A 1,153,433-nucleotide genomic window follows, 5' to 3' on the forward strand; every position below is an offset into this window, starting at 1 on the left:
AACTGTGTACTTCACCAAAAGGATAAAATAATTTTGATGAAGTGGGTATTGAATTAACTGCTTTGGATTGTTCTAGATTGTCTGTTCCTTCTTTTAACTCATGGTCTGCTCTGCCCACCATATAGCAAATGTTAAGAGATCTTAGAATTCTATCATGGAATGCTGCTGGTCTTGCTTGTAAATTATCTGACAAGGATTTTGTTGAATTTGTTTCATCGTTTGATAGCCTTCTCTTTCAGGAAACTTAGTGTTTAGATTTCCCCGACTTTGATGGTTTATTTGTTGCTACTAAACAGATGAAAATGTGAATAAATAGTGGGGGTTTAGTGACATTAATTTCCGTTTCAGTGGTAGCCAAAGGTTTCGACTGAGCAACTTTCCTCTGAAAATCTACTTGCTTATTAATTTCTCCTGCCTCGGACCACCATATTCTATTGCTAAATGTTTATGCCTTTCATGGATATGGTCTTGGTCACCCTATTAGGATTCTGAAAGATGTCTTAATATGCCTTAATCAAATTTTGAAGATCATTGCTCCCAGAATTGTTCTGTTTTATTAGGTGATTTTAATTTTAAAATGGGTTTTGATTATCCAATGATTATAATATGAAGATATTAGTTTTGGGGTAGCTACCCCAATCCTAGAAGACTCACAATACAGACTGATACAACCGGACTTCTATATTTTGCCTTGCTTTAATCCATTAGGGTTTAGATCAGATCAGTCAATGGTAGACTGCCATCTGATAAGCCTGGAAAATCTACCTTTAGCCCTGGCAAAGCATCTTCTCTAATTGATTACTTTCTTGGAGATCTTCCCAGTTGGAGCCGAATAGATTTTTGTATTGCTTCAAGATTGGGTAGTGATCATAATCCCTTAATTGTATATTTTTGCAAGTGCATCATCTATGTGTAACTTATGTTCACCAACGGATATTTTATTTCTCCTAAATTAGGGAATACAGAAGTACTGTGAAGTGGTCTTTGTTTTTTACCCCACTGTGAAAGCGCGGCAATTATTAATAGCACTTTGAAGTTGATCCCACTGTCTCGCTCCAGCTTCATCCAATAGCCTTAATCTATGAAAATAATTATGGCCGTATTCTTCTTACTACACATGCGCATAGTTAGTTTGATGCCGACTATCATAAAGCATGAACATTTTTACTTCTGCTTTAAAAAAGGAGCTGACAGTTCCAGGTGAGGTTGGCAGGGCCAGACATCAGTTGGAGAAAGAACAATGACAACAAATCTGTTTGCCATTGGAACAGGCCAATCTTTCTGATGATTCTAGACCCTATTATAACATCATTGCATCACGTCCTGGCTCCTTTTTATACGCAATCTATAGTGGGTCATAATATCGATGTGGAAATGTGGGTTTCAAATTTTTCATCCATACACAAGAAATGTGTATTCCTCCCTCACATTTAAACCAAATGAAGATTACCCCAGAGGAATCCTTACAAGCCCCATTACTTTTTAAAGACCATAAAACCCTGGGTGCAGATGGAGTTCAGATTTATTTTAAAATTAATGCATTTAGTTCTTCCTCCCTCCTGTAAAAATTCTTTTATTGTTCAGTTGTTCGAAAAAGGGTCTCAACTCCAATCCTGATTGTTATAGGCCAATTTCTCTGCTTGGCTCTTCAGCAAAATGCATGGGCAGAATTGTATTAAGGAGTGGGTCGAGGAAAAGAACATTTTAGATGAATGTCAATTTGGTTTTTAAGAAAGGGGTTGGTGTTGAGCAGGTTTTAAAATGTAACTCATTTTAGATAAGTATGTAAATGGAATGACATTTGTGATATCTGTTTCATGGATCTTTTTAAAGCCTTTGATTCTGTGAATGATGGGTGTCCCCTCTGAACATGTAAATATTATTCATCTCCTTTATAATAATCTGCCTGTTAAGGTTAGATATTCATATGATGGTTCACTGGCAGACTCTTCCCTCAAAAAAAGGGGTACGCTAGGGTTCTGTTTTGGCTGCTCTTCTTTTTAACTTGGCTAATGATTTAACTGCATCCAGTGACTGACCCAAATATGATCATAAGATTGGCCTGGTGGCTTATGCCGATGATGTAATATTATTAGGACTGTGAGGGCATTTTCAGCCATAACAGGGTACACAGACTTCATGGATAAGTTAGATCTTAGACTCAATGTGTTGAAGACTAAAATGATGCGTGTGGGCTTCTCCCACAGACCTTATAAAGAAATAATGGTGAAAGATACCAAATCGGGATAGGCGTTGACTTTCCTGTATTTAGGGTGATGTTTTCAAACACCTTAAGTTCACACTTGGATGCCCAAGTAGTTAACATTTCCCAAATTACTGGTTCCCTAAAAAAGATACTGTAAAATAATTGGTGGCTTTCATATGCAAACTACAGAATGCAAACATTAAATCTATGGCTCTTTTTGGTAGTGGGATTGCGCATCCTGCAACAAGACACGTTTTACTAAGATCCCAAAATGAATTTGCTTGAACCTTGGTGGGGGCTTCCAAAAACACTGGGTTGGTTCCACTAATATATCAATTTGAGCGTGCACCTCTTCTTTTATGGCTTTGGAGAGCCCTGTGCAGCACTTAACAGATTGTGTTATAAATTATCTGATATCTACTATTGCCTGCAAATCCAAGTGACTAGGGGCCATTAGATCTTTATGAATAGATTTAGGAATTTTAGAATTTTATGCTGCTTTATTAGGGATTAGATTTCAAATTATTATTCATAAAAATAGAATTTAGAAATGTCCATAATGAGAAATGTACTGTTTCACATTTACCGTTGACATTTATTGCTGTCAATGAACCTTGTCCAAATATGGTTCCATAAACCCTGTCTTTGCTATTTAAAAAGCATGCACAATGCTTGCTGTTGGGAATACATGTGGCACAATTGGACAAATCAGATAATGTTACTGGAAAATGTTTGTGACCATTTGCTCTGATTTGTTGGTTTAATATTCTATTAGGTAAACATTTCTGAATACCTAAGGGCCCCAGTTCTACTCCTCACGGCCAAACACAGCTTCCTTCCCTTTCTGCAGCAATTCAGCTGTATTACTAATTCCTAAAGGTATTGTTTTTCCTTAGACAGTGTTGTGCCAGTGGTTAAAAGTAATCTCAGTGTGGTCCACACACGTGCACTTTAAAAGGCTGGAGGGCTAACAGGCCGCTGAGACAAACCATCTATTGAAACACAGTGATCACATCACACCCCCAACTCCTGCAGACATCAGCCCACACACCACTGTGAAGAGCGGTCCCGTCATCATCCTGGCTTTCCTTGCGGCTGCCTTGCCCTTTCTGCAGTCCCCCCACATGGTGACTCTGAGGAGCCGGGGCAAATGGGAACGATCTGCTATGCGTTCATCGAAGGAGGTGTTTTGAGTCGTTATTGGGGCTGGCTGATCAGTTTACTAGTTTGATATAGAAAACTCAGACTATGACGGAAGATATAGCTGGCCAAACACATCAAGTGCTTTGACACGCAGACCCTGCAGGTAGCCAACCTTTATAAATGCTTCCCGCTGTAGGTGTATTGGGTTTTTCAGCACATTTGAATTGAGCGGTTAGCCACAAGTCCGACACCGGCCGCTCTCCTTTGCTTCCTCACCTTCTACATATTCGATTCACTTTTATCTATTCAAGGTTAAGTTTGTTATTCATTGACTGACAACTTAACCACCATGGTTTAGTTCATTCACGCATCAAGTGCCCCGTATGTGTCCATAGACCTAAATGGACTCTCGCCTATCAAAAACAAAATATTCAATTTCCATGCATTGATATTGATATTTAATTTGTATCGCACTCGTACACAAGTGTACTCTTGCATCCCTTCCCCTTTCCTCCATACTGCATGGGCGTCCCTTCCAAGGGACGGGAGACCGAACCTTTTTCCACCAGAAAAAACCTTCTTCCACCAAAAAAAATCTTCTTCCCCTTTAAATTTAGAGGCGCGTGGGGGAGCGGCCCTGGGAGCATGCGCTGCCCTGACTCTGCCCTCCGATGCCACACCTCAGTCCCCTTTTCTGCGTCGATGGGAACGGGCCAAATTCACCAGCGCTCCTGGGTTTGGCTTCGGCCATGTAATTCCACGCGTGGATACTTCTTCTCTTTGTCTTTTTTATCATTCAGGTACTCGGTCCTCAGGCGTCACGCTCCTCCCTGGCACATGTCAACTTCCACAGGGTTCAGCAGGTGTCCATCCTGCGACGGGCTCTTCCCAACTTCAGACCCCCCACGCCCTCTGCCTACGTTGCCTTGGCCCAGACCATGGTTGGCAAGCTTGTACAGTGTGCAGCGCCCTGTCATCGAGCCAGGTGGAGGGAGCTGTTCCAGAAGTCACCGCCAGAGGACCTCAAGAACTTTGTGAAACATCGAACGAGGCCCAAGGTAGGGCCTCTGTTTTCCATCACACCCCGCAAGGGAGACTCCTTCCCAAGGACTCGCCCGCGAGGGAGGGACAGCTCAGGTCCTTGTACCAGCACGTGCACCGAGGATGCTCCAGCTACCGGCCTACTGGCTGAGGGATTCTCAGATCCTCCCGGTGACCGTTCTGAGGGACCGAAAGGGTCTTTGACCGGGTCTCCATCCGAGGGGCTCGGCCCTTTTACCGCCATCATGTCTGAGGTGCCACGCCCTAGTAACGGCAATACTGCAGAGGGGATGCTTAAACGCAGCTCTGCCGGCCCATGGTCCGAGGGTTTCACACCTACCGGGCCTAGGCCCGAGGAGCAGGGTAGGCCTTGTGATCCACACTCCAGAGTCTTGGAGGAAGCTGGGCCCAGCGAGCCGAGCAACACAATGCAGGTAAGTGACAGGCAGCTCGACAAAATGGCTGCCGCGCCAGACATCGGCACCCATCTGATGCAATTCCAGGAGTTCGGCGAAGAACGAGTGTCAAGGTGGGACTGGCCTCAACCAGGTACGTTGCCCACAGCCTATCCTGGATTTGCACAGGGCAGGTTCCCATTGCGTCCTTACGGCAGGGTATGCAGAGCTCCAGCATCCTCCCGCTACCCCATCGGTATCCCAGACCACTTCTCCGGCCTGTGAAGAGAGGTTCTTCGAGAGGTTCCTCGGGCTCATGAAGTCACCTCGGATGGTGGTTATCGTCAGGGATGCCATTAGGGACGTGCACCCTCCGATGCTACTGGCACCACAGGCTCCTACTCCGGCACCCCCGGCACAGCCTCTGCCTCCAACTCCCCAGCGGATTCCTCAGGTGGTTCCGTACCAGCCTCAGCCTCTGGCTCCGGTCCCCGTACCCCAGCCTCCGGTTCCCACTACTCCTCCACCTACGCAGCATCCTCTTGACCCACAGGATACGGCTGAGGAGGAGGAACCTGACACGCCATCCTCAGCCAGGGCCTTCCACGAACGTCTTGCAGGGCTGGCAGAGTACCTGGGCCTACCTCAACCCGAGGTTGAGCAGCCGGCAGAGGGGGTTCTGGCTGAAGTCCTCACGCGACGCCCCTCTGCCAAAACGGGAATTTCACTGCAGACCGATGTAGTCTCTCTGTCCAAAAAGGGTTGGCTCAAGCCCCACTCTGTCCAGCCAGTAAATCGATGCCTTGACGCCAAGTACAGGCAGATGGAGGGGGATACACTCTTGCCATCGGCCCATCCTCAGCCACACTCCTCAGTGATCGCTACGGCATCACTATACTCCAAGCCTCAGTCGTCCTCAACCTCCTCCGCAGCGACGCTGCTAGGCAAGGAGGAGAAGATCTTGGAGGCATACGGGAAGAAGCTGTATTGCAACGCGTCCTTACATTTTAGTCAGGCCAACGCTGATGCCATGCTGGCGGCCGCTAACCAAAGATTATGGCGGGAAATAGCGAACTTCCTCCTGGAACTCCCTACGCAGAGCCAATCACGTTTTAAGGCGGGACTGGCTGAGGCCAAGCTGGTGGCGCAGGACCTCATGGAATCCACTGTGGCCCATATTGACACTTCTGGCAGTGCCATCTGTATCGCTACGGACATGAGAAGGACAGCCTGGCTCCGTGCAACAAAATTCAACCAGGAACGTATATTAGATCTGCCGTTCGAGGGGGGGGGACCTCTTCCACTCCACCAAGGATGAGGAGCTGGACAAAAAGAAAAACAGCTCACAAGCGGCCAAGTCTTTATCTATCTTGACAAATGACCGCGCCCAAATCGTACACCCAGTCACAGCAGCGCTCCGACAGGGGGCATACGTACAGAGGGTTCTGCGGCTTCCAGGAACGGAGATCCAGGCAGCCTGACCGCTCGCAGTCTCAAAACCGGTGCAAGCAACAAAAAGGGGGCAGGGGAAGGGGTTATTAAGGGCTCTTTCTAGTCCCCCTCCTCCGGGACAGCCTCTGAGGGAAAGAAGGCATGACACGCCCCTCTGGGTCCACGTGTCTCCAGTGGGGGGCAGGCTTGCTCTCTATTCACATTTCTGGTGCCAGAATTACTGGGACCCCTGAATCCTCTTCATAGTATCCACGGGGTACCGCCTAACCATCTCAGCCTCTCCTCCCGCCTCCCCTCCACTCCCTGAAGTTGGGACAGAAACTCTTCTGGCGGTGATCCCGTTGCCTGTAGAGAGCCAGGCAGTTGAGGAAGTCCCAGCCTCCCAGCGAGGCTTGGGCTTTTACTCCAGGTTTTTCGTCATTCAGAAGAAGAACCAGGCAGGCTTGAGAGTTGTGCTCGACCTTTCCACCCTCAACCTCTCCTTACCTCTTCAAAAATTCAAGATGGTTACGCCAGCTTCCTACAGTTCAGGATCATGAGCTACCATTTCCAATACAAGGTCCTTCCTTTTGGCCTCAACTCGGCCCCCAGGGCCTTTACCAGACTCATGAATACGGTGGCTGCCCTCCTCAGAGCTCAGGGCCTCCACATCTACCCATACCTCTATGACTGGCTCGCCAGGGCTACATCTCCGGAAGCGGTTCACCACTCTTCCCGTGCCCTTATGAACACACTGCATGATTTTGGCTTTTTGTTCAATCTCAAGAAGTCACAGCTTCAGCCCACGCAGACTCTGACATTCTTGGACCTTATCTGGGACACATGCTCCGAGAAGGTATTTGTCGGAGGACAAGATCTCCGTCATCAAGAGGGCCCCCTCCCACTTCCTCAGCAGTGAGGTGACCTCGGCATTGTGGTACCAGCATCTCCTGGGTCTCTTGGCAGCGGTATTATTAGCCGTTCTAGACATGAGACTGAGGATGAGGAGGATTCAGCTGCACTTTGCGATCTCATGGAACCAGCAGCGGGGCTCTCAATCCGAGATGATCAACGTTCCTCCATCACTCCACCCGGACCTAATATGGTGGCCCAGGGACTGCAACCTACAGACGGGCAAGCCCTTTCAGCCTCCCACCCCGCAGGCCACCATCACCACAGACTCCTTGCTGGAGGGCTGGGGAGCCACCCTGGATGAGCTCTCGATCCACGGCACCTCGACTCGACAGGAGCAGGAATACCACATCAGTTGGTTAGAGCTGAACGCCATCTGGCTACCGCTCAGAGCATTCCTCCCACTTCTCAGGGGCAAGGTTGTCCTCATCCAGACAGACAACTCGACCAGCATGTACTATGTCAACAAGCAGGGAGGCACCAGTCTGCTGTGCAGACTGGCAATCAGCATGTGGGAGTGGGCCCTGGAAAATGACATCTACCTCACAGCAGTCCACCTCCCGGGGAAATCCAACCTGGAGGCGGACAGGCTCAGCAGGTTGGGAGCGGACAATTACGAGTGGCAGCTAAACAACCTCATTATTCAGGAGATCTTCAACAGGTGGGGTCATCCCCAGGTGGATCTCTTTGCCACCTGGCACAACAAGAAGTGCCCTCAGTTTGCCTCGTAGCAGGGACAGGGCCCCAGTACCCTGGGCGACACATTTCGGCTTCAGTGGAATGGCATGACGGCTTACGCCTTCCCGCCCACTCCGCTGATTCACAGAGTGATTTGCAACTCAACATCATTCTAATAGTTCCATGGTGGCGGGCCAGGCCATGGTTTTTCGGAGCTGCTAAGCTTCTCAGAGATGTCTCAGATTCACCTCCCAACAGGCCCAGCACATCTTCTGGCACAGCAGGGGGGCAGGGTCATCCACCCCGCGCCACAGAAACTAGCCCTCACAGTGTGGTGCCTGAGCAGGTAACGCTAGGGCACCTCAGCCTCTCCCAGGCTAATCTGGAAATCATACAGGATGCAAGGAGCACGGAAGGCTACCAGAGCCCAGTATAAAGGTAAATGGACCAGGTTCTGCGACTGGACAAACTCCAAGGAAATCGACCGCCTGGCATGTACTTTGGACGACATGCTCTCCTTCTCGGTGCACCTCGCCCACGCTGGCGTGCAGGTGGACACCTGCCGTACGTACCTCACAGCCATCAGGGTTTACAGGAACTCTGAGGAGGGGATCTTCTCCTCCTCCAATCCTATTGTCAAGAAACATTTGACGGGGCTCGCAAGGCTCTACCCACCCATCAAGAGGCCGCAACCTGTGTGGGACCTTAACAGTCTTGGTCGCCATGGCGCACAAACCGTTTGCGCCAATGGCGTCTGTGGACATCAGGCTAGTCACCATCAAGATGCCCTTACTAGTCGGCCTCACCTCGGCTCGTAGAGTCAGCAAAATCCAGGCGCTGGTCACCTCGTAACCATATACTACCTTTCACAGGGACAAAGTAGTCCTGCAGACACACCCAGCATTTCTGCCCAAGGTGCCATCTGCTTTCCACTTGAACGAGGAAATAGTCCGCCCTAGTTCTTTGCCGATCCTAAGGACAAAGCATAGAGAGTGCTGCACTGCCTGGATGTCAGGCGTGCCCTGAAATTCTACCTTGACAGAACCAAGGGCTTCCGCAAATCGGACGCCCTGGTTGTCACCTTCGGAGGCTCAGGACCTGGCTAACAGGCCTCCAAAGCTTCCATATCCTGCGGGATGGTCTTGGCCATCAAAGAAGCGTACGAGTGCCAGCACAAGCCACTTCCAGCCAATATGCACGCCCACGCAGTCAAGGCAATGGCCATCGCGTTCCAGCGTCCTGTCCCTTGGCAAATTATAAGCAGGGCGGCCACTTGGGCCACTCTCTCGGCTTTCTGCAAGCTTTACTGTTTGGATGCCGGCTCTAGATCTGTTGCGGCTTTCGGACAGGTGGTTCTCTGGAACCCGTTTGCTTAAGGAACGTCTCCTCCACCCTGGGGCTACATTCAGTTGTAATCTCCCATGCAGCATGGTTCAAAGGGGACGTAAGAGTAATTATAAGTTACTCACTGTAGTGACTAACGTACGCTTAGTCCCCTTTCCTCCATACGTCCCACCACCCCCCCCCCCCTAATAATACTGGTGTCATTAGGCAATGTTAAATCTATTGTCGACGCGTCAATGGGAACTGAGGTGTGGCGCCAGAGGGCGGAGTCAGGGCAGCGCATGCTCCCAGGGCTGCGTCCCCCTAAATTGAAAGGAGAAGGTTTTTTCTGGTGCAAAAGTTTTCATCTCCCATCCATTGGAAGGGACGCCCATGCAGTATGGAGGAAAGGGGACTAAGGACTTAGTCACTACAGTGGGTAACTTATAATTTTCAGAGCGCGGCAAGGGAGGGGAACAAGGGAGAACAAAAACAGCGATCTTACTAGGCCCAGTCAAATTGAGAACGCGCAGGTGCATGACAGAGGGAAAGGGGAAAAGTGCAAGGAAGGGGGGAGAAGCAAAAGAAAACAGATAAATAATTAAAAAAAATAATAATAAAAGGCACCAAACAGTGGTAGTGCAGCCAGCAAGTGGTAAGTGCTAGGTTTCAGGCAGCATACAGAGTATGTCTGATAAGTGCAGGAGAAAAAGGGGGTGGGGACTGTATGGTTACAGGTACAGACCCCAGTGCAAATGATTGCCCGGAGGCAGTGCAGGTGGGTGGCAGTGTAAGCAGGTACCTGGGTCTGGAAGTCAGAGGGTAGGCCAGGTGCACGGTGCAGACCAGTAATACGCTGCCCCCACCCCATTGCGGCATCCTCCCACTCTGTGCCAGGAAGCCCCCCATTCCTCTGTTGCGCTTGCTCCCAGCACCCTGCTTACTCCCCACCCCCGCCTGGAGACTACAAATACCAGAATGCAATGGGGCAAAACGGCCTTTGGGTTGTGGTAATGTATTTTAAAGGCACTTAACAACTTGTATTTTATTGATTTAGTTTATTCATACCGTGCATAGACAATAAGCCCGGAGGCATAGTAGCCCCACACAGACAAACTACAAACAGAGCAAAACAGGAGATACCACGGGAAGCAAATCAAAAGGACGGAATTAGCTGAAAGGGGACAGTTTTCAGCTTGCACTAATAAGTCTATGAAACTTTGGCATGCCGTGAGGTCTGGAGGAAGGGGATTCCAGATCCGGGGTGTTGCATGAGGAAAGGATCTCTGTTCCATGTACGAGAGTCTGGTTCATGGAGTCTCAAGAAGGCCGGTGTTGTTTGATCTCAGCATTCTACGAGTTAAGAGACTTGACACAAGAGATAATATATACTTGGTTACCTGCCCAAAGAGGCATATGTGTAATACATGCCACACGAAAAGTGATTCTGCTACAGACGGGGAGACAATGTAATGCTCTCCTGGCTGCTGTGACATGCTTGTTCCTGTGCAACCCTGTGACGATGCGAACCACGTTTTGTACCACCTGCAGGCGGGTAAGATCATGTTTAGCTTAGAGATGCCGAGCAGGAGACTGTAACAGTAATCCAATTTAGCACCTATAATTGCCCAGGCAATCCTGGCGCAGTTTGGTGGCGACAGAAAAGACAGTAGCTGGGCCAGTCATTTAATATAATAGCAGGGGTTGGACACCAAGCTATTCACCTGTCCTTTGATGGTGAGTTCTAGTTCGAAAATGGCCCCAATTGTTTTAACTTTGGGCTGGGTGAAAATGTTTGTCTGCGATTTTAAATGAGAGGTACTTGAGCTAAGCTTTCGTTACTACATAGCAGTACCCAACACCATGAGCTCCGTTTTAGCAAGAATCAAGTCCTAAAAATGAAAGTGGGGGACTCCTCAACAAACGCAATTGGATGCGACGTCGCCGTAATTAGCATATCGAGGTGAAATATACACATTTCATTACATTGGCTTTGCATAACCACCCTGATTGCACAGGACGAATGGAATTTGCCTTTCAGAAAATCAACACACATACAAAACCAAGAGAGGATATTTTCCTCCAATAGTGTTTTGGAAACCATTAAAAGGAGTGCATGTTTTAAACTCCAAGAACCAATACAAATATTTTCCTTGGGAATTGCAGTACTGAAAAGTGACATTTCTCCTTTAGTTGGTTATTTTTCATCAGGTTATATAGTGCAGTGGTGAAGTCACCAGCCTTCAAACCTGACGACTACGGTCATCTTTAATTCATAAATTCAAAGAGGTCATTCAATGTTTCTCATTTTAGGTGGGGTGGCTGAGTCCACCCTCTGAATAAAGTGGGTGACTCCGTCCCCCTGCGTGTACCCTCGACTTGAGCCCTGCGTTTTAGCATCACTCAGAGCAAGCCCATTGTTTTGCATCCAAATCTGAAAGTGTTCGTAGGTGGAGCTGAGAGTAGCTGAGTCAAGAAGGTAGTCAGCTGAGACGGGTACAAGGCAGTGTGTATCATCTGAGTAATTTGAATATATGACACCCAATTTGTCAAGTTGTTCAAACAGAGGAAGCGTGAAGATGTTAAAAAGGGTTGGTGATAAGCATGAACCCTTTGGTACCCCACAGGTGACCATAAAATCCTCAGCCTGGACATATCCAAAGAAGACTCTTTCTCTGTGTCCTATCAAAAAACATTTTACACACTCAGTAGCTGAAATTGAGAAATGGGCAGTATTACGTAGTCCCTCCACCTGAATGGTGTGATCCACCAGATCAAAGGCGGCGGATAGATCCAATAGCATTAACATGACCGTGTGGCCTTTCTCCATAGTCTGGAGAATATTCGTTTTTAATTCAAGTAATGTGGCTTCTGTACTATGGGCTCTTCTAAACCCTGATTGTTTGGGCCCCAGAATGTCATGTTCGGACAAAAAGGACCTGATCTGCAAATGTGCCACTTTGTCCAGGATTTCAGGTAAATATGGCACATTAGTAATAGGGCAATAGTTTCCAGGTATGTCCGGATCAAGGGAAGGTTTCTCCAGCAGGGGAGAGATTCATGCTTCTTTTATTTCATTGGGAACACAATATTCCCTGAAAAATGCATCGACAAATTTAGTTATAAGGGGAATTAATTGGGGGGCACAATATTTTACCATAATGACAGGGCATATGTCACCTTCACAATTAGTGGGTTTAAGTTTGCCGAGGTTATCAGCAAGGTCCTGTTCTGATATTGGCTGAAAGGCGAAATCTTGGAAGGTCCTGAACGTGACGGGAGCTGCTGCATTATTATGCTCTTTGTTCCTTAGCTCATTTTTATCAGTAATATTCAGCTGAATTTGTTTTTGTTTATCCAGGAGTGCTTCTTGAATGTCATTACACCACTTGATGTCCTTGGTGACCAGAGAGGGTGGTGGACAGGGAGTCTCGGGCTCCTTAAGGACACTGAAGTGCTCCCTGGAGCTAGAAGCTGCCTAGTCGATGTGATGCTCATAAAATTCGTTTTTGCTAATAAAATGGCTGTTTTGTGCACCTTAGCTGCCTGTGTATAGAGGAGTTTATGTAATGTATGAAATGGCTACCTCATTGTGTTTCAGTTTTTGACAAACAATGGGTTCAGTTAGGTGGTGATGAAAATATTGCATGTTGCCAAAGTACACTTTTGTGCGTTAATGTGAGCATCAAAAATACGGTAGCTACTTTGAAACTATTGGTGCAGATATTGTAAGTGACCTGGGGGACAGTGTGGATTTAAGTATTTAACTGGTGCTCGTGTGCTTTCAGAATGGAAGTGCCTTTTTAGCAGTTCCTAACACAGTAATGTTACAAACTTCGCCTCCCAAAAACGGATTCTTAAATGGGCTACCAATCGTAAATGGCCCCACTTAATGCGCTAGTTGACATTGGGTAAGTGTCCACGTGGTCACGGCTTGGGAGAGGAGTGTCTAAAATAAAGTACTGTGCAGTAAGCCCTCTAAGGTATTTGTTTATCAATCTGTACCGCCTGGGTTTGTTACATCATGTAGAGGGTTGCGCCAGTTCACTCGCCATCTGCCTGATCGAAAGTGTAGGTGCAATTGCACAATCAAGGACGAGGAAGGGAAACCTTCCCAGGCCCACATCGTACAAACTATATATATATTTGCCGTTTCAAAGTGACCTGTCTAGAAAGCAGGGGAATACCAGAACTGTAGGGGATATAGCAATCCGCGTGCGAGCTCAAATGAGGAGGGTTGAAAGGGACAATCTATTACCATAAACATGATGTACATGGTACTTGGCGGCAGTCGGGCGGTTTGCTCTTATTGCCAAACTGCTCGTGGACAAAGTATTGTCTGGGAATGTGGGCAGGAGGGCAGAGGCGAATTGGCATAAGGCATTTACATTGTGTGTAATGCTTTTGTAGTTATTGGAATGATGGCGATGCAAATTTCGCACTGTGATGGCCTAAATAACGCAGTTACAATGGGGGCCCAGCACCTGCAAAGATGAGAACAAGTAGTAAGTGCGAGGTTGTGCGAAAGGGTCATGTAAGGATCACTAGTTAAGATACTTTATATTCCCACTAACGATCACTTAAAAAAGCCAACATTAAATGAAGCGAGCGAGTGTGTCCAACTTTGAGGAGTACTATGGAAAGATGCAAAGAGCCTGGCACTGGAGGAGGTGGTAGGATCAAGTGAGAGGAGGCAAGGAATGGACAAAGGGCCTCGCAGTACCCATTTTAGGGAGTGAAAGGGGCTGATACACCCCTTTCTGTAAGGCTGGGGTCAGTTGCACCGTGGGTGACTCCGGTGAGGCGAAGTACTGCGTATTGTGCACTACAGGATGAGGCTGATCCATGACTCAACCACGTCCAATACAGTCTGGCATTAGAAAACAAGTTAAAAGCCTGTCTGCCTGCAGAAGGTATTTCCAAACACACGCCAGAGGTCTTTTTTTGTGCAATGACTTTAATAGCAATGCACTCAGTGGTTGGTGCCTTGTCAATGTAACCTAGCAGCGCATTCCCCATCGCACGCCTTTACGCCAACAAGTCACTCATTGGCAAACAGGTGTGCAATATTGCAGGCCTCTCCGAGAGTCTCCAGTGATAGATGGCTGGTGATCTGAACACACAGCTTTCACAAATTAGCACTGGGCCAAACAGTTTCTATAGCCATTCCATGATGCATATTATCGATCTTTCAAACTACTGAAAATGATGCAGTTTGCTTGCGATTATAGACTCTATTGATTTCCAATTTTCACCAGACAGGTCCCATTCCCTTGGTTGGGCTCTTGGCACTTCTGGATTCTTCTCAGACTTGCAGTGTAATACCGGGACTGGTTGCTAAGCGTGAACCCGGGATGCGAACCTATGTTGTTATGCATTGTTTTGTTTCCAAGACAAACAATGTTGTATAGTGCAGCTTGGTAGCAGCCATCTCGGCAATACCTGAAGTATGAGGCCATACACACACCTTGGCAGAGTAATAAAAGTCTCCTCTGGGGTCTGGAAGTCTAATTTTCAGGACGTCAACAAAACAAATTCTTTGGCATTAAATATGCAAACTTTCTTTTGCTGTCAAGTACACAATTAACCTTCCACAAAAACAACCTTTTTGTATAATAAAACAGGAAATCATGACATAACCAGAATCAATGTGAAGATTTCATTCTGTTTTCAAACCCTATTCGCGTTGAAATGAGCCTTCAGACTAAAATCCAATTATGTTCCTTTGGTTTTGAAGCTGTGGACAGCTGCATCAGCAAAATAATGGCAGATATCAGACTGCGGTTTGGAAGACCGACAGACAAAAACCAAGCAAATGATGAAGGTGACAGTAGTCAAGCAGTTTGAAAAAGGAAGTCATTGGATGAAATCCATTAAAGCAAAAAGAATATAACAAAACCAAGAGGCAGAGGTTTGTGCAAGACAAATGGCTCGAAGAGTTTAAGTGGGCTGTTTTTCAGGCAGAGGAAACTGGACATAATCCGGAGAGGTCCAAAAAAGATTGAAGTTTTGTATTGTGGCAATTGCAGGAAGTATCCTAATTTTATCCAACACAAAATCTTCCTTCTATGTTGGGATTACTGAAAAATCTGAGAGAGAGACTTGGCATTACAAAAGCACATTTCATGAAAAATGCATATTACATGCTGCTGCACTTGAAAAGCCCAAACTGAGCTGCATAGTCAAATCTGTTAAGAAAATACATGTAAAAAAATATTGAGCATTTGACTATCCTTTTCAAAATGGCTTAATATGTTGCCAAGGAAGTAGAGGCTTTTGCTAATTTCCCCAAACTCCAAAAGAATAAGAATCCAGATTGGATCATGGAAAACTACATTAATGATCATGCATGTTGTGACTTTTTGATGGCAATTTCCTGTTGCGTGAAAATCTACAGTAATAATCATGCATGTTGTGACTTTGTGATGGCAATTTCCAATTGCATGAAAATAAAAATGCTAGGTTCCTCAGTGTTCCCTCGGATGGATCGACTGATAAAGGACTCTTGGAACAAGAACTCATGTATGTGCGATATGTTTCTGAAGGAATCTTTGTTACACAGCTTTGTGACATTATGGGCATGAAAAGCTCCAGTGCATCCAAAGTGAAGGATTAAATATTAAGTGGTCAACAAAGCGTGGCCGTATCATTGGATTGTCTTGGGAAGAAATGCGATGGCATTAATACAGGTGGTGCTGCTATGAACTTAGGAAGTAAATCTGGAGCTGTGAAGCAGTTACTTGATGAGATGTCTGCAAACCAGGGATGGGATAACAGTGATCGAGTGATCATTTTGCAGTTGTGCACTGTGTAGCTCACAATCTAGGACGTGCAATCTGTGATGCTAAGATGGGCAGCTCATATTTAATCAGGTTTGAAGAGGTGCTGAAGGGATGTTTTAAACTATTAATATTCACCAAAGCGTAGAAGGGAACTTAAAGAGATAGCAGACAACTTTGACGAGCAACTGAAACATTTTGGTGGATTACAACAGATTAGATGCGTGGCAAGTCAGCACAGAGCGCTAACTGCTATCAAGACCAACCGGCAGTCTACAGTAGTACACCTTGAGCACCTGGCAAAGACTAGTATGCTAACAAGGCCAAGTGATTTGTTGTCTGAGTCATTTATTTATTTCTTACACTTTATGATAGACTTTACTATTCTACTTCAGCAAGTATGAAAGGTGTTCCAACAGGAAGGCAGCCTCATTTCTGTGGTAGCAAGGAGTATTGAGGTTCTTCTGCAAAAACTTCAACACATAATGGCAAAGCCTGGGAATGCACTTTAAGAGTTTAGTACAATATTTAAAGATAACCATTTTGCAGGGGGTGGGGGCCTCACTCCTACCACCAGGAAAGCCAGGCAGGAAAGGCCAATGTGATTGTAAGAAGACACAATTGACTTGCTAGATCCTTTATACAAAACCGGTTTCTCAAGCATGTCAGAGGCAAACCCCATTCTTTGTTCACCATTTTTGATTTCACTTTGTGGTCACACAATGTTGATCAGATATCAAATTTTGTGAATGAAGAGTTCTAAAAACGTATTGAGTACTATTCAAAGACCTTGCAAGATGAGGAAATTTAGTCTGCTCCAGGAGAGTGGCTGGATTTCAAACTTCAACAGCAATTTGTGAGCGAGGATTTAGCAGCATGAACAGGTTAAAAAATGAGCTGCGTATCTTCCTAATGAGGATTCAAGTGGATGGCCCAGACGTTGATGGATTTGAGCCGAACCAAGCAGTACAGCACTGGCTCACCTCAATCCCGGGAGAAAGACACATTATGGGCTTAGCTACCAGGGCCAAGAAGCAAAAAAAGCATTTTCTTTAGAAGACAGCTGTGAGGAATTAGACCATCCGCACAGGATTTTTTGATAATGAATGATGGGAGATCATCATTATGAAAATATGTGAGGCCATTCCACACACATTTCCTCTGCTCACCGCACAAAACGCATAGTTACGTGTACTCTCCCCTCTCATGTTCAGCGGGAATGTGACAGCCATGGGTACATCAAAGCATCTCAAGAAGGGGGAAGGCACACCTTCCTCCGCCACTGGCAGCCTAATTAAACTATCAAAGCTCCATGGATCTGCTTTCCTGTTTAGTTGGGCTGGTGTCAGTGCATGCTAATGAGAATAATTGAGGCAAGTCTGTTGAAGGGGCTTGGTTGCCGAACAGACAACAGGAAGGCGGGGCCAACACCCCTTTGTTATGCAATTTGTCAACTGGAAGCTAGTTCCCACCCCTCTGCATGAAAGGCAGTGAATGGCATGTCTGGGTCCGTTAGTTACCATAGGTACCCCTGCAGAGTGGGCCCATTTCAGAGGGGAGAAGTATGTGGTTTGAGAGAGACAGGAATCTGCTCTCGTCACAAACTTCAAGGGAGACCTACGCTTTAATCAAGCGTCACAGAGGGTTCAGTTAACCAGAGACACTTTTATCTACAACAGACAGGAAGATGTGTGGGACTTGGGTATATCTTGTCACCCCTTACCTTTCTTGTTGCAGAGCACTCTGGTCCTGACCTCATACATAACAGAATATTGTTGGTGGGGACCCCTGGATTGATTAAGGTAGGCTTAGCCTGCACCAATCACTGGAGCCCATTTGGCTTTAAAAGAGGACTGAACCCCTCACTTAGCAGATCATCCAATGACTTTGAAAAGAGTAAGAAGAAGAACTTATTTGGACCCGGGCTAAAAGTACAGTCTACCTTGCACCTTCCGCCAGTGAAGGAAGGCCAGGAGTTCCAAGAGGGAAGCAAGATCCCTCCCCTAAACATCTCTCAGGGAACAGAGGGAGATACCGACTCAGAGGACCCGTCCAGCAGATGCAGAACTGGTACCCAGCCAGCACACAGCGTACCCTGCTAGGTTCTGCCAGCAAGCTTCTTAGGTGGGAAGCACCAGAGAGTATCTGAACTAAGGACAAGGCTGTTGCCTGCAAACACGCTCCTAAGCTTGGGGCTGTCCACCTTGAAAGAATGATATGAGCCCTGCGAAGAAGCTAGGAGGAGTGCCACACTAGCATCAACCAGCATCCATCTTTTAAGGACATTTTTGAGACAGTCGAGTCCTCGAACTGCAACCGGCTGCACCGCTGACTGTTGTCATACCGCAGTCGCCAGAGCCATCCGAGACGCCTTGACGAATGTTCCAGATCCGGCAACCAGCACAGAGACAATGATTCTTGACCCAGAGTCGCTGTGTAGGCCAGCCTGCAGCCGTCTGTCCAGCCTCGCTTACCGAACTACCTGATACCTGCAGCTGTCTTCGGTCTCAAACTGTGTCTTAGGAGCTGCCAAGCACCCTGGAACCGCCTCAACGCTGTCGAGCAACAGGAACCTCTTAAGCACCAGGTACATTGTGGTTATGCCCCCAAGGTCCTTCTCCAAAGGCCCCTAGAGACAGTTATGACCCTTTGCCCCTTGGTGCTAAAACCAAAAAACCTTGAAAAGACCGATAACTTTACCAACTACCCTCCTGTCAGTATCCAGAGTGCATCCCTTTTCTTCGTGAAACTGTCGGTCCTCTGTCTTACTTTACAGGGTGGGTTGTATTTTGTAGTGTGGTAGTCTGTCTGTTGTAGTAATAATAAAGTAGATATTTGTATACAACCTTCACTGGATGGTCCCTTTTATCATTGGGTAATTGTATTTTCACTGTTCAACTAACCAGCGATCCATGACCTTGCAGAGATGAGCCTGCCGTTCCGTCCACGTTACCACAAATTGGATAAGGAGGTTTATAATTTACTTGTGCTCCAATCTGTTCAGATCCGTTCTGATGTACTACAAGTGTGGGCTGATTGATGGTTTGGAAACCGATATTTATCCCTGGACCACTGGTGCCCCGGAAGTTGATTCGTCACAGCAGCAATTAGTTGTTTGAACTGTTACGTAATGTTCATAACTTATAACAAATTTAAGCCTGCCACTTTTTCCCATCTCTAAGAAAATCTGAAGGCACATATTATAGGCAGACAGTGCTGGCCAATGTTTAATTGTATTACCATTTCTTTTTAAGAAAAAGTGCTTGCGATCATATTCGAATTAGTTGTGATAAAAAAAAAGTAAGCTGCTACACTTATGGAAAGGCACATCGACAGCACTGTTAAAGATGGTCACCCGTTACAATGTTTTTTCAAATAGGAAAGTGTTTATCTCATGATTTTCTAGGTCGAGTGTGTTTCTCTTAGGTTGAGTAGATAAAATATGTTCCTCGTCCTGCAGGTCTAGTGGAATTTTAAAGATCTTGCGAGCCCTTATCAACAACAAAGCTCCATCCGAGCCTTAAGGTATGTATAGACTCACCACTTCAGTGGACATCTGCTGCTGGCATGGCGACCCACCCACATGCATCAGAATGCAGCGACGACCTATGACAAATTCGGGCCAACTGGGCAAATAATGTTCGCTTCCATTAAACCACACTAAACCTCAACATCTCTGCCATCAGAATACTACAACGACCTACGACAAAAAACAAAAAAAAAGTCCATTTGGGCACATAAATAGTCGCTTGCACTCTCCTGACCTCCCTCAGCAGCCTACCACATGCCTAGTCTCCTGGGTTGCTTACCGGAGCCTGGCCAGCCCATCTAATTCCTTATCTTGGCCAAATGCATACATGCATTCTAAGCCTTTTCTGACTCTGCACTTCGGTACCTGAGGGCATTCCCACAACTAGCTGGTGGAGACCATATTAATGGGAAAAGGCACTATATAATGACTACTACTGCAACAAAGCCACATCCAAAAAGCCTCTGAAAAAGGTCCAAGCTTGGTGTTTTCTACAAAGCCCCAACCAGAACTGACATGAACTCAGCCTAATTTAAGACAGCTTTCCATATCTCGTGGGCCATTGAAGCAATGAAAGATGTTCTTCAAACATACAGCACACTTTAACACAGAAGGTTAGTGTGAAACACATGCTGAACAAATATTCATAGGCTCTGCAAGATCAGCCGATGGCCTGGAAATTGTACTTTCCTGTTATGGCTGATGAGCCAACCACAAAATTACAGCTAACAGCCTGTTTTAACTGCGCACCAGTAGGTGTTATCTGAGAGCAGAGGTTTGACCTAACACGGGGTGTGTTCTATCTGATAAGGATTAAAGAACAGGAAACTGACAGACAAGGAAGACACACCAAGCACATTCGCACAGTTAAGGCCCATAGAGTAGCACAGAGATAAATAGGTAACAAGTGAGAGAGATATCTCGTGATAACCGACAGCCGACTAATAAAGCCCTCAGAAGCATACTATGTGTAATGCAGCAGAGCTTCACGAATACCATAGAGTACAGTGAAGGCATTTACTAAACAGGTGTAGAGATCTCACTGTGAGGAACAAAAATCCACCTAATGTAGTTTTACATAGGAGGCCTACCTCCAGCGAACACAGTGACACACTAGCTCTAGCCCTCACTGTTCCAAACAGCAGATATGATGAGCGCACATGTGCAGGGCAACCATGTTACTTGATACATATATAGCCCAGCTCAAAAGGGGAAAGGGAGGAAGCCCAGCAGACTTGCCAGTCCATTTAAGCCAGAGGGGCTGGGGATGAGAGCAGAGCAGCATAGGAAAGACACAGCCAGGCCCAGCTAAGCAGTCTGTCAACCCAAGAAGGAGTGGTTTCATTTGAAGCACACTCCGCTCTAAACGTGAGTGACAGGTGGGGGCTTGCTGTGTGCATGGAGACTGATGGGGTATGGTATAGTGTGGCATAGCTTAATGAGAGATAAAAGTTACCCATGCATTTAAACTGAAACCACTTGTTCTATTATTTACACATTCAACCATGCTCTTTGCCCACATGGCAATCTTGTTCATACGGGATGTTATATCTACTTTTGCATTAGCTTGTGTAATGAAAATAAGAACCCTCAGAAGCAGGGGGTTATATTAAAATGCATTAACGTGATACCTCCTGTGTCAAGTGTATAATTCAGAGTAATGCATCGGAGTGTTATCTCTTTGAATCTAAGAACTTTACAATTCCTGACTGTATATGTTTAATCATGTTGATAAGCACATGAACCTAGGCATGCCTGTCTTTCAGCACTGAGAGACACAGCCTAGGGCGAGTGTTGACATGAATGACTGATGACCAGGGGTCTGTTTTCACAGCCTCAAAGGAGGTGGAGATGAGAGGCTTGTGGTCATGTGTCATGATCACGGGCAGGTCACTAGGGGTTAATTCCCATAAGAGGGTCTTGAAAGGTTGGGCTCTGGCATGGCATGTTTGGCGAACTGCTTCAGAGTAGGCATAAGGTTAAATGTGGAATGGAGATACTCTGTCCTTACATCATGGCTGCCTATATTGTCCTCTGTATTACTATCTCGCAGGTCTAGGTTTCAGATTACTCCTTCCTTTTAAGCCCCGCCCCCATGGAAGTACGCGCTTCGCGTCGTGACTGCTTTATGCAGAGCAACGCTTACCGCGAGCTCCGAGTTCCACAGAGTTTTCCTCAGAGAAATTCCTAGTTATCTCCGTATTTACAGTCAGAGTTTTAGTTCCTATCCATGTTCCCTTAGTTTCCAGTCTGTTTGTAGTTTACAGTATTCTGCTACAATTCCCGTTAGATTCTTGTCAGCCGCTTCTCAAGTTCCAGTCAGAGTCAGCTGATATTCCTGTCACTTGCGGCTAAGAATCCTTGTCAGCCGCAGCTGTTACAGTTTCGTGGCTGGGTTTAAGAACAAGATTCCAGACCTTTATCTTTCTTTCGTGTCACGCAAGTGCCGTTCACTTATATGTTACTTTTTTCATATGCATTAACTCCGTCTGTCCTAGCGTTTCCATGAGTTGATTTAAAGGTGCACAGCCGGTTGCGTATTCCTTGATGTTATTTTAGAATACATATGAGCGCTGTTCACTAATGTTTTTCTATGGTTTTTTGGCTAAGTCTCCTGCACTATTTCCTTGGCGAGTTTAGGGTTGTGACTGGTTTAGTGAATGAAAGTCTTTCCTCAATTTGTCTACAGCAAGAGGTGTTTTTAGACACTTGCCACCTTTTTTAGCGCCAACTTGTTAATGCTCAATTAGGAATTCCCATTCCTTCCTCACTGCATATCTTATCCTTTCCCTGTCCCGTAACCCATTCTAGATTCCATACCACAGTTGTACGTCACGTTTTCTTCAGAACTAGCGCCCCTGCTTAAGTTCAGTATGGATAGCTCCACAAACTAAAAGCTAAGGTGAGTTAGTGATATTACTAGCAACCGAGATGGAATCTATTTACTAAGATTATTGGTTGTTAATAGTTTAGCAAGATAGCTTAGACCTCCATGTTTTTTCTTACAGAATTACCCTGAAACTTTTAGAAAAGGAAGGCATCACCAAGAACTTCCAAGATGCTTCCGCTGAGTTATCTCAGGTAAGCGTTACACCATGCCTAACCATAGGCAATCAAGATAGGCGACACCCCAGATGGATGGGACTTCTTAGAGATGACCGTAGCATTGCTAAGAATCAAATAACCTCATGCCCCAATCACGATAAACGGACTGGGCAAAAATATCTTTTCTAAAAAGGTTTTTAATCAAAAGAGGGTAGGTGGGTACAGAAGATGGCCCATCAGGAAATCAATATTCCAATCCATTGCAGGATGGCGGTTTTCAATTGGTTTAGGTTATCACAGTGTCAGGGAGTAAACAAACTTTACAGTGGGGATTGGGTAACTTGTAGGGGTGCCCGCTAAATCACTCTTCACTTACTTAAAAACCCCAGCCAATAAGGTAAATGACGTGTATGCAACTTTCCTGATAAGGGGAAGAGTTAAATACCATCCAATCTCACTCATAGCCGTTTTAACACATAAATCGTGTCAACTGGTATGGAGGTGATCTAGTTTATCCACAAACAAATGCTAGACATGGACCATTAGCCACACCCGACCTGTCACTAGAATTTTTAGCCCGGTTTCATCCAAACCGCAGAGGCTCCTTTTTACAAACCGACTATCAACTACAGGCTGCACATTTTGACATTGTACGTAACCTTGCATTGCAATATGCTGCATAGCATGGCATAGCGCCTGCCCACCAGCCACAAGGACAGATAGACGCAGGAGGAATGCAGCTACAGACATTGAGAATTATATTAGGGTCTTGCCCTTCCAGACATGAGGATATACCCAAGTGGTATTCAGAAAGGGTAGGACTGCTGCAAGCCGCCTATCGCCTGGTTACACCGCAGCATAGGCATAGGGCACTAGCCATGTTCCTTCCCTCTGGCTGTACACCGCCCTTAGCAAGCTGTGACAGCTGGATCTCATTTTATAGCTGGCTTTATTTACAGCTCATAGACTGAGTGCCTATCACATCTTTAGCGTCAATATTGGCAGATATTATGGAAACACAAGGCGCTGCCGCCGCAATGAACTTTGGCTTGTTTATAGCATCCAATAATTATCAAATGGTTGAGAGCATAATTTTACCCTTATTGAAAAGAGAGCCTGCAAGGTTAGAAGTTCATAGAAAACTGTCCCAGTTAAATGAGCAAGAAAAACAGTAGACATTTGGGGACATAGTGACATCCACTTATAAATCACTAGGCAAAGATCACCTGGACAGGAAACCTGCGGAGACACAGAAGAAGGCTAACCAGGATAGTAAGCCAAATAAAGAGACACACCACGAAGGAAGACCCTCAAAAGGAAAGGGATCCTTGCAAGGTGAAAGGGGTGGTAGAACACTTTCCCCAATAGAGGAAGAAAAATACCCAGAGCATGAACCAAAAAATGAGAAAAGTACAGGAGATAGGGATGCCCCGCAATGGTGGGGCACTCACAGGGGTGGATGATCTTGGGGTAAACCTAGGGGGCAGTCCCATTTTAGACCAACAGAGACAGAAAACACAAGGGAAGTCCACAAAAGTACAGCACTCATGATAGTTCACCTCATTCCTCACAGGCAAAGACGCCAGACTGTTCTAAAACTGAGGGGGAAGGACGTGAAAGTTGAGAAAAAAACACATGACAGCCCTTCAACTTTTACAGAATGCAGAGCACATTGTGAGGTTACCACAAAAGCTAGTATGCCCAATGCAAAGGAATTGCATACCAGATGGATTCAATGGTCAGCATCTCAATATGCTCCTGATGTAAAGTATCATTATAAAGCAGAATTGAAAGGATGAGTGGATTGACTTGGACAATGGATACAGAACCAGACACCTTACTGCCTGACATGCCATTGTTTGATTCCTTTACAAATAATTTACTGTGATGGCTCTGCTATAGCAGCTTTTGGAACATGTTCCAAATATGCTGCTGCATGTGCACTTTACACATGAAGTATTTCTACATACTGATATTGCAACAAAGCCTCTGGGAGACATGTCTGCCCAGACTGCTGAATTGCATGGATTGCTGCTTGCATTGCACCAAGCTGACTCAGGGAAGCCCACACTAGTAGTCTCAGATTCAGATTACATTGTCGGGGCTTATAACACTGATTTCCATTGGTGGATTCATAATGACTTTAGAGACATTAGGCATAAAACTATTGCGTCAGGCAACTCTGGAAACAAGTTTTGGGACCTTAAACAGACTTACCCTTTGCTATGGGTGATGCACACAAGAGCACATACTAAAGGGCACATTCATAGCAGTGGCAATGCATTAGCAGATAAATATGCCAAAGAGCACACAGTGAGAAAAACTACAGCAGCCATAACTAGCTCAGCAACTGCAATGGATGAGGAAATAAAAGAAGCTTGTTTAGGTATTAAACCCAGGCCGAAAGGTTTTCCAAGTAATTGCATTTATGACTTTGAGAATAATCAAGCAGTAGTCGCAATTCCTATGAAAAAAGGGGATCCTATTCAAAGATGAATCCCTAATCGTGCAGACTGGGAAAAGCTAATAGCAGCCACACATGCTTTACTTAATAAATTTATATTGCGCACCGCTGATCCGGAGGCTTAAGGGCACCAACAAGAGAAAGTAGACCAGAAAATATATAGAAAAGGAATCAAGCATAGGGTTTTACGAATCGAATTGTAGGATAAAAATCAATGATTTAGGTAAACAGGTATGTCTTGAGTTTTTTCCTGAAGATAGATGTTGACGATTCCTCCCTAAGATTCATAGGTATTGTGTTCCATACATGAGGGGCCACCACAAAGAAGGCCCCTTTCTTAACTTGCGACAATCTGCAAGCTGGAATTTTTTAATTGGGCAGTATTATTCAATCTGGATTTTTCTTCCAATATGCTGGTGCTGTATTATTTAGACATTTGTGAGTGATTAGAAGGAGACGGAACGTAATTCTGGCCTTCATGGGGAGCCAATGTAAGTTCCTCCTTGCTTCCGAAACATGGTCTCTTCCCCAGATCCATAATATTCCTGATGGCATTGTTCTGTACGACTTGGAGCCGGTTGATCTCAGTTGCAGGTAGCCCGACCAACAGACTGCTACAGTAAATAGAGTCTGGCACCCATCAAGGCCCTAGCTAGAGTGTCTTGGTTTTCTCTTGAGATGTATGGGCGTGCATGTGCCAGAAGCTTGATGTAATATGATGCTGAAGATCCTAGGCTCCCAACTTGTACCTTCATCTATCATAAAGAGTGCATATTCTGTCTCCATTCTATGACTTATTTGCTTTCTGTACCCACCAGCATCAGTTCTGTTTTATTGGTGTTTAGTGCAAGCCCGTTACAGCACATCCATCTTTGGATCAATCCATCGATCCTGTTAATTGTGCATTCATCCTTGGCAAAATTGCCGGTGAGGGGTAGGACACATTGCATGTCGTCGGCATAGTTTGTAAACTCAATCTTGTTGTTTTCTAAAAAAAATCAAAGAAGGGAATAGTAAAAATATTATAGAAGACTGGGGATAGGCAAGCCCCTTGTGGCACACCTTGCACAAGTTCAATCAGTTTTGCCTCTGCCATTGTGCTGCTTACCCTGCACTGGCACTTACTCAGAAAGGATTCTGCCCAGTGATCTGCTGGTTTAGAGAATCCCGCCACCATCTCCAACCTGGTGACCAGCAGTGCATGATCCACCAGGTCAAAGGCGGTGGAGAGGTCAAGCAGCATAAGTATTGCCATTTGTCAGTTATACATATGGCTCAGCAACCTGGACTTAAGATCCAGTAATGCTGTCTCCGTGCCATGGTTCACTCTGAACCCAGACTGCCATTTATTCAGGATGTTATGGGATCTGAGGTGCATAAGAACTTGAGTATAAGCAAGTCGGTCCAGAAGTTTAAGCAAAAAAGGTGAATTCGATATTGCTCGGTAATTTAATGGGTTCATGGGACAGAGGCCTGTTTTCTTCAGTGTTGGTGTGATCCAAGTGTTTTTAATAGTACCAGGAACACATCCCTCCTTGAATGAGGCATTTACAAAGATTGGGAATTAATATCAGAGAACAGGCTTTAATGGCCATGGCAGGACAGATATCTCCTTTACAATTAGTGGGTGTTGCTCACTGAACCAGTGGTTCCGGAGGAGTAGATGAGTGCTGCTTTCTTGGACAGGATAGCCTTGATTACTCCTTAACCCAGGCCGCCTCACTTTTTTTCTTATGATACAACCCTCTGCTGGGAGTAGTAAACAGCCAGAGGGACAAATCACACAAAAGAGCAGGTATAACACACTGCCATGTAACCAGGCTGCAAAAGAAAAAGAAAGACAAGATGATAAATACCCAGTGAAAACAAAGGTAAGGTAACTTTCTAAGAGAGCGGATTGCCCCTTTTGGGGCTCTGGTGTGTTTCAGAATGAATGGGGTCTTAATGACCTAGAATACAACAAGATATATTCAACCCTTGAACAATAATGGTAGTGAACAACAAGGTAACCTAATGATACTTCCTTACCGGTGCAGATTTGTGGAGATGATGAAGCTGAGAACTTGGTGAAGAAATTAGTCCAGAACCAACGACAGGGAAACCAAATAAACAGGGAAGTTACTAAGGGAATGCTGAGCCTGATTGGCACAAGGGTCGCACTAGAACCCGGGATGGTGCACAATAGATGGTGTCTGCAGTGCGTCCTGGATTTGTACAGTTACAAGAAAGGCAAAGGAGTCTTTCCAGAGTCTTTGCAAGGCACACGGATGACAATGAATGATAAACAGTGGCTGACTGTATAAGCACAAAGCAGAGCAGTTAAATGAGGAAGAGTTGCACTTGAGAGTCAGAATGCAACTCTGAGGCGGTTGTTAAACCACAGGGAAGAATGACAAGCAATCTATAAGGCCGGCAGGACTCAGAGCTGGGAAATCAGGTAGGAGTTGGCAAAAAGCAGTCCGTAAGCGGGGCAGGAGTCAGAACTGGGAAATCGAGCAAGCTTTGGCAAAAAGCAGTCTGTAAGGCGGGCAGGAGTTGGCACTGGGATATCAGGGTAGAAGCTGGGACCGGAGGCAAGAGGCAGGTCGTACGCAAGCAGGAATCAATAAACCAGGTAGACCAGGAAATGGGACCAGAGGCAAAGAGGCAGTCTGTACAGCGTGCAGGAGTCGGAGCCAGGAGTCCAGAGAAGGTAGTAAGACCAGAGGCAAAAGGCAGTCCGTTCAGCAAGCAGGAGTCAAAAGACTGGAAAATTACTGGAACATTGGTAAAGGAAAGTAGCTGCGATCAGAAGCAGCGAACATCCGCACTGCTAGGTTTTTAAACTGTTGGTGGGGGCGGGATCACCGGCAGCAGGCAGCTGACCCAGATCACATAACCGCATAGAAGCAGTAGTCAGGACAACAGACTTTCGGAATGCCAGCGTTGCTGCAGCTCATTTCCAGGGCAACCTCCACTGGTGAAGGAACGGAGTGGCTACATTCCGGTTCCTAGCTGTAAATGTTCTTGGTTTGTGTAAGTGTGGATGCCGGATCCATGGACATGGTTGTGAAGTTGTAACAGTATCTACCCCCAAAGGCAGCGGCACCCCCTGGAAGCATGGAACCTGCGCAGGAGAACCAGAGTGTGAATGTTGCCCAGAGGTTCCCAGGTCCTATCCTCCGGCCCGTAACCCTTCCAATCTACCAAGTAGTAGGGCTGGCCTTTGCGCAGATGGTAATGCAGAATCTCCACCACCTCATACTCCTCCTGGTCTCCTACAGATATGGGAACAGGACGGGTGGGCAGGCGCCAATCAGGGTGACAGGGTTTCAGCAGTGACACATGGAATACGGGATGAACGCGCCTCTTGGCTGGAAGTGATAGACGTACTGCCACCGTATTGATGAGTGCAGTGATTTCGTATGGACCCTCATAACAAGGGAGGAGAGCCTGCTTCCCCGGAATAGTAAGCTGACGAGTGGAGAGCCACACACACATCCCCACCTTGTAGTCAGGTGCCGGTGTACGATGAGCGTCAGCATAATGCTTGGCCCTATCTCGTGCCTTAACAAGGTGGGCATAGACATTCCCATGTATTTTATCCAAATCCCAAATACAAGCGTGAGCAGCCGGATTGTCAACGGGCAGTGTTGGATCCAGAGGCAGGGAAGGGGGATGCTGGCTGTACAAAGCGAAAAAAGGGCGAGACACCGGTAGCCGAGTGCACCGAGTTCTTATAGGTGAATTCTGCATGTTGCAGAACAGACAGCCAGGTCTCTTGAAACTGTAGGCACAAACACCTCAGGTATTTTTCCAAAGTTGCGTTGGCCCTTTCCTTTTGGCCATCTGTTTGTGGATGATGAGCAGTGGAATACCTGTCATCAATGGAAAGGGAAGAAGTGGGAGCTCTCAAAACGTGAGAGGTAAACTGCATGCCCCGGTCAGTAACTATGATCGAAGGCAGTACAAAATACCGGAACACATTTTGGAGGAACTATGTGGCCAGAGCAGGCACCGATGGAAGCCCAGTACAAGGAATGAACAAGGCCATCTCTGTGTAGTAATCCACAACCACCAAGATTGTGTCAAAGCCCTGTACCGCTGGTAATTCTGCGATGAAATCTATTGATATTATGTACCAGGGTTTGTGCGGCACGGGGAGTGGTTGCAGGAGACCCACAGGTTTGGTTCTAGCAGTCTTACATTGAGCACAGACTGCACACAAAGAGAGATGGTCAACAACATTGCGAGCCATGGAAGGCCACCAGGACCAGCAACGTAACTACTCTAAAGTCTTCTGTTGACCTTGATGTGCAGCAACAAGAAAGTCATGAGACCAAGCAAGGGCGTGAGTTCTGGGGTCCACTGGAAGGATGAACAATCTCCCTTGGATATATGGGAGCTCTCGGATGATGTCCAGATTTAGACTGATGATCTCCTCAGGATGGGTGGACGCCCTTTCCTGAATGAGCGACCGTAGCAAAGGCTGGAGTGTACAGCCACAGGCAACACGGCTGGGAAGAAGTAAAGAGACACCACTGTTGGCGGAACCAGGATATTGCTGCGACAGAGCGTCTGCACAGGCGTGCAAACGGGCCGGGTGCTAGGTAATCCAGAAATCGAACTGGGAAAAGAAGAGATGCCAACGGGCTTGACGGGCCGTGAGGCATTTCATAGATTGAAAAGCCAAAAGGGTATGATGGTCTGAGTAAACAGTGACCTGATGTCGAGCCCCTAACAGGTGATGCCTCCACTCTGTGAAGGCATCCTTGATGGCTAGCCGCTCTCTTTCTGTGATGGTGTAATTTTGTTCATAAGGAGCAAGTCTCCGGGAGTAAAAAGCAACAGGATTTGTTTCACCAGAATCAGGACAGTGCTGCGAGAGGATTGCCTCAACCGCCGTGCTGGAGGCATCTGCCTCCACCAAAAAAGGTAGCTCAGGATTGGGGTGTTGCAGGACAGTCGCCGAGGAGAAGGCATCTTTTAGAGTCTCAAACGTGCGCTGTGCCTCTGGGTTCCAAACAAATGGTTTCTTGGCACTGGTCAGGACGGGCAGCGGAGCAGCCATGCGAGAAGAGGAGTGTATGAAGCACCGGTAGAAATTTGCAAATCCTAGAAACGACTGGAGAGCCTTGACGTTGGTGGAAACAGGCCAATTCAACATGGCCTTGACTTTGGAGTGGCTCATTCTGATGCCATGTTCAGTCAAATCGTATCCCAGAAACTCCACCTCTGTGGAGGAAAAGACAATTTTTTCTGCTTTCTCAAGGAGGCTATGATCTCGTAGGCGCTGGAGTACAGTACGAACATGGATGACCTGTTGCTTGCAAGAGGGAGAACAGATCAAAATGTCATTGAGATATAAGACTACATACTGATCGAGAACATCATGGAAACATCGTTCACAAATGCTTGAAAGGTAGCTGGGGCATTACAAAGGCTGAATGGAATCACCAGATACTCATATAGGCCATAAAGGGTCTTGAAGGCAGTTTTCCATTCGTCGCCCTCTCTCATGCAGACCAAATTGTAGGCGCCGCTGAGGTCCAGTTTTGTAAAGATGACCGAAGAACCCAACTGATCCAGAAGGGCTGATATAAGAGGCAACGGGTATGGTTCTTAACGGTTATGGCATTTAAAGCCCAGTAGTCAATACAGGGCCTGAGGACACCCTCTTTCTTTGGAACAAAGAAGAGGGTATAACCCACCGTTTAGCCGGCCGAATGAACCCCATAGCAAGGGCTTTGTCGATATAATCCTTAAGGACCTCGTCTTCCTTCAGGATGAGAGAATACACTCTACCAGCAGGTATCTTACACCCTGGCACTAAATTGATCGGGCAATCGCAGGGCCGATGTGGAGGCAGACATTCCGTCTTACCCTTATCGAAAACATCCCAGAAGGCCAGATATTCCACCAGAATGTCGGGAACAGGTGTGGTAATAACCGAACCAATAAGTGACAAAGTGGAGGTCATGTCATGGCACGGGGGTTCTTTGGGTAACACTGTGAGCTTGAAAACAGCCGTCACTGCATACAGAGGAAGGGAATGTGACCAATCGCGAGCCCCAGTCTATCGCAGGGTGATAATGTAGCCATGGAAGGCCAGGAATTACCTTAAATTGGGGGGTGGTGATGAGGTCAAAGGAGATGACCTCAATATGACCTCCCTCCGTGCTCATGCGGAGCTCAATGGTCTGCTGTGTCACCAGCCCTGAGACCAGAGCAGTGCCGTCCACGGCCTTCACTGCCTCTGGATTCGGCTTAGTAATGGTGGGTTTGCCAGAGGAGAGTGCATATTGGAGATCCATGCAATTTCCCGTCGCTCCAGAGTCGATGACCGCCAGAGCGGCGAAGGAACTAGTGGGTGCTACTGAAAAAAAACATAAGCAGGGTGAAAGGAGTGCATTCATGGGAGTCCATGGGCGGTACACCTGGAATAGGGACTCAGTCTATCGCTGGGTATTTGCGTTTCCGGTCTTCCGAACAGGTTTTTTGGGGCATTCCTGGAGATGTTCAGAGGAACCACAGTACATGCAAAGGTTATGGGAACAACAGTATTCTCTCTGGGCTTGCGTCGAGGGCTACGAATGGCCGGTGCATGGGCACAGGGGTGGAAAAGGAAAAAGCCACCGGTTCATGTACCGTGGTGGTTGGCGACACTGGCTTTCGCTCACCTCTGTGCTCATAACGTTGTGAATCGATTTGCAGAACCAAATCCAGCAGATCAGAGAACAAGATAGGAACCACAGGGACAGTGGCTAAATGTGTCTTTGAGGTCTACAGAGTCATTTATAGAGGACCGCCACCTTCTCCTCAGGCCAATCCGTTTCCCCGGCCAACTGATTAAACCTGGCCAGGTATGTCAACAGAGGGGTGGTCACCTGACAGGGGTTCAAGAACTCAAGGTCAGTAGCCAGGGTTTTGTACCGTGTATCAAATACTGTATTCATGGCAGTTATTAAAGCGACACAGTCATACAACATATGGCTATTGGTGTCCAAAAGAGGATTTGCACAGGCTGCCGTGGTACCCCCCAGATAAGACAAAACAAAAGCTGCCTTTGTCGTGGAGTTTGGAAAAGAGGAGGGGTGACATAAGAAGTGCAGTTTAGATTGATTTATAAACGTGCAATATTGTTTGGGATCACCCGAAAACCTTTCAGGGGGGGCCAATGGGAATTGGGTGGACATCAGAACTGGTGTGGGTTCCTCTCTGGGTAAATGGTAACCAGACCCCCAAGCCGTAGCCCCAGACATGTCCCCCCTATCCCCCGGGCACGGGAATGGGCCAAGTCCTGTAAGACATCAATCCTGTGACGTAATGCATCATGAGCAGCAGACCTATCTGTGCAGAGGTCTGCGACCATCTACATCAACATGGCCAGCGTGTCAGATGCTTCCATGGCTTTTGATTCTGTTACTCACCGAACCAGTGGTTCCCGAGGAGTAGATGAGTGCTGGTTTCTTGGACAGGATGGCCTTGATTGAAGAGCCTGGGTTATTCCTTAACCCAGGCCTCCTCGCTTGAGGGAACTCTTTTTTTTTATTTTATTTTTTATTTTATTTTTATGATACACCCCTCTGCTTGGTATAGTAAACAGCCAGAGGGACAAATCACACAAAAAAGAGACGGTACAACACACTGCCACGGAACCAGGCTGCAAAAGAATGACAAGATGATAAATATCCAGTGAAAACAAAGGCTCTCGTGTGTTTCAGAATGAATGGGGTGTGTGGACGGAACCTCCTAGCCTTAATGACCTAGAATATAACAAGAAATATTCACCTGTTGAACTATAATGGTAGTGAACAACAAGGGAACGTAATGATACTTCCGTACCGGGTGCAGATTTGTGGCGAGGATGAAGCTGAGAAATTGGTGAAGAAATTAGTCCAGAACAAACGACAAGGAAAACAAAATAAACAGGGCAGTTAGTAAGGGAATGCTGAGCCTGATTGGTATAAGGGTCACGCTAGAACCGGAATGGTGCACAATAGATGGTATCCGCAGTGCGTCCTGAAGGTGCACAGTTACCAGAAAGGCCAAGGAGTCTTTGCAAGGCACACAGATGACAATAAATGATGAACAGTGGCTGACTGCATAAGCACAGAGCGGTCAAATGAGGAGTTGCACTTGAGAGTCAGAATGCGATTGTTGAACCACAGGGATGAATGACAAGCAACCTGTGAGGCGGGCAGAAGTCGGAGCCGGGAAATCAGGTAAACGTTGGCAAAAAGCAATCTGTAAGGCAGGCAGGAGTCGGCGCCGGGATATCAGGGTAGAAGCTGGGACTGGAGGCTAGAGGCAGGCCGTAAGCAAGCAGGAATCAAAAAACAAGGTAGACAAGGAAATGTGGTAGACAAGGAAATGGGGCCAGAGGAAAAGAGGCAGTCTGTATGGCTTGCAGGAGTCGGAGCCGGGAGTCCAGAGACATAGCTCTCAACTCACCCGCTTTTGGCGGGTGTCACCCGCCTTGCAAAGGGCTGACTCACCCGCCAGGCCTCCTGGACGCCGATTAATTCCAATGGGCGTCTCACCCGCCAGAAACAAAATCGGGTGATTTCACCCGCCTTTGCAAGACAATTGGTTGAGAGCTATGCCAGAGAAGGTAGCAAGACCAGAGGCAAAAGGCAGTGTTCAGCATGCAGGAGTCAAAACACTGGAAAATTACCAGAACGCTGGTAAAAGAAAGTAGCTGCGATCAGAAGCAGCAAACTCCCGCACTGCTAGGTTTTTAAACTGCCGGTGGGGGCAGGATCAGTGGCAGCAGGCAGCTGACCCAGATCACATGACCATGTAGAAGCGCTAGTCGGGACAATGGACTTTCGGAATGCCAGCGTTGCTGCAGCTCGTTTCCGGGGCAACCTCCACTGGCGAAGGAACGGAGCGGCTACATTCCGCTTCATAGCTGCAAATGTTCTTGGTTTGTCTAAGCAAGGATGCCGGATTGTGGAGCCTTAACAGTGGGCTTTCATTTTTCTATAACTAGTGAGAGTTCAGATTCGCTCACAGGCTTAAAATAGAACTGTTCTTCTAAAAAAAAAAAAAAAACTGTTCTTCTGGCTTCTATATTTTTTTCGTATCAGTCATGGTTTCCATGTCTTTAGGACTTATTGTGTTCTTCGTATTTCAATCTTATCTTTAATAGTAACTATCTTATAAAAAAAAGGCATCTTGAATTTTGAAAGCACCACTCGGTGTCCTTTATAACTTCTTCTGTGTTATCTTGATTCGGTTGTTCCAGCTCCTTAAAGGTTTTAAATAGTTCCCTGGGTTGTGAGTGTTCTTTCTCGATTTGGTCATCAAGGTGTGATTTTTTTAGCCAAGATGACAGCTGTCTTGAAGCTCTTCACAGCAGCTTTATATGTGCCTTTATCACATTCCGTCAGAGAATTTTTCCACTTGTAAATCTTTTTCATTTTTTCACTCATGACTGCTTGTAACTCCGGGGTAAACCATCTATTATTCTCCCTTTAGATAACTTTCTTAGTTTTCATTGGAGCTAGGGCATTAACAGCCTTCTGTAATGTACATTGGTATACCTCCACAATTGCATCCACAGAGGGAGAGTCCAAGTCCTGCTGCAATGGTGCAAGCCATGGGTTAAGGGCTTTGGATGTGAGTTTTTTTATATTTCTGCATAGTGCCATAAAGCTGGGCAGTTTCTTATTCATAATCTGCTTCTCACATATAAGTGAATGAAGCAGTGATCGGACCAGGGACATGGGCAGACATCCTGGTTAGTTAGGGTGATATTATAACCTGCCAGCCAGTCGAGCGTATTACCTCTGTCGTGCGTGGCGGTTTTCACAAACTGTTCAAAGCCTAAATCTGTAAGAGCATCCACAAGTGATGGTGCACGGTTGTCCTTCGCATCATTCAGCGAATAGTTAATATCTCCTAGGAGGAGAGCTCTGGTATTGAGTTTCAATATGGCAAGGAGTAAATTACACAATTGATTAGAAAAGTCAGGAATAGCTATAAGAGGTATGTAAACGAGGATCATGTTCGTAGTGCTTTCAGCATCTGTTCTGACTTTTAGATGAATAATATCACAGCCAGCCACATCTACGGTGTCAGCTCTCCATATATCCAATGATTTACAAAAAAATAAACACAACGCCACCTCCTTTCCCCTCTGATCTGTCCTGGAGAAGAATTTCATAATCCACGGATATGGCCAAGAGCAGAGGTGGACCTGCCGCAGCATCGTTCCATGTCTCGGTCAGTGCACATATGTCCAGGTCGTGGAGTGTTATATATGTAGCAATATCTAAGGCATGTTTGAGGAGAGATCTTGTATTTAGTAATATGCATTTTAACCCGCATGAGCTACTACTAGGAGGAAGGGCAGCATCATTCAAGGGGGTTTTAAACTTAGAACATTCATCTCCTTTCGATTTTTCTGAGCTACTAAATACCATGTACGTGCTCAGTATTTCCATGCTGGACTTGGGTCTACCCATTTTGGCGTTACTGCAACTGCACAGCTGTTCCATGACATGTATTGGTGGCCAGGATTAAGGCAACAGGTTAAATATACATAGCAAACTGTGACACATGTCTGAAGACAACTGTGGACCACAGAAAAAAAAACCTAAAGAGGCTCCTTTAAGAAAGGCAACCTCGCCTTTTGCAATTCAATATGTGGATCATATAGGCCCACTACCAGCAATACATAAGTACAAATATATTCTAGTAATAGTGGACTCCTGATCTAGGTTCAACTAGCTGATGATGGTCCAGCTTTTGCAGGGCGGGCCCCAAGAAGGGCATTAGAGGCTTAGGGATCAGAGTTGCACTTTTCTAAAAAAAAAAAAAATATCTCATCCAGAGGTGAAATGGGCTCATAGGAAGGGTAAACCACTCAATAATGTTGTGCCTGACTAAATGCATCCTTTCGATGGGGGTAACTGGGTACACCATGTGCATCTAGTTAGCAGAAGTTTAAATAATTTACCACGCCACTCTGTATTGAATGGTAAGACCTGGCATGCCTTGCGCCATGTCTTCCACCCCATTGTGTCAGGGAAGTGTTGTGGGAATTCCAAACCCTATACTGGCCCACACTGGTTCCTGCTTTTCTTTTATTGCATAGGTAATATGCTTGGTGCCATGTTGTTCTTTTTCTTCTCTATAGGTCGCACTCCAGAACTCACCTTTTTCCTGCTTCCATTCAGGGTAAAAGCTCAAGTTCCTATTATTGCTACATGCCGTGTCTAATGTGTGAGCACCTTCGATTTGCCATATCTGCTGACTCCAAGTAGACCAGAGGGACCGTTTGCTGCCATATTTGTTCAGTCATGTTTGGAAAGTATTCTCTGCTAAAAACATCTGAATCTGCAACATACATGTGCTGTGCATCATTTGGCTCTGGAGGGAACTTATACTGATTTTCAAACATGTAATCCCCTGCTTGGTATGGTCTCGGTGAAATATAGGGGAACTGTGCTTGGATGGAATCCAGGACTTTCGGTTTGGAAAGGCACTGCACAGTGTTCCCAGAAAGTGTATTTAGGCCACCGGATGGGCTCACACTTGACAAGTATAAAGGCATTTTAATATCGCACATAACACACATGGAGCCCCATCTCATGGAGATCCTCAACATCATCAAACAATGCATTTTGCGCAAATGTCTGGAGCCTAGTTCTTAAAAGTTCGCTATATGTTCTGGAGACAGGATTACTGGATGCAAACAGTCTGGATTCATCAATCACAGAAAAAGTGTGAACTTGCAGCTGCTTGGCTGGGCCATTAAACGTCTTAAGTGATGGCATCCACACATGACCCATGGTTAGAGGAAACATTTGTATTGAGGATGGAGTTCCTGGCTTTTGAAGCTCTCTTTTCTCTAACATGTGTGAAAAACTTAAAGGCTTTAGAACAACTTCTTTGCTTGCAGGCAGAGTGGAAACCTTGCCATAAAAAAAAAATGCCCCGAAGTCAGTGAGATGAGAAACACAGTGAGGCTCAGCCACAGTAGAAGGAAATATACTGCCAGCATTATATAACACAGTTTCAGAAAGTCTGTCAAAAATAATTATTTCATTACTTTAGCAACAAGAAAGTCTTTCTGTTTCCAAATTGACAGGTCTGCAATACTACCCCGAATTGTGGATTTGTAGTCCAGCGTGGCATATTCTTCCTCATATTGAATGCCAATCATCATCATTTGTCGGATCTACATCTTTTCTTCTGCTGCGGGCTCCTCAACTGGAAGAGGATGATTGCATGGATACATCACGGTAACCATCTGGAGCGGGTTTCAATCCACAGAAACCTGTCTGGTGCCTCTCTTGGGTAGTATTGCAGGCAGGACAGCTTTTCTGGCACCTTTTAATCTGATTACTTGCACTGCTGGTATGTAGACCGGGCCAAACTCAGTCTTATCGTGGATCTTCTCCAGGTCCCAATATCCTGCTTTGAGTGGTCTCAGGACTGACCTGCACAGCTTCCACCTGGAGGGATTCCCTCAGCAGCTTTGTCGCCAGCAGTTGCTCCTCCCTAGAGGGGGCTGGGAGTGTGTGCAGAGCAGGCATAAACATCTTTCTCCCAAACAACAGTTCTCTGTGCAACCTGACTCTGTGCTCCCCCCAAGTGCAGCTAGTGGCGCTGAGGGTAGTGGAAGCACAACTATGAAAGACGATATGTAGATACTGGGAACCGGTGGGCATAGCAACACTGGGAGATGTGCTGGGGTGGGAGGGCACTGGAATTCACAACACTAATAGAAGAAACTGGAGTACACCCTGGGCAGTATATTACCTACACCAGACTGGTAAGGCAGATAAGAGCTACATGGTCAGAAATAGTACTAGAAGACCAACCAGATTTGGCCATACAGACAATATATGATATCTCGGAAGGAGGGCATGAGGTATCCCGGTTTTATGAACTTGTAATGTTCACGGTGGAGAAAGAGGTGACCCAGTTGAGACGGGAGTGGGAGGAGGACGCGGGGGAACCCATGCAGGACAGGCAATGGGAAAGAGCACAGTGGTACCACAAGGTGGTGTCCAGAAACGCGAGATTACAACAAATTCAGCTATATGTAACCCATAGGGCGTACATGACCCCTCAAAAGCTAGCCCGATTTAAGAGCACAGAAACACAAACGTGCCCCAAATGTGGGGAAGTAAACACGGGGATGATACACATGTTTTGGGCATGTCCAGAGATTTGGAAATTCTGGGGGGAGGTTACCCACCGCTTCTCTGAGAAAGGTATAAAGTTAGACGTAGAATCAGTGTGGGCGTGCATGATGGGAGGATTTACCAGACCACGTAAAATGAAGCATGTGTGCAAACTTAAGGACTTGGCTTATATTCTGGCCAAACGCAGAATAGCTAAGGGGTGGAAGGTTTGTCAGAGACCCAGGGTAGAGGTGTGGTGGCATGACCTTCTGAAATTGGCTGAAGCGGAAACAGCAGCATGGTATGAAGCGGCCTACAGGGGGGAGGATGATGAAGTGGGAACGCTGATGGCCTGGAGACAGCTAGTGGCCACATTAACCGAGCCCACCCGGGCCAGTCCAAGTGAACATGATACCTCTGGGAGCATGGAAGGAGGGGGTGCCCTTGGAAGAATAGGACTGAAGGTGCAACGGAGTATGGTTGAGTTATGAGGGGAAGGGAAGGAGATGGCAGTGGTAAATACATGATTGATGTATATGGCGTTTGGACATTTATAACTTTCACTGTCCTGTGTGCTGTGATGTTTGTATACTGAAAAATAATAAAAATTGTTTATTAAAAAAAAACAATTCCCTGACACAAGCTATATCCATAGGTAAGCTGTGCCAAGGAATGCTTTCGCAGGATCACCTCAGTGAAGTGATACAATCTCTAGATAACTTCATAAAAGAAGAGAATTGGACAGCTATCATGTAGTCAGCTACTGTTCTGAGGTGCGCACAGAGTGGGTGTGTCAGGAGATCAGCTACCTGCACCACCTCTAACCCTTGTGAGGTGGGACAAGCGTCAATAACAGGTAAAACGTACACTTGCTCACAAGCAATGAAGCAAATCCTGCAGACTGAAAGTGAGGGAGTGCGACTAGGATTTCATGCATCCGATTTTAATGATCAAGCGCTAGAGCAGGGCTTCTATGCGCTAAGAGATGTGGATTGGTTCAGAATGACCTATGATTAGAAGCAACCAAGAAGTCGCAGTAAGTCTTTCTGTGGCAACAGATTTTCTGGACACACTTAGCAGAGGAGTCCCAGATTGGAATGTAATTTCATGGCCAGAACAAATAAATGCACTTAACTTGTCCAAGGTTGCCATATCTCAGGCAATGTCAGGCTTTACGTTCTTGCTGCTTAGTGTACTTACAAAACGTTTTGCAGCATCATCTGCCTGGGTACCAGGCTTGACTATTTGGATTTTGCATGGTGTGTTAAATATTCCTCTTCAGGGGACACCTTCCATGGTATGTCAGGAACTGCATTCCTGGGGTAATGTGCACTTGGCTAATGACACTTGGATCAGGGAAGACTATGTAGTGCCTTATTCACATGCATGTGGGTCACCTTCAAGTCCTGAAATAACACTGTACTCATTACGTAAATGCAAAGGCTCCACTCGCATAGTTTGCGCGCATGCTGCACCAGTGAATTCCTGTTACAGTAACACTAAAAGCACACTTTATTTTCATTCAATTGCATTTTTTCAGTCACCTACACAGCTTATCTAATGGCTCATATCTGGTGCAATTCAATGAGTCCTGGTGTCATGTTGCAATTGGGGTTCCAACCCTAGTTACTGTGAGTACATAAGGTAGTTGCTGTGGGTTTATTCTGAATCCACCCAGGCCATCACAATTTAAATTCCTACGCTGACCTAGTCTCAAGTTAAAACCACTAGTATTTCCAAAATTAAGCTTCCATATGCCACACCTGCAAAACATGAGTCTAAAAGTGTGCAGCACTGAAGTCACATCTTGAAGAACACTCTGCAGTGGTCAAACAGATTGCATCTCTACTAGCCTCCGAAGATACAATGGAAGAGGCCATGCACACTTTAATCGACAGCTCACAGTTAACTGGAATGAGTACTGTTTTTTCTGTGGTTACAATGGCTGCCACAAAACTTCTTTGAAAAGGACTAACCACGCTGGAAACGTTCATTAAAACTCTGACTTATTCACCAAGTGCTTTGTGTTGTGGACTGCTGCTAATATTTGGACTTTCTATTTTATGCTGCAAAAGCCACGGCTCGCCATGACAGCAAGTCAAGGAAAAGGAAACCACTCAGAGAACGTTGAAAGCAACAACTATGTCCAGGTGTCTCCCATGAGACCAACACACCAGCTAGTGAAACAGCTGACCCTCCAGTCACAAAGCCAGACACAAGATGAAACATGCCTTAGCTCACACCCTGGGCTGCAGGGAGCTTCCACAGTCAAGACAAAATGATGGATACCTCTGGTTCCAGGAGTGCAAGGCAGAATGAGCCAATGCCCATGTCCTTGCAGAAATCTGACATGCACATTTTGTTTCCTTCACCACTTTGCTTCCTAACGCACATCAAAAGAAGATTAGCAGCAAATCCTGAGTTCAGAAAGCCTGAAATTGTGCGAAATCCGCCACTGCTAGCATCACAATCGGGGCCCACAGAGCTGAAAATATACCACATTATGCCTCAAGGTACAAGTTTGTGCACACAGCATTCATATGTATTGGATGACCTCCACTTGCAAGCAATGTGGGTAACAGTGGCACTCACATTTTGGTCTACCTCAGGAAGCACTGATTTAAACTGTGGATGGTTTACACATGTGGTCAGGAGCTTAATATCACATGTTCTAAAGCACAGTGGCTCAGAAAGTCAGGAGCCAAACTATGCTGGTTGTTAATTTCTAATGGATTCTCAAAGAATCTCTTGTCTTACCTTGAAACTATTGCCAGTAAGGAGTTTGAATGAACCTAAATACATGCATTAATTCATGTATACTTGGCTATTTCCAGTAACAGAATATTGGACTTATCCTGAATACTTCACTGTTAATTACATGTATTAATTTATGCTTGTGTTAGCCATAACCGCTGTTTCGAAGGGGTCCAGCCATATGCAATCAGTCAGGTACTGCCACCAATGGTAGCAGCCCAGCCCGAACTTCTAGGCCAGGTCCCCTCTGCACGGAAACACAAGCAACCCCAGACATGTTTCGACCTTGTTGGGCCTCCTCAGTGAGGTGCTGGACCCCTTTTGCAATGGCGCAGACGGGCTAAAAAACGGTAGTGTGGAAGGTTGCCCAGAGCAATGCCAGTGGTTCAGAGTCATGCAAACCTTCCACCCATCACTTTTGTGCTTACAGTTTGTCTCACTATGTGAGAGAGGGTATGCCCAGACGTGGGTCCCTTGCTCGCTGCGCCATAGCAAACCAAGCTGCTCCTCACTGAGGAGGCCCAACAAGGCCGAAATGGGATCCGGTCATGTTTTTGAATGCATTTTTTCGAAATGCAATTTTCTCAAACATTTTGTTGAAATGTTTTTTTCGAATGTATTATTTTTTGCTTTATATTTTTTTTGGGTTTCGTAAGTAAAAAAAATGTTTAAAAAAAACAGGGTTTTGTGGGGGAACCCCCCATTTTAAACATAAAATGTTAAAAAAAAAATATTCGGCAAAATCGATTCGAGAAAATCACATTCAAAAAAATGACATTCGAAATAGTCACTATAAACCGGCCGAAACATGTCTGGGGTTGCTTGTGTTTCCGTGCAGAGGGGACCTGGCCTAGCAGTTCGGGCTCTACTACTACCATTGGTGGCAGTACCTGCCTGATTTGCATATGGCTGGATCCCTTTTGCAATGGCACAGACAGGCTAAAAAACGGTGTGTGGAAGGTTGCCCAGAGCAATGCCAGTGGTTCAGATTCATTCAAAACCTTCCACCCATTACTTTTGTGCTTACAGCCAATTTCAGAGACATTTCGCTCTGTCCACTCACGAGACACGTGCCAACAACAGATGTCATACCTTCCCGCTTTCCCACAGGTGTCCCGACGAAAACGGTACCTCACATGTGTGGGTGCACCTACCGGGGCACAAAAGGAAAAGGGTAACCCACTGGTAACCCCAAGCCTTTCGGCACAGCACATTTTGTTCATGTGGGCAACCTACAGATTTGGGCCTAGGGTGTCAAAGCCAGCAAGGAAAACAGGGAACCCCATGCATTTCCCAAAAGAGGACACCCGTGGGAATGCACAGAGGTCTGACTTGCGCGAAGCGGCCCAGAATTTATTACCCATAACTCCAGACAAAGACCCACATGGGAGAAGGGTGCCCAAGGCCAGGGATATTACCGCCAACTTTGCTGGAGCTCTGGCTGCCCTGCGTTACAGCTTCTCCCCACCACGGAATCCTGGCAGTGTGCCAATAACTCCCCGAAGGGAAAAGCTGTAATGCAGCCCAGCCACAACTCCAGGACGGTTGGAGGCGATGTCCCTGGCCTTGGACATCCATGTACCATCTGGGTGTACCGTCCCCTAAGCACAGTGGCAGCTCCAGGGAGCCCCGGCAGGATCCCCATTCCTCCCCGGAGGTAACATCTGTAACAAAGCACAGCCAGAGGTGGAGCCTGGGCTTGCAGATGGACAACCCACAGGGGAGGCATCTGCTCCCAGGGAAACACCAATGTTATGCTGGCATGGGGGGCAATTTGTGGCCAGCCCCTGCATTTGTGTCCCAGCCCACAAAAATATCTGCCCAGACGGCCCATTCTCACCCACACCAACAATCCAGCCCCAGTCTCACCCACCCCATTGACAGTGGGCCCTAACCATAGAATAATAAAAAACAGTACTCACATAACGTTGCAGCTGCTTGCGTAAAAAAAAAGCTGTAAACAAAACAAAAAACATGTGTTACCTACGGTCACCCCAGCAAAAACAAATCTACACTCATACTTTCCAAGCATGCCCCCCCTTGCAAGCCATCCCTGGTGGCCTACTGAACCTCACCCCCCCCAGTGAAAACACATTTGCCCCTTCCTACGGGCAGATATCTGCCCCCAGGGTGGGCTGCATGAGATGCACCCCCACACTCCATTTGGGGTGGGGAAGAAGCCCATCCCAAAACATCGGACAGGCCCCCCAATGGATGGGGCAGTAGGGATTGGGCACCCGGGGGCCAGATTGGCACACCAATGTGCCCATCTGTGCCAAGGGAAGTTTGGTAAACAAAACAAAAAAATTGAAAATGGCAGGCTGCACTTTGGTGGGGGGGGGGGTGAGGGGAACCCTACACTACCGGGGAATTTTGTACTGTGAAGGGGGGTGCACCTCTCCACCCCCACCCCAATTGGAGGGGCGACGCATCTCATCTAGCTCTCCCTGTGGTCAGGTGTCCCTTCCTAGGAGCAGATATCTGCCCCCAAGGAGGGCTGCATGACATGGCCCCCATGCCATTGTGGGTGGGGGAGGAGGGGGCCACCACCCTTTCCCATTAGAAAATTCCCCGTCGGTTTGGGGTGCCCCACAGCCCCTCTAAAATGCTGTCTACCATTTTCACTTTTTTCCTTTGGTTACCAAACTCCCCGTGGCACAGATGGGCCCCAATAGTGTGCCATTCTGCCCTCAGGGTGCACAAAACCTACTGCCCCACCCATTGGGGGGGCCTGTCCACCATTTTGTGGTGGCCCTCTTCCCCCCCTCACCCCAAATGGGTGGCGGGGCACCTCATGCAGGCCTCCTACAAATAACTGTGTGAGGTACACCCCCCCTCCATTTGGGGTGGGGCGAAGAGGGCCACCAAAAATTGTGGGACAGGCCCCCCAGTGGGTGGGGCAGTAAGGTTTGGGCACCCTGGGGCCAGAGTGGCACACCAATGTGCCCATCCGCACCAAGGGAAGTTTGGTAAACAAAGAAATAATCGAAAATGGTACACTACACTTTAGGGCGGGCTGAGGGGCACCCTTAAACTCCAGGGAATTTTCCAATGTAAAGGGGGGTGGACCTCTCCTCCCCACACTAAATGAAAGGGGGGGGGCATCTCAATCAGCCCTCCCTGGGGGCGGATAAGAGGGGGGCATCTCATGCAGCCCACCCTGGGGTCAGATGCCCCTTCCTAGGAGCAGATATCTGCCCCAGGGAGGGCTACAAGGGGTACCCCCATTTCCCCTTGGGGTGAGGGGGAGAGTGCCACCCCCCTTTTCCGTAAAATAAATCCCTGGTGGCTAGTGGCCCACCCAAATCTCCCTTTTGTTTTCTTTTTTTTTTCATTTTGTTCCGTTCCCTGGGGGCAGATGATCAGTCATCTGCCCCCAGGGGGGCCCTAACCTGCAGGCCCCATCCTTTGGGGGGCCTGCACACTTATTCCTGGTGGCCCTCCCTCTCCAATTGGATGGGGGGCCCCCTCATGTACCCCAGAAATCTGCCCCTAGGGAGGGTTACAGGGGGTTGCCCCCCTTTCCACTTGGTGTGGGAGCAGGAGGGCCACCACCCTTTCATGTGTAAAAAAGAATCCCTGGTGTCTAGTGGCCCCCACCCTCAATTGCATTTTTTTTTATTTTTATTTTTTTAATTCAATTTGCCCACCTCCCTGGGGGCAGATGATCAGCCATCTGCCACCAGGGTTATCCATATGTGCCCCCATGCTTTGGGTGCCGGGGGGAGGGGGCTGCTTACTGTAAGAACCCCCCACATCCCCCCGCTTCTCAGACAGATTCCTGGTGTCTAGTGGGCATTGCTGGGCGCGGATCGAGCGCTTTGCGCCCAATCTGTGCCCAGCAATGCTTTCACAAAAGGTGTCGTTGGAAAGGGGAGAATCTCCCCTTTCCAATGACACCTCCCTCGATCTCCGGCTTGTAATACAGCCGGAGATCGAGGGGGAGAGAGGTGGAGACTTACCTTTCATGTTCACTGCGGCAGCCTGAAATGGCAGCCGCTGTGAAAATTACTTTCACGCCGGCGTGCATTACGCACGCCGACGTGACATTGAAGGTAATCCAGCCCCCTGGCAGTGAGGGAGGACCTCCCCCTTACATAGCCCGGGGTTTGGATTACAGTTTTGAGCGATCCCTGCTTTGCAGGCATCGCTCAAAACAAGGTGCCAAAAAGGATGAGCTATCTCGTCTTTTGCACCCTGGAAGTAATCCCAAGGACGAGATACCTCGTCCTTGGCACTTAAGGGGTTAATGTGTCAACAAGAGAATCTTCAAGGTTAAATGCTGCACCCAAATTGAGTTATGGGGACTGTAAAATATCTGACAGATGTTTTATCTCACAAAAAACATTTGTGAATGTTAAAAGGAGGTCAACAAACTCTAAATCTATTTGGGCAAATAGACCTCTTGCCTCTACAGCTCTGTCCCCATTTCTCTCTTCAGATATTTCTTTTAGTAGACGTATGAGGGCTGGCAGTCTGTCCCTCACTGTCTTGCAAGCATTGTACCTACAGGCTTAGCGTGTCTATCAACATTTGAAACTCTCTCGGGGCTCCCGGAAACATGTCCCTCTAAACCTCTAGCCATCTTTGATGCACATATGACCCTGACACAAACACATACAGTTTCTGCAGAAGAGAAAAGAAACAATAGGCTTCAGGGACGCATTTTAAACTGTCAACTAATACTAAATGTAAGCAATGTGCATTGCAGTGAACATAAAAAGCTAATGGGGCCTCTGATTTAATGTGTGCCTGCACTCCTGTGTTACTTACACTCATGACAGAGGCACCATCATATGCCTACCCTACTAGGTGGTTTCTATAGTCAAGGCCATACTTCTGCATTATTTGAATAATTTTCTGTGAAAGCGCTGCAGCATCCAGTCGCTCTGCTGCTTCAAATGTGAGGAAACTTTCACATATTGAGCAATTGTAATAATATCGAATTACCAAGGACATTGTTCCTTCTTAGCAAGGTCTTTGGTCTCGTCTACCATAATGCTGAAAGCCCCACTTTGTGTAACTTCATTAATTACAGAGGTGCGGACATTTTCGGCCCAGCAATCAATTATTTCATTTTGTGTACTATGCCCAAGGTATGTTGCATTTTTTTGACTTGTCATTTTTCTTTTGACTGTGTGATCATGCTTGGCTAGCAGTTCCATAATAGCGAGTACATTTCCTTTATTCTGGGCTTCTGTGCTCTCTGCAATATTTTGCGTAGCTGTGAGGAGCAGGGTTTCTCCAACAGTTTTAATGTACTCTCTATTTTCCCTCACTATTTTATTATATTCTGCATTTAAGGAGGATGAGAGAGAACATTTGCTTGCAGTTGACTTCATATTCTGCCAGTGCTAACATAGCAATAGTATGTGATTCTGATTCGTCATGGCCTACAAACCCACCATCTTTGTAAGTTGCTTTTTTCCAGTTTTTGAATCCTTCTTCAGATGTAAACACTGAATCACCTGAGGAGGGCAGACTGAAGTGCCGGCAGGCATAGCAGTAGGCAGAATCATTACTATGAGAGTATTCCAGCCATTTATGTGTGAAGTACCATTCTTTCATGAAGGCCCTTCTTCTACCCCCCTGAACAGTCCGAGGGAAACACTTCAGATGTTGGCTGTTTGGGCCCCCCTCCTCTTGACTGAGATATATCTAGAAGAATGAAACAAGAGATTATCATGAACCGCCGTCTGCGTCCCTTCTGGACTTCATGGTCCCTGACACACAAGGGATTGAACTCAGTAATCCTTCCAACATGGCCGCTTGATGCGGAACGCTGCTTACCAGTCTTTGCGTTACACGCTCTACGTTCTACAAAACAGACATGCCCCCGCGGCTCTTCGCGTCTCAACGCTACTGCTCGCCGTAGCTGGACGTGTGCTGCCAGAGTTCACTCGGGGCTGTTTTCCTGATCTCTATTCCCGGTTCCTTGTTTTCCTCCTCCTCCTTTTCCTTTCATCCCACAACTTACCCAAAACTTTCCTGGATTTTCACCCGCGCTTGAGCCACGGGTTCCGTGCCTCCACGCGCGGACTTTGTTCCTTCCTGGACAATCTGAATGAAGCACGCTGGAACACGAAGACCCGCGCGCAGGTTATACAAATCCCACACCGTTCGGAAGAAGTCACAAAAGAAGGTCGCAAGCAAACAGTAAAGACAGGTGAGAAGGGGAGAGACTTGTGACGGATTGAGATGCCTAAAAATCGATACCGATACAGGGATGGAAGCCGCGGTTCAAGACCTCATGCGAGGCATGCAGGAACTCACCACTGAAGTTCAAAACCTTAAGGCTGAGAACGCTGCCTTAAAGCAGCTGGTATTGTCTTGTGATTCTTCTACCAAGGAAAGTGTTTTATTGGGAGGAGTGGTGGACAAATATGATGGTTCTCCAAAGACCCTTTGTGCCTTCCTTGACTCTTGCTTGGTGCATTTCACCTTCAAGCCCTACTCCTTTTCTACCCCAAGAGCAAAAGTGGGGTTTATGATATCACACCTCACTGGCAACGCATTAACCTGGGCAACTCCCCTAGTCAATTCGCGCGACACCCTCCTGGATGTTTACAATGGATTTGTGGAACCCCTAAGGGCCATGTTTGATCGTCCTGAGCAGGTTTACAGCGCTCAGGAACGTCTACTTGATTTTCGATAAGGGTCCCAGGATATGCTTACCTATGTCACCTGTTTCAAACAACTTATAAAGGAAGCGGATTGGTCCCAGGAAGCTAGCTTCACTCTCTTTCGCAGAGGCTTGAACGTAGAAATAAAGGACGAGCTAGCCAGGGTAGTTTGCCATAATTCCTTCCAGGCCCTCTTGGACCTTTCCTTGCAAATAGATTTTCGAATCCAGGAAAGAAAGGCAGAGAAAAAGAAGTCGAAATCATCATTCCAAAAAGCTGTCACAGACCATCCTTCTAGCCCAGAACCTGCAGTTTCTCCAACCTCAGATCCAGAACCCATGCAACTGGGGGCATTCCGTGGACCCATTACTCCACAAGAAAGGATGCGCTGTATTCACACTGGACTCTGCATGTATTGCGCATCCGATAAACATCTTGTCAGAGAGTACCCTATTGCTCCTCCACAGCGTTCAGGAAACGCCGGCTCCCGATCCTAGATGGGGCACAGTTTCGGGAGAATGATGTCTGCTCCACATTAATTCCTTCCTTGAACTCTCCTGGACCAAACAAGCTCGTGATTCTTCAGGCCTTTCTATCGCCTTCCAAGAAAGAATCTTACCCCATTCTGGCATTAGTGGATTGCGGAGCCATAGGTATATTCCTAGATCATGATTGGGTCACTACTCACAAAATTCCACATGAAATTTGAGAGACAATGCAACCAGTAGAGGCAATTGATGGAAGACCCCTATCTTCAGGACCCATAACCCTTCAAACCAAAGAGATCCTACTCTCTATAAATCACCATCGAGAGAGGATCAAATTTGACATCATACGATCTGCCCACTATCCGATGGTTCTAGGCAAACCCTGGTTAGAGAAGCATAACCCTTACATCAATTGGGCAGCAGGCTCCTTGTTTCTTGCTTCTGAACACTGTATGTCCCACTGCTTATTCCTAGATCCCGTACCAAAGTCCTCTGACAACTTGCAAGAAATCCAACAGATCCAGTCATTGTCTCTAACATCATCCAAATTCCCAGGGCCTATCAGGCTTACACAGATGTATTTTCGACTGCCATAGTTCAAGCTCTTCCTCCTCAAGGACCTGAGGATTGTGCCATCGATACTGAACCTTCAGCAGTGATCCCTTTCGGAAGAATGTTTATTTGATCAGAACCTGAAAAAAGGGCCCTCCGGGAATACCTGGATACTAACTTGGAAAATGGCACCATCCGACCATCAAAGTCCCCGGCGGGCGCTTCGTTATTTTTCGTTCTCAAGAAAGATACCAAAGAGCTTAGACCATATCTAGATTACTGTGGCCTTAACCAGTGTACTCTCAAGGACCGCTACCCATTGCCTCTCATTTCGGATATCCTGGAAGCAGTAATAGGTGCAGTAGTATTCACAAAATTAGATCTCAGGGGTGCCTACTATCTAATTCGTATAAAGGAAGGTGACGAATGGAAAACGGCCTTTAGAACACCTTTTGGCCATTTTGAATACCTGGTTATGACCTTCGGACTTGCTAATGCCCCAGCGGTCTTCCAACGTTTGAAGGAGCAAGTGTTTTCTGACATGCTGTTCCTTTTCGTCATTGTATATCTGGACGACATACTGATTTACTCCAAGGACCATCTGAAACATGCAGAACACATAAAGTCAGTTTTACAATGTCTACGTGAACATAAGCTCCTGGCTAAACCTGAGAAGTGTTTTTTCCATGTATCAACTGTTCACTATCTCGGATTCGTTCTTAGCCCTAAAGGCATTGGAATGGAACCCTCAGAGGTAGATTCCATTCTATCCTGGCCTGTTCTAACTACTGTAAAACAAATTCAATCCATCCTGGGGCTTGCTAACTTCTATCGGAAATGTATACCAACCTTTTCGGAGATTGTACATCCTATTGTTACATTGCTAAAGAAGGTTACCCCCTTTCAGTGGACCTCAGCCCAAGATATGGCTTTCTAACGCTTGAAGTCAGAGTTTACACAAGCTCCCATCTTAGCTCAACCCGACATTGATTGCCCTTTTCTTGTGGAAACTGATGCCTCCAACTACGCCATCGGGGCAGTCCTAAAACAGGAACTTGATGATAAATTAGAACACCCATCACCTATCTTTCTCGCACCTTGACTCCCAGTGAAACTCATTATTCCGTCCTGGAAAAGGAACTGCTAGCCATCCGCCAGGCTTTCACTGATTGGCGTCATCTTATCCTGGGAGCCAAACACCCAGTACAGGTCCGCACAGACCATCGGAATCTTCAAGACCTGCAATCCCTAGAATGCAGAAACAGTCGTCAAGCCCGTTGGGCCTTCTTTTTTGCTCAATATCAGTTTCAAATCCATCATGTCCGTGGAACACACAACATAATAGCCGATGCCTTATCCAGAGGTCCTGATTACAAAACCCTTGAAGATCGGACTTTTCCTAAGATGTTTCCCCACACAATATTTGTTGCCCAAGCAATCACACTCCTGGAGGATATTCGAATTCAAACTCAGTCCTCTGAAACCTGGAAGGAGTTTAAGAGAAACAATCGATGGAAACTCAAGACAAGGGATGGATATCTGTTCAAGGACAATCGCTTGGTCATCCCCACTCCTGGACAGCGGCAAAAGATCACAAGCCTATGTCATGATACTTTTCATTCAGGACACCGTGGCATCTAAACAGGTTCACCCCTGTTCCTCCAAAACTATCAAGGACCACATCAACTCCCTGGCTCCTGCCCTGGCTGACTTTTGCAACCACTCCTTCGCCTCTGGAGTCTTCCCTTCCCCCCTCAAGCACTCCCTTGTGCACCCTCTTCTCAAGAAACCCTCCTCCGACCCCTCCTGCCCGGCTAACTATCGCCCTATCTCCATCACTCCCTTCCTGGGCAAGCTCCTGGAGAAACTGGCCATCTCCCAGCTTAACCTCCATGCTGAATCTGTTGGTAGTCTTCATGACCATCAATCTGGCTTCAGAGCTGCCAGAAGCACGGAAACTGCTCTCCTGAACATCCGTGAAGACCTGCTCTTGAACCTCGATTCCAACACTCTGTGTGTTCTCATTCTGCTCGATCTCTCCTCTGCCTTTGACACTGTCAACCATGCCATCCTGCTCAACCGTCTCCGGGAAAACCTGGGTATCACTGGTCAGGCTCTGGCGTGGCTGACCTCTTTTCTTTCAAATCGACCCTCCCAGGTCCAACTGGGGTCCTTCCTCTCTGACATCTTTTTCTCCACCTGTGGTGTCCCCCAGGGATCTAATCTCTCTCCCAGGCTGTTCAACCAGTATCTGGCACTCCTTGCCCACCGCATCGCCGCTCTCTGCCCTAATTTCCAGTGCTATGCGGACGATACCCAGCTCATTTTCAGGCTACCCTCAGCCTCCCCCTCTCCTTCCCTCATCTCTGACTGTCTGTCTGCTACCAAGAATGGTGTGCCGCCAATGACCTCTGCCTTAATGCCAGTAAGACTGAGATTCTACTCATCGGTACTCCCACTCCCTCCTTCCCTGCAGCTCTCTGGCCTGCCTCCCTTGGCCCCCTCCCTGCTCCTACCTGCAAGGCAAAAAACCTTGGGGTCATCTTCGACTCCACACTCTCCTTCTCTCCTCATATTTCTGACGTCGCCAAGAGGTCACACTACCAGCTGCACCTCCTCAGAGGTATTCTTCCCTTCCTCTCCTTCCCCCAGAAGCTCACTGTCTCCCGAGCCCTGGTTCTCTCGAAGCTGGACTACTGTAACAGCCTCTATCTTAATCTGCCTGCCTCCACTCTCCGCCCTCTGCAACTCATCCAGAACAGAACTGCGAGACTTGTCCTTGGCCTCAAGCCCAGGGACCGTATCTCTCCAGGACTGAAATCTCTACACTGGCTCCCAGTGGCTGCGAGGATAAAGTTCAAAACCCTCTGCATTGTCCACAAGGCCTTCTGGGGCCTGGGTCCTAAATACCTTCAACTCTCTCTTCCCAAATATCTTCCTTCCCGAGCCCTTCGCTCATCCGCCTCCAATTCCCTCAGGGTTAGCCGCTTCTCGAAGCAACGAGCTGGGGGTAGATCTCTCTCCGCGGCAGGGGCCTCCCTCTGGAACAGCCTTCCTGCCTCCCTGAAACTTGAGGAGAACCATCTCCGGTTCCGGAAGCACCTCAAAACCTTCCTCTTTGCTTCTGCTTTCTCTCTCCCTCTCCCCTGCTGAACAGCTTATTAATTCTTCACTGAAACTGCACTTATCCTGCAACTGGACCACTCTAAACGGCCTCGGTCCTGGGCCCAGCCACTCTCCTCTTGCACTGATGCCCTGGAACCCCTTTGCACTGCGGGACTGTCTCTGTATCCCTACAGCCCCCCCCTTTCCCCAGCACTTGCTCTGCACTTACCTCGCACTTGCCACCAGCTGGCCCTATTTATTTATTTATCACTTTACGCCACTTACCTTATACTGCACTTCCCCCCCTCCCCTTCCCCTTGCACTTTTCCCCCTCCCCCACCCCTGCACTTGCGCGATCTGAATGACACCTGGCCTAGTAGGATCGTTGTCTGTCTCCCCTTGTCCCTCCCCTCCCTGCCTCGTCGCGCCTTGAAACACCTGTGTATAGGCGCGTTACAAATACCATATCATATATATCATATCATATCATATCATATATCACCAACACCCTCCGTTAAATACAAAGACAATTTTGGTGGCCGAGGATGAAAGAGGATGTCCGGATTTATATCCAGGCATGTGCAGTCTGCAATCACAACAAACATGATAATAAGAAACCAGCAGGTCTACTGCTTCAACAAGCAGTACCAACAAGACCCTGGGAATTCACCGCCACAGATTTTATAGTGGAACAACCATCTTCCAGGGGATACACAATTATCATGGTTACCATTGATTTGTTCACTCATATGGCTCATTTTACACCTTTATACAAACTGCCATGCTCATCTGAACCTCTACCCTCCAAGATCATTTCTGACCGAGGACCCCAATACATATCCCAGTTCTGGAAACAATTATGTCGTATACTGGGAATCCAAAGTGCCTTGTCCTCAGGTTATCACCCACAGACCAATGGAGCCACTGAACGAGTAAACCAAACTCTGGAACAATATCTTCGTTGCTTCGCCACAAATGTCCAGGATGATTGGTCACTCTTAATACCTGTGGCCGAATTCACCTACATCAATTCGGATCATTCAGCTAGCAACACCAGTCCCTTCTTCTGTAGTCAAGGATTTCATCCGTCAGTTCTACCTTCCATTCTCCCACACCCTACCCCAGTTCCTACGGTTGATTCCTGGATTGAAACCCTTAATGTACACAAAGAAGCAAAGGAACACTTAGAAAAGGCCCGAAAAGACGTTAAACATCATGCCGACTCCAAAAGAAGACCTGGGCCTTCTTACTCAGTTGGCGATAAAGTCTGGTTATCCTCAAAACTCCTTCCTCGACATCTGCGACCAAATAAACTGGCTCCCAAGTATTACGGACCCTTTTCTATAAAAGAAATCATCAACCCAGTGGCCTTTCGACTTCGGCTACCAGAATCATGGAAAAGGATCCATCCTGTCTTCCACACCTCTCTATTGAAACCATATGTTCAACCCTCTTGAACTGCTCCAAGATCAACCCCAGTGATTATCAATGACCAACTTGAATATGAAGTTTCCAGAATCTGTGACTCTAGATACCGACGTGGTCAACTACAATATTTGGTCGAATGGAAAGGGTACCCTCCCAGTGAGCGCACCTGGGAACCCGTGTCAAAGATGAATGCTCCCAGGCTGATTCGAAGATACCATCTTATACATCCGGGCAAACCCGGAGGAGCTGGACTTCAGAGGAGGCATACTGTCATGAACCGCCGTCTGCGTCCCTTCTGGACTTCGTGGTCCCTGATACATAGGGGATTGAACTCAGTAATCCTTCCAACATGGCCACTTGATGCGGAACGCTGCTTACCAGTCTTTGCGTTACAAGCCCTACGTTCCACAAAACAGACACGCCCCCGCGGCTCTGCGCGTCTCAACGCTACTGCTCGCCGTTGCTGGACATGTGCTGCTGGAGTTCGCTCGGGGCCGTTTTCCTGATCTCTATTCCCGGTTCCTTGTTTTCCTCCTTCTTTTCCTTTCATCCCACAACTTACCCAAAACTTTCCTGGATTTTCGCCAGCGCTCGAGCCACGGGTTCCGTGCCTCCACGAGCAGACATTGTTCCTTCCTGGACAATCTGAATGAAGCACGCTGGAACACGAAGACCCGCGCGCAGGCTTATACAAATCCCACACCGTGCGGAAGAAGTCACAAAAGAAGGTCGCAAGCAAACAGGAAAGACAGGTGAGAAGGGGAGAGACTTGTGACAGATATACTCATTAGCGAACAATCTATTTTGTTATCAGGGTCACACTGCCACACTGTCATAATTTCACCTGTTGGTCTGGGAACAGCTTTGCTAGCTCTAGCTGATTCCTGCCTCGCCCTCTCTTTGACTGTTGTTGCTGCTGCCTAGTCCTCACTTTCATGCCATGCTGCTTCTTCGCTGTTCTCTGTCCCTGATGCTGGCTCTGCCTGTTCGTCGCTGTCATGTTCTGCTTCTGGCTCTGCCTGTTCATTAGCTTGCTCGATTATGTCATCTTTCTCTTCCTCTGAATCCTCACTAACATTCATCCTCCCTGCAACGCCACTACTACTTTTCTTAAAGAAGAAGGAAGAGATTTCTGTGGACTTCCTCTTCATTGTCTGCAAAATGACATAGCTACAGTTACTATTTGTGGGCATAGTAATAACGTGGGTCATTTCCAAACTCAAAAATGCTGTTTAAACTTGCTTTCACTAGTTTTCTTTGAAATGAGTTATTTTTGTCGGACTACCACACAAATACCATTTTGACACGATTTTCATCACACCCTGCTATGCCAGAGCATAACTTCAGAGGCAGTTCAAAAGTCCTGCATTGGGCTGTGGCAGGTTTTGTGTTAGCGAGTCGTTCAAACCCTCTCCTCTCCCTCTACTCTTGAGCTCCACTGATTAAGTTCCTAAGTTGTTGGTCGTGTTCAAATACTAGAAGAAAGCGTCACTCCTAGGTCATCCTTACAGGCTGTTGACATTCTTTCCAGGGCGCATATGCGAGTGGTGGGTCAGGGAGCCAGGGGCGGAGCCAGCCTCAACATTTTGGGGGGGCTGGATGGCAGTTTTGAAAATTGCTAGTGAGACTGGACATTAAACCTATTGCGCTACTGATGCCCCCCGTCCTAACGCCCCCTCCCCAAGCCCAGGAGGCTGAATAGATATTACGCCTTCCTTTGGCCCATTAGACCCATCTTTCATCCCAACTCACCAGAGACGTAGCCATTATTCTGTAACAAGTGGGGTCTGGAGCTAATGTAGTAGGGCCCACATTAAGAAGAGCCTGCCGAAGGAAGGGCACTTATTCTGCCCCCAGCCAAATGCATAGCAGTGACAGAGTAGTGAGTGAGGGTGAACCAATCAAGGGGGGGTTGTCCCCTTGAGTAAAGGTTTTAAATAATGGGTTATAATAGTGCATTTTACAGTACACTTTCTGTGATAAATTAGGAAAAAAGCCACACAGTTTACAATCGGTTTTGTAGGTATGTTAGATGCCAAGCCACCAACAATGCACAGGAGCATTTTCAAACACATTTTCATAATGCCTTTGTCCGCTATATGCCAGTACTCTGAAAGTGTAAAAAGGCATTTTCATATTGATTGTGGTCACACATGTCCATTCTGGTGCACTTATATATGCCACTATTTCCACATAGGAAAATACTCATGTTTGCTTTGTCCATAATGCCAGTAACCATACTATGACAAAGCACGTTTCTGCTAGCTCTCCCAATACATGCCATTATCCCCATGTAAGAACATACTCCTGTTGGCTTTGCCTTAATGCCAGTGAAAAAAGCCATGCCACAGTAAGACAATATATCCTTGCTGGCTACACAAATTCCCCACTCCCCATATAAGAACACTCATGTTGTATTTGCTCCCTAACTGCAGTAAAACGTCATGCCACAGTAAAAAAAAACAGCCTTGCAGGCAGCACGAATGCCCCCACCCCAATGTAAGAATACTTGGCCTTAACACCAGTAATACACTGCAATGCCACAGAAATAGAACATGCTCTTTCTGAACAGCACAGGCAACCTACTCCTGCTGTACGTATCACCCAGCCGGTAGAGCCACAACCGCCTTATTGCCTCGCAAACCATTTCCCCCACGTACATAATGAGAAATGTAAAGCAAACAGTGCGTCGCATGATCATTCGCTACGTTCAGTTTTCACACCTCACTGTTCCCATATCTGATTTAAACCCTTACACACACAAAACAAGCGTTAACATGTGTGGTCAACAGAATCAGACTGCTCAAACCTATTAGCATGTCATGATACCACATCTCAAAATATCCAAGCATTTACCTTTGTGTTTGATTGTTTGAGGTCAACCGCTATTTGTTAGTAAATCAGAATTACACTTTTTGTCAGGCCCCTTCAGCATGCCACTAGTATAGCTCAGATATGGTAAATCACTAAACAACATCCACGCACGCATTTGATGTGTGCTATGCCCGACTGCCCTATGTGCATTATTACTGCGTTTCTTTCTCTTGTATGTTTTTTCCAGTGGGGGCTGTACTCTTATTACATCGAGCTTTGCAGGGCTAATGTCATCATTCTAAACTATTGAAGCAGATGGGAAAATAAAATCTCTGTCTGGGCCTCTGAGGGGGCAGTCAAACGATGTTCTTAATTTTGTAAACCTATTCAATTGCTTATTCAGCAGATAAACAACAACGCTGCTTCCCTGAGATCTTTGATTCAGCTTTAGTTAAAGTTGTATAAACAGTGCCTCGTATTCCACACCCTGATCTTCTCTAGTCCAACTGCAATCTGATCACCCCCGCAAAGCTTGACGCCCCTCCATTTGACGTCACTCTGTCAGTTCTAAGAAATGCTCCGCTAATTAGGAACGTAAAATGGCTGCTTTGTATTGTAGAAGCCGTGGTTTGCACTATGTCAGGGTTTATGAACGTCAAGGAGAATATGTGACTAGCCATTCCTTCCTTACTTAGCTTAACCTCCCAGCCTTTTTAAGCAAATCAATTGTACTGTTACTCACCTTTACTTATATTTCACAAATAGATCCCGCCTGAAAGAATGTATAAAAGAGGGATGTTGGAGAGTGCAGAATGTTGGAGATGTTCATGTGAAATCGGTACGCTGGAACATCTACTATGGGATTGTAGACTGGTGAGGCTGTTTTGGGGTGAGATTGGACGTATATGTGATGAAGTGATTGTTGGTCTCCCGGTCTTGGATTTTAGTGTGATCATATTGGGGAGTGATGAGTCTTTGGATGATCTCACTCGGAGTGAGAAGAAGTGGTTGTTCAGAGGGGCGTTGACTGGTAAAAGAATTATCTCGAGGAACTGGAAGAATGCTTTGACATTGAATATTGAGACGTGGTTGTCTGAGATGAATGAATTGGCAAATATGGAGAGAGTGGTGTATAGGAGACTTGGTAAATTGGCTTTGTTTGAGAAAATATGGGGTAGATTTTTGCAGCTATTTTAACTTGGCATTGTAGTTGTTGGGTGGGGGGGGTATTTGAGAGATGTATTTGATTTGTTGGGGGTTTACAGTGTTGTATATCTCACTATGTACATAGAACTGTGTAAAATGCTGTGCTTTTCTTGTGTAATTTGCCATGTTTTATTTCTTATACGCTGATTGTCTTGGATTTTGTAATAGATGTTGTGTAAATAAAGTTGACATTTTTTTTTAAAAAAAAACAAAAAAAAAACAAATAGAATCCCATGAACCTCAGACACTGCCCTATAGGCCAGGTCAAGCCACCTCTTTCTGTACGTATGTAAATGGGATTCACTGTAAAGCGAAGCACTCAGGACAAATGCAGGCACTTACTAACACCCAAAGCATCAACTGTTCAGATCATAACAAATGTAGTATTTTTTTTTTGTGGCCATCATTCAAAACAAAAGAAAGCGATCTTTCTGTATGCCACAAAAGAAACGGGCACCTTGTGTGTAGCAACGTATCCACCTAAGCATGTCATAGTACCCCCCAGGGCTTGAAAGCACCCGTATAGTATGTGGTCATGTGAACATTACCTACAGCGGCTCAAAGGCTTGTTACCATTGCAAGATATGAAGATGTCTCCATGTCGGAGACTGGAGCGCGAGTTTAGAGGGAGAGAGTGGCAAGAAAACAAAGACGTCATGCTCATTGTTCTTACTCGCCAGGTGATATTTTACCTTTTGGGAAATGAATAATGCTCACAGCTTTCAAAGGGAATGCCATCTCATATTGTGCCCCCTCTTGAGGGATTTCACTAATAAAATACAACATGTTCAGCAACAGCATATCAAAATCACGCATCCGCATGCACTAATGAAATACAACATGCTTGCCTGGATGGGATGGAACCACTCGATCCCAGACACAGCCCAGGTCTGCCAATCCGTTTCAGTGCCTTCCAGGATGGATGGAACACAGCCAGAGCCAAAGCAGAAATGCGCACGCTCAGGCTGTTGTGTTTCCAGGTCTGTTCGAGCATGTGCAACTGCGATCATCAATGGGGAGCAGGGCCACCGTGACTCCAGTCCAGTAGTCCATCGCGGGCGGGCCCGCCCGCAGCAAGAAAAAAGCAAAAACATATATATATATATATATATATTTCTTTCGCTCTGCACTGGGCATGTAATTATTGTGCATGCAAAGTTCAGTACGAAAAAAAGTATATATTTTTTGCTTTCTCTTGGGGGGGCAGATAGGGAGGCCAGCATGTTTAGAAGGGTGGCCATGGCCCCCCTTGGCCACCCCTTAGCGACGCCCCTGGTTCTGCCCAGCCTATAAAAGTATCAGGCAGTCAACCGTTTTGATGGTCCTTAGGTTAGCTACCATCCGCACCTATATGCCTGCAGTTCTGTTTCTTTTGACAGCAGATTCTGTCCAGACCACTTAGGCACTACTATCATTTTTGAAAAGAGCCATGTTTCAAAGAAAGGGGCTGTCAACCCAAATGTGCTGAAAAGAACAGCCACCTACTGGAAAACTTGAGAGTATTGGACCTAATGAACCTGGGGTATTTTGTGTTTCTCTTTCCCTCCAACAGCAATTCTTATGAATGTTTATAACCTATGAATTTTAAAGTATTCACCATATTGGATTCTATGAATTGCTTGCACTCTGTGTTATCATTATTCACTTTTACAGAGAGTTGTGATTTGATTGTTATTTTTAATCTGGAATATTGTATTTGATATGCTAGAGTGGGCGGTAATTTTATTTTATTATGTATTGTGTTTTTGTACTTTGTATGTGTTTGATGGATTATTTGATCCGAATAAACATATTGACTGACTGACATTTACCAAGCAGGAGATTATGTAATGTAGGGTAATCAATATTTGGGGTGTATCTATTGACAATTATCAAGTTAGTGTGGGCAAGAGTGCCTGTAACCATCAATTAGCGGCCCTCCAGATCCTGCTCATGACTATGTACTTTGAATCTAAGGGCTTATGAATTAAGGTGAGGACTCCACGTGCATTAGAAGAAAAGGATGCAAAAATCTGGAGGAGCCCTAAAGCTTAGCAAGGGTCTCAGTGTCCTGGCCTGAGAGCTGCATTTATTGCAGTAGGATTGTTTTCGCCCTGTGCCGTTCACAGTAGGATTGTACCCTGTGGGCCCTTATAGGCTTATTGCGACCCTTAACATTCCAGCTAAATAACATACATACATCCGGGAGGGAGAGACTCCGACCTCGGACGTGAGAGCAGTGAAGACGCGTTTAAAAGCAATCACAGCCAGTGAGTTCTCGGATGATGGGAGACCCCATTTTGTGAAGACTTGAATGATAAGGTTGCAAGTAAGGTTAAAGGAATGGTTCGCCCAAAAAATGTTATTTCAAAAATAAATAGGCAACATAAAAAAAAAACGATTGGCGTTTTTTTTTCTTCGAAGTCCCTATGTAAAATTTTGAGCAATTCAAGCTCAAAAATTGAAAAAGCAAGCACATGGGCGCATCCATTTTGTGAAATGGCTGCCCGCCTGTGCTGGCTTTTGCGGCACTAATGAAGGAAAAGCCAGCCAGCTGTAGTAAACAAAAGCTACCACTGGGTGGCTTTTCCTTCATTGGTGCCGGGACTCGGAGGACGCGGACCGGAGGCTACAGGCAGAAAAGCTGCAGCTGCATCTCGGTAAGTGCTATTTATTTATTTTTTTAAAATAAGCACTAGCTGCGTTTTTTTTCTAAGTTTTCCGGGCTGTAGGAGCCCGGAAAACTTAGAAATAAAACTGCAGCTTTAAAAACATTGTATTTATGTTTGCGGTCACTTTTGAAGTGACCGCAAACATAAATACAACGCTACTGTGTTTGAAAACGCTGCGGTTTTTCTTTCTAAGTTTCTCAGGCTTGGAGGAGCCTGAGAAACTTAGAAAGAAAAACCGCAGCATTTTCAAACACAACCGCGTTGTGTTTCTGCCTAAATCTGCTTTCCCATTTGGGGCTTTAGGGCTCCCTACGGGGAGCCCTAGAGCCCCAAATGGGAAAGCAGATTTAGGCAGAAACACTGCAGCATTTAGCATTGCGGAAAACAACCTCGTAGTGTTTCTGCCTAAATCTGCTTTCCCATTTGGGGCTTTATGGCTCCCCACGGGGAGCCCTAGAGCCCCAAATGGGAAAGCAGATTTAGGCAGAAACACTGCAGCATTTAGCCTTTCCCATTTGGGGCTCTCGGGCCCCCCGTGGGGAGCCTGAGAGCCCCAAATGGGAAATCAGATTTAGGCAGAAACACCCCGGCATGTAAACACAACCGCGTTGTGTTTCTGCCTGCCTTGGCTTTCACTTTGGGTCTCCGGTGCTCCCACGGGGGAGCACCGGAGAACCAAAGTGATAGCCACGGCGGGCAGAAACACAACGCGGTTGTGTTTGAAAACGCTGCGGTTTTTCTTTCTGAGTTTCTCAGGCTCCTCCGAGCCGGAGGAGCCTGAGAAACTTAGAAAGAAAAACCGCAGCGTTTTCAAACACAACCTGATTGTGTTTGTTTGCGGTCGCTTCAAAAGCTATGTTTTTAAAGCTGCGGTTTTATTTCTAAGTTTTTCGGGCTCCTCCAGCCCAGAAAACGTAGAAAAAAAAAACGCAGCCAGTGTTTATTTTTATTAAAAAAATAGCACTTACCGAGATGCAGCTGCAGCTTTTCTGCCTGTAGTCTCCGGTCCCCGTCGTCTGCGTACAGCACCAATGAAGGAAAAGCCACCCAGTGGTAGCTTTTGTTTACTACAGCTGGATGGCTTTTCCTTCATTAGTGCCGCAAAAGCCAAAGCGAGCACAGCGGCGGGCACCCATTTCACAAAATGGATGCCCCAATGTGCTATCTTTGAGCTTGAATTGCTCAAAATTTTACATAGGGACTTCGAAAGAAAAAAAAACGGCAATCGTTTTTTTTTTATGTTGCCTATCTATTTTTGAAATAAAAATGTTTGGGCGAACCATTCCTTTAAGAGTATGATGGCAGACACGTGGAGAGAGACTTGATTGTTCAGAAGTACAATCTAACAGTGTGGTCCTGCAGAACGAAACATATTATTGCAAATGGTCATGCATAGGCCTGAGTAAATCTATACAGTTTCCAAAGTCTTCGACGTGAAAGTGAACCGACAACCAAGAAGGTTGGGGAAGGGAATCCTTTGGAGTGAACTGCGAATTGAAAGAAGGTAAAGCCCAGAGAGATCCGAACTCGGGTGAGAGAAGCCTGAGGGGCCTGTTGTAAAACTGTTGTGAATCGTTGTCTAAAGTAAAGAAAGGTCCGGACTCAGTTAGGGGAAACCTGAGGGGCCTATGGTGAAAGACTCACCCTGAAATATCGTTAGACCAGAACTGTGTTACATTGAACTGATGGTGAATCAGATGAGGGAAGCCTGAGAGAACTGTGTGAACTATTTGAACTGTTCGAACTGGCCTCCCAAAAGGAACTCTTAAAGAACCCCAGTGTCTCTAAGAAGTCAAACTACCAACTGCACTTCCTCAGAGGTATTCTTCCTTTCCTCTCCTTCCCCCAGAAACGCACTGTCTCTACAGCTCGTATCTCTCCTGCACTGACATTTCTGCATTGGCTCCCAGTGGCTGCAAGGATTAAGTTCAAGACCCTCTGCATTGTCCACAAGGCCTTCTGGGGCCTTGGTCCTCAATACCTCCAACTCTCTCTTTGTAAATACCTTCCTATTAGAGCTCTTCGCTCCTCCACCTTCAACTCCCTCAGGGTCAGTTGCTTCTGCAAGCAATGAGTTGGTAGTAGATCTTTCTTTGGCTGGGGCCTCCCTCTGGAACAGCATTCCTGCCTCTCTGAAACTCGAGGAGAACCATCTCCGGTTCCGGAAGCACCTCAAGACCTTCCTCTTTGCTTCTGCCTTCTCTCTTCCTCTCCCCTGCTGATTTCCTGTCTGATACTGCATTGGTCACCTGGCTAACCTCTGATTTCAGGCCCAGGTCCCTTCCCGCCCAGTTGCACACCCGCAGTGCCTCCCGGCAACCCTTGCACTTGGGTCTGTATCTGTAAACCTATAGTCCCCCCACCTGCACTTTTGGACACCTGCTGTCTGCACTTACCCTTGCACCTGCTACCTGCACTTCTTGTTATTGTTTTGATCCCATGTACAGCACTGCCCCCTCCCATTTCCCCTGGCACTTTTCCCTTCCCCTCACCCCTGCACTTGTGCAATCTCAATGTCACTTGGCCTAGTAAGATCGTTGTCTCTGTCCTCGCTCTGTTCCCCCTTCCTTGCCTCGTCGCACCTTGAAACACTTGTGTATAGGTGCGTTACAAATGCCATATCATATAAGTGGTTTGAACTTAGGGAAGGGAGTTGGGAACCAACTTCATTGCCATTCTGACTTTCTTTTGATACACTCTTTCCCCACACTAAGTTATCGTAAAAGCGTGAGGGCAAGCATAGGTTTCTATTAACCGAAGGGTGATGCCGCACAGAACATGAATCAATAAGCCTCTATTAATTTGCAGGACTCTGGTCGACATGAGGGAACAAGGAATCGGTGTAGATTAATCATATTGTAAAAAACCATGTACTTTATTTTAATGTATACATGCTCTCTTTAAAAATCACGTACACAACAATTTCTAAACAGTACTTAAACAATCTGGGTTTTCCAGATTCACCAAGCTGCATAATACATATCACAGTTCATATACAGTAGTTCATCCTCTAATAACGTGCAAAAACTTGCATGTGCACATTTAGTCGAAATTGCTAATACATTCACTTTTCAAGATGAGTAAGAAGACCTTTCTTATAGAAAAATGATATAAAACGTTTTACCTCTATAAAACTAAAAATTGTTTCCATAAGACATTCAAGTAAACACCTATATTTTAAAATACAACATACTGATACCTTACTGAGCCATTCAGTTCCTATTTACAAACAACATGGGGTCCGCATCTACTGACCTCTCAAAAGACAGCATCCATTTAGCCATTTGAGGCCAGTAACTTCGAATTTTTGGGTTCAAACAGTTCATCACCTCAGACATTCTAATTGATTCAAAGAGTTACTGGCGTCAGATGGCTAAATGGATGCTCTCTTTTGAGAGGTCAGTAGATGCGGACCCTGTGTTGTTTGTGTTCTGCTGCCACCCTATGAAATAGGACGTGAGTGATTGATTTCCACTTTCCGCTTTTGTCTTGCAGAGTTTTGTGTGGATTAATTCCACAACGTTGGCAACGGATAAAATGTTTTTGATCCGTATGGCCTTTTATTTGAACTAAAAATGGGTAAATGTTCCTCATAATATAATTAAATAGGAACTGAATGGTCAACATGAGTGGATCAGTAAGGCATCAGTGTGTTGTATTTTAAAATATAGGGTATTTACTTGAATGTCATATGAAAACTATTTTTAGGAAATTGTTGTGCATTTATTTATTTTATTTATGGCATTTGTGATACGCCCAAACCCTTAGGTATCACAGCGTAGGTTACAGTAGGCTCTACATTTCTGGTTACAGTAGAGGCAATGTTGCAGTGTTAAAGGCAACAAGCGTAAGTCTGAGTTTACAATCCAGTTACAGTAAGAGCAGGGGTACATTGGATTATAGTTAACACATTGATCTCGAAGGACAGTTCTTAATGAAGGCATGCAGATGGAGTTAGTTACACCGGATTGTCAGAAGCATTGGTTCCTGGTATGGGTAGTGATTCTAACCCTAATCCCTGTTAAAGAGGCAAGTCTTTAATGATTTTTTTTAAGCTGGAGTGCGCAAATTCTCCTCTTAGGGACACCAGGAGGGAGTTACAAGTTTTGGGGGCTAGGACCTGGAAACTAGTTCATCCTGCTCTTGATAGTTTGTATCATGGGACTTGGAGTTGGGAACTGTAGTTAGATCTTAGTGTTCTTGTTGAGGTCTTGGTCATCACTGTGTTCTTGAGGTAAGTAGGTGCGGTCTTTGCCAGGCATTTGTGTGTGATACACAGCATTTTGAATAGGATTCTTGACTTCATGGGTAGCAAGTGAGCGTCCTTTCTGATCTTTGATAGGTGGTCATATTTTTTTGATGCCAAGGGCTGCTCTGAGTGCTTTATTTTGTAGAAGTTGTAATTTGTCAAGGTTGGCATTCGACACGCCTAGGAGTTGCACATTGCAATAATCTAGTTTGGTTAGAATTAGTGCACAGGCAGGGGTGATGTCGTTTTGTGGTGTCAGGAATTGCCTACTCAGTGAAATAAGCTTGGCTGTGTATGCAGTCGCTGGGGAGAGTGAGCTGATGTGCTTAGTCTTGGTTAGGTTTGAGTCAAGATACACACCCAGAGTTTTGGTCTGGTTAAGGATGGGGATAGGAGTGCCATCAATGGTGATTGTCGAGTAGTCCGCGTGGAGCGCCCTGATTTTAGAGGGAGCACCAGCAATGAGGATCTCAGTCTTTTAGTCATTGAGGCAGACTGTTGACTGCCATCCAGTTCTGTAATATGGCATAGATTTTGTTTATTAGGGTGGTGTCTTGCTCGTAGTTCCCTGAGATTGGTATCAGGATCTGTGTGTCATCCGCAAAGTTTGTGTAAATGACACCCATAGCATCCAGGGCAGCGAAGAGGAGCTTAGTATAAGCGTTGTATATGGCAGGTGACAAGCAAGAGCCTTGAGGTACTCCGATGGGTACTGGAATAGGATCTGCTCAAAAATTGCCTAATGTAACTCTGGAAGTTCTATCTGCTAAGAACGATTTCACCCATGACATAGCATCTTGGGAGAGATGAAAGATTTCAGCCAGTGTAGTACATAGCTTATCGTGGTCCACCAAGTCAAAGGGGGCTGATAAGTCTAGTAGAAGTAGAATACATAGGCTGCCTGAATCTCTAATGGAATGCATTTGGATTTTAAGATCCAGTAGCACCGTTTCCGTACTGTGATTCGGCCAGAAACCAGATTGTCTGGTTCTAAGTAAGCTATTGGCTTCAAGATGTGCTTGGATTTGGGAGTATGCGATGTTATATATTATTTTCAACAGGAAAGGAACTGTAGTAATAGGACGGTAGTTGGTGGACACAGAAGGATCTAGAGTGTTTTTTTAGAAGAGGCGTGACCCACGCTTCCTTAATGCTGGTGGGGACCGTATTTGTTCTGAAGGAAGCGTTAAAAAAGTTAGTGATAATGGGGGAGAGTGAGTTGGTGCACTGTTTGATTAGATGTAGTGAAAAGAGGAAAGCCACACCCCCCTGGGGCCAGCCCTTAGTGCAATATAACTCCTAATCACCTTCCCTCACAAGCAAGAAACTGTGCAAGACACAATTAACTCAGTCTGGAAGAAAGCCACTCACTCAGAAGATTTTATGCTTGCATTTATTTACTACATAAACTAATTACAATCAAGCAGCAGTTTTCAATAGTATGGGAATTAAAGTGCAAGCTGAGTAATACAAATTATCAGTCACAGATGAATATGCAATAATTCTTACACTCCTAGGAATCGTTGATGCTGATACGATAGAATCACACCCAGGAACCACGCCACTCAGTGCCCGGCACCGCTCAGGGACTGGCCTAGCCCCTAAAAGCCTGCACCAGAGCGGGGATGTGATGCCAGGAGCCTCTGCCTCTAGTGCTGGCTGGTTGTCCAGGCGCTGTTTCTCTCCGTGCGCGCGTCTCACAAACAGCCCAGAAGGAGTCCTCCTCTAACTGGCCCAGACAAAGTTCTCTTATTAGGGCTGCACGTCAATCACTATGACGTACCAGCTCTTCGAGAATCTTCTAGGCTAAAACCTTTCATGCAGCAAAACATGTTTTTGACTGGAAAGTTACTGCCAGTTTTGGCTCTCAGGCTCCATGTACGTTGTTGTGGGAAGTGCCTTCTACATTCCTGTGTTATCAGTGCACCTGACTCGCAGAGCGCAGAAGAGAATGGCAGTGCCTGGCTCCTAAAAGCTGTGCAGGGCTTCTTGCAAAACTAGATGTTTATGACTCCAGAAGGGCCTTCGCAGTGAACCCCTCGCAAGCATGCTGGCTATCTCAGTTCGAGAGGCCTGGCTGGTTCAGCATTTTCCTCCACACTTCGAATAAGCTCTACATACACGCAAGATAGCTCAGTTGGTTAATGCAGGTGCAGGTTACCGTGAGTGCCTAGATGCTTTTCACAACATTAGTTTAGCTGGAAAGCAGTCTCCTTTACAATTTGAAGGTTTGAGCCCTGCTTTAACCTTCTGGCCTTGTGCTTGGTTAACTTGTGCAAAGTTAAATTGGAGATTAGGTTTAGCTGTCTTATTGTACTGAGGTAGTTTTGTGGAGCTATTATTGGCTAGAATTGTTTGTTTGGCTAGGATTCTGTCTTGTAGCTTGGATATCTTGGCAGCAAGTGCCTTCTGAATGGTTTGACAGCAGTCGTTGGTGGCTGGCATAGTATTAGTGGTGTGAATAGGATTTTCCAATTCTCATAGTATCGAGAAGAGTTCTTTCGAGTTGGAGGCTGCATTATAGATGCGCGAATTCAGGTTGTTGGCTTTGTGTTCTATGACAGTTTTTTGTATTTTTTTTTATCATTTTCTGGAGTATATTAGCCGAGTCAATGCTGGGCGATTTCTTATGAGCATGTTCCAGTGCTCTTTTTTGCCGTCTGAAGGCGATCAGTTCTTGGTTGAACTAGAAGTTGGTGCGTTTGGTTAAGCGAGGTATTTTGGTTGTGAGGGGGGGCTACGAGATCAATGTTATTTTTTAGACTGTGGTGATAGGCCTTGGCGATGCTGCTGGGCTCAGCTTTTGGGTCTGGAGGATCCTATCGGAGAGGGCTTCTGCCAGTGCTGGTGCGAGGCTCTCCGCTGTGAGATTCCGTGTGTTTCCAGTTTCTATGGTGTTGGGTGGGTTTGTGTGGGAGGTACGTTTTTCTAGTGTGGATGGAGAAAAGCAAATAAGATGGTGGTCTGACCAGTTATTATCTGAGATGGAATTGATGGATATGTTGGCATTCAGAATCAAGATCCAATCCAGGATTCTCCCCTTAGCATGGGTGGGTTTCATAACCAGTTGGGTGAAGTTCATGTCAAGCATTGCTGTACAAAATGCACTTGCTTTGTGATCTTGGGGGGGTCATTAAACCCTAGGTTAATGTCCCCTAGGATGATCAACTTAGTATTGAGTTTGAGAGAGGGTGTGAGGATTACCAGAATATCAGATTCAGGGTGGCTAGGTTTGTTGGGGCTCCATAGATAACGAGGATGTTAAATTTTGTTTTAGGATCCGTTAAGATTTTTAGGTGCAGCAATTTGTAACCCTCAATGGAATCCATGGGGCATGTTCTCAGATTTAAGCTACATTTCGCAATAATAGTGACGCCACCTCCTTGAGCGTTCATGCTGTCTGCTCTAAGTATTGTATATTCTGGGGGGATAGCCAACGCTAATAGAGGTCCAGATGCTTGGTGGAGCCAAGTTTCTGTGAGGACTAGGAAGTCCAACTTATGGTCCGCACATTGATCAGTGCGCCTTTAAGCATATGTGTATTTTTTACTGCCAAACATGTGAGTGGGAGTTGAGTAGGTTTAGGTAGAGAAAGGGGTGAGGGAGCGGGGGTATTAGCTGTACTTCTAGGACGGTAATTATACTGTGTGGCGCATCCTTGTTTCTGAACTTTGTAGTGCTGTTTGGGTGAGCTGCTGTTGGTGTGGGTATTAGTTATCCTAGAGGCAAGTCTATGTAGTCTGGCTTTGCCTAAAATAGGTTGTGGTGTGGTTGTGGTAATCTGGATCTGAGCCTTGAAGTCTGGGAAGGGCCTGTGATCGGGGTAACTATTGTTGGTTTGTGTATTTAAAGAGAGTATGTATAAATTAAAATAAAGTATATGGTTTTTTACGATATGATTAATCTACACTGATTCCTTGCTCCCTCATGTTGACCAGAGTCCTGCAAATGAATAGAATTTTATTGATACATGTTCTGTGAGCCATCACCATTCGGTTAATATAATAGGTTCCTCCCCAGATGCCCACGAAGAAGGGGATGCCTATCCTATGGTTTTCTATCTTACAAGCATAGGTTTCTGACATAGACTTTTCCTATTTTGACTGACTGACATTGACTATGTTATTTTTCCTTTGATGGTCAAGACTACTCACATTATAGATATAGGGCCAGTTAGGAAGTCTCCAACCCCATTCAGAACTTATAAAGGTGTTAAAACTTGTATCTTTGTGTCTGTGTCTAACTGCTTCCTTTTGGGCCACTAAACAAGTGTGTTTTATTGTTTTGAATGATAAGAAGATTGGATGGGTACAATATTGCATATTTCTAGCCTTTGTCCCACAATTTGAGCTTTATAGAGGTGAATGATAGTCGAGCCTTTTGGATAGATGATGTAAATTCTGGGTAAAAGGAGATTCTAGCCTCTTGATAGTTTAGTTCACCTAATTCACGGGCTCGCCGTAGAATCGGATCTTAATGTCTGTAGTTCAACAGTCTGACAATCATTAGGTGGGCATTTTCACCAGTTGGAGGATTTGGACCGGCAACTCAATGTGCCCTTGCCACCAAGAACTGTGTAGATAGTCTGGGGTCACAGAGCGCTTCCCTAATGAACTCCTCCATAAAGATTTCCATGAATAGATATAGGTATGCTGACCACCACGTGGCTCAACTATTAACTGCTGTGTTTCAGGATTCCTACTCGATGACCTCAGATATACGTCTGCTTTACTTCTCACTCCTTTGTTGAATTTGCTGTTAACTGGGTCAAGCCAATGGGGGCGTGGCTACATGGCCACGGATTAGGCTGCGATTCCTGGGTGCTCCTGATGATCTGAATATAATCCTAGCAAGACGGTGCATTTGCAATAACCTATCAAGTCCCAAAAAATAACCATGGACGTGGGAATGTGCAGAGGATGCAACGAAAACAGGCTCATTGGACTCCGAAGTGAAATGACGTAGATATGATTGGAAGAAGCTAGATGTGCCCCAGAGCGCGGATGGAAAAGATGGCGCTGCAAGAACAAAGGGAAGACTGCAGCAGGATTGCACAGCTGTTAGCAGAGCCAGCCGGCACATACTGGACTGATCCCTTTAAGCAAGCGCTGAAACCGGAGATTGAGTTACAGCAAGGAAAGCAGTGGATATACATGGGTAAGATTAAGTGATGTGGGACGCCAGCAATCGCGGAGCAAGACACCTTATGGGAGCGGATGGGAACCGGGCCCTACCGTATGCAGATGAGGTCCACCATGCGGGAGGTGCTGCTGACAGAGGACCATAACGCAGCGGTCAGGTGCTGCAGAGTACGTGGAGGCCTGAAAAACCCTGCTCGAGAGGCCGAGGGCGGAGAGGCGGGCGTGCGCAAGGTTGTCTCCCCGGAGCAGCTGGGCAAAGGAACCACCGCACAGCTGAGCATTGGGCTGCGCCCAGGCAGGGAGCGCTGAGACACAACACATAGAGCTGCAACATTCTAACAACAGAATGGCAGCCTGCATTGAATCTCTTCTGGGAAGTGATACTGTTGCTGCTAACGAAGCAACACACCCGCCCCTTGCGAACACAAAGCGGAGGACAGCAAAGGGACTGCAAATAAAGTGGCATGCTGGAAACGTGTCAACAGTGCAATATTGAAATAATTGATATGGCACACTTGTAATATTGGAGATGACAGGGCCTGGGAAAGGGGCTCTCTTCTGAGCCCTGTAACCAGGGGGCGGATGCAAGACTGAGGACCAGCAACATGCCACGAGGGGCAGGCAATGAAACTTGGTGCGCCCAAGCCATGTGATTGTAGAAGATCCCCCAACGGAGCAGCCTGTGGAACAGGGCTAGGTTACTGAAAAGCCAGTGGTTACTGAGTGGAGACAGGCTCCGTGGCTGGGGAGACTGCCCCCAATGTAACACAAGGCACCACACAACTAAAGGGGCAGACCCGACCGCATCAGAATGCAGCAGCTAGTGGCTAGAAAGGGCGGAGTACGCCATTGAATAGTTGAAGAAAAATAAGAGGACCACACTACCTCCCCACACAAATACACACAGGGCCTCAGAGATCGTGGCCGCAGTGGGGACTGGCAAGCCCCACAACCAGAGGTACCGGCTGCTGTTGATGTGTTTATTAGCATTGCTGCAGGCCCTAATCCTAGAAGGATATGAGAGCAACAGTCAGTCTGGACACACTAGGTAAGAGTATTGCTACTGCCTAAGGAAAGTGGAGCGGTAGAGGGAGAGCCACCACGGCAGAGGGGCCCCTACTGGACGACGGGAGGGGAGACGGCAGATGCCTCCCACTTTGCAAGGCCATTTAATCAAGAGGAGCTGATATTGGACAAAAGGCCAGAGAAGGATAACTCGACAAGGTGGGAAGCAACCCCGATACTACGGACGCAGAGCAGCTAAAGCACGATGCATTGCTCGGCACTACAATAGCGCTCACCACGAATGCAGAGTAAAAGTAACAGAGAAGCCCCTGGGGGCAGAGCTAATAGCCCCCAACACAGGAGGGGGAGTCTATTGTAAAGCAGCATCTGACGCAATCGCTGTAACACTCAGGAAGATGGCATCTAAGCTGCCCAAAGTCAAAGGGAAATAGCCAACAATAGAGGAGTTTGCCAAATCAACAACGGCAACAGAAGGTGCTAAAGCTAAAGGTCAGTGCAAGCAAGTTGAAGGGACCCCAGTACGTAACGACCAACAGATATTAGATGCTATAGCTGAACTAAAAGTATCTTGGGAGAGCAAGATTGACACTGCTATTTCGGAATTGAGGACCTCGCTTGAATTTAAAATTGACGCAGTGAGTGTAGATGTGAATCTACTGCAACAAGATGTCCGAGCGCTAGCCGAGCACACAGGAAGTCTAGAGAAGGAGGTGAACGCTAATACAAACACCTGCTCAACTAATGCAAAGGAGGTCTAAATGTTGCAACAGCAGGGGCGCAATCTTGAGAGCTCAGCTGAAGAAGCAGAAGGGCGGGTGCGTAGAAATAACGTAAATATCGTGGGGCTTCCGGAAGGTGCAGGAGCGGACCCGACGAATTACGTGGAGAACATGCTATTGCAAGAGATAACGGGCGGAGCACTCAGCCAGGGTTTCGAAGTAGAAAGAGCGCATAGAGCCTTGGTCAGGAAGCCACCACCGGGGGGGCCCCTACGGCCAATCTTCGCCAAGATATTGAACTACAAGGACAGAGAGAAGGTCTTGGAGCATTTCCGCAAAGGAGGAACGATAAGCAGGGCGTCTGCGACCATCACCGCGTACCCGGACTACACTTTCCTGGTGCAGAGTCAGCACCTGAATTATGTGGGGGTCAAGAGGAGGCTACGGGAGGCGGGCTACAAATATATGTTGCTTTATCCGGCAAAGATGAAAGTGTTTCACAAAAACAAGGCCCTTTTTTTTAATCACCAGAGGATGTGACTGCATGGCTGGACGTGAGAAACTGTCCGTCAGGAGTAGATGACCGACGGAGAGTGGAACGGATAAGGGAACTGGTATTTTTTCTGTCTGTGCCGTACTGTTGGACAAGTAGATACTGCGAGAGATAAGTACAGCATATGTGTTGATCTTGGGACTAGATTAAAAATGAGAACATATTGAGATTGTATACAAGGATTTGCACAAGAGCTGAAGTATACTCACACTGCACCAGGCTGTTGGCATAAACAGGAGACGCAGTGGGGGCTGCAGGTTAGTGGCACCAGGGACATGCTATCACCCCCCACCCCAGAGGTAGTCTAGTTGGGATACTGGTAGAGCGGTATCCCCTGCTCAGTACCGAGTATCAGTGGTACTGAGAAATGGGCTAGATGCGGGGTAGCCTGAGATCCAGGGATGGAGCTGGGCATCAGCTTGGGGGAGTTGGGGGGGAGGGGTGTTGGTGTAGTTAGAGGATGTGAGTGTGTTGGGGGCGTTGGATGGGGTTGGGCTGAGGGACAGTTTGGGAGGGATAGGGAGGTGGATGGTGAGGGGTGGAGAGGGGAACGGGTCCACAGTCACAAGCCACGTGTGAAGAAAAGGAGGATGGGAGGTGGGCGGAGTGGGATTCGGATAGGATTGGAGACCTGAAGATAGTGACCTGGAATGTCAGGAGGCTAAATAAATATATTAAATGAAATAAGGTTATGATGTACCTGAAGAGACAGAAAATAGACATGGCTCTGCTACAGGAAACTCTCCTGACGAAAGGGAAGCAAGAGCTGGTAGCCAAGAAATGGAAAGGAACTACTTTAGGGGCAGCGTACTCGGCATACGCCAGAGGGGTAATAACATGGATAGCGCCACATGTCCCGTTTAAGTTGTTACAGTACACCATAGGCACAGACGGGAGGATGGTGTTAATAAGAGGGATGGTGGAAGATAAGGAAGTGAGTATAATTAATATTTATGCTCCAAATCAAGACACCACTGTTTATTTCAAAAACCTATATACCAAGGTCTGCCCATACATGGATGGGGCACTTATTTGGGGAGGGGACTTTAATTGCACCCTGGACCCGAAACTAGACAGATCGGATGATAAGGTTGGGAGGCCCCCCCTGGTAGCGAAAGCATTGTGCACCGTACTGAATGATTTTCAGTTAGCGGATGTGTGGAGGATGCTCACCCTACAGGATTGGGAATACTCGCACTACTCCGCTCCACAGAACCTGTACACCAGGTTAGATTACATATTCATGGGAACAGAACTAGCCGGGGAAATGACGCGGGCGGAATACATGGCAGAACTCACCACCTAGAGCGAGGATTCTGACGTGGAGGCTGAGGGCCGAAGTGTTGAAAGATAGTGTTCAGGGAAGATCTGAGAACGGAAATAAAAGAATACTTTAAACATAATACTGGTAGCGTAAAATCAGCTGGGACACTGTGGGAGGCATTTAAAGTGGTGGTGAGGGGAGCGGCAATATCAAAATTAAAAGGTTTACAGGGTGGCATAATACGGGAACTGCAGACTGCAGAGAGGAAATTGGAATCCAACATGAGATAAAGTTCAAAATCCTCTGGGGAGGCCGAGACTACACGCCAATTGCAGCGGGAATGCAGGGACCACTGGGAGAGATTATGTAATTTGAACTATAGAAAATACATGAAGAGGCAGCGTGTGGAAGGATATAAACCGGGTAGGCTCCTGGCCTGGTTATACAGAAGTGATCACCCCAGACAACAGATAAGAGAAGTGAAAGGAGGGGATGGGCAGACACGGGATACCCAGGAGGGGGTTAATGACTGTTTCCTTGAATATTATCAGAAATGATATGCAGAAGTGACTGAGAGGTAGGAGATAGATATACAGGAAGCATTAACGGAGATTACCCTCCCCCAACTTGAAGCTGCTGAGAGAGAAAACTTAAAGCTCCAATCACGCTTGAGGAGCTAGAATACGTTATCAAGCTTTTACCCACCTGCAAGGCACCAGGAGCAGACGGGCTACCAAGTGAGTTCTACAAAACATATAGCACGGATCTACTCCCCCCTCTGCTAGAGATGCTGAATGAAGCGTTTAATACTGGCACATTGCCGGAGTCCCTCAGGGAGGCGATCATCATCCTGCTCCTTAAACCTGATAAACCAAGCACGGACTGTGGGTCTTATAGACCGCTCTCTATGCTCAATCAGCATAGTAAAATACTTACAGCAGTAATGGTGAATAGGCTAAAACCAATCATAAATAAACTCATACATCCGGACCAGACCGGGTATCTCCCCGGTAGGAATATCTCCGACAACCTTAGAAGGCTCCATCATATCATAGAACGGACAGAAGGAAGCTCCCAGGAGGTGGCAATAATTTCACTGGACGCTGTGAAAGCCTTTGATTCGGTTAAGTGGCCCTGGCTGTAGGCGGTTTTGAAGGAGCATGGCATTGGGCCTGCTTACCTGACCTGCGGGACTTTGTTTTTGGGACTTGTGTTGTGCACAGGCGCCACAGGTTGCGATGAACTGGACATTGTCCTTTCGCCAAGTTGGCCACCAGTAATTTTTCTTTATTTTAGCTTGGGTGTTGGCTATTCCCGGATGCCCTTCTATTAATGAATCGTGATAGTTTGCGATGATTTGATTCTGTAATTTCTTATCCGGGATGTACAATCGTCCTTGGTTGTATGGTAGGTTGTCCACGATTGTATACTGGTCTCCCTTCCCTAGCCATTCCTGTTGCGCTGGTGGACTCATCAAGTGTTGCAGGTCAGATTTTAAGTTGTCTAGAGCTGTGGTTGCGGCAATCAAGCCTTGGATTCATCCTTCAGGGATGATGGCCACGGGGTCTGGTGTAGTGAATGCCTCTTCTCCCTCACTCATGCGAGACAGGGCGTCCGATTTTCCATTGCATACTCCGGGTCTATAGGTGATGACGAAGTCGTACTCCGCAAAGAAGAGAGCCCAGCGGAGTTGGCGTTGATGATTGCGCTTTAGCGGTCTTCAGATATTGTAGATTGTGATGATCCGTGACGACGGTGAATGTATGTCTAACTCCAAGAAGATAATGTCTCCAGGTTTTGAATGCTGCCTTAATTGCTAGCAGTTCTTTATCAGTGATTGCATAATTCAATTCAGGGGCTGAAAACTTGCGAGACCAGAATGCCACGGGATGCAACTGACCTGTTTCGGGGTCTCGTTGTGATAGGACTGCTCCCATTGCTATGTTGGAAGCATCAGTTTCGACCATATAAGGTAGTTTTGGTCGAGGATGCCGTAGAATTGGTGCTGTGGTAAATGCTTGTTTTAGCTCCTGGAAGGCTTTCTCTGCCTCTGCGGACTAATTAAATTGTTTATTTTTCCATAGTAAAGAGGTGATTGGGTGGACGATCTGGGAGAACCCTGGAATGAACCGGCAATTAAAGTTGGCAAACCTGAGTACACTATGTACTCCCTTTATGGATGTCGGTGAGAGCCAGTTAAGGATATAGTCTACCTTGCGCATATCCATGCGTACACCCTGTGGTGTGAGAATAAAGCTGAGGAATTCTACCTCTGTCACATGAAAGAAGCATTTCTCCAATTTGGCATATAGGCGGTATTGCCGCAGTTTCTCCAAAACTGCCCGGACATGGTTGACGTGGTCCTCCTTGGTGGTCCAATAGATAAGAATGTCATCAATATAGACAAGAGCGCAGACGTCCAACAGTTTGCGGAGCACGTCATTCATGAAAATTGGAACGCCACCGGGGCATTACATAGTCCAAAGGGATAACCTGATATTGATAAAGGACATATTTCATGCGAAAGGCCGTCTTCCACGCATCTCCTTTTTTGACTCTTACTAGATGGTAGGCCCCTCGTAAGTCTAGTTTTGTATATATCTGAGCATTTTTGACTTGATCCAAGAGCTCGGGGATAAGCAGTAACGGGTACCATTTTTTTACTGTGATCTTGTTAAGTGCTCTGTAGTCAATGCAAGTTCTCAGGTCTCCCTCCTTTTTTAGGAACAAAAAAGAGGGACAAGGATGCAGGGGACTTGGACGGACGAAAGAAGCCATTTGCCAGATACTGATCGAGGTAGGTTTTTAGATGCTGGTTTTCCTGTTCTGTTAGGGTGTAAATCCGGCTGCAGGGAACTTGAGCTCCAGGTACCAGATCAATTTGGCAGTCACACGGTCTGTGCGGATGTAGGGTGTTCGCTTGCTCCTTTTGGAAGACATCTAGGTAATCCAGGTATTCAGGTGATAGTGAACTGGTGAGGCCCAGTATGGTTTCTTTCTTTGACGAACCTGGGTTGGTAAGACCTTTCAATGAGAATCCCTTGCTATAACAGGTGTCGGCACAGTCTTGGGGAAAGGTCAGAACTCGTTTACGCCAGTAAATCCTGGGATTGTGGGTCTCCAGCCAGGGCATTCCCAATATCATCTGGAACTGAGGATCGCCAATGAGATCGAAGGTGATGTCCTCTTGGTGACTGTCCTGACACAGAAGCGTGACCTTCTCGGTGTAATGAGTCACTGGGCCAGATGATAGCTGAGATCCATCAACTGCTGTGATGTTTTCCGAAACCTGCTTCTGTCAGAGAGGAAGACCTATCCGGGTAGCCAGATCTTGGTCCATGTAATTTCCCACAGCCCCACTTTCAATATATGCCTCCAAGGCATGTATTTTCGACAGTTGCTTGTGGTTTACCAGGAGCACAGGGATGACTAGATGTGAGGTCTGTATAGGTTCCTTTTCACTGCTCGACAAGTGGACCCCTACGCTTGCCTGCGTTGGAGTTTCCAGAGTCCTGTTCTTCTTCTTCACCCTTGTCAGTTGCTCCAACTGCTTTCCTGGGTGGTTTCACCGGGTATTCTTTGAGATAGTGACCTGCCTTACCACAGTACAAACAAAGCTGCTGCTGTCTCCTTTTCTCCCTTTCTGCCTTGGTGAGTGGGCTGCGCAAGCCTCACATTTGCATTGGCTCGGACTGATCGTGTGATTTGGTTTGATTCTCATGGGGTCACACGTAGACCGACCGCCCCTCGGCCTTGGCCCGATCCATCTTCCGATCCTGCAATCTGTGATTGAGCTGCACTGTCAGGTCAATGTATTCAGCACATCTTTCCAGGGGATTTACTATTTGGGCTAATACGTCCTTAAGTTCCCCTTGCAAGCCTCGGTAAAAGAGCGTAGTTCTTTTCTCCTCTGGTCAGTTAGTTTGTGCTATCAGATGTAAGGAAGCAATATATGTTAGTAAGTCTTGATTACCCTGCCGTAGTGATAACAGTTCATTGTCCAGAGCCCGCCCTTGAGTATGCTCTGCAAATAGTTTCTCCATTTCACGCTGGAAACCTCTGAAGTCTCGAAGCAAAGGATCATCCTGGTTTATTGAGGGTATTGACCAGTCCGCTGCACTACCTCCCAAATATGAGAGTACAAATGCCACTCTCGCTTGATCATTGGGGAATGCCCCAGGTCTGCACAAGAAATGTAGGCACATTGATTCAAGAAGATGGTGTACTTATTCGGATCACCTGTGAAGCATTCTGGTGGGGCCAGGGGAACCCCCCCGGAAGAACCACCTGTGCTGGCGTGGGCTGTGGAGGCACGGCAGGAGGGGAATACCCCGACAGTGGGACCTGGCCTGCCTGTGCCTGGAGCATTCACCTTGCTAGTTCATCTGTCCGCTCCTGGTTCACAATTAGATCCCTCCTTAGGGCATTGGTTTCCTGTCTTGAGGCATGAACTTCAGCCCGTAACTCTCCCAGTAATCAGGCCAACTGGTCCGTTTCAGAGGTTTCCATAACGCCCAGGCAGAGATTCGAAGAGGCTTTGCGTTCTGTTACGCTCACCTGGTCTCTGTGGAGGCATTGGGGCACAGTTGCAGCCCTCCCGGGGGTTAGGTTGCTTGGGTCTGACTTCGCCCTCTGCGCTTATGTGGTGACTGGTGGTAATAGGTGATGCTGCTCGGGACTGCTCCTGCATGGAGAATAAGGGGGCGTGAGTATGCCAGCTTGCGTGCCTGATCCCCTTCCAGAAACCTTCTCCCAAACCGCGGTACCCGTGGGATACGCTGTCCCTGGAAAGCCCAGTTTTGGCGAGCACTTCATCCTGCTGCTTCTGGCAGGGGCGCTTGTATGATCTGGACCGAGTTCCTTCACTGTTCCCTTGCACATGGTAGTCCAGTCCTGCTGCGACTAAGCCGCTATACTTCAGGTAAGTGTTCCAGTTTGCCTTTGTCTTTCCTCGTCTGTTTTTGTTGTATTGTAAAGTTTGTTGTCTTGTATTGCTATCCATTCCACTTTTGATGTTTGCTCTTTTGCTTTCTTCCCTTGCAGGTGATGTTGCCAGCCCGGCAGAAGCTGCGTAGCTCACGGTGACACCGGAGGGAATAAAAAACGAAGCTGCAGCGGTACAGTAGCTGATAAGTTGTTAACTAGGGGGCGTGCGGGGTTCAAATGCGTCGCGGCCCTAGGACGGATGTTCTAACCTTGTCTTTCTTCTTTTTCACAGGGTCCGAGTTTGTGGATGCGCAGTGTGGTGCTGCGGCATCAGGATCAAGATCACTGGATGTCAGGAGATGAGTCTGCAGATGAAGCGATGAAGCACCGGTTTCCTGGAGGTGAGTATGCAGGAGAACGGCTGGTTTTAAAGGTAAGTAAACTGGTCCAAGCAGCAGTGAGCGTCACGTTGCACGCGAGTGCACAATAACGCGAAGCACTGGCCTTAAGGATGGAACAGCTTATATAGCTGAGCTTCTGTAGCCATGCCCACCAGGTTCAGCCTGCCTGCCACACCCAATGAGTCAGCACGTGAAGACCAGGCCTAGGGCGCCACACCTGATGAGTCAGCACATGAGGATGTTCTCTGGAATAAAGGCTTTCAGCTCCTGGAAAGTTCTTGTAAAATAAAAGCACTCCTGCACTGAAATAAAGTGTTCCTGCTCACATCTCTATATGAGCCTGGCGCCAAAGGAGCCAGGACTGATTCCAGCCAGGGCCCCTGTGTTTATAGGTCCCAAAGGGACATAAGTGAGTCAAGTGACCCATTGCTCCCATCACTATATGGTGTGGTTTTTGTGTTCTGGGGCCTGTGGCCATGACAATATGTTTGCATTATAATCTCCGGCTTGGAGTCCTCTCATCCATGTTTGTGTGGATGCTAGCTATTGCAGTTCATTCAGTATTGTAATATTGGGTATCTCCATGATTTGAAAGGTTAACATTCAACAAAATGCTGCTTGAACCTCCCTTGTATTTGGGGGTGGAGACAGTAGAGTAGGTGCCTGTACAATATTCTTCTTTCGAGTCCTCATTTTGTTGTTGGGATGCCAACTGTAGTAGCCAAATGTAGTAGCCAATATATGGGCCTGATTCACAGAGCTTTTTTCCTATGGAATTGCAACATTACAAAATGCCTCTGTGAATCAGGCCCATAGTGCCTTAATTAAGCTGACAATACAGTGGCCTTGTTAAGAATTTAGCGGTACTGCTAGAGAGTATGCAGCATGTATTGCAAAAACATGGTTCCATGTTTTTCAATTTGCGGGGTCTCCCCAAACCCCCTGTTTCCCTAGCCTTATTACCCCACCCCAAAACTCTCCCCGCCTGTTTTAATCCCTTGCCTACCCACCATATATACTTTTAACCAGAAATTTGTCATTTTTTAGTTGAAGTTATTCATTATTTTAATTTCCTCATATTCACTGTGTACCCAAAAACATTTGTGCTGATTGACTCCTTACTCAGTCAAGTCCCAAGCCCCATGGAAGCTTCGAGTACTCCTAGCCATTTTACATGGGGTTGCTAACATAATAAAGAATTTGAATTTGAAAGTTAAAATTTACAAAAACACCAGATGATATGGCCTTGTATTGGAGAGGTAAGTAGAGTAAGCGCCTGCGTGATATTTTCTTTCTTGGAGTCCTACCATCTAAGTTTACTGGGGATGCCATCTATAACTACAAATTCAGCGCTGTAGTATTTGCTGTCCATTTGATTTCAATGTCAAACATTCAACAAAAACGCTGCTTGAACAGCCCTTGTATTGGGAAGTGAATACAGAATGTATCTGCACTCTGTTCTCCTTGTTGGAGTCCTCCTATCCTTTCCTTTTTTGTGTGGATGCCAAATATGATAGCTAATGTCCGGGCACCCACCATCTGGAACTCACTTCCACTAACTATCCACTGCATAGAGAACCACCTCACCTACAGGAAGGCTGTCAAGACCTGGCTCTTCCCATTAGCACCCTAAGAGTCTTAGTCGGATCACTCGGGAGCAAACCATTCAGCCACTCCTTACCAGGAAACTGGAAGCACAGGAGAAGCAAATAGGGGCGACATAGGACTTCCTAACTGGACCTATATGATACGGTCTGCAAGAAAATAATCTATCTAGGTTTTAAGTCTACCACAACCAGACCCTCATGCACTGCATACAAAGGAATAGAGATGTGCCCCTGCAGGGTATTGGCCCGCACAAGCAACTGCAATACACATAGCCTAAACACACATCACCCTCAGAGGTGTAGGTAGGGTAGGGCCTGAGCAGTGTTAATGTCTCTGCGGTGGGTCCAACTACATTAGCTTCAGGCCCCACTTGTTAGACAATCCAGGCTATGCCTCTGATCACCCTTGGCCCAAGTGGCTTTTTCAAGTAGAATACAGCTGAGTCCCACGCAAAACTTGATCCTGCCATCTCACATAGCTTGACTCGTAGTGACTCGCATGACTCCTGTGACTCCTTAGATACTTTCATAGCACCGGCCCCACCTACTGATAATTAAATGTTGCTGTTAGGGACCTAGCCACTCCCAACTTAAGCTACCGTCATAATGGCTGTAAATGCACACACACATTTTACAACTCCTCACTTCTCAGTCATCAGAGGTCTTCCAAGGGAATTTAACCTCACAGCACTTCTAGGCCATACTAATGGCAGCAAGTGCTGTACAACTAGCATATAACATGTAATATTTGGTGCCACCTTCATTTCATGGGCTAATGTTTAACAAAAGGCCACTTAAATTGGTATTCTATTGGGCAGGGGAGTACATCACCATTCTACACTGTGATGCCTGCTGGAAGTCATCCCATCCTTTTTTTCTGGGGATACCAGATATAATAGCTAATATAGTGTTGTAATATTTGGTATCCCCTTGATTTTGAGGGGTAACATTTAAAAAAGCAATACTTGAACTATCCCTTGTATTAGGGATGGGCGTACATCATAAGCCTACACAGTGACTCCTTCTGGAAGCCATCCCAACCTTTTTTTCAAGGGGATGCCAAATATAACAGCTGATATACCATTGTAATAATTGGTATCCCCTTGTTTTTGACAAAACACTGCTTAAACTATCCCTTGTATTGGAGAGGCGAGTACATCATAGGTGTACACCATTCCTCCTTCTATGTCATCCCATCCTTTTTTTCCACGGATACCAAATAGAACAGCTGATAAAGTGTTATAATATTTGGTATCCTGTTGATTTTGAGGGGTAACATTTAACTAAGCACTGCTTGAACTATCCCTTGCATTTGGAAATGAGTACATTGTTTGTCTATACTATGACTCCTTCTGGAAGCCATCCCCTCCTTTTTTCCAAGGAGATACCAAATATAATAGCCAATATAGTGTTGTGATATTTGGCATCCACTTGATGTTGAGGGGTAACATTTAACAAAGCACTGCTTCAACTATCCCTTGCATCTAGATGGCAAGTACATTGTCTACACTATGACTCCTTTTTTAACCCCTTAAGTGCCAAGGACGAGATATCTCGTCCTTGACATACCTCCGTAGTGCCAAGGATGAGATTGCTCATCCTTTTTGGCACGTTGTTTTGAGCGATCCCTGCAAAGCAGGGATCGCTAAAAACTGTAATCCAACCCCCGGGCTATGTGAGGGGGAGGTCCCCCCTCATTGCCAGGGGTCTGGATTACCTTCAATTTCATAAAAATACATGCATCTCATGGTCCTGATTAAGTCCAAATAAAGTACTTTTTAGATAACAGATTAGTTTACATTCTTGTTGCCTAAGTTTAAGCTTAAGGTTACCACCTCATTTCCCCAACTTAATTTGCATAAGTCCAATAAATCTTAAGTCTTCTTGATTATCAATCTGATGTTGTTCCTGCCAGTGTATGTACAATTTGCCACATTTACAAATGATAGCATGTGTTATGTTGTTTATGCTATCATTTGTAAATGTGGCAAATTGTACATTGGCAGTACTATACGACAATTGAGAATACGAATAAGGGAACATCTGGCCAGTTTAAGGAATGTTGATCCGAAGTCACCATTGGCCATGAGATGCATGTATCTTTATGAAATATTTTAAGAGCAATATTATTAACAATTCTGGCAAGGATCTACATAATTATCACTTGTGAATCCACTCCAGCCCTACCGGAATGTAGTGCGCCATAATAACTTTCTGTCCAATTCTATCTAAAATCTAGTAAAAGGTCGAAACACGTGTCGATGACACATGGGGCACAATATCACAACTCTGATCAGAGATAATATCTAATAATGTACCCAAAAATATTGGTTTTTCATTACATTTGAGGGGTATTGTATCAATCCATATATGTATAACAATATAAAAAGGTATTACTGTAGAATGTGATTCTGATATATAGATCTATATAATATAGATTAAACCATATTAACTAGACGACCGAACTTGGAATCATAATATCACATTTACACATCAGAAAGGTGGAACACTTTAATGAGGAGATGAACCGTAGTGTTATGCATAATGTGCATGGATATATTTGAAATAAGGTTATTACACATGATGCTAGTATACATTAGAGAATTAAATAGAATTTGGGGATTAACAAGTTATAAACGGCATACAATGATGATTAAAGCATAGGTTTTTGTTTACAACGGATGCACGCGTGACGTCATTGCGTGTGCGTACGCGTGAGGTCATCGCGATACGCGCGTGTGCCGTCATCGCCTGCTTGAGAACGACCTGAGGTCGAAACACGTGTCGGCTGTGTGTTTGCATGAAGAATTAAAACCACTCATTTTTGAGATGCATTATGCCAATTGACTCTTTGATTGACTTGGAAAGAATCTATGGATAAGGATGTTGGACTTGTAAAATAATAATTTTTGTTACTAAAGCAAAGTGTATGGTTTGAGCGCAAGATATCCACCCGAACCACGATATATTTTCTAATATTTGGTATCCCCTTGTTTTTTAGGGTTAGCATTGAACAAAACACTGCTTAAACTGTCCCTTGAATTATAGAGGGGAGTACATCATAGGCGTACACTGTGACTCCTTCTGGATGCCATCCCTTCCTTTTTTCTGGGATACCTGATATAGCCTTGTAATATTTGGTATCGCCTTGTTTTTGAGGGTTAGCATTTAACAAAACACTGCTTAAACTATCCCTTGTATTGGGGAGGGGAGTACATCAGAGGTGTACACCATTCCTCCTTCTGTATGTCATCCCATCCTTTTTTTCTAGGGACACCAAATAGAACAGCTGATATTGTATTGTAATATTTGGTATCCCCTTTATTTTGAGGTGTAACATTTAATGAAGCACTGCTTGAACTATGCCTTGTATTGGGGAGGGGAGTACATCATAATTCTACACTGCCTCCTTTTCGAAGTCATTGCATCCATTTTTCCTGTGGATACCAAATTTAACAGCTGGTAAAGCTTTGTAATATTTGGTATCCCCTTGATTCTGAGGAGTAACCTTTAACAAAGCACTGCTTGAACTATCACTTGCATTGAGGAGGAGAGTACATTGTTTGTCTACACTATGGGCCTCATTACACAGACGGCGGTACCCATGGCGCTAATAGCGCCATGGTTGCCGGCGGTATTTTACCGAGTCTGCCATGGTGAATGGCGGATTTACCGCCCTATTCCAAGGTGTGTGGGGGCGGTAATTCCCCATTCACCATGGCCCTTCCCCATTCCCATGTTTGCCCCCATAGGGCTCAATGGGAATGAGGAAGGCGGTAATTACGGTACCGCAATTTGTGGTACCGTAATTATCTCCAAGGTCCCTTTGTGGGTCCCGTCCTTAAGGGCTGGTAAAACCAGCCGTTAAGGTAGGGTCCCACAAAGGGACCTCGTAGTAAGGCGGTAAAGGTTTACCGGCACTGGTACCCTTACCGGTACCGGTAAACCCTTACCGCCATCCATGTAATGAGGCCCTATGACTCCTTCCGGAAACCATTCCATTCTTTTTGTGATGGGGATACCAAATATAATGGCTAATATGGTGTTGTAATATTTTGTATCCCCTTGATGTTGAAGGGCAACATTTAACAAAGCACTGCTTGAACTATCCCTTGCATTGTGGAGGGGAGTACATTATTTGTCTACACTATGGGGGTCATTACGAGTATGGAGGTAGCCATGGTGCTATTAGCGCCATGGCTAACCCCATACCAGGTCCGGGTTCCTTGAATGAGGAATTACCGGGCCATTCCAACCTTGGAGGACCCAGTAATTCCTCATTCAAAATACCCATCCCCATTTGAGCCCCCACAGGGCTCAATGGAAATGGGGAGGGAGCTAATAACGGGCCCGTTAATAACGGGCCCTTTAATAACGGGCCCGTTATTAGCTCCCTGGTCCTTTAGTGGCTCCCACTAAGGGCGCCTGGTAAAACCAGCCGCTCTTAGCGGGACCCGCTAAAGGACCTCGTAATGCGGCTGTAAGGGGTTAACGCACCCTTACCGGCGCCGTTAACCCCTTACCGCCAGGGTCGTAATGAGGCCCTATGACTCCTTCTGGAAGCCATCCCATCCTTTTTTTTTTTTAAGGGGATACCAAATATAATGGCTAATATAGTGTTTTAATATTTGATTTAACAAAGCACTGCTTGAACTATCCCTTGCATTGGGAGGGGAGTTCATAGTTTGTCTACACTATGACTCCTTCTGGAAGCCATCCCATCTTTTTGTGAAGGGGATACCAAATATAATGGCTAGTATAGTGTTGTAATATTTTGTATCCCCTTGATGTTGAAGGGCAACATTTAACAAAGCACTGCTTGAACTATCCCTTGCATTGGGGAAGGGAGTACATCATAAGCCTACACTGTGACAGCTTCTGGATGCCATCCTATCCTTTTTTGAAGGGGATACCAAATATAATGGCTAATATAGTGTTGTAATATTTGGTGTCCCCTTGATGTTGAGGGGTAACATTTAACAAAGCACTGCTTGAACTATCCCTTGTATTGGGGATGGGAGTACATAATAGGCCTACACGGTGATTCCTTTTGGAAGCCATCCCATGCTTTTTTTCACAGGTATACCAAATATAACAGCTGATATATCCTTGTAATGTTTGGTATCCCCTTGTTTTTGAGGGTTAGCATTTTACAAAACACTGCTTAAACTATCCCTTGTATTATGGTGAGGAGTACATCATAAGTCTACACTGTGTCTCCTTCTGGACATCATCCCAACCTTTTTTTCTGGGGATGCCAAATATAACAGCTGATATAACGTTGTAATATTTGTTATCACCTCCATTTTGAGGCCTATTGTGTAATATAACATAAATCTACACCTCTGGTGTTACTGGGCATTAATCCTTGTGATTTTTCCCCAGCATGGCAATTGTACCATGCGGATGATCTTTCAGGCAAAAAAGAAAAACGAATTCCAGGAAATATACAAAATATCTAGAGGCAGAACTGCAAAGTCTTACTTTGAAGTAGCCAGTCAAGCTATTTTACCCGTACAAAAGCACAGCTACTCTTGATGTTATAATCCCTTTATATCACCATTAGACATTTCAATGTGCAATAAAAAGCACATAAATCATAAAGGGAAACAAATAATTGACAAAAATGACAAGGTTTCTATTTTGAATCCACAATTGCACCTCCTGATGAACCGCTAAATACAATAAGCGAGGAAACGCGTATTGGGGAGCAAAACCACAAGGATTTATGCCCAGTAACACCTGCGGTGTAGAGTTATATAAAGAATAAGAGTATAGCAATCATACTATGGAATGAATTCAATAGTTATTAGACTATACAAACTAATCAAGCAAACCTGACAACTTACAATTGAACAACAATACAGTGTATCCCAGTGATCTACTTTCCAATTTGAATGAAGCAAATTCAATTGCTTTCAGATCTTCATCATTGTGGTACTACAAATAAACTAAGAAATATCAAGTAACATTTCTTAGTGTTATCAATTGTTGAAACATTGTACTCAATATTTCAAGGTGAAAGCGCAACAAATAGACTCCTCCACTACCTTAGTTATTCCAAAGCCCTGGTCAGCCTCGGGGAAGTAAATCCAAGTTAGCAGCTCACCTTTATTCTTCTTTTCTCTTTCTTTGTTTTTTCTAAACATATATTTTTCTTTTCTTACCATATGGTTTAGGTGAGCGACAGCGCTACTAAAGGCTGATCTCTTTTCAAATCTGTCATATAATATCACTTGATTTGACACTTAATTAGAAAGGGAGGTAGAGTATGTGTTTGTATTACATTGTCGTTCTTGGAGTCTTCCTGTCCATTTTTGTTGGGATACCAAATACAATAGCTGATATAGTGTTGGAGTATTTGGTATCCCCTTAATTTTGAGGGTTAACATTTAACAAAACACTGCTTGAACTATCCCTTGAATTGGGGAGGGGAGTACATAATTTCTGTGCACTGTGACTCTGGGCCAGCCCAAGGGGTGTTCGGGGCACCAACACACAATTAATGTGGCAGGGATCACACTGATGGCCATGGTCACACGACAAGACCACAGCTGCCGTGGGCTCCCGGACAAGCAGCTGCTCTGCGATCACACAGAGGCCCAGTGGCCTGGAGGCAGCCAGGTTACACATGTTGGTCTGGGGGCACCCAGACTGTACCCAGAGTAGCAGGGCTGCAGGCCTGTGATCACACGGGGTAGGCCTTCAGGCCCAACACAGTGAGACACGGAGACAGAGTGCCATTACATTTAGTCTACCGCTGTTGTATTGCACGTGCGTGCGGAGGCTCCTTCTTTTCCCAGTCAGTTATGAGGTTGTCATAATACATCCTTAGAGGGGCAATACATGTTCTTAAAAGAGAAACACCACAAATACTCCCACTGGGCTGTACTTTTCACCACTGAGCAGCACAGCACTCGCACTGTGCAGCTCTCATAGAGACAACACACTCGAACTTAACAGAACTCCCACTGAGCAGCATCTAGAGACAGCACATTCACCGAGTAGCACTCACAAGCAGCACTACAATGGGAATCACTCACATTAAGCAACACCGACAAATACACCCAGTGGGCTGTACTCTCACCACTTAGCAGCAGAAAACTCACACTGAGTAGCTATCAGAGACAGAACTCATACATAGCAGTACCCACAGACAGCACTCACACTAAACAGCACACCCAATTAGCAGCAATAAAAATGAACAGATCTCACTTGGAGAAATCACTCCCACTGAAGAGCACTAAAAAGGGAAGCTTGCACAGCAACACAAAGCAGCAACTGCACTGACATTGGCTGGCATTCACAAAGGGCAAGGGTCAGACAACTTTAAAAGCTGCACTCAGTAAATATTCATGCAGAGACACCCCAAAGGGGGGGCAGAGGAGTACTAAGACACAGAGAAGCACAATCAGTCCCTCTGAGATAGGACTCCAAAGGAACATCACTCGGAAAAAGCAGCACTCACCCAAGCACTATGCACACAATGAGTATCAGTTGGCCCCTGGGTCCTCCTCTCACGCATAACAAGAGCTTCTGCAGCCCAATGCTTACTAAAAAGAGACACCCCCCTCCCCCATCTTTTTCCCCAAAACAAAGCGCTTTACTGTCCACATGAATGTTGATGGCTGCACACCCAGCAATGGGAGTGTAATTGGGGTGACTAATGTTCCCTTCAGGATGGGGAAAATAAAACCTCAATCATACAATTTATACTCAAAATGTTGCTATAGGATGTATAATATATATATATATATATATATATATATATATATATTGTCAGTCTAGTTTATTGTGTGATTTATCTGAATTTCATGTCAACCCTGAAAAATGAAATATTATTTGTATGTGTTTTACGTGCCTGCCATGATGACTGCACCGTTAGGCCACACCCTCCACAGTGAACCCATCTATCGGGTCAATTTCCCTAAGGAGGTGGTATTCCGGAGTATTTTTTTCAATTTCCAGGCGTATTCTGTGTACCCATTTTCATCACTGTTGGCAGCTGTGATTTATTAAGCTACAAATAACCATTTAACCAACTAAGTTTCATTCAACTCAATGCAGTTCAGCTGACTGATCAAGTTACAGAGGCGTACCGAGCGAGTGCACGCTGCCACCCCACAGGCTCTTTTGAGAACCTGACCGGGGCTTTCGTCAGTGGGCCACCTCTCCCGTTCAGCACCTCAATGAGGGTGCCCAACGGGAAAGGTGTGCCCCTGGCAGGACAATGTGTGCTGAGTAATTCCTGCCCAGCACAGTAATTGTCCTGGCAGCAGGACACCTTACCCTTTCCGAAACCTCTGCTAGGACAATGTCCCAAGGAGCTCTGGGCAGCAGCAGAGGGGTTCTCAAGTTGCTCTGTGCCAACAGAGAATTTCAATGTGAGCCATTAGGCACTGATGGGAGGGAGGGGGGACTATTAGCAGGGACTTTAGTCCCTTTAGAAATGTGCATGGGAGGGAGTGATCAGGTGTGAGAAGGTTGCATAGTACTGCAGGCTTTATGAAATAATTACTATGGCTTTACCCAAGGGAGATTTGTTAGGCTTACTGTTAAGATGGATTTTTGAACTCAGACCTGGAGGGACAGAGGTTCAGAAGGCCAGCCTAGTTTCTTGGAACAGGGTAACCTCTGGACAAGCCAGACCAATCAGGGTAGCGATGGCGGCGGTCAAGACTAAGTCGCAAGAGGGGTGAGGGTGACGGAAAGACCTCAATGAGCACACAAAGCAAGGAAACTTACAAATTACTCCAGACAGGTGTTATATTAAAAATATAGACACATTTATTACAAGGCCTTTGTAACATCGACCATAGCAAAGAATCACAATAATACTAAAGTAAACCAACACATCACAATCAATACAATATATATACAAGACCGAGGGGTCTAAGGAGTTAGGAGCATGTAATATGTAGACCACCTAGATGGGGAGGAAAACAGGCAGTGCAAGTAATCATTAGACCCAGTTCGACATCTGAAATACACCTAACTAGGAGGAAGTCCTCGCCCTACGAAGAGAGGAGCCTTATGCTCAAAAGTACGTGTACACGCTGGTGCCAATGGACAAAAGAGGGCCTCTTCGAGGATATCAGGCAGTTCAGGAAGGTGAATGAAGCGATGCAGAACAAGTCCCCACTGCTCAAGCAAGGCCTCCACTTGTGGGCAGAGGCAGGGTGAGAGTGTGGGATAGAGTCGCTATTTCGTAACAGTGGTAGAAAAGAAACGGGCTCCTGCACGAGGGGACACCGGTTGGGGTATGGACTACCCACCCGTCCCCAACGCAGGCAGACCCAGACTTCTCCAGTTCAGTTCACGTTGCTGGCAGGTTCAGCTGCGATGATCAGGGCGTCTCGACACCGTGTAGATTCTGCGAAGCAGGATGCAGGGTAGAGGGTGTCCCAAATGCAGCGGACGTGCACAGGTTGTTACCACAGCAGGGCAACACGGCAACCGCGTTTACTCTGGTCCGGGTGCACTTGTCTCACTTCAGACCTGGGAATGCCAAGTGTACGAAATTCGGTGTGGGGGTGCAGTGGACACAGAGCAAGCAGTAAACCAAGTTTCGAGTGCTTCCCCGAAACGGTGGCGGTGAAAGAGCAAAGTATCCTGCGTAAGCTGGTCAGCCCTCTGGTTGGCCTAGGGACACTTCCGAAGAGGCTTACTTGCAGGGTTTGATGAAGGTGCCGGGAATAGTTGATCCCACTATTCCAATGGGTCGAAGTGCCTTCGCAGACCTTCTAGGATGATCAGATGCAGAGAGGTCTCGCAGGACGACAGCAGTTCAGGGTGCCAAACCTTCAGCGGGTGACCAGCGGTTCCTTGACTCAGCTTCTTGTTGCAGGATACTTGGCTCCTTATCCCTTGTTCGGTGTGAACTCAGGAGATCGACATGGTAGTGGTGTTTTCAGTCTCCTCTTATCCAAAGTTCCCTTCGTGCCAAAACGGGGAGGGCCCAATGGGAGATCTGCTCACAAACACTCACACCATACGTGGGCCTATCACGGACCACGGTTGTCCCAGGCATTCAGGACACTCTAGACTCTCTGGCACACAGGATGTGTATTGGTAACAGACATCCCAGCCCACATCCTGGAGGCACACACAAGGCATGAGAAGCCCGCGAAAGCGTTCGGTTTCGCGGGAAAGTGCATGACCAAATAAGGACTGCCCCGGGTCGGCTCGACCTGGGGGAAGGTGAAGGGCAAAGACGGTCAGCGGACAGGACAAAGAACCTCGTGGCATGGCCATTTTGGGAGCCAGGCCACCTATTCGTGCCAAACGCGGTAAGCACGGATACATGGCAAAAATGGGTTCAAAACACAAGAGAAACGATAGCTGCCACCAGTCCCGTCCGTGACACACTTGCACAGTTCATTATAAGTCCAGTGAGAGTTTCTAGGGCCTTTGGAATGACTAGAGACCCAAGAGAGCGGTAATGTAAGTTACGGTGCACTCTTGTTTCATGTTGCACAAAAGCTGCAACATGAGGAAAGGACTAAGGGAAACAAAGTCTCCCAGTACTGACTGTTTTAAGGGCATGTCAGCTTCCCCATAAGAATTGAGCGAAAGCCCAGAGGAGTGCGGAGGAAGGCTGCGCTTCTCTGGCAAAGTCTAGATCAGGGGGTAAAACAACAGCAAAATGTTTAGGGGTTGCCACATGGAGGGAAAATTACATACAATATGAAATCTTTCCTAACACTCGCCGCTCCCAGACTAAGGACAGGGGGAACTAATCCACCCCTGGATGAGTTTCTTGTTCAGGTCGGTTAAACATTCTGGACAACCCATCAGCATTGCTATGCTGGACACCTGGCCTATGCTCAATAGTGAAGTCAAAGCCTTGCAGACTTATGGACCACCTAAGCAACTTTGGATTCTCTCCCTTCATGTTCATTAGCCACTTTAAGGGCTTATGGTCAGTTTGCACAGTGAAGTGGGTCCCATAGAGGTAGGGCCTCAGCTTCCGTAGGTCCCACACAACAGAGAAACATTCTTTCTCTACTGTGGACCATCTGAGCTCTCTGTGCTTAAGCTGGAGACTAATGAAGCCAATAGGGTGTTCCTTACCCTTCTCATCTACTTGTGATAGTACAGCTCCTATCCCAGTGTCAGAGGCATCTGTCTGCACAATAAAAGGTCTTTGGTAATCAGGGGCCTCGAGTACAGGGGCCTAGCACAAGGAGTCTTTTAAGCCATTGAAGGCCTTCTCACACTCTTCAGTCCAAGTTACCTTCTTGGGTTTCTTCAGAGTGGTGAGAGCAGTCAGAGGGGCAGCTATAGTGCCATAGTCTGCAATGAAATTTCTGTAATACCCCGTGAGTCCTAAGAAGGCTCTCACTTGGGTCTTTGTAGTGGGGGTAGGTCAGTCTTGTACTGCTTGTACTTTACTGGGTAGAGGCTGTATGCTCCCTCCACCTACTTCATGCACAAGGTAAACCACTGAGCCTTGTCCAATCTGGCATCAAGTGGGCTTTCTGAAGAGCCTGTAACACAATCCCAAGGTGTTTCACATGGTCTTACCAGGTGGCACTGAAAACTGCTATATCATCCAGAGATGCAAGACAGAATTCATCCAACCCATTCAACACATGATTCACAAGCCTCTGGAAAGTGGCCGGTGCATTCTTCAACCCAAAGGGCATTACCCTGAACTGGTAAAGACCTTCTGGAGTTGAGAACGCTGTCTTCTCCTTGGCATGTTCTGCGAGGGCTATTTGCCAATAGCCTGCAGTGAGGTCAAACGTGCTGAGGTACTTGGAGGGACCCTAGGTATCCACCAGCTCATCTGTTTGAGGCAAGGGGTGGGCATCTGTCTTGGTGACAGCATTCAGAGCCCTGTAATCCACGGAGAACCTCAATTCTGAAGTACCTGCTTTTGGAACCAAAACCACAGGGCTGGACCAAGGACTACTAGAGGGTTCAATCACCCCAAGATCTAACATTTTGTTGACCTCCGTCTTAATGTAAGACCGTACTTTGTCTGACATCATGTATCCCCTACTTCTGGTAGGTACACTGTCTCCTGTGTCTAAGTTATGTTTGCACCAAGGTGTCAAACCAGGGGACTGTGAAAACAGGGGGGAAAATTGCCTAAGCAAATTTTTCACCTCAGCCTGCTGATCAGAAGTCAGGTGAGGGGCCACTCGGACACCCTCAAAGGAGCTATCTGAAGGACTGCTTTGAAACAGGTCAGGGAGAGGTTCAGACTCCTCTTCCTCAACATCTGAAGCCAATAGCAGTGCTGCGATTTCAACTCTTCGGATGAAAGCCTTCAGCCTATTTATGTGGAACACTTTTGGAGCCTGTCCAGCCCTTCCAAGGTCCACTAGATAGTTGACCTCACCCAGGGGCTGCACCACTGTGTAAGGGCCTGACCATTTATCCTGTAAAGCTCTAGGCCTTATGGGATTCATGATCAGGACTTGCTGACCAGGTGTGAAGTTGATGAGGGAAGCTTTCTGATCATACCAATGTTTCACCAGGGCGTGTCCTGCCTTCAACTTGTCACTGGCCAGACCCATCAGGAGTACCATCCTTTTTCTGAGCCCTAACACATAGTCTACTGTCATGTCCACGCGTACGATCGGTCCACGGCTATATGCGTATAGCCCTTTAAGAACGCTGCAGCCAGGTGCCTGGAAGTTGGCATGGCAACGCTGGCGTCCCGTCCTTTCCTGTTCCTGGTACCGTCAACGTCGAGTAGCACGTAACGGCGTCATATGATCTGTATTTAAGCACCTCCCACTTGTTGCCCTGTGCTTCTGATTTGTATTAGTGGCGTTACGAAAGTTGCTTGTGTATTTCCTTGTCTCCTTGCCCTTGTTTCCCCCTCCTTGCTTCTGGAACTCTTGTGCCTTGACCCGGACTGTTTATTGGATTTTCGTCTTGGATTGCCCTTTGCTACGCGCCTGCCGGATGTGTGTTATGACCATGGAAAGCTAACGGAACTGCCTTGTCTCTGCCCCTCTCGTTGTGCCGCTCTTCGATCACGACCATTTCTGAACAGTGCTTTTCTTCATCTGCTGAACTTGGAATGTTATGAACTTCGAATACCTGGGATTTTTGGGATAAAGTTGGAACACTGACTTCTGTACACGGACTAGAGACTGCCTCAGTGTACTTAGGCGTCCTCGTGCCGTCGGGTTAGGGTGTGCTTCTTTTTCCTCTGGAAACCGGACCTGTCCCATCTTGCCTCTCTGCTTGGAACTTCCAAAGACTGCACAGACTTTAATATGGTAACCCCCCAAGGGGTTTCTTGTTCTTGATTTAACCTTGGATACGGGGAGGGGGCTAGATATGTATTGACTAGGACAGCATTAGTACTACCATTATGCATCTCGTCTAACTGTGTACTATTGCAAACTACGTTTTGGTTCCGAAAGAGTGGTTGTCCTGCATATGCACATTGTGATTAAACCTCACACTTCGCTTGTAGGTTCACTGTGTTTCCTGTCCTACGCATCTCGTCTTGCCTTCGCGACACCGGCTTCTACGACATTGATCCTGTGGAAGCAGTCTCCTAGTGCAACACCTGGGTCTCACCTGGTATCCTTTCTTTCCTCCGATTTTCTGCTCTGGTTGTCTGATTACAACACCAGAGGGGTACATCAGATGGAAGAACTCGTCCACTACACTACGTGGGCAACTCGGACCTTGACATAATCAGAAGCCTCACTATGGATACCAATGAGGCATTGGCCACTATTATGCAACTAGTGGCAGATTTGCATAACGATATGACAGTGGCTCATACAGCTTCGCAACGTCGCATAGACGAGTTGCAAGCAAGTTTTCAACTCCTTGGGGCCAAAGCTCCCCCCCCCCGCTATCGCTTCCGGCTCGGGTGTGGTGCCTCCACAACAGGGTACTGGACCTGTTTATATGACCGCCCAGTTTCCCTTAGCCCCACCAGAATGCTTCAATGGTGACCCCAAGGCTTTCCGAACCTTTTTGAATCAGTGTAGGCTGCACTTAATGTGCCGCCCTGCCTCCTTCCCGGATTCTACTACTAAGGCAGCATTTCTGTTGTCTCACTTGGGGGGGAATGGCAGCTGCCTGGGCTAATCCGTTACTGGAGGAAGGGAGTCATCTTCTCTATAACTGTGATGGTTTGATCGACGCTATGAGTTGGGTATTTGACACACGTTACGCCACACAGACTACTGACCTAGAATTACTTGGTCTTCAGCAGGGAAACATGTCCCTATTAACGTATTTAGCCAAGATCAATCCGCTTGTGGCGGAGACAGGGTGGCCCCAAGAGAAGAAGGCCTCTTTGTTTTATAAAGGCTTATCAGACTCCCTTAAGGACACTCTGGCTACAGTATCCGTAATACCCACGGCTTTCAACGAACTGTTGGATTTGGTTCTCCAGATCGATTCTCGGCAGGCAGCTAGGAGGGGAGAAAAGAGAGGGACACCTCCAGTTCCCCCTGCAACCCCTCTACCTGCTCCTGGATCCACAGAGCCTATGCAGGTAGGGGCAGTTAGGGCCCCCTTATTCGCCGAAGTCAGGGAACATCGGAGAAAGAATGGTTTATGTTACTATTGTGGATCATCAGACCATTTGCTTCGAGAATGTCCTAAAAAACCCACTAAGAAACAGGGAAACGCCAAAACCCGGTGACTGAAGGGATCCAGACGCCGGGTGGTTCCTCTGTTGGTCCCACGCTATATGGCCCCTACTGCTTGTCGGTTTCTCTTTCGGCTGTTGAACTTGAGAAACTAGATGTGGTGGTAATTTTGGATTCAGGAGCTACGGGAAACTATGTGGACGCTTCTTATGCCAGGGAACTGGGTTTACCAGTGGTTCCCAAATCATGTCCTGAAGAGGTGAACGCAGTTGACGGTTCTTCGCTAATATCTGATCTGGTAACAGAACGTACGACCGATCTTGTCATGACTACGGATTGTGGCCATCAGGAGGTCATAACGTTCGATCTGATAGCTGTACCACAGTTCAAGATTATTCTAGGTTTACCTTGGTTGAGATTGCACAACCTCTCTGTGGATTGGCATTCTGGAGAGATTAGTTTTTTCTCGGACTATTGCGAAAACAATTGCTTAACAACCCGCTTAAACACTGTCAGTCCGAGTCAGATACTCTCAGATAATGTTCATACCGGAAGGACGGTTACTAACACTGTGCTTCCTCCTATGTATAAGGAATATCGGGATGTCTTCGACGCCCGCGGGGTGGACGTGCTTCCACCGCACCAGCCTTATGACTGCCCAATTGAGCTTGTCCCCGGAGCCAAGATTACGTCCGGGCGTATATATTCCCTGACCCCAAAGGAGGATTTAATCTTGAAGGAGTCCATTGAGAAGTCCCTGAAGTCTGGCTTCATACGACCTTCACGTTCACCTGCTGCCTCCCCTATGTTCTTCGTCCCCAAAAGAGAAGGGGATCTCTGTCCATGTATCGACTACAGGGAACTAAATGCGGTCACTATCCGGAATCAATACCCCATTCCTTTGATTTTGGTCTTATTAGACCAATTGGGTTCAGGTAAGCTCTTCACTAAACTGGATTTGAGGGGGGCATATAACTTGGTGCGTATACGTCAGGGTAACGAGTGGAAGACCGCCTTCAAAACCAGGTATGGTCTTTTTGAGTACTGTGTCATGCCCTTTGGCCTATGTAACGCTCCGGCGACTTTTCAATATTTCATCAGTGAGGTTTTTCACGACATGTTGGACCAGTATCTGGTCGTTTATTTAGACGACATATTGATCTACTTGCCATCTATCTCCACTCATGTCACTCATGTTTCTAGTGTGCTCCAAAGATTAAGAGAAAATAACCTATACGCCAAATTGGATAAGTGCATGTTCCATGTGTCCGAAGTGGAATTCCTGGGCTATAATATCACTAGCCAAGGGATACAGATGAGTCGGTCCAAAGTAGCGGCCATATTGGATTGGCCCTGCCCTAACACACGAAAAGCCCTGCAATCATTTCTAGGTTTTGCAAATTTTTATCAGCGTTTTATCCATGAGTTCTCTGCTATTGTGTCTCCGCTTACGGAACTAACCAGCAGCAAGAGCAAGTTTAAGTTGAATCAGGAGACTCAACAGGCCTTCGAGACCTTGAAATCTGCTTTCACCTCGGCACCAGCGCTCCAGCATCCAAACCCATCCCTGCCATTCATCGTGGAAGCCGATGCTTCCGACATTGCCCTAGGAGCTATCTTGTCACAACATAGCCCGAGACCGCTGGTTTGCACCCGGTTGCCTACCATTCCAGAAAACTCACACCCTATGAGAGAAACTATACTATCACTGAAAGGGAACTTTTGGCCGTTAGGGATGCCTTTATGGTATGGAGACATCATCTCCTGGGCACCCCTGAACCGGTCCAAGTGTTCACTGACCACAGGAACCTCTTAGCCCTTCAATCAGTGAAATGTACCACGGCACGCCATGCTAGATGGCATGAGTTCTTTGCCATGTTCAATTTTACCATTACTGATCGTCCGGGATCTTTGAATTCCAAGGCCGATGCCCTCTCTCGTCTCCATGGAGTTTCCGAACCATCCAATCTTCAGGGTGCGCTGTTGTTGCCGAATCAAGTAGTGTGTGGGTGTACGTTACGTCCCTCTCTAAAGGCTTTGATCCAGAAATGGGTCTCCACCAGTCCTCCAGAAGTCTCTACCCACGGATTGGAGATCATCTGTTCTTTGCCATTCAAACAGGGAAAGCTCTATCTACCTGATTCAGACACACGGAATACAGCCTTGCAATGGTGCCACAACTCTGCTCTGGCTGCGCATCCGGGAATGCAGAAAACCCTAGACCTTTTGAGAAGATGGTGCTGGTGGCGCCTTCTATGGCTCGGGACATTAAGAATTATGTAGCCTCCTGTGCTGTGTGTGCTCAGTGCAAGCATCAACGTAGTAGACCCGTGGGTTTGTTGCAGCCTATGCCTTTACCCGACACTCCTTAGAAAATGATTTCTATGGATTTTGTTGTGGAGCTTCCATTGGTCGAGTGGTATGACACTATCTGGGTCATTATCGACTATTTCTCCAAAATGGCACTTTTTGTACCCTGTCGTGGTGTACCAACCACTCCAACACTGGCCGAACTGTTCTTGAGGAACGTGTTTCGATTATTTGGTCTGCCTTTGGTAATAATTACGGACCGCAGGTCCCAATTCACTTCCCGTTTCTGGAAAGCCTTGACCATGACCTTAGGTATTGATGGCAGATATTCCAGCGCTTACCATCCCCAGAATGATGGTCAAACCGAGCGGTTAAACGCCACCATGGAACAGTATCTACGTTGCCTTACCTTTCAACGTCAGGATACGTGGGTTTCTGTTCTCCCCATGGCAGAATTCGCCTATAACAATTCATTACATGCCACGACACGCTTGTCCCCCTTCTTTGCCCTCTATGGACAACATCCTCGCTCCTTGCCTAGTATTACTGATCTGCCTCCACACAATCCTGTGGCCTTTGGATGCCTGCGAAAACTATCAGACAATCATATCTTTGTTAGAAAACAGCTACTGCAGGCCCAGCTTCGGACCAAAATGTATGCTGATGCACGCCGTACCCCGGCCCCAGAGTATCTTCCGGGCATGAAGGTGTGGTTATCTGCAAAAAACCTGCGCATTCCAGGCCGAAAAATCCTGCTGCCTCGGTTTGTGGGCCCCTACAAGGTTTTACAAGTTATCAATCCAGCCGCTATCCGCTTGGACCTTCCCTCTGCATGGAAAATACACCCGGTGTTTCATGTATCCTTGGTAAAACCATGTCACCCAGCAGCCAGACTGCCTTCGCACCCTCTGCCTATCAAGGTACAAGGGTCAGATGAATACAAAGTGGCCGCGATCTTGGATACCAAAGTTCGACGGGGCAGACGCCTCTATCTGGCCGATTGGAAAGGGTACGGGGCGGAGGATCGTACCTGGGAACCTACAGAAAACATCCATGCCCCTGTTCTTCTGTCACGTTTCTGGTCCGCCCGGCGGGTGAGGGTTCCTTTGAGGGAGTATACTGTCATGTCCACGCGTACGATCGGTCCATGACCATATGCGTATAGCCCTTTAAGAACGCTGCAGCCAGGTGCCTGGAAGTTGGCATGGCAATGCTGGCATCCCGTCCTTTCCTGTTCCTGGTACCATCAACGTCGAGTAGCACGTAACGTCATATGATCTGTATTTAAGCACCTCCCACTTGTTGCCCAGTGCTTCTGATTTGTATTAGTGGCGTTACGAAAGTTGCTTGTGAATTTCCTTGTTTCCTTGCCCTTGTTTCCCCCTCCTTGCTTCTGGAACTCTTGTGCCTTGACCCGGACTGTTTATTGGATTTTCGTCTTGGATTGCCCCTTGCTACGCGCCTGCCGGATGTGTGTTATGACCATGGAAAGCTAACGGAACTGCCTTGTCTCTGTCCCTCTTGTTGTGCCGCTCTTCGATCACGACCATTTCTGAACAGTGCTTTTCTTCATCTGCTGAACTTGGAATGTTATGAACTTCGGATACCTGGGATTTTTGGGATAAAGTTGGAACACTGACTTCTGTACACGGACTAGAGACTGCCTCAGTGTACTTAGGCGTCCTCGTGCCGTCGGGTTAGGGTGTGCTTCTTTTTCCTCTGGAAACCGGACCTGTCCCATCTTGCCTCTCTGCTTGGAACTTCCAAAGACTGCACGGACTTTAATATGGTAAGCCCGTAAGGGGTTTCTTGTTCTTGATTTAACCTTGGATAAGGGGAGGGTGCTAGATATTTATTGACTAGGACAGCATTAGTACTACCATTTATGCATCTCGTCTAACTGTATACTATTGCAAACAACGTTTTGGTTCCGAAAGATTGTTTGTCCTGCATATGCACATTGTGATTAAACCTTGCACTTCGCTTGTAAGTTCACTGTGTTTCCTGTCCTACGCATCTCGTCTTGCCTTCTCGACACCGGCTTCTACGACATTGATCCTGTGGAAGCAGTCTCCTAGTGCAACACCTGGGTCTCATCTGGTATCCTTTCTTTCCTCTGATTTGCTGCTCTGGTTGTCTGATTACAACACCAGAGGGGTGTCCACTACACTACGTGGGCAACTCGGACCTTGACAGTCTACTACATTGGTAGTAATAGGGGAGTGGGCATCTCCCATCTCTCCTTGACTATGGCTAAGGGTCCCCGTACAGGGTGACCAAACAGAGGTTCGAAGGGGCTGAAGCCAACACCCTCCTGCGGTACCCCTCAGTAGGCAAACAGTAAGCATGGTAAAAGAAGATCTCATTTTCTTCTCTGAGGTTCTTGCAGAGCCCCAATCATACTTTTTAACATTCCGTTAAACCGTTCCACCAGACCATTGGTCTGGGGGTGGTATGCAGAGGAGAACTTGTAGATGACCCCACATTCTTTCCACATAGCCTGCATATACTTCGACATAAAGTTGCTGCCTCTGTCAGACACAACTTCTTTAGGGAAGCCAACCCTAGTAAAGATGCTGAGTAAAGCTTTTGCGACTGACTTGGCAGTGACAGTTTTCTATGGGATGGCCTCAGGATATCTGGTGGCATGGTCGACCAATACCAGGATAAACCTATTGCCTGGGGATGTTTGGGGTCAAGGGGACCAACAATGTCGATCCCTACCCTCTCGAACGGTACTCCCACAACTGGGAGTGGTACCAATGGAGCTTGGATTGTTGAACCACTCTTACCAGATTATTGGCAGGAGGCACAACTCCTGCAGTGACTTTCTACTTGCACCCCCATCTTGGGCCAGTAGAAGTGCATGGATAACCTTTGCTTGGTCCTCTTAATACCAAGGTGACCAGCAAGGGGCACTTCATGTGCCAGCTGCAGGAGGAAGGGTCTTGCAGCAAGGGGAACCACCAGCCTCCTATGGTCTCCTTCTGTAGACTCTGTGGGCTCACTATACAGGAGTCCACCTTCCCAATAAATCTGATGCTTCCCAGGAGGTTCACCCTCAAGCTGGGAGCAGGCCTGTCTCCTAAGGCCTTCCAGAGATGGGTACTCACGTTGGCCTTTACTGAATTCTTCCCTGTCAGGACCACCTTCTACTAACAAATCGTTTAGTTCAGGATGGTCATTGGGGTCAAATACTTCGGGCATCACCACCTCCTCGTCAGGTCCGGATGATTGACCAACTACCTCCACCGCAGTGGTAGGCGAGTTATGGGGAATATTCTCTTTCCCTCTTCTTGGTTTCTTGGCTCCTTTAGCCTTGGGTTTCCTCTTTGGCTGGGGCAGAGCATTGGTTTTGGCCAGTGCTGCCCTCGTTTGCGACCTTGTGCAGGGTCTGTCAGCAGTATCTCCCACAAGCCCTAAAGCTCTGAGATCATTGCCCAACAAGACCTTTCCTGGGACACTCCTCTGAATGCTCACTGGAATCCTGACTGCTGTACCATTGATAGTAAGATTTACAGGTATTACTGGGAACATGAGAGGTGGGCCGTCAGCCAACTTAGTGGGCATCAGAGTAGCTCTGGCAACTTCTTCTGAGTCTACCAAGGTAGAATCCACTACAGTTCAACTGCACCCACTATCCCTAGGAGCTGGAGTATCTACTCCATTGATCAGCACACTGTCTTTAAAGTAGTGCTTGGTGTTATCTGGAATCCTAGCATAAGCCTCTGTGACTTTAGGCTCCCAGGAACCCAGGGAAACTAAAACTACCTGAGCTTCTATACCGCTGGGGAACGAGTCTGAGGAGAAGGATGCTCCGGTAATCTCTTCTTCCTCATAGGAGGAGAAGGCCAGATTAGCAGAGTGGACCCCCAAGGTTTTGACCTTACATCTGGGATCCCCCTTCATGTGGTCAGTTGCTCCACAAGCAAAACGAGATGCATTGGGTCTGTTTACATAGGGAGGCTTATTATAACCAGAGTTCTGTTTTGGAGGCTGCCCTCCACTACCCTGTGAGTTCTCTTGTGTCTTACCCTTATTTTACTTTTTGTGGCCCTTTTTGGGAAGAAGATTTATCAGTTTCCCCACCCTCCTTATCTTTGGACTGTTTCCCTTTCTCCTGCTTACCAGCATGAGTCTTGTCCTTATGGGACACTCGATGTGACACCCATTAGTCTGCTGCAATGGCAAGCTTCTTAGGATCTATCTCCTTTGAATCTGCCAAATGCTGCTTAAGCTCAGGGGAAGAAGATGCAAAAATATGTTCCAGCACAACAAGACTTATCATACCTTCAAAGGTAGAAACTTTATAACCTTCGACCCAGCCAGTCAAGTTTTTTAAGGATTCAGTTACATAAGATACCCAAGTACCACCTTCTTTTTTCTTATACTCTCTGAATCTTTTTAAGTATTGGGCAGGAGTCTTTCCAAACTTTAAAATGAGAGTCTGCTTCAACATTGCAAAATCTGCTCTCTCAGCTTTCGACATTTCCATAATGGCACTGCAGCCAGAATGGGGCAGTCTGCTAAGTAACCAGGCAATTTTATCAGCATTGTCAACTTGTTGAACTTCACATGCATACTCAAATGTATTCAGCCAGTCCATAATGTCATTCTTTTCCTCATACACACTGAGCAGGTCTTTTGGAAAGCTTGGATGAGAGGAGGCCCCAGACCCATGTCCAGGACCCTTGGATCCATTGGCAACTTGGAGCTTGGCCAGTTCCAACTGGTGATCCCTGTCTTTCTGTTTTTCTGCCTGTTCGATCTTTAGCTTGGCCCTATTGAACTCAAGCTTTTCCTGGAGTTTGGCCATATTCAACTCAAGCTCCTTCTGCCTAAACAGCAGCTCTTGCTTCTTGAATTCAAGCATTGCTTCCCCATCAGCACTGGCAGAGGAAACATTGGACATTTCATCCTCCCTGTCCTCATGGTCGCTGTGGACCAGTGCAGTGGCAGAACTGTCAGTTCTACCAGTGAGAGCAGCCCCCACCTCCTTCTGCACTGTCCTCTGAAGCTATAGCGCTAAGCTGAGCTTCTTGACACGCCATGATTCTTTGGATCATTTCCATTTTGGTGCCTTGAGAGGAGACACGTCTCTCAGCACACATCTTTTTCAATGTTTCAGATTTAGAAGCATTTAAATTTAACAAGGTACTTGTTTGCATACTGTTAGATAGGACTATGGCCTTTAAAAAGTTATACTACGACAATTCACTATGTGTCCCGTTAGAAATAACTTGAAATGCCTTCGCTCGTGCGCAACACTGGATACTTTCAGTCGTATCCCACCGCTGTATACCAATTTGTTAAAATGGATTTCTGAACTCGGACCTGGAGGGGCAGAGGTTCAGAAGGCAAGCCTAGTTTCTTGGAACAGGGTAACCTATGGAGCGGCCAGACCAATCAGGGTAGCGGTGGCGGCGGTCAAGACTAAGTCTCAAGAGGAGTGAGGGTGACGGAAAGACCTCAATGAGCACACAAAGCAAGGACACTTACAAATTACTCCAGACAGGTGTTATATTAAAAATATAGACACATTTATTACAAGGCCTTTGTAACATCGACCATAGCAAAGAATCACAATAATACTAAAGTAAACCAACACATCACAATCAATACAATATATATACAAGACCGAGGGGTCTAAGGAGTTAGGAGCACGTAATAATTAGACCACCTAGATGGGGAGGAAAACAGGCAGTGCAAGTAATCATTAGACCCAGTTCGACATCTGAAATACACCTAACTAGGAGGAAGTCGAGCCTTACGAAGAGAGGAGCCTTGTGCTCAAAAGTACCTGCCCGCGCTAGTGCCAATGGACAAAAGAGGGCCTCTTCGAGGATATCAGGCAGTTCAGGAAGGTGAATGAAGCGATGCAGAACAAGTCCCCACTACTCAAGCAATGCCTTCACTTATGGGCAGAGGCAGGGTGAGAGTGCGGGATAGAGTCGCTATTTCGTAACAGCGGTAGAAAAGAAACGGGCTCCTGCGCGAGGGACCACCGGTTGGGGTATGGACTACTAAACGGTCCTCGACACAGGCAGACCCAGACTTCTCCAATTCAGTTCAAGTTGCTGGCAGGTTCAGCTGCGATGATCAGGACGTCTCGACACCGTGTCGATTCTGCGTAGCAGGATGCAGGGTAGAGGGTGACCCATATGCAGCGGACGTGCACAGGTTGTTACCACAGCAGGGCAACACGGCAACCGCGTTTACTCTGGTCCTGGCACACTCATCTCACTTCAGACCTGGGAATGCCAAGTGTTTGAGGGTGCCGTGGACGCAGAGCAAGCAGTAAACCAAGTTTCGAGGGCTTCCCCGAAACAGCGGCGGTGACAGAGCAAAGCGTCCTGCGTAAGCTGGTCAGCCCTCTGGTTGGCCCAGGGACACTTCCAAAGAGGCTTACTTGCAGGGTTTGATGAAGGTGCCGGGAATAGTTGATCCCACTATTCCAATGGGTCGAAGTGCCTTCGCAGACCTTCTAGGACGATCAGATGCAGAGGGGTCTCGCAGGACGACAGCAGTTCAGGGTGCCAAACCTTCAGCGGGTCACCAGCGGTTCCTTGACTCAGCTTCTTGTTGCAGGATACTTGGCTCCTTATCCCTTGTTCGGTGTGAACTCAGGAGATCGACATGGTAGTGGTGTTTTCAGCCTCCTCTTATCCAAAGTTCCCTTCGCGCCAAAACGGAGAGGGCCCAATGGGAGATCTGCTTACAAACACTCACACCATACGTGGACCTATCACAGACCACGGTGGTCCCAGGCATTCAGGACACTCTAGACTCTCTGACACCCAGGATGTGTATTGGGAACAGACATACCAGCCCACATCCTGGAGGCACACACAAGGCATGCAGAAGCCCGCGAAAGCGTTGTGTTTCGCGGGAAAGGGCATGACCAAAAAAGGACTGCCCCGGGTCGGCTCGACCTGGGGGGAGGTGAAGGGGCAAGACAGTCAGCGGACAGGACAAAGAACCTCGTGGCATGGCCATTTTGGGAGCCAGGCCACCTATTCGTGCCAAACGCGGTAAGCGCGGATACATGGCAAAAAAGGGTTCAAAACACAAGAGAAACGATAGCTGACACCAGTCCCATCCGTGACACACTTGCACAGTTCATTATAAGTCCAGCGAGAGTTTCTAGGGCCTTTGGAATGAATAGAGATCCAAGAGAGAGGTAAAGTAAGTTACGGTGCACTCTTGTTTCAGGTTGCACAAAAGCTGCAACATGAGGAAAGTACTAAGGGAAACAAAGTCTCCCAGTACTGACTCTCTTAAGGGCATGTCAGTTTCCCCATAAGAATTGAGCGAAAGCCCAGAGGAGTGCGGCGGAAGGCTGCGCTTCTCTGGCAAAGTCTAGATCAGGGTGTAAAACAACAGCAAAATGTTTGGGGGTTGCCACATGGAGGGAAAATTACATACAATATGAAATCTTTCCTAACACTTACATTAATCTGCATGACGATATTGTGACTTTGCATGCAGGATGGGGAGGATAAAACAAAAACCATCCTTATCGCTATATACACATTTCTATAATGATGTATGGTGTAAAGTTAATAATGAAAGGGTATATTCTTATGTAATGTGTTTTCCTACCAAGGCATTGCTATAAATAAAGTATTATTTAAGCACATGAAATGCAAAGGGAAACTTTAATAAATATCTATATAAACTAAGCCAAGATGTGCTCAGTTGCTTAAATTGTCCACATCCCAGTTTCACCATTTAACCAAAGTGTGTGATCCTGGGCAGATCATGTAATTAGACTGGGCCTCATCACGAGTTGGGCTGTATCCCGGCTGTAATACAGTCCGACTGTAATAGCCCTAGCACTGATCGGTCCGGCAGTATTACTGCCGGATCACGGGTTGGGTGTTAACGGTAAATCCCCATTTCACATAGGGTCCATTGGATTCAATGAGCATTTTCAGCGCTAATTATGTGGGCTAATACAGCCGGCGGTACTACAGCTGAAAACAGGCGATTTTCACCTCCAGAGAAAGGCTGGAGGTAAAAAAAAGTCCATTTAGCGCCCAACTCGTGATAGGGCCAGCCCTTAAATGGGGCTGTAATACCGTTACCACCGCATTTAAGGGCTACAGCCCAACTTGTGATGAGGCCCACTGTGTCTTATCTGCAGCTCTGTAGGCGATTCACTTCAAAGCTTATGTGTCAATATATCATGCAATTATTTTTAAAAAAGCAAAGCCTGACTTGCTCCATATATAACAGTCCAATTTAGGTATTTTGCACCACAAAATTATTTGCCAATTGGCTTACTTATGACAACTTATTCTAAAGTTACTTCCATGATGCCTCCAAGTATCAAAGACTGATGATGCTCCTTGCAATGTGCTTTCTGTGAAGTAATTTATGTTGGTGCAATCCATATGCAAATTAGGAGATGTGTTCATGTTAAAGGATATTTGTACCGCGCACTATCACCACCGGAGTAGTCCCCTGGTGCTCTGGCGGCTCTGAAAAGGGAGAAAGGGGGTAGGAGGTTAGTTAGTGGGAATAAGCTGGAAAAGTGCAAGAGAGCAGTGATGTGCTGTTGGCAGCCTCAGCCCGGTGGGTCCATTGGCTGGGCTTGGGGTGCATGTATTTTGCACCAGAGCTCCTGGAAGAGGTCTGATAGATGAGTTCCCTGTAATAATTCTGCCGTTTATTTTTTGTCGTGTTAAAATGCCATATGCCACTAGTAATGTTACCAAAAAAGTAGATTGGGGCAAGGTTGGGCGGTTTGTGGGCGCGAATGAGACAACCTGGAATTGCGTGCACTGCATTTGAGGGGAAAGTAGCAGGAGCTTAATCATGGCTGTCGCCCCACGGCCTCTTACAATGCTGGATACTCCCCTGACTGGACAATATGGAACTCAGGCGTTGCGTTCTGCAACATTTGGTACCCCATACCGAGGCTCGGAACTCTCCTACTTTGGTCTGCGATCTATGAAGACAGCCGAAGACCGGGGATACCGGATGGGTATTGTTAGCAGGTCCACATTGTTGTGTGGGCGGGCCGCCGTTGCGGCCTGGGCACGAGACGTACAGGACGTGACATCAGGGTTGGGGGGGGCGGGACCCGGGGTGCGGCAGTTGCTGCGTATGTTTGAATAAAGAAGGTTGCAGCAGAATACGGTTCTGTGTGTTATTGGGAGTGCGACACAGCGGGACCCTTCAGGCTGTCCAGGGGTGTTAACAATGGCGACGGGGGTCGAGCGACCCACAATGAGGCCTGCCGTCGGGCAGTGAAGCGTGTCGGCATGCCTCCAACAATTTGTGTGGCATAGCGTGCCTCGCTTCATACAGCGACGTCGGCCTGCAGTCACGATCACCCACTGGGGAACTCACAGCAGAGAGTAGACCGCCCGCAGCGGAGGAACACGGAGCGGCTGAGCGGCAAAGGAGAATGTGAGTGCACTGATCGTAGGTGTCGTTCTCACATGCGTCAGAGCTCCCGACCGTGATCCGCTGTGGCCCCACCCGCGGAGCAAGGCAGGAGACTCAAACAGAAGCCGGCGAGCTGCACACGCGATGGATCGCTTTAAATCACAGCGAATTTCATGGCTCACACCCAAGGAAGCTCGTTCACCAGCTCAGGAAAGATTGTTACGCTCACCTGGCTCCCACAGGGGCATCGGTCGGACCCAGACAGCTGCGGCCTCCACCCACGTGATGCGTAGTGCAGCGATGACTGACTGGATCTGCCCTCCTAATCTTGTCTGCTTAACCCGTAGAAATATTCTCCTGCAAGTGGAGAGATGGATTTAGCCACTTGTGGGTTCAAGTGATGGCACCCCCACAGTCCTCCCCAACTAATCACCTCTGAAATGCCCTCACAGCAATCTCACCTTATATTCTTGAAAGATGAGCTCTCCATCCTGCGTGGATTTGCAGGGGCGCGTCGATTCCAGTTACTTCACTGGTTAGAAGGCTCGGGAGAGTGGGGCCGGCTGTGAGAGACGTTGCGGGCGAATTACTCAATGTGGACACCGTGACGTATGGAGAACTACAGGCTAAACTATCGGAATACTTTGCACCGCACACGAATGTTGATTATGAACGTCATATATTTCACACAACCAGACAAGAAAAGGGTGAATCCATAGACAACTTTGTCATGCGCCTTCGCACTAAACTGAAACACTGCGAATTACACAAGTACTCTAATGAAGACGCTCTCAGATCGCAAGTGATCGCAGGATGCCTCTCCCAACCATTCTGCAAACAACTGCTACAAAAACAGAGGTCCTTGGAGGAAATCCTAGCGTTAGCCCGCATGGAAGCCGCAGTCGACTCACAACTAGACAACCTGGGCAAAGTGTCTATACAACAGCACACAGAAAACGCTGACACCGTCCACAAACTATACACTAGCCCCACTCAAGGAGGTAAGCGTCCCGAGGCCACATGCTACAAGTGTGGGTATGAATACCCTCATGCAGGGGAGGTCAACAATGCGCCGCATGTGGGGGCATGGATCATTACAGGGCCATGTCCAAAAATGCACAAGTACACACGCCAGGCAAACCCCGAACTTAGGACAGGCGCAGATACAGCCGCCAAAGCCCACCAAGGTCCAGAGGGGAGAGTGACCGCCAAAACTCGAGAAGACAGAGATCAGAAAAGCCTCTACACCCGAGAGGACAGACACCCGTCAGAAGATACTAGACGCTCACAAAGAAGGCATTTTATGAGGTACATCGAGATGCGGTCCCCCACCAGCAGCGAAACCCCATCGTCAGAGGAAGATCAAAGGAAAAAGGGTTACATGTAGGGTCTCAATAACAACACCACGGCTACTCAACACAGCCCCATACTCGCGCTACATGTGAACAACACCCCGCTACAATTCCTAATAGATACCGGAGCAACGATCAATATCATCAGTGAACAAGCATATGAGTCACTTGCACTGCCACCAAAAATCAGGAAAGCCTCCGTGGACATATATCCCTATGGCTCCACAACACCTTTACCGTGCAAAGGCACGATCACGGCCTGGTGCACCCACAAAGATTACGCAGCAAAAATCCCCCTGCACATCTTGAAAACCGAAACCAACAGTGGGTGCATTCTAAGCTTCTGCACTGCAGTAGACATGGGTCTTGTACACATCTTATACCAGCTGATGGCCCATAAATATTTTGCCAAACCAGAGGCAATCGAACAAACCTTCCCGAAACTATTCACCGGTCTCAGAAAGCTAAAGAACAGGAAAGTCCACTGTGACAATGAGACAAACAGCCGGTGTTAAAGTGAACATTAAAGCTTGTCTTTAATTCAGACTCAATAAGTTTGACAGCCAAGTCAATCACTCAAAGTCCTTTCTAAATTATTTCCTTCTTGAAGTTCTACTTGTTGACCAAAGTTTTCTCTGTTTCTCCTGTAGGGCACAGCATAAGGACCTCTTTCCAACCTTTTCTTCTTAGTCCTCATACGCCCAGGTGCTTCCTGTAGCTCCTGACTCCACGTCTGGTCCGATCTGTGAAGAGAACAAGAATGAGCACAGCTGGTCATACTTTCAAGCTCCTTATATAGGCATCACTTAACTGTCCTATCGGCGTCTACTTCCGGCCACAGACCATAAGAACCCTCTCAAGCCCCGCCCCCCTTTTCCTGGGAGTATGGCGTCTGATGTGTTCCTGCAGCTGGGTCTAGTAACCCCCTCCCGTTGCCCCGGTAAGTATAGAGTGAGGGAAGGTATGGTTTGTATTTCCTTGTTATTTTTAAGATCTTTATGTTTTATGCTCCTTTGTGGCCGGCCATCAGAACTGTGTGCTTCCTCCCAAACAACACGCAGCCTCCCTCCAACCGCGACCGGCAGACCGCTTTCTCATGCTGGGAGCCCTGGAACACCCCTCGCCATCCTTGCTCGCACAGCCGCGGAGCCACCACTCGGCACTACATCGGCTGCTTGCGGATGCAATGTTCGCCCCGCGGCGTTCCCTGTCCAAACTCCCCCTCCCTCACGGGTATGGTGGGAACTGGTCTCTCCATGGGCTGCCCCTGCCATTCCTCCAAGGAAGGTTCTGTCATGCTCCGCTGGCCACGGCAAACTGGGTCTCGGTTTGGTGGGCTCCCCCATCCCTTCTCTGTGCTGGCCGCGGTACGTTCCTTTTCTCTGTTTTCTTTGGTTGTTGTAGCCTCGTCTCCACCGTCCTTGCATTTTTCATAGGGGAATAAGCTGCCTTCTGCACTATCCCTGGAAGTTTCACAAGTGTATGGGTTGTTCAGGTCTTCACATCCACCTTCACATAAATCCGCTTGCCAAACCCGTGGCCCAACACTATCGAGGCATTCCTATCAATATTCAAAGACAGGTGGAGGATGAACTCGACAAACTCATCAAAATGAACGTAATTGAACCCGTGTCAGGCTCCATCACCAGATGGATCCATACGCCTGTGTGTCGACATGCGCAGAGCCAACGTCGCCATCGAGAGAGAGAGAGAGACACCAGGCACCCAGAATTACGGACATGATCCACCTCCTCCACCGAGAAAGGATCTTCTCAAAGTTAGGAAAACTTCGAAAGGATACCACCAAATTGAAATTGCGCCAGTATCCCAATATATTACCACTTTTGTAACCCACCTTGGCCTCTTCCAGTACAAAAGGCTCAGTTTTGGCATCTCATCCGCCGCTGAAATTTTTCAAGAGGCGATTCATAGAGTGAGACGACATGTCCCGAACTGTTTTAACTATTCAGACGATGTACTAGTATATGGTAAAACACAAGAGGATCACGATATGGCATTACACAGTGTGCCAGGCCTTAGAGGAAGCTGGACTAACGTTAAATAAGGCTAAATGCAAATTTTCAAGAGGTTCACTAAGATTCTTTGGCCACATCTTTTCAGAAAAAGGGATGAGACCTGATCCTGACAAAGTCAAAGCACTCAGCTCGGCCACCGCCCCTCCGAAAACACGACGGACTTGCGCTCGTTCCTAGGGTTGGCCAGTTACTGATTCAGATACCTGAAGGACTACGCTACCGTGAGCAACCCTCTACGCCTGCTCACGTGCAAAGACACGCCATTCATTTGGTCAACGGCGTGCCAGAATGCTTTTGAAGCGATCCGAAATGCCATTTCGCAAGCGGAAGACATGGCATACTTCGATGCCAGCCGGGACACCGAAATAATCGTTGATGCCAGTCCCGTAGGACTCGGCGCAATACTCACCCAAAAAGACCCGACAGAGCCCCGCAACATCTACATAGTGGCCTATGCCAGCAGGAGCTTGACCGCCACGGAACAGGCGTATTCGCAAGCAGAAAAAGAAAGCCTGGCAGTGGTATGGGCGTGCAAGTATTTTCATCTGTTCCTGTTCGGCAAGGAATTCACGATAGTCACGGATAACCAGGCACTGCTCACCATCTACGGTGATCCTAAAGCCAGGGTGCCACCAAGAATAGCCAGATGGGGCCTGCGGTTACAAGACTATAAAATCACAGTAAAGCACTGCCTTGGCAAGGAAGAAAACCCAGCGGACTACCTGTCCCACCACCCCACGGCCTCAACCGCGTCTCAACCACCCATCGCAGACGCATACATAAACTATGTAATTCACCATCTCCAACCACTGCCGGTTGGATGGGCAGAACTATCCGCGCAATCAGAATTAGACCCAGCTATCCGAATCGAAAGGGACTGCCTGCAGACGGACAAGAAAACCTTCATGAGGCAACAAGCAAGATCGGAAACGGAAACAACAGGGGAAGATGTCAAGTGGTTCGACCAAGTCCGAGATGAACTAACGGTGGTGAATGGCCATTTACTGCTAAAAGGCTGTCCCAAGAAGTCTGCGGAAAAGGATGGTACATCTGGCCCATGAAGGACATCGAGGGATGGTAGCAACAAAGCGCCTCCTCCGACAAAAGGTATGGTTCCCACAGCTTGACCTGCCTGGTAGAAACCATCGTGGGAGGCTGCCACATCTGCGCACAGGTGGCCCCACCCCCACACCCACTACAGACATCACCATTACCAAAACAGGTGTGGGAGGAACTCGCAGTAGACCTGTTTGGACCGCTAAGTGACGGCACACATGTAGTAGTGCTCATAGATGAGCACTCACGATTCCCGGATGCGCAGATCGTTGAAAGCAGTGCAACATCAAGCGTCATCCCAGCGCTTGATCGAATGCTGTCAGCATACGGGATCCCCAAAATCATTAAGTCAGACAACGGCCCTACCTTCATAAGCCATGACTGCCAAAGGTTTGCCAAGTATATGGGTTTCCAACATTGAAGAATAACGCCTCGCTGGCCACAGGCAAATGGCATGGCCGAAAGGTTCATGGCCAGCATCAAGAGGACTCTACAAATCGCCCACATCCAAAACAAACCGTTTGAGCAGGCTCTCAACCAATTACTCAGAGAATACAGACACACGCCTCATAGCACGACGGGAATATGCCCCGCGGACCTGTCGTTTCGGAGGCCGATTACCACGAGGTTACCCGAGGATCCCCGGCCAAAAGAACCGACAGTCCTGGAACAAGAGGCAAGAATCAACGATGAAACAAGCAAAGCAAAAACGAAGGAAGTCACAGACAGGAAGAGACGAGCCCGCGAGAACCCGATGCAACCAGGCGACGAAGTATGGCTCAGACAACCAAAGAATCGAAAGGCGAAAGGAGGAAGCCACCTTCGCATCCACCCCACTCATAGGAATGCATAAGAAAGGCACGATGGTCACGGCACAGAGGAGTGATTGCTCGTCAGTGACACGAAACAATTCGCACTTCAAACGTGTGATATACCACCAGGGAGATGGCTGGGAAATGAACAGAGACAGCGAAGAAGACAGAATCTGTGAAGAACCATACCACGGAGATGGGGAAGAGTCTGAAGGTGAGGCAAATGCCACGATGCCCGCTACCGAGCGGACGACCCTGTGCAAGTCAAGGCGCCCCCAAAGGAAACGCATGAAGCCACTTCGCCTCATACAAGAAATGGGGTAAGAGTGAATGTCAATGCACTTGCATGTTAAAAAGATGGGAGATGTTAGTAGGTCCACATCGTTGTGTGGGCGGGCCGCCATTGCGGCCTGGGCGCGAGACGTACAGGACGTGACGCCAGGGTTGGGGAGGGGCGGGACCCGGGGTGCGGCAGTTGCTGCGTATGTTTGAATAAAGATGGTTGCAGCATAATACGGCTCTGTGTGTTATTGGGAGTGCGACACAGCGGGACCCTTCAGGCTGTCCAGGGGTGTTAACAGGTGGTCCTGGTGTAGGGCATGGAGCAACTCGGCCTTCAAAACAGGAGACCATGCTGCACAGGACCAAGAGTTCCAAATCTGCTCTTCTGCACAGGATAAATGCCAACATATGCATGGGCCGTATCCACCACCCCAATCTGTTCCACGGAGAAAATAAAATCCCTAAATACGCTCCTTTGCGCAGCACAATTCACCCGTCTACAATAGAAAACCAGTATTCGGCTCTTCTACAGAGCCACAAGACCAAAAATGTAAACTGGTTTAGTGCAAAGCCACCTAGGAACGGCGCGGCCACGGTTAACCGCTCCCGTTCTCAGTGCCACGGGCGCGCTTCAATGTTCAAGTCCCGTCTTCCCGCTCGTTGAACGATCGCGAGTTGCTGAAGGGAATACGTAATCTCAGCAGTGAGCGTAACGTGCAACACTCTTTAGGAGAAGGAACGTGGAACTTTGCTAGGGTCCGTTTCTCGAATGGCACGGCAGTCACAATACTAACTAAGGGCTAGGCACTGGATGCATTTTCGCAGTTCTTCAAGTCCGCTAACCACTTGACGTAACGGTTGCTTACAGCTGCACCCGAAGTCCAGGTGCGTCACCCTATTCTGTATTTGTGCTGTCCACGTCTGCTTTTAGTGGACCGCATGGGAGCGTTTGGGGGACGTGGCAGTGGTGCTGTACACATTTTGGGCAGAATCTCTCAGGTTTATATAGTTTACCAATTATTGCTCTGTCACACAGGTTTAATATCAGAGTCTGGAGGCACAGTATCATCTGGTGGCAGTGCCGCCTGGTATTTTGTTTAATTACATCAGTTGCAGTGACTCAAGACTGAAGTCACAGAATGCTTTCGTTTATGAATACCCAGGGCTGGCTATGTGTGTCCCACGTGACATGCAGTCCTCAGCAAACTACAGTGACTTTGCTACGTTTTACCTTCAAGTTTAATTCATATGATGACTGTTCAAAATATGGCTCGGCTCTGGCGCATTTCGAAAATAATGTTTCATCTTCATTGGCACGTTAAACTACCCTTCTTACTAAAGCTTTCATAAGTAGCCATTATATATGCACAACCTTTAATGTCTAAGGAACGTTTAAAGTACATAGTTGTGTTCCTGGATACATGATACCGTTCTGGCCATGCTGTAATTTCACGTGCAAGATCCATAAAAGTTATTCCGTCAAGAAATTCTTATTGTTGTAAAGATAACTGTTATTTTATTTATAAACTGAAACTGCCTGCAACGTGGAAGTTTGTAATCAGTGCTGAGTCGGTAGATTCAAGTCGTTAATCGCTATCTGTTTGAGTTTAGCTGTTTTATGTTTGCCTTTCTTCTATCTCCACAGCACACAGCAGTCTGCATTCAACACAGACTTGAAACGAACTTTGTAAGTGTGAATTGAGTAGTTAAACATGGTTGTTTTGGTAAAGGTATGAGTGGGCGAATATTGTTGTATGGGTGGATTTGTGGAACAGTGGACGATTTGCCTATGGATGTATGCCGTGCTGGAAAAGGATAAAATGTATTCTAGGAACTCCTCCACTTCCTCTCCAGCAGGGGAAAGAGGGGAGAGTGGTCAGAGTGATGTGAGGAGAGACAAAGCCCCTTCCCAGGCTGTACAGAAGGCGATTCTGGAGGCGGGACCATGTCAGATATGTGGTGGGCAGAGGAATCTCAGAGCCCACGATATGCTGTCGAGCTCAGGCGGGCAGGATGTCTGATGATCCAGGGTCTCTTAGAAGGGTGGTCCTAAGCAGGAGAAACCCGATGCTCCAGAGCCAAGACACGAAAGCGGCAGACTGCAGCAGGAAAGCCGACCAGCGCAAGGGTGTGGCTCTGCAGTCCCTGGTGCTTTTCCGGAACGACTCTGCTAACACGCAGGTACGTTGTTGGATGACGAGGGACCTTTGAAGGATTTTGAGACACTCAACTTAAACATTACCGACAAGGCCAAGCGGCCAAATGGAGGATTTGCAAACCAGAATCCCTGAAAGGGGACAGAGACAATGTAACTCGGATACAGCAAATGAGGCTTAGCAGCACTTGAGACGCAGGGAAAATCGGAACCCCTGGAGTGGGTGAGACCAGTATAAGCATACAGCCAGCAATGGCCCACGAGAGGCTGAGGGGAATAACAACTTTGAAGGGACTAAGAACAACAATCGCCTACAGGAAAAGATTCTTGAGTTTGAGAAAGAACTGTGCGACTGTATGAGAATTCTGCTGAAGGGTTTAGGCGCTCCCTTCTAATCAGGTGTTCAAAGAATACAAAAGTTGTTTGATTTTGGACTGTGTCCAAACTGGTTGAGGGGGACATAAGTCCTTCTCAATAGAATACCTGAGAAACGAAGACTGTTTCTTTTGGCCTATCTTCAGAGACTTGGACTGAAGCCAAAAGTTGAAGAGAACTGAAACTACTTAAAGGGGTGGTGGTCAAGGGTCAGGCATCCCAATGGGTGCCTAACACTTCCATAAACCGATTTGTGTTTCATTATTGCTAGTGGTAGAGCAGGTTATAGGATAGAGTAGATTTAGGACAGAGGACTATTGTTGTTTTGAAGACATCCTGGGAAGCACCTTCTTTATTTTTTTCTCCACATTGTTTCTCCACATAGGTATTTCTTAAAGTAAAGTCAAACCCTAACATATTTTCGTGTCCGTCTATGTCTGATATACCATAAGGTGCAGGGCAATTATTTAAATCCCCAGAGGATTGCAGTTGCCACCTCCTATGTGTGAATAGGGCTGCCCCGTGGGAGTGATCACTTGAATGCCGTATGAACTTGGCCTCAGGTCAATGTGTCCTAATTTATTGTGTACCCTGTGGTAGACTCCCCTTTTTCACCTTTTGTGAACTCGCCATGTCTTTCTTTTTTTTTTTTTCGAGTTGTATAGAATTAGCTATGCAAATTCGGAAGAGTAATTTCAAATATCATGGAAGAACGTAGCTCTGGCTTCCGAGAGAAGATGGCTGCACCATCCCAAGTCAAAAAGGAACATCTTCCTGGAATCATTCTGGAGTCATCCGGTGACTCCGTCCTAGAGTCATCCATGGCTAGTTGAGGGAGATCATCTGAAACCATCCTGAAGTATGTGTATAGGCTGAATATGTAAATGAGATGACTCTAGATTTATCACAGAAACTACTCCAGGATGAGTTCTTATTACTTCCAGTGATCTTGTATTACTCCGGGATGACCCCCATGGCAATTTCAGGATGGGTGGGGATTACTGTTCAGTAAGAATTGGTGCAGTCACCGTGTGAGACTACACAACACTTATCTGCTTGGTATTAGGTAACCCACCTTTTGGTATAGGTCTGTACTACGCAAGTTGGTAGTGTGACTGAGCAGCCAGGCCTATCTCAAGAGGGGTAAATGTGAGCTGTAGACCTGTACACATGAAATCCATAAATACAAGTAGCCAAGTAACACTTGCGCTCAAGGTTTCAGTTATAGTTATTTATTTAACATCCATTTTTAAATAAGCATTCTTTAAAAAGGCTATACATGTAACAATGTAAATATACTTTAAAGGTACTTTTCTGAATCGGAACAAGTTCATGGATGATCTTTGGATATGCTTCCTACACTATTGCTACACCCTCAAGTGACTTCAATCACAAGGACAGTAATGGCATTTATATATCACACTAGTTATACTTTGCAGATTCTGATGTTACAGAAAGGAAAGGTTAGGGAAGGAAAAACGTTAGACAGGTTCTCCCTATATGTGAGGACAACTAAATCTTCCAATGAAATCTAGATACGCCTTTCCTACAACAAGCTACCACCTATGAGGGACAAACCGTTTCAAAGTCAATGGAGTAGAAGAGTCTTCATGGAGCCAGGACAGCCAAAGTCAATTGGAGCACAGTCCATGGATCTGTTGCACTTCTTCGATCAAAAGTCTTGCACAAAGCTAGAGAGTTTGTTAAAAAAATGCACTTGTAGGGTCACAAGCTGTTAAACCTGTGAAAAGGGAGTTGAAATCCACTCTGACAGGTAAGCACTGCAATTCCCAACTGAGGAAAGCACAGCTAACCGACAATGAGGTGAGTACCCCAAGCCTAAACAGTACCTCTGGTTTGAAGAAGAGTGGTCTAGCTGAATTCCTTCTTGCTACAGCGGTGCAGACCCTTGTTCCTGAGCCTCGGTCGTGGGGACAAGAGGGAGGACGTCTGGAGTGCTCCAGTGGTGGTACTTGGGAGGTCGTTGGCAACTACGGGCTCTTTTCAGTTCGGCGGCACTTTGCGGTGTCAGCGCTTAGCAAACAGCACCGTCTCGGATACCCATTGGACTTCTTCATTCCTTGAGTCCTGCACTCTGGTGAGGGGACTCTGGATCTGGTTGTCCTGCTTCTGGAGGTTCCTTGGGAGACTCCTGGAGATTCTAGCCGGTTTCAGTACCGCTTCAGACGTTTCACTCGACTACGGATACTCAACCCCTGATATTGTGCTTTCGAAGCAACAGAGAGGCACAGCAAGTCGAGGGTTATGGTCCAGTGTAGTTTGTCTCAGAGTTAGTTGGTCCCATTAACCCAAGGGGAGAAGTCGTTCCGTCCGGAGCTTCTCTGTCGAGGTGAAAAAGTTCAGCATAGCAGCAGTGCTTCACCGGGCAACTCAAAGGTCCAGGAGGATGCAGCAAGCTTTGTTCAGTTTCTTTGTCGGGTGTTTCTCCCAGTGGTCAACTCTGCCTGTAGTCCCAAAACCCTCGCCTTTCAAGCAGGTTTCTTCCATTCTTGCACAGCATAGGCTGTCAATCACACAGCAGGGTTGGGTTCCTGAAAAGACAACCAGCCAATCGGGACTAGTTGCATTCAGGCATTCCTACTGACAAAGGACCGGGGAGTTTCGGGACCCTCTCTCACATCCTGTCCTTCCAGACACACTGTAGCCAGAGGCAGGCTTCAGGGCTGAAGCCCGCCAAAGGCAAGACAAACTAAGGGCTCAAACCTGTCAACGCACAGAGTAAAACCCAAGAAAGACCTCACAAACAGAAAATGGCAAAAGAAGAAGACAAGGGCCATTTTGACAAAATGAGTCACCCATGGGTGCTGTACTGCAGCTGTAGGTTCAGCCTGTGGTAGAAAAGCACAACGGTAGGAAAAATTAAACCACTGCCACTAGCCATTTAAAGTAGTGATGGTAACATAAAAATGGTACATGAGAATGTAGGATAAGGGGCTACTAGGTAACCCCCCAGCACACCCCATAAGATGGTGTGTGCTGGATCTACAAAGAGAAAAGGTAAGTAAAGTCAATTTCACTTTACTATTCTTGGAAACGGTAGTTCACACAAGGAAATTTCTTTAAACTGTATGAGAAATCTAAAGGATTTCTCAGTGATACTGCATTGAAGGTGCTGTGTGTCACCATACAAAAAGCAGATGCCTATGGAGTTTGTCAGACTCCAAAAAGAGTAAAACACAAAATCCAAATCGGGTCAAAACACAGAGCATGAGAAAAAGGTCTCACTCACTCCAGGATTAAAATTAAAAAGTCAAGTCCAGCAACAGAGATTACATTTAAGGGAGAAGCTATGTTCCCATAGTTCTCTATGAAGTTCCTGTAATACCCAGTGAGACCTAGGAAGGCTCTCACTTGAGTCTGAGTAGTGGGGGTGGCTCAATCGTGTACTCTGCTAGGCAATGGCCTAATATCACCTCTTCTTACCTCGTACCCAAGGCTGACCACTTTACTGTGACCAACTTGACATTTACTAGCTTTTATGATCAGATGGGCCTGTTCCAGAGCCTGCAAAACATATCCTAGGTGGTGAAGGTGCTCTTCCCAAGTGGGGCTGAACACTGCAATGTCAACCAAGTATGCCATGCAGAAGTCATCTAACCCATTCAGAGCTTGATTCACCATCCTCTGAAATGGAGCAGGTGCATTCTTTAGTCCAAAAGGAATAACCTTGAACTGGTCTAAGCCTCCTGGGGGGGAGAATGCATTTCTCCTTGGCATGGTCTGTCAGAGCTATTTGCCAATATCCTGAGGTCAAGTCAAATGTACTGAGGAACTTGGCTGAACCAAGTTTGTCCACCAGCTCATCTGTCCTGGGTAAAGGATGGGCATCAGTCATGGTGACTGCATTAAGAGCTCTATAGTCCACGCAGAATCTCAACTCTTTGGTTCCTACCTTTGGTACTAGTACTACTGGACTGGCCCATGGACTTGTAGATGGCTCAATAACCCCAAGGTCAAGCATCTTCTTGACCTCCTCCTTTATATGAGCTCTGACATGATCCGACATTCTGTTACCCCTGCTTTTGACAGGGAGACTGTCACCAGTGAGAATATCATGCTTGCCCCAAGGGGTCAAGCCTGGCGTCAGTGAAAACAGGGAGGCAAACTGATTCAACAGAGCCTTGTGCTCCTCGTGTTGTTGCAGAGTCAAATCTGAAATTTCATTCCTTCAATTTCTCACCTGAAGGTTGTCCCCTGGTAGATCAGGGACAGGCTCACTCGCCTCCTCTTCTTGATCAGAGGCTAGAAGCAAAGCTCCTAGTTCTGGTCCGGAAACATAAACCTTCAGACGGTTAGTGTGATAGACCCTAGGGCTCTCATTCCTTCAAAGGTGTGTACTCTGTACCCCTTAACCCAACCATCTAAGTTCTTCAAACACCTCTTAAGGTACTGGGAAGGAATCTTCCCAAATCGGGCGGCTATTAATGCCAGCTCAACTGACTCATAATCCTTTCTATCACTGGCACCCAACTCCATAACAGCATCACAGCCATTCAGGGGGAACCTAGACATGAGCCATGGAATCAGATTATCCCCGCTTATTCCTTGCAGACTATAGGTGTATTCAAACATACTCAGCCAATCCAATACATCAAGTTGAGGTTCATACATACTCACTGCTTCTTAAGGCAGGCAAGGCCTCTTGGGACTAGTAGACCTAGAAGACACTGAAAGGGAAGCAGATTCGAGAGTTATTTTCCTCATTTTCATTTCATGCTGCATTTCTTTTTCCCTTAGTTTCACCTCTTGATGTTTGTTTTCAGATTGCACATCCAGTTTCTTGGACTCCATTTTCAAGTGAATTTGAAGTGAAATATATTCTGGGCTTAGATTTGGACCATTTGGGGTCACAATGAGAAGTGACTGAGGTATAGGGACAGGTTCTGGAAGAGGATGGCTCCCTTCTGGAGACTCCTCTACCTCCTCTAACTACGTTTGCAGATTGGAGTTTGACTCTAAACTAGCATCCTCATCGTTATTTTCTACGTTATTGTGGTTCGTAAGTGTTACAGGCCTACTACCCAAGCTTTGGCGATTTAACCTTACAATCAATTCAAATGTTTTACTTTCAGAGTCAGACCCCTACTTTTACACATCTCTCAGCTGTTCTACTGTCAGGCCAGTGAGGGCTGACTCATTAAAGTTATCCATATTTGACATGTTACAGTTGCTTATCTTATTGGTGGAGCTTAGCCTTGTGGCTGGTTTAGTTGGGCACAAGTACAACAAATAGTCAAGGGGCGTGGCTTGCAGCCATGGAGTAGGTTGTCTCCAAGGACTGCTCCCGCCGGATCTTGCAAGATCCAAGCAATAAGTAAGCTTAACTGCAATTAGGTCCAGTAACATAGAAAATCATGGGGGAACCAACTGGAAGTGCCTAGCTGAAGGAACATATAGTGGAGTCCATGGTCACAGCCTGAGATGGGCGTGAAGAGAGGGACTGCGGCTGGCGTCCGAATTCTAAGATGGTGACCGGAACGCTGTGGAACTCGAGCCGGTGAGGGTGAAGCTGCGAAGCTGCGAGGAGCTTAAGAAAGTGAGTCGGAGCACCGGAGGAGCAGGAGAAGAAGGTTGGGGGCCGTGGCAGGTAGCGGAGGATGGCCCACAGCAGAGGAGGGATGCTCACGGCTCGGTGAGCATGGACAAAGGAGACTGAGAGGTGAGCCCCGTAGATCCCTGCAGGTAGGGCTGGCAGCAAAGTAAGCACGAGGAAGGGAGCGTGCATCCCTCCTTCCATGGAGCCTGCGTTCAAAGGCAGCGCGGGAAAAGGAAACGGCAGTTGCAGGCCGATCAGGCAGCGCAGTGACAATAACATACTGCAATTGGGGTCAGAACCCCGGTCATCGGCTTCTGGGGGCACAGAGATAATTCATTAGCCGGCACTGAGGAGGAAGCCCACACAACGGAGGACCGTGGAACTGGGCACAAGCCGGGTCCAAAGACAGCAGTGTACTCCAGGGAGCAGGAGGTTTTTTTTTTTTCTTTTTTTTTTTTCTTTTTTTTTTTTTTAACACGGCTAAGGGAACTAAAGGCATATAAAACTGATGGGGGGGGGGGAGGGTCCACCTCCATTCCAGAAGGCCTCGAACCAAATGAGCAGAAGTGGGGGCACAATGCAGCATGGATAAAGGACCATGTGGTGACGCAGGAGAAAGAGCTTATGGTCCCCATGGACTGCAGGGATCTTTCAAACTCACAGTATTCCGCCCAGGATCTTTCCGGAGGAGCCTTGGGTAGACGGAAACTACAGCCAGCCACTGATGAGCTACACAGGCTGGATGCTACCCAAACAACCCAAAAAGAAGATAAATCAACCCACTCTGGATAGCTTTGCCAAGACCATGCTGCAAACTCCAGAAAGAAGCATGACATCAGCGCAAGCGAAAGAGAGAGGGACCAGGGAAATGCACAACCAAGTGATGCAAGCAATAGCAGATTTGACGACCTCCGAACACAGATCGAAGCAGTACAAATAGATGTAGGATTGCTACGGCAGGACATGCGCAGCTTGGCGGAAACTCACTAACAGCCTGGAGACCCAAGTAAAGGAGAATACAGGAACGCTCCAGGAGACGCATGCCGATAGCCACGTTCTGCAACAGAAGATCAGCCTGGTTAAAAATGGGGTCGAGGCGGTAGAGGGGAGAGCCCAGAGAAATAATAATAGTGTGCCTTCCGGAGGTGGAAGAAGGCACAGACCCCACAGCATACATTGAGAACATGCTACTCCAGGAAATCGGACTCGGAAACTGTACACAAGGCTTCATGTTCGAGAGAGCACACCGGGCACTGGTTAGGCGCCCTCCTCCAGGAGCACCCCCAGACCAATTATCAGGTCCTGAATTACAAGGATAGGGAGAAAATATTGGCCTACTCCAGACAAGGGGGAGAACTGAAGAGCGCATCGGCGGAACTGGAAGTCTACCCCGATTACACCTTTCAAGTGCAGAAGAGCCGGGCACAATTCTTGGCAGCTAAAGCCAGGCTTAGGACGGCTGGATTGAAATACATGCTGATCCACCCAGCACGACTTAAGGTCATGCGCAAAAATGTCCCGATTCTTCGAGGTCCCGGAGGAGGCGCAATCATGGATGGACAGAGAGAAAATAGGACTCTGCGATGGACTCTGCGATGGAACAGACAACCAACGGAGGCGCAGAGAAAGTCCAACGCAACCAGTGCCTAGAAACATTTAAAGAACCCTGGGCTGTAGATGTGATCCTGCACGACTCAAGGTGCACACCAGGACAATCGGGCCCGTGCTGGAGGACCAAATCTCTTCAGGGTGGGCCCTTGATGCTTACATGTCTACCTCATGGCTGGCACTACCGCTAGTCAATATTTCACACTACAAGGGAGGAGACCTGAAACATGGCTGCTGCTGATGCACCCTCCAAGTTCTTTCTTTGAAGGGCACTCGTTTATGGTGCCCACTCGCTCCTACAAGGGGGGAGAAGCGGATAAGCCTGACTGGAAGTAACGTCGCTGGGCAGTTGTTTTTTGGTGACGTAGTTGGCGATGCCAATGGGGGGGGGGAGCGAACGGATCTTGCTAGCATGCTTAATGAAGTAGAATAGTAGCACAGTAACTTTGTCAGGGACACTGCATGGGAGGCAGGGGGAAACCGCTGTTGTGTTAGATGCAGACGCAGATGGACGGTTTGTGGGGGATGGGGGAATCATGGCAGGAACTGTAAACGTACTTGTATGGAACCTGAGAGGGTTAAACGCTTAGGTTAAGAGGAATAGAGTTTACTCTTACCTGATGAGATGCAAAGTGGACAAAGCCTTATTGCAGGAAACTCACCTTACGGCTGAATACTAGGCACTGTTAGCAAATAAATGGTGGGGGCGAGTGTTCAGGTCTCTGTATTCTGCATATGCCTGGGGGGGTCCTAATATAGATAGCCCGCACGGTGCCCTTTGAGGTCACCCACATTAAAACAGATAACGAGGGCAGGATGCTATTAGTGCAGGGCCTCCTTGACCACGCAGATATTTGCCTGGTTAACACATATGCCCCCAATCATAATGCAACTGTGTGTTTCAGATGCTAACATCATATGGGGTGGGGGTGGTGATTTTAACTGCATGTTGAACCCGTCCTTCGATGGATCTGATGCTAAATACGTCAAACCCGCTTCACCAGATAGGACACTACAAACACGTTTAGACTCATTTGCATTAGTGGATGCATGGAAACTACTCTACCCGGATACTAGGCACTGTTCGCACTACTCAGCGCCGCACACAGTGCACACAATAGATAACCTTTTTGTGGGTCTGGAGCTGGCACACCTCATCACACCTGTGCATTATAAGGGTAGGGTCCTGTCGGATCTCAGCCTGCAGTGGCAAAATGCACCCTCGAGAGCCCCAATTCCTACATTGAGACTCGGAAGCGAGTCCCTGAAAGATCGCCCATTCTGAGACTGCTTAAGGATAGTATCACAGATTATGTCACACAACGTTGGTAGTGTAACCTGTGCAGGAATTTTCTGGGAAGCGTTAAAGGTAGTAATTAGGGGAGCAGCCATTGCCGGGTCATGTGTTCTACAGGCAACAATTAACAAAGAATTGTGCTCTGCAGAGGAGCGACTGAGGATATTGGAGCAGTCCCAGCCAAAGCTACTGAGTGAGAATGCAGGGGTTTTAGAGTGTTGGCAGAAGTTGGGTAGGCATAGTTATGCGAAATACATGGAAAGGCAACACAAAGAGGGAGATAAACCTGGCCGACTGCTAGCATGGCTATATAGACAAAAGGAGAAACAGGGCCAGAGACGCACAAGTTATGGGGACCTATGCCATACTAAAACTGGAGTTAACGCCTTTCAAGCATTTTATAAAAATCTCAACCAGGAGGGTCCCCTGACATCAAGGGCTTAGCTAGATAAAGTGTTAGGGGAGATAGCACTTCCTAGTTTAAGCCAGGAAGCAAGAGAAACCCTCAAAGAGCCGCTTACACTGAAAGACATACAAAACACGATCATAGCATTACCGACAGGAAAAACCCCTGTATCAGATGGACTGCCTAGTGAATTTTATAAAGAATATGCACAGGAATTGGCCCTACATTTGCTCAAAACATTCAGACTCTTATGAGGCAGGCATCCTTCCCCTCAGTTTGAGGGAATCTATTATTATACCGCTTCTCAAGCCCCATAAGACTCCCAACGGAATGCAGCCCATAGAGGCCCCTATCGATGTTAAATTGGGATAACAAAATACTGACGTTGATACTAGCTAAGAAGCTAAAAAGGGTGATACATACCTTGGTACACCCGTCCAAACTGGCTACGTGCCAGGCCGTAGCCTGACTTGGAACCTGAGGAGTTTACACCATGTGATAGACAGCACAGCATCTTGGGAGGCCCTGTGTGCTAGAGGCACGCTGGACTCAGTGAAGGCATTTGCTTTAGTAAGGTGGGACTGGCTCTATGTGACTCTGCGTAGGTTTGGCTTTGGGCAGAGATACATAAAGTGGATACACAAGGCTGATGGGCCCGGTTGAAAACGGGTAAATGCATTTCTGAAGCATGAAAATTGGAAAAAGGGACAAGACAGGGCTGCCCGTTATCCCTGGTGCTTTACATCCTTGCCACAGAGCCGATAACACAGTACCTCAGAGCAGAATACATGGAGGCAGGCATAGAGACAGATGGGAGCAGGCATTTGATATCATTGTACGCTGATGATACGTTACAACCAGAATCCTGAAGACAGCCTAAAGCTACTACTAAAGGTCATGGCGCTGTTTGCCAAATTGTCAGGAATTGCAATCAGCACAGACAAGTCAGCCCTGTTCCCATTAGCTGGACTGCACCAGATAGAACATAAGGCACTGCCGGTCATCGCCCTGCAATGGAAAATGGCTACGTTTAGATATCTTGGGGTCAATTTGTATCACGGTCCAGCAAAAGAACACACACATAACACGTTGAATGTTCTAGAGGGCATCAAAGGCTCAATGAGGTTCTGGACCCAAGCTGCCCCTTTCAGTAATGGGGAGGGCGGCCCCGCTGAAGATGGTTGTATTGCCTAGACTGCGGCACTTCTTTGTAAATGCCCCATACAACATACCCAAATCCTTTTTTAAGGCACTGGATGGCATTTGTAGAGGTTTCCTGTGGTCGAATGGAAGGAATAGGATAGCGTTGTCCACATTGCATAGGCCGTACGAGGAGGGAGGCATCAGGACCCCATATTTTGAACTATATTATATAGCGGGACAGTTGCAATTTGTGGTAGACTGGCTTGCAGATGAGCCGACCCTGAATACAATAATGTTGCAGCCCATTGAGGCACACTACTACCTGAAGGAACTAGTATGGACTAGGAAGTCCTGTGGAGGCCAATGGTCGCACATGGTGTCCCTAGCGGTGAGCATGTGGGCGAGGGCACTCAGTGATGGGGTACATTGGGAATCTTATGGGGTGGCTACAGTGGGGGACCTAGTATGCGAGAACTCCTTTATACCCTTTGCCGAGCTAGTGGAGCATACAGGATTGCATACAGGCCAATATTTAATGTATGGCACAATCAAAGAGAGATCATACATAGGTGGCCTGCATACAGGGAGCTACAGGAGAAGCATTCCATAGTGGACACTCTGTATGACATATCAGAGGGAGGGCACACTATATCATGGATATATGACTTCCTACTAACCTGCCCCCTCCCCTTTGGCAATAAGGGGCAAATTGGAGGAAGATTTGGGTGAACCATTTATGGAGGCAAATTGGAAAGAAGTACTGAGATACCATAAGAGGGTGTCGTGGAATTCGTGAATACAGCTCATAAAAGTACCTATGATACACGGGGCCTATTTGACACCACAGAGGATTTCCAGGTTCCCGGGCTCAGAGGCGCAGGTGTGCCCCAGGTGCAGGATGGTTGATGCAGGGATGCTACACAAGTTTTGGGCATGTTCGGTGGTTGGCCAATACTGGTAGTAGGTGGTGGGCAGGCTGGTCAGAGGAAGGGTTCGACTAGATTTTCTTTCCCCGAGGGCATGCTTGTTGGGCTGCTTACCGCACCCCAAAAGAGCTCAATACTTGAGTAAAACAAAGGATTTGGCGTATATTCTAGCCAAACGCAGAATCACCATGGCATTGAAATCCCCCAAAAGCCCAGATGTCGAAGAGTGGTGGTGAGACCTGAAGAAATGGGCTTTGGCTGAAACAGCGGTATGGAAGGGGGCGGTAGGGGAGGGCGGGGGGGGAGACCATAACGGGAATTGCGGAATGGAATACCTTAAAGGAATAGTGCGCTTAGAAATATTATTGCCCCGAGTGTTCGGGCAATTGTTTTTAAGCATACTTTGATCGATTGTACAAACCTTTCCTATGCACCTTATCATAGTTTTCCTCTTTTGTACACATGTGAAATCAGGCAGCAGGGCGCGTCCATCTTGTGATAATCTTATCCGTTGCCGCATCGCCCAAGGTGGACTGCCCTGGCGGCACTAAATCACATCCCCCGTCCCTGAGGCTGACGTCCCCAAATCTAGTGATATTCTCCACCTATTTCCAGGACGTTACTGGGCAGCGTAGCCAAACGTGCCCAGTCATCATCTACGTGACGTTACGCAGAACCCGGAAATCAACACACATCATCTCACAACACAGCGTGTCACAATTCAGAATATAAATGTATACTTTTAAATGAAATAGCAAGACTGTACAATTTGGAAAGTACTTTTATTTCACAATAAACGCTCTGAGAACATCCGGCGATTGCCATATTCAATCAAATGTGTAATTTCTTTGTTCGGTCTCGATCCGCAAATGTTTATCGTGAGTCACGCGGTCTTCCTTTGGGATAAAAAAGAAACGCTTTGGACGCACAGTGAATCACAAGGCTTGGGCATCAGCTTGGCGCTAGGCCACCGTAAACAATGTTAGGTCGCTCCTAATCGCTGGTACCGCATAAGGGCATATCGGCCCGTGGCAATCGTCCCAATTGATATCCAGCTATTGACGTGTATCTGCAGCTGCTGGTTGAAAAACCCGGCAGTTAGTATCTGGAATTGATGACAATAGCAGAAAGGCAGAATGTAGCTGTTTAGAAAACCTAACAGAAATGTGTCTCAGTAGCCGATCTTTATTACAATTTATAATTTTACCCATTAATTCGGCCTGTGTTAAAACTAACGATGAACACAGACGTGAAACAATGGAAACACAGAGAAAACAATGTGGAAAGTAGTCTACAATTTGCTTCAGAGGATAGTGCTATGGAGTATGTTCAGCTCGAAATGGGATGCGGAAGCTGATGCTACAATTCGAGGAAAACATAGACAGCATTTTAATTAAATATTAGCATTGAACCTGGGGGAACCGAGTGGTGGTCTACATACATCTCGATGCTGGACTGCCCATTGCTGGTAGAAAAACCAGTACACACAAAGGTTGTACTTGCGTTTCATTGCAATATGCCATGCAGAACAAACGACTACAATGTAACCCAGCAATAATGGTTGGCTAATGATAAGTTGACTCGTTGGTCTATAAAATCGTCAAAAGTCAAACTTATATTATGTTCGGCATTTCCATTCTCTTGGCGTAACGCAGACTCTGTTCAGATCTACGATTTTTCATAAACTGAAATTACATGTTCCTTAGAGCAGTTTTTAAAATGGTGAACCTTATCATATCTGACGTTACTACACCCCTTCCTTCAATTCCTTTTGGAATGGTCCCTTTCTCTCAAAGTCGAAAAACAATCGAACCTTATACTGTGTGCGATGCGTGGGCTTCCTCAGCTCGCAAGCTGAAATTCAAAGCTGGTGACCTTCACTCAGCATGAAGATATATTCTTAGTTTGCAACAGCTTGTCTCGGCGCATCCATGAGAAAGGGACTTGTGAGGCACAGGAGGAAAAATGTGGGGGTGTCAGTGCTCGCTGTTCACAGCGGTGCTGAGGGGTAAGGGTAACTTTGTAATGACAGAATGTGGCCTAGTCCAAAGTTGGCGTCGAGGGCACACAAAATGGAGACCAAGTGTGTCTAGCAATAGCCCCACCTCTGCTTATGTCAGGGCTTTCTTCCCTATGGCAGCAGAAGAGCAAAGGAGGGGCCCCCACGAGTTCAAGAGCAGGATGTCACTTTTGCGTATAATGTATGGGGGCCGGGGGCTCAACTGATCCACTCCTTCCTTACATTAGCAACGACCGCCAACACATGCCCCCCCCCCCATGAATATATCGGTCAGAGTGCCACCGTTTCTCACAAACAACCCACTTTGATGTGCTGTTTTGCTCACAGTCAGTTGTTCTTGCGTGCCGAGTATTTTATCTAGCCTAGGTCTCATCCCTTTTGTGGGACAAGTAGTTATTCAGCTATTTGGGCAACTGTTAAGTAAGGCAACCGCAGAACCACAAAGTTGCTTTCATATTGTTATCCATCTGGCCCTCCCACGATCAGTGAAGGTCCCATAGTAGCTCGACGAAACTGGGAAGTGTGAAAGCACAGCGATACATTGTATGGCATTCGTAAAAATGGTAGTTGTTGAAAAGAAATTGTCAAGAGGATAGATTTCAAAAGATAAATTGGATGCTTTATTTGGACACTTCATAAAAACATTGTCGATCAAAAAAACAGATGGTAATCATTTGTACCGGTAAGTGAACTGTTCCACAAGCTCTTCTTTAGGTGGACAGGGCACGTTGGCAATGTTTTGTGGCAATGTATATGTCCTCTGAACAAAATCGCGTGAGTATGTATCTCCGAGACAGTCATAATAAGATCTTTCACAAAATCGAATTCCATTTCCTCATATATTGGCTTGGCCACCCATTTTTTGCTTCTTTTTGTAAAGGCCATTGTGTAGCGAAGCATCCCAAAGTTTCCTGCAGTCCTCGCTTGTTCGTGGCCTACATTCTCGTTATGCGCTAATAACGCTAGTAATGTCCTATATTTCATCCCGTCTATGTCGAAATGCAATCTCTTTGGCCTGTATTTTAGGCACATATTGTGGAACACCTCCAAATCTCCCATGTGACAGAATTCTGTGAGTCCCTTCAGATCTCTTGATAGACTTTTATCAAACAAAATCTTCTCAAGGGCTTTGTGTGGAGGTGAAGATGAAATCAACCCCTTCTTCCGTTCCTTCTCCGGCGACAAAGGGCCATGTGCACATTGGTGGAAATGTTTTTCTGTCCAATAGTGAACGTTGGAACAGTGGTGCATTAGTGACCGCCATTTTTCTAGTAGAATTTCCACAGACCCATCACAAGTTTCGGAGCTTCACCAAAAAGACTGGAACCACTGTAAAATATTTTCAGAACCTTTTTTTTTTTTTTATTTTTTTCTGCAGCTTTTTAATTGATGGATTTGGCAACGTGGTTGATGGTGAATATTTGGAAACTGCTCTCTCATTGCCTTGGCTATTGAAACTTGTCTGTCCATGGCTATGAGGTCTATTTGCATTCCCCTTTATTGGAGATCTTCCAGTGATTTTATAAAACCAAGTTTCTCCATGGCCACTGAGGATTTACATTCGGACACCTGTACGACCACCAAACTCACAATTTTTAGTTTCCATGTCCTGAAAGTGGTATGTGCAGTACTTTGCTGAAAGTCCGGGGCTGTCACACTGTCCATCACCAGCTAGCCTGAACCGTTTTTCAGAGAATGTACTTTGATTAGACATTTGTTCAATTTTCCAAGCTTCACTAATGGTAGGGAATAGATATTGACATTTGTAGTACTGCATTTTAGAAATGAAATGGAGTCCCACAAATTGACAGAAACTGGACAACTTAATGAAACTAGAGCCACTGAAAAGTAAAGCAGCTGCACACAGTAGATTCCCAGCTGGCAGTTTCCCCAGCATTGGTTGAGGGGACCATGAAAATCTTTCATGGAGCATTTCACAGGTGGTATGTATTTTGAGGTTACTGCCTTGTGATACACAAGTCACATTCACCAATGGCTTCCCACATACTTCCTCTCACTGAATGCACACATTTCAGCATCATTACATTCTCCATCAAGCTGCTGTCGAATACTATGTATTTGGGCTCCTCTATTAGACTATCATCCTTCATTAATGTGGTTTCTGACTGAACTGTGGTTGACGTATCAGCCAAACTGGACATACTGTAGTCGAGATCTTGGTCTAGTTCCTCGGTCAATTGTATTGATGCTTCAGTCTCTGTCATTTTAGCGTCTGGTACTTGAACATGAATCGGAGAAAACACCAATGTCGATTGGTTTTTGGGTGGCCCTTTTTTGGCGGGTGTCGATTGTGTCAAGTGGGCTGCAACTAATTCAAAAGCATCTTCATTACATTAAGTTTCATCTTCATCTGGTGGAGCAGTTGCATTGTAGCAATGGTCCAACAACACTTTGCTGGCTTCGCTTGTCACATTAAATTCATTTTCTGGCCATTGGACAAAAGCATCTCGAGTCTGCTTATTGATTTGAACACGCTGTGCCTCAAATAATAGTTGCCCCATGGTGAAATCAGTTTGGCAAGCTGCATCTCTGATTTCTGTAGCTGCCTGTGCCTGGGCAACTAGAAGACAGGTTGGACAAAGTGTAAATCCAACATACAGTATTGGACAATTTACATTAAAAAAGCATGTTTTGAAGGCACCAGCACAAAACACTGTTTAAAAATGAAATTGTTTGTAAATTACCTTATCTTTCTTGCTTTTCTGTGAAACCCTAACGACCGCACCAGCAAGCTGGTCCACCGACTCAAATCCACGTGTCTCCTCTTCTATATCCCAATCTATTATACATCCCTAGAAAAGAGTATCCATTAGAAATGTCATTCGTATTAGAAATCAAATTATTCCATTTGCACACATGGCTTACACAGATACAACTGTACATCGTGTACGTCATTTAGTCAAAAAATACATTTCGAATTTCACCTGATTGATGGCTAGTTTACTCGATCAAAGATGACTGAAAAACACACTGATTGAAATGTTGCACTCAAGCGATTTGCAGAAACTGCTCGTTTATAATAATGTCACTGTCTAATAGTATCAGATCTAGGACCTACTTACTTTCATTCGAGGGACCTGTCAGTTCGCATACCACTGGCTCTGGATCAACTATGAGGGAGGATGTAATTGTAGTCGAAGCTTCAGCATCTCCCTGTAACACAGTAATTGTTTTAGTATGGGTGAAAAAATTGAAATTGAGCACACACAATGTGATGCAGACAATGGTACATATTAATAAAAAAACCATGAATGAAACATTGTGTAAACGGACGACATGTAAATATGATCATATTATCGCAAATTCCATGCTTAAAAAGTAACTGAATAGCTAAAAAAGACTACCCGATAAGCGCTCTAAATTGTTGTTGACTCCAGGCAAGACATGGATGCAGAATCTTGCTCCTTCATATTCAGTGCATAGTCATGGAGTTGTAAAGGTAAAATTTAATTTGATTTGGAAATGCTAATCTTAAAAACTGGCATGCAAAGAGACAAATTCCGAAAAGATTATGCTTATTTCAAAGTGCCCATAAATCATTTTCTATGATGCTCCTAAAACCAAGGACAGATGTTTTGCAAAATGGGTTTAGTTATAAAGCAATACAATCTTGTAAATATGAAAAGTATTATAAGGGACATTTACACCTAAAACACACATCCGTCCATTTAGTTACCTGTTCACTACCCAAGGGCTACAGCTAAATCAGGAGACGTGACTCACCTGAGGCGGCCTGTGCATGAATGGAGTTGGAATTGCATTTGGAAGCAATTTACGAGACGTTCCGAGTCGATTCTCCTTTGTGTACTTCGATCGGTCGTACATATTTGTGGCAAAGTGTAGGCTGCAGATGCGGAATCGATCACCCCTCGAGTCCCCCAAGACTTCATGGATTCTACCTTCAAGCTCTTCTGGCGCAAATCTGCAATATCTGACCCATTCTCTTATTAGATCTATCTTCCTCGGGAATAAATGCATTGTAGTGCCTTTTTAGATTTGTTATGGGTCTTAGAACGGCAACCAAAAAGCGTACATGCAGGCATTGTTGAAAATTCTGTAAAAAAAAAAACACAAAATAAAAACAAAAACAAAACAAAAAAAGTCAGTTGACATTATTCGAAATTTACTTTGCATAAAAGCATGAGAAAGATGGAATTATACCATACATTTTTTTTCTAATCAAGCTATGTTTTGGTCAACGAAGCTAAACCAGTGTAGCGTGGCCAGCTGTATTATAGGATAACTTTCATAAACAATTCATTAATCTGACGAAAATCGTAACATGTTACTCGTCCCTTGAATTTACTATTGTGCATCAAAAGGAAACCTGCTTATAGACACGGTCTGCGAAGGATGCAATTTGATCCCAATTGACACTGATGACAATTTTTATATATCTCGATAACATAACAAATTAAAATCAAGTCAGTGGCAATGAGATGAATGAACATAACACTACTGGGTACGTTTGTTAGAAATAGATAGAAACTTAGAGATCAAGGAGATATGATTAGGTGACCTGCCCTTACCTTCACCAACACAGTTAGATTCAGCAAGCAGGGTAGTTAGTGGCAGGAGAATAGGGAGATGTTCACAGGTAGCACGACGACGAGCTGACTCGCAGTGGTCACAGAAGTTCTCAGCACGTTCACGAGTTTACTTGCAGTGCTCAAAGATGTTCTCATGATAAATATCAAGTGGTTTATAAAGAATTAGAAAAGAGGGTGTGTATGTGAATGAATGGCGTGGTCTTATGTGGATAGCAGGGGCGCGGCCTGCTTCAGGGGATCCTGCCTAGAGACACAGGGTCAGAGGAGGGCATGTGAACATTGACCCCTGCGCGTAAGATACCTTTGAAGTGTACATGGTGTTTGGCACCTTGGCTGTTCCCACCCCTGCCAGCCCCCTTTGGCAGCGCACATCCACTGGTGCGAACTGCCTTTGATAATGGAGGGGGGGATGGATGGGCATGAGGCGTGCAGACAAGGCCCGGAACACTGCTGAATGGAGACACACCTATGTGGATTGCTGGGGCGCGGCCTGCTTCAAGGGATCCTACCTGGAGACACGGGGTCTGAGGAGGGCATGTGAACATTGACCCCTGCGAATAAGATACCTTTGAAGTGTACATCGTGTTTGGCACCTTGGCCGTTCCGACCCCTGTGTTATGACTCTTCAGGGTATATTTTCAAACAATACAATATTCAATTTGTATATTTTAAAGAGGTTCACTGAACCCTTACCTGTGATGAGGGAAATGGGTAAAGAAGAATAGTGGGGAGCTTTCCCGGCTCCACCTGTGACCCCGATATGGTGAAACAAGGTCCTAGGTAAAGCAGGGGAAACCCTCCTGGGGAAAAAACCCAAATGTGGAGTCGGGCTGTAGGTCCTGAAGCAGAGTTTCCTATCTTTACACGTGGTGCAGAGTTGCAGTATTCTGGGTCCAGGCACATAAAGGGAAAGAGAAACGTTCTTAGTAATCAAGCTATAAAGGATTGAGGGGTATTCAAAGGAGAATAGCAACAAGACACAACCAGGAATGCTGTCTTTGGACTTACCAGTTGTATAAACTCCTTTTGCTTTGAATAGATAATTGGTGCACGTGTTGCGTAAAGTAGGAAGTCTTGAAAGGCTGTGATGCACGAGAAAGTAGATTGTCCAGACTCATGTGTAAAGGAATATGGTTGTCTGGCAGATTAAACAGTAGCAGCAGAAACGCTGACGCGAGTTTATGAAGAATCTGCTAACTGACGATTTCAGAAAGAAAAATTCCCTTTTTTAAACGCTGTGTTGGAAGTCGCACAGCATAAAGGGTCGAAAGTCGTTTTCCTCGTTTCTCCTGACAAGGAAATGCAATAATAGTCCAGAGTTGACAGAGATTAAGAAAGGCACTGCTTCTCCGTGGGGAGTTGCATGTAAATAAACACACGGCGCAGCGGCTGCCAAAGTCTTGCCGGGAGCATAGAGCGAAAGGTTCTTTAGAATTGCTCCGGTGCTGTAATCCAAATAAACAGAGCGAATGGGAAGTGCTGAGCAAGCCACGGAGACGCCGAAAGCAGCCTGAGTTACAGAGCATGGAGAAATGACAATAGTAAAGAATGGAAAAAGAAAGGAGAGAGCACTTACTTCACCCGTAGATCCAAGAGTTTCACAGAGTTAAGCTTGAAGTAACGCGCCGTCCTGGGTTAGATCGCTAGTACATATAGGAGGATTCAGAAGCGGCCATATTGGAATTGACTAGACCAATGAAGTTGTTATAGTAAGCACAGTGCAATGAATCCGCCATGTTGGGGAGGCGAGTTTTAGTATCACTGATGTATTCTCCACACTCTCCATAGGGAATACCTATGTATGACACCCTGCCAGTCCCCCTTGGCAACGCACATCCACTGGTGTGAACTGCCTTTTGATAATGGAGGGGGATGGATTGGCATGAGGTGTGCAGACAAGGCCCGGAACACTGCTGAATGAAGACACACTTATGTGGATTGCAGGGGCGCAGCCTGCTTCATGGGATGGTGCCTGGAGACACAGGGTCTGGATAGGCCATGTTAATGTTAAAGGACATTTGTACCGCGCACTATCACCACCGGAGTGGTCCCCTGGCGCTCTGGCGGCCCTGAAAGAGGAGGGGAGGTTGAGTTAGTGGGAGGAAGCAGGAAAAGTGCAAGAGAGCAGTGATGTGCTGTTGGCAGCCACAGCTCGTGGGTCCGTTGGCTGGGCCTGGGGTGTTTGCGGCTGGTAGTCGTGGTGTACTGTTGTGCAAGACTATGTGTGTTTTTGTTTTGTTGTTGCAATGTAGTGCGGTTTGTTGTGCTGTAGGTTTTGGTTGTGTTTGGTTTGGAGTTTGAGAGGTGTATGCAGAAAGGGAGATTGTTAGTAGGGTTGGTTAGTTTGCGTCTCTATCCTGAATTGAGGCGCTCGGCTTGGGTAGTCTCCCCTGATGTGGCTCTGTCATGATCTGGGTCCGACTGGTAGACAGGGTTCCTTACTCCTCTGGCCCCCACCTCTAACATGCTCTCTCATAGCTCCCCTTATCCTCCTTCCTGCTCCTGTGGCCAGTGCACCTGCCTATGTCAGCCTCTCAGTGAGTGTGGTGGGAGCCAATATCCGGCAATTCCACGCTACTGTGGTACCAGGCGGTAACTAAGGGAGCGGGCAAAGTGTTGGTTGGATTGTCTGGGATAGTTGACTCACTCTCAGTGCGTACCGTCTGTGTTCCCTTCTATCTGGTGTCACCTGTCCAGGTGCCGTGGGAGCTACCCTCTCAGGTCTGGGATGGTCTGTGTCCTTTTCGGCTTATTTGTCCTTTTTCCGGTTTTGGTTTCCAGATTTAGTCTGTGGTGTTGAAGAGCCAGGTTTTTAGTGATTTCCTGAATTTTAGGTGATCTTCAGTGTTTCTTATTTCTTTTGGGTTGTTCCAGGTTTTTGCGGCTAAGTGGTAGAAGGAGGTGCCTCCAAGTTTTTTCTTAAGGTATGGTTTGAGTTCCAGGCGGATTTCGTTGCTTGATCGGAGGGGTCTTGTTGGTTTGTAGACTGTTATTTTCCTTTGTAGGAATTCTGCTCCTTGTCCACTGATTGCCCTGTGCGTTATGCACATTGTTTTGAAGGTGATGCGTTGTTTTACTGGGAGCCAGTGTAGTGTTTTAGGGCTGGAGTGATTTGGTCTCTTCTGGATAGTTTGAGGAGTAGTCTTGCTGCTGCATTTTGGATCCGTTGCAGTTTCTTTAGGAGGTATTCTGGTATTCCGAGGTAGAGGCTGTTTGCATAGTCGATTTTTGACATGATTAGGGCGACAATAGTGAGTGTTTTGTGAGTGAAGGAGAGGAAAGGTAGAATTCTTCTTGCCATGTGGAGGAGAAAAAAAAGCATTTCTTCACTGTGCATTTATTTGTGGTTAGGGTGTTGTCCATTAGGACTCCCATATTTTTTGCTACCTTCGATGGTGTTGGTGTGTGTCCCATTTCCGTAGGCCATGGGATGGTGGTTTTGTTCTCTTGGTCTCTGGATACGATCATGATTTCTGTCTTTCCTGGGTTGATTTTCAGGTTGTTGGCATCCATCCAGTTGAAGACTTCTTTTAGACAGTCGATTAGGGTTGAATGGTCGGCATCAGTGTTTTCGATTTTGTAGATGATCTGAGTGTCGTCCGCGTAGTAACATGTAATGTTGTATTTTTTGAAGATTCTGATGGCCGGAGTCTGATAGATGTTGAAATATAGTGTAGAATGGCCCCTGTGCGGAAGATACCTTTGAAGTGTACATGGTGTTTGGCACCTTGGCCCTTCCCACGCCTGCCAGCCCCCTTTGGCAGCGCATATACACTGGTGCCAACAGCCTTTGATAATGGAGGGGGATGGATGGGCCTGAGGCTTGCAGGAAAGGGCGGAACACTGCTGAATAGAGACACACTTGATTCACTGAAAAACTGAAACAACCATTGATAAAAGTTCTGTTGTGTTTTATTTTGTTGCTGATTTTGATGGCACAAATGCACTACACATTAAAAACTTCTGGTTGCAGCACAGTGTGGGAAAATCTCCTGTACTGACCGCTGTCACTGGGTAAAGTTTCTCTAATGGCACCAACGACACAGGCGGGTATTATTCGTCGAAGGCGGTGTCCAATCCTCCATGAATCCACCATGTAAAAGAATGATAGGCCACCAGCCTATACCGGGTGTAAAAGAGAAAGATACAACCTGTTTTTAAATGAAGATAAGTGTATTAAACCTTAGTTGCCAATGACAAATCTTGTATCCAATGGCATTGTTGCCATTACAAATGTTACCTTGACACTGTACAATATTGAACGACTATGCATTCCATTACATTTGGGACAGCAGAAAGATTGCTTCATGGCTGTACATGAAATAAACATAAGGAGACTACTATGATTTCCCCAAATTGCGAGTGATGTATAGAATTGCAAGACTACATTTGTTTGGCATTGATAGATCAAAGTTACGACAATGTAGGAGACAACCATGAAATGGTAGTGGCCTAAGTGACATCACAACTAGAGTACACTTACTCGTTACTTGGATTGCGAGGGCGAACTGTTGCTCGAAGTTCGTGCAGAAGCACCATCATAATCCTCAACACGGCCCGTGTGAGGCAGGCTGCCCTGAGGTTTGGCAGCTCGGTAACGCATTGCAGTCGTGTCTCGCCTTCCAATATGTAGGACAAGCATCCAGAGTTTGCAGCAGTTCTCCTCCTCGGTTGGCATTAGCGTGCACCGATTGCAGGTACACCAGGTGGAAACGCCATCCATGCGACTAGGCTCAGGCTTTTGATCTGTTGAATCGTCATCGTCCTCCCAACTGTCGTCCGAAGCCCCAACGTTTGCGCATCTTTCTCTTCCGAGTAATTCCGCCTCGGAATACTCTGGCTCGTACTGGTAGGGCTGTATTGTTGCCATTATGGGGCAAAAAAAAAAATGGTACTGGTATCTGTTCACACGGGCTGCAAGCAACGAAGGTAGCTGACCAGAGCACAGAAACAAGGCACAGAATACTCAAAAAAAGACAACGAAAGGAATGGAAAAGCAAATCTGATGTCTGTTGAGAAGGGGTCTATTTATACTTATTGAGGAAAGAGGCGTCCTGCCATTTCCATGGAGACACGCCATTAGCTGAAGCGCAGAGAATGTTGACACGAGATGTGCTTTAGCGTTGCGAAATGGGCGGTACGCGTCTAGTGATCTCAGCCTCGGGGGCGGGGGGATATGATTTGGTGCCGCCAGAGCAGTCCACCTTGGGCGATGCGGCAATGGATAAGATTATTACAGGATGGCTGCGCCCTGCTGCCTAATCGCATGTGTACAAAAGAGGAAAACTACGGTATGGTGCATAGGAAATGTTTGTACGATTGATCAACGTTTGCTTAAAAACACATGCCCGAACCCTCGGGACATTAACATTTCTGAGCGCACTATTCCTTTAATAAAAACTTTGTTCACAGCGATAATGTGGAGTGTTTCAATTATGCAAGGGATATTGTGCGAAGTGAACAGGGGTCCTTTGGGCAAGGAGGGCGGATGTTTGTTTGGGGCACGGACAATATGTTATGATCATGTGATTCGCTAACGCTGCGCGTGACAGAGTTGAAGAATGCTCAATTTTCTTTTTCATTCATAAAAAAATAAAAACTGATAAGTGCAACAAATAGTCGATGTAACCACTCTGCCAATCTCACCGCATGCCACCAATGTTAGGTAAGAATTGGTGCAGTCACACTGTGTGAGACTACACGACACTTATCTGATTGGCATTAGGTAACCCACCTTTTGGTATAGGTCTGTACTACACAAGTTGGTAGTGTGACTGAGCAGCCAGGCCCATCTGAAGAGGGGTAAATGTGAGCTGTAGAGCTGTACAAATGAAATCCATGAATACAAGTATCCAAGTAATAGCTACTTGTATTTATGGAGTTGACTGAGTTCGCTGATTTAGTATACAAAACTACAAACCCAGCCCACAATGTCCCGAACCAACTCCCTCATTTCAGTTCTCACCTCCAGCCAACATAGCAACACACCCAATAAACTCCCATGATTACAAATCATTGCACTAAAATACACACTATCAGTGACCTCAACAGAATCCCTTAAATGTCTACCTGCATGACAGACTGCTGATCACTTCACCCAATATGACTATGCGCAGCTCACAATTAGTTCAACCATTCACCACACCCAAGAAAACACTAGCTGACCCCCCAACAGAAATCAGTAGCACAAACATATGTACCATTTACAAGTTGGCACCAACTTACAAATTCACCAGATCAACTATATAGTTCTACACACAAGAGCACTTGCATCTTCATTTTCACAGAGCAGTGTATGAGCTACAATTACGTCGTTGATGTAGCAGGGACTGACGTAGCAACCAAACTCTGTTGTGGAGATGTTCCAATGCCATTGTTTTTAAAGGAATCTGAATGATTGAGCAGGTGTATGTGAACGTGTAGGTGTCACTTCACTGTCCAAACAGGCATGACCGTCCTGCTGTAACAAGGCCACACTATTGAGAAGACGTGGTGATAGAGTTGAGCATGTCAAATGAGATCTGTCCGTCAAAACATTTGTAGCAGACAATTGACTGTTACTTTATAGTCTGATATTTTGTAGTTGTTGCGCAGCTACATCTTTGAGAACCGCAACATTACACAGAGACACATACCGATCTACTGCTGTGTCTTTCAATTGTCCAGGCGAAGTAACAGAGGCGGGTTCTGAGGAATGAAGAACACTAGTCATCCTGGTTTTCCAGCCTTTGTGAACAGCCATTAATAAGTTTGGGAATAGTCAGTTTCTACCCATCAGCTTTTACAATATAATTCTCTTGTTTTTTTTTCACTGCATCTTCTTGTCGTTCACGCAAGTCTTTAGTTTTCCAGCGCTTCCCAGATTCCACCAGTAGCTGCTTTTTCTCCTCTGCCTTTCCTTTTAAAGGCTCAATTAGTCCCTCTACAGCGCAATAGGTTTTAATTATTTCATCAAATGTTTTTTTTTTTTTGTGTCTTGGCTACAGATGGAAAAGGCAAGTTGAAACTTCCAAATGTGACTATCAATACAACACACTTTTTGCTTGAGCTGTACACTGGGGTAAGTGACTCCCCGTAAGCGCAATCCTATTCATCCCATTGGTTTAATTTTTGCTTATTTTTGCCCTCCTTGGTGCTTTGGTGCTTTCCCTCCCACCCCATGCAGCTACCCACAAATCAGTCTAGCTGCACACATACTCTGACCTGGACTACGGTCCCCAAGGGCATTTAACCCATAGCGCTTTGCCAATAACATAAGAGAAATCATGTAGACATCTATACTTCAGAGAATTACTCTAGAGGAAAGGGATGCTGTAAAAGAGTGGTGCGCATTGTGCAACACTCTTCTGTATGTGTGAAAAAAGGGAATACCTCTGCGTAGGGACGTCAGATGTATCCTCCTCCCTCAAACATCAAATAGATGAACAAACAAAACACATTGCTTACCTGCTGATGAGAAAAGCACTACTGCCTTGAAATCCTTTTCTTCACATATTTCTCTTCTACTTTCAAGCCCCTCTATCAGCCATTTACAATTAACTTCACCAGGAATTGCCAAAGGCTTCAATTCCCCATCATTTCAAATACACAGAGAATTGTCAGAATCAAAGAAAAGCACATTAAAGAGTGCCATGATTTGAGTTATTGCCTAAAAGAAGAAATTTAAAAAAAGTAAATTTAGTATGCTTCATTTGTGAACCGTGTCTGTACCGAAAACCATTAATTTATAGTGTACTTGCAATGGATGTTCCTGCCTGAGGTGTCCCGATTTGTGAGTGAAACGTCTCTTGGTGCTTGATGACTTTCACACATTAAGGCTTCAACTAGTTGCATCTGCTCGCTAATAAAATTAGAGGTGGGTGTTCTGTAGAGGCAATACGTTCTTAACTGCAGAGCACTTGTACCTAAAATGCTGCAGAGTCATTTTTGTGTGTCCTTTAAAAGACCAGCAGCTGTTTGTTTCTTAAATGTAAATATCAACCATATAGAGTCCCAGTTTGGAGACAGCAACATGTACAGGAAACGATAGGGACCAGAAATAGGAGGGTATGCAGGGACAGAACCCATGACCAAAGTGATCTTTACTGGGGGAACAAAAAGTAAATATTACCCTTAGCAGGCTGGCCTTTGCTGATATGAGCCAGGCACTATCCTTCAGAAGCGTCGGAAGTCTCCCCCGCTCATAAGCATCGCTACTGTGCCATACATTATGCACCACAGCTGAACTAGTGCAGCGCTCCTGAGCAGTGGAAAAATCCTGCAAAAAAGTAAAACAAGCCATGGGAACATTTTGCAGCGACTTGGTTTTTCACACATGCGCCACAGCCGGATACATGTAGATAGGTAATAAGCTATCTGAGGACGGCATGGACCTATCCATCTGAACACTGTGGGGGCTTTGGAGAAACACCAGCATTAAAGCCAGAGGGGGGCAGCCAGTAGGAGCATTTATCCCCTACTTGGCGACGGTTTGAAAGCGGTCAACTGATCAATATAACAGTCATTGTGTGGAACTAGAAAGGGGAAGGGAAGGAATCGCCCGACCCACGAAAAGGGGGCCTCTGTATGCTGAACAGCTAGGGTGTCTTAAGGCAGTGGTCTACAAACTGGGGGGCCCGAAGGATGCCCGGCGGTGGGGGGCTTGAAGGATTATGGTGACTGTTTTTAATAGAAAATATACACATTTAACTGAAAATATAAGCATTTAGGGGGGGCGGAAACTATGTCTACTCAATGGGGGGGCAGGGAGCTCAGCATAAAAAGGCTTGACGACCACTGCCTTAAGGGAATAAATTGACCTCCCACTTTGAAATAGCAAAGCAATTAACAGCACCACTTTCGTGGTCAGTTCAGAAAACTCCTGCTACCGCGCCAGTCCTCTGATACACAAGGCTGCTGAAAAATCTGGAAAAGCAAGAAAATAGCTCCAACCTCCACAACATCGAAAGAAGAATCAACTGGTCCCATCAGCAGAGACAAAAAAAGGAACACCAACATAAAAAGCATTCACCCAGATCATCATAAACTATGATCAAAAAAGATTTTCATAATTAATGACAGTGATCACTAGCCCTGGCAAGCAGTCAATAGTGTTTACAGGCAAACCATTAACTGTTGAGGTGAAAGGGTTGGAATAAAGAAACCGCATTCAAGGGTCAATAAAAACCTTCCGGGAACCTCATCAACCTATATAGAGAATGTGAAATAAGTATAACTAGAACATGCAGTAATCCGTGAAACGTACATTTATATATATATAAATCACGTAGCGATTTTCCCCAAAGCGTTGAACATAAACTAAACTTAGATGGAGGAGAGCACGAGTCATGGAGGGAATTGGAACACTGTCCCCCCGTGCCCAAAGGCTGGCACAACTAGCCCTACTGTGAACGGACAAGGCAATGGAAAACTGGGGTAAACAAGCCCTCTATATGTTCTTTAAACTAAATAGCGTAAAAGCAATATAACAGCTTTGCCACACGGGGATATCATTCGTAACTTGCAGCAGTGAAAAAATAATATTCAAAAGGATTACAATACACATTGACAGTCTTTGAATTCAAGACAGCTCGCTTTTTATGGGGGGCAGCTTTACAGAACCTCTTTAGGGGTGCTTTGACCCTGACCTCAACTTGAGAACAGGGTGCCTGTCCTGTACACTTTTCACATTACTCACATCTCAAACTGAAGCACATACTGTAAACTATCTTCCCCTGCTTGAACGAGGGGTGGGGGCGACGAGGGGGTTGAGGCTCTACTTTAATGCAAATTCAGTTGCTGGACAATTAACGGAGGCCACTTTCTTTTGTTGGCTGGTGTTCAATGGCTTACGTGAAAGTAGTGATCAAGTCGTGAGCATTGTTGAGAGAAATAAATAGATGGGCGGCCTCTGTCCACTTTTGGTTAGAGGAGACTTTTTCTCTCCCTTCTGAATGAGAGCTTGAGTGGCCAATATTTGCAACCATTCTCTGTGCACAGAATCACAACAGCAAATCTAATTTGGAGCTTTTGTAAAGTAAACCCCAAAGCGCCCTGTGCCACCAGAAGCAGGAAGGCAGGAATCCAAGATCGTATTCATCAGGGCATTTCACCCATCCTCAGCATAACACTCCTCCCTTCTAGTGCTAATTTCCCTCACCTCGTGAGTCCCCCAGCAGCTTTACCGGATTTATGGAATTTACTTTTTCCACCTGGTAAGAGTGTACATCCTTTTTTCACTCTTACATGTGTTTTGGCCTATGTGTCTTTACTCATTGTGTGATCTTGGGCACTGGAGCAACCACTCCAGGTGCTCCTGTTTTTGTATGGGTTACACAGCACCTTTAGTGTAGTAACCCAGGGTTGTCTTTCAGACTTCCCTCTGACTCCAGTTCACTGGGGCTGACTACTGTCCCCCAGAGAAAGGAAAAGTTGCCATTTACTTTACATAGTCACTTTAACCACAGACCCAGTACACACCATCTTACATGGAGTACTGGAAAGGGCTAATCTGTACCCCTTTTCTGTCTGTGCCTCCCTGAGCATTGTTTTGCTCTTAACATTTAGACTTAGCTGGTGGCAGTGGTTTCTACCCTACCTTTCTACCGCAATTATATTAGATAAACGTGGTAATACTTTTGGCTATTTTTGCAGCCTTAAGCATAAACCCGCTTGACCAAATCGTCTTTCTTTTGGCTCCGGTTGGGTTTATTCGCCATTTCTTTTTGTTAAAGTCCTTCTTGTGTTTTACTTTGCGCGGCAAACTAGGTTCGCCTTCTTTGTTCACCGTCTTTTGGCGAGCTTCTGCAGAGAAGCCCTCCTCTTGGCGCCTGGGTGTCTAGGTAGACTGAATGTGGGGAAGGGGTGTAGTCACCCCCTGCACAGGGTATCCTAGGAAACCCAAGTCGCACTTTGCCATGATTGGCTGAGGTGGTTGTCCCGGCTGGACAACCCCCCTGCTGCATGATTGAAAGCCAGGCTGTGTGAATGGGGGTTTTGCGCATAAAAGGCAGGTCTCTTGGGCTAGAAGGTCAGTCGCCTCTGGAACTAAAAGGAACCGAAGAGAAGTGGCGAGAACGACAGCTGCTGCAACTACCCCGTCCCGGTGAAGCCCTGCTGCAGTCCTGAGCTATCTACCCTTCGACGACTAAGCGGAGATCCAGTCCGGAGTCTTCTTCCCCGGAGCCTGGTGGGGATAAACAGCTCATCTTCAGCCAGAGATCTCTGCCGTGGTCGAAATTGCTGCACACTGGTCCGCATAGCCACCTGCTGAGCCTGTCCTGTTTTTAAGGAGCACACCTTTTCGTTGGCACGGCTGCCGGCTTCATCCCCGTGTGGTGCAGACCCCTTTCAGACGTCCTCCTTCACAACAAAGCTCCAGGAATCGTGGGTCTGCGGGAAACCAACAGGAACAACTGCCAGGGCACCAGCTGCATCGTGGAAATAAGGTACTGTGTTCTACTTGAGGAAACTGGGTGAATCCCTTTTTTCTTCATCTTCAAGGCTCGTCCTTGTCTTCCCTCCTTCTTATAACTTTCGCTTCCAAACATTGACAATATTCAAGTACTCTTTGGCTCTACGGAATCGTGAACTGTCTAACGGTGTGATCTTGGGCACAGGTCTTCGGTGTCACCTAAACTTGGCTCCGACCCTTTGACTTTTGAACTCCTGTTTCTGAGTGTTTCTCGATAAGGTTTGCCTAACCTAAATATTGCCTGTGATTTTTGCCTCCAACTCCCTCTGGGTAACTCGGGTGCTAAGTGTGTTCTTGCCCCGGTAGCATTTCATGTAACGGATACGTGTTTATTTAGTAGACCGAACTGTCAAAAAGTGATCGCAACCGTATCTGCGGTATCGTGTTTTGTTCATAACACCGATTCATTTAAACACAGGGTACTTACCTTGAGACTTGTACAAAGTGAATTGGTTAGTGTGGTATATTTAACATGTGGTTTTGTTTAACGTTTAATAGAGGTGTTGTGTTTATAACTGATGGTTTAAAAATAAATTTATTTATTTTTTACCTGAAACCTTGAGTCAGTGTCTGCTTGAGTCAAAGTAATTGTGGTCCCTTTGTGTAATCTCTGCTACTGCTCATATACTCTTGAGATACGCCTGGCAGCTCTGCTACTGCTACCACTATAACTTAGTAGTACGGGCTTGTACCAAAGGTAAAACTTGTATTGCCACCTGTAGTCTTAATCAGGTGTACTGGTCCCTAAGGGCACTGCACAGGATTCTGCCTAACATCCCCACACAAGGGAAATCTACGCCAGCGGGCGTTTGTGCACCAGCATGCAGCTGTTTAGGCAACTTATTGAAAATTACAAGCACCATGCCCTTTATATACAATAGACACATTCTCACAGGGTGTACGCGACACTGCAATTTTCTAAAGCAGACGACCGAGTCAAATCTTGAGTATAGCTGGGCCCATGTGACTCTTTGCTTCACAGTAAAGCACTGGAATGATTCGCTCGTACCCACTGAAAGTGCAGTCATGTGTACGAGTTGTATATGCACCGTACACACAGCAACATCGCACACAAGAGCACTGCAAGCACGTGGATAATAGACCATTTTAAAAAGTAAAAAAAACAACCTGGGATTTTGCAAAGGTTTGTTTAGTAAATTAAGCTTCTGCCGTTCAGTGCTGCATGTGCACTGGCCCTTAGGGACCAGGGAGGGTCCAAGTGCTCTTCCAAACTAATAATCAAAATATGATTTTTTTTAAACATCTGTTTATTACTTTTTCAAATGTTTATTGTACAGAAATATTGAAAACATAAAATAACACGTAGTCCGCATTTACAACCGCTACAATCGTTGTCGTATTTCATCAGCAACAATTCTGTGTACCTGCAAATCTTTACCTAATTCCAAACAGTAACAACTTGAAGTACTGCACACAAGAGCTCAAACACCTGAATGGCTAATCTGCACCCCAGGATAGATAGATAGATGGATAGAATTTCAGTCAAAGCCAGTTCATGCACACCTTCTGCCGTTGTTATGGACGAAGCACACCAAACCATATTGCAGGCACGTGTAATACTTTGTAAATGCCCATCTTATCGCCCTACGCATAGTTCGGGGTGGTCTTTCTTGTGAGGGTGGGAACATTGCTAGCAACAGGCTCTGCTATACTGCAAATTGGTCTGACTGCTCATCGTCCTCCCCTCGTCTAGCCTGCCCATGTCTCTGCCATACTCCAGCACTCAAACTCCCCCTGCCATTGCTTATATATAGGACCTTGCTTACACTTCCAGGACATGGCCACACGTCTTTTCACTAGTATACAGACTAACTCCATAAACCTCAGCACATGTTTGTATTTAGAGGGCCTGGGGTATATGCCCAGTAGGCACTCCAGTGGGTTCCACTCAAAAGCTGATGATGCCCACATCCCTGCAGGTCTGTTCTATATGGCTCCAAAAAATGTGTACTCTAACACATTGCCGGAGCATGTGTATCAGGTCCGCCCCCTCCGAATTACACCACGGACAGTCAGTAGCTGCTTCTCGTCCAAACTTAGCTACTCTACAGGGGTCCATATATGTCCTATGCAGAACATTAATTGTATTAACGAAACCTCACATTTCGTGACACATATTTAACAAAAGTCAACGCCTGCTCTCACTGTACCTCAGTGATCTGCACCCCAGCATCCACTTCCCATTTGCCCCTCAGTTTGTCATGCACATTTATGTTTATCTCTGAGGAATGCATATAAGCGGGTGGTCGGCTTGATTCCATCCTCCAATTGGTATATTAAGGACAATAGCGCATCTTCAGCCGGTTCCTCAGGCAGCCCACCCCAATTCTGCTTATCCACTTTGCGAACCCTCATATAACATTGGAATTGCCCAGCAGGTAAGCCGTACTCCCTCACAAGGTCATTCAGCTCTTTGAATTGAACATGCCGTCCCATGTGTAGACCTCATGTCTTTGCCAAACTCTGGCTTCCCCAAGTTCTGTTTGATTAGTATAGGCATACGCCATCACAGGAGCGTTCTTCGTATATGGGTGTAACAAGCGCGTCACCTTTAGTGCCCTAGCCCATATCCGCCTGCCCAGATGTAGCAACAATGAGCACTCGTACATGCCTCCAGTGCCTAGAAACATTCCTTGAGTCTGCTCGGCTGCACCACCTGCTGTAGCAAGCCAGTTTCCACAGTTGCCTCATCCTCTGCACACATACCCACATAGACACATACACTTACACATGCACACACATACAGTCCAAAATTCACCTCTGCCTCCAGCGATGACTCCGTGGGGACTCGCAGCGCCCGTCAGCCCCTCCGCGCACTCGTGTGCAGCAGGGGTTTGACAAGTATGATAGTTCGATCTAGAAGGAGCGCTCCTAAATCTACCTTTTTTTTTTTTTTCTTTTTTTTTTTTTTCACCAGTACGGTAAAAAATAACTTTCCACTTAGTACCAACGATCTATCTAAAAAAGGAGCCTCAATCTGTGAAAACATTGCAAACCCCCACGTTTGTTTTTAAAAATCATTTAAAGTTTTCAAAAATAAAAAATGCAAACACCACATGCAAAGATTTAAAACGAACCATGTGAAAAGGATGGGGGGAAATTTTCTTTTTTGTTTAAAGTCCCCAAAAGATTGAAACGATGGCAAATAACCACATGCAAAGACCCTAAAGGAACCATGTGAACAGCTTGGGGGAAAAAACCTTTTCAGAAATACTGGTTGGCTTAAAAAACACCACATTAATACAAGTCTCAGAAGACTCCTTGAAAGACAAAAGAAATATCGAGGCTTAGTACCACAAAATGAAATCTGCCAATCACGGGTTCAAAGATACAAGTATCTTTATTTCTGTACAGATTCAAAGGCAAAATCAGATAAGCTATCTGTGCTCCCAACACCTTGCAGTGTGTACCAGCACACACCGTGAGGGGAGTGAGTGCTGGACATCCCAAAGAATGCTCTATTCATACACCATCTCGGTCATTGTCCAGCCCTTCTCCAAACTAATAGGTTACATACAAGAGTTCATGCCCAGTTCACATGGCAAATATGACAAAATTGTTTAACACATTTAACATGTTTATTTGTCCATGAAATTTCAATGGCGATGTTGGATCTCCAGTTTAGAGTAAGTCCAGTTTCAAGAATGAACACAAAGGGTTTCTGCCAAAGCACACGGTTTTAGTTGTTTTGCATTCTGTTCCGAGGATGAGGCTGTGGGCTTAGATTACAGTTCATTTTGTTCACAAGGTTTCTTTGCGCAGAACAAACCTTCTGCTCTCAGCAGCCTTAATGTTGACATAGCTCAAAGTTCACTGCTCAGCTGCAGCCAAAAACACAGTTTACAATTTTAGGACAGAAAGCAGGAGTTAGAATCAAAATGGCCGATGGTTCTAAGATGGCAGCGAAGTCGACTTTATTCAGGGCAGTTTAATCACGGTTTTCTGTACAATGCAAACGTTCTTAGGCCAATGTTCATAACCAGACAGTATTATGCGAATATGGTTTAACATCCCAGTTCAGATCGTGAAGTCCTAGCTCAAATTCTTTTTTGAAGGGTGGTCCTGGATGAGGCCACAGATTGGTGACGAAAACCACACCTGGATGCACATTGCACAGGGCCGATTATAAACCTTCAGCACTTCTACTCAACCAATGTTACATAGGGAAAATAAATCCTTACATGCTTGTTTCACAGAGTCAAGCGCTTTGCTGGATTTTTCTTGCTGGGACACAGGTGATTAGGTTGATACACCAATGTTTGGAGCAATGCTGCTGCAATAAAAACAAACGGCCAAGGATACATGAAGATTAGATGAGCAGGGGTTAAAACCAGGTCTTGGGTGTTAAGCATCAGCTAGTAAGAAGTACCTAACGCAGGGAGACCAGGAGAGAGTACACAGTGCACTGTAAATGCAGCTCACGCATGAGACATGAACGTTCAGTACCGCCACAAACTGGACATGAGAAAGGAACAGCCTCAAAAGTAGGTTTGAAATCCCTGATTGTGACTCGTGACTATACCTTTAGAATTGCCACACCATCACCCACAGCAAAATCCAGTTGTTTAAGAAATAAAGGCATTCTTGCCATCGGCAAGTGCTACTACAGATGTCAGGAATTTTTATGGGGCCACTGTTGCTGGGTACTTTGCTGTCCTAGGTGAGATGATAGAGTCAGTTAGTGTTCCTGCAATTGAAAAAGAACAATAAAAAAAATTAGACGTACCAGATTGACCGTACCAATATTTGCGCACTACACTCTGCCAATCAGCGCACACCCTCCCCTGCACACAAAAGGGACCTATGGTGCAGGGCCCTACCGGGAAATTCTCCAAGTTCCCTATAGGCCAGTCCAGCCCAGCTGGAAGAGAGAACAGAGAGCAGTCAGAACACATACCTGAAAACGTGACTCATAGTCACAGAGACAAAAAATGATAGAGCAAGAGAAAGAGCATCATCTTGTTATATTTTACCCTTTCTATTCCCTGCCTAGAATAGTTGAGAAGTCCAGCCTGCTGGAATTCCAATCATTCATCTGGATAGCTTGCAGTAGTGCTTAACCCACAATGCTAATTTTCGGAAACATTGAGTAATAGCCATTTAGCTTATACTTCAGTTCGGTAACCGCGTTGAAGTAGCAGCAGACCCTGCGTGGCTGCCATACTAGACACTAGGGCCCCTGCCTGGTTTCTCTGCAACATATGGTGCCCCATGCAGGCAAAGGCCTGGCACCCACAGCAGGAAGATATACATGAATTCCACTTTAAATCACTTCTATGGCAGTGGTGCACCCAAAGTACTGTTGGTAATGCAGTGATTTTAGTACATCAGGGATGCATAGACTTGCTTTACAGTAGATGGCTACCGAGGTAGCTCAGCACATTGACAGACCGTTGCTGAGACGTTATATATGCAAAATATAATTGTGTATTGATATATTGTTGTTTCTTTTAATGTGTTTAAGGTTGAATTTAACCAAAACAATAAGAAAAAGCAAAACGATTTGAATTTTTGCAATTATTTATAAAAAAGGAAGTGCTATACAATGTGTCTGGCCAAGGGATGGGTTTGGGTATTTCTGCTTCTTTAGTGAAAACCAAATGTTGGCACCCATAAACCAGTTTAATTTCCTAATAACTACTGTCAGGACAACAGAAGCGTGTCTTTGTGATTAACCAGTTTTATAAACATAGCATCTTAATAAATATAACCTGTGATAAAACACAAAGCAAGCAAGGGGCACACAAATTACAGAGCATTGGTGTGGTGCTCTGACAAAAAAAAAAAAAATCTCAAAGAAAATTAGTGAACTCAAGTTTCAGCAGCATTTTTGAGTTTGGGAATGACTTGCTCCTACGTCCCGTCCCCTTTCCTCGATACTGCATGGGCGTCCCTTGCTAGGGGTGGGAGACGGAACCTTTTTCACCAGAAAAAATCTTCTTCCCCTTTAAATTTAAAGGCATGCGCTACTCCCCAGTCCTCTTTTCCGCGTCGATGGGAGCAGACCTTTTTCACCAGCGCCCCTGGGTTTGGTTTCAGCCTTGTAATTCCACACACTCTTCCCCGGATACTGTCTTTTGGTCTTTAATCAGGTACTCGGTCCTCTGGTACCACGCTCCTCCCTGGCGCATGTTGACGTCACTGGGCTTCAGCAGGTGTCCAGCCTGCGAGGGGCTCTTCCCTACATCCGACCCCCACACTCTTTGCCTCCGCTGCCTTGGCCACGATCACGGCTGGGAGGTTTGTACCGCGTGTGATGCGCTTACACTGCACGCTCTTAAGAACAGGTTAGCTCGGTGAAGAGCTCTTCCAATGACCGCCTCCAGAGGACTTGAAGAACTTCGTCAAGCATAAGTCAAGGCCCAAGTTTGGGCCACTTTTTTCATCTGCACCCCGCAAGGGCGACTCCTTCCTCAGGAAATGTCCTAGGGGGAAGGACCGTTCAGGTTCTAACACCAGCACAGGTATCAAGGATGCTTCAGTGTCAGAATCCGTGTAGTTGAACTCGAAGTGTAGCCGAGTTCCTCCTACCAATGTATCCCTCTGAATGGGTTAAATATGCAGAGGAATCAATTAATTGGAAGATGGAACACAGCACGAAACACTGGAAAACTGAAAAGGAACAAAGAACACGGTCACTTGACTGTCCTGATCCATATTGCCTAATTGTAGTACAAAGAGACGTCTTTTTTCTAACCTGTATTGAGTTGGTTTTTTTCTCTATAGTGGTGAAATATCTCTGTCTGCTAACCTCCTCAATATAGAACCTACAAGACAGAGCAAACTAATGTGATGTGGCTTATGAGAGTTGAATGCAATATCAGATACAATGATATGGGATTTACCGTGTGTTTATACAAAGGAAAACTAAATATGGAAGCCAGTCTGCGTCCTTCGCCAGATGCACCAAGTGTACTCAAACAAACAGGACTGAACACGATGGCACGCAGAGGCCTAATATGGGTAGTTGTAAATAGCCTCTAGTTCCTGGTAACCACCTGTCCCGACGGAACGAGGATGCCTAACGACGGTGTGCGTCACTTGTGAGAGTCTCTAATTCGTGCACGATGAGTAGTTTGGCAGAGACGCACTTGTAATGCACCAGCTGGTCAAGTGGCACAGCGAGTAGAGCGCTCGCTTTGACATCCGTGCAGAGCCTGCTAACCCAGGTTCGAATCCCGGCAGGGCCAAACTCAGCCTTTCATCCTTCCGAGGTCGATAAATGAGCACCACACACCGTGGGTAATAATAAGCAGCGCTCAGATACCTGAGGGTTCGTAGCGCTATATTAAAAAAAAAAAAAAAATGCCAAAAAAAAAAAAATACCAAATGACGTTGTTTAATGCTGTCTTCCAGAAACAATCCCAAGTGGAAACCAAACGTGAAGAAGGTGGCCGGTCCGTGCGAGCAGTCCGGGTCGTGGCTGTGCGGGAAACCAGAGACAGAATCAGCAGGAGGATGGAGTATCCGTAAGCAGAGCTGAAGTTCATACACAAGAGTCACAAGTTCAAAGACAGGGGTAGGGACAAAGGCAAATCTGTTAGAGCAAGTAAAGGGTCTGGCAACAAGGTGACGTATGGAATTAGGACAATGAGACAAGAGCTGCGATTTTTAAATCGGTAGCAGCAGCGTACGGGAGCGGTAAGTTTAAGTACCTGCTCTCGTGTGACTTTTCCTTACACCGCCCCTTGAGCTGATTGTGTTTTACTGAGCGTGCAGTGGACGCCATAGTTTCCACGGCAACCTCCACCTGCAACACCCTCGTCCCAGAGAGTGTTTCTGAACAAGGAATTTAGGAGAACCATGTGAGGACCTCAATTGAGATCCATGGTAAGTGTGCCTGCCAAAGGGATGGGTGGCACTTGGCGCTGCAGGGAGGGTAACAGAACAGATCTGACGCAGTTTCTGGCGTACGACCCGTATCGCAAGCCTGACCTTCAGCTACCGACAGATGGGTCGCTAGATCCTGCTGGTGATGTTGCTGAGGGACCGCACGGTTCTATTACCGGGTGTCCACCCAAGGGGCTATGCCCTACTACCGGACAAATGTCTGAGGGGGTGCCTATATGCAGGACTACCGGCGAGACAGCCAAGAGCACGACGCCTACAGGCCCCATCCTGAGGTGCAGGGTAGGCCTCAAGCTCCACTGCCAAGAGTCCAGGAGGAGGCCAGGCCCAGCACGGCAAGCACCACGACACAGGCACGTGGCATGCAGCCCGACAAAATGGCTGCCACCCCAGACAACATGGCAGCTCGTCCAACGCCACCCCCTTTTGGGGAGCAAGTAGGAGAACAAGTTTCCAGGTGGGACTGGTCTTCGCCAGGTACGTTGCAGGGCAGATACACCCTGCATGCAGCAAGGCAGAGTAGGCCCGGGGCTCAGCAACCTCGAGGCCCTGCTCCTACTCCTGCACCACCTAGCGTCCCACCGTTCTGTGAGGACAGGTTTTTTTGAAAAGTTCCTCACTCTTAAGAGGTCCCCTCAGATGGGCGCCATCCTTCAGGATGTGATCCGGGACGTGCTACCCCGAGTCCCACTGCTAGCACCCATAGTCATTCCTCTTATGGCTCCTGCACCTCAGGCCCCCGCGTAGCCCCATGCGGTCCCACACCAGCCTCCACAGCAGCTTCCGGCTTCGTTAAGCATACCTCCGCTTTCGCACCCAGTAATCCTCCATCTGCTCCGAACCAGCAGGACACCCTGTTGGACACCGATGAGAAGGACCACGACACGCCATCTACGGCTTGCAGGTCTGGCTGAATACTTGGGTCTTCCACAACCCGAGGTTGAACAACCAGAGGCTGGGGTCCCGGACAAGGTCCTCACTCTACGCCCCGTGGCCAGAACGGGGATTCCGATGCAGAAGGATGTTGTCGCCTTAGCCAAAAAGGGATGGCTTAAACCTCATTCGGCGCATCCTACCAATCGGCGCCTTGACGCCAAGTACAGGCAATTGGAGAGGGATCGACTCTTGCTGTCGACACACCCTCAACCATACTCCTCTGTGATTGCCGTGGCCTCACTCTACTCCAAGCCGCAGTCCTCCTCGGCGCTCCTAGGCAAGGAGGAGAAGATCTTGGAGACATATGGAAAGAAGGTCTATTCAAAAGCCTCGCTGCACCTTTGTCAGTCTAATGCAGACGCTATGCTCGCAGCTGTGAATCAAAGGCTTTGGCGCAAAATAGCCGACTTCCTTCTGTAAATTCCAGTGCAGAGTCAGGCGCGCTTCAAAACGGGGCTGGCAGAAGCAAACATGGTGGCTCGGGACATCATGGAGTCCACTGTAGACCCCTCAGGCCGTGCCATCTGCATTGCTACGTACATGAGAAGATCTACGTGGGTACGGACTACGAAGTTCAACCCGGAAGTCCAGGATCGCATATTGGACCTTCCATTCGAGGGTGGCAACCTTTTTCATTCTACCACCGATGAAGCACTTGATCAGAAGGAAAAACTAATCTCAGACTGCAAAATCCTTATCTATCCTCCAGAAGTCTGCACCTAAGACATACAGCCAGGTGCACCAGCATTCCGACAAGGGGTAGGCCTTCGGTGGGATCCAGGGCTTCCAGGAATGAAGGTCAAGACAGCTGGACCGATCTTCAAGTCAGCACCGCCGTAAACAGCACAAGGCGGGGAATAAGGGCCTCTTGTCCCAGCCTCAAAGGGGAAAAAAGGCATGACCATCCCCTCCGGGTCCACATGTCTCTGGTGGGGGGCATGCTGGCCCTTCACGCACAATATTGGTGCATGAGGTTCGCTGACCCCTACATCCTCTTGGTAGTGTCTACGGGCTACCACCTACCGGTTCCTCCCTCTCCTCTCTTCTCTCCTCCACTCCCACAGATTGGGACAGCAACTCTGTTGCCGGAAATTCGATCGCTCGTAGAGAATCAGGCAGTGGAAGAAGTCCCAGCCTCCCAGCGGAGTATGGGCTTCTATGCCAGGATTTTTTAGCCATACACAAGAAGAACCAGGCTGGCCTGAGAGTTGTGTTGGGCCTTTCCACCTTGAACTTTTCCCCTCCCTCTTCAAAAATTCAAGATGGTTACCCCAGCGCTTATTACGGAGACACTGCAAGGAAGACCAGATGTGCTCCCTGGATCTGAAGAATGCATACCTGCACGTCTCGATTTGGCAGCCTCATCGGTCCTTTCTGAGATTCAGGATCATGGGCTTTCATTTCCAATACATGGCTCTACCCTTTGGCCTCAATTCAGCCCCCTGTGTCTTTACCAGACTTATGAATGCAGTGGCAGCCCTTCTCGGGACCCAGGGTCACCATGTCTATCCATACCTAGACGACTGGCTCTTCGGGGCGAGAACCCCAGAGGTGGTCCATCACACCTCCTCCGCTCTCATGAATATGCTACACAAATTGGGATTTTCCATCAATCTCAAGTAGTCGCAGCTGTAGCCAATTCAGAATCTAACGTTCCTGGGCCTCATCTGGGATACAAGCTCCGAAAGAGTTTTTCCCTCGGAGGACAAGATCACAGCCATCAAGAGCACCACGGGGCATTTTCTCAGCAGAGAGGTGACCTCAGCATGGCGGTACCACTTGGGTATCATGGCTACTGGCAGTACCATAGACTAGACTCAAAATGAGATTATTGCAACTGCAGTTCGCAGCCTCACAGAGTCAGGAGTGGGGTTCCCAGGCAGAACTCGTCGGCATTGCTCCCTTTCTCCACCAGGACCTTGTCTGGTGGAGCACGGACTGCAACCTGAGGATCCTTCAGGCAACCAGCACCGCAGGTTACAATCACCCCGGACTCCTCCTTGGAAGGCTGAGGAGCCACCCTGGATAACCACAGCGTCAATGGAGTTTGGTCTCTTCAGGAACAGCAGGCCCATGCCAATTGGCTAGCGCTGAAGGCAATCTGGCTTGCTCTCAAAGCTTTCCTTCCGATGATCAGTGGCAAGATGATCCACATCCAAACAGACAACTCCACCAGCATGTATTACATCAACAAGCAGGGTGGCACCAGGTTGCTTCCCCTATGCACCTTGGCAGTCAACATTTGGGAGGGGGATCTGGAAAACAGCATGCACTTGAGGGCAATCCACCTCCCAGGGGAGTTCAACCTGGAGGCAGACAGGCTCAACAGACTAGGTGCGGACAACTACGAATGGAAGTTGAACAAGTCCTTCAGGGGATCTTCAAAAGATGGGGTCAACCTCGGGTGGATCTCTTTGCCACATGATCCAACAGGAGGTGCCCCCAGTTCGCGTCCTGGCAGGGATAGGGCTGGGACTCTCTGGGCGACGCAATGCAGATACAATGGGACAACATGAACACGTATGCCTTCCCTCCCACTCCCTCCCACTCCCCTGGTTCACAGGGTAATTTGCAAGATCAAGGAGTCCAGGCACCTCCGGGTCATCCTTATAGCTCCGCGGTGGCCCGCGAGGCCATGGTTCTGGGATCTATCAGCCTGTCGGAACAGGCCCCGGTGCACCTTCCGCTGGGGCCAGCTAACCTACTCTCACAGCATGGGGGGCACGGTCATCCACCCCGCCCCGCCACAAACTAGACCTTGCAGCGTGGTTCCTGAACAGCTCACACTAAGGCATTTACATCTGTCTCAGGCTAACGTAGTTATTAGACAAGGCACTAGGAGCAATGCTACCAGGAGCCAGTACAAAAGCAAGTGGACTAGGTTCTGCCACTGGGCTTCGTCAAAAGTAAATCCATTGACCTGCACTCTGGATGATGTCCTATCCTCTGCGCACCTTGCACACTCAGGGGTGCAGGTGGACACATGTTGCATCTATTTGGCGGCAATCGAAACCTACTGGAACTCGGAGGAGGGGGTATTTTCTTCCTCTAATCCAGTGGTTAAGACATCGGGCAGGCCTCACCAGGCTCTATCCGCTTATCAAGAAGCCACACCTGTTGTGGGACCTTAACCTGGTCTTGGGCGCTGTGGCTCATAAACCAGTCGAATCCATGGACATCCAGCTAGTCACTTTTAAGCCAGCTCTACTGGTAGGACTTAAATCTGCATGCAGGGTCAGTGACATCCAGGCACTGATGGCTTCAGAGCCTTATACTACTTTCCATAAAGGTGGTGCTTGGAGCACACCCCACATTCTTACCAAAGGTGGTCTCCTCTTTCCACCTAAATGAGGAGATAGTGTTATCCACTTTCTTCGCGGACCCTAAGGACGATGCTCAGAGTGTTCTGCATTGTCTAGACATCGGATATGCTCTAAAATTCTACCTGGACAGGACTAAAAGCTTCTGCAAATCGAAAGCTCTTTGTCACCTTCGGTGGGTCAAGGCCAGGCTTCAAGCATCCAGACCCTCCATAGTAAGATGGATGGGGTTGGTCATCAAGGAGGCTGATGAGGGGCAGCACAAACCACTCCTGGCAAATATGCATGCCCACTCTATCGGAGCCAAAGCTACAGCTGAGGCTTTTCAGAGGCACGTTCCATGGCAGGTCATCAGCAGGGCGGCAACATGGACTATGCCTTCAGCCTTCTGCAAGCACTACTGTTTGAATGCCAGCTCCAGGTCGAGCGCGGCATCTGGGCAGGCAGTGTTAAGGAACTTGTTTTCTTAGGAGGGTCACCTCTCCACCTTGGGGCTACATTCAGTTGTAATCGCCCATGCAGTATGGAGGAAAGGGGACGAGACGTAGGAGTAATTATAAGTTACTCACTGTAGTGACTAACATATTCCTAGTTCATAGTCCTCTTTCCTCCATACATCCCACCATCCTGCCCCTTAATAAAACTGGTGTCATTAGGCAATGGTAATATTGTCGATGCATCAAAGGGGACTGAGGAGTGGCGCTGGTGGGTGGAGTCAGGGGAGCGCATGCTCCCAGGGCCATGCGCCTCTAAATTTAAAGGGGAAGAAGATTTATTTCTGGTGAAAAAGGTTCTGTCGCCCTTTCCTAGCGAGGGACGCCCATGCCGTATGGGGTAAAGGTGACTTTGGACTAGGAGAACATTAGTCACTACAGTAAGTAACTTACAATGTTTTCCTATGAACGTATAAAATGCACATTTGAACAACAATAATGTGTACAACATGTAGAATGCCTGCTTTCAACAGTGCCCACCCCCTCCCTGCCACAGTGATGTTCATGGCCCATTGATTTCTGTGGTGTCCCTTTCAGGACAGAAGAAAACAAACAGGATGAGCAATTAGAGTCAGGAAATGCGCGAGTGGCGGCTGAGGAAAGGAGCACCACGAAGATTAGGTCACTGAGCCCCCAGCTTCCCTCGGCGAAGCTGGGGGCTTGGTAAAGCCTGGACATGGCTGAGGCAGGCTGGGTGCCGCGATCCGGCCGGACATCCGATGCCGGATCTCGGACCTGGTCAGAGCCGTCACATGGACCAGAGGGGTGACGAGGCAGAGGGGCAGCCAAAGCAGGGGGGCCGGTGTTGTATGAGATCCGGTTCCCCAATGGTGATTGCTGGAGCCCATCTATCTGCATTGGGGGACCTGGATATCATACAACATGGCAATGCATACCACCGTCCCGCTCGCCACCTCTCTCCCGTGGCCCGCAAGGTGGGGGCACAGAGAGAGAGGGGACCAGCATTGCAGTGATTCAGCCCCCCTACTCGTCTTCTCTCCCCACATGAGTGGCCTTTGTGAGTCCACAGGGGGAGAGGGAAGCAGAGTTATCGGGAAAGGCCTGAAACGCTCGCTTCCCAGCACCCCCTCCAACTGTGGTGTGGGGGCACAGCCGAGAAGCGGCATCCCTTACCAGGCAACAAGACGCTGACGGCACCATCAGGAAGCAACAACAAAGCCTGGACGCACGATCCAAATGCAGCTAAGCGCATGTTCAGGCTGCGTTTTTTTCCTGTTTCGTGGCCACTCCCCCATCATGTTGCACTGACTGAGCATGTGCATGGGAGGGTCAGTGGCTTGCCATGCAGAGTTAAGTGAGGCAAAAAAAACGATTTTCTCTTTTCTCGCCTTCCTGGATCACGCTCCCCACAGATTGAAGACCTCTGCCTACAATATGGCTAGATTTAAGGCAAAATACTCAATTGTTATCTTGCTGGCAAGACTACATAGGAGTCTTCATTTTCACTGTATACTAACATAGTCAGCGCTGGATAATGGGCCGGCTCTCGTCAGATCCGAGATCTGGCATCAGATGTCTAGCCGGATCTCTGGATCCGGCCAGCCACAGCCAAAACAACCCATTGAACAAACCAAAGTGCGTGAATGTTAAAAAAAAGCCAAAATAAAACGCTTGCCGTCCTACTGTATGTAGCTAACCTGTTCTATGCGAGCGCACTATGCGCACACAGAGCAGATTATATTACTGAGCCTGTGAAGTTGGGGGCTTGGCTTGGAGATAATCTGCTGTGTGCGTGCCATTTTCTCAGAAAATAAAGTGCACATTTTATTTCCCGCCGATGATTTCCCTTGAGTCTCTCCCCTCCACATTTACACCATAGGCAAAACCAAAATTGATGAAGTTAACGTTTTGTTAAGTGAAAGTATTCCGATTTTTAGCAATTATATACTTTACATAGTCTGATGGAAAAGGCTATTTATACCTATTTCTATGTGGTGTTCATTGAACTTTTATATATATTTGTATTTGCTTTTGCATGAAGCTAGCGCACGCTCAACATTTCACAGAAGAGGCGAATAGGCCACCCCAGTCAATGGGAGCACACCTCTTCCCAGGCAAACTGGATGTGTCCACTGCGAACCAGAGGCTGACCCACCCATTGGTTGATTGCGGATGGAACAAAGCTGTCTGACGCTGGCGGGAGTTTGTGGTTATTTTTCCCTGATTGGGGTCACGTGCGCGCTGGTAACATAAGTAGGGTGAACCATTAACATTGAAGTGGTTTAAAGTAGAATCGATGTACAGTGTGAACTTTGGAAAGCAGCAGCATGAAAGAAATTGCGCCATTTTTAAGCTATTATGTTGAATATTTCCTTTGCTCGGAGGCCAACTGACAGCTCTGCCCCCTCTAAACCCCACCCCTTGGAACTCCGCCCCTCCTCCAAACTCCGGCCCCATTCTTGTGGGATCCCCCTCCAGATTATTTCCATTTCCACTACTGAGCATAGCAGTGTTGCCATGTCCTCTTATAAGCGACTTTGGGCTTGTTTTTGCCCAAAGTCGCTTATATTTCCAGGTTGCTTGTTGTGGTTTTTGTCCGCGTTTTCCCCTAATTGTGCGCTTATTGTTCCGCTCGTCTGCCAGTCCCTGTCCGACTTGGCTCCTTTCTCAAAAAATTAAAATAAATGCATATGAAAGGCAAACATTCCATCCTCCCATATCCCGTTAAGCACACCTTGTGAGGTTCGGGCTGATTGCCATTTTAATGCGAAGCCACATGCAGCGTCCTGGGTGGTGCTGTCTGCAGCCCCTTAACGACCTACAAGTACTCCTTTCTTTTATCACCAGCGCTCCCTTTGTAGGTTTGTGTGGAGGCATTTTGCATTGATGGCCTCTTTCAGTATGAAGGACCATTTGAAGACTCATTCCCTAGCAAAGAGGTAAACCCTTGAAGAGCATTTAAGGCAACACTTTTAAAGTTTAGGCATGATGGGAACATGCATTGGCAATGCCAATAGTTGGGCTTTTGTGTAAGCATGGGAAAGGCCCTTGCCGGGCACTGCTGTAGTGCTATGAACGATAGCAGGTGCAAAAGGGTGTGAGTACCTGGGCATCTAATGGGAGTGCCTGGCAAATGCCTAATCCGTTTACACAAGCCAAAAACTGTTGGCTTTGCCACTGCTTTTTTGAACAGGACTTAATTGAAGGACACACTCAGTGCTTATAACTAGATTGGCTGAAGGCAGACCAGGTTAAGACATTTTTATTACACCAGTAGCATTTACAGCTCAAATTAAGTCATTAACTCTCGGAAGACTGCTTTGAAAAAACAAAGGTACACACTTCAAGTGCACGGTTTGATGTTAAGACTTGATTAAAGAGAGCTCAAAGAGTTTCCATGAGATGGTGTTTTGGACAGGGAGGGACAAGAACTTGGTGGGGGATTAGCATGGCAATGGGAGCTCAATGGGTGGCCAATTAACCAAACAGCACCCACAAGCTGTGTGTCCATCAAATGCAATTTCTCCCTATCTGTAATCTATTGCAATAGTTTTGGCTTATAATAAACTAAAAAGCACAGTCACCTTTTAAGCCAAGTAGGCTAAATGGGGTGTTGGGGGTACAACTTTACATTTAGCTACATTATGACAGTACCTAGGCATATGAAACCTTCACTGGCATGTGAACCAGTACCAGGCACATGATGGCAAAGTCTTGAGCGTGTGACACTGTTAACCGGGCATATGGCAGTAGTACCTGTGCTTACTTAAGTAACTCAAGCTCCCGTGGCCCGAAATACCAAAAGCCCTGCTGTGTGTGCGCCCATTTAGATGTATATGAGGGAATACTTTAGAATACCACATGATGGCTCTGTTTCGGCTCAAACTGTACCTACATGAGAATACAGATGGTACGTCCCTGCCCTCCCTGTCCCCCAAATCTCTTCCCCTTTGGTAACCTGACTCAGTACTCGTGTGAAAGCAAGAAGCTCCCCAATGCCCTCTTTTAACGGCAGAAGGTACTGCAGCCTAGGTGGAGATGGCTGGAAAAGGTAGGATTATGCTGATAACTCACAGAAGTACCCAGCTGCAAAACAAGCGGGGGACACAGGCAAACCCCTCTAGCCATCCCCATACGCCTCTGAGCAGGCCTCGAGAACTCTCATGTTCATGTCTGAGAACCCAGGGGTCAAAGCACACTGAGTCACAAGTGCCTGTAGGTCAGCCCTGTTTTCCTGCCTATATAACCTGGCCGTTCAGTGCCAGCCCGGAGCGTGGTCTTTGCTCCACTCTCTGCTGGGCCTGGAGAGCATAGTCTCCACTCTCTACTGGGCCCTGAGAGGGCCTGGAGCGTCTCCACTCTGCTGGGCCATGAGAGAGCCAGCAGCGTGGCCTTTGCTCTGCTCTTGGCTCATCTGGCCTTTCCTTGGGAGATGCCGGCCCAGCTCCCTTTTCTCTCCCTCCAGCCATCAGGGCAGTCGGGCCAATATCATACATGCCAAAAATATCCCTCCTTACAGCTTTATATCCACCGTTCAAGCACTGGTCCTATCCCGCCTGGATGGGGCAATGCCCTCTTCGAAAAGGCCTCCCGTCCTCCCTTGTGCCCCAGAGAAGTGTCCTACACGCAGCCACACGCTTCATCAAGGCTCTACACAGGTACCACATCACCCCTCCCCTCATCGACTTTCACTGGCTCACACACTGCACACACGAATCACCTTCAAGTCTGGCTGCATCATCTATAAGGCATATATAACAGCAAGCGTTCATCACTAGCTACCCACCTCAACCACACTATAGCTGTAGGATTAACTACTCAACCTGAAATATTCAATATCCTCAAGTTGCATGTTCAACCAGGGACATAGTGTCAAAAAAACATATTTAAATTTATATATCTCAAACAGTTTATTTTCATCAAGTATAAAAAGAAATATTAAAAAACCCAATACATGTGCAAGTTGTTGACAAATTGGCACAAAAGATTGGATCGAATCCACACTTTTAGCTGTTGCTCTAACAAATGCAAGTATAATTCATGTGCATTATTTAGTTACGTGATGTTAGTAACAGTGACAGTCCCCACCAGAAGCCAGGACATGCGGAGACTTGAAATCCACCACTGCAAAAAGGAAAAGGACCAGAAAGCAAGTCTTCTCTGCCTAAGCCCGAGACCATGGAACCTCCTCCCTGTCGGCATCAAACTTGCCCCACACGCTCCTACAATTCAGAAAAGAACTCAAGACGCACCTCTTCAAGGAGTCTCTTCCTCCTCAACAGCTAGGCCATCACGTTGCACCACCTGGTTCGCTATCAGCCAACACTTACCAGCCAAGACGCACAAAGATCCGCTGTTGCTGCAACCAAAATCAAAATGGGGGAAAAACAAACCCACCGGCAACTTGGCGCTTCTAAACAGTTTCCGAGATGTATAAGCGCCTTTATAAATGCGCAATAAAAAATAAATACCTGCCCGTACACGGCATCGAGTGCTCCTTCCTCCATGATTCTCTTCTAAGCACGTAGACGTCCTACGTGAAAAAGTCACGACAACAGAAAGACGTCATTACGCCTTAAAGGCATTTTCGAAAGTGTTGGCAAACTTTTAAACATACACACAATGCTACCGGTTCTCATAGGGACTTTAAATGTGTGATTGATAGTGAAAGCAACAGAAGGCATCCCTTTTATGAAACGCTCATGTCCTGATTCCAGGCAACATCAGGTAAGTGCATGCGATCCAGCTCTTGTAGTGAATTTTATATTCATTTATTTTCGCATCCATTAACTTATACGTTCTCACCCCTTGTTATATTGGTAAGAGAAACCCATTGCAACCTTTCGAATTGCACGTTGAAGCTGTAATTCATTGTATTGTACTTCTCACATGTTGAAATTAAACATTGCAAGTACGTGACTTTCTAAACATCTGGTATTGAAATTACACAGGGTAGCCTATTGTTGGTATCGTAGACAGTCGCTGCTCTGAAGCTCATTTACGGTACAGTTCAGGCTCTGGAATGCTCGCAGACGCAGTAACTGCTCTGCAGCTATTACACAGACCCTGCTCTGATGTGGATGACTACATAAATAATATCTGCGCCGGCTAATGATTGCAGCTGGGTACTGTTTCCAGTTCCAGTGCCTACTCTGAAAGTAAAGATTCCACAGGGCTAATGGCTGCAGATCCGGCACATTCGCTGTCTAATGACCCTTCAATGGATAGTAACTGCAGGCACAGTGTCTGTTCTAGGTCTAATGCCTGCAGACACAGAAACAACACCCCGATGAATATCGGCAGACACTACCTTCTCTAGCGCTAATGCTAAAGGCCCATCACATCCTCTGGCTGGAGCAAATCAGTGCAGACACAATATCTGCTCTGGAGCTAAGGACTTCTGATACAGTATGTCGTACCTGCGCATCAGCTACATCTGACAATACCTGCCCTGGGGCCAATAATTACAGACACAGTACAGGATCTGGGATACCGATTCCAGACACAGTACCTGCTAACGTTACATATGACTGGTGTGATGATTTGTTCCCGTGTGTTCTGGAACCCCGGGTTCGAGAACACACGGGACAGCAGTTGATGGGCTGGACGTGGAGAGCAGGGCACCACTGTTGGGTGCCCAGAGGTCTCCTTTATCCCCAATAAACGCACTTGTTCCACTATGTTAGCGTGCGTGCCTTCTTAACAAATTTGCGACGAGGAGCCAACCCACTGCTGGGAGAAAGGAGGAGACCCCAAAGAAGGAGGGAGCGACCTGACGACTGTTGAGCCCCCCCCGACCCCGCTGTTGCCGGTGAGTGATGAGCGAGGGTTGCCACTGGGAGTAGAGCAGCAACAGTGTCCCCCCCCCTCCCGCAGAGTGACAACAGAACCTGTGGAGAGCGCAGTGAGAGAAGCCTAAAGGTGTCTCCCTGGCTAGTCCCCGGGGATCTGTCAACCATGTGGCCAGGACAGGGCCATCGCTATTGGATCCAGTTCCTGGGGGTAGACCAGTGTGCGAGGATCACATGGATTTGGTGGGGTCCTCGGGGAGTGGAAGTGGGCACTGATGGGTGAGACGCAGGTATCCCCCTTATTCTAACACCTTTTCCCCATCCTACCACGTAGGATACTCAAACACTCTACCCCCCATTTTCGGACATGAACACTTTCGCACATCACGAAAGACAACAGACTAACACTAGATCCGTTTACCTGACATTTCCCAATATAAGGGTCAGGCAATTGACCAGAATCACACACTCACCTGACGGCCCTTTCCATTCCCCACAGGGATAAAAGGTGGAGCACGAAAGCACACCACAAGCAGGGCAGACCACATCATAAGACAGCTATCCAAACCCGACCGTTCACAAGGAGGAGAAAGGCAGAGAGTATCGAGAGGGTGACCAGGAGAGAAGCAACCTTGCCTTTTCCGACCCAGATCTGTGAAGCCTCTGTAGAAGGAATCGTAAGACCGCAAACAATATCCAAACTGTGTTGCAGTAGATGTCAACGGCACACGGAGCATGCCTACGCTGATAAGCAGGATGGAGAGGGATGTCTGCTACCGTGGTACAGTCCTTGACTCCAGATACAAGAACAGCCAAGCGTTTCATCACAGCCGGTGAGTCGAGGGGAGTGCCGATAAGAGACCAAACTGTCGCGAATTGAGGGGAAGTATAAAGAACTATTAACATTAAGGTAAAACCGGCTGTAGCGGGTCAGTATAGACTCTGGTTGATCCCACGTTTGTTAAAACTACTGATACCAGAATGCCTTAGGAGAGCCGCGAGGAAATGGTCAATGTGGTCATACAGGGGGTCTAGCAAAATCCTCTGCACAGTCGAAAGTCTTTGACTGACGCACCATTGGAAAGCTAAGGAAAATTAATCCCAGGAAGTGAGAAAGCAAAAGGAACATGGTGATGGCAGGAGTGAATCCATTAGAGGGAAGTTTACAGTGAAATGTTTAAAAAGACATTAAAACTTATGAACGCAACAGTTGAGAACGTTTTGGAAAGCTGTAGTGAACCCGACGGAGGGAGGCTAACTTTCGAGAGGGGTCTGAGCCCGGAAGTGGGGGATCCAGGGATGAAAAACCCAGTGTACATTGGAAAGGAACTTTTTTGTTTATTTTTTTTTAACACATTATGTCCTCTGTTGTCTCGTGCTTAGGAAAGCTCGAGCGTGTGCTATGCTCAGGTTTCCCACCTTGTCCTGTGCTTAAAACGTGGGGAAGGGAGAACTACGGCTACCACATCCTGACTTATCATTTGTGAACACTTCTTTCTTTCTTGTGAACACCATCCCACACTCTTTTTGTATTGATTGGCAATCGTTTTATTTTTAGTATAGGCCCTTTTATTTGACAAGACGCCACTAGAGGACTGCCTTATTATTTGATGGTCGTAGCTTGCTCCCATCTTATATTTAGGTTTAGATTAGGCGTTTTTCCATCCTGCATATACAGATTAATAAACAACCTTGAACTGTGATCACTTGGTTCTGTCTTTACTGTTGCCACCATGAGTTCCTTACAGCAGTACCCCTCCTGAACCCCAAAGGGAATAGAGCACCTCCACGAGTGGTGTGCGAGCAGTTGCGACTGCGTGTACCTGCACGAGCTGCTCCAGCTGGCTAGAAGGGAGGACTTCGAAGAAAGGACCTTGCGATGTTCCCACGTTTTCGTCTGTTGACACGCATATCGCTGGCAACTCTTCCCCATGGTGCGCTGTGCTGCCAAGGAAAGGAGAAGGAACAGTTAGTGATAAAGTTTCCCTCCAGTACCGCAACTATAAAAAAACCACAAAAAAATAACCATCCGATAGCAGCACTAATCAGAGAAGGAGAAAAGGGATACAACATATCAATGCTCATCCGTGCTGGGAAGAAGGCATACAAGAGCAATTCATGGGCTGCAGAAACATTATACAGAACACCAACTGCTGAGGAGATAGCACATGCACGCTCACCTACACTTAGAAGAAGTGACACAAGCAATTATTGGACACAAAGTTATATAGAGCACCGAGTTGTCAAATAATAAGGAAGTAAGTCACACTGAGCAACCCACTGAAAAACCAAGGACCACATAACGACATTGACAAAAAGGAACAGAGAAAGAAGGGGAGACCTAACGCAACAAACATGCAAAACACTCGCGTCCCATGTGCATTTTTGACTTCTCCAGGAGATCCTCCCATACCTTGGGAGCAATGGGTGTACTCTTTCCAAGTGTACTTGCATACCTTTTGGGGAGGAAAGTTCAAGGATGATTTGAAAGAAGCACCTCTTCTGAATTGCATCAGTGCTAAGCCTTTAAGGATATTCAGCATCCTCCCCGAAGTAGCTTACCCAGAGTGGGGGCTCCAGCTCCTCAGGGTCTGCCAGGAAATATGAATCCGCACTCGCAAAGCTGGAAAAGCCCTTCGGAAATTAAACAAATGTGGTGTTGGAGAGATTTTACTTTTTCTCAAGGAAACGCAACAAAGGAGAATTGGTAGATGGTTGCCTCCTGCAAGTTCACTGGAGTCCTGGATGAGTACATTAGGGATCCGCTGGTACACCACGCAGCAGACCCACAGATTCAGCAGAGGTTGTGGCAAGCTAAATACCCAACGCTCGACCAGGCCATTGACCTAGTGAGGACACTTGAATTAGGAACAAAGTGCATGAAAGTGGTACAACAAGAGGAACAAGCATCTATGATAAAAAGAATAGAAGAATATGAGGATGACAATGACGACGTGAACATTGCCTTAGTGAAGAAAAATGCTACAGCCACAACCTGGTGCAGGACAAATGCCATTGACGGATTCAAGAACGAGAGAGAAGAGAAATCCCCCGAGAAAAGTGAGTGCCCCCAACCAAAGTGCTAAAAGTGTGGACGCAACAGACACCGGAATGAGTGTCCAGCCGCCAATGCAGAGTGCTACAAGTGTGGCATGATAGGGCATTTTGGGAGAGTATGCAAAAATCCCAGAGCAAAGGGACGACTCGCCATAAGAGCTTTGGAAGAAATAGGGGGACACAGAAGCCTCACTATTACTGATCCTAAAGAGGATCCATTATGCATCCTATCTCTCAACACACCTAAAAAAAGAGGACCCTGGGAAAAGGTTGAAGTAGACAAAGTACCACTTGAGGTAATGATGGACACGGGGTCGCCCTACATTTCAAAATGAGTTGGGTTGTTCAATGCAAGAATTTAAACATTCCAACGTGTGAGCAACACGATATGGCCAAAGCCCTATTATGCTTTGGCCATATACTTAAAAGGCCTATACTTAAAAAAATATATATTGCCAGTCCTTACAACTAATCTAGAAAGAGTGTGGGATAAGATTTACAATAAAGAAAAGAAGTGTTCACAAATAATAAGTCAGGATGTACTAGCCAGGCGTCTCCCTTCCTCATGTTATGAGCATGGGACAAGATGGCACTTCTGAGCACAGCACACGCTCGAGCTTTCCCAGCACCAACTGACAGTTTCACTGTCAGTTATCAGATTCTTCGATGGTTAAGTCGCTTGGCACAAAAAGTCTTTCCCTGGAGGACCTTATGTATCACTCAACAACTTGAAGTTCCTTTCTAACGGAAATGAGGGTGATAGTGGTTCGCCCCTGGGTCCCCCTCTTCCGGGCGCAGACCCCTCTAGTTTCTCAGCCTTCCTCAGTCGGGTTCACTATGGCTCTCGTTCACTCGTTTTCTCCTTTTATATTCTCCTGTCTTTGGGTGACGACTTTTCACCCCACGATCCCCCTCTGCTGGGCTCAGACCTTTCTTGAGTGTTTGCCTCCCTCTGTTGGGTTCACTACAGTGTTTCACAAAACGCTTCTTCCTGTTGTATTCACAGGTCTTAATGTCTTTTTAAACAACACTCTATTGCCAATTTTCCACTTCCCTCAGTCGGGTTCACTACGGTCAGTCACACATAGTTCTTTCTTAGCTCTCACTGCTTTGTTGGTCAAAAACGTTCGACTGTACAGGGGATTTTTGTAAGACCCCTGTCTGACCACTTTGACCTTTGGGCGAATGCCTTCCCAAGGCCTACTGCTATCGTTAGTTCCAATATGCAGGATTCACCAGAGTGGTTTCGAGTGCACACCCACGTGGTGCCTGACCCCTCTGCAGCTGACTTTTCCTTAACGTAATCTAGTTCTTTGAACTTCTCTTAGTTGGCTACTTTTATTCAACACAGTTCGGTTTCTTATCGGCTCTCCCTTCGACTCACCGACTGTGATGAACTGTTTGGTTTCGCTGGTATCTTGAGTCAAGGACAGTACCACGGTAGCAGGTGTCTCTCTCTGTCCTGCTTATCAGCATAGGCATGCTCTGTGTACCATTGACATCTGCAGCTACACACGTTGGCTATTGTCCACGGTCTCCGTTCCTTTTAGGGAGATTCCGCGGGTCTGGATCAGAACGGGCAAGGTCACTTCTCTCCTTGTTGCCCCTTTGGTTTTCCCCACCTTTCGCCTCCTCTTGAATTGTAGTGATTGGTTAGCTGTTTCCTCGTGCGGTCTGCCTTGCCTGTATTGTGCTCTTGTGCTACACCTTTTATCCCTGTGAGGATGGGAAAGGGCCGTCGGGTGTGCGTGGTTCTGATCAATTGCCTGACCCTCTTATTGGGACATGTTGGGTAAAAAGCATAATGTGTGAAAGTGTTTGTTTGGGAAAGGGGCAGTGTTTCTGAATATCCTACATGGTAGGATGGGGAAAAGGTGTTGAAAGAAGAGGGATACCGTCCCTCACCCATCGGTATCCCACTCTGTGAGGACCCCCCCATTCAGGTGATACCCCCAGGAACTGGATCTAAATACTATGGCCGTGTCCAGGCCCCCGGGATGACAGATCCCTGGATGACAGATCCCTGGGGACTAGCTAGGCAGACGCCATCAAGTTTCTAAAAGATCCCATAGGTCTCTGCAGCCCCAGCCGCTGGGTTCTGGTCAACCTGTGTCTGCTGTGATTGCACAGAGCCTGGGGCATATGTTAGGGTTGTGAGAAACCTGAAGGTGTCTCACCCGCAAAAATAGATGGAACTGGAAGGTGACAGGTTGTGACACGCAGGTAGGGAAGGTATGCTCACATATACTGGCCCCATTCTAAAACACTGAAAGTGACATCACTGTTTGGCTGAAGATTTCTTTCCCATCCAGCCCACGGTGCAGGCTCACCCAACCAGTTGTGAAGGAGGAAGAGCGGACAGGGAGTACCAAACTCTTACTGAATGCCAATTTTCCAGTGGCATGCACCTTTTTTCTGATGGTTAGATCGCCCTTTAGGGTTGCTTTTTGTAGTATTATTCAAAAAAATTAATATATGTGCATGGAAGAGATAAGAGAGGATATCGGCAATAATACCAAAGCAGATGCAGCCACCAACAAAAGCAGAAAACACTTGCCTATAGTAAACAAAAGTTAACTTGACCTGGATCAACCCTAACGAACCACATTACTGGATTATATAAACCCTAATGATCTATACCACTAGACAACCAGGGGAAAGATGACCCCTATAGGGAGGACTATGCAATATTTGAAGCTTCTCAAAGTAGAAAATGAATTTTTCCTGGATGATTATAATCCAGTTCAACTAAAGCAACAGATTCATTACCAATTCGAAATTAATGTAAAACAATTTTGAAGCAATCAACTTAAATCTAGCTGCAAAGTATTTCTTTTACATCTACTAGTAAATTTAGCCACACAACTGTCATTGATACATTAAAGTGCTGGCGCCGGATATGAGCCTACATATGTCTTTTTTTGGGACTCGAAAGTCATCAATATAATTAGCCCCAGATAATACATATTCATGTTTGTCTTTACTATCCCTTTGCAACACTTTGATACTTCCCTATTGTTAGGAAAGATTTGTCTTTTGACAACTTTTCCTTCAAGGTTATATGGCCCCAAAAAATGATTTGCTTTTGTTTTTGAGCCTGTCCTGACTTTTTACAGGGAAGCAAAGTGCCTTCAGCTTCACTAGCCAGGGCTGTTGCTCATTTTGTTATGGGGAAACTGATCATCAGACTATCAGTACCGGGGAACAATGTTAACCTTTTGACTTTTACACTTTTGTAAATTTTAACATTTCATCTTATAATACAGTGTAATGGTTACCTTTGTATCCCCGTCGTTTTTCACAGTTGGGATTTTTGATTGCTTTTATATGGGCCTAAAGGCAAGCTAGTTGCAGCAATTTATATTTTTACCAATTTTGTGTCATTTCTACTGTGCTCATTTGCGTTTACTGCATAGCCACTAAATCTGGCTAGTGCCCTAAAATAGCCATGCCAAGAGATTTTGCTTTTTCTTTGGCCATATTGTTGTTTGGCCTTTGCCATGTCAGAAAATCCCATATAAGGTCATGCACTTGCCCAGTAAAACTGCAGATTTTGCGGGCTAGTGAAGCCTTTGCATTGGTGCTTTCTGTGTTTCTTCATTGCACTCTGCTCCTGGACCTGACCAGAAGGATCTTGGCACCCGCAGCTTCTGGGTACCTTTCACCAGAACCAATAGCAGGAAATCCATCCTGCAGTGAAACCCCCCTTAACAATCTTCCCCCCCCCCCCAAACTTCCTCGCCCCCCAAGTCGAACTATCCAGTCATCTGGTAAAATTTGAGTCGGGGGGGGGGGGGGGGGGGGGGATTTATTTGTCTTCCCCCTGTCCTCCATAGGATAACATTGAGAAAAAGTCTCTTTTGTATCCTTTGTAAGGAAGGCATGGTATCAAACCGTGAAGACGGACACAAGTGATCACAGTTCAAAGGTGGTGATTAAACTTCAATGAGTTGGTAGAACACCTATCTAAATCTAAGGATGGGACCAAGCCTCGACCATCAAATAATTATAACGCAGTCCTAGCGGAGCCTTTGTCAAGATAAAAGGGCCTATACTAATAAACTGTCATGGCTTACCGGCCCTGGTCCCTTTGGTTCTCCTGAAGGTTTGTGCCGGCGATCACAGGTGCCATTTTTCCATCCAAGATGACGACCCGCTTATCTTTCCATATGTAGAACGAGCGGTCTATTCATCCCTCATTCTGGCAGCAACAGCATAAGTCGCGGCTATAAAGCCTACAGACCGGTGCTGGTTCTCTGTGTCTCAACGTATGGTAATTGTTACCCTACTCAGCGCTACCTTCCTTGCTTCGTTCTCTGCTTCCCTGGATTCACTAGTTTCCCACTACGTGCGTCTCCTCCTGTTCTGCCTCATTGCCTTCTGTTCTCCCTGTCTGCCTGACGTGTATTTGTGCTCTTTGAGCGCTACTCCTCAGGACTGCCTTCCGGATTCCTTGGATCGCCATTGGAAAACCTCATCCAGGTTTTTACTTCCTTTTTGGAACGTTTTTCTCTTGGAAATCACTGTCAGTTCCTCCGGAGGTTACCACGCCTGGGGTTTTTCCTTACAGGCAGGGTGGCGTCTGGGGAGGCTCGCCCCTATCTGCATGAGACTGGCTCCAAACGGAACACCCGCCAGGAAAAGATCCGAAAGAAGCATACACCAAAGAAATCACAGGTGAGCCAGCCTATTGAACTGGAGGATTCTGACAGCTTGAGACGCCAACTAACCATTCAACCTGTGAAGATGGACCCAGTACAACATGGTGATGTCCAGGGATCTACTCGCCGAGGCCCTTCCTTTGGTACATACCTGGAAAAGTATGCCAGTGCTCCAAAAAAAGGTACAGTCCTTCTTGGACACGTGTTTGGTCTATTACACCTTCAAGCCTCACTTTTATGCCACGGGCAGAGCCAAGATGGGCCTTATTGCCTCATACCTGACTGGCAATGCCCTTTCTTGGACAACTCCTTTAATCTCCACTGAGGATCCTCTACTAGACAACTACGTGGCCTTCCTAGGCGCGTTCAGGGCGATGTTCTACCGCCCAGACTTGATGTTCTCCACACAAGAAAAGTTGCTTGACTTCCAACAAGGCACCCAGGATATGTTAATTTATCTGACCAAATTTAAACAGTTTGCCAAAGAGTTGGATTGGTCACAGAATGCCTGTTTTATGCTATTTAGAAGGGGTCTGAACGAGGACATTAAGGATGAACTAGCTCGGGTGGCGAGACCCGACAGCTTTCAGGCTCTTCTTGACTTGGCCATTCAGATTGACTTCAGAATGCAAGAAAGAAAGGCTGAAAAAAGACGTCCTTGTTTGCTGCTGTCCAGGGCTACATCCGTAACCCCAACGTCTCCTGGATCTTCCATCTCTTCATCCACCGACCCAAAACCTATACAATTAGGTTCTCTGCGAGGATCTCTAACCACGGAGGAGAGAAATCGAAGAATCGAACAGGGCATTTGCTTATCCTGTGCTTCATCTAAGCACATGGTCCGAAACTGCCGATTGTACTGCCTCAGTGCTCTGGAAACGCCAGCTCCTGTTCCTGAATGGATCCCGGAAAGAGGAGGCTGAAAAATGTCATTTTTTTTCAGCAACTATTGAGTCTCCAACAAAAACCTCCTTGGTGGCCCTGCAAGTAGCCCTACAACTGGAGGACAAGAGTATCATTTTGTTACAAGCCTTAGTGGATTGTGGGGCAATGGGGTTATTCCTCGATGATGACTGGGCAAAAATCCACAAAATCCCTCGTGAACAGAAAGACCAAGAACAGACCATAAAGGGATAGATGGCAGGCCACTTTCCTCTGGTCCCATTACTCAAAGGTCGAAACTGGTGAAACTACACATTAACAACCATGTTGAGTACCTACCGTTTGATATAATAAAGGCTGCACTTTATCCATTGGTCTTGGGAATACCATGGTTGCATAGGCATAATCCCTTACGTTAACTGGACCGCCGGAACTCTATTTCTCTGATCTGAGTTTGCTGTATCTCACGGTCTGCAAGAGAAAGTTGAATTAACCACGTCTTCCAACTACGTTCGACCCAAGCAACAAACTGAGGCTGTCTCTTTCCCTTGTTAAGCATGTATCTAAGGAATACCAGGAATTTTCAAGTGTCTTGCAGAAAACGTCTGCAAAGACCCTTCCTCCTCATCGGCCGGAAGATTGTGCTATTGAAACACAACCCAATGCCATTGTTCCCTTTGGGAGAAATGTTTATACTCCCCTTTCCAGAAAAATAGGCATTAAGGCCATTTCTAGATGTCAAGATGTCAACCTAAAAAATTCCCTGATTCGCCCTAATAAATCTCCCTCAGGGCTTCTCTCTTTTTGTGCCTAAAAAGGATACATCCGAACTCCGTCCCTGTCTGGATTATCGAGGGCTCAATCAAGTCACGCAAAAGGACAAGTACCCACTGCCATTGATCCCAGACATTCTTGAAGCCCTTCAGAGGGCTGTCTTTTCAAAAATTAATGTTCGAGGAACTTATAACCTCATCACAATAAGACCAGGCGATGCGTGTAAAACGGCATTAAGGACGCCCTTCGGGCATTTTGAATACCTTGTGATTCCTTGTGGCCCGATGAATGCCCCTGCAGTTTTTCAGCAGTTCATAGATCAGGTTTTCTCTGATGTTAGGCAGGATTTGAAGCAGTACCCTTTGGGTGCACTACAACACCCTTTTCAGTAAAAGTCTGTACGACACAGGTTGGTAGCGTGATTGAGCAGCCGGGCTTATCTCAAGAGGGGTCAATGTGAGCAGTAGGGGAGTTACACAAGTATTCAAATAAACTCTCACACACAAGGTTTCTAGATTAAACAATTATTAATTTAACAGTCAGTTTGACTAAGTTTATGTTTGTTTATGTTTATTGACTTTATATAGCGCTTAAGTCTTCTTCAGAAGGGAGCAATATTATAGCAAAAATTGCACCCTTGGGTGCTTTACTGCAGCTGCAAACGCATCTCACTGTAAAAGCCCACCCTGTTAGTTAAAAGTAAACCACTGCTACTAGCCATTCATTGAGGAAAGGGTAACATAAAAATGTTACATGAAAAACTAGACAAAGGGGATACTAAGTAACCCCTCCAGCACCCTATTGTAAGATAGTGTGTGCTGGGTCTAGAAAGTTACAAATGTAAGCAGTCAATTTCACTTTACTGCTCTTGGAAACGGTAGTTATCCAAGAGAAAGGTGTATTTAAACCTTCGGGAAATCTGAAAGACTTCCCTGTGCCACTGCACTGAAGGTGCTGCGTGGTACAATGTTAAAGATGATGCCTGTGGAGTTTGTCAGACTCCACAACCAAAAGAAACACATTGTTCAAATCATAGAAAAAACATGAGAGAGTGGGGAAAAAGTGTCTCTCTCTCTCCAGGTAAAAAATAAGTCCTCAAAATCCAGCAAAGGTGCTTGGGGTCTCTAAGGTAGAGAGGAATTGGCACATTTATGAGAATTCTCCTAACATCTGACATCTTTTTCCACTATGTAATTGTGTACCTTGATGACATTCTCATATACTATCCCATGTTACAAGATCATCGAGTACATTTTACCAATGTCTTAACCCGTCTACGAGAAAATCATTTACTGGCTAAACCAGAGAAGTGCCAATTCCATACCACTTCCATTCCTTATCTTGGATTAATCATCTCCCAATCAGGGGTCTCCATGGACGGCTATAACTTCATGGCCTCAACCATTGTCAGTTAAGCATATCCAATTCTTCCTGGGACTTGCTATTTTTTATAGGAAATTCATTCTCAGCTATTGTTCAACCTATTTTATACCTTCTCAAAAAGAATGTACTGTTTATTTGGCCTACCGAACAGGAATGTTCAACTCTTAAAGAAAAGGTTTATGAAACCTCCTGTTCTCTGTTAACCGGACACCAGAAAACCTTTCTTAGTTGAAATGGATGCTTCAGCTGCAGCTATTGGAGCCGTTCTTAAACAGGGGCAACTCGACATCGAGGAACATCCTGTAGCTTACCTCTCAAACTCTCTGACAGCGAAAGATAATATTCAGTTCTAGAGAAAGACCTTTTGGCCATCAGACTCTGTTTTTCGGGACTGGCGGCATCTCCTCCTGGGGACGGTGGAACCAGTACAGGTCATAACAGACCATTATAACCTGCAGGTTCTTCAATCTATGTAATGCCGGAATAGCAGACCGGGCCTACTTCTTCGCCCAGTTTTATTTCTGCGTCTCATACATTCCAGGCACTCAAAATCTGATTGGGGGTGCTCTTTCACTTCAACCAGATCAGATGAAAGTTCAGCCCATTCCTTTTCCCAGGATCTTTCAAGAGAAGGTATTTATATAACATGTCGCTCAGTTTCTGGAAAGAGTTCATCTGAATGCAATCATACCCTCAGTCTAACCCTTGGACCTTACAGAAAAGGATGGGTTTCTTTTCAGAAATGAAACTGTTTCCCCCCTCCAGTTCAACCAGGGAAGAAGCCCTCCACCTGTGCCACGACACCTTGCCTGCTGGTCATCAGGGTTCTTCAGCAACTTTACATGCGCTGTAGAGGCAATTCTGGTGGCCAGCTATGTCTCATTCTGTAAAGGAACATGTGCGTTGTTGCGTCATCTGCGCACAAAACAAGCACACCAAGGACAACCCTGCTGGCTTCAGCCGCAGCTACCCACCAGACCCTGGAAAACCATTGCCATGAATTTTATCGTTGGCAAACCTCCTTGAAGAGGCTGTACCACAATTATGGTCACCATTGATTCATACTCCCGGATGGCTCATTTTACTCCATTAGCCAAACTGTCCTCGGCGGTCGGTATGTCTAGTTTTTCTGACAGAGATATTTCGTCTACATGGCCTACCTTCTACCATCATTTCTGATTGCACAATTCAGCCCAAAATTTGGAAATGTACTGATTGCTTGGGGTGAAACGTGCCTTATCCTCTGGATATCATCCTCAAGAGTAATGGGATAACGGAAAGAAAAAATACAACTCTCAAACACTACCTTCGTTGTTTTTTCTACCCAAGTAAATGATGATTGGGTTTCTCTTCTACTCCTTGCGGATAAAGAATACTTCTTTAAAGACCAGTCCTTTTTTCTGTACCTACGGATACCATCTGTCAGTTTTTTCTTCGAACCCAGTGGAATCCGATGTTCCTGCGGTCGATCAGTTGGTCAACAACTTGATCTCCATCCATAAAACAGGCGAGGATCATCTACTGAAGGCAAGAGAATCAATCAAATGCTTCGCTGACAAGGATAGGCCCAGGTATGCTGTTGGAGACTTGGAGTGGCTTTCTTCTAAGTATCTACCACGACATCTCCACCGGAGCAAACTCTCCCCCAGGTATTACAGACCTTTTTCTATAATCAAACCGATCAATCCTGTTATTTTTCGTCTTCACTTACCTCGGACATGAAGGAGAAGCCATCTGGCTTTCCACGTCTCCCTCTTGAAGCCATATCTGCCCTCCTCACAGAAGGCAAGCACGCTGCAAACACAGCTTTTGGATGATCAACAGGTCGAGTTTGAGGTCTCTAGAATCTGTGACTCCCGTTACACAAGAGGTTGTCTACAATACATGGTGGATTGGAAGGACTATCCGCCCAGTGAACGGGCTGTGAACCCGCTTCCAATGTTCTTGCCCCTCTCCTTCTATGAAGATTCCATCGTTTACATTTGGGCAAACCTGGAGGGGCCAATTATCAGAGGGGCATACTGTCATGGCTTACCGGACCTGGTCGCTTTGGTCCTCCTGCAGGTTTGCGCCAGCAATCCCAGGTGCAATTATTCCATCTAAGATGGCGACCCGCTTACCTATCCAGAAGCGGGACAAGTAGTCTATTCATCTCTCAGTCTGCCGGCGATGGCACAAGTTGCGGCTAGAAAGCCTGCAGACCAGTGCTGGTTCTCTGCGTCTCAACATATGGTAATTGTTAACCTACTCAGTGCTACCTTCCTTGCTTCATTCTCTGCGTCCCTGGATTCACTAGTTTCCCACTCCATGCTCCTTTCCCGCTCCTCCTCCTCCTGTTCCGACTCATTGCAATAAACCTATTGCCAATCCTTACTTCTAAATACAAAAGGGTGTGGGACAATTGTGTATGAAAAAAGGAAAGTGTTCAAGAAATAATATGTCCGGCTAGTTGAGCAGTTGGCTTCCTCTTCCCCACATTTTCAGCACGGGACAAGGCGGCACGTTGAGCTTCACACACACTGGCTTTTTGGCCACAAGGAAACCGTTGAAAACACAGATCCAGGGCCTTCTGCCAAAGCCTCTTTTCCATTAACAGTCTCTTGCAGAGGGCCTGTCGTAACAAACAAATATCAAAGTTCCAGTCTTCTGAGGATTTTCACATGCACAAGTTCTCGCTTTCAACGTTCCTCATGGGTCTACCTCCTTTAGGCTTGGACCCCTTTTTACCAAAATGTTTACTCTTGGTCTCCCTCGTCCGGGCTCGGATCATGGATCTCCCTTGTTCGGGCTCAGATCCCTTTAGCACAATATTCACATTTGGTCTCCCTCGTTTGGGCTCGGACCATATACTTGTGCTTTCTACATTTTCCTCTTGATATCAAAATCGAAGATTTTCGAATATGCGGTGAGTTTTGCTTAAACCGTTCAGGACCACTTTGATTCACTCACACAATGTTTGGATCAATCTTCAACTTTAGTTTCTCACTTCTTGGCGGGATATTTTAGAGACCTTCGATTGAGCACCTTTGCGGTGCCGGACCACACTGTCAGTGGTATTGTATCTTTCCTCAAGCATTCATTAATAGTTTAGCTTTGCTCGCATCTTTCATCACACGCGTTTTAACCATGTTTGTTCGTGTGCTCATTATACATTGTTGCTGCTTGCAACCTTGACTTCAACACAGACCGGTCTTGCATCAGTCTCTCCAACTCACCAGCTGTGTTGATCTGTATGGTGCTACTTTGTTCTTGGAGCCAAGGATGATACCACAGTGGCTGCTGCTCCTCCCTGCCTTGGTTAGTTAAGCGGGAGAGCCTCCAATATCTACGACACAGATGCTGGATTCCTCAGTCTGGTTTCCTGGCCTTATGCTTTCACTGTCAAAGGTTTCTTGAGAATAACAGTTTCTTGCCATAAAAGTCAAGGGTATTTCTCTCCTTACAAACCCTTTGTGGTTTGCCGGCTTTCTCCCCTCGTTCAGCTGCAGATCTGAAACTGCTGTTCCTTCGTGTGCTTTTGTGCTCCACCTTTTATCCATGAGGGGAAGTTTAATGGAAGTCGGGTGTGAGTAATAGCCTGACCTCGTCTGACCATTGTAGGGGGCATGGCCGGTATACTGCTCGGATGTTTGTCTGTTTTCTCCCAGAGCGGGTTGTCGGTGTGAAAGTGTTTGTATAGGGAAAGGGGAAGATGGGGTAGAGTTCCCATGTATCCTATCTGGTAGGATGGGAAAAAGGTGTTAAAGGGGAGGGATACTGCATCTCGCCATGCAGTGTCCCACTCCCCGAAAACCCTGCACCCAGGTGATCCTCCCACACGGGTCCACCCCCAGGGTCTGGATCTAAAGCTGATGTCTGTTCCCTTGCCACCTGAGGGAGAGATCCGCGAGGGCTAGCGGCTGAGACAACTTCTAGTTTCTTACATCCCCTATGCGATATAGCCGCATCTGTTTCAAATGGAAATCGAGAAAGGAAATCAACGTTCCCCTGGTTTTTACCCTTTCGGTATTCCACAGTGAAACAGTAGGATTTAAGAACCCTTGCATGACTCGAGGGTTAGCGTTCTTTCGTTGGCTTATCTATACTAAAGGTTAGTGGTCTGTGACAAGGATGAACTTCCTTCCTAACAGATAGTATCTTAGATGGGTGATGGCAAGGGCCTCTAACTCCAACACAGAGTAGTTATTTTCACGTGGGAAGAGGTTTCGACTAGTCAGTAGGATAGGGTGTTCTAATCCATCGCAAATTTGTGATAAAACTGCTTCTAACCCTATGAGAGAGGCATCAGTTTGTAACGCAAACTCCTTTGTAAAATCTACCACCTTTAGGATTGGGTTTTGGCATAAGGTTTGTTTTAAATTGTTGTAACATACATCATACTCATCAATCCAATGAATCTTCTGGGGTTAACCGTTCTTCAATTTGTCTGTCAACCTAGCTGTCCTATCTCAGAAATTTAGGGATTAATTTACGGTAATAACCAATCAATCCTAGCAATGCCCTGAGGTGTCTATTGGTTGTAGGCATCGGGGTATCTAGGACGGCTTTCACTTTTTCTTGTTGGGGCTGGACACTGCCATTCCCTACAAAGAAGCCGAGGAGTTTCATGGCTGGCTGAGCCAGCTTGCATTTGGATGGATTGACAGTTAAGCCGGCCTCTCTGAGGGTTCTCATAATAGTGAAAAGATGGTCTTCCCAAGTCTTACTATAAATGACTATGCTGTCAATATAAGCCCCACAGAAATCTGAGTGGGGCTGTAATATCCTGTCCATGAGCCGTTGGAAAGTGGCTGGGGCCCCATGCAGGCCAAAAGGGAGGACTTTCAACTGGAATAGCCCCAGGGGCTTCGAGAAAGCTGTCTTTTCCTTATCCAGTCCATGTACACGGACCTGCCAATACCCGTTGGTTAAATCTTGGGTTGATAGGTATGTGGCATTTCCGAGTTTATCAATTAATTCATCGATGCTTGGCATAAGTCTATGCAAAACCTCCAAAAATGATCCGGTTTAGTGGGGAGGCCCATGGGCTTGAAGATGGCTCGTTAATGTTTGCGTTCAGCATCTTTTTCACCTCCTCAACCACTTTGTTTTTGGGCTTCTGGAAGTCTGTATGGTTTCAAATGTACCACATTTCCCTTTGGAGTTCTGACATGATACGTACCATGTACTCTCCCTGTTTTCTCGCAGAATACATTGGGGAATGCCATGACCAGGTCATTTAAGTCTTCTTGTTTCTGTCTAGATAAACCATTCTGAGCTCATGCCCCAAGAATGATCTCCTCCCTTACCAAACAAGACAGTATTGAGGCTGTGGCAGCGGAATGGTTTTCTTTCCACTCCTTTAGGAGATTTATGTGGTAAAGGTGGGTCTTTTACTTCCTGTCAGGTTGGGCTATTTTATAGGTACATGTCCCTGTCTGCTCTAGTACTTCATATGGTCCATGCCACTTTGAGTTTATTTTCAGAAGTACGTAAAAGGACTAATACCTTTTTGTTCTACTGAAAAGCAGAGTGGGAGTGGGAGGGAGCGGTGCTCCTCTACGTTTTTAAATTAAGCTTTACTGTTCCTATACTTTTATTTTAAAAAGAAACCGTTCCGGAATGGTTTTATTGTAAAATAGCGTAGGAAGCTGTTGAAACTTGCACTTTCAGTGCACTGTACTGAATGGTCCTTTAAACAGGCACATTTGTTTGGGCGTTTGTATTGTGTGTGGGAGGTGGCGCAGCAATGGGGTTTGTGGTGAGCGGGGGCAGGCCAGTACGGAACATAGCTCCACTACTTCTTTTCGTACACTTCGACCACAGCTGAAAAGGGTCTTAAATGTACCTACTTGTCATAGGTGGACTTTTGTTGGGCTTGAGCCTTTTCTATGTGAGTGCAGACTAGATTTCGAATGAGTTTCATATGCTCTCCTAGTCGGGTAGGTGTTTGTGAGAGAGGAATAGGCGCCTCTTCTCTCTCTTCCCAGATCTCCCGGAGCATGTCTAGGACATCTCTTGGTTCTCTACCGTAAAGTAGTTCAAAAGGAGAGAAACCTTTGGATGCCTGAGGGGGTCTTTCTTTCTGCAAATAGAGCCCAGGGGATCATGTGATCCATGTCCTTCCCATCCTTATCTAACATTTTTCTCAAGATCATCTTAAGGCTTTTGTAAACTCTCTCTACCAATCCGTCCGTTTGGGGCATGGTAAACTGAGGTACTTAAGTTGGAAATATGTAGTAATTCCTTAACTTCACCAATGAGTTTTCTCATAAAATTGGATCCCTGATCCATTAGAATTTCCTTGGGGAAGCCAACCCTAGAATAAAATGGTGGTAGGTGTTTTAAGATTTTCTGGGTTGTGTTCTTCCGCATGGGGAACGCCTCCGGATATTGAGTAGCATAATCAACGATTACAAACACATATTTGTTACCCAGTCTAGAGGTTTCCAGTGGTCCAATGATATCCATCCCAATCCGGGAGAAAGGGACTTCTATTATTTCTAAGGGTTCAGAGGGGCAGGTAAGGGAATTTGTGCACTGGTTTTCTGGCTGGCATATTTCACATGTCTGAATGAAGTTCTTTATGTCCGCATGGAAACCTGGCCAGTAGAACTTCCCACTGATGTGAGCTTGGGTTTTAGATTGTCATAAATGTCCCCCTGTCAAATGAGGATGTGCAATCTGGAGCACGATCTTGCAATGGGTTTTGGGGATTACTAACTGAGTTTTACTTGGACCTTCTCTAGAGGTTTCTTTTCTATATATGCTTCAGGAAGAAAAAGGGGCTTCCCTTTTCTAGTCCTTCCCCTTCAGGAATCGCCTGTAAGAAAGCCTCTGCAAGTGTTGGGTCATTTCACTGGGTGAAGGCTAGATCTGGAAGGATGGTAGGTTCTTCTTCCTTCGTTGCCTCAGTGGTGGATGGTTCATCACTCTCCCCAAAGCCTAAGCTACCTCTGTTTCTTCTGGTTAACTTTCTTCTTTAAAACGGGGGAATGGAGCCCTTTCAAGAATTCCCTGTGCAATTTTGTCCCCATGATGTACTTCGAATGGAGTTTCGCCATGGTTTTGTAGGAGAACCTTTGTCGCCCCGGAAGTAAGGATCTATGATGCCAGCTAGGACATCCAAACAAAACCTCCAGGCTAGGACAGATTTTTGGGGCCGATCTTATGTAACAATAATATTAGGACTAAGTCGGTGGGAATCATCCCTCTTTTCCCAAGGAGAATAGTAGCTTCCCTGCTGCTACAAATGTCAAAGCCTATGGATTCTTTTGTGGCGATAGAGGGATCTGAGGCTCTGTCACAAAGTTTTGGGAATTTTAGGGTCCCCCAATTTGTTTCAATTGAGTCACATCCCACACCACATATAATGAAGGCATGGTATCAAACAAGGAAGACAGATAAAAGTGATCACAGTTCAAGGGTGTTTATTAAACTTCAGTGGGTTAGTAGAACACCTATCTAAACCTAAATATAAGGATGCGAGCAAGCTACAACCATCAAATAGTAACGACACAGTCCTAGTGGAGTCTTTGTGAAAATAAATGGGCCTATACTAAAAGACCTATTGACAGTCCTTACTTCTAAATACAAAAGGGTGTGGGACAATTGTGTATGCAAAAAGGAAAGTGTTCAAGAAATAATATTTCAGGATAGTTGAGCAGTTGGCTTCCGCTTCCCCACGATTTCAGCACTGGACAAGGTAGCACGTTAGGCTTCATGCACTCTGCCTTTTTGGCTACAAGGAAACAGTTCAAAACACAGATCTCGGGGCCTTCTGCCAAAGCCTCTTTTCCATTAACAGTCGCTTACTGCAGAGGACCCGTCGTAACAATAAAATATCAAAGTTTCATTCTCTCAGGATTTTCACATGCACAAGTTCTCACTTTCAATGTTACTCATGGGTCTACCTCCTTTAGGCTTGGACCCCTTTTTACCACAATGTTTACTCTTTGTATCCCTCGTTCGGCTTGGACCATGGATCTCACTCGTTCGAGCTCAGATCATGGATCTCCCTCGTTCGGGCTTGGATCATGGTTCTCCCTCGTTCAGGCTTGGATCCCTTTAGCCCAATATTCACTTTTGGCCTCCCTCTTTCGGGCTCGGACCATATACTTGTGCTTTCTACGTTTTCCTCTTGATATCAAAATCGAAGACTTTTGAATGTGCGATGGGTTTTGCTTAAACCATCACAGACCACTTTGATTCACTCACACAATGTTCGTATCAATCTTGTACTTTCGTTTCTCACTTCTTGACGGGATACCTTTAAAGAGACCTTTGATTGAGCGCCTTCGCGGTGCCGGACCCCTCTGTCAACCGCACTGTATCTTTTCTTCTTGGGTGCAATAGTTTAGCTTTACTCACGTCGTTCATCACACGCGTTTTGTTCCTGCGCTCGTTCTACAATGTTGCTGCTTGCAACTTTGACTTCAACACATACCTGTCTTGCATTGGTCTCCCCAACTCACCGGCTGTGTTGATCTCTCTGGTGCTATTTTGTTCTTGGAGCCAAGGACGATACCCCGGCAGCTGCTGCTCCTCCCCACCTTGGTCAGTTACGCAGGAGAGCCTCCAATATCTCCCACACACAATGCAGGATTCTTCAGTCTGGTTTCCTGGCCTTACGCTGCTCTGTCTAAGGTTTTTTTGAGAGTAGCGGTTCTTGCCGAAAAAGTCAATGGTATTTCCCTCCTTGCAAACCCTTTATGGTTTGCCATCTTTCTCCCCTCGTTCGGCTGCAGATTCGAAACTGCTGTTCCTTTGTGTGCTTTCGTGCTCCGCCTTTTATACGTGGGGAAGTTTAATGGAAGTCAGGTGTGAGTAATCGCCAGTAATTGCCTGACCTTGCTTGACCATTGTAGTGGGATATGTCGGGTATACTGCTCAGGTGTTAGTCTGTTTTCTCCCATCCAGTGTCCCACTCCCCGAAGACCCCTCACCCAGGTGATCCTCCCGCACTGCTCCACCCGCAGAGTCTGGATCCAAAGGCGATGGCCACCTGAGGGAGAGTTCCTCGGAGACTAGCGGGTGAGACACCTTCTGGTGTCTCGTACCTTCCATTTGACTGCTTTTTGGTCATTGTGCCTGAGCAGTAAAACCGGAAAGATAACCACACATTTTTGCTTCCCAGTAACTTTGTTGCATCTCTTCTTTTGAACATTCACCAACACAAGTACTTTCCCTGCATCACATACATTGTGGGGAGAAGCATTGTGACTTTTGACTCTTTGTAGGGATTGGAATTTTGAAGCTAGGGAATATTTCTTATGACATGCTTCACCTTACTGCATCGCTTTACTTACCTCTTTAATTGATTTCAGTCATTGAATGCATTTTAAGAAGCTATGGGGACTGTATATATTATTGAGTGTTGTGCGATATTATCACCTGCTTGTTTCACTTGTGTGTGTTCGTTCAATTATTGTGTGCTTCACTGTGTGGACCTCTGACCGTACTCACACTCCTGATAACTGTTCTCCATTGTTAACTTGATTGGGTTTTGCTGAACTTCTTAATGTTTACCCTGTTCAGCATAACCATCCTACACCCATTTCATTTCACAAACTACATATCCCATAACACACCTTTTGGTAGTTCTCATAACCTTGCTATTCCTATGCAGACGTCATAGAACTACAATGCCCAGAAGCCCTAGAAATCAGTGCTGCTTTCACTTTCCCAGCTCCTGAGAGGCAGAAACCGATTACCTTGAAGTGTGGTGCTGTTAATGAGCCTGCCTCTGCACAGGGTGGTCAGTATTTAAGCGACTGTCTGCAGGCACACCAGGCTCTTGATTGAGTTAGCTGCCAAACCCTTGTGTCTTGAACCTTGGATTTCTGTTCTGTCTTAGTGTTGCTGTTTTCAGAACCTTCTCCAGTTCCAGTGCCCTTACTTCCTGCCCTTCATCCCTGCTCTCCCTGCTGCCTTGCTTCTCTGCCTGCAGCTTTGTTCCCCCTCGAACCCTGTACACACTGCCTTCAATTCCCTTGCTCCTCTGTCTGCAGTCTTCTTTTCCCTGCCTGCAGTCCCTTGCTCTCTATCGCCAATTCTCATCTTCACTTCCCGCAGTTCCTTCCTTTGTGCCCATTGTCAGTGGTATCTGGCTTTAGCTTCCGAGATTGCAGTCCTGAGTTTCCTTGTTACCTGTCTGCAGTACTGTCCTTGTTTTTCCAGTCCAGAGTTACAGTTCCCTGTATTCCTTGTTATCCTAGTCCAGTGTTTCAATCCTGGGTTATCTTGTTTCTGCTCTATTGTTCAGTCGGCTGTTACTTGTCAATTGAAAAAATATATAGGTGTTACCGGAGCTATTTCCCTGGCACTTTAGGTAAAAATACAGAAAATATAACAAATGGACCAGTGGATTGGGGATGACAATCTACACTTACTCTCTTATTTGTTCCAAGAATATTATTTTATTCCAAAATACAAAAATACACTATTTTAATCTGAATATGTACATGCAATAATATTCACATACAGTAGTTTTTCTTTTTCTCTGGCTCACAACCACTTATCCCATCACACATTCGTACTCCTACTCTCATATCCGAAATCTATCTTAGCTTCTCACAAAGGTAACATCACATATATTACCATCTGCAATAGTTGATACACAAATTGTTTTTAACCCTTTCTTCAATACAGGTGTATTTGTATGTGAGTTAATGTTACAACATTACAGGTCGACACGTGTTTCAGTTGTCTAGAACGGACACTACCACTCTTGCCCCTTTTGTTGCTCCAACCGTCATCGGGACAGACCAGCCAAGTACCAATTATGTCTTTCTTCTGATAGACTGGGGTGAGCCACACCATCTCCACATTTTGTTGTTGAAGGGGGTGCAGATGTGGACTAAATCCTTCACAGGCTCTCCTATTTGTATATATTCTTATACCTTAGCTTTCAGTTTCACGCTAGACCCACGTGGGTAGCGAAATCTCTAGTCCTACTGAATTTCTTCTCTTGACCAATAGTCTTGTCCACAATGAGGGCCGAATCCTCTTGGTTCACCAAATACATGGAAGGTATTTCCTTCCATGCACAGAGACGCCCTTGAGAATCGGTACAACGTTGCAAGTTAAGCAAATATGAAAATTAGATGTGTGAACTAGTGAGGCATTGTGAAACTGGAGTGCGGAAACAAAAAGAAAGAAAAAGGCTTCAGTCTTGAATATTGTTTCATTGTTTGTGCCTTAGATTCCAGACACACACACTCATTTCTGCTGCTCCTCTCCATCAGCATTCTGAATGGGTCCTGTAATAACAACTAGCTCAGAAGGCTAGAGTTTCCGCAGACCCTTGGGGAACCTCTCCGTCCCACTCCCCCCCCCCCCCCATTCTGTCTACTCCCCAAGTGGGAACCTAACATGTTTGTTTTTGTGTGTATTCTCTGCCCTTTTCTGTTCGCTGGCTCTGTTGCATGTCTGTAGTTATTGTCCATCCTTCCTTGTCTTCAGTACTCCTTGCACTTTTGTATCTTGTGCACTATTTACCGCAGGACTTTGGGGGGGGGGTGATACGTCCATCCCCTCAAGCTCCTGACACTTATTAGTGAAGTGGTACTCCTCACTGTGCAAGTGTGAGGGGTCAGCAATGGGCGATGGACAACTGTTTGATATAATTTGTCATGTTTTGAACAATCATCAAATGCCTCACTATCCCCAGGATTTCCCTGCCTAACAAAACTAAGGGGAAACACTCTTAACACGTGAGGTCTGACCCTCTCACTAAACATCAAAATACAAAAGAAAATATATGGCAATTCAATTAAACTTAAACAATGATTTTCACAGTTTCTTGATACCCTTTTAGTAACCTGGATGAATGACCTTCCCTAGGATTCAAAGTATATTTGGCTCGAATGTTCATCAAAAGAAATAAGGAAATCCACATAGGTAAAAAAGTTCTTGAAGGTCCAAATGTCAAGGTAAAGTTTTGTTAACCAAAGTTCAAACAATAACAAAATGTCTTCTTTTTGGTGCAATAAAGACTTTCCACTTCCTCGTAACAGCATCAATGTTCTTCCCAGCCACAATGCTTTGCCACCACCTCTATTTATCCGAGAAGACTTGACATGGTTCAAAAGAAATACAACTTCTACAAATGTTAGTGAAACACCAGTCTTGGTTAACAATTATTATCTTTATTCTCAAGATTAGGGTTCACAATAGGTATATGTGTCAGGATGACTTCACAGTGCTGCTGCTTCTACTTCAACAACTTCACTTCTACTAGAGTTTATCATGAGGACATTCTCCTTTGCCTCAAAGTATTCCACTTCGTTTGGACTGCTGAAGTCTTGCATCTACTGACAACCAAATATACCACCACAGCTTCAGTAGTTTGAAATTGAAGACAGGTTTTCACAAGATTCACTTTAAAGTGCTTCAACACCTTCAAATGGGCAAGGCACTCTTCCTCTGGATATCTCTCTTCGGGCAGCCTCTTTGCCTCTCTTGTCTGTTTGCCGCACCAGCAACCTCAGTTTGCCTTTATGACCCACTCTTTCTTCCTCCAACAGTCTTTGGATATTGTTTAAACTTCAAATAATATTCATAAGCAGCAAGGATTCCCTTCCCCAACTTGGCTTCACCTCTCTGCCAACTGTTAGCCAAATAATTACCCAGAAGCCTTGGTGCCACTCTTTTGGCTTCAGGTAATGCTAGCTCACTTGTAGTGTAGGCATGGTTGAACTTCTATTGGGCCCACCGTGATTGTCAGAATGTTTTCTGGCTTTGTGAAAGGCTGCTTTCAGTCTCAATAAGGGAATACTCTTGGCTTGGGCATTGCTTACGCTCTCTCTAACTGCAGATACAATGTTTAAACACCCAACTTCTTTTATGAGCAATGATTGTTTGTTTGAATAAAGAAGTAAAGTTCACCCTTCACTTGGAAAACAAAGTTAGGCACACACCACCTCTTTACTAATTTTACAAAGTTTAAGTGTTCAACAATGGGTTTCCACAACGTTTGTTCTGCTTAATGAGAGACACGCGACCACTTCTTCATAAAGTTTAAGGGTTGAACAATGGTTTTCAGCAGCATTTGCTTTCATGCGAGTAAAAGAAATATTTCCAATCACACAAAAGTGCTACTTCCTTTGTTAGGAAGGCAACAAACAACTTCAGATTGCTTCTACTTCTACACAAGTGAAGATTGGACTGGATACTGTTGCTAGCAGTGCTTTAGCAAGGTAGCGGAACGCGAGGTTTGACTCACCGGCTTCTGTGATCCTTGTTCTGCGGGTTGCTCGATTTCGGGCACAACTTCAACTGCTTCTGGCTTCACAGGGACCCACACCCTTCCTCGTTGAAGGTATCTCCTGTCCGGCCACTCGATTGAGGAGCCCCTCTCATTCATGAGACCCACGGCTTGCCTTCGCCTCCTTGTCTCTGACACGTTTCCTGCACAGCAACCACTGCAATCAGGCTCAGGTGGAGAAAGACAGCCTCCCTGCACGTCTCCCACTGTGCAGTGTCTGCACTGAGTTTTGGGAAAGAGGCTCTCTAAGAACAAGCAGGTAAAATCTGCTGCATCCATGTTCCGGCGTCCTTCTCTTTGGTTTACCAGCACTGTGTCGTCTTCTTTCTACTTCTGCTACTATGGCACGCACTGCAGCCACAGTTCCAGCTCCTTCTAATTGCCTACACTTGAGGGAGCCTTGCATGCCTCTCAGGCTCCTTTTAGGTGTGGGCTGTTAGGCAACAGCATGCCTCTTCAGCACTCTTCCTTGTCCCTGTACTAATGGGATTATGGGTCTTGTAGTCCCCAATAACAAGTTATTTTCAGGGCATGCAGCTGTATGCAGGCTCTATGCAGGCTCTTGCGTGAGCTCCGGTGGTAAGCCCAGGCAGGTCCAGGGCAAAAAACTAGTCAGAAAAAGTCTGGTTTCCCACTACAATGAGCAGAGAGGTGTATGAGGGTGCTGCGGACCCCTGCCCAAAAACCACGTTAATTGGCCCGGAGGAACCTGAGATACGGGCGCTCTTCATATTGGGTCTGCAGCTGCCTCTGAGGCGGGGGACGCGGCGGTCCTGTGAACGCCTTTTGCCAGGAGCAATGCACGTATCCTCCATGAGCAGGATTGTGTAGACCACACTTAGGGTAATCCACCCGGACGAATCAATTGACCTGCTCCGGTGTAACAGCATTTAAACAGCAGAAGGACGGTGGTGGGGATGGAGGGCGGGGCTCCTACCCCACTTGCGGGCAAAAACATTTGCATCGAACAACCACAAGCGGAAGCCGACACCAGTGGCACACCTGGGGGAGCCCCACGGACCTCCCGCAGCCAGGCTCGCAGCAGAGTCGGACATCAAGGCTGGAGGGTGATGTTGCCTCACACCAACCTCCCCATAGGAACCCCTCTGCGCAAGCCATAGCAGAGAACGCACAGCAGGCACGGTAAGGAGTGACTGGGGACGGAACGTTCGAGCATGTGAGGGCTGAAGGACCCGCAGCAAGAAGTGCTCATTGTTCCCAGGCCCCGTGGGTGCGGCCGACTTCCGTGTTTTGGTCCCCTGGTGTCCCAAACTATGGAGACATCGGCGAGACCTGCACTCTAGCAGGGAGCCCAACTCGGGTGGGAGGTCCTAATCGCAGTGCTCTATAAACGGGCCAAGGGGCCAGGAAGAGAGCGGTCCGCAACATGATCATACCAGGCGGCAGGCATGGGCTGGCCGGTGAGGAGGCCCTTGTAAAACAAGCAAAGCACTGTGGGCTCTACAAGGACATTTCCAAACACCTCGCCCCGGCAGGTCACATTCAGCATATACAAGGCACTGCTCCCATACATCAAAGGAGCACTGCGTGCTGCGCCCCGCATCCAATGACATTCAGTAGTGGCCCGGCTAGCACACGTCAGCAGCTGGAGGCGTCGGACACCAAGGCATAGATCAACATACCCAGTCCTACAGAGAAATAGCAATAGCGCAGCAGCGCTTTTAGTTGCACTTTGGAGGCAAGTCACCCGGGAGGGCACTGAACTAGAGCCACACCCAGCTCCGCAGACTGATGATGGATAAAAGGTTGGCCCAGGGTACATAACAGGAGGCCCCGCGTGACAACCAAGGTCACTAAGGAGCCACCCAGAGAGGATAGACAGGCGACGCATGCAAGGTCCACGCCGACGCACCAGGCTGATTCCCATATCCCCATAGGAAGGATCGTACTCTGGGAAGGTACCAGAGGGACAGATTTGGGACTAACACAGGCCGCACCACAAGTAAAACACCATATGGAGTGGGAGCCCCGAGGCTCAACACAATGCCTAAGGGGGGCGCCCTCTAAGGAAAGCGGAGCGATGGAAAAATTCACCAAACCTACAGCCAAATCAAACAGCGCAGGGAACAAAGATCCTGACAGCCCAGAATGATACTCGGCGATGGCTCTGGCCACCATGAACCTACAGAGTGTCTTCTCGATGCAACAAGGATTTGCAGCTATAAACGACAAGCTTGATGGCATCAATATCAATATCAATGCCACAACAATCCGCACACAACTGTAAAAAGCAACACAATGCATCACAGAAGCAGAGACACGGTTCAGAACGGCATTGGATGCAATAGAAGCCTTACAAAACACGGTGACAAGCATGGCAAAAGACTTGGGAACTGTCAAATTTGAAGTGCGAGGATCTTGAGGCAACATCAAGATGCAACAATATCCGCAATGGAATTGGCTGTCGAAGAGCTACTGAAAGAATTGCTGGGGGACCCAGGCTGGTTGACAATGTTTGTCACTGAACGAGCACACAGATCCCTAGCTGCATGATCTAAGCCTGGTGCCTTCCCTAGGCCGATCATAGCAAGGCTTATGAACTACATAGACAGGCACAAGGCATTAAGAGCGGCTAGAGACAAGCAAGAACTAAGGATGGGGTCCAGTGTGAGCCGTAATTCCCAGACAACACCCTGGCCAATCAGCAAGAGCAGCAAACATTTACTGGAGTGCAGAAGATGCTGAGTGATCGCAAGATACCGTATGCAATGCTGTATTTGGCTAGGCTGCGCATGCAATATAAAAATAAGACGTACTTCTTCACGTTCCTGGATGAAGCTACCACCTTCGTAGAGGCTAACATCCCTCTGCCTGACAAGTAACCACCTGAAGAAAATTTACAGGGAGATGAGTCATCCCACAAGAACGTGCGCTACACCTATTGCGTAAGTAGGCCATCGCCACCACAGCGTGATCCGCAATAGTGAATACGTGAATGATAAATTGAGGAGACACTGAACCTCGAGGATGGCCCAAAGCATAAAACGGGGGCAAGAGGTGAGATGTAGACTTGGGTTACTGTGAGGGGTGCAATAATGACACTCCTGCAGTGGTACTAATCGGGTGGCGGGGCCCATCAGGCATGGGGAACTATAGGCCTGGGACCCCCCCCCCCGAGACTCTTTGTGAATACTAATTTATGGAGGTGGCACTGGCTGTTCTACGTTGAACTAGTGACCTGGCCTAGCCTATGGTGACGCAAAGTGATTGGAGAGCGGTGCCGCCAACAGATATGGGGGCCTGGGATAAAATGTAAACGTCCTGCAGACCGAAGTTATTCAATATGTGTGTTGGTAATGTTACTGTGTTTTGTTAAGAAACTCGGACCGGACAAAGTATCATTGCAACGCACCAGTGGTCACTACCAATGTGAGTGCATAGTTTAGTTAAGAGGGAGGGGGTACAGGAAAATACATAGTTGAAGTTCGGGGAACTATGAGGGGGGGGTAGGGGCAGAAAAGGGGAGTTGGAAAGAGTTGCAAAAATGCACAGATTGACTGCAACAGGTTACTGCAATGGTGGTAAAATGCGAAGGAATGTGAGGCAGTACAAGAATGTATGAGGGATGATGGCTGATAAGGGGTTGGCGGGGGATAAGATTTTTTATTTGGAACCTGAGGGGCCTTGGAATGCCTGTGAAGATGAAGAAAGTAATGGCATACGTTAACAGGCAAAATGCCTGGATATTATTTCTGCAAGAAACACACTTACTAGACCACTAGGCACGCAAGTTCGTCCCTGGGTGGGGGAGCATCATTTCTACACCTCCTCTACAAGAGCCCGAGGAGTCATGATTCTGATCCACAGATTGTTGCCATTCACCCTATACACGACAGAGAGTGGCCCCTGCCGCAGAAACTAGGCAGCGTCAAAGTACTTTTGATTAACTTATATGGCCCCAACATAGACGGCCCCGAGTATTATGCCGAGGTCTTTTTGGAAATGTGCCAAATACCTGACCGCCCAAATCATTAGCAGGGGGGACTTCAATACTATATTAGACGTGGACTGAGACAGAACATCGATCATGCCCAGACCCCTGACTGGAGCAGCACGCTGTCACGACCCTCGCCCAAAACCCCCTCTGGCAAACCCATTGGCCAGGTGGAGTCAGGACTCGGGCCTCTAGAGCCTGGCAGCCTCTTCAAAAGGCCTCATGGGGGCCAGTCCTGGCGCCAGGCTCATACACCATGAACAACAATGTGCTTGGGAACTACTTTATTGTATTGTCAGCCAACATGGAGGCATCCACATAGCTTGGTTCCTAAGAACCAAGATATGCGGTATAGTGTTTTGGGTGTGGCAGGCCTGGAACTACTTTCCCTGGTACTACTTTACCTGGGCTATATAAACCACACCGTGACTGCAGAACATGCTTCGTGTTACTTTGCAGCTTGCAACGTGACGCTCACCGTGTCCAGCTATTCCCTCGAATCTCGGAGAAGCAGAACCTGCAAGGAGACAAAAGGAACATCATTAGCTGCAGCATCTTACCTGCAGTCTTCATCTTTAAACACTCGCAGCTACTTAGAAGAGCTTCCTCGACTCTGGACGCCTCCCGGACAGAACGACCTGAAAGAGGAAGATGGAGGCAACATTAAAGAAAGCTGTAGAGACATTTACAAATTACGAACTGCTCAAAAGGCTTACCTGGCTGGTAGCCTCTCGGCTGGCACCACGCTGGACATTCCACTCGCGCTGAAGAACACTGCGACCTGCAAGGAAGGAAAACACAGATTAGCAAATGCAAGACTTCGCAGCGCCGCGCATAGCGCGTACTTACCGCATCATAGCGCTCTTAATGCGCCATGATTTACCAGCGGGGCTCAACCAAGCCAGTTCGCCGCGCTGAAGCTCTGCATACCTAAGGGAGAAAAAAGACATTTTAAACAAAGAAAGGTATGCAGGATAGCAACAAAACTAAAGAACAGCAATAAGACCTACCTAAACCATATCAAACGGGCCGGCGTCAGTGAAGTAACTGGACCGCACTCGCCCATGAAAGACAAAGCGCCCGTGCAAAGAAGGCAGGACGGAGAGCACACCTAATTCTACCACAAGGTGAGGAGAGGGCGCCAGAGGGACTGAAAGCATACGGGGGTGGAGGGAGGATACTTACCCCAGTCGGTCAGTCTTGAACACAGCCCTCCTGTATTTTCAGGCAGAACCTTTCCCGCAGACCACATCAGGGCAAAGCTGAGAAGCATACCAGCGAGTAACCCAGCTGGGTGGCGTCCCTGTGGATACCAGGTAAGCGTAACACACGCACAATACTCACACATAGTACCGACCTGGGGTTGAAAGACACTTGGCGCTCATTACACGGTACGCAAAGGGCTTACACTTTCTACTCATCGGTTCATGACATGCACTCTAGGATAGATCTATGGCTGATATCTCATAGGGTTCTTGGCTGGGTGACGGAAACCAAGATACTGCCCAGGAAGCTCTCGGATCATTCCCTGGTAACTGTACAGTTAGATATCCCAGAGAGAGACCCGCAGAAAGCTGCACTGCTTGACCCTGTGTTCAGAACAAGCCTGTCACAACACGGCACAAGTTTTTTGAGAATAACGAGGGATCTGTAACCGAACAGGCGGTCCTATGGCAAGCGTTCAAGCTCAAGGGTATCGCCATGTCCACAGAGCTAGGAGTACTCCGGTTCATCCGAGGGGAACATAAGAGGAGGGAAACATAACTGGCCAGTCTACAATCTGAATATGCAACCAAACCCACAGTGCAAATCAGCGTTAATATTAAAACACAACTAGACGAATTACGGGTGGCAGCGGACAGAGTTATGCTATTTCGACAGACCAGCAGCCCCACGCAGGTACGGGGGACAGGAAAGACTGGCTTCTGGCACAAATGGTACGTAGTGAAAGGGGAAGCACGAATATACTGGTGTTACCAGGGGCAATAGGGCGGTGGTTACAAAACAGGAGGAGATCCGCAGGGTATTTTACGATTTTTATGCCAAATTACACTCCCCAGTGATCTAATAGGATCTGCAGTCGCCTTAGATATGCAAAAAGCATTCGACACTGTGCACTTGCCCTTCTTATTCAGAGTGTTACACAACTATGGATATGGATTCAGCCCAAATTTCATCAAATGGGTTTGCATTCTTTATACGCAACCTTATGCGAGGGTGTATGTTAACGGGAAGTTTTCTCCAATTCTAGAACTGGCAGGGGTACGAGGCATGGATGCCCGCTGTCCCATTGCTATTTACATTAGTGATTGAACCGCTAGCTGACCTCCTAAGAGCGTGGAACACCCGGGCAGGGATATCCATAGCGGGGAGAGTGGAACTGATAACGCTATTTCTGATGTTTGTTAATCTGCTTAGAATCACATGCTGTGCATAGGTCCGACATCCAGTGGTCACTGCGGAGTATTGCATTTTGTTTTTCGTAGTCGAAAAGGGGACGTCGACAAGGCGTGTCTGTAACACTATCCCTATAGTGACGTGCGTTGTACCCATAATCCCTCACGCGTCGAGGTCCCTCAGATTGTTTTTTTCCGCCCAGCTTCTGGTCGCCTTTCGCGGAGCTCCTAGAGAGACATTGCAAATACTTACTATCGGACCTCGGTCCTTAATTATACTTATTATATTGTTAAAGATCCCTCCCCTCAACGTTGGCTGAGAAGCTGTTTCTCCGCTGAGCAAGTTTTCGATGGAGGGCCCGGGCAGGGATATCCATAGCGGGGAGAGTGGAACTGATAACGCTATATGTGGATGATGATATGCTGTATGTGAGGGAGCCTGAGAGATACCTGCAGAGAGTACTGGCTGCGGTACGAGGATTCGGGGAATATTCGGGCCTCAGATTAAAAACTAACAAGTCTGAGAGATTCCGGCTGACGGACACCACAACTAAACCAAGCGACCTGTTCGGACTTAAATGGGCACCCCAACAGGTGAAATACTTGGGAGTCGAAATAGCACGCACAGCTCAACTTGTGCGCACACTCAATTATGATGGCCTGGCGGATGCTCTTTGCGCCAAGCTCAACCGCTGGTACCATCTCCCTATCTCTCTTATGGGCTGATTAGCGTTAGAACAGTTTAGGGAGTATAACCATTTTAACTATCTGTTTAGCACTGTACCATTGTGCCCAGGTCGAGCCTTCCTCGCGAGAATACAGGGGGCATGTTCAATGTTTGTATGGAAAGGAGAGGCGCGCATGAGCTGGAAGTGTCTAACAATGCCATATGAACAGGGAGGGCTGGGGGCTCCCGACTTCGAACTTTACTTCCTAGCTGCGCAGGCTTATTATGCGATGTATTGAGTGGAGGGTGGACCCGGTGCTTCCCATGGCATTGGAACCACGGGGGGAGGACTTGGCACACCTCCTACACGGCTAGCCGAGGGGAAGTCAAGGAGTGATAATCAAACGGACCCAGTCCTAGTGACATGGCAGGCATGGAGCAGATTAATTGGTCATCCCAAGGACACCACAATGTACAACCAGGACATGCCACTATGGGGCGCTTCATACCACCCCCATCGCAGGATGCAGAACTAGCCACGCACTGGCGAGGTAAGGGCATATCTCATTTCAGAGACCTGTTCTGCGATGGCCAGTTTATCAGCTAGGATGACATAAAGATAGCTATCGGCGACACGGCTTTACATAAATTGTAGTACCTAAGGCTGGATTCAGCAATGGCAACAATATGGGATGGGTTCCCCCTGGGAGCCACCTTCACACGCAAGTCTGCGGTATGTACTCTCTCCGGTCATTATGAAGAAGTCATCCTCAATACTGTACAAACTCATAATTTCAGCAAGGAAAGTGCATGCACCGGATATTAAAGGGGAATGGGAGAGGGACTTGGGGATTAGTATTACTGACATGCACTGGATGCAAATATGCATGCTAACAAAGCACATCTCCTGCAACTCCAGGTTCCGACTAATACACTTCAAGATAGTGAACAGAGTACATCTCACTCCAGCCCGACTTAAGAAAATGTACGCCACGGCAGATGGTGCCCTAGATGTGAGAATGTTGAGGCAGATATACTCCATATGATGTGGTCTTGCAGAGCGCTCAGAGTATTGGGCCAATGTAGGTAAAGCGTTGGAGGAAATGGTAGACCAGCCCATAGTGTGGGGACAGGATTCATGCATATTGGGGAATGTATGTAAAATGATCCCAGTTCGGCACAGACTCCTAAATCTGGGTCTACTACTGGCCAAGCGCGTGATACTGTTATGCTGGAAAAGCAGGGCACCCCATCGGTGGAAGAGTGGATGAGTGATATGACCTGGGCGAATGATAATGAAGTAGTATATTCTAGTTTATTACCTCCAACGAACCGACCGAAGGATATCTGGGGTGGATATACGCAATACCTGTTCAATAGGAGTGAAAGGGAAGAAAGCCAAGACGAAATGTTATAATGTATGTATAGAAATGCCTGAACAAGTAAGCTGCTGTGATCTGGAGCTATAAGTAATACAACTGTAAGTGATGTAATATGGTAACTCTGTGTAAAGATTAAATAAGGTTTTAATTTTTATTTTTATTTTCAATAACTTCTGGGTTTTAAGGGTGGATTTATTTCTCCTAAGGCTATTTAAGGATGAACCATTCGAATTTGTTTTTGAAGGAAGACAGTCTATTTAAGGCAATATGTCTAATATCCTTTCCATTATACCTTTGGGAGTAAGGATGGTGTTTATCCTGAAATATCTTGAAGGATCTGTCTGTTGGTAAGGCTTGCTCAGATTTTATGGTACTTGTGCCTATAGCCACAAATCGTATATGTGGTTCCGGGACATTATAATGACAATAAGCCATTACCTGTTTTGGTAACCTTGAATGGTTCTCCTTTTCACCAGATGATAAATACTGTGTCTCATCCCAGAGGAGCTCCTCACCACCCTTGGCATTATCCTCTTTCAGGTGGTCCTCCCGCAGTACACCACTCCCAAGGTCAGGATCAGGAAGCGTCTGCCTTTCCCTGGCCACCTGGGAGGAGACCTTAGACAGGGTTTCCGTGAGGGATCCATCTCACATCCACATCTGGCACTGTCCACCATTCAGCATCCCACAACCCCTGCCCTCTAACCATCCCTAAACAACTCACTGCACAACTCCTGCTTTTTGATTTTGTAAAAAAAAAAAAAGTCTTTGTCCTTGCTTTGGTGTCGCTCAACCAAGTGCTCCAATGGCCCCAGGGTCCAGCCATTCTGTATGCTTTAAATGTAGGTTTTATACTGGTTGCCTTTTACTCTTGCCATTTTCTCCTTGCTACACAAGGGCAACCCTGTAATCTTTTTTTTAAGGCCCTCTCTGCTATCCATTATCCAGGCACCTTTGCCCTGTTTACCTCTAACAGTCTCTATCATGTATACTCCTAAAATCACTTACTGTAACAGATGCTATAACTTGACCCACTTCCTTTTGAACAGGTGACTGAAATGAGAATGAAGAGGGTTGTTATTCTTGAAAGTGTAATGACAAGAAGCCTAAATCAGACAATGCACCATATTGATTTTGTGCTTGCAAGAAAGAATTCAAAATTGGTCATTTTGAAATGTCTCAACATTTCAAAAATGTCCCCCAAAAAGTGCTACATTTACTGTTTTAACCCTCTAGCACTCATTTGAATTAATCTAATGTACAAACCTATGTATTCTGATATCTGATACCTATAGCACCAGTATGCCCATCGTTAAAAAAAGCAAGTCTCTCTGTAAGTGCTTCTTTTAAATAAGTAGAGCACAATGAGGGCACCATCAATGGTATTCTGTCAGTTTCGTAGTCATACCGCTAATTTCATTTAGGTTGAATGTGACAAAATGTACTGTTTTCTGTCGTGATATTGTTTTTTTGCTGCAGAACCTGGGAGTTGTTGCCACCATATCCCAAAGTGCCTGCTAAATGACACTGAAAAGGCCCTGCGATAATGGATTTTGATACCTTCAAGTAATACTGTTTGTCATCACTGCATAGGGAGATGTATGAGCTCCACACCAGGTCTTACAGCAATTGCATTTGTAAATCTGAAATGTAAGGCATGGTGTAAAATGTGTACTTGCCACAAACCATTGGCTAGTGAGATTTATCTCTTGGCGAGTAAGAAATGGTGTACTGTGTGTATGCATAGAATTGAGACGGTGAATGACTTTTTTATGACTGGCTGGTAGTTGGCAACCTGAACTTGTGCCTCCTGGTTAAGTTGTCGAAAATAACACTTGAGCTACTCTGCAACGTATGGTAGTGTAGTGGACCTAGAAACGTCAATCTAGATTAACTGAAATTTGGCAGATCGAAGAGCTAGGGTCCTTACAGGCAATTCCCAGGCCAGTAGACCAAATGGAAGATGATGTTCCTTTGTTCATTATGTAAAATGTTGCTAAGAGAACTGGGAAGATTGAACAAGGGGCCTGTGACAAATCTGAGGATGTCGTCCCTTCTCCCCTAGGGGAAGACCTTTCACATGGGGCTAGTGCGATGCATCCGCAGTACAATATTCTAGGGGTGGTGCACCGAGGGAGGATCACACAGGGAGGGAATCCCCCTATGGCATTGGGGATGATCATTACCAGAGAATGCGGTATCTCCCCACTTCGCCATAATCCAACTCCGCTTCCAAATCCTCCTGGCTCCTCCCTGGATAGGGCTCATATGTATTCCTCTCAAGTTGGCTAAACTAACTTATTTGACAGCAATGACAGACAAAATAATAACAGGCATTATGCATTTAGCCCAACTACTGTTCATGTAGCTTTAAAGTTGATACTTTAATGAATTAGATGCCAGGAGTACAAGGGTTACTTGCGTGAAGCCGATTGAGCAGTCTTGTTTTCTGAGGCCAGCGATTGGCTCAAACTAATTCATCAGCCTGACCGGCAAGTTCCAAAGTAAAGAGTCAAGCTGGAATGAATGTGCCACAGACATGAGCAAGGGAAAGCCACCCCCAAAGAGGAATCACAAGAGACTTACCCAGACGCAAGGTAAAGTGCAGGGAAGACAGAACGCGCAACCTAGGGGAAGTCTCAGTCGGCAGGGACGCTGCAGATGGTGCTGGACTCCCGACTTACTGGAGCCTCCAGGAAGAGTACAGCTGCCCGGGAACCGTCGGTACCGCGAAGGAGGACCAAACAGGTACGCGGTTTGGCTGAGTTCTGTTAGGTCCCGGGAGGTATTGGGGTGAGCTCAGGAACTGGAGAGCAAGGGTCTGGGACCCTGTAACCATGGAGAGACAGTTGCATACTTGGCAGGAGAGTGAACCAAGTATATACAATGCAACGGTGCGAGGCTGGGACCCCCATTCAAGAGAACGAGGGTCTGGGACCCGGAAGAAAATAAGACAGTTGTATATTTGGCAGAAGAGTGGACCAGATGGATAAAACACAACCATGCAAGTGTGGGACCTGCACCCAATGCAAGTGGGTCTGGGACCCTCAAACAACGGATGGAGAGTTGTACACTTGACAGGAGAGTGAACCAAGTAGATGCAACGCAACCTTGTGAGTCTGGGACTCGCACCCGCATGTGAAGGCAAAGTTTGAAGCAAAGAGGGACCCAGAAATGAGAAAAGAGAGATTACAAGGAAAAACACTTGCTTGGCAGGTAAGCAAACCAAGCTGTGTAAAGTATTGGGAGTCTGGGACTAACACCCACATGAGAGGTCAAGGATAAGAGGGTCAAAAACCCTAGAATTTATAATGAATCCTAAGTTTGGTAGCGGAACGTGCCAAGCTGATAGGATACCAGAACTGTGAAGTGAAGAAGTCTACGGGAAAGGAACAGCATCCTAGAATTGGAATCCTAGGCAAACCATATCAAGTCAGTAGGATACAGGAACTGTGAAGACCCAGCAACAGTTCCTCGCAAGTTATCCAGAGACTTAAAAGAAGAATAAGTCTTGAGGAACAGAGCACAACCCTAGCATTGGAATCTTTGTATTTTTAAATATTATTTTGCAACACTTTATTACCAGCAAAACTGGCAACTGTTCTGTTGTACGAGAGCATTTGTTACTTTGAAGAAACATTCCTTGCACAGTTATATTATTAGTGTTGGGGACAGTAGTAGGTTTTTGGGAAACAACCGTGACAGACTTTTTTAAGTTTCGGCTTCCTGACAGTTTTCCTTAGTTTTCTCTGAGGCAGGGAAATCCCTCTTAGCTTTAGTGATAGAGAGGTATTTTTCCAACTCTCTTATTATTAATAAAAGTCTTTATCCATAAATAGGACTATTGTGTCTGAATCTTACTTCTGCACCCTCACACACCCCTTCATTCTGCCTTTGGACATATTCAATCTGGAGGGTGGTGACCCACGCATTGTCAATAAGGTCACATGATCACAATAAAGTCGTGCGCAGGGCACGAAAAGACTGAGTACTCACCCTTACACAGGGTTTAAAATCCAGATTCAATAATTGGGAGCTAAAACCAGCTCATGGGTGTCGGGCATGATCCAGTAGGCAGGAGCTACTGCTGGGTACCTAGGAGCGAGCAGACGGCACACCGCAAAACTAACTTCTACAGGAGAAGCAAACGTTACCTTTTTTTGCACATTATCTATGATTCACTATGTTTAAATGTGTACTATACGTGTCCTAATTCTTCTTTATTTACATTCTCAAATACTCAAAGTAAATGTCACATATCTAAGTTCATAAGGCACCAGTTGACCTTGGGAGCCAAAAGTACCTCCTGGTAGCTGTTGTTTTCAAGCTAACCAGGCTCTTCTAGGGGAGGAGCAGGAGCTAAATATCTCCCATTAATTTCAAACCCTGCTTACAGGTATGAAGAGGGTGTTGGTGTTGGTTAGGCCACACATGTTGGATTTATAGGAAAGACGAGTTTGCTTAAAAAAGTAGAGGCTGCCAACGCCCTCCTTACACGAAATGCAGAAGAAAATACCCTTCTTGGTTTTCTAATCACCTGCAAAACAAGAAGGGATGACCTAGCCAGAGACCATGTGTGAGGAAGCCAAATCATTTTAGTGATTGTGGAAGAGCCTGGCAAACACTTTGGAAATGAGAACAAAGAGGTAAATAAACATTACACAGATTTATTACTAGGCCAAAGTGAGTGAAAAACTCAGGCATTTGGGAGATGAGACTTTTTCCTTCTGTGCATTTTCAGTTGCTAGATCGTCTATTATTATTTTTGTATTATCTTTTTATTATTTATTACATTCAAAACCAACTTCAAACATTCCCACCCTCCCTCCCCTCCTGCCCCACAAGCACCGGCGTTCCCATTTGCCCGTCTCCTTCCCAAGAAAGTAACCAACCAAAAAGGTCCAGCAGTTTCAATCTTTGTGGACACCACTGTTCTCTAAATTCTCATTTCAGGTAAGTCGGCGTCGCACCTCACTTCGCTGCAAAGTTCTCCAAATTATTATTGACCGCAAAACTGGCCCATTCCATGGCTACCAGGTCCCACATTTTTCTCAACCAATCCTTGGGATCATGGGCCCCTTCCACCTCTGTGCGATGAGGGACATTGCTGCTAGCGTAAACATAGTTCTCGCCTTAACTAGGCCTCTCCCCTGTCCACCTTCTCCTATCTCCTGCCTCCCCATCAATACCATCCGGGGGTCACGGCCCTCTCCCTCACCGAATGCCTGTTCCTGTGCCTCCAAAATGCTGCTCCAGAAAGCCTTGATTTTGGGGCTGTCCCACCATATATGGGCTGCGTCCCCTCCTGACCGCACCCTCTCCAGCATTCCTTAGATGCCGTTGAGTAGATCTTATGCAGCCGGGCAGGTGTGTAGTGCCAGCCAAATATGTACTTGTACCATGCCTCCTGTAATTGCGCCGCCCTTGCCCACTTCGGTAGCCCCTCCACAGCCTCTCCCACTATTCTCCCTCCAATCTCATTCCCAGAATCTCTTCCCATCTATCCATGTATGCCCAATCAGTTTTAGGGGGAGCATCCCCTAGAAGTCTATAGAGGTCCGAGATTAACCCCCTACCCCCCTCATGCGTAAGGAGGAACCTTTCAAACTGAGTAGGAGCCCGGGTAGCCGCATTTCTTATCTCCTCCGACATCACCCAGTGTTGGATCTGAAAATACCTGAGCCTTTCCCCGTCTCCCAGGGCAAAATCCTGCTTGCACTCTAGGTATGTTTTCACCTGCTGTTCCTGGAACATGTCCCCGATAACCCTGCACCCGCCCTCCTCCCACTTCCTGAACGCTCCTCTTTCCACCCCGGGGGTAAAATCTTTATTGCCAAATATCAGGGAAAAAGGGGAGGGATACGTCGTAATCCCCAACTTCCTCACAGCCCCATCCCATATATCCGCCAGACCCTTCGTTATAGCACTAAGGTACATGTGTGGCAGCCTAAGGTGACTCGGCAGCCAGAGGACCTCCCCCAGATGGTGCCGGGTGACTGCTCTGCCCATTTGAACCCACTGTTTCCTATACTCACCCGAAAACCACTCCCTGACCACCCTTAGTTGTGCAGCCTCAAAGTATCGGCGAAAATCCGGGAGCCCCAAACCCCTATCCCTCCTCAACGCGGTCAGTAGGCGTCGGGCTAGCCGCAGCCTCTTACCCTCCCATATAAATTCCTTTGTCACCCTGTCCAATTCTCTAAAACAGCTTGAGGGGACCCGAAGCGGTACGGCCTGAACAAGATAAAGTAGCCGGGGAAGGATCACCATTTTTAGGGCTTTCCCTCTCCGCAACCACGATATTTTGAGGGAATTCCACTTCCGTAGATCCCTTTTGACTACATGGCGGCGTAATTCGCTGCATACCACCCCTCCAGCGCTGGGGTAATTTTCACCCCCAGGTACCTTAAACCACGCGGCACCACTTAAAAGGGGATCCCTCCTTAAGCTCTGCAGCCTCCCTCGATTGTAGAGACAGGTTCATGTGCTTGGACTTCTGCCAGTTGACCCGCAGACCCGATACCTCTGCAAACCTGGTCAAGAGGTCCATGTTCGCCTCAATGGAACTCTTCGGACTTGTGAGGGAGAGGAGCATGTCGTTCGCAAAGGCCGCCACTTTATGCTGAACTCCTCCAAAAGGTATGCCCTGTATAAGCTCCGCCTCCTGAATCGCCTGCACTAGGGGCTCAAGGTAAATTGCCTATAGCAAGAGGGAAAGCGGGCACCCCTGTTTGGTTCCCCTCCCTAAGCTAAATGGGTTTGATGTTGCCCCGTTGACCAAAATACGGGCGGAGGGGCTTTGGTAGTTAGCCTGGACCATCTTAATATAGTCTTCCCCCAATCCCATCCTCTCCATAACTTGGAACAAGAACGACCACTCCACCCGGTCAAACACTTTTTCCGCGTCTAAAGTCAGGCGTACCGCCGGAGTGGCCGTCTTTTTTTTTTTTTTTTTTCCACCAAGTAGGCTACACACCCGATATTGTCCGAGGTCTGCCTCCCCATTGCAAACCCTGTCTGATCCGAGTGGAGATGCCCCTCGAGTCGCTTTGCCAATATCTTAGTGTACAGTTTCGCGTCTGTATTAATAAGCGCAATAGGCCTGTAAGCCGTGCATTCTTCGGGATCCTTCCCGGGCTTATGAATAAGGATGATTTTAGCTTCCTGCATGGACGCAGTGATTCTGCCGGTTACCTTGAAGGAGTTCAACAGTTGCGTGAGATGAGGAGTGAGGATTTGGGAGAAAGTCTTATGAAAGGACGCGGGGAAGCCGTCCGGCCCTGGGGCCTTATTCCGCGGCAGCGCCGCTATTGTGAGTCTCACCTTATCCTCTGCTATTTTGCAGTCCATTTCTTTCTCTGCCGTGCGGGGCAAGCTAGGTAGGGGCAGGGCTGCCAGGAAGTCCCTCTGTGGTTGGGGCGGGGGAGTCTGTGAGGAGTATAGATTGCGGTAAAACCCGGCTAATGGGGCCACTATATCCTCTGTTCGAGTGAGTCTGCTCCCCCCCTTCATCCCTCACAGCCGAGATCAACCTCTGCTCCTGGGCTCCCCTAAGGAGGCGCGCCAGCAAGGAGCCAGCCTTATTAGCCTTTGCGTAATACTTTTGCCTGACCATAAGCATGGCTCTTTTTGTTTCTTAGTTCTCAGCACCCCAATTGGCCTTTGGCCAGCCTGTATGCCCTAAATGCTTTCCTAGATGGTGCCTCCCCCAACCTGAGCTTTGCCGACTCTGCCTCCCTCTCCAACTGTGCCTCCACCTGCCTCAATTGCCTTTTCCTATCCGACTTCAGGGCGATAAGCTCCCCCTTTAGCGTTGTTTGAAGGCATCCCACCTCATGCCCAGACTTGTGTCGGTACTGTTGTTCAGCTCACAGAAGGTCCTTATTTTCCCCCCCGATCTCTTCCCGAATCACCGGAGATCTCAGGAGTTCTTTGGGGAATCGCCACTTCCACACGCCCACAGGACGCCTTCTCAGGCCCAACTTAATCTGCAATATTTTATGATCTGCTGTACCCAGGGGGCCCGCCTCCACCATCCTGACCAGACTTGCTGAAACCCATATATAATCAATTCTGGATTGGGACCCCTAGACCCCAGAGACAAAAGTAGGACCCTCCTCCCCACCTCGCAGGGCCCTCCATACATCCCGCAGCCCCGTCTCCTCCACCTGATCCCGGAGTTGGGGCGAGGATACCTCGTCACGCCCCACCCCCCCCCGTGTACCGTCCCGTCTAGGCGTCTATCCCAGGCCAGATTTAGATCCCCCCATTAGAATGATTTGTCCCCTTGCAAAGTTCTCCAGGACGCCCAAAGTTTCACGCAGAAAGCGCTGCTGACCCGAATTCAGAGCATACTCCGAAGCTATAGTGAACGGCCTACCTGCATACTCCCCTTTAACCAAGACATACCTCTCGTTCCTATCCCTGAGGACGTCCTGTGTTCTAAAGTCGAATCCTGCCCGAAGGCCAACGCGACCCACCCACCTTCGTGGGACCGGAGATGAAAAATAGCTGAGGGAAGCCCCTCAACCTCAGCCGCCCCTGGTCCTTTCTCAGGACATGGGTCTCTTGGAGGGCAAGTATGTCCGGCATGTGCAATTTGATGAACCTTTCCAACTGAGCCTGCTTAAGAGGGGTATTGAGCCCCTTAACATTATGTGTCATCCATCGAAACGTGACGGAAAAAAAACTTGACGCAGCCCTCTTTTGCCCTTCTGCACCCCTCTCGGGGACTTTCCCCAGGCGGAGACCACCCTCCAAGCTCCCCCTGTCCCCTTCCTCCGGCCGCCCTGTTGGAGAACTCTACCCCCGGTTGACGCTAGATGTTGAGATACTCCGGTACCTCTTGCCCCCTCACGCCCCTGTCCCCAACTTGGAGTGCACACGACCCTCCCTTGCCCTCCCTCCGCCCCCCCAGACTTCATGGTCCTTTCTTGATCCAACACGTTTTCTACTTCACCCTCCTTGGCTCCCTTATATGCCCTTTTCCCACCATCCCCCACTTATCAAATTCCAAGGCCCATGCCTGCGGACTCCACCAGATCCTTTACCCGGGTCCTCTAGTCCCCCCTGCTCATTCCCTCTCTCCGGGGGACCCCTCAAAAAGACCCTTTTTCTACTCCTTTCCCCCACCATTGACCATGCCAACAGTCTGGGCCTCCCGTTAAGCCCTGCTGCGGCCAAGGGACCGCCTCCGGGGGCCTCCCCTTCCAATTCCAAGTGCAGTATACTTGCTGCTTCCTGAGGCGTGGTCACTCGTTTCTGGGCCCCCTCCCATTCGAACAATAAACCAAAGGGGAATGTCCATTTATACTTTATTCATCTCCCCAATAGCTCCTTTAAAACTGGGCCCATATTCCTCCTCTTCACCAGCATGCTATTTTCCAAGTCCTGGAACAGGGAGATCTCTTGCCCCTTATAATGAATTGGCTCTCGCAGCCTGGCCACCCAAGACACTGCTTACTTCTGCCCATATCGAGCAAATGGGGCCAAAACATCGCGAAGCCTGGCATTGGCGACCCGGGAAGGATGGCCCACTCTGTGCACTCTGCCCAGTTCTATCGAATCTGGGTCCCCCCTGCCCCCAAGAGGTCCGCAAAGACCCTCTGGACCTCCCCCTTCAGGTCCCGGTCTGACACCGATTCTGGGAGAAGTTTTATCCTTATGTTGACCCTTCTCGATCTGTTTTGCAGATCCTCCACTTGAGCCTCCAGGTTTCTTGTTGCAATGTCCAGTCCGTTCAATGGCTTCGCTGTTAGCCGTTGCATCCTTTTCAGTTTCCTGGAGCCCTCTTTCCAATAAGTCTGTGCTCTCCTCCAACTGGACCATTTCTTGTTTCAACTCCCCGAGCGCCACATTCAGATCCGCTCTCATTAGCTGGAATTGATCTTGGAAGGTTTTAGCTTGCGTCTCCCTCAAAGCAAGCATTTCCCCTTGAAGGTCCTGCCTTGTCAGTTGTGCCGAGTCCGCCGCTTCCTCCCACTCCGGCCGCTCTTGTGCCTGACCAATACACCCTCTGTTCAGCTCCATGGCCTCCATTGCTGGCCAGAGCGTTGAGATGGTGCCCTGGGGGTCGCCGGAACGCTGGGCAGACTTCGCCGGTCTCCCCTTGGCCCTAGAGGACATTGAGCTCCGTAACAGAGACTTGCCAAATTGTGAGCGTGCCACAGACCCCTATCTAGGGCGGCCTGGTTCCTGCGTACCTGTCCACCAGCAAGTGAGTGAGTCCCCAGCAGGCCACCCCCCCACTCTCCTATCACCCCGGAGGGGAGACCCTGTGGGTGCCAATATGTGGGCTTGTGCCTTGAAGGCTTGACGGGCGCGCCTTGTCGAGTTATTCCTGGGCGGACACAAGCCTCGTCCCAGCTGCCTTCAGATATGAGGATAATTGCCCCTGCCACCCTCCTCCTTCCCACGTTGCTGCCCTCCAAGTCTGCCTCACTAGCCCCCAGCTCCAGGGCCCTGGGGCACTCTGCTCTCTGTCAGGCCGGGGGGGGCCTGCCTGCCACTCCACGCACCTCGCCTGCTCCAGGAGGTAGGAAACGCACAGGTTTGGCAGAACAAGTCAAAGTCCACAGCGCTTGTACACTGAAGAAATTAGGGAAGCACTAAAGCTGCAGGTGGCTGAGGGGTGTGGGAGCACTGCCAGATGCCACCCACAGTTAAGAACCTAAATGAACACAGACAGTTCTCAGTCTCACTGCGCTGAACAGTGCAATAGTGACCGGTGTTCCAAGTAATTCAAAGAAGGAGGGATTTCTCATGAGTCCAATGAGTTTAATAAGTAAGTAGCCTGACACGTGTTTCGAGTCATCACTGACTCTTCATCTGAGGCTGAAAGTTTCAAGAGCTAGCCTAACCAATTAAGTATATTGTGGCCAGTGCCAGATGCACTCTCTCACTGCTTCGCAATCGCGGAACTCTGTGCAATGCTGCTGAACTGAATGAAATGAAAGCAAGCCCAGCAGGTACCTTTACTACAGGTCCCGCCGCCCACCCCGATGGGGTTCTAGCCGGGGCCGACTCGCCCTGGTACTGCCTGATGTTCTGTCCCCTGATCTCCACTCCGTCTGGGCCCTGTACAGTGTAAAAGGGGGGGTGGGCCCAGGGCCCCGCTGCTCTCTTACCGGGGCCCCACTCCTCCCCAGGCCTCACTCGATGCTTGTTCCGGCCCTCAGGGATCCTGCGCCTCCTACCTTCACTCTCAGGCGGCAAGGCCCAGCTGCAGTAGCTGTCCGGGGCGGACTGCTCCCGGCCTCCTTGCGGGCACCCGCCCTCACCGAGGCCCGTCTTCAGGTTCCCGGCCACCTCTCTCTGGGGCCGCCCAGATACACCACCGACTCAGCCCACCGGGGCACCGATGCCGGTATGGAGCGCAGCCGCGTCCGCTCCGGCGCGCTCCTCCTCCCACCGTCCCGGCCCACAGATGTTACACCGGCAATGCAGTGGCGTAAGCCTCAGGGCCGAGGTGTCCCGCGCTTCCTTCACTCTGGGGGTGGCGTATCCAAGGCGCTCTCCCACGCGGTCCAATGCGAACCCCGCGCTCTTTCAATAAAATCACTGCAGCTTGGCGGCCGCGCCTCCCGGGACGCGAGGACCAACAACGGCACGTCTTTGCAGCAAAAGATACCCCTGCGTCTCCGCTATATGCCTGGAAGCACCTCTGCCCAACTCCGGACTGCTACACATGGGGGGATGGTGGGGATCCTCAACGGATAGGCCTGGGAGCCCGGGAGCAGTCGTCGACACGTGTACTCGGTGCCGGTGGCCATCTTGGAATTCTAGATCTTCAATTTTGTTTTTTTTTTTTCTGATAAGTTTTTATTAACATTTTGCCAAAAAACATGAAACAAGCAAACATTGCCCCTGCCCCAACATCCCACCCATCCCCCCCAGATCCAAGAGCTCACATCATAGCTTCGGGTGTAGCAATATAAGAAAGCAACAGATTACTCATTTGGCCGGCCAGGCTGCTAAGCCAGTTTGTTAAGCTACTCTGTGTAGTCTGCTCCTTGAAAGGAGCACTGCGGTTATGACTCCAAGTTCGACTCATCCTGGGGACTAATTATGCCCAGAACCTCCATGACCTTGGGGCACCAGACTCGTCGGGCTCCCACTCTTAGGTAAGCTAACAAGTTAGACCTGTCAGAAATGAACTTCAAGTGGTCCGCTTGAATGGAGTAGGTAAGCCACTCCAACGCCACCAGCGACCAGATCCTGGCTATCCATTCATGTTCTTGCGGAGGGGCCTTCGATTTCCAGTTTCGGGCCAAGTCCTGCACCGCCGACAACATCATCTCATACAGTTTACGGTCTGCCTTGGCCGCAAGAGACCTCAGAACCCTGTTGAGGCCCAGTATGTCCAGCCCCCTGTTTTGACCCACCCTGACTCCGAGCACCGGGGCAACCGCCTGCTGAACCTGAGACCAGAACTGTTTGAGTTTTGGACACTCCCACCAAATGTGAGCCCAACTACCCACTGCCCCGCACTCCCTCCAGCACTTGCTTGTGATGTTGGGGTATATTTTATTTAGCTTGACTGGGGTCAAGTGCCAACGAAGCATCAGTTTCAGCCATATCTCGCGGATCTGAATAGATCTTGTACGTTTCGGAATCAGGGACCACAAACTCTCCCATGTCCCTGCCTCTATGGCCGTCCCCACGTCCTGCTCCCATTTGACCATATATTTCCTAGCTGGCAGGATTTCCCACCATTTAATAAGTTTATAGATGGAAGCTACAAGGCCCTTGTCTCCCCAGTTTGTATCTAAGAACTTTTCGAACGGGGTGAGATGATTGCCCCCCCCTGCCTAACCTCTGGGTGGGAAATGCAATGCCTGATCTGGAGGTAAGAATATCTCTGCCCCTCCCCTATGCCAAAGTCCCTCTTGCATTGCTCAAACTGTTTAACTTCACCCCCAACCAACATGTCCCGCACCATCCGGCAACCCCTGTGAAACCAAGGGTCAAACGCCCACGCATTGATAAGCGCAGGGGTAAATTGAGGATTTCCATGCAGGGGGGGGGGTAAACGGAGAAGGGAAAGAGGTAATGCTCGCCCTGTTAACGGCTTGGTCCCAAGCTTCGGCCGTGGTTGCTGTTATTCCACTACAATGCATTTGGGAAGGTCTATCTGATCTTCGCATCCACAGCACCCCCTCTAGGTTCCCTCCCGCCACCGCCCTATCCATTGGTCTCCACACCTTCCCTCTGTCATTCCTTTGCCAATCCCTAATGACCCGGATCTGAGCTGCTAAATAGTAAACCCTAAAGTCTGGCATCCCCACTCCTCCTCGGGTTGGGAGAGCTTTCATAAGGACGGCCAATACCCTTGGGCGTTTGCCCTTCCAAACAAAATGAGTGGCTATTGTCTGGAGAGCCTTGAAAAAAGAAGTCTGGACAGGGAGAGCCAAAAAATTATACAAGAGCAATGGCAAGATCGTCATTTTTAAAGTGTTTATTCGACCCAGCCAGGAAATCTGCAGGGGTCCCCAGTCAACCAGTTTAGACTTAATCTTCTGGAGGAGCGGGGTGTAGTTGGCCTTATAGAGACCCTCTAAGCTATTTGTGAGTTGAACCCCCAGATACTTTAACGAGGAGTCGACCCATCTATACCTGTAGGACCTCTGGAGGTCCCGCACGTCGCTGGTTGTCAGGGAGAGAGGAAGCACTTCAGATTTGTGAATGTTAACTTTTAGGCCCGCAACCTGCCCTAACCTATCCAACTCCCTGGCAACTGCCCGCAAAGAGGTGACTGGGTGGGCCAAAGAGAATCAAATCGTCAGCAAAGGCAGCTACCTTAAAGACGTTGCCTCCAAACGGGACCCCCTGTATGTCTATGGGAGCTCTTAGTGCAGTCAGAAATGGTTCTAGATGAAGGGCATACAGAAGGGGTGACATTGGGCAACCCTGCTTTGCGCCTCTTCCTACCTGAACAGGGACTGAGACACGGCCATTTATAGCTAGACGAATTATTGGATTTCGGTAATTCGCCCTAACTCGGGCGATAAAGCTAGGGCCAAATCCCATCCTGGCCTTGGCAGAAAACAGGTATCCCCACTCGACCCGATCAAATGCCTTCTCAGCATCAATTGACAACAGAAGAGCCGGGATCTTCCTTTTATGCGTCTTTTCGATTAGGTGGGCCAATCTTCTAATGTTATCAGATGTTTGCCTCCCTCTAACGAATCCCGACTGGTTGGAGTGTATTAATTTAGGAAGAATTGGTTCCAGACGATTAGCGAACACCTTGAAGTGAATTTTGGCATCCACGTTGTTTAAAGCTATTGGGCGGTAGGACCCACAGTCGGCCAGGTCCTTGCCCTTCTTATGGATCATGATTACTTTGGCTTTGTTCATAGAGTGAGGGAGTTCCCTGGAGGACCCTATACAGTTGAACAATTTGGTGAGGATGGGGATCAAAATTTCTTTGCATCTTGTAAAATTTGGATACAAAGCCATCCGGGCCAGGAGCTTTACTGGAAGGTAAATTGTTAATTACTCTCTTGACTTCATCTGTAGTAATCTCAACCTCCAGGGCTTCCCTTTCATTTTGCGCTATCTGTTTACTGACTGTTTCGTTTAGGTATTCCTCCTGTTCCTCAGATATAGGGTCGGCTGACCTATACAGGTCAGTATAGAATTTGCAGAATTCATCCTCTATGTCCGAATTCTTAGTGTAAAGGTTTCCACCCTCTCCTTTTATTTTCAGTATGGTCTTATCTCCCGACTCCTTCCTTAGCTTCCTGGCCAGAAGGCGATCCGCTTTATTCACTTTTACATAGTATCTTTGACGCAGCCGGAGGAGAGAGCGCTCGGCCGCCCTTGTTTGAATAAGGTTCAACTGGCCTCTCACCGCCCTGTACTCCCTTTTGGTTGCTGCTGACATTTTACTCCCCATTCGAGCCATGATGTCCTTGAGTCTGGCTTCAAGCTGAATCTCCTCCAACCTCAACTCCCTCTCCCTCCTTGCGCTAATAGCTATAATCCTCCCTCTTATTGTCGCCTTGAGGGCGTCCCACCAAAGTTGCGGGGCCATGTCATCCAAAATGTTATGGGTGGCATATTCCGTTACTTCTGCCTCTATCTCTTTAACAAGAGTTGGATCTTTGAAACGCGAAGCCGGGTACCGCCATTTCCACAACCCTGGGTGACCCCTCGTTCTAGCTATCGAAAGAATAAGAGGAGCATGGTCCGCAAGGGCAATTGCCCCTATATCCAAGGCCAAGGCCCTCCCTACCAAAGGCTTTGAAAGCCAGACGTAGTCCATACGTGAATGGAACCTGTGGTCATGTGAATAAAAGGTGTAGCCCTCTTCCTCACCGTGGAGTTCCCGCCACGCATCTACCAAGGCCAAATCCTGCATCTTCTTTACCAGGTCCCCAGATGGCAGCCCCTGCACCGCCCATGAAGTAGAGCTTCTGTCCTTCGAGGGGTCCCAGGATAGGTTAAAATCCCCCGTGAGCAGGATATTTGCCTTGGCAAATTTCGCTACCCGGGTAAGAATATTCTGTATAAAGGAGTCCTGGGCCTGATTGGGTGCATATAATGTAGCCGCCGTATAGGTCTCAGCCCTCCCCTCCAGGATCACCGCCGGGTACCTCCCGTGAATATCCTTCTGCACATCCTTCATGGTCAGATCAAGCCCATCCTTCAGCGCGATCAACACTCCCCCCTTTTTACTTGCTTGTGTGGCCTGAAACACCTTTGGGTATCCTCAGAATGTTATCCTATGCGTGTCCCTAGTGTGCAGGTGGGTCTCCTGCAGCGTTACTACATGGGGTTTTTCCCTGGCAAGAAACCTCTCCACCTTCTTCATTTTAATGGGAGAGTTAAGCCCATTAACATTTAGTGGAAGGACCTTCAACGATTCCATGTTAGTATGACGAATTTGTAGGGTTGTCTTTTGACCCAGCGTACAGACAACGACCGCATGAGTCCTGCTCCTTGTAGTTGGATATCATGTTACGCCCAGCTGGCCAAGCCCCCAAGTCTTGGATCTTAAAACTCCCCTCCCAGTCCTGCCCGACTTCCCACATACCCCCCAACCGCCCTACTCCCCCTTCCAGGTGAATCCAGCTGGCGCCCAGCCCCCCTCATAGTACCCACACGAGAGCCAGACTCAAAAAATAACCTGTAATCACCCCACGTAGGATTACCCAATCCCATTCCAAGACCCCAGGCCTCCCCCTCCCCGCTGTTAGTTACAACTACAACTGAACCGCCCGCAACCAATTAAAACATCAACAGTGCCTGGTGCCCTCCCCGGACTCCATTTTGGCCACAAACAATTTCTCGGTCGCTCAGGGACCTCCCGTTGCCGTCGGGCTATCGAGGTCAGCAGTCTTGGTGGATTTCCTGGTGGCGGGACCCTCCCTGCGCTTCCTCACTCGATTGGGCCCAACAGTGGACCATTCCCATGGCCTGCGCCCCCCTCGATGGAGCCCTGCCCCCCTCCGAGGAGCATGGGGTCAGCTCCTCAAGACCCAACAGGGCCATCCCCTGCTCGCAAGTAGCGATCCTGTGGCGGGAGCCCTGCCAGACGAATGACAGCCTAAACGGGTGGGACCACCTACAGCGGATATGTTGAGAGCGCAGGTAAGAAAATACTGGGCCCATCCGCCGCCTCTTGATGAGCGTTATCTGCGCCAGATCCTGGTACAGAAAAATGTCTTGCCCATTGTGGCTGATGGTCGAGGCCCTTGTTGCCTTTTCCAGAACTTTCTCCTTGACTGCATACTTGTGGAAGGCCACCAACACATCACGCGGCCTTGATCCCTTCTCCTGCCTTGGCGGGCCCACCCTGTGAACTCTATCAAATTGCAACTCTGAGTCCGATTCTGAATCCAGAAGAGCCATGAATATCCCTTTCAGTGTTCGGGACAGGTCCTTATTCGTAATGTCCTCGGGCAGGGCTCTGACTCTGATGTTCGCCCTTCTTGACCGATTCTCCAAATCTTCAGCCTGGAGTTCCAGGTTTTGTGTCGCTGCAGCCAGGGTTTCCAGCAGATTGTCGACCTTCCTCGCGTCCTCCGTCAACTCCTGGATAGCATGCTCATTGATATCCCCTCTTTCTTCCACCTTGTTGATGTCCCTTTTAATTTCTCTTAGGCCTTCCGCCAGATCTTCTCGCAGCTTATCCATCTGTTTCTGACCTGCTGCTGTGATTTTATTTATTTTTATTTTTTTTCCCACCAGCTCCCCCATGAATTGCAAGAGCATTGCCTGAGAGACCGGCCTGTCCTGGTCATCCCGGGGGGGGGTGGTGGTGCCCCACTATCCTCCGAAGCGTTACCCTCCGGGGTCTCAGAATCTTTTGCCCAGATTTCTGTGAGGGAGCCATCCATCCCTTTCTTGGGGCCTTTCCCCGGAGCTACAATGTCTTTACTCTTGTTTCTGGAAGACATCTCCAAGAGGGGGGCTTTGGGGCGCCAAGTGCTGAATTGACGAGAGAGTAGTCCACCGCGAAGTGTCGCCCGACAGGGAGGGGGGACCAACCGTTCGCCGCGGGGACAACTGGGAATACAGCGTCAACAGGACTCAAATCGGGGACCCCGTGTACCGTCCACCCATCCAGACGACCCACACCTCTCTTCTGCCAGTTCTGGAACCCCAGTAAATATGCTCCCCCCCGCCACCCCCACGGGTGAGCATGGGTCGGTGGCCCCCCGTATATACCGGGGTGGAGTGATGATGCCCGGGGCTCTTCCTCCCTCCGCTGCGCGTCCAACACCCCAAGAAACACCCAGAGCTGTCGATTCAACCAAGTGGTCCCTGGATCTTCAGGCCCTGACCGGGCCACTCGGGTTATTCAGAGCGCCTCCCGCCGGGAGACAGGCCAGTCCCTACCCCCAGGCGGCACTCATCCCGAGTAATCTCACCTAGGAGCCGCAAGATTCTCCTCCTTGAATGTTCGCCGCTGCCTCCTCAAATGGAATCACCCCGGGCCAGAGCGCGCTGGCTTTCTCCCACTCAGTGGAAGGATACGCAAGATCTGTATAACAAGAACCAGTTGAGGAGTGGAGGGAATGGAGGAAAAGCCACGCGCTGCCTCCACTGCAGGGGGGGGGGCTGTACCTTCTAAGGTCCCTATTTGGCCAATGCTGGGCTCTCCAAATGCCTCTCCACCCGAGCAGGGGTAGAGCGCACAGCCTGCGTCTCGGGCGTCAGGGGGGTGCACAAACCAGGTAGCGCCTGCCTGACCCGGACCCTCTGTGTCACCTTCCTGCAGGTCCCCTCCGCGGCGGTCTCCTGCAGCGCTCTCCGCGCCCGGCCTCAGCACCGCACAGACACAGGACGGGTCCACCTCGGCGGAGCCGCACAGCTCCCAACACGCCACCCACTCCGATGGCCCAGGGCTGCCGCTGCAGCCCAGATGTCTCTCCTCGCCTCCGAGGACCAGCTCCGCACGCCCGAGGTGCTGGGGAGGGCTAATGTTGCTGCGGGCAATGCTTCAGCTGATGGCGGGGTCGGGAGCCCAGGCAGCGGCGTCCTCAGCTGCGCGCAGCCATCTTTGAACCTCGATCTTCTATTTTAATAATCTTTGCATATCCATTCTTCTGGTTTTGCTTTATGCCTCCATCCATCTGGTATGAATTTTCATCCTTTTGAAGTTCTTATTAAATGTATTGGAAACCATCACACTCCATTTCAAAATGTATTTCGCTTTAAAGCATGGATACTCATGCGGTTTTCATGTGCTATACTCAACTGTTAACTACCTCTCGGGAGATTGTGTTGGTAGCCACGTTCTGCACTCCTTGTTAGATGGACTAATGGTGCATTGGTTTGGAATTTGGTAAAAGCTGCCTGCCTAGATCTAGATAGACCAGTAAAATGAAGAGTGTCCCAGTTTGACACAGGGAAACAGTACAAGCTAATAGATTTGACTGCATTAAAGTATGGGGGACAGCTTGCTAATGGTACATTTAGATCTACAAAAATTGTCTGAGTCAGCTGGGGCATTTTATGCCAAGCTGCATTTATCAATACAGATCATGATGTCTCTTTCAAGCCTGTTGTGTTGAATCCTACGTATCCATCACTGAAACCCTGCCTAAAGTCTCCTCCCAGGTGGCCAGGGAAAGGCAGGTGCTTCCTGATCCTGACCTTGGGGGTGGTGTACTGTGGGAGGATCACCTGAGAGGATACAAGGCCCAGGGCGGGGAGGCGATCCCGTGGGATGAGACACAGCATTTGTCCTTTGAAAGGCAAAACCTTCTAAGGTTACCAAAACAGGTAATGTTTTATTGTCATTATAATGTCCCTGAACCACATATAAGATCTGTGACTCTGGGCACAAGTACCATAACATCTGAGCAAGCCTTACCAACAGAAAGAACCTTCAAGTTATTTTAGGATAAACGCTCTTCTTATTCCCAAAGGTATAAAGTTAAGAAATCTAGAAATATTGCCTTAAGTAAATTGTCTTCCTCTGTAACAATGAATTCTAATGGTTAATTTTTAAATGACCTCGAAAGAAGTAAATCTCCCCTTAAAATGAAGCAGTCACTTCAAAGAACTAAGTTTGTTGTTGGGCACTATAAATCCCATAATCCCATAATCCCATGAGTACTAGGATGAGGAAGAGGGCGGAAGAGGTATGCTGTAGCAGGAGTCGGGCAATTACTCCTAACAGCCCACACCTGAAGGAACCTGGGAGGCATAAAAGGTCCCCTCAGGTGCGGGCAATAGGAAGGAGCTGGAACTGTGGCTGGCGTGCATGCTGTAGTAGCAGAAAGAATACATGGTGTTGGCAATCCAGGCAGAAGTGGGAGAATCAAAGGGACACCGGAACGTTGATGCAGCAGATTTCCCCACTTGCTCTGTGAGGGTCCTGTTCCCCCAAACTCTCGAGTTGCAGAGGCTGCACAGCAGAAGGCGTGCAGAAAGGCTGCCTTTCCCCAAGTGAGCCTGATTGTGGAGATTGGTGTGCCAGAGGTGTGTCGGCGACCGTGGCGAGGAGCTGATGGTAAGCCATGGGTCTGAAAAGCGAGAGGGGGTCCTTAATCAAGTGGCTGGACCGAGACCACTTCAGCGAGGAAGGGTGTGGGTCCCTGTGAAGCCCAAAGTGTTAGAAGTTGTGCCCGAAGTCGTGAAAGTTGTGTAACCTGCAGAACAAGGATCACAGAAGCCGGTGAGTCAGACCTGGCGTTCTGATTCCTTGTGCGAGTACTCCCGGCAACAGTGTCCAGTCCAATCTTCACCACGCGTATAAGCAGAAGCGAGCTGAAGTTGTTTTTTGAACATTTAACAATGGGACAATGAGAAAGTAGCCCTCGTGTGTGATCAGTAATTTCTCTTTCACCCGCGTTAAGAGCAAACGCTGTAGAAAGCCATTGTTACCTGCTTTAAACATTGTAAACTATATGAAGAAGTGGTCGTGTGTGCCTAATTTCACCTTTCAAGGAAAGAGTGACCTTTACATCTTTATTCACGTGAACAATACATGCTCATAAAACAAGTAAAGCATTTAAATATTGTACCTACAGTTGAAAAGAGAGCAAGCATTGCCCAAGCCAAGAGTATTTTTCTATTAAGACTGAAAGCAGCCTTTCTTAAAGCCAGAACACAATATAACCGAGACTTTGAGCCCACCAGACATTTAACCTTGCCTACAATACACATGTGCAAGCATTACCAGAAGCCAAGAGAGTGGCATCAAGGCTTCTGGGTAATTTGGCTAACCGTTGGCAGAGAGATGCAGGTAAAGTTGAGGAAGGGAAACCTGCTGCTCATGATTATTTGAAGTTGATTCAATCTATATTGCCAAAGACTTTAAGCAACAGAGAGAAGTGGGTAATTTAGGCAAACCTAAGTTGTTATAGCGGCAGGCAGACGAGAGGCAAAGAGGCTGCCCCTTTTGAAGAGAGATATTCAGAGGAAGAGTGCCTTGCCTGTTAGAATGTGTTGAAGTGCCTTAACCTAAATCTTGTCGGGAATAAAAACCTGTTCTGAATCACAAAATGCTGAAGCTGTGGTGGTTTATCTTGTTGTCCGTAGATTCCACATTTCAGTAGCCCAAGCGAACAGGAGTACTATGAGCCAAAGGAGTCTGTTCTCATGGTAAACCTTAGTTGAAGTAGAAGTTGTTGAAGCAGAAGCAGCAGCACTGTGAAGTCATCCTGATATAGATACCTACTGTCAGTGCGCAAGATAGGATTTTGAGGTGGGAGTATTTTGACATTTGAAGAGTAAATCCAAATTCAAGAGAGTAAAAATGAGAATTTACCTTTGCAAGAGAGTAAAAGTGTTGGCCATCCATCCAATGTGTGCATAAAAATGAAATGTTTGGAAAATACTAGAAACAATATAGTCATATTTCATGTTATATTGCTTCAAATAATGTGTTACACTTGCGCAATAACTTATAGGTGTGTGCTATCCAGCTGCATCTTCTGACATTTGGACACTGGACCTCGTAATAGACTGTAGCTACAGAACCATATACCAACTAGTTGGATATTCATAAATAAAGTCCCTTTGTCTACCAGCATCACTACTATGCCTTCTCCTCTGACTGTTGCTTCCTCTTTACCTATGTTTCATGGCCTCTTCCTCATGTTTTGGCTCTGCCCTTCCTGTTGCTACTTAGTTGCTCTACCTTTCACTATTAAGTGTTTCCATGCTTCTTGTTGTGTCTTGCTCTGCATCGCTCGGCATATCGTGCCTCGGAAATACTATTATTGCTGTTTCTCTCCTTCGTCTTGCTGTCTCCATTGCTGTAACTCCATTGCCTCTCGCTCGTGTTAATTACTCTGTTTTCTCTCACATTGTATTACTCTGGCTCTCCCTCCTTTCCATTATGTTGTCTGTTCTGTCTGCCCCAACTTCAACTGTGTCTAGGTTCGTAATTGCTTTTCCTCTCCTTTTTATTTGGAATGTGGCATAGCAATATTACGTGATACACAGTGAAAATGCATTTTCCATCTATAAATATAGTTCAGTTTGGAAATTAGGGGGTGGTTCCTTTTTAAATGTATGCAAACTTGCTTTCAGAAGTTAGGCTGGACATTCCAGATTTAGATGTCCCTATCAGCTGATGTTGAACTTGTTTCCATGCAAATCCTTTACCTGCACTGAATGGCTATTATGGCAGCACTGAAGTGATGTGCGAGTTCTGAACCATCAAACATTTAGCCTCCGGAAGGCTAAGTCAGTTCTGCTACAATTCAAACCTTTTATCTACATCTTGCACACATCACTGCATGCAGATGCATGAGCTCTCCGAGCTACTGACAGGTTAAGAACTCGTAGGTGAAACATTGATCTGCATGGCAGGTTTATCAACCCACTGAACTGCTTCCTGACGGGCTTTTGACTCAGAAAGGCATGGATGGTTGGGGCATTGGCAGTCCCATGCATGGCTCACCTGACATAACTGGCTCGTCCAAGTGCCATGCCTCTTTCGATTACCTATCCTACACATGAAGCTGGAGATTTATAGAGGTACTGGAGATTGGCAGTGTCCCACAATAGTCAGACATGGGAGAATCAGAAGTTAGGAAAAGCGCAATACTGAGAGCATGATGGCTTGAACCCTACCACAACAATGCCATTTTTCTCACACTGTCCAGCACTGCACACTTCCACCTCTGGAGGGGTGAGCTTAGAGACCGTTTCTCTTCAGTGCTTTAGCTACATACTGAAACTGCAAACAAATGTTGGTACTGTGTCATTAAAATGCCACTATTGAAAAATGCAGGTACTGTTCCAAAACATAGCAGTCCTGTTTAGAAATCTGGTTATGATGCCACTAAATGTGCTTTAGCCCTGCTGTGACTCGTTCACATTTTCCCATATGGCAGCTCTGCTGACCAGCCAGGGTGCTGTGCCTAAATATATAGCCGAGCTGTTGAGAAGTTCTAGTACAGTCCGCCCTACCGAAAATATATACAGCAATGTTGGGAAGTGTTGACTTGGTCTCATTTAAAAAAAAAAAAAAGAATAGCTAGTCCTGGTGGGGGAAGGACTGCTAATGTCTAGTTAGGCGCTCTCATAAAACTAAAACTCATCATCAAAAATCTCAAGCCATTAAATGCCATCGATGTGCTTGTGAGATAAAGAGAAAACATAGTATGAAATGCCTATGCAAATCACTAGTAAACTTGACAAAATTATAATTCAGCAGAGTGGCCTCTATTAAAATCAATGGAAATAGAGGTGATAACACAAAAATGCAGCCCTTGCTAGAACACACTTTTACACTGTACTACACCAATCCTCCAAATCGGGCTCAATAAGAATGCCAATTCTAATGAAACTTCCTAAAGTGTCAAAGCAATTTTCAATGCACATTAGCGATGCAAAAGCCTTAAACTAACGCAGAAAATGAAAGCATTTGAACAAAGTGAAAACACACACTAATGTATTTCCAAGTGTTACACTTAACAGACTCTAAAGGTATTCCCTAAATGAAATAACCAACACCCGAAAGTGTTAAATAAACAGATCATAACTCAACCCAGTTGGATGCCAGCAGGGAACGCCTGTCATGATGACCGCTCCCGGGGAGCCGGTTCAAGCCCTGCGTCCCCGAAAGCGGACATCCAGTCCCCAAGGAAGGACCCAGCAACCCCATATAGGGGCCCTTTGGACAGTGTCCTGGCGCCTATGGCGCCAGGCTCATTATGGGAGTGCTTGGGTGCACTTACCTGATGCAGACCATGCTGCAGGATCCCAGCCTCCTTGAGGCCTGAAAGGAACTACTTTACCTGTGGGACTAATTTACCACCCGGGCGTGGTCGGGGAAGGATACATACCTGATTGGAGGAAGGATATATACCTGGAACTTCTTCCAAGGCTATTTAAACCCCACCCGAACAGCCACACGTGCTTCGCGTTGTTCTGCATCTAGCAGATGGACGCTCACCGTGTCTGCTCCTGCATCCTGACTTCTGCCACGCCTGCCAGCATCCTGGATCACCTGCAAAGGAAGAGAAGAAGAGAACAGAAGAAGGAAAAGTCCTTACCTGCTAAATCCGCATCCCCGAGACATCTCGCCGACAATCCTGAAAAGGAAGACTTTTATTTAAAAGCTCATCGCGTCGATCGCTGCAGCGCCGCATTCCACTCACCTTTACAGGGCGCCTCCATGTTCAGCAGCGATCATCCGGATTCGCAGTCACGCCCCAGCGCCTAGGAAGAAAAAGACCAGAACAAAAGGTGAGAGAGAGAAGGGAATAAGGAAAGCTAAATCTCCATGTTAAGACTTACCTGTTGATTCATTCCCTCTTCATTTCGGGTCCGCGCCGCATCCTGGCATTTCCGGCCCCCGGCCCCTAAGGGGAAAAAGAGACATCAGCGTTAATGAGCGAATGAAAAGACATTACCAAAAAAACGCTCATTAAAGACTTACCTGATTTCTACAAGGATTTCACCTCTCATCTCGGGTCGGTGCCTGTTCCCCGGCATTCCGTACCCCGGCCCCTATGGGGAAAAAGACACTAGCATTAGTACATTAATGCATTGACACAAGGGGAACCTCTTATCAAAAAAACTTACCTGGAAGCCAAGCAAGTTTGGTTCTCACCAATCCGAAAATCCAGTGAAGTAACTGGATACCAACGCGCCCCTGCATCAGAAGCAGGATGGAGAGCTCGTCCTTCCAGACCCTAAGAAGGATACTTCTGAGAGCCAGACAAGCCAGATTTGGGGGCTCGGTCCAGTCCGTCTTCCGAACCAGGCCAGCGCCTCCGTGGGAGTCAGGTGAGCGTTACAACGCCATGATTTATGGGGGTGCTGCTAAAAATAGCCTTGTAATGGATACGAATAGGAAAAAGAAAGGTGCCGTATTCACAAGAATTAAGTGTGTAAAAAGGCCAGATATGCACCTTATCTGGAGGGCTGCCTACTGTGAATCCTAATCTTGTAACTAGTGACCTAATAACTGTTAACCAAGAACTGTGTTTCACTAACAATTATAGAAGTTGCATTTCTTTTGAACTGTGGCAAGTTTTCTTGAATTACTGGAAGTGGTGGCAAAGCATCATGCCTGGGAATACCATTGGTGCTGTTCTGAGGAAGTGGAAAGATTTGCTATTAGAATTTTGGTTAACAAAACTTTACCTTGACATTGAAAAATCAAGAACTGATTTGGGACTATCTTGCCTACGGGGATTTCCTTGTTTCTTTTTGTTGAACATTGGATTTGAATTCACTTTGAATCCTGGGGAAGGGAACTCGCCCAGGTTATTGAGAGATTATCAAGAAACTGCGAATGTTGTTTATTTGATTTGCCATACATTTTGTCCTTTGTATTCAAGGGCCAGACAGCCTGCATTTGTGTTTCCCTTTAGTTTATTTTAGGTAGGGTAATCCTCTGCAGAGTAGAGATAGTGAGGCATTTAATATCTTTTATACTTTAATAAAATGGCATGTTTTGAACAATCGTCAAACAGTTGTCCGCCTCGCATTGCTGACCCCTCACACCGTATTGCTGTCATACAACTAATGGAACAATATTAAGGGAGGTGTGATGAGCCGTCAAGATGCTCTTGTGCATTACCTTCACTTTCTCAAGGCTCCATTCTAGATCACTTTACTTTTTTGTTTAGAGCTTGAAGTGCTCTCTGTACCATTCTATTACAACTGGGATTGTTGCCTAAATGGTCCTACTGCTGCTCGAATGAGCAGTAGCAGGACCATTGCCTGCCAACCCTAGAAAGTGCAAGGCCCACCACACCTCCCACTTCTTTTATGTGTCGAGCTGGGTCGCATCTTCAACTTTTAAATAAAGGGTGGTAAAGAGAGTAATAAACTGATGTATATGGTGAAAGGGAGAGCTGTGAGCAAAAAAGTAGAAAGGCAGGCTTGGCGGAAGACTTGCACTGATACATCATAGAATAGGTTGAAGCAGACACTGAGCAATACAATCCTTTGTGGGAAGCAGGCAAGCAATGATGCATGTATAGAGGTCTTTGAGTGTGGCAAAGAAATCTAACTGTCACTTTTTCTTTTTTAATGTATAGGTTTGAGAGAAGACTGTCCATGGTGCGCCATATATGGTTTATTGGCAGCGGGACATTTCATTGGCACTGAAGAAGAGTAGAATCACTGCATTAACCGAAGAGCAGTAGAGTGGAGCCCGGCAGAGCCTGTCAGTTTGTAGAATGGCACTTTATACCTGTCATGTTGCTGAATAGCACTTGTATACCCGTCTGGAGAGATATTTTGGCAGAGCTTTGGACTGGCTGATCCTGTGCCTTCAGGCCGCCTGGAGACCAGCTGAGTCTGCATCTTCCATACGTGACTGAGGCAGTATTACAGTTACAATCCGATCCTGTGCCTTCTTGGAGGATTTACAGCTGCCTTGAGTACTCTGGCAGCAGTGTGAATAAAATCAGCAGCTGTGACTTCGGGGGGTCCCTTTTCCTGCTGTAAATATTTGTGTGCATTCTGAAAGCAGGCAGCGTTAGATGTTGTTCTGTGTCATTGTACCTGTAAAACTGGAGGAATTTGACAGTTGCTGATGACGCTTTTGAATAAGCAAGATCTGGTCATGCACACTAAATTGACATTTCAGTATTTCTGTATCAAGCATTCCACATCCATAGATCTTAGACGGGCACCAGCCCATCACACAATCACTTTTCTCAGCAATCGGGCTCACTTGCCCCTCAGGACTGACTTCCTGCTTGAAACTTGTCCGAAGTACAATACCAAGAGTTCCTGCTAACTCCTAGGAGCTTGTGCTGTTGCAACCTTGTGGGAGCTGGGAGCTGAGATCCAGAAGTGATCTTTGCAGATGGGGAAGACTGTATTATACTATGGATTCCTGAAGAAGGTGATCCTGACATTGGCGTTGATTCTTTTCTACTACTCTTTTTCCATTGGAATCACATTTTACAACAAATGGCTGCTGAAGGTACTGTATCATTTCACTGTAGAGTGCTCAATCAGTTGTCAACAAAGAGCTGAAATCAAGGGTTCTTTTTTCCAGTGCACCTAGAGACATACCACCATTGTAAGAGAATATGCAATAATGTTGACATGCACAGCACTTGCACTCCTAGTACTGCAAAACAATGACCTCTGCAGTTAGACTTTACTCTTGCCATGTTTCCCACATTACAGCTCAGTCTCTAGGATGAATACCGTATTTGCTTTCAGATGTCTTGCCTGGCTATAATATTACTGCTCTGCAACGTCTCTTTATGTGTACCCAGATCTCCATCATCTAGTTAATTAATCTTTAAGCACTGGTAGTGTATCTCACGCTAGATATGGGCCATTCCCACTGATGTCTACAGGAATACTGACATCATTGGACAAGTGTTTTCTGTTATTCCGTATCTTGCATCAGGCACAAGCCCAAATACAGTCTACAACCAGAAACAAAATGACCCAAAATAGTTCAATAAGCAACACAGTCACAGTGCTATGCTGGTCCATCACCTGCAGTGTTTCCTGTTTTACAACCCCATCATAGAATCCTTTCAGGGCTCTAGCATCTACACCCATTGTGTATTCCACTACTTGAGCCCTTAACGTTCATGTAGCTCAATCTTGGCCATTCCTACACCCCCAATAATTCAGTCTTGTTGCACTGTCTAGAACACCACCCAATTAGACTGACTCATGGCCTAGGCCCATGCTTTGGTCCTTTACAGTCTGACCCTATTACTGAACCCCAATATACACAGCATGCAAATGAGATGTGCATTCTATATAGTCTTTAAAGGTAGGTTGGTGTGAAAATAAAATAAATAAGTCTTGAGGGTCACTCAACTATTGTCCATTGACCTAATCTGGAAAGGAGAACATTTAATGATTTTCTGTTTCTTTACACAGGCATCTGTGGCATAATTAAGTCCCCTCACTGCTCCCTTAACCTGGAAATATACACCGGTTAGGGAGATTTGTGCATGTCTGCTGATTAGGGCTTAGAGAAACCAACCTTCTAGTGCTAGGCGACGGTGACTTGTGTTTGCAGTCCTTAAAAACAGAACCCCCCCTGCCCTTGGTTCCAACAATGGTCGCCTTATTTGCACAACCTTTAAAAGATAGCTTTTGTGCTTAAAACAGAATGGAAGGGCTGAACACTATGACTCAATATTTAACTAACCTTGGCTTAGTGCAGTCAGTCTTTACATAGTATTTTGCTAAGAGAATAAAACCATATTGAGACCACTTTTCCGTCCACGTGCTAATTAAGAGAGCGATGTTCCATGCCTAATCCCATCCAAGCCCCACCCCCCCCTCACAGACGCACCCCCTTCCCTCAGGGTTATCAGCACTGCAGCAAGTGTCTCATAGTTTGCGGGCGGAAGAACATCTGTTCCCTGTCATGTACATACTCAAGGAATGGAGCCCAGGTGCCAGAAAACCGTGCCATCTTTCCTGTTATGTGTGCTGTTTAGTTTTTCCAGTGCAGTGATGTCCCAAACTTTGATCCACCAATATGATGCCAGTGGCCCTCCCTTGAGTCTTCCAGAATCGTTCCCTGTTAAGTTTTGCTGCCAGTAACAGTTGTGTAATCAGATCTGCCCTGGGTTCTGAGGCTGGATATGTGCCGTCCTCTGGGGCTTCCCCCAATAGCATGAATCGGGGGCACAGCGGGAGTCACACTCCAGCAATATCCTTGATTCTCGACTTGAATTCCTCCCAGTATGTTTGTATTACTGGACACCGCCACCAAATGTTAAAGAAGTTCCCTAGTTGGCCGCATCCATGCCAACAGCGGTCCAAATGGTCTGTTCATATCGCGTGCAAGCACTGGGGTGTCATGTACCACCTAAATCAGATTTTGACAGCACATTCTTTATATCCTGTGCACCTGGAGCTTTTGTTAGTATGGGCCCATATGCGTTGCCAGGAGTCTAGTGGGATCTCTTCCCCCCCCCCACTTCAGCCTCCCACTGTTTCATGTAGGAGAGTTTGTCTTCCCCCTGGGCTCCATCCAGAAGGCGGTAGCACCGGGAGATCCTATGGGTAGTTAGCTCTTCTGTCCGCTGGATTTCAATGCCTCTGGGAGGGCGTTTACAGGCTGTTTTACCTTCTGGTTGGAAACCAATGCCTGATCTGGCAGTATCTGAAACGCTCTGATTCCGGGAGAGTAAATTTGGCTTTACATTCTAGGAAAGTCAAGGGGGCTCCCTCCTTATATAGGTTCCCAAGTCTCAGAAGACCCCGGGATTCCCAGTGAATAAACAGTTCCCGTGCCAGGCCTGGTGTAAACTTTGGATTCTGCAATACCGGTGTTAGAGGGCCAAGGTTAGCTTTGATTCCTATCTGTGCCCTGGCCCCGTCCAAGGTGCTTACAGATGTGTACACCCCGTGAGATGGGTTTCTAACGCCTGCCTGTCTATTCGATGATCCCTTAACTCCCTCTTGCTACCACTGAAAGTATGAGCCGCCTCTTTCTCCCAAACTTTTTTTCCAATCCCTCCTGAATTTGCCGTTGGGTTCTATTGCAGGCTATTGTCTGGCCTATTATGACCCGACCCCCCTGAATACCGCCTTCCCGGTTTCCCACACGGTGCAGATATCTGGCCCCTCCGCTTTGTTTTTCCGAAGTAAAGGGTTATTGCATCTTCTATTGCCGATCTCGCTATCATGTCACCAAGAATACGTTCATTAATCCTCCACTGGGGTTTTTGCTGGGGGGTGCCCTAGTGCCAGATCTAGCTCCAGTAGCACCAGGGAGTGATCTGTGAGGGCCCTCAACAGGATCTCTATGGTGATGACTGGCAGTATAAGAGTGGGAGAAACCAAAAACATATCGAACCTAGAGAAGCCCCTGTGTACAGCTGAAAAAAAGGGGTAGCCCTTCTCGCTATGGTGAGCGAACGCCACACCTCAATCAATGATGGTTCCCTCAATAAAGTGGTCATGGTGTAAAAGTTTACTTTGTCATTGTTGCTCGGTACCAAGGATTTATCTATTGTTGGGTCCACCACACAATTGAAGTCCCTTCCAGTTATTACCTACCCTTCCATGAAACCCTGGACAATCCCCCTAAGCCCACCCAGGAACTCCCCTTGCTTTTCATTCGGGCCATAGATCGCCCCTAGCGTGACCCTCCTATTCCCCAGGTCCCCTTTAACCATTAGATACCTCCCTTGTGTTTCACTGAAGACATCCCTCGCTCGTAATAGTAACCCCTTGTGGACCATGATAGCCACCCCTCGTTTCTTCTGCCCGCTTGACGCGAAGTGCGCCCTTGTGTACCCCCTCCCAATCGGGCATTTTTATCTTCCTTTATTAAATGGGTCTCCTGAATGAATGCAATATCTAGCTCCAGGGAAGCGAGCTCTGGACGATAGCTTTTCGTTTTATAGGCGAATTTAAGCCTCTAACATTTAGGGTCAGACGTTTAATGCTTGGATTAGCCATCATGTATTATATCCCTGTTGCTATTGTTAAGGATTTCAATCGGGTGACACACACCGGACCAGGACCTTTGCCCTTGAACTGGCACACAACCCGTCTCACACCCCCTTTTACAAATACCGTGTGTGCAATGGACCATGAACCAGGCCGGTTGGTGGGAATGCAATATTTATTTATTTTAAAATTCAAAGAAATCACACATTTTAATATTGGGCAGCAATCACCAATGGAGTGATTTTTACAACAAAAAACACTGAAATACTCTTGGTTAACCACCTACAAGAACATATCCAAAGCACAAATGAATAGGAGCAGTTTTGAAATACGGGTAGTGAGCACCTGAGATAAGATTCCCCCATGCAATGTTCTCCCAAACCCCAATGAATCGAATTTGAAGTGGATAGAAAGAAACAGCACAGAGTCAGGGATATGAGATAGCAAACAGAATCAAAATCCGACCTTCCCTCACAAAATGGGGTTTCTATGGGTGGAAACGTGCTTCAAGATGGCCGCCTTGTAGGTGGACTATCTGGAATGTTTTTGGTCTTCCAATCCAGCAAAGAAGCTGGAGTATTCTGGATAGAATGTCCATTTGGCATAATCTATACAGTTCTGGCTATCTCTTATGTGAAATGTGTCCATCATTTGTTCATAGATTTCCAAATGCTCCCAGACAGAATATTTTGCGTTTTTATTGTACAGTGTAATGAAATGCCTGATGGCCTTGATCTGTCTAATGGGGTCTTTCACCAGAACTCTTTTTGGTTTATCTGCCATCTTTTGCCACGTCACCTGAGTCCATTCGCCCTCAGACTCGGAGGCGGTGCTATTTCAGGTCCCCTCATAATCATCTAGGCGCTCCCTGATTCTGTGAGCTTGAGAGGGGCTTGCTGAATGGTGGAGCCTAGTTTCTTCTCCTCTGTGACGCACAGGAGAGTAGTCTTCTGACTCCTACCTGCTTTCAGGGTTGGCAGAGTGTGCCCCCCCCCCCCACTGCCCTGATTGGGTGGAGGTCTTCACGATGCTCTTTTGGGGCCTCTTTTCCCGTTGTTCTTGTGCAAATCGAACCAACTGGTCCCTTTGGGGAGGCGCTTCTACAGCGTAACCCAGTGTTCCAACCCCACAAAGTATCACTACCTTCAAGGTTAGTCTGCTGTGTTAAACTGCCACGGGTGGCAACACAAACCCAAACCCTGGCTGCGAGCCCCCAGTTTTGTTAAGGATTTCAATCGGGCAACACACACCAGCCCAGGAACTTTGCCCTTAGCCTTGGATGTAGCGCGCAATTGGAATGCCTTCTCTTTATTTTCTGCGAATTCAATTTGAGATGGCACGCAACCCGTCTCACACCCCCTTTTACAAATACCCCGGGTCACAATGGACCATGAACCAGGCCGGTTGGTGGGAATGCAGTATTTATTTATTTTAAAATTCAAAGAAATAACACATTTTAATATTGGGCAGCAATCATATTTACAGCGAAAACCACTGAAATAGACTTGGTTAACCTTCTACAAGAACATATCCAAAGCACAAATGAATAGGAGCAGTTTTGAAATACGGGTAGATAGCACCTGAGTTACGATTTCCCCCTGCAATGCTCTTCCAAACCCCAAGGAAAAGATTTTGGAGTGGATTGAAAGAAATAGCAGGGAGTCAGGGATATGAGATAGCAAACAGAATCAAAGTCCGACCTTCCATCACAATAAGAGGCAAAACAGATTTTAAAGCCCTTTGCAATGGCATGAAATGACACTCAGATTTTGACAAATAATGTCCGGTTAAATCAATGAGACAAATTTGATTTCTTACAATATCAGGAATGTATAAACACTAGCAGCCACAAGGCAAGGTATCAACAAAAGGCATACAGTTCAAAAGCAAGCTGAAAGTAAGAACACGATGCAGCCGAATCACACGTTGGAAAGTTGCATGTTTTTCAATTGCAGTTTTAAATGTCAAAAACGTTTAAGAAAAACTGGTGAAATATTCGAAATCGGAATGCGGTTTTTGGGCTGGGTAATAGATGCACATCACAGGGACAATATAGAAGTGAAAGGATGGCTATAGCTGAAGAATAGGATGAAATTGGCAAGATAAAAGGAAGTTCAGTTTTTGGAAAAATAAAGCCGTTAAAGAGAGAAAATCAGTTTGGAAAGAAAGACAAAGTTTACTTACACTAGATTATCAAGAAGATAGTGCTGGCCATGAAACGGGTTAAGCGGACGGATTAACCCACTCTACGCTGCGTTTCTCTTTATGTGGAAATTACTTACATTATTCCAAATATTACTAAGGAGTTAGAAGATGGGGTGAATGAAAGAATGGCGCTAATGCTAGGAATCAAAGACTGGGTGCACAGAAAATTCTAACAGTTTTAGACAAGTTACCAGGGTATGGATGGGATTACTTGGAGAGTAGAACAAAAACAAAGGGTCGAGATGGGGTATTATTTATAAGGCATGGTGACATCATAGGATTATATGGTGGGGCAGGCTTAGCTTGGCACGCCTATAAACAACTGGATTGGTCAGGGGTGATTGTTACCGCCTTGCTGTCAGCTGGTTGGATTTTTAGGGACATGACATCCGCTTTATGATGTGGGTTTACAATGCAAAGAATCTTCCCACAGTTAATTTAGCTAAAACCATTCTTTACATAAATCACACATTTACGCAATTGTGGCATTTTTACAAATTATCTAAGCAGATTACATATTTCACTCAGAGCATGACAGTCCAACTTTACAGTTTGTAAGACTTTGTTTCATCCGCCTATTAGTTTTTCTTCATTTTCAGTGAGAAATATTCAACCTAACATCCTATAACTTTATACATGTGTAGAGATTATCATAAGGCATGTAAGTATTGAATTTCACAGTGGCATGGTGTACACTTTTCTCAAAATATCCAATTCTCTGCCATTTCTATCCACAATATGGCAGTGGAGGCTTCCACAACTTGTTTAAAAGCCACAAAAATTAGATTTAAACTGTTCACATTCCTGCAAAGTCCTGTTGCAGAGATGAAAGTCTTAAAAGTTTATTAATAAAATAGTATTCTGAGACAAATTGTCAGCATTGTCTCCCAAATAAGGGCATAGCTTACAAGTCTGCTCTTGAGTTGGCTATGAAGCTCCCAGTAAAAGTTGCAAGGACGTGTGACTTCCTATTTCACATGCATGTGTCCTAGAATCTTTATATTAAGAGGCATCTGCCCAGACAAAAGTCTGATGGGCATGGGATGTTTAGTGCTTGTGGTCCAAAGTTTTCAAAGGTAGCAGTTAGCACGCATGTGTCCTAGAATCTATTGTAGCTCCCTCTTTCAGGGGTTAGGCCACTCCTCTTGTCAGCCAAATGTCCCTTGAGCCATGGCAGAAAACCTGTTTTGGCTGATTTCCCCAGTGTAGCCACTGCCGTTATTTCTTTATTTTATTTTGCTTTGAATCAGAAGCAAGCCTGTTGAAATAAAGCATCCCATAGGTTTCCCAGCAAAACCCCCTTTACATTGCTAGGCAAGGACACATTTTTATTCAACATTGTACTTTTAAAACAGGCATTTCGTTTTGGTTTGCAAAAGCCCATTTTGACACATGGTAAATGCTGCTGGGATTTCTCTCTCAAATTCGGTTTTTCTCTTCCATCTGAATTCCCACATTGTTCTGCAGCCCCAGCCAGTTTCTTTTATACAGCAATTTGTTCAGACACTGAAATTGAAATATGCCCATAGAGCTAGGCTTTCTTTGAAGCATTGATTTTTGACATTTTGTAACCCAAAAGTTCCAACTTGCCCAATAGTTGTTTGGTAAGATGGTGTAGCCATAATTTTTCTTTAGTGTAGCTGAAAAACACAGTTTTGATGCAGAGCAATGGTGCTCCAAGGAGCCTGTGCAGCCATTTTGCTGTTAACTGCAGACGTGCAGCTTGATCATGAATGGGAATTCTGCTGAGTGGGTCAGTGTACCCCACAAATTCCCCCCTGACTCTTCTGAAACTTTCTGTTGAGGGAGAGTAGGGCAAAGTGGGGTTAATTGGTAGGGCAAAGCGGGGTTCATCAGGTGGAGTCCTTCCTTCAAGGAGCGGTACGCCACGATCCTCCCTTTGTTTCTCCTTGGAGTGTAGAGCGACGCCCACAGCTTTCCCTTCGGTCTTTCTTTGTGGTGTGGAGCGACACCCCCAGCTTTTTCTTAGATCTATCCTTTCCAGGTCCCCGGGGAGGTCCTCCTTGGACTATAAAGGGCACAGCCAGTACAAATCTATTGAATAAATAAGAACTGGTTACTACAATTTCCCCCTTACTGCTTTCCAGGAAGGTTGACAACAGTGGGACACATATACATTCAATTATTACAGTACTTGGATAATAAAGACAAATAATCACTCACAAGACACAGATAACTATTGTGGGAATCCCTTTCGTCCTGACAATGAAGAAAATACTCCCTGTTGAATAATTATACCTCTATACATACCTGCTCCCTTCTGGTTCTTCTTTTTCTGGTTCTCATTCTCCAGATGTCTCCTCTATTTGCTTTTCTCTGGGCTCCTCAATTAGCTGCAACATGTGCCTAGGGTGACAACTTTTTAACTGATTAATATTGACCCATTTCTCTTCTGTCAGCTCTCCTTTGGGGATGCAGATTCTGTAGGTGACAGGTGAAATTTTATCTACAATTTCAAAAGGACCGCACTAGCTTGGTAAATATTTCCGGTCCTTTGTCTGGTTCCTTTGGAAATTGTACAAGTAGACCCTGTCTCCTACTTGGTATACTTTTTGGTTGTTTTTAAGTCCTATTGAGTCTTCATCCCCTCTGCAGATTTTTCCAGATTCCGCTGAGCGTACGCAAAAGCATGTTGAAGATGTTTTCTTAGATTCTCAACATACTCATGAGTTGTGGAGTTTATCAGTGTCTGCTCTTGTGTTCTATAGAGCAGATACTGAGGTAGCACCATCCTTCGTCCAGTCATTAGCTCAAATGGAAACCTCTTGGTCGCAGAAGATGGTGTAGATCTGATGGCCATCAGGACAAGTGGTAATTATATGTCCCAACTTGGCCAAGAATCTGCCACAAACTTTTTTAGAATGCTCACAATGGTTTTATTGTGCCTCTTAACTCCCCCACTAGAGGACCGCGGTATGCAATGTGAAGTTTCCATTTTACCCCAAGTATCTCCCACATCTTTGTCATCACTTCACCGGTGAAGTGACTTCCAAGGTCTGACTCAATCCTTTGGGGTAGGCCAAAACGCGAAATGTGGTTGATCATCAGGGCAGCTGCTGTATCTGCCTTGCAGTTTGGGGCCAGGAGTCATTCCACTCATTTGGTAAACAAGCATGTTACGGTTAAAATGTACTTGTTCCCCCTAGAGGAGCGAATCACTGGCCCATTAAATCTACTTGTAAATCCAACCAAGGCAGTATCATCCCCCTCTTCTGGAGGGGAGCTCATTGTGTGAGCGATGTTGGCTGAAATTGTGCACACACAAGACACGCCTTCAAGTATTGGTCGAGGTCCTGCCCCATGTGTGGCCAGTATGCAACCTCCCATAAGGTTTCTAGAGTAGTATGAAACCCCGATGACCGGCTGTGGCCGTGTCATGGGCTTGACTAAGCATCAGGCTTCGGAATGAGGTAGGTACCACCCACTGATCACAGCCAGAGATGGATCTCCTTACCAACAAACCGTCTTAGATTCAGTAAATATTTGGACACTTCATCAACACTCTGAGGTCCTCTTTCCCAATATAATCAGTATCCGTCAGAGGAAAGTTCTCAGGGTCCTCAATGTGTTGATAAAATCTTCCAATAATCGGATCCCCTTTTTGTGCCATGATTACATCAGCATCTGGGGTCTCCTTACTCCACTGGGCAGTTGAGAGTTCATTGTGAGCATTTGTCTGGGACCTAGTGATAGCAGTGACCTGGATTTCCCCCAACAGGGACTCGATCTCAAGGAGATCCCCCTGGAAGGCTCTGGGTTTGGCCAACTGATCAGCTAGGTCGTTTACAGTTTTGTCTGGCCTCTCTATTCTGGAATGACCCTTGATCTTCTTCCAATAGATGGTCATCCCACTAGAGGCGACCAGATCATCAATATTTTGTATTAGCCTGCCATGTTTAAGCGGTTTGTTATTAGCACATAGCATGCCTCTGGTTTTCCAATTAACCAGGTACTCCACGAACCCGTTTCAGACATAATCTGAATCGGTGATTATGATCAGTTCGTAGAGTTGGTGTTGGACGGCAGTGAGAATGGCCCGGTGAACTGCCATCAACTCCGCCACCTGACTACTGCATGGACCGGTTTTGTACCCAGTGGCGGGTTCCGGGGCATCATTCACCCAGGCATTCCCAACGCTGGCCATCAGTTCCCTTTTCCCGTTGTTATCTACATGGTAGGAGCACCCGTCCACATAAACTGTCTGCATTCCCTGGCACTTGTCTTCTTCATAGACTTTGTGTGGGGAATTCAGGTTCGTCTCCATGTTGTCCTGGATTTTAAGACTTTCGTCCTCAAGACAGTTTTCTCTGGTGCAATCATGCAAGTCAGTCAGACCTTGCGCGAGGGGACTCTTCTTGTTTTGGCCATATCTGACCTCCCCAGTAAAGCCTTGCATTGACAGAATCCAGGAAGTTATTCTGGAATTACTCACATTTCCGGCCCGGATTCTGTTACTTTGGAGGTATTTCAGAGGCTGGTGTGGAGTCTCCACTATGATGTGTTCCCTCTGGATGAACGGGCGGCAATTTTTAAATGCCAAGACCGTTGCCAGGAGTGCCTTCTCACAATCGTTGATTTTTTCCTCCACAGAGGATAAAGTCTTACTTGCATAGGAGATTACTTTATTGACCTTGTTGTGCTTTTTTTTAAAAATTAAATTTTATTAAGTTTTGTTGCTTGCCAGTCACATTACATTCTGAAAATTAACACGTTTACAAAGCGAGATCGGAGCATACTAGTACTGTGCTGCGGTTGCCAGTCATTTGGTCGAAAACAATTGGTCGACTGGACAACTGGTCGAATCAATTTGGTCGAAAACCAAATGGTCGAATTTTTTTTTTTTTTATTTTTACCCTTTTTTTTTGTTTTTTTGGGGGGGTCCCCCCCAACCCCCTTTTTTTTTCTTCCTTTTTTTTTTCTACACGAAAACCCACAAAACGCATATATAAATAAAAATAAAAAAATTCGACCATTTGGTTTTCGACCAAATTGCAGTCGACCAGTTTGTAGTCGACCAAATGACTGGACACCCTGTGCTGCTATGTTCATAAATTCGATCCATGCTTCTGTTCTCTCGCTTCAACCGATGAATATGACTTACTCTCCCCCCTCTCTGCCCCCCCCTTTCGGTCGAGCGTACATCCCAGAAATTGTTTTTTTTGTGTGTGTGTGTCAATAGGTGGTCACAGTCTTATTGTTAAAGGGTTCTCCCGTTGGGTAGGTCTTTATTGGCTTGGTTCATATCCCCTCTGTTTCTCTTGGTTGTATTACTGCTATGAGGATTGGTCAGGTTAACATTTTGATTCGCTTGAGAGGTGTTTATTTGTAAAATCCATCCATAGTGCCTCACTCTGCGATGCTTTGCTGTGTAGTGATGCTGTTATCATTTCCATTGTACATAAGTTAGAGGCTATATTGATCCATTCATTTTTACTCGGGAATGCTGTGGACTTCCATTTTATTACTAGCATGGCACGAGTGGCTAGTAGTATGTGGGGGGCCAGCCCTTTGATTCTATTCCGCTCGTCTTCATTTTTCTCGAGGCCAAATAGTACAAGGTGGGGATGAGCCACCCTTTGGATACCGTCTATGTCTTTGATCCAGCCCAGGACCTTTTCCCAGAATACTCGTATTCGGGCACAGCCCCACCACATGTGCCAGTAGTCGGCCACCTCCCCACATTCTCGCCAGCATCTTGGGTCGGCTGTTTGAAACATTTTCGAGAGTCTGACTGGATCATACTGCCACCTGTGTAATAGTTTGATTGTGTGTAGTTTGTATTGACTTGATATGGGTGTTTGCGATGTCGTTTTACATATTCGTTCCCAAAAGTCTGAGCTTATCTGTTCTCCCAGATCTCTCTCCCACCTGTTTCTCAATGGTTCTGTGGACCGATCCCCGGCCTCTATCAGTTCTTCATACATTGCTGATATCAGTCCCTTCATTTATGTCCTGGAGTCAAATAACTTTTCAAAGGGAGTAAGATCTCATCAGTTTATCTTTCCATGCAGGTTTTTATAGGATGCCTTTTATCTGTCTGAATTAAAAGGTGGACAGTGGACCTATTCCTAGGGATTCTGTCAGGTCTGGGAGCGAGATAAAAGAATCCTTTTTCTGTATATGTCCCACCCTTTCTAGGCCAGGTTCATACCATGATTGGAATCTACCTACATTGGGGATGTGGTCATTGATTCCCGGTGACCATAGGTGGCTCAGTGGTGATGGCCATGTGGTGATCTTCTGCATCCCCTTTCCTTTTCTCCAGATACTCCATATGGTACTCAGTATTGGGTGGTGTTTGATTCTGTTATAGTTTCTTTTGGGGGGCCCATAGCCATTCTGACACCGTAGCTGGTGATAAGTAGTGATTTTCCATGTGAATCCGTTGGGGGTCTTTATGGTTATGTAGGTGGGGGATCAGGATGCGCAGTTGTGTTGCTTCATAATATTTCCCCAGGTCAGGTAGTCCTACCCCCGCCTTTGTATTTGGGGAGTGTTAGGGTGTCATATCGGATTCTCGCCTTCTTCCCCTGCCAGAAGAATTTCACTATCATTTTTTTGGCCTCAAGGAAGAAACTTCTTGGTATTTCAATAGGGAGCATTTGAAAGGGGTACAAGAACCGGGGGAGGCATACCATTTTAATGGCGTTAGTCGCCCTAACCAGGAGATCGTTAGCCTGTTCCATTTACTTAGGTCGGTGGAGAATCGCTGAAGAAGAGGGGGGAAATTTGCTTCATATAGGTCAGTCAGGGCTCTGGTGATCTGTATGTCCAGGTATTTTAATTTAGTGTGTTTAATCTCGAGGTTGAGTGGGAGGAACCTGTTTTAATTCTCCACTTTCGTTCTCTGTAAGGGGAATGGGGTGGATTTTTTTTCCTGTTCACCTGAAACCCAGAGAGCTGACCATATTCTTCTAACAAGTGAAGGGCTCGGGATGGATGTCATGGGGTTGGTCATGTGCAGAAGTATATCATCAGCATACAGCGCTATCTTGTATTCAATTGCTCATAGCCGAATGCCTTCTACTATATTGTCAGTTGTTATCTTCTGTGCGAGGGGTTCTAGGGAGAGTGCAAAAAGGATCGCGGAGAGAGGGCATTCCTGTCGATTCCACGTTCTAGTTTGAACCAACTGGAGTATTCTCCATTTACAAATATGATGCTTTGGGGGATGTGTATATTGCCTGTATCCCTTTCCTGAACCTCGGACCTATACCCACCTTACGTAAGACAGCTCTCATGAATCCCCACTCTACCCTGTCAACTGCTTTCTCTGCGTCGATTGAGAGGAGGACAGGGTCACCTGGTGCGGTTTGCGATGTGTGAATGAGGTGGAGTGTCTTGCGCATTGTGTCTGCTCCTTGCCTTCAAAGTATAAATCCGACCTGGTCAGGGTGTATTAATTGGGGCATTAGCGTTTCTAATCTAGCGGGCAGAACTTGCGTGTACATTTTTGCGTCCCGGTTGAGTAGAGAGATAGGGCGATATGACCCACATTTTTTGGGATTCGTCCCTTCTTTGGGGATTACTGTGATTAATGCTCGCGTGAATGAGTCTGGGTCTTTCCCCAATTCCAATATCTTGTTAGAGATCAGTCATAAATGGAATTAGTTGCGTACTGAAGGATTTGTAGAATCCTGCCGTGTAGCCATCTTCACCCGGGGATTTTCCTATGGATAGTCTCTTTATTGCATCTTTGACTTCTTCGGATATAGGGGATTCTAACAGGTCTGCGTCAGAGCTTGATATCTGGGGCATTTCGATTGAGGACAGGTAATATTCTGTATCTGATTGGTCAGGGTTTGTTTCAGAGGTGTACAGGGCCTCATAGAAGTTGGCGAAACACTGTCGAATGGTGGGGGGAGTGTGGGACCTGTTGGGGTTATCCTCGAGTATTTCCACTACTTTTCGCTCAGCTCTCTGTTCTCTCAATCTAGTGGCCAGCAATGTGTCAGCCTTGTCTCCTTTTTCGTGAAATTTCTGTTTTAGGAGACGAAGCTTACGGGCTATTTTGTTCGTGTTCCGATAGTTTCCGTTCCTTCCTTTTCCTTTTTATTTAGCTAATTCTTTCGGGGTCACTATCTTTCTTGATGTCCCACTCCATTTGACAGACTTCAGTTCTGAGTCTATGTTCAATGATCTTTCATTCCCTTTTCTTAAAAGACCCTTCCCTTATTAGGATGCCCCTCCAAGTAGCTTTCCCCGCATCCCAGACAACTTGCTTCGATACCTCACTGGTATTGTTCATTTTAAGGTATTCTATTTCAGTTTCCATTTCTGTCTTAAAAACTGCATCTTTCCAGAGACTTTCATTACACCGCCATTTCCCTCCTGTGCTTGGTAAATTTTCCACCCCATGTCCACCATCACCATATCGTGGTCTGACCATGTGAGTGCGTAGTGGTATCATTGAGATCTTTGGATAGGTATATATAGTGAATTCGGGTGAGTATGTTGTGTGGGTTGGAATAGAAAGCGTAGCCCGAGTCATTTGGGTGCATGACCCTCCACGTATCTTTAATTTTGTATATGTCCATCATGTCTGCCATTGCTGAATGAACATCTCTGGTCTGGTTTATCGCTCCGGGGTTGCCGGATTTCCATTCTTTTGCTGGGTCTGCCCACTGATTGAAGTCACCCCTCAGGATGATATGTCCTGAGGCCTCCAGAATTAGTTTATAAATTGTTTTAGCTAGGAATCTGGTCTGCCCTGTGTTGGGGGAGTAGATTGTGGCAATCGTTACATTTACATTCGTACTCTTCCCCGTTACCAATAGGGCGCGCCCTTCTACATCAGACCAGGTCTTATCCACCACAAAGTCTATATCTGTTCTTATAAGGATCCCCACTCCTCCTTTTCTAAGTGGACCAGATCCCCAGAACTCCTTTCCTACCCGTTTCCCAAGGATATACCGCTCTTCCCCCTTAGCGTACTTTGTCTCCTGTAGTAGGAGGACATCTATTTTGGATCTGCAGAATTCTCTGGCTACAAGTGACCTCTTGGTTGGTGAGTTAAGGCCTTTCACATTAAGTGTTCCCACCCTTAGAGAGTCCCTTCTCCGTGTATCAGCAGTCGATGCCATAGGTCATTCTCATTGGGAGATAGCTTATGTTCCGTGACTAGTAGGTTGCTCGCCCATTGAGTGACACACTGTTTTCAGTAGTTTGAACAACTATGGATGTTTCTTCGGCCCCTTTAATTTGTCTGTCACCCCCCCCCTTTCCCAGTTGATGGCGTTCGACCGAACATGGTTGATGGCACCGGTCCTGCATTGAACCACTTGTGGGGGACGTTGCTTCACGCCCCTTGACTTAATGTGGTACCTCAGTCTCGATTGAACCCCTCCAGTATACCCCCTTTGTGTTCATCTCGTGACCATAGTATAGTTTTAAACTTGATTCCCAGTTCGTGCCACTTTCAGTATAGCGGAATTGTTTTAATTTTACCAGATGTGTGGGAGATCAGTTTCCTCCCTACGGGCAGACGTTACCTCGCCGGTACTTCCTCGAGCCTTTCACACGTTTCCTCATTGGGCCCTGGGTACGCCAACTTCGATCTTCTCGGCTCGTCTCGATTGCCCTCTTCTTCGCGTGGCCCGCTGAGCTCAGAGATGCATGTCTTGATTTCTTTTTCTGAACGCAATTTCATCTTGGTGCCCTCGTAATCAAAGGAGAGGGAGAAGGGGTAGCCCCATCTGTATCATACATTATTTTTCTTAAGATACTTTGTGAGGGGTCTGCACATCCTCCTCCGAGCCAGCGTCAAGGAGGATAAGTCTTGGTAAATTGAGATCTGGGCGCCCCCTTTGAGTGATCGCACGCTGCCTCTTGCTTTTTCAAGCACTCTAGCTTTATCCTGAAAGTGATGGAATTGGACAAGGACCGATCTCGTCCCCCCGGGGGGCCGCCGGCCCTATGAATCCGTTCTGTTATGGGTTCATCTATTGCATCCTCGGCGACCAGGAGCTTGATAATGTCATGAAGGGTTTTCTTAAGATCTCTTTCAGTATCACCTTCGCGTTCCGGAATTCTGAATATTCGTAGGTTGTTTAGTCTTTCTCGGTTTTCCAAGTCATCAAGCTTGAGCTTGAATTCTTCTTCACGCTGTTCCAATTCCGTCATTCTCTGATCGAGCTGAGCCTGGTTGTTCTCCACGCCGTTGAGCCTTTACTCCATATTGTCCAAGCGTTGTGTAATTTTATCTATTTTGCCCCCTATGTTGGCCCCCATGTTCTTTATTTCTCCTAGTAGGGCTGTGATGTCACCCTTTGTGCCTGCTGATTCGCTTCTGGTGGTGGCGCTGGCCGCCATGTTGGGTTTGCTGGTTCCGGTCGGTGTGGAGGTGTAAGCGAACGGGGCTAATTTCTGCTTCGCGCTAATGTGGCCTTGGGGGGCAGCGTTGGTGTTGTGTGGTGGTTCCGAGGGTGTGAGCGGGACTGCTTTTCTGGTAGTTCAGGTGTGATGTTGACGTGTCCCCCTATGCTGAAAGGGATTAGGCACTTAGTCCTGTTCCTTTTAGGAATACTCCGGCGTTATTTAGGGAGATGTCCCGTCGTGTGGGTGAATGATTAGTACCTTGGGTAATTCCTCACTGTCTCTGCGGTCTGTTCTTTCAGTGCCCCATCTCCTCTTGTTGCATTGTTTCTTCTTTAAACTTTTATGTGGCAAGGTCTTTTCCTTTCTGTACATGCTCGGGGGGATGATGAGCCGTGGGGTCATGGTGGGTGCCTGAGTTAGAGGATGATTTTGAAATGGTTCCAGGACTTCGGTGCAGATAGTGAAACTTTATCAGGTCTGTTTCACTTGTTTGTATGGTGGAGTTGTGGTTGGTTATCCGCTTTGGGGGAGTCCGGGCACAATAAAGTATTGGCTCCTGAAGTGCGCTCTCTCCCACTCCTGTCTATTGGCACGGGCTAGACGTGGGGGTTGCAGTACGCTTGTCGTGCTTTTGATATAACACTGCTGTCAAGCATGTATTTGAGAAACCTGTTTCCAAGAAAAACTTGTTTTTTACAGGGTAAGCTAGACAAGGCGCTTGTAAGAAGCTTCTTTTGATTTGCTTTACTGCCTCGGCTTGTTCTGGACCCCACTCCCACTTGACCTCCCCCTTCAAAAGATGGATCAGGGGTATTGTGACCTCTGAGTTATCCTCAATGAACTTCCTACTGTAATTAGTCAGTCCAAGGAGGCTTCTTAGCTCACACAGAGTTGTGGGGTCTTTTAGTTTTAGGAGTGTTTCCACTTTTAGGATTTATCTCATGCCCCAAGAAGTTGCCACGGGTCCTGCACCACTGTGACTTTTGGAAGGACGGTTTTGCTCTGGCAACCCTCAACTGGGTCAGAACATAAGATTTCCGCTATGTGTTCCTCCACAGTTGAGCTTTTTTTATCAGGACATTATCCACATAGGCCAGGTTACCCCTTTCATCCAAATCGGGCATGGCCTTCTGTAGGAAGATGTTGAATTTGTTGCCAGAGTTTGTATCTGTCCACGTGTATGCTGCCCCCCCGAAGGTAAAGGCCAGCTTGTATTGGTCCTCCCTACTGACGGGCACGGCCCAGTACCCATTGGTCAGTTCAGTGGAAGTGTATACCTTTGACCCCTGGTTCTGGGCCAATCCTTGGTCAATGTATGGGAGGGGCCATCGGGACATGTGGACCCGTCTATTTAGCTCCCTAAGGTCTGCACAGTCTCTCCCTTGGCCATTTGGTTTTAAAATCCCCAGCATCCCCAGTCATCCTTACTCTCAAACCTTCGAACTGTCATGGTGATTTATGCCAAGCACAACTCATAAAAGACGCAGCTCGCAAACTTTCCCCTTTTATCACCAAACTTATAAACGCTTCCTTCACCTCAGGCACCATACCTAATAATCTGAAACAATCCTGGGTCCTCCCTCTCCTTAAAAAACAAAACTTGGATTCCTCTATCCCCACTAACTACCGCAGTGCCATTCTTACTTAAAATCCTTGATAAAATAGCGTACCTACAAATCCAACGTTACCTTGAATATAACCACCTTCTACGAGCCCGGCAATCGGGCTTCAGACCTCAACATGGAACCGAGACCGCTCTCGTAGACCTTAAGGCACAAATAGATGAGCTGAGAGACGAGGGTAAGACGGCATTACTGTTGCTCCTCTATCTCCCTGCAGCATTTGATCTGGTTGACCATGAGATCCTCTGCAACCATTCAGTCGGCAGCCCACTTCTCCCAAGAGGCAATTGACTGGATTCAGTCCTTTCTCAATAACAGAACAATGCGAGTCTTCTCCCCGCTAGCAGCCGCTGACCCAATGCCCATTACCTGTGGTGTGCCATAGGGCTCCTGTGTCTCTCCCACTCTGCAACATTTTCACAAAGCCCCTTTTCGATGATCTTGAGGGTCGGGGTATCACCTACACTAATTATGCCGATGATACTCCGATCTTCATCCCGCTGATGGGAGATTATGACGAGGATTTGGCCTTTGTTAACGGAGTGTACCTCATCATCCAGGCATGGATGGCCTCACACGGTCTATGCCTGAATGATGACAAAACGGAACTCCTCATCCTAGGCACAACAGCTAATCTCAGTAAACTAGGCCAGAACTACTCTTGTTCGAAATCGACAATAACATCATTGCCGTGGCCAAGGTGGTTAAAACCCTTGGCCTCTGTCTAGACTCCACACTAACATTAAAAAAACAAGTAAATACTTTGGCTTCCGCTACCTCCTATACCTGCAAACTTATCAGAGCAGCCAAACCTTTCCTCTCTTCTAATAACTGCATTACCCTAGCTAGAGCCTTGATCCTGTCCAAATTGGACTATTGCAATGCTCTCTACGTGGGTAGTAATAAATACATTACGAACAAGATTCAAATCTTGCAAAATAATGCCTTAAGAGCAGCCCTGAGTCTACCGAAGAAAGCCCACATCTCAGATACTAGAAGATCTGTTAACTTGCTCTCCACAAAAGACAAGATCTTCCTTAAATCTGTCTCTCTGACTCACAAACGCCTTCACCATCTTGCCCCTCAATACCTTATAATGATATTCACTAGACAAGTATCCTGCCGTCCTTCCAGAAAGGCTAACCCCAACCTCCTACAGGTGCCAAGATTCAAACGTACTATGACCAGGGGGAGTAGCTTTACTGTCAAAGCAGCACAACATTGGAACTCCCTACCGCCATCCCTAAGGGTAGACCTTCCTTACCTACAATTTAGATCTAATCTTATCCTTTGGATTAAGGAACATGACAATTAAAGTATTGATACTTTCACAGACATTCTACGCTCAGCTATAATATAAAACTTGTAAAACGTGTATATTTTTATGTACATATGACTTATTGTATCTGTTCTAATGTTGTTGTGTCCAGCATTGTAACCATAGCTGGACACTATCCACAGTGCCTTATGTAACCTAAGCTATACAATCCTCTTGTTGCTCTTGCGCCCTGTTACCTCTGGGTTAGGTGCGCATTACAAATAATAAAACAAACAAGCAAACAAACCGGATTGTTAAAGGTGCTGTGGACTGGACAATTTATCCCACGTGACTAAAATTATTATTTTTTGTAAAAAACGTTTTCTTTATTGTCATGAATAGAGAACAGACAACCAACAGACAACCAACGTAGTGCACACGACATATAGATTTCTGCCAGGGACTCCATGGATGCGAGAGGCAAGCAATATTGCTTCACAAACAATGGAGTCATTCCAGGGTCCGTGGGAATTGTTGTAGTGTGGATTTCAGTGCGACCACAGTCATACGAGTCCACCACAAAGAGATCTTGAAAATCTAAGAACACCTGTTTGAACTTTTGCTTTTGCCCCAGAGTCTCACAGGCATCAGTTGGTTGATCCTCTCTTCAACCATTTGCCTGAAGCCTGGAAAGACTTCAGGTTTTGCTATCTCAGCGGTCTCCAGCTGGTTGGAGAGGTCTCTGGTTAGAGTATCGACCTGGACAGAGGTTCTCAGGTAGGAGAGGCAGTCATTGTGGCGCTGGAATATCACCTCATCCTGCCTGATGTCAAAGGTCACATCTTCACCGTAAGGGCAGGAAGAGTACACCAGAAAATTCCCCCCCTTGCCGGGTAAAGATCCTGTCTGGTGGTAAGTCATTGCCACTGTCATTGTCAAAACAGTCATTTGGGATTGGTCCTATCAGTTAATTTCCTAGATCCATGAAAAAATGTCAGTCATCAACCGCCATTCCAATAATGGTGCCTGCGCCCAAAGTGATACTCCTGAGATCGCTGCTATCCACCACTATTGGAATGGTGTTGCGTTCTATATTGACTAATGGGGTTGGGTTTAACCCCAACCCCTGCTGTTGGAGCTAGGCCTTGAGGTGTACATATGCGTCAGGATTTTGCAATTTTTGTCCTTTTTTTAATTCAAGTGGGAATTGTCGGGTCCGTCCTGGCATGGTAACCTCCAATTTGAACTTCTAGCACATACGGCAGCAATTGAGCTGACCGAAATGCTTTTTCATAATCATCAAAGCCCATGGGATTGCCCCTAGTCGGGACCAGGCTTTGTAATGTATGAGGTCCAAATTAATGGCTAACCGATTGAGAATGTCACTGCCTAAATAGAATGCAGCAGGGACATCTCGCACGACCCAACAATTATGTTCTATGCTTTTGTTACCTATAGAAATTTTGAGCATATACCTGCTAGGCACGAGATGTTTGGAATTGGGAGTTTGTTTCCAGGCCCATTTCCCACTTATCGATCAATTTAAATGTGGGAATGGCTGGATCTTTTGGTAGCTTTCTGAACATGGCTTCGCTGATGAAGCTCTTTCCTTTGTTCACACACACTCGGGCAAGAACAGACTCCTTCCCATCATTTAACTGAATAGAGATGAACAACTGTTCTCTAATTTTCTGAATATCAGCTAAACTTTGAGCTGGTTCTCATCACTTTTGTCTACAGAATTGGGATTTTCAGATTGTGAATCGGTATAAAATTTCAAAGTATTTCCTTCCAGTTTGGAATGCCACTTAAAACTGGAAGGAATGTTGATTTTCAGGAATGGAGTAGAGTTCCCATCACCAGTTTGTTGTCCTACAGCAATTACTGTCATGTCAGGTATTTGATTATTCTGGAAATTAAACGCAATATGATCAGATTTTTGTTCAACCATGTGGCATGTGCCATTCAAACTAACATGGTTGACACTGTTTTAATTTTATTGCCGTTTGAGTCCGAGTACCTTGTTCACACAGTCTATTAGGGGGGACAATCTGCGCAGGATGTCATTCCCTAGTAGACGAGGTGTTCCCTCTGGAGTCACGACTATCACCGGGTGTTTCACCTTGTGTCACCCCATTTTTATTTCCAAATCCGCAGTCCCCTCAACAGGAATTTAATTCCCGTTGAAGTTCTGGAGTTGTCCAGCGGCAAGAGGGGTGAGAGGGATCTGGTATCTGTCCCGCCCCCCCCCCTTCTGAATTTAGCTGCTCAAAGGCCCTTTTTGACAGAAGTGAGTGGCTTGGGAACCAGTGTCCACTAGTGCTTAAAACGTACATTTCCCTTGTACTTGGACCGGGGCATAACATCTCCCCTCCTTCTCCTCAAGCGGACAAAGGTAATGTGCATTTTGGACAAGCTGAGTGGTCAATTTCTTTATTTTGGACTCCGACACGGTGGAGTTTTGGACAATTTTCTGTGCTGGAGTCTGGGAATCTGTAATAAAAATTTGGCATTCTGAAATAGTGGAGATTTTGGAATCTCCCGTTTCCCTTAGCTCTGTGCTGCACCCGCTTACCAGGTGGCAGTCACTACAACCAATTTGTGGGGAGGATCCCTCCATTACTATTTTTATTATCAGGATGACAATTCTGGGGTTCAGGGATGGGCGATTCTGAATCAGTCCCCACACACACCCATTCTTCATTCGGATCTCTTGGGACCCATTTTTCTTTGGGAGGAATTCCCCCGTTTCTGAACATGTTTTTCCCAGAATCCTGTAAAGATTCTTCTCCTTCAAACTGGAGGACACTAACTTCCTCCACAAAATGGGCCTTTTTACTGTCTTTTTCTCCTACCCACCCTCTGTTCCCTGGGTTTCAGATTTTCGGGGACAAGAGATTTTAGTTCCGGCTTTTCACAGGTGAGGAAGGAAGCTTCCTCCAGGGCTTTACATCCCCTCTTCCCCCCTGTGCCTCTTCCTCTGGAACCTGTGAGTTGTTGGGGTTCTCTCCCCGTCATTGTTCTGGGGTGCCAGACCCTTGGTTTGAGGGGTTCTGAGCCACCATGTTCATCTGAGGGTTCTGTTGAGCCCTCAACATGCGACCCAGATCCTGTGTGAGATTCGGGATCTGGCGCTCCAGTTAGGACACCCGTTCAGGCTGGTAAGGGGGTCTCTGTTCATATCTATGTGGTTCTCGGGAAGGGTAACTATCCCTTCTCCCGGAGTACCCTAGGAATTGAGGATTTTGGTAACCATCCACCCTTGGCCTCCCCTCTCCCGGATTGGGTTGTCTGGGCACCTGAAATTGGGGGAAAGGAAGGAGGGTTGTCCTGCAGGTTGGGGTTTTGTGAATACCGGGGAAAGGAGCTTAACCCAGTTTTTGGAGGATTACTACCCTCCTGGGGGAAGTTAGGAGGGAAGTTTCCCGGGGCAGTACTTACCTGATTGGATCCTCCCCCCTCCACCCCCCTTGGGCTGGGGGAGTCCATACATATCCCAAGATCGGTTGGTTGCCCTTGTATCTGGGACTTATATAATCAGGAGAGTTAGGGGTCGCATTGGTGGGATTGCCTTCCTGACCGCCACCTGTCTGTGATTGGCCTTCTTGGCCTCTGGTTTTGCTGGTTTGGGATTGGTGTATTTTTAGGCTCCCCCATTTCTAGGTCCAAAATGTGGGCAACCTTCACCTCCGCCACCTTAGCAGCAGCAGGGGTGTTGGTTGGCTTGTAGTTTTTAAACTGATTTTTATTTTCTGCAGGTTTTTGGACTTCATATATCCGGGTAGCCTGCTCTATTACCCAGTCCAGAGCTCTTTTATCATGAAATTCCTTCACCAGCTGGGTCATAATGTATTTTGGGAGCGCATGAAAGTAGGTAGTGATACATTCTCTGCTATCCATGTGCACCCTCCTGGTGGTTTTGGCAAAGGCGCGTTTTAATTCCTGCACAAATTCTCGTGGGGCTTGATCTTCTCCACGCTGTAGATTGTAGGCCGCTTTGCGAGCCTCTTTGGGGTTTCTATGGGTGGAAAAGTGCTTCAAGATGGCCACTTTGTAGGTGGACTATCTTGAATGTTTTTGGTCTTCCAGTCCAGCAAAGAAGCTTGAGTATTCTGGATAGAATGTCCATTTGGCATAATCTATACAGTTCTGGTTATCTTTTATGTGCAATGTGTTCATTTGTTCATAGATTTCCAAATGCTCCCAGACAGAATATTTTGTGTTTTTATTGTACAGTGTCATGAAATTCCTGATGGCCTTGATCTGTCTAATGGGGTCTTTCACCAGAACTCTTTTTGGTTTATCTGCCTTCTTTCGCCGGGTCACTTCAATCCATTCGCCCTCAGACTCAGAGGCGCTGCAATTGAGGTCCCCTCATAATCATCTAGGCGCTCCCTGATTCTGTGAGCTTGAGAGGGGCTCGCACAATAGTGGGGCCTAGTTTCTTCTCCCCTGTGACGCACAGGAGAGTAGTCTTCGGACTCCTACCTGCTTCCAGGGTTGCCAGAGTATCCCCCCACTGCCCTGATTGGGTGGAGGTCTTCAGGATGCTCTTTTGGGGCCTATTTTTCTGTTGTTCTTGTGCAAATCGAACCAACTGGTCCCTTTGGGGAGGTGCTTCTACAGTGTAACCCAGTGTTCCAACCCCCCAAAAGTATCAATACCTTGAAGGTTAGTCTGCTGTTAAACTGCCACGTGTGGCAGCACAAACCCAAACCCTGGCTACAAGCCCCCAGTTTTGTTAAGGATTTCAATCGTGCGAAACACACCGGACCAGGACCTTTGCCCTTAGCCTTGGATGTAGAGCGCAATTGGAATGCTTTCTCTTTATTTTCTGCTAATTCAATTTGAAATCGCACACAATCCGTCTCACACCCCCTTTTACAAATACCCCGGGTCACAAAGGACCATGAACCAGGCCGGTTGGTGGGAATGCAATATTTATTTATTTTAAAATTCAAAGAAATAACAAAAGTTTTAATATTGGGCAGCAATCACCAATGGGGTGATAATTACAACGAAAACCATTGAAATAGACTTGGTTAACCTTCTACAAGAACATATCCAAAGCACAAATGAATAGGAGCAGTTTTGAAATACGGGTAGATAGCACCTGAGTTAAGATTGCCCCCTGCAATGCTCTCCCAAACCCCAATGAATCGAATTTGGAGTGTATTGAAAGAAATAGCACGGAGTCAGGGATATGAGATGACAAACAGAATCAAAATCCAACCTTCCCTCACAATAAGAGGCAAAACAGATTTTAAAGCCCTTTGCAATGGCATGAAATGACACTCGGAATTTGACAAATAATTAATTAATGTACAGTTAAAACAATGAGGCAAATGTGATTTCTCACAATAGGAGGAATGTATAAACACTAGCACCACAAAGCAAGGTATCAACAAAAGGCATACTGTTCAAAAGCAAGCTGAAAGTAAGAACAAAATGCAGCCGAATCACACGTTGGATAGTTGCATGCTTTTCAATTGCAGTTTTAAATGTCAAAAAGGGTTTTTAAGAAAAACTGGTGAAATACTCTAAATCGGAATGCGGTTTTTGGGCTGGGGAACAGATGCACATCACAGGGACAATATAGAAGTGAAAGGATGGCTATATCTGAAGAATTGGATGAGATCGGCAAGATAAAAGGAGGGTCAGTTTTGGAAAAATAAAGCTGTTCAAGAGAAAATCGGTTTGGAAAGAAAAAGACAACGTTTACTTATACTAGACTATCAAGAAGATGGCGCTGCCCATGAAACAGGTTAAGCTGCCGGATTAACCTGCTCCACACTGCGTTTCTCTTTATGTGAAAATTACTTAAATTATTCCAAATATTACTAAGGAGTTACAAGGTGGGGTGAATGAAAGAATGGCGCTAATGCTAGGAATCGAGGACTGGGTCACAGAAAATTCTAACAGTTTTGGACAAGTGTAAAGACTGGTAGGGGGTGTCTCTATATGGTAGAGGAGAGGCACAGAAGACCCCAGCCAAGATTCTCTATAAGGTAGCAATGGACGAGCAATCGAGGCATAGCTTTTCAGGAGGTGGTGCAGGCTGGTTCTTAAGTACAGTGTAGTCCCCGAACCCCCACAAAGGAATGTCCACACACTGTATTACTGAAGACACAGTCTTTATATAATTATTATTCAAAGGTATGTACACGATCACAAGAACGCACTTTGTACTCGGGAGTCAATAATGATAAATATCTACAATTCTAAAGTGGTACCACTAGTGTTATCAAATCTCATTAAAGTGCATCAACTGTACGGTTAAAATGTCACACACATCAATAACGAGGAAACCAACAATAGAGATAGGCAGGAACGTAAGATGGTTGAAACAATAGGCAGAATGCTGGCCCCGTTACCTAGACACAGTTCTGTGTGGAGATCCCCCCCCCCCTCTCCCCCACCTGGGAAACCTGTAAATAAAGATATATAGCACAAGCCCAGTCCATATGATGTTCATTAGTCTTACTTCTTCCTATTAAGGTTTTACCCCCCCAATGTACCTGGTGGAGTAGAGTTCTCCGTCGCTGCGTCGACCGATCCTTCTTGAGTGCCTCCCTTTCAGGCGGGAGCCATGGATCGTCGAGAGGTGTCGGGGAACTTGGCGTTCGGTGTCGGGGGAATCAACGGCCCTTCTTGAGTGCCCTCCCTTTAAGGCGGGAGTCATGGGTCGTCGAACGTCCGACGGTGAACAGGGTGAACTACGGCAGGGAAGTGGCAGCTTCGTTCCTAGCGGTGCTTGTCGACGACAGAGTGTTGGCGTGCTGCAAGGAAGAGGCGTGCGGGGCACCTCGGTGATGATAGTTCTGGACCGCAAAGAGATGATGAAGAACTGTGGCCCAGCAAGGGCGTCGAGTCGTCGGCGTCTCTGTGGTCCTTAGCTGTCGAGAAACCCACCAGTGGATGCTCCTCGGCGCGTCGACGGTCAGGCCTTCTCCAGCGGGAGACAAGCAGGTGATGATGCAGATGAGAGCTTCCAATGATCAATTGAAGTTCTTAGGCAAACGGGAGCCCGGCGGCTCCGGTCGGCGACGGGGGTCGTCGACAGTGGCGGACAACAGTCCGGGTGCTTCTCCTTGGAGTTCCGCAGCAGTCCCTGTATCGGGTCGGCAGCCTGTCGAAGGTCTGTCTACCAGGGAGCGTTGGCAAAGGTCAGCTGTGCATGATGGTCCCTCGTAGCTTGGGAAGAGGGCGCCTTACCAGGTCCTCTCTGGGTCAGTTCTTGGAGGCACAGCAGCTTTCAGATTGTGAAGGAGAGCAACAGCAATTCTTCTCGTCCAGCAGGGCTTCAAGGTCAAGCGTCAGTTACTCCAGTTACTCGTCGTAGTGGACTTCAGCTTCTGAACACGATTCCTAGCAGTGAGCGGTCCCCAGATATACTGTTGATCTCCCATTCATTCCGCTGGGTCACACTCAAGCATCCAATCACGACTACGGGCATTCATGCAGGCAGGCAGCCAATCAGGCACACAAGGTATTCAGGCCATTCACTTCTCTCCAGACACTCACAACAAGTTATGTGTATTGGGACAAGTACCGAGCCATTCAACACTCCAAGCTGCATTCATACCGGTTTCGGGCAGGGTTGTCTGTCATTGTGTCCACCACCAGATACTAGACACCCACAACACAGAATGCATATTCGTCACACACCCTATTCACCCAGGTCCCACCCACAGGAGGTACCCACAACCTACATCACCGGGAAGGCTCCAGCTAGTCTGGCCGGGCCTTCACAACATCACCATATATGGCATTTCCACCCAACAGCCAGTCAGGGGGAAGGGACAGTCAGGGCTTCCCAGGACTTTGGGAAAACAAGGTAATGGGGAATAGAAAGCAAGAGGCCACAGGGGCCATCTTGTTTTCCATCAGGAATCAACGGATCCCAATGGCAGGGCCGGGGTATCCCAAAATGGAGGATACTCCGCGCACCTGTCAATGTCAGCATGGAGCTGCCACCAGCCCATACCCTGCTCTGCGGGCCACCCACAGGTGCCCAAAAACATACACTAGGGGTACAGGGTTGTACCCCCACCCATGGGTGCCATAAGGGTATCCCATGGGTCCGTTCACCAAACCAAAAGAGAGCTGCACCGCCAGGAGTCCCACATGAACTCCTGCGCGGAAAACACGACAGAACACACGATAAAAAGCAGTAAAGGACAAGGATACGGAGGCCCTGTCCCTCCGATGCATTTCCAGCATCACAACAAGTTACCAGGGTATGGATAGGATTACTTGGAGAGCAGAACAAAGAAAAAGGGTTGAGATGGGTTAGGCTATGTGTTATGGGATGGGGAATACTCCCAATCCGCTCTTGAATTTGGGATTAGGAACAGTCAACCAGGTTCTGGACTGCAAGGCTCGGATCACCAGGTAGCAGTGGACCTTCCTAGCAGAACAACAGCTGGGCCTGCCTGGTCACTGGAAAGCAGTACAGCTGGATGGCTGGGGTACAGCAGGCATGCAGTTAGTGAGCCAAAAGCCGGTCCGGCCACAGGATGCTCCCCAAAAGGGTACCACGGCTTTTCCCCTTTTTGTTTGGGGTTTTTAGTGGGATGACTGGATCTAGGCCTTGCTGAGATAGGGTTAGCTATGCTTTGAACTTGCAGTGGAATCTGGCAAGATGAATGTAGAATATCAGGATACGCAGGGCTGGAAATTCTGGAGTGTGTGTCCAGAGTCCGGTCAGCCTCCCTTATTTATAAGGCATGGTGACATCATAGGATTATATGGTGGGGCAGGCTTAGCTGGGCATGCCTCTAAACAACTGGATTGGTCAGGGGTGATTGTTACCGCCTTGCTGTCAGCTGGTTGGATTTTTAGGGACATGGCATCAGCTTTATGATGTGGCTTTACAATGCAAAGGATCATCCCACAGTTACTTTAGCTAACATCATTCTTCACATACATCAACCATTTACACAATTGGGGCATTTTTACAAATTATCTAGGCAGATTACATATTTCATGCAGAGCATGACGGTGCAACTCTACAGTTTGTAAGACTTTGTTTCATCCGCCTAATAATTTTTCATCATTTTCGGTTAGAAATATTCGACCTAACATCCCATAACTTTATACATGTGTAGAGATTATCATAAGGCTTGTAAGTATTGAATTTCACAGTGGCATGTACACTTCTCTCAAAATATCGAGTTCTCTGCCATTTATGTCCACAATATGGCAGTGAAGGCTTCCACATCTTGTTTAATAGCCACACAAATTACATTTAAACTGTTAACTTTTTACATTCCTGCAAAGTCCTGTTACAGAGATGAGTCTTAAATTTATTAATAAAGTAGTATTCTGAGACAAATTGTCAGCATTGTCTCCCAAATAAGGGCATAGCTTACAAGTCTGCTCTTGAGTTGGGTTTGAAGCTGCCAGTAAACGTTGCAAGGACATCTGATTTCCTATTCCACACGCATGTGTCACAGAATCTCTATTGTAAGAGGCCTCTGCCCAGACAAAAGTCTGATGGACATGGGATGTTTAGTGCTTTTAGTCCATTCAAAGTTTTCAAAGGTAGCAATTAGCACGCATGTGTCCTTGAATCTATTGCAGCTCCCTCCTTCAGGGGTTAGGCCACTCCTGTTGTCAGCCAAACCAAATGTCCCTTGAGCCATGGCAGAAAACCGGTTTGGGCTGATTTCCCCAGTGTAGCCACTTGTCTTGAAAAGGGGAAAATCTTCCCAGGGACCAACCCTTGAGAGCAAAAGTTACCCAATTCAGCCCAAAATACAGGTCCTATCGTGCTGAGCAATGAACTCATGCTAATGAAAAATGACACCTTCAAAATGTTTAGCATTTATTAGACAAAAAGCATAAATAGTAAATTTAGCAGCACTTTGGAATTCAAGATAGAGAAGATTACAAAGCTCATTATAGCAATCACAAAACATAGAGAAACACAGAACTTAGAGAAACATACAGAAACACAGTCTTGCGTCCCTTAATCGGCGCTAGGAGACCCTGGCCCTCATAAGCTAGCTGTTGCCAGCCCCACTCATATGACAGCGCTGCAGGGTGCCGACAGAGCATCAGGTTCCGGACACTCGCTCTTGCTTGAACCAAGTCCACCGATCAATGTGCTCTCGCGCCTTCAATCAACAAGACACACATTGCCAGAACCTTCCCTGTGCAAAATATAGGTTTTCCCATGGAAAAGCTCAGCTCAGTGAATTTCCACTGTGCTCCCTTCGCTGCCCCTCCCGACTTGGAGCCCATCTGCGAAAGCTCAAGAATGTCTTATCAGTGCCTTCTCAGGGAAAAAGGATTTGTTTACATAGCCATACAGAGCTACAGAAAAGGCAGAATATTCTAACAGAAGCCGAGATGAATTAACCCCATGTGAGCAAGCTTTACCAGGCCTGCACTCATTGCTTAGTGCCCATAGCGCTTCTAAGATCTAAGCGCTGTAAAGGTGCTATAATGCTCCAAACCCTCCAATAATGTCTCTATTCGCTACAGAACTGGGGCCTCCGCCCTGCCTGTCTATGCACAATGCATAATGTGACCTGCCACCCCTACTAGGCCTGCATATTCCTTGTAGCTCACTAAAGCGTAATGGAGGCGCTACCACACATTACTGTCAGCATTACTTTCAGCATTTAGCACATACTGTGAATAAACTATTGCTTTCAGCGGCTAATGCTGTCATCTGAAGCCCTAATTAGCAAATTGGCACTTTGTATTTCACAACAACACTGCCATTATTTCTTTATTTTGTTTTGAATCGGGAGCAAACCTGTTGAAATAAAACATCTCATATATGTTTCCCAGCAAAGCCCCATTTACATTGCTAGGCAAGGACAAGTTTTTATTCAACATTGTACTTTTAAAACTGGCATTTCTTTTTGGTTTGCAAAAGCCGATTTTGGCACATGGTGAATGCTGCTGGGATTTCTCTCATATTCGGTTTTTCTCTTCCATCTTAATTCCCACATTGTTCTGCAGCCCCAGCCAGTTTCTTGTATACAGCAATTTGTTCAAGACATAGTTCACTGAAATTGAAATAAACCCATAGAGCTAGGGTTTCTTTGAAGCATTGATTTTTGACATTTTGTAACCCAAAAGATGAGCGTTTTCACATGCGGCTAAATGTAAAGCTTCTGTTATTTTCCCAGTTCTGGCCTGACGCAGCCTGTCATGCAAGGATAATGCTTTCTTCTGCTAGAGCACAATCTGGATATGGATGAGCATGGCAGGGCCTCATTGATAAAAGCAGTGTGATGTTGAACCGATGAAAATAGTGTCGGGGCAGCATCCTTTTCAATGTAAAATATTCCCTTACAATGGGAACTTTTTGCAAGCAGCAGAGCAGCGCTCCTTTTCAATTCACCTCTTTTGGTGCACACAAGAACACATATTGGTGGCCTTTCTCAGTTTGCTCTCTGTTCCAACTTGCCCAATAGTTATTTGGCAAGATGGTGCAGCCATCATTTTTCTTTAGTGTAGCTGCAAAACGCAGTTTTGATGCAGGGCAATGGTGCTTCAAGTAGCCCGCGCAGCCATTTTGCTGTTAGCTGCAGGCGTGCAGCTTGATCATGAATGGGAATTCTGCTGAGTGGGTCAATGTATCCCACACTCTGCGTTTCCCTGTGTGGAGGGTTAATACTGCTTCAGCAATTTCTGCTGGCTGGGAACCTCTCACCCAGTACGTGTGCATCCTAAAGAGACCTGTGAGCCATGAACCAAGAACCAAATCACAATAAACCCATTCCAAAAGTTACCATTCCAACAAACTCCCTAACCCAAATTGTGCAGATTTGTGCACCTACACACTAACGTGACTGCCATACGTCAATTAGGAGAACCGTGAATTAGACCCCTTTCTTTCATGACATCATCCCCCCATGCACCATGACCTTCGTCTACTGGAGTATGTGCCTGCCCCTTTATCTTGAGGAAGGGTGGGCCTCGCCTCTTCAGTGGGTCCAGGAGCCCACCCTTCGCTAGAAGCCCGCACCCCGGCCAAGGGCATTCCGTTATCGTTGGTCACCTCAGTCTTTGCCCAAGCTAGGTGCCGCCTCCGGAGGCTTCCTGGGCCTCCTCGCTTTTTTCCCCTGTTAGTCTCTTTGTGGCCTTGGGACCCTTCTCTCAGGGCCAAGACCACCTCTGAACGGCTCATCAATGGCCCTCCCTCCTCTTCTGAGCCAATCGCATACTTCTGGTTTTTATATTCGAAGAGCAGCTTGCATGGGAACCCCCATCGATATTTGATCCGTTGTGCCTGCAGCCAGGCTGTCGCCACGTGTAGTTTCTGCCTATTTGTCAGGATCCGCGGCGCCAGGTCCTGGAATAGCGATACTTGCTTCGCACGAAATTGAACCGGTTCTTTTCTTATCGCCGCCGCCATCTGTTCCTTTTGCTGAAAGAAGTGAATGCGGGAGAGCACGTCCGGCAGAAGGTTGCAAACGCTGTTGTTGCGCAATGTAAACCCTGTGCATTCAATCTATTTCCACCTAAACCATTTCAGGAAGATCCAACAAAGCCTTAAACAGTTCCTTCACATAGCCCCCCCCCCAGATCCTGGTCAGCGACCTCCCTCAGTGATCCGCGAATCCTGATGTTATTTCGCCGAGAGCGATTTTCGAGGTCCTACTGCCTGGCCCATAACATCTTGTTCTGTTCCTCTCGGCTGAGGATTCTGTTACAAAGCTCTGCCTGGTCGTGGGCGTCTTCGCATAAGGTGTCCTCTACTTCGCTTACCCTTGACTCCAGCCCAACCATGTGGGAGTTTAGGTTTGCTACAGTCCTCAGTATGGACTCTTTAGTGTCCTTGATTTCCTTCGTGAGATCTTGCTTCAGTAGGGAGAGCATTTCCACCAGATCTTCCTTAGTGAAGGATGTTGGCGTTGCTTTTCCTGGTGGGTTGAGTGGACCTCTGCCAAAACTTCTTTAGGGTTAGCCTCTCTTATCCCTGGATCCCCCGTAGTCAGTTGATGTCACCTGGGCCCATTTTAGGCTTCATCCCACCCTTCGACATTTTTCTGGCTACTGGTGTCCCCAACCGTGGAAGCTCCTCCATTTTTAAACCACTGCATAGGCAGAGCTAGTAAGGCCAAGCCTCACCTTCAAGACTCACCGCGTAGCTGGCCGAGCGCTACAGCGGCTAGGTGCCGCCACTTTTGCTTTCCTAAAATGTCCAGGTATCTCTTGCCTGAGCATGACAGGACCGCTCCCCTCTCCGAGTCACATCCACCCTTGGTGCCTCCTCTGCGGCTATTGTGGTCGCTGTATCTCCTGCTGTGTGTCCAAAGCTATTAGCCTTTTGGGCGTCACATGGGGACTCTGCTCGGCAGATCTGCCTCTCCTGTGCTAACTGTTCGCCCAGTGGGAGGACGCTTTCCCCTGCGTCCTCTTTCAGCATACCTCCATTTTGTAATGGGTCTGTCTCCTCATTTGCAGCTTTCAGGATGGGGCTGACCTCCCCCATGGGGCTCCCAGCCCTTTCACCCAGGCGGCCTGAAACGTGGATGAGGAGCACACGCCCCAGTGCACCTGTCACTGCCAAATGGTGGCCCATCCAGGGGAAGAGGCGATTTCAATCTTGCTCGTTGTATGCTGTCGCAAGCTTCCCCCGCCTAGATGGATTGCTTGCTCTGCGAGGCTGGTCCCATATGAGCTTTCACCCTGCCTGCCCTCTATGATTTTGGCTGATCACCGCTGCGGCAACGCGGTCTGCTTTATCTCCACGGTGCTGGGCTTCTGCATATGGCCATGCTCGGAGCGTGGCCGACAGCGGTGCGGGCGCAGCTCCAGATCAGCCCGGCATCAATCCAACGGTGCCCCGGGCTGCCTCTGTTTCCAGGACCGTCCAGCCTCCCCCTTTACCTTACTTGGGGGGGTCCTCAAGCATGGAACTCGCCGCCAGACTTGACACAGCAATGCTCTCAGCCCCGACAGCCGCATACTCCCAGCTCTCCTCATCTGCACCCGACCGCCTCCGGTACCCCCTCCTCTCAAGGGCAGGTCGACTCAGGCACAGGGCGCCAACATACTCGGCCGTTATTCCACGGGGGATGACATAGCCGACGGTTTAGGCGGCCATAAGTATGCGCCCCCCTAGCGGACAGCTATTTAAACTAGGTTTACCAGTGAAGGCCAGGCGGCTAAAACATGCACTCTACATGGACCTAGTCTTTTTTTGTAATGATTGATAGAAAGAAGAACCACAAACACTTAAACTTTTTGTTTTACTCGATGACTCACAAATGTGACCCCATTTTGAACATTACTAAGAGAACAGGGTTTTATTTGCAAAAAAAGGTATTAGCTTAGGGCTGAGTAAATGCATGTTATTATATTCTAACAAACCCTCCTTTTAACCTAAGCTAATTCCTTTTCACCTAAATCAGTTAGACATTCAATATCTATGTCCATTAAATCCTGAATTTGCATTTCTTGCATCATCATGGTATAACTATCCCCTGGGAGGGACTTCATTCTTTTTACTACCCTAACACAGCTCTGAGGTATAAGGGAACAACGTACAGGACTGCCCTGAAGACAACAACAGCAACCTAACATTAAGCTGAGACCGCTAATATAGACCACAATTTCCATCCCCAATCCTTCCATTGGGACCAGCTGCTCTCCTGCCCAACCTCATAATGTACTGCTTCTCCTAGTACGTGTAATCTATCAATAGCATCACAGTTGTCTCTAGAGTTATCGGGTTTGTAGGTACAGCAAGAGGAACCCACTGTTTTACAGACCCCTCATTTCGCAGCCGTGAGAATGTCCAACACCATCCTGTTTTGAAATGCAACTAATCTAATAGTGTACTGTTCAGTTGTTAAATTCACAAATATTTCCGCAGTCTCATTCAACATACTTTCTACCACTCACTAAGTCTATGAATGCTTCTGGAGTTAAGGGCAACCCCTAATAATGGTATTATTCCTTTCCTAAAATCTGCTGCTACCTGGACATCAGTATCAGTCTGGTCCACTTCTCTTTTCCCTCTCTGCAGTTTTGGAAGCTGATATATATTATCCCTGGAGGCTACATAAACTCCAGGTAATATATTAGCAAGATAAAATATGCCTATCCAACCCTTCTTCAACTACATATATGCTTGCCCGTCCTCACAAACATAATACCAATTCCCATAAGGAAGAATGGAATTAGTATAATTGGTATAGTCAACAATTGTATCAAAGGATTGCATGTTCTACTTCTCTCTTCTATAGCAAATGGGGGCTCTCCTATCCTATGAGTTACATGGAATAAAGGATATCTAACATTCATATAAGAGGTATAGGATCTCCATGGAAGGGTAGACACCATACTAAGGCTTGAACGGTTGCTATTAAGGGTGTTATTACATATTTCAGGATTTCCAATAGTAGTATTAAGCATTTATTCTTCCAGAAGGGGCTTGCGCTCTATCCCAATTATTTATCAATCTGCTATGAGACAGAGAAAGTACAGCACATCATGTTGATCGATTAACTGGGACTGCATAGTAGGGTATTCCTACGCCATCTCCACTCTGCGGGACATGTGAACACAGCCAACAATTTTGTTCTATTAATAGCTTTTTGAACTTTGTCCAACACCTGTACATATGAATTGTTTCAATAACCATACATCTGAAATATATCCAAAGGATGAGTATGGGTTAAAACATGGGCGTTAAAAGGGAGCTTGGTAATAGCTTGAGTGTCATTGGGAAGAAGTGTCTTTAAAAGATGTACAGAATCATGTTCAAGGAACCAAAAGAAAGCAAAAGTCCTATCACTAAAATCGTACAAAATGTCTATATTACTATTCAGTCTTCCATTGTCCATAGTTTTTGTGATCGAGAAGGTAGTCACTTCATTGTTTTTCATTCGAATTTGAGCACCAAGTGGATGCAACTCCATAATGCAGGTTTTCTTCAGTCCTTAGATACCCTGTTACCTCCTGGTGTGCACAGGGATCAGGGATCAGGATACGCTGATTTTGCGCAGGTGCAAGGCTGACCCCAATTTCAAACCTGCACTTGTAGGTTTCTGGTGGGCACAGATTGACATCAGTACCAGATCTGTACTTTGTAGGTTTCAAGTGGGCACTCCTATTCCTGGATCTTGGATTGTATCTGGTCGCTCCAGAGATAGTATGATCTTCGAACAAGATGGGTGTCTGTATTGAAGACTTTATGTCAGATTTTAACAGACTCACAGGGGTGCAAAAATCCTTCATTTCAGACGAAGGAGGGTTATCTCCATCAGAGGGTAAGGGCAAAGGAACCAATGTGATGTGAGCAGTGTAGATCCAATGCCCCTTTCCCTCTTTTCTATCTGCAGTTTGGGTGGCCAACACCTGGTATGGTCCTAGCAACGTGGTTCCAGTGCAGTGCTTCTCTGAAAGTTTTTTTTACCATCACCAGGTCGCCAGGTTTCACTGAATGTCCTTCTCGCAAATGTATGTCCGGCAAGCTATCCTTCACCTGCTGGTGGATAGAACACAATTGTTCAGTCAATTGTTTACAATAATCAACAACCAATGGGTGCTCAATGTCCTTCAATGATTGTGGTCTATAGCTGGTCTGCCCATAACGATTTCATAACCCTGATTTGGATGCAACTGTAGTCCTCATACAGAGTAATGCTAAAGGTAGAGAATCTGGCCATTTAAGTCCTGTATGTGCAGACATTTGAGCTATTTTGTTTTTTACAATTCCATTGTTGCGCTCCATTAACCCTGCACTTTGAGGATGGTTAGCTGTATGACATTTCTTTTTTATCTGCAATCCATTACACATGTTTCCTATTACTTCTGCAATAAAGCGGGGGCCATTATCAGACCAGATTACCCTGGCAATCCAAACCTGGGGAAATATTCTTTGAACATGACTTTAGCAGTAGATATGGCTGTATTATCTTTCAAGGGAAAAGCCTCTACCCATTTGCTAAAGGCACAGATTACTACTGTCATGATCTCTGCTTCCAAAAGATCAGGACTTGCCCGACTCCCTTGGAAGCAGACCCATAACCCCGGTTCCGAGTGCCAGCCAGTCCCAATTGGGACCTTTTGGACCCTGTCCTGGCGCCAGTGGCACCAGGCTCATAAAGATGCCCAGTCCCAGCGCTGGAAGCGCCGGGCTCATAATGCTTGGGTGGACTTACCTGCAGCAGACCATGCTGCTTACTTACCTGCCAGTTGAACCCCTGATCCTCTTCTGTTTGGGACTACTTTTCCTGTTGGGTGGGGCAGGAGCCACTCCCTAGGTTCAGAACACTGGAACTCTTCTGGAAAGCAGGAACTCTTTTCTCACCTAGGCGTGGCTGTGGAAGGAGACACCTAAGCACTACAGGAGGCTATTTAAACCACACCCGATGGATGAATCTTGCTTTGTGTTATTCTGCATTCTCTGCAGCAGAACGCTCATCGTGTCTTCTGATCCTGGGCCTAAGGGAACAAAGGCTTACCATCCTGGAATCCAGTCTTCAGCAGCACCTGTAAAGACGAAGAAAGAACAGGTTAGCACTACGGTCTTCAGTGGCAGCGCATCTCTTACCTGGTCCATCGGCTGTCACCAACGCCTCGCGCTGCATTCCGGCATCTGAAAGACAAAGGCTTACCTACTCTTCGCATGCTCCGGAGGTCTTCGCACTGCATCCCGCATCTGAAAGACAAAAGAAGGTGCGTTTAAAGACATTGGGCAACTTTATTACTCACGTGCCATTACTCCTTCCCACGCCGAATCCAGTGGGTATTCCAGCACCCTTCAGCTTCTCTAAAGCTCCGAACTTGTACCTGCAAGATAAAAGGGACAGTTAGTGCGCATCGTGAAGCAGGCTACAAGCGCTTACTTACGTGCTTCCAGGCGCTTCTATTCCTCACGCGGGTTCGATCCTCAACTCTCATCAGCCCGCCATCCGCCATCGCCGGAACTCTGCAAAACAAGAGATATCATTACAAAAGACTTTTAAGACATTTGAAGTGCCCAGAACTTACCGTTTGTGCAGTTAACGACGGACAGCAGTCCTCTGAGGTCAAGAGGCCTGCACCCTTATCCAGTGAAGAAACTGGTTACGGCACCCTGCCCCGAGGCAGATGGAGAGCTCGGCGTTCACTTACCTAAGGTGAGGGCGTTAACCTTTGGGGTTCTACAGGAGAAGAGAAAGGGAAGAGGAGAGAGGCACCCAATAACTCCAGTTCATTAATCCCATATTTTCTATCTGCAGACATCTTACTCTTCGAGTCAGACATACAGTGCACAGAGGTCCAGCCCAAAGAGCCAACCGTGTGTTACACATCACCTTTGAAGATACGGCATTCACCCAGTCAAGACCGGCGCCTCTGCGGGAATCAGGTGAGCGTTACAACTACTAGCACATATTTCAAATGATTACATCCTTCTAATTCAATAAAGTCAAAATGCAAAACTTCAAATGGGAAGGTAGGACGGTCAAAATTTCCTGCGGAGACCGTACTACCTCGAGCTATATTATTTTCTAAGCATATCATGCAACTTCTAACCACATTCACAGCTGTTGTAGTAATCGATGAATTACACCAAACATTCTCCAATTGTTTGCAGATAGCTTTAGCGTGTATGTGGGCGATTCCGTGGGTCATACGTACAACCAAAGGTACATAGGCATTAGGTAACATCCATTGTTTTTTTAGGCAATGTGACCCAACATCCCTCTTTATCCTGTATAGCAAAGCTGTCTTCCCACCCCCTTATTTCCTCTTCAGTGGCCATTGCTTGTGTCTCTTTAATACTAACAAAGGTTTCCTCCATGCATCCTAAATCCTGAGCCCTTCTAATATTCTCAGCATTGTACATCCCCGAGGTACAGTTTAACGCTGTTTGTTTAGCTGTGGAGTCAGCAAAATCATTTCCTTTATAAATTTCAGTCACTATTTTCTGATGAGCAGCACATTTAACTATAGCTAGTTTCCTTGGTAGCGTTAGAGATGACAATAGTCACAATATTGGGGTTAAGAAACCATGCTGTATCTTAATTACATGCAAAGTCAAAAATCCCCTTTCCGGCCATATTTTTCCGAAATTATGTGCTACTCCAAAGGCACACTGACTGTCAGTAAAAGTATTTACAGAAAGGTGTTCAGATAATTCACAAGCACGAGTCAAGGCTATGATCTCTGCTGCTTGTGCTAAATTAAAGGGTATTAGTTTAGTCTCAACTATAGTTTGCTGCGGTTGTAGTTCCATCAAGCATTTTAAAACATGATCCGTCACAATATAATTCTCCTTCCACGTACAGAAGTGGGTATCTCGCAAATCAATTCGGCCCTTCGTGTCTTCTTCAGTTGCAAAGATACAATTATGGTCCGCTGCCTCATTATCCCCAATACCCTGTACAGGTATGGGTAATAGCTCAGCGGGGTTCAGTGTGTTGCAGCTCTTAATTTTGATATGTGGTGCAAACAATATCAATTCAAATCTGGTAAGTCGGGCCGTAATCATATGTTGGGTCTGAGTCCTATTCAAAATAACATCGACCAAGTGAGGTACCATCACGATTAAAGAGTGACCTAAAACCATACCTTCAAATTGTTTTACTGACAAAGCTGCAGCTGCTACTGCACGTAAACATTTAGGCAAAGCACATGCAACAGGGTCTAACGTGGGGGAAAAAATAGCTGCACAGTCTATTCTTTCCTCCATGTCCCAACAAAACAAATTCCTTATTGTAATTTATAGTTCCTAAAATGGGAGCAGAACAAAGCGCTGTGCACAACAAAACAAATTCCTCTTGATGTTAATCAGTCCATCACACTGGATCCTGTACATCTTTAGTCGCAAGTTGTATCAAGGGTTTGACATTAAGCGAGACATTGGGTATCCATTGTCTACATTAAGAGGCAGTGCCTATAAGCGCTCTAACTTGTTTTTGTGTCTTTGGCTGTGGCATTTTAGAAATCGCTTGTATTCTATCAGGTGCTAGTTTCCCATTTCCCTTAGACAGGAGGTACCCAAGATATGCTACCTCCTGTCTACAATACTGACATTTCTTTAAAGACGCTTTATGACCATGACAAGCTAGATATGACAATATAGTTGCATGTTTACTGAGTTCCTCCGTGGGAGCTGCTATAAGTAAAATGTCAATGTATTGAATCAAGGTAACAGATACGGGCAATTTCAGGGAATCCAACTGTTCCTTAAGTGCCCTACTGTATATACCTGGGCGCTCTGTATAGCCTTGCAATATTCTAGTGAAAGTATATGCTCTCCCACCGAGGGGGGGAAAAAGCAAATAAGAATCTGCTTTCTGGATGTAATGGTATACTAAAAAAATGCATTTTTCAAGTCCATTACTGAAAAAATATTCTGCAATTGTGGTATCATGGTAAGAATGGTAGTAATGTCAAGAACTATTTGAAACTGAGGTACTACAATCTTATTAATCACTCTTAAATCAATAACACAATATGGTAGACCTGTGCCTCTTTTTTTAAAAAACAGGTAAAATGGGGCTATTGTAAACACTCCCTGTTATTTCTTCTACGATCCCTTGTTTTACTAAGTCTGAGACAATCGTTTCAAGGGCTGAATAACCTTCAGGGGATAATTTGTACTGAGGAATACGCTGATAAATTTCTCCCTGTCGTATTTGTATTTTTACTGGGCAATATCCATAAGACCGCCTGTCATTTTCTGATACCATCCATAAGGCATCAGGGACGTCATCAGACTCTAGTGTCAAAAGGTTTTTCTAAAAACTCTGGCATACAATAAATAGTAGCACACAACTTTTTCAACAAATAACACATTTTCTCCACACTGTGTAGTTTAGAATGGTATCTCACTAGCTGCTTGTCCTAAAAGAACAGCCGCTGCAATCAATACTTTACTAACTACGGGTGTTCCATCGAACCCTACTGAAATATTAGTATGCCCACTCAAAGGAATATGTGGCACCTTAGGATGATCTATAGAGCTATTTGTGCCCCTGTGTCTACTAGCAATCGATACTCTTGTCTCCCAACTCTCATGTGAACGTAGGGTCCTGTCTGATCCACAGGAATGGTGATTGGTTCCATTTTCATTTAAGGGCTGTCCTATTCTGAGAAATCCCAAGAAAAATCCTCTATTGTATTGATTAGTAATAAGACTTGCTTGGATTATCGAAAACATTGGAGTTAATAGGGACTGTAGTCACAATTGTCAGTTTCTTTAATGTATTATTTGAATCTAATTGGGAAAAGAAAAAGGAGTAAGAAAGAGATTTTTTGTTCAATTGTATAAAAGATGAAAGGTTTAAAATTTGAACCATATCATTTTTAAATGAAAAAAAAAGAAATGGGGACTGTAGTAGTTGTCGCAGGGTCAGCCACAAGCCCAGGTGATACCCATCCACCCCTACCTTCTACCTGTCCTCCCTGACATCCTCTTTCCCTTTCTTTGATACATTCCACTTCCACTATTCAACAAGGCTCGGCACTGTGCCCTCCTGTCTGCAATATGCACACTGATTAGGCGCTGGCAGTGAAAATGATACAAATGGACCAACGCCTCTTCCTCTTTAGCCAATAAATGGCCCTTCCCTAGTTCCCCGTTGTACTTGCTGTATTAACACTCTTGTTTTGTTTTGATATCCACCCTCTTCTGTTGGGATCGGGGGTTCAGAGACTGTGACGGAAATGTTTGTGGGAGAAAAGACCGAAGATTATTTTTCCGAAATAACCTGTCTTTTCTCCCCTGAACATTTCCAACTTGGCCCGCAACCCGCCGCCACCCACGCCCCCCTACTTAACTTGCGGCGGCTACCGACTTGCTGTGTCCCCGTTCCCTTTCCCTTCTGTGATCGGGAACCGGCACCACAGGGTCCTTACCTTTTTTGGTTTTTTCGCCTTTTTGGGATTGGCCTGCGGTTGGACACCCCTGCAACACCCGCGCACATTATTGTGAGCAAGGGTGTGGGGGACATCCCAGCATCCTCTGCAGCTCTTAGCACTGAATGGGTGATCTGGTGATCTGGTGATCCGTTCAGAATTTTCGAATGGCCAAAATTCGGCCAAATCACCCATTCAGTCTAATTAGCTCAGTCAATTTGGATGATTCCTTCTTTTTTCTGCTTTCTCTTTGTCCACATTCACTCTAGTCTCATAATATTGAGCCATATGTAGAACATCTGACTGTGTCTTATTCTGCCAAGCACTCTCTCATTGCATTATAAGAACGCTAATTTCTGGTAACAATTTCCGGACACATATATCTACAAATAATTGTTTCCCTGCTGGTGTAGAAAAATCAATAAATACTTCTTAAAATACTCTGTTATGCCTTCAGTTTTATTCTGGACACATGCGGCAAGTATCTCCCAATTATCTTTTTCTCGGGTACCACCCTTTTGAGTTGTGCAACTATCATAATGTGAAGGTTAAGTACTGCAGGAGCAGGTATTTTGCCAGCTGTCCTATTAGCGTCAAGCTGAAAAAGTGCATCCCATGTCCTCCCCAAAATTGCAGGGTCATTGACATTTCTAATTGTTGTCCAAATATCTGATGGTAAAATTACTGAGAATAGAGTTTCCAAATCCCTACTGGTGAAGAAGAGTTATTCAAAACAGCCTCTAATTCTTTGTAAAACCGAGTATTCTTGCCTGGAAAAGGGTACGTGAACAAATTGGGTATCATATTTAGCAGGCTGCATAATAGGTTTCTCTTGAGAATCAAGCATAGCATGCTGTGGTATATAAACTGGCGGCACCTCCCGCATAGGACGCTGGAAACTAGGTGATTTTTGTAATTTTAAAAGTGCCATTAAATGGATGTGTTGCTCTGGGATGCTCATTTTGGGTGCATTATATTAGTTTCAAGTGTTGCAACTCTCCGGAATTCTCTAACTCTCCGTCCTCATTTTGCTGCATAATTGCATCCAACATTACTTTCATGGCATGCATCTTGGGGGCATAATGACAAAATGTACTGCAAATGACCGAAAGAGGGGTCAAAGTGGTGGCCCATCTAAGAGTGGTACGTGTGATTAACTGTAATTCTTCATCTGACACATGAGATTCTTTACATGCTGTTATAATTACAGGCTGTTGGACATACTCAGAAGTATTTGTTTATAAACCCAATCCAGCTTTCTCTAGTCCTTTCAATAAAATAACTCCCAAAATCCTTTAACATACAAAAAAGCATCCTTCTCCGTATGACAAGAGAAGGCAGCTAAATTAAAATCTTGCAATTCCTTAGAAGCTGCCGAAGGCAATTTGTGTTCCCACTGGATTTGAATCTCATCACCCAAACATTCTAATTTAGTTAGCCACTCAGAACCCTGGGCTTCAAGTACTTCCTCAACTACATTCTGTCCGACTCTGCTCAATACTAACCTAACAGCCCCCTCTCTCAATTTACTTTGTTGGGCAGGCATTAAAGCAGCTTGTGTATTCCTAATAAAAGGTTCTAATTTCCTTGCCTTTTCTTTAGTCCGTGGACCATGTATGTATTAACTGGGAGGATCTATGCTGGCATCTGATATGTCATCTAGTGTGGGTGGGAATTTTGAGGATCTGTAAGAGTGGGAGGGAGTTTACGGCCTGGAAACCCTAATACTAATGGGCTCTGTAGTTGACAATAAGGAGGGGGAGGTGCAGAGGGAAGGGGATGTTGGTGAGGGTTATTAAGAATTGTTCTATTACGGGATCCTGGGTAGTAGTAGGTATAATGGGGTAAATTCCTGTTCTTTGTAACTGACAATCTCTGTGTGTATCTCTATTATTTTGCTGATATTTTAAAGGAATGGTTCGCCCAAAAAATGTTATTGCCCTAAAAGATGGGCAATAATAAAAGAAATATACTCACATTTCTTTTTTTTTGTTCCTATGTAAAATTTTGAGCAATTGAAGCTCAAAATTTACAAAAGCAAGCACATGGGGCATCCATTTTGTGAAATCGATGCCCTGGCTCAGCCTGTGGAGGCGACCTCAGGATCCACCGCGGAGGGAGTTGTCTTTCAGGCCCATCGAGAAGCCCCCCACGAAGACCCCGTTGGAAAAGGAGGGGGAGGGGCAGGTGGCCATCGTGGATACAGACACGACCTCTGAAGAAGAGCTCATCGAAGTCGTGGAGGATACCCAGCCCATCGGGAGGGATCCCGACGAGGGTGACGAAGAGAGCGACGGTGTCGCCGACGAGGTTCCTCAAGAGACCTCGCGCCCGTCGTTTCCGGTACCGCAGGACACTTCGGCGCCCATTTTGTTAGCGATTCAGTCCTTATGCTCGGAGATAAGGACAAGGTTGCCCCTCCCCCTGACGGAGGTAACGGAGCAAGACCCGACTGGGGAACCAGAGCCGGGACCCTCGGAAAGTCCACTGCTTAAGAAGAGGACGACGCATCCTCTGCCACCTCTCCCACCTCTGCGGCCCGCTCTGCCTTCCCCCCTGGTCAACTACCCACGGGGATGATACAGGCACGGACATGGCTACAACAGGTACAGATGACGACGGAGGCGACGACGGGACGTGTCCCCCGTCGCCCCCTGCTCGGGCGTCCCCGCCCGACGAGATTGGATCCTTCCATGGCATGATTTCCAGGGCATCCGAGCTCTTCCAGCTCTGCCCCGAAGAGAAGAAAAAGGAAGGGTTCCTTTACCAACGGCGTGAGGCTAAAAGGAAGACGGTCCTCTCCGTACCACTTCTGGATGACATCTGGGATGAGGGGCTCTCCCTCCTCAAGAACCCTGGCACGGCGCCTGCAAAGAGGGACCGGTATGAGAAGAAGTACTGGGACCCCGACGCTGCCCCCTTGTGCCTTTGGGCACAACCTACCCCGGATTCGGTCGTCTCGGCAGCGGCAAAGAAGAAAGCTGGGGGGGCCTCGACATCAACTTCCCCGCCGTACGGCGAGGGCAGGAAGGTGAACACGATGGGACGACGGGTCATCTCATCCGCAGCGACGACTATCAATGCGGCCAACGCCCTGGCTATCATAGCCCGCTACGACAGGGAGTTGTGGTTCAAAATCGCCCCTCTATTGGACTTCCTTCCGGACGCCAAAAGGGCTGAGGCCCTTGAAATCTTACAGGAAGGTGAGATTGCTTCGGACCATGCCATCACGGTGGCAATGGACATCGCCGACACCGGTTTCCGTCAGTTGGGCAACAGCGTTTGCCTGAGACGACGAGGATGGCTCAAGGTGATGGATTTCCGCCAGGACGTACAAACCAAAGTTTTGGACATGCCCTTCGACAGGAACAACCTGTTTGGAAAGGTGGTTGATGAGTCCCTTCAGGCTATCAAGACAGACACAGAGACTGCCTGGGCACTGGGAGTGCCCCAACAACGACGGCCGTCCTCTTGGAGCGCCAGAGGCAGACAAGGTGCCTCCAAGGGATCCGGCAGTGGCTCCTCGACGTACCGCCAAGCGGCAAGATCTTCATCTCAGGAGGCCTACAGAGGACGCGGCAAGTCAGGTGGTGCCCGTCGTCGTCGACAGGGAGGTCAAGGAGGCAAGGCGGCCTCCAAACAACATTGAACCGACCGTGGGGTCGGGCCCACGCCGAAGCACCCCGGTGGGAGGCCGGCTGACGAGGTTCGTCAGCGTGTGGGAGTCCACCTCCACCGACCGTTGGGTGCTGGATGCCCTGCCCCAAGGGCACGCCCTTGAGTTCCAGAAGAAGTGCCCTTGCGTTCCACCCGCGGCCAGGAAGGAAAATCACGTCCCTCAACTACTGTTGGAAGTAAGGGCGATGCTCAAGAAGGGTGCCATCGAGCTCGTCCCAAAGAGGCTTCGGGTCTCCGGAGTTTACGCAAGGTACTTCCTCGTAATGAAGATGACAGGAGGATGGCGTCCCATCCTGGACCTGCGACGACTGAACAAGTACATCAAGGCACAGAAGTTCCGGATGGTCACCCTCCAGCACGTGCTGGGACAGCTGGAGGAGGGCGATTTCCTGTCGTCGTTGGACTTTGAGGATGTGTACTTCCACATCCCCATTCTAAAAAGACACCGAAAGTTCCTCAGGTTCGTGGTCCAAGGGCGGCACTACCAGTTCAAGGCCCTCCCGTTCGGATTGAAGTCAGCACCCAGGGTGTTCACCAAGTGCCTCGCACCGGTGGCTGCGCCTGCAGGGGATCCACGTCTACCCCTACCTGGACGACTGGCTCATCCGGGCAAAGACGAGGGAGCTCGCCGTGGAGCACACTGTGAAGACCGTCCAGCTGCTCACGGACCTGGGGTTCTCCAACTGTCCAAAATCCCACCTGGTCCCGTCGCAAGTCGCCCTGTTTCTGGGAGCCAAGCTCGACACAGTGGCGCAGCTGGCCTTGCCGTCGGAGGAAAGGACCAGGACCATCCTGGGCAAGGTGCAGCGTCTGCTGGCCACGGACATGGCATGGGTAAGATCTATCAAGTCCCTCCCCAGGATGATGTCCTCCTGCATTGATCTGATGCGCCCCTTACAAGAGTTCCTTGACGCCCGCTGAGTCCAGTTGACGGGCAGCTTCGAGGACAGGATCCCACTCAACGAGACGTTTCCGTCAGGCGATTCGGTGGTGGGGTACCCGCTCTCATCTGTCGGCGGGCACGGACTTTCAGACCCCAGCTCACCAGGTGACGGTGACGACGGATGCCTCCCTCGAAGGTTGGGGAGCGCACTCCGGAGATCTTCACGCGAGAGGCCTTTGGCTCCCGGAGGAGAAGTCACTCCACATCAACATCTTGGAGCTCCGCGCAGTGTTCTGGGCCCTCAGGTCTTTTCTTCCATCCCTCAAGGGCAAGGTGGTGAGGATCTTCACCGACAACACCACCACGATGTTCTACATCCGGAAGCAGGGCGGAACCAGATCCCCTGCCCTATCCAAGGAAGCCCAGGATCTGTGGCATTGGGCCGTCACCCAAGGGATGTTTCTGGTGCCTTTTCATCTGGCAGGAATAAAAACACCATCGCTGACTCTCTTAGCAGAGAGCTGCGCTCGTGCCACGAGTGGGAACTATGCCAGGATCAAGTGGATCGACTCTTCCGACGATGGGGCGAACACCAGATCGATCTCTTCGCGACGGCGACGAACTCCAAGTTCCGGAGTTCCACCAGCAGGTTCCCCCAGCCGAGGAGCATGGGCGATGCTTTCTCGTTCCCCTGGGACGGCCTATTTCTTTATGCATTCCCTTCGTTGCCGCTGCTGCTCCGGCTCATCAACCAGCTCAAGAGGTCCCGGTGCAGGATGATCCTCGTCGCACCGGCGTGGTCGAGACAGATCTGGTTCCCGGACCTTCTGGACTTGTCAGCGTCCACACCAGTCAAGCTGCCGTCGGATGCGGATCTTCTCTCCAGAGAAGGAGGCGCCATTCTTCATCACAACCCAGAGTCGCTGAACTTGCAGGCCTGGCTCCTGCAGCACTAGAGTTTGGAGGGTACGACATCCGAGCCGACTGCAGAGAGGTTCTTGCAAAGGCCAGGGTGTCCTCAACTCTCAAGACCTATGGACATAAATGGAAGAGGTTCTCTGTCTGGTGCCGCGCACAGAAGATTAACCCTCTGCGGATTATGGCCCCTCAAGTATTGCCGTACCTACTGTCATTGGCCAAGGCTGGACTAGCTCACGCTTCCATCAAGATACATCTGGCCGCCATCTCACGATACACCAGAACTACAGGACGGGCGTCCTTGTGGTCTCATCGGCTGGTGAAGGAATTTATGAAAGGATTTGTCCCATCATTCCCGCCGGTGAAGGCCCATGCCCCGGTGTGGGAGCTCAACGTGGTGCTGACCAGGCTCATGGGGGCCCCATTTGAGCCTATGCATTCGGCACCGTTGAAGTTTCTGTCGTGGAAGACAGCATTTCTCGTGGCCATCACCTCCGCACGACGAGTGAGAGAGATCCAGGCCCTATCTTGCAAGCCACCATACTTGACTTTTCACGACACAAGGGTGGTGCTGAGGACGCACCCCTCCTTCATGCCCAAGGTGCCTTCGGACTTCCACCTCAACGAACCCTTGGTGTTGCCAGTTTTCTTCCCGTCACCTTCGTCGCCGGCGGAGAGGACTCTGCACTCGCTGGACCTAGCTAGAGCGCTGAAGTTCTACGTGGACCGCACGAAGAGTTTTCGGAAGACATCACAGCTGTTTGTAAACTTTGGACCTGTGAATCAAGGGAAGGCTCTCTCGAAGGCTTCCATTTCCAGATGGCTCTTCGTCTGCATCATGCACTGTCACCGGTTGGCAAACCGACTGCTGCCAGGCCGTCCGAGAGCCCACTCGACCAGAGCGATCGCTGCTACCACGGCGTTCCTATCTGGTGTGCCCCTGCTCGACATCTGCAGGGCTGCGACGTTGAGGTCGACGCACACCTTCACGAGATTCTACTGTGTCGATCGGGACTCCAGGGAGGAGTCCAGGGTCGGCCAAGCAGTGCTGCGCAACCTGTTCGCTTAAGGTGAGCCTAGTGAGGAGGTAAGAGATGCTTAATGTTGAGTTTTGGATGTAATGCTTAATGTTGAGCCTTGCCACCTCCCGTGGTTGTGCATGTGTATACTGCTATGTATTCTTATATTCATGAGCATGTGAATCCATGTCAGACACCATGCTGGAGAAGGAACAAGTTACTTACCTGTAACTGTTGTTCTCCAGCATGGGTCTGGCATGGATTCACATGCGAACCCTCCCGCCTAGCCCTCTGCGGCTCTTCACTTGGTCATACTGCCACTTTACGTGCTACCAAATCTGAGGATGGCTACCAGAGGAGGGGCTTAGGGAGAGGGCAGTCATTGGCTGGGGGCTGTATGACCCAGAGACCAGTGATTGGTTACTACTAAGAAAGACAGATCAGAAACGAAACTGATACTGATTTTTTTTCTATTCTGAGGATTCCCGGCCTGACGACGGGGAATATTCATGAGCATGTGAATCGATGCCAGACCCATGCTGGAGAACAACAGTTACAGGTAAGTAACTTGTTCCTTTTCCATGTCGTCTCCGGGGGGGTGAAAGGGGCGGAGATTAAGTGTCTGTATAACATTTTTCTTGTATTTACCAACACCCAGGTGGGAAAGACGGGCCAGAATGGCCAGGGTCAGCAGACCAGCAAGAGGGCATTGAGGTGTAGGTTGTTCAGTTGATGTCAGATAAGAAGGTGCCAGACCAAGAGACCAGCAGGAGGAAGGACCGTGGAATGTGTAGGTGATTTTTGGAGCAGGTGATTTTTGGAGCAGGTGAGGCATTGGTTAATGAGTGCAAGTGGTATTGCGTTGTGAGTGTGTGTGTGCAAGAGTGGCAAGTGTGCTTACGAGAGGCAGTGTAGGAAGTTAACGTGAAGTGCCTGTGTGAGTGAAAGTAAGGTGTTTGAGTAGAAGGTGTGTGCAGTAGGTAGTGGGGAAGGAGCAATAGTGTTGTGTAGACTTCAAAGAGTGCAGACAAGGCTTAGAAGTAGTGAAAGACATCAGACGGACAGAAGTAGACGGAGGAAGTAAAATAAGAGATGAGGGTGGAGGTGAAGGGAGGAGAGTAGTAGGGTAAGAACCCCAGGAAGTGAGAAGAGTACATTGGCGTGATAGAAAGGAGACGGAATCTTGCAGAGTGTCTGTAAGGCAAAATATAGTACCCTTTTTTTTTTTAGATCACTAACTACTGGATAGTGCAGGGTCCCTCTAGGAAGTCTCTGAACGAGGTTAGAGAGATGAGATTCTGCCTTTAGCTCTTCACCTCTAGTACAAGTTAGAGCCTAGACAGTAGGGGTCAATAATCACAATGTACTAACCTGGGAAGTAGTGACAGCTGGGTTAGGGTTGATTGGTGCATTCTAGATGAGAGAGGAAGGGATGGCCCAAAAATAATCAAATAACCCTTGAACCATCTCAGAGACTCAAGTATTTCTTGAGCCATCTGTGAAACATGTTGTCCTCGTTTGAACTTACAGACCCCCGATACAGAGGTCATCCACTGCCATCCAAAATGATAAGGGTAGTGAGACTGACAAGTGCGGCCCGCTTCCCCACAAGAGTAACCCCAGCAGCAGTGGGTTGTGATTTATATAGGGACAAAGAAGTCCCCTTTCCTCCAAGAGGGCCAAGTCATGGTTTGGACCGGTTTACAAATGGAAATACAGGAAGGAATCTATGGCAGGTGTTGCCAGAAAATCTGGGTTGGCCCACAAGTATTACAACAAGGTCGGAGCAGGAGTTACTGCCACTGATTACCAGGGATAAGTAAAGGTAATCCTGTTGAATCACAGAACACCTCTTGTATAGTGATACCTAACCAGCTCATCGCTCAACTAATCTGTGAGATGCAGATTGAGGTGGTAGATGCTCTGGAACCCGCTGAAACAGCCAAAGCATGGTTTGGTAAAATGACAGAGGCACATGATGAAAGAGCCCAGTTCCATGGGCTCCTGGAAGCGGCCTCAGTTGAATTCACTGAATCCCAGACAACCGCTCCTCTTCTAGAGCAGGTTCGTAAGAACTTTATATCAGAATCTGAGAACCAAACTCTGAAAACACCCCACTATGTTAACACGTTTGGACTCTTGTATCAAGTCCATGTCAATCCAAGGAGGGAATGCACCAACATCACCAATTTCTGGTGCCAAAGCAATTTTGAGAGATGGTATTAGAAGTTGCATACTCTAAATTGACCAGGCATCTCGGGCTGGAGAAAACACAAATGGCCTTCGCTGGGTCTCCTGGCCTGGTGTATATGCTGAGATCAAGCAATTCTACACATGACGTCCGACCTAACAAAGAATGTCTCCGGATGATGTTTCTCAAGCACCCCCTACTGCCTTTGCCTATTATATAGAATTAGAATGGACTTAGTCAGCCCTTCGGAATCTTTCAAGTCCATACCCTTAAATCTTCCCTTTTGAAAATCAACACCATACATGCATTTCAAAGGTTCTCATATCTTTGTTTACGCAAGTGGGGTTTCCAGCTGAAATCCTCAGACTAAGGAAGTAGTTTCATGTCGGAACTAATGGGCAGAAATAAGATGCTGATGAGCATCAAGACCATCCGGGTCTCCATTTACCACCCCCAGATTGACAGCCTAGAGGAGCGCTACAATTAAACACTGAAAGGAATCCTCAAGAAGCTAGTCGCTGGAGATGGACGGAGTTGGGATGACCTAATCCAGTTGGCTCTGTTAGCAGTTCAGAAAACACCAGTCTTCCACATGTTTCTCACTGTATCAGTTAATCTATAGCAGAAACCCCTGTAATGTACTGAACATCATTTGGGAGGAATAGGAGGTACTCAACAGCTGGCAGACTAGCGACCATCCCATGACAAGAAACGCCAGAGTACATGGAGAATGTGTGCCAACTGGTTAGAGCCCATCTACCAGATGCCAAGACCACGCAAGAAAAGGCATCCAACAAAGAAACCAGGCTGTGCACCTTTATTTATTAGTGTTTCCAGGCGCCACAAGACAAGATGGGGGGGAAAAAGGGAATCGTGAACAAAAAAAACAAAAACGGTTATATTGGCCTTGTGACAATCCTACCATGCAAGTGCTTGAGAAGGTGGTAAGTACAGCGGGTCAGGATGTAGAGGGAGAAGTGCAGCAGTGGGGTGCCCCCCTGGAAGGGGGCAGGGAAGTACAGGGCAGGCCAAGGTGGCAAGTGCCAGGGGAAGAAGGGAAAGGGAGGATGAATGTAGTGGGCAGGGTGGACCAAGATGGGCTAGTCCGGGAAAGGGAGCCTGAGGGCAATTGCTGGCAAAGGATGCAGGGGGGGGACTGGTGGGGGTTGTCTGGCCTCTGTATGACTCTGAAGGGACCAGCCCCAGATGTAGCGGCAAAGAGGGAGGGGGAGAGGGAAGGAAGAGGAGAAAAGAGAAGTCTTGAGAAGTTTTCAGAACTTAAGAAGATCCGGCTCAAGGTGGAGGGGTGGGGGAAGGCCATTCCAGAGGGAGGAGCCAGCCGAGCAAAGGGATCTACCTTCCACTCTCTGCTTGGAGAAACTTTTTGACCTGCAAAGAGTTGGAGCCAGAGGACCGAAGGACTCTGGCTGGGAGGTATTTAGAGAGGGAAACCTGTATGTAAGGAGGTCCCAGGCACCAGATGGCCTTGTGGGTGATGCAGAGGGTCTTGCTTTTGATCCTTGCAGTCACCAGGAGAAAGTGGAGAGATTTTAAGACAGGAGAGATGCAGTCCCTGGTATTGAGGCAACAAAATAAGCCTTGCAGTCCTATTCTGGATTAGTTGGAGGGCGCGAAGGGAGGAAGGAGGCAGATTGAGGAAGAGGCTGTTGCAGTAGTCGAGCCTAGTGAGAACCAAGACTCTGGAGACATTGGGCCTCATTATGAGTCTGCCGGTAGCCATGCCAGAGTCATGAATATACCGGCACCTAGCAATGGGCAATTACCGGGGAATTCCGGCCCCGGTAATTGCCCATTGCCGGGTGCCAGTAATTATTAACACCATTCCCATTTCAGCCCCATAGGGCTCAATGGGAATGGGGAGGCCGGTAGCGCCGGCACCGTTAATAACGGTGCCGGCGCTACTGTGTAGGTCTGCTTGCAGGTGCCATTCCGCCCAGCAGGTCGGACCTGCCGGGCTGACGGGCACCCGCAAGCAGACCTCATATTTGTCCCGGTCCGGTAATAACAGTGCGAGCAAGCTTACGGGTACCGTTGTTACCAGACCGGCAAACTTATAATGAGGCCCATTGAGCTTCTAGGGGAAGGTGAGGAAAGGTAGAATTCCCCTGAGAAGGTGGAGCTGAAAGTTGAACTTCTTGGCAAGGTCTGTGATGTGTGGAGAAAAGGGGAGAGAGAGGAGTCAAAGATGATCTCAAGGTTTTTTGCCTCACTTGTGAGTGAGGGGATGGGACCCAAGGAGTCTGGTCAGAGAGAGGGAGGGAAAATAGGAGCAGGCGTCCCGATGAGTAGGATCTCTGTCTTACTGGTATTAAGGCAGAGAACCATGCCTGAATAGCAGTCAGGCAGTCGGGTATGAGGGAAGAGGAGGAGGTGGAGGTAGAGGAGGGCAGCTTCAAGGAGAGCTGTGTGTCGTCTGCAAAACACTGGAAATGAAGTGAGAAAGTGGATATCAGGTAGCCTACAGGGGCCAGGTAGATGTTGAAAAACCATGGCGATAGAAGGAAGCCCTGCGGGATGCCACAGGTAGAGTGTGGTGGAGGAGAGAAAAGGGCCCATTTGCACTTGGGAGATTGTTTGAAAAGAACGAGATAAGCCACCCTAGTGCCCTGTCCGTGAGGCCTAAGGTATCATGGAGATGGTTTATGAGGATGGAGTGTTTGACCGGATCAAAGGCAGAAGAGAGATCGAGGAGGATCAGAACAGAGGGAAGAGTTGGAATCCAGCCTGGAGAGTAGGTCTTCATGGGTGTTCAGGAGAGCAGTTTCCATGCCTCTGGCAGCCCTAAAGCCGGACTGGTATTTGCGTGGAGGCAGCCAGCCATTTCAGTGTGGAAGGTCAGTTGGGGGATGGCCAGCTTCTCCATGAGTTTGCCCAAGAAAGGGGTGATAAAGATAGGGTGATAAATAGCTGGGCAAGAAGGGGGTGGGTTTTAGGAGGGGGTGCACAGGAGAGTGCTTGAAGTGGACTCACTCCTAACCTACAAGGGCCAACAAGCTAACAGAAGGAAGTCTTCCCTGCTGTACCATATCAATAAACTAAAAAGGTGGAATGCAACCAGTATATCCTGCAGCTTCTCCTCGTTGTAATCCAACAACACAGGAGAAACAACCTTGTTGATTGAAGTCTGTGGGGCTAACTTTGCAGGTGGGGCTGTCCACGACTGAACACCAAGAATTGGCTCAGCAGATTAACAGCTATGCAGATATAAACTCCCCTCAGCTCGGACGAGTGAGGGAGTAGTTTCCAAAATTCAAACACTGCCCAGAAGGGTTGTATTGCTCAAACCCTATAGGGTCACTATGGCCAGGGTTCAAATCTGTAAGGAGCTGAAAGAGGCTTTACCTGGGAGTCCTTGCAGTTATACAGTGAATGGTCCTCACCAGTCATCCTCGTCCCAAAGCCTGAAAACACGTGGCAATTTTGCATCAACTTCTACAAGCGAACTGGAATTTCCAGGTACAATGCGTATTTAATGCCATGGATAGACTAGTTGGTGGAGACCTTAGGCAAGGATCATTTCAACCAACAACCTCACAAATGGGCTTTTGGCAACCCGACCTCCTCCCTGTAGCCCACCCTCCCAAAGGACTGTTTCAGTTCACCATCTTTCTTCTTTGATCTCCATGGAGCCACAGCAACATTCCAAAGGCAGATTAATCAAGTCCTGACCCCCAGCCTTTCCTTCGCCAGGACCTACCTTGATGATATCCTCGTCCACAGTTCCACCTGGAAGGAGCATCTCCATCATCTGTCGGCTATCTGCAAAGAACAGTGGAAAGCTCATCTGACCACTATCCCAGCAAAGGGCCCAATGCAGTGTCAAATATCTGGGATTCTGAGTTTGAAAGTGACAAGCTGTACCTCAAAGGGTCATGGTCGAAACAGTGCAGAATGCTCCCAGGCTGATCACAATGAAGGACATAGAGCTTTTCTGTGTTTAGCCTGCTACTATCGGTTCATAGCAAACTTTTCACAGAAGGCTGGACCCTTGACCGACTGGTGAAGAGCCACCCCAATTTCGTTCATTGGAACAGCACCGCCCAAGCTGCCTTCAACCAACTTCAAGAAGTCCTGTGCAAAAGCCCAGTATTGAACCTGTCAGACTTCTCCAAGGACGTTATTCTCTAGAAAGATGCTTCCACCATTGGTCTTGTAGCAGTACTATCGCAAATACCGGACAGGGTGGGGGACCAATTGTATACATCAACCGGAAACTATTTACCATGGAAAAGAACTGTCCAATAGTTGAATAAGAGTGCTTAGAAATCAAATGGGTCATGTTCAGCCTATGATACTTTCTCACAGTTTGGCAGTTTAAATTGGTGGCAGATTGCACTGCATTAGTTTGGATGGCCAGAAATAAGGACACACATCTGTGTATCTTGAGATGGTTCTTGGCCCTATAGCCATATTCTTTTACCGGACTGGGGCCAAACAGGTTAACATCGTTTTTGTGTCCAGATATCCTCAGTCAGCGAGTGGACAGGGAAAAGGGAGGGACTTGGAGGAAAGGGTGGAGGCGTGTTACAAGGTCGGTACCCTGACCTCATGAAGAAGGGATTGGAACCCATGTCAGCACTCTGCCAGATGTTTAGGTGGATTTCTAGAATCTGGCCTGGTGGACAGATTTTAGGAAGCTTCCCTAGTTACAGTGAACAGCAAACTCTGAGAGGTTTGCCAAAACCCAATCGAGGTACGTAGGTGAGCAGTCAACGCTTATTCTCCGGAGGGTGTGAGTGGGGTCAGGGGCCCTCAATGAGTCCACAAAGTATGGTACACATTAATTCAATTTAGATAGCAAGTATAAAAGTCATTTATTATATGCCTTTGGACACACTGAAAAATTAATCTAACGGGTACTATTATTGCACTTAGGATTCAAATATATACATTCACCATAGGTTCATAAATACATTAAAAGTAACTTATTCAGCAAGCCGGTAAGTAGATTAAATGCAATACATGATGGAACTAGGTCACAGGTTAATTCTCCAACTTAAACAGTCTGAACCCTAGGAAGAATGGTATCTTGTGCCCAAAAGTCACCAGAGCCACAATGTTTCTTCCCTGAAGGGACTCTCTGCAGGTACGTTGCAATTCACAATTATTAATAAAGGTAAGTACATGTGTTCTTATTTTTCAGGTTACTCTGGCCAGGTTCGATGACCAAAAGGTGAGTGGAATTCAATGGAGGAGACGAAGAGACTTATTCCCAATGTTATCCTTTAGAGGAAGGAGGGTGACAGATAAAGTGTGTTTACTTATTCCCCAGACTCCAATTTTCCTTACGTTCTGAGTTTGAACACAGATTAGCGATGCTTCTGACGAGGTTGCCCACGATAAAGCAGGTTAGTTCACCGGGCAGTCCACAGACTCTTCCGAAGGCACGCACAGAAGGTCAGGATCCCCAAGAAGGCGTTGAGACTAGTTGGTCCCTCTAGTCCAAGGGCTGAAACACCGCTCAGGGTCTTTGGAGATAAGGTTGTCACACAGGGCTTCACTGGGCGGGACCCAGGAAGGGATGCACAGCCAATTCAGGAGTCTTCGGATCTTCAGTAAGCTGTACTTTTTTGTGGTATTTCTTAGCTCCAACGATGATCTAAAGAAACGGCTGCAGAGGCCCTCTTCCTATAAAAAATCAGAGCTGGAAGCACGTCCAAGCCCACCAATAGTAAGGATATGCATCATTTAAGCAGCCAATAGTTGTCCAATCAGGGACAACTAATGGTTTCACATTTGCCCCACACCCAATCTTTCTGGCACCATGGGTGTGGAGTGGGAAAGTCCCACCCCCTTCCTGGGCCACACACACACACACAACTTTCCCGGGCAAGTGCATGACCTTATAAGGGATTTCCTGACCTGGCAAGGCAGGAAGATGGCCAAAAGCAATATGGCCAAAGAAGCAAGCGAAAATCTTGTGGCACGGCCATTATAGGGCACTAGCAACAATTGTAAAAATGCATCTGCTGCCACCAGCTCGTCTTTAGTCAGATATTAACGTAACCGAAAATCCCAAGTGTAAAAAGCTAGGGTGATACAAAAGTATCTCCATTCCACTGGACTGTAAGATGCTGTGTGCAATGTTAGAAAGTACAAGGATTCAAAAGGGAAACCTAGTGTCCCACTACTGATAGCAAAAGGCAAGGGAAGTTAAGCTGAAGGCTTTACTGCCCTTCAAAAAGTCAGATCCGGTAAGAAAACAGAGCAAAAAGATTGGGGGTTCATAGAAACTCCGGAGGTTAAGTTGACAATAGAGACATCTTTCCCAACCGGATGCCTACCAGGTGGGTAATACAGACCCGGTCCTACCTCATTGGGGGACGGTAACAGTTGGGAGGACCTCAATACCTTTTGCCTCCCCACGTACCAGTTTAAGTGCAGTACCCATGTGCACCAGCCCATGCCTAAACTGAAAATGCTATCCTAGGCTTCTCTTTTCTCCCATGTCTGCAGCGTTTCTGAAAAGCAGAGTACCTGCAAGCGAGAGAACAATCAGCACCTCATGCAAAGGCATTGTTACATCTTGCTGGAGAAGGAGAGGCACCACCAGAGAGAGAATCGGAGGCCCAGCGCAAAGTCTTGAGTCCTGCTGAGCACATAACACCGACCCAGCAAATCAAACCACAGAGCAAGGGGCCGGATCTCCTTCATGGTTGTGCATGCCAGCCCAGGCTTGCCCAGGAAGGAAACTGGTGCAGGCCCCCTACACCACCAGGGACAGAAAAGAAAACACACCACATGGAAACAGGACTTGTCTTGGGGACTGCCAGGCCAGACCCCATTAGCACAAATTGGGACATTGAAGAAGATGAACTGCCATTGTTCTGTGGGGGCAGAGGGGAAAAAGTGTTGTGTTGTGAGATCCAGGGAATTCATCCCTTCTCCCCAAGGGGAAGCCAACCCTCCGTGAGACTAGGAATGTGAGCCTGCTACACAAAACACTCACTAGGGGTTTGGGCAAGTGGGGTGTCAGTGGGAGTGACTCCCCCTTAGGGGACATGGACTCTCAGTTCAGTTGAACAAACTAGTAACTTCCCCCTCAGCCCCAATGTCCCACATTCCTTTTGCCTACATGGGAGTAGATGAAAATATTAATGTAAATGTGACATTGACATACTTGGCTTGGTTGCTGACCCCTCCTCAAATAAGAAGCGCCAGGACCAATGGGATGTTGTCCCTCAATTTTGCGATTTGTATATAAGGGAAACGGCCCTTACCTGGAGAGAGGAGCTTACCTGGAGAGAGAGGAGCTGATGTGAAGCCTGCCAGCCCGAAGGAAGCTGCAGAGAGCGGGTGTCACTGCTAGAGTGTGTGGCCGATGCAGTCTGGAGGCAGGACCACAGCATTTACGTGGTGGGCAGAGAGCCCGGGCAATGCTGCTTAGCACATGTGCACCAGGCAACGAGAAACTCAAGGTCTCTCTTGGTGAAAGACCGAACAACGCGGGAGACCGGCCTGGTGGAAAGGCGTCCACCGAAGAGAAGGCAGCCAGAGAAAAGGCACCACCAAGAAGGTACAGCGAGTCGGAGCCAGGAACCATTATTCAACTACAGAGAGTTTTGCAGCATACACAGTATCCGTAGCCCCCTTGACAGGATACAGTGGAACAGCAAGTATGCAGAAGGCAGTAAGGAGAGGGAGGAGGGTGGTTGAGCTCTGTGGCCATATGCTAGAGACTCAGAGTAACAAAGCGATTCAAGTAGCTTGCAGGCCCTCCGGGCCTAGCAAAGAAGAGAAAAGAAACTCCAACACAGGAGTACGAGAATCCTGAGCAGCTAAAATGGACATTAAAAACCGGAGATCGAGGAATCCCTAAGACGAGGGGAGCGAAATGTCTATACGCTGGAGCTGGATAGGACCAAGAAGAGGGAAATGTACCGAGAGGGGATTATATGCAGGACGTAGTGTTCCTGGAACACACATCCAGCTGTGGGGTAGAGGTCCGAACCGAAAAGAAAACCATAAACACAGACTAGTGTAAGAAACATGTCGACAGTCTCTTGAATATGAATCTATTGGTCCACGTGGGACTAGAGAAGACTATTTCACTCAGTGACCCGAAGGGGGGGAGCCAAATCGGGGCTTTGTACAACTGAAGTACATTCCAAATCAAGTCATACATACTGGAAAGAAACTTGGAAAGCTTGTCCAGACTTGGATGAAGGGGCACCAAAATTGGGCCTTTTTGCTATAAGGAAATCTTGGGAACTGTGACTTGTTGAGATTATACTAGGATGCCATATCAGAGAAAGACCAGAGGAACATTTCTGTTTGGTTTACATAAGAACTTTTTTGTGACTTATTGGATCTGTGAATGCAACCAAGAACCTGGAAAGCTGAGAGGGGAGGGGCAATTTCCAGGGACATTTAGTTAAGAAGGGGGGGGTATGCACCAAGCAACAGCAAGACCAGTTAATGGTGGTAGGGTTGGATAGTTAGCTTAGGTTTTGGACAGAGGATGGAACTTGTTTATGTAAGATGTTGTGACTAGCACCTTTTTATTTTGAGTTATTAGACATGATATGATATGGCATGATACAAGTGATTTCCTATCACTCCCATAGCAATAGGGCCAGGCGTGGGATTTTTTATTTATTTGATAAAACCTGGCAAATATGTCCAGTGGTGTGCACCCTTTCTGTGATCCACCACAGTGTGCTTAGGAAAGGGAATGAATGTTAAGTGCCTGTGTGAGTGAAAGGGGAGTGTTGAAGGTGGATGAAGTAGTTAGTAATAGTGTGGAGGAGGGTGTAAAAGTGTGGAGAGAGACTAGCACCATCAAAATGTGGAGGTGAGGCTTAGAAAGAGTGAAAGACCGAGGGACACAAGACAACATAGGAAGTAAAATAAAGGAAGAGCAGTGGAGAGCTGAGGGACTGGTGGTAGTAGTAAGGGGAGAACCTCAGGAAGTGAGAGGGAGTAGGACGTGGGCCTGATTGGATGAAGACCAAATCGGGCAGTGTCTCTGAAAGTCATATTCCTTTCTCTAACCACTGCATAGTGTAGGGTCAGTATCGGAAATCCCTGAGGGAGGTTAGACAGATAAGGTGTTCTGCCTGTAGGTTCACCCAGAGACCCATCAGAAGTGAGTGGACCAATGATGTTGGGGAAAGTTTTCACTTTTAGCAACTTTCCCTCCATATTCTATTGACCCCCAAACATTTTGCTTTTGTTTTTCACCCTGTCCTAACTTTTTTCAGTAAAGTGAAGCCTTCAGCTTCACTCCACTGGGCTTTTGCTAACATGTTATGGGGAAAATGACTAGTCATTCAGGCTCTCAGTACTGGGAAACTATGTTTCTGTTAGATTATTGACTTGTTATCTATATTGGGTAACTTTTTACTATTGCACACAGAATCTTCCAATGCAGTGCAATGGAGATACTTTTGTATCACCCTAGACTACTCTCAAAGGGATTTTTGGTTACTTTCAGATGTGCCTAAAGACAAACTGGTGGCAGCAGTTACTTTTGTATACTTTTACTGTACTTTTTATTGGCTTTCTCAAATGTAGCTACTAACAGTGGCTATTGTCCTAACATGGCCGTGCCACAAGGTTTTTCGTTTGTTCTTTGACCATCTTGTCTTTTTTCCTGCTTCCTGCCTTCTCAGATCAGGTAAATCCTTTTATGATCATGCATTTGCCGGGGAAGGCCTTGCTTTCTGCGTGCTAGTGCAATCCATGTGACTTGGAAGCCAGGATGTGGGTTGGAACTGGCTGGTCCCAATACACAATCTTGTTTCAATATGTCTGGAGTGTATGCATTAGTTTTCCCAGCAGTGGTCCCCTGATTGGACCACTGCTGGGGTGTGTGTGTAGGGGAAGATATTGTATTGGTTGGGCTGAGTTTCGTTGCTCACCTCAAGTTAGGATTCGAGAAGGGGTCCTGACGCCATTTCTCCGGTTCTGAAGAGGAGTCTAGTATATTGCTGTAGATGTGAAGACCTGTGGATGATTCTTGAAGAGGCCTGGCGACCAAATCTTGCTGCTGTCCCGGTGCACCCTTGCCTGGCTACTGATCACAGAAGACCCTTGTTGGTGCTTCAACCTTTCTGGACCAGTGGGAACAACCAGTCTCTGCATCCACTGGTAACCCAGCTAGTTGGAGTCTTCAGAAGTGTCCCTAGGCCATTCAGTGGGCTGACCAGCTGCAGTTTATTCTACCGCGGTTGAAGTGCTGCCGTTCCGAGTTTTGGCCCAGAGCTCCATGTTGTCCAGCAAGTAGCCTCCCTGCAAAATGTCGATGTCCCAGTATCCAATGGTCCTTAGATAGGATGCTTTCTTCGACTGCAACATGTGTGAACCCTTGCTGTCGCTGTGCATCAGTGACTGTTCCTGAAACCAGCTTTCCTGCATCTGATTGAGTGCCTAGAAGAGGCATGCATTGGTGTTTGCTGCATTCATTCACAGGAACAGGTTGTACCAGCTCCTGTACCCGACCAGAACCTTGCCTGCACCCATAGCTCCTGGACATCTGCGACTGGAACCGGCGGCCAGAAAACATACCTTAGGCGATTATTGTGCACTGGCCACCAGTGACTATGTATGTGATATAGTGCTTAGTATTGTGTGATATTGTTACCTGCTATTAGTCATTTTTCATAGCCTGTCTTCTGGGCCTACAATAAATATAGTATTTGTATAACTGTCTAAGTGTAATCGTTGATGTTTCTCTGTGTGGACTCATTGTGTAGCCCCTGACCCCATGCACCTCTCCTGAGACTTAACCTTGGCCTCTTTCCTTGCTACCTTGATTGGTTTGGCTAACTACCAGAAGTTGTTCCCTGTTCACTATAACAAGGGCGGCCTCCTTAACATCTGTCCACCAGGCCAGAGTTTAGAAATTAATTCTAACAATGACAGGAAGGGGAGTCATAAGTACTGGGTAAGGCAGTCTATACTGTAAAATGCAACCTGGAAGACCGAGAACATGCATGTGCTAAGGTCACCTCATATGTCTGGCTAGTGGTGGATCAGGACTCTTGATTCAGTTTGGAGTCCTAGAAGGTGCCAAGGCCTGAAACACAGAATCAATGTAGGAAGAGAACATTTTCCAGGCAAACCACAATGAGAAGGCCATGGTGGAAGTTGTGACGGGAAGCACACCGGTGACCCTTCAAGATGGGTCACAGGCAGCACAGGCTGGCACAAATAATTATGGATAGGCAGCACAATGATGCCAGAATGAGGAGCACTTCAGTAGAAGTTTCTCTGGCTGCAAAAAGGCAGTCCAGAAAATCAAGAAGTAAAGGGGACGAATAGAGTTGGCAAAAGGTGAGTAAAAAATACCACCCCAAACAGGTCTGTTTTGTAAACCTATTACTCTGCATCTAGGTTTGACTGTTCTTCCACCTTCCTCGGTGTGTTATGGTTGATTATCTATTTTACTGTCTCTTCACCAACTACTGATATTTGTTCCTTGAAGGACCATTGTCTCTAAATATTGACATAATTTGTTCTGAGGTCATCCAGGCTCAGTTGTTTTCCTGCCTCTTGCATCCTCCATGGCAAGACATTGTAGCGGCAATTCATTATTGCACCTTCAGTTCTATTAATAGTTCGTAGTGCCATCATTTATCTACTGCATAGCTTGTTACTTTCATTTGGCCAGAACATTGGCACACTATTCAATGTGATTAGATGAAAATAGAAGCACCTCCTTTATTCTTCTGTCTCTTGTTTAGTCTCAGATTCCATGCACACTCCATTTGTTGTCCCATCACGTGGTGCAAATGCATATAGGATGTAGCAGGACCCGCACTTTTATCTTGTCACTGGACATACTGTGTGGACCTTTCGAAGCTGGTACCAGATCTGGCTCATACATCATCACAGATTCCTCAATTTTGCATGTTAATCGGCTGTGGCTTCATGGGAATGTTGAATATTTCCCCCTTCTAAGGATGTAAGAGACAAACCACTATATTAGCTTCATGCCTTCAAAATCGTGGCCTTGTCACATGTTGGCTGGAGCTGGATATCAGTTGCTCACCTCCCCAATAATTACTCGGCTGTGCGCTGTAGCCCTCCGGCCCCAGGTCTAATTACCGTCAGACTGCAGCATATGAGAGAAACTCCTTGCTCTGCTGGACCACTTGGGCTAGTTTCAGCTTAGCAAGGGAAACTGGCAACCCATGATGTTCTCTGAATACTGATTTCCTAGAATACGTATTGCAGTACTTTGTGCAGGCTTTGATATAGGGCCTTGTCCCTCCCCCTTCCCCGCCTCCTCTGGGTTCGGCTACTGTCTATGCCTTGCACCTGTGCTTGTTTTCTGAGTCCCGTTTTTGATTTGGAACACAGTATATCCTCAGACAAGTCTAATTGACTTTGTTGGGTGTTCTGAGCTTTTAATATGCTGGTCTGTAATCTTGGAACACCCTGGCATGTGTTTCAGGCCATGAGACTCGCACTCCAGCTTGCAAAGGAGGGATGGCTGTGTCAACAACTGTTCTGAGTCTTGCTCACGGGCTGTGGTGTCTGTAGAAAATAAATGAGGCTGGAAGTGTGAGCTGGCCATCTTCGCTTTTCTCCTTAGACCTAGCTGATTCCTGCAGATGTACTGGCCTTGGCAGTTAACTCTGCCTCTAGGAGAGTGTACTTTAAATGCCCTGTGGCAAGAGTAAGTCCAGTTTAGTGGTCCTCTGCTCCAGGCTAGATGCCCAGCATTGTCGAGGGGGGCCAGAAGAACCTCACCATACCATCTCCAGCACCCACATAATGTGGTGCGGCCTTTTTGCCTTGGATGCATCTACTGCTACCTCTAGTGATATTACTAGTAGTAGTGCGAGTATTGGTGATACAAGAAGAGAAGAACCAGTAGTAGTGAAACTAAGCATAAGACCATTAGTTGTCGAAGTAGCCAGATTAGTACCAGCAGTATTGCTAGAATTATGTTCATTAGTAATAGTACCCACAGTAGCCCCAGGTACACGTCTGCAAAAGTGATCTGTGAATATTGGCTATTCTCCTCCCCTGTCCAACATAAAATACAGATGACCTGTCCGCATCAAACATGTTTATTCTATTTGTATTGTTGGGGGTGTGTCAGTAGAAATAAAGTAAGTGTTATCCCTGAAGCATCTGGGCCTGTGCTAGAAATAGCACTGCTTCTGTTGCTAGAGTGAAGCCCAACTGACTAGAAATAAAAAAAAAAATAATTCTAGTGCAGCCTCTCCTTGCACTATACATAGGGCCTCATTCCAAGTTTGGCAAAGTGGAAAAAAAGTAGTGGTAATGGAATTACCATGACTTTTAACGCTCCATATCATGCTGGAGGTAAAACCTCCACCTCGCTGCCGAATAATCAACGGAATTACCACCGATGGTAATTCCGCCAATATTCCCATGGAGTACTATGGACTCCAAAATTTGGCACTTACACCACCACCAACCACCATTTATAATCCTGCTGTAAATCCGCAGGTACAAGTAGTGGTGACAGTAATTCAGTTTGGTAGTACCGGCAAACTCGTAATGAGGGCCATAATATTCTTTGTTTGTAGCATGAAACCTGCCTGCACTAGACATTTTTTCGCTGTATTTCTAGTACAGACTGGTCTTGTGCTAGAAATTGAATAAATACAATTTCAAGTGTGGCCTAGACTGAAAGTTATTTTTATTCTGGTTCTATTTCTTGTGCCGCACAGTATAAATAGAATGTATTTCTACTTCGCTTGGATTTTGTAGAGTGTTCCAATTGGAGCTTGAATTAGAAAACATACGATTTAGATCTCTAGCATGAGTGTATATCTATAAAGCATGCGCCCCGACCCTGCAGAATAGTGGGGAATGCTTAAGGGCCTGCAGTTGAAGGCAGCCTTCCCTCTGACACAGGGCCTTCCTAGTAAAGGTTTTTATCTTAGACACAAAATTGTGATTCTGCAAACTTTTAAATCACCTGATATTCATGCATGTCAGAGCTTTCACAAGTGTGTTTTCCCAGTGCTGTTACATATTACTAGTAGAGTAGGACCAGTACCATTACATGTGGACATTTAGGAGCACCAAGGAGCTGAGGGGGAGAGCAACAAGTTTTCCATGTCTCCCCATGGGGGTTGGGCTTCAGAATTGACATGTATATGTCTGAGGGTGGGTGGAGGTTACAGGTTGCCTGTGCGGGGGCAAGGGTCAGGATAACCAAGTATACAAGTATGTACAGTGTGGCGGGCGCATGATTATCAGCAATGCAAACATATTTCTTAAAAGTAAAAGAGAATGCCTCCTTAAATCTTTGCTTACTTGCTGATTTAATGTACCAGTGAGATCACTCCATGTCATCCAGTGGTATCCTTTCTTGCTTTGAGAACTGAAGATAGTTTACACAGTGAACCATGGCTGGAATAAGAAAACGTCCAGAGTTTTTTTTTTTATGAGATCGAGATCAACGTAAGTATTTATTAATACGGAAACATGGATAGAAAGCTTGTTCCGAGTTGCATCTAGCAGATGTTTGTTTAGTTTTACAACCAGGGCAACCTGCAGTTTCAGTAAAGGATTAAAAACTATTAAGCAGCTCACCAATTCAAGTGGTAATCACAAATGGAGAGCTCTTGCTTTGCCCTGTTTAGACAGTTCTGATGTAGCCTCTATTTATCTTTTGTGGGCAGTTTCTGAACTTTACTAGGTCTGATGCTTGTCCCATGGGATTGTAAAATGGTGACTGGTATCACCAGTGTGATGCTCATTTATAAATCTATACTCCCATCACCTCACGTTCCACAGGTGGATGCAAATGTGAAACAAAATGTGACAGTCCATAGCTTTCTACGACTCCCAAGTGAGTGCAGCTGGTAAAGAAGGCATTTGTGTCTTAGGACTTAAGCTGCAGGTAATTGAAGTCTATAGACTGACCTAGATGTTCCTTTCTGTGTGTACCTAAAGGAGATCTAATTCTGTTCTTTCTTTGGTTCTGGCATGTTTCCATGCCTCCTTTCATTTTGTGCTTAGTGTAGAAATAAGAGTGAGGTGGAACAGGGAACCATTCAATGATAGTTTGTTACTAACATTATCCTTATTTTTTACTCAAGTCCTTATGTGCTTGGTAAGGTGGATAGCACAGGGGCAACACTTTTGTCTTGGAAGCAAGACAACGCAGCGCAACACAGGTTCAAATCCAGATCCCGCGCTTGGAAACCAATCTCTGGCATTAAGCGCATTGTAAAATAACAATTATAATTAAATGCCATGCTTTATACGCCAACCTGAACATGGAATAGTTTGCTTTACAAGGGTTACGATTTGCCTTCTGCATATCCATGCCCATTTCCTCACAACCACTCTCTGGCATGGTGCAGGGGTAAAATCTCACAAAGGTGGTTCTTTATATGCAGCAGCATTTCCAGGTCAAACAATTTTCTCTGAAGCGTGGTAAGATACTGCTGTAGAATTTAAATGACTAGCATGCATGTCAACAATTGCAAGTAGCAACTTGTACTTTCCTTTTTCTCATTTTCAGAGTTTTCATTTTCCTCTCTTTATGACATTGGTGCACCTGGTTCAGATTTTTATATTGTCTACAGTGAGCAGAGCAGTAATGCAATGCTATACGAAGAGATCAAGGGTTGTCCTGACATGGTCCGATTACCTGAAAAAGGTTGCTCCAACTGGTAAGTGTTAATGTTGCATGAAGTGGCATTGATTAGGATTGTTCCAGTTGTCTATAAACTCACGTTTCTTGTTTTACGGGCTGACTGTCATTGGGGAGAGAAAGGAAGACCTAAGGTGTTGCACATTTTTGAACAAAAATTTAAGGCAGAGTGCTTAGTAGTCAGAGGATGTGATTGAGTGGGGATTAAGAGTGGCATGGCATCAAGGAAGATTTGTGGGAATGAAGAGTAGATGAAAAGGTTAGTGAAGTAGGTAGACTTGATGTCACCTAGGACAGAGGACCGAGTTGGGAGGTCGGCCTTGGAGGAGGATATAAGAAAATGGGTTGGTCTTGGGTCCAGCCTCATATGTGGAGTCACATCTAAGTTTTATGTAGGTGAATTTCTGGGGGTGATGTATGGCTGGCAGGCAAGTACTCGATGCTGTAAATGTATGTAGTGTTTAGTAATGCTCAAAGGGAGGGGGGAGGACCAGTGGTCCAGTGATGAATAATGGTTTCTAAACCATCAATCACCCCCACACCTTTAGTACACCAGAAGGGATCCGAACAGATTCGAAACACAACCAAATTATTAACCTCCTTGTCCAATTTTGGTAATGTGGACGGAACGGCAGGCTTATCTCTGAAACGTTGTACATCATTGGTTAGTTGCAACACATCGAAAATACAATTATTAACCAATGATAAAAGGGTCTGTCCATTCTAGGTTGTATAGAAATATCTACTTTATTAGTATTCCAACAGACAGTTCTAGCACACTATGAAATACAACCCACCCTGTTGAGGAATGCAGAGGACAGACGTTTTCAAAGAAAGAAAAGGGATACACTCGAGGTACTGACAGGAGGGTAGTCGCCATAGAAAATAATCGCAGCAGTTCAAGGATACTTAGTTTCAGCACTAAGGGATCAATGGGTCGTAAAATGTCACTAGGGGCCTTCTGAGAAGGACCAGGGGGACGGATGCACAATATACATTGTGCGTGTAGGTGTTCTTGGTCCTCGACAGGGTCGAGTCGGTTTCAGGGCACTTTCCAGCTTCTGTTACAGAGTTCAAGATGGGAGACAGCTGTGGGTATAAGGCGGCAAACAGTTTGGCGAGCGAAGCTGAACAGACGGCTGCAGAAAGGCCTACACGGTGGATCGGGGTCAAGAGTTGTCTCAGTGCTGGTGGGCAGTTCTGAAGCACTAATCTAGGCGTCTCGGATGGCTTTAGCGACTGAGGCGCAAATGTCAGTGGTGCAGTCGGATGCAGCTCTTTAAGACTAACATCGATAGATGCTCATCAACGCACTTCTCAGAGCTTCTTCCCTGGGCTTGTCATCCTTTAAGGCAGACGGTTTATAGTGATTGCATCGAATGCCTTAGCATCTAACATAAAGCAACGAAAGAAAAGCCTCAAATGCATTTTTTTTAAATTGGGGGGGGGGGGTGGAGGTCCCCGTGTTCTTTACCCCTTAAAATCCATTATACTTAAAATAAAACCTTTACCTGTGACAAAAATGCATTTGCTTTTTTTTCGATGCATTTTTTCGATGCTTTTGGCATTCAATGCTTTGTATTCGATGCAATGACTGGATACCAGGCCAACGGCCCAACGCTGAGGAGTGTGTTGCAGGCAGCTGCCTTGTTCTTGGTTTAGGGTTCAGAGATTCTCTGGCACTTCCCACCTAGGAAGCTTGCTGCCGAACCTAGCAGGGCACCCTATGTGCTGGCTGTGTACCGGTTCTGGAGCTGCTAGAGGGTCCTGTGGATTGATTCCGTATGTCCCTCTGTTCCCTAGGAGATGTTTAGGGGAGGGATCTCTTGGAGGTCTTGGCCTTCCTGCACTGGTCCAATGATGAGTTTTTCTTCCTGCTTCTAGTGAAGCCTTCAGATGATCAGCCAAAAGAGGGGCTCAGCCCTCTTTTAGAGCCAAATGGACCACAGGGATTGGTGTAGACTAAGCCTACTTTAATGAACCAATCCTGGGTCCCCACCAGCAATCTCCTGTATGCATAACCAGCGTGTTTTGCAACAGAAATGGTAAAGGGGTGAAAACATGTAATAAGTCCCATCCATCTTCCTGTCTGTTGTGGATCAACGGGTCCTTCTGGTTAATGAAGCTCTCTGTGGTTCTTGATTAAAGCGGCAGGTCTCCCGAGAAGCTGCAGCGAGACAGGACTTTCTGGCTCTGTCAAGCCACATACTTGTACCTTCTGAATGGGGTCCCCCTGCATGGATAACGTCTGGAACTGCATGTTTCAGTAATGACATTTCACTGTCAATCGATACTGAGGGCGGGAGCTGGCTTTAGGTTGACACAGTGCAAATAAAAGGTTGTTTGTATTTCCTGTCTCCTTTGTTAGCCTCTGTAGCCAGGCCCCATGTGGGCCTGTCTGACTTTCTATCTGATTAGTATGCAAATTGCTGGTACCAACTACCGGGCCCAGCAAATGGACAGGGCGTGTCGATGGAGCCATTGATAGTTAATTAGGCTGACCATGGCAGGGGGGAGGTTTGGCTCTCCCCCTTTTGGAGATGCATTGTGTACTCCTCCTCTCATATCCCAACTAAATATGACAGGGGGGGACTGTGCCTGTAGGCTGTGTCCACCCAGAGTACATTGGTCTATGCATATGTCGGGCGGTGAGCATAGAAAAATGTTTGCGGATTAGCCCCACACATTTTCCGGAGGTTCATGTACCATCATTCAATTTCATTTAAAATTTCAAAAAAGCCCATGCGAATGCACAGCCACCGTGTGGATGGTCTCATTTCTCACAACACCTGAGCGTGATTGGTATGGATCAAATGAGTCAGGTTTTAAGCATCTATTTATTTAGTGTGAAGATGCAGGGAGATTGTTGAAGGAGGGATAGCGACACTGAAGTCCGTTGGGATGCAAACAAAGAGAGAGTGATCAATGGAGGAGATAGAAGAAATAAGAAACAAAGGTGTTGATGTCAGGGGTTTGCCATGTTTGTTGGTTTGTAATGAAGTGAGGACAACGAATGGTCAGAGTTTAGTTCAAGGTGGTGTGTAAAGATGTTTGGGAGGTTAAAAAGTCTCCTTGTACAACCATAGGCGTGTCATAGAAAGAGAGTTAAGGCAGAAAAGTGGAGTTCATTGGGCCTGAAAATAAGCACGTGAGAGAGCTGTGCTGGATACAAGGTGTTGAGAAGCAAGAGGAGTACAATGAAGTCAGAGGAAACTGGCAGAAGAGTTTGCTTTGCTGATCATGAGACTTACTCCTCGTCCCCATTTAATAGGTTGTGGCGAGTGGGAGAATGTATTGGTGTCAGAATGAAAGGCAGCCAGCATGGCTGAGTCATGCGGCAGGATCCATCAGCTCAGTAACAGCCACAACTGAGATCTGTGGTTGTAAGTATCGCTGTGATCCATGAAAGAAAGTCTTTTTACATAGGGAATGGGTATTCCAAAGACAAAAAGTAATTAATTGTCATTGGAGCTGTTGGATTAGGTTAGAGGGAGACATTCAGTCAGGATACTTTGAGGGTGGGGAGGGTGTAGCCTAGTACAGGGATGGGAAGTGGGGAAAGTAGAAGTACAGGGAGAAGTAGGCTGGGGGTAAGGCTGGAGCGAGTAAAGCATCCCCATGAGAAAAGTGAGGGACTTTGAGCAGGAGAGTTCAGTGTGGAATTGCATGGTGGGAATGGACGTAGTGGTAATGATGGCCAAGGGATGAAGGGGTGTAGGAATGCTTGGCTTGGGATGTTTGCATCAGAACACACTAGCGATAAGGTTGCAGATTCACAGAGATACTGTGGGTTAATTTTAGAAATGTGGATGGGTTGTGGTAGGGTTGCAGAGAGTGTGAGTGCTAACAGTCCAGGGCAGAGAATCTGTGATGCTAGGTAGTGTGTATGCTCTTCTAGGGTGGCTAGTTGGGTAGTCCAGCATTCCACCTGGTCACTGTAAAGGGCTGGTAGACCATAAAAGTGTGTGCCGTGGGAGTGCCGAGATGCACAGTGAGGCCAGAACCAGCAGACATGATTGTGAAGTGGGAGAGAAGTTGTTAATGGTGGAGGAGTCTTTTTTTTCACTCTTGATTTGGAGGTGGAGTCCTTGTCAGCTTTGTTTGGAACTCCTACATAAACTCAAAGACAGCGTGGAGCGCAGCGCGGAGAAGGAAGTCAGAGTGTGTTTAATGGTGGAGGAGTCTTTTTTTCACTGTTTACCTGGAGGTGGAGCCCTTGTCAGCTTTGTTTGGAACTCCTACATAAACTCAAGGACAGCCCGGAGTATGAAGTGGGAGAGAAGTGTGTAATGGTGGAGGAGTCTTTTTTCACTTTTTACCTGGAGGTGGAACCCTTGTCAGCCTTGTTTGAACTCGTACATAAACTCAAGGGCGGTGCATGGTGCGGAGAAGGACGTGGGAGAGAAGTGGTTAATGGTGCTACGTGGTAGGGTGGCAGAGGGGAAATAAGGTCATTTGTACCCTGTCTGCCTGTCCCTCTAAGGACCGGACCGACAGCTGTGAGCAAGGTGTGTGAGTTATTCTTGTACGTATCCACATACGTTTTCTATCCAGGCAGGTGATTGTTGTGCGGTGACTGGGGTATTTCCGGTGCACTGGCTGACTGCGGTGAGTGGTATGGAGGGGGCCATCCAGTCACCATAGCTTGAAAAGCAGCTGCGTACTGTTTACTGTTCGGCAGCACCCCGTTGGCACAGACACTTTGTTTTTGCATTTATTTCCAGCACTGACTATATGACTGTACATTGGTTTCAAACTACGATCTACGAACTACTGGAAGAGGGTTAATTGCAATTTGGTCTCACTGCCTTTGACTGAATTCTATTGCTCTTCCTTACCTACGGGCGACCTTTTTGTGGATTGAAGAGGAGGAACGGTTCAGGGGTGAGAGACGGACTAATGCTGCTACTTAAGCCGTCAAGCATAGCCTGACCCCCTCCCCCCCCCCCCCCCCCCCCGCATCCCCCCCACCTCCCTCCATGGAGCCTTCACTGAGCTTCGAGAACTGGACTTTGGTGGCTGTTCTAGTGTTTAGGCTATAGGGGTAGTTTGTTTTTGGCACTCTTGGCTTTGGTTACTAGTTTGCTGCTACATGTTAGATAACCTAGAGCTGTTTTAGGTTTTTTGATCTCTGTGGAAATAATTAATTGTGTAAACAATATTATTATTTCTGGACTCAGTGGCCCAGTGTTTTAGTTTTCTTTCCCTATATTATTTTGTTTGAACTGGTTTTAGGCACATTTTCGATTTTACATTTTTTTTAAAGAATGTACGTTTTTTTAAACTTTGTGTAGTACTGTGTTGCATTGGCTCTAACCCACTACCTATATGGGGAAAAGGAAAGCACGGGATGAGGGGAGATCCTGGGCATTGGCACTGGCAAAGAGTGTGAAAAAATCAAAAGAAACAAAAATGGGGCGAGAGCTTGCTAAATGTATGTCTAATCTTTTGCAACGCTCGTTGTACTCATATCTGGATGTTATGGCAAGTAAAATAGGCACCTGCATTAATACAGCTGAAAAATCTACCCATGAGCATGCCTCTGGTATAGGAGGGAGACCCCCAGCTGTCACTAGTGGCCAGACAGGTTGTATGGTGAAGAGTGAGGCCCTAGAATCAAATGCAACTACTCCCCATGAACGGATGGGGGGTGTGCCTACCGTTGGTGCCTCGCCATGAAGGAAGACTGTTGAGGATTTAGATCTGGAAGGGGTAAGGGAGGGGGGTAGGTTCAGGGAGTAGAGTGGGGGGGGGTTAGCACACCCCTGGTGAGTAGTCCTTTAGGAGAGAGTTTTGTATGAGATTCGAGCAAAGACCTCATTTCCTTTTCTGGTGGGGTGGACGATAAGCTCTGGATGGAATCCTTGCTAGATGCAAAGCTTAAGCCCCTCCAAACAGTTCTGACTCATAACAGGCCTTTAAGTTGGGAACAATGAACACATTGGCTATCCTGGACGATTCAAATGGAGCACTAAGAAACTGGCGGAGGGGGCCCGTGTGGGGGGAGGGATTGAGACAAATGAGAAGATGGCTCCAGAAGGTGAGGTGTGCAATGTGAGTTGTGGTCTGGGTACAGAGGCTGGTGGGTCGGCGTTGGACTGAGTTAAGATCAAGGTCTCAGAGAGGGTTTTTAGGGGGTGACTTGTTTACAGGTGTGGCGGATAAGAGCACCTTGAATCTACCACCTGCAGCTGCCCCTTTTGTGGGGATTGTGTGTTTACCAGGACTTCTGAAAGGTGGATTCGAAACAACCATCCCTTTAATGAACAAATCGACCCATTGGATAAATTCCAATTTGATCAGGCCGATTATTGATAAAACCTTTTTAATGGCAAGAAGGTTAGGTTCGGTCGGCCCAATGTCCCAATGTATGGAGGGGGACTGTGTAGTGGTGTCCTTTTTGGGCCCTACAGTGGTTAGCTATTTGGTTAATTCTAACCTCTCGAGAGGCTTAAAACCAAATGGCTATAGCCTCCACAGCAGGCTGGTTTTGTTCGATTTTTTTTTTTTTCTACTCCGGTCCAGAGGGTGTGGTTGATGTGGGAAGGGGTCATCTCCCTCCCACCCACCGGGAGTGGGCAAGCCCTGATAGAAGCACAGGGACCTATGTACCCACTTTTTGCCAATAGACGTTCTGGGGGCCGGAGGACAAAACCCAATTGTGAAAGGTTGAACCCATTGAGGGGAGGGGCGTCTACTACTAGGATTGAGTTAGCTAACCAGTATGCGGTTTTAACCTCTTGTGAAGATCTGGATTGATGTAGGGTTGATCAAGTTTGAGTTGATGAGGAGGGTCCTGAAGGTAGGGTTGCGTTCCAGGATCCCGAGCCTAGTGGGGGAACTGATGGCTCCCAGTACGGCACCTATGGAGTCCAGAATGTTATCGTGGAATATTGCCGGGGTTAGAGGGAAGTTCGACAGGTCAAATATTGCTGAGTCTTTAAAAGCCCACAAAGTCATCTTGTTTCAGGAGACCTGGGCCTTGGAGACCCCATTGTTAGATGGTTACCCATCATTTGGGATTCCAGCTAAGAAAAACGTGAGAGGTATATGCTATGGGGGACTTTCAACCTTTATCAAATCATCTCTTAATTGTAGGGTTAGGGTAGTGGAGACCAACATGGACTACCTACAGGTGCTTCACATCTTTCCTGTGAAGGGGGTATCGTTCCTTATTATGAACCTGTATAATAGTCCACATAAAGATGAGGTGGATGGGTTATCAAATGTTTAAGGTGTTCATCGATGGTCTATTACTAAATAGGAATAACCTTAATGAGCGCTGTATATGGGGAGATTTCAACCTTAAAATGGGTGCAGGTGTGTCTAAGGTCCTATTGGACCCGCTAGATCACTAGTAGTTTAATATCCCCCTGCCTTTGATGAAAGATAAACGGGTGTGTGCTAAGGGCCTCCAAATGTGTTTCTGGCTTACAGAATGGGAGCCGCACGGTAAACAGACATTTGGCACCCACTATACCGGGCCACCTTACTTTTAATATCAACCAAGGTTCTTCAACCATTGATTATTTTTGTATTTCTTTAGAACTGTGGGACAGGGTTGTGGTTTTGCCAGATGTTAATAGTGATCATCACCCGATCTGCCTGAAAGCGAAGGGCAAGTTGGGGGTTGGAGGGGAGATCACAAGAGATTCTTTGGTGTGTCTGCTAAATGCGAATGCCCCCTTCATTAGGAGATTCAAATGGGAGAAAATCCAGGATTCTAACTTGCACATACTCCCTCTGTCTGAGAATATATCCTTAGTCCATGATCTTCTGAACAGTTCCGCAACCCCTGGGTTGGTGGTGAAGTTTATAAACTTGCTGGTGGCTCAGACTAAAGGCTTTATGGTACTTATTAAGGGGAATGGTAAGCCTCCAAAAGGAGGATGGTTTGATGGGGCTTGTATTACATCTTTGAAAGCGCTCTTGAAGGCTTTGAAAGCTCCACTTTGCACCAGGAAGCTCAGGCTAGAGCCAATTATCGAGGGGAGTTAAAGCATAGGAAAACGGAATTGGAAGGGGAAGCATGGGAGGGCCTCCTGGATACCTCGCAGCGTAACGACCAAAAGGCCTTTTGGGAATATGTGAAAGGGGCGTAACCCTGTTCGCAATGCAAAGATCTAGCGGGACCCATGTGGAAGAAACAGCATGGGTGGAGTACTTTGGTAACCTATTTGGTGGAGGGGCCCAGGCGGAAAGACCTGGGAGGAGTCACCCACCCCTGAAGTTTAAGTTGGAGGATGTGTCACAGGCCATCATCCAGCAAAGTCGTAATCGTGCACCGGTTCCTGATGCGATCCCTGCAGACCTTTTTCAGGATCCCTTGGATCCGTGGGCTCCCTTGTTGACTTTGGTGTTTAATGCCTGTATGCAGACAGGCCTTTATCCACCCTTGTGGAAAAGTGCCATTACTTTTCTAGTTTTCAAGAAGGGGGACCCAGCAAGCCCTATGTCGTACAGACCCATTTCGCTTTTGGACATGTCTTTTAAGATCTTTGGAAGGGTTCTGTTGGGGCATATTGAGGCCTGACTAATAGGGGGGGGGCGGCGATTCTCTCAGATGTCCAGTTTGGATTTCGCCCTGGGGTGGGTACCTTGGAACGGAGCCTCAATTTGTACCTGCTTGTGTCAAATTCGGTTTTTCGTTGAGGAGAGGGAATGTATCTTGCCTTTATGGATCTGAGCACGGCCTTCGATAAAGTGGACAGGTCAAAATTGGGGGCCGTGCTCGGCTCCATGGGGTGCCCGGGGAACATTTTACCGCTATTAGAGGAACTGCATAGGGAATGGGACAAATTAGGCTTGTGTGCATAGTGGCCCGGGGGGGGACGCTGCACTGGCGGCTTTAAGGTTGGGTGTGGTGTACGGTAGGGGCGTCTTGCCACTGATTTTTGTTTTACAATGTATATTAATGGGCTCCTTAAGGCTCTGGTGAATACAAGGGCGGATTATCCGGTTCTGGGGGGCAAAGTATTTACTGTACTGGCATACGCGGATGATGCCGTGTTAGCCAGGACCCCAAGGGCACTTCAGATTCTGATCTCCGTCCAGGCGGCTTTCATGGAAAAGCTGGGGCTTAAAATGTATACAAATCGGACGTAATGGGTTGTGTGGGCAGAAAGGCGATGGCGAAGATTCCTCCAATGCTTTGTAATGGGGAGGTTATCCCCAGGGTCAAGGAGTTTGATTACCTAGGGATTAGATCTTCACAATCGCTTATGGCACTGCGCATCTTGGAAAACAGTCTGGAAAGCAGACCCAACAAGTGGGGGATCTCTGTTTTTGTCACGCTGCCAGGGTCAACCGTAGAAGTTGGCCTCAAAATCTTTTCTGGCCAGATGAAAGCAGTGATGCTATATGGTGCGCCATTGTGGGGTTTTCATTCAGCACATGATGTCCAGGAGGCTACTGGGACTCCCTGGTTCCTCTCCCTATATCTTGATTCATAGGGAACTGGGAATGGAATTTTGGGAAGACCAGTGGGCTCTTGCTCCAATCTTTTTTGGGATTCGAATATGGGCAAATAAACTGGCTTCTCTTTGCCATTTCATAATCAGATCACTAATGTCTGGGGACGGTTGGAGAAAAATTCTGTGACTTGATTATATTGGTAAAGCTCTGCTTCAGGGAAACATCCAGGTTCTTTCCCCCTCAGACGTCTTGATGACTAAATCTCAGATGAGGTGCTGCAAGGGAATATTGGGGGAGGCATCTCAAATGAAAAGGGCTTCTCTGGAGTTTGCAACCAACTCTGACAAAGAGCACGCAGTGATCAGTTGTGTGAACGAGATACACCCTTACCTAATTTGGTGCTCTACGAAGAAAAATTGTTGGCTAATCACCCGTGCAAGATTTGATTGTCTTCAGTTGAGGGGGACTTCTGCTAAATGGAGAGGGTACCCCTATTTAGCGCGCTGCCCAGTGTGTGGTTGTGTCGAAGCAGATTTGGTCCATTTGTTACTTTTTTGCCCTGGATATAACGGCATCATACAGTCGACTATACTGCCGGTCTTAAGGGAAGCTAATAACCGTTCCTATAGGCCAGCAGTTTTGTTCCTTTTAACTGCTGATTCTGTTTTAACAGTGTGGGCATTATTATCATTCATAAAACGAGCCATGCATTATAGGAGGAGGATGTTAACTTAATTGGATCTAAAAGTATAACAAGGCATCATACATCCAGATGCAGTATCGCCCCCAATGAGGTAAGTACTAGGCTACCTGTTTTCCTGGTAAATGTTTCTTTTGAGTGTTCTTATTGTAGATATTCCCTAGTATGTACTTTGTTTTACTGCTTTGGTTTAGTTTAGTTTATTCATTTGTAATGCGCACCAGACCCGGGGGTATGAGGGCGCAGGATCAACAGGTTATTCACAACTTGGTTACAGGTTACTTATGCATTACAGTATTACATTATGACAGTGGCGGCAAAGATTTACAGGTTTACAATAAGGCGAATAGTTTACAAATTTACAGACAAGCAAGTAAGGCATATAGTTTACAAATGTACAGCTCAACATACTTCCTATGTTCTAGAGTGTTATTAGTGGTCCTTGTTCTTTATCCACTGGATGTAGTTTCGTTTAAAGTGTGTGTAGGTTTGGGGTGTTCTGAGGGGGGGTGGTAAGGCGTTCCAGTGTTGGGCAGCTTTAACCTGGAAGCTGTTGCCCCCCCATTTTGGTGCGTTTGAACCTGGGAACTATAAGCAGGTTTGCGTTAGAGGTTCTGGTAGGTCTGTTGGGGGTGTATTTGCTTATTCTATCAGCTAGATAGCGTGGGGCAGCGTTGTTGAGGCACTTGTGTGTAAGAGAGGCTACTTTAAGCAGGAGTTTGTCTGTGGTGTTGAGCCAATTATGGGATATCCTAATGTTGGAAATGTGTTTTCTCCTGGGGATGCTGAGTGCTGCTCTGAGAGCGTTATTTTGTAATGTCTGGATTTTGTTGGTGATTTGCTTGCTGGCTTCTACGTAGAGGGCATTACTGTAGTCCAATTTTTATATTACCAGGGCTCTGGCTAGCGTTATGCAGCTCTGGGTGGAAAGGAAGGGTTTGGCTGTTCTTATAAGCTTACATGCGTATGCCGTGGAGGATGCCATGGAGCTAACCTGTTTGTGGATTGAGAGGGAGGAGTCGATATATATTTCTAAGGTTTTCACTTCTTTGGCTACCTTGATCGGGTTCCCGTCTATAATGAAGTTGGCGTAATTGTGGTCCAATTTAGTTAGGTTAGCAGTGGAACCAAGGATGATGAGTTCAGTCTTGTCATCATTCAGGCATAGACTGTGCGAGGCCATCCATGCCTGGATGATGAGGTAGGCCAAATCGTGGTTGTAATCTCCCGTCAACAGGATGAGGATCTGTGGATCATCGGCATAGTTAGTGTAGGTGATACCCACGCCATCTAGATCATCAAACAAGGGCTTTGTGAACACGTTGTACATTGTGGGGGAGACGCAGGAGCCCTGTGGGACTCCACATGTGATGGGGATGGGGTCGGCAGAGGTGGAGAAGACCCGCATGGATCTGTTGCAGAGGAATGACTCAATCCAGTCGATGGCTTCTTGGGAAAAGTGGGCAGTTGAATCCAGGTGATCACATATGATTTTGTGATCGACTAGATCGAAAGCCACGCAAAGGTCCAGGAGAAGTAATAAAGCAGTTTTCCCATTGTCTCTAAGGGTGTCAATTTGAGCCTTCAGATCAATGAGGGCCGTTTCTGTCCCGTGTTGGGGTCTGAAACCTGATTGTCGGATACCTAGGAGGTGGTTTATTTCAAGGTATTTTTGGATTTGTTGGTATGCTGTCTTGTCTAGTATCTTGAGTAGGAATGGGACGATGGTAATGGGTCTGTAGTTAGTGGGAATGGAAGGGTCAAGAGAGGGCTTTTAGAGGAGGGGGAAGGAGCCAAGACTCTTTGAGGTTGCTGGGGACTGTACATGAGGAGAAGGAGGCGTTGATGAGTCTGGTGATGAAAGGCGAGAGGTCTCTTGCCGCATCTTTAATGATTTGTGGGGGGCAGAGGTCGCCCTGACAATTAGATGGTTTTAGGCTAAGAATGATTTTTTCCACTTCGAGAGTAGAGACTCTGGAGAAACTGAAGCGAGCGGGTGTGGGGGTAGGGGACTAGGCGTGGTGTTGGAGTTAGTTGGTTTGGCTATGGATTCTTTCTTATTTTTAATTTTGGTTTGTAGGCTTGTGACTTTATTATGTAGGGCATTCTGGACACTGGTGCACCATTGTTTATCCTTCACACAGGTGTCTGGGGTTAGCACCGGTGTTTCCAGTTAGTTGATGATCATAAACAGCTCTTTGGTGCTGGAATTGGATTGTGCAATTCTCTGATTATAGGATTCTTGTTTGGCGGCTATGATTTCTTTTTTGTAGTTGGATGTTGTTTTATTAAGCATTGTCTTGTTGTGGTCTGTGGGAGACTGTCTCCAGGCTTGTTCCATTTTGCGTTTATCAGTCTGAGCGCTTTAAGGTGGCTGGAGAACCATTGGTTGAGGTGCTTTTTCGGTTTGCATTTTCTTTGTTTTAGTGGTGCAATGGTGTCTAAGGCTGTGCGCATGGATTTGTTATAACCTTCTACGAGGTCATGGGGATTGGAAGTAGCAGGGAGTTGGTCGAGTGTTTTGAGGATGAGAGGGATCAATTTTTCCACTGTGATATTTTTCTTACTTCTCGTGGGGATGGCTGAGGCTAGCACATTGTTGGTGATGGGGCTCGAGGCTTCGAGGGAAAAGTAGATGAGATGGTAGTCAGATCAGGCTTGCGGGGAGTTATTGGTGACGGATACTGAGCAGTTATAGTCTGCTACCCAGTCAAGGGTTCTCCCTTTGTTATGGGTGGGGACAAATACTTTTTGTGTGAAACATAGTTCAGAAAGAGTGTTATTGATAAGGATGGCCTGGTGATCTTTGGGGTCTTTGTAGCCTAGGTTGAAATCCCCTAGGATGAGGCACTGGGAGGAGTTTTTTAAGTTGTTGGTGAGGATGGCACTGAGGTCTTCCTCGAAGGATCCTAAGGGTCCAGGTGGTCTATAAAGTAGGTGGATGGATATCGTTTTGGACTTGGCAGGGGGCAGCTTAGCTGGGAGTGATTCACATGATGGGAGGTGGGCAGCTGAGTCGAGTCTAATGTTGAGGTGGGTTTTGGCAATTATGGCCAGGCCTCCGCCTCTAGATTCTGTTCTATCTGCTCGGATGATGTAGTCGTTGGGGATGGCTAGCGATAGGGCTGGGCCGGCGGCTGCATGGAGCCAGGACTCTGTTATGGCTAAGAAGTCTAGGTCTTCAGCTAGAATGAGGTCTGCTATGTCTGTAGCATGTGGAATTATGGAGCGTGCGTTAATAAGGGCACCTTTTATAGATGGGGCGGTAGTCTTGGTGGGGGTGTGCACTTTGTCTTTGGTCGAAGTCTTAGGTGGGTTCGGTTTGAGTTTATTCACCATGAGGTTGGCGCAAGTGCTAATGGAGGAGCGGTTGGTTAGTTTGGATTGGGTGGAGTCTCTGGCTCGGGGCTCGTGTATTTTCGAGAGTCTGGACCATAGTCTGGTGTTTATTTCAGAGAGGCAGGGTGAAGTCGGAGGGGCAAGTTGGGGGAGCATGGCTGTGGCTCTGAGGAGAGGGGTGAGATGGAGCCTAGGGCAACTGTACTGAAGGTGGAGCTAGGCGAGCATGCAGAGTTGATAATGTGAAGGATATTTCTCAGCAGTAGGAGTAGGTACCTGGGAGGAACATTTTGGTGGCAATAGATGGGTGATGGGAGACTAGGTTCCGAGACCATATATATGGCACAATGCAATGTGATAGGCAAGTAGTGGCAACTGATGCAGCCCAACTAAATTCGAAAATCAAACATAGGGCAAGATGCAGAGTACAGGCAAGTGGTAGCAACTGATGCAGCCCACCTAAATTCGAAAATCACATAGGGCAAGATGCAGAGTACAGGCAAGTGGTAGCAGCTGATGCAGCCCACCTAAATTCGAAAATCAAACATAGGGCAAGATGCAGAGTAGAGGGAAGTGGTAGCAGCCGATGCAGCCCACCTAAATTCGAAAATCAAACGTAGGGCAAGATGCAGAGTACAGGCAAGTGGTAGCAGCTGATGCAGCCCAACTTAATTCGAGCTATGGGTTTTTTGTTATGAATAGTTTGTATTATGCCATTGTATATTGTCGCAAAATGTGTTCCGATTGATATTTTATGCAGGGAAGGGATTTTATTAATTTTGTGTCTTTGTACTTTGCACGTGTTTGATGGATTAATGGATATGAATAAACATATTGACTGACTGATTGTCTAGGCTAATTTGAGGGGTGCAGGTGGCCAGAACAAATGATACACTGGTGATATGGTGGGAAACTGTGTTTGGAGAAACTATATTGCATCAGCATTAGTGTAGACTGAAAGAAACTGTACGAAAGTTCCTTTTAGGGGCACATTTTCAAACAATCTTTTGCTTCTTTATGATAGTTGATTGTTTTTGAGACCAGCTTTTTTTGTTTTTGAGACCAGCTTTTTTTGCACAGAAAATAAAGCAGAAGTGTTTTGAGTGTCGATAATCTAAATGGAGTTGGCAGACTAGGATCACATGGTTAGAGAAAGAAATACAGAAAATAATTGAACAAAAACGTATATTTATTAAAGTCAATGGTTTAGGTTAACAGAGGAGGATGGCAACATAGGTATTTTACTGTTTCAAGTTTATAACCTGCCTGAAGATGCAATCTTTGATTACTTAAAGACGGCAAGAGGAAAAAACTTTGTAAATTGAACAAGGAATAGCAGAAAACAAGGCTATATATGACCTTACAAATAGTTATTTGAAAGCAAATGAGTATTGTAGGACAAAATATTGATGTATTTATGCATAATTCAATTAAATAATAAACTGTACAGCATAACCAAAAAAGCTCATATTTCATCCCTCCAGCTATCCTGGTGGCATTTTTACCATCTTTCATAATTCGTCCACTGCTGCTTTCCTTACTCTGGCCTCAATAAAAAAACACCCTTAAACCGAAAGCCAAAATCCCTCAGTCAACTACTGTCTGATGAAGTTGCCATAGAAAAATAAAGAGAAATGGCACAGATTTCCAGACCTTGCTTACCCGATTCTCCCTTTAAGTACAAAGCCTATCGGGCCTCGGCCAGAAGAGCTAGTTATAAAGATAATTCAGCTCCAACATTTTCAAACTTCAACATTAAAAAGAAAAATTCAGAGTGCTAAATTGGCTCACAAAACTCAAGCTGAATAGGCCCACTGTCTTTTGCTGTTCTATTTGTTGTCTCAGTTTTTCAAAAGTATGATTGGTTGGAAAAATTCCACAATATATAGTCTGTAAAATGGTGTTGATTTTAAGCATCTTCATAAAGGTGCATTTATGACAGCTTTCTTAACGGTTTGGAATAAGTGGTAATATGGAGACTCCTTTGTCCCTGTACTAAACCTACTACCTTAAATGGCTCCTTGTTACTGCTTTGTGGCATCCCTTCTTCTAAGAGTGAAGTCTTTTACACTGGGTGATGCACAAGTGTGATATGGGTAGTGATTTAAATTTCTTATTTCAGTTCTAGACTCTAATACGATGAAGAAACTCCTACCATATCTTATATAGGATATTGCAAGTCACAGAGTAGTTCCGTGACCAAATAGAGGAGCAATGGTGAAGGCTCAGTTCTTTTACAAAGTCCGAGATCTCTGAGGTTGTGCGCAGTGTCCTCTACACACGGGGAAGGGGCATATAGGTACATATACATAGTGTGACAAATCTAGCGATATCGCCACTGATTCTCTAGAGGGAAGCTTCTCTTATGTGGCCAGGCAATGGCAGAAGCTACCCGACTTTGACCCTGGGGGTGGCTATGTGCAGGAGGACCAATAGGGGAAGACCAACTCCATAGAGGTAGGAAAACCATAGAGCAAAATAACCTGGCAATCATAATTCCACATGACACATACACCTGTACAACATAGTTGTATAGCTTATTGTGACACAGAGGAAGAAATGCCAGGTATTTCCAGCCAAATGCCTTGCCCCCTCCTCACCCAATTTAATTACTGAGACAGAGAGATGGAGCAATGCAAAAGCAGAGAAGCGGTAAGCCAATGCCGTGTTCTAGTCTTTGGAAACCTTTGACTGATGTCGGGATGTTTAAAACTAACCCAGTTTATAGCAATGGGAGAGCATGGCAGTGTCTGTGACCTCGGGATACCCAGGAGTAGGGGGGGCAGAAGTGAAGCAATATAAGTGAGAAGCGAAGTGATATCCTGGCAGGAGAGTAAACCAGGAGTGAGACGTGAAGTGATATCCTGGCAGGATGTTCAGGGCTTGATCACTGGGGCGTTGCTTACCGGATTCTGGTTGAGAGGATTCTTTTCCTTTCTTCTTGGAGGCACAGGGGTCGAGAGTCGTTCAGGATGAACCGGGGTCAATGCAGGCAGGAGACTCAGCCCTCTTCCGACCCAAGCTGATGTTGACTAGGGAAGAGTCGGGACTGGTTCCCCCACACCACGGGCTGAGTAATTTCCCAGATTTTCTGTGATGTGAAGGCAGCGAAACCGCAAGGAGCCGGGAAGCACTTTCGATGGTACGGTCTGACAGAGGAGCCACTCACTTACAGACAGGAATGCACAATGAGCACAGAAGCAGGAACCCAGCAGTGAGAGAGTAGGTAGAGAGAAGAAGACAAGAAAGAGGAAAACAGGGTAGCAGGGAAAGGAAGCTGGGCAGCAGAAGGCTGAAACGTGGATCAAAGGCTGAAAAAAGTTGCTAGGAGTCAGGTCCCAAAACATGGAAAGACACAGGAGGAGTCAAATCATGTGAGGGTTCAAACCATGTGAGCGATAAAACGCACTGGAACTGAGGGACAGCCAGCCTTATGTAGAGGCTGGACCACAGCCGTGGTTGCCAGGCAACTGGGACACTGCAGATTCGGAGACCGGCCACGTGGCCCAAGATTAGAAGGCCGCGTCGTGACGTATGCATGACGCGGCGCCGGCCCCCAGAAACATCCAGCAAGTGAATGGAAGACACACAGAGCACCCCTCCGGTGCCTCCTGTGATGGCAGTGTGTGCAAGGATCCGAGGAACCGTGGCACCTGCCTCCGCCACCCAATGTACAGGTGACAAGTTCTTGCAGGTAAGTGGTGCGGTGAACGCAGGCGGCGGTGACCAAACATAACACAGGAGTGTAAACCAGGAGTGAGAAGCAAAGTGATATCCTGGGAAGGAAGTAAACCTGGAATAAGAAGTGAGACTAATATACCAGACTGGAAGATGAGAAGTAAAGTGATAACCCGGCAAGGGATTACACCAGGAGTAATAACCAAGAGTGAGATGGGAAGTGATATAGGGTAGCATCATACTCCTTTCAAGAACCAAATAGAAAGCCCCAAATGCCTTGGAGGAAAGTACACCAGAGGTAGAAAACGACGAGAGTGTGAGACATGCAGCAAACAAGAGAACTGTGTACTTAAGCGAAAGGCAAGGGAGGAATTGTACCCCTGGAGTAAAGTTGAATTGTGATAAAGTATAAGTGAAGGAACTGGAAGAGAAGATTCATTCCCCTGGTGCTAAGAGGAATGGTGTTAAAGTGTGAGTATTGAAAGTGAACTCTGTAAGGGAAAAGGAAAAACTGCAAAATTGGAAGAAAATAAGTACTTCAAGGGAGAAGGCGTTCCCCCTTGAATTGTGAAGTGAAATTTTGCGGGAAAAGCCATACATGGCGAGGAACCAGTTACACCCGCCACCCAAGTCCCAAATCTCCCTCACCATTTGTATGGAACATTACTGACCTTCATCCAGAGGTGCTGGATAAACTTCTAAATTACCAGAGAAAACATAGGATACAGGAGGATCTCTTTCTCTGTCAAAACGTTTGCCCTTTTTCTGTTCAGCGCCTTGAAACTTTGTTAACAACTTTTAAGGGAAGCTGTGAGTATATAGCTTACCATAGCCTCCCTGTACACATTATATTGAGTTAGGGTCCTATTAGGATTTTTGGACACAGGACAAAGGACGATCTTTTGTGTAACATCCTGACGCAGACATTCCTTAGTTTTGTTGAGGCTTGGAAACACCTCCTATGTTTAGGGCCAGGCAGCGTATCCCCACCCTTCTTATTTTGTTTTTATAAATAAAATATCAAAATTGCATCCAAACTGGTTACTGTGTCCAAGTCTTACTTACTCTTGACCCCTTACAATAGCCAAACATTGTCATCCCATTTAATACCTGGCCTATTGCTCCATACAAAATTGGAGATCTTCCAGTTGCTGATACATATAGTAAAAGTAGAATCTGGATTATAAATGCACCAATGTGCAGCTTGTAATGTGTTGCAAAGAAAATGTGTTCAAGTTGTTTCATGAAATGCATTTAAACGTTTAGTGGTTTAAAATAACTAACATGGTTGATCACTGGGGCGCAGAGATGCACTAGCTCTTCTGCATAGCTCTGCTGCACCAGGGAATTGAAGGGTCTTGAGTCCCTCCAGAATGCCCCAGAGAAGCGGATCCTGTGCCACCAGCTGGCAGCCAGTTACCCAAGGCACACCTGGCTGCAATTACGTGCTTCCAGGCCCAAGCATAACAAAGTTACGGGCGTATAACTTTTCATCGGAGTGGATACGATCACTGATCCTGTCGGCGTCCCTACGCAGAGGTCACGTGAGCCCTGGGACCATCGGGCCAGTTTCCTGTGTGCCTGCTGTAGAAGGCGAGCCCAGCGAAGATACCACTAGATCGCGCCCCTGACATCCTTTCCTTGACCTGGGCTTAGGTGGTGAATGGCGGGCAGCACCGGAGCACTTGCAATCCCCCCCCCACAGCGCTTCCAGCTGACTGGCCATGACGTGGTGGCTCCGGCAGTGGTGGCCCCCGCAAAGGTGGAAGCAGCAGGCCCTTCTCTGAGCAAGCCCTGGAGGGGTATGGACTTTGTTTGATAGCGTGGTCCAAAGGGGTCATGGGTCCCGCGGCAGCCTAGGAGTTCACAGGCCCATATGTGCATGTTTTAGGAGCACACAGCAGTGGTGAACGGGCCCTAGGAGGACTGGTGGTGTTGCTTTTGTATGGTGACATCTGGCTCGACAAGGGTCTCGTAATCGTACAGGGATTACCCAGGGCTGTTCTATGCATCAGAAGGCCTTTGGTGGTGGGAAGGTGATGAAGGACTTGCTCCATCCTGTATTGGAGGGGTCAGAGGCTCAGGCGGTCGAGACCTCCTGGCGAAGGGGGTTGCTCATGCTGCTTGGGAGGATCAGAGGGCGGATGTGGTGGGCACTGATGCCCTGTTTGTGTTGTGTGCTTCCCCCTTGCTACCCAGTGGCTTGACTCTTGGAGTACGGTGTGCCTTGACCCCAGGGAGTGGGGGGGGCTGTTCCCTCTGGTCGTGTGAGTGGATGAGCTGCGAAACAAGCTCTACACTAATTCAGAAACATGGGGGGTCGCTGACAGGTTTCTGTAGCGTGATATCCACCACTATGGCAGAGTTGGACTTGGATATGTCCATAAAAAGAGATATTGCGGCTCTGCTTGGGGAGGTCCGAGTTATAAGGACTGACATTGGCCACAGATTGGACAAACTGGATCGGAGGGTGGGCAGCGTGGAGGACAGGGTGCAGGGTCTGGAGAGCATCAGTCATTGGTGGACATTTTGGAAGCACAGTTTGACAAAAGGCTTGCAGAGGTGGAGAGACGGGAGGAGGTGACGGCCCTTAAGTTGGATGACATTGAAAATAGGGAACATAGGAACAATATTAGATTCTTTGGGTTTCCCGAGGGGGAGACGGAGCGGGAGTCCGGGCAGTGAAGGATATGGTCAAGTTGCTGTTTGGAGATGACACCACAGATGAGCCTTCCATTGACATGGCTCACAAAGCCGTAGGTGGTGGTCGAGGGCCTCGCTCTGTCCTGGTTCGCTTCCACTACTACGCTGAAAAAGCAAGAATTCTAGACATGGCTAGGAAATTGGATGTTATTTCATATAATGGGGTCTCAATCACAATATACATGTACCTCTCGGCATTCACCCAGGCGAGACACCGCTTGTGCTCTTCTCTTATGAGGCGGCTTAGAGAGTCTGGGGTGCAATATCACTGGGGCTTTCCTTTTTCGCTGGCCTTCAAACATGGGGGTCAGAGTTTCAGGTTGGTGACGGAGGAGGATGTTCAGAGGGCGAAAGTGGAGCTATTGGTCACGGACGCCCAAGACCCTGATTCTGATGGACAATTGAAGGAGAAGCCGAAAGGAGCAGACGGGAAGGTCTGGAAACGCATCCCTGGCTGAAGGAAATTTAAGAGACTACACACGGCTGCCGCAGGGCGAAGGTGAATTGGTCCCAAGGAGGGGGCACTTATGTCCCAGTAGGAGTGTTCTGGGTGTTTGCTAATTGGGGTGTGTGAGGAGGGAGCTGTGGAGGGGTTCTCCTGATCACCAGGAGGGGGTCCCCACGATGATTGTGGGACACTGGGTGCTTGGGGGAAGGGTTTTATGATTGGGAGTTTGATGGGGGAGGGGGCTCAGGAAGGGATAAATGATGGAGGAGAGGCCCGTTTCATCCGGTGGTTCGGTTGAGGTCTGACCCTAGGAGGAGTTCCTGGCTGGACGCTTGGGGTGGGGGGATTGGTTTTGTTGGGCGTTTTGGGTTGGTGGGGGGTTTGTTTGGTGATTTTGGCCGACGCAAGGTTATTTGAGCAGGTCTTCGGCAGACCGGTGCTGGGAGAGGGTAGCGGGCGTGTGCTCTGAGGTGGATGGAAGGAGTTCTGTGATTCGACTCCAATGGATAGTTCACTCGGAGATGGTGTTGGGCTCCTTGAACGCCCGAAGTGTTAACTCTCCTACCAAGCGCTCCCTGGTGGTCTGCGAGTTTCCAAGAGACAAGTTAGACATGCTTCTTCTGCAGGAAATATACTGGGGACGGGGTAAAGAACAGAGCCTGCGATCTAGGTGTGTAGGAGAGGTTCATCATGCTTCCTCTACTACGAAAAAGAGAGGGGTGGCCATAGTGGTTTCCAGGGGCTTGGAGGTGGACACAGCTCTTGGAGACGCAGAAGGACGGTATTTGTTTGTCAAAGAGTGAATTGAAGGGAACCCTCTGACATTGGGGGTTGTCTACTGTCGCAACCAGGGTCAGATTATCTTCTGGTAGAAGGTGAAGAAGGAGCTCCAGCTTTTTGGGGTGGGTGCCCTCATAGTCAATGGGGACTTTAACATGGTTTTGGATCCCACCAGGGACAGGAGGCGCATGGAGGTACATAAGGGGAGGCAGCAGGAAGTGGTGTTTTCAAAGCATTTCAAGAAGATAAATCAGGAACTTGACCTGGTGGATTCTCTGCCTCCTCAAGGCTCCGGGGACCACCCCCTTTACGTTTTGTTCCCAGGTGCATGAGTCATTCTCGAGAATAGACTATATCCTTGTGGAAAGCTCCTTGTAGGGTCCAGTGGCGGACTCTCGAGTTGACCGGGTTCCTTGGTCAGACCACAATTTGGTTTGCATGACAGTGGGAGTGGGGTGGGGGTTCCAGGGCAAATGGAGGTGGATGTGCAACGACTCTCTTCTAAAGGATAAGGGAGATCACCCAATCGGTGTTGAAGGCGATGCTTTAATATTTTGAGTTGAATCACCATGGGGAGGTGGGTTTGCACATCTTATAGGAAGCCTTCAAGGCTACTATTAGAGGGGTTTTAATCCAGATTGACTACAGAAAGAAGAAAGAGCAGACAAGCGGAAGGGGCTCTCAGGGATAGGATCGCAGAGGTTCAGTCAGGGAGGGGCGCCAGGGGCCCTATGTCTCAAGACCAAGCAAGGAAACTCAGGCCCTATAAAATCCAGCTATAAGAACTGCTGATGAACGATACAGAGTAGCTCCTGTTCCTCAAACAGCGTTACTATGAGAGGGGGGACAGGGAAGACAAGTTGGCCTGGAAACTGAGGAAGAATCAGCGTGGTAAAATGGTACGGGCTATTATGCCTGGGGAGGGGCCAACCCATTATGACGCAGAGAGTGTTGGGGCTGATTTTAGGGCCTTCTATTAGCACCTCTTTAGGTCAGAGTTTACAGGAGATGACTCTAGTATACATGGCTTTCTGGATAAACTGCCAATCCCAGGGATATCAAGGGACGTAGCGTCAATGTTGGACGCCACGATAACAGAGGAGGAAGTCAAACAGACTATCAAGGATATGAAGGGTGGTACAACACTGGGGGATGATGGGTTCACAGTCAAGTTCTTTAAGATATACCGGTCCCCGCTGGTGCCATATCTGGGTAGGGTCTTTAGCAGGGTACTGGAAGGGGGAGGTCCTCCTGGAGACAATGATGGGTGCCATCATAGTGGAGATTCCGAAGGAGGGTAGGGACCCATTGTGGTGTTCTTCGTACTACCCAATCACCCTCCTGATTACAAATGTTAAAATAATGGCAAAGCTATTAGGGAAACGGTTGGAAGCGGTCTTGCTGTCTCTGGTGCCTGGGAACCAGGTCGCGTTCATCAGTGGTAGGCGGGAGTCAGACATTATCCGGAAGACGCTTTATTTGATGCACTTTGCTCAGGAGTCTGCTATCCATAGACTCAGAGAAGGCTTTTCGTAGGGTAGAATGGAGGTACATGGCCATAATTCTGACAAGAATGGGAATAGGGGCTAACTTTTGGAAATAGGTGGAAGCCTTATAGAGGGCCCCATTCGCCCGAGTCCAGGTCAACGGTGGTCTCTCGGGCCTATTCCCGTTGACGCAGGGCACGAGCCAGGGGTACAATGAAAACCTTTGGCAATAGCAATACGGGATCACCAGGGAATTCAGAGCATTAAAAAGGGGGAGGTGTAGTTCAAGATTTCTCTGTTCGCAGATGACCTACTGATGTATTTTGTGGATACCCCCGCCTCCCTTACGGCATTGCTCGCCTTCATTAGACCCTTTTGGGGTGTTTTCGTGGCTGAAAATTAATAAATAAGTCTGTGATAATGCCTATTCGAGCGGATGATCCTGGGGTTGATCAGAGGAGATGAGTGATGGGGGTCAGGGTGGAGAGATCCTCCATATGTTATCTGGGAGTGACTATATCTAGAGACTTATCCAGCCTGATGGTAGCACATTTTGATCCCCTTATTCTCCCCCACCCTCCCCCATCTCCTATACCTTTTCACAGCATTGCCCATAAGGCTTCATGAGAGTTTTTTTTATAGAGATCTTCAGGCAGGGGTGAATAGGTTTGTTTGGGAGAATAGGAACCAAAAGATCAAGAGAATCACGCTCACCCTTCCGAGTGAGGAGGGAGGGTTTGGCTTTTTGGATTTCTCTTTATATTATATGGCGACCAATTGAGGGTGCTGATAGAGCACATGAGGGATGGTCTGGGTACTTACTGGACTTACTTGGAGGATATGGATGCGCACCCTGCTAAGGTGAGGGACTTACTTTGGGCCCTTTGCCTGGCGATTCCCGATACTTTGAAGAAGCAGCCTTGCTTGGGGGTGCTGTGGACTGTATGGAAGAAGGTGAGGTTTACTGAGAGCTTATCCCTTGGCCCTTGCCTATGACATTGGTTTGGGGCCCTGATATAGGACTAGGGCGTCAGAGGTTCCACCATTCTGGCAGGGGATTGGAGAGGGCGGGACAGCTGTTTAAAGATGTCTGCGCCTTAGCTCTTGCACAGTCTGTGTCTCTATAGACCGAGTGCAGTAGCTAGTTTTAACATTTGTGCTTTTCATGGCCTGCAGGTGTATCTTTGCGTTCTCCCTTGTCATCGAGCACTTTCGAAGCGCATTGTGCTTAGGTGCTGTGTGGATGAACCATCATATCATATATCACTATGCTTAATCGCTACTCTACACTATCACAAAATTAGAGTACAGCTATACCCCTCGATCAATTCGGCCTGGCTGCTCACATACGAACACTACCCCATGAACACCTCATCACTCTAATAAAACGAAGCTATAGCCCACAACAAACCAGCCTAGCTGCACACATAAGCGTCCTACAGGCCTAACGCAGCCAGAACAGTCTGGGTGTCTACCCACCAGACTGCACACATTCATCTGATTTAATCACCACCACACCTAATGCTAGGATGCAGCTACCATCAGGCAATTACATCACCTGCACACATAACTGGTGCACCCACGCACCCTATGACAAACTCTCAACTGACGTGGACTGCAGTCCCCGAGGGCGTTCAACCTAGCAGCGCTTTGAGGTCATACCAATGATATATAGAATGCTATATAAATGCCAAATAACATAACATAACATGGTTCAAAAGTAGAAATTTACCACTCTGCAATGGAATAGACATCCATGAGATGCAGCGATGTGTAGGAGGGCATGCGCTTCTTGATCACTATTGTTTGCAGCACAATGAGAATAATTTGCTGTACCAAGTCTTAGCACCAGTTTACCAGTTATTCCCATGCAAAGAGGGCATTAGCATTCATGTACACATGCTAATTATAACTGATGTAGGGAAGATCCAAAAGCATAAAATAATATGCGCATTTCTGGCTGAGAAACATTTGAGCAGCACTCATGCTTTACCATTTTCCTTAAGGACAACTGAAGCAGCTGCTCTACTCCGTCCTTGCCTGTACGTTTCACACTTAATAGCATTGCTTCCATGTAACCTCAAACTCCACCCCCCTTCTCCCACCCCACCAACCAAGCAAAACCTACAAAATGTAGAAACGCCACACACATCCATATGCATGCTTAGGAGTGGGGGTTATTTCCATAGTGAAATTCTTGTATGTTGCATCACATTTTATGCTTTCAGCACCCCTGCCCCTTACAAACTCTGTCTCTCAACTCAGCCGGTAATACTTTCAGAGCCTTCTATTGCACTATTTTCATCATGACCGATACAACTGTCCCCATTGAGCTTAAGGGAAAATGAAAATCTGAAAGCAGCTTTCAAATAGGAAGTTGTGGGAGTCCCAGAGCAGGGGGATGGCCAGAGCCGAGGGTGTATAGAGATACTATGGGCAATTTACAATGGTACTGTGGAAAGTTAAACACTTCCTGAATGGAAACCTGTCTGAGCATTTTTTCTCAAGGGATTGGTATCGGACAGGCGAGTGTGGTGACTCCCAACCTATTTGCCCTGCTAATGAATTGCCTGGAGTAAACTGCAGATCAACGATCCTTTTAGGCATTGCATTCTGGCCATCAAGAGGCAACATGTCCTTCTACATTCATTTTGAACTTCATATTTCTTTGCCACAGTGGCAATCTGAGGAACCTAATTGCAGCTGCAGAGCCCTGTCCACCTGTAGTCAGTTACTAGCCCCTGTTGGCTTTGGTAAAAGCATCTTAGACTTCTGTCTCCAGCGAACAAACTGAAGAAAGCTTCCGGGAGCCTTCAGCTTCCTTGCACTGAATGTCTGCCACAGAACACTATACTGTTATTTTATCTTTTTTTACTATTTTTGTTTTCACTGTGGGGGATCTGAGATGCCAGTGTGTCCTTGTGGAGCCCTCATTGTCCAGAGTTGGAGACCGTCTCCACTGCTGGTGAAGTTTTGACTCAGAACTAAGCATGAAGGTAACTTTTCTGACATCTAGTCCGTGAATCTCACTGCAGGTGCTCCCAGGCTGGATGCACTTTTGCCTAGTGCGTGGTCAAGAGAACCAGGAAAACGTTTTTTTGTTTTCCATAGATTAACATTTCCTGGCATGGCTATGGAGAGGTGAGGTTAACATTTGTTTGAGGGTAGAGTTCAACGCCCCCATGAACACAGATTATCTGTGTCGTACAGTTAAGGTGGGGATCCTCTATGGTTACCAGATCGGCCCTGAATGCAGTCTTTTTTCTCCCTGAGTCCTTTAGGGCTTTCACAGGGATGCCTTGAATCCTCAAGCGAATTTGGAATTGATAGTCTGTTTGGCCCTTCGTGTATACGGCCCAGTCCCTAGTTCTGGTCCTTCCCCCTCTTCTTGGTACAGGGGTGCTAGGAATTCAGGCTCCGATTCTTCCCTTTGCCATCCTGTGGCGTTTCTTTCTCCTGCTCGAGGCTGATGCTAGAATGCACATGTCAGATTTCCATTGGTTCCTCCTTCACCTGCTCTCGACAAAAGCGGGCCAAGTGTCCAGCTTTTCCACATGCATAACATCTAATGACTTCTGGACATGGAGGGGGTCCTGCTTTTCATGAATTCGTAGGAGTTGGTGGTCTGGTTTCTGCCCTAGTTGGAATTATAAAACCTGGCCTCCTAAGGACTCTTGTATCAACACTTTTGGTTTAGCTGACTTCTTGGGTACCACCCAGGTTCTCTGACTTGCATGACTCTCTGGAGGGCATTGACCATTTGGATGACTTCCTGCTCAATGGGCTTGTACAACTGCCAAATGGCTTTCTGCAGGTATGGGGAAGAGAGTCAATAAACTGCTCTAGCACCAGCATCTCCTTGACTTCTTGATAGGTTTTATCTCGTAGCCATTTGTTAAGTATGTCTCTGATTCTGTAGGAGAGTTGCTGTGGAGTCTCCCTGCACTGGAACTGATAATGTTCTTGGGCTTGGAGTTCAAGAATGGGTTTTTCCCATCCGGGTAAACGGCTTGGAAGCCTGCTGGGCTTCCCCTTTTAATAGCGGTGCACTATATTGAGCCCATCGGTCACAGTGCTTCCCTGCAGTTTTGGTCACCCTTTCAAAGGTTACAAAGAAGGCAGCAGTATCCTCTCCTGTGCTGAGCTTCTGCAGGATAGGTTGGAGTAGCACTGTCTCTTCCTAGTCGGTCTTCTCTCGTGTCTCTTGTGATTTCTCCGACTCTTCAGTTGGAACCATCTGCCAAGAAGGATATTCCCCCAAATACTGACCTGGCTTGGTTGGTTATTCGTCTTGGTCTTCTCTAGGTCCATTCCTGGTCCCTCCAAGCCAGAATGCAGACTTAATGGCACTTGCTCCATCTAAGTCTTGCCCGAATCCTTGGGGTGAGTGGCAACCAAACCACGAGTGGTGTCCTCTGGCTTACCCATTCATTTGGCTTAAGTCAATCTCTGTATCAGAGTCTATCTAGATCCCACGTTTGACACCACATGTCAGACATGGCCCTGAAACCACTCCTGAAACTCAAAAAGGTCCAGCGGGTTTTATTGACATATTTGTGGGCTGTAGGGCTGTCCCTCTCTCTCTCATTTCTATGTGGATCTCCTCCCTAACCCAGGCGATAGTGACCCCAGGTTAGTACTACCAAACGAAAACCCCCCTACTGCTCAATTATTTCCTTTGGCTATTGATGGCTTCATAAATGGTTGCTACGATCTCCCTCTGGGACTAACTAACTTTCCCTACTCTCGTCAGATGTTGGTGTTCTAATGGAGAGGTTCAGGTTTGTGCCTTGCTCTTACTCTGTTGGACTTAAACTAGTTCACCCATACTCTTAAACCTCTCCCTTTCTACTCTCACTACTACACCCATCTCCTATCCCTCTGATGTTTCATTCCTAACTCTCACCTCCACCCTTTGATGTTACTTCTACTACACTCACCACCACCCCTCCTCTATTAATGTTCTCCTCATTCCACTACTAATCCTCCTCCTACTACTATTCTCCTTCCTCCACTACTTCGACCACTCTAGCCACTCTCTACAACACACCCTTCTTTTAATCACAGTGTCACGCTCATTCACACTGCAGTGTCCCTGTTCTCACAAAACCAATACTTCATCTTCTCCACACAAGTCTCCAAAATCTGCTGCTCCTTCCTTCCTTTCTGCTGCTGGTTTCTTAGTCCTCCAACTCTGCTAACCTCACTGGGGACCCCCCACACTTGTTTCCAGTTTAAATCTCCAGGCCCTAGCCCTGATTGGTCAATTTTTCCTAATCCATTCTGCACTGTTTTCTCCCCTTTCCAAGCTGTGAATGTGGAAGAGGCAGTCTTTAAAAGGGTGCTAGGCCCGCCCACTTTTCCGATGCAAGCTTGCCATGGAAGAACTGCAGCTAGTTTCAGTTCCTGGGCCCCCTTCATAGTTCTGGCGCTCCCTCTGCTTAAGTATGGAGCTTGAGTGCTTATGGTGAGGTGGTCTCACAGAAGCACAGGAGCCGTTTGTAGAAAAGTAAGCTGGCTTTATTCCAGTTACATGTAAGTAAATGTGTAGTAGGAACAGGACACAGGTACACAACGAACACGTTCACCAACCACCCTCTCTCATATCAACTGTCACTCCTAGAACCATACAGCAAGAAACTCTCACACAACACTCCACTCTGGAACACTCATACTTCACATCCATACATAGCAGAGCAAAAAAGGTAAAGGCAGATTACAACAGTGCTGGTTCCCCTTTTTTCGGTCCCTGATGGGCTAGTCTGTTCGGGCAGGTTGATGGGGGAGGGGGTCGGCCAACACGGTTTCTCGTATTTGTTGCTTGTTTGTGTGGGCCTGTAGCAGTCTCCTTTTCCTTGCTCCCGGGTGCACATTTCTGGCCCCCTGTGTGGTTGGTGCTGGACTCTCTATCTACCATTGGTGAGTGCTGACGGCCTGGTAGGGTGTATCTGGTTATTCCTTCTTGCTGGTTGATGTTAGGGCCATTGTGGTTGTATCTCCTCATCTGAGCTTTTGTAGTGGCTCCTACACCCTCTCTTGCAATTCCTAGGGAGAAGGCAAAGCGCTGGTAAGTCTGGTTGTTCTGAGGTGAGGTTGCAGACAGGGGTCTGCAAACAAAACATGTTGGCACCAGGGTTGGGGTCAGGGATTGGGTCCTTCACTATTTCCACTTCCCCTCCAACTGCAGGGCCAGGACAGGCTGTGCCTTGTGTTGTATGCCCCCCCTTTTTTGTTTATTGAGTTTTAATATAACAGAACCACAACAGTCTCTCCACCCCTTCCCCGCAATCCACCCCTCGCCCCTGGTACACGGTTGACACAAATGTTAAATGAAAAAACCCATAAGGTGTTCAGAATATTCCCAGTAGGTGTAGTCTTTGAGGGCAGTATTGTTCAGCATAATCACTGTGGAGAAAGTCCAGTATGGTTGTCCATTCCGTCGTAAACTTGCTTTGTTCCCCTTGAATTGTGTATGTTACCCACTCCATTGAGACAAATTCCCACAGTTTCTGTATCCAGTCTAGTATTTGCATATGACCCTCCACTTCCTCCTAGTACCCTGGTATTTTCGGTCATGATCACCATATATGTAGCCAGTCCCCCGTATCCCCACACTCCCTCCAGCATTTTTCTGACACTGAGCAGGATATCTTGTGTAGCCATGTGGGTATATAGTGCCACTGAAACATAGTTTCTAACCAAAATTCTCTGATTTTGAGAGACCGTTTCAGTAGTGGGATATCGGACCAGAGGGAGGTCCAGTGTTTTTCCTTGAGGATTGCCCCCAGTGTGTTCCCATCTGAGCTGGTAAGGGGGGGCATTGTGTGGGGGCTCATCTGTAAGAAATGTGTACAAGCAAGATATCATATGTTTATCGCCTGGGTTTGAGGTTGGGTATCTTTCAAACGGTGTCAAGGGTCGTGTGGTGCTTGTTTGATCAGAGGGGTCATCAGCCAGTGACGCACCTGAAAGTATTGGAACCTCTTGAGATTCTTGTAAGCCTAATTCTTCCTTACATTTAGTGAAGGGTTTGACGTTGGCCCCCTGAAAAATGTAGCGTATTTTGGTGCACCCTGCGCTTCTCCAGTTTGCAAAGGTTGCCTGTGCATACCCAGGGTGAACTGGGGGTTGGCGAGTATTGGGGTGAAGGGAGAGGGAAATGTGTGATATGGTGCTGTCTGATTGCATGGTCCCATGTGTCTTCTACAAGTTTTGTAATTTTGCTGCAGTGAATGTTCTGTGGCCTGTCCTGCATGTTGAGCCATAGTTTTTCCCCCTTCCGCTGGCCTATTAGAGCGGTCTCCATTTGTCCCCACCTTTTGTCCCAGCTCTCTGTAAGCCAATCTTTTAACACTCGTAGTTGTGCAGCCCTGTAGTATTCTCCAAGGTTTGGGAGACCCAAGCCCCCTCCTTTTGTGGGGAGCATTAGTGTTTTCAGCGCTATCCGTAGGGGTTTATTTTTCGAAATTAATTTAGAGACCATTGTATTTAAAGTTCGGAAGAAACGTGATGGGATCTTGATAGGAAGGGCCTGAAATAGATGGAGAATTCGGAGTAAAACCACAATTTTAATAAGTTGACTCGATCTAACCACGTGATCATGAGTGGAGTCCATGTTTGAAGTTGAGTCTGGATTTGGGCGAGAAGGGGTTGAAAGCTTGCCTTGTATAATCCACCGAGTGTGTGCGTGATGGAAGCCCCCAGGATTCGGATATTCTTGGGGACACACTTCAGTTGCGTTGTTTCTTTGGCTTTGGGCAAGTCATCCCGGTCAACTGATATATTTAGAATTTCTGATTTCAGGACATTAATTTTTAATCTGGCTACCTGGCCAAATCTTCCTAACTCTTCCAGTGCCGTGGGGAGTGAAGTTGCTGGGTCTGTGATGGTCAGGACCATACAGTCCGCATAGGCCATCAATATGTGCTCGTCAACACAGAAGCGAATACCTTTCATCACTACTGATATGCAAAACTGTGTTAACAAGGGCTCTATTTATAGTGCGTAGTGGACGGGTATAGAGGGAAGCACTTTCCTGCTCTTCTGGAGGGGGACCAAATGGGATAGCTGACCATTTAGCAGCAGTCTAGCTTTAGGATTAGCGTAGTTGGCCTGCACCATCGCAATGTATTTGGGCCCAAATTGAGTTGTTTGCAGTGTGTTGCAAAGGAAAGCCCATTCTACTGTCAAACGCTTTCTCTGCATCCAACGAGACCAGCACTGCCTTGTCTCCTTTTTTGCTTACTTTTTCCATTAAATGGCAGATCCTCTGCAGGTTATTGTGGGTTTGACAGTTTTTAATAAATCCTGTTTGTTCGGGGTGGATTAGTATCGGCTTCAGATGTTCGATGCGGTTCACCAGGACCTTGGTATATATTTTCGCATTCAAATTCATGAGTGCACTATATGACCCACACTTGGCTGGGTCCTTGCCCAGCTTGGAGAATTTATCTTGGTCTCCTCCATGATGGGTGTTACTGTGCCCACGGTAGTGAAAGAGTTGAAAAGCTCGGTGAGCTTGGGGACTAGGATGGGGCTACATTTTTTATAGAAGGCTGTGGAAAATTCGTCCAGGCCTGGAGCTTTGTTTAGGGGGAAATTCGCAATGGCCTTCTGGACTTCTTCTCGGGTAATGTCTGTTTCTAACTGGTCCCTCTATGGTGCGGATCGTTTTCAGTGGGGTCTCCCGTAGATATTCGCGTTGAAGTTGCGGATCTGGTTGTTCTGATTTATACAGGGTTGAATTGTTTTGTGAGGGCAAGACCATTGTTATATTTGTCGTTAACAGTCTCCCCCGGGCCATCCACCCCACAATGTTGTCGGTTGCGGTTTTCTTTCTCCGTTATCACGCTAGTAGTGTATCCGCCTTATTTGCTTTAATGTCGTATTTTTGCCTGAGGAAGAGCAGGCTTTTTTTCCACGTGTTTCGTGTGAATAAGGTTTAGTTTACCCCTTGCGTCCCTGTACACCCTCTGGAGCCGTGTACTGTCTTTATTTGCTTCATTATGGTTCTCAGTTCTTTTTCAAGATCTGCTTCTATTTTCTTACTTTGCTTGCCCGTGTGTGTCACTTCTGCTATGAGATCACCCCTTATGTTTGCCTTAAAGGCATCCCATCGAGTGACTTGGCTGGTCTCCCCGCTGGGGTTTAAGGAGAAATATTCACTCATTTTTATCCCCAACTCCTCGCAAATGACCTGACCCGCCAACAGTCCCGCAGGAAATATCCATGGCCAGAGTGTTTCTCATGTTGGGAAGGGAGACGGTGAGTGTTATCGGGGCGTGGTCGGAAATGGTAATAGTATGAATTGAGATGTCGGAGATACGGCCTAGAAGTGTGGTCAAGGCCCAAATGTAGTAGATCCAAGAGAACGACTTGTGTACGTGGGAGTAATGTGTGTACGCTACCTCATTCCCTCACAGCGCCGTCCATACATCCTTAAGTGCCAGTTGTTCAAATTTGACGCCGGGGGCTGGGCATATTTGGCACTTGTGCTTTTATCTCGCGCATGGTTCCATGCAATGTTAAAGTCTTCTAGCATGATGGTCTTGCCCTTCCCAAATTGCTCTAAGCGCATCATGACCGTTTTTAGAAAGCTCTCTCGCCCTGTATTCGGGGCGTTTAGTGAGGCTATCCACAGGGTGATCTGTCCCAGTTTAGCAAGAAAGAAAATATAGCGGCCTTCCTTCTCTAATTGTCTGTTCAATATTGAAGCCTGGACCCAGGATTTGAATGCTAGAAGCACCCCTACTGTCTTCTTTTTGGCATTAGCCTCGATAATTTGGGGGATATTGTCATAGTTTTAGCCTATGTCGGTCCTGTAATCTAATGTGTGTCTCTTGCAGGGCAAGTATATCGGGCGGATGCGTGGAGAGGAAGCGTTCTAGTTTCCGACTTTTTATTGTGGTATTCAGCCCCCTAATGTTAAGTGTCAGGCACTGGAATGTCCGAATTTGTCAAAGTATGCCCGACCGGACACTTTGTCGAGTATCCGCCTTAATGTTGTTGATGCTTCTCCACCCGACAAGAGGGAGCTAGATGTGTTTCGTAGGGTTTGGTGTTGGAGCTTCCGTTTGGTGTGTCCCTTCATCGTCCACTCCCAGTGTCGAGGGCCCTTAGGAGTGTGTCTGTTTAGGGCTGCAGGGCCTGGCTGATCATCCAGTTCGATTTCCATTATTCTGGCTCCTTCCTCTTTGGTAGTTATCCTGTCGGTTCCACCATTCCAGCTAAAGAGACCAAAAGGGAAGATCCACCTATACGTGATCTTTTTGGCTTTCTGGTGTTCCAGCAGACTTCTCCTGTCCTTTTCCCCTCTGCAGGGCGAGTTGTGATATGTCTTGGTATAGCTGTATCTCATTCCCGCAGTATGAAATTGGAGCAGCTTTCCTCGCCGCCTTAAGGACCAGTTCTTTTTGCGGGTAGGAGTTTAGTGCAGCCCAGGTGTCTCTCGGGCGGGCCCCCGGGTCCTTGCGTATCGGTCCCACGCTGTGGATCTAGTCTATTGGGACATCTGTTTCTCCCTCAGCACCGAACAGTTCCTTGAAAATGTTTGTCACCTTCTCTGTGAGGTCCGCATCCTGTACAGCTTATGCTAGATTCCGAATGCGGATATTGGCCCACTGCAACCTGTTCTCAAACTCATCGCATTGAAGTTCAATATTGTGGGTTGTCCTGGCTAGATGGTCTAAAAGTTCCTCCAATCTCGATGTGTCCTGCAGTGCCCTTTCGTTGGTGTCGACTCTCTCCCTTAGGGACGCTATGTCTTTGCGCATGTTGGCCAGTTCTGATTTAATTTCTGTGGTAAGCGTATGAAATTGTGCTTGCAGGGGCACTGTGATTTGGTCCTGCAATGATCGGAGGCAGTGTTCCATATCCTCCTTTGAGGCGGCCATGTGGCTTTCCGCTGTGCTCATCACATCCTGGGTGTCGTCGTCGTCTTCGCCGGGTGCCTGTTCCACTCTGGACCAGCACTCCTGTAGGGGGTTATGCTTGGGTGTGGATTGCAATTGTAGCTTCAGTGCTGCTTTCTTTCCTTTGGTGCCAGGCATTTACTGCTACTATTGTGGGGGGTCTCTGCCGGACCTTCTGTCTTCCCAGCGTGACGTGATCCGGTTCCCTGGGAGCTCCTCAATTGGAGGGCACCGTTATGGGACTTTCGTCGACTTGCAGGGCCCCCCTCTGTGGAGCCCGCTGTGGATGTGTGCTGGCCATGCGTCTTTGCCCCTGTCTGTGGTGGCCGGTTGGTTGTTGCGCCCCCTCCCTTATTTTGTGCTGAGTTGGTCGTGCAGGAGTACTGTATGGGCCCAGTGGTGATGCTTTCGTTGCGGCAGCGGGTTGGAGGAGAAAAATGCCTCTTCTTTTTTTTAATGTGATCCCACCGTGTCCCTCTGTGGTCTGCTTCCGGCAGGCAGCTGGGCATCTGTTTTTGCCCTAGTCCGTGATGGCCGGTTGGTTGTTGCGCCGCCTCACTTATTTTGCGCTGAGTTGGCCGTGTAGGGCTTTCGTATGGGCCCAGTGGTGTTGCTTTCACTGTTGATATGTGTTGGAGGAGAGGAATGGCTCCTCTTATTTTTTTTTTTTCTACTGATCCTAATGTGTCCCTCCGTGGTACGCTACCGGCAGGCTGCCGAAATGCTGCTGCCAGTCTGCCTGTGTTCTAGGGGTGCACTGCACAATATTTATAGACCTGCGAGTATATACCAACTCTCATAACATTACATAATTATTCTTGTAGTAGCAATCTCCTTACATAGAAACCTCATATAATCTTGTTATGACAAAATATTATTTATTTTATATCGTACATAAACAACCAATGAAAAAACAGTGTATAAAAAGTTACTTTAATTTGTTAAAAAGTACATGAACTCAATCTCTACTAATAATTGATTACATTTTTGAGCAACCACACACATCGCAACCAACTATGACCCACTGTACAACCCACATCATTCATTCACATTCATGATCCACTCATACTGTGCAAGATACGCAAGGTAAACGATTAAACCAAGGGTCTTACAACTCGACCCCACAGTGCAAAGTGATATTTACACATTCAGTGCACCCGTTCAGTACAATATAGGCACATATCAATTGCCTAGTTTTGATATGAACATTCTCCCTCGTAGTCGTGATGACTGCCCAACTTTTGTAGTCTGGTGGAACTTTAGGCAAAAAAGTGTCGACTCGAATTTCGGCTTGGTACTGTTTGTGGTTTCTGTACCCAAGCCATCTTCAGGAAATGCAAAACCCCATTTAGGGTCACATTGGTGTGTGTTTCCAATTGCCAGTTTGGAAGTCTAGATGAGCAAAAAGGGTAAAAAAAGATAAAAGGGGGGGGGGAGATTGGGAAGGAAGATGGAAAGCAGGGAAAGGAAGAAAAAGAAAGTGGGTAATTAAAAACCACTTCTAGACATCTAACCATTGTTGATTGCTTGTAATGGGAGTAACATGGTACTAAATTACACCGACAATTATCAATCTCTGTAATGTTAAAACATATATTTGTGTTCTAGGGGTGACCAGGGTCTCTTGGAGTGGCTGCTCCTGGCTGCAGCGAGCGCCTCGTGTTCTAACTCTCTGCTGTGAGGGAATAACAACCCTTGTCCCTCCGCTGCAGCCCGGGCCACTCTGTCCTCTTCCATGTCCTGCCTTCTGGCCCGGTTATGTCCTGGCCTGTGTGGGAGGGGCGTGGAGGCGGGTGGGTGCTTCACTAAAGTGCCTCGGCATGCAGGAGGCACACCCCGCTATGCACGCCATATTGGTGAGCCCGCACCTGCTATGATCTGGCCGGACCCGACCCAGCACCAGTCCCGCTGGGGGAGGGCGAAGTGCGCACCCACTTTCGCGCCACGTTCCACCTGTCCCGGTGCAGTGGTTATCCTCTTAACTGATCCTACGATGGTGCCCCTGTGCACGGTCCTTCAAGGAACCCCCGTCTCCGAGGGATCCCTGCTGTTTGCGGTCGCGAAGTATGCTACGGGCGGGAGCTCACTCAGCCGCGGCTCTATACTACCACGGACATCTTGGAATCCGCCCCACTCCCTTTTTGACAATGCCACAGTAGTGGTCTTGTAACAACAATCTTAATGCATTAGTGAGTTTGTTGAGAGCAGTAGACATGTTCCCATACATGCTGAATTGCCTCAGTTAGTTTCAGAATAGTCAGGATCTGCTTTTGTGATAGCTTCTTCTTTCATGTCAAAGATTTGGCACCATGGTTTAGGACAGAAATAGTTGCCAGTGGTGAGGGACAGGATTCTGCAGCAGAAGACAACTTCGGAGTATGACTCTGCTTAGAGCAGGAATGTTCGCTATAGAGAAGGGAATGGCTCTGACAGAGGCATCCTTGTGGCATAGCTAGAAACTACTTAGCCATCAGTGGCCCATATGATGGAGCTATATTGCTTGTGACTCCTTACGGATGCCTGGGAGTTCAGTACCTTTTGGGAGAGTCCTGGATTGTTGAACTGTAATTCTGCGTGGATCTTCTTTGGGTAAAATGACTGCCTCTAGCCCCTTTTGCTGCAATCATCCTATTAAAATGTCAATGCAATTCGATGCCTGTTCCTTGTCTCAAACAAACAGTGGCAAATCATTAAGAATCATGAGACTCCACGCTACAGTTGAGCTCTCATTTTATTTTCAGACTGGTTCAGTTGGTAATAAAAGCCTACAAGGTTATCTAAAACAAAATAAGGATATGTTGTGCAAACAGGAATAAGCTTCACACTTTGTGTCTCCCATCCTGAAAATGTCTTGGGGTTACCGGTCTTCCACCCTAAACACCTACCGCCGCAAGGTCTTCTAAGTCTGCTGCTTCTTTGGCTCAGCTCACAGTCCTAGGAATACAGGTCTGAGCTGCTTCTTTGCTACACTTCCACTTCATATGAGTATAGTGCCTTGCCCACTATCTGTAATCTGCACCAGAAGTATAGTGTCTGACACACTGCTTCCTAACCTGAGCCTATAGTGTCCCGGTTCACTGAGGGTCATGGTGTGGCAGGGAGACTCTCCCTGAGGCCAGGGCCCTCCAGTATATCTTCCGGACTCTGATACTACTAATGACTTCCTCAAGCTCACCAGGCTCTCCCAAGTGCTAGTCAAGGCAGAGCAGCCCAGCCTAACTCAAAATAATGGGGGTGGGTTGATACACAGGAACAGTATACTATACACTTCATCCATACCAAATAAGAGTAGGTCTGCACACTATACTTGTATAAAGATGTTATCTTTGTATTAAGGAAAGGCAGAAGTATGCACTAACCTGTAAGTAAGACGGAGAGGTTAAAGCGTAGCAAATAAGCATCAATTTGAATAAGAGTCCTTTTTAAAGTCAAAGGCCTTCTTGAAGAATAAAGAGCAGTCACAGGCATGTCAAATGCTTTTCGGTTCGGGCAGATATATTCACAAGAAACCAAGAGGGACCAGTATTGTGAATAGTGGCAGAATTTGTTAGAAGAGTTGCCTCAGGGTGAAAATGCCCCGAAGGTGTTCCTGTAGTTACTTTGGAGAGAGACCCTTAAGAACTTGTGAAGATGATGCAGAGTCCCAGAAAGCAATGAAGGAAATGCCTGCCAGCAGTTCCACAGGGCCAGAAGAGCAATACCTGCGAAAGACTAAGCAGTTTTGTAGGATGCAGTTGTTTTCCAGAGGGGGTTGCTGTGTACTTTTCCCAGCTTCGACCAAGGGTTCCAGCAACAGCACACCAATGCAGAAGGGACTACCAGACCTTTGAGAATGATGATTATTTGAGCTGTGGAGATGATCAGGTTAGGGGCCAGAGGAGCGGAAAGGGGAGACTGCTGTGGTCGGCCATGACCAGGGTTCCCATGCCCGCATTCGGGAATAGGACCTGGGGAGGAGTCCACATTGGCGAACCACAATGGAGAGCATCAGTTGAACAACAGTTGAAGAAAGCAAACCGGATTGGAGCAATCTATGAAAGATGAACTGGGAAGCCAAGTTTGGCTTTGCGGTCGTAGAATTGGGACAGCATAGCTTCTGGAGTGTGCCGAGTGAGGGGGGTGACTGAACCAGAGGGCTTTCCAGGGGTCCTGTGGAAAGATTCCTGGGTTAGTCTGGGTCAGAATCATCAGGGTCCAGGCAGCGGAGGAGCACCCACTTCTGGGTAAAGCAATGCAGGAATGGTCAGGAACTTGAGACAGATGAGGCCTTTGAGCAGGAGCTGTGATCCAGCTGTCTCCTGCGGACCAGGAGAAAAGAGCAGTGCAGAGGGTTCCCTATGTTCTATGTTGGAGAGGCAGAGATTTGCTTTCCAATTCATCACGACTTAAAAGGGTGCTGGTGCGTAGCTTTGTTGCTTCCGTGAGCAGCAGAACTTGAGTGCATTTCTGAAGATCTACCTGTAGAGACAGTGAGTGGGCCAGGGGGGGGGGTCTGCTTGTATTAATCTCGGGAACCAGTGAGCAAACCATGCACTCAGTCACACAACAAGCATAATTGAAACAGTCGGGTGTTCAGCTAATGACAGACCCACACACACACATTCTGGAAAGGTCTCTCGTACAAAGGAATGGATCCACAAACTTTCCAGACGGGCCTCTGCATTTTCCAGTCAAAGCTGGTTTCAGGCTGACAGCCCTTGGTCCTGGGAGACACACACCCCCGTGGCCAAAGATGGCCACCTCCTCACACACAAAGCAGGACAATGAATCGTCATCTGATCCCTCAGGTCTTCGGGGCAAACCGCTGCAATTGTCATTTTGATGTAATGAGAAGGGGGTAAAAAAAGGCCTAGCAAGGTAAAATGGAAACCACCCAGTGGAACCATTTTACATAGGTGAAAAAGCCACCACCAATCTAGCCACAGGATTAACAGAGAGGGGAATACTCTCTCTGGGAGATTAAGGGGCCCCTTTGGCATACCCCTGTTTTAGGAGTCATAAGGACTCTTAAGACATAGCATAAAAAAACACAAAGCCACACTTTTAGGCTTGAGATTAAGACTGGCTGGGAGAAAAGTACAAGCTGCTACCACATTGGGTATAAAGTGTGCTTTCTTCCTAACAGGGTGTCCTTTTTCATCTGTGACCTTTTATCGTAGACTCCGGTGAGGACTGTGTAAACATGTAACCTAATGGTTTAACAGTTTGTCATCCAAACGTAAAGGCCAGGCCAGGCTCTCTAATGGTAGCTGTAGCAGAGCAGTCCGGCCTAAATTCAGGAGGGATGAAGGCTGGCATGGGGTACAATTAATCACAATAGACACCACAAAAGAATACACTGCACTTGTATGCTGAAAACATACACACTTTATTCCTAAGGTCACAAATAAAATATTTATGATGGACAAAATAAGTAGTAAGGATACACAGAAACCGAGCAGAGCACAGTGGCCAGTTAATCACTCACTCACTCACTCTACCATAAAACGTAAGCCCAGTATCTGGTGGCAGGCTTAATACATATAGACTTCCAGAGGGAAGTGTGAGGGGTCAGACAAGTGAGGCAGACAGCTTTGAAAGCTTTTTCATAAGATGCCATTTTATTAACTGAAAAGGGTTTGGTAAACGCCTCACTATCCCTACCTTGAAGAGTATTTCCCTGCCTATCAAAATAAACTAAAGGAAAGACTCTAACAAAAGGAATCTGTCCCTCACACGTATACATACAATAAACATGTGAAGTGAATATATAACAAATCGCAGTTATGTCCAACTTAAACTTAATAACTGTTTCTACTTGTAACCTCTGTCATGCCCCCTTCCCCAGATTGAAAACAGGAATTTGTATCAGCAGTCCAAAATTAGGAAAGTTCCATTCTACAACAATGTTCTGGTGCTAAGGTGCTTCTTGCTCCAAAAGTCTCTCACTTGGACTTTCCAGCAGTTGAAAAGAAATGACAACTCTTTCTTTCTCCATTTGTAGCTAAGAGTTCAACACAACTTTTTAGGAAACCAAAACACTTCCACAGTTCATCTTTAGCAACAGCAATGTTTTGTCGGGAGGATTTCACAATGCATTGGGGTGGTCTTTGGCACTTCCTTCTACACAGTCTTTAACCACAACACAGTACTTCAACAAATTCTACCTGGTCCACTCACCTGCCAGGTGTACCACTACAAAGTCCCTTGCTCTGATATACCTGCCTGCCAGGACTAAAAGCTGCTAAAACTACTACAAGTACTTCTGTGGTAAAGTTCACTTCCAACAACTTGGCAACGTATTTTGACTTTCAACAACATCAGCAATGAATACTTTTTCTGAAAAGACATGATATACATTGATGCGGTTTAGGCCAATGCTTTCTCTCAGAAGGGTAGCTTTTCTGCCACTCTTGTTTTCCCAGTCTTACATCAACCAACTGCTGAAAATGGCTTTTTATCACAGTTGCTTTTCTTTGGCTTAGACAGTGCTTGTTTGGGTCTTTATCAACTATTGCCTCTTCTTCTCTTTGGCAATACAGGTTACAATTGGCTTGCTTCTTAATTGCCCTTTCTTGGCTTTGGCAATGGTTGTTTTTGTTGCCTTCTTTTGAAATTGCCATCTTTAGGTTTTGGCAATTACTTTGACCGTTGTAATTACAATGATAACCTTTGTGTCTGTTCCCAAGGTTGTTATTCTGCCTCTTTAGCTGCATTGTATCAGATTGGTATGCCATTTAAGTCTCTTTACATTAGTTTGGTATTCAGTATTCCTAATGGGGGCCAGCGGGCGATTACGGAGCGTTGCAGGGTCATATAATACTAGTAAACTTACCGGGTGCTGCATGCGCATCCGCTCGCTCCACTGCCACTTCTGCTTCCTCCACTTCCTACTGCACTGGAACCTGCTTCTTTCTGCTTCCTGAGGCTCGCGCAGGTCAGGAGAGGAGCGTTCCTCGCTGCACAGGTACTTCGGTGCTCGCCTTCTACCGGAGTAAAAGTTACTTTGGGGAAAGCTTCTTAAATTAACATTTCCCGCCGCATAACCTTTGCATACAAGGTCACCATGGGGAATACTTTATGGAACCGTGCTTCCCGCCGCGAAACCTCTGCATACTTGTTAGGGAGAATTCTCTGTTTAGGCTGAATTTCCTAACCTAGTGAGTCCCCCAGCAGCTTTGCTGGATTTTTGGGGTTTAATTTTTTCTCCTGCCAAGAGTGAGACTCTTTTACCCTCACTCTTGGACATGATTTGAGTGTGTTCCTTTGACTCTAGATGTGTTTAATGGGCTATGGAGTCTTTTACTCCATAGGGCTGCATGTGTTTTTGTGATGTGTGTTACACAGCACCCTCCGTGCAGTAAGACAGGGGTGTCATAGTGACCCCCCCAGTATAGACTCCATACCCTGGGACTGACTACTGTCTCCCAGGGCATGTAAAGTCACCATTGACTTTACTAGTCTTAAATTCTGAACAGAACCAGTACAAACCATCATATTGTGGACGTACTGGCTGGGGCAATTCGATTGCCCCGGGGTCTTTTAGTCGAGGGGGCACGTATCCGTCCCCCCTGATCAAGTTTTGGCTGGTGGCAGTGGATACTACTTTTTATATTCAATCGCAAATATTTCTCTATGGGATTTCCCATTGTTCGAGGCTACTATCTTTATTTATTTAATTACGATAGCCTCGAACATACCGCTGGTTTATTTAATTATTATTAATTCTCCGGTTGGTATTTTTTGCCAAAACTCAGTTCTAAAATGGCGTTTGTGTTCTCTTCTGTGACTCCAACCCAAGTCGAGCCCTTTGTTCCACTTTTTGGCGGGCTTCTCCACAGAAGCCCTCCAAAGTGGTGCCACTCTGTCTGGGGTACTTAGGCGGGGTGGAGGGGGATTTAGGCACCCTGGACTGAGTTGCCTAGGCAACTGAAGTCGCACTCCGTCCTGATTGGCCCAACCACTTAGCATGTTTGAGTGACAGCTAGGCTGAGTGAATGGGGGTTTTCTGCATAAAAGCAGGGCTTTGGGGACTGGAACTTCAGAAGTTGCCACAGGACCTAAGAATCCGACGAGGGAGAAGCTGAGCCAACCTGCCACGACGACAACCGGTGGAGCCCTGCTGGACCGTCTCACCACTTTTCCCAACGACAGAGGAGATCTCCCGCCGGAGAGTCTTCTTCCTTTGACTGGTGGGAATAACCAGTTTCACCGTCTTTTCGCCTTCCCGACGCATCTTGTGGCCGCCTTGCCTGTGCCAAGCACCCCGGCAACCGGAATACCACGTTTTATCACGACCGCGAAATAAAGGGTAATACCTTTTTTTTTTTTTTTTTGAAACTTGACTTTTATTGATTTTAACATGGAATGTGAACATACAGGTGGGTACACGTTATGCACTGCGAGCTGCTTCAGTATAATATTCAAGTCCACCTTAACAACAGTTATCAACATTAATGTTCATTATTCCAGGAAAGAGCAAAAGGAAAGGAAACCAGAAAGGGGAAAAAAATGGGAAAAGAAAAGCCCCACCCCCCTCCCTACCCCCATCTTTCAAGTCCACTTCCTTCGGGGCATTGACATTCTGAATCGTAGTAGGCTGTGTGACGCGCATCTTGAATCGTCCTAAGGTCATAGATCTCCTATATGGTCTGTGACATGCAAGGGTTGCCAACAAAGGGTGTTTCGGTTTTCCAGTCATTGGTAGCATGGGTTAGGAGCTAGTTTCCTTGCTGTGTCGAACCTTCCATGGTTGAACGCGAGATGTATTGCGCAGTGAAATCGAACCAGACTTCCTCTTGTCGCGTGGCTTTGTCATGGAGTATTGCTGTTATTTTTTCCATAGTGTAAATATTTGTAGCGATCTGTATCCAGTCCTTCTTATCAGGTAAGCGAGGGGCTTTCCATTTTATCACAAGGGCAGCTCTTGCGGCGAGTAAGAGGGGGGATATCAGACCTTTTACCCTTATCATTTCGTCATCTTCTTCTTCGAGGCCAAACAGGATCAGGAGGGGTGACATTTCCCTATCTATGCCGTCCAGCTGTTTGATCCATCCCAGGACCTCCTGCCAGTAAATGTGGACCTTGGGGCAGGCCCACCACATGTGCCAGTAATCGGCGTTCATCCCACGTTGTCGCCAGCATCTCGGGCTGGAGGTCTGGAACATTTTGGACAGTCTTTGTGGGTCGTATTGCCATCTATGTAATAATTTTATGGCATGCAATTTATACTGGGCCGCGATTCATATTTTGGATGGTGTCTCACATATTTTGTTCCAGGCTTGCTGGTCGAACTCTCTGCGAAGTCTCGTTCCCATCTTGCTTTGAGACGATGGTTTGGTGCGTCGTCTTTGGTAATTAAGGCTCTGTACATTATCGCTATGAGGCATTTAGAGGTAGTAGTTGTGTCTAGGATTGTCTCAAAGGGCGTTTGTTCTCTCTGCGTAGTATCTTTCCATTCCTTTCTGGCTATGACGCCTTTCAGACGTAGGTACAGGAATACTGGTATCGGATGGGTTTGGAAGGCTTCCTCCAGTTCCGTTATCGATATGAATTTCCCCTTTCTCCAGAGCTGACCGACCCTCCCGAGACCGGCATCAAACCAGGATTGGTATCTGGCATGTTCTGGGATTTCCTCTCTGATTCCAGGGGACCAAAGATGGCTCAGTGGCGAAGGCCACGTGGTGACTCCCGACATTGCTCTCCCCTTCCTTCATATGTTCCACAACGTGCCCAGTATCGGGTGGTTGCGCAGTTTCCTCGATAACTTCGATCTGGGGACCCATAACCACTCTGCCAGAGTCACATTGTATAGAACGTTGTTGTCTAGCTGGACCCATTGGAGGTCCTTCTTATCCCGCAGATGTGGGACTAAAATTTTGAGCTGTGTGGCCTGATAATAGCGTTCTATGTCCGGTAGGCCCACCCCTCCTAGCTCTTTTGGTAGTATTAAGACATCGTAGGGGATTCTGGGTTTCTTCCCATTCCACAAAAAGTCTAGGATGGCCTTTCTGACTTGCTTGAAGAATTGTTCCGGAATTGTGATAGGCAAGACCTGAAAGGGGTATAGAAACAGTGGGAGGGACACCATTTTGATTGCATTCAAGCGTCCCATCCAGGATATTGTTAGCGGTTTCCATTTCTTGAGATCGGTCTTGAGGGCCTCGAGGAGGTGGGGAAAGTTGGTTTCGTAGAGGCTGTCGAGATGTCGCGTTAAGTTAATTCCCAAGTATCTCAGTGTCGGCTCTCCGATGATCAGCCCGAGATGCTCGAGGGCGCTTTGGTGTTCCGACGATGGCTCATGGAGTGGAAAAAGAGTAGATTAGGATTTGTTGATTTTAAATCCCGAAAGTGCGCCGTACTCCTCTATCAGCTGGATCGCTCTCGGAACGGAAGAGGTTGGGTTTGACAGGTGGAGCAGAATGTCATCCGCATATAAGGCTAGCTTATATTCTTTACCATTCACCTGGATTCCTTCAACTGCAGGGTCAGCTCGCAGCATCACGGCAAGAGGTTCTAGGGACAGCGCGAACAGTATTGCCGACAGGGGGCAACCTTGTCTCGTACCTCTGCTGAGGGGGAACCAGCGGGAGAATTGGGCGTTCACCGAGACCGATGCTCTTGGGGACTTATAGATTGCTTTGATCCCTCGGCGGAGTGTGGGGCCTAGGCCTATCTTCTGCAATGTGGCCTCGAGGAAGTGCCATTCGACTCTTTCGAATGCCTTCTCGGCATCAATTGAGAGTAGCGCTGGGTTGCTCAGCGAAGTTTGGGCCTCGTGGATTAAGTGAAAGTTTTCCGGGTGGAGTCCGCTCCTTGTCTGCCTAAAATGAAACCTACTTGGTCGTTGTGGATTATTGCATGCATGTGTGACTCCAGTCTTGCAGCCAGGATTCTCGTATAAATTTTGGCGTCGATATTTAATAGAGATATTGGGCAGTAGGAGGTACACAACTTTGGGTCCTTACCCTCCTTGGAGATGATTGTTATCAGCGCTTCAGAGAAGGAGTCGGATGCCACGCTGGAATTTAGGATATTGTTAAATAGGGCGACCATGAATGGGAGAAGGGCATCTTTAAAAGTTTTATAGAACCCTACCGTGTATCCATCGTTTCCGGGGGCTTTCCCCGTTGGAAGCCTTTTGATAGCTTCTTCAATTTCTTCTCCTGTGATGGGGGCTTCTAATGTAAGTGCTGTATCAGATGGGAGAGTGGGCAAGGGTACCCGATCCAAATATTCATTTATCGCTTCCGTGTGCAAGGGAGCGCGCGCCGAATATCATTTTTCATAAAAGTCGGCAAAAGCTTCAGGGACACTGGGAGGAAGTGGTTCACAAGAGTTCTCTTCTGTTTGAATCGTGGGCACCCACCTCTCTTGGCGTTGGCCTCGCAGTCTTGCGGCAAGCAGGGCGCCCGCTTTGTCCCCATGTTCATAGTGTTGCTGCTTCAAATGCTGTAGCTTGCGCGCTATGTTTCCTGCCTCTAGTTGTCTTAATTCCTCTCTTATCGTTGGCCTCTTTAATCTTTTGTGGTCTATCTTGATCCGCCGTTTGTGCCATGAGGTCCAGTTGAGTGATTTCGTTCCGGATCCTGTTTTCTATTAGTTGTCTTTCTCTTTTTTTGGCTGCTCCTTCTCTAATAAGTAGCCCTCTCCAGGTCGCCTTACCTGCCTCCCAAACTGTGTTCATGGAAGTTTCCCCTGTGTTATTGATCTCAAAGTATTGGGTAATATCCTGCTCTAGTTGTTCTCAAAAGATGGGGTCCTTAAAGAGGGTTTCATTACAGCGCCATTTGGAACATCTTCGAGGCAGGGCCATTTGGTCAAGGGTGACCGTGACCATGTCAGGGTTTATAACGGCTTCGGTCATTGCCGTGATGAGGTCTGCGGTTAGGTAAATATAGTCTATTCTGGAAAAGGTTGCATGTGGCGCTGAGAAAAAGGTAAAGCCAGTTCGGTTGGGGTTGGTATATCTCCATGCGTCGGTGAGGTTGTAGGCGGCCATCATGTCTGCGGCTAGTGGGCGTCTAGCACCCGCGAGCGGGGGCGTAGTGGGGCGACCTGATTGTCTATCCTGTTCCGGATCCATCCATGTGTTCAGATCACCTCAGAGAATTACGTCACCTTCTGCTTCGCACATGATTTTAGGTATTATCCTCTGTAGGAATCTGTCTTGTCCTGTATTGGGGGCATATATTGCCACAAGGGTAACAACCGTGCCCTGTATCCTGCCCACCAGGGCTAGTGCTCTGCCACTGACATCCGTCCATGACTTCAAGAGTTCAAATTGGATCTTTCTGTTGATTAATATGCCAACTCCTGCCTTCTTCAGCGGGCCAGAGCCCCAGTATTCCAACCCTAGCTTGGCATAGAGAACCTTCCTCTCTTCTCCCTTGCTATATCGAGTTTCCTGTATGAAAAGTATGTCCAATTCAGCCCTCCTGAACTCTCTCGTCACCAGCGATCTTTTGGTGGGGGAGTTAAGACCCTTAACATTCAGCGTGCCAATTTTAAGCGTACCCTGCGTGTCATTTGATTCATCATGTCTGTGGGACATCGGTGCGTCTGTGGAATTCCTTCGCAGCGTCTTGGAGCCTATTGTAAGAAATTTCCATGTTGGAAGTAGTATTGTAGCTGCCTCTATTTAACAGAGGCTTTGTCTGAGGCTGTGCCATTCCCCATTTCCCTCCCCCCACCTGTCCCTGTAGGGTATTGAACTTCATATCTTTAGTTCTACGATGAGGGTTTGTGACTGTTCGTGGTGGCGTCCGAGTTGGACTGGATGTGAACAACCGGTCTACTGTCGGACCACCAGTAAGGGTCGTAACCGTACGACCCCATCAACTAATAGCATCAAAATAACATTTTTGAGCCCCCGCCCCCCTTCTCATGAGATTGTGTAACAAACAACGGTGTGTCAAACAACAGAAATTTTAACTATGAGCTTGTATGTTTTATGATGCATGCGATTTCAGGACTCTTCCTTCCTCGGCAGCTCTCTTTTGCTGAACTGGCAGTTCACCCGCCGTGTGACGGAACCGCAGATCTAGGAGTGCCGTGATCCGTGATGTAAGCGGGTCCCCCGCCAGGACCTTGAAAGCTTGGTTCGCCAGGATTTGGAGCTTGGAGCCACTATGTCATTTGTTGTGTTCGGGTGTGTCATTGGGCCGCCTGTACTTTCTGGAACCCTTTACTTGTTTCCTTCTCGGGCCCTGAAGTTCCCATCGTGCTCTGTCCTGCGCTGGTGTTCCCCGAGTCCCCTCCCCGGGGCCGGTCTGAGGAGGTCGGCAATGCATTCTCGGATTTCTTCTTCAGAGCGGAGTAGGAACTTCCTGCTCCCATGTTCAAACGCGAGGGAGAAGGGGTATCCCCACCTGTACCTCGTGTCTTGTTCTTTTAGCCATCTCGTGAGAGGACCGCACAAGCGACGCAAGGCCAGCGTCAGTGATGAAAGGTCCTGAAAAATAGTAATCTGGGCTCCTCCAAGGGTAAGAGTGCCTCCAGACCTGGCCTTAGCTAGTATCCTCGTTCTGTCCTGATATCTATGGAATCTGGCAAGGACTGATTTCGGGCCGCCTGGGGGGCCGCCGGCTCTGTGGATTCTCTCGGTCTTGAGTTCATCAATGTCCTCGTCCGCGGTCAGGATTTTGACGATATCGTGTATAGTCTGCTTGAGATCCTCTTCTGTCTCCCCTTCTCTCTCCGGGATTCCGAAAAACCATAGGTTATTTCTTCTCTCTCTATTTTCTAAATCGTCTATCTTCAAGCGAATCTCGTCCTTCCTTTCTATGTTTCGTATTCTAAGCTCCATTTGGGCTTCTAGAGTGTCAATAGAGGCTTGGTTGTTCTCGACCCCTTCTAGTCTCTCCTCGATGTTATCTATCCTTTGGGTCATCTTATCCATTTTGCCGCCGAGGTTGATGCCCATGTTTCGAATTTCGGCTAGGAGGGCGGCGATATCTCCCTTAGTGGCAGCTGCACCCGTTTCGATGGCTTCTACTGACATTGTTGATCTAGGGTCGGTAGCCTGAGATAGTGGGATGTAGGCGTATTTGGCAAGCTTGCTTGGTATGTTCATGGAGCACTAGCCAGCGAGGAGGCACACGCCCCGGGATTGGGGGCCGTACCCTCGGGACTAGTGTGTTGGAAGGCACGTAAGGAATGTCGGAGAGCACCAGGGTGGTTGTCCTCATAGCGGAGGCTCTTTTGGTGGAAGTGGGAGGAGGCACACGCCCTGTCTCCAGGGGCTCTACCCTCCGCACTGGTCTGTGTCCTTCGTTGGATCCAGCGTCTTTTCGGGGGGCCTTAGGTGTTGATATCGGCCTGTAGCGGGGCACTGGTGGAGGTATGTGGGCCCAGGTCTCAGGGCGAGGATTCGAGGTGCAGATGCAATGGGGGGGCGAGCACCTCCATGTATTCCACTGTTTCCCAGTTGCAGGGCCTCTTGTCTTTGTCCCGCTCAGTTCGTAAATTGGGGCCTTGTCAGAGGAGGGCACACGCCCCAAGGAGTGGGGGCCCAACCCTCCGCCCCCCCTTTCGTGTGTAGGCGAGTTCGCTGTGTGGGGAGAGACCCCCGGCAACGGAGTCCTCCGTAGGTGTGTGATTGTGTCCCGTCGAGGACACTGGAGGTCGAGACGTTCACTTTCTCCTCCCCTCCCCTACTGCTGTGCGGGTCCCCTGCAGCTAGGCGGGGAGCGTGATCTTGTGGGCCACGAGCCACGTAGTGCGGGAACCCGCGTAGTAGCCGGTGCGCAGGATGCACCGGGACCACGGCACCGTTACCAAATTAGGGCCTCTTCTGGTTGGCCCTTGTGCTCTGATTAGGGGGCTCCCTGGGGGTTCTCGGAGGGGGGTGTCACGGGGGTCAGGCTCACGGCAGGCCTCCCTCGGCTGCGGCAGATTCAGATCTTCTGCTGGTGCGGGGGGTTCCTGGCCACCCCCGTGCGGTTGTTCCAATCCGGGGGGGCGGAGCGGGCCCCGACCGGGGCGATGCGCTCGGACGCTCTTAAGACTGGGCGGGCACTCATCTCCGCAGGCTCATTCTTCCCTTCGCAGGGCCGGTCCCTTGCGATGCGGAATCAGCCGCTCGAGGAGTCCGCCTTTTTGGACGCCTGGGAGGGCCGGCCCTCAAAGTGCCCCGGAGCGGTCGGCGGTCTGCTGCTCTCTCCTCCAGAGCCCCCGCGCCACGCTGGTCTCCCGCGAGGAGAGCCGGGGGCGGGGTGGGGGGGCCGCAGGCCGCGGCCTTCTCTCACGTCGGTGTCCCCACAAGTGGGGGGGAGGCTGATTCCGCTGGACTTTTCTCACGGACCAAAGGTCCGATTTCCGGCGGGTTTTCGCTCGGGGGGTGGGGGGGCTTCCAGTGGCTCAGGCTGTCGTTGTTGGGCACGGGGGGGGGGGCAAAGTGGGGGCTCAACTCACTTTTGGGGCCCGTGGGTTAGAAGCTCACACGGAGGCTGGCATCGTCCGTGCGCCCCCCTGGTGGCCAGTAAAGGGTAATACCTTTAACCGGAAAATTCCGCGACTGGTTTCTTCCTGGCAGTGCAACGACCTTCAGCTTTCCTCCAATTCGAGATCTTCTCTTCCCTTGGACGACGCTGAGACTTGCATCCGCTGCCAGGAACAACTGCCACCGCTGGAGGATCCTTCCCACTTAAGGTACTGTGTTCCGCCTGGCTTCCCTTGCCACCGACTGTACGGGGTAGATTTAGCCCCCGGCTTTCGAACCTGGGTTAGCCTGGGACACCCTGGCTAAACTTTTCTGAGCCTCTCAACTCTTTTTGAACTCTCTGCAAGACTTTCAAAGCCTAGTGTAACTGTGTGATCTTGGGCGCATTTGTGCTCTGCTCTCTCTAAGAGTGGGCCCAGCCTATGGACTTTGTCTCACCAGTGACTTTTGCTATTCTGCCTTGCTAAAAGTGTTCCTAAATCTTAGAGTGGTGTATCTTCACATATTCTGTCTTTTTCCCTCCCTTCTTCATGAACTTATTGGAGTGCCAACTATAGTTAAGCGCTCTCCTCTATCTGGAAATAAGTGGTGTTAACTAAGACTTGTCTGATAAGGAATAAGGGTTGTATATATTATAATAGTAAATGTGTTTAGAGTGTTTTACAATAAGGGTGCTGGAGTGTTTCAAAGAGTGTGTTTTTAAATAAATAATTATATACTTTGATACCAAAGCTCTGGTCAGTGTTTGCTTGTGCTATTGTGTCTGAGTACCTAATGTGTATACTTTGCATACTGCCTAACTCTTCTTGAGGGAGGTCTGACTGCTCAGCCACAGCTACCAGGTAAATCTGGGTGGTACAGACTGCTACCAAGTGGGTTTACTGCTAACACCTCTAGTCCTAAATCTTTTGCAGTGTTCCCAAAGGGAACTGCACAGGTTTCTGCCTAACAATACCGGGTCATTAAGGGTAGAGACCCTCATGAAACCGTCATCCGCTTCACAAGTAGCAGTGGCTCCAGCTTCCCTTCAACCAACTTGTGCTGTCACTGCAAAGTGGAGTCTCGACAATTACTCCACCTTCTGCTTCTCCTAATGGTTTGCACCTGAAGGGGCCCTTTATACTCACCAGACCCGCTCAGGTGTGAGTCATTATAATCAGTTGACTGCAACTTGCAGTATAATGCTTCCAAATCCCTCTTCCTCGTCCCAGTACCTTGAGCATTGTGAAACAATTATTTCAAATTACCTTTTTCTTCTACATTCTCAACTTTAGAATATGCCATTAAGATTGTAGCATCTCTGGGAAAGTTATTAAAGGGGTTTTCCCATTCCTCTTAGTCTGATCCGCCTGCAGAGCACCACCCACAGGGTCAGAAAGCTTTCCCTGGCCACATGGGACGTGTCCAGGCCACGTTTTTCACGGGAATCATCGCCAATTCATCACATGTGTTAAGGAATCGCTACCTAGATAATGTTACACACAGTAATTACCATCCTGTTTATTATCTAAGGGTACGAAACAGAACTTAGCACAGGTTTACAACTACATTCCAAATAAAGTATCATACATAGTACATATGCATATAACACAGTTGTTATTTATATGTAGTGAAAAGGGGAGCACAATGTTCAGCACTACCTGGAGGGCTAACATAATTCCAGGATACATTTTAAGAAGATGGTCCTAGTCCTAGAAGGGAAAATTGCACACAGGGTTGTGGGGAGGGTGAGCACTACAATGAAACCATGTATATCTTGTACAGGAGTGTAATACAGAGAGTTATTAATCCCTAATTAACCAAGGGAAGTCTCTAAAAATCTAGGGCTTAGTGAGGAACTCCATGGACCCTTGAAAAATGCCACAGTCCAGGTAAGTATCTTGCAGTGTCAAATGTAGGAGTTCAGTGTTGAGAAAACTGCCCTATAGGAAACGAGAAAGCCAGCTAAGTCGCAGTTTTTTTCACAGGTACACAGAAGAAAACGGTCCACCCCAGGGGACACTAGTGGATACCCAGAAGTAGGGATCCAGTGGTGGGTTCAAGACCCCAACATCCTGTGAGGGGGTCAGAAATGTGAGGCAGACACATTTTTAATGATTTCTCAAAATATGCCATTTTATTAAATCATAGGTTTCATCCAACGCCTCACTATCCCTACTCTGAGTATATCCCTGCCTATCCAAACTAAAGGAAAACGGTGCAACAGGATATCTGGCCCTCACACTTAACATCAAATACACAAAGAAATATATGGCAATTCAAAACATCAACACTGTTATTCACAGTCTTCATTGGTAAACTAAGTGAACTCCCTTCCCCAGGTTTCAAGGTAAATTCAGATCCAATGTTCAACAAAAAGAAACAAGGAAATCCGGGTTTGTAATAAAGTCTCAATTCAGTTCTTGGCTCCTTCAATGTGTCAAAAGAAAGTTCAGTTAAAGTTCAAAAAACAGAAAAGCTAATCTTCTTTGGACAATGACTTTCCACTTCATCAAATACCATCAGTGTTATTTCAGGCCAATATTCTTTTCCACAACTTATAAATTTCCTATAAGAAACACAATTCCTTATTACATTCAAATAGACGCAACTTCTGATAAGGTAAAGGAAACACAGCTTCTTACTAGATGTATGAAACTTTGTCAGGATGACTTCACAGTACTTTCACCTGCTAATTTTAATCTCAGGTCAACTTCTACAAAACTTCACCATGCGGGTCCACTCGCCGCGCCCTAGTGTTCCACATTCTACTGTGCTTCTGAAGTTTTAAATCCCCTGACAACCAAAGATAATACCACATCTTCAACATTTGTTGCTTAGTGATTTTTCATGGACAAGCTTCACTTTAGTGCATCTCAACACCTTTCAAGTAAGCAAGGCACTCTTCTTCTGACATTCACCTTCCAGAAGGGCAGCCTCTTTACCTCTCTTGTTTGTCTGCAATAACCACAAGCAAAAATACCTTTTTAAATGAAATTCTCCATTTTCATTTCTTGGCTTTGACAATGAGAGTTACTTTAATGTTTAGAGAACAATTCATAAGAAGCAGACCTCCTTTTCCCAACCTTACATAAGCTTTGCCTGTTAACCAGAGTAGTTCACTCATGGATTTTGTCAGTCTCTTTTGGCTTTAGGTAATGCTTGCACACTCTTGGTTTAGACAGTGCTTGTATCCTTTTTAGCATAGGACAACGTTTGTTCTGTTCTTTGGCTTTGGTTAGATTCACTCTTGGCTTGGGCAATGATTGTGTCCCTCTTGACTTGGGCAATGCTTGTTCTCTCAACTCACAAGTAATAATGTTTAGTCACTTAAATTCAAAGTGACATTGTTTTCGGGTACTGCACAATTTATTCAGAGAGTGACTTTCATTTCAGAACATCTGAGACTCACTTTTATCTTTACCCGACCGGTCTTCTCTGTTTTAAGATGTTTGAATTTTCAATTAACGTGATTCACAGCATTACGCTTTTACACGAGTGAAGGGAAGAAAAATCACTTGCATGCGAGTGCTACTTTTTATACTTCTTATTGTCCAGTAATCAATCGTCGCATTCCGATGGCTTTCACTCGCATGCGAGTGATTCTACCGGCTACTGTTGCCTGCCATTGTTCGCGCAAGGGATCAGAATGTCTGCTAACACTCACCAGCTTCTGTCTTGTTCCCTTCGTGTCTTGCAGGCCTTGGACTGCCTCACGCTTCTCTTGGGCATACTCTTCCTCTGTAAAGGTGCCCCTGACCCCACCATGCAGTCACGGAGCTTCTCTTGCTCTCGGGACACTCGGCTGCAAAGCTCTTCTCAGCCATGGTCTCCGGCACGCCTCTGCTGTGCAATCTCTGCACTTGGGGAAACAGGACTCTCTCAGGACAGGCAGCTGGAATCTGCTTGGTCAAAGTCCCGGCGTCCCTTCTGTTCACCCACTACCTTCTGGTTTGCCAACACCTTCTGGTCCCACTGCTGCTGCAATCTCTACAGCTACAGCTCCATCTATTGGCCTGTACCTGAGGGGGCCTTTTCAGCCTCTCAGCGTTCCTCAGGTGTGGGTCATTAAACTCAATTGCCTGACTATTGCTGCAACATTGCTCCTCTGCCCTCTTACCGGTCCCAGTACTTATGGAACTTGTAGTCTCAATTAACATTAGATTTTCTTGTTAACTTCTTACTTTTAAATGCAGATCTATTTTTCTTGGATGCATTTTAAAGAAGAATCCTTGGAGTTTATTTGAAAAAAGGAAAGCAGTTTGTTTAAGCCACTGTTTTATAAATTTTATTTCACTGTACCTTGGCGGTATGTGTAATTTTTAACCATAGAAGTTTCAACTGGTATTTACTTCCTTGGCGTATTTAAAGGTGGCACCCCAGTTCTGGCCACATCAACCGATTTTAATATGGTTTAGCTATATCATAACAACAATAAGTCATTACATATCTTGACACCTTTAAAAGATTATTGCCTTTCAAGGATAAATACTGTCTCATCCCACAGGATCTCCTCACAACTCCGGCCCTTGTCTCCTCCCAGGTGATACACCCGCAATACACCACCCTAAAGTCAGGATCGGGAAGCGTCTGCCTTTCCCTGGCCATCCAGTAAGCGAATTTAGGCAGGGTTTTAGTGAGGTATCCGTAGGATTTTTCAGAATCCTCAGGAGCAGAAAAGCAGAGCAGAATTCAGCCCCCAATGTTAACCAGAGAGGAAATGTGGTAGAAGAGGGCCTATACATCCCAACGGCCATGGGGACCCCTGTGGGTCAGTATCATGAATAACCCACCAACCCAGGGCTTGTAGGTGAGCACCTAATGTTTGCCTCCAGAAAGTCCACAACACAGTAAGTAAAGGGTTCCTTTTAAAGGTCGAAATTAAGGATCCAGTCACCCACGGTCTTGCATTGTGAGTCAGTGAAGACCCAGGCAGCCCAAATGAAGAACAATTGTCTTTCAAAGGAGGGGTACCCACCACCCAGAAGTGGAATCCATGGCGGAAATAGCTCCAGGTGTAGGGCTGGGCGATATGTTGAGATTTGGGAATGTATCGATATATTTTCAAAATCGATATAGGATCAGTCAATGTCATTGACATCAAGATATATACATTACATATACCACAATTTTTTTTAATTTACATTTTGATATTTACACAGCGGTGTGTATTCTCAAACAGGAAGAGGAACCATGTATTTGTACTTTATTTTGACATCTTGCATGTAGTTGGCGGCTTACAACTAAGCATTTAACCCACATAAACAAAATATATATATATATGTATATATATATATATTTCTGAGGCTTGTGGAATCTGCTTAGATCACATGCTGTGCATAGGCCGACATCTAGTGGAAGCTGTGGAGTATTAGTTTGTTTTCCGAAACTCGAAAATGGGCGTCGACACAGGGCGTGCCAGTAATACTATCCCTAGTGTGACGTCCACTGTACCCAAGATCCCTCACGCGTCTAGGATCCTCAGATTGTTTTTTTCCGCCATACTGGTCGGAAGCATTTTGCGGAGTCCCCTGGCCTTAGCCATACTTTTTCTAAAAATTTACAAGATTAATCTATTCACATCCTTCCCCCACCCCAACGTCTAACTTCGACACTCGACGCCGGCTGGAGAAGAAATCGACCGTCGCCTGCTGCACGACGGATCTGGGCCTCGGAAGGCCGCTGGCCTCGGCCCGGGCCTTGGAAGGCCTCTGGCCTCGGCCCTGCAAGTAGGGAGAGTGGGGGGTGGTACATACTCTACACTCTTGGTATATAGGTACACTTTATACATTTCCTACACTTAACTGCCCGCTGCCTCAAGGTGCGTATGGAGGGTACCCCTTTTCAATTCTGCCCCAAGTGCAATCGCAAATACCCTTGCGTCGACAGGAACGCCACGTGCAATCTCTGCTTGCCGAGGGACCACCCCGAGGCGAACTGCAGAGCGTGTAGTAGGTTTAAACCTAAGACACTTAAGGACCGTTCGACGAAGTGTTGGGCCCACCACGCCAGGCAGGCGGCCATGGCAGCGGAGGGCGCCTTCAGCGATGGCAGCGACGCCGTACTTTCGGACGGCGAGGGCATTACAGCGTCGAAAGACAGCCGAGCGCAGGTCCCCGACCTCGGAAGGTCGTCCGGCAGGGCGGCTATGGGGAAGACCCCCGGCGACACAATCGCTTCACATACTACACACACTAAACACACGAAGTCCAACCGAGACTCGACGTCGAGTTCTCGGAAAGAGGCACAGACAGAACGGTCCGATTCGGTGTCCTCTGGGCGCTCTCGATCAAGATCGCCGCATGACTCCAGGCAATCATCCACTCTTGCCAAGAGTGCCTCGCTCCCTAGGCTAACAGAAGTTCGATCGTCGGAAGACGAAGACGACTTCCACCCCCAGGCCGCGCTCCAGGAGTCGGAGCCCGCAGTTAAAGACAGCGAGGCCCCACGCTCGAAGGACAGGGACACCTCTCCCGATCCTCGACGCCAGGCGTCAAAAAACTCTGGAGCCACTAAGGGACAGGGAAAACATTTTTCAACGCACGGGGAGGGGGGAAAACAGCAGAAAAAACTACCTGTGCATTCTTCCACACCTGTGAAACACTCCTCTCCCCCTAACCAGACAGACAAGACCAGGTCTGCTGATAGGTCTACAACCAGCAAAGCTACTCAAGATAAATCCCATAGACTTGCTGAGAGTCATTCCCAGTTCCAAAAAATGGTCCAGTGAAGACATAGATGGGGTCATGTCAAGAATGTCTTCTTTGGCTGATTTTTATGATATAAATCCAGAACATTTCCTCTCGTATGATCCACAAGGGGCCACACCCTTAGGCTCTACTGATCCTATCCCCCCGAGTAAAAAGGCCCGGTTTGAAACTCCGATGAGGTCAGAACCCTTCGAGGTACAACCTTACGCAAGACCATACTCGCGGTATCAAGGAGAGACTTCCTTTTGTGAGGACCAAGCGTTTGGTGTGATAGAAGAGCAAACCGGGACGGGCTACTATGGGGATGAGGACCAGGAAGAAGAAGAGGATGACCCGGAAACATACAGAGTAGATTCCCCGGTAGAGAACGAAGACCCGGTTACCGACTCCCCGGTCGATAACCAACCCCTCCTAAATGAGGTTCTCGCTCGCGCAGCAGAACATTTCCACATTGATACCCACGGTGTCCAGGAGGAAAGGGACTTCGCAGAAGAGTTAGTGGGAGAAAGGAGGCCTATTGCCCAGACCATCCCTATCCTTAAATCCATTCAGCGGAGAATAGATCCGTCCCTGGTGAACCCGAACCTCACCAGAGCAGTCAATCCCAGGGTTGAAAATCTTTTCAGGGCGGCCCAGTCTGACCCTCTCTATATAAGAGGGCATCTGAAGCCAGACTCCCTAGTTGTCACCAACACTCGTAAGAGGGCTGGGACACCCTTGTCATCGTCAGAAGCTCCTCCCGACAAGGAGAGCAAAAAACTATACGGTTTCGGCAGGAAGGTAGCCTCAACGTCCGCCTATCAAGCAAGGATTGCTAACTCACCACCCTGTTGGCCAGCTACAACTGCCATCAGTGGGAAGAAGTCGCGGCACTCATAGCCTCTGCTCCTGAACCTTTAAAGGGCCAGTTAGCTCGGATTTCCGCAGAGGGTAGAGCCGCGTCTGGTTGCATTTTGAAAGCAACCTTCGACGCCGCGGACAACGCAGGCAGATTGATAGCGGAGGGCACTGTTATCAAAAGACATGCGTGGTTACGGCAGTCTGGTTTTAAAGCAGAAACCCAGGCATCATTGTTGGACAAACCGGTGGAAACCGATCTGTTTGGTAAGGCGGTCGAAGACGCACTGAAAAATGCCAAGGACGAATACGAGACACTCAAGTCCCTTGGCCAGTTAAGCAATAAACCCCCTAACCAGAGAGGCAATAGTAATTTTCGTCGCACACGCGGCCAAAATTCCCAGAGAGGATCTAACTATTCCCAGGGGCAGGGTACACATGGAGCAAGAACCAACAGTCTACCCAGGGTTACAGCAGAGGTAATAGGAGAGGTCGTGGTAAAGGCAGAGGCAGCCCCAGCAAGGGAGGCGGCACGCCTCCACCAAAGCAGTGACGCTCAGTTCAGGGTCCCTTCTCACGCAACCCCAGTAGGGGGACGCATTTCAAACTTCACCCAGTCTTGGGAAGGGATCACATCAGACAGATGGGTGCTGTCAACAGTATCCACAGGATATTGTATAGAGCTACTGCAGCGTCCCCGGAACCATCCTCCACGACAAAGAGTAGACTCCTTGGAACATCAGAAGATTCTCCTCGAGGAGATCGCCATTCTTCTACAAAAGGACGCGATAGAACTCGTCCCGGGACACCAGGTAAACAAGGGTATTTATTCAACTTACTTCCTTGTGCCAAAGAAAGACTTGACAATGCGCCCAGTATTGGACTTACGGCCTGCCAACAAGTATGTCAAGCCCCAAAAATTTCGTATGACCACGCTACAAGAGGTAATCCCCCTCCTAAAAAAGGGGGATTACATGGCAACCTTGGATATGAAAGATGCTTATTTTCATATTTCCATGTTCCCAGCGCACAGAAAGTACTTGCGCTTCAAGGTGGACAGTCGCCACTACCAATTCAAGGTACTGCCCTTCGGGATAGCTTCAGCACCAAGGGTATTCACCAAGGTACTGGCGGTGGCGGCTGCACACCTACGCAGGGAGGCAATCCCAGTGTACCCTTATCTGGACGACTGGCTCATAACGGGGGAAACCCCAGGAATTTGCAGGACAAACATTCAAAGGACTATCGACCTCCTCTACGAGTTAGGCTTCTCAATCAACGAGAAGAAGTCAAGCCTGGTGCCAAGCACCTCAAAACAATTCCTAGGAGTAATCCTGGATACCCAAGAGGGGTTGACCTTTCCTTCAGAAGAAAGAATTCGGAATATACTACTGCACATTCCGCATTATCAGTCCGGTCAACAAATAACGGTACGCAAAGCAATGCGTTTACTGGGCATGATGGCGTCATGTATTTACCTGGTCCCCCACGCGCGCCTGCGCATTAGTCCCATGCAGGAATGGTTGGCGAAGCAGTGGTCTCGGGCAAGTGGTCAGTGGGACGATCTAGTGGTCGTTTCGCCAACACTGGTACAAAGCCTTCACTGGTGGACAAGAGAGAATCTCGCACAGGGGAAACCCTTTTACGATCCCGAAGTACAGGCAGTAGTCACTACAGATGCATGTCTGACGGGGTGGGGAGCTCACCATCTCCACCACACAGCTCAGGGTCTCTGGTCTCACTCAGTGGCCAAGAACCACATCAACCTGCTAGAGCTTCTGGTAGTATTCAGAGCGCTTCAGGCGTTCAAAAACCACCTACTAAACCTGTCAGTGCAAATCCGGACGGACAGCACTACAGCCATGTTCTACCTGAACAAGCAAGGAGGGACTTGCTCGCCAAATCTGTCCAAGCTTGCCCAGAAAATCTGGATATGGGCACTCGGACGGAACATCTTCCTGTCAACACAACATGTTCCAGGGGAGCTCAATTCCCTAGCGGATGCTCTGAGCAGAGACTCCCTCCCAGAGGAACACAAATGGGTTCTACACAGAGAGGTCGTAGAAGATATCTTCTCTCAGTGGGGTTTCCCCACTATAGAATTATTTGCCACAAGCGAAAACAGACAATGCCCAGGATTTGCATCCAGGTTCCCCCAACCAGACTCCCAGGGGAACGCCCTGTGGATGAACTGGTCAGGGATGTTTGCGTACGCTTTTCCACCAACTCCTCTCATCAGGAAAGTGGTGAACAAGATGAACAGGGAATCGATGACGCTCGTCCTAGTTGCTCCCATGTGGGCAAGACAACCGTGGTTCCCACACCTACCCAAGATGGCGGTGTGCGAGCCCATCAAACTTCCAGCCTGGTACAACCTACTGTCCCAGCACCAAGGTCAAACAGTGCACCAGCAACCCAACTCAATGAACCTGGCAGCATGGCTCTTGAGGTCATAGAGTTTGGACATCTCAATTTGCGACAGAGGTGTATGGACATCCTAAAGGAATCTAGGAAACCAAACACAAGGCGCTGTTACTTTGATAAGTGGAAGAGGTTTGTTATCTGGTGCCAGAGTAGACAAATCAACCCGGTTGATTGCACTCCTTCCACTATTGTTACATACATGCTCCACCTGCTAGATGCAGGATTGGTTTTTAACTCACTGAAAGTACACCTGGCAGCCCTGTCGGCTTACACCACTTCCCATAGCAAGGTTTCGTGGTGGAAAGTACCAGTAGTTAAAGCCTTCAGGGAAGGAGTAAAGAGACTTCACCCTCCGATTTCAAACCCACCACCAGGGTGGGACCTTAATGTGGTGCTAGCCAAGCTCATGGGCCCCCCTTTCGAACCCATGCATAAAAGCAGTCTCAAACACCTGACTTATAAAACGGCCTTCTTAGTAGCTATTACTTCTATAAGAAGGGTCAGTGAAATTCAGGCTCTGTCAGTGCAGGATCCCTTCTTTACTGTCCATAAAGACAAACTGGTTTTACGCACACACCCTAGGTTCTCACCTAAATTTATATCAAAATTCCATGTAAACCAGTCCATCGAGCTTCCGGCTTTCTTCCAGGACCCTCAAAGCTCGGCTGAGGTGAAACTACACACCCTAGATGTGCTAGGGCGGTCCTCTACTATGTAAATAAAACCAGACCGCTAAGAAAAACAGATCAACTGTTTGTCTCCGTAGCTACAGGCAGAGAGGGGGATCGCGTCTCTAAAGGTGCCATCTCGAAGTGGATTATTAACTGTATCCAGCTGTGTTACTCACTCTCTGAAAAAACTCTGCCTTTCACGCCAAGGGCCCACTCTACTAGAGGCATTGGGGCCACTCTGGCTTTCATTGCAAATGTACCCCTTGACACCATTTGCAAAGCAGCTACTTGGAGCTCTATTCACACTTTTACTCAGCATTACTGCATTGACACCCATTCCAAGGCAGATACACAAGTGGGACAAGCGGTTCTAAGACACTTATTTGCTCATGACCCTTCTCACATCCCACCTCCTTCTTCAGGTACTGCTCGCTAATCTATGCACAGCATGTGATCTAAGCAGATTGCACAAGCCTCAGAAGGGATACATTACTCACCGTAATCGTATTTCTGATGCTTGTATCTGCCTAGATTCACATGCGACCTACCCTTCCTCCCCTCTGAGAGAAGGCGCATGATTGCTTGTAGTCTTACCTTTCTGTCTATCTGCTTGAATTATCTGTACTCGCGCTACTCCTCATGCTACCTCATGTCAGAAAAAATACAATCTGAGGATCCTAGACGCGTGAGGGATCTTGGGTACAGTGGACGTCACACTAAGGATAGTATTACTGGCACGCTCTGTGTCGACGCCCATTTTCGAGTTTCGAAAAACAAACTGTAATACTCTGCAGCTTCCACCAGATGTCGGCCTATGCACAGCATGTGAATCTAAGCAGATACAAGCATCAGAAATACGATTACTGTGAGTAATGTATCATATATATATATATATATATATATATATATATATATATATGATACATTAGTACATTGCCATCCAGCCCAGAAATACAGAGATATGACTTTTGGTCCATAACGCTAAGCCCTAGCTCCAGGAGGATGGAGGAACCTGTACACGGTAGACACCATCTACTCAGCAGGCAAACGTCGATGGCATACCAGCAAAAATATCCCCTGCAGCTTGATGATGGTGGTGGCAACCAGAGACAGCCTAGACCAGTAGAGTTGGTGGTTTGTTGGCGTTCCAACAATCTTCTAGGCGGTGGCAGCTTCCAAAACAAGGGGGCACACCCCTGCAGGAAACAACAGAAAAACGTCTTGGAAAATTGTTACTGGATAGACACCATGATATGGGGACACTCAATACCAAGATAAGGAAACCTTAGCCAGGACACCCAGCAGCCAAAACCCCAAACTGGATAGGCACCGCCCCGCACACAACTGCATCTATGCAGCATGGGCACAAGAAGGCCAAAAAATGCAGCAACGCAAAAATATTGCAGGAAATCCTCAAATGGTTACACAGACATGCTGACCTTTGAAAACTCCTGCAGTAATAAGCTCATGAATAGGGTTTCCTTATACATCCCTTCTCACACGGCCACCAATTCCATTAGGGGAATTTAAAACATATGTTTTGGCGCTCAGCCAATTAGGTTGGCCCCAAAAGCCCAGGCCGAGCCCCACAGGAAATGTAGTGCCCTGCGCAAGGCCCTTAACTGTTCTCAACTGGTTCAACCCGCAATGGAGGCTGCCATCCTGGTCTCTCAAAGAGCACACTTGGGCAGAACCGCCATTTTAAGGCCTGCTTCATGGTTTCCATTAAGGAAGTAATCCCCTAAAACAAAATTGCAGAGTTGTATTTTCAAAAAAATAACATTACTACCCCAATGGCTACCATAAAGATATATTGGGATACTAATATGGTAAATCACTTTATGTGGCCATCTTGGATGAACCCTATCTCAAGCTGAAGGCCACAAGAGGCTCCTCTGAGAGCATCAATCAGGATGAAATTGCCTTATCCCAGCAACACCAGGGACAATATCAGAGACCAACCGCTGATGGACTTGACGATCAGGTAACAAGAGCGTCTGTCATCCGATCTGGTTTTTGGCTTCACTTTCTGTCTGGAACTATGGGTGTCCAGCCAGGGGCATTCCAGTTAAGGGCAGAACAGTGAATGGTGAAGAGCAGCCGTTGAACGCCTTCTTTGACTATGAGCCTTTGCTTGCCGTGTCCTGCTACTTGTCTGGAAGTACCCTTTATTGCTTCTTATCGGCTGCACCCTTACCATGCACTTCTCATGCTATCTCTTCCTTTCCCTTCTACTTCTCTTTTCACTCGCCTCTGCTCAGAACCATCTCAACTCTCTTCATGTCTCTATCATCTCTTCTCCTCGATGCCACCTCTCTTCAAGCTACACTACTCCTTTCTATTCACAAAACCGACTCCAACCCTAACTTCCAACACACATACTCTTCTTGTATCTACCCCCAGTGCCTTGCTAGCTCTCATATTCAACATCGCTACGCTTCTACATCTTACTCTTGTTTTTTTTTTTTTTTTACGTTTATTTAACAAACTGTGGGAAATGACATGCATGAACACAAAGATCACACTTCAAAAGAATAACATGACAGAGGATACAGAATACCATACGTTCAATGTATCAGGACAAATCCAGGACACCAGAGTATCACTATACCATAGTGCTTTAACTGTGTTCCAACCCAAACACTGCCTTACCGATCAACCCTCATTACAGCAATGAAAAGTGTTGCATCAGTGGGGGCTTGCCCACTACCGCTGGGCGGTTTTCCGCAAAGTCAATCAAGGGCTTCCAGCGGACACATATTTGCTATACCTCTCCTCACACAATGCAGTAATTTTCTTCGCCACCAGGCTGTCCCATATTTTTACCAAACACATTTGGACCACTGGGCCCCCCACAGATTTCCAGTTTAGAGCGATAGTCAATTTGGCTGCCAACAGAAAGTGCTAAACAAAGGAAGTAACCGAGGGATAATATTAATTTTAACCACATTAATCCTGCCAATCCAGGATATTTCCTGCCGGCCCCACCTAATAAAATCATCAGACACCTCCCAGAACAAAGGCAGGAAATTACAGCAAAAAATCTCTGAAATCCAACTGGGGATATGCACACCCATGTAAGGGATAGAATCCCGGGACCACTTCATCAGGGCCAGAGCTCCAGTCAGGGACCTGTCTTGGACTCGAGGAAACGTCCAACCCATGTGACTTGTCAAAGTTAATTTTGAAGCCAGAGACCCGATCAAAATCCACTAGTCCCCGTAACGGCTGGGCCAATGAGGTGCGGGGGTTTCGCAAAGTGAGCCCAATGTCATCTGCATAGAATGAGACCTTGTAGCTTACCCTCCAATCCCAATCTCCTCTAGGTCCACATTGGCTCCAAAACGGCAGGCAAGCAGCTCCATGCTCAGCAAAAACATCAGCGGGAATATACGGCAGCCCTGCCTGGTACCCCTGGTTATTGGCAAACTACACGATAGCTGCCCATTAACATGGAGGGAGGTCAATTGGTTCTGATAAATGGTCATGACCCAATAAATAAACCCTAGACCAAACCCAAATTGTTCCAGAACCCCCCTGGATGTAACCCCAGTCCACCCTGTCAAAGGCTTTATGGTCGTCCAGTGCAATGAGCCCACTTCTGCCCCCTGAGCGCTGCCCCACCTCCAGTAGGTTAAGGACATGCCTCACGTTGTCATGGGTGCTATGACCTGTAATGAATCCTGTCTGATCACCATCTATAACCCTGGGGAGAATATCCATCATACGGCAGGCCAGAATCTTGGAGATGAGCTTTGAGTTTATATTGGTAAGAGTGATGGGGTGATACGAATCATTAGTGTTGGATCCTTCCCCGGTTTGGGGATCAATACCTTCGTGGAGGCATCCAAAGAGGGGGCCACCCTCCTAGACACCAAAAATGAGTTGAAGAGATCCACCAGCCGGGGAACCAAAAGAGAGTGAAACGTTTTGTAGAAGGAAGCCGTAAACCCACCAGGACCAGGGTCTTTATCAAGATTTTAATAGCCCATTCAACCTCCCCAGACGCAATCAGGACTTCCAAAGCCTCACATTCTTCAACTGCTGTTTTCTCTAGTATACGCTGTAATTTAACTAATTAGTTCACCCCGAACCACTGCTTGCATGGCGTCCCACATAATCCCTGGGCAAGGACCCGAATTACTGTTTTCCTGGAAATAATTAGCTATTACCTCACCCATCTCGCGGCTCACTACTGGGTCCCTCAGCACCGAATCATACAGCCTCCATGGGCGCCGAAGTCTTTCACGCCTACCAACAATGGACATGGTAATCGACAATGGGGCATGGTCTGATAGTGTCCGGTGCCAATTCTTATGCCACACACACATGGGTACAGTGTGCTGGGAACCAGCACAAGAACAAATCTGGAGAAACCCCATAAACATGTGAATGAAACGAGAAATCTTTCTCCTCGCCATGAAGCAGTCTCCAGGTATCTACCACCCCCAATTCCTGAAGAACAGACCCAAAGGATAGTGCATGCTTGAAATCTAGTTTGGTAGCAGACAGGGCTTTGTTCACCAGAGGATTGGGCACCAGATTGAAATCACCCCTTATTAAAATCTGCCTCTCTGCAAAGGGAAGCCCATGAAGGAGAACATTTTCCAGGAACTCATTTTATCCAGCATTGGGGGCTCTGACCGGGCAGCCTACGAGACTACCCGGTCCAGTAGCGGAACCGATGACCAGGCCTGCGTGAGCAGAACAGATGACAGCGAGTTAGGAGCGGAGCCTCCCGCGACAGAGGCCCTGACAGATGATATGAGCACACCGAGGAGCGGTGCCGCAGAGAACGCCCGATTCCCAACCGACACACAAGGGAGTTTTGCATTCAGCAGCCCGACAGACCAACATGTGTCGGTGGCGTCTCCAAGCAGTGTGTCTCCACACAGGAAAGAGCTGCAGACATGACAGATGCTACTCTCATTGTGTTGGGGAGAAGTTGGACCCCCACAGGGCTTCGGGGGGGTCCCACCTATGGGAGGCCCCAACACCTCCCATTTTGCCCAAAGAAATGCAGCAGATTTCCAAGCAAGCAGCGACATGTTCCAAACTGCGTTTATTTCTGGGCAGCAAAAAAACACAGAGGGCTACGTATACAGCGAAAATCCAGGCACTGTCTCCCCCGGGGCTGGCTTGCAAGCCAGCTTTGTAACGCACTGCAGGCTGACATCACAGAATTGGACCAGCTCCCAGAAACCTATCTCATCCTGAGATTGGCTGCTGAGCTGATAGGTAACCTATTAGTGCCCTTATAGAAAGCCTGATCATTGGATCTCTGGACATTGGTGTCAGTGGGCTGGTTTAACTGCTCCTCCCCATTACCTAATTCTAAAATTGTTGCATTGTGAATTTGTTCCCATTCGTTTTAGCTTGAACAGGCTTTTCGCCCCTGGGCCCTCAGCGTTCATTGGCCAGAGCTGAGCCATTCTTGTTACAATTATGTTTCAAATGATGTGTGGGTCTTGCGAAAATGTCTTTCATTCCCAGAGAAAAAACACTGGGCCCTGGGTGTTCTGCTCTGACTTACTCGTATTTGTGAAGAATTAAAAATGCTCGTCTGCCAGAGTTCACTGTCGTTCAAGGAAAGGAATCTTATCTTACTGTAAGATCTTGGGCTGCTCCCGGGTTTGCGAGGCGCATTGCTGAAGTCAGCACGAATCCCCACTGCGGCTGGTGTTCAGTGAAACGGGTGTACTTGGCTGTAATTTTCCTGAAACATGGCTTTACACTGTGCTATTTGATTAGGTTAATTCATATAAGCATCTGCAAGCCTTTAAACAGGAATTCTTGTGTTTTGTAGATTCTGGTATTGCTGCATTGAGGCTAATGTAGCATGTAGGTTGCAATGTTGGTGAAGTGGGTGTCTTTCAGCATATTTGTCACCCATGGGCGCACTGGATCCTGGTGCAATGATGAGTGCGCTCTTTATTCTTCCTGCTGTTCTGTCTGTTGATGTGCCTGGGGTGAGGGGGCAGGAGTTTGATCTCGATTTTCCCTCTTCAATTGGAAATAGCACAAGGACATACAGCCAGCGTTACCGCCTGCACAATAAAAATGCTAAGCCATATAACACGTACTTGCCTCAAGATTAGTGAACAACGAATCACTGCGACAAGGGACCCGACAGGCATGAAAGCATCATGGCTGCCAGACTCAGAGAAAAAAGGGGGGGTGTTGCCATAAATACTCACATAGAACGTGGAAAGGGAATGCTACTGATTGGCCAGGGGAGGGAACCCTAGGGTATAAAAGCCAACGAGAAGGCTACTTTGTATCTTTTTGATTCCCTTAATTGCATGATCAAGACGGCGCTGGAACAGACGCAGAGGTGTATTGCTGGGTTTATTGAGAAGAGAAGAACTCAGAGCAGTGAGGTGCTATCCCTACAAGAGACTCTTTTGAAGACTGAGGATGGAATAACCAAGTAACTTAATTTGTTTGTGCAAGAACCATTGTTTAGTTCCTATTGGTGCATTTCTGTGTGCTTCTTGATTTAATAAACTACAACTTACCGTCATTGCCGCCTCTTGCCTCATCAATACCTCAGAGGGATACAAGGAAACCAAAGTAAATAAGCAATCTTGTAGGACTTTAACCTTGTCTGTCTGGATCTGTTCGCCAATCAGTATCGCCACGCAGCTTCTTCTCACTCCCAGAGGCAAAATTATGTCTCGGGAACTTTCTAGTGCATAATCGCTTTTCATCCTGCGCGAGCAAATGAGGCTCTTGTAAGAAAGCTATTGAGAGAGACGTATCCACCAGAACTAGGTCCCGCCCCGTAATAGCTGCTACCTTATCCAGAACACAACATATGATTAGGCCATACCCGCCCCTCATCGCATCTGGATACGCTCCTTCGTAGGAAATGTAATCCAACATCAGTCCCCCAGTAAACATTTGTAACCCAACACCCACCACCACTCCCCCCCCACCCCCTTACTCAACTGTTAACAGTGCTCAAACATGAGCAAAAACCAGACCTCTCTAATTCCACAGGTGAATCTGACTGGGAAGGAAATAAAACACTCCAAAACCATACCCCAGTTCCCCTCCCACAACAACCCAACTCTCATAGCACAAATTTAGGCTCAGGTTGAGAGAACTCACGCCCAAGCAAAAAACAGCCTCAATACGGACTCAATTTCCAGCACTCCAGTACCCACTGTAGGATTGCTCCAGTCTTCCGGACCTTTCACCTTCCTCCCCCTGCTCACCTTCATCCATTATTGTGAAGTTTCCAGACCAGGACGCAGACTCGGTCCCTTCACCGCAGGCTCCCCGCCTCCCCAGCATTCATCAGGCCATCTGCTACCTTCAGCGTCCGAATAATCCATTGCTTTCCTTGGTAAGCGAAATGGAGCGCTGTAGGAAAGCCCCTCCTGTAGGTCACCTCTCTACTGCGCAACCATTCAGTCAATTGCCAGAACGCTCTATCCCTTTGCCAGTGTCGTGGAGGCCTGATCTTGATACAAGGAAAGCAACATGTCCCAGAAGGTGACGGTTGACAAGGGTCAGGCTGCAGTCATTATGCATTCCTTCAGTTTGAAAAAGTGAACATATGAGAGTACGTCTGGGGGCTTCTGCCGTGCTGAAGAAGTCCTGGTGCGGTGCATTCTATCAAATTCGATAGCTGAGTCATCTGGTAGCTTCAGAATGATTAGAAAGAGGGCTGCCACGAAATCAGGTAGTTTGTCATCCATTAACCCTGAGGAGATGCCACGGATCTGAATATTATTCCTGCTGGAGCAATTCTCCCCATGCTTCTGCTCATCTTCTAGGGCGTCACAGCGTGCCTCCAAGGCCTCCAATCTATTAGAGTACTCACCCACCTCATACGACTGTGAGCATAATGTGTCCTCCACTACAGAAACCTCTTGCTCAGCTTCAGAGACCCTCTTATCTAGTGCCAACTTTTTATGGGAGAGTTCCTCTGTGCTTTTGTGGATTTCCTTGTGAATTGAATTTCCACCAGGAATTCTTGCAAATCTAATTTGGTGGACATCTGCGTGAGCATAGATGGATGTGGATTGGTCTCATGGACCTGGGCCATCACCACCTCACTATGCCTGATCTTGTTGGGCTGCAGCATTGGTTAAATATCTCCTTGTTTGCCCAGCTTAGGTGTTTTGGCAATCGTGGCTACAGGAGGCAGGGGAATTTCAACATGGAGCCTCTGGAGACTATTTGTGGCAGGGTTTGTTCGCCCCTGATTGCTACCTCAATTCCTCACAACCCAATACACAGCTCTTAGACGGCCACACACTGTGAGGTTATACCTACTTACAACATGTGACACAAAGGGGTCGCTGACAGCACTGTTCTAGTGCCAGCTTCAGATAAATACAGGCCTTTACCATGCACAGTTACCCGATAGGAGAGTTTGTCACTAAGAATCACTCAGTCGCTGCTGCATATTGGGGTGATGAAAGGTGTTAAAACTGGCGAAGTTGTCACTTGACTTTAGATTGACATAATTATGAAATGCAGCCCATAAATGTTGTTTGTTCAGTCAAGGTTCATGTTAAGTGCTTACAGAGTGCGCCAGAAGTAAGACCACCTCAAGCCAGGCTGGCCATAGAAATGGCAAGGCTGCAATAAGTGTCCCACGTAGTCAATACTAACAGACAGCAAGAGATCCACGCTGCTGGGCTCCACATGTTTCACCACTCACTAGCCTGTGCGCGTGCTTTGGGTGCCTTTACTTGGTAGCGAAGCCAGCAGACCTCCCTTGAGGGTGTGATTCCCCCTAGATGCTGCCTGCCCTTAATAGAGGGAGGTGACTTTGCATTGGGCGAGCTATCCACCCAGTAGCCCGACATGCACCTTCATTGCAGCACGGGCACTAGCAGCCGCTTCAGGGAGATCCGCCTTGCTGTCCCCGCTGGGCAGCAGTTACAGGCAGGTGAGGTCCGTGCTTCCTGATGGACTGGAGAGCCGCAGCGGGTCCCTGCTGGCCCCGATCAGTGCACAGTCGCCGGGATACTGCCTGTCATTTGGCCCTCATGCTGCGATCCCAGCTGCTGCACATAACTTCATGGACATGAGCCCAAGCCACGTAGCAAAGCGCCACTGCTCAAGGATAGTGGGCCAGGCGCGGAGAGGGGCAAATCCAGCAGCAATCCATCGCTGGAGCCACCCGATGCCACAGTTTGTTTCTTGACACCAGTACCAGGCAGAGAGGTGCCCTTTCCCAGTCAGATGGGCCGCATCTCATCCCACTCGATCTTTGCTTTGCGGATGCTCTCAGCAGTCGGAAAATCACTGATCCACATCTCCGGACCTCACGCTGCGCACAGCTGTCATATTTATCTGCAGCGGTTGGCTAGGAGAGGGGTCTTTTGCATTGTATTTCTTCTCTGCATCGGAGGATCTTTACTGATGATGCGCGAAGCCACGCCCCCACTCTTTCTATTGCACTTTACCTACAACTTCTTCTTTTCTCATGCTCCTTCTCTTGACCTTATTACCGTTACTGAAAGCCGAATCTCTCCCTCTGACTCTGCAACCCTTGCTGCCCTTCATGACCCGGCCTACACCTTCACTCCCTCTCCCCGCCCCACTGGCAGGGGTGTTGGTGTAGGGCTGTTTTTATCCTCTGAACTTCCTATCTCTCGTACTCCCCCATCTCCTACTAATTCTCCTTTATTTGAATAAACTATCTCAACAATCACTGCCCCCATGGCATACATCTGATCTCTCTCTACCAGCCACCTGGTCTGGTAGGTCAATTCTTTGACCACATCTCCCAACTAATTGACTATTCCCCTCCCCGCCCCCCCGGTCAACACCTCATTGTCACTGGTGACTTCAACCTCTCCTCTCTCTTGCTGCTGCTCTATCCACTGACTTTTACTTAACCACTCACTGTCACTTCTGTCTACTCCCCGCCCACCCACTCAACTGGAAACTCGTGCCCACCCACTCACCTGGAAACTCCCTGGACCTTATTCTGATCTCCTCTCAACTCTCTGCCTCCAATATCTCCACTGCACCTTCTCCTTCCAATCACTCTATCGTCTTTGCCTCAATCTCAGCTGCTGCTTCTTCCTCTTTTTCTCTATCTACTACAACTATTACTAAGCGCAAGTTTCACTTCTCCAACCTCCCTGACTACCTTTCTGACCTACTCCACTTTCTCTCCTTCTATGCTGAACTTGCCTTTCCATCCACTGAAGAAGCCTTCACTAAATTTAACAATGCTCTTTATGCTCTTTTCTTCTCACTACCCTCTTAATATACTCGCTCCTAAATCCTCCCCTCCCACAGCCCTAAATTACACCTCATCTGCACCCTTCAAATAACAATGCAGAAAAAGCTTTGCCCTTGGCAAAGTTCAAGACACTCATCTGATCTGCAACTCTATCTCACTGCTCTTCAAACTATTCCTCTACTCTTCACCCTGCCAAACGTGACTTTATATCTCTCTCTAATTTCATCACAATCCTCCCTACCTGGGCACCTCCAAAAATCTCTCACCTCCTAAACCCACCTCCATCTCCTCATTCTGGAAATGATCTTGCTCTCTACTTTGCTTCTACAATTTTTACCATTCACATTACCCTCACTTTTTACCTTCTATCGACTCTTCCTGTTCACTTTTCTCCACCACTCCTCATTTCCTCTCCCGCTGTTATGTCTTCCTTGCCCCAGCAACCCTGATGCGAGTATTACCCTTAGTCCTTGCACATTGTGAAACAAATACCTTCCAATGTTCTCCACATCTTCTCTCCAACTCCTCGCTTGACCACGCCACTTTTTCCTCATCCTCTAAGACAGCTACTATCATCCCACTCCATAAGAAACCTAGGGCCTCATTACGAGTATGGAGGTAGCCTTGGTGCTATTAGCTATTAGCACCATGGCTACCCCCATACCGCATACTGGGTCCGGGTTCCCTGAATGGGGATTTACCGGGTCATTCCAACCTTGGAGGACCCGGTATTTCCCCATTCAGAGAACCCATCCCCATTACCTATTCGAGCCCCCATGGGGCTCAATGGGAATAGGGAGGGAGCTAACAACGGGCCCGTTGTTAGCTCCCTGGTCCTTTAGCGGCTCCTGCTATGGGACCTCGTAATGCAGCGGTAAGGGGTTAACGGCACCGGCATCCTTACTGGCGCCATTAACCCCTTACCGCCGTCCTCGTAATGAGGCCCCTAGTGTAGATCCTCTCTTATACCACATTTTCCAAAATCTTAGCACGAGTAGTATTCATTTGACTTACTGAGTTGTTCGATACGTCTGCCGGGCCCCTCTTCAATCTGGCATCCAACCTATGCATTCTGCCGAGACAGCTCCCCTCCATGTCAGCAACTTCATCTCTTCCTCTTGGCATGCAGACCTTTAATCAATTCTTATTCTTCTAGACCTCTCTGCTGCCTTCGATACTGTCAACCATTCTGACCTTCTCTTTACATTATCTCTTCTTGGCATGAAAGCTAAGGCCCTCACTTTGTTTTTTTCATACCTTGCCCCCATACACTTTCATGTGTCCTGGAACAGCCTTACCTCCCCACTCACCGCCTTACTGTTGAGTTTCCAAAGGTGTGACCTCGGTCCAATCCCCTCTTAAACTCTCTATACTTCAGTTCTTGGAGCCCTGATTTTCTCTTACGGCCTCTCCTATCAACTCTTCACTGACAGCACTATGATCTTCTTCTCCTTTCACTGCTTATCCGATGAGCTGTTGTCAGAAATATCAAACTTTCTCTCCACCATCAAATATTGGATGGCGTCGCACTGGCTCATTTTCAACTCCAGTAAGAATGAAGTTCTGTACTTCCCTTTCAAACAGGCTATCTCTTTCTCTCCTCTTCTTCTCTTCTCTGTGGACTACCTTCCTTACTCTGCTTCCGCTCGTAAACTTGGTGTCTTCGACCCATCACACAACTTCTCGCTCTTCATCTCCAAATCTGCCACTGCAGCCAGACTGAACCTCCTCAATATCAGGAAAATCTGTCGTCTTCCTTTCAACACTGCTAAACAGCTAATCTCCTTCTTTGTCCTTTCTAGATCTGACTAGTGTGCCAGTCTCCTCTATGGCCTTCCCAACCATGCTTTTTCACCTCTGGACAAAGTCTTCAACTTCGCGGTCCGCACGCTTTTCAACCTTTCTCGCTTTACCTCTACCTCCTCTGCCTGTCGGCAGATTGGCTAGCTATCTATGAAACAAAGAGATAACTTCTTCTCATCTTCCAAGCTATCCATGGACTCACCCCACCCTACGTATCTGCTCATCTCACTTCCTACTCTCCTCCTCACTCGTTATAATCATCCTCATCTCACCTCCTTACCACGGTATTGGCATAATTGACCTAAAACCATTTCACCTAAAACATTTTATCGAATTTGTTTGAGTTTTTTAGGATATATATATATATATATATATATATAGATAGGTGGGTAAGGGTATAGATTAGGTTGAGGGGAAGTGGGGGGGAGTTGGAGGGGCTCACCCACGCATTTTAGTCAGAATAAAAGGTCGAATATATTAGATCAAATGTGATTAGTTCAAATGTTTTAGGTAAAAAATACCCAAAACCCTTTCTACCACTCGAACCCCATGGGCTCCCTCCCGTTCCACTCTCCCCCACACCCCCCTAATTTGGAATGTTCTTCCTCTCCGCCTCTGTACTATACCAACTTTTCGAGTTTCTTGAGAAAATTCTTAAAGTTTTCAACAAGATGGCTTCCTCATCGGCTCCATCGACTCCCCGTTGCAGTTTTAAAAAATGCTGCGACTGCGGGGCTAAAATGTCCTAGACAGACCCGCACAGGGTCTGCCTGTGGTGTCTAGGGGCAGAGCATCCATGTTCATAGTGTGACAAATGCATGTTGATGACGACCAAAGCCTTGAGGGAGCGCTGAGGGAAGTTGGAGAGAGGTAGGCCTTAAAAATCTATTATCCCGTCCAAACGTACATTTTCGGACGAGTCGAGGCCTTTGTCTCCTCATCATAAAAAACCTAAACCCTCCCGTTCACAAAGTCATCTTCGAGGCATGGCAAAAAAAGGCGCCATAGATCGCCGTCCACTTTTTCATCTAGTTTACTCGAAAGGGTTGTTTGTCCCTCGAAACATACTACACCGTCTCAATGGGAGGAATTCAGAATGAGTATGATGGTGTTCGAGAACGTGGCCTTGCCCCCCATGCAGACACCTAGAGGCGATACCCCAGACAAAAAACCTTGGAAGCACAGAAACTGTGAGTCCTCGACCTCAGCCGTGGAAACTGCTCGAGAACAATCAATTCCCTCGAGTCGAGAGAAAGGCTCTGTGATGCACAAAAAATCATTGGCGTTTGTAGAAACTCGTAAGGGTAAGCCGAAGTGCGTAGTCGATGCCCTCGGCGCCAAATTTTAAGGAGAAGCCATTGACGACTTGAGTGTCGACCTCCTCAACGCCGTACATGACAATTTCATCTATGTTTTCATCGAAGACCTCAACATTTGTGTTGAAGACATCAGCGTCTTCGGAGAAATCGAAGCCGTCAACAGTTTTGTCGAAGCAGTCAACATCGACGATTGTGACACTGTCAGCACCTATTATGACACCTATTAGCACATCACTGCTCTAGTGCACTTTTCCCGCTCATTCCCACTAACTTCACCCCCCACTCCCTTTCCTTTTCAGATCCGCCAGAGCGCCAGGGGACCACTCCGGTGGTGATAGTGCGTGGTACAAATATCCCTTAACATTAACATCTATAGCGCCGCCTTCTCCTTTTGAGAAGATTTATACACCACAACCTCGCTCAGACTATTTTAAGACTTTATCTTCAATCTTTGAGGATGCAGTCTGACGAGGAAAGACCATTTTTGAATTTGGGACACCTGATGTTCCAGAAGAGCTTATATCAGAAGAATCTTGGCTAAAGAACCTGCAAGATCCACTACATGAGGCAAGTGGCATTGACACTTCCCCTGAAGTGGAATTTGGCAAAGCAGATCCAGTAGATCATGCTGAAGGCAAATATAGACAACTCATGACTAGAGTAATGGAATACATGGGATGGTCCAGACCCACACCTTTTTTCGATCAGGATGATTTAACGGACATATTAGATATTGTCCCACTTCATAAGGCTCTTCAGAGGAGGGTAACTTTCAACTGGGAAACACCCAAGGTTATCCCAGTGGTGAATAAGAGGCTAACAGCCAAATACAGAGCATCAGCTTCTGACCCTCTACCTTTCAAAACATCCAACTCCAGAAAGCCTGGTAATACAGGGTGCTACCTCTTCTGGAAAACAAAATGCCTATCCCACAAGATAGGGATGACAAAAAAAAAGATGCCATGGCCAAGAATGTTTTCTCGGCCGGTAGAATGGCGTTAAAACCTGCTAATGCTACATGCACGCTGGTGAGGTTTACCCACACCCTTTGGGATTGTATTTTGATGACGGCTGACCACATCCCCGAAGGGGAGGAACGAGATGGTTTCTTGAACATTATCAAGGATGGAAAGGACGCTGTGTGTGTATCCCTCCAGACTGGTCTCGACTCTGTTGACCGCATCAGCAGAGCCATGGCAGCTAGTACGGTAATCCGTAGATTTACGTGGTTGCGGAAGTCTGGATTTGCCCCAGACGTACAGTGCAGACTTTTCAACATGCCCTTTGACGGCACACATATATTTGAGAACAAAGCTGAATAGAGTTTGGAGAAGCTGCAAACTTCCAAGGCGGTGGCCAAATCCCTTCGAGCTGCAATAAGGCAGGGGTAGGTCCTTTTATTATTCCGCATTCAGAAAAGGCAGAGGACAGCCAGCTCAAAGAGTTCAAAGACGTTTCTCCTGTGGTGGATGGGGTAGAAGAACTAAGACCGCAACAGCAGGGGCCGCTTTACCCTTAGCCTCTGCGTCAGCCGCTCCAAAACCTCTCTGAGGTCTTGCATCACAAAACCGCAGTAGGGGGCAGGTTGTCACAGCATCTGACAGAATGGCAGGCTATTACTTCAGATGCTTGCGCATTGGAGACAGTTACCCAAGGTTACTGCCTGACTTTCCTATAAAAACCTCAGTCATCCAATGGGGAACAACTCTTTGAAGGTTCTGGATCTGCTCCTTATGCAGGAGATTTTAACCCTGCTGCAGAAAGGTGCTATAGAACTAGTACCTGTAGCGGAGAGGAACAAGGGTTGGTACTCTCCATATTTTCTAATTCCGAAAAAGGATGGAGGACTGAGACCCATCTTGGACTCGAGAGACTTGAACAAGTTCCTCAGGAAGGACAAGTTCAAGGTGATAACCATTTCTCAGATCCTTCAGGCCCTCCAGCTTCAGGATTGGTTGGTATTATTGGACCTTCAGGATGCTTACTTTCATGTGCCGATCCATCACAAGCACAGAAAGTACCTGAGGTTCGCTGTTGGCAACTCTCACTATCAGTTTCTGGTTCTGCCATTTGGGCTAACCTCCGCCCGAGGGTTTTCACCAAGCTAATGGCAGTTGTGGCAGCGAGTTTCAGGCGAGGGGGAGGGGGGGGATTCACGTCTACCCCTACCTGGACGATTGGCTGATCGGGCCAGTTCCCCAAAACAAGCCCTAGGTCATCTCGGCTATACTTGCCACTCCCTCCACAGGCTGGGGTTCTCCCTCAACTTTAAGAAGTCCCACATGATACCATCACAATGACTCCAGTTTATCGGAGCAGTCCTAGATGCATCCATGGGAAAAGCCTTGCCACCAGAGGTGAGGGCTCAAGACATTCTGCAGATGGGATAAAGATCCAAAATGCCCAACATCTTCCAGCCTTCGATTTTCCGAGGTTGCTCGGCCTGATGGCATCGTGCATTTTTCTGGTGCCAGACGCTCACCTGAGAATGAGATCTCTCCAGTAGGCTCTCAGGACCCAGTGGTCACAGTTCTAAAGAAGGATGTCAGATCGCCTACAAATCCCAAACAGAGTCTCGCTGGACCTTCAGTGGTGGGCCTGTTGGGAGAACATCTTGAAAGGAGAACCTTTTTGGCAACCATTGGCAGAGATAACAGTAGTGATGGACGCCTCACTCACGAGGTGGGGAGCTCATACCAATGATTTGACCATCAGCGGTCGTTGGTTTCCATCGGAGTCCAAACTACAGATCAATCTTTTAGAGCTGAGGGCAATCAGACTAGCACTGAAGGCATTCCGGCCATCTGTACGGGGAAAGAATGTCCTGATAATGAAGGACAACACAGTGGCCATGTACCTCTTGAACAAAAGAGGTGTAGGGTCACTTCCACTGTGCAAAGAGGCAATGCAGCTCTGGTTTTGGCCAATACAAGAAGGAATCTCTCTATCGGCAGTTTACCTAGTCGGAGAGAAGAACACTACGGCAGACACTCTGAGCAGGCAGATCAGTCTCCCACGAGTGGGAACTAGCTCAGGAAGTCCTTCAGGAGATCTTCACCCGTTGGGGAACCCCTCAAGTGGATCTGTTTGCGACTGGTGCCAACCGGAAGTGCAAACTGTTTTGTTCCAGGGAATTTCCCCTAAGAGGAGCTCTAGGAGACGCGTTTGTGGTGGACTGGGAATTTCCACTCATGTACGCGTTTCCTCCAGTCCCCGTCATTTCTCACGTAATAAGGAGGTTCAGGAAATCCATGATCCTAATTGCCACGGATTGGGCCAGGAAAGCGTGGTACCCGGACCTTCTGGACATGTCCACCTGCCCTTCGATTAATCTTCCACAAAGGATCTTCTCTCGCAAGAGGAGGGTCGGGTATTCCATCTGGATATCAGGACTCTTGGCCTTCACGCATGGTTTCTGAGAGGCTGAGATACAAAGATTGGGACCTCCCGCATGACGTAATGGAGGTTTTGCTTTTGGCCAGAAGACCAGCAACTAAATCTTTATACCGCTGCCGTTGGAATAAGTTCTGCAGCTGGTGTAGTGATGAGAATGTGGACCCTTTCACATGGAGTACACCGATGGTGTTTATCTTTTCTTTTGCACTTGGCAAATCTGGGGCTCCAGATTGGTACCATCAAAGGTTACTTAGCAGCGCTTTCCTTCTTCAAGCGCACTGTGCAGAGGAAATCTCCTATTTTAAGATTCCTCTGGTAATTCAATTCTTAAAGGGATTAACTAATGTTTATCCCCCGACTCCTTTTCAAGTCCCATTGTGGGATCTTAATTTGGTCTTAAACTTTCTAATGGGGGCTCCTTTTGAGCCTCTTCATTCTTGCCCGTTAAGACTGCTTACCTTGAAAACAGTTTTCTTAGTGGCTTTATCTGCCACGTATTCCTTATCGCCCCACCCATCCTACCCCAGAGTAAAACTTCTCTTGTGATTACAGTCTGCGCTCTCTCAAGGGGAGTAACCGTCTAACTCAAGACAGTGCTTCGCTCTTCAAAACGGAACTGAGTAACGGGCGCTGCGCATGGTACTTATACCTGTGATGATGTCGAGACAGAAGCCGCCAAGGGACATCGACTCGACAGGCATCGATGCACAGCGTCCCCTACCTAAAAATAAAATCTGAGGCAGCAAGCTGGATATTAGGAAATATCAAAGATAAGGAATATGTGGGAGGAACATCCAGTTGAAAGAACGTTACCATGGGTAAGTAACTTGTTCTTCTGAGGAACCTGTTTCCTAGCACTCTAAGCTACTGCATCACCCTGTTTTACTTTCTCCCTACCCTTCATGGACAACCCTACAGCACTTTTCCGTCACCCCTCTATCCTTAATTCAGCACGTTCTCCACATCCCATTCATGTCATTCTGTCCTGTCCTCATCCCTGATTTATATTTCAACATTCCCCTAGAACATCTGTTCAAGTTACATTTTCGAATGGATAGTGTCCTCCAACGTATTCCTCATCTTAGATGTATTTGTCCACCTTTGGCTGCTTAGGAAATTTTTTCTCATCAGAGGGCGCTGTGCATCGATGTCGTCGAGTCGAGGTCCCTCAAAGGCCTCCGTGGAGGGTGATGTCGTCAGGTATACAAGTAGCACATGCAGTGCCCGTTGGCCTCCGTTCTGTTTTTCTGCAGTATGTGTTGCTTCGGAGACTCGGCACGCCTCAATAGTTCTTTGACGCAGTTATTGTGAAGAAGATATTCGAGATGTCCTCATCGTCGACCCAGACTGCCCCGCGTTCGAGGTTCAAGAAAAGTAAACCCTGCGGTTCCAAAATGTCGATCATGTATCCGCACCGAGAATGTCTGTGGTGCCTCGGCAAAAACCACGACATGGAGGCCTGTACGAAGTGTCAGGCAATGACGGGCAGGGCCTTGAGGAAGGGGAAGCTACAGGTAGGTCGAAAACCCGACCAAAAAGCTTCAAGTGTCAATTTAAGAACCAATAAGGAGAAATCTCCTCAACGCGAAAGGCCAAAAACGTAGTTCTAGGTCCCGAAGTGGTTCCCACCACTCTTCGCCTTTGACAGAAAAAGTCTAAAGAGACGCCACCGGTCCCCTTCCACCTCGTCTTGTGACGAATACCCCAAGAAAATGAAATGCCCCACAAAACATTCTTCCTCCGAAGAATGGGAAGCATTTAGAGTTAAAATGGAGGTTTTTGAAAAGGCTAAGCCTTGGTCTGTGCCTTCCTTGGAAGCTGGCCGAGAGCCTTACCGTTCTGACACTCGTGCACCCTCGAGCCCGGGTGATCGAAGTAGAAAAGATTGGGAACCTTCCAGGACCCCGAGTGATAAAGATCGCTCAAGTCGAGTTGACCGCTCAAGGTCATCGATGCCATCCGGAACCTGACACACATCGAAAAACGAGCCTTCGAAGAGCGTCTCAACGCCCTTGAAGCCAGCTCCGTCGACAACTGCTATTTCGCCATTGACGCTTTTGTCGACGTCGACCCTGAAGCCTTTGGTGCCAAAAGTTTCAAAGGCTCCAGGTCAGCAAGAAACTGACAAAATAGCAGCAAAAGAAAAAATTGCAAAGACTACAAAGTCTTCAGCCTCCACTGTAACAGTTCCTCTAGAAAAAATGTATAAACCTCTGCCAAGGAAAGAATATTTTAAATCCTTGACTTCAATTTTTGAAGACCAAGAAAGGTCTGAGGTGGAGGATGTTCCTTTTGGCCTAGAGTATGGCACCTCTAATGTCCCAGAATGTCTAATTTCTGAGGAAAGCAGAATGAGGGATTTAGTGGAAACTTTGCATAACGCAAGTGGAGATGACACATCAGCTGAGACCGAATTTGGCAGGCCAGAACAAGGGGAACATGCCAGTCCCTCAAACAGATAACTGATGACAAAGGTGGTGGATTATCTAGGATGGGCTAAACCACCAAGATGGTGTGAGCAGGTCCATGGCCACTACCACAGTGATACGCAGATTTGCGTGGTTGCGAAAGTCTGGTTTCGCACCAGACGTGCAAAACTGTCTTTTGAACATGCCTTTTGACTGGTCTCACCTTTACGGCAACAAGGCTGACGAGAGCCTTGAGAGGTTGCAGACCTCAAAAGCAGCTGCCAAATCTTTAGGAGCTGCTACCAGGCAACCTCAGCCTTTTTGTGCATCAGGACAATCTTGGAGGGGACGATCCTATCGTTATTACTCCTCATATGGAAAGTCGTAAGGAATGGCCAGTCAGAGGCCAGAGAAAAACCACTTGTGGTGGACGAGGTAAACGTGCTAAACCAGCACCAGCTGCAGCTTCTTTACCATCAGCAGCTGCAGCAACGGCCACAAAACCACTTTGAGGACTTGCATCACAAGACCCCTGTAGGAGGCAGGCTGTCCCAGCATCTGCAAGAATGGCGAGTCATTACTTCAGATGTTTGGGCTCTAGAAATAATAGCCCAAGGTTACTGCTTTCTTTTTCTAACGCAACCTCAAAGCGATCCACCGGGGAGACACTCTTTGAAGTTTCCAGACCCGCTCCTACAGCAGGAAGTCTTAACCCTGCTAGAGAAAGGTGCTATAGAACTAGTACCTTTAGCGGAGAGGAACAAGGGATGGTACTCCCCATATTTTTTGATTCCCAAAAAGGACGGAGGACTGAGATCCATCTTGGACTTAAGAGGCCTGAACAACCTCCTTATGAAGGACAAGTTCAAGATGGTTACTCTTTCTCAGATCCTTCAGGCCCTTCAACTTCAGCTTTGGTTGGTGTCATTGGACCTTCAGGATGCTTATTTTCATGTGCCAATCCATCTCAAGTACAGAAAATACCTGAGGTTCGCGGTTGGCGACTCGCATTATCAGTTTCAAGTCCTACCATTCGGGTTGACCTCCGCCCGATGGTCTTCACCAAGTTGATGGTAGTGGTGGCAGCGCACCTCAGGAGAGGGGGGATTCACGTCCACCCCTACCTGGACCATTGGTTGATAAGGGCGCGTTCTGCCGAGCAAGCCCTGAATCATCTGAAAGTCACCTGCCACTTTCTCCACAGACTGGGCATCTCCCTCAATTTCAAGAAGTCACAAATGACACCTTACCAACAGCTCCAGTACATAGGGGCTGTATTAGACACATCCTTGGGAAAGAACTTGCCTCCCAAGTTGAGGGCTCAAGACATTCTTCAGATGGTTTCCAAATTCCAAAATGCCCAAAATCTCCAGGCCTACGACTTCTTGAGGTTGCTTGGCCTCATGGCATCCTGCATTTCATTTTCATAGTGCCAGAAGCATGCCTGAGGATGAGACCCCTTCAATGGGCTCTAAAGACTCAATGGTCCCAATTCTCAGGACAAATGGCGGATCTCCTTCAGATTCCGAAGAAGGTTCGGCAGGATCTTCTGTGGTGGACTTGCACAGAGAACATCCTAAAAGGAGAACATTTTTGGCAAACATGGCCGGAGATTACAGTAGTGACGGACGCCTCACTCATCGGGTGGGGAGCTCATGCCAACGATCTGACAATCAGCAGTCATTGGTCTCCATCGGAGTCCAAACTACACATCAACCTTTTGGAGCTGAGAGCAATCAGACTAGCGCTGAAGGCTTTTCTTTCATCTGTCAGGGGAAAACATTTCCTGATAATGACGGACAACACACTGGCCATGCATTACCTAAACAAAAGAGGTGGTGTAGGGTCACTACCTCTGTGCAGAGAGGCAATGCGGCTCTGGTATTGGGCAATTCAGGAAGGAATCTCCTTATCAGCAGTTCATCTAGCCAGGGAAGAGAATATGACGGCGGACGCTCTGAGCAGGCAGAGTACTGTGTCCCACGAGTGGGAACTGGCTCAGGAAGTCCTTCAGGAGATCTTCGCCCTTTGGGGAACCCCTGAAGTATACCCGTTTGCGACTGGAATCAACCGGAAGTGCGAAAGGTATTGCTCAAGGGAATTTCCCCCGAGAGGAGCCCTAGGGGGAGCGTTCGTGGTGGAGTGGAACTTCCCACTGCTATACCCGTTCCCTCCGATCCCCGACATTCCTCAAGTCATCGGGAGGTTTAGACAGTTCGGAAACCACATGATCCTAATTTCCACGGATTGGGCCAGGAGAACGTGGTACCCGGAGCATTCTAGATATGTCCATCTGCCCTCTGTTACGTCTTCCTAAGAGAGAGGACCTTCTCTCACAAAAGGAGGGCCAGGTTCTCAATCCGGAGGTCAGGACTTTCAACCTTCATGCTGGTATCTGAAAGGCCCTCTTGGAGATCTAGTAATATCTTGACAGTACATAAGAAGGGAGCCCGGGATATGCCATCTAATTTTCATATGTTATCCATGTTGGACTCTACTTTGAAAATGTTCACTAAAGTTCTCCTCTACGAATTGAACACATGGATATCTGATAAGATTCTTCCTCAGAATCAAATAGGCTTTAGGGAGAAATCGAGCACGTCACACAATTTGCTTATTTTGAGCTCTTCAATTGTACATGCATGGCAGTGTCGAAATTTGGGTGTATATTGTGCAGTTATTTACTTTTCTGCTGCATTCCATATGGTGTGTAGGAATCGGCTGCAGCGGAAACTGGATGCACGGGGGATTCCTCCTGGCTTGCTTCGTACGTTGATGCTTCTTCATGACGACACATCTGTTTGTGTCTGCTTAAATGCATTGGGAAGACTTTCTAAATCCATTACAATGCTTTGTGGTGTTTAGCAGGGATGCATGATTGCAGCCATCCTATTCGATCTTTACTTATCCGATATGTGCAACGCATTTGCAATCCATGCTGCTAACCCTATCAAAATCAAGAATGTCTCCATAGGATGGCTTGCCTATGTAGACGATCTTATCCTTGTAGATTATACACCTGTTGGGTTACAATTGATGTTAGATGCTCTAGTCACCTATTTGTCTGACAATATTCTTAAAATTAACGTTGACAAAAGTTAAATCATGGTATTTACCCAGAAATGTAGGCACAAAAAATTCACATGGACATTATCTTCCCAAAAAATCGAACAAGTAAAATCTTACAAATATTTGGGCCTTACCTTCGATGATAAAATGAAATGGGAGCTACATTGGGCTGACTTAAAAAGAAATGTAGCATATCGGTTAGTGCACTCAGTACATTTATCGGACGTAATAATGGCTATTGTACATCTGCTGTTTTGTCTATCTATAATGCTAACATTGTGGCCATGCTATCTTATGCTGTTGCAATCTGGGGCCATACATTTAAGAAACGTATCATTCATTACCTTTGAAGCAAAACTACTAAGGCAATTATTTTGCATGCCCCCATGTGTTGGTGTCCAATACTTCTATCTTGAATTTAATATAAAGGGCATTTGGAATGTTTATATAGGCCAATGTGTGTTGCTCTTTAAACGTCTATCCACGATGTTAATGGAAACTATTATTATCCCCTATATGAAGGCCTTTTTAAGCCTAGAGGATAATAAACCAATAGGCATAATAGGTCTAGTGAAGTTGGCTATATGAGGGTAGTAATACTTGGGTATCTGGGGACATTAAGCAATGGTTGAAGACCAAGTTACGTAAGGCTGCCTTTATGGAAAATATGCTTCATATTGGGAATATGTTGTCCACTCGTGATTACTGCATTGAAAGAATATCTAGAAGCGCTCCTCCTCTTTATATTACAGCGTATCCTAGTCCGCACATTTTTCGACATTATTTTTTAATCAAATTTAATGTTACAGTGGTTCTATCATCTAGGGGTTGGAATAACCAATTGCACTATCAACATATGTTTTGTCGTCTATGTTGTAATCCGGTGAATGAGACAGTCTTCCACCTGATAACTGAATTTGAATCTCTTGTCTCATTGCGAATTAAGTTTTTTAAAGCCTATAATAATGCTATGATGATGAATGAAATATCTGCCTTATGGTCCACTTTTTTGCAAGGTGATATATTTTATTGTAAGGTTTTATATCCATCTGGTTGAAATTTTTAAATGTCTTCAATAGGTTTTGTGTCTTTTTACATTTTTATATGTATATCATGTAATAACTAATGTAGATGAATTGTGTTGTGTGTTATACAAAGCCTTGTTGCTATATGTATATCTAATAAACAAATCAAAAGGCTGAGATACAAGGATTGGGACCTTCCGGATGACGTCATGGAGGTGTTGCTTTCGGCGACAAGGCCAGCAACAAAATCTTTGTACCGTTGCTGCTTAAAGAAGTTTTGTAACTGGTGCAGGGAAAAGAATGTTGATCCTTTTCTGCGTTCTATTCCAGAAGTGTTCTTCCTCTTATCATTGGCACATAGAGGTCTCAATGTTGGGACCATTAAAGGTTATCTTGCAGCGCTTTCCATCTTCAAGCGCTGTTCGGAAGAATGTTCCTATTTTAGAATTCCTTTGATAATAAAATTCTTAAGGGACTCACCAATGTGTTTCCTCCTTCTTTCCAAGTCCCAGTTTGGGACCTTAATCTGGTTCTAAAGTTTTTGATGTGTGCCCCTTTTGAACCTTTGCACACTTGTCCTTTAAGATTACTAGCGTTGAAAACCATTTTCTTGGTTGCTTTAACATCTGCACAAAGAGTGAGCGAGTTGCAGGCACTGTCTTGTGGGCCACATTATACTGTGTTCCACAAGGACAGAGTTGTATTGAGGGTTAAACCCTCGTTCTTATCTAAAGTTGTGACTGATTTCCATTTGAATCAGAAGATTATTCTGCCCGCGTTCTATCCTCCACCTCATCCCAGCAAGGAGGGGGAAAGATTGCACAGGCTGGACCCGAGAAGAGCTCTAAGCTGTTACATTTCTAGGCTCTCCAAACTTAGAGTAGGTTATCAACTTTTCATTGGCTACATTGGAAGGAAGTTGGGTCAATCGGTGTCAAAACAAACCCTATCATGTTGGATTGTGCTTTGCATTTCAGAATGCTACAGGTTGGCAGGCAAAGATCCACTAGAAGGCTTGAGGGCCCGTTCAACCACAGGCATAGCCTCTTCGACAGCCCTTCAAAGAGGTGTTCCCATCAAATCTATTTGTGAAGCGGCGACTTGGTCTTCGCTGCACACATTTTCTAAATTCTATAATCTGGATGCTTCCCACTCTAAAGAGCTCACTTTTGGTAAAGCAGTGCTGCTTTCAGCTATATAATATTTAAAAATCTCCTCCCTCCTCCAAAGAACCTGTACACTGCTTTGGGGGTCTATCTAAGATGAGGAATACGTTGGAGGACACTATCCATTCGAAGAACAAGTTTCTTACCAACTGGTAATGTTCTTTCGACTGGATGTTCCTCCAACATATTCCTCATCGCCATCCCATCCTACCCCTCTGTAGATTTTATGGTGTTATTACCACTTCAACTCTTGCAAGGCTGACATTTGGCTACCTACACTATCTATACAGCAGATTAAGAGGGAAAAACAGAACTGAGGCCAACGGGCACCACGCGTGCTACTTGTATACCCGATGACGTCCCCCTCGACGGAGGCCTTCGAGGGACCTCGACTCGACATCGGCGCCCTCTGCCGAGAAAAAATTTCCGAAGCAGCCAAAGCTGGACGAATACATCTAAGATGAGGAATACGTTGGAGGAACATCCAGTCGAAAGAACGTTAGCAGTTGGTAAGTAGCTTGTTCTTCTCACCCCATTGTAAAGGACCCATGTTCGCCGCTCTGTTATCCATGGTAAATTCTGTATGGGTTTTTGTGCCAAAAATGTATTGCATTCCCTGTGATTTGTATTAATTAATAAATTGGCTTGCACCCTTTTTGATTCCAAAACGAGCTATTAACTGCCATTAGCCTCCCCCTAAAACCAATGTAAGGTGATAATATCACCTTGGGACAAAAGTGGGTGCCTGAGGGGCATTTAGTGGCAAGGGGACTTCAGCAGAAGTCCCTCTGGCCACCAAAATAAATTACAAGACACATAAAATAAAGGGGGAAATGGCAAAAACAGTAGGCATCCCATAAAATGAGACTTCAGAACCCCCCAAACAAATCTACGTTGAAATACTGAATCCCAAAAGCTCGAGTAACAAAATTGCGAAGCCGATTTGTTCACATTTTATAACTCAATCTTTTGTGATTTTGGTTGTTTGTGCCCGCTGCGCATTTAATGCATGCAGAGGCCACCCCGGCAGCCCATAATACCGTACTAGCGGAGTGGCCTTCAGTCTTTTCTACCATGCCGAATGCGCACCAAATGCACATTCCCCTTTTCTTTGACCTTTGACGTCTGAAACGCCCCCAAACATGGAATTCTGCCCTAACACTCCTCACTATTCCTTCTAGCTGTATTTCTATGAGGGATATGTGGTTGTCATCCCACTTTCCTGCTTGACTAAAGGATATAATGCCCTTCTCACTGGAAGAAATAAGGTGCCCTTCACACCAGGTATGCTCAAGTTTCACTGGAACAAACCTGTTTGGAAAATCCACCTCTGGGAAGTTTTACGCTGCTGGTCAACTCGAACAGGACATACAGGGTTATTCACAGCTGGACTCCCCTGGACCAAATCACTTGCCACAGTAGTCCTGGCAAGCACTGGTTCTAACAGTGCGTTTCCTGGCGTACCTTTCCCTCACAGGGATTTGGCTTCTTGGTCCCTTGTTCATGTCTGCTTCCGCTGTCCTGCTCCCACCTACTGCTATTCCTTTTGCCTCCTGCTTGTATAGCCCATCATCTCTTGTTCCTGTTATTTTTCTCTCTGATTGCCCGCCTAGGCTTTCTGGTTTTGTTGCTCCTTCGGATTGGCTGCAGAGGCCTTTAGTTCCTTTTTGTCCTGGCTCTGCATTGTGTGAGCCTTTAAGGTAGCATGTGGCCATTTTGGTTACAAGAATACCTTGCAAGTTTCTCCCGCTTTCACTTTCCTATAGCATTTGCTCTGGTGAATGGTTTGTGCAGTGACAATTATGGCGCTTGCTGGTTAGTTGTTCATTCTCCTGCTCAATCTGTTCAGGCTGTAAGCGAACATCCATGCGAGACTGGATTGACGCCCTCCCTTTTAGCCCCGTAGACGTGCTGGATGGAGGTAGGGCGAAAGGGTCAATCTGTTCTGGTGGGGCTTTCGCTGCTTTATTCCACATGTGATTTTCTCTCCCTGATGAGTTATGCTCTAGTTGAGGGGTCTTGCCCAGGATATCTTATTTTGTGCCTCACACTTAACATTCCATCTGGCGCAAAACACTCCACAAACGATACACAGGATTCACTCTTCACTCCTGATTCTGGATAGATAGTGTGATCATCCTTCAGATAGCATCACTTCTCCCCAGGGAGGAGCCCCTTTCCATGAGGCTTGGAAGGTGAGGCTGCTAACCAATAGTCCCTCTAGCGTGGTAACATGCGGGAGGATCTCATAGGGGTGGTAAAATGCGGTAGAATCACATGGAGAGGGACTCCTCTCCTGGGGATAAGGACGTGATTGGGAGACACAGCCCCTTGTAAAATTCCAACCCTGCAGGCTGATGTTAATGTCCGAAACGTATACACATATGCTCACGTCCGAAACTATGTGTTATAAAATATACAACGATCCTGATGTCATAGGTACAGGGACGAAGAAGAGCTTGAGAATGCTACAATCGAGCGAGACAACGGCTTGATCTGCTGCTGTCAATTGGAATGACTTTACGCTGTGGCCATCCCTGCTATTTAAACTGAACAGCAAAGGAGGAATGGGTTCTTCGCCACCATAGATCAAAGTTCGGATGAAGGAGTTCTTTGTCATTTTGTGTCCTGCCTGTCTGTAGATGTGTGGGTCGGGTTTGCTGAAAGCCAGTGTGAATCCAGGCGAAGAACCCGGCGATCGAATAGGCCACTATCGAGCCTGGGAGACTGCAGTGGAGCAGGTCTCCGTAGTTACAGAGACGAACCGTAGGACGCCCGAGGATCTTCTCGCTAGTCCGTGAGAAGCCAGCACAGCAAAAGTGTAGAGGGGGGGAGGTGGTGACGTGACCTGTAGTGTGTAGACCGTCCAGTCTGACGCCTAAATCTAGATTGCTTACCCTAGCATAACGCAAGGCCATGTGGGCCAATGCACAGAGAGCATGAGAGACTGTGGTGGAGTCGTGACCTCTCGTGGACCAAGCGGTCCAACAACGATGCTAAAAACACCACGCATATATGGCCACAAAGAGCAGTAGCGTGAAAGCAGAAGCAGAGAGACTGGACCCGTGACCCCTGGCGAAACCGGTGAAGAGTTCCCCCGAAGAAGGGAACAGGAACAAAGAGAAGTCTGTGAGGGGGCTGGAAAGATTTGAGACTGTAAAATACAAAGATACCGAGAAAGTAGTGAATCATTTTTGTCTAGAGTTCTCTGCAGTTTCACAAGAGTTTGGTGCTGGAAGGACGAGAGGACCTTGGGGAGCATCTTCATCATCCCAGTGGGGACCAGCCGAAGATTATAAGGAAGGCAGAATGCGTTGAGAACTAATTTAAAGAACTGCAAGATTTGTTGAGGGCAATGCGATACTCTGGGAAATCAGCTAGGAGAAGTGAGTCATTCTCCTAGCCCAGGGAGAAACTTGTAGAACTGTCATTTGGGTTGAAACCAGCTTGGTTGGAAATCAGACAGAACTTCAACAAACTTCCATTTTGGGAGACTTTCATATCCAGGAGAAGGGAGCCATTCTCCTCGGTCAAATGAGAACTTGTACTTTAGTTATTTATTGTAGCGATAGGGATTTTGCAGGAAATTCTGGCCAAGACGGAACATTTGATTTGACACTACTGACCACCTGACAGACCCCAGTTTAGTTTAATTAGGTAGGGAAACCACCTTTAGTGTATGGATAGATGGGTTCGGTTTTCCTTTAATAAACGTTTATAGCAACCACTATGGCACCCCTTGGTCAGTCTATTCATTCATTGTTGCCACAATAGCAAAGAGATAACGGGTTCTTCTGTAGTTGACATCACTCAGCTTGGGGTGTAGACTCTTGGATAGGGTGTCTCTCTACCTCAACCCCTATATACCATCTCCATAAAGTTGGTGTGTGAGATACCAGAAGGTGTCTCACCCACTAGTCCCCTGGGATCTGTCATCCAGGTGGCCAGGAAACGGCCATTACTTTTGGATCCATTTCCTGGGGGTGGACCAGTAGGGTAGGATCACCTGGGTGAGGGATCTTCAGGGAGTGGGAAACTTGATTGGGAGATGAGGTATCCCCCTCTCTGTAACACCTTTACCTCCATTTGGGAACTTTACCCCCCCCCCACCCCTTTCCTTCGCAAACACTTTCACATGGACTGCCAGCTCTGGGAGAAAACAGACTCACACCTGAGCATTGTTCCTGACATGTCCCACTACTATGGTCAGGCAAGGTCAGACAATTGCTGGTAACCACTCACACCTGACTTCCATTAAGCTTACCAACACGGATAAAAGGCGAAGTACGAGAGCACACTCTGAGCGAGGCAAAGCACATGAAGGAACAGCGTTTTTAAGACGGCAGCTGAACAAGGGGAAAAAGACTGCAAACCAGGAAGGGTGCGTAAGGCGGGAGATACCCTTGACCTTTCCAGCACAAAACCGTTACTTTCCAGAATCCTTCAGATTAAAAAGCGTAAGGCCAGGAAACCAGACTGAAGAATCCTGCATTGTGTGTCAGATACCTGGGTCCCTCATGCATGGCTGACCGACTCGGGGAAGAGCAGCAGCCGCCGTGGTACTGGCCTTGGCTCCAGTATCAAAGCAGCGCCAGAGAGATCAACACAGCCGGTGAGTTGGGGAGAGGATGCAAGACCGGTCTATGTTTAAGTCACGACTGCAAGCAGCAACTTTGTATAAAGAGCGCAAGAACGAAGATTAGTAAACATTTGATGATAGACGTGAGGAAAGCTTAATTGCTGATGGATCTTTGAACTTTAACCGAAAAAGATTCAATACCAGTGACGGAGTTGTCCAGCACCGCAAGTGTACTCAATCGAAGGTCTCTGAGTTATCCAGCCACCAAGTGGCCGAAAGAAATGAAGTGAATCGAAGTGGTCCTGCGACAGTTTACCAAAATCCATTGCACAATCGCAAAATCAAAAGGAAAGCTTACAAAGTGAGATTACATGATCCGAGCCCGAACGAGGGAGACCAATTGTGAACATTGTGCTAAAGGGGTGCGAGCCCGAACAAGGGAGATCCATAGTCCTAGATCGATCGAGCGAGACCAATTGGGAACATTGTCTTAAAGGGGGTCTGAAAGTGAAGGAGGGAGACCCCTGGTGAACAGTGGACCCAATAACTTCCGAATGTGAAAATCCTAATAAGAAAGGAACTTTGGTGCTTGTTTGTTACGTCAGGCCCTCAACGTTTATTGGGAAAGAGACTTTGGCGCAGAAGGCCCTGATACCTATGCTTTGAACTATATCCTCGTGGCAGAGAAGCCAGAGTGTGTGCGAAGCTTGAGCGTGCCGCCTTTTCCATGCTGAAAACGTGTGAAAGGAAAGCCAACTGCTCAACTATACTGACATTTAATTTCTTAAACACTTTTCTTTGCATACGTTGTTGGCCCACACCATTTGTATTTAAAAGTAAGGATTGGCAATATGTTTATTAGTATAGGCCCTTTTATTTGGACAGACTCCACTAGGACTGCGTTGTTATTATTTGATGGTCGTAGCTTGCTCCCATCCTTAGATTTAGGGTTAGATAGGCGTTCAACCAACCCATTGAAGTTTAATAAATACCCTTGAACTGTGATCACTTGTCTGTCTTCAGTGTTTCATACCATGCCTTCCTTACAGGTGGCTCTGATGCGCGGAGCCTGATGAGGCGGCCACCCTGGGCTGCAGATACTGCTGAGTCTCGTGACTAAGGTGGTGACACAACTTTCTTATGCCCTTCGTGCTTGGTGATGAATGTCTATGCAATTAAACAGTGTTCCTTTGTGATCTGTCACCATGTTCCAAATTATATTATTTTACTGGGTGATAGCATTATATGATCCTGTCTAGGGCCTGCTTCTTAATCTCCCCTTCAGTACTGCCAATTTAATTGAAGTTGCGCTCCTCATCCATACCCCCTAATAGAAAGAAAATGGGTCTGGTCAGTGAATGCTTATAAGGTGCTTTGCTTCCTCCTTTCTCTATCTACTTTCTTTTCTGGTCTGGAATCATCTCCTTGAGAGATTTAAACTTATTCTTTTGCATTTTCTAATGAGGCCATATTCCCCTCTCCATGGCACCCAAGTCAACTGTCGGGACTCACTGGGGCCGCTTCTCTACCCATGCCTGTGTACCGGAGATCTGCACTGGCAATTACCATGGTGGCTTGGCATGCCCATTGGTCATGGCTCTATGCTATCCGACGTCAGCATGCTAGCGTCCCGGCTAGCCGATGGAATGCACTCTTTTCTATTCACCTGGAAATAAAGACCACGAGTCCCTCGCAGGCATCGCTTCTCAATCAGGTTCCCGCTGTATTAGAGTGGCGTTCTGCTATCCGAGACTAGTGTTTTTGCCTCTAGTTTTGTATCTCTTGAACTCTGCTCGCATGTTTTGGATTACCCTTGCCTTCTTACGTGCTTCTCGCTGCTGTTTGGTCTCCTTGGTATCCTGACTTTAGCCTGAATAACTGACTGCTTTTGACTCGCCTCCACTGCCTGTTTCCCTTGTGCCTGAAGGATTGCCGTCTACTTCTGGATCTGACCTGTTATGGACACCCTGCTACCCGACATCCTTTTTGACTGTGTTGCACGTCCCAATTGAAGGTGGGATCTGCTTCTTCCATCTGGAGCCACTGTTAGTTGCGTTTTTGTGTCATCAGGGATAGGTCTTTAGGAACTGTTGTACCCTGGACTTGTTGCAGTCGTCTTGCGGCAGTCTTGTGGATCGTCCGGGCGGTTGCCTGATCTGTGGACTGCCATACCAGTCTCTGCATCAGAGACGACTTCTTCACATATGTTCCGATCTCGGTGGTTATTCTGGAATTCCAGGTACACTAACCACACATTACCAGCATCAGACCCTGTAGTAAACCTTCCCTTACCTTTTGGTAACTCTTCCTTTTTTTTTCTTCCTCACAGTCTGGAAGACCATCTTCGGGGGTGTTAGTTCTGGTTCCTGATTCCAATATTTCCACCCAATACTTTAGGACAGGGTGTTTTGTTTTATCACTCTGAAAAGTGGTACTTTGGGAAAAGCTTACTGTCTGTGTGGAAGTCATAGACAACATGACATCAGCTTGACCTTCATAGCTGCAACATCAGCGTGATCAAATGAAAGGTCATTCAAGCCTAATTGTCTTGTGTCTGATTTTTTTAAATTTTTTTTTTTTTTTTAATATACCTTCATACTGACTCACACTTCAAGGATTGTCACATGTAAGCCTCCAGCGATGATTACCACTATTAAGCAAATTGAAATGTTACAGTTTAGACTATCTGGTTTTGACCAAAGAGTTGCTCAGAAACATAGGACGAGTGTGTGTGTGTGTGTGTTCCAATAATGAAATCTAATGATGCATATATAAGGTGTAAGAGGGAATAAGCTATTGCATGTACAAAATGTCCGTGTAAGGTTGTGTTGAAGTAATATTGAGCATTGCTACTTTAAAATGGCATTGGTATTCACCAAATGTCATGTGAGAGGCCCTTTGAAATGCAACCAAGCCCACGTGCAAACTCACATTGTCAAAGGGACGGCAGTGGGTGCATACAAATCTCTTTTCCTTTTCACCTGTCAGCGGTCTCTAGAGGTCGGTGATCAGCAAACTTTGCCTAGGAGCCTTATTCAAGGAACTAATGTGAATCTATTGTCTGAGAGAACAATACATTGTTGTCCTCTGAAGTCTGATGTTCTTGTCTTATTTTGGTGATGTTAAATTGCAGAGGAGCCTTTCAGTGTTGGGCTTCTTCTCTTCGCAACATTACATCTTAGACCGGCCAGGATTGCTGCTTTGAAGTATAATTTTAGTCCTTTCATTGAATTTTGTTTCTGTACATCTGTTCACCTTTCCTGCTTCAGACTTTCCTTCTAATTGTATTATGTTTATTTCTTAGCATTGGCTACAGCATTAGACATCGGCCTGTCAAACTGGAGCTTCCTGTACATCACTGTCTCGCTGTAAGTGTTTTCAAAATCTGTTTGTCTATGACTCTGGCATCGTGAACACTGGTTGGGTAGTTGCTTTAGAGAACAAGATGAAAGGGCAACCATCATGGAGAGCTGCATTTTACTGAGGGAAAAACAATGTCTGAATATGCCATATACGTCATGGTCTCATTATGTGGGCAAGGGCAATTGTCATGCTTGAACTACTTTATTTACACCTGGACATTTTACCGATATGCACATTTAAAGGGCTACCAATAATTCATATAATAATTCATAATGTTCAGGTGGGTTGTGGAGTTCATGGTCTACACTTATAGAAAGTAACTATGGCCAGTGTTAGTGTGTTGAGAAGGATTTTCCAATCCAGCCCAGGGGAGGGCTCTGAGAGGAGAGGCAACCCTACTTGTTGAACAGGGTGTTTTAGCATTAGGTCTACCCAACCTCCATCAAGGTAGTGTAGCAGAGCAGTAAGGCTTAGACCTCAGGAGCTATGGGGGGATGGGGTGTAATTTAGTGACCCACACAAAGAGCACTAAAAAGAATCAAAGTAGACTGCACAAAGATACAATATTTATTGGGCCCTAGCAAGCTCTAAACATAACAAATCACTGGTAAGTATTACTAACACAAACCATATACACTCATGTAAGAACAGTTTGTGATCTCACTAGCCACACATCACCCTGAAAACAGTTAATATAATTTAGCAGTACACAAAATACTGTAGGCAGTAAAGTGATGCAAACATTGTTGGAAAAGCAACGGAAATAATAAGGTTCCTTATAATTCCTTCGTTGCTAAGGTATGTAGGCATAGTGACTCAGAGTCAAAAGTTCCAACACTGTGATGCGGTGGTGGAAATGGGTATTCAAACTCCTCGCCCACTACCCCCTTACTTCGACTCACAGAGAAACCACCCCTCGGGTCTGACGAGGCATTGGTTCTGTGATTATTTAATTTTTTATATGAAGATATTTGGTTAATTTAACCTTTTACATATACATATAAAATAAAAAGACAATTTAATTTACTAACAGAATTTCTTCCTACTTCATACAAAATAATAAAAAGCAAAAACACTAAAAACTAACAAACCATCAACAAAGCTGGACCCAATTTATTACACTTAACGTTCCTATCATCCATCGTATATTTAAATAAAATGTTTTCACATAAAGGACAGAGATAGGAGCAGAAGTATGCAATCATAAAAGCTCAATATGGATGGGTAAGAGCAAGTGATGGCACATTCTCTATCATCATCGTTCCCATCTAAGAGGATAGACCTCCGATTAGGCATCTAGCATTTGCTGATGGTAGAATCCCTCTAAAACACCAGATTAAAACCTTTCAGCACCTTTACCACTGCATTTGTAAGAGCCTGGTTGTGCCCTGCTATTAACCAGTCCCAGAACGTACGTGGCACTAGTCTACCCGAATTCACACCAAATCTGTCGAATAGACTAGATCTTAAATCCCAGGTTCCTTCACAATCCATAAGGAGATGTTTCAGGATTTGGTTCTCTGGCTTTTTACATCTCGAGCAGCAGAATTTGGTGGCGTCCCTCATTCCTCTTCTTGAAAGCACTTCCCCGTTTGTGCTATATTCAGTCTCAGTCTAAGGATTTTTTTTCTTATATTACAATCCGGGAATCTCACCAAATATTTTGAGTTTGGCCCAGTTTTTTGTCTGTTTTCAGAAAGGAGTTTACATCCATCTTTGAACTCATGTCGTCAATTGTGAGGATCCAATCCATAGTGTCTAGTGCTTTTTTTGACTTTAATGGGTTCTGGATTAGGGTCTGAAGGTCTGTACCTGCTTTAGTTGATGCCTCCTCAACCAAAGCCCCTAAGTTTGTCAGCATTTTTGATCTATTACTTTCCAAATGAATTCTGATATCCGCTTAGAGCGTGTCCTCCTGTGCTGTCTTGATCAGGCGAAAGAGGGAGGTTAGTTACCAGTCCACTTGAACTTTGAGGGATCTCAACCCCAGTTCGAATCTAATCCAGGAGACCGGGAGGCTTGCTGGGAGGCCGAGCACCCTCTTCCAAATAAGCCCCTCCCAACTTTGCTAGTTTACTTGCCATAATGATGTCTTCACCTCTAATCCATACAAAACCCCTGGAATTACCTTTGACTGATAGTATTTTATCAAAGGCAGGATGGAAAATTTGCAGTCTTTCAATGCTATTTTTTTTATATGTGGGATTAGCTGCATGATCTTTAACTGTGTCTGTTCCCCCTTATAGTTGGCTGGTGAGGCGTACATTTTATAACCCAGGTATGTCAGGACCTCTATATTTTGCACTCCCATCTCCCAATGAGAATAGTTGATCTTTTTTTGAATTTGTTTAAAGACCAAGATCCTGGATTTGGCAGGATTCAGGGATAAACCATTCTCTCTTGCATAGCAATCAGGTTTGTTCAATAGACATTGTAGTCCTACCGCTGTACTATCCAGCAGGACCACATCGTTGGCGTAGGCCAGCCAGTGCACTTTGCTCCCATTGATAACCGGACTGGCCAACACTGCTGATTGTAGATATTCCCCTGCATCCGCCAGGTATAAGTTGAAGAGGGGTGTCCCCAGACATCCCTTCCGGACCCCTCTTTCAACTTTAATGGGCTCAGATAACCATCCCTTATTGTCCAGGCAGGCCCTCACTGTGGTGTTCTTATGGAGCTTCACCAACATCCCCTCAGGCATACCCCAAGCCCTCAGTTTTAACCACAGGCGGTTTCTGTTGACCTTATCAAACACTTTTGAGAAGTCTACCCATGCCCCATCAAGACGCTGACCTCCCTTACATCCTGACTTTTCGCTTAAGATATTGAGTGTGACTCCATTTAGTGTCGTAGAAAACCCCTTTCTAAAACCTGTTCAGTTTCGAAAGGATTTTAGTTTCGAATTGGATTGTTGTCAAGATGCCTACCTCCAAGGAGCCAGGTCCGACCCAGCAACCCCAGAGGCAGGCATCATTCCCCCCAGGGAAGTGCCAGCGGGCCCAAGCTGGGGCCCTTTGGACACAGTCCTGGCGCCTTAGGCGCCAGGCTCATGTTGAACCCCTGTCCTGGCACCTTAGGCGCCAGGCTCATAAAGCTAGACATGTGTTCAAGTGTTTTAATGTGCACTTACCTGATGCAGACCATGCTGCTACATCCAGGCCCTCTTGAGGCCTGAATGGAACTACTTTACCTGTGGGACTACTTTCCACTTGGGTGTGGTCGGGGAAGGATACATACCTGATCGGTGGAAGGGTACATGCCTGGAACTTCTTCCAAAGCTATTTAAACCACGCCCGATCAGCAACTCACGCTTCGCGTTGTTCTGCTCCTCGCAGCTGGACGCTCACCGTGTCAGCTCCTGTAGCTGGACTTCAGCCGCGCCTGTCAGCATCCTGGGTCGCCTGCAAAAGGAGATAAGAGGGAATTGGAGAGAAAGAAGACCTTACCTGCTAAAGCTGCATCACGGGGACATCACACCGACGATCCTGAAAGGGAAGACATCGTTTTAAAAGCATTTCGTTTCGATCGCTGCAGCGCTGCATTTCACTCACCTTTCCTGGGCGCCTCCATCTTCAGCAGCGATCATCCGGATCCGCACCCACTTCCCAGAGCCTAGAGAGAAAAGACAAGAAAACAAGGTGAGAGAAGGAAGGGAAAAAGGAAAAGCTCAGTTTCCTTCTAAGACTTACCTGTTGGGTCATTCCCATTTCATTTCGGGTCCTGCCGCTTCCAGGCATTCCTGACCCCGGCCCCAATGGGGAAAAAAGACAAAGACATTGAATGAGAGAATGCAAAGACATTACCTGAACGCTCATCCAGAACTTACACTTCGGGTCGGCGCCATATCTCCGGCATTCCGAACCCCGGCCCCTAAGGGGAAAAAGACATAAGCATTAGCGCTTGCTGCAATAAGACAATGAACATTATTATTAAGCTTGAACTTTTGAACTTGCAACAGAACTCTTACAGCGCCTCACCTGAATAGTCAAGCTTATATTGAACTCCCATCAAACCTCAATCCAGTGAAGTAATTGGGTTTTAACGCGCCCCTGCATCAGAAGCAGGATGGAGAACTCATCCTTCCAAACCCTAAGGTGAGACTTCACGGGGAATCGTGGAAGGGTATCGAGGCGGGTTGGAAGGGAGTGGGAGGCTTGAGCATTATTCTGTCAGTAGGTAATACTCCCTTTTCACGCACAGGGGAATATTCCTGCGAGCCAGAAAAGCCAGAGTAGAGGGGCCCTTCCTGTCCATCATCAGAGTCCTGCGCTTCACCATTGAAGAAGCATCAGCACTCGAAGCCAGACCTGCGCCTCCGTGGGAATCAGGTGAGCGTGATAATTGTGTCCTCCCACGTATTCCTCATCTTGTGATAAATCGTTATCTCCAGCTTCGCTGCTTCGGAAACAAAAATTCTCGGCAGAGGGCGCTGTGCTCGAGGTCGTGGCGTTGATTGTCCCTCGACGTACTCCGTACTCTGTCGACGTCACCGATGGTATAAATAGCTCGAGCCGCGCCCGTTGCTTCAGTTCCGTTTTTCCGATCGCTTCGCTATCGAGAACGGCGCGCTTCTATTTTCTGTGAAGAAAATGTCATCTTCGACACTTTCGACACCCAGAACTGGGTTTAAAAAGTGTGCAGATTGTGGATCTAAGATGTCGATCACCGATCCCCACCGGATTTGTCTCTGGTGTCTCGTTTCCAGTCTCCTGAACTGACGACTGCGGGTCCTGCCAATCTAGGACCAAAAAAGCTCTTCGTGAGAGGAGAGGTAAACTGTCGGTGGGGAGGGAGGCCTCAAAAAAGGTTTCGTCAAAAAGACACAAGATAGCGACTGATTCTAAGGAATCGGATCGCAATAGACACTCTAAGAGATCTCGATCTAGGAGCAGATTGAGACACTCTTCGTCGTCATCGAAAAAAATGAAGAGGAGGCATAGATCTCCCTCATCATCATCTTCTTCAGAGTCGACCGAAGAAATTCGTTGTCCGACTAAATCGGATTCTGCCAGTAAGTGGGAAGAATTCCGCAAAAAGATGGAGGTTTTTTGAGAATGCAGCCCCGACCCCCTCAAAAGACTCACGAAAAAGCCATACCCCTAAAGTCGCTCCATTGGACAACAAAGGGAAGTCCAAGGCTACCATGGCCAAGACTGGTAGCATCGAGGAATCCAAAAAACCTCGAGTCGACATAAAACCGTCGAAGACTCTTCGAGAGTCGAGCACCTCTCCAGTGCCATGCAAGAAACACAAGTCGTCGAAGACTTCGACAACTTCGTCAACACCCTCGACGTCGATAATTTCGCCGCCAAAGCCAAATGCGTCATCGACGCCATTATCGAAGTCATCTTCGAAAAGTTCGAAGACTTCGAAGACACCCTCGAAAACTTCGAGGGATTTGCCATTTCCTTCGAAGCAGATGGAAGAGGAAGAAAGGAGATTCACTCCTTTGCCCAGGTCAGACTTTTTCAAATCTATGTCAGCAATCTTTGAAGAGTCTGCTTCAGAAGAAGACGAGGTTACTCCTTTGGGAGTTACTTATGGTACAAGACAAGTTCCTGAGGAACTTATTGACCAGGAATCTAGAATGAGAGACCTGAGTGATACTCTACATTCTGCCAGTGGAGTTGACACATCTCCAGAATTAGAGTTCGCCAAACCTGATCTTGCATAGCATGCAGATGATGGGTACAGGGGTCTTATGACCAGGGTAGTTGAGTATATGGGTTGGGGTAATACTTCACCCATTTTTTAACAAGATGACATGACGGATATAATCGTCAAGGGACCTCAGAAAGATCCTGTTCTCCCTTTTCACAGGGCCCTTCAAAGGACTGTGGAAAAAACTGGGAGAAACCAGAAACTATTGCTGCTGCAGATAGCACTTTTCCAAGAAAATATAGACCGACGGATCCTAAATATTTGAATAAACATCCGACTCCAGAGAGTTTAGTCATTCAGGCAGCATCTACTGAAAAACAAACTGCTTATCCAACTATCCCTCCAGATAGAGAGGATAAAAAAATTGATGCCTGGGCACGTAAAGTTTTCATGTCAGGCAGCATGGCACTTAAGTCGGCAAATGTCACCTGTACCCTAGCCAGGTTTACCCATACCCTGTGGGACTGTATTTCGGTGGCGGCTGATCATATTCCGGAAGGCGAGGAAAGGGAAGGCTTCCTGAATATAGTCAAAGACGGGAAGGAGGCAATGGGGGAATGTCTCCAGTTTAGACTGGATACTGCTGATAGTATTAGCAGATCCATGGCTGCAAGCGTTGTGCTACGCAGATTTGCGTGGTTAAGGAAGTCGGGGATTTGCACCAGACGTGCAAGCTAGACTCCTCAACATGCCCTTTGATGGCTTGAGGCTCTTTGGCAGAAAGGCTGATGAAAGCCTTGAAAAACTTCAGACCTCGAAAGCGGCAGCTAAATCACTTGGCGCCTCTTTGCGCCAGCCTCTAAAACCCTATTCCGGCTCATCTTCCTGGAGGGGTCGTTCTTTTCGATACTATTCCTCTTTTGGTAGAGGAAGAGGACAGGCTTCTCAAAGGGGCAAAAGAAACTTCCCTCGTGGAGCACGGGGAAGAGGTGCAAAATCAGCCTCGGGAGCGGCATCTGTACCCTCAGCCACTCCTGCAGCCGCCTCCAAATCCCTCTGAGACCTTGTTACACAAAACACCAGTGGGAGACAGGATCTCTCAACATCTGAAGGAATGCCGGGGCATTTCCTCAGATGCTTGGGCACTGGAAACAGTAGCCCAAGGTTACTGTCTCCCCTTTCTAAAAAGGCCTCAGAATCATCCACCGGGAGCCAACTCCGCCAAAATTCCGGATCCGCTCCTGTTGCAGGAAATTTAAACCCTGCTAGAGAAAGGTGCCATAGAACTGGTACCTGTAGCGGAGAGGAACAGATGTTGGTACTCCCCATATTTTCTCATCCCAAAAAAGGACGGAGGACTGAGACCCATCTTGGACTTGAGAAACTTGAACAAGTTCCTCAGGAAGGACAAGTTCAAGATGGTGACTCTTTCTCAGATCCTTCAGGCTCTCCAACTCCAAGATTGGTTGGTATCATTGGACCTTCAGGATGCTTACTTTCATGCGCCAATCCATCCAAAGCACAGAAAGTACCTGAGGTTCGCGATTGACAATTCTCATTATCAGTTTCGAGTTCTGCCATTCGGGTGGACCTCCGCCCCGAGGGTGTTCACCAAACTGTTGGCAGTTGTGGCAGCAAGTCTCAGGAGAGGAGGTATTCACATATATCCCTACCTGGACGACTGGTTGATCAGAGCAAGTTCTCTAGAACAAGCTCAGGAACATCTTTCGATCACCTGCCACTTCCTCCACAAACTGGGCTTCTCCCTCAATTTCAAGAAGTCCCACATGATACCATCGCAGAAACTCCAGTTTATCGGAGCAGTCTTGGACACTTCATCGGAAAAGCCTCGCCTCCCGAAGTGAGAGCTCTCCACATCCAGCAGATGGTAAACGAAGTTTCAGAATGCCCAACATCTACCGGCCTTCGATTTTCTCAGGTTGCTCGGCCTCATGGCATCCTGCATTTTCCTAGTACCAGAGGCCAGGTTGAGAATGAGATCCCTTCAATGGGCACTCGGAACTCAGTGGTCCCAGTTCTCAGGGAATATGTCGGATCTTCTGCAAGTCCCGAGCGCAGTTGCTCAGGATCTTCTATGGTGGGATTGCAACAACAACATTCTCAAGGGAGAGTCTTTTTGGCAACCATGGCCGGAGATAACAGTAGTGACGGACGCCTCACTCACTGGGTGGGGATCACACACCAACGATCTGACAATCAGCGGTCGTTGGTCTCCATCGGAGTCCAAACTACACATCAACCTTTTGGAGCTGAGGGCAATCAGACTAGCTCTGAAGGCCTTTCTGCCCTCTGTACAGGGAAAGAATGTCCTGATAATGACGGACAATACAGTGGCCATGTACTATCAACAAGAGAGGTGGTGTAGGGTCACTGCCACTGTGCAGAGAAGCAATGCAGCTCTGGTTTTGGGCAATACGAGAAGGAATCTCTCTGTCGGCAATTCACCTAGCCGGAGAGAAGAACACGGCAGCAGACGCTCTGAGCAGGCAGAGCACGGTCTCTCACGAGTGGGAGCTGGCCTAGGAAGTCCTTCTGGAGATCTTCGCCCTTTGGGGAACCCCTCAAGTGGATCTGTTTGCCACTGCGATCAACCAGAAGTGCGATCAGTACTGCTCAAGGGAATTTCCTCAAAGAGGAGCTCTGGGAGACGCATTCGTAGTGGAGTGGAAGTTTCCACTGCTGTACGCGTTTCCCCCAGTCCCCGTGATTCCTCAAGTAATCAAGAGGTTGAGAAAGTTCAGGAAAACCATGATCCTAATTGCCCCGGATTGTGCCAGGAGAACGTGGTACCCGGACCTTCTAGACATGTCCATCTGCCCTCTAATACGTCTTCCGCAAAGAGAGGATCTTCTCTCGCAAGAGGAAGGTCGGGTTCTCCATCCAGAGGTCAAGACACTCAACCTTCATGCATGGTTTCTGAGAGGTTGAGATACAAGGATTGGGATCTTCCGGATGACGTAATGGAAATCTTGCTTTCGGCCAGAAGACCAGCAACAAAGTCTTTGTACCGATGTCGCTGGAACAGGTTTAGTAACTGGTGCAAAGACAAGGATGTGGACCCTTTTCAGTGTGGCACCCCAATGGTACTCTCTTTTCTAATACATCTAGCTAATCTGGGGCTCCAGATAGGAACAATCAAAGGATACCTTGCTGCGCTGTCCATTTTCAAGCGCTCCTCGGAAGAGGTTTCATATTACAAAATACCGTTAATAATTCAATTCTTAAAGGGGCTTACTAATGTATACCCTCCAGTACCTTTTCATGTACCAACTTGGGACTTAAATTTAGTATTAAAATTCTTGACTTGCATACCTTTTGAGCCTCTGCACTCATGTCCATTGAGGCTTTTGACTCTAAAAACTGTCCTCCTTGCGGCCCTATCATCAGCACACAGGGTTAGCAAACTTCAGGCTCTCTCATGCAAACCACCATATACTACTTTTTATAAAGATAAGGTAGTCCTTAAAGTTAAACATTCGTTCTTGCCAAAAGTAGTCTCGGACTTCCATTTGTCACAAAAAATAGTTCTACCAACTTTTTATCCTCCTCCTCATCTGGGCAAAGAAGAGGAGAGATTACACAGATTAGATCCCAAGAGGGCTCTTAGTTTTTACATCTCAATGATGGCTAAATTGAGACAAGATGACCAACTGTTTGTGGGTTATACTGGTCATAAATTAGGCTTATCTGTAACAAAACAGACCATTTCCCGCTGGATCATATTAGCCATAGTTGAATGGTACAGATTAGCGGGAAAAGAACCACCAGATGGGCTTCGTGCCCATTCTACAAGGGTAATGCGGCTCTAAAGAGAGGAGTCCCGGCAGCAGATATTTGTGCAGCTGCAACCTGGAAAACAATGCATACTTTTGTTAAACATTATTGTTTGGACACTGCCTCCTCTAACGAGGGTTTATTTGCAAAGGCAGTTCTGCATTCTGTCCACGAAAACTGAAATTAGTACTTCCACCTCCAAAAATTGATACTGCTATGAGAGCCTATCACAAGACGAGGAATACGTGGGAGGACACAATCCATTCGAAGAACAAGTTACTTACCAACTGTAACGTTCTTTCGACTGGATGTTCCTCCCACGTATTCCTCATCGACCCTCCCATCCTACCCCACAGTACAGTTTACGTTTTCTTACACTTTCCTCTCACGAAGAATGTATCGGTCATGGGACACGCCTGAGGATCCTAGACGCGTGAGGGATCTTGGGTACAGTGGACGTCACACTAGGGATAGTATTACTGGCACGCCTGTGTCGACGCCCATTTTCGAGTTTCGAAAAACAAACTGTAATACTCCGCAGCTTCCACTAGATGTCGGCCTATGCACAGCATGTGAATCTAAGCAGATACAAGCATCAGAAATACGATTACGGTGAGTAATGTATCCCATATATATATCTCATCGAAAAAACAGAACTGAAGCAAATATTTATACCATCGGTGACGTCGACAGAGTACGCAGTACGTCGAGGGACAATCGACGCCATGACCTCGAGCACAGCGCCCTCTGCCGAGAATTTTTTTTTCCGAAGCAGCGAAGCTGGAGAAAACGATTTATCACAAGATGAGGAATACGTGGGTGGAACATCGGAAAGAACGTTACAGTTGGTAAGTAACTTGTTCTTCTTTCCCCCATTTTTCAATTTCGCCCAGTAGGATTCTCATAAAGAAATCTTTGGCTCCTCAAAATTTCCTTAAACATCAATTTCTGTGTTCGGAGATGGCTCCTAAAACCTTAAAGATGGATGGCTCTGGCCCCCTATATGACCACAACCAAAGGTCTCACAATGACAAGAGATCCTCGGGAAATGACAAATATGGCAGCAGCGAAGAACACCCCGATCAGGGTGCGGCAGGCGACACTCGCGGCAGTGACAAAGGCTGTGCTGCAGAAGGGGCCCGCTTCATGTTGGAGAGCTATAATTGCATGAGAATGGGCATTGGGCCACAAACTGTTGACCTGCGAAGTTCCAAGCCAAAACGTGGAATGGGGACTGATGCACTGAAGATGTCGTGGGTGAAGCTGTTCAGCCCACTGAATGGTTCCAGAACACTTCTTAAGGCTACTGATTGGAGGATCCTTGTGCAGGGGTCTGGAATGGTTGGTTCCACGAGCCCATGGGTCAAAGCACTGATGAAGGTCTTCACGAGATCAATGCATAGAGGCAGGGCTTCACCAGGAGAAAAATGCGTGTCACTGCCATTTTGAGTAAATGGTACTCGAAATGGCATAATGCGGTAAAATGCAATTGTTTATGCAGTAAGAATTAAAAACATGGTAGAATATCCGCTGCCACTAGCCCATCTTGGACACATCAAAAACGTAACAGAACTGTTCATGAAAGAAAATGAAAGTGATACAAATGACCCATGCAGCACTTCACTATAATGTGATGTACTGTACTGTAAGGTGATGTGTATACCCTAAAAACAAGGACTCTCACGAAGGGGACAGTGTCTCCCTCACTGTTGGCCATATGGGCTGATCAATGCCCCTGTTAAGATGGATTTCCAAAATCAGCCTTGGCGGGATGATTTTGGAAGGCCACCCTATTGTGGTGAACAGGGAAGACGCAATGTTTGGTCAAACCTAATCAAGGTGAGGTAGCACAGGGGGTCAAGGCTTAGTCTCAGGAAGAGTGTGAAAATGAGTCCACACAAAGCAACACCAGTAATTTCAGTTCGACAGATACATATATAAATATTTATTAGACATTTTAGTTTACACACTAAGTAGTGTAATGGTGTGCACGGAGGAGACTGACACACAGGTAACATGATTGTTATCAAAGACTTTAATTAAAATGGTTGGGGAAATACCTTCCTCTCCCTAATACTAAGCAGGGGTTCCCTGCCTCAAAAAAATATTCTAAAGAGTGTGTCAGTTTAGTCCAAAGAAATAAGTCCACCATTGTGTCTAAATTCCTATTTCCAGCCCTCAAACTGAGAACTCAAACTAATGTGAAAAGGGGATCTTCTTTACTCTCAGTTCTTTTTCAGCTTACAAAATGAAGTTCCAAAAGGGTGCAACAAATAAACTTCCAAAGGAAGGACAACATTACTCACCAGGTTGTCTCACCCTCTGAATGTCCAATGAAGTTCTTCCTTCTTTCAGTGTCTACAAAAGAGGCAGGCTTTTCTGCCCTTCCTCTTGGTTTCCACTGCTGCCTCTTCCAAATGTTGAGGGAATATCTCCCTTTTCTTGCCTTTGTTTGTGTGTACAAATTCCTAGGGAGGATACTTCCCTTCCCCTAGTTTCTTCGCAGTATATTAAACTGGCTCTTGTTTCTCCCAGATACTGTGGCTATGAAGATTCCTCTTGTCTTCTCTTTGGATTCACAGCCAACCTAGTACACCGTCCTGACAGGTACCGTGACTATGAAGATTGCTTTTGCAGGCCTTGATTAGGTTTTTGGGTGAAGGTTCCAGACTCGCCTTTGTGATTCTCCCTTCTTTTAGCCGTCCTGCCAACCATCCTGATCTCCCGGACCTCTCTGGAGAGCTTCCCTCTGTGGCTTGCGTGGACTGCGGCCGCTCAGCACTGATTGCTGACCTCTGAGCTGCGCATCTCAGCTTCTCTACGCGCTCCAGGCTTCCCATCTGTCTAGGGCTCAGGCTTCTGCTCCCCATGGTTGTTTGTCAGGAACACCTCTACCAGTGGGTAAGAGTCCCACTCCTGGTATCGTCGGTGTCCCGTCTCCTCTACTGCTGACAGGATTCTAATCTCTGCTTCCGCCTTCATTTTATGACATTGTATGCTTTCAGGAATGCTGGTTGTGCGAACCTCTTACCCCGTGTGTGACCGATTCATAACTATTCTAAACCTGGCAGAAAATTGAACAAAGGGCTGTTGACATTAATCAAGATGGTAAAGGGCATACGATTGCTAGAACATCATAAACGTAACCCATGTATACAAAGGCTGTTGTTGGAACTTTGGGAGGGTGGTGATGGGCGAAATAAGATCTTCCAATTATTCAATCTGTATATGAATCCAGCAAAAATTAAGGAACAGGTTTTTGTATCGAGTATTACCAGTCTGAACAACACTATTAGATGTGAATGGGTAAATGTACATACAATATTATGTGGGGATTTAAATATGAGGTATCTGAGAAACGAACATATGACTAGAGATCAGTTAGAAGAACAGAGTGTATTAAAAAATGAAAAAGCAAGCAGATGGCTTGTTCAGATGGAGGATAGAGATCAACACCTATTGAATGGCCAGACAAAAGGTGATATTCCTGCCAAATCCACTTGGCATGATAATGGCTGTGAGAATATCCTTGATTACTTTATTTTGGGGGGGCGTGGCCAGCTTGCTATGGAGTAGGACGCGCTCTGGTGTGCTGCTCCTGTGTATCCGACGATGTATCCGTGCTACAGTACTCAAATGGACCTAAATGTGACAGAAACAAGAAGCAGAGGCGTTGGAACGTGTTCCCCATCACGGCAGCAACGGGTGAGTAAATCAAACCAGATGCGGCGGAGATAGGAACTTCTTTGTGTTTGCCCGTGACGAACAGAAGCATCGCAAAATGGCGGAAAAATAAAGACAAAGAGACCTCTGATGAACGGAATCTCTGCGCTGCCAGCGGTGACTGTAGAGCGCTCTCTGAATGAAGCGCACGGAGGAACATTGGGCCCCTGTAGCACAAGCCCATGTTAAGCTGCGGGGAGTATTTGCATGGTGGACTCCCGGCAAACAGTGAGAGCAGTCGGATCGGACCGAGCACCCGAATACCTGCGCCGCCGGCTTGAATCGTGTAGAAACTGGCTTGAGCGAGGGGTATCGAGCAGGCACGACAACGAGAAGAACTCCCTGTGGAAAACAAACAGGGAGTTCGCAGTAACATTCGCTCTTGCAGAGCAACGGCGCAAGTCATTTCAAATAAGATCGGAAGGGATACTTTATTGTGTTTGAGAATCCCAAGCGTTCTGGAAGCCACTCAGACGCTTCCCCGAACGAAAACGAGCGCTGCTCACACGGACCTGGGATACAATGTAACAAAAACACTGTGAACAAATAACAATGCGGGCGAGCTGAGCTGAGAGGCAGCATACGACATCTCGGCAGAAGGGGCAGATGAAGTAAAGGGAAGCCTCTTACTGGTAATTTAAGCAGTCGGGTGATGGAACTAAGCACCCCACAATAACAACTATTGATTGACACTCTACATGTCGCTGGGCTGATATAAACGGAGATGGCTTTACACACATAGGGGCTAGGGGGTGTCCAATCCTGGGAGCTGTGGGTTCGCTGGAAAGCTGAGGGCCAGCAGGTCACCCCAGAGGAGACATAGAGCTCAGAAGCAACGGGCACTGCAGAAAAGTACAGCATATGGCAGTATGCAAAGAAGATTGCTGAAGACACACCCAACAGTGCACACTGTGCAGAGAGCCCAAAAGTCTGTGCCTGCAGCAAAAGACGATCTCTGTGATCAATAAAATGTGCCAATACGTTGGAGAGCACAACCCACTCCAGGAATAACTCGGCTACACAAGCCCACAGGGAAGCTCTCTTGGACAGCCTCTTCAGACCTGTGGCGTAGTACTGGGTTTGCATCGGAACAGAAGTGCGGAGTCAACATGTCAGAGACCAAGAAGCCTTAGACACATAGCTGCGGCTACAAGATGACGGGAAGAGGGGCCACGACCAAGAGCAAGAATAAACAATCTACTATGGAAGCATTTGCCAAGACGCAGTTGTCTCCTGCGACCATAGCACCCAAGGGCGCGACAGCACCGACGGAGAGCACCGCGATGACTGAAAACCACCAGGTTCTGGCGGCCATCACGGAACTAAAAGATTAATGGGGGTTAATGATGGCGGACTTGCGCACTTCCCTGGAAGCCAAGATAGATGCTGTGGGCATCGATGTCGCCCTGCTGAGACAGGATGTTAGGGCGTTGGCAGAAAGAACGAGCAGCTTGGAGAGTGAGGTGAAAATCAACACGGACACTAGTAGCAGCAATGCAAAGGAGGTTCATGTATTGAAGCAACAGGTAGCTAACCTGGAGAATCGGGCAGAGGAGGCGGAAGGGAGAGCAAGGAGGAACAGCCGCGTGGTCGGCCTTCCGGAGGGGGACGAGGGCCAAGACCCTACAGACTACATCGAGAACCTACTGTTGCAAGAAATAGGGGCTGAAAAACTTTCGCAAGGATTCGCAGTGGAGCGCGCGCACAGAGCCCTTATGAGGAGACCGAAGCCTGGGGCACCCCCTAGGGCGATAATTGCGAACATATTGAATTATAGAGATCGCAAGAAGATATTAGAGTACTTCCGCAAAGGGGGAACGATTGAAAGGGCTTCATGTACTATTACAGTGTACCCTGACTATACAATGCTAGTCCAGAGGCAGCGGTACAGTTATGTCTCAGTCAAGAGGAGATTACGCATAGCTGGAATAAAATACATGCTTCGAAGGGATTGTGTCCTCCGACGTATTCCTTATCTTAGATATAAATCCTTCAGCTTTGCTGGCCTCGGAAAATTTTTTTTCGCCAGAGGGCGCTGCGCGTCGATGATCGCCGAGTCGATGACCCTCGACGGCCTCCGTGCCGACGTCGACGTCATCCTGCCTATAAAGGCCGCGCGCAGCGTCCGTTGCTCAGTTCCGTTTTTCCGCGCTTCGTTGTGCCTCGGAACACCGTTGCTCAGTTCTCGTCAAGATAACGTATATAATAACTACTATTTACCTCGATATCGATGGCATCCTCCTCCGACCCGACGACCCCTCGGTCCGGTTTCAAAAAGTGCCGAGACTGCGGGAAGAAAATGTCGTTGACGGACCCTCACAGGGTCTGTTTGTGGTGTCTGGGAATCACGCACCAGAGTTCGGAGTGTGAGGAATGCCTTTCCATGACGGCGAAAGCCTTGAAGGAGCGTAGGGGGAAGCTCGAGAGAGGTAGGTCAACTTTAACTTCCTCGAAAGCTTCTTCGGTAGAGTCGAGACGTTCGTCTCCTCACCATAAAAAACACTCTCGATCTAGATCACGAAGTGGCTCCCACCACTCGTCGACATCGAGACACTCGAAGAAGAGACGTAGGAGATCCCCTTCGTCATCTTCGTCGAGTTCTCCTGAGAGAGTTCATTGCCCCACAAAACGCAGCTCGCAAGCTGAGTGGGAGGAATTCAGGAAAAAGATGCTAAGCGTCTTCGAGAAAGCGGCCTCGTCCCCCTCGAAGACAGCTGAGGGTGATACCCCGGGTAAAAAACCCAAAAAATCTAAACGCCGCGAGTCGCAGTACCCGGCGGAAAAGTCAACCCGAAAGCGCCTCGAGCCATCGGGAGATAAAGCATCATCGACGCCATCGTCGAAAACTCCTTCGAAACAGAGGTCGGCGCCATCGACGCCGTTGTCGAAGGATTCATCGGCGCATCAGTCGATCGAGTCGACGCCGACGTCGACGCCGATATCGACGCCGGTGAAGGAAAGAACCACGGCTACTCCACAGCCAACGGTTAGACAAAAGACCTCCGACTCGACGCCGAGAACGTCGACGTCGTTCTCGAGCAGGACTCCGATCCTTTCGAGTTCTTCGAGGCCTAGTACACATTTCTCGACGCTTTTCACGGCGCCTTCGAGTACTTTCACGTCGGTGTCGACGACATCGACGTTTTCAAGGCCTGTGATGATGGCTCCTTCTGCATTGGAAATGGGGTTTATACCATTCCAAAAACCAATGTATCCCCCTTTAACCTCGATTTTTGAGGAAAGGGAGGATTCAGACCAAGATATTGATTTACAGAGGACCACATCACCAGAGCCAGAGACTTTCGCCTCTGAGGAAGGAAGATTAAAAAATCTTCAGGATGCACTTCAGGAAGCTAGTGGCTTGGACACTTCTCCTGAAGCAGAATTTATCAAACCAGACCCAGGAGAACATGCGGAGACTCCATATAGAGCTCTGATGTCTAGAATCATAGAATTTATGGGTTGGTCTGCACCTTCTCCTGCCTTTCAGCAGGATGACCTCACTGACATACTGGACAAGGGCCCACAGGAGGATCCTGTGGTTCCATTTCACTCTGCTCTACAGAGAAGGATTTTGACAAACTGGGAAACGCCAGAAATTATCCCGGCAGTAAATAAAAAACTGTCAACAAAATACAGGGTGGCTAGTTCTGACCCTGAATATTTGTCAAAACACCCTACTCCTGAGAGCTTGGTTGTACAGGCTGCAACCTCATCAGGCAGCACATCTGCATACCCCACTGCTCCGCAGGATAGGGATGACAAAAAGTATGATGCCATGGCTAAGAAGGTTTTTTCTGCCTGTAGCATGGCGTTAAAGTCTATTAACGCGACCTGTACGCTCGCTAGGTTCAGCCACACCCTTTGGGAGTGCGCTTCATCAGCGGCTGACTGCCTCCAAGAAGGAGAGGAAAGGGACGCATTTTTAAACATCATCAGGGATGGTAAAGATGCGATGTGCGAGACCCTACAAACTGGCCTAGATTCTGCTGACAGTATCAGCAGGGCCATGGCGGCAAGTACCACAATCCGCAGGCATGCGTGGTTGAGGAAGTCTGGTTTTGCCTCTGACGTGCAGACCAGGCTTTTGAATATGCCCTTTGACGGTTCTACCCTCTTTGGAAAGAAGGCGGATGACAGTTTGGAGAAACTGCAAACGTCCAAGGCAGCAGCCAAGTCATTGGGAGCTGCTATCCGTCAGAATACCTTTCGTCCTTCGGGATCATCGTGGAGAGGACGGTCCTTTCGTTACTATTCCTCATATGGAAGGGGCAGGGGACGACCGGCTCAAAGAGGCCAAGGAAGATTTACCCGTGGTGGACGGGGTAGGGGAAAGAAAGCCGCACCCGCAGGAGCAGGAGCCACTTTACCTTCGGCAACTGCATCAGCCGCTTCAAAACCACTCTGAGGTCTCCCCTCACAGAACACCAGTAGGGGGCAGGTTAACTCACCATCTGACGGAATGGCAGGCTATTACGTCAGATGCTTGGGCTCTGGAGACAGTGGCCCAAGGTTACTGCCTGCCCTTCCTACATATCCCTCAGAGTCATCCACCGGGGAACAACCCTTTGAAGCTTCCAGATCCGCTCCTCTTGCAGGAGGTTTTAGACCTGCTAGAGAAAGGTGCCATAGAACTGGTACCTGTAGCGGAAAGGAACAAGGGTTGGTACTCCCCCTACTTCATAATACCGAAGAAGGACGGAGGACTGAGACCCATCTTAGACTTACGGGAATTGAACAAATTCCTCCGAAAGGACAAGTTCAAGATGGTGACTCTCTCTCAGATCCTTCAGGCCCTCCAGCTTCAGGACTGGTTGGTATCTCTAGACCTCCAGGACGCTTATTTCCATGTGCCGATCCATCCCAGGCACAGGAGATACCTGAGGTTCGCAATTGGCAGCTCTCATTATCAATTTCGAGTTCTGCCATTTGGGCTAACCTCCGCCCCGAGGGTCTTTACCAAGCTAATGTCGGTTGTGGCTGCAAGTCTAAGGAGGGAAGGGATTCATGTCTACCCTTACCTAGACGATTGGTTGATCAGAGCTGTATCTTCGGAACAGGCTCAGAGACAACTAGATTATGTTTGCCACTTCCTTCACAAGCTGGGCTTCTCCCTCAATTTAAAGAAGTCACAGATGATACCATCACAGAGACTCCAATTCATTGGAGCAGTCCTGGACACTTCCCTGGGAAAAGCCTTGCCACCAGAGGTGAGGGCTCGAGATATTCTGCAGATGGTCATCAGATTTCAGAATGCCCAATATCTCCCAGCCTACGACTTTCTGAGGTTGCTAGGCCTCATGGCATCCTGCATATTCCTCGTGCCGGAGGCTCGCCTGAGAATGAGATCCCTCCAGTGGGCACTGAGAACTCAGTGGTCACAGTTCTCAGGAAGGATGACAGATCTCCTTCGGATCCCGGTCAAAGTAGCCCGAGACCTTCAGTGGTGGGCCTGTCGGGAGAACATCCTGAAAGGAGAAATGTTTTGGCAACCATGGCCGGAGATAACAGTAGTCACGGATGCCTCACTCACGGGGTGGGGAGCTCACGCCAACGACTTGACCATCAGCGGTCGTTGGTCTCCATCGGAATCCAGACTACATATCAACCTGTTGGAGCTGAGAGCCATCAGACTAGCGCGGAAGGCTTTTCTGCCGTCTGTACGGGGAAGAAACGTCCTAATAATGACGGACAATACAGTGGCCATGCACTACCTCAACAAAAGAGGAGGCGTAGGCTCACTACCACTGTGCAGAGAGGCGATGCAGCTCTGGTTTTGGGCAATTCAGGAAGGAATCTCTCTATCGGCAATTCACCTAGCCGGAGAGAAGAACTTGACAGCGGACGCTCTGAGCAGGCAGAGCACAGTCTCTCACGAGTGGGAGATAGCTCAGGAAGTCCTTCAAGAGATCTTCGCCCTTTGGGGAACCCCTCAAGTGGATCTGTTCGCCACCAGTATCAACAGGAAGTGCGACAGATTTTGCTCAAGGGAATTTCCCCCGAGAGGAGCTCTAGGAGATGCGTTCGTAGTGGACTGGGAGTTCCCACTTCTGTACGCGTTCCCTCCGGTCCCTGTCATTCCTCAAATGATCAGGAGGTTGAGAAGGTTTCGGAAGACCATGATCCTAATTGCCCCGGATTGGGCCAGGAGAACGTGGTACCCGGACCTTCTAGACATGTCCATCTGCCCTCCAATTCGACTGCCATACAGAGAGGATCTTCTCTCGCAGAAGGAAGGTCAGGTTCTCCATCCAGCCATCAAGACCCTCAACCTTCACGCTTGGTGTCTGAAAGGTTGAGGTACAAGGATTGGGACCTTCCGGATGATGTTATGGAGGTGTTGCTTTCGGCCAGAAGGCCGGCAACTAAAACTCTATACCGCTGCCGTTGGAACAAATTTTGCAGCTGGTGCAGAGAAAAGAATATTGAACCCTTTTCTTGTGGTACACCTATGGTGTTGTCATTCTTACTTTACCTGGCTAATTCAGGCCTACAGGTTGGCACAATTAAGGGCTATCTCGCAGCGCTATCAATCTTTAAGCGCACTGCAGAGGAGCCTTCATACTTCAAAATTCCATTGGTAATACAATACCTAAAAGGATTAACTAATGTTTATCCCCCGAAACCTTTTCAAGTTCCCTTATGGGATTTAAACCTAATTTTAAACTTCCTAAAGGGTGCCCCTTTTGAACCACTACACTCTTGTTCATTGAAGCTTCTCACCCTCAAAACTGTTTTGCTAATAGCATTGACATCTGCTAGAAGGGTTAGCGAGTTGCAAGCCTTATCGTGTAAACCTCCACATACAATCTTTTACAAGGACAAAGTTGTTCTTCAGGTGAAGCCTAACTTCCTCCCGAAGGTAGTCTCGGAGTTTCACATCACTCAGAAGATTATATTACCTTCTTTCTACCCTCCTCCTCATCCGGGGAAGGAGGAAGAGAGACTGCACAGGCTGGACCCTAAGCGAGCCTTGAGCTTCTATATCAGCAGATTGGCTAAGATCAGACAAGCAGACCAACTCTTTGTAGGTTATGCAGGACATAAGTTGGGCCTTCCAATAACAAAACAAACCATCTCCAGATGGATTATTTTAGCCATTCTGGAGTGCTACAAATTGGCAGGAAAGGAGCCTCCTCAAAATCTAAGGGCTCATTCTACCAGGGGTATCGCAACATCCTCAGCCCTTCAAAGAGGGGTGCCAATTCGAGATATATGTGCGGCTGCCACATGGTCGTCCGCACATACATTTACCAAATTCTATAGCCTGGATTCCTCCTCTAGTCAAGAAACTAGATTCGGCAAGGCTGTGTTACACTCTGTCCATTCTGGAAGGGTAACATAACTTTTATTACTCCCGCCTCCAGTCACAATACCACTGCTATGGGAGTCTATCTAAGATAAGGAATACGTCGGAGGACACAATCCCTTCGAAGAACTAGTTACTCTTACCTTGTAACGTTCTTTCGATGGGATGTTCCTCCGACGTATTCCTTATCGACCCTCCCATCCATCCCCGCAGTATGACTTCCTGTGGGTTTGCAGCCTATGCTCCTTCAAGGTGATTAGTCTAATCCAAAAACATTACTGGGGACTACAAAACGGAACTGAGCAACGGACGCTGCGCGCGGCCTTTATAGGCAGGATGACGTCGACGTCGGCACGGAGGCCGTCGAGGGTCATCGACTCGGCGATCATCGACGCGCAGCGCCCTCTGGCGAAAAAAAATTTTCCGAGGCCAGCAAAGCTGAAGGATTTATATCTAAGATAAGGAATACGTCGGAGGAACATCCCATCGAAAGAACGTTACAAGGTAAGAGTAACTAGTTCTTCTATACCCTGCAAAATTGAAAGTGCAGCACAAGGGCACTTTTTTGACACCCCAGAAGAAGCATCGACATGGCTGGATCTACAAGGCTGCCCGGAACAAGATGTGGAACCAGTGCAGAACACGATAAGTGATGAGGACATTGCAAATATATTGTGGGGACGCAGAGCGAATATCCCAGCGGAGACATTGATAGTGTTTAAAATTAAGGAAGGCGACTGTGCAAGCTCACACTCTGCTGGGATACCCTTGACATTGTTCATTTAAGAGACTGGAATATAGTAGTGTGCATATATGCGCAAATTGTGTAGCAATGCGTAATTAAACTGTTGCATACAGGAGCGGCAGGACACAAGCACCCTACTCCCCCTGAGTAATAATTGTAGTTGTAGTAGGTTGGGCATTAGGACGACCTCACCCTACGGTTCTTCGAGTATAGGCGCGTGCCCGAAAGAGCTAGATGCGGGGGAGCCTGAGATCCAGGGATGGAGCTGAGCAGCAGTTGAGTGGGGTGATGTTGGGGGAGGGTGGGGATGAGAGAAGGGAAGTTGGGGAAGGGAAGGGTGGCAGGAGGGAAGAAGGGAGGGCGGTGTGGGGTGTTTGTAGTTATGGGTAGTTGGTACTGGGAAACAAGCCTATATAGTCAGAACTGCACTGGCGGGGGGGAACGGGAATTCTAACATGCCATGGGGGACCTTAAAATAATTATATGGAACGTCAGAGGCCTCAATAGTTATTTAAAAAGGAATAAAGTGATGTTATATTTGCGTAGACAAAAGATAGATATTGCGCTGCTATAGGAGACTCACTTGACGCGGGAAAAGCTGGAAACAGTTGTGAAGTGGAAAGGGATCGTAGTGGGCTCGACATACTCTGCATATGTCAGAGGTGTGCTCATTTGGGTGGCACTGCATGTCCCTTTTTACAAGTTGCAAGAAACTTCGGAAGCAGATGGGAGGATGGTTATGTTGAGGGGACTAGTGGAGAACAAGGAGGTATGCATCGTGAAAACTTATGCCTCCAATCAGAACATGCGACATATTTCAGAGCCCTGAGTACCAATCTTAGCATGTGTATGGGAAGCGCTGTGATCTGGGGAGGCGATTTCAACTGTGTATTAAGCCCTATGATAGATAGATCAGATCATAGATTTGATAGACCGGCCCCAGCAACAAAAGCGTTACGGACACTGCTCGACGACTTTGGCCTGGTGGACGTATGGAGAGTAAAACATCCCCATGAATGGCAGTATTCATACTATTCAGCTCCACTGCAGCTGCATATGAGGCTAGACTACGTCTTTGTCACATCTGAAACCATGGTAGAGATAGTGCAAGCAGAATATAAGGCGCGGGTCCTGTCGGACCACTCACCCCTGGTAGTTGGCTGGCAATACCGCCCTCCAAGGGCGAGGATCCCTACATGGCGCCTCCGGGCAGAGGCACTCATGGACCCCCTTTTTAGAGAAGACGTAAGGGAGGAAATTGTAAATTACTTTGAAGTGAATACGGGCAGCATGGATTCAGCGAGCATGCTATGGGAAGCATTTAAGGTGGTGTTGCGCGGCATAGCTATCGCGAAATCTAAAGGCCTGCAAGGGGGAATCCTGGCTGATCTAAATAATGCAGAAAGGGAATTGGAAGTGGGCCTGAAGGGAAAAGATGATACAGGGATAGACGTGGAGTTGATACTTAAATGGCAACATACATGTGCAGAGCTGTGGGACAGACTATCTAACCTTAACTATAAGAAATATGTTGAAAGACAGCATGCGGGAGGTGATAAAACAGGAAGGCTCTTGGCATGGTTGTACAAGAGCGAGGTCCCCTGGCCCACTATCAGGACAATAACAAGAGAAGATGGCAGTGTAGCTGACACTCAAGAGGAAGTTAATCTGGAGTTTGCAAATTATTACAGGGACCTATACGAGGATGTGGAGCGAAGCAGTTGTGGAGAAATAAGAGAGACATTAGATGGCATAGGCCTACCAACAATAAGCACTGAAGAAAGGGAGGAATTGGATGCACCAATTACCATGGAGGAACTGGAAGAAGTAGTGAGGCAGCTGCCTACTAGCAAGACCCCGGGAGCAGATGGGTTTCCAAGTGAGTTTTATAAGGTGTATAAGGCTGAGGTGCTCCCTCCGATGCTGGACATGTTAAATGAAGCATTTGAGATAGGACGGCTGCCAGAGTCACTTAGAGAAGCGATAATAATACCACTTCCCAAACCTAATAAGCCTGGACACAACTGTGGTTCTTATAGGCCACTCTCAATGCTGAACCAGGACAGCAAGATACTGACAGCTGTCCTGGCGAGCAGATTGCGTAGGGTCATTGGCAAACTAATACACCCAGACCAGAGGGGTTATGTCCCGAATTGGAACATAACTCATAACCATAGGCGACTCCATCGTGTTGTTGAATGGGGATGCAGGAATGATGGTGAAATGGCGATAGTGTCCCTAGACGCTGTGAAGGCCTTTGATTCTGTCAAGTGGCCATGGTTGCTGGCAGCCTTGGCGGGTTATGGTATGGGGCCTGGATATATAAGGTGGGCAAAGATGATATATAGCGAGCCGCTGGCCAGGGTCAAAACAGGAGCGGTGATCTCTGAAAGATGGCGACTAGGCAGGGGCACCAGACAAGGGTGCCCATGGTCCCCTATGCTGTACATACTAGCTTTAGAGCCTTTAGCGATCTACCTTAGACAACAGTACGATATGATAGGTATTGAAGTGGGTGGGGAGCGACATTTGATCTCCTTGTATGCGGATGATCTGCTGTTGTACCTGAGATACCCAGAAGAGAATCTCCAGTATGTCTTGGAGGTCATAGATAGGTACGCGAGGCTGTCTGGCATAGCGGTGAACCCGCAGAAATCTATTATTTTTCCATTGGGTAGCTACAAGGGGCTCACTACTGAGCGATTGCCGGTGCTGCAGGCCCCGTGGGCTGTTGATACTTTTCGGTACCTTGGGACAGATGTGTACCATACAGTAGAAGCAGAGCATAGGCATAATACTGAGGTAGCCATACGAAAAATTGAAAAAAGTATGACATTTTGGGTAAAGCTTCCTTTAGCAATGATGGGACGTAGTGCAATGCTCAAAATGGTAGTTTTGCCCAGGCTCCTAACTTATTTTGGAAATATTCCGTACCTAATACCCAAGAAGTTCTTTATGAGATTAAATAGCCTATGCAGAGACTTCCTGTGGCAGGGTGCCAGAAATAGGGTGGCGCTGTGGAAGTTGCAGAATTTTTATGAAAAAGGGGGAATAAAACTACCCGACTATGAGGTTTATTATGTAGCTAGCCAGTTGCAATATGTCGCCAAATGGCTTTCGGACGAAGTGACACCTGAGTCTAGACTGTTTAAAACAGATTGTGCCCCATACTATTTAAAGGAAATGATCTGGCTGCCTAAAACAGAAATGAAAGCACGTCCTATGTTGATGATGCTCGGGTGGAGGATCTGGCGCCGAGCGTGCCAGATGATGGAAAACCCGGCCCCATGCTCCCCGCAGACAACGCTAGTGGCATTGACTAAGGGAGATGTGCAGTTATGTAGGATAATTAGAGGCCACTGGGAATCGGTGGAGTTGGTGACTATGGGAGATGTCTGGCGGGAAGGGGCTATCATAAATTTTGAAGAGTTAAAAGAGGAAGCGGGGTTACATGCGGGTCAATATATTACATATTATAAAATGGTGCAGGAAATTAGAAAAACTTGGCCCCAGACAGTACTGATAGGAGAGCCTGATGATACCATAGACACGATATATGATATAACGGAAGGACGGCATGAGATTTCCAGATTGTATGAAATGCTGATGACCAGGGTCGGGAAGGAACCAACGCAATTAAGATCAGATTGGGAAGCGGAGGTGGGAGCCCTGATGGAGGATAGGATTTGGGAATGTGCCCTGGGATATCACAGAAAGGTGTCGAGAAACGCTAGATTAAAGCAGATACAACTGTATATCACGCATAGAGCATATATGACACCCCTGAGGATATCAAGGTTTGGAAACGCTAGCAGACAGGCATGCCCCAAATGTGATGAGGAAAAGGCTGATATGGTACATATGTTCTGGTCCTGCCCGGTGATTGGGCGCTTTTGGAGTGAGGTAGCGGGTAAACTAGCGGCAAAGGGGGTTATTATTGTTATAGACTCAGTTTGGGCTTGTTTACTTGGAGGATTCCCCAGATCGCAGAAACTTAAGCATGTTAACAAATTGAAGGATCTAGCATATGTGCTCGCAAAAAGGAGAATTGCCATGGGATGGAAGGCTTGTCACAGGCCACGGGTCGAGATGTGGTGGAAAGAATTGCAGAAATGAGCAGAGGCAGAGACCATGGTGTGGAAAGAAGCAAGCAATATAGGGGGAGAGGAAGAAATGGGAACCCTAATGGCATGGAAATTGATGATAGCGGAACTGTTTGGAACAATACAAGAGTGGACAGAATCCACCGGAAAAGAGACCCCACCACGCGGTGCGGATACAGAGCGGGAAGAACAATAGGCTCGTAGGGGAGGGCGGGACAATGGGAGCAGTGGTTAACATTGAGTGATAATAATGTGAAATTGTATTGTTTGCACTGCGTATTTGGTTGGTGTGTGTTTGTTTATTTTAAAAAAAAAATGTTTAAAAAAAAAAAAAATCCTTGATTACTTTTTCGTTTCTCCGAATGTACAGCAGGAGGTGACCTCAATAACCATCATCAAAATGCCCACAAGCGATCACTCTTTACTTTCGCTATGACTAAAGAAAATGCCTTTAGCGAAAAGTCAAAGCACAAATGTTAAATTGTCAATACCGCAGGGCAGAAATAGAGTGGTTATGGACACAAAGGAAGTGCTTGACCTTGCCATGGAGTGGCGTAGAGGCCAAACATGGGAAGTGTAAAACGTGGACTATGTCCCCTTTCTAGCAGCCTTTGTGGTCATACAACTGTAGAAAGTTAGTATACGCCCACAAACACAGCTATAACGAAGAGCTGGTAGAGGCTAGGAAGCGATAGACACAATATAAGAGAACTAAATAGACTTCAGGGCTCAGCAAGGGCGACCAAACTTAGACCGCGATCTCTGCAGTATAAAAACTGGAGATTGGTGTTTATACAAAGGAGATCACAGTTTGAAGCTGAACTTCTGCTGAAAACATTGAGCAAAAAAAAGTGCATCTAACTTGGGAATTGGTTAATTCCCCAGGGTGCCCCCAAGAAGCAATTCAACTATGAGCAGTGTCTGAAGAAAGTTGGGTAGATCATTTTTCCAAAATGTTTGCTACCACTGCCGACTGTGAGAAAGAAAGATTTGGGGAGGAGGGTGAGTCGTGGTCTTTGAAATGTGAGAAAAGCAATATTTTGGGTCTGATTCAGAAGCTGAGCACCTCCAGAGCACCTGGTCCAAGTGGGCTGACGAGCAGCATCCTAAGACAGAACCCTGAACAATGGGCAGATTATTTTGCCCATGGGCTGTTCCAACAAGTAATGAGAACCAGAAAAGTTCCACTATCATGGAAAAAGACAATTGTGCTGCCCATTTTTAAGAAGGGCGATAGATTCAATCCAAAGAACTATCATCCTGCATCCCTAATTCCGTGCCTTCTGACTCGCTGGGCAAACGAGGTGGAAATCCTGGATCGACGACATATTGGGTTTGTGAAGGGGGTTGGAACGTCAGTTAATCTTTTCTTGATGAACATCCTGAAAATGCAAGCAAACAAGGAGAAAACAAAAATCTATTTAGCCCTGGTGGATCTTGAACAGGCGTTTGATTGGATCAGTAGATAAAGACTTTGGAAAAAACTGGAGGCTTTTGGATGCCCCGTCCACCTAATAGAAGCAATTGGAGAGTTTACTTGGGATCTTCTATGCAAGTTCGTATGAATACAATGGCAGGTGCTGACTAGGCATATCAAGACACATCTGGGCCTTAAGCAGGGATGCCCTCTGGCTCCCATTTTGTTCAATCTATACATCTCAGGTTTGGCAGCTTACCAAACCCAAGTCAGGGCTTTCCCCCCAACAATCAACAGGGTTCCAAAACCCTGGGTCCTGTACGCGTACGATTTTAATCTTGATAGATAAATCCCTATAGGGCTCAGAGAAGACGAACATCCCTGGAGTCCTATATCAAGATCAGCGATCTGTGCATCAATGCTAAAAAATCCAAAGTAATGATAATAAATGCACGTGGAAGAACCAAGAAATGTATTTGGCATATCGGGAAAGAACATCTTGAAAGAATCGAGAACATCATATACCTGGGACTATGTATAAACCACAGCATGGTGGAAGCACCGTGGGTTGCAAATTTGAAAATAAAAGCCCAGAATCTTGCCGTTTAGGGCCAGGTACTCCATAACAGATATGGGAGATTACCGATGAACCCGATTGTGACCTTCTATAACATGAAGGTCATGCCAATCCTAACATATGGTGCTGAAAGAGGGCTCAATCTCCCATGGCAGTGCTCAAATGTTCGGGAGGACATATTTTGGAAGAAGGTTCTGAGACTGCCAAGGAGTCTCCCTAATGCTCTGATAAGATTTGAACTGGGAAAAGCACTCGATATATGCGCTGTTGTGAAAATGCCTAATTCCTTATGTGGCCAGGCCCCTAAAATATTTGAGAAACACCCGGCGAGAGAACTGGAGTGGCCCCTTGACCTCTGGAAAAATAAATTTACTGACTGTTTGGTATGCCTAAATGTAACAATAGAAGACCTAGTTACAAATCCAGAAAGAGTAAAGCGCAGAGTATATGAAGCTGACTGGATCTCTACTGAAGAAAGGAAGATTTCATACAAATTGATGAGAGATTATAAAGGAGAAACAAGAAGTGCAAAATCTCTCCTGAAATACCTGGTCAAGTTCCATTGTACAGGCTCAGTGAACAATTCATGCGTATGCGCCTCACCCTATTTGAAACCAAGGAAGTCCTCGTAGGATGCAGACAAATTGATCAACCTAAATTATCTTGCCGGTATTGCCCTCAAACTGACAAGGTGGAATCCTTGAAGTATTTAATTGTCTATTGCACAGGGTTGACTAACTACAAAATGCTGTATATGGGGAAATGTGTAACCCAGACAAACACACTGACCCCAGAGGAATGGTGGATGATGATGCTGCGAGTGGGGGGAAAATAAGGCGTTGGTATTTTTATTATTCATGTTCCTGAATTAAACATTTGAAATGAATGCATGATGAAGGTGGAATTTTTGAATGACTGGATATGAATAAGATGTACCTAAACTCACTTTTGAAATGTTGTAATGTACGTACTATGTCTGCCATAGGGAATACTATGGATCATTGTTTTAATATTGTTAAACGTGAAGATTAGTATAAAGGAAATGATTAACAAAAAACAGTCCCTCTGTCACCCACAGTGATTTGCAAGTAGAGGTCATCCAATCCGTAAGTATGTGTGCTTAAGCTTGGACTTTAAAATATAATGCCGTATATTTTCAGTTCATTGGACCCAGCTTGTGATACCATTAGTGGCAGAGTCCGTGTTTGCTGTTAATCTTCTCTTGATGTGTGTCAGGTAACAAACTGGTGAAAGAAATTTTATTTGCATTCCAGATTTCTGCAAGTACATGGGCATTGCCTTGTTATGCCATGTACTCCTGGAACCATAAGTATCCATCACTTGTCTCAAATAGGTTTCCACCTTGGGGCCCAGCGTTGGTGAGGAAACCGGTGTCATCTCGTCTCTGGATCAAATCGGGCTTTGGCACTGGAGCCCCATTTGCTCCACTTGCTGCTGTGTTGATTTCACTTGAGACATCTGGACATAATTGTCTTTTTCTTCCTCTGAGCTGTTTCCTTTTCCCTGACAAAATCTCATGGTGAGCTGTGGCGGCTGGAGGGATTTCAATAAAATCACAATTGAACACTTGAGAGAAGAATCTCTGGATCCCACACACGTCTCTGTGCATGGAGAGTCGAGCTTCCCACAATGCAATTCTAGATGGTGATATTCTGACCCTCACGTTCTTGGCAAGAAGCAACTCCATGGAACACACCACGAATCTGGCATTGGCTGACACCGTCGACTTGTTCCTGATCAATGAAATGATAAAATGCTTTTGAAATTGTGCACATTTCCGGTACCCCAGGCGTCTGAATAGTTCAGCTTTTAACCGAAACCGGTTGCTTCAAGGCGCTTCATGTCCCGAACATTCATGATTCCGTGTCTACAGCAGCATAAAAGAGAACGTTCAAGTATTAGCAGCAGTCGACACAGTGAACCAAGTGGCGAATAAGTCAGTGTTCTAATGAACGCATTGACCGTTGTCAGGGCTTTTTGCAGGCATTTTGTGGCAAACATAGTGACTGCAGAGAAAACAGTATTCATGCCAGTTAACTGTGAGCTATCGATAAAGAGTGCCTGGCCTCTTCCATTGTATCTTCAGAGGCTAGGGGAGATGCAATCTGTTTGACCACTGCAGAGTGCGCTTCGAGATAAGATTCCTCACTGCTGTGCTCTCTTAAACTCATGTTTTGCAGGCTTGCCAAATGCAAGCTCACTTTGGAAACTTTAAGGGTCTTAACTTGCGAGTTCCCCAGGGTAGGAATTTGAATTGCGATGGCCTGGGTGGATTCAAAATAAACCCACAACATTTAACTTGTGCACTTACAGTGACTAAGGTTGGTACCCCAATTTTAACAGGTTTCATTGAACTGTACAAGATACAAGCCATTTGACAAGCTATGTACTTGACTGTGGAAAAATACAATTGTTGTAACATGGAATGTGCCTTCAGTGTAATTTACTGGTGGTGCATGTGTGTACACTATGCAAGTGGAACCTTGGCATTCACATAATGAGAGTACAGTGTTATATCAGCATTTGAAGTTGAAACACAGGCATGTGAATAAGGCACCGTATGGTCCTCCCTAATCCATGTTTCATTAATCATGTGCACATTACCCCAGGAATGCAAGTTGTAGTTTGAAGGTGAATATTTAAAATGCCATGCAAAATCCAATGAGCCAATCCCGGTACTCAAGCAGATGATGCTACAAAACCTCTTGTAAGCACACTAAGCAACAAGAAGGTAGAGCCTGACATTGCTTAGCGTATTGCAACCCTGAACAACTTAAGTGCATTCATTTGTTCTGGCCATGAAATCACAATCCAATCTGGTACTCCTCTGCTAAGTGTCCAGAAAGTCTTTTACAACAGAAAGACTTACTGCTGCTTCTTGGTTGCCTCTAATGATATGCAGGTAATTTTGAACCAATCCTACGACATCTGTAATTACATCACTTGGCGCATAGAAGCCCTGCTCTAGCACCTGATCATTAGAATCTGATGCATAGAATCCTTATCGCACTGCCTCACTTTCCAGTCTGCAGGATTAGCATTATTACTTGTGACCATGTGTAAGTTCTAACTGTTACTGGCGCTTACCCCACCTCACAAGGTGTTCTAGGTCCAGATGTGATACAAGTAGCTGATCTCCTGACACGCCCAGTCTGTGTGTGCCTCAGAACAGCAGCTGTCTTCATGATAGCTGTCCAATTATCTTTTTAAAACATTATCTAGAGATGTTATCACCTCACTCGGGTGGTAGTGTGAAAGCATTCCTTGGCTCAGTTTACCTATAGATATAGTTTGTTGCGGGGCGTGGCTACGAGGGCCATGTAGGAGGCCGCGATCTGGAGGAGCTCCCGAGATCCTGAAATGATCCTGGCGAAATAGTGCATAACAACGTGCCTACGACTGCTGAAAAAACACATGCCGGTGTGTGAATGGTCTGACTGCGCTTGGTGAACTTTTGGAAGGCGTGGGAGGAACGGTGGCAGAGTTTTGTGCGAAAAAGATAGAGTGCCAGAGACGAAAGACGAAACAAAATGGCCGATCAACGACCGGAACAAAGGAAGGAGCAGGCTGCACGGTGTTCCGGCGATAGAAGCGTACTGTGTGCGCATTTGTAACTTGTGCAGAACGCAGGTCCTCTGGGTCATGTCTAATAGAACAGTGAGACCGAAGGCGAAGCAGCCCACCTTGGACGACTTCGCCAAGACGTTCCCTGGTCCGGAAAATTTAAAGAGTAAGGATAAGTTGCCTACAGGCGGCATGCCTGCAACGGGTACTAACCAAGAGGTCCTGGCTGCGATTGCGGACTTGAAGGCGACCTGGGAAGCTATGCTTGAACTGGCCGTAACTGAGCTGAAAACGGCATTGGACCTTAAGGTCGGTGAGGTGCAGGAGGAGGTGAATTTACTCCCGCAGGACGTCAGGTCCTTGGCGGAGCGCACTGAGACCCTTGAGAAAGAGGTGAGCCCGAACACCACGGATTGTGCCTCCCATAAGGCCGAATTGCATGCCCTGGTGCAGAGAGTGGGCAACTTGGAGAACAGGGCGGAGGAGGCAGAAGGACGCGCCCGACGGAACAACATTCGCATTGTGGGCCTGCCAGAAGGATCGGAGGGCCACGATCCTACGGAGTTCATCGAATCTATGCTGTTGCAGGAGATACCCGGAGGAGCCTTATCTCAAGGATTTGCGGTGGAACTTGCGCATATAGCTCTAACAAGGAGGCCGCCGCGAAACCCGCCTAGGCCAGTAATTGCCAAAATCCTTAATTACCAGGACCGGAAGAGGATACTAGAACACTTCTGCAAGGGAGGAACGATTACACGAGGAGCGGCAAACATAACGGCCTACCCGGACTATACCCTGACTGTGCAGCATAGCCGCATGAACTTTGGGACGGTAAAGCGGAGATTGAGAGAGGCGGGCCATAAATAATGTTGCTGTATCCGGCGAAATTGAAAGTTTTTCATAAACACAAAACTTTGTTTTTTGAGACTCCAGAGGACGCCATGGGATGGCTCGACGCGCAGGGATGTCCCCAGGAACCAAATGTTCGGACGGGAAGAGGAGATGGAGGAGATAAGTAGTGCACGAGGAGGGTGCTACAAGATGGCGCGGAATAGATCTCTGGGACTTGATTATAGTCATTTATGCGACCTTAGGCAGAGAAGGTCAGACTGTTGCACAAGATATTATGAGCACTGTGACTATTGCTGTATTTAGGGGAGCCTTGCAGAGCGGATCTCTTTACCCCACTTAGTAACTTTAGTTAAGTGGCCATTAGGACGACTTCACCCTACTGAGCTCTGGGCATTGTTTGATGCTTGCAGGGCTAGATGTGGGGGTGCCTGAGTTCCGAGGATGGAGCTGGGCAGCAGTTGGGGTGTGTGGTGTTGGGGAAGGGATGGGTAGAGGGTGGGGAGGGAAGTGGGGAGTTGGGGGTGTGTATAGTTATGGGGAGTTCGAGTTTGTACAAGAGGCTACAAGAAAAAGCCAGAGTGCTGTATCTGTATCGCGTGGGCAGGTGGGATTTGCTGCATGGAAGGGGGAAGGATACTTATGAGCTATGGGGGATCTTTAGATCGTAACGTGGAATGTCAGGGGACTCAATAGTTACCTAAAAATGAACAAGGTCATGATTTATTTGAAAAGACAGAAGATTGATATTGCACTGTTGCAAGAGACGCATCTGACTCGGCAAAAGTTGGAACTGGTGGGGAAGAAGTGGAGAGGTACTGTAGTGGGCTCTCCGTATTCTGCCTACGCTAGGGGAGTGTTGGTCTGGGTGGCACCGCACGTTCCGCTCCAACTTACACAAGAGGTGGTGGATGCGGAGGGGAGGATGGTCATATTGAAGGCACTGGTGGAGAATAGGGAGGTGTGCATTGTAAATAAGTATGCCCCCAATCAAAATACGGCGGCATATTTTAGGACTCTGTGTACCAACCTGGGTGCGTGTGTGGGTGGGGTGGTTATTTGGGGAGGGGATTTTAATTGCCTGCTGAACCCCAGGGTAGACAGATCTGATGATAAGATTGATAGGCCCACTCCAGCGGCCAGGGCATTGCAGACACTGCTCGACGACTTCGGGCTGGCAGATGTTTGGAGGCTGAAACATCCTAATGAGGAACAGTACTCACATTACTCAGCCCCGCAACAACTGCATACGAGACTTTTTTGCCACGCCAGATGTGGTGATAGAGACCACCGAAATAGACTACAAAGCGAGGGTCCTGTCGGACCACTCGCTTCTGGTCCTGGGTTGGCAGTACTGCCGCCCCAGAGCGCGGATACCGACATGGCGCCTCCGGGCTGAGGCGCTCAAGGATCCGGTCTTTAGAGAGGATATCAGGGATGAGATCACACATTATTTCGAGGAGAACGCTGGCAGTGTGGATTCGGCAGGCACGCTCTAGGAAGCCTTTAAGGTGGTATTGCGGGGTGCTGCCATTGCTAAATCAAAGGGCCTGCAGGGTGGGGTCCTAATGGAGTTAGGGGAAGCTGAGGATGAACTGGAACGGGAACTCAATAGGGGAAGGGGGGGATGCGGAGCTATTACTCAAACTACAGCAGCGGTGTGCGGAACTTTGGGAAAGGCTCTGCAACCTTAACTATAAGAAGTATGTTGGGAGACAGCATGCAGGTAGGGATAAAACGGGCCGTCTCTTGGCATGGTTATACAAGAGCGAAACCCCTAGTCCCCTGATTAGGACGATAACCAGAGAGGATGGAGAGGTAGCGGACACCCAAGAAGGAGTCAATGAGGCATTCGTAGACTATTACAGGGCACTATATGAGGACAAAGGGGGGGGCAACCGAGAGGAGATAAGAGAAACTTTAAGAGATATGGGATTACCTAAGATTAGTGCCGAAGAAAGGGAGGGGCTGGATGCACCGATTACCTTAGAGGAATTGAGGAGGTGGTGAAGCAGCTGCCCACCAGTAAGACCCCGGGTGCGGACGGACTCCCTAGCAAATTTTATAAAGCATATAGAGAGGAGGTACACCCCCACCCCCCCTACCCCCCATGCTAGAAATGCTCAATGAATCGTTTGAGGTGGGCCGGCTGCTGGAATCGCTTAGAGAAGCGATAATAATACCGCTCCCTAAACCCAACAAACCAGGGCATAGCTGTGGCTCCTATAGGCCCTTGTCAATGTTAAACCAGGACGGCAAGATATTGACGGCGGTCCTGGCCAATAGGTTGCGTAGAGTTATTAGTAAATTGATACATCCGGACCAGATGGGTTATGTCCCCAACAGAAATATAACCCGCAACCATAGGTGACTCCACCGGGTGATTGGAGCGGGGAGCGAGGGTGAAATGGCGGTTGTGTCCCTAGAGGCAGTCAAAGCTTTCGACTCAGTGAGGTGGCCGCGGTTGCTGGAGGCCCTGAGGGAATACGGGATGGGGCCGGGCTATGTCAGGTGGGCGAAGTTGCTGTACAGTGAGCCGCTGGCTAGGGTACATACAGGAGCGGTGATATCCGATAGGTGGCAATTTAGCAGAGGCACCAGACAAGGGTGCCCCTGGTTCCCGATGTTATATATTCTGGCCCTGGAGCCCCTGGCAGTGTACCTTCGACAACAATATGACATGATAGGCATTGAGGTAGGGGGAGAGAAACACCTAATATCCCTGTATGCTGACGATTTGCTATTATATCTGAAATATCCGGAGGAAAATCTTCAATATATTCTGGAGGTAATGGAAAGGTATGCAGAACTGTCTGGCATAGCGGTGAACCCCCAAAAATCGAGCATGTTCCCATTGGGTAGCTACAGAGGAACCCCTCCGGAGCGGTTGCCAGTGTTGTCGATACCATGGGCGGTTGGCTCCTTCCGCTACCTCGGAATAGATGTGTATCACACGGTAGAGGAGGAACATTTGCATAACCCTGAGGTGACTGTGGGAAAAATCCGTATAAGTATGAAGTTTTGGGAGAAGTTGCCATTGGCGATGATGGGACGGGGGGCGATGCTCAAAATGGTGGTCCTACCTAGGCTCTTATATTTTTTCAGCAATATTCCGTACATGATACCCAAGAAGTTTTTTGCCAAGCTGAATAGTATGTGCAGAGACTTCCTATGTCATGGCACTCGGAATAGAGTGGTGCTATGGAAGTTGCAGAATTTCTATGAAAAAGGGGGTATTAAGCTGCCTAATTTTGAGGCCTATTATGTAGCTGGCCAGTTGCAATATGTGGTCAAATGGCTCTCTGATGAGGTAACTCCCGAATGTAGGCTGTTTGGACAGGACTGCACTCCGTTTTACCTGAGGGAAATTATTTGGTTGCGTAGGTCTGAAATGAAGGAGCGCCCGGGTATGATGTTGCTTGGGTGGAAGATGTGGCGTAGAGTATGTCGAATGATGGAGGACCCGTACCCGTGTTCCCCGCAGGTGCCGCTGGTGGTCTTGGCAGGGGAAGACAAACAACTAAGGATGATAAGCAGGACCTATTGGGAGTCGGTCGGGCTGGTTACATTGGGGGATGTCTGGCAAGAGGGGGCCCTTAAGGATTTTGAAGGACTAGGGGAAGAGGCGGGCTTGCATAGGGGCCAGTATGTCACGTATCTAAGGCTGGTGCAGAATATTCGTAAAATCTGGCCTGAGAATGTATTGGCGGGGGAGCCAGACGCCACTATGGGGACAATATATGACATATCAGAAGGAGGGCATGAGATCTCTAGACTGTATGAGATGGTGATGACCCGGGTAGGGAAGGAATTGACGCATTTGAGGCTGGATTGGGAAACAGAGGTGGGAGCACAGATGGAAGATGGGATGTGGGAGCGTGCTAGGGGATACCACAAGAAGGTGTCCAGAAATGACAGATTACAACAAATACAGTTGTACATAACGCACAGAGCTTGCATGACCCCGATGAGAATATCGAAGTTTGTAAATGCGGGACGACAAGCGTGCCCAAAATGCGATAAGGAAGATGCTGATATGACGCACATGTTTTGGTCTTGCCCGGTGATTGAGAGTTTCTGGGGAGAAGTGGCGCAAAAACTAGCGGACAAAGGGGTCACGCTCACTATAGATACGGCCTGGGCCTGCCTGTTGGGAGGGTTTCCCAGACCACGGGAACTTAAACATGTTGGGAAATTGAAGGATTTGGCATATGTGCTCGCAAAACGAAGGATTGCCATGGGCTGAAAGCAGTGCCATAAGCCACGAGTGGAGGTATGGTGGCAGGATTTGCAAAAATGGGCGGAGGCTGAAACGGTGGTATGGCAGGAGGCATGTAGGAAGTGTGGGGAAGAAGTGAGTACCCTGCTAGCATGGAGAGTATTAATAGCAGGACTGTTTGGAACAATAACGGATTCTGCAGTCTCAGAAGGTGGTGATACCCTGCCACACGCAGCAGATACGGAATGAGAAGGACAAACAAGCTCTTGAGGGGGGAGGGATTGGGGGAGCAGTGGTCTTGACTAATTGATCATGTGTTTTGTTGCAAATAACGCTGCCAGTTTGGTTTGTATTGTTTGTTTGTTTTAAAAATAATAAAAACCGTTTAAAAAAAAAATAGATATAGTTTGTGTCAGGGATTATAACAAGCCCTCTATGGGCCCACACTGGTTCCTGCTTTTATTTTATTGCATTAATTTGTTCGAACTGCACACAATAAAGGACTCCTTGATGCATAGTTAACATGCATGGTGCCTTTTCTTCTCTATAAGGACGCACTTCAGAATTCAGTCTTCCCTCTTCCATTCAGGGTAGCAGCTCATGCTCCAATTACTGCAAGTGGTCTGGAACTGCGTATAATTAAAAAATAATGCATCAAAATGTGGGATTCTACATGCCATGTCTAACATTTGAACACCTTTGATTTGCCATATATGTTGACCCCAAGTTGACCAAAGAGGGACATTTCCCGCCATGTTAGTTAAGTCATGTTTGAAAAGTATTTGTCAAAAACAATGGAATCTGCCATATACATGTGCTGTGCATCATTTGGCTCTGGAGGGAACTTAAACTTTTAATCCCCTGCTTGGTATGGCTTCAGTGAGATATATGGGAACTGTGCTTGGAATTCTGGACTATCAGTTTGGAAAGGCATGGCACAGTGTTCTCATAAAGTGTATTTGAGCCACAGGATGGCCTCACATTTGACAAACAAAAAGACATTGTAATATGTCACGTAACACACATGGGACCCCATCTCATGGAGGTCCTCAATAGCATCAAAAGCATCAAACAAAGCTTTTTGTGCAAATGTCTGGAGCCTAGTTCTTAACATTTCCCTATATGTTCTGGGCACAGGATTACTGGGTGCAGTCTGGATTCATCAATCACAGAAAAAGTGTGAATTTACAGCTGCTCGGCTGGGGCATTGAAGATTTCAAATGACATCCACACGTGACCCATGGTTAGAAGAAACATTTGTATTGAGACTGGAGTTCCTGGCTCCTGAAGCTCTCATTTCTCTAACATTTGTGAAGAATTTAAAGCCTTTAGAACATTTTCTTTGCTTACAGGTGGAGTGGAAACATTGCTCGAAAATGCCCCAAAGTTAGTGAGATGAGAAACACAGTGAGGCTAAGCCACAGTAGAAAAAAATATACTGGCAGTATTATGTAACACCGTTTGAGAAAGTCTGCCATAAAGAATTCTTTCATTACTTTAGCAACCAAAAAGGCTTTGTTTTCAAATTGGCAGACCTGCAGTACTTCCTGAATTGTGGAGTTGTAGTCAAGTGTGGCATATTCGTCATCATCCTGCACACCAATCATCATAATTTGTCAGATCTCCATCTCTTCTTCTTCTTCAGGCTCATCTTGAAGAGAATGATTGCATAGAAACATTGCAGTAAACATCTGGAGCAGGTTCCAGGTGATCCACAGAGACTTTTCTGGTGACTCTCTTAGGTGGTATTGAGGGCAGGACTGCAGTCCTGGAACCTTTCATTCTGATTACTTGTACTGCCGATCTATAGGAAGGGCCAAACTGAGTATTATCATGGATCTTCTCCAGGACCCAGTATCCTGCTTTGAGGGTGGCCTCATTACTGGCCTCAGCAGCTTCCACCTGGAGGGATTCCCTCAGCAGCGTAGTCGCCAGATCAGACATAAACATTGTTCTCCCAACCAAGAGTTCAAATGGAATTTTACTGTTGCATAAAGACTGAAGTGGTAAATTATTTAAACTTCTGATCACTAGAGGCACATGGTCTACCAAGTTTCCCTCCACTGAAGGGATGCATTTAGTCAGGCACATTTGTATGGAAAGGTTGGCCCTTTCAATAATCAGATTTGTCGAGGATGAAAGGGATGGGAAAAGTGCAGCTCTGATCCTCCAAGCCTTGCATGCTTTTCTCACGGTCCGCTCTGCGAAAGCTGGACCATTATCGGCATGGAACGTTTGAATTGCTGTCATGGCTACTACTTTAAAAAAAAGTTTTTTATTAGTTTGGTTGATTAAATCAGCCTTTCAAATTGTTCATACATATTAAAACCATTAATAGATCTTAGCACTATTAGTTCACAGAGTACAATTTGGGTTTTCATGATTACACTTGCATTTTATACACTTTGCAATTCATTAATGATCATGTGAAGTTAATTATTAATCCCAAGAAGAGAATGCAGTCAATAAAAATATCAGCAATACATCTCAATAATACACATGAGACAGTGTTCAATCATGGCACCATTCTACTTATTACCCATCTCTGTCAGGCAGTATTGTTTGAACATATTGGGCTAGTGCAGTTTGTACAGTGGTTCGCCAGCTAGATAGTAACTGACTCCATATTTCGTCTTCAGATTGATAAAGATTAAATTAAAACAGTTTGTTAAAATACTTTTTTCGCATGCTTGTTAGAGCTGGACAGCTAACTACTAAATGTGATAGTGTTTCCATCTGCAATTGATTGTTACAAAAATGGCAAAAATTTTGAGTTGTCAACTTCTGGCACGGATCTTGTTTACTCAGACACAAGTTCAAACCAATTCTTAATAATTGGGGACAAGTATGATTTATGGACTTTTGACCAAATAGCTTTCCATTGTGCGCAGCCTTTTGTGACTAAAGAGTGTAATATTACAATCCACATATCTTTTACATTATTCCAAAGTGCTTATCCATTCATATTGATGCAAAGCTACTTTAGCTTTCATTGGATTTATTATTAACAGTACAATTGAGACATTTGTATATGTTAGTGCATCTAAGACTCATCTGGACCATGCTCTCTGAAATGTGTCTGAAGATATCAGAAAATAATGCACCACTGAACTCAGAATATTTTTGGCAGAAGCTCCTATTAAACATTTCCTATGTAAACTACACATTTTCCACACCACTTGGCTATGTATAGATATGGCAACCAATTCATAGTGCAGGAGAGGTAGAGGTGTACAATTTGGGAGGCCTCGTATTGCTTTCCAAAATTTACTCTCATACCTGTCCCAGAATGTCCTCGCTTTAGGTAGCAGTGTGTCAGACCCATAGGTAATTATGGGAACCACTTTTTGCTGAAAAAAGGTAATTATATGAGCAGATGTAAATTTACCGTATCTGTACATGAGTATCTTACCGTGTGAAGTCAGCGTTCTGATTTTTGGTCCAAAATATTAGCATATATTGAGTCGCTTAAGCTCCCAGAAAAGGTAAGGCCCAAATATTTGTATTAAGGTACAACCGCCAGTGTTTTATTTTGTAGGCGCCAAGTAAATTTAGATGTATTGCTGATACCTTTTTTTCAACATATTACAACCTGAGTTTTTTCAACATTGATCGTGAGATTGTTTTCAGTCACATACTTGCCCAATTTATCCAACAAGTTTTGGAGGCCCTGTGGAGTCTGGGATAGGAGGACGAGGTCATCCGCATACAGGAGCCAGGAAATGTTTTGGTTCCCATTTTTGGGGCTTCGGCTATGATGTCCCTGAATGAACAACCTATGTTCAAGATGAATAAATTGAACAAGGTCGAGGCCAAGATGCACCCCTGTTTGAGCCCCCGTTCTGTCCTAACACTGGCAGATATCAGCCCCTCTAAACTTAGCCTTATTTGGACAGTTGTGTCGGTATGCAATTTTTTGATTATAGTTAATAGTGACGATGGGCATCCATATTGTTCCAACTTAGTAAAAAGCAATTGTTGATCAACGGTGTCAAAAGCTGTACAAAAGTCTACAAAGGCCATATATAAGGCCTGCTTTTTACCCAGATATTTAGATGCTAACATGTTGAGAGTTATCATGTTGGGTGAAGGGCCTAGACCAGTACCAAAGCCCGACTGAAATGGATCCATTCTATATTTGGTCTGGGTCCACCTGTTAAGTTCTTGTAACATTTGTCAACTATACATTTTACCAGGGGCATCCAACAATGCAATGGGTCGATAGCTTTTAGGGTTACAGTGATCACCCTTTTTATAAATAGGAACAATTATTGAGTGTCTCCACGATGAAGGAATGGTTTGTGCCTGATTTATTTGTTCAAATATGAGATATAAGATGTTGGTCCATATTTCAGGATGTTGCTTCAGGCTGTAGTTAGACCATCCAGGCCCGGGTCTTTAGATTGACTAGCCATATTGATGTAATACAAAATGTTTGCTTTATCTATATGAAGATGAAAGTGCTCCGATTCTCTATCATTTGGTATTACAGATGTTATAGGCCTGGCATAAATTCTTTTAAAATGTTCCAACCAAACAACTTCAGGAACACTATGCACTTGAACTGCCGTTTGGGGTGGCGCCGTGGCATGATTTAGTGTCTGCGCAAATATGCGCTGTGGACTTGCCTCGGATTAATGTTAACATCTTTTCTACATCTGACTAATAGAGTTTAGCACAATGTGATTTTAACCAATTTTTGTAGCTTATTTTGATGTTGGCTAAAGTTTCAAATCTTTTTTGTAACGGGAGTTTTAAAGCCTCACGCTTTTGTTGAATAAAGCACGCTTTTCTCCGTTTCACTTCAGCATCAAAAACGTGACATTTGCATGATGGTAATCCCTTAGTACCATTTCTAATAGCATAACTTTGGATGAGATTGTAATACGGTACATCACAAACATGTTCTCTAGTATCAAATTTTTCAGAAATAGTGGCTAGTGTCTCCTCAAAATGTAATAGCGAGTTTTCTGACCACCTTAATTGATTTAATCCTGTGTTGACAGTGAGGGTTCCCACCATCTTTTGAGGAGCTATCTTTAGTTGTCAAGCAGTGGTAAGCCACTTCATCGTGAGCATTCTGTGATCGCTATGAGGAGCATCTTCTATTTGGAAAGAAGTGATCTTAGATAGTAGCCTGCTGTCTACATAGATGCAATCAATGGTGGCTTTGGCGGCGCCCCGTGATCATGTGTGCTGAGATGGACTGTCAGTAGCACAGGCACTGTTTAACATGTACAAGGAGCGGGATTTCATAAGATGTTCCCATTGAATTCTCCTCGCTTTGTCTTCCATATGTGTGTGATCTAAGCAATGAAGATTAAGATCACCCGCCACTATTGTATGCAATATATCCAGCACTAGAGCAACATAGTCCAGCATGGTTGAAACGTCATATAGAAACTTTTGATCATCTATGCCTTTAGGGGTCCAATACAAGTTAACAAGAGCATAAAGTGTGGCATGATCAGAAACAATAGAAAGCTGTCAATAGTCATTAGGAGCATAGGAGAAAATGATGCTTAAGTTTGCACTGATCTTTGCACCTGTAAGGAGACCTGACATGGGACGACCCTTCTTGCCCTTTAAAGCAGCGGTTGCGTGGACTTCATGATCATTCCATATTGGAGAGTTAATTAGCCACGTTTCCTGCAGCATAACCATATCAAATTGTTCCAGCTCGGAATTTATTTTATTTAATAAATGATGATGTCCACATGTGTTCCACGATGCAAGTGCGACAGTAGTTTTTATATTTTGTTGCTCAAGTTAACTTCGGGAGCCACCACAATTACAAACACATTTTTAAGTGGTCTTCTTGCCAACCACATTTATTTGAGAATCTGTAGGTAAGCTGGGAGATGCTTTTCCCTGATATTTAGCAGTCAAAGAATCATCAACAACCTCCACAGGGCCTACTATCAGAAGGAATCCCAACTGAAACAATTTTTCCTTTTCCTGCCAAATGGCATTTCGTACAACTCGAGAGCGGACCCATAGCCGTACAGTACTTAACATTGTGTTGTTAATAAATTCTACTTGCTCTATATCTGAGCTATTTTTGTCATCGAGCATCGGAACATCTGAGAACAGTTCCATTATGCTGCGCCAGTTTGTTGTACTGCAGGAAAAGAGCCGGGCGGCATCCAAGTATTAAGGAAGTCAAGTTCAGATCTCGTGGGAAAGACCTCAACTGTGGATTCACTGCAAGCTTATAATTGGGAGGTTTAGTTGAGTTAGTGGTATTTACTGGGGGCAACGGATTTCTAGGTAGCAGAGCCTGTAGCATGTGCGCTATTTCAGCGCCATTTTCTACAGATTGTGGGGCAGGTACTTTCAAAGGGAGTTTATTTCCCATGGACATTGGAAAATGAACAATTATAGCAACCTTGCTGATTTCCGACAGACCTTTCTGGATGTTACATGGAAGTTCAAGTAACTGGGGCCTGGAGGCGGCCCCTTTGAGCGCTTTAGACTCATTGTTATGGTTAGATGTTTTATCACAATCTTGGGTAGAGGAACAGATATCAGAAAGCCCATTTTGAGCAACATGAGGGGGGCTCAGGTTCTTGGATTCAGAAAATCTGACCATATATGCATCAACCTCGCATCTGATTTCTCGACGCTGGGAGTCTTTCATAACTTGTTCTTCCAGTGCCATATTTGAGTTTGTCGGCACGGAAGGAGAATCCATGTCAGTCTCCGCAAGCTTGAACAGGGAAGCACTCTTCTGATTTTGAATGGCTTCTATAAGCTCGTCTAATGGAGCATAAGCAGGAATGTTTGCATTTTACTTTCTTAGGGGGGGCCATCATTGCTTTACGAGCTTGATCCATAAGCATGTATTTTTTCGTGACAGCAAGGGAGACTTTTTGTTTTATTTTCGTTGGAACATTCAAAGACTTAATAAAATGCTCAGTCGTGGTTGCAGCGGCAGAATTGCTAGCTTTCACATTTTTTGATTTTTTTTTTTCCTTTTTGCCACATTCATCTTTTTTGCTGTGATTTCTGTTTTAGAAAAGATGGTGTAAGCGTTTCCGTTACTTGTAACAGATTGTGCTTAGTTTGTTATTATGGATGGTGTCTCCTTTAGAGATGCTTCATCAGTAATTATCTTATCAATGTACGGCACAGACGAAACAACTTTATCAGACTTTAAATCGGAGCTCAAAGATTGAGGAGCTAGGCTGAGAGATCTAATGGATGAGGTGGCACTATTGGTGAGTATCGGAGGATTGGATTTTATACCAATAGTTGCGGGTGGCCATACTTTCTCATTGAAGGTTCTCTCAAGCTTAGTTTGCCACGCTATTATGGTGGCTATTTGAGGGCTTTGCGTGGTCATTTTATCATAACGCGTATCAAAAAGTTTGATTATGGTGTTCATGATTCTGCTCATGGCATCAAATGTGATGATCAAGAGTTTACTCATACCCTCATTTGAGGGATGAAGCTCAGTGGCGGTGCATCTCCGCGGTGTGGGAGCTAAAAATGAGGACACAGCATTCAGTTTTCCCTGACTAGGGTCAGAGAACATATTTGGGGAAAAGGATAATTTCTCCAGACGATCCTGAACAGAAAAGTCAGTTTCAAGAGAATCTAGGTCCAAGACTACCATGTCTCCGGTTAGCTCACATTGTATGTCGGAGCCATTCGGCACCATGGGGACCATCGAGTCACCTCTAAGAACGGTGCTGTCTGATAAAGAGGCATTACAGGTTATTGCTTCATTCACATCATTCTTCGGCGCCACAGCCAAGTGAGGGATCCCCATGCAAGGCAGTGCAATTTGCGAGGTCTCTATCCTTCTCTCCGGTTGTGTTTGGGCATCCTTGTTGTAGATTCTTTCGACTTGGAAGCAGAGTAAAAGAATCGTATGTTCGGAGAGCCAGTGTCTTTAGATTTGTTTGAAAAAGTTCTGTTCTTTGCAAACCGAACATTTGGAGTGGTACAGATTTGGGGCTTACACAAAGTTGAGGGAAAAACAAATTGGTTTGTTTTCAGTCCGAAGTCCAAACTGCAATCAAGACTAGGCAGAGGCATGTTAGTCCGCAAGGAATACACGTTCCGCTTCATGCTCCTTAGTGCAAGCACTCAAACGACTCACGACCCTCAAAAGTGAGCAGCTAGCAAATTTAATACACACAAAGATTTTGTTGGTATCCCTAAGATATAATTAAGCAAGCGGACCGCTCCAGCACCACGACCCCGCAGCTAAGCGGTGCTTCCAAGGTGCTTCTGCTAGGTGCGCACGCGCTGGTGCGCGCAAAAAGCTCTTTTTGACTGCTCATTTGAAAAGGGGGCGGGCTTCACTAGTTATTGTTGTAATTCGTTCTAAATAACAAAGGAGAGAGAAATATAAGTATACCAGGCACTTATCTTGGTATTAACAGTGTCCACAGTATCACAATGTTTTTGGAGGGCTGTAGGACCAGCGAACAATATCCAACGATGAAGTAGACAAAAAGCAGCTTGCAGGGAGTCCGGTGCAAAGCGGTGCTTCCGCTAGGTCATGGCTACTACACCCGGAGTGCCTGTGTGACTGATTTGCAGTCTGCTCTCTTCTGAGGAATCATCCAGGTGAACCTATGTGTACTTATGTATTGCTTGTAGTGGGCCTATATGATCCAGATATTGAATCTCAAAAGGTGAGGATGCTTTTCTTAAAGGAGCCTCTTTAGGTTTGTTGATGTGGTCCACAGTCGTCTTCAGACATGTGTCACAGTTTTCTATGTATACTTTAACTTGTTGCCTTAATCCTGGCCACCCACACCTATCGAGAAGAAGCTGTGTGGTTGCAGTAACCCCAACATGGGTAGATGCAAGTCCAGCATGTGTGTCTATTAGCTTTTACCTGTCTGCTACATTGGGGATTAATCTTTGAATAGGATCCCCTTTTTTCAGAGGAATTGTGACTACTGCTTTATTATTCACAATGTCATAAATGTAATTACCTAGGAAGCCTTTTGCCCAGGGTAAAATACCCAAACAAGTTTCTTTTATTTCCTCATCCATTGCAGTTGCTGAGCGAGTTATGGCTGCTAGTGTTTTTCTCACTGTGTGCTCTTTGGCATATTTGTCTGCCAATGCATTGCCAATTCTATGAATGTGCCCTTTAGTATGTGCTCTTGTGTGCATCTCCCATAGCAAAGGGCGAGTTTGTTTAAGGTCCCAAACATGTTTGCAGGGTTGCCTGGGAGCAATAGTTTTATGCCTGGTGTCTCCAAAGTCATTTTCAATCCACCAATGCAAATCAGCGTTATAAGCCCTGACAATGTAATCTGAATCTGAAGCCACTAGTGTGGGCTTCTCTGATTCTGCTTGGCGCAATGCAAGCAACAATCCATGCAATTCTGCAGTCTGGGCGGACATGTCTCCCAGGTACTTTGTTGCAATATCCGTATGCATAAATTGTTCTTCATGTATAAAATGTCCTACCAAGGCTGCGCATGCATATTTGGAACGTGTTCCAACAGCTGATATGGCAGAGTCATCACAGTAAATTACTTGGAAATAATCAAACAAGGGCATTTTAGGCAATGAGGTGTCTGGCTCTGTAGCCATTGTCCAAATCAAACCACACATTCTTTGCAATTCTGCTTTATAATGATATTTTACATCTGGAGCATACTGAGATGCTGACCATTGAATACACCTAGCGTGGAAAGCTTTTGCATTGGGTACGCTAGCTCTTGTGGCAGCCTCCAGTTTATCTAAAGGTGTTTTTGAGTGTATAGTTTGATTCGCCGCCAGGGACCTTTCTTTCTAAATGATCATCTGCACTGAAGAGATCATTTTTTCCCTCCGGTGTACATCTTAATTCAGGTGTGGAATACACATGTGACTTATAAGCAATTGGTTTAGCATCCCCTAAATTACAAACTGTATATTTGAAAGCATTATCTCCCACTAAAGGATTTATCTCTAGATCTTTTTCTGTGTTCCAGTCTTGCAAAGGACCGGTTTGAGTCATTAATGAGTACACATGGTGCAAAATGTGAGTGTGCTCTGGCAACCAATGAGCTGTGTTGAAATTTGTTTTGATCAATGCATACAACGGTTTCACTAGCTCGGCAAAATTAGACAGATAAGAGCTGCCAAAATTCTAAAGGCCAAAATTCTAAAGGCCTAAAATGGCCTGCAATTGCATAAGTATGTTAGGAGGTCGTATCCTGGCACACTTCTCAAGAAAATCTGCTGACAAGCCTCTGCCCTTATCTGTAACAGTGAAACCTAAGAAGGTAACCTCATGATGACCTATTCTTGATTTCTTTTTTTTTAACCAATTTTATTTAAAATTGGTTGCATTCACACATCAACATACTGACATAAGCGACCAGATAGACATGAAACAAATGCCTCCCCAAGTTATTCCTCCCAAACCCCCTGCCAACCCACCAGAACCCGGCAATCCCCATAATGTTCAACAGCTTTGCAGGAACTGAGCCACTAGGTACAGTTTGTGTGCTTGCGTGGGAAAGTCCAGGCCATACTCCAGGATCGGGGACCAAATGTCACTGAACAGGTGTAGTACCCCCTCTTTAGCCGCTGTGACCTTCTCTGCTACTAGGATGACCCAGATTGTGGCCCATCTCGTGGGTAATAGGCCTTTAGGGGTTTTCCCAAGCTCGGGCAATCGTGCTTCATGCGGTCAGAAAGAGATGAGTTATTAACTTGACAGTCACCCCTGACCTCGGGTACACCTCCGGGACTGATACCGCCAGCAAAGTCACCTCAGCCGCTATAAGGAGTCAGACCTGAGTGATGGCCTCAATGGAGTGGACCACCACCTCCCAAAAGGCCCGTATAAGGGGACATTCCCACCTCATGTGGAAGTATGTCCCTCGAGCCCTGCATTTCCTCCAACAAGCCGGGTCCAGCGAGCTCTTAATGCGGTGGAGCCTTGCCGGGGGGGGGGGGGGTACTACCACTGATATGTCAATTTATGGGCACATTCCTTATTAGTCACACATTTTGGAGGAGGAATAGTTTCTTGACCAAATGTCCACCCATGTCGGGTCCTCTATGGGGTGGCCCAGATCTGCCTACCACTGGGTCCTGTATCGCGATTGTAGCGCACACGTCGGCCTGCAAAAGCCTATACAGCCTGCAAATGTTCTCCCCTCGTGAACCCTCTAATAAAGTGAGCTCAATGGCTCCCAGCTCACACATAGCCCTCTGCTGAACGAACGGGTGAACTATCCAATGCCGGATTTGCGCATAACTGTATCCTCCTCAGACGTGGCAAGCCTTTCCTTGCAGTTTCCAAAGGACAGGGGCGATCCGTTAGCAAAGAGTTGGGATAGGTATTGCAGGCTACCCTGTGACCATCTCCTGAATCCGGCGTGCCAAAGACCCGGGGTAACGGCTGGATTATGAAACATTGAGGAGTGTGGGCCCAGTCCCCTCGGGATTCATGCCTTTTTTGTCTCCCAGTCCCATATCCTCACTGTTGTTTCTGTGGAGAAGAGAAGTCCGGGGCCAGTGTTTCTGGCGCAAGGGCAGAGGTGTGTGGCAGAGAGCGGAGGCGGAGTAGCACTCTAGACTGCTTAATTTTCACCCATCGAGGGGGGTCATCGGGCGTGAGCCAGGCTAAAAGGTGTGTCAGCGGTGCCGCTGCATAGTAAACCCGCAGGTTCGGAACAGTCATCCCACCCAAGCGGGTATTGCCCATCATCACCGTTCTAGGAATCCTTGACTTCCTCCCCGCCAAATAAATTGAAGAACCTTCCGCTGTAATCGGAGGAGGGGTTTTTGTGGGATCTCCACTGGGTGCACTGAGCAGTGGTAAAGGTACCATGGGAGCAAGTTCATTTTATTGGCCGTGATCGGGCCGAATAGCAAAATCTGTTTGGATGACCACTGTTCAAGATCAGCTTTGAGCTCTTTGAAGAGTTGTGGGGAGTTAGCTGCAAATGGCTCTTTCGGGGGTGCTGAAATGCGAATCCCCAGATATTATATGGCTTCATCGGCCAACTTAATCGGACAGAAGGGCTGAAGGGCCTCCACCTCTCCCTGTGTCAAACCCACCCCCAGAGCCCCAGATTTGTGATAGTTCACCTCAAAGCCAGCTGCCTGTCTAAAGGAGTCTAGCTCTAGGAGGGACTGATGTAGAGATCACTGGACATTCCTGAGAGTGAGTATCACGTTATCTGCATACAGGGACAACTTATACCATTTTCGCCCCACCAGTACCCATTTGATGGCGGGATTGTTGTGGACCCGTTGGGCAAAAGGCTCCATCACCAGAGCAAAGATTAGCAGGGGTAGGGGGCACCTCTGCCTTGTCCCACATGTCAGGGATACAGGACCCATCTGCTTTTGGTTCACCTGCAGCAGCGTTCTAAGCAAGCGAGAATTAGCCAGGAGCATCTTCCGGAAGAGTAGCCCAAAGTGGAATGCTTCATGGGCTAGTGGCATGAAGGCCCAGTTGACCTTGTCGAATGCCTTGGTGGCATCCAGCGTCGCCAACGCCATCTTACAACACTCTGAAGTAGCTATTTCCACCAGGTCCAGGGCCCAGCCAATATTATCCCCTGTGTTCTACCCAGAACAAAACCGGTCTGAACCGTGTCAACTATTTTGGAAAGGATCTTGGAGTACATATTAGCATTGATATTCAATAACGAAGACTGGCCTGTAAGAGGCACATTCTCAAGGGTCCTTACCAGGTTTTAGAAGAATGGTGAGGGATTCCTGCATGAATTCCGTAGTGCTACCAGACTGCCGGATGGAGCTAAAGAGGTTAGTTATGGGAATCGGGAGCTGTGCCCGGAAAGATTTATAAAATCTAGGCTTCAAGCCGTTGGGGTCCGGGGCTCTTGCCTTCTAGGATTTGATCACAAAATCCACTTCCTCTATCATGATCAGTAAGTCGAGAGCATCCCAGTCTGCTTTGGTGAGGTGCCGGAGAGCAGCCCGATCTATGTACTGCCGCTGATCCGCAATACCTCGGAGGTGGCCGACATGGTGTCTATTAAGTGAGTTTCCACTAACTGTAACTTGGCGTCTTCTCAGTATTGTAACATCCCCTATGCATCTCGAACGCCCACTATCGTGTTTCGCCGTTGTTTGCGCCAGTTTTCTAACTAACAATTTTTTTCCTCTGAGTAATGTACCTCCCATCTGTTGCAGGCCACCTGGAGGGACCGATTAGCCTTTGGAGACCACCCCTTTTTGTACCTACTTTCCACCTCAGCTATTTCCCTCTCCAACTGAGATTTAGTCTCTAAGCCATGAGCTCCCCCTGATTACTACCTGCATGTCCTCCCACACTGTCGCTCTCTTGGTGGCGCCCCTTTTTATTCTCCCGGGAAATTGTGAGATGGCCTTTGCAATCCCATCCTGGAGAGCCATATTGTTGAGTATTGGATCATACAAACGCCATGGGGGCTTATGAGGGTGGTGCAGGAACATGGATTCAGACTGTTAGTGGGACCGGGGCATGGTCTGACAAAGCCCTCCTCCCTATGGCTACTTTATCTACATAAGACATTAGCTGGGGGTTGGCCAGGAGTAGATCTATGCGGGATGAAGTGTGGTGTATGAAGTACAAGAGGTTCCTTTCCCCCGGGTGCAGTACCCTCCAGATGTCGATTACCCCCAGGACTTAAACAGGCACAGCAGCCCTAGAGCAATCCTGGAGTCTCTTGGTGTGGGCTGCTGTGTTTTATCGACCTCGGGATCCGGTACCCGTTAAAGTCAACCCCAATTACCAGTTGGCCCTCAACAAAGGGGTTTAGCTCAGACTCTAACTCCTACAGGAAAGCCTCTTGCCCTTCGTTTGGTTGCGTATACAGAGATCAAAGTGTAGAGTTGACCAAACCGCATACCTTTGGCCCCCACGTATCGCCCTTCTTGGCCATGTTACGTCTCCAGCTCTACAAAGGGGACTCCTCTTGCGAGGAGGATAGCAGTACCACCTTTCTTAATGCTGCTGGATGCCTAGAATTTCTTCGGAAAATATCTGCTGCACAGGCGTACAAAGTCTGGAGGCATCTAGTGAGTCTCTTGGAGAAATGCAACAGAGCTGTTCAGGTCCATTAGTCGCTGCATGGTCGATTTGCACTTGACCGGGGAGTTTAAGCCTTTCACGTTAAGAGTCACACATTTCAGCTTCCAGTGGCAGGGGAAATTCACGTTGTGATTCCGAGTTCTCTACAGGGTATCGGGGTGAGTGTCAGGTGCCATCTGGTTCCATTGTCGCATTATCTTCTTGGTGCAACCAGGTTTTCAACTTTTAAAATCAAAACTGAACCACTGCCAACTGTGCAGTAACTAAATTGGACAACTCACCTCAACGACTAGTGAGCGGTTCCGATCTCATGGTCTGGGTAAGGCTGTGCGAAACCCGAGGCGCTTGCCACTTAGGTTGCCCCGGTTTGGTAAGCTTGTGAGCGCCCTCCGAGCAGTGTCTAACCAAGGAGGACTTGGATCTGTGATTATTTACATGTCAGGGGGGCTCCTGATTGTTTTGATTTGCCCACTGACCGCCACGGGTTACGCTGAGGCTTTGGGTCCTCTCCATCCGACCTCGTGGAGTGCCCCATAGGGGCGTCCTTGTTTGTTCTAGACCCGGCCCCTGCCACAGAAGTTCTGTCTCCTCCAGCGAGCTGATTGTGCGCATGATGCCCTCTATCGTAAACTGAAGTGCTGCTGGGAAAATCCATCTGTAGCAGACTTTCCTATCTTGTAGCAAAGTAGTCAGTGGCCTAAGGGCTCTCTGCTTCTGCATTAGGGCACCAGTTAGGTCTTGTTTTATTTGGAGGGAGAACTCTTGGAAGACTATTTCACTCTGTGCTATGGCAGTAGCCATAATGTCTTGCTTGGTGGTATAAAAGTGCACCCGAGTGATCACCTCTGTGGGGAGGTCCGGGGCAGCCCTCTGTCTACCCTACAGTCTGTGTGTGGTCCAGCAACAGAGCAGTTTCGTCGTGGTTTGGAAGAAGCATCTGAAATACTTTGGCAACATATTCGCCCAGGGCTTGTAGGTGGGACTCCTTTAATGCAGTGATTATTTCTCCTAGCCCTGTTCTCCATGTCCTCCTGCTTGACAGCCATGGCCTCATTCTCCCCTTCCAGTGACAGTACCTGGCATTGGAGGTCTGCGATCATCTTTGTTTGTTCCGATGACTGATCTTCGACCTCCCCCACCCTTTGTTCCACTTCCGTGACACGCTCATCTTGGCGTTCCATCTTCGCCGAGAGCTCCACCATGCAATTCCTGAACCTCGCTTTCATATCCAACATGAAAGATTGCACCTTTTCCTTTGTTGCCAACTGCCCTGGTGTGTTAGGGGGACTTTCTGGGGAGTGGATCATGGCCTTCACCGTTTCCGTCTTGTTCCCTTTCTCCGTGGCTATATCTGACACTTTCTGTTGTTTGGCTTTCTTTCGCGCTTAGGGGTCGTTGTGTACTATGATGTGGACGGAGATATCAGGGTCTCCTCTCTGTCATCCTGCTGCTTGTCACTGCAAATGCCAGCCCGTCTCACACCCCACCATGGGCATCCAGGGGCACTCCCAGCTTTCAATGGCTCCTCACCTCGCACTTACCGGTGGCCGCTCTGGAGCGGACAGCCTGGTCAACGTTGGCGACTCATGGATTCCCCCACCACCGGAGCTTCGAGGGGTCTCCCGCCGAGCTCTGCTTTCATAATGTGCTGGGGGCCGCACTTTCCACACCTGGCTCCTGCGCCAGCATGCCCCTCCAGGATAGCGCTCTACCCAGCCTCCCCAGGGGCTGGGCTTGCCGCACGTCGTGGCTGCAGGGCTGAGACATCTTCCATGACCCAAACAGGCCAGCAACAGCTGTGCACACCCTGCACGCGCATTCCCAAGGCAACAGAGTGGGCCACGAGGGGAGTGGGTCCAGTCGCCCCCAGGGTCTGGCGGGCCAAGGCAGAGCAGGCAGTCAGGCTCGGGCTACGTCACACGCCGAAACAGGAGGGCACCATCTTGATTTCCCGACCCGGCGGCGCTGAGACCTTTGGTAAGTGATTTTGGGTCCGGGTCTGGATGCCGATATCAGCCGGCAGATTGCTGTGCTGCCAGGTCACTGGACTGCGCTCTTCCCCCTCTACTGGTTATTGGCTCGGAACGCGGGCTCCCCCAGGGTTTTACCTTAATTACACCCGGGTTCTGCACAGAGGCATTCAGAGGAGCGACTGCATCGGCGGCGCTCCAAGCCACACCCCTATTCTTGATTTCTTTGAAGTTGATCAGGTATCCTTTGGCAGCCAATGTGTAAATGACTAAGTCTACTTGTTGCAAGTTTTAATTGAGATACTCATGGGTGATGAAACGTCGTCTACATATTGCCAACAATTGGGAATGTCTGCCAGCACACTGTATTCTGCTTGAGAATATGCTGGGCGAATTTTTATACCCCTGCATTATTCTAGTGAATTGTAAATGCAGTGTATTTCTGGCTTTCTACACTTAAGGGTTGTGTGAAATATCCATTACCCAGATCAAGGTTTGTTATATGTTTGCATCAGTGTAAATTGGCTAGAAGTCCCGAGCCGTGCTGATTCGGGACTGCCTTTGTCTTACAATGTGCATTTAAAATTCTATAATCCACAATAAAACAGTAAGTACCATCTGGTTTTAAAACCGGCAAAACTGGGCTGTTAGGTGGGCTTGATTGCTTTATAATTACCTCTTGGTGCATTAATTGGTCCACTATGGTCCCATAGGACTCCATGGGAATGGGGACTCAGAAGCACCGGCACTGTTGCTGACGGTGCCAGTGCTTCCATAGCAACTCTGCCTGCCGGGGCTATTGCGCCGGCAAGCTCAGACCTGTCGGGCGCAGTGGCCCCAGCAGGCAGACTCGTAGTATGGCATTTCTGGACCGCCACACTTGTAATTGGGTCCATTATCTGCTTAAGGCTGCCCTGTGGGTGGTGTTTGTGCAGTTCTATGTGCCGCTGTATGCTCCAGCAGTGCCTTGTGGCTGCATTCAAATATAAAAATTTCAGACCCAGAATCTAAAAGGACCTCTATCCAGTCAGTGTGTCGCTTAGTCTAGGGAATGGTTCGATGAGTGTGTGGACCCTGCATTCTGTAATACTTGCAGGGCTGCAGGGTGTTTTCTCTCAACTTTCACGTCCTTCCACTCAGTTTTAGAACGGTCTGGCGTCTTCGCTGTGAGGAATGAGATGAGCCTTCATCGGTACCATCTTTTTCTGGATTTCGCATTTGTTTTCTGTCTCTGAAATCATAGTCTGTTGGTCTAAAATGGGACTGTCCCATTGGTGTATCCCACGATCCTCTACCCATGTGAGTCCATTTCCACTGCTGAGCATCCCTATCTCCTGTAGTTTTCTCATTCTTTGATTCATGCTCTGGGTATTTTTTTTCCTCTATCAGTGGAAGCTGCTGGTGGTGAGTTTTGCCACCCCTTCTCCACTGGAACGATCCCCTACATATCTGGGGGTCTCCTTTGGTGGTGTGTCTTTGTCTGCCTTACTATCCTGGTTACTCTTTTTCTGTGCTTCTGCTGGTGTCCTGCCTAGTGATTGATAAGTGGATATCCATATGTCCAAATTGATCCCTTTTTTCTTGCTCGTTTAACTGGGACCGTTTTCTATTAACTTCTAACCTTGCATGCTCTCCTTTCAATAAAGGTAGAATTATGCTCTCAATCAATTGATAATTATTGGTTTCTATGGACAAGCCTAAGTTCATGGCTGCAGCAGCACCCTGTGTTCCCGTAATGTCTGCCAATAAAGACGTTCTAGATGGAGTGCCTTAACAGCTGTAAAATACAAATTGAAATCCAGCTGTCGCAGCTTGCTAAGGACGGTGTTCAGCCAGAGGGAAGAAACCTGGCTCGGGCTCTGTGCTTGTGCTGTGGTGTAACCTAGGAGTAGGCGGCTTGCAGCTATCCTAGCTTTTCTGAATACCACCTGGGTATGTCCTCATTTTTGGAAGGGCATGATCCTAATGTAATTCTCAATGTCTGTAGCTGCACTCCTCCCAGATCTGTCTCTCATTGTGGCAGATGGCAGGAGCTATGCCATGTTGCACAGCATATAGTAATGCAAGGTTACGTACAGTGTCAAAATGTGCAGCCAGGAGTTGGTCTGTTTGTAAAAAGGGGCCTCTTCGATTTGGATGAAAACGCCTAAGCATTCTAGTGACGGATTGGGTGTGGCTAATGGTCCATGCCTAGCATTTGTTTGTGGATAAACTAGATTACCAGTTTGTGACAATGCTCCTCTCATCAAAGAGCCACGTCGCGGGAATGAGGAATCACTTGACTGGAATGCCGACCCGGGTCGACGGAAGTCTTAACTTAGCCGAAGGAGCTAGAGGATGCCGGACATAAATAGTCTCCTTACCGACAGCGTCCTGTGGCCATACACCCCATTTTCGTCCTCGGGTTTAATCCGCCCCGCCCTGCTTGGCCCTGGCGGTGACTGCTTACCTGTTTATGTTCCTCCCAGGCATTCCGTTCGCCGGACCTCAGCGTCCTAAAGCCTGAGACACCTCTGTGGTTGCACATGGTAGCAAGGCAGTATGGCAGTTTGGTACGGGGAAGAAAGGGGGTGGGGTTGCGAGGGGTAATTGTAGAGCCTTGCACGATGACTGTGATTGGCCATTGGCAATGCGTCCCCCCACCCCTCCCATAAAACCGGTTCCAGACCCAGCACTAAGAGAGACGTTATGCTTTTTGCAGGACACACGTCGATAGAGAAGAGGAGAACGATCAGAAGGACTGATCACTGGAACCACCTCTACTGCTAAAAGTCTTCACAACAACGGAGAGAGGCTAGAAAGTCAGGAGACTGAAGCAAGTTTTCCTGACCGGGTTGGTCATACTCAGCCCCACAACATTTCATTAAATTCTACTTTTTGGTTCACGCAACCCGAATATCCTCGATAGTTCAAAAAGTGATGGCATCGGTGGGATTTAGAACCACGTGATGGAAGAACTCATTAAAATCCTCCTTGAAGGCCAGCAGTAACTCCAGCAGCTTGTCACGACCCTCGCCCAAAACCCCCTCTGGCAAACCCATTGGCCAGGTGGAGTCAGGACTCGGGCCTCTAGAGCCTGGCATCCTCTTCAAAAGCCCTCATGGGGCCTGTCCTGGCGCCTATGGCGCCAGGCTCATACACCGTGAAAAACAATGTGCTTGGGAACTACTTTATTGTATTGTCAGCCAACATGGAGGCATCCACATAGCTTGGTTCCTAAGAACCAAGCTATGCGGTCTAGTGTTTTGGGTGTGGTAGCCTAGGGACTACTTTACCTGGACTATTTTGTTGGGGCTATTTAAACCACACCCGAGCAAGACAACACGCTTCGCGTTACTTTGAAGCTTGCAACATGACGCTCAACATGTCCAGCTATTCCCTCGAACCTCGGAGAAGCAGCACCTGCAAGGAGACAAAAGGAACATAATTAGCAGCAGCATCTTACCTGCAGTCTTCATCTTTAAACACTTGCAGCTACTGAGAACAGCTTCCTCGAATCTGCACGCCTCCCGGACAGAACGACCTGAAAGAGGAAGTTAGAGGCAACATTAAAGAAAGCAGTAGAGACATTTACAAATTACGAACTGCTCAAAAGGCTTACCTGGCTGGTCGCCTCTCAGCTGGCACCACTCTGGACATTCCACTCGCGCTGAAGAACACAGCGACCTACAAGGAAGGGATACACAGGTTAGCAAAGGCAAGACTTTGCAGCGTTGCGCATAGGGCTTACTTACCGCGTCATAGCGCTCTTAATGCACTATCATTTACCAGCGGGGGATCAACCAAGCCAGTTCGCCACGCTGAAGCTCTGTATACCTAAGGGAGAAAAAAGAGACATTTTAAACAAAGAAAGGCATGCAGGGATAGCAACTAAACTAAAGAACAGCAATAAGACCTACCTGAACAATATCAAACGGGCCGGCGTCAGTGTAGTAACTGGACCGCACTCGCCGATGAAAGACGACGCGCCCCTGCAAAGAAGGCAGGACGGAGAGCACGCCTAATTCTACCACGAGGTGAGGAGAGGGCGCCAGAGGGACTGAAATCATACGGGGGTGGAGGGAGGATACCCCAGTTGGTCAGTCTTGAACACAGTCCTCCTGTATTTTCAGGCAGAACCTTCCCCGCAGACCACATCAGGGCAAAGCTGAGAAGCATGCCAGCGAGTAACCCTGCTGGGTGGCGTCCCTGTGGATACCAGGTGAGCGTAACACAGCTCCTTCAAGTGCAAAGTCATCAGGCACAGGAGGACCGCTAGGCCTTCCAGCAGGCCATACATATCCAAGCCGCAACGCAAGAAAAAAAACAGCAAACCCTGAAACAAATCACATATGTCATTGCAGCTTCCCTGGGGCACCCATTGGTCCCAACATCAGTCCTGCAAAAATATCAGCCCGAGGAGGACCTCGGATTCTTTTTTACCAATTTGGAGAGGGTCTCCCGTAATGCCCAGTGGCCTGCGGAATGGTGGGGCCACTACATAGTCCCACTGATAAGGGGGGGGATATGCAAAGGGCTTACCAGTCCGCCAACCCCTGAGGGGATACCCCTTATGCAGAAATTAAGAGGACCATGTTGGAGTGTCTGAGCAAGGACGATGAGGCCTATAGACTACGGTTGAGAGATATGCGGCTATGGGCTGGAGAAACCGCCAGACAACTGTATTATCGATACAGGACTTAACACTGCGTTTCACACTGTTTACTTTTCCTCCGTCACAACACGCTATTGCGCAATGACGTCATGAATACAGGCCACTATTTATAGCGACCATCTTGTAATCTATCAGCATCCAGAAACCTCCTTTGGATGGGACCCGGCGAACACTCCAGATTAAGACTGCGGAAAATTAAGCCTAGTAAGTTTTCTTGGTTAGGTTTCTTATCACTTCGTTGCTCCGAATACTTTTTTTCGGTCTTTCTGATCTAGATACTTCTTGTTCTTAGGTTTTGTTTGATTACATTGAATATCACAACACACCTGACTGGGCGATCCTAGCAGACGTACAGCCATATAACTACTTCTACCCGAGAGGGACCTTGGACTTCTGTCTTAATGATCATCCTTCCTTTCTATTCAACTTTGGTAACTTTCATAAGTTTCTTTAACTTACCTTAATGAATCCTCTGCATTTTAATACAATACCTTTCACTTTCCACATAGGTATTGTGAAGTACCCTACTAGATTGGGACTGAATCCTTTACCCACATACCTGTGGATTTTTACTTGAACAAAGCATCATTGCACTTAGCAGATGCCACGATTTTTGGTAAGCTACCAAGACCACCCTTATCAGCATAATATTGAGACAGTTGCATTAACAATTAAGGGTCTTTTATTCTCTGTTTAGAATATATTTACTGATTGAACATACAAATTTTCAAGAAGTGTATTAATCTCCAGTTAGGATTTTGGACTGTTATGAGTCATTCTCAACAACTAACCAAACATTTCTAAATGAGGATTTGTACACGGGTCATTAGGCTGACCATTAATACAAATGCATAAAGCATAAAAAATGATGTAACAAACACCTATACTGTGAATAGCGTTTCAAATGCATAATTGCTTTATCATTGAATTGTTTTTGGGAATAGCATGCATTAATGCTTATTAAATATTTTTTCTAGATCTCATTTTGAAATGTATTCATATGCCCCTGAAGAAGAGATTGTCTCGAAACGCGTTGGGCCACAATTAAATCTTTTTGTTTTACAAGAACATTGATTGTCAGTTTATCTGATATGTATTGAATTATATGAAACATTGCTTATTGATGTGAATTTAATGATGGGTAATTATACTGAAACAAATATACAAAATACTACTAAATTACCTAAATGTTTTGAGCCTACTGATAGTGTGCAGGGGACGGGAGTTCCCACATTGGGAATGTATTTGTTCTTTGATTCATATTATACAACCCATATGCCAGGGTTGGTTATGATCTCCTCTGCACCTTAAACTTTTTCAAATATTCTGCTTAGAAATACCAAAATTCCATAAATTATTGGACAACAAAACTGGAGTGCAGGTTGATTTTTTTTTTTTTTAGTTGGCAGAACTAAATAACCCTAAACCGAGACGGCCTCGGAAAAGCCGACGTGAAGTGAGATTGGAAAAGAGAAGATGGGCCGAGTCCAGAGCTATGGGGTGCCTCACAGACTGGCTGAGCGACGTTAAAGAGGCCACGTTCAGAAGCGAGACCCTAAACTACCCTCCTTTACAGAGGGCCAGGGAACAGGCCCTCCCTGATCGAACACAAGGGTCCACTGCAACTTGCTTTAAGGAAAAAATTGGGTTGTTTTATCGATTGCTACTCAACAAAGCAAACAAGGACTGCTAGTACCAAGAGTCTTCAGAGGTTGTCCTTAATCTGGTACATGATGAGGCCACAGGGGGCATTTGGGAGCTGAGAAAATGCAAGAGAAACTCCTGAAGAGGTTCTCCTGGCCTGGGGTGTACCATGACATAGGTAGGTATTGCCAAGAATGCGCTACCTGTCAAAAAACAGTTTGTACCTTCCCCACAGGCACCCCTGCAGTGCATGCCTCTAATCAAAGAACCCTTCCTTCGGATTAGTATTTACATCGTAGGCGATAGTGGATGGTATTTAAGTCTGAAGTCTCCCCTTAAAAGGAGAGTGGCATACACTTTATTCACCTTGTTGGCTGGGGTTTTCAAGTAAGTGAAAAATCATTTGGTGGGCAGACCTCCCAATTGGCCAGTCGCTACTGTAAAGTTTATATTTGCTCCCTCACAATGTGATGACCTGAGCCAATCTTGCACGGCACTCCTGCAATGGAAATTAATATTGATTTCCTGATTTGTCATCTTCTGGACCCACCTAACATCTTTTATTATTAAAAAAGCTTTTTTAGAAAAAATGTTTGTGCCTACTCCGTTTATCGTGACTGGGGTATGAGGTTATTATTAGTAATGCTACTGTCATCTCTAAGAAATCCTATCTCTGCAGGGTACCACCTATCGTGATTGCCTATTAGGCTCTCTCAAGGCTGTGACAATAAAGCGCTGGTCATGTATCATTTTTTTAAAACAACCTTGGCCATCTCTCAGCGCTAAAGAACAGGCCTGGGCTCATATGCTTAACAGCATAATTAAACATGCATGTTCAGGAAATGAGATTTCTTGGACTTCATTCAGAGATTCCATTCAGACTCAGTACACTGAAATATGCACTTGACAAGAGAGTCATCATTTTAATGCATGTGATATGATCCCCTATCTTCTGGGGTTATTATCCTTATTAAACGAGCTAAAGCAAACGCAGAAATAACATAACATACAATTATTCCTATTAACACGATTGTCATATAAGCGAACAACATATTGAATGTACAACTGTCGTGCAGGAATCCCATTGGATGAGGCTCTGGACAAGTGAACCGGCCCATTCCAGCCGCGAGGCGCAGCCGGCCTTTAATCAAGGCCTGATGTTAAGGTCAGGGCCTCAATGGGTCTCTGGCCGGAGAGACGCTGTCCAATGTTCCTCCTCCTGAGTTCCAGCTGATTGCTAACAATCACGGAAAAAAGGTAATCCCTGTATGCCGCATTCAAAGGCCACATTGGCTTGACATCCCCTCTCATCAGGCCCTACACTGGCAGTCAGTAGTTCCCATACGGCCTCACCCTACATCCCTCTACTCGCTACCCTGGTACTGGACACTGTCCACTTCTGTAGCGCTTGGCAGCGCCTTCCGCTAATTCTATGTTGGCGATTTAAACGCCACTGCTCGCATCAGAGCACTGGAGGGATGTTATCTGTAATTTAACTGAACTTAACAATTGCTGTTTCGCTCGCCACAAGTGCTATGCCTTGTAGTTGGATTAGCTGCTTCATCACGCTATTATTTTGCTGATACCACTGTATCTGTTTTACATGCCAATGCTTTATATGGCTCTAATATTCTGCGTTGCATTGCTACCTGACTGGTACATAACTTTTACTGAGCTGCAGCACCCGACTGTCAATGGCAATTTATTCAGTGCTACTGGACTGTTACTTCACTAGTCCAATTGTACCTGATTTGGCTTTGCAGCCCTCTGCTACTCACTATACCTTACTCGTCCTATTGATCCTGCATACTTGATGTAGCCCTCATACCGTGAGGTGAAGCTTTCCCAATCTGTGCATCTTCACTATGTCGGATCTTACCTACTTGTACCTGTACATTTGATGTAGCTCCCCACACCATGATGTGAGACGTTCCCAATCTGTGCATATTTATTATGTCGCATCTTACCTTCTTGTACCTGTACATTTGATGTAGCCCCTGTAGCATGAGGGTGGCTTCACTAGTGTGTACACGCACACTGATTTTGTCTGTAACCATTATGAGTACTCTTAAAATTCTCTATTGTACCATGCACTTCCTGTAACTAGTACCTGGTTGCCTTTGGGTTTTGAGCGTTGAAACATTTGCAAATAAATAAATAAAATAAAGGAGACCAGGTCAACACTTCCCAACATTGCTGTATATGTTTTTAGTAGGACTGACTGTACTAGAACTTTTCAACAACTCTGCTATATATTTAGGTACATCACCCTGGCTGCTCAGCAGAGCTGCCACATCGGACAATGTGAACGAGTCACAGCAGAGGCATCATAACCAGATTTCTTAGCAGGACTGCTATGTTTTGGAACAGTACCTGAGTTTTTCAACAGTGGCTTTTTAATGATGCAGTACCAACATTTGTTTGCAGTTTCAGTATGTAGCTAAAGCACTGAAGAGAAACAGTCTCTAAGCTCTCCCCTCCATTCTCCTGAGATGGTAGTGTGCACACTGGTGGACAGTGTGAGAAAAATGGCATTGCTGTCGTAGGCTTCAAGCCATCCTACTGTTGCGCTTTTCCTACCTTTGGATTCTCCCATGTCTGACTATTGTGTGACACTGCCAAGTCTATATTACCTCTATAAATCTCCTGCTTCATGTGTAGCATTGTTCATTGAAAGGTGTACGGAGCTTGGGACGAGCCAGTTATGTCAGGTAAACCATGCATGGGGCTGCCAATGCCCCAACCTTCCATGCCTTTCAGAGTCAAAAGCCTGTAAGGAAACTAAGTTCAGTGGGTTGATAAACCAGCCACAAAGATCAATGTTTCACATGCGAGTTCCAAACCTGTCAATAGCTTGGTGAGCTCATGCATCTGCATTCATTGGTATGTGTTTAAGATGGTGATGAAAGGTTTGAATTGTAGCAGAACTGACTTAGTTTTCCAGAGGGTAAATGTTTGATGGTTCAGAGCTTTCAAATCTCATCAGTGCTGTCATACATGGCATTCAGTGCCACGTTTCATCATTTGCATCAGCTGATATGCTGAACATTGCAGATTTAAAGTTTCCTAACTTCGAAAAGCAAGTTTGCATCCATTTAAAAGGAACCACCCCATCATTTTAAAACTGAACTATATTTATAGATGGAAAATTTATTTTTACTGTGTATCACTTTTTATTGCTATGCTAAATTCCAAGTATAAAGAAGAGATGAAGAGCAATTATGAACCTAGACACAGGACAAAGGGCTGAAGTTGGGACAGACGGGACAGAGAACATAATGGAATGGAGGGAGAGCCAAAGCAATACAATGTGACAGAAAACAGAGGAATTAACACGAGCGAGGGGCACTGGATTCACAGTAATGGAGACAGCAATACCGAGGAGAGAACAGCAATAATAGAATTCTGAGACAGGATATGCAGAGCGATACGGAGAAAGAGGCCACAAAAACATGGAAACACTCAATAGCGAGAGGTAGAGCAACGGAGTGGGAGACATGGAAACTAAGTAGCAACAGGAATGGTAGAGCCAAGACATGAGGAAGAGGCCATGAAACATAGGTAAAGAGGAGGCAACAGTCGGAGGGCAAAGGCATAGTAGTTATGCTGGTAGAGAAAGAGACTTTTATTTATGAATACCCGGCTAGTTGGCATATGGTGCTGTAGCTATAGTAAATTCTTACAAAGTGCTGTGTCCTAATGTCATGAAGATGCACCTGGATAGCACAGACCTACAAGTTATTGCGTGAGAAAGCATTTTCCACAAGTGTAATACATTGTTTGAAGCAATATAACATTAAATACGACTATATTGTTTCTAGTATTTTCCAAACTTTTATGCACACATTGGATGGATGTCCAACAGCTTTTACTCTCTTGCAAAGGTGAATTCTCTTTACTCTTTAAATCTCAAAATAGGGAGTAAATTACTCCCACCTCAAAATCCTAACTGGAGCACTGGCTGAAACACATGTCCAAATCACACAAAATTCACTCTAGCCAGGAAAAACGGCATAAAAAATATCAAGAACACCTCTCACACAAACCTACTGTCCCACAAAAGGTACCAGAATATACTGGGGCTACCTCCCCTTTATCTCAGTCTCTCCAAAAGAAAAGGCCTGGGGAAGACCCTGATGCTTTTGTGTTCCCTCTACCTGAAACAACCAAGATGGGAATCTGGTCTAGAGAATGTTTCGAGGACACTATGGACAAGGTTTCCTATTTTGTAGCATTCATGGAAAAGTACCCATTTTGGCAAAAAAACTTAAACTTGGAAATGGGACAGTTTTTAGCTAAATCCCCAAGGTGTCGGCTTTCTCCCACATATACTGTTGTGGACATTACTGAGCAACCTCATCTTGACACACAAGCTTTTCATTATTCTAATCAAGATCAGGGGAGGACAATCAAGATGTGTGGTATGATGGTCCTGATATCTATTATCAGGATACCCCTGATGTCACCTGAGGGTAGTCTCGTTTCCCCCATTGATGATCAGCTTTTATTCGATGACTTGTTAAAAAGGGCTGCCAATCATTTTACTGTTCTAACTCAGGAAACAGTGGAAGACACTGCTTGTGTAGATAGATATTTTAAATGAAAGCCATCAGTCAGGCTAGTCCTCTCTTGCGGTCTATAAAGATGAGAATTGCCCCATCTCTAACTACACCTTCACTTACTCATGCAGTCAACTCCAGGATAGAAATCTTTTTTAAGCCATCACCCTTGGACCCTCTTTACATTAAAGGTCATGTGAAGCCAGATTCACTGGTTGTCCCCAACACTAGGAAGAGGGCGGATGTGCAACTGTCTAGTGTTGAAGCACTACCCAATAAAGAGTGCAAAATAGTATATACCCTGGGCAACTGAGTGACCGCCTTTGGGGCATATTTAACTTGCACAGCAAACAATACTACTTTACTTGCAAGCTATAATAATACTCAGTGGGATGAAATGCACAAACAAATGGATCCCGTCCCCGAACCAATTGGGGCCCACCTACTCAAAATCTCTACTGAAGGCAAACCAGTAGCTCGGAATATTTTTTTTAAAAACACTCTGTATTTAGCAGACACTTCTGGTAGAGTGATCGCTGAGGGAACCTTGCTCAAACTCCATTCATGGCTTTGGGATTCAGGTTCCAAACCTGAAACTCGGGCAACTTTAATAAACATGCCTATTGAAGATTCTGTCCTCCTTGGCAATGCGGTAGACAACCAGTTGGAGATCACCAAGAAGGAGCATGATACCCTAAAAACACTAGGGCAAATTTCTAAATAAACCCTTTATCCATGGAGGCACCTTCAATACTCTGCGTTCATTGCAGAGCCTTGGTTTCCCAAGGGCCCCACAGTCTGTCTTTGGAGCCTCCTTGTCTTCTTGGTACGATCCCCAAAACCATTTCTCCTCTTTTCAAAGCAGTTAACAAAGAGGGTTTAGGGGAGGTAAAGGTTGGGGCAGAGTTGCAGCTTCTAGGGTCTTTCCTGCCCCCTCCAGCAAATTATGCTCCATTCCAGGTACCCTCCCATGCTTCCCCAGTAGGGGGGTCGCATAACATCTTTCACCCACACATGAAAGGGGATAACATCGCATCGCTGGATGCTAATGACCGTGGCCAAGGGTTATTCAGTAGAATTCCTAGAAAAATCTTGCCACCATCCTCCTCATTCAAGAAGGTTGTGAGACCATCACTTGGTTTCAGAAGAGGTTTTAACACTACTACAGAAGAGAGCGATGGAGCTGGTTCCACCTCTGGAAGAAAACCAAGGTATTTATTCAGTGTTCTTTCTTGTTCCAAAGAACAATTTAACAATGCGCCCAGTCTTAGACCTGCACCCTGCAAACCTGTATGAAGTGTGAAGGCATCATGAAGTAAGCAGACAACAGATTCAAAGTTCAAAATAAAACAGTTTATTAACTCGAATGTCAGGATGGTTGAAGGCCTAACTTGCCCAATACTAAGGTGGGATTTCCCTACCTGAACGAAACTAAGGAAAGTCTGAGTCAAAGTTCAACTTAAAAGTCTGTCTGTGTCCAAACCCTATCCTTGCCCTCACAACTAAAGCTAAACAATGTGTAGGGATGTCAGCAATAAAAGAAATGGTGATCAAACAAAGTTCTGAGCTTCTTCCAGCTGCAAGCTTCCTTTTCAGCTTCCCTTCCCCAAAAGTTCAACAAAAGTGTCAGGTTTACCGTTCTCAAGTTCAAAACAGTTCCGCAAATCTTTGGAGTTCCCTTCCCCAATGTTAGGCAGAAACCTGTGCAGTTCCCTCTGGGACCACTGCAAAAGATTTAGGACTACAGGTGTTTGGCAGTAAACCCACTTGGTAGCAATCTGCACCACACAGATTCACTTGGTAGCTGTGGCTGAGCAGTCAGACTTCCCTCAAGAAGAGTTAGGCAGGCAGTATACAGAGTATTCACAATAGGTCAAAAGAACACAGTAGAACAAGTAAACACTGACCAGAGCTTGGTGTAAAAGAGATATAATTATTTATTTAAAACCACACCTAGGAAAACACACAGGCACTAATAGTAAGCAATTCAAAAACACAGTCACTAAAAGATATACACTCCCTTAGAAGAATATTAGACAAGTCTTAAGTAAAGCCCCACTTATTTTCAGACAGCGGTGAGCGCTTAACGTAGATGGCACTCTAATAATTGGTTTTAAAAAGGGAGAGAAAAGCAGAGAATCAATTGAAACCGATCCCAACACTTTTTCACGAACACAAGAGAGGAAGGCAAAGTAACACCGTGAATTCAGAGTCAGTAGGCCGGACCCGCTTTAAGAGGATCAAAACGAAATGTGTCCAAGGTCACACGGTTGCAGTGCACAAAAGTCTTGTAACGGTTCAGAAAGGAGTTGGACCAAAGAAAGGGACCAGTTAGAGGGTCAAGGCGGCCAGCCCAGTCCAGAAGGTTAAGGGGTTATTATTACCTTGTAGCAATCTTTATAAAGGGAGGCCTGGCGGACACAGTACCTTAAAGTGGTGAGAATACTCCAGCGGGGGCAGTTGTTCCTGGCAGCGGATGCAAGTTGGTGCTTCGTCCGGGGGAAGAGAGGATCTCGTCGGGGAGGAAGACAGTAGTCCGTTGCACTGCCAGGGAAGAAACCAGCCGCAGAGTTTCTCAGGTACAGGAAGCGGTCCGTTGGTTCGCGGTCCAGTGGTAAGTGGCTATCCGGCTGCCGGGGTGCTTGGCACGGGCAGTTCGACCACAGACCGGTCTGGGGTGCGAAGAGAAGAAGGTAAACTGGTTGTGCCCACCAGTCAGGGGAAGAAGCCTCTCCAGCCGGGAGATCTTCTCTGTCGTCGGGAAGTGGTGAGTCGGTTCCGCAGGGCTCCACCAGTGGTGTCGTCGTGGTAGGTCGGCTCAGCTTCTCCCTCGTCGGATTCTCAGATCCTTTGGCGACTTCTGAAGTTCCAGTCCCCAAAGCCCTGCTTTTATGCAGCATACCCCCATTCACTCAGCCTAGCTGTCAATCAAACATGCTAAGTGGTGAGCCGGCCAGCTCACCACTTGGGCCAATCGCACAAGAGTGCGACTTGAGTTACCAAGGTAACTCAGTCCAGGGTGCCTAAACCCCCTCCAACACCCTCTGTGGTACCCAGACAGAGTGGCACCACTTTTGGAGGCTTCTGTGGAGAAGCCCGCCAAAAAGTGGAACAAAGGGCTCGACTTGGTTGGAGTCACAGAAGAGAACACAAACGCCATTTTAGAATCGAGTCCTGGCAAAAAATACCAACCGGCGAATTAATATTAATTAAATAAACCGGCGGTATGTTCGAGGCTATGAGAGTTAAATAATTAAAGTTGGTAGCCTCGAACAATGGGAAAATCCCATAGGGAAATATTCGCGGTCGAATATAAAAAGTAGTATTCACTGCCACCAGCCAAAACTCTATCAGGGGGGACGGAGACGTGCCCCCTCGACTAACAGACCTCGGGGCAATCGAATTGCCCCGACCAGTACGTCCACAATATGATGGTTTGTACTGGTTTCTGTTAATAATTTGGGACTAGTAAAGCCAATGGTGACTTTACATGCCCTGGGAGACAATAGTCAGTCCCAGGGTATGGAGTCTATGGTGGGTGGTCACTATGACACCCCCTGTGTTACTGCACGGAGGGTGCTGTGTAACACACATAGTAAAAACACATGAGACCCTATGGAGTAAAGGACCCCATAGCCCATAAAACACATTAACAGTCAAAGGAACACCATAAATTATGTCCAAGAGTGGGAGAAAGAGTCTCACTCTTGGCAGGAGAAAAAAAACAAACTCCAGAAATCCTACAAAGCTGCTGGGGGGACTCACTGGGTTAGGAAATTCATCCTAAAGAGAGAATTCTCCCTAACACTCAAGTTCAAGGCAACACAGTTCCACAAATCCTTGGTTTCCTTCCCCAATTTCAAATCAACACAGTTCTAAAGAAAAGGGTTTTGAGGGCTCCGTCCTGAAGATAGCATTAAAGTACATCAACTCCAAGGGCTCCTTTCCCCAAGACTTCACTTGCCAACTTGTACTTGGTCTCAGTCTTTCACTGTTCAAAAGCAACTCCAAATCAACTTGACACACCTTCTGGATAAGCTTAACAATTAAATCATTTTACTTCTTTATAACTTTATAATTGGTTGTTTATAATGCGCTTAATACCCAGATGTTTCTAAGAGTGGGCCCGGGGATCGAACCTGTGTTGCTATGCGTTGTCTTGTTTCCAAGGCATACGTGTTGCCCCCGAGCTATCCTCCCAAGACTGTTGGTTTGTTTCAGCAAGGTCTTTAGTCCTTCACAATTAAACGTACACCCATAACATGTTGCAAAACCAGGAACCTTAGGCTCTTTGGCACACAGAGGTTCTTCTGTATCTGCCCTTGTGTCAATGTTCACAATCACTTGACTTCTCCTTGTTAGCCTCTTGGCTTTGCCACACTGTGTCATATTAGCTTGGCTAGTTCTTGGCCTTGCCACACTGTATTCGCGCATAAAGTTCACTTCGTGATGATTTGACCCCTTTACCACCTTGTGGCCATGCTTTCTCGCAACCTTCCACTCTTGCTCTCTTGCCTCTTACTTTACTTTTAAACAGGCAATACTTATACTTCATATTCATTTGTCATCCGGTCGTAACTTCACCCATAAAGGTTTCTTCAGTTCGGTATTCAATTTCTGTAATTATTTGCTTTGCCGCTTCATTTTCACCCAACCCGCAGCATCGGGTTCATTTCATTATTCATATGTTATTTTGTGCGTTCAGCGTTTGCCTTGCTTCTTCAGAGCCCCCAGAAGTGCCTGGTTCGAGTGATTCTCTCCCTTTACTCACCGGATCCTGTCGTCCCCTACGGGCAGCTGCTCTGTTCGGTTTCAGCTCCGCCCGCTGGCTTTCATTTAACTGCAAATCCGCTTGCACGCCTGATGCTCTTCTGTACTCTCCGGCAGCTCTGCTTCCCTTCCACAGACGCTGGCTGCAACTTTGTTTCCTTTTCTTCTCCCGCAGCACCTGCTGCGTATCTCCAACCACGGAGGCTCCTACACCTTAGTTTCCTTACAGCACGCTTGCTCCTGGGCGCCACAGTTTCTAGGCATCGTCTGCCGGTGTCCTGGCTTATCTGCCAGTACTGTCACGGCTGCCTCCTCGCACACAGGACTCCCTGCTGGTCTGATGTTGCGTGTTTCCTCACTTTAAAAAAAAAAAGTAAATAACTTTTATTAGTTTTATATTAATACACATAATAAACAGTACGTCTTGGTAATAGCCTTAGTTTGAATTACATACAACACGGTACCCCAGCTCCCCTGCCGCCTCTTCCTCCCTCCCCCTTTGGTTACCCATGATGTAATTTCTTTTACTATCTCTGTTAGTCCTCCACTCCTATTTGCCATTGTTGCCCCTCAGTTCATCCTTGTTGCAGTTGTTCCTTCCACCTTGGCTGAAAAGAGTCAGTGTGAGGGATGTCCACTGCAGCATGTCTGCGTTTGGGTCTTGCTTCTGCTCCCTTATCACCTATTCCCACCCCCGTTTCTGCTGTTGACCATTTCCGTAAATATCTCCACCATTTTTTCACACACTGACCCCTTTCTGCTTTCTAGTTCATGGTTATGCTATGTTTAGCCAAGACAAATATTAGATCTTTGATCTTTCCGATTGCTTTCCCTTTTATGCCTCCCTGGAAGAGGCCCAGCATACGTGCCTCCGGGGATTGGGTGCCTAAGCTTATGCCTCCTGGGGCTACCTTATTTGTAATTTGCCTCCACAATTCCTGTATAACCTCGCATTCCAAGAACATGTGTGTCATTCCGTCCTTTTCCTTTTTGCATTTTGGACATCACTGTCTGCCCGCCCCCTTGAATTTGGCTATCACTTATGGCGTCAGTTAAGCTCTCTATGTGATGTATAATTATATTAATTGCAATCTTGCGTTCCTGGAGACTTTCTTGTGATGTTTGGCTACTTTATGGCAATCTTTGTCTGCGAAAGGCTTCCCCAGTTCGACCTCACATCTCACCCTGCATTTCAACTCCTCCCTGGAGTGGCAATCTATCAGCACATCACATAGCCTTGATACAGCGTAACTACCCTCTGAGATATCCATTACTGCTTGTATTTCTTCACTACCTATCGTGTCTTCACCTACGGTTCGCCATCTGCTTCTCAGCGTGTTTATCATAGAATTGTGTAATAGGAATTGCCCCCTGTGTATGCCTGTTGCTTCCTGTAATTCTCAGAATTATAGTAATTTTTGGTCTCCCCTCAGATCCCCCACTGTGATCCCGCAAGTTTCCCAGTGTGTGCGCACGCTAGCTCTGAGTCCCTTACTATCCGTCACCTGCAGCTAAAGGTATCTGTGGTGAGATCAGGTCATTGATTCCTATCGTTTTGCAGGTTCTTTTCCTTATTTGCATCCCTAGTGACACTATTGGGTATCGGTGTGGTTCTGCCCGGGCCACCCATATAAGATCTTTTCGGTGTAAATGCTTTATTGCTGGCTGTAAGAGTGCTGTGTCAATGTTGGGGTCATCCGCCAGCCATCTCACTACATATTGTATCTGGCATGCGAGAGTACAGCTCGAAATTTGGAATGATAATGATGTTATTTATATAGCGCCTTTATCCAAAGCGCTTTACAGAGCACATATTTACATACAATATCACCTAACTGAAATTTATCGACCTCGGAAGGATGAAAGGCTGAGTTGGCCTTGCCGGGATTCGAACCTGCGACCTACAGATTACGCTCGGATAGCAGTCGCGAGCGCTCAACCTGCCGCTATTTTACAGGCTCCTCAGCCCCCCTTGTTCATAGGGTCTTTGTAGCATATTGAGTGCCACTCTGTCTCTACCCTCCTGCCATAGGAAGCATCTGCACTCTTTTTCCAGTCTAGTGAAGAACTGCCTTGGTATATTGTACGGTATGTTCCAGAAGCAGTGCAGTAGTCTCAGTAGTACCACCATTTTCAATAATGCCACCCTCCCCATTACCGACAGTGGCAGCTTGCCCCAGAATTGCATGGATCTTATTACCCCTTCCTTAATTTTGAGTGTGTTGTGTTCGTGCTCTTGTATTGGGTTGTGGTAGATGTCTAATCCAAGGTATCTGAAGGAGGTCCTACTCCATGGTAGTTGTAGGCTTGGCAATTCTGCTTTGTTGCTTGCAGCTAAAATTGTCCAGTACCTCTAATACATGTTGTAAATTCTCCTCTGGGGTCTGCGGGTATAGGAGCATGTCGTCCGCGTACATTGACACGATGTGTCGTATCCCATCTATCACTATTCCAGCCTCGTCATATTCTTTTCTTAAAAATGCAACTATTGGCTCTACTGCCAATATTTACAGCATTGGGGACAGTGTGCAGCCTTGTCTAGTACCTTTCTGTAACTCCCATTGTCCGAGAAAGTGCGACCTATGCGTACTCTCGCCATAGGTTTAGTGTATATCATTTTCACCCACCTCATATAATTTGGCCAAACCCCAGTTTAGTTAATGTGGCGTATACCAAGTCCCAGTGCACCGAGTGAAATGCTTTAGTTGCGTCCAGGGAAGCCACTGCGCAATGTTCTTTCGTACTGATAACATGATGTAGCCTCCTTAAATTCCCGAAAATGTTCCTGCCCGGTACATATTCTGTTTGGTCAGGGTGTACAATTTCCGATATTACCTTCCTGAGCCTACTCGCCAGCACTGCTGTAAGAATTTTGATGTCTTCATTCAGTAGAGAAAGGGGTATGTATGATTCACATTCCTCCACATTTTTATTGGGCTTCTGTAGAGGGATAATTACTGTCTCTCTCATGCTAACTGGGAGTAACCCTATTTCGAATGCTTTGTTGTATACCCATGCCAGGATTGGTGCTAGGTTATCAGTGTATTTATAATAATCTCCAGGTAATCCGTCCATACCTGGCACCTTGCTCGAGTGCAGAGATCTCATTGTAGCTAATACTACTTCTGCCGTTATGTGTGAATTTGTTGGTCATCCAGGTGTGGTAAAGCAATGAGATCTAGCGCTTCATGCAATTCCCTGTGTCTGTCAGCATGAGAGCATTTGTATAGCTCTTGATGGTATTCATAGAATACCTTATTCACCCCTACCTGCGTATTATCCATGTTTCCCTCTGCATTTTGGATTGAGTATATTGGTGTTTTCAGGTCATTGCTCTTCTATAACCAAGCCAGCATTCTGCTAGGTTTATCTCCTTGTGCATGGATTCTTTCTAGGTGTTGTGTATAGCTGAACTTGGACAGCCTATCCCATTGGGTCAGACACTCCTGCCTCAATGTGATTTCCTCTACCAAATGATCTTCTGCCGCACTTGTCTGTCTCTCTATCTCTGCAAGTTTCCATTCTATTTCCTGTATTTCTGAGTTGATGGCCCTGCGCACACCACCTGCTTTGGCTATCATCTCTCCCCTGATCACTACTTTGTATGTTTCCCATATTGTACCCACCCTTTTGACACTACCTTCTTTAACCTTGAGATACTCAGTCGTGTGTTCTGTTGCGTGTTTTTTGAATGCTGCATCTAAGAGTGCCTCGTTCCTGAGTCTCCAGGTTGGGATCAGCGGTTATCTCCCATTTTAGTATTAGCGGGGCATGGTCCGACAAAACTCTTGCTTTGTATTCCGTCTCTACGAATTCCCTCATGTGTTCCTCCCCCATGAACAAATAGTCTAATCTTGTGTGTACTTTGTGAGGGGCAGAGTAATGAGAATAGTCTCTGCCTGCAGCGTGCAGGGTCCTCCATGTGTCGACTAGATGGAATTGTTGTAGTAGTGTGCTCAGAACCTTAGCCGGTGGCGCTGGTCTTTTAAATATTTCGCCTGACCGATCTAATATGGGATTAAGTGTACAATTGAAGTCTCCGTCCCATATCATGACCTTGTTCCTATACAGTTCCAACCCGGTATACAAGGACCTGAAGAATATTGTGGCGTTGTGGTCGGGTACACATATTTCTCTGTTCTCAAGCCTCCCTTGTATGATTATCATCCTGCCTTCATCATCGGTTTTGGTGTGTAGGACTTTTAGAGGTATTGTTGGGGCTACCCAAATGAGGACTCCTCTGGCCTATGCAGAATATGTTGATCACACCTCCCCGTTTTTGAGCATGTTTGTCTTGTTGGGTTTAGTCAGATGCACCTCCTGCAAAAGGGCAATACCAATTTTATGTCTTTGCAAGTGTGTGATTACCCTCTGCCTTTTACCGTAATTGTTCAGACCTCGGATATTCCAGTTTATAACTCTTATGTCTCCAGCCATCGTTTGAACTGATCGGGTGCTTCCAATGTGCTCCCCAATATATCTAGGGACTTGTAATTTTGGGTATGCGGACTTCGTATTGCTCTAGCAAGCTTTCCCTCCCTCCCTTTAAACAACCCCCCACCCCTCCTTTATATTTAACAATACTTTCCCCAGCTTAAATTGTCCAGTCATGCTGCGCATGCTCAGACTTCCCCAGTCAATCGACTAGACATTTGGTGCCCAACGGGTGGGTACATAGATCCGTACTATAACAAATGTGTGTGGGGTAGTAGGAGCTCTCCTCTGCCTGTGTCCCTCCCACCAAGCGGCATGTCTCTGTTCTGCCGTCATCCTGCTTAATGCTTTAACCTAAGACTTGTGACTGTGACATGCCATTCTGAGTATCTATCCAACTATTATCAATCTAGATTATACTTAAATGGTTCAAATTTACCGTGTAGCGCCCTCTTGCATCAGTTTAACCATTTTGCGCCTTAGGGGTCTTACTTGCTGCTTGCGCAATCTGTAATCAGTCTTTTTCCAATGCCAGATTCTTCACGCTGTCCATCCAGTCTTGTTCCTCTGCCGGGTTGTCAAAAAACAGGGCCCTTCCGTTATGTATTATCTTCAATTTAGCTGGATAATATAGCATGTATTTTAGTTCCGCTTTTTTCAGTCATTCCTTTGTCGCTATAAATTGGTCTCTTCTGTACCTGGAAGGTATAGTCTGGGTAAATTGCTAATTTAGCTGAGCCTCTTTGTATATTGCCCCCTGTCCTGGAAAACACCAAGATCTTCTCTTTGTCTTTATAGTTTAGAACTTTGACGATGATCGGCCTAGGTGGGGCCCCTGGAGGTGGATTCCTGACCAAGGATCGATGAGCGTGCTCGATAGTGAACCCTTGCCATAGGTTCCCAGGAGCTATTTCTTGCAGTAGTAGGTTTTCTACATAGTTGGTGGGGTTGGATCCCTCCATTCCCTATGGCAGTCCCATGATTCTAATATTTGTTGCATTGTGCACGTCCTTCGGCATATTCTGCCCTCTCTTCCAGCAGTTTCACTCTATGTTGTAGGATGTGGACATCTGTTTTCGCTTGTGCACCTTCTTTGGTGTTTGCCTGCACTTGCTCTTCAAGCTTTCCAGTGCGCTTCACCAGCGCCCTCACGTCCTGCCTTAGTAAGCCCACATCAATCCTTACTGCATCTATTCTTGTTTCCAGGGTCGTTTGTAGTGCTGCTATTGTGTCCAGTATGTGTTTTGTTACCTTGATCTGGTTTGTCTTTTGTATCTGTAGTTGGCCCTGCATCCATGACTCCTTTGGGGCTATCCTGTCCCTTTGTGTATTCTTCCATTGTAGTTTGTTTCCCCTTAGTTTTGTTGCCTTTCGTCGCCATCCTCTCTGCAGGAGTGCAGTTTGGGTCTTCAGTGTCTTTTATGATCACTGTGGCACTCTCTCTAGTTATCTCGTTCTGCTTCCCAGCCTTCAGCCCTGCGTTCTCCTCGCCTGAGGCCCGAGATGATTTACAATTTTGTAATCTTCAATATGGTGAGACCTTGTCCCTTTCGGGTAAATGCAATGCTTGGCCCTGAAATCCTTGGCTACTATTCCCTCTTCTTTTGGGCCTCAGCGTATCCCTCTTCACCCAGATTATTGCTCCTTGTTTCCTTTCCTCTCATGCTAGCTTGCTGTTGCAGGAGCTGCTTTCTTAGGTATCTGGCCACCCTTGCCTCCTGTTTGCCCTTGAGGTGTAGCTGCCCTCTGTTCTATCTGGATTGCTGCCTGGTGTTTCCTTTTGATTGCATGCTTTTGTGAAATTGTGTTTCTTCCTGGGGCGTCCCAGTGCTCATGACCGTGCTTGGAAAGGTCTGGGAGTCTGCTCCTTGCCTGTGGCAGTCAGGTCTCAGCCTGGACTGTAATGGGCCGTGTCAGCTCTCCACCCTCCCTCCCTCCTTCCTCTTTACTGATGTCTGCAGGGTGCTGGCGTTGAGGGCTCACTCTTATCTGACGCGTTGGATCTGTATAGTCTCTTGTCTCCCTGTTCCAGACAGTCTTCCTCCGTGGTGCTGCGTGTTGCTGTCCGCCTTAGCAGGGGAACCCTGCAGTGTTTCCTTGTTCGGCACAGCACTGTGAGGCACTGTACACTACCCTCTTGGATCTGCTGGCTGGGTCCCTTCACCAGCTGTATCTTCCCATGGATATGTGCTCAGTTTACCCGCTCCATAGTCGCTTCCTTTCCGCTGGGTCTCTCGCCCTACAGTGCTTGCAATTCCGATCCTGCCTCCACTCTTCTAGTATCATCCTGCGTGCGCCTCTCTTGTGGAGCTCCGTAACTTCAGAGGATTACCGGCTGCCCTCGTCTCCTTCCCGTGCTTGAGCGTTCCCTCTTTGCAGCACTCCGCACCGGTCTACAGTGGAACTGCTGCCTCTCTGGTGTGCTCATAGCTTGGTGCTCCGCTGGTCGCCACCATTTTCCCCCAGGCCATTCGGGACCCACTGCGTGTGATATTTCTTTCTTTACATATTTTCCGGGCTCCTTCAGTCAATCGCTTCATCCGTGGGACCTGATCCTCCGGATCTTCCACTTTTTGAGGCTTTAGCTTGCCGTTCCTTGCTTATCTACTGTCGGATCTGCAGGAGCCACATCGAGACGCCACTGCTTTACATGGCAGTTGGCCACGCCCCCTTTCCTCCCTTCTTAAACGCCTGCAACCACTTGACAGGTTGCAGGTGTGAGTTCCCAATTGGTATTGCCTGACTGCAATTAGGAGATGCCTGACCTTTACAGTGCCCTGTACGCATCTTCCTCATCTCAGTACTAGAGTGGTGACATGAATTACTGCCGTTCGCTACTCCTAGTTGCCTTGTCCTCATCCCAGTACTGAAGTAGGTTGAATGGGGGAAAATGAGGGGAGCTGTTATACAGTAGCCCATAAAGGCTGGGGGAGGGTTAGGTTGGTTTCCACAAGGGAAAGTGGGGATAACATGTCTCACTTGTGGGTATCCACTTCCCAATCCACAAGGACCTTCCACCCAGGTGATCCTTGCAGTGGTGGACGCAAACCTACGGAGGCAGTCCATTGCAGTGTACTCTTACCTCGACGACTGGCTAATAACAGGAGACACATCTCAGTTGTGCCAACAAAATACTCCACAAACAGCCAATCTGCTGTTTCAATTAGGGTTCTCAACCAACGTGAAAAAGTAAGTCTAATGCCCAGTCAGGTAAAACAATTTCTAGGGGCACTAATTTGAACATAAGACTGCCTAGTCTTCCCCTCCAACAAGAGGGTACAAAACATGCTGTTTCGAATTCCTCAATACATAGTTGGTCGTCAGGTAACCGTGTGAAAGGCCATGCACCTTCTGGGAATGATGGCTTCCAGAATTTACCTTGTGACGTACACCCGGTTGCCATGCATCCAATGCAAGAGTGGCTAACGAAACAATGGTCGCAAGCAAGCGGTCAGTGGGACGATCTAGTGGTGGTTTCACATCCTCTTGTTCTTTCTCTGCAGTGGTGGACAAAGGAAAACCATTTAAAGGGCACACCCTCAACATCCCAGCAATCGAGGCCACTCTCACTATAGACTCATCTTTATCAGGGTAGAGAGGTAATTTTCTCCCAACACACTGCGCACTGTCTGTGGACACAAGCATTAACCAAGAAACATATCAACCGTCTAGACCTGCTACTAGTCTTCAGACCTCTACAACCATTCAAACAGCTAGTAGAGAAAACCATGCTCATACTAACAGACAGCATCACAACCATGTTCTACATAAACAACCAGGGAGGAACAAGCTCGCCGGGTCTGTCCAAACTAGCCCAGAACATTTGGCCGTGGGCACTGAAACACAACGTGTTTATCCTGGCACAACATGTTACAGGGGAACACAATTATCTAGCTGATGTACTAAGCAGAAGTGCAGAACTGTCATCAGAACCTGCATGGTAGTTGAATGCCGACGTCCTACAAAACGTCTTCACAAACTGGGGGTTTCCGGACTTTTACCTCTTTGCTACACAACAAAACGCACAATGCCACGAATACGCATACAGCGTTTCCTAGACAAAATCCAAGGGGAATGCTCTGTTAATGAACTGGTCAGGGAAATTTGCGTATGCTTTTCCCCCACCAGCTACACTGGGAACAAGTAACCTTGATCCTGATGCATCCTATGTGTGCGCGACAAACATGGTTTTCACACTTACTGAAGATGTCTCTTTGTCCTCCAATGAAACTACCGTGTCCATACGAAATGTTGTCACAGAACCAAGGGACAACACTCTACCCATGCCCTCAGATCCTGAACTTGGCAGTTTTGGTCTTGTGGTCATGGAGTTTAGTAATCTAAACCTAAACCAAAGGAGGATGGACATTCTAAAGGGAGCACACAAACCTAATACAAGACACTGATATTTTAACTAATGGAAAAGTTTTGTTTTATGGTGTAAAGTGCGTACCATCAATCCAATTGAATGTTAACCTTCACATATAAGACACTATTTATTATATCTTTTAGACCAAGGCTTAATCTTCACTTCTTTACGAGTGCACCTAGCTGCTCTCTCAGCCTACACCTCAACACAAAGTAAAGTTTCATGGTGGAAGCTGCATGTGTTGAAAGCATTCACGGAGGGCATTAAAAAGTTATACCCAGAGAGACCGCCAGGGGGTGCAGAAGGCAATGGCTGCCTGAAGCTCGGCTCCGTAACGCGAGGCGGCAAGAGAGATAATTTAGAGCTAATCCGGATCTCCAAAGTAAATAGAAATAAGGTCAAAGCGCTTCGGTGCCACATGGGAAGAAGAAAAGCCTTCCTCACCATGAGACGGAGCGGTGTGCAGCAATAAACCCGAGGTCGGCCCTACCCCCAACGAGCTACTGAAAAATGGCGGCCGAAAGCAACAGACCTTGCAGTGGGCAAAGAACAATGGCGTCCCTCTGAAGTACCGTCGGAAGGGACCGCCGCGCAATGGGAAGCTGCACCGGAGTGCATGTAGTAACGCCCTAATACCCGTGCGCAGACCGGTTTGGCAGCGGAAGCCGGCAAGCAAGAAAAACGGTGAGAGGGGGTGAAAAGAGCACATCTGAAGCTATATTGGGGGACCCACTGCACAGCATAAACGAGAAGCCATAGACGGAGCAACAGGAGCAAGGCCGTAACACAGCGGAGACAAAAGAAGGGGCTGCCAGCGGCATATCTCCAAAGAAGGGGAGACTCGATGGGACGCTTCGGCGGGGTGCTCCAGGAAGGTAACGAAGGGCAAGCTGCGAGGATCGGTGTACGCCAGAGTGAGAGCCAGCGAGGAAGGCAGCAGCGCAGTGCTACAGAGACAGAAGGGAGCCGGGATAAGGCACCAGTGCCGGGCAAGTCAAGAACTGCAGTTGCGATTCCACAGCGCGAATCGCACCCAAGAAGAAGTTACACAGCGACAAAGAGGTGTGGAAGGGAGCAGGAGTGAGGATCACCAAGCTCAGAAGACAGTGCGCTGCGCGGAGAGGTGGAGGGGCACTGTCTCATCGGCAGGAGGAAAGGTGCGGGGTGCTGAAGAAGCAGTGAAGTCAGCGGGAGAACGCATACCAGACAGGACAGGCCACGAAAGTGCAACACAGGGCTGAGCCAGCAGAAGCGATCGGGTGGCTGGCCCGGGAGAAGGGAGTGAGGGCTCGGAGCTAAGTGGAGGGCTCTGACAGAAGATCGAGCCCAAGGCTGGGATACAAATGTCGCTGGAGAAGGCAGGGAAGCAGCACAACGGGAAGGATTAACAGAGGGCCGTGGAGTAACTGAAAATTCCCCCGGCATCACATTAGCCAGTTGAAAGCCTTAAGCAACAGGGGAGGTGCTACCCCAAAAAAAAGGGCAGGAGAAGGACAATTGCCCATCAGGATCCAGGGTGCATGAAGTGAGTGACCTCAAAATATACAGCAAATGAGCCTTAAGCACAGAGAATAGATCGCTGTATGATGATATGATATATGGCATCTATAACGCGCCTGTACACGGGTGTTTCAAGTTGCGACGAGGCAAGGGAGGGGAACAGAGGGAAGACGGACAAAAGACAACGATCCTACTAGTCCAGGTGTTGTTCAGATCACGCATTTTCAACGGGAGGGGGGGGGTTTAGAATTGCAGGGTGGGAAGGGGGAAAGGACAGTGCAGCACATGGGATAAGGAATAATAACAATAGGTGAAGTACGGCCAGCAGGTGGCATGGGTAAGTGCAGACAACAGGTGTCAAGTGCTGGTAGTGGGACTGTAGGGATACAGAAACAGTCCACAAGTGCGGGGCTTGCCAGGAGGACAGTGGAGGAGTGCGGGGTAGGGAACCTGGGCCACAGATCAGAGGGCGGCCAGGCAACCAGTGCAAAGTCAGTGTCAGCCAGTAAGTCAGCAAGGGAGAGGAGGAGAAAAAGCAGAAGCAAAGAGAAAGGCTTTGAGGTGCTTCCAGAACCGAAGATGATTCTCAACAAGTTGCAGGGAGGCTGTTCCAGAGGGAGGCCCCAGCCGAAGAAAGAGATCTACCACCAACTCGTTGCTTGGAGAAGTGTCTGACCCTGAGGGAGTTTGAGGCAGATGAGCGAAGAGCTTGAGAAGGAAGGTATTTAGGAAGAGAGAGTTGAAGGTATTGAGGCCCCAGGCCTCAGAAGGCCTTGAGGATGATGCAGATGGTTTTGCACGTAATCCTCGCAGCCACAGGGAGCCAGTGTAGAGATTTCAGTCCTGGAGAGATACGATCCCTGGGCTTGAGGCCAAGGACAAGTTTCGCAGTCCTGTTCTGAATAAATTGCAGAGGGCGGAGAGTAGAAGCAGGCAGATTTAGAAAGAGGCTGTTGCAGTAGTCCAGCCTAGAGAGAACCAGAGCTCTGGAAACAGTGAGCCTCTGGGGGAAGGTGAGGAAAGGAAGAATACATTTGAGGAGCTGCAGTTGGTAGTGTGACTTCTTAGAGATGTCAGAGATGTGAGGAGAGAAGGAGAGTGTAGAGTTGAAGATGACCCCGAGGTTTTTAGCCACACAGGTGGGAGCAGGAAGAGGGCCAAGAGAGGCCAGCCAGAGGGCTACAGGAAAGGAGGGAGCGGGTGTGCCAATGAGGAGAATCTCAGTCTTACTGGCATTAAGGCAAAGGTCATTGGCGGCACACCACTCCTGAATAGTAGACACAGTCAGAGATGAGGGTAGTAGAGGAGGAGGCCGAGGGTAGCCTGAAAATGAGCTGGGTGTCATCTGCATAACACTGAAAGTTGGGGCAGAGAGCGGGATATTGTACAGCTCGGGAATATTGCAGAGGGTGTGGGCCTCGTCTTACATTCCGCGAGTGAGTCGCCATACAACCAGAGGCGCGAAAGCTCTGTCGGAGTCACATTCAATACTCAGACGCATATCGGTTGTACAACCACTGTGGAAACCCCAGCCAAGGGAAAAGAAGCAGACCGGAACCAAGGGCAAGAGCAACAAGGAGACTGCTTAGGTATCAGAGGGCCAGCCACCATGGGAAAGGGCAAGTGCATGCCAATTGCCTGCCCCAAGGGAGGCCTTAATAGACTGCAACAATATAGAAGAGAACGCCAAGAGGCCCAGTGACACCACCAGGGGGTACAGCTGAAATGAGCATGGCAGTCACGAAAGATCAAGGCGCTGAGATCAGACATACTTACTTCCATATCCGAAATAAGGGATAAAGTGGAGCGAATAGAAGGGAAAGTGGAAAACCTGGAGCACAATCAAGCCAATGTGGACCTAATAGAAATGAAACTCAATGCTAGGATGACGGACGTTGAACTACGAGAGGAAGAAATCATGCTCAAGATGGATACCATGGAGAACAGAGAACGGCGGTCTAATCTGCGGATTTTGGGCTTGGCGGAGAAGGACGGTGAGACCCCGCAGAAGTGGAAAGAAAGGCTCAGGACCTAGTTAACCACCTGTTCGAGGACAAAGGAGGTAAAGTGGTAACAATTGAAAGAGCACACGGGAGGCAGGGCTTTCGGAGGGGTTTCAATTGTGGTTCAATTCCTTAGCTATAAGGAAAAAATTGACATCCTCACCAAAGCAAACCAGAAGCAGGACATTGAATTCCAATGCTCCAAAATTAAAATATTTCAGGACCTCTCAAGCTTGACGCTGGCGAGAAGAAGGGCGTGCCGACCACTCACCTTGTGGCTCGGAGCAGACGATTTAATACAGGTGGCGGCACCAATTTGACCTAACCTTCGAATTCAAACGGGAGGACTACAGAATCACAACACCTGAAGAAGCAAAACAAGTCCTCCACAGCTTAAGATGAGCACCAGGGGATACGTTGGATCACAGGAAGTCTCCAAGAAGGAGTGGGGATCCTTCTGTCGGCAGAACAGGGAGGGGCCCAGCACAGACAAAAGAGAGCCAAGGTGGGAAGGAAATACTTTAAACTGAATCCTGTGTCGCCATCTAAGCCTCCATGAAAAAGGTATGAAAGGGGGGGTTGCATGAGACACGGGTATTTGAACTCAAAAGACGATAAATGAACACATGAATAGAGGTCTGAGAGGGAACAATGGGAAACGAGAACAGGATAACCAACTATTTCCCCAGGGGAGAACCGGGTGCAAAACCGGGTGGCCCTCCGTTTTAGGAGGGCATCTCAAATTCTGGGACCAACGCAGCCACTTGGAGCTGCGGTTCAGTTTACACGTTCAAACAAGTTTATTGTTATGGGGAAAATGGGGGTGGGGGAGAGTCAGACGGGTAAGCAGCACCAGCGGGACATCGCAGAGGGAAATGAGGCTTTGGCAATCATGGAACAGGGGTGAAAAGAACAGAAGGCGACAATGGGACCCTGCATAGAAAATGGGTGAACGGGCTGATCAAATGTCGGGGAGGCATATTTTAAGGGTGGGTACCTTGAATGTCAAGGGGCTCAACTCACCAAATAAAAGATCCCTACTAATATGAGAATTTGTAAGGGCGGAATTAGATGTTCTCTTTATGCAGGAGACGAGATTCAAAGCAGGGGAGGAGAGACCATTGAGCGGTAGAAGACTGGGACAAACATTCTGGGCATCGGGGACCCAAAAAAAGGGGGGAGTGGGGATCCTTCTGAGTAAACGGTTAAAAGTGGAAAACCCAAAAGTGAAACACTCAGCAGAAGGCGGACGGATAACAGTTTGGGGGGAATGGGAGACTGCACAAATCACACTAGTGGGGGGGTTTACGCGCCCAACCCAAGGTCAAGCCCCCTTCAACGAAGTGGCCCTAGCATCCCTGGGTGGGAACAGCGCAGAACTTGTGGTGATGGGACAAGGTGGTACTAAGCACACATCCTCAATTTTCTCCAAAATTCACCTCCTATGTTCCACGTAAACCAATACATAGAGCCTCTTGCTCTCTCCCAAAGCCCAAAGAATGCAGCAGAGAAAAGCCTACATACCCAAGATGTCAGAAGGGCCGTCGTGCATTACCTTCAAAAGACTAAACCACTCGGTAAAACAAACATTTTTTTTGTATCTCTAGCTGCAGGAAGAGAGGCTGATCCGATCTCAAAATCGATTGTCAGATGCATCCAACTTTGTTGTTCTCATGCCAAGAGACCATTACCATTCAAGCCAAGAGCACTCTCGACTTTCATACCTTCACACAATATTATTGTTTAGATACACATTCTAAAGGTGACACACAGGCGGGGCAAAGCGGTGTTAAAACATCTTTTTGCCGGTCTACCTTCAAATAACCCACCACCTCCTCCAAGTACTACTCGCTAATCTAAGCAGATACACAAGCCTCAGAAGGCATACATTACTTACCATAGTCGTATTTCTGATGCTTATATCTGATTAGATTCACATGCGCCCACCCTTCCTCCCCTCTTGGAGTTGAAGGTTCTAGGGCAAATCATATATGTTTCACACTTCATCACAAATTACTGATTAGCCATGCATACACTTCATACTCCCTCATGTCAGAAACAAAACAAACTGAGGGACCGCGACACGTGAGGGATCAGTAGACATCACACTAGGGGTAATATTACAAACACGCCCAGTCGACGTCCCTTTTCAAACTTCAAAAACATATACAATACTCCACACCTATTGCAAGAAGTCGCCCTATGCAAAGCATGTGAATTGAAGCCGATACAAACATCTGAAATACGATTATGATGAGTAATGTATGCCATATACATCCACCTTTAGGAGAAATGAAAGTGCATATGAATCGACTACCAGTGCGACACAGGTTAGGTAGAACTCTTCAGAATCAATGGAATACAACTTCCTTCAATCTTATAAAGTCCAACTCTAAAAAGGTTTGGGGCCTTGTGACCAAAAGTCACCAGTTTCGAACCATACTGGTTCTGATTAATAAGAGTTCCAAAGTTAGATAAACGTTGAAGTAAAGTTCAGGTGAGTACTCCACTCAATCCAACTTACTAGGAAAGGATCCTTAACCCATGTTCCAGCACCAAAGTTCAGTTCACAGTGAGTTGGGGTCAGGACTTTGTCTTAGTTACTCTATGGGAGGCTGTGAAGAAAGCAACAGAGTTCTCCTGATACCACGGTTGGAGGTTCCTGACTTCATTCCAGGCTTGTTCTTCTGTCTTTGATCCTACCACGAGGGTCGTCTAGCAAGAAAAGAGATACTTTGTTTTGGGGGTTTCGTTTTGGTTGCAGTGCTTAGGAATCGGTTCCAGATAGCTTCCAGTTGAATACCCAAACAAAGACCTACTGAAGACCTCTGCGAGGAAGACGGCCACAGAACACCTCAGGGAAATGAAAGACAAGATCCAACGAAGATCACCACAGTCAGGCGGCAACAGGCGATCGTACAGCAATGAACACTGGAGCAACCCACGCACAGCTTCTCTTGGAGTGAGATAGCTGAAGATGCAGGAGCAGTCAACTAGTGGCACAAACTGATGATCTACCAAGTTCCAAGGCTCTACCCGAAATGATGTTGGCTGCCGCTACCTAGCCCCGGAAAGAGCTGGTCAGTCCACTAGTTGGTTCATGGACACTTGGGAAGGCTCAGAAGGCATGGATCCTTGAGCAGGAGTCAAGCTTGGTTGTTACCACCGGTCCTAGTGTCGAAGCGCCAACAAGATATTGAGATCAGGAGAGAGGAGCAGGGCTTCACCAGGACAACACGGGAGTCGCTGCTGGTCAGCTGCAGAGGTCATCCCTGGGTCGTCGGCAGACTGCTCTTCTTCTTAGAAGTCTTTGTTCCAATGATGATCTGCTGAGCAGTCACAGGAGTCCTTTTCACCAGGTTTCAGGCTTGGGCTTGCTCCATGCCATCAGTGGTAACGAGCTGCACCTTTCAAAAAGCCAGTGGCTATCGAATCATGGATTACCCCTTTTTACCACATCTGCCCAGCAACAGACTTTCAAGTACCAGAGATGTGGATTGGGACAAGCTACTCCCAGCCCCCTTATCTGGCAAACACACACACAATGCTGCTTTCCCCAAGACACGAATTTCCATATAAGGCATTTCCTGACCTGCAATGGCAGGAAGGCGGCCAAAGAACTATATGGCCAGAGAACCAGCCTAACAACTCATGGCACAGCCATCTTAAGGTGCTAGCTGCCTATAGTGGCCATTTGTAGTGCAAAAGTGCATGAGTAAGGCCCATTGTAAAAGTAACCAAAACACCAGTATATAATAAGATATAAAGGACACTTCACTGTAAGGTTTGCAATTATAACAATACAAGAATCCATAAAGAGTCATAGGAGGTCATTACGACCTTGGAGGTAGCCATGCCGCTATTTGCGGCATGGCTACCCCCATTCCGGGTACCGGGTCCGGGTTCCTGGAATGGGGAAATACCAGGCCATTCCGACCTTGGAGGGCCGGGTATTTCCCCATTCCAGGAACCCATCCCCATTCGAGCCCTCATAGGGCTCAATGGGAATGGGGAGCATGCTAATAACGGGCCCGTTAATAACGGGCCGTTGTTAGCATGCTGGACCACTCGCCGGACCCGCTAAGGACGCCTGGTAATACCAGGCGTCCTTAGCGGGTCCCGCGAGCGGAACTCGTAATGAGGCGGTAGGGGGTTAACAGGGCCGGCAGCTCTACTGGCCCCATTAAACCCCTACCGCCAGGATCGCAATGAGCCCCATAGTCTCTGTCCACAGTCTTTGGGACCAGTCAGTTTCCCCATAAGAATGAGCAAAACTGGCAAGGCAAGTTAAATGGAGGTCTTTACTTCCCTCCAAAAAGTTTTAAGATGGGGTTCGAAATAAGCAAAAAGGATCAGTGTCACATAGAAATCTATGGAGGGAAGGTTGCAAAAATAAAACTTTCCTAACGTCCCCTAAAAGAGATGCACTGAGCAAGGAAAGTTAAGCAAAAAGTGAGGACATGGTTCAAATCATAGCAAAGAGTTGGGATGTTCCATTATCAGTGGCGGAAAAGCTGCAAAAAATAATCCTTCCTGATAACATGCGAAGAAGAACATGTATGTAGGCCATGGGCAGAAGTTGAATACTGTGTGCAGTGAGGCAGTAACCTTGTGATAGTAGAGGGTCTCCAAACTGGTTTTGCTTGAGGGGTGAATCTCTTGACTGAGAACATTGTGAGGTTATTTCATTGAACTAGAAACCAGATCTATACAACATTTGTGTACGCAACTGTTGTGGGGTAACAAGACTCTCACTGCTTCACTTTATAAAAGATTAGGACTTTGGAACTCAGTGCAAGTCAGAAGGTGAAAGCAAACCAGCATACATGCGTGCATGGGGGTAGACCTTTGGCCCTGTACTTTGTGACAGTTGAGCATCCTGTGATTCTTTTTGCTCCTCAGAATCCAATTGATAGGGCTTCCCAATGGATTGGTCACTGACAACAGTAAAACCTTTCACATATGGGGCCCAGAGCTATCATGCCACACACCTCTTCGCATATACAGGATTTGAAAGAGTCATAGTTTGGAGCATAGCAGTATCTTTGGGGAATTAGTGTAGAAACAATTGTTTGTGAGAACTCTTATTTTCAACTGTCTCTGCTGGAAAGAGAGTTGCATTAGTCATATAGGAGTCCCTCTCAATTGCTGAGTAAAGCAGGCTTTGGATATATGTGGAAAACTGCACATGGGTCAAGCACTCCTGTTTAGTTGTGTATGCAGTACTTGTATACCTGATCTTGTTTTACCCAGCCTGTTTAATGCCACGTCCTCACAACTGGGTCCAGAGATTATTTCTGAAAAGAGTATGCGGTCCATCCCAACATAGGCATCTCTCTTCCTATGAAGGTATTTCCCATCTCTTGTTTCTCACATGTTGCTTATCGCAATAACATCCTAGCTGCAGTACCCCCCCCCCCCGCCCCACCTATCCCTAGATTGGTACCGATCAGGTGCCATAGTTTAGTCTCTCATTTCCTTTTGAGTACTCAAAGGCACTCTTAAATCCATACAATGTTTAATTTGTCTTGCTTCTCATTGCCTGTCACCAGGAAATCTCAGTTGTGTCAAGGTCAGTGGCTTGTTCCTGTCTAAGCGGTGTGGGAGGTTGGGGGGGGCAGAGGGGTGATTGACCCTTCCCGACCTTGGGTAGGCGGCCTTTCAGTGTGTATTCCTGAGCCGATCCTACATGACACAGGGGGAGTGAGTTGTAGGGCGTGTATTGGTGGGGAGAGGATGAAGCAGTGCTTGAGCATGCCTTGTACTGTTCAAGCATTGGTAACACTCTTTAGTGCACCATGCATTCCAACCTCTTTTCTGGCCAGTCTCTTTTTTGTTTGCAAGACCACATTGCTCAGAATCCCCTATGCTGATACGGGAACAGCCTGTGAACAACCAAAGGTAACACCAGTGACTGCCCGATTACCGGTAACACCGAACATCTCACCAAGTCAAAAAAGGGAGACCAGCACGGTAAGTCTGAGAAGAAAAGCTGGAGCCGACACCCGCAAATGATAAGGGGGCAGGTTGAAGAGCAGACTTTAATGATGTCTTCTGCCGTAATCCAGCCCCATGCGGAGTGTGTGTGTGTGTGTGTTGTGTACCATGCTTAAGAAATTGAAGTTTTTGGTGTAGGAGTGTATGATAGAGAGTGGGTGTTAGTAATGAGAGGTGTGGGAGATGGGGAAAGACTTAAGAGTAGAATGGAGTTTGGTAGGCTGGACAATGTGAGATTGGTAGTGAGAGAGGTAAAAAGAAGTGAAAGAGAGTAGGGTGGCAAGAGAGGGCGTAGATGGATTGGGAGATGGTGAAGGAATTTGAAAAGGTTGGAGGGGCAGAGGGAGACTGGTGGGGAGGAAGAGGAGAGCATGTGTATGGAGAAAGGTTAGGCAGAGGAGGGATGATGAAAGAGATGACCTAGGACAGGTCTGCAACCTGTGGCTTGCCATATGTTTTGGACTCCCATAACCCCATAACATTGACGTTGCGGATTAATGCTGATGGGAGGTGTAGACCAAAATATCTGGAGAGCCTAAGGTTGCAGACCCCTGACCTAGGAAGACCAGGAAGGGGAGAGGATAGGGGCGGAAGAGTAAGAGAAGAATCGGGGGGGGGGGGGAAGTAAAAAGGAGGGCTCTCGCTCTCTCCTCACTGAGAGGAGAGAGTGAAGGGAGAGAGGGGGAGTCAATAGGCATCATATTGAACATCCTTTGTGACCCTGTGGGAAATATCAGAATAGAGAGGCCCTAGTAAGGCAGAAAAGGCTTTGACCTTTAAGACATCACCAAACGGATAGGGAAGATTTTGACATTGGGAGTTACCGATCACTAGACTGTGCATTATATTGTCCTGGGGAATAGGGGAGCATGGGCTAGAGAGAAGGGTGCCCACAGAAGGTTGAGGGACTGGACCTTGGAACTCCTTAGTCTGGCTTACTGCCCATCTTTGAACAATTAAAACAATGTAATTGTTAACCGTGGTAAAAATAAAACCCTTAAAGTATGCACCTGAATCCTTCTGTACACTTATAGCTTTCTTTCAAAGTTCCAAACATAAAGTTCTAACATACAGAAAAGAAAAGAAATACAGTTTCACCAGGAAAGGGTGTCCCCTATGTTTCTTCTGGTCTTGCACTGTGTATCTGGTACTTCCGGAAAGAGTCTGTAATATTCCACTGCTTCACAGGGGGGGTAACTCTTCCACATGTGTTTCTCTTTTCATACCATGTTTTACTTCACAGTTTTAAGGGGGATGGCTCCTTAAAGGGGTATGGTTCTTTTATTTTCCATTGTCACTATTACATAATTTCTAGGAGGGGTTTTGACCCCTAAGCTTTCTCAATCCTTTTCATACCCCTGGTGTATTCTCCTGCCAGGGTACTTGCAGCTTTATTTCTCTCGTTCTCAATTCTTTCAAAGAGGTATGGGTCTTCCCTTTTTGTAATGATTATGTGAGACAGGTATGGTATCGAGATGAGACCGAAACAGATTTCTAGTTTTCAAAGAATGTTTTATTTCAATATCAGGATGGTGTAAGGCCTAACTTGCCCTATAACTAAGGTAGGGATTTCTCGGGCCTAAAGAAAACTAAGGGAAGTCTGTGTCCGTAAGTCCAAATCAAAGTCTGTCCGTGTCAAAAACCTATGCTTGCCCTCTGTGAGGAACTCATGGTGACAACAAGTAAGGCAAACACAAGTGATCACAGTTCAAGGGTGTTTATTGAACAATGAATGCTGTATGCAGGTTGGAAAAACGCCTAATCTAAACCTAAATCTAAGATGGGAGCATGCATCGACCATCAAATGAAAAATAAGGCAGTCCTAGTGACGTTGTCAAATAAAAAGACCTATACCAAGAAAGTATTGCCAAACCTTACAATGAATACAAAAAAGGGTGTGGAATAGTTTTCAAGAAAAGAAAGAAGTGTTTTTATATATGTCAGGATGCGGTAGCCTAGGTCTCCCTTCCCCACGTTTTTAGCACAGGGTAAGGTGGGATCCTGGAGTACAGTAAAGACTCGGCCTTCTCCTGCATGAGACAACAGTTCTAATGGCAGCTTTAAGGACCGTCGATGGCCAAGTATCGATTCCTTGAAAGTCTCTTGCCGTCGAGGACCCGAGTTCTTCAACTAACCAAAAATAAAGTTCCTTTAACAAATGAAAGTTTGTTTACAATGTTCGCTGGGTGATGGGTTTACCCCTGGATCCCCCTCTTCTGGGCACTGACCCTTATTAATTGTTTACCACAGTTTCACATAGGGTTAAGGCTTCACCCCTGGTTCCCTCTCTTCTGAGCGCTCGCCCTTCTCTTTAGCGGGTTTCACTTCCCTTGGTTTCTCAATGTCCAGTTCAGTGGACATCCTTTGACCGGGTTTACCTCTGTCATCACACTGTTTCTCTGGACTTTATACTTTGCCCCTCTCGTCAGCATCCCTCGGTCGGGCTGACTCTTGCCAACTTCATATTCACTTGCTTTCACATAATTTGTAGATCAGTCTTTTGATTGTGCAGGGATTTTACAAGAACTGCTGTATCACCACTTTGACCTCTTTCGGCGACTCTACTACAGCCTTCTGTTTCCCCTAGTTTCGCTCTGATGGGGATCGACCAGAGTCTCTTGAGTTAGCACCCACGTGGTGCTGGCTTCCTTTTGTAGCTGGTCTCCCCTTAACACTTTTTGCAGTTTATTAATCTTAGTTCATGCTTGCCACTTTGCGATTCTCTCTCAACACTGCCCGGTTCTGATCAATTCTCCCCTCGACTCACCAGCTACTCTGAACCGCTTGGCTTTCGGCTTTACTGGAGTCATGGCCAGTACCACAGTCGCGGGAGCTTCCGTCGCTGCGGCTTATCGGTGCAGGCTTGCCCCGTTTACCATTGACATCTGTTGCAAGACACTTGAGCTATTGTTCGTGGTCTTGGGCTCTCTTCCACGAAGGTTCCATGGGCGTGGGACAAAAAGGGCAAGTCTCTTCTCTCGTCGCCACCCTCTCTATTTCTGCCACTTTTCTCCTTCTCTTGAACTTCCACGCCTGCATAGCTGCGCCATCGTGCTGTCTGCCGTGCTCGCTTTGCCCATACTGTGCTCTCTTGCTCCACCTGTTATCCCTGTGGGGAAGGGAAAGGGCTGTCAGGTATGTGTGCGCGACTCTGATCAATTGCCTGACTCTTGTATTGGGACATGTCGGGGAAACAACCCTGGTGTTAGTCCGTTCTCTTGTGTGTTGTGCGAAAGTGTTCATGTTGGAAAAGGGGGGCAGTGGTTTGGAATGTCCTACGTGAGAGGATGGGGAAAAGGTGTCAAACGAAGGGGGATACCACGTCTCACCCATCGATGTCCCACTCCCCGAGGACCCTCCCTCCAGGGGCTCCTCCCTCACTGGTCCACGCCCAGGAACTGGATCCAGTAGCAATGGCCGTATCCTGACAAGCTGGATAACAGATCCCTGGGGACTAGCTAGGGAGACACCTTCAGGCTTCTCACATACCCTTCCTTCATGCGATGTAGCCACATTTGTTTCACAGGAGAACAAGGAAAGAAAATCCATGTTTCCCTGGTCTTTTCCTTTCCAGTGCTCCACCGTGAAACAAAAGGGTTGTAGGTCTAGAAAACATTGCATGACCCCAGGGTGGGACTCTTTGCATTGGCTAATCCAGACTAAGGGTAAGTGGTCAGTAACCAGATTGTAAGGGAGGCATCCGTCTGTAACACAAACTCCTTCGAGAAGACTACCTTTTGGGATTGGGTTTTGGCTTAGTGTTTGCCTTAGGATGTTATAGCACACCTCATCGTCCTCGCTCCACTGAGGTTTCTGGGGTTCCGCATTTTTAAGTTTATCTGTCAACCGTGCTATTTTATCCGAAAAGTTGGGGATAAACCTACGGTAATATTCTAGTAACGCAAGGAAAGCTCTAAGGTCTCTTTTGGTCTTGGGAGTTGAAGTATCCAAGACAGCTTTTACTTTTTCATGTTGGGGCTGTACAGTTCCGTTCCCTACGAAGAAGCCAAGATATTTCACAGCAGATTGGGCTAATCTGCATTTAGCTGGATTTGCAGATAGACCAGCATTCCCAAGGACTTTCATAATGGTGTAAAGATGGAAGAGATGGTCTTCCCAGGTGTTACTATAAATGACGATATCGTCAATGTAAGCTCCATAAAAGTCCAAATCGGGTTGTTGGATGTTATCCATAACAAGTTGGAACGTAGCTGGTGCACCATGTAGGCCTAAAGGGAGGACTTTAAACTGGAATAACCCGAGGGGTGTTGAAAACACTGTTTTATTTCTTATCTGGCACATAAACGAGGACTTGCCAGTAACCCTTTGTTAAATGTAGGGTAGATGGGTAGGTGGCTGCTCCTAGTTTATCAATTAGGTCATCAATGCGTGGCATGGGATAGGCATCGAAGTCCGATATAACATTAACTTGACGGAAGTCGATGCAGAATCTCCAGGACCAGTTGGGTTTAGTGACCAACACGATGGGAGAGGACCATGGACTTGAGGAAGGTTCGATAATATTAGCCTTGAATATTTTGTTGACTTCCTCAATCACTATCTGTTTACAAATAAAATCTTGATTCGGGAAGATATCTCGCGCTCACACCTGTACTTTATCAAAATTTCTAATCAATTGTGGTCCAATAATATTAATGTAATAGAACAACATCAATTCAAGGAGTCCATCAGTGTAATGATTCCCAACAAAAAATGTTTTAATTTGTCAATGAAGAACAGCCGACACGTGTTTCGACCTTGGGTCGTTCTCAAGGCTGTGTAAAATTATACAGTCAAATAATATATAGCAATTAAGAAAAATTATAAAAGGAAACCATACCATATAGTTCCACATGTCAGGTCAAGATGAGAGAGGTTTTATGCCATAATCAAATATTTGAATCAATATGAAAGAAAAAACACAAATTCAAACCACAAATTAGTTCCTCTATCAAAAAAAGTTTCTATTACACATATGGAGACATTATTCCCAAACGAACTCACTCATTGCAACTAATCCAGATTTAACTAAATTTAGAAGAAATAGCATTTAAAATTCAAGATGTTTATTACATGCATAGTTAGTTTTCTCAACCACAAAGTCCCAATATTTTCACCTTGTGAAACCATTCTAGCTAGACCAAAATATAAATTTTCAAAAATAAAAATTAAAAATTAAAAAATTAATTAATTAATTAAAAATGTGTGAATTTGCAAATATGACTGTATTCCCCGTTAGTACTTGATCATGCAATATTGCTGTAACTAAGACTTACCCCATATATAAATCACTAGAATTCACAAGTTTGAAGTGTAAAAGATCACTCAGTTAACTTTGTCTTGAGTTGACAATTCGGTTTTCTGATCTGTATAAGAGATTCCTTTTAATTTTATTTGTTAAAGTTACTAAAATAACTAGTATAATAAGATAATAATAATAAATGCTCACCAGCTTTTAACGAATAAGTATCCTGAGAAAAAATGTATAGCTAGATGCTATAACATCCCAATCATTTTAACACATAAAATGTGTAGTTCTGGAATCAAAGTTCACCTACAAAAATAATAAGCTCATTTATATATGTCACTATAATTCAACCTCCTCCTTTAAGACATTGATCACAGATTATCTTGAGACTCACCATTCAAAGGGTTAGATCCCACGCCTCTGTTTTTCCTAAAGGGATCCTGCAACCATCACAGAATCTTATATGCATTTAGCCCGCGAAAAAACCGCGGGCCGCATTTACAGTGATGTCACGCGCACACGGACGCGATGACGTCATACGTTAAATGCCGTGATGACGTCACGCGCACGCGATGACGTCATGCATACATTTAGCAATCGCAGGCGTGTAACCTGCCATTCACTATTCCCGCATCAATTATCAATTCTTTATCAGAGTTTGGACTCTCACAAAGTAACTCAGCACCCCTCAAATGGACTTCAAAACATTGAAAATAAATTTAAACTATATACGTAAAAAATATTAATGTTACCTTCTGAAATTTACGAATTGAGCTTGATGTACATTGTTAATTTTAGTATATGATAGAATGGCTTCACAAATGATGAATATATCATAAATATTCATTGAAGAAGTATTTCCATTTGGGTCTTAGTTATATTTTATAAAAACACATGCATCTCATGATCGTGATTAAGGCCATATAAGGTACTCCTAAAATAACAAATTAACTTGCATTCCTCTTGCCTTAATTTGAGCCTAAGGTTACCACCTCGTTTCCCCATTTTAATCTGCATTAGTCCAATATACCTAATATTTTCTTGATTATCAAGCTGATGACATTGCTGCCAATGAATTGCAAGAGGTGACTTCGGGTCAATACTTCTTAAACTAGCCAAATGTTCCCTTATTCGAAATCTCAATTGTCGAATAGTACTACCAATATAGAGTTTTCCACATGTACAGATAATAGCATAAATAACATGACTAGTTTTGCAATTAATAAATTCCTTAATCTTAATTGTCATTCCATTAGCATCAGAAAAAACATCACAAATTACATGTGCATACTTGCACTGGTTGCAATTACCACATTTAAAAACACTATCTGTTTACGTTCCTCTGGTAGATAAGGTTTCAGTTGAACTACTTTGTCTTTAGGTTTTCGAATATAATATGTACCTTTTACTCTTCTTGGTTTTTCTGAGAATACATCAGGGAATGAGACTTTTAACTTCTTTAAATCTTCTTGTTTTTGGCTAGATAACTGTGGTGGAATTAAGTCAAAGTTATCTATGTTTTCGGGAACCAGGCAGGCTAGAATTTTGGCATGGGTTGCTGGCGGGTTTTCTTTCCACTCTTTTAGAAGGTTAATGGGATATAAGTGGACTTCCTGTTTTCATTCCCGTTCTTTCTATTATCTCATAAGGTCCGTGCCACTTGGAGACAAGCTTGTTTTCCGAGGTGGGTAAGAGGACTAGTACTTTCTGTCCGATAGAAAAAGATCTTAAATGTACCTTATTGTAACTGGCCTTTTGCTGGCTTTGGGCCTTCCCTATGTGAGTACAAACGAAGTCCCAGACTAATTTCATTTGTTCTCGCATTCTAGTGATGGTTTGGGATATTGGAATGGGTGCCTCCTTGTGTTCTTTCCAGGTTTCCCAGAGCATGTCCAGGACATCTCTCGGTTTTCTTCCATAGAGTAGCTCAAAGGGAGAGACACTTGTAGAAGCTTGGAGTTTTCTCACTGCCAATAGTGCCCATGGGATCATTCAGTCCCAGTCCTTCCCATCCTTGTCTACCAATTTTCATAGAATTAGTTTCAAAATCTTATTGAATCTTTCTATTAGACCATCGTTTTGGGGATGGTACACAGAAGTTTGCAAGGTAGTAATATGGAGTAGAGTTTTGACTTCGGCTATAAGCTTACTCATGAAATTTGAACCATGATTTGTTAGCATTTCTTTGGGAAACCCAACCCTAGAGAAATAAGGTAGAAGATGTTACAGGATATGCTGAGTAGTATTAATTCGCATTGGGAATGCCTCAGAGTATCGGGCTGCATAATCCACGATCACCAGGACTTTGTTGACCAATTTAGATGTTTCCAGATGCCCTATTATATCCATGCCAATTTGTGAAAAGGGGACTTCTATAACTGGCAACTGGTTCAGAGGTGCAGGTAATGGACCGTGCGGGTTGGTATTTTGCCATATCTCGTATGTTTGTATGAAAGTGTTTATGTCAGCGTGGATACCTGGCCAGTAAAACTTTCCACTAATATGTGCCTGGGTTTTAGCTTGGCCCAAATGTCCTCCCGTGAGATGGGAATGTGCGATCTCTAGCACAACCTTTCAGTGACCTTTTAGGTATTACCAGTTGAGCTTTTATTAACCCTTCAGGGGAGGTTTATTTTCTATAAAGTAAACCCTGGTTTTAAGAAGAAAAAGGGACTTCCTTTCTCTAGGCCGCCTTCTTCAGGAATCACTTGTAAAAAAAGCTTCAGCGAGAGCTGGATCCTTTCACTGGGAAAAGGCTAGGTCGGGATAGATGGAGGGTCCCTCTACTTTACTTTCTTCGATGGTATGGGATTTATCAGATTTTCTGAAACCTAAGGTACCTCTGTCTGTTTTATCTGGTTCACTTTCTTGGAATTGAGGAAACAGAGCTCTCTCCAATATTCCCTGTGCAATTTGGTCTCCCCGACGTACCTCAAAAGGGACTTCACCGTGATTCTGTAAGAGCACCTTCACATCTCCTCTGAAGTCAGGATCACTAACGCCTGCTAAGACGTCTATCCCAAACTTCCATGCTAAGCCATATTTTGGGGCTAATCGTATGCATCACCCCAGAGGGGGAATAAAAACGAAATCAGTAGGAATCATTCCTCTTTTGCCAGTGAGAATAATAGCTTCCCTACTGCTACAGATATCAAACCCTATGGATTCCTTGGCAGCAATGGAAGGCTTAGAGGCTTTCTGACTAAGCATTTGAAATTGTAGGGTTCCCCAGTTTGTTTCAATTGGCACATCCCATTCCTGAAACCATATGTGAGGAACTCATGGTGCCAACAAGTGATCACAGTTCAAGGGTGTTTATTGAACAATGAATGAGGTAGGCAGGTTGGAAAAATACCTAATCTAAACCTAAATCTAAGATGGGAGCAAGCGTCGACCATCAAATGAAAAATAAGACAGTCCTAGTAGTGTTGTCAAATAAAAGGGCCTATACTAAGAAACCTATTGCCAAACCTTACAATTAATACAAAAAAGGGTGTGGGATAGTTCTCAAGAAAAGAAAGAAGTGTTCTCAAATAATGTGTCAGGATGCGGTAGCCTTGGTCTCCCTTCCTCACGTTTTGAGCATGGAGTAAGGTGGGATCTTGGATCACAGTACAGTCTCAGCCTTCTCCAGCATGAGATAAAAGTTCTAATGGCAGTCTAAGGACCATCGATGGCCAAGTCTCAATTCCTTGAAAATCTCTTGCCTTCGGGGACCTGACGTCTTCAACTAACCAAAAACAAAGTTCCTTTAACAAATTAAAGTTTGTTTCCAATCTTCACTGGGTGATGGGTTCACCCCTGGGTCCCCCTCTTCTGGGCGCATTCCCTTCCTAATTGTTTACCACGGTTTCTCGTAATGTGAAGGCTTCACCCCTGGGACGCCCTTTTCTGGGCGCTAACGATTCTCTTTAGCTGGTTTCATTTCCCTCGGTTTGTTAATATCTTTTCAAACGGTTCATAGTGGACATCCCTCGGCCGGGTTTACCTCTATCATCATACTCGGGACTTTAGACTTTGCCCCTCTCGTCAGCATCCCTCGGTCGGGCTCACTCTTGCCAACTTCACATTCAATTGCTTTCACATAAATTGTGCAGGGATTTTACTAGACCTCTTGTATGACCACTTGGACCTATTTCGGCGACTCTCCTACGGCCTTCTGGTACCCGTTACTTCGCTCTGATGGGGATCGACCAGAGTCTGTTGAGTCGGCACACACGTGGTGCCAGCTTCCTTTTGTAGCTGGTCTCCCCTGAACACCTTTTACAGTTCATTTACAGTTCATTAAACTTTGTTCAAACTTGCCACTTAGCGATTCTCACTCAACACTGCCCTGTTCTTATTGATTCCCCCCTCGACTCACCGGGTGTGCTGAACCGCTTGGCTTTCGGCTTTACTGGAGTCAAGGCCAGTACCATGGTTGCAGGAGCATCCCTCACTCCTGCCTATTGGCATAGGATTTCCCCGTGTACCGTTCTTGTGCAAGACACTTGTGCTATTGTTCGCGGTTTTAGGCTCTCTTCCACAAAGGTTAGTGGGCCTGGGATGGAAAAGGCAAGGCCACTTCTCACCTCACCACCCTCTCGATTCCTGCCGCCTTTCTCCTTCTCTTGAACTGCTGCGCCTGCGTAGCTGTGCCGTAATGCTGTCTGCAGTGCTCACCTTGCCTATACTGTGCTCACTTGCTCCTTTTATCCCTGTGGGGGAAGGGAAAAGGCTGTCCAGTGTGTGTGATTCTGATCAATTGCCTGACTTTACCTGACCCTTGTATTGGGACATGTTGGGTAAACGGCTCTTGTGTTAGTCCGTTCTCGTGTGTTGTGCGAAAGTATTTGTGTTGGAAAAGAGGGGCGGGGGAGGCGGTGGTTTGGAATGTCCTATGTGAGAGGATGGGGAAAAGGTGTCGATGGAAGGGGATACCGCATCCCACCCGTCTGTGTCCCACTCCCAGAGCACCCCGAATCGGGTGATCCTCCCTCACTGGTCTACCCCCAGGAACTGGTTCCGTTAGCGATGGCCGTGTCCTTGCCACCTGGATGACAGATCCCCGGTGACTAGCTAGCGACACCTCACATCTAAAAATAACATAGAGTGGGATTCTTCTTAGCCAACAAAATAGTGTTCAAAAGTAATGCCACAGCTGTTCTTAGCTCAAAATTCTTCTAGGGTTCCCTATCCTAAGTTCAACACAGCTCCAATAGTTGCGTGTTTCAACAATGTCCCGCCAGATCTTGAGATTCCCTTCCCCAAGTTCAATACAGTACAGTTCACACAAAAAGGAGGTATTGAGGTTACCTTCCCCAAGTTCAATATAGCACAGTTCACTCCAAAAAGGAGGACTGGTAGTTCCCTTCCTCCAAACAGCGTTTCGAAGGGATTGTGTCCTCCGACGTATTTCTTATCTTAGATATCTCTTTCCAGCTTTGCTGGCCTCGGAAATTTTTTTCTCTAGAGGGCGCTGCGCGTCGACCTCTGCCGAGTCGATGTCCCTCGACAGCCGCCGTATCGACGTTGACGTCATCCTGCCGATAAAGGCCGCGCGCAGCGTCCGTTGCTCAGTTCCGTTTTTCCGCGCTTACTCAGTGCCTCGGAATATCGTTGCTCAGTTTCGTAGAGAATTTATCCTATTTCCTCGAGATATTCGATCCTTACTCGATGGCTTCCTCGTCGGAACCGACGACCCCTCGGTCCGGCTTCAAAAAATGCTGAGACTGTGGGGAAAAAGATGTCGCTGACTGACCCTCAGAGTTTGTCTGTGGTGTTTGGGAGCTGAACACCATTGTTCGGAGTGCGAGGACTGTATGTCCATGACAGCTAAGGCCCTGAAGGAGCGTAGGGGGAAGCTGAAAAAAGGTAAGACTTCAAAAGCTTCTTCTTTCTCGACGAAGTCGAGACATTCGTCTCCTCGTCACCATTCGCGCTCCAGGTCTCGGAGTGGGTCCCATCACTCCTCGAGATCGAAGCACTCGAAGAGGAGACGTCGAAGATCCCCTTCTCCGTCCTCCTCTTCCTCTGTTTCTCCTAAGAGAATCCCTTGCCCCACGAAACATAGTTCCCGGGCTGAATGGGAGGAATTCCGCAAAAATATGAGCGTCTTTGAGAAAGCGGCCTCGACCCCCTCGAAGACTGCCGAGAGCGATGCTCTGGTCGAAAGACCCAAAGGTCAAAAACGCCGCGAGTCGCAGTACCCGGCGAAGGAAGCTTCTCGAGCGCGTCTCAAACCCTCGAGTAAAGCTATGACCTCGAAACCTTCTTCGAAGGTTCCGTCGACGAAGGTTCCGTCGACGCCGAGGTCGGTGTCTTCGACGCCGTTGTCGAAGGGACCTTCGACACACGGGTCTGTCGACTCGACGCCATCTTCGACACCGGCGTCAACGCCAAGGAAAGTCACGGTTGCGGCGCACCCAGTGGCTATCCCCAGGTCCTCGATGACGATGGTGTCGAGATTGTCGACTTCCTCGAGCAGAATCCCAATTCTATCGAGGACCTCGAGGCCTCTGCCTTTGTTTTCAACGCCACTTTCGAAGCATTAGAAGTCAGCGTCGACGACGACGACATCAACGTTTTCGAGGCCGATTACAACAAGTTTGGCACCCTCTGCCTTGGAGATGGGTTTCACACCCTTTGTGAGTTCAGAACAATTGAGAACTATGTCCTCAATTATGGAAGAGGGAGAACTATCTGACCAAGAAGAGACATTTGAGTTGGAGGGACCTGCAACCCCAGTTCAAGAGGAGTTATCCTCAGAAGAACGCAGGTTAAAGGATCTCCATGATTCCTTACATGAGGCAAGTGGGTTAGACACTTCCCCTGAGGTGGAGTTCGCTAGGCCAGACCTGGGGGAGCATGCTGAAACCCCTATAGAGCCTTAATGGCCAGGATCACAGAATGTATGGGGTGGTCAACACCTTCACAGGCTTTCCAACAAGATGACCTCACAGATATTCTTGATAAAGGTCCACAGGAGGATCCTGTAGTGCCTTTTCATAAAGCTCTTCAAAGGAAAATCATGACGAACTGGGAAACCCCAGATGTCGTCCCGGCAGTAAATAAAAAATTGTCTACTAAATACAGGGTATCTTCTGCAGACCCGGAGTTTTTGTCAAAACACCCATCCCCAGAAAGTCTGGTGGTACAGGCAGCATCTTCTACTGACATCAAGACTGCTTACCCTACCGTCCCACAGGACAGGGACGATAAGAAATATGATGCTATGGCAAAGAAAGTTTTTTCGGCATGTAGCATGGCGTTAAAATCTGTTAATGCTACTTGCACCCTTGCTAGATTCAGCCATACACTTTGGGAGTGTGCTTCTACAGCGGCTGACTGCATCCCGGGGGGAGAAGAAAGGGAGGCGTTCCTAAATATCATACAGGACGGTAAAGACGCTATGTGCGAATCCCTCCAGACGGGCATTGATTCGGCTGACAGTATCAGCAGAGCAATGGCGGCAAGTACAACAACCAGGAGATTCGCTTGGTTGAGAAAGTCTGGTTTTGCCCCAGATGTGCAAGCCAGGCTCTTGAACATGCCATTCGATGGCTCTTCTATGTTTGGGAAAAAGGCGGATGACAGTTTAGAAAAACTGCAAACATCAAAGGCAGCAGCAAAATCCCTAGGCGCTGCAATCCGTCAGACACCTTTTCGGCCCACAGGAACCTCTGCGAGAGGCAAGTCCTTTCGCTTCTACTCCGCATTCGGAAGAGGTAGAGGACGACCGGCTCAAAGGGGACAAAGAAGAACTACCCGAGGTGGACGGGGTAGATATTCAAAAGCCGCAGCAACAGCAGGTGCCTCTTTACCATCGGCATCTGCATCAGCCGCCCCAAAACCACTCTGAGGACTTCCCTCACAAGACACCTGTAGGAGGCAGGTTAACTCAACATCTGGCGGAATGGCAGGCTATCACGTCAGTTGCTTGGGCATTGGAGACAGTTGCACAAGGTTACCCCCTGCCTCTCCTACGCATACCTCAGAGTCATCCACCGGGGATCAGCTCTCAAAAAGCTCCAGATCCGCTCCTCTTGCAGGAAATTTAGAACTGCTAGAGAAAGGTGCCATAGAACCGGTACCTGTAGCGGAGAGGAACAAGGGCTGGTACTCCCCTTACTTTCTCATTCCAAAGAAAGACGGAGGACTGAGACCCATCTTGGACTTGCGAGAATTGAACAAATTCCTCAGGAAAGACAAATTCAAGATGGTAACTCTTTCTCAGATCCTCCAGGCCCTTCAGTTCCAGGACTGGTTGGTATCTCTGGACCTTCAGGACGCTTATTTCCATGTGCCTATCCATCTCAAACACAGGAAATACCTGAGGTTCGCAATTGGCAACTCTCATTATCAAATTCGAGTGCTGCCATTTGGGCTGACCTCCGCCCCGAGGGTCTTCACCAAGTTAATGTCGTTAGTGGCTGCAAGTCTAAGGAGGAAAGGGATTCACGTCTACCCCTACCTGGACGATTGGTTGATCAGGGCTGTATCTTCGGAACAAGCTCAGATCCAGCTAAATCACGTTTGCCTCTCCCTTCACAGACTGGGCTTCTCCCTCAATTTAAAGAAGTCACAAATGATACCATCGCAGAGACTCCAGTTCATCGGAGCGATCCTGGACACTTCCCTGGGAAAAGCCTCGCCACCAGAGGTGAGGGCTCAAGATATTCTACAGATGGTTACCAAGTTCCAAAATGCCCAACGTCTCCCAGCCTTCGACTTTTTGAGGTTGCTAGGCCTCATGGCATCCTGCATTTTCCTAGTGCCAGAGGCTCGCCTGAGAATGAGATCCCTCCAGTGGGCACTGAGAACTCAGTGGTCACAATTCTCAGGAAGAATGACAGATCTTCTTCAGGTTCCCGACAGGGTGGCTCGAGACCTTCAGTGGGCCTGTCAGGAGAACATTCTGAAAGGAGAACAGTTTTGGCAACCCTGGCCGGAGATAACAGTAGTCACGGATGCCTCACTCACGGGGTGGGGAGCCCACGCCAACGACTTGACCATCAGCGGTCGTTGGTCTCCATCGGAGTCCAGACTACATATCAACCTGTTAGAGCTGAGGGCCATCAGACTTGCGCTGAAGGCGTTCTTGCCATCTGTACAAGGGAAGAATGTCCTGATAATGACGGACAACACAGTGGCCATGCATTACCTCAACAAAAGAGGAGGCGTAGGATCACTACCTCTATGCAGAGAGGCGATGCAGCTCTGGTTTTGGGCAATCCAAGAAGGAATCTCTCTATCGGCAGTTCACCTAGCCGGAGAGAAGAACTTGACAGCGGACGCTCTGAGCAGGCAGAGCACAGTCTCCCACGAGTGGGAACTAGCTCAGGAAGTCCTTCAAGAGATCTTTGCCCTTTGGGGAACCCCTCAGGTGGATCTGTTCGCCACCAGTGTCAACAGGAAGTGCGATCTGTTCTGTTCAAGGGAATTTCCCCCGAGAGGAGCTCTGGGAGACGCGTTCATAGTGGACTGGGAGTTTCCGCTTCTGTACCCGTTCCCACCGGTCCCTGTCATTCCTCAAATGATCAGGAGGTTGAGAAGATTCCGGAAAACCATGATCCTAATTGCCCCGGATCGGACCAGGAGAACGTGGTACCCGGACCTTCTAGACTTGTCCATCTGCCCTCCAATTCGACTTCCACTCAGAGAGAATCTTCTCTCACAGAAGGGAGGTCAGGTTCTCCATCCAGAAATCAAAACCCTCAACCTTCACGCTTGGCTTCTGAAAGGCTGAGGTACAAGGATTGGGACCTCCCTGATGATGTTATGGAGGTGTTGCTTTCGGCAAAGGAGGCCAGCAACAAAGTCTTTATACCGCTGCCGTTGGAACAGATTTTGCAGCTGGTGTAGAGAAAAGAATATCGACCCCTTTTCATGTGGTACACCAATGGTTTTGTCCTTCCTACTCTATTTGGCGAATTCAGGCCTTCAAGTTGGCACCATTAAGGGCTATCTCGCAGCGCTATCCATCGTTAAGCGCACTGCAGAAGAACCATCCTATTTCAAGTTACCCTTAGTTAACCCCTTTAGAAACTGTATTACCAACGTTTATCCCCCAAGACCATTCCAGGTTTCCCTATGGGATTTAAACTTAGTCCTAACTTTCCTGATGGGCACACCTTTCGAACCACTCCATTCTTGTTTGTTAAGATTTCTTACCCTTAAAACTGTTTTATTAATAGCACTTACATCTGCTAGAAGGGTGAGCTCTTTCTTGTAAACCCCCTCATACAATCTTTCACAAAGACAAAGTTGTCCTGCAAGTGAAGCCTAATTTCCTCCCAAAGGTGGTTTCTGAATTTCATATCACTCAGAAGATTACCCTTCCATCTTTCTATCCTCCTCCTCATCCGGGGAAAGAGGAAGAGAGGTTACACAGGCTGGACCCAAGAAGGGCTTTAAGTTTTTACATCAGTAGACTGGCTAGGATAAGACAAGCAGACCAGCTGTTTGTAGGCTATGCAGGTCACAAGCTGGGGTTACCAATAACTAAGCAGACCATTTCCAGGTGGATCATTCTAGCCATTTTGGAATGTTATAAACTGGCAGGAAAAGAGCCCCCTCAAAATCTTAGGGCTCATTCGACCAGAGGTATCGCAGCTTCATTGGCCCTCAAAAGAGGTGTGCCGGTTAAAGACATATGTGCGGCTGCCACATGGTCGTCCGTCCATACCTTTACACGGTTTTACAACTTGGATTCCTCCTCCAGTCAAGAGACTAGGTTTGGAAGGGCAGTATTGCACTCTATTCATCAATAAAAGGAAGCATGAAGTCAGTACTCCCACCTCCAATAACAGAATACTGCTATGGGAGCCTATCTAAGATGAGGAATACGTCGGAGGACACAATCCCTTCGAAGAACAAGTTACTTCTTACCTTGTAACGTTCTTTCGATGGGATGTTCCTCCGACGTATTCCTTATCGACCCTCCCATCCATCCCCGCAGTACTACTTCCCTTGTTATTGCAGCTTACGCTCCTTCAGGGTGATTAGTCTAGTCCAGAAAGAATAATTGTGGGCTACAAAACGGAACTGAGCAACGGACGCTGCGCGCGGCCTTTATAGGCAGGATGACGTCGATGTTGATACGGCGGCTGTCGAGGGACATCGACTCGGCGGACGTCGACGCGCAGAGCCCTCTAGAGAAAACAATTTCTGAGGCCAGCAAAGCTGGAAAGAGATATCTAAGATAAGGAATACGTCGGAGGAACATCCCATCGAAAGAACGTTACAAGGTAAGAAGTAACTTGTTCTTCTCAGTTATTTCAACTCTCAGGGTTCCCTTCTCCAAGATTTCACTGCAACACTTATATTGATTTCATCCACTCACTGTTGAACACATGAAAACGATAGGTCCACTTGACCCATCTTCTGCCTTGCTTTACGAATTGTTTCACAGTTCTTTGTGGCTCAGTTGCAATGTTCTTTGCTTTTCATCATTTAGGGTTCTGTGGTCTAGGTGCAGTTGTCAGACCACATGGACCACCCATCACAGGTCTCGCAAACAGGAGTTCCCTTAGCCATGTTTGGCCCCTTCTGAGGCTCTTCTGCCGCGGGATTCTGACTTCTCACACTTGTATTATCTTTGGTTAATATAACACTCTTTTGCATCAGTCTTTTGCTTTACTATAGACTTATGGTTCTTTCTCACACTGATTGTTCATTGTTCCATATACATTCATTTTGCCCACAGTGCTGCTTACATACAGTCTGACATTTAATAGGTCTGTTTAACAAATGTTTGTTCAGTATTCAAAATGCTGTGATCTTATTCAAATAGTTATTTCCATTCAGTTTGGTGTTCAATATACTCAATTAGCATTTTCAATTCAGTTCAGCATTCAGTATAGTTCAAATTCACTTGGACCGTTACTTGCCTGTGGTCTGCTGGGAGTGCTCCGGTCTTCCTTTGTACTCTGACACTCAACGGCTCTTTGCATCTTCCCACCAGTGGCTCCTGTTGCTCCCGCTCACCTCGTCTGTAGTGCGGAACAGACCACCACCTTCGTCCGGCACGTCCTCACTTCCCTTCTCTGCTTCTCACTTCACAGTCTCAACACAGACGGCGTCTCTCTCTGCCTCGCTCATCAGTTCGGCAGCCTCAGCTGGCTGCCTTCCAGCTCTAAGGCAACTGCTCCTGTATTCACCAGCTGTAGGTCCTCCGGGATCGATGCCGGCATTCAGACTTCTGAGTCTCTTCCCAACATGGCGGTTCTTAGTCTCCTGCTTGCTTGGGTAGCCCCCCTTTATGCACCTGAGCCCTCTTAAGGTTCCTCATGTATGAGTTGTTGGCTTGTCTTGCCTGACCATAGTGAACCCAATTAATGGGACATGCCTGACCCTCAGTATTGGTTGCCTCCATACCCCTCTTCTTTGTCCCAGTACTAGTGATGTTTGAAATAGGAAGTGTGCATTACTCATAGTTGATTCTTCCTCTTCTCAGTACTTGGTGGGTATTTTACTGGGAAGAACAGGGCATGAATGGAAGTAGCCCATGAAGGCTGAGGTAAGGGAGGGTAAGTCAGTGTTGTGGAAGGGGGATACCATGTATCGTCGTCTGGCACCCTTTCCTCAATCACCCTCCACCCAGGTGATCCTCCCTCGCTTGTCCGCCCCTGGATCTGGATCCAAAAGCGATGGCCCTTCCCTGGCCACCTGAGCAGATCCCTGGGGAGTAGTTCTGAGAGAGTGCCTTCTGGTTTCTCACATACGCAACTGTTTCACAATTTCAAGGATGGGTCTTGACCCATGGGCTTTCTCAATCCTTTTTCTACCCCTGGTGTATTCTCCTGCCATGGAATTCGAAACTTGGTTACTTATCCTTAAACGGGGTATGGTTCTTCCCTTTTTATATTGGTTTCCACAATTTCAGGACAGGGTTTTTTACCCCAGACTTTTCTCAGTTCTCTTCTTAGCCCTGGTTTATTCTCCTGTCAGGGTATCACACTTGGGTGCGGGTCCCAGACTCCCACACTGCCTAGTTTATTTTCCGTCCATGTTTTTTTATGTTCTTTCATGGGTGTGAGCCCCAGACTCACTTTTTGCCTGGTTCACTATCGTGCCAGGGCTTTTCCGTTCTCCATTCACTCTCTTGCATACAGGAAATAATGTTTTTAAAGTACTGGTTCACCTACCCTTTCTTAACAATGTTTGTATTCGTATTACTATTCTAGTTCCTTTAATTAGGCTCTCGCGCTGTCAACAATACGCAGCATTCACCCTGAAGCGCTCCAGTGTCCCATTCACTCTCACTGGCCTTACCGGTCTTAACTGGCGGCTTCGGCGTTCCTCGCCTGTCACTGTATTCTTTGCTCTCGGCCCACTGACTGGAGGGGGGCTTCCTGTTAGCCGCTTGGTTCCAGATTTGCCTTCCTCTGCATTTGGAGGCTGCAGCTGCCTGTGGTAATAATGCAGCAAACTTCTCTCGGCTCGGTTTCTCTTCACGCTGTTCTCGTCAGCCTCCATGCTGCATCCTGAAGTCTTCTCACCTCTGGTATTCAAACCAGCATAGAACAAGCCGCAGTCATCCGTCTCTCTCTCTCTCTCTGTTCTGTTCAGTTGTGTCAATTTTAAATGTCCTGGCATTAGCATTTTCCAAAAACTAGAAACGTGACGTTGGCTTACCTACCGCTTCTGGTCATCCTCATTACTCCATCCCTCTTTCTCGTCTCAGTATTATAGAAGGGGGGTGGTAAATGATGTTCTTGGCCATGAGATCCCAGGAATTCTCCATCTGCATCACAAAAAGCCATTCAGGAATGTTGCAAAGGTACACGGGTGTCATTAAGAATTACAGCTGAAGGGTTATTCGCATTCAGTATTTTTCTGTCTCCCGGCAGTGTGTCCTCTCTTCCATGGTCCTCCTGCAGACAGCCACCCCCAGGGTCCGTGTCGGGTAGCTTCTGCCTTTCCCTAGCCACATAAAAGAAGCTTCCCTCCAGGGAATCAGTGATGATGTTGATAGATTCATCACAACATCTTTTCGGTATGTGAACATTTTGTTATGTGTCTAAGTGGAAACAATACACATGCAAGTTGCAAAGGAAAAGCATAAAAGGCAAACATTTTGTTATTGCACTCTTGAGTTTGCAGCTTTGTCAATGGATGATCTTTTTGATCTTTCATAGTGGGATAAACACAGGTTAAGTGTATCTTGCCCACAGTTGGATTCTATTACAGCAATGACTGATACTGTATAGTACTTCAGTTATCATGTTTACTTGAAAAGCTCAATAATGATTGCTAGAGTGGCACAGCCATGAATCATTTTTTAAACATTAAAGTAATCAATTTGAAGATGGAAGAAACACCACAGACTATATAATTTGATACGATATGTCATTTATAACGCGCCTGTACACAACTGTTTTTAGGCGTGACAAGACAGGGAGGAAAGACCGAGGGAAGAAAAGACAAATTATCTTACTAGGCCTTGTGTCATTCAGATCGTGCAAGTGCGAGAACAAAAATTGCAAGGGGAAAGGGAGGGGGGAGTGCAAGGGGGAAGGTAGGGGAAAACAGGGCAGCAATGTTCTGAGTAAGTGCAGCCAGGGCAGCACGACTCTGGGTAGGAATGTTGCAAAATAGCCCCACAAATGAGCCCTCTGATGGGTTCTTGAAGGCAGCCATCTTTACCAATTCCATGTCTCCTGTTACAAAGAATCAATAATGGACTTGACTAAACAATTTGTTTCAACTTTGAGGTAGTACATCTATGATGCCATCTAGCTTGGATATTTTGATTGACTTTGCATCTGTCTTTCAGTCTTTCTATTCTCATTTCCTCCTTCCTTCACTTTTCTTTTTTCTTTCACTTTGTTCTTTTTAATATTCTTTTTTCTTCTGTAATTTCTTCAGGTTTGTACCTATACTTTTTTGTCTTTCCTTCTCATTTTATCTTTTCATTTTTCCCTGATTTTCTTCGTTGCTTTATTCAATCCTTTGCCTCTTTGCTAATTACAACATTTTTGTTTGTTTCATACTTACCTCTTTCTTTCTGTATTGTATATTTGAATTGTTTATACTGTTTTATGCTAGTCCAGAATCATGTTCAAATGCACTTCTGTTTACTTTTTGCCCAATAACCCTGAAAAATAAGTGGATTTTCCCTTGTATCTGTTAATATTTATCTCTTTCCTTCTCACTTTTACTTCTTTACTTTCGCCTTAATTTCTAAATTTCTTCATTCATTTCCCCCTCTTTCCTGTTTTCTTCTTTCAACTAATAATCCAACCCCCATGATGTGCAACTTTCTCGCTATTGTCAAATCTAGAACATGATGCACCAGAAGGCTAGAAAAATGTATTTAAAATATTACCCGAGACCTCTAGGTGCGCGGATCAGTATGGTTGCGTGAGGAGGTAGCTACGTCTCGAGCTGTTGGGCCTGTAGAAGTGATCCTCCCCCCGGTGGAACACAAGGCCATCAGCCGCTTGCTTGGAGCCCAGCAACCAGGGTGGTATCGTGGGCTGCAGAGGACCCCTGCCGTGACCTGAGTGAGGGGCAATATAAAGCACTGAACCCCCAGAGGGCCGGAACTGTGAAGAAGGCGTGGCCGCATGGGAAGAGGCGCGGCAATTCGAGGCGCCCCATCTACATCCAGGAGGGCGCGCGCAGACGAAGGAGAGGGTCAGACTAACATCCAGGGACCCCGGCTGCAGGCAGCGGTGTGAAATACGCCACCCCGCAGACAGACAGAAGCCCCAAGCCAGATGCTTCGAAAGGTGGCAAGAACAGAGCAAAAGACGGTGAGGATCCAGAGAGGCGATGCTGGTGAGCAAACAAGACTTCAGTCCAACGGCGGTGTAACCGGGGTGTCCGAAGAGCACGGGCTGGTTCGTGTGAGCCCCTCGGCTTGGAGCTGTACAGCTCACCAGAGACGACGGATGGAAGAGCAGCGAAGGACGGGTGACAATACGGACCGCCCAGAGGATAGAAGAGAATCCACCAGGCGGTAAGTGTGCTGGCTGAAGGAGAACCACTGGGACCTGAACACTGAAGGACGATGGGCAAAGGGGAGAGAAAAACCCCCACAGAGGCTGCCAGGACGGGCCCATGTGGCACTGCAAGGTGAGACCCCACAGGGGTCCATAACATGATGGGGGAACACCCCAGAAGAAAATCAGAGGGGGTGACCCCTGGCACTACTGGAACCCGGGCGCCGGGGGTGGAACCTGGACCTTAGGGGCACGTGGGGGATATGAACCTGCACAATACCATGCAGGGTGAAGGGGACCATTTGAAGCAAATCGCATGAATACCAGGAAAGTGAGGATCTACATAGAGGGCGGTGGGCTGGACCTAGACTGGGCCACAGCAGCGAAACTTGAACAAAGGGCCCGAACTTGAGGCGGCAAGGGCGGGTCAGACCCAGGCCCCAATGCGAGGCTATACCCAGGGCTAGAACACAACAGCACCTCCAGGCTAGGGGGAGAAGCCCTTGATGAGGTGGCAATAGGCCCGCTGTGCGGCCAAATTTCACTAAAGCATCACATAGTGCGCTAGGGAGGTGGGCCATCCCTGGAGATCAGGACTAAAAGCAGCAGCCCTGCGACATGGGGCACAACCCCATTGGACATTAGTAGGACTGCCGGGAGAAGCAGAACCCCAGAACTACTGGTACCCCAGCCCTGGAGGTGGAACCCGAAGGATAACAGGATGCAGGATAACACACAGAGTCAGGGGGAACATCTGCAGTGACACAAACAGGCACCAGAGAAGAGGAGATCTATAAAGAGGACTGTGTGACTACTCTAGTCAGGGCCCCAGTTGTGAAACTCGCTTAAAGCGCCTGAACTTGAGGTGGCAAGGGCACGTCGGACCCAGACCCTGCGACAAGATAAAGCCAGGGCTGGGACACAACTGCACCCGCTGGCGGGGGGGAATAAGCCCTTGATAGAGTGGCAATAAGCCAGCAGAGTGGCTAGAATCTATAAAAACACCATATAGGGCATTGGCACAGTGAGCCCCCCCAGGTATTCGCGACTGAAGGCCGCAGCCCCTCGACACAGGGGCATAGCCGCACATGACTTAAGAGAAGGTCACTAAAAGATGCAGAAGGCAAACTCGGAGCCTGGAGGGCAGCGGATGGGGATCTGCATGATTTTACCTAACCAAAATGTTCGACTCCCAAAAGTCCAAAAAACCAAAAGACCAACCCTGCCACCGCCCCTGTGCACTGCTAACACTAACACTCAGACCATGAAAGATGTCATCTGAAATGTCAATGGTGACATCAATGATGACATCACTTGTTTAGCCCCTTTCTTTTCCTTCCCTGCCATAAATATATATGTGCATTCAGTAAAAAAAATTCACTAAAAGAATCTTATACTTCACAGTGCAACCAAACACTACTGCACATTCCCCCATTATAATAAGCTAAGCAACTATAACTCGCACCATCTATGTGCATTGCTAAAACTAACACCCAGGTCATCAAAGGTGACATCACAAATACCATTGATGACATCACTGATGACATCACATGTAAAAATAATATCCCTAAAAAGTCCCTGTCTACAAGGGGTTCTTTCTATTATGTTGGTAGCAAGATGTCAGGAGTGATTGTGTAATGTTGCACATGTAATAACTAGCTCACAAATGTACACTTAATACACACTTGTACTAAAACAAGCAATACATATGCCAACCCAATGCATCTTAACCATAACGTCCCCTCAACAAAGTTTCTTTTTTTGTGTGAATTGTACGGGTTTTCAGTAGTACGAGCCGGCACAATACTGATGTGCTTTCCACTGCGACCCACACACGGCGTGCATTTCCAAGATGGCTGCCAATTTCGTTTGGCCAACGGAGAGCACCTCGTCCTGATCAAAGCTCTGATTGGCTTTAAATGATATTTGTTGCCGGATGCACGACCGGAGGCGGATGCCGGCTGCATCCACTGAAGGGCCGCATTTTAAAGGGCCTGTCTGCAGCTGTGCCCTCATTCCACACGCGCACCCAGGAAGAGTAGGAGGGCCACCGCCATCAGCAGCCCTCAGCCTTTACCACGCCGAGATGCCGTGTAGCGCTGAATGCGCTCTGATGATCAAATCTCTTACTGCTACAAGTAAGAATCCACACGTTTAATACCTTGCATCTGGTATTAACCCGAGCCGGCACAATACTGATGTGCTTTCCACTACGACCCGCACACGGCGTGCATTTTCAAGATGGCCGCCAATTTCGTTTGGCCAACGGAGAGCACCTCGTCCTGATCAAAGCTCTGATTGGCTTTGAATAATATTTGTTGCCGGATGCACGACCGGAGGCGGAATCCGGCCGCATCCATTGAAGGGCTTCATTTTAAAGGGCCTGTCTGCGGCTGTCAGCGTCGGGCAGCAAGAAGCTGAGCTGCCTGATCTCTTGCGAGTGCTCCTTGCACGCTACCACAGCGACACAAAAAACTCCCTGAAATGACCCTTGCCTCAGACTATTAGTGTACGGCCGCCGACACTAACTTCGCATAACATTTTGACCGCTACTTATGATAACGTACAATTGTGGCTACTTACTGCCCATAACGGCCCCCCTTATGCCTGCTCTGTCTTCCCTTTCCCAGGAGTGATTGTAGCGAACTTACAAACAATATGTTAAAAAACTGCTCATTGCACTGCATCAGGTTGCATTAACGCATTTCATGAGTACCATGTCTGCACCTTGTCACTGCTATGTAATACGCAATACGTGCACTAGCCCACTAATTAGTGTTCATTGTACTTATTTGGATTAATGATATCTACTGAATCGCCTGCTTGCGTATACACCCTAACCTTAACTCAATAGTGCTCCAACTGCCCCTACCTCCTTGCATAGTGATTCTTAGCCCCTACTGTGATTTTCGCACCTAGATGGACACTGCTGCTATAACCGGTCTTGTTTGTTGGTACATTGCATTTTAAAGTATATTGCAATTTTCAGCGCTCATGCCTCTTGCACAGTGCATTATAGACTATACTGGGATTTTGTCTGTCTGTACATTGTACTGCCTAGCCTACCACACTCGCGCACTCTACTTAGCCTATGTGTGGTAACATCTGTTATCTCTTTGCCTGCCTCATAGCAATGTGAGCACTGTACCACAGTCTGCTTGCCTACTTTAAACTATAGGCACTAGCCTCTACTTTGTTTTTACTCCTGACATATTGTACTTGTAGCTACAGACACGCTGTACTGTCAGCCATAGTTGCTTCGCCCACTTACATTGTGACCTACTATAACAAGCCATCCGATGCTCATTGTCCAAACTTGACTACACTAACGTACCATCTGCTTGTGCCATACCTGCGTTATCACCTGACATTGCTGCCTCTTTCCACATTGCAATTATCCTTCCACTTTGGAATCATTAGAACACTGTGGACATGCTGCCCCTCGCTTCGGCAAGTATTCTCACGCTCATCCTAGCCATCACTTGGTCTTTAGCTAAGGCATATTGTGCGACACCCACTTGCACTGTCAGCTCTCCTTGCAACTTCTCCTGTGCATACTTCACGACAATGCACCTCAGCACATCCTCATTACCGAACTCCGCCACCTACACACACTCTTCCAACCCATACCTCAATGAACCTGCCCTGTGGCTCAAACATTTTTGCAACCAAACCTACTCCGAACCAGCCATGCTCACTTCCACTTAGAAATGCTAGACTCAGATCTAGACTGCCTTGCATTCTTTGTGCCCAACGCCAACACACTAACGCCCCCGTGCCGCTATCAAGACTCCACTTAATACCTCCACTACTTCACCGAAAGAATTGAAAAGAGCTCTTATCAACGCCAGATCCCTTACTGCTCATGCCCTCGATATCGCCGACATCATTACTACCCAGAATCTCGATTTCATCGCTATCACAGAAACATGGCTGTACGCTGCTTCTGGCCCGCTCTTGTCCCTCGCCATTCCAGAAGGATACTCTATTCTTAGAAATGATCGCCTGTCTAACCTGTCCAAAGGTGGCGGCGTTGCCTTCATACACAGGGATAATCTCAACATGAGATCGATCCCCAACATTCATTGCAGCTCAGCGGAATCACCATCAGTGAAACGTTACTCTCACCCACCAATACAGCGTCTCTACACCTCATTTACAGACCACCCGGTCCCCTCTCCTCCTTCGCTGAAGATATCACGTCTATCCTATCCAACAATACCAAGCCACATTCACAAGTGTTGCTGCTAGGGGACCTGAATCTTGGATTGTCTGACCTCCAGGATCTCATGGCCACAGAAGTCGCTAGTATTGTATCAAACCTAGGTTTCCAACAACGTAACCTCGAACCTTCTCATAACAAGGGCAGAAAGCTTGATTGGATCGTAGACCTAAACTGTAACACCACGATAAGCTCCAACTCAGCCTCTGTTTGGTCTGACCACCACGTCATTATCTTCCAACTACCAGCCACCTTTCCTAGTACCAAATCTACAATAGCCCCTTCTATTCCGATCAGGAATAAAAAGGACATCACCAGGGACAAGCTTCTCCCACTTATCCTTCCCACTCTGAACAACTGTGCCACATTCTAAATGACCCTATGGTCCTGGTGGACACTTTCAACCGAACACTGCTCAAAGCTGATGACACTATAGCCCCGCTCAAACTCAGGAAAGCTAAACCACGAGCTCACCTGAACTCGTAGTTTATGCCACACCTTCGAGCCCTGCGTAAAGAAAAACGCAAGGCGGAATCACTCTGGAAAAGTCTCCCTTGTGCTTCTAACAAAGACAACCTCTTCATTGCATCCCTTAATTACAAGGAAGCGATTTTACAGGCAAAAAAGGAAACTTATAACCTACGCATCTCGCAAGTTGAATCCAACACAAAGGAGCTCTTCAAAATTCTTAAAGAACTAGAATCCCCTTCGCCCATACCCGACACCTGTAACAAAGACCGTTCCTGGTGCAATTGCATCCAAAATGCTCTCCTCTCGAAAATAACCACCTTACATGCCAAAATCAATGCCAAACAAAACTCTCTCCTTTCCAAACCCCTCACACCTAAAACACCGACTAGCGTCACCTCTCTCACCATCTCTGAGGTCAAAAAAATTATCAGTAACCTTAAACCCTCCAACTGCCAAGGGCACTCCTGCCCAGCCCCTATCATTAAGGAATCTGCCCACGACCTTGCTCCATTCATTACCACCTTCATCAACTCCTCATTTCAAACGGGAATTGTCCCCGGCAACCTGAAGGATGCCTGGGTCATCCCTCTGCTGAAAAAGCCTACACTTGATCCATCCATACCTACTAATTTGAGACCAATCGCCACGGTCCCGTTCCTCCTAAAAACTTTAGACAGAGCAGCCTACCTCCAGATACAGAAGTACTTGGAGTCCAATAATTTACTTGGCACAAGAAAATCTGGTTTCAGACCTAAGCATGGGACAGAAACGGCCTTATTAGATTTGAAAACTCAAATAGAGGACTTAAAAGATAAAGGCAAACTAGCCTTACTACTACTCGTGGACCTCTCCGCGGCCTTTGATCTGGTCAATCACCAAATCCTATGCCAACACTTGAAATTTGCTGCCCACTTTTCGGAAAATGCCACTAACTGGATCAGATCCTTCCTGGACAATAGACTCATGAGAGTATTCTCTCCCACTGCATCTGCTGACCCATTTCCGGTCCCATGCGGAGTTCCTCAAGGATCGTGCGTATCTCCTACGCTCTACAATGTTTTTACCAAACCTTTGCTTGATGTGCTTGACTATCTGGTTGTTACCTATACCAACTACGCGGATGACACCCAGATACTCATCCCCATCACTGGTGACTACATCGCAGACGCCAAAGCTTTGAACGACGTATACCAAGTCGTCCAAGCCTGGATGGCTCATCATGAGCTCTGTCTCAATGATGACAAGACAGAGCTCCTCATCCTTGGCACCCAAAAAAGACTTAACAAGCTTGACCCGTCCTTTAGCACCTTCAACATTTATGGGAACTCCATCAAAGTGGCTAAAGAAACCAAAACTTTGGGTATCTACCTTGATTCCACACTGTCCTTTAACCGACAAACAAATGCAGTTGCCGCTGCATCAGCTTATACCTGTAAATTGATCACAGCCTGCCGCCCATCACTCTCACTAGGACGTTGGTTATGTCTAAACTTGATTACTGCAACGCACTTTACCAAGGCACTAACCAACGTAACCTCAACAAATTGCAAATTGCCCAAAACAAGGCTATCGGAGCAGCCCTTTCTATTCCTAGATCAGCGCACATCTCTGACACTAGGAAGAGCTTACACTGGCTCTCTGTCGCCCAAAGAATCTCGCTCAAATCACTGACTCTTACTCATAAATGTGTCAACAACCAGGCCCCGACCTACTTAACTTCCTGCTTCTCTCAATACATCCCCTCGCGGACACTAAGATCTGCCCAAGCACAATCGCTTACCATACCGAAATTCAACCTGCAGACTGCCGGAGGCGTCACCTTCCCTGTCCTCGCACCCAAACTCTGGAAATCCTTGCCACTTTCCATCAGAACCCTCCCATCCACCACGCTCTTTAAACACAAAGCCAAGCTATGGCTATCATCCACACCCCACTTACCACCAGCCTAAGCCACCTGTGCCACTACTCACGTACTACTGGCACTTCTGCTTGAGAATTTAATATGTCTGCTTGTACCTGTAACTATGTCATTGCTGTACCGTTGTGCCTTAAGATATGCATGTGTGAATTTAACCTTCTGCAATTGTATCAATGTCACCTTTTGTACCCTGTGCCTAAGATAAGCGCCTGGTTGCCCTCGGGTCTAGCGCGCTATACAAATAAAATACAATAAATACAAATACAATTTACATATAAGGTGTACCTTAGAAATAAATGTTGTACTGCATGGCACAGATTTTCAGTAGTGCAACATAACCAAAAGGTTCCTTTAGGAAGGGTAGTTTGGTTAACGATATATAGCTTCCGAAGAATGCCACATGAAAATATACTGTTTTACAGCACCATGACATGTCTCAGAAGCAGTACACACTTACCTGAATGAAGAATGCATGTTGGGCAATGTGAAAATAGATTTTAGATTCATGTAGGAACGTATACCTTCAACATTTGCCTTAAACAACGCCAACAGGTACTGGTATGCAGCGACTGAGAATGCACTGCACATTATATATTGGTAGGGAAAGTTATCTGAAAAAGACATCAGCTAAATGCAGCCTTCCTCCCTAAGAAACAGCAGCAGTGGTGTAATGCAAAAGCATAAGCAACTGTGTTTCTATCTAGCACATAACATACGGAAAAAAATTGTTGCCACACATAGTCACTCATGTTACCGTTTGATGCCTTTTTGCTCAATGCCGGTCGCATATTACCTTATTGCCTGCCGTGGCAAAAAATAAAGATACCGTGAACAAAGTTAATAATGGGTTAACAACGACCTTTCACAGTATAATTGAAAAAAAAAATACAACTTGAATACACTTCACGCACTCCTTATTTCTCTGTAAAGTACATAGGCGCAATAATCTTTGCCAGCAATAGTCTAAATTATGAATGCAGTAATGTGTGCTACTAAAAGGGACGTGTACTTGTTGTAATCCCAGGCGACTTTGGCAGTAAGGATCACAAAACAAAATCCTCTTTCAAGATGGCTGCCATAAAAAGGGAAGTTTGTTATTGCATACATAGGCCCTCTTCCCTTTCCATTGTAGGTTGCAAAAAGCACAAGGACGTGGCGTTACGCAGAACCTGTAAATAAACATTCAGCGACGTACAAGCTAATAAATTACATTTGCAAATAAAACAGAGGAATGGTAAAGAACACGTGACCATTTTACAGGTTACAAACTAGATTTATTTAATAACAAACTTGCAGAGACCATCGGAATAATCGCATAAGCAATGCAATGATTACAATGCTGGTTAGGGAGGCATTGCAAATGTTGAAGATAAAGATGCCGTTTTTTTGCGCAAACAAACATTTTGGGATCTTCATTGAAGCAGTCGCTTTGTTTTCACAGTTATTTCCCAAAAGTCGTCATGACGTAGCGCCTACAGCACCATAAAGGATGTCACGTTGCTGCGAATAACGAGTTCAGCAAACAGACAAAGCGGGCTTTGTTATGGACAGGCAACCGCTCAATAGCAGTTGTATTTGACGTCCGAAGAAGCCCTCACTCGGGATTTGAAAACCATGGCACGCACAGTACGGCAAAATATACCTAATCGGGAAAAGTTACAAAAAATAAGTGTCAGTAACCAACCTGTACCAAAAAATTTTAAAAGATCAAATCGAAACTGTGCAAAGTGGTACACAAAAGTATGTGCTTAAATTTGATATTGTGGTAATATGTTACTAATGTCCAAATGTACCTATAGGTGGAAGTTAGAAACGATGAGATTTTGCATGCACCATAAGAGAAAATAAAATGGCAAGTACACAGAAAGACGATAATGTAGGTATGAAACAAAAAGGAGTGGACAAATTAAAAAAAAAAATGACGTCTCGTCATTTCCAAGAAGACCAAAAAAACGTGCGAAGTTATACACGAACCTATGTGGACAAACTAAGCGTTTCAAATTAGGAACATAAATAGTAAAAAAGGTTGAGTGCAGTCATACCCTGCAAATGAGCAATGTGTGCACTCTGCAACATTACAGGAAAATTGTACAAGGGCAGAAAAATAATACATATATTAGCACAATTAGATGGGCAGTTATGTAAAAATAAAGCACAGATTGCTGTACAGTGGGCCAAAGTAAACTTACAAAATATTTACAGCCTCCATTCTTTTTCGGCAAGTCAGTCACAAATGTGTTTGCAGCGAAGAATCTTCCTTGACTGATATGCATGTCACTTACAAACTTTTTAATACATAACCTTATCAATTGCAGGTTTTTGTTACCCTTTCATTCCGTGAATAGCGCGCAAGTTTGTCTTGGGCTCAAGGTCAAACAATTGCCCCTTTACTTTCACTCGGATGCGCGGGCGTACTGAGCAGTCAACCAAAAAAGCAACTTGTGTGGCCTTCACTCAGAAGGCAAATACATTCTTGCTTTGAAGCAACATAATGAAATCTAATTATAACAACCTGTACTCCCATACAGCTTCAGAAGCGCTGTTTCAAGCAAACAGTGCAGATGATAGCCTTAGTTCTCAAAACTGTAGAGGCCAATGTGAGGGAAATATTAGTGCAAAACACATTTTAATTCACACGCTATAATTGGTCGTGGTGCAGTGAGCATGAACCTCCATATAAACGTATCATTTTGCAGAGAAGAAAACTGCACTTTTTCACTTTGTGCTGCCACAGCTCATTGGGCCCCCTGAAATGTCACCTTGTGAAATACTATTACTTGAGTGTGAGAATTACAATGCAGTCTTGTTTTGGAGCGGTTTCTGGCGGTATCCGCGCACATGAAAACATTAGTGGAAGAGAGGGGGCCACCGAACAAAGGTACCTTACTACACCCTGTTTTGCAAACAATCTAGGAAAGAGCCACATGGTCGTGAGCATGACCTTTTCACCCCCTCGTTCAGTAAGGGGAAAAAAGACGTTTTGAGAACCCCTCCCCCTTATAACTTTCGCCCCCCTGCACCAAACATGAACAAACTTTCCAACCAAAGTCAGAGTAGGCGATATATTTTTTTCCAAACTTTGGCGACGATTAGTCCAAGGGTACGACAGTTATAAGGCAGCCAAAAACAGTTCTTTATATGGAAACAGCCAATCCATCAAAGCAACACAGTCAGTAACGTCCCTCTCGAATGTGGTGCAGTGGGTGCCGCCAGGACCTAGAGGTTAAGATGTATGTCCACATACTATTGAATGTATATGTGTACAATGGCTTATGCCTCCACCGCTAACAAGGTCGTTACTGGGTGCATGGGCTTCGGCCATGCAGCCAACACTGTACACCCTCCCCAGAACCTTCTGACATGCTAACGTATAGGACGAGTGTATGCACTGCAGTAATATGAAGTGGTGTGTCTGGGCAGGGCCTAGGGTTTTACAACAATTATGTATGGGCTACGTGCTGCAGCCATGGAAGCAAAATTCTACATCCTGCCCAAAATCACCTCAGTGATGTACAGTAGTAGAGGTGTATTGGTAGGTGTTCTATGCTTCACTTATTCTCACCAGACACTGCACTCCTACCTGTTTGTACATACATATTATTGCAATGTGTTGATGTGCACTGGCTTATAACTCCAGTGCGTATAACTTTCTTGTTGGGTGCATGGCCAAATGCACCGAATACTGTACACACTCCCCTCAACCATGTAAGCGATAATGAATACTACACGTGTAGCCATGGTCGTGACATGCAGCGGTGGTTGTGGGCAGGGCCTACAGTCTTGGAAATATGGCCTTCGGCCTACGGCCATGCATCCAAGACTCTAGGCCCTGTCCACAACCATTGCAGCATGTCACGACCATGGTGGTGTACTAAAGAATTACACACCCATAGGAAAATGTAGTGTAATTGGGAAATACACTCAAAACTATTGGTCACTAACGCCACGCGTGTTCTGCGAACATTTTGAAGGTGCCTGTACAAAGCACGGACTCAAATAGTATCCTTATTAGGTCCTTCATTTTCTGCACGTACAAACATCCTGAAGAAGGCGCCAATGCAGGTTATATAGGCTCTGGCCACAACCACTGCAGCATGTCACGACCATGGTGCCGTACTAAGCAATAACACACCCATAGCAAACTGTAATATAATAGGGAAATACACTTAAAATTAATGGTCACTAACGCCACGCGTGTCCTGCAAACATTTTCAAGTTGCCTGTACACAGCATGGACTAAAATAGTAGCCTTATTAGATCCCTCATTGTCTCCACGTACAAACATCCTGAAGAATGCGTCAATGCAGAATATATAATAGACAATTGCCGGCCAAACAAGTACAGTAGTATTTCATCTGTCTCTTACTCTGTGATCCTCCCCACGCACTATAGGAGAGAAAAACAGTTTCGAAAACAGCATTTCGCCTCTGGTAAGTCGTGCGCTGTCTTCGGATCCAAGATGTCGGGCGCATCCACACATTCTGATGTACATCACGGCTCGCTGTAGCCAATCGGCGCACATGTCGCGTGTCCGCGGTGATAAAGCCACGCCCCCCTGGCCAATCGATATCATGTCCGCAGAGCGTACAGGGAAATGTGACCGCGGAGCGGACATAGATATCACTAATTTATTCAGACATATTTTTTGGTTGTTTTAAAGGAAAGTACTAGACGGATTGTCACCAAATTTACTAAAGCACGCTTTCGGGTCCAAGCCCCTGCCCCTGCCCCTGGCACAAATTTGGTGCAAATCCGTCCAGCGGTTTCACCTGTAGCCGTGCGCAAAGATTTTCTCCCATTCAGTCAATGGGAAAAGACATTTTGGGACCCCCCTAAAACTTTGCCTCCCCTGGCCCAAACCTCTCCAAACTTTGCAAAATAATTCAGAGTGACCCATATACTTTTTTTGCAAACTTTGGTGAGGATTCGTCCAGGGGGAGCGGAGTTATAAGCCACCCAAAAAGTGCTCTTCCTAAGGAAACAGCAATTTAACCAAAACTACACGGCCACTGCCATGGCTGTGTAATATATATTTCTGAGGCTTGTGGAATCTGCTTAGATCACATGCTGTGCATAGGCCGACATCTAGTGGAAGCTGCGAAGTATTAGTTTGTTTTTCGAAACTCGAAAATGGGCGTCGACACAGGGCGTGCCAGTAATACTATCCCTAGTGTGACGTCCACTGTACACAAGATCCCTCACGCGTCTAGGATCCTCAGATTGTTTTTTTCCGCCATACTGGTCGGAAGCATCTTGCGGAGTCCCCTGGCCTTAGCCATACTTTTGCTAAAATTATAAAATAATAATCTATTGACATCCTTCCCCACCCCAACGTCGAACTTCGACACTCGACGCCGGCTGGAGAAGAAATCGACCGTCGGCTGCTGCACGACATATTTGGGCCTCGGAAGGCCGCTGGCCTCGGCCCGGGCCTGGTAGGCCGCTGGCCTCGGCCCTGCAAGTAGGGAGAGTGGGGGGTGGTACATACTCTACACTCTTGGTATATAGGTACACCTTATATATTTCCTACATTTAACAGCCCGCTGCCTCAAGGTGCATATGGAGGGTACCCCTTTTCAATTCTGCCCCAAGTGCAACCGCAAATACCCTTGGGTCGACAGGCACGCCACGTGCAATCTCTGCTTGCCCAGGGACCACCCCGAAGCAAACTGCAGAGCGTGTAGTAGGTTTAAACCTAAGACACTTAAGGACATAGATAGGGTCATGTCAAGAATGTCTTCCTTGGCTGATTTTTATGATAAAAATCCTGAACATTTCCTCTCGTATGATCCACAAGGGGCCACACCCTCAGGCTCTACTGATCCTATCCCCCCCCCCGAGTAAGAAGGCCCGGTTTGAAACCCCGATGAGGTCTGAACCCCTCGAGGTACAACCTTACGCAACACCATACTCTCGGTATCAAGGAGAGGCTTCCTTTGGAGACCAAGAGTTTGAGATGATAGAGGAGCAAACCGGGACGGGATACTATGGGGATGATGAGGACCAGGAAGAAGGAGAGGATGACCCGGAAACATACAGAGTAGATTCCCCGGTAGAGAACGAAGCCCCGGTTACCGACTCCCCGGTCGATAACCAGCCCCTCCTAAATGAGGTTCTCGCTCGCGCAGCAGAACATTTTCACATTGACACCCACGGTGTACAGGAGGAAAGGGACTTCGCAGAAGAGTTAGTGGGAGAAAGGAGGCCGGTGGCCCAGACCATCCCTATCCTTAAATCCATTCAGCGAAGAATAGATCCGTCCCCGGTGAACCCAAACCTCACCAGAGCAGTTAATCCCAGGGTTGAAAAACTTTTCAGGGCAGCTCAGTCTGACCCTCTCTATATAAGCGGACATCTGAAGCCAGACTCCCTAGTTGTTACCAACACTCGTAAGAGGGCTGGAACACCCTTGTCTTCGTCAGAAGCTCCTCCCGCACGGTACTGTATAGAACTACTGCAGCGTCCCCGGAACCATCCTCCACTACAAAAAGTACACTCCCTAGAACATCAGAAGATTCTCCTCGAGGAGATCACCATTCTTCTACAAAAGGAGGCGATAGAACTCGTCCCGGGACACCAGGTAAACAAGGGTATTTATTCAACTTACTTCCTTGTGCCAAAGAAAGACTTGACAATGCGCCCAGTATTGGACTTACGGCCTGCCAACAAGTATGTCAAGCCCCAAACATTTCGTATGACCACGCTACAAGAGGTAATCCCCCTCCTAAAAAAGGGGATTACATGGCAACCTTGGATATGAAAGATGCTTATTTTCATATTTCCATGTTCCCAGCGCACAGAAAGTACTTGCGCTTCAAGGTGGACAGTCGCCACTACCAATTCAAGGTACTGCCCTTCGGGATAGCTTCAGCACCAAGGGTATTCACCAAGGTACTGGCGGTGGCAGCTGCACACCTACGCAGGGAGGCAATCCCAGTGTACCCTTATCTGGACGACTGGCTCATAACGGGGGAAACCCCAGAAATTTGCAGGACAAACATTCAAAGGACTATCGACCTCCTCCACGATTTAGGCTTCTCAATCAACGAGAAGTCAAGCCTAGTGCCAAGCACCTCAAAACAATTCCTAGGAGCAATCCTGGATACCCAGGAGGGGTTGACTTTTCCTTCAGAAGAAAGAATTCGGAATATACTACTGCAAATTCCGCATTATCAGTCCGGTCAACAAATAACGGTACGCAAAGCAATGCGGTTACTGGGCATGATGGCGTCATGCATTTACCTGGTCCCCCACGCGCGCCTGCGCATGCGTCCCTTGCAGGAATGGTTGGCGAAATAGTGGTCTCAGGCAAGTGGTCAGTGGGACGATCTAGTGGTCGTTTCGCCAACACTGGTACAAAGCCTCCACTGGTGGACAAGAGAAAATCTCGCAAAGGGGAAACCCTTTTACGATCCCGAAGTACAGGCAGTAGTCACTACAGATGAATGTCTGACGGGGTGGGGAGCTCACCATCTCCACCACACAGCACAGGATCTCTGGTCTCACTCAGTGGCCAAGAACCACATCAACCTGCTAGAGCTTCTGGCAGTATTCAGAGCGCTTCAAGCGTTCGAGCCCCATCTACTAAACCTGTCAGTGCAAATCCGGACGGACAGCACTACAGCCATGTTCTACCTGAACAAGCAAGGAGGGACTCGCTCGCCAAATCTGTCCAAGCTTGCCCAGAAAATCTGGATATGGGCACTCAGACGGAACATCTTCCTGTCATCGCAACATGTTCCAGGGGAGCTCAATTCCCTAGTGGATGCTTTGAGCAGAGACTCCCTCCCAGAGGAACACGAATGGGTTCTTCACAGAGAGGTCATAGAAGATCTCTTCTCTCAGTGGGGTTTCCCCACTATAGACTTATTCGCCACAAGCGAAAACAAACAATGCCCAGGATTTGCATCCAGGTTCCCCCAACCAGACTCCCAGGGGAACGCCCTGTGGATGAACTGGTCAGGGATGTTTGCGTACGCTTTTCCACCAACTCCTCTCATCAGGAAAGTGGTGAACAAGATGAACAAGGAATCGATGACGCTCGTCCTAGTTGCTCCCATGTGGGCAAGACAACCGTGGTTCCCACACCTACGCAGGATGGCGGTGTGCAAGCCCATCAAACTTCCAGCCTGGTACAACCTACTGTCCCAGCACCAAGGTCAAACAGTGCACCAACAACCCAACTCAATGAACCTGGCAGCATGGCTCCTGAGGTCATAGAGTTTGGACATCTCAATTCGCCACAGAGGTGTATGGACATCCTAAAGGAATCTAGGAAACCAAACACAAGGCACTGTTACTTTGACAAGTGGAAGAGGTTTGTTATCTGGTGCCAGAATAGACAAATCAACCCGGTTGATTGCACTCCTTCCACTATTGTTACATACATGCTCCACCTGCTAGATGCAGGATTGGTTTTTAACTCACTGAAAGTACACCTGGCAGCCCTCTCGGCTTACACCACTTCCCATAGCAAGGTGTCGTGGTGGAAAGTACCAGTAGTTAAAGCCTTCATGGAAGGAGTAAAGAGACTTCACCCTCCTATTTCAAACCCACCACCAGGTTGGGACCTTAATGTGGTGCTAGCCAAGCTCATGGGCCCCCCTTTCGAACCCATGCATAAAAGCAGTCTCAAACACCTGACTTATAAAACGGCCTTCTTAGTAGCTATTACTTCTATAAGAAGGGTCAGTGAAATTCAGGCTCTGTCAGTGCAGGATCCCTTCTTTACTATCCATAAGGACAAACTGGTTTTACGTACACACCCTAGGTTCTCACCTAAATTTATATCAAAATTCCATGTAAACCAGTCCATAGAGCTTCTGGCTTTCTTCCAGAACCCGCAAAGCTCTGCTGAGGTGAAACTACACACCCTAGATGTGCGTAGGGCGGTCCTCTACTATGTAAATAAAACAAGACCGCTAAGGAAAATGGATCAACTGTTTGTCTCCGTAGCTACAGGCAGAGAGGGGGATCGCGTCTCTAAAAGTGGATTATTAACTGTATCCAGCTGTGTTACTCGCTCTCTGAAAAGACTCTGCCCTTTACGCCAAGAGCCCACTCTACTAGAGGCATTGGGGCCACTCTGGCTTTCATTGCAAATGTTCCCCCATTTGCAAAGCAGCTACTTGGAGCTCTATTCACACTTTTACTCAGCATTACTGCATTGACACACATTCCAAGGCAGATACACAAGTGGGACAAGCGGTTCTAAGACACTTATTTGCTCATGACCCTTCTCACATCCCACCTCCTTCTTCTGGTACTGCTCGCTAATCTATGCACAGCATGTGATCTAAGCAGATTCCACAAACCTCAGAAGGGATACATTACTCACCGTAATCGTATTTCTGATGCTTGTATCTGCTTAGATTCACATGCGACCCACCCTTCCTCCCCTCCGAGAGAAGGCGCATGATTACTTGTATTCTTACCTTTCTGTCTATCTGCTTGGATTATCTGTACTCACGCTACTCCTCATGCTACCTCATGTCAGAAAAAATACAATCTGAGGATCCTAGATGCGTGAGGGATCTTGGGTACAGTGGACGTCACACTAGGGATAGTATTACTGGCACGCCCTGTGTCGACGCCCATTTTCGAGTTTCGAAAAACAAACTGTAATACTCTGCAGCTTCCACTAGATGTCGGCCTATGCACAGCATGTGAATCTAAGCAGATACAAGCATCAGAAATACGATTACGGTGAGTAATGTATCCCATATAGGGGTTTTAGGGGGGGTTTGCATTGGGTGAGAGGTTGCGGGTGGTTTCCCCCCCGTATATTTGGTACAATTGACCTTCACAATTCGGTCAATTGTGAAAAGGTCCATTGTAATTCGAGCAATTCGTATACAACCGATCAAAGCAATCAGGACGGACATCCAAGCGTCCATCTGTGACCTCAGGTGCAGAGTAGATAAATTGGAGGACAAGATGGAGGGGATGGAGAAATATCATCTACAGATGGACATCCTTGACATGAAAAATGGAGCACGATTGGCAGACCTCGAAATGAGGGAGGAAGATTCACTGTTGGAGCTGGACGATTTAGAGAACAGGGAGAGGCGCAACAACCTACGCATTCTGGGAGTGAAAGAACAGAAAGGGGAACTGCAATCGAAGTAGTACGGAAAGTACAGGGCTTGATAAGCCAACTGTTCGCCCTGGAACGGGGTAAAGAAATGCAGCTGGAAAGAGCCCATAGAGGCGGAGGCGGAGGTGGTGGTGGTAAAGGCACAAGGTCTATAGTAGTTTGCTTCCTCAGATACAGGGAGAAGATGGAAGTACTCGAAAAAGCAAAGCTCCTGGGGAGCTTTCTCTACGAAGGTGGCACGATTAAGGTGTTCCAGGACCTGACGCAGAGACTGCCGCCCCCTCACACAATGGCTGACCGACAAGGGCATCCGGTACCAGTGATCCTTTCCCTTCGCTCTGACATTTCAACATGGACAAGTAGACTACCGAATAACCAATGGTCAGGAAGCGCAGCAGGTGCTCCAGGTTCTCAAGGGGAAAGATATGGCCGTGGATCAAGGAGGGACTGAGATGGCTCCATCGTAACGGCGGGGGCCCCTGGGCCCACAGATCTCAAAGAAGATGCAAGGCGGCAGAAAATTCAAGAAGCTGAACACTCCCTCACAAAAGGAGAATGGAGACAAGTAATGAAGTTGGGAGTATTGCAGGTTTATTGGAAGATGGGGGAGGCTAAGTGGGCAGATCTTCCACCGGGGGGAGATTAGGTGGTATTGGGGAAAACGGAGGGGACGCGTCTTCATCCGTAGTGGCACACCTTAAGGTGGGCGTCTCATGTAAGGCAATCCTCACGGGGTGGGGAGGGGACGAGGGGGGCGGGGTGGGATTGGAAACCTCTACATGGAAAGGCAGTTCTAAAGCACAAATGGAGAAGTTTCTATTGCTGGAAACAGAGTGGCTGGGAGGGGAAATCATGGTTCTAAATGGTGCACCCTGAGAAAGGGGGCCGGGTGGAGGTTCTCAAGATGGGATCCTTGAATATTAAAGGCCTGAATTCCCCAACAAAACGTTCCCTGTTGGGTAAAGAAATGTGGAACAGTGCTCCTTGTTCAGGAGATACGATCGGTACATGGGGAAGAAAGATGTATCCCAGGGGCACATATTGGGCTTCAAGCTCTCTCAAGAAGGGAGGAGTCCGGGTCATACTTAACCGGAGAATAAGATTGGTGGACCCAGTGATCTGGTATAGAGCTGATGAGGGCACTGGTGATTTCAGGGACCATAGAGAATTCTAAACTGACCATAGCATCCATTTATTGCCTGAATGTTGTCCAAATGCAGTTTTTGAGAGAAGCCATGGGTGAGATAATGGACAGGACAGAGGACCTCCTCATTGTGGGGCAGATTTCAATATGTGGGCAGACAGAGAAAGGGATCACACCGGTGGGCAAACTCTCTCGGGGGGGCAGGGGTGGACCCTCAGACAGAGGACTGGTAGATTACATGTGGGACCAGGGGCTGATAGACGTGTGGCGGGACTCTCATCCAGCAGCAAGGGGCTATACCTTCTTCTCGGTAGTCCACAGATCCAGAGCAAGGATTGACTACTTGTTCATGCACCAACAGCATATAAGTAGGGTCAGTAAATGCGAACATCTCCCGATTAGTTGGTCGGACTACGACATGGTAGAGATGGACGTAGCCTTGTCAGGTTTGAAACCCTGGGAATCCCTATGGCGCTGCAATGACCTCCTCCTTAGGGACACCGTCTTTGCGGAGGAAATTAAAGGGGCAATCGAAGAATCCTTCCGACTCAATAACACAGGTGAAGTCGAGAAGGGCATGGTATGGGATGCAGCGAAAGCAACATGGAGGGGTCTCCTCATCAGGGAGGGTGCCTCCAAAAAGAGAATTAGGCCCCTGCTGGCCCAAAACCTCCAGGGAGAGATTCGTCTCCTAGAAAGGGTGGAAGGTAAGGAGGACAGGGAAAGGGAAGAGCACATTAAGCTGGCAAGGGAAAAACGTCAGGAACTACAGGACATAGAGATGGGAAAGGTGCTGGCTAGCTTACAATACTTGAGACAAAAATATTATGAGAAGGGGAATCAGGTGGACACACTACTGGCGGCAAAACTCTGAGGCCAGAGAGCAGACAGGTGGGTGGCTGCGGTTCGAGATGAGGAGGGTCAGATACGCTCCATAGCAGGGGAAGTGACCGGCGAATTTGTCTGAAGTTTAGGAGCGTCTCTATGGGAAAGAAGAGGTGGCGGACTAGGAAGCGCTGGGAGCATATCTGGCGGAGGTACCCTTGCCGAGCCTCCAGAGTGGGGAGGTTACTGAGTTGGATAAGCCAACCACGGAGGAGGAAGTACTGAAAGCCATAGCGGAGCTAAAGCTGGGGAAGGCACCGGTGGAAGACGATTACACAGCAGGGTTCTATAAGACTTTTGCAGGACGACACTGTTCATGCCATGCCTAGTCACTAACATTATGGGCACCGGGAGGGCTCCCCCGTCTTTTGATTACGGTTATACCAAAGGTGGATAAAGACCCAGAGAACTGCAAATCGTATCGCCCTATCTCCCTACTTAATGTGGACGCAAAAACCTTCACAAGGGTACTTGCCACACGAATGGAGGGCCTTATGCGAAAACTAATCCACTCAGATCGAGTGGGATTCATTCAAGGCCGACAAGGGGTGTGGATACCCTGCGCAAGACACTTTACCTCAAGGGGACAGCCGCGGGGGAAGAGGGAGGGAGAACCCGGTTCTGGTGGCCATAGATATCGAGAAGGCCTTTGATCGGGTAGACTGGGGCTTGCTCTATGGGGTACTCAAATAATTTTGATTTGGCAAGGGGATCCGACCAGTGGAGAAACTTTGCTGAAAATGTTTGGGGGGACATGACCTCTGAAGAAAAGGTGCCCCATTCAAATGAATGGCGACAAAATAGTGTGCCATGAAAGTTGGGGGGGGACAAACACCCCCGCCCCCCGATAATTACGCCCATGTGTCCGACAGGGCATCCAGGCGGTATACACAACTCTGATGGCTAGGGTCACAGTCAATGGCAGAATCTTGCAGTCTTTTTCATTAAAAAAGGGGGATGAGACAGGGATGCCCCCTGTTACCCCTCCTGTTCGCTCTAACTATGGAAATGCTTGTGGAGCAACTAAGAACCCCACAGGTCAAGGGTATTAAGGTTGGTAATAGGGAATTTAAGCTTGGGCTGTATGCAGATGATGTCATGCTACACCTAATAAATCTGGTACTGTCTATACCTGCGGCCATGACGGAAATTGAAGAGTTCGGGAGTTTTTTGGTATTTAAGGTGAATATATGAAAATCGGTGGTCTTCCCATTTGTTAACAAGGGTGTTAGAAAGGTAGAAGAATTGGAATTGCTGGGCCTACAGATCCAGTTAGAAGGGGTGAAGTACCTGGGGGTTAACATCGTTAGACCCGGAGAAGACCTGGCCACGCCAACTATCCCCCTTTGTTTGACAAGTTGTTTTCAGAAATGGACTCCTGGGGGAAGGGGCAGTTGTCATGGATGGGGAGGCTCAACGCAATAAAAATGAATCTCCTCCCGAGGGGATTATATTTGTTACAGATGCTCCCGATCCCAGCACCGGAAGCACACCTGAAAGAAGCTAAGCAACGTATTATGAAGTTCCTTTGGCAGGGTCAGAAGCCCAGGGTGGGGATATGGGATGCTCATACTCCCAAAAGTCAGGGAAGGGGTAGGATTACCAGACTTGATGACGTACTACAGGGCGGCGCAACTCAGGGCACTGGTCCCACACTTGAGCGAGGACCCAGACAAGCAGTGGGTGTCCCTGGAAAATCTCAACACTTACTCCCGGCAACTGTGGGGGAATGGCTCTGGGTTCCGAAGAGTAGGCTCCCGAGGCGAATTAGGGATCATCCAATCCTGGGGATTCATTGGGAAGTACTGGCCATGGTGGGAAAGGGGAAAGGGATTACTACCTGGCCCTCCCCGATGAGCCACATTTGGGCACCACTGGTTAGAGATGTGATACCTGAGGTTGGACGCTACCAGTCATGGTTTGAGGGGGGGACTGGCTAGGGTGGGCCAGTTAATAAAAGGAGGAGAATTTGTAAGTATATCAGGAGCTTGAGGAGGCACTCGGCATAGGCAAGTTGCCGGTGTTGCTATACCTCAGGTTGAAAGGGATATACATGTCGGACAAGTGGAAGGAGCTTATCCAGAGGGGGGACCTTATGCCAGTCGAGAGGGTTCTGGACGGACATGTGAACAGGAAAGGCCTCATTTCACATCTCTATGGGGCACTGTTGGAACCCAGAGATGGGATTGTCTGGGGGCTTAGAACACGCTGGGACAGAGATTTGGGGATGGTATTGGGGGGATAATCTGTGGCAGCTGATGTGTAGGAGAGCTTTTAAGATGTCAATTTCATGTCAATACAAGCTTCATGCCATAAAGCTACTACATCGCTGGCATTACGACCCGATGCGTCTGTCCAGAATGTTCCCAACAGTGGACCCCCACTGCTGGTATGGATGTGGAGCCAGAGCTGACTGCTGGCACATGTGTTGGGACTGCCCCAGAGTGCAAGTGTTCTGGGCTGATGTTCTTGGGTGGATCAAAGACGCAGGAGTGGGGGTGGGGAGTACAGGTTATACCCTATGCTTGTATTGCTTGAACTGGAGAAGTGTGAAGATCAATGGGCTCACTCCCACCTTTTGGTGCACTTTCTTTTACTGGCGGCACAAGCATGCCGGGCTAGATACTGGAAATGAGGGACCCTCCCCACAGTGAAAGAGTGGTTGAGAACGGCAAAGGGCATAAACTTAATACAAAAGATCACAGCAGCGATCCATGGGGGTAGGTCCTTGGTGCAAACTGAATGGTTACAGTTTAGCAACACGTTTGGGTGAGGGGAACGGGGGCAGATGGACCAGGGAGAGGGCACCAGCCCGGCAGGACATAAAGCACAGGAAGTGCGGCATGGACCCTGATGAGACTAGCACCAAAATTCCTAGAGCCCACTTGGTCAAGGACTTACATATAAGGGCACAGTTAGGATTTTCAGCTGCCAAAGGAAGAGGTTGCCGTAATAAAGGGGGGTGGGGGAGCGTGGGGAAATAAAGGGTTTAGTCTATGTTCTTTAATATGTTCGTGGTGGGTTTATCCCTCATGTTGTTCAGTATATTTGATGCTTGACCTTGTTTACACTCAATAAAAGGTAATTTACAAAAATAAATATTTCCCAAGATGTCTCTAAAAAGATCAAACTTACTTCTTTAAGGGTGCAGAAGTAGTTTTGGGAAGTAAAGGTACCATGCTTGTTGATATAGACTTTTATTGAACTGAAAATAAGGAAGAATCCTACCTGTCCCTATGGCTAAGAGGGGTTTCCAAAACTAAGGATAATGCCACAATGTCTGTCAAAAGTATGAAGTCAACTGTCCTGTGTCCTAAACCTATTTATGTCCCTTACACTTTAACTGAAAACCTATAACTAAACTACACCCTGCTTAGAACAGAATGACTCCCTTCTTCGGGATGCTTTAAGCAGTTCCAAGTTCCAAAACAATATTGGGAAGGCGTCTCCCTTCCCCAAGCTTTTCTAAGGTTCTCTTTATCAATAGTCTCTATCACAGTTCTATCTTCTGCCAAAGGATATGACTCCCTTCCTCTGGTCTTCTCGTGATTTGTGCGAAAAGGGTCTTTCTTCCCCCCCCTCCTTGGCCTTTCCGTGACTTGTGCCAAAGGGTCTTTTCCCTTGGGCCTCTACCAACTTGTGCAAAAGTTATTTGCCCCTGGTCCTCTCGTAACCTATGCCAAAGGTTTTCTTCCCCTGGACCTCTTAAGCTTTGTGCCAAAGGTTCTCTTGCGCTGGACTTCTTGTGTTTTATGCCAAAGGTTCTCTTCACCTGGACTTCTCGTCTCGTTCTGTGGGTCCCAGAACACTTATCCAACTCTGTAATGTCTCTAACTAGGCCCTGTTCACTAACCTGCCAAGCCTCTCTTTGTCTATCTGGGGTGCTCTTTCACCCCCTCCATTCTCAGCTAGTTTCTCTTGATGTTTGGGTCCTTGCCCCCTCTTTCAGCTTTGCAGTCTCTTTTAACTAGGCCCGGTTGACTATCCGGCCATACCTCTCTTCCAGTATCTCTGGGGTGCTCTTTCAACCCCTCCGTTCTCACCTTATGTCTCTCTTCGGTCCCAATGGGACAAGGAATATGGCACTGTACTTCCTCCCAACCACAGCCTCTGGGGTATCCCTGTGCCTTTGTGGTCCCCCTCTGCATATCTTTGTACTTGTTCTATTAGGGTTCTGGTCCTCAACAACACCAGTCAGCTTCTGCGGCTTCCCCTGGGCTCTCAGTCTTCGTTCGGTGTTCGGCGACTGTACCACACTGGTTTCTCTCCTCTCGGGCGGCTTTGCTTCTGCCACCAGACACTGGATCCGACAACCTGGTAAGATGTGCTGCTTTCCTGCCTTGCTGTTCTCTGCCTCTGTTCCAGGTGGTCGGGTCTGCCGCGGGACCTCTCCTCACCATCCCGCTCCCCGGCAGGAAGCTGCTCTGGGGCAGGACAGGACGGGATTTCACCTCCAGTACTTTTCCCTTGTAGCCAATGCCACAGACTTGCTGATAACTACTCTGAGGACTGGGGGTCTCCTGGTCCGTCCAGTTAGGGAGTCTCCAGATCCCCTTAGTTCTCCTCAGACTGCTGGCCCTCAAGGGTTTCCCCCTTCTCTGGGAATCAGCTTGGCTCACTGCTCCTTCTGCTTCCTTACAGCATTCGTACTCTTTGCTCCTTCAGGGAAGGCTTCTCAACACTTCCTGGTTTCCCTCTGTTTCTACTCTAGATGGACCAGTCCGAAAGCAACAACCACTAGACTGTTCCTTGTGGTTCTCACATGTGAACCTCATGCTTCCGCGCTTCTCCCTCATCACAGTACAGATTTTTCCGCTCCCTTGTGGGTCAATGCAGTGCTTCCTCATCACAGTATTGGGAAGTGGATATTCACTTGGGTAACTTCTATTCTTCCTCGTCCCAGTACTTTCTATGGGAATGCTAAGATGATAAAGACCCACGAGTCTATTAGCAAAGGGGTTGCAGAAAGGGGTTCTAGGATCAGGTGATGGGTGGAGATACTGCGTTCTCTCCCGAAGGCCATCCCTATTCCCACAGGGGGCTTCCCACCCATGTGATCCTCCCGCTGAGTACCACCCCCAGGAGCACTATTGGGTTGTTACCTCACCTCCCTAGCCACACGGGAAGGGGCCCCTCCTAGGGAGGAATGGACGACATCTGAAGATTTGTCACACTTCCTATTCGTAAAAAGCATTATAAGAGGAATCGTATATCCACACTTCACTACATGGAAAGAGAGCAAAGGGAAGAGAAAAGATGGAGTGTTAGAAAGGAAGGCAAAAAAGCACAAAACATGAAAAGGAACAAAATAATGAAAGCAAGCAGGAGAATGAAAGAGAAAATGAAATAAATGAGGAACAATGTTGGCAGGGGGTCAAATTGTAAGTTCAAAATAGCATTATTGAAGTATTATACATTAAGCCTTGTTAAGGATTTCAATCAGGCGACGCACACCTTAGGCTTAGCTCAGTATGCAGCGCGTAATTGAAATGCTTATGTTAGATTAGATTCAATATTGAGATGATACACCACACATATCACACCCCCTTTTCAAATTCCCCGGGTCACAATGGACCGTGAACCAGGCTGGTTGATAAAATATTTTTAATATGGGGCAGCAATCACCAATGGGTTGATAAGAACAATAGGAATGGAGGCAATGCACCTAATTCAACCCTTTGGCAACACAGATAGAAAACATCAGGGAATAGGAGCACTTTTTGATTTTAGGTAGAATAACACTTGAGTTAGAATTTCCCCCTGCAAGGTTCCCTCAACCCACAAATAATTAATTTTAAGTGGATAAACGTAATCAGCAGGTAATCATGAATGACAGACAAGAAACAGAATTTAAATCCGACCTTCCCAGCCCAAACAAGAGAGAAAAACGGATTTCAACCCTGGCAATGCTAAAATGTAAGTCGGAAATGAATGAATGAATGTGTCTAATATGCTTGAAACAAAAACAATTCTTTACTGGAGCAACACTGGACAGATACTAGCAATCACAAACAATGGATTGAGCAAAAGCATACAATTTGAAATTAATGGAAGATTTAAAACAGTTTATAATCAAAATGACATTGAAAATTTAACACATTTTTGCAATTCCCACCTGAATTTACCAAAACAATCTTCAATAGAAACGGGTGAAATATTGTAAATCGGGATGGGTTGGGGGGTAGCTATGGATCCTAGGTACAATATGGAATTGAAATTAGGTCTCTAGCTGGTAAATTGAGTGAGTTAGGCAAGATCTAGCGAGGTGCGTTTTTGAGAAAATGAAGGCACGAAAAAGGCAAAGAAATAATTTGACAAGGACAGTTTTACTCTACGCGAGAGCATTCAGGGTAGACTACCATATTGAGACACAGTAAGTTCCATGGTTGATCTGCGGAATTAACCCTAGTTCCCCAGTGCCCGTCCTGGCGGACCCAGTCCGATCACTCAAAACAGGATGAATAGCTTAGGATTTTACAAGACAAAATTATCAAAGATTTTGGCGCTATCACAATAAATCAATGACAGGGTAGCAAGAATGATTTTGACGATATTACAAGTTATCAGGATAAGTATAGGATGACTTTGAGATGACTAAGATGGGATAGAGACAAAGCAGGATATGTAGACTATGGATGTCTATGGGGTTGGGATGATACTTAGTCTACTTTATTTTAGGATATTGGCCCATCAAGGGTTCTGGTCACTGCACGACAAAGCGCCTGGCAAGACAGCTGGGCAGTTCCGTATCTGGACTGCCACTGGACTGGCACCTCTGGTCACTAGACACTAAGAATTAGCTGGATGGCAGGTTTGCAGCAGGCATGCATTTAGTGAGCAGCAAGCCAGGTTAATTCAGGATGCTTTCCAAAACATCACAGCTTCCCTTGGTTATTGGGATTTTTAGAATTTAAGGGTATGCCCTGAGGAGCAAGGGCGAGGAGTCTGTTTGGCTGTGGTGAGTGAGGACTGTACTTTCCCTCCAAAACCTCTACCTGCGAGTTTCCTATTCTCCAGTTTGTGGCACCTGGAGGTGCGTGTGCCTTTAAGACTATCATTGGGTCAGCCCTTATAAGGCCGCCTCCCACACCCTTGTGGCATAAGCCCTGAGGAGCAAGGGCGAGGAGTCTGTTTGGCTGTTTGGCGAGTGGCGCGGCGTGGAGTGTCTTCCCCACTGAGAGCTGGGAGGATGGATCCTGCCATGCCATCATCAAGGACCAGAGCCCAATCAAAACGTATGGGCATGCAAGAGGAGCGTCCAGTTAAACGCTCCAGACAACAGGTGAGCCAGTACTTTTCGTGTGACTCTATATCTGATAAAATTGAGGAACCTGGTACTTTTGTGGCACAAGACGTTTGAGTCTACACAAACAGCGGGCTATGCATCTGGATCCCCGCTAATTCCCGAGTTAAACCCACCATCTGTGAATTTGCAAGTGAACTCTATTCCTTCTATTCTTTCTCATCTCTCCCAAACATCCATGCGCACGGAGGACGCTGAAATTACTGTTATTGAGAATGATCGTACTGTGGAGGTTGGTGTATGCCTCTTGGCGGAGGTTGGGGGAGGTTCTGCACGGATGCTGCGGTCCGGGGGGTGTGGTCCCGCATTCCTTGAGGGTCCGGCACCGGTGTTCGGGTGTGCAGAGTCAACAGCGGCGGCTTCCACAGTCGAGCCTGATGACGCGAAGGGGCGTGGCGAGGAGGAGGTCGCCCCGAGAACTGATGACAAGGAAACCTCCCTGCTGCAGCGCCAGCTGGATCTGGCGGAGGTGAGCCAGGTCAGTCGACTGGGAAGTCCTGCCGTGCCCCAGGGGTCGTCTGCAGCATCGGATACTGGTGTTGATATCGATTCAACTGGAAGAGCCTGTACCAGTACCGAAGAGTGTGAGGTAAGCGATAAAGCCTACCCGGCTACAATTTCGGCTACGCTCTGTTGAAAACCTGCTTGAACTACAACAACACGAGGAAGTATTTACAGCTGCTTCCCCTGCGGGAGTCCGTACAGCCCCAAACATGATGGCCCCTAATATTAAGACAACAACTATTAGTGAGGCAGCAACGCTGCAAAGTGGAGTCTGGCTGGAGGAGGAAGTGGATGTTGCTCCTAACGCCGGTCGAAGAAACTCCTTAGAGGTGGTTTCAACGGTGCTACAAAATCTGATTGAGTTAAATAAAGCTCGCGCCAGCAAACAGATGTCAGTGTTTATTCCCGAACATAATGTGGTGACAAACAAAAATTCCTCAGAAAAGACAGTGCAATAACTTGACTGACGTCAATCGAGACATATGGGTGTCTGGCAACTATAAACGGGCAAGGACATTAGAAGTCGTGTCCACTGATGATTCATCTCAGTCATCAGTTGGAAAGGTGGCAGATTCACAGAAAAGACTGTCATCTTACACCAATGTAACCAGTTGCTTGAGTTCGTGCCGACCAAAACAATTGCTGCAAAACTCAAACAGTGATGATTCTTTAGATGAGTCATCATCCAGGGACTCCTCATTTGTGGAGCAAGCTTTTCCGAAAGTTAGAAGAGAACGGTCTGCCTTGAGTCAAGCCGCATGTGATGCGCCAAGAAAAGTTAGAGGCGGTGGCCTGGCCCCATGTGTGCACGTGCCCTCAAATGACTTATTAGTAGCTTTGACTTCCGCAATGGCAATCACTCTGGCGCGGTTTACCAAACTTTACGAAGCAATAAATGAAAACGTGTAAGATGTTACAACTCTATTAGCCCTAATGAATTCAAAACTCTTAGATCTAGAGGTAATGCACAGTGGGCATAGAAACAAACAAGACGAGGTAAATCAGAAGCTATTGGCAGCCCTCGCCTCAGTCAATGAAGGCAAACGTAATGATATGATCGATAAAAAGCTGCGGAGGTAGCAAAGGAAACACTGGCTCTCTTCCGTAAACCCCACATGGAAACAAGAGGCGGGGATCTATTTGGAGCTTGCACTGTGCCAAATAAGCCAATGAAAGAGCAACCAACCACATTGTCTCTTCCGCTTAATAGTGCTACGGTATCAGAGAACGTAGCGGCACAAATGCAGCCAAGCCAATTCGAGAGCAATATTGGCCAAATGTACAGGATCCCTAATAGCCCACCGTTGGCATTTTATGGCCCTACCGATTCGGAACCCATGGGTCATCCTCGCCATGTGGCAATTGATGTTGAAGGTCCCGAAAGCATCAGTGACTTACATAGTGAATGTTCTGGTCTGGATACTATAATGGAAACTTCTTTTCATACAGCCTTTTTACAAGCCAGAAGTTCAGCAAATCTTGCACTGCTGGATTGCCAAAGCGCGACTGATTCAACTCCCCAAACAGCTGTAGATCAAGCCTCCGGAAATAAAGTTGTGGCTGTTGACGTTGTAAAGTCAGCAGGTCTGTTTCCCATTTTTGGAGGCCTAGATGGCGAACAACAAAAAAATGTGGAAACTAAAAAATGCAAACCACTACAAGCCAAGAAGCAAAAAAATCTGCCAGGACGCAAGAAGAATCACCAAAAAGGTGCCCGGAAATTTCTTCGCAATATTAATGTGCTACAAATTGTTGATAAAGCAATTACCACACGTCTGAAATTAGGTGTAACAACAAAGGAGGGTAATAAGTTACCAGCAGAATCAACGGCAAGTGGTCTGCAAGCAGGCGACGATCACCCTATTGATGCCGCAAAGGCAGAACAAGTTGAGCTGATGGACTTATCAGTCTGAGGACTTTGACGACGAAGAATGTGTACCAGTGAAACAACCTCTCGACGCATCTATCATCATAAAAGGGGTCACCTTGCCTAACAGACAGAGGGAGGACAGCTCCATTAAGAATGTAGAGGTTGGCACGATGAACCCTAAAATGACCGTGCCGCAGGAGCCACAGGATAAATCAAACAAATCGGCAGTTGTGAATGGTGGTAGGATCTGCTCCATAATTCCGATTGAAGTAGTGACTGTCAACAGGGAATCGACACTTGTGAGCCCTGTGTTTACCACTTTACAAGAAAAAAGGGAACAGCTAATGCTTAATTTACAAATGAAGCATCCTGAGTCTGGGAGAATGAGTCATCTTCCCCTGAACGTCTCTAACTTGGAAGGAGAAAGTCTTGAGACTATTGCGGCCCCTTTGGCTGCTGTTGTATCTAACTCACGAAAAGATGAATACCATCAGCCGGAAGTGCTGGAGAAAAGACAGAAGAGCAGCAAAGGCCATGTGACAGTTTGTCCCTTGGATCACACCCTGATTAAATTGATGTTGGAGAGGTTGGAGTCTTGTGACAAACTAATTTTGAATCGACCAAATGTATTAAGGTTGCTCCATCACGTACCACGCCTACGATGATTGGGTTCCAAGGACTTAAACATTGTCGAATTCCCTGATGCAACGACAAGGTGATTTTGCACATTGACTCCAATATAATTGCCAACACAATATTGGAAGCAGGGGAAGATCTCTTGTCCTTGGGGTTTCGTGTTTATAAAATAGTGGAAAATGTACGTTGCAAAAAATCGGAGACTGACGGGAGGTCTTAGCCGCATAAGAGTCCAACTCATGTCCCACCGGGAGGAAACAACAAACTGCGCTGATGGTACCGATGCCGACAGGACAGAATCGCATGAGTGAGCCGGTACCCAAAGCAGGGCAATCTTCATCCACCTCACAAAGAGTGACGTTTGTCGAGCAGGAGGTGGTTCCTAGAACCAGTCCAATGGATAAAATCCAAATTACTATAAATAGTCGCAGATCATTTGACAAGAGTGCCGCTGACCTAGCAAGTAGCCCACTGTGTAAAGAAAATAACCAAGACTGGAATTGGCTGGCCATGGCACTGAATGACAAAACCCGAAGCTAATGCCCGAAGGTCAGTGTAGCACAATCATGCTTTTTTGCCTCATTGAACACTCGCGGCTTTCTTCATTTGCTAAATAATGACTGGCTTCACGATTCGCAACTGGTTTGTCTCCAGGAAACATGGATGTGTGAAATGCCAGTTATTTCAGAGTTTGAATGTGCACTGAATCCAGCCATTAAGGCAGAGCAGGGGCGTCCGACAGCTGGTCTTCTAACCATGATCAAGCAGTCTTCAGGCTATCGTTTGATAAAATCTAAGAATCACACGCCATACATTCAAGTCTCAGAGATAGGTAAAATCAATCTCTTGTTAAAGGACGTGGATGTGATTCAGGTAATAAATCTGTATTGGAATCACCGATGTACAGGGACCTACCCTTTTATTGATCAAGTAACAACGATCATTGATAACCTGCTTGAATCAAACAAAGGGGTCCGAATTATAGTATGCAGTGATCTAAATATTGATTTTTTTCAAGCCCCAGAACCCTGTTAAAGTACAACTGGCGAAAGATTAGTCGGAAGAACTAAACGCAAGAGGACTAACGATGTTAAATGGTTGTACGCAAGGGGATATCCCAGCTAAGTCCACATGGCATCGGGAGGGCCACTCGTCAATTATAGATTACATATTTATATCGGACGCTCTGCATGACCGGGTAAATTGTTTGAAAGTTTGTGCGATGAAAAACAGTGATCATGAAATGCTGCAACTAAAATTTCAAGACTCTGAAATCATTCAATGTCGGAAATGGGCGACGAAGGTCCAGGTTGAATCAAACCGCCTAAGAGTCAGGCTGGATGAACGGGAGGTGTCGAATCTATGCAACCAATTCAAGATCAATCCGGAGGAGGTTGAATACGCCTCTTTACTGTCCCAATTTAAAGCTAAAAATATTGGGCTAAAACAATAGTCGTTTCATAAAACGCATTGCTTCGATCTAATGGTGATGCAGCGTAAGAGATTGATGCGTGCCGAGATTCGGAGATACAAGCAAGGGCCAGTGAGTGAAATAGCGTCAAAAAATAGAGCGACCAAACAATCCTATAAGAACTGGTCAAAAAGCCATAAATTCCTGCTACATCAGCAAGATGCAGAGGCCATGCTGAAGACCCTAATAAATAAGAACAGTGGGGAGTTTTGGCGAATCATCAATCGCTTTGAAACGCCCCAGGGAGCTTTACAAGTGTGCTTGGTATCAGAGCTGAAGTGGGTAAAGCACTTTACGACATTATATAATAAAAACCCGGCTACCAATCCTTCATTAGTGTATGAGACAATACTGTGGGATTTAAATTTCTCGAGAGAAGATATTCGAGATGTTATCATGAAAGCTAAAAATTCTAGGGCTCCTGGTCCAGACGGGTTGTCGAATTTTACTATTAAACAGTTTCCCGATCTCTGGGCAGATATATGCTTCGACTTATTTGCGAGAATTAATTTGCACCAACAGTCACCTACCTCATGGAAAACGGGGATAATTGTCCCAATTTTCAAGAAAGGCGACAGAATGTCACCTAAAAATTACTGTCCTGTGGCCTTGCTGGATGTCTTAGGCAAGCTTTACGCTTCATTGCTCCAAAAAAAAAAGATTAATTGGGCCCAATCAGCTAACAGAGTTGACGAAAGACAAGCAGGTTTTGTGAAAAATGTTGGATGTTCTCTGAACCTGCTTGTCTTGAATTTGCTGAAAATGGAAGCACTGCGCGCAAACACCAAAGTCTATCTTGCTTTTGTGGATTTTTCTTGCGCTTTCGATATGATTGATCGAGAGTTACTTTGGCAAAAGCTGAGGTTATGGGGCTGCCCTGCCGGTTTACTAGAGGCTATCAAAGAACTGCACACGGACATGTCCATCGCAATCGGTTTAGACCAAACGGGTACCCTGTCCTCGCAGATTAAGACGCACAAGGGGGTCAAACCAGGGTTGCCCGTTGGCAGCTTCAATTTTTAGCCTTTTTATTTCAGACATCAGCGATGCAATAAATTCGGTGAGGGCATTTCCACCAAAGCTCCATTTATCCCAGATAAGTTGGATACTGTATGTAGACGACTTAGTCATCCTGAATCTAACCCCGATCGGTTTACAACGTAAACTTGAGGCAGTCCAAAAGTATGTGAACACGAACAATCTGAAAATGAACGCAGCAAAGAGCGAAATATTAGTGTTCCATAATTTAAGAGCCACACCGATGGTAAAGGGGTCAAAGTTTGTGTGGAAGTAAGGCCAGGATCGACTACGTATGTCAAAAAAGTGTAAAGTATTTGGGCATGATTTTGAATTCTAGCATTTGCGATGGCCCATGGATACTTGAAACAAAGAGGAAATGTGGTCAGTTAGCATGTCGGGGCCTACTATTACACAGAAAGTTCGGAAAATTCTCAACGCGACCTTTGAGAAACTTCTATGAACAGAAAGTGTTGCCGATCCTAACATACGGAGCAGAGAATGCTTTCGGATGCTCGTTCAATCATTGGGCATCGTTAGAGCACATGTTTTGGACTAAAGCCTTAAGCCTACCAGTTGGAATTTCGACTGCCTGCATAAGGTATGAACTTGCTTTAATCTCCTTGCATGCTTGGATTAGCTGGAACCTATTGGCATTATTTCGGAAATCCAGAGCTGACGAGAGAATCTTGCAATTTCGAATCCTTCACAATGAGCCTTTGTGTGGAACAGACATCATCTCATCATGGATAAAACGCTGTGAAGATCTCCTACTTGCATATGACATTAGCGTGGAAACTCTTCATGTAAATCCCACGGCAGCAAAAGTGAAGATCTGGCGAGCCGATTGGGAGGCCACGTGCAGCGAGCGATTTGCCGCTAGAGCTATGACAAATTCACCTGCAGAGGGAAGAGGCTTTAACGTGTTACAAAAATATCTGCAGCTATTTCCAAATCCCAAAGCACGAAGACTCTTTATGCTGTTCCGCTTAAATGCTTTCAAAACCAAAGAGCGGATCAGCCATTGGGCTTGTAACATAGGTTTCAATCTCTCATGCCGTTTCTGTGGTAACGAAGTGGAATCACTCAAACATCTTGTGGTGTTTTGCCCGAAATTGAGAGATGAAAGATCAATTCACCTGGGCCGCTGGAGTGACGATCATCCTACTGTGTGCGCGGAAGAATGGTGGATGAGAATGTGGAACGGCATTGACATGAAACTAATTATGCCTTTAACATCTTTTTTGGTTTCAATTGAAGAGAGGTTAAACATGTGCAAGCAGTCGCAGAACGAATAAGATAGTTAATTCATGATGAATAGGTTGGACTATTATGAAAAGGGAGGATGGGAGGGAGAGTTGTAATTGTTTCTGTGTTGGTTGTGTTTTTGTGTAATATTTTAAAGGTTTGAATTTAAACCAATAAAATAAAAAATAAAGAAAACAAAAAGAATTTGATGCCTACCTGAAGCAGGATCAGCAAGGTTTTGGCCTTGTGGTTGGGATTTGTAGTCTGGATGGATAATTGTAAGATGAAGACAAGACGCCAGGCAGGAAATCAGGAATCGGTCTGGAATCAGTCCCTGTGTGCTGTCCTTGACCTGGCTCAGAGAGTTAAAAAGTCTCTCTGAACTGCTGCGCCTGGATACATTTTGTCAAGAAATAAACGTGTGTTCCCGTGCAATGGAAAAATTAAGTTGCTTTGGATTTGTCTGAGAGTTGGTTTGACTGGGCCTTTTTACTCAGTGGTTTCAGAATGACAGGTGGAATTGGCACCAAAGCAGCATTTTGAAAGGGTGAACATGTTTCATTCTGAAGGGGAATTTTTGGCTTTTGCAGCAATTCAATGCTGCCGGTTCCCTTGAGTCCATATATATGTCTCAGAACACACTGGTGTACTTTTTCAGTGTGTCCCCTTGTTCCATTTTGCCTGAATGAGACAAGATGGTGCAGCCATTTTTCTGCTGCTGCCAAAAACGCAGTTTTGAGGTCCTTGGGCGCACAGGAGCCAGCGCAGCCAGGTTGATGTTTCTTGCGCAAATGCAGCTCAGTGATGTGGGGCAATGTGTTGAGTGGGTCAATATGTCCCACAGCCTGGGGCCAGTAGTATTAGCCAAACCGTGAATCTACTGAATTTCTCAATGTCTTCTGCTTTGGGTGACCTTTTAGGAGATGCGGGTGACCGATTTTCGATAAAGCGCATTGCCATTTTTTGCTGATGAAATGTTGCTGTAAACATTAGGTTTAAGAGGTCTGACCTTTTCCTGCCTGCGAGGGATGACTCATGGCTTGACCTGGCTATTTCTTAAATATAGAAACCAAAATGTACTTTTTATTTGCAGCTGACAAAAAATTGCTATCTTAAAAATATACAGTGCTAAATTCACAAAAAGTAATGCAAAGGAAAAATGCATATCGGGTACATTTGTATTACTTTCAGAAATGTGAAAGTCACATTTGTGCACATGTGGCTAGCTATATTGTCTACATCAGTCGCTGGAGCATGTATGGCGTCCCCTGCACCCACGTGGATGCTGGGAGTGCATTTCATAATGGAACTAAAAGGCCTGTCATTGTAAAATATGAAGGAAAAAAGAGACAAAAATGTGTATGACCATTTGAGGACTAATATGTAACTGGGACAGCAATAGTTTATTTCTCTATTTCACACTTAAAAACAAATTCTTAAATGCGTCAGAAATTACCATCATGCATTGCACTGTTCCCTGTTCCAATGAGGCACAGGGGAATGTGTGTGTTTTCTGCACATTTTAATGTGCAACCCATTTATGAATTTGGATGCACATTAACATGTGTAGAAACGGCCCCTCATTTGTGCAAAGAGGATACACAAGGGAATCTGAAAGTGTGCATCTGTGCTGCACACATTCAAAGGAACTTTGTGAATAGGGCACACCTTTTTGGGGCGTAAATGATGTAATAGACTGGCGCATCTCATCACTGGCGCAAACTAATGTTTTAAAAATGGTTCTCTTACTGTAGATGTTATTTGTTTTTCCCAGGTACAAAGCTCATAACATTACTAACTTACTAAATAGTATTTCTTTAAGGAGCGTTAGACTCTATATCATGAATGCTTGACATGTAACTGACTCCGCCTCTGACCGACAGTTTTTTCAGAGATCATTAACCTGCAGTGATTAACTCTTATTAAATAACGTCAGTAGTTCCTATTGAAGCAAACTGTGCAGGATGAAACTTCATGTTCCTCTAATGAAGTCTGACTCTGCCTTGGTGTGCATCTCCAACATCTTCCTGGCTGTATCTTTGTTCAGTTTCTTTTCTCTTTGAGTCCTTAGCATCTGATTTACCTTCCTACTGTTTGTGATCTTTTAACTTTGGCATCCGCTCCTCCAGGAATTTTTCATGGATTTTGCTCTGAACATTATTGACTCACTAGACCAGTAATTTGACCTCATTTAGACCTCTATAATGTTTAACATTACACAGACCTACTTCTACCAACATTTTGATTTTTTGGATCTAAGCTAGATCAGGTTTACGAACCTTCAAACCTATAACTAGACTCACCCTGAAAAAGGGTTTGTAAATCCTGAAGCCTACAAACAAAGGCGGTGTAACAAACCCCTTGTACCTTGTGGCCCAGGACAATCCGATCAGAGGCCAGGAGCACCTAAGAGTCCACAAACAGTGAAAGGGAACTTCTGAAAGGGGAGGGTCTCTAGGGGTGCGAGTGGATGCGAGGTAAAGGGCTAGATTCCCTTGCATGGTTGCCCAACTCCAGGCCTCGAGGGCCGGAAACATGTCAGGGTTTTCAGGATATCCCTTATTAATAATCAAGAGATACATTTGCATATAATGGTTCCAAATGGATACACCTTTTTCCTCATGAATATTAATGAGGGATATCCTGAAAACGTACACACAGCCTATGGTGCCCTCTCCAAGCATCCATGTTATTGTGGTGTTTCCTGTAACTGAGGCGAGAGCCCCTTGCTGGAACTTGGTAACTTGCTACTCCTCTGCCAGTCTTCTGCTCTGGCAAGCGTCACTACACATTGCACTGTTGCAGTGCTTTTCTGTTTGGGGGTTATTGCTTCTTCCCTTTGCTGAGCCATTGTTCTCATCTAAGCTACCTGTGACCTACCATTTGGAGTCATCATTATGCCTCCTCTTGCACCTGCTGCTGTACCTTCCTTGTCATGGGTCACCTAAAATATGGGCTTTTTTCTATTTGGATTTTGTGGTTACAGTCCTGGCATCTTCTGAAACTTTACAATCCCAACCCAGAACCCTGAACCGCCACCTGGCCACACCCAATTTGGACAAACGGACCTCCGCACCCGCTCTCTGTGGGCTTTCTTTGCAGCAACTTTTAGTCTTGACTGCCTTCTCCAGTCTTCTGTACCAGCCCTCTCTCCTTCTAAAAGTGCAACCAGACTGTTTTGTCTGTTACCATTCAGATAGTCTGGATTTATACAAACGCGGTGAACATCCTGCCCTGTGCAAACGCTGCCTTCTTGTCCCCTACCAGAAGGATTCATAAAAACATCCCTGAAGCTAGTGGATTGTGGTTTTTTTTTTTTTGTTGCAACCAGGTTACCTCTTCCTGTGATGCCACTTGGGTCGAAGTCCACATGCCACTACTTTCTGTGATGCAAACAAGGTCAAAGGTCATTGTAAAGACTGGAGGGGGGTATCTGTACTTCTGCCCTCTATATGGTAGGGTAAAGGCACAGAACACCCCAGCCAGGGCTCTCAATTTGCTCGCAATGGACGAGCAAGTCTTAAGCTTTCAGGAGGTGATGTAGGCTGGTTCTTAAGTAGAGTGAATCCTCAAAGCCCCCACAAAGGAATGTCCACACACTATGTTAGGTGATAACACAGCTTCTTTATATAAAATAAGATTCAGGAATATATATCCATTTAAATAATAACACTTTGTACTTGGGCATACTTATTCAAAGAACAGCAAATATATACACTTCATGTGGTACCACACAATACTTAAATTCAGTAATAGATGCACAAACTGCAGACCGTTTTAAATAGGCATTTGAATTCTTAAGTGAGGTGTATCAGCATAGAATAGGGATGAAAGGCAGGTTGGTTGTGAACAGTGGCAAAACGCGTCCTTTAGACTAGAAATACAATTCTGTGTAAAGATCTCCCCCCACTCCTAACCTGGCTAACCTGTAATGGAAAAGTTATGGAGTAACTTATCTTGTCTTTTACAGCCCAGTCCAATAATGTTCAATAACCTTCTGCTTTCTTTAAAAGGTTCTACCACCCCAAAGTTTCTGAGAGGCCACAGGAGAACAGGATCCAAGCGAATCTGGGACCCCTGGACGACTCCCGAGGCTAGAAGATGCTCTCCCTCGTCACAGTACTTTTGATACCTTGGCAGGCAAAGTGGCAGAGTTTCTCAATTTCACTCGACGATTCCCTCTGCGGATGGACCCCTCTTGAAAGAAGGAGCCACTTGGATGCTCAGTCCATGAGAAAAATTGAACCACAGTCTTTCTGAAGTGCAGCAGTTTGCTCTTTGCAGTGCTTTCCTTTGGTGGACGATTTCTCTGACTATAGAAGTCCTGTGCAGATGAAACTTGCTCTGGGCTCCTTAAAGGCTTGGCAGATGGGAGCAAGACCCCTGGCACCCTTCAATGACTTCGGGCGGCAACGGGCGCATTGGTCAACTTTGGTGTCGGGTTTCAGAATATTGCGCTTTTCTGACTTTCGGTTCTTCAGTGCTGCAGCCGCAGCAAGGACCTCTGGATGGCTTCTGGCGACCTGGAGTGGACCTTGGACCCTCAGCAAGTCTGGACCCTCGGGACGCCTTTGGTAGCTTCTGGTGGGGGAAACCTACTGACAGACCTTCCTCTGCACTCAACGACTCTGGACACACTCCGGCGGGGAAAAGGGGTCAGTGATGATGGCAATGATGTCCCTTCAAATGTTGTTGGGCAGTTTGGAACTTTCGCAGCTCCAGGTGTCCAGAAGCACTATGCCAGGGTACCCCCTCTTCTGGGCGGTAGGCAGCAACGGCTTCCAGCGGTCACAAAACACACCTCCGGACCCTGGACGACACCAACTTCTTTGACTCTAGATGTCTGGGCACTCCTCTTCAGAACTCATGAAGACCCCTTCTCTGGGCGGCAGGCACACAGGGCTAGCTTCCATGGTATTTCTGATGAAGAGTAGCAGCTTGCACAATGGTCCCTCGTGGCTTGGGGAGAGGTCTCCTTCGCAGGTCCTCTCTGGATCAGTCCTTGGAAGAACACAGCAGCTTTTGGATTACACAAAGCAATGCAGCAACAGACTGCTCAGCTGTGCTTCGAGGAACAGCTTCTTCTTGCTTCTGCTTTGACTTCGGCGATAAGATCAGCGTCTGAACAAATTGATGAGTGAGCTGTCCCCTGTTATAAACGTTGGTTCCGATTCACTCAGGCTGAGTCAGGCTCAGTCAACCAGTCGCGCAGAAGGGCATTCATGCAGGTAGACATCCAATCAAGCTCACAGGCATTCAGGCCATTCACTCCACCCAGACAACCATAAGAGAATCTGGATTTGGGTAAGTACCCAGCCTTTCAGCACACTACACTGCATTCATGTCATTTTCAGTCAGGGCATTCATTGTATCACACACAAAGAAACCAGACAACCACAACACAGAATGTGAGTTCACTTCAGACTCCATTCACACAGGTCCCACCCCTAGGGTGTACCCACAACACACATCCTCTCGGAAGGCTCCAGTCTGACAGGAATTGAATTGAATTGAATTGATATTTTATTTCTATCGTGCTCGTACAAAAGTGTTTCAGAGCACGACAAGGCCAGGGAGGGGAACAGGGGAGAACAAAACGACGATCTTACTAGGCCCAGTGACATTGAGAATGTGCAAGTGCATGGGGGAGGGTGAAAGTGCATTGAAGGGGGGAGAAGTGGGAAGTGCGGAGCAAAGGAGAAACAGATAAATAATAATAAATAAAGGCAACACATAGTGGTAGTGCAGCCAGCAAGTTGCAAGCACTGGGTTTAAGGCAGCAAAAAGGGTAGGTCTGATAAGTGCAGGAAGAAAAAAAGGGGGGGCTGTATGGGTACAGATACAGACCCCAGTGCAAGGGGTGGCCCGGAGACCGTGTGGGAGGGTGGCAGGGTGAGCAGGTACCTGGACCCGGAGGACAGAGAGTGGCCAGATGCACGGTGCCAAGGGAGAGCAGATCAGCAGGGGAGAGGGGGGAGCAAATGCAGAAGCAAAGAGGAAAGGTCTTGAGGGGCTTCCGGAACTGGAGAGGTTTCTCCTCAAGTGGCAGGGAGGCTGTTCCAGAGGGAGGCCCAGCCGAAGACGGAGAGCTCCCCCCAGCTTGTTTCTTTGAAAAACGACTGACCCTGAGGGAGTTGGAGGTAGAGGAGCAAAGAGCTCGAGAGGGGAGGTATTTGTGGAGGGATAGCTGTAGGTATTTTGGACCCAGGCCCCAGAAAGCCTTGTGGACAATGAAGAGGGTTTTGAATTTAATCCTTGCATCCACTGGGCGCTAATGGAGAGATTTCAGAGCTGGAGAAATACGGTCCAAGGGCTTGAGTCCAAGGGCATGTCTTGCAGTCCTGTTCTGGATTAGTTGCAGAGGGTCGGAGAGTAGAGGCAGGTAGATTTAGAAAGAGGCTTTTAAAATAGTCCTACCTAGAGAGAACCAGAGCTTGGGAGACGGTGAGCTTTTGGGGGAATGAGAGGAAAGGCAGGGTACCTCTTAGGCGGTGCAGTAGGAATTTTGACTTTTTAGAGACATCGGAGCTGTGGGCGGAGAAGGAAAGTGTGGAGTTAAAGATGACCCCGGGGTTCTTAGCCTCTGGGTCATCTTTGCAAGTGGGGGTAGGAGGGAGGGCCAAGGGAGGACGGCCAGAGAGTGAGGGGAAAGGATGGTTAAGGTTTGCCGATGAGGAGGATCTCTGTCTTGCTGGCATTCAGACAAAGATCATTGGCTGCACACCAATCTTGAATGGAATTTAGGCAATCAGCGATGAGGGAGAGGAGTTGGCAGAGGGCAGCCTGAAAATGAGTTGTCGTCAGCGTAGCACTGGAAATTTGAGCAGAAAATGGCAATGCAGTGGGCGAGAGATGGGAGGCAGCCTCACAGCCATATATGGCATTTTCAGCCAGTCAGGAGGAAAGGGAACAGAGACAGGGCTTCCCAGGACTTTGGGAAACACGGTAAAAGGCAATAGAAACTAAGAGGCCACAGGGGCTATCTTTCCACCTATCAGGAATCCATTGATTCCTATGGCAGGGCCGGGGTGTCCCAAAATGGGGGACACACAGAGCCACTGCCAAGTCAGCATGTAGCTGCCACTAGCCCATACCCTGCTCAGTGGGAAACACACAGGTCCCCAAAAACACACATAAGGGGTACAAGAGTGTACCCTTCCCAAGGGTGCCATAAGGGTATCCCATGGGTGTTGGTCACCAAGAGATAAACTGGAGAGCTGCACTGTCAGAGTTCCAAGCTGGACCTCGGTTGCAGCAAAAATAGAGAAAACGCACACAGAGAAGTGTAGGACAAGGACTAGGAGGCCCTATCTGTCCAGAAGGCATTTCCAGCTTCAGTCATGTGGTATAATTTCCTGTTATCTTGGCATTTTTGAGAATGTATGTTTGTTTGGGGAATTCATGTTTCCCCGATATGTTATATTCTAGATTGGAAGAAGCAACTCCATGAATTATTTGTGTTATTATTTATAACTTGAAAGGGTGCTACTGACGACCTGGCTGGTCTCTGGGTGCGTTTTAGAAAGCCTTGTGAGCTTTAATGGGCCTTGCTTTTCCGCGTTTGTTTATTGAAAACTTCTGTGTATGCATGCCACCTGCAACTTGGCTTACGCATACAAGTAGTTTTATTTCGAGTGGCTGGCTGTGAGTGAACTCTGACGGATAATACTGGCTGACAGTTAGTGTGGGCTACTGCAGTTAATACCTGCAGAGTCTTCAGTTGGTTGCTACATTGCTGTCTTTAAATCTCTTTGCTAGGAGTTTCAATGAGCCGATCTTCCATCTGGCATACTGTCTGATTTGCTCCCATGCCTTCTCGCCTATTGGGATCATTGTTGTGTGCCATACAGCACTTGCTTTACAGTGCAATTTGGGGTCCGGTACTTTCATCATCTAATATCATCTGTACTGCCGGCATTTGGTCTACCTTCTTTATTACATCTTGATCATTTTTGGTCTGAGACGTTCTTTGTAATTGACATCTTTTGGCTGTACGTATCCTTGTGCCCTTCTACCAACATTTTCTAACTATTTTCAGACTTGGTTGTTGCTGGATTGTTTTCTCTTTGCTCCTTTCTTCACTCCTTTTCTCAACGCTCTGTACGTGCATGATGAACATGCTCAGCGTAGGGGGGTGCTGTTGCGCTGGTAGCTGAATGCAGCACTGAGAGCGTGCTCTGGAGGCAAGCAGGGGTCCAGCCGAATAACTTGAGAAAAAAGGCCGGTTTTCTGTGTATCAACGAGAAGGAGTACGAAGGTCTTGTCTGCACACGTGAGAAGTATTGTGGAGTATCTGGTCCCGAGCGGCCTTTCCACTGTAGCTGCGTGGTCGAGGAGGCACGCCCTACAAGACCAGCATGAGTTTCGTTGAGGCCCTGCGCGCATCAATACAGTCCCGACAGCCGGCACTTGGACACTGTGACTGGTGAGAACTAACTAACCCCGGGTTACCGGCCTCTGACAAGCAGCTGCTGCAGTGTTTATTGCCCACTTTCCATCTGAGCTACAGTGGGAAACCAGTGGACCAGAGATCACGCTGGAGGCTCCCCACTACAACACACACCGCAGGTGGCGCCGTATTTGCGGCTTCATTGAGGGAACCCACAGGAGCCTGCCAGCCAAGACAACCCCTCCTTGCCCGGCACCCGCAGTGGATCATGCAGTCAGCTACCTGAAGCCCAGCGGTTCAGCATTGAGCAAGGAGGATTGCAGCAGGAGGGAGGGAGGCCCACCCGCGCGGTCTCCCGCCATTGGAGCAACAACAATCAGTGAGCCGCGCATTGCGCAGTGGCCACAAGTAAAAGTCCAGGCTCGGCCAGCAGACGAGATAGGTAGGGCCTGACGTATCGCGACCTGAAGGTCTACACTGCTGATATTGCCTTAAGAACAGTTATAGTGAAGCACCACCAGGCCCTCCTATCACACGAATGTGCGCTATGGACTAAATGTAATATCCCCTCCATTCCGGTTCTTAACTGTGTGGGTGCGCGATAAGAGCACCACTTCAAGGCCTGATTTAGAGCCCAGAGTGACATTACACAAAGACACCAGCACTCAGGTGTAGGCCATTGGCAACCCAGACGAGCTCTGCATGGAACACAATGGGCATACACCTTCTATTAGTCGGTTCACGACATGCACTCTAGGATCGACCTATGGTTGGTATCACAGAGGGTGTTAGGTTGGACATCGAGGGTTACACTACTTCCTAGAACCTTCTCTGACCATTCCCCGATACTACTAACACTGACTATCCCAGAGGTAGCTCCACAAAGGCCCCATTGGCGATTTAAAGCTGCGACATTCACACACCCAGTATATAAAACTAGCTTGGCGCAATATGTTCACGATTTCTTTGAACACAACCCTGGGTCTGTCAATACTCAAGCGGTATTATGGCAAGCATTTAAGACTTCTATAAGAGGTGTAGCCATGTCCGCTGAGCTGGGGGTAATTAAGGACATGAGGAGGGAACTTGAGAGAAAGGAGGGCGAGATATCCAATCTCCAGGTGCAGTATGCGGCCGCCCCATCGGCACAAATAGCGAATGCAATCAAAACGCATCTAGATGATTTCCGTACCTCAGCAGACTATGAAATACACTATTTTGATAGACCAGCGGCAGCACGAAGATATGGAGAGCAAGAAAGACCGAGCAAGCTTCTGGCACGATTGGTCCGCGGTGAAAGGGGAACCACGAATATACCGTATATAACGAGGTCAGACGGTGTTGTAGTAACGGGTCAGGAAGAAGTTAGCAAGGTCTTCGACTTCTATGCTAAATTGTGCTCTCCTCAAAGCACAGCAACAAACGACGAAATAGGACAGGTTCCATTATCTCGGATCAATGGCATTTGAGTAAAGGCACAAGACAAGGGTGTCCATGCTCTCCGATGCTTTTTATACTAGCGTTAGAACCACTAGCGGTTTATTTATGTATGCAATACGGTGAGGTTGGGATAAACACAGAGGATGGGAGACATCTGGTTTCCTTGTATGCGAATGACATGCTTCTGTACTTGCAATATCCGGAAGTGAACTTAGAGTATGTCCTGGATGTGATGGCGAGAAAAGCCTTAGTGTCTGACATAACAGTGAATCCCCAGAAATCGAGCTTGTATCCACTAGTGGGATACAGAGGGAAGCCCATATACAGCATGCCAGTGCTGCCCATTTAGTGGGAGGTGGCGACGTTTCGATAGGAGTAGATCTATACCATGATCCAAAGGAGGAGCACAAACGCAATACGGTAGAGGCGGTGAACAGAATAGAGAAGAGCATATCCTTCTAGGTGAAACTACCACCATCCATGATGGGGCGTGAGGCACTATTGAAGAAGGTGGTACTGCTGAGACTCTTACATTACTTCACCAATGTCCTGTTTGCTATCCCGATAAAGTTTTTTAGTAGGTTACACAGTATATGCAGAAGCTTTATATGGCATAACTCGAGAAATAGAGTAGCGCTGTAGAAACTCCAGAACTCTCATGAATAAGGCGGAATAAAATTGCCCAATTTCGAGGTATACTTCGTAGCTAGCCAGCTGCAATATGTGGCCAAGTGGCTGTCTGACGAACAAACTTCTTAATTAAGGCTGCTGAAGACGGCAGGTGACCCGTACTACTTAAAGGAAGTCATATGTCTACCAGCTTCGTATAACACCACTAAGCGTCTTTTTATTGCGCCTTGGATGCCCTGTGGTGTAGGGTGAGACGGCTGCTAAGGTGTGTGACCCCATATTCCCCGCAAATACCACTGGTTGTGCTAGAGGGGGGTTTTGAGCAAACTAGAAGGAATGTACGGAAGAGTTGGGAACCCATGGGAGTAGCCACAGTAGGGGGATGTGATTAAGGAAGGGAAACCCCTTCTAAGAAGCCTAAATCGTAGATGGCTGGAATCTGACAAGCCATTGCAGCTGGTTGAGGTGATTGAGTCATTCTATGACGAATCGGAAGGAGGACACGAAGTTTCACGTATATACAAACTATTAATGTCGAAGGTGGGAGGAGAATCAAATCGGACAGAAGTGGGAGACTGATCTGGGGGAACCACTATTTGATGAGGAATGGAACAGAGTGAAAATGTATTGAGGAACGCAAGAGTCGAGCAAATTCAGTTGTACGTGACACATAGGGAATACCCGACTCCGAACAAGATAGTCAGCTTTAGCAAGGCAGGTATCCAGGCGTGCCCGAAATATGGGGAGGTAGGGGCAGACCTGGTGCATATGTTTTGGGCGTGTGTGGAAATTGGAAGATTTTTTAGGGAGGTGGTACAACTATTGGCAACAGCGGACATCACTCTAGATGTGGAGTCACGCAGGGCTTGCCTGTTGGGGAGCTTCCCGAGACCCAAACAAACTAAACACGTGAGTAAACTCAAAGACTTAGCGTATATTCTGACAAAACAGAGAATAGCAATGGGTTGGAAAGCACCACTAAGACCCGTGGCACGAGTATGGTGGAAGGACTTGCTAAAATGGGCCAATGCAGTCTCCACAGTATTGCAAGAAGCGTCCACCAGAGAGGAGGAACAATGGGGAAAGGGGGTTGAGATGTGGAAATTGCTCATAGCGGCTTAACTGCCTCTGAACACAAGACTCCGGAAGCAGTACAGACCCCTATAGATGAGGTTGCTCTAGCCATACAGCAGAATAGAAATGGCTATAAGGAGTGCAGTGTAGGCCTAGGGGGGTGGGAGGAGTTGAGGGGAAGGGGAGGGAGTTTGTTACGTTTTTGATGTGTATTCATTGAGTGTGAATTGTTTATTGTTGAAAATAAAAACAAATTGTTTAAAAAAAAAAGAACCAAAAAAAACCAAACAAATAGCTACTTATCCACAATACCCACTACTCTCTTGTCCGATGACACCAGAGAGGCCCTGGATGTCCCTCTGATGCTGAGTGAAATAGAGGAGGCCATTAAGGCCCTACCAAATGGGAAATTGCTGGACAGCGATGGACAAAGGGCAGAATTTTATAAAGAATTTATCTAAATTATAGCACCTCGCCTTCTCGCAGTGTGGAATGAAGCACTAGATCTGGAGAAACTCCGAGATTCTAAACGTGAGGCAATTATAGCCCTGCTCCTCAAACCTGGGAAACAATCTGAGGACTGCGGTTCCTACCGGCCTCTATCCCTAATAAACACAGATGCGAAAATATTTGCAAAAATTCTAGCCACACGACTCAATCCCCTAATGCCACATATGGTCCATGAAGACCAGGCTGGGTTTGTATTGGGCAGGTCCACAGCAGCCAACATCCGCCGTTGCCACAATATCTTGGCAAAAATCCCGATAGACACTGAAGGATAGCAATGGCCTTGGATATGCAAAAGGCCTTTGACACTGTATATTGCCCTTTTTTATTCAGGGTCCTCGAATTGTGGGTTCGGCCCGAATTTCATAAAATGGGTCGATATACTCTACACGCAACCCTATGCAAGGGTATCCGTGAATGGGGTGTTGTCATTGATTCTTCAGCTGGCCCGGGGTACGAGGTAAGGTTGCCCACTATCTCCGCTATTGTTTGCTCTAGTGATTGAACCATTGGCAGATTTATTGAGAGCCAAGTACAGCAGAGTGGGGATACCATTGGCAGGCAAAATAGAGCTTATTACCCTATACGCTGATGATATTATGTTATGCATCAGGAACCCAAAGAGGTATACATCAGGAACTCAAAGTTTTGAAGGCAGTGAAGAAATTCAGTGTATATATTCAGGCTTAAAGCTGAACGCTGCTAAATCCGAGGTTTTCCCATCAACAGAAGCGACTGTATGCTCTGCTGACCTGCTAGGACTCAAATGGGCGCCTCAAAATGTGAAATATCGGGGAGTAGACATAGCATGCGCACCGCAACTAACCCAAGCTCTCAACTATGGGTAACTTGCAGAGGCTCTCTGTTTCAAACTCACCCGTTGGAGGCACCGCCCGATCTCATTGATGGGAAGCCTGGCATTGGTCAAAATGATCATTCTCCCAAAGCTGTTTTACTTATTCAGCACAATACCAATGTGGCCGGGAAGATCCTTCCTGACTAAAATTCAGGGAGCATGTTCGGCCTTCATATGGAAAGGACAATCGGCAATAAGCTGGAAACGTCTTACTGATCCATATGAGAAGGGTGGATTTGTCGCCCCTGACTTTGAACTTTATGATCTCACTGCGCAGGCTTATTATGCCGTATTCTGGGTGGAAGTGGGTCTGAGGGCGCCCGCCGCATGCGACTATTGAAGTACATGAAGAGGGTCCCACAAGGCTATTACACAAACTAGCTGCAAGGAAACTAATGAGCGATAACTCCATGAACCCAGCACTAGTAACATGTAGAGCGTGCGGTAGACTGGCAGGTGACCCTGAAGGCACAGTATTGTACTACCCTGGTATGCCACTATGGGGCGCTGCTTACCTCCCCCCAACACAAGATGCAACATTGTCCACACACTGGAGAGAAAGAGGCATACACCTCATGGGAGATGTTTTTGTTGATTAACAATTCATCAGCTGGGACATAATCAAACCAATAGTTGGGTACAGTCCTCTCCAAAAACTACAATATCTTAGGTTGCGCTCTGCAATGGCCAATGCGTGGGAAAGCTTCCCAGAAGAACCTCAAACACCCAGGCCTGGGATATGTGCTCACCTCAAGCGCTATGAAGACATCTGCCTCCACACTTTACAAAATCTCTCTAACACATGGAGCATCTCATATCATGAATATTAAAGGGGAGTGGGAACAGGACCTACACCACTCATATACACGCACTGGTCGCAACTATGTGGATTAACAAAGAACATATCATGCAACTCTAGATACCATTTCATTCACTATAAAATACGTAACAGGTTTCATTTCACCCCCACCAGGCTCAAAAGCATGTAGAACACTGTAGCCGGGACATGTCCCAGATGCAGGAGTGAGGATGCAGGCATCTTTCATATGATCATGCACTAAACGTACAGGCTACTGGGCTGACGTCTGCGACGAGCTTGACGAGATGTCAGAGCATCCAACACAGAGGGATCCAGGATCATGTGTGTTGGGCATTGTGACCAAAATGAATCCTATACAATTCAGATTCCTTAACTTGAGTTTCTTATTGGCAAAGCGAGTGATATTGATGCGTTGGAAAAACAGGGAACCCCCGGTGTTGGCGGATTGGGTTAGAGATATGACCTGGGTGAACGATAACAAGGAGGTATATGCTGGTCTCCTGGCAATGTCAAGCCGCCTGAAAGATATTTGGGGTGGGTTCAGACAATACCTAGCGGATAAAAGGCAGAGTGAAGAAGAACTAGACGAAACGTGAAATGTAACTGTGTAATGATGTGAAGATGTACAAATGACAATGTGTAATGATGAGCGAAACAACTATAAGTAATGTACTGTGACTTTCTGTGCAAATTAAAAAAAAGTTTAACATTTTTTTTAAAAAGAAACATGGTCAGCTTATACTCATCTGTCATTTGCTGGCTGTGATTATTTATTACTTGTTTGCAGTTGCCCATTATTGATCTTCATGTTGTGTTTATTTCATTCATCGCTTTTTTTCATCATGATTGGTTCCATTCCTATACCCCCCAATCTTGTGATCGTATCCTTCCATTGCTTCATTATCTCCCACTATTTCTGATGCTGTTTGGAATGCATGCTTTGTGCAATACATCCTCCTCTGCTCCTGATGTTGTTCTTTGTCTCAACGTTTGATTTCTCTGCTCGAGTTAAACCTGGATCTCTTCTTTTAATTCTGCTACTCCTGAAACTTTAGTTCCCTCTTCTACTTCATTCCCACACTTTCCGCCTGTTTCAAGCACAGACGGTAGTACCCGCTGTTCATTTCCATTCTTCATAGACTCTGCCTCCTCCTACTTCTCTAACCAACTTTTCTTCTGTTGAGTATCATTGTGCTTATTTTGCTATAGAATATAATCTTTACATTTTAATTGTCTAACATCCTGCATGCATATTCATTCCTTGCTATCTCATACCCTTTCTTCTGAATGTCCTTTTCTTCCTCTTCTTCTTGGCTTTAATTTGCATCTTTCATATTTTCATTCTATGTGCTCTTTTCTTCCTATTATTGATTCTTTTTACTTATTTCAATCTTCACCTGCTTCTCACCATTTGGCCTCTCTCATGATTTGATTGTCTCTTCTCACTTGTTGCTTGGCTTTTCTTTCTCAGCTTTTCCCTTTCTCTCTTCTGATCATCTTTTTCTTAGACGTCCCCCATGGTATCCCTTCCTTCTCCTAAAGGGCCTTTTCAACTCGAGATATTTGTCTTTTTATGTCTTTGCTTTCTCTTCCCATGTCTTTTCTTCTGTTCTTTTTCTTGTTTTCATCCTGACTCATCGTCCATTCTTTCTTCTTCTTTGTCCTCCTTGTTGTAATTTCTCTACCCATCTCATCCTTTTTGTCCTTTCGCATCCTGTTGTCCCTTCTCATAAACCCTGTTGACCTTGCCTTATTATTTTGCATTCCACTCGCAGGCATCTTCACAAACCTGAATGCTCTTGGAAAAAATCTGTTTCTTTAGCTAATCAATTGCTGTGAACGCTCTTCATGCTTCTTATGACCATGATCTTTTTCATGCAAATTGGTTTTACTATTGAATCACAAAATAAGAATGACTCTGTAATTATTGCGCCAAAATGTTCACAGTTGATTTGGTTTTATTATGGAACAAATATTAATGTTTTTACGGAGTCATTCTTATTTTGTGATTCAATGTCTAACGGTTTAGGGCTTTTATACCGTTGACTCCGTTGAATTGCGACAATTCTTATGGTAATCATATGTAAGCAAAACTTGATTTTGTAGTTGCTCAATGTAAGAGGACAATTAAGGAGTCACCCATAACACTAGTTGGACTACAAAAAGCCATACCCTTGAAGCTTAATGGTTTTACTATTGGTCTCTCATTTCTTCTCTATCTCCTCACTGCATCGTCTTTTTCCCCTTCTTAACTCTCCTTTGCCCCCGTTCCTCAGATCCCTCGCTTAACTCCACTCCCTCTCATTTTGCATTGTACTTGTACTTTTAAGATTGGTATTCTTCATTTGAATTTTTCTCCTGTCGTAGCGGCCTCCTCACCATTTTCTCAATTCTCTTTGCTTTCAGAAGACTCACTGTCTTCATTGCTCCAAGGTGCAAACTGTAATGCTTCTCCTTTGGACCCCTTTTCTTCGCCTCTTATTCCTCTGGTATAGCTTTCTCACTTACTTAACTAACTAACTTTACTTACTGTCCATCTAGAAAATACTTCTCAACTTCCCTCTCTTTTGGTTTCGCCCTGCTCATTCTACTGAGAATGCTCTCTTTCATGTCACCAACTTTCTTACTTCTTGTCATATGAAACAATCTTCCCTCATAATTCTTCAAGATTTGTCAGCCACATTTTCACACTGTGCACCCTGCTATTCTTCTCTCGCTATATCCAGTACCGCTTTCTTGGTTTTCTTATCTTTCTGGTCATTCATTTGCTGTCCCATGGGCTGTGGACTTTCCTTCCTCTTGCGCTTGGGGTTCCACAAGGATCACTCGTTGGTCGTCTTCTTTTTTTTGTTTTATATTCCTCTTTATCATTTGTTTTAGCTTGTCATTTCTTTTCTCAGATCTTCTTAACGTTTTCTTCTTTTTCAAACTCATATGTTCCTCCATTTCAGACTGTTGTCAGCTATTAAACTCTCTTGTTCACTTCATCTTAATCCTTCCAAAACTGAGATTATCTTCTTTCCTACCACCATGCTGTCCTACATCCTGTCTTCTTCTGATCATAGCCATGGTGTTATCTTTGATTCTTGTCTCTTTCTCTTATCTCATTTATACTCTTGCTCAGTTCTCAGCACTCGCAGCAGTAAGGAAACAGCAAGACTCCAGCGGGGGCCATTACAAAGACTGTTGGATTTGCTGCAGAGCAACATGGGGTGGGGCTAAAAGGAGTTTTCATGTCTTGGTACTGGAAAGAGCCACTCCAGGAGAAAAAGACAGATATTGACTGGGCCCTAGTGAGGTGGAGCTAATAGCAATGGGTAACCAGGGCGGTGGACACGAAAGACCAGGATAACACTGGTATAAAAAGCCTGTGCAGACCACAGTGTGTGGGATGTTCAGGTGTAGTCCGGTGGAGTGCATGTGGCACCAGAGACCAGAAGTAGATGGAAGGTGGTGCGGAGCGTTGAGAAATTTGTGGAGCAACTGGATAGGAGTGCTGGCGAGGTGGTGTGTGTGTTGAGAAAGAGCAGTAACTTCAATTAGGGTGTAGCTCTGAATGGGAGAGTGGATGGTAGTGGAGGGATGGGTAGTGTAAGTGTGTAGTATAGCGGTAGCATGAAGATCCAAGAAGGGAAGAGAGTGATAGTGAAAGGGAGAGAGACTGGAGAAGTGAGTGGATCAGTGAAAGGTATAGAGTGAAGAAAGGAAGGGTTGAGAGTAAGAAGGTGTATGAGAAGAGACTAGGTGCTAGAGGTACGTGGGAGAGGAGAGACAGAGAAGATCAGAGAGATGGAAGAATCAAGAGGTGAGAGTGGAGAAGTGGGAGGAAGGAAGGACAATAGGAGAGGAAATCAGGGATATTGGGCGCTAAGAGTAGAAGGTGGGGAGACTGAGATGGGAGGAAGACCGGAGAGAGAGAAGGAAAGGGAAATAGAGTGGGGTGATAGAAGATCCGGGAACGGGGTTGAGAGGGAGAGAGTACACAGGAAAGCGACTAAGAAAATAACTGCGCCATTCCTTTGTGAAGGCCCTCTGGATAGGTTTAGAGTAAGGTTCCCCTTTGGAAGTCCCAGAGGGAGTCAGGCGCAGAAGGCCTCCGAGGTTGTGCTAGATATTAGAGTACCAATCTCTAGGTTTCAAATTTAACATGGATGTCAGTAAGGTCTGTACTAGGATGTGTGAGCCCCAGGAGGCCACGAGAACTAGCTATATCACCCCTTTAGACATATTTCTCCAATGACCAACACCCCTCAAGGGACCACATTCAGAACTTTTCTAAGAATATCCACTTGAACCACATCTCGCTTGTGAGTTTCTTAAAGCCGTCTGTGACAGCCGTCACATTGCTCCTTGTTTAGCTGCTTTTTCCTGGCATCTGTTACCAACTACTCTTCAGGTTCATTTTCTTTGCATTGTCTTTAAATGCATTCATGTACTCCTACGTCCCGTCCCCTTTCCTCCATACTTGTGGGACATCTCTCCGTCCTGTGGGACGGGACCGGAGCACTTTGTAAAAAGCATCCACATTTTTTTCAAAAATGTGTCCCTCCTCTCTCTCCTGCGTGTGGCCGGCACGCGGCCGTAACCCCGCCCACATTGGCTCCGCCCTGCGCATCGCCCATCAGTCCTTTTCTCCTCTAGATCGAGCCCGGAAGCACTTGCATCCACGGAAGATTTTATTCCCTTTTTTCCTCTCTGGCTCTCGCTAGCGTTTGTTTACTAGTCTGTCTATGTCTTTCAAATTAGACTTTCCAGATTGTTCGTGTCACCGTCATTTCGCGAGGACGGTCCCCATCCTCTTTGTTTACAGTGTTTGGGTCCGGAATACCGTTGGGACTCCTGTTTTTACTGTGACTCCCTTTCGGTCCGGGCACTTCAACGTCGGTTGGAGCGGTGGGAGGAGGTGTTCTGACGAACTCCTCCTTCGCATTTTCAGACGTTCATTGACGAGAAGAAAAAACGCCCGGTAAGTTTTTTACTTTTCAGAGCACCCCGACTGGGGGATACCTTCCCGGGTTCCTCTCGGTCCGGGAGGGGCGTTGATCGCTCTGAGGTGCCCGTTGGGCCTAATAATTCTACCAGAGTTTTCTCGGAGGGTCTCCGTAAGGGGCCTGTGAACACCAGAGTACGCTCCGAGGCCCCTCCTGTGGGGGCTGTTTGTAGACCAAGTTCTACTGAGTCGTGGGGTACCGGAGTTCGCTCTGAGGCCTCTGTCAGCTTCCCTCAAAAACAAAACCGGGGTGTGCCCCGAGGCCTTGGCTGGGCTTGTAGTTACCGAACGGATGTTCGAGGCCCGCACAGAAAAGGCTGTTACCGGGCCTGGGTCCGAGGTCCCTCGTACAGAGGCTAAAGCTACCAACAGTTCTGAGAGGCCAGTCAAGGCTTTGTCGGTGAAAGCGCACCGTTCCCGCTTTTGTGGTGACACCAGATCTGTTGAGGGGGCAAAGAAGCAAAGTTCTTCTTTTACCGGCAGTGCCGAGGTCCTTCCTTCGAAGGCTCAGTTGGCGGTTTGTATGTCACAAAAACATTCCAGGCCTCATAGTACCGGCTCGGCTGAGGTTCCTTATGTTAAGGCTAAGATTAAGACCCATGATCCATCGACAGGGTCCCCTGCCTCACTTCCTCACATGCCGCAGTTCCCCTCGGATGAGGACAAAATGGCGCCCGTTCCCGCCACGACCACAGTGGCCATTTTAGGTGCTACCCCTACAACTACGCCATCGGCTTCTGGTGTAGGGCTCGGTCTCTTGGGTGACCCTAAGGTCCCTTGTGCGCATCCTTACCGGCCAGTTTAGGATTGGAACGCCCGGATACCTCTTCCGCACAATGTTTTGTTGCCCGGCTCCTTTGATTTCTGTGGATACGTCGGTGGAGGGGCCGGTGTGGCATCCTTCCCCGTTACGTTCCCTGGATTTGTCCACCTCATGAGAGGCCTCCTCAGGTCCCGAAACAATCTCCTGAGGATGCCTTTTTCGGTAAATTTCAAGCGCTAATGCGCACAGACCCCATGAGGGAATATTTCAAAGGGCTTTTCAAGGAGATATGTCCACCGGCGCTTCCAGCTCCACCTGTTCCTCCGGTGGTTCCGCCGGCGTCTCCCTTGCCCGTGGTGCCCCCACCCCTGCTCTCCCGCCTTTGCCTCCATTGTCCTCAGTGGACAAGGCAGTGCCTGAAAAGGCTCAGCAGGATCCTGACCTGTCAGATGACCCTCAAGGCGATCAGGACAACAAGGACCTTCCCCGCTCTATCAGAGCCTTTCTTGACCGGGTACTGGACATGATGAGTTTCTTAGATATTCCGGTGCCCGAGGCACCCGCTCCGCAGGAGGGCATGCTTTCTGGGGCGTTCACACTGTCTCCTTTGGAGCGTACCGGACTGTTTCTGCAGAAGGACGTTCTAGCCGAGGTCCGAAGAGTCTGGGAAAAGCCACACTCAGGACTTTTTGTCAATAAAAAGATTGACGCCAGGTACAGGCTGCATTCTTTGGAAGAGATGGCCCTGTCGTCTTGTCTGCCTCCCTCCTCCACAGTGGTGGCTGCGGCCACTTTGCAGTCCAGGCCTGCAGCATCCTTTTCAACAACGGCTACTCAGGTTCTGGGAAAGGAGGACAAGCTCCTCGACTCCCTCGGGAGGAAAATCTTCGCCAACTCGGCCTTGCAGCTCAGACAGGCCAACGCCGAATTGATATTGGCGGGAACTAACATGCGGATGTGGAAAGGTCTGTCGGAGTTTGAGGAGCACATCCCGGTCGAGATGCTGGAAGATTTAAGGAGGCCTTTCCGATGCCAGGGTCTTGGCCCAGGATCTCCTGGAGGCTTCGGCTCATCACGTAGACACCTCGGCTCGGAGCCTGATGCTTGGGGTTGATACCTCACGGCAGGCGTGGCTGCATGCCACTAATTTTCTAAGGAAGTGCAAGACAAGGTGTTGGACCTTCCATTCGATGGTAAGGAGCTTTTTCATTCTTCTACTGACGTAGAGCTCACCAAAACCAAGGATAGCACTCAGACGGCTGAATCATTGTCTGTTCTGGTTAAAGCGCCTTTTAAATCCCAGAGACCGTTGTCGCAAAGTCGACCTTCCTCTGGTTTTAGGGGCTTCCTCGACCGCAAATCTCGCAGAGTGGATACTCCTGCAGGGAATAACCACCGTAGACAACAGAGTACGCGGTTTATCTCCCGCTCCTCAGCCTCCTCATCAGGTTCAGGTGGCACCGCCACTGATAAGCCTGCCAAATTAGGGTTTTTCCGTGCTCTCAGGAGACCCCAGTGGGAGGACGCATTGCGTCTCATTGGGAGGCGTGGCAGACCATCACAGAAGGCACATGGGTCTTGTCAGTCGCTCGAGCAGGCTTCCGTTTACCTTTACCCCCTGCCCCAACCCTCAACCCTCCTTTTCAGCTGTCAGGCTCACCCTCCCTCAAGGCCAAGGTTCAGAAACTTCTGGACCTCAGAGCTGTGGAACCCGTTCCTCTTGGGGAGCGAGGGGAGGGTTTTTACTCCCGGCTGTTTACGGTGCCCAAACCCAACCAGGCTGGCCTGCGCACCATCCTAGACCTTTCCCAGTTCAATATTTTCCTACCCCAAGAGAAATTCAAGATGATCATGCCCGGCCAGATTTGCTCCTCTTTGCAGATGGGCGATTGGCTCAGCGTGGTGGATCTTCAGGATGCGTACATGCATATCCTGATTTGGAAGCCACACAGGAGATACCTCCGCTTCTCTTTGGGAGAGGAGCACTTCCAGTTTCGGGTGCTTCCTTTTGGCCTCAGCTGGGCGATGCGTGTCTTCACGAAGATGTCGGTGATTGCGGCCTATCTTCGTCTCCAGGGTATCCATGTGTATCCTTATTTGGACGACTGGCTCTTACGCAGCCCTTGTCCGTTAGCAGCAGCGGCCAACCTCCAGTCTCTCCTTCAGCTCCTGTATCATCTTGGGCTGTCGGTGAACTGCCGGAAATCCTCCATGACTGTCTCACAGGACCTGATCTTCCTGGGTTTTCGTTGGAACACGATCGACTGCAGAGTGTATCTGACCGGGGACAGAATGGTGGATCTGTTGGCCACGAGTCAGATGTTTGCGCAGGCGGAGAGCATGTTGGCCTGGTGGTTCCAGAGGCTTCTGGGCCTCATGGCCTCGTGTGTACTGGCTCTTCCTCTTGCTCGTCTCAAAATGAGACGGTCCCAGATGGCTCTTTAGAATTCATGGCGTCAGGCAGTGGATCCGGATTCCATGCGGATAATGATTCCGGATTCCATGAGAGTGGACCTGGATTGGTGGTCATCTCTCAGCAAACTGTCTGGGGGCGCGGTGTTTCAGGGCCCGGTCCCCACGATGAAGATCACGACGGACTCCTCCCTCCTCGGGTGGGGTGTGACGTTAGATCTTCTTCAGGTCTCGGACCTCTGGTCGCCTCAGGACAAGCTCCTGCACATAAATCATTTTGGAGCTTATGGCGATCTTCCGAGCGCTCAGGGCGTTCAGACCGCTCATTGTCAACAAGGTGGTCCGCATAAGAACAGACAATGTGGTATCAATGTATTACATAAACAAGCAAGGGGGAACGAAGTCTTCCCCCGCCCCCCCCCCCCTTCGTCGACCTGTCCATCCAGATTTGGGAGTGGCCCGTGCTTCATGGTGTCTGGCTGCTTGCAGTGCACATCCCGGGCCAGCTGAATGTCACAGCGGATGCCCTCAGCCGGCAGACAGTGCTCAGCTACGAGTGGGAGATGAAGGCAGAGGTCCTATCATGGATTTTCTCGCGTTGGGGCACACCGGAGGTGGACCTCTTCGCCACGGCGGTGAACAAGAAACTTCCTCAGTATGCCTCCAGAGGGGGGGCTGGGAGCCTCCTCTCTGGGGGATGCTCTCGAGATTCCATGGCACATGAGAGCTTACGCCTTCCCGCCTCTGCCTCTAGTTCACCGTTCAATTTGGAAGTTGAAGAACGCTGTGAACTGTTCCCTTCTACTGATAGCCCCGTGGTGGTATGCCAGGTTTTGGTTCTCAGAACTTCAACACCTGTCGGTGTCTCCGCCGATCAGGTTACCAGTAACTCCCGATCTTCTTCACCAGGGGGAACAACAGATGTGGCACCCCTCCTCACAATCGCTCAGCTTGGCGGCATGGTGCCTGAGTTCAAGTCTTTAGAGCATCTGAGTTTGTCTGCGGATAACATGCGCATTATCCAGGCAGCCAGGAAACCCTTGACCAGATCTCAATACAGGAGTAAATGCTCAGGTTCTGTCATTGGTGTTTGGAGAAGAAGTTGGAGCCAAGGGTGGCCACGATTGACACGGTGCTGCCCTTCGTGTCTTCCCTAGCAGAGTCAGGGGTTCATGTTCTGTCATGCAGGACTTATCTCTCAGCGGTTTCTGCTTACATTTCTACAGACCTTTGTTCTTATTCTCTAACTAACCCAGTGGTGAAGAGGCATTTTGCTGGCTTGACACGCCTCTACCCTCCAGTTCGTAATCCGCACCCGCCATGGGACCTATATGTAGTCCTGACGGCGCGGTGCCATAAACCCTTTGAACCAATGGCTACGGTAGACCTCAAGTACTTGTCTTGGAAAGTGTCCTTTCTGGTCGCTGTTACGTCAGCAAGGAGAGTGAGTGAGCTCCAGGCATTGTCGGTGGAGCATCCTTTCTTGGTCTTCCACAAGGACAAGGTAGTCCTTCGGACAAACCCAGCTTTTCTACCGAAGGTAGTGACCGAATTCCATCTGAATCAGTCGATCTCCCTCCTGGTCTTTTTTCCGAACCCGGCCTCAGAGGCTGAAAGAGTTCTACACTGTCTTGATGTTCGAAGAGCTCTTAAATTCTACCTGGATAGGACTTCCGAGCTCAGGAGTTCTTCTCAACTTTTTGTGACCTTCGGTAACCTTCAGGGCAAGCCGGCGTCTAAGGCAACTATTTCCAGGTGGATTGCTGCCTGCATCACAGAGTCTTTCACCGTCCAAGGGCTGAAACCTCCTAAAGGTATCCATGCACACCTGGTGCGGGGCAAGGCAGTCGCAGTTGCTTTTCAGAAATATGTTCCCTGGGAGTCCATAGCTAGGGCAGCTCGACATGAGCTCTAGAGCTGATGCTCAGTTTGGTCAGGCTGTGCTGAAGAACCTGTTTCAGTAAAGGGTATTTCCATCCACCCGTAGTTAATGTAAGGAGTGCTTGGGAATCTCCCACAAGTATGGAGGAAAGGGGATGGGACGTAGGAGCATTACCAGGTTACTCACCGTAGTGATCACCTTACTCCTAGTCAGTGGCGGCCGCTTACATAGGGCGGGGAAGCACGTAGTATGCAGAGAAGTGAGAGAACAGAAGTTCAAATCAAATCACGTAACTTTCACATTTTTTTTCAAACTCGAAAAGTAATCTGCATGCTTTTTTAGCAGCGCTGCGTGATGTGAAATGAGAACGATAAATAAACAATAGGCTGCTCCCAGGCTCTCTGCCGTCTTCGTGGCTGGCTGGGCCTGCTGCAGGGGGGCGCGTCCCTTTTTACGCAAATTCTTCCACTAGAGTGCATGGAGCTCGCAGCTCCACGCACTCTACGTAACACCCTGGCAATGTAGATGCTGGCGGGGCGCTAGAGGGGTGGCCCCACCAGTATTATTCTGTGCGCAAACAGCGCACTTGTCACTGACAAGTTGTCAGGACCTCCTTGGAAATCGGCACAGCAACAATACTGGAATGCCATTGGCTGCTTGTCAGCCAATGACATTCATGATGACTGTGTGGCTGAGCGCATGCGTGTGGTGACGCCATCTGGTGAAACTTTTCTGGCGCATTGTTTTTGCCCCCAAATCCCGACAAACTCTGTTGGTTAGTGCTGGGGGCTACGCACATAACATTTCAAGGACGGCTCTATAGAGACATGGATTTCTCGCTCCGTCCTGCCTCTGTGGTGGAAATGGGGAGGAAGTCGCCCAGGCCCGCCGTGGAAGCTCTGCAGGTAGGAGGGGGGGTGTAACCCAGGGGATCTGCAGACGAGCACTAGGCAGGCATCTGGATTGAAACGTCCTGCACGGCTGCACCACAGTTACAGCTTGTCTCATTAAGCTTCCCCCCAGGCGATACACTTTGTGAAAAGCGCTTTTCACAAAGTGTATCACCTGGGGGGAAGCTTAATGAGATACACTTTGTGAAAAGCGCTTTTCACAAAGTGTATCACCTGGTGGGAAGCTTAATGAGACAAGCTGATGACCAATCCTCCACGTGTGGGCCAGTCATTATATTACAATAACGGTCCTCCCCAGGGCCTATAAGGCTTAGTAAGGCCATCTGTTTCACATACATACTCAGGTTCACACTGTTCACTTGGATGCACATTATTTTAGACAGTCACATTACTGTAGGCCTGAATACCCTTGTGGTGGGTGGTTATCAACATTCCGGCTGATTGGTCGAAACGCGCCCGCTTTGTCCCATTAATCGGGCACTTAAAATGCAGCTTCACTTTCATTACGCCCTTTGCATTGTCACCAGTTTTTATGATGCACGTGCGACCTGGCAGCCACCGGTTGACCTTGATGGCGTGTCCCTGGCAGGCAGGCTCGTACTGGCCTATAGGGCAATAGGCCCATGGTGAACCAAAAACACAAAATGCTGGTGTGGGCCAGTTTTTTTTGTCAAAGTGGGACACTTTTTTGGCTACTTTTTTGCCAATGTGCGCCAGTTTAACGAGTTGCTTCACTATGCGGCTCATAGTTTTGACCAGTTTTGCTGAGTAAATATTCTTTAGAATGCACAATTTGCATCACATTTTATCCAAAAGCTCCCCCTTGGGTACTATTCAAACAGTGCCACAAAAGGAATGAATAGCCATTTACAACTGTGGGCCACTTTTTCATTGCTTCCCGAGACAATTGTATTGCCCAGTCCGACCATGCTGGCAGGTAATTAGACAGCGTGGAAGCTGTTCCCTGCGCACTCCCTGTGCTAAGGCCTGCACGATTCGCTCTGTACCTTTGTGTGGATAATGACAGCATCATTTGAGGCGCGGAATCTAAACAGTCACGCGTCCCTCCCCTCATAATTACAGAATCCCTGGGCACCCTCACATTCAGGTCAGAACCCAAGTAATCTTTTCATTAACTACTCTACTGACGTCCAGGGGTGGACTGGCCTTTAGGGAACGGCGTAGATTTCCCAGTAGACCTCTGCACCCTGGGCCTCTTTTGTGTTGTCTTTCCAAATTTTCCCATGGGAACATTATTGGGCTTGCTGGAAATGTGTAATATGGGGCCACTTTGAAAATTATTTCTAGGGCCCTTTTGATGACAAGAAAAAGCTTGTCTGCGTGTTTTAATTTCATGTGACCATGGCAGTCCCACTCTGAAATGAAGTGCTGTAAAAGTTACGATGACAGGCGCTGAAAACAATTCCCAGGATCTATCACACATAAAAAAGGGCCCCTTCCAGCTAGTGCTCAACATGCGTCCCCTTGATGCACGTACGCGGTTCAAATACGAACCTTAAAATCTGCAATGCTTGATGAATCAATTTTGTTGATGTGCTTTATCATCTATTTTATGCAGGGAGTACTATTTTGTAATCGCATATTAATTAATCATACATGCTTCACATTATAAGTCCATCGAAAATGATGTGCATACACACCATTATTTTGAATGTGCCCTTCCTGAGGAAGCCATCTAGGGGGAAGGTGTGGCGGTGGAATGGGCCATTTGCCAGTATGTGTTTTAGCAGTTGGAATAGATGTGACTTGATATGACTGGCCCATCCCTTATATACAAAAGAAAAACTTGTGCTAAATGTTAGCTGACAAGTTAATATGTAACGTCACATTGTTATATAGCACTGCGCTCCATGCCAGATTCTTCACGCTTCTAACCATTGTAAAATGCAATCGGGTGGCTGGAGGACTGAGTTGGCCCTGCGGAAATGCAATCTTCTGTCTATGTTTCAAATACCTAGCAAAGCCTCAAATACCGTATTTGTATTTGAGGCTGTGGATTGCAGGCTTTATGTTTGGGATGAGTGTTGTAAACACATGAGTTTTCTATTCATGCACAGTGCATTGACTTCATAAGAATTTCTTTTGATGCATATGAATGCCAGTTACAGTGACAAAATTATATTTTTCTATAATTCCTGGATATGCTACACCACAGTACCAGCTATTCTCAATACAAGCTGCTGTACACCATCACACTTGCACACGTAAGAACAATGTACCACCATTGGTATGTAAAACCTGATGCTTTTATGGCATATTTCTGTAGGTTTGGACAGTAAATTTCACATTTTGGAAGCCATTTTTCAAATATTTTCGCGGGGGTGACCCCTGCACTACCCATGATGTGGGTTGGGCTCGCTCGCTGCTCTCGCATGCTCACAAATTCGCCAGGAGAAATTTACGCCCCACCACCTTCCAAAGTCACCAGCCGCCACTGCTCCTAGTCCATAGTCCACTTTCATCCATACGCCCGCCCGCCCGCCGTCCCCTCTAATAAGGTTCCTCTGTTATTGCTAATGGGTCTTTGACCCGGCGATAGAAAAGGACTGATGGGCGATGCGCGGAGCCAAGGTGGGCGGGATTACGGCCGGGTGCCGGGCCCCGCGCAGGAAAGAGAGGAGGGACACATTTTTTTCAAAAATGTGAATGCTTTTTACAAAGTGCTGCGGTCCCGTCCCACAGGACGGAGAGATGTCCCACAAGTATGAAGGAAAGGGGACTATGGACTAGGAGTAAGGTGGTCACTACGGTGAGTAACCTGGTAAGTCTTGTCACCTCAACCCACCCCCCCACTTCCCAATCTCTCTTTTTTATATAATTTTATGTTCCTTTCCCTGTCATTTGCTCTTTATTTCTTCTGTCTGTTCCTCGTCCTCCTTGTCTCCCTTTTGGTCTTTTCCTCTTTTAGCCCCTAAACTTTGGAATGCTCTCCCTATATTTGTTTTTATACACCAACCAGCTTTTGTCCCTCTCAACATTCACTTCCTAAATTCTTATTGAATGAAATGATTTATTCATGATTGATCTACTGTGTATATGTCTATCCTTCTGTATCCAATTTGTTTACATTTTGTACAGCACTTTTCCGAAAAAGACAAATGTTTGCTGCTGCGTTTTCTTGCTTTTTTGTAGCACCTTAATCGGTTGTTTACTTTGAACACTGACGTACATATACCAAATATATTGTCTTTAAATCACACACATCTTAAAGCTCTATTTACGTCTTTAAACATAGATGACAAACTTATAGATCAGGTGTCTTCCTTTGACTGCCTGGGAGCCAGGTTTGCTGAGGCACCTTGGACACACCATTCAGATAAATCCAATCTTACCCTATCTAGGTATAGTCTCGCAATGGCCAGATTTATGAAAACCATGTGGACATTGTACTCGAAGACCTGCCCTGAACATACATAAATTACAAGCTCTACAGGCAGCGATCAATGGTGCAGACATCTCGGGGACACATTAACATAAAACTCTTAGAGGTGTCTGAAAATAGTTTCCTGAAAAGTGTACTCTGCTTACCCAGTAGTACTCCCACCATTCCACTTCATGAGGAAATGGATCTTATTGATATTGATATTTTATTTCTATCGCGCTCGTACACAAGTGTATTGGTCATGAAGTCACCATTAAGCCACTTCTCTTTTGGGTTTGCCTGTCACCATCCCTCGCAATATTAAGGGATGCAATGGAAGATGTCTTAGCATAGAATGGAGGGATCACTTTACCTTAGTTTTACCTGTAAAAACCCTATTCTATGACTTGGGCTATTCTAGAATATGATCTCACCCATCTACTGATACAATTCAGGCAAAACAATCTTGAAAGTATGTTATTGCAGAGACTGACCTCGGAATCCCTTAGAGAATACCAGGATTGACATTTAGATATACAAAATGGAATTTACTATTATGTTTTTTTCTTACAAAGTATGTATTTTTGTATTAGTTATATATATGTAAACATGAATGAAGTGTGTTTAACTGTGTAAGGTTTGAATAAACCAATATACATATCATTGGGCTACGAGCCCTATCTGGATCAGATTAAACCTGCATTGGCTCATACATTATTTTTTAGCTTCAGCAGAGGTATTTTACAGCTAGTCACTTGTACTTATAAATGGAGTATGACTACTACTGTTTTGTGTCCTTTTTGTATAGATAAGAGAGAGACAGCGCTTTATTTTACCTTGATTTGCATTATGTATGATAACTTGAGGAAGTCATTGTCAAAATCCAGACTTGTCGAAGCCGGAATACGTAACCGATTGGCTTCTGTGGTGTACTGCAAAGTACTAATATTCTTGTGATGATTCTCGCTATATCATCATATTTACATCATGCATGAATTAATAGGATCAAATGTATGGCAAAAGATATTTAATGAAGTTGTATGTCTGGTCATTATTCTATTACACCTTAAATCGACCATGGTCGATTAAATTGCACTTTTGTTACATAAATTAAATGAAGATTGTAGATTTAGGCTTTCTTGTAGGATAGGTAGTAAATAAATGAATTTGAGCACACCTGTATATTATTTGCATTACTCATCTAATTGTTTGTTTATACTAAATATATTAGAACAATTCTGCTAATCTTTATCCATTATCAGTTTTAAGTTTTATTAAGCATGAATAACATATATATATATATATATATATATATATATATATATATATATATATATATATATATATATATATATATATATATATATTTCTGAGGCTTGTGGAATCTGCTTAGATCACATGCTGTGCATAGGCCGACATCTAGTGGAAGCTGCGGAGTATTACAGTTTGTTTTTCGAAACTCGAAAACGGGCGTCGACACAGGCGTGCCAGTAATACTATCCCTAGTGTGACGTCCACTGTACCCAAGATCCCTCACGCGTCTAGGATCCTCAGATTGTTTTTTTCCGCCATACTGGTCGGAAGCATCTTGCGGAGTCCCCTGGCCTTAGCCATACTTTTGCTAATAATTGAAATTTATTATTCTTTATTGACATCCTTCCCCACACCAACGTCGACCCTCGACGACGGCTGGAGAAGACATCGACCGTCGGCTGCTGCACGACGGATCTGGGCCTCGGAAGGCCGCTGGCCTCGGCCCGGGCCTAGTAGGCCGCTGGCCTCGGCCCTGCAAGTAGGGAGAGTGGGGGGTGGTACATACTCTTCACTCTTGGTATATACATACACCTATATATTTCCTACACTTATCAGCCCGCTGCCTCAAGGTGCGTATGGAGGGGTACCCCTTTCCAATTCTGCCCCAAGTGCAACCGCAAATACCCTTGGGTCGACAGGCACGCCACGTGCAACCTCTGCTTGCCGAGGGACCACCCCGAAGCGAACTGCAGAGCGTGTAGTAGGTTTAAACCTAAGACACTTAAGGACCGTTCGACAAAGCGTTGGGCCCACCACGCCAGGCAGGCGGCCATGGCAGCGGAGGGCGCCTTCAGCGATGGCAGCGACGCCGTACTTTCGGACGGCGAGGGCATTACGGCGTCGTAAGACAGCCGAGCGCAGGTCCCCGACCTCGGAAGGTCGTCCGGCAGGGCGGCTATGGGGAAGACCCCCGGCGACGCAAGCGCTACACACCCTACACACACTAAGCACACAAAGTCCAACCGAACCTCGACGACTTCTCGGAAAGAGGCACAGATAGAACGGTCCGACTCGGTGTCCTCTAGGCGCTCTCGATCGAGATCGCCTCATGACGCAAGGCAATCATCCACTCTTGCCAAGAGTGCCTCGCTCCCTAGACTAATGGAAGTTCGATCGTCGGAGGACGAAGACGACTTCCACCCCCAGGCCGCGCTCCAAAAGACGGAGCCCACAGTTAACACCAGCGAGGCCCCACGCTCGAAAGACACAGATACCTCTCCCGATCCTCGACGCCAGGCGTCGAAAGTCCCCGGGGCCTCCAAGGGACAGGGAAAACATTTTTCCACGCACGGGGAGGGGGGGAAACAGCGGAAAGCACATTCTTCCACTCCTGTAACACCATCCTTCCCCCCCTAAACAGACAAACAAATACAAGTCTACTGAGAGATCAACTTCCAGCAAGGGTACCCTTGATAAGTCCCCTAAATTGCCTACTAAAGTCATCCCCTGTTCCAAAGAATGGTCCAGCGAAGACATAGACAGGGTCATGTCAAGGATGTCTTCCTTGGCTGATTTTTACGACAAGAATCCAGAGCATTTCCTCTCGTATGACCCTCAGGGGGCCACACCCTCAGGTTCCACTGATCCCATTCCCCTAAGTAAAAGGGCCCGGTTCGAAAGACCTGAACCCTTCGAGGTACAGCCTTACTCTACTCCATACTCTACTCCACACCCCAGGTACCAAGGAGAGCCTTTCCCTGAGGGGGACCAGGAGTTTGGAATTATGGAGGAACAAACCGGGACGGAATACTATGCGGATGATGAGGACCAGGAGGAGGGAGAAGATGAGCAGGAAATTTACAGAGTAGATTCCCCGGTAGAGAACGAAGCCCCAGTTACCGACTCGCCAGTCGATAACCAGCCCCTCCTTAATGAGGTTCTCGCTCGCGCGGCAGAACATTTTCACATCGACACCCACGGTGTACAGGAGGAAAGGGACTTCGCAGAAGAGTTGGTGGGAGAGAGGAGGCCGGTCGCTCAGACCATCCCTATCCTTAAATCTATCCAACGTAGAATAGATCCGTCCCTGGTGAACCCAAACCTCACCAGAGCAGTCAACCCCAGGGTCGAAAAACTTTTCCGGGCAGCCCAGTCTGACCCTCTCTATATAAGAGGACATCTTAAGCCAGACTCCCTAGTTGTTACCAACACTCGGAAGAGGGCTGGAACACCCTTATCTTCGTCAGAAGCTCCTCCCGACAAGGAGAGCAAGAAACTTTACGGGTTTGGCAGGAAGGTAGCCTCAACGTCCGCCTACCAAGCAAGGATTGCTAACTCCACCACCCTGTTGGCCAGCTACAACTGCCATCAATGGGAAGAGGTCGCGGCACTCATAGCCTCTGCTCCTGAACCGTTAAAGGGCCAATTGGCTCGGATCTCGGCAGAAGGGAGAGCCGTGTCTGGTTGCATATTGAAAGCAACTTTCGACGCCGCGGACAACGCAGGGAGATTGATAGCAGAAGGTACTGTTATCAAGAGACATGCGTGGTTACGGCAGTCATGGTTCAAAACAGAAACTCAGGCTTCATTAATAGACAAGCCGGTGGAACCCGATCTATTGTTTGGGAAAGCGGTCGAAGACGCACTGAAAAACGCCAAGGACGAATACGAAACACTTAAATCCCTTGGCCAACTAACCAACAAACCCCCTAACCAGAGGGGGAACAGTAATTTTCGTCGCCCACGCGGCCAAAATTCACAGAGGCAACTATGCCCAGGAACAGGGTACACAGTGGAACAACAGCCAGCAGTCTACCCAAAGTTACGGCAGGGGTAACAAAAGAGGTCGTGGGAGAGGCAGCCTCAACAAGGGAGGTGGCACGCCTCCACCAAAGCAGTGACGCTCAGTTCAGGGTCCCTTCTCACGCAACCCCAGTAGGGGGACGCATTTCCAACTTCACCCAGGCTTGGGAAGGGATCACCTCAGACAGATGGGTGCTGTCAACAGTGTCCACAGGATATTGTATAGAATTACTGCAGCGTCCCCGGAACCATCCTCCACGACAAAAAGTACACTCCCTAGAACATCAGAAAATCCTTCTCGAGGAGATCGCCATTCTGCTAGAAAAGGACGCGATAGAACTCGTCCCAGGACACCAGGTAAACAAGGGTATCTATTCAACTTACTTCCTTGTGCCAAAGAAAGATTTAACAATGCGCCCAGTATTGGACCTACGGCCTGCCAACAAGTATGTCAAGCCCCAAAAATTCCGTATGACCACGCTACAAGAGGTAATCCCCCTCCTAAAAAAGGGGGATTACATGGCAACCTTGGATATGAAAGATGCTTATTTTCATATTTCCATGCTCCCGGCGCACAGAAAGTACTTGCGCTTCAAGGTGGACAGTCGCCACTACCAATTCAAGGTACTGCCCTTCGGGATAGCTTCAGCACCAAGGGTATTTACCAAGGTACTGGCGGTGGCAGCGGCACACCTACGCAGGGAGACAATCCCAGTGTACCCTTATCTGGACGACTGGCTCATAACGGGGGAAACCCCGGGAATTTGCAGGACAAACATTCAAAGGACTATCGACCTCCTCCACGAATTAGGCTTCTCAATCAACCAGAAGAAGTCAAGCCTGGTGTCAAGCACCTCAAAACAGTTTCTAGGAGCAATTCTAGATACTCAGGAAGGGTTGACCTTCCCTTCGGAAGAGAGAATTCGGAATATACTACTGCAAATTCCACATTATCAGTCCGGTCAACAAATAACGGTACGCAAAGCAATGCGGTTACTGGGCATGATGGCGTCATGCATTTACCTGGTCCCCCACGCGCGACTGCGCATGCGTCCCATGCAGGAATGGTTGGCGAAACAGTGGTCTCAGGCAAGTGGTCAGTGGGACGATCTAGTGGTCGTTTCGCCAACACTTGTACAGAGCCTACACTGGTGGACAAGAGAGAATCTCGCAAGGGGAAAACCCTTTTACGATCCCGAAATACAGGCAGTGGTGACTACAGATGCATGCCTGACTGGGTGGGGAGCTCACCATCTCCACCACACAGCTCAGGGTCTCTGGTTTCACTCAGTAGCCAAGAACCACATCAACCTCCTAGAGCTTCTGGCAGTATTCCGAGCGCTTCGGGCGTTCGAGCCCCATCTACTAAACCTGTCGGTGCAGATCCGGACGGACAGCACGACAGCCATGTTCTATCTGAACAAGCAAGGAGGGACTCGTTCGCCAAATCTGTCCAAGCTTGCCCAGAAAATCTGGATATGGGCACTCAGACGGAACATCTTCCTGTCATCGCAACATGTTCCAGGGGAGCTCAATTCCCTAGCGGATGCTCTAAGAAGAGACTCCCTCCCAGAAGAACACGAATGGGTCCTTCACAGAGAGATCGTAGAAGATCTCTTCTCTCAGTGGGGTTTCCCCACTATAGACTTATTCGCCACAAGCGAAAACAAACAATGCCCAGGATTTGCATCCAGGTTCCCCCAGCCAGACTCCCAAGGGAACGCCCTGTGGATGAACTGGTCAGGGATGTTTGCGTACGCTTTTCCACCAACTCCTCTCATCAGGAGGGTGGTGTACAAGATGAACAAGGAATCGATGACGCTCATCCTAGTTGCTCCCATGTGGGCGAGACAACCATGGTTTCCACACCTACGCAGAATGGCGGTGTGCGAGCCCATCAAACTTCCAGCCTGGTACAACCTTCTGTCCCAGCAACAAGGTCAAACAGTGCACCAGCAACCCAACTCAATGAACCTGGCAGCATGGCTCCTGAAGTCATAGAGTTTGGACATCTCAATCTACCACAGAGGTGTATGGACATCCTAAAAGAATCCAGGAAACCAAACACAAGGCACTGTTACTTTGACAAGTGGAAAAGATTTGTTATTTGGTGCCAGAATAAACAAATCAACCCTGTTGATTGCACTCCCAACGTCGTGACATACATGCTCCACCTGCTGGATGCAGGATTGGTTTTTAACTCTCTGAAAGTACACCTGGCAGCCCTCTCGGCTTACACCACATCCCATAACAAGGTGTCGTGGTGGAAGGTACCAGTAGTTAAAGCCTTCATGGAAGGAGTAAAGAGACTTCACCCTCCTATTTCAAACCCACCGCCAGGATGGGACCTTAATGTGGTGCTAGCTAAGCTCATGGGCCCCCCGTTCGAACCCATGCATAAAAGTAGTCTCAAACACCTGACTTATAAAACGGCCTTCTTAGTAGCCATTACCTCTATAAGAAGGGTCAGTGAAATTCAGGCTCTGTCAGTGCAGGATCCTTTCTTTACTATCCACAAGGACAAACTGGTTTTGCGCACACACCCTAGGTTCTCACCTAAATTTATATCAAAGTTCCATGTAAACCAGTCCATCGAGCTTCCGGCTTTCTTCCAGGACCCGCAAAGCTCGGCTGAGGTGAAACTACACACCCTAGATGTGCGTAGGGCGGTCCTCTACTATGTAAATAAAACCAGACCGCTAAGGAAAACAGATCAACTGTTTGTCTCCGTAGCTACAGGCAGAGAGGGAGATCGCGTCTCTAAAGGCGCTATCTCGAAGTGGATTATCAACTGTATACAGCTGTGTTACTCTCTTTCTGGAAAAACACTGCCTTTTACGCCAAGGGCCCACTCTACTAGAGGCATTGGGGCCACTCTGGCTTTCATTGCAAATGTTCCCCTCGACACCATTTGCAAAGCAGCTACTTGGAGCTCTATTCACACTTTTACTCAGCATTACTGCATTGACACTCATTCCAAGACAGATACACAAGTGGGACAAGCGGTTCTAAGACACCCGTTTGCTCATGACCCTTCTCACATCCCACCTCCTTCTTCTGGTACTGCTCGCTAATCTATGCACAGCATGTGATCTAAGCAGATTCCACAAGCCTCAGAAGGGATACATTACTCACCGTAATCGTATTTCTGATGCTTGTATCTGCTTAGATTCACATGCGACCCACCCTTCCTCCCCTCCGAGAGAAGGCGCATGATTGCTTGTAGTCTTACCTTTCTGTCTATCTGCTTGGATTATCTGTACTCACGCTACTCCTCATGCTTCCTCATGTCAGAAAAAATACAATCTGAGGATCCTAGACGCGTGAGGGATCTTGGGTACAGTGGACGTCACACTAGGGATAGTATTACTGGCACGCCTGTGTCGACGCCCATTTTCGAGTTTCGAAAAACAAACTGTAATACTCCGCAGCTTCCACTAGATGTCGGCCTATGCACAGCATGTGAATCTAAGCAGATACAAGCATCAGAAATACGATTACGGTGAGTAATGTATCCCATATATTTCTGAGGCTTGTGGAATCTGCTTAGATCACATGCTATGCATAGGCCGACATCTAGTGGAATCTGCGGAGTATTACAGGTGTTGTTTTCGCACCTCGAAAAGGGGCGTTGACAGGGTGTGCCAGTAATACTATCCCTGGTGTGACACCTACTGTACCCAAAGTGCTTCACGCATCTAGGTCCCTCAGATTGTTTTTTTCTGCCATCGTGGTCGGACGCTGAAAGCAATGTTCCTTCTGGCATATCGCAATTTTATTAACAAAAATTAGAGCTAGTTACTCTTACTAACTTTGACAGAGGCTACAAAAACTCCAGCCTAAAAAAGGCATACCAGAAAACACTTCATAGATTTAGGAACGAATTACTACAAAACAACCTGCAACAACATCATCATCATCACAAGATATTAGATTCATTACAACCTACAACTCGGAGGCATCTACTTTACGCAAAATTCTTTTTAAGCATTGGCCCATTCTAACCACAGATGAAGACCTCAGACCATACCTGGACAACCGTTCCAGTATAACATATCGAAGAGCACAAAACCTTTAAAAATGTGCTGTCTTTCACACTTTCAAACGACACAAGAACAAAAAGGCTTGCCGCAACTTTAGAACATGCCAGAACTCAAAGGTAACTACAAATGTGGACACTGTTCAGTTGCAAATACTCAGAAAATTCGAAAAAAGTCAAGCCTTATACCAAATAAGATGAAACATTTCTTAGGAGCACAGAGGAAGGTTTAGTCTTTCCATCAAAGGAAAGAGTAGAAAACATACTGGTGCAAATACCTCCAGTACCTAGCCGGTCACCAGATAACCGTACGCAAAGCAATGCCTTTGCTCGGAATGATGGCATCATTTATTTACCTGGTCCCACGTGCACGATTGCGCATGCACCAGATGCGAGAGTGGTAGGTGAAACAATGGTCTCAGGCAGCCAGTCAGTGGGACGATCTAGTGGTCGTTTCGCCAACACTAGAACAAGCTCTATGCTTGTGGACAAAGGAGAACCTGTTGAAGGGAAAACCCTTCTGCGACCAGGCGGTGCAAGCATTTGTTACAACAGACGCATCCCTCACCAGGTGGGGGGGGGGCATCACCTACATCTCACAGCGCATGGTATGTGGACCCAAGCCACGGCCCAAAACCACATAAACCTGCTGGAACCTCTAGCAGTACTCAAAGCGCTTCAAGCCTTCAAAGCACATCTGACAAATCAATCAGTACACATTCTCACTGACAGCACCACTGCAATGTACTATATAAACAAGCAGGGGGCCACATTCTCCAAATCTGAACAGACTAGCACAGAAAATATGGAAATGGGCACTCAAACGGGGAATATTCGTAACTTCCCAACATGTTGCAGGGGAACTCAACACTCTAGCGGACTCTCTAAGCAGAGACCCACTACCAGGAGAGCATGATTAGGAACTAGACAGAAATGTTGTAGATCACATTTTTACACAGTGGGGGCTACCCCTCAATAGACGTGTTTGCCACAAGAGAAGACAAATAATGCCCAGACTTCGCGTCCAGGTTTCCCCAACCCGGCTCTAAGGGGAACGCCTTGTGGTTGAGTTGGTCAGGGAAATTTGCCTACGCTTTATCCCCCCAACACCACTAATGAGCAAAGTTGTGAACAAGATTCACAAGGAACAAATGACATTAATCCTACTTGCTCCTATGTGGGCGAGACAACCTTGGTATCCACATCTGCGCAAACGGACGATGTGGGACCCGATCAAGCTCCCGTGCCCGTTCAACCTGCTCTCCCAGCACGGGGAGACATTACACCCTCAACCTCACTCTATGAACTTGGCAGCCTGGCTCCTGAAGTCATGGAGTTTGGACATCTAAATCTACCTCAACGGTGTATGGAGATCTTCAAAGAGGCACGCAGACCAAACTCCAAACACCAGACACTGTTATTTTGAAAAGTGGAGAAGATTTATTTGGTGCCAGTCAAAACAAATAAACCCAACAGAATGTACTCCATCACACATTCTTCATTACATGCTTCACTTACTGGACTCAGGATTAGTATTTCACTCAATAAAGGTTCACCTAGCGGCTCTATCCGCATACACAACCTTTCGGAGTAAGGGGTCATGGTGGAAAATCCCTGTCTTTAAGGCATTCATGGAAGGGGTAAAGAGACTCCAATCTCCTATTTCAAACCTGTCTCCATGCTGGGATCTCAATGTATCACTTGAAAAACTCATGGGACCCCCTTTGAACCTATGCATACATCCAGCCTTAAACACCTCACGTATAAAATGGCTTCCTTGGTGGCTATCACCTCCAAAAGGAGAGTCCGTGAACTGCAAGCTTTGTCATTGCAGAACCCTTTCTTTGTGATCCACAAAGGAAAATTGGTACTATGAACACACCCTAGGTTTTCACCTAAGTTCCATGTCAATAAATCCATCCAGCTACCGGCTTTCTTTCAAAACCCAACTAGCTCAGCTGAGAAAAAACTCCATACGTTGGCTGTAAGGAGGGCGGTCCTCTACTCTGTAGACAAGACCAGACCGCTACGAAAAACAGACCAACTGTTTGTCTCTGTTTCACCAGGCAGAGAAGGAGACTGCATTTCCAAAAACACAAACTCCGGATGGAAAGTTAGATGCATACAACTCTGCTACTCTCTATCAAGCAAAACACTGCCCTTTACACCAAGAGCTCACTCCACTAGAGGTACAGGAGCGACTCTGGCATTTATCGTAAACGTCCCGCTGGATGCCATTTGCAAAACAGCTACATGGAGCTCAGTACATATCTTCACTCAGCACTACTGCATTGACACTCTAAAGTAGATTCTCAGGTGGGACAAGCAGTGCTAAAACGCCTATTTGCCATGATCCCTTCTCACAACCCACCACCTCCTCCAAACACTGCTCGCCAATCTATGCATAGCATGTGATCTAAGCAGATTCCACAAGCCTCATAAGGGATACATTACTCACTGTAATCGTATGTCTGATGCTTGTATCGGCTTAGATTCACATGCGCCCACCCTTCCTCCCCTTGGAGTAGAAGGTGCATAGAAGTTTTCTGGGCTTTATCTGATAAATAATCTGCTTTACTACACCTGTACTCATGCTATACTTCATGCAACCTCACCTCAGAAACAAAACAATCTGAGGGACCTTGATGCATGAGGCAACATGGGTACAGTAGACATCACACTAGGGATAGTATTATTGGCACACCCTGTCGACATCCCTTTTCAAGTTTCGAAAACAACAACTGCAATACTCTGCAGCTTCCACTAGGTGTCGGCCTATGCATCGCATTTGATCTAAGCAGATACAAGCATCAGAAATACGATTATGGTGAGTAATGTATCCCATATATATGCACTTTAATGCTCTTCTGATCGATTCTCCTTGTTGTAAATGCATTGCTGTAATTTGATTGTTGCATTAGATTTCATCCCACGCGCATTTTGTGTTTTTAACACTATTTGTATGTATAATTGTTATTTTAACCTGATTGTATTTGTATGTTCTCTTTGATGGTTAACTCTGAAATAAAGTATATATACAGAAAAGAAATGCAAAGGTTGGATCCATATAGGTGTGGGCACTGGGCTATGTACTTATTAAATGAAAAAGATATCCAGGAAATCACTGCCCAGAACTAGGTTTTAAAGAGGTTTTTGAGTATCTGTTGATTACATTACCTTAGCACCCATACATTTGTTGTTTTGTGTTTGTGCTTACTTTGTCTTACAACACCCCTCTTTCCTGTCCATCTCCCCAGTTGCTTTGCCTACAGTTCCCCTGACTTATTTTCTCTTATTCCTTAACTAGGTACACAATGACCAAGTCATCAGCCGTGCTCTTCATTCTTTTTTTCTCCTTAGTGTTTAAATTGGAGGAGCTGGTGAGTTCTTTATGTATCATGTACGTCTTTTTAGTTTGTGTTTTTATGGAATTTGACTGCCCCGAAATAGTTCTATTGACTGAGGAGGGTGCTTGTATAGCACTTAACTATTATGGGAAACCAGCCGTCTAGGCTGCTATACACATTCTTTTGTTGTGACCATTTATGTCTCTCTGTGCTGGTGGGTAGGTGGATGAATAAAGGGCTGGACGATTTGTCAATGTGCATGTGGCACCAATGAAGTAAAAACAAGAGTTCCATTTTTGTTTTACTGTCCCCTGAACTCACACCTCACGGTACACTAGATGATCCAGCCCCCCAGGCCCCCTGCCTCTGGTGTATGCACCCTGATTGATTCTGTGGCCTTTCACAAGTCAACTGTCAATCAAAGGTGGTGTACGCAGCTTCTGAGTATGCATGTAGGGCCTAGAAACGGTGATCATGTATCCTTCAAGAATGTGATAATCAAGGAGTTGGTGGTGATTTGATGGTATTGTATTTTGTGTACTTTGTGTCAACTTAAGTTAGACAATTTTATTTGATTTTCATGTAGATGATAAAGCATTCCTAAATTTGGATCTAGTTTATTATGCAAATGTTTTTGTTATTGTATCTCAAATTACTTATAATAAAGAGTGATTGATAATGTTACTTCTGTCCAGTTTATAGGGGCACTACCTAAGGAAAAAATGTAGTTTACCATGAAAAGCTTTGTGAGCACATCTTTATAATGGCTGTTCCTCACCCCACCTCTCTGGGCACCTTCCACCCCTCTGCATCTACTTTAACAATACTATCACTGTTTTTGGCTTCCACTTTCCTCTTCCTTGCCTCTTGCTCCAGCTTCCTTTACTTGGTCCGGTTTCCTTAGTCTCTCCTCCAGCTCCCAGGTCCCAGTATTGCCCAGCCTGAGTCTTAATCTCCTGCTCCACCTTCTCCAAACAAACTCTTGTATCCACTCTTTGGTCTCCAGCTCCTACTCTCCACACTGTCATGGCTGGGCTCCATGGAAGGTCTGTACTTTTGATTTAGAATTGATCAGGGCCTGCGTTAGGTTGCACTTGATCGTTTCATGTGAGCGTATTTTGCAGTTTAAGGGTGGGGCAACGCCTGACAATCCATCCAAACAGATGTCCTCATACTGTTATGTTTTTATTTTCTCTACAGCGGGCAGCTCTTATCCTTGTTGTCCTGCTCATTGCTGGTGGTCTGTTCATGTTTACCTATGAGTCCACTCAGTTCAACGTGGAAGGGTTTGTGCTGGTGCTATTGGCTTCCTTTCTAGGAGGCATCCGATGGACCCTAACTCAGATCTTAATGCAGAAAGCAGAACTTGGTAAGTACAGCTGTCAAAAAACATCTTTTATAAACATCCTTTATAAACGTCCTTTATTTGAGGGATGTGTCAGTTCCCGACCCAGGTTATTCAGAAGGCAGAGTTGTAAAAAATGGTGTCCAGGATCCATTGTACTTCAATTGAAGGTTTCCCAGATGAACGTTTCATCCCCTTTATCCCCAGGTTTTGCGACTGTCCTGCTCTTACACTTGGAAAGAAAGGTTTACGGAGGAAGAATAATGTAATATTGATGATAGAATAAGTTGTATAAAACTGAGTGAAAGTGTTTCATAAAGTGCATTATTTTGAGCGCTTGTATGGTAGCTTTGCAGTTGATAAATGGTTTCTACTGTAATTCTGGGGGTTGGTTGGAATGATTATGCATCAAGACCATAAGGGTATTCGTGACAAGAAAGGGAAATGGAATACATGCTTTCTGGTGTCCCATCCCCTTTCCTCCATACAAAAACAAAGTAGGGCTGGGCAAATGTGTGGCTGTGGCTACTCCCCATTTGTCCCACCTTCATGCATGCTTCCATGGCCACCCATCTCTCCCTTTATCCGTGTGGACGGGAAAGGGGAATTGTAGAGCAGGGCAAGGTTCTTTTTTCTTCAACCCTTTACTTCCACCACGTTCATGCTTCTGGGTTCGAAGGTTGTTCCTTCTGTCAGACGTACACTGGCTCTGTGCCTGGAGTGCCTATTCTATATGTAGCTTTTTCAACACAAGACAAGATTCCACAAAGATGCCAGCCTATATTACACTGATTATCCCGCATTATGGAGGAACACGTATGCAGTTGTCTGCATTCTTGAGAGCTGTATGTCTTGGGTTGAAACATCTATGTATAAAATAGCAGTCTCGTATACGACGAAAACTATTTTCTGGAGCCAAAAGGCTTGCATGTGAACTAATTTGCATACCGACAAGCATTGCCCATGTTACTCGTGAACTAGTGATACCTGGTTGCTCTGTGGCATGTGACTTGGCTAGAATGGATTAATCTACTTTCACATTTCAGGTGGAAGGGTTTCGTCAAGCCTTTATAAACCGCCCCATCCCCATAACTTTGCTAAACCATCTTACAAAGGGAATTAACCTATTTTCCCATGCAAAGGAACAGGTGCTTCTACTCTTAGGTCTGGAAATATCTACACAAAGCCTGGATTCAGTTTATGACCGAGTCCAAAACGACAAAAGGCAAGTTTCGTCTGTGTGGCCTCTATTGCAGAATCCCGTTCAATTCAAAGAAAACCGATTCTCAAAACTGCAGCTTCAACATATTGTTCACAAAGAACTTTTCTTTTTAAATGGCCTTTCGGACACAGGGGATGCGGCTGATGGGCACATATTATAGATATAAAGTCCATGTCTTTCTTTCGCAGCCCATTTCAAGGTGTGAAGACATGAAGAACTATTTAACATTTCCAAAAATATGTTTCATTATTGCCATTTCAAAGAAAAATCTATTTGCATCTGTAAAAGAAACCACTTTTGCGTGTTTGCATTTCCCTCACCAGACAGACACTTCTAATCCAATGCCACGTCTCTCATTGGTCCCAGAGAGGACATTGTTCCTGTCCCGTTTCTTACCAAAACTACAGAGCGACTTAACCAGGTGCGGCATAACGTTTGTTTTCTTAAGAATTAATGGTTGACTGGAAAACATTTTTACAAAAAGAGTGGGCACCTGCAATTATGACCCTCTCTGTGCTTCGTGGCACTGTGAGCTCCTTTGTGGGAGCCTTCTAATCTCTTCAGGTGGGAGAGCCATTTTTGAAGGGAAACAAGTTAATGAGCAGACATCGGCTTCTAACCAGGGAATCTAGTCCCTGGATTAATAAGAGGACCGGCTCCTGTTGTACCCATTTCTCATGGGAGACCATCTTCTGGACTCATAAGGAGACCCACCTCTACTGTATCCAACCAGAGAATGGTTCCGGGATACATAGGGTGAACGGCTCCTGCCCTCCAGATGCTCGGAAGAGCGGTCTGCATTAAATTTTCCCATTGGTGATGGCTCCATAATGCACCCCATCCTCTCCGGAGAGGGACCTCTTCTCGCAGGAGAGCGCCTGCCCATGCTTCCCATCACTCTTGGAGGAGAGATGCCTCTGCTGCGCCCTAGCCTTGTGGGAGAGTGGCCCCTGCTGCGCCCATCCCGTGTGGTGGAGTGGCCCCTGCTGCGCCCATCCCGTGAGGAAGAGTGGCCCCTGCTGCGCCCATCCCGTGAGGAAGAGTGGCCCCTGCTGCGCCCATCCCACGAGGAAGAGTGACCCCTGCTGTGCTGCATCCCATAAGGAAGTGCGCTCTTTGCTGTGCTGCATCCCAGTAGGAGAGCGCTCTTTGCTGTGCCCCAGCCCAGCCAGAGAAAGGCCCCTGCTGCCCCCTATCTGAGCAGGAGACTGCCCACCCTTGGGCACGCTCGCGATAGAAGTGTGGAAGTTGGTGCCATGCGCCGCCCAGAAGTGCACCCGCTACTGTTTGTTGTCTCAATGAGAGTGCCCCAGGTCTGCACAGTGTGCCTTTACTTGGCTGCAGCTGTAAGCAGTCTCCACTAGCCCCTTGCTCCACTGGAGTGCAGCATCTACTACCCCAGGTCCCAACCGCAGACTTGCCTAAATTGCCCACTGGCAACTATTAGTGGGCTCTATTTCAACAGGAGTGCCACACCTACTACCCCAGGTCCTCACCAGAGAGCTGCTTTTACTGCCCCTTAATTTCACGGGCGGCAGCCTGTACTGAGGTCCAGCTCCAAAGAATGATTTAGTTTCTATCCTGCCCTTACAGGGGAATGGTCTTTGCTGAGCACCATATCCATAGGAGACTGGTTCGTGCTGCAACCGATCTTCAGCAGAGAAAAGTCTCTGGAACCTCCAATGTTGCTTGGAGATTATCTCAAGGCTCACCTCCCTTAGCCTGGTTAGCAGAGCCGTACACCAAAGCTGGAGTGTGGCCTTGCTCTCTGCTGAAGGGACTGGGACCCCCGGGCTGCTGTACAGCCAGCTCCGTCTCCCTTTTCTGAGGTTCCTGGGGCTGATCCAACACCTGCATTGGTTATGCCAATGCTCTCTGCTGTAAGTTCCCATGTGGTGCTGCGACTCTCGCCTTGGTTCATTGCTTACCTGGGACATCTGAAGTTGGCTGGGGAAGAGCCACTGGAACACAATGTAAAAAGAAGTGGGCTAGATCTTCTCCGTGGTGTCTATAGAGCCATGTGAATATAGGCTTCCCTCGACCACAGTACGCATTTGTATCACATTTGGTCCCACAAGTCTGGCAAACCAAACCTCAATGGCACTCGAACATAGTACTTCCCATCTTCAAAGCTAAACCCTTAGTGCCAATGACATCTAAGGCACTACGTTTCATGGCATGAAGGCTGCCTCTTTGGTGGCAGTCACATCTATTCCTAGGAAAAGTAAGCTGCCAGAACCTTCCTGTGGATCTCCTGTCCTCAGTTTCCATAGAGATACAGTTGTGGCTGGGATGCATCTCAGTTTCCTCCGTAAAGGGCTTTCGCTTTCACCTGATCCAAGAGATACATTTGTTGGAGTTCTTCCATTACTGTTAATCTGATGCAGACTGATTGCAACATAACCTTGATGTTAGCATAGCACTAAAACTTTACTTTTAAAGAACGATGGACATGGAGTTTTCCTTGCACTTTGTTGTCACATATTGGGTCCTACCCCTGAAGGTACAGCTTTAAGCCTTCCATCCAACGTTGAGTGGTAGACTTCATCAAGCACGGCTACCGGATCCAACAGAAACCAGCATCCAAAGGACTGTATGGACATCAAATGACTATTAAATCTGTATTGGATTGGGGCCCTTTTGGTGACTTGTTCCACTTGAGGTCTTCTGCAGACAATATTCAATGGATGCAAGTTCTAGGGCAGATGACATGTTTGGTCAGGTGGTCTAATTCAGTGTATTTGGCTGGCCTCTGCTTTGCATAGATTCTTCAGGTTGGCTTCTAACTGGCCTGCCTTTCTACTCGGTGCTTAGTAATCTCCAAGGGGATAATCTAGTCCACATAGCAACTAATGTACTCATAATGTAGAGTGAGTTTTTCTCCATATGGCCCCCTCCCCATCCCTCTTTAATAAGTGCCCTCTCATGCTTTAACAAGGAACTGATGGACTGTCCCGAGATCCTGCTCGAAGATGAAACTAAATGTACTCTCAGCCATGCATGCCCTTAGCCCTTTTCTGTTTTTATATAATTAGAATTTGTATAATTAATGCCGCTATGCAGCATGCTCCGGTCCCACACCCTCAGTGGATTGTAACAATACATATGGAGGAAAGGGACCGGGGTGACAGTAGTCCCTACAGTGAGTAACTTGTTATTTTTGGGGTTTGAAATGAAGAGGCCGGTTATGGCCTCTGGTTAAAGTACAAGAGTGCTTTTCTCTCGCCATTGAATGCTAGCATTTGTCTGATTTTCCTTTTCTTTTTCATTTCTACACATCCAGGTCTACAGAATCCCATTGATGCCATGTTTCACCTCCAGCCCCTCATGTTCCTCAGCCTATTCCCACTGTTCATTGTCATCGAAGGTACTGGAAATGTTTAGCTCTTGGTAAGGTGATGTGGAACTGGTGACCTCTGAGGGGGTTTGCAGGAAAAATGCACAAGAGTTAAAAGGGATAATGGAATGACACTCAGAAGAATGTTTGCGGCTTCCCTCTCCCAGGTCCTCCTCTCTACATAGACCTAGTTTTATTTAGTTTTCATCATAAAACATCACATGAAATCTACAAATAAGAAGTATGAATAGAATATCGATATGTTAACCACCTTTTATTGCTACGGCACATGTAGAGCTATGGCCGACTGCTCTTTTGCAGTATTACATCAACCTTGCAGTCTAATGTTCTGATACTTCAACAACCTGCAGAGCTATAACAGACATCCCCAGCACTGCACCATCCCCTCACCTGCATGCTTACAGAAAATCAAATTGCATATTAAAAATGAATGTATTCTTTCTCAATTGTTGACCTCTGTCTGTGCTTAATACTGGGATATTAGGTGGCGGAAACGGTAGGGGCGGGTTGCCACGTTTCCCAACCTCTGCTTTGTCTTACGTCCGCGGAGGGCCTGGGGATGGTTTGTTTGCGGCGTCAGCACCTTTTTAATGGACCCCCTCTGATTCTCCTCGGTATTGTGTTTGTCTGGAGCGCAGCGTGTCCTCCTGACACCGCTCTGCGCCTCTGCCCTCGCCACAGGCTTTGGCGTATGAGCCCCCTCCTTGTTACGGGGATCTCTGCACCGAGCTCCGGGATGTCGCACTTCCCCGACCTTCTCTTTGGTTCCAGCCCTCGGTGGCCCATTGGTGTTGGCCAGGCTGCTGTGCCGGCTCCTCTCCCCCGTGGACTTTGCTATCTTTGTCGAGCCCTCTTCTCACTTTGGGGGGTGCCGCGTCTTCTTGGGTCCCTCCGGGGTATCGGCCTCCGCTTCAGTTGCTTTTTGGCTTTGGGATTCGCTCTTTTTCATCACATTTGCCCCTTCAGCTTGCAGAGCTTTGCTTCAGGCAGCCATTGCCATCTGCACCCCCTAGTGGTCTCCCATAAATGTATTTTTATACATTCTGTGTAACTTGTATTGTTAAGAATGTTCTGTGTGTGCTAAACTGAACCCTTCACCACGCTCGCACTCTCCTAAGTCTAAGCCTTACTGCTTAGATACACTACCCTGATAGAGTTTTGCTAGACATTAGTATCTTTGCCTGTTGATCAGAATAGGATGGCCTCTCAGAATCTGTCCACAGAGATGGTTCTAAAAATCCATCTTAACAACGCATAGTCTAGTTCCTCAGGAACTATGGAACCAAGCTCAGTTATCGAGCACAGCACTGTGTAACAGGCCATCAGTTTAAATAACAGGCCCTTTTGCCCACTCTACCACCCTCTCAACCACACAAAGGAAACGCAACCAACTCAATCCTACAACCATTTGGAGGCCACCAGAATTATGTGGTACCCTACAATTTCCCCAACTCTACCTCCAACATGAAAACCAGGGGAACGTGAGGAAGGCTGGATGGAAGGCATAAAGGATCCTTTCCACCCAACCCCGAAGGAAGGAATCCCTAAACAGAGGGGGACAGGGTGAATAAATCTACTGCAGGTCTTCCCCACTGGGGGAAGAGGTTGTATTTGTATTCATTTGTAACTTAAATAGTGCTTTACGCCAAAGTGCTGAACAAAAGACACACTTTACAGTACAATACAAATGTAAAATGAAGGCTATGAGAAAGTATTTATAGTTGTCATAAATGAAGGAGATGATTCTTAAGAGTGGTACGAAATAGAGTAAGAGGTAATGGAGAGCAGAGAAAGAGGGATAGCATTGCAGTCAAGTGGAGCTAGCAAAGTAAAAGCAAAACTGTGACTGGGCACACAGGGAGCGAGGAACTAATAGAAATTAATACTGAGAATGGAGAACACAAGAAGGAAAATAAAGAGACGAGAGGAGAAAGCTAAGAAGGTGGAGGCCAAAGGAGAGACTTGAAAACAAGACAAAGAAAATTGAATTGAGGGGGAAAGAAGCTATACAAGACAAATAGAATCGTTAAAGAGAAACCAAGTGAGAGACTGGAAGGCCAAAGGGAGTAGCAGAACAATTGAATAAATGAGAGAAAATAAGTGAAGAAATCCAAAAGCTTATTGGCATCAAACGTACATTCTTAAGTTTATCAGTGAGGCAAGACTTGATGGAAGAATACCTGGGGATGAATTGCCTATAGTACCCCACTAAACCCAAAAAGGCTCTTCGATCTTTCTTGGTTCTGGGCACTGGAGTTTCTTGGATAGCTTTCACCTTCTCACTCTGGGGTTGAACTAACCCACTACCCACAAAAAATCCAAGATATTTGACAGCAGATTGTGCTGACACATTTTCGGATTTGCTGTGAGTCCAGCTTTTCTCAAGACTCTGGTAACTAGGTGTAGGTGATGTAGGTGTTCTTCCCATATCCTACTATGAATGATTATATCATCGATATAAGCCCCACAGGAAGAGGAGTAAGGTCTGAGAACTTGGTCCATTAACCTTTTGAAAGGTGGCCGGGCCCCATGCAGTCCAAAAGGTAATACTTTGAACTGGAACAGTCCAATAGGGGTGGAGAAAGCGTTTTTCTTCTTGTCCTCTGGATTAACAGGAATTTGTCATTATCCTTTGGTCAGATTCATCGTCCAGAGAAACATGGTGCTACCCAATCGATCAATTTGATCATCTATCCCTGGCATAGGCTAACTGTAGAATTGGTACACTGCATTCTCTTCTGAAATCAATACAGAACCTCCACGATTGATCTGGATTGGCAACAAGTACTTTTGGACAGTACCAAGAACTCTGGGATTGTTCAATGTTGTCAGATTGTAGCAACTCCTCTATGATTATTCTTTTTCTGGCCTCTGGAATTCATTAGGGTTTTAAATTAACCACTTTCCCTGGGGGTGTACGCATATAGTGAACACCCCTTTCACTCTTCCTGGCTAAGATCTAAAGACAATGGGGAATTGTTCCAGCAAGTCTAATAGATCATCTCTCCAACTCTGAGATAGGTGGGAAGGAAGTAGAGTATTTTCACCTGCCTTTCGGTCAACAAACTGGTCAACACTACTGCAGTGTTCTCAACAGGATTCTTTTTCTACTCCTTGAGGAGATTTACATGATAGATTTGGGTCTTAATTCTTCTATCGAGTTGGGATACTTGATAACCATATGGCCCTGTTTGCTCTATCACCTCATAAGGACCATGCCATTTGGACTGCATTTTGTTCCCTGATTATGGGAGGAGAGTGACTACCTTTTGTCCAATGTAGAAGGTTCTAAGCAAAGCTTTCTTAGCATGGTAAGTCTTTTGGGTGTCTTGGGCTTTTATCATGTGGGCTTGAAGTATTGTTCTGACAGTGGCCATATGTTCTTTTAACTGTTGGGCCATTTTGGAAAGGGTCACAATGGCTTTCTCCCGTTCCTCCCAAGTCTCCTGTAACATGTCAAGGACATCTTGCGGTTCTCTGCCATACAATAGTTCAAAGGGAGAGAATCCTGTTAAGGAATGTGGTGTTTTCCAGACTGCATAAAGGGCCCAAGGTGTCATAATATCCCAGTTGTTGCTGTCTGCTTCAACTAACTTCTTTAGGCTGTGCATCAGGGTTTTATTGAATCGCTCCACTAAGCCATGAGTTTGCTGATGGTAAATGGAAGTCCATACGGTGACTCATAAAGGTAGTCTACTGGTCTGTTAGGACCTCCTTTGGGAATCCAACTCGAGAGAAAATGGGATTAAATGTTTGAGAATGTGTTGGGTCATATTGCGTAATGGGAATGCTTCTGGATATCGGTTAGCATAATCCTCAATTACCAATATAAATCGGTTCCCCAATTTTGTTGTCTCAAGGGGCCCAACTATGCCCATGCCTTTATGGAAAAAAGGTACATCAATAATTGGGAACGGTTGCAGTGAAGCTGGGGGGGGGGGGGCATCTGAAGACTGGTCTTTTGGCACAGGGAAGCAGAGTTTTTCACATCTGCATAGATTCCTGGGCAGTAGAAACAGCTTAATATCTGTGTCTCTGTTGTTCCTAAGTGACCACCTGTTAACTGAGAGTGAGCAATCTCTAACACCATTCTTTTATGGCTTTTGAGTACCATTACTTGAGATATGGGTCTACCCTCGGGACCAAGATCTCCTCTATAGATTAGTCCAGTTTTTAGGTGAAAGAAAATGGTCCTCTTTTGCCTACCCTCATCTTCAAGTAACACATGAAGGAAAGCTTCTGCAAGCAAGGGATTGTTACTTTGAGCCAATGCCAAGCCCGGAATAATCTCTGCTTCTTCCCCCAAGGGATTTAGGTGTTACTGCCTCAGATGTAGTTGTATCTCTGCATCTGCCTCCCCAGAGCCACTGCTTCCCCTCCCAGTGTAATCATAATCAGTTTTCTTAACTTGTTCTGCTTTGGGACACAGAGCCTTCTTTAGGATTACCTGGGCTATTCTATCCCCTGCCTTTACTTGATATGCCTTCTTCCCACCGTTTTGAATCAAGTTTTTTATATCACCTCTATAGTTTGGGTCTATGACACCTGCTAGAATGTCCAAGCCAAAACACCAAGCCAATCCTGATTTCAAGGCTAATCTGATGTATGTGCCTGCCAGGGGTATCAAAACCAAATCAGTAGGTATTTATTATTATTATTTGTTTATTTGTTTTGGTTTAGAAAAACCTTTACAAAAATATTCATTTTCGTTACAGAGAATCCAAAATAAGAACAAAATGGCGAAACAAAAAAAACATATTCACATTTTCAAATAAAAAGAAAACAGTTAATTTCCTATATCTAGCATATTAACACTATTTCCCAATTCATATCATTAATTTTCACAATATTACTTAACAAAGTCACCTAATAACGATCCAAGAGTTCATCTTCATTACTCTTACATAGTAAGAAAACCAAAGCCAGATTAAAATGAACGGAAAGTAAAGAAAGAACAGAAGATTTAAAACAGAGCACACACATTTCTCAGAAATGTTGCTACTCTGATATTCAAATTGCCATTACTGTTGTGTAGCATTTTATACCAAATAATGGTTAGTGGGCAATACGTTGAATCTAAAACGCATAAAATCATTACGGATTCTTTTATTTGGATACTTTGTTGGGCAGTGGCGTAACACAAAATGTGGGGGCCCCCCTGCGAGCCATGCTGAGGGGGCCCCCCAACTCGGCAACAAATCACGGGTTGCGCCACACTCTGGGCCGGCCTAGACTGTCACGCTTGCACAATACGCATGAACGTGCTGCTGAAGGGGTATGCCGCACACTGCACTAGGAAAAAGATATAAATATGTGTTTTAATGCAATATACAGCACACTTTCTGAGATAAATTGGCTATAAAGCCAGAGTGTTTGCAATTGTTTTGTAGGGTAACACAATCCAATACATGCAAGTCACCAACAGTGCACAGGAACATTAATGCTTCCAACTGGCTGCACAATGTAGACCAGTGTAAACACGTAATAACATTATAATACAGAATGCCAGGCCACATTTAGACATACCTAGACTGTTTTCAGCAAAATGCCAGTCAAAGCAATAACACTCATCAAGAAGAGAGCACACAATAAAGCATGTGTCTCCATGGCCTCGAACAACACGGCCAAACTCTTTAAAATCTGCACGGAACTGGTCAATCCTGTTGTGGTCTATACCTCTTCTGTTCCCTCCCATGCCCTCTGTACAGCTCTGGCCTCTCATTTCTCTGCTAAATCTCAGGACATCCTGTCCTCTGTCCTCTTCCTCTCTCTGCCCATTTTGGCCATCTCTTCTCTCCTCCTCCTTTTTCCTCTTTCTCTCTGACAACACCTGACGAGGTTTCTAGACAAGTCTGATCTATGAAAGTGTCGTCCAAACAGGTGCTCCGCTGCTCCTCCAGAACCATCAAAGCCCATATTGACACCCTCGCTCCAGCCTTGGCCGATTTCTGTAATCACTCTTTCGCCACTGCAATGTTCCCCTCTCCCTTTGAGCACTCCCTTGTGCACCCACTCCTCAAGAAGCAGTCTGCTGATCCTACCTGCTGGAAAACTATCGCTCAATCTCCACCTTTCCTGAGCAAACTCTTGGAAAAGCTTGCCATCTCCCAGCTTACTCTCCACACTGAATCTGTTGGTTGTCTCCATGACCATCAGTCTGGCTTCAGAGCTGCCAGAGGCATGGAAACTGCTCTCCTAAACACCTGTGCTGCTCTCTAACCTTGATTCCAGCATTCCTTCTATTCTCATCCTTCATCTTTCCTCTGCTTTCGACAGGGTCAACATCGCCATCCTGATCAATCGACTCTGTGAGAACCTGGGCATCACAGATCAGACCCTAGAGTGACTGACCTACTTCCACTTGGACCGCCACTCCGCTCCCAGGTCGATCGTGGTCCCATTATCTCCGCCACCTCTCTCTACCTGTGGCATTCCCCAGGGCTCTATCCTCACGCTGGTTTTTCAACCTCTACTTGGCCACTTTGGCCTCCCTGATCTCTACTTTATCCTCTAACTTTCAGTGTTGTGCGGATGACTCAGCTTTCCTTCAGGCTCCCCTCATCCTCCTCTCCTCTCTTGCTCATTCCTGACTGTCTATCCACGATTCAGGATTGGTGCACCTCAAACAATCTCTGCCTTAATGCCAGTAAGACAGAGATCCTTCTCATTGGGACCCTTGCCACTGTGTTTCCTCTCTCACTATAGCAGACCACCTTGGGCCCTCTTCCTTTGCCTTCCTGTGAGGCAAAAAACCTTGGTGTCATCTTCAACGCCACACTCTCTTTCTCTCCTAACATCTCGGACATCACCAAGAAGTCCCACTACCAGCTGCTCCTCCTCAAAGGGACTCTTCCCTTTCTCACTCTCAACCAGAAGCTCACTGTCTCTAAGCTGGACTACTGCAACAGCCACTTTCTCAATCTGTCTTCCTCTAGTCTCCTTCATCTGCAAATAATCCAGAACAGGACTGCAAGACTTAGCCTTGGCCTCAAGCCCTGGGATTGTATTTCTCCAGCCCTGAAATCTCTCCACTGGCTGCAAGGATCAAGTTCAAGAACCTTTGCATTGCCCACAAGGCTTTCTGGGGCCAGTGCCAACACTAAATCCAATGCTCTCTTCCAAAATACCTTCTTTCTCTAACCCTTCACTCAGCTACCTCCAACTCTCTAAGGCTTAGACATTTCTCCAGGCAGAGAGTGGGGGTAGACCTCTCTCCTCTGCTGGTGCCTCCAACTGGAATGGCCTCCCTGCCCCTCTCAAACTTGAGGCGGACAACCTGAAGTTTCGGAAGCAGCTAAAAGCTTTCCTCTTCTCTGCTGCTTTCGCTCTCTCTCCCCCCCTGCTGACCTACCTGACCTACATGTCTGCTGTACTGACTGGCTGCTTGGCTACCCTCAGAGTCTCTCTGAGTCCAGGCTCTTTCTTGATTGGTCACCCTTGCACTGCCTCCGGGCCTACCATGCACTTAGGGGCTGTAACTGTAACCCTGCAGTCCATTGTTCTCCTTGCACAACCAATAGCTGCTCTGCCCTGGCTGCACTTACTGAGAGCATTGCTGCCCTGTTTTCCCCTCCCCTCTCACTTGCACTTCCCTGCTCCATTTTCCCTTGCACTTCTCGTTCTCACAATGACACAAGGCCTAGTGAGATCGTTTGTCTTGTCCTCCCTCTATCATCCCTCCCTTGTGTACACTTGTGTACAGGCGCATTATAAATGACTTGAATCACATCATATCATGTTATCACAGATGCCCAGAAAAATATACAATGCCGCAGTAAGAAATGGCTAGACTGGCAGCACCCAAATGCCAATCTAGCCAGGTAATTAAAGTTAGCAGGACTACTTTATCAGAAATGTCCAGTTAAAAGAAAGTCATACCAAACTGAGGAATGACTAGACTGGCTAAATCAAAATGCCTCTCTAGCCACTAATACCACATATCATGCCTGCTTAGCCTGGACATGGACAACCATTATGATTTATCACACAATCCTGCCCCCCCACACATCCACTCTCCCTCCCACCCACCACCCCAACCTCCACAATCAGCTCCTTGGCCCAGAATTACCTCTGCGTCCCTCTTCCTTGTCCCAGAGCTTTCGTATGAGGCTCCTTGCCTCATAGGTAAGTACTGGGATGAGGAACAGTGGGACTAGGAGTGATGAAGATTACAGGTAGCTAAATCAGGCATTACCTCCATGTACCTCTACCTCTTCCCAGAACTTTTGTATGAGGCAGAGTGCCTCAAACACACGTACTGCCTCGTATATAAGTACTGGGACGAGGAAGAATAGGGCTAGGAGTAAGCAAGGCATTAAACACAAGTAGTAGCGCAACACCATTGAGTTGACTGGGCTTCAGCACTACCCCCCTGACATTTTGGTCTATATTGACTCAACTTGGCTAACCTTTAGAGCAGTTGCCAGACCGAACAGGACACAGATTTTAAACGGCACCTGGTTTTTGCTGTTAACAAGAACCCAGCAATTACCAACGTAAAGCATTTCACTGTTAGTACCTGCATTCAAATTCCACATTGTTTAGGCGATTGAAATCGTGATGTGGGTTTAGTACTTGCATGCCAGGGGAGTGATTGGAAGGGTAGAGAGGGAACAGGAGACTTATAGGAGAGAGTTAACTGCTTGTAACATTGAATCTGCACTAGAATAGTCTCATTAAAATGCGTAAATAATTTGGATGCGCCCACACAAATAAGTTTCCCCCTCCCCACCGCATGTGAAGTTAGCGCCTCTCCCAACATTTGAAGGGTTAGCCCCCCCGAAATGAAGGTTTTCTTGTGCCCCTGTACACAAGCACACACACCATTCACCTTATACACACCCAGTCATCCACACATTTGATTGTAATTATATACAGCTTTGGGTTCGGTAAGTCCAGTAGTACCTATTTCCAGTGACAAAATGCCATGATCACTAAGGGAAGTCTCAATGCACTCAAGTTTACCAGAACTATAGAACAAGTCCCCTGAACAGATAATGTAGTCAATTATTGAGTCGCAGCCTCTAGCTTTCCAAGTTGGAAGATGGTTTACCAAAATTTCCAAGCCCCACATCTCCGCAAAGTGGGACCACAACCTCCCCCTGCAGATTGAATTGTCAGGACCTATAGAAGCATCCCCAAGCCTGCTAATCAAAACATCCCCCATGAAATAGTCCCCATGAATGACTGCATTGAGATCACCCGCGATCACTATCTGGCCTCCTATATTAATTAGCAACCAGTTCTGCAGAATGGACCCTAAATTGCATAGTTCAGCCCATAATTGCCTGTCCGAAAGTTCCGCCGGATTCCAATATGTGTTAACCAACAAAAAAGGTGTGTCCCTATTATTATTATTATACAACAATGAGAGGCCCACCGCCAGGAAATGATGTGCAAAAGCCCATTCTCCCCTAACTTTCGGGTTCAAATGGTTTTTTGCCGCTATGAGGAGGCCACCTTTAGGACGACCTCTTCCTCCCCATTGTGCACAATGAGAGTATACTGTATAACCCTCCCAACATAAAGGAACCCTTGACCATGTTTCTTGGATGAAGAGCAGGTCATATTGTGCCAAGTCCCTCATTAAATTCACATTGTTTAGGAGATTAACCGAGCCTCTCGAGTTCCATGTTAACACTTTCCACTTACCATTTACCTTAACTAAAGTGGCTTCCCTAGTTTCTTGAGGCTGTCAATTGACTCTTTCAGCGTCAATGCGAGCCATCTCCAGTCCTGACTCGCATCTTTTTCCCTCTCCTCACCCCTGACTCCATCCTCTTTATTTGAAGGATCCTCCTTCTGTAATCTTCCTGTGTTACGTGTTAGCTCAGTCAGATAAGAGTGAGTCTGAGCATACTCAAATATATCGAAACCCCTTCGATGAAATTCTTCAGCTTCCTCCATCATTAGGTTTCTGACCAAAGGAGAAGGTATAACTAAACAGACATAATCCAGCCTCTGCCTATGTATATAATCCACCAGGTAAATGTCTGTTGATTCAATCAGGCTTAAATTTGGAATCTGCCCCAGTAAGGACAAAATGTATGGTCGATTAAGAGAAGTATTGTTCTGATCTAAGAATAGTGTAGTCAGCACCAGGCCTGGTAGGTCTGGTCTCACCGGGTCCTTCAGATCGAGTGGCCGATATGAATGAAGCTGTTCCTTCTTCATCTCATTTCCCCTCTCCAAGTCATCCTCCTTCCTTCCCTTGCAATATTCTTCATATGAATCTGACCTCCTAAGGTTCTGTCGCAGTTCAAACCCACTTTTAGGAGCTTCCTGCTGCTGTTTGTCCCTTAACACTCTAAGGATGTTTAGGTACAGCACCTCATCCTTTGCATTCTCCTGTGTTTTCCCTCCCAGTATCTGATTGTCCTGCTGCTCCAGGTTTCCCCTTGGGACCCCACTATTATCCTCTGAGTTCTGTTGATGTGGGTTGTATGCCCCCCAATCCGATCCCTGATCTAGGGTACAGGGATTTATAATGCCCCTGGTCAAATCCTGGTTGATTTCACTTTCATTACTCTGGGGAATTTTCCAATTCCTGCTACTCTCACCCCTAATATCCGCTATGGGTATCATGTTCCTTAAAAGTCCCTTATTAATAGGTATTTAATTTCTCCCCTTCGGCATGCTTTTAGTCATAAGTCCCTCACTTCGTGTTACATGGTTTATCTCATTAGCTTTTACAGGCATCCCTATGGTAGACCTCATTTCCTGCGGGGGCACTGCATTAAAGATTTCATATACCTCGTCCTTTTTTTTATTTTTCATTACTTCACATAGTTGCAGATTTCCCTGTGTATAATCACTTTGAATAGCTTGATCCTTCCCCTTATTGGAGATCCCACCGTTCTCCATTAATGAGATTTTATTCTGCGGTTGTAAATTTACTCTGGGTGGAGATTCATCATTCACAGATCCCTGAATTACATTTCTCAGAAATGTTCTAGAAGTTGTGGCCATTCCACCCTTTTTGTTCATATTTTTTTTATTTTGTTTTGCCATTTTTTTTAACCTGTCTTTTAGACAGTTGAAATTCTGTCATTTGACCCCCTGACCCATTTGCCCCGGTACTTTCATCTAGACAATTTGGGTCAGTGTCCTCCAGGAGCAGGAGTCTTTCCCACAGCAGACAGCCCACTTCAGGCCCACTTCCTCGGAGCGCGCCCCTAATTGAGCTTGCACTAGCCAATCCGTTCAGAGCGTGTTAGACGTCATCTCTGTCCGCGACAGTGATTTGCAATAGGTATTTATACTCTGTCTCCAGTTTGTAGTAATTCTCCCCGGCTACTATATTTGTCAAATCCGATAGAATTTTCTGTAGCCACTGATGGATTGGAAGCTCTGTTGCTACGTTTTTCAAATCTCAGGGTCCCCCCCGTTTGTGTCAACTGAGCCTGATCCCACTCCTTACACCATATGGGAGGAGTCAGGAATGAAACTCAGAAACAAGCGAGTCATGGTTTTGGTCAAAGACTTTTATTAAAACAAAAGGGGGTGCGTACATGCCTCTCTGCCCCTGCCCTAAAGGTGTTTCACTACCTGAAATCAAAAATAAGGGTCTTTCGATGTCAGAATGTCCAAAACCAAATTCCTGTGTCCAAAGGTCTATTCTGACCCTCACATTCTAATAAACGAACTCTTAAGGTCGAAAGGAGTAATATATTTGGCCTTGTGTATAATTGTTCAAAAGAAAATATGTAAATCCAAAACAAAAGTTCCATAAAGTCAAAGTTCCTGATTTCAGGGGGTGGCTCCATTCCCCTGGATTTCTCTCCACTCTGCTTTATGTTCAAGGATATCAGTTCCTTAGATTTCTCTTGCCCAACAGCACAACTGGTACAAATAATACGTTGTCGGCTGTTCTTTGTCTTTTCAGAATACCTGGTGTACTCTCCTGCCCGGTTTTCTCTTTTAATGTTTGCACAGTATTTTGCCAGTCCTGGTATATATCCTTCTCAGGACCTACTTGGATGCTGGTATAATATACACTGTTTCACTGAACAATGCCTGGGACGCTTCCCTTTCTGGTAAGAACACACTTGAAATTTGGATTTGCCTGGTATACTCTCCTGCCAGCGTTTTTCTCATGTGTACTTCTGTGTCTCTCAATTTGCCTGGTATACTCTCCTACCTGGACTTTTCCCCATGTGTACTCTGCGCACACCTGCAAACTTGTCCATGTTTTATACTTGTTTCAACTTCCTTAACTTGCCTGGTGCACTATCCTGCCAGGGTTTCTCATGCAGGTGTAATGCATACATTCACAAACTTGATGGCTTCTTTTGCATACTTTGTTATGCCTTCTTACGAGTATTTCCCTTGCTAGTTTTTTAAAATAATTTTTAATTGATTTTTAACACACAAAACATAACCATCACACCTGACATATTCGGTTACAAGCTTCTTCAGCGTACATTTGCATACTTTTATTACTGTCTTTCCCCTTCCCCCCCATTCCAACTCGAGCCTCCACCTCAGTTCATCAGATTGCCCTCCTTCTGGGGTTAATCCCCTTCATCGTTCCTGGACATGTCATGTTCACTAGAATTGGCATGGGAGGATCTCGACAATGTGGCTATCATTTGTACCATCTGTCTCGGCTTCTGTCCATTTCAGGAGGTCGTTCCACCATACTTCTAATCTGGGTCTGTGGGCTGCTTTCCAGCTCATGGCTATTCTCCTCTTGGCCAGAATATAAGCCAGGTCCTTGAGTTTGGATACATGTTTTAAGTTGCGTGGTCTGGTAAAACCCCCCCCCATCATGCATGCCCATATAAATTCCACATCTAGCTTAATCCCCTTTTCTAATAGTCGAAGCTTAACTTCCTCCCAGAATTTTCCCACCTCCGGGCACGCCCAGAACATATGGATCATCCCGGCATCCACCTCCCCGCACTTGGGGCATTTTTGTTCTTCTTTACTTCCAAATCTGGCAACCTTTTTGGGGGTATTGTATGCCCTTGAGTGACGTACAGCTGTATCTGCGGCAGCCTAGCATTCCTAGACACCTTTTCGTAGTATCTCTGAGCTCTTTCCCACTGCCCGTCTAGCATAGGTTCACCTGCTTCCTCCTCCCAATCACGTCTCGGTTGGAGTAGCTCCTTACCCACTCTTGACATAACCAGTTCATAAATACAGGATGTTTCATGCCCTCCCTCTAAGATATCATACATCGTTTTTATGGCAGTATCAGGTTGTTCTGCTAGCGTTATTTCGGACCACGTTTCTTTCACCCGTCTGATTTTTCTAGTATATCTGATATATTGCCCCACATGTACCCCTGTCTCGTCTACTATCGTTTGGAAGTACAATGCCTTCCCTTCTTGCCATATATCTCCCAGGGTCGCTAGGCCTACCAGCTCCCAGTGTTTATGGATCCCTTTCCGCAGTTGCTCATCCAACCCGCGCAGCGCCACGAGTGGCGCCTGCGGGGAACATGGGGTCGGTTTTCCCATGACTCGGCGCGCTTTGTGCCATGTCTTCCACCCCAGTTTCAGCTGTCTCGTTCGCCCCTGCATCTCTGGTTTAGGTAGCCATATCATTTCTTTTAGGAAATACGGGTCACATTCACCCTTCAGCAATCTAGATTCTGCTGTCTCATCTTCCGACAGCCACCTAGCGACGTATTGTAGCTGCCCTGCCTGGTGGTATATCTCAAAGTTTGGCAGGTTCATGCCCCCTCTGTCATATGTGTTCTGTAACTTCCATAGGGCCACTCTGTTTCTAGAATTGTGCCACAAAAAACCTCTGCATAAACTCTCAAGCTTGTTAAAAAACCGTCTGGGCAACATGTGTGGGATGTTTACGAAGAAATGTAGTAGCCTGGGTAGGACCACCATCTTCAGCAAAGCCGCCCTTCCCACCATGGCCAGGGGGAGCTTTGTCCAAAACCCCATGCTAGTCTTGATTCCTTCCACTACTCTCTCCATATTATATTTATCCTCATCTTCAATTGTGTGGTATATGTTTATCCCCAGGTATCTGAATGTCGTGGTCTCCCAGGCTATCTGCAAAATAGGCAAGTTGTCTCGTGGGACTCGCCTGTACCTCCCCAAGGGGAACATGCACGATTTTTGGGGGTTCACCGCTATGCCCGACAGAGTCGCATAGCGCTCCTTCACCTCCAAGATGTATTGTAAGTTTGCCTCTGGGTAACGCAGGTACAGCAGCGTGTCGTCCACATACAATGATATCAAGTGCGGTCCCCCCTTAGTGTGGACTTCTATTTCTTCATACTGCTGTCTTAGACTGATCGCTAATGGTTCTAACGCAAAGATGTACAACATCGGAGACCATGGGCATCCCTGTCTCGTGCCTCTGCTAAGTTGCCATTTGTCTGAAATGATTGCTCTGATTTTTACCCTAGCTGTCGGGGAGCTATACACCATTTTCACCCACCGCAGGTACCCCGGGCCCATCCCGTATCCTTTCATGGCGGCCATCAGCCATGGCCACCTTACAGAGTCAAAGGCATTTACCGCATCCAGCGAGACTATTGCTATTTTGCTTGGGTCGCCTTTTGCCTGTTCTATAATGTGGTGGAGCTTTCTGTGGCTATCGGATATACTCCTGCCTGGGGCATATCCGGTTTGGTCGGGGTGTATAAGTTTGTTTATGACTCTCTTCAGTCTATTCGCCAGTACGGCAGTAAGAATCTTACTATCCTAGTTTAGCATGGATAGGGGTCTGTACGACCCACAGTCTGTGCTTGGCTTGTCAGGTTTGAGAATCGGAATTATCATCGCTTCCCTCAGGGATTCAGGCAGTCTCCCTTTCTCGAAGGCCTCGTTTAGCATTGCCAATAGCGGGGGGAGCACTTCTTGTCTATACGTTTTATAAAATTCACTGGGGAGCCCGTCTGTCCCAGGGGCTTTGCTCATGGGCAGGTGTATTACCACTGTCTCTAATTCCTCTATTGTAATCAGAGCATCCAGGTTTTCCGTCTTCCTCATTCAATTTAGGTAATCCTATATCTTCTAGCGTCTCCTGAGTCTCCTGCTCTGCAGACTCCCCTGCATCTTCATAGAGGCGCTTATATAATCTAAGGAATCTCTCGTTCACACTCTTCTGGGTGTTCCAGACTTGGCCTGCTTCCCCCGTTATCTCCCTAATCGCTGACCTTGGTGTGTCGTTTTTGTATAGCCATGCTAGCAGCCTCCCTGGTTTGTCTCCCCCTGCATGTTGTCTTTCAATGTATATTTTGTAATTCAGGTTGCATAGCCTCTCCCAGAGCCCACTACACGCCTGTTGTAATTGGCTCACCTGTTCGGCATCTGCCAGCGAGGTGCCCCCTCTTTTCATAATTGCTTCTAGTTTCTTTTCTGTCTCTTGTAGCTCACGCTCTATAGCCCCTTGAAGCCCTCTAGATTTAGATATGGCCGCCCCCCTCACTACCATTTTGAAGGCCTCCCACAGGGTTCCCTCAGACTCCACACTTCCTGTGTTATTCTCAAAGTACCCGATTAACTCCTCCCTTAAGTCCTCTCAGAATGCAGTATCCTTCAGTGCCTCCGCTCTAAGCTTCCATGTAGGGATCCTGGCTCTAGGGGGCTGATGTCGCCACTCCAGTACCAGAGGGGAGTGATCTGATAGTATTCTCGCCTTATATTCTGAGCCCGTCATTTCCCCAGCAAGTTCCGAAGTGGCAAACATGTAATCCAGTCTCGTGTACAGGCTGTGTGGGGCGGCATAATGTGAGTAATGCCGATCATTCGGATGTTGCTGCCTCCATAAATCTTGCAGCCCGAAGTCTCTCAGCAGAGCCTGTAGCGTTTTCGCTGAGGGAGTGGGCTTGTCCAGTTTGGTTCTGACCTGTCTATTTTGGGGTTAAGCGTGCAATTGAAGTCCCCACCCCATAGAACTGCACTTCCCATGTGGGGGCCGATTTTACTATGTAGTGTCTTAAAGTAGGCCACTGTGTCTTGGTTAGGGGCATAGGTATTTATAATACACAGCTCTGTTCTCTAACAGCCCTCGAATCACTACCATCCTCCCGTCTGGTTCCTCCGTGGCCTGTAGCAGCTGGAAGGGCACGTGTGGCGCCACCCAAATTATTACCCCTCTAGCGTATGCCGAGTACGTTGCTCCTATGGCGGTCCCTCTCCACTTTTTCTTTACCACCTCTTGTTTCTCTTTGGTGAGGTGGGTTTCTTGCAATAGGGCTATATCCACTTTTTGCCTTCTCAGGTACATCCTCACCTTGTTTCTCTTCAGGTAGCTGTTGATGCCTCTAACATTTCAGGTTACTATTCTAAGGTCTCCCATTGTCGTCCATATCCTGTCCCTTCTCCCTCCCTCCTTGTCTTTCCCTCCACAATTTGGCGTGGTTGTGTGCTCGTTCCCTATCTAATTTCAACATAGAACCCCCAACTACCCCCACCCTCAAATGCACACCTCCCAACTTCTCCCCCTCCCCCCACCCGTCCCGTACCCAAATGTTGCCCAGCTCCATCCCTGGATCTCAGGCTATCCCGCATTTTGGTCCTTTTTCGGTGTTGCCGATTTTAGGAACCCAGCAGGAGGCTGCCAATCTATTGGCAACCTAACTAAGCTATCTGTGGGGGTGTAAGAGCGAGTCTAACCAGGTTCCTGCAATTTCGTACTTTGCGCCATGCTCTGCCATATCCTTTTATTTAACCCACCTTTAGTCTATCCCAACTGGCCTCACCCTAGCTTATATACAAGTCCCAATGTCTGATTTTACAGCACCTCGGTTTCTGCAGTCGCCGTCTAACTTATTTGGTCCATCTTCTTTCTGGTTGTCTGTTTCCGCCGGGCAGTTCTGGACGTCCAGCCACTCCATTGCGTCCTCCGGGGTATCAAAGAACAGAGCCCTGCTCCTGTGATACACCTTCAGTTTTGCCGGATACATCAGCATATATTTGTATCCCGCCTCTCGTAATCTTTACTTCACTGACCCGCAGTTCATTCGTCATCTCTGCACCAGGAGTGTGTAGTCCGGGTATGCTGTAATATTCGCAGAAGCCCTCTGTATCGTACCACCTTTCCGGAAGTGTTCTAGGATCTTCTCCCATTCTCGATAATTCAGGATTTTGGCTATAATTGGTCTTGAGGGGAGGTGGCAGGGGGGGTCCTGACAGTGGCTTCCTTGTTAAAGCTCTGTGCGCTCTTTCCACCGCAAATCCTTGGGTGAGCGCCCCGCCCTCTGTTTCTTGCAGCAGCATCGTCTCCACGTAGTCCGTTGGATTTGGTCCCTCTGCGCCTTCTGGTAGTCCCACAATACGTATGTTATTTCTCCGAGCACGTCCTTCCGCTTCCTCCGCTCTATTTTCCAGGTTCCTCACTTGCTGTTTCAGGATATCTCTGATGTATGGGACGCACATGCGGCAGTGTTTGGGGTCACTTTTTTTTCCAGTTCGCCTGTGCGTTCTGCTAGCGCTCTAACATCCTGTCTGAGTAGATTGACTTCCTCTTGGACTGCGCCGACTCTGAGTTACAGTGCTGCCTTAAGTTCAACCATGGCTGACTCCAGTTTAGTTTCCCATGTTAGTTTCAACTCCACAATCGCTTCCAGGATCTGCTGATCCTTGCGCTCTGGGGTGGTGTCCGTGGGGGTGGGGGGTTGTCTCCTTGCTCCTTACCCCTTCTGTCAGCTGCGGTGTTCTTGTGTATTCCTCCATCGTGGGTTGTGTCCCTTTTGTCTTCGTCTGTTTGCTCGCCATCTCAGAGTTGTTGTGTGCCTCAATCCGGGTTGTCGGAAGTGTGATCTCCGGCTCTACAGGTTTGTTATGTGGTTAGGTGTGGTTCATGGGGGAGACTTGGTTGAGTCCACCTGTGCTGTTTGTGTTCTCCTACGAATGGGTTGTGCTCTCCAACGTTTCCCGACTGCTGGCGCTGCTGGAGCCTTTGTAGACCAGCCCTCTTTGGGCCTTGTCACTGCATCCACTTTTTGGGATTCTTGGTCCTATTCCGGCCCTGTGTCTGTCCCGTCGGTTCTTTGGATGTCACTGGGCCTCTTTGCTGCGCTCCCTGTTTGGGCTGTAATGTGCCTGCCCGTGCCTGGCATTCACACCCATATGTCTGTGCTCATGAGTTCGCCTCCAGCCTCAGCGCCGTACATTCCATAGCTGTTATTCCGTTCACCAAATGTGCATTTGCTGTCTGTTCGCTCATGGCTGTCCAAGTTGCGTGTGAGGCGTGCCACAACTACACCTTATCTGGTGTTTATATTGGGTCTCCGGGCAGCGGGCGCTTTGGCTGTGTCCAATCATAATTCAAGCCGGGTGGCTTTCCAGGGCTTAATGTACTTCCTTTGCGCACCTGGATTGTGAGCTCTCCTTCCCCTTCTGCCTTCCGGTCAGGCCACAGTTTTTAGGCACACCCTTGTGCGGGTTTTCTCCCTTTTGCAATATGCTGCTATGCGCACCTCATTAGTATGGCCTGAGGGCTTGCGTGTTGCGCTTTTTATTATTTATTATCTCCCAATGTTTGTGTACTTCTTAAACATTGAAAGGAGGTCTTGGGGAGTCCATATGCGGTTTCACTCTCGGTTGGGAATGTTCCCTTGCTAGTTCTTTCTCATTTACTTTAATGATTTTGGTTGCACTTGGACAGGCTTTCCGATACGCCCTGGGGTCCCCATGTCCTTTGGGTGGACTCGCCAGCTTTGGCTGCTGTATGTCGGTTCTTCTGCTGCAGGCCTGTGGTGGTTGTGCAGCGTTCTGCCTTCTCCCGGCGCCTCTGTACTGTCTCGCGGCTCCTGCCTTTTGGTTGAACGTTTCTCTGGGCTTTGGTTCAGTGGAGGCTGCCTTGTAGAACCAGCGTACGCCCAGATGCTCTGTCTGCTTCAGGTATCCTCGTTGCATACATTCGCCTGCATTCTGCTTTACGTCGCCTTTTCTGAACGCCACTTTGCTTTATGCACCCCGTTCCAGCCCTCCAGTCTCCAGCACCGCCTCGAGAGAGGGCACATTCTCCAGCCAGGAAAGTTAACTCCTCATCTGTTTTGCCGGTTTAAATCTCCTGGCTTCTGGTTGACTTTTCCAAACACTAGAGCGCAGCCTGTGCTTTGGGCTCTCAATAATCCATCTTTCTTGTCCCAGTATTCTTGGGCTTTTGGTACTGGTAGCTTTGTTTTTGACAATTTTTTGGTTTAAAGTCTGCCAGAGTGTTTCTAATGGTGTTAAAAGGCCCATCCACTTTTGATGAATTTGCGGAGTTACAGAGAATGTTCTCAGTGTCTTTCCTAGATGGATGAAGGGAGCTATGACAACAAGCAATCAATGCATGGGAAATAGCTGGGGTATTCTCAAAAGAAACAGGGGGATACCATGTATCATCCGATGAAGTCATGACACCCTCCCGATGGCTGCCGCCCCCCATGTGATCTTCCCTCATATAGCCACGCCCAGGGCCAGGATCAGGTAGCGGCCACCGTCCCCTGTCCACATGTGGAAAGGCTACCTCCAGAAGAGAAGTGATGACTGCATCGGATTCATCACAGGGGAGAACGAAGACGAGGTGATTAAAACACGTCTGGGATGAGTAGATTTAGATTGAGCCTGCAAAAGATCAGAATAGTATAAGCGTTTGACTGAAAGAAGAACGCCATCATATAATGCATGATAGTAAGAAAAAGATAAACGATCTGCATCGGAAAGGGTGCTACGCCAATATCACTTGGGACGGTGTAGGGCTCAGCGCATAGAGCGAAGGTGAAGAGTGAGCCATGGTTGAGGTGGGTTCTGAGAAGGGGAAAAAATGGAGTAGTAGGATAGAGAATCGAGAGGAGGGGGATGAAGAAAGAAAAGAGGTTGCATCATCGGCGGGAAGAGCAGCAAATGAGGAATCAGAAGGAAGAGTAGAAATACAAGAAGAGACAAATAAAGGAGTGCTAAAAGCACAAAGATTTCGATGAAAATATGTTGGAGCTTCAGAACAAGATGGACCAGTTTATGGGTAGGAAGGGAGAATAGAAGCTGATGATCAGAGGAATAGACTGGGTGTACAGAAACAGAAGTTGTGGATCTGAAATTAAAATGAGATCTCGACAATAACCAGATATATTTTAAGGAGGGCTAGGCAGAGCAGAAAGAAAATAAGAATCAAGAATCGAAAGAAACGGAAGAGATGACTGATTGATTGGAACAGAGATGAAGATTGAAGTTGCCCAGAAGAATAAATGGAGTTTAGTAAGGTAAAATTGTGGAAAGCAAAGTATTAATATCATCACAAAAACTTCCAACAGGGCCAGGAGGACGGTAGATAAGTAGAAAGGACAAGGGGTGAGGTTTAGAAAAGGAAGTAAGTGAATATTCAAACGAAGAGAAGATCGGAAGAGACTGCGAAGTAGGAGTAGAAACAAAAGCTGAGCGGTGGAGAAGGCAGAGGAGTGTAAAGGTAAGCTATGTCAGAGGTAGAAAGGGAAGCAGGAGTAGCAATATTAGAAGACTAAAGCCATGCCTTAGTAATACACAGGAAATGTAAATTCAAGCTGAGAAAAGTATCTAGAACAGAGTGAGATTTATTACACAGTGATCACGCATTCCAAAGAGCAAGATTAACGGGTGGCAGCTAAGAAGAGGATAGATAAGATTAGAGTAGGTACGAGAAGGACAGAGAACAGGACCAGGAGGAATACGGGGGTAGAAGGCATGTCAGCAGTAACAGGAGAATAGAAACAACTCAAAGGAGCAATAATGTAGCAAGCACTACGATGGTAGATGAGTGTAACCAGCAATTGAGTAAGCTGGGCGTGCCACAGTAGAGGGAGCCAGAGAAGCTGTTGCGCGTTGCATTGGGGCTGAAGATGATGAAAACAGAAACATAAAAAAGAGAGAGTTGCACACACTTATCTAGACTTTGCCCTGGGCTTTGCCCAGGATGTGATGTTTAAGCGGTCTGAGGCTGATGGGCAGGCCAAAGGGGCATGGCTAAGGTCTGTGGTTCAGGTCAGGAGGATAACGCCAACATGAGCGCTGATTGATCCTAAAAAGATCCGGTGTGACCGAAGGAGCAGGCAAGTGCAGGTAGATGAGTAGACTGTCCCGTGGGGAACAGCAGATGTTTTCCTTCAAATACCATCACAACCGGCCTCGGAAGATTGAAAAGGCGTCCAACACAGCAAGTCCTGTAAAGGAGCTCAGACGGGCCATTGCACAAACCCAAGGCTGCAGACAGCAGCGGCCAGACTTTTATGGAGTTTGTTGGAGACTACTAGGTTGTTCATTTCTCATCCAGATGGATTGGAAGCCCGCCTCCCCAAGTGATGCCCTTAAGTGCTGCACATCCCTGCTAGGTGGGCTGCTGAGAGTCATCCGTAGGTAAATTGACAACCACTTATCTTAGCTGTTCATTCTCCTGCCTCTGAGGATGGGCATGAATACTACAACACTTAGCTTGAAGGTGTTCAAATGCATTGTCTTATCCCAATAGGACCAGAGTTGTCAAACTCAACAAGCATTAGAAGACTCCACACCCAAAGAAATAGTAGATTCCTTGGACAACCACTTCATAACCTCTTGAAGCTGTCATAAAATTAGGGTCAGTGGTAACTGGATATTTATAGTTACTGAAGGACGCTGTACCGTTGTCTTCTTGTACATTGTTGGCACAAGATTCACTATTTGCACTCTTGAAGTACATTTGGAACCACCAAACTTATTGGATGGCCATAATACTTTCTGGTGGCTGAACGCGACAACCCAATGTCCTATTCAAAAATGTCCTCAATGAAGAACAGTCATTGGACAGGAATCCTGGCGGATTATGCCACATTGCCCTATAGGCCTTGCTAGAATGAACAATAAGATAAGGAATGCACAAGAGAGTAATTTGCACCCTGATTCAATGGAGATTTGACCAATTAATCATCTGGGCAGGAGTAGATTGAGCCCACTTGAGCCAATGATTCTATGCCACTACTGCCATCCCTTTGCTTAACAATCAAAGGGCTGAGCTCAGGCCACAGAACAGCACTTTGTATTAGGATTTCATCATCATCATCAACAATTCATTATAATATGAAACATGATTATACACTGTGGTGGGTCGGAAGGAGGAGTCTGGCACAACACAGAGTTTTTTAAGTGTTTTATTTGAAATAGTAGAAGAGGCCTAGCTCGGGATAGCACAATAGGGAGATTCCCTACCTAACTAAATTAAGGTAAGCCTGATGGAGTGAAGGGCGAGGAGCTGCTGTTTGGGCTGGACACGGGGCACCTGTTACGTTTTAAATAATCTCGGAGAAGTGATATGCAAAAACTATATCACTCTGCTTGGCTCCCAGAGGTTATTAAACAAGGCACAGTCGAAATCATACGACATTGGTGAGAGAATCTTCATTGCACAGTGCGGTTGGTGGCAGTAAGGAAAAGTTTCTGCTGGCAGTAAGGAAAAGTTTCTGCTCTCCAGTTAATGTTATCCAAAACCCTCTCGTTTTGCTTTTACCTTTACCTGGGGTGCCGGGAGAAGATTTTGCTGAGAGGACGTGTAAGCTCCGTGAAGTGACGGACGACAGACATTTGAATCACGGGACTGCGGGTGTACGGAGTAGGTAAGAGGCTAATTTGAGCCTGACTGTTGATATCTTTCGTGATCGGGAGACTGTTGGAGGTCACCCCCTTTGATCCCGGATCATTTGCTAGTTTGCTAGTTTGCTAATTTGCTAACGCCGTAATGTGACTTTGTGATCTTATTACCAGTGAAAGTGAGAGTGAGCCCTTAACTTACGGGAAATTATTCCTGTAGCTCTTAAACAGGAGTAACCTTGACACCTTTATACTCGCTGTTTGATCTCCCGACTGCTCCCTTCCACCCAATTAAAATGAGCCGTATGAGTTTGTAGAAGGACTCATTGGACCCATTGGGAGTAGCCCAGTTCGCCGTTAAAAGGCTAGAAAGATGGAGGGTGTCGGGGGAAGGGGGATGGAAAGAAAATCATTAAAAAATAAGAAACAAAAGAATATGACTGTGTTACTAGCTTTGAACGTAGAACAGCAACAATTGAGCTTTGAGCAATTAAGTGCAGAGAGCTTGAAGAACTCGAAGGAGAACTCAGAACCGGAGACAGCGCTGGCTACGGAACCTGTAGGTGTTATGTCCCTGATTGATGCTTCCAATGTTCCTAAAAAAACGATTGTTTGGATGTGGACCTGAGTATGACTGTGACCAAATGCCCAATAGATATTAGGGTCGAAATTGGCATTGCCACTGAGTCTTCTGAAAATATTTTACAAAAGGGTACCTCTTCCAACCAAGAGAACAATGACAATTTAGGAACTCTAGGCAAGAACTCCAAAATCCCTAGAACTACAATGAAAAGACAGTGCCCTGCTAAGACTTCTTCAGATTCACAATTACTTGAGAGCATAGAAATTGACTCTAGGACCTTGCAGATGGGTGGCCTGTCTGATGAGCTATGCCTTTCCTTCTAGGAAACATCTAATTTGAACGTATATAATTGTGGCCGCCACGATTCAAGCAATAGACCTCTGGCAAAAAAAAGTGATCCGGAAGCAATGGAAGCCCTCAACGTTAATGTCAGACATGCTGTTATCAAATCAAATGTTTATTTTTTCAAAAACAGGATCATGAGCTTAATGGAAATACAGAGATTGCGATGTTAGGTTCTACAAAGATGAGATCACAGAGAGCTCTCATCAAAAAATGTAATGCCCTACAACCCTTGAAGAAGCCAATAGACAGTGGGGTTTTAGCCACAGAAAACAGGAGCGATTTGTTGTTGACGCAGACTTTTCCGTCAAACTTGCACATCGTTTCTAGTAACAATATCCTGGCTTCACAAACACCACAAGGACCATTAGAGTGTGATTCCAATAGAAAACACGTGGATGAAACATCTTTGGGAGATGAAGATCTATTGGCAGCCATGGAGTCAACTAGTATGGAACAAACATCTGATAAAAGGACAGCTGGAATTAACACTGATCTGATTGCTGCGCTTACCCTAACTTTAACACCATATATGAAACTCCACGAAACACTCAATGATCAAGTTAGTCATCAATCGACCATAATTGCAATGCTTCACTCAAAGCTTATATTCATTGAAGGCTTTATAATAGCTATTCAAACTAATTTGGATAAAAATGGGGAAAGAATCTAATATTTTACACAGCAGAATTGATTCTGTCATGAAGGACAAAAACGAGAGAAAAAGTTAAACTGAAAAAATAGACTTAACATTGCCGGACTTGGATAAATCCCAGAGACTTTTTAAATTTTTTATTTACATGTTTATTAATTTTATATATATCACAACATAAAGCACATACATGTAACATGAACAAAAATATACATCTAGGATCAACACCATTATGGTATCTAAAACCCCACAAAGAGGAACCATTACAGTTTCAACCCACACCAGACTTACAGCAATATTACAACTCTAAAAATCTGCCCCATATTTGATCAAATAAGTTCATTTTCTTATCCCTATATAGGATTAACCTCACATTTCGACACTTGTTTTAAATCATCCACCCACTCTGAAATAGTCAGTCTTTCTTCACTTTTTCAATATGATTTTTTTGGCTGAATTTCACCCCCCGAAAAACCAACTCCTCTGTGGAAAAGAGAGCTGTTCTACGATGTCATCTTCTCCCAAAATTACAGTCGTGTAATTAAAATCCACATTCATCAGAAGAACTTCTTTCATCTTCGTAGCGCCCTCCAGAAAGATCTTGGCTCATAACAGTCCCAAATCATATGTTCAAAAGTCCCATTAGCGTGTTTGCACCTCCAACAGGCACCTGAATCAGCGAAACCTCTAGCATGCAATCTTTGTGGTGTCCAAAAAACTCTATTTAGAATTTTGATCCGTCTACAACTTTCTCCTATATTCAAAGATGTTAGAGCCACATTCTTGCACAGATTCCTCTATCTGCCCTCCGACATCTCTGAATCAATTATGTTTGACCATTTTGACAGGAAATCTTTATTTGGTTCTTTATACTGATCAAGATTTTTGTACACCTCCGAAGCCATACCTCCTTCAGATTTATATTCTTTCAGCCATACATGCCAACTCTTGCTTGCATCTGGAATCTTGTTCACCAAAGCTTTTTTCAGCTTCCTATACTCCCCCATTGTGCCATCCTTGAGACCTTTAACTAGCTTCAATCTTTTAAAGCTAACCCATTTTCCCTCTTCAACAAGATCCCCAAACCACTGCACACCTCCCAGTAGCCAGTTCGACCAGAACAGAGGTTTTCCATCCAACGTAGTGTCGGGATTTAACCAGAGTAAAGTAAATCCATAGTCTGAAGCATCCTTTTTGCTCTTCTTCCAACATGACCTTACAAATGCAGTTGGTGGAGATGATTTATATCCTGTTCCATCCACCGTTGACAGAATTGCCCTGGGAGAGAGTGGCAAAGATCTGCTTGTTGACTCCATTGTCCAGACATCAGATGAACCAAATGTTGTGCCCCAAATGCCAAATGATATTTTTCAAAGTCTGGAACCCCCAGACCACCATATTCTGGTGAAAGTTGTAGTTTACATAGTTTCAGACGGTTTATAGTCATTAAATCAAATGCAAAAATGTTGAAAGTCATAATGTCTAAAAAATAATGTCGAAAAAATAATGTTGAATTTCTTTTTTTGGTTGCTTTTTATTCGAAATGGGGGGGTTCCCCGCCAACCCCCACTTTTGTATTTTTTTTTGTTTTACCCATTTATTTTACCCCTTGAACCCAAAAAAACATGTAAATAATAAAATAAAAAATTCGACATTTTTGTTTTCGACATTTTTTTGACATTATTGTAATTTGACATTTTGTTTTCTCGATATTATGACTGCACACCGTTTTAGATTGGTTGTTTACCCTCCCACAGGAAGGACTGGATCAAGTTTTCCATTTTCTTCAGATAGCATTTTTTAATCAGCAAGGGAATCATGCTCAACACATAGTTAACTCTTGAAGTTGTCATCATTTTAATTGCATGCACTCTTCCCCCATAACCTTAATCGTAACTCATTCCATCTTTTAAAGTCTAACTCCATATTTTGGACAACGTGAGATAAATTCACCTCCATCATTTAGACACATCCTTAGTATGCCAGATCCCAAGGTAGCGCATCTTGTCAGGACACCATTTGAAAGCAAAATTCCTCATTGTCAAGGCCGAGCATGATTTTGATGCCGGCAATACCTTGGATTTTGACCAGTTGATCTTGTATCCAGAAATCCTGTGACAAATGTCAATTTGTTCAATAAGCGCTGGTATGGAAAACTCTAAATTTTGGATAACCAGTAGCACATCATCGGCATAAAGCCAAACTTTTTGACAAGCTTCCCAATATTGAATACCTTCGATTGAACTGTCTTCTCTTATCTTCACAGCAAGGAGCTCCATTGCAATGACAAATTAAATGGGCGACAGGGGGCAGCCTTGTCTTGTCCCCCTTTTGAGTTCAAATTTGTCCGAGACCAGACCATTAGTGTTCCCACTAGCTGTAGGAAATGAATATAATGGCCTTATCCAGTCTATCATATTTTTCCCAAATCTGAAACCTTCCAAGGCTGCCAGGAGATCTTTCCACTCTATCCGGTCGAAAGCCTTTTCTGCATCCAATGACAACACCACCACGTCTTATGTTCCTTGCTTTCGAACAAAGTCAACAAGTCTTCTCATATTATCCCAGGTATGCCTTCCTTTAACAAAACCTGTCTGACTCTAATCATTTATATCCAACAGAGAGGCCGCCATTCTCAAAGCTAAGGCTTTCGCAAAGGTTTTATTCTCTATGTTCAACAAGCTTATTAGCTACTAGTTTTGACTGGAGATTTTTCTTCTTTTAAAAAAACTGATATCGATGGATGCCTCAAACTCTGGGAGACGACCGTTAATCAAAGATGAGTGTTACATCGCCAACATAAGATTAAAAACCTCTTCTGGGAAAATTTTATACAGTTCAGCTGGCAAACCATCCGGGCCCGGACATTTCCCTGAGTTTAATGCACCAGCAGCAGTCTTAAGTTCCTCCACATTCAAATCTTTCCTGAGGGAGTCTTTGTATTTCGACTTTATACTTTGCGAATGACAATCATTAACAAAATGTCTTGCTTCCTCCTGAGTCATATAAACTTCTGAAGAGTACAGGTTGGAGTAATATTCCTTGAAAGTATCATTAATTTCAGTAGGTGCAAAGATCATTATCCCATTACTCTTCAATAGAATTAATCGTCTTTTCATTTTCCATAATCCTTAAGCGATGAGCAAGAAGTCGATAACATTTTTTGCCATTTTCATAGTACTTGCATCTTGTTCTGAATAGGAGACTTTCAACCTCTGAAGCAAGTAGACCTTCTAGCCTTTCCTTTTTCTTTTGCACAGAACCGAAAGAGGACATAGAGAATTTCTGCATGTTTTCTTTTTCAATAGTCTCAATTTCCTCATTCATCTTCTTTATCTCAGTGTCTTTCTCTTTTTTTCTTTTTGCTCGACAGACCTATCAACATTCCTCTCATGTAAGCCTTAAAGGCTTCGCACAAAAATTCTACTCTCACTTCTCCAGTCCAATTTTGAGCCACAAAAAACCTTGCTTCCTTTACTATTTTGTCCCAATATCATTGTCATCAAGAGTGTAACATTCATCCTCCAAGTGTTTGACTTAGGTAAAGGAAAAGTAAGTTTCATTTCAAAAGTGATCGGTGCATGGTCAGAAATTAAGATGGCTTTAATATCACTCCCTTTGAAAGACTGTGTACACAAGCCTGAGGTCAAGAGGAGGTCAATCTGTGAATACACTTTGTCTTGCAGAAAAAAAAGTATATTGCTTAGCTAAAGGGTTCTGCAATCTCCACACATTTGAAAGATTCAATTCGACCATACATTTTTTCAAGGCTTCTCTTTTCAAATTATTCTCATTGTCCAAAGTATCTCCACTTTTATCCATCTGCGGATCCAAAGTAACATTAAAATCTCCCCTCACTATAAAATTTCTTACATTCACATTCTGCAAGATCTGAGTAAGGGAAGCAAAATCTCCCATCCCCACCATTAGAGCATAGACATTACAAATACAGTAGGCAACATCTTAAATGTTCCTATTTACACAAACAATTCTTCCATTTTGATCCTTTTCACACTTCATTTCTGTAATTGGAAGATTCTTCCTTATCAAAATGCAAACCCCTCTTGAACTAGAAGTGAAGGATGAACAATATACATAACCGACCCATTCTCTTTTCCACCTACCTACATCCACTTCCAATAAATGTGTCTCCTGGAGCATTGCGACATCCACCCCCAATTGCTCTAATCTTTGCAAAATCATTTTCCTCTTATTCGCACAGTTAGCCCCATTAACATTCCATGAAACCACTATTAAACTCCTCTTATGAGAGGAAGCCATGAGAGGACTGTCGCGTACCCCTCCTGTGATGAATCCTAGCAATTCAAAGTAACCAAAACCTAAGACAAGAAAATAATAATAAAAGAAAAAAAACACAAACGGAAACAACTTCTTGGATTTACACAACCCAAATCTCTGGAACCTCCCTTCCACAATCACAATGAAAAGGACTGTCCTGCTCCCTCCCATTTATTCATTGTATACTTACACCAATCAAAATGTGTCACCCTTGAAGACTCCTTACTTCCATTTAATGTATTGCTTCCAGTCAACTCGACCCCATCAACTCCTCATCCTCCAATATCATCTAGTGTATGAGGTGTAGTCTAATCTTACTCAAATATCCATAGTCTCGGAATTTAGGATAAGGTTAACATTGACAGAATCTTAATACTTAGGCCTCCAGCAAACCAATCAACCCGGTAGTCAATACCAATACTAAATTAAGTCTCAATTACCCCCTTAACCCTTAATCAAATCATATCCCCTTTCTATTCATCCAACATTGGTAAAGTACCTCTCACTCCCTGCTGTTACGAACCCCACCACACCTATGAGATTGTTTAAGGATGTAGCAACTGAAACCAAGGAGCAATCGGGTCTTCCAAACATAAGTCTACGAGCAAATCTACCAAGTCAGTATAAGGGAAGGAGGATCCCAAAAATATACATTGAGAAATGGATATGGAAACAATAATATGGAAGACTGCTTGGGCCGGTCTAGAGTAACAGGACCAGTAAAACCTCCTTCTCTGATCAACCACGATGAAATAAGAGCATTCCCTAGCTCAGTGGAAGAAGTAGAAGTTGTTGAAGGTGCTTGTCTCCCACAGAATCAAAATTAGAAAAAGACCCTAACCACACCAACTGGGAACTCCGAGAAATTTGAAGAAGGCCCCCCAAAGAAAAGGAGATATGATATTTTCACAAAGATGAGCGAAGTGGAGAGAAATCTAAACTCACCTAATACAAAAAGACAACTTCTAAAAGCTTAATTGACGAAACAAAAAAAACAACAAAAATTACAGGACCCTATCGCTAGGTCCTTGAATAGAATTAAGACAAATGAGAAACAAGTAAATTTCGATAAAAATAAAGCAATAGAGACTAGAAAGCCTGGAACTAATGCCCTAGTTGGTGATGCCACTTTGGGGATATCGCTTTTTACTAAGCATCTTCAAATGGATGATGTGGGTAAACATACTTGTTTCCAGAAGAAGGGCACAAAAGTACATATAGGGGACGACGATACAGCGGCACCCCTGGACTTATCTACTTATTCAATAACGGAAGAAGGAGAATCTGAAGATGAGGAGGAAGTGACAGATTACCAACTAAGAAAGACTGTTCATATACAGGTCACTTTAGATGGTGAAAAGGAAGACTGTTATGAGGATTCACAGGCCGAGGATGTCACAAAGATTGAACCAATGACCCCAGCTGATATTACTTCCCCTGAAAAGATGAGGATTATTTATTGCTTGAAGCAGAGAACTTGGGGAAAAAAACACAGAGGAGGATGAACTCCCAGCCTCCCCTCCAGAAAGATCTGTCTCCTTCAAACCTTCCAAGCCTAAACAAAACAAGGTGGTGGTTAGAAAAACAAAGCAATTGAATGCACCACGGAATTCACAACCTTTAGAATCGGAGTCTGAAGCAGAGGAATGTCATACTAAGTTTATAGCCATTCCAGTAAGGGACCTGCAGTCACCTGCCTTGAGAAGGAAAATAGTGAATAGAGAAATTAACAGACAAGAAGACGAACGGCCATCAAAATGTGTCCCTTTTAGAACCTAAAGCATGCATAAAAACATTCTTAACAATGGATGAGAAAAGCGCTAACACCAATAAAAGACACATGAACTTCTTTGGGGAAGAGAAACGAACAAACAGAAATCAGTTCTGTTCGTAAAGACAACTTTACCTACCGGCTATTGTTGGAAAACATACATAGAAGAAAAGATGGGTTGTTGTTAAATCAAGCCAGTATACTGCGCTTGTTCCACTGTTTCCCGAGATTGAGAAACATTGACTCCAGTGACTTCCACTTGATCGAATTTCCAGAGGAGGAGAGAGTGGAAAAGCTATAATTTACTTTGCCTCCAAAGACCTCAAGAATAAAATTGTGGAAGTAGCGGCCAAACTTATACCCATGGGGTTTGAGTTGGCTGAATACGACTTGGAAGAAACGCAAGTGGTAAAACACGAAATCCGCCTACTCATTCCGCTGATACTGAATACTATCAAAAGGAGTTGGTACCTAGGGACGAAGACTATCACGCATGCAAAAAAACTAAAAAAAAAAACTGTGGAAAACAGAATAAAGAACTATGAAACAGAAGGGAGGAGGGGCCACGAGAGAAATAAAAAAGTCAAATGTGAAAACTGGTCATGGTTGGCAGGGAAATTGGCTGGTGAACACTCGTCCTTATAACCAACGGCAACTGGAGTTCCAAGTCAAGGGACTACAGAATATAAAAATGTTTCTCTAGCCTAGTGGAATACGCAAGGTTTTGCACATTTGTTTTGCGCTGGAGACTTGAACTTCAATCTTTTTAAAATATGTCTCCAAGAGACATGGGTGTCAGAAGCTCCTCTACTAGACGGCTGAGGTATATATCAATTGTGCAGTAAAAGGTAATAAGGGACGCCTGATGGCAGGCCTCTTAATCGCCCTAAAAAAACATCACAAAAGTGGACAAAGAGTTTCATCCTATATCTTGGATTTTAGCTCTCCTTATTTCAACAGGTTTGAAAGAATGTAACCTGTTGAGGAATCTTTTACTAATCAATCTCTACTGGAATCCGGTGGGGACCAGGGATGAAGAGTATATTACAGCAGTATTGGACACCATTGATAGTGCTAATGACGTGACTCCTAACTTTGAAATCCTTATCTGTGGTGACCTAAACATCCACTGTTTTGATGAGAAAGCTAAAATGATATCTAATCGACCACCAACAAACTCTTCTCCACAAATAGACAGAGGATTCATCTGGAGAGACGAGATGAACGAAATAAACATCTATCTGGCTAACGGTTGTATACAGGGTGATATCCCAGCAAAACCTATCTGGAAAAGAGGCGTAGAACAACAAATCCTGGACTACCTATTTGCCTAAGAGAACCTGTTTGGGAATCTGACAAACTTTATAGTGAGGACGTCAGATAAGAGTGACCATGAGATATTAACAACGTCAATTGGTATTTGGCCCTTTGCTAACCAGATCACACCAGGACCTAATTTACATGTACAGTCTGGGCATAACAGACTTGAGTCGAAGAAGAAATTGAGACTGGGGATGAAGAGCCCTGTTGCCTGGAGGTATATAAGGAGATACAGAGGGGCAACTCTAAATGTAGCTTTAAACAAAAGCATGTATTTGACATTGATATCCTGAGGGGAAAAAATGCTCTTAAAGTGGCCCTGTCTAGAGCCAAGAATGAATGTTGGGACCTGGCAATTGCTAGAAAATTGAAGCAACAATCTTGAAATTGGTTAAAGAACCACAAATGGCTCCTGCACCAAAGAGACACACGAGTTTAATTGCCACGAAGAATACCAGTGGAATATGGAAGATACTAAATAACTTGAATGCAACACAAAACTCGGTGTGGAAGAAGCACTTTGAGACACTGTTTAATTCCGATAACACGTTGATGAACCCTCTGTCTTTCTAGTATACCTTGGTCATTTCCGACAGAGAAATCTGAAATTAGGGCCCTGAATCTATCAGCAAGTAACTCGAGGGCCCCGGGGCCTGACGGCCTGTCCAACTACAAACTCAGAGGACCCTGTTGGATGGACAGAGAGTATGTATGTAATAAAGCGAACTAATCAGATTCCCGTTTCATGGAGTTCTTCGATTGTTGTACCCATATTCAAGAAGGGCGATAGGGCGGATCCATCGAATTACAGACCTATCGCCCTTCTTGATTTTATGTGAAAGAGCTTTGGTGCCTTCATCTTGCAAGCCGTTAACTCTTGGAGGATGAGTTCTGGTCACTTAGAGAAGTGGCAAGCAGGTTTCGAACCGGGAATAGGAACTGCACTTAACCTTTTCCTGATAAACCACATCAAGACCTGCGTAAAAGCGCAACCAAAGTTGAAGGTTCATGTGGCATCAGTAGACCTCGCTCAAGTTTTTGACGTGATTGAGAGACCTAAACTATGGGCTAAGTTAAAAAGATGGACCTGCCCAGAGGACTTGAGAGAAGCATTATTGGTCCTACACACAAATACCAACATGTGTGTTAAATTGGATAAAAAAGGCAACCATACTGAGCCAATAGTAACAAAGGGATTGAAGCATGATTGCCATCTGGCCCCTACGCTGTTCAACCAATTCTTCTCTGATGTACCCCTAGCCTTTTAAAAAAACAGAATGTTTCCTCCTAGAATCGCAGGAATTGCTGTAGGTCGTCTGCTATATGCAGACGACCTGATTCTGTTTGATAAAACTAAGTTTACAAAGGCAGCTAGATTCTCTAGCGAATTACATAGATGAAAACAGCTTAAAAGTAAATGTCGCAAAAACAAAAATACTGACATTCGCCAGGTTCTGGGAAACAAACATGGTTCTTCAAAAGAGAAAACATTGCAGAAGTAAGAACTCTTGTGTACCTGGGAATCTGTATCAACAACAGATCAGTAGAAGCACCACAGGAGATCAGATTAAGATTAAAAATGAGAAACCTTACTTTGCAGGGAAAAATAATTGTGACGAAATAGTGCAAGTTTACATTACAACCGGTCATTGATTTTTACACCATCAAGGTTATGCTGATCATGATTTATGGCTCCGAAACTGCTATTACTCCGGAAAGACCGCTGGTCCAAACTGGAGAGCATGTACTGGAGACAGGTGTTGGTTCTTCCTTTGTGTACCCCTATTGACTTAGTGCGAGAAGAACCGGGAATTAACTCTGGTCAATTGTGCAATGGAAAACACCGGCTTTCTTCCGCAAATGCCTCCTGAAAGATTGAGAAGGAGGCTTTAAGGTTTTGAATTAGACACTCCTACAAAAACTTGACCCGAGGCTAACCACCTGGAAAACATGTTGCCTGTCTATCCTGAAAGAATTGAACACTTCGGAAGAGACCAACCCTGTCAAAGTTAAGAAAAAACTTTTGGATTTGGATTGGATCCACACCAGAGACAATGTGCGATCTCTACAGCTGTATGGACAGAAAGACTTGAATCGTACGACAAGAGGAAATCCTCAGGAGTATTTGAAAAGATTCCCATGTAGCAGGCCTAGAAGTGAGTTCATGAGACTACGAATGAACTTAATGCTGACAAAAGAAGTATTAGAAGCAAGAAAACCTAGAGGTTAGAGAGATTAGTTATGTAGGTGGTGTGGAGGGCAACGAGAAACACTACAGCACCTAATTATGTTTTGCCCTACCTTGAACAACCAGAGCAACGGATGGCTGGGTAAAGCTGTTCAGAAATTCACTACTAGAACAGTAGCAGATTGGTGGGCAGCAATCCTTTATGGCGAAAGCAACTCTTTGATTATAGATGTTCTTGGATTCTTGAAAGAACTTTTTATGAGGACAGACAAAGAAATTGCAATCAATGGAGGAGATGAGAACACACCTCCAAAATAATGCATAATCTTTCCACCTTGGCACTTTAATTGCTTCTAAGCTCTCAAGTTTTTATATTTTATTTTCTTGCTTTTTTTGTTTTAACTGGCTTGTTTTTTACTAAAAAGCTTAAGGTTTTCGATTGTAAAATTAAAAGCTAATAAAAAAATAATATAAAAAAATGAAGGTAAGGTGTTTGTCATCAGGATGTCGAAAATCAAGAATGTCCTCGGTCCAAACCTAACCTGATCTGACCCTACGACCAATAATACCAGTTGAACTAGTCCCAAAAGAATCTCTTTTCTCGTGGCCTCACCTTTGCCTTTTTGTCTTGTGCCTTCTCCCAAGGTCTTCTGGTTTCACACAAGTCTGTAATATGCAAATGTATTTTGTATCACAAAAACGACTCATCTGGTACTGGAATAGCTCTTTCATGAGCTCCTGCAGCACTTAATGTTGGTGGGTCGTGTTTCGCTGACCGAGTGAAACTATTGTTCTCTTGAATACAGTCTCTAAAACAGTTTCCTTTAGCTCTGGGCTATTCCTCTGTCTTATTAGTTTTGAAAGTTCCCCACCTCTGAGATGAATTTACCAAGTTCCATCTTTCTTGTGTACTTCACTTTGTACTTTTAACTCACAACGCTTCTTAAATGGGTCTCCCCACTCTTAATTGTCTCTCTTGAAATCACTTCTTGCGGTTTTCTGTTTTCCCCACGATAATTGTTTTCACTTTCTTAATGCTTCACAACCTTTTTCCTCCTTTAGGTTTTTGAATATATGCTCCGATATCTGTTTCTGCTCATTCGGTATTCCATTAATATATCTCTCAATTATAGTCTGTGTTTAGTTATTCGTTTCCCCATCAGCCGCCCCCTCCCCCAGCACCGCTGTGCCCCATGTGTCAGCCTCGGGTGACTTTGTGGCAGCCGGTTCACGGTCGGATAGGTCAATTTCCTCTGTTCGCTTTTGCATCTCCGTTTCTCAGCTTCTCTGTAGCTTCCTGCATTCCCCAAATGGTGGCGGTGGAAGAGGTTTTCCTCACTGCCTATCATCCGGGTCTCGGTGTAGTTAGGAGTGCGCCAGGCCCACCACGGCACCTCTGTGGTAACGACACCTCTTCGGACGGTCTTTCCGATTCCATCCTGTCATGGTTCTCCCGCTGTATGCTATGCCGGTCTTCTGGCGTCTCTGAATTGTCTTCCCTGCTTCTGAGACTACTGCACACTCCACAGTTGCAATCAACTCTTCCTTTCCTCAGCGTTCTGACGTCAGGGAGCTTCCCCTGTGTACTGTTCTCTCCTCAATTTGGGACTCCTTGTTTTGTTTTCATAACTATTTCTTCCTAAAGTGATATCTTCTTTATTTTCAGATAACGTGTTGGGTTCTGCATTACCTACAGCCAAACAGAATGAGGGCACAGTGTTTTGGATGCAAGGCAGTCCCATGTACGCAGATAGTGAGTGTCCTGCATAGGGAGTTCCCTTTGGAAATGGGAGTCCTTGTCCCCTAAGTAGGAGTCCCTCTCGGTGAGGTCCCACTTGCCCAGACACCTAGGGGGGGTATTGCGGAATGAGGTCCCCTCCCTAGCCTCAATGGGAGTGGCTCCCCATTGGGGAGAATGGATGAATGCTCCCGATTTGTCATATACTCTTCCCCGTAAGTGTGTGGTTTCTCCATTAGTCTTCAGTGGGAATCTGCTCAAAAAAGCCCACATTTCCTTGTTCTTTTCATTTTCTGTGCTCCACTGAAAAGCAAAAGGATTGGAGGTTTAGGAACCACTAATTGACTCTTGGGTTGATGTGCACACATCTGACATCTGACTGCCCTTTCCCTTCCCCACTGGGATAAAAGGCAGAGCACAGGAGCACATTTTTAGCAAGTCCGAGTGCACGAGGAAGCAGCTATTCCAGGATGGCAGTTCAAACGGAGGAGAAAGGCGGCGAGACCTGAAATGTCGTCAAGAAGGGAATTATGCATTCTGTTTGTCCCCTTCTCCCCTATGCCAGACTTCACCATTAATCTGGGAGAACTAATCTCTGCCATACTTAAACCTAAATCTCAAGTGATATTCTTGTGGTGAGGAACTATGTAGTGGATATCAACCTAAGGACCCACGCAACTGTATTTACTTGGGTTGGTTTCTATTGAAACATATGTTGCATTGGTGTGGGAAGCTACGGAGACATCTAGTTCCTCGACTCCGTTGGAAAAAACGATTGTATTGTGTTTCTTATACAACTTTTATTGCGCCATGTTGCATTTGATGACATTGCAAAATAATTTTTATTTCAGAAATTGAAACATACACATCCGTAATGGTGATTTGTGAAGTTGATGACATGTGTTTTCGACACCTGTGTCTTTCTCAAATCAGGGCAGGTCCTGTTTCTGATGTCCAGTGTATTTACATTACGTCTGTGCTAATCGATAGTTCCCGGGTTAAATCCCGCCTCAAAAGTGTCTTGTTTCCAGTCTCTCGCTCGTTGCTATGGCCCTAGCCATACAGATGTGTACGTTTCAATTTCTGTAATAAAAATGACTTTGCAATGTCATCAAATTCAACTTTGCGCAATAAAAGGTGTGTAAGAAACACAATACAATCCAAATCTGAAGTGGTCTTGGTTGGTGATTTCAATGTAGGTTTTCATGATAAAGCAGATTCTCTGGCCAAAGCAACCAAGAATGCACTGAAAAACCTTGATTGTTCACAACACATTCTGAAACACACACACGCTGGGGGTAGAATTCTAGACTGGGTAGTGACACATGGCATTGAACCTACTAAAATCGAAGTTCAAGCATGCCTTGGTCAGATCACTCCTTTATAAAATTTGATTTGCCCATTTTCAATATTACAAAGAAATCTACACAACCACAGGAGAAAGTGCTCTGTCGGAATCTCCGAAAGCTTAACCCGGAAGCTCTAGCACCTCTTTTTTTTTTTTGTTGCACCGAGTGTTATCTTGCCCAATACAATTCTGTTTCAGAGCTGTCAGCAGATTATAATAAAATGATGGGTAAAGCAATTGACAATCTAGCCCCCCTGAAGCAATGGCCTGGAAAATCCCTGCCCTCCGAAAAGTGGTACTCCTCCAAAATACAAAATTTAAAACTCTAGAAATGCAAAACCTTTCGGAATTGGCAAAAGTCACAGTCCGATATTGACAAGGTCAAGTATAGCCTTGCAGCTAAAGAGGCAATATGTGAAGCATAAAAGGGTTTTTATTAACAGAGGATAAATGAAGCAGACTGAGACAATAGAACTTTTTAAGATCCAGAAAGAAGTTGAAGATCCCTGCCCCAGCACTTCTACGATCACTAAGGATTCAGCTTGGTGCACCCCAGTTGAAAATGCCATGACCAATAAGATAACCACAATTAAGAATGACATCAAATCACTGTGCTCTCTCATATCCCCTTTTCCACCTTCAGTTGTTGGCATAGATCAGGCTGACATCTCGAATCCTTTCACCTTTTCTGAGGTAAATGAAGAGGAGATCGTTATTCTCCTATCCAAGTTGAAACCCACGAGTTGTAAGGGCGATGCCTGTCCTGCCAAAATTGTTAAGGCCTTTGCCCATCTACTTGCCCCTCTTATCACGAAATTTGTGAATTCTTTATTTAGGGATATGCTAGTACCTACGGATGTGAAGCAGGCATGGATCACTCCACTTAAGAAACCATCTCTAGACCCCCTCTTGGCGAATAGCTACCGTCATATCGCCAACTCCCCCTTCCAAATGAAAGTATTGGATAGAGTAGCTCACCAACAGATTCAAGCTTTCATAACCAAGCATTGCATTCTAGGCCACAAACAATCAGGCTTTCGGAGTACGCACAGTACTGAGTCCACTTTGCTGGACCTGAAAACCAACATCTTGCATAACATGGAGAAGGGCAAGAACTTGCTACTGATGCTGCTGGATTTAATAGCTGCTTTTGACTTGGTCGATCATTCCATTCTTGCCAGCAGGTTACTTGAACGGGCTTCCTTCTCGAAGGAAGCAGTCAATTGGATTGTCTCCTTTTTGTCTGAGTGCATGGCGAAAGTCTTCCATGGAGACGCTGCATCAGAGGGCACCACGTTACAGTGTGGGGTGCCGCAGGGCTCTTGCCTCTCCCCTACGTTGTTTAACCTATTTATGCTCACCCTGTTTGATCTTTTGGATGAGGAGGGTACCTGCTACACTAACTATGCTGATGATACCCAGTGTCTGTTCCCGCTCTCAGGTGACTATATAAAAGACTTGAGTCGCCAACAGTACCTTCAATCTCATTTACCATTGGATGGCACTAAACTGACTAGTTCCGAATAATGCCAAGACTTAGATCATGATTCTAGGCACAGGCCCCAAACAGCGTCTTTTGCACACGGCCTATACACACGTCCAAATTGCACATTGTCTTCTCCACACCTTAAAACATTTTAAAACTCTAGGAGTCACTTTTGACCAAGAGCTCTCTATGAAACATCACATTTGCTGCTTGGTTTCCAACGCCTCCTATTACATCAAACTCCTGACACAAATCAGGCGCTTCCTAGAGACACCAAACAGTGCCACAGTGGCTAGGGCCAGTATTGGTAGCAGTCTGGACTACTGTGCGAGCAGTCTGTTGCGTGTAGATAAAGGTGAACTGAATCGTCTGCAAGTGGTGCAGAACATTGCAGTAAGAGCGGTAATGGACTATGCAAATCTGATCATGTGCTCTGCTTGAAGAGAGCTGCATTGGCTGCCCATCGCCAAGAGAATCCTGTCTCGCACCCTCTGCATAGCACACACCTGCCTCTATAGCCAGAGTCCATCTTACCTGGCAGATCAGTTGAAATGGCTCCCTGATGACGCTGCCTGAGGTGAAACAACTCGGGGCTACTTTCGGTTCTAAAAGCCAAACTGGCACTTGTACAGAATGGCTGTTTCCCATTTTCTACTCCGCATTTGTGGAATAACCTTCCACCTGACATCCGACTCCCGATCCTCTCTATCTTTAAACGAAAGCTGAAAATTGTTCTTTTTGAATAACTCCTGGGATGATGACCCATCTCAGTTCCTAGGGCTACCCCCGATACTCTCTGCTATTTCTTGTTTCACGTTATTTGTTATCTGTCATGTTGCAACGCTCTCATGCCTCAGGGCCTTTGTCTATAGCGCCTTAGAAATAAATAAAATAAATAAATAGTAGCCCTTGCCCTTTTCAATCAAAACCCGCAAAGTCATAAGACCGGGAATCGCAGCTGGCGAGTGGTGTGACGGATGTCAGCGGTACATGGAACCCTCCTGCACTGATAGCCAGGGCAGGGAGATGCGGTTGCATTCGTGGTACGGTCCTTTACTCCAACGGCAAAAAAAACACTGAGTTCAGCACAACCGGTGAGTCGGAAGAACCTGATAGTGGGCCGCACTGTGTTAGACTCAAGGTTGCAGTGGCAACATTAAGAAGATTAAGTGACGGAGGTTTTTTGTGAACGAACTTGGTACCAGAGGTAGAGTGTCCGGCGCCACGTGGGCGCTTGTTCGGAGGCCTCTGACTGATACCTCTCTCGTGAACGAAGAGACTGTGTTGGACAAAAAGGGTAAAGAAACAAGAAACTACAAGTACCAATAGGACTTGGGGATGGCCGACATGAGGGGTCAAGTTGGTCATACATGGGTCAAGCAAAACCCTGTGCACAATTGAAAGTCCTTGACACGTTGCAGAAGTTTTTGACAATAGAATTGTTAACCTGACTGAGAGAATTGTGAAACTGGTGTTTGCACCCGACTGAGTGGATCGCTGTGTGAACTGTAATATTATGAAGCACGCACTTGCCATAGAATAACAGTGACCCAACGAGACATGATCGCCCTTCGGAAGCCTCTGTTTATATTGGCAAGTGCTTTGAGAGGCTTAACGCTGAAAGAAGGATCAGAGCCTGGCTGAGGGGGATCCTAGAGTGAAGAGTAGCCACCCGACGTGAAGGTTATCAGAAGGAACTATTTGTTGTTGTTTTGGCATATCGGGCCCTCTAAAGCAAGAGACTTTGCATGAGAAGAGACTTGGGCGTAGAAGGCCCTGATATAGAGAAAAGGAACTGTAAGCTTGTACCAGAGAAGCCCAGGATTGTTCAGGAGTCCTGCCTTGTCCCGTGCTAAAAACATGGGGAAGGGAGACCCTGGCAAGAACATCCTGACTTATCATTTTTTGAACACTTCTTTCTTTTCTCAAGAACATTATCCCACACATTTTTGTAGCATATTGTTAAGGATTGGCAATAGGTTTTTTAGTATAGGCCCTTTTTATTTGACTAGACTCTACTAGGACTGTAGTATTTTTGTTTGATGGCTGTAGCTTACTCCCATCTTAGATTTAGGTTTAGATTAGGCGTTTATCTCACCCAGTTTACAATTTAATAAACACCCTTGAACTGCGATCACTTGTCTGTCTTGCTTTGATACCATGCCTTCCTTACAGGGGTCAGTGTTTGCTGAATGGCTTTTAGTTTATCAGTTTGTGGGTAACAGCCTGATCCAACCCCAAAGTACCCAAGATATTTAACGGCTGGTTGTAACAGGTGACATTTTCTCAGATTAGTTGTTAATCTGGCTTTTCTGAGAGCACGAGCAATCGAATACAGGTGTTGTAGATGTTCCGGCCAGCTGTTGCTGTGGACAACAATACTGTCTAGATAGGTCCCACAGAAGGGAGAATACAGCTTTAAAATGTTGTCCATGAGCCATTGAAAGGTGGCAGAGGCTTCATGTAAGCCAAAGGGGAGAACTTTAAATTAGAATAAGCCTTGAGAAGGCTGTTTTCTCTCCATCTGCAGGATTTAAGGGTACTTGCCAATATCCCTTTGTCAGGTGAAGCGTGGAAATATACTTAGTCGTTCGTAGGTTCTCGATCAACTCATCTATCCTTGGCAAGGGATAATGATCAAATAGGGAAATAGAGTTTAGCTTCCTAAAGTGGATACATAAATGCCAGGATTGGTCGGGTTTGACTACCAAAACGATGGGTGAGGACCAGGGACTCTGAGGGCTCGATGATAATAGCCTTGGGCATCTCCCCTATTTCTGTTTCGATGATTTTTCTCATGGTTTCAGGAATTCGATAAGGCTTTAGGCTGATGGTCTTCCCTGCAGGTGTTCGAATATAATGAAAAATATGTGTGTCTCTACCTGGTTTTTCCCTAAACACTTCAGAGAAACTGTGCTAGTAAGTCACTAAGATAATCTTGTTGATATGTGGGTCACGATGAAGGAATCAACTGATGTTCTATTTCAGAGTCAGTGCGGAGGATGACTGTGGTTTTTCCACTAGGGTCTACTTAACATTTCTTTAGTAGATTTATATGATATTCTTGGGATTTCTGACATCTGTCAGGTTGTGAGACCAAGTCATTTAAGGGACCCTTTTTCTCAAAGATCTGTGGTAAGTCAGAAGAAGGACACACTCTGCGGGGACATGATTCACAAACTTTTCTTAAATTCAATGGGTAATGCTTCAAATTGCATATGGGTAGTCCCTGCCTATCTCTCTAAAATGCTCGCCATTCGTGAATGTCCAAAATGAAATAGTCTGCTGTCCAAACTATCCTAACTGACCTTACCACTATAAGAATGAACCTCTAGCTGAAGAATGACTCCCTTCTCCTAGAGGGTATTTTAATACCACTCTATAGACTTGTTTACTTATTTTATTTATTTGTAAAGCTCTGGGGGCCTGAAGGCTTAAGGGTGCTGGCCCCAATAGGAGTACAAACACATAACATAATCACAAACAATCCTATACGCAAATAATAGGAATTTAGAATACGTTGCAGGCCATGGAGTCATAAAAGACCCAGAATCACATAAAGAGGTGTGTTTTCAAGCTACCTCCACATGGATTCTATGCTTCTGGAGCCCAGGGGCAAAGCATTCCACATCCTGGTTGCTGCGGCAAAGAACACACTCCTCCCTACTATAGTTAGCTCTATACTAGGGGCAATGAGCAGATTGGTGTCATTGGATCTTAATGACCTTTGTATGGAATTTTTAATCCGTCTTTCTAACAGATACTTTGGGTGCTGGCCTGTTTGGCTTTTGTGAGTAATTGTGAGCAGACCAGTGATTCTGGCTTCTACAGGCAGCCAGTGTAGCTTTCTCATGGCTTTGGAGATGTGTTCTCTCCTTATGAGCTCTTCTGCCCTTCTCACCATGCTAGAGTACCTGAAGTTTAGACGAGTTGATCTTGTTGAGGCCCACCAGGAGGCTGCTACAGTAAACAATGTTTTAGCCGACAATAGCCCTAGACACAGTCATACAGTTTTTCTTGGACAAAAAAGGTTGAACTTATGTCAGTAGTTTTAATATGGTAAACTGAAGTGGAGACTATGCTGTTGACCTGAGAACACATGCTCATAGTTTGATCCAGGTGCACCCCTAACATCTTAACCTTAGCTTGCATCACAATCTTAGAGCCTGAATGATGAAGTGCTGATACTCAGGACTCAGGTTGCCCTGGTAACAGCAATCATGAACTCTGTCTTATCGTCATTAAGAGCAAGCTCGTTCTTCACCAATCAGTAGGTAAACCCTGTTAATCCTCTTCAAGTCCTCTTGATAAACTCTGGACAAGTGAATTACGCACTGCGTATCATCTGCATAATTTGTGAACTTGATTCCATTGTCCTCCAACAGATGACATAGTGGTAAAGATATTAAAGAGTGATGGAGAAAGACAGGCTCCTTGTTGAACCCTGTACAGAACCTTAACTGGGACTGTATCTGCAGTACCAGTGCAGATTCTTTTTTTCTGGTTTTCCAAGAAAGAGTTAACCCAGGCCGCCGCTTAGTTGGAAAAGGCGGCTACCTTCTGCAGTCTCTCCGTCAGCAGGGCATAGTCCACCACGTCGAACGCTGCAGACAGATCTCATAGAATAAGTGATACCAACTGACCCCTGTCAAAAGATTGCAGGATGTTAGACTTCAAATCCAACAGGACTGCCTGAAGCCTGACTGCCACTTGCTCAAAACGTTATTACTCACAATGTGATCCAAAACTTACAATTATGGCACCCTGACGAGTATTTTTAACCAGAATGCGTATTTGTGATTTGCAGATAATTGGCCGGAAGTAGTGGATCAATATCTGTTTTTTTTAAAGTTGTGGTGTGATCCATGCATTCTTAACACATTCTGGTACCACACGCTCCTTGAATGTCAGATGAACACATTTGATGGTGGTTATCAAAGACGGAAGACCGTCCTTAACTGTAATAGTATATTAATCTCCACTGCAGCTAGTAGGCTTCATTATCGTAATGATATCCACCATCTCCCCTTCTTTACTGATCGGAGGATAAACTCCTTCTGGCCTCTCCACAGGAGCGTCTACATTTTTGACTGGCGCTCCCTCCATCCCATCACCTGTGTTTAACAAGGTGCTCTTGCTGCTCTCTTTAATCCTGTGCAGTAACTGAGCATGGCTTCTTGAATCGATGCACAGCAGGCTGTCCTTAACAACCCCTGCTGTTCCTTTGGGACATGGCTTCTCCAGCACCTTTAGTATTTTCAACAATGACTGCGTCTCATGCTCATCATTTGAGATCCTGGTGTTAAGCATGTATTGTTTTGCTACTATTATTGCCTTCTTGTATAAATTGGCTGGTTTTAAGTAGTCGTCCTTATCTTCCAGTGCTTTAGATGTGAGCCAGATGTTAAAAAGTTTCTTTTTTTAAAAACTTTCAACCTCTGTAATCGTGTGCGTACCGTGCGTTTTTTTGCTCCGGGACTAGTCTCGTCTTAGACAGAATAATAGCATTGACCACCTTAGATAGCACATCTTGATACATAGGGGTTACATCAACGACTGAGTTTGCTTTAGTAGTGTTCACAGTCAATGGTGATATAAAGACCTCAATGGCCTCAGGGGTATGTTTTTTAAGATTTCTGGATGTCATCGTGATTCTAGCTATTTTGCTTGGGCAGTATTATGTCAAAGATGAGTACTACGCCAAAGATGAGAAAGATGAAGTAGTAGTGGTGTGACTAGGGGCAGGGGGATACACTGGGCATGAACATTGGTGTATTAAGTGTACCAAGTATGTCCTTTATAATGGGTGGCTTGATGTATCTGCTGGTTAAAGCCCAATTCATTAAGCTGTGAATCAGCTCTCATGGCAGCTAGATCTGAGGCATTGCCACGTCGCATATTAAAGAGTGAACTTCAAAATGGGTCTAAGCAGAGGGAGCAGTATATTGGTCAGTTGATCTGCGAATACCAATATGACATTCTCAGATAGTCTCTTGGGACTTCTTTGAGTAGTCTCTAACTCTTCAATTACGTTCTGTATTTTTCCCTTCTCCTTGGGATCGCCTTTAGAGCTTCTCTTCCAAGATATATAGTCTTCTTTGCAATTACCAGTGTACCCTAGAAGGATACTGTTACTCAGGTGGCCTTTTTCTCAGGGTGAATTGGAATTCAACTTGCTTTGCCCTATTGACTTATTTAGCCGGTTCTCTGGTATATTTTATGATTCACAATGTCCATTCCTTTTGACATCCCCTTCTTCTGCTCTGAAATTTCTTATAGTTCTCCCCATATCCCTAGGGTATTGTTATTCCTTGTTTTAACACTTTAACATTTAGAATCTCACTGTCTCCATTTCTGTTTTCCTGATAATTTAAGTTCAGGGACTTCAGAGTTTGTTCTCTCTTTCTGCCTTTTTCCAATAATGTAGGTTCAGCTGGTTCAAGATTACGTTTCTCATAATGTATACTGGGACGAGTGATCTGCACAATACGATGATCTCTCTTCATTCTCCCGTTATCCCTGTTTTCCCCGTTACCTTCTCCCGTGCAGGGGTACATCTCTGGAGTCTTGTTCCCTGGCAACCTCTTCTCGAGCCTCAACTCGTGTTTGCTTTGCTTTGCCTTCTCTGCCATTCCTGGGTTTACATGTCTGCTTTGGTGTCTTCATCCCAGTCTTGATTTGCAAAGGCCTCTGGTACAGTAGAGTTTATGTCGGCCATAGTAAGTGCAAATTTAGCGAGTTCCTCACGGGAATGGGAGTCCTTATCCCCAAAGGGAGAGTCTCTCCCAGTGAGGTCTTGCTTGCCTCGACCTCTAGAGACTGTGCTGCAGAGAGGCCTCACCTCCCTAGCCTCACAGGAAGGGGCTTCCCCTTGGGGTAAGTGATGAATTCCCTAGGTTGGTCACAGATCTTATATGGCCTGTACCACTTAGAAACCATAGAGGTTGGAAGGAGGTTGGAAGGAGAACTAAAAACAGATTGAAGGATCTGGCCACAGCGTGTTTGTTATAGATTGGTTTTTGATGTTCTTGGCCTAACTGGTGTTTTCACAATTTCTCTTACCGCTGCCATATGGGCTCTCAATTTTTGGGTGGTTTTGGCAATTGGTAAAATGGCTTCCTCTCTGTCTTGCCATGTTTATTTCAGCATGTTTAAAACATCTTGAGGTTCCGTCCCATAGAGTAACTCGAACTGGGAATATCCCAGGGAAGCTTGAGGGGTCTTGCGCACCACAAATAAAGCCTGGGGGGGAACATTGCATCCCAATTCTTTCCATCAGTTTTCACCAATTTATGTAGGATACTTTTCAGTGTCTGGTTAAACCTTTCGACCAACCTGTATGTTTGTGCATGAGAGACTGATATCCGCAGGGTTTTGATGTGGAGTAAACTCCTTTATCTCGTGTATCAGACAGTACATGAATGTGGTGCCTTGGTCAATAAGAATCGCTTTCGGGCAACCTACTGTAGAAAGAAAGGGTAAAAGATCCTTCTAGAACTGCTAGATTGTTATTTTGAAGGGGGAATATCGACTGGCATAGTCCACGATCACTAGAATGAATGTATTCCCCAGATTAGATGTTTAGAGCGGCCCAACAATGTCCCTGGCTATTGTGGTGGGTCGGATGAAGGAGGCGGACACAAGTTGGGCATTTGAACTTCATTTTTCTTAAAGAAAAGACCTATCTCGCCCTATCGCTATAGGGTATTTCCCTGCCTAACCAACTAAACTAAATGTGCTTGGCTATTGTCAGCGAGTTGATGAAATTAAAAATATCCTCAGTCCAAACCTACATTTACCTTCCCCTAAGACTTGTCTCGGGAGGATAGCTCGGGGGCAACATGCTCGCCCTGGAAGCAAAACGACACAGAGCAACGCAGGTTCGATTCCTGGGACTGCGCTTAGAAACCTCTGGATATTAAGCTTGTTATAAATAACCAATTACAATTTACAATTTTTAACGAATAACTAGATTGGGCCAAAAGAATGTCTGTTTTGAAGGGGGTCCCCTTTGCCTCTTTGTCTTGTGGCTTGTTCTTAGGGTTTCTTCATTTGATCCCATTCTTCAAAATGTAGATGTCTCTTTAAGATAATCTCTTTAGATAAGACCGACGTGTCTGATTCACGACTTTTTGCAACTCTTTCCAACTGTTCATGTACTTTGGCCTCCAATTTATGTGATCCTCATCATTATTGTTGACACAACCTTTCAAACCTCCTCCTTATAATGTATCGGTGTTAGGGAGTTTTACTAGAATCCATCTGTGATAAGGCTTTCAAAGACTCACTCTTAGGTTTACAGGAGTCCATTTCTTAGGTTTGGCCTGAACTACCCAAATGTTTTGGTAGCTATGGTCGAGCAGCCAGGCTTAGTCTAGGAGGCAGAAGCTCTGTAGGGGAGTACAAAGACCTATGAGCACAATGATAATCAAGGAATATACTGTAGTTATATAACAATTTAGTTATTTATTATATACACTAAGAAAACATTAAGATCACTTTTCAATTCAGGTTAAGTAAGGAATGTTTTACACACATGTACAGTAAGAGGGTTCTGGGAGTCTCTCTACCAGCACAAACACAGCCCATTGACCTGTTCTTGGGTGGATGGCCCCTGGGAGAGTCTCAACCAAGTCTTTAGCTCACTGTCCCTTTCACAGAGAAGAAATATCCCTGCATATCAGTCTTTGTCCTGCCCAGAGGCAGTCCAGCACCGAAATGCTAGGCAATTCTCCTCTGAACAAGAGTACCAACAGCAACCCCATACACGTGTTTCAGTGCTGGACTGCCCATGTGGGCAGGACAAAGACTGATATGCAAATGGATATTTCCCATCTGTGAAAGGTACAGTGAGCAAAAAGCATGTGCTGCAAACTCTCATCTCTGAACAGGTTACCATGCCGTGTTCTTTCTGGAGAGGAGTGCCTGCTACCTGTTTTCACATATACAGTAAGACATTTGCTGTTCAGTACTCCATTCAATAGTAGACCTTTAGATGAGAAACAGTAAGTATTAAGAGTAGCTTCAGGTTAGTAAATCATTCATCAGCCAACATTTACTAAATAGCAATACTGGTAGGTTAATAACTTTGTGTAGGCCTAAACTTATCAGTCCAACCCTATCTGGGGAATGAGTGTCTCAAGTCATATGGGGACCAGTGACCCGTGGGCAGCAGAGCAAAGGAAGTCGGACACTGTCAAAGTTATAAGTTCACAGAAGATGCTTTTTTGTAGCAAGTAAGTAATGGAATTGAATTCAAAGGGTTAAGGGGGCTAGGTAGGCAACCTGAGACATTCCTGCGTCTAGGACGGATGTCCTTGGGCACGGTACAGTACCTTCTTCTGTGAAGAATAGCAATGCCACTGTCGGGTGCCCAAGATTCTGGCCTTGGTGCCTGAAGAATGAACTTTGGGGCAGAAGCAGGCTGTCAGACTTGGTCACAGCGACGCCCAGCAGACGATATTTGTGGCACCAGGTTGTGAAGGCTCGACAAATGTCTTGTAGCAGCGACGGTTGTCACCCGGCAGACTTTCTTCCTTCTCTTGGTCCACGACTTGGCTGAGGGGACTTCTACGATCAGGATGGAGTCTTTGTAGGCCTAGACAGATGCCCACAAGCTTGCACCTGGAACAGCACTTCACGAGATGATGCACCGCAGCAGTGCCAGAGGTCCCCGGATATAGAGATTGCAGGCCTGAAAGGTCATAGCTCGTTGTGGAATGGCTGAAACTGTAGCTGTTCTCGAGACTTGGTAGGCCCACCAGTCCAAGGGAAGAAGTCGTCCGGTCTGGATCTTCCCTGTCGCACAGAAGAAAGGGCTTGAGCTACAACGGCCACTCAGTAGACTTTGGCGGTCACTGGAAGTGGCTACAGGTGTACATTTCTTTCCTCTTCATCGTAATGGATCTTCCAGTGGTCGACTCTGTCTCCTGCATCAAGACCCTCGCCTTATAGAACGCAGACAATCAGCATGGATGCTACATTCAGTCTCTGGGTGGTGGCTGTCCAAAATTGACAGCCAGGCACCCAGTTAGAACAGGATCCAAATAGGCACGGCACGCTGGAGGACAAGCACCAGAGGAGCTTCCTCTCCTCCCAGACAAACTGGTGCTTCTTGGCGGGCTTCCCGATGGGAGCCCATCAATGACGAGAGTGATCAGGACCCTCCCAGCCCCCGAACCCAGGTTGGCGGAAGAAGACTCAAGAAAGGACCAGTCATTGTGAGTTGGCAAAAAAAGAAGACGTGCACCATCATTTTGGGTCAATGGTGGCCCGTGTGTCCCTTAACACAACTGCAAATCCAGCCTGTGATGTAAGTTTCACAAAATCATTAGAAAATCATCCACTGCCACCAGCCACTCAGACTTGTCACTGTAACTAGAAAGTTACAGGAGAAGTGAGAAAAGGGATACAGCGTGTCACCTCAGCACTTCACATGAGGTGGGGTGTGCTGATCTCACAAAAGAAAAGTATAGGCAGGATAAAAAGTATCCCCCATCCTGGTAACATTAAGTTAGCACTGGAAAATAAAAGAAAACTCAAGAGGGAATCTCAAGGAGCTTCCAGCAACACTGCACAGAAGGTGCTGTGCTGGAATAGGAAACTACACATCCCACAGAAAGATGGAGGAAGCAGACTCCATCAAAAATAACCAATTCATTTTAAAATCTGTTTATTGGCATTTACACTATCAGGCGATCATAGTACCAAGGTACAGACTAAACTGCAACATGACCAACCAACAAGCTGGGTATCGTACTGACAAATACAATATTACAATGGCGTTTTGAGAGCGAACTAGAGGGCTCCAGGAAATCGCCTGCGCCACCGCTAATGGATGTAGAAGGGCTGAGCCAGGAACCCCAGAGGCTCCAAAATCTGCACGAGTTGGGGACACCATTCAGGAAGGGTGAGCAACCACACCACCCTCAGCACTCAGTAAGGCAACTCAAAAGGGGCACAACACTCACGGGGGCTTGTCGTCAGAGGGACCAAATCAAAAATAACCAAAAGGGATCCCAAAGTCACAGAAAAAGAATGAGGGAGTGGGGAAAAATGTGCCCACCCAGGAGAGTCGGACAAAAATCCTGTAGTGCAGCAGAAAGTGCTTGCGGACTCGCCAAGTGGAGAGAATTACACACAAAATGAAAATTCTACCTAACAATAGGGTTCCCGGGTTTTATGGAGTTTGCGACTTTCCCAATCTTGGGATCTCCTTACTGTATTCTTTTTTGCCTATATTTATTTCACTTGACACTATTAATTAACACCATGTATTAGTACTCTTAGTGGATTGGCTTCCCCACTCATCTTCAATTATTTCACATTAGCTCTTGTTCTTTAATAATTCCTTAATCTTAATATCGTGTGTTTCGAAGGGATTGTGTCCTTTGACGTATTCCTTATCTTTGATAATTCGTCTCCAGCTTGCTGGCCTCGGAAATTTTTTCTCTGTAGAGGGCGCTGCGCGTCGACATCTGCCGAGTCGATGTCCCTCGACAGCCACCGTATCGGCGCCGACGTCACCATGCCCATAAATAGCCACGCGCAAAGTCCGTTGCACAGTTCTGTTTTTCCGCGCATCGTGGGGCCTCGGAATATCATTGCTCAGTTCAGTCAGATAAACCTTCTACATTTACTCGAATATACCAACTCGTTCTCGGTGGCATCTTCATCGTAACCGACAACGCCGCGATCCGGCTTCAAAAAATGTGACTGCGGTAAAAAAATGTCGATAACGGATCCACACAGGATCTGCTTGTGGTGCTTGGGAGCCGAGCACCATTGTTCGGAGTGTGAGAACTGCATGTCCATGGCGGCAAAAGCCTTGAAGGAGCGCAAGGGGAAGCTTGAGAGAGGTAAGTCAGTCAAAACCTCCTCGAAAGTTTCTTCGGCTGAGTCGAGACATTAGTCTCCTCGCCGTCGAAAGCATTCCCACTCTAGATCTCAAAGTAGCTCCCACCATTCGTCCAGATCGAGACACTCAAAGAAGAGACGTCGAAGATCCCCTTCCTCGTCATCTTCTGTTTCCCCAGAAAGGGTCTCCTGCCCCACAAAACACAGCTCTCAGGCTGAGTGGGAGGAATTCAGGAAGAAAATGCTAAGCGTCTTCGAGAAAGCAGCCTCGACCCCCTCGAAGACAGCTGAGGGTGATACCCTGGGTGAAAAACCCAAAAAATCGAAACGCCGCGAGTCGCTGCACCCAGCGAAAGATTCCACCCAAGAGCGCCCTGGGCCATCGGGTAAGAAGGCACCGTTTTCGACGCCGTGGATCGACGCCATCGACGCCGTTGTCGAAGGGTTCTTCGACGCATTGGTCGACGCCGACATCGACGCCGATGAAAGAGAAAACCATGGCTACTTCACAGCAACGGTAATACCAAGAGCCTCCGGCACGACGCCGAGACCGTTGTCGACATCCTCGAGTAGGATCCCGATCCTCTCGAGTTCTTCGAGGCCTCTTCCAGTTTTCTCGACGCCTTCGAAGCCTGTCACATCGGCGTCGACGACATCGACGTTTTCTCGCCCAATAATGACGAGTTTGGCTCCTTCTGCCTCAGAAACAGCTTTTACACCATTTCCGAGGTCAGAGTACCCCGGATTATCTTCAATCTATGAAGAAGGGGAGAATTCTGACCAGGAAACCTTCGGGCTGCAGAGGACCACACTACCTGTTTTAGAGGATTTCACCTCGGAGGAAAGAAGGGTGAAAGACCTACAGGAATCATTACATGAGGCAAGTGGGCTGGACACTTCCCCAGAAGTGGAATTTGTTAAGCCAGACCCAGGGGAACATGCCGAAACACCCTATAGAACCCTGATGGCAAGAATTATTGAGTTTATGGGTTGGTCTGCGCCTTCGCCTATTTTTCAACAGGATGACCTGACCGACATATTAGACAAAGGTCCACAGGAGGATCCTGTGGTCCCCTTCCATGCAGCCTTACAAAGAAAGATATCATCTAATTGGGAAACTCCTGAAGTTATCCCTGCACTCAATAAAAGATTGTCAGCCAAGTATAGGTTAGCTGCGGCTGACCCTGAATACTTATCAAAACACCGACTCCAGAGAGCCTGGTGGTTCAAGCGGCAACTTCATCAAGCAGCAGGTCCGCTTACCCTACTGTCCCACAGGATAGAGATGACAAGAGGTACGATTCTATGGCAAAAAAAGTCTTTTCTGCTTGTAGTATGGTGTTGAAGTCCATCAACGCCACCTGTACGCTCGCCAGGTTCAGTCACACACTATGGGAGTGTGCTTCATCAGCAGCTGACTGCATACCCGAAGGAGAGGAAAGGGAAGCCTTCCTTAACATTATTAAAGATGGCAAAGATGCGAGTCACTTCAAACTGGCATCGATTCCGCTGACAGTATCAGCAGGGCCATGGCGGCAAGTACGACAATCTGCAGGCATGCGTGGTTGCGAAAGTCTGGCTTTGCTCCAGATGTACAGGCCAGACTTTTGAATATGCCCTTTGACGGCTCTTCTTTATTTGGTAAAAAGGCTGATGACAGTCTGGAAAAGTTGCAGACATCTAAAGCAGCGGCAAAATCATTAGGAGCTGCAATCCGCCAAACTCCTTTTCGCCCCTCAGGAACCTCTGGAAGAGGAAACTCCTTTCGCTATTATTCCGCATTCGGGAAAGGCAGAGGACAGCCGGATCAAAGAGGCCAAAGGAGATCCACCCGAGGTGGACGGGTCAAAAATACTAAAGCCGCAGCAGCAGCAGGTGCCTCTTTACCCTCGGCATCTGCATCAGCCACCCCCAAACCACTCTGAGGTCTTTCCAACACCTGTAGGGGGCAGGTTAACTCACCATCTGACGGAATGGCAGGCTATAACGTCAGATGCTTGGGCACTGGAGACAGTTGCCCAGGGTTACTGCCTACCTTTTCTACACATCCCTCAGAGTCATCCACCGGGGCACAGCTCGCTAAAAGTTCCAGATACGCTCCTCTTGCAGGAAATCATAGACCCGCTAGAGAAAGGTGCCATAGAACCGGTACCTGTAGCGGGCAGGAACAAGGGCTGGTACTCCCCCTACTTTCTCATACCAAAGAAGGACGGAGGACTGAGACCCATTCTGGACTTATGAGAATTGAAAAAATTCCTCAGGAAGGACAAGTTCAAAATGGTAACACTCTCTCATATCCTTCAGGCCCTCCAGCTCCAGGACTGGCTGCTATCTCTGGACCTTCAGGATGTTTATTTCCATGTGCCAATCCATCTCAAACACAGGAAATACCTGAGGTTCGCAATTGGCGACTCTCATTATCAATTTCGAGTTCTGCCATTTGGGCTGACCTCCGCCCCGAGGGTCTTCACCAAGCTAATGTCGGTAGTGGCTGCGAGTCTAAGGAGGGAAGGGATCCACGTGTACCCCTACCTGGACGATTGGCTGATCAGGGCTGCATCTTCGGAACAAACTCAGATCCAGCTAGATTATGTCTGCCACTTCCTTCACAAACTGGGCTTCTGCCTCAATTTAAAGAAGTCACAGATGATACCATCACAGAGACTCCAGTTCATTGGAGCGGCCCTGGACACTTCCCTGGGAAAAGCCTCGCCACCAGAGGTGAGGGCTCAAGATAATCTGCAGATGGTCAACAAGTTCCAAAATGCCCAACGTTTCCCAGCCTTCGACTTTTTGAGGTTGCTAGGCCTCATGGCATCCTGCATCTTCCTTGTGCCAGAGGCTCGCCTGAGAATGAGATCTCTTCAGTGGGCACTGAACTCCGTGGTCGCAATTCTCAGGGAGAATGACAGATCTCCTCCGGATTCCGGACAAGGTAGCCCACGACCTTCAATGGTGGGCCTATCCAGAGAACATCTTGAAAGGAGAACTGTTTTGGCAACCATGGCCGGAGATAACAGTAGTCACAGACGCCTCAGTCACGGGGTGGGGAGCCCATGCCAACGACTTGACCATCAGCAGTCGTTGGTCTCCATCGGAGTCCAGACTACACATCAACCTATTGGAGCTGAGAGCGATCAGACTAGCGCTGAAAGCTTTCCTGCCATCAGTACAGGGGAGAAATGTCCTGATAATGACGGACAACACGGTGGCCATGCACTACCTCCACAAAAGAGGAGGCGTATGGTCACTGCCACTGTGCAGAGAGGCAATGCAACTCTGGTTTTGGGCAATTGAGGAAGGAATCTCTCTATCGGCAGTCCACCTAGCCAGAGAGAAGAACTTGACAGCGGACGCTCTGAGCAGGCAGAGCACAGTCTCCCACGAGTGGGAGCTAGCTCAGGAAGTCCTTCAAGAGATCTTCGCCCTTTGGGGAACCCCTAAGGTGGATCTGTTCGCCAAAAGCACCAACAAGAAGTGCGATCTGTTCTGTTCAAGGGAATTTCCCCCGAGAGGAGCTCTAGGAGACGCGTTTGTAGTGGAATGGGAGTTCCCACTCCTTTGCGCGTTTCCACCAGTCCCCGTTATTCATCAAATGATCAGGAGGTAGAGAAGATTCCGGAAAACCATGATCCTAATTGCCCCGGACTGGGCCGGGAGAACGTGGTACCCGGACCTTCTAGATATGTCCATCTGCCCTCCAATCCGTCTTCCACTCAAAGAGAATCTTCTCTCGCAGAAGGGAGGTCACGTTCTCCATCCAGACATCAGAACCCTCAACCTTCATGCTTGGCTTCTGAAAGGGTGAGGTACAAGGATTGGGACCTCCCTGATGACGTCATGGAGGTGTTGCTTTCAGCCAGAAGGCCAGCAACAAAGTCTTTATACCGCTGCCGTTGGAAAAAATTTTGCAGCTGGTGTAGAGAAGGGAATATCGACCCTTTTTCATGTGGTACACCAACGGTGTTATCGTTTCTACTCTACTTGGCAAACTCAGGCCTTCAAGTTGGCACTGTAAAAGGCTATCTCGCAGCACTTTCAATCTTCAAGCGCACTGCGGAGGAACCATTGTATTTCAAACTACCTCTAGTAATACAATTTCTCAAGGGATTCCATTCCAAGTTCCCTTATGGGACTTAAATTTAGTCTTAAACTTCCTAATGGGCACTCCATTCGACCACTTCACTCTTGTTCTCACCCTTAAAACTGTGCCATTGGTAGCACTAACATCTGCTAGGAGGGTGAGCGAGCTACAAGCTCTCTCCTGTAAACCCCCCCCACCCCCCATACAATTTTCCACAAGGACAAAGTTGTCCTACAGGTGAAGCCTAATTTTCTCCCAAAGGTGGTTTCTGAATTTCATATTACTCAGAAAATTACCTTACCTTCGTTCTACCCTCCTCCCCATTCGGGGAAAGAGGAAGAAAGGCTACATAGGCTGGACCCAAGGCGAGCTCTGAGCTTTTACATCAGCAGACTGGCTAGGATTAGGCAAGCAGACCAACTGTTTGTAGGATACTCGGGTCACAAGTTGGGATTACCCATAACAAAAAAGACCATTTCCAGGTGGATTATTTTGGCCATTCTGGAATGTTACAAACTGGCAGGGAAAGAGCCACCCCAAAATCTTAGGGCTCATTCAACCAGGGGTATCGCAGACTCTTCGGCCCTCCAAAGAGGGGTACCGGTCCGAGACATATATGTGCGGCTGCCACATGGTCGTCCGCACATACGTTCACAAAATTTTACAACCTGTATTCCTCCGCTAGTCAAGAGACCAGATTTGGAAGAGCCGTATTACATGTGGTTCATTCCTAAAGGGGATACATGACATTATTACTCCCACCTCCAATTACAGACCACTGCTATCGGAGTCTTATCAAAGATAAGGAATACGTCAGAGGACACAATCCCTTCGAAGAACAAGTTACTTCTTACCTTGTAACGTTCTTTCGATGGGATGTTCCTCCGACGTATTCCTTATCGCTCCTCCCATCCATCCCCGCAGTAATAATTCCCTTGTGGTTGCAGCCTACGCTCCTTCAAGGTCAATAACCAATTCAGGCATGATTCATCTTATGATACAAAACGGAACAGAGCAACGGATGCCGCGCGTGGCTATTTATGGGCATGGTGACGTCGGCACTGATACAGTGGCTGTCGAGGGACATCGACTCGGCGGACGTCGACAAGCAGCGCTCTCTACAGAGAAAACATTTCCGAGGCCAGCAAGCCTGAGATGAATTATCAAAGATCAGGAATACGTCGGAGGAACATCCCATCGAAAGCACGTTACAAGGTAAGAAGTAACTTGTTCTTCTCTTCCACGACCACACATACCAATGATCGTCTCTGATCTGTATTACAAGTCCTATCAGCGACTTACAGCCACTCCAGCATACCCCGGTACCTGTGTTCGTCGGGGTGGAGCTTGCGGGCGGGTCTTGACACTCGCTCTGGTTTTTCGTTCAACTTTCTTGTTCTTTCTGCTCTGGTTTCTCGCTTCTCGCTCAGTATCCTTCTCGCTTGCCATATTCAATGCACGGTGGCAGCTGGGAGCTTACTCGTCTCTCAGTATTCCCGGTTTTGGCTTAGTTGTGAAGGCACCTGGCCCACGGCCACAACCACTTTTGACTTTCCAGCCCAGCTGTTTCCCTGTTGTCTGTTTTTGGCATCTCCGATGGCTGTCCTCTGCTTCTCAGAGTGTTGCAGGTTCCATAACCCTGTTTGGCTTCACCTCTCCAAGGCAATCTAACGCAAGGGGGCTTCCCCTGCTTATCATTCTCTCTCCTTGGACCTCATCATCTCACTTGCATACCAACTTTAAAGGAGGCATTGCCTTCTCCTTTCCACAGCTTGCTTGAGTCAACATTGTCTACAGCCAAACAGAAGTAAGACGGTGTTTTTAACGTAAGGCAGTCCAATGAATGCAGATTGTGTCTTTCAAAGGGAGCTCCCCTTGGGAATGGGAGTCCTTGTCCCCTAAGTGGAAGTCACTCCCGGTGAGGTCCATGCCCAGACCCCTAGGGAGGTTCTTGCGGAGGGACTGGGGGAACAGGAGTGGCTGTAGTCTTCTGATAGATGTCACGAGCCAAGACATAATTCTTTACTTCAGCAAAGAACCTAGGGACAACCTGACTGAGTTTTCCCAACCCCTTGATGAGTGCCTGCCAAGTGGGAATGTGGCAACTCTAGTACAATTCTTCGATGGCTGCGAGAAAAACAAAAACTGTGTTCGGGGTAGACCATCCCTCCTGACGTCTCCTCTATACAACAACCCTTTCTTCAGATAGAAAAAAGGACTAGCCTGGCTACACCAATTCTCTCCTGTGATCACACTCCCAAAGGCCTTGGTAAGGGCCGGATCATTTCTTTGGGCAAAGGCTAGATTGGGAAAGGGTGCAATTTCTTCTGCTTCCTCTCTGGGAACTTCTTCTATGGGACGTCTGCCTCTCCAAAACTCCTCGAGCCTCTCTTGGTCCCTCTTAGTCCTGCTACCTCTTGGGGAAGAGGAAACCATGCCCGTTCCAGAATTTCTTGGGCTATCCTCTTCCGCTCTTTAACAGTATATGGACTACTCCTATGGTTGTGTAATGAGATCTTGACTTCGTCACTGAAGTCGGGATCGATCACCCCCGCCATGAGGTCCAGGCTATGTTTCCATGCTAGTCCTGATTTTGAGTCAAGTCGAATGTATGTACATGGGGTTGGTAGTAGACTAAGCCTTGGGAGTATTAATCGCCTCTCATTCGGTGGGTCTAGTACGTCTTCTACAATTTGTAAATCAAAACCTACTGACTGTTCAGTGGCCACAGTAGGATTTTTAGCTGTTGGATTTAATTTGCTGTGTAGCACAGGTCCTGAACTTCTATCAGTTGGTTGACATCCCACTGCTAAACCCATATGTTGGCGGGACGGAAGAAGGCGGCAGACACAACACAGACATTTTCAAGTGTTTTTTGTAATAAATAATGGAAAAGTCCCAGCTCGCTCCAAGGCTACAGGGGAATTTGTTACCTAACTAAATTAAACTAAAGTATTTTTCTGTCGTCAGGAAGTCGAAAATCAAAAATGTCCTCAGTCCAAACCTAACCCTATCTGACCCTACCACTAATAATACTACCTAAATTGGGCCCAAAAGAATCTCTCTTTTGGTGGCTTCCCCTTTGCCTTGATGCTTCTCCCAAAGTCTTCTGGTTTCACACAAGTCTGCAATATGCAAATGTCTCTTGTATTACAAAGCTACTCCTTATGAAGATCCCTGCTGTTACTGAAATGGCTCTTTCATGAGCTCCTGCAGCTGTTCGTGGGCTGTATTTCCCTGATCAAGTGACCATTGTTATTCTCTTGTATACAGTATCTTTAAAGCTTTCCTTTAGCTCCTGGCTGTTCCTCTGACTTAATAGTTTTGAAAGTTCCCCACCTCTGGGATGGCTTTACCAAGTTCTTTCTTTCTTTTTGTGCTTTTTGTACCATTAACTCACAATACGTTTCACAACTCTTCTTAAAGGGGTCTCCCCACTCTTTATCGATTGTCTCTCTTGAAATCACTTCTTGGGGTTTTCTCTCTTTTCCCCACGATAGTTGTTTCCACTTTCTTAATGCTTCACAACCTTTTTTATTCTGTAGGCTTTTGAATATCTCCTCAGATATCTCTTTCTGCTAATTCGTTTTTCAATTAATGTGTCTCACAATCATAGCTTCTTTGCTTAGTCATTTGTATCGCCAGTAGCCTCCCGCTCCTCCAGCACACCCCTGGACCTGCATCAGCCTTGCGTGACTTCACAGGAGTCGGCTCATGCATGGGTAGGTCCATTTCCTGACGTAAGGGAGCTTCCCCTGCATACTGCTCTCTCTCCTCGCCCTGTTTTGATAATCATTTCTCCTTAAAGTGATATCTCCTTTATTTTCAGATAACGGGTTGCCTTCCTTATTACCTATCACCAAACAGAAGGAGGACACTGTGTTTTAAATGCAAGGCTGTCCCATGTATGCAGAAAGTGTCCTGCATAGGGCGTTCCCTTTGGGAATGGGAATCCTTGTCACCTAAGAGGGAGTCACTCCCAGTGACGTCCTACTTGCCCAGGCCCTCATGGAGGGCCTTGCGGAGCAGGCTCACCTCACTATCCTCAAAGGGGGTGTCCCCTTGGGGGGGAAGGGAGGAATACTCCTGATTTGTCACAACACTCGCAAAAAACATATCCTAAGAAATTCCATAACAAATTTAAGAATTAAAACCAGCAGACTTTAAAAGTGGTTTTGATTGATGCACTATCACACTGCGCTGATTAACCAAGAATTGTATTAAAATTCTTGGTTAACCAGCGCAGTGTGATAGTGCATCAATCAAATCTAATAGTCTCCAGGATCCCAATTGGGCACAGGTATCCAATTGTTACCATCACCCGCAGCAGATTGTTCTGTAATTATTGTATAATTGGTCTTGTACTGTGTATCATATTGACAAGTGCAGTTGGTTCTACATCTGACTGCGCCTTTCTTGTGACTTTAAAAGTGACTTCCTACAGAGCTATGATTTATACAGATTTTGGAACAACGTAAATAACATCTTTGTGTTCAGTTGATTTGCAAAATTCTTCAGCCTTGGGCAAAGTTCTTATGAAGATTTGTTAAGCAGATTTTCAATTCTGCCTTCTAATATCAGCATAAACGGGACAATAATAAAAAAAAATGCTGAATAGTTTCCTCTTTCCTTTTGCAATTATCTTCCCCCATTTTACACCATAGGGAGTGCTGTCAATACCAGTACTTTCATGGCAGGGTGCCAGGGGTAGGGAGCAATCTAACAAAAGGGGAATTGCCCCAGGTGTATAAAAACGGGGCCACGGGATACCCCTTTTCTTCTTCAATCACCCTATGATTATTCAGCCTATAAATATCAGTTCCTCTCTTGTCCTGCTCCCCCCCCCCAACCCTATTTCCAACCTGTATTCGGACGAGGAAGAGGCAACCATGAGTTAGAGAGATTACCTGTGTGAAAAGTACTGTGAAGAGGAATGGAGAGGCCTACATTCTACCACAAACATGTCCCCTTAATAGAGTCAGGCAGAGTCAGGCACTTGACACTAACCATACACACCTGACTCCAATTGACCCTCGGTTAAGATATAAAAGGTGAAGTTCTGCTAGAGTAAATGAGCGAGCAGAGGTTGCTGGATGGATGGTGGAAGCCAGGGAACAGAAGGCTGCATCTGGAGGTGCCCGGAGGATCTGGAGGAGTACGGGACGCCAGGACGCTGACCCGTTGTGGTGTGGCGTGGGAGCCGTGTCTCCATGGAGCTGGATTTGGGAAGCTGTGACCTGTTGGCTGTATCCAGGCCAGTGCTTGTTGAGACACTGACCTCGACACACACACACATCCCGAGGAAACTGCCCGCCAGCGCCTCGCTACTGAGTGAGTTTCATGAGAGAGAGAGAGAAACTCAGTATCGTGCGGGTGGCAGGAGCAGTAGCAGCGGAAGGTGCAAACGGCACGATAATTGGAAAGCAAGAGTAAAAAGGTGCACGAGCAGCACAAAAGCAGTAAAATCAGACAATGAGTTGTGCAGAACAGAAAGAAAAGAAAGGGTGCGAGCGACACGAAAGAAAGAAGGAAAAGTGAGAAAGGTGCGGCACTGCAAGGTACAGAAAGTGTGCAAGCGGCACTGCAAGGTACAGAAAGTGTGCAAGAGACACTGCAAGGTGCAGAAAGTGTTCAAGAGGCACAGCAAGGTAAAGAAAATCTGCAAGAGGCACAGCAAGGTAAAAGATGGAAAAGGAAAGTGTGCAAGAGACACAGAGAGGGAAAAGGTGCCAGACGCCAGATGGTGTAAGGAGAGGGGCCAGGTATCAGAGTGGTTGCGCATGGGGAGGAGCAAAAGCCCTGCATTCTCGAAAGTCTCTGATATTGCCCCAATGTTGACCAAAGGAGGTGCACAGCGCCACTTGATAGGTGGGAAAAGGGGGAGCTACACTGAGTGAAGTGGGAGCGAAACCCACCAAAGTGAAGGAAAGGCTGTTGAACCCTCACAAGAAGGAACTGTGCTATGAGAGGTGCATCCTGACGAGGTGAACATTTGGTATTTTGTGTTTGTGAACTTTTAAGTAAACATTTTGATACAAGAGGGGCCTATGCTTGGGAAAGCGAACCCTGAAAGGCCCAAAGGAAACTGTGAAAGACATTGGTATAGGGAGAAAGGCAGAGGCTTGGGGAAGGAAACCCTGAGAGGCCCAAAGGAAACTATGAAAGACATTGGTATAGGGAGAAAGGCAGAGGCTTGGGGAAGGGAACCCTGAGAGGCCTGAAAGGAACTGTGAATGTTCATTTAAGACTGGAAGGGGCCTAAGCTTGGGGAAAGAGAACCCTACACAGCCCAAAGGAATTATAAAGCAAAAGTGTGAATGTTTTTGAGCCAGAGAGACCTGCGCTTGGGGAGGGGAACCCCGAGAGGCCCAAAGGAAACCGGAAGAGACACTATTGAAAAGAGAGAGGCCTAGACTTGGGGGGGGGGGGGGGGTGGGAGAACCCTGATAGGCTTAAAAAGGAACTGTGACTCTTCGTTATGGGAACCAGAGGGGTCAGGCTTGGGGAAGGGAACCCCAAGAGAACCAGAGACATTGTGAACTGTATTGTCCTGCTGCAAGAGCTCTACCTGGAAGATCCCAAGCTCACCCCTTTTGTGTTGAACTATTTTTAAACTGGCAGAACTAAACCTGATGGTAAGGCTACCTTTCTTTTAAGAGTGAGGGCAAGCATAGGTTTGCCACAGACAGATTTTGTTTTGGGACTTACGGACCTCGACTCTCCTTAGAAACATCAGTTGAGGGAACCACCCCATTAGAGATGGGGAAAGTTAGGCATTCCACCAACCCTATTACTTTTAATAGTAATGGCTTTCAAACTGTTATCCTTGTGTCTGTGTCTCTCTTGATACCATGCCTGTGTCACAATGGGCAGGTGCCCAACCGAGGCTCTGCTAAGGCAAGCCTAGTCGAGGACTTGAAGAGACCGGGAGAGTCGAGAGACATGGACAGTAGAGGCTGGGAAAGCCAACAAGGTTACGGTAGCCAGGAAAACTCAATCGCTAGGTACGGGCAGACGCCCCACCAAGACACCAACACCTAAATAAGGAATGCCGACCAGAGGGCAAAAGGGCTTTGGCGAGTCCAAGAAAAACAAGAGACATTAACAGAGTGATCCAAGCCATTGGGCCATGCAACCACCAAGGACAAGAGGCTATTACTCCGGCCTCCTTTTTTGTCACTTGTTAGGGGAGTTGTCCTAAAGTCCCACTTGGAGGGTAAGACTTTAGGAAAACTCCCCTAACACTGCTGTCACAGCTGGTGGGATTTGTGTAGGTTGGATTACATTGACCCCTGGTTGTATTGTATTTCAAAGAATCCACCCTCAAGGCTGTTGTACTGTAAAAGTACTAAACCATATCCACAGTGGAAAACTATAAGGCAGACGCTCGGATAGCTCTTAGCATTGGAAAACTGAAAGAATTGTGTAAAGATAAATGTCTTGGTACTAAAGGAAAAAAGCAGAGTTAATTCAGTTTGTAAGATTACCAAACATTTGTTAGTAGGCCTGTAACCTCTACTCCGAGAATTAATCTGGAAAATAATGATGGTCAAAGTTTAACCTTTAGCCTTCAACTTCCAGAAAGTGAGGCCAATGATGATATGGGTGTTAATGTGATTCTTGATCCACCTTCCAATCCACTGACCTCACCCATACCTTTGTCTAACATGTCACCTGAGCTGGTTTGAGAGATAGAGAAAATGAAAATGCAGCTTGAATTTAGAAAACTGGAGATTCAGTCTGAAAGGAGAGACAAAGACATGAGGAAGGAACTGCAACTCAGGGAAAAAAAGATGCAGCATGAACAAGACATGAAAAAGCTGTTCTTTGATTCTACTTCTATTTTAGAGTCCCCTTTGCCAGACCAATCCAAGAGCAGGAAGCCTAGTCCCCTAAAAAATGTGCTGAGTTTGTATGATGCAAAGCCTTACATTCTTGATTGGCTGAGTACAATCGAATGTACATGTAAAGTGCAAGGTATATGTGAAAGTGAGTTTGTTCCATGGGTGATCTCTGGGCTCCCCCAGAGTGGCTGTGATGGAGTTGAATGATGTTGATAGACAAGATTACCAGTTGGTAAAAACTACTCTCATGGCCAGGTTTGGGAAGACCAATTCCCAATACCTAAAAAAGTGTAGGAAACACAAGAAGAGAGATGGTAACTTGTAGGCCACTTGGGTGTGTATAAGCCTGAAAATCTTAGATAGGTGGATTAAGGGCTACCAGGTGAGCCTTTATGAAGGCATGAGGTGTCTCTTCGTGCTGGAAAGTATTACTGATGCCTGTTCCCGCGAGCTGAGACAGCATCTTGCTGACTGTAAGGAACTACACCCCAAGAAGCTAACAGTGGCTGCTGATTTGTGGGCGGCCAACGGGGCTACTCACAAGGATTCTGGGGCTCCTCAAAAGGAAGAAAATGGGAAGAAGCATTAGATGGATGAGAAGGATCACTCCAAAAATCCAGCACCAAAAGAGGGACACAAACATAATAAAGGTAAATATCCGCCTAAACAACCTTATAGAGCTAGTGAAACCTCAGGGACCAAACCAGAGGGAGGTTATCAGAAACCCCCATTCCAAAAGACCTTTGGGAAGTGTTAGGCAAGATTTGGAGCAGTATCCCTTGAGTGCACCAGAACAACCTTGTCCCCCTGGCAATAAGAATCCAACCTTTGGTATAATTCTGTACTACACAGGTTGGTAGTGTCGCTGAGCAGCCAGACTTATCTCAAGAGGGGTCAATGTGAGCAATATGGTGGTTACACAGAGATTCAGAGTGACAAGTATCCAAATAAACACTTATACTCCAGTTTTCTTGATTAAACAATTATCAATTTATTTTAAACAATTTTCAATTTATTTAACAGTCAGTTTGAATAAGCCTTCTTCAGAAGGGGCAATATATAAGTAACACGCAAATACAATCCAAAATACACACTCTTATTTTCTCTAAATCAGCAAATACCCATAGGGGATGGCACACAGACTTTCTACACCCTCAGGTGACTTAAATAGTTAGGACACTGTGGACATTAATATATCACTGTTGCATTTAGAGCAGTACTGAAAAGTATGTCAAAGAAAAGGGTTATAGAAGAAACAAGAGATCACACAATTATTCTGAAGCACATAAGTACTTTTGAACCCCCCCCCCAATGCAAAGTAATTTAACCCCTTCCTGGAAGGAAAGGTAAACACAGTGTCAGAGGAAAGACGAGTCTTTCAGGGAGCCAGGTCAATGTCAATTGAGCAAAAGTCTAGGTGAGCTGAAGCACTTCTTGCAGGTAAGTAAAAGTCTTGCACAATGTTTTAGAAGTCTATGTAGAAAAAGTAGAATCAATGTAGGGCCACAAGCTGTTTAGGCTGGTGAGGTAAAGAAGCTGTAAGCAACTCTACAGAAGCAACCAAGAGATCAAGGAAGGCTACAACAACAAAAGGTAAGTCCTCTCAAGCTTTACAGTACCTTTGGTTTGAAGAAATTGTTCCAGTCGGCTTCTGTTCCTGTGCAGATATGCAGATCCTTTTGTTCCTGGGCCTCAGTCTTGGGGACAAGAGGGAGGAAGTCTGGGGACTCCTGCACTGCAATGGGACGGTCAGCAGCAGAAAAGGATAAACTTCAATTCAGCGGCACTTTGCGGTTTCAGCTCCTTAAGGCTCAGCAAAGAGCACCACCGCAGTCTCACGGATACCACTGTGGACTTTCCTCGCGTCTGGGGTCCAGCACTCTGTTGAGGTGGCTAAGGCTTGGTCAGTCCTGCTTTAAGGGAGTCCGGGGATCTTCCTTCAGCACAAGTCTGTCTTAAAAGTGATGCCCTACAACATGGTGTTCCTCTCCTTGGCACTTCGGTTCCTGCAGCAGCAAGGAGATACAGCCAGCTCGGAGAGGATGTCCAGACGAGTTCACTTTGGAGTTGTTTGGTCCCACCAACTCAAGGGGAGAAGTCGTCCTTACACGGCTTCTCTAGTCGAGGCGAATTCTGAGCTTCAGCACAGCAGCAGGGCTTCACCGGGCAAACCAACGGTCCAGGAGTTGCAGCAGGCATCGCTTCCAAGTTCTTCGTCGGATTCCTCCGTTCAGTGGTCGACTCTGCCTTCCAAGCCAAAAAGCCTTTCCTTTTATGCAGGTTTCTCCCATTCATTCCAGCCTAGCTGTCAATCAAACAGCAGGGTGGCTGTGCTTGCCTGACAGCCAGCCGGCCAATCACCTTTGGGTGCATTCCTGTAACCAAGGGGATTAAGCGCATGGAGTTTCGGCCACCTCCCTCACTTCCTGCCCCTGCCAGACATACTGGACCCAGAGGCGGGCTTTACTCGTGAATCCCGTGAATCCTGCCAAAGACAAAATGAACAAAGTGACCAAACCTGGTTTGGCACACAGAGTAAATCTAAAGAAGGACTTTTCCAGCAAGAAATGGCGAAAAAGAAGACCGGGGCCAATTTGACAAAATGGGCACCCATGGGGGTGCCTTACCGAGGCTGCAAATGCAGCCTGCGGTAAAAACATACAATGGTAGTAAAAAGTAAACCACTGCCATAAGCCATTAATTGTAGAAATGGTAACATAAAAATGTTACATGAAAAACTAGACAACAGGGATACTAAGTTACCCGTCCAGCACCCTATGGTGAGATAGTGTGTGCTGGGCCTAGCAAGTTACAATTGTAAGTAAAGTCAATTTCACTTCACTGCTCTTGGAAACAGTAATTTGTCCAAGAGAAGGTATTTAAACCTTTGGGAAATCTGAAAGACTTCCATGTGCCACTGCACTGAAGGTGCTGTGTGACACAATGTAAAGATGAGGCCTATGGCGTTTGACTCCATAACCAAAAAGAAACACAGCGATCAAATCACAGAAAAACACGAGAGAGGTCTCACTCTCACTCTCTCCAGGTTAAAAATGAAAAGTCCTAGTATATAGCAAAAGTCCTGGGGGTCTCTAAGGTGGAGAGAAATTGGCACATTTATGATAATTTTTCCTAACAGGAAGTGTGTGGTTTGTGGGTCTGGTGACCATGTGAAAGGAAATCCCAGATAAAATGGTAAACCTTCAGGGATCCTGTGTCAGCTTAGTATTCAGACATGGAGCCTCATCACAAGTTGGGTGGCAGCCCTCAAGTGCGGCGGTAACAGTGTTACTGCTGCATTTAAGGGTCCACCCAATCGCGAGTCTGGCATACTTACCCCCAGCTAAGAGCTGGGGGTGTAAACACCAGAAAAATGCCAATTTTCAGCATAATTACCGCCAACAGTATTACTGCCAAAAATTCCCCATTGGGTCCAACTGGCCCAATGGGGAATGGGGACTAACAGTTAGCGCCCAACCCGTGATCCGGCAGTAATACCGCTGGATGGGTGGGCGCTAACGCTAATAAAGTTGCGTGGTATCCCAGCCGGGAAACCGCCCAACTCGTGATGAGGCCCATGGTGTGGATATACCAATGACAGGGGCTAGCTTTCACCCTCAAGCTGAAGAACCCATTGGTGTTCAAGCTAGAGTTTCTTTAGTATCTTTGGGGCTATGGGAACAATATTCCATTCCTGGTAATGCTCTAGTATTATAAAGACAGTGTAGTTGGAAATGGTCAGGACACCCCTGTCATTAGAGACACTGGGGCCAGTATAACTGTGGTAGATGAAAGTTTCTTTCAACCTGAGGAAGTTGCTAAGGCTCCCAAAAGGCTTACCAAGTTAGCAGGAGGTACAGTCCAAATATGTCCCATACGGCCAGTTATCATTAAATGTAATGATATGACTATTATGATCACTGTGAGTGTCCAGTCTTAAGTGCCATGTAGGGTACTCTTGGGCAATGACATGACAGCCATGGGTGTAGTTTCCAGCACCGCAAAGCCCCCTTCTAAGAAGAGAAGAGCACTAACCAGGAAAGCAAGGGAGACAACCATAAGAGACCTCCCAACTGAGACCAAGGGAAACCGAGAGTCTCCAAAAGAAAGAAGTGCCCCAAACCGAAAGCTTCCTCAAGGAGATTCAACCCTGTCTGGCAGATCTGGATCCAAGAGACCATCCTGAGCTGCAGACCTTGCTTGCAGAAGGTGGGCCCTCAAGCACAATCCTCAGTAGGGGACAGAAAGAGGATCCCTCTCTAGAAGGTCTGCGTCAGCAGGCAACTTCCCAGAGTGAATGGCAAGACCCTAGCAAGCATAGGCTCTACTACAGTGAGCCTATGTAGTCTATTCCAGGTGACCTCAGGAGACCCGGCGGTACCCCAGGAATTGAGATTCAAATTCCTACAGTTGGCACATGAAGTCTCCCTGGCTGGTAACTTAAGTTTTAAGAGGATCAAGCAGAGGATATCATTGTACTTTTACAGGCCCAAGATGGGGGCAGAAATTGAGAAACATTGTAGGAACTGCCGCACTGCCAGTTATCTGGTAAAAGTGGAGCCAGGAATGTGGCACCTTTTTAGTGCCTCTCCCAGTTGTGGAAGTTCCCTTTGAGAGGGTGGAGATTGACATAGTTGGTCCCCTAGACCCTCCAACTTCTTTGGGCGATTAATATTGTTATAGTGGACCATGCCAATATATACCCTGAAGCTATTCCAATGAGAACTGTTACTGCTCAGGCAGAGGCTAAGGCCCTACTTGGTATTTTGACCAGAGTAGGATTTCCTAAGGAGGTTGTATTTGACAGGGGGTCACATTTTATGTCCCACTACATGCAAGTCATGTGGAAAACCTGTGGGGTCACCTACACGTTGTCAACTTCCTTCTACCTCAGACAAATGGTTTGGTAGAGAGGTTTAATAGAACAATGAAGAGTATGATTGGAACTTTGGAAGAACCTCTTAGAAGAAAGTGGGACCTTCTGCTGCCATGCCTTCTTTTTGCCTATAGAGAAGTTCCTCAAGCTGGAGTGTGCTTTATCCCCTTTGAGTTACTTAATAGGCATCCTGTCAGAGGCCCTTTGGCCCTAATTGAGGGTCTGGAGAGCGCTCCTTCACTCAAGTCAGTACGGATTACTGACTATGCACTAGGCTTCAGACAGAGAATGGCACAGATTATGACTGAGGAGTCTGAGAATTTGAAAGCTGGTCGAGCACTTTCTTGACTAGAAGGCAAACCTGGTGGAGTTTATGCCAGACCAACAAGTTCTCATCATAGTTCTAGTAAGACAGAGGGTCCTAAAGGACCAGTGGACAGGACCCTTCAAAGCTGTGGGAAAACTTTGAGAGGTCAATTATTTGGTAGACTTGGGCAATCCCACAGAGGCCCCTAGTGTCTTTCATACCAACCATCTGAAGGCTTCTGTTTCCAAACCAGAGATGGGAGCTTTGCTCTTAGCCTCTGATCAAGAAGAAGAGGACAGTGAACCTCTCCCAGATCTTCTAAGGGAACAGCCTTCAGATGGATTAGTAGAAGGGGTAAAATGTTCTACTCATCTGACAATACAGCAACAGCAGGAGTGCTAAAATGTGTTAGCTCCCTTAGCCTTTCTATTCTCACTTACACCAGGCTTGACCCCTTGGGGCCAGAATGACATTGACACTGGTGATAGTGTACATGTTAAAAGTAGGCGCTACAGGGTGTCAGACAATGTGAGGAATCACATCAAGGAGGAGGTCAACAAAATGTTTGACCTTGGAGTGATTGAACAATCCACAAGTCCATGGGCTAGCCCAGTTGTGTTAGTACCAAAGGCAGGAACTAAGGAACTTAGTCCACAGAGAATATATCAGGCCTTCTATGCAGTTACCAAAGCCGATTCCCATCCCTTGCCAAGGACAGAAGAACTGGTGGATAAACTGGGAAATATGCGTCAGTACTTTTGACCTGACAAGTGGTTATTGGCAGATTGCCGTGACTGACCAGTCCAAGGAGAAGACCGCATTCTCAACCCCAGAAGGCTTGTACCAGTTCAAGGTCATGCTCTTTGGATTAAAGAATGCACCTGCCTCATTCCAGAGAATGGTTAACCATAATCTGAATGAGTTATAGAACTTCTGCATGGCATAATTGGATGACATTACAGGGTTCAGCCCTACCTTGGAAGAACATCTTGACCACCTGGGACATGTGTTGCAGGCCCTTCAACAGGTCAATCTGACCATCAAAGCAAGTTGGTCAGAGTAAAGTAGTCTGCCTTGGTCGTGAGGTAGGAGGAGGGATTAAGCCCTTAGCCCGCAAAGTACAGGCTGGACAAGACTGGGCCACTCCAATTACTCAAACTCAAGTAAGAGCCTTCCTAGGACTTACTGGTTACTACAGGAACTTCATTGGGAACTATGGGACCATAACTCCTCGTCTGAATACTGTATCCGCTCCCAAGTACACTAAAAGGGTCAAGTGGAATGAGGACACTGAAAAAGCCTTCCAGGCGCTGAAAGATGCCATTTGTAAAGCTGCAGTGCTGAGAGCTCCATATTACACTCAAGCCTTCTTAGTCCAGACTGATGCTTCCAACAAAGGGATAGGAGCAGTCTTGAGTCAATTTGAAAGCAAAGGCAGGGAGCACCCCATCCGCTTTATTAGTAGAAAATTTAAAGATAGGGAAACCAGGTGGGCCACAATTGAAGGTGAATGTTTTTCTATTGTATGGGCCCTGAAGAAATTCAGACCATACCTCTATGAAACTACTTTCAGGATACAAACTGACCACCAACCCTTAAATGGCTGATGCATATGAAAGGAGAAAACCCAAAATTGCTTAGGTGGTCCATAAGCCTACAAAGCTTTGACTTCACTATTGAGCACAAGTCAGGTATCCAACATAAGAATAAGAAAGTATGACTGACTGGATCAAGAGAGCCATCCAGGAGTGGATTGGATCCTCCTGTCCCTATTCTGGGAGGACGCGTGTTAGGAAGATTTATTATTGTTATGCTTCATCCCCTCTCCGAGTGAGACCCCCAGCACTTTTTGCTGGACATTTGGACCTTTTTCTGAAATCCTGAATGAGTGGAGCCTTTTTCCACTCATTTATTCTTATGGGCTCTGACTTTTAAAACGTATTCTTTGTATTGTACCTATCCTATGGAGTCTATTTCCCTCCATAACTCTTAAAGGCATCTGTATTTTACTTTTGCAGCACACAGCTCCTTATGGGCAGTGTTGCTGGGGACCCTTAGGGTTCTTCTTTGAGATTCATTTTCTTTATCCTAGAGTAACTACAGTTTTTAAGAATATCTCTCCAAAAATGTTAGTCTGAGAGATTGGCACACACCACCTTATGTGGAGTGTCAAAGGGATTCCTTGTATCCCCCATCTCTCTGCTCCTGTGACTTTTTAGTCAAATGGATAATCTCCTAGTTATGGCTGGTGGCAGTGGATGTGTTCTATCAACTATTGTGCGATTTTTCTACCGCAGGCTATGTCCATAGCCTCCGTAGTGCACAATAGGGGCTCCCAAGTACCAGCTTAGGGCATCCCTTATTTCTGTCGCCATTACTGGCATGGTTGTTCTTTGTCAGCCCTTCCTCTACCATTCTAGGAGGGGGAAGCCCTTTTGTGTGTGTTTTGCCTTTGGTGGGAACCCTTGGGTGTCCCTGCCTAGGCTCCAGACTGTCTGGGCAGGCAGAAAGTGAGGGAGGAGTTTTCCACCCCCCTGTCCTTTGGCTGACAGTATGCCTGAATGAGACCTGCTCCCACAGGGGGTCTGGCTGTCCTGATTAGACAGCCAAACGCCTCTTTCTGTAAATTGCTGAGGAAGATTGCAGAGGAGTGAGTGCTCGAACTATATAAAAGGTTTGGCTCAATGAGTGAAAAGCAAGAGTAACTGAAGAAGATGACGAGAGACGCCTGCAGACCCTTTGCAACACTGTAAAGCAACCACTGCTGTCCCGACCCTGTGTACTGTGCGACAGAAGAACTATGAAGAGGACTACTCCTTCCCTTTGACTGGTGGGAGCAACCAGTCCCAAGACGAACTTGGATTTGCGCCATTTCCCAAGGTTCGGTGAGTTTCCAAAACTGCAGAACCCCAATACCAGGAGGCCTGCTGCCCATTTCGAGTCCATCATCGTGGAAAGGCTGAATGCTCCCAAGACTCTGCTGAGCCTTCAAGGACCCTCCCAGAGACGCAATCCAACTCGTCCAGACCTCATAGTCGGAGTGTGGGACTGCACGAACCTAAGATGATTTACCAGGCGAATCGCATCCTTCGTTGGTGTTGCAGAAAAGGTGCCAAAACTGCAGTGACCAAAGAAGTTGATGAGACATGCCAGTGGTCCTCCCTCGAGACAGTTACTTCAAACGTAAGCTACTGTGGGGGAAAAAGGTATCGCTTACCTTATTCCAGAAAGTCGCTCCTGAGCGTTGGAGTGCAAGTAGAGGTGTCCAGGGAAACACCTTCTTACCTCCGACTCATCCGCTGCTGGTGTCCTTTTAGCAAGTCCTTTAAGAGGGTCTCCAACATTGGTTAAGTCTTCTTGTATCTTCTTTCCTAGAGATTAGAAAGTATCCACAGGAACTTTTGACTTCTGCTTTTCAAGACTTTAATCTTCTCCGAACTGCCTTTTAGCTAGGGTTGCATTTTGACTTTAAAAGGCTTGCTGTGCAGGGAAACTGTGTCTAGAACATGAAGCTCTGATAGGATAACACTAAACAACTGTTTTCCTTCCCAAAAGTCACTATCTTGTGGGTGTATGCTGACCAAATGCAATTACTGTATTACTTTGTGGGTGCACGTTATTACCGAAACTCCTGCAACAATTGTGCACGTACAGCAACTACCAATTTAGAAGTGGCGTTTTGAAAGTATTGTAAAGTATACCTAGGTGTGTTGCATTATTGTGCTAAGTATTTAACAGTGATGCTTGTGTAAATATAATAAATCCATATTTTAATATAAATGTATGTGTGATTCTTTGATGTGCATTACTAACTAGGTTCAGTTTACTTACTTTAAGGAACTCATGGTGGCAACAGTAAAGACACACAATCACAGTTCAAGGGTGTTTATAAAACTGTATATGCGGGTTGGAAAAACACCCAATCTAAACCTAAATCAAAGATGGGAGCAAGATACAACCATCAAATAATAATAATAAGGCAGTCCTAGTGGAGTCTTGTCAAATAAATGGGCCTATGCTAAGAAAACACCTATTGCCAATCCTTACAACTAAATACAAAAGTGTGTGGGATAATATTCACAAGAAAGAAAGAAGTGTTGATGAAAGATAAGTCAGGATGTGGTAGCCAGGGGTCTCCCTTCCCCACGTTTTGAGCACAGCACAAGGCTGGCTCCTGAGCACAGCACACGCTGGAGCTTCTCCACTCTCGAGCTTCCCCAGCACGAGACGACAGTTCCGCTCCTCGGATGTCAGGACCTTCGTTGATTAAGTCTCTTTTCTACAAAAAGTCTCTTGCCTCTGAGGACCTGATGCTTTACAAAATAATAAACAAAAAGTTACTTCCTGCTTGTATGTTGGGTGATGTCTTTTCACCCCTGGATACTCCTCTTCCGGGCTCAGATCCACAAACAATTCCTTTCTGCAAAGTCATAAACAAAAGTTCTTGTTTTGATTACACTTGGATGATGATTCTTCACCCTTGGGTCCCCCTCTTCCGGGCTCAGACCCTCTCGAATAGCAGCCTCCCTCTGTCGTGCTCACTCAGGCTTGTATTCAAAAGATTTCTTCCGTTGCTTTCATATATCGGTGGGGTGATGGCTTTTCACCACCTGGATCACCCTCTTCCGGGATCAGACCCTTCTCGATTGTTTGCTTCCCTCCGTCGAGTTCACTACAGCCTTTATCAATTCACTTCTGTGACATTCACGATTTTTGATGTCTTCACGAATCTCAATGTCTTTTTAAACACTTCACTGTGGACATCCTCAGCCGGGTTCAATCTTGCCAACACACTATTCATTGGGACTTCAGACTCCGACCCCTTTTCATTGGCATCCCTCCGTCGGGTTCACTCTCGCCAACTTTTGCCAAATTCATTGAACAGTTCTTACGATGCAGGATTCACTTCGCTTAGTTTTACAATCATACGCCGGCCAAAGACTTTCGACTGTACAGAGGATTTTACTAGACCGCTGTATGACCACGTTGACCCCTTTCTTGCACCTTTCCCAAGGCCTTTTGTTAATGATAGTTTCAACAATAGGGCAATCGCCCAGATTTTCCTGAGTGAGCACCCAAGTGGTGTCTGACTCTGCTGTAGGTGGTTTTCCTCTCTCGTATTAACAGTTCTTTGTACTTTCTTCAATTACCATTTGCTACTTTTGTTCAACACAGTTCGGTTTCTTATTGGCTCTCCACTTGACTCACTGGCTGTGATGAACTGCTTGGGTTTTCTTCCCTCTGGAGTCAAGGACGGTACTACAGTGGCCAGCGTCTCTCCCAGGCGTGGTTATCAGCAGAGGAGGGGCCCTGTCCACCGTTGACATCTGCTGCAACACATGTTGGCTATTGTTCGTGGTCTTACGATTCCTTCCACGGAGGTTGCACGGGACTGTGATGGAAAGGGCAAAGTCGTGTCTCTCCTTGTCACCCTTTCGGTTGTGGCTCTGTTTCTCCTCCTCTTGAACTGCCGTGCTGGGTTAGTCTCTCTCGTCGTGCGGTCTGCCTTGCTCGTATTGTGCTCTTGTGCTCCATCTTTTATCCCTGTGGGGAAGGGAAAGGGCCGTCAGCTGTGCGTGATTCTGGTCAATTGCCTGACTTTGCCTGACCCTTTTGTTGGGACATGTCAGGTAAAAGGCTCTGGTGTTTGTCCATCGTCTTTCGATGTGTGCGAAAGTGTTAGTATCGGAAAGGGGGATAGATTATTTGAGTATCCTACGTGGTAGGATGGGGAAAAGGTGTTGTAAGAAGTGGGATACCGCCTCTCACCCATCAGTGTCCCACTTCCACTCCCCGAGGACCGCCCATCCAGGTGATCCTCCCGCACTGTTTCACCCCCAGAAACTGGATTAAATAGTGATGGCCGTGTCCTGACCAACTGAATGATAGATCCTCTTGGACTAGCAAGTGAGACACCTTCAGGTTTCTCACATTACCTATACCTCACATCTTCCTCTTAAGCTAAGCCTGACTGCTCTGCCACTCTACCATGGTCTGAGTAGTTCAGACTGATACTAAGAGTTGGGGATCTACAAACCACTTGGATAGCTTACTAAAGTCTTACTTCCATGTGGAACTTTAGGAAAACTCCCCTAACATTACTTTTTTTAAGAACGTTTTAATTTGAGACTATTGATGAGCACCATTAGTTTGCTTGATAGGCAGGGAATCGTCCTCATAGTAGTAGGGCTAGATAGGCGTTTTTATTATTTAAATAAAATACACTTAACATGTCACGACTTAGTCCGACTAGTTCTTCTGCCCCAGACCCCTGTGAAGAAGTGCAGCCCGCTGAGGACCTGTGGATGGCCGTTGCAGCTGACCAGCATCAACTGCAGCCCAGTCCTGATGAAGCCCTGCTTCTGTGCCCAGATCTCAAGAAGGAAACTTTCAGTGCTTCAACCCCTGAACCACTGGGTACAGCCAGTCCCGACACCTGCTCAAGTATCATTGTCTGCTGAGGCTTCGGAAGTATCGCTGGTCAAACCGGTGGACTGACCATCTCACCCCCGGGCTACCTTGCTGCCGCTGTCACAGTTCAAAGTGCATTTTTTGGAACTTGGAGGATCTTCAACTTGACTATATGAGTTGCCTGCTATTGCATGTTAAGTCTTCCAGCCCAAACAGAAGCTGTACAGGGCTTGCTCCTTTGTATACAAACCAAAGAACGCCTGTCGGCGCCTGATCATGGTGACTCGCCGAGTGCCGCTTTCTTCATGTACTGGAGGTCTCCTGAGGTAGCCTGTCCTGTGCAAGTCTGCATCTCTTCGTACAAAGGTTTTCCAAATGTCAAGTCTTCAGAACTGTATCACTGTAGCATGAACCATGTACTAGCTGGACCCAAACCCAGTGCCGAAACTGACCTCTGCATGCACTTCCCATGGACCTCCCTCAACCAGACACATTGCAGAATTAACTGGGTCCAACGGATCTGGGTATCCCTGGTCCCTGAAAACTTCTTAGTAAGGGGAGGTAAGTTATACTATGTAATCCTGCCCCCCTTACTGTAGAGGGTTACATGGGTGAAATGTCATGGCCCTATCTCTCCCTTGCCTGACTGAGATGGGTGGTGGTCTGGTTAATGATCGCTTTCTGTGCCTTCCCCATAGTAGTGGGACTGAGAAAGACACTTATCTGAACTGTTCCTGATTTCTGGAACCCATACCCACAACCCCTGGCATCACACAATCCAATAACAAATATAACTGAACAGTATAACTTGTGGACCTTGTGAGTCTTGGGCACAAGGCCTCATTTCATATCACTTCAGGACTTGAGGATTATGGATATACGTCTAGGATTGCTCATAAGTATTTTACTTTATTTTTCTACTTGATGACTTACCTATGTTTACTGTTTTTCTAACTCTTCACTTATTTACCACACAGTTATTGAAAGTATTGCTTATGATTATGCTAACTGTTGCTTAACTGTCTCATGGGTAAAGTGCAGGTTGTATACAGTACACCCCCCGAACAGGGCATTGTGAGTCTCCCTGGCTAAACGCCGGGATCTGTCATCCAGGTGGCCAGGACACAGCCATCGCTATTGGATCCAGTTCCTGGGGGTGGACCAGTAAGGATGCTTACCTCGATGGCGGGGTCCTCGGGGAGTGGCAGTGGGACACAGATGGGTGTGACGCTGTATCCCCCTTCTTTCAACACAGTTTCCCCATCCTACCACATAGGATATTCAAAACCACTGCCACCCCTTTTCTGACATGAACACTTTTGCACGACACACCATAGAACAGACTAACACTAGAGCCGTTTACCTGACCTGTCCCATTACAAGGGTCCGGTTTAGTCAGCCAATTTCTTAGAATCACACACACCTGACGCCCCTTTCCCTGAAGGGTGGAGCAAGTGAGCACCGTACGAGTAAGGCAGACTGCACGATGAGACAGCTATCCAGGCCGATAGTACAGGAGGAGGAGAAAGGCAGAAAATATTGAGAGGCGGACCAGGAGAGACATGTCTTTGCCCTTTTTGTCAAAACCCCGCAAACCCTCTGCTGAAATAAACGTAAGATCGAGGATAATAGCCCAAGTGTTCTGCAGCAGATGTCAACGGTACACAGAGCATATCGACGCCAAAAAGCTCGAGCGAGGGAGACTCCTGCTTCCGTGGTACTGGGCTTGACTCCAGTAAAGAGGAAAGCCAAGCGGTTCATCACAGCTGGTGAGTCGAAGGGAGAGCCAATAAGAACCGGGCTGTGGTGAATGAAAGTGGCAAAGTGAAAGAAGTTTAAAAGAACTGTAACATTGTGAAGGGGAGACCAGCTGCAAAAGCGAACCGGTACCACATGGGTGTTGCTCCGAGAAACCCTGGTCAATCCCTGTCTAAGTAAAATTACAGATACCAGAACGCCGTAGGAGAGTCGCCAAGATAGGTCAAAGTGGTTATACAGGAGGTCAGGCAAAATCCCTGTACAGTCAAAAACCTTTGACCTAAGAACTATAACGAAAGTAAGGGAAGTGAATCCCGTGAACATTGAAAGTATAAGTGAATGTGAAGTTGGCAAGAGTGAACCCGGAAGAGCGATGTCCCCTGGCACTCTTTAAAAAGACATTGAGTAGCGAATGTTAGAAAAGCAAAGAGGTGTCTGCGCCCGGAAGAGGGGGACCCAGGGGTGAATCCATCTCCCGAGAAAAGCCACAGGGAAACCCGGTGGAGGGGGGCTTAAATCAAAACGGGGTCTGCATGCCGGAAGAGGGGGAACCAGGGGTGAATCCATCACCCGGGAAATATGTAAACCGAATTGTGTGTTTGTTAGTTAGTTCTTTCCATGGTAAACCTATCAGGCCCTCGGGACCAGGAAACCACATCCACGAAGGCTTTGATATCGAATGGAACTGTTTTAGGATCCAAGCACGGAAGAGGGAGATCCAAGGGGTGAAAAGCAATCGCCCAATACCACGAGAAAAAGGGTCATCGCCCGGAAGAGGGGGACCCAAGGGTGAAGAACCCTCACCCTAAGTGAAACCAGGAAACAAACTTTCATTTTGTTGAAGGAACTTTTGTTTGTTATTGAATACGTTCAGCCCTCGAAGGCAAGAGACTTTCAAGAGAAACAAGACTTGGCCATCGACGGTCCTTATAGCTGCAAGTGAAACTGTCGACTTGTGCTCGGAAAGCTCGAGTGTGTGCTGTGCTCCAAGATCCCATCTTACCCCATGCTCAAAACGTGGGGAAGGGAGATCCAAGCCACCGCAATGACATATTATTTGTGAACACTTCTTTCTTTTTCTTGAAAACCACCCCAGATCATTTTTGTATTAGTTGTAAGGTTTGGCAATAGGTGTTTTAGTATAGGCCCCTTTTCTTTTTATTTGACACAACGCCACAAGGACTGCCTTATTTTCATTTGATGGTCGACGCTTGCTCCCATCTCAGATTTAGGTTTAGATTGGTTTTTCCAACCTGCATACAGGTTAATGAACACCCTTGAACTGCGATTACTTGTCTGTCTTTACTTTTGCCACCTTGAGTTCCTTACAGCATCCACATATATATGTATTCAATAGTAATTTAGTAACAATACTTACCTGAGGTGTATGTGTTTAGAGGGTATTCAAAGGCCTAATAAATAAGTGTATATTTTAATATTACTTTAACTGGAATTATTGGAGTGCTTTGTGTGTGTGTCGCATTGTAGCCCTAAACCACTCTCACGCCCCATCCTGAGTCTAAGCCTTACCGCTCTGCTACTCCACCTTGAAAGGCATTGGCTAGACCTCAGTGTCTGTCCTGTTCATCATAATAGGTTGGTCTCTCAGAATCCACGCTCAAGATTGATTCTGAAAATCCATCTGAACAGTCATGCAGGGTCATCAGGTTGTGCATGGGTTAATGGGTGATTGTCCCTAGGTTGCTATGGAGTCCTTACACAGTTGGGGGACACCCAGATTCAGTCCCACGATGGAGAGACGCTCATGGACTACTTGACAGACACACCTTGCATTGACCCAGGGCATGGTCAGGAGGCACTCAGTGGGAGGACTTCAGTCTTCCAGCAGTCGTCTCCTGGTGGTGGGCAACACAGTGTATGTCCAGCATCATAGCAGAGCCTCCAGGATGCCCACGATGAGTTCCAACCATTTTGCCAGCCAGAAGTTCTTGCAGCAATGAACAGTTGAATCTGGGTCTTGCAGAGAAAATATAATGATCCATGCTCCACCGACCAGAAACAAGTGATGTACCTCGAGCAGGACATGTGAATGATTGGTCCCACCAGGCAGATGGAGGATGGCATCTTGCAGAGGTCTTCCCTGTCTAATACATGCTCGAGGGTTCATGGTGCAGTGGTATTGGCTAATGCTGGTTTATGTAGTAGTCCTTGATCGTCGTCTTCGGTTTTTCTCAGCTCCAGTGATCAGCTTGATTTATGGGTCCAGCTCGTCTCCTTATACCCAGAACTGGGTTTGGGACCCTTACCAGCCCTCCAGTAAAGACACTTGCAACATTCAAACTTGGAGGTGGCTGTCCAATAGTGGACAGCCTGCTTCCCAGAATCTGCAAAAGCAACACCCAATCTCCCTGAGGAATGTGGATTGGAGCCAGACAGCCCTCTTCCCCACTTCCTGCCAGCTCTCACACACAGGAGAAAGCCTTTGCAGCCTTCTTGCAAGAAGCTTGCCATGGTGCATGAAGAAAGGGGACCGTCTCGCCCCACTTGGTAAGGTATAAGGATGGCCATCTTAAACAGGAGAAGAGGACCATATACTCAAAATTCCTCTCAAGTACATTTATTGCAACAAAAAAGGCAACGTGTGATAATGCACCCACGAAATGGGTAAACATGTAATGGCTGCCACTGGCCTGTTCATAGGATGCATGGAAAGTAGCAAAAATGTTTTGGGGGAAAAAGGAAAGGGGAACCCAGTGCCCCCACATCACACCATGTAAGAAGGGAAAATCACATGTGATAACATGGAGGTGTCTACTCCTGCACTGATAGAAATATGGGCTACCCAGTACACCCAAAAGGAAATTGGGTGTACTGGGTCTAACATAATCTACCCTAACCAAAGTTTGGGGGGAGGACACCCCAACAACCCTTGCCCACACACAGCTGGTCCATAGAGGAAACTCAGGTAGGTAAGGACCCCGAAGGGACGGGCAGGGATTGACCACAACCCTCTATCCCAATACTCACCAGCACAGGGCAGAGAACTTGCCTGCTCCAGGTGGGTAGACATACCTCTAGATTATCACAGAGGAAAACTGCCACTCCTCAACATGTCCGCCAACTAAGCGGACAAACTACAATACCATACACACAGGATAATCATAGATGTTAAGCACAGAAACACAAAGAGGTAAGGAAAACCTGCTAACCCAACACTATAACCTCAACTTTCCGCATACACTTCCCATACAGAAACTCACACAACCACATCTCTGCACAGCATTCCGCACACACTTCACCACATTTAAACAACAGACTAACAACACAACTCCTCACAACAGCACATGGGAAGTCACGCCGACCCGAAAACTGTACTCCAGCTCAGGGAACGGTGCAAATCGAACTGAAACTGCCAACAGGAAATCAAAATGCTCCACTTTCCTATCACCACTACACCCTACTAACGCCACACTCCCCTTTTGTTTTACCACACCCTCTGTTTCCAATCCGCCAGAGTGCCTGGGGACCACTTCGGTGGTGACAGTGCGCGATACAAATACCTTTAACATTAACATTGCAAAAGGGGCCATAGGGACACCTGGCCGTGCACCATATAAGTTGAGGGGGGCTGCCATTGGAGAATAATGGATGCCAAAACAAAGGGGAGGGGTCTCCTCCGACTGGAACCTTAAAAAGGGTCCAGTGTCCCCAAAACAAAGTACATGCAGGAGGCGAGTGAGATAAATAGGTCTCTCTCACCATCAGAGGCAATGAAAAAAATCCCAGGGAATCCAGCAGCAATGAGCGAGGCACGGGGCAGATGGTAAGATTCACACAAAGAAAATTGACCTAACAGTTATAATATAAAAAAGTCTAGCCCTCTTCTACCCTTCCATGCCATCGGTTCATGCTTGGAAACTTTCCCAAGAGCCTGGAGAAGGGTCAATGGACATACAGGTTAGTCACAATGGTGACTCTTGCAATATTAGTCTATAGTTCAGCTTTCTCTAGTCAAGCTAATACCACCTTCCATCCTTCTACTCTGAGTGAAAGGCAGATAGGCAACCAGTGCATGCAGTGTGTGTCTGATTTACCTTTCATGTGAAATATATTCAAATTGGAAAAATAATGTTTCAGGATTGATATTACAAGAGACACTACAGTGAGTAAATGACTAAGTACTGTGAAGCTGGCTTTTAGTGCCTTTTCATGAATGATTTTTCAGGAGTGGATCGGTTGCCCTTATGTCCTGTTTACCAGCTCTCTCGCTCTCTCTCCCCCTATCGCTTTCCTTATACTTTCAACTGGAAGGACTCCATCTTTCCACCTCAGAGGTACTCTTCCGGTCCAGTGATATTCACATGATGTTGAAGATGTGTGGTGTCCTTTCCATTGGTGGCTTTCTTGCTTTTGGGCTTGGCTTCTCTGAATTTCTTCTGGTTTCCAAGACCTCCAGCCTCACACTCTCCATTGCAGGAATTCTGAAGGTAATTGACCATCCTACTTCCTCCATCCACAGCGCCAGTTTTATATTGAGCATCTAGAAACACTTGTGTAAAGGCGCTTTATAAAGGACTTACTTATCATATACTCTGTCTGAAAATATAGCTGGGTAGATGTTAGTCTGTCTAGCAGTGGCTTTGTATACAGATATTTATTAGGTTTAGTGTTTGCTTGTTTTATTTTCTGTTTATTTTGATTTGTAGAACGCTTTACGCCAAAGCGCTTAACAGTACAAATCAAGGAGTAAAATGCCATAAAAACCAAAATGGATGAGCAAAGCAAATGCCTCTTAATGCCAGAATGGAAAAGAAGATAAGAAGAAAGAGAGGTGGGAGAGAGAAAAAGAAAGGAAACCAGATTGTGCACTCAGGGGACGAGGTACGGACAAAAGAAATTGGGACGGAGAACTGAGAGATGGAGCAGGGGAATAGGATGAAAGCAGAAAAGACATATAAGGGCGGGCAAGATTATGGAGTGACTTTAAGACAAGACATTAAAAATTAAATTTAAGACCAGAGTGATAAGGTAGCCATTGAAGTGTAGACAGTGCTGGAGAGATTAAATCCTGTGGGGAAAGCGAAAAAGAGCAGAAGAATTATAGATGTACTTTAGAGGGTTTAGGCAAGAGATGGGTAGACCAAAGAGAAGGCAGAAACATTTGAAGAGACAGGAAAGGATAAAGGAAGAGATTAGCAGCTTAGTGGCATGAAAGGTTAGAAAAGGTCAAGCTTTGCGGTTATTAAACAGATGAGTGCTGCATGAGCGAGAAAGAGATGAGATATGAATAGAAAAAGAATGATCAAGATAGACTCACAAATTGCAGGCAGAAGGAGAAATGGGAAGTGAGGAAGGAGAAAAGGAGATTGTGGGAGGGGGCAATGAAGGAGGAATAGTTAAGGTTGGAAAGAAAAGAACCTTAGTCTTAGAGGCATTGAGAATGAGATAGTGATCAGACAGCCAAGACTGGATAGCCAGAAGACAAGAAGTTAAGGTAGCATGACTAGAAGAAGAGAATTCAGAAAATGATAGGGAAAGCAGAGTATCGTCAGCGTAGAGGTGAGGCAGCCCAAAAGGTGAAATTGTAGAAATGAGAAGGCAGGTGAAACGAGAGAAAAGAAGCTGACCCAAGACAGAACCTTGAGAGACACCATGATGGAGGGGAAAGGTAGGTGCAGATTTGCGAGCCCAAGAGACAGAATAAGTCCAATCAGAAAGGTAGGATTGGAGCCAGCGCAAGACTGCCCCAGTAAACCCAAGAGAGGAGAGAGGGAGGAAAGGAGAAGAGAATGGTCGGCATTATCAGTGGCGGCTGACAAGTCCAGAAGGATCAAAAGAGAGGAGTGCTTTGCACAGCGAGCAGACCGAAGTGAATCTCAGACAGAAAGAAAGACACTACCTCGCTGTGTTACCTAAGGGTCTGGGCGAGTAACAAATGTAATTTTAAAAAAAGGGCAATTTCAGTAGAATGACAGGGTCAGAAACCAGATTGAAAACATGGTAAGAATCGAGTTGGTGGTAATAAAAGAAGAAAGATGATAATAAACACGACGTTCAAGAAGTTTAGAAAGATGAGGGAGAATAGATATAGGGTGAACATTAGGGCAAAAATGAGGGGTTTTTAAGTTGAAGGAAAAGTTCAGAGAAAAGTATTGGACAAAGCAGTGAGGGTAGGGCATTAGAGACAGATAGATTTTAGGAATACTAGAAGGAATAAGGTCAGAAGGGGTAGAGGTAGGGTGAGCTCTGGAAACAGAAGGCACTGTCAGCATTAGAAATATAATGAAATGAGGTCATAGAAGAGAGTGAGAGGAAGGAACAGGGGCAGGTGTGGAAGGTGAGGGAGTAGTAACAGAGCATAGAAGTGTGACCTTAGAAGAGAAATAGAGGCCATGTCAGTGGCTTAGTGAGAAAAATGAAGCATATGATTTTATAGTCTTTAATTACCAGTAGCAATGCTTAATCCAAATGGATTATGTTAGGATCAAGAACAACTGTGGAATGCCATGCTTCACCAGAATGAGCAATCACGAATGTGAATGGCATGATAATTACGCTGTTTGGGCATAGCTATTGTTGGTGTTAGTTGGTCCTGGCTTGCCACCTGCAGCTTTGGTAAGCAGCATATGGTAGCCATGCTGGTCTGTGTGGGGAGTCACACTTCACAGGCAATCATCCTCAATTAAAATGTGTCAAATCTGACTTAATTTTGCATCACCACAGGCTGGCAATCAAATCCTCTTGTTACTGGCAGGGGGTTCCCTAAAAACAATCTTTCTTCAGTATGTCATGTTCCAGGGGTAGCATAGATGTTCCACAAACCAATCTGGATGAGGAATGCAGGTATTCATCGCATTGAGGCTTGAAGCCCTATTTTTGAATAACATGTTAACCTTGCTGCTGTCTGCTCGCATCTCTCTTCTCCATTCCCCAGGAGCTTTGCACGCTGCAATTGGCATCACATCTGATGGGTGATGAGATGACCTGGTTGAACTGGCTGGGTTTTGGGGTCTGCGTGTCAGGCATTGTTCTCCATGTATCGCTCAAGGCTGTTTATTCCAAAGGTAAGTCCAAGGTGTGAAACTGTCCTCCAAGTATCCATTGTTCCCTTACCCTGTGGCTCAACCTTATACTTATGGAATATGATTGGGCCTGGCCATAGCAATTGACCACAACTTGTTTGTTGCTCTTGTAAGTTAACAGGGCTTCCATTTTCTGTATTTCTTTATTTTAGTATCCTCCCCAGTGCTCCAAGTGATAAAGCGCATTGCATAATCAACCTTTTCTTGGTCTAAGCCCAACTGGTAACTTCAGCCGAGACCTTTCAATAAATAGTTTTGCAAATAGTCTTAACTTCCACCATTATATTGTCTACAGCATAAAGAACCAAGAGCAATTCCTTTCCGTGTTTACTGAAATGAAATGGCAACCTCACTGTCCCAAAGATACTTTGTACTCCGAGATTATTCCTCTTGTGAAATAACTCGAGGCAGAGATATAGCCTATGGAAACTGCCCACTAGAGGCGATGGTGCCACTGCAGTTTAACTCCATTACATTGAAATTAGCACCACTGCTTCAGCAGGTGGCCTATCGGTTGTTGGAGCTGTCTGTGCCTTCTTAACTCAGTTTCTTTCCCCACACACCTCAGACGCCACTCCTGAAACTTGCCACTCTATTATTCAATGTTACTGATTCTTGCATTGTGTCAGCACCGTTGCTGTGAATGGCCACCTGGGTCTTGTGATAAACCAGGTGTCTCACCCGCTAGTCCCCCGGGGTCTCTGTCTCAGGTGGCCAGGGCACAGCCATCGCCTTTGGATCCAGACCTTGGGGGTGGACTAGTGCGGGAGGATCACCTGGGTGAGGGGTCTTCGGGGAGTGGGACACCTAATGGCGAGACGTGGTATCCCCCTCGCTGTTTCACATTTACCCCATCTTACCCGATAAGGAAGTCTACCTCCCCTACCCCTCCTTTCTCTTCATGAACACTTTCACATGGACAGCCCGCTCTGCGAGAAAACAGACTCACACCCGAGAATTGTACCTGACATGTCCCACTACTATGGTCAGGCAAGGTCAGGAAGTGAGAACTTGTGAATGTGAAAATCCTGATAAGGAACTTTGGTGCTTGTTTGTTACGACAGGCCCTCTTTTTTTCTGTGAAATGGACAAGAAAGGTAATGGTTACTAAAATGTTCATTGAGTCCTGGAAGCTCTTGCTAAAGATTATTGTGGTTCTACCCTCTCTGTAGCCTTCATGTATAATGCAAGGTGACTGGACATCAATAATGTTCTAAGGCCTTACGAGGTAAAAATGTAGGATAAGTGTGTTTTAGGGCTAAGGGTTGTACATCAATGTAACCGTCTGGAAAATGCTGTTTCCCTTATCTTGCCTTATGTGGTAGGTGCTGACCAAGTCTAGGGCCTTTCGCATGTACTAGGGTTGGGACGTGTCTTTAGGACACTCCACTTAGTTATGCAAAGTGCTGGGTGTCATCCTGCTTGCTGAGGTTTATGGTTTCCTGGTTCCTCCCATTCCCTTGTTATTTTTTGTTTTTAAATCCTGTTTTTATTAGGATTTTCATCATCAAATAACGTAGGATTTTAGAACATGGCATAGCCAACAAGACAGACATTAGTCGTATTAAGCGATACAGTCTGACTTAATATATGCGCAAGTGAATTCTGCCTGGTTTCTTAAGGAACATTTTCCATGAGGAGGGATAAGAAAAAGGAAGAAAAGAGAGGAAAAAGGGGATATTGCATGCATATGTGTAGGTCACCAGATTGTAAGGTGTCTGTGTTATCATGCATTAAGCTTCTACATTGTAAGACACCCTCTATATAACACGTGAAGTCATCTCTCTGGGGGTAGCTACCATGTATATTGTGAAGTTATAGCATCATAAAAGCCTGCATGTCATGAGGTTTATGAGGCACATTCGGAAAGTTATTCTGCTGCACAAATTCAATAAATGGAACCCAGGTTTTCAAATATGTCTGCATCTCACCCTACTGGCTGCATCGATTTTTATCATTGGCCAGCCCAAACAATATCCTCTCCCACCATTCACGTATGTCCGGGGTCATGCTGCCCTTCCAGTTGTTGGCCAAAGTTATCCTGGCAGCCACCAGAAGATGGGATACTAGCTTGGCTCCTTCACTAGAAAGCCTATAGGGCCCACCCGGGTCGACATTGCCCAATAAAACTGTTAGGGGATCTAGCGGAAGGTCAATCCCTGCAATCCACTTAATGTGGGATATATCTTCCATCCAGTGTTGCTGGGTGAGAGAACAGGTCGACCAAATGTGTGATAGAGTACCTTGTGCTAACCCACATCACCAGCAATTTGGAGATGTTGTGAGGTTAATGCGACGATGCCTCGTAGGGGTGCGATACCATCAACACAATAACTTGTAACTGTTTTCTTTCAGTTGTACACATTTTGAGGACTTAGAGGCTCTCGTACAAAATTGTACCAGGCTAGGTCATCTGTCTACCAATGTCTGTCTCCCATTTAGCCATATAATCATGTGGGGGACCAAAATGTTTTCCATGAAGGTTCTTGTATAGTGTTGACATTTTCCAGTCTGGTGGGTCACCTATGAATCGATCTTCAAATTTTGTGGAATGCCTGCCCCCTACATTTGTCATCCTGGGATTTTCAATCCGATGTCTTAATTGTATGTACGTATATCCATATTAATCTGAGAGTGCAAAACTTTTGCTTGCATTCCTGAAAAGTGATTGCCAGCCCATCGACAAATAGTTGGCCAATCCTCTTCAGCCTACCATCCGCCCATTGCGGATGCAGGCCTGGGGAAATGCAGGATTTTTCAACACCAGGGTGTGTGAGGAAAGGGTCGTAGTCGTGCTATACTTCCCGCTTGCCTTGTCCCAGTTAGCAACCGCAATTCTAGTGGCGGGCAGTATCGAGCCAGCGTAACATCTATCTTTTGGGGAAATCCAAAACCAATCCTGCACTGATACCCACAATCCTGCTCTTTCAATTCTGCCCAGTGCTTAGTATCTCCTGAGGATGTGCATTCTAGAAATGAAGATAGCTGGGCTGCTTAGTAATGGCTTTCCCGGTCCCGGACCCCAAGCACCCATTATTCCTTGCTGCCGTCATTGTGTGTGGCGTGAGACCCTTGATGTCTTTTTGCCCAGATACCTTTAAAAATGTGAGTTTACAGGTCCTGTTAGACCTCCCTTGGAAATCCCAGAGGGTGAGAATGCATTGTATATAAGAGTCTGGGCGGGAGGGACATATTCACACCTTTAATTCTACCCAAGCAAGAAATTTCACGCCGTACCCATCTATCCAGGTCATCCTTTAGTGTTTTACAGAGCAAAGGGATATTCTGCTGGTATAAGTGGAGGTGCGTCTTGGTTAGATCAATTCCTAAATATTCAAAAGCATTTTAGGGCCATTGGAAATCGTATTGTGTTTTCAGGATGTTCACCGCCTGGTCCGAAGTGGTGATGTTAAGAATGTGCGATTTGGAGTAGTTTATCTTGAATCCGGACACTTCCCGGAACACATCTAATATAGCGACTGTATTCGGAAGCTTTGCTGCTGCATAAAGAATAATAGATTGTCTGCTTAAAGGGAAATCTTATGATGGGTCTGAGCGATTTCAATACCTCTGATTCGGTCTGTGAAAGGACCCTTAGTACAATTGGCTCCATAGCTAAGGCAAAACGCAATGGAGATAGGCAACCCTGACGGGTGCCTCTTGTCAAGGGAAGTAATTCAGACAATTAGCCATTCATTTTGATCCTAGCAGTGGGGTGTATGTAGTTAGATAGTACTAACTTTATAAAGTTGAACCCAAATCCAAATCGATGTAAGACTTTCTGGATCTATGCCCAATCGGCCCAGTCAAAGGCTTTCTCGGTGTCATTCGATAATACTGCCAAAGTGTTATGCTGTTTAGCCCAATCTTTGATATTGATAGCCCTACGAATATTGTCATGTTTGCCTACTGGAGACATAACCAGTTTGATTTAGATGGACTAGAAAAGAGAACCACTACTAATCTGTTTGCTAACAATTTAGAGTAAATCCTGGTGTCATATTTAAGCCCTGCAATCAGTCTATATGAGGTACATAAAGTTTTCTTTTTATAGGGTTTTGGCAGAAGCAACAGTCACTTCCCCCATGGATGGAGTTACTGACCCCCCGTTAGGAAGCTGTTGAACAATCTAACAAGGTGTGGGACCAGAAGAGATTCAAACTGCTTATAACAAGCTGCTTAGAAGCCATCAGGACCTGCTATTTTGTTCACTTGCTGTCCCCTGATTACCTGCATACCTTCTTCTGAGGAGATTGGGGCGTCTAGTGCTTCTCTATCTTGTTTGGACAACTTTGAGAGGGTTGTCTCCTGCAAGAAGCTGCCCTGCAAATCTTCCTCTAAATGTTCAGAGTGGAACAATTCCCCGCAAAATTGGGAGAAAACGCGTAACTTATCATGTTCAGCCATATGCGTGATCCATTCCCCATCTGTGAGAGCTGCAACAGAGTTCCTTTCCTTGCCTGTTGGGATTTTAGTTTATAGGCAAATTGATGCAATGCTGTATTAAAGGTGCTAAAGAATAGTGATGGTTCGTTAATAGTTCATGGGAAATTTTAGATGACCATAAGACCTTCAACTCTGCCCTAGCTGTCTGTAGCTGTCTATGGTACGACGTCCTTTCGTCGTGGGGTGTTTTTTCACAGTGTTTTTTACAGTGAATTTTTTAATGCAAAAACCCATCTAATTTTTTAGGGGGGGTTAGAAAATTATATATATGGGGTGTGGGTGTTTGGGAATATATAAAACATTAAAGGGAATGGGGGCTTAAAGGGGTAACCCCCTCAAAAATGTAAAATAAAATTTGATGCGTTTTTTCATTACAAAATCACTGTAAAAAACCCAGTGAAAAAACATCCTGCGATGAAATGACATGGAACCTCTGTCTATATAATTGCCTTCTGGCGCTGATTATATTGGTTTTCCAGCCCTCAAATTCTCTCCTTTATCTTGTCCTTGTGAGCTAGCAATGCCTTTTTCCTCTGCAAGGCTTCGTTAATTAGCTCCCCCCTTATTGTGGGCTTGAACACCTCCCATATTTTTTCCAGAGGTGTATCATCAGAAGTAAAGTATTGGCTGATTTTAGTAGCAATTGCATCACGATAAACTGTGTCCTTTAAAAGAGAATCGTTAGTACACTATCTAAATGGTTTGTCACTTTGCTGAGAATCCCACCTTAATTGCATAAAAACAGGGGAATGATCTTAGACTAGGGCTGGCTCGAATAATGAGTCAGTAAGTGTTAGGCAGAAACCTGTGCAGTTCCCTTAGGGACCACTGCAAAAGATTTAGGACTACAGGTGGTTGGCAGTAAACCCAATTGGTAGCAGTCTGTACCACCCAGATTTACCTGGTAGCTGTGGCTGAGCAGTCAGACTTCTCTCAAGATAAGTTAGGCAGTATATAGAGTATACACAATAGGTACAGAGACACAGTAGAATAAGCAAACACTGACCAGAGCCTTGGTGTAAAAGTATATAATTATTTATTTAAAGACACACTTGTAAATTACACTAGCACAAAAGAGGTAAGTAATTTCAACATACAGTCACTATTATATATATACAACCCTAATTACTTATGAGACAAGTCTTAGTGAGAAACACCACTTATTTTCAGACATAGGTGAGTGGTTAACATAAGATGGCACTCTAATAAGTTATATAAAAAGGGAGCGAAAATATGAAAGCACACAAATTTCAATACTTTCCAAAGAACCACAGTGAGGCAGTTTAGGCAAAGTCGACTGGAGAGCAAGGAAGTTCAAACGCCAGGCACACTCTTAGAGAGAGCAAGCAAAATGTGTCCAGGATCACACAGTGGGGTTATGCCCAAAGAGTCTTTGTAGATAGTTCACAAAAGATTGAGATCAAGTCAGGAAAAGTTAATTAACAGGTCAAAGGCTAACCCAGGTTAGAAAGTCGAGGATTTACTGTCACCCCGAACGATCTGTCGCAAGGGAAGCCAGGCGGGACACAGTACCTGAAAATGGGAAGAACGCTCCAGCGGGGGCAGTTGTTCCTGGCAGCAGTTGCAAGTCGGTGTTTCGTCCAGAGGAAGAGGAGGTCTCGACGTGGAGGAAAGCTGGACGTCGTTGCGCTGCCAGGGAAGAAACCAGCCGCAGAGTTTCCCGGTTACAAGGTACCACCCTTTTCTTCGCGGTAATGGTAAACCGTGGTATTCCGGTTGCCGGGGTGCTTGGCACGGGCAAGGCAGCCACGAGATGGTCCAGGAAGGTGATAAGACGGGCAAACTGGTTATCCCCACCAGTCAAAGGAAGAAGACTCTCTGGGCTGGAGATCTCCTCTCTTGTCGGGAAAAGTGGTGAGACGGTTCAGCAGGGCTCCACCGGTGGTGTCGTTGTTGCAGATCGGCTCGGCTTCTCCCTCCTCGGATTCTTTAGGTCCTGTGGCGACTTCTGAAGTTCCAGTGCCAAAAGCCCTGCTTTTATGCAGAAAACCCCCATTCATTCAGCCTAGCTGTCACTCAAACATGCTAAGTGGTGAGCCGGGCGGCTCACCACTTGGGCCAATCACACAAGAGTGCGACTTGAGTTGCCGAGGCAACTCAGTACACAGGGTGCCTAAACCCCCTCCCACGCCCCCTGTGGTACCCAGACAGAGTGGCACCACTTTTGGAGACTTCTGTGGAGAAGCCCGCCAAAAAGTGGAACAAAGGGCTCGACTTGGGTTGGAGTCACAGAAGCGAACACAAACGCCATTTTGGAACCAAGTTTCGGCAAAAAATACCAACCGGTGAATTTATTTTAAATTAATAAACCGGCGGTATGTTCGAGGCTATTTTAAAAAGTGGTAGCCTCGAACAATGGGAAAATCCCATAGGAATATATTTGCGGTCGAATATAAAAAGTAGTATCCACTGCCACCAGCCAAAACCTGGTCGGGGGGAACTGGACAGTGCCCCCTCGAACAACAGACCCTGGGGCAATCGAATTGCCCCGACCAGTACGTCCACAATATGATGGTTTGTACCGGTTTCTGTTAATAATGTGGGACTAGTAAAGCCAATGGTGACTTTAAATGCCCTGGGAGACAGTAGTCAGTCCCAGGGTATGGAGTCTATGTTTGGGGGTCGCTACGACACGCCTGGGTTACTGCACGGAGGGTGCTGTGGAACCCACATATCAAAAACACATGAAACCCTATGGGGAAAAGGACCCCATAGCCCATAGAACACATACAAAGTCAAAGGAACACCGAAAATCATGTCTAAGAGTGGGAGGAAAAGAGTCTCACTCTTGGCAGGAGAAAAAATAAACCCCAAAAATCCAGCAAAGCTGCTTGGGGACTCACTAGGTTTGGGAAATTAGTCTTTACAGAGAATTCTCCCTAACAGTAACAGTAACTGATGTCAAGAGAGACTGTGCAATCAGGAAATAGTCCAGCCTAGAATATGTACGATATACATGTGAAAAGTGCGTATAATCCCTTTAATTGGGATTTGAGTGTGTTGGGTACGTTTTTCTAATGTCCAACTGGAGTTAGACTTCATAAGACTTATCTCTTGGTATTAGGGGCCCAACTCTTAATATAGGCCTGTACTACATGAGTTGGGCGAGTGATTGAGCAGCCAGGCTTATCTTGGGAGGGAGTAATGTGAGCTGTAGAGCAGTTCAAAGAAATCATTTCATACATGGACCCAAGAAAACACTTACTCACTGAAAGTTATATTAAAATATATGTATTTATATATAGACAAGGCACACAAGCAGATCTAAAATGCAGCAACTAACCATAACATTGAATTTAGCAATTAAATCAAATTATAGAAGGAACCATAATGCAGGTGAGTACATTTTCCTATGCATTACATATCCAGCACACAGTGACGTCCGTTAAGGCCAGTAACAGCACTCACACTCGTATATTACCTGTGCAAAATTGAGTTTGGACGGAAATAAAGGTTATACAGAACACAGAGTTAAATAACAAGTACACTCTCCCAGAGGGATGTAGGCAGTCTGTTTCCAAACTAAAGAAGTGTCCACAATTAAAGTTTATGGTGGAACCAGCATTGCCAAAGTCATTGGGATCAGGAAGACGGACCTTTGGGAAACCAGCAAAGTCACAGTAAAGTGGAGAGCACCAGTTCTGATGAAGCTCTTCAGGGGAAAAGTTAAGTAACCAGTCAGAGGTTCTTGTAGAAAATAAAGGAATTCAAGAGGAGCCTTCCTGATAGCACACCGGCTATAAGGCCTGCACAGTGGAGTTGAGGTCCACTCCCAATTGAAGAAAACAGAGCACCGAAAATGGCCTACGGTAAGTACCATTCCAGCCCCACAGTCCCTTAAGGGTAAAGATAAAAATGTAGCTGGTCGCCTTCTAGGTGCAACGATGCAGACCCAGATTCCTGCTTCTTGGTCGTGGTGACAAAAGCGGGACCTGTGACGGGATTCTGCGCCAGCACTCGGGAGAAAGGATCGGCAACAAAGGATTCAGCTCACTCCAGCGGCTCTTTGTGGTTTTCACGCCTTTATCTTAGTGCCAAGAAGAAAATAATATCACTGGTTGGATTCGCCTCAATTACTCAGTCCTGAACTCTGATGAGAGGACTTTTGGTGAAGAATCCCTGCCTCTGGAGGTCCACGCAGATGCCTGCAAAGTTTCACCAGGATTCGAACTTTGCACGACAATGCACTCGCAAATGGTCAGGTACCCTGGGTCCCGGGTATTGGTGTTCTGCAGTCCAAGAAAGCCCCAGGACATCTGGGTTGGCCCAAAATGAAGAAGGTCTTAAGGCTAGTTGGTCCCACTAGCCTAAGGGAGGAAGTTGTCCTTGGCGGGTCTTCTCTGTTGAGATGAAAACTGGGTCTGCACAGCTGCAGGGCTTTACTGGTGTTTCCACAATTGTTGAAGGTGCTGCTGGCATCTCTGCTCATCTTCTGCTTCGGATTAGTCCAGAAATGCTTGCCTTACATGCTGGAACCCATTCATTCACTCCCGTGTCAGTTACCTGGGGGTTGGCTGTCCTGCAAGACAGCCAGCTGCCCAGTTAGAACTGTTTTCGGCCAGCTACACCTACAGACAAGAGTGAAGTTTCGGGACCCTCCCTCAGATCCTGCCTTCCCAGACACACTAGAGCCTGGGCGGTCTTCAGGGCTGATGCCTGCCAAAGGCAAAACTCACAAAGGGCGCAAATCTACATGAACCGATAGAAGAAGAACCCAGAAGGAACCAACAAACTAAAAACAGCGAAAAAAGAAGACGGGCCATTTTGAGAAAATTGTCAATGTTTTGCTTTTCACAGAGTGCACGGATATATTTCTCCCCCCCTGTGCACTGAATGATAAACATTAGACGCTGGAGTGCAAAAAACACACACACACACACACACACACACACACACACACACACACACACACACACACACACACACACACACACACACACACACACACACACACACACACACACACACACACACACACACACACACACACACACACACACACACACACACACACACACACACACACACACACACACACACACACACACACACACACACACACACACACACACACCACCCCCCCCCCCCCCCACCCCCCCATTCACCAAAAGCATGCATTAATGAATAAATGTAGCAAGAGTAATAAAGGAAATCTAGATAAAATACATCCCCATTGACACCACTGCAAGGCACACCCTCATCTCGCCAGCAGTACCTGGAAAGCTCCCAAACAGTCAGGCAGAGAGATCTTGGCATCAACAGGCCTGGAGCGATGCATCCATCCTCCAATGAAGCTTTCTGTCTGACTCCTCTGGTTCCCCTCATTTTAAGCCATCCGCAAATGCGTGATGGCATTTTCCAGACCTTTCTGGCTTTCCAAGTCTCTACCTGTTGACAGTCATCATGGACCTCCGGTCGGCGTGACCCACGGTAACCTCAAGAGGCAAAACTCTTCCCTTTCTCAAGTAAACAGCAAAAGCAACTACATAACTTCTCTTGGGTTTTAGTAAATTGCATGATAACGTTATCAATTACCCACCGCCACCGGCTCATTCTAGCCTATGCGTGCATCTTCTTTACCAACGTGTCCTTGGATCAATGCAAAATAACATAAGCAATAGGCAGCACTGAAAACATGTTTACCAGTGGAATTTTACCAGGAGGGATTCCTTGATCTTAAGAAAGGTGTGCACTCCATCGCAGGAGCGCGATTCGCTCATATGGATGATGCCAATGTCTGTTGGCTGAGTTCAGATGCCATACGCTGTTATATGCCTTCCTAGCGAGGCTGAGTGTTCAAGGTGCCAGTTTCTTCACTGGCTAGAAAGTCTTTTCCAAGTGAACGTTGCGCAGAGACTGTTTAGTGTCCTGAATTGTTCGTATTGTCTTTGTTTGCCTAGGTATTTGTGGGTGAGTAGCGCTGCGTGCTAAAGTCAGCTGCTGGTAGGTCAGCGCAGCGCCTTAAATTCAAGCGCGCCTGGTAATGTCTCTCCTTTTTGCAGGAGTGGATTACGTGATATTTTCGCCTCGAGTCCGGGTTCAGCGCTACCAAAGACTTGGTGGTCTGGTAAGTTTGCATTGAGATATTGGGAAGTATATACTGCGTTATTAGGGCGAGCGCAATGACTAATGTCTCTTCTTTCTTTTGCAGGGGTTTGTGCGCTCGCACAACTGACCTGGATACCAGCGTCGTGGGAAGATTCGGTGAGTATGTGCAGCGTTATTGCAGTGCGCGCGCCAACCTGTTCGTTGTTCTTTCAGATGCCGGTGTTGAAGTCTCCTCTTGACCGGAGATAGCCATGGTGTGGAGAAAGCACAGAGTACCTGTAAACTGAAGCAGAAGGATCCGAAGCAGGTAAACAGAAGTAGGATGTTCCGGAGCAGGTAAGCTGAAGCAGCATGATCCGGAGCAGGTAAGCAGAAGCTGGCTCATCTGGAGCACGGCGAGTGTGTTGCTGATGCAGCTCACAGTAAGCAACATGAAGCACTGGAAGATTCTTGGGTGTGGCTTATATAGCCAGCTACACCCAAACACTAGAGAGCTCATGGATTGTCATGCACTTCCTGTTTGGCAACAGGAAGTGGTAACCAGGAAGTTACTACAAACACTAGGAAGGAAGTAAAGGATGGATCTGCTATGGGTTCTTTGTGTGCCTATGCCAGGCCTGCCAAGCCTCCACCCAGCTGGCCCTAACTATTTGCCTGATACCATGACACAAGTGTAGCTTCCACTGAGGCCTGGAGCAAATGTCCATTATGGCTCTGGAGCACCCAAAATGCACTGCACACAGGTGCCATGTTTTAGTCAAAAGCATTACAAGCCACCCTTTGACATTCATAACTCAGTGGCACTAAAGTCGGCTTCCGAAACCGACAAATCATCATAACTAAGTTAGGAATACATTGAATACAACAACAACAAAAAATTAGGATGACTACAATCACACAAACATAAACAAATGCGTAACACAGAGTTCCTCCAGCATCTGGAATACAAGAAAACAACCAATTCCACCAATTCCCAGTATGATATTGGGTTACCTGTTCCATCAGGTCTTTCAAACTTTGAATGTGATTTTCTATAAACTGGGAATGGTCACTTAAATTAAAACAGCACATGCCTTCAAATGCGTTACAGCCCAGGTTATGTTTCAGCAACAAATAATCAATAGCAGCTCGATTTGGCAAGGTTGCCTTTCTGATAGTTTGGTTATCTAGAAGCAGTTCCTCTAAAGCTTGAGAGGTATGGTTGAGTCATTTTATCACTAAACATGCTAGCTTAATTAATGATTTATAGTCCCCCAGCAGCTAATCCCCGAATTCCTACCAATGAATATGCAAGAGCTAAAACTTCTGACTCTTACAACGGGTGCACATTTGAATCACAGTCTGGGCATAGTCCTATAGATCAAAAGTTGTAATGCTGATTACAAAGGAAACATGATTAAACCAAATGTTAACGTACAAGGTCCTCTGGAAATATTAGCTGGAATTTAAGTGTATGTAGTGTTGCCTCACGTAAAAAGCCATCCTGTCGGAAGATTCGCATGGTTCAAGTGGCTAGCAGCTACTACTGTATGATTACAAAATATGGTGTTATTGACATTGGTACATGTGCTTGAAGTGCATGAACACAACTGCTTCTCAAACATAGTTTGGTTTTTCTCTTTGGTTATATTCAGCTGTTGACACTTGCCAACCTCTTTTGGTTCACAGGTCATACAATAGCAAACATGGCCTTGGGTGACATTGTATGTCACTATCTGAGTAAGGTTCCTCCACGTTTGATTTGTTTCTTGGCAAAACCTACAATATTCGTAAATGGAGAGTGATTGCTGCACATCGGAATTCTCCACTAAAGAATCATTGTACAAAACACGGTCTCAGAATTGAAGCAGGCGTTGGCACCGCTACTAGATATGTTGTCAGCAAGTTTCCTGCATTGTGCACGTCAGTCAAACAGAAATGTGAAATGTTCTGTGCGAGATATGCCCACATCATCTCTGTATGTGTACTCATCAGCGAATACCTCTGCCGTGCTATCTCCTGTCCAGCCGGCGTCATGGTTTCTTATTCTCAACGCTTTACGAATCCGGTTCTTCGTGCCTGCTGTGGCTGGTGCGTTGGCATGGAGCGGCCTCTGGGCATCATTTATCATCATCGCCAGGTTCACATTGGTGGGCTGCGCAGATATGACACCTTGCTGTAGTGTGCTGCTTAACCCTCCTGAATGGAGTCCATTTATTATCACATTGGTTACATTGGTTACATTCAGCTGTTGACACTTGCCAACCTCTTTTGGTTCACAGGTCAAACAATAGCAAACATTGCCTTGGGTGACATTGTATGTCACTATCTGAGTACGGTTTCTACACAGTTCCCCTTGGCCTAGTAAGATTGTTGTCTCTGTCTTCCCTCCCTTGCCTCGTCACGCCTTGAAACACTTGTGTATAGGTGCATTATAAATGCCATATCATATATCGTATATCAATTACACCAGCCAGGCACAGGTTCTACAAGGCAAACCCAGGAAAGACATATCAGTGTTGATAATCATTCTCTTAAATAGAATTTGTCTGCTGGCACATAGTTCCATTTCTCTTTGCCAGGCTCCACTATCAAAACGACTTGGTCCTTTCCTGATGGTATGACATCTGCAGGTAAGGGTGGGCCACTTGGTTTTTCTACTCGCACCTTGTACCATGCTGTTTGATGAACCTAAACCACGATCCCCACAAGCAGTTAACACCGTAGCGGCTCCCCCTTTCTGATCATGGACAATTTAACAGGTATGACAATCAGTTGGGCTATCCTATCTCCCTTATGAATAGGTAGCACTTGGTCTCTGCTGTTCATTAAACTGACTTTCATTTCTCCTTGGTAATCAGCATCAATTACTTCTCCCAGTACTTGGATGCCCTTTAATGCTAATTCAGATCTAGGGTAATTAATCCCATGTGTTCTTGTGGAAACTGTACTCCAATCCCAGTTTCAATTACTATTATACCTCTTGGTTCTAACCTGATCTCTTGATGATAATGCAAGTCAACCCCTGCAGAATCTGGGGTTGCGCTGTAGGGAGCTAAAGCACCTGGTGTTTTCTCCCAGTATAATAAGAGTCTCTTCAAATGAATTAGGTTGTATCTGTAATGCAGGTGTTACCATTCGCATCAAGGGTGTCTCATTAATAGTCAATGGACTATTATTGAAAATCTGCACAGCATCAAACGCACAATAACTCCAGCTGCTAGGCTGCCATTGCCTGATTTGCGGAATTGTTCTTTCAACAAACCATTCACTCAATCAAACCGGCCCCTCGGGGGTATTATGGCACATGATGGAGCCACTCAATGTTCTTTTCCTGACAATATTCCTGAATGAACTTGCCTTTCAAGTTTGAGCCATTGCCACTCTGAATTTGCAAGGGAACGCCGTAACACAACGTAATATGATCAATAATTTAATGATGTTCGGTTGTATGGCGCTCTTACATGGTAGTGCCATCAGATATCCAAAATATTTGTCCACAATTGTACATGCATACTGACAACCTTTACAGATTGGTAGAGGTCCAATCTGCCAGATTTGACCCGGCAGCTTACCTCTTCGTAAAATTCCCTGGATAACTTTAGGAATAGGTCTGTGCTGCTGATGTTGACACACAGGACATTGCAAAATTACTGTTTTGACTACCTCTAAAGGGATGCTAATTCCCCAAGTTTGTGCCCATTTAGAAGTAGCATTCTCTCCCATGTGTCCACATTTCTGGTGTGCCCACTTTGCCAAACCCTCCAAATCATCCTCCTGAGCTTCTATGTCCACAGAAGAATTCTTGGTGTGTTGGTCTGCAACAGAATTGAACCAGTGTTCTAATGAGTCAGTAGTACAATGCACATCCACATGATGCACTGTTACTTCACTTTGTGATAGCATTTCCCAGATATCTTGCCATATTTCTTTTCCCCACAATTCTTTGGAATTCATTTTCCACCCATTGTTCTGACATGTCGGCAGCCATGTAGCTAGCTCATTAGCCACTGACCATGAATCTGTGCACAAGTGACATTGACCAGATATTTCTTGTTTCAAAGCTTGATATACAGCATAAACTTCTGAAAACTGGCTGACCTTTTCTTTACCTGATGTGGTTAGGAACTTTTTTGTCTTGGGATTGTACAACACAGCTTTCCAATAACACTCAGTTCCTACATAATGGGCTGAGCCATCAGTGAACCAGGCATGTTCTGTCTGTTCTACCATCAAATCCCCATAAGGTACTCCCCATTTAACGGGAGACTCATGCACTTCGGTCACTTACTGCGGTATATAGTCTACAGGTGGTACACTAGCCACTTGATTATGTAGTTTGGCAACCCCACCTTTTCAAGATTTTGCTCTATCTTGGATATACAATTTCCACTTTATTATACTGGCTTCTTGGACATGTCCTATCCTGTGTGTTTTACGAGAACTCAAAACCCACTGCATAATCTGGATTTTTGGGCCTGATGAATACATCATGACCCACTGCCATTTGCTTGGAATCAACAAGAGCCCAATAGCATGCTAGCAATTCCTTCTCAGACGGAGTGTATCTATCACCATCCTCAGGTAATTTGCGACTCCAAAAACCAAAGGGAACCTGTTTTCTGTCTTGCTTTTGCCACAAGCTCCAGTTAGCATAATGTTCTTGTACTGACACATTCAACGCCACTTCTCCTGACTTCAAAGGCCACAAATCAAGCACACACTGCACAGTGTCTTTTGCAAATTCAAATGCTCTGTGGTTCCTCTCCCCACTCAAACTCATGCTTCTTTTGCGTCACTTTGTAGAGTGGAGCCAATATTTGCCCTAAATGTGGTATATGCTGTCTCCAAAACCCAAACAACCCTATGACCTGCTGAGCTTGTTTCTTCTTCATAGGTGTGGTAAACTCAAGGATCTTTTGTCTGGCTTTTGGCACCATCTCTCTAACCGTTATGCCCCTGAATTCCCAGAAATACCACAGTCTCAGCTGGCCATTGAGTTTTGTTAAGGTTAATCACCCACCCTTCTTTCTTCAACCCGTCAATGATTACTTCTAACTGATTTTGCACACTTAGCTCATCTTTGCCCTGAATCAAAATGTCATCAATGTAATGTGAAATCTGTATATCAACCGGTGACAAATGGTTGGGCTGTTCAGCTACCCCATAGGCAACCTTGTGAATGTATACCGATGCACAATCCAGGAAAATTAGAACTGCTTCTGGCACTTCTCAGCAGTTGGCACAGAGAAAAAGGCATTTGCCAAGTCTAATGCAGCATACCAGGTTCCCTCAAAAATGTGCACGTTCTCAATAAGTGATAGCGTCTGGGTCTGCAGGGACTAAAGGAGGAGTTTATTTGTTCAATTCTTTATAAACCACAGTCATTCTCCAGCTCCCATCCCCCTTCTTCACAGGCCAGACTGGTGTATTCCAAGCGGTAGTATCTGGGCGCAATACTCCTGCTTCTACATATTCCTTAATGGTGTCTGAAATTTCCTTATGTCCTCCGGGAATGTGGTATTGCTTCATAGATGCATGCTTTGCGGCCAAAGGCACATGCACTGGAGGGCTTTTCAATTTGCCTACAATAACTGGTATGTAAGTCAATGCTTTTACTCCAAATTGATATATTTTACCTCCTAGTCCCAAAGTCAACACTTCCAAAATGTTAAAAACCAATTATATACTCTGGTATCGGGACAATCAACACTTGAGTTTTCTGCTTTGGAAAATTGCCTATCTTCATCTCCACCACTGTCTGTACCGCAGGTGTTTCCTTTCCCCCCAGCCCAGTAATGGTAAAGTGTCGACCTTTAAATCTTGAATGATTTCAATGAATCAATGAGGCCTCTGCCCCAGTGGCCTGCAAAGCTCAGACCTCTTGTGTGTTTCCAAGCTTTTCAGTCATATCTACTAGCAAAGTCATGATAACACTTTTATCTGCGGGTGTGGCAGTTTTTACAGCCATATTTCTGGTTGACACTGCCAGTGGGACCACCCCCATATGTACTGGTTCATCTACATGAATTGCTTCCTTCATGGCATGCTCCCTGATTTTCTGAATTGACGCTTTGGACGTGTACCACTTCTTTTCCTCACTGGGCCAGTCAGTGGTGATAGGATACTTAAGGTTACACCCTTGGGCCACTAGGTGCAACAGAGACACCTACGAAGCTTGGCCATTTGCATCTGGAGGAGACCTTGCCCTCAATACTACTTGTATATTGGTGTCATTGGGCAGAGAAATGAATCGCAGGGAATCTATGGAGTCTCCCAACAGACCCACTGCACCCACATCAAACATTCGCCCCATCCATGTAAGCAAAGGCTCGCCTGTTCTCTGCCTCAACCGAGTAATAATCTCCCCAGCCTCTTGATTTGTGTAATCTTCTAGCGTAGTCAAATCCACAACTCCCACTCCCGGGTTATTGGGATGGGGGCCAGTCCTATGCCTCGTTACTGGTTTGGCAGTTACGGTCGTTATGTCAGGTTTTGATTTAGATTCTGCATCTACTTCTAGGCTATAGTTCGAGTCGGTGGAATTCCAAATATCACCATGCCACTGATCGGGGGGTCCAGATCCACCCCTGCCGTGGCAATTTCAGCTGCCAACTTCCTTTTGTTTATATTACCTTGTCGTTTTTTATACTTATATCTGTCGAGCAACCCTGATAGCTGCCGGCTCAGCCACTGCCTGGTATTTATCTGCGTTGTTGTGCCAAAGTTTCATTCGTAATTGCTGCATTAGTGAGATGTGATTTTCAGCAGCTACCTCTTTCTCTAAACGCAAAATATCTTCATTCAGCTCAACATTTCTCTGGTGCATTTCTCTGTAGCCATGCAATAGAATCCACCCCTGCCTCCCTAGTGTGGCAAATTCCTTTCCCTTTTCCACTGAAACCTGATGTAAACAAAACACAACCTCTGCTGGTCCTGCCTCACCTAGACGTTCATCCCACTGTTTATTCAATCCTGTGCTGCATGCCCATTCGTGGGTCAATTTATCATATGGGCTCTTTGCCCACCCTGGGATCAAAACACCAAGGCAGTCTCTGCCAGCAGAGGACCGCTTATCTTTTTTCTTAAACAAAGTGTTCATATTTACAATAAATTACAATGATCTATCTACAGTAACGTATTCACTACAACCTGAATGCAGTCACACAAAATGCACACAAAAAACTCACTTTTACTATAGATTTTGCCCACCAGCGTTCACGTACATATCCCTTAATGCCTGTAATTCTTCATCACAAGGAACCCTGCTCACAGTGCCACATGTTTTGCTCTTCACAGAGTGCTCGGATATATTTCTATTTTTCTCTCTAATACATATATCATATGGGCTCTTTACCCATATATATATATTTCTGAGGCTTGTGGAATCTGCTTAGATCACATGCTGTGCATAGGCCGACATCTAGTGGAAGCTGCGGAGTATTACAGTTTGTTTTTCGAAAGTCGAAAATGGGCGTCGACACAGGCGTGCCAGTAATACTATCCCTAGTGTGACGTCCACTGTACCCAAGATCCCTCACGCGTGTAGGATCCTCAGATTGTTTTTTTCCGCCATACTGGTCGGAAGCATCTTGCGGAGTTCCCTGGCCTTAGCCATACTTTTGCTGTTATTATAATTCTAATTCTTATTCATTCCCTTCCCCACCCCAACGTCGACCCTCAACCTCGACGACGGCTGGAGAAGTCATCGACCGTCGACTGCTGCACGACGGATCTGGGCCTCGGAAGGCCGCTGGCCTCGGCCCGGGCCTAGTAGGCCGCTGGCCTCGGCCCTTACAAGTAGGGAGAGTGGGGGGTGGTACATACTCTTCACTCTTGATATATAGTTACATTTATATATTCCTACACTTAGCAGCCCGCTGCCTTAAGGTGCGTATGGAGGGTACCCCTTTTCAATTCTGCCCCAAGTGCAATCGCAAATACCCTTGGGTCGACAGGCACGCCACGTGCAATCTCTGCTTGCCGAGGGATCACCCCGAAGCGAACTGCAGAGCGTGTAGTAGGTTTAAACCTAAGACACTTAAGGACCGTTCGACAAAGCGTTGGGCCCACCACGCCAGGCAGGAGGCCATGGCAGCGGAGGGCGCCTTCAGCGATGGCAGCGACGCCGTACTTTCGGACGGCGAGGGCATTACGGCGTCGAAAGACAGCCGACGAGCGCAGGTCCCCGACCTCGGAAGGTCGTCCGGCAGGGCGGCTATGGGGAAGACCCCCGGCGACGCAAGCGCTACACACCTAACACACACTAAACACACTAAGACCAACCGGACCTCGACGACGTCGACTTCCCGGAAAGAGGCACAAAAAGAACGGTCCGACTCGGTGTCCTCTGGGCGCTCTCGATCGAGATCGCCTCACGACGCAAGGCAATCATCCACTCTTGCCAAGAGTGCCTCGCTACACACATTAACGGAAGTTCGATCGTCGGGAGACGAAGACGACTTCCACCCCCAGGCCGCGCTCCAAGATACCGAGACCGCGGTTAACACCAGTGAGGCCCCACGCCCGAAGCACACAGATACCTCTCCAGACCCTCGGCGCCAGGCGTCGAAAGTCTCTGGGGCCTCCAAGGGACAGGGAAAACATTTTTCCACGCACGGGGAGGGGGGGAAACAGCGGAAAGCACAGCCTTCCACCCCTGTAAAGCCATCCTCTCACCCTAGGCAGACAAGCAAACACAAGTCTACCCTTGAAAAGTCCCATAAATCACCTGCTAAAGTAATACCCTGTTCCAAGGAATGGTCCAGTGAAGACATAGACAGGGTTATGTCTAGGATGTCTTCCTTAGCTGATTTTTATGATAAGAACCCAGAACACTTTCTTCATATAACCCTCAAGGGGCCACACCCTCAGGCTCCTCCGATCCTATCCCGCTAAGTAAAAAGCCCCGGTTCGAAAGACCTGAACCCTTCGAGGTTCAGCCTTACTCCACTCCATATTCTACTCCACTCCCCAGTTACCAGGGACAAGTTTTCCCTGAAGAGGACCAGGAGTTTGACATTATGGAAGAACAAACCGGGACAGATTACTATGCGGAGGATGAGGACCTGGAGGAGGGAGAAGATGAGCAGGAAATTTACAGAGTAGATTCCCCAGTACAAAGCGAAGCCCCAGTTACTGACTCTCCAGTTGATAACCAGCCCCTCCTTAACGAGGTTCTCGCTCGAGCAGCGGAACACTTCCACATCGACACCCACGGTGTACAGGAGGAAAGGGACTTCGCGGAGGAGTTTGTAGGAGAGAGAAGACCGGTCGCTCAGACCATCCCTATCCTCAAATCCATCCAACGAAGAATAGATCCTTCCCTGGTGAATCCGAACCTCACCAGAGCTGTCAACCCCAGAATTGAAAAGATTTTCCGGGCAGCCCAGTCTGACCCTCTGTATATAAGGGGACATCTTAAACCAGATTCCCTAGTGGTTACCAACACTAGAAAAAGGGCTGGCACGCCCTTATCTTCATCAGAAGCTCCTCCCGACAAGGAGAGCAGAAAACTTTACGGGCTTGGCAGGAAGGTAGCCTCAACGTCCGCCTACCAAGCAAGGATTGCGAATTCCACCACCCTGTTGGCTAGTTACAATTGCCATCAATGGGAAGAAGTCGCGGCGCTCATTGCCTCTGCTCCAGAACCGTTAAAGGGCCAGCTGGCTCGGATCTCGGCAGAGGGGAGAGCCGTGTCTGGTTGCATTTTAAAAGCAACTTTCGACGCCGCTGACAACGCAGGGAGATTGATAGCAGAAGGTACTGTTATCAAGAGACATGCGTGGTTACGGCAGTCGGGATTCAAGACAGAAACCCAGGCTTCTTTAATAGACAAGCCAGTGGAACCCGACCTATTGTTTGGGAAAGCGGTCGAAGACGCACTTAAAAATGCCAAAGATGAATATGAGACTCTCAAATCCCTTGGCCAGCTTACCAACAAACCCCCTAACCAGAGGGGGAACAGTAATTTTCGTCGCCCACGCGGCCAAAATTCACAAAGAGGCAACTATGCCCAGGGACAGGGTACACAATGGAATAACAACCAGCAGTCTACCCAGAGTTACGGCAGGGGTAACAAGAGAGGTCGTGGAAGAGGCAGAGGCAGCCCCAACAAGGGAGGTGGCACGCCTCCACCAAAACAGTGACGCTCAGTTCAGGGTCCCTTGTCACGCAACCCCAGTAGGGGGACGCATTTCCACCTTCACCCAGGCTTGGGAAGGGATCACCTCAGACAGATGGGTGCTGTCAACAGTATCCGCAGGATATTGTATAGAACTACTGCAGCGTCCCCGGAACCATCCTCCACGACAAAGAGTGCACTCCCTAGAGCATCAAAGGATCCTTCTCAAGGAGATCGCCATTCTGCTAGAAAAGGACGCGATAGAACTCGTCCCAGGACTCCAGGTAAACAAGGGTATCTATTCAACTTACTTCCTTGTGCCAAAGAAAGATTTGACAATGCGCCCAGTATTGGACTTACGGCCTGCCAACAAGTATGTCAAGCCCCAAAAATTCCGTATGACCACGCTACAAGAGGTAATCCCCCTCCTAAAAAAGGGGGATTACATGGCAACCTTGGATATGAAAGATGCTTATTTTCATATTTCCATGCTCCTAGCGCACAGAAAGTACTTGCGCTTCAAGGTGGACAGTCGCCACTACCAATTCAAGGTACTGCCCTTCGGGATAGCTTCAGCACCAAGGGTATTCACCAAGGTACTGGCGGTGGCGGCTGCACACCTACGCAGGGAGGCAATCCCGGTGTACCCTTATCTGGACGACTGGCTCATAACGGGGGAAACCCCAGGAATTTGCAGGTCAAACATTCAGAGGACTATCGACCTCCTCCACGAATTAGGCTTCTCTATCAATGAGAAAAAGTCAAGTCTGGTGCCAAGCACCTCAAAACAGTTTCTAGGAGCTATCCTAGATACTCAGAAAGGATTGACCTTCCCTTCGGAAGAGAGAATTCGGAATATACTTCTGCAAATTCCGCATTATCAGTCAGGTCAACAGATAACAGTACGCAAAGCTATGCGGTTACTGGGCATGATGGCGTCATGCATTTACCTGGTCCCCCACGCGCGTCTGCGCATGCGTCCCATGCAGGAATGGTTGGCGAAACAGTGGTCTCAGGCAAGTGGTCATTGGGACGATCTAGTGGTCGTTTCGCCAACACTCGTACAGAGCCTACACTGGTGGACAAGAGAGAATCTCGCAAAGGGGAAACCCTTTTACGATCCCGAAGTACAAGCCGTGGTGACTACAGATGCATGCCTGACTGGGTGGGGAGCTCACCATCTCCACCACACAGCTCAGGGTCTCTGGTCTCACTCAGTAGCCAAGAACCACATCAATCTGCTAGAGCTTCTGGCAGTATTCCGAGCGCTAAAGGCGTTCGAGCCCCATCTACTGAACTTGTCGGTGCAGATCAGGACGGACAGCACGACAGCCATGTTCTATCTGAACAAGCAAGGGGGGACTCGTTCGCCAAATCTGTCCAAGCTTGCCCAGAAAATATGGATATGGGCACTCAGACGGAACATCTTCCTGTCATCGCAACATGTTCCAGGGGAGCTCAATTCCCTAGCGGATGCTCTAAGCAGAGACTCCCTCCCAGAAGAACACGAATGGGTCCTTCACAGAGACGTGGTAGAAGATCTCTTCTCTCAGTGGGGTTTCCCCACTATAGACCTATTCGCCACAAGCGAAAACAAACAATGCCCAGGATTTGCATCCAGGTTCCCCCAGCCGGACTCCCAAGGGAATGCCCTGTGGATGAACTGGTCAGGGATGTTTGCGTACGCTTTTCCACCAACTCCTCTCATCAGGAAGGTGGTGTACAAGATGAACAAGGAATCGATGACGCTCATCCTAGTTGCTCCCATGTGGGCGAGACAACCATGGTTTCCACACCTACGCAGGATGGCGGTGTGCGAGCCCATCAGACTCCCAGCCTGGTACAACCTACTGTCCCAGCAACAGGGTCAAACAGTGCATCAGGAACCCAACTCTATGAACCTAGCAGCATGGCTCCTGAAGTCATAGAGTTTGGACATCTCAAATTACCACAGAGGTTTATGGACATTCTAAAGGAGTCCAGGAAACCAAATACAAGGCACTGTTACTTTGATAAGTGGAAAAGATTTGTTATCTGGTGCCAGAATAAACAAATCAACCCGGTTGATTGCACTCCTTCCAACGTTGTGACATACATGCTCCACCTGCTGGATGCAGGGTTGGTTTTTAACTCGCTGAAAGTACACCTGGCAGCCCTCTCGGCTTACACCACATCCCATAACAAGGTCTCGTGGTGGAAAGTACCAGTGGTTAAAGCCTTCATGGAAGGAGTAAAGAGACTTCACCCTCCTATTTCGAACCCACCGCCAGGATGGGACCTCAACGTGGTGCTAGCTAAGCTCATGGGACCCCCATTCGAACCCATGCATAAAAGTAGTCTCAAACACCTGACTTATAAAACGGCCTTCTTAGTAGCCATTACCTCCATAAGAAGGGTCAGTGAAATTCAGGCTCTGTCAGTGCAAGATCCTTTCTTTACTATCCACAAGGACAAACTGGTTTTACGCACACACCCTAGGTTCTCACCTAAATTCATATCCAAGTTCCATGTAAACCAGTCCATCGAGCTTCCGGCTTTCTTCCAAAACCCGCAAAGCTCGGCTGAGGTGAAACTACACACCCTAGATGTGCGTAGGGCGGTCCTATACTATGTAAATAAAACCAGACCGCTAAGGAAAACAGATCAACTGTTTGTCTCCGTAGCTACAGGCAGAGAGGGGGATCGCGTCTCTAAGGGCGCTATCTCGAAGTGGATTATCAACTGTATACAGCTGTGTTACACTCTTTCTGAAAAGACTCTGCCTTTTACGCCAAGGGCCCACTCTACTAGAGGCATTGGTGCCACTCTGGCTTTCATTGCAAATGTTCCCCTCGACACCATTTGCAAAGCGGCTACTTGGAGCTCTATTCACACTTTTACTCAGCATTACTGCATTGACACTCATTCCAAGACAGATACACAAGTGGGACAAGCGGTTCTAAGACACCTGTTTGCTCATGACCCTTCTCACATCCCACCTCCTTCTTCTGGTACTGCTCGCTAATCTATGCACAGCATGTGATCTAAGCAGATTCCACAAGCCTCAGAAGGGATACATTACTCACCGTAATCGTATTTCTGATGCTTGTATCTGCTTAGATTCACATGCGACCCACCCTTCCTCCCCTCCGAGAGAAGGCGCATGATTGCTTGTAGTCTTACCTTTCTGTCTATCTGCTTGGATTATCTGTACTCACGCTACTCCTCATGCTTCCTCATGTCAGAAAAAAAAATACAATCTGAGGATCCTACACGCGTGAGGGATCTTGGGTACAGTGGACGTCACACTAGGGATAGTATTACTGGCACGCCTGTGTCGACGCCCATTTTCGACTTTCGAAAAACAAACTGTAATACTCCGCAGCTTCCACTAGATGTCGGCCTATGCACAGCATGTGAATCTAAGCAGATACAAGCATCAGAAATACGATTACGGTGAGTAATGTATCCCATATATATATATATATATATATATATATATATATATATATATATATATATATATATATATATATATATATATATATATATATATATATATATATATATATATATATATATTCACTCTCTCACTCACCTAGGCTGTAAAATAGCTCTTATGCGGCCTCTTTATTCACCAAAAGCATACATAAATGTAGCAAGAATAACCCACAGAAAAACCATCAATAACATCCAGACCTCCTCGCTGGAATGCAATATTCACTTGACTAGTCCCCATGTCCCGGTTCCCTATACAAACAATGTACCATGTTTCAACTTTTCCCACTATTTGGAGGAACAAGTCACTAAGATCATTTGTGACCTCAAACGCACCTCATGCCCGGGTGACTGTTGCTGAGTAGATGTTTTCAAAGACGCACTTGAACTACTGGCCCTGTGGATGACCAAACTCATCAACCTTTCCTTTGATGAGGACGTGGTTCCTTCCTCTCTCAAGAAAGCTTGGATCACAACATTGCTAAAAAAGCTAATCTTGACCCACATGTTATTGACAACTACCGGCCCATTACTAATGTGTCATTTGTCCTAAAGATCATGGGCAAAATTGGCATATCTTCATCTGCAGAAGCATATTCAAAAACCACAAGATCCTTGGTTCACGCCAATCAGGTTAGGACGGAAACCGCCATGCTGGATCTTAAATCTACATTGGCTGGCATGGTGGACAATGGTCATCCCAACTTGCTGATGCTTCTGGACGTCTCTGCAGCCTTCGATCTTGTGGACCACTCTCGTCTGGTGAGAATACTGGGGGAGATTGCACACTGTTCCAACCAAGCATCCCAGTGGATATCCTCATTTCTCGGCCCTCGGACAGTCCGGGTGTCCATAGGTCAGGAAAGTTCCAACTCCGTCTCTCAAATATGCAGGATCCCCCAGGGTTCCTGCCTGTCCCCTACTTTATTAAACATATACATCCGGCCTCTCCTGGATATGCTGGATGCCCTGGATGTCCGGTATACAAACGATGCCGATGACAACCAGGCCGTATTCCAGCTCAGTGGGAGTTATGAGCAGGACCTGACTGCCATAAACACAATCTGCAACGCCATCCAGGCTTGGATGGCAGGCAACTCATTTGAATTGTTAAAAAACAGAGCTTCAGATCATGGCATCCAGAGCTCACCTTGGCAAATTAGCCCTTGCATAGGCCAATCTCTGCATTGCAAGCAATATCTTCACGGTATCGAAAAAAGTTAAGACCCTGGGGGTTGTCCTAGATGAGGAACTATCTATGACACTACATGTGTCTTACATATGATCGTCCTGTGCCCTTATTACTAAGCAAATACATTATATTTGCCCTTTCCTCTCTGCCAATAACTGTGCGTTGCTTGCCACTGCGCTAGTTAATTCCAGACCCTGACTTCTGCAATAGTCTCCTAGTGGGCACCACACACCTTAACATATAAGCCCTGCAGGTGGCACAGAATAATGCAGTTCAGGTCATTCAGGGCCTGCCCAAATGTGCATGTCTCCGATGCTAGGAGGGCACTTCATTGGTTGCCTATACAACACAGGATCACCCACAAGATTCTGACACTGTCCTTCAAATGTCGATCAAATTACCTGCCCTTGATATCTTATCAATTCGGTAAAGCCTCAAGTAGGCAGAAGGAAGCTCTGCTCCTCCACTTATCCCACATTTATCCAGCCCAGATACAAGCTGGTGCGTTTTCGGAGGTACCTCCTTCGATACTCCAGCTCCGCTGCAGTGGAACCTACTTCCCGGATATATATGCCTGGCTGAAAATATGGTGCTTTTTAAGAAGGAAATAAAAACCTACTTGTTCAATCTTAATCCAGGCTGAACCTAGTCTGCTCTCTTGCCTTCCGCTGCCTTTTCTCTGACTACTTTCTCTGTTTTGTTTTTTGTGCGCCCTGAGGCCCACGGGCGTGTGAATTGAAATAAATAAAATACATCACCATTAAAACAGCTGCAAGGCACACTCCCATCTCGCCAGTAGTCCTTAAAAATCTCCCAAGCAGTCAGGCAGAGAGATCTTGGCATCAACGGGCCTGGAGTGATGCGTCCATCCTCCAGTGAAGCTTTCTGTCTGACTGCTCTGGTACCCCTAATTTTAAGCCATTCGCAAATGCATGATGGCATTTTCCAGGACTTTCTGGCTTTCTACGTCTCTACCTGTTGACAGTCCTCATGGGCCCCCGGCCGGAGTAACCTACGGTAAGCTCAAGAGCCAACTGTCTTCCCTTTCTCCAGGAAGCAGGATAAACAACTACATAACTTCTCTTTGGCTTCAGCAAATTCCATGATAACGTTATCAAGTACCAGCCGGCACCGGCTCATTCTAGCCTATGCGTGCAACTTCTTTCCAACGTGTCCTTGCAGCAATGCAGAATATCATAAATGGGCAGCACTGAAAACATGTTTACCAGTGGAAAAATTCGAGAAGAGTTTGCATCAAGTGTAACTTCCACTGAGGCCTGGAGCAAATGTCAATTGTGGCTCTGGGCGCACCCAAAATGCACTGCACACAGGCACAATGTTTTATTCAAAAGCATTACAGTCACCCATGGTTGCTGTACTGCAGTTGAGAAATCAGCATGCTAGTAACTTGCACAAAAGCTAGTCAAAATTAACCACTGCCACCAGCCATTTAAGTTACATCAGGAGTGGGAAAAGAAGTTACAATGTGTAACACCAGCACCCTACATAAGGCAGTGTGTGCTGGACCCACTAACGAAAAGGTAAGTAAGATAACTTTTATCTTACTACTCTTGGCAAGTGTAGTTCTCACAAGAGAATGTATTAAAACATAAAGAGAAGTCCAAAGGATTCTTCAGTGACACTGCACAGAGGGTGCTGTTTGTCACAAAGTAAAAAGCAGATACCTGTATTAAACATATGGAGGTTACCAGACTTCATAAAAGAGTAAAAATAAAAATCCCAGTCAGAGAAAAAGAATGAGTGGTAAAAAGTTCCACTCAATCAGGTGATTAAAATCAAACAAAACAAAAAGAGAGTCCAGCAAAAGTGTTGGGGGGGTCTCTCTCGTTAAAGGGAATTAGCACAGAAACTGAAAATTCTCCCTAACAGTCATCCCCCCCAGACTAAGGGACAGGAGGATTGAATCCACTCAGGGATGAATCGCTTGTTCCAGTCGTTCATACTTCCTGGAGAGACCATCAGCATTCTTATGGTTAGTTCCTGACATAGGCTCAATAGTAAAATCAAACCCTTAGAGGCTGATAGACCATCTGAGCAGTTTTGGATGTTCCCCCTAATTTGAATGAACCATGTCAAGGGCTGGTGGCTTGTCTGAATAAGGAAAGTAGAACCATACAAATATGGCTTAAACTGCTTCAAAGACCACACAATGGCAAAACATACTTGTTCTATGGTTGCCCACCTTGTCTCGCAGTCCTTCAATTTCCTACCGATGAAGCAAATGGGTTGTTCCCTGACCTGCTCATCCAGTTGACTCAAGACTGCCCCTATCCCTGTGTTAGATGCATCTGTTTGCACAATAAAGGTTTTGGTATAATCGGGAGCTCTTAGTACTGGAGCTTTACAGAGGGCATCTTTCAGCCCTTTAAATGCCTTGGCACACTCTTCATTCCAACACACTTTCTAAGGGTACTTGGGTGAAGAGATGACATTCAGTGGAGAAGCTATGGACCCATAGTTCTCTATAAAGTTACGGTAATGCCCTGTGAGACCTAAGAAGGCTCTCACTTGGGCCTAACTAGTAGGGGTGGCCCAGTCCTGTACAGCTTGTACTTTACTAGGCAACGGTCTAATCTCACCACCTTCTTCCTCATGTCCAAGGTAGACCACCTTACTCTGACCAATTTGACACTTGCTTGCCTTTATGGTCAGATGGGCCTGTTCTATTGGCTGCAACATTTGTCCAAGGTGATGAATATGTTCTTCCTAAGTGGGGTTTAACACTGCAATGTCATCCAAGTATCCCATTCAGAACATTGTTCACCATCCCTTGGAAACTGGCTGATGCATTCCTTAGTCCAAAGGGCATGACCTTGAATCGGTGCAAGCCTTCAGGGGGTAGAAAATGCAGTTTCTCCCTTTGCATGGTCCGTCGGAGCTATTTTCGAATAGCCTGAGGTTAGATCAAATGTGCTGAGGAACCTGGCAGCTCCAAGTTTGTCCACCAGATCATCTGTCCTAATGGATGGGCATCAGTTTTGGTGACTTCATTCAGAGCCATATAGTCCACACAGAACCTTAACTCTTTGGTACATGCCTTTGGCACTAGTACAACAGGACTAGCCCATGGATTTGTAGAGGGTTTACTAACCCCAAGGTCAAGCATCTTGTTGACCTCTCACTTTATATGATTCCTTACATGATCAGACATTCTGTAGCCCCTGCTTTTGACATGGAGACTGTCACGAGTGAGTATATCATGCTGGCCCCAAGGGGTCACGCCTGGTGTCAGAGAAAACAGAGGTGCAAACTGAGTTAACAGATTTGCACTCCCCTTGTTGCTGCAGAGTCAGATCAGAAGAGGGTTGTACTCCTTCTTTTGTTCCATCTGAAGGGTGTGTCCTGACAGCCAGCCACCCAGGTGATTGACAGGTCCATGGGAGTGAATGAATTGTTTCCAGCATATAAGGCGAGGATATTTGGACTACAGAGTCAACCACTGGGACAAGGAATCCGAAGCAGAAGACAAGTAGATGCCACCAGCACCTTCAACAACCGCAGAAACACTGGTGAAGCCCTGGAGCTGTGCTGAAAACCACATACAATGGAAGTGGTTCAACTAGTTGTCAGAAACTTCAGTTCCTCTGTCCTACTACTGACATGGTGTAATGCCACTATTCCAGTCACTGATGTGACTCTGCCTTCAGCTGAGGCTGAGGAAGCAAGTCCCTCTGAAACCTCACAGGCAGTGGAGGTAGTCCTTGAATCTCAAAACCTGGACTCTCTTCCACATGCTGTTGAGGCAATTCCGAGGGCTGACAAGAACCTTAATGTTCCTGTCACACACCCTTTGTGGTTTATCTCCTTTAGAATAAAAGCACCTGAAGTTGCTGAACTGCCTGAAAACCCACATAATGTGGAGGTGGTTCATAAAACTCTAAAACTGGAAAATCCACTTACAGTGGAGGGGATCCAGAAGATTGACCCACACATAGGTGTTCTTGGCCAACCTGAAAGGGCAGCGCTTGACCTTGACCCCAAGGTGGGAATTTGTTTTCTTCTTTAGTTCAGAGGGTCCATAAGGAAAATTCCAGGCCTGAAAAGCTGAAAACCAAAAAGAGTTATAAGAAACCTAAACATAGCTTTCCTTCTAGGCCTTCTATAAAAGAAAAAAGCCTGCAACTCCAACTACTCCTACAGGAGAGATGGATATGTGTTCTGAAAGATCTAGGGTCTCTGTTTCAAGGGACAACTCCAAATTGGTGGGATCCTCCACAGAGGATCCTACTGAGAGTCCTAATGCTAGCAGGGCAACCTCTAACAAAGGCAAATCAAAAACTAGAATAAAAGTGAAATGGGAGCCTAAACCATGCTCCACCATTTCAATTCCCAATGTAAAGCCTTTGACACACACTGCTTCTGAGAAAGAGGTGGATTGGAAAATGTGAAACCTCCCTAGGCCTTTAGGAATGGTAGTTCTCAAAGTCTAAGGCTGAACACCTTGAAACTGTTGGATCTTCTACTAGATACCCAATATTAAATCCTAGTGTTAGGAGGGAGACATCTAACCAAGGCAAACTTAGATCTAAGAGGAAGTGGAAGCATGTACCATGCTTTGCGACAACCACTCCAACTAAGATACCCGAGACCCAACCTGCTCCAGAGGGAGAGGTGGCGAGGAATCACCGAGACCCCTCTAGGTTTATGGGATATCTTTATAAGAACCCCTTTAAAAGCCTATTGCAGGTTCAGGAGTTGTAACACCCCCCGAGGGACTGTCAACTCCGACCCCTTCTTTTAAAAAGAGCCAATTGCCTTGTAATGATTGGAGGTCCTATAGTTTGTTAAGGATGAAGAACTATTCAACTAATCTCAAAAAGAGTTACAAAAAGATTTCTGATAGACTCCACAGTAGGTTTTACAGACTGAGACATGAGATCCATCCAGGAGAGGATTCGATCCTCTAGGAAGGACGACTGTCCGGTAAGAGTTTCATATTTATGATAAATCTTCCTGACCTGTGTCAACCCCAGAACCTTTTGCTTAGACTTGGGAACTATTTTACCTTGTCACTAGGTGAAGGGGAATCTTTTTCCCTTATCACCTAGTCTTTTACACTTTTTATGGGTGACCTTTTTATGTCTCTCCATAGTGTATGGTTGAAGTTAGAGTTTGCTATAATGTTTGGGTTTAGGCTGGGTTGCCCCTTTGGGCTCCCCTGTTAATTTCTCTTTCATGTACTTGGGTGAACTACTGTTCCCAAGTAGTAAAGATGATTTTTCGTCCCCTTTACATTTTGTATAAGTGAGACAGCACCCCCCACCTTATGTGGTGTGCTGGGGGGATACAATGCATCCCCTTTCTTACTTACCTGCTAACATTTTGTTATAATTAAACGTTTACATCTATGGCTGGTGGCAGTGGTTTTGCCTTCATGACATTGTCTTTATTACTCGGAGGCTGTTAATTCAGCCTTTGTAATGCACAGACGGGCCACCATTTTGCTAAAATGGTGGGATCCTTCTACTTTCGCCATTTCTTGTGTGCTTGCTGTTTTTGAGGTCTTCCCCTACTATTCTAGGTGGGAACGACCTCAGTGGAAGATTTTTCTTCGGCGGGAATCTATCCCCTGTCCAGGCTCCAGTGTGTCTTCAGAAGGCAGGAAGCGATGGAGGAGTCCAAAACTCTGCAGCACTTTGTCTTTCAAGTTGCCTGAAAGGAACCAACTCCTAATGGGGGGCTGGCTGTCCGAATTGGACAGCCAGACTGTCCCTTGCTATAAAATGCAGGGAGAGAATGCAGAAGTTGTGCTGTAGTTCCTGGTAAATACTCAGAACCTGGAAACTGCTGACAAGCCGACCAATGGAACTGAAACAATGGCTGTAGCGATTTTCAGCGATCAGAGAGCCCACTGTGTAACCAGAGCCTGCTGTTACCCTTCTTTCCAATTGATCTGGGAGTCCCGAATGTGACGACTCCTTCCCAGAGTCTGGCGTGATCCGCTAGTCTCAAGAAGACATGCGTTTTGAGCCATTCCATGACGTGCTGCGACCTTGCTGGGCTGCAATACCCTGGGACCTCGAGCCATTATGTGGTGCATGCTCTTACGAAGTTCGAATCCATCTGAAACTTTGGTGGCCTCCTCCTGTCTCTCCAGAGACACTTTGAATCCCTGAAGTCCCCTTGCCAGACTGCAGGACCAAAAAAGTGTAGAGAATACGACTGGCAATATTCAGTCTTCTACTAGCTCCTAAAAAGGCCACCAAAACCACAGAACCGCTTCCAGCCACGAGACAACCCTTTCCTGGTGTCTTCCCAGTTGATCCCTGCTGCAAATTCCCTTCCAGTGTCCTGTCTTCAGTCTTCACGACAAGGAATTAATCTACCAGGTTTTTGGCTGCACATCCTGAAGACATCCTGCTGCAACTCTTTCTGTGCTGTGTTGGCTGGGGTATTCTCCAGCATGGGGTCTGGCATGGATTCACATGCTCATGAATATTCCCCGTCGTCAGGCTGGGAATCCTCGGTAAAGAAAAAACCAGTATCAGTTTCGTTTCTGATCTGTCTTTCGTAGTAATAACCAATCACTGGTCTCTGCGTCATACTGACCACAGCCAATGACTGCCCTCTACCTAAGCACCGCCTCTGGCAGCCATCTTCAGATTTTTACCGCACGTTCATGTGTTGGGATCCTCGTGCTATTGCTCTCTAGCGTTAGTGCTATTTTTTCGCGCTTTTTACAAAAAACTTCGATTCTTTCGGTCAAAAGAGCCTCAAGCTCCACCGATCCTACATCCGATCAACGGGGACCCGTGTCGGATTCATCTGTGCCCCTCAAGGGTGAAGATTTCGTCGAGCTACACTTCGGAGGACTCCAGAAGCTTCTCAGGCCCTGTCTCGGAGATGGCCCAGGAGAAGGGAAGCTCGACGCCCGGAAAGCTGTTCAGGGTCTGCCCTGGATGCCAGCTGCAGAACGTCTTCAAGGAGGACGAACACTCTTTCTGCCTTTACTGCCTTCATGAGGACAAGACGCACGTGGAGAAGGACTGTGCGTTTTGCGGCAACATGTCGGAACGGACCATGAAGGACCGCCATCAACGTCTCGCCAACTGGCTGGAGGGTAAGAGCCCGTCTGGCGAGAAGAAGAAGAAATCCGAGCGGTCTTCTAAGACCTTTTGAGGGCGCCCCGGCGACGGGGGCCCAACATAAGGCCAAGCACCGCGAGTCCGCTGGCACCGGGAGCGCCGAACGGTCGGGCTCTACGGGCGCCAGGCAGGGCGCACCCTCCCCGGCACCATCAACCACGAGCCAACGCTCTGGGTCGGGTAAGAGGAAGGCCGAGCACCCGGCGAAGCTCCTGGAGAGGCCCCGGTCGAGCTCTAAGGCAGAGGAGGAGCGTGGCAGTGCCCCCTCCCTCAAGGATAAGGCGGTGAGCGCACCTAAGGTGGTGAAGGCCTTGATCCATCCGACCAAGCCCTCTATCGAAACGGTCGCGGCGGCCCTGGCTCAGCCTGTGGTGGCTGCACCAGTGGTGGCGACCTCAGGGCCCAGAATCTCCCTGCCTCCTCGGAGGGAGTCTTCCTTTGTGCCCATCGATAGGACCCCCGTGAAACCCTCCGTGGGGAAGAAGAAGGGGGGGCAGGGCGTCGTCGTAGAGTCGGCCTCAACCTCAGAAGAGGAGCTGATCGAGGTCTTAAGCCACGGCCTAGGCGTGGAAGAAGGCCAGCCCGTCGGAATGGACCCCGACGCAGGTGACGACGACGACATCGTCGAGGATACCGACGGGGCCCCTGCTCGCCCGTCGGATTCCCCTCTGCCAGCGCCGCAAGACAACTCGGCGGCCATTTTGTTGGCCATACAGTCCTTATGCTCCGAGATAAGGACGAGGCTACCGTTACCGACGGAGGAACCTCTCCCGTCGGGGGATCCAGAACCGGGACCTTCTGGTGTTCCCCCTACCAAGAAAAGAAGGATCCATCCACCACCTCCTTTTCAACCGTCGCGCCCTTTCCAGCCCTCCTCCCCGTCCACCCGAGGGGATGATACGGGGACTGACGACGAGGCATACGACGAGGATTTTCCGTCGTCGCCTCCCACCAGGGCCTCTCCGCCCGACGAGATCGGATCTTTCCACTCCATGATCTCCAGGCTTTTCCAACTCTGCCCTGAGGAGAAGAAAAAGGAAGGCTTCCTTTATCAGCGGCGCGAGGCCAAGAGGAAGACGGTCCTCGCAGTGCCTCTGTTGGACGACATTTGGGATGAGGGCCTTTCCCTCCTCAAGAACCCTTCCACGACGCCAGCTAGAAGAGACCGGTACGAGAAAAAGTACCGGGTCCCGGACACGGCCCCCCTATGCCTCCGGGCGCAGCCCGACAAGAGGGCGGAGGCCCTTGAGATCCTGCAGGAAGGTGAGGTGGCCTCGGACCACGCCATCACCGTGGCGACGGACATCGCCGACACTGGATTCTGCCAGCTGGGCAACGGTGTTTGCCTTCGACGTCGTGGATGGCTCAAAGCTACGGACTTCCGGCAGGACGTCCAGACCAGAGTCCTGGACATGCCCTTCGACGGGAACAACCTGTTTGGGAAGACAGTGGACGATTCCCTTCAGGCCATCAAGGCGGATACTGAGACGGCCCGGGCCCTTGGAGTCCTGCAACGACGGACGCCCTTTCGGAGCGGCGGAGGCAAGGGCGCCTCCAAAGGTTCCGGCGGCGGTTTCGCTTCCTACCGTCAAGCGGCCCGCTCGTCGTCGCAAGAGGCCTACAGAGGACGAGGCAAGTCTAGCGGACCCCGCCGTCGTCGCCAAGGAGGTCAAGGCGGCAAGGCCGCGTCCAAGCAGGATTGAACCGGCCGTGGGGTCGGGCCCCCACCGAAGCACCCCGGTGGGAGGCCGGCTGGCGGGCTTCGTCAGCGTGTGGGAGTCCATCTCCACCGACCGTTGGGTGCTGGACGCCCTGGCCCGGGGCCACGCGCTCGAGTTTCAAATAAGGTGCCCGCGCGTCCCCCCCGTGGCCAGGAAAGAACTTCACGTCCCTCAACTTCACCTGGAGGTAAAGGCGATGCTCAGAAAGGGCGCCATCGAACTCGTCCCAAAGAGGCTTCGGGGCTCCGGAGTCTACTCGAGATACTTCCTCGTGAAGAAGAAGACGGGAGGATGGCGCCCCATCCTGGACCTGCGACGTCTGAACAAGTTCATCAAGGCGCAGAAGTTCCGGATGGTCACCCTCCAGCACGTCCTGGGTCAGCTGGAGGAAGGAGACTTCCTATCGTCATTGGATTTGGAGGATGCCTACTTCCACATTCCCATCCTAAAGGGGCACCGCAAATTCCTCAGATTCGTGGTCCAAGGGCGTCATTACCAGTTCAAAGCCCTTCCCTTCGGACTACGGTCGGCACCCAGGGTATTCACCAAGTGCCTTGCACCGGTGGCGGCGCAGCTGCGCCGCGAGGGGATCCACGTCTACCCCTACCTGGACGACTGGCTCATCCGCGCCAAGACGAGGGAGCTCGCCGTGGTCCACACGGCAAGGACCGTCCAACTCCTCACGGACCTGGGATTCTCCGTGAACTACGCCAAATCCCACCTGGTGCCCGCGCAAGTCGCACTGTTTCTGGGAGCGAGGCTCGACACAGTGTCCCTTCTGGCCTCCCCGTCGGAGGAGAGGACCAGGACCATCTTGGGCAAGGTGCAACGGATGTTGGTGGCCGACGCGGCCAAAGTGAGGTCCATCAAGTCCCTCCTCGGGATGATGTCTTCCTGCATCTACCTCATTCCCATGTGCAGGCTCCGGATGCGCCCGTTGCAAGAATTCCTGGATGCGCGCTGGATCCAGACGACGGGCAGCTTCGAGGAAAGGATCAAGCTCGACGAGAGTTTCCGACGAGCGATACGGTGGTGGGGCACCCGCGCGCATCTGACGGCGGGCATGGACTTCCAGACCCCAGCCCACCAGGAGACTGTGACCACGGATGCCTCCCTGGAAGGGTGGGGAGCGCACACCGAAAATCTGCACGCAAGGGGACTCTGGCTCCCGACGGAGAAGTCCCTACATATCAACGTCCTGGAGCTCCGTGCAGTGTTTTGGGCCCTCAGGTCCTTCCTTCCGTCCCTCAAGGGCAAGGTGGTGAGGATCTTCACCGACAACACCACCACCATGTTTTACATCAGGAAACAGGGCGGAACCAGGTCCCCAGCGCTGTCCAAGGAGGCGCAGGACCTGTGGCATTGGGCTGTCGCCCAAGGGATTTTTCTGGTGCCGTTTCATCTGGCAGGGATAAAAAACACCATCGCCGACTCACTCAGCAGGGAGCTGCGCTCGTGCCACGAGTGGGAACTACGGCAGGATCTGGTGGCTCGCCTCTTCCGACGGTGGGGCACACCCCAGATCGACCTGTTCGCGACGGCGACGAACACCAAGTGCCGGAGGTTCGCCAGCAGGTTTCCCCAGACGAGGAGCATGGGCGATGCTTTCTCGTTCCCCTGGGAGGGCCTGTTCCTCTACGCGTTCCCTCCCTTGCCTCTGCTAATCCGGCTCGTCAACCAGCTCAAGAGGTCACGGTGCAGGATGATCCTCGTCGCACCTGCGTGGCCGAGGCAGATATGGTTCCCGGACCTTCTGGACTTGTCAGCGTCCCCGCCGATCAAGCTGCCGGCGGACGCGGATCTACTCTCCAGGGAAGGAGGCGCCATCCTCCACCACGACCCGAAGTCGCTGAACTTGCAGGCCTGGCTCCTGCAGCACTAGAGTTTGGAGGATACGACATACCGGCCGATTGCAGAGAGGTTCTTGCAAAGGCCAGGGCGTCCTCGACTCTTAAATGCTACGGACACAAATGGAAGAGGTTCTCTGTCTGGTGCCACGCACAGAAGATTAACCCTCTACGGATTACGGCTCCCCAAGTACTGCCGTACCTGCTGACGCTGGCCAAAGCTGGTCTGGCACATGCGTCCATCAAGATTCATCTTGCTGCGATCTCCCGATACACCAGAACCACGGGCCGGACGTCCTTGTGGTCTCATCGTCTGGTGAAAGAGTTCATGAAGGGACTGTTCAGATCGTTCCCGCTGGTGAAGGCTCCGGCCCCGGCGTGGGAGCTCAACGTGGTGCTGACCAAGCTCATGGGACCTCCGTTCGAGCCTCTGCACTCGGCCCCGTTGAAGTTTCTATCGTGGAAAACAGCTTTTCTTGTGGCCATCACCTCCGCACGACGAGTGGGAGAGATCCAGGCCCTTTCCTGCAAGGCCCCGTACTTGACTTTCCACGACACGAGGGTAGTGCTCAGGACGCACCCCTCCTTCATGCCCAAGGTACCGTCGGACTTCCATCTCAACGAACCCTTGGTGTTACCTGTGTTCTTCCCGTCGCCTTCGTCGCCGGCTGAGAGGACTTTGCACTCGCTGGATGTAGCTAGAGCGCTGAAGTTCTACGTGGACCGCACGAAGGGTTTTCGGAAGACGTCACAACTCTTTGTGAACTTTGGACCTGTCAATCAGGGGAAGGCTCTCTCGAAGGCTTCCATCTCCAGATGGCTCTCCGGCTGTATCATGTGCTGTCACCGGTTGGGAAACCGACCGCTGCCTGGCCGTCCGAGAGCCCATTCCACCAGAGCGATCGCAGCTACCACGGCGTTCCTATCTGGTGTGCCCCTGCTGGACATATGCAGGGCTGCTACGTGGAGGTCGACGCACACCTTCACGAAATTCTACTGCGTCGACCGGGATTCCAGGGAGGAGTCCAGGGTCGGCCAAGCAGTGCTGCGCAACCTGTTCGCCTGAGGTGAGCCTGGTGAGGAGGTAAGATGCTTAATGTTGAGTTGATGTGATGCTTAATGTTGAGCCTTTGCCACCTCCCGTGGTTGTGCATGTGTGTACTGCTATGTATTCTTTATTCATGAGCATGTGAATCCATGCCAGACCCCATGCTGGAGAAGGAACAAGTTACTTACCTGTAACTGTTGTTCTCCAGCATGGGTCTGGCATGGATTCACATGCGAACCCTCCCGCCTACCCCTCTGCGGCTCTTCACTTGGTCATACTGCCACTTCACGTGCTTCCAAATCTGAAGATGGCTGCCAGAGGCGGTGCTTAGGTAGAGGGCAGTCATTGGCTGTGGTCAGTATGACGCAGAGACCAGTGATTGGTTATTACTACGAAAGACAGATCAGAAACGAAACTGATACTGGTTTTTTCTTTACCGAGGATTCCCAGCCTGACGACGGGGAATATTCATGAGCATGTGAATCCATGCCAGACCCATGCTGGAGAACAACAGTTACAGGTAAGTAACTTGTTCCTTACTTACCTTAAGCCTTTTGTGATTCCTGTGAAGCTTTTGCGGTGATTCATGTGATTGGGAGTCCTCTCATCCAGTTAACCCAGGCCCATTGCTGGAATCCCTACATGGTGTCTTCTCTGAAGTCCCTGGAACCTTTCTACTACTCTAAGGTAAAATAGGTACTTGTCTGAACAGCTTTCCTCAGGATCTCTGACTTTTCCTACATCTGTGCCTATCCTGGCCTGTCTGCTGGCTGCTAGAGACTAGTTACCCCCTCTTACCACTGATAACACTTGTGCTCCAAGTATAGGGAAGGACTTATAAGGTTTGTGCCTTTTGCTAGTAAATGCAAAAAATGTTTAAAAGTTACTTACTTATAATAGTTAGTTTTGTAATTGTCCCTCTGAGATATGAGCAGTTACAAAAGTTCTTACTATACTTTGAATGTGTTCTGCCATTCTTAAAAGTATATATACGGTTATTTTACTCACCTGTGAAGTGGTTCCCCCACTTCCCAAAAGTAATGCTGTTGTCTTCACCCAACTATTTATTTCAGAATATAAGTTGAATAGCTGTGTGCTGTTCTTAATAAATGTACTGTGGGTTTTACGTACCTTGGTCTGCCTTGTGCCATCCTGAAAATAGTGTAAAGAGTTATTGCTTACCTTAGTCTGTGTTCCACTGATCTGAAAAGCAACTGTAATAGTTTATTTATAACATTAGGTTGTACTCAACTGTTATAAATGAGGGTTATCCTGAATGTAGTTACATGTGTATACTGTTCCATGAATTTGTGTTACACTATTCAGAAAACTACCCTGGTAACAGGGTTGGTTTACTAAATGATTTCTTAACTGAGTGTCACTGCATGACTGGCAGGTTCTACTGCCCTTGAATTACTGACTGTATTCAAAAGGTAGATCTAACCTGGTTTTACTCCCCGAAAATAGCTGATTGCATTCTGAATGTGTTATAGGTTTACCTAACCTTGAACTGCTGACTGCTATTCTTAATAAGGCAATACTTTGGGTTGTATCCCTTATGTATGGTGTTGGTTTTTATAATTGTGTTTATATATTGTGATAGTACTTATTTACCCAAGATTCATCTTGGCCTAATTGTATTTAAATAAACCATTTATCATTACATTACATAGGGCCTCATTACGAGTATGTTAATGTTGATGTTAAAGGACATTTGTACCGCGCACTATCACCACCGGAGTGATCCTCTGGCGGCTCTGAAAGAGGAGGGGAGGTTGAGTTAGTGGGAGGAAGCAGGAAAAGTGCAAGAGAGCAATGATGTGCTGTTGGCGGCCTCAGCCCGGTGGGTCCGTTGGCTGGGCCTGGGGTGTTTGCTGCCAGTAGTCGTCGTGTACTGTTGTGCAAGATTCTGTGTTTTTGTTTTGTTGTTGCAATGTACTGAAGTTTGTGTGGTTTGTTGTGCTGTAGGTTTTGGTTGTGTTTCGTTTGGAGTTTGAGAGGTGTATGCAGAAAGGGAAATTGTTAGTTGGGTTGGTTAATTTGCATCTCTATCCTGAATTGAGGCGCTCGGCTTGCGTAGTCTCCCCTGATGCGGCTCTGTCCTGATCTGGGTCCGGCTGGCATACAGGTTCCTTACTCCTCTGGCACCCACCTCTAACATGTTCTCTTATAGCTCCCCTTATCCTCCCTTCATACTCATGTGGCCTGTGCACCTGGCAATGTCAACCTCTCAGGTAGTGTGGTGATTGCCAATATCTCGACAATTCCACACCACTGTGATACCTGGCGGTAACTAAGTGGTGGGGGAAAGTGTTGGTGGGATTGTCTGAGGTATTTGACTCGGTCTCCGTGTGTGCTGCCTGTGTTCCAGTCTATCCGGTGTCACCCGTCCAGGTCCCGTGGGAGTTACCCTCTCGGATCGGGGATGTCCGTCTCCTTTCCGGTTTAGTCCTCCTTTTTCTGGTTTGGTTTCCAGATTTAGTCTGTGGTGTTGAAGAGCCAGGTTTTTAGCGATTTCCTGAATTTTGGGTGATCTTCAGTGTTATTTCTTTTGGGATGTTGTTCCAGGTTTTTGCAGCTAAGTGGTAGAAGGAGGTGCCTCCAAGTTTTTTCTTAAGGTATGGTTTGAGTTCCAGGCAGATTTCGTTGCTTGATCGAAGGGGTCTTGTTGGTTTGTAGACTGAAATTTTCTTTTGTAGGAATTCTGCTCCTTGTCCGCTGATTGCCCTGTGCGTTATGCACATTGTTTTGAAGGTGATGCAGTGTTTTACTGGGAGCCAGTGTAGTGTTTTTTAGGGCGGGAGTGATGTGGTCTCTTCTGGATAGTTTGAGGAGTAGTCTTGCTGCTGCATTTTGGATCCGTGGCAGTTTCTTCAGGAGGTATTCTGGTATTCCGAGGTAGAGGCTGTTTGCATAGTCGATTTTTGACATGATGAGGGCGACGATAGTGAGTGTTTTGTGCGTGAAGGAGAGGAAAGGTAGAATTCTTCTTGCCGTGTGGAGGAGGAAAAAGCATTTCTTCACTGTTGCATTTATTTGTGGTTCCAGGGTTAGGGAGCTGTCCATTAGGACTCCCAGATTGTTTACTACCTTCGATGGTGTTGGTGCGTTTCCCGTTTCCATAGGCCATGGGATGGTAGTTTCGTTCTCTTGGTCTTTGGATACGATCATGATTTATGTCTTTCCTGGGTTGATTTTCAGTTTGTTGGCATCCATCCAGTTGAAGACTTCTTTTAGACAGTCGGTTAGGGTTGAATGGTCAGTGTCTTTGATTTTGTAGATGATCTGAGTGTCATCTGCGTAGTTGTAACATATAGTGTTGTATTTTTTGAAGATTCTGATGACCGGAGTCTGATAGATGTTGAAATATAGTGGGGATAGTGAGGATCCTTGTGGCACTCCACAGTCGTTAACTCGTGGAGTGGATTTGAAAGGTTTTATCCATACGGTTTCTGTTCTGTCTGCTAGGAATGATTTGGTCCAGCGTAGTGCTGAGTCTGTTATGCCTATGTCTTCTAGTCTTTTGGTGAGGGTGTGGTGGCTAACTGTGTCAAAGGCTGCGGAGAGGTCGAGCAGAATAAGGGCTGAGGTAGTGTTTGAGTCTGCATTAGTTTTGAGGTCGTCCCAGATGGATAGTAGTGCTGTTTCCATTCCTCTCGCTGGTCTGAAACCGATTTGAGCTTGGTCCAGCAGGTGGTGTTTTTCTACGTGTTCTTGGGTTAGTTTATATACGTAGGTTTCTAGAATTTTTGCTGGGTAGGGGATGTTCGAGATCGGCCTGTAGTTGGAAAGGACATCTACATCACCACTTGTGTTTTTCAAGAGTGGCTTGATGTATGCTGATTTGAAGATCTTCGGTACAGTCCCTGTTGATAGTGATAAATTGTCATTCCAACCTTGGAGGACCCGGTATTTCCCCATTCAGGGAACCATCCCCATTCCCATTCGAGCCCCCATAGGGCTCAATGGGAATGGGGAGGGAGCTCCCTGGTCCTTTCGCGGCTCCCGCTAAGGGCGGCTGGTTTTACCAGCCACCCTTTGCGGGACACGCTAAGGGACCTTGTAATGCAGCGGTAAGGGGTTAATGGCACCGGCATCCTTACTGGCGCCGTTAACCGCTTACCTCGTAATGAGGCCCATAGTGTTTCATTGTTTCTTTGGACCATATGCATGCTGCAATTTCTTTGTACCAAGCTATAGCCCTCTCTCCCTCCTAAGATAAGCCTGGCTGCTCTGTCTGTGCTACCAATTACTCAGGCAGTACAGCTTATACTAAGAGTGGAGTTTTGTACTGTGTCAGTTGTATGGTTCTGTGAAGCCCTTAGTTGGACTTCAGAAAAACTGCCTTAACTGAGTGTCTCCATATATCCACTAGTTGCAGGTCAGCTACCGCTTGGGAAAGGGAAGTGTAGCCACATTGCCAATCTGTGAGAGTATGGCTTGATCTATCCAGGGTTTCGTCCATTACTATGTTCCAATCTCCCCCTAGAGTGAGGTCCCTGGTTTGAAAGTGAGTCACCCTTTGGAACAAGGCTGCATAAAACTGGTCTTGATGTTGTTTGGGACCATATATATCGAAAAAACTGTAAGGTTCTGCCCTCCACATTCAATGTTGATACTCACAAACCTGCTCTGAGGATTCCTAATCACGCCTGATTTAATGAATGTGACTGTTACTTTGTCACCCCTGCTTTCTTGTCGGTTGAAGAGGCCAGGAATTGATGGAGAAACCAAGCTGACCTAAGCCTGCACCATTCTTTCTTGAGCAGATGAGTCTCCTGCAGTAAAGCCACATCTGCTCCTAATAGCACCAATTTAGTAAGAATACTTCTCCTTTTTAATCTGTGAGTTCCAACCCTGCACATTAAGGGAGGGCATCTTGGTTATTTGTACTCAAATTAATCAACTCCAGGAGGAAAATAGATTGTGAAAGGAGTTGAATGCCTACTTCCCGTAGAGAACCTATTGTACTCCCTCTCATTTATGTTATGTTACCGGAGCTATGAGTAGCACCCCAAATCCAGACCTGGATAATGGGTAACAGACCATTCTCTGTGTAGACAGCTGTTTATTACCGCTATGATTGAAACTCTCTGTGCCTAGCCCAGTTTCTCTCCTCCTAGGGAGTTGGGGGGGGGGGGGGGGGCAGGGGCATACCTGATTCGAAATAAACCAATGTAAAAACAAAATACAACATAGCAATACCCTGTATCCCCGTATTGGGGAAAACTTGGGTAAATATCCAATTAGGGATGTGTGCTCCCATTGCAACTGTACTAAGAAGTGAACAATGAAATGAACTATTCTGCAAGAATGCATCTTGCCCTTCAATTTAGCTCTGCAAAGCTGCTTTCAACAAAAGGGGGTTCCGTCTGTCCCTCTGGCACCCAAGTCTGAACACAGGCCAGACTATTCACCATCAGATGGGTTCATTCAAGTCCACACTCCTTTGACACCAATCAAACGAGGGTCTGCGACGTTGGCACCTTTTCTCTCTTCTGAACTGTCCTTTGGACCACTCAGCTTGGGTGGGAATCTGCAATATCTACTATGTCCAGAAGCTGAATCTCTGACTCTGGAATTTAAGGAATCTATTGCTGCTCTCAGTGAGGAGAATTGGTGCTGAGTTCCATCCACAGAAAACATATTTTTAAAGGGATATCCCCAGCAGTATGGTATTCCCTTGTCATGTAGCTAACTTGTTAATGGCCTCATCTGCCGTTGACAGACAAATTGTCGAAAGGTTGTAGGTCCTGAAGCAACTGAATATGCGAGCCTCTGAAGCAGACCTCTTTCTGAGACCTCGCTTTTTGTAGGATAATTTCTTTCGATTCGAAGTAGTGAACCCTTGTCAACCCATCGGGAGTCTGGGCCTTCCTATGCTGATAGTAAATATCTGATAGCTTCGGTTGAGTTTGAGGTCTGCCATCTCAGTCTCCTATGATTGATCCGAACAGGGCCTTACCATATTCCTCCAGCTCTTGATTGGGAATACCTTTGGGAATACCTTGAATCCTAATATTGTTTCTCCTTGACCTATTCTCATCTTCTTTATTTTGTCTTCCATTTGATGATATTGGGTTTCCAATTCTTGAACCCGCTGCTCCAGCTTCTCTTGTGTATGTGAGTGATAAAGAAAAGTGTTTTCCAGGTCTGAAAGGCGCTGCTCTGTGACCTTGAGAGTTTTGGCCGAGTTCCCGGGGGATTCTTTTATTTCCTGCATGGAAGACCTGTCTTGTTGAAGGGAACGAGGCAAGCACTGAATGTCTCCCCTAGTGGCTGGGAATTCATCATCCCCCCGCTGCGGTGCATTTGAGGCCTCAGGCAGAGGGTCCTTAAAGCCAGCCTTGGATGATTACAATATGGATTTGATTGAGGTTGGACCACTACCGTTCTTTGATTTGGAGGGGCTCATTGGGAGGTTAGCCCTTCCTTATGTATGAAGTGTGCTGGGCCTGATCTGTGGTCTGTTGCTCTGGTTGTGGGTATGACCGTTTGCCTATGACGATCCCCTGCTTAACTGCCCCTCTCTGCGTACGGGGCTAAAAGTAGGTGGAAGCGGTAGCCAAATCTCCACCCGATCAGATCTCCTTTGCCAGAGCTGGGGTTCAACTGCCTTTGGGACTGACCAGGCACTCTTGAAGCAAATCCTGCCTCACCGGGACCCATCGGACCCCACAATGGCGGTGGACAACTTCATCAGGGTGAGGAGTAGGGACACAGCACGCAAGAAGCAGGCACAGCCTACCCTGGCAGGGCACCTACACCCACCCGTATGGCCTGCTGGCCCCGCTGGTCCACACCGTCACAAGGTGTTCCCCGGGCTGCCAATCGGCAAACTGTTATGGGTGGATGTGGACTGGATTGCCCTCCACCCCATATGGACCTGATGATTGTGGGGCTTGCCGACCGCCCTTTGTGTGCTAGGGATCAACCCTTGTTCTCCGAAAAGCCAGTCCCCTCCGTCCTTTTCCCCGCTTCGGCTAGGTGCGCCTTGGGCTTTTGTCTCCCCAGCCGCTGAATCCACAGCCCCAACCAGCCTGCTTTAGTGCCCTAGCTTCTCTGTCGACCAATGGGAAGTGGGAGATCAATAGGGCATCCTATCCGCGGCACAGAGCCAACTACATGGATACAGAAACGCAACCGGATCACTGCTGCACTTTCCGAGGGGAGCAGCGGTCGGCCATCTTGAGATTGCAGTTCTCTGTCGCCTCAGCTGTATAGTTCGGCTCCTCTATCTCGGCTGAGGCTGTCGATTGTTTATGGCCATCTTCCACCTGATGTCGTGGGTCAGAACTTTACTTTTAGGGGAAAAGGTTTGCAGAAATCATGGCTGTATATAGCAGTGCTGCGCAGCTCGGGAGAGTCACCTCTCCATCGGGCTCCCCCCAGGCTGAGCCCCTCCTGCCCATGTCATTTTATGTTGGGTGCTCCCCTCGAGGGCCCATGTATAGATGTTGAAGTTGGGAGAGTCCTTGTATAGATATTACTATTTTTAGTATTAGTTTAATTACTGTGTATTATCCTATAAAGCACTTATTTGACCTGATAGTTATATTTGTGTGACATTATAAGAATATATATTTTGCAGTAAATCAGTGTAGTATATTTTCTAGATTTGTGTGTGGGCTAATTTACCTTTGTGTCGGCCTACTACCCTTACCTGAGAGTTAAGCCTTGTCGCTCAGAACACAATACCCACGTTTAAGATGGTTTTGGCTTCCCTTTCTTGTCAGCTGTTTTAGCCTTCCCCGTAGGGTTAGTTTTTGTGGCATCCTCAACAGAGGGTGGTATAAATACTGCCATAACAGAGTAGAATGCAGAGGCTGTTATCAGTGGGGCATTGCAATAAAAGTGGTATGAGAAACCTGAGGGCATCCTCACATTTTCTACCCTTGGATGCTCTGCTCAGGTGACAAGGGAAGGGCCATCGCTTGTGGATCCCGACTGTGGGGGTGGACAAGTGAGGGAGGATCACCTGAGTAGGAGGTCCCTGGGGAGTGGGAAGATGAAGCCTGAGGGTAAGACCCGGTATCCCCCCTTTCCCATTTATCCATTATCCGACTCGCCCTCATCCTTTACGAGATGTTACAGTTTCTGTCCTGTTTCCCCCCTCCCCATGTTCAACACATACTGAGACGAGGAAGAGGCGACTGAGTGTTAGAAAGATTACCTATGAATAAAGTACCGTGAGGAGGAAGATGAAAGGAGAGGCCTACTACACTACACTACTAGGTTGTCCCTTTAATGAGTGCAGGCAGAGTCAGGCACTTAACAGCAAATATCCACAGCTGCAAACACCACTCTAGTACTGACAAGGAGAATAGGAAACCTAAGGGTCAGGCATGTCCCATTCATTGGCCTAATGAGAGTCAGGCAAGGGAGGCCAAGGACTCGCACCTGAAACCCCTTGCCAGGGCTCATGTGTATAAAAGGTGGGGCATTCAGCAGTGCAGATAGCAGTAATTGGGAAAGCAGAAGGGAGGCTGAGTGGCTGAGTCTAGCAGGGGATCCCTGCTCAGTCCCAAGCCAGTTTTGCCAGGAAAAGTAGAGCAAGCTGTGGGTGCTGGATGGACTGTGGGGGCTGGAGAACAGGAGGATGCAGCTGGAGGAGCCAGAAGAATCTGGAGGAGAACGGATGCCAGGCACTGACCCGGTGGGTCAGAGGGGTTGCAGCGTGGCGAGGGAGCCATGTCTCCAGGGAGCTGGATCAGGCATTGCTGTATCCTGTTGGCCATGTCCAGGCCAGCGCTTGTTCCCCTGGGAGGTGTCCAGGTCCTGGTGGTGTCTGAGGGGCAGGTGGTGAGACCCTGACGCTAATGCCTAACGAGTCTGACCACCGGCACCGCGCTATCCGGTGAGTTTCAATGAAAGGGAGAAACTCAGTACCGTGTGGGGAGCGGGAACGTTAGAAGAGAAAAGTACAAGCGGTACAACAGTGACAGAGCTACAGAGAAAAATAAATAAGATACGCGAGCAGCGCAAAAGAATAAAAAAAGGAAACAGTGTGAATTTTAAAGAAGAAGAAGAAACAGGAAGGGGCGAGCGACCCGGGAAGAAGGTCAAAAGAAAGTTTTAAAGGTGCGAGCGGCACAAAATAAAAAGGGAAAAGAAAGAAAAGTGTGCAAGCGGTGTGAGGAGAGAAAGATAGTTATGTTAAGGATTTCAATCAGGCGATGCACACCTTTTGTTTCGGCCTAGTATGTAGCGCACAACTGAGATGCTTTTCACCTTATTTTATGCAGATTCAATTTGAGATGGTACACAGCTCGTATCACACCCCCTTTTCAAATACCCTGGGTCACAATGGACCATGAACCAAGCTGCTTGGTAAAATGCAATATTTAAAAGTTCGAAAGAAATCATAACATTTTTAATATGGGGCAGCAATCGCCAATGGGCTGATAATTACAATGAGGATGTAAACAATACACTTGGTTTAACCTTCTAGTGGAACCTATACAAAACACCAGGGAATAGGAGCACTTTTTGATTTAGGAAAGATAGCACCCACGTTATGATTTCCCCTTGCAATGTTACCTCAACCCACAAATAATCAATTCTGAATACATGGAAAGGCACAGCAGGTAATCGGGAATAAGAGGCAGAAAATGGAATCCAAATCCGACCTTCCCTCACCAATTAATAGTGGAAAACGGATTTTAAACCCCTTGCAATGTTACGAAATGACACTCGGAAATGAACAAATAATTAATGTTCTGTTAAAACTTGAAGGTAAATACAATTTCTCACTAAAGCAACAATGCATAGACACAAACAATCGCAAGCAATGAATTACAAAGAGCATACAATTGAAAACCAAGTGGAAAGTTTAAAACCTCTTGCAGCAAAATGACACTTGCATTTTCTTTCGATTTCCGTGTAAATGCACCCAAACAGTTTTTAATAAAAACGGGTGAAATACTCTGGTTCGGAGTGTGGTTTTTGGTTGGGGTATATATATATATATATATATATATATATATATATATCACAGGGCCACTCTAGAGTTGAAAATGGGTCTCTAGCTATGAGTTATGCAAGATATAAAAAGGTGCGCTTTGAGCAAAATGAATCCCAGAAATACGAAAGGAAATCAGTTGTGACAAGAACAGTTTTACTTTAAACTAGAGTATTCAGACTAGACCTCCAAAGATGGACACAGTAAGATCTAAGGTTGATTCGCAACTTCAACCCCATCACCCCAGCGCCCAACTCTGGCGGAAAGCAGTCCGATCACTTGAAATAGGACTAATGGTTTAGGATTACACAAGACCAAATTGAAAAGAGACGGCGCTAGCACTTAAAGTCACGGGCAGGGTGCACAGATAATTATAACAGTTTTTAACCAGTTATCAGAATAAGGATAGGATGTCTTAGAGAGTGGGATAAGGACATTAGGGATTATACTTACAGTCCACTTTTAGTTTTGGGATTTTTGGACCATCAATAGGTTCTGTTCACTGCACAGCAGCGTACCTGGCAAAGGACAGCTGGGCAGGTTGGGATGGCGAGATTGCAGCGGGCATGCAGTTAGTGGGCAGCAGTTAGTGGACAGTAAGCCAGACTGGTTCAGGATGCTTCCCAAAAGAATACCACAGCTTTCCCCTTTATTTGGGAATTTTAGTGGGATTTCAGAATTGAGGCCTTGCTGGGATAGGATCAGCAATGCTTGGGTTTTGCAGTGGGCCCTGGAGTAGGCTCAGCAATGCTTGGGCCTTGTAGTTGGAATCTGGACTCAGCAGGATGAATGGGACAGGAACTCTGACGCAGGAAAATCAGGAAGAGTGTGTATCTAGAGTCTTGTCAGGGAATCTTTATATAGAGCATGGTGACATCATAGACTATATATTGCTGGGCTAAGATGTGACTCCGTTTAGGAGGTTGCATTTTATGGTGTAAAAAGACTTCCCACAGACCTTTTTGCCAAAATTCAGTAATAACAGAATTTACACATTTGTACATGTGCAGCACCTTAATAAATGACATAATCAGGTAACATATTTTATGTACAGCATAGCAGTCCAATCCTGCAATCTGTGAGACATTGTTTGGTCCGTTTAATACTTTTTAGTAATTTTGAGTATGAAAAATTCGGCCTAAATTCTCTAACTTTATACACGTGTGGATGATCATAAGGGATGTAAGTATAAAAATGTGCATTTGCAACCTGGATGCTTTTCTTGTTATCCGCAATACTCTGCCATTTCTATTCCCAGAGTGTCAGTGAATTCTACCATATCTTCAATGAAAGCCCATAAAATCAAGTTTAAACTGTAACATTTTCGCATTTTTACAAAGTCTTGTTGCAGAGATAAAGGTCTTTAAAGTTTATTTATGAAATGGTCTCTGGAAGCAAATGTCAATCCTTTGTCACTGGACCATTTTTTTTTCTCTTCAGCTGCCAACAAATGTCATTTCCTTCAGAGCAAGGTGGGGGCTTTCCAGCTTGATTTAAGGTTTCTTGCCCCCTTCCCACTTCCCACTTTCTTGTACTGGGAGTTCCATTGTCAGGGGTTTCAGGCCAGACTACATTCTTTCCAACCTAGTAATTATCATTGGGATGTTGGTCTCTACTGAGAGCTTTTACAGTGATTCCGTTCCTCTGGTGGAAGCCTTGGCTCTGCCAACTGGAATAACGAGTTTTTTTAGAGCTTGCAAACTCCAGCCCAGGTGGTTTTAAAACCTTTATTTTCTTATTTTGGGCCCTGAATTAAAAGAAACCTGTGGAATAAAATAGCCCATGTGTGTATTATCACCAGCAACAAAACCCCTTCACATTGCTAGATAAGGCAGACTTTCATTCAACAGTTTACTTTTAAACTGGCATTTTCCTCCCTTTTAGTTTGCAAAGCACATTTTTATACACGTGTGGTGAAAAGCAGGCATTTCATTTTAATTTTGGTTTTGCATCTCCATCAGATTCTCACACTGTCTTGCAGCCATAGTTATTTTCTGGAATTCTGTTTGAAGCACAGATACATTGAAACTGACATGACTCAGATAGCTGGAGTTTCTTTGAACTACTGAGCTTTGATACTTTGTAAAGAAAATGAACACGTTTTCCTGTGCAGGTGAAAGTGGAGTTCCTTGTTGATTTTTCTCAGAGTTGCTTTGATATGGCCTGTCATTCAGAAATCATGCCTGCTTTTGCTGAAGCAGAATGAAATATAGTGGGTATGGCAGGGCCTTATTAATCACAGTGGTTTAAGGAAGAACAGATGGGAATAGCGTCAGAGCAGCATTTTTAAAGGTGAAAAAGTTTACTTTTTAATGGGGATTTTGGGCTTTCAGCTTAGCAGTGCTGCCTTTTCACTTTATTCTATTTGTATATGTCAGAACACACTGGCACGCTCCCTCTGTGTCTCTTCTGGTTCCATCCTGCCCAATGTGTGCTTGCCAAGAAGGTGCAGCCTTCTTTTTGTTGCTGTGAAACGTAGTTTTAAGGCCATGGTGCTCACAGGAGCCAGCGCAACCATTTTGCTGTTTCTGCGCAAATGCAGCTTGGCTTTGGCGAAATTCTGTTCTGTGGGTCAATGTGGCCCACAGTTAGCAGTGTGCTAATAGCAGAATAGCAGAAAGGCAGAATGTGCCAAAGGAAAACGATAGACAAGAAAAGGAAAGGCAGAAGAAAGGAAGAAGGTGCCAGAGACATGGGGGGGGGGAGGCAAGACCCATGAAAGCAAGATAAAGAGAGGGGGCCATACATCAGAGTGGTCACGCAGTAAAGGCCCTGCGTTCTCAAAAGTCTCTGATATTGCCCCAGTGTTAGAAAGAGGAGGTGTCCAGCGCCACTTAAGAGAAAGTGGAAAAGGGGAGCAAAATCCCCAAAGTAAAGGAAAGGCTTTTGAAAACCCAAAAGAAAGAACTGTGATTTGAGTACTGCATCCTGACAAGATTAACGTTTGTGTTTTTTTTGGGTTTTTTTTTGTGAATCTTGAAGTGAACGTTTGGAGACCAGAGGTGCCTAGGCTTGGGGAAGGGAACCCTGAGAGGCTCAAAGGAAACTGTGAGTGAAATGGTTATAATGAAAAAGGCCTATGCTTGGGTAAGGAACCCTTTGAGGCCTGAAAAGAACTTTAATTGAACTGTGAGTGAAATGGTTATAATGAAAAAGGCCTAAGCTTGGGGAATGGAACCCTGAGTGGCCCAGAGGAATTGTGAACCAGGAATTGTGAATCTTTGAATCCAAGCAACCTTAGTATCTTTTGGTGAAACTGTAGAATCAAGGGGGCTTACGCTTGGGGAAGGGGAACTCCTGAGAAGCTCAGACAAACTGTAAGCTTTAGGAAGCTTTGGGAAAGGAACCCCCAGGAGAAAGTCTGTGAACGGTTTTGTTTTGTTCCAAGAGCCCTGCTTGGACGATCCCAAGCGCACCCTTTTTGAGTTAAACTATTTTTAAACTGCCAGAACTAATCCTGACGATAAGGACACTTGAATCCAGCCTTATTTGACATTTCTTTTTGAGCCACCATTTTTCTTTTAAGAAGATCCAACATACCATTTGTTTCAAGAGTGAGGGCAAACATAGGTTTGACACAGACAGATTTTGTTTCGGGACTTATGGACCTCTACTCTCCTTAGAGACATCAGTTGAGGGAACCACCCCAACACAAATAGGGCAAGTTAGGCATTCCACTAGCCCTACTACTTTTAATAATAAAGGTTTTCTAACTGTTATCATTGTGTCTGGGTCTCTCTTGATACCATGAGAGAAACAGCTAAGTTCCCAACCTGGGAACTCACTCCCCTGCACACTTTCTGATATCTGGAAGACCAGACCAGTAATTAATTTGTGATTTAAACAGTATTATAAGTATTATCTCCAAAGGGAATTCACATTAACTAGATTAGGAAAGACACAATTGTTAAAAAAATAGGCTTTCAATCAGATAAGGTCACAAGAACAAATCTTCATTTTATTTGTGATGTTGAAGCTGAAGAGGGCCCAACGCGTTTCGAGTGATTTCTACACTCTTCATCAGGGGCAAACCAAATTTCTAAAAAAGATATGAACAGTCATATTTACAAAAATATTCAAACATCATATTCATATACAATAGTTTTTGAACAACAAAAGCATTATAGTTATTATGCAATGTATTATCGTGAACAAGACATTTCCTGGTCCTACTGGTATTGTACCGTCTGGCAAAATGTATAGGTACCCATTGTCCATTGAGATTACTGTCGTATCCATTCAATCTACTTAGACTTAGTGTGAGTCAAGTACCTCTCCGAGGTATATTATCGCATAGTATAGTATCCATTAATCATGGTAAGGGAAAAGCAAGATGTATCTTAAGCGTTGTAAGATAGAGCCTAGCATAGTAAATTTACAAAGACTAACCTTGTGATGATTTTATTAAAAAAAGGGTGTCTGTAGTAGGAGAGAGAGTCTCCGGTATATTCGGGAAAACGAGATTCCGGGTGTACGAACTTAGTTTTATCTGGAAGACAGGGGTAGAGAAGAAATTAGCATTGTGTATCCCAGGTTCTAAATGTCTCAAACCATAAGGGCGGTAACAAGGAACTTACAGATATCCTCGAGGTTGAAAATATGTCAATTGTTTTCATCAAGTGGATGTAGTATCAAGGATCATCTTGGCCCGCACAACCCATCTACAGTGGAACCCAGGCTTGTATGTTCAAAAGGCTGTGGCTAGGGTCTAAAGAAAAAGTAATTAACAATATATTACCCAATGACTATGGATAGTTAAGGGTAAAGGCTAGTCTGATCATGCCTGGCGGTTAAGTCTCTCCAGTTTACCTTAAATTAGCGGTACAAGAGCATGGAAACAGGAAGAGCGAAGTACTTCCTATTCTATGCTAAACGGCGGCGGGGGATTTATGACGAAGAAACCGGTGACGTCATCACGCGCATGCTCGTGCGACGTCACTGCCGTGGTCTACAATAGATGTAGTTTATGTAAAGTATATGGTGTGATACTCGTTGAGAAAGGCATAGCACCATCAGGTTAATGATGGTATCCATAATTCTATGTGGTGTTAAAAAAATAGTTTGCCTAAAGTCTGAGTTTGTTTACATAGTGACGTCATCACGCAGTTGCGTGAGTGACGTCACATGCAAACATTGCAGCAATCGCATCAAGGTGCGCGGCTCTAGTGTTCATAATAACTCTAGTATGCAAGAATAAACCATGTCAGGAGCCACATGTCCACCAGTGTCTACACTAATTGCCCCGATGGAAATGGGTGTACGGTATTAAATGCTAAAATGTTCACATGCGTGTCCTTGGACTATATGCATGTCCAGAGGTCACAAATAAATTGAGGATATGGTTTCGAAGTAAACAATGCTTTGGACTTCAGTACCAAGCCTGAAAGGCTTAAAGTCAAAGGATTTGTGAGGTCCACCACTTGCGAAATGTTTGGGGAAAGTTAACCATGGTAAGGGGGAAATGCATGAATCTCAAGTTGTACATTATGACATCTATGGAAAGTTAGACAAAAAGTCTAAGACCTCAGAGTGGAGAGGCCCACAGAGGTAAGGCTACATTTAGATGACTCATTAGGACTCAAGTCTGTAAGAGGATAATCTAATGGTCAATAAGATTTAAATAGTAGGTTCTCCGGAGAGAGTTATATGTAATTGCTGTCTAACTTAGCGTAAGAGTGTTAATCCACAGGGGTATGGTGAGGGAAACAACAATCATAGGTTGTAATGATTGAAAAAGAATTCGTGCAAGGTTAGAACCATTTTACAGCTATCTAAGCACTGTATATCTTACTATGTCCAGCCTAAGTCTACTATTGACTTGATAGTGTTGTTGACAACTTCAAACGTATTAACAGAACAGAACCCAACAAAAATAGCAATCATTAGTTTTTCTTCATTACATATATTACTGCCCAACCCTGGTTCACATTCTAAGGGTTTAAGTGATATTAATTTGGGAATTAAATCCAGAAAGGAACATTTTTTAAAAAAGAAGTTCACATGTTAGAGGACGGGAGAGAGTAAAGACAGTGTCACTAGTGATTTGGAGTTTAGATAAAAGGACCCAAATAGTAATCTTCATTCAATCCAAGGGGAGACATTGCATCTAATTTATGTATCCAGTAGAGTTCTTTTTGGGCAAGAATCTTCGGGAGATCTCCTCCCCTTGGTAGAGGGTGGACTACATCCAATATTGCAAATCTCATCTGTGAGATGTTGTGGTTGTTGTCCCGAAAGTGTCGGAACACCAGTGATTTAAGGTTTTTGGTCCTGATCTGTGACTTGTGCTCCGTCCACCTTTCTTTTGCTCTTCTGCTGGTCTTCCCCACATAGTATTTCCCACATGGGCACCTGATGGTGTAAATTACATTTTTAGAGTCAAAATGGCATTGTTTTTAAGAGGTATTTTCTTTCCTTTGTTTGGGTGCCTGATGCGGTTCCCTTTTATAATATTGGAACAGTGTTGACAGTTAGGCAAGGGAAAGTGCCATTCTTCTGTTTTCTTTTCTGCAGTAAAGGCACCTAAGGGTGCTCATTTTACCAAAATGGCCCCTGTCTTCTTTTTCTGCCATTTTAGTGTTTCTTGTCGTTTCTTGTTCCTTCCCCTGACATCGAGGGCGGGAAATTCCTTTGTTTGAGTTTTGTCTTTGGCGGGAGTCCCCTGGACACCCCGGCCAGGCTCCATTCAGTCTGCAAGCACAGGAAGTGGGGGAGGAGTCCAAAACTTCCCCCTCCTTTGTCTTATGCCTTCCTTCAACTGGGACAAATCCCAGTGGGTGGTTGGCTGTCCTGATGGGACAGCCAAACGCCCATTTTTTGTAAAACGCGGGGAGAGAATGCAGAGGTTGTGTTGCAGTTCCTGATAAATACTGGAAACCTGGAAGCTGAAGTTATGTCGACCACTGGAACAGAAAACCGAAGAGGATGACGAAGGAAAAGCGGTGGGAATAATTTCCAGCGACCGGAGAGCCTGCTGTGTAACCAGAGCCTGCTGCAGCCCTTCCTTCCGATCGACCTGGGGTCTCCGAAAACGACGACCCAAACCCAGAGCCTGCATTTTGAGCCATCCCACGGGTTGCTGCGACCTTGCGTTCTTGCAATACCCCAATACCATGGGACCTCCAGCCACTGTGCGGTGCACGGTCTTCCGAATCTCGCGGAAACTTCGTGGGCATCCTGGTGTATCTCCAGAGACACGAATCGAGTCCAAAAAGTCCCCTCAGAAGAGTGCTGGACCTTTTAAACGACGAGAATTCAATCGCAATTTTCTGTCGTCTTCTGTGCTCCTTGGAAAGGCGCCAAACCCGCAGAACCGCATTCAGCCACGAGCAAAATCTTGCCTAGAGTCTTCTTCATCGATCCCTGCTGCAAAGTTCCTTCTGAGGTCTTGTGTTCAGTCTCCAGGACAAGGAATCCACTGACCGGGTATTTGGCTGCAGTCCCTGAAGTTCTCCTGCTGCAATCTCTTCTTCATTGCTGAGACACTATGTTGGCTTGAGTATATACTTACCTTACGCCTGTTGGGATTTCTGTGTAGTCCTGGGGTGTTTTCTGTGATTGGGAGGTCCCTCGTCCAGTACACCCAGTCCCACTGCTAGAATCCTGCTGGGGTGTCCTCTGTGAAGCCCCTCGATCCTCTTCTATCCCTAGAAGTAAAGTACTCACCTGTTTGCCCAGTTTTCCTAAGGAACCCTGACTTTTGCTACTAAATAACTTATTCTAACACTGCCTGTTGGTCACTAGTCCTAGTGACCCCTCTTCTGCCACTGAGAACACTCATGCTCTAAGGGAAAGACTTGGAAGGGATTGGGACGTCTGCCTAGAAAAGAAATCAAGTGTTTCACTTACTTATAAAAGAGTTGGTGGGTAACTGTAATTCTCAGAGTGAACAGTTGCAAAAGTTCTTACTGATCTTGAATGTGTGATGCACTATTCTTAAAAGTATGGTTAACATCTTTTCTTCCTTAGCCACTGTTTTTCCAGTCTAAAAGAAAGTAGATGTAAAGGTATTTTACTCTCCTGTGATTAGGTTGTGCCTCTTTACAAAAGTAATGTGTTGGTTTCACCAGATTATTCCTGTAGGGAAATTGTATGAGTGTCCTCCAACTGTTGGTATCACCAGGTTAGTCCTGTTAGGATAACTGTATGAGTGTCCCCAAACTGGGTCTTGCTTCCCCTGACAAGCTGCTAGCCTGTCCTTAATAAGTCTACATTAGGTTGTTGCCTACCTAGAATAACTATTCAGTAAAGTGTGACATTGGGTTTTACTTTCCCCTTCACTGTGAAGTTAAAGTATGTGGATTTTACTTACCTTGTGTGTGTTAGCAGTGTGCCATCCAAAACAAGTTACCAGAGTTATTGCTTCCCTCAATCTAGGGTTCCCTGATTTCCAAAGCATCTGTAATTGTATATTACATCCTTAGGTTTTACTCACCTGGTAAAACTGTGTGTTATGACAAAAGTAGTCATAGGTTTTTGCTGCACCTAGAATACGTGTTTCACTATTCACCAAAGGTATATTGTCCAGTTGACAGTTTGTGATTTGTTCCAAGAGTCACTGTATAACTGGAAGGGCCTACTGTCCTTGTATTACCAAAAGTAAACTAAAAGTAACCATTGGTCTTTTACTCCCAAAGAATAGGCTTGACCTATACTAAATGTGTATAACAAGGTTTTGGCTTCCCTAGAACTACAGTTGGGTGTTCCAAATAGGGTCTATACTTGGATCTGTGTACTTTGAAGTATAGTGTTGTGTTTTATATTGTGATTTCATATAGTGTGTTAGTACTTACTTAACCCCTAGATTTATCTGGGCCTACCTGTATTTAAATAAATCCTTTATTTTTACAATACATAGTGTTTCAGTGTTTCTTTGGATCATTTGTATTACAATTTCACTTGTACTGTATCTACTTCCCTCTCTCCCTCCTAAGATAAGCCTGGCTGCTCTGTCTACGCTACCCCGAACTCAGGTGGTACAGTCTTATACTAAGAGTGGAGTCTTGTACTGCCTCAGTAGAGTGGTTTTGCTAGGCCCTTAACTGGACTTCAGAAAAACTGTCCTAACACCTACTATTTAAATCTGATTGACAATTAGATTATCCTCTTACAGACTCGAGTCCTAATGAGTCATCTAAATGTAGCCTTACCTCTGTGGGCCTCTCCACTCTGAGGTCTTAGACTTTTTGTCTAACTTTCCATAGATGTCATAATCTACAACTTGAGATTCATGCATTTCCCCCTTACCGTGGTTGACCTCACGAATCCTTTGACTTTAAGCCTTTCGTGCTTGGTACTGAAGTCCAAAGCATTCTTTACTTCGAAACCATATCCTCAATTTATTCGTGACCTCTGGACGTGCATATAGTCCAAGGACACGCATGTGAACTTTTTATTATTTAATACCGTACACCCATTTCCATCAGGGCAATTAGTGTAGACACTGGTGGACATGTGGCTCCTGACATGGTTTATTCTTGCATACTAGAGTTATTATGAACACTAGAGCCGCGCACCTTGATGCGATTGCTGCAATGTTTGCATGTGACATCACTCACGCGACTGCGTGATGATGTCACTATGTAAACAAACTCAGATTTTAGGCAAACCATTTTTTAACACCACATAAAGAATCATGGATACCATCATCACCCTGATGGTGCTATTGCCTTTCTCAATGAGTGCAGGGGACTTGAGTTCCCAAGTTGGGAACTTAGCTGTTTCTCTCATTGTTTTATACAACCTAGGTGTCAAGGTTGTTCCCCTCTCCTCTGCACCTCAAAACTACTTACTTTTCTACTTATCACTTTCCCTAACTATTACCCTTGAGATTAATCTATATTTCTCCTATTAGGGTGTGCCACAACGGTCCATTCCTCTTCTCTTGATACCATGCCTGTCTCACAGTGGCAAAGCAGCACAATTGCACATTTGGTGATCTGCTGTCCTTGGAAGTTTGGTGGTCAAACTAGCGCCTGTCTGAAAGATGGGGAATCTGAGCTTTGATGCTTTTTCTTTGGGTATGCCTTCGCTTGTGTGCTGCCATTGTAATAAATACCCTGGACTGCATGTTAGGCCTCTCAGCATTTACCCATTGAGTTGAAAAATCTTTGCTCAAAATCATTTTGGGTGGCAAGGATGCTTGCTGGCAAGAAGATCTAAAATGTTTTTGACATGGGCTTTTCCACAGGCATTGCCATGGCTCTTCAGAGACACCTATGGAAGCAATGTGAGTTTTTCAAACAATATCTAATGAGTCATTCAGTGGAGAGCATCTCCTTGGCTTAAAGGCATTCGATACACTGGAGAAATGTAAGACGTCCATCTCTACTGCCATTTGCCTTCTACACAAACCCCACAGAATTCTGACCCATAAAGGTCCTTATTGAGGTAGTGCTTACCATTGAATAATTTTAGTTTCTGAATGAATCAAAGTGCACCAACGGGAAGACCTGTTGCTTCGGGATGTGGTTCGGTGTAATGGCAGATTAGCAAATTCGTTGACTTGTTCTTAAAACCGGTGAGCATCTTATGTGAATCCTCTCTACGAGATACAATGGCTGCTTTACAACGGTTTGAAGATGAAGTCTTTAACCCTCAGAATGAGCTATTGGTTACAACGGATATTAAGGCATTGTATACAAATATTCCTCAACAACATGCCTTTGAATGTACTAGAGATTTTCTTACCTACCATGATTTACAACATATGGTTCCTGTGTGGACTTGATGTCCTATGTACTCACCCGAAATTATTTCATTTTTTACAGTTTGTTATCAGCAAATATGCGGAATTGCCATGTGCGCAGCTTTAGCCCCAAGCTTGGCCATTATATATACATTTATATATCTGAGGCTTGTGGATCTGCATAGATAACATGCTATGCACAGGCCGACATCTAGTGGTAGTCGCAGAGTATTGCATGACTTGTTTTCGAAACTCGAAAAGGGACATCGATTGGCCTTTTGTTCGTAATCCTAGTGTAAGCCTGGCTGGAGGAAGGGCGGCTGTTTGCTGTCGTTGGGACCAAACACACCTGTTAGCCTGCTGAAGACACGCCCCTCAATACATAAGGCAACTTAGAGCCCCAGAGCGGCGTAAGCCCAGCTGGCGGTAGGGCGGCTTTTTTCTGCTGTTGGGACCAAACACTCCTAGTAGCCTGCTGAAGACCCGTCCCTCACTACATAAGGCATCTTGGACCCCTGGAGCGGCGTAAGCCCAGCTGGCGGAAGGCCGTCTGTTTGCTGCCGTTGGCTGTTCGCTGCAGTTGCCTGGAGCGACTGTCCTTAATTGTCTCCTGCTGGCTGTGTATGCAGAGGTTGTTTGGTGCTTCTACGGGACTGGCAGGCGAGTGAGGCGAGCGTCCAGTTTGATCAGATTGATAAGGTCTATTAGTGCTGAACCTCATAGGCATCACCTCATCGCAAGAGAGAGAGTCACCAACAAGCAGGGGAAACATTACAAAGTTTCCTTGCTTATAACAAATCAGAGCGCCGCTCCACCGCTCTCACTTGCACTATTCCTCTCTCCCATTCCCTAAAAACAAGCAGACTAATACAAGGCATAAAATAAGCAGTGTCGCATAGCAATTTGCGATGCTATTCTGTCAGTTTGCTAATCAAATAGACACTTGTGTAGCAAAGATACCTATTTGTTTCCCTCTTTAGTGAAAGAACAACTCGCCCTGCATTCCTCTTGCCCTCTGTGCTCTCTTCCCCCTCTTTTCTCTGTTCATTTCAAGTCCTAATGGAGATAACGTGGAGCAGTAATAATCTCCTCCACTCCTAAGTGCCAATGGCATGTGTGGGAGTGCTAGGTAGGAATTTCCTTTTCTTTTTCAAATAATTGCAAGCCAGAAATAATCGGGATACTACTTTTATTAAGCTTTACACTAACGTTTAGGTTAGTTTATCTAAATTTCATTGTGTCAACTATATTTCATTTTGTTGGGGAAAATGCATCAAATTGACGAGTTAACACATTTGAAAATGTACATGATCACATGATCAAATGCTTTTGATGGCAATCCTAGTTGCAACTACTGGTGCTTGACCCATGAGTGAACCCATACTCCTAGACATTCTATATTATCACCCAGTTGCTTCATACCATGTACCCTGAAATTGAGATGACCACAAACTACAATATTCATTTACCCAGTTTGCCCAGTTCTCCGTCTGCTACGCAATCCACTGTGCTCGGTCTCTTTCTTTCCTCTTACATAATGTATACACAAAGCGAACTGGATGCTTACGCAAAGTAGTGATCAATAGTTCCATCCAATCTGTACATCTACAGTTCTATTGCAATACCAAACACTGTAGTTAGCCTCCAGAGCTCGCTTTGCTTTATGATTATGATTGCATTATATGTTACCACCTGCAGGAGACAGCTGGCCAAACTTTTCAGGGCCTTTTTATTATATCTATTTGTTTGCAGTAAATTCCAAATAAGTTTCAAATATCCCCATACTCACTCGTCAGCAAGGTCGACCTTGCTGACGAGTACCATGTGCATAGAACTCGAGTTCTATGTACATATTACTTGCCCTTCATAAAATCTCCTCGCCAATGCGAGTGGGCTAGTAGATTTTGCAAGCCCCAGAGTGGCAATGGGGGGGGGGGGAATTGAAGATCTCACAGGGGGTGGAAATGCTGAGAGAAATGATGGAAAAGTTGTTGACTGACCTAGGGCGGCTGGTGGCTAACACCACCCAGAAGTGTTCCCACTGCTTAAGGGCTCAAAGTAAATCACAGGGTGAGAAAAATCTGGCGGTTGGGCATTATTCTCACCCAAGTGAAAACTGAGTTGAAAATAAATCTTCCCCAATGATACTGCCGAGGAGCCCACCGGGCTATGTCCGGTTGGGGTGGGAGAGGGCATCGGCTGGGCCAACCCACTGTTGCAGTTCATTGAAAAACAAGTTGCCAAAGGGGACCTGTTAAGTAGGCATGGACACGCTGGTATAAACCCCCCCCCCCCCGGCTCCTCTATGCCAGGGATTGGCCGGAGAATCCCTCAGTTCCAATAGTCCAAAAATCAATGACTGCCAATAGTTAAGTACTTCAGTGATACGAGATGATATAGTGTAATAGTGTACTGTAAGCGAGGCAGCCATCTGGGGAAGGAAAGGGATCACATCTAGGTTTACCTGAGGGGTGATCGGCTAGTACATAGATTACTTGGCATTGAAACGAGATCATACCCTCCTGTGGGTTGCAAAATGTCATTGAAGGCCGCTATACCCCCCCCAAATTGAGAAACACATGGCAGGGTTCAAGTGGAGCAGGAGTATGGGGAGCCCTGGGACCTCGGCACCCACTGGGCCCCCATCACAGAGCTCTGGGGTAGAGTGATAGAGGCAGGCTCAGACTTAGAGGCAGTAGATTGACTACCAAGGACCGCAGATCTCCAGATTGACTCACGGCCGACTCAAATAAAGTTATTGTCCTGGAACATAGAAGGTCTCTCTCAAAATCTTGACATCCTAATGTTCCAGGAGACATGGGCCATGGAGGACATAAGGATACAGGTGTATGAACTTTTTGAGATTACACTCAAGCAGAGCCCTAGAGGGAGACCGGCAGGGGGGGGCTTCTTGTAGCGGTAAAGACATCACGAAATTGGGTAGTCAAACAGATGAACACAGGATCCTTAGATCTGCTGTGCTTGTAGGTCAACATTGCCTCTTGTTGTAGACTCTTTTTGTCTAATGTTTATAATAGACCTAATATTAAGGTCAGGACTAACGCAGTCTGGGCACTTTGTATATTTTAGAACAGCGAGGGCCAGACAATAGCGGGAAGAATTGTGTTATTGCAATGGGGGACTTGAAACCCCAGTTAGAACCACCTACATTGCTAGAAGGCCTTTGGGATGACAAGGATGAGGCATGGGGTATCCAGAGACCGAGGGGGACTGAGACCTTGCAATGGCAGGTTTGCTACTGACCAACCAGCAGGGTATACTTTTAGCATCCCAAAAGGTTGCTCTAGAATAGATTATGCCCTAGTGTCTGGATCAGACTGGCAGATAATAGAAGGGCTTGAGGTTTTAGGGGCGCCTAGAGAGCGATCATAGGCTGATACTTCTTCAATTAAAAGATCCTTTCACCTGAGCCGGACCTGACATTGGATAGGGCAGCGCCCGTAATGGTTCATGGCAATGCTAGGCGCTCTGTGAAATGTGCAAGCCTGAACCTGGGCGATCTTGCTCCGGTTTGGTACAGCAAAATTATAGTGCAGCTTGAGTGCATTTCTGAGGCCAGTACCTCTCCTGAAAGTAAACGTGCAAGTTATCTCACTTTGATTGAGTCGCTAGGAGAATCCCTGACCATGCCGGTAAGGCGACTAAGACAGGAGGGTAAAAAATCTAACTTGTGGTTCGACAAGGTGTGCAGAGAAGCAAAGCAGTCCCTGGTCACATGCCTGTGGGGCACTGGCCCATAGATGGAGCTCATGTACAGCGATTGCAGATGGTATATAAGGAGATCAGTAAAAAATTTCAATACCTACATGGCAGGTGGGCCACCCTGACCGAATGTGCGCAGAGTGGGGTCCAAGTTGGGTTCTGGCGTCTTATTACGGATATGGATTTAAAGGGTGATGCAACCGACCACGAAAGCATAAGCACAGCCTGATGGTATGCCCACTTTGCGTTTTGGTACTCATTGCAATCAAAGGGGCAGGGAGCATGTATGAGCCCCATATTGGATGGGGGCACTGGACCCAAGCATGGTGGTCTTGGCAACCTAACATTCATACTGGCAGAAGTGGAGAGGGTTTTAACAGTACAGAAGGCAGGTAAAGCACAGAGACCCGAAGGGGTGCCGGTGGACCTCTATAAAAGCGAGCTTGAAATTTGGGCACCGGTATTAACCATGGTATTTAACACTGTAATTCATACTGACTGGGTGCCTAATACCTGGACATCAGCGGTAATAGTCGCCATATACAAAAAGGGTGACCGAGCAGACCCGGGAAATTATAGACGCATATCCTTACTGGATGCCGCAGAAAAAAACATTTGCTAAGGTCCTGCTGCAGCATCTAGTGGCACGGGTGGATGATACCAATCAGAGCCATCTCCAGGCCAGGTTTCAAGCAGGAAAAAGCACTGTAGATCAGTGATTTCGGTTCTACTTGGTGGTCCAAAAATAACTGAGAATCGCAAACAGCAATTTTTATGGGGTATTTGTGGATCTGGGGCCAGCTTTTGACAGCGTCCCTAGAGATACCGTGTGGGGAGTTATGCGTGCCAAAAATATACCCAGCAAACCTTTGAGACTGTTGGCGGTGAGTACGGACCCACCAAGATTGGGGGACACCGCATCCCGGTTTTGTTTTTCACGGACGACGCAGTCCTACTGTCCACCACCCCTATGGGACTGTGCCTTGCCCTGTCCACTCTAGCAGATGAATGTAGTAAATTGGGGGCTGGAGATAAATCCCTCAAAGACTAAAGCTATGGTTTTTACATCAAAATCATCAGGAATTAAACCATTGCAATTGGAGGTGGGGGGGTAAAATTATAGAAGAGGTGGGCTGGTATGATTATCTGGGAATTCGGTTCCAAAGTGGGGGTCGTTGGGTTGGTCAGGTTGCCAAAGCCAACGCACTATTACAAAAATAATAGCTGGCCCGGAATCATACCATGCTAGGCATAGAAGGGGTGCAATAGGCCCGGCCCTCAAGCTATACTTTGCGCAGGCAAAGGCAGCAGCATTATATGGCACTGAAGTCTGGGGCTATGCTGATGCCACCCCCTAACAATTACAGAGCACACATTTCTGAAAGATTTTGTTGCTTCCCCAAAGCACCCCAACCAGTACACTTCGTATGGAGTGTGGTCTCTCTCCAATTGATGAAGAAATAAATATTAGACCGGTCTATTACTGGCTCCGGCTTTGGGGAAACCAGGAGCTAGTAAAATACCGGGAGGCATTAGAGCATGTATTGACATTGGGGGGATGGCACGGGATTCAATGGCTGGTCCACATAAAAAAATTGCTTGCCCTCCTGGGTTTATCTCCATATTGGCAAAACACGCAGATTTTGGGAAATTATGCGAAAGGGAGAGTAAAGGTGGCTTTTCACAGATATAAACTAATAAGGGCATGGACGATCTCATTAGCCCTGACAGCTGGTCCAAACTACTTAGAGCTTCCATTTTCGCAGGGCATGGAACTATACCTGAATACAGTAGAGCCAGCTTATGCCCGCGCCTTATACATGAGGCTACGCCTAAGTTGCTTGCCTTTGTGGGAAAATACGAGTAAGTGGGATGGGAAGGGTAGCTCTGAGTGCCCAATGTGTAGTAAAGGTGTAGAAACAATGGCCCACTTCATGCTTCAAAAGAATTAAAAACAAAGTATCTGAAACCATTGTTCTTGTTACATCGCATTACTACCGCTAGGGAAGCACTGAAGTTTTGTAAAATGTCTAATGACTTAAATGTGGTTTACTCTGTCACCAAGTACTTCCATAGGGCTTGGCTGAGGAGGGAAAAGTATTGTGTAGCGTTGTTCTGACTCCCATTGATGGTAGTCGGTTAAGTGTTCTGTGATGGTCTCGACTTAGGATTTTAAATATAATGTTCCATAGTATAGTTTTTATTTTTTAAACTTGTTCATATTGTATTACATGATGTACCTAAATGGCACTTCGCCGAATAAAGATGTTACGTCTACTGTACCCATGGTCCTTCACATTTCGAGGTCCCTCTTTTTTTTTTTTCCACCATCATAGTTGGTCGCGAGTTGCAGAGATTCTACTAAGTTTAATATTATTTTTGACGCTCCGTTGTTCATGCACCTCTCACTTTCAAGCAACCTTCTGTGCCCCTCGAAAGGCATTGCAAACCTTGCAAACCTTTCAAACACAAGACCCTAAAAGATCAACGCACAAAGCGTTGGGCCGCTCACGCCATGTAGGCCGAGGCCTCCATCGACGTAGCGCGTGAATCCGACGAAGGCAGCAACAGCGCTCACAGAGGCTCAGCATGACAGACTTTGTGGACGACATCCTGGGGGATATCTGTCACCCAGTTTATTCCAATTCTCCAGTCAGTGCAGAGACGCATTCAGCCATCTCTATTTACACCCACTCTAACAAGAGCGGTAAACCCCGGCATTGAAAAAACCTTTACGTCAGCGCCAACTGATCCACTTTATATCAGAGGTCAGCTAAAACCTGTCTCCTTAGTAGTAACTACTTCCAGAAACAGGGCAGGCACACTGCTAGCACAAAGATCTATACTGTAGGCACAAAGCTAGCATTCTCGGCTGCATACCAAACCTGTATTGCCAATAACACCACTGTCATGATGCCTGCCTCCAAGGAGCCAAACCAGGCCCGGCACCCTCAGAGACAGACACCATGCATTCAAGGGAAGTCCCAGCAGCCCCAGATGGGGGCCCTTTGGACTCAGTCCTGGCGCCGTTGGCGTCAGGCTCATAGGGGACATCAGTCCTGGCGCCATCGGCGCCAGGCTCATACAGAAGTAGGTTGGGAGTAGTGCTTGGTGTAAACTTACCTGTGCAAACCATGCTGCAACTTCCAAGACTGAAAGGAACTATTTTTCTAGGGACTACTTGATCTCTAGGGTGTGACCGGTGGAGGAATACATATTTCTGGGGGAAGAATACATACCTGGAAATACTTGAAAGGCTATTTAAGCCACACCCAAGCAGCAGACCACGCATCACGTTGTTCTGCACTTAGCAGCTGGACGCTCACCGTGCCTGCTCCTGCCTTGGTCCTCCATCACGCCTGCCAGCATCCTGGAAACACCTAAAGAAGAAAAGGGAAGAGAACAGGTGAAAACAAGAACCTTACCTGATACATCTGCACTCCGGATTCTGCACGGCGACGATCCTGCAAAGAAGGCAAACATTTTGAACGCGCATCGCGTGGCGCGCAGCACGCTGCATTTCACTCACCTGCACGTGGCGTTTTCGAGTCCTGCGACGTCCATCCGGAGCTTCCACCGCCATCCATCACCTATTGGAAGGAAGGAGAAAGAGAGGTGAGAAGGGAAACACGAATCTAAGTAGAACTTACCTGTGGTTCAATTCCCTCTCCGCCTTCGGGTTTGTGCCATACCTTCGGCATCTCAGCACCCCGGCCCCTAAGGGGAAAAGAAACAGACATTGTATTAGTGAGAGCATGTGAGAACATTAGCAATACGCTCACTCAAGACTTACCCATTTGCAAGAGAGACACAGCAGCTCTTTTCGGGTCGGCGCCTTACCTCCGGCATTGCCGTACCCTGGCCCCTATGGGGAAAAAGACATTGGACATTAAAGGAGATACTTTAAACTGCAAAGGAATCTCATCGGAATTCTTACCAGAATTTGGCTTCATCCAAATCGCCTGCAGCCCGGAATCTTCTCCAGCAGCTGCGAAAGAAAAGAACAGATGAGTGAATATAAACCCAAACTTGCCATAAACATTTGCGGTACGACGGGAATGGACAAACTAGTTTAAACTCATCAATCCAGTGAAGTAACTGGAATCACAACGCGCCCCTGCATCAGAAGCAGGATGGAGAGCTCGTCATTTTGGTCCCTAAGGTGAGTCTTCGCAGGGAATCCCAAAAGGGTTTCACGGAGGGAGAGAAGGGAAGTGGGAGGTCGGAACATCACCCGCAGACTATTAACCCTTCCTTTTCACACACAGTGGGATATTCCTCCGAGCCAGAAAAGTCAGGTTGGGGAATCCAGTCCAGTCCATCTTCCGGGTCTTACGCATCTCTGCAGAAGAGGTCACAGCAGTCCCAGCCACGCCCGCGCCTCCGTGGGAGCCAGGTGAGCGTTACAACCACCCTATATGTCAGTTATAACTTGCATGTCTGGGATACAATCCAACAACAAATTGATGCTGTCTCTGAGACCTTACAATCTCAGCTCATTAAAACCATCTCAGAGGGGAAACCGGTTACCAGCTGCATCCTAAAAAATAATGTAGATGCAGCAGATAATGCTTGACGCATTATAGTGGAAGGCACCCTGATTAAATGGCATGCTTGGCTACTGCAGTCCGGTTTAAAACTGGAAACCCAGGTCACACTTTTGAATATGCCAATAGAACCCAACGTGTTATTTGGCTAGGCAGTTGATGACGGGGCGGCTCGTCCAGGGCGTCGACTGGGTCTTGGCCCCCTCTCACCTGTTATGGAGGAGCCAGCCCAGTAAAATATGAGCACTCCCTCAGCTGTTATTTTCAGCTGAGGGAGTGCTCTTAACTGCGAAAGGGAATCTTTGTTTCCCTTTCACAGTGAAATGTCCCCAATGAGCCATGCAAGGCTGGGGATGTTTGCTTCCCCAGACTCGCATGGCTCATAGGATATGCTGGCTGGGGAACTGCATGTCTGTATGTGTGAGGAGGCGCAACACATATAGACAGAGCAGGCTGGAGTGAGGCATCTACGGACCCATGCTCAGGCCCCTTGCACGCATGTGCAGGTACCCGGAAACTTCCTGATTTCTGCTCATGCTTGCAAGGGGCTGGAGCACTGGAACCTCTGGTCCCGCGGCAGAAGGTAAGTTTGTTTATGTTCAGTTTTTTAAATTTAAATTATGTGTATGGATGTGTGCATGCTTGTCTTAGGTGAATGTATGATGATGGATACTGGTGTGGATGAGAGAGTGCTTTTTGTGTGTATGTTGTGTAATTGTGTGTGTGTATGTTCGTTTATTTAGTATTTAAATGTGTATGGATGCGTGTATGCTTGTGTTATGAGTGAGTGTATGATGACTGTTTGTGTGAAAGCAACAGGGAGTGCCTGCAGTGTGCATATGTTGTCTAAATGTGCATTTGTATATTAATTTATTTCTTTAAATATGTGTATGCTTGTGTGTGCATGATGGATGTTCCTGTTAATGAAACAGAGAGTGATTGGTGTGTATGTTATGTAAATATGGATGCGTTTATGCTTGTTATGAGTGAGTGCATGATGGGTGCTTGTGTGAATGAAAGAGTGCTTGCTGTGTGTATGTTGTGTGTGTATGTTGTGTGAATGTGTGTGTTTATGTTTATTTAAATGTGTATGGATGCGTGTATTCTTGTGTTATGATTGAGTGCATGATGGATGTATGTGACTGTGAATGAGACAGCGAGTGATTGCTGTGTGCATGTTGTGTTTGTGCTGGTCCGAGATGATTTTGGCAAGTAAGGGTACGAGGTTTGTACAACAAAGGCATTTTAAAAATACCTTTGTTGCACAAACCCCCTCCCACTGGCCAAAATCAGCTCTCCGTCTGAGGTGCGATGGGGCCCACGAGACAGGGATGGTATTTTGTTGCTGGACATCTATGATAGATGTCTAGTAAAAAATACCATACCTGTCCTCCTTGTCCCCAGCATCTTGCATACACACATAATCACTTGGATCAGTGCCTGGCATACACACATAACCACACTGATTGTGTGCATGTGTGAGGAGCTCGGGACCCAGGGGACAGACATGTCATTTTTCTTTTTACTAGACATCTATGATAGATGGCCAGTAAAAAAACATGCCTTACCCCAGTGCCCCCACAGCGCCTCGCAATCACACATAACCACTTTTATCATTATTGTGATTGTCTGACTGCAGGGCGCTGGCACACCATGGAGCAGGCATGGTATCTTTTACTGCGCATGGTTGATAAAGTTAGCATGATAAGTGTTATTATGTAGCTAGACTTGCATTTTGATGCAGCCAATCTGGCCATTTCTTATTGTGGTATGACATTTGTATTCGGTACCTTTGGTAAAACAAGCATAAGTGTTATTATGTAGCTAGACTGGCATTTCAATGCAGCCAGTTCAGTCATTTCTGGATTGTGGTATGGCATTTTGTATTGGGCATCGTTGGTAAAGCAAGCATGACCAGTGTTATTATGAAGCTCGACTGGCATTTTAGTACAGCAAGTTTGGACATGTTTTCATACTTTGCCATGCATTTATAATGGTAAAGCCAACTGGAGTGTGTGCTTATGTGGGGATACTGCCATATATTGGCAGAACAAACATGGATGTTTTCTTATAGTATCATTACTGACATTATGCACAAAGCAAACATAAGTATGTTCTTATATGTGAATAATAGGGTATAATGTTGCAGTCGGCATTGAAATCTATGGGCACAGCCAGTGTGAACATGTCTACCATCACTGAAACCAGCATCCATTGTAATGGCAGAGATCAGTCCAATGAAATTCAGAGACGGACTTGGGACTTTGCTGGTATAGTGAAAGAGTGCCAAAGTAAAACCCAAGTTGAAAAGGAACTCTCGAACACCAGGAGTAGGGAGTAATTCTCCTGGTGAGAAAAGTGAATCCTTTTAAGTACACTGAAGAGACACCAGAGGAAGGGAGTCATTCCCCCTGGCCTTGTTGTGAAACATACTGGAGAGTGCAGATCAGTACCGGTAGAAGGGAGCCATTTCCCTGGTCCAGTAAATTGAATGTACAAAGTGCTGGAGCTACCAGCCAGGGGAAAGGAAGTAATTCCTGCTGGCACCTTTTTACAAGAGGATATTTTGGGAACACCACCCGTATACCAGAAGGGAGTCATTGTCCTGGAGAAGAAACTTTCTGTTGGATTATATTATTCTTTAGTTTAAAAAAAAAACTTTTAGTTTAATAACCCATGCAGTGCAATGGCAGCATTCAAAGATGGTACATGACAGGCACACTGAGTGCATAAGCAAGCACACGCAGCGCATGAACAAAAGGAAATGACAATACATAAACTTGAAGAAAAAAAAAAGCCCTTTCTGCAGTTCCAAGCCCACTCCTAAGCCAATGAAACATATACAGCACAAGCCGTGCTCCCCCAAGCTCCGCAACGTTCATCAGCTCCCAATGAAGTGTGCCCAGCCATACAGTGCGGTCAGTCCACAGAGGGCGTACCTTCTAAGGAATTGAACATGGCCTGTACCAGTGCATTCAAAGACACCACATCCACACTACTCTTCCCTCAGGCCCCTGCACACAGCCCTGTGCCATACTACAGTCTCTGCCATTGCCCGCCTCTGAAGGTCTCCCCACCATGCATCCACTCTAGGGCCTCCCGCAGATGTCCAGGCAATTGCATTTCTATGCTTGGCCAACACACAAATTAAATCCTTCATTTTGGCACACTGAATAGTCCCTAATAGCAGCCCTCAGGATGCCACGTGTGTATACTTATGGCAACCTTCAGTGCCTGTTCCCTCACTTCTGACCAAAATCCCAGTATCACTGGACATGACCGGAACATATGGATAAAATCGGGCTGCAGATGTGCACACCTGGGACAGCCCAGCTCCTCTTCACTCCGAAATTGGGAAACCCTATAAGTGGTCATATGTGCCCTGTGCATGATGTATAATTGTATTTGTTTGAACCTGGCATTCCTGGAGGCCTTTTTAACATAAAGGAATAGACACCCCTACTGAGCATCTGTGAATTGCCTGCCTAGGTCTGCTTCCCACTTGGCTCTCACTCCTAAATCTGTCCTAAAATGGGCACCGAGGAACAACTCATAGAGCCTGGATATCACAGGCCACCCTCTGACATATCGTATATGGCTGCCAAGACTGGTTCGCCTTCCCTGCCGCGTTGACTCAGGTTACCTGCTCACTATTATCGGGGTCATTTGTATATACATTAAGAACTGATCCGCAGAAATGGCAGACCATTCCACCAGTGCCTTGAACCCAACCGGACTCTTCTCCAAAAGCAAATCCCCCACAATGACACCCCTTTTAGCCTCCCAATGTTTCCTAAGGCACTGTACCCCTAAACCTCATTGTGAGCTGCCAGCACTGCAGCCAGGGGGTATGTGTGGGGCGGGGTGAGTGGGTCAGCAACACCCAGTATCTTCCAGACCCTGCAACTCAGCATCTTCTCAGTGACAGCAGATTTGGTGTCGGGGCGAGCCGGACAACTCCTCCTTCAAGAAGAGCGGTCGGCCGCAAGACTGCATTAACACTGGCGGTTCGTCTGCAAGCCAACCCATTACAAACTGCAGTTGCCCCACAAGATAATACTGTTGGAAGTGGGGTACCCTAATCCCTCGAACCCTCATAGGGCCTCTGGAGTGTGCTCAAGGCTATCCTGTTCCTTCCCCCACCCCACAACAACCCCCGGACGACAGATTTCAGGTCATTGAAAAGCCCATTAGGCATTGCCGAGGGGACATTCACAAAGTGATAAAGAAGGTAGGAGCCCTTGCCCAGAAGCCAATGGATTTCACATTCCGATCAAGATCAGTCTGCGTGTTGTGACATGGGAGGCCTGAGGGTCATGCCTGATGATGACCCCCAAGTATCTAAAGGTATCCATCGACCACCGGAGCGCCAGGTAGGGGACCTGTTCACTGTGCCTCTACAAGAGGGAACACGCTAGATTTATCATGACTAGCAATAATACCTGAGTGTCATGATGCCTGCCCCCGGGAAACCAGACCAGGCCCAGCAGCCCCGGAAGCGGGCATCACGCCATTTGGAGCATGCCCAAAAGCCCCAGTTAGGGGCTGTTTGGGTGCAGTCCTGGCGCCTTTGGCGCCAGGCTCATAAGGACAGTCAGTCCTGGCGCCATAGGTGCCAGGCTCATTAATGATAACTTACCTAAAGCAGACCATGCTGCTTACTCACCTGATGCAGACCATGCTGCATGAAGACCTAAGCCAAATGAGGCTTAGGAGGGACTATTTTAATGCAGGGACTATTTTCTTACCTGGGTTGGGCAGTGGAAGAATACTTACCTGGGACTTCTTCCAAAGCTATTTAAGACACGCCCGGACAGCCACACGTGGTTCGCGTTATTCTGCAGTAGCAGCGTAACGCTCACTGTGCCTGCAGCAGCTTCCAGACTTCAGCCACGCCCGTCTTCACTCCGGAGCTCCTGAACCCTGCAAGGAAAGCAGAAGGAAAGGTTAGAGCAAGAGTTTTATTCATACTCACCTGAATCCTGCATCTTCCCGACTTGGACCTGGAAGAAAGAATCCATTAGACGCTCTTGCCGCGCCTCCTGCAACGCCGCGCTGAACTCACCTGTAGCCATTTTCTGCATTCCTTCACGCGCATCTTCAGTTCGCGGCCGCTCTTCATCACCTATGGACATAACAACAATAAGGTGAGCAACAGAGAGTTATCTAAGACAACAATGGCAAATATTAAGACTTACTTGAGATCACCGGGTTACTCACCTAATCTCGGGTCGGCGCGACCTCCTCCGCATCTCCGCCGCACCCCGGCCCCTATGGGGAAACATTCCGCTACAGACTTGCCCGGTTGCGGTAAACGCTTCAATCCACGGATCTTCCTCCGAATGGATGCCTGAAAAGGAAAAGACCACAGGTTAGAGCAAGCTTCCCTCTCTACGCGCCCCTGCACTTGAAGCAGGATGGAGAGTTCATCTTTCCAGATTATCAGGTGAGAATCTAAAGGAGTCCCAAAGTAATTCATGGGGAGAAGGTGGGGTTAAGCTTAAACCTCACAGGTGGTTAATTCCCCCTTTCTGCATTACAGAAGAGTATTCATAGGAGCCACACAGACCAAGCTGGGTGGCCCGGTCCACTCCGTCATCTCGGTGCTCCGTGTATCACTGGAAGAAGTAACATCAGACCGGTCCAGATCAACGCCCCCGTGGACACCAGGTGAGCGTAACACTGAGAGTGCTGCGAAGCGTTCCAGGACATCAAACAAATATTGTTAATTGACCTTTGGGTGCTGCAAATAGAGCAGCATATCATCAGTATACATCGATACCACGTGCGCTGTGCCATCTATGGGGTCGCCAGCATCAGCATATTCGGCTCTCAGAAACGCAGCAATCAGTTCCATGGCAAGAATGAATAACAAAAGGACAGCGGGCATCCTTGTTTGGTACCTTTTATCTAGCTCCCAGCCCATAGAGACGTGCTTGCCAGTCTTGACCCTTGTGAGTGGTTGGCATAGACCAGCTCCACCCATTTCCAGAATCCCGACCCAATGCCAATCCGCTGCAATGTTACATGCAACCAGTCCCACTTAACCGAATCAAACGCCTGAGGATGCCGTTCTATCAATAATATGGTGCAACCTCTGCAGGTTCGAATTTGTGCTCCTCCCTGGGACATAGCCTTTCTTGTGTGGGTGTACCAGGGTGCTTATCACAGACTTCAGCCAGTTCATGAGCAGGGCCGTAAGGATTTTACAGTCCTGCTTGACCATCAACAGCGGCCTGTTGGAGCCACAGATCATCTTGGGTTTATCAGGTTTGAGCAGGGGCACAATGATAGATTATCTAAGACTAGGGGGAACCAGGCCCACCTCATAAGCTTCTTGCAGTGCCTCCAGGAGTCTGGGTCCAAGTTCTAATGCAAATTCTTTATAAAATTCCCCCGGCAGCCCGTCTGCGCCGGGGACCTTACTCGAGGGCAGTGACCGTATGGTGGACTGCAATTCCCTCCTGTCCTCGTGGCGGCACAGCCACGCCAGCAATCTCCCCGGCTTGTCCCCACCCTCATGCAGCTTCTCTGTCTACTTTGCATCGTCAAACTTCTCCAACCTATCCCAGTCGTCCATGCATTTCTATAACCTCACCAGCCTGCATATTACTGCAGCCTCAATTTCCCTCTATGACTTATAGATATGTGAGAAACCTAAAGGTGTCTCCCCTGCTAGTCCCCGGGGATCTGTCATCCAGGTGGCCAAGACATGGCCATCACTCTTGGATCCAGTTCCTGGGGGTGGAGCAGTGCGGGAGATTCACCTAGATGAGGGGTCTTTGCGGAGTGAAGTCGTACACCGAAGGTTGAGACACAGTATTCCCTTTCCTGTAACACCTTTTCCCCATCCTACCAGGTAGGATACCTTGAAGCTCAACCCCCCATCCTCTTTTCCGACACAAATACTTTCTCACGGGTGTTCATGAGCGACAACGGACTAACACCAGAGCCGTATAGCTGACATGTCCCATCACCCTGGTCAGGCAAGGTCAGGCAATTACTGATCATTACACACACCTGACTCCAACACACTTCCCCACACGGATAAAAGGCGGAGCACGAAAGCACACTCTGAGCGAGGAAAAGCACATGAGGAATCAGCAGTTCTATGGTGCGAGAATCAACACGAGAAGAAAGGCGGCGCGACCAGAGTGGGTTGCAAGGAAGAAAGTACCCTTGAACTCTGGAAACCTTGGAAGATGAGAAGCCTAAGACCAGGAAATTAAGCTGAACAAGCCTGTGCTGTGCATCAAAGGTATCTGGGGCGCTCCTGTGTCAATAACCCAGGCAGGGAGGAGCGATTGCCACTGTGGTACTGTCTTCGGCTCCTGAAAGAAAGCCGCGCCAGTAGAAGCAGCACAGCCGGTGAGTCTGAGAAACCGATACGAAATCAGCTTGTGTTTGAACCAAGGTTTCAATCGCAACGTTGTTTGAAGAAATCGACAAAGGACAATTTTTGAAGCGCATGTAATGAGAGGCACGAATAAGTGGAAACTAAAGCAGTGAATGTACTGTGAAAAGGCCAAAACAAATACTGTGAACAGGGTGTCTGGTGCCACGTGAGTGCTCATTCGAGCGTCTCTGTTAGGTATCCAACTGAATCGCAACTGCATTGTAAAAGGAACTTTGTTTCGAAGTCTTGCACAAGTATAAAGTGTACTGCAATTGGTCCGATAACAGCTGAGGGAGACTGATTGAATGTGAAAAGCGATGTGAGCTCAGCTGAGGAGGATCCGGGGTGAACCGTGAGTCACCCGAGAAAGAATGTTTTTTTAAATCGTAAAATAAAGACGATCTGAGCCCGGCTAAAGTGGGTCCATGGAGAGACATCCAAATAGTTTAGTTATAAGAAGAAAGGAACTTTCTGTTTTTGGTTTTGTAAATCAGGCCCTCTGAATCAAGAGACTTTGATGGACAAGAGACTTGAGCACAGAAGCCCCTGATGCTGGAACTGGAATTGTAACCTTGTGCCGCAGACGCATGTGCACTTTGCTCAGAGTGAACGGCCTTGTCCTGTGCTGAAAACGTGGGGAAGGGAGACCAAAAGGCCCAAATATCCTGATTATCTTTTTGTAAAAACTTCTTTCTTCTTCATGAACTGCATCCCACACTATTTTGTAACTAGTAGTAAGGATTGGCAATCATTTTGCTTTAGTATAGGCCCTTTTTATGTTGATACGACTCCAGTAGCACTGCCTTCTTTATTATTTGATGGTTGTAGCTTGCTCCCATCTGTAGATTTAGGTTTAGATAGGTGTTTTTCACCCCCTTGTGAAAGTTCAATAAACACCCTTGAACTGTGGTCACTTGTGTCTGTCTTTGATACCATGCACTCCTTACAGATAGCACGCGTGAGGTCCTTCCGAACCCCCCCACCACCTCCATAGTCCCTATTGCTGTAACCCAGATCAATTTTAAAGGCATCGCACAGGGCACTGAATTTGGCCAGCTTTGGTTTCAAAATAGCCCACTATCGTGTCACGTATATACTCCTTGAAACTCTCGTCATGTAATGCTTCAGCTCTGTCTCTATTTGGGAATCTGTGGTCTGATAGCTGACCTTTGCCACATGACCATGAGTTGCACATGATCAGAGAGGACCCTAGCCTTATATTCTGTCTCACTGAACTTACCCAGATATTCATTGCTGGTGAACACGTCGTCGATGCATGTGTGTATGGAGTGTGATGCAGAGAAGTGCGAATAACCACAAGTGTCCCCATGTAATGACCTTCATGTGTCAGCCAGCCGGAGGTGGCATAACAGAGCATTCAGGGTCTTAGCAGAAGGGGCCGGTCTCTTATACTTGGAGTCAGATCTATCGATGGAGGGGCTGAGCTTGCAATTGAAGTCCACGCGCCACAGCCGTGTGTGTTTCCTGCAATATGGCCACTGTGGGATATTTTCACCCACTCAGATGTGCGTCACTACATCACTTTACTGCAATGGCGAAAGAAACGGCCCAAAAGGACCGCGCTGACTCCTGTGCGCGCCAAGATCTTTAAAACTGCATTTGTGTCGCTACCAGAATATGGCTGCACACCCCCTGCCACACACAGTTCAGGTGCGGTTGAAATCGAGTCCTCACTGCAGGAGTATGCCGGTGGGCTCTAACATTTACATGAAGCAAAGTTAATAAAGCAGCCTCATTGGGCTGAAAACCCAAACATGCCTTTTAAAATTACACTTTCCCAACCTTCAAAAGTGCTGCTTGGCGCTAAATACATAATTTTCTTATAAAGGACCTGCAATGCCCAGGATTATTCATTGTGGCTCAGAAGAACTGGGCCTCATTGAATGACAGCTCCTGGCAACAGTATCTTTGGAAAAGCAAACCAGGGACTGTGTTTTTAATTTTCCACTGGAAACACGGCTAAAGCTTTGCAATAAGTATCAAGAATCAGCTGTGAAGAGAGAGACTCTAAACAAATGTCTGATACATGTATCCATACTGCAAAACAACTGTAGCACTCAAGACAAGAACTATGAGTTGGCCAAAGTGTACATTTACTGAGATGAAAACCGGATTTAAAGGAATAGTAAAACTGGCTTTTTCCTGACTGAAGGGGGAAAATCGCCTATTTTAAAAGTACATTGTTGTGTCAAGGCTTAATTAAGAAATGTAGAAATGTAAAAGGATGTGTAATGCTAAAGACACACTTATAAACTGTTTTAATTCTATATGTTTAAAGTTAAGATTTAAAAGTATAAATCAAAGCTCAACCCCGTCTGAGTTGGTAAACTGTATTTAAAAGAAAGAAAACCTGCTCTGTCAGTGCTGACCCTGAGAAAGAATGACACCTCAACTGCTGGAACAGGAAAAGGCTAATTGCTGGCTGGAGGCTTGGAATCCCCAGGACAATGGGGCCTTTTAAGTCATATTAGACATTCGTCTTTGCCCCAGGCCAAGACAATAGCAGGCTAGGACACTCACCCTTCCAGTGGGAGGGGCAGGAAGCTTCACTCTCAAGGAAGGGGCCCCTCATTCTACTTCAAAGGATTGACATTTGCATACACTTGGGGGGGGGAAAAAGAAAAAAAACTGACAAGGACATTTGGTGTTTAAATAGCCTATTTGTAACTGAACTTTAAATACATTTAACTTTGCCACAAGAATGAGGAAAAATGTGCATAATTCTAAATCTAATTTTATGCTATCCATTTGAAAACTTGCTAGAGCTTCTTACTGTGGAAGGAACAGAAGTTGTGAAGAATGATCAATTGCGCGAAAAGTATTAATGCAGCGAATATAACATTTTGTACGCATATCCCAGGGGTAATTGAGCATCTATGTACAAAATTGAGAAATGTTAGGCCAAATCTTTCATGGTTAAAATTGCCAAAATGTAGCAGAAAGGCAAAGGCAGGTCTCACAGATTTGGGATTTGGATTGAAAGGTGACCCCTAAGATATGTAACATGTGCATCTTATTTTCTTAGAGGTCATAACTAGATAAATATGTATTTGTGGGAAAGTTAGATTTTGGTCCCAATAGCTATGGGAGGTTTCCAGTCATTGTAAAAGTAACACCATAAAACATGACATCATATTCTATGATCCAATCAGCGAAAAGCAAGGCGGAGAGTGTGCTTTTGCCCAATCCTAGCCTTAGGGGTGTGGACAGTAAGACTGCCCCTGCCATATAATTTAGTGATGTCATTTGGCATGATAAATAAGGGAACCTCACAACACCCAGGCACACCGATTCCTGACTTCATCTTGATTTTCTGCGTGGCGCCCTTTTCCTGAATTCTCCATCCTTGTTCCTGATTCCTTTACAAAGCCAAGGCTAAGCATTGCTGACTGCTTTTTCAACTAGGCCTCAAATTCTAAACAAATCCCAAAACCCAAGGGAAGCATTTTTGATCCAGTCTGGCTTGCTACTACTAAATGCATGCCTGCTGCAAACTAACCAGGCTGTCCAGTGTAGTACCCCGAGGTGCCAGTTCAGTGACCAGAACCGCCCACCTGATCCTGTTCCGCCCGAGTTGCCCAGCTGTCCTTGGTTAGACCAGATGTGTGTGATGACCAGAACCCTTGACGTTCCAAAATCCTAAATTAAAGTGGACTGTAAGTATGATAGGAAGCATAGAAAATCTTAGCATACCGTGCCTTGTTTTGTTCCATCCCAATCTCTAAACCATCCTATCCTTACCTTTTGAACTTGTAATATTGGCACAACCATTCTTGAAACCTTGCCTTTGATTCTTTGTGTTAGTGCTAACTACTTTAAATAACTTTGTCTTGTGAAATCACAAAACCTTAAATCCTCCCTCGGGTAATCGTCAGGGCGGACACAGAGGTGCTGTGGTTGGTTCTGTGGAACAACTCTAGAGCTTACTGTGTTTCAATCTGGTAACCTAGCCTGAATACCCTAGTGTAGAATAAAACTATCCTTGTAAAAGTTGATTTCTGTTTTCTTTTTCGCGCCTTTCATTCAACATTGCATAACTCACTCAATTTAATAGCTAGAGATTTCATTTCAACTCTGGAGTATACCTAAGGCCCATAGCTACCTCCCAACCTACAAACCGCACTCCAAATTAGTATTTCACCCGTTTTTCTTAAAAACCGTTAGGCTAAATTTAGGCGGGAATCCGCATTTCTGCAAAGTTTTACACGTGTGATTTTCAATTAAAATTATTTTCAACCTTCTATTCAGATTCAAAGTGTTTAATTTTGCTCAAACTGTAGCTCATGATTGTTAGCATCTTTCCAATGTTGCTCCCATAGAAATCTATACTGAATTAAGGAGTTTTGCACATTTTCCATTGTTTTGCTAAGCCATTTTCGAATGTCATTTTAAAAGTGTAAGATTGCAAACCCGTTTTTCTCTCTTGTTTGGGGAGGGAAGGTGGTAATTAAATTCTGCTTACGGTACTTTATTCCTGAATACTTGCTGCTTCCTTACATCTGTTTAGAATTGCTTATTTGTGAGTTGAGGAATGTTGCACGGAGAAATCCTAACATAAGTGCTATCTTTCTAAACAAGCCAAAAGTGTTCTGTTTCTCTGGTGTTTTCCTTCTGTGTGCTAAAGAGTGAATTTAAGTGCCTTACATACCTTCTTATCTGTTATTGTCATCACATTGTTGAATGCTGCTCCCATTTCAAAAGTATGTTTGATTTGAGTTTTAAATAAATAAATATTACTTTTACCAACCAGTCTGATTCCTGGTCCATTGTGACCTGGGAGTATTTTGAGAAGGGGTGTGATTATGAGTGGCATGTCACTCAGAATATTGAACCTATAGACATAATAAACATAAGTATTTCAGCTGTGCGCGGCATACTAGGCTGAGACCCGGGGTGTATCGCCTGATTGAAATACTTACCACCTCACTCTTATTCCTGTGCATGTAAGTCAACACCCTGTTATGCTTAACAAAATTATTCAGACCACGCACATTCAACGTGACAGCCCGAACTAAGTGAACCATGAGTTGCAAATTGCGCATGGGGGGATGCCACACCGAGGTATCCAACCACTCCACCAGGTCCGGGGGGCAGACTGGGTAGGGGGCAGCACCATCACTGCAGCAACGATAAACGAGGGGCTGTAGGCTGAGTGAGCTCGAAGACTGGCAAGGGCAAAACACACCAACCAAACAAACCAACCAAAAAGAAAACCAAATATGAAAATAAAAAGAAAACCTTCACTCCAACCACACAACAGCCCAATCGCATACAGCATATTCAGGCTCAGCCACCTTTCCCACACACCCTACAACCTAACTCCTTCCATGCGGTGAGGAGCAGCAGACCCCTTCCAACTGTTGTAAAAAAGTAACAACAATCGGGATACGCTAGCTGCCGCAGCGGTCAGTCAGCCCGGTGTAGCCGGTGGACTAGACCATGCAGTAACTCCAGTCTCCTGCAACCAGCAAATCACGAGGTGTTGATTGCAACATCTTTTAAGGAATGTCTGTCACCCGCACAGTAACATTCACAGTCCATCATTCGGTGTCTCCGGGGGCTCTCCAAGCATTCGCCTCCATCGTATCCTTGAAGAAAAGAAAGTGCTGTGCCGTTATGCAGCACTTTACGTTTAGCCTGGTATATCAACATATAACGCAAATTTGGCTTGCGCAGATGCTCCTTGGTGGGATTAAACATCCCTCTTTTCCATTGTACCTGCAGCGTGTAATCAGGGAAAATGGAGAGTCTCGAAGAGGCCCTTTCGATAGTTCCGCCATCCCGGCCAAAAGTATTCTCTCCCTGACCTTATAATTCAGGATGCGTTCAATCAATAGTTGTGAAGGGGCCCTGGTGGAGGGGGTGCTTGACAAGGTATCTGTGCGTGTGCTACACTGCAAAAGCCTGCAAGAGTGTGCTAGGGCCGACCTCCTGTAATAGAAAAGTCTCAACGTATCCTGTAGGGTTCTCACCCTCCAAGCTTTCCGGCAGGCCCAGTAGCTGGACATTGTTTCTTCTGGCCCTGCCCTCCGCGTCTTCAGCACAGGGTTCCAGGGTCCTGACCCTGTCTGACAACTCATAGACCTCTGCACACTTGTGACATTTGTAGTATTTTCACGCACATGCGTATCTGCCGTGTTCATTCTGTCGGCCAATGTCCGGGTGTCCTGCCAGAGCAAGCCAACATCCACTATAACTGAGTCAATCTCATGCCCAAGCGCCGTCACAGTGGCCACCTGTTCGCCAGTCGAGGTGTCTCCGTCGTCCACGTTCTTGGTGCGTACGCCTCCATCATGGTCTGCTTAGAATGTCCTTTATTATGTTTCCCCAGCATGAGTGCAGAAATGGGGGCTCAACACTAATCACAATTACAGATATCCACAGGTTTCTCAAAGCAAGCAATATGGGATCCTCCCCACAATTTGACAAGCGTTCTCAAGGCCCTACAGAAGGGGTCTGTAGTAGGTCCCCACACTACAGACAGATCTCGCATCTTTCAATGATGGCATGGCCCGTGGAAGCATCCACCATGTCCGCCCAGCAAGTGTCATTGAAGCAGGGCCCAGGACCTCACTGCTATCACTGTCCACTTGGGGAGGTCGCAATCACCCTACAAGCAAGCCAGCCCTGCCCCTTGCGGTGGGCCCCTAGCAGCCGGGCCAGTAGTCCGATAGAGGCCAAATCCCAGCTCCCTCCAAACCTTTCAGCCAGGCCGTCATAGAGGAGGGCACACAATCAAGGTCTTGGTGAGTTCAGCTGTTGACACACTGCCGACACATCTGAACTCCTTCATCAGCTTATATAATGACAAGTGTTCAGGTTACAGGGTGCCCGGGCAGCTATTGTAGCAGACAATGTAGGGCAAACAAGTAGTCATCCAGATAAGCCCTTACAATGAGCCGCGTAGTGGGGAGGGTGAGTTAAGTGATGTATGCATGCAAAATTGCTCTCTCCTTACATGCTTACAATCACAGCCAGGTAAAAACCACAGATGGTGCCTTAGTATCGTTCCCACTGTGGTCGCCGGTCTCCCTCTTCCAAACAGCCCTGGAAGGACGGTGTTGTGCGGTGCGGCTGCTGGCACCAGATCCCCCAACCGCTGTCCAGACTCATAGCTCGGGCCTCCACAGAGGCTGCCTGAGCTGCAGACTTCCCCAAGCATCTCCGCACCAGGTTGCTGCTTTCCAGGGGGGTGCCATCTGCATTACCACTCCAGTTGAAATACCGGCAGGAAAGGTATCCCCAAACCTGCGCAAGCACAGGGTAGCACCTTCCGCCTCGCTGCTCTGTGGGCACACGATCCCCGCTGACCCTCTGTCGGCCACCCAGAATGGACTCTGCAGCAGAGCACAGCTCTCAGCGGCACAGCCTATGAGAGTCAGGTAGGCTGACCCAATGATCGCAGCACTCGACTGGGCAGCCCTCCAGCAGCCGACGGCACAGGATGCCAGATAGCACCCTCGGCCCCCCGATGGGGCCTATAAAGCGCTGATCCGTATGACGGGTGCCATCTTGACACCAGGGTCTGGTAGCTTCCAGCAGGCAGTGTGTCCACACAGCACACAAAAGGACGCTGGTACCATGACAATGGTGATCCCCAGGTGTCCCAACCCCGAAATCAGCTCGGGTATAAAGGGACAGTGACAAAAAGCTAATCAAAGGACGGATTTGGCAGGAGCACACAGAGGTTGCTTCTTCACTGCATGGCAGCTAGCCTTGCCCCCGTCATGTTATTCTTTAGTTGTAGTGTAAGGGATAGAAGTAGATTGTGACGCAGGACAGTGGACTTTCATTTTGGACGGACGTTCTGACCGATCCGTTAGTGTTAGTTTGAGGCAGCAAAACCCCTCTTATAGTTAGGATAGTGAGTGTGCTTTTTTCTAACAATTAAAGTCTATAGCAATAAACATGCCACCCTTGTGTCGGCTTCCTTCTTCGACACCCTTAAGTAAAATGTGATTTTATCTAACTTTTCCCTTATCTTTAATCGCTTCAGCTGACAGAAAATGACTGTCACATATGCCTTGTGTGAAGGCAGAAGTGTTAAAAAAAAAGATAGTCCTATTGTATAAGAGTGCCTTATTTGTCAAAGATATCGCATTCAGAAGGTTGATGGACCAGAAAGGTGTTAAACTGTGGGCTCAACAAAAAAGAGCAAAGGCTTGCAGCATCTTAGAGCAATTCTGCCCCAAAGAAGCCAAGAATGGAGGTCTATATTACAGTTTCTTCCAAAAGACCTCGCTCTGACACACTCTGAGGCCAGGTGGGGTCCCTCCGAACATCACAGAACCTACCACCGACACTGCGAGGATCGGCTGACATCGAAGGAGTTCACATTGAAGGCTACAGTGGTCAAATGCCTTCTATCACCGCAGGTCTTGACGTTTAGTCTCTCCCACCATTGACTGTGACACTTCATCTTAAAAGTCAAGGATCTCCACCACAAGGGGTTTACTGTCTAGGTGCTTGACGTCGACTATCATGACCGCTTCCATCAACGTCAAAACTTTCTTTTTTTGATGGCGGAACATTAAAAAAAAACCTTATGGTGAAGGATGCTGAGAAGCAAAAGAAACCCTTCTCTAGCCCTGCATGCGGTGCTAGTCCATCTTTACCTCCCAGAAGTCTCCCACACCTATAGATATTGACCCGGATTGACAATCTCTCCGTAGTCTCCAGATCCAACTCCCAAGAGAATCTCCCAAATGGATGACATACTAACCTTTGCAGGAATCCAGTAGAATGTGGTTTGGGACAAGACAGTCCCAAACCCCACATTCAGCAAGGGAGCACATCACCACTTTGCCTGGAACACTTAAGGCTTTGCCGCGAAAGGCCTCACTATATTTGGCATTTCCTGACCAAGGATGGTAATAAGAAAGCCAAAGAACAAGACTACCACATGGCTGGGCGACAAACGTTGCACGGCCGTTTGGAGTATATGGTACCTAAAATGGCATTATGCAGTAAAACATAAAAGTGAATGTGGTAAAAATTAAAAATGATGAAAAAGTATCTGCTGCCACCAGCCAGTCTGACACACATCGAACAAAGTGTTGCACAGAAAAAGGGATACAAAATAACCTGGCAGCACGAAATTGCAAGTGGTTGTGTGGTACTGTAAAACAACAAAGGAATCTCGTAAAGGGGACAGGTAGCGATACGACCTGACCAGTGACCCCAAAAGAGATGAGCTGAGCAAGGAAAGTAAAGCAAAAAGACTTCCTATCCACCTGCAAAAGTCAGGACAGGGTTCCAGCCATAGCAGAAAGTTGGGGATTCCATTAATGTCAATGCAGGGAAAGCTGCAAAACATATCTTAACGATTTCTGCCATGGCCTGACCATTGGGAGGTCTTCATGAACCATACTGATCAGAACCTCAAGATTGACTCACAATAAATCATCAGCTCTCCTGTTTCTCTATTCCGGGCTGCACCGATGTACAGGTTGCCAAGATGAAGACTTATTCAGAGATATTAAAAATCGTTGGGGCTTGATTCAAAGTGGAAGGAGTTCAGTCCTTCATATACATCAGAGATTTCCTCATCCAAGAAGTGACCCCCACATACTAGCAGCAGCAGTGATTTCTAAGCCAGCATAGGCCCCACTACTAGAAATATCAATCCAAGAGGGGAAGACCACAATCATCAGCATTATTGGGGAAGTGGGTAAAACTCCAGCTGTATATGACAGTTAGAGGTCTGATCCTGTCAAGGTGGTCACAAGGACCCCTCTCAACCTGGCGTAGGTGGCCTACCAGGACAGTGCCAGAGCCATATCTACCCCAGAGGTGGTGTCAGGGTGTTTAGGGGTACCTCTTTCCCAGCACCCCAGTATGCCTTGAACCATGTTTGTGTATTTGTGCCCCTTTCTTTGACTCTATGAACATCAGCCTTTTTCATGGCCAGGCTGCATGCTCTTCTTTGAGGTGATTCCAGAGAGACTACAATTACCAGCATGCACCAGACTCCTCATACCCTCAGATTGGATATCGATTCCTCACAGGCAGCACCATCCAGAGGACTAAAAGTACACAAATGCACCAAGGCCCGATGGACGCAGCCTGGCCTGGAACAGTAGGACAGACCGGTTGCCCTAATAACTGTGAACTAGACTTCAACATTCATGAACCATATTGAAGAACCAAACCCCACCACAGAAAACTCAGGCTTTCTACGGGTGAGCAGTGGGACAGCAGAACTATAACTGGCAAGAGACCTCCTACAAATAGTGGAGACCCAGGAACACCCCCCAAACCCTGTTTGAACAGTGACTCACCAAGGACAGGAGAGAACCAGAGAACAAGTCATCACAGAGACTGCATGGCTGGCTGGAGAAAAATTGGGATGGGAAAGGGGTGGGGCTAATGGGCGTTATGAAGACTTCTAGGGCAAGTCCCGCCCAGAAAGGGTGGAGATGGGAGGAGTTGGGATTAGAGGATCTAGAGGTTGACACCAGGGAAGAAACTGACTTAGATAGCCATTGCGACCGGAAAGCCTTCTGGCCATGACGGGGAGGCCTATAAAAAAGCAACCGTCAATAGACAGTGAGAGGTATGTAGTTGAGGTCAGCAGAGCTGGAAGAAGACCAAGAGACCACAGAGGAGGAGAGTAGCAGGTGAAGTTTGACTTGGAACAGACTTTTGGAGTGTTTGGAAAGAGTGAAGGTAAGGTGTCAGAGCATGTAGTATCAATTTGGTTGTGTGTGAGTACAGACCATTTTGGAAGGAGAGAAGAAGGGGGTTGAAGGGGAGAGTGAGAGGGAAGTGAGAGGCAGGATGGTGGAGGAGAGTAGAGGCAAAGGCAGTGTGAGGAGGAGTGAGATCTGGAGGGAAGCAACACCGGTCTGATAATTATAATATGTGCATCTGTATTCTTTTTATTCTATATCCTAAGAGGCCTGAATTAATGTGTTGTAATTGATGGCCTTTTGTCTCGTTGCATTCTCTGCCTATCCCTTACCTATATGTGTTGGGCCCTGATCCCTGGTCTAGGACCTTTCAATATATCACAGCAGTGGGTTGTGCCCATAGGACACTGCACTTAAATGTCCCAGGCCCACAGGAGATCTTACCTGCTTGATAGGTTGTGTGGTTTCTTTGTCCACACCGTTAATTTATTTTGGGTGCTGTGACGAATCCAGTGATGTTATCAGTGCCTCTCTGGGGAAACTCTCTTCCCATGTGGCCAGGGAAGGGCAGCCACTACGTGATTCCCGACCCTGGGTTGGCTGTCTGAGGGAGGACCACATGGGGAAGGGAACCCTTGTGGGAGGGAAGGAGAGTCACAGGTAAAAACGTGGTATCCCTCTTCCAATCACGGTATGACATCCCCCTAAGTTCACAAACCTTTATGGCCTATTGTAGTACATATCCAGTCCAACCCCTCTACACCGAGAACGGGGCTCTTTTTGACAATCTGCCAAAACCCTGAGACGAGGGAGTGCGTGATAGTAATGCAGAGCCCAAAAGCCTTGGAACTAGAGACACGCTCCAATGGTTGGAAGCTTCCGATAGGTGCTGGAACATTTAAAATTCCAGCACTGCAAGGAAGATGGAGATCCACGGTACCAGACGCGGGAAGCGAGAAGCAGACCAGCTACAGCCGGGAGCAGAAGGGCTCTTATTGGTGCCGTCACGAGAGGTCCAGAGGGGAAGAGTTTGCTGCACGCAGACCTGAAGCAAGTGAGGCTGACGAGAGGGTCCAGGCATGGCGAACACCGGAGACCAGGCGGGATGCCAGCAGAAACAGGAGGTGCCCCGCTGGAGACGGCGAGAGCCGCAGAGTATGCCAAAGCCGCCAGAGAACATTGGTGAGCCCAGAGAGGGGATGTGGGACACCGGGGTGCTTTGAGGCGTATACCGCCAGCAGAGGGAAGGCAGAGAAACTCACAGGGTGAACCCAGGCGACGGAGCTGGGACGCTGAGTACATTTAGAAGGGAGACGAATGAAAGGGTGTCAAAGAACCAGTACCTGAAAGAAATGTGTTGTAACATATGGAAGAAGTCGTGGCAGGAGAGTATACCAGGCAGCTGGTTGCAAGTCTTGGACCCACACCCAATTACAAATAAGCGGTTTACAAATGAGATGTGCCAGAAGAGGAAAGGCAGCCTCTTGAAAGTGTATGAAACCCAGGGGAAGGAACTAAGCCCCCTTGGGATGTAAATGTGATTAAACTGTGGAGAGCCAAGCAAGTAAAGAGGAGAATAACCCTCGAGTGTGTTAAGTGTGTGAAGTCTAGGAAAAGGGAGCCTTTGAGGCAGGGAAACCCCTCATAGTGGCAGGGCAAGATAGGTCTTTCTTCAACCCTACTGTTACTTTAAAAAGAAACCTACAGCAATCATCACAATGCCACTGTGTCCGAGTCTTACCCCTGATTCATTACAGTGCCTATTTCAGAGAGTGGACCCACATATAGGCACTGGGGTTAGGAAGGTGCTTTTTAGACATTTACTGATTTGTAGTACACTATGTATTTTTTAAATACTATTTTGAAGTATGTATTTGACTGGAAATATCTGTATGTGTAACAAAATACATGTATATCTTTGTCAGTATATTGGTGTAATTTATTTGATAGCGAAGTGTGTGTGCTAATTTAATTAATTTAACCTTTGTGTCAACCTGCTACCACCACTTGAGATTTGAGCCTTGTTGCTCTGTGCATGTTACATACCCTGAGAGGTTTGGCTTCCTTGTCTTGTCAAGTGTGTTAGCCCCCGTTAAGGTAAGTGGTTGTAGATCCCTCAACAGGGGGTTGGACAAAAACTGCCTTAACAGTAAACCAAACAAGTAGTATATGTACCTTGCATATTATTTAAATAGTAAATGGTATAACGACACATCAGACACCTATGTGGCCCTCATCTGATTGGCTTCCTTCCTCCTGGACCGTCCCTCTCAGGTTCACCTGGGGTCCTTTCTCTCGACCACCTCTCTCTCCACCTGTGGTGTTCACCAAGGCTCCAACCTCTCTCCCTGGCTTTTCAACCTCTATGTGGCCCGTTTGGCTCACCTCATTTCTCCTCTAACTTTCAGTGTTATCCGGATGACACTCAACTGTCCTTTAGGCTCTCCTCTTTTGCTCATTCCTGGCTGTCTATCCGTGATTCAGGAACGGTGCGCCTGCAACAGTCTCTGGTGCAATGTCGGCAAGACAGATCATTGGGACCCCTGCTCCCACTTTCTCTCTTTCACTCTGGCCCCCCCTCCCTGGGCCCTCTCCTTACGCCTTCCAGTGAGGCAGAAAACCTTGGGGTCATCTTCGTCTCCACTCTCTCCTTCTCCCCTTACATCACTGACCTCTCAAAGAAGTACCACTATCTGCTACACCTCCTCAGAGATATTCTTCCTTTTCTCACTTCCTCCAGAGCCCTGGTTCTCTCTAGGCTGGACTACTGCAACAGCCTCTATCTCAACCTGCCATCCTCTACACTCCGCCCTCTGTAACTAATCCAGAACAGGACTGCAAGACGTGTTCGCTTCTGCTTTCTCTCTTGCTCTCCCTTGCTGACCACCTGTCTGCCGCGCTAGCCTATCGCCTGGTTACCCTCTGAACTCAATGGGCACCAGGCTTCCTCCACAACCTGCAAGCACCTGCACTGCCTCCGGGCCTCCATGCACTTAGGGGCTGTATCTGTAACCCTACATCCCTCCACCCCCTTTTGCACTTCCCATAGCTGGCTGCATCCGCTGCACTTACTCAGAGCAGCCGCTGCCCAGACTGCACTTTAAAATACATAAAAAATCACTGCTGCAGGCTCACATTCCAGTCTTTGGCCTAAAACTGCCTGGACAAAAACTGGATGAAGAAAACATTTCTAGAGGCAGGTAAGTGCTCCAATGGCACTTCGAGGAATTTGAGGTCATTAAAATGTTCCACATAAAATTCAACAGGACAAAGTCAGTAGGTAGTCTGCAGTTTAGTCACAGTTCTGCCCGACAGGTGCTGATTTTGTGGAAAACTACTCCTGTAGGGAGAACCATACAAGACGCGAATGAAGAGATCTTGAGATTGTTAAAAAAAAAAACAGGAGCCCTTTAAGATGATGTATGCAGCACAGCAGGAAAACCCCAATGTAAACCAGTTGAGACCCACCTGCGAATAATCTCTACCACAGAGATCCTTGAGGGTATGTATTGTGAATAATCCACCACCGCAGGGCCAAGACATGGTGTTGGTTCTCTGGCGGGTCGGAAGGAGACATTGGACACTTGGAAGCCATAATTCAATTTCTTTTAATGAAAATTGTAAGTAGTAGGCCTAACTTTCCATATCACTAGAGGGAGTCACTATCTATCTAAAGAAACTAAAGGTGCTCGGCCTTTCTCATAAAGTCCAAAAGAGAATATGTCCTCAGTCCAAACGATCATATGTGGCTCTGCCACAAATGTTAACTAACTTAAATAGACCAAGGGAATGATTTGCCTTTGCCTGGTCTCTCCTCCAGTTCGTTCAATATTGCCTTGAATTATACAACCTCTTGGTAGAACAGATAGTCTTTGCAATCAACTCTTGTAGCTCCTCAAGAATACTTTTCCGTCTTGTGCTTTCTGTGGTTTCCTTTTAAGAATATCCTTCAAGTGAACCTTTCTTAATAATCAGATTATTATTTGTAGTTTCTTCCCAGGCCTTCCCTCTGGGAGTACTTGATTGGGGTTTTCCTCTGCCCCTTGCTAAGCTTTTATCATCAGTCCTTAGTCTTATAATGTCTCTGAACTGACTAGTTACCCCCCAGCTGTGATGATTAAGAGCCTTGTTTCTAAGCTTTCCACTTCTTATTTGACTGTGTTGTCTCGTTCATGGGACTGGGATGTGTTTTCTCAGAGTGATGGCGTAACCCAGCGGGCCGCCCACTTCTCCCAGTCCCCCAGGTACCTCTTACTTTGTAGAGGCCGTCTTGCATTAAAGAAACATCTTCCTTATCTCGTGCCATTGAGTTTATTCTTGCATTGCCTTCAGCCCAAGACAGGAATGCCACATTTATAGGCTTATCAGGTAGTCCCATGTATGCAATTAAATTTGTTGGTGTAGGGAGTCCTTGTCTCTAAAGGTGAAGTCTCTCCCAGTGAGGTTCTCCTTGCCTCGACCCCTAGGAAGGTTTTTGCAGTGTGGACTGACCTCCCTAGCGTACCAGGGGTTTGGGGAGGGGCTACCCCTTGGGGAGAAGGGGCGCCCTGCGATTAGTTACAGTTCCCAGAAAGCATTTTCCAGGAATGCTTAACACAGTAAGTACAAGATTTCTTTTCCAGTACGACTTAGATGAGGGACTTGAACCCAAGGCCAAAGACGACCCCAATGACAGAAAAGAAAAACAAACCTTAGCGAGCGGTGAGAGACTCCAAAAAGGCAGGAGAACCCGGCATAACAGGCTGCAGCGGCTCGAAGGACAACAGAAAATGTTCCAATGGCGAAGATTATTGTGGGGCCCTGTAGAGCAGATGAGGTGGGGTGTGGAGTCTCAGCACTCTTGCATCGACCCATCGACTCTTGCAGGACAGCCAAGGCAGTAAAGCGAGAAGCTGATGGTACAACAACCTGGAGACAATCCCAGCATGGAATACCTGACACAACAAATGCTTTGAGCCAGCAGGAGAACAAAGGAGGCCCAGGAAGGACGATCAGTAGTTAAAACCACCCAGTGATCAGTCCAGCACTCAGGGTTCAGCCATTTTGGCCAAACCTGCTCCTACAAATGCAGCATTGGTGGAAAAATAGTGGTGAAATCCTTCACAAGGTAAGTAAACCAGCTGCTTCTGGAAATCTGAGCAGAATGCAATGTAGGAACAGGGTCACCGTAAGAAGTGACCCTAGACACACAGATTTCTGCTTTTTCCACTTTTTACAAATAAATACTGAAAGGAAACCGAGTGAATTCTATGTCAAGACCGGAGTCTCACATTATGCTTCTCTTTTTTTATTCTAACATGAAAAGAAAGCTCAGCAGCAAGATATTTTTATGTACATGAGCACAATAGGTGATGTGTAAAAAATATATAATAAACACAAAGAAACATATTAGGTTATGTCCATTAGTCCCTGGGGAAGAAAGAACTCAATATCCCAGGGGACTTTTTTCTTAAGTTCAGTCAGAGGTCACCAACATGTGACCTTAGGCCTCCAATGGGAATGTAGGCCTCTTCATAAACAGTCCTGAACATGATGTAACTTCCTCTTTCTTTGCTGCTCACAGCAATAGACGAGTACGTTCATGTTCAGCACTGTTTATGAAGTGTTTCTATGATTTTAATATAACGTTATTTATATTTTACTGATTTTCAAGTTACATGTTGTAATGCCGTATTTATTAGTATAGGAGCGTGCCTCTTACTATATATCATTTAGCTACGACTCCGTAACTTCGTATCTTTCGTTGTTTCCCTCCGACGCCAGCTACTTCCTGCTGGTGTCGGAGGCAGCGTAGTACACAAAACCCTTGTTTGCGCCGCCTCAGTTTATCAGCTGATTCAAGTCCACGGAAGCGGACCCCTCGGTGTGCTTGCGCTCACTTCTCCGGCATTTCGGTGCTCTCCTCAGGCTCGGGGATGCCGGCGTGGCCTTCTGGAAACCCGCAGCGCCGCCCACGGGCCACCAGAGGAGCTCCTGCTCTCCCTGGTCCTTTCCTCAGGATTCCGGCGCTCGAGTGCGCATGTCCGTTAGGACTATAATGGTCTTTTGCGAACGCGAGCGCCGGAATCCTTGCTGCAGTGCTTATAACTATTTCAATTAACTGATTGGCATTAAAAAAAGGGGTAAAATCTCCTGATTCAGCTGATAACACCACTAAGAAGAGAGATTCCTCTCAGCTGACAGATCCATTATAGCCGAACTACCTTTAGTACTGGGCTAGAGAGAAGGCGTTCAGAAGCCCAGAAAAGAAAAAAAAAGAAAAAATAAGAGTAAAGGTGCTTTAGATTAACCATGGCAGCGCAGTACTCCCCTCAATCAGTTCAGGCTTGGTCTGACTGTGAGGAAGGTACCTGCTATATTGATGAGGTGGCAATGGCAAATAGCCTGCAAAAAGTGCTGGGATCTTCGGTTGAGACCAGCATTAAAAAGGCAGTAACTGACATGCTCCTACCTATTCAACACCGCCTAGATACTATGGAGGAGCACCTACGAGAAAGCTCTCCACATGGGAGGAAAAAGGCCCAAAAGAGGAAGCACCTTACTGAAGGGGGATGTATCCCGGCTCACAAGAGCCAGCCAGAACCTGCCACTGCTGCCGTATTGGATGCCTTCTCCAGGCTAAAGAAAGCCTATATAAATAGGAAGGTAACCTTTTCCCATGATGGACCTTCTTACTCCGAGGAGGATAACGGGGGTAATAGACCCTCAAGCCCGGAGGGAGATGGACAGGGCACAGAAGACAATCAGAGCAGAGGCATGTACGACGCTGATCACTCCCACACCTCCTCTGATGAGGACTTTCAAATAGAGAGTTAGAAGCCCTCAAGCTCGGGGATTGTGGCAGCCCCCATCCCCAAGAAGACAACCGGGAATAAGTCTCCTTCAAAGGGGATGTTTGCGCCGGAGGATCAATACATCCCAGATCCACTGACTGGGAACCGTCTTCCAGAACAGCTAAATACATTTATTCCAGACTTGGCAAACCCTTCGATAAGGAGGTCAGAGCCAGACTCCAAGCTGAATGCCCCCTCCAGATATTGCAGACAAAGTAGCTCTAACACCAGAGCTAGACTCCAAAATGATTACATTTTTGGGAAAAAATGTGAAGGACCCTACGAAAGGCATGGACCGTGCCTGGAAGTCCTGTCAGGACAAAGTTCTGGATGTAACGGGTCCACTGGCCAAGATCTTGGACCTAGCGGAAGCAGCCATCGACACATCCGACCCCGTTGACCCGGTTCTCTCAGGCTGGGTTCAGCGGGCCATTTGCCTACTAGGAAATGTTAGTTGTGCCATATCAACCAAGTGTCGTAAAGGCATTCTGTTTAAGATCGACGCCAAGCTGAGCAAATTAGCGGACACAGTCTGGTGCTACTGCTCAGGGCCTGCTTTTCGGGGATCCTTTCATGAAGGAAATGTCAAAATTTGTCGGTACCTTCATCGCATTGGACAAAGCTCAGGCCTCCATCAAGAGAGTTTTCGCTTCCAAGGTTTTCTCCAGGGCCGGACGAGGTAGAGTTCACTCCTCCGGCCGTTATTTCTTAGATAAAAGACCTCAGCACTCCAGGGACCAGCATAACGCCTGGCAAGAGCGCGCCAACACATTCTTCACTTCAAGAGGACGTAGAAGAAGACAAGCAGCTAGACATCCGGCCCAACAACAATCCTCATGCCAGTATACTTATAACAGCGCCTGCGCCACAGACGTCTATAGGAGCGAGGCTAGCTATGTTTGCAAGGGGTTGGGATACCTTATCGGGAGTTGCCTGGGTCAGGGACACAGCTTGCGGTCTGTGTCTAGAGTTTTTCGCACAGCCCGTTCAAGTCTGTCCCCCTACCCCATAGTGATGCCCCAAACAGACCAAATAGCGTTAGACAACGAAATGCACAGCCTATATCAGAAACAAGCGATTCGCCCCAGCTCAAGTCAAGGAGGCTTCTTCAGCCCCATATTTCTGGTACGCACAAAACAAAAGGTGCACCCAGTGATAAACTTAAAAGCTCTCAACAAATTCATCATTTACCACCATTTCAAGATGGAAGGTATACACCTGCTCAGGGACCTTCTGAGACCGAACGAATGGCTCATGCGCCTAGACCTGAAGGATGCTTACCTCGCAGTGCCCATTCATCAGGCACACATAGGTTATCTGAGATTCTCATGGAGAAATCGAGACTGCAAGTTCACAAGCCTACCTTTCGGGCTCTCCTCGGGACCTTGGGTTTTTACCAAACTTCTGAGGCCAGTAGTAGCTCATCTAAGAGAATAAGGTGTCCGACTTATAATTTATTTGGACAACATCATCTTTATGGTTCAATCACAGGAGCTAGTTCAGAGGCAGACCAGACTAGCCATAGATTTACTACACAGCCTCGGCTTTCTCATAAACTGGGAAAAGTCAATTCTTCATCCATCCAGGAACCTGGAATTTCTGGGGTTCGTGGTGGATACTCAGAATTCTCATCTCCGCCCTCCAAAAGCCAAGATTCACTGCACCAAACAGGAGATATGCAGACTTCAACAGAGGAGTATTTTCTCCCTTCGGGAGGTAGCAAGAGTAATAGGTTTGCTATCCTCCCATCCAGGCAATATTTCCCGGCCCCCTTCACTACCGGGAATTCCAAAGATTGAAGGGTCAACACTTAAGACACAGCCTTTCTTACTCCCAACGCCTGACACTGTCACCTCAGGCAAGAACAGAGCTCAACTGGTGGCTCACGCACATGGAAGCCTGGAATGGCAGAGCCATCTTCGGATCTGCCCCAGATATCATCATCGAATCAGATGCCAGTCGCTCCGGTTGGGGAGCGAGATGTGGCTGTCGCCACGGGAGTAACTTGGTCTCCTCAGGAGCTGGATCTGCATATCAACTGCCCAGAGTTTCGGGCTCTTTTGCGGTACGCTGCTTTGCCAAAGGCAGAGCAAGTTGCTGTATCTTGCTGAAAATGGATAACATTTCCACTGTAAGGTACATCAATCATCTAGGTGGCACCAGTTCGAGGCCTCTAGCAGAATTGGCCAAGGATTTTTGACATTTCTGTTTGGAACATCGAATTTCAGTCACAGCGGAATATCTCCCTGGTATCACAAACGTGGTAGCGGACTGGTACTCCCGTCACTCCACAGATTACAGCAACTGGAGGCTCAACAGAGAAATCTTTCTCTGCCTCCAAGAAGTTTGGGGTCCTATATCCATAGACCTCTTCGCTTCCAGACTCAATACCCAGCTACCGGTGTTTTACAGCTGGAAGCCGGATCCAGCAGCAGCAGCGACAGATGCATTTCTGCAACAATGGACCCAGGGGATACATTATGCCTTTCCCCCATTCACCATGATAGCGAGGACCCTGGCGAAGGCCCGTCAGGAGCATTCGGATTTAGTCCTCATAGCGCCGGTCTGGACCTCTCTGAAACCTGGTATCCAGTTCTTCTGGAACTTTCCTCGGATTCACCAATCCTACTACCCAAGTTTCTGGATCTCTTCCTAGATCCATCAGGGCAGCGTCACCTCCTTCATCTCAGCGGATCACTGATCCTAGCGACCTGGAGGATTTCAGGTCAAGATGGAGAGTCCCCGGCATGTCGCGCATGGCGGTCAGTCTCATCGAGGAAAGCTGGGCTCCTGCTACCATTAAGAGGTATTCCAACTCTTGGAGCACCTGGAGCACCTGGTGCCGAAGGAAAGGATTACATCCAGTTTCAGCACCTGTAGAGGAGATCCTGAATTTCCTAGCTTCTTTAGCTGAAAGAGGTCTAGCCTACAGGACAGTGAATGCCTATCGTTCAGCCATTTCTGCTGGACATGACCTTTTTCAGGAGGTCCCAGCAGGAGAACACCACCTCGTTTGCAGATTACTCAAGGGTATCAGACTTACAGTCCCCCTCCGTCCCGCTACAACAAGCTTGGGACGTTAATAAAAAATTTAATCTTTTTCTGTCTTGGCCGCATAATGAGGAGTTATCCCGTGAGGCCCTATCCGGCAAACTTACTACCCTACTCTGCCTGGTCTCTTGCAGGAGAGTCTCTGACGTCAGGGCTGTCGATCCAGCGGGCAGGACTTTTTCTCCTGATGGCATTGTATTTCATATACACAGGAGGACGAAATGCAACTCTAGGGTGATTTCTTACCCGCTTTTAGAGACCAGCCCAAGCTTTGCTTGGTTAAATGCTTGAAGGTTTATGAAGAAAAGACAGCCCCACTTAGGTCCTCACCTAATGGGCAGCTATTGATAGCTCTGCGTAAACCGCACAAGGCAGTTTCCGTTCCAACTTTGGCATGCTGGGTGCGTTGGACTCTAATTCAAGCAGGGATAGATACCCAGCACTTCGGAGCCATGGCCTCCAAAGCCTTTCAGGCTGGAGTTCGCATAGAGGACATCATGAGGATTGCAGACTGGGCAAGCGAATCAATATTTAAGCAATTCTACCTGAAACCGGTAGATCAGCCGACGTCTATCGTGGTAAGTAAGCTTTAAACAAGCCTAATGTGAGCCTCCGGTCTTGACATAGAATAAAGATTTTCCATAATAACTTACTAGAAAGTCTTAATTCTATTAAAGACAAGGAGGCAAGCATTATCCCACCCGGCGAGAGAAAGAATAGCAGCGCTTAACACGCTTGATGATAATCATGTACATATCTATGAATTACTGATTATTTGCAATTTGTATATGCTTTCTAAATAATTCAAGCCTTTCTCTCCGACCCTACAAAGAGAACTAGGGTTGTCATTTGCATGAAGTAATTCTAGTATTTTCTCCATCTCTTGACAGTGCCTGCAGACGAGTCCACCTAACCTGCAGCTCGATTCTGTTTTCCTTTATGAGATGTCTACAGTTACATTTACTTACCAAGTTATGGACATTCAAGTTCACAGCCTTGAAAGAGGAAGTTACATCATGTTCAGGACTGTTTATGACGAGACCTACATTCTCATTGGAGGACTAAGGTCACATGTTGGTGACCTCTGACTGAACTTAAGAGAAGTCCCCTGGGAAATTGAGTTATTCCTTCCCCAGGGACTAAAGGACATAACCTAATGTTTCTATGTGTTTATTATATATTTTCTGGTGTACCCTTTTTACACGTCACCTATTGTGCTCGGGTACATAAAAATATCTTGCTGCTGAGCTTATAGAATAAAGAAAGAAACATAATGCTCGCCTCCTTGTCTGTAATAGAATTAAGACTTTCTAGTAAGTTATTATGGAAAATCTTTATTCTCTTTGTATGTATGGGTAAATGGGGAAGACTATGAGCATATTCAGTTGCCCACCTTCTGGTGTTTGGTACTGCTTTCAGAGTCTTAAATAACATTGGGCCTCGTTGGGTGCAAGGTATCGATTGGAAGAGTAAATTACCTTTTGATAATGTTCTTTCTGATGTTTATGATCTTCCAACAGATTCTTCATAAACCTTCACACCTACACTTTGTATTTGTAATACTTTGATTAGTTTCAATGTTTGTGTCTGATGTCATGACCTGGTTAGTTGTCCTTTTTACCCTCAGTGGAGCAATGCACAGTTGGGGAAATTGGTTTAAATTGGCATGGGCATACTCGTCTTTTTATATACATTGAATGTCACTTTCTGTGCCAGTAATGCCACTTACTGGAACTGAGCCAGACAGCAGTTTACTGACCTATGGGACTGATTAAAGATTCCAGGATCCAGCCTTATTATAATTACTTCAACTGGCAAAAAATGGACTAACCAAACTTCTCTTAGGAAATAACCTGTTGAAAATTCAAATGGTACGAAAAAGTCGATTTGTCACTTTGAGCGCACTTCACTTTGCTCTTTCTGGATTTTGTATTAAACTTCCTCCCTTCTTCAACTTTCTGTCAGCCTGCAATTAATTCTCCTTCTACATTTACCACTCAAAAAACTGCAATGTGTCAAAGTGCTTCCATGCTTTACAACGTATAATAAACCAAGTTTACATAGACAAATGGCAAAAATGAAAGTACCTTTGCCCAGATTAAATTGTGTGTCCATAATTGGAAGTTGCAATGAACATTTGATTACAAATCCAAATTAAAAATTCACCATATTGCTCTACAAATTCTAATAATGAATGTACATTTATCAAAATGACAAAATATGCGTATTAATGTAATGCAAGGCTGGGAAATGGTGAATGCATCTTTGCATGTTTGTTTGCCTGCATTGCGGCCGGGAGTTAAGGGAAGGGATGGCAGGAATAATACAATGGTTGATGTGTGGGCAGGGAGGCTCACCAGATGGGAAAGCTCTTGTACTTCCAAAGATGTCAATTGGAAAAACCATTTTTGGTTGTTTTGTGGATTTTTCAGTCACTTAATTTGAACTCATTTTGTTTTCATATATCCTAACAATATATATTTCTATGGCTGTATAGTACTTTGTGCCAAAATAGATGTAATTTGTGCCACACCAATTCAACCAATGAGGTAGGTCCGAACCCTGTAATGTTTGCGTCTTTTATCTTCTGCTCACAGAACATTTTCTGTTTCCTTGAAGGTGAGAAAGCACCCAAGATGTATAGAGCGGCAAGCTCAGATTCTGGAATGGAGATGCTTCTACACAGCAGTTTACCAGATGAAGCAATATCTTCTGGGGAGGAAGATATGGTAGAGACAAGCAGCACCAAAATAGGAAAAACAGCAGACAGTAATTCTATCACTTTTGGCCCATCCTCAATTAGAGTAGGTCTGCAGTTAAATACAGAGACAGGCACCGACGAATGGGATCTCAGCAGTGAGGATGACAATGTCCATTAAACCTAGTTGTGACTTTAATTTTCTAGAGCATACATTCACCCCATTTGAATGTACACTGGTCTCTGTCACAGACCTGTAATACTGAAGATCTGAGGTTGTCGGTATGCAAGTGTATTGCATCGGGTCTTTCAGCATGTCGACTGCTACTTCATGCCATTGCCAGTTTGTGGAATTCCACGCAGTAGAGGTTCCCTTGACTGGCGTGCTTTGGTAGTGTGCTTTTGGTCATATTTTCCAAATGCAATGTAAATTTCGATATATACAATCCCAAAATTTGAAAAGGAACACAGGCACTGCTAACCGCAGAAAGTGAAAGGTTCTGTTGATGATTCTGTTAACTGTATTGATTTTTATGGGATGAAACAATTTTATTTTTTAGGTAAGGCATGGCCATTTGGAAATATGATAGCGTGATGCATATTCATGAGTTTCATACCTTTCCTCAGATTAAAGTGACAATAGTGGCTCTTTAGCATGACGATGGCGGGGTTTCCCCCTTCACAATACTGGCTTCTTGTGCCTAGTGTAGAGAGCCAGCCCAGGCTTTTCACACGTAGTTGTCAGTCCAGTCAACTTCAGATTTGGGAACTTGCTTATTTGCAAATTCTTTTGCCTTATGATCTAGCACTGCTACTTATCCACAGATGCAGTGAATTTGAAATGTATTTTAATCAATGTTCAAATAATACGGGTACAGCAGTAGATCTGCCAGTAGTGAAGCAGACATATTTGTTTACAATCACTTTCTTGTAGCAGGAAGTTTGCTTTTGTATGAAGTTTTAATTTTATGTTAACATACAATTGTATTGTATAAATTAAGTGTTCTAAATAATAAATTGGCGTACTATGTCCCAGAAGATGATGGTAAGTGTTGACTCTTTATTTTTCATTTGGTTGCAAAACAGTAAGGATTCTATCCTCTTCTATCCCTTCTATTTTTGGAGAAACAGCATTTTGACTTTCATCCATGTCTGTGCACTTTCACTTGGTGGCTGGTCATAGTATTCAGAGGGTACAGAATATCCGATCTTTTGAATAGGTATTCATATAGCTTGCAGCATATCTAAATGTTGTCATGCTGGGAGCGTAGTTTCTCCTTTCATTGTAAGGTTGATGGTCAGACTCTGATGGGACTGGATGGGGAGCCAATAGTCAGTAATAACGAGGTAGCCAGGCCTCTTCTTTGAGCAGGGGGAGCAGATGTGTCCTGAAGAAAGGATTCAGCTATCTCTGCTGGATCAAGGGAAAGGAGCCACACACACAGGGTTGTTGCTGGTCCGGAGAGAGGCATAGCTTCACTATTATGGTTTCGAGAATCCAAAAGACTCTGGTGCTGTGCTTCTGTTGTTGTCCATGGGTCAGTATGCCACTCTGGATGCTTCAGGGGCAAATTCCAACAGCTAAACCATTTTCCTGGTGCAGTCTGTCAGCTTTTATACTAAACTGGAGACTAGAGGGTAACCCTAACCAACAATCATACACACTTGTACCACTCAAGCATTTGTCGGCCAGTCAATCAGTACTGACCACCTCATACACATGCTGTGGCCATTCACCCAGGCAAACTCAAGAGAATGGAGATTACGGAGGAACCCCAGGCATACAACCCCCGCAATCACTTCCCAGTATAACCCCATACATTGATTTGTGAACTCCTGGCTGAACTCTCATCAGAAAACCACCCCTACATGGTAATTCCTGGTCTCATCTCAATCACGCTCAAGGGCAAAAAGAGCACATTCTTCAGATTCCTTTTCTTAGATAGCTTGGACACTGGAGATTTTTTAATCACACTTGCATCATGCTGGGTGGTGCTGGCCTTGTCACATCTCGCTGCACCCACTGGAAGCTACGGTATCTAGGTTATAACTAGCATTGACTAGCCAACCACAATCATTCATTTAACAATGACACTGATTATGTGACTTCGAAACTTGTTCTGAGCCACTGGCTCCAATGGTCACTCAAATTTGAATGTTTTTTTCTTTTTCAATTTTAATTGGAAATTCAAAATTCTTTTCTCAAAATGAGTGAGAAACCTTTTGGTTTTAAGGCTTGCGGTAAGTGTCGGAGGACAATGTCCATTATCAACACACAAGACAGCTGCGTGTTGTGCCCAGTTGTCGGACATGATACTAAAGAGTGTGAGGCATGTCGGGCATGATATGATAAGTCATTTATAATACGCCTGCACACAAGTGTTTCTAGGCACGACAAGACAAGGGATGGAGGACCGAGGGAAGACAACACAACAAACTTACTAGGCCTTGTGGTATACAGATCGTGCAACTGCGGTGGCGGATGGAGGGGTAGAAGTATCAGGTGGGTTGAGGGAAAGTGCAGGTAGCTCGTAAGTGCTGCCGGTAAGCGGCTCATAAGTGCAGAGAATCGCGGTAGGGTTGCAGATATAGGCTCGTAAGTGCAGGGGTAGGGTTGCAGATATAGGCTCGTAAGTGCAGGGATGCCCGGAGGCAGTGCAAGGGTATCTGGACATGCAGGAGCCCGGACCTGAAGTTCAATGGGTGGCCAGGTGACCAGTGTGCAGAGCAGTCAGGGAATCAGCAAAGGAGAGGAAGAGCGGAAGCGAAAAGCAAGGTCTTGAGTTGCTTCCGGAACCAGAGGTGGTCCTGCTCAAGTTTGAGAGAGGCAGGGAGGCTGTTCTAGAGGGAGGCCCCAGATGAGGAAAGAGATCTACCCCCCACTCTCTGCCTGGAGAAGTGTCTAACCCTCAGAGGGTTAGAGGTGGATGAGTGGAGGGCTCGAGAAGGAAGCTGCTTAGGAAGAGAAAGTTGGAGGTAGTGCAATCCCCAGCCCCTGAAAGCCTTGTGGAGGATGCAGAGGGTCTTGAACTTCATTGTTGCAGCCACAGGGAGCCAGTGGGGTGATTTCAGAGCTGGAGAGATACGATCCCTGGGCTTGAGGCCAAAGACAAGTCTCGCAGTCCTGTTCTGGATAAGTTGTGAAGGGCAAAGAGTAGTGGCAGGTAGATTTAGAAAGATGCTCTTACAGTACTCCACCCTAGAGAGGACCAGGGCTCTGGAGACGGTGAGCTTCTGGGGGATAGTGAGAAAAGGTTGAATACCTCTGAGGAGGTGCAGCTGGTAATGGGACTTTTTAGAGATGCCCGAGATGTGAGAGGAGGAGACGACCCTGGAGTGAGGGTGCAGGGCCAAGTGGGAAAGCAGGAGCAAGGGTCCCAAAGAGGACTATCTCTGTCTTGCTGGCATTATGGCAGAGATCGTTCGCAGCACACCAATTCTGAATTGCAGAAAAACAGTCAGGAATGAGCAAGGAGGAGGAGGCCAAGGGTAGCCCGAAAGAGAGCTGTGTCATCCACATAACACTGAAAGTTGGAGGTGAAGGCAGAGATCCTGTGGGCCAGAGGGACCATCTAGACATTGAAGAACCAGGGGTATAAGTTCGATCCTTGGGCGACACCACAGTAGAGAGAGTGATAGCAGAGAGAAAAGACCAATATTCTACCTGTGAAGGACGGTCAGAGCGAAAGGAGATAAGCCACGCCAGGGCCTGATCTATGATGCCCAGGGAGATCAGGATGTTGTGGTTTACCGTATCAAAAGCAGAAGAGAGGTCAAGAAGAATGAGGACAGAGGGAGAGTTAGAGTCCAGATTTGAGAGCAGGTCTTCACAGGTGTTCAGAAGGGCATATTCGTCTTCTGGATGCTCTGGTCATGGAGACAACCTACAGATTCAGTGTGGAGGGTAAGCTGAGAGATAGCCAACTTCTCCAGGAGTTTTCCCAGGAAAGGAGTGATGGAGATAGGGCAGTAGTTAGCCGGAATAGAAGGTTGGCAGAAGGTTTTTTGAGCAGAGGGTGCACAAGAGAGTGCTTGAGAGAAGTGGGGAAAACACCAGTGGCAAAGGAGATGTTACCGTGGTCTGTCAAGGCTGGAGCGAGGGTATCAATGTTGTCCTTGATGGATTTGGAAGGGCAGGGGACCACCTGTTTGGAAGAGGCTTTCATAGAACGGACTTGTCTAGAGACCACCTCAGGTGTGACTGTCATGACCACTGTGAGGGGGCACAAGTTGTGCCACAAGCAGGCTCCCACCACAACCCTGAGGGCCTTAAAACCACTGCAAAAGGGCTCCTGGAGCCAGTTCTGGCGCCTTTGGCACCAGGCTCATATGTAGGAAGGAAGGGCTGTTCAAACTAGGTCCCATTTATGTACATGGGTCTTTAAATCCAACATGGAAGCACCCACACAGTCTAGTTCTAAGAACCAAGCCATGCGGTCTAGTGTTTTGGGTGTGGCAGGCCTGGAACTACTTTCCCTGGTACTACTTTACCTGGACTATATAAACCACACCCTGACTGCAGAACATGCTTTGTGTTATTCTGCAACCAGCAGCGTGACGCTCACCGTGTCCAACTCCTGGTCTTCAGCATCTTCCTGTAATCCTGCAAGATTATTCTGTTTTACCTGAGAAAACACCACCATCACTCAGCATCTCAACTGGGCTGCAATCTTAAACCGAGAGAAGAAGAAACATCACTCACCTGTAAGTACTAGTTTAAGGAATTCCGGGCGAACCGCTACCACAGCTGCTGTTTGAACATTGCGACCTGCAATAACGAGAAAGGGAAACCAATATTAGAACGTGCGCTTCCAAAACATCGAATTCCATCAGTCTTACCTGAATTCCATCCCGCTACGCCACTCTTCCATCTGGAGCACCACAGCAACATCTGCAAAGGAAAAGAGAAATTCAGGTTCGCTTTCAATATTAAACCACCGCACAGCGCTGTACTACTTTAATGGATTCTGGAGCCTGTTTTTCATTGCACTCTCATCCACTTGCAGCACCAAAGCGGCCTGTGAGGAGAAGAAGAAAACACAGGTTAGCTTCAAAAGACAATAAAGGTGCTGCGCTTCGCGCTTTCTCTTACCTTGAAATGCGCCTCTCCATCCGGCACGCCAGCATCAAGACCTTCGCACCCGAAAAGAGGGAGATAAAAACATTAACGAATTCCCACCATAAACAGAACAAAAACTTAGAATTAACAAACCTACCTGCCTGCCAGCAGAGTCGGGGGTCACAGCAGGCCTGGCCCCAAGGAAGGCGTACTGCACCAGTGAAGCAACTCGGGCAGCTCGCCAACAAAAGTCAAGCGCCCCTGCACAAGAAACGCAGGACGGATAGCTCACCCTACAAATAACTGTGAGAAAAGAACCCAGTGGGAAGGAAATCGGTCAGAGGCAGGTGGGAGATTCACCCATTAGAGACAGTTATCACAAATCCTCCCTTCTGTAATTGCAGATTAATTATTCAGCACTGGGCAACTACGCATCCAGGGTTCCAGATCTCAGAGCCTTTCAGACACCCCCAGGGAGGAGGGAAGAGGGTGAGAGGTGTGGGTGACGGAGGGGGGCCCAAGAGATGTTGGTGCATGAGTGGGTGCGGAGGCGAGAGAGGTCAGGATGTCCTGTGTTTTGGCGGTGAAGTGTGCAGCCAGGAGTGAGCAAAGGGCCTGGGTGGGTGCAGTAGAAGATGAAGCTGCATTAGGATTGGCCAGTTTCTTCCAGACTTTGAAAAGTTTGGTTGTGTTGTTAGATGCCGTGGAGATGCGGGCTTGAATATGGACTCTCTTCTTGGACCGGATGCAGAGTCTGTATTGCCGTTGAAGAAGGCGGCAGGCCAGCTTGTCAGAGGGTACACCTGAAGATCCCCATTTTCGTTCTTCTGCTCTGCACTTGCGTTTAAGGGCAGCCAGATCGGAATAGTACCAAGAGTTGCACTTTTTGGCATGCTTCAGTCAGACCCTTTTGGCAGGGGCAAGAATGTCAAGAGTATTGGAGATGGAAAGGTGAAAGTTAGAAAAGTTTGTCAGGGTGGGAGTCAGCCGCAGGAGTAGGAGGAGAGTAGGTGGAGGCAAAGGCAGCCACTGACACACGTTTCATGGGTCGGAAGACCTTGAAGGCGGTCGGTGGTGCAGGGTGTACCAGTGCTAAAGGAGAAGAGAGCTTCAAGCATGAAGAGAGTGGTCAGTCCAGGAGAGTGAGGTAGTGAGCGGGATAGAAAGGGGGATGTCTGTGGAGTTGAGAGCATCCAAGGTAGAATGGAGAGAGAAAGAGTCTCATAAATTGCAGAAAGGTCCTGAAGAGTCGGGAGAGTCAAGATGGATGTTAAGATCCCAGCTGGAGAAGTTGGGGAGAGGAGGAAAGGAGAGCATAGGCCATGTCCGCCCATTCCGAGAGGAAGAGAGTAGACTGGCCCGGCTGCCGATAGGAGGTGTCCAGGGTAAGAGAGGAGACAGGAGAGAGAGTGCCTGCAGACCAGGCATTCAAAGGAGGAGTAGGCCTGAGTGGGAATAACGGAAACAAGGATCCACTCAGAAGAAATGAGGGCTACTCCACCTCCTGGCCTTTTGGGCCTGGGCTCAGAGAGGATCTTGCAGCCTTCAGGGAGAAGTGTGTCTAAACTCGTGACAGAGCTGTCCTTAAACCATGTCTCATTGAGAGCAAGAACATCAAGATCCAGGAGTTCAAGGAGGTGGCAGATGTCAGAGAGGTGCTTGGCAGCAGAGCGAGAGTCAAGCGTGGCAACATGGAGCAGGTTGCCATTTTTGAGAAACCTATGGGGGAACAGGGGACAGAAGTCACCCCCCTGTAAGCGGCGAGAGTGCCTGAGAGATAGAGGTAGGAGGAGGCAGTGGACCGGAAGATGACAAGGATGTCAGTGAGGAGAGTGCAGGCAGGTGAGCCAGATGGGTTAAAGGCTACAAGGGAGCCATGGTGAGAGAGGCCATATGGTCAGAAGGCGAGGGAGGCTGTGGAAGCAGATGGCATGGGAGCCTGTGAGGAGGTAGGTGGAAAGTTGATAAGGCATAGGGGGAGGAGCCTATCAAAAAGTAGGAGGTTGGTTTGAGGCCCTTGTACCAGTATGGTACCATTACAATAGACATTTATGATGACCCTGGAGGTGGAGAAGAAGGCAAGAAGGACCTCCTGTTATTGTGTGAGGAAGAGTAGGGAGAGAGCAGAGCAACCATATGAAGAGTCCATAGGTCGGATGAAGGAACGACAAAGAGGATGTCAGTGAGAGCGTCTCTGGCGTAAGCACTGACGTCGGTGTCAGCAATAGGCAGACCTGTGTTGGAGCCCAGTTTGTCCTTCTTGAGTTTCTTCCTGCCAGACTTAGTAAGAGGTAAAGGACAGTAGATAGAGAAGCAGTTAGAGAAGATAGGAGAGATGGAAACCAAGCAGCGTGGCTGAGGTAGGTGGGGTGAAGTAGGCAGGAGGCGCACAAAGGGGACTGGGCACAAACAGGACTGGGGGAAAAAACAATGAAAAACAATGGGAACTGAAAAGGGTAAGGGAGCAGGAAACAGACAGAACAGAGGGCAAAGGTTACCAGTCAGCGCAGTCACAAGAAAAGCAAAATGTGAGCACAACCGAAATTCAATTTTAAGCTACAGGCATGCAAACAATGCGGGGTGTGAGCACAACTTAAATTTACAATTATTGCAGCACAGCAGTGCAGAGGTAGAGGCAATGGAAACGATAACTCAGAAAGGGGGAGACAAAAATGAACAGATTTGAGCATGTAGTGTAGGGGAGAGTGCCAGTTGGGATGGCAGAGTGATCAAAGTTACTAGTGGCAGAGAGTCAGAGGAGAGATGGGCCCGGTAACAGACCAGACAGTCAGCACTCATGTGATGTCGGAAGGGGGGCTGCCATAGTCCAGGTGCGCATGTATGCAGTGCCCAGCCGCAAGGCGCATTTCTTTCCCAGTAATGAGATATGAGGGTCACAAACCCAACAATGCCCGGACAGGGGCCTTAGATAGGGGCCTTAGATGTGGGCCTTTGTTGCTGGTGCCGGCTACCGCCAACCGGTGGCCTTGATAGGTAGAAGTAAAGGTATGGCAGCCAAGCACAAGGGACCTGGTTTAGATAAGGAGGCTGACTTTACTGCCGTGGCTGGGGCGGCTATCTTGAGAGTGGCCGCAAGTGCCCACAATGAATACAGGGCAAAACGGATGCCAGATGAGTTTTGGTAATGCTCAGAAGAAGACTTTGCCTCAATTTGTCTAATTTAGGAGCACGCAACATGCACTTCGGCATAATGATAAAAATGCGCCATTTAAATTGTTAATTGCAGCTTGTAGTGCTGGATAGCACATGAGAAAAATCTGCTGATTTTGCAGGGCCCAGAGTATGAATGCACACTGGGGACAGCAGCAGTCCTATAATCCGGATTATCATCCGTATGATACTAATGGGAGTTTTAGAGGAATGTTGAGAAGGGGACGAGAAAGTGGTACTATGGTTGAAGTCCAGGGAAAGATTGCAGGCTAGAGGAGTTTTGAGACTGGGTGCAGAAATGTTTTGTGTAGTGAGTGGGTGCAGAAGTAAGGCTCGGACACAAAGGGGGCATGTTTTTGGGCAGAAACTTTTATTATATGAAAAAGGGTTGGAAAAATGCCTCTGTCCCTAAAGCTAAGAGGGCTTTCCCTGCCTCTAAGAAAACTAAGGAATTGTCCAAAACTATAAAGTCTGTCACTGTTGTGTCTCAAAGAAGCTGAACTCTGTCTCTAACACTAATAACTTAAACCAACTGTGCAAGGATGATCTCTGGCAAGATGTCTATAACAACCCAAGACCAGGACCCACAAGACCACCTAAACCACCAGGACCTACAAATAATAGTGATAGTAGTGACGTGACCAGTGGGGAACAAGATACCTCGAGCCACATCCCATCTACACCAGACACATCCCCCGCCGGAGGTAGCAGAGACGTCTACTCAGCCTGTAACAGCAGCAACTACATCAACTGCACCCGTTTTTTTAGGAGGAGGAAAACCCGAAGAGGGCAAAAGAAAACCAAGGCAAAAAAACAAACAATAGAATCCATTATCCTTAACATTTCCTCCAAACAGTTGACTACATCTCAAATGGACACTCTCAATCTAGGATTATCATTTATTCCTACCACTAATACTACCAACTTAGAAGAGGAAGTCAACTTGTTTAAACTTGTACGCAAAATGGCACTCGAAGTATTCTTTGATTCACTTCCGAAACTACTAATCCACGCAAAAAACATGATTATCTTGAACTGAAGAACAAGAGCTCATTCCATCCACAGATTAACCACCCAGTCATCAATTTATTTAATCTAAAAACATCAAAGGAACTGAAACGTCCAAAATACACTCAACCCAATAAAGTGAACATCAGAAAACACCAATTAAAATTGATAAAGGAGCTAGCAGATGATACGATCATCACATTGAAATCAGCCGACAAGGGAGGAGCATTGGTACTAATGGATACTGACTTTTACAACTCAGGTTGCTTGAACCTACTTATTCCGGACTCAGACCCTGTATCCTCAATAAAAGACACCATCAAAAAGACAATAGACGAAGCCTCAGATATGGATTGGATATCAGATCAGACAAGTGACTTCCTGATCAAGAAATTTCCGGTAACTTCGGTATTCGATGGACTTCCGAAAATACACAAAAATAAAATCAATCCTCCATTCAGACCCATTGTCGCTGGGACAGAAAGTATTTTTCATCCATTAGCGGTCTACTTAGACCAGGTGTTGCAACCCTTGGTCCAACAGACATCCACATATCTTAAGGATACAGCACACTTCCTGAGACTATTGAAAGAAATACAGATTGACAATCCTTCGGCTATTTTATTTACACTGGATGTCAACAGTCTATACACTTCGATCCCACACCAACAAGGCATCGATTCCCTAGAATGGTTCCTCTTAAAACATAGAGAGACTTTGATCCATAAGGTATTCGCAATAGAATTGATCAACATCATCCCTTTCAATAACTACTTTCGGTTTGATGGCAAATTCTTTCTACAAACAGCTGGAACATCATTGGGCTCACCTGTTTCACCATCTTATGCAAACATTTTTATGTTCCACTTCGAGTAAACTCACATACTCAACAAAGATCCCTGGAAAAACAAGGTTGGTTTCTGGAAAAGGTACATCAACATTTTTGGTATATGGAACGGGACCATGGAAGAACTCAATCAATTTTTTGAATACCCCAACAGCTGTAATGATAGAATCACCTTTACTCTTGAAATTGGACAACCTTATATTCATTTCCTGGACATTAACATCGGTAAAATAGGAACAACCTTGTTTACGAGCATCTACAGAAAACCCACACACTGCAATAGCACACTACATTTTGGAAGCTTCCATCCTACTCACCTCAAGGATAATTTACCCTTCAGCCAGATGTTTAGACTTAAAAGAATTAAATCAGATACCAGACATCTCCAAGGAGAATATGAAGACATGAAAACAGATTTCAGAAGAGAGGTTTTCCTGATGAAATCCCAGAGAAAGCAGTGGTACGTACAGAATCCCTCACCAGGTCTAATTTGCTGGAAGAAAAACCAAAAAAACCTCCAACAAGACTCATTCATACTTTCAAATTTTCGAGCCAAAGTTACCAAATTAAGAGAATCATCACAAAGAACTGGGACCTCATAAGATCAGATCCTAACTTGAAGAGATTGTTCCCTGAACCGCCTATGTTGGCTTACAAAAGGGGCAAAAACTTCAAGGATAGCCTTGTTAATGCTGAGAAGACCACAATCTCTAATCAATCTATGCTGAAAAAACAAAAACCTGGCACCTATCCATGCCTTCATTGTCCACATTGCACCAACATCATTAAAGGAGATCACATTCGCCATCCCAGTAATGGTAAAAAAAATATTCCTTATGGATTTCGCTACATGTGACAGTACAAATGTGGTGTATGCCCTCAGATGCCCTTGTGGCAAATATTATGTTGGCAAAACTAAGAAAAGCAAAGGAACGCTGGACGGAGCACAAATCAAATATCAGAACCAACAACGATAAATCCCCAGTGTTCAGACATTTTAAAGAAAATGGCCACAACATCACCCAATTAAGATGGGTCATTTTAGCAGTGGTACATTCATTACCGAGGGGAGGAGACTTTGCTAAAAAAAAAAAGAAAGCTAGCCCAAAGACAATTGCGGTGGATACACAAATTAGCTGCTGTTAAACCTCATGATCTTCATGAAGATTTTTACTTAGGACCATTTTGCGAGTCCTTTAACCCTTAGACACATTGTGAAATGGTGTTCTAGTGAAAAGCATGCATTCCTTCCATCTGACATCACAATACTAGATTGTGCACTCCTACCAAAGAGACAGAACCTTCAATGAAAATGTTCTGAGATTGTTGTATAATTTTTCTGCCAAATAGGAATATACTCCTATTCCGCATATTACATTTTATGTATTAACAGATTGCGAACATTTTCTGATATGATGACAGCTTACGTGGATTATTATTATATAGTACCCACCTAGCAGGATTTGTCTTCATGTCTACCGATGAGATTACATACACCTCTTACTAATTTTCCCCTTCTCGTTTACTCCATTCGAACTAATCCTTCCTTTTGATCCTTTAACTTTTCTGCCTTATTTACATGACTCCACTACAATACAGGGCACTTGCTGAGCAGTATCTACATGATTCTACTTGCTGTGCATTATACTTACCATTCTTGTCTTTTTGATGACGCTTCCACTTTTATCCTCTAGACCTTTCACAGATCAGGCAATTGATGCCATTCATTATTATAATAATACCGCCATTATTAAATGGTGTTTACAATTGTGACATCTGTTGCGTCCATGACGTGTTTTTACCAGCCGCTAATACTGTTATTGTCATTCGTATCCATTTCTCCCTTCAAGATCTTACACAGATCAGGCTATTGATGCCACTCATTAAAATAATACCACCATTATTACATGGTGTTTACCATTGTGACATCAGTCACGTCCACAACGTATTTTTACAAGCCGCCATTATTGTCATTGACATTTGTGACATCATTCACGTCAGCGACGTGATGACGTCATACCTATTACGCATATTTAAGCCACCATTTTGGACAATAGAACACACTCGGCGACTCGAACGGCTTCCTTGGATTCTTCCTGTTCCTGTTTAAGTAAGTCTTACTTTGGATTGCTTATAGCCACTCGATCCATCTTTAAACCACCTTCTAAAAAGGTTATTTACTTATTTAGCCCTTTTTTTTGGCGCTACTTCTTTCTATGTTGCCAGCCTTACTTTGTGCATCTTGACTACCTAAAAGATCCATAGTCAGGGACTAAATCTCATCTCCATTTTCCCCTTCCGGGGATCCATCATTAATAGGACTTTATGATAGTAAGTGCCATTTTAACTTACTTTTAAAATTTTCATCCACTCTCTTGAACTATCCCTTACATATATACATCTCATGATTTCCATAGGTGTTTCACAATTCCCCTACACCTGATATTTGGAGTCACAACCGACCTTCATGTGGATATACCTATACTGGATATCTTCACAGCAAGATGAGCATAGGGTATGCTTGCATTAATTGGTTTTCCTTTTTACCACCTACAGTATATACAACCTTATGTTGTATTCCATACTTAATCCCATTTTGGTTGAAATTTTTCTAAAATAACCCAAGGGCAATATATATCCTACAGGATTGTGTGCTTTTTGATTATGTACATCCGTCGCATTAGAAGCTCTACAAAATTGTTGGTTATCTTTCCTAATTACACAGGATGACTCGAATAAGAGACTATTTGTGTTCAAGTATTGTTTGCAAACTTAATTAACCAGGCTCACCGATGTATTCACAAAATGTACTTTGATATGTTTTAGCACAACTTTTGTAACTTAGGGCACACAAGTCAACTGACAGACATGTCTGAAATGTCTTTTTTGCATTTATAGATTTTGAAAGTTGAATTCATTTACAGGCCCTGATGAAGAGAGTTGATCTCGAAACGCGTTGGGCATACCTGTATGGAACAATAAATTGTTTAGAGAAAAATTGAAGAACCTACTGTGAAGTTTTAATTAATGCTCATCTCTGATACAATTCCTTATTTAACTGTACATTCTTCTATATTGAATGCTATGTCCTTATTTCATTAATATTGAACATATTTGTTTATTAAGATTCTAAAAATACTGGGCTTATCTAGCCATAGATAGTGTGCAAGGGATGGGAGTTCCCAAATAGGGAACATATTCTGTTTCCAAGGATGATCTCTTCCCAGAGTAAAGTGTTCATTGTAGATCCAACCAACAGAAACATTCCCAGTCTCTCGGGTTATTAAAAGCGATGAAAATAAAGAAATGTTCAAAACTACAGGACTCCAAGGTTCGGGTCATAATCCTTTCCCCTTGTAGTCTTTCTCTCCGTCTGGGGCCTCTGAGGCACGTATTTTGTTATACAATGGTCAGTAGGCAGTTCACAAGAATATGCTCCTTGTATTTCCGTTTATCACCCAAACTTGGCACACTCCTTTTACCAAACATAGGGTTTGTTTCATTATGTATCCTTTACTTATTTTGGGTGCAGGTCCCAGACTTGCAGTATTCAGAATGGCTCGGTTTATGACTGCTTGGTTCACTCTCCTCCCAAGCAGAAATTTTTATGAACTTCTCGTTTGGGTGCTGGTCCCAGACTGGTAATATTCAAATCAGCTTGGTATATTCTCCTGCCAAAACTTTGTCCTCTCGTGGACTGTCCCTCTTTGGGTGCAAGTCCCCTACTTGTAATAGCCTGATTGGCTTTGTTTCTGTTTCTCATATGAGTGCGGGTCCCAGACTCTCAATATTCTGATTGGCCTTTGTTTCTGTTTCTGATATGGGTCCCAGACTTCATTCCCAGGGTCCCAGACCCTCTTGTTCCAACTTACACCTTCTCCCCCTTTCTCTCCCAGACCTCCAGCACCTCTCGGGTAACCTGCATACCTGTTTGCCTCTCCTTGGCAGGTACCAACGTTTTCCAAGCAGCTGCTGCGTGTCTTGAGGCTCTAGTAGCGTGCTGGACTCTGTCGCTGTCTGCAGCAGCTCTGGGGACGTCTACTTCTCCTGGCGGTGTGTCCTCTCTCATGGATGCTTCTCTGGTGCTCTGGATGCCTGGAGGTTCTTCTTGGCAGCAGCCTGAGCACTCCTTGCTTCCTGGACCGCATTCAGGCTCTCCACCAATCACGGCTTCCCCCTTGCTGGATCTCGTCTGATTGCCTGCGGCACGGCTCACTGGCTTCCTCCTTGGAGGACAGGTCTATCTTCGCATCTCAGCTGTCGTATATTTAAACTCCCATATTGGAAAATGGAACGGGTTTGGGCCATTCACATTCATTGAGAAGGTAGAGCGCTCACTTTGCTCCTCCAAAGTGATCCTTGGACTCGTCATCGTCATCTTCTCAGTACATAAAATAAAGTCAGATGTAGCATACCTTACATTCTCTAATCTTTCAGTCTTGTGAAGTGGATTACATTTCCCAATACCATATGCAGTATACTGTGCATTCTCTGATGTTTTAATCATGCCAAGTAGATCAGGTTTCCAAATACTTGAAATAGAGCCATATGCAGCATGCATTATATTTTTGGATGTTTTAACATTATCAAGTATATTAGGTTGGCAGACTTGACAATAGCAGACATTGGCCCTATCAAAAGAAGAGAATGAGGATTTGACATTGGGAAAGGGTTTAGGTGTACTGATGCGGGGGAATACTGCGTTCCCTTGGCGTAGTCGTCCTCAATCCCATAAGGGGGTTCCTCCCTCATGGGAACCTCCCTCAGTGCACCACCCCCTGGGGGACTATTGTACTGTGGACACAATGCCCTGGCACCATGAGAAAGGTCTCTGACTAGGGGAGAAGGGATGACATCCTCAGATTCGTCACAGTAGAGAGCAGAGGACAAATGTAGTGCATCCATGGTTCTGGAGCATATACAACAAGCGCTAGAGAAAGTGAAGAAAGGGAAAGCTGTATCTAAGTTGGCAGCAATTGTCCAAACAGGGATCAAGCTGGTGGTCTTGGGAGAGGGAGTGCTAAGTGGATACATCCAACTGTTACAAGTGCCAATTGGAGAGCAGAGGCATACTGAGTTGAGGACAAGAACCCTCATATGAAGCAAGAAGTCGTGCCACATAGAATAGATGAGGTTTGAACTTTGTGACACATCACCTTTGGGAAAGACGTGTGGTAAAGGCCAAAGTGGGGGGAGGTGGAGTCACCCTTTTGTATGACATGAGAGCTGCTGCTTCAGTAGTAACTAAAAACATCCAACACAAAAAGTATTGACAATGGTTGGCTTGCAAGCACATACGATTTCAATTGACAGTAAAGAACCTACAGATTGACTGAAGGAGCAATTGTGCTGGGGCATTAAGGAGGTGCACAGGGGTAGAGGATGACATTTTAGATGTCATTGTGCTTCATCAATTTCAGTTAATGGTGGACATGGTGAACAAGGTGGTGTAACAATTAGAAGGATGCATAGGGAAGGACGAAAGCTGAATTGATGGATCGGTTTCAGGATGTTTTTGTAGTGGACACATTAGATGTGGACAGGGTGTACAGCAAACTTTTGAGATCCGCATAAAGGGTGACTCAAAGTGGGTAAAACTCTATCTAGTGTCCTATAAAAGTATGGACAGTATTAGTGAGACCATAATAAAGCTGCTTGTGAATGGACCGCTGGAGGTGGCCCTCCAAAACAACCAGTTACTTCATGTCTTGCTGGCCGGACTGCTGGAAAACATACATATGGGCGCCAATATTACTACAAATTAAATAAGGTCAGCGTGCACACCTCAGTTAGGGCAAGCCTTCCCTGAATTGATTGCGAAGATAAGTCCAAAGGCTAAGTTGTCCAGGAAACATTTGACAGATCTAGCATCATTAAGTGTTCCTTTGATGAATTCACTACTACCCTGCATGAGTACAAGGATGTGCAGTGGCAAAACCGCCTACTATGCTCTCATAGTTCTTGAACACAACAGTGATCCCAATCATAAAGATGCACCAAGCTCAGTCGAGAGATATAGCTCCTTCGCCTTTTGTGGTAATGTGACTGTGAGACAATAGCAACCCAAACAACAATAGTACAACAGTCTAAAATAAATGAATGTCCAATCAAGGTGCTATGAAAATGTTTATACTTTAACACACAATATGCAATAAGAACTGTACTAAAAAGGAAGCCAGCCCTGTCAAGGAAGACCGAGAAATGCAGAATGTAATGATGCAAGCACTCTGGATACTTAGCAGGGAGGAAAAGACAATACATCAGTTCAATGTTGTCAAAAAAATATGTCTTTGGTGGAAAAAGGTGAAAAATGGGTGGCTTAGAAGTCTCTAGAGTCCCACAAGCGGACCTCGGGGTCGAGGCCTTCACACACTACCTTAATCAGTTCTTGGTATTTCAACAGCCTCAAACCTGTCTTCTTAACATTGTGAGATCAAGTTAAATCAGGTTCAGATGTGGCAATTTGAAGGGATCCAAATGGGGAGCAGTTGTCGAGTCAGGTTTGAGGGTCAGTTCGATGCAGTGTTTGAAGGATGTGGGTTGGTGGGGCCACCGAGGTTGGTTTGATGGTCGAGTGTCGGGTAGATGATGAAAATGCTGGTGGTTCGAGGTGCTGTTTGAGACGTGTCAGTTCTAAGACTTCCACAGTGGTGAGTGTTTGTATCCTGTTTCCCTCCCTGCTTGGATGTCTGCATGAATGCTGTGATGACAGTAGAGAATGTTGTGTGAGTGGGTGGAATGCTTATGTTGGTCTCAGAGTTCCAACCCAGGCAGTTGATGGAAATGTAGCCCAGGTGGTGGGAGCTCATGGGCTCTCCCCATTACCTTTGTCCTGTTAATACTTGATATTGATTAAACCTGATTGACCTTGTAACATAATAAATACCTAAAGACCACCTGCTGCCTCAAGAACCTACTTTACAACAGTGAGCTTCTTGTTTGAGCCGGAGCAAGCGACACACTCAGCTGGCGCAGTGCAGCAGCGAACAGGTTCCAGGTGCAGCAACTGTAGTTTGAATAAGTTCGAAGGCAGCACCACGGCTCCTGCTGATACAAATGCATTCAAACAATTACGACGATATTTCGGGTGGTTGACATGGTAGAAAGCAGGACATCAGCTGCTTTGCTTCTTCTAACACTGTCCCAAACCAGGGGCTCAGGGACAAGATGAGTGCTTATTCTTGTTCTCCTAACCGGGGGAGGCTGGCTAATGCCTGCAGGAGTCATTTACCTACAGTGAGGTCCTGGTTACCAGTATAGCTGGAAAAGGGGCAGGTCTTGCTCTAGCAGCAGTTCATCCTGAATGTGCCCTGGGGATGGGTAAGGAGAAGAGCTTGCCTCTGCTTTTGGGCACTTCTTTGTCTCTTTGGCAGAGGAATTTGGAAAGGTCTGCTTACCAAAATAGGTGCAAATTAAGCCTTCTTGAATCCAGGAATGAAGCAGCAAGGAAAGAGGGGAGACTCCTTCCTTCCAAAGGCAACAAACCACAGCAGATTGTTTAAATGCAAGCCTGCTTTAAGGGGGCAATCCTTGTTAAGGTAACAATTGACTTGTGCCTTTTTGTATCATACCCAATGTTTTTTTGCTGAGGTGGAAGTGTAGGGAAAGGGAAGGAATGAGAATCCCATATAAAATCAGGATGGAGAAATCATTTCTCCCTTATGATCTGCCTGAGTGCCTGAAACCGACCCCATCTCTAGCCCTGCACTTCAAAGGTTCTCTGTTGAGCACCCCACTATTGTGAGAAAGACCTTTGTTATGGAATTGCCTCTTAGAAACCAGGCTCCCAGGAAATCTGTTGTGAGTGACTTGGCTTGGCAGGGAGGAGTTACCCAACCTCCCAGAGTGTCAACACAGGCAGGCATCCTGCCTTTTGTCCCAATTGCCGGAATGCAGATAGGCAGGTGCCTGGATACACATTGCCTCTCTGTCAGGTTTTATGCTCACCTGTGATTTCCAGCACAATGAGGTAGATGGAGAGGGCATCCTCCAATGTGTTATGTTAGTCTTTGTATCCCGGAGATAAGGGCGAGCCTCTCCTGAATTGAAGAAAGAAAACAGACCAAATAACCCCCAGAGTAGCTGCCTGTTAAGGAGCAGGAAGAACCCTTTATAAAGGGAAAAACCTGCACTGGTTCAATTTGATTGCAGGATGAGTCGTCTGGTAAGTTCTCCAATCATTGAATGAATCAATCAGTAAGTTATAGCAGAGTGTGTATATGCGGGTTCACTTGTAAGCAAAGGTTCTGCTAAGAGTAGTATAAGCAATAGCAGGTAGGTAATCAAAATGAAATGGTATAGGCTTTTGGTAATGATGAAAGAAATACTGAAAATTAGTGGAAGCAGAGTAGTAGTAAGCAGCCAGGGAGGAGTACAGGAAGCAAGCTGCAATTAGAAGAATCACAGCGGAACACTGGCAAAGCGGCAAAGAACCGACAAAGCCAAGTGGGAAGCACAAAGAAAAGAAAGCGAGCGCTGAACTAAGCAAAGCACTTCCCTAGTGTTGAGACGCAATGTGGTGCTCTCTGACACTGAAAGATATTAAGTCAAAAATTGAGGAGTTAAAGGATAGTGGCAAAACAGCTCTGCTACTTCTACTGGACTTGTCAGCAGCCTTTGACTTAGTGGACCATGCAGTTTTATGCAACCACCTTGGCTCGCTGCCAACTTCACAGGAGATGCCATAGCCTGGGTCCAATCCTTTCTAGCCAACCGGACTATGAGAGTTTTCTCTACTTCCACCTGCGCTGATCCTATTCAAATAACATGCGGAGTCCCACAGGGTTCCTGTGTTTCACCCACCATGTATAACATTTTCACTAAGCCACTATTCGACAAGTTGGACAGACTGGGCGTCACCTACACTAATTATGCAGATGACACCCAGATCCTCATACCCCTTTCGGGCAACTATGAAGTGGACCTGATCTTGGTGAACAAGATATACACCCTCATTCAGGCATGGATGGCGACCCACTGCCTCTGCCTGAACGACGATAAAACTGAGATTCTGCTCCTCGGAGCTGACCCCAACCTAAAAAAAACTAACCTCAAACTACGCATCCTTCAACATTGACAACAATGTCATTAAGGTTATGCCGGAGGTAAAAACTAGGATTCTATCTGGACTCCTCCCTCACCCTGAAAAACCAAATCAATTCTCTCTCCTCTACAACAGCCTACACCTGTAAATTAACCCGAGCTGCCAGACCCTTCCTCTCTAGTGCCAGCTGCATCACCTTGGCTAAAGCTCTTATCATGTCTAGACTAGACTATTGCAACGCCCAGTATTCAGGCGCTAACAAGTATGTCACTGACAAACTCCAAAGATTGCAAAACAACACCTTAAGAGCAGCGTTGAACATCCCACACAGAGAGCACATCTCTAAATTCCGGAAAGAGGCCCATTGGCTAAAAGTAAAGGACAGAATCCTCCTTAAAACCATATACATTACGTCCAAATGTCTCAACAATTTAGCACCTCCTTACCTATTGGAAAAAATCACCAGGAAATCCACAACTCGACCTTAGAGATCTGCCAACAAATTCTTGCTCGATGTCCCTAGATTTAAACTTACCACGGCTGGAGGAACCAGCTTCCCTGTCAAAGCTGCCCAAGCATGGAATACACTCCCAACAGACCTTAGACGTCCCTTACCTTACGTCAGATTCAGAACCAATGCTCTCAAATGTCTTCGCTCTAATGACCCTTCACTACTGCACCCTGACAACCACTGCACCCGACAATACTACTGCAGCTCACAAAGTGGCCCTGCCTGTCCATAACTACAGCCGTAGGTACTCACTGACTTACTCAATGTTAAGCCGGACCAGCATCTTGTATCTATCTAACTATATCTCCACGAATGGTAATGTTTGTACTACATCTACTGTATTCATATTGTAATCACTTGTATCCACGTATGACAAATGTCTGTACTGTTTCATTTACTGTACTACACACTGTATCCACATGTATGCACAAGCCTGCGACAGGCAATGTAACTAAGCTTTGGGAATACTTGTACTGTTGCGCCCAGCTGCTCAAGGGCTTGGTGCACATTATCAAATTAATAAACAAACAAACAAGCAAGCAAAGTTGTAAGTGGAACCAAGAAGTATGGAGTCTTCCAACATGGCTGCTACGAGAAACTAGACTGGAAACTAGGAGAGATGTGCCCGGAGGACAACAGTGAACTTGGTCTGCAGTGCATGACCGTATGCCCGCTTCTTAAGCTGGCTCCTCCAGGTTTACCAGGTTATAGTCTGTGAAAGCGGTGTAGAAGTCTCTGAGCATGAATATTATAATGAGGTTCCATTGATCTCACACATGGCAGATAGCCTTTCCATTACACCAAGTATTGGAGATGCTTGCAATGGTATCTGGAGTCACAAATGCGAGAAACTTCATATTTCAATTGTTGATCTGCAGCTACTATCGGTGGTGGTGTAGGTACTTGTCTTGTAGATGAAGGTAAGAAAGGTTTCAGAAGGAAAATGTAAAAGACTGGATGTATCATTTTCCAAGAAAGAGGTAGCAATAGTTGAATGTCTACAGGACTGATGATTTGTTGAAGGGTGAATGGTACAAAATATCTCGCTGAATGTTTGGAAGGTGTAAGATGTTTTGGCAGAAAGCCATACCTTATCACCAATATTGTAAACTGGACATGGGGAGTGCTTCCTGTTGGCATTTTGTGGTTTCTTTAGCTTTTTTCAGGTTCTCCAGCATATTTCAATGTACTGCTGACAAATCTGAAATCCATTGATCAACTAAGGGGACATCTATCAGGGATTGTAACACCCTGGGATGAAAGCCGTAGGTACAATGAAAAGTACTGTTCTTTAGAGAATTGTCAAAAGGTGGAAATTGGAGCAAGGCTGTAAGCCCCTCCTCACAGGTCCTTCCCGAATAGGAATATAAACAAAGAATGAGACACATTCACAGAATAACATAGTCACATAGATACATTTAGTTAGCATCAACAAAACACTGGAGCTGATAGAGGCGACAACAGTTGTTTCGCTAAGGCTATTTGGCTTTACTTAGAATGGTCCATGCTTAAATATTATTTCAGCTGTGCTAGCATAGCACAAAAATAATACGTGGTCCTTGGAAGGTGAACTTTTCAGTTAGAAATTAAATTGAAATGCAAATAGGCATGCAGGGGGAGGCTTGACATGTGTACTTTTCTATCCTGAGCCTAAACTCATGGGTGTCATGGCCACTGGGCAAGGACCACAAGCTCCACTACATAAAGGGTCCAGTTGGACAAAGGCGCCAGGCTCATGAGTAAATGTGCTTTGCACACTTTATTCTGGTGCACGTGCCTTTTTTCCCCTTCAGGGCCTCCACGTGCCTCCAGGTCGGGCGTGGCAGCATCCTCTAGGAGTGGCAGGGTGGGGCCACGATTTGGAACAAATGAGCATGGCCGGGACCAGGCTATTTAAGCCTGCCCCACCCACATTCAGGCGCTTCACGTTAGTCTGCTTACAGCAGCGTAACGCGCACCGCTGCCTGAAGCGCATCCTTACCCGATTCCAGCAGCTTACCTGATTTCAGCAGCAACTGCAGTTGGAGCGCCTCCTTACCTGATTCCAGCAGCAAATGCAGTCTGAGAGCATCCTTACCTGATTCCAGTAGCAACCACAGTCAGAGCGCATCCTTACCTGATTCCAGCAGCAACTGGAGTCGAGCGCATCCTTACCTGATTCCAGCAGCAACCGCAGTAGGAGCGCATCCTTACCTGATTCCAGCAGCAACCGCAGTCGGAGCGCATCCTTACCTGATTCCAGCAGCAACTGCAGTCGGAGCACATCCTTACCTGATTCCAGCAGCAACCGCAGTAGGAGCGCATCCTTACCTGATTCCAGCAGCAACCGGAGTTGGAGCACATCCTTACCTGATTCTGGCTCCTAGCCACAACACTTACTCAGGAGTCCACTTTCGGCCAGCTTCATCGCAGATCCAGGCATCCTTCATCCGCTGGCAGATCTTTGAATAACAGCATTCCAGTCTGACTTCGCCAGGCCATCCCTGCAAGAGAAAAGGACAAAATAAGGCTAGAAAAACTATAAAGACATTACGCTAAGGTCGCGCTCAAACCAATCCTCGCGCTTAACCTAACAACCAAACTTACCACCTATTTGGACATTGTGAACTCCCTTTTCCTCTATTGGGGCTCACTTCTTGCACCGCAACTACCACTGGGCCTCATATCACTTATTGAGGAAAAGGAAAGACATTACAAGAGGTAAGGACAATAATCAAGGAAAAGACATTACAAAAGGATACGGACAATAATTATCGAAGGATACTTACCTTTGAAGTGGTTCAGCCACAGCCAGTCTGGGTTGCCATGCACATGGACCAGTGAAGGAACTCGGTCTATCTAAAAGCACCCCTGCAGTGAGAAGCAGGACATAGAGCTTGCCATCATAATTAAACAGGTGAGACTATATGGGTAGGCGCATACTCGCCACATTCTGGGAAAAAGGGTTAGAGGGAGACCACAGTCATATCACAGCATTCTCACGGCCTCTCGTATTCTCGCAGGGGTAATACCAGCAACCAGCGCAGTCCACAACACAGGAGCAGGGGAAGAAGCCTGACCAAGGGGAGCCAGTTCCAGGGAGGGCTGCATCCGTGCCCCAACGTCCCCGCAGAGACTAGGTGAGGGTAACAGAACGCAAAGCCTCTCTGAATCTCTGCCTGGGTGTTATGGAAACCTCGGAAACAAACCGGTTGGCCCAACTACTTGGGGAACTATAGGCAGAGGTTCATGCCTCCAGACAAGAAACCAGTGCCTTAAGAAGGGACCTTATTGTAGCTTGTGAACGAACTGACGACTTGGCAAGACAAATGCTTCAGACCCACGCAGGTCAGGATCCATTACCTAGGCTTGCCCATCCTCTGATGCCACAGCCATCACCACCAGTTCAAGTGGTGCTTCCAGGTGCAGTGCCACTGGCCCCGCCTGAATGCTTTACCAAAGACCCCAATAAGTACGCTATATTCATGAACCAATGTCGCCTCCACTTTTTGTGCCGGCCTGGTGCTTTTCCTAATGATAGTCGCCTTTGTTCTTTCATATTTAGGAGGCAGCGCAGCGGACTGGTCGATACCATTAGTAAACCAGGATGATCCTCTACTCCGAAACTTTGGGGAATTCCAGAGGGAGATGGAAAAATTGTTTTCTAGACACACCCAAGGACAAGCCCTGGATAATGAACTATTGTTGCTCAGGCAGGGAAACCAAGATCTGCTGACCTATATTGCTACTTTTAATCATCTCATAGCACAGACAAATTGGCCAGAAGAGAAAAGGACCACACTCTTATCAGGGATTGCGTGGGAAACTAAAGGATGTTCTAGCCAAAGTGGTCAATCCTCCTGAAGGGTATGCGGAATACATCAATCTGACTATGCAGCTTGACCACAGGTTGAAGAACCGAAAAATGGATTACACAAGGACTGAAGGGAGGTCGGTCTATATGCGACCCCGGGACAACCAAACCAAAACCCACGAACAAACTGAGCCAATGCAGATCAGGGGATTACGGGGTCCTATCTCCAAGGTTGAGAGAAAAAAAAGAAGACAACAACAACACTGTTTATACTGCGGAAGAGCAGGACATTTCCTCCAGGAATGCCCGGTAAAACCCCCCATGAGGATACTTGGTGCAATGGACAATGACAACGATGAAAAGGAACAAAACCCGGAAAACTCCCAACGCCCGACAAGCGTATGGGTCCACTTGTCGAGCAGAAAAGAAGGAATCTGTACAGACCGCACATCTGGTTATCCCGGTACTTTTGGTCAAACACCAACAACCGTCAAAGGTACATGCCTTGGAGGCATATATTGATAGCTGAGCGGTGGGAAATTATATTGATCAAGATCTGGCCGCACAAATTGGCCTTACTCTCCAGCAAAAGCTGAAACCGGAAAACGTCACAGCAGTGGATGGTTCTCTGTTGTCATCCAGCCCAGTGACACAACATAACGAAAAAGTCATGCTGATGTGTCAGGATGGTCATCGGGAAGACATCTCTTTCAATCTCCTAGGAGCTCCCCAGTTACAGATGATCTTAGGAATGCCTTGGCTGGAAACTCATAACCCTAGGATCGACTGGCGAAAGCGTGTGCTGACCTTCCCTCAAGAATGTGCTAACATCTGCTACCACAGAAACGTGAAGAGTCGGGAACTGAAGGCAAAATCTATCTTGGGGCTCTGTGGTTCCCTACCCCCTGAATACCTAGATTACCAGGATGTGTTCCAGAAGGAGCAAGCGAACACCTTGCCTCCACACAGACCTTTTTATTCCAAGATTTTCACAAATAGTTCATCCAATAACCTCCCTACTGAGAAAAAATAAGAAATTCGGTCTCCCGAAGCGGAGAAAGCCTTTCAGGAGATGAAACATGCCTTCACCACAGCACCAGTTATTCGACACCCTCGACCAGACCTGCCATACGTGGTCAAAACAGATGACTCCAACATAGCCATGCGAGCGGTATTATCGCAAAAGGACCCTGACATGGGGCAATTGCATCCCATAGCGTTTTGGTCCCGTGAGTTTTCTGCACCAGAATTGAACTATGCAATCATGGACAAGGAACTACTAGCGATTAAAGGAGTCTGTAAAACATGGAGACACTATCTTCTGGGAGCAAGACACACGGTCACAGTTATCACAGATGACCATAATCTACAATACCTGAAGACCGCCAAGGCCCAATCCTCACGCCCGCTAAATTACAGACCAGGAGTACACAATGGGAAAGCAGATGGTCTGTCACGCATGAGTGAGGACAAAGAAGCTTTCGCCACATCTGAGCCTGTGGCCATCATTCCCGAAGAATGGATCCAAAACCAAATCGCTGCAACCGCCTGTTTGGATGACTTGAAAACTGACCTCCAATCTCGGATGAATCAAACAGCACAACAGGAGTGGCTAGCTAGAGGAGACCGATACACCATCAAAAAATGATCTACCCTATTTTCAAGGGAGACTATATATTCCGGACAAGAAATTACAAGACCAAATAATAGCATATTACCATGAATCATTAGTGGAAGGACACCCAGGGATTGCCAAGTCTCGAGCTAAAATACAAAAGGGCTATTGGTGGCCAATCTGGAGAAAATACATTGACCAATTCATTGTGACCTGTGGTGTCTGCTCGCAACACAAATCTCAGAAGTTAAGTCCAGCAGGGTTACCATGTACCTTGTTTTTTCCCCTCAGCACCATGGCATACGCTGTCCATGGACTTTATCACCGAGCTTCCTCCCTGCAACGGGTTTAACAAGATCCTGGTTATTGTAGACCTATTCTGCAAGATGGCCCATTTTATTCCATTGAAGGGGCTTCCCACTGCTTCCGCCCTTACCACTGTGTTTTTGGAGAAAATTGTCACGTTACACGGTTTCCCATTGGTATTGATCTCGGATCGTGGAACATAATTCGTCTCAGCAGTTTGGAGGAGGTGTTGAAAAATAGCTAAAATTGATCTCCAGTTATCCACGAGTCATCATCCCCAAACCGATGGCCACACCGAACGAGCCAACCAGACATTGAAGCAATACCTGAGGTGTATGTTACAACAAACTGAAGAGTCCTGGAAAAACATCCTTTGGTTGACCGAATTTGGCTACAATAATTCCATATACGTTAGCACCGGACAGACCCCATTCTACACAGTGCATGGTCGACATTCTCAAACGTCCACTTTTGATTCACTTGACGAATTATAAATGCCAGCAGTTACAACATTGCATAAAACTAATAAAACTATCACTCAAACCCTTAAAGAAGCAGTTGAAAATCTGACAAGAGCCACAGAACAACAGAAAAAGTTTGCAGATCGACACCGAAGAGAGGCTCAGCATTATCAGGTCGGGGATAAAGTTTGGTTGGCATCCAAGAACATTCCCTTGAAAGCACCATGAGCCTTCTGCCCCCGGTACCTGGGGCCTTATCCCAACAAAACCATAATTAACCCTGCTGCCATGAAATTAGATTTACCATCTAATATGCAGATCCATCCGGTGTTCCTTGTTTCGCTCTTGAAACCAATGAAACCAGGTACTCGGATTGAGGCACCACCCGAGCCCGACATCATAGGAGGAGAACCGGAATACAAGGTCAAGACTATTCTAGATTCCAAGATAGTACGATCTAAACCTTATAGACTGGAAAGGTTATGGACCTCAAGACCGTACATGGGACCCTAATGAATTTGTCCATGCTCCACGATTAATCAGACAATTCCATTGCAACAACCCCTCCAAGCCAGGACCAGGAGGAAGAGCACCGGTGAGGGGGGCTTTGAGGGGGCGTGCTGTCATGGCCCCTGGGCAAGGACCACAAGCTCCACTACATAAAGGGTCCAGTTGGACCCAGTCCTGGCGCCTTTGACACCGGGCTCATGAGTAAGTGTGCTTTGCACACTTTATTCTGGTGCACATACCTTTTTTCCCAGCAGGGCCTCCACGTGCCTCCAGGTCGTGCATGGCCATGGGAGTTAATTGGGCTGCACGGGCAGCATCCTCTAGGAGTGGCAGGGTGGGGCCATGAGTTGGAACAAATGGGCGTGGCCAGGACCAGGTTATTCAAGCCTGCCCCGCCCGCATGCAGGCGCTTTGCGTTAGGCTGCTTACAGCATCGTAACAATCACCGCTGCATGAAGCGCATCCTTACCTGATTCCAGCAGCTTACCTGATTCCAGCAGCAACTGCAGTCAGATTGCATCCTTACCTGATTCCAGCAGCAACCGCAGTAGGAGTGCATCCTTACCTGATTCCAGCAGCAACCGCAGTCAGAGCATATCCTTACCTGATTCCAGCTCCCAGCCACAACACTTACTCGGGATTCCACTTTCGGCCAGCTTTTTTTTTTTTAAACAATTTTTATTAACTTTTCACAGCAATCAGTCAATCACATTAAAACAAACTCAGCGATATATGTTATGCATTTTACATATCTCGTATCATATTTGAACCATAGCCACAAAAAAAAACCTTTACCCTCCCCCCTCAATAACATGAGCCTATTCCATTTCGCGGCCACCATATCTTCTAGGGATGTACCGTCTTCCGTGTCTCGGGAGGTATCATCTCTACTTGGACCTTCTTGGGTAGACCCCAATAATGTGGCCACTAAGTGCCTCCAGGCCGTCAATGTATTTGCCCCCCCCCCCCTCTATTAACTGCCTCAGTCCATACCGCCGTTTCAGTTTCAGCCCATTCTTGAGATCAGCCCACTAAACGTCTATCTTTGGTATATTGCATGATTTCCAGCCCATGGCAATTTTACGCTTGGCCAGTATGTAAGCCAGGTCTTTGAGTTTACTCACATGCTTTAGCTTGCGCGATCTAGGGACCCCCCCCCATCATGCATGCCCACCCCGATTCTACCATTAGCGTAATGCCTTTCTCTGCCAGGCGGTGCTCCACCTCTTTCCAGAATTCACCAATTTGTGGGCATTTACTTCCCCACACTTGGGACATGTTTGTATTCCTGTGTTCTTAAATCGGGCTATCCTCTGGGGGGGTCATGTACACTCTGTGAGTTACATATTGCTGGATTTGTTGCAGCCTTGCATTTCTGGACACCTTTTTATGGTACCTTTGAGCCCTCTCCCACTGCCCATCATTCATAAATTCTCCCACTTCCTCTTCCCAATCCCATCTTAGCTGGATCACTTCCTTCCCCACCCTAGCCATCAGCAGTCCGTAGATCCGGGAGACCTCATGCCCTCCCTCTGAAATGTCATATATTGTATCTATAACTGTGTCTGGTTGGTCTTCCAGCACTGTCTCAGACCATGCTTCTTTTACCCGTCGCACCAGTCTGGTATATGTGATATATTGCCCAAGATGTAGGCCCGTGTCTTCTACCAGTGCGTTAAATTCCAGTATATTCCCATTTTGCCATATATCTCCCAATATTACAATACCCACCGGTTCCCAGTAACTGCGTAACATCTGCCTCCCCTTTGGTCAGTGTTACTAGCGGTACCTCTGGGAGCACAGGGTTGGATTTTCCATGGCCTGGCAAGCCTTCCGCCACATTTGCCATCCCAGTTCCAGCATTTTCAGGCACCCTTTTAGTTCAGCTTTGGGCAGCCATATCCATTCTTTCAAGAAGAATGGAGCACAGTCTGACCTCAACAGTCTGGGCTCAGCTGTTGTCTTCCGATAGCTACCTGGCCACATGTTGTAGCTGGCAGGCCCAGTGGTAGACATCGAAATTGGGAAGTTTTATGCCACCTCTATCATATGTATTCTGTAGTGTCCACAGGGATATTCTATTCCTGATATTATGCCAGATGAAACCTCTACATATGCTCTGGAGTTTGACAAAGAACCGCTTAGGTATCAAATATGGTATGTTTCCGAAAAAGTGTATCAGCCGAGGTAATACCACCATTTTCAACAAAGCCGCCCTCCCTACCATAGCCAATGGGAGCTTAGCCCAGAATCTCATGCTGTTCTCACTGTTTGTTACTGCCACTTCTGTGTTATATTTGTATTCATTCTCAACAGCATGGTAAATGTCTATTCCCAGGTATCTGAAGGTTTTGGTCTCTCAGGGTATTTGTAGAATGGGTAGGTGCTCTCGCGGAATCCCTTTGTATCTCCCTGGGGGGAACATACATGACTTTTTAGGGTTGACTGCAATGCCTGATAGCAATGCAAATCGCTCCATAACTTCTAGGATGTATTGCATGTTTTCCTCCAGGTATCTTACATATAGCAGCATATCATCTGCATACAATGATATGAGATGTGGCCCTCCTTTGTTGAAAATACCCACCTCTTCCTACTGTTGTCTTAGGTATATAGCTAGGGGTTCTAGTGCAAGAATATATAGCATCGGGGACCAAGGGCTCCCCTGTCTGGTACCTCTGCTAAATTGCCATCTTTCTGAAATGACTGCTCCCGTCTTAACTCTAGCCAATGGTGAACTATACAGGAGTATGACCCATTTCAGATATTCGGGTCCTTGTACCATATACCTGTAAAGCTGCTATCAGCTACGACTATTTAACAGAGTCAAAGGCTTTCACTACATGTAAGGAAACAATTGCAACTTCTTGTCCCATCCCTTCTGACTGTTCCATGACCCGGTGAAGTCTCCTAAGATTATCAGAAATGCTTCTGTGCGGGACATATCCAGTCTGATCGGGATGAATAAGCTTGCTTATAACCTGTCTCAATCTCCCCGCCAACACAGCTGTGAGAATCTTGCTATCCTGGTTCAGCATAGACAGCTGTCTATACGATCTGCGATCCATGCTCGACTTATTAGGTTTGAGGATCGGGACAATTATCGCCTCCCGTAGGGATTCTGGCGACTTTCCTGTTTCAAAGGCTTCGTTTAGCATAGTCAGCAACGAGGGCAGCACTTCGGCCTTGTATGTTTTATAGAACTCACTAGGGAGTCCGTCCGCCCTCGGGGCTTTGCAGGTGGGTAATGCCTCGATCACTGCTTCTAGTTCTTCCAATGTGATCGGGGCGTCTAAGTTCTCTTTCTCCACAGCGTTCAATTTGGGCAGGCCAATGTCCCCTAGTGTTTCCACTATCTCATCCCAATCGCCTGCCTCTGTATCGCCATACAATTGTTTGTAAAATACTCAAGAAACCCTTCATTCATTCCCTCTTGGGTATTCAGTGTCTGTCCCTTCTCACCATGTATTGCTCTAATCATCGGTCTTGGTGTCTCACTCTTATATAACCATGCTAGCAACCTTCCCGGTTTGTCCCCGCCAGCATGCTGTCTTTCCACGTATTTCCTATAGTTTAAGTTACACAGCCTCTCCCAGTGCTCCTCACATACCTGCCGTAGTTTGTTTATGGTGTCAGCCCCTTCCAAAGTGTTATCCCCTCTCCGCATGACAGCCTCAAGTTCCACCTCTGCCTTCTGCAGCCCTTGCAATATGCCTCCTTGCAACCCTCTGGATTTTGCTATCGCTGATCCCCTTACCACCACTTTAAACGCCTCCCACAGGGTGCCAGCCGATTTTACACTCCCAGTATTGTTTTCAAAGTATTCTACTATTTCTTCCCCCAGGTTCTCAGGTTCTCTCTAAACACCAAGCCTCCACATTGGAATTCTGGCCCTGGGGGATTGGTATTGCCATGTTAAGATTAGCGGTGAGTGGTCTGAAAGGACTCTCGCTCTATATTCCGTTCGCACTACTTCTCCAACTATCTCGGGGGAGGCAAACAGATAGTACAACCATGTGTACAAATTGTGTGGGGCTGAGTAATGTCTATCATATGGGTGTTGTAGTCTCCACATGTCTTCTAGTTTAAAGTCTCTCAACAGGGTCTTCAAGGTTTGGGCTGCCGGCTAGGTTTATCTAATTTCCCATCTGACCTATCTATCTTGGGATCCAGCGTGTAGTTGAAGTCGCCTCCCTATATGACCGCACCCCCCCAGGAATGGGCTTATCTTACTATATAAAGTCTTAAAGTAGGCCACAGTGTCTTGGTTCGGGGCATATGGATTAATGATACATACTTCCCTGTTTTCTGTCAGGCCCCGTACTGCTACTAGCCTCCCATCCGGCTCCACCGCAGATTGTAACAGCTGAAAGGGGACATTACCTGCTACCCAAGTAATTACCCCTCTGGCATATACCGAATATGTTGCCCCCATGGTGGTCCCCTTCCATTTCTTCTTTATCACCTCTAGTTTTTCCCTGGTGAGATGGGTTTCTTGTAATAGAGCAATGTCTGCTTTTTGTCTTTTCAGGTACTTCATGACCTTATTTCTCTTCAGGTAACTATTTAGCCCCCTGACATTCCAGGTAGCTATCTTGAGGTCTCGCATCATTCATCCATACCCAAACCCGCCACTGTCCTCCTTTGTCTTCTGTATCTTGCGTCGCAGCATGAGGACATAGGCTCGTTCCCTACCTAAAATCACTGCACACCCTCCAACTCCCTTCTCTCCCTCCCTTCTCATTCCCAACTGTTGCCCAGCTCCATCCCTGGATCTCAGGCTATCCCGCTTTTAGTCCTTTCTCAGCAATGCTGATACTAGGAGCACAGCAGGAGGTTGCTGCACTACCAGCAACCTAACTAAACTGTCTATAGGGGTATAAGAGCAAGTCCACTGCGTCTCCCACAATTTTACGGTGTTGCGCCATGCTAATTCACATCTACTTATTCGACACATAGCTTATCTATTTCAGCTGGTATTGCTCTCTTATATTCAAGTCCCAGTGTCACATTTTATACAGCACCTCGGTTACTGCGATCGCGGTCTCACTTATCCGTTCTGTCCTCTTTCTGGTTGTCTGTTCCCATTGGGTAATTCTGAGCATCCAACCATTCTGTTGCATCCTGGGGGTTGCCAAAGAACAGGGCTCTGATCTTGTGAAACACCTTCAGTTTCGCAAAGTACATCAGCATATATTTATAGCCCACCTCCCGCAATCTTTTTTTCACCGTCCCATAGTTCAATCGCCGTCCCCGCACCGACAGTGTGTAGTCTGGATATGATGGAATAGCCACAGAGGCCCTTTGTATCATGCCGCCTTTCCGGAAATGCTCCAAGATTTTCTCCCTGTCTCGGTAGTTCAGAATTTTGGCTATTATTGGTTCTGGGTGTCGGGGGGCCTGGCATGGCTTCCTTGTCAGGGCTCTGTGTGCCCTCTCCACCGCGAACCCTTGGGTGAGTGCCCCACCTCCTATTTCCTGCAGCAACATCGTCTCGACGTAGACCGTTGAGTTAGGTCCCTCTTCATCTTCCGGAAGCCCCACGATGCGTATATTGTTTCTCCGAGCACGCCCTTGAGTTTCCTCGGCTCCATTTTCCAGGTTGCTCACGTGTTGCTTCAGTATGTGAATCTACGATGCGTGAGACGCACAAGCAGCTGTGTTTGGGGTCACTTCTTTCTCCAGTTCGCCTGTGTGTTCTGCTAAAGCTCATACGTCTTGTCTCAGTAGGTTCACATCCTCCTGGACTGTGCCAACTTTGAGTTTCAGTGCTGCCTTGAGTTCGACCATGGCTGACTCCAGTTTAGTTTCCCACGTTAATTTCAGGTCTGCAGTTGCCTCCAGGATCTGCTGATCATTGCGTGCTGGGGTAGTGTTCATTTGTGGGGTCTTTTTCTTACTTCTAACTCCCTCCGTTGGCTGTGGTGTCCTTGCAAATTCGTCCAATGTGGGTTGCTTCCCTTTTGTCTTGACCTGCTTGGACGTCATCACGGTGTCTGGTGTGCTTCAGTTCGGGGTGGCGCGGGTCTAGCATACAATACTCCAAATCTGTTTTATAGATGATAATATTTATGAGGATTTGTGCACAGACAATTCACTTGACATTGGAGCCATACGGGAAGATTTTGAAATGTTTTGTGTTTTTTGCTCCTGTAGAGCGTTGCGCCCGAACCGATGCTGCAATACATCGTACTGCCCCCACACAAATAGTTTATGCCAACTTATGTCCACCAGGGTCTTCTGTGCCACAACATCTATAGATTCTGCCTCTCTTCCTCCTGAGGTGCTGATTACATAATCACAGGCAATGCAAGGCTAATGTTGGGAGAAAACACCATTCTGGTTGGAGCAGTGTGAGTCTTTCGCCCTGGAAGGCCGGGCTGCAAAATCTGTTACCCTGTGCGACAGTATGCGTTGGCCTGACCCCCCAGCTCACAGGTTCAGATTGATTATGTACGTCCCTTTACTTTCTGGGGCTCGTGCCTCGCGTGAGCCCTACGGTTACCTGCTTCCAGTGACTGCGGGGTCTTGTAGCTGCAAGCAGTCACTTTGAGGGTAGGCTCCCAGCCCTTCCTCTAATTGATGCGGGGTACTAGCACTCAGGAAGTGTTCCACTTCCTGGTGCAGGCGTCTGCAGTCAGTATCCCACAGCGCCTACGCTCACATATGTTATGCAGGGCCCAGGGGTTCAGCTCCTTTATGCTGCCATTGTTTTGTGATCCTGCTGGTCTTCTGCCGTACCTCCAGTCGGGCACAGCACCCGTCTGGTGCGCGCAGTTCACTCCAGTTTCATGTATATATATGAGCCGACCTATTTGTTTCCAATGACTGCCTTAATATGCCCAGATTACGCCCCCAGTTCCCAAGTGCTCCTATCTTGCCACCATCGGCTGTTATTGTTCCACGGGGAACGAAACTTCGCCTGGGACGAGCTGCAGAGGCAGATTCTGTGTTAGTTTCTTCATGCAACAGTGGCCCTGCTACTTTGTATCCACGCTGCTGTTTGGTTTCCCACAGGGGAACCCATGTTTCCTCGCAGCGCAGTGCGGGCCTGCAGGACCCAGCCTTCCCAGTTGCGGGCGATCAGGTGCGAGTGTAGTTTGTGCCCTGTGGGCTGCATCGCAGTGATGTGAGCCGAAGCCCTGTCGCACGTTATTCTCACCAACGCATAGGGGCTGCAGTATCACAATATCCCAGTTTCTGCATCCGAAGGTGCAGCGCTGTTCTGTTTGTGCTGCCAGCTATCACGGTGTAATAATATGAGCCGTTTCTCCCAGCGGCTGGTCTCTTTGTTCTAAGGCGCCGCCATCTTGAGACCGCCCGTTCCGTTCTTGTGCAATCTTCTTTTGGGGATACTCACTGAGTCGTTTCCCACGGGTGGTTCCAATCAATTCTGCCTGTGCCTGCTTGCTTCACGAGCACATACGTGCGAGTTTATTCCTTCATGGCCGCATTTAGTTGAATTGTTGTCCAGATCTCTGTAGGATTTGCAGGAGACACGGCAGACCCTCGTCCTCTTACATGGCCACCAAGCCATGCCCTCCACTTTCGGCCAGCTTCATCACGGATCCAGGTATCCTTCATCCGCCAGCAGATTTTCGGATAATAGCATCCCAGTCTGACTTCGCCAGGCCATCCCTGCAAGAGAAAAGGACAAATAAGGTTAGAAAAACTATAAAGACGTTACGCTAAGGTCGTGCTCAAACAATCCTCGCGCTTGACCTAAAAACCAAACTTACCACCTATTTGGACATCGTCAACTCCCTTTTCCTCCATTGGGGCTCGCTTCTTGCACCACAACTACCGCTGGGCCTCATATCACCTATTGGGGAAAAGGAAAGACATTACAAGAGGTACGGACAATAATCAAGGAAAAGACATTACTAAAGGATACGGACAATAATCATTATCAAAGGTTACTTACCTTTGAAGTGCTTCAGCCACAGCCAGTCTGGGCTGCCACACACATGGACCAGTGAAGGAACTCTGTCTATCTAAAAGCGCCTCTGCAGTGAGAAGCAGGACGGCGAGCTTGCCATCATAATTAAACAGGTCAGACTATATGGGTAGGCGCATACTCACCACATTCTGGGATGAAGGTTTTGAGGGAGACCACAGTCACATCACAGCATTCTCACAGCCTCTCGTATTCTCGCAGGGGCAGTACTAACAACCAGCGTAGTCCACAACACAGGAGCAGGGGAAGAAGCATGACCAAGGGGAGCCAGTTCCAGGGAGGGCTGCAACCGTGCCCCAACGTCCCCGCAGAGACCAGGTGAGCATAACAATGGGGAAGGGTCAACACCTGCTGGTATTTGTGCATGCTATTTTTGTCTTGAAGCTATTTCCTAGCTTGTGAGCAGTGCCTGCAACTTAACACACACAGAGACGTACTTTGGAATACTGTTTGTGGACCACGGCAAAACTGTTGTGTGACATTCTACCAGAGAAAGAACTGGTGTTCATTTAATGTTTATTTCCACAAACTGCCCTTTGAACATCAGTTTATACTTAATGTTGTATCTATAAATGGGAGTTCTGATATACAGGTTCAGAAGGGAAAGGAGACTTGGTACTAATGTTAATAGCCATTATTTCTTGTATTGCTACATCTTGCATGATCTATGCATTACTAACCGATACAGATGAAACTGGAGGTTTGAGCAACCGGGCAAGTGCCTGGTAGCAAACCAGTAAACTATGTAGAAGAAAACAAGCCCCTAAGGAAAATAAGAGAACTATCATTAGGAAAGCACCACAATTTTCCAGCCAAAAGAGCTGATGATGACCAAAAGGAGCTACTAGGGTCACATGTGCCAGTGGGCATGTGGGCTTGTTCAGCAATACCATGCAGCTTCTTTATTGCTTCACGAACAGAAGTGGAGTTGTCGGGCACATAGACACAGCAATTTACCCCTAGGAGTTTGCATACGCCTCCCTTTTCTCAAGTACCATCTAAAACCAACCTATTTTGCAAGGCCACAAGATGTACCGCCTGTAATTCTACAGTGATATTACTCAATATTTCAGTGGTGTCATTAATAGTTGCTTCTAACAATGTAGCCCGGCGACAGATATCCCTAGAGTTTATGGCAGGGCCAGACCAGGGGATGAATACCTATGCACCATTATCGTCCTGAATAACAGTTTTGCAATGCCTGGTAGGGTTGTCAACAACATAGGGTCTAATAGATACGGCTGGAAATATGAATCCTAAATGGCACCGGCCACTCCAATGTGGAGGTAGCGAAGTGTAAGTGTTAAGTCCACAAATGAAATACACATGGTCGGCAACAGAAAGCACAATCTCGAGCGATACCATTTCCTGTTAATGCGTGATGCCTCATTTTTACAGGGCAATTGTCTTTTGTCTTGAGAAGAACAATGTAAAGTCATGGTCAGTGTATCCGTGGCAGCGACACATGTAGTTTTGTAGAGTCCAAAATACCTCACCCCAGGTAGTCCTTTTAAATTGGCGTCTTGACAAACGGGGTAGCTGCTTTCTCCTGAGAGTTTTCCCAAATAATCAATTTGCACAGTTTCTTTAAACTTTTCTTGATCTCAGATTATTGTGTGGCCCCTCTGTTGTCCTACAACGTCTTTGGGGCATACTACGGTTGGAGAAAACAATCCAAGTTCCTTTTTCCCAGCAGATGTTTCTTCAGAAGAAAAGACAAGTGGTGTGCCAACACAGCCCTCTTTAGACTGTGTGGCAGAAGGGGTAGAGGTGCTTTCTTTGCATGGCTGGCATGAATGCAGTGCCTGTGGCCATCACATATGACTGCTGTTTGTGTTGCCAGGAGCACCTGCACCTGCTCTTTCCACCTGGGTTGCAGACCAGAGCTACGTTGATAGTTCTTAGTCATCGCTAAGTCGCCAGGCAGGGTAGAGTGTCCCGGCCCCTCCAAGGGCTGGGGCAGACAGTCTTTGACCTGCTTATAAATAATGGACAATGCTTTAGTAAGCTCTTTACAATAGTCAATCAGCATAGGATAAGGCACATCAGACAGTTTCTTTGGGTGAGGCAAGCCCCACACATTGGCTGGGCGGCCCATAACAACCTCATAAGGGGACAAACCCACTCTAGAATGTGCAACAATTTTCATAGAGAAAAAAGCTTAAGGTAAGACATCCACCCAGCTTAAATTGTTACTTTCATAATCTTTGGATAGTTTGTTTTTTAGTATGACATTACAACGTTCCACTAAACCTGATGCCTGTGCATGATAAATTGCATGAACCTTATGCCCAATGCCTGACATACCAGGTCCATTGTTTTATTGACAAAAGGAACCCCATTATCACTCCATATTGAGCGGGCAGACCATAACTTTGAAAATATTATTTGACAAGGACTTTGGCTGTGCATTGTTATCTCTCAAGGGAAATGTCTCTACCCATTTACTAAACATACAGACAATTACCAAAACATACTTGTATTTCTGACAAGGAGGCAACTCTATGAAGTATATTTGTAGGGTTTCAAATGTGAAATCTGGGGGACCAAAATTACATTATGTGTGGCACATATAATGCAATTTTAACAAAATGCTATTGCTGCTTTACAAATATTTGGTTTATTTCAAAGTGTAGTTAATAATTTAATCATGCCATCCGCCCCTATGTGAGCCACTCCGTGGGTGACTGACATCATAGGGAAGTATATCTTTGGCAACATCCATCTCCTCTGGTTTCCCCTGTGCACCAAACACCCATCCTCAAAAAAATGCATCAATCACCCATTGTTTCAAAAAGCTATTTCCTTTGCCCACATGGTCAGTTATTCTCTTGCGTGCTGCATATTAAAATAGCAAGATGTCAGTGAATTAAGCAATTGGTGACTACGTTTGTCACGCTTCGCTCCTAGCCTTGGTCAGTGTGGCACAGGTGGAAGGCGACGTCTCGCCAATCAACCTTCCGACAGAATGCTGTAACCGCCAAACAACCATGGCGGCCTCCATTGCCAACCAAGGCACAATATCCGGCAGGCACAAGACGGCCATCAAGTGATCATGACGTTGGACATACGGAAAGAAGGAGTTCTGCAGCAAACAAATACAGATGAGTAACGCCAAACATTGCATTGCAACTTTGTTGCCACAACGATCTTCTCTCTGAGTCCTCACTACTCGCTCTTGCCTTTCCTTCTGTCTTGGAGCCTCTTCGCTCCTGCCTTCTGCCACTCTGTTTCCCAGCCACCACGCCGCCTTCTATCCAACTCGGATTCTTCCCAAATTCTCTCTTTATTTCTGCTAATCACTGTCAGCCTACTGCTACTGCCTCTTTTGATTCTCCTGACTGCCTTCTCATCTGGAAATCCAGCAACAGAGCTGCTCAAAACTCTGCAAGGGTTTTTGCCCCTATGGGGGATTTTTCCTTGGATCTGGCCTTTCTGGCAGCCATTCTGCCCTGTGTTCCTCCAGGGTAGTCCTGGCTGCCACGGAGGACAGACCCTATTTGCACGAAAAGAAGACCAAGACTTCACAAAAAACGCAAGTAAAACGTGAATCTAAGAGTTTGCCATGTTGAATTTTGGTGCCATGGAATGTAAGAAAGCCGCAATCCACCAAGGGCCTCCCAAAATTATGGGCACCCGCAAATGCATACTGGCTATCAATATAAATGTTTACTGCAAGTCCAGAGCTGAGCTCACATGTTCTGGTTAGCACTATAATTTCAACAGCTTGTGCTGAATGCTGAGGTATTTTACAGGTTTCCACAACTGTTTTGAATGTAGTCATGGCATAAGCTGCAGTGGACGAGCCATCGGGTAGTTTGAAACCAGAGCCATCAACATATAAAATGCAATTAGATGTTCATAACGGAACATCAGTCAAATCAACCCGTCCCTTTGTCTCCTCATTTGTTGTTAGTATACAGTGTAAGGAATGCATGGTGTCAACAGTAAAGACAGAAACAAGTTATCACAGTTCAAGGGTGTTTATTAAACTTTATAAATGGGTTGAAAAAATGCCTAACCTAAATCTAAGATTGGAGCTACGACCATCAATAGAAAATAAGGCAGTCCTAGTAACGTCTTGTCAAATAAAAAGGCCCATACTAAAAAAAAAAAAAAAACTCGCCAATCCTTACAACTAAATAAAGAAAGAGTGTTGGATAAGGTTCTTGAGAAAGAAAGAAGTGTTCACAAATAATAAATCAGGATGTAGTAGCCTGGGTCTCCTTTGCCCACGTTTTTAGCACGGGACAAGGTAGGATTCCAGAGCACAGCACAACCTTGAGCTTTTGTCAGCACAAGCCTACAGTTCCATTCTCAGGTACCAGGCCCTCTCGCGATCAAGTTTCTTTTCTACAAAACGTCTCCTGCCTTCGAGGACTTGCTGCATACCAAAATAACAAACAAAGAGTTCCTTTGTGTAGATTTAGCAATATCAGGACCTTCGGTAGTTCTGTATCTTACTTCCAAGGGCCTGATGTGTTCCAAATAACAAAACAAAAGTTCCTTTTGGCAATTTCATTTGGGTGATGAATCTTCACCCAACGTCCACCTCTTCCGGGCGCTACCTTCCATTTGAATGTTAGCCTCCCTCCGCCGGGTTGACTATGGCTTGTATTTCAAAACAATCTTCTACGTCCCATTCTCAATGTCTTTTCAACAATTCACTGTAAACCTCCCTTTCACTGGTTCACCCCTGTCAACACACAAATGTTCCTTGAGGCATCAGCCTTCGCACGTTCTTGTCGGCATCCCTCCTTCAGGTTCGCTCTTGCCAATCTTTTCTCTCAACATGCAGGATTCATTACCCTTAACTTTCCATTACTTGTCGGTCAATGACTTTCAACTGTACAGCGGATTTTGCTAGACCTCTATATACTGACTTTGACACTGCCATGAGGCCTTCACACAGTCTTCTTGAACTGGAAGTTTCAACAAAGATGGGAACCAAATTAGAGTCTCTCGCCGAACACCCATGTGGTGTCAGGCCCCTTTCAGCTGGCTTTCCCCTTACGACCTTCACAGTTCTTTGAACTTTCTTTAGCTTGCAACTTTCATTCAACACAGTTTGGTTTCTTATCGATTCTCCCCTTGACTCACCGGCTGTGATGATCCGTGTGCTTTTCCTTGTATCAGGAGTCAAGGACGTTGCCACGGTAGCAAGCGCCTTCTGCACTCCTGCTTATCAGCGTAGACGCACTCTGTGTAACGTTGACATCTGCTGCAGCACACATTAGCCTTTGTTTGCAGTTTTATTTCTTCCACGGAGGAATCACTGGTCTGGGTCGGAAAGGGCAAGGTTGCTTCTCTCCCTGTCACCTTCTCGGTTCTCGCCGCCTTTCTCCTCCTCTTGAACTGCTGCCCTGGAATAGCTCTCTCGTCGTGCTGTCTGCCTTGCTCCTCCACTGGGTGTCTCTCTGTCGGGCTTGGAACCTCAAGGTTCTCCCTCAGCCGGCCTTCGACCCCTTTTCCCAAAACTCACAATTTTAACCTAATGAATTGGGCTGATTTTGCTCCCACTCCAATGCTCCCCGAAATGGCACTTTCTGTCTTTGGGAGCTGCAGGAGCCAAAAGGAGATGTTTGTAGGACATCAGGGTCTCTCCCTCTGCCCCTCAGAGACCTGGGTGTGCCTGCCTGGCCCAGGGGAGGAGTTTAACTGTCGGTACCACCAGGCAACCCCAGCTGCCCTGGTCTTGCCTTCTGGAGGGACAGTTTCCTCCTCTGCACTGCAATCTCCTCGCTGGTAGCAGGGCCAGTGTTTGGACGGTTTTCTTCTCCTCCTCCAGTCCTCCCAGGTACTCTCCAGCTCACTAGGGCTCTCTCCTGCTCTCCGGTACCTTCCAGCATTCCTGACTCGCTCACCATGCTGTTCCTGGCTGCTGCTTTTATACTCCCAGCTAGAGTTAATTGGAATCAAGTGTGAATAATTGTCCCTCCCCGCCTGACTCTGCCTGACCTTGTTATCGGGACAACATGGAGACTGCCCACAAGAATCCATTGCTCATTGATTCCTATGGCCCATCCTTATGACTCCCATCTGCCTCGCCCAAGTCCTTGTGGATTTAAATAGGAGAATGGGATTATGGGAGTTGTAGTGTTGTGGAGAGGCAACATTTGTATTGAGTTTCAGAGGTAATTTTGAGTTCCCAAGTTGTTTTCTACATACTTTCCGTAAGGGAAAATGCTGGGGGGATGGTATTTTGGTGACAACATCCTATAAAGACTGCTGGGATATCAGGTAGGGGTGCATTGAAAAAAATGGGATACCGCGTCTCGTCCAAGGGTGCGCCTCTCGCAGTCTCCAAGGACCCCCTGCCCAGGTGCTCCTCCCCCACTCGTCTGCCACCAGGGTTGGGATCCAAGAGCGATGGCCCTCCCTTGGCCACCTGACCAAAGGATCCCCAGGAATAACCTGGGAGAAATGCCTCGGGTTTCTCACAAGTCATGCAAGACATTGAGGTCATCAGAAGGGAGGGGCAACAAGGTGACAGGTTTCTGGGTATTACATCTTCGCAAAGTAATGCTGCATGCGAACAGGGCCAACTCATACCTAGTGAGCCGTGCATTAAATGTTGCATTCATGTTTTATTCAGGAGAATATCTATTGCATGGGGAACAACAACAATTAAAGAATGGCCCAATACTATGGTTTCTGCTTGTTTCACAGAAAGGGCAGCGTTAATTTGGCAACCCCTTTTGCCACCGGGTCTAGGGTGGTCAGAAAATAGGCGCATGGCCTATTTTTCTCCCCTTTTGGTTGAGTTAGTACAGACAAGGTACACCCTTTTAGTTCAGGCACAGAGAAAAGGGTTTAGTATAGTCCGGTGTTCGTAACGCCATAGAGATACATAGTGCAGATTTGAGGGCCTTAAAGCTTTCCTGATGAGACAGAGTCCAGGGGAGAGGTACAGGATCAGTTTTAGAAGTACATTCTGGTCAAGGTTTAGCTAACAAAGACAAGTTCAGAATCTATTATCTGCAGAATTAAGCCATCCCCACTTAACCTCTTACTGTGTGCTGGGTACTGGCATGTTATTTATCCTTTTTATTCGCTGAAGGTGCAATCTTTTCTCTCTCTTAGTAAGTAAATGACCTAGATAAGTGACCTGCTGCTGACAAAATTGTAGCTTATTTGGGGAAACATTATAGGCAAGGGAGCTAAAATCTCCAGCAGGCACGTGGTGCAGTCCACACACCCTTCCTTGGTATCTGCCACTATACGTAGGTCATCAACCATCAAAGTCCATAACCGTAAAGTATTGTGCAGAGGGTGGAACCATAGTAAAAAGTGATGGCATGTCTGAATCACATATCTTTGAAAAACTTGTGTGTATAGGCGCTATATGAATAAACAATACAATACAATCACTCCCCTTATCCCTATTAATCTTAGGATATTTTGTATTGGGGTATCCTTGGTAGTATGGCATTGGTCTTAACATGAATTTAAATTGGATCTACTGTGATACATTCTACATCTTTTTTTACCAGATGCCCACACCCTTTTATCGACTTTCTCAAGTCCAGGTGGTAAAGTGTTAGTGGTGGAAACATAACATTTAGCAAAGGATTCAGCTGAGCAAGTGTGGTAGAAAAAGCATGGAAAAGAGCAACAAACAACCATTGCCGAGCTTTATTGGAATACAAAACTAAGACCAATAAAAGTGCAGATATTGTTTTTGTGAGTACATTTAATCACTTTTCCAACAAAATATATAATTAAGAATAAAATGGCAGGAAGGAGGGAGTTTACCCCTTAATCGTCCACTTTGTGCCTTTAAATGTGGTAAAAACCTCAAAGATCTGTTGTCCAAAAATGATGTTGCTATTTCTAATGCGAACCACATGGGCATTACTGAAACTTGGGGCCTTCCGAAACCTACAGGCCATACCCCTTGTGGACTTTTATTTGTGCCCAAAATGTAAGATCGAATGAGGTAAATATAGGTCTAGTTAGACCATGGACACAGCGATTGTTTACAAACTGTAACTCTTGTATGGTTGTTTACGCCATCTGGTGCCCCTATGATAAATTGTAAATAGGGAAAACTGAGCGGAAAGTGAAAACACGTATCACTGAACATAAGAGCTGTATTTTCAATAATGTATTGAGTGCCCCTTTAGTGGGCCATTTTCTTGCTATCGGCCATACATGTGAGATGCTGAGTTGGAGCATTTTAATACAAATTCCCACAAGTGGTAACCTAACCAACGATAAAAAGAAACTGTATGAACAGGAACAACTTATATTCTTATGGAACAGTATAGAGACTGACCTTAACAAGTTGTTGGACTGGTCCTGTATCTGAAATATCACTTCAAAGAGTATGTTGTTCTGCTATTTAACATCATCCTTTCCCCTTCAAGATGGCTGCCGCGTTGGCGAGTAAAAAATACTGATGAATTTGAGGCTATTGATGCTGCAGTATGCATGACTGTTTCAACATTATCAGCTGATCTGATGAACCACTCAGCTCTCCCATACTGTTCCATTCTGCACAGTGTTTGCCTGAGTGCACAGACGTTCGACTACATTGTCTGGCAAAAAGTAAATTGACTAGCGGCAACACTTATTGTTGTCTATGTATAATTTTGAGGTGTTAGATTCTAAATGAACGAGTCACGTTACGCACTGTCCCTTGACAAAGGTCTTGTTTAATGTTTAAACATACTTACCTGTTATTTAAATGCGGCACCATCGCCTGGTGATGTGTTTGTTCACCGCTGCGAGTGAGTGTTCATGTGGATAAGATCATCGTTAATCTTCTGAAAATTCTTGTCCACCATTGGGTGTGGGTTGCTCCACTATTTTGGACATATTTTGCCATTAGCCGTTTGGTTCTGTCTTACAGATACTGCTCTCTACAAACGGCACAAGCTGTCATTTTACGGCACAGGCTGTCTGAACACGGTACGGGTTGCTACACTAACCTACAGACATTTTTCTAACACGAGGCTTTGTGTTTTGTAACAGTTTTATATGTGTACTTCCATGATAAAATCTGTTATAATGGTCATTGACATCTATCGAATTCCACCTCGATTTATGACATTGGCTGCTTTGTTGTCTTACTGTCTTCCGAAACTCTTTGATCATGGGGACTTGAAACAAAGAATGACGGTTTGAAGCCATCATTTACTGAGTGGTTGCTGTACGGCACAGCTAAATCTAAGGTTCCCTTTATTGAAGAGGGGAGTCCAAGTGAATTTTTCAGTAAGTCACTCAGAACTTGGGTTAATTCCTTAACAACGAGTCATGTATTTCATCTATTTATGGTGAGTGTATGGAATTAGTGAGTTCATTTTAGGTCTTTTTACTTGTTTCTATAGGAATGTGTCTAATTATAAGACACTTGGCACACTGATTTTGAACTATTGCAAATTCAGTGGTATGTGCCCCTCTTCATTTATGGTTGGGAGGAGCGCCAAATGTAATCTATTACAGCATTATGTATTGCTGTCTGTTTGCACTGTGTTTATAGGTGATTTAAAATCACATGAAATTAAGAACCTATTTCTACTATTAGATGCTGAGAGCATGTGATTTAAGGAAGAGCATATATATATATATATATATATATATATATATATATATATATATATATATATATATATATATATATATATATATATATATACACACTGTCTTACTGCTAAATTGGTCCCCTGAAGAAGTTCTACAATCTGTACAGTGTTATCAGTAGAACGAAACATGTTGGGTTATTGTTGTCTGCATATTTGAGCAGGCTGTTCAACTGTGTGTGTGTAAGAACTACATCTAATTAGCTCTGCCATTATAGGGCCTCTCGCATGAACACGATTGTTAACTTGTACATGCTCTTAATTTGGCGGTTTGACTTGGGTGATTATTTCTACCTTACCCCCCAAGTGTTGTATGTTTTTAGGGTTATACTTGTTTACACCTTTGTGATGTACTGCATAAGTCACTTTAATAGTTGCACATGTCATTTTTCTAATGTGTTTTATGTGTTTTTATGATGACATTTTTTATTAAAAGTATCCTTGTATCTCATAATGCTCTGTTGACGAAGAACCTTTATTGTTTTGCTACTCAGTTTAGCCAGGTATGTTATTAATTTTGTACGTGTGAACATGTACTGGGGTTTGTTCCTTTACACAGTGCTTAGGCGGTGGGATCTCTATTGTATAAAATGTACCTGTTCATTTTTGGCGTGATCCCCCTCCTATTTTTGCCCTATGTGTTTCCTAAGGTGGTGGTTGTTCAACTGAGGTAGAAGCCATACGTTGCACAGTAAGTGTTTGCTTGCAAGCGTTTCAATAAGTCCATGCCCAAAATGTTTAAAGCACATTTATCTGTTACAGCAAACTGAGCCATGCAGGAAAAGGGCTCTATCTGAAAGCGAATGGGCTCTGAAACTGGACTACGGACTGGATTATTGGAAAATCCCACTGAGGCACTAGTTTGTTGGAAATAGAAGTATTGTTTGTTCCTGTAGCTAAAAGGAACTCCTGCTTCTTTTCAGAAATGCAAAGTTCCTCATATGGGCCTATGGGGTCAACAGGTATTTGTACTCTGCTTTTCCCCTCTCCTGGGCAGCCCTATGTTGCATAATAATCTGGATATGGCAGGTCTTCATAATAGTCAGTCGCAGAATATTGCTGTCCCTGCCTTGGATCAAAATAATTAGACTGTCCTTGGCCATGGTTTTCCGCATGATTACCACCAAACTCACTCTCACTGCCTCATTATTTCATCCCATAGACCTTCCTCTTCCCCTTGGACGTGTGGGACATTGCTGAATCCAATGATCTGGGTTTTTGCAATAATGACATCCATTATCCACTTTTCCTTCTCTGTATGCTGGAGGAGCACTTACCCCTCTTCCCCTATACATTCCTCTCAATATTCCTCTACCCCGTGACATACCTCTCCCTCTGCCTTGTTCTGGAAATGTTTGCTGCATTTATTTATTTATTTAATAAACACACAGCCTTACGGCTTTGTATATACAAGAAAACACACATACATAATAATGATAAAATAGAGATACACATTGGACAAGACAAGTGTCACATACCTTGATAACAGAATAACCAAGGTCCATCTAGAAAATCCTGAATTTAAAACATTAAACAAATACATATTAGACCAATAAAGTCAGTCTAATAATCACACCTTAAAAGCATTCGAACATCCCATTTGATAAAGCATCTAAAATTTCTTTGTACTTCCAATAAAATGTTATCATAAATAATATAAAATGTAATTCACCCTCCATAAATTTGTACCAGATCAGGGACACATCATTAATCTCATATTGGTTATTCTAGGATTTTTAAAAACTTTCCATAATGGTGCATAGACTATCGCAATGGGCTAAAAGGTGTTATAATGATTCCAGTGTGTTTCCCCCACATAAGCGGCACATTCTCTCAACTCTCGGTAGACCCATCCTTGCACCTTTAATCTCCAAAACATCACAGACATTAAACTTCAGTAATAGATATTGCCTAAAGTTATTACAACTAGGATACGCCATGATGTACGCCATGATATATATTGAGGCTGGTTTATGTGAACCATTCTATCCTTGAGAAAGGGTCTACTATTGATCTTGGTGGACAGATGAATGAGGTTGTTCTCATAACTATAGTTTGTTACTTTCAATTTCAACCAACATTTGAACCCATAAGCTTGCCTTATCATAGGTCTGTTCTCTTACCCCACAGACCATTTGTTGTATAATAACAATATTTTTCCTAGGGTTCCCATATTGATTCATCGGTCTATACGCAAAAATGCCTGTATATAACATACCATAATAGTAGCATTGTCTAGAATCCGCAATTTTTCAAAGCACATAACTGTTCTTTTAATACATTATACCACTATCCCCTTTAAGTCGAATTCCAAATATAACAATTTTACTGCTAAATTCTGTGGCAGCCTAAACAGTTTACAAAAAATCTTTGCTTCAAACGTTATCAATTTGTATAATTATGGCCAAATACCTCTATACCATAATGCAATATAGAAGATATTTTGGCCGTATAGAACAGCAGCATCGTATAAGATGAGTAACTCCCATTTTTCCCAATAATAGCACTTGTGGCATTTACAGTTTTCATGCATTTTGCTTTCATTTCTAACCAATATATTTGCCAGTTCAATTTTTCATCCACATATACTCCTAAGTATTTGTACGCTTTCACGCGTTCAAATTGGGTTCCATCAAGAGTCCAAACCATCCTATTTTGCACATTGTTTCCCTGAGAACACTGTAATCTTACTTTTCTCTATTTTCACTTTCAGACGATTATTTTCAGCATATACACCCAATGCATCTATCATTACTTGTTACCCCTTGGGTGTATGGTCCAGCAAAAGGAGGTTGTCTGCGTATGCGAGCCAGCTCACGGTTTCAGACCCTACTTTTACTGGACAGCTATGCATATTCATAAAGACACTATACTCCGGTTTGCCAAATATAAGTTAAACAACGTTGCCGCCACTATGCAGCCCTGTTTCACACCAAGATGCGTGAGCATAGATGATGATAACTTGCCCCTGCCATCTAAACAAACCCGTATAGAGGTATCAGTATGAAGTAACATAAGCATTTTTAATAGTCCTAGAGGTATGCTCCATGTCATCAGTTTTTTCCATAGCTTATTCCGCATTACGGAATCAAAAGCCGCACTAAAGTCTATATAGGCACAATATACATTTGACTCCCTCTCAGCCAAGCATATTCAACTGCAGATACCAATATTAGTAAATTATAGGACATAGTGGATTTTAACCTAAAGCCCGTCTGATTTGTGATTTGGAAGCAGGATATTATTCTCTTGTATCCAGGTATTTAATTCGGCCAGTAACACGCTAGCAAAAAATGTTGCCGGGATGTCCAGCCTAGCTAGCATACAATAGTTTGCAGGTATATTTCAAGCGCCCTTCTTGTATACCGGTAAGATATGGCTCTCACGCCGCGTATCCGGGAGCTTACCATTTAGTTCAATTTGTACAAACAGAATATATAATGCGTGTGCCCAGATTACCATGGACAATATAAGGAGATTATTACACACTCCATCGGGATCAGCCGCACGCAAATTATTCAATCTCTCAATAATAGTAATGATGTTCATTATGGATGGCTTACATTCCCATTTAGTACATGGCAGGTTCACTTCCACATCAATAGGCATGGTTGAGCCTAAAGTAGATTCAATATGTGTTGCCCGTACAGATTTCCCATATAGAGTTCGCCAATTACGCTGACACCCAGTGTATTATCCCCATAACGGGTGTTTTCTCGGATGATGAAACTAAAATCAATTGGATTTATTCTCTCATCCAAAGCTGGATGTGTGCCAATGGATCGGCCCTTAACACTAGCAAGACAGAACTCATGCTTGTATGCACTGATCCTAAAATCCGCAAACTGGAAGATCTATACTCCCAGTTTGTGAGTGATAACTGTGCCATAAAGGTCAAGAAAAAGGTTAAGACATTGGGAATGTATCTCGACTGTAATTTGAACATGAAAGCACAGGTGACCAGTCTGGTGGCTTTGTCCTCATATTATATCAAACTGCTTTCTCATGAACGCCCCTTTATGTCACAAACTAGTAGAGAAACTTTAGTTAGAGCACTGATTAGCTCTAGGATAGACTACTGTTAGTCTCCTGACCGGTCTTCCAATCTGTGAAATGAATAGATTGCAGGCAGTGCAGAACAATGCTGTTAGGGCCGTTATGGATAAGAAAAGATCAGACCATATTTCCTTGTCGAGAAGGGAGCTTCACTGGCTTCCTATCAAGGAACGTATTCTTTTTTGCCTCCTGTCAATCTCCTTCAACTGTTTGGAAAACTCTGGCCCTATAGTCTTAGATCTAATGATCTTTCCCAGCTAACCGTCCCTACTTGCAGATTATCCCATAGTAAGGCTGTAGCTTTTTATTCTGCGGCCCGTATTGCCTGGAATAACCTCCCTCTGAAATTGAGAACTGAAAATTCCAACAGTGTGTTCAGAAAAGGACTGAAGACTTATTTATTTAACTAGTACCATCTCGGTCTGAGCGTCTGTCTTCTGGCACTTCCTTCCAGCCCCCATGGCCTTTCTCTTTCCAGCTGCTATATTTGTCTTGGGTATTTTTCAGCGCCCTTAAGCCTTAGGGTCAGTGGATCTGCGCTATATAAATCCTAAATAAATAAATAAATTCAGATACACAATGAATCGGCAGATCTTTTTTTTATCAGCGCCTCTTATCACATTCCATATTGCCGTAGTATTACTCGAAGTTGCAAGGTTGGCGATCTCTTACCACCTCTCCCTTTCACATTTGGTTTAATGTTCTTTCAACCAATTACGGTATGTCTGTTTAATAGATTTTATGTAGGTGCTCATCTCACATGATCTTTTACTTCCATGGGAGGGATAGATGACTGCTGCAATCTTGAGATGCAGCTGTTTTTTAGCCTCTGCAATCTTCGTATCATAAAGATAGCGTTGATTATACACCTTATTGCACCGCTCATACGTGCTTTTGTAGGTTCTTTTTATGCTAGTTTCTTTTATACTGGTAATCATCAATGAGAAGGCAGAGACTAGGTCAGTTACATTATTATCACTTGTAGCAGCATACTGCTGAATACATGTAGGCAATAGTCTTTCTACAGCATTATTTGCCTTGGCTAAATTCGATCCATTCCAGTGAATATGATTTTGACTCTTATTTAAATAGATATTACCATTTAGTTCGTATGAATAAGGTACAGTTGTCACCTGTAAGGGTTTAAGGAGTACACATATAGGTAGATGGTCACTTTCTTCACGCGGCACAATTGCCATGTCCTCCACCAGAGATGCCCCCCAGCCCCCCGAGTTGGTGAGCACATAATCTATGGTGGAGTTACTACCGCCACAGACACACGTGTAGGCCACATGTGCATCTCCAGGGCAATAGCCATTTAGGCGTGTAAAACCATACTCCTCTAGCATTTTAGCCCATGCCCTTCCTTGACGATTGGTCACAATATGTCTGAGAAGAGCAGAGTTGACATTTGTACATTGGTCTATATTACATTAATCGATATGGGCATTAAAATCACCCATTAGCTAGACAGGTAAGTTGTGGGAGTAGTTTTCCAAAATACCCGTCACTGTCCCCACATTGCAGTCTGTGGCCACACAGTTACGAGGATCATATATATTTACTAAGATAAAGCACAGCTGCATATGTGAGATTTTAATTGCCTGTACAATAGTAGTGGAACCTTTTAGATCAATGATAGTCCAGGGCTGCCTAACTGATATCAATAGTTCTCCTTTGGGTCGCCCTCTAGGACCTCAAGTCGCCAGACTATGCAGGGTGTTACGGCCATCAAAGTGTAGTGTCAACCAGGTTTCCTGCAGGGCAATGATTGAAAAAGTATCCATATGAGTGACTAAACCTTTGTCACCAAAAAGGTGCATGAAGCCACGTGTATTCCAAGAGCACACTAAGTTAACATCATCGAGACAGCGAAGAAAAGTGTGATTTGGAAACGGATGGAAGCCATTGCCAATATCCGCCTCCTACCATTACTGCTTCACCGCCCTTATCATTCACTGGGGGAGCCTGGATGCCCAAAGGTCTGTTACAGTCACTGACCTTGGTAGTGCCGCCCTCCCGCTTAGTGTTGGCATTACCACTTCTCAGCTCTATGTTATTACCATTGGATAGTTTGTGGAAACACTCAACATGTTATTATGTTGTCTTAGTGGGAGTATTCTAGTTCTATGTTTGATAGGAGACATTTGCACTATTCTACAGGAATAACCAAGCCTATACAGTTCATCCTCATATTTAAGTATATAATCTATCAACCAGAAAATCAGACGGCACCACACCCTGGCAGAACCGTCCAGCTCCTAATCCATTGACGTGGACCAGCATCGCTACCACCACTTCTTCATGGGTTAATTGTTACCAGTGGAACACGGGCACCCATATAAGATTGGTGGCGCCATACATCCACTGAGTGGACTTTCCCTAGTAGATTGGGTTTTGCCTTTCTCCCCCTTTATGAAGATTTGATTGGGCCACTACCTAATCAGACACATCACACATGTTTGTGTACTCCATGAATTACTTATCCTGATGAAGGCTGCTTACCTTCTACACCACAGTGGGTGACAAGACGGCCGAAACACACAGTGTCGACCTTTCTTTACAGCCACCATCAGCACTGCTTAAATTAGGGCAGGCCCTATACAACACAGAAAATGAACTGGAAATAAGACATTGCAAAATATCAGTGTTTAGATCATATGTTTAAAAAAGTTATATGTTGCTATTAGTATATGAAATACTTTGTGTTGGCTCTCTGCCTGGCCGAATGAATGTTTATAAATGTATTGTATTTAAATGTGTTGTTTGAACAGGGATATTTACACAAGACGTGGTGGTACCCAAAAATAAAACAGATTTTTTTATGAGAAATTAAACATTTCAATGGTACTGGCATCAAACAGTGTGATAAAGAGGGGAGAGTGACAAAAACAGTCTTGGCGATTTTCTATTTTGTTTATAATCTAATGTGGCCTCAGATTTGAATCATACATTAGATATGTATAGGGATGTGTGCTCAACCTGATCGGCTATCTTTATATCATCAGATGATATAACTCTCAAAGCTGCAACAGTATAGAAAATGCAAAATACTACTGCTCTGTTAAGTGGTGGAAGATTTACAGTGAGGGACACAGGCTGTAGTTGTAATGCCTTGAATAGGTCATTGTTCACTGGAGCGTTGATAACGGGTATAGTTATCTTTGGATTGGCTATGGTGGCTGTCCAAATATCAGTAAATTTAGTTTGCGTCTGTGGTCCAATTGGAGTTATAAATTTGCATCCCTAAGCAGGACATCCAACTACACAGTCCACAATCACACAGGGTTCGACAGGCTTTCCAGTAGTCGTAGCACAAAACCCAGATGGCAGCACGGCCACAGGTTGCAACTCACACCGAGGTGGTGGAACCTCTAAGCCCGTCGCCGAGGGGCCAGAGGTTTGCACAGGAGTAGGCATGGGGTCAGTCCCACTCAGAACATCAAGCTGTACCACATTACCAGACACAGTTTTATCGGTCACTACACAATCATTCTTACACAGTTTGGTACTTTTAGCGTACATAAATGCTTGAGAAGTAACGTTATTCTTACATTTCACAGATTCTCCTTTCTTCACACTTTCACCACTATGTGTCGGGGAACACACTTGAATTTGAGGTTTCATCCTGCACTGTGGTCTGGCTTGCCACATTCTTAATAGCCTCAGTATTCAAACCTTGATCTCTGACTGTTTTTCAGCTTTGATTTATACTCTTATGTAGGAGAACAGATTGGACATCTAGTTTATTCTCCAGCCGCTCACGTTTGGCTACCAGAGTGGTGAGAAGATTTTCAAAAGCCCAAAACATGTCATTTGAGATCATACCGGTGTTGCTAATATCATTCCTACTCTTGTCGACCATATCAAGCGGGCAGACTATAATGTTCTTCTTAGTCACGCTTACATCCAATTGGGTATTCATACACTCTTCAGGGTCATCATTTCCATCAGGATGATTAAGGTTACTCTGAGTTTCAACGGACCGCCTCTCAAAAAAAGTGTGAAGGTCAATATTTAAGAGACATGAAGAGGATTAAAGATCCATAGTGTCACCCATATATTCGACCTCGGGAACATCAATAGACATATCTATGTTATTAGTAGATTAAAGGCAATTATCAGTATCATCATTTGCCATCGCATGTATCATCACGGTTACAAGAGCCTTTTCAGGTGACAAGTCAGGGTGACATCAGTATTCGGTGCTAAAAGTGAACTTAAATTTGGACTTGCTTGAACAGTACCATTAGTAGGCACATGTGTGGAATTCCCCAATACTTTCACATCAACGACATCATCAGCATTCGAGACCTCATCAGGCAATGCAATTACCGTTTCAAGAAACTTGATGCCAGAAAGCCCAACAAAGCATTTAATTCCGCTACAATTTCCTTTGCAGGGATTTCCTCTTCAATACAGCTTAAACGGATAAAAAAAAGTTGTCTTTTTTAAAAAAAATGTTACCCCAGGTGTAGCTTTAGTGATAATTTTGGGGGTACGTATCCGGCGGCAGCGTCACATAGGTTTCTGAGTGCATACCGCAATTATATATTCACAGGAATTCAGATCAATAATATCACTACACTCCACCAGCGATTCTTCTGCATTCCCAGATATTGCAGACATCGCACAAAAATGATACCTTAAACACACCTGTAGCACACGTAATGTAACTCACGGAGCTAAACCTTGGTGGAGAGTACAGAGACAGTCAGAGAATAGCCTGAACCCTTGTCGGCAAGACAAGTCAATAAAGGGACTATACAAGTCAGGTAATATGAGAAGGCTGATCGTAATCACACTCTCATGAAGTCTTCCTCAGAGGTGATTATAATATTGCACTGCCTCAGTGCATTTATCACAATTCCATTGACATTAGAAGATGGCGAACATGGGAATTTACACAAAGGAACAAACAAGAAGTTCACTTACGGGGACAGTGGTGTGCTAGCGTGATCTGAGAGAAAGCTGCGTTCTCGTATTTCGAATCTCGTGAGGATACTGCAGCTAGTACCAGGGGCTAAAGTGCAAAACGAACAAGGGCTTCACCACTCGCCACGGGCCCCGAGCCCGTGAACAGCACCTGCCCCAAGCACTTCCTCAAATGCGCGCGCGCCAATGCATGCACGTTTAACGCTTTTATAGATGGATCCAGGTTATGGGGGGCTGATCTACTAGTTAAGACTGTAATCTGTAAAAAATGAGGGAGAAGAGACACAGTATAAGTAAAAAGTAAATCAAATCAGAGGAGATCAAAAGTACACTGGGGGGCAGGATAAAATACCAGTCAAACCAGTCCAGTGTGAACAAGTTAGCACCTTTTCAACTTTTCCAAGGGGCGTAGTAGTCGGGCAGCATCAACAGCAAACCGCACTTGTCCCAAGCACTTCCTCCAATGCACACGTGCCAATACGCGCATGTTAACCCTTTTATAGATGGATCCGGGTAACAGGGCGGAGCTACTAGTTAAGACTGTCTAATCTTTTCAAGCTTTTTCCAAGGGACGTAGTAGTCAGGCAGCGTCCACAGCGTCAACAGCGAACAGCACTTGCCCCAAGCACTTCCTCCAATGCATGTGTGCCAATACGCGCATGTCAACCCTTTTATAGATGGATCCCGGTAACGGGCGGAGCTACTCGTTAAGACTGTGTAATCTTTTCAAGCTTTTCCAAGGAGCGTAGTAGTCAGGCAGCGTCAACAGCGAACAGCACTTGCCCCAAGCACTTCCTCCAATGCATGTGTGCCAATGCGTGCATGTCAACCCTTTTATAGATGGATCCGGGTAACGGGCGGAGCTACTCGTTAAGACTGTCTAATCTTTTCAAGCTTTTTCCAAGGGACGTAGTAGTCGGGCAGCGTCCACGGCGTCAACAGCGAACAGCACTTGCCCCAAGCACTTCCTCCAATGCATGTGTGCCAATGCGTGCATGTCAACCCTTTTATAGATGGATCCGGGTAACAGGGCGGAGCTACTCGTTAAGACTGTGTAATCTTTTCAAGCTTTTCCAAGGAGCGTAGTAGTCAGGCAGCGTCAACGGCGAACAGCACTTGCCCCAAGCACTTCCTCCAATGCACGTGCATTGCTGCATTAATACTTTTGTCTTTAAATCTTTTAATTTTCTTTCCTTTTCACCCTTTTCTTTTGTATGCCTATTCGCATAATATCGGGCCATAGTCAATATTTAGCCGCAGTGTGCATGGGCCATGTTGATTCATATGTTTGTATGTCATTTTTCAAGTGTGGGAGCAGTCCTTCCACAGAATGCGAACAAAAGGCTTTTTGCACTTCTATGGTACCTAGATCCATACCACTCTAAGAGGAGAAAACGTCTTCCTTCCTTGCAAAGTATTTTTCTACCAACTCCCCTTCATCCTGTCTACAGGTCATTCATGTATCCCAGTTCATTTGTTTCCAGGGCACTATTTGCTCAATTCTTTTGATAACAGCCCGGGTTAGGGCCAATATGTCATGCAATTGCCCTGCTTCCCCTCTAAAAATGCACTACTTCCTTCTTCTCCAAAGCCTCCCACGGGATTGATGGTTCTTCACTATTCTGTTTCCTACACTGTCTCCATATATAGGGAGGTAATATGCATGACAAACGTTGGTCAATATCCCCCAATGTTAGTGGGCCTGCGCCTATAATTTTGTTAGTCTGGTTATACCAATGTTCAGGGTTCTATCTGATGTCAGGAAAATCTTTGGTAAAAGACAACAGTTCCATCCTATTCCATGGTACATGTACATGGTGAGTCGGATGGTCTGGGATAAACCCCGGAACTTCTTACATAGGGGCCTGATGAGTGAAGACAGGGGTTTTTGTGAGCCACTCAAGATTTCAATTCTCTGTTCACACCCCAATTCATTTAAGTTAAAGCTCTTGTGGTTTATATCCTCATACTGGTCACGCAAAGGCCACTCATCAAGAGACCCCTTCTGACTGCCATTATGTTCTTTATATCTTTCAAACACTAATCCAGATAACTCATACACAATGATATTATTTGCCCGTAAGGACTGAGTTTTCATAACTTTAGAGACATGGGCTGGTCTCTTAATTACTGCCTTGATCCATTCTTCTAACCATGATTGAATGCCTGCCCATGTTTCGCGAAGTACGGAAACCCGAGTAGAGGGTACCTTGTCATTTTAGCCATTTGTACCTATCTTATCATCCATGTTACATGTAGGTGGAAAAGGTTCAGTCAATAAATGTTCCAACAAGGGGGCTGTCTCTGAATACTCGGAGGGTGCAGAAGCCTCTGTCAGAAGCCTATGAACAACATAAGCCTTTTTTTCGAATGGATTGTGTCCTCCAGCGTATTCCTCATCTTTGATATGTAGTGTCCACAGCTCGGCTGCTTTGGACATTTTTCGGCACTGGGCGCCTTCCGTCGATGGCATCGGGTCGATGTCCCTCGAAGGCCTCCGTCGGGGGTGACATAATCAAATATTATAAGTAGGCTTTCCTGTTTTCAGTGAAATCTGATAAACACCTGAAAAACACCCCCGGAAGAAAAAGTGCCTCCTAGGGTTAAACTGAAAAACACTGTTTCCCCTCATCACAGTGGTGCCTTAGTGTGAGAATGGATGAGAGGAAGTTTGGGGTGAAGGGGTGGCTGGAGAGGGGGCTTGGCAGACAATAGAAAAAACAAGCCCTACTCCACCCGATGTATGATTGTTTGTTTTCTCCCATTGCTTCCTCTCCTGTCCCCTGACCTTATTCAAAACATTGCATTCAATGTTACATTGGTTTCTGTATAAAAAAAAAATATTTGTAGTGGTATGTGGTCAGAGCTATTTTGAGGCATTGTAGACCAATTTGGGACATGTTGGGTGATTGCCAATTCATGTCTTAAAATTTGCTAGAATTCCTCAAAATATCCCTTGACCACTGACAAATATTTGTATTTACAACAAATGGTTTAACATGGATTTTCAGTGTCTTTTTGTGGCCACTGACCCTCTGTATGTGTATATGTCTGGAGGAAAGCTGCAAAGTGTCAGATGCCTGTCAGCTTTAAAATAAAAGCTGTGTGAGGCTTCCATGCACAAAGCTTGTGTTAGGCCACAGTGTTGGTGTCACTGTCGCCTACCAACCTCCTGTGGCAATCTAGAGCACCCAAAATAATCCTTATCTCCACCAAAGTGAGTGTTCCCGGGCAAATCCTTTTTATCACACTATGCCTTATGTGCTAAAAATAGAAGTCTCTACAATGTGGACAGGCCGTTTTCACAAATCAAAGTCTTCGTGGGAAGACAAGGCGCGAGGATGGGCAAAGCGTCCCTAAAAAAGTATTGCATTATTTAAAATAATTTTGACTTTTAGAAATGTTAGATATTACTGGATTAACAAATTCATCTTTATTCTACAGTAAGTGTTCAAAAGCATCTTGCCGTGAGAGACCTCACCCTACTTATGCACGTGATGGAACAATAAAGGAATATGTGTGTGTTTACACTAGAAAAAACAGTTATCCATGATTTTTTGAAGGGGACAAACGGAAAAACACTGATAAACACAGATCCTTACAATTTTTGAAAACACTGGAAAAACACCACCGGAAGTCAATAAAAATAACCCCCTAAAACAGGAAACCCTAATTATAAGTAGCATTCACGGTGCCGTTCTGATTTTTCTGCAAACGTGTTTGCTTCGTGAAACTCGGCCCGCCTCATACTTTCTAGTATTTGCTATGAAGATTTTCTTTGGTATGTCTTCGTCTTCCACTCCGACGACACCTCGTTCCGGTTTCAAGAAATGCCAGGACTGCGGATGTACAAGATACAAACCTCATGGATCCGCATCGTGTCTGTCTGTGGTGTCTTCGTGGTGGCCATGACACAAATACGTGCTCCATGTGCCAGTCGACTGGAAAGGCCTTGCGGGAACGAAATGGGAAACTCAAATTAGGCAAGGTGTCCAAGCCCCATAAGTCCCGACCTGCTGGACCTTCAACCGATGAGTGACAGTTCCTCAGAGGAAGAAGGCCAAGCACTCCAGGTCCCGCAGTGGTTCCCGCCACTCTTCCTCCTCGTCGAAGCGCTCGAGGAGAATGCACCGCCGGTCGCCTTCCTCATCGTCTTCTTCAGCGGTCACCCCAGAGAGGGTGAGTTGCCCATCCAAACATTTGTCGCCTGCGGAGTGGGAGGCTTTCCGGGTGAAAATGCTTGACATTTTCGAAAAGCAGGGCAAGGCCCTGTCCGCGCCTTCTGTTGAAGCCGGCAGAGAACGGTCTCGGCCGGATACTCGCACGCCCTCGAGCCGGGTCAACAGCATGATCCTCATCGAGAGCCTTCGAGGCCTCGTTCAGACAACGTACATGAGGATCGCTTGAGACGTGAAGTGGGTCACAGTCTTCATCTCCATCGAAACCATCCAAAACCTCGATGCCCTCGAAGCCGTCAACGCCATTGGCGCCACGCCAGTCGATCGTGCCTGTCGGGTCCTCCACCCCGATCAGGCCCTCAATGCCTTTGGAGCCATTGTCGACTCCAACACCATTGGTGCCAAATTTACTGGCGCTGCCCCTGGGTACGGTAGAACCACCTAAAAAGGCACTCTCTAAGTCCAAGTCGTCGACTTTAAAGTCTCTGGCTGTGATTCCCGAGAAAAGGTGTACTCCTCTGCCAAAGAAAGACTTTTTAAAGTCCCTCACCTCCATCTTTGAGGAGGAGGAACATTCTGATGAGGGTGAAGTTCCTTTTGGTCTCCGGTTTGGGACCCCTAATGTGCCAGAATGCCTCATCTCGGAGGAGAGTAGGATGCTGGATCTTTGTGATACCTTGCATAATGCAAGTGGGTAGACACTTCTCCTGATCTGGAGTTCAGCAGACCAGACCCCGGTGAGAATGCCGACTCCTCTTACCAATGCCCTATGTCGAGAGTGGTGGAGTATTTGGGCTGGGCCAGGCCTACTGCCCACTATGATCAGGATGATCTTATGGACATTTTGGATCAGGGTCCTCCTACCGATCCCATTTTGCCATTTCATGTGGCTCTGCAGAACCGGGTGGCTAAAAATCGGGAAACCCCGGAGACTAATCCAGTGGCGAGCAAGTCTCTGATAAGAAAATACTGCCCCTCCAGTAGTGATCTTGGCTATCTTTCATCGCACCCCACTCCTGAGAGTCTTGTAGTCCAGGTGGCCAAAGCTATATCAAAACAGGCTGCGTACCCTACCATCCCTCTGGATAAGGACTACAAGCACGTGGATGGATGGGCGCGCAAGGTATTTTCAGCTGGGAGTATGGCGTTCAAGACGACCAACTCCTCTTGTGCCTTGGCAAGATTTTCATACTCTCTGTGGGATTGCATCTCTGTGGCGGCTGAGCATATTCCTGATGGGAAAGAAAGGGAGGGCTACCTAGCTCTTGTTAAGGACAGCAAGGAAGCCATGTGTGAATCCCTTCTGGGTTGGATGTTGCAGACAGTATCAACAGGTCCATGGCTACGAGCACCGTAATACGCAGATTTGCATGATTGCAGAAGTAGAGTTTTGCACCGGACGTGCATGCTAGACTTATGAATATGCCCTTTGACGGGTCTCACCTTTTTGGCAGCAAGGCTGAGGAGAGCCTTTGGAAGCTGCCGAACTCTAAGGCAGCCGCCAAGTCTTTGGGCACCGCTGCTTGGAAGCCTCAGCCTTTTTGTCCTAGTGGACAGCAATGGAGGTGTAGATTCTTTCGTTACTACTCCTCATTTGGAAGGGCGAGAGGAATGGCCAGGAAATATTAACGCTGCTAGAGAAAGGCGCTATAGAATCAATGGCTGTAATGGAGAGGAACAAGGGCTGGTACTCCCCTTATATTTTGATTCCCAAAAAAGACAGGGGACTGAGACCCATCTTGGACTTGAGAAATTTGAACAAGTTCCTCAGGAAGGACAAATTCAAGATGGTAACTCTTTCTCAGATCCTTCAGGCCCTTCAACTCCAAGATTGGTTGGTGTCATTGGACCTTCAGGATGCTTATTTTAATGTGCCCATCCATCTCAAGCATGGGAAATACCAGAGATTCACCGTTGGCGGCTCACACTTTCAGTTTCAAGTCCTGCCGTTCAGGTTGACCTCCCCCCGAGTGTATTCACCAAACTGATGGTGGTAGCGGCAGCTCATCTCAGGAGTGGGGGGATTCACATCTACCCCTACCTGGCCGATTGGCTGATCAGGGTGCTTTCTCCTGAACAAGCCTTGGATCATCTCAACGTTACCTGTCACTCCCTTCACAGACTGGGCTTCTCCCTCAACTTCAAGAAGTTCCATATGACACCTTCCCAACAGCTCCAGTACATAGGGGCTGTCTTAGACACGTGCTTGCCACCCAAGGTGAGGGTTCAGAACATTCTCCAGATGGTAACCAAATTTCAGAATGCCCAGAGTCTTCCGGTCTTCGAATTCTTAAGGTTGCTCGGCTTCGTGGCATCCTGGATTTTTCTGGTGCCAGAGGCCCGTCTGAGAATGAGGTCCCTTCAATGGGCGCTCAGGATTCAATAGTTCCAATTCTCAGGCAAGATGTCGGATCGCCTTCAGGTTCCGGTCAGGGTCTCACAGGATCTTCTGTGGTGGGCCTGCAAGGGAAACCTCATGAAGGGAGAACCTTTTTGGCAACCATGGCCAGAGGTGACTAGTGATGGACGTTTCCCTCACAGGGTGGGGAGCTCACGCCAACAATCTGACCATCAGCGGTCGTTGGTCTCCATCGGAGTCCAAACTTCACATCAATCTTTTGGAGCTGAGAGCAATCAGGCTGGCACTGAAGGCTTTTCTGCCCTCTGTACGGTGGAAGAATGTCCTGATAATGACGGACAACATGGTGGCCATGCATTGCCTCAACCAGAGGGGAGGTGTGGGGTCACTACCACTATGCAGAGAGGCGATGCAGCTCTCTTTCTGGGCAATTCAAGAAGGAATCTCCCTAGCAACAGTTCATCTGGCCGGTGAAAGTGAGTATCCCCCAAAGATGCAGTGATAACTCCCCAATGAGAGTCAATAATGGACACACCCCAGGAGGGAATGAGACCAGGACCAAGTGTGGGTCATGTTAAAAGTTAAGTTTGTATAAAGTCAAAATAGGGCAAGCCGAGAACTCTGCAAACTCAGAGAGCACTCTGTCCAAACATTAGAAAATGCACATTATATTACAAAATCACGTCATCCATGATGTGTGCTGTCGGGGATACATTGAATTGTGATCATTGAATGAAGGGGACAGGACTGTATCCATGCTGTAGGGGTGGTGCTCCTGGATTGGTTGGCATAGAACTGGTTACTTCGTGGAGAACGTGGGTCAGCTGGGCTCATCTGGATGAGGTGCAGGGTCAGGCAATATCCAAGCCGTGAAGTTATAGTCTGTCTGACATTTGCCCTTGTGGCCACACATACCTTCAACATTATTTACATGTTTTGACATATAAGAATTATATTAAAAGACTTTTGACCTGGACGATAAAAGTGAGACTACATGGGTCCAGGCGCCTAATCTACTCACAATTTTTCATTGACACATTTATCAAACATTCCCTTAGATCCATGAGAGAACGGTTTATTGTTTGTTAGTATGAAGAAAATATATTGTCACACATGGGATTAGTAATCTGGGGTGAGCTGGGGTGGCAGACGGTTGAGGGGCACGTAACTGTTACATCAAAGGACCTTCGGGTGAGGGGGCTTGTAGCCTATTTTTCTTTAAATGTATTCTGTGGGTGTGAGGCAGGTTTTATGGAGACATAGGCTGTCATGGGGCAGGAGGGTGAATACTTGGTGCGGGCTCATCGGTAGGGTGAGAGGTTACATTTGTTGCATTAAGGCATCAGTAAAACAAGGGCCTCTTCTGGCCATCATAATATCATGAGGGGGAGAATGGTGGGGGCTGAGTATGCGGTGTTGTGCGCGGTGCTGCTTGGAAGGGGAGAGAAGGTCCTGCGACTTGGTGATTGTTATTGCCACTTCATTTACAACAAATAATAAGCATGTTCTGATTACATTGTGAGCTGTGCCTTCACATTTACTGTGGTCATCGCACTGCAGAATCGCCCTATTTAGACTGGCCTTGTGGCCTTGCCGTTTATATTGTACGCATGAGAGTGTTAGACCATTTGAACACATTTTGCGAATATACATAATATTGAAAAATCAGTGAGCATGCTGACCATACATCTTGCACCATAACAAAACAAGTCACCTAGTATGTCATACATTTGTGAGGATCTTTGATAAGGGACGATGTGCAATCAACATTATATGGCCCCACCATTTGAATCATAATTCCATGTTCATTGCAATTGATTTAGACGTATTAAATCAACCCACTCATATACAACCCCTGGAGGGGGTTTATAGCTTTTATAGAGGGGATTAGCATTGTGGGTGAACCTGGGAGGCCCACAATCCTGGGGTGTGTTTCTGCTATATCACAAGAAGTGTAAGGTTGGGAGGTTATCCACAACATATATCTTAAATGTAGGGTCTGAAAGTGATGAGACATGTTTGTGGAGATGAATTGTTTTTTCCAGGCCCCAAACTCTTACCTGGTCATTCGTGGGTCAGTGGTGGATGGAGGAAGGCGAGAGATACAGTGTTTAACTTGTATCTGTTTGTGTCCAGACTCCTGTGAGAACAGGGCTGCTGCAGGGACACAGAAGGGAGGGGGTGTGGGAAATAACTGGCTCACTGTGCACTGTTTCAAGGGAGAGCTGCAGCCTTGCAGGCTGGTTTTGCTATGAGGACTGCTTTAGCAACATCCCATGCAGGTGTTCCCTTTCGTGGCATCCATACTCTGCACACTGCCCCAAGACTTTCCCCAGCCCTAGCTTACTCATCTGGGGTGCAAGTCATGTAAATTCAACCCCCGTCCCCTTCCAGGTTGACCCACACTTCATCGTACCATGCTAGTTCACAGGGCTCTTTTATTGTTGTGTGGTATAACATGTCTACAATGAAACCCATTGTTGTATATGGCTGTCAGCCTATATTTTGTCTTCGTGTCATCTCTTATTTGTACTTGTGCCTAGTGCGTCATCTGTACCACTCCTTTGCAGTGCCCATTGTCACCATCATCATTGCACTGTTAGGTACTGCATCTGCGCAGCACCTAAGACCTAATTGGCACACACAAAAAATCAAAAGCAGGAAAACAATGGTGGGTATTAATAGTTGGACAGTCATTCCGAGCCAGGAAGGCACCCACGAAAACATGTCGTCGAACCAAGTGCTGGGCTGCACCCCTCCTTCTTCCTTCATATGCTCGCCAAGGTTGTGCACAGCTGCTTTACATGTGAAAGAGTTCCATTGTCCTCATCTGCAGAAGGGATGAAAGTGCAACATGCTCTCCCGATTTTTCTTCAAACTCCTCCATCCATCGCTGTCAACGGGTCTAGAACATACCTGTTCTGCATCGTCATCAACCGCAGGGCCCTTAGCTCCACCTTGATTACGTTAAACCTCTCTTCTGTGTCGTTGGCCATTTGGATCAGCTCCCAGTGGGTTATCTGGAGCCATTTAGCATTTGCCCGCGCCTGGATGCTTTGAACAAGGGAGGCAACTAACGTTTCAGCGGAGTAAACCGTCAGAACCAATCTGGAATCTGAGCCAAAAGTTCAGAGGATGCCTTGGAGATATAATTTGATGACCTTCTTTTTCTCGAGTCTGTGTTTGCAGTTTTTCCTAGGATAGGGCATTTACGGGGGTGTCTTCAGTTGCTGGCAGGGGCTCTGGATATTTTATTTTCGACGGCGCCTTCCCCCCTTGGATATGGCTTTCGGGTATCACCATCGGAGCGGAATGCAGCGTTGCCAGAGAGCATGTGCACCCTCCATGACTGTGGAAGGTGCAGGTACACCTGTTTGCCACAAACCCAGTAAGTGTCCGTCAAGGCAGGCATCCTTTTCTTCATGTCTGGGATGATAAGTGTTTTGCTACAGTTCTTATTTGTGCCCATATTTACCTTTCCCTTTCCATGGAAGCACAGCTCATAGGATATCTCCTTCTGCAATTTCAATGGCTTTTCAAGGGCTGTGACCCACGTTTGCTTTGTGAATTGTTGAGTCCATATTGGGGCGCATGTTCTCTGGATCCATTGTAGTTTTTCATCTGACAGTCCCCGTAGTGCCTCTGCTTTGCATGTTATTTGCTCATTTTGCCACTTATTGTCCGAATATAATGTTCCTTTGATCACTAGGAAAGGCTCTTACAAGCATATTACTCCTTGGTGTTTCTTTCATTTTGCAGCATTTCAAATGACAGTGTGTGCCGGAAAAGTATTTTTTATTCTGCATAGTGCAAGATGAAGGAGACACTGTGCCTCTGCAACAGATACCTCTTGTGGTAGTAGCACTTTAGGAGTACCCGAGGCATGGGGTATTAGAGAGCAAACATAACAGCTCTCATTTGTTGTTTGCTTTGCAGTGGTGCTCATGTCTGCGTACCATTTGTTAGACTGGTGTGGGTGTTGTGGGTCTTCTATTGCGTCCAGTTCTAGCCCGTGGTACTCATCATATCTCTTTCGTCCGGCCCCCCTTTTCCTCCTCTTTTTCACTCGCAGTCTTCCCAGAGCTTTTCTTTCATCATGCTAGGTTGAGAATCTTTTGCCTGCCCCCACTTTCTCCCATTCGTTATATAGGGCAATGTAACTCTCGATGGTATTCTCATCATCCCGTTTGGCTCCCCCAAAGTATTGTCTGTATTGTCCAGCTGCATCTGGTACAAATGATACAGTTAGATCGGGGTCATCATGTAACCAAGGTACTTCATAGAGGTCTGGGTCGTTCATATCATAGACACTGAACTCAGATTCGTTGTAGTGGGATTACTGGTACAAAATGCTGATTGTGTGGTTCTCACCATGTGTGCCGTTTCTCTGTGCCCTGTGTACCCAGATGAGTTTGAACCCATCCCATATGAGGTGGGTGCCCTTTTTTACCAAGGTTGTCCCCCCCCCCTCATTTATGTCGATAGATATAAATGCTATGGTACAGTACACCACTAGGCCAAATAACATTGAAAAGAAAATTACTGCACTGAAAAACAACCCACACTCATATGAATATTGTCTTAAATTAAATCCACTATTCCTATCTAATCTACTGTTGTTCACATCGGGGGCCCCTCCGTTGCCATGGTTATTCCTACAGAATATGAGATAAAGGCATGTTAAGCAAATATATATATATATATATATATGTATATATATATATACATATATATACTACAGAAAAACTTTGTTGAGGGGACGTCATGGTTAAGTTGCCCTAACAAAAACCTGTACACTTAACTAAAAAAAACTTTCCACCTCCCCTTTATGCTTCAAATTAAAACTGAAAAACCCCTGAAATTCGACAGTTATGGTAAACTAAGTCCCCAACCCTGCCACCACCCCTGTGCACTGCTAACACTAACCCCCAGACCATGAAAAATGTTTATCTCAAATGTCAATGATGACATCAATGACAACATCACTTGTTTAGCCCCTTTCTTTTCCTTCCCTGCCATACATATATATGTACATTCATTAAAGAAATATCACTAAAGGAATGTTATACTTCACAGTGCAATGAAACACCACTGCAGATTCCCCCATTATAGTAAGCTAAGCAACCATAACTCGCACCATCTACGTGCATTGCTAACACTAACACCCAGGACATCAAAGATGACATCACAAATATCATTGATGACATCACTCATGACATCACATGTGCCTCAACTATTTTGGTGCATTGAAAAATGTAGGCTAGGTGGTTTTATTAACTGACCAGCTGTCACACCGCTTCCTAGACCGCTCCCCACTCACGTCACACACAGCAGGGCACGGCATGACAGGTTTGGGGTAACGGGTGTTTATCGCCTTTCACGGCGGTGGCAGATCAACTGGAGGCTCTGTCATCTCAGGAACTCGCATCCCTTGCGGAGGCCGGCGCTTCCCGGCGCTTCACGGATCACGTGACTTCTGTTGCCTAGCAGCATGGCAACGCTTTCGGTTCGCATCACACGTGACTCTACGTACGACCCTTCCGAGGATAAAAGGAGTCTGTGAACCGAAGGCGTTGCTTCACAGCTGCCTTGTTTTGGATCACGTGACGTTCTCTCTTCGTTCAAAGACCTGCTCTGATTCTGACCTCGGCTCGCTCCACGGATTGCTCCTTCTCAGCCCTTCAAGTACTTTTGGATTTGCCTGTTACCGACCCACGCTTGCTCCACGGATTCCTCTTGCCTACCCCTTCAAGTACTTTTGGATTTGCCTGTTACCGACCCACGCTTGCTCCACGGATTCCTCTTGCCTACCCCTTCAAGTACTTTTGGATTTGCCTGTTACCGACCCACGCTTGCTCCACGGATTCCTCTTGCCTCCCCCTTCAAGTACTTTGGAGTTTGCCTGTTACCGACCCACGCTTGCTCCACGGACTCCACTTGCTTAACCCTTCACTGGCTAGGGCCTCAGTCCTACAAATAGGTGGTTACCTGTTCTACCCTACAGCTTGTTCCAGCTACAGCTACGAGACCCACGCCTTGACCCAAGACCTCACAGGTATTCAGGTATTTTGGGGTTATGCACATAAAAGTATTCGGGCCCTGTTTCTTTATTTAACCACTGTACCTTTCCTTACAGCGCTCAAGGGGTTCTTCCGGCTGTTCCCGCGTCCTGGTTTTCCGGACTTCCACCTGTGGCCTTAATATTCACACTGACGATATTTCTAAACCGTCAGGGTGTTTCTTGGGGACAGAGGGGTTGTTCATACTCTACACGACCAACGAACTTCGTAACAGACTGTGAAGCCTTTTTTTTTTGGTCGTCCAGAGTATGAATCCCTCCGCCGGGGATCCAGTGACCGCCTTGTTACAAGCAGTGGTGGCCCTTAGGACCGACATGACTACCGCCACGGCAGCAATACACCACCGTCTGGATGCCCTTCAAAGCACACGTTTTCCTTTACCCACGGATGCTGAATTCGGTGACACAGTCCCCTCAGACCAACCAGCCCCGGTTATGGCTCCTGCACCCACTCCCATACTGCTTCCTACGCCTGTTCCCCTTGCTGCCCCCGAACGTTACCAGGGGGACCCTCGGAAGTATCGTACTTTCATTAATCAATGTAAGTTACACTTCTTGTGTAGACCCTTAGCGTTCCCCGATTCCGTTACAAAGGCCGCATTTCTTCTATCCCATTTGTCTGGGGTAGCGGCCACCTGGGCCAATCCGATGCTAGAGAACAACCATCCCGCCCTCTATGACTTCTATCTTCTTGTATCAGAAATGGCCAAAGTCTTTGACACACGATATAAAGCCCACTCCAGAGACCTCGAACTCCTAGATCTAACACAAGGCAAACAAACTTTGATAGAGTACATTGCTAAGTATAACCAACTCGCTGCTGAGACATCCTGGCCAGAGGAGAAAAAAGCAATCGTATTCTATCGTGGCCTATGCAACTCCATGAAAGATGCTCTCTCAGTGGTTCCTGCCCTTCCCTCGGTATTCTCGGATTTGGTGGATCTTGCGTTACAAGTAGACGCAAGGAGATCCGAGAGAAGGGCCGAAACATCTTTTTCTGCCCACTCTGGACATCCCATATCCACCGCCCCTGTTGAACCCATGCAAATAGGAGGTGTCCGTAGTCCGATAACCCTATCCGAACGAGAACGCCGGAGAAATGACAATGCCTGCTTTTATTGCGGGTTAAACGGACACTTTGTAAGGGAATGCCCCAGACGCCCCAAGAACAAAGCATCGGGTTTTCCGAGGGCTCGCCCATGATACAGGGGGCACCGGCGAGCCTATCTTTGACCCCCTCCGAACCTGCCTTTGGCCCTGTCAGACCGATAGTGGTCCATGCCCTGCTAAAACCCACTGGGGAGATCAAACACATAGTCCATATTGTGATCGATTCTGGGGCCACTGGTTGTTTCATCGATATTTCCCTGGCCCATCGTCTCAACCTGCCCCTGGTTAGGAAGGAACATCCAGAACCAGTACATGCTGTGGACGGTACTTCGCTATCTTCCGGCCCGATCAGGTTCCAAACTGCTCCTATGGAAGTAGTGATTCAAAACACCCATAGAGAAACCCTGGTGTTTGATTTGATTAATACACCACTGTTCGGCATCATACTGGGAATACCATGGTTACGGCAACATAATCCATTGATCGATTGGGGCAACGGACAGGTCACGTTCGAGTCAGATGTGTGTCAACATTTCTGTCTCATCGACACAGATTCACTGTCCACTCCTGCCTCGATTCTTGGTGCCATGACCGCCACCCATCTCAACGACACAGTTTCGGACCCTGAGCCTTCACACACTGTGGGGGCTGTCACAGCCAACATACCTGCGGCCTATCACGATTTTCACATGGTGTTCGATAAAGCCACTGCTGAGGGCCTTCCCCCTCATAGACCGTACGATTGTCCGATTGACCTGGTTCCGGATGCTCCTATTCCCAGGGGTAGGATTTATTCGTTGTCACGGTCAGAGGAGCAAGCCCTTAAGGATTACATACAGAAAGCTCTGGAGTTGGGTCATATACGTCCTTCTTGTTCTCCAGCTGCTAGTCCGATCTTCTTTGTGCCGAAAAAGGAGGGTGATCTCCGTCCATGTGTGGACTACAGACGGCTAAATGCCATCACTATAAAAAACAGGTACCCTCTTCCGCTCATATCCACGCTACTGGACAGGTTGACTAAAGCATCCGTTTTTACCAAGCTGGACCTCAGAGGGGCGTACAATCTGATTCGTATGCGGCTTGGGGATGAGTGGAAGACGGCGTTTTGCTCCCGACAGGGTTTATTCGAATACACTGTAATGCCCTTCGGGCTTTGTAATGCTCCTGCCACGTTCCAACGTTTTGTCAATGACGTATTCTCGGACATCCTGGATACGTTCGTGGTGGTTTATCTGGATGATATACTGATCTATTCATCCTCCCTGGAGGAACACGTCGGGCATGTTAGGGAAGTGCTCTCTCGCCTTAAGGCTAATGCCTTGTTTGCCAAACCTGAAAAATGTCTATTTCATTCCAAGGAAGTGGAGTTTCTGGGCTTTCACATATCCCCTGGAGGCCTGTCCATGAATTTATCTAAGGTCCATGCCGTCACTGAATGGCCGACTCCCGTTACTCTGAAACAACTCCAGTCTTTTCTCGGCTTCGCGAATTTTTACCGGCGATTCATCGTCGGCTTCTCTTCTATTGTTTCTCCACTGACCGCTCTGACCAGTCCCCTGGTCCCGTTCACTTGGACCTCCACTCATCAGAAGGCTTTTGAGGAACTCAAGGCCAGGTTCGTGTCCGCCCCTGTTTTGCAGCATCCTGATCCCGATCTCCCCTACGTTCTGGAGGCAGATGCCTCCTCGTTTGCTCTAGGCGCAGTGTTGTCTCAACCATGCCCGACCACGGGTTGTCTTCATCCAGTGGCCTATCACTCACGTAAGTTCTCGGTGGCTGAATCACACTATACGGTAACCGAAAAAGAGTTATTGGCCATCAAGGATGCTTTACAAACGTGGCGTCATCATCTCATGGGAGCAAAACATCAGACAGTGGTATATACGGACCACAAAAACCTACAGGACCTGGCCTCTCTAAAATGTGCAAACAGCAGACAGGTGCGTTGGCATTTGTTTTTTGCCGCATTCGATTTTGTGGTCAAGCACAGACCAGGACGCATTCATGGCAAGGCTGATGCCTTATCCCGTTCTCCCGGAGGGGAGTCCTTGTCCGTGTACCCCGACACACTGCTAGGCAAGGGCCATGTCATCTGTACATGTACTCCATCCCCCACCATGCTTATTGACATCAGGCGTTGGGTTTCCCAGAACCCTCAGGCACTCAACGAATGGGACATTGCCCTTCACGAGGGGTTACCTTTTATTCACGATAAATTGTTCCTTCCTACGTGTGACGTACGCAACCAGGCGTTAACATGGTCACACGATGCTGCGGTAAACGGCCATCCCGGGCAACAGCGTACTCTGGACCTATTGCAACGCTGGTGCTGGTGGCCTTCCATGAGAAAAGATGTCGAACATTACGTTAACACTTGTTCCATATGTGCCCAATGTAAAACACGCAAAGGACGGCCTTTAGGGCTACTCTTACCACTACCCGTACCTCCCAGACCATGGCACACCGTCTCGATGGATCTCATCACTGACCTACCCCGCAAACAGGGCTACGATACCATATGGGTTATTGTCGATTCGTACACCAAAATGGCCCGCTTTATCCCCTGTACTGGTATACCATCTGCTCCAGCCCTGGCTCGCTTATTCTTCAGATCTGTCTTCTGTCTCTTTGGTTTGCCACAGGTCATCATATCAGACCGTGGGTCACAATTCACGTCCTGTTTCTGGCGCGCTCTCACCAGACTTCTGGGGATCGATGCTCGCTTCTCTTCGGCTTATCACCCCGAAAGTGACGGGCAGACCGAGCGGGTAAATCAGGCTCTGGAGCAGTATTTGCGGTGTTTGTCCCTCCAGTACCAGGACTCTTGGGCCAAACTACTGTATATTGCTGAATTTGCATATAACAACTCCCGTCATTCGACCACTGGTTTCTCGCCCTTTTATGCTCTATACGGGCAGCATCCACGTGCCCTTCCACTTCCTGATTTTCCCTCTGCTACTCCCGCTGCTAATGACTGTGTTCGTGATCTGGCCAGTGTCCATGCCCAGACCTTGGTCCATCTCCGTGAGGCCCAATCAGTTATGAAGACGAAGGCTGACCGCAAACGGGCTGCAGCCCCGGAGTATCGGGTGGGTGACCGGGTGTGGCTTTCGACCAGGCATTTGCGGATCCCTGGTTGTCGCAAGTTGTTGCCTCGTTTTGTGGGCCCTTATAGGATCTCCAGGGTCTTGAATCCCGTGGCTCTCAAGCTTTCGGTTCCCCTTTCTTGGAGGATTCACCCGGTCTTCCATACTTCTCTCCTGAAACCTTACCTTGCTCCTACCCGTGTCCTGGTCCCGCCCGCTCCTGTCTCGGTGGCTTCTCAGGATGTTTATGAGGTCAGTGCCATCCTTGGGTCCCGTTTCCATCGGGGTCGGCTTCAATACCTGGTGGACTGGCTGGGCTATGGTCCCGAGGATCGCTCTTGGGTTCTCTCCCGGGATGTCCAGGCTCCGCTTCTGGTTTCTCGTTTTCATAGGGACAACCCTGCTAGCCCACGGGGTCGTGGGCCTTTGAGGGGGGATTCTGTCACACCGCTTCCTAGACCGCGGACACACCATTCCGCTCGCCCCTCCTTGTCTACCCATTCCCGCACTCCCCGACACTCGTGCTTTATGCTCCCCACTCACGTCGCACACAGCAGGGCACGGCATGACAGGTTTGGGGTAACGGGTGTTTATCGCCCTTCACGGCGGTGGCAGATCAACTGGAGGCTCCGTCATCTCAGGAACTCACATCCCTTGCGGAGGCCGGCGCTTCCCGGCGCTTCACGGATCACGTGACTTCTGTTGCCTAGCAGCATGGCAACGCTTTCGGTTCGCATCACACGTGACTCTACGTACGACCCTTCCGAGGATAAAAGGAGTCTGTGAACCGAAGGCGTTGCTTCACAGCTGCCTTGTTTTGGATCACGTGACGTTCTCTCTTCGTTCAAAGACCTGCTCTGATTCTGACCTCGGCTCGCTCCACGGATTGCTCCTTCTCAGCCCTTCAAGTACTTTTGGATTTGCCTGTTACCGACCCACGCTTGCTCCACGGATTCCTCTTGCCTACCCCTTCAAGTACTTTTGGATTTGCCTGTTACCGACCCACGCTTGCTCCACGGATTCCTCTTGCCTACCCCTTCAAGTACTTTTGGATTTGCCTGTTACCGACCCACGCTTGCTCCACGGACTCCACTTGCTTAACCCTTCACTGGCTAGGGCCTCAGTCCTACAAATAGGTGGTTACCTGTTCTACCCTACAGCTTGTTCCAGCTACAGCTAGGAGACCCACGCCTTGACCCAAGACCTCACAGGTATTCAGGTATTTTGGGGTTATGCACATAAAAGTATTCGGGCCCTGTTTCTTTATTTAACCACTGTACCTTTCCTTACAGCGCTCAAGGGGTTCTTCCGGCTGTTCCCGCGTCCTGGTTTTCCGGACTTCCACCTGTGGCCTTAATATTCACACAGACGATATTTCTAAACCGTCAGGGTGTTTCTTGGGGACAGAGGGGTTGTTCATACTCTACACGACCAACGAACTTCGTAACACCAGCACAATTGAAAAGGTGCAGTGTAGCAAAAAGTTACCCTTGTCGTGTGTTCTTAAAGCACTTTCCTTAGGGTCCGGTGGCAGTTCATGATGCACATGCATGTGGCAATAGCAGGCCTCAAACACACAATTAATTTGTATACAGTAATATAAACAGTGGGATGCTGTTAGTTCTTTCTACCCTACTTCAGTTTTCCTGTATGTGCCGCTCAGTTATATGCATTGGGTCGTCATATGTATTGTTTGTTGTAGCACAAGTGTGTACTACGTCTAGATTTGTGAGCTACTTATTACATGTGTAACATTACACAATCGCCCCTGACATCTTGTTACCAACATAATAGATGTAACCCCTTGTAGGTAGGGATTTTTTAGGAATATTATTTTCACATGTGATGTCATGAGTGATTACACAAAACACAAGGGACTGTTTATGGGATTGCCAACTGTGAGTTGCCCAATATTGTAGTCACACTGAAAAAACACAGTTTGTTGAGTGGGAGTAGATTACTAAGGGCCAGCTACTCTGACTGGGCTTTCCAACTCGTCTATGATGCACTGTGATGTGCTAAAAGAATTCCCCAGATGACCACACTAAGAGTTATCGATAAGATACTACGAGAGAGAGATCCACCGATGCAAACTCCAGTCACGCTGGTAATGCAACTGGCTGAAATCGCCTTGACTAAGAACTTCTTTATCTACGATAACACCTACTACGAACAAGTGTCTGGGATGGCGATGGGAGCCACTTTCGCCCCAAGTCTCGCCAACCTCTATGTCACAAACTTTGAAGAAGAGATGATCTACAGCCCACACAACCCATGGCTAGCCAAAATGGAACTTTGGTGAAGGTATATTGACGACGTTCTCCTGATATTCAGAGGCGATGAACCAGACCTCGTCGTCCTCATGGAGTGGCTCAATCATCAAAACCTGTTTCTCAAGTTCTCAGAAACACACAGCAAAAGTTCAGTCCACTTTCTAGATCTCACCCTTGAGATAAGAAATTAAACAGTAGTCAGCACAGTATTTAACAAACCCACAGATAGAAATTCATTACTCACCTACGAGAGCTTCCACCCGACAAGCCTGAGAAGAAACCTACCTTTTGGACAGTTTCTCAGGTATTTCAGAAACTGCACAATGCTGCCTGATTACAACCTCCAGTCAGCACGATTGTCCACAAAATTGACGAGCAGGGGTTGCCCGAAACGCATAGTCAAACAGGCATGAAAACGAGCCATGAACATCCCGCGAGAAGTCACTCTGGAAAACCATGCCAAGCAGAATGAACCTCACGATAAGATCACAGCGGTCCTGAGTTTCTCGCCATTGACTAACAGGATCAAGAAAGAGGTCCTGAAGTTTTGGCCCATCCTGAATTTCGGCACCCAGAGCCTGGATACCCCGAGGTTTGCCATCAAAAGAAGGAAGAATCTAAGAGACTCCTTCGTGCACTCCTATAAAGATACAGAGCCCAAGCTCAACACACTCTGGGGACAAAACCAAGCAATAGGCCACACCCCATGTGGGACATGCATCGCATGCTCCAGCACCAAGAGATCCACCTCCATCAATATAGATTGGCACTTCCCGTGGACCCAAAAGACTCTAACCAACTGCAACAGCTGTAATGTGATATACATCATCATATGTCCATGCAACAAGCGCTATGTAGGCATGATGACACGCACCATCAAAACACGTGTTGCAGAGCACAGATCGTGCATACGCACGAAGAAAATCACAGCACCCATGGTGGAACACTTTATAGCACAGAAACATACCCCAGCAGACTTCACATGGACAATCATTGAAAGAATGGCAACACCCACAAGGGGAGGAACATCCACAATCTGCTTTTCAGACGAGAACAGCTATGTTATTTCCGTCTACAGACAGACCAGTTCGGCTCAATGAAGCCACTAGTTGGCAAACCTTGGCCATCCTGTGACAACATTAACACTTGTTTATTTGACGCTATCTCAGCTGGATGAGTTTGTCCTGTGCTATTTGGACCTGTAGCAACCAGTACGATGTAAATAGGTGCCTTGTTAGCCTGCAACCATCCCCGGTGTGCCATTGTCCCCACTGACGTTCTGGTTCCCAAAGCTAACCAGCTCTATACACATGGGACCTATAGACGTGGGGCCACACACGTGTATTTATGTTGAAGCCCGTGTCTACACTTTGAGGCCACAAGTTGCTACACATGCCATGAAGCCCCGAATTTATATGCGCCCTTCCCCCCCGAGAAGATGCAGATTCTCCACAACCTTGGTTTCAGGCATTTGGCCTGACTCCAAGATGGCCGCCGGTAATCCCATGCAGGGCGGTCATCTTGGAACCACGACCACGTGATGCGTGGCGCCATGGTTACCATAAACAGAGTGGACATCGAGCTGCAGTGAAGAAACCTCTCGCGCACGGCCCGCAAGACCACCACTGACTTTCATCTAAGGTAAGCGCACGATACAGGCCCGGCGCGCGGCTAGTCACTTCACCACACGTGGGGTTGAGAGACACGCACGCAGGCATTTCACGTGAACCAAGGGATACATTTAATCTAGTATACTTGCAAAGTTCTAAACTGCAACGCATCGCGCGTGCAGCTAAACAGTGTTAAGACTCAATTTGGTTAAAGTCAAAGATAATTGTAATACTATTTTCTTGCTTTCCTGACTCGATGGAACTGTGCATTGAGCCTGACAGTAAATACTGTTGTTTGGCCCCTAGGTCCCAGGACGCCTCACCCCTTGTGTAGAGCGCCATCCTACCACCCAGAGAGGGTAAGCCTTTACCCCTCTCATTGTTAAACTAACGTAACAATGCAGTGTTTTGTGACATGCCTATGATAGAGGTTGTAAAATGGATATTTATCCCTGTCCCATCTCTCACCCCTCACTCCTGTCACCCCTACAGGGAGAGGAGCAGATTTAATGCAGACAACACTGTTTTTTGTGAACAAAGAAGGCGCACACGGTGGTGCCCTTATGCTAGCCCTGAGGAATGTGGCCTATCCACATAGCACCACAGAAACCGGTCGGCTGTAGAACGACCTGCCCTAGTGCAAATTCCTAACCGCACAGGTTCAGTTTTTTCCTAGAAAGGATCCCCACAGTAATAAACCAGGGGTCCAATTTCAGAAGGAAACCTCTTGAGAGGAACCTATTGAAGAACGCTATCTTCCTTGTTTTTAGTGAAACCTGCACCTGCCAATACAGAGAAAACCCATTAGAAAAACAATGTCTTTCATCTGCAAGGCAGCAGACACATGCGGAGACCAAGGTGGTCTAGCATGTGCCTTTTAGCACATCACAGTGCATCATAGACGAGTTGGAAAGCCCTGTCAGAGTAGCGGGCCCTTTGTAACCTACTCCCACTCGACAAGCTGTGCGTTTTTTCAGTGTGACTATGTCATGAGTAATGTCATCAATGATATTTGTGATGTCATCTTTGATGTCCTGGGTGTTAGTGTTAGCAATACACATAGATGGTGCGAGTTATGGTTGCTTATCTTACTATAATGGGGGAATGTGCAGTGGTGTTTCGTTGCACTGTGAAGTATAACATTCCTTTAGTGATATTTTTTTAATTAATGTACATATATATGTATGGCAGGGAAGGAAAAGAAAGTGGCTAAACAAGTGATGTCGTCATTGATGTCATCATTGACATTTGAGATGACATTTTTCATGGTCTGGGGGTTAGTGTTAGCAGTGCACAGGGGTGGTGGCAGGGTTGGGGGCTTAGTTTACCATAACTGTCGAATTTCAGGGGTTTTTCGGTTTTAATTTGAAGCATAAAGGGGAGGTGGACATTTTTTTTTGTGAAGTGTACAGGTTTTTGTTAGGGCAACTTAACCATAACGTCCCCTCAACAAAGTTTTTTTTGTAGTGAATTTCGCTGGTTTTTGGGAGGGCACCTTATCCATAGCGTCCCCTAAACAAAGTTTTTTTGTTGTGAATTTAACTGGTTTTTGGTAGGGCAACTTGACCATAACGTCCCTGTAACAAAGTTTTTTTTTGTACGGAATTGCATAGCTTTTGGAAGGTGGAACTTAAGCGTGAAATAATGGCAATGAAGTCGTTCAGCAGAATATACACTGTAATCATATGATTTTGAAAGATATGTAGTATAATGTACGTACTTGACATAGATTTAACATAGAATATACAGAACCCCCTCCTTAATGATATTGGAAAGGGACGAACTGAGCGCCTGTTTGCGGACGGGGTTGGACAGCAACAACATTTCCCAAAGAGGCGGGGGATAGCTGAAAATGTACTATTGTCTTACAGAAAAAATGTGCAACGTAGAAGAAGGACATAAAGATATTGCAAGTAGTAATAAGTAAATATGGAAACCTGAAGTTGGGAAAAGAAAACCACACATTTAATAACCTTGTAGAATAAAGTGGATGGTACCATAAAAAAGAAAGGAGGCTTTCAGCGGAATCACTTCACAGAAACTCAGCAGCCTGGAACGACAGTGGACGGACGCAGTAGGAAGAAGGGACATTACAGCAAAAGAGTGAGTACAGGTCATGTTTTTATATGGGTGATTTTTTTTTGTGGTATGTAGTGCATAAATAGTAATTTCTTTCTGTTGTTTTGATTCAGAAATGGCAAGTACTTTAGAGTGGCTGGAGGAGCATTTCCCACATGACGAAATGTCTGAAGACCGCGGCAATAATGGTACAGAGTGCTCTGCATATGCAAAATAGTAACCAGTATTTTAGAGGCATTCAACCTATGTATTGTTTTTTTTTTTTAACAGACCAGGAAAGAAAAGAAGAAAGGGCAACAAACGAGACAGAAGAAGACAGGATAAAAAGGATAGAGCAAAAAATGGACACTTTGACAAGGTTTACGGGAGTTTGTGGAGGACTGTGTGAGAGGAAAAGTTTGTATCATTGCCCCACTTGCACCTGCCCTGCTTCTCCATTCCCTAGTGAACCATCCCCAAACCTTGAACAGGAAAATAGACGTTTTGACGAAATATCCATCCCTTCTTCCCCTCACAAATCTTCTCCTCATAACCAGTCCGTGTTGAATCCTAGTTCCCCCATATTTGTTTCTGCGTCCGCTTCCACCGCTATTTCTTTAGATTGATGTGTGTGTGTTTGACATTTTTTTGGTGCAGTAGTTCTAGAGAAAGAGTGTGTGTAGAATATTTTTTTAAAAAGACGTAAAATGTTCGCGAACAGCGCGCCTGTTCGACCTATCCGCAAGCAATGGAATGTGGGAGCTGTCTAATGCGAAGTAAGACGGATGTGATGTGTAACTGCACCATCTTTTCAAAATGTGCGTACATAAACAGAAAGGGGTGCCAAAGGATATAGTACGTCGGCGTACCGCTTGGAAACGAGATGATACATGCTCGTAGAACACACAAGATGTCCGGAATGGGTGTAAGTGAGTAAAAAGGGAGTGTGCGAAGGACAGTATAGCGTTCCGTATTGGGCGCAGTCAAAATGGTGCCGTCCATAGAACAGGCACGGTGGCCGGCAAGTTCGTAGGCAAACAAAATGGAGTTGTCCTAAGGACACTGGAACTGTCCGTACAGTGAACATAGCATGCGTGCACGTGCGCAGTACAAACGTAAGGATTGTGAACATTGCGCCAGTTCCTAACTGTCCGTCTCACTTGTGTCGCACTTTGAAGTAGTTTGAGAACCCGAACACTGTCCGTAGGACACTTGTGCGCATGCGCATGTTTGATTCTTTGCATTTTCTGTCCAGGGGACTTTCATTACGGGGGAGGATGTGTTGGGGACGTCATCTTGTGACCGCACCTACGCTGAGCGTGGGGACTAGTTTCCACAGTTTGTGTGCTTCCGCAACACTAAAAATGAACTTGTAGACACAAGGCAAAGTATTGTGGAGTGTAAAAATGTAATTTCACACATCCCAAACAATAGGCCACCTCAGGAGTTGCTTTGTAAAATGTGTGTACCGCTTTGTAGGGATGAAGACGGTCACGAGGCACACCCCTGCACCCCTGCAAAAGGCCACACCCCCTAGCGCATCTTCATTGTCCTTCTAGTTATAGCAGTTTGAGGTGCGTTGCCTTTACTGCTGTAGTGACCAAAAGGAAAGTAATCGGTATGGCTTTCATGGCTGCTGTTGGGTTATTAGCCTCTGCACCACCCCCAAACCTGCCACCATCACCATCTAACGAAGGGCCTGCAGAGAGATATATGGGTGAGGATGTAGAGATTGAGGAGGAAGAAGAGGAGGAAGAGAATGAAGTGGAGGAACTCCGCACTAGGAGCACTCGGTGGGAGTCGGTGTGGCGGTTGTTTTCCGTTTATGGGAACGTACCAAAAGCACGTGCGAACCTGGTGAAGTGTAACCAGTGCGATGTGGTGTTGAGTCGCAGGAGATTTGGAGCGTACAGTTTTGGTACGACATTCATGAATCGACACCTCACTTCGTTCCACACTGCGGACATTCGCAAGGTGGTGCCATGTGAAGAGCGTAGTCGTTTGAGTTCCTCCACAGCATCCTCGGAATCCGATCCTCCCACCACAAGAGACACTCCTGTGGGGGAGCGCCTCCCTCCCGCTGCTTCACAAGCCATTTGCAATGCTGTGGACCCTTACCTTTCAAAGATGACAGTAGTGTGCACGTATTGTGACACAGTACTCTGCAGGGGGGAAGAGTTTTTGAAGTGCTTTTGAGGCTGCAGTCACCGAGCACCAGAAGATTTGCTCCTTACCTAAATAAAGATAACCCTTAATATTTCTCTGTTCAGTTGCCCTATCTTATCCCCGTGGCTGGTGTCCCTTCCTTGCCCTCCTCTCACCTCTTCTCCTAGTGTGTCAAGTGCTATTGATCAATGAACGTAAAAACAACAAAAATGACAGAAAAGGCTTTTTTCAGAGCCGCCTTTCTCAGTGTAACAATAGAACTATGAAGTGAAGGCCCTAGACCACTGAGGAGTTCAGCAAAAGTTTGCGGACAGTCGTAGAGGGGAAAAAGGGAGGGTGCAAGCAGAGCAAACGCAATAAAGTTTGAGAGTAAGTGGTGGCTCTGAAAAGAGCCTTTTGGTGTTGTGTTGTGTGGGTCAAAAACAGTGGATTGGGGAAAACGGATTGTCAGATAGGTTAGTGTGATTGCAAAAGAGGGCACAATGCATTTTGTAAATTGTGAAGAAACATCTGATTGCCAGCATATGTGAGGTGGACTCCATCTCTGCGGAAAATGAAAGTGCTACGAAACAAAATGTTTTCATTGTGGAAAGAAAACATACCAACATCTCTTAAAAAGGCACACACAGCCTTATTCACATTGCGTCTTGCTTTCTCCATTTGTGGACCAAATGCTGAAGAACGCAACCATATTTGTCTTTGGGCAATACGGGAAAAAAGTATTTGACAATTTGGAAACATGTACATGAGCTTCGCGAGTCCTTCCTTCATGGCAAATTGTAAAGAAATTCCAGATACATGGCCTAAACTGTTTCCTCCACAATGAATGATGAGTATATCTGGAGGACGCTCTGTCTGTAAAGTAACACAAAGAGGTACCAAGTCCAGCTATCTCATGCCACCCACGCCATGCCAGTGCACTTCCGCATGTGGAAATCTGAGATTTGTAGATAAACTGCAGCTTTCTGCATGCACCTTCAACCAATGTATCCATGAGTCTCCCACAATCCAGATAATCTGGTTTCGAGCATGGAAAGCCATGGCTGTGTGGTGTGGTGTACATCGGTCAGAACACACCTACTGAACTTTATGGACCAATCCCTAGCTCCGCTCATTCTCATTTACATGCGGCTCCACCCTTCAATCCCCGGTGGTGATATGTGCTGGCTGCTAACCACCGCCATGTTCGCGGACATGTACAGGATCTGAGCGTGACGACGGTACATTAAAGTACTATTCCCCTTTTTCCCCTTTAAAGTAGGCTCTGAAAAGAGCCGTTTTTTTTATTTTATTTTTGGCCACATATCGTACAGACATGTGGTATTTTATGTATTTATTTGGATTTTTTGTCCTTGCTTTACTCTTGCAAACATTACAGAACCTTCTCTAAAGCAAGCCTTATGTTTCAAAAGAACATTGCATTTCCCAAAGAGGATAGCGCAACACCATCTCCTTGAAAGTAATGCGCATTGCTTGGAGCAATGTTATCGTGGCTACAAAAAAACATACCAACTCGTAGCATGAATGCACATATACCGTGATTGATGATGCACCTCCTGATGCTTTGATCTGGACAGAAAACAGAAGTGTTGTTCCATTGTAGTCTCGGGAGTAAAGCAGAAAAAATAACTTTCGATGTTGGGAAGATGGTCATGAGTGCTTCAACCAACTGTGCCAAATCTGCCAACAAAGTATGTGAAGTCAGGTATCCCAAGTGGCAAGCACTGTAGTGCAAAATGACCACATGAGGAGTGGTCATTCTATGCATGTCTCTGCAAACTTGCAGAATTGCCGCAGCATTGGCATCAGTGTCAGTGCTCCACACCACCTCCACTCCTCGCACATCAAAATGGTGTGCCACATGCCTACTCTCGGCATAGTGTTGTAAGCCTTGCACAAAAATGTCTCAAAGCAGCGAAACCCTGACCCTCTGCACCTCTGCACCTCTGCCATTTTCAGTGTCTGCACCGTCTTTTGACACAATAAAGTGAACATCTGATTGGCTGATGCCTACAGTCGTCTTTCCATGCAGGATTTGCTGTAGAAACCCATATGTGACACGTCCTACCAGCGGACAAGCGTTGCCTACGTGCGGCACGTAACTCTTACCCAGTCCTTCCACCCTTTCTACAGCGGTACCAAAGCGAGTCCCTCATTGGACACAACTAAGCGGGCGCACAATCATCCGCCAATCACATAGAACATCGATAATTTTAACTCAGTCATCAACATTGCGCACTTCAAAATTAATGTCGATGATTCTTAATGGAAATTGCATACCATTGCAAAGCACCTACTTCACAAGCTACTGTGCAAGGATTGCAAATTTCTACATACAGCTCCATGCATGTCCACATGCATCAGTATAGAGTACAGGTATGTACATTTTAATCAGAGTACATGTGGAAGCCTTATGACTTAAAATAGACAAAATAATGCCAGTAAATTTCCATAGGGAACACATAACAACGCTCCCCCTTTTAAAGTGCAAGATTGCCGATTTGTCATTAACAAATTGCACGACTGCTTACTGTCTTCTGCATAACCTGTACATACATTGCAAACATGCCTATTTAGGCATAGCTCTCAACCATTTTTGTTTGAAAGGCGGATGAAATCAGTCGATTTTGTTTTTAGCGGGTGAGACGCCCATTGGAATGAATGGCCGTGCAGGAGGATTGGCGGGTGAATCTGCCTTTTACAAGGCGGATGACACCCACCAAAAGCGTGTGAGTTGAGAAGTATAATTTAGGGCAGACCTCAATTTTGTATGTGAAAATGTCAGAGTTCTGTACTCTGTACTGCCAACAGTAATGCTACTTGCAATGTGATCGTATGAGAATAGTAATCGCTCCCGATTGTGGTGCTGACATGTCCTTCGGAGGGTCTCCCGATTTTTGGACATCGTGCTTTTCATTAAGAAGTACAAAATGTTTGCCCATCTACTACTTTGCCCTATCGCTTACAAACCTCTCTCCTATGCATAGTACACTTTGTAAAGAACAAGGCATTTGCAAACCCTTAAAAAATGTAGTTATTTTGAAGGACTTTCAAGTACCATATTCAAAGTAGTATGCAAAGACTGCACAGAGAGAAGTGAAATGTGCACGTGGACTGGGTTGAAATATGAAAGTTGAATCCTCTGACGAAAGAAGTACAAGTAAAGTCTGCAGTATCATGACGGCTGCAAACACACAAAGTAATTGATATCGTTTTTTTAATTCACAGTGAAGACTACTCTCCTGAGAATCGACAGCATCTACACTGCAGATGACATATCCGAAGAAACCTGGTCATCTTGCACAAAAAAGTAAGTACAGTACAACCTTCATATTGTAACTGCTCCTTAAAGAGGCTGCGTGGGTTATTGGTTTATTTTGGGCACCAAAGGACCAAAGGAAGCATTCATTTGTAAACCATTATACCTACAAATATCCATTTATTGAACAAAGAATAACAGGTGGAATGGCTGACAAATCCCTGTGTGTTTGGTACTGAAAAAACATAGGAAATCCTTAGAAGGTTAGATTGTGAAAATAAGTTGCGGTAGCAAGTTTTTGGCATTTCGGTTATTAATAATGGTTCTCGTCACAAGTTGGGCACTTTGTACTCTCATCTAAAGCACATTGTACTAGTATACAAACAGTAAAGTAGCCTTACCAAATGATAGTTAGAGGTCACTGTGCGTTGACACACCATGCGAAAGAGCTTCCCCATCACACATATGCACACATGCACACAGCACACATACATTGGACAACAGACCAAAGTATACTTTTTTTCTCAACAGACACCAAAGAATGCCTACCAAAAAGCAGCTCCATAGAAAGGAACGCAGAATTAGAGCAAATAAAAATAAAGGTGGCCAATGTAAGCATCCACCTGTTGTAACATTAGTGGATAATCTTGGTATAAACCACCTAATGCAGTTGGGTAACATAATAAAAGAAGTCTCAACTACCAAAACTGTACCTCCTCCATCAAAAAGTGTCACAAAATACAGAAATATTGTCAAAAAAAAGGCTGCCAGTACAGCTAACAATGTTCCTAATAATCCTGATAGTGTAAGAAGAACCCATAGTAAAAAAAATACTTTAGCAAAAATGTTTTGTTACAGAGTCCTTCAGAATCTACTAATAAGAGGACCAAAATCATCCTCACCCCTTAAAACGTACCGTAGAAAGTTAATTCTACAAGCACTCGTGGACAGTGGAATCCTTCTCAAAAGGAAGTTGTTCATATTAGTGTTAAAAAGGATGAAAGTACTAACAAAACTAAGTACCAAACTACAAATGAAACTCAGCAATAAACGGAATGTGAACAAAAATCATTTTTTGCATGTTTGTGGTGGTGAATGGAGTCACACAGCAACCACAGAGCCATATTTTAATGAAGAAGCATACAAACAAAATCAAACAAACACAATTGCCATCCATAGCAGTGGACGAGGGTATGAGAAATTCAATACTACCATCATGGAACAAGAAACGCTGCTTACAAAACTATCTTCTGAAAACTCAGAATTACCTCTCGATTCAGCAGAACCACACCGTCCAGTATACAAATGGCCGTGCACTTCAATGTGTGCCATTCCAAACGAAGCTTTCACATTTTTACGTCTGTTCCTCAATCAATATGTAAAAGGTAAAGACAAAAGTAAAATGAAAGTGCTGCAAAATATGGATATTTGTGTAGTGTGGAAACACACAGGACTAAAAGGACATTCATTAGCCTGCATTTCTGGGCCTATTTGCAAAAGTACCTTCCATGATATCAAAAGAATATCAGTACATCATTCCAAAGTAAGACATTTAGTGTATAAAATGTACTGTGCAAAAAGTCCAGCTTTAGAATTAGGCAATTTAAATACCACTCTTCTGCATGGTATACCCTAATACTTATAAGAAGAAATGGACCGTATTCAGAAAAATATTTTGGAAGTGAGAGCCACGTAGAACATGCAACAGCTTTAGAGCATAGTAGCGACAATTCTGCACATAGCAACCTTCTATTACACACATAGAGAAAAGAAATACTAAAATGTAAAAGGTCATCAGCTGAAGTACCAAACCATGTGTGTGTATGTTGCCGCAGAACGTTTTACAAAAGGAACACAAAAAATGTGGACATAGCTTAGAAAATAGAAAACAATGAAGACTCTAAATGGTTTGAATTAGCTTTGTACCTTTTAGCAGAAAGCAAATATGAAATAACTGAACGCCTAATATGTTGCAGTTACTGTACTGCAATATTAGACAACAACCACACTCCTTCACGTGCAATTACAAATAATTTGGAATTGTTTCCATTACCAAAAATCCTGCAACAGCTCAATTTGTATGAGAGCATAATAATTCAAACAGTTCACCCATTTCAAGCAATTATACGCCTTCATCCAAAAACAGCAAATTTACCTTCCTCTGAATTGGTGAAAGGCATTTGTAGCAAAGTAGTTACTTGCCATTAGATCTAACGGAAAATGTGCACACTCTAGGAGTGGAACGTTCAATAGAGCATTCTTTAATAGTCTTGGTAAATGGAGTACCAACAAAGGACAAAAAAAAATTGGCAACAATTAGTAGACTTACACAAAGTTACACAAGCATTGCAATATCTAAAAGACAACAATGAGTACTACAAGGAAATAAATATTGATGAAAGCTTAAGGCAAACAACTGAAATAATTCAAGAGCCATCAGAAACTGGACAATTCGAACCTCTGGATCCAGCTACAGTATCCACTCTTTTGGACCATTACACAATTCATCCATTGCATTCCAATGAAAGTATAGATGATGCACTAGAAACTTAGCAAATGCGACAAACCAAAGGGTCACCAATGAGTATTTGGGAAAAAAGTATAGAAGCACATGCTTTTCCACTGCTATTTCCTACTGGCAAAGGTCGGAGATACGATGATTGCCCCACTCAGATTGGGGCCTCAGAATACCACTCATTACGAATGTATTTGCAAAATCCCAGATTTAGACAGAATGTGGAATACATATTCCACCTACTCTATGAAAGTGAATTAGCAACACTATGTTATGGAGTTGCACACATTCTTAAATATGGAACGCACTTTCAAAATATGTCAGCTATGCAGTTAATAAAAAAAGTACAAGAAAAAGATGAAGTTTTACAATGAAGTATAACAAATTTGTTTGCAAACATGCGTGGTACAAAGGAATACTGGTTTAGACGGCACGGAGATGTGCGTTGCATGATCAGAAACCTTGGACCACCAACTTGGTTTGTTACGCTAAGTTGTGCAGAATATGCATGGGAAGATTTACATGAGTTCCTACGTATAGCAAACAACAACAAAAACAACATAGATATATTAACACCTGGAGAACTTTGCTCTCTATATCCAGTTAATGTCTCAAGATATTTCCATCATAGTTTAATTGCAATGCTACACTTTATTTGCAATAAGACTTTTCCTCCCCTTGGAGAAGTGCAACACTTCTTTTGGAGAAAAGAATATCAAGCGAGAGGAGCACCACATATTCACATGCTGTTATGGATCAAAGGTCCACCGAAATGTGGGCACGACAGTGATAGTACTGTTTTGCGGTTTATCCAAAAATATGTCACATGTGAAATCTCTTCACAACAGACACATAGTGAGCTGCATGGGCAGATTTTACAATTTCAAAGACACAAATGTGGCAAATATTGTCGCCGTAAATACAAAAACAAAGATATATAATACTCCAAATGCCGCTTTGGTTTCCCTAGACCAGTTACAGAAACAGGTGAAGTAAACAACTTCATGTCTTCAGTTCGACATAGTGTTAAAGGTAAATCACCTAAAAACACGTATTACATAAAAAGAAGGGAAGAATCAAAATTTATCAATGATTTCAATGCAATCATTGCCCTATTATGGAATGCAAACATAGATGTGCAGTACATTGCAGACAGTTCAACTGCTGTTGCACAATATGTTACAGCCTACTTAACAAAAGCCGAAAAAACAGAGCTTCAGGACCTCTGGGATGACCTAGCATCAGACAAAACATTATCACAGAAATTGTACAGCCTAGGCATAAAAATGCTCTCTCGTAGAGAATGTGAGGCCTATGAAGCAGCCAATCGTTTAACCGGCACTGCTATGTATGGAAAATCAGACAGCATAGTATGGCTCAGTCTTGGTCCTGCAAAATCTAGAAAAAGAGTGCTAAAATCATATGAGGACATAGAAACAATTGCCAGAAATGATCCCAACAGCCAAGACATTCTAAAAAACAATTTACTGGACACATACTATCCGAACAGGAGTACCACTCTGGAAAGCATGTGTCTATACCACATAGCTCAAAACTTTGCATACAAAAATAATGTAAAACCTGATGAAAGCAAACGTAGATATAGAGTGACCGATTGTGAAGGGAGCTTAGTGAAACTTAACAAACAAAGCTTAATTAATCATGTGAAATTGTCATTAAAAACTCCTCAACAGAAAGAACTATATTACATGTCTCTGTTATAACTTTTCAAACCATGGAGAAAAGGGGAAGACATACTAGATAATTATGAGTGCTATGAAGTTGCTTTCAAAGCAAATGAAAGCACCATCACCAATGTTAACTTTACGCAGTACAAAACAATGTAACACAATGAGCAGCAACAGGAAGAACTACTTCAGGCCCAACTAGATAAAGACTCTTCCGACAGTAATGAACCTTCTGTAACAGGAAGTCAAGAACCATTAGGACAACCACTAATAGCAAATAAGGCTGAAGTTGCTATGGCAGAAGTAGAAAACACCATGTATCAGTATCAGGAAGATACAGAGGACTTGACTGTACAACAAGGAAAACTTAACAACGATCAGTGCACCATTTTTGAAGAGGTAACAAAACAAATTGTGCATGGCGTACAACACGAAAATAAAGAATGTACCTGCCAAAATTGCAAACCTATACTGCTGTACGTCGTGGTGAAGCTGGATCAAGGAAAGCATTCTTAATCAAAATTACCAGCAAGTTCCTTCAACAATTGACAAACAACAAACTGTCAGCTTTTGTAACAGCCCCCACAGGTTTAGCTGCATACAACCTAAGCGGTGTGACTTTACACTGATTACTACTGCTTCCAGTAGAGCATCAAAATAAATTAGACTACTACAAACTTTCTGCAGAAGCTGCAATGGAATTACGTAGACTATTGAAACAAATGAAAATGCTACCAATAGATGAAGTGAGCATGGTCTCCAATCTAATGTTGGCTTTGATTCATCTCAGATTGCAAGAAGTACTTAAAAGTAATAACAAAGAACTCTTTGCAGGGAAACACATTATCGTTTTCGGAGATCTTCTACAATTGACACCAGTAAAAGGTGAACCGATTTTTAAAACCTTAGGCCACAAACTCTGCCGGAAAACTGTTGGTAGCATAGGTAATGTTGACCCTTGGCAACATTTCCAATACAGAGAATTAACTGAGCACATGTGGCAATCTGCAGATCTCACTTATGCCAACATCTTAAAAAGTATTAGAGTTGGTGTATTATCGCAAGAAGCACAAGCTGTATTGAAAAAGCAGCATATACATGCACTTTATGGCGATAATGCATGTGCAACTGATGTTATGGAACAAATAGCGCACAAAAATGTCAATTGTATGGCCTTAATGCCAACTCTTGCAAGCTGTTTCAAATTCAATGAAACAATGTTAAAGAAAGAAATGCAAGCAATAATAGAAATTGGCGCCACAGACAAACTAGACGTACATGGTTTGACAGTAACCATGTATGAGCAAGCAACAAAAAGACTAAATAGTTTAGAAAATTCAATCTCCAACACAGCTGTGTTGGAAAAAGTATTGAAATTATCATTAAATTGTAGAGTAATGCTTAAACGTAACCTTGATGTAGAGCAAGGGCTAGTTAATGGAGCACTGGGCACAGTTGTTGGCTTTCAATCATACCCACGTGATAGCAGCATTCAGTTTGTAAACATTCGCGTTGATAAAGTTTCAGAAGTGAAAAGGATAGGGCGCTCATTAGCTTGATTTCTTCTCTTCAAAGACATGTATGTACGTAGAGGGCAATTTTCTCTAACTCTTGCATATGCAGTTACCATTCATAAATTCCAAGGTCTTACCCTAGAGAAAGCATTGATAGATATAGGAAAGACAGTGTTTAAGGAAGGCATGAGCTACGTAGCATTATCACGCTTATGTACACTTGACAGTCTATTGCTAATAAACATTGATTCAAGTAAAGTCAAAGCTGATATTCCTTGCATTCTAGAATATAATAGATTGCGTTCACTGTACAACCCTCATCTGAAACAATACCCTGTTTCGGATAAAGTGAAACGTGGTAAAAGAAAAGTAAATGAAACATAAATGCAACAGAATGCAACAGGAAATTCTGCAAAAAAAAGAAAAGAAGCTAAAGTTTCACCAATTGCCGCAAACATAGAAGAACCTATTAGGGAATGTCAACCAGGCACGTCGGCAAAGAAGCAACAGAAAAACCGAAAAATGCACTCAGATACAGAACTTGCTGGCCAATTCAAATTTACTAATGAACGTGGGGTAAGTTGCTATGCAAATGTAGCAATGAATATTCTATTTCAATTGAAACCAATTGTTAACAATATTTACCTGCACAGCACAGACCAATTGTGTTTGCAATGTTAGTGCTGCATAGAAGCAATCCTGACAACACATAGTGTTCATGGAGTAAGGCAACAATTGGACGAGTGTGCTGGAATGGTGAGATTCACTATGAACTCACAAGAAGATCCACAAGAATGTTTAATGTACATACTATTAGTATTGGAAAACAAAAGCATACCTGTAAATGAAATCTTCCAAATTTCGTACATGTGGAAACATACATGCACTCTCTGTAACAAAGTGATACAGGAAGAAATCCCAAATGAGCCATTTTTGTAACAAATAGTGAGAGCATTCCATTTCAGCAACTTGTACAAAATGCAAACCATGGCAGATTATGTATTATTTGCAATTCAGAAAATCGCTCTACCTTACTGATACAATCACATAGTGCCTACATAATACTTATGCTTCTACGTTATAATGCAGATGGCACCAAAAACAACTGCAAACTAACTGGATTTACACACGGTCAAGTGTCACTTGGAAAGAAAACCTTTACAACAGTAGGAATAATCTACCATGCAGGAGCTACAACCAATGCAGGTCACTCCACTGCATACATTAAAAAGAATTTGGATGGTTTGAATGTAATGATAGCATCATTATTCTAAAGCAGAGGTTTCCAGCTAACCTAACAAATGCGTATTTAATGTTCTTGGAGCCAAAATTTACGAAATAATGTGTACTTCAAAATTGTCAACAAAGTAAGTGAAAGACTACAAACAGTTAGAATACGCCCAAAGGTATCTAACTACCCAACAGGATGGAAGAATGACACAAATGATTATCATAGATCTTTGGAAACAAATGCACAGGCAGAATATGCCTATACATATCTAACTGTTAAAAATCGGCAGGAAGGCAACAAAGAAAACATTAATGGGAAAGATATAGGAAATAGGATATGTCAATGACACAAATGAATGAGTATCAGTAATCTGTAGGAACAAATGCACAGTTAGAATACGCCTACAGATATCTAACTGTTGTTAAAAATGGGCAGGACGGCAACAAACATAACATTGATTAGAAAAATGAAGAAAACACTGAAAAGAAAAAATGAAGTACTTAGTTGCATAAAAAATGAAGTTTTTTTTTAATACAAGGATTTTTTTCCCGGCCCAAGGATTAGAAAAGCAAACACAGAAACTGAGCGCAATGCACAGTACACTGGTTTGTAAACTAAATATGAGGGTCTAAAAAAAATGTTAACTGTCTATTATGCAATGTGGTAAATGTGGAAACAGTGCAAACATTAGCACACCTTTTTCTTTCATCACAGAAATGGAAAAAGTGATACTTCCGCCAAGTACGAAAACCAATTTAAAAAAAGTTTGTGGATTCTGAACAAAGTAAGGAGTAAGTATATTGGCAGGCATTTTCTACACATGGGAATGTACTCGTCTAATCTATGGTAGTAATATGCTGTAGTGCCTGTAGGCTGGCCTTTATTCTGCAGTGAGTAACTTACCACCTACGCCTTACAACCAAGTTTCAAGGAGTACAGTTCCTATCCACAACCATCGCTACATATGTAAAACATGGTCCTTGTAAATTAGCTGCTTATAAATTTACTTTTCGGACCATCGTCTGCATCCTAGTGAAGAAACTAGGGCATCAAAACAACGACCACAATCCACCACACCCATATTAACTTCTAACTCCACTGCTTATGACTTCAGTCTTGCATGCATGGGCTTTAGCCATGCACCCAAGACTGCAGGGTCTCCCCACAACCACCTTGGGGATGTGTGGTAGTAGGGGTTATTCTATAGGTGTGTCATCCTTCAGTACCTCTGCCCAGAGGCTTCCCTCCTAGGTGTATGTCTGTAGATCTTACATGGGATTGGTGTGCAGTGTCTTCCAGTCTAGTACTTACCACTTTGTTCTTGGTTGCATGGCCTTCGGCCATGCACCCAAGACTGCACGCACTCCCCACAACCTGCCAATCAAAACGCAACACTTCGGGTGGGTGCATGGGTGGGACATGTGGCAGTGGTTGTGGCCAGGGCCTACAGTCTTGTAAGTAAGGCCTTCAGCCTTTGGCCGACGGCCATGCATCCAAGACTCTAGGCCCTGGCCACAACCACCGTAGCATGTGCCACCCATGGTGGCGTACTAATGAATATAATGATAACCATTAGAAAAAATAATGCATTGTCAATTTCAATGTTCCCTAACACCACACGTGTCCTTACAAATCTAACAACTCCCCCGTGCAAGGCACGGGCTGAAATACTGGCCTTATTGGACCCCTCATTTTCTGTGCATACAAGGAGGCTACAGGACATACGTCATAAAGTGGGTATAAGTGAACTATTGGGTGCATGACCTTCGGCCCTGTACCCAAGAGTGCAGAATCTCCCCACAACCACCTCTTTGTTCTTGGGTGCATGCACCCAACACTGCACGCAATCCCCACAACTTGCCAATGAAAATGCAACACAAGGGGTGCATGCATGGGTGCCACATGTGGCGGTGGTTGTGGCCAGGGCCTACAGTCTTGGAAGTAAGGTCTTCGGCCATGCATCCAAGACTCTAGACCCTGGCCACAACCACCGTAGCATGTGCCAACCATGGCAGCGTACTAATGAATATAATAATAGCCATTGGAAACAGTAATGTACGTGTCCTTACAAATCTAACAACTCCCTTTGCTCTGCACGGGCTGAAATACTGGCCTTATTGGACCCCTCATTTTCTGTGCGTACAAGGAGGCCACAGAACATACATCATAAAGTATGTATAAGTGTATTATTGGAGTGCAGGATCTCCCCACAACCACCTCTTTGTTCTTCGGCTTCGGCCATGCACCCAACACTGCACGCACTCCCCACAACTTGCCAATGAAAATGCAACACAAGGGGTGTATGCATGGTGCAACATGCGGCAGTGGTTGTGGCCAAGGCCTAGAGTCTTGGATGTAAGGCCTTCGGCTGACGGCCATGCATCCAAGACTCTAGGCCCTGGCCACAACCACGGTAGCATGTGCCAACCATGGCAGCGTACTAATGAATATAATAATAGGCATTGGAAACAGTAATGTATTCACAGCATGTAGGCAATTTCAATGTTCCCTAACACCACAGGTGTCCTTACAAATGTAACAACTCCCCCATGCAGTGCACGGCCTCAAATACTGGCCTTATTGGACCATCTCCTTTTCATTGCGTACATACGTCATTAAGTAGGTATAATTGTACTGTGCGTACAAGATGTCCATACACATTACCACATTACATCATGACGACCGACTCCCAGAACAAGTGCATTAATCACCCATATGTTAAGACTGTAGCCCCTGGCCACTACCACCGTAGCATGTGCCACCCATGGTGGCGTACTAATGAATATAATAATAGCCATTGGGAAAAATAATGCGTTCACGGCATGTTGTCAATTTCAATGTTGCCTACCTATACCCGTGTGCTTTCAAGAGTCTACTACATGGACTGAAGTATTACAAATTTCCTGCCCACGATATGGACTGAAGTGCTATCGTTCTTACCCCTCCCCCCCACATTTACTGCACGTACAAGGTGTCCATAGAAATAACATCATGACGGCTGAAGAACAAATGCATAGATCACCCATTTCTTACTGTGTGAACCTTTCCCAATGCTCTGTGACACAGCAAAATAGGGTAATGAAAAAAGCATGTGTACACTGGTTGTTGCTCCGCTTTCCGTGGATCCAAGATGTTGGGCGCATCCAAATCATCTGACGCAGAACACGTCTCACAGCAGCCAATGGGCAGAGATGTCCCATGTACGTGGTCATGACGGCAGCCCTTAGCCAATCGGTTTCTTGTTCGTCGACCGAACAGGGAAGTGTGACCGCGGAGCGAACTTAGATTCACTAATTATTTCAGACCTAATTTTTCATAATTTTAAATAAACGTACTGCATGTATGGTGACAGAATTTACAAAAGCACGCTTTCTGGACCAAGCCCCTGTACCTGCCGCAGATTTCGTCAAAATCCGTCCATCGGTTTCACCTGTAGCTGTGCGCAAACATTTTCCCCCATTCAGTCTATGGGAAAAAGACATTTTGGGACCCCCCCTATAACTCTGCTCCCCCTGGACGATTTCTCACCAGACTTTACAAATAAATTCAGAGTGGCCCATATACTTTTTTTTGCAAAGTTTGGTGAGGATTCGTCCAGGGTGGGCGGAGTTATAAGCCGCCCAAAAAGTGCTCTTCCTATGGAAACAGCAACTTAACCATAACTACATGGCCACTACCATGGCCATTTAATATATATATATATATATATATATAAATGTTACTCGCATTTTTGTATATATTTTAATTTATTATTATTATTTTCTTTTTGCGTCTATTCATAAACATCATTGTTTACTCTATACACCCAATATGAGGAAAGAGAGAGAGAGCACCAAAGGGATAGGGCGAGGGAGAGAGAGGGAGAGAAAGTCACTTCCCATCATCACTGTTGTTGCAATGCGATTACTTTTTTAACACATATTACTTCTATTTTCTTCAAATATTTTACAATACAAAATTCACATCTCATTTGGTCATTTTCATTTCTCTTCCTTTTTTGTTTCACTTGTCTCATCAGTTGTGTCTGCTTTTCCTTTTACATTTGTGTCTCTCCTTCTGATCTATTTGCTTCTTCATTTTGTCTCACACTGTCATATGCTTTGCGTACATCAGACAAATGTATCCAATATCTCAGGCCCTTCACCTTCACTGCTGTGGGTGTGCAATACACAACTTCATATGGGCCATGGAACCTGGGGGCATACACCGACTTATGAAGCTCCTCACGTACACCATCTCTCGTGGCATGAGCTGGCTGCTTGGGCTATCTGTGGCTGGCGTTACTGTGTCATTCGATGTTTCTTGTGTGATTGGGGGTGCTAGCTGTTTTGCAATCATACGCGCTGCTTTTGTAAGTTGTTTCAAATACTCGCTTCCCTCAGCACTGTTGCACTTCTGTGTGCATCTGATTGTCTTCGTAGTGGGAGTGTGCTGTGTGCATGTGTCTGCCTGTCACTATCTCATGGGGGGCCAAGTGGTGGTCTTTACTAGGTTGGTTTCTCAATTCGAACAGGGCCAATGATAAACAGTATACCCAATTTTTATTTAATGTGTAACATAGTTTTGACAGTCTACTTTTAAGGAGTTTTTATTTTCTCAACAACGCTATTCGATTGTGGGTGGGTAAATCCTGCATAATTTGGGAGTAATGCCCAACATTGTTGTTACTGCTTTGAACAAATCATTGATGAAATGCGTTCCATTGTCGGAAAGTATGACATTACATAATCTCCAGTCGGAAAACACCTCCCTAACTAGGAACTTGTCTGCACACTTATCGTCTGGGTGGGTGCAGGGACCGGCTTCCACCCACCTTGAAAAGGGACATACTACCACTATCATGTATCGGGATCCATTACATCTTTCTCCCATATCTGCATAATCTATGTGTAGTTCTTGAAATGGTCCAATTGGCTTAGGCAATGTTCCCCGTAGAGTTCTCAATGGCATTCCGAATTATATGTTTGGCATGTAGTACAATCTATCACCATTTTGGATATCAGTTCTTGTAGGCCCGGCACAAACCAATTTTCCTGATTGTCCACTGCAAATGCTGTTTGGCACTGTGGGCCGGGAAATGAAGCTGTTGGAATTCTAGTAGTTACTGTGTCATTACTACTTTACCTGTGTCGTTCTGCCGCCAGAGATGGTCAGTGGATGATTGACTACACCCTCTTTTTTCCCATAATTCTTTTTCCTCATCTGGCGCATCCTGCTGTAATTCTAATATCTGAGAAACTGGAATCTAGTTGTGTCCCTCCCTCTGCTCTTCTTTCACATGTCTTTGTAATACGTAATCACCTGCTGTTTCTTTAGTTAAGTAGGACGTTTCTTTGGCAGCAGCATCCGCTGCCGCATTCCCTAGTGAAGTGATGTCATTCTTGTTTGTGTGGGCCTGGCATTTTACCAATGCTACAACTGTTGCCTCTTTTAATGCCTCTATTAATTGTGCGAGTAATTCAGCATGCTGCACCGGGGACTCCTCTACTCTTCTAAATCCGCTCCTTCCCCTGCGGGCTAGTCCCCCATGCACTGTTGTGGTCATGTATGCAGAGTCAGTGTATATTGTTACAGCGCTTCCTTTTGCTGTGTGCAGCACTTCAATTAGTACCACTAGTTCAGCTGCTTGTGCTGAAAAATGGGCGGGCAATCTTTTTTGGACAATCACTTCATACTCTCCTTCCTCCAATCGTACTACTGCAGCCCCTACGTGTTTTTCTCCTGTTTCACAATTTATTGATGCTGATCCATCTACGAAATATACCTCTCCTTCAGTCAGTGCTGTGGGTGTACCATCATCTTCCCCTCTAAATGTGGCACAATCGTGTGTTTGCATATCGTCCACTGTGCATGCTTCTGTGGGAAATGTGGCTGGGTTCACTGTTTTACACCACTATGTGTATATTTGCACTTGATAGTATTATTTCATATGCTGTGGCTCTCTGTGTTGTTAGTGCACTTTTGGACCTTTCTAGTATGGCAAACAATGAATGCTCCACGTACAGAGTCATGGAGCATCCCATCACGTGTTGCACTCTTTTCTATGGTGAAAGCTGCTGCTGCGAGAGCTTGTTCACAAGTGAAGCGTCCCTGCATTACAGCGTCTAGTGTACCACTGTAATACGCCAGAGGCTTGTGACCCAATGATGTTTTTTCTGTCAGTACTGCTGTCATGAGCATCCCATCACAATGTGAAAATAAATAAAATGTGCACTCATAATCTGGTGTGGTTAGGACAGATGCTGTTGATTTCAGCTCTTTCAGTGTGTTGAAGGCAGTGTGCATTTCTTGTGTCCATTGTATTGCTACGTTTTCCCTTTGTGCTTCCTTTAGGGCCCGTAGGAGAAGTTTTGTGTACCCTGCATATTCTGATATCCAGGCGTCAATAATTGCACATGCTGAGAAATTTCTGCATCTACTTCACTGTTCCAGGCTCACTCACAGCTCGCACCGCAGATGCTCTGTCGGGTATTATTCTCTTGCCATCTTTTGATATCAGCTGGCCCAAGTACAACACCTCTGTCAAACAATATTGTAATTTCTCCCTGTCCACTTTGTAGCCCTTGTGTGCCAATAGTGTTATGGAGTCCTGCCTGCACTCATCCTCATTCTTTCCACAAATAAAGAGGTCATCTACATACTGAATGATCATGCTTTTTGTGTCAGTGTGTCCAAGGTCTTCATGTAAAATTCTGTTCAATATACTCAGGCTCTCACAATATCCCTGGGGCAATCTACAATGTTCAAATCTCCCCCCACCCCAGGGTGAAGGCTGTCAAATATTGTGACCCGGGATCTAGTAGCACTGAGAAAAATGCATTCTTCAGATCCACCACTGTGAAGCACAATGCATCTTTGGGTATGCTGCACAACATGGATGCAGGATTTTGGACAAGTGGGAATTCCTTTTGTATGACGTCATTGAGGAGGCGTAGGTCATGTATCATCCTCCAAGCCCCTCCCTTTGCCTTTTTGATGGGGTAGATACAAGTATTACAGGGAGAATTTGGAGGTACTATGATCCCTTGCTGTAGTAGGGCACGTATTGTTTCTTTTATCCTTTCTTCTGCCTCTCATGACAGGGGGTACTGTTTTACCTGGGGCAATAATGCCCCTGGCTTGAGTTTTATTTTTACAGGTGTCATCTCACACAACAATCCAACATCATGCGGGCCTGTTGTCCATAGATCTTCTGGCACATGTTGCATGTCATCATTAAAAAATGCTGATGGTGCACTCACTACGGCCATAAGTGGAAGTGGCACTTGTTGATTCTGAATCATTATGTCACAGGGAATGGCTATCTCCATTATTATTTCCCCGTTGCTGTCTGAGTTTTTGAAAAGCTCTTCATCAGACAGATCTTGCAGGTGTATGTTGGCATTTATGCACAACACTGTTCACCATTCGCATCCATGTATGTCTAGTCCGATCACTGCTATCCCTTGTGATGATACCTGTACCCCATGTAAGTCAAGGGACCCCACCGACCCTGGCATTATCTCGGGGCGTGCTACGGGACAAAATATAAATTCTGTTGCACTCTCCATTCTTGGCGCTTCAATTCGGGCACAACTTGTGCCAAGGCCTTTAACCCTTGGATGAACATGTCTGGAGCTACAGGTATTCCACACACTTGCTGTGCCGTGGCTTGTGTGTGTATTACTAGCATGGCTGGGATTTCACATATCCCAGGAGTTGAGCATACTATCCCTCTCTCTGTAAATGAGATGGTCATATTGAATTTTATTGAGGAGAGCCGTCCCCAGGAAATGTATGGGCGAGTCGTCATAATACAATAGGGGTGCCTGCACTGTTTTCCCCCCGCTGTTATTTCCAATTCTTCTGTGTATGGAACCTCAACCACTGCCCCAGAAAACCTGCATCTCCATTTTGTGATTAGATAGCAGAAATCTGCCTTGGACATGCAGGTGCTCTCTGTGGGCTGTCGTATGCTGAATATCTCGTGTTCTCCCCATTATCAAAAACATTGCCTGACACCACTGCCGTTCCTCTGAAAGGCGCGGGGGCACCATTTGCTATTGTAACAAAAGGATTACCACGATCAGGGACCATGTCTTCTCAGGACTGTGGGTGTTGTGCGTTCTGTGGAGGTGCTCTGTGATCGTCTATGTACCTGGGATCGGGTTGTCTTCTCTCCTGCCGCCACCCATCGGCAGATCGTGTGGGCTTCCTGGGTGGGGGGTGGCCAATACTGCTGTTCATTGGGTAGTTGTTCATGGGGCAACTTCGACACTCTCTTAAAAAATTCCCCCACCTACCGCAGTTCCAACAAGCACCTGGTCCTCCTCCTCTGGGACCTTGTCCTCCATACCCATAGCTGCCACCTATGGACCCTCTGTACCAACCTCTTCCTCCAGGGGTGCTCCTTACTTGCCATTGTGGCCCTCCGTATTGTTCCTCACCATTCCACTGCTACTGTCCATTTCCTGCCCAGTTTGCTGCCATCCTGGCTTGTATTGCTATCGGCCCATCCTCCTCCTCTCGTTCTTGGTCTACAGTGAGTGCGGATACTGCTGCTGTGACCTTCACTAATTTAGTTTGAATTAATTTAGCCTTGTATGCCAATCTCTTTTGGGCTATCTCTCTTTCTCTTTCTTTAATTCTTTTGCAATTATGTATTATAATGCTCTGTATTTCTGGTCAGCCTTTGGCTTCCATCCCAGCTATTTTATCAGGAGCCTTCTGAACTCCCTTTGGGAGCCCTCTTTTGATTATAAAGTAGAACAGGGAGGTTGATTGATCCCAAGCCGTGCCGGTCTCTGCCCTCCTCATCTCCAGCACCCATAAAATGAAGGCTATTGCATCCTCCTCCTCTCCCATTGGGCATTGCATTATAGACTGTAAATCTGGTGTAACTGGAAAAGTTTCTCTTAGTGCATCCCATACTCTTGCTCTTACTGTGTTAAAGGATGCCCCATCATGGCGGTCAATGTCCAGTGTTATTCCAGGGAAGCCTACCTTTGCCCACACCCTGTTGGCTTAGTCACCTACTGCGGACCCTAATAAACCTTTGACGTCCCCTACTGCCAAGGGAACCCCAGTAGTGTTTTTCTCAAATGCGTATATCCACTTACTTGCCCATCCCAAGAGTGGGGGTAGCGATTTTAGTAAGTTAGCCTTTTCCATTTGAGCCCAGGGTATATAACTGGGTCTCCCCCCCCCATCTGTGTATCAATGGTAACTGTAATTTGTTTCTTGTTGCTTTACCTGTACTTACCTTCGCTCCCTTTTTCCCAACACCGCCTTTCGTCCCATCATATTCCTTAACCTTCCATTCCATTCTTCTTCCATCACCCTCCCCAAGGAAGTCTGTTCTATTCCTGCTGACATCCCACCGGTTGCACACCCCAATCTCCTCACTTCTTATTCTTGCTCTTCTATGTTGCACCAATATTCTTCCTCTCCATCTGATGTTATGCCCCCTCCTTCTGCGCCCCCCTCACTTACTGCTTGATCTAGTTCTATTATTCTTGTTGGTGTATCATTAATCCGGAACAATATTTCTCCCTTCTTCCGCCCCTCCTCCGTTGACCTCTCAAGTGGTTGTGACATCTGCGTTTGTTTTACTCTGGAGGTACCAGAGCCTCCTTGTTGGTATATATCCCTTAGTCGTGATGGTTCTGTTCGGGCCATTGTTAATCGTGAGTCTAAATCTTGCGTGAACTTTTCAATATCTATTGCTGAGGTACTCACCTATCCACCTGCTCTCAAACACTTGTATGGGGGAGGTGCTGTGGGTTGGGGTGTAGAGGGGGGAAATAGGTTTTGAAACATACACGGGGTCACTATACTCTTCAGCTGGTACTGGCTTTGGCAGGAGGGGATATAGTCGTGCTATTTCTAATTTGCCCTCCTTTTCTTCCCCCTCATTCCCACTACTATTTGCTGCCAGGGGAGATGTGATCTGTTCCTTGCTCTGTTCCTTTCCCTTGCTTGGAGGTACTTCCTCAAAGAGCCTCCATAAATCTAATATTTCTCGCCTATTGTGCAATTGTTTGCCTTTATAATTCACAAACAAGCAGGTGGCTACCGTGTCTAGGACGTTCTGGTCGAAAGATCTTCCTTTCGGCCATACCTGGGGTAGGCCTTCCCCTTTTAACTCCGTGATCCATTGATCATGGTATTTTGTGCTCCTATCTGCATATCCTGGTAAACTTTGACAAATATGTGACAACGTGTCTCTGCACTCATTCTGTTTTAACAATGCCTTCCCAACCTTGTGAGTCCGTACAACAATAATGCAATTCACAATACTTCAATACTCTACTTCTTCGTATGTCACCTCTGTGGCACTGTATTTGGTACTCTCCAACTTGTCACACTTATTAGGACAGAGTGTGTAAAAATCCTACAACACTGCTTTTTTTGTCACGGCTTATACGTGACACTATACACAATAAGACAATTACATAACAGCCATTAACCATATCACATGTTACATTTAACATAAATCCTCCCTACCTGTCCCCCTTTACCCTTGCAATTTTTTCCCCTTGATATGCCAGGCCGTTCCCTATCTTAATCCCTCATGCACTACCCCCCTTACCTGAAAATGAAAAGAATGAAGCCTTTCTAAATACTATTCTGAGTCTTCCCTTTATACAAGACTCCTATTATTTCCACTTATTTTCCTCATTATATCCAGCACTTGTGAGATAGCACTATGCGGCGCTGCCTTCCACCCCCTCGCGGAGCAGTTCCCGTACTCCTTTTCACCTTTTGATCTCCTTAACATGTCCTAATGGCCATATCCTGATTTTCTGAATTGACGCTTTGGACGTGTACCACTTCTTTTCCTCACTGGGCCAGTCAGTGGTGATAGGATACTTACGGTTACACCCTTGGGCCACTAGGTGCAACAGAGACACCTACGAAGCTTGGCCATTTGCATCTGGAGGAGACCTTGCCCTCAATACTACTTGTATATTGGTGTCATTGGGCAGAGAAATGAATCGCAGGGAATCTATGGAGTCTCCCAACAGACCCACTGCACCCACATCAAACATTCGCCCCATCCATGTAAGCAAAGGCTCGCGTGTTCTCTGCCTCAACCGAGTAATAATCTCCCCAGCCTCTTGATTTGTGTAATCTTCTAGCGTAGTCAAATCCACAACTCCCACTCCCGGGTTATTGGGATGGGGGCCAGTCCTATGCCTCGTTACTGGTTTGGCAGTTACGGTCGTTATGTCAGGTTTTGATTTAGATTCTGCATCTACTTCTAGGCTATAGTTCGAGTCGGTGGAATTCCAAATATCACCATGCCACTGATCGGGGGGTCCAGATCCACCCCTGCCGTGGCAATTTCAGCTGCCAACATCCTTTTGTTTATATTACCTTGTCGTTTTTTATACTTATATCTGTCGAGCAACCCTGATAGCTGCCGGCTCAGCCACTGCCTGGTATTTATCTGCGTTGTTGTGCCAAAGTTTCATTCGTAATTGCTGCATTAGTGAGATGTGATTTTCAGCAGCTACCTCTTTCTCTAAACGCAAAATATCTTCATTCAGCTCAACATTTCTCTGGTGCATTTCTCTGTAGCCATGCAATAGAATCCACCCCTGCCTCCCTAGTGTGGCAAATTCCTTTCCCTTTTCCACTGAAACCTGATGTAAACAAAACACAACCTCTGCGGGTCCTGCCTCACCTAGACGTTCATCCCACTGTTTATTCAATCCTGTGCTGCATGCCCATTCGTGGGTCAATTTATCATATGGGCTCTTTGCCCACCCTGGGATCAAAACACCAAGGCAGTCTCTGCCAGCGGAGGACCGCTTATCTTTTTTCTTAAACAAAGTGTTCATATTTACAATAAATTACAATGATCTATCTACAGTAACGTATTCACTACAACCTGAATGCAGTCACACAAAATGCACACAAAATACTCACTTTTACTATAGATTTTGCCCACCAGCGTTCACGTACATATCCCTTGATGCCTGGAATTCTTCATCACAAGGAACCCTGCTCACGGTGCCACATGTTTTGCTCTTCACAGAGTGCTCGGATATATTTCTATTTTTCTCTCTAATACATATATCATATGGGCTCTTTACCCATATATATATATATATATATATATATATATATATATATATATATATATATATATATATATATTCACTCTCTCACTCACCTAGGCTGTAAAATAGCTCTTATGCGGCCTCTTTATTCACCAAAAGCATACATAAATGTAGCAAGAATAACCCACAGAAAAACCATCAATAACATCCAGACCTCCTCGCTGGAATGCAATATTCACTTGACCAGTCCCCAGGTCCCGGTTCCCTATACAAACAATGTACCATGTTTCAACTTTTCCCACTATTTGGAGGAACAAGTCACTAAGATCATTTGTGACCTCAAACGCACCTCATGCCCGGGTGACTGTTGCTGAGTAGATGTTTTCAAAGACGCACTTGAACTACTGGCCCTGTGGATGACCAAACTCATCAACCTTTCCTTTGATGAGGACGTGGTTCCTTCCTCTCTCAAGAAAGCTTGGATCACAACATTGCTAAAAAAGCTAATCTTGACCCACATGTTATTGACAACTACCGGCCCATTACTAATGTGTCATTTGTCCTAAAGATCATGGGCAAAATTGGCATATCTTCATCTGCAGAAGCATATTCGAAAACCACAAGATCCTTGGTTCACGCCAATCAGGTTAGGACGGAAACCGCCATGCTGTATCTTAAATCTACATTGGCTGGCATGGTGGACAATGGTCATCCCAACTTGCTGATGCTTCTGGACGTCTCTGCAGCCTTCGATCTTGTGGACCACTCTCTTCTGGTGAGAATACTGGGGGAGATTGCACACTGTTCCAACCAAGCATCCCAGTGGATATCCTCATTTCTCGGCCCTCGGACAGTCTGGGTGTCCATAGGTCAGGAAAGTTCCAACTCCGTCTCTCAAATATGCAGGATCCCCCAGGGTTCCTGCCTGTCCCCTACTTTATTAAACATATACATCCGGCCTCTCCTGGATATGCTGGATGCCCTGGATGTCCGGTATACAAACGATGCCGATGACAACCAGGCCGTATGCCAGCTCAGTGGGAGTTATGAGCAGGACCTGACTGCCATAAACACAATCTGCAACGCCATCCAGGCTTGGATGGCAGGCAACTCATTTGAATTGTTAAAAAACAGAGCTTCTGATCATGGCATCCAGAGCTCACCTTGGCAAATTAGCCCTGGCATAGGCCAATCTGTGCATTGCAAGCAATATCTTCACGGTATCGAAAAAGTTAAGACCCTGGGGGTTGTCCTAGATGAGGAACTATCTATGACACTACATGCGTCTTACATTTGATCGTCCTGTGCCCTTATTACTAAGCAAATACATTATATTCGCCCTTTCCTCTCTGCCAATAACTGTGCGTTGCTTGCCACTGCGCTAGTTAATTCCAGACCCTGACTTCTGCAATAGTCTCCTAGTGGGCACCACACACCTTAACATACAAGCCCTGCAGGTGGCACAGAATAATGCAGTTCAGGTCAGTCAGGGCCTGCCCAAATGTGCATGTCTCCGATGCTAGGAGGGCACTTCATTGGTTGCCTATACAACACAGGATCACCCACAAGATTCTGACACTGTCCTTCAAATGTCGATCAAATACCTGCCCTTGATATCTTATCAATTCGGTAAAGCCTCAAGTAGGCAGAAGGAAGCTCTGCTCCTCCACTTATCCCACATTTATCCAGCCCAGATACAAGCTGGTGCGTTTTCGGAGGTACCTCCTTCGATACTCCAGCTCCGCTGCAGTGGAACCTACTTGCCGGATATATATGCCTGGCTGAAAATATGGTGCTTTTTAAGAAGGAAATAAAAACCTACTTGTTCAACCTTAATCCAGGCTGAACCTAGTCTGCTCTCTTGCCTTCCGCTGCCTTTTCTCTGACTACTTTCTCTGTTTTGTTTTTTGTGCGCCCTGAGGCCCATGGGCGTGTGAATTGAAATAAATAAATAAAATACATCACCATTAAAACAGCTGCAAGGCACACTCCCATCTCGCCAGTAGTCCTTAAAAATCTCCCAAGCAGTCAGGCAGAGAGATCTTGGCATCAACGGGCCTGGAGTGATGCGTCCATCCTCCAGTGAAGCTTTCTGTCTGACTGCTCTGGTACCCCTAATCTTAAGCCATTTGCAAATGCGTGATGGCATTTTCCAGGACTTTCTGGCTTTCTACGTCTCTACCTGTTGACAGTCCTCATGGGCCCCCGGCCGGAGTAACCTACGGTAAGCTCAAGAGCCAACTGTCTTCCCTTTCTCCAGGAAGCAGGATAAACAACTACATAACTTCTCTTTGGCTTTAGCAAATTCCATGATAACGTTATCAAGTACCAGCCGGCACCGGCTCATTCTAGCCTATGCGTGCAACTTCTTTCCAACGTGTCCTTGCAGCAATGCAGAATATCATAAATAGGCAGCACTGAAAACATGTTTACCAGTGGAAAAATTTGAGAAGAGTTTGCATCAAGTGTAACTTCCACTGAGGCCTGGAGCAAATGTCAATTGTGGCTCTGGGCACACCCAAAATGCACTGCACACAGGCACAATGTTTTAGTCAAAAGCATTACAGTCACCCATGGTTGCTGTACTGCAGTTGAGAAATCAGCATGCTAGTAACTTGCACAAAAGCTAGTCAAAATTAACCACTGCCACCAGCCATTTAAGTTACATCAGGAGTGGGAAAAGAAGTTACAATGTGTATCCCCAGCACCCTACATAAGGCAGTGTGTGCTGGACCCACTAACAAAAAGGTAAGTAAGATAACTTTTATCTTACTACTCTTGGCAAGTGTAGTTCTCACAAGAGAATGTATTAAAACATAAAGAGAAGTCCAAAGGACTCTTCAGTGACACTGCACAGAGGGTGCTGTTTGTCACAAAGTAAAAAGCAGATACCTGTATTAAACATATGGAGGTTACCAGACTTCATAAAAGAGTAAAAATAAAAATCCCAGTCAGAGAAAAAGAATGAGTGGTAAAAAGTTCCACTCAATCAGGTGATTAAAATCAAACAAAACAAAAAGAGAGTCCAGCAAAAGTGTTGGGGGGTCTCTCTCGTTAAAGGGAATTAGCACAGAAACTGAAAATTCTCCCTAACACTCATCCCCCCCAGACTAAGGGACAGGAGGATTGAATCCACTCAGGGATGAATCGCTTGTTCCAGTCGTTCATACTTCCTGGAGAGACCATCAGCATTCTTATGGTTAGTTCCTGACATAGGCTCAATAGTAAAATCAAACCCTTAGAGGCTGATAGACCATCTGCGCAGTTTTGGATGTTCCCCCTAATTTGAATGAACCATGTCAAGGGCTGGTGGCTCGTCTGAATAAGGAAAGTAGAACCATACAAATATGGCTTAAACTGCATCAAAGACCACACAGTGGCAAAACATACTTGTTCTATGGTTGCCCACCTTGTCTCGCAGTCCTTCAATTTCCTACCGATGGAGCAAATAGGTTGTTCCCTGACCTGCTCATCCAGTTGACTCAAGACTGCCCCTATCCCTGTGTTAGATGCATCTGTTTGCACAATAAAGGTTTTGGTATAATCGGGAGCTCTTAGTACTGGAGCTTTACAGAGGGCATCTTTCAGCCCTTTAAATGCCTTGGCACACTCTTCATTCCATCACACTTTCTTAGGGTACTTGGGTGAAGAGATGACATTCAGTGGAGAAGCGATGGACCCATAGTTCTCTATAAAGTTACGGTAATACCCTGTGAGACCTAAGAAGGCTCTCACTTGGGCCTAACTAGTAGGGGTGTCCCAGTCCTGTACAGCTTGTACTTTACTAGGCAACTGTCTAATCTCACCACCTTCTTCCTCATGTCCAAGGTAGACCACCTTACTCTGACCAATTTGACACTTGCTTGCCTTTATGGTCAGATGGGCCTGTTCTATTGGCTGCAACATTTGTGTCGCACTTCGAGGGTTCCACGATCAGTCTGAGGAATCACTTGGGTTAGATGCCGCTAAAGTAATTCAGACTTCCCTCCTGAGAGCACAGCTTGCAGGGAAAAGAAACACCTGTCAGGCCAAGGGCTCAGGCAAAAAGGCAGAACGCACAGCGGAGCTAGAGGGAAGAAAACAAACAAAGCAAATATTACATACCGTTTGTTGACAATTCCAATCCCTCTACCCCCTCCGAGCCCCACAAGCTTACCTGTGTATTCCTTTCCTTCAGCGGAATACCTACTTGTGACAATACACAAGAATGGGAGTGCGTGAGGGTCAGAGGAAGTTTTCTTGCTTGAATGAAGGGGGACCATAGACTTCCCTCAATGATTGATTAGTGATGTCAACAGAAGAGTGTCCCTCAATCCAATGAGTGAAAACAAAACCAAATGTTCCAAAAGCAAGTAGGCAAAAGAAAACAGCAGAGCGTCCTAGTATCCAAGGAGTGAAGCCAAGTGTCTCAAGATCCAAGGGGGCGGAGTAAATGATAAGCGCAGCAAAGCGTCCCAAAATAATCCCACAAGTGATGAACACAGCAAAGCGTCCCAAAAATCCCACAAGTGATGAACACAGCAAAGCGTCCCAAAAATCCCACAAGTGATGAGCACAGCAAAGCGTCCCAACAATAATCAAGAAATGAGATTTCTCCGCTCGGGAAGCGGGTGGCCAAGATTGATTTGAAGACTACGGGGTTGAAGGGAGGCGGAAACCAGACATGAGAAGCAGAATCCAAAACAAGTCCGAGGTGTGTTCCGAGGTCGAGCAGGGGAGTTGATCAAACGAAGGTCTAAAGCAGAACCAAGGAGACGATAACAAGGTCCAAGGTAAACATAGAATTCAGGAACCAGAAAAGCAAGGAATAGGGGAAAGGAACTGATTCCAAGAGCGTAGCTCGCGTAACGCAATGGTTTAGGAGCACCGGCTTGCTGGGGGCGTGGCCAATTATAGGAAGTGAAATATAATTGAGGTGTGGAACGCACGCAAAAAGAAAGTAAAAAACGTTCCAAAGGTTCCTTGCGGGCATCGTCCTCTTGGGAGATGTAGTTGATTACCGGCGGTGGCGTCGGCGTTGCCGCAAACGCCAAGTTAAACGCCACGGGCTTCTCCCCTGGGCATAAGGATAGCCTAAGAAACCGGGGGATGTGACAGTACCCCTCCTCAAAGATGGGCCTCCCCCGGGTCTCGGACCATTAGACCGGAGAAACGCCCGCAAAAGACGCGGAGCGTGAAGATTTGAGGCGGGTTCCCTGGTACGATCTTCGGGGCCATAGCCTTTCCAATCTACTAGATAATGCCGGGTGCCCCGGATTACTCGAGTATCTAATATGGCCTGAACCTCATATTCCTCCTCCCCCTGAATTGCAATAGGAGCGGGACGATCACCCAAACGTGTACCGGTAACATAAGGCCGTAATAGGGAGACGTGGAACACGGGGTGGATCTTCCAAGCTGAGGGTATGCCCAAACGATATGCCACTGCGTTGATGCATCGCGTGATGGTATAGGGACCCACGTAGCGGGGATTCAGCTTACGTTTGCCTGGTATGCGAAGGTGCACAGTGGATAGCCAGACCTTGTCCCCCAGGTGATACTCCGGGGCTGACCTACGATGCCTATCAGCATTTTGTTTTGTGCGATCCTGTGCTTGGTGTAGATGCTGAAGCACAGCGGCACGGATAGACCGTAACGACTGGGCTGTTGCCTGAGCTGCGGGTACTCGTGCCACTGAAGGAAGGGTGGATGGTAGAACTCGAGGATGTAAACCATACATGGCATAGAAGGGTGAACAACCAGCCGATGCATGGCAGGCATTGTTGTAAGCGAATTCCGCAGCCCCCAATACAGACAGCCAGTCTGATTGATATTGTAGGCACAAACATCGGAGATACTGCTCCATTGTGGCATTAAGACGTTCAGTCTGCCCGTCCGTCTGAGGATGGTATGCTGAGGATAGGCGAACGTCAATGCCAAGCAATCGAGTGAGAGCCAACCAAAAACGCGAGGTGAATTGGGATCCACGATCTGAGATAAGGATCTGAGGGAGGCCGAATAGGCGGACCACCTGTTCGAAAAACAACTTGGCCAATGTAGGAGCAGAAGGAACACCATTGCATGGGATAAACCGTGCCATCTTGGTGAAGGCATCTACCACCACCAAGATAGTGGTTAACCCCTGGACTGGTGGCAGCTCTACCACAAAATCAAGTGACACAGTGTGCCATGGGCGTGATGGGATGGGCATTTTTTGGAGAAGCCCCACCGGTTTTCCAGGTACCGTTTTGCATCGTGTACAGACGGCACATTTAGATACATAGTCTGCCACATCCCGTTTCATATTGGGCCACCAACACCACCGGAGGAGTAGATCAGTTGTTTTAGTTTGTCCTGGATGAGCCGCCAGGCGAGTATCATGGGACCAGTTTAGGGCCTGTAACCGAGTCCAAGCATCAGGGATATACAGACGTTCCTGTACGTAAGGTAATCCCGATATCAATTGTGCTTTTAGCCCTTGAAGTACCTCCCCATGGTCAGCAGCCCAGTGGCGGATCCGTTCTAATAAGGAACCGGTTGCAGCACAGACACACATAACCGTGTTGTGTGGCAAAACAGGAAGGACTGCCTCCTCGAAGGGGATATCAACTCCGATACGAGAAAGTGCGTCGGCCTTGCCATGCAAGGGGCCCGGTCGATAAGAAACCGTGAAATTGAATTGTGCAAAAAACAAATGCCATCTGATTTGTCTAGAGTTGGTACATTTCACCGTGGATAGAGCTTGTAGGTTACGGTGGTCCGTGTAAACCGTGACAGGGTGTCGACCCCCCAGTAGATGGTGTCTCCACTCCTTAAAAGCAGCTCGAATAGCCAATAGCTCACGTTCCATTATAGTATAATGTTTTTCCGGAGAAGTCAATTTCCTGGAAAAGAAGGCTACTGGATGTAGTTGCCGAGTCGTGGGGCATTTTTGAGATAAGATCGCCCCAAGGGCAAGGGCAGAGGCATCAGCTTCGATGATGAAAGGTAATAGGGGGTTTGGATGTAGCAAGACCGGAGCCGTAGTGAACGCCTCTTTCAAGACCTGAAAGGCGTCCTGAGCCTGAATGTCCCAACAAAAGGGAACTGAGGGACTGGTAAGGCGTGTCAATGGGACTACAATGGCTGAAAAGGATGCAATAAAGCGTCTATAAAAGTTAGCAAATCCTAGGAAAGATTGCAAACCCTTAAGCGAAGTAGGAGCAGGCCAATCAAGGACTGCTCGTATCTTTGCATCATGCATATGAACACCCTGAGAGGATATCACGAATCCTAGAAACTCCACAGAGGAAACATGAAAGACACATTTTTCAGCCTTTGCATATAACCCATGTTCCCGAAGACGGAGTAACACCGTCCGGACATGGTTCTCATGTTGTGATAACGTTTCCGAGAATATTAATATATCATCTAGATATATCACAACAAAAACATCCAACAGATCTCGGAAAATGTCATTGACAAAGTGTTGGAAGGTTGCGGGGGCGTTACATAGACCAAACGGCATTACTAGGTATTCAAAAAGGCCGTATTTGCACTTGAAGGCAGTCTTCCACTCGTCGCCCGCACGCACTCTCACCAGATTGTAGGCCCCCCTTAGATCTAGTTTCGTAAAGAGTTTGGCGGTAGAGAGGCGATCTAACAACTCCGAAATGAGGGGTAATGGATACTGGTTTTTTATTGTCACAGCGTTAAGTGCACGATAATCTACACAAGGCCGGAGATCCCCTTCCTTTTTTGGGACAAAAAAAATCGGGGAAGCAGCTGGAGAACGGGAAGGTCTTATATGGCCCAATCTCAGAGATTTCTCGACGTACTCCTTTAGGAGTTCTTCCTCAGGCCGTGCCAAAGAATATATCCTTCCGTGGGGGAGAGTGGCATTGGATACCAAATCAATCGGACAGTCATATTCCCGATGTGGCGGCAGTTGTTCAGACAAACCTTTGTCAAACACCTCAATCAGGTCCTGATATGCAGAAGGTATTTCCACCGTCATCCTAGTAGTAGCGTTACAAGTGAGGATACTTGAAATCAGAGCCTTACATGGAGATGGGTGAGATGTCCCGTGAACTGGAAAGCAGTCCTTCAGACACAAGGGAGAAGAAAAAAGCACTGTTTGTTCCACCCAGTCAATGATAGGGTTATGTTTACGCAACCATGGGAGGCCCAAGATGACCCCAAATTGCGGTGTGGAAATGAGATCGAAGGACAGGTATTCTGCATGCCCTTCCGTTGTGCTCATCCGCAAGGGTTGTGTTTGTTTAACAACATGACCCGAAACCAAACAGGAGCCGTCTACTGCATAAACAAGTTCTGGTGACTCCTTAGGGTCTACCGGGATACCATAGGTTGCTGCCAGATGTTCATCCATATAGTTACCTGTTGCCCCAGAATCTATCATGACTGGACTAGAAAAGACTTGAGAGTTGGGCAACATAAAAGACATATCTAAATATATGTGCGCGGCAGCTGTCTGAAGGAATGAGCCATTGGAAGGCTGACCCGTCACGTCGGCTCGATTTAGGGACGGGTCGTGGCGTTTCCCGCCCGTTTAACAGGGCGTTTAGGGCAGACACGAATGAAATGTCCCGTTTGTCCACAATACAGACACAGATTGTTTTGCATTCTTCTCTCCCTCTCTGCTTTTGAGAGGGGACCTTTTACTGCCCCAATTTGCATGGGTTCTACCTCTCCAGTGGTTGGAGAAGATCCCAATTCGGATTTGCCAGGGCGAGGATCAAGGTGACGGCGTTCTCCACGCCTTTGTTGCATCCGAGCATCGACCTGTAACACCAAATCAAGCAATTCAGGAAATACTGAAGGGATAGAAGGGACAACGGACAATGCGTCCTTAAGTTCGTCTGATAACCCCTTATAAAAGACTGCCGCCTTTTTTGATTCAGGCCAAGAGGTTTCTGCGGCCAGCTGATTAAATCGGGCTAAATACGCTAAAAGAGGTTGTTTCCCCTGGGAAATTGCCAAAAACTCTAAATCCGAAGCCTGAGCCTTATATCTGGTGTCAAAGACCAGATTCATGGCGACTAGTAGGGCATCGAAATCGTACAAGACCGGGTCATTGGACTCCAACAACGGATTCGCCCAGGCCGCAGCCATACCCCCTAGATGAGAGAGCACAAAAGCTGCTTTTGTTTCAGAATTAGGGAATGCCAAGGGACGGCATAGGAAATGTAAACGACATTGATTGACAAATGTCCTATACGTTTTTGGATCTCCCGTGAAGCGTTCCGGTGGTGCCAATGGAAAAGGACCCGGCAACACCACAGGGGCTAGGGGTGTCGGAGGAACCGGTGGTGGTACGGGAGCGGGAACATCCCCAAACTCCTCATCCACCGGCAAGGGTTGCACAAAGCTTTGCATGACATCCATGCGTTGGTGCAAAGCGGCATGTGCTGCTGCCATGTCTGTGCGTAACGTGGTAAAGGCTTGCATCATAGCAGCCATAGGATCTGCATTAGGATCCATTTCGGACAGGCAGGCACCAGTATTAGGCTCCTAAATCTGTCGCACTTCGAGGGTTCCACGATCAGTCTGAGGAATCACTTGGGTTAGATGCCGCTAAAGTAATTCAGACTTCCCTCCTGAGAGCACAGCTTGCAGGGAAAAGAAACACCTGTCTGGCCAAGGGCTCAGGCAAAAAGGCAGAACGCACAGCGGAGCTAGAGGGAAGAAAACAAACAAAGCAAATATTACATACCGTTTGTTGACAATTCCAATCCCTCTACCCCCTCCAAGCCCCACAAGCTTACCTGTGTATTCCTTTCCTTCAGCGGAATACCTACTTGTGACAATACACAAGAATGGGAGTGCGTGAGGGTCAGAGGAAGTTTTCTTGCTTGAATGAAGGGGGACCATAGACTTCCCTTAATGATTGATTAGTGATGTCAACAGAAGAGTGTCCCTCAATCCAATGAGTGAAAACAAAACCAAATGTTCCAAAAGCAAGTAGGCAAAAGAAAACAGCAGAGCGTCCTAGTATCCAAGGAGTGAAGCCAAGTGTCTCAAGATCCAAGGGGGCGGAGTAAATGATAAGCGCAGCAAAGCGTCCCAAAATAATCCCACAAGTGATGAACACAGCAAAGCGTCCCAAAAATCCCACAAGTGATGAACACAGCAAAGCGTCCCAAAAATCCCACAAGTGATGAGCACAGCAAAGCGTCCCAACAATAATCAAGAAATGAGATTTCTCCGCTCGGGAAGCGGGTGGCCAAGATTGATTTGAAGACTACGGGGTTGAAGGGAGGCGGAAACCAGACATGAGAAGCAGAATCCAAAACAAGTCCGAGGTGTGTTCCGAGGTCGAGCAGGGGAGTTGATCAAACGAAGGTCTAAAGCAGAACCAAGGAGACGATAACAAGGTCCAAGGTAAACATAGAATTCAGGAACCAGAAAAGCAAGGAATAGGGGAAAGGAACTGATTCCAAGAGCGTAGCTCGCGTAACGCAATGGTTTAGGAGCACCGGCTTGCTGGGGGCGTGGCCAATTATAGGAAGTGAAATATAATTGAGGCGTGGAACGCACGCAAAAAGAAAGTAAAAAACGTTCCAAAGGTTCCTTGCGGGCATCGTCCTCTTGGGAGATGTAGTTGATTACCGGCGGTGGCGTCAGCGTTGCCGCAAACGCCAAGTTAAACGCCACGGGCTTCTCCCCTGGGCATAAGGATAGCCTAAGAAACCGGGGGATGTGACAATTTGTCCAAGGTGATGAATATGTGTTCTTCCTAAGTGGGGTTTAACACTGCAATGTCATCCAAGTATGCCATGCAGAAGTCCTCTAACCCATTCAGAACATTGTTCACCATCCCTTGGAAACTGGCTGATGCATTCCTTAGTCCAAAGGGCATGACCTTGAATCGGTGCAAGCCTTCAGGGGGTAGAAAATGCAGTTTCTCCCTTTGCATGGTCCGTCAGAGCTATTTTCGAATAGCCTGAGGTTAGATCAAATGTGCTGAGGAACCTGGCAGCTCCAAGTTTGTCCACCAGATCATCTGTCCTAATGGATGGGCATCAGTTTTGGTGACTTCATTCAGAGCCATATAGTCCACACAGAACCTTAACTCTTTGGTACATGCCTTTGGCACTAGTACAACAGGACTAGCCCATGGATTTGTAGAGGGTTTACTAACCCCAAGGTCAAGCATCTTGTTGACCTCTCACTTTATATGATTCCTTACATGATCAGACATTCTGTAGCCCATGCTTTTGACATGGAGACTGTCACAAGTGAGTATATCATGCTGGCCCCAAGGGGTCACGCCTGGTGTCAGAGAAAACAGAGGTGCAAACTGAGTTAACAGATTTGCACTCCTCTTGTTGCTGCAGAGTCAGATCAGAAGAGAGTTGTACTCCTTCTTTTGTTCCATCTGAAGGGTGTGTCCTGACAGCCAGCCACCCAGGTGATTGACAGGTCCATGGGAGTGAATGAATTGTTTCCAGCATATAAGGCGAGGATATTTGGACTACAGAGTCAACCACTGGGACAAGGAATCCGAAGCGGAAGACAAGTAGATGCCACCAGCACCTTCAACAACCGCAGAAACACTGGTGAAGCCCTGGAGCTGTGCTGAAAACCACATACAATGGAAGTGGTTCAACTAGTTGTCAGAAACTTCAGTTCCTCTGTCCTACTACTGACATGGTGTAATGCCACTATTCCAGTCACTGATGTGACTCTGCCTTCAGCTGAGGCTGAGGAAGCAAGTCCCTCTGAAACCTCACAGGCAGTGGAGGTAGTCCTTGAATCTCAAAACCTGGACTCTCTTCCACATGCTGTTGAGGCAATTCCGAGGGCTGACAAGAACCTTAATGTTCCTGTCACACACCCTTTGTGGTTTATCTCCTTTAGAATAAAAGCACCTGAAGTTGCTGAACTGCCTGAAAACCCACATAATGTGGAGGTGGTTCATAAAACTGTAAAACTGGAAAATCCACTTACAGTGGAGGTGATCCAGAAGATTGACCCACACATAGGTGTTCTTGGCCAACCTGAAAGGGCAGCGCTTGACCTTGACCCCAAGGTGGGAATTTGTTTTCTCCTTTAGTTCAGAGGGTCCATAAGGAAAATTCCAGGCCTGAAAAGCTGAAAACCAAAAAGAGTTATAAGAAACCTAAACATAGCTTTCCTTCTAGGCCTTCTATAAAAAAAAAGCCTGCAACTCCAACTACTCCTACAGGAGAGATGGATATGTGTTCTGAAAGATCTAGGGTCTCTGTTTCAAGGGACAACTCCAAATTGGTGGGATCCTCCACAGAGGATCCTACTGAGAGTCCTAATGCTAGCAGGGCAACCTCTAACAAAGGCAAATCAAAAACTAGAATAAAAGTGAAATGGGAGCCTAAACCATGCTCCACCATTTCAATTCCCAATGTAAAGCCTTTGACCCACACTGCTTCTGAGAAAGAGGTGGATTGGAAAATGTGAAACCTCCCTAGGCCTTTAGCAATGGTAGTTCTCAAAGTCTAAGGCTGAACACCTTGAAACTGTTGGATCTTCTACTAGATACCCAATATCAAATCCTAGTGTTAGGAGGGAGACATCTAACCAAGGCAAACTTAGATCTAAGAGGAAGTGGAAGCATGTACCATGCTTTGCGACAACCACTCCAACTAAGATACCCGAGACCCAACCTGCTCCAGAGGGAGAGGTGGCGAGGAATCACTGAGACCCCTCTAGGTTTATGGGATATCTTTATAAGAACCCCTTTAAAAGCCTATTGCAGGTTCAGGAGTTGTAACACCCCCCGAGGGACTGTTAACTCCGACCCCTTCTTTTAAAAAGAGCCAATTGCCTTGTAATGATTGGAGGTCCTATAGTTTGTTAAGGATGAAGAACTATTCAACTAATCTCAAAAAGAGTTACAAAAAGATTTCTGATAGACTCCACAGTAGGTTTTACAGACTGAGACATGAGATCCATCCAGGAGAGGATTCGATCCTCCTGTCCCTTAATCTAGGAAGGACGACTGTCGGGTAAGAGTTTCATATTTATGATAAATCTTCCTGACCTGTGTCAACCCCAGAACCTTTTGCTTAGACTTGGGAACTATTTTACCTTGTCAGTAGGTGAAGGGGAATCTTTTTCCCTTATCACCTAGTCTTTTACACTTTTTATGGGTGACCTTTTTATGTCTCTCTCCATAGTGTATGGTTGAAGTTATAGTTTGCTATAATGTTTGGGTTTAGGCTGGGTTGCCCCTTTGGGCTCCCCTGTTAATTTCTCTTTCATGTACTTGGGTGAACTACTGTTCCCAAGTAGTAAAGATGATTTTTCGTCCCCTTTACATTTTGTATAAGTGAGACAGCACCCCCCACCTTATGTGGTGTACTGGGGGGATACAATGCATCCCCTTTCTTACTTACCTGCTAACATTTTGTTATAATTAAACGTTTACATCTATGGCTGGTGGCAGTGGTTTTGCCTTCATGACATTTAGTCTTTATTACTCGGAGGCTGTTAATTCAGCCTTGGTAATGCACAGACGGGCCACCATTTTGCTAAAATGGTGGGATCCTTCTACTTTCGCCATTTCTTGTGTGCTTGCTGTTTTTGAGGTCTTCCCCTACTATTCTAGGTGGGAACGACCTCAGTGGAAGATTTTTCTTCGGCGGGAATCTATCCCCTGTCCAGGCTCCAGAGTGTCTTCAGAAGGCAGGAAGCGATGGAGGAGTCCAAAACTCTGCAGCACTTTGTCTTTCAAGTTGCCTGAAAGGAACCAACTCCTAATGGGGGGCTGGCTGTCCTAATTGGACAGCCAGACTGTCCCTTGCTATAGAATGCAGGGAGAGAATGTAGAAGTTGTGCTGTAGTTCCTGATAAATACTCAGAACCTGGAAACTGCTGACAAGCCGACCAATGGAACTGAAACGATAGCTGTATCGATTTTCAGCGATCAGAGAGCCCACTGTGTAACCAGAGCCTGCTGTTACCCTTCTTTCCAATTGATCTGGGAGTCCCGAATGTGACGACTCCTTCCCAGAGTCTGGCGTGATCCGCTAGTCTCAAGAAGACATGCGTTTTGAGCCATTCCATGACGTGCTGCGACCTTGCTGGGCTGCAATACCCTGGGACCTCGAGCCATTATGTGGTGCATGCTCTTACGAAGTTCGAATCCATCTGAAACTTTGGTGGCCTCCTCCTGTCTCTCCAGAGACACTTTGAATCCCTGAAGTCCCCTTGCCAGACTGCAGGACCAAAAAAGTGTAGAGAATACGACTGGCAATATTCAGTCTTCTACTAGCTCCTGAAAAGGCCACCAAAACCACAGAACCGCTTCCAGCCACGAGACAACCCTTTCCTGGTGTCTTCCCAGTTGATCCCTGCTGCAAATTCCCTTCCAGTGTTCTGTCTTCAGTCTTCACGACAAGGAATTAATCTACCAGGTTTTTGGCTGCACATCCTGAAGACATCCTGCTGCAAACTCTTTGTCTGTGCTGTGGTGCTGTGTTGGCTGGGGTATTACTAACCTTAAGCCTTTTGTGATTCATGTGAAGCTTTTGGGGTGATTCATGTGATTGGGAGTCCTCTCATCCAGTTAACCCAGGCCCATTGCTGGAATCCCTACATGTTGTCTTCTCTGAAGTCCCTGGAACCTTTCTACTACTCTAAGGTAAAATAGGTACTTGTCTGAACAGCTTTCCTCAGGATCTCTGACTTTTCCTACATCTGTGCCTATCCTGGCCTGTCTGCTGGCTGCTAGAGACTAGTTACCCCCTCTTACCACTGATAACACCTGTGCTCCAAGTATAGGGAAGGACTTATAAGGTTTGTGCCTTTTGCTAGTAAATGCAAAAAATGTTTAAAAGTTACTTACTTATAATAGTTAGTTTTGTAATTGTCCCTCTGAGATATGAGCAGTTACAAAAGTTCTTACTATACTTTGAATGTGTTCTGCCATTCTTAAAAGTATATATACGGTTATTTTACTCACCTGTGAAGTGGTTCCCCCACTTCCCAAAAGTAATGCTGTTGTCTTCACCCAACTATTTATTTCAGAATATAAGTTGAATAGCTGTGTGCTGTTCTTAATAAATGTACTGTGGGTTTTACGTACCTTGGTCTGCCTCGTGCCATCCTGAAAATAGTGTAAAGAGTTATTGCTTACCTTAGTCTGTGTTCCACTGATCTGAAAAGCAACTGTAATAGTTTATTTATAACATTAGGTTGTACTCAACTGTTATAAATGAGGGTTATCCTGAATGTAGTTACATGTGTATACTGTTCCATGAATTTGTGTTACACTATTCAGAAAACTACCCTGGTAACAGGGTTGGTTTACTCAATGATTTTGAGTGTCACTGCATGACTGGCAGGTTCTACTGCCCTTGAATTACTGACTGTATTCAAAAGGTAGATCTAACCTGGTTTTACTCCCCGAAAATAGCTGATTGCATTCTGAATGTGTTATAGGTTTACCTAACCTTGAACTGCTGACTGCTATTCTTAATAAGGCAATACTTTGGGTTGTATCCCTTAAGTATGGTGTTGGTTTTTATAATTGAGTTTATATATAATGTGATAGTACTTATTTACCCAAGATTCATCTTGGCCTAATTGTATTTAAATAAACCATTTATCATTACATTACATAGGGCCTCATTACGAGTATGTTAATGTTGATTTTAAAGGACATTTGTACCGCGCACTATCACCACCGGAGTGGTCCTCTGGCGGCTCTGAAAGAGGAGGGGAGGTTGAGTTAGTGGGAGGAAGCAGGAAAAGTGCAAGAGAGCAATGATGTGCTGTTGGCGGCCTCAGCCCGGTGGGTCCGTTGGCTGGGCCTGGGGTGTTTGCTGCCAGTAGTCGTCGTGTACTGTTGTGCAAGATTCTGTGTTTTTGTTTTGTTGTTGCAATGTAGTGAAGTTTGTGTGGTTTGTTGTGCTGTAGGTTTTGGTTGTGTTTCGTTTGGAGTTTGAGAGGTGTATGCAGAAAGGGAAATTGTTAGTGGGGTTGGTTAATTTGCGTCTCTATCCTGAATTGAGGCGCTCGGCTTGCGTAGTCTCCCCTGATGCGGCTCTGTCCTGATCTGGGTCCGGCTGGCATACAGGTTCCTTACTCCTCTGGCACCCACCTCTAACATGTTCTCTTATAGCTCCCCTTATCCTCCCTTCATACTCATGTGGCCTGTGCACCTGGCAATGTCAACCTCTCAGGTAGTGTGGTGATTGCCAATATCTCGACAATTCCACACCACTGTGATACCTGGCGGTAACTAAGTGGTGGGGGAAAGTGTTGGTGGGATTGTCTGAGGTATTTGACTCGGTCTCCGTGTGTGCTGCCTGTGTTCCAGTCTATCCGGTGTCACCCGTCCAGGTCCCGTGGGAGTTACCCTCTCGGATCGGGGATGTCCGTCTCCTTTCCGGTTTAGTCCTCCTTTTTCTGGTTTGGTTTCCAGATTTAGTCTGTGGTGTTGAAGAGCCAGGTTTTTAGCGATTTCCTGAATTTTGGGTGATCTTCAGTGTTATTTCTTTTGGGATGTTGTTCCAGGTTTTTGCAGCTAAGTGGTAGAAGGAGGTGCCTCCAAGTTTTTTCTTAAGGTATGGTTTGAGGTCCAGGCAGATTTCGTTGCTTGATCGAAGGGGTCTTGTTGGTTTGTAGACTGAAATTTTCTTTTGTAGGAATTCTGCTCCTTGTCCGCTGATTGCCCTGTGCGTTATGCACATTGTTTTGAAGGTGATGCAGTGTTTTACTGGGAGCCAGTGTAGTGTTTTTTAGGGCTGGAGTGATGTGGTCTCTTCTGGATAGTTTGAGGAGTAGTCTTGCTGCTGCATTTTGGATCCGTGGCAGTTTCTTCAGGAGGTATTCTGGTATTCCGAGGTAGAGGCTGTTTGCATAGTCGATTTTTGACATGATGAGGGCGACGATAGTGAGTGTTTTGTGCGTGAAGGAGAGGAAAGATAGAATTCTTCTTGCCGTGTGGAGGAGGAAAAAGCATTTCTTCACTGTTGCATTTATTTGTGGTTCCAGGGTTAGGGAGCTGTCCATTAGGACTCCCAGATTGTTTACTACCTTCGATGGTGTTGGTGCGTTTCCCGTTTCCATAGGCCATGGGATGGTAGTTTCGTTCTCTTGGTCTTTGGATGCGATCATGATTTATGTTTTTCCTGGGTTGATTTTCAGGTTGTTGGCATCCATCCAGTTGAAGACTTCTTTTAGACAGTCGGTTAGGGTTGAATGGTCAGTGTCTTTGATTTTGTAGATGATCTGAGTGTCATCTGCATAGTTGTAACATATAGTGTTGTATTTTTTGAAGATTCTGATGACCGGAGTCTGATAGATGTTGAAATATAGTGGGGATAGTGAGGATCCTTGTGGCACTCCACAGTCGTTAACTCGTGGAGTGCATTTGAAAGGTTTCATCCATACGGTTTCTGTTCTGTCTGCTGGGAATGATTTGGTCCAGCGTAGTGCTGAGTCTGTTATGCTTATGTCTTCTAGTCTTTTGGTGAGGGTGTGGTGGCTAACTGTGTCAAAGGCTGCGGAGAGGTCGAGCAGAATAAGGGCTAAGGTAGTGTTTGAGTCTGCGTTAGTTTTGAGGTCGTCCCAGATGGATAGTAATGCTGTTTCCATTCCTCTCGCTGGTCTGAAACCGATTTGAGCTTGGTCCAGCAGGTGGTGTTTTTCTACGTGTTCTTGGGTTAGTTTATATACGTAGGTTTCTAGAATTTTTGCTGGGTAGGGGATGTTAGAGATCGGCCTGTAGTTGGAAAGGACATCTACATCACCACTTGTGTTTTTCAAGAGTGGCTTGATGTATGCTGATTTGAAGATCTTCGGTACAGTCCCTGTTGATAGTGATAAATTGTCATTCCAACCTTGGAGGACCCGGTATTTCCCCATTCAGGGAACCATCCCCATTCCCATTCGAGCCCCCATAGGGCTCAATGGGAATGGGGAGGGAGCTCCCTGGTCCTTTCGCGGCTCCCGCTAAGGGCGGCTGGTTTTACCAGCCATCCTTTGCGCGACACGCTAAGGGACCTTGTAATGCAGCGGTAAGGGGTTAATGGCACCGGCATCCTTACTGGCGCCGTTAACCGCTTACCTCTTAATGAGGCCCATAGTGTTTCATTGTTTCTTTGGACCATATGCATGCTGCAATTTCTTTGTACCAAGCTATAGCCCTCTCTCCCTCCTAAGATAAGCCTGGCTGCTCTGTCTGTGCTACCAAATACTCAGGCAGTACAGCTTATACTAAGAGTGGAGTTTTGTACTGTGTCAGTTGTATGGTTCTGTGAAGCCCTTAGTTGGACTTCAGAAAAACTGCCTTAACTGAGTGTCTCCATATATCCACTAGTTGCAGGTCAGCTACCGCTTGGGAAAGGGAAGTGTAGCCACATTGCCAATCTGTGAGTGTATGGCTTGATCTATCCAGGGTTTCGTCCATTACTATGTTCCAATCTCCCCCTAGAGTGAGGTCCCTGGTTTGAAAGTGAGTCACCCTTTGGAACAAGGCTGCATAAAACTGGTCTTGATGTTGTTTGGGACCATATAGATCGAGAAAACTGTAAGGTTCTGCCCTCCACATTCAATGTTGATACTCACAAACCTGCTCTGAGGATTCCTAATCACGCCTGATTTAATGAGTGTGACTGTTACTTTGTCACCCCTGCTTTCTTGTCGGTTGAAGAGGCCAGGAATTGATGGAGAAACCAAGCTGACCTAAGCCTGCACCATTCTTTCTTGAGCAGATGAGTCTCCTGCAGTAAAGCCACATCTGCTCCTAATAGCACCAATTTAGTAAGAATACTTCTCCTTTTTAATCTGTGAGTTCCAACCCTGCACATTAAGGGAGACAAATTTAAAGGGCATCTTGGTTATTTGTACTCAAATTAATCAACTCCAGGAGGAAAATAGATTGTGAAAGGGGTTGAATGCCTACTTCCCGTAGAGAACCTATTATACTCCCTCTCATTTATAAGTTATGTTACCGGAGCTATAAGTAGCACCCAAAATCCAGACCTGGATAATGGGTAACAGACCATTCTCTGTGTAGACAGCTGTTTATTACCGCTATGATTGAAACTCCCTGTGCCTAGCCCAGTTTCTCTCCTCCTAGGGAGTTTTTTCAGGGGCATACCTGATTCGAAATAAACCAATGTAAAAACAAAATACAACATAGCAATACCCTGTATCCCCGTATTGGGGAAAACTTGGGTAAATATCCAATTAGGGATGTGTGCTCCCATTGCAACTGTACTAAGAAGTGAACAATGAAATGAACTATTCTGCGAGAATGCATCTTGCCCTTCAATTTAGCTCTGCAAAGCTGCTTTCAACAAAAGGGGGTTCTGTCTGTCCCTCTGGCACCCAAGTCTGAACACAGGCCAGACTATTCACCATCAGATGGGTTAATTCAAGTCCACACTCCTTTGACACCAATCAAACGAGGGTCTGCGACGTTGGCACCTTTTCTCTCTTCTGGACTGTCCTTTGGACCACTCAGCTTGGGTGGGAATCTGCAATATCTACTGTGTCCAGAAGCTGAATCTCTGACTCTGGAATTTAAGGAATCTATTGCTGCTCTCAGTGAGGAGAATTGGTGCTGAGTTCCATCCACAGAAAACATATTTTTAAAGGGATATCCCCAGCAGTATGGTATTCCCTTGTCATGTAGCTAACTTGCTAATGGCCTCATCTGCCGTTGACAGACAAATTGTCGAAAGGTTGTAGGTCCTGAAGCAACTGAATATGCGAGCCTCTGAAGCAGACCTCTTTCCGAGACCTCGCTTTTTGTAGGATAATTTCTTTCGATTCAAAGTAGTGAACCCTTGTCAACCCATCGGGAGTCTGGGCCTTCCTATGCTGATAGTAAATATCTGATAGCTTCGGTTGAGTTTGAGGTCTGCCATCTCAGTCTCCTATGATTGATCCGAACAGGGCCTTACCATATTCCTCCAGCTCTTGATTGGGAATACCTTTGGGAATACCTTGAATCCTAATATTGTTTCTCCTTGACCTATTCTCATCATCTTCTTTATTTTGTCTTCCATTTGATGATATTGGGTTTCCAATTCTTGAACCCGCTGCTCCAGCTTCTCTTGTGTATGTGAGTGATAAAGAAAAGTGTTTTCCAGGTCTGAAAGGCGCTGCTCTGTGACCTTGAGAGTTTTGGCCGAGTTCCCGGGGGATTCTTTTATTTCCTGCATGGAAGACCTGTCTTGTTGAAGGGAACGAGGCAAGCACTGAATGTCTCCCCTAGTGGCTGGGAATTCATCATCCCCCCGCTGCGGTGCATTTGAGGCCTCAGGCAGAGGGTCCTTAAAGCCAGCCTTGGATGATTACAATATGGCTTTGATTGAGGTTGGACCGCTACCGTTCTTTGATTTGGAGGTTAGCCCTTCCTTATGTATGAAGTGTGCTGGGCCTGATCTGTGGTCTGTTGCTCTGGTTGTGGGTATGACCGTTTGCCTATGACGATCCCCTGCTTAACTGCCCCTCTCTGCGTACGGGGCTGAAAGTAGGTGGAAGCGGTAGCCAAATCTCCACCCGATCAGATCTCCTTTGCCAGAGCTGGGGTTCAACTGCCTCTGGGACTGACCAGGCACTCTTGGAGCAAAGCCTGCCTCACCGGGACCCATCGGACCCCACAATGGCGGTGGACAACTTCATCAGGGTGAGGAGTAGGGACACAGCACGCAAGAAGCAGGCACAGCCTACCCCGGCAGGGCACCTACACCCACCCGTATGGCCTGCTGGCCCCGCTGGTCCACACCGTCACAAGGTGTTCCCCGGGCTGCCAATCGGCAAACTGTTATGGGTGGATGTGGACTGGATTGCCCTCCACCCCATATGGACCTGATGATTGTGGGGCTTGCCGACCGCCCTTTGTGCGCTAGGGATCAACCCTTGTTCTCCGAAAAGCCAGTCCCCTCCGTCCTTTTCCCCGCTTCGGCTAGGTGCGCCATGGGCTTTTGTCTCCCCAGCCGCTGAATCCACAGCCCCAACCAGCCTGCTTTAGTGCCCTAGCTTCTCTGTCGACCAATGGGAAGTGGGAGATCAATAGGGCATCCTATCCACGGCACAGAGCCAACTACATGGATACAGAAACGCAACCGGATCACTGCTGCACTTTCCGAGGGGAGCAGCCGTCGGCCATCTTGAGATTGCAGGCCACTCTGTCGCCTCAGCTGTATAGTTCGGCTCCTCTAACTCGGCTGAGGCTGTCGATTGTTTATGGCCATCTTCCACCTGATGTCGTGGGTCAGAACTTTACTTTTAGGGGAAAAGGTTTGCAGAAATCATGGCTGTATATAGCAGTGCTGCGCAGCTCGGGAGAGTCATCTCTCCATCGGGCTCCCCCCAGGCTGAGCCCCTCCTGCCCATGTCATTTTATGTTGGGTGCTCCCCTCGAGGGCCCATGTATAGATGTTGAAGTTGGGAGAGTCCTTGTATAGATATTACTATTTTTAGTATTAGTTTAATTACTGTGTATTATCCTATAAAGCACTTATTTCTCCAGCATTGGATCTTTCATAGATTCAGATGCTTGAATATTCCCCGTCGTCAGACTGGGAATCCTCGGTGATAAATTTAATAATAAATTTTTATTTTTTTTATTTTTTAAATATACACACATTGCTACCTAGCAGTGCATGTACATAGCCCATTATGGCCTATGAACCATTTCATTGTGTAGTCCCTCCACCTCACTTTGGTCCTTTATGGCCCCAGCCAATGAGGTGGCAGGGCTTAAGCTCCGCCCCCGGCAGCCATCTTTAGATTTTTCACCGCAGTCTAACAGACACAGGGAATCCTCAAGCTCTCTGAGCTTTTTCAAATTCTTTCTACTTTTGTGTGGAATATATTTGGTAAATATATTCAATTTTGTTCCCCTTCTCAGGGGCTTTGTTTCCAATTAACCTGGGAGACAAAAGTCAACTGAACTTCTCTTCAGAAATGGAGGCACCTCAGGCTGTCAGGAAGCCTTCCCTGTTCAGGGACTGCACGAGATGCAAAAAGAAATTGGTTTACAACAAAGACCCCCACGAGCATTGCATTTATTGTCTGTACCCACATGACATTAAAAAATGCGAGATTTGTAGAACCTTTTCCACCAAGACCCTTCATGACAGACATAGAAGACTCCTTTCTTACCTGGAATCCAGGGATCAATCTTCGGACGAAGAGTCTGTCAGAACAGCTCCTGTCCAATCCAGCACTCCATCTGAGAGACAAACTTCAAAGAGAAGGGCCTCTTCAGTGGAAAGGAGTTCCTCTCCCAAGTCCAAAAAGAGGAAGCTGGAATTGATACCCTTTCTGCCTCCAGTTGACTTACCAAGCCAGAAAAAGTCAGCAAAATCTGCCTCCAGAGGTAAGGAGGAGTTTGCAAAAAACGGGGGGGGGGGCAGTCGTCGGCAAGGAAACCGCCCACGAATGAAGGGAAAGGTAAAGGCCCGTCATCGGCCATACCGTCGACGAAACCAGCAACGACGACGACCACGCTTAAGACATCGTCGACAATAAGATCATCGTCATCGGACACGTCGACCGCGAAGCAATCGTCGACGAGCAAGAAACACCACTCGTCCACGAAGCATTCATCCATGACGCAGTCGTCCACGAAACGCATTCCACATTCGTCAACGAAGCTCTCGTCGACGGCGAAGCCCTCGTCGACGAAAAACCCTCAGTCGTCGACGGGAAAATATCAGTCGTCGACGAAATATCATACGGGATGCTTGTCGACGAAGATAGCACCACAAATTTCGGCAGTTACGGAGGAATTGCGGCCTTCCACATTTGAAACTCCTGTCATTGAAAGCAATGTCATTGAGAAGAATACTGAGACTGAACCACTGGTACAGCAATTTTCACCTTTGAGTCACATGGCAGAACTTCCGGATGTAATTCTTCAGGAAGAATTCTCTGATGCGGAAGTGATGGAAGAGTCCACCGGTCCCTTACCGAAACAATACAGCCCTCCTTGGCAACCGTCCACGGGAGAATCCGAATACCCTCATGACCCGATACTCATGTTATCCGTGCAGAGGATTGTAGAAGAATTTTACAGGCGGCAAAAGGAGAAGCAAATCCCGATTGATCCCATAGAATCAGGAATTATTCCTAGAGTCATCTCCGATTCCAGGCACATCTGGTTGTTCTCCTCACAGGAGTAGACCGCAAAAACGGATGGGATCACCGGAACCTGCTCGAAGACCAAGGAGCAGCACCCACAGTGCTTCACCTACAAGAGTCCCGTCGCCACAGTCATCGCACAGACCGCAATCTCCGGATGTGGACCCCACTATGGTACCGTCCACCATCTCGGTATCAGACTGGCAGGAGGATCCTTTTAGAGAATTCTCGGAACCAGAAGGAGAAATAACACAGGAGCCAGATGCATCCAGTGAGTGGGATGACTACGTAGTCGAGAAGCCCAGGAGGAGAGACTCGCCGGGCAAGGCCTCACCGCCGGATGATCTCGTCTCTTTCCACACCATTATAGGTAAAGCCGCAGAATTGTTTAAAATTCAGGTTTCTTCTGAGGAAAGGAAATCAGTGCTCTATGAGCACAGGGACAAACGAAGGAGGAATCAGTCATCCAACAGATACGCCCATAGAGGCAGACGTGGCTCCGCCCAAGGGAAGTCCCAAGGCAAGCAAAACTGACGACCAATTTTTTTCCCCTCTTCACCACACCCCGGTGGGGGGAAGGGTGAGCCAGTTATTCCAGCGCTGGCAATCAATTACATCGGACAAATGGGTGTTGCAGGTGATCCGAAAGGGTCACACCTTAGAATTTCTGGACCAACCTCCTTCCCTGCCTCCAACATCTCGCAGAGTGCATATGCTAAGACAGGTCATGTCCGAAGTGCAAAAACTGCTCCAGAAGGCAGCAGTAGAACCAGTTCCTTATTCTCAGAGGGGAAAAGGTTTCTACTCCCGATTCTTCCTCGTCAGAAAGAAAAACGGTCAATGGAGACCCATCTTGGACCTGAGGGCACTCAACAAATTTATCAAGCGCATAACATTCAAGATGGTAGCTTTACAAGGGGTGCTACCTTGGTTAAACAAGCACGACTTCTTAGCCACTTTAGACTTGGAGGACGCATACTTCCATATACCGATCCATCCAGCGCACAGGCAGTTCCTCAGGTTCACGGTGGGAGAGCTTCACTTTCAGTTTCAAGTGCTCCCGTTCGGGCTAAAATCGGCTCCGAGAGTTTTCACAAAATGCTTGGCGCCGGTAGCGGCAAGTCTCAGGAGGGCAGGAACGGACGTTTTTCCATACCTGGACGATTGGCTGATAAAGGCAAGTTCCGCTGCAAAGGCTCGCTCGGCAGTGTCGAGGACTGTCAACCTCCTAAAAGAGTTAGGTTTCTCCATAAACCAGACAAAGTCCTGCCCTATTCCCAGCAAGGTAGCTCTCTTCCTGGGAGCCGAACTCGATACCAGCATTCCCAGAGTGAGGCCATCCGCAGAAAGAATAGCAGCGATTCTACACTCAACTTCGAACTTCCTACAGAAAGAGACAACATCCGTACGCTCTTACAAATCCCTATTGGGCATGATGTCATCATGCATATTCCTCATACCGAACTGCAGGCTTCGCATGAGACCTGTGCAGGAAGCTCTGGACCACCAATGGAAACAAGCTTTCGGAGGCTGGGAAGACATTGTCCAGATTCCATCGACGTTGCACAAGGCCCTTCGATGGTGGAATGTTCCGAGGAATCTTCTGCAGGGGATGCCGTTTCAAGCACCGACATCGACCCTTCTGCTGAGGACGGACGCTTCCTTATCAGGTTGGGGCGCTCATCTTGCGGACCTCCAAACCAAGGGCTCTTGGTCGACACGAGTCCCAGCTCCACATCAACGTGTTAGAGCTCAGGGCCGTAAGGTTGGCGCTGAAAGCCTTCCTACCGGTGATAGCTGGTCAAGTTCTTACAGTCCAGACAGACAACACGACCTCCATGCACTATACAAACAAGCAGGGAGGCACGAGGTCACAGATCCTGTCGCAAGAAGCCCAACAGCTTTGGGCATGGGCCTTGCACTACGGGGTGCAGATCAGGGCAGAGCATCTTCCAGGAGTGGACAATGTCCTAGCGGACAGGCTAAGCAGAGAATACACAGCGTCCCACGAGTGGGAGCTGGACGAAAAAGAAACCCAACGGATATTTGCCTTATGGGGCCATCCGCAGATCGACCTTTTTGCCACCAGGAACAACAAAAAATGCAAGAGATTTGCTTCAAGATACCCGGAGCACCAATCACTGGGAGACGCGTTCTCAGTGAATTGGTCGGGGAAGTTCCTCTATGCCTTCCCACCCATTCCCCTCATGTCGAGGGTTCTTCGCAGGGTAAAAGAACAGGATTGTTCTTTGATTCTAATAGCACCGGATTGGGCACGGCAAGTCTGGTACCCGACGCTGAGGCATCTATCCTGTCAACCCCCGATTCGTCTCAAGTCACATCAATATCTACTGACACAACAGAACCGCAAGGTCCTCCACCACGACCCGAGGAGCCTGTCTCTCAAAGCATGGTTCCTGAGCAGCGCAAACTGATGCACCTAAAGTTACCATCAGAATGCTGGGATATCATCAGGGCCGCTAGGGCCCCGTCCACGCAAGTCACCTACACCAGGAAATGGACCAGGTTTTCCAAATGGTGCGAGACCGCTGCAATCGATCCCCTCACGGCCTCGGTTAATCAGATTCTGCCCTACTTATTGCACCTGGCTAAGTCAGGGCTCTCACTGTCCTCTATCAAGGTCCATCTGTCAGCCATAGCGGCTTACACAGTAACCGCGGAGACGCAAGCCTTACTTTCCTTAATAGCGGTTAAAATCTTCCTGAAAGGACTGATGCGTACTTATCCGCCTACACCTACACCAGTTCCGGACTGGAGCCTCAACACCGTCTTAACAGCCCTCATGCAACCTCCCTTCGAACCCATACACAGATGCGAAATGAAATTCTTGTCCTGGAAGGCATCTTTCCTGGTAGCCATCACATCAGCCAGAAGGATCAGTGAATTACAAGCTTTGTCTTCTGAACCCCCGTTTACTTTGTTCCAGAAGGACCGCGTCATCTTAAGGCCTCACCCGAAGTACCTCCCCAAGGTAATTTCGGAGATGTCGTTCACTGAGCGCATTGTTTTACCAACCTTTTTCCAGAATCACGCTTCTGAAGCGGAAAGAACATTACATTCTCTAGACGTTGCTTGAGTGTTGAAGTTTTACTTGCAAAGAACCAAGGAGTTCCGCTCCTCAAACCGGCTATTCATTTCTTTCTCTGGCCGTACCAAGGGTCAGCATATATCTAAACAAAGTCTGGCACGCTGGGTATCGTCCTGCATCACCCACTGCCATCAATTGAAAGGCGACCCTTTAACTAGACCGCCGTCTGCGCACTCCACCAGAGGAAGGGCGGCGTCAACAGCATTCCACGCAGGGGTGGCATTGAAGGACATATGCAGAGCCGCCACGTGGAGCACTCTGCATACTTTCGCCAAACACTACTGCCTGACTGAAGATACCAACAAAGAAACTGCAGTTGGACAGGCAGTGCTCCGCCATCTCTTTGTATAAGGTAGGACCAGCCTCCTTTTCCCACCTTTCCCGAAGTATGTAACCGTTGTGTTGCTGCATGGTAAAGGTTTGATCAGAAATATGTTTTTTCTGTATTTATGCATATATATATATAATGGTGGCATGTTTTAACTGCTTGGTATTCTATTCAAGCATCTGAATCTATGAAAGATCCAATGCTGGAGAAGTCTACTTACCTGTAACTGTATTTCTCCAGCATTGGTATCTTTCATAGATTCACATGCGCCCGCCCGCCTCCCCTGAGAGGCTGCTTCTATGCTCGGCATCCATCATACTGTAATCTCTACGGTTCAAAATCTAAAGATGGCTGCCGGGGGCGGAGCTTAAGCCCTGCCACCTCATTGGCTGGGGCCATAAAGGACCAAAGTGAGGTGGAGGGACTACACAATGAAATGGTTCATAGGCCATAATGGGCTATGTACATGCACTGCTAGGTAGCAATGTGTGTATATTTAAAAAAAAAAACAAAAAAACATTTTATTATTAAATTTATCACCGAGGATTCCCAGTCTGACGACGGGGAATATTCAAGCGTCTGAATCTATGAAAGATACCAATGCTGGAGAAATACAGTTACAGGTAAGTAACTAAGACTTGACCTGATAGTTATATTTGTGTGACATTATAAGAATATATATTTTGCAGTAAATCAGTGTAGTATATTTTCTAGATTTGTGTGTGGGCTAATTTACCTTTGTGTCGGCCTACTACCCTTACCTGAGAGTTAAGCCTTGTCGCTCAGAACACACTACCCACGTTTAAGATGGTTTTGGCTTCCCTTTCTTGTCAGCTGTTTTAGCCTTCCCCGTAGGGTTAGTTTTTGTAGCATCCTCAACAGAGGGTGGTATAAATACTGCCATAACAGAGTAGAATGCAGAGGCTGTCATCAGTGGGGCATTGCAATAAAAGTGGTATGAGAAACCTGAGGGCATCCTCACATTTTCTACCCTTGGATGCTCTGCTCAGGTGACAAGGGAAGGGCCATTGCTTGTGGATCCCGACTGTGGGGGTGGACAAGTGAGGGAGGATCACCTGAGTAGGAGGTCCCTGGGGAGTGGGAAGATGAAGCCTGAGGGTAAGACCCGGTATCCCCCTTTCCCATTTATCCATTATCCGACTCGCCCTCATCCTTTACGGGATGTTACAGTTTCTGTCCTGTTTCCTCCCTCCCCATGTTCAACACATACTGAGACGAGGAAGAGGCGACTGAGTGTTAGAAAGATTACCTATGAATAAAGTACCGTGAGGAGGAAGATGAAAGGAGAGGCCTACTACACTACACTACTAGGTTGTCCCTTTAATGAGTGCAGGCAGAGTCAGGCACTTAACAGCAAATATCCACAGCTGCAAACACCACTCTAGTACTGACAAGGAGAATAGGAAACCTAAGGGTCAGGCATGTCCCATTCATTGGCCTAATGAGAGTCAGGCAAGGGAGGCCAAGGACTCACACCTGAAACCCCTTGCCAGGGCTCATGTGTATAAAAGGTGGGGCATTCAGCAGTGCAGATAGCAGTAATTGGGAAAGCAGAAGGGAGGCTGAGTGGCTGAGTCCAGCAGGGGATCCCTGCTCAGTCCCAAGCCAGTTTTGCCAGGAAAAGTAGAGTAAGCTGTGGGTGCTGGATGGACTGTGGGGGCTGGAGAACAGGAGGATGCAGCTGGAGGAGCCAGAAGAATCTGGAGGAGAACGGATGCCAGGCACTGACCCGGTGGGTCAGAGGGGTTGCAGCGTGGCGAGGGAGCCATGTCTCAAGGGAGCTGGATCAGGCATTGCTGTATCCTGTTGGCCATGTCCAGGCCAGTGCTTGTTCCCCTGGGAGGTGTCCAGGTCCTGGTGGTGTCTGAGGGGCAGGTGGTGAGACCCTGACCTCGACGCTAATGCCGAACGGGTCTGACCACCGGCACCGCGCTATCCGGTGAGTTTCAATGAAAGGGAGAAACTCAGTACTGTGTGGGGAGCTGGAGCGGGAACGTTAGAAGAGAAAAGTACAAGCGGTACAACAGTGACAGAGCTACAGAGAAAAATAAATAAGATGCGCGAGCAGCGCAAAAGAATAAAAAAAGGAAACAGTGTGAATTTTAAAGAAGAAGAAGAAACAGGAAGGGGCGAGCGACCCGGGAAGAAGGTCAAAAGAAAGTTTTAAAGGTGCAAGCGGCACGAAATAAAAAGGGAAAAGAAAGAAAAGTGTGCAAGCGGTGTGAGGAGAGAAAGATAGTTATGTTAAGGATTTCAATCAGGCGATGCACACCTTTGTTTCGGCCTAGTATGTAGCGCACAACTGAGATTCTTTTCACCTTATTTTATGCAGATTCAATTTGAGATGGTACACAGCTCGTATCACACCCCCTTTTCAAATACCCTGGGTCACAATGGACCATGAACCAGGCTGCTTGGTAAAATGCAATATTTAAAAGTTCGAAAGAAATCATAAAATTTTTTATATGGGGCAGCAATCGCCAATGGGCTGATAATTACAATGAGGATGTAAACAATACACTTGGTTTAACCTTCTAGTGGAACCTATACAAAACACCAGGGAATAGGAGCACTTTTTGATTTAGGAAAGATAGCACCCACGTTATGATTTCCCCTTGCAATGTTACCTCAACCCACAAATAATCAATTCTGAATACATGGAAAGGCACAGCAGGTAATCGGGAATAAGAGGCAGAAAATGGAATCCAAATCCGACCTTCCCTCACCAATTAATAGTGGAAAACGGATTTTAAACCCCTTGCAATGTTACGAAATGACACTCGGAAATGAACAAATAATTAATGTTCTGTTAAAACTTTAAGGTAAATACAATTTCTCACTAAAGCAACAATGCATAGACACAAACAATCTCAAGCAATGGATTACAAAGAGCATACAATATATATATATATATATATATATATACGTGTATATATATATATCACAGGGCCACTCTAGAGTTGAAAATGGGTCTCTAGCTATGAGTTATGCAAGATATAAAAAGGTGCGCTTTGAGCAAAATGAATCTCAGAAATACGAAAGGAAATCAGTTGTGACAAGAACAGTTTTACTTTAAACTAGAGTATTCAGACTAGACCTCCAAAGATGGACACAGTAAGATCTAAGGTTGATTCGCAACTTCAACCCCATCACCCCAGCGCCCAACTCTGGCGGAAAGCAGTCCGATCACTTGAAATAGGACTAATGGTTTAGGATTACACAAGACCAAATTGAAAAGAGACGGCGCTATCACTTAAGAAAGTCACGGGCAGGGTGCACAGATGATTATAACAGTTTTTAACCAGTTATCAGAATAAGGATAGGATGGCTTAGAGAGTGGGATAAGGACATTAGGGATTATACTTACAGTCCACTTTTAGTTTTGGGATTTTTGGACCATCAATAGGTTCTGGTCACTGCACAGCAGCGTACCTGGCAAAGGACAGCTGGGCAGGTTGGGATGGCGAGATTGCAGCGGGCATGCAGTTAGTGGGCAGCAGTTAGTGGACAGTAAGCCAGACTGGTTCAGGATGCTTCCCAAAAGAATACCACAGCTTTCCCCTTTGGTTATTTGGGAAATTTAGTGGGATTTCAGAATTGAGGCCTTGCTGGGATAGGATCAGCAATGCTTGGGTTTTGCAGTGGGCCGTGGAGTAGGCTCAGCAATGCTTGGGCCTTGTAGTTGGAATCTGGACTCAGCAGGATGAATGGGACAGGAACGCTGACGCAGTAAAATCAGGAAGAGTGTGTATCTAGAGTCTTGTCAGGGAATCTTTATATAGAGCATGGTGACATCATAGACTATATATTGCTGGGCTAAGATGTGACTCCGTTTAGGAGGTTGCATTTTATGGTGTAAAAAGACTTCCCACAGACCTTTTTGCCAAAAATCAGTAATAACAGAATTTACACATTTGTACATGTGCAGCACCTTAATAAATGACATAATCAGGTAACATATTTTATGTACAGCATAGCAGTCCAATCCTGCAATCTGTGAGACATTGTTTGGTCCGTTTAATACTTTTTAGTAATTTTGAGTATGAAAAATTCGGCCTAAATTCTCTAACTTTATACACGTGTGGATGATCATAAGGGATGTAAGTATAAAAATGTGCATTTGCAACATGGATGCTTTTCTTGTTATCCGCAATACTCTGCCATTTCTATTCCCAGAGTGTCAGTGAATTCTACCATATCTTCAATGAAAGCCCATAAAATCAAGTTTAAACTGTAACATTTTTGCATTTTTACAAAGTCTTGTTGCAGAGATAAAGGTCTTTAAAGTTTATTTATGAAATGGTCTCTGGAAGCAAATGTCAATCCTTTGTCTGTCACTGGACCATTTTTTTTTCTCTTCAGCTGCCAACAAATGTCATTTCCTTCAGAGCAAGGTGGGGGCTTTCCAGCTTGATTTAAGGTTTCTTGCCCCCTTCCCACTTCCCACTTTCTTGTACTGGGAGTTCCATTGTCAGGGGTTTCAGGCCAGACTACATTCTTTCCAACCTAGTAATTATCATTGGGATGTTGGTCTCTACTGAGAGCTTTTACAGTGATTCCGTTCCTCTGGTGGAAGCCTTGGCTCTGCCAACTGGAATAACCAGTTTTTTTAGAGCTTGCAAACTCCAGCCCAGGTGGTTTTAAAACCTTTATTTTCTTATTTTGGGTCCTGAATTAAAACAAACCTGTGGAATAAAATAGCCCATGTGTGTATTATCACCAGCAACAAAACCCCTTCACATTGCTAGATAAGGCAGACTTTCATTCAACGGTTTACTTTTAAACGGGCATTTTCCTCCCTTTTAGTTTGCAAAGCACATTTTTATACACGTGTGGTGAAAAGCAGGCATTTCATTTTAAATTCGGTTTTGCATCTCCATCAGATTCTCACACTGTCTTGCAGCCATAGTTATTTTCTGGAATTCTGTTTGAAGCACAGATACATTGAAACTGACATGACTCAGATAGCTGGAGTTTCTTTGAACTACTGAGCTTTGATACTTTGTAAAGAAAATGAACACGTTTTCCCGTGCAGGTGAAAGTGGAGTTCCTTGTTGATTTTTCTCAGAGTTGCTTTGATATGGCCTGTCATTCAGAAATCATGCCTGCTTTTGCTGAAGCAGAATGAAATATAGTGGGTATGGCAGGGCCTTATTAATCACAGTGGTTTAAGGAAGAACAGATGGGAATAGCGTCAGAGCAGCATTTTTAAAGGTGAAAAAGTTTACTTTTTAATGAGGATTTTGGGCTTTCAGTTTAGCAGTGCTGCCTTTTCACTTTATTCTATTTGTATATGTCAGAACACACTGGCACGCTCCCTCTGTGTGTCTTCTGGTTCCATCCTGCCCAATGTGTGCTTGCCAAGAAGGTGCAGCCTTCTTTTTGTTGCTGTGAAACGTAGTTTTAAGGCCATGGTGCTCACAGGAGCCAGCGCAACCATTTTGCTGTTTCTGCGCAAATGCAGCTTGGCTTTGGCGAAATTCTGTTCTGTGGGTCAATGTGGCCCACAGTTAGCAGTGTGCTAGTAGCACAGAAAGGCAGAATGTGCCAAAGGAAAATGAAAGACAAGAAAAGGAAAGGCAGAAGAAAGGAAGAAGGTGCCAGAGACATGGGGGGGGGGAGGCAAGACCCATGAAAGCAAGATAAAGAGTCTAAAGAGAGGGGGCCATACATCAGAGTGGTCACACAGTAAAGGCCCTGCGTTCTCAAAAGTCTCTGATATTGCCCCAGTGTTAGAAAGAGGAGGTGTCCAGCGCCACTTAAGAGAAAGTGGAAAAGGGGAACTACACCGAGAGTGAAGTGGGAGCAAAATCCCCAAAGTAAAGGAAAGGCTTTTGAAAACCCAAAAGAAAGAACTGTGATTTGAGTACTGCATCCTGACAAGATTAACGTTTGTGTTTTTTTTTGGGTTTTTTTTTTGTGAATCTTGAAGTGAACCTTTGGAGACCAGAGGTGCCTAGGCTTGGGGAAGGGAACGCTGAGAGGCTCAAAGGAAACTGTGAGTGAAATGGTTATAATGAAAAAGGCCTATGCTTGGGTAAGGAACCCTTTGAGGCCTGAAAAGAACTTTAATTGAACTGTGAGTGAAATGGTTATAATGAAAAAGGCCTAAGCTTGGGGAATGGAACCCTGAGTGGCCCAGAGGAATTGTGAACCAAGGAATTGTGAATCTTTGAATCCAAGCAACCTTAGTATCTTTTGGTGAAACTGTAGAATCAAGGGGGCTTACGCTTGGGGAAGGGAACTCCTGAGAAGCTCAGACAAACTGTAAGCTTTAGGAAGCTTGGGGAAAGGAACCCCCAGGAGAAAGTCTGTGAACGGTTTTGTTTTGTTCCAAGAGCCCTGCTTGGACGATCCCAAGCGCACCCTTTTTGAGTTGAACTATTTTTAAACTGCCAGAACTAATCCTGACGATAAGGACACTTGAATCCAGCCTTATTTGACATTTCTTTTTGAGCCACCATTTTTCTTTTAAGAAGATCCAACATACCATTTGTTTCAAGAGTGAGGGCAAACATAGGTTTGACACAGACAGATTTTGTTTCGGGACTTATGGACCTCTACTCTCCTTAGAGACATCAGTTGAGGGAACCACCCCAACACAAATAGGGCAAGTTAGGCATTCCACTAGCCCTACTACTTTTAATAATAAAGGTTTTCTAACTGTTATCATTGTGTCTGGGTCTCTCTTGATACTGAGAGAAACAGCTAAGTTCCCAACCTGGGAACTCACTCCCCTGCGCACTTTCTGATATCTGGAAGACCAGACCAGTAATTAATTTGTGATTTAAACAGTATTATAAGTATTATCTCCAAAGGGAATTCACATTAACTAGATTAGGAAAGACACAATTGTTAAAAAAAATAGGCTTTCAATCAGATAAGATTTGTGATGTTGAAGCTGAAGAGGGCCCAACGCGTTTCGAGTGATTTCTACACTCTTCATCAGGGGCAAACCAAATTTCTAAAAAAGATATGTACAGTCATATTTACAAAAATATTCAAACATCATATTCATATACAATAGTTTTTGAACAACAAAAGCATTATAGTTATTATGCAATGTATTATCGTGAACAAGACATTTCCTGGTCCTACTGGTATTGTACCGTCTGGCAAAATGTATAGGTACCCATTGTCCATTGAGATTGCTGTCGTATCCATTCAATCTACTTAGACTTAGTGTGAGTCAAGTACCACTCCGAGGTATATTATCGCATAGCATAGTATCCATTAATCATGGTAAGGGAAAAGCGAGATGTATGTTAAGCGTTGTAAAATAGAGCCTAGCATAGTAAATTTACAAAGACTAACCTTGTGATGATTTTATTAAAAAAAGGGTGTCTGTAGTAGGAGAGAGAGTCTCCGGTATATTCGGGAAAACGAGATTCGGGGTGTACGAACTTAGTTTTATCTGGAAGACAGGGGTAGAGAAGAAATTAGCATTGTGTATCCCAGGTTCTAAATGTCTCAAACCATAAGGGCGGTAACAAGGAACTTACAGATATCCTCGAGGTTGAAAATATGTCAATTGTTTTCATCAAGTGGATGTAGTATCAAGGATCATCTTGGCTCGCACAACCCATCTACAGTGGAACCCAGGCTTGTATGTTCAAAAGGCTGTGGCTAGGGTCTAAAGAAAAAGTAATTAACAATATATTACCCAATGACTATGGATAGTTAAGGGTAAAGGCTAGTCTGATCATGCCTGGCGGTTAAGTCTCTCCAGTTTACCTTAAATTAGCGGTACAACAGCATGGAAACAGGAAGAGCGAAGTACTTCCTATTCTATGCTAAACGGCGGCGGGGGATTTATGACGAAGAAACCGGTGACGTCATCACGCGCATGCTCTTGCGACGTCACTGCCGTGGTCTACAATAGATGTAGTTTATGTAAAGTATATGGTGTGATACTCGTTGAGAAAGGCATAGCACCATCAGGGGGGTGATGGTATCCATAATTCTATGTGGTGTTAAAAAATAGTTTGCCTAAAGTCTGAGTTTGTTTACATAGTGACGTCATCACGCAGTTGCGTGAGTGACGTCACATGCAAACATTGCAGCAATCGCATCAAGGTGCGCGGCTCTAGTGTTCATAATAACTCTAGTATGCAAGAATGCGGCTCTAGTGTCCAAAGCATTCTTTACTTCGAAACCATATCCTCAATTTATTTGTGACCTCTGGACGTGCATATAGTCCAAGGACACGCATGTGAACATTTTAGCATTTAATACCGTACACCCATTTCCATCGGGGCAATTAGTGTAGACACTGGTGGACATGTGGCTCCTGACATGGTTTATTCTTGCATACTAGAGTTATTATGAACACTAGAGCCGCGCACCTTGATGCGATTGCTGCAATGTTTGCATGTGACGTCACTCACGCGACTGCGTGATGACGTCACTATGTAAACAAACTCAGATTTTAGGCAAACCATTTTTTAACACCACATAAAGAATCATGGATACCATCATCACCCTGATGGTGCGATTGCCTTTCTCAATGAGTGCAGGGGACTTGAGTTCCCAAGTTGGGAACTTAGCTGTTTCTCTCATTGTTTTATACAACCTAGGTGTCAAGGTTGTTCCCCTCTCCTCTGCACCTCAAAACTACTTACTTTTCTACTTATCACTTTCCCTAACTATTACCCTTGAGATTAATCTATATTTCTCCTATTAGGGTGTGCCACAACGGTCCATTCCTCTTCTCTTGATACCATGCCCGTCTCACAGTGGCAAAGCAGCACAATTGCACATTTGGTGATCTGCTGTCCTTGGAAGTTTGGTGGTCAAACTAGCGCCTGTCTGAAAGATGGGGAATCTGAGCTTTGATGCTTTTTCTTTGGGTATGCCTTTGCTTGTGTGCTGCCATTGTAATAAATACCCTGGACTGCATGTTAGGCCTCTCAGCATTTACCCATTGAGTTGAAAAATCTTTGCTCGAAATCATTTTGGGTGGCAAGGATGCTTGCTGGCAAGAAGATCTAAAATGTTTTTGACATGGGCTTTTCCACAGGCATTGCCATGGATCTTCAGAGACACATATGGAAGCAGTGTGAGTTTTTCAAACAATATCTAATGAGTCATTCAGTGGAGAGCATCTCCTTGGCTTAAAGGCATTCTATACACTGGAGAAATGTAAGACGTCCATCTCTACTGCCATTTGCCTTCTACACAAACCCCACAGAATTCTGACCCATAAAGGTCCTTATTGAGGTAGTGCTTACCATTGAATAATTTTAGTTTCTGAATGAATCAAAGTGCACCAACAGGAAGACCCGTTGCTTCGGGATGTGGTTCGGTGTAATGGCAGATTAGCAAATTCGTTGACTTGTTCTTAAAACCGGTGAGCATCTTATGTGAATCCTCTCTACGAGATACAATGGCTGCTTTACAACGGTTTGAAGATGAAGTCTTTAACCCTCAGAATGAGCTATTGGTTACAACGGATATTAAGGCATTGTATACAAATATTCCTCAACAACATGCCTTTGAATGTACTAGAGATTTTCTTACCTACCATGATTTACAACATATGGTTCCTGTGTGGACTTGATGTCCTATGTACTCACCCGAAATTATTTCATTTTTTACAGTTTGTTATCAGCAAATATGCGGAATTGCCATGTGCGCAGCTTTAGCCCCAAGCTTGGCCATTATATATACATTTATATATCTGAGGCTTGTGGATCTGCATAGATAACATGCTATGCACAGGCAGACATCTAGTGGTAGTCGCAGAGTATTGCATGACTTGTTTTCGAAACTCGAAAAGGGACATCGATTGGCCATTTGTTCGTAATCCTAGTGTAAGCCTGGCTGGAGGAAGGACGGCTGTTTGCTGTCGTTGGGACCAAACACACCTGTTAGCCTGCTGAAGACACGCCCCTCAATACATAAGGCAACTTAGAGCCCCAGAGTGGCGTAAGCCCAGCTGGCGGTAGGGCGGCTTTTTTCTGCTGTTGGGACCAAACACTCCTAGTAGCCTGCTGAAGACCCGTCCCTCACTACATAAGGCATCTTGGACCCCTGGAGCGGCGTAAGCCCAGCTTGCGGAAGGCCGTCTGTTTGCTGCCGTTGGCTGTTCGCTGCAGTTGCCTGGAGCGACTGTCCTTAATTGTCTCCTGCTGGCTGTGTATGCAGAGGTTGTTTGGTGCTTCTACGGGACTGACTGGCGAGTGAGGCGAGCGTCCAGTTTGATCAGATTGATAAGGTCTATTAGTGCTGAACCTCATAGGCATCACCTCATCGCAAGAGAGAGAGTCACCAACAAGCAGGGGAAACATTACAAAGTTTCCTTGCTTATAACAAATCGGAGCGCCGCTCCACCGCTCTCACTTGCACTTTTCCTCTCTCCCATTCCCTAAAAACAAGCAGACTAATACAAGGCATAAAATAAGCAGTGTCGCATAGCAATTTGCGATGCTATTCTGTCAGTTTGCTAATCAAATAGACACTTGTGTAGCAAAGATAGCTATTTAAGTTTCCCTCTTTAATGAAAGAACAACTCGCCCTGCATTCCTCTTGCCCTCTGTGCTCTCTTCCCCCTCTTTTCTCTGTTCATTTCAAGTCCTAATGGAGATAACGTGGAGCAGTAATAATCTCCTCCACTCCTAAGTGCCAATGGCATGTGTGGGAGTGCTAGGTAGGAATTTCCTTTTCTTTTTCAAATAATTGCAAGCCAGAAATAATCGGGATACTACTTTTATTAAGCTTTACACTAACGTTTAGGTTAGTTTATCTAAATTTCATTGTGTCAACTATATTTCATTTTGTTGGGGAAAATGCATCAAATTGACGAGTGAACACATTTGAAAATGTACATGATCACATGATCAAATGCTTTTGATGGCAAACCTAGTTGCAACTACTGGTGCTTGACCCATGAGTGAACCCATACTCCTAGACATTCTATATTATCACCCAGTTGCTTCATACCATGTACCCTGAAATTGAGATGACCACAAACTACAATATTCATTTAGTTTGCCCAGTTCTCCGTCTGCTACGCAATCCACTGTGCTCGGTCTCTTTCTTTCCTCTTACATAATGTATACACAAAGCGAACTGGATGCTTACGCAAAGTAGTGATCAATAGTTCCATCCAATCTGTACATCTACAGTTCTATTGCAATACCAAACACTGTAGTTAGCCTCCAGAGCTCGCTTTGCTTTATGATTATGATTGCATTATATGTTACCACCTGCAGGAGACAGCTGGCCAAACTTTTCAGGGCCTTTTTATTATATCTATTTGTTTGCAGTAAATTCCAAATAAGTTTCAAATATCCCCATACTCACTCGTCAGCAAGGTCGACCTTGCTGACGAGTACCATGTGCATAGAACTCGAGTTCTATGTACATGTTACTTGCCCTTCATAAAATCTCCTCGCCAATGCGAGTGGGCTAGTAGATTTTGCAAGCCCCAGAGTGGCAATGGGGGGGGGGGGGGGAATTGAAGATCTCAAACAGGGGGTGGAAATGCTGAGAGAAATGATGGAAAAGTTGTTGACTGACCTAGGGCGGCTGGTGGCTAACACCACCCAGAAGTGTTCCCACTGCTTAAGGGCTCAAAGTAAATCACAGGGTGAGAAAAATCTGGCGGTTGGGCATTATTCTCACCCAAGTGAAAACTGAGTTGAAAATAAATCTTCCCCAATGATACTGCCGAGGAGCCCACCGGGCTATGTCCGGTTGGGGTGGGAGAGGGCATCGGCTGGGCCAACCCACTGTTGCAGTTTATTGAAAAACAAGTTGCCAAAGGGGACCTGTTAAGAAGGGATGGACACGCTGGTATAAACCCCCCCCCCCCCTGCTCCTCTATGCCAGGGATTGGCCGGAGAATCCCTCAGTTCCAATAGTCCAAAAATCAATGACTGCCAATAGTTAAGTATCCATGCTGGCACCATCCAGAGGCCCGACTGACTGGAAGGACTACCCGACCCAGCATAAGCATTTGATGGTAATGGTTAATGTCCCAAAATTTCGGGAGGGTAGCTATGAGAATCAAGACCTACTGCTGAATAAAGTCATTCATTGGATATGCACTAGGAGAGGGTGCACTTCAGTGATACGAGATGATATAGTGTAATAGTGTACTGTAAGCGAGGCAGCCATCTGGGGAAGGAAAGGGATCACATCTAGGTTTACCTGAGGGGTGATCGGCTAGTACATAGATTACTTGGCATTGAAACGAGATCATACCCTCCTGTGGGTTGCAAAATGTCATTGAAGGCCGCTATACCCCCCCAAATTGAGAAACACATGGCAGGGTTCAAGTGGAGCAGGAGTATGGGGAGCCCTGGGACCTCGGCACCCACTGGGCCCCTATCACAGAGCTCTGGGGTAGAGTGATAGAGGCAGGCTCAGACTTAGAGGCAGTAGATTGACTACCAAGGACCGCAGATCTCCACATTGACTCACGGCCGACTCAAATAAAGTTATTGTCCTGGAACATAGAAGGTCTCTTGAAAAATCTTGACATCCTAATGTTCCAGGAGACATGGGCCATGGAGGACATAAGGATACAGGTGTATGAACTTTTTGAGATTACACTCAAGCAGAGCCCTAGAGGGAGACCGGCAGGGGGGGCTTCTTGTAGCGGTAAAGACATCACGAAATTGGGTAGTCAAACAGATGAACACAGGATCCTTAGATCCGCTGTGCTTGTAGGTCAACATTGCCTCTTGTTGTAGACTCTTTTTGTCTAATGTTTATAATAGACCTAATATTAAGGTCAGGACTAACGCAGTCTGGGCACTTTGTATATTTTAGAACAGCGAGGGCCAGACAATAGCGGGAAGAATTGTGTTATTGCAATGGGGGACTTGAAACCCCAGTTAGAACCACCTACATTGCTAGAAGGCCTTTGGGATGACAAGGATGAGGCATGGGGTATCCAGAGACCGAGGGGGACTGAGACCTTGCAATGGCAGGTTTGCTACTGACCAACCAGCAGGGTATACTTTTAGCATCCCAAAAGGTTGCTCTAGAATAGATTATGCCCTAGTGTCTGGATCAGACTGGCAGATAATAGAAGGGCTTGAGGTTTTAGGGCGCCTAGAGAGCGATCATAGGCTGATAATTCTTCAATTAAAAGATCCTTTCACCTGAGCCAGACCTGACATTGGATAGGGCAGCGCCCGTAATGGTTCATGGCAATGCTAGGCGCTCTGTGAAATGTGGAAGCCTGAACCTGGGCGATTTTGCTCCGGTTTGGTACAGCAAAATTATAGTGCAGCTTGAGTGCATTTCTGAGGCCAGTACCTCTCCTGAAAGTAAACGTGCAAGTTATCTCACTTTGATTGAGTCGCTAGGAGAATCCCTGACCATGCCGGTAAGGCGACTAAGACAGGAGGGTAAAAAATCTAACTTGTGGTTCAACAAGGTGTGCAGAGAAGCAAAGCAGTCCCTGGTCACATGCCTGTGGGGCACTGGCCCATAGATGGAGCTCATGTACAGCGATTGCAGATGGTATATAAGGAGATCAGTAAAAAATTTCAATACCTACATGGCAGGTGGGCCATCCTGACCGAATGTGCGCAGAGTGGGGTCCAAGTTGGGTTCTGGCGTCTTATTACGGATATGGATTTAAAGGGTGATGCAACCGACCACGAAAGCATAAGCACGGCCTGATGGTATGCCCACTTTGCGTTTTGGTACTCATTGCAATCAAAGGGGCAGGGAGCATGTATGAGCCCCATATTGGATGGGGGCACTGGACCCAAGCATGGTGGACTTGGCAACCTAACATTCATACTGGCAGAAGTGGAGAGGGTTTTAACAGTACAGAAGGCAGGTAAAGCACAGAGACCCGAAGCGGTGCCGGTGGACCTCTATAAAAGCGAGCTTGAAATTGGGGCACCGGTATTAACCATGGTATTTAACACTGTAATTCATACTGACTGGGTGCCTAATACCTGGACATCAGCGGTAATAGTCGCCATATACAAAAAGGGTGACCGAGCAGACCCGGGAAATTATAGACGCATATCCTTACTGGATGCCGCAGAAAAAAACATTTGCTAAGGTCCTGCTGCAGCATCTAGTGGCACGGGTGGATGATACCAATCCGAGCCATCTCTAGGCCAGGTTTCAAGCAGGAAAAAGCACTGTAGATCAGTGATTTCGGTTCTACTTGGTGGTCCAAAAATAACTGAGAATCGCAAACAGCAATTTTTATGGGGTATTTGTGGATCTGGGGCCAGCTTTTGACAGCGTCCCTAGAGATACCGTGTGGGGAGTTATGCGTGCCAAAAATATACCCAGCAAACCTTTGAGACTGTTGGCGGTGAGTACGGACCCACCAAGATTGGGGGACACCGCATCCCGGTTTTGTTTTTCACGGACGACGCAGTCCTACTGTCCACCACCCCTATGGGACTGTGCCTTGCCCTGTCCACTCTAGCAGATGAATGTAGTAAATTGGGGGCTGGAGATAAATCCCTCAAAGACTAAAGCTATGGTTTTTACATCAAAATCATCAGGAATTAAACCATTGCAATTGGAGGTGGGGGGGTAAAATTACAGAAGAGGTGGGCTGGTATGATTATCTGGGAATTCGGTTCCAAAGTGGGGGTCGTTGGGTTGGTCAGGTTGCCAAAGCCAACACACTATTACAAAAATAAAAGCTGGCCCGGAATCATACCATGCTAGGCATAGAAGGGGTGCAATAGGCCCGGCCCTCAAGCTATACTTTGCGCAGGCAAAGGCAGCAGCATTATATGGCACTGAAGTCTGGGGCTATGCTGATGCCACCCCCTAACAATTACAGAGCACACATTTCTGAAAGAGATTTTGTTGCTTCCCCAAAGCACCCCAACCAGTACACTTCGTATGGAGTGTGGTCTCTCTCCAATTGATGAAGAAATAAATATTAGACCGGTCTATTACTGGCTCCGGCTTTGGGGAAACCAGGAGCTAGTAAAATACCGGGAGGCATTAGAGCATGTATTGACATTGGGGGGATGGCACGGGATTCAATGGCTGGTCCACATAAAAAAATTGCTTGCCCTCCTGGGTTTATCTCCATATTGGCAAAACACGCAGATTTTGGGAAATTATGCGAAAGGGAGAGTCAAGGTGGCTTTTCACAGATATAAACTAATAAGGGCACGGACGATCTCATTAGCCCTGACAGCTGGTCCAAACTACTTAGAGCTTCCATTTTCGCAGGGCATGGAACTATACCTGAATACAGTAGAGCCAGCTTATGCCCGCGCCTTATACATGAGGCTACGCCTAAGTTGCTTGCCTTTGTGGGAAAATACGAGTAAGTGGGATGGGAAGGGTAGCTCTGAGTGCCCAATGTGTAGTAAAGGTGTAGAAACAATGGCCCACTTCATGCTTCAAAAGAATTAAAAACAAAGTATCTGAAACCATTGTTCTTGTTACATCGCATTACTACCGCTAGGGAAGCACTGAAGTTTTGTAAAATGTCTAATGACTTAAATGTGGTTTACTCTGTCACCAAGTACTTCCATAGGGCTTGGCTGAGGAGGGAAAAGTATTGTGTAGCGTTGTTCTGACTCCCATTGATGGTAGTCGGTTAAGTGTTCTGTGATGGTCTCGACTTAGGATTTTAAATATAATGTTCCATAGTATAGTTTTTATTTTTTAAACTTGTTCATATTGTATTACATGATGTACCTAAATGGCACTTCGCCGAATAAAGATGTTACGTCTACTGTACCCATGGTCCTTCACATTTCGAGGTCCCTCTTTTTTTTTCCACCATCATAGTTGGTCGCGAGTTGCAGAGATTCTACTAAGTTTAATATTATTTTTGACGCTCCGTTGTTCATGCACCTCTCACTTTCAAGCAACCTTCTGTGCCCCTCGAAAGGCATTGCAAACCTTGCAAACTTTTCAAACACAAGACCCTAAAAGATCAACGCACAAAGCGTTGGGCCGCTCACGCCTTGTAGGCCGAGGCCTCCATCGACGTAGCGCGTGAATCCGACGAAGGCCGCAACAGCGCTCACAGAGGCTCTGCATGACAGACTTTGTGGACGACATCCTGGGGGATATCTGTCACCCAGTTTATTCTAATTCTCCAGTCAGTGCAGAGACACATTCAGCCATCTCTATTTACACCCACTCTAACAAGAGCGGTAAACCCCGGCATTGAAAAAACCTTTACGTCAGCGCCAACTGATCCACTTTATATCAGAGGTCAGCTAAAACCTGTCTCCTTAGTAGTAACTACTTCCAGAAACAGGGCAGGCACACTGCTAGCACAAAGATCTATACTCTAGGCACAAAGGTAGCATTCTCGGCTGCATACCAAACCTGTATTGCCAATAACACCACTGTCATGATGCCTGCCTCCAAGGAGCCAAACCAGGCCCGGCACCCTCAGAGACAGACACCATGCATTCAAGGGAAGTCCCAGCAGCCCCAGATGGGGGCCCTTTGGACTCAGTCCTGGCGCCGTTGGCGTCAGGCTCATAGGGGACATCAGTCCTGGCGCCATCGGCGCCAGGCTCATACAGAAGTAGGTTGGGAGTAGTGCTTGGTGTAAACTTACCTGTGCAGACCATACTGCAACTTCCAAGACTGAAAGGAACTATTTTTCTAGGGACTACTTGATCTCTAGGGTGTGACCGGTGGAGGAATACATATTTCTGGGGGAAGAATACATACCTGGAACTACTTGAAAGGCTATTTAAGCCACACCCAAGCAGCAGACCACGCATCACGTTGTTCTGCACTTAGCAGCTGGACGCTCACCGTGCCTGCTCCTGCCTTGGTCCTCCATCACGCCTGCCAGCATCCTGGAAACACCTAAAGAAGAAAAGGGAAGAGAACAGGTGAAAACAAGAACCTTACCTGATACATCTGCACTCCGGATTCTGCACGGCGACGATCCTGCAAAGAAGGCAAACATTTTAAACGCGCATCGCGTGGCGCGCAGCACGCTGCATTTCACTCACCTGCACGTGGCGTTTTCGAGTCCTGCGACGTCCATCCGGAGCTTCCACCGCCATCCATCACCTATTGGAAGGAAGGAGAAAGAGAGGTGAGAAGGGAAACACGAATCTAAGTAGAACTTACCTGTGGTTCAATTCCCTCTCCGCCTTCGGGTTTGTGCCATACCTTCGGCATCTCAGCACCCCGGCCCCTAAGGGGAAAAGAAACAGACATTGTATTAGTGAGAGCATGTGAGAACATTAGCAATACGCTCACTCAAGACTTACCCATTTGCAAGAGAGACACAGCATCTCTTTTCGGGTCGGCGCCTTACCTACGGCATTGCCGTACCCTGGCCCCTATGGGGGAAAAAGACATTGGACGTTAAAGGAGATACTTTAAACTGCAAAGGAATCTCTCATCGGAATTCTTACCAGAATTTGGCTTCATCCAAATCGCCTGCAGTCCGGAATCTTCTCCAGCACCTGCGAAAGAAAAGAACAGATGAGTGAATATAAACCCAAACTTGCCATAAACATTTGCGGTACGACGGGAATGGACAAACTAGTTTAAACTCATCAATCCAGTGAAGTAACTGGAATCACAACACGCCCCTGCATCAGAAGCAGGATGGAGAGCTCGTCATTTTGGTCCCTAAGGTGAGTCTTCGCAGGGAATCCCAAATGGGTTTCACGGAGGGAGAGAAGGGAAGTGGGAGGTCGGAACATCACCCGCAGACTATTAACCCTTCCTTTTCACATCCAGTAGGATATTCCTCCGAGCCAGAAAAGTCAGGTTGGGGAATCCAGTCCAGTCCATCTTCCGGGTCTTACGGATCTCTGCAGAAGAGGTCACAGCAGTCCCAGCCACGCCCGTGCCTCCGTGGGAGCCAGGTGAGCGTTACAACCACCCTATATGTCAGTTATAACTTGCATGTCTGGGATACAATCCAACAACAAATTGATGCTGTCTCTGAGACCTTACAATCTCAGCTCATTAAAACCATCTCAGAGGGGAAACCGGTTACCAGCTGCATCCTAAAAAATAATGTAGATGCAGCAGATAATGCTTGACGCATTATAGTGGAAGGCACCCTGATTAAATGGCATGCTTGGCTACTGCAATCCGGTTTAAAACTGGAAACCCAGGTCACACTTTTGAATATGCCAATAGAACCCAACGTGTTATTTGGCTAGGCAGTTGATGACGGGGCGGCTCGTCCAGGGCGTCGACTGGGTCTTGGCCCCCTCTCACCCTTTATGGAGGAGCCAGCCCAGTAAAATATGAGCACTCCCTCAGCTGTTTTTTTCAGCTGAGGGAGTGCTCTTAACTGTGAAAGGGAATCTTTGTTTCCCTTTCACAGTGAAATGTCCCCAATGAGCCATGCAAGGCTGGGGATGTTTGCTTCTCCAGACTCTCATGGCTCATAGGATATGCTGGCTGGGGAACTGCATGTCTGTATGTGTGAGGAGGCGCAACACATATAGACAGAGCAGGCTGGAGTGAGGCGTCTACGGACCCATGCTCAGGCCCCTTGCACACATGTGCAGGTACCCGGAAACTTCCTGATTTCTGCTCATGCTTGCAAGGGGCTGGAGCACTGGAACCTCTGGTCCCGCGGCAGAAGGTAAGTTTGTTTATGTTCAGTTTTTTTAATTTAAATTATGTGTATGGATGTGTGCATGCTTGTCTTAGGTGAATGTATGATGATGGATACTGGTGTGGATGAGAGAGTGCTTTTTGTGTGTATGTTGTGTAATTGTGTGTGTGTGTGTATGTTCCTTTATTTAGTATTTAAATGTGTATGGATGCGTGTATGCTTGTGTTATGAGTGAGTGTATGATGACTGTTTGTGTGAATGCAACAGGGAGTGCCTGCAGTGTGCATATGTTGTCTAAATGTGCATTTGTATATTAATTTATTTCTTTAAATATGTGTATGCTTGTGTGTGCATGATGGATGTTCCTGTTAATGAAACAGAGAGGGATTGGTGTGTATGTTATGTAAATATGGATGTGTTTATGCTTGTGTTATGAGTGAGTGCATGATGGGTGCTTGTGTGAATGAAAGAGTGCTTGCTGTGTGTATGTTGTGTGTGTATGTTGTGTGAATGTGTGTGTTTGTATGTTTATTTAAATGTGTATGATGCGTGTATTCTTGTGTTATGATTGAGTGCATGATGGATGTATGTGACTGTGAATGAGACAGCGAGTGATTGCTGTGTGCATGTTGTGTTTGTGCTGGTCCGAGATGATTTTGGCAAGTAAGGGTACGAGGTTTGTACAACAAAGGCATTTTAAAAATACCTTTGTTGCACAAACCCCCTCCCACTGGCCAAAATCAGCTCTCCGTCTGAGGTGCGATGGGGCCCACGAGACAGAGATGGTATTTTGTTACTGGACATCTATGATAGATGTCTAGTAAAAAATACCATACCTGTCCTCCTTGTCCCCAGCATCTTGCATACACACATAATCACTTGGATCAGTGCCTGGCATACACACATAACCACACTGATTGTGTGCATGTGTGAGGAGCTCGGGACCCAGGGGACAGACATGTCATTTTTCTTTTTACTAGACATCTATGATAGATGGCCAGTAAAAAAACATGCCTTACCCCAGTGCCCCCACAGCGCCTCGCAATCACACATAACCACTTTTATCATTATTGTGATTGTCTGACTGCAGGGCGCTGGCACACCATGGAGCAGGCATGGTATCTTTTACTGTGCATGGTTGATAAAGTTAGCATGATAAGTGTTATTATGTAGCTAGACTTGCATTTTGATGCAGCCAATCTGGCCATTTCTTATTGTGGTATGACATTTTGTATTCGGCACCTTTGGTAAAACAAGCATAAGTGTTATTATGTAGCTAGACTGGCATTTCAATGCAGCCAGTTCAGTCATTTCTGGATTGTGGTATGGCATTTTGTATTGGGCATCGTTGGTAAAGCAAGCATGACCAGTGTTATTATGAAGCTCGACTGGCATTTTAGTACAGCAAGTTTGGACATGTTTTCATACTTTGCCATGCATTTATAATGGTAAAGCCAACTGGAGTGTGTGCTTATGTGGGGATACTGCCATATATTGGCAGAACAAACATGGATATGTTTTCTTATAGTATCATTACTGACATTATGCACAAAGCAAACATAAGTATGTTCTTATATGTGAATAATAGGGTATAATGTTGCAGTCGGCATGGAAATCTATGGGCACAGCCAGTGTGAACATGTCTACCATCACTGAAACCAGCATCCATTGTAATGGCAGAGATCAGTCCAATGAAATTCAGAGACAGACTTGGGACTTTGCTGGTATAGTGAAAGAGTGCCAAAGTAAAAGCCAAGTTGAAAAGGAACTCTCGAACACCAGGAGTAGGGAGTAATTCTCCTGGTGAGAAAAGTGAATCCTTTTAAGTACACTGAAGAGACACCAGAGGAAGGGAGTCATTCCCCCTGGCCTTGTTGTGAAACATACTGGAGAGTGCAGATCAGTACCGGTAGAAGGGAGCCATTCCCCTGGTCCAGTAAATTGAATGTACAAAGTGCTGGAGCTACCAGCCAGGGGAAAGGAAGTGATTCCTGCTGGCACCTTTTTACAAGAGGATATTTTGGGAACACCACCCGTATACCAGAAGGGAGTCATTGTCCTGGAGAAGAAACTTTCTGTTGGATTATATTATTCTTTAGTTTAAAAAAAAAACTTTTAGTTTAATAACCCATGCAGTGCAATGGCAGCATTCAAAGATGGTACATGACAGACACACTGAGTGCATAAGCAAGCACACGCAGCGCATGAACAAAAGGAAATGACAATACATAAACTTGAAGAAAAAAAAAGCCCTTTCTGCAGTTCCAAGCCCGCTCCTAAGCCAATGAAACATATACAGCACAAGCCGTGCTCCCCCAAGCTCTGCAACGTTCATCAGCTCCCAATGAAGTGTGCCCAGCCATACAGTGCGGTCAGTCCACAGAGGGCGTACCTTCTAAGGAATTGAACATGGCCTGTACCAGTGCATTCAAAGACACCACATCCACACTACTCTTCCCTCAGGCCCCTGCACACAGCCCTGTGCCATACTACAGTCTCTGCCATTGCCCGCCTCTGAAGGTCTCCCCACCATGCATCCACTCTAGGGCCTCCCGCAGATGTCCAGGCAATTGCATTTCTATGCTTGGCCAACACACAAATTAAATCCTTCATTTTGGCACACTGTATAGCGCCTTGTTTGCGCGGGAATAGTCCCTAATAGCAGCCCTCAGGATGCCACGTGTGTATACTTATGGCAACCTTCAGTGCCTGTTCCCTCACTTCTGACCAAAATCCCAGTATCACTGGACATGACCGGAACATATGGATAAAATCGGGCTGCAGATGTGCACACCTGGGACAGCCCAGCTCCTCTTCACTCCGAAATTGGGAAACCCTATAAGTGGTCATATATGCCCTGTGCATGATGTATAATTGTATTTGTTTGAACCTGGCATTCCTGGAGGCCTTTTTAACATAAAGGAATAGACACCCCTACTGAGCATCTGTGAATTGCCTGCCTAGGTCTGCTTCCCACTTGGCTCTCACTCCTAAATCTGTCCTAAAATGGGCACGGAGGAACAACTCATAGAGCCTGGATATCACAGGCCACCCTCTGACATATCGTATATGGCTGCCAAGACTGGGTCGCCTTCCCTGCCGCGTTGACTCAGGTTACCTGCTCACTATTATCGGGGTCATTTGTATATACATTAAGAACTGACCCGCAGAAATGGCAGACCATTCCACCAGTGCCTTGAACCCAACCGGACTCTTCTCCAAAAGCAAATCCCCCACAATGACAACCCTGTTAGCCTCCCAATGTTTCCTAAGGCACTGTACCCCTAAACCTCATTGTGAGCCGCCAGCACTGCAGCCAGGGGGTATGTGTGGGGCGGGGTGAGTGGGTCAGCAACACCCAGTATCTTCCAGACCCTGCAACTCAGCATCTTCTCAGTGACAGCAGATTTGGTGTCAGGGCGAGCCGGACAACGCCTCCTTCAAGAAGAGCGGTCGGCCGCAAGACTGCATTAACACTGGCGGTTCGTCTGCAAGCCAACCCATTACAAACTGCAGTTGCCCCACAAGATAATACTGTTGGAAGTGGGGTACCCTAATCCCTCGAACCCTCATAGGGCCTCTGGAGTGTGCTCAAGGCTATCCTGTTCCTTCCCCCACCACACAACAACCCCCGGACGACAGATTTCAGGTCATTGAAAAGCCCATTAGGCATTGCCGAGGGGACATTCACAAAGTGATAAAGAAGGTAGGAGCCCTTGCCCAGAAGCCAATGGATTTCACATTCCGATCAAGATCAGTCTGCGTGTTGTGTACATGGGAGGCCTGAGGGTCATGCCTGATGATGACCCCCAAGTATCTAAAGGTATCCATCGACCACCGGAGCGCCAGGTAGGGGACCTGTTCACTGTGCCTCTACAAGAGGGAACAAGCTAGATTTATCATGACTAGCAATAATACCTGAGTGTCATGATGCCTGCCCCCGGTAAACCAGACCAGGCCCAGCAGCCCCGGAAGCAGGCATCACGCCATTTGGAGCATGCCCAAAAGCCCCAGTTAGGGGCTGTTTGGGTGCAGTCCTGGCGCCTTTGGCGCCAGGCTCATAAGGACAGTCAGTCCTGGCGCCATAGGTGCCAGGCTCATTAATGGTAACTTACCTAAAGCAGACCATGCTGCTTACTCACCTGATGCAGACCATGCTGCATGAAGACCTAAGCCAAATGAGGCTTAGGAGGGACTATTTTAATGCAGGGACTATTTTCTTACCTGGGTGGGGCAGTGGAAGAATACTTACCTGGGACTTCTTCCAAAGCTATTTAAGCCACGCCCGGATAGCCACACGTGGTTCGCGTTATTCTGCAGTAGCAGCGTAACGCTCACTGTGCCTGCAGCAGCTTCCAGACTTCAGCCATGCCCGTCTACACTCCGGAGCTCCTGAACCCTGCAAGGAAAGCAGAAGGAAAGGTTAGAGCAAGAGTTTTATTCATACTCACCTGAATCCTGCATCTTCCCGACTTGGACCTGGAAGAAAGAATCCATTAGACGCTCTTGCCGCGCCTCCTGCAACGCCGCGCTGAACTCACCTGTTGCCATTTTCAGCATTCCTTTACGCGCATCTTCAGTTCGCGGCCGCTCTTCATCACCTATGGACATAACAACAATAAGGTGAGCAACAGAGAGTTATCTAAGACAACAAAGGCAAATATTAAGACCTACTTGAGATCACCGGGTTACTCACCTAATCTCGGGTCGGCGCGACCTCCTCCGCATCTCCGCCGCACCCCGGCCCCTATGGGGAAACATTCCGCTACAGACTTACCCGGTTGCGGTAAACGCTTCAATCCACGGATCTTCCTCCGAATGGATGCCTGAAAAGGAAAAGACCACAGGTTAGAGCAAGCTTCCCTCTTTATTCCGAAACAGCTTTTATAAACACTTACCTGCGCATCTCTGGTTGCCACGTGAACTCTTTCCAGATCCATAAGGGCAACCTAGGGGAATTGGACAGGGTGAATTCCAGAAGTTTTGAACTCTTTATAACTATTACCTCTACGGAGTCAACACTGTCTGCAACTCGCCAACTTCCCACACCAGTGAGGCAACTGGTCATCTACGCGCCCCTGCACTTGAAGCAGGATGGAGAGTTCATCTTTCCAGATTATCAGGTGAGAATCTAAAGGAGTCCCAAAGTAATTCATGGGGAGAAGGTGGGGTTAAGCTTAAACCCCACAGGTGGTTAATTCCCCCTTTCTGCATTACAGAAGAGTATTCATAGGAGCCACACAGACCAAGCTGGGTGGCCCGGTCCACTCCGTCATCTCGGTGCTCCGTGTATCACTGGAAGAAGTAACATCAGACCGGTCCAGATCAACGCCCCCGTGGACACCAGGTGAGCGTAACACAGAGTGCTGCGAAGCGTTCCAGGACATCAAACAAATATTGTAAATTGACCTTTGGGTGCTGCAAATAGAGCAGCATATCATCAGTATACATCGATACCACGTGCGCTGTGCCATCTATGGGGTCGCCAGCATCAGCATATTCGGCTCTCAGAAACGCAGCAATCGGTTCCATGGCAAGAATGAATAACAAAAGGACAGCGGGCATCCTTGTTACCTTTTATCTAGCTCCCAGCCCATAGAGACATGCTTGCCAGTCTTGACCCTTGTGAGTGGTTGGCATAGACCAGCTCCACCCATTTCCATAATCCCGACCCAATGCCAATCCGCTGCAATGTTACATGCAACCAGTCCCACTTAACCGAATCAAACGCCTGAGGATGCCGTTCTATCAATAATATGGTGCAACCTCTGCAGGTTCGAATTTGTGCTCCTCCCTGGGACATAGCCTTTCTTGTGTGGGTGTACCAGGGTGCTTATCACAGACTTCAGCCAGTTCATGAGCAGGGCCGTAAGGATTTTACAGTCCTGCTTGACCATCAACAGCGGCCTGTTGGAGCCACAGATCATCTTGGGTTTATCAGGTTTGAGCACGGGCACAATGATAGATTATCTAAGACTAGGGGGAACCAGGCCCACTTCATAAGCTTCTTGCAGTGCCTCCAGGAGTCTGGGTGCAAGTTCTAATGCAAATTCTTTATAAAATTCTCCCGGCAGCCCGTCTGCGTCGGGGACCTTACTCGAGGGCAGTGACCGTATGGTGGACTGCAATTCCCTCCTGTCCTCGTGGCGGCACAGCCACGCCAGCAATCTCCCTGGCTTGTCCCCACCCTCATGCAGCTTCTCTGTCTACTTTGCATAGTCAAACTTCTCCAACCTATCCCAGTCGTCCATGCATTTCTATAACCTCACCAGCCTGCATATTACTGCAGCCTCAATTTCCCTCTATGACTTATAGATATGTGAGAAACCTAAAGGTGTCTCCCCCGCTAGTCCCCGGGAATCTGTCATCCAGGTGGCCAAGACATGGCCATCACTATTGGATCCAGTTCCTGGGGGTGGAGCAGTGCGGGAGATTCACCTAGATGAGGGGTCTTTGCGGAGTGAAGTCGTACACCGAAGGTTGAGACACAGTATTCACTTTCCTGTAACACCTTTTCCCCATCCTAACAGGTAGGATACCTTGAAGCTCAATCCTCTTTTCCGACACAAATACTTTCTCACGGGTGTTCATGAGCGACAACGGACTAACACCAGAGCCGTATAGCTGACATGTCCCATCACCCTGGTCAGGCAAGGTCAGGCAATTACTGATCATTACACACACCTGACTCCATCACACTTCCCCACACGGATAAAAGGCGGAGCACGAAAGCACACTCTGAGCGAGGAAAAGCACATGAGGAATCAGCAGTTCTATGGTGCGAGAATCAACACACGAAGAAAGGCGGCGCGACCAGAGCGGGTTGCAAGGAAGAAAGTACCCTTGAACTCTGGAAACCTTGGAAGATGAGAAGCCTAAGACCAGGAAATTAAGCTGAACAAGCCTGTGCTGTGCATCAAAGGTATCTGGGGCGCTCCCGTGTCAATAACCCAGGCAGGGAGGAGCGATTGCCACTGTGGTACTGTCCTCGGCTCCTGAAAGAAAGCCGCGCCAGTAGAAGCAGCACAGCCAGTGAGTCTGAGAAACCGATACGAAATCAGCTTGTGTTTGAACCAAGGTTTCAATCGCAACGTTGTTTGAAGAAATCGACAAAGGACAATTTTTGAAGCGCATGTAATGAGAGGCACGAATAAGTGGAAACTAAAGCAGTGAATGTACTGTGAAAAGGCCAAAACAAATACTGTGAACAGGGTGTCTGGTGCCACGTGAGTGCTCATTCGAGCGTCTCTGTTAGGTATCCAACTGAATCGCAACTGCATTGTAAAAGGAACTTTGTTTCGAAGTGGTCCTGCAACATTTTGAGCTAAACCCTGTGCACATTCGAAAGTCTTGCACAAGTATAAAGTGTACTGCAATTGGTCCGATAACAGCTGAGGGAGACTGATTGAATGTGAAAAGCGATGTGAGCTCAGCTCAGGAGGATCCGGGGTGAACCGTGAGTCACCCGAGAAAGAATGTTTTTTTAAATCGTAAAATAAAGACGATCTGAGCCCGGCTGAAGTGGGTCCATGGAGAGACATCCAAATAGTTTAGTTATAAGAAGAAAGGAACTTTCTGTTTTTGGTTTTGTGCATCAGGCCCTCTGAATCAAGAGACTTTGATGGACAAGAGACTTGAGCACAGAAGCCCCTGATGCTGGAACTGGAATTGTAACCTTGTGCCGCAGACGCATGTGCACTTTGCTCAGAGTGAACGGCCTTGTCCTGTGCTGGAAACGTGGGGAAGGGAGACCAAAAGGCCCAAATATCCTGATTATCTTTTTGTAAAAACTTCTTTCTTCTTCATTAACTGCATCCCACACTATTTTGTAACTAGTAGTAAGGATTGGCAATCATTTTGCTTTAGTATAGGCCCTTTTTATGTTGATACGACTCCAGTAGCACTGCCTTCTTTATTATTTGATGGTCGTAGCTTGCTCCCATCTGTAGATTTAGGTTTAGATAGGTGTTTTTCACCCCCTTGTGAAAGTTCAATAAACACCCTTGAACTGTGGTCACTTGTGTCTGTCTTTGATACCATGCACTCCTTACAGATAGCACGCGTGAGGTCCTTCCGAACCCCCCCCACCACCTCCATAGTCCCTATTGCTGTACCCCAGATCAATTTTAAAGGCATCGCACAGGGCACTGAATTTGGCCAGCGTTGGTTTCAAAATAGCCCACTATCGTGTCACGTATATACTCCTTGAAACTCTTGTCATGTAATGCTTCAGCTCTGTCTCCATTTGGGAATCTGTGGTCTGATAGCTGACCTTTGCCACATGACCAGAGAGGACACTAGCCTTATATTCTGTCTCACTGAACTTACCCAGATATTCATTGCTGGTGAACACGTAGTCGATGCATGTGTGTATGGAGTGTGATGCAGAGAAGTGCGAATAACCGCAAGTGTCCCCATGTAATGACCTTCATGTGTCAGCCAGCCGGAGGTGGCATAACAGAGCATTCAGGGTCTTAGCAGAAGGGGCCGGTCTCTTATACTTGGAGTCAGATCTATCGATGGAGGGGCTGAGCTTGCAATTGAAGTCCACGCGCCACAGCCCTGTGTGTTTCCTGCAATATGGCCACTGTGGGATATTTTCACCCACTCAGATGTGCCTCACTACATCACTTTACTGCAATGGTGAAAGAAACGGCCCAAAAGGACCGCGCTGACTCCTGTGCGCGCCAAGATCTTTAAAACTGCATTTGTGTCGCTACCAGTATATGGCTGCACACCCCCTGCCACACACAGTTCAGGTGCGGTTGAAATCGAGTCCTCACTGCAGGAGTATGCCGGTGGGCTCTAACATTTACATGAAGCAAAGTTAATAAAGCAGCCTCATTGGGCTGAAAACCCAAACATGCCTTTTAAAATTACACTTTCTCAACCTTCAAAAGTGCTGCTTGGCGCTAAATACATAATTTTCTTATAAACCACTGCGATTATAAAGGACCTGCAATGCCCAGGATTATTCATTGTGGCTCAGAAGAACTGGGCCTCATTGAATGACAGCTCCTGGCAACAGTATCTTTGGAAAAGCAAACCAGGGACTGTGTTTTTCATTTTCCACTGGAAACGCGGCTAAAGCTTTGCAACAAGTATCAAGAATCAGCTGTGAAGAGAGAGACTCTAAACAAATGTCTGATACATGTATCCATACTGCAAAACAACTGTAGCACTCAAGACAAGAACTATGAGTTGGCCAAAGTGTATATTTACTGAGATGAAAACCGGATTTAAAGGAATAGTAAAACTGGCTTTTTCCTGACGGAAGGGGGAAAATCGCCTATTTTAAAAGTACATTGTTGTGTCAAGGCTTAATTACGAAATGTAAAAGGATGTGTAATGCTAAAGACACACTTATAAACTGTTTTAATTCTATATGTTTAAAGTTAAGATTTAAAAGTATAAATCAAAGCTCAACCCCGTCTGAGTTGGTAAACTATATTTAAAAGAAAGAAAACCTGCTCTGTCAGTGCTGACCCTGAGAAAGAATGACACCTCAACTACTGGAACAGGAAAAGGCTAATTGCTGGCTGGAGGCTTGGAATCCCCAGGACAATGGGGCCTTTTAAGTCATATTAGACATTCGTCTTTGCCCCAGGCTAGGACACTCACCCTTCCAGTGGGAGGGGCAGGAAGCTTCACTCTCAAGGAAGGGGCCCCTCATTCTACTTCAAAGGATTGACATTTGCATACACATTTGGTGTTTAAAAAGCCTATTTGTAACTGAACTTTAAATACATTTAACTTTGCCACAAAAATGAGGAAAAATGTGCATAATTCTAAATCTAATTTTATGCTATCCATTTGAAAACTTGCTAGAGCTTCTTACTGTGGAAGGAACAGAAGTTGTGAAGAATGATCAATTGCGCGAAAAGTATTAATGCAGCGAATATAACATTTTGTACACATATCCCAGGGGTAATTGCGCATCTATGTACAAAATTGAGAAATGTTAGGCCAAATCTTTCATGGTTAAAATTCCCAAAATGTAGCAGAAAGGCAAAGCCAGGTCTCACAGACTTGGGATTTGGATTGAAAGGTGACCCTCAAGATATGTAACATGTGCATCTTATTTTCTTAGAGGTCATAACTAGATAAATATGTATTTGTGGGAAAGTTAGATTTTGGTCCCAATAGCTATGGGAGGTTTCCAGTCATTGTAAAAGTAACACCATAAAACATGACATCATATTCTATGATCCAATCAGCGAAAAGCAAGGCGGAGAGTGTGCTTTTGCCCAATCCTAGCCTTAGGGGTGTGGACAGTAAGACTGCCCCTGCCATATAATTTAGTGATGTCATTTGGCATGATAAATAAGGGAACCTCACAACACCCAGGCACACTGATTCCTGACTTCATCTTGATTTTCTGCGTGGCGCCCTTTTCCTGAATTCTCCATCCTTGTTCCTGATTCCTTTACAAAGCCAAGGCCTAAGCATTGCTGACTGCTTTTTCAACTAGGCCTCAAATTCTAAACAAATCCCAAAACCTAAGGGAAGCATTTTTGATCCAGTCTGGCTTGCTACTACTAAATGCATGCCTGCTGCAAACTAACCAGGCTATCCAGTGTAGTACCCCGAGGTGCCAGTTTAGTGACCAGAACCGCCCACCTGATCCTGTTCCGCCCGAGTTGCCTAGCTGTCCTTGGTTAGACCAGATGTGTGTGATGACCAGAACCCTTGACGTTCCAAAATCCTAAATTAAAGTGGACTGTAAGTATGATAGGAAGCATAGAAAATCTTAGCATACCGTGCCTTGTTTTGTTCCATCCCAATCTCTAAACCATCCTATCCTTACCTTTTGAACTTGTAATATTGGCACAACCATTCTTGAAACCTTGCCTTTGATTCTTTGTGTTAGTGCTAACTACTTTAAATAACTTTGTCTTGTGAAATCACAAAACCTTAAATCCTCCCTCGGGTAATCGTCAGGGCGGACACAGGGGTGCTGTGGTTGGTTCTGTGGAACAACTCTAGAGCTTACTGTGTTTCAATCTGGTAACCTAGCCTGAATACCCTAGTGTAGAATAAAACTATCCTTGTAAAAGTTTATTTCTGTTTTCTTTTTCGCGCCTTTCATTCAACATTGCATAACTCACTCAATTTAATAGCTAGAGACTTCATTTCAACTCTGGAGTATACCTAAGACCCATAGCTACCTCCCAACCTAAAAACCGCAATCCAAATTAGTATTTCACCCGTTTTTCTTAAAAACTGTTAGGCTAAATTTAGGCGGGAATCCGCATTTCTGCAAAGTTTTACACGTGTGATTTTCAATTAAAATTATTTTCAACCTTCTATTCAGATTCAAAGTGTTTAATTTTGCTCAAACTGTAGCTCATGATTGTTAGCATCTTTCCAATGTTGCTCCCATAGAAATCTATACTGAATTAAGGAGTTTTGCACATTTTCCATTGTTTTGCAAAGCCATTTTCGAATGTCATTTTAAAAGTGTAAGATTGCAAACCCGTTTTTCTCTCTTGTTTGGGGAGGGAAGGTGGTAATTAAATTCTGCGTACGGTACTTTATTCCTGAATACCTGCTGCTTCCTTACATCTGTTTAGAATTGCTTATTTGTGAGTTGAGGAATGTTGCACTGAGAAATCCTAACATAAGTGCTATCTTTCTAAACAAGCCAAAAGTGTTCTGTTTCTCTGGTGTTTTCCTTCTGTGTGCTAAAGAGTGAATTTAAGTGCCTTACATACCTTCTTATCTGTTATTGTCATCACATTGTTGAATGCTGCTCCCATTTCAAAAGTATGTTTGATTTGAGTTTTAAATAAATAAATAAATATTACCTTTACCAACCAGTCTGATTCCTGGTCCATTGTGACCTGGGAGTATTTTGAGAAGGGGTGTGATTATGAGTGGCATGTCACTCAGAATATTGAACCTATAGACATAATAAACATAAGTATTTCAGCTGTGCGCGGCATACTAGGCTGAGACAAGGGGTGTATCGCCTGATTGAAATACTTACCACCTCACTCTTATTCCTGTGCATGTAAGTCAACACCCTGTTATGCTTAACAAAATTATTCAGACCACGCACATTCAACGTGACAGCCCGAACTAAGTGAACCATGAGTTGCAAATTGCGCATGGGGGGATGCCACACCGAGGTATCCAACCACTCCACCACGTCCGGGGGGCAGACTGGGTAGGGGGCAGCACCATCACTGCAGCAACGATAAACGAGGGGCTGTAGGCTGAGTGAGCTCGAAGACTGGCAAGGGCAAAACACACCAAACAAACCAACCAAAAAGAAAACCAAATATGAAAATAAAAAGAAAACCTTCACTCCAACCACACAACAGCCCAATAGCATACAGCATATTCAGGCTCAGCCACCTTTCCCACACACCCTACAACCTAACTCCTTCCATGCGGTGAGGAGCAGCAGACCCCTTCCAACTGTTGTAAAAAAGTAACAACAATCGGGATACGCTAGCTGCCGCAGCGGTCAGTCAGCCCGGTGTAGCCGGTGGACTAGACCATGCAGTAACTCCAGTCTCCTGCAACCAGCAAATCACGAGGTGTTGATTGCAACATCTTTTAAGGAATGTCTGTCACCCGCACAGTAACATTCACAGTCCATCATTCAGTGTCTCCGGGGGCTCTCCAAGCATTCGCCTCCATCGTATCCTTGAAGAAAAGAAAGTGCTGTGCCGTTATGCAGCACTTTACGTTTAGCCTGGTATATCAACATATAACGCAAATATGGCTTGCGCAGATGCTCCTTGGTGGGATTAAACATACCTCTTTTCCATTGTACCTGCAGCGTGTAATCGGGGAAAATGGGAGAGTCTCGAAGAGGCCCTTTCGATAGTTCCGCCATCCCGGCCAAAAGTATTCTCTCCCTGACCTTATAATTCAGGATGCATTCAATCAATAGTTGTGAAGGGGCCCTGGTGGAGGGGGTGCTTGACAAGGTATCTGTGCGTGTGCTACACTGCAAAAGCCTGCAAGAGTGTGCTAGGGCCGACCTCCTGTAATAGAAAAGTCTCAACGTATCCTGTAGGGTTCTCACCCTCCAAGCTTTCCGGCAGGCCCAGTAGCTGGACATTGTTTCTTCTGGCCCTGCCCTCCGCGTCTTCAGCACAGGGTTCCAGGGTCCTGACCCTGTCTGACAACTCATAGACCTCTGCACACTTGTGACATTTGTAGTATTTTCACGCACATGCGTATCTGCCGTGTTCATTCTGTCGGCCAATGTCCGGGTGTCCTGCCAGAGCAAGCCAACATCCACTATAACTGAGTCAATCTCATGCCCAAGCGCCGTCACAGTGGCCACCTGTTCGCCAGTCGAGGTGTCTCCGTCGTCCACGTTCTTGGTGCGTACGCCTCCATCATGGTCTGCTTAGAATGTCCTTTATTATGTTTCCCCAGCATGAGTGCAGAAATGGGGGCTCAACACTAATCACAATTACAGGGATCCACAGGTTTCTCAAAGCAAGCAATATGGGATCCTCCCCACAATTTGACAAGCGTTCTCAAGGCCCTACAGAAGGGGTCTGTAGTAGGTCCCCACACTACAGACAGATCTCGCATCTTTCAATGATGGCATGGCCCGTGGAAGCATCCACCATGTCCGCCCAGCAAGTGTCATTGAAGCAGGGCCCAGGACCTCACTGCTATCACTGTCCACTTGGGGAGGTCACAATCACCCTACAAGCAAGCCAGCCCTGCCCCTTGCGGTGGGCCCCTAGCAGCCGGGCCAATAGTCCGATAGAGGCCAAATCCCAGCTCCCTCCAAACGGTTCAGCCAGGCCGTCATAGAGGAGGGCACACAATCAAGGTCTTGGTGAGTTCAGCTGTTGACACACTGCCGACACATCTGAACTCCTTCATCAGCTTATATGATGACAAGTGTTCAGGTTACAGGGTGCCCGGGCAGCTATTGTAGCAGACAATGTAGGGCAAACAAGTAGTCATCCAGATAAGCCCTTACAATGAGCCGCGTAGTGGGGAGGGTGAGTTAAGTGATGTATGCATGCAAAATTGCTCTCTCCTTACATGCTTACAATCACAGCCAGGTAAAAACCACAGATGGTGCCTTAGTATCGTTCCCACTGTGGTCGCCGGTCTCCCTCTTCCAAACAGCCCTGGAAGGACGGTGTTGTGCGGTGCGGCTGCTGGCACCAGATCCCCCAACCGCTGTCCAGACTCATAGCTCGGGCCTCCACAGAGGCTGCCTGAGCTGCAGACTTCCCCAAGCATCTCCGCACCAGGTTGCTGCTTTCCAGGGGGGTGCCATCTGCATTACCACTCCAGTTGAAATACCGGCAGGAAAGGTATCCCCAAACCTGCGCAAGCACAGGGCAGCACCTTCCGCCTCGCTGCTCTGTGGGCACACGATCCCCGCTGACCCTCTGTCGGCCACCCAGGATGGACTCTGCAGCAGAGCACAGCTCTCAGCGGCACAGCCTATGAGAGTCAGGTAGGCTGACCCAATGATCGCAGCACTCGACTGGGCAGCCCTCCAGCAGCCGACGGCACAGGATGCCAGATAGCACCCTCGGCCCCCCGATGGGGCCTATAAAGCGCTGATCCGTATGACGGGTGCCATCTTGACACCAGGGTCTGGTAGCTTCCAGCAGGCAGTGTGTCCACACAGCACACAAAAGGACGCTGGTACCATGACAATGGTGATCCCCAGGTGTCCCAACCCCGAAATCAGCTCGGGTATAAAGGGGCAGTGACAAAAAGCTAATCAAAGGACGGATTTGGCAGGAGCACACAGAGGTTGCTTCTTCACTGCATGGCAGCTAGCCATGCCCCCGTCATGTTATTCTTTAGTTGTAGTGTAAGGGATAGAAGTAGATTGTGACGCAGGACAGTGGACTTTCATTTTGGACGGACGTTCTGACCGATCCGTTAGTGTTAGCTTGGGGCAGCAAAACCCCTCTTATAGTTAGGATAGTGAGTGTGCTTTTTTCTAACAATTAAAGTCTATAGCAATAAACATGCCACCCTTGTGTCGGCTTCCTTCTTCGACACCCTTAAGTAAAATATGTGATTTTATCTAACTTTTCCCTTATCTTTAATCCCTTCAGCTGACAGAAAATGACTGTCACATAGGCCTTGTGTGAAGGCAGAAGTGTTAAAAAAAAAGATAGTCCTATTGTATAAGAGTGCCTTATTTGTCAAAGATATCGCATTCAGAAGGTTGATGGACCAGAAAGGTGTTAAACTGTGGGCTCAACAAAAAAGAGCAAAGGCTTGCAGCATCTTAGAGCAATTCTGCCCCAAAGAAGCCAAGAATGGAGGTCTATATTACAGTTTCTTCCAAAAGACCTCGCTCTGACACACTCTGAGGCCAGGTGGGGTCCCTCCGAACATCACAGAACCTACCACCGACACTGCGAGGATCGGCTGACATCGAAGGAGTTCACATTGAAGGCTACAGTGGTCAAATGCCTTCTATCACCGCAGGTCTTGACGTTTAGTCTTCCCCACCATTGACTGTGACACTTCATCTTAAAAGTCAAGGATCTCCACCGCAAGGGGTTTACTGTCTAGGTGCTTGACGTCGACTATCATGACCGCTTCCATCAACGTCAAAACTTTCTTTTTTTGATGGCGGAACATTAAAAAAAAACCTTATGGTGAAGGATGCTGAGAAGCAAAAGAAACCCTTCTCTAGCCCTGCATGCGGTGCGAGTCCATCTTTACCTCCCAGAAGTCTCCCACACCTATAGATATTGACCCGGATTGGCAATCTCTCCGTAGTCTCCAGATCCAACTCCCAAGAGAATCTCCCAAATGGATGACATACTAACCTTTGCAGGAATCCAGTAGAATGTGGTTTGGGACAAGACAGTCCCAAACCCCACATTCAGCAAGGGAGCACATCACCACTTTGCCTGGAACACTTAAGGCTTTGCCGCGAAAGGCCTCACTATATTTGGCATTTCCTGACCTAGGATGGTAATAAGAAAGCCAAAGAACAAGACTACCACATGGCTGGGCGACAAACGTTGCACGGCCGTTTGGAGTATATGGTACCTAAAATGGCATTATGCAGTAAAACATAAAAGTGAATGTGGTAAAAATTAAAAATGATGAAAAAGTATCTGCTGCCACCAGCCAGTCTGACACACATCGAACAAAGTGTTGCACAGAAAAAGGGATACAAAATAACCTGGCAGCACGAAATTGCAAGTGGTTGTGTGGTACTGTAAAACAACAAAGGAATCTCGTAAAGGGGACAGGTAGCGATACGACCTGACCAGTGACCCCAAAAGAGATGAGCTGAGCAAGGAAAGTAAAGCAAAAAGACTTCCTATCCACCTGCAAAAGTCAGGACAGGGTTCCAGCCATAGCAGAAAGTTGGGGATTCCATTAATGTCAATGCAGGGAAAGCTGCAAAACATATCTTAACGATTTCTGCCATGGCCTGACCATTGGGAGGTCTTCATGAACCATAGTGATCAGAACCTCAAGATTGACTCACAATAAATCATCAGCTCTCCTGTTTCTCTATTCCGGGCCGCACCGATGTACAGGTTGCCAAGATGAAGACTTATTCAGAGATATTAAAAATCGTTGGGGCTTGATTCAAAGTGGAAGGAGTTCAGTCATTCATATACATCAGAGATTTCCTCATCCAAGAAGTGACCCCCACATACTAGCAGCAGCAGTGATTTCTAAGCCAACATAGGCCCCACTACTAGAAATATCAATCCAAGAGGGGAAGACCACAATCATCAGCATTATTGGGGAAGTGGGTAAAACTCCAGCTGTATATGACAGTTAGAGGTCTGATCCTGTCAAGGTGGTCACAAGGACCCCTCTCAACCTGGCGTAGGTGGCCTACCAGGACAGTGCCAGAGCCATATCTACCCCAGAGGTGGTGTCAGGGTGTTTAGGGGTACCTCTTTCCCAGCTCCCCAGTATGCCTTGAACCATGTTTGTGTATTTGTGCCCCTTTCTTTGACTCTATGACCATCAGCCTTTTTCATGGCCAGGCTGCATGCTCTTCTTTGAGGTGATTCCAGAGAGACTACAATTACCAGCATGCACCAGACTCCTCATACCCTCAGATTGGATATCGATTCCTCACAGGCCGCACCATCCAGAGGACTAAAAGTACACAAATGCACCAAGGCCCGATGGACGCAGCCTGGCCTGGAACAGTAGGACAGACCGGTTGCCCTAATAACTGTGAACTAGACTTCAACATTCATGAGCCATATTGAAGAACCAAACCCCACCACAGAAAACTCAGGCTTTCTACGGGTGAGCAGTGGGACAGCAGAACTATAACTGGCAAGAGACCTCCTACAAATAGTGGAGACCCAGGAACACCCCCCAAACCCTGTTTGAACAGTGACTCACCAAGGACAGGAGAGAACCAGAGAACAAGTCATCACAGTGACTGCATGGCTGGCTGGATAAAAATTGGGATGGGAAAGGGGTGGGGCTAATGGGCGTTATGAAGACTTCTAGGGCAAGTCCCGCCCAGAAAGGGTGGAGATGGGAGGAGTTGGGATTAGAGGATCTAGAGGTTGACACCAGGGAAGAAACTGACTTAGATAGCCATTGCGACCGGAAAGCCTTCTGGCCATGACGGGGAGGCCTATAAAAAAGCAACCGTCAATAGACAGTGAGAGGTATGTAGTTGAGGTCAGCAGAGCTGGAAGAAGACCAAGAGACCACAGAGGAGGAGAGTAGCAGGTCAAGTTTGACTTGGAACAGACTTTTGGAGTGTTTGGAAATGGTGAAGGTAAGGTGTCAGAGCATGTAGTATCAATTTGGTTGTGTGTGAGTACAGACCATTTTGGAAGGAGAGAAGAAGGGGGTTGAAGGGGAGAGTGAGAGGGAAGTGAGAGGCAGGATGGTGGAGGAGAGTAGAGGCAAAGGCAGTGTGAGGAGGAGTGAGATCTGGAGGGAAGCAACACCTGTCTGATAATTATAATATGTGCATCTGTATTCTTTTTATTCTATATCCTAAGAGGCCTGAATTAATGTGTTGTAATTGATGGCCTTTTGTCTCGTTGCATTCTCTGCCTATCCCTTACCTATATGTGTTGGGCCCTGATCCCTGATCCCTGGTCTAGGACCTTTCAATATATCACAGCAGTGGGTTGTGCCCATAGGACACTGCACTTAAATGTCCCAGGCCCACAGGGGATCTTACCTGCTTGATAGGTTGTGTGGTTTCTTTGTCCACACCGTTAATTTATTTTGGGTGCTGTGACGAATCCAGTGATGTTATCAGTGCCTCTCTGGGGAAACTCTCTTCCCATGTGGCCAGGGAAGGGCAGCCACTATGTGATTCCCGACCCTGGGTTGGCTGTCTGAGGGAGGACCACATGGGGAAGGGAACCCTTGTGGGAGGGAAGGAGAGTCACAGGTAAAAACGTGGTATCCCTCTTCCAATCACGGTATGACATCCCCCTAAGTTCACAAACCTTTATGGCCTATTGTAGTACATATCCAGTCCAACCCCTCTACACCGAGAACGGGGCTCTTTTTGACAATCTGCCAAAACACTGAGACGAGGGAGAGCGTGATAGTAATGCAGAGCCCAAAAGCCTTGGAACTAGAGACACGCTCCAGTGGTTGGAAGCTTCCGATAGGTGCTGGAACATTTCAAATTCCAGCACTGCAAGGAAGATGGAGATCCACGGTACCAGACGCGGGAAGCGAGAAGCAGACCAGCTACAGCCGGGAGCAGAAGGGCTCTTATTGGTGCCGTCACGAGAGGTCCAGAGGGGAAGAGTTTGCTGCACGCAGACCTGAAGCAAGTGAGGCTGACGAGAGGGTCCAGGCATGGCGAACACCGGAGACCAGGCGGGATGCCAGCAGAAACAGGAGGTGCCCCGCTGGAGACGGAGAGAGCCGCAGAGTATGCCAAAGCCGCCAGAGAACATTGGTGAGCCCAGAGAGGGGATGTGGGACACCGGGGTGCTTTGAGGCGTATACCGCCAGCAGAGGGAAGGCAGAGAAACTCACAGGGTGAACCCAGGCGACGGAGCTGGGACGCTGAGTACATTTAGAAGGGAGACGAATGAAAGGGTGTCAAAGAACCAGTACATGAAAGAAATGTGTTGTAACATATGGAAGAAGTCGTGGCAGGAGAGTAAACCAGGCAGCTGGTTGCAAGTCTTGGACCCACACCCAATTACAAATACGCGGTTAACAAATGAGAGGTGCCAGAAGAGGAAAGGCAGCCTCTTGAAAGTGTATGAAACCCAGGGGAAGGAACTAAGCCCCCTTGGGATGTAAATGTGATTAAACTGTGGAGAGCCAAGCAAGTAAAGAGGAGAATAACCCTCGAGTGTGTTAAGTGTGTGAAGTCTAGGAAAAGGGAGCCTTTGAGGCAGGGAAACCCCTCATAGTGGCAGGGCAAGATAGGTAGAGAGTGGACCCACATATAGGCACTGGGGTTAGGAAGGTGCTTTTTAGACATTTACTGATTTGTAGTACACTATGTATTTTTTAAATACTATTTTGAAGTATGTATTTGACTGGAAATATCTGTATGTGTAACAAAATACATGTATATCTTTGTCAGTATATTGGTGTAATTTATTTGATAGCGAAGTGTGTGTGCTAATTTAATTAATTTAACCTTTGTGTCAACCTGCTACCACCACTTGAGATTTGAGCCTTGTTGCTCTGTGCATGTTACATACCTCGAGAGGTTTGGCTTCCTTGTCTTGTCAAGTGTGTTAGCCCCCGTAAAGGTAAGTGGTTGTAGATCCCTCAACAGGGGGTTGGACAAAAACTGCCTTAACAGTAAACCAAACAAGTAGTATATGTACCTTGCATATTATTTAAATAGTAAATGGTATAACGACACATCAGACACCTATGTGGCCCTCATCTGATTGGCTTCCTTCCTCCTGGACCGTCCCTCTCAGGTTCACCTGGGGTCCTTTCTCTCGACCACCTCTCTCTCCACCTGTGGTGTTCACCAAGGCTCCAACCTCTCTCCCTGGCTTTTCAACCTCTATGTGGCCCGTTTGGCTCACCTCATTTCTCCTCCAACTTTGTGTTATCCGGATGACACTCAACTGTCCTTTAGGCTCTCCTCTTTTGCTCATTCCTGGCTGTCTATCCGTGATTCAGGAACGGTGCGCCTGCAACAGTCTCTGGTGCAATGTCAGCAAGACAGATCATTGGGACCCCTGCTCCCACTTTCTCTCTTTCACTCTGGCCCCCCCTCCCTGGGCCCTCTCCTTACGCCTTCCAGTGAGGCAGAAAACCTTGGGGTCATCTTCGTCTCCACTCTCTCCTTCTCCCCTTACTTCACTGACCTCTCAAAGAAGTACCACTATCTGCTACACCTCCTCAGAGATATTCTTCCTTTTCTCACTTCCTCCAGAGCCCTGGTTCTCTCTAGGCTGGACTACTGCAACAGCCTCTATCTCAACCTGCCATCCTCTACACTCTGCCCTCTGTAACTAATCCAGAACAGGACTGCAAGACGTGTTCGCTTCTGCTTTCTCTCTTGCTCTCCCTTGCTGACCACCTGTCTGCCGCGCTAGCCTATCGCCTGGTTACCCTCTGAACTCAATGGGCACCAGGCTTCCTCCACAACCTGCAAGCACCTGCACTGCCTCCGGGCCTCCATGCACTTAGGGGCTGTATCTGTAACCCTACATCCCTCCACCCCCTTTTGCACTTCCCATAGCTGGCTGCATCCGCTGCACTTACTCAGAGCAGCCGCTGCCCAGACTGCACTTTAAAATACATTAAAAATCACTGCTGCAGGCTCACATTCCAGTCTTTGGCCTAAAACTGCCTGGACAAAAACTGGATGAAGAAAACATTTCTAGAGGCAGGTAAGTGCTCCAATGGCACTTCGAGGAATTTGAGGTCATTAAAATGTTCCACATAAAATTCAACTGGACAAAGTCAGTAGGCAGTCTGCAGTTTAGTCACAGTTCTGCCCGACAGGTGCTGATTTTGTGGAAAACTACTCCTGAAGGGAGAACCATCCAAGACGCGAATGAAGAGATCTTGAGATTGTTAAAAAAAAAACAGGAGCCCTTTAAGATGATGTATGCAGCACACCAGGAAAACCCCAATGTAAACCAGTTGAGACCCACCTGCGAATAATCTCTACCACAGAGATCCTTGAGGGTATGTATTGTGAATAATCCACCACCGCAGGGCTAAGACATGGTGTTGGTTCTCTGGCGGGTCGGAAGGAGACATTGGACACTTGGAAGCCATAATTCAATTTCTTTTAATGAAAATTGTAAGTAGTAGGCCTAACTTTCCATATCACTAGAGGGAGTCACTATCTATCGAAAGAAACTAAAGGTGCTCGGCCTTTCTCATAAAGTCCAAAAGAGAATATGTCCTCAGATAAAAAACGATCATATGTGGCTCTGCCACAAATGTTAACTAACTTAAATAGACCAAGGGAATGATTTGCCTTTGACTGGTCTCTCCTCCAGTTTGTTCAATATTGCCTTGAATTATACAACCTCTTGGTAGAACAGATAGTCTTTGCAATCAACTCTTGTAGCTCCTCAAGAATACTTTTCCGTCTTGTGCTTTCTGTGGTTTCCTTTTAAGAATATCCTTCAAGTGAACCTTTCTTAATAATCAGATTATTATTTGTAGTTTCTTCCCAGGCCTTCCCTCTGGGAGTACTTGATTGGGGTTTTCCTCTGCCCCTTGCTAAGCTTTTATCATCAGTCCTTAGTCTTATAATGTCTCTGAACTGACTAGTTACCCCCCAGCTGTGATGATTAAGAGCCTTGTTTCTAAGCTTTCCACTTCTTATTTGACTGTGTTGTGTCTCGTTCATGGGACTGGGATGTGTTTTCTCAGAGTGATGGCGTAACCCAGCGGGCCTCCCACTTCTCCCAGTCCCCCAGGTACCTCTTACTTTGTAGAGGCCGTCTTGCATTAAAGAAACATCTTCCTTATCTCGTGCCATTGAGTTTATTCTTGCATTGCCTTCAGCCCAAGACAGGAATGCCACACTTATAGGCTTATCACGTAGTCCCATGTATGCAATTAAATTTGTTGGTTTAGGGAGTCCTTGTCTCTAAAGGTGAAGTCTCTCCCAGTGAGGTTCTGCTTGCCTCGACCCCTAGGAAACAGTTCCCAGAAAGCATTTTCCAGGAATGCTTAACACAGTAAGTACAAGATTTCTTTTCCAATACGACTTAGATGAGGGACTTGAACCCAAGGCCAAAGACGACCCCAATGACAGAAAAGAAAAACAAACCTTAGCGAGCGGTGAGAGACTCCAAAAAGGCAGGAGAACCCGGCATAACAGGCTGCAGCGGCTCAAAGGACAACAGAAAATGTAAGAAATGGCGAATATTACTGTGGGGCCCTGTAGAGCAGATGAGGTGGGGTGTGGAGTCTCAGCACTCTTGCATCGACCCATGCTAAGTCAGGACAGCCAAGGCAGTAAAGCGAGAAGCTGATGGTACAACAACCTGGAGACAATCCCAGCATGGAATACCTGACACAACAAATGCTTTGAGCCAGCAGGAGAACAAAGGAGGCCCAGGAAGGACGATCAGTAGTTAAAACCACCCAGTGATCAGTCCAGCACTCAGGGTTCAGCCATTTTGGCCAAACCTGCTCCTATAAATGCAGCATTGGTGGAAAAAGAGTGGTGAAATCCTTCACAAGGTAAGTAAACCAGCTGCTTCTGGAAATCTGAGCAGAATGCAATGTAGGAACAGGGTCACCGTAAGAAGTGACCCTAGACACACAGATTTCTGCTTTTTCCACTTTTTACAAATAAATACTGAAAGGAAACCGAGTGAATTCTATGTCAAGACCGGAGTCTCACATTATGCTTCTCTTTTTTTATTCTAACATGAAAAGAAAGCTCAGCAGCAAGATATTTTTATGTACATGAGCACAATAGGTGATATGTGTAAAAAATATATAATAAACACAAAGAAACATATTAGGTTATGTCCATTAGTCCCTGGGGAAGAAAGAACTCAATATCCCAGGGGACTTTTTTCTTAAGTTCAGTCAGAGGTCACCAACATGTGACCTTAGGCCTCCAATGGGAATGTAGGCCTCTTCATAAACAGTCCTGAACATGATGTAACTTCCTCTTTCTTTGCTGCTCACAGCAATAGATGAGTACGTTCATGTTCACCACTGTTTATGAAGTGTTTCTATGATTTTAATATAACGTTATTTATATTTTACTGATTTTCAAATTACATGTTGTAATGCCGTATTTATCAGTATAGGAGCGTGCCTCTTACTATATATCATTTAGCTACGACTCCGTAACTTCGTATCTTTCGTTGTTTCCCTCCGACGCCAGCTACTTCCTGCTGGTGTCGGAGGCAGCGTAGTACACAAAACCCTTGTTTGCGCCGCCTCAGTTTATCAGCTGATTCAAGTCCACGGAAGCGGACCCCTCGGTGTGCTTGCGCTCACTTCTCCGGCATTTCGGTGCTCTCCTCAGGCTCGGGGATGCCGGCGTGGCCTTCTGGAAACCCGCAGCGCCGCCCACGGGCCGCCAGAGGAGCTCCTGCTCTCCCTGGTCCTTTCCTCAGGATTCCGGCGCTCGAGTGCGCATGTCCGTTAGGACTATAATGGTATTTTGCGAACGCGAGCGCCGGAATCCTTGCTGCAGTGCTTATAACTATTTCAATTAACTGATTGGCATTAAAAAAAGGGGTAAAATCTCCTGATTCAGCTGATAACACCACTAAGAAGAGAGATTCCTCTCAGCTGACAGATCCATTATAGCCGAACTACCTTTAGTACTGGGCTAGAGAGAAGGCGTTCAGAAGCCCAGAAAAGAAAAAATAAAAGTGAGTAAAGGTGCTTTAGATTAACCATGGCAGCGCAGTACTCCCCTCAATCAGTTCAGGCTTGGTCTGACTGTGAGGAAGGTACCTGCTATATTGATGAGGTGGCAATGGCAAATAGCCTGCAAAAAGTGCTGGGATCTTCGGTTGAGACCAGCATTAAAAAGGCAGTAACTGACATGCTCCTACCTATTCAACACCGCCTAGATACTATGGAGGAGCACCTACGAGAAAGCTCTCCACATGGGAGGAAAAAGGCCCAAAAGAGGAAGCACCTTACTGAAGGGGGATGTATCCCGGCTCACAAGAGCCAGCCAGAACCTGCCACTGCTGCCGTATTGGATGCCTTCTCCAGGCTAAAGAAAGCCTATATAAATAGGAAGGTAACCTTTTCCCATGATGGACCTTCTTACTCCGAGGAGGATAACAGGGGTAATAGACCCTCAAGCCCGGAGGGAGATGGACAGGGCACAGAAGACAATCAGAGCAGAGGCATGTACGACGCTGATCACTCCCACACCTCCTCTGATGAGGACTTTCAAATAGAGAGTTAGAAGCCCTCAAGCTCGGGGATTGTGGCAGCCCCCATCCCCAAGAAGACAACCGGGAATAAGTCTCCTTCAAAGGGGATGTTTGCTCCGGAGGATCAATACATCCCAGATCCACTGACTGGGAACCGTCTTCCAGAACAGCTAAATACATTTATTCCAGACTTGGCAAACCCTTCGATAAGGAGGTCAGAGCCAGACTCCAAGCTGAATGCCCCCTCCAGATATTGCAGACAAAGTAGCTCTAACACCAGAGCTAGACTCCAAAATGATTACATTTTTGGGAAAAAATGTGAAGGACCCTACGAAAGGCACGGACTGTGCCTGGAAGTCCTGTCAGGACAAAGTTCTGGATGTTACGGGTCCACTGGCCAAGATCTTGGACCTAGCGGAAGCAGCCATCGACACATCCGACCCCGTTGACCCGGTTCTCTCAGGCTGGGTTCAGCGGGCCATTTGCCTACTAGGAAATGTTAGTTGTGCCATATCAACCAAGTGTCGTAAAGGCATTCTGTTTAAGATCGACGCCAAGCTGAGCAAATTAGCGGACACAGTCTGGTGCTACTGCTCAGGGCCTGCTTTTCGGGGATCCTTTCATGAAGGAAATGTCAAAATTTGTCGGTACCTTCATCGCATTGGACAAAGCTCAGGCCTCCATCAAGAGAGTTTTCGCTTCCAAGGTTTTCTCCAGGGCCGGACGAGGTAGAGTTCACTCCTCCGGCCGTTATTTCTTAGATAAAAGACCTCAGCACTCCAGGGACCAGCATAACGCCTGGCAAGAGAGCACCAACACATTCTTCACTTCAAGAGGACGTAGAAGAAGACAAGCAGCTAGACATCAGGCCCAACAACAATCCTCATGCCAGTATACTTATAACAGGGCCTGCGCCACAGACGTCTATAGGAGCGAGGCTAGCTATGTTTGCAAGGGCTTGGGATACCTTATTGGGAGTTGCCTGGGTCAGGGACACAGCTTGCGGTCTGTGTCTAGAGTTTTTCGCACAGCCCGTTCAAGTCTGTCGCCCTACCCCATAGTGATGCCCCAAACAGACCAAATAGCGTTAGACAACGAAATGCACAGCCTATATCAGAAACAAGCGATTCGCCAAGGCTCAAGTCAAGGAGGCTTCTTCAGCCCCATATTTCTGGTACGCACAAAACAAAAGGTGCACCCAGTGATAAACTTAAAAGCTCTCAACAAATTCATCATTTGCCACCATTTCAAGATGGAAGGTATACACCTGCTCAGGGACCTTCTGAGACCGAACGAATGGCTCATGCGCCTAGACCTGAAGGATGCTTACCTCGCAGTGCCCATTCATCAGGCACACGTAGGTTATCTGAGATTCTCATGGAGAAATCGAGACTGCAAGTTCACCAGCCTACCTTTCGGGCTCTCCTCAGGACCTTGGGTTTTTACCAAACTTCTGAGGCCAGTAGTAGCTCATCTAAGAGAATAAGGAGTCCGACTTATAATTTATTTGGACAACATCATCTTTATGGTTCAATCACAGGAGCTAGTTCAGAGGCAGACCAGACTAGCCATAGATTTACTACACAGCCTCGGCTTTCTCATAAACTGGGAAAAGTCAATTCTTCATCCATCCAGGAACCTGGAATTTCTGGGGTTCGTGGTGGATACTCAGAATTCTCATCTCCGCCCTCCAAAAGCCAAGATTCACTGCACCAAACAGGAGATATGCAGACTTCAACAGAGGAGTCTTTTCTCCCTTTGGGAGGTAGCAAGAGTAATAGGTTTGCTATCCTCCCATCCAGGCAATATTTCCCGGCCCCCTTCACTACCGGGAATTACAAAGATTGAAGGGTCAACACTTAAGACACAGCCTTTCTTACTCCCAACGCCTGACACTGTCACCTCAGGCAAGAACAGAGCTCAACTGGTGGCTCATGCACATGGAAGCCTGGAATGCAGAGCCATCTTCGGATCTGCCCCAGATATCATCATCGAATCAGATGCCAGTCGCTCCGGTTGGGGAGCGAGATGTGGCTGTCGCCACGGGAGTAACTTGGTCTCCTCAGGAGCTGGATCTGCATATCAACTGCCCAGAGTTTCGGGCTCTTTTGCGGTACGCTCCTTTGCCAAAGGCAGAGCAAGTTGCTGTATCTTGCTGAAAATGGATAACATTTCCACCGTAAGGTACATCAATCATCTAGGTGGCACCAGTTCGAGGCCTCTAGCAGAATTGGCCAAGGATTTTTGACATTTCTGTTTGGAACATCGAATTTCAGTCACAGCGGAATATCTCCCTGGTCTCACAAACGTGGTAGCGGACTGGTACTCCCGTCACTCCACAGATTACAGCAACTGGAGGCTCAACAGAGAAATCTTTCTCCGCCTCCAAGAAGTTTGGGGTCCTATATCCATAGACCTCTTCGCTTCCAGACTCAATACCCAGCTACCGGTGTTTTACAGCTGGAAGCCGGATCCAGCAGCAGCAGCGACAGATGCATTTCTGCAACAATGGACCCAGGGGATACATTATGCCTTTCCCCCATTCACCATGATAGCGAGGACCCTGGCGATGGCCCGTCAGGAGCATTCGGATTTAGTCCTCATAGCGCCGGTCTGGACCTCTCAAACCTGGTATCCAGTTCTTCTGGAACTTTCCTCGGATTCACCAATCCTACTACCCAAGTTTCTGGATCTCTTCCTAGATCCATCAGGGCAGCGTCACCTCCATCATCTCAGCGGATCACTGATCCTAGCGACCTGGAGGATTTCAGGTCAAGATGGAGAGTCCCCGGCATGTCACGCATGGCGGTCAGTCTCATCGAGGAAAGCTGGGCTCCTGCTACCATTAAGAGTTATTCCAACTCTTGGAGCACCTGGAGCACCTGGTGCCGAAGGAAAGGATTACATCCAGTTTCAGCACCTGTAGAGGAGATCCTGAATTTCCTAGCTTCTTTAACTGAAAGAGGTCTAGCCTACAGGACAGTGAATGCCTATCGTTCAGCCATTTCTGCTGGACATGACCTTTTTCAGGAGGTCCCAGCAGGAGAACACCACCTCGTTTGCAGATTACTCAAGGGTATCAGACTTACAGTCCCCCTCCGTCCCGCTACAACAAGCTTGGGACGTTAATAAAAAATTGAATCTTTTTCTGTCTTGGCCGCATAATGAGGAGTTATCCCGTGAGGCCCTATCCGGCAAACTTACTACCCTACTCTGCCTGGTCTCTTGCAGGAGAGTCTCTGACGTCAGGGCTGTCGATCCAGCGGGCAGGACTTTTTCTCCTGATGGCATCGTATTTCATATACACAGGAGGACGAAATGCAACTCTAGGGTGATTTCTTACCCGCTTTTAGAGACCAGCCCAAGCTTTGCTTGGTTAAATGCTTGAAGGTTTATGAAGAAAAGACAGCCCCACTTAGGTCCTCACCTAATGGGCAGCTATTGATAGCTCTGCGTAAACCGCACAAGGCAGTTTCCGTTCCAACTTTGGCATGCTGGGTGCGTTGGACTCTAATTCAAGCAGGGATAGATACCCAGCACTTCGGAGCCATGGCCTCCAAAGCCTTTCAGGCTGGAGTTCGCGTAGAGGACATCATGAGGATTGCAGACTGGGCAAGCGAATCAATATTTAAGCAATTCTACCTGAAACCGGTAGATCAGCCGACGTCTATCGTGGTAAGTAAGCTTTAAACAAGCCTAATGTGAGCCTCCGGTCTTGACATAGAATAAAGATTTTCCATAATAACTTACTAGAAAGTCTTAATTCTATTAAAGACAAGGAGGCAAGCATTATCCCACCCGGCGAGAGAAAGAATAGCAGCGCTTAACACGCTTGATGATAATCATGTACATATCTATGAATTACTGATTATTTGCAATTTGTATATGCTTTCTAAATAATTCAAGCCTTTCTCTCCGACCCTACAAAGAGAACTAGGGTTGTCATTTGCATGAAGTAATTCTAGTATTTTCTCCATCTCTTGACAGTGCCTGCAGACGAGTCCACCTAACCTGCAGCTCGATTCTGTTTTCCGTTATGAGATGTCTACAGTTACATTTACTTACCAAGTTATGGACATTCAAGTTCGCAGCCTTGAAAGAGGAAGTTACATCATGTTCAGGACTGTTTATGACGAGACCTACATTCTCATTGGAGGACTAAGGTCACATGTTGGTGACCTCTGACTGAACTTAAGAGAAGTCCCCTGGGAAATTGAGTTATTTCTTCCCCAGGGACTAATGGACATAACCTAATGTTTCTATGTGTTTATTATATATTTTCTGGTGTACCCTTTTTACACGTCACCTATTGTGCTCGGGTACATAAAAATATCTTGCTGCTGAGCTTTCTTTTCATGTTAGAATAAAGAAAGAAACATAATGCTCGCCTCCTTGTCTGTAATAGAATTAAGACTTTCTAGTAAGTTATTATGGAAAATCTTTATTCTCTTTGTATTTATGGGTAAATGGGGAAGACTATGAGCATATTCAGTTGCCCACCTTCTGGTGTTTGGTACTGCTTTCAGAGTCTTAAATAACATTGGGCCTCGTTGGGTGCAAGGTATCGATTGGAAGAGTAAATTACCTTTTGATAATGTTCTTTCTGATGTTTATGATCTTCCAACAGATTCTTCATAAACCTTCACACCTACACTTTGTATTTGTAATACTTTGATTAGTTGCAATGTTTGTGTCTGATATCATGACCTGGTTAGTTGTCCTTTTTACCCTCAGTGAAGCAATGCACAGTTGGGGAAATTGGTTTAAATTGGCATGGGCATACTCGTCTTTTTATATACATGGAATGTCACTTTCTGTGCCAGTAATGCCACTTACTGGAACTGAGCCAGACAGCAGTTTAATGACCTATGGGACTGATTAAAGATTCCAGGATCCAGCCTTATTATAATTACTTCAACTGGCAAAATATGGACTAACCAAACTTCTCTTAGGAAATAACCTGTTGAAAATTCAAATGGTACGAAAAAGTCGATTTGTCACTTTGAGCGCACTTCACTTTGCTCTTTCTGTATTTTGTATTAAACTTCCTCCCTTCTTCAACTTTCTGTCAGCCTGCAATTAATTCTCCTTCTACATTTACCACTCAAAAAACTGCAATGTGTCAAAGTGCTTCCATGCTTTACAACGTATAATAAACCAAGTTTACATAGACAAATGGCAAAAATGAAAGTACCTTTGCCCAGATTAAATTGTGTGTCCATAATTGGAAGTTGCAATGAACATTTGATTACAAATCCAAATTAAAAATTCACCATATTGCTCTACAAATTCTAATAATGAATGTACATTTATCAAAATGACAAAATATGCGTATTAATGTAATGCAAGGCTGGGAAATGGTGAATGCATCTTTGCATGTTTGTTTGCCTGCATTGCGGCCGGGAGTTAAGGGAAGGGATGGCAGGAATAATACAATGGTTGATGTGTGGGCAGGGAGGCTCACCAGATGGGAAAGCTCTTGTACTTCCAAAGATGTCAATTGGAAAAACCATTTTTGGTTGTTTTGTGGATTTTTCAGTCACTTAATTTTAACTCATTTTGTTTTCATATATCCTAACAATATATATTTCTATGGCTGTATAGTACTTTGTGCCAAAATAGATGTAATTTGTGCCACACCAATTCAACCAATGAGGTAGGTCCGAACCCTGCAATGTTTGCGTCTTTTATCTTCTGCTCACAGAACATTTTCTGTTTCCTTGAAGGTGAGAAAGCACCCAAGATGTATAGAGCGGCAAGCTCAGATTCTGGTATGGAGATGCTTCTACACAGCAGTTTACCAGATGAAGCAATATCTTCTGGGGAGGAAGATATGGTAGAGACAAGCAGCACCAAAATAGGAAAAACAGCAGACAGTAATTCTATCACTTTTGGCCCATCCTCAATTAGAGTAGGTCTGCAGTTAAATACAGAGACAGGCACCGACGAATGGGATCTCAGCAGTGAGGATGACAATGTCCATTAAACCTAGTTGTGACTTTAATTTTCTAGAGCATACATTCACCCCATTTGAATGTACACTGGTCTCTGTCACAGACCTGTAATACTGAAGATCTGAGGTTGTCGGTATGCAAGTGTATTGCATCGGGTCTTTCAGCATGTCGACTGCTACTTCATGCCATTGCCAGTTTGTGGAATTCCACGCAGTAGAGGTTCCCTTGACTGGCGTGCTTTGGTAGTGTGCTTTTGGTCATATTTTCCAAATGCAATGTAAATTTCGATATATACAATCCCAAAATTTGAAAAGGAACACAGGCACTGCTAACCGCAGAAAGTGAAAGGTTCTGTTGATGATTCTGTTAACTGTATTGATTTTTATGGGATGAAACAATTTTATTTTTTAGGTAAGGCATGGCCATTTGGAAATATGATAGCGTGATGCATATTCATGAGTTTCATACCTTTCCTCAGATTAAAGTGACAATAGTGGCTCTTTAGCATGATGATGGCGGGGTTTCCCCCTTCACAATCCTGGCTTCTTGTTGTGCCTAGTGTAGAGAGCCAGCCCAGGCTTTTCACACGTAGTTGTCAGTCCAGTCAACTTCAGATTTGGGAACTTGCTTATTTGCAAATTCTTTTGCCTTATGATCTAGCACTGCTACTTATCCACAGATGCAGTGAATTTGAAATGTATTTTGATCAATGTTCAAATAATACGGGTACAGCAGTAGATCTGCCAGTAGTGAAGCAGACATATTTGTTTACAATCACTTTCTTGTAGCAGGAAGTTTGCTTTTGTATGAAGTTTTAATTTTATGTTAACATACAATTGTATTGTATAAATTAAGTGTTCTAAATAATAAATTGGCGTATTATGTCCCAGAAGATGATGGTAAGTGTTGACTCTTTATTTTTCATTTGGTTGCAAAACAGTAAGGATTCTATCCTCTTCTATCCCTTCTATTTTTGGAGAAACAGCATTTTGACTTTCATCCATGTCTGTGCACTTTCACGTGGTGGCTGGTCATAGTATTCAGAGGATACAGAATATCCGATCTTTTGAATAGGTATTCATATAGCTTGCAGCATATCTAAATGTTGTCATGCTGGGAGCGTAGTTCCTCCTTTCATTGTAAGGTTGATGGTCAGACTCTGATGGGACTGGATGGGGAGCCATTAGTCAGTAATAACCAGGTAGCCACGCCTCTTCTTTGAGCAGGGTGAGCAGATGTGTCCCGAAGAAAGGATTCAGCTATCTCTGCTGGATCAAGGGAAAGGAGCCACACACAGGGTTGTTGCTGGTCCGGAGAGAGGCATAGCTTCACTATTATGGTTTCGAGAATCCAAAAGACTCTGGTGCTGTGCTTCTGTTGTTGTCCATGGGTCAGTATGCCACTCTGGATGCTTCAGGGGCAAATTCCAACAGCTAAACCATTTTCCTGGTGCAGTCTGTCAGCTTTTATACTAAACTGGAGACTAGAGGGTAACCCTAACCAACAATCATATACACTTGCACCACTCAAGCATTTGTCGGCCAGTCAATCATTACTGACCACCACATACACATGCTATGGCCATTCACCCAGGCAAACTCAAGAGAATGGAGATTACGGAGGAACCCCAGGCATACAACCCCCGCAATCACTTCCCAGTATAACCCCATACATTGATTTGTGAACTCCTGGCTGAACTCTCATCAGAAAACCAACCCTAGATGGTAATTCCTGGTCTCATCTCAATCTCGCTCAAGGGCAAAAAGAGCACATTCTTCAGATTCCTTTTCTTAGATAGCTTGGACACTGGAGATGTTTTAATCACACTTGCATCATGCTGGGTGGTGCTGGCCTTGTCACATCTCGCTGCACCCACTGGAAGCTACGGTATCTAGGTTATAGCTAGCATTGACTAGCCAACCACAATCATTCATTTAACAATGACACTGATTATGTGACTTCGAAACTTGTTCTGAGCCACTGGCTCCAATGGTCACGCAAATTTGAATGTTTTTTTCTTTTTCAATTTTAATTGGAAATTCAAAATTCTTTTCTCAAAATGAGTGAGAAACCTTTTGGTTTTAAGGCTTGCGGTAAGTGTCGGAGGACAATGTCCATTATCAACACACAAGACAGCTGCGTGTTGTGCCCAGTTGTCGGACATGATACTAAAGAGTGTGAGGCATGTCAGGCATGATATGATAAGTCATTTATAATGCGCCTGCACACAAGTGTTTCTAGGCACGACAAGACAAGGGATGGAGGACCGAGGGAAGACAACACAACAAACTTACTAGGCCTTGTGGTATACAGATCGTGCAACTGCGGTGGCGGATGGAGGGGTAGAAGTATCAGGTGGGTTGAGGGAAAGTGCAGGTAGCTCGTAAGTGCTGCCGGTAAGCGGCTCTTAAGTGCAGAGAATCGCGGTAGGGTTGCAGATATAGGCTCGTAAGTGCAGGGGTAGGGTTGCAGATATAGGCTCGTAAGTGCAGGGATGCCCGGAGGCAGTGCAAGGGTAACTGGACATGCAGGAGCCTGGACCTGAAGTTCAGTGGGTGGCCAGGTGACCAGTGTGCAGAGCAGTCAGGGAATCAGCAAAGGAGAGGGAGAGAGAAAGCGGAAGCGAAAAGCAAGGTCTTGAGTTGCTTCCGGAACCAGAGGTGGTCCTGCTCAAGTTTGAGAGAGGCAGCGAGGCTGTTCTAGAGGGAGGCCCCAGCCGAGGAAAGAGATCTACCCCCCACTCTCTGCCTGGAGAAGTGTCTAACCCTCAGAGGGTTAGAGGTGGATGAGTGGAGGGCTCGAGAAGGAAGCTGCTTAGGAATAGAAAGTTGGAGGTAGTGCAATCCCCAGCCCCTGAAAGCCTTGTGGAGGATGCAAAGGGTCTTGAACTTCATTGTTGCAGCCACAGGGAGCCAGTGGGGTGATTTCAGAGCTGGAGAGATACGATCCCTGGGCTTGAGGCCAAAGACAAGTCTCGCAGTCCTGTTCTGGATAAGTTGTGAAGGGCAAAGAGTAGTGGCAGGTAGATTTAGAAAGATGCTCTCACAGTACTCAACCCTAGAGAGGACCAGGGCTCTGGAGACAGTGAGCTTCTGGGGGATAGTGAGAAAAGGTTGAATACCTCTGAGGAGGTGCAGCTGGAAATGGGACTTTTTAGAGATGCCCGAGATGTGAGAGGAGGAGACGACCCTGGAGTGAGGGTGCAGGGCCAAGTGGGAAAGCAGGAGCAAGGGTCCCAAAGAGGACTATCTCTGTCTTGCTGGCATTATGGCAGAGATCGTTCGCAGCACACCAATTCTGAATTGCAGAAAAACAGTCAGGAATGAGCAAGGAGGAGGAGGCCAAGGTTAGCCCGAAAGAGAGCTGTGTCATCCACATAACACTGAAAGTTGGAGGTGAAGGCAGAGATCCTGTGGGCCAGAGGGACCATCTAGATATTGAAGAACCAGGGGTATAAGTTCGATCCGTGGGCGACACCACAGTAGAGAGAGTGATGGCAGAGAGAAAAGACCAATATTCTACCTGTGAAGGACGGTCAGAGCGAAAGGAGATAAGCCACGCCAGGGCCTGATCTATGATGCCCAGGGAGATCAGGATCTTGTGGTTTACCGTATCAAAAGCAGAAGAGAGGTCAAGAAGAATGAGGACAGAGGGGGAGTTAGAGTCAAGATTTGAGAGCAGCCGGTCGCCTGCACGGCCGTTGCGTTGGCGAAAATGTGGAAGCTGACGGGGACCGCCTACGCCTTCCATGGCAATCTTCCTCTTTGGAATTTTCTCCCTGGGGTCCCACGGGTTCCACTGAGCACGGTTCGCCGATGGGCAGATGCAGACTTCAAGTTGTTACGCGACGTGTTTGACCAAGGTATATTCGTCGAGTGGCCCAGCCTCCCCTTGCCCCTGAGAAGAGACCGGAGTGTATGGCTTCAATACGCATCCCTTCGTAGGACCCTTAAGCGCCATTACCAAACGTTCCCTGCAGTGCCACCTGACGACCCTGCCATTGAGGAGCTCACCTCCCCCGGTCCCACGAGGGGTAAGATCTCTAGGTTATATACCATGCTACAAACCAGATCGGTCCCAGACTTCGCTAAACTGAAACGTGCTTGGGAGGCAGACCTTGGTGTTGAGATGTCTGATGACCGCTGGACCCACCTATGTGAATGCACACAACGGGTTTCCTTCAACTCCCGGTTCAAACTTATCCAATTCAAAGTGCTCCACAGGTTTCACCATACCCCGATCAGATTACACCGTATGTCCGTCGATTACCCTGCCAGCTGCCCCAGATGCGGCCAAGTTGATGCCGACTACATCCACATGATCTGGTCCTGCCCCCGCCTCGCACAATTCTGGGAGGCCGTTTGTTCAACAGTATCCACTGTAACTGACCACCCTATTGGTCTCTCTCCCCTGATATGCCTCTTTCATGATCTCCCTGGCCTCCCCCGAGATTCCAAGAAACTAGCCGGTCTCTGTCTGCTTCTCGCGGTGCGTTCCATCCTGCTCTGTTGGCTTCGCCCTTCACCTCCCACACATGCCCAATGGCTGAGAGCGGTAACGTGGGCCTCTGACTCCGAGGATGCCTGGTCCCACTTACAACCCATTCACTCCAGACCTAGAAACATCTGGCTCAGGTTCCGCTCCTATATGTCGGACCTAGTCGAGACTCCAGACACCTCCTCCCCTCCCGCTTCCCCCCACCAGCTTGGGTCCTCACCCCAGTCATAGCTTCCTGATGTCCTTTTTTTTTTTTTTTTTTTACGATGTGACTGTGTTTTGGTCTTTGAATATTTCATCATGTTTAGTAACCCCTGCACTCCTATGCTATGTATACTGTTCTTTTACATTGTTACTGCCTGATGCTGTTCGCCTGTGTTTTGCTGCCACGCTTATAATAAAAAGAAGTTTAAAAAAAAAAAAAGATTTGAGAGCAGGTCTTCACAGGTGTTCAGAAGGGCATATTCTTCTTCTGGATGCTCTGGTCATGGAGACAACCTACAGATTCAGTGTGGAGGGTAAGCTGAGAGATAGCCAACTTCTCCAGGAGTTTTCCCAGGAAAGGAGTGATGGAGATAGGGCAGTAGTTAGCCGGAATAGAAGGTTGGCAGAAGGTTTTTTGAGCAGAGGGTGCTTGAGAGAAGTGGGGAAAACACCGGTGGCAAAGGAGATGTTACCGTGGTCTGTCAAGGCTGGAGCGAGGGTGTCAATGTTGTCCTTGATGGATTTGGAAGGGCAGGGGACCACCTGTTTGGAAGAGGCTTTCATAGAACGGACTTGTCTAGAGACCACCTCAGGTGTGACTGTCATGACCACTGTGAGGGGCCACAAGTTGTGCCACAAGCAGGCTCCCACCAGAACCCTGAGGGCCTTAAAACCACTGCAAAAGGGCTCCTGGAGCCAGTTCTGGCGCCTTTGGCACCAGGCTCATATGTAGGAAGGAAGGGCTGTTCAAACTAGGTCCCATTTATGTACATGGGTCTTTAAATCCAACATGGAAGCACCCACACAGTCTAGTTCTAAGAACCAAGCCATGCGGTCTAGTGTTTTGGGTGTGGCAGGCCTGGAACTACTTTCCCTGGTACTACTTTACCTGGACTATATAAACCACACCCTGACTGCAGAACATGCTTTGTGTTATTCTGCAACCAGCAGCGTGACGCTCACTGTGTCCAACTCCTGGTCTTTAGCATCTTCCTGTAATCCTGCAAGAACAAGAGCAAGATTATTCTGTTTTACCTGAGAAAACACCATCCATCACTCAGCATCTCAACTGGGCTGCAATCTGTGTAAACCGAGAGAAGAAGAAACATCACTCACCTGTAAGTACTAGCTTAAGGAATTCCGGGCGAACCGCTACCACAGCTGCTGTTTGAACATTGCGACCTGCAATAACGAGAAAGGGAAACCAATATTAGAACGTGCGCTTCCAAAACATCGAATTCCATCAGTCTTACCTGAATTCCATCGCGCTACGCCACGCTTCCATCTGGAGCACCACAGCAACATCTGCAAAGGAAAAGAGAGATATTCAGGTTCGCTTTCAATATTAAACCACCGCACAGCGCTGTACTACTTTAACGGATTCTGGGGGCCTGTTTTTCATTGCGCTCTCATCCACTTGCAGCACCAAAGCGGCCTGTGAGGAGAAGAAGAAAACACAGGTTAGCTTCAAAAGACAATAAAGGTGCTGCGCTTCGCGCTTTCTCTTACCTTGAAATGCGCCTCTCCATCCGGCACGCCAGCATCAAGACCTTCGCACCCGAAAAGAGGGAGATAAGAACATTAACGAATTCCCACCATAAACAGAACAAAAACTTAGAATTAACAAACCTACCTGCCTGCCAGCAGAGTCGGGGGTCACAGCAGGCCTGGCCCCAAGGAAGGCTTACTGCACCATTGAAGCAATTCGGGCAGCTCGCCAACAAAAGTCAAGCGCCCCTGCACAAGAAACGCAGGACGGATAGCTCACCCTACAAATAACTGTGAGAAAAGAACCCAGTGGGAAGGAAATCGGTCAGAGGGAGGTGGGAGATTCACCCATTAGAGACAGTTATCACAAATCCTCCCTTCTGTAATTGCAGATTCATTATTCAGCACTGGGCAACTACGCATCCAGGGTTGCAGATCTCAGAGCCTTTCAGACGCCCCCAGGGAGGAGGGAAGAGGGTGAGAGGTGTGGGTGACGGAGGGGGGCCCAAGAGATGTTGATGCATGAGTGGGTGCAGAGGCGAGAGAGGACAGGATGTCCTGTGTTTTGGCGGTGAAGTGTGCAGCCAGGAGTGAGCAAAGGGCCTGGGTGGGTGCAGTAGAGGATGAAGCTGCATTAGGATTGGCCAGTTTCTTCCAGACTTTGAAAAGTTTGGTTGTGTTGTTAGATGCCGTGGAGATGCGGTCTTGAATATGTACTCTCTTCTTGGACCGGATGCAGAGTCTGTATTGTCGTTGAAGAAGGCGGCAGGCCAGCTTGTCAGAGGGTACACCTGAAGATCCCCATTTTCGTTCTTCTGCTCTGCACTTGCGTTTAAGGGCAGCCAGATTGGAATAGTACCAAGAGTTGCACTTTTTGGCATGCTTCAGTCAGACCCTCTTGGCAGGGGCAAGAATGTCAAGAGTATTGGAGATGGAAAGGGGAAAGTTAGAAAAGTTTGTCAGGGTGGGAGTCAGCCGCAGGAGTAGGAGGATAGTAGGTGGAGGCAAAGGCAGCCACTGACACACGTTTCATGGGTCGGAAGACCTTGAAGGCGGTCGGTGGTGCAGGGTGTACCAGTGCTAAAGGAGAAGAGAGCTTCAAGCATGAAGAGTGGTCAGTCCAGGAGAGTGAGGTAGTGAGCGGGATAGAAAGGGGGATGTCTGTGGAGTTGAGAGCATCCAAGGTAGAATGGAGAGAGAAAGAGTCTCATAAGTTGCAGAAAGGTCCTGAAGAGTCGGGAGAGTCAAGATGGTTGTTAAGATCCCCAGCTGGAGGAGTTGGGGAGAGGAGGAAAGGAGAGCATAGGCCATGTCCGCCCATTCCGAGAGGAAGAGAGTAGACTGGCCCGGCTGCCGATAGGAGGTGTCCAGGGTAAGAGAGGAGACAGGAGAGAGAGTGCCTGCAGACCAGGCATTCAAAGGAGGAGTAGGCCTGAGTGGGAATAACGGAAACAAGGATCCACTCAGAAGAAATGAGGGCTACTCCACCTCCTGGCCTTTTGGGCCTGGGCTCAGAGAGGATCTTGCAGCCTTCAGGGAGATGTGTGTCTAAACTCGTGACAGAGCTGTCATTAAACCATGTCTCATTGAGAGCAAGAACATCAAGATCCAGGAGTTCAAGGAGGTGGCAGATGTCAGAGAGGTGCTTGGCAGCAGAGCGAGAGTTAAGCGTGGCAACATGGAGCAGGTTGCCATTTTTGAGAAACCTATGGGGGAACAGGGGACAGAAGTCACCCCCCTGTAAGCGGCGAGAGTGCCTGAGAGATAGAGGTAGGAGGAGGCAGAGGACCGGAAGATGACAAGGATGTCAGTGAGGAGAGTGCAGGCAGGTGAGCCAGATGGGTTAAAGGCTACAAGGGAGCCATGGTGAGAGAGGCCATATGGTCAGAAGGCGAGGGAGGCTGTGGAAGCAGATGGCATGGGAGCCTGTGAGGAGGTAGGTGGAAAGTTGATAAGGCATAGGGGGAGGAGCCTATCAAAAAGTAGGAGGTTGGTTTGAGGCCCTTGTACCGGTATGGTACCATTACAATAGACATTTATGATGACCCTGGAGGTGGAGAAGAAGGCAGGAAGGACCTCCTGTTATTGTGTGAGGAAGAGTAGGGAGAGAGCAGAGCAACCATATGAAGAGTCCATAGGTCGGATGAAGGAACGACAAAGAGGATGTCAGTGAGAGTCTCTGGCGTAAGCACTGACGTAGGTGTCAGCAATAGGCAGACCTGTGTTGGAGCCCAGTTTGTCCTTCTTGAGTTTCTTCCTGCCAGACTTAGTGAGAGGTAAAGGACAGTAGATATAGAAGCAGTTAGAGAAGATAGGAGAGATGGAAACCAAGCAGCGTGGCTGAGGTAGGTGGGGTGAAGTAGGCAGGAGGTGCACAAAGGGGACTGGGCACAAACAGGACTGGGGGAAAAAGCAATGAAAAACAATGGGAACTGAAAAGGGTAAGGGAGCAGGAAACAGACAGAACAGAGGGCAAAGGTGACCAGTCAGCGCAGTCACAAGAAAAGCAGAATGTGAGCACAACCGAAATTCAATTTTAAGGTACAGGCATGCAAACAATGCGGGGTGTGAACACAACTTAAATTTACAAGTATTGCAGCACAGCAGTGCAGAGGTAGAGGCAATGGAAACGATAACTCAGAAAGGGGGAGACAAAAATGAACAGATTTGAGCATGTAGTGTAGGGGAGAGTGCCAGTTGGGATGGCAGAGTGATCAAAGTTACTAGTGGCAGAGAGTCAGAGGAGAGATGGGCCCGGTAACAGAGCAGACAATCAGCACTCATGTGATGTCAGAAGGGGGGCTGCCATAGTCCAGGTGCGCATGTATGCAGGGCCCAGCCGCAAGGCGCATTTCTTTCCCAGTAATGAGATATGAGGGTCACAAACCCAACAATGCCCGGACAGGGGCCTTAGATAGGGGCCTTAGATAGGGGCCTTTGTTGCTGGTGCCGGCTACCGCCAACCGGTGGCCTTGATAGGTAGAAGTAAAGGTATGGCAGCCAAGCACAAGGGACCTGGCTTAGATAAGGCGGCTATCTTGAGAATGGCCACGAGTGCCCACAATGAATACAGTAGATTTTGAAATGGCCCTTAAGGTAAAAAAGGGCAAAACGGATGCCAGATGAGTTTTGGTAATGCTCAGAAGAAGACTTTGCCTCAATTTGTCTAATTTAGGAGCACGCAACATGCACTTCGGCATAATGATAAAAATGTGCCATTTAAATTGTTAATTGCAGCTTGTAGTGCCGCATAGCACATGAGAAAAATCTGCTGATTTTGCAGGGCCCAGAGTATGAATGCACACTGGGGACAGCAGCAGTCCTATAATCCGGATTATCATCCGTATAATACTAATGGGAGTTTTAGAGGAATGTTGAGAAGGGGACGAGAAAGTGGTACTATGGTTGAAGTCCAGGGAAAGATTGCAGGCTAGAGGAGTTTTGAGACTGGGTGCAGAAGTAAGGCTCGGACACAAAGGGGGCATGTTTTTGGGCAGAAACTTTTATTATATGAAAAAGGGTTGGAAAAATGCCTCTCTGTCCCTAAAGCTAAGAGGGCTTTCCCTGCCTCTAAGAAAACTAAGGAATTGTACAAAACTATAAAGTCTGTCACTGCTGTGTCTCAAAGAAGCTGAACTCTGTCTCTAACACTAATAACTTAAACCAACTGTGCAAGGATGATCTCTGGCAAGATGTCTATAACAACCCAAGACCAGGACCCACAAGACCACCTAAACCACCAGGACCTACAAATAATAGTGATAGTAGTGACGTGACCAGTGGGGAACAAGATACCTCGAGCCACATCCCATCTACACCAGACACATCCCCCGCCAGAGGTAGCAGAGACGTCTACTCAGCCTGTAACAGCAGCAACTACATCAACTGCACCCGTTTTTTTAGGAGGGGGAAAACCCGAAGAGGGCAAAAGAAAACCAAGGCAAAAAAACAAACAATAGAATCCATTATCCTTAACATTTTCTCCAAACAGTTGACTACATCTCAAATGGACACTCTCAATCTAGGATTATCATTTATTCCTACCACTAATACTACCAACTTAGAAGAGGAAGTCAACTTGTTTAAACTTGTACGCAAAATGGCACTCGAAGTATTCTTTGATTCACTTCCGGAAACTACTAATCCACGCAAAAAACATTATCTTGAACTGAAGAACAAGAGCTCATTCCATCCACAGATTAACCACCCAGTCATCAATTTATTTAATCTAAAAACATCAAAGGAACTGAAACGTCCAAAATACAGTCAACCCAATAAAGTGAACATCAGAAAACACCAATTAAAATTGATAAAGGAGCTAGCAGATGATACGATCATCACATTGAAACCAGCCGACAAGGGAGGAGCATTGGTACTAATGGATACTGACTTTTACAACTCAGGTTGCTTGAACCTACTTATTCCGGACTCAGACCCTGTATCCTCAATAAAAGACACCATCAAAAAGACAATAGACGAAGCCTCAGATATGGATTGGATATCAGATTAGACAAGTGACTTCCTGATCAAGAAATTTCCGGTAACTTCGGTATTCGACGCACTTCCGAAAATACACAAAAATAAAATCAATCCTCCATTCAGACCCATTGTCGCTGGGACAGAAAGTATTTTTCATCCATTAGCGGTCTACTTAGACCAGGTGTTGCAACCCTTGGTCCAACAGACATCCACATATCTTAAGGATACAGCACACTTCCTGAGACTATTGAAAGAAATACAGATTGACAATCCTTCGGCTATTTTATTTACACTGGATGTCAACAGTCTATACACTTCGATCCCACACCAACAAGGCATCGATTCCCTAGAATGGTTCCTCTTAAAACATAGAGAGACTTTGATCCATAAGGTATTCGCAATAGAATTGATCAACATCATCCCTTTCAATAACTACTTTCGGTTTGATGGCAAATTCCTTCTACAAACAGCTGGAACATCATTGGGCTCACCTGTTTCGCCATCCTATGCAAACATTTTTATGTTCCACTTCGAGGAAACTCACATACTCAACAAAGATCCCTGGAAAAACAAGGTTGGTTTCTGGAAAAGGTACATCAACATTTTTGGTATATGGAACGGGGCCATGGAAGAACTCAATCAATTTTTTGAATACCTCAACAGCTGTAATGATAGAATCACCTTTACTCTTGAAATTGGACAACCTAATATTCATTTCCTGGACATTCACATCGGTAAAATAGGAACAACCTTGTTTACGAGCATCTACAGAAAACCCACAGACTGCAATAGCACACTACATTTTGGAAGCTTCCATCCTACTCACCTCAAGGATAATTTACCCTTCAGCCAGATGTTTAGACTTAAAAGAATTACATCAGATACCAGACATCTCCAAGGAGAATATGAAGACATGAAAACAGATTTCAGAAGAGAGCTTTTCCTGATGAAATCCCAGAGAAAGCAGTGTTACGTACAGAATCCCTCACCAGGTCTAATTTGCTGGAAGAAAAACCAAAAAAACCTACAACAAGACTCATTCATACTTTCAAATTTTCGAGCCAAAGTTACCAAATTAAGAGAATCATCACAAAGAACTGGGACCTCATAAGATCAGATCCTAACTTGAACAGATTGTTCCCTGAACCGCCTATGTTGGCTTACAAAAGGGGCAAAAACTTCAAGGATAGCCTTGTTAATGCTGAGAAGACCAAAATCTGTAATCAATCTATGCTGAAAAAACAAAAACCTGGCACCTATCCATGCCTTCATTGTCCACATTGCACCAACATCATTAAAGGAGATCACATTCGCCATCCCAGTAATGGGAACAAAAATATTCCTTATGGATTTTGCTACATGTGACAGTAAAAATGTTGTGTATGCCCTCAGATGCCCTTGTGGCAAATATTATGTTGGCAAAACTAAGAAAAGCAAAGGAACGCTAGACGGAGAACAAATCAAATATCAGAACCAACAACGATAAATCCCCAGTGTTCAGACATTTTAAAGAAAATGGCCACAACATCACCCAATTAAAATGGGTCATTTTAGCAGTGGTACATTCATTACCAAGGGGAGGAGACTTTGCTAAAAAAAAAAAAAAAAAAAAAGCTAGCCCAAAGAGAATTGCGGTGGATACACAAATTAGCTGCTGTTAAACCTCATGGTCTTCATGAAGATTTTTACTTAGGACCATTTTGCGAGTCCTTTAACCCTTAGACACATTGTGAAATGGTGTTCTAGTGAAAAGCATGCATTCCTTCCATCTGACATCACAATACTAGATTGTGCACTCCTACCAAAGAGACAGAACCTTCAATGAAAATGTTCTGAGATTGTTGTATAATTTTTCTGCCAAATAGGAATATACTCCTATTCCGCATATTACATTTTATGTATTAACAGATTGCGAACATTTTCTGATATGATGACAGCTTTGGTGGATTATTATATAGTACCCACCTAGCAGGATTTATCTTCATGTCTACCGATGAGATTACATACACCTCTTACTAATTTTCCCCTTCTCGTTTAATCCATTCTAACTAATCCTTCCTTTTGATCCTTTAACTTTTCTGCCTTATTTACATGACTCCACTACAATACAGGGCACTTGCTGAGCATTATCTACATGATTCTACTTTGCTTCACACTCTGAGGTTTCCGCTCCTCGTGTGCATTATACTTACCATTCTTGTCTTTTTGATGACGCTTCCACTTTTATCCTCTAGACCTTTCACAGATCAGGCAATTGATGCCATTCATTATTATAATAATACCGCCATTATTAAATGGTGTTTACAATTGTGACATCTGTTGCGTCCATGACGTGTTTTTACCAGCCGCTAATACTGTTATTGTCATTCGTATCCATTTCTCCCTTCAAGATCTTACACAGATCAGGCTATTGATGCCACTCATCAGAATAATACCACCATTATTACATGGTGTTTACCATTGTGACATCAGTCACGTCCACAACGTATTTTTACAAGCCGCCATTATTGTCATTGACATTTGTGACATCATTCACGTCAGCGACGTGATGACGTCATACCTATTACGCATATTTAAGCCACCATTTTGGACAATAGAACACACTCGGCGACTCGAACGGCTTCCTTGGATTCTTCCTGTTCCTGTTTAAGTAAGTCTTACTTTGGATTGCTTATAGCCACTCGACCCATCTTTAAACCACCTTCTAAAAAGGTTATTTACTTATTTAGCCCTTTTTTTTGGCGCTACTTCTTTCTATGTTGCCAGCCTTACTTTGTGCATCTTGACTGCCTAAAAGATCCATAGTCAGGGACTAAATCTCATCTCCATTTTCCCCTTCCGGGGATCCATCATTAATAGGACTTTATGATAGTAAGTGCCATTTTAACTTACTTTTTAAATTTTCATCCACTCTCTTAACTATCCCTTACATATATACATCTCATGATTTCCATAGGTGTTTCACAATTCCCCTACACCTGATGATATTTGGAGTCACAACCGACCTTCATGTGGATATACCTATACTGGATATCTTCACAGCAAGATGAGCATAGGGTATGCTTGCATTACTTGGTTTTCCTTTTTACCACCTACAGTATATACAACCTTATGTTGTATTCCATACTTAATGCCATTTTGGTTGACATTTTTCTAAAATAACCCAAGGGCAATATATATCCTACAGGATTTTGTGCTTTTTGATTATGTACATCCGTCGCATTAGAAGCTCTACAAAATTGTTGGTTATCTTTCCTAATTACACAGGATGACTCGAATAAGAGACTATTTGTGTTCAAGTATTGTTTGCAAACTTAATTAACCAGGCTCACCGATGTATTCACAAAATGTACTTTGATATGTTTTAGCACAACTTTCGTAATTTAGGGCACACAAGTCAACTGACAGACATGTCTGAAATGTCTTTTTTGCATTTATAGATTTTGAAAGTTGAATTCATTTACAGCCCGTGATGAAGAGAGTTGATCTCGAAACGCGTTGGGCATACCTGTATGGAACAATAAATTGTTTAGAGAAAAATTGAAGAACCTACTGTGAAGTTTTAATTAATGCTCATCTCTGATACAATTCCTTATTTAACTGTACATTCTTCTATATAGAATGCTATGTCCTTATTTCATTAATATTGAACATATTTGTTTATTAAGATTCTAAAAATACTGGGCTTATCTAGCCATAGATAGTGTGCAAGTGATGGGAGTTCCCAAATAGGGAACATATTCTGTTTCCAAGGATGATCTCTTCCCAGAGTAAAGTGTTCTTTGTAGATCCAACCAACAGAAACATTCCCAGTCTCTCGGGTTATTAAAAGCGATGAAAATAAAGAAATGTTCAAAACTACAGGACTCCAAGGTTCGGGTCATAATCCTTTCCCCTTGTAGTCTTTCTCTCCGTCTGGGGCCTCTGAGGCACGTATTTTGTTATACAATGGTCAGTAGGCAATTCGCAAGAATATGCTCCTTGTATTTCCGTTTATCACCCCAACTTGGCACACTCCTTTTACCAAGCATAGGATTTGTTTCATTATATATCCTTTACTTATTTTGGGTGCAGGTCCCAGACTTGCAGTATTCAGAATGGCTCGGTTTATAACTGCTTGGTTCACTCTCCTCCCAAGCAGAAATTCTTTTATGAACTTCTCGTTTGGGTGCGGGTCCCAGACTGGTAATATTCAAATCAGCTTGGTATATTCTCCTGCCAAAACGTTGTCCTCTCGTGGACTGTCCCTCTTTGGGTGCAAGTCCCCTACTTGTAATAGCCTGATTGGCTTTGTTTCTGTTTCTCATATGAGTGCGGGTCCCAGACTCTCAATATTCTGATTGGCCTTTGTTTGTGTTTCTGATATGGGTCCCAGACTTCATTCCCAGGGTCCCAGACCCTCTTGTTCCAACTTACACCTTCTCCCCCTTTCTCTCCCAGACCTCCAGCACCTCTCGGGTAACCTGCATACCTGTTTGCCTCTTCTTGGCAGGTACCAACGTTTCCCAAGCAGCTGCTGCGTGTCTTGAGGCTCTAGTAGCGTGCTGGACTCTGTCGCTGTCTGCAGCAGCTCTGTGGACGTCTACTTCTCCTGGCGGTGTGTCCTCTCTCATGGATGCTTCTCTGGTGCTCTGGATGCCTGGAGGTTCTTCTTGGCAGCAGCCTGAGCACTCCTTGTTTCCTGGACCGCATTCAGGCTCTCCACCAATCACGGCTTCCCCCTTGCTGGATCTCGTCTGATTGCCTGCGGCACGGCTCACTGGCTTCCTCCTTGGAGGACAGGTCTATCTTCGCATCTCAGCTGTCGTATATTTAAACTCCCATATTGGAAAATGGAACGGGTTTGGGCCATTCACATTCATTGAGAAGGTAGAGCGCTCACTTTGCTCCTCCAAAGTGATCCTTGGACTCGTTGTCATCGTCATCTTCTGAGTACATAAAATAAAGTCAGATGTAGCATACCTTACATTCTCTAATCTTTCAGTCTTGTGAAGTGGATTACATTTCCCAATACCATATGCAGTATACTGTGCATTCTCTGATGTTTTAATCATGCCAAGTATATCAGGTTTCCAAATACTTGAAATAGAGCCATATGCATCATGCATTATATTTTTGGATGTTTTAACATTATCAAGTATATTAGGTTGGCAGACTTGACAATAGCAGACATTGGCCCTATCAAAAGAAGAGAATGAGGATTTGACATTGGGAAAGGGTTTAGGTGTACTGATGCGGGGGAATACTGCGTTCCCTTGGCGTAGTCGTCCTCAATCCCATAAGGGAGTTCCTCCCTCATGGGAACCTCCCTCAGTGCACCACCCCCTGGGGGACTATTGTACTGTGGACACAATGCCCTGGCACCATGAGAAAGGTCTCTGACTAGGGGAGAAGGGATGACATCCTCAGATTCGTCACAGTAGAGAGCAGAGGACAAATGTAGTGCATCCATGGTTCTGGAGCATATACAACAAGCGCTAGAGAAAGTGAAGAAAGGGAAAGCTGTATCTAAGTTGGCAGCAATTGTCCAAACAGGGATCAAGCTGGTGGTCTAGGGAGAGGGAGTGCTAAGTGGATACATCCAACTGTTACAAGTGCCAATTGGAGAGCAGAGGCATACTGAGTTGGGGACAAGACCCCTCATATGAAGCAAGAAGTCGTGCCACATAGAATAGATGAGGTTTGAACTTTGTGACACATCACCTTTGGGAAAGACGTGTGGTAAAGGCCAAAGTGGGGGGAGGTGGAGGCACCCTTTTGTATGACATGAGAGCTGCTGCTTCAGTAGTAACTGTAAAAACATCCAACACGAAAAGTATTGACAATGGTTGGCTTGCAAGCACATACGATTTCAATTGACAGTAAAGAACCTACAGATTGACTGAAGGAGCAATTGTGCTGGGGCAGTAAGGAGGTGCACAGGGGTAGAGGATGACATTTTAGATGTCATTGTGCTTCATCAATTTCAGTTAATGGTGGACATGGTAAACAAGGTGGTGTAGCAATTAGAAGGATGCATAGGGAAGGACGAAAGCTGAATTGATGGATAGGTTTCAGGATGTTTTTGTAGTGGACACATTAGATGTGGACAGGGTGTACAGCAAACTTTTGAGATCCGCATAAAGGGTGACTCAAAGTGGGTAAAACTCTATCTAGTGCCCTATAAAAGTATGGCCAGTATTAGTGAGACCATAATAAAGCTGCTTGTGAATGGACCGCTGGAGGTGGCCCTCCAAAACAACCAGTTACTTCATGTCTTGCTGGCCGGACTGCTGGAAAACATACATATGGGCGCCAATATTACTACAAATTAAATAAGATCAGCGTGCACACCTCAGTTAGGGCAAGCCTTCCCTGAATTGATTGCGAAGATAAGTCCAAAGGCTAAGTTGTCCAGGAAACATTTGACAGATCTAGCATCATGAAGTGTTCCTTTGATGAAATCACTACTACCCTGCATGAGTACAAGGATGTGCAGTGGCAAAACCACCTACTATGCTCTCATAGCTCTTGAACACAACAGTGATCCCAATCATAAAGATGCACCAAGCTCAGTCGAGAGATATAGCTCCTTCGCCTTTTGTGGTAATGTGACTGTGAGACAATAGCAACCCAAACAACAATAGTACAACAGTCTAAAATAAATGAATGTCCAATCAAGGTTCTATGAAAATGTTTATACTTTAACACACAATATGCAATAAGAACTGTACTAAAAAGGAAGCCAGCCCTGTCAAGGAAGACCGGGAAATGCAGAATGTAATGATGCAAGCACTCTGGATATTTAGCAGGGAGGAAAAGACAATACATCAGTTCAATGTTGTCAAAAAAATATGTCTTTGGTGGAAAAAGGTGAAAAATGGGTGGCTTAGCAGTCTCTAGAGTCCCACAAGCGGACCTCGGGGTCGAGGCCTTCACACACTACCTTAATCAGTTCTTGGTATTTCAACAGCCTCAAACCTGTCTTCTTAACATTGTGAGATCAAGTTAAATCAGGTTCAGATGTGGCAATTTGAAGGGATCCAAATGGGGAGCAGTTGTCGAGTCAGGTTTGAGGGCAGTTCGATGCAGTGTTTGAAGGATGTGGGTTGGTGGGGCCACCGAGGTTGGTTTGATGGTCGAGTGTCGGGTCGATGATGAAAATGCTGGTGGTTCGAGGTGCTGTTTGAGACGTGTCAGTTCTAAGACTTCCACAGTGGTGAGTGTTTGTATCCTGTTTCCCTCCCTGCTTGGATGTCTGCATGAATGCTGTGATGACAGTAGAGAATGTTGTGTGAGTGGGTGGAATGCTTATGTTGGTCTCAGAGTTCCAACCCAGGCAGTTGATGGAAATGTAGCCCAGGTGGTGGGAGCTCATGGGCTCTCCCCATTACCTTTGTCCTGTTAATACTTGATATTGATTAAACCTGATTGACCTTGTAACATAATAAATACCTAAAGACCACCTGCTGCCTCAAGAACCTACTTTACAACAGTGAGCTTCTTGTTTGAGCCGGAGCAAGCGACACACTCAGCTGGCGCAGTGCAGCAGCGAACAGGTTCCAGGTGCAGCAACTGTAGTTTGAATAAGTTCGAAGGCAGCACCACGGCTCCTGCTGATACAAATGCATTCAAACAATTACGACGATATTTCGGGTGGTTGACATGGTAGAAAGCAGGACATCAGCTGCTTTGCTTCTTCTAACACTGTCCCAAACCAGGGGCTCAGGGACACGATGAGTGCTTATTCTTGTTCTCCTAACCGGGGGAGGCTGGCTAATGCCTGCAGGAGTCATTTACCTACAGTGAGGTCCTGGTTGCCAGTATAGCTGGAAAAGGGGCAGGTCTTGCTCTAGCAGCAGTTCATCCTGAATGTGCCCTGGGGATGGGTAAGGAGAAGAGCTTGCCTCTGCTTTTGGGCACTTCTTTGTCTCTTTGGCAGAGGAATTTGGAATGGTATGCTTACCAAAATAGGTGCAAATTAAGCCTTCCTGAATCCAGGAATGAAGCAGCAAGGAAACAGGGGAGACTCCTTCCTTCCAAAGGCAAAAAACCACAGCAGATTGTTTAAATGCAAGCCTGCTTTAAGGGGGCAATCCTTGTTAAGGTAACAATTGACTTGTGCCTTTTTGTATCATACCCAATGTTTTTTTGCTGAGGCGGAAGTGTAGGGAAAGGGAAGGAATGAGAATCCCATATAAAATCAGGATGGAGAAATCATTTCTCCCTTATGATCTGCCTGAGTGCCTGAAACCGACCCCATCTCTAGCCCTGCACTGCAAAGGTTCTCTGTTGAGCACCCCACTATTGTGAGAAAGACCTTTGTTATGGAATTGCCTCTTAGAAACCAGGCTCCCAGGAAATCTGTTGTGAGTGACTTGGCTTGGCAGGGAGGAGTTACCCAACCTCCCAGAGTGTCAACACAGGCAGGCATCCTGCCTTTTGTCCCAATTGCCGGAATGCAGATAGGCAGGTGCCTGGATACATATTGCCTCTGTCAGGTTTTATGCTCACCTGTGATTTCCAGCACAATGAGGTAGATGGAGAGGACATCCTCCAATGTGTTCTGTTAGTCTTTGTATCCCAGAGATAAGGGCGAGCCTCTCCTGAATTGAAGAAAGAAAACAGACCAAATAACCCCCAGAGTAGCTGCCTGTTAAGGAGCAGGAAGAACCCTTTATAAAGGGAGAAACCTGCACTGGTTCAATTTGATTGCAGGATGAGTCGTCTGGTAAGTTCTCCAATCATTGAATGAATCAATCAGTAAGTTGTATCTGAGTGTGTATATGCGGGTTCACTTGTAAGCAAAGGTTCTGCTAAGAGTAGTATAAGCAATAGCAGGTAGGTAATCAAAATGAAATGGTATAGGCTTTTGGTAATGATGAAAGAAATACTGAAAATTAGTGGAAGCAGAGTAGTAGTAAGCAGCCAGGGAGGAGTACAGGAAGCAAGCTGCAATTAGAAGAATCACAGCGGAACACTGGCAAAGCGGCAAAGAACCGACAAAGCCAAGTGGGAAGCACAAAGAAAAGAAAGAGAGCGCTGAACCAAGCAAAGCACTTCCCTAGTGTTGAGACGCAATGTGGTGCTCTCTGACACTGAAAGATATTAAGACAAAAATTGAGGAGTTAAAGGATAGTGGCAAAACAGCTCTGCTACTTCTACTGGACTTGTCAGCAGCCTTTGACTTAGTGGACCATGCAGTTTTATGCAACCACCTTGGCTCGCTGCCAACGTCACAGGAGATGCCATAGCCTGGGTCCAATCCTTTCTAGCCAACCGGACTATGAGAGTTTTCTCTACTTGCACCTGCGCTGATCCTATTCAAATAACATGCGGAGTCCCACAGGGTTCCTGTGTTTCACCCACCATGTATAACATTTTCACTAAGCCACTATTCGACAAGTTGGACAGACTGGGCGTCACCTACACTAATTATGCAGATGACACCCAGATCCTCATACCCCTTTCGGGCAACTATGAAGTGGACCTGATCTTGGTGAACAAGATATACACCCTCATTCAGGCATGGATGGCGACCCACTGCCTCTGCCTGAACGACGATAAAACTGAGATTCTGCTCCTCGGAGCTGACCCCAACCTAAAAAAAACTAACCTCAAACTACGCATCCTTCAACATTGACAACAATGTCATTAAGGTTATGCCGGAGGTAAAAACTCTAGGATTCTATCTGGACTCCTCCCTCACCCTGAAAAAGCAAGTCAATTCTCTCTCCTCTACAACAGCCTACACCTGTAAATTAACCCGAGCTGCCAGACCCTTCCTCTCTAGTGCCAGCTGCATCACCTTGGCTAAAGCTCTTATCATGTCTAGACTAGAGTAGTGCAACGCCCAGTATTCAGGAGCTAACAAGTATGTCACTGACAAACTCCAAAGATTGCAAAACAACACCTTAAGAGCAGCGTTGAACATCCCACACAGAGAGCACATCTCTAAATTCCGGAAAGAGACCCATTGGCTAAAAGTAAAGGACAGAATCCTCCTTAAAACCATATACATTACGTCCAAATGTCTCAACAATTTAGCACCTCCTTACCTATTGGGAAAAATCACCAGGAAATCCACAACTCGACCTTTGAGATCTGCCAACAAATTCTTGCTCGATGTCCCTAGATTTAAACTTACCACTGCTGGAGGAACCAGCTTCCCTGTCAAAGCTGCGCAAGCATGGAATACACTCCCAACAGACCTTAGACGTCCCTTACCTTACGTCAGATTCAGAACCAATGCTCTCAAATGTCTTCGCTCTAATGACCCTTCACTACTGCACCCTGACAACCACTGCACCCGACAATACTACTGCAACTCACACAGTGGCCCTGCCTGTCCATAACTACAGCCGTAGGTACTCACTGACTTACTCAATGTTAAGCCGGACCGGCATCTTGTATCTATCTAACTATATCTCTCCATGCTCCACGAATGGTAATGTTTGTACTACATCATCTACTGTATTCATATTGTAATCACTTGTATCCACGTATGACAAATGTCTGTACTGTTTCATTTACTGTACTACACACTGTATCCACATGTATGCACAAGCCTGCGACAGGCAATATAACTAAGCTTTGGGAATACTTGTACTGCTGCGCCCAGCTGCTCAAGGGCTTGGTGCACATTATCAAATTAATAAACAAACAAACAAGCAAGCAAAGTTGTAAGTGGAACCCAGAAGTATGGAGTCTTCCAAGATGGCTGCTATGAGAAACTAGACTGGAAACTAGGAGAGATGTGCCCGGAGGACAACAGTGAACTTGGTCTGCAGTGCATGACCGTATGCCCGCTTCTTAAGATGGCTCCTCCAGGTTTACCAGGGTATAGTCTGTGAAAGCGGTGTAGAAGTCTCTGAGCATGAATATTATAATGAGCTTCCATTGATCTCACACATGGCAGATAGCCTTTCCATTACACCAAGTATTGGAGATGCTTGCAATGGTATCTGGAGTCACAAATGCGAGAAACTTCATATTTCAATTGTTGATCTGCAGCTACTATCGGTGGTGGTGTAGGTACTTGTCTTGTAGATGAAGGTAAGAAAGGTTTCAGAAGGAAAATGTAAAAGACTGGATGTATCATTTTCCAAGAAAGAGGTAGCAATAGTTGAATGTCTACAGGACTGATGAGTTGTTGAAGGGTGAATGGTACAAAATATCTCGCTGAATGTTTGGAAGGTATAAGATGTTTTGGCAGATATTTAGCTGAAAGCCATACCTTATCACCAATATTGTAAACTGGACATGGAGAGTGCTTCCTGTTGGCATTTTGTGGTTTCTTTAGCTTTTTTCAGGTTCTCCAGCATATTTCAATGTACTGCTGACAAATCTGAAATCCATTGATCAACTAAGGGGACATCTATCAGGGATTGTAACACCCTGGGATGAAAGCCGTAGGTACAATGAAAAGTACTGTTCTTTAGAGAATTGTCAAAAGGTGGAAATTGGAGCAAGGCTGTAAGCCCCTCCTCACAGGTCCTTCCCGCCTGGAATATAAACAAAGAATGAGACACGTTCACTGAATAACATAGTCACATAGATACATTTAGTTAGCATCAACAAAACACTGGAGCTGATAGAGGCGACAACAGTTGTTTCGCTAAGGCTCTTTGGCTTTACTTAGAATGGTCCATGCTTAAATATTATTTCAGCTGTGCTAGCATAGCACAAAAATAATACGTGGTCCTTGAAAGGTGAACTTTTCAGTTAGAAATTAAATTGAAATGCAAATAGGCATGCAGGGGGGGAGGCTTGACATGTGTACTTTTCTATCCTGAGCCTAAACTCATGGGTGTCATGGCCACTGGGCAAGGACCACAAGATCCACTACATAAAGGGTCCAGTTGGACAAAGGCGCCAGGCTCATGAGTAAATGTGCTTTGCACACTTTATTCTGGTGCACGTGCCTTTTTTCCCCTTCAGGGCCTCCACGTGCCTCCAGGTCGGGCGTGGCAGCATCCTCTAGGAGTGGCAGGGTGGGGCCACGATTTGGAACAGATGAGCATGGCCGGGACCAGGCTATTTAAGCCTGCCCCACCCACATTCAGGCGCTTCACGTTAGTCTGCTTACAGCAGCGTAACGCGCACCGCCGCCTGAAGCGCATCCTTACCTGATTCCAGCAGCTTACCTGATTCCAGCAGCAACTGCAGTTGGAGCGCCTCCTTACCTGATTCCAGCAGCAAATGCAGTCGGAGAGCATCCTTACCTGATTCCAGTAGCAACCACAGTCAGAGCGCATCCTTACCTGATTCCAGCAGCAACTGGAGTCGAGCGCATCCTTACCTGATTCCAGCAGCAACTGCAGTAGGAGCGCATCCTTACCTGATTCCAGCAGCAACCGCAGTCGGAGCGCATCCTTACCTGATTCCAGCAGCAACTGCAGTCAGAGCACATCCTTACCTGATTCCAGCAGGTAAGGATGTGCTCAGTAGGAGCATATCCTTACCTGATTCCAGCAGCAACCGGAGTTGGAGCACATCCTTACCTGATTCCGGCTCCTAGCCACAACACTTACTCAGGAGTCCACTTTCGGCCAGCTTCATCGCAGATCCAGGCATCCTTCATCCGCTGGCAGATCTTTGAATAACAGCATCCCAGTCTGACTTCGCCAGGCCATCCCTGCAAGAGAAAAGGACAAAATAAGGCTAGAAAAACTATAAAGAAATTACGCTAAGGTCGCGCTCAAACCAATCCTTGCGCTTAACCTAACAACCAAACTTACCACCTATTTGGACATTGTGAACTCCTTTTTCCTCTATTGGGGCTCACTTCTTGCACCGCAACTACCACTGGGCTTCATATCACCTATTGGGGAAAAGGAAAGACATTACAAGAGGTAAGGACAATAATCAAGGAAAAGACATTACAAAAGGATACAGACAATAATTATCGAAGGATACTTACCTTTGAAGTGGTTCAGCCACAGCCAGTCTGGGTTGCCATGCACATGGACCAGTGAAGGAACTCGGTCTATCTAAAAGCACCCCTGCAGTGAGAAGCAGGACGGAGAGCTCGCCATCATAATTAAACAGGTGAGACTATATGGGTAGGCGCATACTCGCCACATTCTGGGAAAAAGGGTTAGAGGGAGACCACAGTCATATCACAGCATTCTCACAGCCTCTCGTATTCTCGCAGGGGTAATACCAGCAACCAGCGCAGTCCACAACACAGGAGATGGGGAAGAAGCCTGACCAAGGGGAGCCAGTTCCAGGGAGGGCTGCATCCGTGCCCCAACGTCCCCGCAGAGACCAGGTGAGGGTAACAGAACGCAAAGCCTCTCTGAATCTCTGCCTGGGTGTTATGGAAACTTCGGAAACAAACCGGTTGGCCCAACTACTTGGGGAACTATAGGCAGAAGTTCATGCCTCCAGACAAGAAACCAGTGCCTTAAGAAGGGACCTTATTGTAGCTTGTGAACGAACTGACGACTTGGCAAGACAAATGCTTCAGACCCACGCAGGTCAGGATCCATTACCTAGGCTTGCCCATCCTCTGATGCCACAGCCATCACCACCAGTTCAAGTGGTGCTTCCAGGTGCAGTGCCACTGGCCCCGCCTGAATGCTTTACCAAAGACCCCAATAAGTAAGCTATATTCATGAACCAATGTCGCCTCCACTTTTTGTGCCAGCCTGGTGCTTTTCCTAGTGATAGTCACCTTTGTTCTTTCATATTTAGGAGGCAGCGCAGCGGACTGGTCGATACCATTAGTAAACCAGGATGATCCTCTACTCCGAAACTTTGGGGAATTCCAGAGGGAGATGGAAAAATTGTTTTCTAGACACACCCAAGGACAAGCCCTGGATAATGAACTATTGTTGCTCAGGCAGGGAAACCAAGATATGCTGACCTATATTGCTACTTTTAATCATCTCATAGCACAGACAAATTGGCCAGAAGAGAAAAGGACCACACTCTTTTATCGGGGATTGCGTGGGAAACTAAAGGATGTTCTAGCCCAAGTGGTCAATCCTCCTGAAGGGTATGCGGAATACATCAATCTGACTATGCAGCTTGACCACAGGTTGAAGAACCGAAAAATGGATTACACAAGGACTGAAGGGAGGTTGGTCTATATGCGACCCCGGGACAACCAAACCAAAACCCACGAACAAACTGAGCCAATGCAGATCAGGGGATTACGGGGTCCTATCTCCAAGGTTGAGAGAAAAAAAAGAAGACAACAACAACTCTGTTTATACTGCGGAAGAGCAGGACATTTCCTCCGGGAATGCCCGGTAAAACCCCCCATGAGGATACTTGGTGCAATGGACAATGACAACGATGAAAAGGAACAAAACCCGGAAAACTCCCAACGCCCGACAAGCATATGGGTCCACTTGTCGAGCAGAAAAGAAGGAATCTGTACAGACCGCACATCTGGTCATCACGGTACTTTTGGTCAAACACCAACAACCGTCAAAGGTACATGCCTTGGAGGCATATATTGATAGCTGAGCGGTGGGAAATTATATTGATCAAGATCTGGCCGCACAAATTGGCCTTACTCTCCAGCAAAAGCTGAAACCGGAAAACGTCACAGCAGTGGATGGTTCTCTGTTGTCATCCACCCCAGTGACACAACATAACGAAAAAGTCATGCTGATGTGTCAGGATGGTCATCGGGAATACATCTCTTTCGATCTCCTAGGAGCTCCCCAGTTACAGATGATCTTAGGAATGCCTTGGCTGGAAACTCATAACCCTAGGATCGACTGGCGAAAGCGTGTGCTGACCTTCCCTCAAGGATGTGCTAACATCTGCTACCACAGAAACGTGAAGAGTCGGGAACTGAAAGCAAAATCTATCTTGGGGCTCTGTGGTTCCCTACCCCCTGAATACCTAGATTACCAGGATGTGTTCCAGAAGGAGCAAGCGAACACCTTGCCTCCACACAGACCTTTTTATTCCAAGATTTTCACAAATAGTTCATCCAATTACCTCCCTACTGAGAAAAAATAAGAAATTCGGTCTCCCGAAGCAGAGAAAGCCTTTCAGGAGCTGAAACATGCCTTCACCACAGCACCAGTTATTCGACACCCTCGACCAGACCTGCTGTCAGGATACCCCAGGTGGCTGGAGGGAGCATGCAGCACCAAAGTAATGTGGGTGCTGGCAATCACGGGAAAAGAGTGACACAGAGGTTGAAATCCCTTTATTTTAGGACCTTGCTTTGTGTCCTTTGCAGGCAAAGGGCTAGGCGTGGGCAAACCAGCCCCCTAGCCCTTCAAAACAAGGAAAGGAGGAACCAGACTACATTTCCCAGCAGCCTCGCGTGCAGGAGAGACACCGGGAAGCTTCTGGACCCCGCCCTGCAGAATGCGCATGCGCGCCAGGAACACGTGGAGCGCCGCTTGCGCTACGGGATCTTGAAGAGGCAAGACGTGTTTCCAGCGGGCTCCTGCAGGCAGCTATCAGCGGGGCCACACCCCGCCTGCGAACTCTGCAGGCCCCGCTGAGTCCTACAGATAAGTGCATTTAATCCTTGTTGTTGTCCTAGTTCGAACACTCGTTCAGAATGCATTACGCTTCACAGTCAGTGGCGTTTCGGAGCCTGGCGGCATTGTGATTATTTGAAGCCACGCAGCTCCACGCCAATACGTCACTCTAAGTCACCTGTGTCATCCCCTTTGTTCTTCGTTCCTAAAAAGACCGGGGACCTAAGAACATGTATAGACTATAGGGCTATTAACCGGATAACCATAAAGAACCGCTACCCTTTACCGCTGATACCAACTCTATTGGACCAAGTGAGGGACGCCCAGATTTACACCAAGCTAGACCTGAGAGGAGCGTATCATCTGGTGCGGGTGCGTGAGGGGGACGAATGGAAGACTGCCTTTCGAACCAAGTTCGGTCTATATGAATATCAAGTCATGCCATTCGGCCTCTGCAACGCGCCCGCCGCCTTTCAGCATTTTCTGGACAAGGTCTTGCGTGGATATTTGGACGTGTTCACTATGGTCTATATTGACGACATCCTAATTTACTCACGCAACATCGAGGAACATCAGGCTCACGTAAGAGCAGTGCTACTACGGTTGCGTGAGCATCAACTCTATGCAAAACTGGAAAAATGTGCGTTCCACCAAACCTCAATAGAATTCCTAGGGTTCATTTTATCGCCGAAAGGCATTACAATGGATCCGAAAAAAGTCCAAGCCATCACGGAGTGGCCATCTCCCACATCTGTAAAGGAAGTACAAACGGTGTTGGGGTTTGCGAATTTCTATCGTCGGTTCATAGAAGGATTCGCAGCCAAAGTACAGCCCATCACCAGTTTACTCAAGAAAGGCGTAGCCTTCCAGTGGGATGCGGCTGCAGAGGCAAGCTTTGTAGCTTTAAAAACTGCATTCACAACTGCTCCTGTGCTACTCCATCCCGATCCCACGCGTCCTTATATCATAGAAACAGATGCTACCAGCTATGCTCTTGGTGCAATTTTATCCCAAAGAGACGATTCCGGACAATTGCACCCGGTGGCCTTCTACTCACGTTCCCTGTTACCAGCTGAACGAAATTATGTGATTGCCGATAGAGAACTACTGGCCATCAAGGTAGCATTTGACGAGTGGCGTCATTACTTGATGGGTGCTCGGCATACAATTACAATACTGACGGACCATAGGAATCTTCAGTTCCTAAAATCAGCCAAGGCTTTGAGTCCCCGACAACTTCGATGGGCGATGCACTTTGCCGAGTACGATTTCGTGGTAACATATCGTCCGGGTACGGAGAACAGAAAGGCTGATACACTGTCTCGTTACCCAGAACCCGACCATAGTCTGGATAAAAAAGAGGAACCGAAGCCAATGGTACCACCCCCGCGTATTGTGGGTAGTATTGTAGTAGATGTAGACCCTTCTTTGGATCATCCCTGTACCTACCAACACCTGCAGCGCGTAAACAGGCCATTAAGTGGTGTCATGACTCACCCTTTGTAGGGCACCCTGGAGTGGTCAAAACCCAGGAATTGGTAATGCGTCATTTCTGGTGGCCTCAAATGAGGAAAGACATCCGAGAGTATGTACATACTTGCGAGTGTTGTTTAAGAAACAAATCAGACCACCAAAAACCGGCTGGCATGTTGCAACCCCTACCCACTCCTCCAGTACCCTGGCATACTGTTTCCTTGGACCTGATCGTGGACCTACCAGCAAGTCATCATTTCACCACCATAGTGGTAATAGTAGAGTCTTTGAGCAAATTAGCACATTTCATACCTTGCAAGGGGGTCCCCACGGCAAAAGAGCTTGCAGACCTTTTCCTCCAGAATATAGTACGCCTACATGGCATTCCACAGCACATCATCACTGATCGGGGTGCACAGTTCACCTCTCGCTTCTGGAGGGCATTCTGCGAATCATTAGGAATTACCTTGCGATTGTCCACCAGTTACCACCCCGAAACCGATGGGCAGACCGAGCGAGTAAACCAGACCCTAGAACAATACCTACGATGTATGACCTACGACAATGATTCTTCTTGGGTAGAAACCCTTTGGTTAGCTGAGTTAGCGTATAATAATGCTATACATTCCTCCACTAAAGTGACACCGTTTTATGGCACCTATGGGTATCATCCACGGTTCCAGCCTGTGCCCCAGGTTACAGACTCAGTACCAGCAGTCCAGAACCATAGGCAACATTTAATAGAAGTTTGGCATGTCATCAAAACAAACCTAGAAAAAGCTAAACAAGCATATAAGACTTATGCAGACCGGAAAAGACGAATTAGTCCACCATATAAAGTTGGGGATCGGGTCTGGTTGGCCACACGAAACTTACACTTGCAAGGCCCTAGGAAGTTCCAACCCCGATTTGTGGGCCCTTTTCCCATCGAAAAAATCATAAATCCAGTGGCTGTTCGCCTGACCTTACCACCTAGAATGCATGTACATCCGGTTTTCCATGTATCCCTGTTAAAGCCTGCCTCAACCTTAATGCGCCTTAGTAAGCCTCCACCTATCATGGTAAATAGTGTACCAGAGTTTGAAGTGAAATGCATACTAGATTCTCGTGTTGTGCGAGGAGTTTTACATTACCTGGTAGATTGGTTGGGCTATGGTCCCGAGGAGCGCTCATGGGAGCCAGCTACTAATGTCCATGCTTCTCGTTTGATTCGAACATTTCACCTGAACAATCCCTCTAAGCCAGGACCTGTTGGGAGGGGGAGTACTGTCAGGATACCCCAGGTGGCTGGAGGGAGCATGCAGCACCAAAGTAATGTGGGTGCTGGCAATCACGGGAAAAGAGTGACACAGAGGTTGAAATCCCTTTATTTTAGGACCTTGCTTTGTGTCCTTTGCAGGCAAAGGGCTAGGCGTGGGCAAACCAGCCCCCTAGCCCTTCAAAACAAGGAAAGGAGGAACCAGACTACATTTCCCAGCAGCCTTGCGTGCAGGAGAGACACCGGGAAGCTTCTGGACCCCGCCCTGCAGAACGCGCATGCGCGCCAGGAACACGTGGAGCGCCGCTTGCGCTACGGGATCTTGAAGAGGCAAGACGTGTTTCCAGCGGGCTCCTGCAGGCAGCTATCAGCGGCGCCACACCCCGCCTGCGAACTCTGCAGGCCCCGCTGAGTCCTACAGATAAGTGCATTTAATCCTTGTTGTTGTCCTAGTTCGAACACTCGTTCAGAATGCATTACGCTTCACAGTCAGTGGCGTTTCGGAGCCCGGCGGCATTGTGATTATTTGAAGCCGCGCAGCTCCACGCCAAGTAGCGAAGCGCGGAGTCGGGTTTTCCGACTTTAACCCTTGCAACCTTACAGCCGGAACTCCGGCACAGTTAATTCAAGAACGGAGCACCGGCACTGTTCATTCGCTACTTTGCGAGCCGGAGCTCAGACAAAAGTTATTCATGATTGGTCTAAAACTTTAATGTGGCTAACGTTTATGCCGGGTTCCGGCGGTATGTCATGTGTGATCCATTTCTTAAGCGTATGTACGCTCACTCCTGTTTTTTGGTTCTTGTAGCGGAGTTCCGTTGTTCGCTCAGCAAGAAAGAACACTGGTGAATAACCCCGAGTCTCCTGCTGACAACCGAAGCTAAGTGCTTTCCCTTGTTACCTTATTGCAATGTGATTTCTATGTGTGGTGATCTTATGTTCTGCAGATCAGTGGGTATGCTGTGATATTCATACTGCTAGATAGCGTATTTATTAATGTGTGCAATCTAGAGAAAACAACATCTAGTTCTAAAGTAGAACATGCGCTCAAGTGAAGGAGTGCTGGGCGAAGTGTCAATTGCTTAACAAACCCCAGGAGGGGCAACACATCTAAACCAGCTTTCCCTTATCCCTCCTCTTCCCCTTTCCTACCTTGTTACCCGGTTTTCCTAACCTCCCCAACCTAACCAACCAGCGGACCCTAACCCTCTTTCCCCGGAGGGACGCGGAAGCCTGTGTTGTAAACACCCCAGGCCCCAAGACCCAACGGGGAGATAGGTGTACGTGCTACCTCCGCGTAAGGCCAAGGTCGTGACACCTGCCATACGTGGTCGAAACAGAAGACTCCAACGTAGCCATGCGAGCGGTATTATCGCAAAAGGACCCTGACATGGGGCAATTACATCCCATAGCGTTTTGGTCCCGTGAGTTTTCTGCACCAGAATTGAACTATGCAATCATGGACAAGGAACTACTAGCGATTAAAGGAGTCTGTAAAACATGGAGACACTATCTTCTGGGAGCAAGACACACGGTCACAGTTATCACAGATGACCATAATCTACAATACCTGAAGACAGCCAAGGCCCAATCCTCACGCCCGCTACATTACAGACCAGGAGTACACAATGGGAAAGCAGACGGTCTGTCACGCATGAGTGAGGACAAAGAAGCTTTCGCCACATCTGAGCCTGTGGCCATCATTCCCGAAGAATGGATCCAAAACCAAATCGCTGCAACCGCCTGTTTGGATGACTTCAAAACTGACCTCCAATCTCGGATGAATCAAACAGCACAACAGGAGTGGCTAGCCAGAGGAGACCGATACACCATCAAAAAATGATCTACCCTATTTTCAAGGGAGACTATATATTCCGGACAAGAAATTACAAGACCAAATAATAACATATTACCATGAATCACTAGTGGAAGGACACCCAGGGATTGCCAAGTCTCGAGCTAAAATACAAAAGGGCTATTGGTGGCCAACCTGGAGAAAATACATTGACCAATTCATTGTGACCTGTGGTGTCTGCTCGCAACACAAATCTCAGAAGTTAAGTCCAGCAGGGTTACCATGTACCTTGTCTGTACCCCCAGCACCATGGCATACGCTGTCCATGGACTTTATCACCGAGCTTCCTCCCTGCAACGGGTTTAACACGATCCTGGTTATTGTAGACCTATTCTGCAAGATGGCCCATTTTATTCCATTGAAGGGGCTTCCCACTGCTTCCGCCCTTACCACTGTGTTTTTGGAGAAAATTGTCAAGTTACACGGTTTCCCATCGGTATGGATCTCGGATCGTGGAACATAATTCGTCCCAGCAGTTTGGAGGAGGTGTTGAAAAATAGCTAAAATTGATCTCCAGTTATCCACGAGTCATCATCCCCAAACCGATGGCCACACCGAACGAACCAACCAGACATTGAAGCAATACCTGAGGTGTATGTTACAACAAACTGAAGAGTCCTGGAAAAACATCCTTTGGTTGACCGAATTTGCCTACAATAATTCCATCCACGTTAGCACCGGACAGACCCCATTCTACACAGTGCATGGTCGACATTCTCAAACATCCACTTTTGATTCACTTGACGAATTATAAATGCCAGCAGTTACAACATTGCATAAAACTAATAAAACTATCACTAAAACCCTTAAAGAAGCAGTTGAAAATCTGACAAGAGCCAAAGAACAACAGAAAAAGTTTGCAGATCGACACCGAAGAGAGGCTCAGCATTATCAGGTCGGGGATAAAGTTTGGTGGGCATCCAAGAACAATCCCTTGAAAGCACCATGAGCCTTCTGCCCCAGGTACCTGGGGCCTTATCCCAACAAAACCATAATTAACCCTGCTGCCATGAAATTAGATTTACCATCTAATATGCAGATCCATCTGGTGTTCCTTGTTTCGCTCTTGAAACCAATGAAACCAGGTACTCGGATTGAGGCACCACCCGAGCCCGACATCATAGGAGGAGAACCGGAATACAAGGTCAAGACTATTCTAGATTCCAAGATAGTACGATCTAAACCTTATAGACTGGAAAGGTTATGGACCTCAAGACCGTACATGGGACCCTAATGAATTTGTCCATGCTCCACGATTAATCAGACAATTCCATTGCAACAACCCCTCCAAGCCAGGACCAGGAGGAAGAGCACCCGTGAGGGGGGCCTTGAGGGGGCGTGCTGTCATGGTCCCTGGGCAAGGACAACAAGCTCCACTACATAAAGGGTCCAGTTGGACCCAGTCCTGGCGCCTTTGGCACCGGGCTCATGAGTAAGTGTGCTTTGCACACTTTATTCTGGTGCACATACCTTTTTTTCCCTGCAGGGCCTCCACGTGCCTCCAGGTCGTGCATGGCCATGGGAGTTAATTGGGCTGCACGGGCAGCATCCTCTAGGAGTGGCAGGGTGGGGCCATGAGTTGGAACAAATGGGCGTGGCCAGGACCAGGTTATTCAAGCCTGCCCCGCCCGCATGCAGGCGCTTTGCGTTAGGCTGCTTACAGCAGCGTAACAATCACCGCTGCATGAAGCGCATCCTTACCTGATTCCAGCAGCTTACCTGATTCCAGCAGCAACCGCAGTCAGATCGCATCCTTACCTGATTCCAGCAGCAACCGCAGTAGGAGTGCATCCTTACCTGATTCCAGCAGCAACCGCAGTCAGAGAATATCCTTACCTGATTCCAGCTCCCAGCCACAACACTTACTCGGGATTCCACTTTCGGCCAGCTTTTTTTTTTTTTAAACAATTTTTATTAACTTTTCACAGCAATCAGTCAATCACATTAAAACAAACTCAGCGATATATGTTATGCATTTTACAGATCTCGTATCATATTTGAACCATAGCCACAAAAAAAAATCTTTACCCTCCCCCCTCAATAACATGAGCCTATTCCATTTCGCGGCCACCATATCTTCTAGGGATGTACCGTCTTCCGTGTCTCGGGAGGTATCATCTCTACTTGGACCTTCTTGGGTAGACCCCAATAATGTGGCCACTAAGTGCCTCCAGGCCGTCAATGTATTTGCCTCCCCCCCTCTATTAACTGCCTCAGTCCATACCGCCGTTTCAGTTTCAGCCCACTTCTTGAGATCAGCCCACTAAACTTCTATCTTTGGTATATTGCATGATTTCCAGCCCACGGCAATTTTACGCTTGGCCAGTATGTAAGCCAGGTCTTTGAGTTTACTCACATGCTTTAGCTTGCGTGATCTAGGAAACCCCCCCCATCATGCATGCCCACCCCGATTCTACCATTAGCGTAATGCCTTTCTCTGCCAGGCGGTGCTCCACCTCTTTCCAGAATTCACCAATTTGTGGGCATGGCCAGAACATGTGTGTCATCCTGGCATTTACTTCCCCACACTTGGGACATGTTTGTATTCCTGCGTTCTTAAATCGGGCTATCCTCTGGGGGGGTCATGTACACTCTGTGAGTTACATATTGCTGGATTTGTTGCAGCCTTGCATTTCTGGACACCTTTTATGGTACCTTTGAGCCCTCTCCCACTGCCCATCATTCATAAATTCTCCCACTTCCTCTTCCCAGTCCCGTCTTAGCTGGATCACTTCCTTCCCCACCCTAGCCATCAGCAGTTCGTAGATCCGGGAGACCTCATGCCCTCCCTCTGAAATGTCATATATTGTATCTATAACTGTGTCTGGTTGGTCTTCCAGCACTGTCTCAGACCATGCTTCTTTTACCCGTCGCACCAGTCTGGTATATGTGATATATTGCCCAAGATGTAGGCCTGTTTCTTCTACCAGTGCGTTAAATTCCAGTATATTCCCATTTTGCCATATATCTCCCAATATTGCAATACCCACCGGTTCCCAGTAACTGCGTAACATCTGCCTCCCCTTTGGTCAGTGTTACTAGCGGTACCTGTGGGAGCACAGGGTTGGGTTTTCCATGGCCTGGCAAGCCTTCCGCCACATTTGCCATCCCAGTTCCAGCATTTTCAGGCACCCTTTTAGTTCAGCTTTGGGCAGCCATATCCATTCTTTCAAGAAGAATGGAGCACAGTCTGACCTCAACAGTCTGGGCTCAGCTGTTGTCTTCCGATAGCTACCTGGCCACATGTTGTAGCTGGCAGGCCCAGTGGTAGACATCGAAATTGGGAAGTTTTATGCCACCTCTATCATATGTATTCTGTAGTGTCCACAGGGATATTCTATTCCTGATATTATGCCAGATGAAACCTCTACATATGCTCTGGAGTTTGACAAAGAACCGCTTAGGTATCAAACATGGTATGTTTCCGAAAAAGTGTATCAGCCGAGGTAATACCACCATTTTCAACAAAGCCGCCCTCCCTACCATAGCCAATGGGATCTTAGCCCGGAATCTCATGCTGTTCTCACTGTTTGTTACTGCCACTTCTGTGTTATATTTGTGTTCATTCTCAAAAGCATGGTAAATGTCTATTCCCAGGTATCTGAAGGTTTTGGTCTCTCAGGGTATTTGTAGAATGGGTAGGTGCTCTCGCGGAATCCCTTTGTATCTCCCTGGGGGGAACATACATGACTTTTTAGGGTTGACTGCAGTGCCCGATAGCAATGCAAATCGCTCCATAACTTCTAGGATGTATTGCATGTTTTCCTCCAGGTATCTTACATATAGCAGCATATCATCTGCATACAATGATATGAGATGTGGCCCTCCTTTGTTGAAAATACCCACCTCTTCCTACTGTTGTCTTAGGTATATAGCTAGGGGTTCTAGTGCAAGAATATATAGAATGGGGACCAAGGGCTCCCCTGTCTGGTATCTCTGCTAAATTGCCATCTTTCTGAAATGACTGCTCCCGTCTTAACTCTAGCCAATGGTGAACTATGCAGGAGTATGACCCATTTCAGATATTCGGGTCCTTGTACCATATACCTGTAAAGCTGCTATCAGCTACGGCTATTTGACAGAGTCAAGGGCTTTCACTACATGTAAGGAAACAATTGCAACTTCTTGTCTCATCCCTTCTGACTGTTCCATGACCCGGTGAAGTCTCCTAAAATTATCAGAAATGCTTCTGTGCGGGACATATCCAGTCTGATCGGGATGAATAAGCTTGCTTATAACCTGTCTCAATCTCCCCGCCAACACAGCTGTGAGAATCTTGCTATCCTGGTTCAGCATAGACCGCTGTCTTGTCATGATCTCTGCTTCCAAAAGGTCAGGGTTTTCCCAACTCCCTTGGAAGCAGATCCATAACCCAGGTTCCGAGTGCCAACCAGTCCCAATTGGGGCCTTTTGGACCCAGTCCTGGCGCCAGTGGCACCAGGCTCATAAATATGCCCAGTCCCAGCGCTGGAAGCGCCGGGCTCATAATGCTTGGGTGGACTTACCTGCAGCAGACCATGCTGCTTACTTGCCTGCCAGTTGAGCCTCTGATCCTCTTCTGTTTGGAACTACTTTTCCTGTTGGGTGGGGCTGGAGCCACTCCCTAGATTTAGAACACTGGAACTCTTCTGGAAGGCAGGAACTCTTTTCTTACCAGGAACTCTTTTCTTACTTAGGCGTGGCTGTGGAAGGAGACACCTAAGCACTACAGGAGGCTATTTAAACCACACCCGGTGGATGAATCTTGCTTTCTGTTATTCTGCACCCTCTGCAGCAGGACGCTCATCGTGTCTTCTGCATCCAGTCCTGGGCCTAAGGAAAAAGGCTTACCATCCTGAATCCAGTCTTCAGCAACACCTATAAAGACAAGAAAGAACAGGTTAGCATTCCGGCATCTGAAAGGCAAAGGCTTACCATCCTGAAACCAGTCTTCAGCAACACCTATAAAGACAAGAAAGAACAGGTTAGCATTCCGGCATCGGAAAGGCAAAGGCTTACCTACTCTTCGTGCGCTCCGGAGGTCTTCATACTGCATTCTGGCATCTGAAAGACAAAAGCTTACCAACTCTTCGCACGCTCCGGAGGCCTTCGGCGCTGCATCCACATCTGAAAGACAAAACAAGGTGCGTTTAAAGACATTGGGGAACTTTAATACTCACGTGCCATTACTCCTTTCCACATCTAATCCAGTGGGTATTCCGGCACCCTGCAGCCGCTCCGAACTCGTACCTGCAAAATAAAAAGACAGTTAGAGCGCATCGTGAAGCAGGCAACAAGCGCTTACTCACGTGCTTCCAGGCGCTTCTATTCATCACACGGGCTCCATCTTCAACTCACTTCAGCCCGTCATCCGCCATCGCCGGAACCCTGCAAAACAAGAGACATTACTAAAGACTTTAAAAAGACATTTGAATGACTCGAAACTTACCGTTCGTGCAGTAAACGACGGACAGCAGTCCTCTGAAGTCAAGAGGCCTGCGCTACCTATCCAGTGAAGAAATTGGCTACAGCACCCAGATGGAGGCAGATGGAGAGCTCGGCATTCACTTACCTAAGGTGAGAGCGTTAACCTTTGGGGTCTACAGGAGAGGAGAAGAGGAAAGAGATAGGGACACCCCAATAACCCCAGTTCATTAACCCCATATTTTCTATCTGCAGACATCTTACTCTACACGTCAGGCATACAGTGCACAGAGGTCCAGCCCAAAGAGCCAACCGGGTGCTACACATCACCTTTGAAGATACGGTAGTCGCCCAGTCAAGACCGGCGCCTCTGCGAGAATCAGGTGAGCGTTACATGTCTATACGATCTGCGATCCATGCTCGACTTATTAGGTTTGAGGATCGGGACAATTATCGCCTCCCGTAGGGATTCTGGCGACGTTCCTGTTTCAAAGGCTTCGTTTAGCATAGTCAGCAACGAGGGCAGCACTTCGGCCTTGTATGTTTTATAGAACTCACTAGGGAGTCCGTCCACCCTCGGGGCTTTGCAGGTGGGTAATGCCTCGATCACTGCTTCTAGTTCTTCCAATGTGATTGGGGCGTCTAAGTTCTCTTTCTCCACAGCGTTCAATTCGGGCAGGCCAATGTCCCTTAGTGTTTCCACTATCTCATCCCAATCACCTCCCTCTGTATCTCCATACAATTGTTTGTAAAATACTCAAGAAACCCTTCATTCATTCCCTCTTGGGTATTCAGTGTCTGTCCCTTCTCACCATGTATTGCTCTAATCATCGGTCTTGGTGTCTCACTCTTATATAACCATGCTAGCAACCTTCCCGGTTTGTCCCCGCCAGCATGCTGTCTCTCCACGTATTTCCTATAGTTTAAGTTACATAGCCTCTCCCAGTGCTCCTCACATACCTGCCATAGTTTATTTATGGTGTCAGCCCCTTCCAAAGTGTTATCCCCTCTCCGCATGACAGCCTCAAGTTCCACCTCTGCCTTCTGCAGCCCTTGCAATATGCCTCCTTGCAACCCTCTGGATTTTGCTATCGCTGATCCCCTTACCACCACTTTAAACGCCTCCCACAGGGTGCCAGCCGATTTTACACTCCCAGTATTGTTTTCAAATGATTCTACTATTTCTTCCCCCAGGTTCTCTCTAAACACCAAGCTTTTTAGTGCTTCGGCTCGCAGCCTCCACATTGGAATTCTGGCCCTGGGGGATTGGTATTGCCATGTTAAGATTAGCGGTGAGTGGTCTGAAAGGACTCTCGCTCTATATTCCGTTTGCACTACTTCTCCAACTATCTCGGGGGAGGCAAACAGATAGTACAACCATGTGTACAAATTGTGTGGGGCTGAGTAATGTGAGTAATGTCTATCATATGGGTGTTGTAGTCTCCACATGTCTTCTAGTTTAAAGTCTCTCAACAGGGTCTTCAAGGTTTGGGCTGCCGGCTAGGTTTATCTAATTTCCCATCTGACCTATCTATCTTGGGATCCAGCGTGCAGTTGAAGTCGCCTCCCTATATGACCGCACCCCCCAGGAATGGGCTTATCTTACTATATAAAGTCTTAAAGTAGGCCACAGTGTCTTGGTCCGGGGCATATGGATTAATGATACATACTTCCCTGTTTTCTGTCAGGCCCCGTACTGCTACTAGCCTCCCATCCGGCTCCACCGCAGATGTTACAGCTGAAAGGGGACATTACCTGCTACCCAGGTAATTACTCCTCTGGCATATACCGAATATGTTGCCCCCATGGTGGTCCCCTTCCATTTCTTCTTTATCACCTCTAGTTTTTCCCTGGTGAGATGGGATTCTTGTAATAGAGCAATGTCTACTTTTTGTCTTTTCAGGTACTTCATGACCTTATTTCTCTTCAGGTAACTATTTAGCCCCCTGACATTCCAGGTAGCTATCTTGAGGTCTCCCATCATTCATCCATACCCAAACCCGCCACTGTCCTCCTTTGTCTTCTGTATCTTGCGTCGCAGCATGAGGACATAGGCTCGTTCCCTAACTAAAATCACTGCACACCCTCCAACTCCCTTCTCTCCCTCCCTTCTCATTCCCAACTGTTGCCCAGCTCCATCCCTGGATCTCAGGCTATCCCGCATTTAGTCCTTTCTCAGCAATGCTGATACTAGGAGCACAGCAGGAGGTTGCTGCACTACCAGCAACCTAACTAAACTGTCTATAGGGGTATAAGAGCAAGTCCACTGCGTCTCCCACAATTTTACGCTGTTGCGCCATGCTAATTCACATATACTTATTTGACACATAGTTTTACAAAGGTAGCGGGCGCCCCTCTCTCGCAAGAACAGACATGATAACCTGTTCAGTGGTTATTAACCACTTGAGAGTTCGCAGCCACTGCTTTTACTCACTGTGCCTTTCACAGATGGGAAATATCCATTTGCATATCAGTCTTTGTCCTGCCCAGGGGCAGTCCAGCACTGAAATACAATGGCAATTCCAATCTGAACGAGAGTACCACCAGCAACCCCATACACGTGTTTCACCCTTGTTGGGGATCATCAGTGAGGTGAAGCTGATGCCTCTCTAAGCACACATAGCTTATCTATTTCAGCTGGTATTGCTCTCTTATATTCAAGTCCCAGTGTCACATTTTATACAGCACCTCGGTTACTGCGATCGCTGTCTCACTTATCCGTTCTGTCCTCTTTCTGGTTGTCTGTTCCCATTGGGTAATTCTGAGCATCCAACCATTCTGTCGCATCCTGGGGGTTGCCAAAGAACAGGGCTCTGATCTTGTGAAACACCTTCAGTTTCGCCAAGTACATCAGCATATATTTATAGCCCACCTCCCGCAATCTTTTTTTCACCGTCCCATAGTTCAACCGCCGTCCCCGCACCAACAGTGTGTAGTCTGGATATGATGTAATAGCCACGGAGGCCCTTTGTATCATGCCGCCTTTCTGGAAATGCTCCAAGATTTTCTCCCTGTCTCGGTAGTTCAGAATTTTGGCTATTATTGGTCTTGGGGGTCAGGGGGCCTGGCATGGCTTCCTTGTCAGGGCTCTGTGTGCCCTCTCCAACGCGAACCCTTGGGTGAGTGCCCCACCTCCTATTTCCTGCAGCAACATCGTCTCGACGTAGACCGTTGAGTTAGGTCCCTCTTCATCTTCCGGAAGCCCCACGATGCGTATATTGTTTCTCCGAGCACGCCCTTGAGTTTCCTCGGCTCCATTTTCCAGGTTGCTCACGTGTTGCTTCAGTATGTGAATCTACGATGCGTGAGACGCACAAGCAGCTGTGTTTGGGGTCACTTCTTTCTCCAGTTCGCCTGTGCGTTCTGCTATAGCTCATACGTCTTGTCTCAGTAGGTTCACATCCTCCTGGACTGCGCCAACTTTGAGTTTCAGTGCTGCCTTGAGTTCGACAATGGCTGACTCCAGTTTAGTTTCCCACGTTAATTTCAGGTCTGCAGTTGCCTCCAGGATCTGCTGATCATTGCGTGCTGGGGTAGTGTTCATTTGTGGGGTCTTTTTCTTACTTCTAACTCCTTCCGTTGGCTGTGGTGTCCTTGCAAATTCGTCCAATGTGGGTTGCTTCCCTTTTGTCTTGACCTGCTTGAAAGTCATCACGGTGTCTGGTGTGCTTCAGTTCGGAGTGGCGCGGGTCTAGCATACAATACTCCAAATCTGTTTTATAGTTGATAATATTTATGAGGATTTGTGCACAGACAATTCACTTGACATTGGAGCCATACGGGAAGATTTTGAAATGTTTTGTGTTTTTTGCTCCTGTAGAGCGTTGCGCCCGAACCGATGCTGCAATACATCGTACTGCCCCCGCACAAATAGTTTATGCCAATTTATGTCCACCAGGGTCTTCTGTGCCACAACATCTATAGATTCTGCCTCTCTTCCTCCTGAGGTGCTGATTACATAATCACAGGCAATGCAAGGCTAATGTTGGGAGAAAACACCATTCTGGTTGGAGCAGTGTGATTCTTTCGCCCCGGAAGGCCGGGCTGCAAAATCTGTTACCCTGTGCGACAGTATGCGTTGGCCTGACCCCCCAGTTCACAGGTTCACATTGATTATGTACGTCCCTTTACTTTCTGGGGCTCGTGCCTCGCGTGAGCCCTACGGTTACCTGCTTCCAGTGACTGCGGGGTCTTGTAGCTGCAAGCAGTCACTTTGAGGGTAGGCTCCCAGCCCTTCCTCTAATTGATGCGGGGTACTGGCACTCAGGAAGTGTTCCACTTCCTGGTGCAGGCGTCTGCAGTCAGTATCCCACAGCGCCTACGCTCACATATGTTATGCAGGGCCCAGGGGTTCAGCTCCTTTATGCTGCCATTGTTTTGTGATCCTGCTGGTCTCCTGCCGTACCTCCAGTCGGGCACAGCACCCGTCTGGTGAGCGCAGTTCACTCCAGTTTCATGTATACATATGAGCCGACCTATTTGTTTCCAATGACTGCCTTAATATGCCCAGATTACGCCCCCAGTTCCCAAGTGCTCCTATCTTGCCACCATCGGCTGTTATTGTTCCACGGGGAACGAAACTTCGCCTGGGACGAGCCGCAGAGGCAGATTCTGTGTTAGTTTCTTCATGCAACAGTGGCCCCGCTACTTTGTATCCACGCTGCTGTTTGGTTTCCCACAAGGGAACCTATGTTTCCTCGCAGCGCAGTGCAGGCCTGCAGGACCCAGCCTTCCCAGTTGCGGGCGATCAGGTGCGAGTGTATTTTGTGCCCTGTGGGCTGCATCGCAGTGATGTGAGCCGAAGCCCTGTCGCATGTTATTCTCACCAACACATAGGGGCTGCAGTATCACAATATCCCAGTTTCTGCATCCGAAGGTGCAGCGCTATTCTGTTTGTGCTGCCAGCTATCACGGTGTAATAATATGAGCCGTTTCTCCCAGCGGCTGGTCTCTTTGTTCTAAGGCGCTGCCATCTTGAGACCGCCCGTTCCGTTCTTGTGCAATCTTCTTTTGGGGATACTCACTGAGTCGTTTCCCACGGGTGGTTTCAATCAATTCTGCCTGTGCCTGCTTGCTTCTCGAGCACATAAGTGCGAGTTTATTCCTTCATGGCCGCAATTAGTTGAATTGTTGTCCAGATCTCTGTAGGATTTGCAGGAGACACGGCAGACCCTCGTCCTCTTACATGGCCACCAAGCCATGCCCTCCACTTTCGGCCAGCTTCATCACGGATCCAGGCATCCTTCATCCGCCAGCAGATTTTCGGCTAATAGCATCCCAGTCTGACTTCGCCAGGCCATCCCTGCAAGAGAAAAGGACAAAATAAGGTGAGAAAAACTATAAAGACGTTACGCTAAGGTCGTGCTCAAACAATCCTCGCGCTTGACCTAAAAACCAAACTTACCATCTATTTGGACATCGTCAACTCCCTTTTCCTCCATTGGGGCTCGCTTCTTGCACCACAACTACCGCTGGGCCTCATGTCACCTATTGGGGAAAAGGAAAGACATTACACGAGGTACGGACAATAATCAAGGAAAAGACATTACTAAAGGATACGGACAATAATCATTATCAAAGGTTACTTACCTTTGAAGTGCTTCAGCCACAGCCAGTCTGGGCTGCCACACACATGGACCAGTGAAGGAACTCGGTCTATCTAAAAGCGCCCCTGCAGTGAGAAGCAGGACGGCGAGCTTGCCATCATAATTAAACAGGTGAGACTATATGGGTAGGCGCATACTCACCACATTCTGGGATGAAGGTTTTGAGGGAGACCACAGTCATATCACAGCATTCTCACAGCCTCTCGTATTCTTGCAGGGGCAGTACTAACAACCAGCGCAGTCCACAACACAGGAGCAGGGGAAGAAGCATGACCAAGGGGAGCCAGTTCCAGGGAGGGCTGCAACAGTGCCCCAACGTCCCCGCAGAGACCAGGTGAGCATAACAATGGGGAAGGGTCAACACCTGCTGGTATTTGTGCATGCTATTTTTGTCTTGAAGCTATTTCCTAGCTTGTGAGCAGTGCCTGCAACTTAACACACACAGAGACGTACTTTGGAATACTGTTTGTGGACCATGGCAAAACTGTTGTGTGACATTCTAGGCCACAAGATGTACCGCCTGTAATTCTACAGTGATATTACTCAATATTTCAGTGGTGTCATTAATAGTTGCTTCTAACAATGTAGCCCGGCGACGGATATCCCTAGAGTTTATGGCAGGGCCAGACCAGGGGATGAATACCTATGCACCATTATCGTCCTGAGTAACAGTTTTGCAATGCCTGGTAGGGTTGTCAACAACAGAGGGTCTAATAGATACGGCTGGAAATATGAATCCTAAATGGCACCGGCCACTCCAATGTGGAGGTAGCGAAGTGTAAGTGTTAAGCCCACAAATGAAATACACACGGTCGGCAACATAAAAACAGAAAGCACAATCTCGAGCGATACCATTTCCTGTTAATGCGTGATGCCTCATTTTTGCAGGGCAATTGTCTTTTGTCTTGAGAAGAACAATGTAAAGTCATGGTCAGTGTATCCGTGGCAGCGACAAATGTAGTTTTGTAGAGTCCAAAATACCTCACCCCAGGTAGTCCTTTTAAATTGGCGGTCTTGGCAAACGGGGTAGCTGCTTTCTCCTGAGAGTTTTCCCAAATAATCAATTTGCACAGTTTCTTTAAACTTTTCTTGATCTCAGATTATTGTGTGGCCCCTCTGTTGTCCTACAACGTCTTTGGGGCATACTATGGTTGGAGAAAACAATCCAAGTTCCTTTTTCCCAGCAGATGTTTCTTCAGAAGAAAAGACAAGTGGTGTGCCAACACAGCCCTCTTTAGACTGTGTGGCAGGAGGGGTAGAGGTGCTTTCTTTGCATGGCTGGCATGAATGCAGTGCCTGTGGCCATCACATATGACTGCTGTTTGTGTTGCCAGGAGCACCTGCACCTGCTCTTTCCACCTGGGTTGCAGACCAGAGCTACGTTGAGAGTTCTTAGTCATCACTAAGTCGCCAGGCAGGGTAGAGTGTCCCGGCCCCTCCAAGGGCTGGGGCAGACAGTCTTTGACCTGCTTATAAATAATGGACAATGCTTTAGTAAGCTCTTTACAATAGTCAATCAGCATAGGATAAGGCACATCAGACAGTTTCTTTGGGTGAGGCAAGCCCCACACATTGGCTGGGCGGCCCATAACAACCTCATAAGGGGACAAACCCACTTTAGAATGTGCAACAATTTTCATAGAGAAAAAAGCGTAAGGTAAGACATCCACCCAGCTTAAATTGTTACTTTCATAATCTTTGGATAGTTTGTTTTTTAGTGTGTCATTACAACGTTCCACTAAACCTGATGCCTGTGCATGATAAATTGCATGAACCTTATGCCCAATGCCTGACATACCAGGTCCATTGTTTTATTGACAAAAGGAACCCCATTATCACTCCATATTGAGCGGGCAGACCATAACTTTGAAAATATTATTTGACAAGGACTTTGGCTGTGCATTGTTATCTCTCAAGGGAAAGGTCTCTACCCATTTACTAAACATACAGACAATTACCAAAACATACTTGTATTTCTGACAAGGAGGCAATTCTATGAAGTATATTTGTAGGGTTTCAAATGTGAAATCTGGGGGACCAAAATTACATTATGTGTGGCACATATAATGCAATTTTAACAAAATGCTATTGCTGCTTTACAAATATTTGGTTTATTTCAAAGTGTAGTTAATAATTTAATCATGCCATCCGCCCCTATGTGAGCCACTCCGTGGGTGGCTGACATCATAGGGAAGTATATCTTTGGCAACATCCATCTCCTCTGGTTTCCCCTGTGCACCAAACACCCATCCTCAAAAAATGCATCAATCTCCCATTGTTTCAAAAAGCTATTTCCTTTGCCCACATGGTCAGTTATTCTCTTGCGTGCTGCATATTAAAATAGCAAGATGTCAGTGAATTAAGCAATTGGTGACTACGTTTGTCACGCTTCGCTCCTAGCCTTGGTCAGTGTGGCACAGGTGGAAGGCGACGTCTCGCCAATCAACCTTCCGACAGAATGCTGTAACCGCCAAACAACCATGGCGGCCTCCATTGCCAACCAAGGCACAATATCCCGCAGGCACAAGACGGCCATCAAGTGATCATGACGTTGGACATACGGAAAGGAGGAGTTCTGCAGCAAACAAATACAGATGAGTAACGCCAAACATTGCATTGCAACTTTGTTGCCACAACGATCTTCTCTCTGAGTCCTCACTACTCGCTCTTGCCTTTCCTTCTGTCTTGGAGCCTCTTCGCTCCTGCCTTCTGCCACTCTGTTTCCCAGCCACCATGCCGCCTTCTATCCAACTCGGTTTCTTCCCAAATTCTCTCTTTATTTCTGGTAATCACTGTCAGCCTACTGCTACTGCCTCTTTGGATTCTCCTGACTGCCTTCTCATCTGGCAATCCAGCAACAGAGCTGCTCAAAACTTTTTCCTTCGATCTGGCCTTTCTGGCAGCCATTCTGCCCTGTGTTCCTCCAGGGTAGTCCTGGCTGCCACGGAGGACAGACCCTATTTGCACGAAAAGAAGACCAAGACTTCACAAAAAACGCAAGTAAAACGTGAATCTAAGAGTTTGCCATGTTGAATTTTGGTGCCATGGAATGTAAGAAAGCCGCAATCCACCCAGGGCCTCCCAAAATTATGGGCACCCGCAAATGCATACTGGCTATCAATTTAAATGTTTACTGCAAGTCCAGAGCTGAGCTCACATGTTCTGGTTAGCACTATAATTTCAACAGCTTGTGCTGAATGCTGAGGTATTTTACAGGTTTCCACAACTGTTTTGAATGTAGTCATGGCATAAGCTGCAGTGGGCGAGCCATCGGGTAATTTGAAACCAGAGCCATCAACATATAAAATGCAATTAGATGTTCATAACGGAACATCAGTCAAATCAACCCGTCCCTTTGTCTCCTCATTTGTTATTAGTATACAGTGTAAGGAATGCATGGTGACAACAGTAAAGACAGACACAAGTTATCACAGTTCAAGGGTGTTTATTAAACTTTATAAATGGGTTGAAAAAATGCCTAACCTAAATCTAAGATTGGAGCTATGACCATCAATAGAAAATAAGGCAGTTCTAGTAACGTCTTGTCAAATAAAAAGGCCTATACTAAAAAAAAAAGACTTGCCAATCCTTACAACTAAATAAAGAAAGAGTGTGGGATAAGGTTCTTGAGAAAGAAAGAAGTGTTCACAAATAATAAATCAGGATGTAGTAGCCTGGGGTCTCCCTTGCCCACGTTTTTCGCACGGGACAAGGTAGGATTCCAGAGCACAGCACAACCTTGAGCTTTTGTCAGCACAAGCCTACAGTTCCATTCTCGGGTACCAGGCACTCTCGCGATTAAGTTTCTTTTCTACAAAACGTCTCCTGCCTTCGAGGACTTGCTGCATACCAAAATAACAAACAAAGAGTTCCTTTGTGTAGATTTAGCAATATCAGGACCTTCGGTAGTTCTGTATCTTACTTCCAAGGGCCTGATGTGTTCCAAATAACAAAACAAAAGTTCCTTTTGGCAATTTCATTTGGGTGATGAATCTTCACTCAACGTACACCTCTTCCGGGCACTACCTTCCATTTGAATGTTAGCCTCCCTCCGCCGGGTTGACTATGGCTTGTATTTCAAAACAATCTTCTACGTCCCATTCTCAATGTCTTTTCAACAATTCACTGTAAACCTCCCTTTCACTGGTTCACCCCTGTCAACACACAAATGTTCCTTGAGGCATCAGCCTTCGCCCGTTCTTGTCGGCATCCCTCCTTCAGGTTCGCTCTTGCCAATCTTTTCTCTCAACATGCAGGATTCATTACCCTTAACTTTCCATTACTTGTCGGTCAATGACTTTCAACTGTGCAGCGGATTTTGCTAGACCTCTACATACTGACTTTGACACTGCCATGAGGCCTTCACACAGTCTTCTTGAACTGGTAGTTTCAACAAAGATGGGGAACCAAATTAGAGTCTCTCGCCGAACACCCATGTGGTGTCAGGCCCCTTTCAGCTGGCTTTTCCCTTACGACCTTCACAGTTCTTTGAACTTTCTTTAGCTTGCAACTTTCATTCAACACAGTTTGGTTTCTTATCGATTCTCCCCTTACTCACCGGCTGTGATGATCCGTGTGCTTTTCCTTGTATCAGGAGTCAAGGACGTTGCCATGGTAGCAAGCGCCTTCTGCACTCCTGCTTATCTGCGTAGACGCACTCTGTGTAACGTTGACATCTGCTGCAGCACACATTAGCCTTTGTTTGCAGTTTTATTTCTTCCACGGAGGAATCACTGGTCTGGGTCGGAAAGGGCAAGGTTGCTTCTCTCCCTGTCACCTTCTCGGTTCTCGCCGCCTTTCTCCTCCTCTTGAACTGCTGCCCTGGAATAGCTCTCTCGTCGTGCTGTCTGCCTTGCTCCTCCACTGGGTGTCTCTCTGTCGGGCTTGGAACCTCAAGGTTCTCCCTCAGCCGGCCTTCGACCCCTTTTCCCAAAACTCACAATTTTAACCTAATGAATTGGGCTGATTTTGCTCCACTCCAATGCTCCCCGAAATGGCACTTTCTGTCTTTGGGAGCTGCAGGAGCCAAAAGGAGATGTTTGTAGGACATCAGGGTCTCTCCCTCTACCCCTCAGAGACCTGGGTGTGCCTGCCTGGCCCAGGGGAGGAGTTTAACTGTCGGTACCACCAGGCAACCCCAGCTGCCCTGGTTTTGCCTTCTGGAGGGACAGTTTCCTCCTCTGCACTGCAATCTCCTCGCTGGTAGCAGGGCCAGTGTTTGGACGGTTTTCTTCTCCTCCTCCAGTCCTCCCAGGTACTCTCCAGCTCACTACGGCTCTCTCCTGCTCTCCGGTACCTTCCAGCATTCCTGACTCGCTCACCATGCTGTTCCTGGCTGCTGCTTTTATACTCCCAGCTAGAGTTAATTGGAATCAAGTGTGAATAGTTGTCCCTCCCCGCCTGACTCTGCCTGACCTTGTTATCAGGACAACATGGAGACTGCCCACAAGAATCCATTGCTCATTGATTCCTATGGCCCATCCTTATGACTCCCCTCTGCCTCGCCCAAGTCCTTGTGGATTTAAATAGGAGAATGGGATTATGGGAGTTGTAGTGTTGTGGAGAGGCAAAATTTGTATTGAGTTTCAGAGGTAATTTTGAGTTCCCAAGTTGTTTTCTACATACTTTCCGTAAGGGAAAATGCTGGGGGGGGATGGTATTTTGGTGACAACATCCTATAAAGACTGCTGGGATATCAGGTAGGGGTGCATTAAAAAAAATGGGATACCGCGTCTCGTCCAACGGTGCTCCTCTCGCAGTCTCCAAGGACCCCCTGCCCAGGTGCTCCTCCCCCACTCGTCTGCCACCAGGGTTGGGATCCAAAAGCGATGGCCCTCCCTTGGCCACCTGAACAAAGGATCCCCAGGAATAACCTGGGAGAAATGCCTCGGGTTTCTCACAACAGTCATGCAAGACATTGAGGTCATCAGAAGGGAGGGGCAACAAGGTAACAGGTTTCTGGGTATTACATCTTCGCAAAGTAATGCTGCATGCGAACAGGGCCAACTCATACCTAGTGAGCCGTGCATTAAATGTTGCATTCATGTTTTATTCAGGAGAATATCTATTGCATGGGGAACAGCAACAATTAAAGAATGGCCCAATACTATGGTTTCTGCTTGTTTCACAGAAAGGGCAGCAGCGGCCCTTTAGTTAATTTGGCAACCCCTTTTGCCACCGGGTCTATGGTGGTCAGAAAATAGGCGCATGGCCTATTTTTCTCCCCTTTTGATTGAGTTAGTACAGACAAGGTGCACCCTTTTAGTTCAGGCACAGAGAAAAGGGTTTAGTATAGTCCGGTGTTTGTAACGCCATAGAGATACATAGTGCAGATTTGAGGGCCTCAAAGCTTTCCTGATGAGACAGAGTCCAGGGGAGAGGTACAGGAGCAGTTTTAGAAGTACATTCTGGTCAAGGGTTAGCTAACAAAGACAAGTTCAGAATCTATTATCTGCAGAATTAAGCCATCCCCACTTAACCTCTTACTGTGTGCTGGGTACTGGCATGTTATTTATCCTTTTTATTCGCTGAAGGTGCAATCTTTTCTCTCTCTTAGTAAGTAAATGACCTAGATAAGTGATCTGCTGCTGACAAAATTGTAGCTTATTTGGGGAAACATTATAGGCAAGGGAGCTAAAATCTCCAGCAGGCACGTGGTGCAGTCCACACACCCTTCCTTGGTATCTGCCACTATACGTAGGTCATCAACCATCAAAGTCCCTAACCGTAAAGTATTGTGCAGTGGGAGGAACCATAGTAAAAAGTGATGGCATGTCTGAATCACATATCTTTGAAAAACTTGTGTGTATAGGCGCTATATGAATAAACAATACAATCACTCCCCTTATCCCTATTAATCTTAGGATATTTTGTATTGGGGTATCCTTGGTAGTATGGCATTGGTCTTAACATGAATTTAAATTGGATCTACTGTGATACATTCTACATCTTTTTTTACCAGATGCCCACACCCTTTTATCGACATTCTCAAGTCCTGGTGGTAAAGTGTTAGTGGTGGAAACATAACATTTAGCAAAGGATTCAGCTGAGCAAGTGTGGTAGAAAAAGCATGGAAAAGAGCAATAAACAACCATTGCCGAGCTTTATTGGAATACAAAACTAAGACCAATAAAAGTGCAGATATTGTTTTTGTGAGTACATTTAATCACTTTTCCAACAAAATATATAATTAAGAATAAAATGGCATATTCTGGAAGGAGGGAGTTTACCCCTTAATCGTCCACTTTGTGCCTTTAAATGTGGTAAAAACCTCAAAGATCTGTTGTCCAAAAATGATGTTGCTATTTCTAATGCGAACCACATGGGCATTACTGAAACTTGGGGCCTTCCGAAACCTACAGGCCATACCCCTTGTGGACTTGTATTTGTGCCCAAAATGTAAGATCGAATGAGGTAAATATAGGTCTACTTAGACCATGGACACAGCGATTGTTTACAAACTGTAACTCTTGTATGGTTGTTTACGCCATCTGGTGTCCCTATGATAAATTGTAAATAGGGAAAACTGAGCGGAAAGTGAAAACACGTATCACTGAACGTAAGAGCTGTATTCTCAATAATGTATTGAGTGCCCCTTTAGTGGGCCATTTTCTTGCTATCGGCCATACATGTGAGATGCTGAGTTGGAGCATTTTAATACAAATTCCCACAAGTGGTAACCTAACCAACGATAAAAAGAAACTGTATGAACAGGAACAACTTATATTCTTATGTAACAGTATAGAGACTGACCTTAACAAGTTGTTGGACTGGTCCTGTATCTGAAATATCACTTCAAAGAGTATGTTGTTCTGCTATTTAACATCCTTTCCCCTTCAAGATGGCTGCCGCGTTGGCGAGTAAAAAATACTGATGAATTTGAGGCTATTGATGCTGCAGTATGCCTGACTGTTTCAGCATTATCAGCTGATCTGATGAACCACTCAGCTCTCCCATACTGTTCCATTCTGCACAGTGTTTGCCTGAGTGCACAGACGTTCGACTACATTGTCCGGCAAAAAGTAAATTGACTAGCGGCAACACTTATTGTTGTCTATGTATAATTTTGAGGTGTTAGATTCTAAATGAACGAGTCACGTTACGCACTGTCCCTTGACAAAGGTCTTGTTTAATGTTTAAACATACTTACCTGTTATTTAAATGTGGCACCATCGCCTGGTGATGTGTTTGTTCACCGCTGCGAGTGAGTGTTCATGTGGCTAAAATCATCGTTAATCTTCTGAAAATTCTTGTCCACCATTGGGTGTGGGTTGCTCCACTATTTTGGACATATTTTGCCATTAGCCGTTTGGTTCTGTCTTACAGATGCTGCTCTCTACAAACGGCACAAGCTGTCATTTTACGGCACAAGCTGTCTGAACACGGTACGGGTTGCTACACTAACCTACAGACATTTTTCTAACACGAGGCTTTGTGTTTTGTAACAGTTTTATATGTGTACTTCCATGATAAAATCTGTTATAATGGTCATTGACATCTATCGAAGTCCACCTCGATTTATGACATTGGCTGCTTTGTTGTCTTACTGTCTTCCGAAACTCTTTGATCATGGGGACTTGAAACAAAGAATGACGTTTTGAAGCCATCATTTACTGAGTGGTTGCTGTACGGCACAGCTAAATCTAAGGTTCCCTTTATTGAAGAGGGGAGTCCAAGTGAATTTTTCAGTAAGTCACTCAGAACTTGGGTTAATTCCTTAACAACGAGTCATGTATTTCATCTATTTATGGTGAGTGTATGGAATTAGTGAGTTAATTTTAGGTCTTTTTACTGGTTGGCTTTTTTATGTGTCTAATTATAAGACACTTGGCACACTGATTTTGAACTATTGCAAATTCAGTGGTATGTGCCCCTCTTCATTTATGGTTGGGAGGAGCGCCAAATGTAATCTATTTTATGTATTGCTGTCTGTTTGCACTGTGTTTATAGGTGATTTAAAATCACATGAAATTAAGAACCTATTTCTACTATTAGATGCTGAGAGCATGTGATTTAAGGAAGAGCATATATATATATATATATATATATACATATATATATATATATATATATACTGTCTTACTGCTAAATTGGTTCCCTGAAGAAGTTCTACAATCTGTACAGTGTTATCAGTAGAACGAAACATGTTGGGTTATTGTTGTCTGCATATTTGAGCAGGCTGTTCAACTGTGTGTGTGTAAGAACTACATCTAATTAGCTCTGCCATTATAGGGCCTCTCGCATGAACACGATTGTTAACTTGTACATGCTCTTAATTTGGCGGTTTGACTTGGGTGATTATTTCTACCTCACCCCCCAAGTGTTGTATGTTTTTAGGGTTATACTTGTTTACACCTTTGTGATGTACTCCATAAGTCACTTTAATAGTTGCACATGTCATTTTTCTAATGTGTTTTATGTGTTTTTATGATGACATTTTTTATTAAAAGTATCCTTGTATCTCATAATGCTCTGTTGACGAAGAACCTTTATTGTTTTGCTACTCAGTTTAGCCAGGTATGTTATTAATTTTGTATGTGTGAACATGTACTGGGGTTTGTTCCTTTACACAGTGCTTAGGCGGTGGGATCTCTATTGTATAAAATGTACCTGTTCATTTTTGGCGTGATCCCCCTCCTATTTTTGCCCTATGTCTTTCCTAAGGTGGTGGTGGTTCAACTGAGGTAGAAGCCATACGTTGACCAGTAAGTGTTTGCTTGCAAGCGTTTCAATAAGTCCATGCCCAAAATGTTTAAAGCACATTTATCTGTTACAGCAAACTGAGCCATGCAGGAAAAGGGCTCTATCTGAAAGCGAATGGGCTCTGAAAATGGACTACGGACTGGATTATTGGAAAATCCCACTGAGGCACTAGTTTGTTGGAAATAGAAGTATTGTTTGTTCCTGTAGCTAAAAGGAACTACTGCTTCTTTTCAGAAATGCAAAGTTCCTCATATGGGCCTATGGGGTCAACAGGTATTTGTACTCTGCCTTTCCCCTCTCCTGGGCAGCCCTATGTTGCATAATAATCTGGATATGGCAGGTCTTCATAATAGTCAGTCGCAGAATATTGATGTCCCTGCCTTGGATCAAAATAATTAGACTGTCCTTGGCCATGGTTTTCCGCATGATTACCACCAAACTCACTCTCACTGCCTCATTATTTCATCCCATAGACCTTCCTCTTCCCCTTGGACGTGTGGGACATTGCTGAATCCAATGATCTGGGTTTTTGCAATAATGACACCCATTATCCACTTTTCCTTCTCTGTATGCTGGAGGAGCACTTACCCCTCTTCCCCTATACATTCCTCTCAATATTCCTCTACCCCGTGACATACCTCTCCCTCTGCCTTGTTCTGGAAATGTTTGCTGCATTTATTTATTTATTTAATATACTCACAGCCTTACGGCTTTGTATATACAAGAAAACACACATACATAATAATGATAAAATAGAGATACACATTGGACAAGACAAGTGTCACATACCTTGATAACAGAATAACCAAGGTCCATCTAGAAAATCCTGAATTTAAAACATTAAACAAATACATATTAGACCAATAAAGTCAGTCTAATAATCACACCTTAAAAGCATTCGAACATCCCATTTGATAATTTCTTTGTACTTCCAATAAAATGTTATCATAAATAATATAAAATGTAATTCACCCTCCATAAATTTGTACCAGATCAGGGACACATCATTAATCTCATATTGGTTATTCTAGGATTTTTAAAAACTTTCCATAATGGTGCATAGACTATCGCAATGGGCTAAAAGGTGTTATAATGATTCCAGTGTGTTTCCCCCACATAAGCGGCACATTCTCTCAACTCTCGGTAGACCCATCCTTGCACCTTTAATCTCCAAAACATCACAGACATTAAACTTCAGTAATAGATATTGCCTAAAGTTATTACAACTAGGATACGCCATGATGTACGCCATGATATATTGAGGCTCGTTTATGTGAACCATTCTATCCTTGAGAAAGGGTCCACTATTGATCTTGGTGGACAGATGAACGAGGTTGTTCTCATAACTATAGTTTGTTACTTTCAATTTCAACCAACATTTGAACCCATAAGCTTGCCTTATCATAGGTCTGTTCTCTTACCCCACAGACCATTTGTTGTATAATAACAATATTTTTCCTAGGGTTCCCATATTGATTCATCTGTCTATACGCAAAAATGCCTGTATATAACATACCATAATAGTAGCATTGTCTAGAATCCGCAATTTTTCAAAGCACATAACTGTTCTTTTAATACATTCTACCACTATCCCCTTTAAGTCGAATTCCAAATATAACAATTTCACTGCTAAATTCTGTGGCAGCCTAAACAGTTTACAAAAAATCTTTGCTTCAAACGTTATCAATTTGTATAATTATGGCCAAATACCTCTAGACCATAATGCAATATAGAAGATATTTTGGCCATATAGAACAGCAGCATCGTATAAGATGAGTAACCCCCATTTTTCCCAATAATAGCACTTGTGGCATTTACAGTTTTCATGCATTTTGCTTTCATTTCTAACCAATATATTTGCCAGTTCAATTTTTCATCCACATATACTCCTAAGTATTTGTACGCTTTCACGCGTTCAAATTGGGTTCCATCAAGAGTCCAAACCATCCTATTTTGCACATTTTATCCCTGAGAACACTGTAATCTTACTTTTCTCTATTTTCACTTTCAGACGATTATTTTCAGCATATACACCCAATGCATCTATCATTACTTGTTACCCCTTGGGTGTATGGTCCAGCAAAAGGAGGTTGTCTGCGTATGCGAGCCAGCTCACGGTTTCAGACCCTACTTTTACTGGACAGCAATGCACATTCATAAAGACACTATACTCCGGTTTGCCAAATATAAGTTAAACAACGTTGCCGCCACTATGCAGCCCTGTTTCACACCAAGATGCGTGTGCATAGATGATGATAACTTGCCCCTGCCATCTAAACAAACCTGTATAGAGGTATCAGTATGAAGTAACATAAGCATTTTTAATAGTCCTAGAGGTATGCTCCATGTCATCAGTTTTTTCCATTGCTTATTCCGCATTACGGAATCAAAAGCCGCACTAAAGTCTATATAGGCACAATATACATTTGACTCCCTCTCAGCCAAGCATATTCAACTGCAGATACCAATATTAGTAAATTATAGGACATAGTGGATTTTAACCCAAAGCCCGTCTGATTTGTGATTTGGAAGCAGGATATTATTCTCTTGTATCCAGGTATTTAATTTGGCCAGTAACACCCTAGCAAAAAATGTTGCCGGGATGTCCAGCCTAGCTAGCATACAATAGTTTGCAGGTATATTTCAAGTGCCCTTCTTGTATACCGGTAAGATATGGCTCTCACGCCGCGTATCCGGGAGCTTACCATTTAGTTCAATTTGTACAAACAGAATATATAATGCATGTGCCCAGATTACCATGGACAATATAAGGAGATTATTACACACTCCATCGGGATCAGCCGCACGCAAATTATTCAATCTCTCAATAATAGTAATGATGTCCATTATGGATGGCTTACATTCCCATTTAGTACATGGCAGGTTCACTTCCACATCAATAGGCATGGTTGAGCCTAAAGTAGATTCAATATGTGTTGCCCGTACAGATTTCCCATATAGAGTTCGCCAATTACGCTGACACCCAGTGTATTATCCCCATAACGGGTGTTTTCTCGGATGATGAAACTAAAATCAATTGGATTTATTCTCTCATCCAAAGCTGGATGTGTGCCAATGGATCAGCCCTTAACACTAGCAAGACAGAACTCATGCTTGTATGCACTGATCCTAAAATCCACAAACTGGAAGATCTATACTCCCAGTTTGTGAGTGATAACTGTGCCATAAAGGTCAAGAAAAAGGTTAAGACATTGGGAATGTATCGCGACTGTAATTTGAACATGAAAGCGCAGGTGACCAGTCTGGTGGCTTTGTCCTCATATTATATCAAACTGCTTTCTCATGAACGCCCCTTTATGTCACAAACTAGTAGAGAAACTTTAGTTAGAGCACTGATTAGCTCTAGGATAGACTACTGTGTTAGTCTCCTGACCGGTCTTCCAAACTGTGAAATGAATAGATTGCAGGCAGTGCAGAACAATGCTGTTAGGGTCGTTATGGATAAGAAAAGATCAGACCATATTTCCTTGTCGAGAAGGGAGCTTCACTGGCTTCCTATCAAGGAACGTATTCTTTTTCGCCTCCTGTCAATCTCCTTAAACTGTTTGGAAAACTCTGGCCCTATAGTCTTAGATCTAATGATCTTTCCCAGCTAACCGTCCCTACTTGCAGATTATCCCATAGTAAGGTTGTAGCTTTTTATTCTGCGGCCCCTATTGCCTGGAATAACCTCCCTCTGAAATTGAGAACTGAAAATTCCAACAGTGTGTTCAGAAAAGGACTGAAGACTTATTTATTTAACTAATACCATCTCGGTCTGAGCGTCTGTCTTCTGGCACTTCCTTCCAGCCCCCATGGCCTTTCTCTTTCCAGCTGCTATATTTGTCTTGGGTATTTTTCAGCGCCCTTAAGCCTTAGGGTCAGTGGATCTGCGCTATATGAATCCTAAATAAATAAATAAATTCAGATACACAATGAATCGGCAGATCTTTTTTTATCAGCGCCTCTTATCACATTCCATATTGCCGTAGTATTACTCGAAGTTGCAAGGTTGGCGATCTCTTACCACCTCTCCCTTCCACATTTGGTTTTATGTTCTTTCAACCAATTACGGTATGTCTGTTTAATATATTTTATGTAGGTGCTCATCTCACATAATCTTTTACCTCCATGGGAGGGATAGATGACTGCTGCAATCTTGAGATGCAGCTGTTTTTTAGCCTCTGCAATCTTCGTATCATAAAGATAGCGTTGATTATACACCTTATTGCACCGCTCATACGTGCTTTTGTAGGTTCTTTTTATGCTAGTTTCTTTTATACTGGTAATCATCAATGAGAAGGCAGAGACTAGGTCAGTTACATTATTATCACTTGTAGCAGCATACTGCTGAATACATGTAGGCAATAGTCTTTCTACAGCATTATTTGCCTTGGCTAAATTCGATCCATTCCAGTGAATATGATTTTGACTCTTATTTAAATAGATATTACCATTTAGTTCGTATGAATAAGGTACAGTTGTCACCTGTAAGGGTTTAAGGAGTACACATATAGGTAGATGGTCACTTTCTTCACGCGGCACAATTGCCATGTCCTCCACCAGAGATGCGCCCCAGCCCCCCGAGTTGGTGAGCACATAATCTATGGTGGAGTTACTACCGCCACAGACACACGTGTAGGCCACATGTGCATCTCCAGGGCAATAGCCATTTAGGCGTGTAAAACCATACTCCTCTAGCATTTTAGCCCATGCCCTTCCTTGACGATTGGTCACAATATGTCTGAGAAGAGCAGAGTTGACATTTGTACATTGGTCTATATTACATTAATCGATATGGGCATTAAAATCACCCATTAGCTAGACAGGTAAGTTGTGGGAGTAGTTTTCCAAAATACATGTCACTGTCCCCACATTGCAGTCTGTGGCCACACAGTTACGAGGATCATATATATTTACTAAGATAAAGCACAGCTGCATATGTGAGATTTTAATTGCCTGTATAATAGTAGTGGAACCTTTTAGATCAATGATAGTCCAGGGCTGCCTAACTGATATCAATAGTTCTCCTTGGGTCGCCCTCTAGGACCTCAAGTCGCCAGACTATGCAGAGTGTTACGGCCATCAAAGTGTAGTGTCAACCAGGTTTCCTGCAGGGCAATGATTGAAAAAGTATCCATATGAGTCACTAAGCCTTCGTCACCAAAAAGGTGCATGAAGCCACATGTATACCAAGAGCACACTAAGTTAACATCATCGAGACAGCGAAGAAAAGTGTGATTTAGAAACCGACGGAAGCCATTGCCAATATCCGCCTCCTACCATTACTGCTTCACCGCCCTTATCATTCACTGGGGGAGCCTGGATGCCCAAAGGTCTGTTACAGTCACTGACCTTGGTAGTGCCGCCCTCCCGCTTAGTGTTGGCATTACCACTTCTCAGCTCTATGTTATTACCATTGGATAGTTTGTGGAAACACTCAACATGTTATTATGTTGTCTTAGTGGGAGTATCCGAGTTCTATGTTTGATAGGAGACATTTGCACTATTCTACAGGAATAACCAAGCCTATACAGTTCATCTTCATATTTAAGTATATAATCTATCAACCAGAAAATCAGACGGCACCACACCCTGGCAGAACCGTCCAGCTCCTAATCCATTGACGTGGACCAGCATCGCTACCACCGCTTCTTAATGGGTTAATTGTTACCAGTGGAACACGGGCACCCATATAAGATTGGTGGCGCCATACATCCACTGAGTGGACTTTCCCTAGTAGATTGGGTTTTGCCTTTCTCCCCCTTTATGAAGATTTGATTGGGCCACTACCTAATCAGACACATCACACATGTTTGTGTACTCCATGAATTACTTATCCTGATGAAGGCTGCTTACCTTCTACACCACAGTGGGTGACAAGACGGCCGAAACACACAGTGTCGACCTTTCTTTACAGCCACCATCAGCACTGCTTAAATTAGGGCAGGCCCTATACAACACAGAAAATGAACTGGAAATAAGACATTGCAAAATATCAGTGTTTAGATCATATGTTTAAAAAAGTTATATGTTGCTATTAGTATATGAAATACTTTGTGTTGGCTCTCTGCCTGGCCGAATGAATGTTTATAAATGTATTGTATTTAAATGTGTTGTTTGAACAGGGATATTTACACAAGACGTGGTGGTACCCAAAAATAAAACAGATTTTTTTATGAGAAATTAAACATTTCAATGGTACTGGCATCAAACAGTGTGATAAAGAGGGGAGAGTGACAAAAACAGTCTTGGCGATTTTCTATTTTGTTTATAATCTAATGTGGCCTCAGATTTGAATCATACATTAGATATGTATATGGATGTGTGCTCAACCTGATCGGCTATCTTTATATCATCAGATGATATAACTCTCAAAGCTGCAACAGTATAGAAAATGCAAAATACTACTGCTCTGTTAAGTGGTGGAAGATTTACAGTGAGGGACACAGGCTGTAGTTGTAATGCCTTGAATAGGTCATTGTTCACTGGAGCGTTGATAACGGGTATAGTTATCTTTGGATTGGCTATGGTGGCTGTCCAAATATCAGTAAATTTAGTTTGCGTCTGTGGTCCAATTGGAGTTATAAATTTGCATCCCTAAGCAGGACATCCAACTACACAGTCCACAATCACACAGGGTTCGACAGGCTTTCCAGTAGTCGTAGCACAAACCCCAGATGGCAGCACGGCCACAGGTTGCAACTCACACCGAGGTGGTGGAACCTCTAAGCCCGTCGCCGAGGGGCCAGAGGTTTGCACAGGAGTAGGCATGGGGTCAGTCCCACTCAGAACATCAAGCTGTACCACATTACCAGACACAGTTTTATCGGTCACTACACAATCATTCTTACACAGTTTGGTACTTTTAGCGTACATAAATGCTTGAGAAGTAACGTTATTCTTACATTTCACAGATTCTCCTTTCTTCACACTTTCACCACTATGTGTCGGGGAACACACTTGAATTTGAGGTTTCATCCTGCACTGTGGTCTGGCTTGCCACATTCTTAATAGCCTCAGTATTCAAACCTTGATCTCCGACTGTTTTTCAGCTTTGATTTATACTCTTATGTAGGAGAACAGATTGGACATCTAGTTTATTCTCCAGCCGCTCACGTTTGGCTACCAGAGTGGTGAGAAGATTTTCAAAAGCCCAAAACATGTCATTTGAGATCATACCGGTGTTGCTAATATCATTCCTACTCTTGTCGACCATATCAAGCGGGCAGACTATAATGTTCTTCTTAGTCACGCTTACATCCAATTGGGTATTCATACACTCTTCAGGGTCATCATTTCCATCAGGATGATTAAGGTTACTCTGAGTTTCAACGGACCGCCTCTCAAAAAAAGTGTGAAGGTCAATATTTAAGAGACATGAAGAGGATGAAAGATCCATAGTGTCACCCATATATTCGACCTCGGGAACATCAATAGACATATCTATGTTATTAGTAGATTAAAGGCAATTATCAGTATCATCATTTGCCATCGCATGTATCATCACGGTTACAAGAGCCTTTTCAGGTGACAAGGCACGGGTGACATCAGTATTCGGTGCTAAAAGTGAACTTAAATTTGGACTTGCTTGAACAGTACCATTAGTAGGCACATGTGTGGAATTCCCCAATACTTTCACATCAACGACATCATCAGCATTCGAGACCTCATCAGGCAATGCAATTACCGTTTCAAGAAACTTTGATGCCAGAAAGCCCAACAAAGCATTTAATTCCGCTACAATTTCCTTTGCAGGGATTTCCTCTTCAATACAGCTTAAACGGATAAAAAAAGTTGTCTTTTTTAAAAAAAATGTTACCCCAGGTGTGGCTTTAGTGGTAATTTTCGGGGTACGTATCCGGCGGCAGCGTCACATAGGTTTCTGAGTGCATACCGCAATTATATATTCACAGGAATTCAGATCAATAATATCACTACACTCCACCAGCGATTCTTCTGCATTCCCAGATATTGCAGACATCGCACAAAAATGATACCTTAAACACACCTGTAGCACACGTAATGTAACTCACGGAGCTAAACCTTGGTGGAGAGTACAGAGACAGTCAGAGAATAGCCTGAACCCTTGTCGGCAAGACAAGTCAATAAAGGGACTATACAAGTCAGGTAATATGAGAAGGCTGATCGTAATCACACTCTCATGAAGTCTTCCTCAGAGGTGATTATAATATTGCACTGCCTCAGTGCATTTATCACAATTCCATTGACATTAGAAGATGGCGAACATGGGAATTTACACAAAGGAACAAACAAGAAGTTCACTTACGGGGACAGTGGTGTGCTAGCGTGATCTGAGAGAAAGCTGCGTTCTCGTATTTCGAATCTCGTGAGGATACTGCAGCTAGTACCAGGGGCTAAAGTGCAAAACGAACAAGGGCTTCACCACTCGCCACGGGCCCCGAGCCCGTGAACAGCACCTGCCCCAAGCACTTCCTCAAATGCGCGCGCGCCAATGCATGCACGTTTAACGCTTTTATAGATGGATCCAGGTTATGGGGGGCTGAGCTACTAGTTAAGACTGTAATCTGTAAAAAATGAGGGAGAATAAGTAAAAGTAAAAAGTAAATCAAATCAGAGGAGATCAAAAGTACACTGGGGGGCAGGATAAAATACCTGTCAAACCAGTCCAGTGTGAACAAGTTAGCACCTTTTCAACTTTTCCAAGGGGCGTAGTAGTCGGGCAGCATCAACAGCAAACCGCACTTGTCCCAAGCACTTCCTCCAATGCACACGTGCCAATACGCGCATGTTAACCCTTTTATAGATGGATCCGGGTAACAGGGCGGAGCTACTCGTTAAGACTGTGTAATCTTTTCAAGCTTTTCCAAGGAGCGTAGTAGTCAGGCAGCATCAACGGCGAACAGCACTTGCCCCAAGCACTTCCTCCAATGCACGTGCATTGCTGCATTAATACTTTTGTCTTTAAATCTTTTAATTTTCTTTCCTTTTCACCCTTTTCTTTTGTATGCCTATTCGCATAATATCGGGCCATAGTCAATATTTAGCCGCAGTGTGCATGGGCCATGTTGATTCATATGTTTGTATGTCATTTTTCAAGTGTGGGAGCAGTCCTTCCACAGAATGCGAACAAAAGGCTTTTTGCACTTCTATGGTACCTAGATCCATACCACTCTAAGAGGAGAAAACGTCTTCCCTCCTTGCAAAGTATTTTTCTACCAACTCCCCTCATCCTGTCTACAGGTCATTCATGTATCCCAGTTCATTTGTTTCCAGGGCACTATTTGCTCAATTCTTTTGATAACAGCCCGGGTTAGGGCCAATATGTCATGCAATTGCCCTGCTTCCCCTCTAAAAATGCACTACTTCCTTCTTCTCCAAAGCCTCCCACGGGATTGATGGTTCTTCACTATTCTGTTTCCTACACTGTCTCCATATATAGGGAGGTAATATGCATGACAAACGTTGGTCAATATCCCCTAATGTTAGTGGGCCTGCGCCTATAATTTTGTTAGTCTGGTTATGCCAATGTTCAGGGTTCTATCTGATGTCAGGAAAATCTTTGGTAAAAGACAACAGTTCCATCCTATTCCATGGTACATGTACATGGTGAGTCGGATGGTCTGGGATAAACCCCGGAACTTCTTACATAGGGGCCTGATGAGTGGAGACAGGGGTTTTTGTGAGCCACTCAAGATTTCAATTCTCTGTTCACACCCCAATTCATTTAAGTTAAAGCTCTTGTGGTTTATATCCTCATACTGGTCACGCAAAGGCCACTCATCAAGAGACCCCTTCTGACTGCCATTATGTTCTTTATATCTTTCAAACACTAATCCAGATAACTCATACACAATGATATTATTTGCCCGTAAGGACTGAGTTTTCATAACTTTAGAGGCATGGGCTGGTCCCTTAATTACTGCCTTGATCCATTCTTCTAACCATGATTGAATGCCTGCCCATGTTTCGCGAAGTACGGAACCCCGAGTAGAGGGTACCTTGTCATTTTAGCCATTTGTGCCTATCTTATCATCCATATTACATGTAGGTGGAAAAGGTTCAGTCAATAAATGTTCCAACAAGGGGGCTGTCTCTGAATACTCGGAGGGTGCAGAAGCCTCTGTCAGAAGCCTATGAACAACATAAGCCTTTTTTTCGAATGGATTGTGTCCTCCAGCGTATTCCTCATCTTTGATATGTAGTGTCCACAGCTCGGCTGCTTTGGACATTTTTCGGCACTGGGCGCCTTCCGTCGATGGCATCGGGTCGATGTCCCTCGAAGGCCTCCGTCGAGGGTGACATAATCAAATATTATAAGTAGGCTTTCCTGTTTTCAGTGAAATCTGATAAACACCTGAAAAACATCCCTGGAAGAAAAAGTGCCTCCTAGGGTTAAACTGAAAAACACTGTTTCCCCTCATCACAGTGGTGCCTTAGTGTGAGAATGGATGAGAGGAAGTTTGGGGTGAAGGGGTGGCTGGAGAGGGGGCTTGGCAGACAATAGGAAAAAAGCCCTACTCCACCCCATGTATGATTGTTTGTTTTCTCCCATTGCTTCCTCTCCTTTCCCCTGACCTTATTCAAAACATTGCATTCAATGTTACATTGGTTTCTGTATAAAAAAAAATATTTGTAGTGGTATGTGGTCAGAGCTATTTTGAGGCAATGTAGACCAATTTGGGACATGTTGGGTGATTGCCAATTCATGTCTTAAAATTTGCTAGAATTCCTCAAAATATCCCTTGACCACTGACAAATATTTGTATTTACAACAAATGGTTTAACATGGATTTTCAGTGTCTTTTTGTGGCCACAGACCCTCTGTATGTGTATATGTCTGGAGGAAAGCTGCAAAGTGTCAGATGCCTGTCAGCTTTAAAATAAAAGCTGTGTGAGGCTTCCATGCACAAAGCTTGTGTTAGGCCACAGTGTTGGTGTCACTGTCGCCTACCAACCTCCTGTGGCAGAGCACCCACAATAATCCTTATCTCCACCAAAGTGAGTGTTCCCGGGCAAATCCTTTTTATCACACTATGCCTTATGTGCTAAAAATAGAAGTCTCTACAATGTGGACAGGTCGTTTTCACAAATCAAAGTCTTCGTGGGAAGACAAGGCGCGAGGATGGGCAAAGCGTCCCTAAAAAAGTATTGCATTATTTAAAATAATTTTGACTTGTAGAAATGTTAGATATTACTGGATTAACACATTCATCTTTATTCTACAGTAAGTGTTCAAAAGCATCTTGCCGTGAGAGACCTCACCCTACTTATGCACGTGATGGAACAATAAAGGAATATGTGTGTGTTTACACTAGAAAAAACAGTTATCCATGATTTTTTGAAGGGGACAAACGGAAAAACTGATAAACACAGATCCTTACAATTTTTGAAAACACTGGAAAAACACCACCGGAAGTCAATAAAAATAACCCCCTAAAACAGGAAACCCTAATTATAAGTAGCATTCACGGTGCCTGTAGCCTCCGTTCTGATTTTTCTGCAAACGTGTTTGCTTCGTGAAACTCGGCCCGCCTCATACTTTCTAGTATTTATTATGAAGATTTTCTTTGGTATGTCTTCATCTTCCACTCCGACGACACCTCGGTCCGGTTTCAAGAAATGCCAGGACTGCGGATGTACAAGATACAAACATCATGGATCCGCATCGTGTCTGTCTGTGGTGTCTCCGTGGTGGCCATGACACAAATACGTGCTCCATGTGCCAGTCGACTGGAAAGGCCTTGCGGGAACGAAATGGGAAACTCAAATTAGGCAAGGTGTCCAAGCCCCATAAGTCCCGACCTGCTGGACCTTCAACCGATGAGTGACAGTTCCTCAGAGGAAGAAGGCCAAGCACTCCAGGTCCCGCAGTGGTTCCCGCCACTCTTCCTCCTCGTCAAAGCGCTCGAGGAGAATGCACCGCCGGTCGCCTTCCTCATCGTCTTCTTCAGGTGTCACCCCAGAGAGGGTGAGTTGCCCATCCAAACATTTGTCGCCTGCGGAGTGGGAGGCTTTCCGGGTGAAAATGCTTGACATTTTCAAAAAGCAGGGCAAGGCCCTGTCCGCGCCTTCTGTTGAAGCCGGCAGAGAACGGTCTCGGCCGGATACTCGCACGCCCTCGAGCCGGGTCAACACCATGATCCTCATCGAGAGCCTTCGAGGCCTCGTTCAGACAAGGTACATGAGGATCGCTTGAGACGTGAAGTGGGTCACAGTCTTCATCTCCATCGAAACCATCCAAAACCTCGATGCCCTCGAAGCCGTCAACGCCATTGGCGCCACGCCAGTCGATCGTGCCTGTCGGGTCCTCCACCCCGATCAGGCCCTCAATGCCTTCGGAGCCATTGTCGACTCCAACACCATTGGTGCCAAATTTACTGGCGCAGCCCCTGGGTACGGTAGAACCACCTAAAAAGGCACTCTCTAAGTCCAAGTCGTCGACTTTAAAGTCTCTGGCTGTGATTCCCGAGAAAAGGTGTACTCCTCTGCCAAAGAAAGACTTTTTAAAGTCCCTCACCTCCATCTTTGAGGAGGAGGAACATTCTGATGAGGGTGAAGTTCCTTTTGGTCTCCGGTTTGGGACCCCTAATGTGCCAGAATGCCTCATCTCGGAGGAGAGTAGGATGCAGGATCTTTGTGATACCTTGCATAATGCAAGTGGATAGACACTTCTCCTGATCTGGAGTTCAGCAGACCAGACCCCGGTGAGAATGCCGACTCCTCTTACCAATGCCCTATGTCGAGAGTGGTGGAGTATTTGGGCTGGGCCAGGCCTACTGCCCACTATGATCAGGATGATCTTATGGACATTTTGGATCAGGGTCCTCCTACCGATCCCATTTTGCCATTTCATGTGGCTCTGCAGAACCAGATGGCTAAAAATCGGGAAACCCCGGAGACTAATCCAGTGGCGAGCAAGTCTCTGACAAGAAAATACTGCCCCTCCAGTAGTGATCTTGGCTATCTTTCATCGCACCCCACTCCTGAGAGTCTTGTAGTTCAGGCGGCCAAAGCTATATCAAAACAGGCTGCGTACCCTATCATCCCTCTGGATAAGGACTACAAGCACGTGGATGGATGGGCGCGCAAGGTATTTTCAGCTGGGAGTATGGCGTTCAAGACGACCAACTCCTCTTGTGCCTTGGCAAGATTTTCATACTCTCTGTGGGATTGCATCTCTGTGGCGGCTGAGCATATTCCTGAAGGGAAAGAAAGGGAGGGCTGCCTAGCTCTTGTTAAGGACAGCAAGGAAGCCATGTGTAAATCCCTTCTGGGTTGGATGTTGCAGACAGTATCAACAGGTCCATGGCTACGAGCACCGTAATACGCAGATTTGCATGATTGCAGAAGTAGAGTTTTGCACCGGACGTGCATGCTAGACTTATGAATATGCCCTTTGACGGGTCTCACCTTTTTGGCAGCAAGGCTGAGGAGAGCCTTTGGAAGCTGCCGAACTCTAAGGCAGCCGCCAAGTCTTTGGGCACCGCTGCTTGGAAGCCTCAGCCTTTTTGTCCTAGTGGACAGCAATGGAGGTGTAGATTCTTTCCTTACTACTCCTCATTTGGAAGGGCGAGAGGAATGGCCAAGAAATATTAACGCTGCTAGAGAAAGGCGCTATAGAATCAATGGCTGTAACGGAGAGGAACAAGGGCTGGTACTCCCCTTATATTTTGATTCCCAAAAAAGATAGGGGACTGAGAACCATCTTGGACTTGAGAAATTTGAACAAGTTCCTCAGGAAGGACAAATTCAAGATGGTAACTCTTTCTCAGATCTTTCAGGCCCTTCAACTCCAAGATTGGTTGGTGTCATTGGACCTTCAGGATGCTTATTTTTTTGTGCCCATCCATCTCAAGCATGGGAAATACCAGAGATTCACCGTTGGTGGCTCACACTTTCAGTTTCAAGTCCTGCCGTTCAGGTTGACCTCCCCCCGAGTGTATTCACCAAACTGATGGTGGTAGCGGCAGCTCATCTCAGGAGAGGGGGGATTCACATCTTCCCCTACCTGGCCGATTGGCTGATCATGGTGCTTTCTCCCGAACAAGCCTTGGATCATCTCAATGTTACCTGTCACTCCCTTCACAGACTGGGCTTCTCCCTCAACTTCAAGAAGTTCCATATGACACCTTCCCAACAGCTCCAGTACATAGGGTGTTGGGTGTCCTGACCCACGTTTAAGCTATCATGCCACAACATTTGGTGCTGTGGGCTTAGAAAATTCAAGATGGCGGAAAACCCACATGTGCGCCGAAATCCAGGAAAGCTGCGCAGTTTGTGCGCACACCAAAATGGTTGCCTCACTTGCCACCCACCAGTGCGAGAATGAAAGGCCGGGTTGCCATGAGGGAAATGGGTTGCCAAAGGAAAAACAGTAGCGCCGGTTAGCTTCAAAGCGCTTTAAAACCACCATTGGACTACCCGCACAGTAGTCTGAAACCATTGGGAATGGCAATGCTGATTGCCAAATGCAACCTAGAATTGTGGGGAATTCATTTCTTAAATCCCAAAAATGGGTGCAGTACCAGTACTCACCACTATCCAAAAGCCGGCGTTTTAAAACCACCCTGTGTTTCTCTGAAGGCAGGCTCAAAATGCCTATTTTCAAACATTGCAACATGTGCAAAATATTCACTGAACACCAGCAGACATTTGGCAGAATGAGGTTTCGTGTGCTTACAAAATCTGGGAAATGAAGAGCCCAAAACAATGCTTATAACAAAACTGCTATGGAGTCAGCAGTTTAAGTTGCACTGGATTTAAAGACACTAAAATCGAAAATGTTTAGATTAAATGAGTGACCTATGTTTGGTGTCACATGCCTTTGTAACTGTTGAAATGTCATAGTTTTGCACTTAGAATCAGCATTCTAGCTGCATGTGTAAAATTGCAAGTTAATTTAAAAAGCAACAAAAAACATGACAGTTAGCTGAAAGTCTGGCTTAAGGAACTTGATTCTGCCTGGCAACTACCCCCATCAGGAGTGAAACTTGAGTCACAACTGTGTTCCCAGGCCTATCTGCCTTTTGCTGGCCACACTAAGGATATGCCATCTATCTGATAATTGAATTACCTGTGCTCTACAGGAGCTCTGAACAAAGCCTGTCTTGACTCAGGCAAAGGTTTTATTACAGCGGTCGTAAAATGTAGCTTCCTCTTGGCAGAAGCTGGGAGGGGCACTGCCTGTGAGAGCAAGCTGGCTTGGCAGAACTGGATAAACCAGTATTTCCACCATGTGACCTGGGAAACCACACCCCTTGGTAGCCAGAATATTGTTTAGAAAAAGATGAATAACTCATGGTGCGGACATGTGAAAATTTTATAAATGATACCATAATTCTTGTGATTTTTCTGCCCACAGTTTAAGAGGTTTTTAGAACCGGTGGTATGTTCAGGGGGGTGTTAGCGGAAAAGTGGATATTACTCTAAATGTATGCATGTTAAAAATCTGAAACTTCATCAGTTAATGTCCATACTCCCTGCGCACATGTATGTAAAGTTGGGTCAATGTCAGAAATTGAAAAATCAGTTAAAAAGTCAATTATGTGCCATTTCTGAATGCAAGCTCTTAGAAACAGCAGATTTGGACAGAGACATGGCTAAATTCAGCCACACCATGTATATGTAATTTCAAGCAACTGTGTAACTGTGAAATATGTCTTTTGTTATCAAATATAGAATATGTGCAATCTGACAGGGGAGTGTCCTATCTGCAAGCCATAAAATGACATCACTCTGACTCACAGTTCCTTCCCCAATCAAGTGAGGAATGGAAATTTGACCAATGACAAGGGAGAGGGGCAAGTTTAGTTATGACCAACACACACACCCACTTGCAGAACATATAAATGGACCACTGAAACTTAGGTAGAGACCTTCAAATCCATTTGCAGCTGGAAGCTCTGCCGGAAAAATCCATACTTACCTCCATCAAATTTCAAAGAGCCAACACTTAGACTCCAAGATAAACAGAGACTTCAGAACCTTAACCAGAAAGGCCACTGCCAGCAAGAGTATTTGTCAGCAGGCCTCAAAATATTTTTGCAACTGAACTCTTCAGACAGCCAGGCGAGCCGTCTGAATTTTGCCAAGAACTTTTGCAAGAACCCGGTGACAGAAATATCCAAAGAGAAGGCAGGACCCGACCCAGAGAACCGGTGCCTAGCAGAGACCAGGCCATTGTATCCAGAGTGCTGACCCCGATGCTGTGAGCAGTTCCAGAGACCAGACGCTGTGCCCAGAGACCGTCCGAAGTCCAGACCTGTTGACCAGATCGTGACAAAGCCGCCTTCCTGTTTAAAATCTCTTGTGAGTACCGCCAAACTGTACCAAACCAAAGCTCTTAGTTTAAATTCATCTAATTCAATCTATTTAACCTAAGTAGAACTGCCTGATAGCTCCAAATCTGTCACCTGTCATTCTAGCTGCAAAATCTGTCACTTGTCATTTTGAGCTTTTAAAATTTCAAATCTGAAAAACGACCTTCACAAAATCGCTCATATCTCCGCGACCGTTTGTCTTAGAGACTTGCAATAACTTTCATCTGAAAGCTTAGAATCGTGGCTTTCCTACGAATTTTACCGCGATTTGCAAATTTCTCCACGTGTAAAAACAGCTGCTGCTTGCCTTCCATTTGCCAGAAATTCGTTTAACCTGCTAATCATTCCTGAATCATTGCAAGAGTGAGCCTGAGCTAATATTAACTAGATACCATTCACCCTGAACCTCTGAAAGGGAATTAAAAGCATTTTAGCATATTTTTTAATTCATTGCCAGCACATATCAAAGCAATTTGGGCCTGTGTTTTCAAACTTCTGTAGTCTAAGCTTGCTGGGGTGAACTGAATTACAGTTGATTGCATTTCTGAGAACTGTGTGCTTCCTTCCATTTCCTTGCATTGTATCAAGGGGGGGAGGGGATTGCCAGAGAAAAGTGATTACATTGTTTTGTTGAAATCATATTGAGTATTTTCTATACTGCATTTCATTCATTCAACCTTGCATTTCCTTGAACCCTATAAAGCATTCTCTACCACATTATACTTCTGTACCTATTTACCACTGTGCTACCTTATCCATTTCATGTCAACTCCTTATTGATTATAGAGAAGCGTGTTAGTGCCAGATTCTCCGTTGTTAATCTTTAGCATATCAGATTAAGTGTGATATTCAATTATTAATTTATTATAAGGTGTGACATATATATATCTATTGTTTAAATTATCAAATAAACCTTTTAACTTGCAAAACAGAACTACTTCTTGGCTCAGTGGGGTCAGGGGGATTCCAAGAGAGGGGTGTTATATAGGGGTAGTCATCCAGAACGCATGAACTGGACATAAAGATATATCAATAAGGGTTTTCATTCAGTATTATAGACTAGGCGTTGACTTAGCTGTAGTGTTGAATTGAATCCTCTTACAAACTGGGGGCTCGGCCGGACGTTTGGGTTAGAATACCACTTGTGCAGCTTAATACAGTGTGCTAACTGACGGGATACATACATCCGGTCGGATCACCACGCTGCATTACGCTGTGAAGCATTCCTCAAAAGGGACACTCCAAGAAAAGTTCTGTTCTGCAAAAATAAAATACTAACTTCTGTAAGTCAGGACAGAGACCAATCTCTAGAATGACGACCTTGGTAGATATGAAAATAGCCAGAGAGCACTTCTTACATAAACTATTTGTGAGAGGTGAATGGGCTGAGCAGGGCCAGGATGCCTGGTTGCAGGCCATCACGCGACAGGTCACTGAAACAGGGTCAGACTTATGGAGAGATCAGGGTCCATTACATGTGGCCCTGAGTGAACTATATATGGCTCCTAAAGCCAAAGAGGAACACAATAAGATTGCCAGGATAGCAGCATACCTGTACCTATATATGGGAGACATGCAGGATAGATGTGCTGAAAGCCAAAATCTGGCAAATAGGCAACAGGTGGTGTTAGAGAAGGTCCAATCTGACCTGGTCTCTTCTGAGCAGAGGCTGCAGGGGAGCCAGGAGTCAGAAAATGACAGCAGGCAGTACATCATTAAAATAAAAGAGGATATGGGCATCCTACAACAGGAAAAGACAGACCAGGATACCAGATTTCTGGCCCTGCAGAAGGAGCACCAAGACAGTTTGGACTCCTTACTGCAGAACCAGAAAAAGTTGGAGCAACAGATCAATTTCAACAGGGCATGCGCGGAGCAGGTAGTTACCCTGCAAAGCCAGCTAGATAGAGAGAAAGAGGAGAGCAATAAACTGATTCTGAAAGACCTGGATACCCAGGCAGAGTTTGATCAGGAGCGCCAGAAAGCTGGTGCCTTCCAAAGGCAGAGGGACGACCTGGCGGCACAAATGCAGGCTCTTAGTCAGGAAAGAGACGCCATAGGCCAGGAAGTCTGCCATTTAAAAAGGAAAATGGAAGAAAATCACCTGGCCCTCCAGGGGCTGGGTGACCTCCAAAAAGAAAACCAGAACTTGTTAGAGCACACCAGGAGGGTGGAGGATGCTCTAGCAAGAAAGGAGCAGGCCAATAGGGACACAGCTCAGGAGGTAAACCTCCTGCAGCAAAGACTGGCCCAGTTCTCCAGGACCAACCAGGAAGCACAGAGGGAAAATGAGGCCCTCTGTCAACACAATGATAGGCTCCAACAACAGGTAGCGATGCAGGAGAGACTGATAGAGTCTAGTAAGGCCTTAACTGAGGAACTGAAGGCACAAATGCAGGCTCTTGCATTGCAACAGGGAGCAGGGGCAGATAGAGATGAGGTTCGCTGGGAAATGGAAACTCCGGAGCATAACCTCAGGAGCCCTAGTACCAGAGGCCCTCATACCTCTCAGTCCCTGGACTCTGCCACCCCCATGTCCCCTGGCGCACGTGAGCACAGGGCCACAGGGATGGCAGATTACTATCCAGCTAAGAATATGGGGCTCATAGGCCAGTACCACCCAGGAATGGAGGGGTGCGCATCCGGGTATGGGCACCCAAGTACAGTACAGTTCAGTGGGGAACCCCAGGAGAGTAGGCCCCTTAAGGGCATCCTGAAAACCTCTGCCCAGTTAGGTCAGTGGGGGGGGTACCCATCAAATCCTGGCAGCAAGGAGGAATCTGAAGACTCCTCTGAACTGCGCAGGACACAGGAGACCAGGTCCCCACATTCTTCCAGCCATTCCCAGGCTCGCAGAATCCGGGAAAACCTGGAAGAACAGACGGGAACCTCTGGGAGCAGTGCCTCCGAGTCCGAGGACGAATGGACAAGGGTTACCCGAACCAAAAAGGCCAATAAGGCAAAAAGGGCCTTGCTTAAGGACCCCTTAAAGCAGATTAAGGCGATCAGGAGCGTCATCACGCCTTACCATAAGAACGCTAAGTATTCTGTTTGGGAGCACTTAGAGTTGTTTGAACAAATGATGGAGACTTTCCATTTGAAGGACAGCCAAAGCTGTATTCAATATGTAAAGTGGACCTTCTCCCCGGGAATACTCCAGTTTCTTTGCGGGGCTGGAGGACCAAAATCATTTAAGATGGTCCACCTATAAGGCGGCCATCCTGAAACATTTTTCCATTCATAGAAATCCTCAAGAGGCTCGCAAGGCAGCCTACAATTTACAATGTGGGGAGGGTCAGGCCCCACAAGAATTTGTGCAGGAACTGAAACGTGCTTTTGCGCAGACCACCAGAAGGGTGCGCACAGACAGTAGAGAATTCATTAATACATTTTTTCATGCCTTGCCCAAATACATAATGACCCAGCTCGTGAGGGATTTTCACGAGAAAAGATCTTTAGACTGGGTCATTGAACAGGCTACCCGGATCTATGAGGTGCAGAAACCGGTAGATAGCAAAAGTAATGCCCAGAAAAACCCCAAAGCCAACACCACCCCTGCTGCTGCCAAGGTGGCAGAGGTAAAGGTCACCCCCGTTTTAGATTTGGAGATGGGGGGGCCTAAAAACCTACCTGCACCTAATAATGCTAGGCCTAGAAGGTCCTCGGGCCAGTCACAGACAGGGAGCCAGGGAGGCAGCCCCACAAATGGGGTCCCTCGCTCTCCTGATTATGTAAGTCCCCGTTACAAGGGAAACAGACCCATCCTGGGTTATGTGTGGACTCCTCCAGCCCAAGGGGGGGGGATCCAGCCAAGCACCTAACCCAGGGAACTTCCCTCCTAACTTCCCACCGGAGGGCAGAAACTCTCCAAATCCTGGGCAGAACTTTTTCCCCAGGTATCCACCCAACTTTCAGCCCCAAAACCAGCCATCCTTCTTTCCCCAATTCCCTGAGCCCAGACCACTGAATCCGGGAGAGGGGAGGCCAAGGGTGGAGGGGTACCCAAATCTTCCCAACCCGGGGTATTACCAGAGGAGGGATAGCTACCCTTCCCGGGATCAGCCCAGGGGAGAAAACAGGGCCCCGTATCAGCCTGAGCGGGTTTCCCAGTTAGAGCGCCAGGTTCAAAACATGGCGCGGGATCTGGGTCACATACTGAGGGCTCAGCAGAACCCTCAGATCGGCATGCTGGCGCAGAACGCACCCAACTCTGGACCTGGTGCTCCAGAACAATGACGGGGGCAGCACCCCGATAACTCACCGGTTCCCAGGGAGGAGGCACAAAGGGAAGGGGGGTGTAAAGCCTTGGAGGAAGCTTCCTTCCTCACTTGTAAACAGCCCCTGGAAACCCAGGAACCGGAAACAAAATCTCTTGCCCCTGAAAGTCTGCCTCCTAAGGAGCAGAGGGGGGGTAGGAGAAACAAAAGACCCAAACAGACTCAGTTTGAGGAGGAGGTACAGATCTTCCAATTTGAGGGAAAGGGATCCTCAGAGGATCCTGGGAAAGGGATCTTCTCCTTCAGAGAGGGGGGAACTCCTCCCAAAGAAAAATGGGTCCCTAGGGATGCAAATCCAGACTGGGGAGATGTGGAGACTGAGCTACCGCCGCCCACCATCTCATCCCAGAACCAACAGCAAGATAATCCCCTGGTTCAAACCCATCCTGGTGACTGCCTCCAAAAAGGGGGGGGCGGCCCAGAACCGGAGCCAGGGGAACCCACAATGGCTCTGATCTACAGTTGCCAACTTTTTCTTTCAGATTCCCAAGGCTCTCCACAGAATTCTGCCCAAAATTCTTCTCTCGCGATGTCCAGAACCAGAAAATTAGCCCACCAGTTGTCCAAAAATGTACATTATCTGTGCCCCCTTGAGGAGAAGGAGGGAAGATATTATGCCCCGGTCCGAGTACAGGGGCAGGGTACAATCTCGGCACTGGTGGACACTGGATCTCAAGCTACCCTTCTGTCCAGAAGGGCCTTTGACGAACTGAATGCAGGAAGGGGAGAGAATTACCAAATTCCTCTCACCTCTCTTCCTGGACAACTCCAGAACTTTGACGGGAAGGAAATTCCCGTTGAGGGGACGGCAGACTTGGACATTAAAATTGGGCGACATAAATTGAAACACCCGGTCATAGTTGTGACCCCAGAGGGCACCCCTTGTTTACTAGGGAATGACCTCCTGAGAAGGTTGTCACCCCTAATAGATTGCGTAAACAAGGTCCTCTGGACCCAGACTAGCCGACCAATAAAATTAAAACAGAGTGTTAACCATGTTAGTTTAAACGGCACCTGCCACATGGTTGAACAAAAATCTGACCAAGTAGAAGTTCACTTCCAGAACAACCAGATTCCAGACGTGACAGTAATAGCAGTAGGACAACAGACTGGTGATGGGGGGTCCTCTCTATTTCTGAAAATCAACCTTCCTTCCAGTTTAAGGTGGTATTCCACGCTGGAAGGAAACACTCTGAGATTCTATACTAATCCACAATCAGAAACTCCCACTCCTACAGTCCAGAAAGATGTGAAATCAGCTCAAAGCCTGGCTGATATTCAGCAAATTGGAGAGCAGTTGTTCATCCCTGTTCAGTTAAATGATGGGAAGGACTCTGTTCTCGCTCGAGTGTGCGTGAACAATGGTAAGAGCTTCATCAGCGAAGCCATGTTCCGCCAACTCCCAAAAGATCCAGCCATTCCCACCTTCAAACTGATAGACAAATGGGAAATGGACCTGGAAGCACCTAATTCCAAACATCTCCTGCCAAGCAGGTGCATGCTCAAAATCTCCATTGGCAACAAGAGCATAGTCCACAATTGTTGGGTCGTGCGAGACGTCACTACCGCCTTTTACTTAGGCAGTGACATTCTCAATCGCTTTGCCATTAGTTTGGACCTAATAAACTTCAAAGCTTGGTCCCGATTAGCGGATAATCCCATGGGCTTTGATGATCCAGAAAAAGCATTTAGGTCAGCTCAATTGCTACCTTATGCAGTTGAAATTCAGGTTAAAGAGGAAGTCACCATCCCAGAAAGGACCCGACAATTCTCCCTGGAAGTGAAAGTTAAAAGGGGACAAGAGTTGAAAAACCCTGATGCTTACATACATCTAAATGCTTCTCTCCAACAGCAAGGGTTGGGGGTAAACCCAACTTCATTAGTCAACATAGAACATGACACCATTCCAATAGAGGTGGATAACAGCGACTTAAAGAGTATTACTCTAGCCGCAGGCACCATTATTGGAATGGCGGTTGATGACCGACATTTTTCCATTGATTTAGGTAACGAACTGTTAGGGCCAATCCCCAAGGACTGCGTTGACAGTGACAGTGATGACAATACAACACCAGACAGGATTTTTACCCGGCATGGGGGGAACTTCCTGGTGTACACTTCCTGCCCTTATGGTAAGGAAGATGTGACTTGTGACTTCAGGAGGGATGAGGTGATTTTCCAGGTGCATGAGGGCTGCCTTTCCCACCTGAAGCCTCCGGTCCAAATCAGCACTCTGACCAGGGACTTCTCCACCCAGCTGGAGGAGGCCGCGGAGATAGCCAAACCAGAAGTCTTTCCAGGCTTCAGGCAGATGGTGGAAGAGAGAGTCAACCTAGCTGATGCCTGTGTGACTCTGGAACAAAAGCAAAAGTTGAAACAAGTTTTCTTGGATTTCCAAGATCTCTTTGCGGTAGACTCATATGACTGTGGTCGCACTGACATCCACACAACAACAATCCCCACGGACCCTGGCATGACTCCAGTGTTTGTGAAGCAATATCGCTTGCCTCTCGCATCAATGGAGTCCCTTACTGAAATAATTAAGAACCTTGAGTCCCGGGGAATAATCCGTCCAGTCCACAGCACCTTCAATAATCCGGTGCTGGGAATATTGAAGCCAAACGGCCAGTGGAGACTCTGCGCCGACCTCAGGGAGCTCAACAAACGGGTCCATACTTCCCGATGGCCTCTTCCCTACATTGACCAAGGGCTGGCCCAGATCCAGGGGTCACAGGTATTCACTGCAATAGACCTGACCAATGGATACTGGACCGTGCCTGTCAGTAGGGAGGACCAATACAAACTGGCTTTTACCTTTGGGGGCCAGCAGTATACATGGACCCGGACTCCCTTCGGATACCTCAACTCCGGCAATGAATTCAACATTTTCCTACATAAGGCCATGCCCGACCTGGGTGCGAGGGGTAACCTGGCTTATGTCGATGATGTCCTCATCAAAAGTTCATCTGTGGAGGAACACATAGCGGAGATCCGTTATGTTCTGACACAGTTGAGGGCCGCCGTAGCAAAACTTTCCTTTCAGAAAGCACAGTGGTGTAGAACCCGTGTTAATTTCTTGGGGCATGAGATTACTCCTCAGGGCCTCTGTCCCCAGGAAAAGAAAGTGGGAGCACTTCAGAAACTGAAAGACCCCACAACTCTGCGGGAACTAAGGAGCCTCCTTGGACTGACTAATTACAGCAGAAAGTTCATTGAGGGCTACGCAGAGATCACCAGACCCCTGATTCATCTCCTGAAGAGGGGGGTCAAGTGGGAATGGGGTCCAGAACAAGCCGAGGCAGTAAAACAACTCAAAAGAAGCCTCTCACAAGCGCCTTGCCTAGCTTACCCTGTCAGAAACAAGGAGTTCTTCCTGGAGACGGGGTTCTCTAATACGTGCTTGACGGCAGTATTATACCAAAAGCATGACAAGGTCAATAAAGTAATCTCCTATGCGAGCAAAACTTTATCCTCTGTGGAGGAAAAATTCCACGATTGTGAGAAGGCACTCCTGGCAACGGTGTGGGCATTGAAGAATTACCGCCCGTTTATCCAGGGGGAACACATCATAGTGGAGACTCCACACCAGCCTCTGCAATATCTCCAAAGTGACAGAATCCGGGCCGGAAATGTGAGTAATTCCCGAATTACTTCCTGGATTCTGTCAATGCAAGGCTTTCCTGTGGAGGTCCGATATGGCCAAAACAAGAAGAGTCCCCTCGCGCAAGGTCTGGCTGACTTGCATGATTGTGCCAGAGAAAACTGTCTCGAGGACGAAAGTCTGAAAATAAAGGACAACATGGAGGCATACCTTAATTCCCCCCACAAAGTCTTTGAAGAAGACAAGTGTGAGGGAATGCCCACTGTGTATGTGGATGGATGCTCTTACCATGTTGACAACAACGGGGAGAAAGAACTGGTGGCTGGCGTAGGGAATGCATGGGTGAATGAGTCCCCAGAACCCTCCGCTGGATACAAAATTGGTCCCCGAAGTAGTCAGGTGGCAGAATTGATGGCTGTGCATCAGGCCATCCTCACTGCTGTCCAGCATCAACTCCACAAACTGGTCATAATCACAGATTCGGATTATGTACGGAACGGGTTCGTGGAGCACCTGGTTAATTGGAAAACCAGAGGCATGTTATGTGCTAACAACAAACCCTTGAAACATGGGAAGTTGATCCAAAACATTGATGATCTGGTCACATCGAATGGGATGACCATCTATTGGATAAAGATCAAGGGTCATTCCAAAGTAGGGGGACCAGACAAAACTGGAAATGACTTAGCTGATCAGTTGGCCAAAACCGGGGCCATCCAAGGGGATCTAATTGAGATTGAGTCCCTGTTGGGGGAAATCCAGGTCACAGCTATCACTAGGTCCCAGACAAATGCTCACAACGACCTTTCAATTGTACAATGAAGTAAGGAGACCCCTGATGCTGATTTGATTACCGCTCAGAAGGGGGATCCAATTATTGGTAAATTTTACCAGCACCTTGAGGACCCTGAGAACTTTCCCCTGACGGACACCGATTACATTGGGAAAGAGGACCTAAGAGTGTTGATGAAATGTCCAAAAATGTTCCGGATCCAAGACGGTTTGTTGGTAAGGAAATCCAAAGCTGGCCACGATCAGTGGGTGGTTCCTACCTCCTTCCGAAGCCTGATGTTAAGTCACGCCCATGATGCGGCCACTGCCGGTCATAGGGGGTTTCACACAACACTGGAAATCTTAAGAGAGGTTGCATACTGGCCACACATGGGGCAGGACCTCGACCAGTACTTGAAGGGGTGTCTTGTGTGTGCACAATTTCAGCCATCATCCCTCACACACCGGGCGCCTTTACAAAAGAGGGGAATGACCCTGCCTTGGTCAGATTTACAAATCGACTTTGTAGGCCCTGTGATTCGCTCGGCTAGGGGGAATAAGTACATGTTGACTGTGACATGCTTGTTTACCAAGTGGGTGGAATGTCTCCCAGCCCCAAATTGCAAGGCAGAAACTGCAGCTGCCTTGATGATTAACCACATCTTTTCCCGTTTTGGTCTACCTCAAAGGATTGAGTCAGACAGAGGTAGCCACTTCACCAGTGAAGTAATGACAAAGATGTGGGAGATATTGGGGGTCAAGAGAAAGCTGCATATTGCTTATAGACCAGCTTCTTCTGGGGCAGTAGAGAGATATAACCGGACAATTGTGAGCATGTTAAAGAAGTTTGTGGCAGATTCTGGGCCAAGTTGGGATATCCGATTACCTCTGGTCCTAATGGCTATCAGATCTACCCCTTCATCTGCAACCAAAATGTCACCATTTGAGTTGATGACTGGACGCAAGATGGTGCTTCCCCAGCATTTGCTCTACAGGACCCAAGAGCAGACACTAATAAATGCCTCCACCACTCATGAGTATGTGGAGAATTTAAGGAAACACCTCCAACATGCTTTTGCTTACGCTCAGCGGAATCTAGAAAGATCAGCTGATAGCATGAAGACCCATTATGACCTGAAAACTTCCAGGAAGGAATATCAGGTGGGAGACCGGGTCTATCTATACAACTTCCAAAGGAACCAGGCCAAGCAGCGCAAATTTTTGCCTACATGGAAAGGACCCTTGGAGATCATCGACAAGATCTCCCCTGTGGCCTACAAAATCCACATCCCCAAAGGTCCTTTGGCAGCGGGGGAAGACAAGTGGGTACACATAAACCAGTTGAAGTGTTGCCATCCCAGGCACGCTCTGCAACAACTGGAGGAATCCTCTGGAATCCTAGCGGGTACTGTCTCAGACTAATTCTGTTCCAATCATAAAACATACCACATCTAGTCTCTAAAATATTGTGATTTGCATGAAACTATCTCTTAGTTATACTGTTTTTTTTTTTCAAAAAAGAATGTAATGTTTCGTTATGATGAAATGCATATGCTGCCCCACTATCTCAACAGTGGTGGAAAAACGTCTATGAGTAGGTATTGCCGCTCTTCCTTTGTCGTCCTAGGAGAAAGAAAACCTGAAGACGGGCCAAGGAGGACGATCCGGAGACCGGGAACGAAGATCCAATGGGCCCAGTGGACCGCCCAATATTCCCATCAGGACCGGCGAGGAGGACCGATCGATCAGTACCGGATGGAGAAGAAGATGCTGAACTGTGCCATCTACAGAGTAGGAAGAAGATTATGCGGACAGACCGGTGCGTGGGTCAAAACCCTTGGGCACGCGACTCCCCATCGACTCAAATTCAAAGTGCAGTCGCGTGGGGGGGCTTGTTGGGTGTCCTGACCCACGTTTAAGCTATCATGCCACAACATTTGGTGCTGTGGGCTTAGAAAATTCAAGATGGCGGAAAACCCACATGTGCGCCGAAATCCAGGAAAGCTGCGCAGTTTGTGCGCACACCAAAATGGTTGCCTCACTTGCCACCCACCAGTGCGAGAATGAAAGGCCGGGTTGCCATGAGGGAAATGGGTTGCCAAAGGAAAAACAGTAGCGCCGGTTAGCTTCAAAGCGCTTTAAAACCACCATTGGACTACCCGTACAGTAGTCTGAAACCATTGGGAATGGCAATGCTGATTGCCAAATGCAACCTAGAATTGTGGGGAATTAATTTCTTAAATCCCAAAAATGGGTGCAGTACCAGTACTCACCACTATCCAAAAGCCGGCGTTTTAAAACCACCCTGTGTTTCTCTGAAGGCAGGCTCAAAATGCCTATTTTCAAACATTGCAACATGTGCAAAATATTCACTGAACACCAGCAGACATTTGGCAGAATGAGGTTTTGTGTGCTTACAAAATCTGGGAAATGAAGAGCCCAAAACAATGCTTATAACAAAACTGCTATGGAGTCAGCAGTTTAAGTTGCACTGGATTTAAAGACACTAAAATCGAAAATGTTTAGATTAAATGAGTGACCTATGTTTGGTGTCACATGCCTTTGTAACTGTTGAAATGTCATAGTTTTGCACTTAGAATCAGCATTCTAGCTGCATGTGTAAAATTGCAAGTTAATTTAAAAAGCAACAAAAAACATGACAGTTAGCTGAAAGTCTGGCTTAAGGAACTTGATTCTGCCTGGCAACTACCCCCATCAGGAGTGAAACTTGAGTCACAACTGTGTTCCCAGGCCTATCTGCCTTTTGCTGGCCACACTAAGGATATGCCATCTATCTGATAATTGAATTACCTGTGCTCTACAGGAGCTCTGAACAAAGCCTGTCTTGACTCAGGCCAAGGTTTTATTACAGCGGTCGTAAAATGTAGCTTCCTCTTGGCAGAAGCTGGGAGGGGCACTGCCTGTGAGAGCAAGCTGGCTTGGCAGAACTGGATAAACCAGTATTTCCACCATGTGACCTGGGAAACCACACCCCTTGGTAGCCAGAATATTGTTTAGAAAAAGATGAATAACTCATGGTGCGGACATGTGAAAATTTTATAAATGATACCATAATTCTTGTGATTTTTCTGCCCACAGTTTAAGAGGTTTTTAGAACGGGTGGTATGTTCAGGGGGGTGTTAGCGGAAAAGTGGATATTACTCTAAATGTATGCATGTTAAAAATCTGAAACTTCATCAGTTAATGTCCATACTCCCTGCGCACATGTATGTAAAGTTGGATCAATGTCAGAAATTGAAAAATCAGTTAAAAAGTCAATTATGTGCCATTTCTGAATGCAAGCTCTTAGAAACAGCAGATTTGGACAGAGACATGGCTAAATTCAGCCACACCATGTATATGTAATTTCAAGCAACTGTGTAACTGTGAAATATGTCTTTTGTTATCAAATATAGAATATGTGCAATCTGACAGGGGAGTGTCCTATCTGCAAGCCATAAAATGACATCACTCTGACTCACAGTTCCTTCCCCAATCAAGTGAGGAATGGAAATTTGACCAATGACATGGGAGAGGGGCAAGTTTAGTTATGACCAACACACACACCCACTTGCAGAACATATAAATGGACCACTGAAACTTAGGTAGAGACCTTCAAATCCATTTGCAGCTGGAAGCTCTGCCGGAAAAATCCATACTTACCTCCATCAAATTTCAAAGAGCCAACACTTAGACTCCAAGATAAACAGAGACTTCAGAACCTTAACCAGAAAGGCCACTGCCAGCAAGAGTATTTGTCAGCAGGCCTCAAAATATTTTTGCAACTGAACTCTTCAGACAGCCGGGCGAGCCGTCTGAATTTTGCCAAGAACTTTTGCAAGAACCCGGTGACAGAAATATCCAAAGAGAAGGCAGGACCCGACCCAGAGAACCGGTGCCTAGCAGAGACCAGGCCATTGTATCCAGAGTGCTGACCCCGATGCTGTGAGCAGTTCCAGAGACCAGACGCTGTGCCCAGAGACCGTCCGAAGTCCAGACCTGTTGACCAGATCGTGACAAAGCCGCCTTCCTGTTTAAAATCTCTTGTGAGTACCGCCAAACTGTACCAAACCAAAGCTCTTAGTTTAAATTCATCTAATTCAATCTATTTAACCTAAGTAGAACTGCCTGATAGCTCCAAATCTGTCACCTGTCATTCTAGCTGCAAAATCTGTCACTTGTCATTTTGAGCTTTTAAAATTTCAAATCTGAAAAACGACCTTCACAAAATCGCTCATATCTCCGCGACCGTTTGTCTTAGAGACTTGCAATAACTTTCATCTGAAAGCTTAGAATCGTGGCTTTCCTACGAACCTAGAACCGCATTCCTACCCCCTATAGTTTTACCGCAATCGCGGAACACGCATCCGCGAATTTTACCGCGATTTGCAAATTTCTCCACGTGTAAAAACAGCTGCTGCTTGCCTTCCATTTGCCAGAAATTCGTTTAACCTGCTAATCATTCCTGAATCATTGCAAGAGTGAGCCTGAGCTAATATTAACTAGATACCATTCACCCTGAACCTCTGAAAGGGAATTAAAAGCATTTTAGCATATTTTTTTTAATTCATTGCCAGCACATATCAAAGCAATTTGGGCCTGTGTTTTCAAACTTCTGTAGTCTAAGCTTGCTGGGGTGAACTGAATTACAGTTGATTGCATTTCTGAGAACTGTGTGCTTCCTTCCATTTCCTTGCATTGTATCAAGGGGGGGAGGGGATTGCCAGAGAAAAGTGATTACATTGTTTTGTTGAAATCATATTGAGTATTTTCTATACTGCATTTCATTCATTCAACCTTGCATTTCCTTGAACCCTATAAAGCATTCTCTACCACATTATACTTCTGTACCTATTTACCACTGTGCTACCTTATCCATTTCATGTCAACTCCTTATTGATTATAGAGAAGCGTGTTAGTGCCAGATTCTCCGTTGTTAATCTTTAGCATATCAGATTAAGTGTGATATTCAATTATTAATTTATTATAAGGTGTGACATATATATATCTATTGTTTAAATTATCAAATAAACCTTTTAACTTGCAAAACAGAACTACTTCTTGGCTCAGTGGGGTCAGGGGGATTCCAAGAGAGGGGTGTTATATAGGGGTAGTCATCCAGAACGCATGAACTGGACATAAAGATATATCAATAGGGTTTTCATTCAGTATTATAGACTAGGCGTTGACTTAGCTGTAGTGTTGAATTGAATCCTCTTACAAGGGGCTGTCTTAGACACGTGCTTGCCACCCAAGGTGAGGGTTCAGAACATTCTCCAGATGGTAACCAAATTTCAGAATGCCCAGTGTCTTCCGGTCTTCGAATTCTTAAGGTTGCTCGGCTTCGTGGCATCCTGAATTTTTCTGGTGCCAGAGGCCCGTCTGAGAATGAGGTCCCTTCAATGGGCGCTCAGGATTCAATAGTCCCAATTCTCAGGCAAGATGTCGGATCGCCTTCAGGTTCCGGTCAGGGTCTCACAGGATCTTCTGTGGTGGGCCTGCAAGGGAAACCTCATGAAGGGAGAACCTTTTTGGCAACCATGGCCAGAGGTGACTAGTGATGGACGTTTCCCTCACAGGGTGGGGAGCTCACGCCAACAATCTGACCATCAGCGGTCGTTGGTCTCCATCGGAGTCCAAACTTCACATCAATCTTTTGGAGCTGAGAGCAATCAGGCTGGCACTGAAGGCTTTTCTGCCCTCTGTACGGTGGAAGAATGTCCTGATAATGACGGACAACATGGTGGCCATGCATTGCCTCAACCAGAGGGGAGGTGTGGGGTCACTACCACTGTGCAGAGCGGCGATGCAGCTCTCTTTCTGGGCAATTCAAGAAGGAATCTCCCTAGCAACAGTTCATCTGGCCGGTGAAAGTGAGCATCCCCCAAAGATGCAGTGATAACTCCCCAATGAGAGTCAATAATGGACACACCCCAGGAGGGAATGAGACCAGGACCAAGTGTGGGTCATGTTAAAAGTTAAGTTTATATAAAGTCAAAATAGGGCAAGCCGAAAACTCTGCAAACTCAGAGAGCACTCTGTCCAAACATTAGAAAATGCACATTATATTACAAAATCATGTCATCCATGACGTGTGCTGTAGGGGGATACATTGAATTGTGGTCATTGAATGAAGGGGACAGGACTGTATCCATGCTGTAGGGGTGGTGCTCCTGGATTGGTTGGCATAGAACTGGTTACTTCGTGGAGAACGTGGGTCAGCTGGGCTCATCTGGATGAGGTGCAGGGTCAGGCAATATCCAAGCCGTGAAGTTATAGTCTGTCTGACATTTGCCCTTGTGGCCACACATACCTTCAACATTATTTACATGTTTTGACATATAAGAATTATATTACTAGACTTTTGACCTGGACGATAAAAGTGAGACTACATGGGTCCAGGCGCCTAATCTACTCACAATTTTTCATTGACACATTTATCAAACATTCCCTTAGATCCATGAGAGAACGGTTTATTGTTTGTTAGTATGAAGAAAATATATTGTCACACATGGGATTAGTAATCTGGGGTGAGCTGGGGTGGCCGACCGTTGAGGGGCACGTAACTGTTACATCAAAGGACCTTCGGGTGAGGGGGCTTGTAGCCTATATTTCTTTAAATGTATTCTGTGGGTGTGAGGCAGGTTTTATGGAGACATAGGCTGTCATGGGGCAGGAGGGTGAATACTTGGTGCGGGCTCAGCGGAAGGGTGAGAGGTTACATTTGTTGCATTAAGGCATCAGTAAGACAAGGGCCTCTGGCCATCATAACATAATGAGGGGGAGAATGGTGGGGGCTGAGTATGCGGTGTTGTGCGCGGTGCTGCTTGGAAGGGGAGAGAAGGTCCTGCGACTTGGTGATTGTTATTGCCACTTCATTTACAACAAATAATAAGCATGTTCTGATTACATTGTGAGCTGTGCCTTCACATTTACTGTGGTCATCGCACTGCAGAATCGCCCTATTTAGACTGGCCTTGTGGCCTTGCCGTTTATATTGTACGCATGAGAGTGTTAGACCATTTGAACACATTTTGCGAATATACATAATATTGAAAAATCAGTGAGCATGCTGACCATACATCTTGCACCATAACAAAACAAGTCACCTAGTATGTCATACATTTGTGAGGATCTTTGATAAGGGACGATGTGCAATCAACATTATATGGCCCCACCATTTGAATCATAATTCCATGTTCATTGCAATTGATTTAGATGTAATAAATCAACCCACTCATATACAACCCCTGGAGGGGGTTTATAGCTTTTACAGAGGGGATTAGCATTGTGGGTGAACCAGGGAGGCCCACAATCCTGGGGTGTGTTTCTGCTATATCAGAAGAAGTGTAAGGTTGGGAGGTTATCCACAACATATATCTTAAATGTAGGGTCTGAAAGTGATGAGACATGTTTGTGGAGATTAATTGTTTTTTCCAGGCCCAAACTCTTACCTGGTCATTCGTGGGTCAGTGGTGGATGGAGGAAGGCGAGAGATACAGTGTTTAACTTGTATCTGTTTGTGTCCAGACTCCTGTGAGAACAGGGCTGCTGCAGGGACACAGAAGGGAGGGGGTGTGGGAAATAACTGGCTCACTGTGCACTGTTTCAAGGGAGAGCTGCAGCCTTGCAGGCTGGTTTTGCTATGAGGACTGCTTTAGCAACATCCCATGCAGGTGTTCCCTTTCGTGGCATCCATACTCTGCACACTGCCCCAAGACTTTCCCCAGCCCTAGCATACTCATCTGGGGTGCAAGTCATGTAAATTCAACCCCCGTCCCCTTCCAGGTTGACCCACACTTCATCGTACCATGCTAGTTCACAGGGCTCTTTTATTGTTGTGTGGTATAACATGTCTACAATGAAACCCATTGTTGTATATGGCTGTCAGCCTATATTTTGTCTTCGTGTCATCTCTTATTTGTACTTGTGCCTAGTGCGTCATCTGTACCACTCCTTTGCAGTGCCCATTGTCACCATCATCATTGCACTGTTAGGTACTGCATCTGCGCAGCACCTAAGACCTAATTGGCACACACAAAAAAATCAAAAGCAGGAAAACAATGGTGGGTATTAATAGTTGGACAGTCATTCCGAGCCAGGAAGGCACCCACAAAAACATGTCGTCGAATCAAGTGCTGGGCTCCACCCCTCCTTCTTCCTTCATATGCTCGCCAAGGTTGTGCACAGCTGCTTTACATGTGAAAGAGTTCCATTGTCCCCATCTGCAGAAGGTATGAAAGTGCAACATGCTCTCCCGATTTTTCTTCAAACTCCTCCATCCATGGCTGTCAACAGGTCTAGAACATACCTGTTCTGCATCGTCATCAACCGGAGGGCCCTTAGCTCCGCCTTGATTACGTTAAACCTCTCTTCTGTGTCGTTGGCCATTTGGATCAGCTCCCAGTGGGTTATCTGGAGCCATTTAGCATTTGCCCGGGCCTGGATGCTTTGAACAAGGGAGGCAACTAACGTTTCAGCGGAGTAAACCGTCAGAGCCAATCTGGAATCTGAGCCAAAAGTTCAGAGGATGCCTTGGAGATATAATTTGATGACCTTCTTTTTCTCGAGTCTGTGTTTGCAGTTGTTCCTAGGATAGGGCATATACGGGGGTGTCTTCAGTTGCTGGCAGGGGCTCTGGATATTTTATTTTCGACTGCGCCTTCCCCCCTTGGATATGGCTTTCGGGTATCACCATCAGAGCGGAATGCAGCGTTGCCAGAGAGCATGTGCACCCTCCATGACTGTGGAAGGTGCAGGTACACCTGTTTGCCGCAAACCCATTAAGTGTCCGTCAAGGCAGCCATCCTTTTCTTCATGTCTGGGATGATAAGTGTTTTGCTACAGTTCTTATTTGTGCCCATATTTACCTTTCCCTTTCCATGGAAGCACAGCTCATAGGATATCTCCTTCTGCAATTTGAATGGCTTTTCAAGGGCTGTGACCCACGTTTGCTTTGTGAATTGTTGAGTCCATATTGGGGCGCATGTTCTCTGGATCCATTTTAGTTTTTCATCTGACAGTCCCCGTAGTGCCTCTGCTTTGCATGTTATTTGCTCATTTTGCCACTTATTGTCCGAATATAATGTTCCTTTGATCACTAGGAAAGGCTCTTACAAGCATATTACTCCTTGGTGTTTCGTTTCATTTTGCAGCATTTCAAATGACCGTGTGTGCCGGAAAAGTATTTTTTATTCTGCATAGTGCAAGATGAAGGAGACACTGTGCCTCTGCAACAGATACCTCTTGTGGTAGTAGCACTTTAGGAGTACCCAAGGCATGGGGTATTAGAGAGCAAACATAACAGCTCTCATTTGTTGTTTGCTTTGCAGTGGTGCTCATGTCTGCGTACCATTTGTTAGACTGGTGTGGGTGTTGTGGGTCTTCTATTGCGTCCAGTTCCAGCCCGTGGTACTCATATCTCTTTCGTTCGGCCCCCCTTTTCCTCCTCTTATTCACTCGCAGTCTTCCCAGAGCTTTTCTTTCATCATGCTAGGTTGAGAATCTTTTGCCTGCCCCCACTTTCTCCCATTCGTTATATAGGGCAATGTAACTCTCGATGGTATTCTCATCATCTCGTTTGGCTCCCCCAAAGTATTGTGTGTATTGTCCAGCTGCATCTGGTACAAATGATACAGTTGGATCGGGGTCATCATGTAACCAAGGTAATTCATAGAGGTCTGGGTCGTTCATATCATAGACACTGAACTCAGATTCGTTGTAGCGGGTAGTGGGATTACTGGTACAAAATGCTGATTGTGTGGTTCTCACCATGTGTGCCGTTTCTCTGTGCCCTGTGTACCCAGATGAGTTTGAACCCATCCCATATGAGGTGGGTGCCCTTTTTTTACCAAGGTTGTCCCCCCCCCCTCATTTATGTCGATAGATATAAATCCTATGGTACAGTACACCACTAGGCCAAATAACATTGAAAAGAAAATTACTGCACTGAAAAACAACCCACACTCATATGAATATTGTCTTAAATTAAATCCACTATTCCTATTACTATTTGATCTACTGTTGTTCACATCGGGGGCCCCTCCGTTGCCATGGTTATTCCTACAGAATATGAGATAAAGGCATGTTAAGCATATATATATATATATATATATACTACATAAAAAACTTTGTTGAGGGGACGTCATGGTTAAGTTGCCCTAACAAAAACCTGTACACTTAACTAAAAAAAACTTTCCACCTCCCCTTTATGCTTCAAATTAAAACTGAAAAACCCCTGAAATTCGACAGTCATGGTAAACTAAGTCCCCAACCCTGCCACCACCCCTGTGCACTGCTAACACTAACCCCCAGACCATGAAAAATGTTTATCTCAAATGTCAATGATGACATCAATGACAACATCACTTGTTTAGCCCCTTTCTTTTCCTTCCCTGCCATACATATATATGTACATTCATTAAAGAAATATCACTAAAGGAATGTTATACTTCACAGTGCAATGAAACACCACTGCAGATTCCCCCATTATAGTAAGCTAAGCAACCATAACTCGCACCATCTACGTGCATTGCTAACACTAACACCCAGGACATCAAAGATGACATCACAAATATCATTGATGACATCACTCATGACATCACATGTGCCTCAACTATTTTGGTGCATTGAAAAATGTAGGCTAGGTGGTTTTATTAACTGACCAGCACAATTGAAAATTGAAAAGGTGCAGTGTAGCAAAAAGTTACCCTTGTCGTGTGTTCTTAAAGCACTTTCCTTAGGGTCCGGTGGCAGTTCATGATGCACATGCATGTGGCAATAGCAGGCCTCAAACACACAATTAATTTGTATACAGTAATATAAACTGTGGGATGCTGTTAGTTCTTTCTACCCTACTTCAGTTTTCCTGTATGTGGCGCTCAGTTATATGCATTGGGTCGTCATATGTATTGTTTGTTGTAGCACAAGTGTGTACTACGTCTAGATTTCTGAGCTACTTATTACATGTGTAACATTACACAATCACCCCTGACATCTTGGTACCAACATAATAGATGGAACCCCTTGTAGGTAGGGATTTTTTAGGAATATTATTTTCACATGTGATGTCATGAGTGATTACACAAAACACAAGGGTCTGTTTATGGGATTGCCAACTGTGAGTTGCCCAATATTGTAGTCACACTGAAAAAACACACAGTTTGTTGAGTGGGAGTAGATTACTAAGGGCCAGCTACTCTGACTGGGCTTTCCAACTTGTCTATGATGCACTGTGATGTGCTAAAAGAATTCCCCAGATGACCACACTAAGAGTTATCGATAAGATACTACGAGAGAGAGATCCACCGATGCAAACTCCAGTCACGCTGGTAATGCAACTGGCTGAAATCGCCTTGACTAAGAACTTCTTTATCTACGATAACACCTACTATGAACAAGTGTCTGGGATGGCGATGGGAGCTACTTTCGCCCCAAGTCTCGCCAACCTCTATGTCACAAACTTTGAAGAAGAGATGATCTACAGCCCACACAACCCATGGCTAGCCAAAATGGAACTTTGGTCAAGGTATATTGACGAAGTTCTCCGGATATTCAGAGGCGATGAACCAGACCTCGTCGTCCTCATGGAGTGGCTCAATCATCAAAACCTGTTTCTCAAGTTCTCAGAAACACACAGCAAAAGTTCAGTCCACTTTCTAGATCTCACCCTTGAGATAAGAAATTAAACAGTAGTCAGCACAGTATTTAACAAACCCACAGATAGAAATTCATTACTCACCTACGAGAGCTTCCACCCGACAAGCCTGAGAAGAAACCTACCTTTTGGACAGTTTCTCAGGTATTGCAGAAACTGCACAATGCTGCCTGATTACAACCTCCAGTCAGCACGATTGGCCACAAAATTGACGAGCAGGGGTTACCCGAAACGCATAGTCAAACAGGCATGAAAACGAGCCATGAACATCCCGCGAGAAGTCACTCTGGAAAACCATGCCAAGCAGAATGAACCTCACGATAAGATCACAGCGGTCCTGAGTTTCTCGCCATTGACTAACAGGATCAAGGAAGAGGTCCTGAAGTTTTGGCCCATCCTGAATTTCGGCACCCAGAGCCTGGATACCCCAAGGTTTGCCATCAAAAGAAGGAAGAATCTAAGAGACTCCTTCGTGCACTCCTATAAAGATACAGAGCCCAAGCTCAACACACTCTGGGGACAAAACCAAGCAATAGGCCACACCCCGTGTGGGACATGCATCGCATACTCCAGCACCAAGAGATCCACCTCCATCAATATAGATTGGCACTTCCCGTGGACCCAAAAGACTCTAACCAACTGCAACAGCTGTAATGTGATATACATCATCATATGTCCATGCAACAAGCGCTATGTAGGCATGATGACACGCACCATCAAAACACGTGTTGCGGAGCACAGATCGTGCATACGCACGAAGAAAATCACAGCACCCATGGTGGAACACTTTATAGCACAGAAACACACCCCAGCAGACATCACATGGACAATCATTGAAAGAATGGCAACACCCACAAGGGGAGGGAACATCCACAATCTGCTTTTCAGACGAGAACAGCTATGTTATTTCTGTCTACAGACAGACAAGTTCGGGCTCAATGAAGCCACTAGTTGGCAAACCTTGGCCATCCTGTGACAACATTAACACTTGTTTATTTGAAGCTATCTCAGCTGGATGAGTTTGTCCTGTGCTATTTGGACCTGTAGCAACCAGTACGATGTAAATAGGTGCCTTGTTAACCTGCAACCATCCCCGGTGTGCCATTGTCCGCACTGATGTTCTGGTTCCCAAAGCTAACCAGCTCCATACACATGGGACCTATGGACGTGGGGCCACACACGTGTATTTATGTTGAAGCCCATGTCTACACTTTGAGCCCACAAGTTGCTACACATGCCATGAAGCCCGGAATTTATATGCGCCCCCCCCCCCGAGAAGATGCAGATTCTCCACAACCTTGGTTTCAGGCATTTGGCCTGACTCCAAGATGGCCGCCGGTAATCCCATGCAGGGCGGTCATCTTGGAACCGCGTCCACGTGATGCGTGGCGCCATGGTTACCATAAACAGAGTGGACATCGAGCTGCAGCGAAGAAACCTCTCGCGCACGGCCCGCAAGACCACCACTGACTTTCATCTAAGGTAAGCGCACGATACAGGCCCGGCACGCGGCTAGTCACTCCACCACACGTGGGGTTGAGAGACACGCACGCAGGCATTTCACGTGGACGAAGGGATACATTTAATCTAGTATACTTGCAAAGTTCTAAACTGCAACGCATTGCGCGTGCAGCTAAACAGTGTTAAGACTCAATTTGGTTAAAGTCAAAGATAATTGTAATACTATTTTCTTGCTTTCCTGACTCGATGGAACTGTGCATTGAGCCTGACAGTAAATACTGTTGTTTGGCCCCTAGGTCCCAGGACGCCTCACCCCTTGTGTAGAGAGCCATCCTACCACCCGGAGAGGGTAAGCTTTTACCCCTCTCATTGTTAAACTAACGTAACAATGCAGTGTTTTGTGACATGCCTATGATAGAGGTTGTAAAATGGATATTTATCCCTGTCCCATCTCTCACCCCTCACTCCTGTCACCCCTACAGAGAGAGGAGCAGATTTAATGCAGACAACACTGTTTTTTGTGAACAAAGAAGGCGCACACGGTGGTGCCCTTATGCTAGCCCTGAGGAATGTGGCCTACCCACATAGCACCACAGAAACCGGTCGGCTGTAGAACGACCTGCCCTAGTGCAAATTCCTAACCGCACAGGTTGTTTTTTCCTAGAAAGGATCCCCACAGTAATAAACCAGGGGTCCAATTTCAGAAGGAAACCTCTTGAGAGGAACCTATTGAAGAACGCTATCTTCCTTGTTTTTAGTGAAACCTGCACCTGCCAATACAGAGAAAACCCATTAGAAAAACAATGTCTTTCATCTGCAAGGCAGCAGACACATGCGGAGACCAAGGTGGTCTAGCATGTGCCTTTTAGCACATCACAGTGCATCACAGACGAGTTGGAAAGCCCTGTCAGAGTAGCGGGCCCTTTGTAACCTACTCCCACTCGACAAGCTGTGTGTTTTTTCAGTGTGACTATGTCATGAGTAATGTCATCAATGATATTTGTGATGTCATCTTTGATGTCCTGGGTGTTAGTGTTAGCAATACACATAGATGGTGCGAGTTATGGTTGCTTATCTTACTATAATGGGGGAATGTGCAGTGGTGTTTCGTTGCACTGTGAAGTATAACATTCCTTTAGTGATATTTTTTAAATTAATGTACATATATATGTATGGCAGGGAAGGAAAAGAAAGGGGCTAAACAGGGTTGGTGGCAGGGTTGGGGGCTTAGTTTACCATAACTGTCGAATTTCAGGGGTTTTTCGGTTTTAATTTGAAGCATAAAGGGGAGGTGAACATTTTTTTTTTGTGAAGTGTACAGGTGTTTGTTAGGGCAACTTAACCATAACGTCCCCTCAACAAAGTTTTTTTTGTAGTGAATTTCGCTGGTTTTTGGGAGGGCACCTTAACCATAGCGTCCCCTAAACAAAGTTTTTTTGTAGTGAATTTAACTGGTTTTTGGTAGGGCAACTTGACCATAACGTCCCTGTAACAAAGTTTTTTTTTGTACGGAATTGCATAGCTTTTGGAAGGTGGAACTTAAGCGTGAAATTATGGCAATGAAGTCGTTCAGCAGAATATACACTGTAATCATATGATTTTGAAAGATATGTAGTATAATGTACGTACTTGACATAGATTTAACATAGAACATACAGAACCCCCTCCTTTATGATATTGGAAAGGGACGAACTGAGCGCCTGTTTGCGGACGGGGTTGGACAGCATCAACATTTCCCAAAGAGGCGGGGGATAGCTGAAAATGTACTATAGTCTTACAGAAAAAATGTGCAACGTAGAAGAAGGACATAAAGATATTGCAAGTAGTAATAAGTAAATATGGAAACCTGAAGTTAGGAAAAGAAAACCACACATTTAATAACCTTGTAGAATAAAGTGGATGGTACCATAAAAAAGAAAGGAGGCTTTCAGCGGAATCACTTCACAGAAACTCAGCAGCCTGGAACGACAGTGGACGGACGCAGTAGGAAGAAGGGACATTACAGCAAAAGAGTGAGTACAGGTCATGTTTTTGTATGGGTGATTTTTTTTTGTGGTATGTAGTGCATAAATAGTAATTTCTTTCTGTTGTTTTGATTCAGAAATGGCAAGTACTTTAGAGTGGCTGGAGGAGCATTTCCCACATGACGAAATGTCTGAAGACAGCGACAATAATGGTACAGAGTGCTCTGCATATGCAAAATAGTAACCAGTATTTTAGAGGCATTCAACCTATGTATTTTTTTTTTTTTTTTAACAGACCAGGAATGAAAAGAAGAAAGGGCAACAAACAAGACAGAATAAGACAGGATAAAAAGGATAGAGCAAAAAATGGACACTTTGACAAGGTTTACGGGAGTTTGTGGAGGACTGTGTGAGAGGAAAAGTTTGTATCATTGCCCCACTTGCACCTGCCCTGCTTCTCCATTCCCTAGTGAACCATCCCCAAACCTTGAACAGGAAAATAGACGTTTTGACGAAATTTCCATCCCTTCTTCCCCTCACAAATCTTCTCCTCATAACCAGTCCGTGTTGAATCCTAGTTCCCCCATATTTGTTTCTGTGTCCGCTTCCACCGCTATTTCTTTAGATTGATGTGTGTGTGTTTGACATTTTTTTGGTGCAGTAGTTCTAGAGAAAGTGTGTGTGTGTAGAATATTTTTTTAAAAAGACGTAAAATGTTCGCGAACAGCGCGCCTGTTCGACCTATCCGCAAGCAATGGAATGTGGGTGCTGTCTAATGCGAAGTAAGACGGATGTGATGTGTAACTGCACCATCTTTTCAAAATGTGCGTACATAAACAGAAAGGGGTGCCAAAGGATATAGTACGTCGGCGTACCGCTTGGAAACGAGATGATACATGCTCGTAGAACACACAAGATGTCCGGAATGGGTGTAAATGAGTAAAAAGGGAGTGTGTGAAGGACAGTATAGTGGTCCGTATTGGGCGCAGTCAAAATGGTGCCGTCCATAGAACAGGCACGGTGGCCGGCAAGTTCGTAGGCAAACAAAATGGAGTTGTCCTAAGGACACTGGAACTGTCCGTACAGTGAACATAGCATGCGTGCACGTGCGCAGTACAAACATAAGGATTGTGAACATTGCGCCAGTTCCTAACTGTCCGTCTCACTTGTGTCGCACTTTGAAGTAGTTTGAGAACCCGAACACTGTCCGTAGGACACTTGTGCGCATGCGCATGTTTGATTCTTTGCATTTTCTGGCCAGGGGACTTTCATTACGGGGGAGGATGTGTTGGGGACGTCATCTTGTGACCGCACCTACGCTGAGCGTGGGGACTAGTTTCCACAGTTTGTGTGCTTCCGCAACACTAAAAATGAACTTGTAGACACAAGGCAAAGTATTGTGGAGTGTAAAAATGTAATTTCACACATCCCAAACAATAGGCCACCTCAGGAGTTGCTTTGTAAAATGTGTGTACACCTTTGTAGGGATGAAGACGGTCACGAGGCACACCCCTGCACCCCTGCAAAAGGCCACACCCCCAGCGCATCTTCATTGTCCTTCTAGTTATAGCAGATTGAGGTGCGTTGCCTTTACTGCTGTAGTGACCAAAAGGAAAGTAATCGGTATGGCTTCCATGGCTGCTGTTGGGTTATTAGCCTCTGCACCACCCCCAAACCCGCCACCATTACCACCTCACGAAGGGCCTGCAGAGAGATATATGGGTGAGGATGTAGAGATTGAGGAGGAAGAAGAGGAGGAAGAGAATGAAGTGGAGGAACTCCGCACTAGGAGCACTCGGTGGGAGTCGGTGTGGCGGTTGTTTTCCGTTTATGGAAACGTACCAAAAGCACGTGCGAACCTGGTGAAGTGTAACCAGTACGATGTGGTGTTGAGTCGCGGGAGATTTGGAGCGTACAGTTTTGGTACGACAACCATGAATCGACACCTCACTTCGTTCCACACTGCGGACATTCGCAAGGTGGTGCCATGTGAAGAGCGTAGTCGTTTGAGTTCCTCCACAGCATCCTCGGAATCCGATCCTCCCACCACAAGAGACACTCCTGTGGGGGAGCGCCTCCCTCCAGCTGCTTCACAAGCCATTTGCAATGCTGTGGACCCTTACCTTTCAAAGATGACAGTAGTGTGCACGTATTGTGACACAGTACTCTGCAGGGGGGAAGAGTTTTTGAAGTGCTTTTGAGGCTGCAGTCACCGAGCACCAGAAGATTTGCTCCTTACCTAAATAAAGATAACCCTTAATATTTCTCTGTTCAGTTGCCCTATCTTATCCCCGTGGCTGGTGTTCCTTCCTTACCCTCCTCTCACCTCTTCTCCTAGTGTGTCAAGTGCTGTTAATGAATGAACGTAAAAACAACAAAAATGACAGAAAAGGCTTTTTTCAGAGCCGCCTTTCTCAGTGTAACAATAGAACTATGAAGTGAAGGCCCTAGACCCCTGCGGAGTTCAGCAAAAGTTTGCGGACAGTCGTAGAGGGGAAAAAGGGAGGGTGCAAGCAGAGCAAACGCAATAAAGTGCACGTTGGGAGTAAGTGGTGGCTCTGAAAAGAGCCTTCTGGTGTTGTGTTGTGTGGGTCAAAAACAGTGGATTGGGGAAAACGGATTGTCAGATAGGTTAGTGTGATTGCAAAAGAGGGCACAATGCATTTTGTAAATTGTGAAGAAACATCTGATTGCCAGCATATGTGAGGTGGACTCCATCTCTGCGGAAAATGAAAGTGCTACGAAACAAAATGTTTTCATTGTGGAAAGAAGACATACCAACATCTCTTAAAAAGGCACACACAGCCTTATTCACATTGCGTCTTGCTTTCTCCATTTGTGGACCAAATGCAGAAGAACGCAACCATATTTGTCTTTGGGCAATACGGGAAAAAAGTATTTGACAATTTGGAAACATGTACATGAGCTTCGCGAGTCCTTCCTTCATGGCAAATTGTAAAGAAATTCCAGATACATGGCCTAAACTGTTTCCTCCACAATGAATGATGAGTATATCTGGAGGACGCTCTGTCTGTAAAGTAACACAAAGAGGTACCAAGTCCAGCTATCTCATGCCACCCACGCCATGCCAGTGCACTTCCACATGTGGAAATCTGAGATTTGTAAATAAACTGCAGCTTTCTGCATGCACCTTCAACCAATGTATCCATGAGTCTCCCACAATCCAGATAATCTGGTTTCGAGCATGGAAAGCCATGGCTGTGTGGTGTGGTGTACATCGGTCAGAGCACACCTACTGAACTTTATGGACCAATCCCTAGCTCCGCTCATTCTCATTTACATGCGGCTCCACCCTTCAATCCCCGGTGGTGATATGTGCTGGCTGCTAACCACCGCCATGTTCGCGGACATGTACAGGATCAGCGCGTGACGGTACATTAAAGTACTATTCCCCTTTTTCCCCTTTAAAGTAGGCTCTGAAAAGAGCCGTTTTTTTTATTTTATTTTTGGCCACATATCGTACAGACATGTGGTATTTTATGTATTTATTTGTATTTTTTGTCCTTACTTTACTCTTGCTAACATTACAGAACCTTCTCTAAAGCAAGCCTTATGTTTCAAAAGAACATCGCATTTCCCAAAGAGGATAGCGCAACACCATCTCCTTGAAAGTAATGCGCATTGCTTGGAGCAATGTTATCGTGGCTACAAAAAAACATACCAACTCGTAGCATGAATGCACACATACCGTGATTGATGATGCACCTCCCGATGCTTTGATCTGGACAGAAAACAGAAGTGTTGTTCCATTGTAGTCTCGGGAGTAAAGCAGAAAAAATAACTTTCGATGTTGGGAAGATGGTCATGAGTGCTTCAACCAACTGTGTCAAATCTGCCAACAAAGTATGTGAAGTCGGGTATCCCAAGTGGCAAGCACTGTAGTGCAAAATGACCACATGAGGAGTGGTCATTCTACGCATGTCTCTGCAAACTTGCAGAATTGCCGCAGCATTGGCATCCGTGTCAGTGCTCCACACCACCTCCACTCCTCGCACATCAAAATGGTGTGCCACATGCCCACTCTCGGCATAGTGTTGCAAGCCTTGCACAAAAATGTCTCAAAGCAGCGAAACCCTGACCCTCTGCACCTCTACACCTCTGCCATTTTCAGTGTGCGCACCGTCTTTTGACACAATAAAGTGAACATCTGATTGGCTGATGCATACAGTTGTCTTTCCATGCAGGATTGGCTGTAGAAACCCATATGTGACACGTCCTACCAGCGGACAAGCGTTGCCTACGTGCGGCACGTAACTCTTACCCAGTCCTTCCACCCTTTCTACAGCGGTACCAAAGCGAGTCCCTCATTGGACACAACTAAGCGGGCGCACAATCATCCGCCAATCACATAGAACATCGCTAATTTTAACTCAGTCATCAACATTGCGCACTTCAAAATTAATGTCGATGATTCTTAATGGAAATTGCATACCATTGCAAAGCACCTACTTCACAAGCTACTGTGCAAGGATTGCAAATTTCTACATACAGCTCCATGCATGTCCACATGCATCAGTATAGAGTACAGGTATGTACATTTTAATCAGAGTACATGTGGAAGCCTTATGACTTAAAATAGACAAAATAATGCCAGTAAATTTCCATAGGGAACACATAACGCTCCCCCTTTTAAAGTGCAAGATTGCCGATTTGTCATTAACAAATTGCACGACTGCTTACTGTCTTCTGCATAACCTGTACATACATTGCAAACAAGCCTATTTAGGCATAGCTCTCAACCATTTTTGTTTGAAAGGCGGATGAAATCAGTCGATTTTTGTTTTTGGCGGGTGAGACGCCCATTGGAATGAATGGCCGTGCAGGAGGATTGGCGGGTGAGTCTGCCTTTTACAAGGCGGATGACACCCACCAAAAGCGTGTGAGTTGAGAAGTATAATTTAGGGCAGACCTCAATTTTGTATGTGAAAATGTCAGAGTTCTGTACTCTGTACTGCCAACAGTAATGCTACTTGCAATGTGATCGTATGAGAATAGTAATCGCTCCCGATTGTGGTGCTGACATGTCCTTCGGAGGGTCTCCCGATTTTTGGACATCGTGCTTTTCATTAAGAAGTACAAAATGTTTGCCCATCTACTACTTTGCCCTATCGCTTACAAACCTCTCTCCTATGCATAGTACACTTTGTAAAGAACAAGGCATTTGCAAACCCTTAAAAAATGTAGTTATTTTGAAGGACTTTCAAGTACCATATTCAAAGTAGTATGCAAAGACTGCACAGAGAGAAGTGAAATGTGCACGTGGACTGGGTTGAAATATGAAAGTTGAATCCTCTGACGAAAGAAGTACAAGTAAAGTCTGCAGTATCATGACGGCTGCAAACACACAAAGTAATTGATATCGTTTTTTTAATTCACAGTGAAGACTACTCTCCTGAGAATCGACAGCATCTACACTGCAGATGACATATCCGAAGAAACCTGGTCATCTTGCACAAAAAAGTAAGTACAGTACAACCTTCATATTGTAACTGCTCCTTAAAGAGGCTGCGTGGGTTATTGGTTTATTTTGGGCACCAAAGGACCAAAGGAAGCATTCATTTGTAAACCATTATACCTACAAATATCCATTTATTGAACAAAGAATAACAGGTGGAATGGCTGACAAATCCCTGTGTGTTTGGTACTGAAATAACATAGGAAATCCTTAGAAGGTTAGATTGTGAAAATAAGTTGCGGTAGCAAGTTTTTGGCATTTCGGTTATTAATAATGGTTCTCGTCACAAGTAGGGCACTTTGTACTCTCATCCAAAGCACATTGTACTAGTATACAAACAGTAAAGTAGCCTTACCAAATGATAGTTAGAGGTCACTGTGCGTTGACACACCATGTGAAAGAGCTTCCCCATCACACATATGCACACAGCACACATACATTGGACAACAGACCAAAGTATACTTTTTTTCTCAACAGACACCAAAGAATGCCTACCAAAAAGTAGCTCCATAGAAAGGAACGCAGAATTAGAGCAAATAAAAATAAAGGTGCCCAATGTAAGCATCCACCTGTTGTAAAGTTAGTGGAGAATCTTGGTATAAACCACCTAATGCAGTTGGGTAACATAATAAAAGAAGTCTCAACTACCAAAACTGTACCTCCTCCATCAAAAAGTGTCACAAAATACAGAAATGTTGTAAAAAAAATGGCTGCCAGTACAGCTAACAATGTTCCTAATAATCCTGATAGTGTAAGAAGAACCCATGGTAAAAAAAATACTTTAGCAAAAATGTTTCGTTACAGAGTCCTTCAGAATCTACTAATAAGAGGACCAAAATCATCCTCACCCCTTAAAACGTACCGTAGAAAGTTAATTCTACAAGCACTCGTGGACAGTGCAATCCTTCTCAAAAGGAAGTTGTTCATATTAGTGTTAAAAAGGATGAAAGTACTAACAAAACTAAGTACCAAACTACAAATGAAACTCAGCAATAAACGGAATGTGAACAAAAATCATTTTTTGCATGTTTGTGGTGGTGAATGGAGTCACACAGCAACCACAGAGCCATATTTTAATGAAGAAGCATACAAACAAAATCAAACAAACACAATTGCCATCCATAGCAGTGGACGAGGGTATGAGAAATCCAATACTACCATCATGGAACAAGAAACGCTGCTTACAAAACTATCTTCTGAAAACTCAGAATTACCTCTCGATTCAGCAGAACCTCACCGTCCAGTATACAAATGGCCGTGCACTTCAATGTGTGCCATTCCAAACAAAGCTTTCACATTTTTACGTCTGTTCCTCAATCAATATGTAAAAGGTAAAGAAAAAAGTATTATGAAAGTGCTGCAAAATATGGATATTTGTGTAGTGTGGAAACACACAGGACTAAAAGGACATTCATTAGCCTGCATTTCTGGGCCTATTTGCAAAAGTACCTTCCATGATATCAAAAGAATATCAGTACATCATTCCAAAGTAAGACATTTAGTGTATAAAATGTACTGTGCAAAAAGTCCAGCTTCAGAATTAGGCAATTTAAATACCACTCTTCTGCATGGTATACCCTAATACTTATAAGAAGAAATGGACCGTATTCAGAAAAATATTTTGGAAGTGAGAGCCACGTAGAACATGCAACAGCTTTAGAGCATAGTAGCGACAATTCTGCACATAGCACCCTTCTATTACACACATACAGAAAAGAAATACTAAAATGTAAAAGGTCATCAGCTGAAGTACCAAACCATGTGTGTGTATGTTGCCGCAGAACGTTTTACAAAAGGAACACAAAAAATGTGGACATAGCTTACAAAATAGAAAACAATGAAGACTCTAAATGGTTTGAATTAGCTTTGTACCTTTTAGCGGAAAGCAAATATCAAATTACTGAACGCCTAATATGTTGCAGTTACTGTACTGCAATATTAGACAACAACCACACTCCTTCACGTGCAATTACAAATAATTTGGAATTGTTTCCATTACCAAAAATCCTGCAACAGCTCAATTTGTATGAGAGCATAATAATTCAAACAGTTCACCCATTTCAAGCAATTATACGCCTTCATCCAAAAACAGCAAATTTACCTTCCTCTGAATTGGTGAAAGGCATTTGTGGCAAAGTAGTTTACTTGCCATTAGATCTAACAGAAAATGTGCACACTCTAGGAGTGGAACGTTCAATAGAGCATTCTTTAATAGTCTTGGTAAATGGAGTACCAACAAAGGACAAAAAAAATTGGCAACAATTAGTAGACTTAAACAAAGTTACACAAGCATTGCAATATCTAAAAGACAACAATGAGTACTACAAGGAAATAAATATTGATGAAAGCTTAAGGCAAACAACTGAAATAATTCAAGAGCCATCAGAAACTGGACAATTCGAACTTCTGGATCCAGCTACAGTATCCACTCTTTTGGACCATTACACAATTCATCCATTGCATTCCAATGAAAGTATAGATGATGCACTAGAAACTTAGCAAATGCGACAAACCAAAGGGTCACCAATGAGTATTTGGGAAAAAAGTATAGAAGCACGTGCTTTTCCACTGCTATTTCCTACTGGCAAAGGTCGGAGATACGATGATTGCCCCACTCAGATTGGGGCCTCAGAATACCACTCATTACGAATGTATTTGCAAGATCCCAGATTTAGACAGAATGTGGAATACATATTCCACCTACTCTATGAAAGTGAATTAGCAACACTATGTTATGGAGTTGCACACATTCTTAAATATGGAACGCACTTTCAAAATATGTTAGCTATGCAGTTAATAAAAAAAGTACAAGAAAAAGATGAAGTTTTACAATCAAGTATAACAAATTTGTTTGCAAACATGTGTGGTACAAAGGAATACTGGTTTAGACGGCACGGAGATGTGCGTTGCATGATCAGAAACCTTGGACCACCAACTTGGTTTGTTACGCTAAGTTGTGCAGGATATGCATGGGAAGATTTACATGAGTTCCTACGTATAGCAAACAACAACAAAAACAACATAGATATATTAACACCTGGAGAACTTTGCTCTCTATATCCAGTTAATGTCTCAAGATATTTCCATCATAGTTTATTTGCAATGCTGCACTTTATTTGCAATAAGACTTTTCCTCCCCTTGGAGAAGTGCAACACTTCTTTTGGAGAAAAGAATATCAAGCGAGAGGAGCACCACATATTTACATGCTGTTATGGATCAAAGGTCCACCGAAATGTGGGCACGACAGTGATAGTACTGTTTTGCGGTTTATCCAAAAATATGTCACATGTGGAATCCCTTCACAACGGACACATAGTGAGCTGCATGGGCAGATTTTACAATTTCAAAGACACAAATGTGGCAAATATTGTCGCAGTAAATACAAAAACAAAGATATATACTACTCCAAATGCTGCTTTGGTTTCCCTAGACCAGTTACAGAAACAGGTGAAGTAAACAACTTCATGTCTTCAGTTCGACATAGTGTTAAAGGTAAATCACCTAAAAACACGTATTACATAAAAAGAAGGGAAGAATCAAAATTTATCAATGATTACAATGCAATCATTGCCCTATTATGGAATGCAAACATAGATGTGCAGTACATTGCAGACAGTTCAACTGTTGTTGCACAATATGTTACAGCCTACTTAACAAAAGCCAAAAAAACAGAGCTTCAGGACCTCTGGGATGACCTAGCATCAGACAAAACATTATCACAGAAATTGTACAGCCTAGGCATAAAAATGCTCTCTCGTAGAGAATGTGGGGCCTATGAAGGAGCCAATCGTTTAACCGGCACTGCTTTGTATGGAAAATCAGACAGCATAGTATGGCTCAGTCTTGGTCCTGCAAAATCTAGAAAAAGAGTCCTAAAATCATATGAGGACATAGAAACAATTGCCAGAAATGATCCCAACAGCCAAGACATTCTAAAAAACAATTTACTGGACACATACTATCCTAACAGGAGTACCACTCTGGAAAGCATGTGTCTATACCACATAGCTGTAACGCTCACCTGATTCCCACGGAGGCGCGGGACTTGGCAGGAAGGTGTCCGTAACATGAAACGTGATGTGCAGGATTCGGTTGGCTTCTGGGGTCGAACCTCTCCGCACTGTGTGTCGAACTCGAAGGGTGAGGTTTCTGCAGGTGAAATAATATGGGGATTAAAGGTCTGGGTTGTTGAATGTCCCTATCTCTCTCCTCCCAGCTTGTCTGTTGAACCCCCCTCCCAGGTCAACTTGCTCACCTTAGATAGGTGAATGCTGGGCTCTCCATCTGCGTCTAGTGCAGGGTGCCGTTGCCAGTTCCTTCACTGGTGAAACGTTAGCCTCTTGACTTCAGAGGATGAGTACCGTCGTTGTCTGCACGACCGGTAAGTTTCTGGACACCTTTAGTCTGTAAGTATGGCAAACGCTCTTACTGTCTCTTTCTTTGTCTTTGCAGGCGACGATGCAGAAAGAAGAAATCCGTAAATCGCCACGTGCCGGTGAGTGTAACACTGCTGTTGTCTATGCAGGTGAAGATGCAGCGTGAAGAATCCGAAATGCACAGCGTGCCGGTAAGTTGAATAATGCTGTTTGTCTTTGTGCAGATGCAGCGTGAAGAATCCGGAATGCACGGCGTACCGGTAAGTAAAGTAATGCTGTTTGTCTTTGCAGGCGAAGGTGCAGCGTGAGACACGGCCGCTGCCGATGGATCAGGTAAGCAAACACTGCGTGTGAAAGTTCGTTCTGCTAAACTGTTGTTTCTGATCTTTTGCAGGTGCTGATGTTGCTCGGGTACCGGAATGGTGAGTATAATTCTTGCAGGTTCAGGATCCAAAGAAGAAAAGCTGGAGCAGACTCTGTGAGCGTTCTGCTGCAGATGCAGAATAACGCGAAGCACGTTTCATCAATCGGGTGTGGTTTAAATAGCCTGGGAGTGATGAGGCGTCTCCTTCCACTGCCCCGCCTTGGTAAGAAAAGAGTTCCTGCTTCCAGAAGAGTTCCAGTGGAGTGGAGCTGCCCCACCCAGGTAAGAAAAGTAGTCCCAGTTCACCGAGGACTTTTAAGAATCTGGCAAGTCAGCAGCATGGTCTGCCGCAGGTAAGTCCACCCAAGCATCTTCACACCTATGATGAGCCCGGCGCTTCCAGTGCCGGGACCATGCTTCTGATGAGCCTGGTGCCACCGGCGCCAGGACAAGGTCCAAAAGGTCCCTGTGGGGACCGGCTGGTGCCTAGGATCAGGGTTAGGGGCCTGCTTCCAAGGACGTTGGACTGATCCTGGCTCCTTGGAAGCAGTGATCATGACAGTATCCCCCCTCAAGGCCCCTCCTAAGTGTGTCTTCTCCGGGGGCTTTGGCTTGTCGGGGTGATTCAGATGGAATCTCTTGACCAGACGAGGTGCGTGGACGTGTTCTGAGGGTTCCCAAGACCTTTCCTGGGGACCGTATCCTTTCCAATCAACCAGATAGTATAATTTAGACCTGGAAATTTTGGAGTCTAGGATGTTCTTCACTTCAAATTCGAGTTCTCCGTCTACCAAAACGGGTTCCGGGAGTTCAGTCAATCGGGTTTCTGGTTGTACTGGTTTTAATAAGGAGACATGGAATACTGGATGTATTTTCATATGCGTAGGTAATTCCAATTTGGCAGCCACCGGATTAATTATGGCAGATATGAGGTAGGGCCCCAGGTATCTCGGGATGAAAGTGCGGGGTCCTTTTAAAGGCAGGTGCTTAGTGGATAACCAGACTTGATCTCCTACAGCGTAGTGAGGGGCCTTTTTACGTTGCCGATCGGCTGCCTTTTTGAATTGAGCTTTAGCTCTTTGCAGATGGGCAGTGGCTTCCTTAAAAGCACAGGTGATCTCCGAATGCAAGTGATCCACAGCAGGTGCTTCAATTTCTTGGGGAGGATCCAGGTTGGAGGTTCTAGGATGGTGTCCATGTAACAAGAAAAAAGGAGTCTTCCCGGTTCCAGAATGAGTCGAATTGTTATACGCGTATTCAGCGATCCAAAGAATGTCCTTCCAGGGGTTTTCTGTTTGTTGGAGCATGCAGCGTAGATATTGTCCTAGTGTCTGGTTTGTCCTTTCGGTTTGTCCGTCAGTTTGGGGATGGTGACTGGTCGAAAGTCTTACATCAACTTGGGCTAGACGACAGCAACTGCGCCAGAAGTGGGAGATGAATTGACTTCCCCTATCGGAGACTAAAACCGAAGGAAAACCGTGTAAGCGAGCGATGTTTGCCAAGAATTCCCGGGCCAATACTGAGGCTGAAGGCAGACCCTTCAAGGGTATGAAGTGAGCCATTTTCGAGAATAGATCCACGACTACTAAGATGGTAGTATATCCCAAGCATGGAGGTAAGTCTGTGATAAAATCCATGGACAGGGTATGCCATGGACATGGAGGGATGTCAAGCGGCTTTAATAGGCCGGCTGGTCTTTGCTTTTGACTTTTATTCTGGGCACACACACCGCAGGAGATTACAAAGTCTCTAATATCCCTTTTCCACGATGGCCACCAGAAATGTCTTTTAATCTTTTCCATGGTTTTGGTAATGCCAGGGTGCCCCTCCATTAGAGAATCATGATAACCGGAGATTACTTGTTTTTGTAGTTTCTCACAGGGCAAGTGCAATCGTCCTCGGAAATATGGTAGGTCTTGATCTACTAAGAAATCTTTTCCCTTTAATTGCCAGTTCTGCAAATCGGTCGGAGTTAGGAGCGATTTCACCGTGGTCTTGATGTCTTCAAAAGATTGAGTGCTGACCAAACCCAAAATCCTTTGTTCTGGGATTATGGGTATTGGATCTGGATTGATCAAATGTTCATCTACTCCCATCCGGGAGAGGGCATCCGCTTTTCCGTTCTTACTGCCTGGTCGATAAGTAATTATAAAGTCAAATTCTGCTAGAAACAGAGCCCAACGAAGTTGTCTGGAAGACTGAGCTTTGGCTGTCTTTAGGTATTGTAAATTGCGGTGGTCAGTCATTACGGTGACTGTGTGTCTGGCTCCTAGAAGATAATGCCGCCAGGCTTTAAAGGCCTATCTGATGGCCAAAAGTTCCTTGTCTGTAATTGAATAGTTGATCTCAGGAGGCGAAAACTTGTGGGACCAAAAGGCAACCGGATGTAGTTGGTTTGTGACCGAATCTCTTTGTGATAACACTGCACCCATAGCAAGACTAGAAGCATCCGTTTCCATGATGTAAGGTAGTTCTGGGCGAGGGTGTTTTAAAACAGGTGCAGAAACGAATTTAGCTTTTAAGTCTTGAAAAGCTTGTTCCGCTTCAGAAGACCACTCAAAACGTTTGTTCTTTTTCAACAGAGTGGTGATGGGCTGGACTATCCGGGAAAATTCAGGAATGAATCTGCGGTAAAAGTTAGCGAATCCTAACATGCTTTGAACTCCTTTTACAGAGGTTGGTGATGGCCACTTGATAATTGCATCAACTTTCTTTGAATCCATATGGACTCCGTTAGGTGACAGTATGAATCCCAGGAACTCGACTTCCGTTGCGTTGAAGACGCATTTCTCAAGCTTAGCAAAAGGACTATGTTGACGCAATCTCTCGAGAACCTTTTTAACATCTCTCTGATGTTCTTCTTCAGATGATGAATAGAAGAGGATGTCGTCAATGTAGACAACTACACATACGTCAATGAGTTCTCTGAGGACATCGTTCATAAAATATTGGAAAGCAGCAGGAGCATTACACGGTCCAAAGGGCATCACTTGATATTCGAATAGTCCGTACTTGGTGCGGAAGGCCGTTTTCCATTCATCGCCCTCTTTGATCCGTACCAAGTGGTAGGCTCCTCTGAGATCCAACTTTGTGTATATACAGGCATCTTTGACTTGGTCCAGGAGTTCAGGGATCAAAGGTAATGGGTATCTGTTTTTAACAGTGATCTGATTCAGGGAGCGGTAATCTATGCAAGTCCTAAGGTCTCCTTCCTTTTTCGGAACGAAGAACAAAGCCGATGAAGCTGGAGATTTTGAAGGACGGATAAACCCGTTAGCTAGGTATTGGTCCAGGTACTGTCTGAGGTGAATGTTCTCTGGCTCGGTGAGGGCATAGATCCTGCTGCAAGGAGGGGTTGTTCCAGGTATCAGATCTATTTGACAGTCGTAAGACCTATGAGGAGGTAGGGTGTTAGCTTGATCCTTCTGGAAGACGTCTTGGAACTCCTGGTATTCGGGAGGCAATTTGAGAATCTCCTCAGAAGAGATCGTCGCCAGTGAAACATCAGGTCGAGGATAACAAGTGGTAGAACACTCTGGAAACTGAACCGTCTTTGCTCGCCAATCAATCTGAGGGTTGTGCTTCTCTAACCAAGGGATTCCCAGAATGATCTGGAACTGAGGGGCCTTGATTACATTTACACTATTCTCTCCCGGTGTCCATTATGACTCAACAGCGTCACTTCTTGGGTGGCATGCGTTACTGGTCCGGAGGCTATCTCCGTGCCATCCACAGTAGTGATGACGTCTTTTACTGCCTTAGGGACAAGGGGTAGATTCATCCTTGATACCATTTCACGGTCCACATAGTTACCGATTGCTCCGCTGTCAATGTAAGCTTCAATTGCATGCAAACGATCCGGATGTTCAGGACTAATGAGGACCATGGGTATCACGAAATGCGAGGTCACGGGACAGATCTTAACGCTCGGCAAGAGGACCTCTACTCTTGTCGGGCGAGGTCGTTTCCCTGCTCAGAACTTGTGGTACAGGTATCAGCGGCTCCTACAGTCTTCTTAGCTGGTTTCACGGGACAGTCCCGAAGAAAGTGTCCTGAATTACCGCAATAGAGGCATAATTGCAGCTGCCTTCTTCTTTCCCGCTCTTTCTGGGTTAAAGGTCCTCTCATGCCCCCTATTTGCATGAGTCCAACAGTGTCAGCTCCCTTATTCGAGGTCTGTGGTTTGGAAAACACTCGGGTATCAAATCTGGAACGATCTGCCTTCCTGTTCTGTAGTCTATGATCTAGTTGGACAACCAAGTCAATATAGTCTGAACATTCTTGTGGAGGATTCACAACCTGTGCTAGCACATCCTTGAGCTCTCCACGCAGGCCTCTGTAAAAAAGCGTTATTCTCTTGTCCTCGGGCCATTGTGTTTCCACTATGAGTCTATTGAAAGAGGCTATATAAGCCAAGAGGTCTTGGTTACCCTGTCGTAATGAGAGAAGTTCATTGTCCAAGGCCTGCCCTTGTGCATGTCTTGCGAACAGTTCCTCCATGCTGGACTGGAAGGCTTGAAAATCGTGTAAAACCGGATCATCCTGGGTGACTAAAGGGATCAACCAATCTGCAGCACTGCCACTGAGATAAGAAAGTACGAAAGCTACCTTGGCCTGGTCCGTTGGGAATGCAGCTGGTCGACACAAGAAATGCAGGTGGCACTGGTTGATGAACACTGCGAATTTCTTTGGATCACCAGCAAAGCGTTCGGGCGGAGCCAAGGGCGCATTACCGGGCAGATTGATTTGCACTGGGTTTGAAGCTGATGCAGAAGGATAACTCCCTCCTGGAACGGGCAAAGGTGTCTGTCCTGCCTGAGTTTGTAACAACTGCCTAGCAAGGTCCTCTGTTCGCTCCTTAGAAATTATCAGTTCTCTTCTTAGGGAGCTTGTTTCCTGGCGAGCTGCATGTACTTCTGCTCTTAATTCCCCAAGCAACTGGGCTAGTTGATCGGTATCTGAAGTTTCCATTGCGCCTGGGTAGGAGTTTAGTGACGGGCTTCGCGTTCTGTAACGCTCACCTGATTCCCACGGAGGCGCGGGTCTTGGCAGGAAGGTGTCCGTAACACGAAACGTGATGTGCAGGATTCGGTTGGCTTCTGGGGTCGAACCTCTCCGCACTGTGTGTCGAACTCGAAGGGTGAGGTTTCTGCAGGCAAAATAATATGGGGATTAAAGGTCTGGGTTGTTGAATGTCCCTATCTCTCTCCTCCCAGCTTGTCTGTTGAACCCCCCTCCCAGGTCAACTTGCTCACCTTAGATAGGTGAATGCTGGGCTCTCCATCTGCGTCTAGTGCAGGGTGTCGTTGCCAGTTCCTTCACTGGTGAAACGTTAGCCTCTTGACTTCAGAGGATGAGTACCGTCGTTGTCTGCACGACCGGTAAGTTTCTGGACACCTTTAGTCTGTAAGTATGGCAAACGCTCTTACTGTCTCTTTCTTTGTCTTTGCAGGCGACGATGCAGAAAGAAGAAATCCGGAAATCGCCACGTGCCGGTGAGTGTAACACTGCTGTTGTCTATGCAGGTGAAGATGCACCGTGAAGAATCCGAAATGCACAGCGTGCCGGTAAGTTGAATAATGCTGTTTATCTTTGTGCAGATGCAGCGTGAAGAATCTGGAATGCACGGCGTGCCGGTAAGTAAAATAATGCTGTTTGTCTTTGTGCAGATGCAGCGTGAAGAATCCGGAATGCACGGCGTGCCGGTAAGTTAAGTAATGCTGTTTGTCTTTGCAGGCGAAGGTGCAGCGTGAGACACGGCCGCTGCCGATGGATCAGGTAAGCAAACACTGCGTGTGAAAGTTCGTTCTGCTAACCTGTTGTTTCTGATCTTTTGCAGGTGCTGATGTTGCTCGGGTACCGGAATGGTGAGTATAATTCTTGCAGGTTCAGGATCCAAAGAAGAAAAGCTGGAGCAGACTCGGTGAGCGTTCTGCTGCAGATGCAGAATAACGCGAAGCACGTTTCATCAATCGGGTGTGGTTTAAATAGCCTGGGAGTGATGAGGCGTCTCCTTCCACGGCCCGCCTTGGTAAGAAAAGAGTTCCTGCTTCCAGAAGAGTTCCAGTGGAGTGGAGCTGCCCCACCCAGGTGAGAAAAGTAGTCCCAGTTCACCGAGGACTTTTAAGAGTCTGGCAAGTCAGCAGCATGGTCTGCCGCAGGTAAGTCCACCCAAGCATCTTCACACCTATGATGAGCCCGGCGCTTCCAGTGCCGGGACCAAGGCTTCTGATGAGCCTGGTGCCACCGGCGCCAGGACAAGGTCCAAAAGGTCCCTGTGGGGACCGGCTGGTGCCTAGGATCCAGGGTTAGGGGCCTGCTTCCAAGGATGTTGGACTGATCCTGGCTCCTTGGAAGCAGTGATCATGACAATAGCTCAAAACTTTGCATACAAAAATAATGTAAAACCTGATGAAAGCAAACGTAGATATAGAGTGACCGACTGTGAAGGGAGCTTAGTGAAACTTAACAAACAAAGCTTAATTAATCATGTGAAATTGTCATTAAAAACTCCTCAACAGAAAGAAGTATATTACATGCCTCTGTTATAACTTTTCAAACCATGGAGAAAAGGGGAAGACATACTAGATAATTATGAGTGCTATGAAGATGCTTTCAAAGCAAATGAAAGCACCATCACCAATGTTAACTTTACGCAGTACAAAACAATGTTACACAATGAGCAGCAACAGGAAGAACTACTTCAGGCCCAACTAGATAAAGACTCTTCCGACAGTAATCAACCTTCTGTAACAGGAAGTCAAGAACCATTAGGACAACCACTAATAGCAAATAAGGCTGAAGTTGCTATGGCAGAAGTAGAAAACACCATGTATCAGTATCAAGAAGATACAGAGGACTTGACTGTACAACAAGGAAAACTTAACAACGATCAGCGCACCATTTTTGAAGAGGTAACAAAACAAATTGTGCATGGCGTACAACACGAAAATAAAGAATGTACCTGCCAAAATTGCAAACCTATACTGCTGTACGTCGTGGTGAAGCTGGATCAAGGAAAGCATTCTTAATCAAAATTATCAGCAAGTTCCTTCAACAATTGACAAACAACAAACTGTCAGCTGTTGTAACAGCCCCCACAGGTTTAGCTGCATACAACCTAGGCGGTGTGACTTTACACTGATTACTACTGCTTCCAGTAGAGCATCAAAATAAATTAGACTACTACAAACTTTTTGCAGAAGCTGAAATGGAATTACGTAGACTATTGAAACAAATGAAAATGCTACCAATAGATGAAGTGAGCATGGTCTCCAATCTAATGTTGGCTTTGATTCATCTCAGATTGCAAGAAGTACTTAAAAGTAATAACAAAGAACTCTTTGCAGGGAAACACATTATCGTTTTCGGAGATCTTCTACAATTGACACCAGTAAAAGGTGAACCGATTTTTAAAACCTTAGGCCACAAACTCTGCCGGAAAACTGTTGGTAGCATAGGTAATGTTGACCCTTGGCAACATTTCCAATACAGAGAATTAACTGAGCACATGTGGCAATCTGCAGATCTCACTTATGCCAACATCTTAAAAAGTATTAGAGTTGGTGTATTATCGCAAGAAGCACAAGCTGTATTGAAAAAGCGGCATATACATGCACTTTATGGCGATAATGCATGTGCAACTGATGTTATGGAACAAATAGCGCACAAAAATGTCAATTTTATGGCCTTAATGCCAACTCTTGCAAGCTGTTTCAAATTCAATGAAACAATGTTAAAGAAAGAAATGCAAGCAATAATAGAAATTGGCGCCACAGACAAACTAGACGTACATGGTTTGACAGTAACCATGTATGAGCAAGCAACAAAAAGACTAAATAGTTTAGAAAATTCAATCTCCAACACAGCTGGGTTGGAAAAAGTATTGAAATTATCATTAAATTGTAGAGTAATGCTTAAACGTAACCTTGACGTAGAGCAAGGGCTAGTTAATGGAGCACTGGGCACAGTTGTTGGCTTTCAATCATACCCACGTGATAGCAGCATTCAGTTTGTAAACATTCGTGTTGATAAAGTTTCAGAAGTGAAAAGGATAGGGCGCTCAATAGCTTGATTTCTTCTCTTCAAAGACACGTGTGTACGTAGAGGGCAATTTTCTCTAACTCTTGCATATGCAGTTACCATTCATAAATCCCAAGGTCTTACCCTAGAGAAAGCATTGATAGATATAGGAAAGACAGTGTTTAAGGAAGGCATGAGCTACGTAGCATTATCACGCTTATGTACACTTGACAGTCTATTGCTAATAAACATTGATTCAAGTAAAGTCAAAGCTGATATTCCTTTCATTCTAGAATATAATAGATTGCGTTCACTGTACAACCCTCATCTGAAACAATACCCTGTTTCGGATAAAGTGAAACGTGGTAAAAGAAAAGTAAATGAAACATAAATGCAACAGAATGCAACAGGAAATTCTGCAAAAAAAAGAAAAGAAGCTAAAGTTTCACCAATTGCCGCAAACATAGAAGAACCTATTAGGGAATGTCAACCAGGCACATCGGCAAAGAAGCAACAGAAAAACCGAAAAATGCACTCAGATACAGAACTTGCTGGCCAATTCAAATTTACTAATGAACGTGGGGTAAGTTGCTATGCAAATGTAGCAATGAATATTCTATTTCAATTGAAACCAATTGTTAACAATATTTACCTGCACAGCACAGACCAATTGTGTTTGCAATGTTAGTGCTGCATAGAAGCAATCCTGACAACACATAGTGTTCATGGAGTAAGGCAACAATTGGACGAGTGTGCTGGAATGGTGAGATTCACTATGAACTCACAAGAAGATCCACAAGAATGTTTAATTTACATACTATTAGTATTGGAAAACAAAAGCATACCTGTAAATGAAATCTTCCAAATTTCGTACATGTGGAAACATACATGCACTCTCTGTAACAAAGTGATACAGGAAGAAATCCCAAATGAGCCATTTTTGTACCTAATAGTGAGAGCATTCCATTTCAGCAACTTGTACAAAATGCAAACCATGGCAGATTATGTAGTATTTGCAATTCAGGCAATCGCTCTACCTTACTGATACAATCACATAGTGCCTACATAATACTTATGTTTCTACGTTATAATGCAGATGGCACCAAAAACAACTGCAAACTAACTGGATTTACACACGGTCAAGTGTCACTTGGAAAGAAAACCTTTTCAACAGTAGGAATAATCTACCATGCCGGAGCTACAACCAATGCAGGTCACTCCACTGCATACATTAAAAATAATTTGGATGGTTTGAATGTAATGATAGCATCATTATTCTAAAGCAGAGGTTGCCAGCTAACCTAACAAATGCGTATTTAATGTTCTTGGAGCCAAAATTTACGAAATAATGTGCACTTCAAAATTGTCAACAAAGTAAGTGAAAGACTACAGTTAGATTACGCCCACAGGTATCTAACTACCCAACAGGATGGAAGAATGACACAAATAAATGATTATCATAGATCGTTGGAAACAAATGCATAGGCAGAATATGCCTATACGTATCTAACTGTTAAAAATCGGCAGGAAGGCAACAAAGAAAACATTAATGGGAAAGATATAGGAAATAGGATATGTCAATGACACAAATGAATGAGTATCAGCAATCTGTAGGAACACATGCACAGTTAGAATACGCCTACAGATATCTAACTGTTGTTAAAAATGGGCAGGACGGCAACAAACATAACATTGATTAGAAAAATGAAGAAAACACTGAAAAGAAAAAATGAAGTACTTAGTTGCATAAGAAATGAAGTTTTTTTTTAATACAACAAGGATTTTTTTCCCGGCCCAAGGATTAGAAAAGCAAACGCAGAAACTGAGCGCAATGCAAAGTACACTGGTTTGTAAACTAAATATGAGGGTCTAAAAAAAAGTTAACTGTCTATTATGCAATGTGGTAAATGTGGAAAAACTGCAAACATTAGCACACCTTTTTCTTTCATCACAGAAATGGAAAAAGTGATACTTCCGCCAAGTACGAAAACCAATTTAAAAAAAGTTTGTGGATTCTGAACAAAGTAAGGAGTAAGTATATTGGCAGGCATTTTCTACGCATGGGAATGTACTCGTCTAATCTATGGTAGTAATATGCTGTAGTGCCTGTAGGCTGGCCTTTAGTCTGCAGTGAGTAACCTACCACCTACGCCTTACAACCAAGTTTCAAGGAGTACAGTTCCTATCCACAACCATCGCTGCATATGTAAAACATGGTCCTTGTAAATTAGCTGCTTATAAATTTACTTTTCGGACCATCGTCTGCATCCTAGTGAAGAAACTAGGGCATCAAAACAACGACCACAATCCACCACACCCATATTAACTTCTAACTCCACTGCTTATGACTTCAGTCTTGCATGCATGGGCTTTAGCCATGCACCCAAGACTGCAGGGTCTCCCCACAACCACCTTGGGGATGTGTGGTGGTAGGGGTTATTCTATAGGTGTGTCATCCTTCAGTACCTCTGCCCAGAGGCTTCCCTCCTAGGTGTATGTCTGTAGATCTTACATGGGATTGGTGTGCAGTGTCTTCCAGTCTAGTACTTACCACTTTGTTCTTGGTTGCATGGCCTTTGGCCATGCACCCAAGACTGCACGCACTCCCTACAACCTGCCAATCAAAACGCAACACTTCGGGTGGGTGCATGGGTGGGACATGTGGCAGTGGTTGTGGCCAGGGCCTACAGTCTTGTAAGTAAGGCCTTCGGCCTTTGGCCGACGGCCATGCATCCAAGACTCTAGGCCCTGGCCAGAACCACCGTAGCATGTGCCACCCATGGTGGCGTACTAATGAATATAATGATAACCATTAGAAAAAATAATGCATTGTCAATTTCAATGTTCCCGGGCTGAAATACTGGCCTTATTGGACCCCTCACTTTCTGTGCATACAAGGAGGCCACAGGACATACGTCATAAAGTGGGTATAAGTGAACTATTGGGTGCATGACCTTCGGCCCTGTACCCAAGAGTGCAGAATCTCCCCACAACCACCTCTTTGTTCTTGGGAGCATGGCCTTTGGCCATGCACCCAACACTGCACGCACTCCCCACAACTTGCCAATGAAAATGCAACACAAGGGGTGCATGCATGGGTGCCACATGTGGCGGTGGTTGTGGCCAGGGCCTACAGTCTTGGAAGTAAGGTCTTCGGCCATGCATCCAAGACTCTAGACCCTGGCCACAACCACCGTAGCATGTGCCAACCATGGCAGCGTACTAATGAATATAACAATAGCCATTGGAAACAGTAATGTACGTGTCCTTACAAATCTAACAACTCCCTTTGCTCTGCATGGGCTGAAATACTGGCCTTATTGGACCCCTCATTTTCTGTGCGTACAAGGAGGCCACAACCATCATAAAGTATGTATAAGTGTATTATTGGAGTGCAGGATCTCCCCACAACCACCTCTTTGTTCTTCTGTTTCGGCCATGCACCCAACACTGCACGCACTCCCCACAACTTGCCAATGAAAATGCAACACAAGGGGTGTATGCATGGTGCAACATGCGGCAGTGGTTGTGGCCAAGGCCTAGAGTCTTGGATGTAAGGCCTTTGGCTGACGGCCATGCATCCAAGACTCTAGGCCCTGGCCACAACCACGGTAGCATGTGCCAACCATGGCAGCGTACTAATGAATATAATAATAGGCATTGGAAACAGTAATGTATTCACAGCATGTAGGCAATTTCAATGTTCCCTAACACCACAGGTGTCCTTACAAATGTAACAACTCCCCCATGCAGTGCAATGGGCAGAGATGTCCCATGTACGTGGTCATGACGGCAGCCCTTAGCCAATCGGTTTCTTGTTCGTCGACCGAACAGGGAAGTGTGACCGCGGAGCGAACTTAGATTCACTAATTATTTCAGACCTAATTTTTCATAATTTTAAATAAACGTACTGCATGTATGGTGACAAAATTTACAAAAGCACGCTTTCTGGACCAAGCCCCTGTACCTGCCGCAGATTTCGTCAAAATCCGTCCATCGGTTTCACCTGTAGCTGTGCGCAAACATTTTCCCCAATTCAGTCTATGGGAAAAAGACATTTTGGGACCCCCCCCCTATAACTCTGCTCCCCCTGGACGATTTCTCACCAGACTTTACAAATAAATTCAGAGTGGCCCATATACTTTATTTTGCAAAGTTTGGTGAGGATTCGTCCAGGGTGGGCGGAGTTATAAGCCGCCCAAAAAGTGCTCTTCCTATGGAAACAGCATCTTAACCATAACTACATGGCCACTACCATGGCCATTTAATATATATACATATATAACTGTTACTCGCATTTTTGTATATATTTTAATTTATTATTATTATTTTCTTTTTGTGTCTATTCATAAACATCATTGTTTACTCTATACATCCAATATGAGGAAAGAGAGAGAGAGCACCAAAGGGATAGGGCGAGGGAGAGAGAGAGAGAGAAAGTCACTTCCCATCATCACTGTTGTTGCAATGCGATTACTTTTTTAACACTTATTAATTCTATTTTCTTCAAATTTTTTACAATACAAAATTCACATCTCATTTCGTCATTTTCATTATCATTTCTCTTCCTTTTTTGTTTCACTTGTCTCATCAGTTGTGTCTGCTTTTCCTTTTACATTTGTGTCTCTCCTTCTGATCTATTTGCTTCTTCATTTTGTCTCACACTGTCATATGCTTTGCGTACGTCAGACAAATGTATCCAATATCTCAGGCCCTTCACCTTCACTGCTGTGGGTGTGCAATACACAACTTCATATGGGCCATGGAACCTGGGGGCATACCACCGATTTATGAAGCTCTTCACGTACACCATCTCTCGTGGCATGAGCTGGCCGCTTGGGCTATCTGTGGCTGGCGTTACTGTGTCATTCGATGTTTCTTGTGTGATTGGGGGTGCTAGCTGTTTTGCAATCATACGCGCTGCTTTTGTACGTTGTTTCAAATACTCGCTTCCCTCAGCACTGTTGCACTTCTGTGTGCATCTGATTGTCTTCGTAGTGGGAGTGTGCTGTGTGCATGTGTCTGCCTGTCACTATCTCATGGGGGGCCAAGTGGTGGTCTTTACTAGGTTGGTTTCTCAATTCGAACAGGGCCAATGATAAACAGTATACCCAATTTTTATTTAATGTGTAACATAGTTTTGACAGTCTACTTTTAAGGAGTTTTTATTTTCTCAACAACGCTATTCGATTGTGGGTGGGTAAATCGTGCATAATTTGGGAGTAATGCCCAACATTGTTGTTACTGCTTTGAACAAATTATTGATGAAATGCGTTCCATTGTCGGAAAGTATGACATTACATAATCTCCAGTCGGAAAACACCTCCCTAACTAGGAACTTGTCTGCACACTTATCGTCTGGGTGGGTGCAGGGACCGGCTTCCACCCACCTTGAAAAGGGACATACTACCACTATCATGTATCGGGATCCATTACATCTTTCTCCCATATCTGCATAATCTATGTGTAGTTCTTGAAATGGTCCAATTGGCTTAGGCAATGTTCCCCGTAGCGTTCTCAATGGCATTCCGAATTATATGTTTGGCATGTAGTACAATCTATCACCATTTTGGATATCAGTTCTTGTAGGCCAGGCACAAACCAATTTTCCTGATTGTCCACTGCAAATGCTGTTTGGCACTGTGGGCCGGGAAATGAAGCTGTTGGAATTCTAGTAGTTACTGTGTCATTACTACTTTACCTGTGTCGTTCTGTCGCCAGAGATGGTCAGTGGATGATTGACTACACCCTCTTTTTTCCCATAATTCTTTTTCCTCATCTGGCGCATCCTGCTGTAATTCTAATATCTGAGAAACTGGAATCTAGTTGTGTCCCTCCCTCTGCTCTTCTTCCACATGTCTTTGTAATACGTACTCACCTGCTGTTTCTTTAGTTAAGTAGGACGTTTCTTTGGCAGCAGCATCTGCTGCCGCATTCCCTAGTGAAGTGATGTCATTCTTGTTTGTGTGGGCCTGGCATTTTACCAATGCTACAACTGTTGCCTCTTTTAATGCCTCTATTAATTGTGCGAGTAATTCAGCATGCTGCACCGGGGACTCCTCTACTCTTCTAAATCCGCTCCTTCCCCTGCGGGCTAGTCCCCCATGCACTGTTGTGGTCATGTATGCAGAGTCAATGTATATTGTTACAGTGCTTCCTTTCGCTGTGTGCAGCGCTTCAATTAGTACCACTAGTTCAGCTGCTTGTGCTGAAAAATGGGCGGGCAATCTTTTTTGGACAATCACTTCATACTCTCCTTCCTCCAATCGTACTACTGCAGCCCCTACGTGTTTTTCTCCTGTTTCACAATTTATTGACGCTGATCCATCTACGAAATATACCTCTCCTTCAGTCAGTGCTGTGGGTGTACCATCATCTTCCCCTCTATATGTGGCACAATCGTGTGTTTGCATATCGTCCACTGTGCATGCTTCTGTGGGAAATGTGGCTGGGTTCACTGTTTTACACCACTATGTGTATATTTGCACTTGATAGTATTATTTCATATGCTGTGGCTCTCTGTGTTGTTAGTGCACTTTTGGACCTTTCTAGTATGGCAAACAATGAATGCTCCACGTACAGAGTCATGGAGCATCCCATCACGTGTTGCACTCTTTTCTATGGTGAAAGCTGCTGCTGCGAGAGCTTGTTCACAAGTGAAGCGTCCCTGCATTACCGCGTCTAGTGTACCACTGTAATATGCCAGAGGCTTGTGACCCAATGATGTTTTTTCTGTCAGTACTGCTGTCATGAGCATCCCATCACAATGTGAAAATAAATAAAATTTGCACTCATAATCTGGTGTGGTTAGGACAGATGCTGTTGGTTAGGACAGATGCTGTTGATTTCAGCTCTTTCAGTGTGTTGAAGGCAGTGTGCATTTCTTGTGTCCATTGTATTGCTACGTTTTCCCTTTGTGCTTCCTTTAGGGCCTGTGTAGTGATACACGAAATTGCAACCTTGCCAATCAGGGCTTTAGATGACAGCATTAGCCGCTGAAAGCCAATAGTGTATTCAAAGTATGTGCTAAAAATGCTGACAGTAGTCTGTTGTAGCACTTCCATTATGCAGTAGTGAGCTACAAGGAATATGACAGGCAGGGAGGGCCCCCAGCTATGTAGCTAATAGGTTTTTGGAGTGTTTGGAACATCATGGCACCTATATAGCGCTTAGATAGCCAGTCTTAAGCGCTATAAACACTAAGCTATGAGTGCATGCCTTTTAGAGCTTGCAGATGGGGTTAATACATCCCTGCTTCCCTTAGAATATTCAGCCTCACTAACGTTAGCCCTGGCTCCAAGCTAATCTTCCTTTTCTCTGGGAAGGTACTGATAAGACATTCCTCAGCCAGCGCAGATGGGAACAAGGGAGGGGGTAGGAGCGAGCAGGGAGCATCTCAGAGAGAGCTGGGTTTTTTCCATGAGCCAGTTGCACAGGGAAAGTTCTGGAACTGTGCGTCATGGTGACTGACAGCAAGAAGTTATAAAATATCCATGCACACATGGATCAGGGGGAGATCGCCTGTGGACTTGATTCGTGCAGAAACAGGTGCCCGGCATTGGCTCATACGGTGTCCTTCAGCATTGTCCTCTGAGCGGGGCTTGTTTACAGCTAGCTTATGAGGGCCCAAGGTCTCCCCAGTGCTGATTAAAGGGACGTAAGACTGTGTTTCTCTATGTTTCTCTATATTTCTCTATGTTTCTCTATGTTTATCTAAGTTCCATGTTTCACTATATTTTGCATTGCTCTAAGTGTTATGCTTTGTAATATTCTGTAACTTGAATCCCAAATGTATATGAAATTCACTGCTTAGAATAAATATGCTAAAGCTTTGAGGGTGTCATTTGTCACTAGCATGAGATCACTGCTCAGCACAATAGAACCTGTATTTTGGGCTGAATTGGGTATTTTTGCTCTCAAAGGGCTGGCCCCGAGGAAGATTTTGCCCAATATCAAGACATTTGGTGGCAGCTTTGTGGGATTGTGAAGAGCAGTGCCATGCTGACATGACAAATGGTGTGAGAGAACACAGTGTAGAGTGGGGAGCAGGCTGTCGCATTTCCTTGATGGTCTCACTGCAGCTCTGAGACTTCAAAAGGCAGCAATGTTGTGTCGGCTTGCCGTGGCCGATAGCTTGTGTGGTTAAGACTCCCTTCAGTAAATCAGTCGTGACTGACTTATTGCATGGGATTGGTGCCAGGGAGTACAAGGCAATAAACGAGCGGGAAATGGCTTTGTTTAAAGCACTCCGATGAATGGTTAAGAAAGATGTATGCTCAATTAGAAAAATAATTTTATCATGTGGTTTCCCAGTTTAAAGTTGTAATTTGGAATGCATAATGAGACGGAGTTCTCATCTCTATTCTGTCATGAGGGCAGGAAAAATAATTGCAAGAATTTGACATGCAAATTGTGAATAGTGATTTAACCATTGACTCAGCCCCAGTGTGCTAGCGAGTGGGGGCTGTAATGTTCGGAGGCGAAGGTTCGTCTTTTTTGATATATGCTTTTGAAGGGTTGGCATTCCTGAATAATGAGGAAGGGGAATGAGCCATGCTTAGGAGAATGAGTAACATCTGTGCTGAGAGCCTAAAGAGTTTTTTCTTTCTTTTGGCAACTGTAAAATTCCATGTGCTAATGGTGGCAAATTCTGTTTAAAGGAAACACACTAAAATGGTTATATTGCATTTTAGGCTGTGCCATGCTTATATTGGGTGAGAGACTCACTTAAAAGGAAAGTGAGTGAATGTTATTTGGATTTTCGATTTTTGTGTACTGATTTGAAATTGCAGAATCAGTTTGCAATGGTTGGGGGGAAAAAACAATTTATATTTTTCTAAATTGCCCCTGGAGTATTTTTTGATCCCATGCTATGCCATGGATTTGTGCTGTTGCCTTATAAAAGTGATGTATGCTTTGGAAATAGTGACCTGTTGACTGTGATACATGGGGAAAAATGTTGTTGACACATTAAACAGCCCACAAGCAATAGAGTGTGGGTTGTTCTTGCAGAAAAAAAAAACGTGCAGGGAGCTGCACTAAATATGGCATTTTTATTTTTTTAAATGCACTGAACTGAGTGGTTATAGTTTGGCAATGGTACAACAGAATGAAACATCTGTGTGTGATAAGATAGCACAAAGATTTAATGGGTTGCGAGTTCTCTTGAAAGATCGCACATGACAAGAAAAGTGCCGCTTTTGAAAACAAGAGTCTTGCTGTGTGTGCAGAGCTTGTGCCTTGAAGCTGTCTTGGGCGAGGTGCGTGAAGGCAAACAAAAGCAGAAACAGTACAAGAAAGAGTTAATCTGGATGAATTGTCTGAAACGAGTGAAGCCGCCACAGTATAAGAGTTATAGGCAAAAGAGATAAGCTGCGTGCTAATGGCGCTGCCAGGTGCACACGAAAGATAAACATGCCTGCATTCCTGAGGAAGGGGGAGCAAAAACAGAGAGCTGTTCAAAAAGTAAAGAATTTGCCCAGTAAACTGTGGTACGGAGCAAAGGCTTCATGCAGGATGGCAGACGGGCACATCACATCTGAACATTTACCTATGCATCTGTGAATGGGCCAAGAAAAGACAGCTGCCCATTCCAACAGACATTACTGTGCAAACCGCATTCCCATGTGATGTGATGTGAAGTGAAGTAAAGCGCTATTGCTGTGCAAGCTGCATTCCAATGCTCCATGTGATGTGAAGTGAAGTAAAGCGCTGTGCACTGGAGAAGAAACCTCTAGGCGCTTTGAGAAGAGAAAATACACATCTGGCAAACTGCAAGCTACATTGCCAGGGGATGGAGTAACTGACAAAGACATTATGGCATTCCAGATGGAAGCAAAACTGACAAAAGTGCTTAGCCGTTTTGCAAGAGACAACATGCAGAGCGGGGCTTTGAAGTACAACATGAACACTGCACATTAGCCATGATCCAGAAGCCACACGGCTTAGTGCAAGAATGAATGATTTGTTGAAGCAACAAAAGAAACTGGCTTAGACTATCGCACTCAAAGGGGTGGTTCAAAAACAGCAAACGCCCTTTGAAAAAATGACAAGTGAAAAAACCAGAGGCTTGAAAAGACACTGCTAAGAAAAGAAAGATAAATAAACAAAGCTGCTCGTACAACTGCAAGCGGTATTGGACTGAAAGACTTTACCTTTGAAAAATGGAGTGATGCCAGCAGGGCAACCTAAACCAAGATCATGGGACACTGGAAGCAAGTTGGCGCCTGGCATTGGTGATCGCTTTGGTGAAAAAAGAAAAGCATTGTGCGACCTGGGTACTTACTATATGGCTTTGTAAAAGCACAGATCAGTCTGAGGTACCATTGACCAGCTATGATTGCATTGCACAAATGAGTTTGTGATTAGGCAGTTACACCCCGTATGGTTGAGTGTAAATAAGCCCCCAGAAACATGCAGAAAGGTGATAAATAATTGCAGTAGCAATGACAAAGTGTGTAGTTACCTGATGAGACTTTTTGAAGATGGGGGTGGTATTATGGGAAGGGGTGGATAACGCTGATATTGAAGTTTTGATGAAATCCTAACATTTCTGTTTGTATTTTGCCTAGGCAAAGCACGACAAGACATTTCATAATATCAAAAATTAATATGCAGTTTGTGGGTGACACTGATCAAAGAAGGGTCAGACGCATTCTCAGAGAAAGCGAGCCACTGCGACATGCTATTTCAACTTTAACGTGCCCTGCACCGCACTCAATGCTGTAACCTGCGAATAGTGTCCAACAGAGTAATAACTTTTGCTGAACTGGCACGATGCAGACTTGGCTAATTATCAAGTATTTGATGCTACACATTTAAATGACATGTTTTGCCCTTTCTTGTTTAAAGGACTATGGACAATGAATTGTGGACTGTAACATCAGGCACCACATACAGCTGTGTGACACAGCAATTGAATGCTAACACATTGAAAAATGGTTTTTAAATGCACTGTTGAGATGAATCTGAAAAAACCAAATGGTTTTACTCTTCCAACTGAATGGCTTTAACCAGAGATGTTTTGTTTTTTTTGAAAAAAAAAAATATTCTACATTGCACGTAGGCAGGAGAATGATTTATGAACTGTTGGGGCAGCAGAATTATGCAAGCAGGAGTGTAATTAATTTTGAGATAAGATGAGTGCGCACATCAAAGTCACCTGTGCGTAGGTTAAGATTCTTAATTGAAGTAATGCTGCCAAGTGTATGAGCTATAATTTGAAATGGTAATCTTTGAAACACTGGATACTTTTACAGCCAGCTTAAGGCAGGTAAATGAAACCATGACTGACTTGATGTTTGATTTTTATGACACAGAGTGTGACACGGTTTTTGTTAAACCAACCAGTTTCATGTTTTTGTGGGGACAGCTGTCTCCAGCACACTAATGCAAAGAGTCACCTTTTGATTGTAAACATTTGGAATAATTCTTTGGAAAAGCGCTGCAAATGAGTATCCACATGGAATTGCTAGAGTACTGGCCTGGCACATTGTCAGGCATCTTTTGTCACTGAATGGATACCATTTGTTTAATTTGTCTAATGTGATGTTTTTCTGACCAAGAACTGCAGCGAGTGTTCTCGCCAAGATTTAATGAACTATAACTTGACTAAATGAATTTTTTCCATGGTGTGATGAAACAGCCACTGCCGGATAGTAGTATGGTGTTTGTGGCTAAAGTTAATATTGTATATGGTAGATATCCCACTTGAAGAAGGGTATTCTCCAAGTCACAGAAGGTAGACACTGTGAACCTGTTAGATTTTCCAGTGGTAAGACAACATGTAAATTGTAGACTGGTAATGCACACCTTCATTATTACAGTGCTACACTTAGACATAGATTTATCATGAGGCAATGTTTCCTTAGTACTACCAAGCTGCTACAAATGGAGTCCATTTCTATGGCCCATCACTAGAGTGCGCGTAGCTAGGGAGCTAGATTCATTAATTGCAGGAGCTTTATATGCTTGTGACATAGAAACTGTGCACAATAAGCTAGCCACTATGGGTTCTGATGCCAGCTCTGCTATAGAACTTCTGGCCTAGTGGGGCCCATTGATATGCCCAGCACTGCTACAAGTATTGACAGCCAATTGAAGATAACAGTATTTTAGACATGAAGACATTTTTGTCTGCCATAGGGCAGGTCAACAAGACTGCTAAATACACACAATGCATTGTATGGCAAACATTGTTAAATCAGCAGGTGTTGGCTTTTTACTGGGTGGGGGCAACCATCCTCCACACACTGGCACGCAGAGCTACAGTTACCAGCATACATATGGATTGAATTGCTTGCTTTTTGATTGCATGAATAACACATGCCATGCTTTGATGTAAATTAGTAGAATTGTTTTTATTTAGACAACCTGGTGCCCATGGGTTCACCTTGTTCACGAAATTAGATGGTTTCTGGTTGGGTTCCACCTACCTGGGGGAAGTGTCTAGTCACACAGCCCATAGTCACGCTTGAATGCCCTGGGATCAGGGGGAGGGTAGGCCCTTAGGGTGAAAGGCTGCCAGGTTTTAGAATTGGTAACCATACATAAATGCAATAGTGCATTGTAGATTAGACTACACTGGATTGCCTTGACATTTTAACTGCATGCTGCTTTTTAACTGACAATCAGTTATACAAAATTGATTTAGGTATTTTTGTGTAGGCCAGGTTTTGGCTAGAGTAAATGTCCATGTTCACTTTGTGTAGGTATTTTTGTGTAGGCCAGGTTTTGGCTAGAGTAAATGTCCATGTTCACTTTGTGTAGGTATTTTTGTGTAGGCCAGGTTTTGGCAAGGGTATATGTCACTGTTCACTTTGTGTACATTTTTGTTTAGGTAGTGTTTTACCTTGCATGCCACGCTAACTAACCGCTATAAGATAGTTTGCTTAAACCTCTTGCAAAGCCCCAAGGTCTTTATCGCTGCACTAAATACTATATTGATAGGTATTAGTCAGCATTTTGTCGCACACACGTTGAATAGGGGTGGAATGTAGTGATACACGAAATTGCAACCTTGCCAATCAGGGCTTTAGATGACAGCATTAGCCGCTGAAAGCCAATAGTGTATTCAAAGTATGTGCTAAAAATGCTGACAGTAGTCTGTTGTAGCACTTCCATTATGCAGTAGTGAGCTACAAGGAATATGACAGGCAGGGAGGGCCCCCAGCTATGTAGCTAATAGGTTTTTGGAGTGTTTGGAACATCATGGCACCTATATAGCGCTTAGATAGCCAGTCTTAAGCGCTATAAACACTAAGCTATGAGTGCATGCCTTTTAGAGCTTGCAGATGGGGTTAATACATCCCTGCTTCCCTTAGAATATTCAGCCTCACTAACGTTAGCCCTGGCTCCAAGCTAATCTTCCTTTTCTCTGGGAAGGTACTGATAAGACATTCCTCAGCCAGCGCAGATGGGAACAAGGGAGGGGGTAGGAGCGAGCAGGGAGCATCTCAGAGAGAGCTGGGTTTTTTCCATGAGCCAGTTGCACAGGGAAAGTTCTGGAACTGTGCGTCATGGTGACTGACAGCAAGAAGTTATAAAATATCCATGCACACATGGATCAGGGGGAGATCGCCTGTGGACTTGATTCGTGCAGAAACAGGTGCCCGGCATTGGCTCATACGGTGTCCTTCAGCATTGTCCTCTGAGCGGGGCTTGTTTACAGCTAGCTTATGAAGGCCCAAGGTCTCCCCAGTGCTGATTAAAGGGACGTAAGACTGTGTTTCTCTATGTTTCTCTATATTTCTCTATGTTTCTCTATGTTTATCTAAGTTCCATGTTTCACTATATTTTGCATTGCTCTAAGTGTTATGCTTTGTAATATTCTGTAACTTGAATCCCAAATGTATATGAAATTCACTGCTTAGAATAAATATGCTAAAGCTTTGAGGGTGTCATTTGTCACTAGCATGAGATCACTGCTCAGCACAATAGAACCTGTATTTTGGGCTGAATTGGGTATTTTTGCTCTCAAAGGGCTGGCCCCGAGGAAGATTTTGCCCAATATCAAGACAGCCTGTAGGAGAGGTTTTGTGTACCCTGCATATTCTGATATCCAGGCATCAATAATTGCACAGGCTGAGAAATTTCTGCATCTACTTCACTGTTCCAAGCTCACTCACAGCTCGCACCGCAGATGCTCTGTCGGGTATTATTCTCTTGCCATCTTTTGATGTCAGCTGGCCCAAGTACAACACCTCTGTCAAACAATATTGTAATTTCTCCCTGTCCACTTTGTAGCCCTTGTGTGCCAATAGTGTTATGGAGTCCTGTCTGCACTCATCCTCATTCTTTCCACAAATCAAGAGGTCATCTACATACTGAATGATCATGCTTTTTGTGTCAGTGTGTCCAAGGTCTTCATGTAAAATTCTGTTCAATATACTCAGGCTCTCACAATATCCCTGGGGCAATCTACAATGTTCATATCTCCCCCACCCCAGGGTGAAGGCTGTCAAATATTGTGACCCGGGATCTAGTAGCACTGAGAAAAATGCATTCTTCAGATCCACCACTGTGAAGCACAATGCATCTTTGGGTATGCTGCACAACATGGATGCAGGATTTTGGACAAGTGGGAATTCCTTTTGTATGACGTCATTGAGGAGGCGTAGGTCATGTATCATCCTCCAAGCCCCTCCCTTTGCCTTTTTGATGGGGTAGATACAAGTATTACAGGGAGAATTTGAAGGTACTATGATCCCTTGCTGTAGTAGGGCATGTATTGTTGCTTTTATCCCTTCTTCTGCCTCTCATGACAGGGGGTACTGTTTTACCTGGGGCAATAATGCCCCTGGCTTGAGTTTTATTTTTACAGGTGTCATCTCACACAACAATCCAACATCATGTGGGCCTGTTGTCCATAGATCTTCTGGCACATGTTGCATGTCATCATAAAAAATGCTGATGGTGCACTCACTACGGCCATAAGTGGAAGTGGCACTTGTTGATTCTGAATCATTATGTCACAGGGAATGGCTATCTCCATTATTATTTCCCCGTTGCTGTCTGAGGTTTTGAAAAGCTCTTCATCAGACAGATCTTGCAGGTCTATGTTGGCATTTATGCACAACACTGTTCACCATTCGCATCCATGTATGTCTAGTCCGATCACTGCTATCCCTTGTGATGATACCTGTACCCCATGTAAGTCAAGGGACCCCACCGACCCTGGCATTATCTCGGGGCGTGCTACGGGACAAAATATAAATTCTGTTGCACTCTCCATTCTTGGCGCTTCAATTCGGGCACAACTTGTGCCAAGGCCTTTAACCCTTGGATGAACATGTCTGGATCTACAGGTATTCCACACACTTGCTGTGCCGTGGCTTGTGTGTGTATTACTAGCATGGCTGGGATTTCACATATCCCAGGAGTTGAGAATACTATCCCTCTCTCTGTAAATGAGATGGTCATATTGAATTTTATTGAGGAGAGCCGTCCCCAGGAAATGTATGGGCGAGTCGTCATAATACAATAGGGGTGCCTGCACTGTTTTCCCCCCGCTGTTATTTCCAATTCTTCTGTGTATGGAACCTCGACCACTGCCCCAGAAAACCTGCATCTCCATTTTGTGATTAGATAGCAGAAATCTGCCCTGGACATGCAGGTGCTCTCTGTGGGCTGTCGTATGCTGAATATCTCGTGTTCTCCCCATTATCAAAAACATTGCCTGACACCACTGCCGTTCCTCTGAAAGGCGCGGGGGCACCATTTGCTATTGTAACAAAAGGATTACCACGAACAGGGACCATGTCTTCTCAGGACTGTGGGTGTTGTGCGTTCTGTGGAGGTGCTCTGTGATCGTCTATGTACCTGGGATCGGGTTGTCTTCTCTCCTACCGCCACCCATCGACAGATCGTGTGGGCTTCCTGGGTGGGGGGTGGCCAATACTGCTGTTCATTCTGGTAGTTGTTCATGGGGCAACTTCGACACTCTCTTAAAAAATTCCCCCACCTACCGCAGTTCCAACAAGCACCTGGTCCTCCTCCTCTGGGACCTTGTCCTCCATACCCTCCATACCCATAGCTGCCACCTATGGACCCTCTGTACCAACCTCTTCCTCCACGGGTGCTCCTTACTTGCCATTGTGGCCCTCCGTATTGTTCCTCACCGTTCCACTGTTACTGTCCATTTCCTGCCCAGTTTGCTGCCATCCTGGCTTGTATTGCTATCGGCCCATCCTCCTCCTCTCGTTCTTGGTCTACAGGGAGTGCGGATACTGCTGCTGTGACCTTCACTAATTTAGTTTGAATTAATTTAGCCTTGTATGCCAATCTCTTTTGGGCTATCTCTCTTTCTCTTTCTTTAATTCTTTTGCAATTATGTATTATAATGCTCTGTATTTCTGGTCAGCCTTTGGCTTCCATCCCAGCTATTTTATCAAGAGCCTTCTGAACTCCCTTTGGGAGCCCTCTTTTGATTATAAAGTAGAACAGGGAGATTGATTGATCCCAAGCCATGCCGGTCTCTGCCCTCCTCATCTCCAGCACCCATAAAATGAAGGCCATTGCACCCTCCTCCTCTCCCATTGTGCATTGCATTATAGACTGTAAATCTGGTGTAACTGGAAAAGTTTCTCTTAGTGCATTCCATACTCTCTTACTTATTGCTCTTACTGTGTTAAAGGATGCCCCATCATGGCGGTCAATGTCCAGTGTTATTCCAGGGAAGCCTACCTTTGCCCACACCCTGTTGGCTTAGTCACCTACTGCGGACCCTAATAAACCTTTGACGTCCCCTACCGCCAAGGGAACCCCAGTAGTGTTTTTCTCAAATGCGTATATCCACTTACTTGCCCATCCCAAGAGTGGGGGTAGCGATTTTAGTAAGTTAGCCTTATCCATTTGAGCCCAGGGTATATAACTGGGTCTCCCCCCCACCTGTTTATCAATGGTAACTGTAATTTGTTTCTTGTTGCTTTACCTGTACTTACCTTCGCTCCCTTTTTCCCAACACCGCCTTTCGTCCCATCATATTCCTTAACCTTCCATTCCATTCTTCTTCCATCACCCTCCCCAAGGAAGTATGTTCTATTCCTGCTGACATCCCACCGGTTGCACACCCCAATCTCCTCGCTTCTTGTTCTTGTTCTTGCTCTTCTATGTCGCACCAATATTCTTCCTCTCCATCTGATGTTATGCCCCCTCCTTCTGCGCCCCCCTCACTTACTGCTTGATCTAGTTCTATTATTCTTGTTGGTGTATCATTAATCCGGAACAATATTTCTCCCTTCTTCCGCCCCTCCTCCGTTGACCTCTCAAGTGGTTGTGACATCTGCGTTTGTTTTACTCTGGAGGTACCAGAGCCTCCTTGTTGGTATATATCTCTTAGTCGTGATGGTTCTGTTCGGGCCATTGTTAATCGTGAGTCTAAATCTTGCGTGAACTTTTCAATATCTATTGCTGAGGTACTCACCTGTCCACCTGCTCTCAAACACTTGTATGGGGGAGGTGCTGTGGGTTGGGGTGGGAAATAGGTTTTGAAACATACACTGGGTCACTATATTCTTCAGCTGGTACTGGCTTTGGCAGGAGGGGATATAGTCGTGCTATTTGTAATTTGCCCTCCTTCTCTTCCCCCTCATTCCCACTACTATTTGCTGCCAGGGGAGATGTGATCTGTTCCTTGCTCTGTTCCTTTCCCTTGCTTGGGGGTACTTCCTCAAAGAGCCTCCATAAATCTAATATTTCTCGCCTATTGTGCAATTGTTTGCCTTTATAATTCACAAACAAGCAGGTGGCTACCGTGTCTAGGACGTTCTGGTCGAAAGATCTTCCTTTCGGCCATACCTGGGGTAGGCCTTCCCCTTTTAACTCCGTGATCCATTGATCATGGTATTTTGTGCTCCTATCTGCATATCCTGGTAAACTTTGACAAATATGTGACAACGTGTCTCTGCACTCATTCTGTCTTAACAATGCCTTCCCAACCTTGTGAGTCCGTACAACAATAATGCAATTCACAATACTTCAATACTCTACTTCTTCGTATGTCACCTCTGTTGCACTGTATTTGGTACTCTCCAACTTGTCACACTTATTAGGACAGAGTGTGTAAAAATCCTACAACACTGCTTTTTTTGTCACGGCTTATACGTGACACTATACACAATAAGACAATTACATAACAGCCATTAACCATATCACATGTAACATTTAACATAAATCCTCCCTACCTGTCCCCCTTTACCCTTGCAATTGTTTCTCCTTGATATGCCAGGCCGTTCCCTATCTTAATCCCTCATGCACTACCCCCCTTACCTGAAAATGAAAAGAATGAAGCCTTTCTAAATACTATTCTGAGTCTTCCCTTTATACAAGACTCCTATTATTTCCACTTATTTTCCTCATTATATCCAGCACTAGTGAGATAGCACTATGCGGCGCTGCCTTCCACCCCCTCGCGGAGCAGTTCCCGTACTCCTTTTCACCTTTTGATCTCCTTAACATGTCCTAATGGCCATATGCTGAAAGGAAAAGAAAATAGATTAAGCCCATGAATTCTCCTTTTATCATATGAATTTTTTGTCCCCTCTACTTCCCTTTCACTTCATATGACTCCATGCACTACATTTGCATCCCTCCCCTAGTTTCTTTTAGTGTCGCTCGCACTTGATACTCACGTGTCCGTCTTGATCCAAGACCCACCGGACTCGGTCTGTCAAGGCGCTGTGCCGCACTCAATGGCCGCACCAGGTTCCAGCGAGCGCTACGGTGGTGTCGTGATATACAAAGTGCCAATTTGCTAATTAGGGCTTTAGATGACAGCATTAGCCGCTGAAAGCCAATAGTTCATTCAAAGTATGTGCTAAATGCTGAAAGTAATGTTGACAGTAATCTGTGGTAGCGCCTCCATTATGCACTAGTGAGCTGCAAGGAATATGCAGGCCTAATAGGGGTGGCAAGTCACAGTATGCATTGTGCATAGACAGGCAGGGCGGAGGCCCCAGTTCTGTAGCTAATAGAGACATTATTTGAGGGTTTGGAGCATTATCGCAGCTATATAGCGCTTAGATCTTTGAAGCGCTATGGGCACTAAGCTATGAGTGCACACCTTTTAAAGTTTGCTCACATGGGGTTAATTCATCTCGGCTTCCCTTAGAATATTCTGTCTTTCTGTAGCTCTGCATGGCTATGTAAACAAATCCTGTTTCCCTGAGAAGGCTTGGTACGGCCTTGCCCACACGCTGATAAGGACATTCCAGTGCTTTCGCGGATAGGGCTCCAAGGGAGGGGTAGGAGCGAGCAGGGAGCATCTCAGAGAGAGTTGGGTTTTTCCATGAGCAAGCCTATATTTTGCACAGGGAAAGTTCTGGAACTGTGCGTCATGCTGATTGACGGCACAAGAGCACAAAAGGTGCACTCACCCAGAACTGGGCGGGAGATCGATCCGTGGACTTGGTTCGAGCAAGATCGAGTGTCCGGAACCTGATGCTCTGTCGGCACCCTGCAACGCTGTCATCTGATTGGGGCTGGCAACAGCTAGCTTATGAGGGCCAGGGTCTCCCAGCGCTGATTGAAGGGGCGTAAGACTGTGTTTCTCTATGTTTCTCTAAGTTCTATGTTTCTCTATATTTTGTATTTCTCATATTTTGTGTTTTGTAATCTTCTCTAACTTGAATTCCAAAGTGCTGCTAAATTTACTGTTTATGCTTTTTTGTCTAACAAATGGTAAACATTTTGAAGGTGTCATTTATCACTAGCATGAGTTCACTGCTCAGCACGATAGAACCTGTATTTTGGGCTGAATTGGGTAATGTATGCTAATAAGGGCTGGTCCCGAGGAAGATTTTCCCCTTTTCAAGACAGGTGGGTTTTTGCAAAGCCGGGACCCGTACCCTCTCGCCCTACTGCATGCGCACGTCTAGCTGTACCGGTTGCCCTAGGCAGGCATCTCTTTTGAGGGGGCGCGCCCTGGGTCTCCGCTGTGGCCCGGGATGCCTCGTGCCAGAAGTAATGAAAAGAATGCTATTGCGTCGGGGTCACCAAATGAAAGTGAGCGTCCCCCAAAGATGCAGTGATAACTCCCCAATGAGTCTCAATAATGGACACACCCCAGGAGGGAATGAGACCAGGACTAAGTGCAGATAAAAGTAAAGTTTATCTAAAGTCAAAATAGGGCAAGCAGAGAACTCTGCAAACTCTGAGAGCGCTCTGCCCAAACATTAGAAAATGCACATTATATTACAAAATCACATCATCTATGACGTGTGCTGTAGCGGATACATTGAATTGTGGTCATTGGACAAAGGGGACAGGACTGTATCCATGCTGTAGAGGTGGTGCTCCTGGATTGGCTGGCATAGAACTGGTTACTACGTGGAGCACGTGGGTCAGCTGGGATCATCTGGATGAGGTGCAGAGTCAGGCGATGTCCAAGCCGTGAAGTTATAGTCTGTCTGACATTGGCCACACATACCTTGAACATTATTTACACGTTTTGACTTATAAGAATTATATTACTAGACTTTTGACCTGGATGATAAAAGTGAGACTTCATGGGTCCGGGCGCCTATTCTATTCACAATATTCACAATATTTCATTGACACATAGGCTGTCAGGAGGAAGGGGGGTGAATATTCGGTGCGGGCTCAGTGGAAGGGTGAGAGGTTACATTTGTTGCATTAAGGCATCAGTAAGGCAAGGGTCTCTGGCCATCATATCATCATGAGGGGGAGAATGGTGGGGGCTGAGTGCGTGCTGTGGTGCACGGTGCTGCTTGGAAGGGGAGAGAAGTTCTGGCGGCTTGTTGAATTTGGCCCAGTCCTATTTAGTGGGATTATACGTGAACCATTAGAATATAATAAAACCATGTTATTGCCACTTCATTTACAACAAATAATAAGCATGTTCTGATTACATTGTGAGCTGTGCCTTCCTATTTACCATGGTCATTGTCCTGCAGAATCACTCTATTTACGTTGGTCTTGTGGCCTTGCCGTTTATATTGTGCGCATGAGTGTTTCACCATTTGAACACATTTTGCGAATATACATAATATTGAAAAACCAGTGAGCATGCTGACCATACATCTTGCACCATAACAAAACAAGTCACCTAGCATGTCATACATTTGTGAGGATTTTTGGTAAGTGACGATGTGCAATCACCATTATATGGCCCCACCATCTGAATCATAATTCCATGTTCATTGCAATTGATTAGGCATATTAAATCAACCCGCTCTTATACAACCACTGGAGGGGTTTATAGCTTTTACAGAGGGGATTAGCTTTGTGGGTGAACCAGGGAGGCACACTGTCGTGGGGTGTGTATCTGCTATATCACAAGAAGTGTGAGGTTATCCACAACATATATCTTAAATGTAGGGTCTGCAAGTGATGAGCCATGTTTGTGGAGATGAATTGTTTTTTTCAGGCCCATACTCTTGCCCAGTCATTCGTGGGTCAGTGGTGGATGGAGGAAGGCGAGAGATACAGTGTTTAACTTGTAGCTGTTCGTGTCCAGTCTCCCGTGAGAACAGGGTTTCTGCAGGGGCAGAGAAGGGAGGGGGTGGAGGAAATATCTGGCTCACTGTGCGCGGTTTCAAGGGAGAGCTGCAGCCCTACAGGCTGGTTTTTCTATGAGGCCTGCTTTAGCATGTACAAATGGAGGCTGGTTTGGTACAAAATGGAGTCCGTAATCGGCCCTCTGATTGAGCTTTGCATCCGTATATGTTGTTCCGTGGCTGTCCGGCACCTCTGGCCACAGGCGAATGGGCGGCCGTGGGACGAGCATTGTATGCAAGTGGGTAGGAATGGAGAGGAGGGGGCCTAAAAGACCTTTCCTCCCATACACCGGTGAGGAGAACACGGTGGCGGACGCTCTGAGCAGGCAGAACGCAGTCTCCCACGAGTGGGAACTAGCTCAGGAAGTCCTTCAAGAGGTCTTCGTCCTTTGGGGAAACCCACAAGTGGATCTGTTTGCGACCGATGCCAACCGGAAGTGCGAACAGTACTGCTCAAGGGAATTTCCTCCGAGAGGAGCTCTAGGGGATGCATTTGTGGTGGGTTGGGAATTCCTGCTACTGTATGCGTTTTCTCCAGTCCCCGTTATTCAGCAAGTTCTCAGGAGGTTAAAACAGTTCGGGTCTTGCATGATCCTAGTTGCTCCGGACTGGGCCAGGAGGTCGTGGTACCTGGATCTTCTGGAAATGTCCATCTGTCCTCCGATGCGGCTTCCCCAAACAGCGGATCTTCTCTCATGAGAGGAAGGTCAGGTTCTCCATCCAGAGGTCAGGATTCTCAACCTTCACGCATGGTTTCTCAAAGGTTGAGATACAAGCATTGGGATCTACCGGATGACGTAATGGGGGTGTTGCTTTCGGCCAGGCAGCCAGCAACAAAGTCTCTGTACAGTTGCCGTTGGAATAAATTCTGCGACTGGTGCAGAGAGAAGAATTTTAATCCTTTTCAGTGTTCCACTCCGGATGTTCTATCCTTTTTGCTTTCTTTGCCCACAATGGTCTTCAGGTGGTGACCATTAAAGGTTACCCAGCAGCGCTCTCAATCTTTAAGCGCTCTTCTGAGGAATGCGCTTATTTTAAGATTCCTTTGGTTACTCAATTTCTAAAAGGGCTCACAAATGTGTTCCCGCCTTCACCATTTCTGGTTCCGGTTTGGGACTTCAACTTGGTCTTGGGTGCTCCATTTGAAACTTTGCACTCATGCCCGTTGAGGTTGTTAACCTTTAAGACTATTATGTTGGTTGCTCTTACATCTGCACGTAGAGTGAGCGAGTTGCAGGCACTTTCTTCCAAGCCACCCTTTACTGTATTCCACAAGGACAGGGTTGTGTTAAGAGTCAGACCCTCTATTCTACCTAAGGTAGTTTCAGACTTTCATTTGAGTCAGAAAATTGTGCTACCTGCCTTCGATCCTCCTCCGCATCCTAGTAAGGAAGAGGAAAGGCTTCATAGGTTGGATCCTCGGAGAGCTTTGAGCTTTTATATTTCCAGAATGTCCATGGTGAGAGGGGATGACCAGCTCTTTGTGGAGTATACCGGGCACAAACTAGGCCAGGGTGTGTCTAAGCAGACCTTGCCTAGGTGGATCATCCTCACTATTTCTGAATGCTATACTTTGGTGGGCAAGGTCCCTCCTGAGGGCTTGCGTGCTCATTCAACCAGCGGCATGGCTACGTCGACAGCCCTGCAGAGGGGTGTCCCTATAAAGAACATATGTGATGCTGCAACATGGTCTTCGATACACACGTTTACCAAGCATTATTCCCTGGATACTTCCCATGCTCCAGAAGTGGCGTTTGGTAAGGCAGTCCTTTATTCTGCCCTTTAATTTCAAGTCTTGCTAAATTCTTCACCCTCCTCAAATCATGAATACTGCTTTGGGAGTCTGTCAAAGATGAGGAATATGTTGGAGGACACAATCCATTCGAAGAACAAGTTACTTACCCCTGGTAACGTTCTTTCGACTGGATGTTCCTCCAACTTATTCCTCTTTGCCCTCCCAACCTACCCCTCTGTAGAATTTTGCATCCTATTACAGCTTTCGTTCCAACAAGGCTTAGTATGGTCAGGCCCGATTTGTGGCCACTTATGCTACACGAGGAGGGGGAAAAACAAGAACTGAGGCTACGGGCACCGTGCATGATACTTATAACATCAAATGACATCACCCTCGACGGAGGCCTTCGAGGGACATCGACCGGACGCCATCAACGCAGGGTGCCCTCTGCCAAACAATTTCCGAAGCAGCCGAGCTGTGAACACTACATGTCAAAGATGAGGAATGCATTGGAGGAACATCCATTCGAAAGAGCGTTACCAGGGATAAGTAACTTGTTCTTCTCTTACATGAGTATTTCTTTGTCATCCTGTTACCAGTCCTCTTTTAACTTCTGTTGATTGTATACTCAAGCCTCACTTTTTCTGATTGTGGCTTCCTTTTTATTTAGCTCTGCTTCCCTCATTGCTTTCTGCCTAGTGTAATCTTCCCATTTATTGAGCGTTTCCCATTGAAGCAATCTAATTTCCTTTGGTCCCTTTGCTGACAACCGTTCCCTGAGGTACCCTAATTTTTCAAAGTCAAAAGTCCCATGCTCTGGAATTTGTAAATTGGGATTGTCAGCAGTATATCAGTGACATTCCTTCAAAAATAACACCACGCCTAGTCCTTTTTTAACCACGAATTCTCATTCCGGGGAACCTTCTGGGGGAGTCGGAACATGCTGTTCAAGTTTATTTATTTATTATTTTTTGTACCCACATTTGGTGCTTGCATTTCCCATGTTTCAAGAGCATCAATACCCCTGTGATGACAAGGTTGCAATATGCCTAGGTTCACTTAAAAACAGTGATCCATAAATATTGCTATATTAAAGAAAAATATAGCATGTATTCATACATATTTTTCAATCTGCTACAGTCTCACCAGTTATTCAGTCGTCTTTCCACTCACTCAGTCCAGTCTGTGCCAGTGTCTCTAAAGCAAAAATGCTATTCCAGGCGAGAACATTGGTCGGGATAAATCAACGTGTCAGGAAATCTGTGGAAGATAACTTAGCCGTGGCTGCAGGAAAACACAGTCCAAATCTCCATGGTCGTTTTTCATGGTATCCAGACATTGCATTGAATACATAGTTTTGAATGCAAAAGTTTGGGAAAAAATGCATCGAAAAATGCATTTTTTTATAGGTATAGTTTTTTTTTACTATAATCGGTTTTAAGGGGTAAAAAAACAGAGGTTGGGGAACCCCCCATTAAAAAAATAAAAAAAATGCATTTGTTCGATGCATTTTTTTCAATGGTTTTGCATTCAAAGCTTTTACATTGGATGCAATCACTAGGAACCATTTTTCATCTGTCACCTTTTCTCAGTCCGTCTGGATTTAGCCGCTGAGATTCCATCTGCAGGGTGCCATCTACCAAAAGGTGCAAATTGGAGCAAGGCTGTAAGCCCCTCCTCTAAGGTCCTTCCCGCCTGGAATATAAACAAAGAATGAGACACCTTCACAGAATAAGATAGTCACATAGATGCATTTATTTATCTGTTTTTTTAAGATGTTTTGGCAGGTATTTAATGTTAATGTTAAAGGTTACTTGTACCGCGCACTATCACCACCGGAGTGGTCCCCTGGCGCTCTACGGATCTGAAAAAGGATGGTGTGAAACAGGGAGGCTGTGGGAGCGGTTAGTAGGATGCAATGGGAATAGGAGAGTGAGATATGATGTTCTGTTTGGCAGCTTCAGTTCGGTGAGCTTAGGTGTGATTTTTGAGTCTGAGCGATTCCCATGTGCTGTTGTGCATGGTTATGTGTTGTTTGTATGTTGTTGCAGTGTGGTAAAGTACTTGCGTTTTGCTATGCAGAGATGTGGTCGTCTGAGTTTCTGTAGAAGAGTTTGTAGAAAAATTAGGTTTTAGTATTGGGTTAGCAGATTTTATTCTTCCCTCTTTGCTTTGGTTTCTGTGGTCGGCATGAATGACCAACCTGTGTGCTTTGGTATTGTTTGGCATCCTAGTAGGCATGTACGTTGCAGTGTGGTAATTATTTTTTGTAGAAGTCTAGCAGTATGTGGACATGGGTCGTGGAGGTGTGTTCCCCCCCGCCCTAGGTTTAGAGATGGTCTGGTTAGGAAGGTTATGGGTCTCTATCTTGACTTCTAGTGGGGGGTCCCTGACTACTGTCGGATTCCTCTGTAAACTTGGTGGTGTGTGTGCATGAGAGGTCCAAAATGTCCTCCCTATGCCCACCAGTTGGGGATGGTTGGAAAATGGCTTGCAGGTCCCTCAGGACTCCAAGGTTCTTTACTGTTATTGATAGTGTCGGTGCTGTTCCTAGTTATGTTGGCCATGGGATGTAGTGGCTTTTTTGGGATATAGCCATTGCTGCTGTTTTTGCCAGGGTTGAGTTTGAGGTTGTTTGTGTTCATCCAGCCGTAGAGTTCTTGTAGGCATTCTTGCAGGTTTGTGTTTTCTTTGTGTGTGTTTTGTACTTTGTAAATGATCTCTGTGTCATCAGCGTAGTTGTACATGTCTTTTAATGAGCTTGATTAGTGGAGCCAGGTATATGTTGAAGAGCAGCAGGGATAGGGAGGATCATTGTGGTACTCCACAGGTGGGTTCCTTTGGAGTGGATTTGAAGGGTTTGATCCAGACGGTTTCTGTTAGGAAAGATTTAATCCAGCGTAAGACTAGGTCAGCGATTTCTATTTCTTCCAGTCTCTTGATGAGAATATCATGGTTGACTGTGTCAAGTGCTGCTGAGAGATCCAGAAGTATTAGAGCTGCGCTTGTGTCTGAATCTGCATTAGCCTCCAGGTCGTCTCAGATTGAGAGCAGTGCTGTTTCCGTTCCTCATCGGTCTGAAACCTACTTGTGCCTGGTCCAGAAGAAGGTGTTCTTCTATGTAATCTTGTATTGTTCTATATACATACTTTTGGAGATGTTTTGCTGGATAGGGGATGTTTGATATGGGTCTGTAGTTGTCGAGGTCTTCCACGCTGCCTGGCTTGATGTATGCCAATTTGAATGATCGTTGTATTTTCCCTTTTTAATAGTGATCTGTTGAAAAGATTTCTGTAGTGTTCCATGGCTGCTCCTTGCATGAGGATTGATTTGTGTATGTCTGGGGGGCAGGGATCCATGGTGGAGCCGGCTTTGTTACTGTTTCTTACCAGCTTGACAAATGTCTCAGCTGATATTTGGGGAAAGTTTTGTAGGTAGTGCTGATGTACTTGTGGTAGATTGGTCTGCTTTGTATGATTTGGTGGATGGTGCTGATTTTGTTCTTGAAGTGATCTGTGACGTTGTTGCATAGTTTCAGTGAGGGCATGGGTGTGTTACTGCAGCCAGGGGACTGGGGGGTTCTCATTTCGTTTATGATGTTAAACAGTTCTTTTGACTTTTGGCAGCTTTGGAGATTCGGTTGTCGTAGAATTTCTTTTTGGCCTTGTGGATTTCCTTTTTGTAGGAGCAGATTTGTTGGAATTGCAATTTCTTTGCCTTGTCGTATTGTTTCCTCCACTCTAGTTCAAGCGTCTTGTTTTGCCTTTTCATCTCGCTGAGAAGCGGGTTAAACCATTTTGCTGTGATAGTGTGAAAAGTTTTTCTTTGGAGATGTCGTCAATTGTTTCAGCGAGCCACTAGTGCAGTAGTTCGTTTTTTTTGTTGAGGTCAGCTTTGTCCAGAGCAGCTGGCCGTGGTTTGTTGATTTCCAGTTGTTCTGTTAGGTTGCTAGCTTTGATAGTCCTCCAGTTTCTTTTCATGAGGGTGGTCAGTTTGTCCAGTTGTTTGGCTGTTGTCCTGGGTAGTGTGATTACGAAAGGGTTGATGAGGTGGTCGCTCCAGAGGATCGTATTGGTAGTGCTGTGGTGATGAGGTTTTTGTTGGCGAAGACTGCATCTAGTGTATGACCCACCATGTGAGTTGCTCTGTTGACCAGCTGATGTAGTTACATTGTCTTCAATTGTTTTGTTAGTGATTGTTGTGAGTTAGTGGTTTCTTCTTCAAATCACATGTTGAAGTCTCCCAGTATTATCAGGTGTTCCTGCTCAATGGCTAGGTTGGTAATGGCTTCTTTGAAGGCGTCCACGAAGGTCACATCACATGTTGATCTGTAAAATAGAACAAATTTGAGGTTCGTTTTGGGGTTTGCTGTTAGGTGAACGATTAGGGATTCACAGTTTTCGGTGCTTAGTGGTTCATTCATTTTAATTTTCAGGTGTTCCTTGTAAGCTACTGCCAGTCCTCCTCCTCCTTTTGTTTTTTCTGTTTGCCTGTGTGCACTTGAAGTTGTTAGGGAGGCAGTTGTGGAGTGTGATGTTGTAGATTTCGTCTAGCCAAGTTTTGGTTATGAATACGATGTCAGTACCCCCGTCGCACAGGAGCTAAAAAATCTCTGTGGCATGTTTGGACATTGGTCTTGCGTTGATTAGGTTAGAATGGATCTTTTCGACAGTGTTATGTTTAATTTTATTTTTTGTCTGTTTTGTCTTGCAGTAGTTCTGTTGGGTTGCTTCTGTTTTGCTTACACAAATTGATTGGAGCTCTGTGGGCTCGGCTTCGACGTTGAATCGTTCTGTTAGATTGATAGCTCTGTTTGAGAAATCTTCTACTTCATCTTCTATGATTTGATGTTTTGATGTAGTTTTTGACGCTGCACTTGTATTTTTGTGATATAGGGAGTGAGGGCATGGATTTCGTTCCTTTCTCTTCTTGGCTCTTCTCTTCTTTTCCTGTAAGGTTCCAATAGGTCTTCTGTCTGCCTAGAACAGCCGGTGGCATTGGGGTATTGCAGTGTGGAGGCAGTTATGAGGTACGGTGTTAGATATAGGGATTTTTCTCTTCTCATGATGTTTGTTCTGTTGGTCGTGGTTTTTGTAGGGGTGTGTTCTGTATTTGTGGCAGTTTCTCCTGGAAGAGGGAGTGGCTGCATTGGGATTTTTCCTTGTTCTGTGTTTCTTTGGCAGCATCTTGTGGCCCTAGGTGGTCGCAGGGCTTGGATTCGTTTTTGTTTTCGGTTACAGGGGCCGTAGCCCACCTGTAAGATCTCTTTTGGATGGTGTTGAGTCTTGTCCTTTTGCCTTGTGATTGCGCGGTGCACTGTGTGGCCTCGCTTCTTTTGTGCATAGATATAATCTGGGCTAGTTGTGGCTTAGTTGTAATTTAGTGTGCTCCTATTGTAGATTATCTGGAGTGTCTGTGCATGAGTGATTTTTTAGATATTTGTGGGATTCTGGGCTTGTGTTGTCCTATGGTGCAGGTAGTTTGCTGGGGGTTTCCCGGGTGGCTCCCTAAATAGTGGATTTGGGTTTCGTATCTCTTTCCTGTGGGTGGAGGGTCGGTTGTGGAATGTGAATGACCTGACCTTGGCTCTTAGTTGGGTAGTGATCAAGCTATGGTTAGTTGCTTTCAGCAGGTGGCCGGATGTTCCTGTATGCTTGGTGAAGGCCTGGGTTTCACAAAATGGCAGATATACAAACTCCTAAATTTGAGATTCCTGGAATGTGGGAGAAGGGCCTAGGCTTCACAGAGTGGCATATATAAGCACACCTAATGTGAGACTCCCCAACAGTGAGAGAAAGGCCTGGGCATCACCAATGGCAGATATAAACGCAGTTGAATTTGAGACTCCTAGACAGCGTGAGAAAGGCCTGGCTTTAACAAAATGGCAGAGCAGATTAGTAGATAGTGTTAGAAAGGCCTGGGTTTCGCAGAGTGGCAGATATCAATGCAGCTAAATTTGTGATTCCTAGATAGTTGGAGAAAGGCCTAGTTTTCAGAGTGGCAGATATGAACACACCTACGTTGCAGATTCCTAGAAAGTGGGAAGAATACCTGGGTTTCACAAATGGCAGATATAAACACACCTATGTCTTCGATTCCTAGATAGTGGGAGAAAGGCGTAGTTTTCACAGAAGTCAGTAACAAACTCACCTGTATTTAAGATTCCTACAGAGATTGGAGAAAGGCCTGGGTTTCACAAAATGGCAGATACAAACACACCTACATATTAGATTCCTAGATAGAGGGACAAAGGCCTGGATTCCACAGAGTGGCAGATGTAAACACACCTACGTTTGAGATTCCTAGCTAGTGGGAGAAAGGCCTAGTTTTCACAAAATGGCAGATATAAACGCAGCTGAATTTGAGATTCCTAGACAGTAGGAGAAAGTGCTAGACTTCAAAATATGGAGGGCATTTAAGTGCACTTGGATTCCCACTGGTCTTCCCAGGAGATGTCACGGGCGTGTGTGATTGGTGCAATTATTGCAAGTTTTGGTTGTTTAGGGTGAGTTAAGCGTTAACAAAGCTTTTAGTATGAAAGTTGAGCCTACCTTATGCGTTGACGCTGGCTCACGGCCGTCTAGTCCCCATCTGGCAGGTGTGGACACTGGACAGGCAGCTTGTGTTGGTCGCTGGTGGAGTGTCTTGGTCACCACCCAGGTGAGTGGAGGTGGGACACAAGCTAGTGTTACAGTTTGTCTAGGTGTGACGCAAGCTAGTGTTACAGTTGTCTAGATGTGATGTAAGCTAGTGTTACAGGTGTCCAGATGTGACACAATGCTAGTCTTCACAAATCTTCTATCTGAGTTTGGCTAAACTTCACCAGGACAGAATGTGAGTGCCTAAATTGGAGGCACGGCAGAAGTGCAAACACCTAGTTTTGAGGTATTTGCATAGATGTAGATGTAGAACGCCTAAGTATGGGACACAGCAGTGAATAACACCACTGAGTGTTTTTTTTACACAGCAGTGAAGGTGTATTCTTTAAGAGTAGACTGACTTTGGTATGCTTATGTTATGTAGGGAAAAAGAGAGGCAGGGCTTTTTGGAATACAGTGATTCCTGTACTTCCACCCAGTCTACACTTAACTTGTCAGTCGCTACTAGTAGACGGCTGGCTACTGCCTAAAATGGGCAAACAAGGTCTAGAGCTGCTTCTTTGGCAGCTGCCCTTTGCCTTGGGGCCCTTAGCCGAAGGGGCTGCACAGGCAGTGGGCTGCCCTAGGGGGTGTGGTTAAGAGCCTGCCTCCTGGAGAGACAGCCAATCACAGACAAGGGGCAGGGGGGGGGTCACACAGGTGCGGCAGAGAAATGGATAAAATCTCAGAAGGCAGGAAAAAGCACACAGAACCCTCCACAGGAGCACATGAAACAGGCCAAAAACAAATTACAATAAATGTTCAACTACTCACTGAGCATCAACCAGCCCCTAAGGCTGCTTTTCCAAGTGGTTTCCTTAAAGGATTCTTCTACATTGCTGTCCAGAAGACAAGTGGAAATGGCTGCCAGGAACAAAGGCATAGACACACCTGACTATTCTAGCCAATTGCAAAGGGGGAGGGTTGGGCCAGGAAGAAAGCCAGAAATAAACAAAGGAGTAAACCCCAGGGACTGTGCACACTCTAGATGCAGGCCAGCTCAGAAAAGCAAGGTGAGAAGCCACAAAAACACAAGAGAGCTGAAAGCCATACTTTATCACCAATATTGTAAACCGGACTTGGTGAGCGGTTCCTGTTGGCGAACCGTTTTGTGGTTTCTTGAGGTTTTTTCAGGTTCTCCAGTGTATTTTGATGTACTGTTGGCATATCTGAAATCCATTGATCTACTAAGGGGACATCTGAAGGAAGCATATCCAGAGATGGTGACAGAGTGGGATGAAAGCCGTAGATACAATGAAAAGTACTATTCTTTAGAAAATTGTCAAAAGGTGCAAATTGAAGCAAGGGCTTGCAGGTCCTTTCCTCATGGAATATAAACAAAGAATGAGAATACCATAGTCACATAGATACATTTATTTATCATCAACAAAATACTCGAGCAGAGAGAGGTGAACAGTTGTTTCACTAAGGCTCTGTGGCTTTATTTTAAAATGGTCCATGCTTAAATGCTATTATTTCAGCTGTGCTACCATAGCACAATAATAACACGTGGTCCTTGAAAGGTAACGTCACTGACAGGGTGAACAGAAAGTTTCAAAGAGTAATTATATTGAAATACAAATAGACATTCAGGGGAGACTCCGCATGTGTTCTTTTCTATCCTGAGCCTAAGCTCAGGGGGAGGGTCAACACCTGCTGGTATGTGTACGTCCTTTTTTGACTTCAAGCTATTTCCTAGCTTGAGAGCAGTGCATGCAACTTAACACACACAGAGAGGTTGTTTGGAATACTGTTTTTGGACCACAGCAAAACTGTTGTGTGACATTCAGAGAAAGAACTGGTGTTCATTTAATGTATATTTCCACAGAATTATTTGTGCAGTTGTTATATGCAAATTCTGCTACATTTAGCAATGTCACCCAATCATCATGAACCTTAGTTGAAAAACATTGTATGTATTGTTCAAGTGTTTGATTTACTCGTTCAGTGACGCCATTGCTTTGGGGATGATAACCAGATGACAAAGCTCGATGAATACCCAAAAGTCTGCAAAGATGAGTCCAGAATTTTGATATATGTTGACTGCCTCTGTCCGATATACTGTAAGTAGGGAGTCCATGAAAACAAAAAATATCTGTAAGAAATATAAGAGCCATTTCTGCTGCGAAGGGCAATTTGGACCGAGGGGTGAAGTGTGCTAACCTGGAGAACAGGTCAATGGTGACCATAATCATAGTGTAACCTTTTGAAGGAGGAAGTTTAACTATGAAGTCGCTAGCAACAACTTGCCACGGTCTGGTAGGGATAGGAGGTTGATGTAAAAGACCCATAGATTTCTTCAATGAAGTCTTGTATTGTGCACATGTTGCAACAAATATATAGATAGGGTCAGCCCAGGTTTATCCCCCAAAGGAGAAAGGACACCCATTTGGTTATAATTCACATATTCCAAATACAATGTAGTGGGTGCCCTGGTCTGATGCAAATCCCTCGACACAATTTCCCAACCACAGCTAATTTTTTTTTTTGTTGCTCATAGTTTCATACGAAACTTTTTTACGAAAGGAAGAAGGAAAGAAAAAAGAAAAGCCTTCCACATACCACATCACATCAAACTTATCATCAATGAATTTTTTGTCTTGTGAGTCTGTTGGGCTTCTACGAAAAATTGCAACTTCATCATAAAACAGTTCTTAGCTCATTCTTTTCAGTTCCTATAAGTTTGTCTATTAGTTGCACATATTAGCATGTAATTGCGCCCATCAGTTAATGAAGACCACCAATCTTCAGTGTCAATGTTATGTGAGACAAAGGACCCCAATGCAGCAGTTCGTTCCATAGTTAGTTCCGGACATTCAATGACCAAATGCCGAAGTGATTCTACACATTTGTCACAGAACCGGCAGATGTTATTTAAAGTGTTGTTATCGTGTCTAAGGAACAACATATCTTTGGTCGGTAGCACATTAAGCCTCATCCGAAGAAACTTGTCTTGATGGTACTTGGACAAAAAGAATTGGAGATACTTCGGAACCTGGTTTTCTGCGCGCATGACATGGTTTTGAATTAAACTTGATTTCAGCATTCAACGTTTGTCAATAGTATTGCTCCAGTCATGGTTACTCACTTTTTTTTGACTGCGCAGGGGTTATTACACAAAAGTTCTGTTGATGCACCGACGTGGTCAAGGTTTGTTAAAACGACTACAGACCAGATTTGGAGTAGGCCATTGTAGGTCTAGTCAGAGTTTCTTTCAATATGTTATAAGGTGGTATCGATCCAGGTAGTATCAGTGTCCTGAAATGTGGGAAAGATTTCCATAGGATCGATGCACTCAAGAATTGAAGACCAAGTTCAAACCGAATTGTGGTTATAGAGACACATTTTGGAAGTCTTGGCACCTTTCGCCAGAAAAGTGCTGACAGCTTATCCCAAATTCTGGGTTCGATATTAAAGCCAGCCTCACCGCCAAAAGTGATCGCTGCAACCACCTTTTGTCGGTAGAACAGAATGACTCGCATCATGGTGAATTTGCCAAATTCTCGATGTAATTTTGCACCCTGTAGTGCAAATGTATTCATTCTCGCTTTGAGGTCTTCAGTACAATTCCCTTCTCTAATGGATTTATTGAAAATGACACCAAGATACCTGATGCTATCCGTTCTGGTTAGCGGATTCTGGTCGACTGACCACCTGAATTGTTTATTTCTGGTGACATGTTGAGGACCCAGGGCTATGATATTCGACTTATCCGTATTAATTTCCATGCCGAGTGAGGATAAGTACATGCCCAGGTTTGTTAAGTCTCTGAAGACCAATGGGGGTAGAGTCAAGCACCACTACATCATCGGCGTATGTAACCCAACTAATCGGATGCCCATTTAATCTTGGTAGAAAGGCTTTGGCCACTTTCAAGACTTCTGGCATGTCAGCTTAGTATAGTTTAAAGATCAAAGCCGCCAACAGGCAGCCTTGCTTGACTCCCCTCTCCATCTTGATTTTATCAGAGAGATCCCTGTTCGCATTCAGACGGACACTAAATTATGTCTTGGTGTGCAGTTGTATTAGCATCTGTAACAGATCAGGTGGACATTGTGCGCTTAACAGTTTATCCCACATGAGATATTGATCCACCCTGTCAAAAGCTTGTTGTAAATCGACAAATGAGAAGAAAAATTGCTTTGTGACTTCTCAGGGACTCCAGCTTCAAGAGATTTAAGATAGTAAGATTCAATTCGACACCGGCCCCCTTTGTGAATCCGGTTTGTCTTTCATCTATGAGGTTGGCGTCAGCTGGCCATTTCGCCAATCTTAACTGCAGAAAAGACGCAAAGATTTTTCCAAGCACATCTAGCAATGCAATCAGGCCGTAGTTGGCCGGGTTAGATCGATCAGCCTTCTTAAAATAGGCGCAACTGCCGTCGATTGCCATGAGGACAGGATCGTTTGAGTCCTCACTATTGTCGTGAATAAGATTTTGATGAAGCTTGCCCATTGTTTTTTTTTTCTTTTTCAAGGTTAAATTGGACAAGCAATCTGGGCCTGCGGCCCCAGAGTTTTTAAGTTTTCCAATTGCAGTTGAAATATCATCTTCACTCACTTCAAGCACCCATTTGATCTCAGGGTTAATCCATTGCTTCTTCACATGTTTGTTAGGAAATGTGAAAACAGCTGAGAAATGCTTTATCCAGTCTGCGTGACTTACTCCCACTGTCAAACTGCTCATCTGATTATGAGATCCTTTGTTTATTATGGCCCACGTTTTACGGCTCTTTCTTTGGCATATTAATTTTAACATGATCTCTGCCTGTTCTTGTTCGCGAGTCCATTTAAACTAACGGACCCAATTGCAATAAGTTTGACGTCAAAGTCTTATCGCTTCATGTGTGTCCGTCTATGTGTTGGAATTTTTCAACTTTTTCAGGTCATCTCGTAACTGTCTTTTCTCTAACATTATTTTGCTGAACGATGTTTATATTTGAAATTAACATGTCGACAGCCTGTTTTGACTTCAATAGATTGCGTCAAGAGAGGGACATACTCGACCTGATAGCTTCCATGGACAAGAACCAATCCCAATGATTCTGTGAGCTTCGAGATCTCGAAGGGTCTTAAGCGCAAGCGATTAAGACCTTGATTTATCTCTACCTGATCTTTGTAGATATCAATTGGAATACTTTCCTTTATTGACCATTGAAGGTTATCTGCGTCATGATCGCTGTTACGCATTTTAATGATCTCCAGGGTCTTGATCTTAACAGTAAATTCCAAGGAGGTCCAAAAATAATCGGATTGTTTTGTGGGTTTGATTCCCATGCCAAGTTGCCTTTGCGGGACTGTCTCCGCTGGTTTGGCCGTTCAACATCGCACAATTCCTTCCAGTCAGTTGTGTCCACCAAATGGTACTGCCTGTGGTATGTGATTTTTCTTGGATCTTCATCACTTGCCCATCAGGATTAATCCAGGAATGATTCAAGTCTCCACATACGATGATAGACAAATTTATGCTGGATTTCCAGAAATACTCTATCATCCATGTAACTGATGAAATAAAGGATCGAGCCTCTATTTTTGCTGGGTGCCAGTATACATTTATTAAAAGAAGGAACTCGACTGACCCATCTTCGTCGTCTGTGATCTCTATTATGGTACCCCGCACGAAGATGTTTGGATGCATTGTTCTGCCTACTCGCCACCCCGGATGGTTTTCCACCAAGGTTAAAAGCCCTGAGAAGGGGAGACCAGTGGCATTTTTCTGGGCTGGGTTTAATATCACGTAGTAACCTTCACAGGCGGGTTTTGTCCTCATCCACGTCTGCTGGAGACAAATCAAGTTATGGCTCCCACTTGTCAGTTTATTGTCCTGAAAAAGATGTAGAAAACCTCTGGTGTTCCATGAGATCAGTGAGCAATATTGTGGCTCACCATGGCCAGTGAGCTAATGATGTTTTGAAGAAGCACCACCTGTGGCAGATGAATGGGTGTGCCGGTCATTCCTGGACACTCTTTGAGCCAGTTCAGCTCTACCTCGTCCGAAGTGATTCTGAAGAGTTTGCCTTCTATTCTTATGTCGTGAAGACTGAGGTGGACTAAAAGAAGGTTTGGTTGTAGTTTCCGCTTTTGATTGGTGCCTGGAGCATGTGGTGTTGCTTAATGCATATCGAAATGCTAAGAGCTTGTCCTTTGCTGCCTCAGTATGTTCGCCACCAGGCGAGAATGCACATGAAGTATAACCCAATCTGAGCGTTGTTCATATTTATATTTGACTATTTGGATGTCGTCTGATTCTATTTGACTTATGGCAGGGATGCAGTACAGCAATTTCATGATGTTTCGTCTGTACGGTTGATTGAGTTAATATCTTTCAAGATATATTCAATTTCTAATTTCTTCCCTTCTTCAAATTTGTTATCTTGTCACTCCTCATGCCGCCGCCTCTCATTTACTGATTTTTCGGCTTGGTAGGAGGTGCATTTGGGATTGAGCTTTAAGCCAAATTGTGAGCGTTTGTGAGTGCTCACTTTTGTTTCTGGAATCTCATTTATTGGCAACCGAATTTGTTGATGAGATTCGGTCGCATCTGTCTTCTTTGTGGTCTTTGATTTTGTCGTATCTCCTGGGTTTTTCTGAACAGTCAACGCTTCACATTCCCCGTTCTCCGAGTCCTCATCAGATGATCCAACATTGATATTATCTGAGGACTCTTCGTCCACAGAGTAAGTTTAAAGATTGGCGAGACCTTCAGATGTAAAGGACTCTGGTTCATTAGTGCCTTCTGAATCAAGATGGGGTCGCTTGCCTGCAGGACCTTTAGTGGCTATCACAGTCTTATTCGTTTGACACTCATTCTTGGATTTGTTGACTATAGATTTAAGTTTCTCTGGTCATTTGAACATCAACACCGGAGGAGGAGTAGATAGATTCCTAATGAATTTCTTTGATGAATTTGATTTTGAAGGGGCACCGGACTTCTTGACTTGAGTGTCTTTTTTATTTTCCACTTACTTTAGATTTTTGCTTATTGCTGCTTGGTTTCCCTGAAGCCACACTTTTTGCATCATTGAAGATTCCGAAAGACAGCACCTTTGACCCAGTTGATGAGGTTGGAGGGCGGGACGGTCCTTTCGTCACTTCCACTTCTTTTTGTGGGCTTGAGTCGTCACAGCATTTCCTGATTTCACAGCAATATTGGACGCCTGGCTTGTGGTGCAGGTGGGCATGACATTCAAGGTTGATGTCTGCACTTTTGCATCTATTGTTGTGGCATTCAATTGTGCAGTTGCGCATGGAAAGTGCGTAGCCAGATCGCCTGTTAAGGGCCTTGTTAGTTGGGCACACAATTGATGTGTGTTGGAACTTATCGTACTTGTTCTCTGATCAATTTGGGTCGCACTTTACTGGTTTCCTACTGGATGCCTCAGTAAGGAGTTAGGGTTACAGGCACAACCACCCAACTCTTTAGAGGAATAGTCTTTTTGAGAGTGCGATCGCATCCATTTTCCGCATTCCAATACAGCATTAAGGAGCTCAGTTTTCTGGCATAGTTTGTTCTGGGCCTAGTCACTCAGCCTATTTTGCCATTTAGATGACTTCTCGGCTTCATCGTCCAGCCTTCTCGGTCTGTTCAGCGAGAGATTCAAGAGTTGAAATCTTCGCGTTTACCACTGCTAAAAGAGCATTCTGGTTGCTCATGTCTTCATGCAGGGTTTCATATAGCTTCATGAACGGTATCAAGGCAGTCGAGGTTGCGGCCATTACATTGTTGTAAATTTGTAGCCTGGTTGCCACGAGAGGTGATGTTTGTTCGCTTGTTCCTGTTCAATAGCAGTTGCGTGCAGTGAAATTGGGCGTGTGTTTGAGTTTTCTGGCCAGTCTTTATTTGCGCCCTGCGGGGCCAGTTATAGAAGATAATGCCTTCTCAACAGCAAAGGAGTGTTTAAATTGTTTCTCAGTGCTTTTAGATTATCCTGCCATCTTTCCATTCGTTGGAGTGCTTGTCAAGTCAATTGGAGGGAGACCACTTCCAGTGACGGCTGAATCACAGTTCATATAGTTTCCAATAGCAGGAATTTTCAGGAAGGAGCTATGATGAGTCGTTCCGGGTTTTTCAGGCTCTTTGCACTTTGATACAGGAGTACTAGGACTCATTAGGGATTGCTTGATTTGCATGAAGTCTGCATTCAGGTGCTCAGCCAAACGAGCCTCTCTTGCAGCTGCGCCTACAAAGTGAAATCTCAACTTCTTGTCGTCACCTCTCACTTTAGATGAATTTGCAGCACTGGGCTCAGTACTGCTGGGGTGTCCTGGGCTCATACTTCAATTCCTAGGTCGAGAGGACATGTCTATTGCCAAATTTATTATGGCTGCGAGCTGGATTTGGCTCAGTTCTGAATTCGTTATGCCAGAGTCAACATCAATATCTGAGATTTGAGCTTTTCCAGCGGGGCCGTATACACACGCTTCCTGAGCCGAAGACTGATGTATATCCTCACTGCCAATCTCAACATTTATACTATTAGTTTCATCTGAATCCTTCACTCGATTGGAGGTGCATAGGCTCAGCTTATGTTGGAGATTGCCCGAAACGGTTCGTTCGTGATGTGCCTCCTTATTTGAGTGTGGCATTTCCTTAATGGGAGAGGTCGATTGAGTATCACAATCACTCCGGGCATTTCTTTGTGACGCCGCTGCATCCATGATTTTGCTTTCTTCAAGCAGTTCAACATCAGAAATCACAGTGCCAGCAGCAGAAAGTTGTAACTCTAATAGAGTCTGGTTGGCCGGACATTGAGATGTAGTGAGTGCAAAATGTGAGTGCAAGTTGACATCTATAGCATTTGCACTCGCATGTGTCCTTACTGCTGGTGAGCCAGAAGGACTTTGGCTCACTACTGATAGATCGTTGCTAGTCGGACAGGGCTCTTCGTGAGACAAGGGGCACCCGGCAGTGCTAATGACGAGTGTAATGGGTAAAGAAGGGTACTCACTGGGGCTCAGCGCTCTCGATGTGAGATTACCAACATAACACTCCCCTTGGTCGCACACAGCCGTGTCGATTTCGATGTCGTTGCTAATGTTCATGCTGGCGTTTATGAGGCCACGTTGTCGTTGCTGTAGAAGGAGCTTCTGGCGTGTTAAAGGTCCCGCCTCCTGCATTTCTTATTTGATCAACCGCCAAACTCTGATGAGGGCACTTGCAATCCAGCTATTCAAGGTATGTGGTGTGGTAGTGTAGTGTAGTGTAGAAAATGGCAAGTGGATGCAGCCGTCAGGAGGCTAGACCTGCGCCATGAAGATACAAATACTCTCCGTCAGACTCCGCCTTGAATGACAGTGTTGGCTCCCACACAGGCTATATGTTTTGGGGCCAGAGTGGTTTCCCATGGACCAGCAGCCAGCCAAAACAGCAGAAAACAGTACAGTCCAAACGCCCTTCACTTCACAATCGGATTAATGCAGCAAGGGCCGCACAGAAGTCTTTTTGTTTTCCTCTTCCTGAATGGGCGATGCCTAAGTCCTTAAGGCCACAGTAACACAACACCAGACGAACACTGAATGAACACTGATGGAGTGTTGGAGTGTTGGTCACGCAGGAACACAGCGGGAGCACAACCGAAAACAGTACAGTCCAAACGCCCTTCACTCCACAACGGGCTTAATGTATTTTTGGTTACACTATATATCAATGCTATACCTGTGTGCCAGGAACAAATACAGACACAATCATTGTGTTGTGTTTTGAAACACTTGCTGTATACGCGCATAATAATCAATCAATCAATTGTAAATTTCAAAACAACAAAAGCCCATAGCAACTTTCACATGTGGGAGATTTGTAGCAAAAAAGTGCAAAGTTAATTTTAAAAGCAGTATTTCCAATATATTGCACATATGGGGAAAGACTATGGAAAATCAATCACATCCCTTTCGGTCAGAGTAAAATCTCTGACTTAGTTTGTCTACTACAAGGGGTGTTTGGGTCGGTTTGACCACTACTGAGCAAATATTCACAAGCTCAGAGCTGTATGTCTAATTCCCATCCAGTAGTCAAGTTACTGGCAGATGTACATGAATGGAAAGACCACTCTCTGAAGTAAGTTCATGACGTATGTCGACACAGGAGTTTTGTCCACACCATGCCGGGGGTACACCCATCCCGCACATGTTGTACAGGTGTGTACATGATTTTTTGTGTTCACAGCCATTGTTGGCCACCAGAAGTGTTGTCATAAATTCCTTAATTTTTAAAGACTCCTCTGTGATCATCTATGAGGAAATCATGACAAAGATGTAATGCTCGTTCTTGAGTCTGTTTTGAGGGTAGATATAACTGTTTGTCCTTAAGAGGATCTTCTTTTTTATATCATTTCCAGGGATTGTTTTGTTGAAATGATTACCACTCTTGGGAATTAGCGGTTTCATTTTTTACCCTCTGAAGGAATTAATCTGCATGGCATATAAACAATTTTTCTTGAAATACTTTAGCATAGTTATTTTCCTGGGACACTAGGTAGTCTGGTCTTCTGGACAATGCATCTGTGATTAAGTTTTGAGTCCATGGTATATAGGTAAAATGAAAGTGGTATTGTACAAAGAAAAAAGGCCATCTGGCCTGTCTGTTGTTTCTACATTCCAGGGATATCAGCACTTGGAGTTTTCTGTAATCTGTTCTCATTTGTACTGGGTAAGAGGCGCATAGCAACAAATGACGCTATGGCTAACGGCTCTTTTTCCAAAACCGAATAATTTCTTTCACTTTCTGTTAAGGTTCTTGGAAGGTACGTCAGTGGATGCTTTTCTCTGGCACCTAGAGCTGTCTCTGAGGCATCAGTATTTACAACAAAACAAGGTCCTGGTGCATCAAGGGTTGGCCCATATGGGGTATAAATGACTTAGAATTATTCATCTGGTCCAAAACCTGTTTAGCTGGTATAATTTATAGATATTACATGCGGTAAAAAGTAAAGTCACTCCTTCAAAATGAGACATAAACATTATGGAAATTACAAAGTAAAAACTTTATATCAAAGAAACAAACGTAACATACATGGTGAAGTCTAGCATGTAAAAACATATAAAATCGGTGATATAAATGGTACATACAAATATTGGGTATAGAGTCATTAAGAAAATAAGAACACTTAATGGTGAACGTTAACATAAATTTGTTCTTTGTCACTTTTGGAGTACAAATGAAATCTAAACAAGTGAAAGTTTTGAATTGAAAAAACAATTGTATTAATGATAAACTGTGTTCTTGCTAGGAAATCATAAGGAAAACAAATGCCCCTTGTTGTTGTACAATTGTGATGAAACAAATAAATTAGTTGTTTTTATATCCCAAAGTCAAAAATTATTATATTTTGGGATTGGGTCTGAGGCATCAGTCTCAACAATTAAAGGCTTGGCTGTATCTGGTTGAAATAATATTGGCGCCTTGGTGAAGAAGGCCTTTAGATGTTGAAAGACCTTTTCTTAATCTTCTTTCCATTGAAATGGTACATCTTTCTTTAATAAATGGGTGATAAGGAGAGTTATGTTAGAAACTCTGGGAATTAATTTCCGGTAAAAATTGGCTACACCTAAGAATGACTGTATTAGTTTTACAGAGGGTGGTTGTGGCCACTCGGTTATGGCAGTAACCTTTTGTGAGTCCATTGAAATGCCAAAGTTGCTGATGACATAGCCTAGCTAATGAAGGACTGGACTGTTAAAAAGGCAACTGTCTGGTTTGGCTACCAGATGGTGTTCTCGTAGACATGATAATACCTCATTAACATGATCTGTATGTTCCTCAAAAGATTTAGAAACGATTTGAAACAAGTCTGAAAAAACCTGGTGCATGAAGTGTTCGAAAATGGCTGGGGCGTTCATTAAGCTGAAGGGCATTACTAGGTATTCGTAATTCCCATATGGTGTTTCGAACACTGTTTTCCACTCATCACCTTCCCTAATCGATAGAAGGTCTTAAACTCCTCTTAGGTCAAGTTTAGAGAAAATAACAGCTCCTCTTAAGACTTCCAATATATCAGAGATTAAAGGTAAAGGATACTTATCTTTCATTGTTCCCTGATTTGTGCTATGATAATCTAAACATGGACGTAGGTCAGTAGTGGCTTTCTTTGTAACAAAGAATAATTAGGGACCAACGGGAGATTTCGAAGGCCTGATGAGTCCATGTTTTAGATTAAGGTCCAAATATTCACGTAAGGCGATCTTTTCAGAGCGTGATAGGATGACTATTCTTCCAAACTGTGCTGTTATACATTTTTTTTTACGTTTTATTGGTTTCACACAAACATACATAGAAAACAAAAAGAAACCTTTAACAGTTTTGTTCACTTCAATTCCCTAACAACACTTCATCAAATCCTACATCAAAACAAAAAAAAGAGCAAGAGAAATTAAACCAACAGGTAGTAGTAAAAGCTAATTCAATGAAAGCAAAAGGAAACTCCAATATCCTATCCTATTTACATATTAAAAAAACACTGGAAAATGACATCTTTCCAAAGAAAGAAAAGATAAGAGACGAAGATACCAACCATTCCCCCAATTTGTCCCTGCCTCCTTTAAAATGAACTCAGTGATTTTTATTGCTACCAATACCAAATGGACCCATTCCCCTGATAGCACCAACTCCCACCATTCTTCCACTGTCAATTAACTTATTTGGCCCAATTGCTCTCCCAAATAGAGAGTTCTGAGCTTGGTTAATGCCGTGCAACTGGTAGCTAAGTGGGCTAGCGATTCCACAAACCCTTATCCTTGCAGTATTTACAGTATGTATTCTCTACCTTTATTTGGCGTCTCCTCAGTTGTACTTTTGTAGGCATAATGTTCAGACGACATATACAGACTAAATAACAGCAGTGCTAAAGTGCACTCCTGTTTTAGCCCGCAAAAGGTATAGATTTCTGTTGGCATGTTCCCTTCTGCCGATAACCTTACTTGGATGGATGTGCCCATGTAGAGAGCTTGTATGGCCTCTAATACATATGTTAGGCAGTTCCAACTCTTAAGTTTGGCCCCATCGAAGGCCTGTTTGAGATCTATGAAGGCCATGTAGATGCAAGATTTTGTCTCCACCGCCCTCTGTTTCAACAGGTTAAGGATTAACCTGTTTAGTGACGTCCCTACCCCCTTCACAAATTCTGACTGCCTAGGATCTAATGTGCCAGTTTTTATTGCCCAAGCATTTAGGTCATGCAATATGACCGACGCAAAGAGCTTCCCCAAAGAATCAAGAAGGGCGATAGTTGTTCAGATCGCTTCTATCACCCTTCCTGAATATGGGAACCACAATGGCCTCTCTCCAGGACACTGGAACCTGTGTGTTCATCATAATCTGATTAAACAATGCTACCACCAACTTTGCGCAGGTATCGATATTTAATTTCAAGATGTGGTTTGATAAGCCATCAGGGCCCACAGTCCTAGATGAACTAAGTTTGGTCCACATCCACCTTGTCATGTCAAACTCAAATTACCAGTACACACAATGGTTTCAATTTGTTCTTCACCTCTACAAAAAAGTGCAGAGTAGTGATTTACCCAACTCTCTTCTGTCACCTGACCCATCATGTATATCTTTCTGAAATGTCCACCATTGTTGATTAGATCCCACATATGTCTTGTATTTTTTCCCAGAGACAGTTTTCAAACATTTCTTCTGAGTCTTTTTGTACTCTCCACGCTCTTGTTGCCTTTACTCAGTTTTTATATTTCTGTCTACGTTTCTTTATTTTTTTTAGCATCCCTGGGCTCCCACTTAATCCCTTTCACATCCGCTCTGAAAGATCTTCTTGCCCTCACTAGCTCTTGGTCGTAGGCATGTATAGGTGTAATGTAGGTGTAATGTAGACCCCCCCCTTATCTACAACTTGTCTAAAGCCTTTCAAGATCCAGGCATATTCTACATTTTCTGGGTTTTCAACTATAAATATGCGTATGAGTTTGGGATTATCCCCGCTACCACCTATTTTTCTCCCAGGCAAGTACAACTCGGGGCATTTTCCTCCTATCATGTGCAAAATGGAGTAATATAGGTGTGATGGATAGAAGATCATGATCACTTTGGCGTTTTTTCACCACTTCAAACCTCTCCACCCTTGCCCCAATATTTCTGGTCACAAAACAATAGTGAAAACAGGCCTTTAGAAGTCTGTTTTCCCAAGTAGGTGCCCCGGGTCGGTCACCCTCTGTCAGACCATTTAGCATTGACAGTATCCGGAACCCTTGTTTCGACTGGCCATTTTCTGGCCTCCCCTTCCAATTGCGATATTGTGAGTGGCGCACCCTCCTGGGACAACAGCCACATATTTAAATCCCCACTGATTATAATCTGTGGGTGGGTTGGCCCATTCTATTAGGACTTCATCCACCACATTCATGATTGATTTAATAAACACATCTATTTGGAATTTGTTGACACTTCGGTCGACATTTATCAGCAAAAGATTAAATTCCCCTACCGGAGACTTCCTGCACAATTTTAATATTTGCACATATGGGTTTGGGTTCACGTGGCTACTTATCATAAAACCCTTGTCAACCTTAACCAATATTAACATGCCTGAGAACGGTCGACCCAAAATTCCCTTACATGCAGGATTAAAAAAAATGTGTAGCCCTCACACAAGGGTTTAGGCCGCAACCATGTCTCCTGAAAGCAGAGAATGTCATATTTGCCCAGAACCTTCGATTCTTCCATAAACATGGACTTAAAACCTTGTGAGTTCCAGGATCCTACCTGGATTTTTGATTTCGTCCAACTCCTATCAGTCTGTTTCTGTTTTGGATTTCCCAAAGATCCAGCCAGCCATAACCAATTAGTTGCTTCCAAGTGGCCTTCATGTTGATGGTTTGGGTACGCTTCAGTGGCTTTTTTTTTGTGGTCGATTCTCCACTGTAAATGTAATAGATGAGAGGTTTTTGAATGCAGAGCTTATCTGAATTTCTTTGGTAGCTTTAACCCCTCCTAGCCCCGCCTCATTCACTTGCCTATGTTGTTGAATATGCTTTACTAATTTGACTTCAGGGCAATTTGGCTTTGATTTCGTGCACTTCTGATAGTCACGAAGTTTGTAGCCCAAAGGTAATAGCTTGTTGCTCTATTCCAGTAGAACATCTTTGGTTAGTTGGGATTTTACATGAAGAATAACTCAATCAGTGCTTTTTTCAGTTACAAACTCATCAAGACGTGTGCCAGATGCGACCTCAGAATTTCTACATGAAGGACCTCAACGATGATTGCCTCTACTACCTCTACCCGGCACACGACATCCAAAATTGCTTGATCGGTCAGTAGTTTTCTAGCAAAACACTCAGAGACCGCCTCCGCTGGTTAGTGGCTTGGCTCCATACACTGGGGGCTGGGAGAGTGCCCTCTGAATCAGCTTCAGTTCAGAGTCATGCCTCACTTATACAGAGCAGGCTTGTCCAACGCACTCCCTCTTCCAAGAGCTTGAAATCGCATGAGGATACTTCCCATGGGAGGAAGTCTTGTAAGGTCCAGTCCTCTGCCCAGGAGGCCTTGGGGTCAGCTTCGGCAACAGCAATGACTGCTCTTTCTTCGCTGAAGAAGCACTCCTTGCCAATAGTGTCTATAACTAAAGAAGTCCAGTCTGCTTCATCGTCCATGACTCCGTTAACGGCCCACGGCAGATCGATGTTGAATAGCCAGGGAATCAAGTCCTTGTCGTGCAGTGAAATTCCCCATCGACCACCCTGAGCATATCATTGGTGTCCCTGTTGACAATCCACAATGTAAAACGGTCCATCCGTCGATGTCGTCGGCTACTAAGCCTCCTTATCAGCTGTCACAAGCTTCAGCAACAGTTGGCATCACCATCAGCACACCATCAAGTCTGACTGCTTTGCCTAGGCCTCCGTGTCCTTTTCCACTGTTCTTAGGGGTGAGAAACCCATTGGCAAACCCGCCTGAAGAAATTCTTCAGCCTAGCTACGACACTGACCTTGAGGTCTCGGTGGGTGTTTTCTCCAACGAAAATATGGAAGTTGTGCAGTGTAGCCCTAAGTCACACATACCTCCCCCTAGGGCAGTTCCTGCTCCAGCAGGGACACTTCCTGCCACTACAGCTGGCCTACCTCAAAGGCATACACCTCCTCCATTAGAGCCACCTAGGGACATCTCCATGGACATCCTGACCACTTTGCAGTCCTTGGTGTCTGAGCTGCAGTATAGGCTACCTGGCCCATCCACACTTCAACAAGCACCTAGTGGCTCACTCCATGCTCTGCCTCATCTTTCTAGGGATCAGCTGCCACCAGAACTGGTACACAACCATACCAACACGAAATCCGAAGATGACGTGTCCCAAGGGGATGCCTCCATCTGCACCAATGAATTTGATGACCTGGTGCTTGGGGATAATAAACTAGGTTTTATATAGCGTTACAAACCTTCAGGTATCTAAGCGCTGCAATAACAGTTGTTGTTGTTATCCCACTGTAACGCTCACCTGATTCCCGCAGAGGCGCCGGTCTTGACTGGGTGAATGCCGTATGTTCAAAGGTGATGTGTAACACATGGTTGGCTCTTTGGGCTGGACCTCTGTGCACTGTATGTCTGACATGAACAGTAAGATGTCTGCAGATAGAAAATATGGGATTAATGAACTGGGGTTATTGGGTGCCTCTCTCCTCTTCCCTTTCTCTTCTCCTGTAGAACCCCAAAGGTTAACACCCTCACCTTAGGTAAGTGAACGCCGAGCTCTCCATCTGCCTCGGGGCAGGGTGCCGTAACCAGTTTCTTCACTGGATAAGGGTGCAGGCCTCTTGACCTCAGAGGACTGCTGTCCGTCGTTAACTGCACGAACGGTAAGTTCTGGGCACTTCAAATGTCTTAAAAGTCTTTTGTAATGATATCTCTTGTTTTGCAGGGTTCCGGCGATGGCGGATGGCGGGCTGATGAGAGTTGAGGATCGAACCCGCGTGAGGAATAGAAGCGCCTGGAAGCACGTAAGTAAGCGCTTGTAGCCTGCTTCACGATGCGCACTAACTGTCCCTTTTATCTTGCAGGTACAAGTTCGGAGCTTTAGAGAAGCTGAAGGGTGCTGGAATACCCACTGGATTCGGCGTGGGAAGGAGTAATGGCACGTGAGTAATAAAGTTGCCCAATGTCTTTAAACGCACCTTCTTTTGTCTTTCAGATGCGGGATGCAGCGCCGAAGGCCTCCGGAGCGTGCGAAGAGCTGGTAAGCTTTTGTCTTTCAGATGCCGGAATGCAGTGCGAAGACCTCCGGAGCATGCGAAGAGTAGGTAAGCCTTTGTCTTTCAGATGTCGGAATGCAGCGCGAGGCGTTGGTGACAGCCGATGGACCAGGTAAGAGATGCGCTGCCACTGAAGACCGTAGTGCTAACCTGTTCTTTCTTTGTCTTTACAGGTGCTGCTGATGACTGTCTTTACAGGTGCTGCTGAAGACTGGATTCCAGGATGGTAAGCCTTTGTTCTCTTAGGCCCAGGATCAGAAGCAGAAGACACGATGAGCGTTCTGCTGCAGAGAATGCAGAATAACGCAAAGCAAGATTCATCTATCGGGTGTGGTTTAAATAACCTCCTGTAGTGCTTAGGTGTCTCCTTCCACAGCCACGCCTAGGTAAGAAAAGAGATCCTGCTTTCCAGAAGAGTTCCAGTGTTCTGAACCTAGGGAGTGGCTCCTGCCCCACCCAACAGGAAAAGTAGTCCCAAACAGAAGAGGATCAGGGGTTCAACTGGCAGGTAAGTAAGCAGCATGGTCTGCTGCAGGTAAGTCCACCCAAGCATTATGAGTCCGGCGCTTCCAGCGCTGGGACTGGGCATCTTTATGAGCCTGGTGCCACTGGCGCCAGGACAGGGTCCAAAAGGTCTCAATTGGGACTGGCTGGCACTCGGAACCGGGGTTATGGGTCTGCTTCCACGGGAGTCGGGCAAGTCCTGATCTTTTGGAAGCAGAGATCATGACACCCACTGCGTGGTACTCAATTTATTGACCTCAGAATAATGAAAGGCTGAGATGGCTCTGCTAGGATTCGAACCTGCATCAGCAGGCTGCGCACGGATGTCAGAATGAGTGCTCAACTCGCTCTGTTATCTGACCGGCGGGATGGTGAACCGAATGATGTTCCTCTTCGGGATTTTCCTCCAGACAAAGTTAATCCTTCTTATGGTCTCATGTCAAGGACCACAGAGGTGTTTGGCTTGTTTCCACAGGAACAGAAAAAGGTGTGTTTCCTCTACCAGCGGCGTGATCAACTCAGAAAATCAGTTGTCGCAAATTCCAATGTCGGAAGACACGTTGGAAGATGGTCTGTTGACTTTAAGATCCATCCATCCGCTGCAACCCCCCCACCAACATGAGATGTTTGATACAAGGTCTCTAATTCTGCTCCTAAGGGACTCAAATTGCAACCCAATCCAGACTGTGTGGTGTCAACAGCAGCACGCAAATGCTCATTGAATCCTTCCTTGCCATGCTCTGTTCTTACAGACAAGTATGGCAAGCATCTGGATGCTATTGTCCAAGAATTTCGGTTAATTGTCCTTATCCAAAATGACAGAGGAAGAAATGGCTGAATGTTATTTGTTCAAAAATAACATTCAGTATTTCCTCCTGTAGCCATTTTGGATAACCCGATCCCACCCACCCTCTTACTTACCCGTCAGCGACACACTCCGCCTTGTCCCTGCAACGCCTGTTCCCATTCACTTCTGTGATCGGGAACCAGCGCCACAGGGTCCTTTTTTTAACTTTATGTGCACGGGTGCAGCTCAAACCCCTGCTACCGGCACTGACATTGTGAACAAGGGTACGGGGGACAGCCACCCTCCCCTTGTTCACTATAATGCCACTGAATGAGGCATTTGGATGACATTTTTGGCCGTTTGAAATGTTCTTTGGACGATATTCGACCAAATGTCCCATTCGTCTTTTATATTCAGTCTTTTTGGGTCTTTCCTTTGGCAACGGTCATTTCGACAGCCGCTAACAACATCAAGGCGGCTAATGCAATGGCCATCCTGTCCAGATAGGATAGACAACTTTGGTTCAAACTAAGCCCAATTCTTGAATTACTTTCGGATGACAAGGAGGAGGCGTTCGCCCTTCTTTGCAAAGGCAAAGCAGCTTCAGATCATGCGATTTTCATGTCAGTGGACATTGCCGACAACAGGCTTCAGGCAACTTTGCAATGGTGCTGTTCTGCTCAGGCAGGGTTGGCTCAAGGCCACCAACTTCTGGCTGGAAGTGCTAGCAAAGGTGGTGGACATGCCATTTAACGGCGTAGACTTGCTTGGTAAGAAAGTGGACGAGACTTTGCAAACCATCAAGGTAGTCACAGAAACAGCACCTTCGATCGGTGCACTTCAACAACTCTGCCATTCCTTTCGGTCTGGACAATCCTGCTTCACCAGAACATCAAGGGATTACCGGCCTGCGTACCCCATCATACTCGCCGACGGACAGTCAAAGTTCCGTTTTACCGGGGAAACCAGCGCTGCATACCAGGAGCCAAACAATCAAGTAGTTCTGACCTGTCTTGGACTCAGCCCCCCACTTTTACACACCAGTGGGAGGGAGGCTTTCCCAATTCTTCGACCAGTGGCAAGCTATCACCACAGACGGATGGTTGTCATCCCTCATCCAGCAGGGTCACATGCTGGACTTTGTAAAGACATCACCCACTATTCCTCCCTTGTGAAAGGTAAAGAAGCATGTACACCTATGCTGCAGGAAGTCCAATCATTCCTGTCAAAGGAACACGTACCTTCACATCAGCAGGGACAGGGAGTGCACTCCAGGTTCTTTCTGGTAAAAAAGAAGTTGGGATGTTGGAGGCCCATCCTTGATCTGTGTCCTCAACAGGTTCCTCAAGTCCCAAACCTTCTGGACGGTGATGCTACAGCACGTTTTTTCTCAGCATCAGGAAAAGGATTTCCTTGGATCTAGAGAATGCGTATTTCCCTTTGTAAGTGAAAATATCTTTTTCTTAAGATCTTTTCACCTAAAAAAAACGATTTAGAAAGACCACTCCGTGACCGCATGGAGCGGTATTTCTAAATGGTACTGTCACACCCCTGCCGCACATGAGTGCGTGAAGGGGCTGACAGGCTCGTCAGGACCAAGAAGCGCAGGACGAGGAGAACGGGTATGTGTGTGGGTGCGTGTGTGTTGGTGTGTGTGTTGGTTTGGAAGAGAGGGGGGAGGGGCCTGGGGCCCAGAGATCAGGATTCCGGCGGGAGAGGTGGAAGGTGGTGGGGAGGAACAATGGGGGCACAGAGGGTCAAACCCCCTCAAATTTAATCTTTTTAAAATGCATTTTAAAGGTCTCAAGAGAAAAATACTTTACAATGCTAGTTTTTCCAATCAATATAAAATCGGGCATTATGAATCAGTCTTTTCCTCTTGAGGCCTTTAAGATAAGTTATTTTCATATAGAACCGTATTTCCACATCCCTACTCGCCGGAAGTACCACTGCTACCTGCGCTTCACAGTGGCAGGGCGCAATTTCCAGTTCAGGGTGCTGCCCTTTGGTTTTTGTTTAACACTGAGGGTGTTCACCAAATGCTTGGCCCCGATGGTAGAGCACCTTCATTGCTCTGGTACACACGTCTACCCGTACCTCAACGATTGGCTGGTGCATACGAATTCCCTTCTTCTGGCCATCCGCCATGCCGTATAGATGATGCAATGCTTCCAATCGCTAGGATTCTCTGTAAACTTTGAGAAATCCTGTCTCACCCCATCTCAGCAAGCGCTCTATTTGGGGGCTCATCTGGACACACGTTCTAGCATGGCCACTCCCGCGGAGGAGATGGTGTGGTCTCTTCTTGCCAAAGTCCACTCGCTCTCCAAGATGTCAACAGCCTCAGTCTGTCTCCCAAAGTCCTTTCTAGGGATGTTGTTTTTGTGCATTCCTCTCCTTTGAGATTGCAGGCTCAGCATGCAGCCTCGCCAAGAGTTCCTCGAAGCATGCTTGCAGCATGATTTAGGTTCCTGGGAGGAGAAGATTCTGGTAAGATTGCAGATGAAGGATGCCCTGTGTTGGTGGTCAGTTCGGGTTCATCTCGTTCAAAGCGCTCCTTTTTGACTGCCTCAGCTTCAAGTCACTGTCACGATGGACGCCTCCTTAGAGGGAATCTGAATTCTAGGAGCCTCTAAATACCCAAGGAGAAAACTCTTCATATCAATCTTCTGGAGCTGCGCGCAGCGTTTTGGCTCCTCAAGTCCTTGCCCCCTCAATTCAGTGGTCAGGTGGTCTGGATGTTCACAGACCACACCATCACAATGTTTTATATCCACAAGCAGGGGGACACCAGATCTCTCTATCAGCGGAGGTCCAGACTCTGAGGCACTGGATCAGAACATGTTCCTCATTCCTTTCCACCTACTTGGTGTTAATAAAACCATGGTGGATTCCCTGAGCAGGGAATTCCGCTCCTGCCATCAATGGGGGCTCCACAAGTCTCAACTCTGCTGGATTTTCCATCAATGGGGTATGCGAGAAACCAAAGGGTGTCTCACTGACCAGTCCCTTGGGATATGTGATGCAGGTGGCCTGGGCATGGCCATAGCTATTGGATCCAGACACAGCGGGTGGACCAGTGTGGGATGATAGAAAAAACGAGGTTATGGGTCAGATACAGGTTACTATGCGCTGTTTACCAAACTGTTAGGCAGAATCCTGTGCAGTTCCCTTGGGGCCCACTGCAAGAAGATTAAGACTACAGGAGTAAGCAGTAAACCCAATTGGTAGCAGTCTGCACCACCCAGATTTACCTCGTAGCTGTGGCTGAGCAGTCCGACTTCTCTCAAGAAGAGTAGGGCAGTATACAGAGGATACACAATAGGGCTGAAAACACAGTAGAGCAAGCAAACACTGACCAGAACTTGGTATCAAAAGTATATAATTATTAGTTTAACACACACTTAAGGAAATACACTAGCACTATAAATCAAAGCAAGTTCAAACACAATCAGAAAAGTATACACCCCTCCCTTAAGAATTATTAGACAAGTCTAAGTCAAAACACCACTATTTGTAAAAACGGATGCGAGCGCGTAACTTAGATGGCACTCCAATAATTAAGTTAAAGGGAGAGAAAAAGGCAGGTCATGAAAATACAACAGTTCCCAACACTTTTCTAAGACCAAAACAAGTTAGTGAAGGCAGAGTCGACTGTAGAGCCAAAGTTCATAGGCCAGGTCCACTTTAAATGGAGCAAGGTGAAATGTGCCCAAGATCACAGTTTAGAAATGCATTCAAGTCTTTGCAAAAATGTTCAAAAGAGGTTGGGTTGATTCAGAAGGTAAAGTTAGAAGGTCTGGGGGCCAACCCAGTTGGAAAGCCAAGGATTTAAGGGTCACCTTTAGCAAACCGTAGAAAGGGAGGCCAGGTGGAACACAGTACCTTTAAAGTTGAGGAAGCTCCAGCAGTGGCAGTTGTTCCTGGCAGCTGGTGCAGTTCATGGTTTTGACCAGGGGAAGAGAAGATCTCGTCGAGGAGGAAACTTGGAGTCGTTGCACTGCCCAGGGAAAAGACCAGCCATGGAGTTCGTTGGTTAAGAGGTGCGTTCCTTTTATTCGCAGTCACCGTGGTGAAGCCTGGCTACCTGGCCGCCGGGGTGCTTGGCACGGGTGATTCGACCAAGAGACGTCCTTGAAGGCGAAATGGCGAACTGGTTGATCCCACCAGCTCAGAGGAAGAAGACTTTTTCAGCAGAAGATCTTCTCTTGTCGTCGGGAAAGTGGTGAGGTTGTTGCAGCATGGCTCCACCGGTGGTGTCGTCGTTGTAGATAGCTCAGCTTCTCCCCTCTTCGGATTTCTTAGGTCCTGTGGCGACTTCTGAAGTTCCAGTCCCAAAAGCCCTGCTTTTATGCAGAAAACCCCCCATTCAACAGCTTAGCTGTCACTCATACATGCTAAGTGGTGAGCCGGGTGGCTCACCACTGGGCCAATCAGAACAGAGTGCGACTTGAGTTGCTAAGGCAACGCAGTCCAGGGTGCCCATTCCCCCACCAACACATCCTATTGAACCCAGACAGAGTGGCACAAGTTGGAGGGCTTCTGTGGAGAAGCCCGCCAAAAAGTGGAACAAAGGGCCCGACCTTGGTTGGAGTTACAGAGACGGACACAAACGCCATTTTAGAAAAGAGTTCTGGCGAAAAGACCCAACCGGTGATTTTATATTAAATAAATAAACCGGCGGTATCTTTAACATTGCACCAAAAAGTGGTGTGTTTAAAATCAATGGGAAAATCCCATAAGAAATATTCCTGTGGAATATTTTGCGTGGTAACCACTGCCACCAGCCAGAAACTCGACAAGGGGGGACTGGATAGTGCCCCCTTGGAAACAGACCCAGGGGCAATCGAATTAACCCCTTCCAGTACTTCCACAATATGATGGTTTGTACTGGTTCTGTTCACAATTTTGGACTAGTAAAGTCAATGGTGACTTTATATGCCCTGGGAGACAGTAGTCAGTCCCAGGGTATGGAGTCTATGTTTGGGGGTCACTATGACACCCCTGTGTTACTGCACTGAGGGTGCTGTGTAACACATACACTAAAACAGATGATACCCTATGGAGTAAAAGACCCCATAGCCCATAAGCACACAACAAGTCAAAGATATACCTCAAATCATGCCTAAGAGTGGGAGGAAAAGAGTCTCACTCTTAGCAGGAGAAAAAAACAAACCCCAAAAATCCAGCAAAGTTGCTGGGGGACTCACTAGATTTGGGAAATTAGCCTTATAAGAGAATTCTCCCTAACACTCGCCCCCCCACCCCCCCAGACTAAGGGACAGGAGGATTGAATCCACTCCTGGATGAATCTCATACCTCTAGTCGGTTACAAACATCCTAGAGAGACCATCAGCATTTTGGTGGTGACACCTTGACCTGTGTTCAATGGAAAAATCAAAGGTTTTCCTTTGTACGCTATATGACCTACAAACCCTTTGAGGAACATCTTCCTTTTTAAATCTATAGGGTATCTGGTTGACCAGTCCCTCAGAAGTTGTTACAACTTCGGAACCTGTGTAAGACTTTTTCAAGGGGTCCTTATAAAGGATTCCCTTAGATCTAGAGGGGCCTCCAGGGTTCCTCACCACCTCTCTGTTGGGAGCAGGTTGGAGCTCAGGCCTCTTGGTTGGAGGGGTTGGGGTTAGGCAATGTACCTGCTTCCCATTCCTCTTAGATCTATCCTTACCTACTTTAGGAGCTTCACTCCCAATACTAGGATTTGGGTTGGAGTCTTCAGTAGAAGGTCCAAGAGTCTGAAGGTTCTTGCCCTTTACTTCTCTTTTCTGGTTTTCCACTAGCACTGAGAATTACCTGTTCTCCTAGGCCTAGAGAGGGGTCCAGTTTGTCTAGCCACCTCTTCCTCAGAAGTAGGGGGAGTCAGAGACTCTAAAACTGGGGGAACAATGATGGAGCTTGGTTCAGGCTCCCCTTTCCCTAACATACTAGCCTGAAATTTGCCTGGGTCAGAGGTCAACTTACTAACAATAGGGCTTGTAGTGGGGTTCTCTGTAGAGGTTCCCACAGGCTCAAAGGGGTCCCTTAAGGTGGCCTCTCTAGCCAATTTGGTTAGGTCCTGCTTCTCCATACTGGGAGGCCTGGGGTTACTGGATACTACTCCTAGAGTTTTTAGATCATTCCCCAACAGGACTCTCCCAGGCACCTAAGTCTGAACACTGACAGGAATCCTCACTGTCATGTTATTACACTGAATGAGGGCTGGTAGAATAGGAACCATCTGGACAGGGCCTCCAGAATTTCTAGTGGGGCCTTTGGGTGCCTTAGCAACTGTTACGCTCACCTGGCTCCCACAAGGGCGTCTATCTGAACTGGAAAGCTGCGGTCTCCACCAATGTGATGCGTAGTGCCAAGATGACGGACTGGACTGGCCCACCTAGCTTCGTTTGCTTGGCCCGTAGGAATATTCTTCTGATGGTTTGGAAAGATGAGCTCTCCATCCTGCATACAGCGCAGGGGCGCGTAGATAACCAGTTGCTGCACTGGCTCGAAGGAATTGATGAGTTCCAGAACAATATTGACTCTGAGATTCCCGGCAAGATGCCATAAGTATGTAGTTTGTAAGAGTTCAAATGTCTGACTTTCACTCTTGTCCGATTCCTTGCAGGTTGCAGCTTGACCCTAGCGAAGAGTTCCTCGTGGCAACCGGTAATATTCAGGTAAGGATTTGTATTATCCAACACAGTTCGATAAAATAATGCCAATATGTAACCTGTTGCTTTCTCCCTTATTCAGACGCTGAGAGAAAGTATGAAGTCTCTGGGAATAATTCCTCCGGCGGTAAAATCAGGTAAGTCTAGTGTGGTGAGGAGGTTTCCCCTTGTTTGCCCTTTGTTTCACTTTGCTGTCCTTTTGTTTCCCCTTCGGGGCCGGGGTTCGGCGAAGATGAAGTGGAAGCTGCGCTGATCCGTGAAGAGGAATAGTACCCCCGGTGGTAAAATCAGGTAAGTCTATGGGGGGTAACTAATATTACCTCTGTGTATTCCCTTGGCTCACCTTGCTGTTCTTGTCTTCCCCTTAGGTGCCGGAGTGCGGCGGGAACATGCAGGTGGATGCGGTGAAATGTGAAGATGCTGCGAAGGCCGGTGAGTTCAGCGCGGCGCTGCAGCAGGCGAGGCGACGCGTATCGAATAACTTCTTTCTTCCAGCTCGAATGTGCGATGGATCGGGAATTCAGGTAAGGATTAAAGGTATTGCTCTTGTTCTGACCTTTTCTCCTTCTTTCTCCCTTTTTCTAGGAGCTCCAGACTCGAGGCGGGCGTGGCAGAAGACTGGATGCAGACTTGCAGGCACGGTCAGCATTACGCTGCTGGATGCAGAATAACGCGAAGCGTGTGCTGCTCTTCGGGCGTGGTTTAATAGCCTCCAAAGTAGTCCCAGGTAAGTATTCCTCCCCAGCCCCACCCGAGTAAAAAATACTCCCTAGGTAAAGTAGTCCCTTCCAAGCCTCTTTTGGCTTGGAGCTCTTGCAGCATGGTCTGCATCAGGTAAGTTTGCAGCATGGTCTGCATCAGGTAAGTTTTAATCTATGAGCCTGGCACCTATGGCGCCAGAACTGACTCTCCATATGAGCCTGGCGCCATAGACGCCAGGACTGTACCCAAATAGCCCCTAGCAGGGGTTGTTGGGCTTGCTTGGGATAACTTGATGCCTGCTTCCGGGGTTGCTGGACTTGGTCTGGGTCCCCGGGGGTAGACATCATGACAGCAACATCCTCAGGTTTGAAAAAGCTTTCATCCACTACTGTTCTGCTGGCCCCAGTGTCTCTCCTGGCAGGAGTATCCTGGCCATTGACAAGAACACTGTCCATGTAATATATTTTAGACTTTTCTGGTAGGGAGTCATACACACCCTTATTCTGTTGGCTAACCAGACCCATGGTCTCTAAGGATACAGTTGCTTGAAGACTTCAAAGTGAGCACTAGCCACTTGTACTTCCTCCTCAGGAGTGAAGGCTAAGGAGACTGTGCTGATCCCTGCAGGTTTACCCTTACATCTGGGATCTCCTTTGATATGGTCAGTTGCCCCACAGAGATAGCATGTTCCAAATGCTCTCTGGAAGGGGGGCTTCTGCTGACCTCTTTCTGGTTGAACACCAGAGGACTCACTAGCCCTATTTGGTTTCCCTTGGGGCTTACCCTGGTTATTTTGTGGTTTGGGGCCTTCTTTGGTATGGGAGGTATTAGAAGTCTCTTGATTCCCTTTTGGTGGCTGCTTTCCCTCATCCTTTTTCTGAGGGACCCCTGAATCCTTGTGAGTAGCCCTGTTGGCAACCCACAAGTCAGCGCCTCAGCTAGCTTCTTGGAATATATTTTCTTTAAATCAGCCAAGTGCTGTCTGAGCTCAGGAGAGCAGGCATCATAAATTGTCTCCAACATAACAAGATTTCGAATGGATTGTGTCCTCCCACGTATTCCTCATCTTATGATAAATCGTTACCTCCAGGTTCGCTGCTTTGGAAAAAAGGTAGAGTAGATCGAGACACTCTTCTTCCTTGTCCAAAAAAATGAAGAGGAGACATAGATCTCCCTCATCATCATCTTCCGAGTCGACCGAAGAAATTCGATGTCCTACAAAATCGGATTCTCCCAGAAAATGGGAAGAATTTCGTAAAAAGATGGAGGTATTCGAGAATGCGGCGCCGACCCCCTCGAATGAACCTCGGAAGAGCCATACACCTAAGGTTGCTCCATTGGACGACAAAGGGAAGTCTAAGACTACCTTTGTAAAAACTGGTAGTGTCGAGGATACTCGAAAAACTCGAGTCGACGACAAGTAGTCGAGGACTCTTCGAGAGTCGAGCAGCTCTGGGGTGCGATATAAAAGACATAAGTTGTCGAAGGCTTTGACGACTCCATCGACGCCATCGGCGTCAACCGTTTCGGCATCGAAACCAAAAATAACCTCGACGCCTGTATTGAAGTCATCTTCGAAGTCATCGAAGATTCCTTCGACAACTTCGAAGGATTTTTCCATTCCTTTGACGCGTATGGTAGAGGAAGAAAGAAGATTTACTCCGCTGCCCAGGTCCTCAATTTATGAGGAATCTGGCTCGGAGGAAGAGGAAGTCACTCCCTTTTGGAGTTTCATATGGCACAAAACAAGTTCCTGAGGAACTCATTGATCAAGAGTCCAAAATGAGAGACCTGAGTGACACTCTACATTCTGCCAGTGGAATTGACACCTCCCCAGAATTAGACTTTGCCAGAAGTGATCCTGCAGAACATGCAGACTCAGGGTACAGGAGTCTTATGACCAGAGTAATTGAGTATATGGGATGGGGGTAACACTTCACCCATTTTTGAACAAGATGACATGACGGATATTATTGTCAGAGGTCCTCAAAGATCCAGTTCTCCCCTTTCACAGGGCTCTTCAGAGGAGGGTGGAGAAACACTGGGAAAAGCCTGAGAGCATTGCTGCTGCAGATAGTAATTTCCCCAAGAAATACAGACCAGCTGGTACGGATCCTGAATACTTAAACAGGCATCCGACTCCAGAAATTCTAGTTATCCAGGCAGCATCCACATCAAAGCAAACTGCATATCCCACTATCCCTCCAGATAGAGAGGATAAAAAAGTTGATGCCTGGGCACGTAAAGTTTTCACTTCAGGCAGTATGGCCCTTAAATCGACAAATGTCACCTGTACCCTGGCCAGGCTTACCCATACCCTGTGGGACTGTATTTCGGCGGCGGCTGAGCATATTCCAGAAGGCGAGGAAAGGGAAGGCTTCCTGAATATAGTCAGACGGGAAGGAGGCAATGGGGGAATGTCTCCAGTCTGGAGTGGATACTGCTGATAGTATCAGCAGATCCATGGCTGCAAGCATTGTGCTTCGCAGATTTGCGTGGTTGAGGAAGTCAGGGTTTGCACCAGACGTGCAAGCCAGACTCCTCAACATGCCCTTTGATGACTCGAGGCTGTTTGGCAGTAAGGCTGATGAAAGCCTAGAAAAACTTCAGACCTCGAAAGCGGCAGCTAAATCGCTTAGTGCCTCCATGCGCCAGCCTCTAAAACCCTATTCCGGCTCATCTTCCTGGAGGGGTCGTTCTTTTCGTTACTACTCCTCATTTGGTAGAGGAAGAGGACAGGCTTCTCAAAGGGGCAAAAGAATCTTCCCTCGTGGATCACGAAGAAGAGGTGTAAAATCAGCCTCAGGAGCGGCATCTGTACCCTCAGCCACTCCTGCAGCCGCCTCCAAATCCCTCTGAGACCTTGTTGCACAAAACACCAGTGGGAGGCAGGATCTCTCAGCATCTGAAGGAATGGCGGGGCATTACCTCAGATGCTTGGGCACTGGAAACAGTAGCTCAAGGTTGCTGTCTCCCCTTCCACAAAAGGCCTCAGAATCATCCACCGGGAGCCAACTCCGTAAAGACTCCAGACCCGCTCCTGTAGCAGGAATTTTTTACCCTGCTAGACAAAGGTGCCATAGAACAGGTACCTGTAGCGGAGAGGAACAGGGGTTGGTACTCCCCATATTTTCTCATCCCAAAAAAGGACGGAGGACTGAGACCCATCTTGGATTTAAGAAACTTGAACAAGTTCCTCAGAAAGGACAAGTTCAAGATGGTCACTCTTTCTCAGATCCTTCAGGCTCTCCAACTCCAAGATTGGTTGGTATCATTTGACCCTCAGGATGCTTACTTTCATGTGCCAATCCTTCCAAAGCACAGAAAGTACCTGAGGTTTGCGATTGGCAACTCTCATTATCAGTTTTGTGTTCTGCCATTCGGGTTGACCTCCGCCCGAGGGTTTTCACCAAACTGTTGGCACTTGTGGCAGCGAGTCTCAGGAGAGGGGGTATTCACATCTACCCCTACCTGGACGACTGGTTGATCAGAGCAAGTTCTCCAAAACAAGCTCAGGAACATCTTTCGATCACTTGCCACTTCCTCCACAAATTGGGCTTCTCCCTCAATTTCAAGAAGTCCCATATGATACCACCCCAAAAGCTCCCGTTTATCGGAGCAGACTTGGATACTTCCTCGGGAAAAGCCTCGCCTCCCGAAGTGAGAGCTCTCCACATCCAGCAGATGGTAACGAAGTTCCAGAATGCCCAACGTCTACCGGCCTTCGATTTTCTCAGGTTGCTCGTCCTCATGGCTTCCGGCATTTTCCTAGTACCAGAGGCCAGGTTGAGAATGAGATCCCTTCAATGGGCACTCAGAACTCAGTGGTCCCAGTTCTCAGGGAACATGTGGGATCTTTGGCAAGTCCCGAGCGCAGTTGCTCAGGATCTTCTATGGTGGGCTTGCAACAACAACATTCTCAAGGGAGAATCTTTTTGGCAACCATGGCCGGAGATAACAGTAGTGACGGACGCCTCACTCACGGGGTGGGGAGCACACACCAACGATCTGACATTCAGCGGTCATTGGTCTCCATCGGAGTCCAAACTACACATCAACCTTTTGGAGCTGAGGGCAATCAGACTAGCGCTGAAGTCCTTTCTGTCCTCGATACAGGGAAAGAATGTCCTGATAATGACGGACAACACGGTGGCCATGTACTACCTCAACAAAAGAGGAGGAGTAGGGTCACTACCGCTGTGCAGAGAGGCAATGCAGCTATGGTTCTGGGCAATACGAGAAGGAATCTCTCTATCGGCAATTCACCTAGCCGGAGAGAAGAACACGGCGGCAGACGCTCTGAACAGGCAGAGCACTGTCTCTCACGAGTGGGAGCTGGCTCAGGAAGTCCTTCTGGAGATCTTTGCCCTTTGGGGAACCCCTCAAGTGGATCTGTTCGCCACCGCGATCAACAGGAAGTGCGATCAGTTCTGGTCAAGGGAATTTCCTCAAAGAGGAGCTCTGGGAGACGCATTCGTAGTGGAGTGGAAGTTTCCACTACTGTGTGCGTTTCCCCCAGTCCCCGTGATTCCTCAAGTAATCGGGAGGTTGAGAAAGTTCAGGAAAACCATGATCCTAATTGCCCCGGATTGGGCCAGGAGGACGTGGTACCCGGACCTTCTAGACATGTCCATCTGCCCTCCAATACGTCTTCCGCAAAGAGAGGATCTTCTCTCGCAAGAGGAAGGTCGGGTTCTCCATCCAGAGGTCAAGACACTCAACCTTCACGCATGGTTTCTGAGAGGTTGAGATACAAGGATTGGGATCTTCTGGATGACGTAATGGAAGTTTTACTTTCGACCAGAAGGCCAGCAACAAAATCTTTGTACCGATGTCGCTGGAACTGGTTTAGTAAATGGTGCAAAGATAAGGATGTGGACCCTTTTCAATGTGGCACTCCAGTAGTGCTCTCTTTTCTTTTACATTTAGCTAATCTGGGGCTCCAGATAGGAACAATCAAAGGATACCTTGCTGCGCTGTCCATTTTCAAGCGCACCTCGGAAGAGGTTTCATATTTCAAAATACCATTAATAATTCAATTCTTAAAAGGGCTTAAAAAACGCATACCCTCCAGTACCTTTTCATGTCCCATCTTGGGATTTAAATTTAGTACTACAATTCTTGACTTGCATACCTTTTGAGCCTCTGCACTCCTGTCCATTGAGGCTTTTAGCACTAAAAATTGTCCTTCTTGTGGCCCTATCATCAGCCCGCAGGGTTAGTGAACTTCAGGCTCTCTCATGCAAACCACCATATACTGTTTTTTATAAGGATAAGGTAGTCCTTAAAGTTAAACCTTCCTTTTTACCAAAGGTAGTTTCAGACTTCCATTTGTCGCAAAAAATAATATTACCAACATTTTATCCTCCTCCTCATTTGGGCAAGGAAGACGAGAGACTGCATAGACTAGATCCCAAGAGGGCTCTTAGTTTTTACATCTCGAGGATGTCTAAATTACGACAAGATGACCAACTGTTTGTGGGTTATACTGGTCATAAACTGGGCTCATCAGTAACAAAACAGACCATATCCCGCTGGATCATTTTGGCCATAATTGAATGCTACAGATTGGCAGGAAAAGACCCACCAGATGGGCTTCAAGCCCATTCTACGAGGGGAATGGCTACTTCTGTGGCTCTAAAGAGGGGAGTTCCGGCAGCAGATGGAAATCAATGCATACTTTTATCAAGCATTACTGCTTGGATACTGCCTCCTCCAATATGGGGTTATTATTATTTGCCAAGGCAGTTCTGCATTCTGTCCATGAAAACTGTAATTGGTACTCCCACCTTCAAAATTGCCACTGCTATGGGAGTCTATCATAAGATGAGGAATACGTGGGAGGACACAATCCATTCGAAGAACAAGTTACTTACCAACTGTAACATTCTTTCGACTGGATGTTCCTCCCACGTATTCCTCATCGACCCTCCCATCCTACCCCGCAGCACAGTTTGTTTTCTTACAGTTTCCTCTCACGAAGAATGTATCTGTCATGGGGCACGCCTGGGTGTTCCTCCTATATGTTCATCGAAAAAACAGAACTGAAGCAACGGGCTCGGCTCGAGCTATTTATACCATCGGTGACTTCGACAGAGTACGGAGCCCGTCGAGGGACAATCAACGCCATGACCTCGAGCACAGCGCCCTCTGCCGAGAATTATTTTTTTTTTCGAAGCAGCGAAGCTGGAGATAACGATTTATCATAAGATGAGGAATACGTGGGAGAAACATCCAGTCAAAAGAACGTTATAGTTAGTAAGTAACTTGTTCTCATTCCCTCATAAGTGTTCACTCTGTAACCCTTAATACATCCCTCTAAGTTCTTCGAACTTTCACTCACCCAGGTAGCCCAAGGGGTCCCATCATGCTTTTTGAGGGTCCTAAACCTCTTAAGGTACTGGGAAGGGGTCTTCCCAAATCTAGCTATTAAAGCTAGCTTCACACATTCATAGTCCATTCTATCCACCTCCCCCAACTCCATTACCACATCAGATGCAACAGGGGGGAGCCTAGAGAACAACCAAGGAAGCAACTGATACCCTGTGATGTCCATAGAGCCCATGATTATACTCAAACATAGCCAACCAATCCAACACATCCAACTTAGGTTCATACATACCCACAATCTCTTTAGGCATCTAGGGTCTTTTGGGACTGGAACTCCTAGATGATCCGGGGAGAGAAGCATTTTCCACAGACAATTTCTTCATCTCTAGCTCATGTTTGAGCTCCATTTCTCTGAGCCTTAGTTCTTGGTGCTTTTGTTCAGATTGGGCACTAATTCTTTTGAACTCTAATTCAAGTCTCATTTTTTCTAGTTCAATGAATGCAGGACTTAATGTGGGACCTGACAAAGGTCCAGTAGAGACACCTTGAGGTGGCAGAGCAGGCAGAGGGCCAGTGGGGGCAGTTACATTGGCCTCACTTTCCTTATCTGACTCTACAACAATACTATCAAGACTTTGATTCATATTAACCTCCTTACTGTTGGTTTCATTTGCTGAGGAGATAGGCTCATCTGAACCACTACCCAGACTTTGGTTTTCTTTTTTTTAAACTTTTATTTATTGGCACAAAGGTCAAGACAGGCACAGTTCAAAGTACATAGCAACGGGCTGACAACACAGCCGAACATTCGGCACCACATCATGATCAGGTTATACATCACAAGCTGATGGCAACTGATATCGCGGGGGAGGCGCTGAGAAGCCCAAAGGGAAAGCATAAAACCAATAGAAGAAGCTAGATCACCCGTGGCATGTCGGGCTGTCCTGGTGGGAGAGATGAGGACAGTTCCACCTCATCTCTGCCATTTAAATAGCTGCAAAATTCCGACCATACGTTTTTGGGTCGAGATGTCGGAGGTAGTGAACCAATATATTCCTCTTCGCACATCTGTGTCCAGGTAAGGGCTTTCAGCCACATCGTAAAAGTGGGAGGATTGTGGCGCTTCCAACATTGCAAAATGCATCTTTTGGCCACCATAATACTTACATTTACAAATTTTGCCATTTTCCTTACATTCTCATCCTCCCATGTACCAAATAGTATGGCAAGTGGCTCCATAGTTACCGGAGAACCAACTGTTTCGGAGAGGGCCTCTGTTACGGCCGTCCAGAATGTGTTGAGGGCGGGGCAAGCCCAGAACATGTGTACATGGTCTGCCTCACCGGATTTGCATTTGGGGCACACAGGGGTCCGGGTGCCTGTGAATGACGCCACTCTATACGGTGTGTAATAGAGCCTATTAAGTAGCTTAAATTGTATGCAGCGGAATCTGGCGCTTAGGGAGACCCTTCGTGTGTGTGTGCACATTATGCCCCAGAGCTCGTCTGTGATTTCAACTTCGAGTTCCCTAGCCCAGGCCTCACGCGGTTTAAGGGAGTTGTCCGCAGTGTTATTCAGTTGCATCTTGTACAAATTAGAAATTATGCTTTTGGCACCTCCGGAATTTGCTATATAATGTATTTCAGGAGAGTCTGGGGGTTCAATAGGGAATGAGGGCCACATCGACCGCACTGCAGCTCTAAGCCTATAATATTGCAGCATTTCGAGTGGAGAATTGGAGTGATCAGGGCGCCATGTTTGGGGGGTGATAAAAACACCATCGGGGAAGAGGTCAGTAAGAGCGTGGTATCCCAGGTTTTCCCAGCAGCGTATGAGATTTGGATCGTGTGTGGGGGGGAGTCCGGGGAACTGCCACAGGGGAAGCCACTTGTAGTATGGGCGCTGTTCCTGGTCAGAGCCTAGGATGCTCCTCCAGGCCCTAAGTGTAGCGGCCACCGGGTCCGCATGAGCATCTGTTTGGAATGCCCGGTTCAGTAGCAGCGACATAATATTAGTTCCATTTCCCGCTAGTTTCTCAAGTTTTACGTGTATGGGCGGGTTCTGGAGCGTGTACCAATGGGAGGCATGGTGGGCCTGTGCCGCATTCCAGTACAGGCGAAGGTCTGGGGCCGTGAAACCCCCTTTGTCGTAGGGCAGCGTCATGTGTTGCCACTTCTTGCGGACCGAGCCTGGGAACCAGAGAAAATGTGCGCACTCCGAGTGGAGCTTTTTGAAGTATTGGATCCCAGGCCAGATCGGCACGTTAGCAAAGACGTACAGGAGTTTGGGGACCACTACCATCTTTATCAGAGAGAGTCTGCCCGCTAGTGATAGAGGTAGGTTGCGCCATTTGGAGAACCTGGAGAAGACTAGGTGGGCCACTGCCTCATAGTTATCTGTCAGTAGGGAGGCCTTGGCTAGTGATATTTGTACCCCGAGATACCTAACCCCACCCGGGGACCAACGTAGAGGGTACTCACAAGACGGTCGTTGGGTTGCCACAGTAAGAGGGAAAATTTCGGACTTAGAGTAGTTGATTGTGAAACCTGAGAACGTACCTATCTTAGTGATATCACGGATGATCGGGTCTAGATATGTGGAAGGATTCCTGACATACAGGAGCACGTCGTCTGCATATAGAGAGATGATCTCTGGTGCATCCTTCAATCGTATGCCTTTCTTGCTGTGCCGAGCCCGTATATGATCAGCCATGGGTTCTATGGCGAACGCAAAAAGGAGGGGAGAGAATGGGCATCCCTGGCGAGTGCCTCTGTGTAGCGTAAAGGGGGAGGAGGGGACCGAGTTTACAAGAACTCTAGCGCCTGGGTCTGTGTATAGCAGTTTTATGTAAGAGGTCATTTTTGGACCCACACCCATTTTCTCCAGCACGGCCCACAGATATTGCCAGGAGACCATATCAAAAGCCTTTTGGGCATCCAGCGTTACCGCCACCGCGTCCGCGCCTGGGTCAATTCTGGACATCACGTTGAATAGGCGACGGATGTTCAGCGAGGTGGATCTACACGGGATGAAGCCGCACTGGTCCTCATGGATCATATGGGACATGAAGGGGAGAAATCTGTTAGCAATTATTTTCGTGTCGGTATTAATAAGGGATAGGGGTCTGTAAGACCCACATTCGTCTGGGGGTTTTCCAGGTTTGGGGAGGACAGTTATTAAAGCTTCTCTAATGGAGAGGGGGAGACAATTCATACTAAGCGACTCGGCCCAGACCCCGTGTAGCACAGGCGCTAATATCGCCACATGTTCCTGGTAGAACTCAGAAGTGAGCCCATCCGGGCCAGGCGCCTTGTTTTTGGGAAGGGTCGATATCACCTGAACTATCTCCTCCAGGGTAAATGGGGCGTCTAATATTTCCTGGGTGTCTTGGGAGATAAGAGTCATAGGGATGCTCTCAAGGAGATCGTCCAGGTCTTGGGCAGAGTGTTCTGGTTGGGGACCATACAGATTGGCGTAGAAGCTAGTGAAAGTGTCTAGTATGGACTGATCTGACCAGTGCCTCACTCCACTGCCATCTATGATGCTGTCAATGCGGGTCCCACCAGTCTCAGCACGCACTAGTCTGGCCAGGGTTCTACCCGGTCTATCCCCTTCCCCATATCTGCGGGCCGCGACAGGGCGTGTGTGGTATTGTACCTCCCTCATAGCGTGTGACTCAAACTTTTCCAACTCTGATCTGATTGCAGCTAGGATCGTCGGGGACTGAGTGGTCAAATATTCCTGTTCAAGTGCTTTAAGTTTGGTTTCCGAGTTGGTTAAGGCCTGCCTTATAGCCTTCAGGACCCCAGCTTCTCTGGAGATGCACATCCCCCTAATATAAACCTTGAACGCCTCCCACCGAATACCTACGGGTGTATCGGTTGTGTTGTTGTTTTCAAAGAATGTAGTTATATCGGCTAGGATCTCCGCTTTAAAGACGATGTCTGATAGGGCGGTGGATTTGAAGCGCCAGTGGGGTCTTGGCGGCACTGCGTTACCGAGTTGAATCTGTAGGAGTACAGGGGAATGATCAGATAGCGTGCGTGCAAGTATCGTGACATCTGCGACCTTCCCAACCAGTCTGCCAGAGAGTAGAAACAGGTCTATTCTCGAGGAGCTGTCATGCACAGTGGAGTAGAAAGTGTAGTCTCTGTCGTGGGGGTGAAGCGTCCTCCATACATCATGTAAATTGAGAGAATCCATATGTAGGAGGAGACGTTTGGTCGCTCGTGGTGTGGGTCTGCGACTGGTCGTCGTCCTGTCTAGTAAACTGTCCAGTGTTAGGTTCATGTCACCCCCCCATATTATGGGGACATCTATGTATCTCATGAGTATGTCCGCCACTCCGTCAAAGAACTCGGGGGAGTCAATGTTGGGCGCGTACACGTTGACCAGTAAGCATTCCTCATGGGCCAGGGTGCAATGCAGGATCACATATCTGCCTTCTGCGTCAATATGCGATGAGTGGAGAGTAAAGTGGATAGATTTGTGAATGAGAGTCAGGACCCCTCTAGCTTGGGTGGAGTATTGGGTGAAATATCTGTTGAGACCCCAGGTTTGTGCGATGTTCGCCGATAGGTGTTTAAGGGCGTGTGTTTCTTGTAGTAGGAGAACCTTGACCCCGTGTCGTTGTGCGTAGGCCGCAATCCTACGAGCTTTCGTGAAATTTGTCAGGCCACGTACATTCCATGACATCATTTTAATCGCCATGTAGGCAGCCTACGGGTCATCCCAAGCAAAGGCATCCCCCTTGAGAAATGCCATGAGTGCTGCCATGCTGCCCCGCTGCCATCGTGTGTAGCCCGCCTTAACCCCCGTGCCATTTTGAGTGAAACCTACCCCAACTTTCCCACCCCCACCCCCACCGCCCTGTTCCAACTAGCAGTGTGTGAATACCCACCCCAAAAGTGAACTATTGAATGCCATCCCCAACTTGGCAGTGTGTGAGAAAAAGCCCAACCGGGGCGAGGACACAAACATTTAAATTCTACAGGAATTGCAGCTGCAGTGGGGGCCACCGCTGCCGTTCCGCCCACCAGTATTGATACGAATCTTGAATAAACAACATGATCAGAAGTTCGGCTAACATAAGTGAGGTTACAGGACAAGGATGCATGTATTAGCGGATATCAAGACTGACTCATAAGGAGAGGACAGTGACCAGATCTAGTCGTTGTCCATCTGGCCCTCAGGTGGTTCTGCCAGTGGAATCTGTGCCTCGATGAACTTTACAGCCTCGTCCGGGACCGTGAAGAAGTAGAGCTTGTTACGATGAGTGAATTTTAGGCGTGCGGGGAAAAGCATAGCATATTCAATCTTCCTATCGCGCAGCATTTTCTTCACCCCAGTGAATCTGCGTCTCTCCATTTGCACACCCACTGAAAAGTCCGGGAAGATCCTGATTACTTGTGAATCCATCCTTAATTCCCCCTTCTCCCTGGCCAGGCGGAGTGTATGATCCCTGTCCTTGTAGCTGAGCAGTTTTGCTATGATAGGTCTGGGGAAGTCCCCTGGGCGCGGTCGAGGTGCCAGGGAGCGGTGAGCTCTTTCGACCGTGAAGAATGGTGAGAGCTCAGGGTCATCCAGGAGATCTCTGATGAGTTTTTCCACCGCTATTTCCATTCGCCCTTTGAGTGCAGTTTCGGGGACCCCAATTATGCAAATGTTATTTCTCCGCGACCTCGATTCGAGGTCATCGCATTTAGATTTGACCTGTTTCATGTCACGGACGAGTTCTGACACTGTGTTTTGCAGGACATGCACGTTGTCTTCAGTGGTGCTAGTCCTCTGCTCTACTTCCGTAATCCTAGTCCCGTGCTGGTCAAGCTTAGCCCTTAATGATGCCACATTCGCGTTAATATCATCAAGTTTTTCATGAAATGCTGCAAAGTTTTTAGCCATGGATTCCATCATAGTGGCCAGGTCTGGCTGCGGGGGGGCCGGGAGAAGGTCGCCCTCCTCCTGGGTTGTAGAAGATGATGCCTGGTCACCCCTGGGTGTTGCCCTGGCGAACTTGTCCATAGCCCCGGCTTTGCTGGTGGCCCGCGATCTGTTAGACATTCTTCTGGGGAAGAGTCAGGGCCAGCACGCCGATATAGATGGTGGAGGGGGCCTGGGTCGGTCCGCTCTGTGTTGAATCACGCCGAGGCCCCGCCACGGCCACCAACGCCGCAGGTGGAGAGAGCCAGGGGAGGACAGGCGAGCCCTGTGTGATTTGTGTCGCTAGGAGTATGCCCGGCCCGCAGGCAGAGTGTCCCCCCCAGGGCTAAATGGGTGAAACTGTCCACAGCTACGTGCGTTTAGATATTGGGATGCCTTCCCCCCTCTGGAGCCCCCCGGAACCAGCAGATCCGAGTGGGAGATACCCAGCACTTGAGTATGTGGGTTTTAATCAGACGTGGCGCCTCCAGGTGGCCATGAAAGTGATAGGATAGTAAGACACGGCGAGTGGGCGCAGAGAGTTGGGGGGAAGCGGAGCAGGTTTATGTTTAGGCAGTCACCCTTGGGTCATATCTCGATACACTGGGCGCAATACCAGTAACGGGGTAGATGGAGAACCCCCAGCAGGGCGTAGAACGGTCGCCAGCACCCACCTTACAGCCTTTAGGGTGGCTAGACCCGTATGTTCCTCGGCGCAGGGCTGGGGCCACCGGGGCCGTGGAGCCGCAGTCGGCCAAGGGTTAATGATGCAGTCCACACCGCCGAGGGATGTGTGGCAGTTCGGCACAGGTGCACCCCAGGGGGGGGCAGTGTAGCTTGCTCCTCGGTGGGGTAAGGGCGCCAATCCCTTTCACCGCAGCGGCCGCCACAGGCCGGATATGTCGCTGTGTGGATGGTGGGTTCACAGGCCCATGAACGAGTATCCCGCCGCCTCTGAGCAGCTCAGGCAGCCCCCGATCGCCCGGCCCGGGGGGGCCGCGCCTACACGCGAGCAGGCGCCGGGGCCTCAGCCCAGTCCCCGGCTGCAGGAACGGGCCGGTACTCCACCCGGCTGGCAGCCGTCAGAGCAGCCGCGCCGAGGGGTTGATGATGCAGTCCACACCGCCGAGGGATGTGCGGCGGTCCAGCACAAGTGCACCCCAGGGGGGGGGGGCAGCCCAGCTTGCTCCTCGGTGGGGTAAGGGGGCCAATCCCGTTCACCGCCGCGGCCGCCACAGGCCGGGTATGTCGCTGTGTGGATGGTGGGTTCTCAGGCCCACGATCGAGTATCCCGCCTCCTCCCAGACCAGCTCAGGCAGCCCCCGATCTCCCGGCCCGGGGGGGCCGCACCTACACGCGAGCAGGCGCCGGGGCCTCAGCCCAGTCCCCGGCTGCAGGAACGGGCCGGTATTCCACCCGGCTGGCAGCCGTCAGAGCAGCCGCGCCGGGCAGGCCAGCCACACGTAGACGGCCGGGGGCGGCAGGTGTCACAGGGCGCCGCCTCGCCCGGCACATATGGGAGAGAGGGTCCAATCGAAGCAAGGGGGCCGCAGGCAGTCAGCCGATGATGGTGCCCTGGGCGCGGCAGCGGCCCGGCGGCCGACGCTGGAGCGGGCGGGAACGGGCCCGCGAGGAGGCCGGACGTCACCGCCGGTCCAAGCACCCGATACTCCGGATTCCGGCTCCGATTTCACCCCAGACTTCGGGCACCAGGAGAGGAAAGCGTCCGCAGAAGAATCGTGGCAGTAGTGATAGGGGAAGATGAGGATTAGCGCCGATGCCAAGCAGATTCTGGTGGGCAAGAATGGAGCTCGCTAGCTAGGCAGCCATATTGCTTGGCTGCTCAACAGCGCCCCCAGACTTTGGTTTTCTAACAATCTTTCAATCAATTCTATTTTCTTGCCTTTTACAGGGAGATTCTTATGTCTACAAAGGGTTCTTAAACAATCCGCTGTATTTGCAGTAAGAGACTCCTGGCTGTAACTTTCCATAGTTGACTTGTTAGAAAATAAGCTTTTTAGTTATAAGCTTTGTGGTTAGTTGCACCAAAGTATCAGAAGCACTCTACAATGTATCTTCAATACAAATCCCACTGCTGTACACCAGTGTTAGGCAGAATCCTTTGCAGTTCCCTTGGGGACCACTGCAAGAAGATTAAGACTACAGGAGTAAGCAGTAAACCCAATTGGTAGCAGTCTGCACCACCGAGATTTACCTGGTAGATGTGGCTGAGCAGTCAGACTTCTCTCAAGAAGAGTAGGGCAGTATACAGAGGATACACAATAGGGCTAAAACACAGTAGAGCAAGCAAACACTGACCAGAGCTTGGTATCAAAAGTATATAATTATTTATTTAACACACACTTAAGGAAATACTCCAGCACTATAAATCAAAGCAAGTTCAAACACAATCAGAAAAGTATACACACCTCCCTTAAGAATTATAAGACAAATCTAAGTCAAAATAGCACTATTTGTACAAACAGATGCAAGCGCGTAACTTAGATGGCACTCCAATAATTAAGTTAAAGGGAGAGAAAAAGGCAGGTCATGAAAATACAACAGTTCCCAACACTTTTCTAAGACCAAAACAAGTTAGTGAAGGCAGAGTCTACTGTAGAGCCAAAGTTCATAGGCCAGGTCCACTTTAAATGGAGCAAGTTGAAATGTGCCCAAGATCTCACAGCTTAGAAATGCATTCAAGTCTTTGTAAAAATATTCAAAAGAGGTTGGGTTGATTCAGAAGGTAAAGTTAGAAGGTCTGGGGGCCAACCCAGTTGGAAAGCCAAGGATTTAAGGGTCACCTTTAGCAAACCGTAGAAAGGGAGGCCAGGTGGAACACAGTACCTTTAAAGTTGAGGAAGTTCCAGCGGTGGCAGTTGTTCCTAGCAGCGGGTGCAGTTCTTGGTTTCGACCAGGGGAAGAGAAGATCTCGTCGAGGAGGAAACTTGGAGTCGTTGCACTGCCCGGAGCCGTGGAGTTCGTCGGTTAAGAGGTGCGTTCCTTTTATTCACGGTCACAGTGTGAAGCTTGGCTATCCGGCCACCGGGGTGCTTGGCACGGGCGATTCGACCAAGAGACGTCCTGGAAGGCGAAATGGCGAACTGGTTGATCCCACCAGCTCAGAGGAAGAAGACTCTTTCAGCAGTAGATCTTCTCTTGTCGTCGGGAAAGTGGTGAGGTTGTTGCAGCAGGGCAGAAGGGCTCCACCGGTGGTGTCGTCGTTGCAGATGGCTCAGCTTCTCCCCTCTTTGGATTTCTTAGGTTCTGTGGCGACTTCTGAAGTTCCAATCCCAAAAGCCCTGCTTTTATGCAGAAAAAACCCCATTCAACAGCCTAGCTGTCACTCATACATGCTAAGTGGTGAGCCGGGCCAATATGATGGTTTGTACTGGTTCTGTTCACAATTTTGGACTAGTAAAGTCAATGGTGACTTTACATGCCCTGGGAGACAGTAGTCAGTCCCAGGGTATGGAGTCTATGTTTGGGGGTCACTATGGCACCCCTGTGTTACTGCACTGAGGGTGCTGTGTAACACATACACTAAAACAGATGATACCCTATGGAGTAAAAGACCCCATAGCCCATAAGCACACAAGTCAAAGATCTACCTCAAATCATGCCTAAGAGTGGGAGGAAAAGAGTCTCACTCTTAGCAGGAGAAAAAAACAAACCCCAAAAATCCAGCAAAGTTGCTGGGGGACTCACTAGGTTTGGAAAATTAGCCTTATAAGAGAATTCTCCCTAACACAAACCTACTGAGTATTTAATTGAAAAAAGGGAATCAAAGATCCAGCCACAGGAGTCTCAATAACTGTGAACCTCCCACAAACGGTTCAGATTGCAATGAAATTGTAATTCGAATTGTTATGAGACTGTCTCCGCACTTGGAACTAGTATTCTCATACGTTGATCCAAAATTAACAGTGCATTTGTTTGATTCTGTGAATCTTAAGAATAGTCCAAACATTCATTTGTGCAATAGTGTTCTTGTATTGAAGTCTTACAATAGTCCATAAATAAAGCCGACACGTGTTTCGACCAGTTTGGTCGTTCTCAAGGCTATGTAGATTTATGTTAAAATAAAAAACATAAACATAGGCAATGATGCCATAATATTTGAGATAAACAAAACATTTTTTCAGTAAAGTTGAAAAGGTAATTGTTGCAACATACCACACAAGTTGTTGTCAATTGTTGAAAGCAAGCATCCATGGAGATGTTATATAGAATAAAAACAATTTCAATTCAGAATTGGTTATAAACTTATATAATAGAAAAAGAAAAAAGAGAAAAAGAAGAAAAAGGTGCTCTTTAAAAAGTTTTACACCAAAATGTGTATGCATGCTATTGGTTAATACAGTGTACAGACCAGTTAACCTCCTGTTTAACATTATATAAAAAGAATCCTATTATTGCACCCTCGTGCTGAAATGAACAGGGAAATGTGCCTTTTCCCAATGTTGATCATGTACCGTGCAGTGGCCAGAAATTCAGAACATTGGTGATTACCCTCTAGGTTTGTTTGGCATGCACACTTCTGCAGATAGAAATGTAGATCGTTGTTAAATTGGATATACTGATTTAGTAATAAAATAATTTGATTGCTTGGATTTGATTGAATTGGATAAATGACTGCCCACCTCAAAGACCCATCGGTCTCTCTTCAATGCAAGATGAGGTCGTTACTTTTGAATTGAAATAAAGGTCATTCCGGTCAATCTCAATCAACCTGGAGATAAGCAAATTGAAATGTATATTATAAATATTGCGAGCATTTCTACTATTGCAAGGTGTATATAGTTGTACACCTCTCATTATCATACAATCCCTACTCACCTATTAGTGGGTTAGATCCCCGAAAACATCTTCATCTGCCCTCCTTCCGTGTGTGTGACAGTATCGTGGGATATTAGAAAATGGCGCATGACGTTGTACGCGATGACGTCGCGCGTACGTGAGCGCATAACGTCATCATGTCAACACTCACGTATGCGTGACGTCATCATGTCAACAATCTATGTGTCTTGTTTACAATGTAGCGTTGTTGATCCGCTAATCCAGTGAAAAAGATCTGAATGGCTGCATAGTACATTTGGCCGGCCACATTGACTGCATGGTAGTTGTAAAAGCTTTAATCATTGTATTACCATGTATACTGCACCTAAATTTAACTACCTCTTGTTAGCATTCCACGTGATGACGTCACACGTTCATAAGCACGTGACGTCATTATGTAAACATACTGCGTGTGTTTAATAGTATAACGGTATATTTTCGCTGTAAGTATAGATGGAGGTGAAAATTGCTGAAAAAAGCCTATTCTGCATGCTTCATTAGCAAGCTTCTAATGTGTGTGGCTACATCTATCATATTCATTAGTGCTACATAAAGAATGAAGATAGGGTTTGTAGATTTACCGGTATGAAGGAAACAAGCTTGTTTGTCAAATCTGATTTTGTACTGTAATGAAATAAAATTCTAAGCCCTGCTATGATTATTATTATATCCGCATATTCTGAATCAAAATTATAAAATTCATGTAACACATCCCGCGATATCTGTGTGTAGTTGGTGCTGTCTCAATGTGTGGTGGATTAGATTTCAGTACGTTGGTTAGCTTGATTCTGATAAATATACAAATCTAGAGTACCAAAGGTGATTATTCTTACTGTACACCGACTGACCAATAGTTAGCCATTATTTAGCAATGTTCATAATATGATTGTTATATACTGTAATGAACACAATGGTTTGCATTGAGTAATTCATAAAGACATACATTTCAAGGTCTGAATTTAAACCATGATCAGTTGTTCTCAAGAGACATATTAACTTCGCTTCCATTTTACCCAAAGCAAGCTGTGAGTCCCCTCTCCTCTTTCCTTTCTTAACTTTCCTCAAACCAATGAATCGCAAATCCTCAATATTATCCATTTGATGATCTTTCTGCCAATGCATGGCTTGAGGTGTCTTAGGGTCTGGAAGATGCTCACGAATACGTACCCTCAGCTGTCTAATGGTAATGCCCACAGAATACTTGCCACAGACACATAAAATTACATAGACCACATAACATGACTTGTGGGAGGATTTCTTGGAGGAGGGGTCCCTGGGGAGTGGGGCAACCGAAAGAGAGACGCGGTATCCCTGTCCCCATTTTCCTGTAAAACACCCTCATTCCATGTATTATCTAGGAACTTTGCCCCCCGCCCCCTTTCCTACACACACTCTGCTGCACGGATAAAGCTCTTCAGGGAAAGATAGACTCACACACAGCCAGTCCGTTTGACATGTCCCAACAGCAGGGTCAGGCAGAGTCAGGCACTTAACCTTAATGACGCGCACCTGAATCATGTTACCTTTCCCCACTGGGATAAAAGGCAGAGCATGAGAGCACCCAAAGAGCAAGGCGAGAAGGGCAACCAAAGCGAGCAAGACCAGCAGAACAGAAGGGCAGGAAATCCTGAGAAGTCGACTGAACTATGGAAGCAGAGCAGAAGGGACCAGGAGGCGAATGAAAGGCTGTGGTCCGACCAGCTGCGGGATGAAGGTCGCTGCAGAATCCCAAAGGGGCAACTCCCTGCTACAACAGAAGGTCACGGCGGTACCTCCTTCATGTGTGGCGTGAGCACCTGAAAGGAGGGTATCCGCGCTGGGCCAAAAGCCTTGACTACACGGAAGGTCTTGATAAACTGTATCAGTCACTGCCGTTGGGTGAAATGCAAGACCGGCTTGTGTTGATAAATGAAAAGGACATTAACGTTTGAAGTGCTCTTCGGGGTGTCGAGAAACCGCGATCGAAAGCACACTGTAGCAAGAATGAAGAATGCTGAGATTGTGCGTGTAAGAGAAGCCGTGAAAGAAAATAACCGAGAAAGGAGGCAACTAGTCAGTGGTCATACGAGGGGAAAGTCAAGGGTATAAGCCCCCCTCATACAGTCACAAGTGAAATTAACTGTACAGCTAACCTAAGGAATTATTATCCGTGTGATGCTAATGAATGACTGCAGATACTAGAAGGCCTCGGGAGAGAAGGGCAGTACAAACCTTTGAATTGTATCCAGTATTTTGGGTTGCACGTAGGACGGCGGCCATGCGAAAGAGAAGTCTAATTGTTGAAAGTAAACACACTTGCTACAATGTAACAGAGTGACCCGGCGAGACGCGATCGCCTATTGGAAGTCTCTGTATTGAACTGGCAAGTACTTCGAAGTGGAAGCGCGAAAGATTGCAAAGTAATAAGTGCGATGCTAGTGGTTTAAAGGCTTGTGCCCAATCAAGGGAAGCCAGAACCTGCCTACAGAGGAAGGTCTGAGCCCGGAGGAGTGGTAACTGAGTGAATTGGTAAATGTGAAGCAAATATTTGTTTAAAAAGACATTAAGAGCTCCTGAGTGTTATAAACTCATAAAGCTTACTAAACTGTGATTTAAAGGCTACAGTGAACCCGAGGGAGGGATGCCAAGTGAAAGCAAGGGAAAGTGAATCCCTCATTTTGATAAAGTGACTGAACAGTGGTGTAAAGACAAAGGTGAACCCAACAAAGGGGTATCACGAGAAAGCCGTGGAAGAGAGGACTCCCACATGGTGAGAGCTTTGGAAAAGTCTTGTGAGACGAAGCAAAAGACATTGGTTCGAGGGATCCTGCCATTTCTGAAGAAACTGCTCATTGAAGCCTATAGAATCAAGGGGTGCTCACAGTCATGCCACTTTTCCGCCTTGTCCCGTGATGTAATGTGGGGAAGGGAATGCATTATTAGTTCAGCAGTCCTGAACTACCAAAACCCTTTTGGACATTTCAGTTAGCACTACACTCTTTTGTTACACATATCATTGTCCCACACCCTTTTGTTATATAGAGTAAGGATTTGGCAATAGGTTTATTAGTATAGGCCATTTTGCTTTTGACTGAACACCACTAGGACAGCGTTTTCTTTACTTTGATGGTCATAGCTTGCTCCCATCTTAGATTTAGGTTTAGATTAGGCATTTTTCTCACCCATGTACTGTTCAATAAACACCCTTGAATTGTACACCTTGTGTCTGCTGTACTTCTGATAACCATGCCTTCCTTACAGGTACCACGGAAATTTACTTCTTTGCCACCCACACCAACAAAAGGTGTGTGGCCTTTGCCAGCAGGTTCCATCATTCAGAGAGCTTAGGGGATGCCTTCCCGTTCCCCTGGCAGGCGAAGTATGCTTTTTCTCTGATTCCCCCTATTGGCCTGCATGTTAAATGCTTTCTGACAGTATCAGTGCAGACTGATATTAGCGGCACTGGTCTGCCCGAGGCAGTTCTGGTACTCTGATCCCCTCGCCATGTCTTTGAACCCGCCGATGAGGCTACCTCATCTGTATGATCTTCTCTCCAGGAGTGATGGTGCAGTGCTGCACCACATCCCGGGCTCCTGAGATCTGACTGCTTGGCTCCTACACTGCTAGACTACGGCGATGTTTCAATGCCGCAAGACTGTGAAGTCATTCTGGTTAGAGCCTGGGCTCCATCCACAATAGCATGTTACAAAGGTAAGTAGAAATACTTTTCTTGCTGGCGTGCGTCTCAGGCCTTGGTCCTTTCAACATACAACCTAAGGAAGGACATCATGCCATATCTGTTTTCCTTGGCTAGATCAGGTCTAGCGCATTCTTCCATAAAAGCGCGCTGAACAGCTATCTGACACTACACTTGTTCCTCTTCTGCACCTTTTCTAAGGATGTACTAAAGGGACTTTTCCGATCCTTCCCATCGGTCCAGCGGCCAGCCCCAACCTGGAAGTTGAATGTCATCCTCTCAAGGCTCATGAGACCTCAGTTTGAGCTGATGCATAACGTCTCTCTCAAGTTCCTATCCTGAAAAACTGCTCTGTTGCTCACCATCACATCAGCTGGGCAGGTGGACGAGATTCATGCTCTTCCCTGCAAACCTCCCTACTTGCTGTTCCACGGTGGTGCTGCACACTAACCCTCCCGTTGTGCCTAAGGTTAGGTTACTTTAACGTTTCACCTCAATTGAACTGTAATGTTACTGGTTTTCTTTAGATCCCCTTGTTCACTTGCGGAACGCTCTCTGCATACTCTTGGTGTGGTGCAAGCTTTAAAACATTGTTTCTTGCACTAAATCGTTCTGGAAGACCTCTCAGTTCTTCATGACTTTTAGTCTCGCTGGAATGGGAATCCTACATCGCCAGCTGGCTTTCCTCTTGCATATCGTTCTTTCATCAGCTGGCTGGCAGCAGGCAAGCCTCAACAAGCGCAGTTGCCGCCAAAACAGCTTTCCTCTCTGGGGTCCCCCTGCTGGACATTTGCAGGGCTGCAACCTGGAGTTCTGGGCACACCTTTACACGGTTTTACTGTGATGACAGGGAATTCATGGCAGAGTCCAAGGTCGACCAGGCGGTTCTACGTAAGCTGTTTTCTGAAGGTGAATGTCTCCCGTAGGTAAGTGTTTTTCTGCGAGGAGCTGGTCTCTGCCCATTATGTTTAAGTGGTACTGCTGTGTAATGTATTCATGCAGCATATGAATCTATGAAAGATCCAATGCTGGAGAAGGAATAAGTTGCTTACCTGCAACTCCCATTCTCCAGCATTTGTATCTTTCATAGATTCACACGTGGCCCTCCTGCCTACAGTGAGCCCTTTATATTAGCTCTGGGGCAAAATGACCAGAAATGACTGTGTTAAAGTACTAAAGTGACCGCAGTTACAATTTGTAAAATAAACTGCTGTATGTTACAGCATGTGAATCTATGAATGATACTGTTGCTGGACAACAGTAGTGAGAGGTAAGTAACTTATTTTTTATGCTACAAATCAGATTTGGCTTTTAATAATTTTGAACCATTAGCCACAATACCAAACCTAGGTATGACTTATATTCCCAGGTAATCCTGCCACCATGCTGATAGTTGAGCATCATTTTGTGATTTTGGAACAGAGATGTGGGTTTAAATGCTGCCTCTGCACTGCAATGACTTTGTCACGGAAGCTGTCAAACTGGGCACCGGTGACTTCTGAATCTGTTCTATGCCACGGGAGAGCAGGGCCTGCAGATGAGGATACAGGTGCAGGCGCAAAAGTGCGCAGCTGTACAGATTGTTTTTGGCGTTGATGAAAGGGTGGTCTGGTTAGCAGAGAGAACCCTGTCAGATGCATTACATATTTTATTAGTAAAAATCAAAAAAGCTAGAGCCACTCTAATCTGGGCAGATGGCCACACTTACCAGTTGCCATAAAGAAAGTTAAGAGAAATCCTCCTTTCTTTAGCAAAGTCAGAATAACGATGGATCATTGTCTACAAGGCATTACTGAAAAAGTACATTTAGTCAACACCACCATAACAAGTAAATATGAGCAGCTACAGACCACAGAATATTGCAAACCAACCAACTGGGCTAGCAAACAGAAGAGTGACGGCTTTCCACCCAGAGCACATAATGCATGCTACAATATTCAGCTAAGCATTAAGATGCAATCAGAAATGCTCAGAGACAAAGGACTGGGATGACAACACATAAGCTTTGAGATCAGACTTCATAAACCATGTATACAACCACAGAATTGTGGGCTGCCAGATTCAAAGGGCCGCACAGATCCCTGTGAGCAGAGCATCAAAGGCCCTCTGCAAGATTACTAAAGAATAATAACCCATTCTGCAACAAGATGAACGCCTGAGAGAAGTTTTCTGTTAGATGCCCCATAGCCAATTTTAAGGAAATGATGGTAAGAAGCAAACTACAAATAGCACAGAAAATGGAACCATGTGATCCAAAAACAAAAGCTGCCTAACATGCTCACATATCGACATTTTGGATACTATCCAAACAACACCATCCTTGCTGCCTGCGATCCTCCACTTCACCTCTCTTGTGACACCTAAATTCACTAAAGAAAGAGCCGGAGGTGCTTGCTTCCTTATGATTGTGATTAAATATAATCCTGAAATGGTATTTGATACAACCTTACCACATTGGGCTCCACGAGTCAAAGGCCTAACACATGTTTAAGCCACCTCCCTACCATCCTTCTAGAGGCACAAGCCTGAAATGTGGATGGTTGTGCCACCTCTTATCTTGTAGAGGGACTGGCCTGACATATCCAGCTTCAACTGGACTTCACCTACTATGACTGACACTGTTCCATCTCCTCCAGTTTTCCTGAGAGCACTCTAATAGAGTGGGCTATGTGTGTTTTGTGCATTTTAGTTTCCTTTCTTTTTTTCTTTCTCTTCTCTTTAGTTCCACTGACCTACGAAATAGTGTACCACTCAAGCTTTGAAGACTGCAATGTGTTGGGGGTTACAACATCTAGAATGTATGTTTCTCTGAAAATAACTACAAATCAGGTACACAGACATGTACAGTTAAGGAAAAACTGAATCCAGGGAGGGGCTATTTAAACAGTAATGTAATATTTTTGAAAAGCTTCATTTACTCTCTTTCTGAGGTAGTGGTCAAGACCATGTAAGTTTGCAAATGATTCGGGTTGCAGATTTGTCCGAAATTTTAGAAGTAGTTAAAAGTCTGCGGCCCCCCGCCCGACTGCAAATTTCGTAAAGATTTGTTAAACAATAAGAAAGTTATTAAGCATCTTTTTTCCATTCATTTTCCCATAGACAAAAAAGGTCAATTTTTGCCAAAGCGCACAGCCCAAACCGGTGGACGGATTTGTAACCAGGTCATAAACAACTTGGGCACGAAGCATTCAAAGAGTGCTTTGCTTGGTTTGGGGTTATTTTGTGCAGTTGTTATTTAGATATTTGACAGAGAAAGGGTTGCCCCTCTCCCCCCACAAAATAGAGATATCTCCCATGGTGCATTGCAGGATCATGGTTTTCCAAAATGAAATGCCTACCATCTTGTTTTACTCTTGATGTAAGAGATATTCGTGGCTATAGCCGAGGTTATGGGAAAATGAAATGCAGTATAAGGTAATTGCAGGTCAAACAACATACAAATGCCATCAGGGTAGAGGTGGGGGGATGGCTAGAGGGCACAGAGTGAAATGTGGGTGTTGGAGGGGGTCCAGGACCCAGTTTGAAACACAAAGCTTTCTGTAGCCGCCATCTGAAAGCAAACTGTGTCACAGAAGCAGTGTGTGTTGTGGTGTGAAAGGGAGAGGTGAGGAGGCAGACTGGCGAGTGGGGGGAGTTGGCATAGGTGAGGGGGGCACTTGGTGATGGCTGGGGATGGAGGCAGGGATGCATTGTGTTTTTTCAGCCGTTTTGCCGATATTCGCGGCTGCAAAGGACTACATATAACCGCGTATGTGTAGTTCGGTACCTACGGTTACATAAAAAAAAAAAGGTTAAAGATATTTTCACAACTATAGTGACGTTGGGGGTGAAACGTGACTCGATTGCCATCCAGGTCTGCCATCCATGCAGTAACCAGGAGAGACTATGCTTAGCTTCATAGTGAAGAAGGGGCTAGCCTTCTCAGGCCATGTTGACCGATAAATGAGCCAAACTTATAAGACCGCTTGGAGGAACGGGCCAGCCCTTTCCTTTCTTTGATGCTAAGCAGGGTGAGCCCAACTTTGAAGTTAAGCAGGGTCAGTTCCAGTTACTAAGTGGATGGGCGACAAAATGGGCATCTGAATTCTTTTTTTTTTAAAACTGTGCTACTTGAAAGTTTTGCACTGAGAGACAATTTTTTGCCTTTTGCTGAATTGCATTCTGGTATTTGTAGTCTCCCAGTTAATGATACAAAAAAAAGATATTTTTACAGCAATAGTGGGTTTCCCATCCCTGCAGTAACTGGACAGACCCTGCTTAGCTTCAAAGTGAGGAAGGGGTTTGTCCCCTAAGGCCATGTTGCCTAATATTTGAGCCCACCTTACAAGACCACTTAGAGAAATGTGGCCTAAAGGGGCTGGATTCTTCCTCACTTTGAAACTAAGCAGGGTCGGCTGGTTACTGCATGGATGGCAGACAGTCCACAATCCTGAATTCCGTGTGTTTTCATAGTTTTAAATATCTGATAACACACGGCATCCACATTATTTTTTTTAAACCCATGCTACTGTCAGCCTTGAACCTTTTTTACTCAGAGACCATTTGTTTGCCTTTTGCTCAATTGCATTCTGGTATGTGTAGTCTCACCGTGAAAATGAGGGGAATAGTTCTACAATTGTACACTTTTGCCTAACATAGTTCTATAAGGATTATATATTTGAGTGACACTATAGTATGTGTACTTTTCAAGTTAGCTTTAGAAAGCAGAGTATTGTTGAAATCCAGACATGGGGGTGAGGAGGGGAAATTACAAGAAGACGAGTAAGTCATGAGTATTTGCCTACAATGTGGCAAGATAGTTTGCAATCCTGGACACTGGTGCACCTATTTTCCCCTGATTGTGACTGCTTTTCAGGGCACCAGTAAAGGACACGTGGGTGGACAGCGTAACATTTTTTCAGAGGGCGGATGCAAACCCTTGTTTTTTTTGAGGTTGGTAAGCTTGCTCAAGTATTTGTATACCAGGATTTAACTCAGGTTGTCATGTTCCCAGTGCAGATGCTTACCCACAAGACCACAAGCACTTGTTTCATATTGGGATTTTGTTTTCCATGGAATATTTCACTACAGATTGCTGGGTTTAAAAGGTGAGCACCTTTCATACTTTGCCAGCATATTTATTGAAATATTTCCTCTCTCCGGTTATTTTTCTGGTGTCCATAACTTTTTTTTAAAAGTGCAATGCTATTTTGTCTTGCACACTTTCTTCTAAGCAGAAGGTCAATTGAACTACATTTGTATATTTTGCTTTAGAATATATGGTCACTTAATGTTCGCATATTCATGGGTGGCAGCTATTGATTTTTGCTTTGGGGCAAAAGTACCTGGGCATGTGTTATTCTTGCAGCTGATCATCTTTTACCCGTTTCTGTGCTGCTTGAATGTGTTTAGTCGGGGTTGTGCGATGCATCACAACAGTCACCAAGAGACCGACCATAAAACAAGGGGCTTGGAGCATGGGACAGAACATTTTGCACGCCCAGTTAGACAGTTTCGCTACAGGTCCTGTTTGGGCGTGCCCAGTTAGACGCAGCCAGTTGGGTGCAGGGAACGCTTGGTGCAAGGATGTTTTGGTGCGATAGGTCACAATTGGCATGAACCTACAGGCACTTTGCATTTTGTAATATGGATTAAATGTGAAAAACATTTATTTACTGCAACATTATAAAACAGGATGGGACGTGTATTACACCGTCATTGCAGAATTGAATATGTATTAAACATGAAACACATTTATTTACTGCAACATTATAAAACAGAATGGAACATGTATTACACCATCTCTGGGCAACATTATAAACTGAAAAAATGAAATAAAAACATATTTGTGCTCAACAGTGCTTTCGAGAACCCTGGTCTGCAGGAGTTTGAGATGCAGCACTTAACCATAATGCTACAATGATATTATTGTTTGGATGCTTACAAGTTTCATACTTAGCCTTTTACAATTGGACAAATTAAATTGTAGGCTAAGTATGAAATGTAGGCACCTGGAAGCACTAAGCCATTGTGGCGTAGTGGTTGAATGCTGGTCCTTGAACTCTGGCAGACCAGGGATCAAGACTTTAACAAAATCTTTATTTAAAACAGTATATTTTGGTAAACACTCTGTATTCTCGACTGTAGTCCAACAGGCATGCCTTTTATCCACGTGGCCTCCTTCATGGAAACGTTCAACCAATCAATCACTGCATGATTTTAAGAAGGTCTTTTGAACTGCACTACCAATGCGTTAGTAATAGTTGCGTGTCTTCCATTGCACATGATCCAGCGCATACAGGACTTTCTTTGCAGCTCAAGGGAGGGAATTGCCACACAGTCCCATTATTCCCTTAATATTTTGCGCTACTTTTAGACTTTGAAAACGGCAGGAGCAAGTAGACATCACTCCTCTACAGCCCCTTGTTCTCACTTTCCCTAGCTGAAAAAAACATTTACCTTTTTTCTCCCTCCTCTGATTCTACACTGCGTACCTCGTCCTTCAATAACTTACAGATCCCCTACTGCCATTCAACCCAAACAAATAAAGGTGCAGGAGAAATCATGAATATAGCCAAGTTACATGTCTTTCATATATTGTTATATGCCACACGTCCCTTGTTATTTGTAAGATGGTCATTCAGATTTCTTTTTTATTTTGCATTTTGGGACTTGTAGTACAGGACACTTGATGGGCAAAACAAAACTACAAGTCACAAAATGCAACAAAAAAGCAACTGGATGGGCATCTTCCGAATTATATGAAGACATACACCCCCCCACACACACACTGACACTGAAAACTCACACTCAACGTGTCACAATGCTCACATACATACGTGGGTGCACACGCGTGAGCACACACTAACACTTGCCTTCACGGAGCAAATGCACACTGCACGCACAATCCCTCACAAACTTAACACCACACACACACACACACACACACACACACACACGCTCACATCAAACACACACACACACACGCACACATCAAACACACACACACATCAAACACACACGCTCACATCAAACACACATTGCATGCACACCTCTCAGATGACATGCATACCCTCACACTATACATTCCCCCTTACACTGCACATATATTCAAAAAGAGGATTACACTGTCACTGGGCAACAATATAAAACAAAACAAAATATTTTTTAAAAATCACATTTATGCTGAACTCTGTCATCAAAGAACCCTGAAGGTGTTCGAGACATAGCCCTTCAACATTATGCTACAGTTATGTTATTGTTTGGATTCTCAAAAGTTTCATACCTAGCCTTTTATCATTGAACATATTACATTATAGAAATAGTATGAAATGTATGCCCCATGAAGCACCAAGCCATTCCGACCTAGTGGTTCAATTCTAGGCCTTAAACTCTCGTAGACCAGGGTTCAAGGCTGTTTTTTTTAAAAATGTAACTCATTTAATTTAATTAAAAGAAAAGCAATGCAACTGGCAGATGGCAAGGTTTGATGTAGTGTACTCCTTTGATCTTATTTGGCATGAGGGTGTTTATACGTGGCTGCAATGTCAGCCATGTCCAAACATCCCTCGCTCCAAAATAAGGTAGCAGGGATGGCTTTTGCGCCGAAAAGGTGTCACAACCCTCGCCCAAAACCCCCTCTGGTAAGCCCATTGGCCAGGTGGAGTCCGGACTCGGGTCTCTAGAGCCTGGCATCATCTTCAAAAGCCCTCCTGGGGCCAGTCCTGGCGCCTATGGCGCCAGTCTCATACACCATGAAAAACATGTGCTTTGGAACTACTTTAATGTGTTTGTCAGCCAACATGGAGGCATCCACATAGCTTGGTTCCTAGGAACCAAGCTATGCGGTCTAGTGTTTTGGGTGTGGTGGCCTAGGGACTAATTTACCTGGTCTATTTTGTTGGGGCTATTTAAACCAAATTCGAGCAAGACAACACGCTTCGCGTTACTTTGCAGTTTGCAACGTGACGCTCACAGTGTCCAGCTATACCCACGAACCTCGGAGAAGCAGAACCTGCAAAGAGACAAAAGAAACATTGTTAGCAGCAGCATTTTACCTGTAGTCTTCCTCTTTAGCTTCTCGTAGCTCCTGTGAACAGCTTCCTTGAATCTGCATGCCTCCAGGACTGAACGACATGAAAGAGGAAGACAGAGGCAACATTAAAGAAAGCATAAGAGACATTGCAAATTACGAACTGCTCAAAAGGCTTACCTGGCTGGTCACCTCTCGGCTGGCACCACTCCGGAAACTCCACACACGCTGAATAACACTGCGACCTACAAGGAAAGAAGGAAAACAGGTTAGCAAAGGCAAGACATCGCAGCGCTGCGCATAGCGCTTACTTACCGCATAATAGCGCTCTTAATGCACCATCATTTACCAGCGAGGCTCAACAAAGCCAGTTCGTCGCGCTGAAGCTCCGCATATCTAAGGGAGAAAAGGAGACATTGTTAAACAAAGAAAGGCATGCAGGAATAGCAACAATACGAAAGAACAGCAATAAGACCTACCTGAACTATATCAAACGGGCCGGCGTCAGTGAAGTAATTGGACCGCACACGCCCGCGAAAGACAATGCACCCCTGCAAAGAAGGCAGGACGGAGAGCACGCCTAACTCTACCACAAGGTGAGGAGAGGGCCCCAGAGGGGCTGAAATCATATGGGGGTGGAGGGAGGACACTTACCCCGGTCGGCCAGTCTTGAACTCAGTCCTCCTGTATTTTCAGGCAGAAGCTTCCCCGCAGATCACATCTGGGCACCACTGAGAAGTATACCAGCGAGTAACCCGGCTTGGTGGTGTCCCTGTGGATACCAGGTTAGCGTAACAAAAGGGTGCTGCAGCGGAATGGCCGGGCCAAATCGGCCTGTGCCAAAATGATGACACCGAAAAGGGGTGCACCGCTTGGAGCTCGCTGCTTAACCAAACTGTGTGCTCCATGGCAAATAATTTGATCTCCCTGCGCTTTGCCTAACAACATTGTGAGTTCTCGAAGCCTACAATCCGAAGGCCATGGCTGGTGTTCTGGTAGCATTTTAAAATGAACAGTGGGAACGGCTAAAGGCCAAAAGGCTGTGCCCACTGACCATGGCCAAAGACCATGCTAGTGGTCTGGAAGCGTTCTAGAAATCTGTGGAACAACAAAACCCTTGAAATTGAAGGAAACAACTTTAGTTGCAGGGATGTTAAGGTGAGCAATACTTTGAAACGAAAACTTTGAAATTCAAGGAAACATCTTTAGTTGCAGGGACGCTAAGGTGAGCAATACATTGTAACAAAGCCTTTGAAATTCCAGGAAAAACTTTAGTTGCAGGGATGTTAAGGTGAGCAATACTTTGAAACGAAAACTTTGAAATTCAAGGAAACATCTTTAGTTGCAGGGACGCTAAGGTGAGCAATGCATTGTAACAAAACCTTTGACATTCAAGGAAAAAACTTTAGTTTCAGGGATTTTAAGATGAGAACTTAACGCAACAAAACCCTTGAAATTCAGCTAAAGCCACCTTAACTTCGCGCCACCTGTTGCGCAGCCTATGACCACGATGACATCACAGATCATCATACCTATCCCTATCTCTAAATTGGTATCCCTACAAAGAAATTGATACTCGGGTACACGTTGTCCAAATGTCCAAAGTAATCTCACTGTCCTTTGTCCAAGCGCCTACTCTAGCCCTTTCACCACTAAAAAGAAAAAAAGGAAAGACAGAAAAAAGAATAACTTGGAGGATGACTCCCTCCTCCTATTACAAAAATGAAAAGGCTCTAAAAGTTCTTCCAGAACTCGGAGAATACCTCCTTTCTCCTGCTTTAGTCTGCATTTGCCAGTTCTTTCTTGAGGACGGGGCCAGGAGGATGCCTCCCTTCTCCTGGTCTGCACTGATGGTGTCTTTCAGCCAACAATGTTCCTGACACAGTTCTTTTAAAGGTATTCTTCTTCCAGGCCTCCATGCTGCCCTTCTAACCCTGGTGTCAAGAGTTTGTCCTTTAAAACCCCCCCTTTCTCTCAGCAAGTGTCTTTGTAACACAACACACAACTTGGTCCAGATCAGCGGATGTATTACTGTTACTAAATTGGGGACTCTTTCCTCTAATATAGGTTTTACTGAAGTCTAGTTGAGTGGTTTTATGACTTCCAACTGCAGTGAAGAACTCTCCCTATGATGCACTCTTCACTCTCTTTTGAGTCAGTGGTCTTATGATTGCCACTGCACGAGGAAAACTTCCTTGGATGCACTCTTCACTTTCTTGAGTCAGTGGTCTTCTGACTGCCACTAGGACGAGGAAAACTTCCTCTGATGCACTCTTCACTCCCTCTTGAGTCGGTCATCTTCTGATTATTACTGCTCATGGCCCAAAGCAGAGACTCTCTCCTTGTCTTCCTGCTCGCTGGTCAGCCCAGGCTGCCTGTTACCTTCTGGGGTCTTCTTGTTGGGCATCAGCGCTGCTAGGGGTTGGTACTGCTCTCGCTCCTGCTTTCCTGGGCCTTAGGTTGCTTTGCTGGCTTTGCAGCAACTCTGTAAAATCTGTATCCCTGCAGTGTCAGCACCGTTAGTGGACCATGCAGTCCACCTCCTCCTGGAGGTTGTGCCACTGCCAAGCTTCCTGCTTCTCGCCTGTGCTGTCAGACCTCTGGCTTGCTCGATTTCCAGCTTCCTGCATTTGACAGCTTCCTTTCCCTCTGGTACTGCGGGGCTGGCTCAATCAGCTTGACCCCAAGGTGAGTTCCTTTTCACATTTTATAGGGCCAAAACTTTGTGAATGGATGGCAAAGTCTCTCGTCGGTTTCAATGGTGTGATCTTCATGCCTCCTCGGCTCCTACTCGTCCCAGTACTTTCAATTGTCAGAGAGTCACAATACAGCATTTGAGAGTGTGTGTGAATAGTCTCATAATTGGATATGGGGTGTAAGATGGAAGCGCAATGTTGTGGCCCAGAATGTGCCTCCCTAATCCCCCGTGGGGGGTGAGTCCTCCCCTGCAAAGTCGTCCTGCGATTTACCGCCCATAGGGGGAATATTGGTTAACGGCTGCAACACCCTAATCTGACATGATAGGGCACCTCCCTGGGGGGAAGTGACGCCATTCGAAGAATCGCCACAGTGCTCATATTCCATGCGAGGGGGATTGCTTCTTTGTAGGTGACCAAGCACCTTGTTGGTATGGCATGGTAATGTTTATTTGTAAAGCACCTATACACAAGGCAAGTGTTTCAAAGCACTCAAGGAGGGAGGGAACCAGGGGAAAAACAAGTCATTCAGAGCCCTTTAATTTCTGAACAATACAAGTCTGCACAGGTAGAGTAAGTGCATATAATACAATTAACAGTGTAGATAACAGCAAATAGGTCTGACTACGATTCTGCAGTTTTTCCAAGTGCATTGAGGCGCCACCATGCAAGGAGGGGAGACAGGGAAAATAGATGGACGATCTTCAAGATATGCTAAGTTCAGATTGTGCAAGTGCACAGGCGGTATAGGAGAGGGGAAAGGGGAGGACGAGTGCAGGGGTGATCCAAGTGCGCCCAGTTAGTCAGAAACTGGGTAACTGCTGAGAGATGCCATTCTCATGGGTCATTGACCAAGTGCACTAGCATTGAGGCAAGTGCAGGCCCGGAGGCAAAGTGTAGACTGGCGGGGGTGCCAGGAATCTGTGAGACTCTGAGGTACGCCCAGCGGCCAGTCGGCAAGCTGTGTGGAAAAAGGAGGAAGAGAGGCATAGAGCGGAGAGAGAGGTTAGCAGGGTAGAGGGAGAGAGAAGGAAGAGAAGAGGAATGTCTTAAGGAGCTTCTGGAAATTAAGGAGATCAGGCTCAAGACGGAGGGTGGCAGGGAGGCTATTCCAGAAGGAGGCCCCTGCTGAGGATAAAGATATTCCGCCAAATCTCTGCTTGGAGAACCGGCTCAATCACAGAAGGTTGGAGGTATATGAGCAGAGGGCTCGGGAGAGACAGTATTTAGATTGTTGCAGATAGGTAGGTCCCAGTCCCCAGAAAGCCTTGTGGACAATGCAGAGGGTCTTGAACTTGCTCCTTGCAGCCACGGGGAGCCAGTGGAGGGATTTCAGCACAGGAGAGATGTGGTCCCTGGGCTTGAGGCCACGGATAAGTCTTGCAGTTATGTTCTGGATGAGTTGCAGAGGGTGCAAAGCAGAGGCAGGGAGGATGAGAAAGAGGCTGTTGCCGTAGTCCAGCCTAGAGAGAACCAGGCCTTTGGAGACAGTGAGCCACTGGGGGAAGGTGAGGAAATGAAGAGCACCTCTGAGGAGGTGCAGCTGGTAGTTGGACTTTTTAGAGATGTCTGAAATGTGAGTGGAGAAGGATAAAATGGAGTTGAAGATCAATCGAAGATGGTGCGAAACATGTTGTCTGTTGAGCGTTTCCTTTGTTGCCTGCTGGAACTAAATGAAGAAAATGCTGTAGCTTTATCTTTTGGCACCTTGGACTTATTTCCTTGTGAATCTGTGAGTGCGTTCAATGACACACTAGTAACATTTGTCTATATATATATATTGCGACAGTCGCCGCCTGAAATTCAGCACTCGCATTTCAATCAAGTCAACTTTAGAGAAGAAAATGCATCACATGAACCAAACAGTGATACACGGTGCCCCCTGCAACTTAAAACCTTTTTTATCAATATTGGTGCTTCGAGGGGATTGGGTCCTCCGCGGTATTCCATATCTATGACAGTAATCACCGCAGCTGTGCTGCTTTGGAAAATCTTTGACGTCTGCGTCCTGCATCGATGACGTCGATACGCCGCCCTTGAGGACCTCCTCCGACGGCCGACGTCACTGGATGTTATAAGTAGGATGCATGACGCCCGTAGCCTCCGTTCGTTTTTTTCTGCGAACGTGTTCGCTTCGGGAATCTCGGCACGCCTCGACTCTTTGGAGTTTCTGTTGCTTTCTCGGTTCTTCGAACCTGTTTGTGAAATATTTCTTCGTGGAGATGTCTACCTCGTCTTCCACACCGCGTCTGGGCTTTAAGAAGTGCAGGGACTGTGGGTCTAAGATGTCGGTCACGGACTCGCACAACGCCTGCCTCTGGTGCCTCGGGGAGGCCCATGACACGGATGACTGTGTCGACTGCCAGTCGCATACGTCAAAAGCCTTGCGGGAGCGCAAGAAGAAGTTATCGGTAGGTAAGGTGTCCAAGCCCTGGAAGTCTAGGTCTGCAGGGCTTTCGATGGACGACTCGAGGGGTGACTCTCTGCATCGTCGTCCGAAGTCCAGTGGGTCTCGGTCCCGGAGTCGGTCTCACCACTCCTCTGCCTCTTTGAGGCACTCCCAGAAGCGCCGTCATCGGTCGCCTTCCCCGTCCTCATCCGAGGACTCCGCCCGTCGGCGGGTCGCTTGCCCACCAAGCATGCGACACAGGAGGAATGGGCTTCCTTTGGGAAGAAAATGTTGGCGATTCTCGAATCGCAGGGCACTGGTCCGTCCGCGCCTCCGAGTGGGGTCAGTCGTGATCAGCCGAGAGACGCAGCTCGCACGCTTTCGGGCTCGGGTGGTCATCACGATTCGCGGGAAAGGTCCCGCTCGGACAAGGGGAATCGTTCTCGGCATGCCCGGTCCAGGTCCCGGTCCTCGACGTGCTCGAGACCGTGTGAACCTGTGAAGTCTTCGAGGAAGACATCGACGCCTGTGGCGCCTAGGTCCTCGACGGACTCTCTCGAGGCTCTGCCTCTGAGGAAGTCGTCAGTGCTGTCGGCGCCCAGGATGTCGAGGGACACGTTCGGGGCTCCGCCTTCGAGGCCTGTGTCGACGCCGTCGATGCTGTCGGCGCCATGTCTGTCGTCGACGCTGATTCTCTCAGCGCCGGCACCGATTCACTGGACGCCCTCTATGCCTTTCGGGGCTGTGTCGACAGGGGTACCCCGTGGCTCAGGGGAACCACCTAGAAAGGCTCTGGCAAAGGTCAAGCAAGGCTTTGGTTCCAGTTCTGTGCCTTCTTACCACCATCTGGAGTTCATTTCAGAGGTGGATGAGGGCTCTGAATATGGCATGGTGCCTGGCACGGTGCCTGATGAGATTCTCTCGGGCCATAGCTAGTATGAGGACCTGAGGCAGTCCCTGCATGATGCTAGTGTGCTGGACACCTCTCCGTAGGTGGAGTTTTGTAGGCCTGAGCCTGGCTCTCATGCCGATTCTACGTATCGGCGCCTTATGTCACGGGTCACCGAGTACTTAGGATGGTCTGCTCCCGCAGGGGAGTTTGTTCAGGATGACCTTATGGATATCCTCGACATTGCTCCACCAACTGACCCGGTACTGCCATTTCATATGGCTCTTCAGAGGAGGGTGGCGGCGGCTTGGACTGCTCCGGAAAGTCTCCCGGCAGTGAGAAAGTCTTTGCCGCGAAAATACCGCCCAGCCAATAGTGACCCCTGCTACTTGTCCAAGCACCCTACTCCGGAGACTTTGGTGGTGCAGGCGGCTACGGCCCCGGCAAAGCAGGCGTCATACCCTACCATCCCTCCTGATAGGGACGACAAGCGTTTTGACGGCTGGGCGAAGAAAGTGTTTTCTGCAGGGGGTATGGCGCTTCAGGCGGCCAACTCCATTTGTGCTTTGTCTCGTTTCACGCACAGTCTGTGGAACTGTGTTTCCTTGGCGGCTGAACATATTCCCGAAGGGGATGAATAGGATGGTTTCCTTGCCATGGTTCAGGATGGCAAGGATGCCATGTGTGAGGCTTTTCAGTCGGGTTTGGACATGGCAGATTGCGTCAGCCGGTCCATGGCGGCGAGCACCATGATACGCAGTTTTGCGTGGTTGCGGAAGTCAAGGTTTGCTCCTGATGTGCAGGCCCAGCTCCTCAACATGCCCTTTGACGGGGAACATCTTTTTGGCAGCAAGGCTGACGAGAGCCTTGAGAGGTTGCAGACCTCAAAAGCTGCAGCAAAGTCGTTGGGCGCTGCAGTTCGACAACCTCTGCCTTTTCGTCCTAGGGCACAGCAATGGAGGGGAGGTTCCTTTCGTTATTACTTATCCTTTGGTAAAGGGAGAGGAGCTGCCAGTCAAAGGGGCCACCGTAGGAGTGCCAGAGGTGGAAAACAAGGTGCTCGAGGTGCCAAGGCCGCTTGGGCTGTTGCCTCTTTGCCGTCCGTCAGGCAACGCCACAGCCACTTCAGCTCAGTCATGAGGCCATGTCCCATGGTTTGCCGGTTGGGGGAAGGCTGGCGCAGCATCTTGCAGAGTGGTGCGCCATTACTTCAGATGTGTGGGTTCTGGAGATCATAACCCACGGCTACTGTCGTTCTGGCAGAGGCCTCAAGACAATCCACCGGGGAATCTCTCTTTGAAGAGTCCAGATCCGCTCCTTGCGCAGGAAATTCAATCCCTGCTGGAGAAAGGCACCATAGAACTGGTGCCTGTAGCGGAGAGGAACAAGGGATGGTATTCCCCTTATTTTTTGATTTCCAAGAAAGACAGGGGATTGAGACCCATCATGGACTTGCGCGGTTTGAACAAACTCCTCAGGAAGGACAAGTTCAAGATGGTTACTCTCTCTCAGGTCCTCCAGGCCCTTCACCTTCAAGACTGGTTGGTGTCTCTCGACCTCAAGGACGCTTATTTTCATGTGCCGATCCATCCAAAGCACAAGAAGTGCCTGAGGTTCACGGCTGGCGACTCGCACTTTGTTTCGGGTCCTGCCGTTCGGATTGACCTCCGCCTGAGGGTCTTCACCAAGCTCATGGTAGTGGTGGCAGCGCACCTCAGGAAAGGGGGGATTCACGTCTACCCCTACCTGGACGATTGGGTGATCAGGGCGCGCTCTTCCGAGCAAGTCCTGGATCATCTGTCAGTCACCTGCCACTCCCTCCACAAGCTGGGCTTCTCCCTCAAGTTAAAGAAGTCCCATTTGACACCAACTCGGAGGCTCCAGTACATCGGAGCAGTGCTCGACACGTCCCTGGGGCAGTGTTTTCCTCTCCATGTGAGGGCTCATCACATTCAGCAGATGGTGCACAAGTTTCAACTTGCCCAGACTCTCCCAGCGTTCAAGTTATTGAGACTGCTTGGCCTCATGGCATCCTGCATTCTTCTGGTGCCAGAGGCCAGGTTGCGGATGAGATCTTTGCAATGGGCACTCAAGCTCCAGTGGTCTCAGTCCTCCGGCAGGATGTCGGACCCTGTTCAGGTGCAGTCTTCGTTCGCCCTGGACCTTCTGTGGTGGGCCGACGAAGGCAATCTGATAAGGGGGGCTCCATTTTGGCTGCCCTGGCTGGAGGTGAGGATCTTGACGGACGCATCCCTCACGGGATGGGGAGCTCATGCCAACGTGTTGACAGTCAGCGGTTGTTGGTCTCCGTCAGAGTCCAGGCTCCATATCAATCTGTTGGAGCTGAGGGCCGTCAGGCTAGCCCTGAAGGCTTTTCTGCTGACTGTGCGAGGAAAGAATGTCCTGATCCTGACGGACAACACGGTGGCCATGCACTACCTCAACAAAAAGGGGGGGCAGGGTCACTTCCTCTGTGCAGGGAGGTGATGCAGCTCTGGTTCTGGGTAATCCAGCAGGAAGTTTCGATCTCGGCAGTTCATCTGGCAGGAGACGAAAACGAGACGGCGGAGGCTCTGAGCAGGCAAAGCGCGATCTCTCACGAGTGGGAGTTGGCTCAGGAGATTCTCCTGGAGATCTTTGCCCTTTGGGGGACCCCTCAAGTGGATCTCTTCGCCTCCAGTGTCAACCGGAAGTGCGGGAGGTTCTGCTCGCGGGAATGTCCTCCAAACGAACCCTTAGGAGACGTTTTCATGGTGGAGTGGTCATTCCCACTGCTGTATGCCTTTCCTCCAGTCCCCGTCATCCCCCAAGTACTGCGGAGGTTACGGAGGTTCGGTTCCCGGATGATCCTCATTGCTCCGGCATGGGCCCGGAGGACGTGGTACCCGGACCTTCTCGACTTGTCCATCTGCCCTCTACGTTGTCTTCCCTACCGAGACAATCTGCTCTCACGGGAGGGGGGTCTGGTTCTCCATCCAGAGGTGAGGTCCCTCAACCTTCACACTTGGTTTCTGAAAGGTTGAGGTATAAGGATTGGGACCTCCCTGAAGACGTGATCGAGGTGTTGCTTTCGGCCAGAAGCCCCGCAACAAAGTCCCTGTAACGTTGCTGTTGAAGAAAGTTCTGCGACTGGTGCAGGGTTAAGAATGTGGATCCTTTTACAAGTGAAATTCCCATGGTTCTGTCTTTTTTGGTTTCTTTGGCCCACATGGGCCTTCAAGTGGGTACCATTAAAGGTTACCTGGCGGCGCTGTCCATATTTAAGCGCTCGTCTGAAGAGTGTTCCTATTTTAAAATTCCTTTAATTTCTCAGTTTCTGAAAGGGCTCACTAATGTGTTCCCTCCATCACCTTTCCAGGTGCCCTGTTGGGATTTGAACCTTGTTCTCAAGTTTCTGATGGGTGCTCCGTTTGAGCCTTTGCATTCATGCCCCTTGAGACTGTTAACTCTGAAAACTGTATGTTTGGTTGCGGTCACTTCCGCTCGCAGAGTGAGTGAGTTACAGGCACTTTCAGTTAAGCCACCCTTCACTGTGTTTCATAAGGACAGGGTTGTCCTTCGAGTTCGTCCTCCTTTTCTTCCGAAGGTGGTGTCGGAATTTTCATTTAGGCCAGAAGGTTGTTCTTCCAGCATTTTATCCTCCTCCACATCCTGTTAAGGAAGATGAGAGGTTCCATAGGCTTGATCCTAGGAGAGCGTTAGGCTTTTATATTTCACGCATGTCCCGAGTAGGAGTGGAGGATCAGCTCTTTATTGGTTACGCTGGAAACCGTTTGGGACAGGCTGTGACGAAACAGACTTTGTCTTGCTGGATTATTTTGGCTATCTCTGAGTGTTACCGCTTGGTGGGTAAGGACCCACCGGTCGGCTTACGGGCCCATTCTACCAGGGGTATGGCTGCCTCTACTGCCCTGCAGAGGGGTGTTCCTATTCGCAATATCTGTGATGCAGCCACCTGGGCTTGGGTACATACTTTTGTACGTCACTATTCCCTCGATTCCATCCGGGGGCAGGATCTGGCCTTTGGCAAGGCGGTCCTTTACTCCGCAATTCGATTGGGCATGCTAAATTTCTGTTTTCAAAATTCTTTTCCCACCTCCTTGCATTGGTACTGCTTTGGGAGTCTGTCATAGATATGGAATACGTCGGAGGACTCAATCCCCTCGAAGAACAAGTTACTCTCTTACCTGGTAACGTTCTTTCGATGGGATGGTCCGACGACGTATTCCATATCGCTCCCTCCCTACCTTCCCCGCTACAGAATTTCTTATGCGATTGCAGCTTACGTTTCTGCAAGGGTTTGTGTGTCAGACTGGCAGAAAACTGGTGGCACACGTTCTGGGAAAAAACTACAACTGAGGCTACGGGCGTCGTGCGTCCTACTTATGACATCCAGCGACGTCGGCCGTTGAGGAGGTCCACGAGATCGACGTCATCGACGCAGGACGCAGACGCGGAAGATTTTCCGAAGCAGCACAGCTGTGGTGATTACTGTCATAGATATGGAATACAACGTCGGACCATCCCATCGAAAGAACGTTACTAGGTAAGAGAGTAGCTTGTTCTTTTCAGCCGAGAGACTGAGAGAGGCTAATAACCTTTGACTTGCTGGATGAATTTGGATGACCTTTTCTAAACGAAGGGATTGTCAAGGGCCCCCCCAAACTTGAAATTTTTAGCAAATCTTTGTCATTCAAGGAAAATACTTTAGTTGCAGGGACGTTAAGGTGAGCAATACATTGTAGCAAAACCTTTGACATTCAGACAAAGAACTTTAGTTGCAGGGATGTTAAGGTGAGAACTTAATGTAACAAAACCCCTGAAATTCAGCTAAAGCCACCTTAACTTTGCGCCCCCTGTTGCACAGCCTATGGCCACAATGATGACATCACAGATCACATCACTGATGACATCACTAATTGCATGTTGTTTGAGAACACTGATAACATTACAGATCACATCACTGGTGACAGAACTCTAATTACATTACAACAATAACTGGCCTTAAGCATGCCCTTCAGCCATGGTCAGTGTGCATGGCCAAATATATTTTAACACATGAATGGGTACTAGTTATGGCCTTTAGTTACGGACAGTGGTAACAACCTTCTCCCAATATTTTAAAACCGTAACAGTCTACCAACCACCCCATGTCTGTCTTTCAACAACATAGTGTCAGTCCAATATATATATCTTTATAGAACTATGTTAGGCAAAAGTGTACAACTATTCCCCCATCTTCAGTGAGACTACACATACTAGAAAGCAATTGAGCAAAAGGCAAACAAATGGTCTCTGAGTGCAAAACTTTCAAGGCTAACAGTAGCATAGGTTTAAAAAAAATAATGTGGATGCCGTGTGTTATGAAATATTTAAAACTATGAAAACACACGGCATTCAGGATTGTGGACTGTATGCCATCCATGCAGTCACCAGACCGACCCTGCTTACTTTCAAAGTGAGGAAGGATCCAGCCCCATTAGGCCATGTTTCTCTAAGTGGTCTTGTAAGGTGGGCTCCTATATTAGGCCACATGACCTTAAGGGGCAGACTCCTTCCTCACTTTGAAGCTAAACAGGGGTTGTCCAGTTACTGCAGGGATGGGAAACCCACTGTTGCTGTAAAAATATCTATTTTTTGTATTATTAACTGGGAGACTACAAATACCATAATGCAATTGAGCAAAAGGCAAAAAATGGTCTCTCAGTGCAAAACTTTCAAGGACTGACAGTAGCAAGTTTTAAAAAGAAATAATGCGATATATTTAAAACTTTGAGAACTCACAATGTTTATAGGCAATGCTCAGTGTGATTAAATTATTTGCCATAGAGTGCACACTTTGGTTAAGCAGCGTTCTCCAAGCGGTCCACCCCTTTTCGTCACCACAATTTTGGCGCAGGCCAATTTGGCATGGGCATTCTGCTGTAGTTCCCATTTCGGCGTGCCCTTTTCGGCACAAAAGCCATTCCAACACTGTTATTTTGGCTCAAGGGATGTTTGGACGTGGCTGACTTTGATCTTATTTAGCATGAGGGCATTTAGACATGGTTGCACAGGACTGCACTGCAAGAAACCTTGCTGCCTCCCACTTGCGTTGCTTTTCTTTTAATTAAATTAGTTAAATAAAAAAAAAACATAAAGCATTGAACTGCCAGAGTTAGAGGCCCAGCATTTAACCACTAGGCCATAATGGCTTGATGGGGCATACATTTCATACTTAGCCTATAATTGAATATGTTCAATGATAAAAGGCCACCTATGAAGCTTGTGAAAGTCCAAACAATAACATCATTGTAGCATAATGGTTAAGAGCTGCATCTCAAACTCCTTAAGGTCAGGGTTCTCTGATGGCAGTGTTCAGCATAAATGTGATGTTTTTAATTTAATGTTTTCATTTTTACAAAAAGGTGGATGCCGTGCTTTATGAGATATTTAAAACTAAGAAAACACACACCATTCAGGACTGTAGACTGTATGCCATCCATGCACTAATCCACGACCGGCCCTGCTTACTTTCAAAGCTTAGGAAGGATCCAGCCCCTTAGGCCATGTTTCTCTAAGTGCTCTTCTAAGGGAGGGGCATATATTCGGCAACAAGGCCTTAGTGGGCTGGCCCCTTCCTCACTTCGAAGCTAAGCAGGGTTCGTCCCAGTTACTGCACGGATGGGAAACTCACTGTTGCTGTAAAAATACCTGTATTTTATTTATTTTTTTTTGACTGGGAGGCTACAAATACCAGAATTGTCACAACCCTTACCCCAGACCCCCACTGCATCCACTTGCATCCACTACCAAGACTCTTTTGGAGTCAGTTCTGGCGCCAGGCTCATATTCATTGTGGAGAACATGTTTGAAGGGGGACTACTTTTCATTGGGCCTACAGTTAATATGGAGGCATTCGCATAGCTTGGTGTCAAGGATGGCACTCTGTCAAGAGTGGCACAGGGAAAGAATAGTAGGCAACTGTAGTTGTGAACAGAAAGGGGCAGGAAATACAAAGATACAAACAAACTGGATTCCCTCTTGGGGTGTATGCAGATATGGAAAAAGAGTGTTCCACGGACCTTTGGAAACTCCAGCCTTCTGCACGGATTACTTTTACAGAGGCCCACTCTGACTGCTTATGGCTGGGAACAGCAGCTGTGGGTGTCTGTTAAACAGAAAACGCGACAAGGGACGGGGCAGAGGTTGCCTGCCGAAAACCAACAGTCAAGCTCTGTACAAAGGATCAACATAAGACACAAGAGAGGCAAGAACAGAAATAACCAGGGACGAGGAAGTCTAAGAGAAATCTAGGAGAAGGGAATGAAGGAAGAAATGGTACAATAGAAATGGGTAAACTAAAGGGGAGGACAGAGGAGTCAAGGAAGAGAAGGACAGGGATCAAGAACAAGGGGTTGCAAACAAGGAAGAGAGCAAGGGAGCAGCAGCCAGGAAAGAGGGGGGCTGCAAACAAGGAAGCAGGGCTGCAGTACCAAATGGTACAAGGTACAGAAAAACTGTAGTGGATAGCAGAGGACTGTAGTAGGCTGCTAGGCAGAGAGTCCAGAGGAGCAGGACTGAGAGCTGTAGGAGGCGGCAGACAGAGAGCCCAGAGGAGTAGGGCAGCAAGGAGCGGACCCAAAGGAACAGGGCGTAGAGGCAGAGAGACCCGAAGTTCAGGGCTGAAAGCAGAAGAGAGTAGCAGGGTGCAAGGCAGGGAGCTCAGAGGAGCAGAGCAGCAAGGAGCGAGCTCAGAGGAGCAGAGCAGCAAGGCAGGGAGCCCGGAAGGCTATGGCTGTAGGCAGCGGAGTGTAACTGGCTGCTAGGCAGGAAGCCCAGAGGAGCAGGGCTGTGAGGCAGGGAGCCCAAAAGGCTAGGGCTGTAGGCAGCAGGGTGTAGCAGGCTGCAAGGCAGGAAGCACAGCGGAGCAGGGCTGTGAGGCAGGGGGCCCAAAAGGCTAGGTCTGTAGGCAGCATGGTGTAGCAGGCTGCAAGGCAGGAAGCCCAGAAAAAGCACTGGAACGAAAGCAGGAGAATGCAGCAGCTGGAACAGCATACAAATTCGAGACAAAAGGCAAAAAGGGGCTGGGAGGACTCTTGATGCAAGAGACTGAGCTCCTGCAGGCAGCTGATTAAATACCGCCCTGCCCTGTACTGAGGCAGGCTAATTGGCAGCACCTGGAGCAGCACACCTGAATACAATCTGCCTCCTCCCTCTCTGGTCCTCAGATGGTGGAAGCAGCACTGATCCCTAGGGCTTCTGGGGATTGTGGTTCCAATGCTAACGAATGGGAATGGCCAGGAATTGATAGCTGTAGCAAGGTGCATTGTGGTGCATGTAGTTATTTGAGTTATATAAAAAGGCACCAAAGTCACGCAAATGGGAATTTAGTACCAAAGTGTGAATTGGGGTTGTTCCAAGAGTATTCTGAAGATAAATGAATAACAAATAGTCCATGATGGTTGCCAATGTGTGCGCCCATGGCGCAGGCATGACATTTGGTTCCTAAAAACTAAGCTATGCGGTATAGTGTTTTGGGTGTGGTGGCCTGGGACTACTTTACCGGAACTACTTTGCTGGGAGGCTATTTAAACCGCACCCAAGCAACAGAGCACGCTTTGCGTTACTTTGCAGACTTTAACGTAACGCTCACCGTGTCCTGTGATACCCGCGAGCCTCAGAGCAACGAGCCTGCAGAGGAGACCAAAGGAACATCATTAATAGAATCTTACCTGCAATCTCCATCCTGTCATCCGCTCTCCAGTGAACATCTTCTTCTGGGCACCGCATACCTACCGGAACGAAGCGACCTGAAAAGGAAAAGGAGAAAGACAACATTAGAAAAGGCATACTCCGGCATTGCTTAATCCACGGACATCACAAGAAGCTTACCTGGCTTGTCACCTTCCGGCCGGCATTGTTCTGGATTGCCTTATCAAAGGCAAAACAAAGCAGCGCAGCGCATAGAGCATTACTTCCCGCATTACAGCGCACATCTCGCGCCATCATTTGCCGGTGGTGCTCAAACCAACCAGCACGCCACGCCGAATCCCCACGCCTAGGGAGAAAGAAAGGACATTATTAATCACAAAAGAAAGGCAGGCAAGAACAAACAGCGCTATACAAAAACTGCTGCAATATGACCTACCTTAAAGATACTTGAACGGGCAAGCACCAGTGAAGTAACTCGGTCGCCCACGCCCACTGAAGACTACGCACCCCTGCTAAGAAAGCAGGACGGAGAGCACGCCTAGTACCACAACAAGGTGAGGAGAGGGCCTAAGGGCAGAAGCCAAAGGGGTGGTGGGAGGATACTTTACCTGAGTTGTCTAGTCTTGAACCCAGCCCTCATGTTTTTTCAGGCTAGACTTCTTCCGAAGACACCATCCAGAAATTGAGGAGAAGGTTCCAGCAACCAACCAGGGCTGAGTGGGGTCCCCGTGGATACCAGGTGAGCATAACAAGAATGCAAATCAGCAAAAGGCAAAAAATGGCAAAACCTTCAAGGACTGACAGTAGCAAGGTTTAAAAAAAAGTAAATAATTCAGATACCCATTTGGTCGCCCCCCCGTGCAGTAACCAAGACTGACCCTGCTTAGCTTCAAAGCGGGGCTGACCCTGCTTAGCTTAAAAGCAAGAAAAGGGCCGGCCCATTCCTCTAAGTGGTCTTGTAAATTAGGTTCATTGTCACGCAACATAACCTGAGGAGGCTAGCCCCTTCCTCACTTTGAAGCTAGGCAGCTGTCATGGTTACTGCATGAATGGGAGACCTGGATGGCAATTGACGCCAGTGATTTTTCACCCCGATGTCACACTACCCAAGATCCTGTCTTTGTTGGAGTACCATGCCAGGTTGAAGTCGCCTGAGAGAATACCCTGCAGAAATCTGACCTGGTAAGTATTCGGTGCATACACAGACCCCAAAGTCAAGGTTCTTCGTCCCGCTTGTATTTGCACAAAGACATATCTTCCCGATTTATCCTTCATGGTTTGTAGAAACTTTGCCTGGAGAGAACTTCTAAAGGCTATCAGTACCCCTGCCATCCTTCCCATCGCATTTGCCTGATACACTTGTGTAAAGTGTTGCAAGCAGGGGGCCGCTGTATCAGCTTTTTTAATGTGGGTTTCTTGAAGCATAATGATGTCCGGCAAGGTGCGATTAAGTAGCCCTTCCACCTTTTTACATTCGGCAGGAGAATTCAAACCCTGTACGCTGTATGAAGTAATCCTAACTGCCATCATATTTGTAGTAAAATATTCTTTTGACCACTGCTGTTAACCATTGCTGTTGTCTCAGTACACCCAGACCTACAGACGTTTTATATGTACCCCTCAACTCCTTTCCCGTCCCTCCTTTCCTGTCCCCCCTCTTCTCCTTGCCCTCCCCCGCCGACCTTTTAGCCCTCCCCCTTCATAAACTGCCCAAACCCCAACTCCTCCCTCACCCCTTCCACAAACCCCCATATCCCTCTTCCCCTCCCCAATCCCGGTCAGGTCCTAAATTCCTTTGAACCACCCCAGACACCTGGGGCAATGGTCCTGGTATAACCCCTGGGGTTTCCCCCATAGCGGTGCACTACACCCCAGACTAGATCACAAAATCTACTCCAACCTCCCCCCTCCGCCCGGGCTCTACTTTCATGCCCCCAAGGTCTAGCTATCTCCCTCTAATTGCTCCCTCTATACCCCCAACCTCTAGCGTAGATATATTTTCTTGGGCTACTGGGCCCACAACATGATCTTAGTTTTGTGCTAACGGCCTTCGTTTCATTTGGCACAGAGGCCCCTCAGTTTGATGTCTCTGTCGCCTCTCCTCCCCTTACCAACAGACTTCTCCCAAGGTCTGCTACCATCTTTCAGGGGGTAGCACTTGATATATGCGTCGGTTGTGCCTCTTCCTCTTCCATGTTCAATATCGACAGCCCCTCCTAGAATGTGGTGGCACGTTGTTTCTTGCCTTCCCACTTAAACAAGTGTCCAAAAGGAAACGTCCATTTGTATGCAATGTTATTTGCTATTAGCACTTTGGTCACTAGCTGCATTACTCCCCTCTTTTGAAGTGTAGACAACGCCAGATCCTGATACAGGTGAACTTGTGCACCATTAATTATCAGGTCTGGATGAGTGCGAGCAGCTCAGAGAATGTCTTCTTTCATTGTGTAAGACGACAGGACTACAAGAACATCTCTGGGACTCGCTCCCGGGTCACGTTTTTTTGGGCCCACTCTATGTACTCAATCTATTTTTACTTCTTCTGTTTGAGTACCTGCCAGAAGGTTTCCAAAACACTGCTGCATGGTAGCTTTGAGGTCTACATCCAGGAGCGCTTCACTCAGGCCTTTCACTCGTATATTGGACCTCGGGGAGTTATTTTCCAGGTCCTCCGCTTGAATTTCTAAGTTGTGTGTGGCCCTAGCTACCTGCTCCAGTAAGATACTGTTCTGCTTGTCCTCTTCCGACATCTCTGACAGGTTCTGTTCCGTTGTGTTGACCCTAGTTCCTAGGTCAGTGATTTCCCTCCTGACCTCTTGATGTGAATCCCATAGTTCTTCTTTCAGTTTACTGAATTGGTCTTGACACAAGCCCATCATCCTATCTTCCATACCCTTGAGGCACTCCTGCAGCTCCTCTTTACTCAGTGCCATGGTGTGTGGGCTTCCTGCTTTACTTTCCCCTGCAGATTACTTTTCGCGGGCTGTCCCTTGAGTGTCTTCCTGATGGTGTTTCCAACAGCATTCCAATTGGCCCCCTTGGGGTTTGTGTGGCCCTTTTGACTTGGCCGGCGTACTTCTTACTTTAGTATCTGCCTTTTGTAGGGCTCCTTTCGCCTGTTACACCCTCTTCGTAGAGGCCTTTCCAGGAACTCCTTTCCCCACTTTGCCTGCTGACCAACTTCCAGTAATTAAATTCCCCTTTTAGGGCGTGACGTTTGATGCCTGCAGAGCCCTGGGGTGATAGGCGCTCTGGAAGAGGGTCCACGCAAGCAAGGCAGTCCTTCGGGGTCCCCTGTAGTCACCTTTTGTTGTGCTCCCTTCAGGTCTTATATGGGGAGGGGGGGAAAAGGGACTCTTTTTGGTCAGTGCCCCTTGATTTGTAAGATAGCTACAGTCCAATGGGAGGCGGGGTGGCACTCAGCCTCATACTATTATATGCTCCAGGAACCTTTCACACACCTAGAGTCAGTGAGTGTCCTTCACACAGCCTCCACACCCCCTCATGGGAGCTTCTTCCCTTTTAGTTCTTAGTTGCCCCGGCGGAGGGGGGGGGGCATTCCACAGTACCTGCGTTCGGATCACCCCAACTGGAAATTTGCCGTTGCCGCTGATCACACTGCACCGCGGGATGCCTTCCACTCTCCAGCTACTGCAACACCAGCTATTCGGTACAGGAGCCTCCCGCTTTTCACAAGCTTACACCCTCTTGGAATATTTACTTCCCCTTCACTTCTGTCAGGCCGCGCCAGTCTCAGCAGGTCCCTGCTAAGTCACACAAGGCTCTGATTGCCGCAGAACTCCTCCTCAGGTTCCTGGCTCAGGGAGCCACTCCATCAGACGCTTCCCGACAGACCTCTCTGGGCCATCCCTTTTTGCACACTCCTTTATAAGGGTCGCTCGGGCCCTCCGCTTCGTCGGACGATATTGGCGGTGGTAATCATGGTTATATAGAGGCAGAAACCTTGCACCGGATCTTCTATGCGCCCAAGGCCACGTTGCTGTTATAGGCCTTGACGGAGGAAGCAAGAACATGTCCTCACATTTCAGCAGCCATCATGGAATCTAGAAGACGAAAACATTTTCAATTTCAACTTCTTTTTTTATGTGGTGTAAGTGCATGTGTTTTAAGTTTCTCTATCTTAAGACCGTATATCATAAGATTGAGTGTCACATGTGTTGTAGGATCTTGTGTTGTAGGAGCGCATGTTATCGCATTGTGTGTCATAGGAGCATGTGTTGTAGGAATATGTGTAATTACAGTGTGTCATAAGAGTGTGTGTGATAAGAGTGTGTGTTGTAGAAGCATATGTCATAGGAGCATGTGTCATAGGTGCCCTAGTTGCATGTAAATTCATGTCGTACGTCCACGTGTTATGTTAGTAGGCTCACGTGTAGGACTATGTGTTGTAAAAATGTGTCTCGTAGGACCATGTGTTGTAGAATCACATGTCCTAGACGTGCATGTTGTAGGAGCATATGTCGTAGGAGCGTGTATGTGTGTGTGTGGGGGTAGTAGGAGCGCATGTAGTAGCTGCATGTGTCATAGAAGCACGTATTATCAGATTGTGTGTCGGAATGTGTGGTAAGTGCATTATAAAAGTGTGTGTGGTTGGAGCATGTGTGGTAAGAGCATGTGTTGTACGTACACATGTTATTTGTAGTAGATGTGTGTGTAGTAGCGTATTATAGGAACATGTGTTATAGGAGTATGTGTTGTTGGAGCACATGATATAGGAGCACATGTTGTAGGGGCATGTCTCGTAGGGGCTTGTGTTGCAAGGGTGTGTGTGTCATAGGGTCGTGTGTTGTAGGGCATGTGTCTTGCGTGCATGTGAGAGCATGTGTGGCATGTCCCCATGTCATGTGCAGTAGGTGCATGTATAGTGGGTGAGCGTGTCATAGGAACATATGATTGATAGGAGTGTGTGTTGTAGGAGCACCTCATATAGCGGCATGTATTATGGGAATGTGTGTCATTAGAGTGTGTGTCATAAGGGTGTGTGTGGTAGGAGCATGTTTTGTAGATGCATGCTCTGTGTACAGTTCATATGAAAAGTGTACATACATTCCATCACCTTGAAACTTACATTAAAGTCAGCTGTGACTTGCCTTTAATGTGAGTTTTTATGAGGTGTTCATTGTGTAATGTACACATTGTAAAACTCATACGTTTTGTGGATAGTTGGTATTAAAAGTGCACATTTATTAAATCACCTTAAAACTCACATTAAAGTCAGCTGAGACTTGCCTTTAATGTGAGTTTTTAGGAGATGTTAATTGTGTAATGTACGCATTGTAAAAGTCATATGCTCTGTGGACAGCTCATATTGAAAGTGTACATTATTCAATCAATTTAAAACGGACTTCAGTGTCAACTGTGACTTGCCTTTGCATGCTATAGGTGCCTCTGTGGCAGGAGTATGTGTTGTAAGAGTGTGTTGCGTAGGTCCATGCATTGTAGGAGCGCATGTCAAGGATTGCATTGTAAGAGCGTGTGGTAGGAGAGTGTGTGGTAGCATGCAGCATATATAGATACATTTCAACCATTACTATCTCAAAATTGGCCAAGTCAATTTTCCAAAGGTTTCTTCATTTCACCTATTTGGGATAGAATCCTGGTGCCTGCAAAATATTTGGAAAATCAAAGCAACCAATTTTGACATATTTGGGCCAAAAACATATTTGTATTCCTATAGAAAACCACACGTTTAAAGCTGTACAAAACATGATCAAAGTAAAAAATGTCTAAACTATGTTATTGTGGAAATCTGAAACTTTGCATCCACAGGCCTGTCAGTAGTTCACGGCCCTGTAAGGAATTCATGGTGGCAACAGGAGAGACAGACACAAGTGATCACAGTTCAAGGGTGTTTATTAAACTGTATGGGTAGGTTGGAAAAACACTTAATGTAAACCTAAATCTAAGATGGGAGCAAGCATCGATGATCAAACAATAATAAGGCAGTCGTTGTGGTGTTGTGTCAAAGAAAACAGCCTATACTAAGAAACCTATTGCCAAATCCGTACTCCAAATGCAAAAGAAGTGTGGGATAATGTTCTTAAGAAAAAGGGAAGTGTTCACAAATAATAAGTCAGGATGCAGTACTTAGGGTCTCCCTTCCCCACGTTTTCAGCACGGGACAAGGTGAGACTTGTGGAGCACAGCACACACTCAAGCATTCCCCACACAAGCTAACAGTTCTGCTTTTAGCAATCATGGCGTTCCGTGGTTGTCTCTTTTCTGGTAAAAAGTCTCTTGCCGCGGTAGGCCTGATGTTATCAAATAATAAACAAAATTCCTTTTCACATATACATTGGGTGATGTCTTTCACCCCTGGATCCCCCTCTTCTGGGCGCAGATCCCAAAAAGGTTCCTTACTGATACCAGAACCTCTGATAGTTATTTTCCTTTGCTTTCGAAGGGCTGTGGTTCAAAGTATCAAAACGAAAGTTCAACAAAAAGTTCTTCTCTTTCTTTGGGTGGCTTGTCTTTCACCCCTGGGTTTCCCCTCTTCCTGGTTCAAACCTGTCTCGACTCTCTGCCTCCCTCGATTGGGTTCACTATGGCTTTCAGTGTAATTTGTTTACTGGTTTTAACAAATCACCATGGACATCCCTCAGCCGGGTTCACTCTTGTGAACACACTGTATTTCAGGACTTTAGACTTCGCTCCCTCTTTATTGGCATCCCTCGTGCGGGTTCTCTCTCGCCAATCTTGTCATTCTCATTCAACTTTTACGACGCGGGATTCACTCTTCTCGGCTTTACAGTCGTCTGTTGGTCAAAGACTTTCGACTGTACAGAGGATTTTACAAGACCCCTGTATGACCACTTTGACCCCTATTCTTGCACAGAGTTTCTCGAGTGAGCACCCGCATGGTGCCGCACTCCTCTGATGCTGGTTCCTCCCCTTTTAGCTATCAACAGTTCTTTGTTTGTTCAAAGTTCAATTAGCTGTTTGCTACTTTTCGTTCAACACAGTTCGGTTTATTATCGGCTTTCCCCTCGACTCACTGACTGCGATGAACTGCTTGGCCTTTCTTCTCTCTGGAGTCAAGGTTGGTACCACAGAGACTAGCATCTCTCCCCGGCTTGGTTATCAGCAGAGGAGGTTCTTGTGTACCGTTGACATCTGCTGCAACACAGTGGCTATTTTTTGCGGTCTTACGATTCCTTCTTCGGAGGTATCACAGGCCTTGGTTGGAAAGGGCAAGACTGCTTCTCTCCTTGTCAGCCTCTCAATATTCGCCATCTTTCTCCTCCTCTTGAACTGATGTGCTAAGTTAGCTCCATTGGTGTGTGGTCTGCCTTCCTCGTATTGTGCTCCACCTTTTATCCCTGCAGGTAATAGGAGGGGATTTGGTAAATTCAGAGGGGCAATATTTGTAGGAGTTGTGAAACAAACCAGAATGACCGGGATTATTGTCAGAAAATAAACAGGTGGGATTGTGGGAATGGCATTGTTTGGTCCAGACAGACTAGGAGTGTTCTGATAGGAAACAGAAAAACATGGATTCTGGGAGTTCTGGTTTTTAGAGTGAAACGGGGTTTGGGCTCTAGGGGATGTGCCAGATATGGAGGGATCATTGGATTTGGGTACGGGAAACAGTTTGGCTGGAAGAGATGCAGACGTGGAACAACCTATGAAGACTTCAGGGACTTCATCCTCCTCGCCTTCGTCCCTGGTGTAGTACAGCATCTCATCTGGGGCACTCCCCCGAGCATAACCCCAGGTTCCTCCATCCATGTAATCCCTTCTTGCTCTTTCGCCCCCAGATTTGGGATCTGAGTGTGTCAGCCCCTCCTTGGCCACCTGAATAGGGGAGTCGTGAGGTCTGCTCGGTAGACTACCACCAGGTTTCTTACAGCCCCAACCGGCAAACTCAAAGTGAGCCGGTCCGGTTAAAATGCCAGAGTTGGTATGACCACTATTTTTTCTGGCATTTTTACTGAACCGGCTAACTCGTCATGAGCTGAATTGTTTTATAGGACAGTGCTATTTTATATGTAGCTTAATCAGTCCAAGGCTGATAGCTGTCAAGAGTGCAACAACCAACCACATACATGTCTCAAACTTATTGGAGCTCATCACTGTAGTGCAGGTTGGCTCCCTTGAGATTGGAGCCTGTTTGAAAAAATGTTGTTCCAGGTCACTTATCTTCCGGTTTATTTGCATAACAATTTGACTCGGTTATGTACTTTTGTGGGTAGTAATGATATTAAAATGTACACACTTTTTTTAAGCTGGTACATTTTAAAATGCACTTTTTTATGTTTTTGGGAGCAGGTTTTGACAATGGGTTCAGAAACTATTGCATCATTTGGATTCTTAGGTGTGAACTATTCTTTTGCGCTAGTGAAAAATGAATCAACAGTAATTAGTAAATAGAATCAGTGACTATTATTTGTAATTTGGTGTAAATCTTTAGTGTAACATTGTTAATTTTGCTTGGATTGGTCTCCACCCACAATGCCGATTGTGTGGCTCTTCGACTGAGCTCATCCTGTGGGGGAGGTACTCCTTCCTCTGCGTGCGTTTCTCACTCTCGAGCCAATTTGTCATCTTCCTCTTGGCGTCCAGCTGTCTTTATGTCCCTCCTTGGAATGGAAGGGAAGTTTCCATTGGTTCCAGTCTTCACAAATGGGCGGCAACAAATACAGGTCACAAACCAAGCTCTGTGCAGTTACCTCATAACCAACAAACACTTGGGATTCTGAAGTAAGGGAAGGTGAAATAAAATCCTTACTTGGAGATTCCTTGTTTCCAGAGGAGGGGAGGTCACTCTGAGTGGAATCCCGCTTGCCCTGTCTCCTAGGGAGAGTCTTGCGTAGCGGGCTCACATCCCTTGTCCCAAAGGAGATGGACCCTCTCGGGGAGAAGAGGTGAATTTTTTAGATTCGTCACAGTCCCCTTGGTCAAGGTCACTTGCAGGTTTAAAGGTATACCTGCAAAAGACAAAGTGGAGGAAAACGTTTTAGTATTTATTTGGGTGTCTTGTTTTTGTATTTGCATTTTTTTGTGTTTTAAAAATGTCTTTTTTAAGCATTTTTGAGGACAACAAGGTGCATAAACATATCAACAATTTTTATTTTTTTTAAGAATATTTTTATTGGCATTTCTTCAAACTTAAACATCGGGACACAACATAGTCCCACAATCCCCTCCACCCCACCCCCTCCCTCCCCTCCGGTTAAGCGTCTATGCAGTGTCTCTGCAACCCTTGGATGTGTTCATTTTAAGCTGTAAACATATCAAGAATGTGGATGTTGTGTGGGCACCATTGCAATATATAATCGCTTTGCAGGAAGTCTATGGCATCTCCCCAATCTGTGGTGGACTTCTGTCTGTCTCCTTGAAGGTTATAGGTGATCCTCTCCATGGCTACATAGTTCCAGATCCTACGGAGCCATTCTTGTGTAGTTGGAGGGGTCTTCTGTTTACATTTTTGCGCAATGGCTAGCCATGCTGGTATAAGGAATCCCATAAAGTTCTGTTTTTGAGTTTTCGTAAAAGACTTATCTCGGGGGGCCCGCATACCGCACAGCCATATCTCTTCTCCTAGTTTGGCCGCGCCCTCGAAGATTTTCTGCATCTGTGCTTTCACTTCCGTCCAAAATTGTTGCAGTACTATACAGTCCCACCAGATGTGTCTCCAGGTTCCCAAGGAATCACATCCCCTCCAGCATTTCCCTTGCGTTGTTGGGAACATTTTATGAATTCTCTCCGGCGTATAGTGCCATTGGATCATCACTTTCGTCCAAGCTTCCCTCGTTTGTACTGCACGTGTCCATTTCGGGATTATTAGCCAGAGGTATGTCCATTGGTCCGGAGCAATCTGTTTCCCTAGGGTTACTTCCCACTTTTTCATGTACTGCCAAGTGATGTTATCCTCTTGGACGTTTATGAACTTGTAGAGTGCGGAGACAAATTTCCCCCCCCCCCCGTTTGGGTCAACATATATGTCTCGAATGGGGTGAGGTCCCTTGTCCATGCTATTGTTATTCTTGGTGTTGAAAGCCAGTGGTGAAGCTGCTCGTATTGATATCTATCCCTTTCCGTGAGGCCCAGCAGCTCCTGGCAATCTGAAAAGGTTCTGATCTGACAGCCTTCGATCATATCTCCCACCTTTGTGCAGTCCACCTCGCGCCATTTCCTGAAGGATCCTTTCACCAGTCCGGGGGGGAAGTCTGGATTGTCGAACAGTGGCATAAAGGGGGCGGGATCCTTCGTTAGAGTTTCCTTCTTGGTTGCTCTGTTCCATATTTCCATGGTGGTGCTCATGACTTCGCTAAGTTTGATGTTGTGATGTCTGTGCTCGGGTCTCCTCCATAGGAGGTGGCGCAGATTTGATCTTGCGACGGCTCTGTCCTGTGCCTCCCACCATTTTTATGAGTTGTCTGTGATCCATTCATGTAGTACCCACAGTTGTGCCGCCTCGTAGTATTTTTTGAAGTGGGGGAGCGCCATTCCTCCATCTGATTTAAGTGCAGTGAGCGCCTGTTGGGACATTCTCTGTGTTTTGTTTTGCCATATGTATTTTGTAATGATTTTGGAGAGGGTCTTGAAGAATGTTACCGGGATTCGGATGGGGAGAGCTTGGAAGTAATACAGGAGCCTGGGCAATATCGTCATTTTGATGACCGTTATTCTGCCCCACCATGATAATGACAGAGGGTTCCATCTGATTAGGTCGCTTCTTACGTCTTCTATAAGTTTGGGGTAGTTTCCGTTATAGAGGTCTTTTATCTTAGGGGTCAGGATTACTCCCAAGTATTTCACTCCTCCTTCGGCCTTTAGTAGGTTTAGGTCTTTGGTTGTCTTGTATATTCCCTCTGTTTCTCCCGCCAGGGCCATTACCGACGATTTCTGCTAATTTATTTTTAGCCCCGATATCACTCCATAGTCGTCTATCTGCTGAATAAGGAGGGGAAGTGTGTTGCTTGGGTCTGAAATGGTCAGCAACATGTCATCTGCGTATGCCGCCGTTTTGTGCGTGTGCCCTCCCATTCCTATGCCATTGATGTCCGGGGTCGCTCTGATCTTCACTAGAAGGGGTTCCAAAATGATTGCGTAGAGTATGGACGATAGGGGTCATCCCCGCGTTGTTCCCCTGCCTATTATGACTGGGTCTGAGAGTTTGCCGTTGACCGTGATCCTGGCACTCGGTGAGTTGTACTTAGAACGAATCATGCCGATAAAGTCCTCCCCCATGCCCATTTTCCGTAGTATAGCGAATAGCATCGACCACTCTACCCGGTCAAATGCTTTTTCATTATCCAGTGCTATTATTGCAGAGGGGATTTCCATGATTCCGGTCTTTTTTATGAGATGGATTATTCGTCTTATGTTGTCATGGGTCTTTCTGTTGGGGATGAAGCCTGATTGTTCTTGGTGGATTCATTTGGGAAGCAGAGGTGCAAGCCTGTTAGCTAGGACTTTTGTATAGAGTTTGGCATCAACATTGATTAAGGCGATTGGTCGATATGAGCCCGGGCTTTATGGAAGACTAGTATCTTGGCGTCATTAATAGATGTGGCTATATTGCGCGTTGACTTGAAGGTGTTGAATAGCGTAGTTAGATAGGGCGATAATGTTTCCGCATATGTTTTGTAAAATGCTGCGATAAAGCCGTCCGGCCCTGGGGCTTTATTCTTAAGAAGGTCTCTTATAGCCTTCAGCACGTCCTCTGTTGTGATTGGTTGGTCGAGAGCTTCCTTTTCTGCCGGAGCCACTGTTGGTAATGTTATCCCCGACAAAAATGCCACCTGAGCCTCTTCGCTCGGACGCTGTGACATGTACAGGTTCTGGTAGAATTCTCGGAATATCTCTTTTATGTCCTTCGTTTGCGTTCTCTTAACTCCTTGTCCGTCCGTCAGAGTTTTCACCAATTGTTCTTGCCATTTGCCTTTTAGTTGTTGTGCTAGTAGCTTGTCTGCTTTATTTGATTTCATCGCGTACCAGTGTTTGGTATGAAGTAGTTGCGTTTCGGCTCTCTTTGTCCTTATCAGGTCTATCTGACTCTGGATGTGTCGGTATGCTCTCTTCATTTTCCTGGAGGTGTTCTTGGTCATTTCTTCCCTTAATTCTTCCAGTTTGACCCCCAACTCATCTTCCCATTTGTGTAAAAGTTTCTCTTTTTGCGCTTTTAATGCTGTTAGATGCCCCCTTATAACCGCTTTGAAGGCTTCCCACGTCGTGCTCGGGGAGACGTCCGGGGTGACATTATTCTCAAAGTATTCCTCAATTTTCTCTCTGATTATTTCTTTTGTCACTGTATCTTGAATAATTTCTCTAGGGAATGTCCAGCACCATAGGCCTGATTGCTTCCGGCATTTAGGAAGGGTAATCCATAGTAGGGCATGATCTGATAATGAAATTGTGCCTTTTTCTATGTTCTGTATTTCTCCGACTAGGCCTCCTGTGGCCCAAATGTAGTCGATCCTAGAGCTTGTATCATGTACATGTGAGTGATAAGTATATTCTTTCGTTGATCCTGAGTCTTCTCCACACGTCATCTAATGCCAGGTTCTGCATTGTCTGTCTGAGTGCGTTCGACTGGGCCCCTTGTTGGGAGGTTTTGGCATTCGATCGATCTTCAGTTAGATTCCACGCTAGGTTGAAGTCTCCTGTCAGGATCACCTATCCCTCTGCAAAATTTTCTAGTATATTGATTGTTGCTTTGATGAATCCTTCATGGCCCGTGTTCGGGGCGTATAGGGTTGCAATGGTTAATTTACGGTTATCTATCTGGGCCTTCACAAATACATATCGGCCGTTTTTGTCCGCTAGTGTCTCCTTGGTTTGGACCTGCAGATGGTTGGCGAAGGCTATGAGTACCCCTTTCTTTTTCTCGTCATTGTTGGATTGGATAATTTGTTTGTAGCCTTTTATCCGGAGTAGACTTTTCCTCTTTTTCTGAATATGGGTTTCTTGGAGCGATATTATATCGAACTTTTCCCTTTGTAAGAAGTGTTCCGTTTTTTTTCCTCTTCACAGGCGTGTTCAGCCCACGAATTTTTGCCGTTAGGATTTTCAGCCCCATTCTTTCAAGTGAGTTTGGGTTTTCTTGCTGGGACCATCCTGTGGGTTGCCATGGGATGCATTTGAACCGGAGTATGAGTCTTTTCCCCCTCCGAACTTTCCCCTGAACTCCCTCCCCTGCCCCCTCCCTTCCTTCCCCCCCAACATTGTCCCTGAGGAGGGCTCTGGGCCCTATGGTTGCTCCGGCGTGGTGCCTTTGCTCCATGCCCTCTAAAGTCTCAGGGTAATTGTTTGCAGGGGATCCTAAACCCTCCTTGTGGTGCGGATTCCACTGGTGTCCCGAGGCTCTGCCGCACCTGCTTTTCGGCACTGGCCCTTGCTAGGATGTTTGTGCCAATGTTTATTCTCCCTCCTAGTCTGCATAGGAGCTACTGTTCCTGGTGCGTTAATCTTATTCTGGATTGCGTGATTGGAGTCTTGTACTTCTGTTCTTTGTTTTCCATCCCCTTGGCTGTCTCTGTTGTTTTGGGGGTTCTCTTGTTTTTGTAGGATCTGACTCGTGTTCCTGACATCCCATAATTTTGAGGCCCTCTTTGCATGTTGCGATCCGATGTTGTCTTTCTTCCCATGAGAATAGAAGGCCAAAGGGGAATGTCCATTTATACCGGATTTGTTTTTCAGATAGGATTTTGGTCAGTTGACTCATTTCTCTTCTCTTTCTGAGCGTGGATTGTGCTAGGTCCTGGAACAGTAGTATTTCTTTGCCATTCATTCTTATTTGATCCAGTGTCCTGGCCTTTCTCAATATCTGTTCCTTTTGTGTGTAGCTAGTCATGGCCACTAGGACATCTCTGGGACGGGATCCTGGATCCCCTGTTCTCCGGGGGCCTACCCTGTGTATTCTATCGATGTGTATGTCTTCCCTGGGATCGTCCCCCAAAATATCATGAAATACTTGTTGCACTGCTGTGCGGAGATCTTTATCCTCTACTGTTTCCGGCATATTTTTGATGCGGATGTTTGATCTCCTTGATCTATTTTCCAAGTCCTCGCATTGTGATTCGAGTTCCAACCAGATGTGCGAGGCGGTCTTGTGCCTCAGCTTGTTGGGTTGCCTCCTCGTCCATGTTCTGGACCGTCTTTTCCAGGTTGTCCGTCCTCTCCTCTAGGGATTCGATGTCTTTCTTTTCCTGTACTGCCTGCTTCAGTTCCCCTTTCATTTTATCGAATTGTGACTGAGTTGAGGCAATGAACTGGTCTTGGGAATTCTTTAAACCATGTTTTCATGTTTTCCCGTGTGGCCATGTCCCGCTCTTCGCTTCGCTCTATCGGGTCTCCTTCTTTACTATTCTGTTTATTTTGTTGTCTTTGTCCTGTGTTTCCTATTCCCCAAATGTGTTACAGATCTTGTACCTGCTTGGCTCCTCTTTTATTTGTCGTTGCAGCCTGTGACCCCAGCCTCGCCTTGGCTTTGGACATGTGTGTGAATTCCTTGCCCAGTGCGCTATCCCTGCGTCTTTCTCTCCTTGGGCCTCCCGGGTTCGGGTATCTTTGTATTGGGACGATTTTCGCCCCCGCTTCTCAGGCGTGAGGTCTTTTTCTCGGGGGGCTGGTGAGGTTCCGCCTCTGTTGGTGCTCTCGGTGTTGCAAGTCTCTTATGTGTGCCTGGGGGTCTGTTCCTCTGGGCGCCAATGTGCTCCCCACTGTCCGTTGTGTGGTAGTGTCCCTGGTCTTTTCCCAGTGTGGCCTGCTTTAGTGGGACCACCGTATGGGGGGATCTGTGTTTGTATCAATTCTGCCGGGAGGACGCAGTTTCCTGATCAGTTCCATAATTTTGGCCCCTTATCTGCGAGCTGGGGCCGCGTTGCTGAGTGCGCCAGGGGGTCCCTCCACGTTCATCCCCAGAGCTCTGCCCCGCCTTGTACCTGCTTATCTCGCTGCCGGCTGGTTCACTGGGTTACGTCTGCATCCGCCGCGGTGTGCTCGGCCTTGCCGCCTGCTCCCCGCTGGTGTGCTCTGGGGTGCGATTTGTTCCGCCTGGGGCCTCCCTCTCCCCGGCGGTCGCTTGCCCATCCGCTCCCCTCCTTTACTGCGCTGCCGCGGCCTCCGAGTCCGCCTGCTCTTCTCTCACTGCTTCCCTGTGGGGTGGGGACCACGGCCTAGATTCTCGGTTCCCCTCGGGGTGCACTCCGGCAGAGATCCGGGTGTCCCCTCCAGGGCTCGCTCCACTGTTTCCGGCATATTCACTGGCCCCGCGCCAGAGGCACCTCCCTCGGCCGGGCCGCGCGGCGTCTCGGGTCTGCACCGGCGGGAAGACAGTCCTGGGTCTGGACCGGGGGGCACTTCTCGATCACCTGCAATCTGTTCATCCCGGCTCCTCTTCGCCCCTTTTTCTCTAACCGATGAAGGAAGGTTCGTCTTGAAAGGCACAGCCCCTGCTTATTTCATTTCTCTATTGTCGCGGCCTGAAACGGGGAACGGCTACGCTCATGCACGTCTACCCGGCTCGGCCGCCATCTTGGAATCATATCAACAATTTTTAAACAATCCCTGCCCCCCATTCTGCAAATTTACTTAATTATTTCTCCCAGTTTGTGTGTGTTTGTTTGTTTATTAATTTGTAGGGCGCACCGAACCCGGAGGTATCTGGGCGCGAAGGATACAAGAATATTTTAAACTTGTTACACATTGAGACAAGTAGGCAGCAGGATTATACATGAGGGAGTACAACAGGATTATACAGTGGGTGATACATAGCAGGTGAGTACAACATAAACAAGTCAGTAAGTACAGCAAAAATCAAATGTCATTGGATCGCAGCCAAGGTATTGCGTCTAAAACTGAGGAAGGGTTGAATGTCTTGGGTGTGGGCCGGTTCATTTCAGCCAAGTTTCCTCTTAATTCCCTTTCCCTCCCCCCACACCCCTGGGGCCCGATGGGTTGAGTCTGTGCTTGGTCTAAACAGGAATGAGTTATGTCAATGGAGGGGGTTATGGTCCTCTTCAGTTGTCAGGTCACAGTGCACGTTGAGGAAGGGCAGCCATTCCATTTCTGTTGTTGGAGTTAGGTCGTGAAGCACCCCTGTGATATTTCGTAGATCTCTTTGGCTTTCTGAGACCACATTTTTTCTGGTGGGAGCACCTCTGATTTCCATCTTATTGTGAGGTATACTTTTGCGACTGGGAGTAGGTAGTGAGGCCTGTGCGGGAGCCGCACCCATCAATCTTCTATTTTCTCTAGTCCATACAAGACCAGCCAGTGGTCCAGGTTGCGGTCTACTCCTTCTACCTTCTTGATCCATGCCAGAACTTCCTTCCAGTATGCCTGTATTTTTTGGGCATGCCCACCACATGTGCCAAAGATCTGCCTGTTCCCCACATCCTCTCCAGCATAGTGGACTTGCCACTCTGAACATTTTGAAAAGGCGTTTGAGGTCGTACTGCCATCTGTAGAGCAATTTGATTCCGTGGAGCTTCTATTGGCATGAGAAAGAGGTTTTTATGGGCATTTATGCAGAGCTTCTTCCAGAGATAGTTTTGGATTTGGCCCCCCAGCTCTTCTTCCCATCTCTTTCTGTGATGTTCATTGGCGCTGGATGCCTTGTCCAGGAGCGTTTGGTATAACTGTGAGATGAGGCCTTTTGTTGTGGTGGTGTCACTGAGTATTTTTCCCAATGGAAGGAGGTCCCTCTGTAAGCTGTCTTTCCAGTCTGGGGACATCAGAACCCCCTTTAGCTGCAGGAATCGCAAGATGGGGATGGGTTTAAGCTTCAAACCTTCCTCGAGCTGTGGCGGGGAGATGCATGTTTCCCCTTTTAGGATCTGACCGACTCTTTCTAGACCTGCTTCGTACCAATTTCGAAAGCGTTGGGGTTCGAGGATTCTGGTTCTGATTGGTTTGGCCCAGATGTAGCTCATAGAAGGCCATGTTGTGTGATCTTACATTTCTCTCTTGTTCCACCACAGTTTCAGAAGGGAGCCTAGTATCTTGTGATTTATCGCCTTGCTTGGAAATGATGACCATGGAGCCCAGAGCCATTCACCCAATGTCACAGGCCTAAGTATGTAGTTCTCCAAGTCAGCCCACTGCTTGCCTTTGCCCCCCCTGAGATGTGGGATCAGGGCTCTGAGTTGGGCTGCCCTGTTATAATTATAACAGTCTGGAAGCTTTTCTCCGCACCAGAGTGCGGAGAAAAGGCAGTTTTTTCCCCTGCCATAGGAACTTGCAGAGTTTAAATTTGAGTTCAGCAAAATGGGCCTTCGGGATTTCTATTAGGAACATTTGGTAGTAGTAGAGAACCCTGGGTAGGATCGCCATCTTGATCACATTAAGGTGTCCCAACCAGGAGATTGTTAACTTTTCTCATCTGTTCAACTCCTTTGTTAGCTCCAGTATGAGCGGGGGTAGGTTGGCTTCATAGGCTTTGTGTTTTTCGTAACATTGATTCCTAGATATTTCAATGTTTTTGTTGCAATTGGGATTCCCAGGCTGGCCAGTCTCCCTTCTGGAGCGTCCCTGAGGCCAGATTAAGGGAAGATGTTGGATTTCTCTATGTTGATCTTAAGGCCCACCCATTGCTCATATTCTTTTATTGTCTGGCAGACTTTGGGTATGGAGGCCATCAGGTTGGCGATATAAAGTACCATGTCATCTGTGAACATTCCTAGCTTGTATTATTGGGTACCAATCTTTATTCCCTCTATTCCTGGGATCTTCCTTAGGGGTTTGGTGGATAAGGCATATAAGAGGGGGGAGAGCGGGCAGCCTTGTCTGGTTCCTCTTGTGAGGCTGAATTCTCTGGAATTCCAATTGACTTCTCTGAAATTCCAATTGACCACCACCCTTGCTTTCGGTGTATCGTAAATTGCTTGTATCCCCATGAGAAACCTCTCCCAAAATCCCCCTTTCTTCAGTGTGGCCCAGAGAAACTCCCATTCGACCCTGTCGAAGGCCTTCTCCGAGTCTAAACTCAGCAGGATGTGGTTTTCCCCTTCCGCTCTTGAGTGCTCCATTATATCAAGGTTTTTGCGCATGGCACCCGCCCCCTGTCTGCCTTTTATAAAAACCTACTTGGTCAGGGGTGGATTAATAGGTGGAGGATATCCTTCATTCTGGTGGCTAGCGCTCTCGTGTAGACCTTCGCATCCATATTTTGGAGGGATATAGGGCGGTATGACTTACAACTGATGGGGTCTTTACCGCTTTTCGGGATAACCACTATATGCACTTTGGTTAATGAGGGGGGGTGCCCTTCCCGTTTCCCGTATGGAATTAAATAGTCTGGTCATATGTGGGGCTAGTGTGTTTGCGAAAGTCTTATAGAATCCCATTGTGTAACCATCCTCCCCTGGTGCTCCCCCCAGAGGCAATCTTTTTATTGCTGCTTTTATTTCTTCCGTGGTAAATGGGGCTGCCAGGATCTCTTTTGTCTGGAGTTAGGCGCGTTAGCCCCGCACCTTCAATGTAATCATTCATTACTGCCCTAGGTCCCGTCTCCTCACTCTGCTAAAGCCTTTAATAATATTGGACAAAGTGGTTCGCTATTTCGGCTGGAACGGAGGCACTTTGTCCTTCCTCCCAGGTGGATATGGTTAACCCATTTCTCTGCTCTTTGCATCCTTAGTCCGTTAACTAACATCCTGTTGGCTTTGTCACTCTTGAACTGGATAGCCCAGCCCCTTTGATGAGTAACAATTACCCTGGAGATGGATGGGATGCAGATTTTTATTCATACATCAATAATCAAAATGACTCGGGTAGTTGGCAAAAGGAAGACTGTTTTATTTTTAATTATCTAAAACAGGGAGCACTCACTCAATCCTCTTACTCACACATTCTTAGTAAAACTGAGATCTTATAAGCAGAACTCGTCATCAATGATGTTAACCTATGTGTGAATCAACATCATCCTACGTGGCAAACTACAAAAACCTACGAGTATGGATGATTGGCTCTGAGTGAATATCGAAGTATACGATCCATACCAGTCTAAAAGGTGTGAATATCTGATTGGCTACTTAACATGAGGTGGGGCAACTAAGCCCTCCCCTAAAAATGACCACTATGAACGTCACTAAATACACAACGTCCCATTGGTGTACGCAACTATAGGACCCCTAAATACGCAGTCCTCTACAATTGGTTGCCACTCTAACCTCCTTCAGTACCTTTCCACCTACGTCTAGCAGCATGCAGGCTGGCCATCCAGGTGAGCTTGCCTTAACCATTGCTTCCCACCAATTAGCATATCAATCCATCATCACCTCAGTGGTCTACTGTCAATTAGGCTTTGAAGCTCGGCCTTGAGTTTGCTCTTGGCTCTGAAGAATTTAGGGAGTGAAAAGCATGATCTGCCCTCGTGTGTAGGTGTGACCATATCGTTCGTCCAACTTCATGCTTCCATGTGACTAGAGATCATGGAATCGAGCCTTTTGGTGCATTTAGTACTATTTTTTAATAAACCTTTGACATTTTCCTTGTTATGGTCATGCCTTCTGCATAAGAGTTCTGTTCTTTCACACGATTTGCATCCAATGTCAGGTCACTCCAGCTTGATAAGACCTTGGCTTCTTTGGCTCATTCAGCCTCGTCTGCTGAGATTCACTTTGTAATTCAATTTGATTTTTAACTGCGACACACGAGAAATGAGGCCTTCTTGTTACTGTCCAGCACTGCTATAATGTGTAGTGGAAACATCCATCCTTTACTTGTCCATAGGTATATATGTATATGTTGGCGTTTGCTGCAATCTATTCACTATAAGCTAGCCTTAAGATTACTTTGTCTACTTGCATTTCTTTTGCATCTGTACACGTGTAAAATGACTTAATGTCTTCATATGTTCCTGTGGCATAAGCTTCTTCACCTTGCTCCCAAGAAGTCACTTATCCTTTATACTTTCTTGATGCCTTATAGAATATCTGCATTCTCTGGTCGCTGCATCTCTTCTATGTGCGTCATCTCAGCTCTGCGTGACGTATACCGGCGATGGTCAGTGAGGTTTACCATTCTTCCTTGCCATTTATTGGCTCTGCTTCTTCAGGGATTTCATTCAAATGGCCATCATATTTTCTTGTATGCATGTATGGTTTTCTAAACGGGAATCTTGCCTCCAGGAGTCTCTTTGCTGTCAGTATTTTCACTGTTCCTGCACAGATTCTGCTCTTTGTCGGTTTAACTGTCCTGTGTATGTCACATACTCTGGTTTCCAACATACAGGTAAAAGGGGCTGAACGAATGAGGTAGGGGTACTTGGCTCCTCCTCTGGGCGATTTATCATCCACTCTCTCATCATCCTTCACATTTAGGTCTGAAGAAAAGCTTCTTTGGGATCCATATCTTTGACTCCCTTCAGGTATCCACCTGATTTAACATGCTCATCTTTGTTCCATGTCATAAGACTACATTGTCCACTTGGACTGCAATAGATCCACCTTCCCACATACTTCTCGTGATTCTTTGGATACAAGAACTTTGTTGAAATGATGCTGCTTCCAGGCTTCTTAGGTATGTTTGTTATGTTTATTACGGCTTCTTAAGGTACTTTGCAAGCAGTTACACATTTAGATAGATAGGACAGAAACACTGGTGGCCCATCACCCAGGCAGAGGGCTAACCAATTGACCCAGGCTAGAACCTTAACTCACACATTCCAACACTCATACATCAATACTCCACATGACACCACAACATTCCTACTTACCCAGGCAAGCCATATACAACATTTGTCCCCTCAGGTGCATGGATACTGGCCTTCACAAAGTCTCTGATTTCTTCATCCGTCAGGTCTCTAGCCTTCCATCCTGATTCAACATCGATCATGATCTTCATCCCCATAGCTTTCTTTGCTGTCTTCTTGCATTATGAGATTATTATCTTGATCACACAAAATTCAAGCAACACCAACACGATCAAGGCTTCAAGAAACTTGAACATGTCTGCCATCCATTGTGGAATCCAAGAGAAGAGTGATCCAAACCAGCTGTCATCAGCAATATCTTCTACTTCATCTATCATCTGACCATGGAGCTTTGTCAGCATGTCTATGGCCTCTGTCAAGGTGCCATTCTCATCATCATGAGAAGGTATAAATGTTCAGCATGATTCTCTGATTTTTGCACAAACACCTCCATCCATTGCTATGATCATGTCCAAGACATATCTTTTCTGAAGAGTCATCAGTCTTATGGCTCTCATCTCTTCTCTGATAGCATTGAACCACTTCATAGTATTGTTAATTGTCCGCAGCAATTTCCATCTGGTAATTTGAAGCCATTTTTTATTTGCTGCAACCTGGATTCCTAGCATGAAGATCAATGTGAACACTGATGTGGTCTGGCTGAACAGCCTGTGTTCATAAGGAATAGAGTCAAAAGCTTCTATTGATTTGGCTGAAAAATAGTTTTCTCTCTTCATCCTCTTTATCAGCTCCACAGATCTCTTCTTCCTCAGGTGAGCATCTGCTTTTGGAAAACGGTCGAAGCTCGGATCTCTCTTTGGAATCACCAATGCTGGAACATGGACATTTACCAATGTGCATATCCCTCCCCAATCCTTGGGTAACTTAATGTATGCCTTAGATCCATAAACCCAAAAATGATCACTGCTGTCCCAATGTTCATTCCTGGTGCTTCAAATATTCTCCCACAATTCTGGTTTTCTCCAATGTTTCTTGTGCCATTGTTTCTGAAACACAGCTTTGCACTCTCCAAAGGCACTATCTGCAAGGGTCTACCTCTGTCCTTGACCCATGTCAGTAATTTAGCAAGTTTTGACCATAGAGGCTTACACAACAACTGTGCATTCTTTATAGTTGGTTGACAATGACCCATTATCACCCAGTCTCTGCAGATCAGTACACCTTCTTTCCAGCCATCTGGTGATAGCATAGTTCCCCAAATCTGCATCCAGCCTCTGTTCTTCCATCTACGAATACCTTCTGCAGTTTGTCCGTCAACTTCTAGTTTTTTATTTACTTCCCATCTGATTACAGTTCCTTTTACCACATGATTCTTAGTATGGGCTCTGTTTCTTTTTTTGTGTCTTGGATATAGTGATCTTCGTCTGGATCTGTCTGTCATGAGCACTGCTCCCGAGAAGCCAAGTCAAGCCCAGCATCCCCGGAAGCAGGCTCACGACCCTCGTCCCCGGCTCCAGCAAACCCCTATTGGGGCCCTTTGGACCATGTCCTGGCGCCTCTGGCGCCAGGCTCATAAGGAACCTCAGGGGCGCCGGGCTCATAATTCTTGCAAAGGTGCTTGGGTGGACCTACCTGTAGCAGACCATGCTGCATACTCACCTTTGCAAATGCTGCAGGATGAAGTCCCCAGCCTTCTGCTGGGAGGAACTATTCCCTGAACTGGGACTACTTTCTTACCTGGGTGGGGCTGGTGCCACTCCTTAGCTCTGGAACACAGGAACTCTTTTACCTGGGCGAGGCTGAGGAAGAAGACACCCAATCACTCCAACACTATTTAAACCACACCCGATAGGGAAAACGTGCTTCGCGTTATTCTGCATCTGCAGCAGGACGCTCACCGAGTCAGCTCCAGCATTCCAGTGACATCTCCAGCTTCAGCTCAGCAACCTGTGGAAGAAAGACACGAGAACTATACTTACCATCCAGGAATCCAGACACCGGCAGAACCTGCAAGCAAAAGAAACATAAGGTTAGCAAGTTGCAACACGTTCGCAGCCGCGCTCACTTACCTGATCCATCTGTGCTTTCACGGTTTCTTCCCGGCCTTCTCTTCAGCAGCCTAACGGCACCTGTAAAGACAAAGAACATTGTTAAGTAGGAATCGGGTGAAGGCGGCCGCATTTACTTTTCTTACCTGCTTTTGTGCGCGTATTACGATCTCTTCAACCGCAGCAGCCCGGCACCTGAAAACAAGAAAAGACATTATTTAAGTGCCATTAAAGACTGCAAGAAAGCCTAACACTTACGTGTTTCCCCACGTGCATCCGCGACTGGGAAAATGCCCGCAAGGTCCCAACACCTGCAAATAAGAAAAGAACATTGTTAGAGGTGCTATAATAAGGTCACAGATCATTATACTCAAGTACTTCGCACGTGCAACGGCAACGGACGAACAACGCCCGCAACATCTCAAGACCTGAAAACAGAAAACAAGGGACATTATTGAGGTGTCATTGAAATTCCCATACCTACGTACAACCGCACGTGTCGCGCTCTCAGTGACCACGCCCTCAGCATCCAGGCACCTGAAAAAGACAATGCAAAGACTTCATTGAAGGTGCCCATCTCTTCAAGACTATAAACTCTTTATACCTACTGGCATCCGCTCGTGCAGTAAAGGCGGCATCACCTTTTGGCATCTCAGCACCTGTGCCACTTCTAAAGCCACAAAAGACTTTGAGGACCTCCAGTGACGTAACTGGAATCCACGCACCCCTGCATAAGTCGCAGGATGGAGAGCCCAGCATTTATACGCCTAAGGTGAGAGCTCACCAGGACATTGGACTTTCGGAGAGTTGGCGATTAGTGAGGAGGAAGTCCAGCCAAACGGTCATTAACCCTTTTTTCTTCCGCCTGCAGAAACCTTACCCTGCAAGCCAGACGGTCAATAAGAGGAAGCCCAGTCCAGAGAGTCATCCGAGCTCTACGCTTCTCAATTGAAGAGACTATAACAGTTCAGCCGGGACCAGCGCCTCCATGGGAATCAGGTGAGCGTTACAGAACGCAAAGCCCTCCAATAACCTCCTACCCAGGCGCTATGGAAACTTCTGACACTTATCAACTGGCCCAGTTACTAGGGGAATTAAGAGCTGAAGTACATGCTGCCCGCCAGGAAACGAATGCCCTGAGGAGGGAATTGATTATGTCCAAAGAACGAACTGATGACCTCGCCAGACAGTTATTACAAACACAAGCGGGGCAAACCCCTCTACCTAATTCAGGAGGGACCTATACCCCGGCGGCTTCAGCCAATCCTGTTCAAATCAATCTGCCCGGAAATGTGCCTTTGGCTCCGCCCGAACGCTTCTCTGGTGACCCTAAGAGGTTTGCGGTGTTCATAAATAAGTGCCGATTGCACTTTTTGTAGACCAGCTGCTTTTCCGACTGATCAGACTAAAGTAGCCTTTGTGCTTTCGTATCTTAGCGGCAGCGCCGCTGATTGGTCGATCCCTCTGGTTACACAGGATGACCCGATTCTTCGCAATTTCCAGGCCAATATGGAAAGACTTTTCGCAAGAAATTCCCAGGGGCAGGCCCTGGACAACGAACTCCTTTCCCTACGGCAGGGCAATCAGGATCTTCTGGCTTATATTGCGTCATTTAACAGACTAATCGTAGAAACCAGATGGCCCGAGGACAAGAGGATCACGCTTTTCCACAGGGGTTTGCGTGGCGAACTCAAAGACGTCCTAGCCCAGGTCGTGAATCCCCCTCAAGATTGTTCAAAGTACATTGATTTAGTGGTCCAATTGGATCACAGACTACAAAACAGAAAGGCAGACCGCTCCAGGTTCGAAACTCGCGTATTCTCTAAGCCACTAACTCACACCAAAGGAGTTGAAGCCGTAGAACCTATGCAAATAGGGGTCATAAAGGGTCCCCTAACCCAGAAAGAACGCGACAGGAGACGACAATTGCAGCTATGTCTCTATTGTGGAAATTCAGGACATTTCCTCCGAGATTGCCCGGTGAAACCTCCGAAGAAGACAGTGGGAGCTTCTGATAAGAATTCCGAAAAGCCTGAGCCGGGAAACGACCTCGCCCGACAAGTGTAGAGGTCCGCTTGCCGAGCGTAAAAACCAGTTCTTTGACCTCGCACTTCATAATGTCAATGGTCCTCATAAATCCAGAATGACCGGATCGTTTGCATGCCATTAAAGCATACATTGATAGCGGAGCGATTGGAAATTATGTAGACCGCGAGATGGCTTCCAGGATGAACCTACCCAGTTGTCCACAGTGGATGGTACGGAAATAGCCTCCGGACCGGTAACCCATACCACCACAGAAGTGACGTTATTAGGCCAAGATGGACATCGGGAGGTAATCGTGTTCGATGTGATCAAGGCCCCTCAGTTCCAAATAATTCTGGGGATCCCTTGGTTGGAGAAACACAATCCTCAAATTGATTGGCGAGCAAAGACGATACAGTTCCCAGAGTGTGCACCTACTTGTTATACTCGACCCAGTATTGGCCTAGCGTTAGCAACATCCGAAGGACCGCAATTGCCTCCAGAGTATCAAGAATTCCAAGATGTCTTTCAGAAGGAACAGGCTAATACCCTGCCTCCCCACAGATCTTACGACTGTCAAATAGACCTGATGCCCAGAGCCACTCCCCCTTGTAGTAGAATTTACGCCCTTACCGAGCCTGAAAATCTTCATTTGCGACAGTATCTGGACCAGTACCTGGCCAATGGATTTATCCGCCCATCAAAGTCTCCTGCATCCTCGGCTCTGTTCTTCGTACCTAAAAAAGAAGGTGACCTTAGAACCTGTATTGATTATCGTGCCCTGAACCAGATAACGGTAAAGAACAGATACCCCCTACCTCTGATTCCGGAACTCGTTGACCAAGTTAAGAACGCCTGCATTTTTACAAAGCTAGATCTCCGGGAGCCTACCACTTGGTATGGATTAAAGAAGGCGACGAATGGAAGACGGCATTTCGCACCAAGTATGGACTATTTCAATACCAAGTGATGCCCTTCGGACTATGCAATGCACCAGCCGCTTTTCAGTATTTTATGAATGATGTCCTCAGAGAACTCATAGATGTTTGCGTAGTCGTCTACATAGATGACATCCTTGTGTACTCATCTTCAGAAGCAGATCATCGGAAACATGTTAGAGCCGTCCTTGAAAAACTCAGCCAACATAAGCTTTTTGCTAAGCTCGAAAAATGTGTTTTTCACGTCACGGAGGTCGAATTTCTAGGCTTTATTTTGACACCCAAAGGAGTCCACATGGACTCGAGAAAGGTGGACGCTATCATCAAGTGGCCATCACCTACTTCCGTGAAAGGTGTCCAAAGCATGTTAGGTTTCGCCAACTTTTACCGCAGGTTTATTCCAGAGTTTTCACGAGTGGTGCAGCCCATCACCGCCCTCTTAAGAAAAAACAAACGTTTCGAGTGGTCAACAGAAGCAGAACAGACCTTTCAAGAGCTAAAAGCCAAGTTCACCTCAGCACCCATACTGAAACACCCACGCCCAGACCTCCCTTTCATCGTAGAGACCGACGACTCCAGCTTAGCAATGGGGGCGGTTCTATCAAAGAGAGATCCGGAAACTAACCAATTGCGCCCCGTGGCATTCTGGTCTCGCAAGTTCTCGGCGCCTGAAATTAACTACACCATCACAGATAAAGAGCTTTTAGCAATTAAGTCCGCTTTCAAGGCCTGGCGGCACTATCTCCTTGGAGCCAAACACACTGTCACGGTAATCACCGATCATCGAAACCTACAATACCTGAAAACCGCCAAAGCTCAGTCCTCCAGACAGCTTCGCTGGGCACTTTTCTTTGCCGAATTTGACTTTGTAATTACTGATCGCCCCGGCAACAAAAATGGCAAAGCAGATGCCCTTTCCCGGATTGGAATGGGAGATAATATTGTCAATCCTGAACCTGTGCTAATAATTCCAGAACAGACAATCCTGGGCCTGATTTTTTCACAATCCATCGAAGATATCGAAGCAAAAGT

At 46.3% G+C, this 1,153,433-nt stretch overlaps 1 protein-coding gene across 3 annotated transcripts; it reads left to right on the forward strand.

Moving 5' to 3' along the window:
• Positions 1–112,118: 112,118 nt before the first annotated feature.
• On the forward strand, positions 112,119–918,070 carry SLC35C2 (solute carrier family 35 member C2). 3 transcript variants are annotated; one of them, XM_069651205.1, is made up of 11 exons: positions 112,161–112,282; positions 138,442–138,515; positions 220,649–221,544; positions 286,424–286,574; positions 378,342–378,405; positions 557,661–557,733; positions 558,901–559,069; positions 563,551–563,634; positions 643,257–643,432; positions 645,880–646,009; positions 742,505–743,621. In XM_069651205.1, exons 3-11 carry the CDS (start codon positions 221,425–221,427, stop codon positions 742,762–742,764), a joined length of 1,227 nt encoding a protein of 408 aa, XP_069507306.1. In that variant the 5' UTR covers positions 112,161–112,282; positions 138,442–138,515; positions 220,649–221,424; the 3' UTR covers positions 742,765–743,621. The 3 variants fall into 3 exon arrangements, with proteins under 3 accessions (XP_069507305.1, XP_069507307.1, XP_069507306.1); XM_069651204.1 differs by lacking the exon at positions 138,442–138,515 and having other exon boundaries at positions 112,119–112,282; XM_069651206.1 differs by lacking the exons at positions 138,442–138,515; positions 742,505–743,621 and adding an exon at positions 917,674–918,070 and having other exon boundaries at positions 112,148–112,282.
• Positions 918,071–1,153,433: the final 235,363 nt, after the last annotated feature.

Source organism: Ambystoma mexicanum, chromosome 3p (assembly GCF_040938575.1).
Source record: "Ambystoma mexicanum isolate Mex_15411 chromosome 3p, UKY_AmexF1_1, whole genome shotgun sequence".
In the NCBI taxonomy this organism is placed as follows: domain Eukaryota; kingdom Metazoa; phylum Chordata; class Amphibia; order Caudata; family Ambystomatidae; genus Ambystoma; species Ambystoma mexicanum.

Coding starts and splice junctions, on each gene's coding strand:
- SLC35C2 (XM_069651204.1), top strand. CDS start 221,425: ATGGGGAAGACTGTATTATACTATGGATTCCTGAAGAAGGTGATCCTG. Junction 221,545..286,423: donor ACAACAAATGGCTGCTGAAG/GTACTGTATCAT, acceptor TCTCATTTTCAG/AGTTTTCATTTTCCTCTCTT. Junction 559,070..563,550: donor AATGCAGAAAGCAGAACTTG/GTAAGTACAGCT, acceptor CTACACATCCAG/GTCTACAGAATCCCATTGAT.